The 1153433-nt window shown below is 42.5% G+C and overlaps 6 protein-coding genes, 1 long non-coding RNA gene and 1 pseudogene across 26 annotated transcripts; 2 read left to right on the top strand and 6 right to left on the bottom strand.

Annotated features, from left to right (window-relative positions):
- Positions 1 to 266353: 266353 nt before the first annotated feature.
- On the bottom strand, positions 266354 to 270314 carry LOC122237300. The gene is made up of 3 exons (XR_006215681.1): positions 270190 to 270314; positions 269750 to 269844; positions 266354 to 266722 (listed from the first exon to the last, which is right to left on the bottom strand). It is a non-coding gene; the product is annotated as an uncharacterized LOC122237300 (long non-coding RNA).
- Positions 270315 to 274838: 4524 nt separating this feature from the next.
- On the top strand, positions 274839 to 278812 carry SIX2 (SIX homeobox 2). Of its 2 annotated transcripts, none has more exons than XM_007097887.3 (2): positions 274839 to 275403; positions 277556 to 278812. In XM_007097887.3, exons 1-2 carry the CDS (start codon positions 274844 to 274846, stop codon positions 277884 to 277886), a joined length of 891 nt encoding a protein of 296 aa, XP_007097949.2. In that variant the 5' UTR covers positions 274839 to 274843; the 3' UTR covers positions 277887 to 278812. The 2 variants fall into 2 exon arrangements, with proteins under 2 accessions (XP_007097949.2, XP_042837244.1); XM_042981310.1 differs by having other exon boundaries at positions 274839 to 275409.
- A 57692-nt stretch (positions 278813 to 336504) lies between these two features.
- SIX3 (SIX homeobox 3) lies at positions 336505 to 339343 on the bottom strand. Its single transcript, XM_042981309.1, has 2 exons — positions 338532 to 339343; positions 336505 to 336697 (listed from the first exon to the last, which is right to left on the bottom strand). The coding sequence occupies exons 1-2, from the start codon at positions 339341 to 339343 to the stop codon at positions 336505 to 336507; spliced, it is 1005 nt and encodes a 334-aa protein (XP_042837243.1).
- Positions 339344 to 493848: 154505 nt separating this feature from the next.
- On the bottom strand, positions 493849 to 897809 carry CAMKMT (calmodulin-lysine N-methyltransferase). 3 transcript variants are annotated; one of them, XM_042981308.1, is made up of 11 exons: positions 897655 to 897809; positions 880424 to 880596; positions 873617 to 873681; positions 557641 to 557701; positions 555434 to 555488; positions 554309 to 554372; positions 546293 to 546359; positions 519017 to 519091; positions 511453 to 511516; positions 500330 to 500461; positions 493849 to 494432 (listed from the first exon to the last, which is right to left on the bottom strand). In XM_042981308.1, exons 1-11 carry the CDS (start codon positions 897700 to 897702, stop codon positions 494355 to 494357), a joined length of 882 nt encoding a protein of 293 aa, XP_042837242.1. In that variant the 5' UTR covers positions 897703 to 897809; the 3' UTR covers positions 493849 to 494354. The 3 variants fall into 3 exon arrangements, with proteins under 3 accessions (XP_042837242.1, XP_007097911.1, XP_007097914.1); XM_007097849.3 differs by lacking the exon at positions 897655 to 897809 and adding an exon at positions 896640 to 896841; XM_007097852.3 differs by lacking the exons at positions 546293 to 546359; positions 554309 to 554372; positions 555434 to 555488; positions 897655 to 897809 and adding an exon at positions 896640 to 896838.
- On the top strand, positions 895130 to 979813 carry PREPL (prolyl endopeptidase like). 10 transcript variants are annotated; one of them, XR_006215679.1, is made up of 16 exons: positions 896996 to 897402; positions 898727 to 899249; positions 911905 to 912027; positions 913696 to 913762; positions 914298 to 914504; positions 915914 to 916049; positions 932591 to 932807; positions 933383 to 933568; positions 941737 to 941934; positions 944037 to 944212; positions 947025 to 947241; positions 950319 to 950468; positions 950863 to 950986; positions 951811 to 951884; positions 952258 to 952410; positions 979795 to 979813. XR_006215679.1 is itself a non-coding variant. In XM_042981304.1 (16 exons), the coding sequence occupies exons 3-16, from the start codon at positions 899097 to 899099 to the stop codon at positions 952345 to 952347; spliced, it is 2118 nt and encodes a 705-aa protein (XP_042837238.1). In that variant the 5' UTR covers positions 897000 to 897402; positions 898727 to 898860; positions 899061 to 899096; the 3' UTR covers positions 952348 to 954914. The 10 variants fall into 10 exon arrangements, 8 of the variants coding, with proteins under 8 accessions (XP_042837241.1, XP_042837239.1, XP_007097907.1 ...); XR_006215680.1 differs by lacking the exon at positions 979795 to 979813 and adding an exon at positions 965660 to 965675; XM_042981304.1 differs by lacking the exon at positions 979795 to 979813 and having other exon boundaries at positions 897000 to 897402; positions 898727 to 898860; positions 899061 to 899249; positions 952258 to 954914.
- On the bottom strand, positions 920728 to 920811 carry LOC122237565 (annotated as a pseudogene).
- Positions 953034 to 1004892, bottom strand: SLC3A1 (solute carrier family 3 member 1). Its single transcript, XM_007097848.3, has 11 exons — positions 1004756 to 1004892; positions 988800 to 989249; positions 984119 to 984298; positions 983808 to 983962; positions 978065 to 978190; positions 967066 to 967185; positions 964163 to 964287; positions 962092 to 962287; positions 959189 to 959356; positions 958179 to 958295; positions 953034 to 953474 (listed from the first exon to the last, which is right to left on the bottom strand). The coding sequence occupies exons 2-11, from the start codon at positions 989215 to 989217 to the stop codon at positions 953034 to 953036; spliced, it is 2046 nt and encodes a 681-aa protein (XP_007097910.2). The 5' UTR covers positions 989218 to 989249; positions 1004756 to 1004892.
- Positions 1004893 to 1010982: 6090 nt separating this feature from the next.
- PPM1B (protein phosphatase, Mg2+/Mn2+ dependent 1B) lies at positions 1010983 to 1106182 on the bottom strand. 8 transcript variants are annotated; one of them, XM_042981298.1, is made up of 7 exons: positions 1105736 to 1106176; positions 1049002 to 1049861; positions 1040521 to 1040638; positions 1037352 to 1037463; positions 1036905 to 1036962; positions 1015389 to 1015433; positions 1010983 to 1014647 (listed from the first exon to the last, which is right to left on the bottom strand). In XM_042981298.1, the coding sequence occupies exons 2-6, from the start codon at positions 1049845 to 1049847 to the stop codon at positions 1015389 to 1015391; spliced, it is 1179 nt and encodes a 392-aa protein (XP_042837232.1). In that variant the 5' UTR covers positions 1049848 to 1049861; positions 1105736 to 1106176; the 3' UTR covers positions 1010983 to 1014647. The 8 variants fall into 8 exon arrangements, with proteins under 8 accessions (XP_042837232.1, XP_042837233.1, XP_042837230.1 ...); XM_042981299.1 differs by lacking the exons at positions 1010983 to 1014647; positions 1015389 to 1015433 and adding an exon at positions 1023527 to 1025295; XM_042981296.1 differs by lacking the exons at positions 1010983 to 1014647; positions 1015389 to 1015433 and adding an exon at positions 1026151 to 1027218 and having other exon boundaries at positions 1105736 to 1106178.
- Between the last annotated feature and the right edge of the window lie 47251 nt (positions 1106183 to 1153433).

Genomic DNA, 1153433 nt, shown 5'->3' with positions numbered 1-1153433 from the left:
GAGGGAATAGGAGAAAAGGAATTACACGAAATGGCACAAGGTTGCAATCCTGGTTAGCCTGGATACAGGCCGTCTCAGACAAGCACCAGATGGTGGTCTGGGAGCGTGGGCCAAAGTGCAGTGTTGGTGCTTGGGCATGGGGTAAGCCATTTCAGGGATCCAGGTGTTAGTCTTTAAAACCCATCGCATCAGTTAGGGTATGGGCTAAGCTGCTATAATAAAAGCACCCTAAAATGCAATGACTTAGACAAGAGAGAAGGTTATTTCTTTTCCATGGTAATCACAGAGGCAGACAGTCTCTCCCCCTCACATATCCAGCTTCTGTTCCTAGGTCCAAGAACATTGGTCCAGTTTTGTTTGACTTGTAGCCTGGAGGAAAGAACCAGGGGGGGGGGCGTGTACATTCCTTTTAAGGGCATGATATAGAATACAACTTCTCAGCCTTGACACTGTTGACATTTTGGGCTAGAGAATTCTTTTTGTGTGTGTGCAGTGCTGTTTTGTGCAATGTAAGATGTTTCACAGCCTCCTGGGCCTCTACCAGTGGAACCCCCCAGTTGTGACAACCAGAAATGTCTTGGGAGGGTAGGACCATCCCTGGTTAAGAATCACTGATCTGGAAAAAGTACATATTGCTTCTGGTGTTATCCTGTAGTCCTAACAAGCTGGACAGTCATATACCTGTCTATAACTTGGGAGTTCTATTATAAAGCAAGAGAGAATGAGTGTTTAGGAACAACTAGCAGTCTTTGCATCCATTTCCAGCATCTGGACTGCCAAATTACTGAATCTTACCTCATATCCAAGGTACTGACCTAGAATGCACAATGGGAGGGAAGGGACCGAGGGTGGTCACAAGTAGGAGGAATTTCTGAAGTCCTTGGCCAGAACTCTGGATGGTCATCTGGCACTCTTTGGGCAGACCTGCCTGAGGGGGCTGGGCCAGCATTCCCAGAGCTGGGAACCAGGGCCTTGCCATTCTTATTCCACTCATTATGAGATATGGCTTGACTTCCAGGGGCTCTGGCCTGGATGCTGTCAATTGTAACCTCTTGTTCTGCCCTGGGGGAGAGGCAGGGTGACCTTGGGGACTCACTGGCCTGGATCTGTATAAGGTAGTGGGTTTAAAAGACAGACAGGAATGCCTGGGTGGCTCGGTCGATTAAGCATCTGACTCTTGATTTAGGCTCAGGTCATGATCTTACGGTTCGTGGATTTGAGCCCCCATCGGGTGCAGAGCCTGTTTGGGATTCTCTCTCTCTCCCTCTCTCTCTGCCTCTCCCCTACTCTTTCAAAATAAATAAATACACTAAAAAAAAAAAAAAAAAAAAAAAAAAAGAACTGGGTTCTATTCTGTTTCTGCCATTTATTAGCAATGTGACTCCTCAGTGCTGTCATTTTCCTCATCCATAAAATTAGGACACTCTCATGTCCTGCGTTGAAGGAGGTTGTTGGGAGGATTAAAATTAGATAATATGTGAAAAAAGACTTAGTGCCATCCCTGAGACTTTATAAGCACTTGGTAGATGGGACTCATTTATCCCTTTGTTCCTCAGACATTTACTGAGTACCTACTATATGTGAGGCTCTGTGCTGGTTGCTGGGAAAGTGAACATAGCAGTAAGCAGACTTTCTCAGTAGTTGTACTGTGGCAGCTAATGCTGTTATTGTTGTCATGATTCTAGAAGCAGGCCTAGAGATGTACTGTCTGCGGGGGGTAGATGAGACTAAGCCAACAAATTCTGGGGCCGAGTATGTAGGAATGAGGCCGGCTGTTTGGGCAGGAATGCTGAGGTCCAGCCTACATGTTTGATGGGGCCGGTTGGGTGAGGAAGATGGGGGGCGTTGACTAAGGACTTGGTCATATAAGCCAGAAGCAGAGCTTCAGAAATTCCTGGCAATTCAGAGTTGAGATGGGGCTGCTGTCCTGGACTAACAAATGAGGAAGGAACAGTGAGCCATAGGAAGGGAGGCAGGTGGACAGGGACAGGCAGCTATATAGTGGAGGTACTTTGGCCCAACTGGATAAGCTGAGTCCTGGCTGAGGACAGAGGTGGCTTCTGGGGCCACTCCCAGTGAATCCAGGCTTGCTGATAAGGCAGGGAAGTCTGTCTTTGGGGTGATTAGATCGCCTGACGGATAGCCTAAGAGCAAGTCTGTTACAAATAGGATGGACCCTCCCCTCCCTGCTCCACTGCCAACCCCTGCACTATATCACTGTGGGCAAGCTGATTATGAAGTCAAGTTCCAGAGGCAGGTCACCTCCATTAAATCCTCAGGTAGTCAATTAAAGATGGCCCCAGGGCAGTGAGTCTCAGACTTTTTCCATCCATGGTTCATTCTTGGAAAAGTAAAAGACCTCAACATGTTCCCACTTACTAAAATGGAAGCCCTTCTCTCTAGAATGCAACTTAAATTCCATAGTCAATCATTATAATCACTCCCTTTCCCCTTTTGTTTCATTGTACTGTCTTGGCAAACCCACAATAAAGGTTAAATCCAACTCCCCACTTACTCCATGCCTGTTTGGGGAAGAAATGCAGTCATGCTGACCTCTCTCACGTTAAATTCATGCCCACAGTTTTCAAGGAGGCCTCAGTGGCAGCCGGGTCACCACCCTCTCCTGTCTACTCACTCCCTCACACCCCTAGGTGACAACTTTACACTGTCTCTTCTCTCTCCAGCCCCCAAACGAACTCCCACAGACTCCACCAGAACTTCTCTAGAGCAACGTCTCCACCTGAGCATGGGATCTCACCCCGGTCACCTACACAAGGATATCTCTCCCGCCATATTGCCTACTTCTCTCCTCCATCTATAATTACTCATTCTCTCCTGAATCCTTCCCATCAGCATACAAGCATGGGATTATCTCCCCCATTTTATGAAGACCTTCTCTTGAACCACTTCTCCTGCAACTTTTCGTTTGCTCCCCTTTTGCAACAAAACTTCTCCAGAAAGTTGTCTGTACTATCTCCAATTTGTTTCCTCCAGTTCTCTCTTGCATAAACAACTTTATTGAGATACCCTTGACCTATAAAACTTGTTTGTTTAAGGTGTACAACTTGATGTTTTAATATAGATGTACATTATGAAAAGACCACCACAATCAAGCTCAGTAACTTATTCATCACTTCTATATAGTTACCTGTGTGTGGGGGGAGGGGAAGATTTAAGGTCTATCCTGTTAGCAAACTTCAAGTATACAATCCAGCATTGTTAACTATTGTCACCATGCTATATGTTAGATGGCAACTCATTCATCTTGTATGAAATTTTGTAACCTTTGACCAACATCTCATTTCCCTTTACCCTACCCCTGCCCCTGGGAACCACGATACTACTCACAGTTTATATGTGTTTGACTATTTTAGCTTCCACATATAAATGAGATCATGCAATATTTGTTTTTCTGTGTCTAGCTGATTTCACTTAGCATACTGTCCTCTAGGTTCATCCATATTGCCACACAGGGGAGGGTTCCCTTCTTTTTTTTAAGACTAAGTAATATTACATTATACATGCATGTGTGTGTGTGTGTGTGTGTATGGCAATATAATATATATGGAGATATATATATATATATATATATATATACACACATATATAATTATATATATATATATATATATATGTATATGTAATTCTCTTTATCCATTCATTCTTTGACAGACATTTAGGTTTTTCCATATCTTGACTATTATGAATAATGCTATAATAAACAAGTGAGTGCAAATATCTCTTCAAGATACTGATTTTATTTCCTTTGGATATATACCCAGAAGTAGGATTGCTAGATCATATGGTAGCTCTATTTTTAATTTTTTGAGCATCCTTCATACTGATCTTCATAGTGGCTACACCAACTTCCATTCCCACCAACAGTGCACAAGGGTTCCCTTTTCTCCACATCCTCACCAACACTTGTTATATTTTGTCTTTTTCATAATGGCCATTCTAATAGATGTAAGGTGGTATCTCGTGATTTTGGTTTGTGTTTTCCTGATGATGAGTGACATTGAGCATCTTTTCATATACCTATTGGTCTTTTTTTTTTTTTTTTTTTTTTTTTAGAAATGTCTGTTTAGGTCCTTTGCCCCAATTCCTTATATATTTTGGATATTAACCCTTATCAGATACATGGTTTGCAGATATTTGCTCCTATTCTGTAAGTTGCCTTTTCTTTCTGTTGATTGGTTCCTTTGCTGTACAGAAGCTAAGTTTGATACAGTCCCACTTGTCTATTTCTGCTTTTGTTGCCTGTGATGTTAGTGTCAAATCCAAAAAATTGTTGCCAAGATCAATGCCAAGAAGCTTTTCTCCTATGTTTTCTTCTAATAGTTTTACAGTTTCAGGACTTATATTTATGTCATTATTCAAGCTTTTTTTCTTACATTAAAGTCTTTAATTTATTTTGAATTAATTGTTCTATATAATATTAGATAAAGATCCAGTTTCAATCTTCTGTGTGTAGATATCCAGTGTTCCAAGCACTACTTACAAAGAGACTGTCATTTCCCTCTTGTGTGTTCTCGGCACCTTTGTTGAAGATCAATTGACCATAAGTGTGTGGATTCCTCCCATTCTCTCTTAAAACCACTCCAATCACTCTTTTGCCCCCAGTACTCAACAGACTGCTCTTACCAACCTTCATATTGCTGTGCCCAGTGGTCAAGTCTCAGTCTTGACCATTTAGTCCATCAACTGCATTTGATGTAAGCTGACCACTTTTTCTTTCTTGGTATGTGTTCTTTACTTGACTTCCAGAAAAACCCACTGTCACTGTTTTCCTCCTGCCTCACAGGTTGCTCCTTTTGATCTCCTATTCTGGTTCCTCCTCATCTCCTTGATCTTTTAGGATTGATATATCCCAGGGTTCAGTCCTTGGTTCCCTTCTCTTCTTTATCTATCTTATTGGTAATCTCACTTGATCTCACAGCTTTGCATATCGAATATCACTAATGATGCCCAAATTTAAAGTTATACCGCCAGCCTTCGGATTTCTACGTGGATGTTGACTTGGAAGATATCTCAACCCAATATTCTGTCCTGATTTGCCCCCAGGCCCACTGATACCTTACAAACCTGCTCCACCCACAGCCATCTCCATTTTGATAGCAACTCCTTTCTTCCAATTACTTAGGCTTGCCACCTCCATGGCTACCCTCCTGGTTGGAGCCTCCTTAATTTCTCACCTGGATTATTTTAATAGCCTCTTAATTGCTTTCACCTTTGTTCCTCTTCAGTCTATTCTCAAAATAGCAGCTAGAGAGGGTCCTTTAAAATTTATTTTATTTATTAAAAAAAAAACTTTTTTAGCATTTAATCATTTTTGAGAGTGAGAGAGACAGAGCATGAGCAGGGGAGGGCAGAGAGAGAGATGCAGAATCTGAAGCAGGCTCCAGGCTCTGAGCTGTCAGCACAGGGCCCGACGTGGGGCTCGAACTCATGGACCACGAGATCATGACCTGAGCCGAAGTCTGATGCTCAACCACTCAACCGACGGAGCCACCCAGGCGCCCTAGGAGTCCTTTAAAATTTAAATCAGGGGTACCTGGGTGTTGGCCTGGCTTGTGAATTCAGGCCCCACATCAGGCTCTGTGCTGACAGCTCAGAACCTAGAGCCTGCTTGGGATTCTGTGTTCCCCTCTCCCTCTGCCCCTCCACCACTCATGCTCTGTCTCTCTATATATATATCAAAAATAAATAAACATTAAATAAAAAAATAAATAAAATTTAAATCAGACTGACCAAGTGATTTCTCATCTCAAACCTTTCAATGGCTCCCATTTCCCTGATGCCCTACAGGATCTGCCAACCCATCTCAACTCTACCTGTCTGAACTCACCTCATACGAATCTTCCTCTTATATACACCATTCCAGCCTACTGACCACATGGCAGTTCCTCAGACATGCCAAATATCCTCCTCTGTATAAACCATACGGTCTGTTCACTCTCCTGGAATGTTCCTTTCCCAAATAGCCACATGACCTACACCCCCACCTCCCTCAAACCTTTGCTGAGATGTCACCATTTCAATGATGACTTCCATAAACTGACTTCCATAAACCCTACAGCCCACCCCTATTCAAATCCCAACTTTATTTATTTTGCTCATTTATTTTCCGTAGTAGTTATCACTTTCACACGTTCTATGAAATTGCTTGTTTTTTAATATTTATTGTTTGCAAGGCAGACTCTTTTTGTATTTTTGTTCTCTTATGAATCCCAAGGGCCAGGATCTATGGCTCGCATGTATAGTAAGTGAACAGTAAATATTTGCTGAACGAATACACAACAAAACTGGTCCTGTTATGGGAAGACCTCCATGAAGGATGGTTGCCATCCATCCATCTGTCTGTCCCATCTACTTAGCCACCTATCCATCAAGGTTAATCATTCAACAAGTGTGTTTTGAGTGCCTGGTCATTTTTTATCCTATGCATTCTCCTGTGGCGTCTACCCTAAAAGAACTTCCAGTCGAGTTAGGGGAAAAAGCCCAGACACAGGAATCATTAAATAGAAGGTAGCCATTGTTATCGAAGCCAAAATTAAAGCCATAGACATTGTTACTCTGGAGGGCTGGCGACCGGGGTGGTTAGCACAATATTTATGGCCTGGCAGTCCAGTGGATTTGAGGGTTTAAAGATCAAAGAGTCTTTGAGGACCCCACCTACTCCATGCCCTGGGGATGCTGGAATCTGCTGGGAGGGGGAGGGAAGAAGCAGTCTTTGAGAGTTGTGGGAGCCCTGAGGCTGAGAGAGAAGCTGTTGCCCTGACTATTCCCTCTGTGTTTTACCTACGCCCCTGAGGCTTTCTCCCCAGGAGCTATGGGACAGTTTTAGGCCCTGGGATGGGGGTGACAACCAGCTACCTCTATCCAGGGAGCCACCCCTCTTTGTAAGGCAGCATCCTTGACACTTGTGGGAGAGCTGGAATCTCCAGAAGCATCAGTGAGAAATGAGAGCCTAGAGGCCAGGCCGTGGCTGTCCTCAACTTGGGATCTTTCTTCTCACCCCTGAACTAAACTCTGAAAGGAAAACAGTCCTAATCCTACAGCCCTAAGCCAAACAGCTCACAGCTGGCCAGCCCACCAAAACACATAAGCCAGGTCCCCTGTGATCCACAGAACCAGAATGAGAGACACTCATCCCCTCTTGCTCCTCTTCTTTGTTCTGTGGTCCAGTGAAGGTTTGTGGGGACAGGAGGTGGTGAAACACAGAAACACATCTAGAGGCGTTGCTATGGCTCAGGGAAGGGTGCGCTGAACAGGGACTCAGGGAAGGAGGGAGTTGGGGAAATTTACATACACACCCCCCCATACACACACATATACATGCTGCTTGGCGATAACAGGCATGACCCAGGCTATGCTCTTGGGAAAGCTGGTTCCTGGTGGAGGGGGCAGTAGGGCAAGACTTAGCTTGCCCAGCTCTTGACTTCTCCCCCTAGTGCTCTGAGGGTGCCTCTTACAGCATGTAGCTATTTATATGTGGACAAGAAGGACTTAACTGTCAGAGCGTGCATGAGAGGTGAAGTCACTCAGACGATACTCATTTTGCTCAGAGGGCCAGTTCCATTTTCCCTGCTTTTCACTTCCTCCTGTTTCAGAAACTCATCATCCAGGCCTCTAAGTGAATCCAAATGCTTCTCTCAAACTTTACAATTTTTAATACCAATGATTCACAGTTACTGTAGTAAGTACAGAAAATTAAAAGGAGACCATTCTAATCTCCCATAATGTCCCCTCCCCGCCAGAGAACTATGTTTGGGCACACACTGGCCAGACTGGTCCTTAGGCACACACATACGCATGTGGTCACGTAATGTACTGTGCTATCAATCGGTGTGGGTTCTCCCTGGCTCCTCTCCTCCTCTATTCTAAGTCCATGCGTTCTCAGTCTGGGCAGCTCCAGGGGAGGAGAAGGCAGAAGCTGTCCCTCTTTCTGGCTCTCAGGAAAACCCAAGCTTCCTGAAGAGCTGGGTGTTATGGCAGGTGTGCACAGGGGTTGGGAGAGGGAACAAGACAGAGCCCAACCCTGGTCAGAGTTCAGGAGTTGATAGGCCTCACGTTGCAGGGAACCTGACCTGTCCTGGTAGCACCTGCAGAGGGGACAGGACACCTGAGGAAAATGACTGCCCCCGGGGAACAGGATGAAGGCACCTGAGCTCCCAGTCTTGCTGAGGTCACCACCCCCATGCTCCCCATCTATGAGCAGCCACATACCTGCAAGGGGCCTGTGGGCTTGCGCATGAGGATGTCAGTGCAGCCACAAGAGACAGGAGGCTAGAGGCCGGCCTCCTGTCTTCTGGGCACCATGTTAGCATGCTGGATTTTCATGCGTCACTGGATAGGAGAAGAAACTGCGGTCATGCCTGAGAGGGAATTTTCTGCCAGTCCAACAGGGTAAAACAGAGTCAGATTTGAGCTGAAAAAAAGTAAAATAACAACATGTGATACTTCCTGCATATCTCAACTTGTAGAGTGTGATTCATACATGCTGCACATATATACTTTTAACAAAAATGGGCCATCCTGTTCTGTTACCTGTTTATTTCACTCAGCACTGTGTCACACATCCTTCTACATGTATTTATATGCACACATTATCTATAATGGTCACATCACATTCCACCATATGAATGTGTCCCAGGTTACTCAACTGGCCCATCTAAATGCTTCCTAACCCAGTCTGCTTCTAAGGCCCAAATCTCCAAAGGATTAGGAGAAGGGAGAGTATTCATTTTGCTGCTGCCATCAGGAGCTCTGCGTTGGCTCTTCAGATCTTGACTTTTCAGGGCTTGGTGCCCAGGAATGACTGGCAGCAGCTGGGAGAACATGTTACGAGTAATAACAGTAATTAACATTTCCACAGCATGTGGGGCCAAGCCCTGTTCTCAGCACTTTCCACATACACTCTCACTTAATCTCTACAACAACGCTACAAAGTCGTACTATTTTTATCCCCATTTTATAGACGGGGAAATCGAGTCTCAGAGAGAGAGAGAGAGAGAGAGAGTAGTAACCTGTGCAAGGTCACCCACTAAGTGGCTGTGCTGGGATTTGAACCCAGCAAGCTGGCACCAGCATAGTGCCTTTAACCACCAAACTAGTCTGCTTGGTTGGAGACTTTGGGCTGGCTGTTGGGAATAAGCAGAAAGGTTTTCTGACCTTTTCCCCTAAATTTGGACACTATGTATTTATATATATATATATATATATATATATATATATATATATATATATATATATATTTATATATATATATATAAATATATATATATGTTTTAGAGAGAGAGCACACAAGTGTGGGAGGGGCAGAGAGAGAAGCAGACACAGAATCTGAAGCAGGCTCCAGGCTCTGAGCTGTCAGCACAGAGCCTGATGCGGGGCTTGAACCCACAAAACCGTGGGATCACAACCTGAGCTGAAGTCGGATGCCCAAACAACTGAGTCACCCAGGTGCCCCTGGACACATTATATTTTGAGGCTTGCATTTTTCTTTTTAAACCAAGAAAATCATTTCTAGTTTTCCTCTATAGAGTTCAAGAGCCCATATTCTCTTGGCCTGTCATTCCTGGGCTGGGCCCTGCTGACTGATAGGTCACCATGCCACCATTTTGAGCTGTTTGTTCCTGGGTGGTGTGGCCTGACACTCCTCCATCCAGCATCCCCAGGAAGAAAATGACAAGGACTTCCCCCTCGTGGCCAAGGTCACCCTGCCAGCCTTCTTCATCTGATACCAATATGTTTCTGTATAGAAGCTGACCTCATTACTGGGTTGAGTCCAGTGGTTCTGAGGGCTCCAGGAGGATGCCTTGTACTTGTCAGCTATGTGTGGTGACCCTGGACACAAAACACAATTGCTGAGCTGCTTTTGCAAAATACAGATGCCTTGGTTCCAGACCTTGGGTTCCAAAGGAACCCCTGGGGGTGGGGCCTAGACTCGCACCTCTTAGAAAGGGCCTCCAGTGAATCAGATGCCCAGCCCTGGCCAAGGGGGGCTCTGACCGGCTTCAACCTTAGGTTTCCCCTGCTTCCAATGCCACTTATACAGAGACTCCCACTCTCCTCAGGGGCGTTTGGTGTGGAGGTTGAGGCTGCACAGGTGGAAGGTCCCTGGAGTGTGCTGTCTGAAGCCTGGAGGTGAGACCCTCCCTGTTGGCATTCAGGGACTGGAGGTGATGAGTGCCAAGAGTCCTGCGATTGTGAACAATCCTAGAAATGTGATTATTACTGGCACTGTAAAGAGATGGAGAAACCACCCAAACAGAGCCATTCTTTAAACTTGCAGTTGAAGAATCAAAGGCTTTGGCCATTCTGAAGCTTAGGAGAACATTGTTTTTTGTGTTTTATTTTGCTTTCCCTTCTCTTTTCCATTTCCTTAAAGGAGGACCAGGAAAAAAAAAAAACAAAATCAAAACAACAAACAAGAATGTTTTTTCTTGATCTGAAAGGCCAAGTCACTCTGTTCAATGTCCTACTTTCAGGCCAAGGTAGCCTGCACATCTCCATCCAACAGGTACCTGTGCCCCTGATGGAGGGGAAGGGGGCACAACTCTGAATTCTGGACTTCTTTTCCCAGTAGCTAATTTCACATACACTTGAATCACGCTACATACACTTGAATCACGATTGGTGAGCACCATCCACTCAAATGCACTGTGGGCAGAAATCCCTACCAGGTACTGTCAGGAGATGCAAAAGAATATAAATAGTCCATGGAAGATTTCGACACAAACTGCTAAGTATCTGCTTGTGGTTCTCATTAACTGGAGGCATGTAGTGTGGCCCACAAAGCCCCAAACCCTTTAACTTAGGGTAAAAAAATCAGACAAATGTCTCCAGGTGAGTGAGCCACATGCACTCTGTTTAAGAAAAGAACAAAAACACATAGAACTCATGTAACTCCAGACCCTTGGATGGCCTTATAATTATTCTCAGGAGGCTGTCGTTGATTGTTTTGAGAGAGCACTTTCCCTGTGGGGCTCTAGGAGCCCAGCCCCTGGGTCGAGGGAAGAAGGACTTCTCCGCCCTTAAGTGTCCCTCCTGCATGGGCTCACAGCACAGAGTGCAGTCCTGTCTTCTCAGTTAATTCTGGTGGGGGGGTTTGGGGCCATGCAGCCTTTATGTAGTTCCTGGTCCTCAGGCTCTAACAGTCATACCCAGGAGACCCTGTGGAAGCTCATCTAAGGTGCTCTCACAGCCGCTCCCCTAGGCCCCACCCCAGGCTTTGTCCCTCAACCCCCTGACCCTTAGTGGAAGCTACTTCTCTGTCACCTGCTCAGGCCCAGGGGTGGGGGTTGTATGGGCACCTGTACCACAGCATAGGACAGGGTACATTGTCCTATCCAGACAGTTAGGCAGCCGTGTGTGTTTAGACATACCCCCTCCACTGGCCTGTGCTGTGGTGGCCCTGCGTATAACCTGGGGAGAGGCTTGGAGAGAGGGAGATGGTGTGGCTGTACAGCTGTGCTGCTGGTGGCCAGTTGTCTTGAAATCACCTCTTTGTGGAATTGTTCTCGTGTTTCCTGTTTCCGAACTTGGCCTCTGAGGCTAGACCTCTGGTGGTGGGCCTCGGGGATAAGACTTGAAGGAGTGACCCTCTGGTGTCCCTGAAGTAGCTGAGGCAGTGTCTTTTCTTGGTCCTTGTCTGTCAGATTCCAGGATGCTCTACATGGCCCAACAGTGGACGGTTAGCAGGTGGAGCCTGGAGATCTCCCAGCCTGCCCCCTTGGCGTGCAGGCCAGGCCACTGAGGAGCAGAGGTGGGGGGGCACTGAAATTCCTAAGGCCCCTTAGCTGGAGAGGGACAGTGCCAGGACAAGAACACAGGTCTTTAGGTCCTCTGGCCCTTGGTGAGACCGAGCAATGCTGTGTTTGCCTAGGAGTGTGACTAGGGGCTGGAATGCTCCCCCAGCCCCCACCCTCATCCCATGCCCCTGCTCAGGGGGGCCAGCCTCCCCCAGGAAGTCAGAGACTCTTGTCATGCTGCACCACAGACACAGGTGCTTATCTGATCTTTGGATACCTATAGAGGACAGATAATGGCATGCTCTTGCCTGATAGCACATTCACAGGATCACTCATCCCAGAGCGTGCTGTGTTAGAGGCTCCTTAAGATCAGGAAGGTGCCTGGGTGGCTCAGTCGGTTGACCGTCCGTCCGACTTCGGCTCGGATCACGGTCTCATGGTTTGTGAGTTTGAGCCCTGCGTCGGGCTCTCTGCTGACAGCTCAGAGCCTGGAGCCTGCTTCAGATTCCGTGTCTCCCTCTCCCCCACCCCCCCTCACTCCCCATACTCTGTCTCTGTCTCTGTCTCTCTCTCTCTCTCAAAAATAAACATTAAAAAAAAAAAAAAAGATCAGGAAGGCTCTGCTTTCCAAAGGCATGATTCCTTAGCGGTGGCTTTTTTAGCACCAAAGGTACAAGTTTGTTGAATTACTAAAAACATTTGTGTGCCAGATTGGATCCTGGAACAGGAATATGACATTAGTGGGAAAACTGGTAAGATCCAAATAAAACATAAACTTTAATTAATAGTAATGCACCGATGTTAATTTCTTAGTTTTGGCAAACGTACCCTGGTTGTGTAAGATGTTGCCATCAGGAGAAGCTGAGTGACGAAGATACAGGAACTCATTCTACTACTTTTGTTAACTTCTAGAAATCTAAAATTATTGTAAAATAAAGAGCGTATTTAAATAATTATTTGGTAGAACTTCCTCAGCTCTGATTTCCTACTCTACCGAAATCTACCTAAATCTGGCCCTCCTTTTCTCTCCTTACTTCATTTCTGGGAAAAGAATAGGTGACATAATTCTATTTTGCTGCACTGGCATTTTCTCCTGAGGGCTTACTCCAACAAGGAGAGTGATATAGACCTCCCTGGAGACAGAGCAAGAGTCTACGCTCATCACAAAAATGAGATGGACCCATGGGGGTACAGTGGGTGGAAGCTCGCAGTGGGGCCCAAAGTTTGGGATGCAGGATGGAGTCACGTTTCCAAGGGAGACAGGAGTCTCCACCTGGGGCAAATGTGATGGAGGCAGGACATTCAAAAGGGGTTACATCCTGACTTTTTTTTAGAAAAGTGCTTTTTAATGTTTACTTATTTTTGAGACAAAGAGAGAGCAAGCAGGGGACAGACAGAGAGAGAGGGAGACACAGGATCCGAAGCAGGTTCCAGGCTCTGAGCTGTCAGCTCAGAGGAGTTCTGAGGAGCATGGGCGGGAGGTGAAGACATCTGAGGTGAGTCTGCCTGGGTCCCGGACCCCACCCCAGTCTCTGTGACCAGGGGCTGCTCTGTTTTCCATTACACCTCTTGTACAAGCTGAGGAACCTGCTCCCCCTCAGTCTGGCTAGGCTTTAATTTTGGGGGGCAGAGAGGATAGGGGGCTGAATCCTCTGAGAGCCCTCAATTTGCTCCCTGTCCTGCCTTCAGGTTGAGTTGGCAAACTGCAGCCCTTCTTTGCTTGCTCTCCACCCACCCTTCTCGAAGCCCCCCAGAATCCTCCAATGGTAGGAGGAGGTCAGGAGATGGGGGTGGCGTGGCCGGGGAGGAGGGGGAGAAGCACAAGCACACCGAGTGCCCTAAGCGAAGCTCTATGCCCCTCACAGCTTTTCTGCATCTGACTCTGCTCCCCTGAGGGACACTACCAGGGCAGCAACAGAGCGGCGTGTGTCCTTAATCCAATGTTGCTTGCAAGTTTCAGAATAGAGCACTTTTGGAGGGAAGGGAGGAACAGTTTGAAAGTAAAGAATAGAGGCAAAAGCTTGCTCACTGAGGGATCTCCAGGGTGTAGCTGGTAAGATCCCAGTGACTTATTTGCCTGAATGAGCCGCAGGCGCCCTGCCTGGAAGCTGGGAAAAAGCATCCCCCTAACCAAGAGCTCCGGGAACACCCAGCGGATGAGCACAGCAGGAGGCAGGGTGTGTGGTGTGGAGAGGTTAAGGCAGTCTCCCTCCCAGAAGGAAGAGGGTCCCCGCTGAGCCCCGGAGACTCAGAGACTGGCGGGGACTCCAGTAGGTGAACACTGCAGAGGGATGCTTTCCAGGCCGGGGCTGTCAGCCAGGAAAATACATGTAGGTAAGATGGGACGTGGATAAGGAGGGAGTCACCCCGAGGCTCCCCGGCCCCCTGAGCCCTGGGCTGCACGTGTTCCCAGTCTGCACAGGGTCATTAACTGCGGCAGGGGAAACACCTGCCCCTGGTCTGCGCCAGGGGTTTTACGTCGTCTTCATTGCTTCGTGCTTATCTCATTTATGATTATAGAAAAGATTCTTGGCAGCTGTCACCCAATCCTAACAGAGCCTTTAATGTCCCTCGTTTATCCTGAATGTGTCAGTAATTCCACACTACACACTTATGATTTTCTTTCACTTGCAATAAACGTTTAGAAAAATGTGACTTCCATAGAAATGCCTGTGAGGACAATAAAGAATATAAACACGCGCTCTTCTAGCACTTGAGGTAGGTGTGCGTGCACACACAAGAGCACACGCCTGCAAAGAGTGTGGAGTGACATGGCCACGGGCTTAGGAAGACACCAGGCTGCGGGCAAGTAGAGACTCTGTGTGCACTGGAAAGAAAGGCAATCTGTGTGCCAGCTGGCCCAGCCCCGGCTTTCTCAGGGTTAGGCTCGAAGGCATCACAGGTGATGTGTTTACTTTCTCGCCTCTGCTGGGGTGAGTTTGCATGGTTCTCTGGCTTCTACTGTTGACGTGTTATGAAGAGGCCTTTCACACCAAGTCCTTGTCACCTTCCTGTTGGGGCCTTCAAGCAGGGCCTTGAGTGAGGCTTACCTGGATGCAGGGGGCTTGCCCTTCTGCAACTCGGGGGCTCTGGACAAGCAGCTCAGCGTCAGGCCAGCTCTTCTCAGGTCCCTCTCAGCTCCCTGATCTTCAGTGTCTGCCCTGCTCCCCTCACTGGGGGGCCAATTCACCTGGAGTGGAAGCTTTGCCCTGGGATCAGTGTGGTTTCTGGGTGCATCTCCATACCTGCTTTGCCTGACAGGCCTCTCTGATGTTCTCCATGGCTTCCCAGATCTCGTGGGTTCAGCAGCTTTCCAGATCAGTCTGGATGCCAGCATCTGGACCTCCCAACAGCCCTCCCCTGCTTTGTTGCCCACTCTGCTCTGTTGACTTGGTCTGTTCTCCCGGTGCCCCAGTGGTCATCTCATGGCCTGATTGGGGATGGCCCTATACGAAGGCAAGCCCCTAATAAATCCACTTAGCAAGTGATGCATTCGTTAGTGGGCCATTGATGAGCACTGACAGTGTAACTGGTGCCGTAGAAGTTGGTGGGTGTAAGATATGCTCTCTTGCTCTCAAAGCACTGAGTGTCATCCAGTCTGGGCAGATGATGTTCACAGGGGCACATGTACGCACTTGGTTATGTGCAGTTCCCGGGGCCTGTGAGCCTCGCTTTAGCCCCAAGAGGGGGTTAAGCACAGAGCCCTTGTACAAAATTCTGAAGCTTCGTGTCACCTTCACAACAAGCTGAGGCCTGTGCAAGTTCAGGTGAAATTAGAATGTTTCCACACGGCACTCAAGTTTTCAGGGTACACTAAGGATCATCTAACCTCAGCTGCATCAGAAGCCGTGGAGGGTCTTGGCAAACTCAGAAGTCCATTCAGAGTCTTGCCAAATGTGGAATGCGGGCAGCCCTTTTGAATAGAGGCTGTGAGCTCAGGTCTGCCTTTGCCACTACATCCTACCCACTATGTACACAGCACCCAGGAGTATTTCCATAAAGCCAGCTGGGGCACCTGGAAGCAGGAGCTCCACGGAGGAAAGAGATGCCCACCTGCATGCTGCCGAGGGGATAGCAGATGTAAGTCACCAAACACGGTGGCCAGAGCTTGGGTGATACTCGGCCATTCTCTCCCTTCCCTCCCCGTGGTCCTAGGAAAGGGGCTTAGGCCACAGTGAAAATCACTGACTTTCTTCTCTCCTGAGTATAGGACCCTCTCTCATACACCGGCTTTATGAGAGTCCGGTGATAGGGAAGGAGGATGGCCCCCAGGAAGGGCCAAGGGCAGCACTGGAGGATCTCAAGTGTCACAGAAGCTTTAGGGTCTTGGCCTTCCTGGGGAGCCTGAGGCCCCAGGTCCCTTACGGTATGGGGAGGGGAGGGGAGAATGGGGAGCGGCTGTCATACAGAATGCCTCAGTCACAGGTGCCTGGCCACTCCACCATCTTCCGGGACAGCACCACCCCAAATACTGGCAAAGTCTGGAGCCTGCCACAGCCTTCAAGTTTCCAAATAGGGTGGTACCCATGTTGTGAAGTCTACTCAAAGCCTGAGTAAAATTAAAAGTGAGTCAGAGATGAGTCCTCAAAACTATGTCAGAGGCTCTAGACTTGGCTCATCCTCTATGGCATCTAGTGAATCTGGATATTAAGTTCTGACTGGGAGACATTACTGGAGAGAGGTGTCCCAGAGACAAGAGGTGTCTCACTGGGAGTAAGACCTGCTTCCTGGGGCCCTTGGGGGTCCAGGCCAGGCTCTGGAGGATTGCTGACACTGGGCAAGGGATCTAATGCACCTATAAGGAAGTTTAGAGAATTCTAGGCCTGATTTGGGGGCTGTGGCCAGCCTCACTGAGCAGTTCCTGGCAATGGTGTGCTGGAGGCCCAGGGAGCACCTGGGAGCCAAGCCTAAGTTTCTCATCTATTTCAAGTACATCTTTTTTTATCGATGTCTGGGGCTATCACCCTGGGCAGGGCACCCATAGCTAGTGGAAATTCAGGAGAGTCAGGTTAGCAGGAATGGCCTTGTGGCAAAGGAGCCGGATACAAGTGCAGGAGAAAACCCCCTCCTTCCCTCCCAGCCCACACCTAGTGCCTCGGCTGTTGACCCACAATACGGCCCTCAGACTGTAAGGGGCACTTTGGGAAGCACAGGGGCTGAACCCAGGGATACCTTCTAGGCCACAAGAGGTGGGATCCTCTGAGGTTATGCCTCCTGACTTGGTGGACAGGAGGGACCAAATCTTTGGTGCATTAGGGCTCTTTGTAGTAGAGCTCTGTGTGGGTAGAGAGAGCAAGTGTTGTTCAGACTTCATTCTGAAGCCTTACTGTCCTGGCTTCCCTAACCTTGCTGGGCCAGCTCAAAGTCATCCCCATTAGTGCAAGAGGTGATATAGATTTGAATTCTGGGTTTTGTTTTGTTTTTTTGTCAATATTGTTTATTATTGAACAATTTTTTGTTTCTCTCAAAACAATTTTGAGAGAAAGACAGAGAGAATGAGTGGGGGAGGGGCAGAGAAAGAAGGAGAGAGAGAATCCCAAACAGGCCCAGCACCTCTTTGTGCTCCCTGCCAAGAAGCTCCCCAAAGCCAGTCCTTCTGGATTTTCATGGAGGCGTCATTACATTACAATGATTGACTAAATCATTGGTTATTGGTGACTGAACTCACTTTTCAGTCCCTATTCTCTTTCCCCATCCTTGGGTTACCTAGGGACTTTCTGAAAGTCATCTCATTAACATGACAAAAGACACCTTCATAGCTCTTGTCACTTAGGAAATTCCAAGGGTTTTATTTTTTTTAAGTGTATCTATTTAAAAAAAATTTTTTTTTTTACATTTATTTGTTTTTGAGAGACAGAGAGATGGAGCACAAGTCAGGGAGGGGCAGAGAGAGAAGGAGACACAGAATCCGAAGCAGACCCCAGGCTCTGAGCCATCAGCAAAGAGCCCAATGCAGGGCTCGACCTCACAAACCGTGAGATCATGACCTGAGCCAAAGTCAGACACTTAACTGACTGAGCCACCCAGGTGCCCAGAAATTCTAAAGGGTTTTAGAAGCTCTGTGCCAGGACAGGAATGAAGACCAAATACATATCTCTTATTATAAATGACAATATCATTAGACCCTTATAGGGAAATCCTCCCATCCTGCAATCAACGAATCATCAAGTCTCTACTGAACAATTACCATGTCCTAAATTCTACTAGATCTTTAAGAGAAGAGAGTAAGAGATGAAAGAAGCACCTTGGAAGGTAAGTTAAAGACCTTGAGAAAACAGCTGCAGAACAGGGCCAACAAGCAAAGTGCCCCATAAGAGGTACCTGGCAGTAACTGAGCTGCCATTAAAACAAGGGAGGGTGAGAAAACCCTTGGAGTTTTGCAATTCTAGGCTGTTGAACTGTACAGGAGAGAAAGAAGAGAGGTAGAGGGTCCAGAAACCCTTGGTGATGCCTGGGCTCTGCCCCTTAATTGCAGTGTGATGCCAGTCAGGGCACTAACCTCCCCAAGTCTTCCCTGATCTGAAGGATGGCTATGATGGCATCTGCCCTTTTGGGGTGCTCATAATGAGATTGGGCATGGAGATGAAGCATCCCAGAGAGAAATGGAGTTACTGTTGTTGCTGAAGAGGTTTGGTTCAGGGAGACCTTGGGGAGCATCAGAGAGGAACAGCCACCCGTGTCACGTGTCCTCAAAAACTGACGTTTTCTTGTGTCTCTGTTCTCCCTGCCTTTCTGCCTATGATTTCCTTCCCTTCCTCTAAGACCCCACTCTCCCAAGGAGCCTACTTGGACCTGAGCTTCCTTATTCTGGGCTCCATTGTATGGTATTCACATCCTTCTGCCACATGGTCCAGCTAACCATTTGTGTGAATCTCTGTTGGACCAGGAATGACCAGGAGCTAAGACTTAATCTTTTTATTTATATCTAAATCCCAGAACATACAGAACGTACCCATTTGTGGATGTGATCTAAATGCAATGACCTCATACATCCCTGGAGGCTCCATACAGAGAGGAGGTTCTAGGCTCTCACAGGCTAAATAACCCCTCCTACCGAGATTTCTTGCTCTCTGCTCAGTAAGGATTTGGAGGCTGTTTCTGATTTGGAAATTGCAGCCAGAAAGTTTTTGGTGCCGTTTTCCAAAGTCAACATTCCCAAGCTGAACCGGGGTGCAGAGGAAACAGTGCCCCTGGACCTCGGAAGAAAGGATCAGTGTGGTTCCATGATTTAATTAGGCTGAAGAACGCTCACAGGCGCGTCCTGAACAAGAGGTGGTGGGGGCACCAGGGAAGGCGACTCTGCATGTTATTGGACCATCCTCTGGATCTAGAGAGGGAGCCTGTGGTGGGAAGAAGAGCGTGGGGTGAAAGGTCAGGGTGCTGGCCTCAAAGATGTCCACTAATTATACGTGTTTAGTCATTCAGGGCCTCAGTTTTCTCATCTGCCAAATGCAGACATGTTATTTCCCAGAATTATTGTGCGACTCAATTTAGGCAATCTTGATAAAAAGTTTTTTGAAAATCTCTGAAACCCCACTGTGGTCTAATGGAAGATACACGGGGTCATTCATGGGCTGTTCAGTCTTTCTCTGGACCTCAGATTCTCCAACTGAAACAAATCACGTGTTGGGTTGGATTGTCCTGAAGGCCACTTAGAATTCAGAATGTTTATGTTAGCTCTTCTGACCAGCAGAGGCCCAGAAGAGACACACGCATAATTAGTTTGCATTCTAAAACACACTGGTCGGCCAGCATTGAATGCATAGTAATAAATTATTGCTATTGTGGCCTAATTAAACATTCATAAGATGTTGAGTACCCCTCTTGGCCTTGTCCTTATTGACATGTTATTTTTGGGCTCTTGTATTATCACTGACTTTGTGTGTGTGTGTGCACATGGCTTGTGGTCCATCTAGACCAGCACTATCCAATAGAAATGTTTTAGCCTCACATATAATTTAAAATGTTCTAGTAGCCACATTAAAACAAGTAAATAGAAACAGAAGAAATTAATTTTAAGAATATATTTTATTTATCCCAATATATCAAAATAGTATCATCTCAGCATGCATTTTTATGTTCTTATTCTGTTTTGTAATATACTTAGAGCCTGTGTCTGTTTTTATCAGTCACATTTCAAGGGCTCAATGGTCACATTATGGCTGGTGGCCACCATATTGGATTGTACAGGTCTAGACTGTTCACTGCCTAGAGGTAGGGATCGCATTCTGTGGTATTTAGCACTTGCACACTGCTTTAGAGTTTCTAAGCCCTTTCTGAAATGTCATCTCTTTCCATCTTTACCGTTGTGTGGTAAAACTGATAGTCATTAACGCCATTTTACTCATAAGGAAACTGAGGCTTTGAAGAGAGCAAGTACTTATCCAAGGCCAATACACAAGTAGTAACAGAGGCAGACTTTGAACCTAGATATCCCTCTGCAGAGGGAATTCTAATAGGGCAGCTACCTTCATTTGTTTGTCCATTTAGTTGTCACTGGTTAGTTGACCTGGGTGGATGCTGTGCCTCGAGCTGACATGGACGAGGCATCATCCTCCTCCATTTTAAGAGGAGACAGAAATGGAGGTGGTTTCCTTGTTATGTTTCAAGAGAAAGATGCAGAAATTATGACTCTGGCATTATTGTCAGTATCTTCATCATTGTATCTGCAAGCCTGCTTCATTCAGCCTCTCGGGCAAACCAGGGCTGGGTACATTCCTGCATTTCAGACTGTGTTTCCCCTCGCCCCTTATCTCCTGATTCTGTGAGTCCCCTGCCCGGCTCCTCTTTCCTCCTTGGTCTGTATCCTCTAGCAGAGCCCCAAGATGGTTATCACACACACTCTCTGTCAGACCTGACTTGAGCCAAACTAAACACAGTTTTCTCTCTCATGTGGTGATCTTGGCTCATTGTTTTTAGGAATGGACATCCTGACAAGGGTTCTCATTCTGGAAGCCCGAGGCCTTCCTGCTTCAAGGAAAGATTGGCCTGCACCACTCTGAGGGGAGCCTGCTGTACTAGCAAATCCCGTGACTACAAACTACTCACCTGTGGTATCAGGTGATACTTCCAGAACGCTGGGGAGGAGGACCCAGACTTGAGGGCAGGTGGAGGAGATGGCAGGAGGCAGAGTCACAACACATTATTCAGTGTTGATGCTCACCTGGAAACGCCTGGCTGGAAGGCAGTGTTGGGGCTGAGGATGAAGCAAAGCATCGAGTCTGAGGCTCCTGTGCAGAAGTGGATAATACTGCAGGCAGAGCACTGGGCAGGAGATGAAGTTTGAGGAGGGGCCCCTCGCAGGCAGGGACCACAACCCGTGTTCTGCGTACCCCACCCCTTGGTGTGGTGGTACATAAGAAATCACATAATCCTCGGGATGAAGGAATCTTAGAGGTCAGCTGTTCTGATCCCCCCACCTAAGGCCAACATGGCCCGCTCAGTGGGCTCAGTCAGTGCTCTGGGATGTCCTAGTGTTCCTTGGGGATGTCTCTGGAACAGGATTGTCCCATGCAAGATTTGGGACATAAGAAATTACTCATTGTTTATCTGAAATTCAAATTTAACTGGACAACATTATTTTTATTGGCTAAATTTGACAAGCCTATTTCGGGGCTCTGCCAGGAAAGGGATGGGGGCCTGAAGGGATAGGGATTTCCCACATTTTAATCAGACCAGCTCTGCTTGTATCTATCAGTGACAGCTAAAACAAAGCTAACAGTCAAACCAAATTCCTCCCCCTCTGTGGTCTATGATCAAGAAGAATCCTAGACAGACAGCAAGAGATCTGGGCCTAGTGCCATTCATGGCCGAGGTTATTAACTCTCCACAAATAGGTGAAGGTCATGTTAAAGGAGGAGTATAAATCTCTTCTGAAAACCAGCCTAGGTATTTTTTTGTTGTTTTGTTTTTTTAAAGGAATTGACCCACAAGACCGTGAGTTATGGGTGAAGAGGAGCTAACTGCAGGCAGGAGGGATGCGTCCACTGTCCAACTTGCCCCCAAGTTGCTCAAAGACCCTCAGCCCAGAGACACCCTCCCTTGCTTTAGATGGCAGCCGACCCTGGGCTGGGAAGAGGCACCAGGACAGTCACTCCGGATCCCACTGGAGTCTGTGAAATTAGCAAGATATGAGGAGGGACCTCAGGGGTTAGGAACTACTGATATTTGAATGGGGAGGGGGTAGGGTCACCAGGGGAAAGAGTGGAAATGCTTAGGGCTCCCACCCCTCATGGGGAAAAGACTTGGAGGAAGTGAAGGCAGAAGTGGAGAGTCAGGGAATGAGGAAGCATCCATTCTGTACATTCACCCACAAACACTTGTTATTTTCTGTTGTTGGGTTTGTTTGTTGTGTAGTAGCCATGCTAACGGGTGTGAGGTAGTATCTCATTGTGGTTTCGATTTGCATTTCCCTAACGATTAATGATGTTGACCATTTTTTCCAGTGCTTATTAGCCATTTGTATGTCTTCTTTGGAGAAATGTCTGTTCAAGTCTTTAGTCCATCTTTTAAATTGGGTTGTAGGAGTGTGTGTGTGTGTGTGCGTGTGCGTGTGTGTGTGGTTAAGTTGTAAGAATTCTTTATATATTCTAGACATTAAGCCCTTATCAGATACATGATTTGCAGATGTTTTCTCCCATTCTATAGGGTGCCTTTTCACTCTGTTGATTATGTTCTTTGATACACAGAAGGTTTTCATTTGGATGTAGCCAAGAGATTGTGTTTTTCTTCCACGATCATGGATTGGTGAGGAGGTGAGCAGGAGGCCAGCCTTGGTGACAGGGGTTAGTATCTGGGGCAGGAAGCATGAGGCCCAAAATGGAGGCACCAGCCAGGGCCTTTTAGCTTCCTGGAAACACCCACCTTTGGAGAGTGCTTCAGTTGTAAGCATGTGGTAGGGAAGCTGCTGCCTGTTGAACATGGGTCCTTGTCCTTGGGGCTCAAAGACCTACAGACTGGGTCACAGAAGGGCAGCCACAGTTTGAGGGACAGGACCAGCATCTGACTCGATTTCAGTTCAAGTCACAACCTCGGGGTCATGGGATCAAGCCCCGCCTTGGGCTCTGCACTGAGCATGGAGTGTACTTGGCTATCCTCCTGCTCATGCTCTCTCCCTTCTAGAGCCATCCCTGCTTCTGCCAATTGCAGTGGCTTCTTCTTAGAGCAGCCTAAAGGCAATTCTTCCTTAGGGAAGAGCTCATTTTCCCTCTGGGGGAAGCAGGAGCAGTACCGGGGAGGGAAAAACACACACCCCTGTTCTATGTTTCTAGGTGGACTGTCCTCGGAGTCAGACCTGCTTTAGGCTGGGTTCAACAATAGGTTCTCTTCATGGAGGTCTGTAGTTGGAAGACCCAGGCTGGGGCTGGAAGTTTGGGTTTCCAGAGGCAAGGGTGTGACCTGACCATTATAAGCTGCCTGTAGGAGGGGGATCTGACCAAAGATGCCCAGGGACTGAGCACTCTGCCCTGACTGATGAGCACTTTGAAAGGCCCAAGTGAGGGACGCCTGCCTGGGTGGGGTGGCTCAGTCGGTTAAGCATCAGATTTCGGCTCGGGTCATGATCTCGTGGCTTGTGAGTTCGAGCTCTGCGTCGGGCTCTGTGCTGACAGCTCAGAGCCTGGAGCCTGCTTCGGCTTCTGTGTCTCCCTCTCTCTCTGCCCCTCCCCCACTAACGCTGTCTCTCAAAAAATAAACAAACATTTAAAAAAATTTTTTTTAATTTATAAAAAGAAAAAGAGAAGGCCCAAGTGACTGTTCCCCTCCTGAGGAATATGCTCCAGGGTGGAACTCTTAATCCAGCTGTGCAGAGCAGGCCCTTGTCTCCCCGCTTGAGCAGAGGAGAATGGCCTGGCCCCGTGTGCCCAGCCAGGTGTTGGCAGGGAGAAGAGGAGCCCTGTTCCTGTGTCAGCAAAACCATAGTTAGAGATGGCGGGTACACTGGGCAGGCTGACAAAATTGGCACTGTTTCCGGTGGATTCTCTCCAGACACATGCTTCCTTTTTATCTGGAGGACAGGTGGAGCTGCGTGTGGGTTGGGGTGCAGAGGGAGAACCCTCCAGGCCAGCTACAGTTTCTCCTCTGGTTTTGAGAAGTCAGTTCGGTTCTGGCTCCAACTCAGGTTCCCTTCTCGGTAAAACAAGAGCCCCAAAGTTCACTGTACCCTTAAAGGCAGTGAAGGACCATCCATTGTCACTTCAGAATGACCCTGGGGGCTCTTGCTCTGCCCGCTCCTGCTGTCTGGACACAGAGCCCTGAAGCAACAGTGGTTATTTTGTAATTCTGCTTAAACCATTTTTGCATCAAGAAGGAGGGCTACCCTGCCTCTGGGACCCAGAACTTGTGTATTATCCTTTGCCTATATTATGGGGTACATGGATTAGCCTGAGAGTACACCAACAAGCATAATGGGACTTCACTGGGGAGATTTGTTCAATTAACTGACTCCTGGAGCACAGAGGAGTCCATATTCAGGCAGACCTTCCTTGGAACATGATGTTGGCATAGGAAGGTAGTTTCCTCAAACTATCATTCAAACATCTCAAATGATTCAATGACTATTGAACAAGGAGGTTCCCAGATACATACAAAGGTTCATCTTTAAGCTGGTTGCACACCATATTCATAGCAGCATTATTCACAATTGCTAAAACACGGAAGCAACTCACGTGTCCATCAATGGATGGATAGATAAACAGAATGTGGGATATATATACGATGGAATATTATTCAGCCTTAGAAAGGAAGGAAATCCTGACACAGGCGACAACATGAGTGATGCTTGAGGACAGTATGCTAAGTGAAATAAGCCAGTCATAAAAAGACAAATACTGTACGATACTACTTACAGAAGGTACTTAGAGTAGTCACGTTCCTAGGGACAGAAAGTAGAATGGTAGTTGCCAGGGGCTGGGGGCAGGAAAGAATAGGGAGTTGCCTTTTAATGGGTGTAGAGTTTCCATTTTACAGTGAAAAGAGTTCCGGAGGTGGTTGTACAACATTATGAATGTATTTGACAACACTGAGATGTACATTTGAAATGATTAAGGTGCTAAATTTCATTTTATCACAATAAAAAAATACACACCAAAAGATTTGAAAAACCACTGACACCTGACCAGAGGCAAGAATCTCTGAGCCAGAGGAATAGAGAAACTTGCAGTGGCTACCTGGGTCCCTTGAATATTCTTTAAGTGGAAGGACGGAACAATCCGTAAAAATAAGGGACAGTGAAAAAATTAGATTCTACTTTTTGAGAATGCCATATAGAGAAAAGTTTTCAACTCTATGCTGTGCCTTTTGTAAGAATGAAGCCCAGGTAAGTAGAAATTCTCCATTGGACTGGAGGTTTTCCAACTTTCCTCAAAATGGGATGGCGACCATGGAAGTGGGGACGTTAGCATTTCTCAGGAGAATTTTTCAGGAGTCCCTTTGCACATGCTGGCATCATGTAGGGGATCCCAGGTAGTTCCATGCACTCAATGGAAGTCTGGGATCCTCACCCTTCTCTGCCACTTACCAATTGAGGAATATTGGAAAAATGACTTAACCTTTCTGAGCCTCAGCTCCACATCCGTAATGAGGGATATATCAGGTTGCTTTTACTGAATAATAAACTACCTGAAAACATGGTGGCTTAAGACAGTGACCACTTACTATTTCCCATGATGCTCTGGGTTAGTGGGGCTTCAGGTGTGCACTGCCTTGGCTGAGAGGGGATGATCTAGAATGACTTCACTCCTGTGCCGGTGGCCTCGGCCCAAATGGCCAGAGTGGCTGGGGTCTTGCCCCACCTGGTCTCTCTTCCTCCCAGAGGGTTGTCTGTGCTTCTTCACATAGTAATAAAAATGGTTCAAGGCTGCAAGAGAGGGCAAGCCCTGATGTGCAAGCACTTTTTGAGCCCCTTCCTGCTCTGTGTTCGCTAGTAATGCCTCGTTGGCCCACGCAAGAAGATGGTCAACACCAGATTTGAAGGCTGGAGAAACAGATTCCTCCTCTCAGTGGGATGAGATGCAAATATTGCGGCCTTTTTCTTTTTCTTCCTTTCTTTCTTTCTTTCTTTCTTTCTTTCTTTCTTTCTTTCTTTCTTCCTCTCTCTCCCTTTCTTTCTTTCTTTCTTTCTTTCTTTCTTTCTTTCTTTCCTTCATCTTCCTTCCTTCCTTCATCCATCTTTCTTTCTTTCTTTTTTTCTTTCTTTCTTTCTTTCTTTCTTTCTTTCTTTCTTTCTTTCTTTCTTCTTTCCTTCATCTTCCTTCCTTCCTTCATCTTTCTTTCTTTCTTTCTTTCTTTCTTTCTTTCTTCCTCTCTCTCTCTCCCTTCCTTCCTTCCTTCCTTCCTTCCTTCCTTCCTTCCTTCCTTCCTTCATCTTTCTTTCTTTCTCTCTCTTCTTTCTTTCTTTCTTTCTTTCTTTCTTTCTTTCTTTCTTTCTTTCTTCAATACACCACAAAAGATAATGACAAAATCTACCCCAGGGGTTTATTGGGAGGCTCACTGGAGATAATGCATAGAAATAAAGCTCTTGACCTGGTCCTGGCACATAGTAGGCCTTCCATGAATGCAGGTTTCCTTTCCTCCCCCATCTCCTTCTTGATTAAGAACACATCTTTATGAAAGACACAATGGATCTGTTGACTCTAATTCCATTCTTTTTCAGAACACATGGAAATTGAAGCCATGTGGGGCTTAACAAGAGATCAAATAGTGCCTTAAACGTCCCAGAGCAGCAGCCGTGTCCCCAGAGCCTGGGCGGCCCCTGTGATGGGGCCTGCCCTGCCTGGTGCTCCGGGCCCCTCTACTCCCAGCGTGCTGCAGGTCGGTCTTTTTTTCATTACAAATTGCTCATAAGCACACACATCCCCAGATGCCCGCATAAAAGCTGGTATTAAAGTTGTGTAATGGTTGTGTGAGCCTTGTTATGATTAGGGCAGCAGTAAGCTGTTCCCCAGAGCTTGGGGCTCCAGTGGGAAAAGCCCTGGGAAGCCTCGCACGCTCTCCAATACAGTCCGACCCCTCGCCCCACCCCCACCCCCACCCCCACCCCAGGAAGGCTGGAGGGAGGAAGATACTGGGCTGTGCAATCTGATGGTGAACCAATTATCAAGGGAGTAAGAATTAGAGGGAACAGACACCTGAAGAGAGAAACCCGAGAGACAGAAAAGCATTTGAGGTTTGCAAAGGACTTTGCTGATGAGTGTTTTCTGAGGCAGGTACCACAGTACTCAGCACCCGCCAGAGAACTGTGCCCTGCATCTGGATGGCACTTCACAGGGAACCAGATGAGCCTTGTTTTCTCAGCCCAGTGAGTTTGGCAGGTGCATTAGCCCCGTTTTATAGATATGAACACTGAGGTTTTAGAATCATGTTGTTACTCACTTCCCAGGACTGCTCTTCCCTCTGCGTTTGGTGGCCCCTCCTGCTCCTTGATCTTGAATGAGTTGTCATCCATGATGACAGCCTTGAGGAGACGTTAATTAATGACCTCTGGAATATGCCGTCGTTAACAAGAATGAGTGTGTGTTCTGTGTGTGGTTATACATTGGATAATAAATCATCCTTGGCCTCTTGCCATTGTAGCATCTAGAGTTCTTACAGTGACTGATGCAAATCTTGTGATGAAAAGCCGCAAAAACCCTAGCCTAGAGGGTAAAAGAAGTTACAAACTAGGAAATGGGCCACTGCTTCTAAGAAAACTGGTCAGAACTGGCATAGAAGAGAAGTCAAGCGATCTAGTTGGCCATATCATGCGGAAGGCTGTGAATAATGGTTATACTCTCCAACATTTATTAACCCCTTTCTGTATGCCAGAGACCGTGCTAACGGTTTATGTGGATTATTTCCCTTCATTATCACCAGCACCCTATTCAGCATTACCACCCATGTTTAGTGCTCTCTCATAGCTGGCTCTTTTTTCCCTGGCACCTGTTGATTGTCCTTCCCTACACCCTTGCTAGAGGCAGGTCCATGGGTCCAGTCTTGACCAGTTATCGGTGAATGGAAGTGATGTGTGTTGCATCTGGGCCAAAGAATTGAACTGTCTCCGCATAGCCCTCCAGAATCCTATTCTGATCATGGAATCATGTGGTGAACAGGGGTGACACATGGCTGAAACAGCCTGGGTTGTTGAGCTTCCGTGTGGAGGACAACTGCCTTGGGAGGTCCCTTGAACTGTAGCCAACTTTGCTTGAATAAGAAGTAAGCATTTGTTGTTTTAATCTACTGAAATGTTGGTGTTGTTTGTTACTTCAGCATAGTCTAGCATATTCTGCCTAGTGGACTTGCCCTTGGCACACAGGCCATAGTGAGAATAGCAGGCTTTGGACCCAGATATGGCTCCAGGGCACAAACTTTTTTCACTGCCATCCTGTGACTCCACAAGGAAAAGTCATGGCCCATAGGGGCACCTGCGTGGCTCAGTCGGTGAAGCGTCCCACTTTTGATTGCTGCTCAGGTCATGATCTTATGGTTAGTGAGTTGGAGCCCCACATCTGGCTCCTCACTGACAGCACAGAGATTATCTCGCTCTCCCTCTCTGTCTGCCCTTCCCCTGCTTATAAACACATGTTCTCTCTCTCTCTCTCTCTCTCTCTCTCTCTCTCTCTCTCTCTCTGTGTGTGTGTCTCTCAGAATGAATAAAAACTTAAAAAAAAATGTTGTGGCTGGTGGGAAGTCATAAAAAGACTTTCAAACTGGAGGTGACCTGATGACAACAAGGTTTAGGGGAGCCTGACCTGGCTTAGACACGGAGGGCACATCTGTCTCATGGAAGAGTAGCCTCGTTGCCTGCCCCGCCTGGTATTGGCACACTGTTTTTGCGTGTTTTTTTGCGATCAGGGAGGGCAGGATGGGAAGGGGCAGCTGGCGTGCAGGTGGGGCAATGCTGTCAAGGAAGGGACAGAGAAATGACCTGTCTCACTGCCAGATCACCCCAGCCCACAGCCCTGACAGCTTACTCAACGTCGGCTCACCCTGACTTTCTTCCAGCAGATGCCTCCTCTGGGGCTCCACCTCAAGATGAATGCCACACGCCCAGAGACCGGGCTTACCATTCTAATGGGTTTTTACCGTCTAGTTTGGCCAGATGGTTGTGGTGTTAGTTTACGGCAGTGTTTCCGAAGCTTGCCTGGTCATAAGATTACCTGGGGTCATAGACCATACCCTGTCGCCCACCCCCCCCTAAGATTCTGATGCAGTCGGTTTTGCTGTAGGGCTTTGGGGTCCACGTGCTTAACAAGCCCTCCAGAGGACTTCTTATTTTCTGGCAAGGTTTGGAAACAGTGACTCACGCAGTGCCCGGTCAGTCCGCCTGAGCTGTCTGGGGAGTGAGGCTATGAATTGCTTTGGCGTCCTGTGCACAGCACGGGGCCCTGGTCCCTGAACTCCCCTTCAGCCAGAGAAGTCCTTTTGTCTCTTTCTTTTCTTCACTTTAAAAAGAAGTTCTAACTTAAAAAAAGAGTTATCCAGGCTTTCAAGATGCAAACCCCTGGTTTCCTACATACCTCGGGATTCCCTTGGAGAACCCATGTGAGAGGTCGCTTTGAAGTCTCACTTCCAGGGATATCTATGATTCTTCTGAGCAATGGTTTGCCCTTTACCTTAGTGATGTTGTCAGTCTTGTAACTGACAGTATTATCTTCTTTGCACTGGCATCTGGGAAGCACAGAGCCAAATCTGCAGGTCCCCTTAGCAAAGATTTTATGTAGCAGCCGGGATTCATCTTATTTTTCTACGCTCATTTTTCAGTTGTTTGCTATAATATTATTCATATCTTATGTGCATTTGTACATAGATTTTCCACAAATTTTGTTTGGAATGAGGTGGAGTAGACATAAATAGAGATAATTCTAGAGTAATAATTTTACAGAATCATCGGCTCAGACTTTCAGCTTGTGGGAACTACAGGAGCTCAGAGAGAGGAAAGTCCACCTTCCTCAAGGGATCCTGAGGTACAGAGAGGGGAAGTGATGCTCTAGGGTCATGGAACAGAGAGGCACGTCGAGAGGGAAGTCAAGCATCTGAACTGACACTCTGCCCTGTGGGTGGGGCAGGGTGGGTATGGGGCCCAGAGACAGCTTTCTTAGCCCCCGAGACATTCAACTGTAGGGAGTTCGTTTCTTTGGGTCTTGAGAACTCTTAAATGTTCAGTCTCCATGAAAGGTGCAGATATCTCTGGGAAGGAAGCAAGCCACAGGCATCTCAGCCAGCTCGAGGGGTGTCTCGGGAGGGGACAGGGAGAAAAATTCCTGGGAAAATGAGTGAGCCAAGCTGTCCCAATGCCTGAGGGGTCAAGCCAGCAGCAGGATGTGTGTGCCTGGGTGAAAGAAACAAAAACTGTGGCTTTCCCCTAAGAATTTGGGGCCCATGTGGCTCTCCTTCCTCTCAGGACAGTGTATGGAAAGAAGAGGAGAAAAATGGGAAAAAGCCCATCTAGAAGCTCTGCCAAAGGCTGACTGGGCAGAGTCCCCAGGGACTTCTGTGTGCCCTTGAGAAGACTGTGCCTGCTTGGTTCCAGCTCCATCCCTGTCCCCTGTGGAGGCAGAGAGAGCCAGAGTGCTCAGTGTGAGGCTGTGTGAGGGGGACCCCGAGAGCCAGAACAATGAACTGTGGAGGGAAATGTTCCCGTCAAGAACCCAGAAGCAATGAAACCTCCCCCAGTTACATTTCAGGTTTTGTTACTTCTCTGGCCTGTTGGCTGAAAGATCCCATGGCTGCAGAGACCTGAGCCTTGTGGCCTTGTGACCTCAGCATCCCTGGTGGGACCCGGCCCTGCCCTGGCCTTCCACGAGACACATATGCACGGCTTGTGTCCGAGTGTGAGTGTGGAGCCTGGTGGGTGTGCAGAGACCCGCTGCTGCCTCTTATGTGGGGAAACATCTGTTTTCTGCAGAATGTCCAGTGTCAGATGTTTGACTACAAGGAACCCATTTTGGTGGGATTTTTTTAATAAAATAAAAATGGGACGTGGAAATCGAGGTAACCACATTTTAAATGTTTATGGAAGATAAAGGCTTAAGCACAAGTCTTTCATCAAATGGAGGATACTAGAAAAAAGTTTAGGGAATGCCCTTTGGCTGTCCTCACCTGTGCGGTGAGACCTGGCAGAGTCTCACCTCGTACAGCATTGGGGCCTCTGGGCAGCTGGGGATATTTAGCAACGTGTCTAAATGCTGGTGCACAGCAACCACGCCACCGGGCCTGTCTGGCCATGGCCACGGGGAGGGAGGGATTTGCTCAAATGAAAAGCCCAGGTTCAAGTGTGTTGGGCAAACAGCACCCCAGGGTATACAGCAGCACAAGTCCCGTCCCTTTGTTCCTGCTTTCCTGGGGTCCAGGAGCGCTGGCTCAGAGCAGGACGGCCCCTCCTTGTCCTCCCTGTGAAAACAGAAGGCGCCAACGTCTGAGCTCTTCCTGAAGGTGCTGCGGCGAACTGTGTCTCAGGAAATAACCTTCTGGCCCGTTTCCAGGCTCCTTCTTCCCCGGGATGAATGCACACTATTTTCATCGCTGTTTTCTCAGCGGAGAACTGTTCCCATGTTACAGATGAGAAAATTGTCGGGGAGGGTGTCCCCACCCTCCCAACACCGTTCTGAGGTCGCCTGGCCCACAAGTAGAGAGAAGGGCCGAATCTTCTTGCTAAGGTTTGGAAAGGAAAGTGGGGACTCTTCCTGAGCTGCCCCCCTCAACCCCGGGTGGCGCCCCTTCTCTCCCCTCTGCAAGGTCTTGAACCAATCACTCCTCTTTGGATCTGAAGTAACTTTTCCATTTTAGGGCAATCCCTCACCTCCCATTCCCATGGCAGACTTATCTCTCTGCCCATCAGCTGCCGTGTCCCCTGAAGCACATAAAGTGTAGGATGGAGTGAGGGATCAAGTTGAATTATGTGACCGGCAGTTTACGGTGGGGGCCCTCCAGACATCCGATCCAGTGTCTGAGCTCAGTTACCTCGCTCTGGCTGCCGGCTGATCAGACTTCGCAGAGAAGGGGCGGTTCTTGAGGGAGAGGATGCTGAGGAGGAGGGGAGGCCCTGAGGGCTGTGAGCCCCACGCGTCAGCTGGTCCTGGGCACACTTTGGGTCTGTGGCCTCATCGCTGTTCATCCGTGAGCAGTTCCAGTGGTGGGAGGGTGGTTGGAGGAAGACAGTGAGACGGAGCCCACTGTCTGGGTTTGGGGACAAGAGGTATGGTCTTCCTCCCCACCAGCCCTAACCCAAGCCATGTTCATCGTGCTGAGTTAGCAGGAACTAGAACGTGAAGGGGTTTTCAAGTGGGACAGTGAAACCAAAGGTATTTCCTAGACTCACAAATGTCTTATGCTATCAAATAAACCAGAGGATTCTGCTTGGTCCCCGAACTCAGTCTCTATTAGAGCTGCCACGGCCCAACTGTTCAGCAAAACGTTGCCCACAGAACAATGTCCTGTTTTCTTAGGCACAGGACATAGGAACATTTGCAAAACACTGAGACGTGCCACTCTGGCCAGCGCCCTTCTCAAGGCGTCCTTGCAGCCTGGGACTCTGATTCTGGGAGCCCCGGGTGGATTAGGCCAACATGGGAAGGCTTAAGGAACTCTGAAAGCTTCTGCAACCAGGTGTTGGAACTAACCTACGACTTAGAGCCAGGCCCTAGGCAGGGTCTCAGTAGATGTTTGTGGGATGACTAACTTTGAATAGGAATCAAGAGATCCAGATCCTCATTCTGGTCCTGTCATTCACTGAGGCCTTTACATAAGCCATGGAATATCTGAGCATCAGTTGCCTCTGTGAAGGGCCTACAAATACCTGCCCGGGACACCTCCAAGGGCTGCTTTGAGGATCAAAGGAGAGCAGATGTGGAAGTGTGTTCGTGCATCTGTGAGGTGTGTGTGTGGTGTATGTCGTGTGGTATGTGTGTGTGTGTATGTTTGGCTATGTGGCTGCGTGTGTGATGTGTGTGTGGGTGGGGATGGGCTGTGGTCTCATTGAAGGAGAGCCCTTCATTTTCAAGATCTTCTTGGTTCCCCTCAACATGTGTCTTTCTCACGTAAAGACCTTAGGTCTATCTCTAGCACAGCCCTAGACAGCCACATTTGTCTCCACCCTCTGCTTCTGGCCAGTTTGAATCAGTTTCACTTCTTCAGAGAGGTGGATCTCCTTTTCTTTGGATCTACCCTTGTCCTTGATAGCTCATGTTGTTCTAGAACTTCCCACGTGGAAGCCATTTCTCAACAATAAAGTTGCTGCCAACATCACAGTCACTGTGCTAAGTCCTTTACATGCCGTAAATAAAGGACAAACTAAGAAAAAAATGTGGCATTGATGAGGAAGGGTTAAAGTTTATAATATATAGAGAGCTCTTACAGATCCATAAAAGATGTGTCTCAAAGGGAAGATGGACAAAGAACAAGAATTAGTACTGATTTTACACTCAGTCTCATTAGTCTCCCCACAGGCCAATCCCCCATTTTTAGGATGAGGAAACTGAGGCCAGGAGAGGTTAAGTAACTAAATTTATACAACTGGTGGTCCCGAGCAAGAATGTGAACCCGAATGGGTTCAGAACCCAGGTGGGGGTTATTATCATTCTTAGGTTATAGACGAGAAAGCTGAAGTCCTATCTGTCTACACTTGAACCCATACTACTTAAAGGTGTGATGTCTGCTCAGCCAGCTTGCTCACTGACCGATGAGGTGGTGGGTATAGGAATCTGACAGCCAGAATCGGGGCTCGTGGAAGGTGAGAGCTATGAGTGCTTGGGCAGACAAGTTAAAAACGGTCAAATGTGGGGGTGCCTGGGTGGCTCAGTCACTTAAGCAGCCAATTCTTGGTTTCAGCTCAGGTCACGATCTCCCAGTTCGTGAGATCGAGCCCCACGTCAGGCTCCACACTCTGCTTGGGATTCGCTCTCTCCCTCTCTCTCTGCTCCGCCCCGCTTGCACCCTCTCTCTCTCTTTCTCAAAATAAATAAATAAACTTTAAAAAGAAAAAAGGTAAAATGTGGGTTCTGCCTCTCTCCCATGGTCCCCCAGCTGGTAAGAGGCCGAGCCAGGCCTCCAACCCAAGCCCTCTGCATGCAGAGCAGATGACTTCCGCTGTGCCTTGTAAAAGTCCTTCCCTGACTTTGGCCTCCTGCTCACTGAGGCAGCCTGACATAAGCACGGAGGATCCAGTGATTTTTGGCAGCCTGCCGAGTTGCGGTGGGCACCCAGTCTGGGGAAGTCTCTGATTCCTTGACTCAGAAATGAGCATGTAAGTGCAGAAACCCAATAGCTAACCAGAGACAAGATCTCTCTAACAAACCCAGTAAGGTTTACATGTTTCTATTTGTAATCTGAAATGACCCGGCTGGGGGGCTGGAGCTGAGGCCCCTCCGTCCTTTAATATGTTTGCTACTGGCTGCTGAGGGAGCCTTCCTGTCTGTATCATTAATATGATCTAGGCCTTTGGTTGCCAGTATCATCTCTTTGGAATTTCTGTCTCAGACCCTGTGCAAATGAACATAATCCCCTGGCAGGAAAGGCGTTTCAGAGTCCTGGCATCAGGCTTGGAGGCCCTGGCCTTCACGTGAGGAACGTGAGGAACGCAGGATGCTGTCACTCTCGGCCTTTCCCTCAGTCAACACCTCCTCTGCCCCTCCCTCCCCACCCCCCATCCCCCCGTTAGGGTCTGAGTTTCCATCTGGACAAGCAGGGAGGAAGCATTGGGTGTTCTCGCTGGAAGGGAGGAGGCTGGCTGGTGAGGGCTGTCATCCAGTGACTCTCCCTAGACAGAGGATGCAGAACAATTTTCTAAATATCTCAGGATAACTAGAGAGGGCTGGTGTGGGTCACTTCCAAGTTTTTGATGAACAGAACAAATCTTTACTCTCTAAACGAGACTGGACTGCACTTCCCACATTTTCTCCAGTCATACCACATGTACAACAGAATGATTTCTGGACATCGTAAGGAAAGAGGACAAGGTTGCTTCTAGCCAGAGGAAGCTTCTGGTCCAAGGGTTCTGGCTGTCCCAGTGGCTGAGTCCGCCTGTAACCCAGCAGGGCCTGCTGAGGCACGGCAGTGACTGGTTGGGAACCTCAGGTAGGGTTGTGTGGGATGGCCTCACGGAAGGCTGTCAGGCTACCGCTCATTTATTTTACATTTTCTCCCAAACAGTATTGAGCAGCTGCCCTGTGTATCGGGTTCAGTGCTGGGGTATTGGGATGGACAAAAGCAGGTACATATCCTCCCAAAGCTCATTGAATTGACAGTGAAACTGAGGAAGACAGACATACAAGTAAGTGGTTCTGTCACCGGCTAGTTAAGTGACCCTGAGCAAGTCACTTGACCTCTCTGAACTTCACTTCCTTCGTCTGTCAAATGAGAATAAAAAGCATGTACCTTATGGGATTGTCGTGAGGATAGAAGGTCATATTTATGAAACAGCCCAGCCCAGTGACTGGCTGGCAGGAAGCACTTACTAAGTGAGGAAGGACTGGATACATGGTAAAAGGTACGAGGTTTTCAGATTGTTATTCCCCATCTCTTACGCTGCATCACCTGACAATGTTTTCCAGTGGTTTCCCAAAAAGGGGCCTTTAACAGTTATGTTGAACTGTTGGGTGGGGTGGGAGGAAGTAGTGATAGAAGGGGATGGAGGCTATTGCTGAATGTACTGATTGTCTTTTCCTGTTTCTAGAACATTCTAGTGAAAGTAGACAAAGCTGTGGGCGGCTGGAGACCACTGGTCAAAGGTATCTGAGCTAGTGAAGGCATATAGTGTAGGGGAGTCTATATTCTTTCCCAAGCTTTCCAGGTGGTTTGGACACAGAGCTGGTTGGAGGAACACTGTGTGGTTGACAGTTTTGGGAGTGACTTTCCTGTCTCTGTCCTATAGCCATGGGTCACCAGGGTCCAGAACCATAAATCCTCTGCCAGCCATGTGGCAGGTACTAACTGACCCCAGCCTCCTGCCACTGCTATTGGATAATGGGTGAGAATCTGGCTCGAACCTGGACAATTAGAACTCCTTACCAAAAATCTGTAACGGGGATTAAGAAATGGCATTCTTGGCTAGACTTTTGGACAAAAGAGGAAATATAAATTTAGGACCAGCAAGGAGGCTTTTTCCACTGTAGGGACTGAATTAGCAGAGAGACAAGAATGGAGTCATCAGTAGGGGAAGAAAGAGGATCCCCTGGTTATCGGTGTCTTTCCCTTTTCTGATTCCAGTCCCTTTCTTGGGCTCAGCTGCTCTTGCCCTGAGGGATGTGAGACTGCACTTGGGTATTTAAGTTAGCGTGAGTTGCTTTCTGTTTCTTGCAACCAGAACATTTCCCTTTAATAAAAGAAGGGGAACCTGTTTCATTTACTATGAAGAAATGACAGGGTTTGAAGGGTTAGATGATTGTACCAGGGGTCTAGAATTTAGGTAGTTAAGTTCAGGGTATTAAATCCATATCATCTCAGTTAAACTAATTTTTAGCACACAGTAGTCTCAACCTTGGTCTTGAAGCTTTTATGATCTGCTTCCTTCTTATACCTGAGAATTGAGTGTCCTCTCAACCACCCAGGCATACATCCTGCACTGGTGATGATGATGATGATGATGATGATGATGACGACGACGATGACAACAATGACGTTATTTGCCTAACGCAGTATAGTTTATGAAGCCCCGGTCCCATTGGTAGGATATTGCGAACACAACTGTTTAATTTGTTTATTCTGTGCATTTGCTGTGTTCTGAGCATTGAGCTATGTGCCATTTTAAATTGTCTTTTAGTTCACAGAGGGCTCCTGTTAGAAGTTCACAGATAGCATTTTCCCCCTGTGGTTGATAGCGCTGAAGAAAATAGGTTTAAGTTACAAGAGAAGGTAGCTCTAATCAGCAATGGAGGAAGAAGAAATGGAGATGCGAGGGTGAGGGGGTGGATTATGTAGCCAGAAATCTTCAAGAACAGAAGTGATATGGTCGAGGTGTATGCTTGTCTGATGGCAGAGGCTAAAGCCCGGACTCTTGGGTTCTTTCCCAGCCCTGGGCTTTCATGTTTCTAACTGGTGAAGTAATCAGATGAGGACACAGCCCTGATACGCTATCTCGAAGTGACCGGTTTATACCACAGTGGACCAGTTTTGGTTCCTGTTCTCTCCAAAGCTGTTTCCTAATCCATAAAATAGGGTTGATAACACTGCTGGTATATTAGTCAGTGTTCTTTAGAATTAATAGAACTAACTGTATTTTAAGGACTTGGCTCATGTGATGATACAGGTTGAAATCCAAAATCTGGAGAGTAGACCTGCAGGCGGGAGACCCAGGGAAGAGTTGCCGTCCAAGCCCAAAGAAGGTCTGAATTCCTTCCTCCTCAGAGGAAGTCACTTTTTGTCCTATTAAGTCTTTCAACTGATTGGACAAAGCCCATCTGCATTATGGAGGGTCATCTCCTTTACTCAAAGCCCAGTGGTTTAAATGTTAATCTCATCCAGGGGCGCCCAGGTGGCTCAGTCGGTTGAGTGTCTGACTCTTGATTTTGGCTCGGGTCATGATCTCATGATTGAGCCCTGCATTGGACTCCACGCTGAGTGTGGAGACTGTTTGGGATACTCTCCCCCTCCCCTGCTCATGCTAGCTCACTCTCTCTCTCTCAAAATAAATAAACGTTTTAAAAATAAACGAATAAATAAAATATTAATCCCATCCAAAAACACCTGCACAGAAACATCCAGAATAATGTCTGACCCAATATTGGGGCACCATAGCCCAGTGAAGTTGACACAAAAAAATTAACCATCCTAGCTCGTCTCATAGGACAGACCTGGAGATTTAATTAGTCCAGAAATGTAAGAAGTGTCTTGCAAATGGTAAAGTGCCCCATCTGCTGAGAGAGGGGTTATCTTTGAGAGCACCTGCCCCATCCCCAAGCAAGAGTGTCCTGGCACATGGAGGGTTAAGGAGCCCTGCCTCCACTGCTCTTCCACCTGCTGTCTGAACTGTCACTACCCCCTCCCGCCCCTCAGGTGAGGAAGGACTGGAGAGGGGCCTGAAGTTGCCTGACACCGGATACTTCCTTCCTGCCTGGATTAGAGTCATATTGTCAATATCATGTCAGTGTTTACCAAATTAACAAATGGACTTCAAGTTAAACACTGGGCGTTTTGTGAGATGGATTTTTAAAAAATGTGACCTGGCTCAGGGGATCACTCACAGGTGATGGGCTGTTTGCCTTTTTTGGACTCCTGGCCTTTAACATCATGTCACTTTAAATTGCTTTTCATGGAAACCTGCCTCCCTGCCATTCCTCAGCCTCCACACAGAGCCTCTGGGCAGGCATTTCTGTGCACAGCTGGAGCCTTGCCTTGCCGTGGGGCAAGCTTCTTTCTTCTGCGCCCAACAGAGACAGATCTCCTCTGGTCGGTGGCTCCAGGATGGAAAATAAAGTGTGTTGAAACACTTCACTCCCCACCAGGAATTTCTACCCACAGAGCAGGGCCAAGCAGGGCAGAGCAGGGCTTCTAGATGGTCATTATAGTCTTCTAATTAGTGACAAAGAAAGCAGACGTTTCTCGGTGAGGTGGAAAAGACATCGGCATCTGGCCTGGGTGTTCCTTTGGCATCTAGATGTTGGTGGCATGTCCACAGCGAGATACCCAGCCATTGTCACTGTGTCTTCTCCTGGTAGCCGAGAGGCTGCCTCCATGGGTCAAGCCTGCTCTGCTTGAGGGATGTGCTGACTTAAGTGCCTCTCAATGATGGGAGACACCTTGACCTCAAGGAGACCATCTCTTGGAGAAGTGGGCCTTTGCATAGACAAAGTGATGACTGTCTTTTGTGTATTTTCTTACTGAGTTTCATTTTGTAGCCCATTAATTTTTAAATGCTATTTATTTTGGAAAGACATTAAAAGGAAAGAAGTGTGTTTCAGCACCTTTACCACGTGCCATTCTGTAGCTGTTACTGTAAGGCAGCAAAGCAGCCATTTGAAAAGTGAAAGACTTAGGTCAATTATTTTTCTTTCCTTGGCTTACTGGACAGCCAAGCTGGTTTAACTGAATTGACCAGTTGTTTGATGAATCAATCAATCAGCAAATATTTGTTCTGCGAGGCCTGTGAGCAAGGCGCTCACTGCTTGATTAAATTGTTTGATGAAACAGAACAAATAGACCTGTCTTCTAGGCCCCTTGTAGACAGTCGAGCTATGTGCAACTAATTATTCTTCCACCTCTAATTACAGATATGCGCTCAAACTGAGTTCCTTTTCCTTGAACCAAAAGTTAATCCTGGAAATCTGGTAATGCAATTACTCTGCTTGTTTCAACAAGCGAGAAAGAGGGGGAGGGAGAGAAAGAGAGGGAGAAAGAATATGAATATGTTCCATTTATGCAGCTCTACAATGAGGGGGGAGTTACAAAAAGACTTTGATATACAAGGAAAAATGAAGGTCTGTAATTGAGGATGATTTGGTGTCCAAGACTTGACTTTGAAAGGGAGCCGGAACCAACTTTCCTAAGTGGCATTTAATGTACTCCCATGGGTTTAGCTTTTTCATTAGCGTGGTTTTTAATTGATGTCACAGCTCAGACTCAGGACCATATTACCAGAGGGAGGGAAGAGTGAAAACACTCAGGAAACACACAAAACAACCAAAAAACTCTAAACCACAACAGTGAAAAAAAACCCATGTCTTTTCTTCTAAACATCATCTTAGCATGAGGCAAACTGATCTGTCAGATATGCTTGTCATAGCCACATATTTTATAATCCAATATGTTCGGGCAAGAATTTTGGAACAGCCTGCCAACAGCCATCCTGAACTTCTCTCGACACTTTGAAGAGCACGTAATATGTTGAAGGGGGGTGGACTGGGGGGAGGCCTTAACGCTTTCATTCTACATCTAAGTGTCCTTTGGACACTTAGTGTGTCACCTTAGTGTCACCTAAGAACAGCCCCAGAGGAGGATCAGCCACAGGCATAGGTGATGACCAGCCCCAAGCTCAGTTGGCTCTTGCTACAGCCTTACCTGTGGCCTCTCCCCAATATGAATCAGGAGGAGGGTTAAACCTGACCCTCTCTCACTTGATATAGCATTGAATTCAGTGCAATTCATGGAATCACAGACTTGTATGGGACTGTTGTGATGATCAAATCCAATGGTTCTCAGTCTTGGCTGCATGTTGGAATCACCTGGAATGCTTAAAAAAAAAAACAAAAAAACAAAAACTGATGTCCAATCCCACCCAACACTATTCAAGCAGAAGCCCTGGGGTTGTAGGCCCTGGCTGTTGAGATTTTCTTTAAGTTCCCAGGTGACTCTAATGCCAGGGTTGAGAACCACAGTCTAACCTCCGATTTTACAGATAAGGAAACTGAGGCTCCAAGATGGAGTTGACTGCCAGTGTCAGGACCGGACCTGTATCCAGGCATAAGTCAACTTGGTTTGCTAGGTGGTTGTTGCAGTCCAGCAGAGTGTTCTGTCCTGCCCTGGGCACAATGGAGTTACAAGAGGGAGCTGAGGCTGGCCCCTGCCCTCAAGGAGCTTATAGCCTCCACAGGGTGGCAGAGCTCACAGGCAAAGCAGTCTGTCGGGCAATGTCCAGAGAAGAGCGGAGCTTCGTAACATCAGATGCCAACTCGAGACTAACATGTCCTGGAAGAGATGCCCACAGGGCCGGGTGGGGTGGAGGGAAGCATTATTGGAATCAGGAACCCACAGGCAGAGCTCAGGATGAGGACATATGGCCAATGAAGGGAGGAGAAGGCCCTTTCCAGGGAGAAGGGCTTAGGTGACCACTTAGAGGTTGGAATGAGTGATGTTCGGTCATGTGCTTTGGTGGCCTTTGCTGGAGAGAGACTAGGACTTGAGAGAAGTGTGTGAGGCATGAGGAGGGATTCCGGGCAGAGAGGTTGTGCTGCCAGTGGGGGAGATCCACAGCACAAAAGTTAAAGGTGACTGCTGCCCCCCATGGAAGGATGTCACTGAAGGTTAAAACGAAAAGGTAGAAGGGACTCAGTATGAAGTTATCGTTGGTGAGAAACCCTGTTCTGATTGGTTGGTGCCCAAGTCATACCAATAGTTACATATTTTGAAGATCTTCCCTGTATCACATCCTTGACCTCAAGGTACCAGGTCCCTTGGAGACATAATCTTGAGCTGTGTACTTTGGGGATTCCTGGGCTGCTGCAGGGAAGGGGCAGCTGAAGCTCAGTTCAGGTGGGTGAAGGGACAGAGATAGGTGGGTGAAGGGAGTCTTCAAGTCAATGCTAAGAAAAGCTCCATGTTCTCAGATAATTCAGCCTGTGGCCTCTGCTGCCACCCATAGCAGTCGATGGCCCATGAGATTGGTGCGGCCTTTCCTCTCTTGCCCACATCTTCTCATTGAGACTTCCCGCCCCTTGTCTTCCCTTCGCCTGGATTCTTGCATGGTTGTCTGCTTTATCCCTTGACTCAAAGGATCCAACCTGCCTTTACCACGCTTTGTAGAAGAGCAAGCCCAGAGGGCAGTGTCTTGGGGTCAGCATCCCAGGCCAAGAAATAGCTTTTGGATGGGGAAGGAAGATGGCGTTTGGGTATCAGATGTCCTTTCCTTCAGAGCCATTTTGCTCAGAACCCCTTAGGACTGCACAGGAAGGCATTCTTCTTGGGTCCATTCTTCAGCTATGCTGCCTCCTTTCATTTAAGACATTTGTCATTTGATTACTGTCTCCTCCATTTGCTTTCTCAGTGGGTGCACCTACTAAGAAGTCACTCCTGTTGACAGAATTGGTTCTACCACAGCACTGTATGCTTTAGAAAGCCCCTGGGATCCCTGTCCTCTGAGCCCACTCTAGGAATCCATCCTGAATTCCATTTTGTGTAACTTGATTCTAATAGTGAAACCAGCTCAAAATTCCCACCTAAAAAGTGGGGAGAATAAACTAAGGATGACGTGGCCATTTGGATTTGTCTTTAGAAGAAAGGATTCCTTTTTCTTTTCTCATGTTCCTTGTGCCTTAGCCCTGGATGACTGAAAGACACCTGTGAGATCACTTGACCCAACCCTTTCATTTTATAGTCAGTGTAGATGAATGGCTAAGAAAAAAGGTCTATTGTCATATTAACTGGGTTTAAATCTTGGTCCCACCACTTTGAAGTCGCCTGACCTTGGGTACATCACTTAACCTCCTTGAGCAGCTATATAATAATGGTCCTTGTTTCACTGGGTGGTAAACATATTTAAAGAAGATGATCCATATGAAGTGCTTAGAATAGAGCCTGGCATATAAATATTATTTTATTATTATTGCTATAAATGAAGAACTTGAGTCATGGACATATTTCATAGACTTACTAGATACTGGGAACTATTTTGTAACTTTTCATGTTAGTTAAGTAGTTCTTGAACATTTCACCAAAGCATGCCCTAATATCAGAGACACGTAGAAACATAAACCCAAGGAATCTCAGGGCTTAGCTCTGTTCCATAAGAGTTAAATGTCTTGGACTTCTGTGTTATCTGAAACAACACATACAAATTTTGCACTTTATTTTTTAATGTACCTGTGTTTGATCCAATATAGAAATTATGGTTTCATCTCAAACTCTTTCTCTCTATAATATCAACTCTCCTAAACATAAATGATGCTTATTCATTGGATGGCGAGCACTGGATGGTGAGCATGTCTAAGCGTTTATAACTCCACTGTGAGGGACATGAAGTTAGCCATGGGTCATCTTAAACAGCAGTGACTGTTCTGTGAAGGATGGGACTTGAGATCTCATGTGAGAGCAGGAGGGAGGAAGTCACACAGAAGCAGCGCCTCCTCCCTGGGAAGGGGCGAGGCCAGCCGTGTGGGGTGATAACTTCATCCCTGAAAGCTGGCAGCTTTTTGTTCTCGGCAGACCCAGAGGCCCCTCTGTGGGACTCTCCGGGCTCCAGACTGGGGGCTCTGGTCCCGCCATGCCCCAGGGAGGCCACAGTCTGAAAGATGTAGCATGCCTTGGTGCCTCGAGGCAGATTGTGTGCTGAAACGGAGGCGAGACAGACTGTCAGCGTGGAAACCATGTGGTGACAGCTTCCTTCACCCTCCAGACCTGTCAGCTCATGGGGGACCTGACAGGCCTCAACTAATAAGGTAAACAAAGGCTTTAGAGCATGGGGGAGGGATGTGGAATTCCTTCTTTAATGTTTCCCTATTCATAACATGTCACAGGGCTAACGCCTGCCTGGCCGGAGTGGTGAAGGTAGCGCTTCCTGCTTTTCAAGGTCTCCCGAGCCAGCGTGGTGAGGCAGAGGCTGGGTGCACCGAGGCTGAGCTTACAGCCAGAGCAGCTCTGTCGTATGGAGCTTGGCATCTGGCTGCTTCCTTAGGAAGTCCCTGGCTCCCGAGGCTGCGTGTTTGAGGGTAAATCCAGACGCTAGCCTGGTGGCCGAGGCCCGGTCACAGCTGTCATCCGGCCTTATCTGTTCCTGCTCCGGTGCTCCTAACACCTTTCTCATCCACACAGCGCACCTCCAGTCCACTTTGTCGGTCTGGACAGCTTCCAGGGAAAGTCACCTCAGCTTTGCCCTTTCAGAGGTCTAGCCAGTGTGCACACTCCCGTTTGACTCTAGAAAAGCCTCCAGATCTTCTGGATCAAATCCCATCCTACCTTGGGTCTTTCCGCCTCCTGGGCTTCTTTCGTGTCCACCCACCCACACTCCCTCCCGCTTGCAGGGCTAGAATGGCAGCAATACAGTATTTCTGTGCCATTACTTAAGAAGACAAATGGCCTGTTAGCCTTTTAGGATGTAATTTAAAAGCCATTTGTCTAGTGGTAATAACTGGAATTGGACTTCCGCTGTAGGCCAGTATGACTTCCTCCAGGAGCGAGTGAGAGATCGGCTAATGGTGACCGGTTGGCCATGGCTGTTTTCAGACTTACCCACTGTTTCCACTGGAAGGCTCAGAGAGGGGGGAATGGCATTTTGAGGGGACTATGAGCTCACAGAGGGCTTTGAAGAAGGGCAGGCGCCTTTCTCTGGAGCCATACAGCTGCCGTTGTTGGTCTTATGTCCTGAGAGGACCAGGAATAAAAATGGGTTCAGAGGGATGGGGATCATGATGTTGTCGTTAACAGCCAAATTGCACCCATCAGAACTCTTGAAATCTGGAAAGGTTGGGCTTCCTCTTGGTCCTCTCTTTAAGAATCTGCAGGCACATTCGAGTTATCTGGCTTTGGTGCACCTCAGAAGGGACACTTCTCAGATAACGGTGGCTTTTTCCTGTAGACAGCAAAGCTTTTATTTTAACCATTCAGGATAGACAGTTTTCAAGAATATATTACCTGTGCTTCTCCTTCAGTAGAATTGTTGCAGAGACATTAAGTGTTCGTTGATGATGCAGGGCCATTATTTTGAATGTCGGGTTTAAAGACCTTGGCTTCCCTTCGCTATTCTTTTGTTCATTATATGCTATTTTACAATTCCATCACCTCCTCTATCTTTGGTATTTCATATACATCTACTCCCTATTCAGTGAGGGAAAAAAAAGAAGGGAAAGTCCCAAATGGTAAAATCAACGATGATGTGTTCACTCAATGGGCTCCACTCACCTCTGGAAAGGATGTGGATGGCCACTGATACAGACATTGGAATATTGGAAAGAGGTGCTATGTCACTTAGTGACCCAGTTGGTTGCTAAACAGTATGCACAGTAGGATGGCCTCTATGCCTAGGGACGCCATAGAGGTGAGCTGGATTCTGGACCATCCAGATCTATAAATGAGGAGACCAAACTGCTTAGCTTTGGATGGACGTTCTGTGCATCCTGTGAAAGGATTCTAGGCAAAGAAGCAACAGTTACCAGTCACCTACCATGTGTCAGACACTATTTTAGGAGCTTTCATATATTACCTTTATTAATCCCGCTAATCACACACTGAGGTTATCTTGTTCAGGAGTCGAGGAGGCTAAAGTCAAGTCAAGTCAAGTGTAGCAGGCTCAGGTTCATACAGATGAAAGACAGTGGAGGTGGGAGGGGAACATAAAAATAACAGACGCCAAAGCCCTGTTCTTTTTACTGCACATTACCAGTTACCTATGGCCTCAATAATGCTGCATGACACACGACGAACAGCCACAAAACCTCAATGGCATAGGACAACAAGTGCATATTGCTCACCCCCTTGGGGTCCGCTGGGAGTCGGCCAGGTACTTCTGCTGTTCGTGCACACGTCTGGTGGCTGACTGGCCATCGGTTGTTAGGCTGGCCTCGTCTGGGGCAACCTGGTGACTCCCTTCTGCACCACGTGCCTTTCATCCTTCAGCAGGCCAGCTTGGGCGTGTTCTTGCGGCTGTGGCACAGGTGGAACAGAGCAAGAGGAATCGCACAGGCCCCTTGCGGCCAGGCTGGGAACTGGCCCACCGTCACCGCTATTGGCCAAACTAAGGTGCGTGACCGAACTCAGAGTCAAGAAGGGGGAAAGATACTCCTCTCCTTTTATGGAATGCATTGCAGAATTACGTGGCAAAGGGAAAGGTGCAAAATTGGGGCCATTAAAGCAATTAGCCACCTAGAACAAGCTGCCTTTGAACCCCAAGCAGGTGTTCTAAGAGCTTCGTCTGGGCATTCCGCCTAACCTTTTTGAGGTTTTGGTAAAGTATGTGTGTGGGTGGGGTGGAGACAGGAAAGTTGGGGGAGAGAAGGGAGACAGATATATGTTTAACCAAAATAATGTCATTGCATAGTATGTTCATGGCTCTAATGAGGGAAAAACTGTTCCAATCTTATGTTCTATTGTTCTATGCTATTTTGTAACACAGGGGTACCCCCTGGGACTATTAAGGAAGGAGAGCATTTCTGTTGTTGTTGTGTGTTTTTTCCATCCCTACACTCAGCGAACCCAGGTTCATGACCCGGAAAGAAAACAGACAGAAGAACTGTTTCCATAGCACTTCCTTGGCTGTCAGCGGGTAATGCATTACTGCTGTGTTTCTTGCTGCCAGGCTCTCCCTCTCAGATGCCACATCTGGGTGAGAGGCTAGAGGACATGTGTCTTGTGAAGAGTACGGTTAATGAGCTTTGTGAATGCTGTCTGCTTCTGAGACAGTCTTTCCTCTTCCCAATGGGTATCACGATAGTTCTTGAAAACACGGCACAGGGGAGCGCCTGGGTGGCTCAGTCGGTTAGGCGTCTGACTTCGGCTCAGGTCATGATCTCGCGGTCCGTGAGTTCGAACCCCGCGTCGGGCTCTGGGCTGATGGCTCAGAGCCTGGAGCCTGTTTCAGATTCTGTGTCTCCCTCTCTCTGACCCTCCCCCGTTCATGCTCCGTCTCTCTCTGTCTCAAAAATAAATAAACGTTAAAAAAAAATTAAAAAAAAAAAACACAGCACAGGGAAGAGTTATAAGAGCCATTGAGTCAGCAGTAACGTCTCTTGTTACTCAGTTGAGGTCTTTCTGTCTTGGTCTCATCTCTCTATCTCTCTGCTCTCTCTCTCTCTCTGCCATGGATGGTGTGCTTAAGAGTCCACCAAGCCTTTCCTTCAGATAACTGCTATCATATACATAAAATTGCAGGAGGAAAAGTAACTCTATTAAAAGAACAATCGTCACATGCTTTGGGAACGTATATAATCAATGATGTGAATTCTCTCCGTTCTTCTCTATTTGGTAAGTGGGACCACAAAATTTCTACTTGTCAGTCTTTACTAACCTCCTTCAAGGTGCTATTAATTCATAAAAATATCAAAGCAACATTACAAAAGAAAGAAATCTGTAACGCAGACTTTTCACTGAGGGGTTTGATGTTTCTAACGGGGGTTTCAATGCTCCTGCTGATCCAGGATGGCTGAGCATTGCTGCCTCGGGCTCTGCCTCCTGCTGGTCCTGTCTCACCCCGCCTGCCCACCCAGGAGACCTATTTGGCCAGAACTGAAAGAGGATGACACCATGGCAGTTCCCTCTGCTTCCCATCCAGGCAGCTGGAGGACTAGACCTTGGACCTGGTTCCTGCCCCCACTCCCTTCCTTGGGAACCGCTTCCGTTGAGTTCTGAGGTGGACATTGCCCTTCTGGAAGTTCCAGCCTCCCAGGCTGTGGCGGAGAGTGGGGCAGGGGCCTGTAAGAAACCATACCAGACAACACACTCGAACTTTCCTCCAGAGGCTTAACAAAAATGCTGGTAGCTGCTTTGGACTAGAGGTGACCCACTTCCTCTTCCAGCGATCTCCAATCTCTGTGTCCTGTCTCAGGGCTTATTGTTTTGGGATTCACGCCCCCTGCATGTGTGCCACTGTGTGAACTAGTGCTCTTTGGAACTTTGTGTTCATTTACATAACACATTTCTCAGGTGCATATACGTTATGCATGAAGTCTGTGTTGTTAATCGTTTGAAGTTTAATTTGGACATGCCAGTTCTTCCTTACTCTTCCGTCTTCCCTCTCTCTCTTCCACTCGAGTTCATGCAACATTTCCGAAGAATTCCAGTCTCTTTCCCTGGCACTGTGAGCTTCCTGACTTCCTTAATGGAGGGTGGATATTCAGAAGCCCAGCTGGAATGGGGCCTCTTGCCTGAAGTAAATCCATGGGCCCCTACAGGATCTGTGAGGGAGCCCCAGGCTTCCCTGCCCCACCAGCCCTTCCTCTCATCTCCTTCTCCTCCCTTCCCCAGGCTTGGAGGCCTGCCTGTGTGAGGAGGGCTCAGCGATGAGGTGGCCAGGCCGTCCCTAACTTGCTCTGTGCTCTGGCTTCTGAGAGCCTTTCCCACAATTCCATTAGGCAAGGGCTCTGTATTCATCACTGTGCAATGATGACCCCCCCACCCCACCCCCCCCACCTTTGCTGGTTAGAATTCTTGAGAGCTGGGAGGGATTCTTTCTGGCTCCAGAGAAGGTGTGAGCTGAAGGACAGCAGAGGACGGAACTGTAGTTCCCTCTGGGTTTTCCCCTGCGGGCACTCAGTTCTCTCCCCGCCTGCTCCATCCTGCTCCCCGTGCGCTCTGACCTGAGCAGAAGGCGAGTTCAGTTCCCACAGGTGCACGGATCCCACTCTCTGAAACGAGGGAGAAGAGAAAAGTGATGAGAGCCGATATCCCTGCTCCCGAAAACAGGAAGCGAGCTGGGTAGATTGACTCGATAGGGAGCTATCAGACTGCGCTCTGCTCACACTGGGACTTTTATCACTGCCAGGCATCAGCGCTCTGGCAAGCTCATGAATAATGCATTTCCCAGTGATTTCCTTCCTTATTTGCTAGCTGGAGGCAATATTGATTTTTTTTTAAAAAAAGGTCCACATAGCTGAGCTGTGTTGTGGTAACATTTATTTAAAATGATGGGGGAGACAGAACACACTTGTGTTTATCTCGACGTATGTATGTTGGTGTCTGTTGTCTGTGGATAATGACATTTGTTTAAGGGGCCACGGTGGTTATTAGGAGTGTTTTTCAAATCAAAGGTTGGTTCAGTTTGGAGCCCTGGGTTACGCTGAAACAGCTGTGTGGTGGTGAAGGACCACAAAGATGAGGCAGAGTGCACTGGGAGGAGAAGGGGGTGGAAGGGGAAAGGGGGGGGGGGAGGTGGGCGACAGGGAGGAGGTGAAAGTGGATGGGGAGGGGAGGGGTGGACAGAGGTGGGGGGTTAGAAGGGGTGGATAGGGAGGAGGTGGGGGTGCACAGGGAAGAGTTATAAGAGCCATTGAGTTAGCAGTAATGTCTCTTGATATTCTGTTGAGGTCCCTCTCTCTTGGTGTCAGTCCCTCTGTGTTCTCTCTCTCTCTTTCTCCACCTTGGATGCAAAACCCCCTGGTTGCACCGGTCTCCATATCCAAATAGCAAATGTGATGGTGACACGTGGGCAACGCTCCTGCAGAGGGGCCACGACAATCAAACTATGCAGGTGTAAGCAGGGTTGGTGACCACAGGCTGAGCTTGGAGGGGAAATAGCCCAGGCAGGCCTGGGGCATCAGAAGTCCCCATGGGTGGCTCTGCCCTGCCCAGGACCGCCATGTGCTGAGTCATGGGCAGCCTCACCTGCTGAAGGCTCCTGGCTCTGTTGACTTCATTTCTGCTTCTGACCAAAAGAGGCACATACCTGGAATTACTGGGCTGATGATGCCAGGCCCGATGCCCCCAGCCCCATTCAGCCATCCTCTACCTCAGGCAGGCCAGAAGCACACCTGCAATCTGACAGACTGTTGTGGCCTCCCACTCCATCATACTGTCACACAAGCTCTCCGGGATTCCAAGAAGAGAGCCCCCTTCTGGGAAATCGAATTCTCCTCCCAAACTGTTCACTGGCTTCCTTAGCCCTCCCCCCACCATGCTGGTCTTCCCTCTAAAAGCTCAGGAGCAAGTTCAGCAAGCTCCAGGCACCTGCGTGGTGTTGAAAGCAGGCCTGGCAGGGAGGTGGTGGCGATGGCAACCTCTTCAGTGGCCCTCCCTCACACCTTCTGTCCCAGGCACTCCAGGCTCCAGTCCTCATCTCCTGGGGCAGGTAGTGCCGAAGTGGAGAAGCCAGTCGCTGAAGCTCTGGAGAGACCCTGAGAAGTCGTGGAAGTTCGGAGGGTGGAGGGCACCGGATAGCTGGCCGGGAAAGGCTCCCATCTCTCGCATCCACTGGCTCCACGCTACTGCCAGCTAATAATCAGGACCCCAGACTCTCATCCATGTGGCTTTCTACTGCTTTGACGGTATTTTCACGTATGAGCATGTTATGTGAGCTGCCCCCAAAGTCTAGAAGGTTCCCCTGAATCCTTCATTCACGTGTCTTACTAGCAGTAGTTTAAGCTTGCTCAGCTTCCCTTCAATCCTAAACTTGTGGGATTGAAAAGAAGGCTCCATACGCACTGCTATCACTTCATGACTTACAACCCTCCTCCCACATTGACCGGAGCTACCTTTGTTAAAGTGACCACTCATGTTCAGGTCTAAACCTAGGGCCTTTTCTGAGTCCTTACAGGCTCTGCTGTAGTTTTCCTGTTGCCAGCTTCCAATTCCCCTCCACCTCCTCCCAGTGCACCCCTCCCTGGGCCCCGTGCACCTCCACCATGTCACCAACAGGTAACATGGTCAACCCAAAGGGGTCTCCAGTGATGTCATTCCAGGTATCAGAGGCAGACAATTATATTGGGGTCAGGCGACAATGTTAGTGGTTCTCTCAAATCTTTCCATTTGTACAGCCACCAACCTGTCCTGCAAATAGACGTGGCTCTAGATCCCTCTTGCTGGGGAGCAGACATCGAGAAGTCAGCCAACAGTGAGTCTCAGGCACTTCCATTTCTTTGGCCTCCAGGAGTTCATGGAGGCCTTGGTACTCCGTGTTTTGGACTTCTACTTCCCCCACTTGCTGAGCAACAAATGAAACTGAGAGTTGGCACACCCTCCCCCTCCGTCCACTTCGGCCGAGTCAAAAACTTGAACCTGGAACCCCTGTCAGGCTTAGGTCTTTGCTTTTGCTCACCTAAAAGGAAGAGGCTAGAAAGAAAGGCTCGTTTCCTCCGCGGGATATGGAGAGCTATAGCATGCACCAGGCGATGCTCATTTATTTGAAATTGTTCCATGGTGCAAAGCCCTCTAATCGATCATTCTTTTGCAAATGTCAATGGGAGAAATGTGAGTTCTGTATTTATAAAGCCAGAAAAATGGGGGCTTGTCCCCCACCTCCCAGGTGTGTATTTATGCACTGATGGATGACCCCAAAGTGGGTTTGTTGTAGAAAAAGTCCGTGCCAAAGGCAGGAACCTTGCATCTGGAAACACAGTCTGGCAATTAGGCCTCTGAGCCCGGAGGCCGGTGCTCTGCATTTCCTGGCTGTGACTATCACATCCTCAAGGCTGGGGTGAACCCAAGAGTTTCCCACAGTACTGTCCCCTGAGGTTGCTTTTTGTTCTGTTTTGTTTGTTTTGGGCTCTGGAGGTGGAGCTTTAAAAATCTTGGAAGCTAATAATAATCAGTGCAGGAGAACAAAACTTATTCCGGTCTTGTCCCGAGAGGAGAGTCATGAGGAATAAGGAGTAAATGGTGCAAAAGACCCTTTCAAGTAGTTAGATGGGGAGTTCCTCACAGACTTGGGGAGTCCTGACTGGGTGGGTATTTCCCAGGAGCCCTGGCCTTCCCCAGCCCCCCCCTGGGGAGCAGGCATCCCTGTGCCAAAAAGTGACCCCTGACCCCAACTCCCATTGCCTCCCTCTCTCCCCTCCAAACCAGCCTCTCTTTTCCGTCCCTCTAAACAATGGCACACTTTGTTTTATAAAGGACGGTGAGATAGGAATCGCACTTTCAAAATAACTTTCACACAAAGAAATTGGGACCCGCGAAGCCAATGGCATGTGCTGCGTGGGCTCCTGAGGGCCTTGCTCCTTTCAAACGGGCATCCCCACGTGAGGTCTAAGCGGAGTACCATCTGACTAATTGGTGCCTTGTGTTTTTCATGCTCTGTGGAAAAAAACCAGCTGTTATGAAAGGGTTAAAAATGAGTTCTCTCTGTCAAGAGCCCCAAGCAACAGGCACGTTCAGTTTCAGTCAGGAAGAAAGACAAGTGTTTGGTTAGTAACAGGATATGGCTGGAGCAGGATTTTGGCCTCCGGTCCCTCTGCAGGTTGAGAGCCGGGGATGGCCCAGTTCTTGCGGTTATTTGGAGGTTGGAATGGAAGCAGGCAGGCCTGGAAGGCAAGGCCTGGGCGGTGCTCCCCACCCCTCCTCTACACAGAAGGAAACTAAGGGCCCAGGGCAGGCTGGGGGCTTGACCTGGGTCATTCTGGTTAGTGGCACAGCAAAGACAAGGGTAGGCAATCCCTGCTTCCGGTTCCAGAGTCCTTTCTGGAAAGCGTCAGGTCTCATGGAATGTGGATGCAGGCAGATATGGATTCGGGGTTGTTTCAGCCTCTTCTTGGCTGGGTTGCCTGCTGTTCCTCTTTTTTCCCTCTTCATCCAGATCCCTCATCTGTGAAATGGGGTCCAAAAATAGCTCTTTGGCTGGGTTTTTGGCATTCAGTCAGATGCCAAAAGTACGTATAAGATCAGCGATTGACACACTCAAAAATTGCTCTTTCTTGGGCTGACAGGAATTCTCCCAGGTGTGGCACTGGTCACGCAGAGGGACCAGCCTCCTCCTCCGAATCTGTCTGGAGGTAAATAAAGCCTCTGAAAACCAAATACCCCTGTGGCAGTCCTATGTACCCTCAGCCCCTTACTGGGGGAACTCCACATCAAAGGAGAAGGCCAATGGGATGGGGAGAATAAAAGAGCCTTTCTGAGCAGAAGGGAACTCACCCCAGAGAAACACTGAGCTAACGGTGCCCAAAGCTGGTCTGTGAAGTTAGAGAGGCCTGGAGATTAGAAGGCCGAGAGGAAATAATGCTTTTCTTGTCTTGGCTCCTGGGGCAGAAGGAGAGCAACAGCTGGCAGGCATATGCAGCCTGTTAGGGGCACACTCCCATCAGACAGAAGGAAATCCTGCCTGGGGCTGGCAGGGCTGGAACAGCCACTGGGGAGCAGGCGGTCTGGGGGGGCTCAGGGAATCTGAGCCGTTGCTGCCCAAGCTCCGGGCCCCGGGTCCCTCCATGGCTGCCTGAGCAGGGGCCTCCTTCCCCAGCCACTGGCCCTTAAGGCCCTTCCCCTTCCCAGGAGGTGTCAGATCCAGTGATACTATCGACAGAAAGTCCGAGGAAGCCTGGGGTTTATTTTGTATCCACTTCAAAATGTGTACGAACCCCCTGCCTCCTCTGTGCCCGGATGGGTGACTTTGGCCCACGCCGCAGCCTGGAATCCTTCTCCTCCGCCAGGCTAGACAGCGAGCGGCCTTCTTTTTCCCCTTCAACTTTTCCTTGGTTTACTTTACCGGCCAAGGGATCAAACTCCTAAGAGAGGAACGAAGGCTGCCTACCATCCCCTCTCGGGCCCTCAGCCTCTGAGCCTTTGGCCCATGTGACAAGATGCCCAGCATTAGCGTCTGCTAATTAATCGGGAAACTGGCTCCCTATTGGCCCATAGCTTTTTACAAACCTGAATTAAACGAAGTGTTTATGTGACAGATATGTGGGAGGGATTTCAGATATAATCACCATCAATCTGGCTGCAGCCAAAATAAATTCTGTGAAAAGTAAAACAAACTATTGCACAGACAAAGTAGGCCTTAGGGGTCTCCAGCAATAATCTGTGTTTTCTTATTTAGCCTCATCTAATATTTCTGCTCTTTTCGGCGTAGATAGGATCTCTGCATACAGGGCACTCTTGCTGCAGCTGACAGGGGCGGACACATGCTCCTGCCTCCTGAGTGGAGGGAGAGGGGAAGGGATGTTGCATATTTACATTAAAATTCTTAGTTCAAATAAACCGGCTCTGGCTGGGCACAGGGTGGGGTAGAGATGTGGGGTAGAAGGGAGTGTTGGGCGGGGAGAAGCCTGGCTGTAAAGTGGGGGGCATGCTAAAGCCTCCCTTCCTCAACCTGCTAAGGTTAGGGCCACAGTAGAAAAATCAGAGACTCAGAGACCGCTGGTCCTTCCAGAAAAGAGCTGCGTTAGGAGGCCCTCAGCGTGCGTGCGAGGTGTGCAGGCTTTCTGAGCGCTTTCTCTCTCTCTGTCTCTCTGTCTCTCTGTCTCTCTCTCTCTCTCTCTCTCTCTCTCCTTCAGCTATTTCGGCACTTCTGGGAGGAAACAGAGTGAGGAAATTGAAGCTCAGACATAGTAACTATGCTCTAAAGCGGTGACGTTGGGCTTTGACCCTGACTCTGAAAGCCTATGCCATCTCTCTCCACCATACCTTGTTAAGTAAAGAGTAACCAGGCTCAGCCATTCTTCCCTGAGAAGAAACCCCTGGGCACCTTGGTCGGCCCTGCCCAGCCACCCTGCTATGTCCCTTTCTTGCACAGCTGGGACTGTTTCACTCTCCCTTTCCCGACTGTCCCCACTTTGGCTCAGCTTGTCCCCAGTTCCCAGACCAGGCTTAGGGGTAAGGAAGGAAATGAGGAAATGTTGAGGGTCTCCAGTCGAGCAGCCGCCTGTCTTGCCTATCTGTGGTAATGGAGCACAGCGCTAGCCTCCTGCCTGAGAGCTCTAGCTTCTCTCCCTCAGGGTTTTGCCCTGGTGACCAGCCTAGGATCCCGGCAGCACCCCCAGGAGCAAAGACTCCTGCTTGCTCCATACAGATGTCTGGGTGCTTGAAGCCAGCTCTCCAGTTGCCCTGTACCCGGACTTGCCACGCTTGCCGAAATGCTACGATTTGGGGGAAACTCCCTCCTTCTTCAGCCACTGCCCCCCCCCCCCTGCTTAGCACTTGCCCGGGCCTGGCTCTAGAATTCTGAAGTCATGCCTGTTGAACTCAGTCCTGTCCATCTGCTCTGAATCCCTGTCCTGGGTCTGGTGTCACATTCTGTCCCTTCCTTAATATCTAGAACTACTATCTGTATCATTCTCGGGGCTATGCCTTACTGAGGAGGTGATGTGTGGACATAGACTTGAGGGAAGTGAGGACATTGGCCATGAAGGTAATTCGAGAAGGGTGATCCAGGCAAAGGGGACAGCCAGTGCAAAGACCCTGAGGCAGGGCACATTTAAGGAACAGCAAGGAGGCCAAGGTGGCCAGAGTGAAGTCAGCACTAGGGGAAGTAGAAGGAGGTGAAGTCAGAAGTGAGGTCAGAAAGATAACAGGAACCAGACCATGGAGGGCCTTGTAGGCACAATAAGGGCTTGGGCTCTTCTCTGTCCCTACTTGAGTAAATTCCATAAAGGCCAGTCTCTCTCATTAGTCAAGCTAGAGTTCAAGAAATCCAACAAATATTTCTTAAATTGTACACCAAGTCCTGAGGCATACACTGATGAGTAAGGCTGTCCCTGCTTCAAGAAGTTCAAGTTTGAATCCCAGTGGTTGTGGAGCATGGTGCAGAGGAAAGCACACTGGACTGGGAGTTGGGAGGCCTGGGTTCTCGTCCTCCCTTCCACTTAATCTTGGCCCTTTGCCAAACCTCAGCTTCCTGTCACTGAAGATAGTTATCTATGTCCCAGTCACCTCCTGGGTGTTATGGTGATCAAATGAATTAAGGCATATAAAGACTCATTGAAAACTGAACAGACCTGTATAAATAGAGGAGGGGGTTAGGGAATCAAGTTAACATGTTCACTGCCCTACATCCCTTTCCTTGGGCCAGTAGACTCAGTCTGTGTTGCAAGCTTTGTCATGCCCTCTACTCTCTCCGTGACCTCATTGGCACTCACTTCACCTGCCATTCTTTCGGGTTGGTGCAGATCTCTGGCATGAAAAATACAACCAGGAGGGTCTGCTTTGCAAAGGAAATTTACCCATTCCTTCCGTATGTCGTGCTTCCCTGATCAGATAAAGCCGCATCTGGGGCTAACGTTTAGGTCAAGTATGCACGACTCCAACCAACAGCAATAAAAACAGGCCCACAGGTTGCCGAGCACGGTGAGCTTTTAAAATGCATTCAGACAGTGTGAGGATATTAAGAGGGAGACACGTATCTCATTTCAGGCTGCAAAGCAGATCCCACAGTGGGACACGGAAATGCTGGCCGCTTCAGGGTTAGCTTAGACTGAAGAGAGGGACCCGGCTGGAATACAGACATGCCTGAAGCTGTGTCCCAGGCACCGGGCTTCCAGCTCTAAGGGCACAGCCTGTCAGCTCAGCTCTGTTTTGAGTGGAACTGGACACTCGGTAATGGCCAAAAACAGCAGTTGACTAAAATAATGAAGCTACATGTGGACAGTGATGGAGGTGTAGAAAAACAGAGCTGGACGGGCCCTCCGGAAATTATCTTGTACGCTCTTCCTTTAGTTTACAGGTAAGGACACCAAGACCTGCAGGTCATGTTGTGACTACAGTAATGAGGAGACTCGAATGTCATTTTCATTGTGAGCGCAGTTGCCTCCTCTGGAGTCACAGCACTCTATATGTCCTTAACTGTCATTTTTTTTGTGTCACAGTGACCTTCTGGACGCAGGACTAGCCAGAAGAACACTTGGAGGTTTTGGGGTCCAGTCAAGGGGATGGACTGTGTTGGTCACAGTGGAAAGGGCACTGGATAATCAACCCAAAGATCTGGTGTGAGGCCTGGCTCTGGACTTACTTACTGGGGGACATTTATCTCTTTGTTTTCTTAATTGCAGAACATGAGGTATACGGCTAAGAGAATGTGTGTTACAAGGCTCTGAAAACCAAAACTATTTTCCATCTCTCTTTTCCAGATTCCAAGCTGTCATTTGTGAGGACATGGTTCTGAATTAGGGGTGAGTTTCTGAACAGGGGGTGTAGGGAAGCTAGCGGTCCCCAAATGGACCTTCCCAGTCACAGTATGCAGGGCTCTTCACTCTCAATGACCACTTCTGCACGCCCCACCCCCCACCCCCAGCTCCCCTTCACTCCCTCAACAGCCTCACCGGCCCTCAGATTGTCCTCAAGTTTGCAAATGTCTCTTCTTCACCCCGGGGCACTCCTCCTTTCCTTTAAAATGGTAGCATCGTGACATCATCAGTACCATTCCCGACTCCATCCCACAAAGTAGTTGCGGTCTTCTCTCTGTGACCATAAAGAGAACAAGTCCAAGAGCCAGGCATGTGGGTTTAAATCCCAACTCTATCACCTACTATGGGTTTACCTTGGACACATTATTTGGCTCTCTGTGTCCCAGTTTCCTCGTTTATAAAGTGGGGATAATAAAAGAATCTGGATCATAGGATAGGGTTATTCCGAGGAGCAGGTGAATTAGTATAAGTTAAAGTGTGTAGAACCATGCCTGGTTCATGGTAAGTGCTATATAAATATTTTCTGTTATTATTATTATTGTTAGACTATTTAATATATCATGTGCAATGTAATGGATTACATATCTGCCTCCCCCACTCAGAATATTAGAGCCAGAACAGAGTCCTATTTTTCTCTTTTCTCAGTGCTTAATGCCATGTCAGGAACGTATTAAGTGCTCAATAAACACTTGTGGGATAAATGAGTGGGCATGGTCTATATAATTGTGTCTATGACGTCATTCACATCATTTTTCTCCAGTAAACTTCAGAGGACAAGCAGTATGTCAACTATACCTCTGTGGCCTTCATGTGAATTGTCTTGTGGTTTTAAAAATTCCCCAAGTCTCATTTTTGTTTAAGTAACAAAGAAAGTTGCCTTGGAATTTTACCCAGTAGAACTACAATGTGGAAACAAGTGAAACTCAATTGGTAATAAATTTTTCCACTTGGAGTTGTGGTCCCAGCCACACTGTTTTTGACATGGTTTCCAGAACAGAATCTAGGGCTGGGTTTTATTTGAAGAGTAATTAAGATAAAAGAAGATTCCCTCCACCCCTGTCACCACCCAAGTCTTTGAGATCATATGGTGTGAAGAGAGACAAAGGACTTAGACAAGTGAACACAGCTTCCAGAAGGAGACAGACGCTCTAAGGATATGCAGCATGGTGGGGGGAGGTCAGAGTGGGGTGAGGGTTGTAATTTCCTAGAAGAAGTGGATTTTAAGCCACTGGTTCCACTTGCTGCTCCTAATCTGGCTATGCGCAATATCCCGACGCTGATACCTGAGAGACTATTTGCCAGTTTGGGTTTTGGGTAAGAGTGCTGTGGGGGAAACAGCTCCCTTTCTGTTGTATTCTTAACTTCCTATGGCCAATAGTATTATTTTTTAAGTTTTTATTTTAATTCCAGTCAGTTAATATGCAGTGTAATATTAGTTTCAGGTGTACAATATAGTGATTCGACACTTGCATACCACACCCTGTGCTCATCACAACAAGTGCACTCCTTAATCCCCATCACCTGTTTCACCCATCCACCCCCCCCCCCCCACCTCCTCCCCTCTGGTAACCATCAGTTTGTTCTCTATAGCTAAGAGTCTGTTTCTTGGTTTCTCTCTCTCTCTCTTTTCCCCCCAATAGTATTCTTAAATACAACAAAATACAATCCCTCCAAGGGTTTGTAGGGTTAAAATTCAACCATATTATCTCTTTCTAATGGTCACTGGTGAAGCTAATAACTTAGCAAACGATCATATTTGATAATATTTAGATATTAACTAAGGTAGTGATGTAAATATATGTATTTATGAATGTAACAGGCATGTGCTTGTAGTTTTATTAATATTTATTTTTAAATTTTTATTGGAGAGTGTGCATGCAGGTGGGGGTAGGGGTAGAGGAAGAGAGCGAAAATCTTAAGCAGGCTCTATGCTCAGCATGGAGCCCAACCTGGGCTTGACCCCACAACCCTGGGATCATGACCTGAGCCGAAATCAAGTGTTAGACACTCAACCGACTGAGCCATCCAGGCACCTTGTGGTTTTATTAACATTTAAATGATATAGGTTAGGAATGGATAATCAGGAATATCAACATACTGTCTTCAGCTATTTTATGATACGATTTCTAGGCCAGCAGACACACAACAGGATCCGTTAGGTGAGCCGAGAAACGGATATGGTAAATTGTTTGCTAAGATGGCTGCCAACAATTCCTTCCCTCCTTGGATGCTCATTTTGTGCTTCCCATCAAGAGGTGGAGTTTATTTCTCCTCCCCTTGAACCTTGGGCTGGCCTTGTGACTTGCTATGACCAAGAGAATTCTGCAGACACAATGCTGTGCCTGTTCTGAGCCTTGTAAAAGGCCTTTAATAGGCCTGACATCTTTTCCTTTTACTCTTTTAGAGCCTTGAGCCACCATGTAAGGACCCTGCTGGAGAAGGGGCACCAGCCAACCCCTGGAACCCTTTTCCAGCCTCTCAAAGCAAGAAGAGGCATAGGAGTGTGACGCCATCTCGATTCTCCAGCCCCAATCAGGATCCTCTCCCTTAACACCACTTGGAAAAGAGATAAGTTGTCTCCCCAAAACCCACCCAATTCATACCATCAAGGAGCACACAGTTGTTGTTTTGGACCACTTCAATTTGGAATGTTTTGTTACACAGCATTACATCCCGGAAACAAGGGATACCACTGATCTACATTCTTGTCTGAGATCTCTTTCTGTGTGGTCTCTTCTTTGGGTTAGGACAGGCCAGGAAAAATCTTCAGTGCCTCTCTCTCCCCATTGCTCAAGGTAGACACTGCTGGTTGATACAACTCTCCTTCCTCTTTAATCCAGATTCTGCCTTAAACCTCACCACAGAGCTCTGGACCACAACTACTAAGTCATTAATGTAGGTCTTTGAACTGAAACTATTTGCCATTCTAGGATTAGTCATCCTGTTTCAAAAGGAAAGTGTGTACCCTAGTAATCCATTCGTACCTCCTAGAGCCATGGAATGTTTTTTTGTTTGTTTTTGCTTTTTTTTTTTTTTCTTTTTTTTGAGAGAGAGAGAGGGCATGCATGAATTGGGGAGGGGCAGAGGAAGACTGAGAATCTTAAGCAGGCTCCATGCTCAGCACAGAGCCCAACGTGGGGCTCAATCTCAGTCGTGAGATCATGACTGGAGCCAAAATCAAGAGTCAGATGCTTAACTGCCTGAGCCACTCAGGTGCCCAGCCATGGAATGTTAAAGATGATACAACTTTAGAGATCATCTAACCTAGTGGTTCTGAACCCTGGCTACAGATTAAAACTATCAGGGCTGCTTTCAAAATTGAACTGATGTCTGCGCCTCACCCACCAACTGGTTCAGATTCAGTTGGGCTTCAGCATTTTAAAATATGCATATTTCTTAGTAGTGAAGAAACTTGATTTCACAAATTGGGTCTGAAGGAATAGATCATAGCTGGCTGTGCCCTAATGAGGAACTATTTTGAGGGTTCTTGAAATATCACGGGCAGACTATCCAAGGACTCAGAGCACTGGAAAAGGGGAAGGTTTCCTAAAGGGAAAATGAGGATTCGCCTGAGGGAAAAAGAGGGAAGGGCAGGCACTCAGAAGAGCCAGCTCGTACATCTGAGGATAGACATTGCTTCTCTTCTGTCAGGAAAAGCCAGGAGCTGATCTGTGAGGGCAGTTTTGATATTATGACTCCAGATGGGAGTGGAAGGTACAGTGTGTGTTTTGAGGTTTTTCCTGTGGAGAGTTTCTTAAACCTCAGACCTGACTGTCAAAGAACACAGACGAAGTATGAAGCGCATGAGAGATGTGTTTGACACAATAGGGTCAGAAAAGTTCAAGGTGCCTTCTCTCCTGGCATGTTTGGCAGGAATGCTAAAATACAATGAGGGGACTAGAAACCTTATGACAATAAAAGTTGAAGGCTTCATTTTTTGGGTACAATATGACTTGCTGTCAGGCCTGTGATTTGGTAGCTTTGATGCAAATATATAATAAATCTCACCTCTTTTCTGAAATCTGAAGAGGTTTCTGCATATAAATAAAACCATGAGTGCGATAAAATTGCTTTTGATCATCTCACATGAAAGGTGTTAGGAATTTTCAGACTATTATCATAATTAAAGTGCTCGGGATGAAAAAAAAAAAAAAAACTCTACGTGAGTATCTCTCCCCCCTGTCCTATCTTAAAAGGCATTTCTGGAGAAAAGCACAGCCACTTCCGTATTGTTTTGACCCTACTTTGTAGTTTGAAGAAATGTTACAGCTTTCAGTGACAGCAGGAAAATACTCTTGTCATTGAAAACACTACAAACCACACATGGCATTGGAATTTGCAAAAATGAACCAGGTTTCTTCTCACAGTCTTGGCTGAAATTGATGACTTCTAAAGAACTCATTTTTGTCAGTAAAGGAATCGCCTGGAGACCGTCTTTCCCTCTTTTCCAGCGTCTGCTTCTTAATCTGTCTGTAGGGTCATGGTGCCTGACTTGCTCTTTCTACAGGTTTTTTTTTTTTAATGACTTTTTGGGGCATCTGGGTGGCTCAGTTGGTTGAGCGTCCAACTCTTGATTTCAGCCTAGTCCCACCTTAGGCTCCACGCCGAGCATGGAGCCTACTTGAGATTCTCTCTCTCTCTGCCTCTTCCCCACTTACACTATGTCTCTCTAAAACCAAAAAATAAAATAAAATAAAATTGCTTTTTGCATTTGCTTTATCTACTAATCACTATTTTTGTTCCAAGAGCATAGGCTAACAATGGGAGAGGGATCATTTCTCAAACAAATACCCACATGTACTTACACCTGGCATATCACAATGGCTGTCTCACGGGTCACCCCAGCTCCATCCCACCTGCTCCAATCATCCCATGCTCTCTCAAGACTTAATAGTTAGAAGTCTGACTCTGCATGTGCCACAGCTCCACTCAAAATATTTAAGGGATTTCCTTTTGTTTAGAGAATAATGCTCAAAGCCCTTAGCCTGGCCTTCAAGACCCTCTATAAATCTACTCTGTTATCTCTGGCGCTCACCTCACGTGAAAACTTGAATCCAACTTTGTTGCTTTGCTTGCTCCTGTTCCCATTTTTTGGCACCTTGACTTTAATCCTGCCAGAAATGTCTTCCTCCCTCTGGTATAATTCCTACAAGTCCAGCTCACTTCCACCTCCGCCGGGAAGCTTCCCCCAGTGACTCTATCCAAATCCCTTGAACTTTAGTGGGAGTTATTTGATACTTAGCAAAACCTGACCTAGATTTTTCATTTTTATGTGTGTGCCTTATTTTCCTTTCTAGAGGGTAAATTTTCATTCATTTGTTTAGCAAATGTTTATTGTGGACCAACCGTGTGTGAGGCCCTGAGTTCCACATAGGATAAAGCATTGATTAAGACAGATATGGCCCCTGCCCTAAGGAGCTTACATTCTAGCGAGGAACAGTTACCATTCAGTGTGCCAAGTACTATTTAGGGGACAGGACTGGGTACCATGGGAGAATGTAAGAGGCCCATTTGAACATACTCAGAAGGGTCAGGAAGACCTCCTAGAAAAGGCAGTGCCCTAAGCAAGACTTAAAGGGTGAGTAGGAATTAGCTAGGCAAGAATGTTGGGGAAGACTGTTTCGGCAGAGAGAATAGCATGTGTTAGTCTTGGAACTGAAAAAAATCAAAAGAGCAGAATGGCTGGGCACAGAGAAGACAGGAGAAATGGTTTGAACATTTTTTGGGGATAAGTAGTGGCCTAGCCCTGAGCCTTGTGTTCATTCTGCCATTGGGTGCTTTTTAAGCATTTTACTCTTTGGCATGGTTTCCCCTTCAAGGAACAAGACCAGCAATAGAGATCTCTTATTTTCTCATACAACATGAAATACAGAGAGGTGATTCTCGGGCTGATTCATTCAATAGTTCAGTCACATCTGGGCTCTGAGTCCACGCCTCTAAGCTTTCCTTGATTTTTCCTCTGTGATCATGAAATAGTGTCCACAGCTTCAAACAGCATACCCTCACATGGCAGAAAGATAGAGAAGGTGGAAGGGGGAAAAGTATCTTCTGCATCCTTCTTTTCATCATGTGGGAAAGTCTTTCCCAGACTCTTCCTTGGATTCATTCTAATATTTTTGGTACAGATAGGACCAATGCCTACTTTTAAACAAATCACTTGCAAAGGGAATCAGATTTCTATGGTAGGCTTAAACCAAACATGATTCATCTGAAACTGTAGGACGACAAATCTTTCCTAAAGACATTGTCACCCAATACTTGCTCAATATTCAAGTTTTTTAGCAGGGAAAAAAGAAGTGATTGCCTTTGGAGAGACAACCAACAGTGTCTGCCACTTAGCATCTCTATACCAAAGGCCTAGCAGAGGGAAAGGCATGCTTACTTCCAGGCCTAAAAACTATTTGCATCCATTTTCACTGTCACATACAAGATGTCTGGCTTTCAACAAAAATTATGAAATGTACAAGGGAAAGACAGTATCCAGAGACAAAGCAAGCAAGAGGGTCAGACTCAGATATAACACAGGTGTTGGATTGATCAGACAGAATTTTAAAAAACTGTTGTTTATATGTTAAAAGTAATAATGGAACAGATGGATAATGCACAGTAGCAGATGGGTAATTTTGGTAGAGAGGTGGAAATAATAAGAAAGTTATCAAATTGAAGTGTTAGAAATGAAGGACACAGCAACAGAGTTGAAGAATGCTTTCAACTGGCTCATTAGTAAACTTGATACAAGCAAGAAAAGAATCATTGAACATGAAGATCTATTTTCATGAAATTACCCAAATGGAAGCACACACATGAGTGAAAGAAAGAAAAACAGAACAGACAATGATGAACTCTGAGGGACGATATCAAATAGTCTAATATATGTGTAAATTACAATTTTAGAAAGAGAAAAGAGAGAAAAGGCAAAAGAAATATTTAAGGAAATAATGGCTGAGAAGTTTCCAAAGTTAATTATGAACATCACCCCTGGATCTAAAAAGCTCAGAGAGCACCAAGCAGAGTAAGCACAAAAGCAAATCAGAATAACCTAGGCATATAATATTCAAACTGTTGAAAGCCAAGGATGAAGAGAAAAGTTGAAGGCAATAGGAGGGAAAAGACGTTATATGCAGAGGAGCAAATATTTAAAAATTACAACAGACTTCTTGTCAGAAAATATGAAAGCCAGAAGATGATGAGTCACATCTTTAAACTGCTAGAGGTGGAGGGTGGGGGGAACCTCTGTGAAGCAGAATTTCATATCCAGTGAAAATATTTTTCAAAAATTAAAAGGGGCACCTGGGTGACTCAGTCGGTTATGTGTCCAAAATCGAGTGATTTCAGCTCAAGTCATGAACTCATGGTTGTAGGATCGAGCCCCACATCGGGCTCTATGCTGAACGTGGAACTTGCTTGAGATTTTCTTTCTCCATCCCCCTGTTCCTCTTCCCCAATTCATGCCATCTCTCTTTCTCAAAAATAAAATTTTTAAAAATTAAGGGAAAAAATACTTTCTCAGCCAAACCAAAGTATTGTTGATTACAAGAGGTGGAAATAGTATCCCACTACTGTTTAATTCTATACTAGTGAGCAGTGAAGCTGATTTTTTTGTGTTTAGTATTGACTTGTAGTTTGTCTTATATGAACTGCCAATTCACATCTTTCACCCATTTTCTGTTGGGTTGCCTTTCTCTTATAGGTACTCCTTATATATTTTAAATACCAATCCTTTGTTGTATATGTAGCAAATATCTTTTCATGATCTGTTACTTTTGTTTTAGTATGTTTATGAGGACTTCTGACAGAATTTTACAGTTAGACAAAATTAAACCTAATCACTTTTTCCTCTATAGTTTTTGCATGGACTCTCCCAATTTCACATTCTCTAAGATTTTCTTCTAAGGATTTATAGTTTTTCATATTGTATAGGTCTTTAATTCTTCTGGAACTTATATTTTTGAGAAGTAAAAAATAATGATATATATGAATTCCTCACAAAGTTAGTAAATTACTCCAATATCATCTTTTTGAATAGTCTATTCTTGCCCTATTGATTTTAAATGCCACATTTATTATAAAATACATTCCCATATATTCATGGCTCAGTTTCTATATTCCATTTTATGTCCCATTGAGCTATTTTGCACCAATGTTACAGTATTTTATTTCCCATAGCTTTATATTATGTTTTGATGTGGTAGCCAATGGCCAGGCTTGTCCTGCTCAGCTCCTCCCAGGAGATAAATGACATGCCTGCCTGAAGTTTTGAAAAAGGAGTCCTGAGAGAGAGAGCACATGCTCTTTTACATTTCTTTTTTTTTTTTTAATTTTTAAAATGTTTTTATTTTATTTTTGAGACAGAAAGAGGGAGACAGAATGTGAGGTGGGGAGGGGCAGAGAGAGAGGGAGACACAGAATCCGAAGCAGGCTCCAGGCTCTGAGCTGTCAGCACAGTTTCTGACACGGGGCTTGAACTCACAAGTTGTGAGATCATGACCTGAGCCAAAGTCGGATGCTTAACCGACTGAGCCACCCAGGCGCCCCACGTGCTCTTTTATATTTCTAAAGTAGCCTAGCAGACAGTGGGCTTCAGAATGAGTGGTGATAATAACCAGGCATCACACACAGCCTGTCATATTGTCTTTAGGCAACCAGGCATGTTTGATGCCTGGTTATTATCATTTAATCTGCGTGCAGTGCAGCAATATGGCATTATAGTGATATAGCAAGCAATTGAACCTGATAATAGGTCTGGATGATGTGGCTTACCAACAGTGGTTTTGTAAAACCATTCTGGAGTTTTGAGGCCTTGTGGCTGGGGGCCTGTGGGCTCCAGAAAACACTGTTCAGGACTTCCCATCACCTGACAGTTTCCTGTCAGGCCAGCACTCAGCCTGTCTCTCATAGTGTGATTAAGGTAAACCCACGGAGCTGTGCTCCTCAAGCTCTCCTCCTTGATGCAATCTCTTATCCTATAAGGTCATTGCAATGCCATGCAATTTGTGTACTCTCTTAGTACCTGAGTGTTCCTTCTTACTCATCTTCAAGCCTAGACTCTATTGGACTCCTTCAGAAATTTACGATAGCATCCTCTCATTTAGAACTTCTTTTTCAGAATCACCTTGGGTAGTTTTTCACGTTTTCTCTTTTAGAAGAATTGTAGAATCAGCTTGTAGTTCTTTGAAAAATCCCACCAGGAATTTGATTGTGATTTCCCTGAATGTGTAGATTAACTTGGGGAGAACAATCATCTTTAGATGCCAAGCCTTGCCAAGCAGATATGTGAACATTTTCTTCATTTATTTAGATTTTCTTTTGTGTCCTTCAGTAAAATTTTAGCATGCTCTCATTTAGATCTTGGATATTTTTTTTTTTATTCTTGGGTATTTTGTAGTTTTGTGGTTTTTGTGAATGAGATCTTTTTTCATGACATTTTATAATAGGTATTGTGGGATACAGACAAGCTGCTGTTTTCCTATGTTAACACTGTGTGTGTCCTCCTAAGTGAACTCTGATTGTGGTAGTTTACAGATTCTCTTAGATTTTTTTAGATACACAATTATGTTGTTTGCAAATACTGACAGTTTTGGGGGTTTTTTTCCCTTTCAAATCCTTATGTCTTATTTATTTCCCTTGTCATTTAATTGGCTAGGACTTGTAGGTCAATGTCAAAATAGCTATGGGGATCCCTGTCTTGTTCCTAATATCTATAGGAATAATTCTTTTATTTCATTATTAGGTATGATATTTGCTGTAGGTTTCTGGTTGACATTATCCAGAAAAGAAAATTTTCTTCTATTTTCAACTTGCTAAGAGTTTCTTGGGAATGAGTGTTAAGTTTCATGAAAAAATTTTTCTGCTTCTGTTGAGATAATCATATAATTTTTCTCTTCCAGTCTATTAACAATATTTTGAAGTGTTGAACCAACACTGCATTTGAGGGATTAAACACCGTTTGATGTTTCCCTATTGTGGCAATAACGCTTTTAGTTTGTTTATAAATACTTAAATAGGACAGACAGTCTTTGGTTTGCCTGAAAACTGCCTGCCTTGAAGGTCTCCCATGAGTCCATTGTTCTATTATTTTTGTCTCTAGCAATTGAGTTTGCGGTCATCCTCTTCAAAAGTTTCATTGCAGATTATTTAGGGGAAACTAAGGATATTTGGGACATATCCTTAACCTTTAAAGTTTGGTCTTGTAGAGGACAACCAGGATATACCAACTGCTGACTGGTGTCAGTCAGAAACACAACCCTACATTTGAGGTGGTTGGTAAAGGGCTGATGCCCCATAACCCATGATAGCTTTGTATATGGTTCATCTCCATGTAAGGAATTATGGAAAAGTACAAATGATTACATAAGAGTAGAGAGGATATACTTCTTTGGAGTCAGTCAATCCAAAATCCAGGACACAGACAGGAGGCCAATGTTCTTTCAGTTTCCATGGCAGCTAGAAGATTTTTATGTTAATAAGGCATAAGCTTCGAGGGCCTCTCACTTAAAGGGGACCTTTCCAAGGCCCCGCTTCTAATTTTGTATTTGTAACTTTATATTCTTTTCCTAAAGAGAGACCGTAAGTTGCATAAGCCTTAGACCCTACAAAACCTGGGTCCATCCCTCATGACAACCCCAGCCATAGCTTTGCATACCAGCCACCAAGCCTGGACCCAGGGCTCTGAAAGCCCTTTCTGGCAACCCTGGTAATTCTCTCAGTTTAGCAATTAGAGTGGGTGGCAGATTAAATTACCTTGTTGCTTCCCAGCTGGGCCAGGAGAACTGTGGCCTGATATAGAAGCCAGTGGGTGTCACATGGAACAAGTGCTTGGCCATCTCACACTTTGCTCGCTGTGGGGGCACGTGACCAAATTCATTATTAACGCTGAGCTGATCTGGTTACCTTGATTGACACTAAGTGATTTCAGCCTGGGCTATATTTGTCTTCGTGGGGAAAATGACTGCCGCAGAGCTGAAAGGTTATTTCCCTCCTCAAATACATTTGGGCCTGTCACTGCGGAGTTACGCACCCTGACATCAAAATTGGACCCACGGGCTTTGGAAGACAGCAAATGACATCATGGGCAAAAAATGGTGTCAGCTTCGTTTTGTTTTTTCCTTCTCTTTCTGAACTCTGACAGAGAAGTAGTTTGTCTAGAATTTGCAAGGCTTTCAGGTGAGGAAAAGGAAGAATTTGTAGTAGCAATACCTATTTTGTACACATGCAAAAATAGTTTCCAGGACATGTTTCTCTGTCTTCATGGTCTCTCTCTGTTACCGTGAAGCTTAATTACTTTTTTTTTTCAGCTGTGAGGGCTTTGGTGTCTAATTAATAGAACTAATAAATCATTCCCTTACTATTGCATAAAAATCTAGCCTCTTACTAGAATACAATGTTCCTTATGACAACGCCTATTTTTGTTTATAGAACCAACATGGAAGGTATTACCTACAAGAGACTCCACCCTTAACTCTGATACCCTCTCCCATGGTTGCAAAGCATGTAAGAGAAGCCTCCGAATGACACAATGAGTATTACCTTTACAGTGTTACGCTATTTGAATTCTGAATGCGTGTGAAAATGCATGTGAGAAATACATCAAACCCAGTAACATGGGTAAAATTGGATGCTGCTAGGCTGTAAACTTCAATTAGTAAATTTAAAGTAGACTGAAGAGAAATTTTAGCTTAAAGATACCAAATGGAGTTGTAGTGGCTTAGAGTGAACTATCGCCCTACCTCATAGGATTTACTTATTTGGGATGAGACAAAAGTTAAGGAATTTAACAAAAAGTTGTATTGATGGCCAGATCCTCTAGACTTGAGGGTAAAAGGAAATGTTTTTTTTAGAAAAAAAAAAAAAAACTGCACCGTTTGTCATTGTGTTTCTTATAGCACACAGGTCTGATTCTTTATTGTTGCTGAAGACAGGAGGGACCCTCTTGTGGGATAGTCCACAAAAGTTGGGTTTGAGGGCAGAGAAGTGACACAGCTCTCTTCTGTACGATTGCAACAGTGACCCGCCTATAGAAACAGTTCTTATCCCAGACTGAGTCAGGAGGGTGGGGAGGCAGGGCTACAGAATCTGCTCCTCCCCGTTGGGTCTCTGCCTCCTCTCCAGGGGCAATGACAAAAAGATAGGCTGGCTTCTCATTAGACAGAGAAATAGGAGGGGAGTGTCCACTGACCCAAGGAAAACATCTCATGGTTTCTTTAATATAGACTAGCACATAAAAATGCATGTAAACAAGCAGTTTTTATTTGAACATTAAATTTTATTGGTACAGAGATGTGTTTTGTTATACTGGTGACAAATGCCTTTTAAAAATGAGATTTTGGAATGCCATTCTGCTTATGTAACAAGATAAGGAGCTTTTCGAACATTGTTCTGGTGCAAACCTCTGTAACAATAGCTGATTAACAACAAGACAACTCGAGGTGCCAAAAATATTTTCTGCAGAGCCCTCTATTAAGCAGAAAAAAGTTTTGGGCTTTTTTTCTTTAATGATATCCAAATAGTTTTTGTCTGAGAAACCTAGACTTCAAAAAGTCATCAGTGTGCAAATATCGGTGAGCAAAATATTTACTTGCATAGATACCGTTTTGTCCCTTTTTCTCTGTCTAATGGAGTCAGTAATTTATCTGAAAACATCTAGTTAAAGATAAATTTATCTGTGAGAGACAGAAGAGGAAAATCCAGAAACGAAAATTAGTAACCATACCAAAAGTTGCTTATTCCCAAAGAAAAAAATTATCGCAACACTGACTGTCTTAGGAAGTCTTGGTTATGGCTCATAGTCACAATTTACATTTTGTAGGAAAGTGCTTTTTTTGTTGTTAAATTTTTTTAATGTTTATTTATTTATTTTTTTAATTTTTTTTTAATGTTTATTTATTATTGAGAGAGACAGAGGCAGAATGTGAGTGGGTTAGGGGCAGAGAGAGAGGGAGACACAGAAGCAGAAGCAGGCTCCAGGCTCTGAGCGGTCAGCACAGAGCCCGACGCGGGGCTCGAACTCACGAGCTGTGAGATCATGACCTGAGCCGAAGTCGGACGCTCAACCGACTGAGCCACCCAGGCGCCCCTGTTTATTTATTTTTGAGAGAGAGAGAGAGAGAGAACCCTCGAGTGAGCACAAGTGGGGGAGGGGCAGAGAGCGAGGGAGACACAGAATCTGAAGCAGGCTCCAGGCTCCAGGTTGTGAGCTGTCAGCACAGAAACCCATGCGGGGCTCAGACTCACAAACCATGTGGTCACGACCTGAGCTGAAGTTGGACGCTTAACCCACTGAGCCACCCAGGCACCCCTGTAGGGAAGTGCTTTTTAGACGGCAAATAAATTCCTGGACGTTGGCTATTATGATGATAACGATAACATTTACGGGGAAGTGTGCCTATTCACAGAAGCAACAGGAAATGCCCAGGAGGGAAAATACAGAGATACTTTCAACAAAGAAAAAAAAATTTTTTTGAAATAATGAATGTGATTGCAAATGAGTATTTCCCCAGGTTGGTCATTTTCTGACGCAGTGAAGTATATGGACAGGTGAGTCCCTGGTCGTATTCACCTGAAGCCTCGGGCTCAGCCTTCTTGGGCTCCGTGGGGCCCCAGAACCTGGCACCTTGTGGAGGTGTGTGTCATAGCAACTGTCCGGCCTCTGGAAGCTTTGGACTTGAGCCGTCAGGGAGGGTCTCCCCATGTTCACATTTTACAAGGATCCTAAGGTCTCAGGGCATGTATGTTGAAACAGAAAAGTGATTAGTTCTCATGATCATGAAGCAAACCTAGAACTTGTTCCATGGAAAAGAGTGGGCTTTTGACCCATCCTCCAAATTTTAAAGTTGTTGTAATTCAGGGCAACCTTGGTTCCCCCAGATTGTCTCTTATTTCTGAGTTGAAGTGATTACAGTCCTAATCTGCATTCTGTCCTGAAACAGAACAAAACATCCTCTGTCTGTTGTACAGTGGGAAACTCATGGGCTTTGAGCACTGACAGCCTGAATTTGAATCTGGGTTCTTAGTAACTGTGTAACTTTGGGCTCATTTGTCTCCACTTCCTCACCTGTAAATGGGAACATGATACTTTCCTTTTCCAATATCGTGAGGTTTAAATGAGATAATATGTGGAAACTACCCAGCACATAGTAGACACCCAATAAATCCTCATCCCTCCACACTTCTTCAGCAAAGACCTTTGCTGCTTGGATAAATCCAAACTTTCCAGAGGCTGAGGGCTCGTGGCAGTTCTCATAAACTTACAAAAGATTTTCCAGGGTACTTTTGTGTGTCTGGATTGTCAGATCCTATGGGTAGTGTTTTGATGTTGAACCAGCTCTCAAGGTCTCTGCAGTTCTTTATAGGTAGAATATTGCCCTTGAGGGAGGCAGAGCCCAGGTTGGAAAGTCTCTGCAGTAACGTAGAGACTTATGTTGCTGAGCCCCTTTCTAAAAGGAAAAGATGTTATACACACCTGTCTTTAACCCCAGGATCCTCCTGGAAGGAGGAGAGGAGTTCCATATACCCAGTCACTCTGACTCCTTGCTTCAAAGGGATGCTGTGTTAATGGTTGTGCTAATGGCAGTTTGTTGGAGAAAGATTCTTTCAGAGGCAAGGCATTCCCTGAACCCCACAAATGCCACCATATGGAAGGCTGCCTGTTCCACATGAACACTGGGTGAGCTCTGGCTCTGCCAGATAGTATAAGAAATAGTGGCCAGTGAACACAGTAGGGATCTTAGCCTGGCCAAATTCAAGGTCATTCATTAATTCAACAAGTATTTCCTGAGTACCTTTCCCTCGGGCTATATAGGTTTTGCTCATTGTTCCATAGCAACCACACTAAAGGACCCACTGTTTACATCAAGGTATTGATGATGGGACCCATGGTGGGTTTTCGAGAGTAGGTGAATCCCCTGAAACCGTGTGCCAAAGAGTACGTGCATGGGTCTGTGCACTTCTGGGAAGAACATCCAGAACTTTCATTAGCTTCTCAGAAAGTTAGGAACCACCTGCTGGATGTGAACTGAATGTTCTCCTGTACTCAGCCAGCACCTGTAGGAATCTTGGCTCCAGAGTCCCTCCTGGGCCTCCAGATAGATAAAATATAATGACCAAGGGTACGCTCGCCGTTCCCCAGAAGCCCATGCCAGGTGACTGAGCACCGAGTGGTATTGGCTGGACTGCCTTTCAGCCATTGCTACCTGGCCCATCAGAGACTGGTCTGCATTCAGCTAAAGATAAATCATTTCCAGCCATCTGGAACTAAGCCACATTCTGGGCTATAGCTACAGAAAGAGCACTGAGCTTGGCCACGGAGGGTTGTGCTCCAGGCTGTGCTTGACTTCTCCTCTCTGACTGGGACATGAACGCCTGGCTGCAGGGTTAAATGTCCCTCTGTCGTTAATACACCCTGTACATTGCCAGACACCCAGGAGGTGGTCGGCCCAGGTTCATGGAGTTGAAGTGAAGAGGGAGCTGATAATTCCAAGGGAAAATCAGACCACATAAATAACCATAACGCAAGGTAGAAAGGGATCCATTGCATGAGAGAACTGTAAGTCAGGGGCGTAGGGGCCGCAGCACAGAGGATGACAGGTGATCTTAGTGTAAGAGCTGGGTCAGTTGATGGGAAATCAGAGAAGCGTTTCTGAGGAGGAGACCTACAGGTAGGACTTGAGGCACAGTTGAAGGCAGACAAAGGGATATGCAGAGAACTGCATTTAAGGGAAGGGAGTGTCCTGGGCAGGAGAACAGAGGGTGGGGAGGTGCAGGACAAGAGCAAGCCTGGATGGGAGTGGTCAGATTGGGTGCCTGCTGCTCTGGGTGCCCTCCTCACCCAAGGACTGAGCAATGGGCCTGGCTGTCCCCCTTGGCCAGGCCACTGAGCTGTGGCTGGGTCCTCAGGCCAGGGCAACCCGGCAATGCTCTGTGCTGTGCCAGGTCATGCTCCTTACAGCTAAAGCATCATTGGTCTCAGTGGAAGGTGCCCCTGCCTGATGGTTCTCAGAGCTCACGTAGATCCCTATCGAAGGCAGGCAGGGAGCAGATCTACACTTACTAAGGCAGCGGATACTCTCTCCCAGGGGATCACATTTCAGCTTTTAATGTCTTCATTTATAAGCCCTGTTCATCACTGGTAATGAAATGAAGCTGGGCAACATTAACTGCATTTGCGACAGGACTTTTTTTCTCCCCTTCCACTCTGCCCCTCTCACTTCCCTCTCCCACACTTCAGCTTATCTGTCTCCCGCTGATCTCTGGCACTTTCAGTGTTACAACTCCTCACCACAGAAAGAACATTCTGGGAGGCCATAAATATTGGAATTGTTCCTTAGTAGCCTCCCCCTAAAAACTACTTTCAATATCTCACTTTAAATCCCCTTTAAAAACTACTTTCAATATCTTACTTCCTCTAGGAAGTCTTCCTGGATTGCCTTCCCCAGACACTTCAATTCCTTTACGATGGGCTTGCTATTTGTATAGGTGGTTCTCTTCTGTTGGGTAGGTAGTCCTCAAGGAATGTTATATATATTTCAGGCCCTGGGCCCTTGAAAGCATCCATTCTCTTGAATTATTACCATAAAGAAAAAGTTAAGAGCATAGAGTCCCTCTTTTAATTTTTTTTAACGTTTATTTATTATTGAGAGAGAGAAACAGAGCATGAGCAGGGGAGGGGCAGAGAGAGGGGGAAACACAGAATTTGAAGCAGGCTCTAGGCTCTGAGCTGTCAGCACAGAGCCTGACATGGGGCTTGAACTCACAAACCATGAGACCAGGGCCTGAGCTGAAGTGGGACGCTTAACTGACTGAGCTGCCCAGGTGCCCCATAAAGTCCCTCTTTTAGACTGAGGACAAGGAAAGGAGGATTCTGGGGTCCCCTCTCTGCCTCTGTGTGGAAACTGTCTCCTCCATCTGTCAGGAGCTTTGGTCCCCTCTCTCTTTTTCTGTAGAGTACTTACCCAATGCTTGCTGGGGGGAAGGCTGAGCTGCATGGTGGGTGGTAGGAGGGTGGTGTGCATCCCAGGCCCCTCAGCCCACTTCTCTATAGGAAGCCAAGAGGACATCAGAGGGATTTGTGGCCTGAAAGTGCCAGGGATCCTTTGTGCGGCCATGACCTGTTGCTGTGCTCAGCTCAGAGGCACAGTCCCTTAGGGAAGGTGTGGGACATCCCTCTGCTTGGCTTTTGGAGACTGGTGGGGTCAGGACAGCCCCAGAAAGCTGTGATGCAGACAGTGCGCCCTGAGTTTCCCTACTGTCACAGCATGCCTCCCTCCGGGTCCTGTCCTTGGCCAGGCTGCCCCAGCCCCAGACCCTGGGTGCCCATGCTATCCTGGCTGGGAGAGGGAGATTATTCCAGATACGGAGAAGGGCTAAGCCAAGTCGGAGAGGCAGATTAAATGCACTGACAGCTAAATATTTGCCTCACAAATTTAAATAGTAATTGCAAAGGGTGCAATTTCTGGCATATTGAAAATCTGCCAGTTACACAACTGTAACGTTACTCCTTTAAATGGATCCAATGAAATATAAATAGCACAGCAACTTGATACTCTCCATCATCTGTTTAAAAAATACCGAACAAGCTCTTCTTGACCAACAGAAATCTTCCGTTGTTCCCATTTCTCGTTGAATCCACATTTTCACTCCAATTTCCCCATAGATTTTCATCCCAATGTATTTGTAGGCTTATCAGACTGCAATAAAAATGTGTGTATGTATTCAAGCTAACTTGACAAATCTCCTGTGATCATAAGCTCCAGGTGTTAATAAAGTTTCTAGATTATCCATTAAAATAGTTTTTTTATACAGTTGACCAAAATACTAGGAAATAGAATGCAAAATTTAATAAATATTGAACAAAACTACCATGTTGCTGGAAATGCATCTTTTTAAATTTTAATTTCGGTATAGTTAGTGTATAGTGTCATATTAGTTTCAGGTGTATAGTATAGTATAGTATAGTATAGTATATAGTATATAATATAGATTCAGCAATTCTATATATTATTTAGTGCTCATCATAATAAATGTACTCTTAATCCCTCTCCCCTCTGCCAACCACCAGTTTGTTCTCTGTAGTTAAGAATCTGGTTTTTTTTTTTTTTTTTGGTTTGTCTCTTTTTCTTCCCCTTTGTTTTTTTGTTTCTTAAATTCCACCTATGAGTGAAATAATTTGATATTTGTCTTTCTCTGACTGGCTTATTTCACTTGGCATTATACTGTCTAGGTCCATCGATATTAGTGCAAATGGCAAGATTTTGTTCTTTTTTATGGCTGAGTAATATTCCACTGTATGAATATACCACATCTTCTTTATCCAGTTGTCAGTTGATGGGCACTTGGGCTGCTTCCATATCTTGGCTGTTGTAAATAATGATGCAGTAAACATAGGGGTTCATGTATCCTTTCGAATTAGTGTTTTTATATTCTTGGGGTAAATACCCAGTAGTGGAGTTGGTGAATCGTATGGTAGTTCTATTTTTACTTTTTTAAAGAAACCTCCATACTGTTGGGAAATGCGTCTTTTAATGACATAGGAAGGATTTTTTTTTATGCTTGCTCCTCTATCCAAGGATGAGCACTAATTATTGTTAGAAAGAGACACTGTTTAGCTTCAACTCTATTACTATTTTTCCTTTTTATATAGATGCATATGCTGAGAAAATGTGTCCACAAAAGTATGACGCGTATAGAGTGTTGTCATAGCAATGAGACTCAATTCTTCAAACACCTTCCTAGTTATATGCCAAAATCATATGGTGATCTATCATCAAAAATTATTTTTTAATGATCTTTTGGCTGACTATTTAATTAGACCCTCCATCAGTTGAGCTGAATGTGAAGAATGGAGAATTGACTACCTGGGAAAATTTATTCTTGGTCATTGCACTCATCCAGGCTTCTCAGTTTCTAGAAAGAATATCCAAAGGCTCTCCACTCACTTATGGATGACTATTGATTGCATTCTGTACTGTTTCACATTAAAGCGCTTTGTTAAACCTGATATACTCTGAAAGCGTTCAGAAAATAAAAATATTGTTAATATACCTTGCTAATACAAAGTCTTTCAAATAAAAAATTCACATTACATGCATACACTGGCGTGCACACGCACGTACACGCACGCTCTTACAGCTGAATATCTATCTTATTCAATTTATGGGTTTTGTCCACCATTTAACTTAATTAGTAAAACCAGAAGTCACAGTCAAAACCAAATGGCCAAATCAGAGTCTCAATCAGAAAAAAATCAGACTTCATTTTTTAATTCAAATAAGTATGTCGACACGCATCCTGGAGACAGTCTCACGTATGAATTCTATTTCTGGTAGAGGGCAAGAGCAGGCACAGAGGCTTGCCATGAGCTTGTCACCTGTAGGAAATAAGGTGCTGCTAGCTGGATATTTGTCCAAGGCATTCTCTTTGCTTTGCTTTTAGGGGTTCCTTTCTGGATGCATCCTTTGACGGTGGTCAAGGAATGGAAGAAATGAGGTTGTTAAATAAAATGTATCTTGAATTGTCCCTTTGTTTGATACCCTGGAGGTTTTCGTTGCCTGGGGACCATGCACCACAGGGATTAAGGCTCAGGGAGGGTGAAGGGAATCTTCATCTTTCGTGAAGTGGGACTTTGAAAAGGAAGTAGGAACGGAGAAACCACAGGAGGAGCCTTAAACCAGAGACATTCTCAGGCAAACCTGTTTTAGGAAAGATAGACGTGGAAGTTGGAAACTAAAATTAGGTTTCCTTAAACTACCTGTGTTTACATGTCTTCTGGAAAGACTTAGGTTATCCGTGGCCATATATCATGCCTTGATTTGAAGACCACCGGACTAACCCAAAGAGTGACAGTGTGGCCAGACCCTCAGGAAGGCCACACTATCCCTCACCTCTCACATCTGACGTCACTCACCATTTATGGAGAGGCAGCACAGGACTGGATCCTGTGGGAAAAAGTACACTCTCTGCTCCTGTCCATCCTATAAGGAGTCTATTACAAGAAGTCACTAGAACCAGCTCACACTCACGGGGAGGAGACTAGCTAAGGACATGAATGCCAGCAGGCAAGGATCATTGGGAGCCATCTCAAAATCTGCCTATCATGGTACTTCGTGCTTTTTCTGACTCAGATGTGAATCCTGGCCGCTTTCTGGGAAAAGAGGAAGAGTCTCACTCCATAGCCTATAACAGAAGTAAAAGTTTTGAAAAAAAATACATGTATAGAGATAGTCACTGCTGTATTGTTGATAATAAACAAGAAACAGTGCAGATGCCCCTTCAAAGGTCTAGGAAGAGCCTATGTAGTGTGTAGCTCCCCCTTCCCACCCCAACCCCTGCTCAGCCCAATCACTTTAGGCCATGAGGTAGGAGGGGTGAAGTACGAAGAGCAGAGCCTAACATCCATGGCCTACTCCACCTGACCCCTTTCCTTTTGCCTAAAGGAGTGTGCAGAGGCTGGGTGTGAAGGCAGGTGAAACCAGAAATGGGGGGCCTGCAGGGCCAGGGGAGTGTGAAAGGGCCATGGTAGCAAAGGGGACAAAGGACAGATTCTTTAGTCGTGACCTCCTGGGAGAAATAGGGAGACACTGGTCAAGTGGTCAAGTTTCAGTTTTGCAAGGTGGATAAGCTCTGGGGATCTGATGTCCAGCATGGTGGCTATAGTTAATAATACTGTATCCTACTGAAATTAGCTAAGAAGATAGAGCTTAAGTGTTCTCTCTCTCTCTCTCTCTCTCTCTCTCTCTCTCACACACACACACACACACACACACAAAGAGGAGAGGAGAGGAGAGGGGAGGAAAGGAACTGGTAACTGTGTGAGTTGATGGATTTGTTAATTAGCCTGAATGTGGTGATTAGTTAACAATGCATTCATACACCAGATCATCAGGTTGTACACCTTAAAATTGTCAATTATACATCAATAAAGCTGGGGAGGAAATGACCTCCTATCCAATAAAAAGGGAGGGAACTAGCTGCTCTCTTGTGTGCATGCTCTCTCTGTCTCTGACACACACACAAACACACACAGATCATTTTATGAATTATAAATCTAGCCATAAAATACTTGAATACATATTTCTTCTAAATGCCAGCATTAAGAATTTTTTAAAATACTGAATATCCATGTGTAATAGGATGAAATTCACATTGTTTTACTTCCTTCTACCTTTTCCCATCTATTTCTTCTGTGTGTGTGTTGTGTGATCTGAGATATGGGGAACCAATGTATTACTATTAAATTATGGACATGTTACACCATATTCTCTTTAAAACCTAATTGCTGTTTACATGTTTTGAAGCTATATTTACATTAATCATTTAACCTCATCCATATGCTTAAATGTCTTCAATGCCTGCCAACACTCCTTCAGATTATAGCCTACCGATTCTTTGGCTCATTTTACTTCACCTCTCTGTTGGTTGGAGTGGATCTTAAAGCAGTTTTCTCAGGAAAGATGTTTCCGAGAATATCTGAGAATGGTTTCTCTGAAAATTTCATATATGAATGATAAAATTGCAATTTGGCTAAGTTAAAGTGTGTTTCTCTTAAAACCTTGGAGATGTTATCTCATTTTTCTTTGTCATTTCTTGCTATTGTTGAGAGGCTTGAAGAAGACTGTCTGATTTTTCATCATTTGATTGTAATAACTTTGCATTGCTTGTAGGATTTTTTTGTCTTTGTCCTTCTATTTCTAGATTCTTGCCAAGATAGGTCTACTTATTGCTGTCTTTGTTGATTTTTTTCTGTGCAGTTGATTACATAATGTCCCCTCAAAATTTGCATCTACTTGGAATATCAGAATGTGACCTGACTTGGAAATAAGGTCTCTAAAGATACAAGTGGCTACAAATGAAATCATCCTGGATTTAGGGCACCCTCAATCCAATAATTGGTGTCCTTATAAGGTAAGAACACATTGAACATACAGAGAGGAAAGCCAAGTAAAGACAGAGGCTGAGGTTGGAGTTACCCTGCCACAAGTCAAGGTTCACCTGGGGCCACCAGAAGCTAGAAAAAGCGAGGTTTTTCCCTAGAACCTTTGGAGGGGGCATAGTCCTGCTGACATACTGGCTTTGGACTTCTAGCCTCCAAAACTGTGTGAGAGAAAATTAGTGTTGTTTTCAGCCACCCGGTTTGTGGTGCTGTGTTACAGGTGCCCTGGAAAACTAAAACCGGCTGGAATGCATGCGTCTTTTCAGTTTATAAACTTTTTTGGGGGGTCACTACTTTGATCAGCTTCTTCTTCAAGTCACCTATAATTCATAAGTATGGTTTCTGTCATCTGTCTTTTATACCTATTATATTCTCACTTGTTGTTTTAATCTCCTTGTCTTCTCCCTCTGCATCCTGGGAGAGCCTCTTGAGCGTCGGGAAAAATTGTGGAAGACAAAAATGGGCAAAAGAGTATGGGGTGTCCTTTTAGTGGAATGTGGGGTGTTGTACAGAGGACTCTTCAGGATTATCGGATCCACTGAGGTCCTGAATCTTTCATTATTTCTTTTTTTCTAGACTGTATTACAACCCTGTAATATACAGAGAACTGGTAGTCATGCAGATGGTTCTTGTCCATGTGAATGGAAAAAGGAAGAAGAGACCCAGTGAGGCAACAGTGAGGTCTGAGCCCCTATGGGTAAGGCGGGGGGGGGGGGGGTTCCCCAAACGTGTGTTCACAGAATCCTGTTCTTTCCCCAACAACCACATTTTTTGTGGACTGGCCCTATGCCTAGTGGAATTCTTAATTTTTCTCCAGCATCACGATTGTCACTTTTAAGTGATTCACTGCATCTTAGTGTAGCTTAAGCATTTGCCAAGGTAGCCAAGAAAAAAAAAAAAACAAAAAACTGGTTCCCGGAATTTTGATCTTTTTAATCACTGCTCCAGACTGGTTCTGGGAACTGAGAGGCACCATCTGCAAAAGGCTTTTGGAGGAAATGGGGTGGGAAGAGGGGTGGGTGGAGTGTTGTCAGGGAGAAGAATATGTCCCCAGATCCATTAGAGCAGTCTAGTCTAAGTTGAGTGCCACTTTGAGGAGAAAACCATTTTGTGGTGTCTTCACTAAGCCTAGATATTTTAACTTCATTTCCAGGTCCACACTTGCCGTTCCTTTCCTGATTTATTTTGTTTTTTTGGCTGTTGTAACAGGAAAATCTACTCCCTTTTCAAACAAACAGCACTGAAAAAGATAGGACCAGAGAAAGTTCTCACTTAAAGCCTCACCTCTCAGAAAAGAAGCTGTTTCTTGCACCCCCGGGCCTCTGGCTTAGTCCTCTCGTAGCCTGGGGCATGTAGAAAAGAAGAGGGACCTTGTACTCGTAGATGAATACTGGGGTCAAGTTCTACCTTCTCTGTAAAGTCATTCCTGGCCACCAGCCCACTGTCCTCTGTTCCCTCTGAGCTCCTAACTCACTCACTGTTCCACTCATTTTTATATTTAATTCCAGACGTGGGTGAATTATATGAAGAATACCACTTTCCAATATGGAATTCTCATTTTCCCAGCTATAAACACCTTAACAGCAAGGACCCTCCTCTGGCTTCCCTTCTGTTCACCACAGCCCTAAGTGTGAGGTTGGACTCATGGTAGGAGTTTGGTAAATACTTGAGTTGACCTGAATTCAAGCCTGGACACTGGGGCAGATAAAGAACATTTAGATGTGGTCAGATTGCAGGCTCTCCTGGTGCCCTGTTATATCGTAGAGAACTATCCCAGTCCCCCAGAATGTTACCTTCAAAGCTTCCATATAGGGGCCTGGAACTGGGAAATCACGCCACCCTCCGTAGGGAGAATTGTCTGACCTGCTGCATGGAAATCCACCTGCAGAACCTTCCATGGTGCTTGCCAGCCCAGGCTAGCATCTTTTCTCCCCAATTCCTCTCTCCCCCTTTTCTCAAGTGAACGATTCCTCACTGCTCTCTGGCCATCCCCACCTCCTTCTCCTGTGCCTTCTCTGGATTTTGGCACATGCCTTGCATCATCTTCCCTCTCCTTCAGGACTGGGTAGAGGAGAGAAGAGGAAGTTTTCCTTTTCTCCTTGGGCAAAACATTCTGCTCTGTTCAAAGCAACAAATTTTTTTTTTAATTTAAAATCACGTTAGTTAACATATAGTGGAATAATGATGTCAGGAATAGAATTCAGTGATTCATCACTTACATATAACACCCAGTGCTCATCCCAACAAGTGTCCTCCTTAATGCCACTCGCCCATTTAGCCCATCCTCCCATCCAACACCCTAACAGCAACCCTCAGTTTGTTCCCTGTATTTAAGAATCTCTTATGTTTTGTCCCCCTCCGTGTTTTTATGTTATTTTTGCTTCCCTTTATGTTCATCTGTTTTATATCTTAAATTCCACAGAGGAGTGAGATCGTATATTTGTCTTTCTCTGACTATTTTGCTTAGCATAATACCATCTAGTTCCTTCCACGTTGTTGCAAATGTTGCAAGATTTCATTCTTTTTCATCTCTGAGTAGTATTCCATTTTATATACATACCACATCTTCTTTATCTATCCATCAGTTGATGGACATTTGGGCTCTTTCCATACTTTAGCTATTGTCAAAGCGACAAATATTGAACTCAGTCTATAATGCACTTGTTTCACTGGTAAAGATATTGATTCATTTAATTCTGCTATAATCTGGGAATAGTTCTTGCACCTTCTTCTGGGTTCTCTGTATGGCCTCTCTGGGGCTAAGGTGTCTGCAGTGTTCTGCATCTCCACTTTCTCTTTCCTTTGCCCTGGGTAGTTCACCCTCCTGTAGAGTCTCTGTTCTCCCCATCCTCTCCCTTCTCCTATTCAAATTGGTTCCTAAGGAAAGATCAGAGAGGTATGGCACTAAGTCCCAAATACAATGCTTACTTCCTCGTGGGGCAGGTAATGGAGAGGTCACATCAACTGACTAAATCCCATGGAGCAATATGAGAGACAGCATGAGGGTAAGGGTAAGAATAGGACCACTGTTTGGCAAAGGATGTCGCTAGTACCCCCAGAAATTCACGTACTTAGCCAAACACTCTTTTAGGTGCCCTGGACTTGCTTGGAATAGACATGGCTCTATCCAAGTCTGGAGTATTTGAACTAACAGTCTTACAACAGAATCGATGAGAAAATTCTAGAACTGAAAGGAAGGTTAGACAGCCTCTAGCCTGGGTGCCTCACTTTGCTGATGAGAAACCTGAAGCTCCAACAGAAATGATGAATGGTCCTTCAGTTTGTTAGGGCAGAGCTTGGCCTAGAGCCTTGGCTTCTTAATTCTTACCCCAAAGCTTGCTCATTCTTCTTCTTTCCCCAAGTTTCATAGGTATTGTTTATTTGTTTAAAAATTGTTTATTTTTAGAATCAGCTTTTCTAGGTCTACACCAAAAAAAAAAAAATTGTCCTGTAGACATCATTATTGAGAGAGTGCTAGATTTATAAAGTAACTGATTAAAGAATTGACATTTTTGCAGTGATGAGTCTTTCTCTCTAAGAACATGGTCTACCTCTGCATTTTCTCAGGTCCCTTTTTATGTTAAAGTGCTTAAGATTTTTTTATTATTTAATTATAGTTGGCGCACAACCTTATATTAGTTTCAGGAGTATAGCATAGTGATTTGACAATTCTATACATTACACAATGCTCACACCACCATAACTATAGTTACTATCCACTCTACACGCATGTTAAGGTTTTCTTTATATGTTTCTTGCAAATTTTGAGAATTATTCCAAACCGTTTTGTACTTTAGTTGCTGTTGGAAATTCTTCCACTGTGTCTTCTGAGTGATATTTAGATGTAGAAAGGCTATTGTTTACTACATATTAATTTTGTAACAGGCTCATTACTCTTTTCTCTTGTTTGCAATTAAGTTCTCTTAGGTTTTCCAGATATATAATCATAATAATTATACACCATAACCATGATAGGTCTATAAATTGTGATAATTTTGCCTCTTATTTTCATATTTTACACCTCTAACTTTTTTTCCTAATCCTAACTTCTTGCCTACTTGGATCGGCTCATATCTGCAGAGCTTTTTAAAGAGTGATGCTAATGGGCATGCTTGTCTTTTTTTCTAACTTTAATGGAACTGCTTTTAGTATTTTCCTTTTAGAAAAGATGCTGACTTTTGGGAAAGATATATTTTATCATGCTAAAAAAAGAATTTTGTCTATTCCTCTTTTATTAAGACTTTTTTTCTTGGGGCACCTGGGTGGCTCAGTCGGTTAAGCATCCCACTTCAGCTCAGGTCATGATCTCACAGTTTGTGAGTTTGAGCTGCAGGCTCTGTGCTAACAGTTCAGAGCCTGGAGCCTGCTTCAGATTCTGTGTCTCCCTCTCTCTCTGCCCCTCCCCCAAGCTCATGCTCTGTCTCTCTCTCTCTCAAAGTAAATAAACATTTTTAAAAAGACTTTTTTTCTTTAATCTAGAATGAGTGTTGAATTTTATTAAATGCCTTTTCAGCATGTATACAAATAATCACTTAATTTTTCTCTGTAGATTTTTTTAATATAGTGAAACACATTAATGGATTTTCTAATATTAAACCATCCTTGCATTCCCAGAATAAATATCACTTATGTATGGGTATTATTCTTCACATGTGCCACATGAATCTGGTTATAAACAATTTATTTAGAAATTTTGCCTCAGTATTCATTTGTGAGGTTGGCTGTTAGTTTTATTTTTTTGTGCGCTGTGGTTAACTAGATTTAGGTATCAGTGTTGTGCTACTTCAAACAAATCATTTGTAAGCTCCAGCAGCCAGCCTGCAGAATAGCCTCCAATGATCCCCATGTCCTTATATTTACCCCCTCACATAGTCCCCTGCTACTCTGTCACAGAGTTTGTCTGTGTAATTGGTAGCAAATGGCAGAATCTCACTTCAGGGATTAGGTTGTAAAAGACTATGGCTTCTGTCCTGGGTGTTTTTTGTTTGTTTTCTGGCTCTCTCTTGGATCACTTGCTCTAGGAGAAGCAAGCTGCCATGTTGTGGAGAGGCTTGTGTGTCAAGAAACTGCAGTTTCCAGCTGATAGCGAGAAACTGAGGACTGCCAATAGCCACATGAGTGATCTCAGAAGCATCCTCTAGACAAGCCTTGAGATGATGGCAAGCTGTGGCTGACAGTTTGACTGCCACTTTATGAGAGAGACTGATTCAGATGGATTCCAGCCATGCTGCTCCTGGATGCCTGACCCACAGAAACTGCAATAACAAATGTAAGTTGTTTAAAGCCGCTGAGCTTTGCAATAATTTGTTATTCAGCATTAGGTAATGAGTGCATATATTTTCTTTATTTTCAGTTTTCCAAAGCAGTTACAAAGCATTGGACGTAAGATTTGCTCTAGGGCTTAAGTAATACATATACTTTAGCTCTGTGGAGATAAAGGAGAAAGGTATTCTAGGAGTGGGAATTAATGAGAAGAGATAAAATGTGCATAAGTAACAGATGTCTACAGAACACTTTGCTAAACAACAGCAGAATACACACTCTTCTTAAGCATACGTGGAACATTCTCCAGGATAGACCATATATTAGGCCTTAAAACAAAGCCCAATAAGTTTAAAAGGATTGAAATCATACAAAGTATATTCTCTGATTACAATAGCATGACATTAGAAATTAATAACAGGAAAAAAATGGGGAAATTCACAAATATGCAGAAATTAAATAACACACTATTAAATAACCAGTGGATCAAAGAAGAAATTGCAAGGGAAATCAGAAGATACTTTGGGATGAGTAAAAAATGAAACAGTATGCTTAGAGGGAATTTTATAGCTATAAAGGCTTCCAGTGTAAAAGAAGAAAGTCCTCAAATAAGCATCCCAAATTTGCACCTTAAGACACTGGAAAAAAAAGAGCAAATTAAACCCAAAGCAAACAGAAGGAAGGAAATGTTAAGATTAAAACATAGGCTAATGAAACAGAGGATAGAAACACAACAGAGAAAATCAACAAAAGTAAAAGTTGTCTCTTTAAAAAGATAAACAAAATTGACATGTCTTTTTATCTAGACTGATCAAAATTAAAACGAGAAGGCTCAGAATACTAAGATCAGAAATTAAAGAAGTGATATTATGGGCTGTACAGAAAAAAAAGGATATAAGGTAGCATTATGAACAATGACATAACAACATAGTAGATGACTTAATTGAATTGATAAATCCCTAGAAAGACACAAACTATCAAAACTGACTCAAGAAGAATAAAAAATCTGAATAGACCTAAAACAAGTAAAGAGATTGAATTAGTAATTTTAAAACTTCCCCAAAAGAAAATCCCTCGATCAGATGGCTTCCCTGGTGAATTCTATCACATATTTAAAAAACTAATACCAATTCTTCACAAACTCTTCTAAAAATAGAAGAGGATGAAACACTTCCCAACTCATTCTAAGAAGCCAGTGTTACCATGATACCAAAACCAGACAAAAACATTATGAGAAAAGAACACTCAGACCAACATGTCTTCGGAATACAAATGCAAAGACTGAACAAAATACTAGCAAATCAAATCCAGCAATATATAAAAAGGATTACACATCATGACCAAGTAGGATTTACCCCAGAAACGCAAGGTTGGTTTAACATCTGAAAATCAGTTAATGTAATACAGCACGTCAACAGAATAAAGGGAAAAAACTTTATGAGCATCTCAATAGACAGAGAAAAGGCATTTGACAAAATTTAACCCCTCTTCATGACTAAGATACCCTAGAAACCAGGGATAGAAGGGAACTTCCTCAATCTGATAAAAAGCATCTACAAATGTCCACATTTAACATACTTAATGGTAAGAGACTGAGTGCAACCTCCTAAGATTAAGAATAAGACAAGGATATCTACTCTCACCACCTATATCCAACATTTTGCAAAACATTCTAGCCAGGGAAATCAGGCAAAGAGAAAAAAAAGGCATCAACATTAGAAAGGAAGCAGACAACATGATTCGTATAGAGAAAACCCTAAATAAACTTGAAAAAAAAAGAGAAAACCCTAAATAACCCATGAAATAACTATTAGTTCTAACAAATGAGTTAGCAAAGTTGCAGGATACATGAAAAATATACAAAAATCAATTTTATTTCTATACAGTAATAGTAAGTAAACTGAAAATAAGAAAACAACTCCACTTACAATAACATTGAAGAAATAAAATACTTAGGAATAAATATGACAAAAGAAGTGCAAAATCTATGCTCTGAAAACTACAAAATATTATTGAAAGAAATTAAAAAGACTTAAATTTATAAATAGAAAGGCATCCCATGCTCATGCTCATGGATAGAAAACATATTATTAAGGTGGTGGTACTCCCAAATTGATCTACAAATTCAACATAATCCCTATCAAAACTCCAGCTGATTTCATTGCAGAAATTGACCAGTTGATCCTAAAATTTATTTGAAATGCAAAGGACCCAGATTAGCCAAAAATAAACTTGAAATTGAGGAACAAAGTTGGAAGACTTAGACTGCCAGATTTCAAAACTTACTACAAAAGCATACTAATCAAGACAGTAGGGTACTGGTCTATGGACGGACATATAGACCAATGGAACAGAATTGAGAGTACAGAAATAAACTCTCAACTATGGTCACTTGATTTTTGACAAGTCTGCCAAGATACTTAAATTGGGGAAAGAATTGTCTTTAAACCAGCGTTGGGACCACTGGGTATCCACATGTATAAGAATGATGTTGAGGACGTTGGGAGGGAAGATGGCGGCGTAGGAGGACGCTGGGCTCACCGCGCGTCCTGCTGATCACTTAGATTCCACCTACACCTGCCTAAAGAACCCAGAAAACCGCCAGAGGATTAGCAGAACAGAGTCTCCAGAGCCAAGCGCAGACGAGAGGCCCACGGAAGAGGGTAGGAAGGGCGGCGAGGCGGTGCGCGCTCCACGGACTGGCGGGAGGGAGCCAGGGTGGAGGGGCGGCTCGCCGGCCAGGCAGAGCCCCGGAGTCTGGCTGGCAAAAGCGGAGGGGCTGGACGGACTGTGTTCCGACAGCAAGCGCGACTTAGCGTCTGGGAGGTCATAAGTTAACAGCTCTGCTCGGAAAGCGGGAAGGCTGGAGGACAAAGGGAGGGAGAGCTGCTGAGCCCCCGGACGGCAGAGCTCAGCTTGGCGGGGAACAAAGGCGCCAGCGCCATCTCCCCCGCCCATCCCCCAGCCAAAATCCCAAAGGGAACCAGTTCCTGCCAGGGAACTTGCTCGCTCCACGCAAACACCCAACTCTGTGCTTCTGCGGAGCCAAACCTCCGGCAGCGGATCTGATTCCCTCCCGCTGCCACAGGGCCCCTCCTGAAGTGGATCACCTAAGGAGAAGTGAGCTAAGCCTGCCCCTCCTGCCCCCGTGCACCTTGCCTACCCACCCCAGCTAATACGCCAGATCCCCAGCACCACAAGCCTGGCAGTGTGCAAGTAGCCTAATCGGGCCACGCCACCCCACAGTGAATCCCGCCCCTAGGAGAGGGGAAGAGAAGGCACACACCAGTCTGACTGTGGCCCCAGCGGTGGGCTGGGGGCAGACATCAGGTCGGACTGCGGCCCCGCCCACCAACTCCAGTTATACACCACAGCACAGGGGAAGTGCCCTGCAGGTCCTCACCACTCCAGGGACTATCCAAAATGACCAAACAGAAGAATTCCCCTCAGAAGAATCTCCAGGAAATAACAACAGCTAATGAACTGATCAAAAAGGATTTAAATAATATAACAGAAAGTGGATTTAGAATAATAGTCATAAAATTAATCGCTGGGCTTGAAAACAGTATACAGGACAGCAGAGAATCTCTTGCCACAGAGATCAAGGGACTAAGGAACAGTCACGAGGAACTGAAAAGCGCTTTAAACGAAATGCAAAACAAAATGGAAACGATGACAGCTCGGATTGAAGAGGCAGAGGAGAGAATAGGTGAACTAGAAGATAAAGTTATGGAAAAAGAGGAAGCTGAGAGAAAGAGAGATAAAAAAATCCAGGAGTATGAGGGAAAAATTAGAGAACTAAGTGATACACTAAAAAGAAATAATATACGCATAATTGGTATCCCAGAGGAGGAAGAGAGAGGGAAAGGTGCTGAAGGGGTACTTGAAGAAATAATAGCTGAGAACTTCCCTGAACTGGGGAAGGAAAAAGGCATTGAAATCCAAGAGGCACAGAGAACTCCCTTCAGACGTAACTTGAATCGATCTTCTGCACGACATATCATAGTGAAACTGGCAAAATACAAGGATAAAGAGAAAATTCTGAAAGCAGCAAGGGATAAACGTCCCTCACATATAAAGGGAGACCTATAAGACTCATGACTGATCTCTCCTTTGAAACTTGGCAGGCCAGAAAGGCTTGGCACGATATCTTCAGTGTGCTAAACAGAAAAAATATGCAGCTGAGAATCCTTTATCCAGCAAGTCTGTCATTTAGAATAGAAGGAGAGATAAAGGTCTTCCCAAACAAACAAAAACTGAAGGAATTTGTCACCACGAAACCAGCCCTACAAGAGATCCTAAGGGGGATCCTGTGAGACAAAGTACCAGAGACATCACTACAAGCATAAAACATACAGACATCACAATGACTCTAAACCCGTATCTTTCTATAATAACACTGAATGTAAATGGATTAAATGCGCCAACTAAAAGACATAGGGTATCAGAATGGATAAAAAAACAAGACCCATCTATTTGCTGTCTACAAGAGACTCATTTTAGATCTGAGGACACCTTTAGATTGAGAGTGAGGGGATGGAGAACTATTTATCATGCTACTGGAAGCCAAAAGAAAGCTGGAGTAGCCATACTTATATCAGACAAACTAGACTTTAAATTAAAGGCTGTAACAAGAGATGAAGAAGGGCATTATATAATAATTACAGGGTCTATCCATCAGGAAGAGCTAACAATTATAAATGTCTATGCACCGAATACCGGAGCCCCCAGATATATAAAACAATTACTCATAAACATAAGCAACCTCATTGATAAGAATGTGGTCATTGCAGGGGACTTTAACACCCCACTTACAGAAATGGATAGATCATCTAGACACACAGTCAATAAAGAAACAAGGGCCCTGAATGATACATTGGATCAGATGGACTTGACAGATATATTTAGAACTCTGCATCCCAAAGCAACAGAATATACTTTCTTCTCGAGTGCACATGGAACATTCTCCAAGATAGATCATATACTGGGTCACAAAACAGCCCTTCATAAGTTTACAAGAATTGAAATTATACCATGCATACTTTCAGACCACAATGCTATGAAGCTTGAAATCAACCACAGGAAAAAGTCTGGAAAACCTCCAAAAGCATGGAGGTTAAAGAACACCCTACTAACGAATGAGTGGGTCAACCAGGCAATTAGAGAAGAAATTAAAAAATATATGGAAACAAACGAAAATGGAAATACAACAATCCAAACGCTTTGGGATGCAGCGAAGGCAGTCCTGAGAGGAAAATACATTGCAATCCAGGCCTATCTTAAGAAACAAGAAAAATCCCAAATACAAAATCTAACAGCACACCCAAAGGAAATAGAAGCAGAACAGCAAAGGCAGCCTAAACCCAGCAGAAGAAGAGAAATAATAAAGATCAGAGCAGAAATAAACAATATAGAATCTAAAAAAACTATAGAGCAGATCAACGAAACCAAAAGTTGGTTTTTTGAAAAAATAAACAAAATTGACAAACCTCTAGCCAGGCTTCTCAAAAAGAAAAGGGAGATGACCCAAATAGATAAAATCATGAATGAAAATGGAATTATTACAACCAATCCCTCAGAGATACAAACAATTATCAGGGAATACTATGAAAAATTATATGCCAACAAATTGGACAACCTGGAAGAAATGGACAAATTCCTAAACACCCACACTCTTCCAAAACTCAATCAGGAGGAAATAGAAAGCTTGAACAGACCCATAACCAGCGAAGAAATTGAATCGGTTATCAAAAATCTCCCAACAAATAAGAGTCCAGGACCAGATGGCTTCCCAGGGGAGTTCTACCAGACGTTTAAAGCAGAGATAATACCTATCCTTCTCAAGCTATTCCAAGAAATAGAAAGGGAAGGAAAACTTCCAGACTCATTCTATGAATCCACTATTACTTTGATTCCTAAACCAGACAGAGACCCAGTAAAAAAAAAGAGAACTACAGGCCAATATCTCTGATGAATATGGATGCAAAAATTCTCAATAAGATACTAGCAAATCGAATTCAACAGCATATAAAAAGAATTATTCACCATGATCAAGTGGGATTCATTCCTGGGATGCAGGGCTGGTTCAACATTCACAAATCGATCAACGTGATACATCACATTAACAAAAAAAAAAAGAGAAGAACCATATGATCCTGTCAATCGATGCAGAAAAGACCTTTGACAAAATCCAGCACCCTTTCTTAATAAAAACCCTTGAGAAAGTCGGGATAGAAGGAACATACTTAAAGATCATAAAAGCCATTTATGAAAAGCCCACAGCTAACATCATCCTCAACGGGGAAAAACTGAGAGCTTTTTCCCTGAGATCAGGAACACGACAGGGATGCCCACTCTCACCGCTGTTGTTTAACATAGTGCTGGAAGTTCTAGCATCAGCAATCAGACAACAAAAGGAAATCAAAGGCATCAAAATTGGCAAAGATGAAGTCAAGCTTTCGCTTTTTGCAGATGACATGATTTTATACATGGAAAATCCGATAGACTCCACCAAAAGTCTGCTAGAACTGATACATGAATTCAGCAAAGTTGCAGGATACAAAATCAATGTACAGAAATCAGTTGCATTCTTATACACTAACAATGAAGCAACAGAAAGACAAATAAAGAAACTGATCCCATTCACAATTGCACCAAGAAGCATAAAATACCTAGGAATAAATCTAACCAAAGATGTAAAAGATCTGTATGCTGAAAACTATAGAAAGTTTATGCAGGTAATTGAAGAAGATATAAAGATATGGAAAGACATTCCCTGCTCATGGATTGGAAGAATAAATATTGTCAAAATGTCAATACTACCCAAAGCTATTCAATGCAATCCCAATCAAAATTGCACCAGCATTCTTCTCGAAACTAGAACAAGCAATCCTAAAATTCATATGGAACCACAAAAGGCCCCGAATAGCCAAAGTAATTTTGAAGAAGAAGACCAAAGCAGGAGGCATCACAATCCCAGACTTTAGCCTCTACTACAAAGCTGTAATCATCAAGACAGCATGGTATTGGCATAAAAACAGACACATAGACCAATGGAACAGAATAGAAACCCCAGAACTAGACCCACAAACGTATGGCCAACTCATCTTTGACAAAGCAGGAAAGAACATCCAATGGAAAAAAGACAGTCTCTTTAACAAATGGTGCTGGGAGAACTGGACAGCAACATGCAGAAGGTTGAAACTAGACCACTTTCTCACACCATTCACAAAAATAAACTCAAAATGGATAAAGGACCTGAATGTGAGACAGGAAACCATCAAAACCTTAGAGGAGAAAGCAGGAAAAGACCTCTCTGACCTCTGCCGTAGCAATCTCTTACTCGGCACATCCCCAAAGGCAAGGGAATTAAAAACAAAAGTGAATTACTGGGACCTTATGAAGATAAAAAGCTTCTGCACAGCAAAGGAAACAACCAACAAAACTAAAAGGCAACCAACGGAATGGGAAAAGATATTTGCAAATGACATATCGGACAAAGGGCTAGTATCCAAAATCTATAAAGAGCTCATCAAACTCCACACCCAAAAAACAAATAACCCAGTGAAGAAATGGGCAGAAAACATGAATAGACACTTCTCTAAAGAAGACATCTGGATGGCCAACAGGCACATGAAAAGATGTTCAACGTCCCTCCTTATAAGGGAAATACAAATCAAAACCACACTCAGATATCACCTCACGCCAGTCAGAGTGGCCAAAATGAACAAATCAGGAGACTATAGATGCTGGAGAGGATGTGGAGAAATGGGAACCCTCTTGCACTGTTGGTGGGAATGCAAATTGGTGCAGCCGCTCTGGAAAGCAGTGTGGAGGTTCCTCAGAAAATTAAAAATAGACCTACCCTATGACCCAGCAATAGCACTGCTAGGAATTTATCCAAGGGATACAGGAGTACTGATGCATAGGGGCACTTGTGCCCCAATGTTTATAGCAGCACTCTCAACAATAGCCAAATTATGGAAAGAGCCTAAATGTCCATCAACTGATGAATGGATAAAGAAATTGTGGTTTATATACACAATGGAATACTACGTGGCAATGAGAAAAAATGAAATATGGCCTTTTGTAGCAACGTGGATGGAACTGGAGTGTGATGCTTAGTGAAATAAGCCATACAGAGAAAGACAGATACCATATGGTTTCACTCTTAATGTGGATCCTGAGAAACGTAACAGAAACCCATGGGGGAGGGGAAGAAAAAAAAAAAAAGAGGTTAGAGTGTGAGAGAGCCAAAGCATAAGAGACTGTTAAAAACTGAGAACAAACTGAGGGTTGATGGGGGGTGGGAGGGAGGGGAGGGTGGGTGATGGGTATTGAGGAGGGCACCTTTTGGGATGAGCACTGGGTGTTGTATGGAAACCAATTTGACAGTAAATTTCATATATTAAAAAATAAAAAATAAAAAATAAAAAATAAAAAAATAAAAATAAAAATAAATTAAAAAAAAAAAAGAATGATGTTGAACTCCTACCTGATACCACATACAAAATTTACTCAAAATGGCATCAAAATTAAAACTTTTGTGCTTCAAAGAATACAGCTTAGAAAGTGAAAAAACAACCCACCAAATAGGAGAACATTTTGCAAATCATATATCTCATAAAGGATTTGTATCTAGAATATATGAAAAACTCTTTACAACTCAATAATGACAAGACAACCCAATTTAAAAATGGGCAAAGGATTGTAATAGGCATTTCTCCAATGGAGATATACCAATGATTATAAGCACGTGAAAAGATGCTCAACGTCATTAGCCATCAGGAAATGCAAATCAAAACCACAATGAGATATCATTTCATACCATCTAGGATAGCTTTAATGAAAAAACACAGATAATTACAAGTGTTGGCAAGGATATGAAGAAATCAAATCCTCATGTGCTGCTGGTGGATATTTGAAATAGTATAGCTACTTTTGGGGTGCCTGGGTGGCTTGGTCGGTTAAGCGTCCGACTTCGGCTCAGGTCATGATCTCACGGTCCGTGGGTTCGAGCTCCGTGTCGGGCTCTGTGCTGACAGCTCAGAGCCTGGAGCCTGTTTCATATTCTGTGTCTCCCTCTCTCTCTGCCCCTCCCCTGTTCATGCTCTGTCTCTCTCTGTCTCAAAAATAAATAAATGTTTAAAAAAATTAAAAAAAAAATAAAATAGTATAGCTACTTTGGAAAACATTCTGGCAGTTCTTCAAGTGGTTAAACATAGAGTTACCACATGACCCAACAATTCCACTCCTAGGTATGTAGTGAGAAGTGAAAATATGTGTCCGCACGAAAACTTTTACATAAATGTTTACAGCAGCATTATTCATAATGGTCATAAAGTAGAAATGACCCCAATGTACATCAACTGACAAATCAATAAATAAAATGTTATATTTGTACAATGGAGTATTACTCAGCAATAAAAAGGAATGAATTACCAATGCATGCTCCAGTGTGGATGGAACTTGAAAAAATCATGCTAAGTGAAAAGCCAGTCACAAAGGACCACATAGTGTATGATTCCATTTATATCAAATGTCCAGAACAGGCAAATCTGTAGAGACAAAAAGTAGATAAGTTGTTGCCTAGGGCTGGAGGGCAGAGGGAAGGTGATGGATAAGAAGTGTGGGGATTTTCAGGGGTACCTGGGTGGCTCAGTCGGTTGAGCATCTGACTTTGGCTCAGGTTTGTGAGGTTCAAGCCCCACGTCAGGCTCTGTGCTGACAGCTCAGAGCCTGGAGCCTGCTTCAGATTCTGTGTCCCCCTCTCTCTCTGCCCCACCCCTGCTTGTGCTCTGTCTCTCTGTCTTTCAAAAATGAATAAACATAAAAAAAAAGAAGTGTGGGAATTTTCAGGAGAGGTAATGAAAACATGCTAAAATGGATTGTGGTGATGTATGCATAGCTCAGAATATACAAAAAGGCATTGAATTGTGCACTTCAAATTGTATAGTGACCTGTATAGCATGTGGATTATATCTCAATAGAGCGGTTTAATTTTTTTTTAATTTTTTTAAATGTTTATTTATTTTTGAGAGACAGGGCGCAAGCCAGGGAGGGGCAGAGAGAGAGGGAGACACAGAATCGGAAGCAGGCTCTAGGCTCTGAGCTGTCAGCACAGAGCCCAACGTGGGGCTCAAACTTGTGGACCATGATATCATGACCTGAGCTGAAGTCCGACACTTAACCGACTGAGCCACCCAGGTGCCCTAAAAGCTGTTTAAAATTGTGTGTGGGGGAAATCACAGATCAGTTTGGGGTCTAGAGTGCACGTGTGAGGAGGGTGGCCTAGCACCGGCATAATGCAGACAAGGGTGGAGAAGTAGGGGGGGTCCCAACTTGGAGACTGGGGAAGTGCATTACTTGTCAGGTAAAGAAAAAAGTGGGACAATGATGACAAACAGATTTTGTCTTAGATGCTATCCTTGGCCAATAGCCAGTAGCAGGTGGTGGCTACCTGCCGGGCTGCACTGAGGAGTCTGAGACAGAGTCTGGTTTTTTGGGAAAGGTACCATGGTTGGCTGCCAATGTCTGTCTGCGCAATAAGGACAGCTAATATTTCTTGAGTAGGACTTTGGGACTGAGCACTGTCCTAAGTACTTGATGTGCTGCATCCCATTTAATTCTCTTCAGTGTCCGAAGGTAGGTACTATCACTGTCTCCAGTTTATAAAGGAAGAAAATTCAGCCACACTGGCTCAAGATCACAGGACTGGGTAATGGCAGAGTCGAGTCAGAGCCTAGCGTTTTGATGCCAAAGTCCTCTGATGACTCTGAGCCGTGATGCTTTTCCCAAGAGCGTGGGAGCCTATGCTTTAAATCTGCCAGCTGGCAGAGGCCACCCTTCCTGGATATGATTAAAGATGTGTTTGGGAAGCCTCATCTGCTTTAAAATCTTTCCGAGGTCTGGAATCCTGTGGATTTCACTCGTTGGGGCAGTGTTAGCTGTTCAGGGTCCCCTGAAAGGAATCACAGCTCATCGGTGTACATCTTCTGGGGATTTACAGTCAGTGGCTGACTGCAGGGCCTGGGGGAACAGAATTGCCAGGAAAATATCCCAGGGGGTATGGGGCACACACAGAGAAAACCCATCCAAACCCCACAATCACAACCTGCAGCATCCGGTGACTCTTGCTGAGCCCTTCCGTGTGAGGAGTTTCTAAGGATGCTTTGTACTCGCATGTGACCTTGGAGGCTAGGCTAACGTCTCAGGAGGCGACAAGTGGGCATGAGTGCAGTAGCCTGGATGTGGGCATGCTTGGCTTTCTTGGGTGACCTGAATGCAGAATGCCTTGTGTTTCAGGGGCAGTGGACAGTTTGTTATTTAAAAGGCAAAAGAAACTCACTGCCCTGACTGTGCTCACATGGGAGGTCACCTGAGACTGAGTTAAACTAGTCACCCACCAGACCTGGCACCCCATGGAGTTGCCTGCCCAGCCTTCCTGAGGTTCTTCCAGGGACAGTCGCCAGCCAGCTGCCCCTGTCCCTGGTGGGGACAACCCCCTCCCTCCCCCACCCTCCCCCTGCCGCCCTGACAAGTTGCTGCTTGCTCGGCAGTCACCTTTAGGAGAGACCTGGGCCTCTCTCTCCCTCAGAACAGAATTAGGCTCATGGACTCTGAGCCCTCCTCCCACCTCAAACCCAGACAGGCTGTCCTCCTGTGCAGAGGGTGGGTGGGGAGGTGTCCTGGACGAACACAGGCAGAGCTAGTGATGTGAGTGGAAGGGCGAGGCAGGAAGGTGTTGGTTGGCTGTGAAACAGGGAAGAATGTAAGTGGTGGGGGGGGGGGGGGATGTGACCAAGTGCAAATGTGGACTATGTGGAACCTGGCAAGGACAGGTAGGGGTGTGAGCGGCCCCACACCCTGGTTCGCCCCAGCTTGTTCTGGCCTTCTCAGATTTCCCTACCCTCTTCTCCAAGTTTGCTTTCAGCATTAGCTGGGTTTACGTATCAGCTCTGTCACTTACCACTTGTGGGTCCTTGTCCTTGTCCTTGGGGAATTTGTCCTCTGAATCTTGGTCTCCTTGCCTATAAATTAGGTGGAATGACACCACAGCCTCCCTCAGGGTTGTTGTAAAGGTAAAACGAGGTGATGCGTAAAGCACGTAGCACAGTAGGTGCTCAATAAGTGATACCTATCCTGTTACAGATATTTTTTAAAGTTATTTTTAACAGAACACAGCATTTACCATCTTAAACCATTTTCAAGAACACAATTTAGTGGCATTAAGCACATTTATAATGTTGTGCAATCATCTCCACTCTCCATTTCTAGAACTTTCCCATCATCCCCTGCAGAAACTCTGTTTGAGCATTAAGCAATAACTACCCATTCTCCCCTTACCTCAGCCCCCAGCAACCTCTCATCTGTTCTCCATGACTAGGAATTTGTCTATTCTGGATATTCCATGTAGGTGCAATCATACAGTATTTGTCTTTTTGTGACTGGCTTATTTCACTTAGCACAATGTCTTTAAGGTTGATCCATGTCGTAGCACGTGTCAGAATTCCATTCCTCGTTAAGGCTCAACGTCGTTTCATTGTATGGATATACTACATTTTATTTATCCACTTATCTGTTGATGGACATTTGTGTTTCCACCTTTTAAATGTTGAGCCTATTATACCCATCGTAGTCACTCCCTATGAAAAACTAGCTGAATGTGGGGGAACAGAGCACAGACCTTGGAGCCACACACACTGCCTGAGGCCCTTCCTTTTGCTTACCACCCTGGGATGGTCTTAACCTTTTTGTGCCTCAGATTTCTCATCTGTGAAATAGGGATACAAGGGCCTCCCTGCTCAGGGCTTGTGTGAGGAGGAAATGAATCCGCACATGCTAAGTGGCTCCGACAGTTTCCGGTACTGGGTTAACCTTCAGGACGGTTGGGAACTGATGCCTTTACCAAGGCACTGCACCCGAGACTCATCTTGATGGACTGGAGTTGTCTCTGGGAGTTGGAACCGGTGGCTGAAGGTGGAGACTTGCCAAATGGAAAAGTGCTAGAGGTGACAGAGACATTGGAGGTCACCTCCTCCAACTTCCTCCTTTGACCACCGGGGAAGCCGAGGCCCAGAAAAGATGGGGCATGGCCAGAGTCCTGGAGGCAGAGCTGGAACCAGGTGCCCGCTCCCAATGTCGAGAACTTGGCCTTGGCTCCAAGTGTGGCCACACTAGCTCCCCTCCCCCAGCCGGGTCCCCCTCTCTAGACACTTCCCCTCTCCAGAGGTCACACCAAATGGGGGGCTGCTTCACCAGCAGGATTCTGCTCCAATTTAGGGGACCTAGGGGCCCACCTTCCCTTTGACCTTAGCTCGGACACAAGGCCAGCTGCTGGCTGCACTGCCTTTTCTCTTCCCCACTTCTGCAGGGGGAGGGAGGGACGATGTCAAAAAACTTTACCTGAGAGAGTCTTTTCTGGCAGGGGCAGGGAGTAGGCAGGCAGGGACCCAAGCCTGGCCAGCCCAGGGGTGGCGAGACTCTGGTTGTTTTGGGATTAGGTACCTGCACTGGGCAGGCACATCTGTTGTTCAGCTGTTTTTGTTCTTTTGTTCATTTCGTTGATTTTTCTGCGAGGTTATTTTTAGAGAATTCCAGCCTGTCTGAGCTCTGCAAAAGTGGGGGGGGGGGGGCAGAAAGAGGTGCAGCCCACACCTGGGCAGGAGAACAAGGCAGACAAGGTGACTTGGTGGTGATGAGAACAAAAGAGGGGTGCCAGTGAGGACAAAAACTTCAGGGGAGGGAAAGGGACTAGCTACCGAACTGTCCCTTCCCCCCTGGAAAGGCTTCTCCTGGAGCTGTTTGATGAAAGAATTTTTTTGTTTGTTTGTTTATTCAAAGGTGAAGTCCCATCCCTCACCCCCTCTTAAGGAATTCATCTCACATAAGGAAGTTTTACCCACCTGGGTGTGGCAGGGGGGTCCATTTGGGGGGTCCATGATCAGGACGGAAGGACCCGGAAGAGCTTAGTGTCAGGGCTGGGGGGTGGGGGAGAGGGTAGGGCACCACAGAGAGGGGGTTGCTGCGTGAGGACAGAACTAGAGCGGGAGGCAAATTTTGTATGACTCTGGTGTAAATCCTCGCTTCTTACTTGTTTATAATTTTCTCCTCTTTTATCCTAATCAGTGTGATGGCCATCCGTGGGCAGGAAAGATGTTTTCTTCAGTGACCTTGAAATGCTGGTGGCGTGGACTGGATGGTTGTGACCTAGCTCCTTCCTCACCTGCCAACCCTCTCTCAAGATAGATCCTGGGAGGCAGGAGTCGGACTCCAGCAGAGGGGAGGTGCGACGATGTCCAGGTGGGTCTGTGCGGGCATGCCTGGAGGAGGCTTCTCTAGGACAGGACATGGCTCACCTGGGCAGTCCAGGCTGCTGCAAGAACAAACACCCAGTGATGGGGCAGAGGGAGGAAAGAAAGGATCCTGCCCCTGATCCAGCAGCTGAAAGTGAGAAGCTGATAATAGCAAGGAGGCCTGAAATGCACCCCATGGTAATCAAGCCATCTGGCACAAGCCCGCTGGGAAAGGAGGCCACATCCGGCCTGCCAGGCCTCACTGTGCAAAGGTGGAGTGCAGCGGTCAGTGTCAGCAGCACGACGCCAGCCACCCTCTGGAGCTGGAGGCTGGGGGTGGGGGGAGCTCTTATCTCAAGGCCATGGGGCTGAGGCCAGTTCTCACCTGCCAGAGGTAGGGAAGGAGCGAACAGTCAAGGCCATCTGTTCCTGGCCCCAGGTCTGCACCAGGCTCGACTTTCACTGCGAGGAAGCCTTTGGAAACTGCATCCTGGACCTTTTATTAGCTCGGATGGTGGTTTTTAAGAGCTTTATGGATGCCTGAACACTAATAGTGAGCCCTTACCCTGCCCTCACTAAGTACCAGGCACTGTTCTGAGAGCTTTTGTCTAAATCACCTCACTGAGCGCTCATAAGAACTCTACAAGATAGGAGTTATCCCCATTTTATAGAGTGGGAGGGGAGGCCTGGAAAGGGGGCAGAGCTAGGACTCAACGCCATAACTCTGCTCCTGAGCCCTGCCCTTCGCTGCTGGGCCACACCCTCCTATTGTCCCAGAGCACAGGCTGGAGTGCAGATTCAGTCTTACTTGTCCACTGGGAAACCAAACGTCCTAGAGATGTGGCCTGTGGGTGATTAGCCAGGACAGGTGATAGCATGCCATCAGAATTGACCAGCCCCTAACTTAGAGCAGGCAGGGGGCTCGTCCAACCCCACCCCCTCCTAAGGTTAGTGCACCCAGATCTGGAGAGCTTTCCTGGGCTCACACAGCTAGAAAATGATGACACAAGAATCCAAAGTCTTCTGACAGTCCCTTCAATTGCTATGCATTGTCTTTCTTTCTCTAGGAAAGTAAGACTATGCCCCTGCCCTGGCACCCCAGTCCCATCCACCTAAGCCCCCATAGTGGACAGCAGGAGTGTTGTTGGTATCAGGTGGCAGTTATCTGCTGGAGGTTTCCTGAGGGTCAGGGAGCCATGTTGACCTGATCACTAGTTCCTGCCCGCCTAGGGAGCCCCCTCCATCTGGTAGAGAGGATTGAGAACTGGAGATGCTTCATCCCATGCCTCCTGGCTCTCCTCCCTCTTGGCGGAAGGCTGGTTAGTGTCTCTGGAGGCTGTTTGACCTGTGGGCCTTGCCCAGAGCTCAGCTTGGGTTGCATTGGGATCAAGCCCCCAGCCAGGTCCCAGAGAGGAGTCTCAGGCCTGGAACCGAGATTGCCGGTTGGACAGGGCTTCACCAGGTAATCATTGCTGGTAATGGCAAAGGCTTTGAATGAAGTGTCCAAACTGGTTTAACACCCTTTTGGTATTTCTCTTATTTTGTGGATTTATATCATTCACCTGCTGAGGACCTCCTTGCCTAATCTCTATTCCCTGAGGAATGAAAGAGTAGATAAAGTTTTTTGTTTGTTTTGTTCGTTTGAGGGCTGTACTCCTGTCTCCTGGGATAGCCTCAGCTGGTCCAGCTGAGGGGGGTCTAGCTGAGGGGGAGTCCAGCCCCAGGAGGGCCAGCTCTAGGGCTGCTTGGATCAAGGCCCAAAGTACCTTCAATGTTCCTCCTAAATCTGTGGTTCCCAGAATATTATTTAGCACCTACTGGCATTCCACCAACAGAAGATATAAGAGAAGAAATGTCCTTCAATTCCTAATCAAACAACATCGATGAAGCAATTAGTATATAGAAGGTGCTAGGCAGGAAGCATTCTAGTTTTCTGTTGTGGAGGAGTTTACAGTCTGAAAGAAAGGTAAGACACACGCACACGATGGGAAGTTCAGGATCGGAAAGAGAGACATAACAGTGCAGAACAAGGGAGCAGTACCACTTCATTGCCAAATGAAGGACCCCAAGAACAGTTTTCATATGAAAGTGTTTCACAGAGTAGCTGATGTAGCAGGACTTATTCATAACCAAAGGATGCCAGCAAAAGACGTGGCCAACATGAATGGCAGTATGAAGAATCAGGTCAGGACTTCAGAGGAGAGAATTGGCTAGAATTGTTGGGCCTGGGTTTTGGAAGACATGAGCGTGTGGTGGGCATTTGCTGGGCTTTGGGTTTCCTGTGTGTATTCTCCCTTATTCTGGAGACTATCCTCATCTCTTTCTGGGAAGAACCCCCTTCCCCTTCATCAATCTAGGAAGTGTCAGTTGGGTTGCAGGTGAGAGCATCACACTCCTCCCCCATCACCCAACCCTACCATTGGTCCAGGGAATGGACCCAATGACAGTTGCACATGTTGCACACGTGCAACATGTGCTGGGGCTGTTAGGAGCGAGGAACGTTCTCTCTCTCACTGGGCTTGAACCTGCAGTTCACTTTGCAATGCAAATCTCTTGCCACCAGAAGTGTAGAGTCTGTCTGCGGGTGGCACCAACATAGAGGAAGCAAGACCAAGAGGTGAACATCAGGTGCTTGTGACTTCTTGCAAGACCCTGGTTCAAGCCGTGCCTGAAGACGGACCTACCCTCTGGACTTTTCAACTGTATGGTCAGTACATTTCCCTTCTTCTTGTATGTACTTGGGTCAGTTTTCTTGAAACAGAAAGCATTTTGTTACAATGTAGGCCTTGAACTAGATTTGGGTGGATGGAGGGCAAGAGGGCAATCCAGGTCGACGGTGCCATATGAACTAGGGTGTGTTGATGAGTGTAAGGGTGTGGTGTCCATGGAGCTGTGTGGAAACTGCCTGAGAAAGAGGGTCTTGGTGGACAGCATGCAAAATACCCTGTGAGAGAACCTGTGTTTTCATTCTTCTGGGTGCATTTATCTATTTGGACAAATCCAGTGGGATTGCCGGGGAGTGGCATGTAATGGAAGGAGAGCAAGAGCTCTAAAAATAATAGAATAACAACAATAAACGTTTACTGAACACTTACTACATGCTAAGCATTTTTCCCACTTAATCCTTTTGACAGCCAGGAGGTATTATGATTTCTCTATTTTGCAGATGAGGAAATTGAGGCACAAGGAATTTGCCTCAAGTAAACCAGTTAGTAAGGATCAGAGCTGGGATTTTAACGGGCAGGAAGGCTGGATCCTGAATTCTTACCCTGCCTTCTTCTGCTTGTGGCCTCCTCTGTTGCATGTGGCCTCTGCCTTGGGGAAGAAAAGGAGGCAGCTGTTGCCGAAAGGGTCCATGGGACAACACAGAATTCGAGTTGTTTTTCCCAGAGCTGACCCCAATTTGACAATTTGTTCGCTTTTGCTCTGTTGTTTTAAAAGTGTGCTGTTAGACAAATGCAGGCACTCTGCCCACCCCCACCCCCACCCCGCAACTAGCAACAGTCCTTGGGACCAGCGGATGACTCCAGGAAACTTCTCCTGGTCAGGACCGACAGCGTCCTGGGCTGGCTGACCACACTCAGAGGGAAGCAAGGCCCTCTGGACAATTCTTCCCTGGCCCTGGCTGCTCCCTCCTCCTCCCTGTCTCTTTCCGGCTCCATATCTCCTTCCCTTGGATTGCCTCAGGAGAAGGAAAGAAGACATGTTTTTTAAAAAAGAAATTTAATGAAACCAAACACTTGTATTTCCAACTATTGACATTGGATGTGTGCTTCTCCAGCCCAGCCATTTGGGACAAGTCTTTAACCGCCTCTCTTCGCCCGACGGTCTAATGCAAACAGACCATAAAAAAATAAACTTCCCCCCCCAAATATTATCTTAGGCCTCATTTTATCATGCTTCCTTGAGCTGTCTCTGTAAAAAAGGGAAGAAAAAAGAATGTGGGTTTTAGTTCGTGCAGGGATAGAGAGGGCCCCATCACCGTTTCTCCCGACACTGTCTACTTCCGAAAGCACTTGGTATGTGTCTCATTTCCATTCAGACCTCGCTCAGGCTCTGCTCATCACACAGCCGATTTTTGTTTATTCACCTGTAAAATGGGCTATTGACACCCATCCACAAGGTTGCTGCAAGACAGAAGTGACAATACAAGTACATCCAAGACTCAGAAACCAGAATAGGTATAATACAAGAGGGGGTGGTGGCCTCTGATCTAACCAGACAGAAAATGCCCCCCTACCAAATGTATTTTCATTTGGCTTAAAACAAACCAAAAACAAACAAACAAAAAAACCCCAACAAACAAAAACACTCTTGCTGACCCCAACAGCTTAAGCATTATCTGGGTTGGTTTAGGGCTACCTGTTTTCTTTTCTTTTCTTTTCTTTTCTTTTCTTTTCTTTTCTTTTCTCTTCTCTTCTCTTTTCTTTTTTCTTTCTTTCTTTCTTTCTTTCTTTCTTTCTTTCTTTCTTTCTTTCTTTCTTTCTTTTTTAGTTTATCCATTTATTTGGAGAGAGAGAAAGTGAGCATGAGTAGGGGAGGGGCAGAGAGACAGGGAAAGAGAATCCCAAGCAGATTCTACAATGATAGCTTAGAGGCTAACACAGCCCTTGAACTCACAAACCGTGAGATCATGACCGCAGCCTTAGTCTGTACCAACTGAGCTACCCAGGTAGCCCAGGGCTACCTGTTTTCAACCCCACAAAGTTTATGACCGAATATTTGAGACAGGTAGCTGAAAAATCCCTATGCCTCTAGGATGGGTGATGCCCTCAATTTATCTTCTAAGGGGGGAGAAAATGAGAACCTGTTCCTTGAAGGTGGGCACTGCTGGGGTGGAGAGTTGGGGAGACAGAGGAATCACAGGGCCTGGGGTGAACTCTTTGTGGTCGAAGGCATAGTGAGAGAAGGCCGGGCTGATGGAGGCCATCTTTATGACAGTTTTGCCAATTTCAGACCTCAGTAACTTACCTGAATGTGCCAGAGCTTTGAGCTCTGGGGGGAAGAAAGGGATTTATGCAGATTTTTCTGTGTGAACTGTACCAAAAGTAACCAGATTATAGAAGGAGGGAAGTTCTGAATTGGACTTTCACCTTTCTGAAACCCCAGATATATATTGGAATTGAGCAACAATGACTGTTTATAACACAAAAGTCATGTTGTAGCTGATTATGTACTTTTCAGTGAACAAATGCACCACTGCCAATGAAGGTGTCTTGCCAAAATTAATCAAACCCACGCAAATTTGTTGGGCCGACAGATCCAACCAGAGATATTAAAGGAACTACAAGGTCAGAGGAAAGAGGTCATGCAAGAAACAAAACCCACACTGTTGGAAACTACAAATGACTCCCCCTTTTTTTCACCTTCAAATTTTACTTTATTTGGAAACTATACAAAGGTATTATTTTCATGCTTCGTGACTGTGGTACTGAAGTGGAGACACAGAGATATTATGAATGCATTGAGAAATTAAATATAACAGTATCAATGCAACACTGTGTAAAAACTCATAGGTACACTTGAAATAAGTCCGAGGTCTGGGCATTCACAGCCATCAGATTTCCCCCCGGAGGCCAGTGAACCTTACCGGGAGATCGTCCGCGGGGTACATGACCAGACTGGTTTTCATTACAGGAGGGCCATTTAAAAGCCGCCAGTCACAATACCTTGCCAGCTCCCCTGTAAATATTTTGAGAAGAATTTTTGCAAATTCTTTCCCTACACAGCTCCTGAAGCCTCCTGCAGACAGAATGAAGCTGAACTTGGATGCATCCTCTGGGTGAGGCAGCATAAAATCGGTCCGGATGAAATCCCTCCTTGTTGATGAAGATATCTGCTGCATCGTGAGTATCACAGGTACCCGTGGACAACAAAGTCCGCAGCCAGTAAATTCACAAGTGGAAAGGGGTGGATGGGAAATCTGTATATTCAGAGATTTAAAAATATTGAAAAAGTGAAACTAAGCCTCCATGTTGAGGGAAGCCCGAGTAGGTGATAATGCTGCAAAGAAAGGAAGGAAATCATCATAAAAGTCAGCGGGGCAGGGGCGCCTGCGTGGCTCAGTCAGTTAAGCCACTGGCTCTTGATTTCAGTTCAGGTCATGAATTCACGGTTCATGAGATCAAGACCTGTGTCGGGCTCTGTGCTGATAGCACAGAGCAGCTTGGGATTCTTTCTCTCCCTCTCTCTCTGCCCCTGCCCTGCTCTCTCTTGTTCTCCCTCCCTCCCTCTCTCTCTCTCTCTCAAAATAAATAAATAAGCATTTTTAAAAAAGGCAGCAGGGCAGTAACTGACAGAGGGCAGTGCGGGGTCTATGATGGGATGGAGCTCAGGCACAAACTTATGACCTGGTTCTGTCTTTATTTGGGTAGGGGTTATAAGCATGCTCACCTTTTAATGCTTTATTAAACTATACACCTATTTTCTGTATTTGTACCATTTTTTTAGCCATATAAAGATTGAATGTTTGTTTTCGCTACATGCCCCTGGTTCTTTCTCTACCCCGGCATCAAACAAAGTTTTGCTTATTGCTTATTCTATATGTCTGTGACACCTTAGCAGAGGCCTCTGCTCGTCTCAGTTGGTCAGGGACACTGACTCACAGGGTAGCTCCTGCTCAGATACTCTCAGGGGCTGTGCCAGTACTCACTGGCAATTGAGTGCTTTGGCATGGAAGGGATATCTGTAACTTCTGGTCACAGTTCATTGGCCAGAAGTAATAACACGTGACTATCCCACCACAAGGTGGGTGAAGTGCAATACTCTCAATGCGCTCAGAAATGTTTTGATAAACACATTTTTTTAAATGGCGGGGGGAGACCTGGTCGTTCAGTTGGTTAAGTGTCCAACTTTGGCTCAGGTCAGGGTCTTGGGGATTTGTGAGTTTGAGCCCCTCATCAGACTCTCTGCTGTGAGCGTGGAGCCTACTTTGGGTCCTCTGTCGGCCCCGTCTCCACCTCTCCCCTGCTCGTGCTCTCTCTCTCTCTCTCGAAAATAAATAGTTAACATTAAAAAAGAAATATTTGGTACAAATATTCACAAAACAGTCCCTCCCTGCACTGCATGTTTCTGACACACACAAGTTTCAATTTCCATGATTTAATATGTATTACCTGTCCCCAACAAAATGGTTGCAATTTCTGCGGCCTTGGTATAGGACTGTAGTTACATAAACTACAAATTTCACTGCCTGCTTTTCAGGCCACAGATCACTACATAAACAACAGATGCGAATCGTGAAGTGACCAATTGCATCGCTCCTTTCAAAGTCTGTCTGTGATTGATCACCGTGCTTCTGGTATTCCGTTCACGCACAGGCAGCAAAGTATGGAGCTGTGCTGCCTCCTTGCCTCCCGGTGATAAACCCACATGACATTTTACAAAAGTGAAAAATCCACAGAGGATTAGCTAACAGAAGTACAAGTACAGCAAAGAAACAAAGAGTGACAACGCTGGCAGTGAAACTGGATGTGAATAGATTGGAAAATGGCAACAGCAAAGCCAAGCTCATGGGCAACATAGGGTTACTAGAAGCTACGGTGCTAACCTTACTGGACAAGTCCAATGAGTATTAAAAAACAAAACAAAACAGGAGAAGCCACTTTATCTTTCAGTTTTAACTGCAGTGGAAGCATAAAGCCACTTATGGTTGAAATGGAATGTTTTCTTCTACTTTGGGTTTAAGACCATAATGTTTTAAAGTCCTAATTAGTCTGGCTAACATTCAGACCAAAGCATTGGCTTTGTTTTGCATCATCAACAACAATAACAACAACAACAACAACAAAAACAACAACAAAGCCAATCACAAGGAGACTGAAGAAGAACCACTGACTGCCAGTAAAGGCTGGTTTCTGCATTCTCGAGTTCAACATGAGCTGGTTGGTGCTAAGTTGCTCATGAAGCTGCTAGCCCAGATGAGGATGCCACCATGACATTTGCAGCCAGATTCCATGAAAATGAAGATGTCCCAGCGGAAGTGATGCCAGCAAAAAACTTCTCCTCAAGAAATGCTCTGAGATATTTCACGGCACCGCAGGAGTGAAGGATAAACTATTGCACGCTGATCCAAACTATGTAGGAAGGATGACAGCACACCGAGGCATAGCATCACAAGTTACACAGCGTGGGGTGCCTGGGTGGCTCAGTCGGTTAAGCATTGACTTCAGCTCAAGTCATGATCTCACGGTTCGGGAGTTCGAGATCTGCGTCAGGCTCTGTGCTGACAGCTCAGAGCCTGGAGCCTGCTTCAGAGTCTGTGTCTCCCTCTCTCTATGCCCGCCCTTGCTCATGCTCTGTCTCTCTCTCTCTCTCTCAAATATAAATAATGAAAACATTAAAAAAAAACACAGTTATACAGTGAGAGGAAGAAGGCAAGAACTGCTCAAAACTACTTTTGATAAGTTTTTTAGAAAGAAAGCAAACACTTTAATCCTCACTGTTTTTAATGTTTTAAATTACAGTGTAATATGTAAATATTAATTTTGCTAATTTTTCATTTCCTGGTGCATTTATAGCCAACAATAAGAGCGTTTTTAATGTTTAGACAAAAATACTTACAGGTCACAGAACAATTGTTGTTTTTCCATTGATTATCAAGATCACTTTGTAGGACTGGAATGCCCACAGTCATTTTTACGATCTTGTGTCATCATGCAGAGCAAACATAGCTGATTTGAGCAGAGTTAGGTTGCAATTCCTCCGCATCTGTTTGTGTCAACTCAATTACATGGAGTGTGAGGAAACTTCTGGAAAAGAACCTGAACCACTGGGATTAGCTAGGTCGAGGGTTTCCAGTTACAGTTGGAGGCTGTTATTCAACCCCAACCTGATCCAGCCACCTGAGGGCCTGTGTGTGATCCTGAGTGGGAAAGGGTTGTGGACAATCTGAGATGAGCCACACCCATATGGGGGCCATGCCTTTCTACTCTGGGGTTCAACCAAAGAAAAAATGTATACTAGATAAAGGCAATGTGTTTCTTTACTCACTTCATGGGAGGGCATATATATCGAGCTACAACCAAAGTAGAGACTCAAACCCTGGTCAGGGATGAGCGTCCATGGGCCTCCTTGGGCCATCTGGGCCTTGTGGCAATGATAGAACACCCAGACACTGTCTGATACCCCAAAACAGCAGTGCCAGTTGGAGCCACTGCTCCCGGGGAGAGTGGAGGGGACTGTCAGCCTTGAGGTTCAACCAGCAGTCTCAGAAGAGGGTCGAGAGCAGTAGCTGAGCAGTAGTTTGATCTGTCAAGAACGTGTGGTCTCCAGCGTCACTCAGATTTTCTGGGGAGGAAGCAGGGGAGGACGAGGGAGGGGCTGAGGTTCCAGAATTAAACTTAAGAGGCGCTCCAAGCTAGGGGAATCCAGACTATGTTAATATGACCTCACTTTTCCACACTGGCAGTGAGTCCTGGGGACATTAGAGTTGTTTACAGATGAGGTGGCCGTAGAATTTATTGTTCCACCAGAAATATTTTTAAAGTCGAAAGGATTGCTATCAATTATTAAACCTTTTAATAATTAAAGGCACAAATAGGTTGTCCCAGACAAACCACACCATACACTCACACTAGCTACAGGTGGAGTCCAGGTAATTGCAAGTCAAAGGTTGTATCAGAACTAATAAAAATAAATGAATGTGCCCCTCCCTAGACAGGCCGGGATCCCCGGAAATGGACTTGGAGGTAGAGATTAGCGTGCAGGACGTTTATCGGGGAGTGCTCTCGGGATCCACATCTGTGGAAGTGGAAGGGAAGGAGGAAAAGCAGGCTCGGGCTGAGAAAACACTTGGACTACAAAGCAGTGTCATCAGAGCCCTCAGCGGGCCCCAGGGGGAGCTCTAGGGGTGACCTTCAGAATTATTAACAATTGGGGCAAGGGGAGGGGGCCTCACTTCTGCGCAGGGACCGGTCATTGTCTATGACTGTCCCCAATGGCCCTCTCCAGCTGAGGACAGATTTCTGGGCTGGCAGCAGTCCCAACTCTCTGAGGATGGGTCAGGGTAGCACATCACAGCATCCACTACCCTAAGGGAGAGGACAGTTTGAGTAAAACTATCATAAAGATATATACCTGAAGTTCAATCATTAGTCAAGTCCACCAAGGAAAGATCCTGTCGCACCTGCTTTGAAGGTGTTGAGTCTCCATGTAATCAGCATACTAACTGCTTATCTACAGATGATATTACCAAGAGGGGGAACTCATTCTCTCAAATTAATATTGGTATAATTGGTACTGCTTAGAAAACTTTTTTTCTAAGATAAATTTCTACCCAACTCTTTTTGGTAATGTTTGTATGTAAGATACTTATGTAGGACTTACTATGTTTCAGGCATGGTGTGATGGTGGTACTGAAATATTAACCCACTGATTCTCATAACAAACTTACAAAGTAGGCACTCCAGACGGGGAAACAGAGACCCTGAGGTTAAGTAATAGGACTCAGGTGGTGGTGCCAGAATTTGGACCCACATGTCTCCACAGGCTGTGCTCATAACTGCTATGCTGCACTGGCTCTTGAAAACACTGTTTAATTTAGTAGATACTATATCACCACAAAGAAGTTTAACAAGTATCTATTGAGCCCCTATTAGTTGGCAATGTCTAATCTTTGAAGGAAGTAAAAATCTCGGAAGTGATGCAAATAAGTTAAATAATAACAACAATAATAGTATTAATATCTAAGATGTGTCAGGGGCTGTCCTAACAGCTTTCCATTCATTCACATCCTGTAACATGCAGAATACTTATTGCCTCCCCAGAAAGAGATTCTGATTAATGCGGAAGTGAGAGGAAATGGCCTTGTAACCATATGTAAGATTTGAAAGATTCGGGGCCTCGATATGCAGGACAGGCTGTCGCTGAGTGAAGTGGTCAGAGAAGCACAGGCTGGGTTCAGAGCTAGGGAACTTAAACCCTGGAAAGATTACAGGGTGTCCTCTCCAGGTAATTTAAAAAAAAAAAACAAAAAAACATAAGCAATAGTATAAACAACAAAATCAGGGTAAAGAAATGCAAGAAAATTCCTGTTTCCTGTTGTGATTATTTCACAACAGAATTTTTATTTAATTTTTAAAAATTTTTTAACACTTATTTACTTTTGAGAGAGAGAGAGACACACACACACATCATGAGTGGGAGAGGGGCAGAGAGATAGGGAGACATAGAATCCGAAGCAGGCTCCAGGCTCTAAGCTGTCAGCACAGAGCCCAATGCAGGGTTCAAACCCACTGGTCGTGACATCATGACCTGAGTCGAAGTCGGACACTTAACCGACTGAGCCACCCAGGTGCCTCCAGTACTTTTAAAAGAAATTTTCTGGTAACAGCTTCTTCCCCAACAATACATTCGGTTGCCCGTATTCTGCTGGTGGTAAATTTGGTGTGGTCTGCAGTTTGGTCTCCCTTTCTAGAGAAAGAAGAGCTTATTGTGGGCCTGTAGAGCCAGCCAGCTTCATGGCTCTTAAGGCATGGATAGGACCAAGAAAGGGAAGAGAAGGGAAGAGGATGGGCCTGGATGGAGGAAGAGTGAAGAACCGAGAGCACTGGCCTCGCTGGGGCACATGGTGTTCATGGTGTGTGCAGGGGAGCAGCGAGGTTGAGCAGATAGGTCGGGGCCATAGTTTAAACCTTGAATGCCTTGTCAAGGGAGTTGTAATATATCCCACATGCAATGGGACTCATGGGAGGTACATGCAATCTTGTTCTTGTCACTGTCTCTCCTCCCCTAAATCGGAATGTGCCGGATAGCCAAGGTACTCAAAGCCCTCTTGGGCAGAAGCCCCAGGCGGCAGGTGGCTGGGATCTCTGGTCACCCCAGCGGGAGCTTTCCTATGCTGTGCCCTGACCCTCTGCAGCCTCTGTAAACACCCAGGACCTTCCTCGTTGCCCAGCCACCTTTCCAAAGGGACCTTACTGACTCAATGTTCTTGGTGGCCACCCAGATTTTTACAGATCCAAGACAGCAATGCTATGTCACCAGCTCTGCTTCTCCCAATAATCGCAATCTGACAGAAGAAGGTACCCCACAGTTTCCCACTCTGCCAGGTCACGCCAGTGCTGTCCTCAGTTGCCTCCCGATTAAGAATTTCCAGATTATTGCTGGTTGCTTCCTTTTTCTGAATTAAAAATTCAAACATTGTTTTTCCACCTTCATTTCATGCATTCAGGTCAAAGCCTCTGGCTCTTCTCCGCGGTAGAATGAAAGATCCCAACCTGGCTGAGCTCAGGATGGAAATGTTTGTGGAACTTTCGGTTAGGTGCTGGTAAAAGGAGCATGCGGCCAGCACGGCTCTGAAAACCCAGAGGAGCTGGAAGCTGACCTCCGACAGGAGTGGTCATGTGCACGTTTGTCCAGACTGCAAGATTTCCTCCCTGGCCTTGGTCTCTGCTCTCTGGATTCACATTATGTTCTGTCCCTCCAGCCCAGCCCCGCCCTTTCCATGAAGCCTTCCATAAACTCTGCCAGGCCACCATGACTGGTGCCTCCTCACCCAGCAGTCAGATCGGGTACACCATGCCCCAGAATTCAGCTGCTATGTGCTCCTAGTACTTAGCTGTGAGCCTTCTTTCTTTAAGACAATGGAAAGCCTGGGGGCACCTGGGTGGCTCAGTCAGCTGAGTGCCTGACTCTTGATTTTGGCTCAGGTCATGATCTCCAGGTTGTGTTGGGTTCATGCTGACGGCACACAGCCTGCTTGGAATTCTCTCCCCCCACCCCTCTGCCCATCCTCCCGCTCTTCTCTCTCAAAAATAAATAAGCTTTTTTAAAAAAGAGGACGGAAAGCGTGCTGAAGGCAGAGACTATGTTTTCTCAGCACTGGGTTGAGTATAAAGTACAGGTGGAATGAAATTTAATTGCACCAAATAGAAGATGGACCAGCCAGGACCTTCCGAAGATGCCTGTTTATTATAAATAATAAGATGGAAAACTTACATTAACTGGATTCTTCAGAGAGAGAGTGTGTGTGTGAAGGACAAGCCATGTATACTTTGATCTGTCTCATGGGTAGAAGGAAAGTGGGCTGCAAGAGACTCTCAGGGGCATTCACTATATAGTTGCTACTTTTTTTCTAAGGGGTTTGCAGGTTTGAATCAGAGCCAAACTCAGCAAGAAGACAGAGGGCAACTGGCTGCTTCTCCCCCCTTCACCAGGCAAAGATGGCAGCAGCCTCTAAATATGTGTGCCCAAATGTGTTTGCAGGGCGCCATACTATGAGCCCGCCCTGGACCTTACACTTCTCCCTCTGGCCTGGTAGCTGTACTACCAGCACAGCATATTCTCAGTCCATCTTTTTTAAGTGAACCCACAAAGAGAATTGCAATGAGCAAGTTGAGCTTTTCTTCCCTGGGAGAAAATCATCTTAAGGCATAGTTCACACTGAACTCTCTTGATTGAAAGGGAGGGAGAGAACCTGCTTCTGGAGTCCATGTTCTCTGGGCCTTACCAGTCACAGAGGGGTCCAGGGGACAGCACCAGCATCACTCAGAAGACTGTTGGAAATGCAGAATCTTGGCCTCTACCCCAGATCTACTGATTTCCAGTCTGAATGGTAAAGGGATTTGTATGTGCTGTTCTATAGAACACGGAGTGACCTAAGTCTGGACTTCGGAACTAAGTACAAATAAATCTCTAATGTGAAAATGGCATCCACAAACCATCCCTCAAGCAACGAGGTTTTATTGAAATCTGCTGGGTGCCTAGTCCTGCGTTAGGCACTGTGGGGAAAGAAAGAGGCAGGGGTGGGTCCAGCAAATAAGGACTCACACTGTGGGATGCCAATGGCACACCCTGCCCACCGGTCCCTGCACAAGCCTCCGCCGAGGGGCGGGCTCATGCCTAACCGAATTCTCTGCAGCATACAGCACAGCCCTGGGGTGACACCGGTCACGTGGATGACCCTTATTTTCAGCAATAATATGTCATTAAGATCGAGCTAGCAAATCTGCAGGGAAGACAGGCCAGTTCTAACCTCCTTCATAACATTTCTCTTTTGCAATGAAGCATCGCCGAGTTTGTTGAAAGCTCATTCAGTGTTGCTAAAGCTCAAACACTCAGGCTTCCCCAAGGTCCAGACTGGGACTGGGAGGTTGTGGGGTGCTGTCCTGGCCTATTAGCCCAGACTGTTGTTGTACTGTAGAAGTCTGTGCTCCCTGCATTGTGTCTTGTAAAGGGAGTTGTTTTAGAATGCTATGCATAAAAATGTAGATTCTGGAGTCAGATTGCCATGAGTTCATTTCCAGGCTCTGCCATTTGCTAGCTGTGTGACCTGGTGCAAGCCTCAATTTGCTAGCTATTAATAAAGAGATACTTTATTTCCTGCTTAATTTGGATGAAATCCAATTTATCTTTTTTTTTTTTTTTTTTTTTGCATTTAGGGATTGTGTTTTTGATGTTGTATCTAAGAAATCTTTGCCAAGGTCATAAAAATGTTCTCCTGTGTTTCCTTCTAGACATTGTATAATCTAAGGCTTAACATTTAGGTCTGTGATCCATTTTTAAGTTTTGAACATGCTACATAGTGTGCAGGGTAAAGAGAGGTTCTTCTTTTTTTTTTTTTTTTTCCTTTTTCTTTCTTTCTCTTTCCTTTTCTTTTTGACATATGGATATGTGTTTGTTGCGGCGCCATTTGTTGAAAAGACCATCCTTTGTCCTTTGAATTACATTTTTGTAAAAAATCACCAGCAGTGTATTTGTGGCTCTATCGTGTTGTGTTGATTTATATGTCTGCCCTTTGGCCAATACTGTACCCTTGATTTCAGCAGCTTTATGGCAAGACTTGAAACCAGTTAGTAAAAGACTACCAACCTTGTTCATGAAAAATATCTAGGCAACCTAAGTCAGTTCTATTTCCATATAAATTTTATAATTGGTTCATTAATTGCAACCAAAAAAAAAGCCTGCTGGGATTTTGCATAAAATCTATAAATACATTTGAAGAGAACTGACATCTTTACATCACAGATTCTTTTAATCCGTGAACACAGTATATTTCTCCATATATTTATGTCTTTCATTTCTCTGAGCAATATTGTATAGTTTTCAGTGTATAGGTCTTGCATAGCTTTTGTTAAATGTATTCCTCAGTATCTTCTGTCACTCTTGTAAATGAACTTCTTAAAATTTCCTTTTCTAATTGGTTGTTGCAATTCTATAAAAATAAAAATAATTTTTGAATGTTAACTTTGTAACATGTGACTTTGCTAAATTCACTTATTAATTACAACAATGGTTTTGTAGATTCTTTAGAACTTTCTGCATAAGAAATCATGTCATCTGCAAATAGAGACAGTTTCCACTCTGCTTTCTGAACTTTAAAACCTTTATTTCTTTTTCTTACCTTATTGCAGTGGCTAGGAGTAGTGGTCAGTACAATGTGGAGAAGAAGTGATGAAAGTGGACATCATCGCCTTGTTCCCAAACCTACTGAGAAAGTGTTCAATATTTCATTATTAAGAATACCTTTTATAAGATTGAGGAAGCTCCCTTCTATTCCTAGATTGCTGAGAGTTTTTATCATAAAGGTGTATTTTTCAGTTGTTTTTTCTGCATCTATCAGAATTACTGTATGCTTTTTCTCCTCTATTATTTTAATTTGGTGAGTTACATTGATTGATTTTTTTTTTCCTGTCAAATCAACCTTGCATTCCTAGGATACTCTTATTGGTCATGAGGTATTATTCTTTTTATATATTATTGTGTCTGATCTGCTAATATTTTGTTGAGAGTGTTTACAACTATGTTTGTGAGGGATGCTGGCCAGCCTCCTTTTCGTATGTGTTTGTCATGTTTGGGTATTCGAGTTTACCAGCACCATAAAACAAACTGGGAAGTGTATCCCATCCTCCTCTATTTTTTTGAAAGAGTTTGTGTGACTTTGGTGTTATTTCTTCTTTGAATAGTTGATCAGCGTAATTACTGTGCCTACAATTCAGGTTTTCTGTTTCATCTTGTGTAAATACTGGTGATTTGTTATTTTTAAAGGATTTTTCTATTTCATCTATTTTGTAGAAACTATTGGTATAAAGGTCTTCACAGCATTCTCGTATTCTCTTTTTGTTATTTTAACGTCTGTAAAATCTGCATTGATAATCCCTCTTTCATTCCTGATATTGGTAATTTGTGTTTTCTATTTTTTCTTGAGCACTCTAACAAAGTTTATCAGGTTTTTTTGCTGTTATTCTTCACAAAGAAACAACTCTGGGGTTTGCTAGTTTTCTTTATTGCTTGCCTGTTTCTTATTACATTCATTTCTACTATATTTATTATATTACTTGTTCTACTTTGGTTTACTTTGGGTTTGAGGTGGAATCTTAAGTCACTGATTTCAGACCTTTCTTCTTTTCTAATATAAGCATTTAAAGCCATAAAATTCCCACTAAGCCCTGCTTTAGCCACAACCCACAAATTTTGTTGTATTTTCATGATCATTAAGTTTTATATATTTTCTAGTTTCTCTTTGATTTCTTTTTTCACTCATGGGTTGTTTAGAAGTGTGGGTTTAATTTAATATTGGGGATTTCCTAGGTACCTTATTTTTATTGATTTCTAATTTAATTTAATTACCCTGTGATTAGAAGATACATGCTAGTATAATTTTGATCCTTTTTTATTTTATTAGGACTTGTTTTATAGCCCAGGTTATGGTCTCTCTTGGTAAACGTGTGCAGTAGAAAAGAATGTATATTTTCAGTTGTTGGGTATAGTGCTCTATAAATACCAGTTAAGTGAAGGGGCTGATAAGGCTGTTTAGAGCCTCTGCGACTTTACTGATTTTTTTCCTGGTGGTTCTATCAATTGTAGGAAGGGTTAAAATATCCTACTATAATTGTAAATTTTTCTATTTCTTTTTTTATTCTGGCAATTTAAAATTTTTTTACTTATTTATTTTGAGAGAGAGAAAGCACGTGAGCAGAGAAGGAGCAGAGAGAGAGGGAGAGAGAATCCCAAGCAGGCTCCAGACTGTCAGTGTAGAGCCTGATGCAGGGCTCAATATCACAAACCATGAGATCATGACCTGAGCCGAAATCCAGAGCCAGACACTTAAACAACTGAGCCACCCAGACACCCCTATTCTGTCAATTTTTGTTTTATGTATCTTGAAGCTCTATTCTTAGTCATGTACACATCAACAATCATTATGTCTTCCTTATTAATCGATCCATTGTACTTAAAAGTTTATCTCTTTTTCAAAATTTATCGTTAACTTTATTGAGGAATGATTGACAAATATAATTGTATATATATTTAAAGTGTGCAATGTGACGATATACATATACATTGTAGAACGATTACCAAGATCAAGAAAATTAACAATCCGTTACCTCACATAGTTAACAAAGTTAGCTCTGTGTGTGTGTGTGTGTGTGTGTGTGTGTGTGTGTGATAAGAATGCTTAAGATCTCCTCTCAGCAACTTTCAAGTCTACAATCTTGTATTATTAACTGTAGTCACCTTGCTGTACATTAGAGCCTCAGAACTTATTCTTATAACTGATAATTTATGACCCCTGACCTACATCATCCTGTTTTTTTCCCACCTCTCTGCCCCCAGGTCCCAGCTCCCTCCAACCATTCTAGTCTCTGTTTCTGTAAAATTGGCTTTTTTTTTTTCTTTTTAGAGTCCATATATAAGTGATACCATACAGTATTTGTCTTCCTCTGTCTGGCTTATTTCACTTACTGTAATGCCCTCCAGATTCATCCACGTTTTAGCAAATGGCAGAATTTTCTTCCTTTTCATGACAGAATAATATCCCATTGTCTATCTATACCACATTTTTCTTTATTCATTTATCTGTTGAAGGACATTTAGGCTGTTTCTGTTTCTTGGCTATAGTGCTTCAGTGAATACGGGTGAGAAAGTCCATCCCTTCTAGTCAGAATATAGCTTGGTCTTGCTTTTTAAAAAAGATCTAGTAAACTCTGCCTTTTAATTGGGGTATTTAGTTCATTAATATTTAATGTGATTATTGATATGATTGTATCCAGGTCTACCATTTTACTCTTCCTTTTCTGTTGTCCACTCCACTCTATTCTTAATTCTTCTGTTTCCCTGCCTTCTGTTGGATTATTTGACTATATTTCATAATTTTGTTTTAACTTAGTTATTAGATTTTTTTTTAAGTTTATGTATGTGAGAGGCAAGTAGGGGCAGAGAGAGAGGAGAGAGTGAGAATCCCAAGCAGGCTCCCCACCGTCAGCATGGAGCCCAACACAGGGCTCAAACTCACGAACTGTTAGATCATGACCTGAGTTGAAGTTGGATGTTTAATGGACTGAGCAACCAAGGTGCACCTAGATTTTTCGATATATAACTTTGCATTATTTCTTTGATGGTTTATCTAAGGATTACAAAAAATCCTTAGATTCATTTTACAGTATACTTACAGTTAGTACTGAACATCTTTACATAAAATGTAGAAACCTTGAGACAGCGTAAGTCCATTTGCCACCACAACCACCACTATCACCATTAAGTCCACAGCCTTTGAAATCACTATTCCCTTGTATGCAATGTGTTGTTTTTCTTTGCCTACTTGCAAGATTTCCCCTTTACTTTTCGTTTGCTGCAGTTTAATTACGATATGCCTATATGCGATTTTATTCATAATTATCCTGTTTGGGATTCCCTATGCTTTGGATCTTTCAACAAATTTGGGAATTTCTTATCCACTATTTTGTCATATATATTTTCTGCCTCATTATCTCTCCCCTCTCCTTCTTAGACTCCCACTGACTTCATACTGAACTTTGGATATTCCCTACCCATCCTTAAATCTTACTCAGTTTTTTCAGTCTTTTCTCTTTTTTGTCTTCAGATTGGGTAATTCCTTTTGGTGGATCTTCCAGGTCACTCATCCTGTCATTCATTAGGGGAGTGGCTCCCTAACCAGGACTGTTTAATATTTAAACTTTTTAAATATTAGGTTTTAAAGTATAATAGAAGGCTCAGGTTTTAAAGTACAATAGAAATCCACAATACTAAGATTTATTAATGTTAACTATGTAATACCATGATTTCATATGCAATGAAGTTCAAAATCTCAGTCCTCAGTCTTGACAACTCTCTATAGAAAAATGGAGATTTTGTGATAAGTTCATAACTTGAGTCAAAGCTAGGGATCAAGTTAGGAGACAGACACCAAGCAGAGGGTTTACAACACAGTGTTATGAGGTGCTAAAATCCAGATGTGAACAAAGTGCCATGAGAGCACAGGGGTGCAGATGGCTGCTGCTATCCCAGGGAGTCAGGGAAGACCTTCAGAGGGTTGGCACTTAATTAGGCATTTTAGTTAGCAGGAATAGTCAGACTTTGTCAAAACTAGAACATTCTAGGCAGAAGGGCTCTGGGAAGGGGCTGCCATTGGGAGGAGGGGGAAGGAGGAAATGGAGGGTAGCGTCTCCAAGGTGGGGCAGGAGAGTGGTCTATGTCAGGCTGTTTGAAGCTCAAACTGAGAAATAGTTTGTTGCATCATGTGATGGTACTGGTGGGAAAGAGTAGGACACCTCCTTCATCGTAGGAAGACTAAAGCAAGCTCTGTCCTCCAGGAGCTCTCAGAGAAGCCAAACCAACCTCCATTGGTTGAGAAGCCAAATCAACCTCCATTACACAAAAGAAGAAGAATACCCATGGCCATCATTCTGCTCCAGCCTCTATTTTCTCTCACCTAGCCTATGGTACTCTCCCAAAGGGCCTCCCCATTATTCCTTTTGCTCGCTTTCAATCCATTTTCCACACTTGGAGCCAATCATCTTTTAAAACCACAAATCGGAGCAGGTTAATCCATTGCTTAAAACCACTCACTGGCTTCCCACTGCACTGATAACGCTCTGAATCCACACCACTTCCCATGGCTTCATGCCCAGCCTCCCTACCTTCACATCTGGTCACAATGGCCTTCTGGCTGGGCCTCGTCAGGCCAAGCTCTTATGGACATCAGGACTGTGTGCTGCCTATTGTCACTTTCCTCCCAGCTCACCATGTGGCTGACTTCTTCTTGGCCGTTAGGTCCAGTGTGACTCCCTTCCCTACGTCAGGTGCCTCCGCTATTAAAACCTGTCACAAGGCATGAATACCAATTTGTAGTCTCTTAACCTGTTTGTTCACCTGATTCATATCTACCTCCTCCACTGGGACATAGACCACAATGTCACGGATCTTGGCTGTCTTGTAGCTCATTAAATCCCCAGCACCCAGTATAGTGCCCAGAGTGTGGTAGATACTTGGAAAATATCCATGGATAAATAGCTATAACTACATGTTAACGGTCATGCGATTAACTCTGTATCACAGAGCAGGAGATGAGTGGAGGGTGAAGGATCAGAAGAGGAGAGAGCCCTGTTTGAAGGGGGAAGCCCTCGTTGCCCCTAGCCTACCTGCAAGGAGGGCCCCTCATGATCTTGCTGTGGGTTGTGCAGCCCCCTGGGGGTGAAAGAGTAGCTTCGGCTGTGAAAATGATACTTTGGGTAAGGTAATCTTGTTCTCTGGGCACACTCCAGTAGGCACAGTTCAGGGCTGGGATTTCCACATTCCCCAGAAGGCAAACTCATTTCACCTCCCCTAATTCTTGCTTCTAGGCCACAGGATGATTTGGAAGCCCTTGCTTGTTCCATCGGCTTCTCCAACCCAGCTCTTAGGTGAGGAAACCTATTCTGTTCCCTAGGAGGCTTACATCTTATTCCAGAAGACAGTGCAAATAAGAGAATTCTTGAATATTCCATTGAGTTGCTTTATTTTAAAAACCACTGTGGTTTCTAAACCTAGGATACATTTTTGAAACTCTCCTGCCCGAAACCCAGGCCGGAAAGCATCACGTACGTAGAAAATGCACACCTAAGAGTTGGAAGCACTGGATAGGGAGAGACATAAGCAGAAGCATGGGATGTCAACATGTGCTTTTATTGAGTGAGATGTGATGTTTCGAAAGTCTACAGCTCACACCCCAAGTGGAATTTCTTTCAGTAACAGTGCCATTAGCCAGTCTGGAACCCTCGTCCCACCATCCCCCAGTCACTCCCCTTGTCCTTTCTTATACACAGTCATGGATGGAATAAGAGCATCTCTCCTTGGCCGGGTCAGAGTGGAGCGTCACCTTCTTGACCCCCTCAGAGAGAATGTTTGTAGTGTTTTGCTGTTTTCTCTGCTGGGTGTGCTTGTGATAACTGATGGAGGCTCAGTCTGCTCCGGGGCTTCTTTGGCTTTGGCTTACAGGGCTCAATTTAGACACCCTGGGCTCAATTCTCTCAGAATATTGAAATAGGATGCAAACACCCATCCTCCACCTCCAACATCCCCATCCTGTTCCCTTCTGCCCTCCTTCCTCCTCCCCAAACAACTAATATCTTAACTCTGTAGTATAGGCTTTAATACCTGTTGCGGTGAGTTTCTCGATCTCTGAATGTGTTTTTCCTGCCTCAGGCTCTCTGGGTCTTTGGCACAGAGAGCACATGTCAAGAACAGAGCAGAGCATCTGGGTCAGAGGCAGACGTGCTCCTCCAGGCCAGGGAGCGGGTACAATTTCCAAGCCATCAGGACAGCGTGGCTGCTCAGGGTCCCTTCCTGGCTGGTCTCAGAGCAGTTGGACAATGATGTGCACGGTCCCTCTCCCCCAGAGCATCGGCCATGGTCCCTTGGAGACAATGGAGGTCTGGAGGCCTTTGTGAAACAGGCCAGGACATCCTCCTTAGGTCTCACACAGGCAAAATCATCAATATGACAGTACCACAAAGGCTCTGCTTCTGTGCATAAGCTTAGTTATAAGAGCTAAAAGGGAGTTTCCAGGAGAACACCCCCCCTCCCTGCCTAATCTGCCTCCTGCTTCCCACTTCCCACCAGACAAATATGCCTCCCTGAAATTTTAGAGATTCGTATTCTCGCTAGGGAAATTAAAAAGAAAGAAAAAGAAAGAAACAAAAAAACAAAGAAACAAAGAAAGAAAGAAGAAAGAAAAAGGTCTTTCCTTTCCAGATTCCTCCTCTGAGCGGACTACATGAGGAGATGTCTGTAAGAAATTGTGGGTTGATATCTCAGACAGGGGGGGAAAAAGCACTTTAAATGGACAAATCAGTCCAAACCACTAAGGTTATAACTCTTTCTCTTCCCTCTCCAGCAGAATAGTAAAACAGACGCGTTATTGGCAACTCCGTCGTGCTAAGGAGAGGCCGTCTCCAGCATGACATCAGCCAAATCTATTTCACCAGAGAGCCTTGCACTGCCTGATTTCCAACATGTAGAAGATGCACACGGGGGGCAGGGGAAGAAGGCATAAATGAGACACAGACTGGGGACTTTTTGATGTGTTTAGCACATTTTTGTGACTTCCTTTAACACCGCAGACCTTGGTTCTCCCACCATTAGGCGAACAAAAGACAAGCCAGGAGGGGGCAGGGAAGGTGACCCGTTCAGGAACAAGTTCTGCTCAACCTATTTAGCATTTTTAATTGAACCGCTGAAAAGGGGAGGCAAAAATGGGAAGACGAGAGTGAACACCACAGCCGAGTAACTTCAGATATAAAAAGTCCCTTCATTAAATCTGTTGTTTTTTAATTCATAATTGCACTTAAATAAAGAGGGACCTATGGGCAGCTGTTTCTAATATCGAGTCCCCACCGCACATGAAAGACGCATTTATTCCTGCAGCAGGCCTCCCTACCCTTGGGTGTTATCAGCTGAACATGTTTTGAACCTACCTAATGCATTTGAGGTAGCTTGGGTTTATTTTTCTTTCAATAAAATAAATGGTTTTGTAATTAAATTTCTGCACTGCTTGTGCTTAATGGTTACATTGACAAGTGCTAATGTATGGCAAGAGAATGAGTTTGAAATGAAACATGCTGTTTTTGAATCTGCAAGCAATTTTGCAGCGGGGCAATCAAACCCCTCATGCCAGCAAAACATTTTCATTAATCTGCTCACCACGCCCCTTGCCCACTCGGCTGGCCGAGAGAGGACACTTTTTAGCTCTACCCATCCCCCACCCTTGCCTTGCCTTTTTCTCAAACACACACACGGACGCGCGCACACACACACACACACACATATCATGAAGCGAGCCGTTGTTTGAAACCATTTTGTGGTCTCTGGCAGGCGAGCCGGTGGAAATTCGCTGACTTTACACCATGAAATGTTTCAGCTGTCCCCTCCGAGGGGACTGGCTGCCTCAACCTTTCAATCCCTGGCAGCCAGTCAACAAGAAAATCTGTCCCTCTGCTTTCCTATTTTTTTTTTTAACATTTCCCCCTTAGCTAAATTTATTTTTGAATAAATCTTCTCATAGAAAATAGAGAACAGCTATTACCTATCTGGCCTCGGTCTGTGCGAACCACTTCAAGCCCTGGCAAAGGTGGCGGCCTTCCAGCGGTGCGCTTGTAAGAAGGTTCATGAACGGAAGCCTGGATGGTGGGCTGTGGCCCTTTGCTGGCTCCCCTTCTGCCCGATGCCCCGGGAGGGAGTCCGCAGCTTGTGCTCCGGCCCATACAGGTACGGGAAGTGGACACACGCCTTTGGCCCTGGCCCTTCCTTGGAAGGCCTGTGTTTCATCCGACCACTAGCGGGATGACTTCCCAGGTCATGGCTGCTCTAGAGCTTGCTGGACCCCCTCTTCAGAGGCCAAGAAGAATGGGCAAAGCCCAGAAGCTGTCTGGGCTGTGGAGAGAGAGAGAGCGACGGGGGCTCTGGCTCAGTGGCTCCCCACAAGGTGTGCGACTCAGCATTTCCCCTCCAGGCTGGGGAGAGGAGCCGGAGGCTGCCCACATGAATGCTGACTCACCCGTCAGGGCTGGCCAGAATTACAAGCTGTCCTGCCCCAGCGAGGCCTTCTCTTGCCGTGTGCTAGGACAGGGCTTAGGGGAAGGGCTTCTGTGTGGTCCCACCTCCCTGAATTTACTGCAGTGGAAGATGGAGGAGGCAGCTGCCTGTGGGATCTCAGCAGCAGGAGGAAAGATCCCGGCTTCTCAGGGCTCCCCTACCCCATTCACAGGTCTCACCGCCCATAGTAGGGGACACGCCTTTCATTTCGTAAGAGGCTTGACTGCAGGAGTCCTTGGCAAGGAGACTTAGCTCTCCACTACTGTGTAAATGATGGGCACTGCAAAGCCCATCCTGAGGGGGGAAGAAAAAGCCTTAACATTAACCCATATCTGGGGGCCCCTGGGTGGCTCAGTCAGTTCAGTGTCCGACTTCGGCTCAGGTCATGATCTCACAGTTCATGAGTTCGAGCCCCACATCGGGTTGTGGAGTTGAGCTGTCAGCTAGGAACTGTCAGTGCGGAGTCTGCTTGGGATTGTCTCTCTTTCCCTTCTGTTGCCCCTCCCCAACTTGTGCTTTCTCTTTCTCTCTCTCTCTCTGTCTCTCAAAATAAATAAACTTAAAAAAAAACAAAGTTAACCTGTATCTGGCTTGCAGGAGGGGAATTCTTGGAAGGAGAGAGCAAAGATGTAGGGGGACTGATGTCCTAGCCAGCCGACACCTTCACGGTGGCCCTATGAAGATATAGAAAGTTCTGGTAGACTTACGGAAGAGTCCGAGACTTATCCAGGGTAAAGGGGCAAAGGAGAGGCCCATGTCTCAGAAGGAAAGATGGAAAGGTGGTGAGGAAGTGAAGCTGGAGGGCTGGTCACAGGAGCCTCAGCTGAGTCGGAGCTGGGATCCTGATGAAGCTAAGATATAAATATTGTGAGAGGCCTGTCATCTACCACTCAGCCTGCCCCCAAAGTGCTTATACATATGACTCCTGGACGACAGTGGAACACTTTCGTCGTTCATTCACTCACGCGTTCAGCAACTAATAAGTTCTCACCATGTGCCGGCCATGGTGCTGTGCCTCTCAGCGTGCAGGCATCAGGAAGACGTGGTCTGCCCTCTCAAGGATGAAGGGGTCTACTAGAGATACAAACAAATGCTACGTGACTGCAGAGGTGGAAACAGTGAACTGTGCCCGGAGGAATAAGAGAAAGCTTCATGGAGGAGACCGGCCTTAAAAGGTGAGTAGGATTTCAAGAGGGGATAACGATGTTCCAAGGTAAGGAACCAGTATAAGTGTAAAAGGAGCCAGCGTAACACGGAGGTATGAAAGGGAGAGTGGTATCTGGAGAACGATGAGTGGTCCCAAATGAAAGGTGAACGAGGTAAGGGTGTGTGTGTGTGTGTGTGTGTGTGTGTGTGTGTGTGTTGGTGGGGGTGGGAAGGGTGGTGGGAAGTAGAACTATGGTTAAGATGGGGCCATGTTGAGAGCCATGATCAGGAGGCTATGGAAGCTATGCTGTATTTTGCAAACCACAGCCATGCCTTAAAAGAATTGGAGCCTTGAGGATGGAGGTAAGTAAGGGAAGGGTGATGTGACCCCATCTGTGTATTTGTAACAGACTCTGTGAGCCACGAAGAGCCATAAAGGAGCAGGCTGAGGACGGAAGACAGCGAAGGTAGGCAAACCAAAGCTATTTCAACAACCCGGGTCAGAGAAGAAGAGGGCTGAGGAGGGCTGGCGAGCGCAGGCAGCCTTCCTGGAGAGAGGGAATGGGTGCCAGGGACCCTGCAGAGGCCAGGGGAAACCAGTCACTTGTGTGGGCAGAAGGGAAGTACCAGCAAGTAGTTTGCTATCTTCAGTGTGTCTGGGAAGATGCTCCTGGCCATGAGAAAGACAGGGAACCCTGAGGGAGAAGTGGTCTGGGGGGAGGGAGAGAGAAAGCACCAGTTCCGACAGGATAGGTAGAACTGGAGTTTCTGCTGGCGAGGTTCATGAGACAATATCCAGGGGGCAGTAGAGGGAGAAAGGGACCAAAATAGGAGAAAGGTAGTGCTCTGAGGACCATTCACACTGAGAGGCACCAATGCAACGGACGCTAGGGGAGAGCAGGGGGAGTGGGAGAAGAGCTGAGAAGAAAAGGAAGGACAGTTTTGAGAGGAAGAGCTGGAACACATTTCTGATGCTTCAAAGAGGCCCCATAAGGGGAGATGGGGAAGTGGTTGGGTCTGCCATAAATAGACAATGGTTATCTTGAGAAGAATAGTCTAAGTACAGGGGAAGCTTGAGTGGGAAGCGAGAAGTAGAGGCAGCAAGAGAGGATTTGAAGTGTCACAGTGGGGCGCCTGGGTGGCTCAGTTGGTTAAGCATCCGACTCTTGGTTTTGGTTCGGATCGTGATCTCACAGTTTAATGGGTTCAAGCCCCTCATCAGGTTCTTTGCTGGCAGTGCAGAGCCTGCTTGGAATTCTCTCTCTCCTGTCTATCTCTGTCCCTTCCCCTACCTGTGCTGTCTCTATCTCAAAATAAATAAACTTAAAAAAAAAAAAAAAAAAAAGGAAGCGTCACAGTGGTGCATGAAAAGTTTCCCTGGGTGATGGTCCTCTGGACAATGGTCGGTGGGGAACCCATAAGGAGGCAGAGATGGAAAAGGGACTAGAGAGGGAACTCAGATGGAGCGTGATCATGAGGGAGGTGGACGGGGTGGAGGAATTGACCTTGGAAAGCAGCAGGAAGAAGGGGTGATGGGCCAGAGAAATCTGGGGTAAAGGCAAAGGGGGCTGATGGCTTTGGCAGCCTCTTGGGGAGGGAACCAATGAGATCATGTGCTGACTGTAGGGGGTGGGGGTGGAGGGCATGGCGAGAGTGGTGTGGCTTGGAAATGTGAGGCAGGCAGGAAACGGGACAGCAAGTCAAGCAGGATTGAATAATAGGGCATTGAGCAGCCCTGAGAACCAAGCTGAAGACGGAAACCTGACTCTGCAGCAGCCCAGCCTGCCCAGCCGTGGCCAGTGCTCCAGCCATGCTTGGCAGTCTGGAAGCAGGAGCAGAAGTGGAGACGGTGGCGGGAAAACTCGGGCGAGCGGTGGCACCACAGCTGCGGTGGGAAGCCAGGGACGGGGACCCCAGGTGCCAACCAGAGAGAAATTTTTTTTTTTTTTTAAATGTTTATTTATTTTTGAGAGAGACAGAGCGTGAGCAGGGAGGGGCAGAGAGAGAGGGAGACACCGAATTTGAAGCAGGCTCCAGGCTCTGAACTATCAGCACAGAGCCCGATGCGGGGCTCGAACCCACAAAGCTGGGGATCATGACCTGAGCTGAAGTCGGCCGCCCAACCGACTGAGCCGCACAGGAGCCTCAACCAGAGAGAATTTGACATCAGGCAGCCTTTGAGTTGACGTGTGTGAGCTTGATCTCCAAGACTGGTACAGCCCTGTCTTGGGCTAAAATTTGGAGACCCAATTTGAAAAAGTTCCAAATAAAAAAACACACACCACTGCCAGACAGAATACGAACTGGAGGTTAGAAAACGAACCCCCGTTGAAGCTTCTCCTCTCAGCTTTCTTATGCCGCGTGATCCAGGCCAATGGCTTAAACGTTTTACATCATTACTCCTATGTGCCTGCCTCTGGGACACATTCTGTTGATTTACTAGCTTCCTGGAAGAAAAGGTACCATTTACCTGAAGGTAACCTCGCTGAAAAAGAGCTTCGAGTCTACAAAACTCTGTGGTTCTTGACCTCTTGCTACGGCAGCAAAACAAAACAAAAACAAAGAAGCAAGACCAGTTTCCTGGAAACCTCATGGGTCTTTTGACTTGTTCTTGACGTTCAGCGGGGTTGTCAAAGCTAAGGAGATACTGAACAAACTCTACCCAGTTCGGTTTGGGCAGGTAAACCTCGTCAGTGCTGTGGCCAGACCTTTGCCCTCCACACAGATGCAGGATCCTAGCGTTGGTTCCAGTCGCCTTGGGTACTGGAAGACCCAAGGTTCCAGTCGCCTTGGGTACTGGGTGCTGCCTCTTCTGTGAGAGGCAGCATCCTAGCCTTGACCAGAGTGGAGAAAGGTCCAAGAACTGAGGACCCCATCCAGGGCCAGAAAGTCGCAAACTGGGGATGAGCCCAGAGGAAGGGGTGCAACATACTTCCGTACTGTCCACCAGGACCCCACTTCCTGACAGGGGGAAGTGATTCTGTGGGGTCTGTTCTTCCTGCATCCTCTTTAAACATCTCCAAGCACCCCCACCAAAGCCCTGAGGAGACCTCTGAAGCCACCCTTTCTCTCCTGTTAGCTGTAAATGGCTGCTAACAGGCCAGAGTAGGATAAAGAAAGTCAGAGCCCAAGAGAGGCCTCCACAGTGTCAGCACCCCGGGTTCTGTCCAGCCTAGAATCTGACGGCTGAGACCCCAGGCACAGTGTGGGGCAGGGACCACGAGGGGCCTCCTCCACACCCTCCAAAGGCAGAGCGGGGCCGGAATATCCAGGGAAAGTCTTTCGTGATGTGTCCCAATTCTTCTCCTGTGAGCTCACTGTATTTCCCACCGGGGCCACATCAGGGAAGAGTGAAGTTCATAAGTTGACTTCCCACTGCCTAAAGTGGACACATCTTTTTCTCCCAAAAGACCCACTGTACCAACTTGAATTTGATAACCTAACAAAGAGAAGAAGCAAATGATTATGATTGGGATCTGCGATGTACTAAAGCCTTTGCTAAGTGTGCACTTTTGCTAAATTGTTTCACAGCATACCTATTATGTAAGAAGGATTACCCCCATCTTACAGGTGAGGAGCTAGGTTTGAATCCTATCTGGATTAAAGCTTAGCCTGTTCTCCATTTTCTCTTGCTGCCAAGTCCGTAATGCCATTATATGCTGCCTTATAGCGACCTCTGTCTTTCCAAATTAAAGAGCCCTCTTATTTTGATGCCCCACCTTGGTTTCTGTGTAGAGGAGGGCTAGGGATCTAAACATATTGGCTGGAAGCCAATAAATCCCTCGTCAAATATTCATTGAGACCCTCTGAGAGAGAGATCCCATCTGCAAGGACAGAGCTACCCATTTCGGAATAGGGAAAAACATGTCCATTGTCATGTCTTCCTTGTAGCCAGGCCCCAGAGGTGTGGGTTGTCGTTTCGAGATGCAGAACAAACATCGCAAAATAACTCTGAGGACCTGGTGATCTCCAGGGGGCCCCCACTACAGCACCATCGCATACCAGTGAGCCCCAAAGCAGCCTTCTTCTGTGTTGGCAAATGTGTTAGTGGAGGCAGACATTGTTAGGTCCCCGACCAATGGTGCTTTGCTTTGCTTCTTGATGTCTTCACTTGGACCCAGAGGAAGACAGCCAGCACTGGAAGAGCAACATGGGAGCGTCCTGGTGAGAAGCTTAGGTAGCCCGGCACACTGAGGCAGCCCACACTTTAGGTACCAGAACTGATTGAATATCGTGATTCACCCTCTCCTTGGCTTTCAGCCCTCATCGACTCTTCCAGGAAGGAAGCCACACAGAGGAAGGGAGGGAGGCGGGAGGGGAGGAAGGACCATTCCCACGGCGAGAAGGTCCCTGACCTGTGATGGGGGAGGATGGAATCTGAGGGCTGGCTGCTGAGAGAGGCAAGGAAAGCTGGGTGCTTTGGAGCCAAAGAGCTCATTATGAGAAGTTTCTTAATGACCGTAAGTCCTCAGGGAGGCACGTGGGCAATGTGTGGTGCCAAACATGCCTGCCCGGGGCCTCCCGTCCAGATGGAAAATGTGTAGAGAGTTAGGAGAGGAGAAGAAATGGTGTGGTTGCTGAAGGTGACTGATGGCCTTGGGACAGCAAATCGGGCTCCTGTGAGATCAGTTTTTCCTGGAACCAGACACAAAGATTAGTGACTTTCAGATGAGAAGGAACCTCAGGTCCTGGTTTTTGGAACAGAGTTTCTTTGCGGTTCCTTGAGGGTTTCGTTTGTGTTCACCTCCAGACTTTTGCTTGTGACCTTTCTTCCTTCTTTCCACATGTCTACATCCTACTGGGCCAGCTTAGGGCTTCACGAAGGCCCCTTCGTGAAGTCATCCCTGATGGTCTAGCCTGGAGTCTCCCTCCCCTGACCTGCTGACCCTGTAGGCAGAAATGATGTTGGTTTGAGGTTTTTCAACAGGAATATGTGTTCAGGATGAATGTTTATCTTCCCAGAACCTCAATGTTACTCAAAGATTCTGAGGGAATAACTTAATAAGATTTAATATATTAAAACATTTTATGGAGTTAAATACAAGAACGTGTAAATGAAAGCTGAGACCTCAAGGAAATTTCACGAAGGTGGAGGATCACTCTGGGCCATACCCAACTGGATACCTGCTTGCTCTCCTCTCCACTGGGGAACTTGGGTGTAAGAGCTGGGGAAATAGGCAGCAAGATGTCAGGGGACATTGGAATGTTCCCTTCTCTTCATACAGGCTGGACAACGACAGGGGAAATCTTACTTATTTAAAGTAAATGGCTAGGAGCCTGGGTGGCTCAGTCAGTTGAATGTCTGACTTCGGCTCAGGTCATGATCTCACAGCTCACGAGTTCGAACCCCATGCTGGGCTCTGTTCTGATGGCTCCAGAGCCTGGAGCCTGCTTTGGATTCTGTGTCTCCCTCTTCTCCCTCTTTCTCTCTCTCTCTCTCTGCCCTTCCCTGTCTGTCTCTCTCTCTGTCAAAAATAAACATTTAAAAAAATAGAGTAAATGGCCATGGTTTCACCAATCTGCAATTTAAGAAAAAACACAAAAGCAAGCTAGAATAAAAAAGACAAGAAATTGTAAGTGTTGGCAAGGATGTGGAGAAAAAAGAACCCCCATGAACTGTTGGTGGGAATGCAAAGTGGTGCGGCCACTTGAGAAAACAGTATGGGGGGGGGGTTCCTCAAAAAATTAAAAGTAGAAATACCACATGAGGCAACCCAGTAATTCCACTACTGGGCATTTACTCAAAGAAAATAAAAACACTAATTTGAAAAGATACTTGCACTCTTATGTTTATTGCAGCATTATTTACAATGGCCAAGATATGGAAGCAGGCCAAGTGTCCATCAATAGATGAATGGATATGGGGAGGCTGGGTGGCTCAGGCAGTTAAGCATCTGACTTCGGCTCAGGTCATGATCTCACAGTTCATGCTTTCGAGCCCCACATTGGGCTGTATGCTGATAGCTCAGAGCCTGGAGCCTGCTTTGGATTCTGTGTCTCCCTCTCTCTCTGCCCCTCCCCTGCTCACGCTCTGTCTCACTCTGTCTCTCAAAAATGAATAAATGTTAAAAAACATTTTTTTAATAGATGAATGGATAATCAAGACACACACACAAACACATATGGTGGAATATTACATAGCCATAAAAAATGAGATCTTGCCATTTGAGTCAACATGGATGGATTCAGAGGGTATTGTACTAAGTGAAATAAGTCAAACAAGAAAGACAAGTACCATAGGATTTCACTTATATGTGAAATCAAAACAAAATAAACGAACAAACAAAAAAACAGAATCAGACCTACAAGCACAGAGAACAAACTGATGGTTGCCAGAGGGAGGGGGCGGGGGATGGGCAAAATGGGTGAAGGGAAGTGGGGGGTCTAGGCTTCCAGTTATGGAATGAATAAGTCATGGGAATGAAATGTACACCACAGGGAATGTCGTCAATGGTACCGTAATAGCGGTGTATGGTGACAGAGGGTGGCTATACTCGCGGTGAGCAGGGCATGAGATACGGAGCTGTCAAATCACTATGCGGTCACCTGAAACTGATGTAACACTGTGCATCAACTATACTTCCATTTAAAAAAGCAGTAAATGGCAGGTATCGTGAGCTTCCTGCCCGTGGGGCGCTGGACTGGTTGCATTAGACCCATCGTTTCAGTCAATCCTCATGACAACCAATGAGGTAAATACCGCTCTCACCTTGTAGCTGATGAAAGCAAGCCACTATGAGGTGAAGTAACTCACCCTAAGTCAAAAAGCTAGTAAGATCCAGACTCTTCTCTATTATGCCGTGCCGCCGTGGGTGTATTAAGGAAAGCCATGCATTGTATGTCTCCACAACTAATCCTAGGCCCCCCTTAACGTTGTATGATTCTTGTGTTGGCCCCCGGATGTTGACCTCCAGCATGGCAGGAACAGACCCCTAGCTCCAACGAGGAGCTCAGTTTGTCCCACCGGTTCCTCCCCATCCCCGGGTTCCTGGGCCAGGTGTGTGGGGACCTCGCCCCCTGTAACGATATCTAGAAGGTCTCACAGATCACAGCTTGACTTATCGAACCAGAGATAAAATGACTGATTTGGCCTGTCCCTTTACATTGGGGAATTACCAAGTTGGATCGAAGCGTCCATAAATTAGGGATGAGCAATTTAGAGGCAGCCAGGGACCGGCTGGTTGTTAATCCACTCTGCACAGGGAGAACTGAGGGTGAGAAATCAGGGCCGGAGCCCCTCTGCCGGGACAGCTCATCTCCAAGAACTTTTCCATCCAGTAACTTCCTGCTTGATATTTTTCATTGCGGTCACAGTGAGGAGCTCTGGTTATTTTTAATAACACACCCCACAGCCATTGCATTCATTCAGTCCTACGGCGTTTTATGATGTGTCTGACCCAGGAAAATGTGTGGCTCCTGGGGGTGTAAGGGGTGGTCTTTATTTTCTCCCCTTGCTCCGCTTTCCTTTTCCCTGGCACTTGCCTGCCTGCCGAGGGAGTGGGCTCTGACATCCCACGCACACTTTTCCACCGCCTGTGCAGGTCTGCCCCATCTCCCAAGGGCCCTTCTAACTTTACGTTGCACAAATTCATGTCCCGGGGACTTGCCAAATCTGTCAAGTCCTGATGTTTTCCTTGGCAGGGACCACACCACTCCACTCAGATGGGTGGGGCGAGCCATCGGGGCTTGGTGCCGCTCCTCTGGGCGCCGCCGGGCGCCGAGTGCAGCCGCTGGGGCTTTCCTGACGCCCTTCCCAGGCTCCTCTGGGCCTGGCATGCCCAGCATCCCGCCTCCTCCAAGCCTGCTGGCTTCCTGGAGCATCACTGACGTCAGCACCTCCCAGGCCTGCAGGAACATCATTGAGTTTTATCTTCATCACCTCTGCCCACCTCACCCCAAGGGGTGTGTGCCCCTTGTCTTCACTGTTCTCTTCCCACTGCTGCCCCTCTGGTGGCTCCAATCCTTTCGGCCAGAGGGGAGAGTTCTTTCTTCCATTCAACCAGGATTTGTGCAGAGTGTACAACGCTGTTCACTGTCCTAGGTGCTTAACGGTGAACTGACCAGTGATCAAAACAACCAGAAAGCCCAGCCTGCACAGGGCTTACAATCTAACCTGTCTCACAAGATTTTAAAAGGAGGTTGTTGGGAATTTAACATGCTGAGTCAGAATGACTGCTTCCTAGAACAGAAGTCTGGAGAAGTCTAGTTTAACCCAAAAAGGAACAAAGTACCTGTTTGGAACTCCTGGTAAGTGTGTTTGAGGTGGGGGAGGGGGGTGATATTTGGGACCGCAGGACCTCTTTGGTCCTCTGGAACAGGGCTTGAGAAGCTATGGCCCATAGGTGGCCCACTGCCTATTTTATATGGCCACAAGCTAAAAATAATGCTTACATTTTGAAATGATTGGGGAAAAAATCAATAGAAGAGCAATATTTTGTGACGTGTGAACATTATATGACATTGACCTTTCAGTGTCCAAGAGTTTTACTGGGACACGCCCATTCGTTTACACATTGTCTGTGGCTGCTTTGGTGCTACAGTGGCAGACTTCAACAGTTGGGACAGAGATTGCATGTGGCCCCTAAAGCCTAAAACCTTTACTCTCCAGCCCTTTACAGAAAGTTTGCTGACCGCTGCTGTCGAATCATACAGCGAAGACAGCAATTTATCTTCCATGTGCATGGGGCTGGCCCGGTGAGGCAAGCAGGAATCTCTTCTCCACCCACCCGTGGAAGAGAATCATAAGGTGGACTTAATGTTGGCAGCTGAGAACCTGTCCCTGCCATCTGTTTTCTCTTCAACACCCACGGAGACAAGCCCTCCTGTGAAGCTCCTGACAAATGCAAGGTTCTTTCCTGGCAGAATCTTCGATGTTGTTTGCTGAGTTCAGGAAAAAACCTTCACCTTGGGAGGTTCAGGTTCCTTGGTGGGGGGATTCATCCATACTCTCAACTCTGCAAAATTTAATGTTTATTTATTTTTGAGAGAGAGAGAGAGAGAGAGAGAGAGAGAGCGTGCATAAGTGGAGGAGGGGGAGAGAGAGGGAGACACAGAATCTAAAACAGGCTCCAGGCTCTGAGCTGTCAGCACAGAGCCCAATGCGGGGCTCGAACTCACAGACCGTGAGATCATGACCTGAGTCGAAGTCAGATGTTTAATGGGCTGAGCCACCCAGGTGCCCCTGTTTTCTTTTTTTAAGTTTATTTTGAAAGAGAGAGCCTGCATGAGTGTAGGAGGGGCAGAGAGAGAGGGAGACAGAGAATCTGAAACAAGCTCCAGGCCTGAGCTGTCAGCACAGAGCCTGATGGGGGTGGGGGGGGAGGGGCCTCAAACTCACAGACCGTGAGCTCATGACCTGAGCCAAAGTCAGACACTTAACCAACTGAGCCACCCAGGTGCCCCTCAACTCTACAAGTTTAAATAATAATACTATGCCTGTGGAAAGGACACAGAACTAAGGGTCAGTGGAAATGGGTTCAAATCCCCACTCTGCCACTTAATTAGTTGTGTGTAGCAGGCAAATTATTTAATCCAAAGAAAGAAGCCTCCATTCTCTCATCTGTGAAACGGCCAGCATTGCCCTCTTCAAAAGGCTATATTCAGAGAAACTAATGCGATCATGGAAACACATCTACCCTTTTCATGGGTAGGGGAGCAATATTAGCTGAATTAGCATCCTTCATTCCGGTTTGTCTGTGGTGACCCCGCCAGAGAGTCAAGGTGAGAAAGATCTAGAATAGTGTTCTGGACCTCAGTCAAGGTATCTGCCTGTCCTGAGGCCCCAACTCCCACCCTTACCCCCCAGATTCCACCTACTCTCTGGAGTCAGATTAGGGGATTCTCAACCATGCAGGGACATAGGCCTCTCAAACTAAATAAGAACCATAGTAACACCCCTGTGGTTCTTTGGCAGGATCATGTCTCAGAGTTTGGCGGACGTCACAGCTGCCCTCCATCAAACTCCCCAAACCCCATCCAATGCATGATGGAAACACCAGCTGCAGCCCCCTTGACCTATTTGCTTATCTCTTCCCCCAGTCGGTAGCCCTCTCCAGTGCAGTGAGTTTCTTCCCTACTATGGACCCCTGATTATCCTAAGTTCAACAACCATCTTTTTCAGGTAGTTTAGGGTTGAAGGGGGAAATGTGCAAATAAGAATGATTTTTAAAAATGAAAACCTTCCTCCCTCGCTGGACTATAAGCATGCGAGGGGCAGAGACTATTTCTGTTCTCCGTTGTGTCATTGACACCTACATGGTGCTGAGCACGTGATGGGGGATCCATAAACATCCTTTGAACGAATGAATCAGTGAATGAATGGCATCTTAGGATTTAACACCAAGTGTTTTCCAGGTCATCCTAGTGACAATTTTTATGTGTTTATACATATCCCTTCTATGTGAAACACAACACTCTACACCCAGGAGGTGCCTAAAACATGTCAGTGGAAAGTGACAACAGTGAATATGAAGGTTGAAAGGTCGGTCTCCCAAATCTGAAAGCCAAATGAACAGAACAAGACATGTGAATAGGGTCTCAGTTTAATAGCATCTTTAAAAAACAAAAGGGGGCGCCTGGGTGGTTCAATCGGTTAAGCAGTCAACTCTTGATCTTGGCCCAGGTCACCATCTCGCAGTTTGTGAGTTTGAGCCCTGCATCAGGCTCCATGCTGACAGTGTGGAGTCTACTTGAGATTCCCTCTCTCTCCTCTCTGTCTCTGCCCTTCCCTCTCTCTCTTTCTCTCAAAATAAGTACATTTAAAAAAATAGTATCTTTAAAAACAAACAAACAAAACCCTTCTTTTGCAAGAGGGCTAGTATCTTGTAGTTTATATTTTGTTCAAGGATTTTGCTGCCATAGGGTAACGATAACTTGGAACTTCGACCTGTGACCTGGGGAGGTGGGTGTGGCCATTCCATTAGTTACGTCCCCTGAAAAAATTCTCAAACTAAGAAAAAAGAAATACTCTGACAGTGACACACTAAGGCTGGTACGTATAACTACTGTCCTCGTTGTTTAGGGGAAAGAAGTTTTAATTCTGGGCCAAAGAACAAATGTCAAATCCCCGGCCTTCCTCTGCTGTTTGCTGTTTGCTATGAGTCACTCTGGAGCCTGTCCATCCCACCACCAATTTTCGTGGGAGGCGTCAATGTGTGGCTGCAAGTGTGTGCTGATGGATGGGCACACATGAGGATAGCTGGAAGGCTGGGCCTCAGCCTACGGTTGGCTCTGGCCTTCTTTGCTTTTTGGGTCACCTTGTTCCCCTTGCCCACCTGCCCCCTCTGTCCCCTTTGTTCTCCCTCCGGAGCCAGATTTTCACAATAAATATGGGCTCTCACTTCAGTTCCAGCAGCACTGGCTCATCAGAGACACAAGCGAGGGCGACAGAAACACCTTCGCTCAGGACAAGTATGTTGTCCGTGCCACCCAAGATGGCACAAATTCTAAGAAGAGAGAGGGCCATCTCCTGGACAGTGGTGGGAAGAGACGAATGGGTTTCTTGGTCTTTTCACTTGGTGCCCCAGGAGAGAACCCTAGAGCCATCCTGACTTGCACACTTTCTTCAAAGCCTCCTGGAACCTTCCCAGGTTTTCTGGCTGACTCAGCCATTTCCACCGGTGGACCTGATCTCTCCTTTACTGATCTGAGCTAAGCTCTGCCAGTTCCCTTTTCCCCTTTATTTAAGCCACAATAGTGCTGGGATTTTGCATAAAGAACTTTGCTAGAAATCTAAGAAAAAAACCCAAACACTTGGAACAGGGTTTGCTAAGCCCAGCGGATGTCGTTAGTCAAGATCCCTGGTTCTTTTCCTGTTCTTACTTAACTCAGTCGCTGGACCAGCCACACAGAGCCCTTACCTCATAGGCATGTGTGAAGTAGACCACAAAGGTGGTCTACCTTTGTTGTGGTCAGTCTTGGTCATGTCTTAAGTCATTTTGGTGGACATATATTAGTATCAAGTCGCGGTTTTAATGTGTATTTCCCTGAAGAACAACGATGTCGAGCACCTTTCCTTATCCTGGTTGGCCATTTGGTTATCCTCTTTGATAAAGTACATTTCAAATCTTTTGCACATTGTTCGCTGGAGATAAGCCTTTTGTCAGATACATCTATTGTGAAAATCTTCTGCCAGTCTGCAACTTGCCTTTGCACTCTCTTCGTGCTCATCTGGCCCAATGAAACCCTTCTGTAATATAAAACCAGAGTTAGGAGGAGTGAATCTACAGCATGGCCAGCTGCTTTTACTTGATTGCGTTTCCAAATCACTTTTCAGAAAGTCAATAATATTTATAATTCAGCACCACAGAAGGTGCCCTTGTGCCCCCTCTCAATCAATAGCCCCCTGCAAAAGTAAATTCTATCCTGACCTCTCTCACCATAGATTTGTTTTGCCTGTTCTTGTCCTTCACATAAATGGAATCAAGCAGCATGTACTCTTTTGTATGTGGCTTTCTTTTGCTCTACATTATGTCTGTGAGATTCATCCATTTTGTTCATGGCAATGGTTGGTGCTTTTTTGTTGCTATATGATATTCTGTTATATACTACAACCTGAATTGTTTCCAAGTTGGTGCTGTGCTGAATAAAGTTGATATATATTTATGTAAATTTGTTTAATATATATATTTATAAACATACAAAATATATAAAGCCACATTCTTTTTTAAAAGATTTTTTATTTTTAAGGAAAGATTTTTTATTTTTAAGCCCCAATTTGGGGCTCAAACTCACAACCCTGAGATCGAGAGTGCCACACTCGGCCAGCTGAGTCAGCCAAGCACCCCAAAACATTTCTTTTCTTCTTCTTTTTTTAATAATCTCTTCACCCAACACAGGGCTTGAATTCACGACCCTGAGATCAGGAATCACATGCTCTACTAAACTGAGCCAGTGAGGTGCCCCTTAAAGATGTATTCTTATAGGTCTTTGATAGACAAATGTAATCCTGGGCCTATACCTAGGAATTGAGTTGCTGGGTCTTAGGGTATGAATTACTGCTTTGTTTTAGTAGATACTACAGATTTTTCCAACTGGTTGTATCAGAATACATTCCTACCCACAGTATGAGAATTTCACCTGTTCTACATCCTCCCCTCCAACACTCGATATTTCCAGTGTTGTTGTTGTTGTTGTTGTTTGAATTTTGGCCCTTCTGCCATGCACGGATCTTAAGTGAAGCTTTAATCTGCATTTTCTTGACGACTAATGGCTTTGAGCATCTTTTCATATGTGTATTGGCCCCTTGGATATCCTCTTTTGAGAAATATCTGTTCAGTCTTCTGTACATTTGTAAACTTTGGTTTCTTTGGTATTTTTCTTATTGATTTGTAAAAATTCTTTATATATTGTAGGTACGAATTCTTCATCAGAAATATATTGTGAATATTTTTTTCACAGTCTGTGGTTTGCCTTTTCATTCTCTTCATTCGTTCTCTTCATTCATTGTCTTTTGATGACAATTCATTAAATTGAATGAATGAATTTGATGAATGGAAGTTCTTAAATTGAATGAAATTCAAATGATCACTTGTTTCTTGGGCTTCAGTAAGACTCTCTGCTTTGGGTCCCAGGCTGCAGGCTGTTCTGTCCTGACCTGCAGGTCTTTTCCCTACCCTTCCCGCAGATCCCTTCTGCTCTGCTGGCTGGCTTGCTGTAGATTCCCTGGGGTGGGGGCTGAAGCTGTAACTCCTCTTTGGATAAGCAGAATCATCCTCTCTTTCTGACTTGTGCCTGGACTTATTTCCTCTGCAGCCACAGGTCTTGAAGGTTAGAACTATCCTCCGGGGTCTCCCTGCCTGCCATCAGCAGCCAGTACTCCTTCCCTAGGTTCCTCTGCATCTCACATTCCAGTCCCAGCCCCACCCTGGCCTCATTCACCAAGGAGAGGTGATTCATTCATCCTTATCAAGTCTTTCCAGGCTCCGGTTACACCCCTCCCCCAGGCACTTTGACAGGTGACCTTTAACACTTCCTTTAGTGTCCTCTGGGCAAGGGAACAGTTCTCCTGATCTCCACTCTCTGGATTATGATATAAAATTACTTTTCACCTCAAGACCAAAACCTAATATCACAGGCTCAATATTTAAACTCCAAATGTGGGCCCAACACGATCCAATCAAAATGGACCCAAATGACCATTTTATTGTGTATCTCCAAAGCACCACCAGCCTGCCTCTCTTCCTCCTTTTAAGGGGTTCTTCACTTGAAAGTGATCTGGAAATGCGACCAAGGAAAAGCAGAATCCCATAAACTTGGATGTAAAAAAATGGCATCTTTATTTCTATGAACCTCTATTTGAAAATTTGCATTTCCTTACATTATGAATACAGAGAACAAACAGCAGCATTAGCAGTGCCTATGTCTTCATCACCAACAGAAATCACAGCTACCTTCGTATCACATAGTTGCTGATAACAGTTTATCATTCACACTTATCACGATTTCAATATTAGAGAAGCTATTAGACTCACCACTGGATCTCACATTTAATGGGCTGTTAAAGACACAAATACAATACCGTCTCACAAATTTGTTTCTTAAAAGTATTCTGATACATTGATTTCAATATAGTTCATGAACTTTAAAACATTCTGACCAGCAGTCTCTAGGCTTTGCAAAACTGCCAGAAAGGTCCCGGATACAAAAAAGAATGAGAAACTCCTGATGACAAGAGATCCTCTGAGCCCATAGCAACTTGAAGTCACATGGCAACCCACACTGATGAATCCGCATCTATGCTTCTGGGTTGGTTGGTGCTGAAAGTCTGCCCGGTCTTTGTTACTGAGTTCCTTTGGTATGGGGGTGGGGGTGGGAGGATCTCAAGGGGCCCAGGCATGTGGCTCCAGTTTTCTCTAGATTCTGGCATTCCGGGGATTCTGAAAGAACAGGGCTCTTCTGCAGGTCAGAGGAAATGGGTAGCTATCCAGCTAAATAGATTTCATGCTTGACTTCAGGGGAATAGCCCAAATGATGATCTGTTTGGGAGAGTAAATTAAAGAGGTAAGCGGGCATGCTGATTTTATTTGGTTTAACTTTTGCTAGTTTCGTGGCTCCCCTAAGCATTTCAAAAGAAGAATATAGGTTGTCAAACCTCTTTTCCCAGTATCATTATCTCCCCCACTGCCCAATTCAAATTTTGGCCAGATCCTGCTTCTCAGGGGGCACCGACCTTGGATTAGCCTGAAGGGGAGGCTTACCAGGACCTCTTCTCTCTCCAGGCCAATCAAAACAGGACTATTTCTTTTCTCACAACTCCCAATACTGAGTCCTGGGTCACTCCCTCCTCCCACCCGCATTCTCCTAACCAGTATCCCTCCTTGCATTTCTTGGACCAGAATGTTCATGAAGGAGAGCTGTCTTCCCTTTCTAGAAGCAATGCTTTTATGTTCTCATTTGATGTTGAAGAAAATATAAAATGGAAGAGGTCTGATTACACCATGTATGAATCCAGTTCCTTGGCTCTTGCCATGAAGGACCAGTGAGATTCCCAGATCCCCAAAATTGGGGACATATACTTCGTTTCACTATCTAAATATCCTTAAATAACATATTTCTTTTGGGGCCCTCCCCCCGCATCCTTCATCCCCCACCCACCTACCTCATGCATCCTAACCTTTCATTTCATCATACAAACCACTGGGACAATGAGTTGAGGCGATTGTAAGTCAGGTGAGACACTTCCGCTGACATCTTTGTCTTCTTTTGTCAAGAATGGTGTTGATGTCGCTGCCCCCACCTCCTCCTCCTCCCTTCACCCCATTAAGGTCCGTTATTCTGGCTGTTTAGATGTGTTCTTTTCCAGGAAAAGAGACCGTACCCAATCCTGTGTGTGACATTCCTCCAAGGTGCTGTGAGCTCTCTGTAGAGATCTGTCATGTGTTGTTTTCAGGACCACCAGGCAAATTGCTGAAGCTGACGGGGTTTTTTATTCGCTATGTTTTTGCAATAGTTTGTCTTACTATGGAGACAAATGGGAGGACTCTGCCTTTACACTGGCTTTGTTTTATAGTTCTTAGATGTGTAACACCAATGAATGGTTTTGAGCTGCGTCCAGCCCGTAGTGATGGGTGTCAGTTTCTTGGACACTCCTTGGAAATCTGTGAGTCTGAGCAGTATGGTAATGATTCCAAGGCAAGTTGTCCTGGAATAAGCTTTGGGCTCTGTGAGTCATGACTGGAACTCAGTGATTCTAGTTCTGACCCTTCCTCTGACTCACATGTGGCCTTGGATAGGTCCTTTAATGTTTTTGGTCCCCAGTTTTCTCATCCATAAAGGGAGAGAGGAGGCCTGGAGGAGCTCTGAATCCCTTCCAGCTCGCTCTGTCATTTTATTATTCCAATAAATGAATCACAAAAAAAGTCATGAAAACATCCTAATTATAGCCATTAAGAAAAATAACTGTGATTCGGTTTTATATGGTGTTAAAGATTCCCTTCTGCCTATTGAGTCTCTTAACGACTCGATATGTGTACCCCCGAAACTCTACTGCATCCCTGTAAACTATTTTTTAAAATTGATTGTGGGCCAATATGAAATCCTGTGTCTTATTATCCGAGTCTCAGATTCTGAGTTGTAAGAAGGTCTATTTAAAATGGTATGTTTTTCTTACAGCGATTGTAAGTGGTCACATTTTATGATGTTTTAACATTCATTGCCATTCATTATCTAAACACTCCTCTATAATCTGGTGAGTGTGTAGGGCTAATAAGTAGAATGGAATTCATTCTGGGCTTGATTTCATCTGCTGATTCTAGTGGAAGGCCTCTCTTATATCTGCTCCTTCTTTCTCAACATGGTTAAGGCAAAGAGACATGGAAAACCTCAGACTCAGCTCAAGATTTTAAATCTCTGCAACTTTGGGGAAGGAAAAACATGTGGCTCGGTATCTTCATCCCCAAGCTTAACAGCTTGTGTGGTGATATTTCACATGAAGAGAAATCTATTGTTACTGTATTTGTCCAAGTTATTAGAATTGTCGCTATACTGCTTTATTTACAAACATGGAATTTTCCCACCTGTCTAGTGCTCATAAGGCCTAATCATGTTTTAATGTCATCTGACATTTATTCGTTTGACTTTATAATGCTCCAAGAAGGAACAATGCGGGGGAGAGGGCCTCCAAGGGCACAGTGATATTTCACAATCCGAATGAATCTCAGGCAAAAGGCATCCCTGTTCATGCTGCTGCCGAACGCCCCACTTAGCCTATTTAAGATTATGGGATGCCACAGACAGATTCTTTGTAGGCTGTGCCCTTTATTGTAAGCCCTTATCCCATTGAACCAGGCTCCCTCTCTCCTATCTTCCCCTTTCTGGCTCCACTGCCCCCACTCCCTCCCAAGTACACGCTAACACTTGTACTTGGACTACGTTTTCCAAAACATATACTTAGAGTTTCATTTACTGATTGCTCTGCTGCGCTCCAAATGGCCCAGCATCTTGTCGATGAAAGAGTGTAAATCATGCCTTACGTGGGATATGGTAGGATGTGATGTTTAGACAAAGGAAAATATGCTTCCTTATAGAAGCACCAGGCACTAAACCATCTGGATTGGAGAGAACATTTTCAGTCATTCATCCTGATGTTTTGTCTACGCAGTCCCAAACATCTGGGACCTGGGTGACAGACTGAATTTTTCACTTCACATCCAGATGTTTTTGCACCATGCTGAAACAGCTTAAAGTACGCAGCTATATTTTTAAGAGTTTAAATAGTAAAAGCGTAGAAGTTATACTCATTTAAGTTTTGACACAGAAAAGATGAGAGAAATAGAGACAAACTTTTGGCTGTTCTTTATGCAATACGCTAGTTTTTTGTTTTTGTTTTTTTTTTTTAAGCCACGTATTCTCCAAGTCAACTATCAGAATTAAAAGCATTATGAAGAAATATCCCCAGAAATACCGCCTGTCATGAAAAATACAATAATTTGGACAGTTGTTCAATAGGGAAAACGCTCAGATCCTGCAAATTCAGGTAAGACTCGGACAGTTCAAAAGTTATTCTCAAAAACAGTTGCTTCACAGCTTAAAAAATGAGAGTGTCATTGGAAATGACTCTAATTACATGTATTTCTTGCATGAACATGAGAATGCACGATCAACAGGTTGTCGAGATTCTAACAGGATTTGCAAGGAGGCTTTTCAGACCTTTTAAAGACTTATTTTTGAGAAATGCTTTGAATGATTCAAAGTGGAAAATAAGATTCTATCTGCTGGAGCCACCTTGAACATGTCACAAGAACAGGAGCAGAAAGGAAGTTTCAACATTCTGCAACACGACCATTTGGAAACAAAAAAACATTTTGCGTTGTTTGGAGAATTTGTATGTCTCTGGATTCCTCCCATTAAATGGAACTGGGTCTAATGCTTGTTAGACGACATGCTCAGAACATATTTCTTGTATTAGAAGACACAGCATTTAATCTGGCGCTGAGCCGCCGACAAGTTTTGTGGCCATTTCTATGCCATGAAAATTCTAATATATTTTTCATTATTTCCACGAAGGCACATAGAGTGTGTTCATTACACATAGCAGTATTATTGAACTGAACTGGCCTGGTACAGCACTTTTGCTGACTCAGCACATGGTTTCTCTTTTCCAGATTACTAAAACAACTTTCCTCTGGGGTAAAGGCTTCACAGAAAGCAAAGGGGAAGAGAAATACAGAGGGGCCTTATTTTCGCCCTTAATTATACCACGTCCACAGGCAAATGCAAAATCAGACTCAACTTTTCAAGGTTTATAGAACTAAAAAGTCCCTCCCCCTTGCCTCTCTCCCACCCCAGCAGAGTAGGAACCCCACAAAGTTGGGAGGAAGCTTGTTGTTCACCCATGAATTTGCACCAGGCCCCACCCTTGGGGTTGGACTCAGATGCAAGGTTGCCTGTGCCTTTTTAAGGCTGTGTGTAGGGTATTTTAGGCAAGGCAGGTCAGTCTCCGCTTCATGAACTTGTACCAGGAAACATTTCTTAAGAGTCGTGCATTGAGTAAGCTGCATACCCCAGACATCACACAGGCACTTGTAGGGCCTGGGGTGAACCGGGGGTCACAGCATGTGTCCACCGTCTCTGCCTGATTCAACACTGGAGCCTTCAGAGACAGGGTTGTGTGTGCATGCCCCCCCCCCCACCACATTGTACAAGCTGAAAGGCAATGGCCAGTTGCTATACATATCAAACGTTCTTGAAGTTCAGTTCTCTGCTCCGTGCCACACTCAGCCGTCTGGTGCGGTGGGAATTGCTGGGCTGCAGGGTAGCTCGTGGAACCGGGTCAGGAAGAATATTGTGAACCTCCGGTCTCCCACCTCCCCCGCCTTTGGCCTCCCCCTTGACCGGCTCACTAATCAATGCAAATGTCGTAGGAGGCCAGGTCCGCAATTGGCATTCCAGAGATCGCGGACCACCAGCCGAGCTTTAAATAAGTGCAGATGTGACAGGCAGGAGACCAGGGAGGGCCGCCTCTCCGCCCCGCACCTCCCTCCCGGCGCGGCCGGGTGCACACCGCCGCGGGCCTCAGCTGTGTGCGCAGGGTGCTCGCGGCGGCTGCGGGGAGTATGTTCGGGAGCAATGGGGTGCACACATAGTAACTGCAGAGGCAATGGAGGCCCTAAAGTTTGAAGGCAGTGCGGGAACAGTTTGAGCCCCAGCATCCCTAACCCCAATGCTTCTTCCCTAAAGTGGCTGGAGAGTAACGCACCCTCGCCGCCAGCCTCGGCCTCCAGGGGCCCGACTGCCCGGCCTGGCTCGGGAAATTCTGAACTTGGCTGGCCGGGACGGCTGGGGAGGCTCCACTCTTCCGCCGCAGGGCCCGAGCAAGCAGAAGGCGCTCTGGGCCCGACCCGCGGGGGGCCCAGAGATTCTGGATTTTCTCCCCGGCTTACCCCCACCCCACAGGGAAAGGCACCTTCCTCTTCCCAACCCCTAGGGGCTTGGACGAAAGATCCCAGTCGGAGACGTCCGGACCCGCGGGCGGAGGACAGCGCGGTCCTGGGAGTGCGGCGGAGGCCGAGGGAGCGGGAGAGGTCAAGCCCCGGTCAGTCCACGAGCCCCGGCGGAGATTGAGCGGCGCTGCCCCGGGCGAGAAGCGGCGCGGACCGCCCCATCTCTGCAAAATGCCTGCAGAACCGGCGACCCGCAGGCTCCCTTGTAGCCCCGACTGCGGGCTCCGCGTTTAAGGGCTTGGGGCAGAGACGGAAAGGCGAGAAAAAAAAAAAAAAAAAATTCGGAGCCATGTGCATTCTTCCGTGTTTGATCTGCCCCGAGCCCGATTTCGAATTTATTCACAACCAGCTCCCCAACTCTCCAATCTCGGGGTGGCTCCGCGAGCCACTAATCCCGTCCGGTCCCGGCTCGCGCGGCCACCCTCGCCTGCGGTCTCGTCCTCCGCCCCGGGCCTTTCAGGTCCGAGCGAACCCCTTCGGCCTCTCCTGACCCGCTCTGCGGGTGCCGCTCCCGGGGCCCAGGGAGGCGGCGGGGACGCAGCTGCAGACCGCTTGGCGGCCGCCCAGCGAAGCTCCGGGGCCAGACCCCCACACCACCTTCGGCCCCGCGCATTCCCGCCCCTCCGGGCCCCAACCGCGCCAGCCTCGCGCCCTGCAGCTGCGGGATCAGCTCCCCCCGGAAACCTGCAGACCGGGAGGGGCCGGCCGCCGCGCCGGGTGCACGGTGGAGAAGGTTTGCCCTGACGCCAAACCCGGTCGCCCCCGGCCTTCCCAACGGCCTCCCGCTCATCGGAGACACCCGTCTGGGCGCCCACCGTCCGCCCCGCGCCTCTGCGCCTCTGCGCCTCTGCGCCTCCGGGCACCCCCTCCGCCTCGGGGCACGCTCGGAGGGACCCGGGGCGGGCCAGCCGGAGCCCCGGGGCCCCGAGCGTCACCCCCGCCCAGCGCCGCCGCCCGCCCCGGGGCGCCCCTCCCTCCTTCCCTCCCTGTCTCCGGGCCACGCTCGGCGGCGAGGGCTCCAGGCCAGAAGCACCGGCACCGGCGCGCACGAACCCGCAGCCCTGCGGCGCGGAGAGCCACGTGCGCGGAGGCTCGCCGCCCCAGGCCGGTCCCAGCTGCCCCCGGCGCAGCCAGCACCCCGCGCCGCCGCCCGCCCGCCGTGGCCACTCGCCGGCACCTGCACCCTCCTCTCCCGCTTGCCTTTCCATCCGCGAGAAGTGCCACGACCTTAAACAAACAAAAAAATTTCGGAGACATTCACGAAAAAGACGAGGGGACTACGACAATCCGAGCGCCGAGGCACAGTAACGCAAACTGGCCCAGAGCGACCTGGCTTGGCGCAGAGACTCATTTAACCAGCCGGAGAGGCGACAGCAATGGGTGTGCGGAAAGCGGAGCTGTTCTTAAAAGAGTGATAAACAGCCTCAAATTATATCGAAAAGCTATTCAGACCCTTAATTATTTTACGTGGACCCGTCCTAATTGAAATGCCGATTGTAAGCAAAAACAAGAACTTGAATTTATTGATGCAAATTCTGTTCACAGAGGCCAACAGGAGTAGGAGACACGTGGCGATTAAATTGCTAGGCGATGCGACCCCTATACCATACTTTGCGGAGACGTTCTAATGAATTTGCCTATTTTTTTAAGTGCAAAATGCAGCTAAACAACCTTCCCTACAGCTAACACCCCCAGATAATATGGTTACTTTGCTATGTAAAATTTCTTGGTGATGCATCTTCTAAAACAGTACCCACAAGGTTTCCGATTGTGTAATATAAACAGCAGGACGTAACCAGGCTAAAGAGCTGTTAAGTCCCTTTATGTAAATACCTGATGCCATCATTCAAAAATAGTTGTTAGTTTGTATAGCAAATCTAAATCACAGGGCCAAGCTTAGCTGCCCTTTCATGAATAATATCTCAACTTTCCTGGGACCCCAAAGAAGACAAAATGCAATGTCAGTGTTTTGTTCTTTAGAGGGAATAAATTGTCCCTTCCAGCCGCCTGAGGTGCTCAGGAAAGAGATGTGCTAGGCATTCAGATGAGGATATTTGGGAAGCTGGTGCAGGTGTGGACTGACTTAAATTACTTACTTTTGTGTTTTTTTAAAAGGTCAAACGTAGGATCTGGTTTTAGGAAGGGAAGAGAATAAGATTTCCTGACATGAGTTAAAATGCCCCTGTGCCCAGTCTCAGATGGAGAAGGTAATACAAACCTGACGAGGCTTTAGCTGAGGCATCCTGAAAAATGGTGTGCCTATCCACATGCCTGCTAGCAACCAAAAATTATTTAATATTTGCATTCAATTAACCAAATGGCCCACCATTTTGAGAGTTTTCACAAATGAGCCGTTAGTAAAATGATCAGTAAAATCTTCCACACTCACTCATTTAATGGTAACTTATTGAGCGGTATGCTTTAACTTGTAGGAATATTTAATAGTTTGGGAATTTGTAGTGCGGTCACAAATACAGTACAAGAATTTCACTGGACTGGTAAAAAATACTAACAGAATAACTCGTTTCTTTTCTTTTTTCTTTTTCTTTCTTTCTTTTTTTTTTTTTTTTAGATCCTTTTGGAACAGAGACTAAATTTAGGAAACAAATCAGAACAGCCGTAATATCTGAATATATAAGTGAGTTTAAGTATATGGTGTCTTAAATGATTTTTTATATAAAATAGCTTAGTGGCCTTTAAAAAATCTCTTGTTTAATTAAACACACAACACGAGCTATATTAAGATATGTTTTTTTGTCTTATGTAACTAGGATTCCTTACATACCAACATAAGAAACTAACAGCTATGTTGGCTATATTCCCTAAGTATCAGTAATTTCAATTCTCTGAATATAACTGACCTCAGTAAGTTGAATCATAGGACATAAAAGCTAATTTATAAAAACTCTTTATATATAATTATGCAAATCATTGGATTTTTTAAGTCACTAATAACTAGACATAAATTATCTGGGTTGAAGGAGAGATTATAAATCTATCTCATATACTTTTCTAGCCATCTTTTAATATGAGATAAATTATAGCATATAAACATCCTTGGGATCTGTTTTATGATAAGAAAATAATTTTCTTTGCTGTCAGAGATGCCCATGAGAGCACATTTTTTTTTTTTTGAGAGCACATTTTTAATATATATTTGAGAGCTGTTCAATTTGATGATTAAACACATCATTTCAAGTCATTTCTCAGAAAAGTTCTCAGACTATTCAGAGTATTTTACTTTGGAGAAATGCATTAAAAATACAAAATGTGTGGCATCAGTATTGAATTTTCAAAACTAAGAATGTACTTAAAACTGGAATTATGTACAAAGAAAAACTGGAGACCTAAGTCCAGGTGAAGAAGGACACTCAAAATTACACTTGGCAGAAAAATGATCTATTTTACCAATAGTTCTTGCAATATTTTCTCTCTTAAGGTCGGCCGTTTACAAAATGACAAAACTGTTCAGGGATCTGCTCACCAACTTCACACAATTGCAGCTGTGTGTGTGTGTGTGTGTGTGTGTGTGCGCGCGCACAGGTTTCAACCCTGCCTTTGCAGGGCACAGAAGTAAAGGAAAGAAAAAAACCTTGAGCTACTCTGACACACATAAGGACTTATAGTTTATTAATCAGAGAATTTAACTTATCCCCTCTGCTATTCATCTGAAATTAATTAAGTGTGTAGAATTACAAGGTGGGTGTATCTGAGACAGCAGGCCCTGCTCGGACTAATCAAAAGGGCACATGTTGAATGAGCACAATTTAGTTAAGGTTAATCCAGTGAAGATGATACCTCCCTGGTCTTAATTACTCTAGGTGATAGATTGTGGAATGGGAGAGTAGGAAGGAAGGGAAATTCGGTCCTATTGAATACCAGGATTTTCTAATTTAATTTGGCTCCCTGTTTTCACAGAGGCAAACAGTTTCCATTCAAAGACCAGGACCACGCTCTCTGGATTCTTGTTTAGGGTGGGTGGAAGAAAAAAATAATTGCATGTGTATTTTTAAGAAAAATAAATGGAAAACAAATACGAAGGTTTCAAAGGTGTCGGTTGGTGATAATGTGCCTTTCATTACAGACTTGTCAGTTCGGAATTTTATCACAGCTCAGTGGATTCTTTGTGATTTCTGCTGGGGGTTGGTTACTTTTTTTAACTTTCTTCTGAGCGGAGAGACAGGGCACTATGCTGAAATAAACAGAGGTGTTTCTGTATCTACAAAATTGCATTAATGAAATGACTCCATGTGTATTATTAAAAAATAAGACAGTTTAAAATATTAACAAGTCAACAACTAACCACCATGAATGAACTGCACAAATATAATGATGAGCATTAGAAGCAGCTGCAAGAAAACCTACTCCACTATTCCATAAAGCTCAAAAACAGACAACACAAATCTATATGTTACAGGTCAGAGTAGTGATTACCCTGAGGGGAGCACAAAACAAGAGGGGCTTGGGAGGGGGGTGTTGGTAATGTTCTGTTTCTCAAGCTGGGTGCTGGTTACACAGGTGTGCCCACTTTATGAAAATTCATTCAGCCTATGAATTTACAAACTTACAATTTGTGCATTTTTCTGTACATAGGTCTTATTTCAATAAAACATTTACTTCACAAAATGAAAATGAACAAGAAAAAAATGCTAAGAAGGGAATAGGATTGTAGAACGGTATATTTTTGAAAGACAGAGGTATGAGGCTGAGTTCTTTTTTTTTTTAAATTTTTTTTTTTAACGTTTATTTATTTTTGAGACAGAGAGAGACAGAGCATGAACGGGGGAGGGTCAGAGAGAGGGAGACACAGAATCTGAAACAGGCTCCAGGCTCCGAGCTGTCAGCACAGAGCCCAACGCGGGGCTCGAACCCACGGACCGTGAGATCATGACCTGAGCCAAAGTCGGCCGCTTAACCGATTGAGCCACCCAGGCGCCCCAGAGGCTGAGTTCTTAATGTGTGCACTTTACCATCTTTATAGCTGCAAACACTTAAGATTATGCCTCAGTTTCCAGACTTCACTAAATATTTGGATCTTTCTTGTTTCTTTTGCCTAAGTGAAAGTCACAGTCTGATTAAAGTGTTTAAGAATCTGACTTCTTTGTTGCTATTTAAGGTGCGGGCCTCTCCCCCCTCACACACGCACAAAAGCTTATTTTCTCCTTGTGCATGCATTAAAAAATCATCAGTTGATTTCCTCGTTTTCAGTTTTGTGATATATTTTTGGCTCGAGAGGGGGTATCTGTTTCTGATTTATTAGCATTTGATCCCCTCGTTTCCTGCCATTGATCAAGCCTAATACTTAGCTCAGCTGATGAGTTTTATATGAAAACTGATATTTCAGGAAGGCGAAGGTTGGATCCATTTTTAATATTTTTTTTCCCTTCATCTCTTTCAGAGTTTGATGTACACGGGAGACACCTAGCAAAGCCTGAGACTATATTTCTTTTTCACTACGTCTCCCTGGTATAAAACTTTTTGGAAGTAAAATATGTATTTATCAATAGAAGAGATGTTTGTCCACTGTCATCCACATCCTGCCGACTGTATATACGTTTACACCCTCTCGCCTAAACAGGGCTTCACCCCACTACTAACCGGCTGTCTGCCATTCAATCTCCAGTGAAGTCACGGTGAATAAGGTCAGCCTTTTGGAAACATCTGTATTTGATCAGTTTGCACAAGACGGGGGCCTTCCTAACGCTGGACTTCCCTGAAGTCCCCTCTGACAATAGTTGATTCACCACCACTGCCCAAGTCTCCCCCTGGAAACTTTCCCCCCCTCTGAAATATACAATGCCCAGACGCAACTCTGCTCTAATGAGCCAAGGGACGTTTGCAGTCCCATGCCTTCCAGGCTGGCGGCTCTCTGGGGGAGAATGTCCCTCCTTCAACCAGGAAGATGGTGTTCTAGTTATTGCTAAAGCTAGGACAGCTGGTGGTCTTTTACCCACTCCAGTGCGAGGGGAAGAGTAACAAATAAAATCTGGTCAGAAAGTCATCAGCACGTGGAAGGTACTTCAACCATTCTAGACCCTGATGGGGTCAGTTCTGTAACTCCCAGGTACACATCAGTGGGGATTAGCATGAGCCTCTGAGTGTGTGTTTGCGTTTTCTTTTCTTTTCCTTCCTGTCTCTCTCCTTCCCGTCCCCTCCCCGCCACCTTGACCATGTTTTCAGCACTGTATTGTCAACATATTATTCCAATAGAAAATCTGAAGGACAACTCTAGAGCTTCTTTTTTCTTTAAAGCAAAAAAGAACTTTTATGACAGTCTGATAGTCCCAGATGGTATTTTGATAGGCAGAATATACATTTTATTCATGACAATTAAAAAAAAAAAGTTGACAAAAATCTAGTGTAAACTTTTACATTTGGAAGAAGTTCCAAAGGGGCACCTGGGGGGGTGGGAATCAATCAGTTAAGCGTCCCACTTCTGCTCAGGTCATAATCTCACAGTTCGTGAGTTCGAGCCCCGCATCTGGCTCTCTGCTATCAGTTTGGAGCCTGCTTAGGATCCTCTGTCCCCCTTTCTCTGCCCCTACCCGACTTGTGCATGTGTTCTCTCTCTCTCTCTCCCTCCCTCCCTCTCTAAAATAAATAAACATTAAAAAAAAAAAAGAAGTTCCAGAAATTTTAGGGCATCATTACATTCATTCTACCTATAGAGCATTTAGAAAATACCCCACCAAGTGTTTGCAAAATTTGTTTACTACATTTTTTTAAAGTTTATTTATTTATTTTGAGAGAGAGAGAGGGTGAGAAAGAGAAAGCCTGGGTGAGTGAGGGAGGGGCAGAGAGAGAGGGGGAAAGAGAGAATCCCAAGCAGGCTCCGCACTGTCAACACAGAGACTGATGTGTGGCTTGATCTCAAGAACCAGGAGATCATGACAGGAGCCAAAACCAAGAGCTGGTAGCTCAGCCGACTGAGCCACCCTGGCGCCCCAACCACGTTTTAAAAATATACAAGTTGGGCTGTCCTTTATTTACAAAGAGGGTGGGACAATAGGCTGAAACACTAGTTAATCAATTACATCATCACCAAAGGGCTCTGAGAATAACAGGTACCAAGCAGGAGGCAAGAGACCCAGTAAACAGCTCCCCTCTTCCGGAGCTGTTAGAGCAGTGGAGGGGAAAAGACAACAATACATAAAAACGTGAACAGCAGCAAGAAGTCCCAGGTAGCCAGCAAGTGGCATAGCCACCAATGTGCAGATTATCCACCTTTTCTTCATGTTAAGGACATCAGGACTGGTTCCTGGTTTAAGCCTGAAGCTTCCATTCATGGTCCCATCTAAGACCTCATTGGTGTTGCTTCCCCATCACCCCATGATCAGTGGTGCTGGGGTCACACAGATGTGCTTTATAATCCCGGTGCTTCTGGAACATAGGGCATGTTGCCCTGCTCTAGGCCTTAGGTTCCTCACCTGTAAATAACAGCCCTACCTCCTAGGACAGGCTGGTGAATCAGAGGGTGTACGCGACAGGCGTAGGCAGCGCTGAGCGTGAATGCCCCACTCACCACAAGCAGCTATGGCTGGTATTCATATTCCCACCCTTCCGGGTCCCTCCCACATCAGCCAGCCGTGTTATGTTTAGTAGCTAATGATTTCACTCGGATAAAAAAGAATTGTTTGGAAATACTTCAGAAAGCTGCTTTTGTAACGCTCACTGCTTTCAAGTATACTGGCTCCCCCAACACAACCCGATTCAACAGGGAGGGAAATTTACAGTGATTCACATCACTGTCTCTGCCCCTAAGTGCAAAGTTACACACTGTACAAATAAAGGAGCAGCTTTTTCCACCGCAAAAGGATTATTTTAAAGGTCTTGCAACGGGCGTAGAAACCCTTGGCACCAAGGCCAACGCTGGGTCCCAAATGTCAATATTCTGGAAAACCTGACCTTTCTGCATAGATTTAACTGGCTTTGTGCAAGTGACACAAATACTTTTCCTCACCTCAATCTAGTCCCACGTGTCGGGCTGTTTCCTTACTCGCCTCTGCTTCTGAATGGCCTGATGGCCAAGGGGCCCGTCGCCTTCTCGCCCTGGAGACCCGCCTTCTAAGGGGGGCCTCCTTCTGCGGCTCTTTCACCGTCATGTCTTCTGGGTCTGCCTCTGTTTCTTCCTCAGCAGCTCTCTTCTCCATGCGGTCCTAGCTCTCCTCTTTCCTTCCCTCTTGGCCATCCAGGCCTTCCTGCCACATTAGCCTCAGCTCCCTGCTGTCTTTGGAATAAACCCTTGGCTGTCACCTTTAATGTTGTAAGCATGAGCCCTCCTGAGAGCTCTTCTTTCAAAAGCAGCCTTTCCCAACTTTCTCCCTTTGTCTTGCTCCCAAACCAAGCTCACTATACCCTTGACCTTTGCTCTGTCTCCCTCCTGTGGCTGTCCTTGTGCTGATACATGTCTGTCCTTGAGTAAAGGGGTGGGGCTGCAGGGGGTGAAGAGGAAGAGGTTGGAGCCATGAATCCCAGCCTCCTTTACTTGGTCGTGTCTTCCCTCTTCTACTGGTCCACCAAGACGGTGCTGGAGCCAGCCATCACCTCCTCGTTCAGAACCACTTCTGGGAACTCTGCTTAACCCACCTGCCTGCCCCCAGAACCACCCAAAAGCACGGTATGTTCCCAGTGAGTATGTTGACTGTCCCTTCTCCCTGTACGGAAACCCCTCCACTTTTGTGTCATGTCCTCAGCAAGGCTTCTTGACAAGAGCTGTGCCTCATTCTTTTTTTTTTTTTTTAACGCTTATTTATTATTGAAAGACAGAGAGAGACAGAGCTTGAGCATGGGAGGGGCAGAAAGAGGGGGAAGACACAGAATCCGAAGCAGGCACCAGGCTCCGAGCTGTCAGCACAGAGCCCAACGTGGGGCTCGAACCCACATACTACGAGATCATGACCTGAGCCCAAGTCGGATGCTCAACCGATGGAGCCACCCAGGCACCCCTCATTCAGTTCTTTGTAGAAGTGGGCATGTTGCTGACGGTCATTGGATTAAAAGTCCTGTTCAATTCCGGTAAATCCAATTAGTTTAAAATGGAAAGATGATTCGGGGTTGCCCTGAGCGGTGCAAGAGAAAGAAGAGAGGAGGCCACATGTCTCCCCCTGTAATAGAAAATGAACACACATGAAAGAGTGACTGAGACAGGGGCTGGATGATTGGCCTGGGAGAAGTCGAGGCTTGTCTGTGTCCCAGGGGCTTTGGGGGATGGTGAAGGAGTGTTCACTTCCTGCAATCACACAAATGATTCATACTTGGTTTGGTATCCAGTTTACTAATTTTAAGGCAATGAACATTTTGAAACTATTCACACACTACTGAATAGCTAATAAGTCGAGAATATCAACTCAACTAATTAGATTCCCCCAACAAGTAAACAGTTCTGCACACTCGAGCAATTAAAGTCTTTACCATTCTAATATATCAGATTCTCCTAATTGCCTTAGACCCTTTAAAAAATAAATTGGCAATAACTTCACGATACTAAACTCGTCGGTTCACTTACACTAAAATCTGTTACCAGAGGGCCAACGCCATAACTTACATGTGACTCTTCTTTTTGTTTTGATTCCCATTGCTCACTTTGCAGTTCTTTCTTCTTTGCCTTGGGTATGATTTTTACTCAACTACCCTAACGAGTCAGAGTTACTTTCTAAGCCACGTGGAGGCTGCAAATACAGGTCAGGGGGCAGTGACTTGGGTGTGCTTTCCAAGGTCAGCGTCTGGCCAGCCGGGCACTTTACTGTGCAGAGACTTGATCAATTACATCGGAACTGTGCAAATTATAGATTCTGACTAAACAGATGCATTTTTATCATTTTGATCTTAATCTTTTCCCCCAGTCGATGCTTGTTCTGAGTATCTTGTCTTCTCTTCATTTTACACCAGGTATAAGCCTATTTTGCCATTGCTGGCTCTCAGCGAGTCCTGGCCTGGCTGCATCTTAGCTCAGATGTTTATTAAATTTGGGTTATCAAAGCTATAGAGCTGGAGTATTGATGTTCTGTGCTCCACTAACTGGGACAAGTCACTTTCCCTGGGCTCCAGATTCCCATCCTGGACTCCACCCCTGAAGTCCAGTCAGCCCTAACCATCTGTGATGCTCGGATTCTAAGAGGCAAAATGGATGTGAGGTACAGCCAGTGCCGTGGGCCTTCATGGGAGGGTATGACCAGTACAGGCTGGCGTTAGGGAGGTCCTGTGGCAGGGTTGATGGACTAAGTGGGATCTTGAAGGATGGTAGGATCCAACTGGAAGAGAAAAGAAAAAGGGCAGCCAGACAGGGGGATAGCCATGAGCCAAGGCCTGGCAGCGGGAATGAGGTGGTCCCAACAGAAGAGGAATGCAAAATGAAAAATATTCAAGAGAAACCACAGCAGTGGCATTGCTCCCGGGAGGAATCTGCACATTTCTCTCCGGCAGCTCTGTTATCTGTTACCTAAAGGTTTTGTTTGTTTTTTTTTTTTTTTTACTTGCCAATCATTTGTGGGATATCCTTTGAGGATATCAGTTCAAATCCAGACACACCTTAGCAAAAGTGTGTGCGATGTCTCCGTCTGCTCTGTGCCCAGAGGCTGGAAGGGGAAGGGTGCCAACTCCTAGACTCTGAGCTTTCTGAATGCGGCGGCTCTGCCAACCTTTCCCTCCTCTTGCCCAGCCCCTGCCCTCCTGTTTTACTTTTCTATTGTTGCGAAATGCAACAGCTTAAGGCAACAATGTATTATGTCCCCTGACTCTGGCTTAGCTGGGTTCAGCCAGACAGTTCCCCCCCGGGTAATATCCGCTGGGGTCACTCACGTGGCTGTATTCAGCTGCCAGAGGGGCTGTGCTGGCGGGTCAAGGAAGATCGTGCATATGTCTGGGGCCTTGGTGCTTCTCCGTGTGGCCGTGCCTCCTGTTGGGCTGTCCCCCGGCGTGGCGGTCTCAGGATGGCCGAACTTCTCAAATGGCTGCTGGCTTCCAAGAGGGAGAAGCAGAAGCTACCTCAAGAAAGCCTATGCTCTGGAGTCCCACAGTGGCACCTCTACAACATCGTGTTGTTTGGAGCAGATGAAACAGAGCTCTGGATGGGAGGAGAGCGTGTGCAGAAGAGGGCTCGGGGGTCGCCACGTTCGAGGACGATGTGTTCCGTCTCTCCCCACCGCACGGTGCGTGTGCAGCTGCCAGAGGGATAGAAACAACAGCGGCGGGCAAACAGACCTCGGAGCCAACACAAGTCCCCGTGCCAGGTGTTAGAATTTTCCATCTGTGAACGACTGCAATAAATGCTGGCGGCTCTGCTCATTTTGACTCTTCATCACACACCTTCGGTTACTGCTGTGTTTTTCAAGTGTGAGTCTTTTTTTCCCCCTAATTAGACCAACAGCTCCCAGGGGCAGGGACCACCTGTTCTTCTCTCATATGCCTAACCGTACCTTGAGTCAGGCTGGTACGTTCTGAAGGAAGTTGAACTTGTATAAAATCCCATGCATTCATGTTTCTTGAACGCTAAGCAGAGATCTAGAGTTCTAGCAGTGAATGGAGTCCCCGTACTCTGGAGCGTCCCTTATTACTGAATAAGAGTAACGATGGCAACAATCCTATCTACTAGGTATTGAGCATCTATTCTCTTTCTGCCAGCTGCTGCACCTGTTGTTTCACATACACTGTGGCCTTGATCTCCCCAACCACCCTGTGAAGAGAGGTTATTACTGTCCCCCTTTACACAAGAAGAAACCGAGACTTTAAAGAGATTATGTACTTTTCCCCAGGCCAGAGTCTATCAGTGACAGAGCCAGGATCCGAGTAGGAGACTATGTGGCTCTAAAGTGGGGCCATCACCTCCACTCTGCTACTAGCCAGGCATACAGAATGCCAGTTCTCAATGCACAGTTTCAGTTATCCCCAGAACATCACGACGGGACCCAAGGCAAGATCCTGAACAAGCATGTGGAAGCACACACGCGTGTGTAAGAGAAGGCAGTTCATCCTGGGAGATCTAGCACATCTAATGTTGTAAAGCATTGGTTCTCAATGTGGTCCATGAGTCAAAACTGTTTTCCAAACAAACACCAAGGCATCGATGGCCTTCTTCATCCTCATCGTCTCACACGTGCACACTCGTATTTGCCCCCAGGGACATGACGTGTTCTAGCACAACACACTGGATACCAAAGCATATGAAGGATCATATTTATTATGTCTCATAAATCAGACATTAAAAGGGTTTTCCAGGGGCACCTGGGTGGCTCAGTTAATCGTCCGACTTCGGCTCAGGTCATGATCTCATGGTTCCCGGGTTCGAGCCCCGCTGACAGCTCGGAGCCTGGAACCTGCTCCTGATTCTGTGTCTCCCTCTCTCTCTGCCCCTCCCCTGCTCACGCTGTGCCTCTCTCTCTCTCTCTGAAAAACAAACATTAAAAAAATTTTTTTTAAGGTTTTCAAAAATGGCAAACAATGCGTGGCTTCTCACTAGGTTTTTTCTTGCTGTTGTGTCTGAATATGTCATTACTTTTCATAAAAGTATTACTTATATTAATATGTAATGGATTTATTGTTGTTTTTAAATGAATTAATAAATGGGTATTTTTAAATTTGCAGTTTGAACTGCTAATATGGAAATTCATTTTTTATGTTTATTTCTTTATTTGTGAGAGGAGGGGAGGGGCAGAGAGAGAGGGAAAGACAGAATCCCAAGCAGGCTCCACACTGTCAGCATGAAGCCTGATGCAGGGCTCGAACTCATGAACCACGAGATCATGACCTGAGCTGAAATCAAGAGTCAGACACTTAATCGACTGAGCCACCCAGGCACCCCAAAAGGGAAATTCCTGATAGGTGTAATTCATATAAATACAAGCTTACTGGAGTCCTTGATAAATTTTAAGAGTGTGGAAGGGGGTCCTGAGAACTGCTGGTGGCAGGGGGTTGAAAACTTCTGGCTCAGTAAGAGAAGGTAAAGGTACAGATCCTTTGCCTGACCTGTGGTAAGCATTGTCAAAGATCTAATGGGGGTGAGAGGAGAGAGCCCCTGGGAACCATGAAGAACCCACTAAAATTGAGAGCTGACCAGGATCTTCCCTCCCCACCCCTGCAGTCCAGAAGCCCCAGCAGAAGCTCAAAGAATGAGGCATGTTTTGCCCAGTGCCAACTATGGCAGCACTCGTTTGCTGTGGAGACTGGGACTCTCACTTGCACCGGTGAGCCAAGGCTTTAGAAGGCACTGCCCGAGGGGGTGAGAGCGTGGCTCTGAGGTCCAAGGATGTCGGGTCAGGGCTGACCTCCAAATACACATCTACACGCGGATTCGGTTCAGAAAAGAAAACCAGGCGAAGGAACATCTGCTCATTGGCCTGGTTCTCCAGAAGCAGCTGATATGCACTCCCAACTCCCCACACCTGGCCCAGATCTTTGAACGAGGCCTGGGAGAGCAGAGGCTTGTGAGCCGGATGCTGTGAAGGAGGAGATGCACGGCCCCATCACGGCTGAGCTCCCTGTCTTTATCTCCAGCATCCCGCATCTGGGGTAGACTGTCCTACTGAACAACACAATCAGGCCCCAGCCACACTTTTAGTTCTTCCTAAAACTTGTTTATGGTTTCAAAGACGCCAAAGAAAGTGTGAACAAAACACCTACCCAAGAGACCCAGTCGACAAGCCCGGCCTCACCATCCGACCTTGAATTAGACTGGAGGCACACATGACCTAGAGCCAGCCGCAGGGTAACCAGTGAGACTTGCTAAGGGGCTGGCAAGTGACGAGGGAGCTCGTCCCCTTCAGTGGAATTCCAGGCCCTGGGACAAGCTGGAATAAGGTGAGTCGGGGAGAAAGGATTAGAGCCTCAGCTCAGGAGGACGAATCATCGCTTCCTGTAGGAAGTGGGCACCCAGTTCTCCTCCCGGCCCCACCACGAGCACCTCCTTTACCTCTCTCCTCTCCTATTCTTTGCTTGTCTCCCACCCATGCCTTCCAACACCAGTTCTTCCTCACACACCCTCCGTTTCATCTCCTAGGTTCTGGGTCTGGAAGCCATGGATGTGACTTTGCCCTGATGGAGACCCCAAGAGGTGCTGCTGAGCCGGTGTCCTAATACAGAAGACAGCAGAGGGAGCATGGGGAGAAGAAGGGAGGCAGAACCAGAGTCAGCAAAGCGTCTTCAGTGTTGGAAAATAAGCTTGTGAATCTCATCTCGTGTAGATTTTCCTTAATTTGATTAGGATAATAATGCTATCTTTATGCAACTCCAATCACAGAGATCAATGTATCTGAACATTTAGTGTCATACCAACCACATATTGAGCTGTTGACAATGCTTGTCTAAAAGGCTCTTAAAACTACAAAGTAATGCATCTCTAAAGGTGAAATTCCAGGCACAGAGACAGGCCAGTGGGAGTGATAGGGTAGAAGAGCTATTCTAGCCGCTCTCCGGTTACACCAAATGGGCAACCATCTAGTCCAATTATGTAATAGGCAGCCCGCGTCAATTTTCATTTGAATGCATTTACTTGTAAACTAAAATGACTTCTGGTGAGTTATCCTCTCCAACCAAGAGGTATAGGGCCTTCAGGTTTACACTGGTGATCCATTGTTTTAAAATTGTGCATTGCTTCAGCACCAGGTAAACCCTTAAGCCCCTCAGGGTCCCTCTATGGGAATGAGTTGTCTGGGTGACTTGGCTCCATGAGCAGGAGGGTAGAGTAGCATTCATTCATTCATTCATTCATTTATGTAACAAATATTTAATAAGGGAGGGGAAGGAAGAAAGGCAGGGAGGAAAGGGGAACTAGGACTTTTCTAGGGATGTTACCACCTTCACAGTCCAGACTGAGCCTCCTTAGCCAGCAGGACCAGAATCTTTGAAAGAGGACTCTCTGCCTCAGAGCCAAGAATTAACCCCCAGAAAGGGAGAAGAGGAAAAGGAGGAGGGGAGTCCACGAGTCTACAGTGTCGGCTTATTACTCCGAACAGTACATCCACAACATCTCCCTTCCCGGCTGTGCCTTCTAGAATTAGGCAGAAAAGAGGCCTTGGAAGCTCTTTGCATGAGCACGACTCATTTCTCTGTCAAGCAGGTCAAGTGGGAGCTGTCTGCTCTGAGGTCAGCTTGGAAGAGAGTCAGTAAGGCCCTCCCAGGCTCTCCCACCAGGCTCCCTCCGAGGCTGGCTTACTCGTCTGGTATAAGTGCAGGGTCCTGAAACACAAACCCCACCGAGGTAAGTAAGGATTAAGTCTTGAGCGATCATTAACCCCGGGTAGGGCAGGGCTGAGAAAGCAGCCACCGGTAAAGGAAAGGGTACCAGGTATTTGGCACAGGAAGACGGGGATTCAAATCCTACCACTTCTTAGTGCATGATCACTTAACCTGTGTGAGAGGCAGCCATTTAGTTCCTTCATCCCTGGTTGAAACAGAATAATATCGCAGGCTGATGTGAGAGTTAAGAGGGAATATTTGCTGAATGTGTTTTTTGGGTAGAGCATTCAATGTCAGTCGTTCAGTCGTTATTATTCAATTTTATCAGATCTTTTTGGGAGTGACTGCTAGCTGGGAGAAGTTTAACAAGAGGCCTCAGAGGATGGATGGGGAGGAGGAGGGAGAGGAGGGGCAGAGCTCCCCGGTGGAATGTGGTCTAAGGCGCTGGGACCGTGACTTTTGGAGAAAAACTTGGGGTTTCCTCACTGCCGTTCTCCAGGCCACGGTAAAACTCTGTCCTGTGCCTTGGCATGGGCCAGAGAAGTCCCCAGGCCCTGCTTTGGGGCCAGAGAGCAGGAGACCATAGGCGCTCAGCCTGAGACATGCGGAACAGGTGCTTTGCCCACATACTGGGAATCTACAGACCAGGGTGAGGTGGGCCACAGGACCCTCATTTAGCTCACAGCTGATTAAGAAACCACTTCTAATGGAGACCAATCTTCTGATTGTACGACCTCGGACTTCGCAGTTTATTTGGTTTTGCCCAGGGAAACACATCCGGTTGCGTGGAGAGGAGGGAGGACCGGGAAAAATCACTTTAAATTAACTTTAGACTGCTTCTTATAGCAGGGGAGCTCTGTAGGCCCCAACTATGCTAATGCAGCCTTGAGGTTTGCAGGGCAAATCCCCCCAAACACCAGCACAGCCGCAGTAACCACCCTCAGAGCCCGCTCCTGGGCCGTGAGGCTCTTACCACATTGTAAACTATACATTTGCAAATCTCACAGCTAATCCGCAGTACAGCCCGCGTGCAATCTAATATGGGTCTGAGAGCCCCGGAGGCAGCCTCGTGGCACAGGCAGACCCTGTCTTAAGCCCCACACTGAAAAGTACAACTGGTTAGCCAGACTGCAAAATATGTAACTTGAAGTCCCCTTGCCATGAGAACCACGTCTCTGGAATTTCCTGGCTTCGGGAGGGGTGGCGTTCGATTTCTAACCTTTGCTTTATGTTGGTCGAGCTCTTGCATTTTATTCCTGGGGTCAGTTGCGTATTTGGTAGGGAGGTGAGGGGGCAGGGAGGAAAGAATGAAAGAACTTCAATAGCAAAATGAGGAGCCCGAGGCCGTCAAGAGCCCTCCGTGGAGCCCCACCTGGGCCCGGCGCAGCGGGCGCGCCAACCAGGCCGTACAGACGGAGGCCGTGGAAACGCGCCTTCTGCCCCCTTCCCACGCACGCATTGCTACGGGGTTTCCCAGAGCCCCCTGATCGTGGCCAAGTGAAAACAGCTGTCATATCAGGCAGGCACGCTGGACCTGGGGCCGGAAAACCTCGCTTCCAGCTCCAGCCCTGCCTTTACCACTTGCTCACGGAGGGGCCTTTGACAAGTCTTTCTACCTGAGTCTTGGCTTCCTCCTTTGTAAATGGGATAAGGGTGCCTCGCAGAGAATGGTAAGGATTAGGTGAAGGAAATGGAGGGGGGAGAGACAGAGGGCACCCGGAAGACTGTCCGGGGAGCTCTTTGGAGTATCTGGGTTCAGAAACGTCTCTTCTGCAGCTTAGCACCGGAACAAATAAAATACGCGGTGGGCAGCTCTGTGTGTTGGCTCCCTTGCCTGGCCGTCCCGGCAAGGTAAGCCAGGCCACCACGAGCCACCACGGGCCACCATCAAGTGCTGAGGACAAGCCCTCAAAAGGTGATGAACATGATGAGGCCTCTTTTGCTAAGAATCAATAAATGTTGAGAAGAGCTCAGAGTAGAGAAGAATGGACCATAGAGTCTTTTGGGGGGTGGCGCTTTAGAATGCTTCATCCCGTTCTCTTTGGCACCCAGGAATATTTCTTGCCCCAAGAAAGTCTGGCCGAATGTGCCCAAGTTCAGTCACAGGATCCTTAATATAGCTCCACCTAAGCAATTTGAGTAAACATTTCTAGATTAGATTGGCTTCAGGGAGAGCCAGCGTCTTTTGCCTGACAATTTTGTGTCTTCTGCCCCAAGTCCATAGGCCCTGACACCATCCGGAATAGGTCAAGGTACCGCCGAGGGATGTACCGTCTCTAGGATGCTAGAGTTCTGGATGTACTGCTTTAAAAAAAAAAAAAAATTATCGAATGTCATCATATGATTGCATTTCTTGGCTCCTGCCTAAAAAAGCCCGAGACCTCCTCGGAGGGAATTTCTTGTTGATAGCTGAGACCCTCGGACTGGAACCAAGCCACACGTCCCGTCTCCTCTGCGGCCCTAGGGTTCAAGCTGCAGCCACCGGGGAGGGTTTGAGTTACAACTTAAAGAGCGCAGATGACATTTAAAAAATATCCGAGCACTACTGTCATTGCCTGAAAAACTTCTCTGGGCATTTCCCTGTGTGACTATTATACGACAAGGGCCCCTTCCAATCTCGACCATTTCTGAAGGTCACACTAAGTCTGGAGTTTAGATGAAACTGCATGAACAGCGAGCTTGCTGTGCCCACAAGCCGGGAGTGGCACTTCTGTGGAAAGTTAGGTTATTCCACAGTAAAGCAACACCAGGATACATATGGAGGGAAACAGACCAACAGAGGCAAAAGCCTATAACGAAATACAGCCACGTATTTGCAGTGTCTGTACTTGTGAAAATGGTATGATGGTGATGTCTATCTTTTTTTCTTCATGCATCTCTTCAGTAAAAATTGATAATTAGAAAAAAGATCATTAGAAATTGGTAATTGGAAAACTGTCCAATAATTATTTAAATTAATAAATTTTTCTAATTAGAAAAACCTCCAATCATTATTAATCTAAAAACAAAACAAACATACGAATGCTCTTATTTTAATGTTTATTAAAACATTAATACAGCGTGAGCAGTGAGCAGGGGAGGGACAGGGAGAGAGGGAGACAGAGGATCCAGGTGATCTGCCCTCACCTCTTGGAACCACGCATATATATGTGGAATGAGGGGTGGGTACCATCCCTCCTGGATAGCAAAGGGGGAGCAGTTCAAGCAGGCTCAGGCGGGACCAGAGAGAGCTCGGTGGTCCTGAGCACGACGAGCATGAGGTCTGTTGTTCCCCAACAGGGAGAGCCCAAGCATGCCGAGGTGCGAAATATCTTCCCGCCATGTGAGAGTACGTGGTGGTGCCTTTGGATGCGTCACGTGTTGCCTTGGCTACGTGTGTTCGCTCTTTCTGGTAAGAACAATAGCCATGTCTCCCTAACAGGGAGGTTGAACGGGAAGTGGAGGATCCACATTGACCCTGATAAGAGCAGAGCACCAGCCACCGTTTGGAGTGTGTGCGGCAAGCCAAAGAAAGCCTCTGTGAGCATCTGACCAAGTTTTGCAAAGGAACAAGGTATTAAGAGGCAGAATTGCCTCCCCTTGTTGGGGGTGGGGGGCGGGTGCTGTGGAAGGAAGAAGAGAGACAGCTGACTCAGAAACTTCGAGAAGATTGTGGCAGAGACCGCTCAGTAGTCCTCAATATCCATCTCTCCTTCTTGCTTTACTAACAGATCTCTGAATTTTAACGGGACACATGGGTGCCCAGAATAAAGACACAATTCCCAGCCTTCCGAGTATAGCCATGTGACTAGGTTTTGGCCGATAGGATGTGTGTGACTTCCAGATGGTGTCCCTGGAACGAAGGAACGTGGCCTCTTCTTCTCTCTTGATTCCTCTTCGTGCTGGCTAGACTGTAGACGTGATGGTGAGGAGATGGGATGGCTTTCTAGATCACAAAAGGGAAGGTGTGTGTTGAGGCCAGCAGAGCAACATGACAGGAGTGGGTTTCACACACTGGAAAACCATCACAACAGCCAGGGACTACTCATGCTCAGACTGTTAGAGAAAAATAAACTCCTGTCTTGCTCAAGCCACTATTATTTTGGTTTTTATTAGAGGAGCCAGACCCGCATTCTACTTAATAATGCAGGGAACAAAAAGAATAAAAGACAAGAAACTGGGTTTAGAAGAGAAAAGTCAGGAGGGCGAGAATGTCCGTGGAAGACGTTCTTTCAAGCCTAAGCCTGGAGGGGCCCTTGGTCTGGCCTAAGGAACTGACTGAACCATTTGGAGAGTCAACCTTTGCCCCTCCCCTACTTCGTATTATTCACCAAAAGCTGTTCAACCTCAGGGAAGAGTGTTATGGCTGGGTGTTTGGTCTGCTGGGACTTGTAGGACAAGTCGGCCCGAAGAAGTAGAAGGCTCTTAAATAAAGCTGTACTCCTCAAAGTCTGGGCCACAAACTAGTGCCAGCCCCTGAACCATTTGCAACCAGCCCCCATGAGATGAATATAAAAATTCAGCCTAAGCGTTTGGCACCCTTTCTAGCCATTTGACATTGCTACAACATCTGAGCATGTGGTTATTTTTCTGGCACTTTACTTTTTTGACATTTAAGAAAAATATTATTCTGCACATATACTGATTCTTTACCACAGGCAGTTTGAGAAAGGGGAAGGCAGGCTAAAAATGCATTGAGAAGGCACTCCAGGTATGAGAATGTTCTATGATTCCCTTACTGAGGTATGACAGCTGAAAGAGAAAACAAGAAAGACTGTCATTTTTCTTACCACTTGTTAAGCTCAGTATCTGCCATCTCGCTATTGGGCAGAAGGTGAAGTAGGATTCATTCTGTGTGTGTGTGTTTGTATGTGTTCTTTTATTTTGAAATAATTAAAAACCTGCAGAAAAAGTAGACAGAATAGTTCAGAGAGCTTTTTCATTCTGAACCATTTGAGCAAGTAGCTGATAAGATGAGCTATTCGCACCAGACTCTTTAGTCTAACTCCCAAAAAGTTCCGTGTCTGTTTTCTGCAAATAAGTACAATTTTCTGCATAGCCACAGTAATCCCATTGAAGCCAGGAAATTAACACTGATACCTGCTGCCATCTAAATCACAGACGCCATTCAAATTTTGCCACTTGTCCCAGTAATGTTCCTTATAGTCAAAAGAATTTAATCCAAGATCACACGTTGCACTTAGCTAGCTGTTATCTCTATTATCCTTTAATCAGGAACTTTTCCTTGGCCTCTTTTCTACTTTTTGACTTTGACAATTTTCTCAAGATAGTTTATAAAATGTCTCTGAATTTGGATTTTTCTAATATATTTGTTTTCTTTTTTCTTTTTCTTTTTCTTCTTCTTCTTCTTCTTCTTCTTCTTCTTCTTCTTCTTCTTCTTCTCCTTTTGATTTCAGGAATAGAATGTAGTGATTCATCCACTACATATAACACCCAGTGCTCATCCCAACAAGTGCCCTCCTTAATGCCCATCCCCCATTTAGCCCATCCCCCCACCCAACACCCTGCTAGCAGCCCTCAGTTTGTTCTCTGTATTTAAGAGTTTCTTATGGTTTGTCTCCCTCTCTGTTTTTATAGTATTTTTGTTTCCCTTCCCTTATATTCATCTGTTCAGTATCTTAAATTCCACATAGGAGTAAAATCATATATTTGTCCCTCAGCATAATTCATTCTTAAATACCCTTAGCTAGCCAACCACACCGAAGCTATGCTACACCCTAATTTTCAAAAAGGTAAAAGCATGATCTTCATACAAATACAAAACGAACAATTGGCAAGGGTTTTATTTAATTCATGAAATGAATCAACAAGCTGTTAAAACCAATTCATAGAGAATTTACAGAATGGGCATGCAGGTATATAGGAAGTCAGAAATCAGACTTGAGTTTGCTAACTATTTACAAAGCCAGCTGATATCCTACAACACAACAAAGTGTAGTGTTTAGGATGTTTTCTCCACAGAGTTGAGATAATTGTATCTCAACTGGACAAAATGTATTTGACCCCTAGAGAGCAGAGTCGTTTGCATCTGTACATTATCTACCACTGAACTTCTGCCCCTACAGAGCTGTTTATTAGCTTAGCTAATAGATGATCAAAGGTGCCTCCCCTTTTGAGCGAGATAACCCCTCGAGGGTCCACCAGGTAACACGTACTGCCCCACTGAAGGTAAACCCACTAAAGCACCAACACCCCTTCTTTTTCAGGTTGAGCTGTCCCTCCGGGTCTGTAGCAGGGTGGAAACTCAGATGAACCTCTGCCGATTCAGCCTGTCTCCCAGCTCTTCAATAGATCACTGAGGATCCACTAAGATCAGCAGGTCCTTTAATCAAACCGTCACCGTGAATTCTCTTCACTTTAACCCTCTGGGCCCTAATCCATGGGTCCTGCAGCCTCTCCCCAGCCTCTGATGAATATGATCAGTCTTTCTTTTATTTTCATCTCATTCCATTCTGAGTAGGCTGGGGCCTTTAGGTCTGAGAGGTGGGACATTGGCAAGACAACCTAAGCATCGTTTTGCAGAGAGCTCTAATTATCAAACTCCCTGAGTTGCATTATCAAATACCCTTTTCACAGTGTGTACCAGGTCCCAGGGTTGGGATGGATGGAAACAGTGTATGGAAAGTCTACCGGAGCACAATGTTTGCCTGTCACCTAGAAGCATTTAGCCCGCTGGGAGGCTAAAATTCTATTTATTCTCTCTCCAGGCAGGCAATGCTGTGCGGGTGGGAGGCACTGAAGCCAATGCAGTTAGGCAGGGTAGAAGACTGGGAACAGCTAGACCTGATGGAGGAAACCAGGCTTAGCCACTTTTTACTTGAGTAGTTTTCTTGCAAGTCACTTAAGACTTCTTGGGACCTCAATTTCCTCACGGTATCAACGTGCAACAGTATCAACATGCAAGGGGTGTTGCAAGGATGAACAAAAACAAGTGTGACTTCTCTGGCACATCCTGCATGCTCAGCACATGGGAATTACTCCTATTATAAGAAGAGAGAGGTCACTGAAGGCTGGATAGTCTTATAAGAGATGGGACTTGAGGGGCACCTGGGTGGCTCAGTTGGTTAAGCATCCCACTCTTCATTTCAGCTCTGGTCATAGTCTCATAGTCCTGGGATTGAGCCCTGTGTCAGGCTCTGCACTAGGCATAAAGCCTGCTTGAGATTCTCTCTCCCTCTCTCCCTCTCTCTCTCTTTCCCTCTGTGCCTTCCCTCCTTGAGCTTGCTCTCAAAAAAAAAAAAAAAAAAAGAGAGACAGAGAATGAGAGAGTGATGGGACTTGAATTAGGCAGTGAAGAATAGGCAGAGGGGAGTGATATAGAAGGAAAATGGGAGGAGGGGGCACACCAGAGGTGGGCACTCCGAGAGCCAAGGTGGGGAAACAGAAATGAACATGCCTACTTCAGAGGACAGCTCTAAAAAGAGGAAACTGATGGGTTTGGGAAACAAGGGGGACCAAAGGTGGGGCAGAGAGGCTACAAAGCTGATATGACGAACTTGCACTTGAGGCAGCATGGAAGGGACCTGTGGAAGGTTCTAGAGGTCATGCAGGTCTGTATTCTACAATTGTGTTCCTCTACCACAGCACAACGGGAACGCCAATGTCCATAACTGCCTCCCTGCCGTTGCTCTCACTTCCTCGTCAACAGGACGGGGCTCCACTCAAGATCTGAGGCACTTTGGAGTCGAGCTCCCCTCCAGCTGCTGGACCGCCTGCAACTTTTCTAGGGGAATTTAGGTCACAGTCTTATTTCATGGTATTCCTGAGAAGATGTGTGAGGGCCAACCAACCAGTTTATCATCCAAATGGGGCTTCTTTCACCAAACTGTGAATGTTTGAGTCCAAGCTGTCACCATAATTACTGCTGTGTGACACAAACTTACAAGGACATTCTATTACAGTCTTCAGAACATGCCTAATGGAAGTAACCTCCAGGAAGACTGAAAGGCACAAAATTATTATTTTTGACCACGAAATTGGCATTTGCATGGACATTGGATAATTGCTCAGCCACAGGTAGAGCTTTTTTTTTTTTTTAACTTTTTTAAATGTTTATTTATTCTTGAGACAGAGACAGCGTGTGAATGGGGGAGGAGCAGAGAGAGAGAGGGAGACACAGAATCTGAAACAGTGTCCAGGCTCTGAGCTGTCAGCACAGAGCCCGATGTGGGGGCTCGAGCCCACGAACTGTGAGATCATGACCTGAGCCTTAGTTGGACGCTTGACCGACTGAGCCTCCCAGGCGCCCCATCCACAGGTAGAATTTAAAAAAACATGAAGGTACCTGTGATGGGATCTCTAGCTGTCAGGTGAAGATTATTAACCTATGGTAATAGATTCTTAAAGAGGCAAATTGCTTGCATGTTCCAAATCAGTCACAAGCCACAGTGTATGTGTTCTGCAGGCTTTAAAGGTGAGTTCCTATTGCTGAGAAATATTTTATGTCCCAGAGTTTTCCAAAACAATCCCAGAGTATGTGGCTTTCAAAGAGATAATGTCGACTTCTAAGCGGATTCATGGGGGGGAAAAAAGGAGTCATGTTCTATGTTTCATTTTTCTTTGGTTCTCTCTTAACCGTATGGAAATGTCTGGTTGAAAACCGATAATCTAAGCAAATCTTGCAGAAATGTTTGCAATTTGCGTTTAGTTTATACTATAGTACTTTACACACGAGCCCAAAGTGCTGGGCAGAAATTCTCAATTTGTATTTGTAGGCATATTTTCTTTCTGTCAATGAAATTGCGATTTCACCAAAGGAAATAAAGACATTTTATGTTTCTTTTGAATTTCCCACTATTACCTGATCCAGAGTTCCTCATCTATTATGTGTATTGTTAATTATTATGCTATTAGTTGCAAGGGACCCTCTCAGCAGCTCCTAACAAAAACTAGAAGCGGCTTGAACAACATACATTTGCTAGCTCACATAGCAAGAAGTTGAAAGACAGGAGGGCAAGAGGAGGACTGGTCAACGCGGAGACTCAGCCATGACAACAAGACCCAGGCTTTTTTCATTTTCCTGCTCCATCAACGCCCACACGTAGATTTTCTTATTCACCACGCTCCACAGCCACACGCAGGAGTTGCCATTTCTCTTCACTCTTCTCTTGAGAAGAAAAATCTTTCTCAGAAGCCTCAGGCCAACTTCCCCTCAGGTCCCATTCGTCAGGATGGGGGTCACATGACCAGACCTAAGCAGCTGTTTTGGATATGTAGGGGGGATTGCAACTGTTAATCAGGAAGCAATAGGAGGTTGATATTTGAGAGGCCACTGTGAAGCTGTCACTTTATCTGTGTGTAAAGGAGGTCTCTAAAATGAGGTGAATGGTAACAGGGAAAAAAACCAAGTTTCACAAATTGTGTGCTAGGGAGCGGGGTAAGATGGGAATCATAGATACCATGCCTAGTTTGAAGAAAATTTTCCAATTCTTGGGGTGACTGGGTGGTTTCATTGGTTGGGTGTGGGACTCTTGATTTAGGCTCAGGTCATGAGATCATGGTTGTGAGATCGAGCCCCGCATTGGGCTCATGCTGGCCATGGAGCTGGCTTAAGATTTTCGCTCCTTCTCCCTCTGCCCCTCCCCCACTCGTGCACAGAAGCACTCTTCCTCTCTCTCTCTCTCTCTCTCTCCCTCTCTCTCTAAAAAAAAAAAATTTCTCAATTCTTCCAGACCTGAAAACTTGTAAGCAAAGTCACTATGGAAAGCACCATTGTGTTGGCCCTGTAGTAAGTTCTGTTTATTACTCGGTTCTGTAAATTGGCTGAAACAATTGGAAAAGGCTGTGATCATCATGGTCGCCCTTGAGATACTGGGTGCTGTACCTATGTGTTCCATCACCTGCCCAACTTCACAAAAACATGAAGTAGTTTGCGACCAATCTTGCTTGTAAGGAAAATGTGCATTAGTAGATTATTTGCAAAGATACAGAGCAAATGATAATTTGTTGATGCATGGCAGGTGTGATTGTATCACATTATAAAAAGACAGAAAGGCTGGTGGTCTGACAAAGCCACTAGCCGAATCAGCCTCTCTCTTCAGTGGATGCAGGTGACGTGATCAAGTATCTAGATTAGAATGGAAGGATCTGGGAATTTGGAAATCTGAGAAAAATGAGTCCTAAATTCTCTTTAATTGAATTCAACAGAATATGCAATATGCTGATATATAATATTTATAATTATATAATATAAAATATACAATATGAACACATAATACATAACATGTATGACTTTATAATATGTACAACATATATACTAAATAGAAGAAAGTAGTAATATTTTAATTCATAATAAATTACTTTCCTTTTATTTCTCTTTTATATTAGATATACCAGCTCATATTACTAAGATAAAAGATAAACCCTGTGCAATCTTCTTAATGCAGGTTGATAGGTTTGACATATAGGAATTGTGGCAGAGGCAATGTATTGCCACCAATGTAAAGAGAGAAGAAGAAGTAGCTGAATGAAGCAAAAGGACGATATATTTGCTAGCCTCCCGCAGACAGAAGGCTCATCTGCCTGGTATTATCTGGCTTTTCTGGAACATCACTCTCCAAAGCAGAGTTTTCTTAGGTGTTACGCCCTCACGACAGGCTAAATCCTTAGGAAAACGCGGGTGAGTCTGCGGGGAACTTCACAAAGCTGTTAAGTGTTCATCGCTCTTAAAGTATTTGCCAAAAGTCAACACTTGAATTCCAGGCAGCTCGTCTGCCTTGAAGGGCTGGGGGTGAGATGGCTCTCAGGAAGAACAGAGCCGCCTCACCCCTCTATCCTGCCCTACCTCTAGCGCAACTCATAATGCCCAACGCCCAACGCACTCAGCATGTGAGCAAGACTTCCCGGCTGCCCTCGCACCTGCCTCTTCCGCTCCGTAAACCGAGCTCTTACATGTAGGAACTCAAGCACCGAGCCCTCAGAGATGAAAGAGAGGGTATGGATGCTGTTCTTATCTGAAAGAGCCCAGAGAAAATGGAAAAACACTCGGGAGCTAAAAACGGTGGGGGGCAAACTGAGCTGAGTGTAACTATCCTCTTCCCCACCTCGTCCTTGGCCAGAGTAAAAGTTTGAAGGCCCTGGCTTGCACCCCATTCTTGACCCAAACCAGAACATGCTCTCAGTGGGCAGAGGAAGTGCTCACAAGGGTGGAGCTCCAGGGAAAAATCACCGCCCTTCTCTGAATCTGGAGCTCCCCAGGGCAACAGTGATGTAAATATGGTCAGAGAGGGGCCGTACCCCTCCCCGGCGTGGCCAGCGTAGAATTGCAGACAGGCCTTAGTCATGCTACATGACAACGGGGTGAGATAAACACAGAGACTCTGTGTTTAACATTTCCGTCCGTGGGGCTGCGGGGCCTCTTCTGAGGGCACAGCGTGCTAGTCTTGCCGGCAGTCTTTTTTTTCCCATCGTGACTCTCCGCCAGGGGTGTCTGGCTCCTGTCTCCCTGACCCCAAAGTCCCCAGCCCGCTGAGTTTGGAGGGGGTGAGTTAACGTACCACGCCCAGGCCGGGCAGAGCTCCCGGGTGGGCTGCGGGGCCAGCTCCGTGGGCACGAGCCCTGTGGGGACAGGGCCCCACCCCTTCGATGGGCCCACGCCTGGTTTAAAGCTCTGCTGCTCAATAATTTTTGAACAAAGAGCCTCACATTTTTATCTTGCACCGGGCCTTGCAAATTATGCAGCCAGTCCCGTCTGCCAGATGGTCTTTAGAGGGCCCTTCACCCTCACGGTGTCTAGAGAGTACAGCTCCCCCACTTCCAACTTTCATGTTCATCGAAGCCTGAAGTCACCCAAGACACGCTCCCAGCAGACCCTGTGGGAGGCGGTAAACTCTGTCCTGACTGCCAGTTATGGGGATAAAAGTGACACGGACGCGTGCAGCCCTCACCCGCCCCTTCAGGCCATTCCCAACCCCAAAGGTTCATCCTACTCCCCAGAGAGGTCCCTCCTCTCGGTCAGCAGGTGCTTCCTCCTCCCAGCTATGGAGCGCTCCCTGTGTGAGCGGAGAGACTGGAAAGGATGCACTTTCCCCTCAGGGGAGGTACCACGCACCTGCATGGACAACAGTTGTTAGGGTTGTGGTATATGCTGAGCGCCAAAGAGGCCTCGTGCTAACAGACTGGAGAAGGAAGGGCTCAGCGGGGGCCGGGGGCGCCCAGAACGTAAAGGCCAAGGTCATGCCCTTACCTTATCTCCTTCTCTTCCCACAGACCCACCCTTAACCCTAGCCAGCCCTCTCACAGAGACATGCCACTGATATGGGGCAGGGGGGCAGCAGGGCTGGTAGAGGATCTGAATGCCCTTCACCTCTAGAAAATAAAACAATTGCCACTGTAGTCCCTGCCGGTAAAGATAGATGAAGGAAGGCTCCTTCTCATTGTAAGTAACGAACTCACGAGCATCTCATTCAGAGGCCAGTTGACTCCGGTAAGGGGGCGGTGACAGCCCATGAGATGAGTGACACTCCAAAGTCCCTCCTGGACCACAGAGGACTGCTTATCAATAATCAGCTTGATGCTCACTTCGTTTACACCAGCACCACGAATTCTCTGTACCACACAACTCAGGATAGAATTAATTTATTTGGATAATGCTAAAAACCTGATGCTCTGGAACTTTCTGGATAAAAGTGAATCTCCTAAGTTTTTTTTTCTTTTAACTAATTGCTTTCTAAGAAGACATTGATAGAGCAGTGAGTAAATGCCAGAGACTATGCAGAGGGCTTTTTCCGGATGATCACCTATAGACGTCACATCTGTAGAAGTAGATCCTGTTTGTTATGGACTGAATGTTTGTGTCTCCCCGCCCCAGATTCATATGCTGAAGCCCAACCCCCAGTGTGATAGTATTTGGAGGTGGGGCCTTTGGGAGGTGATTGGGTTATGTGGGTGGAGCCCTTGTGATGAGATTAGTGTCCTTATAAAAGAGCTCCCAGAGAGCCCCCTCACCCCTTCCTGCCATGTGAGGACACAGCAAGAAAATAGCTGTCTGTGGACCGGGAGACAGGCTCTCACCAGACACCGAACCTTCTAGCGCCTGAATCTGGGACTTTCTCAACTTCCAGAACTGTGAGAAATAAATAGTTGCTGTTTAAACCACCCTATCTATGGTATTTTTGTTATAGCAGCCTGAACCAAGATACTACCGTTATCTTTAATTTACAAACGAAGAAACCAAGTGATGGAGAGGCAAAGTCCTGTTACACAACTGTAGACCCAAGATTTGAACCCTGGCGGTTTGGCACTGAGGTGGTCTTCTAAATTATCTGCAACTCTTGCCTTCCCATCCCCCACCCCTCCATTGTGCCTGGAGCTGAGCATAAATGAAGCGTTTTGGGGCGCCTGGGTGGCTCAGTCGGTTAAGTGTCTGACTTCAGGTCATGATCTCATAGCTCGTGGGCTCCAGTCTCACATCGGGCTCTGTGCTGACAGCTCAAAGCCCAGAGCCTGCTTCAGATTCTGTGTCTCCCTCTCTCTCTGCCCCTTCCCCGCTCACACTTTGTGTGTGTGTGTGTGTCTCTCTCTCTCAAAAATAAATAAACATTAAAAAAAAAATTTTAACTGTCAATCAAGAGAAGTTTGAACAGTGTTTGCCTTCTTCTCATCATGAAATGGATGCTCAAGAATGAGTCAGCATCTTTGCTAGGCCCGACCAAATTGTCCGACTTCCTTCCAAGTGTGGATCAGCTTCCAACGCCATGTTTTTGTGCGTTTCAACGTCCTGAAGTGTCTCTCTGAGGTCCTTTCATGGCACATGTCTTGCTGGTGTCACCGCCTCTGGGACACCTTCGTCCTTTTTGTTGTCACCACTTTCCTCACTTAAGTCGCGAAGTTTGCCTCCGCTAAGACTCTCAGCTGCACACTGGGGAGTGTCTAGAAGAGCGCCTTCCCGTGGCCAGCCATTCTTCTGTCACTCCGCTTGGGCTGGGTTGGAAATTCACTTCCGGCTTTGTTTCTTTGCTACGCTTCCATCTCGGTGGGCCCGCTCCCCCCTTTGATTATCACACGGGCACGTCACGGGTTCGCGCTTTGCCGTCCGTGCATGAACCGAGTAGCAGACGAGCGGTGACCGGTCACCGTCGGACTTTGAGAGAGAGGACTCAATTGGTCCCTGATCACGACGTGCCTCTACTGTTTGAAAGGGCCGGCAGAGAAGTTTGTCCTTTCTGCAGTTGCAGTCAATGCACATGGTCGCTGAGACTCAAACCCTGCTGTTGCAGACTGGTGTCATGGAGCTCGGGGTGATAACTGAAATGCATGCATATTTGGACTCCACCAGGTGCAGACTGTCTCTACGTTATGCCGTTTAATTCCCACAGTAGCTTTATGAAGGATGCAGGTAAGGCCACTGTTGTACCCACTTATAGAGGAAGGGGCGTAGGGGGGCCCCCTAACTCAGGCCCCTGAGCACATGGCAAGGCAGTGATGGAGAAGGTTTCGGGAGCCTGCTCTCCCCACCACTACACCACGGGCCTTGATCTGGAAGGAGGGGGGCGGGGGTGCCTGTCTCTGGAGGCCGCCTTATCACACAAAAGGCTTCTGCCTCATCACACTTCTTGCGTTTGGTCTACAGGGGATCTTTGACCCAGGCTGATTTAAACTTCCCCAGTGGTTCCTACATTGCTGCCGGTGGCTTGGCTTATCACCCACTGCAGCAGGTAAGAGAAGGATTACTGTGTCCACTCGAAGTGGGAAGAGATAGAGTCCGGGGGAAGGGTTGAGACTAGTCCACACAGCCCAGCAGGCTGCCAGGGCACCTTCTGCGGCCACACAGCATGTGGTGGATACAGCTGGAGCCTGGGCAGGGGCTGGCCTTGAAACTGGGGTGACCGGGGCTGAGGAGATGGCTACCGCCCTGTCCTGCACCCTCCCCACCCCGCACTGGCCACACAATCGGGGGTCCCCTGCCCTCTCCTGCACCCTCCCCAACCCACACTGGCCACACCGTTGGGGGTCCCCTACCCTTTCCCGCACCCTCCCCAACCTGCACTGGCCACACCATCGGGGGTCCCCTGCCCTTTTCCGCACCCTCCCCACCCCGCACTGGCCACACCATTGGGGGGTCCCCTGCCCTCTCCTGCACCCTCCCCACCCCGCACTGGCCACACCGTTGGGGGTCCCCTGCCCTCTCCCGCACCCTCCCCACCCCACACTGGCCACACCATTGGGGGTCCCCTGCCCTCTCCTGCACCCTCCCCACCCTGCACTGGCCACACCGTTGGGGGTCCCCTGCCCCTTCCCGCACCCTCCCCACCCCACACTGGCCTCACTGTTGGGGTCCTCCCTGCCCCCATCCCAACAGCAGAAAAGCCTGCTCTTACTCAACCTGGCCCAGCCCAGATAGGAAGGATGTTTCTCATTAATAGGATCAGAAAAGGCGTCTCTCGCAGAATGAAAGAAAACGTGGCTTTCTTTGCCAAGGTCGCTCCCCTCGAAAGCCCTCCAGAAAGCATACAAAATTGTTAAATTATCAAAACATTAATTAGATTGTTAAATAAGACCTACGCTAATCCTCAAAGCATGTGGGGCAGGCCCTTTGGTGGATCTGGCCTAATAGCTTTCGGGTCCGGCTGGCAGGTCCTTTCCAGAAAGTTGAAGCCTTGGAAAAAAAGAGCTAAGAAAGAAAGAAAGAAAGAAAGAAAGAAGTAGTTGATTATGTAGAGACACCATGTGCCCCAGCAGAGTCAGCTTGGCAGGGCAGGCTGGGGGCTTCTCTGACTGTGACAGACACCACAGAGACCTCCCCGCCCCCAGCCTCCCCTGCTCCCGGTGTCTGTACCTGTTATCCTGCCATTTGAAACCCTTGACTGTATCCTGTGACTTCACGGATATAACTCACAGATTCACGTGTTTAAATCTGGTCCCTTCAAATACGTTGTAAGCGTCTTGAAGGCAGGAACCAACTATTACGTGCTCCATTCTCAACAGTACCGACGTTAAAAATTATTACGTCAAAAAGAAATCTTTTATTTCCGTAGCGTTTTCTCTCCGCTCCCCGTCCACCCAAGCTGATGTAAAAGAAAATGTGACCTGGAAATCCGCCTCACCTGCCAGTCTGTATCCTGGGACGTCATGCCCAGATTCAGCCCCGGCATCAAATACATGGTCTGCTGCGAGGAATTTCCGCATTGCAGACGCAGGAGAGGAGGGGCTATCAGGCTGTGCAGCGGTGACCCAAGGGAGGTGAAGGAAAGTAGCCTTCCTGATTTCCTGCTCCCCAAATTTCTTCTTCTATTTTTTGGATTAAAATTCCAGAGATCGTTTGGACCTGTTTAAATAAGACTGATGGGAAAAACAAAACCTTTAACCGGGCAATTTGGATGAACTAATCTAAGAAATCCTTTATGGGATGCCCGTTAAGTGTCAGCCATTGGGACAGGAGTTTAAAATCTGAAGTGCAATTCTCATTCTGTAAAGGAGGAAACAGGCTCGGAGAGGTTGTGTAATTTCTCCAAGTTGAACTAGTAAGCGCAAGGAGGGGAACCTGAAGCAGTTCTATCTCTTTCGCCCCGAGCTCTGTTAGCTGTGAACACCATCAATCTGTAACCCCTTTGCCACATGTGCGCATTTCTCAGTGTGTAGAGGCCTTTTGTCCCCTCCACTGTAATTCTCACTCAGCCTTCAGTCTCCGTTCAAACCCTCCACCCCCCATTCTGATTTACCTCCCTCACCTCACTTCCCCCTGGTACTCTCTGCTTAGTTCTGTGACAGCGTGTAGAACATTGGCTTCTAAGATGAGAAGTCTTAGTCTGCACTTAGTCTGTGAACAACTTGAGCTCAGGAACTAGTCCTTATTCACCTAATGCCCTCAGTGCATACTGTAGGACCTGTCCCTTAGCAGGACTAGGTTAGGAAAGGATATACAGCTTCTTCCTCCCATCTCCTCCCTGGTTTCACTTCTCAGCACCAGCCCTAGACCCGGCCATCACATTGTGAGATGTTCTGGCCACAGCCCCAGCTGAGGCCCCCAGTTGAAGATACTGGAATAAATCAGATGAAGGATAATGGTGGCTTGGACCTTGGTGGTAGTCTTTGGCTACCAAAGTCATCTTTGGGCATGTGAAGTTTGAGTTCCATATCCAAGCACAGATACTTACTGTGTTTGCAGCTGGATATGTGAGTCTAGAGTGTAAGGGGCCAAAGAGAGAAATTTGAGATAATCAGCATGTAAATGATAATTAAAGCCATGAGAGGATGAGATCCAAGAGAGTGAGTGTAGATAGAGAAGAGACGAGGCCAAAGAATGTGTGGGTCCGTGTCAGTGTTCAGAACTTGAGGAGATAAGAAAAAACCAGCTTAAAGCTGGAAGAAACAAAGCAGAAGGAACCTACAAGAGTCTGAAAGGTAGTGGCCAATCTGCAAAGGGAGACACAACAGAGGAGAGTCCTGGAAACCAAGGAAAGAGTTTTAAGAACGAGAGGGTGGTCATCTGTGTCAAAAGCTGCTGTGGGTCAGGTAAGATGAGAACCGAGAGAGAATTCACCAATGGATTTAGCAACATGGTGGTCACTGGTGATCTTGACAAGAAGGTTTTGGTGGAGCGGTGAGGGCCAGAGCCTGACAGGAGTGAGATTCAAGACGAATGAGGAACAGGCAGCAGGTATAACCCCCTCTTGAGAGATTTGCTATGGGCGGTAGAGAAATGGTGTAGCAGCTGGAGGAGGCTGCAAAGTCAAGAGAGAGTTTTTGAAATATAGAAGATATTACGGGATGTTGATATGCCGATATAAGTGATCCAGCAGAGGGAGAAAAGAGTTGACAATGCGGGAGAGCGAGGACTACTACAGGAAGCCCTTGTATGGTGAAATGTCGGGTGTCTGATGTACCAGTGGAGGGGGTTGGCTCTAGAGAAGAGTAGAAACGGCTCACGCACAGTATGGGAGGGAAGGCAGAGAACAGGAGACAGACACAAATGAGTGGATATGGTGGTGGGAGCACGTGGCAGGTTCCCTCTGATTGTGTTCTCGCAGAGAAATGGGGAGCAGGGCTCTCACTGGGTGTAGACAACCAGATTGACACCCAAGGAGCTGGGGGAGCACCAGGCACACCTAGGGGTCCACTTGACGTTAATGCTCATGAACGTGAGCATGAACTGGGTTTGTTTTACTCTAGTTGTATTCGGCCGCATGGTGCAGGCGTGAAAGATTCAATATTTAAGGGATGGGTATTTTGCTGGGGATACAATGAAGGAGGTAAGGGGCCAGAGAGATGAGAGGAGGGAATATAATGATAGAACATGGAAATTAAGCTGGGAAAGGAAGAAAGGTCAGGAGAGGCATTGACAAAGTAGTCAAAGCAATGTGTTATAGATCCCAGTGGGGCTAAATCAGATCTGGCCCTAGTTCATGGAGCATCTTCAAGGAATTAGTTAAACCCTTACCCCTCTGGGTGATACAGCCCCACAATTGTGCAACAAAAAAGCTGCTTCTTCCTTTGGATAAATAATGCCGTGGGTCAGAGTACACAGTGTCATTCCTGGAGCTTGGGCTGGATTTCAGGGTTCACTTGATCCGTTGGACAAGGACTTTTGTGCAGTCCACAAAATGCACAACTGTACACGGCAGCCCTGGGTCAAAGGATTGTTGGGACTGAGTACTAGAAGGATGGGTATGAGTCAGCGGGTGGTGGTCCCAGAGCGGGAAGATGAAATTGAGATTGTGGGAGGGTGGCAGTCATTGGCAATAAGAAGGTTAGAAGGTGTGAATGTCCATGATAGGGTGGAGGACAAGGTATTGAAAGGTATCACCAAAAATGATACCTAAAGCATGTGGGAATCAGTGAGCCAGGGCTCTGGAGATGGCCACAGGAGACTATTGCAACCTCTCTAGGCTGATGGCATGTGCTTCAAAGCAAGTGTTTTAGAGAGAAGGAAGGAACGGTGGTCCCCAAGTGGTACTTGGGATCAGGGCATGACCAGCGGCATGAGGGGTGGAGGGGAGGAAGCAGCCGCCACTTGAAGGGATGCAGAGGAATGTCCTGGGTGGAAAGCCAGAAGTTGCTTAGAGCAAGAGGGTGAAGAGCGCATTCAGGGAGAAACAGAGGACGCAGGGCATTTTGCTTATGGTGGACCTTGAGGCCCAGAGGCTTGGGGAGTTGGGGGAGTGAGAGATAGACTAAGATCAGGGACTTCGTGGAGATGCCTGGAGGTAAGAGTTAGGGCACAGAGTATGATCTGGGAGTCCTGGGCTTCTCAGGGCGATTGACCCCAACAGGAATCAAAGGCATGACGGAATAAGTCCCGAGGGTCTGCAAGGCAGACTGTAGTCATGAGGCTGTGCTTGTTGGGGATGGGGGAATCTTGCAAGAGCACCCTAAACTCTGGGCCCCCTCCTTCCTCTTCACTGATGGCGAGGTAAGGTGGCCAGGGGAGAAACTGTATTAACCTTGGTCTGCATCCAATTACCTTATCAGAAAAATAAAGCCTTCTGATTAGCCTAATTTTGGTGTTCCTTCAACCCCGGGTGTCTCTATCTTAATGACACATGTAATTCATTCTCTAGGACTGAACGTAATGAGCCTGTGATGCCCCGGAGGGACAGGCCTCCACCGGCCAAAACTTCTGGAATCCTCATCTATGCAGCTGCTCCCAACTCAGAATTCCAAGTGGAACATCCAGCCCGATAGGCCCTCTGAGGGCCCTTGTCCTCTCCGCCTTCTAATGTACTGGCCAGGGCCATTCTGTAAACTGTGGAGGCCATCGTCAGCTCACTCTAAACCGGAAGGACTAGATGTATATCAGGAGAAACAAAAACACTGTTTGATTAATCGCCATCTTGCAAGCTGGAGAGTGATGGCTGGGCACAAAATGTGGTCGTTATCTAAATGGAGTGCCGGTCTGTCCCTGGGATCCTGAACAAATGGACTCCCCTCTATTTATAAACAACCCTGAGGGATGAGCAGCTCGGTTTACGTTGAGAAGGGGCCATCGTTCATTTTTATCCATCATACTTGCTTTTAGTGATATTACACACACACCCTGCTCGGGCTAGAATCTCAACAACCCAAGAGGTTTATGTGCTTTTAACACCAATTTTGAGGGTCTCTGTGTACATTTCATCATCGAGGGGTAGTGGTGGGCCCGAAACACAGTGTGTGAGCTGATCCCTTCCTCGGGGCTTCATGCAGCGTTCACGATGCAGATGACAGCGGGCCCCAATTTTGGCCCCAAGGCTGTGTTTGTGACCACAGGTGATTACGGAGGTGAGCGGGCATGAGCCACTGAGCCAACCCGGATTCTCCTGGCAGGAAGGGGGGTGGGGTGCAGCCAGGTAAGCAAGACCCTCTGTGATGTCCAGCCCAGGCCTGAGGCAGGAATTCAGCATTTAGCATTTGCTAACTAGACAGGAGAGGGAAGGAAGTGCTGGAAAGAGCAGAGTACTTCCACTCTGCGAATACAAATCATCTAATGCTAGAACCCCACTTCCATTGCTTCCAGATCTCCACGGATGTTGATTCTTCTCTTTCAGGGAGCCCTGAGAGGAGGGCCCTGCCCGTTATTCTCACGTGATAGATGGGGAATCCGAAGCCCAGAGCGGTGAGGCGGCTTGCTTAAAGTCACCCCCTGTTAACAAGAAGGCAGGGCAAAGTCCCAGTTTTCCGATCGCCGGCTCAGGAGTCATTCCATTCATTCCTCAGTGTGTCCCTGTTGCCTGCCGGGCTCTGCAGAAAATGCCCAAAGCCTCTTCCTTCCACCTCCACCCCACGAAGGAAGAAAGCACCGGGTTACGCGAGACAACCAGAGATGAGGCAAAGAGGCCGTCTAGTCCTGGCGTAGACAGAGCTGCTAGAGAGAGGACAGACCAGGGTGCCCCTGAGGGTACAGGGCTGCCATCCGTACAACAGCGTCATCCCACGATAATACAACGTGAGCCGCGTGTGTTATTTTACATGTTTTAGTAGCCGCAAAACAGGTGAAAATAAATGTAGCAATTCAGTGAACACCACGCATCTAAAATATCATCAACATGTGTTCAGTGTAGAATCAATATATCAAATTATCAATAAGATATTTGTTCTGCATTAAAGTTTCAAGATCCCACACGGATTTTATCCTTCTCTTTCAAGTTTCATGGAGGTATATAATTGATATACAACAAGGTGCACATATTTAATGAATACATTTCGATGAGCTTGGACACATACGCAAACCCACAAAAGCTCCATGGCCCATGTGTATTTCAAATCCCTATTCAAATCCTCAGTTGTCATCAGTAATACTTGAGCTGTGCTTAGATTTCAGAAAATATCCAGTTGAAAAAGTGGATTCACATATGCAGGCTGCTCCGCGCTGACTTAAAGTCTTCTGATAACTTAAGTATCCATTTTTTAATTAAAATCTAAGTGAACTAAAATTAAATTATATTTCATTATAATTAATATATTTAAACCACAGTTCCTCAGTCATGTTAGCCACGTTTCAGATGCTCAGCAGTCACACACAGCTCACGGTTACCATATTGGATGGCTCAGCCATAGAGAAATCACAAAAACCACCATAGCAGAAGTGGGGCTCTTTAGAGTCTCTACGTCCGGGCAGTGGGCCAGACTTGCTCTTTCCCATCACGTACCTGTCTGGCGTCGTCTTTCCATTTGTGACCCTGTTCAGCGTGACCGCTAACGAGAGGACAAGACCTCAGTTATGACCCACCCGTTAAAGCACGAACAACTTCAGGAGGTGGTGAGCATGGGTGGATTTGGCAGTCCAGCCTGCCTACTTGGACAAGGAATCTGGGGAGACTGCCAGATAGCACACAGCGCACCAGTGCCCACTCAAACCCAAAGGGGGTGGATAGTGACCCTTCTCCATGGCTATCAACACACGCACACACACACACACACACCCACACACGTGCATATACCCCCAACACACACACACACACACACACACACGCATATACCCCCAACACACACACACACACACACACACACACACATGCATATACCCCCAACACACACACACACACACACACGCATATACCCCCAACACACACACACACACACACACACATGCATATACCCCCAACACACACACACACACACACACACATGCATATACCCCCAACACACACACACACATACATACATACCCCCCAACACACACACACACACACACACACACACACACACATGCATATACCCCCAACACACACACACACACACACACGCATATACCCCCAACACACACACACACACACACACACATGCATATACCCCCAACACACACACACACACACACACACACACATGCATATACCCCCAACACACACACACACATACATACATACCCCCCAACACACACACACACACACACACACACACACGCATATACCCCCAACACACACACACACACACACACACACATGCATATACCCCCAACACACACACACACATACATACATACCCCCCAACACACACACACACACACACACACACATGCATATACCCCCAACACACACACACACATACACGCATATACCCCCAACACACACACACATGCATACATACCCCCCAACACACACACACGCATATACCCCCCCCAACACACACACACACACACACACACACACACACCCCTATTCTTCCAAGGTCTGTGACATAGAATGAAGAGCGGGAGCTATCTCACATTGTGGACCCTCAAAAATTAATTTCTGAATGGTAGGGCTTAAGCACTGAGCTAGGAGTTAGGAGACCTATGATCTATTCCTTGTTCTGTGGCCACTGACCCATGTGTAACCTCGACCAAGTGCAGTTTTTATAAAATGAGAGGTTAGGCCCTTCCCAGCTCTGACATTCTAGTCCAAGCGTTGGCAAACTACCGCAAAGGGTCACTCCCATTCATCTACATGTTGTCTGTGGCCGCGTTCACCTACAACTGCAGAATTGAAGGCTTGGGCCAGAGACCCACAAAGCTGAGAATATTTACTCTGCGGCCTTTTATGGAAAACGTTTGCTGACACTGTTCTCGTCGATGGTTCCAGCTCATTTTAATCCTTTCTTACTGATTTTGTTCCTTCAACAAATATTCATTGGTCAGCATTATTGTGCAAAGTGTTATGAAAATCGCTGAAATGCGATGGTGACCAATATAGACACAGTCTTTCCCCTCAGCAATTTTAACACTCGTGCTCAGAGCAGAGGCTGCTGACCTCCAGTGTGATAGAGCCTGCTCTTGCCCCACAATGGCCATCTATACTTCTTTCATACTATGATGGTTAATTTATGTACCTACATGGCCCAGCTGGCCATGGAGTGTCAGATATTTGATCAAACGCTATGCCGGGTGTTTCTGTGAGGGCGTTTTTGGATGAGATGAAGTCAGCGTGCTTTAAAGAGAGCAGATTGCCTTCATAATGTGGGTGGGCCGCATCCAATCAACTGAAGGCCTGAGTTAGAGCAGAAAGACTGGCGACAACGAATTCTCCAGCCTGCCAGCCCTCCACCAGGAAGTGCAGCATCAGGTTTCCTGGGTCTCCACCCTGCCAGCCACCTTGCAGATTTTGGACTCGCTAGCCTCATAATCGCATGAGCCAATTCCTTAGAACAAAGCTCTTTATCTATATGAACACATCCTATTGGTTCTGTTTTTCTAGAGAACCCTGACTAATACGCATAACATACATTCGAATGTTACCTGCTAAAGGGCCATCTGGAACAAAGACTGCAGTTCCCAGCCCTCTTGTAGCGAGGTCTGGCCATGTGACCAGAACAGAAACAGAAGGTCGTGGCAGATTCTCAGGACCTTCCTTAAGAGATAGCTGGCGGATGCCCTTTGCTGCCTCCCTCCCTCTTCCTCCTTCTGGCTGCCAGAAAGGTGTGACAGGAAGTGCTCCCTCCTGGACCACAGGAGGAGGAAACCCAACCTGTGAATTGGGATGTCCCAAACTTTGAGAACCCAGAACGAATCTGGGCTCCTGAGGCTTTTGTAAAGCAAAACCACTATGTTGTTCTGAACTTTTACTTGAGGGAAAAAATGAACTTCTTTGTCCGATCCACTGCTGGTGGATGTCTGCTACCAGCAGGAAAATCTAATCCTACATGACATAGCCACCCTTTCCTGCCCCTGCTCTGCTCTGAGCACAATATCTGCTGTAGCCGAGAGGGCCTGCCAGAGTCCACAGTATGCTGAAGGCATGCACGCAGGTTATGGCTGCATTGGTTCGTCCCAGGGGATGGTGGGGACAGAGTACATTTATCTTCCCATGAAGTTGAGTTTCAAAAGAAATGGGAATTGTAACATTTACAATTCCTCCTCTCTCCCTTGCATAGATGAAATTTGGATTGAAAAACAAACATTTTGGGGGACGCCTGGGTGGCTCAATCAGTTACACGTCCGACTTCAGCTCAGGTCATGATCTCACGGTTTGTGAGTTCGAGCCTTACATCGGACTTTGTGCTGACAGCTCAAGGCCTGGAGCTTGCTTTGGGGTCTATGTCTCCCTCTCTGCCCCTCCCCCGCTCTCTCTCTCTCTCTCTCTCTCTCTCAAAAATAAATAAACTTTTAAAAAAATTTAAAGGAAGCATTTTTTTTTTAAAAACTCAGAGTCAACTAAATAGGTGGATAGTTTTTCTTTGTTTCTTTTTTTTCCCAACATGACACCAAAGAGTTGGAATTAGCTGTTTCTACCCTTTAACAGATTATTTGGATATTATTAGATACAAATGCACCTATGTATCTTAGACTATATCACAGTCATATGGTATTCATAGCCAGGTTTTTCCTGCCCATAAAAATAGTTTTTTACATGTAAAACAAATGTTAGCTGAACTGATAAAAGCTATGGATGCCACAGCCTTCCTCACCAGTGCTGTTCAGAATGACTATCGTATCAGAGGTGACAATCATCACCTGCTCTGTCCCCACCCCAACTCATAACCTCTGCTTCTAAGTGACACGTTGCCCACCCCTCAGCTGACTGTGCTCTGGGTAGGTGTCCAGCACAAGGACAGCTGAGTGCCCAGGGCCCTAGGCCCTGCCTCTCAAAAATAACAGATGCTCGGGGTGCCTGGGTGGCCAGTCGGTTAAGCATCCGACTTTGGCTCAGGTCACAATCTCACAGTTCGTGGATTTGAGCCCTGTGTCGGGCTCTGTGCTGACAGCTCGGAGCCTGGAGCCTGGAGCCTGCTTCAGATTCTGTGTCTCCCTCTCTCTCTGCCCCTCCCCTGCTCACGCTCTCTCTCTCTCCCCACTTCTCAAAAATGAATAAACATTAAAAAAATTAAAAAGAGAATAATAGAGACCAGTTGGGCCAGTTCTATTTCTTTTAGGACACAGAGAAACAGCCAGTTAGCATTGAGGACAGAAGCCAGACATTGTATAGAGAATTGCCACAAATGAAAGGAGCTGGCAGTCACGATGGGCCATATGCAAAGTGAAGTAACAGAAACTATGAGTAAGCAGAGGGGGGACTGGGACACACAGGCATACAGAACAAGAACTGTTGAGAGAGCGGGCTGGTCTCCAGAGCTGCCTTGGTTCCTTCTAGCTTTCCTGTTGCTTATCCATTTCCAGCTGCAGTCCGTGTGTCCCCTACAGCGTGCCTCTGCATGCTCTATCCTTTGCCCCTGTGCACCTTGCAGCCCAGTTCTGATGGGGCCAGGTGATGCATGAATGCATCATGGCCAGGCTGGCAAACTCCATTCTTCTCTGAGAGATTTTTCACGCAAGTACTCCTAAGGATGTCAAAGAGAAGAAGAGAAAAGGGCAACTTTCTGGAAGGGCAGATATAAAACACGAAGAAACAAAATCTGTCCTCTTGCTGCTTGGAGAAGTTTCTCCAGGAGCTATCTGTTGTGCTCTGGGCGTCTTCAGAGTTAGGGGTTGTCTCTGACGGGAACCCCAGGAAAGAGTCAAAGGTGGAGAGCAATTACCTTCCCCTGAAGTCAATCGTAGGAGGTGGGGATCACACTGAACATCCCAACTTCTCTTCTCTTCCTTTGACTAAGACCAAACCTGTCGGTTGGTCAGAGCTGAACAAGGCAGCTCCCTGCCGCCCGAGGGACCGAAAGACCCGTAAGTGTAGGTCTGTGTGTAGAAACTAGTTTTGGGTCTCTCACTGAAACCCAACCCCCAGCCCAGCCACAGCATGAGCTCATTCTACCCCAACCGGGAGAATGAGAAAATGGTCTGTGAATTTCGCTTCCACTCTGTCAAAATAAGAACAGAAAAAATACACCTCTGCAAAAGTGTTTTCTTTCAGCTTTTATTTGCACACATTCTGTATAATTATGGTCAGCAAGAGGGTATTTTCCATCGCCACACTGGCAGTATTTTCCACACAAAGGTTTATGCTGGCGGGCAGCCTGCCCTTGAGCTATTTACTTGTGTGGTGGATAGAAAACCATCGGACCTATGGCCAGTTAGACCCCAGCAAAATGGTTTCACTTGGACCTCTCCTGTAACAAGGCACATTATTTTAATTTCCCTCTACCCCTCGTCCTCTTCCCTAGGTAAAGTGATTCAATATGGTACAGCCACCTTCTCACAATCAACTCTGTGGCAGACCTTCCACTTAACTACTAATGTTCACATTTTAAAATGCTTCTTCCTAGCTTCCGGATCTTAGAAGTTTCTTATCCATGGTTATCCTGCATGACTGCATCTCATTCCCTCTCTAGGCAGTGAAGCCTTTTGCCTCCCTGGCCCCTCGCGCACCAAGCCCATTTCCTTCTTCAGGTGATTTCTTACACTATTCCTCACCATCCCATCCAGAATGCCTGTCTCCTTCCTTTAGCTTCTCTGAATCCTGTCCACTGCCTCTCAGTGAAGTCCTCACTGACTCCAATTCCTCTTTCCTTCCGTGTATGGGCTGGTCGCTAGCTGCCCATTCTGAGACAACTAGACAACTTGATCAAAATGTTGACACTTGTTTATGCACAGAGCCGTAGCATAAATCAGATAATTCAGTTAGCAAGCATTTACTGAACACCTGCCTTATAGTCAGCCCTGTGGGGAACATGCTACGTCAGAAAACGTGTGGGGATTCATAAGACCTGTCTCTGTTCTTGAGCAATTTGCAGACCTTTGGGAAAACAAGCTATCCACATGAAGGAACAGTCCCAGAACCGGAGGCCAAAGCATGATGGTTTTTCAAGGCAACATGAGGTAGGCAAGAAGTGGAGAAGGAGAGGACATGAATCACTGGAGTGGGGCAAGGATTGGGAGGCAGTTTCGGCGGAAAGCAAAGTCAACTTTCCACTGTTCATTGGATGGATGGATGAAAGGAAGGAAGTAGAGATGAATCAACAGATGGATGGTCCAGAAGGCATCCATCCACCCATTTATTTGAAAAATATTTATTGAACACTTACATGTACCAGTCATAGGAGATACTTAGATGGAGAAGATAGGCTTCAGTGAGATTGAAGTCTAGTCTGGTGACATAGCAGTGCAGTCACAAGTCAACCAACAGTGGCTTTAAAAGTCCAAAGAGAAGTAATGATAGTTACCATTATTTAAGCACCAGTGATATGTTAGGTTCTTTCCAAACAGAATTGCTACGGTTCGCACTCTGGGGTACTGCAGCAAACTCATAGGGGCACTGTCAGTTGTTTGAAATTTTGGGGGAAGCATAATGACATTCAACGTCTGCTAGACACTGTGTTAACTACAAGCTCGAGGTAGTTCACAGTTTTGCCGTGAGATCATGCCACATTCCTTTTGATGACGTCACATCTTGTGGAGCTGGGGCTTTGGTGGCTGCTACAATAAATAAACAAGAACCATATGAAAATCAACATGGAACAGGAGATGAAGGCAACGGGGTCCAGTCAGATTCCAGGGTTTGAAAATTGCGCAGTGCCCAAGAGGAGCATACGTCTCATTAATAAGTACTTGTTGCTACTTAAGAATGAAATAAGGGGCGCCTGGGTGGCTCAGTTGGTTGAGCGTCTGACTTCTGCCCATGTCATGATCTCACGTTTGTGAGTTCGAGCCCCACATCGGGCTCTGTGCTGACAGCTCAGAGCCTGGAGCTTGTTTCGGATTCTGTGTCTCCCTCTCTCTCTACCCCTCCCCTGCTCACACTGTCTCTCTCTCTCTCCCTCAAAATAAATAAATATTTAAAAAAAAGAATGAAATAAAGCTATTACTCTTTTCTTTCAATGTATATGTATTACTTTGTCTGGACATAAATACGTATTAAGTTATTTGGTCTTAGCTTCTTAATAAATGGGACTTTAGGTGTTTCTTAAAGCCTGGAAACACTATGAAAAAAATCACTGTTGTACTAACTCATGAGTATATTAACTGAGCAAGTTCAAGATCCTCTGTGTTATTGCCAACCCTCCCAGGTTATCGATTTGCCAAAGATCACACAGGTAGTAAGTTCCTGAGCAGGCATTCAAACCAGAATCTCTTCTAGCAGTCCCTAAAACGATATCACTCTTTGTTTATAATAATGACGGGCACTCGGTGGGCTCATGAGGAGATGGAGAGGTAGGCTGCTGGGGCAGGAGTTGAGGAAGTGGGGTGGGGCCGACAAATGATGGAAAGGAGTCTTGAGGGCTCACCACACGGCCACTCTGCACTTTGTCTCCCTCTCTGTGCTGAGTTCCCACAAGATCTTGTCTGGTGGGAGGAAGAAAGAACAACCCCTAAGAGGTATACAGCAACGAATCCTGTGATTTTTCTCAGTTTGGTCAAAAGAGGGGGAGGTGGGCTGGAGACCATGGAGAAGTTCGAGAAATGGGGGCCGAATCTGCACATGCTTGAGCCGTCAGATAAATTTCCTTGCAGCCTGCTGACTCTTGAAATCTTGAATGGCTGCTGTCATGGTAACATCCCCAAACCGACTGGCCTTCTGTCATTTCAGGTGGGCAGAGTCCTGCCAAGATCTTGGGGAGAGTGGGGGCAAGTTCCCCTGAAAGAGAAGCCCTCTGGAATTGGGAAAAATTTAGGTCAACCTCATTTGAACCTTGCCCTCCTGCTCTTTCGTCCTCTGACAGACATTTCCTTGATCTCCAGAAATTCCTCTGCCTCAAGGGAAGACTCCCCCACCCCCCAGAGGTCTCCAGAGTGGACTGGGAACAGATTTAGGGCAGGACCCCAGAAAAGCATGGAAGGCCTTGGGAGGGTGGACAGTGTGGAGAGGCATCTCTGCAAAGATCTTCAAAGGCAAAGCCCAAGGCGGTGGGCACCCCAGGAGGGCACGCTCTATGACCAGAGCCTGCAGCCCGAGAGGGGGCCTGGCCAGAGAGACCCCCTACTGTGGCAGCGAGCCTGCTTCTAGGAGCCCTGAGAAGCCTAATTCAATTACCCTTATCAGAATGCCTCTGAACTTAACAAAGCAGATAATCAGTTCCAGAGACAGATACTGTGTGGGGGGCCAAAATTATTTTGCTTCCCCAAATTGGAGGCTGAAATCAGAGATGTTTGGGTAATGGAAAACATAATCCCTCCCCGGGCCCAAGCCCCCTCCCACTACCCACACCTGAGACACCCCTACAATTCGATCCGAGGAGGCTGGGATTCAACATCCGCACCCATCTTCTTAAGACACGTGGCTGTGAACTTGACCTCTTTCCCTCACCCTCTTTGTGCCACAGCCAGAAAGAAGCTGAGTAGAGGCTGGAAGCAAGAGGGGAAGGGATTAACATTTATTGAGCCTCCCTGTATGTCTAAGGTTCATCATACACATTATTTAATTTAAATCGCCCATTTAAAATTAAATAAATCATTTTTGATTCACGATTAAAATTAAATCACCCATTTTTGAAGAAAAATGTTAATAACCACCACATTACAGAAGGTAATGGAGATTTGGGAAAAGTGAAATCACTTTTCCCACTGAGGACCCACTGCCCAACTCAGAAGTGAGTTTTGTTTTGTTTTGTTTTGTTTTTTTTTAAATGTTTACAAATTTTTTTTTAATTGCTGAGAAAAATTTCTGAGAGTCTTCTTACAAAAAGCATTGTATTGTACACTGCAACATGTTCTCAACAGCATCTCCAAAATAGAAATAATTACAAGTTCATAGTATTTATTATTTCTCATGCCCTTAATTGTCAGTTGGTAGGATAAATCCAGAATCAATTTGATAAAAGCATTTAGATGAAAGACCGAAACGGCAGAATCCAAAGCTCTTTAGTGGTCTAGCCTGATCCAAGGATAAAGTTGAGATTATCAAATGGACTGGATGAACTGAGGATATCAGTGTATCACAGGAGCCAGAGCAAGTATCTTCTCTTCTGAAAGATTCTTCCAGTACTTGGGGATGTACTCTCGTCATTAATTCATGTCATTTATGCTTCATCAAAACTCTACTAGGCCAGTCAGATGGTCTCTACAGGAAAGGCCAGTGGTAATTCTTTTCTCTTTTTAAAGACAACAAAATATATTGGGGTCCCTGGGGGTGGAGTGTGGGACTCCTGATCTCAGGATCATGACTTCAAGCCCCACCTTGGGTGTAGAGATTACTGAGTTATTCATGTGGCTCAGTCCACAATATCTTTCAGGCCTTTGGTTACAAGTCACCTCATCTGAGACTTCTGTCACCGTTTCACATAACATAGCAGTCCCACACTGAGTGTGCCACACAGGCTCTCTGCCCAACATCAGAAAGCAAATACAACTCACTTATACAAGGATCCACAGCAACCCTCCAAGGTAGGGTTGTCTCCTTTATGGGTAAGGAAACAGACTCAGAGAGGCTAAGTAACTTTCTTAGCGTCACACAGGTGCTGGAAGTCTTAGTTGGGATTTGAGGCCAATGAGCTTGGAGGCAAAGCCAAGGTTCTCACTGCTATCTCACAGCTGCCACCCAAATTGTTTCCTAGAATCTTCCTAGAGCCCTAACTGCAGAAACCATTTCTTTTCATCTTCCCCATTGGGCCTAGTGCGGGTCTGGATCTGGACAGAAGCAACATGGGCTGATTTCTCTTTCCTAACCCGTATGCTGGATTGCCATGATGACTACTGAATGTTCAGATGCTTTCTGAAGGAGAGCTCTCAGCCTCTGTTTACCTTAGAATTGTACACCTTACAAGGTTAGCTCGGAAACTCTCGCATCAGTGGGTCGCACCCTTTATTTATTTGTTTAAACTTGCTGTTTTTATTAGATAACATTTGACAGGTACAGAATAACATCTATGTAAATTATTTATAAAGCACAGTAATCGTACAGCCTGTGAATTCACCACTCTGCCTCATGACTAGGTGGTTACAATGCTTGCCCCTCCCTGTCTTTTCTCTGCCTCCCCCACAGTAATAACCACTATCCAGAATTCTGTGTTTATCGCTCTGATTATTTTTTATAGTTTTTTCAGTTACATTTGTGTGGTAGGTTGCATTATTGTTCTGGGTTCTTTAGGTATCCTTTGACTTATGACCTTGCAGTTCCTCCCATTAGAGTTGAAATAAATTTCCCTGCCCAGTGATGGTAGATTTGCCAGTTCAATGTTGTAGGCAGTGACGGATGCCAATTCTGAGCCTGGACTTTAAGAGGCATCACATATTTCCACGTTCCCCTCTTGTATTTCTGCTTCTGCCATGAAAAGAAAGGGCTCCAGGGCACCTGCCAGTCCCAGGAGGATGAGAGACGCGTGGAACAGAGCCGGACTCCATCTGAACTCTGAACCAAGCCCCGCTGAACCCAAACTAGACTGGTCAACCCCCGGCCAATCCACAGATACCTGAGTAGAAATATGCGAACGTGTGTGAGCCACTGAGTTTGTTATGCAACAGGTTGATAATATATGATGCATCTCTGAACAGCACATTCTATTTTTGCTTGTTTTTAAGCTTTGAAAGATGATCATTCATATGGAACACCACAGCTCCACGATTCTTTCCTACACAACATTAGGCTTCTGCGATTTATCCCGTGGAATATAACACAGCCAAAGTACTACAACAATAGAGATGGGAAAAGGTGGAAGGCCCACAGAGCTCAAGAAGGGCCGAGTGGGTGGGAAGCCTGTGTCTCACTCCCATAGCAAATATGGATTGAACATAAGAAGACCACTTTCCCCACTGCCGGAAATATAAAGGTGAGCCAGACCCTAAGGTTGTTGCATTCGAGGGCTCTGTGTTATGGAAAGAAGTGGCAAACACACATCAGTGCCTCCTATCACGTCATGGAGAGGCTTCCTTAGGGCCCCTGCCCTGCTAGCGATCCCCCTCATTCCCTTCACCAACTTCTGCCCCTGGAGGCAGAGAGCATAATTAAGGCAGTATGCGGGGAGAGCAGGCAGAGACTATGGAGGGGATGCCTCTGCTGGCAGACTGAGTTCCAAGGGAAAAGGCCAAAGTATCTGGGAAACTCGGGCCCGAGGATCGATCACTTTGGGGAGGCAGGTTTGCATGTCTGCAGATGACCTGTGTCTGTAGGGAACGGCAATTGTCTGGCCAGAGTGGGCCCTGCGATGAGCTCAGCAGCCCCCCGGACTCGGCTCCTGGGGTGACCACAGTCATCAGTAGGACATGCTTGGAAGGCAAGGAAAGGCCGAGCACTGTTCCTGCCCCTTGAGGACCTTGCAGGCAAACGAGGGAAACAGGGCGCGTGGTAAAAGCAGGGCCGCAGACCCTTTCCACGGACACGAACGTCATCGGGTAACCAAAGCTGAGCAGACCCGCATGGATCACCGTGGATGTGCGCATGTCCAGAAGCAGCTCAACCGACCAGGACACGCTGCCATTCTGTAGACAGGTGTCTTTTGTTTCCCCGCAACATTTAGGTAGTCCCCACGGGAGTGGCCTTTTGTTCCACGCTTTGGGAAAACACAGTGAGAACTGCTTCGCATGAAAACTAGACCGAACACAACCGCATACTCCCTCGGTGAGTCAGAAAGCATTCCCGGATGCCTCAGGGCCTTGGGGACGTCATTAGGAAAATCAGTTACCATAGAGGAGTGAAGAAATAGCATCCTAATGATATGAGGTTTCACGGTGATTGGGTCCTGGATAAAGAAATGATTTTTGGTAAGGAAGGACTCGCAGCACCCGCCTGATAGGGAAATGGCAAGACCGAGGCGAGCCCTGGGCGGCTCTCAGCACCAGCACTCAGATCATCTGGACTCCCGCCACCTCCCCCGATACACCTGCAGTGATGCCCTTAGGCAGCTGCCCAGACACCCCCACCCTCCTCAGCCTTCCCCGCCCTGGGTGAGAGTCGGGAAGCTCTGTCAACGCTCTCCCGGGTCTCACTGTTGGCTCTCTTCCGGTCAGAGGTTGCTCAGACGGCAGCCGCAGCTCTGGGGTGATCTCTCCTGGAGCTGGGGAAACAGGGTCAGCAAGGTCTAAGTTTAGACGGGACGGGCCCCTGCTTTAGGAGATGAGCACTGTTTTACCCGTCTCTCCACCCAGGTGCCATTTGAACACTCCCATTGCTCCGGTTTACTGTTTTGGCTTTTATTTATTCATTTATTTTACTCCAAAAATAATGTTTTCAAATACAGTGTTTTCCGCCCCGTGGTTATTTGTGAGGACCCCCCACTCTCCCCGCCCAGGGAAGAAAAGCAAGGTGCGGCTTGCAATGTGGTGGGTGAGGAGCCAGGACCCACATCTTACACACGGTGAATGACTGCCAGCTCGGAAGGCAGCAGACTGAATTGGAAAGATCTGGAAGCCCTGAGGTCAAGTCCCACCCAGCCCTGCCACTTTTTAAAGACAAAGTCTGTAGCACAAGTCTCCTCACCTCCTCAGCCCTGGTTGTCCCATCTGTCAGCAGGCTGAGAGGACAGTGGCTTCTTTTTTTTTTTTTTTTCCTAATATTTATTTGACAGAAGACAGACACAGCACGAGTGGGGGTGGGGCAGAGAGAGAGAGGGAGACAGAGTGGGGGTGGGGCAGAGAGAGAGGGAGACACAGAATCCAAAACAGTCTCCAGGCTCTGAGTAGTCTGCACAGAGCCTGACACGGAGCTCGAACTCACAAACCACAAGATCCCGAACTGAGCTGAAGTCAGACGTTTAACTGACTGAGCCACCCAGGCGCCCAGAGGACAGTGGCTTCTAACTGTAGACATTCTCCACCTTCAAGAGCCTATGCAAAAACCAAATGCTTCCGTATAGGTGGCAAAAAGAAAGGAAGAAAATGACCAAATTTATTTGGGCCAAAGTTGAGACAATACTAAGTGGCTCTTACCATCTATTTCGCAAAGTGTGGTATATTTTCTTTCTGTCATGTATTTAATCCTGTGATACATGTGTGTGTTTTTATTTCCCCAATTAGATTACATGTTTCTTAGGAGCAAAAACAACTTTCACAGAACTCACTAAATTCCAAAACCAATTCTATTATTTTCTTAAAAGTTGTAAAATTAGAAATTACATTAATCTCTAGTAGATTAGAGTAAATATCTCTTGGGGCACCTGGGTGGCTCAGTCGGTTAAGCATCTGACTTTGGCTCAGGTCACGATCTCACAGTTCATGGGTTCAAGCCCCATGTCAGGCTCTGTGCTGACAGCTCAAAGGCTGGAGCCTGCTTCAGATTCTGTGTGTCTCTCTCTTTCTGCCCTTCCCCTGCTCATGCTTTCTCTCTCTCTCTCTCTCTCTCTCTCTCTCTCAAAAATTAATAAACATTAAAAAAATTTTTAAAGAATAAATATCTCTCAATTAATTGGATACCATTATAGATGACCCCATTTATTTCTCACATCAACATTGTTAGGTGGATTGTTTCTGTGCCCATTTTAAAGATAAGGAAACTGAGGACAAGAGAGATTAGAAGACTTGCTAAGTCCACATAAATAGTAAAGGGTAGCGCTGGGACTTGAACCAAAGTCCTTCAGCTTAAACCTCTAGACTCTTCAGAAGTCATATTGATCTCTTCTTTACCTCACGCGGCACTGCTCACAAGGCAGGTCCACAACAAGCGATCAATACATCGTTGTGGGTTGATGGCTACCACATAATTATCAATTGCGGGCTTAAAGGCTAGGGTGGATTCACACGGCCTTTCGTGATTTTTTTTTCTCACTCGGGAATACCCTTGGGCCCCTTCGAGCGCCCCGTGCTCCAGGAGCCAGGGCTCCAGAGGGACCTCCGGGACCTGTTGGCCCGCAGTTCCAGTCATGTGGCTGGCCAGGCGCCTGTGGTTCTCCTTTCTCATATGAGAAGCTGGCAGGCACGGCCCAGACTGGAAGCCCCCTTCACAAACATTCCAGTTTGCGTTCACTCCTGGCCAACAGACAGGGCCCTATAAACCGCCCGGCAAAACCAGCCAGGAAAAAGCCCTCAGTTCTGGCCACAGGAACTTCACCAACGCGTCAGCCTGAGTCTGAGGCGCCAGCTCTGCCCACAGGACACCCAAAGGCAGCAACCTTGGCCAGGCCAGGTCTCATGGACTCGCCGAGTTTAATTCGCCCGTCAGGGGACTGGAGCATCCCTTTCAACCACCCTCTTCTGTTCACAAACCTTCAGAGGCTCCCCGGCTCTCCCTGTAACAGATTTGGACCTGGACACCCCTTGCAGCTCTTGTAAACGCCTCCCCTAGGCCCCGCCGGCCATCCCTTCCTTCTCCCCACGCACACCTCTGTCTTCCTAGACTGGGCTCCCTGTTGTCCCAACACACAGTACACTCAGTCTGGCCTCATGGCCTTTCTTGGCGCTGATCTCCTCACCGGGAAGGCCCTGCCCTGTGTCCTGTCCTATCTTGACCCTCCCATCCTGCAAGACCGGCTTCTGGAGGAACACTTCCCTGCTGGCAGGGACCACTCTCCTCTCTGAAACCCATAGCCCTTAGCCAGATCCTGTCTTGAACTGTTATTAGGCCGTTTCACGATTGCCATATGAATAAATATACTACACAGTAAATAAATTCCTCTCTCAGACCTATCAGCCAGCGTTCCTGCCCATTAGAAGGCCCCACTTCGGCGCCCTCCAGCCCACCTTTCCCCATGGGGGGGATGGTTCTGTGGGACCAAGGGAATATTCCCATCTTCAGTCTGCATCCTTTCTACTTCCACTGTTAGACCATGCTCCTGACAGCCAGGACCCCGAAATTCTGGGCCCAAACAGCCCTGAATCTATTTCCAGGACCCAGGGAGCCTCTTTCCCAGATCAGTGGACAAGGGGTTGCCAAGGAGAGGCTGTTTGCCGGAAGGTGGGTTTGTGGATGGAACTTGGGCCCGTGGGCTGGAGCGTTCGCCTGCATATGCGTAAGCCCTTTGGTGGGAAGAGAAGGGGATGGGCCTCCGCACACTTGAGTCCCCCGGTTGCCCATTAGTCCACCTGCTGGAGGATGATGCCAAGATAGAGGAAAGTAGGGTGAGGTTCAGACAGAGACGGATCTAGCACAGGTGACATTGTGGAAACTCGATCCAGCCTGTGCCTAGAATTTTCTGTTAACTAAACTAGTTTCCTCCTGGGCTGAAATTCATTTGACACGGGCTTTGGTTACTTGCGGCTAAAAGTGACGAGTACAGTGGTGGTGAGGATGAGGACGAGGGTGGTGCCGGCTCCGGTGGAGGTGGTGGCGAACGTTTATTCATCCACCTGCACGCTCCAGGCACGCTGCTTCACCTGTGTTAGCTCATTTATTCCTCCACCTACTTCTTGCGCGGGTTGCTATTATCATCCCAGTTCTGCAGGTGAGGAAACAGAAATTCAGAGAAGCCAAGTAACTTGCCCAAGGCCACACAGTATTCAGACCCAAGTCTGTCTCACTCCTGTGCTCTTAACCTGCTCGACTGGTTTGTACTGGTCGCCAGGAGTGCAAGCTGAACCACACAAAAGGCATGGGGCTTACAGTGTGTAGTTAGCCACCGTGAGATGGCCAAGGCTCTGAAAGAGGGGGAAAGGGCAAATGTCAAGGTCAGGATGCACAGGATACAGCATGCTCAACCAGAAGCCCAGCAATCTTTGTTGATGGAGGAGGAGAGGAGAAAATGATCCTTCTCTAAAATGCATTCCTCTAAACCTCTCTTCCTCTCCCCCTCATCTCAGGCCTCCCCAGCAGAGCTTTGGGAAGAAGGTCAAAATTGTGAGTCTGGCGGCATGCCTTTTAATGCCTCTGCAGGGCTCACTTAAGTTACGCTTTTCAGCAAAAACACGGAGTAGCTTAGACATATTGCCATTGGGTTAAATCCTAATAATGAGCAGAGGCCTGTCACAGCACAGACGGTTGAGGCTAGCCAAGTCCAAGTGTTCGTCACCCCCCCGTCCTGAGGTCATATAGGATATCCCAGATGTGGTCTGTGCAGGAGCCCAGTGCACACCCAGTGAGTGACTGGGATTCTGTAACTCAAACCTGCTCTCTACAAGGGGCGGAGGGAAACGGCAAAGCTCGAGAGGGCTCTGGCTCCTCTTAGGACCACATGACTGGTTGGGACATCAGTCCCCCTTCGTGTCCCTCCTTTAGGGAGAACAGAATGAGATCGAAATTAGCACAGGAAGGTATATGGGGTGTGCAAGATAGCAGGACTGTCGTAAAAGGTTTATTGCTGCAAGCGTCAGGGAGCTGCACGAGGCAGCCGCGGCTCCGTCGCACGTGAGAAATGCTCTCATCCGTATTGTCACTGCCATAAAATCTTTATAGAAGAGAGTGCAGACCTCCCCGCTGCCAAGTGCTCGGTGTCACTCAGCAAACACTCACGAGGCATGAAGGGCCTTCCCGTTTGCAGGTGTGGGTTTTCAAAATCTTCCAGGAAGGTCAACAGTCATGGCAGAGTAATCTCTGTGGTGCCTCTCGGAAGGAGCACTCACTCAAGTTCAGGCTCCAAGGCTAAATACGTTTTCTTCCCTACCTTTCTTCAGCGGGAAACGTGCAGAGTAAACCACTGCATTTTCGACTGAGAGCCATTATTTCCAAAAGTAACACCCATACTTTTCAGGCTGTCTGAAACCTATCTTACCACTTAACCACAAATTCATCAATATTTTTGAACAAAGGGTTAGACAGATGAATAGAGCATACTGTCATGGAAATAACATTGAAGGATGGGAAACAGGGGCACAAAATGATGCCCGTGCATTCAGTTACATTTCAGTTCATACGATTACACTTATATTAGTCCCATTTCAACGAACACAGTTAGGGTAAGTCACAAAGGACACTTGCCGGGCTATGAGAGCACGGAAAGGGGGAGAGAGAGAGGTGCTTAGGGCTAACGCTCAGGGATTGGGGAAGGTTTCTTCCATTTTGATAGAGACTCGATAACGGAGTCGAAATTAAGCAGGTAAAGAAGTGGGGAAGGACATGCCAACAGAGAACAATCAAGGAGGGTTGATGCAGGACTCCCTGTCTCGGAAATCCTCTCTTCCACTGACTTCACAGCACCACAGTTTTGCTTCACCCTATATCTGCTGGCTACCCAGGCTCCTTCACAGGCTTGTTTCCCTTTACGCAGCCTTTAAAACTTGACAGCCTCAAGCCAGAGCCCCGAACCTGTTCTTTCTCTATACTCTCCCCGCGCAATCTCTCCTGCTCCCGTGGCTCATATGTGTTTGAGGTCCCCATGTACCCCAAAGCTTTATCTCTTTCCCAAATCCCTCCTCTGAGTTCCTGTCCACTGAAAGTGCTTCCATGCCTGTTCCTCTTCGTACTAAGTTTTGCAGAGGCAGGGTCCTGTGTGAGGAGGCTGCCACGGTTGGTTCTGCTTATGAACGTTCAATCTGTCTGCATCTGCGTTTCAGTGTTGGGAAATCACCTGGCACTATGCAACGAAGCCACATTTTCCAGTGCTGACAGTTTATCGGTCATAAAGCAGACACTGAAATCTTCGTCCATATCAACCTGACATCCTAGAATATCAGCCCGAGCAGAGGAAGAGGACTGGTGTTTACCGAACTTCCTCAACACCAGCGAGGCATTAAGGAAAAGCAAGCCCCATTGCTATTTCAAACTCAGTGGCTCTTGGTGCCATTTGATGAAGCAGTAACGCCGAAGGAAGACCAGGCTTTGGCAGTGAAGGGGAATGTGAAATTTGAGCCTCGGTCATGGTGACTTAGAAGTGCTTCTGAAACTTCCAAGTGGGCAAGTCAGAGGAATGCAGAGGAGGGGTGGTCCAGGACAGAGATATACACTTGAGGTTGACAGGTTCCTCAACTGATGTTATAGCCATAGTTGTTGAAGAGCTCGCTTAGAGAGAGTAGAGAAAAGAACAGGATTTAGGACCAGGGCTTGAGCTTGTCCACGGGTTTTTCTAATACATAACAGCTTTATTGAGGCATAATTAATATACCTAAAATTAAACCTTAAAAAGCTTTTTTAAATTAATTTATTTATTTTAAGTGAGAGAACACGAATGGGGGAGAGACAGAATCCTAAGCAGACTCTGCACCATCAACACAGAGCCCGACACAGGGGTCAAACTCACCAACCATGAGATCATGACCTGAGCCGAGACCAAGAGTCTGATGCTTAACCAACTGAGCCAACATTTTAAAATTCAACACTTTAAAGTGCTTACAGTTCAGGATTTTAATATATTCACAGAGTTGTGCAACCATCACTACTATGTAATTCTAGGACACTTTTGTCACTGCAATAAGAAGTCCTGTCCCTATTAGCAGTCACTTTCCATTTCTACCCCATGCACAGGTACGGACAACACCCATCTACTTTGTGTCCCTATGGATTTGCCTACTCTGAACATTTCATTCGTGTCTGGCTTCTTTCACTTAGCATAACGACTTTGAGGCTTTTCCATGTTGTAGCATGTATCTGTGCTTTATTCCTTTTACGGCTGCATAATATTCCATTGTATGGATGTACCACATTTTGCTCATCCATTCATCAATTAGCGGACATGGGGGTTGGTGCCATTTTTCCGCTACGATGCATAAGAATAAGACTGCTATGAATAAGTTTTTGTGTGAACATGTTTTCAATTCTCTTATATATCTCGAAATTGTGTGACATTCCTGGGTCACGTGGTAACTCTTTGTTTCACTTGTTGAGGAACAGCCAAAAGGTTCTTATGAAGAAAATGATACAGCTGCATCATTTTATATTTCACCAGCAATGTATGAAAGGTAATCTCTCCACATCCTCACTGACACCAGTGACTTTCTGTCTTTTTTTTTTAATGTTTATTTATTTTTGAGAGAGAGCGAGACAGAGAGAGACAGAGCGTGAGCAGGGGAGGGGCAGAGAGAGAGGGAGACACAGAAGTCGAAGCAGGCTCCAGGTTCCAAGCTGTAAGCACAGAACCGAACCCACGAACTGCGAGATCATGACCTGAGCCAAAGTTGGACATTTAACCGATTGAGCCACCCAGGCGCTTCCTGTCTTTTTTTATTGTAGCCAACCTAGGAGTGTGAAGTGACATCTCATTTTGGTTTTGATTTGTGTTTGTCTGATGAGGTTGTTCATTCTTTCATGTGCTCATTTACTATTTGTAGATCTTCTTCGGAGGAATGGCAGTTCAAATATTTTGCCCAATTTTAAGTTGGGTTGTCTTTTTATTATTGCGTTGTACACATTTTTTTTTATTCTGGATAGACGTCCCTCATCAGACATGATGTGCAAACATTTTCTCCTATTCTGTATGGATTGCCCTTTCCCTTTATTGATGATGTTTTTTGAAGCATAAATGTTTTTTAATTTTGATGAGGTTCAACTTGACTACTTGTTCTTCTGTAATTTGTGGTTTGGGTGTCATATCTGAGAAACCATTGCCATGTAGGTCTCTGATCCATTTTAGTAAGCTTTTGTATATGCTTTGAAGGTAGGGGGTCCAAATTCATTCCTTTATATGTGAATATCCAGCTGTCTCCATGCCATTCATTGAAAAGACTATATTCCCCCACTGAATTGTCTTGACACTCTTATCAAAACTCAATTGACCCAAAACGTAAGGGTTATTTATGGGTTCTCATTTCTCATCCATTGATCTGTATGTCTATCTTTAAGCCAATACTGCACAGTCTTGATTAGTGTAGCTTTGTAGCAAGTTTAAAACCAGAAGGTGTGAGTCTTCCAACTTTGTTCTTTTTCAAGATTTGTGTGTGTGTGTGGGGGGGGGTGTTCTGGATCCCTTGAATTTCCACATGGGTTTTTAAGATAAACTCATTAATATCTCCAAAGAAGCACCTGGGATTTTTGGTAAGGATTGCGCTGACTTTGTAGATCAATTTGGAGAGTATTGCCGTCTTCACAATACTAATTGTTGCAATCCGTGAGAATGGGATGGCTGTCCATTTATTTAAGTCTTCTTAAATTTTTTTCAGCAATGTTTTGTACTTTTCAGTGCGCACCTTGCACTTGTTTTGTTCATTTTGTTCCTAATTATTTTATTCTTTTTGATGCTGTTATAATGGAGTTGTTAAAAGTACAGCATAGGGAATATAGTCACTAGGATTATAATCATTTGTATGGTGACAGATGGTAATTACACCTATCACGGTGAGCGCTGTGTAATGTACAGAATTATCTAATCACTGTTGTACACCTGAGACTAATTAACACTGTATGTCAGCTACTTCAATAAAAAAATAAGAATTTTTTTCTTAATTTTATTTTCTGATTGTTCATTGCCAGTGTTACAAGCAATACAATCGATTTGTGCATATTGATTTTGTATCCTGCAACCATGCTGAGCCATTTATTTGTTCTAAGTTTGTTTTGTTTTGTTGTTCTAAATTTTTTTAATGGATTCCTTAGGATCTTCTGTATAAAAAATTATTTCAGATGTCAATAAATCTAGTTTTACTTTTTCTGTTCCGGTCTTGATGCCTGTTGTTTCTTTTTCCTGCCTAGTTTCCCCTGGGCTAGAACCTCCAGTACAATGTTGAGTGGAAGCGACACGAATAAGTGTCCTTGCCTTGTTCTTGATCTTAAGGAGAAAGCATTCAAACTTGCACCATTAAGTTGATGTTGGCTGTGGGTCTCTTGTAAATGGCTGTATTCATTTTATATGTCTGCTATAACGAATCATGACCAACTTGAGGGCTTAAAACGACACGAATATATTATCTGCCAGGTGTTTTTTTGCTTGTTTGTTTTTGTTCTTTTGTTTTGTTTTGTTTTCTTTGAGAGAGAGAGAGAGAGAGAGAGAGAGTACACATGCAAGCAGGGAGGAGTAGAGGTAGAGTGAGAGAAAGAATCTCAAGCAGGTTCCACACCCAGCATGGAGTCTGACACGGGGCTTGATTTTACAACTGTGAGATCATGACCTGAGCTAAAATCGAGAGTCAGATGCTTAATCAAGAGATAGACACCCCTGTCAGTTTTGTATTTTAGAAGTCCACCACAGTCTTCGCTGGGCTAAAACCAAGGTGTCAGAGTGGTCCTTTCTGGAGATTCTAGGCAAGGCTTCCTTGCCTTTTCCAGCTTCTAACGATTTCTTGGCTCGTGGCCCCTTCTTCTATTTTCAAAGCCAGCAACGTGGCATCTCTCACCTTTTTTCCATAGTCATATCTTCCTCTGGCGAACTGCAGTAGCAAAGGCTCTCTATTTTAAAGATTCGAGTGATTGATTATACCAGTCCCATCTAAAGGTCCTAAACAGGGGTGCCTGGGTGGCTCAGTCGGTTAAGCGTCCGACTTCGGCTCAGGTCACGATCTCGTGGTATGTGAGTTCGAGCCCCGCGACGGGCTCTGTGCTGACTGCTCAGAGCCTGGAGCATGTTTCAGATTCTGTGTCTCCCTCTCTCTCTGACCCTCCCCCGTTCATGCTCTGTCTTTCTCTCTGTCTCAAAAATAAATAAAGGTTAAAAAAAAATTAAAAAAAAAAATAAAGGTCCTAAACAGTCATTTTACCACATAAGGCACCATTTTCACACATTCCACTAGTTGGGATGTGGATATCTTGGGATGCCGTTATTTTGCCCACCATATTCTCCATTTGACCCCCCAAAATTCACATCTGTCCTATATGCAGAATATATTCACTCCATCCTAAGATTCCCTAAATTCTCTACCCCTAACAGCATCAACAAGTCCAAAATCTCACCTATATCTCATCAGTTCAAAAGTTCCAAATGCCACCATCTAAATCAACAGTATAAGTATGGGCAAGACTCAGTATAATCTATCCTGGAGCACAGTTCCTCTCCATGTGGACCAATGAAACCAAGGAAACAAGTTACACTGGGGAGCCTGGGTGGCTCAGTTGGTTAAGTGTCTGACTCAATTTCAGCTCAGGTCATGATCTCATGGTTCATGAGACTGAGCCCCACAATGGGCTCTGCCTGACAGCTTGGAGCCTGCTTGGGATTCTCTCTCTCTCTCTCTCTCTGCCCTTCCCTCACTCATGCCCTCTCCTCTCTCTCTCTCTCTCAAAATAAATAAGTAAATAAACTTAATTAAAAAAAAAAAACAAGTTACATCCTCCTCAGATATAAAGATAAGACAGACATAGACACTCTGGTCCAAAAAGAGAGAAAATGGAAAGGAAGAAGAACCACTGGTCTCCCAAAATATAGAGATCTAGCCAGGTAAACTCCACTGGGTTTCAAGGTCTGGAAATCATCTCCTGAGGGCCTCAGTTTCAACTTCCGGCTCATGGCTCCACTGTCTGGGCCTGGCCCACCCTTCCTTTCTCATCAAAGGTGACATGTGTTTGCTGCTCAGGGGTTTGCTTCCTCAGCCTGTTTTGTGCCTGCAGATTTTCAGGGAGTCCCACAGCTTCCTTGCATTTTGTTTTCTCTCTGTCCCTTTGGTCCAAGCTGGTGGTGTTTCTGCTGCTGTAAAATGATCAAGAATCTATCATTCTCCCATTAGACAAGCAGTCCCTCCACAGATTCTTCTTAAATAACCCCATCTCTGTCTTTGGCTTCTGTTGGGATGGCGGGGGGGTGGGGGGGAAATCTATGTATCATACATGGAATTTCTAACAGCCTTGTATGTGACTGAACACTCCATTTTATTTCCTGAGATATTCACTTTTTCCCTATAATACACTTCCTGGATAGTGCATCTCCTGATTTTAAAGTCTTTTGCAGTCTTACGGATAAGCAGAGGATTTCCCAAGCCATTAAGTCCTGGATCCTTTCTCAAAAAAAAAAAAAAAAAAAAAAAAAAATCGTCCTTCCATTCATCTCTTTTCTCTTGCATTGTATTATAAACAGCAAGAAAAATCTAGGTCACACCTCCAACACTTTGCTTGGCAATTTCAGCTCAGTTTCGAATTTCCTCATTTACCGGTTCTGCCTTCCACATCCCCGCAGGACAAAATCCTGCTAAGCTTTCTCCTCCTATCTAGCAAGAATCCCTTTCACCCAGTTTGCAAGTAACATGTTCCTCATTTCCTTCTGAGCCTTCAACAGTGGGTCCTTTTAACACCCATATACTTGTTTGTGATGATTTAGGTATCATCTAAGGTAAATTGTTGTCTCTGCTCTTTGGCATTTCCTCTCTGGTCCTCATGAGCAGACCTATCACCGTCTGTATTCTCCTGTCTATTCCGGGCAGTCTAGGCTGTTCTATCACTCCTCAACATTCTCCCAGCCTCTGTCCGTTGCCGGACTCCAAAGTCACTTCTTCATTTCAGGTGTTTGCCACAGCAGCACCCTACCTCCAGGCACCAAAATCTGTGTTCGTTTTCTGTTAGTATTTTATCGGGCCAGGGAAGTTGCCTTCTGTTCCTAATCTGTTGAGTGTCTTTACCTCGAGAAGGAGTTGGATTTTGTCAAATGCTTTCTCCGTACCTCTTGAGGTGTTTATGTGGGTTTTGTTCTGTCGATTGTAAAAGACTGTGGAGAGAGAAAGAAACCCGCAAAGGGGACAGAAGTCGCTAGCCACAGAAGGGAAACCAAAGCAGTGGTGGTGTTACCAGAGCCAACAGAAGAGAGGGTTTCAAGGAGAGACTGGCCGAGACTATCAGTGCTGTTGAGGTCTATGGTAACAGGGTCACTGGAACGAGCTCCTTGTGATTGGTTTTACGGAAGTTGTTTCTGACTTTGGGGACAGCTGTTGTAGTGGGACTACGGGAGGTACAGGACTATTCAAAGCGGGAGGTCATTCCCTAGATTTCAGGGACTCTAGGAAAAAGCTAGAGAGCAGTGATTACATTCAAGTAATTAGTTAACATCTGGAGACCTTACTGAGCCTTTATACCATAGATTTGGGGCACATTTGGGCTGAAGCAGAGAGGGCTAGAAGCGAGTCCTCAGTCTCAGCGTCTGTGATTCTGGAATAAGATTCTCAGCTTTTGCCGGAGTCAAGAGTGGACTTTTCCAGAGCCCAGCTTGGGAAACCAGCCCCCCTGCCCTTTCTGAAGGCACAGTGGGACCGGCACCTGCCTCACCCCATGAAAGAAACCAGCTGGGCTGTGAGTGGTGTCCCATCTTGGTAACACACCCAGGCTTGGCCCCACAGCCAAAGACGGGATGAAACCCACATATGGTGTCTAATTTTTTGATGACTCTTTAAAATGTGACGCTTTTTTTTGTGGGAAAGGGATGGATTCCTGGCCTCAGGGAGAGACATTTCCAGTCAGACGCAGCATTATCTTCCACCCTGAGGGGGAAGCCAGCTCCAGCTGGTTCTCTGGGCTCAGCCTTCCCACATTCTTGGATGGGACTCCCACTTGACTGAGCCCAGGAGACCCCAGCACTCCGCTGCAAAGCTCATTTCCCTCTACCTGGCAACCTTGTTTGATTGAACATTTCCCTGGGATATTTATGTGGAAACCAAAGAAAATACTCCCCGGTCATTTTTAATAAGTGCCAATCCCTCCTAGCTATCTGCAGCCATAAACATTTATGTCTAATATCCCAAAGAAAATGTTGATGCAGTCTGATGTGGGGGTGACGGCACACAGATTAGTCTAAACAAAAACATGAGGGTGACAGTTAGCTTTTTCCTGCATGAAGCTGCGTTCACTCATTTTTGACATAAAAGTGCAATTTGCATATTCTTTCAAGTCTGTTTAGCTGCAAACACATGTGTGTTTGGGGCACAGAAATTTAAAATTTGTAAATTATTCAGAAACTACTGCCAAATTGTAATCAAGTGGTAGGAAAAACATTCTCCATGAATAGTTGTATATTCAGAGGGGAGCCTTTCTCGGGCTGGGGAAACAGTTTTAAATATACTGGTGCTTAATCAACTCAGAAAAAAAACAGCGGGGAGAAATGTTTACTTTGTTAGTAACAATTTAATATAGATGTTGGGGTTTTTTTTTTCTGTTTATTGAACACTGCAGAATGGAATGATTTTAGTATTGTGACATTAAATAAATAAGGTGCCTTCCGAGAGAAAACTAAACACAGTGATTAAGCTAAAGTAGGAATTTCTAATGCCTCTCTAAAAACCATTGTAAGCCCAGAACCATAATTACTAGAAAGCAATCCAATGTAATTTAATGTATGTGCACTGTACCTTGCAGAGTGTAACATTCGGTATGTATTAGTTCCATCTTTGATGTCTACCCCCGCCCTACACATCTTTTATCTTGTGCATCTAGCAAATATTGTTCCGAGGGTCCACTTTCTGCAAAGCACTTAGGGTCCAGGGAAATTGTCTATGGAGAGGGACAAGTACGTGAGTCAGTGAACTATTTGTGGGAGAGGTGAGGGGCTGGTAGACGCTGCCAGGAGTATTGAGTGTGGCTCGAGGGTGGAAGCACTTGTCTGAAGATTGACAGAGAAGAGCGACCACTTTCACTTCCCTGCCAGTGCTGCCAGATGGTGGGTTGAAGCTCATTAAGGCTGGACAACCCTTACGGCATCTTCCATGACCGTAACTATAGGGTGTACACACAGATCGATGCAAGCAAATTCAGTTTTAAAAAAAAGTCAAGGGGCCCCTGGGTGGCTCAGCCGCTTGAGCGTCCGACTTCAGCTCAGGTCATGAACTCACCATTGGTGAGTCAAGCCCCACATCAGGCTCTGTGCTGCCAGCTCAGAGTCTGGAGCCTGCTTCAGATTCTGTGTGTCCCTCTCTCTCTGCCCCTCCCCTGCAAAATAAAAATAAAAATAAAGATTTCTCTCTTTCAAAAATAAAAATAAAGACCAAAAAAAAAAACTTTTTTAAGTCAAGTTCGGTCCAACATCCACTTCTCCTACTTTACCTTTTGACTGTTACCACTAGCAACCTCTGAGAAGTAGGATTGAATTGTGGTGGGAAGAGAGATTCTTGTGGCCATCTTTGAAAACAGTCCACTACGGATGGAATAATCCTTTAGTGGAACCAAGTTGTAAGCAGAAAACCAGATTATTTGAACATCAAACAAAATAGCAAATAAATTCAAAGTTCAACAGGATGTATTGTCCAAGATAATTGAAAGTGGAGCTGACTTCTCTCATCCCTAATTCCACTCATTCACTCTTTTATTTATTCATCCCGTCGCTTATTCATGGAATGTGGATGGAACACCTAAGTGCCAAAGTACAGACTAGGAACAGAAGACAGAAATCCTGCCCTTCTCTTGTGTGTCCTTTGGTGGATAAATACAGAGAAAATTGCTTTCCGAAAAGTCCCAAAAGATCAAGAGGTAAAGTTTGACATAAGCAAGGTTTATTTTGAGACCTCTATGTTCAAGCTCTTGAACATTTTGTGATGATTTAACCAAAAGTGTTCCTTTGGACAAGATTTTCTTGCACTTTCTGTGCCTACTTCACCCCATGGCTGCTGAAGTGCATATTTACCGGACATGGGCGGTATATACACTTTGTGCGCCTAAACATTTCATGTAAATGGGGGCACGTAGTGAGAAATCACATTCACATCACTGCTTCCATTAAATTAGCCATTAATTAAGTCTTCCTTGTCCTGCTACTTTCTATGGCTCATTGGAGCTGTATGACTTGAATTAGGACCATCAGTCTACAGAAAGATCCTTTGGAAGTCCTTTCAGAAAGAAAAACAGATAAACGTCCACAAAAAGGGGAAGGAAAAGAAGTACGACTCTTCATTTGCCGCTATTCTGCATAATTGTCTACGTAGAAATTCCAAAACTACAACAATTAGAAGTAATAAGTGAACAAATGGAAAGCCAATATATAAAATTGTACTTTTTTTTTAAATTTTTTTAAAATTTATTTTTAAGAGAGAGAAAAACAGCACTAGCAGGGGAGGGGCAGTGAGAGAGGGAGACACAGAATCTGAAGCAGGTGCCATGCTCTCAGCTGTCAGCACAGAGCACGATGCGGGGCTCGAACTCATGAATCACAAATCATGACCTGAGCCGAAGTCGGACACTTAACTGACTGAGCCACCCAGGTGCCCCTAAAATTGTATTTTCTGTAGAAGAGCCACAAAAAATTGGAAAATGAAAAACTCAAAATCCAATGGTATGACAATAGCATTAAAGCTATGAGATATTTGGTGACACATTTAACAAAATATGTGTAAGACTTGTACGCTGAAAGCACAGAAGATTGCTGGGAGAAATGTGAAAGGGGCTAAATTAATGGCACACACATTGATTGAAGGAGTCAGTATTGTTAAGGTATTAACTCTTCCTGGACTGATATATAAATGCAAGGAAATCCCCTTCAAACTCCCAAAAAGTTACCCGTTGTTGAAATTGACGGTTTGGTTGTATGTTTTACAAGGAAATGCAAGAAATCCAGAAGAGTTAAGATGACCTTGAAGAACTTACTCTACAGATGTCAAGTCTTACAAAGATGGAAAGCCATCGTCATTAAGACAGAGTAGAGTAGCACTGGTGACAGGATGGATCAATAGACCAATATTACAAAATTAAGCACAGGAATAGACCTTCTTACATGTTCACCTGATTCACAAGGAAAGCACCCATGCGATTTGCTGGGGGAAAGAATCATCTTTTCAACAAGTAGTGCTGAAACTTTGGAGAGCCATAATGGCGAAAAAAAATGCAGTGTGACCCCCTACCTCACACATGGCACAGAAATTAATTTGAGATGAATCACAGACCTAAGTATGAAAGGTAAAACACCAAAGTTCTAGAAGCAAACGTAGGAGAAATATCTTCGTGCCCTTGGGGTAAACAGATTATTTCTTAAGCAGAACACAAGGCAGTAGCCCTCAGTGAAAAATAACTGATTAACTGAAATTCACTAAAATTGAAGATTTCTGATCATCAAAAAAAAAAAAAAAAATCGCTAAGAGAATTTAAAAAGGCAAGCCCCAGACAAATATCTTTGAACAGATAGGAGACAGGACTCATACCTGGAATATATGAAAAAACTCCTACAAATCAATTAAAAAAATTCAAACAACACAAATTAAAAATGGTACATTATTTATTTTTTTTAATTTTTTTTTTTTTATTTTTGAGAGAGAGAATGTGAGCGGAGGAGGGGCAGAGAAAGAGGGAGAAAGAGAATCCAAAGCAGGCTCCGCGGTGTCAGTGCAGAGCCAGATGCAGGGTTCGAATTCACGAACCGAGAGATCATGACCTGAGCTGAAGTCGGACGCTTAATTGACTGAGCCACCCAGGCACCCCAAAAATGGTACTTTATTTTTTTTAATTTTTTAAAATTTAAATCCAAGTTAGTTAACATATAGTGCCCCCAAAAATGGTACTTTAAAAATATCCAAATGGCCGATAAGCATAAGAAAAAGTGCTGAGCATTTTTACTTATCAAGTAAATGCAAATTAAAACCATAATGAAAGACCACTACATACCCACCAGAATGACTAAAATTTTAAAAATTTACAATGCCGAGACACCTGGATGTCTCAGTCGGTTAAGCGTCCAACTTCAGCTCAGGTCACGATCTCATGGTTCGTGAGTTCAAGCCCCGTGTCAGGCTCTGTGCTGACAGCTCGGAGCCTGGAGCCTGCTTTGGATTCTGTGTCTCCCTCTCTCTCTGCCCCTCCCCTGCTCACGCTCTGTTTTTGTCTCTTAGAAATAAATAAATGTTGAAAAAAAATCAGAAAAAATAAAAATTAATAAAAGATTTACAGTACCAAATGTTAGTGAGGATATAAAAAAACTGGACCCCTTAAACACTAATGATGAGAATGTAAAATGACATAGCCACTTTTGAATATTATTTTATAGTGTCTATTAAAATAAACGTGTATATGCCCTATGACTCAGCAAATCCACATCCAGGTGTGCACCCAACAGGAACGTGTACATATGTTCACAAAAAGACAGGTACAAGAATGTTCATAATAGCTTTATTCATAATAACCAAAAACTGAAAACAACCCAAAGACCCATCAACAGGAGAATGGAGAAATAAATTGCGGTATGTAAGTGTAGATACATAAAGATTTGTGTATATGTGTACACACACGTAGATAGATACGTACACACACAGGCGCATTCATATACAATGGAATGCTCCAAAGCAATTAAAAAGAACAAACTGCTGATGAGTACAAGAAAGTGTTGAGCCTCAAGTTAGTTATGTTGAGTGGAGGAATCCAGACACTAAAAAAAGTGTATACTGCATGATTTCATTTATAATGAGTTTGCAAGCAGCCTAAACTATTCTCTGTTGATAGAAATCTGAGCAGTAGTTACTTCAGGGGTTTTTGTAGATGGAGAAGGAACATGAGGGAATCTTTTGGGGTAATGGAAAAACTCCGTATTTTGACCTGGGTATATGTATACACATATAAAAATTCATCAAGATGAACACTTACATTAGTACACTTGCATATTTTATTGCATGTATGTTATACATCAATAAAGATTTGAAAGAAAGATGGATGGAAAGAAAGAAGAAAGAAAGAAAAAAAGAAAGAAGAAAAGAAAAGAGAAAGGAGAGGAGAGGAGAAGAAAGGAAAGGAAAGGAAAGGAAAGGAAAGGAAAGGAAAGGAAAAGAAAGAGGGAGGGAGGGAGGGAGAGAGGAAGGGAGGAAGGGAGGAGGGAAGGAAGGAAGGAAAGAAGGGAGAAAGAGAAAGAGGAAGAGGGGTGGTTCAGTCGGTTGAGCATCAGACTCTTGATTTCATGATTTTAGCTCAGGTCATGATCACAGGGCTGTGGGATCGAGCCCCACTTCAGGCTTCATGCTGAGAGTGGAGCCTGCTTAGGATTCTCTCTCTCTCCCTCTGCCCTTCTCCCTGGCTAGTGCTCTCTCTCTGTCTCTCTCTAAAATAAAATTTTAAAAAAGAAAGAAAAGAAAAAGAATGTGAACAGCAAACTTTTTAAAAGAAAATCCTTCTTTTTAACACTTTATTTCATTAAACACAAGGTTAGGACAAAAACAACCGTAAATGTATGCAAATATATATGATACAAAGATCTCATTCACTACAGCAAAACAAGTTATTAAATGTGAGTGGAAGAATAGCCTTGTGACAAAATGTACAAAATCCATACAAAGGAAATTATAAAACTTTACTTAGAGATATTAATGTCTTGAATAGTGGGAAAACACGTCACGTTTCTGGGTGGGAAAATCTAATACCACTCCGATAACAATTCTTCCCCTAATTTGTGTTACATCTTTAACATTATCCCAAATAAAATCCAAAACAAGTATTTAAACTTGATAAAATGATCCTACATTTCATACAAATAGAACAGTTCAGATGTTTTAAAATAAAGGTGGTGATAGAAGCCTTCAACGACCAGACCATTACAACTGAAATCATGTAAAGCAGAAATAACTTTAAGACTATACCACCTGGTACAGAAACAGATAACCATGGTACCAGAACAGAAATTCAGTGATGCAGCCAAATGCATAAAAATAATGTAGACTGTGACCAAGGTACTTTTCAAATCGGTGGAGGACGGCTGAATTATTTAATAAATGAGGGCAACGGATTAATAATAGGTTTTTTTTGCATGTAATTTTATTTTATTTTTAGTAAACTCTGTACCCAACGTGGCACATGAACTCACGACCCTGAGGTCAGGAGTCACATACTCTACTCGGATTAATAATAATTTTTTTTAAATTTTTTTTTTTAACGTTTATTTATTTCTGAGACAGAGACAGACAGAGCATGAACAGGGGAGGGGCAGAGAGAGAGGGAGACACAGAACTGGCAGCAGGCTCCAGGCTCTGAGCCATCAGCCCAGAGCCCGACGCGGGGCTCGAACTCACGGTCCGTGAGATCGTGACCTGAGCTGAAGTCGGACGCTCAACCAACTGAGCCACCCAGGCGCCCCAATAATTTTTAAACTAAAGTTAGAAATTTATCTATTAACTTAAAATAAATTCAGGATGGATTAACTCTTTGCATTTTAAAAATAAGCTGCCCACTTAAAGGACTGAACTGCTGTGGGAAGCCCCAGATTCCCTACCTTATTTCTGAACTGCTGAGTTAAATAGAATTCATACCTGGTCTGTCTCAAAAATAAGAAAAGGAAACCCACAAGTACCAGAAAATAGACAAAGAAAGTTAAAATCAGAGCAGTGGAAGGGAGTAAGAAACCAAATGGCCCACAGTGTTATTAGAACCAGATATACGCCCAGGGCATTCAGGTTTTGATTGAGGTGCTCAGCCTATTTGCATTTAGAGAATTATTGATAAGTAACCGTCTTAGTTTAGGTTACATCTACCGCCTTGCCATTTATTTCTATTTGTCCATTTTCCCCCCTTTTCCCGACTTATTAAAAATTATGTTTCAGTCGTCCATTTTCTCTCCTTCAGTGGACTTCTGGTTATACCTGTTTCATTTTTCATTCTTACTCTAGTTAGTGATTGCCATATGTAACTTTAACTTTTTACAGACTGCAATTTATTAATATCCCGCTACTTCACATGTAGTAAAACCACTGTTCCATCTATTCCCATGTAGCTCCTTCTGTGCGATGTGCTATTATCGTCATATATTTTACTTCTGTGTATGTTATAACCCCCATGACATATTGTTGTTACTCTTTTTGCTACAAACTATCGATTGAACTCTAAAGCAATTTTAAAAAAGATAAAAAAGGTCTTTACCCACATCCTTGCATCTCTGGAGCTCTTTATTTCTTCCTGTTCATTTGGGTTTCTCTCTGGCGCCGTCTTGCTGTTTCCCTCTGGCATAAACAACTTCCTTCAGCCCTTCTTGTACTGAGGGGCTGCTGGCCATAAATTCAACTTTTGCTTATCTGATAATGTCTTTATTTTGCCTTAATTTTTGAAGAATAGATCATTTCACTGGCTCTAGGATTTCAGGTGGAAGAGTTGGCTTTTTTTTTTTCCTTTCTGCACTTTAAAGACGGTGTTCCATGGTCTTCTGGCTTGCATTGTTTCTAATTTTTAAAAAATCATATCCATGTTACCTGGTGTGCAATCTTTCTTTTTCGCCATGCCTTCTTTTAATATTTTCTCCTTATCTTTGTGAGCAAGTTGACCATGATGTGTCTAGGTGTCAATATTTCTTCCATCTGAAGTTTGTTCAATTTCTTGGATCTGCATAGTGACGTTTTTCACCAAATTTGAGAAATTTTGGCCATGGTTTCTTTAAAGCTCTCTCTCATAGTCTCTCTTCTGATGACTCCAATACATATTTTAGACTTCTTGATATTATTCCGTACGTCACTGATGATTTGTTTTACTAGTTTTTAGAAATATTTTTTTCTCACTCTGTTTTGGTTTGATTGAGAATCCCAGCTCCAAGTTCATGACTCCTTCAGCCTCCAATACCCTAATGTCTCATCTGCTTTTAACCCTATCCAATGAATCGATTTCAGATAATTTATTTCAGTTCCAGAATTTTTATTGGGTTCTCTATTAGGGCTTCCATTTCTTTTCTGAAATACCCCTAATATAATTCTTTGCTCATCATATCCATGTCTTCCTATAAAGTCTTCAACATATTTACATAATAGTTATTCCTTGTCTGACCCCAAATTGCCAGCAGGCTACAAATTGCTGGATAGGACTCTTCAAAGTGGCAAGATGATGAAAAGAAAAAAATGTGAAGAAGTGTCCCAGAATGGAGAACACTAAGGAGAGAGGACACCTAACTGTAATGTGTGATCTTGTACCCTTTTTAGTCCCAGGTGTATATGCTAGCCTAGCCCCACAACCTCAGGTCAGTGGAGCCATGAGCCTTCCAGCTCATCTGCCAATAAAGAGTCGCTTCCACCAACAACGTCATTGGGGGCGGGGGCGCGGGGCTTCACCCACTGCTCCAAATCCGACCAGGGCAAGGAAACTGCTAGTATTCCTGATCTGCCCTGGCTGGGAACCTCACTTAAACTGAGCTGCAGGAAGGGAACAGCCCCAGCCTAGAATGCCACAGATTTCCACTGCCCTTACCCTAAATCCAGCTGTTCTTCTAGCAAAATAGCTTCTCAGATTGTTAGGCCTTTGCTCAGTTTCCAGGGGGCCGAAACAGTTATTTTTGTCAATTTTGTCTGGCTTCATAGTTGTTTTGGGGGAGGAGAATTTGCCAGTCTCCACATTAGTCCAGAGCCAGAAGTCCTGCTTTAATATTTTTTCATGAGTACCTGGAAAGACAGGTATTTTTAAAGATAAATATGTCAGCAATATTAGCATAGATGAATGGAAGAGAAGTAATTTGGAATTAATGTATTTTAAGATCCTAATCTTACTTGGAAGATAAACTTTGTTAAGTTAAATAAGCATATTAAAAACTTGAGAGCACCTGTTAAAAATGGAACATAGAACTTCAAACTAACCAAGGAAACCAAAGGAAGAATAAGGGAAATTTAATAGATCCAACAGAGGAATAAAAATATGGGAAGGGAAAGAGGAAAGAGATGGGTAGTAAATTAAAAAATGTAAAGTAATATATCAGGGAAAATTAGTATGATTCCTAATATAGTAATCATAATAAATGTAAACGAATTAAGTTTTCTTATAATGGTACAAAGTATATTGGAATGAATTAAAAGCCCAAATCTAGACATACACTGTTCACAAGAGGCATTCTAAAATAAAGACACAGAAAGATTAAGATTAAGGAATGGAAAAAATATATACTATACCATTACTAACCAAAAAACAACAACAAAAAAAAAAACTGACTCAGCCATATTAATAAGAATTAGATGGGGCACTTGGGTGGCTCAGTCAAACATCCAATTCTTGATTTCGGCTCAGGTCATGATCTCACAGTGAGATGCAGCCCTGTGTGGGGCTCTGTGCTGAGTGTGGAGCCTGGCTGGGATTCTCTCTCTCTCTCTCTCTCTCACTCTCTCTCTCTCTCTCTCTCTTTCTCTGCCCCTCTCCTGCTCACAAAGTCTCTCTCTCTTTCTTTCTGTCAAAGAAAGAAAGAAAGAGAGAGAAAGAAAGAAAAGGAAGGCAGAAAGAAAAAGAAAGAAAGAAAGAAAGAAAGAAAAGGAAGGAAGGAAGAAAGAGAAAGAAAGAAAGAAAGAAAGAAAGAAAAGGAAGGAAGAAAGAAAAAGAAGGAAAGAAAGAAAGAAGGAAAGAAAGAAAGAAGGAAAGAAAGAAAGAAAGAAAGAAAGAAAGAGAAAGAAAGAACTTAATGGTAAATCCAACAAGAAAACATAGCTATTTTAACACTCAGGAATTGTAAATCACTACAGACTCTCTGGAAAATGATTTCTCAGTATGTATCAAAGGCCTTAAAAAGAATTTTTAAATCATGCAGTTCCATTTCTTGGAATTTACTGTAAAGAAACAGTTGGACGGATGAGCAAAGGTAATATCAAAATGATGTGCAGGCAGAGTAGTTATTAGAACCAGAGGCTCTGGAGGCTGGGCGCAAACTGTATCTATACCTCGCCTTTCTGGTCTAGAACATCGGGATGATAACAGTACCTACTTTATAGGGATGTTATAAATATTAAATGAGGACATACATGTGCTTAAAAGAGGAGATGACACACAAATGATAAAAGCTAATGCTGTCATGTTCTATAGAACATAGAAATACTTTGTTGTAAGTGACCTGGTCCTTTTAACTCACTTGATTTTTATGGACTGTCTTCTGGGATAGGTGCTATTGCTGCCCTCATTTTATTTAACCGATTTACTTTTGTCATCCTCACTCTAGAGATGAGGAAACTAAGGCCCAGGGAGGCTACGTAACCTGCCAAGACTATACATTTAGCAACTGCTGGGGCCCAGATTGGAGCCTGGGTAATTTAGCTCCTGAGTCGGTGCCCTTCACCACCAGGCTGTTATTACTGAGCTGTGGCACTGGTAACAACCCACCCGGAGATTTGGATAAATAATTTATCCCTGAAATGAAATACCATCTATCTGTCTTAAATGCCAATATAAAAGTCGATGATAAAAACGGCTACATTTTATTAGGTGCTCTACTATGTAAAAGACACTATTAAAAGTATTTTATATAGATTTTGCCAATTAACCACCATAAAAACTGAGGAAGGGATTCTTATTATTTCCTTCCCGATGAGGAAGTGAGGCACAGAGAGTAGGAAACGTGCCCTGTGTCCCTTAGCTGACCTGGCAGAGACAGGACTCAACCTTGGACACCACTCTTAACCCTACACATGCCCCTGCACAGAATCTCCATCCAGCCTGGCTCTGCATGTTTTCTTGCCAGACATCCCCCACACCTCACTATTATTCGCAGCCCACAATACGTCCCAGGTCAAAGCGTGGGAATCATTCTTAAAATCTTCCCCTTTCTCTGGTCTCCCACACCCAATCCATTATGGAGTCTTATTAAATCTACCTCTAAAATGCATCTTAAATCTGCACGCCCTTGTCCACCCTCCCCACACCACTCACGTCTTCTTGAGGGGACGGACAGATGGCCATCTTATTTACACACCTCTGCTGCCAGGAGATCCTTCAAAATGTAAAGAGATTCTGAAAAACCACTTTATTCTCCTGCTTAAAATCACTGGAAGCTTTTGCACTGCCGGTTTGCATATATTCCACACCATTTACCAGAGCCTGCAAGGTCCCCCACGACTGGCCACCTCTGCCCAAGGCTTCCTTCTGTGTTCACTTCTCTGCAAACGCTCTTCCACTCCCTCTGTCTGGACGGCTCCTCCCCGCACAGCGCACGGATCCTCGAGGATCAGTAGAAACGTCGGCTCTGAGAAACCGTCCCTGATCCCCAGGCCAGTTCATTAACTGTTAGCACCAGCGCTCTCCCTGCATCATTCCTCCAATCCTGTTCTTCATAATACTTCATTCTTACAGTCAACAAATATTTCTTGAGCACCTACTATGTGTCAGGCACTATTCTAGGTGCAGGGAACACAGTAGTGAACCAGACAAGGCTTGCCACTGCTTGAAACTATATTTCAATTAATTTATTTATGCAGTGGGGTCATTCCTTTACAGATGAGTTTTTATCCTCATGGATACAGACACCCCAGGAAGGAAAACATGATTTCCCTCCCCACCGGTTCTCAAAGCAACTTAACCTTTGTGGTCGAGTGTCCGGACTCTTCTTGGGAGGGTCACGTCTCCCAGGTATTGGTGGGTTTCTGAGGAGGCAACTGGCACTGGGCGAGGGAAGGAAGGAATGGAAGCCAGTGTTTTGAAAAGGCAGAGGGGACTGCACCCGGAAACTGAGTAAACTCCCAGGGGCAGAATGCAGTGGGGGCGAAGATTTCCTCTGAGGTTGGAAAGCCGGTGCCTCAACTCTGAAGCAACCGGGGCTGGTGGGAATCCACACGGGGGTTGCTGGGAACAGCGCTGGGAGCAGGCAGAACAGGATACCCACAGGGACTGCGACGGCGGGCTGGCCATTCGGGAGCCGCCTCCGATTTTCTGGCCACAAAAACCCCAGGATTTTGGTACAATTCATGGGAAAGGAAATGACCCCAACAACTAATGGTGAACTTAGTGCAGACCTTGGCACGGGTGGAGCTGAGAGCCAGATTTGATGGGATTTGGGGGGAATCTTTCTTTCACACCCAAGTGTCAGGGAGCAATTCATACCAGTTGCTCAGCCCATGTGTGTACCCACCCCCCCTGCCCCCGCCCCCTCCGCTTTCTAAGCCGGTTTTGTTCAGTGTTGTATGTCCAGTGCCTAACAAAACAGTTAGCCCCTAGGGGCCCAGTAAATGCTTGTTCAGTGAGCGACTCTGGAAAATTAGACATAAAAATGTTAGCATGACTAACACTGGAGAAGGGATTAGAGGTGATTTTAAACTGAAAGTTTAATCCATCAAAGTTGCCAATGCCCATATCTTTTGACCTTAAACTTCCATTTCTAAGAATTTATCCCGCGGATATACAAGCATATGTGAGAAATTATGCATATACAAGGCGCTCCTTTCCAGCCTTTTTGCAACAGCAACAGATTGGAAGCAGTCCAACTATCTATCTGCAGGGGACTTGCTGAATAAATTAGGGTGAAATACTATACAGCTGAAAAAAAGAACAAGAGAAGTCTTTCTATAATGAAAAGGAATGACCTCTAAGATATACTGCTAAATGAAAAAACAGTAGATAGAAACTATGATACCTAAAAAGGGGAAAAGTAATAGGCAGGTGCGTGTTTATGAGTAACATAGCTCTGGAAGGGAAACACACACAAAAGAAACCTGATTAATGCCGGTTGCCTCTGGGCAGGAAAACGGGGCAGCTGGCGTGGGGTAAGAGGGAAGGTTTTTGCTAATTATCTTTGTGTTCCTTTAAAATTTGTAATCATATTGATGTGTTTCCTATTGTTGACAATAGTTAAATATACCCATAAAATCATTTGCCTTTTGGCTTCTCTTTTTTTTTTTTAATTGTATCATAAATGGAGACCACTCACATTATTTTCTTAATTTTTAAAAAGGAAGAGAAAGGTAACAGGGGAGCCCCATTGACAGAAAGTAGGGTCTAATTGAGAAGGAAAAAAGTCTACATCATTCCTCATCTGGAAATGTGTTTTGAGGTGCCCCTTTGTATTAAGGATGTTAAACCAAATGTGGTTGAGCCTTTTCATCAATGGAGCTAGTAATAGGAATCATGTAGGGGGCTATATTTTTTAAAACATGTCCTGTAAATTCCTCTAAGTAGAAGTGATTTAAAAATCCACTTATATTGCAGTCTTCTCTTCAGACTTTATTGTCATCAACATCTGTTTTTTAAAAGAAAACAGCTTTCATCCCGGGGATACCACTGAGCTCTGTCAAAGCTACTTATAGGAACCACAAGTGTCTGCAGTCTGGGGGAGCAAACTGCAGCCCGCAGGTACGCCAGAGGCCCGGGCGGGCTGGTGCGGGAGCCCAGCCATGGAGGGAAGGGCCCGGCCACGGACTCCATAGAAGTAAAATCAGAGTGTCGGCAGCGGGTGGGAAGCCAGCTTTAGGAACTCGGTGCTTTTAAGGCATCGTGCTGTTAGTTTGCTGGCCAGGAAAGGGACACCCAGACTGGCTATCACAGCCCAAGCACCCTCAAAACCCACCTCCTTGCAGCGCTCTTAAGCCACCTGCCCTAATCGTCGCCCCCAATGTTGGGTTATACGGTCCTTTCTGTTGCCCTCGCTTGATAACACAAGAATGAATCCTGTGCAAGACTCCTGTGACACAGGCACATTTATCACCCCCATTTTGTAGCTGGTTAATACACTTGCCAAAGATCACACAGCCGGCAACAGTGAACCAGGCTGCCCATTACCGAAGCGCGGGTCCTTGAGCCCTCGGTCACCCCAGGCTTCCCACCGGTGTCAAGCTCGCTGGGTTGTCGCAGCAGTGAAATGCCATGATACGTGTGAAACGTTTGGCACGGTGCTCGGCGCATGGTAAGTGATCCATGAATGTTAGTGATACTCTCCACTATTACAGCCATTATCATTAATTTTCTCGATAGCAAAAATCATTCCATAGGTGAATAAAGACTTAATTGAGGGAGTAAGGCCTTTCAATTTGTCAAATCAGATCAGCAGAAAGAGGAGCCCAGTATCAGAGAACTCATTTGAGGCAGCTTCCAGGGCAATTAATTTTCCCATAAATATTTCAGAAGTGGCCTGCGTTATGTAAGACCCGAGAGTGGACACGGCTGACCCTGGGTGGACACATTATCGCCTGGGCAGAGTGGGTTCCCAAGCTTTATAGAACTCCTGGCCAGAACTTCAGTCCATCAGCAGGCATTTCCTGACCACCTCCTGTGTGCCTAGGTGCTGGAGGGAGACAGGAAGGGGAGGGCGAAATGAGAGCTGTGTAGGACTCACAGAAGCATGACAGACAGCCCCGCTCTCGGGGCCACTGTGGGACAAAGCATGAACTTGAGACGTCAAATACTGCTGCCTGGCCGGTCTGCAGCCCCAAGCTAACCACCGAAAGTGGTTATAGACAGTAAGAGCTACGACTGTAGGGAAAAGGAGATTCCCCCCACCGGCTGGAAGGTAGCTGGAAGAAGGAACACCTTGAAGACAGGTAGGATCTGGGTAGGTACTAAACAATACAAAAGAGGTCATTCCAGGAAGGGAAATCAGCAAAGATCCAGAGCCAAAATATGTCATAAGGCTTATGCTGAGGGCAGTGAAAAGGTGGGTGTGGGAGAAGGTGGGGAGGCGAGCAGGGGACAGGGAAAAGCCAATGGTGCACTGGGCAGGGGGAGGCCACAGCCTCCCCACACAGCCAGAGGCAATAGGGAGCTGGAAGTCCCAATCCACCGAACGATTCTAGTCGCCCCATTATGCTACATCCTGTGCGTTAAGGGCACAGTGCCTGGCTCATAGCCAATGCTCCCCGGCCATGGTATCAAAATACAACTTCAGTCAGATCACTGAGCGAGGCTGGTGGCAGGGGGTGGGGGTGAGGGTGGGGGTGGGGCACAGCCAAGGGAGGGGACATTTCGGAGCCCCCTCCCCCTTGGAAGTTAGAGGCAGCTAGGGACAGGAAGATAGCAGAGCGATCCCTCTACTTAACCCCACCCTCTATCATTGCCTGTGACCCCTCCAAATATGGGGGGCATGGGGAAGGGAGGATGCTCAGTGTGGTGTCAACTCCCGTGTCCTTGGGAGAATTGGCCTGTGTTTCCAGACTGTTCTCCTTGGAGTCTATCTAGAGGGACCTTTTGTCTAATTGGCAAGCCTTTGCCACTCTCCAGGGTTCACCCAGAGGTGGACAGAGCCAGTAGACAGAGCCAGACAGAAGCTTGGAGTGTCCCGGGCAGGTCCATCACTGAGCACCCCTTGGAACTGGTAGCCCTTAACATTCATTAAACACGTGGAGGAAACTGTAAGAGCAGTGGGTGATGGGCACAAGAAGACAGCCCGGCCTTGCCCCCCATTCACAAGGCAAAGGTTCAACAGGGACCCCCATGCCGCCCACTGCTCACCTCCTTCATCTCTCCCAGGAGACAGGTTGTGCTGCGGCACGCACCCCCTGTGGCTTAGCAAAGTGTTCCTCTGTTTCCAGAGCTCTCCTTGAGACCGTTGCCTTCATTCACAAATATTTACCGAGTGCCTGCTAGAGGCTGGAGATACTGCCGTGAATCAAATCCACCAGAAGTCCTTTAGAAAGATTGTATTTACGTGACAAATATCATACGACAGGTACTGTTCTAAGTGCTCTGCAAGGCTCTTATTTTTCCCTTATTGACAGCCTTTGAGGTAGGTACTGTTATTATTCTGTTTTACAGGTGAAGAAACTGAGGAACAGAGTTAACTAACTTTATAACTTAAGTGGCAAAGCAGGACTTAGACCTGGGCTGTCTGGCCCCTTACTCTACATGCTTACCTCCCAAAGACAAAGGTGGTTTCCTTCAGTCCATCGGTTGCTTCCGGTGGATTGGTACCCCCTTAACCCAGGATGTCTTCAGGGCTGGGCCTGGCTCTCAGTTGTCCTCTAAAGAAGCAGCCAAAAGGGATGAAGCCCCCCCGCCCCCGCCGCCTCCTTGCAGATAGTCGAGCAAACATGAACCAATCGAGACCATTTCAAGCTGATCTCAGTTCTCACTGGGAATAACTTTGAACTTGGGGCTAGCATGAGGCATCTGAAATTCTGGGCACCCACTTGAGACATATTTCATTCTCACGAATCTAACGTGACTAGGTCCCCACTCCACACCCTGGCAGGCTCCAGCCCTCAGGTGGCAGAGGTCCCTGAGAGGAAGAAGCTTCTCCCCACCTGGTCTCGTAGGGGGTTTTTCCTCCCTTCCCCCACCCCCAGCCTCTCCTCCTAGGTCACCTTCTAGCTCCTTCTACTGCCTCAGGCCGGGGTGAGCTAGTCAGGGCTAGATATGGAAGCCCTCAAGGTTTAAACCTCTCCCTCATCTCCTGGGACTGCTCAGAGACATGTCTCTGGAGTCTCACCCTACATGCTATAGCTTCACTCCAGTCCCACCCCTGCTGCCACTGTTGACCTTGACCCCCAAACCATAGACTGTTCTGGCCTGGTGTAATATCCCTTTACACATTCAAAACAGCTCTCATGTGTCTTCCTTCCAGAACCCTCTGTCCCTGGGTAGAACACATCTGGCTAGGTTCCCCAAACTCCAACTTTAGTTTATCCTATGAAACGTGTCATTATTTTTTTTTTTTTGATAAATTATCCCTCAAGTGCATCAAACGAAATAACAGAGATGGTTTAATTTATTAACAAAATATTGGGGCACCTGGGTGGCTCAGTCAGTTGACCGTCTGACTCTTGATTTTGGCTCAGGTCGTGATCCCAGGGTCATAAGATCAAGTCCTGAGTCAGGCTCCACACTCAGTGCTCAGTGTGGACCCTGCTTGAAATTCTTTCTCTCTCTCCCTCTGCCCCTCTCCCCTGCTTGTTCTCTCTCTCTCTAAAATGAAATTTTAAATTTTTTAAGAAGCTTCTTGTTAAAATATTAAACTAATACCACACTGTCCTCAAGTAACACATTTTCCTACTTTGAACTAGTCTGACAATAAAATAATAAAATAATACCTCATCCTGCTTGCATAAAACAGTCTTTTACTTTTCGTGGTGTTTTCTTTTTTAAAAAAATTTTTTTTTAATGTTTATTTATTTTTGAGACAGAGAGAGACAGAGCATGAACGGGGGAGAGTCAGAGAGAGGGAGACACAGAATCTGAAACAGGCTCCAGGCTCTGAGCTGTCAGCACAGAGCCCGATGCGGGGCTCGAACTCATGGACCTCAAGATCATGACCTGAGCCGAAGTCGGACGCTCAACCGACCTAGCCACCCAGGCGCCCCTCGTGGTGTTTTCTTATATATTATCTCACTTAATCTGCACAACAGCCCGGTGAGCTGGCTAGTACAAACATCGCCAAGCCCTTTTGATAGATAAATAAACTGAGGCCCAGAGAGGCGGGTTGACTTGCTTAGAGTCACACAGCCTATTCGGGATCCAACTAGCTATGAACCCAGGCCTCTCAACTTCCAGCCTTGCCGTGTGTTCACTGAGTCAGCTCGTACCCGTGTGGCCTCTTCCCAAATTAACCCTCCCACCCCAGTCAGAGAGACAGAAGGAAGCCTTTGTGGTCCACACTCCAGAGGAAAGGCCAGGCCTCAAGTCAGTGGGGAAACTGGAGCCAGACATCTTGAAAGCAAAGGGACAATGGTCTTGCCTGGCGTGGAGACCCCACCTGGCCAGTGGGATATGTGAAGGGGCACCAGTTTTAGAAACCCCTGGGGCAGTTGGAGCATTAAGTGATCTGCTTAGGATTGTATACAGAGAAGCTGCGGTCCTGGTCGACATTGTGCCCCCTTCACTCATTTATTCCACAAGTAAATTGTCGTGTGTTGTACTGATGAGGTCCCGCTCACCGTCTCTGGCACCAAAGGCAGCACCTGGTAAATGGTGGGTACTGGTAGGCATTGGCTCTCGAAGGAGTAAACAGAATCCCCAGGACTCCCATGTCCTCACCCCACCCTACCACCTCCCAGCACCTCTAAGAACAAGCTTGGGATGTCACGGGGTCTCCGTTCTGGTTAGGTCCTTTGTGTCTTCGAGCTTAATTCCTCCCCGCAGCAACGTCTAGATCTGTGCTGTCCCATGCAGCAGCCACATGCAGCTACAGTGCGGCAGCCTCCTGAGCGCTTGAAAAGGGACCAATGCATCTGAAAAATTGAATGTTTATTTCATTTTAATGAATTACAGTTTAACAACTGATATTGGATTCAGTCACTGGGAAATGAACCATGTTGTTTGGAAGAATGTGGGCGTGTGGAGCTATGTGTTCAACAGGCAGCTCATGGAAATCTAAACACGATCAAATATTCTAGATGACAGTCTAGTGCCTGACGTGAGATGTGCTGTAAAGGTAACACACACACTAGATTTAGAAGATTAGTATGCAAAAAGAGGTAAAATATCTCATGCAATTTTTCGTTTTGATTACATTGGACGGGATAATAGTTTAGATGTACTGGGTTAAACAAAATATACCTATATTTTTAAATGCTTATTTACTTATTTTGGGAGAGAGCATGAGCCAGGGAGGGACAGAGAGAGAGGGGGAGGGAGAGAGAGAATCCCAAGCTGGGTCCTAAGGTGGGGCTTGATCCCACGAACCGTGAGATCATGACCTGAGCCGAAATCAAGAGTGAGACACTTAACTGACTGAGCCACCCAGACACCCGGGTTAAAGGAAATATATTAGCAAAATTAATTTAACCTGGTTTTTTTGTTGTTTTGTTTTTAGCGTGGGCTCCAGAAATTTTTGAATTTCATATGTTTCTTGTTTTATATTTTTATGGGACAGTGGTGGCCTAGGAGGGGGAAGGATTTTGGAGACCAGTAGAAAGAACTCAGGAACTCTAGAGAAAGATCCTGACAGGTTCTAGGAAGGACATAATGCTGACCTTTATTCAATCATAACTGAAGCTGATACTTAGATGTGCCAGGCACTGTTGTGTGAACTCAATCATCACAACAATCCCATGCAGGAAGTGCTTTATTAAGGAAACTGGGGCACAGAGAGGTTAAGTAACTTTCCCAAGGTCACTCAGCTGTTAAGCGGCAGGTTCAGTTTTAAACCCAGTTACAGCAGGAGCTCTGAACTCCCACGACAGACTGCTTCTAATTTTAGATTTTGCTATCAATCCAATCCTCCTGTGTATCGGTGTCGGGTTGAATTCCACTCTCCCCCTCGACTAAATATTCATGGCTTCACTTCCCTCTGCCACGTCTCCTGTGCATCTCACATTCCTCACCTCAGGGCTGACTCGGTGCCCAGGTTCTTCCGCCTGCCCAGCCGCCCCCACCTGCCTGGCTCTGGCAGAGTGCAAGAGTGCTCACGACATCCAGGGAAGAACATTCTGAAGAGGGACAATGGGACTTTTTTTGAACGCCACACACACAAAAAAATACGGTTTAAAAAAAAAGTACAGCTATGACAAGTAACATTTCGGTTAGGGCAATGGGCGAGGGGAGGTAACGGGAACAGAGGAGAGAGATTCTTTGCTCCTTACAAAGCATTGCCGAGTCGGGGATTGAGAGCTTGTCCATTTAACAAATGAAGCAGAGGTGGAAACAAGTGACAGAGGAGAGTTTGTGAGCTCTGGGCTACGGCATGGGGCATTCCAGATGAGAGATTCGAGGTGGGGTCTGTAATTTGATAAAATGGAGATGGTGCTGGGGACGTAACTCGTTCAGGCTTATCACTTGCAGGAGAGGCAGTCGGCGGTCTCTGCTCACTCAAATGTCTGCTCCTGGGCGTCTGGGTCCCTGCCACTCCCTTCTTGCCAGGGCCCCACACCCAAGTTTTGCCACCTTTGTCTTCAGAGAACAAAACAGGCACACACGATACCCCCCACTGCGGGAGAGTCAGATAAGGCCAAGGGCTTGCTCTCCAGCAGGTAGTTTGTGAAAACATCTAATTGGATGGGCGAGAGGCTGGCTGAGGCCCGTTCTCACTTGGGTTCTCCTTTTCCTGCCAAGGGCAGAGGGAGGGAGCTGCCTGACAGGTGCACCCCGGCATGGCCGAGTCACCACGAGAAAGGGGCCAGACAGACCCTCTAAACAGCACTCAGCCTGCTTGGGACCAGCTCAGGCCTCCAAACAGGGAAGGTGTCAATTTGGAGAAACTTCTACAGAAACTTGAGCTCCAGCTTCTTGTCCTAAGGGTGGCTTAGAACCAAGTTAGCAGTTGCCGGTTGCTTTCCCAGAAGCATTCCCAGGTGTTTGTTGAGCCACAAAGCCCTGAAGCCTTTAGTGATGGTCAGCAGTGACCATCAGGGAGACAACAGATATGGTGGCCAGACGCACTTCCCAGCTAATGGGCAGCAGAGCCAGGGACCAAGGAAGATGAAATGAAATTGAATAAACATGGATTCAGCACATACTATGCACCAAGTTTTCTGACCAGGAGCAAGATGTCCCATCGTGCAGGGCAGAGCCTGGGACACATGATCCTGAAAGGCACAACATGAAGGAGGGAGAACCCGAGACTAAGGAGCTAGGATGCCCATGTTCTGGGTGGCACTTGAACTGGGTTCTCGGGATGGTTTCCACAGATGGAATTGCACCCCCCCCCCCGCCCCACCCCATCGCAAAGCAATGGCAGAACATTGGGAAAATCGGGGAAAACATTCAGGGAACATGGGGCATCAAAGGTTTCCAGACAGGGGACTGTTTAAATTGGTGGCCAAGGACCTTGTGAAGAAAGGTAGATGGGAGGTAGAGGAAGAAACAAAGAAGGGAGTGAGGTCCCCACTGACTTTCATACCCATTATCCCTCACTCAACAGCCACATTGCATTACGCTTTGGAGTTTTAAATGGCAAGGTGTGTCCTTTGGTATTCTCCGTGTGACCTCTGCAAAAGTTCAGGGTAGCATGGAGCAGGATTTGGGGCTTTCACAGGAAAGCTAGGATGGACTTCATCCCGAAGCAGGACCCACACGTCCTGCCGGGCAGGTGACCACTGGCACTAACATTCATATCCACCGTTTCTCCATCAGCAGCATCCAGTTCCCCCCAAGCCCCACGCTACCCACCTCTGCCAGTTCTGATGGCACAGTTTTGCCGGGTGAAAGCCAAATATGACCTATTACAAATGAAGAAGGAAAATGGCATGAGCAGAAGACGAACAGGTAATGTGGGGTGCTCAGCTGGCTTTGTAACAAACACTCTGGTAGGCAAAAAACATCCGTTCCCAAAAAGGAATCAAACGATTTCGTGGTTTTATTTTGTGTTCTTTATTCACGTACTTACTCTAGGGAACCAAAAGTGAGGTAGATGCTATCTTCCCTCAACTCCTTGCTCATTTGCTTAAGGAATACTTAAGAATTTCTAGATTCTCTGGGGGGGGGGGGGACGGACAGAATTCTGCAGTTCAGTTGAGCTGAAACTCCCCTAGAATGGGGAGGTTTCTTCCTCATTGCACTCTCCAAGCCCAGCTGCAGGCCTGGGAGGGGACCACAAAGCATTTGGGCATATCTTCTCTTCCCCACCAGCCAGAGGCCAGGGTCCCCCCACACACACACCCCCTTGCCCCCCTTTCGGTTCCGTTCACCGTGAATGGCAGATTCCTCTGTCCGGGTCGGGTTTCCAATCACCATAGAAACAAACTCGAGGCAGTTTCATTAATCATTTAGAGCACGAGAAGTCTAGGTCAGTCTGATTGCAGCATATAGGGTATCATCTCCGGGCCACATGGGACTCAGTCGATTTGAATTAAAAAAGATTAAGCTGCCCTGGGCTGCCTGGCCCCATCAGTTTAAGTTCTCATGTAACCGTGGTCTCTGGAGCCATATGGATTAGTGAGTGAAGCTATGCATTTATGTGGCAGGGTTCAGTGAAACATTAGATGGTTGCAGGTGTCTGAGGGGAAAGAGGACAGGATCACATACAGTTTTTTTTTTTTTATACTTGTTGCTGTTCTTTTGAAACTGGAAACAATAACTCAGTTTTATTTCTCCAGTGACAGTTACCACTCTTGCTGACCATGAAATGGTACATTTGTTACTGGGGTTTATGGTTCACGACGACCAGGACGACGAGATGGGCTGGGAGGACCCGGGAACAGCCGAGTCCCATGCCTGCTCCAGGGTGGCGGGTGAGAATGCTGACGTGTTTTTTTTTTTTTTTCTTCTTCCTTTCCTATGGAGTGGTAAGAAATGCATCAAATAAATATTGATGACATTTTAGTTTTGCTTGAATCAAGATTTATGAACCCCAGGAAATTGACTTAGAGGCGGCTACAAATCAATGTGACTCTGAAAGAGTCGTATAGGGATCCCTCAAAATGAATGCCCGCTTCCAAAGTACCCACCTTATTTATGGGCCTCTCCGGGACTTCAAAGAAGTTCAGTAACTTAGGCCAGACTGTTTTATTGCTTCATGGAGCTAAGATGTTTCGGGGAGAAGATGCAGGTTACAGCGTATTAGGAAGCCTCTCTTGGGCGGTGGGCAAGAACTTTCTGCGTATTGAACCGTTGATCTAAAGCTTATTACACTCTGGCTTCCTACAGAATTACTCCTAAATCTTACCAGTCCACTCGGCATTGTCTGCAGTCCCAGGTGTTAAGCCTCAAACAGAAAGCACTTCTACACTCTCTTTTCCCCACCACCCACCCACCCCCGGTTCGGGGGCAGTCGCCTTGGACTAGCAAGGAGGCAGCCGGGCCTGGTGGAAATGAGCTCCAGAGTTCTGCGGGGTGTTTCCATGGGCCCGCTGTTCCCGATCAGGTGTTTTTTTCCTCTCTCAGTGGTGACAGAGACAGCCCCGAGTGCATTGCCGAGAATGTAGCAAAGCAGGGTGGGAACCCTGAAGACGGGAAGAAGGGGCTGCCCGGCGCTGGGTCACATCAAATGCATCAGAGGAGCCTTGAGAATCAGCCCCGGTCGAGCGGGGGCATTCCAGACTGGTTCTGCTCACACCCGGGGGCAAGCGCTCGGCAGGAAAGAGAGGACCAAGGCTAGCTCAGGCCCCAGAGCCTCACTCTGCTCTGAGCACACTGGCATTCTGGATGCTTCCCCCGGAGCCCAGTAGTACATAACCAGAGAAGCCCAGCGGAGGAGGTCAGATTTCTGGGAAGGATGGGGCATGAAAGTGCAGAGAATACGCGGGATGTCAGGCCACATGCCCACCTGGCCAGATGTGCCAGGGTCAGTGAGAAAGGCCAAGCATTCTGGGGGCTTGGGCAGTGGTGTTTATTACCACCTGTACTATTGAAAGCTGTCCCGGGTCAGGCGGGGCAAGCACCGACCCACCTTCCCCCACAAATCATCCCTTCTCCTCCTCACCTGTCCCTCACACTCCTGACCCCTGCTCCCAGCACCCACAGCCACCCAGGGATGGGGGCCCAGTGCCATCCCCGAGGCCTCCTCTCCCCGAGACCTTGCCCTCCTGGCCTTCAGTCCTCCCCTCAGTGCTGCGTATGGGGCAGAATAAGGGAAGTGTCTTCCCCATAGGTTGAAATCGAGGGCAGTGGGGAGAACAGAGCAGAGAGACAGGAGGGGGCTAGAGAAGGAGACTCGGCTGGAGGAGGGGGCCGAAGCTGGCACCGAGCTCTCAGCAAATCCCTCCATGCCTGAGAGCACTCAGAGATCTCTTGAAACACAGGGTAAAAGTGTATTTCACGAAATATAAACGTCGGAGGGCTACTGGGGCTTTTTCTGTCCACAGCACACGCTGGTTTGTAGTCCGCTCCTCCCGCAGACAAGTCACTCGGTTCTCCCTCGGCCCCCCCCCGCCCAGAGCAGCATCCAGATTTCCGGGTTCACTGCGAACGGTTTCCCCCTGAGTCTGTCTTACTCCCAGAGCAGGGTCACGCCTTCTCTTCATGCCTCACCCCTTCAAACACACACTCACACGTGTCCACGTGTGCCCACACATGCCTGCGTGCCCATGCACGTGCCAGGCCGGATACACGCTTATCAGGCAATAAAGGGAGTTGATTGATTCGCAGTCACCAGGATCCATACCAGTGGGCACAGCTTGAATTTCCCATTCCCACGTCCTTCACAAAGGTCAGGACACTGCCTGGAAAACTAAGTGGACTCTTAAGGTCTCATTCGGGTGACAGGTCCGCACACCCACCCCACCACACATGCCTCTCGGCCCTCCTCGGCCCACGTCGACCAGATGTACAGCAATGGCTCAGGAGGCCACAGAAGGCAAGAAGGGACACGGTCTCCCCACCTCGAGGCCTTCCCTGCAGGACAACGCGGTTACTGAGTTAGCATGACCTTTCTCCAGCAAGTTCGGTTTCACCACCCAAGTGCACCCTGGGACCCCATGTGGGAAATGTTGGAAAACTTGATCTTGGGCTCCAAGACCTATAGCACATGGATCACACGTGCTTCAGTGACAGAGAAAGCGAGGAGGGGTGGCCGTGGTCTGTACTGTCTTAGGGAAATCTGTGTGAGTGTCTGGACAGGACACCCAATCTCCCAGAGGGGGACCTCAGGCAGTTCCAGCTGCTGTGACAGAGTCCCATAGACCCGGAGGCTTAGGCAACAGAAGTTTGTCTCTCACAGTTCTGGAGGCTGGAGGTCCAAGATGCGGGTGCCGGCAATGTGGGGCTCTTGGAGAGGGCGTTCTTCCAGAATGCAGGCAGCTGTTTTCTTGACTCCCATAAAGTAGAGAAGGTGGGTGGGGGCGGCAAACTCTCCCAGGACTCCTATAAGGACACTAATCCCACTATGAGGTCCTCACCCTCAGGGACTCGGTGAGCTCTAATGACCTCCCAAAGGCCCCCTCCCCTCATACCATCCATTTGGTGGGGAGAGTTTCAACATATGAATTTGGGGGGACACAAACATTTAGTCCATAATAAGGGCAAAAGAGCAGTTCCCACGCTCCTGGATTCTCTGCCCAGTCACCTGGCCAGGGAGAGCCCCAGATTCCATTCCTCACAGACTGAGGATTCGAGATTGCCAGAGGTCACCCCAGCATGAAGCCCCCTCTCCGGTGTCCAAGGAAGCTGCTCCCCAGCTCATTCCTGACTACTTCCAGGGACACAGGCGTCCTCCCTGCCCAGCAGATGTCAGAAAGCCCTTCTTCGGGGCACCTGGGTGGCTCTGTCTGTTAAGCCTCAGACTCCTGATTTTGGCTCAGGTCGTGATCTCGTGAGATTGAGCCCGTGCTGTTATCGTGGAGGCTGCTTGGGATTCTCTCCCTCTCTCTCTCTCTCTCTCTCTCTCTGCCCCTCCCCCCACCTCAAAATAAATAAATAAACGTAAAAAAAAAAATAGAATGCCTTCTTCCAGTCAGCCACAGTCCACTTCTCTGTCCCCCACCTCCCCTCTTCTGAGGACACAGTGGGCACAGCTGAGCTGTCTTCCATACAAAACACCCCCAGCCTCTCTCCCTAGGACATCGTTTCAGTTTGGCCCCGACTCCCCCGTGTCAGGACCCTCCAGGCAGCCTCAGAAATTGCGAGCTCTAACGGCTTCATAGGAAGAAAGATGGGGAAGTTACTTCACTTCTGTGCCTCTGTTTCCACATATAGAGTGGGGAATAAGAGAAGAGCCTAGCTCCTCGGATGGGTGTGAAGACTGAATGAGAGAGCACACGGGAGGCCCAGAGCACAATGCAGGGCACAGTGGAAGGAACCTGCACCTGTCAGCTACCATTTTCCTACATGTATGTTTGGACAACATTTTTTAATTTTTTAATTTATACAAGAGAGAGAGAGAGGCAGAGTGTAAGCAAGAGAGGGTCAGAGAGAGAGCGAGCAGAGGAGAGACAGAGAGAGAGGGAGACACAGAATCCAAAGGAGGCTCCAGGTTCTGAGCTGTCAGCACAGAGCCTGACGCGGGCTTGAACTCACAGACCGTGAGATCCCTACCTGAGCCGAAGTTGGACACTTAACCGACTAAGCCATCCAGGTGCCCCGGGACAACGTTTTTTAATAAAATCATATCATACATTATCTTTTGTAACTTGTTTTTTTTTTTTTCCTCACTCATTGCGTATGAACATTTCCCTATGCCATTAAGTATTTTTCAAAGCGTTTTTAATGGCTGTCATATTTCAGTGCAGGAGTTCTGGTGATTTATTTAATCATTCTCAGTGGGGTTACTTCCGTAAACTTTTTTTTTTTAACCCAGGCTCCCAGGTTGGAACCACCAGGGTGGAGGGGTGGGGGCACCGTCAGAGCCACCGACCCTCGCCCCCCACTTTCCCAGCATCCATTCCCCGCAGCCTGTGCCTGTTGCCCTCGTTCCTCAGCTGGAATCAATCGCCTTCCCTTCCGGCCCGTCCCTCCAGCCTCATAACATCAATCAACCAATGAGCCACCGCTGGGTGCCCAGCTCAGTGCCAGCATCAGTGCCAACACGGGCTGCCTGAGAGAAGAGGGGTTGACCTGTCTTCGAGGACGCTGTTCTCCATCCGGGGAGGTAAGCTGTACACAGCAAGGATGGGGGAGGCGGCCCACTGAGGGAGGGTGGCTCAGAAAGACAGAGAGGAGGGGTAGGTGGGAACTGTGTTCCCTGGGAACGCTGAGAACAAAGACAGGAGCACACTGTAGGGGAGGCATCCGTGGGGGCAAGGTGCACCCTGACTGTCTGGGCACAAGGAGTCTCTGCGGGTGAGTGGAAGGGGCTGGTTGGAGAGGACAGTTCGGCAGGACCACAGCTGGGAGCCTTTGCAGGGTCGCAGTCCTGCTGGGGTCTGAGCCAGTGGAGCTGTCCCCCTCTCCGCCCCCTGCCTTGGGCCAGATTGGGGGGCCCCCCCGGCTTGGAACTAATGCCCCCAGTGGCCAGAGGCAATCATTTCGAAATGAAGGTAATGACCCAATTAGTGGTTATCCATCAAGTTCAGTTATCTTTCCTTGGGCTGGGGAGCAGAGAAGCTGAGTAAACACGTGCCTTGGACTGTGACATAAAACCAGCCCCCCTCATGCTGCAAAATGAGTTCAAGATGCGGGCTTGAGCTGCCTCTCAGGGCCTGCAGGATCGCATCTCTGTGGCCCAAGGAGGCTAGGGGAGCCACCGAGCTTACCAGGGGCAGGGTCTCTGAGATGGCAGTTCCCGACCTTGGCCAGTTGCCCCACTGGGAGAGTGGGGAGAGAGGCTCCAGCAGCCATGGGTCTGGGAAAGAACTTCACACCCACAGCCGGTGTCTGACCAGCATGCCAGGCAGAGGGCTTTGGTTTAGCTCAGTGCTGGCCCCAAGCCCCCCGCTCTGAGCTTCCCCAGGCATTAACCGGCTGCCAAAGCCCACCCCTCCTCCCCACCTTCATCGTCCAGGCAGCTCCTTTCCACACTGGCGGGTTCTGTCTGGGCCTCCTTATTTAGACTCTAAGTTCCTTGAAGACAAGAACTTTTAGAGTCTTCTCATCAAAGGACAGGCTTTATAGCACAATGGGGGTCATCTACTCTAAGAGTCTCATTTTAAAACGAGGAAGGACCGCCTGGGCGGCTCAGTCCGTTAAGCGCCCGACTCTTGATTTTGGCTCAGGTCATGATCTCACGGTTCGCGAGATCCAGCCCTGAGTCGGGCTCTGTGCTGACAGTGTGAAGGATGCTTGGGATTCTCTTTCTCTGTCTGCCCCTTCCCACTGCTTTTGAGCATGTGCACTCACTCTCTCTCTAGAGTACTCTTATTCTCTCTCTCTCTCTCTCTCTCTCTCTCACTTTCTCTCAAAGTAAATAAACTTTGAAAAAATAAATAAAAATAAAATAAAAAATGAGGAAACTGAAGCCCAGGGATGGGACATCCTGAATGTGAGAACCTGCATTCACCCCGTATCCTCTCAAGTCTTTTCACTGCAAGGTGAGCCTTTTTACCCTCATCTTCCCCAAAGAAGGACACCAGCCATCACTTCAAGCAAACATCCAAAAGTGGCGGGCCATTCGTGAGCCTGTCCTTCACTCTGCTCCATCATCCAGAAACCCTGAAATTCTGTCAACAATGGGTTTGGAGTTGGCCTCCAACTTCCCACTCCCTCATCTCGCTTCTCCCTGACTGCTCAGACCACTGGAGAAAGGCATTACGGGGTTGTCCTGCTCAGTAGGTTCCCACTCAGAGTCTCACACTGCCATCTGCGCCCTACCCCCCATGTTCACAGCTGCCTCCAGAAATTATTTACAGAATGCAATCCATACCACCCGCTGACTCGGCTCAGCCTGGCCTGGTCACAGCAACTCACCCTTGCTCCTCTTTGTAGCTTTACAGGGACCATTGAAGGACACACCCGTGTCCCCCAACACAGAGAGGCCGGAGAATGACATTGCTAAAACTGAAACACCACCCACCCTTCCGCACTTTATTCTCTACGAGAAACCATTAAGCAGAGGGACCCTTCTTCCCATCACAAAACCTACCCATCCAGACATCGTCCATCCTCCAAGCTCTCCTGAGGACATAGCACATGAGCCCGACACCGAGGCCTGCCCCTTTCTATGGCAAGATTGCAGCAACCGCGGCACAGGGATCCCCAGTGTGCTGAAGTTTCCCTGTGGATTCGGCGCTTCTTTCTCTTGGCCAGGTAAGTGCTCCGTGACCTCAGGTGGCTCTCTCTGCTCTGAGATGCAGGGGTCTGCTTTCAAATGACCCAGTTTTCCTCGTGTGCTCATCTTACACTGACCTCATGTGTGGACCATCTGCTTATTAACTGCAATATGTTTTAAGGAGTTATCCAATCTCCTTTTCCAGGGGTCTCTTCAGCCCCCTCCCCTCTATTTCTACCTTTGAAGGGTATAAGGTCTGTGTCTAGATTCATGTTTTTCCATGCGGATGTCCAGTTGTTCCAACACAACTGGACATTTGCTTTTCTATCTTTGCTTTTTGTCTTTGCATTTTTGTCAGCGATCCGCTGACTAGATTTATGTGGGTCTATTTCTAGCTCTCTATTCTTTTCACTGATCCGTTTGTCTATTCTTTCACCAAGACCACATTGTCTCAGTTACTGTAGCCTTATAGTAAGTCTTGGCCTCAGGGAGTGTCAGTCTTCAATTTTGATCCCTTTCAATATTGTGTTGGCTATTCTGGGTCCTTTGCCTCTTTATGTAAACTTAGTTTGTCAATATCCACAAAACAACTTGGTGGGATTTTGATTAGGAATGCATTAAATCTATAGATGAAGTCGGGAAGAATTGACATCTTGCCAATATTGTGTTTTCCTATCCATGAACGTGGAATCTCCTCATTTATTTAATGGAGATATCTTTCATCATGGTTTGACATCTTTGATACCTCTTATCAGAAGCCTGTAGTTTTCTTTGTATAGATCTCACTCATACTTTGTTAGATTTAGACCTAGATATTTCATTCGGGGGAATGCTAATAGGGGCCACCTCTCTCCTGTCTCTGTTTCTGTCTATGAAAATCCCACCAACCATGGGATTCAGAGGGGAATCCCAGCTCTGCCACCTGTATGCTAGGTGTTCCTGGGCAATTGATTTAACTGCTTTGAGCCTCAGTTTCCTCATCAGTAAGATGGTTAAAATAACAAGTATCTTTAAGTATCACCTCTTCCATGATGCCACTTCTTATGGCTTCATCCAAAACCTATGTTACCCATTGCATTTTCCTTATAGAACTTCTTTCATGGCAATGGTAAATGAGGGAGAGAAGAGAATAGGGAAGGTGGGAAAATAAAAAATTTTAGGTGTACAAAAGTGGATGTTATTCCACAATAGTTTGATGGTTGAATGGGTAGACCCAGGAGGCAAATGGGTTTCATTTCATGTGGTCACATGATTTGGGAAGGTATTGTTCAGAGCACAAAAGAATGGTGCTGTGATTAATTAATAGCGTCTGCCATGGGCAGTGGACCCTAAGTAATGTATTTGCCAATGATGGAATAAACTGTAGATCTATAGGGTATCATTAACTGGACATGGCTGCCAGAATTCTTTGTTTCATAGGTGAAGAAACTATAGTATATACTCAGATACACAGTTGTGTAAAATTTCTCTTTCTTTCTTTCTTTCTTTCTTCTTTACATCACCTATTTCTTTAAATACATATAGCTCAGATACACAGTTGTGTAAAATTTCTCTTTCTTTCTTCCTTCCTTTCTTTCTTTCTTCTTTCTTTACATCACCTATTTCTTTAAATACATATAGCTGTGTCCCATAGGAATTTGGATATTGTAAGTTATATAGTTCTAAACCTCAGTTTCTTTCTGGCCTAGCTGTTTCCTCCTCAAGTGAGACCTCAGAACATTATAGAAACTTGGAAGAAGAAACACTTTGTTCCATGACACAATGGGTGCTTACAATATACTCAAGAAGGACAAAATAGTATATAAAACAAATAAATAAAGCATATGTATTACTCCTACAGAAGAAGGATGAGAGGAGAAATTAGAAGAGAGAAGGAACCCCTGGCCCATAAAAATCAAAAGGCTGACAGCCTTATAGCTGGGAAAAGTCTGATGTCTGGGTGCTTCACCAAGAGAGGACTCAGTATCCATGACGACTGTTGATCAAAGGGTAGGGGATGCAGGATACCAGTCGGTGGCTTTTTTGTCCTGAGATATGGTTTCCTTGAAAGTTCAAGAGCTTCCGGAGGAGAGGTTGTGCCGCAAGTGAGGTCATTCCCACATTGCCTCTCCACGTGGAATAACAATCTATGCGACACTCGCCTACTGTCTACGCAAGCACTTTACCTACGTTGGCATTTGGCCATCTCAGCAACCTTTTGCGGTAGACAATATTGTTTCCATTTTACCGGTAAGGGCTGAGATTTAGTGAAGTGAATTGTCCAGGACAGCACAGACAGTGGCAAAGCCAAGACTTGCATCCAGGGATTGTGACTCCAAATCTTTACCCTATTCCACACTGTTTGATGGTCTAAGTGGCCCCATACATGGTGTGGAGTGGTTGGAACAAAGTCTTGCTTCAAATCTGAGCATGGAATAGTTGTCCTCGCGAACTCTGACCCTGTTTGATCCTGCTGGATTTCCACAGCTGCTTAGGTCGGGTCTCTGAAAAGAATACCCCTACTGGGACTGTTCCTGATTATCACTCTGGAGAGGTCCCTGCTTCCTGAAGGAGATACACCCAAGGAAGATGAAAACCTTGAAGCCTCATTTTTTGGCAGGCCCTCCATGGCTCTGGGCTGCGTGCTGTCCATGAGGAGGGAGCACTGTGGTGCCTCTAGGCAGCCAGCTCTTACTTGTTGTGTTTCTGTTGGTATGCATCCTCTGTGGGATCCAACCATATTAAATTGCTTCAAGCAGCCTATAAAATAAAGACAACTGCAAGGCCATAAGGAATAGCATATCCCCAACCATAAATAAATTAGGGCTCTAATTCCATCAAGGCATGTGGGTGACATCACACACCATGAGAGCCGGGCTTAGAAGGGCTGCTCACAGCTCCACAAATCTGAGATGGAATTACCATCTTAATTTATTTACATCTTCTGGTGGCTAGGTTGCCGTGACAGATGATTTCTGAGAAGTCTGGTCCCTCCAGATTTTGACCTTGTGTTCTGCTCTTCCCCTCCTCCTCCCCCACTTGCCCTCCCCCACGCCCCGAGGCACCCCCACGCCCCTTATTGTATTTTATTTTCTCTGTGGTCTTGGTAAAGAACAGGAAGGAGGGAAGCACCTAGCACTGAGTGGAGATGGCAAATTCCAGACACAGAGGAGAGGCCTCCCACAAGTGGGGGAGGCACAGAAAGAATGAATCTCTCCTGCAGCCATGATTTGTTGCATTGCCCCGGGGCCATTTATCCATGACCTCTCTGGGGACATATAGCCTTTCCTTGCTTAAAATTTCGATTTAATTAAATCCACTAGGTGTGTTCTTGGATGTCAACCATGTCCTAGGCAACGTAAAGCAGTCAGAACCATATGGAACCGAGGAATTTTGGAGGCAGACAGGCTTTCAGCAGTCTCTGAGTTAGTTTAACTCCTCGTTTTACAAACGAGGGACCCAAGGCCCAGAGAAATAAAGTGATTTTTTTCCAAGATCATGTGGCTAATTAATGGCAGAGCCAAGTCTAGACTGCAGAAAAAGTGGGAACGTCCGCCAGGGCCTCACAGCCTAGTCGGAGAAGTAAGACAGACATCTTCAAAAGAGTTAGCTAATAACATGAGAGAGTACATAAGCAGAGCCAAACCGAGGATTATAAAAACTGAATTCAGGGAAGGAAGGAAAGAGGAAGGAAGGAAGGAAGGAAGGAAGGAAGGAATACTTACTGGCAAGTTGGGGACATATGTCACGGAGGAAGCAGCAGTTGAGTTGGATGCTAAAGGGTAAGAAGGATCTTGCTCAGCAGAGATCACAAGAGAGGGCATTATAGGCAGAGAAATAATCTGAGCAAAGACCTGAGGGCTGGAATAAGCATTGCCTGGACAGAACTCAGTGGGACCTGAGTGGGAGAAAGGGGTCAGTATCTGAGTGTCAGTACTTGGTGGAACCAGAAGACTTGGGACTCAACCCCGAGATCAGCTGAGAGTACAGGAAATTCTCAAAGATGAAGTGACACATGACTACCTTTCAGCCCTGCTCCTCAAAGTGTGGTCTGGGAGCCATGAACTGAGCTTTGCTCCGCCTGGGAGCTTTTCTAGAAAAGCCCAAGCTTGGCCCCATCCCACACCTTCTGAATTGGACCCGCATTTCAGCTAGACCCTCAGGTGACTCACAGGCACATTAACATTCGAGAAGTTCTTCTTTAAGAAACCTGGCATAAAAGCATAAGAGAGTCTTAAAAACTGCGAACAAACTGAGGGTTGATGGGGGGTGGAAGGGAGGGGAGGGTGGGTGATGGGTAGTGAGGAGGGCACCTTTTGGGATGAGCACTGGGTGTTGTATGGAAACCAATTTGACAATAAATTTCACATATTGAAAAAAAAAAAAAAAAAAGAAACCTGGCATAGTGTGAATGCCACTTCTCGGCTGTTCCAGAGTAGTTCCCTGGTGCTGCTCACTCGTTTCCTGACCCAGGATGGCTGAGCAAATGTTATTGTACTCAGAAATTCTTGCAAAGTGAGGGAAGCTAACAACTAACGAGCTGTTTTCAACTAAAGTGAAATGTTCCTGAATGCTAAGCTTAGCAATTAACAAAAGATGGTAACACTGGATTTTCGTGAACACAAAACATTTTATTCTTTTCCATCTCGCCATTCTCTTTTTTGGATTTTGGAGCCCAGGGACATTCTTCCAAAGATAAGACATTTTTCCAAGCCCTGGAAAAGTACCTGATGTATGAAAACGGTTGTGGTGGGTGTTGCAAGGACAGGGACTCCCCACACAACTCAGGGCAGCTTCCTGGGGAGTTAGTAAGACCCCAGCAGGGAAGATGAGAGAATCTAAGACGCCTGCCCCGTGTCACCAGACCTCAGGGGAACACTCCAGGCCGGAGTTTGATTCATCAAACCCCGGAGGCCCTTCCCTACTCCAGGTACCACATAAACCCCGATCCTAACGCTGCCCAAGCCCACAAGGTAGACAGAGCCAGCAATGACTGAATTTTCTACCAGCCCACCAGATGGGAGCTTGGAGTCGGAATTCAGTTGATTTAAAGAAAATATAGAGTGATGTGTGTGTGTGTGTGTGCGCGCACACACCTTGGTCTTATAGACCAAGATGAATACTTGCTATATTTTCTTTAAAAAAAAAAAAAAAAAAAAAGAATTCCCCCAAGGCCTCCTCCAAAGGGAGGAGAGAGTGTGCATATGCTTGAGGTAAGCCACAAGCGAAAACGCAAAGAGTCAAGGGAGTCTTTCAACTCTTCAACTTTAGACTGACATTGACGTGGAGTGCAGTGCCCCCCTCCCACCAAACCACAAAATATGCGCCAAGTCTGGGTCGTAGCTTCCTCTCCCAGTGACCATCTTGAAGTGCCTGGCGCGTGCTTTTCAAGGCAGAAATTCCACCTGGGCCTCCTTGGTGGTAGCTGACATTGCTTTGGTCTTCTGGGAACTGTTGCCCCTCGGGGAATAGCCCAGGGACCCGTCTGTCTCTCTCCACAAGCAATCTGTGCTGGGCACCTGCCTGGTGAACCTGCTTCTTATATGGGCCCCAGTCAGGCCCCTCAGCGGGCTGCTTTCTCTGAAGCTCCGGGTCCCTATGTCTTCCCTTCCACTCAGGGAGACTTCAAGGAAGAGGAAATCTTCCATGGCAATGGGAATCTTGCTGGGAGCCTCCTCCCTTCATTCTTTTTTCAACTGAGATTTAATTCACATACCACAAACTCCGCCCTTTTACAACGTACTATTCAGGGGCGCCGGGGTGACTTACTTGATGAAGCGTCTGACTTTGGCTTAGGTTATGATTTCACAGGCATCGGGCTCTGCCCTGACCGTGGCGAGCCTGCTTGGGATTCTCTGTCCCCTCCCCACTTGTGCTCTCTCTCTCTCTATCTCTCAAAATAAATAAATAACTTAAAAAAAATAAAATGTACTATCTGGTGATTTTTAGTATATTCACAAGATTGTGTAATCATCACTATCTAATTCTAGAACATTTGTATCACCTCAAAAGGAAACCCCACACTCACTAGCAACCACTCCTCATTTGCCCCTCCCCCGCAGCCCCCTGCAAATGCTAATCTGTTTTCTGTCTCTATGGATTGGCCTATTCCGGACATTTGATGCATATGGAATCTTACAATACGTGGCCGTTGGTGTCTTGCTTCTCTTCCTTCTTATCTTGCTGCAAGTGGGCTTGTCTCAGTCATTTCTTACGAAGGTCTAGAAGTTGCCAGTCTGAGAAAGATGGTAATGTTCCTGGAGCAAATTCTCCTGAGACTCAGCTTTACTGAAGGGACAGGTCAGCGCACAGGAACACATTTAGGCTGAGGGCCGTGGATCCAGCCCTCTGCTTACACTCCAGAGCAAGGGCTGGCCACCACCACGGAAACCAGCTTTGCTCGAACAGATCCTGCCTGGCCATGGCCATTTCATATCAAATATTTGAATGGCCCTTCACAATATAAAAAACTTCCTCCTATGGAAAGAAAGGGTAAAAGACTTGCCCAAGGTCACACAGGTCGGAAATGGCAGAGATAGCGTCGAAATTCGGGACCTCTGTTCCAGTGCTTTCCCAACAGCTGCTCCACATTAATGACTCAGGCTGCATTCGTAGAAGACTACCCTATCATCCTTCTCTTCCCCTCAAAGATCCCTTCTCCCCCCCACCCCACCACCAAAAACCCTCCTGGGGGAAATAGTGTCAGCTGTGAGCTGACGAGCAGACTCTTCCTTTCCTTCCTCCCCCAACCCCCTCGCTGAGTTTCTCTCTTGCCACATCCTGAGACTGCCCAAGTGATCCACTAACGTTGCTAATGATCTTCTAGCAATGAGGCCAAGTGCTTTGTTTTCCAACTTTCTGACTGTGATCTCTGGAAAGCTATTGAACCACTTGTGCCTCAGTTTCTTCATTTTACTAATGAGGATACTATTAGTCCTGACCTTTTAAGGCTATTGAGAGGATTGAAAACAAATTTTTTTAATGTTGATTTATTCTTTTGAGAGACAGACAGACAGAGCATGAGCAGGGGAGGAGCAGAGAGGGAGACACAGAACTCAGCATAGAGCCCGACACAGGGCTCAAACTCACAGACCATGAGACCGTGACCTGAGCCAAAGTTGGACGCTCCACCGACTGAGCCATGCAGGAGCCCCAAGGCTACTGAGAGGATTAATTGAAATGTGTAAAGACCTGAGAACAGTACCAGACACACAGTAAGCACGTGATACATGATAGATGTTTTTTGTATTGTACGTGTTTGTATTTCTCATGCTGTCGAGTACAAAAACTCTATTGAACATACTATGTCTTGCACAAAAGAGATGCACATAAATGTTGGAGGAAGAAAGGAAAGAGGGATTGAAGGAAGGAAAAGAAAAGAGGTATAAAAAGGAATTTACAGTAGCTTCTACGTATAGAACAAAGACTGATCTGTAGCTAAGTTTTTTTTGTTCTTTTAAAACATCTTCACATACACACCAAGAGAAAAATTCCGGCAGTGCAGAAAAGACCAATCCATTGGGACCTTATGAAATTCACCTCAAGTTGCAAACAGAATGGCTAGGATGTGTCCTCTTTGTTGACCAACCCTATTCTAGTGTTGGAGAATCAATACTCAATCCTTTCAAATCCGTTCTCACATCTAAACCCGCAGTTACTCTTGATTACATCAATTGCCATTTTATTAGATTCTCATTTCAGCATCCTGAAGGCCTGGCTTATTTCATCCTCTGCATTGGCTGAGTATCAAGTTCTCTGTTGGGTTTATCTTCTTTTTGTTTCCTCGTGACCTTCCTAGCGAAGGTGGATGTTCACAGCATTTCCTCGCATTAGTGTGAGGACTGTTTGGTTTGCTGTTTTCCTTCTGGCTTGTGCCCCTCATGCAGCTCACGTCAGGAAATGCTCTGTGTCTAGTGAGGGAGTGTGTCGGGAGAAGGTGAAGTGAGTGAGGTGGGGTTCCAGACAGCTAGGAGGTTCTTCCTTCTGACCCTTCCTATATTCACCTGGGTTCCTGATCCCCAGGGCAGCAGCTGGAGACTGCACCGGATAGCATCCCTACCTTGGACAGACCCAACCTCGGAAGGCTGCCGCACCCTCAGTGCTGTTCTGAGAGAAGGTATCTGTGTTATGGGTAGGCTCTGAGCAGTCGTATTCGGACCTTAATGACCACCCTTCTCACCTTTCTAGCACTGGAAGAGCTGATTGGACCAGGGGCAAGCATCTAGATCAAGGGCGGCCAATCCAGAAGATGAGCTACGCCCATCAGCTCTCTAAGGCATTTGAACGAAGAAATGCAAAGTGAAGGGTGTAATTAGCAATAAAGCTAAAACAGAAGGTCTGCCATGTAAGAAGAAACCAGAGAAGCCATGATAATCTAGTGTGAGCCAAAGTTACATGGGAATAGAAATTATAAGTAACAGAAGCCAGACGCAAAGAGTTATCAGGAGGGGAATGGAAAAGACACACCCGACGAGGCAGAAACACAGGCCGCTTATGGGAGAGGACCCTGGTCCAGCTCCCTCAGTTCGAGACCACATTCTGGTCCAGGCTAGGAGTATCCTTCAGATAAGTCTCTTCTCTCAAGGTAACTCGAACAAGTCTCTGTTTCTTACAACCACTGGAACCTAACTATTGCCTCTGTGCTCCTCAGGCTTCTCCTGATTGGGCATCAGGACTAATGGGGGGCCCCGGACCATCAGCAGGAGCAGGCCCCGGACTTTTAACTCAAGTCGTTGCCCTGCACTTGGCGTCTGGGATCCAAGGTAATCCAACAAGCACATACACTGAGCACCTGGGAGGCCCCGTGCAAGACCTGGCAGAGCTAAAGATGAGGAAGAAAGTCCTTGCCTGGAAGGAGCTTGTGACCCAAATAGGGTGGGAGGGTGTGAGAAACACACAGGACCAAGTCCGTACAAAACACAACAGATCAGTGTGTCAGAGAAGGAAAACAACGCTTTGGAGTTTCGGGGGGAGTTGTGGTCACCTTAGGATGTGGGGTTCAGGAAAGCCTGCCCCACTTTGCTGGGGATGCGCACGAGGAGTGTAAGATATATGCAGATTGCTGTTGCAGAGCTTGGAAACCGAGGGGATACGAGGGGTGAGGAAGGCAGAGGGTGACGCTGAGATTCCAAGTGATATTGTCAGCTTAAGAGGGAAGACGTTGGTGATGGGTTCGGGACACCCTACCTCAAAACATGGCACCTTGGCATATCGGGTATCTTCAGCAGAAGGAGTTTAAAGGAAAATAGCAGAAGCAGGAAGGTCACTCCGACCTCCCCCACCTCGTCCTTCTTCCCTGAAACATGTCACAAAACCCCCATGTGAACAGGTCCCCTCTCTGCACCAGGAGGAAGACATTCTTACCACTGGAGACAGAGAATTTGAGGCCCAAGAAATCTGTTCGGACAAATCGGGTTAAACCAACCCTTATCTTCCTAGTAACTTCACCGCCCCCAGCAAACCCCTCTGCCTCGTGGATTCTTCACAAGTGTGTTGTTTCTTTGTCTACAAGGCGTGAAATCTTCCCGCTCTGGCTGCTTCCTCATTCTCCTATAAAGGCTCCGGTGCACGTGTAAAACTTTAAGAACATTTGTGTGCTTCTCCCCCTGTTAATCTGTCTCTGTCAGTTCAATTTTCAGACCCACCAGGGACTCCAGGAGGGTGGAGGAAAGCATTCGCCTCCCCTGCACTGGGGAGTGGGAAGGAGCTGATGAGACATTTGGCGTGTGGAATGCGTGATTTCAACCAGCAGACGACAGGGCAGAGGGGAGCTCCACCCGACAACGAGAAAGGTGGGTCCGGGATTTAGAACAGAGAGTAGATTTAGGAATCTGGAGGAAGGAGTCCCTCTGCAGGGAAATAAAACTGAGGAAGAAAATGGGAATGCTGTGTGGCTGAAGAGACCTGACCCGGAAGAAGGGAGGAAGGGAAAACGAAAGGAGGGGTAGCCACGGGACTGCGTGGACAGCCTCGGGGAAGGGACAGCATCTCAATGAGAAGGGGTGTCTTCACCCTTCCAGGAGCCCCTGCTGGAGGGGTGGGAAGGAGGGGAGGGGGAAGGGCAGTCGTTTGAGGAAGACATGAGCAGACGAGTTGCAAGGAGCCAGGACAGAGGAAGGAGGGAAGGCGCAAGGAGGCACCTGTATAGTGAAGGTCAAGCAACTGAACTCCGGGGTGGGGGGGGAGGGTGGTGCAGCAAGCGCGTACCTACAAACCTCGTCCTCCACCATGTGGGTTTGGAGCAGGGTGGGGGGGAAGAGAGGATGAGACCCAAAGAACAGCTCCTGAGCAGGACGGAGTATGCATGTCATAGGCCGGGAGCCAGTTTCCCACCAAGATGTCACATTCTCTAAATTCATCTCATTGCAGCCCCTGTAGGCTTTCCTTTAAAAATTATTTGTGGGTTTTCTCGGGTGCCTGGGCGGCTCAGTCGGTGAAGCATCCAACTCTTGATCTCAGGGTCGTGAGTTCAAGCCCTGCATTGGGTTCCACTCTGTGTGTGGAGCCTACTCACAAGAAAGTGTTAAAAATTATTTGTGGATTTTCTACTTTTATAAACAGTTCCTTGTTTGTTTGTTTGCTTAAGGACTCAAGGGGTGGCTCATTGGTTGAGCATCTCACTTGGGCTCAGGTCATGATCACTGGATTCATGAGTTCGAGCCCCACATCAGGCTTGCTGCTGTCAGCTCAGAGCCTGCTTCAGATCCTCTGTCTCCCTCTCTCTCTACTCCTCCCCTGCTCACGCTCTCTCTCAAAAATAAATGAACTAAAAAAGAAAAAAAAAAAGGATTCAAATAAGACAAGAAGAAAACTGTGCCATAAACCCTCCCTCCTCAAAGATGAACACTACATGTTTTTTCCACAAGTCAACACACACAGAAACGCCTCTCGAAAAAAAAAAAAAAAAAGATCAAAATATACACACTAATGGACATTTCTTTAATTGAGCATATTGTGGAGCTTTTCCAAGATAAGTACACATAGATCCACCTCATCTTGTAATAATCATGCCATGTTCCATTGTGTAGATTACTGGACCACCGTAGTTTATTTAACTAATTCCCTATTGATGGACAGTTAGGGGGCTCCAACGGTATGCTACTGGGAATCATGTAATGAATATATCTATTTCTTCCACAGTTGTGTGAGTATTTCCATAGGATAAATTCCTTATATGTGGAACTTCTGGTTGAAAGGGTAGGGACATTCTAAGTTTTATGGATAATGCCAAATTGCTCTCTAAAAACATGCCAGTTTACTCTTCTGTCCCCAGCCTGGAAGTTTCCATTGTCCCCACACCCTTGCCAAACGGGGGTTTAGCAGTATCTGTCGTCTTTCCTACTCTGATAGGAAAATGTAAAAACTGCCCTTGTTTTCATTTGCCTTATTCATAATTGGAGAGACTGAACATCTTTTCATAAGATTTGAACATTTGTAATTTACCTTCTACTCGGGGAATTTCTACAAATATTCTTTTCCAGTTTTTGTAATGAGTTGCTGGATGTTTTTCCCTACTCCCAGGAAGACAATATTTTAAGAGAGGTACACAGAGGTCTGTACTAGGAAACATTTCTTTTTTTTTTAATTTTTTTAAACATTTATTCATTTTTGAAAGACAGAGAGAGACGGAGCGTGAGCAGGGGAGGGGCAGAGAGAGAGGGAGACGCAGAATCCAAAGCAGGCTCCAGGCTCCAAGCTGTCAGCACAGAGCCTGACACGGGGCTTGAACTCACGGACTGCGAGATCATGACCTGAGCTGAAGCCAGACGCTTAACTGACTGAGCCACCCAGGGGCCCCATGTGCTAGGAAACGTTTTTAAACCGTTTTGTGTATCCAGAGAGCCATACTACCTTCAACAGTGAGTACTTCCTGGATACTCATGGCGGCAAGGAAGATAGCTCATGCAATAGAAACACACATAATATTGTCTACAAGACTGAACTTGAACATTAGAGATATCGGTGTTAACAACAGAGATGTGCAAGTTTGGAAATGATGTATTACCTCGGATTCAAGGAAGGAGAAGTTTGACGTGGACACCAGCTGGTGACACAGAAGCAGATTGGAGGGTGACACAAAACCAGGACAGATTGCTGCCTGGAACCCCCTCCTTGAGAGTTATAGCAATTCCAAGCTTGGAGGAAGCGGTATTAACCATCAGAGCACGGCTGCCATCGTGCATGCCCATGATGTGCCATTGACTATTGCTGCTAATGTGCTTGGGTTAGAAGTTTAAGAAACTGCATATTAGTTTATTCCTTTGTTGTCCTTATAAAGTCCCAAGTATCCTTTCATGTTTTATCAAGGGCTGAGACCTGAACTTGGGCAAAAATGCATGTGTGCGATGCAGGAATAGCAATGGCCAACAGTTTTTGTCACCACGCTGATGCCCAGAGTAGACAGGAAAGACACTCAGATGGTTCCAGAGCAGTGCCTGTTCCCATGCGAGTGTACCCCCCATTTTTACAAATGAGACAAGGGGCCATTGTCTGACCCCCTGGTACCCTGGACCACATACCCAATAAATATTTGTTAATTAAATTGAAATCTTGATGTGGTATACACCCCAAGGAATCAAGAAGCCATAAAAGTTTAACACTAGACCTAACACTTGAATTGCTAAAGTCAAGGACACAGGTTCATTCTATTTTGTTCCTGGACATCATTTCTCCCTAGGAGACAGTTTTTCTTCTGACAATTTCCTTTTTTCTTTTAATTGTTTTTAACATTTATTTATTTATGAGAGGCAGAGAGAGACAGAGCATGAGTAGGGGAGTGGCAGAGAGGGAGGGAGACATAGAATCCGAAGTGGGCTCCAGGATCTGAACTGTCAGCATAAAGCCTGATGCGGGGCTTGAACCCACGAACTGTGAGATCATGACCTGAGCCAAAGTCAGCTGCCTAACCGGCTGAGCCACCCAAGCGTCCCTCTTCTACCAATTTTCAATCACTTCCTCACCCAACACACCCTTATTCCCTCCCTTCTGGAGTTGAGACCAAAGAAAGGCGCTCCCTGCAGCTCTTCAGTTTGGTTGTGATTGACCAGCCGGTCCTTCCAAAGTGCTGGCTGGTTGGGGGGCTCTCTCTGGCAGCTGATGAGTCCACATGCGCTGCCTGATTCTGCTGCTTTCTCCAAAGCGAGTGACCGAAAACATGCCTTTTCCAACAAGGAAAGTATGTACGATTCGGTTCCCAAGTCATGTTTCATGTTTACAACGGTCTTCTCATCATCGTTAGTTGGATTAAATTTAGTGATTACAAAGATTTTTGTTTTTATCAATAATACCCTTGATCTTGAAAAACAAGAGCAATTTAAACAGACCCAGATGCTCTAAACTCCACCACATGTTTGTTGTATTTTTTTTTTTAATCGCATTGTATTTGAGGCTGTCACTTAAATCAATTAAAGATGAACGTTATTCCTATGGCCACGTTTCCCTGGCTTCTCACACTAAACCTTTCCTGTTTCTAGTTATTCAGTGGCAGAAGCCTCGAAGAAAAACGTTTAATGTTAATTATTATGTGGTCCCCCCAAACTCTTGTGAACGGGTAGGTTCCCCTACCAAAGCCCATGAGAGGTAATCCCAGGGGGAAATTACCCTGGCCCTGCCAAGTCATTGGATTTTAAGTCACTGCTCTGTTTATCTCCTTTCAGCAAACGTTCCCCCCCCCCTTTAAAATGGATCATTTAGTTTCATTATTATCACTACGATTATCAACAACTCTTTCTGTCAATGTAATTCAACCAAGACTTACCGAGTGTCCCCTGACTTTCTGTAAACATTTCCTCCATCTGTAAATCGAAGCAGCTCCAGTGACTCTGGTCATGCGGCAGTGAATTCTGGGAGCTGGATGGGGGGTGGGGGTGGGGGAAGGCATGCAACAATAAAGCAGCAGGCTGTGCGTATAATGTAAAAAGAAGGTGGCTTGGCATCAGGGGATGTGAGTTGAATCCCGACCTTGGCATCCATCGGTGACCCTTGGGCATGTGATCTGACCTCGTTTGAGTTTTCGTTTTCTCACCTGTGAAAAAAACACATACGTAAAAGACTTCTTGACAAAACACTCCTCCAGACACGTGGGTGGGTAGCAGTTGTGTAGAGGCTCCTGCAACAGTGGGCCAGCATGGGGCCAGAGCTGTGTCCTGTTTGTGCAAGATGGGTCCTTCTCTGAGGAACGAGGTTCCCCCTGGGGGCCTCAGGTCTGGCCAATAAAGGGAGCCTGAGGAGCTCTGGCCAGAGCTGGGAGGAGCAAAGACATGTGAGAGCGCCCTTCCGGGTGGAGATGGGGATCTGGTGCTAAAGAAAGTCAGCAAGGGGCCTGCAGAGGTTTCCTGACCCTTGGGATGAGGATGAAGAAATAAATCTCTCCTTGGGATCCTCCTGGGAATGACGCAGGACCCTTGGCCCCTTTCCTCTCCAAGCCAGCCAGGTTTCTTTTATTTTCTGGGCTTATTTCCCTTTTGTCCTTCCTTAAGATTTACAGAATCCTTTTGGGAAATTCCAGTTGTCACCACTAAGGGCAGTTCAGAGAAAGGGTTTGTGCCCCCACTGGGCTGGCTCATTCAAACAGCAGCCCCTGCTCCTGGGCCCAACAAGGCAGGAAGAGTGGGGATCAGGTTGGGAGAGCCCAGGGATGACTCACGCAGACAGACCAGGGCCTCGTGCTCCCAACTGCTCCTCCCACCTGGAGAGGTGAATCCATCTGGAGGTTTATTTTTGCTCATTTTTTAAAAATGTTTATTTCTTTATCTTGGAGTTCTATTTTATTACAAGAGGCAGAACTGTCTCACCCTCTTTCCCAGTCTCACTTCCCAGATACCCCAGTCCCCGACACCCAAGTCAGCTAACAGCCCCGGTTCCACGCTCAGCTGGGGCCAGACACTCTGAACTGTTTCCAGCGGTGGGGAAGGGTTGCCTGGAGCCATCGGGACTCTTTCCCAGGCCACAGGATGACCCAGCGCACACGCTGGTTGGCTAAAGTGAGACTGGAGCCTGTGGCCTGGAAAAACACTTCTCTGGCTTGTAGGCTCAAAAGTCGGTCTCACCTTTGATCTCTCAGATTGGGCTCCAATCAACCGAGTGAACCAGCCCCTTTGTGATGTAATCACTCCCCCCACCTTTTTTAAAATTTCTTTTAAAGTGTATTTACTTATTTTGAGAGAGAGACAGAGAGAGAGCATGTGAAAGAGGGGCAGAGAGAGAGAGAGAGGGAGAGAGAGAATCCCAAGCAGGCTCTGTGCTGTCGGTGCAGAGCCTGATGCAGGGCTCGATCTCACGAACCGTGAGATCCACGTCCTGAGCCGAAATCAAGAGTTGGAGGCTTAACCAACAGAGCCCCTAATCACTCCCCTTTGTGATGTAAAGGGCTGGATAAAAGTGAACTAAACACGGAGGCTGGGGCCGTGTTCCAGAAATCAATTTGCTGCTAGGGGTCAAGTGCCTTCCACTGAATGTCAAAAGGCCACTTAAAGATCAGCAGAACCCCCCTTGTCATCTGTGTTTGTTTTCTCTGTGCTGCGAGGAGCCTGGTCGGTAGGAACTCTCATGGTTGCAGGCAGCCGGCTTCCAACTCCTTAAACCCGAGTTGTAATAATCACAGCAGCTAACAGCCTTTGTTTTTCTCTAGAACATAATGTATGCCAGACACAGATGATCTCCTAAAATCCTTGCAATCAACCCATGCATTTGGTCTTCTTTTCATCGTTTTGATAAGGAAACTGAGATTTAGAGAAGGTGATCCGCCCAAAGTCACACAGTGGGGGGCGGGGGTGGGGGGGCCGAAGGCAAGATGCAGGGGAGGCCCTGGCCTCCTCGTCACTACCCACACTTCAACCGTGGCTGGTGTGAGTTACGTCTCCTGTGGTCACTGGTACCAGACACAAACAGTGGCTGGCTAAATAAAGAAGTAAACAAATAAATACAGGAGTAAGGAGAGGGCTTAGCCTTTACTGGAAGATCTCTAGAAGGCTCTCAGAATCCAGTGGAGAGCTGCACCCCCAGGCAGGGAGGAAGCAGGGCAGCTGGGAGCCTGAGCAGGGTCGGTGGCCCTTCTGTCCACAGCACTTGGTGCCAACTCTCATCTTCAGTGGTTCAAAGCTTTGAAACCTCTAGAAAAAGAAGTCAGAGATCCCCACTCGGTCAGGTGTACATCCTGGACCAATCAGCTTTTGCCCACAGGCCAGGGGCAGGAGCAGACACAAGGATGCCAGGAAGGGGTAGGACAAGAAGTTCCTACAGAAAGAGGGTCATTGTGAGCCAAGAAAGACAATGATGATATCAGAAAAGGTGACCGAGAAGGACCATGAAATCTTCCTACACATAGGGAGTCAGCAAACACAGAAATCTAACCTGACTGCTGGCGGGCATTTGGGCCCCCATGAGGTAGACCTGTCTGACCCCATCCAGCCTTACCGGGTAGGTTCCCTCTGCCCCCAGTCTCTCCATCACCTTTATAAGGCTACCTTGTCAGTGCCTTTGCTCATTTGGTGCCCCCATGCCTAATGTATCCTCCCTCCTCTCCAGCAACCCAAACCTTCCTCATCCTTCAAGGGAGGTCCCCATCCTCCAAGAAGCCTTTCTTGGCCCTTGTGCTCCTTGCCCCCCCCATCACTGTCCTGCCTCCTATAAACACCTATACCATCTAATCTGTACCTTACATCTTACTATTTAGCCCTGTTCTATATTATTTATTGTTCTTATCTATTTCTTGGTCTTCTCTCTGCCCATTTGAATAGACTCTTTGAGAGAAGAGACCTTATTTTCTCCATTTCTTATATTGTCTCTGTATAATCTAGTGTAGCACTGAACACCATAATAAAAATAACCACAAAAATAATAGCTCTCTTTTTTTATTTTTCTTTTAAATGTTTATTTTTTTTCAACGTTTTTTATTTATTTTTTTTGGGACAGAGAGAGACAGAGCATGAACGGGGGAGGGGCAGAGAGAGAGGGAGACACAGAATCAGAAACAGGCTCCAGGCTCCGAGCCATCAGCCCAGAGCCTGACGCGGGGCTCGAACTCACAGACCGCGAGATCGTGACCTGGCTGAAGTCGGACGCTTAACCGGCTGCGCCACCCAGGCGCCCCTAAATGTTTATTTTTGAGAGAAAGAGGGAGGAGCATAGAAGGGCAGAGAGAATGGGAGAGAGAGGATCCAAAGCAGACTCTGTGCTGACCACAGAGAGCCTGACGCAGGGCTCGAACTCATGAACCATGAGATCACGACCTGAGCTGAAATCGGCACTTAACCAACTGAGCCACCCAGGTGCCCCAATAGCCCCCTTTGTACAGCCTTTCAGAGGCTTTTTTTTTTTTTTTGTATATTATTTCATTTGCTCATCCCAACAAGTCTGCAAATTAAGAAATGAAAGTAATATACTCCTGACTCAGCCACATGATGCCTGGGGCCTCAGCCGGAGGCTAAAATCATCTGGTGGCTGGTGCTGGCTGCCAGCTGAGATTCCACTGAGGCTGTCAGTTAGAACACCCCCCATGTGCCCTCTCCATGTGACCTGGGCTTCTTCATGACATGGCAGCCTCAGGGTAGTTAGACTTCTTACACGGTGGCCCAGGGCTCCAAACGTGAGTGTCCCAGAAGAACTAAGGAAATGATGTGGACTTTTCTGAACTAGTCTCCGAGGTCATGCAAGGTCACTTTCTACTGCATTCTACTGGTCACAAGTGAGTCACTAAGATTGGCCCAGATTCAAGGCAAAGGCACATAGACCCTCGCTTCTCAATGACAGGAATGTCAGAGAATTTGCCCAACATGTTTTAAAATTGCCTCAATTTCCCATTGGACAGATAGAAAAACTAAGGCCCAGGAAGGGTAAGTGAGCTTTCATAAGCCTATGCAGCTGACTGGAAAACAGCAGAGTCAAAGGCATCCCAGCTCCCTCAGCAAGTGTCATTCTCCTGTCTGCACTTGACAGGTGATATATTAATGGAGAATCTAGGGCAGGTGGCAGCAAGGTCAAGAAGGAGGGGGAGGGGGGCACGCAGGTGGCTCAGTCAGTTGAGTGTCCGACTCTTGATTTCCACTCAGGTCATGATCTCACGGTTCATGAGATCGAGCCACACATCAGGCTTTGCACAGACAGTGCAGAGCCTGCTTGGGATCCTCTCTCTCCCTCTCTGTCTGGTAAATAAATAAACTTTAAAAAAAAAAAAAAAAGGAGGAGGGGGAGGGCCCAGTGGTCTTCTCTGCTCCAGTGGGCTCCTTGGATCCCTCTGACCATTTTGAACTCTAACCTGTGTGAGAGGTACCCACTTTCTTGGTGCTGAGAAACAACTCTCTTAGATAACTAGGAAATAAATAAAATGAGAAGCTCTCCGCCAAATGTGCATGCTGTATATTGAGGAACATAAAGAGAATAGATCTGTCTGTGGACTATCTCAGGGTCCGGGGAGACAATCATGCAAAAGAGACTGGGGCTGAAGCCTGAGCTGGAGGCTGGAGGCTGGGGACTGGGCTGCACCTGGAGATTAAGTGCTGGGGGGCTGAGGCTGGGGAGTAAGACTCGGCACTGGAGGCTGGGACCCAGGAGTGGAGGTCTCTGACTGCTTCACTTTTCCAATATGGTCTGACACTCAACCCACGGTCTGCATGCTTATTCACACATCTGCTCAGCACTTGCCTGCAATCACTTAAGTTTTATTATTGGACTTGTCACCATATTAATGTAGCTGTACGCTTAAATTGATGGTAATTGTAAGTTTCCTGAAAAACCTTGGGTTTTTTGCAAGTATTAATTAACTGATTCACTTACATTAAAAACAATTATGTAACCGCAGACCTGCCTCCCTAGCTCTTCATGTCAAAGATGGGGGTTTCACATAATGCGTAAAATATGTCGATCAAAATTTCACAATTAAGGTCAATTTTCATTTGGAAAGTAAAGATAATTAACCGACTCGCACCTGTAATCTCCTGACATGTTTCAATTAAGAAAATGATTCTTTATAAACTTTGCAATCTGGACACTCAGAGAACATGTTAATACAGCTACTGATAAATATAATCATTAACAAAATAAATCAGGACCCCTGGCTGCAAATCTGAGGGGGCATCTGTTTTCATGGTAAGCCAATGACGCTAGAATTTGGGAATGCTTGTACAAAGGCCCAGCTGGGTCCTTAAGCAGCTGAGGAAAAAAACACCAGTGGCATTCTCTGGCCTGCCCCCGCGGTGAAGACCTTCCCACAGAAGCTGAACGTGTAAAGGTTTTTCACTCTTCCTCTGTTGCTTCCTAGCTGTGTGACTCTGGGCAAGAGACTTGATCTCTCTGAGTCTCTGTTGCCTCATTCATTACCTGAAAAGAAATGGTATCAATCTCACATTGCTGCTGGAATTGTACATGAACTGATATCTAGGCAACATGCTCAGCACTATGGCCAGTGGTAGAACTCAGTAAAAAGGAGATGCTTTGGGTTCGTTGAGCCCAGGAGGGGAGGCGAGGAGAGGGAGGTGGGAATCTCTAGCTATAGAAACCTGGGCAAGCCCAGTCCTGTCTCCACCCCTGCAGATGTCGATGTCCCATCTGTGGATGTCCTTCCGGGTGGCCCTCTGTGACCTCTCCCCCAGTGTGATGGGGTGAGATGCCAGCTCCCCAGCCCCATGCTCCCTCACACATGCTGGGAGGGGCTCCTAAGCCCCTCATGGGCAGTTGAACCCCCCAAACGATAGACCTGACTCCTTGAGACCCATCTGCAGAGTCATCCAAAAACATTAACTTATAGATGTGTGCAGGTGGCAAGATACGGGGAAGAGAACCTGCCCAGCTCAGGCCCACCCCCCACCAAATCTCCCCAAGTCTCTAAATGAACTTGGCCCAGCCCAGCCTCCCAGCCTTTGATTCTTCATCAGGAAATGGGGCTGATTAGAGGAACTCCAAGGTCCCTTGTGCTCCCCAGTTATATATACTTTTGTTTTCCTTTCTTACCTCCTTCAGAATCTATTTTATTGTTTTTTACAAAGTCGAAGACTCAACAGAAGTGTTTGACATTCTTTTTTCTAAAAAGAAGACATTTGACCCCTTGGACTGGGGCTTTGATATGTCTCCAGTAATGGGGTGGGCTTTTTCCCCTGACCCAGTCACGCCACATGACCGTGAATTTGTCTGGGAAATGATCTCTCATAGAGGTTCAGTGCCCAGTGAGGTCTCATGGGGTAGATGAGGATCCAGACAAGGAGCCTGGGGGCAGGGATCAGCCCTCCCCCTGTGAGGTTGCCAGGCCAGCAGACTCGAAAGCAAGAGTTGGGAAGGGCCTTTCCCCACGGACCCTCAGTGAGTGGTGAGCAGCAGAGAGGAGGGAGTTGCTCTGCCACACCGGATTAATCCAGTTCAACATCTCTTTCTAGGACCCCTTTGCCTCTATACTCTCAGCAGAAGGCATCGCCATTAGAATAAAGCAACTGTGGTCGACTAAGTTCTCATTGTCACAAAGAAAGCCCCCTCTGCACACTAGTCACACTATTCTCCCCCTCCTGGGAGTCTGTCCACTCGCTCTCCTGCCTGACACCAGCAGCTGCCGAACCCAGCAGGATGGCAGGAGTGGTAGGATTTAAGGTCAAAACTCCCGGAACCCACCCTGAACCCACCCTTACCATTGATTCTCATGCGGTCCCCCAAAGGCAGCTGTTGCGTAAATCCCCTGGCTCCGAGGAGGCTGTGGGGCAGCAAAGAAGGCTGCAGGGAGAAGAGCTTCTGACTGAAAGCCATGAGCCCCGGATTCTTTTGTCCATCTATTCAACAAAAGCTAGTGAGAGTCAACCAAGTGCCAGGCACTTTTCTAGACACTGAGGTTATAGAGGTGAGCAAAACAAATACGAACCCCACCATCACGGAGCTTACATTCTAGTAGTAGTCTGGCAGAGGCCATAAAAGAAACAAGTAAATAAAGCAGAGAATATGGAGAAAAATAAAACAGAGAAGATCCCCAGGAATGGGAGGTGTGCTTTTTCTTTTTAAATTTTTTTTCACACTTATTAATTTTTGAGAGACAGAGCTTGAGCAGGGGAGGGACAGAGAGAGAGAGAGAGAGACAGAATCTGAAGCAGTCTCCAGGCTCTGAGCCATCAGCACAGATCCCAACATGGGGCTCGAACCGTGAGATCATGACCTCAGCCGAAGTTGGACTCTTAACCTACTGAGCCATACAGGCACCCCAAGAGTATGCCGTTTTTAATAAGTGATCCGGGACCGTCTCTTTGAGAAAGTAACATTGGAGCAAAGACCTGACATAGGTGAACTTCAGTCTTTTTTTTTTAATTTTTTTTAATGTTTATTTATTTTTGACAGAGAGAGAGAGAGAGAGAGAGAGAGAGAGCATGAGTGGGGGAGGGGCAGAGAGAGAGAGGGAGACACAGAATCTGAAGCAGGCTCCAGGCTCCGAGCTGTCAGCATGGAGCCAGACGTGGGGCTTGAACTCACAGACCACAAGATCATGACCTGAGCTGAAGTCAGATGCTTAACCGACTGAGCCACCCAGGTGCCCCAGGTGAACTTCACTCTCGACTCTCACCAGTGGATCCGTGGGGAGGTGGGAAAATCACTTTCCTCCTGGGTTTTCCTGGAAAATAATCAAACAAACGGGCTAACCTTAAATCAGTAACTTGCAGACATTTTTCCCCCTGTAGCAGGCACCTTTAGGGAAACAAAGAATTTACCCAAAGCCCTATAGATTAGGATAAAAGACAATGAGGACAGACCACCCAGTTAAATATGAATTTCCAGGAAACAATGAGTCTTTTTTTTTTTTTTTGGTATATCCCAAATATTGCATGGGATGTCTTCACACCAAAAAGTATTTATTATTTATCTGAAATTCAAATTTAACTGGGCATTTTGTCTTTTTGTTTGCTAAATCCTGCACCGTGGGAGCAGGGGAATCACTTCTCAGCGCTCTGGAGCTCCGCTGCCCAGCGGCCTCCCTGAGCCTCAGTTTCTCTGTGGGCAAGGCTTGGAAGGTATCGCAGAGAGATAGTGATGGATCTTCAAGGGAAGAATGAGTGATCACCACATTCCAGAGCTCAGCCTGATGTAAATCCCAGGCCAGGAGCCCTCGGATCTGAAAAAGGTTTCACTAAAATACCCAATGAGAAAGCTTCCGGCCCAACGCCTGGTGGCAGCGGGTGCCCAGAAACTGTTTTGTTTGGGTCTTGTTTTCTGGAAAATCGCCTTGCCTTCTCCCAGGCCAGGCTTTCTGAAGGCCAACTTCCGGTCCATTTATCCCAGATGGCCCCTTAGCTCCACAGGGCCAGGAAAGGGTTGACAGAACATGTTACTGAGTCTGGGAAAGAACCCAGCAGAGTTTGGTGGTTTTCTCTCTTCCCGGAAGTTTGCTCATTCCTGGGCCGGTGGCTGAGCTAGGTTTGGCCCTTTCACCTTCATTTGTCTTGGAAGGGCTGGCCTTGGACTATCCCACCCAGTGAGCACTAAATTGGAAAAAACGGTGACTTTTTTTTCAATTTTTTCTTCAATGTTTATTTATTTTTGAGACAGAGAGAGACAGAGCATGAACAGGGGAGGGGCAGAGAGAGAGGGAGACACGGAATCTGAAACAGGCTGCAGGCTCTGAGCGGTCAGCACAGAGCCCGACGCAGGGCTCGAACTCACAGGCCGTGAGATCATGACCTGAGCCGAAGTTGAACGCTTAACCGACCAAGCCACCCAGGCACCCCAAAACGGTGACATTTTTTAATGAAGTGCAAAAACCCCTCAAGGCTAGATAAAGAGCAGAAATGTGAACTGCAAAATATCCGATGATTCCTGGCAGGTCCTGGAAACGGTCTCTTAATGGCATGAAGGAGAAGCAAGGCTTCTCCAGAGCCCGCAGCTTCAGAACATGCTGGAAGCAGCTGGGACTTCTCAGCTGGCAGCAAGCGCTTGTTTTGTCCCTGGGGTAAAATCAGTAGCCAAGGCAGTCTGCTCTCAATTACCTGCCCTGTGGCTTATCTGAGGTGGGATAACATCAGCATGAGGGAGAGGAGAATTGGGGACAGAGGGGAAGGGGTGAAGGTGGCTCTGACCTAGCACATGAAACCAAGACATGTGTACTGGTTCTGGCTTTCTCGAGCTGTGTGTCTTTGGGCAAGTAACCGACCTTCTCTGGGCACTGGTTTCCTCAACTTAAAATGGAGACACTTGGATGAAATCATTTGACGTTTCCTCTCACCTCCGAATGAAGAAATAGAACATGTTATGGGAGCCCGTCGCAGAGCTCAGGCCTCTCTCTCAAAAGGCAAAGAGATAAGAGTCCCAGGGCCGTTCTCAGTACAACTAGAGGTACTAAGTTACCTGTCACCAATCCTCCCACTTTCTGTAGCAACAAAATCCACGTGGCTAATCGGTATGTCCAATTCAGGGGACCCTACACGTCCCTTCACGACTGCATGTGTGAGTGCTTGTGCGTGTGTGTCTGTGCGTGCATGTATGTGCCTGTGGGGTGTAAATGTCAGGCAAGCGTCCCACTATGCATTGTTTCTGCTCAAGAAAAGACTGCCAAATGGGTAGTTTATCCTGGAAACAGCCCGGAATATCTCACTATTTCCCCAACTATGTGTTGTGTGGCCTTTTAATTTAGCCCTCATTCCAAATGCATGACACATCCTTTTGACACCTTAAAGAAATGTTTCTCAGATGGCAGGCAGGGCACAGCAGCTCCAGGCTGCAAAAGGAAAACACACAGCCCTGAAAATTAAAAGTGATTTAGGTCCTCTCCGGAAATGCCTTCCTTCAGGCTACTTGATGTGGTCATTTATTAAGTGACTTAATCAGGAACGTAACGCAATCTCAGAGCGATTAAGGCCCTTTCTGGGCACTCCTGGATCCTCCCAATTATGAGTGGGGGGGTCATGCATTCATAAAAGGACTATCAGAAGAGAATCGTTTCCTAGGGCTAAGGAATGGTTAGCTGCTCAGCTAGAAAAGCCCTGTGTTGCTGAGAAACATAGTTAAATCACTAACTCCGGGGAAACGTCCCTCTGATTGAATTTAAGCAGTTGTTAACATGGTTTCACTTGCCCCACACTTGCCTCGTCATTTGCGACAAGTTAAGGTTAGAGAACCACAGCCCATCAGAGTATAAGGAATTCTCGAAGCTCTCCTTGTCCACGCTTGCCATCACTCCGCCAAGGAAGCACAGAGAATGACAGTGCCTAAGGCCATGTACCTTGTCTTTGCAGATCTGGGACCAGCACCCAGTCTCCCTTCTTGCATGTCAAGTCGCGTGGCTACACTAAAGGGGAAAGGGACTCTCAGAGACTCTGTTGGAACGGTGAGGGGACACTGTGGACTCTCCAAATAACCGGATGCGGCTCTGGAGATGAGGAGGGACAAATGGACTCAATATTCCAGAGGAAGCATCCTGAGCAAGTGTAAATGGCTAAATGAATGCTCAGGGGAGGAATATGTTCAAAAATACTTACCGAGGGCCCACTATGTACCCAGAACTATGCTAGAAACCAGGAAAACAGCAGAGAGCACAGCCTCAAGCCTAGTGAGGGAGCTTACACTGGAGGAGGTGAGGAGGTAGGCAGAGAGGATAAGGGAACAAGCAGATGGATGGATGGATGGATGGATGGATGGATAGATGGATGGATGCATGGCTGCCACATTTAGAAAGCTAGGAGAGCAATAATGTAGGGGTAAGTTGGGGCCTGGAGTCCAGCCCCTCCCTGCAAGCCTGCAGCCCAACCAGAAACACCTCTCTGGCTCAAAACAACTTCAAGGGTCACCCAGTCCTCTATAATCAATACCCTATTTCCCATAGCCAGCGTTCCAATACTTGCCTTTCACCTCAGTCCTGGCTGATGTCATCACAGAGCCCCCTCACCACCACTGATGAAAACCCCTCCTGCTCCTGGCCTGGAGCAGACACCGCTTCCCAGAATGGCCTCCCCCCTGCCCTCTGCTTCTTGGCCAAATCCCTTCCCCTCTATTTAGCACCTCTGCTCACTCCAGGCCTCTCCTCCTGCCCTACCTGTGCCACACGCCTGAGCTCTTCTGGGAGGTGTGCTACATCTGGTGAGCTGGCCTTGTCTTCCCCAGCCCCCGGCTAAATTGTCAGGTCACCAAGGGCAGCCGCTGTCTTCCCCCTCAGAGTCCCCACAGAGTGGGGCATGTGGCTGGCCACACTTGCTCCAGGGCAAGTCCCTAGGAAAGTCTGAAACCTGGGCTTTCCTCCTAGAACCTGTTTCACGCAGCCCCGTTCCCTCCACCCCTGCGGTGCTTTCCTGGAGGCTTCTCCTCGAAATCAGAGTTGGGTTGAGGCCTACCATGCTGGGCAGGGTTAGGGGAGGGGACTCTTGGGCTGTTTTACAACAAGAACTACTCTTCTGAGCTGGCCAGTGACTCAGCATCTTGGATCTCAAATGAAAAAAAGCCGTTTTCATCCTGGCACGCAGGAAGCACAGAGGGTCCAGCTGACTTTGCGAAGCCACCATGCCAGGTCCAGCCCCTAGCCGTGTCAGATCCCGGCACCTGAGGCATGTACTGTTCTGCCAGACTCCTAACCAGTCAGGAATGGGGAAACAGCACCTCCTATTGATGGGCTCAGTCATCCCATTTCATAGATGGAAAAGTTGAGATCTAAACATACCAAAACCTCCTAGGGCTCCCCAGGTTGTTCCTCTTTCCTCCTGATGCCTGGCTGGGGGTTCCTCTGACCAGGTGAAAGATGAAGAGTTAACTCTTATTCAAAACAGCTGCAACTCTGCACTAGAGGAAGAACCCCTAAATACACAGCGATTTCATGGGGGTCCTTAACCAGTTTCGTTGCCTTTGGCATCTGGTGAATCTGCCTAGGCACCCCTTCTCAGAATAATATTTTCTAATGCAGGGGCGCCTGGGTGGCTCAGTCAGTTAACCGTCCAACTTCAGCTCAGGTCACGATCTTACGGTCCGTGAGTTCGAGCCCCGCGTCGGGCTCTGGGCTGATGGCTCAGAGCCTGGAGCTCGCTTCCGATTCTGTGTCTCCCTCTCTGTCTGCCCCTCCCCCGTTCATGCTCTGTCTCTCTCTGTCTCAAAAATAAATAAACGTTAAAAAAAATTAAAAAAAAAATATTTTCTGATGCCTAAAATAAGATATGATTGCAACGAAAACAAATCATGTTGAAATAAAGTTACAAGAATAATTTTTTAAGTTTATTTATTTTGAGAGAAAGAGAGAGAACGAGCACGCTCACACCCGAGCACAAGCGGGGGAGGGGCAGAGAGAGAGGGAGAGAGAATCCCAAGCAGGCTGTGTGCTGTCAGTACAATACCGAACACGGGGCTCGATCTCACGAACCGTGAGATCATGACCTGAGCCAAGATCAAGAGTCCAAGGCTTCACCGACTGAGCCACCCAGGTGCCCCAAGTTATAAAAATAATTTTTTAAACGGATATAGTAACACATGCACTTCTTGATTAACATGTTAAGTTGCAAGATCTAGCAGCAGGTTTGATTGGTACTGTAATTTCCAAGTAGTGGTGAGCATAAGCATTTCAACGTGTCCGCCTCGACTCTAACGTGATATGAAAATACCTGTGTTTGCTGCTGGTGGGGAATGCCATAGCTACTGCCCAACACTGCTATGGTTAAAGCCTACATTCTTTGTTTGTTTTTTTTTAAACATTTCATTTATTTTCAAGAGACGGGGACACAGTGTGAGGGGGGAGGTGCGGAGAGAGAGGGAGACAGAATCCAAAGTAGGCCTCAGGCTCTGAGCTGTCAGCACAGAGCCCCCAATGTGGGGCTCGAACCCACCAACACAGAGATCGTGACCTGAGCCGAAGTCTGACTCTTAACCGACTGAGCCACCCAGGCACCCCAAAGCCTACATGCTTAAAAAAGCAACTATATTCCAGTTAGGGGTTGGTGACGATAAAGATGAAATTTTTTTCCCATCCAAGTTCACAGATAATTTGACTGCTGTCCACTGGACTCCTTAGGCAGCACTGTCACTGAGTGACTGACTACTTAAAGGTGGCCTCATAGGCAAAAGCCTGACGTCCTCCTATCCCAGACCTAGGACCGAGCTCACTTGGAGACACTGAAGAAAGCATGTGCTGAATTGAATCAAATACTTCTCGGCTCCCACCGTGGGCGAGGCACGGATAACACACTATGCCCGCGTCCCTGTCCAGCTCACTCCTGAAAGTTCGGGGCTTTTCATAGAGGGGCTTTATTTTCATGAATATATATTTGGAAGCAGAGGGAGGTGTTAGATAACAGACCCTGCGCCTGCTAACGGGAGACCTGTGCAGTGGCAGGAAACGTTCAAGAACAGTTCATCCTTATGAAAATATCCTCCCTCTGACACCAGCCAGCCCGGGAGACGCGGGAGGGGGCAGTCGGAAATGAATCTCCATTTGAGAATGAGCCAATTATTTCAGTGAAGCGGTTTCACTCCTGCCCCCGCCATGGCTGAAATAAAACACCGGTGAGGTGTTATTGCACGGGCTTGTCCTCGCATCCCAGCTCAGGTTGCCCCCCAGGGCCGGTCTGGAGGGGGCGGAGGGTCCCGGCTTGGGAGCAGCGCTCGGTCGCACAGGCGCCTATTAGCCCACCTGGCACCTGGGCAGTCTTCAGGACCCCCTGCCCCGCTTTGCCCCTGCCAAATCGTGCCCGATGTACTCAACATTAACTGAACAGTCATATTGCTCAGAGGAGCAAGACAGGATAGTGGTTACAGGCTCAGACTTTGCCAGCAGACCTCAATTCAACTCCTTCCTCTGCCACTTTAGTCATTCAACCTCTGTGCACCACGGAGTACCCACTTTACCATCTATAAGATGGGCCTAAAAATAGTATCCACACTGGGGAGTTGTCGGGGAAATCAGTGAGATCCTGATTCTAAAGCCCCTTGCTCAGTGTTAGCACATAGTAAACATGCAATGAAGGACAGCTGCTATTTACAAATGAACAAAAACCTGGTTTTGAGCTCCTGCTGGAGCAAGGCACCTGTGGGATTCTGGGCCATTTCCATGTTCAAGGATGGGCAAGGGTTGGAAGGGAGAAATTACTCAACTGGTTAATTTTTTTAAGTGTATTTGCTTATTTTGAGAGAGAGAGTGGGAGAGGGGCAGAGGGAGAGAGAGAGAATTCCAAGAGGACTCTGCACTGTCAGCACAGAGCCCTATGTGGGGTTTGAACTCAAGAACCGCGAGAAAGGCTCAGTCCATGACCCCAAAAGGGTGCTAGAAACTCCAAGGAAGCACCAGGCCTCCAGCGTTTGGCCGTGCCCCAGCTGCCTTCCAGCTGCCCACACCACAGACCCAGGGGTGGGGGGTGCAGGGTTGGGGGCTGGCGTTTGTGAGTTCCTGCGGTAGAATGCCACTTTTTGTGTGCGTGTACAGATGAGCATTTTATTGGGAAGAGGACTTTCCTCACCATTTCCAATGGGATCTCAGAGCCCTGTAAGTAGGAATCACTGCTCTTCAGATTAGCAGGGTTTTCAGACTACTCTGCAAATACCAGTCCCTTGTCTGCAATAAGACTTCATTTGCCACCCGTGGCTGTCACCAGAGGGGGCCGGAATCAATGGGCATTGGTGGATTCTGAATATTCCTACATATTTTGGCTTTTCCCAGAAATCTCACTGTCTCACCTGGGGGAGCTGGAGGGAGAGATGCTAAACACAAAGCCTCGGAGGCCTTCCCAAGCACAGCTAAGGCAGGTAAGGAAGGCTCAGCCAGACCTCATTCTGTCTCGCTGATGTCTTGCCCTCTATCCTAATTCTCCCTGTTGTACAAACCCCACGTCAAGACCACCTTTTCAAAGGAGGCTTCCTTGCCCCCCGGACACACAATATTTCCTCCCTCTCAACCTATGTGCCCCGTTTTGTTTTGTTTTCCATAGCTTTACACAGCTTGGTTCTGTCGCCCAACTAGCCCATTAACTCCTAGATGACAGAATGGTGTCCTCCTCTCTTCTTCCCCCAATACAGCCTGGCACAGAGTCAGACATAGGGTAGAAGTGCCTTAAATACACCTTAGACTGATACTTTGGGAAAATAAGTGTATTTGTTTCATTGACCAGAATGGGATGAGATCGAATTGAGTTGAATTGCTGGTGGGCATCGTCAGTATTGTCAATGTCTCAGATTAAATACGAGCTGGAAAAAAAAATCTAGTAGAAACTACAGATTCCTTAAGAACGGCCCTATCCCCAGCCACATCCCAAATAGCCACAAAGTCTGTAACACGTTGAGCATCCGAATTTTCCCAATGAGAAGCACACCTGTTATTCAGAAGGAGAAAAGCTCAGTAATTGAATGTATTTACATTTTCTTAGTTTTAGCTTCTACCCCTTACCAGATGAGTCTCCTTCCCCTAAACCCCCAAAGTTATGACTAAACTCATGGGGAGAACGGGCTTGGGATGACCCAGAGGTATATTCACCAACCCATTGAGGGTGAAATGGCCCCCATGACTTCAGGAGTAATTTTCTCATGTGAGTACGAATGTGTGTATTCATCATTCCCTATGAATATAAGTACACAGGTCTTTGTGTGTATCCTCATGTGTATGTGTGGGGACAGGTATTTGCCTATATATACATTTATTTATATATGTGTGTGTATACATTCCTGTTTGTTTCCGTGTGTGTGTGTGTGTGTGTGTGCGTGTGTGTGTCTCCACATACCCTTGGAACAAGACCCTAAATTAAAGTCTTTCTAAGACTCCAAAATGGATCACTCAATAATCTTGTGGGCTTAATTTAAGACTTCCCCATGAGGAAATCTCGTTTTATGAAATGCTCATGGATTTCACGGTCTGAATCTGTTCTTCATCTGTGCCAATCTCTTCATGGGGCCTTTTCCCCGGGTCTGCCCTCGTCCCGGCTCTGGCTCCAGCCCTCCTCCTCTTTGCAACAGTCTCAGCTTAAGACAAGGAACCCTTACCCACCCGTATCACACCTTGCATCCATGTTAGACTATTTTTGTTCACTCTTTAGTGCTAACTTATTGCTGAAAACGATATATTTTTATTGTATGCCTTATGTAGTGAGTGCACGTCCTTTGAGGAGGAATGTGTTTGCTGGTAGTGCAATCTGCTGAGAATCAAGTGTCCTCATAGGCCTCTGTAAGTATTTATCAAATGCCAGAAGTATGAGGGAAGAGGAGGCTTGAGTGTCACAGCCATAGGTGGAGACGATTGTGTTCATAGCTCATCGCAGACCCACTCAGAGAAGAACCTGAACTTCCGGGGTCAATGCTCGGTCAATGTGCCCGGTATGGCTGGGGATATATACTCAACAGTATGTGATTTCTTGCCCTATGTACCTCCCTGGGTGTGTACATATGTCTGTGTGTGGGGCGGGGGGTATGCGTGTGATGGGCAACACCCCATGATGTCTGGGTTTTCAAATACTCCCAGGGTCTGGATATTGACTTTGGCCAACATGGATTAAATGTGGAGCAAATTCAGCTTATGGACTCTAAAATAGTGAGTCCTATGTGGTCAGAAGCTCAAAGGAGCACTTTCAAAAACCCAGATCATGCCGGCTCTCGTGGGGGATCCAGCATTTATTTCCAGCCACCTGCTGGGACAGGGTGAAGGGTCTTTGGGATGCTGTACCTGATAGGCTAGATATTAAAAAGGGAGGGTGTGGCAGAAAGGGAGGAGAGGATGACTCAGAAATATTTGTTTGCAACTATAGCCCTTACGTCCATTTTGCAAGCTCCTCTTAGGCAGCATTAATTCTGGCCGAACAAACTTGTAACACTGAGAGTTTACCAAATGGTTCATGGATAGAGTTACATTTAGCCTTCACAATAACCTCATGAGGCAGCTGTTCATATGAACCCATTTGCAGAAGAAGAATGAAATATTGTCCTAATTTAGGCAGTCCCAAGGAAGCTTGAGCCACCATGGCATGGACCAGGGAAAAGAATGCAGCTCCCTTAAGGGTGGGGAATTGTCCCAGCTGGGTTGTGGCCCATGGTGGACAGCATGTAGGCAATGTCTGCGGTACAGTGGGTACTGGGGCCCTTAGGATGGATTCCCCACGACTATGTGAGCCGAGGAGCTCTAGTCTAGGGGGTGGCAGGAATTGGGGAAAGTACTATCCAAAGCCAGATAGAGGGCAGCTCAGAGTTCCAGAGGCTAAGATCTATCAGAGTTACTCCAGCCAGTGGCTGTGGATGTGGGCACAGTGTCTGCCTGCCCCCCTTAAGGTGAGAACGCAGATATTAAGGGCCAAGGCAGGGAGGCTGGGGTTTAGGACAGGTATTCAGATCCAAGAGAAAATTGGATTGCTAAGAGGAAAGCCAAATGATCAATTATCAATTGCTGTGTAGCAATCACTCCAAAACTTAGTGGCTTAAAACAACAGCAATCATTTATTTTACTCATGAATCTGCGACTGGGACAGGGCTTGGCAGGGATGGCTCATCTCTGCTCCTAGTGTATCAGCCGGGACAATTTGACTAGAGTTGAAAGATCCACTTTCAAGATGGTGCACTGGCATGTTGGCAAATGAGTGCTGGTTGCTGCTTGGAGCTTAGCCAGATCTGGGGCAGGGGAGTGGGGGAGGACTCAGCTCTTTTCCACAGGGGCCTCTCAACAGGGCTTCCTTACAGCTTGGTGGCTTGTTCCAAGAGCTAGTGTCCCAAGAGAATAGGGCAAAAGCTGTATTGCCTTTCCCGACCTAGCCTCAGAAGTCATATGATGTCATTTCTGCCATTATTACAAGCCTATTACAGATTTAAGGGGAAGAAACATAGACCACCACCCTCTTCATACACACACACACACACACACACACACACACACCCCTCAACAAGAAGACTATCAAAGACACAGTAAAAGAAGGGTACATGGGATTGAGATATTGTTGTCGCATTCTTTAGAAAATCCAATCTGCCACACAAAGGTAAATTACTCATACTACTGCCATCATCCCTTTTCAACAAATATTTTTTTGAGAACTTACCATCTGCTAACCGAACCAGAGGACCCAGTCCCTGCTTTCAAGAAGCTCACAGACTGATAGGTAAGATGTAAAGGGGTTATCAAGAAAGCAGGGATAGAAGGAACATACTTCAACATCACAAAGGCCATATATGAAAGACCCACAGCTAATATCATCCTCAATGAGGAAAAACTGAGTTTTTCTCCTAAGGTCAGGAACACTACAGGGATATCCACTCTCACCTCTGTTGTTCAACATAGTACCAGGAGTCCTAGTCTCAGCAATCAGACAACAAAAAGAAATAAAATCCATACAAATTGGCAAGGAAAAAGTCAAACTTTCACTGTTTGCCGATGACACGATACTCTACGTGGAAAACCAAAAAAAAAAAAAAAAACCTCCACCAAAAAATTGCTAGAACTGAAACATGAATTCAGCAGAGTCGCAAGATATAAAATCAACATGCAGAAATCTGTTGCATTTCAATACACCAATAATGAAGCAACAGAAAAAGAAATCAAGGAATCGATACCATTTACAATTGCACCAAAAACCATGAGATACCCAGGAATAAACCTAACCAAAAAGGTAAAAGATCTCTATGTTGAAAACTATAGATCATTAATGAAAGAAATTGAAGAAGACACAAAGAAATGGAAGAATATTCCATGCTTATGGATTGGAAGAACAAATATTGTTAAAATGTCGATACTACCCAAGGTAATCTACAGATTCAGTGCAATCCCTACCAAAATAGCACCAGCATTCTTCACAGAGCTAGAACAAACAATTCTAAAATTTGTATGGAACCAGAAAAGACTCCAACTAGCCAGGGTAATACTGAAAAAGAAAACCAAAGCTCGAGGTTTCACAATTCTGGACTTCAAGCTGTATTAGAAAGCTGTAATCATCAGGCAGCATGGTACTGGCACAAAAACAGACACATAGATCAATGCAACAGAATAGAGAACCCAAAAATGGACCCACAAATGTATGGCCAACTAATCTTTGACAAAGCTGGAAGAAACATCCAACGGAAAAAAAGACAGCTTCTTCAGCAAATGGTATTGAGAAAACTGGACAGAGACATGCAGAAGAATGAATCTGGACTACTTTTTTACACCGTACACACACACACACACACACACACACACACACACACACACACACAAAATCAAAATGGATGAAAGACCTAAATGTGAGACAGGAAACCATCAAAATCCTAGAGGAAAACACAGGCAGCAACCTCTTCGACCTCGGCCACAGCAACTTCTTACTAGACATGTCTCCAGAGGCAAGGGACACAAAAGCAAAAATGAACTATTGGGACCTCATCAAGATAAAAAGCTTCTGTACAGTGAAGGAAACAATCAGCAAAACTAAAAGGCAACTAATGGGATGGGAGAAGATATTTGCAAACGACATATCTTTTACATGGCTAGTATCCAAAATCTTTAAAGAACTTCTCAGACTCAACACCTCAGAAACAAATAATCCAGTGAAGAAATGGGCAAAAGACATGAATAGCCACTTTTCCAAAGAAGACATCCAGATGGCCAACCGACACATGAAAAAATGCTCAACATCCCTCATCATCAGGGAGATACAAATCAAAACCACAATGAGATACCACCTCACACCTGCCAGAATGGCTGACATTAACAACTGAGGCAACAACAGATTTTGGCGAAGATGCAGAGAGGATCTCTTTTGCACTGCTGGTGGGAATGCAAACTGATGAGCCACTCTGGAAAACAGTATGGAGGTTCCTCAAAAAATTAAAAATAGAACTACCCTATGGCCCACAATTGCACTACTAGATATTTATCCAAGGGATACAGGTATGCTGTTTCGAAGGGATGTAGACACCCCAATGTTTGTAGCAGCACTATCAACAATAGCCAAAGTATGAAAAGATCCCAAATATCCATTGACTGATGAACGGATTAAGAAGATGCGTTGTGTATATACAATGGAATACCACCCGGTGATGAAAAAGAATAAAATCTTGCCATTTGCGACCACGTGGATGAAACTAGAGTGTATTAGGCTAAGTGAACAAGTCAGTCAGAGAAAGACAAATACCATATCATTTCACTCATGTGGAATTTAAGAAACAAAACAGATGAACATAGGGGAAGGGAAGGAAAAATAAAATAAGATAAAAACAGAGAGGGAGGCAAACCATAAGAAACTCTTCAATATAGGGGACAAACTGAGGGTTGCTGGAGGGGCGGTGGGTGGGTGGGGGCATGAGCTAAACGGGGGATGGGCATTAAGGAGGGCACTTGTCGGGATGAGCACTGGGTGTTATATGTAAGTGAGGAATCACTGGATTCTACTCCTAAAGCCAATACTACACTGTATGTTAACTAACTTGAATCCAAATAAAAATCAAAAAAAAAAAAAAAAGAGGGGCGCCTGGGTGGCTCAGTTGGTTAAGCGTCCGACTTTGGCTCAGGTCATGATCTCACGGTCCGTGAGTTCAAGCCCCGCATCGGGCTCTGTGCTGACAGCTCAGAGCCTGGAGCCTGTTTCTGATTCTGTGTCTCCCTCTCTCTCTCTCTGCCCATCCCCTATTCATGCTCTGTCCCTCTCTGTCTCAAAAATAAATAAACGTTAAAAAAATTAAAAAAAAAAAAAAGAAATCAAGGGGTTATGGTACCATGAGATGGTGTAATGGTGGGAATGAGTATAGGAAGGTGACGTGGGGACTGGAACAGGGCCGCAGCCCCAACCTGGGGGAGGAAGAGTGTCAGGAAAGTTTTCCAGAGAAAGTAACATCTCATCTGAGTCCTGAAAAATAAGGGGTTTGGGAATGAGGGAGAGGTTTCCAGGGAGAGGCAACAGCACATACAAAGATCCACAGGAGGGAAAGATACCCCTCAGCTTTGCTGCAGTGACAAACAACCCCCAAATCTCAGAGGTTTACAGCCACGCACATTATTTCTCGCTCATATTAAATGCAGGCTGCAGGCCAGCTGTGACTGTGCTTTGAGCTGGGGCTCCGCTCCATCTTCTCTTTCATCCTGTAACACAAGCTGGAGTGACACCTGTCTGGGGGCATGAGAGCAAAAGAAGAAAGAGTCCTGGTAGCAACGTACAATGTCTCTAAAAGCTTCTGTTCATCCACTCGCATTTATTAGTCGGCCCTGTCATGTGGCCAAGCCCAGGGCCAATGAGGCAGGGACATAGGCTTCTCCCGTAAAGGAATAAGTGGGTGGTGATGAATATGTATGACCGGAGTGGAAGAGCCCATGGAGATCACTCGGGATGGCTGAAGCCGGGAGGAAGCAGTGGGCAGCTGGATATATGCGCAAAGTCCGATGACAAAGGACCTCAGAAACCATGCTAAAGCGTCTAAATTTCATCCTGAGGTTAACAGGTGCCATTAGAGGAATGTAAACACGGAGTGGCACAATCATATCTGTGCTCTAAATTGGTGGCTCTGGCTGATTCTTGATAGAAGGGTTAGAAAAGGCATCACACTGGGGAGTGGGGAGAAAGGAAACAATATTTGTTTAGTGCCTTTTATGTGCCGGGCACCAAGCCTCCACATTCCATAGAAGACTAGAATAGTAGCCCACCCATCACCTCATTCTTCCATGTCTGGACTCACAGTCTCTGCAGATCAGGCACTGGGCCATACAGTCCCTCCCCGCCCTCCCCCACGCAACATCACCAACTGGAGTGGGAATCACCTGACCAAAGATGAGCCTAAGATTCTCCACCCCCCTCCATCTTTCTGTCTTCCTCTTCCTCTCCTCCTGTCCTTTCCCTCTCCCTCCCTCTATCCCCTGAGTTCTGAAGGGGGGGGGCGGTGGGCAGAGATTTCAGAGTGCCTCCCGAGTGGCTGAACGAGGGACTCAATGAAAAACGAGGGAAGTATTAAAAGGAGTAGCAACAGGGAAAGCTTCTCTTCAGAGAGAAAACAAGGATGCTCAGATGGGAGCGGAGGAGAGATGACTCTGCCATCGGGAGGGAGGAAAAGCCTTGATTTCTAACTACTGTCCAGTTTCTGGTTCCATCCCTATTAAGGACAATGGGGTTCCCTGCCCTTGAATCCATGTGCTACCCCTGAATCCTTACAATAAATTTATTCTTTTGTTTATTCTATTAGTCCGAGTGGATTTCTGTGATTTGTACCTCAAATACCTTGACTAAGATATTTTAATTCTCTGAGTCCCCCTAAGTTCACCCCAGGCATAATGGGGCCATGAATCCATCCAGACTTTACCAGCTTGGGACCACGGCTGCTGTACGGCCTGCCCTGGTCACAGTGGGCTCCTGCCCGGCAGGGGCTCACAAAGACCGAAGGTCACGAGCCCCAGGGTCCGGTGGTTGAAACCTCAGGAGGGCAGAGATGGCTTTTCCTAGAACCTAGAGCCGTCTTCCTGACACCTGCAATGAACTCTCAACCACTGGGAGCTGGAAGTGCCCAGGGAGCGGAACTTGGAGTGGAAAGGACTGGGGGTAGGTGGGGAGAGCTTACTGGTAAAGCTGCCCCAGTGAAGTGGGTCAAAGCCAAATGGCGGGAGGAAAGAACTCAGGTTTTCCATAGCTGCTGGACTTGTACTTAACCTCTCAGAGCCTCAGGGTCACCACCTGTAAAATGGAGCTGTAGGTGGGCCTGGTGCATGGAAGAATCATGAGATTATGTGAGATACCACAGTGCCCGGCATATAATAGCCATTCAGCAAATTCTTCCTATTATTATTATCCTATTATCTTGCTATTATAGAGGAACTAAGGGCAGTAAGGCTTATGGTTTATAGTATGGGTTTTGGCATCAAGGACTGAAACTTCAGAGGCTTTTTTTTACCAGCTGCATGGCTGCATTGGTCGAGTTGCTTAACCTCTGAGCCTGTCTACTCCTCTGTAAATGCTGATAATACCCATTTTATAGGGTTATTGGGAACCAGAGGTTGCATTAACTTTATCCCTAATCCCAAATGCAACTGTATTCAATTCAACAAGAATTTGTTGAATGCTTACTGTGTGCCAAGCACCGGGTCATTATTCTCATTTTACAAATGAGCAAAATAGGCTCCAAGATTGAGTAATTTACTGAGGTGGTGGGTCTGGACCAAGGGCTCAGGCCTGTCTGATGACAAAGCCTGTGCCCACTGCCCTACTCACCCTACTTTCCCCAAATGTGAGCATTTACTAACAGTGCAACCATACTAGAATGATTGGAACAGAGACGGCAACTGCCAAAGGGCCCACCACACCTGTCATCACAAATCCGAATGCCTCAGTGCTACCAGAGGACATCTATTTGAGGCTGACATTGACCTGGTCCCTCTGCAGCAGCCTCGCGCACAGGTTGTCCTAAGCTATGTGCCCTCCCCAGCAGGGCTGTATCTTGTTTCTACCTACTTTAGCAGAGCATTTGCACAGCACTGTGCATAAATTAATTAGCACACATTCTTCTATAAGAAACAGCCCCTGGATTTTAGCCTTAATTCACAGAGACAACAAAATAAAGTATTGGATTTCCAAGTTAAGAACAATCTGACTTTTTTCAGGTTCCCTTTCAAGAAATGCAGAACTTGATGGAAAACCGTGTGTGACTGCTTTCAACGGCTGGGTGAGAGTGCCCTCTTGCTCAGGTGCTACCCAAATCAGGAGAGCCAAGAGCAGGCACCAGCCAGGGGGAGGGGCTATCATGATGAGCGGGACTGATGCACTGTAATTAATGCTAATAAAAATAGATACTGCAGGAGAGAGTAGTGCCAAGCCAGGAATCCCTACTCCCGGATAGAATTTCTCACAGGTAATGGAAAGAAGAAGAAGGAAAAAAAAAAAAAAAAAGTCACTTCTTATAGGAAACCTGATCTACACGTTGCCTACAGAGGATTTTTGTAAAGTAACTAAGGAAATGCAACTAAAGACAGCAGCCCCAGAAAAATTAGACTAACTCTGCGTTGAAAACTTTCTTTCCTGCAACCCAAGGGAACCTGGTAACGCCATAGGCAATCAGATAACACTCAGAATTTCTAAGAGCAGCGCGTTCAGTCTGCAGCTTCTATGCAGCTCTAAGGGGACTCCAACACCCAGTGCTTCTGGTTGGAGGAAGCCGACACAACGCTGAGACTTCCCCTACGAAGAAGAGGAGAGCTAGGAGGGAAGACCGGGAGAGAGGGGGAGGAAAGGGGCCATTTTCCTATTGGCCTGGTACTTCGCAGTTGCTGCTGTCAGTCAAATCCCACTGGTCATTCTGCCGTCCATTCAAACATTCCCCGGGCGCCCACGGTGTGCAAGGCAGATCCAGATTCTCCGGGAGGGGGCGATGGGATAAGAGGGTGAAACGCTGGTATCTGTGCCCCAAGGATGGTGTGATCAGACCATGGCAACCTAGTGCGCCTCCGAGGGAGCGCGCCCCACTTCTAGTGGCCTCTCTGGCAGCGCAAACGTCCGGTTAGTGGTGGGGGAAGTGGGTAGGGAGGAACCAGCGGGCCTTCCCGGCGCCCTCTGGCTGGTCCACTAGAGGCCTGGGGGGAACTGCGACTCACCCAACGACCTGGACTCTGAGACCTGCCGCTTGGGGGCGCTCGCGGGCAGACCCTGCCGAAGGCACGTTTAGGGACGAAAAGGACCTCTGAGGCTCCTACGAAAAGAAAAATACCAAAAAGAAAAACCGGGCGGCGGATTCAGGCGGCTTCCTGAACCCAAAGCCGAGAGTCTGACCTCCTCCCCCGGATGCCCGGCCCGCCGTGCCCGCGCCCCAACCTCTCCCCAGGCAAAGGGGCCCGGCGTCCCCTGCCAGCCCGGGAGGGAGCGTGGCGCGGGCAGGAAGGGACCCCAGCACTGAGCCGTGACCGCGGGCGGGGACAGAAGGGCCGGGCGTCGTCGGACCGCGGGCAGCGCCCCTGGCCTGGGTACCCGCCTCGGGTCCCGCTTGGTCCCCGCTCGGTCCCGGCGCCTCCGCGGGCCGAGTCACCGGTTTACCGACCTCCAAACCGGCCCCGAGCCCTAGTTCTCGCTCTTTTCGTTTGAACAAGAGCCCCTGTGAGCCCGTGCGACCTCCAACCCGTTGTCTCCGGAGGGCCCTCTAGACTGCCCCGTGGGTCCTGAGCAAAAGCCCCAGAAAAGGACGGTGCTACTCCAGCCTTTGTGACCGTGCAGGCATGTGCGGCGCCGGCGACGCCCGGAGTCGCGTCGTTACGGGACGGCTGCGGCCGGGATCCCAGTGCCCGAAACCTTGCCCTGGCTGGGGGTGCCGTGGGGACCACTTTCTGAAATGGAGATTCACCTGAGCGGAATGCCTGCGCCTTGACTGCCCCCAAACGCTGGGCAACACAGACCGCCATGGGGTGCTGGGTTTTGCCAATACCCCCTCGGGTCCGCGAGGCAGCCACGCAGCCTGACGGGGCGAAGGGCCCGGCGGCTGCGGCGGCGGGGAGGCGCCCGGAGTCTCAGCGCACACCAGCCCTGCTCCGCTAGCCCGCTTTCAACGAAACTGGCCTCCGAGGCCCGAGCCGGAGGCCGGGTCTCTCAGCGAGTTTGCTGCGGGAACAGCGGGCTCTGGGATTGCGGACGCCCGCTACAGTCCCCCCAGCCACCCCGGGGAGGCGACGCCCCAGAACCCAACCCGGTGCGAGCTGCGAGGAGGGCCTGAGGCGGCAGGGCCAGGGCCAAACTCTGCCCAGGGGATTCCTGCAGCCTTTAAAGCCTGGAAAAAATAAATAAATAAATAAATAAAGATTAAAAACAAAACAAAAAAAAGCTTCTGGTCTTCTGGTTTTGCATGGAGCCCCCCCCCCACCACCACCACCGTCCCCTCCTCTGCTGGTGGAAATAGCCTACAAGCAGCTGCTCCTTAGATCACCCTCTTCTTTCCAAACTGGCCTCAACCCAAAGTCAGAGAAGCCCTTTGGGGGCTGGTGCGGCTGCTTTCTCCCTTTCCCAAAAGTTCTGCTAGTGGGTAATGTACTGGCCCTGGGCTGGGTCATCTGTGGGGGCCCAAGGGCTTTGTGCTGGGGAGCTTCCAGCCCAACTCCAGACATAAAGGCCCCAGACTGTCCCTGACCAAGAGTCAGGGGCAAAGGCATTCTGTCAGAGTGAGCTCATTGGAGCACACCCATCCACCTGTGCTGCTGCCTTCCAGACAGTCCCATCCCAGGGGACTGCCAGCACACTTTGGAGGTCAAAGGAGACATTTCAGTGAGTCCCAAATTTCCACGTATCTGCTAAAGTTTTCTCCTTCCCAGCCATGGAGCTTCTCCTATTTGTGCTTGAAGAGATGGCAAATGCAGGCCTCCCCAGCATGTCTCAGGGAAAGAAAGAATATGGGATTGAGTAGATTGGGATAGGTTAGACCCAAGGCTTCTCCAGCAGCTGCTTTGAGCACTGGCACCGGGGGCTAGGATTGCCTTAAGGTCAGGCTGGCAAATCCTCCCCCAGTCAGCTCCCCCGTGCTCTGTCCTGTGGCAAAGCCTTCCAGGGAGGGGGCTGGACAAGAAGGGGCTTCAGATTGTGAAGAGAGCCCAGCTAAGCTTGGAACCCTTTTAGGGCAGGCCCTCAGCTGTCCCTGCCGGCAAGAGGTTCTAGCTCAGACCTGTGAGAACTGGGTTTCTACAAACATGGGAGGAAGGGGAGAGTTGGTGGCATATGGACACACACCCATACATTGGGTGATGGTGGTCCAGGTTTTCTGTGCTTGCTCTGTGATGGCTTTTTACATGGCACGCATGATATTATCCAGGTCGGCATCTGTTCTCTTCGCAGGGGTGACTCTTGGGTTTGGCAGCCAGGGGCCCCAAAGAGGGCAAAGCTGGAAAGAACAGTGAGTCTGAAGTTCCAGAAAATCTGCCTTAGCTGAACATGGCAGGACCCAGTCCTGGAGAAAGTTCAGTCTTGAAGCTCCCAAGAGTCCAGGGAGGGGGACATTCATAGTGGAAGCTGCGGCTGAGGATGCTAAGGTTACCCGCTTTTTCAAAGTTAAGATTCTCAGACCCGCCCCCCAGCTCAGAATCAGCGGGGATGTGAAAGATCATGCAAGCCCCATCTAAGAGTGGGAGAAGGTGAGGTAGAGCAGACCATAAACTGGTCCAAAGTCTTACACCAGGAACTTACTGTCCAGTCCCACTCACTGGCACCAGACCATGGTGCTCCCCCACAGCCCCAGCCTGTCCTTGCCAAGAGGTAGGATGGCCATGGTGAGTGCTGTCATTAACCTTGTGGCTGAAGATGAGGTCTTAGAAAGAGTAGGTTGCCCATTCTTGGGGGTCAGCAAGGTAGACTCTGAACGTTAGTGAGGCCAGGGGTAAATATTTCCCCCATGTCTCCCAGAGTCCTCTGAGACCGACTCTTGCGTGAACCTTGTGTGGCAGCACGCAGGACTCCGCATAGGGTGGCCTGGATGCAGCAGGCCCCCTCCCAGACAACAGACACAGCCTCTGAAGATGCCACCTGGATTTCTGCAGGGAACTGTCCCTGGCACTGGCTTGGAACCTACTTTGACAGCCCTGGTCTCAACACACACAGGAGGAGGCGGGAGAGGCCTCCAAAAACAGGCCTTAGGGTGAGTCCCAGGGTTCCACTTTTTCATGTCTGCAACTCCCCCAGAAGACTTCTAGAATACTAGAGCAGGAGGAAACTTTTGGAAATCTTGCTAAGGAAATGAACACTTACAGAAATAAACACAAGCTTTTCTCATAGACACCAAGCAAAGCAAAAACTTGAACCCAGGGTTCTACCGTCTCCCATCCGGTGCTCCTAACACAAACTGCAGAGAAAATGTAAAAGGGTGGGAAGGAAAAGAGATGTGGCCTAGACACCAGTTCCACAGTTCCAAGCTGAGGGCAGAGCCCAGGCTCGGTACTGGCTTGGGTCCTGGAACTGGGAGCAGGGTTGACTCCAGCCTCCAACAGCTCAGAGCAAAGAAGGGAAACGGAAGTGGAAAGGACCAGTCCGGGAAGAAGCTAAGCCCCGGGCTTTTTCAAAACCGTAGGAACAGCAGCAACACCGCCCCCCTTCTACCCCCAGATCCTCCGCCTACTCCCCCTGCCCTCCTCCCAGAGAACCAGCACCACGTGTTCCCACACGCGCCCTTGCAAAGACGCACACACAAAAAAAAACAGGATCCCCCTTTTATCACCCTTATTCCGGAGCTCAGTGATCTGGTTCCCAGGCTGGAAGTGCCCGGAGCCGAGTCTGAGCTCAGAGGCCGGAGAAGGGGTGGGTCTTACTCCCACTCCGTCTTCCCCGACCACCCACGGGGTTAGCGCCACGATCGGCCTAGACTCCTTGCCCTCGCCTCCCCGTGGGCCGACTGCCCGAGCTGCAGATAGGAGTCAATTTCCGTAGAGGCCCCATGTTAGTGCCTGGCGCTTCCCGTGGGGCCGTGGGACCCGTGGGGTTAAGTGTGAGTCCCCGCCTGGCGAAGAGCAGAGAGCGCCGAGCTGGGGCGGTACCGACCTCGGGGCAGCCGGCCGGGTTAGGAGAGAGAGAGGGAAGGCGGGATCCTCCAAGAAGTTGATTCTCAGGCGTCCGCCTGCGGCCACTGCCAAATCTTCTCCACTTCTGTCTCCTACTCCCTCCCCCTTTCCCTCGAAGACCGCCCAGGTCCGGAGCTCCTAGGATGGGGGCGGGGCGCTGTCCGCAGGAAAAGCCAAATCTTTGAGAGGCGCCCAAGCACGTCCAAACTCTCCCATCCTACTGGCCCGATCCTGGGCAGAATCTATCCCCAACACTGCGGCCCCGGGAGGACGCTGAAGACCCGGAGTGGGGGTAGGGTAGCCGGTAGGGCCTCGTGAAAGCTGCTCAAAATTTCTTCCCCCTCGAGGTACCCTCCACCCCCTTCCTCCCCTTCCTCCCGGCACCCTCTTAAACAGTCCCCCGCCTTCTCCTCTCCCCTCTTCCCTCCCCACCCGGTTCCTCCCCTTTTCTTCTCAGCGCGTCTCCACTCCGCCCCCCCTCCCCCGCGTCGGTCCCCTCCCTAGCTCTTTGGGCGTCCGCCCCGTCAATCACCACCGCCGCCGGCCTCTGCCCGGTCCTCTCCGCCTCCCAGGTTCTTGGAGCGCCTCCCGATCCCGTCTCGGGCCGCCCTCCGCTTTGCGCGGAGCCGGGCGATCTGTCAGCGGAGCCGGTCGGGGGGAGCCGCCCGACCCGCCGGGGCTCGGGTTACCAGTGACTGACAGCGTCTCCATGGCGAATAATTTGACTCCGACTATTGTCTGGCGCGGGCAGGCCCCGGGTCAGATAACCAGACCAATCAGGGCGCGGGCCGCCGCGCCTCATGCCCGCTTAGAATAATATTATTAAAAAAGCAGCGAGCGAGCTAGACGGGAGGGAGAGCGAGCGAGAAACGAGCGAGGGAGCGGCGGGCGGGCGCGGAGCATGCGGAGCGGCGCCCCGGGCGGCCCCCGGGCTTGGACGAGGGCGCGGGCGAGGCGCGCAGGCGGCCGGGGCGCAGAGGAGCGCGGGAGCCGCGGCGGGCGCGAGGACGTACTGCAGTGACTCGGAGTTCGCCGGGAGCCAGCGCGGGGCCAGGGGGCCCGCCCCGCCCGCCTCTCGGCCCCGGACGGCCCGGCGGGGAGGCGCCCATGCGGGACGGCGCAGCGCGGTGAGGGCGCGCGCGGGCGGGCGGGGGCACAGCCGGCACCATGTCCATGCTGCCCACCTTCGGCTTCACGCAGGAGCAAGTGGCGTGCGTGTGCGAGGTGCTGCAGCAGGGCGGCAACATCGAGCGGCTGGGCCGCTTCCTGTGGTCGCTGCCCGCCTGCGAGCACCTCCACAAGAATGAAAGCGTGCTCAAAGCCAAGGCGGTGGTGGCCTTCCACCGCGGCAACTTCCGGGAGCTCTACAAGATCCTGGAGAGCCACCAGTTCTCGCCGCACAACCACGCCAAGCTGCAGCAGCTGTGGCTCAAAGCGCACTACATCGAGGCGGAGAAGCTGCGCGGCCGGCCCCTGGGCGCTGTGGGCAAATACCGCGTGCGCCGCAAGTTTCCGCTGCCACGCTCCATCTGGGACGGCGAGGAGACCAGCTACTGCTTCAAGGAAAAGAGTCGCAGCGTGCTGCGCGAGTGGTACGCGCATAACCCCTACCCCTCACCGCGCGAGAAGCGCGAGCTGGCGGAGGCCACGGGCCTCACCACCACGCAGGTCAGCAACTGGTTTAAGAACCGGCGGCAGCGCGACCGGGCAGCCGAGGCCAAAGAAAGGTACGAGTAAGTAGAACTTCGGCGCCGGCTCCCCGGGGCTCGAGGGAGGGGGTCGCAGGGCGTGTGCTCGCCCCCAGGAGAGGCCTAAACCGGGTGTCCGGTCCCTGCCACGGCCCAGCCGCAGCCTTGTCTGACCCCGCCAGCGCTCGGGTCTTCCGGGAGACCAGGAGGTCAGAACTTTGTCCAAAGCGGGCAAAGCGATCGGGAAAGTTGTCAACTAACTCCCTGGTCGCTTGTGAACAGAGTGGAGAAGCAGCGAACTTGGGGGGCAAGGCAAGACGGTGGACCTGGACACTGTGAAAGGGGGAGCACAGCAGGCAGGGCCTGGTGGTCTTCGGAAGGCCAGAGGGGTCTAGTCGGGACTTTCAGAGTTGCAGATTTCGTTCGGGCTGCCTGTGCGAATTTACCAGCACTTCCCCGAACTTCCTGTTGGTCTTACTCAGCTCTAGGCCAAAGTGTGATTAGGGGTCAGGACTGGGAGTGATACTTTCCTGGTGTGACCTGGATGTGCAGGGGCCTGGGCAAGAATATTACTTGTCTGGATATGGAAGTTGATAGGGAGACTGTTTTACGCCGCGTATAAAGAAGCAAGAGGAGAAGGACGGAAGTGTCCGCTGTAGGAGAGCAGAAGAGAAACGCGTGCCCCTTTTCCTGCCTTGTTGGACCCAGCAGCCCTTCGCTGGCCTGCCAGTCTCTTCGGTCCTCTCCCCACAGGCCCTACCGTCTTTGCGTGGTAGGTCGGTAGGTCTGGGGTGAACTGAGAGCAACAGAAGGGCTGAGAGTTGCTTGTCCTCAAGGAAACCAGGACTTCCTAAACTAGCCTAACAGTTGACCATTAGGCCCTTGTGGCCGCCAGTCCGTGGCTCCTCTGAACCCCAAATATGGTGAGGGAAACGGGAGAGAAACCGATTGTGGGCACAAAAATCCAGCCTGCGTGTAGCCGGGTAAGACACCTGGGGTCGGTGGTGCAGGGTGTGCGCAGCCCAGAGTAAGTGACTGGGGGGGGGGGGGACAGTGATGCTAAACAGTGGAACCAAATATCTGGAAGTGAATGGGGGGGGCTTCAGGCTGACCGTGGCCTCCCAGACAATGAGGTTGGCGTATCCACAGTTGCAAGTTCTCAGCTGCCAGCCCTGTGGGAAGTTCCCTTCCAGGAAAACAGAAAGAAAAGGTTTTGGGAAGCCAGTGAAGAGAGAATCTACCCAAGATTTCAAGTCTCCAAATCTGGTTGGGGCTGTCAGTCAAAGGCAGAGCAGAAGGTGGCTTCTCCCTGCCGGGGTCCCCCTCTATCCAGCCTGGCATGCATCCAGACTCTTGAAGAACTGGGTTCTGAGGCCAGGCCCCAGGTAACGGTTGCAGAATCCTTCAGTTTCTGTATGGTGGACAAGTCTAGGCCAGGATTAGCAATTCCTTCCATTCTTTTCCCAAGGGCTGCGCCCCAGGCCCCAAGCTTCCAGTCTCCCAGCTGAAGTTTGCACTGTGCCACCAGGGAAAGGGAGTCCTACATCCTTAGGGCCTTGTCCTTAGGTCCAGCAAGGACAGCCCTCACAAGACCTCCCAGTGTGGAGCTAGAAAGAAAGGACCCTTAGCTCCAGGAACCTGACCCTCAGCCAGATTTCCCTCAAGCAGAGAAAAGCAATGGGAGGTGAAGGCCTGTGAGATTCCTAACTTCAAATGGGGGCCCTCAGCCTAGGATCTCGGGTCCCTCATTCTCCTGGCCCCCCTTCTACCCAGCAAACCTTGGCTCCAGGAGCCAAGACTCTGAAAATCCGGGCATCTCCTTGTTCCCCTCTCCCCCAACCCCCCTGAGCTCTGCTCCTGGGACCCCTCTCCTCTGGGGGAAAAAAATTGTTAGCAACTCAGTGATGGGGGGTGGTGGGCAGAACCTACAGAGAGCAGAGAAGATATTCAAGAGGTTAAGAACAGGAGAGGTGGGGAGATAGAGACAATAGAGGAAAGGACTAGAGAGAAATCGGGTTTTGAGAGATTAAGAGAACTGGCCGAAAGAACGAAAGCCCCAGGCCAGGCGGGGAAAATGATAGAAACCGAAAACACCCGCGGGCAGCGCCTGGCGGCTCTGGCTCCGGGTGACACGGCGCAGAGCGGCCTCGGTTTCCCCCCTGACCCGGCTGCTTTGCTCCTGCACTTGCAGGGAGAACAGCGAGAACGCCAACTCCAACAGCCACAACCCGCTGGCTGCGACGCTGAACGGCAGCGGCAAGTCGGTGCTAGGCAGCTCGGAGGACGAGAAAACGCCGTCGGGGACGCCAGACCACTCGTCGTCCAGCCCCGCGCTGCTGCTCAGCCCGCCGCCGCCCCCCGGGCTGCCGTCCCTGCACAGCCTGGGCCACCCTCCGGGCCCCAGCGCGGTGCCGGTGCCCGTGCCGGGCGGAGGCGGCGCGGACCCGCTGCAGCACCACCATGGCCTGCAGGACTCCATCCTCAACCCCATGTCGGCCAACCTCGTGGACCTGGGGTCCTAGAGCCCCACCTGCCTCGACGTGCTCGCCTCGCCGGCTTGGCGCCGGGGACCTGAGAGACGGTGTCAGAGGGCGCCCTGCGGCCGGCGGGCCCCACCGGGTACTGAAAGACCCGCGCGCTGAGCGGGCAGAACCGCCGGCCCAGGCAGGGTGGATGGCTCTTTGGTTTGGCCTTTGTCCGGGATTTATTTTCAACAAGTTGCCTCGGAGGTCGTTTGGAGGCCTGGGACCTGGGCTTGAACCAGGGAAGGGAATAAATTATACACCATGCTCACACTCTCTCCCTACCTTCTCACGGCTTCCTTGCTCTTCCCTTCCCTTCCCTTCCCTGCTCTTATTTCCAGGTCCTTTTCCTTCCCTCTCTCTGGTCCTTTCCCCCTTTCCCTGCCCCTCTCTCTATATTTCTGGCTTGTCAATTCTCGCTAAGTTTCCGTTTCTTTTTTTCTCCGTTTTTCCGGTTCTCCTCTCTCCAGCCTCTCGCACTCCTGGCCCCTGGGTCCGTATCCCTCAGCCTCTCTCCTCCTGCCTGGACGTCTGTTTGCGCCCTCCTCCCCCACTGCCCTGGCCTGGAAGTAGGAGGGGGAAGAGCAGAAGAACCCGGCCTTCTCCGGAGGCCCTCCGCGGGGTTCGGCGTGTCGCAGGTGTCCGCTGTGCGCCTAGTAACTTAAGTGAAAGAGAAAGGACCACGGCGCGGAGGCCTCTGCACGCGCCCTTGCTGCTTGCCCCTCTCTCTCTCTCTCTCTCTCCCCCTCCCCATGAGGCCCGCCACCCTCTCCCCTCTTCCTCCCGGACTGTGGCCACAGTGCCCCTGGCAGAGTGCGCCTCCCGAGCCGCGGACTTGCCGTCTCTCTGTTAACGCCCTCATGTGAATGTTCTTCGGGAAATATTTCTGCTTTTATTTTATAATAAAATTAGAAATCATAAATATATATATGGATCTATACCATGAGGCCCACGAGCCGGGAGTGCAGCAGTGTCTGATTTCCCTACAGGGACTCGACACCCTGGGGGGACCGCTCTGGGCAGCGGTGTCCCATGAGCCCCAGGAACCGGGAGCCGCCTTCCCACATACACGATGTGTATCAGCCCTCAGGTGAAGGGACTGAAAACTGAAACCCGCGTCCCCCGCCCCCAAAGATCACTGTCCCTCCTCTGGTCTGGAAGGCTCCCTGTAAAAGCGGGGAGGGGGTGGCCTGCTCCTCTCGGGGTCTCTTCTCCTTCCGCCAGCGGAGCAGGGCCCTCACCCTCCTTTTTCTTCATTTTGGGGATGGGAGTAAGAAAAGAGAAGCTGTTTGCCGAACAGCGCGTTGTTGGTGTGTTTGGAGACGCCAACGCTGGGGGACAAATCAGGCCACGGAGGTTTCCTTCCTTAGTGGTAGTCACAGTGCCCAGAACCTGGTGGGACGCCCTGGGCAGATTCCCTGGCCCCAAGGGCAGCCGCTGAGCCAGCCGCAAAGCCCACGTCGTGCGTGTGGACGTGGAGCAAAGGTCTCCACACTTAGAAATCTGTCGTTTGGAAAAGGCGATGAAAGGATAGGGGAGAAGGGAGGCCCGAGGAGACTCGGGGAGGCCGGCCCGCGGGCGCATGTTCTACATCGGAGCAAGGGGGCGCCAGGGCTTGGCCGGTGAGACCGAGGGGGCGCCTCTGCGCCGTGCACAGTAGTACGTGCCTCGGTAGCGGTAAATTAACCTGCAGCACCCTCTCCCTTCTTGGGGATCCAGTCCCACCTCTCCCCCCAAATTAAGCGACCCGTCTAAGCCTATCCAGGCAGATCCGAAGCGTGCAGGACTCCTCCAGGAGGCAGGTGTGGCTTTTCCGTCTCAAGTCGGGGCGGCTGTGATTACCGAACACGTTCCTCCTCCGCTACCAGACCCCGCCACCCGGACCCCAAGGGAAACAGGGAATAAGGCGCTCTTCCGACGACGAGATCCTAGAGTGTGGCAACCTCTCTGGGGACTTTCCTTTCTGATGAAATGAGCGCTCAAGGACCCTTTCTCGCGGATTTTCTAAGTACGGAGGATTCCTTCCCAGCCGAGACTCGCGCAGACGCGGACATCTGGGCAGGCTCACTGGGTGCGTGCGGAGGCTACACCTTGGCCTTTGCCCTGTGCGGGCCTGGAGTCAAAAGAATTGCCAGCAGGCTAAGACTGCTTTGCGGGGCCCAGCCCCGAACCCCAAGAGGAACTCTAGCCCTGGCAGATCCTTCAGCCTCTCCTGGAGGCTCTGCTCTAGGGGACAACTCAGGTCCCCTCTGGCCCTGATCTGTGCCTATAAGGGCCCCAGCGGCCTGACCTTCGCTGACTGGTGGAGTGTAGAGGCAGCTATAGCCTTGGGGACCAGAGCCGTTCAAGCCACCTGAGAAGCCACCTTGAGCCAGCAGAGCTGACCCACCAGCCATCCACCCCCCTCTTACTTCTGGGAAGGGAGAAAACACCGTAGCCCCTGGAGGCCACATCACCCCTACCTGCCTCCTATTTTCCAGACTTACACTCCCAGGAAAACAGGCTTTATACAAACTTTCACAAGGACACCAACATACACACTCATTGTTCGATTCACTCAGATTGAAAGCCTGTTATGTGCCAGGCGCCGCTGATGGCACCAGAAACACACACCCTTTCAAACAGTTGCCACACTGGGAAACACACTGACCCTGTCATACATGTGTTCACACACACAGAGAAGCAAACACACACACTCTCCATCCACACAAACATGTGTGCTTGGGCAAAACCGGAACACTCTCCTGCCCCGGGCATGTGAGACACGTACACAAAAGAGTCTCTCCCACTTACATGAACTCACACACATAAATGCAAATATACACGGTGTTTCTCCCCAGTAGCATGCAAACCCACACTCACAACTGGTGCCCCTGCCAGCAGCCAGTCCTCGTCCACTGGGCCTGGGGAACCGCCTTGCAGCACAGCTTGCTTTGAAGGTCTCAGTGGCTGTCTCCCAGCGAAAGCGATGATCTTGGCCAGAAGGGGCAGAGGGTCAGGGATCCCACCTGCCGCACCTTCTCTCCAGCCCCAAGTGGGATCCCTGGGGTTTGCCGGGAGCTCTCCCTGGCCGGTAGGAGGCAGCATGCCTGTCCTGGAGCTTTATTCCAGCATAGCCCCGTTATAACTTCCCTCTTTCCCTCCCCCTTGGAAAGCTAACCCCGAAAATATTTACTTAAACGGGAAACTATGCAGAAGTTCTGAAAATAAACCGGAGCAGCTACTCACCCACTGCATAAAACCTCTAACAAGCCAGCCGTCCATTCCACACTCCACTAGACCCAGTGAGAGGCTGCAGCCCCCACCAGAGTGCACACTGGACATATAACTTTTGCACAGATAATGCCAGATGAATATAACCGCTTCTCTGTTAGGCATCCACCAAACACAGTTCCTAATGGCTTGTCACCCCTTCCCCCGAGGCAGCCGGAAGCCAAGAGTTTTGCTCAAGCGACCCTAAAGGACACAGCGCACTGGGAGGGGGAATCTCCCTCCCTTTCTGTTCCCCTGACCATGTTTGCCTTGTCTTTGTTCCCAGCGAGTTTCCATACCCATTCAAGCCTCAAAGGTGAAAACGAATGAAGGTAGAATCCAACCCTTGTGGGCACCTGGCGGACTCACCTGCTTGGGGACACAAAGGTCGAGCGCAGAGGGGAGAGGGGGGAGGAGCAGGGGGCTTGCTATGCCTCCAGGGTAGTCTCCTCCTCTCACCCCGAGCTCAGCAGCCCACACCCAGACTCGGGCCTTGCCCCCACCCTATTGTTCCCACCCCCAAAGCATGTCTTGATGGTGTGCGACACAAGAAAACGTTAAACAGAGCCAGGGAGATCTGAGGAGGGAACACAGGGCTCTCTAGTCCTGGGTTTTCCATAGTCCTCTAGTTCTCGTAGGAAACACCATTTTGGCGCCTGAGAAAGCAGGGACCAGCCAAGTGGGGCCGCGGGAGTCAGGACGCAAGGAATTTGCCTCCACCACTCCACAGGTCCCCACCTCTGGCTGGGGTACCATTGGGGTTCCAGGAGATGTGTGGATGTTTTTGTGTTGAGGGGCAAGTGGAGAAGGATGGAGGAGGGCCTGGGCTCTTGACGGAGTCCCCTCTTTTTTTCATGTTGCCCATCCCAACATTCCAGCTTCGGTTCCCTCCGCACTCAAAGCTGCCTAGGGCATCTGGAAAGGGCGTGAGGATGTAAGGGGGAAATGTGAGAAGTTCCGAGAGAATGTGTAGGCACGATAGGATGAAAAAACTCATAGATGGGATGCGGACTGTGTGTCCTGGGAGAGTGGCTATTGTCATGTACATAGGTGGGCGGGTGAACCAGTGCGTGCCCAGAGCTCTCCCGGGAGCCAGCAAATTCAGGCTATGCCTTGGCGTTCCCCGCTTACAAGAGAAGGCGCCCGGGGCTGGAGAAGGACCAGCCTCTCCTCTCCCGATGCCAGAACCCAACAGGGCGGGCACAGGTTAGTCCTGATTCCTGAAGCCAATGCTGACCGTGGCGGGGTGGGCCGGGAAGGAAGGAGGATCTCAGTGTCGCTGCTGCCAGGGGCAGGGCAGTGGAGCCTGGGCCCAAAAAAGGTCTCGAATCCTGGTGTCAGGGTCAAGGTCTTGAGCTCCGCCTGGCAGGAGTCTCTTTCGAAACTCCGTGAGCCCGTGGGACTGGAACTCAGGAATGGCTTCTTCCGGGTTGCGGGGTAGAATCGGAGGGCAGAGGGTCAGATTGTCTTACAATGGGGTGGGTTTTGCAGTTTCCCCACAACCTCAGCTTTAGGGCTGCTCCCCCACCCGGCAGATCCCTGCACCTGGCCGCTCAGCTGTGGAGAGAGTCTAAGAAACACCCTGTGGATGTGCCTGAAGACAGCCACCCTCGCCAGGCTCGACAGGCGTCCCTAACTGCCCCAAAGTCTCCCTTTCTTGGAGGACCCACAAACCCCACAGGCTGGCACAAGGGCGGACACGGAGCGGAGCCCTTCTTTAGGATGCTGGTAGCCCTGGCTCTTGCCAAGGATGAGTGCACAACTACCAGCAGCCCAGCCCACCCGGAGAGCCTACAGCCTCCGCACTAGCTGAGCAGTGTGCACCAGAGGGGCTCTGGCGGCCTACAGGGAGGAATCCCGCCGCTCCTTCTGCCCCCAGGCTTCCTCAGTCCCACCTGCGCGCTGGGTGCCAGGCCCTGCGGGGCCGGCTTTCCCGGCAAGTAGCCTTCGCTCTGCTCAGGGGCCTGAGGGCAGGGCAGCCGCGGACCGCGAGGCTGGACAGCCCTGTTCCTCCGGCCCTTTCAGCCGCCGGTCAGGCATAAGGCAGAGGCCTGGGAGCCTGGACCTTTGGGACACGCCGCGGGCGACAAAACCATCCGCAACTGTGCTATCCTCAGTAGCCATCCTGGTGCAGGGGCTCCACCTCTGCCCGTCCAGGGCACCCAGGCCCGACCGGCTCACATCCGGGCTTCTATGGCCTGGGAGTCAGACCAGAGCCGCAGCAGCAGGGCGATCCTTGCAGATTTGCCGGCCCTCCATCCCTTCCTTCGGGGCTTTCCCAAGGGCCTATGTCTCTCTCCGGCCAGGCGCTCTCCCTAGCTCGAAAGATCATCGCCGGCAGAACTACCTAGGTAACTTGCCCTGGGCCGTGGAGACGCAGGTCTACGGTGACTCGGTGGTCTCCAGAGTCACAGGTCATTATTGCCGTTTCTTGAACGCTTCCTACGCGTCAGGCACTTTACACACCAGGTATCTGTTTAATTCTCACAGCGGCCACACAAAGAAGCTATTATGACTGGTGGATGAAACTGAGACGCCGTGTTCGGGAACTTGCCCAGAGTCGCGCACGTTACAGCGGCGGGGCTGGGCATCTGAGCCTGCTCTCCGCGAGTCTGTAGCGCACGGGTCTTCCCAGGGCAGAGGCTGCAGGCGAGCGCGGGGCCGGGGCGGCCGAGGCGGGCTCAAATGACTCCCGCGGGGATCCGGGCAGTGCCAGGGCGCGGCGAAATCTCCGACAAGGACCGGTTCCGGACCCCGCCGCGGAGCGCGCCGCTTCACTCGGGTGAGAGAGTTCATCTCCGCAAAAATTCGGGTATACTCCGTTTCCTCGCTTGCCCTCTACTACGTAGGCAGGGCGCACTGCATACCACAGAGGGAGTGGTGCAGGTTACTCCAGAGTAAAAATGGAACCTTGGACGCTAGGATCAGCCTGCTGCTACTTCCCTCTTCGTCCTCCCGAGTCTTTGGCCTCGTCTCTGCCATTCCGCTTGGGAAGATGAAGCCGTTTGGGGGACCCTGAGGGCTGAGACAGGGGTCTTGGGTGGGACGCCCTCCTCTTTCCCTAGCCCCCACTAGTTCCGCGCTGCGCACAGAGGTCTCCCTGGAGGGGGGCCGGGATGCGTATTAAGGCGTCATTTCATTAACATGGATTTACCGCAGGGATGGGAAGAGGTCGGAAGGGACGGAGAACCCAGACCCTGCTCTGGGATGGAGAAGCCAAAGAGCGGAACTTACCACGCCCATCCCGCCCTGCCCCCAAATTAGGCCCACAGAAGCCCCCATCCCCTTCTGCGTCCTCAGAGATGTTGATTCCACCTGAGCTAGGTGATTCTGTCAGTTTCAAGATAGGGCATATGAAATACCCTATTGTTGTGAGGCCCTGGAAAGCCACCCAGAGACACCTGAAGAGGGGAGTTCACCGGTCCAAGCCCAGGGAAGTGAGCCAGGGCGGGGAGGCTGGGGCGTAGCCTAACAAAGGAGGCCAACCAGGAAGTGGGAGTCACTTCTCCCTTTTCCTCCAGACCGAAGAGCGCAGTAGGGTGGGGTAGGGGGCTGAGGGGATTAGAAAAGGTGACCCTGAGTGGTTTCTAAAAGGGAAATAGTCTAGGATTCCTAGCATGTATGCGGTACTCTGCAGGGCGTTAGTGGTTTCACCAACTGCCTACCGTTTAATATGCACAATTACATAGGGTAGGCGGAAAAGTAATTCTTATTCCCATTAGACAGATGGGGACGCAAAACTAAGGAAGGTGTTCTGTGTGGCTTTCCTGGCGCCCCAGGGTTGGTAGAGGCTCTTTCCTGTACACTCCATTGTTGAGGTGACCTGTCTAGTTTGGGGGAAATAGCAGGTGCCCAACCAGCCCAAAGAGTAAAGATTATTCCCCGGGGGTTGGGGGAAGGATGCAGAGAGATATCAGCCATCCGGATCATGGAGATCTATATGCTGCTACAGACTTCAAGCAAGAGTTCTTCAAAATCAGAACAACCTATCTCTGCAATCACTAAAAGGAATACCTGAAACAGGCCTCTGCGGAAAAGACGCTTACATACATGAGGAGACTGAGAAAGTGGGCAGCGCTGAGAACTAGAGCTTTGCTTTCTCATTGGGCTCAGGACCTTTCAGTTAAGGCTCCCAGCAAATGAGTTGGCAGATAATGTTACATAGGAAGAAATGAGGAGGGGAGTTAGAGACAAAACATACGTAAAGACAAGACGTACAGACACAAGACTGTGGCTCAGTCGGCTAAGCGTGGGACTCTTGCTTTCAAGTCAGATCATGATTTCACGGTTTGTGGGCTCCAGCCTGGGGTTGGGCTCTGTGGTGACAGCAAGGAGCCTGCTTGTGAATCTCTCTCTTCCTCTCTCTCTGTCCCTCCCCCACTCACGTGCTCTCGCTCTTTCTCTCAAAATAAATAAATAAACTAAAAACAAAAAACAAAAAGCAAAACAAAAAAGGACAAGACTTCGGGGACAGGACGAAAGTCCAGAATGGCTGGAGCCAGAGCATAGTCTCAGGGGTTACGCAGGGTAGCCGGCAGTGCCTCTGTCCTTAATGAGCAGGAACCAGGAGGGCACAAGGAGGCACAAACAGGTAGTGCCATATCACCCGGAAGCAGCTGGGATGTGTTGGGCACCAGACTTGAGACCAGAAAAGACCGAAAATCCCACCATACCTGATAGCTGTGTCAACAAAAGTCTGCCTGATGCCCCAAATCTACTGAACACGGGTAGCTGTGCCCCCAGATAGATCTGAGACAAACAGCAGGACAAGAGACTGTATTATGTGTGTGTGTAACTAATACATTTCAAAACATGAACTTGTTTCTCACCCACATAACAGTCCGATGGGGTGTTTCTGGACGGCAGGTGGCTTCCCGTGAGGTGATTCACAGACCCGAGCTTCCTCATCAGCTGGCTCCACCCTCACCTAGAGCCTCACAGTCCTTTGCATTCTGTTGCTGGAGGGGTTGGGAGCACGGAGGAGAGGCACGGGAGGTGGGGGCTGGGGTCAGGTTTGGAGTGCGGGCATCACTTCCACTCATATTCCATTGGCTGGAACAATACGACCAACCCAACTGCACGAGAAACCGGGGAATGGAGCTACCTGTTTGACCAGAAAGAAATCCAAGGAAAAAGATTTACTGAGTCTGTATGAAGAGTTAGTCAATCCTCAGTGATTTTAGAACAGAGAACTCTGTGTTCTGTAAATCTTTCTTTTTCTAAGAACCTGTACATATTATTGTTGTTGTATTTACTATTATGGGTTTTGTTTTGTTTTTTTGGTCTTGCTTGTCTCAGCTTTTCTTTTTTTTTTTCTTTTTTTAAAGTTGTTTTAATGTTTGTTTGTTTGTTTGTTTGTTTGTTTTTGAGAGAGAGAGAGAGAGACAGAGCACCAGCTGGGGACGGGCAGAGAGAGAGATGGAAACACACAATCCGAGGCAGGCTTTAGGCTCTGAGCTGTCAGCACACAGCCGGATGTGGGGCTCGAACCCATGAACTGTGAGATCATGACATAAGTCGAAGTCGGACGCTTGACTGACTGAGCCACCCAGATGTCCCTCAGCTCTTCTGTAGTGAAGAAAACAGGTGGATGCCATGAAGATACCATTCCCACATTATAGACCACAGGTCAGCACAGGTCAGTTCACTTCTCTGGGACTTGGTTTCCTCATCTGTTGCACAGTGAATTAATTAGGGTAAGGTTCAGTTGGACGTGATTAAAAAAAGCAAATATAAGTGGCTTAAGCATAATGGAAGATTATTTCTCTCACACATCAACATCCAGCTGGGCAATCTAGGACTGGTGCAAGTCAAACTCCTCCTACTTTGTTGCTTCACCGTGCATGACCCCCAATTCATGCCCAAGATGGCAGCAGTATAAAGGAAGGAATGAAGAAGACGGTACAAGCCATATGCCCACTGTCTCTTAAGAAAGATTGCTAGAGGGGCGCCTGGGTGGCTCAGTCGGTTAAGCGGCTGACTTCAGCTCAGGTCATGATCTCGCGGTCCGTGAGTTCGAGCCCCGCGTCGGTCTCTGTGCTGACAGCTCAGAGCCTGGAGCCTGTTTCAGATTCTGTGTCTCCCTCTCTCTGACCCTTCCCCGTTCGTGCTCTGTCTCTCTCTGTCTCAAAAATAAATAAACGTTAAAAAAAAAATTAAAAAAAAAAAAAGATTGCTAGAAGTGCTATATATACGGCATCAATTTGGCCATAACCTAGTTACATGATCACACTGCACTGCCAGGAAAGATATGAAATGTAGATTCTATTCGGAACAACCATGTGCAACAAAAATGTGGCAATTCTATTTCTGAGGAAGAATGGGAGAATGGATATTAAGGGACACCGCATCTGAACTCACAGGGGATTGGACATGGTAATCTCCAAGGTCCCTTACTGAGGTTCTGTGTTTCTATAAAAGCAGTAACAAGCAAAACAAAACAAAACAAAACAAAAAACACAGCAAAGTATGAGCAAAAAAGTTGTTAAAAAAACTAAAAAAATTTGTTATCAAAAACTCGTAGCTAATTCATTTTAATTTTTTTAACATTTATTTTTGAGAGAGACAGAGTGCAAGCAGGGAAGGGGCAGAGAGAGAGGGAGATACAGGATCCAAAGCAGGCTGCGGGCTCTGAGCTGCAAGCACAGAGCTGGATGTGGTGTCTGAACCCACGAGCTGTGAGATCATGACCTGAGCCAAAATCGGATGCTCAACCGACTGAGCCGTCAGGCGCCCTGTGACTAATTCATTTTAAAGTTAAAACTCACACCAATAACCATTATCTCCATCCCCTCTCCCCACAAATATATAATGTGGTTTCTGAATTCTATGGACTGAATTTACTTACAACGGGCCATTTATTTTTTACGTTTATTTATTTTGAGAGAGAGAGAGAGAGAGCGCGCACTCATGTGGGAAAGAGGCAAAGAGAGACTCCCAAGGAGGCTCCACCCTGTCAGAGCAGATCTCAACATGGGGCTTGATCTCACAAACTGTGAGATCATGACCTGAGCCAAAACTGAGGGTCTGATACGTAACCGACGAAGCCATCTAGGTGCTCTTATAATGGGCCATTTAAAATTATTTCCCCATGCATTCATATCGAGATGCTTTCTGGGAGTGTGGAAAAACACTGGGACATCTCTAACCTCTTCCACTACTAATAGGATACTGGGGGCTGCAAAAACATATCTCTAACCATGTAGTAAAAGAATTACTTCACTCCTTCCTTCATTTATTTATCCATTCACTCATTCATCTATCCCAATTCAGTAAATATTTCCTGAGTACGCCTATCTGCTGAGTGTTACATGTAGGGATATAAATAGTGTCTTTACCTATCTTCACTAAAAACAGAACTACAGCCGGACATATGACTGACCAACTACATGACCTTTCTCAGCCTTTTTTGTTAGGTTTGGCCTTGTGACCAGGTTCTCCCCAAAGGGATGTAAATAGATATGATATGGGCCACTTGTAGGGCTGGCTGGCTTGTAAAATCTCCCACATGTTCTTCCCCGTTCCTCTTTCCACACACTAGAATGACAATACCTAGAGTCACCTTGGAAGTCATGTACACACGCGCGCGCGCGCACACACACACACACACACACACACATACACATGCCCTAATTTGGAGCAAATGCCTTGGATTAAATAAGAGAAAATAAGTGTGTGTGTGTGTGTGTGTGTGTGTGTGTGTTTGAGCCAACACGGTATCTATTTGTTACAGCATGTTAGTCTAACTCAGTTCTAGAGCATCACCAACCCTGATTAGCACCATTCCTCCTGTACTCTAGGTGCTCCTGGGACACAACAGCCTAATTAATAAACCAGATAAATGTGAAGTGCGTGCTAGACAGGGCATCTCCAATGTAGACAGAGGCCTGGATCTGTGTTCTCAGGTGTGAAGTGAAAGGATTTCCTCTTCAAATCCAACCTGTGTGTTTCTCTGGGACATATCGGAGCAGGCAGCAGAGAACTCTAAAAGAGTGGACTCTTCTGGAACCAATGTTTTGGGGGAAAATGTTTACTCCCTGGAAGTCAGGGAGAGCAGCAGCCTATTCACGAGCCCTAAGAAACGCTTTCCTCATGAGGTGTGGGAATGGAGCAATGGGCAGAGAAAGGGAGAGTACGGACAGATCAACTGACACCAACACTTAACCATAATGGAGAAAATGAGATCTGGCTTCACCCACACAGAGCGACTTGCACACATACCGCTAGTTTTATCCCATGGAGGGGACACTAGGTGGGGACACAGGAGATCTGGCGTTTTACCTCTATCCTTGCATTCCTGTGCAATCTTGAACAAGTCAGCAAGACTCCCCGAACATCAGTTCCCCTGACAATAAAGGGAGAGAGGACTCTATAGCCTCTCATTCTATAGACGTGACACAGGAAATCTAATCAGTGTGAATAACAGCTTAAAATCTTTGGAAGCAAGACATTGGGAAGGAAGGCATGGGTAAGAGCATTATTCCTTTAGGAGGCAATTGATCTTTGACAGCATTCACACTATTCCACTAAACACGGGGTTAGAGGACAATTATTTGAACCTACTGTCTTATGAGCTGTTGTGCTGAGATTTTCAAAGGGAGCTTTAGGAGGGAAAAAAAAAAAGTCTCCAGAGAAAATGGCAGAGCCAGGAGCTCCAAAAGCCCACCCCCTCCATAAAAGCAACAACATTAAAAATTGGCAGAAACTGTCTGCAGCAATTTTTTTAGAACTCTGGAGACTAACTAGAAGCTTGAAGCAACCCAGGAAGACCTCATTTGAGAATATGGCTGAATCTTAGTAAGAACATCAAGCTTTGTGGCATTTTCCTTAGCCTTCCATTCCTCACTCCTCAGCTCATTAGGAGCCTTAAAAAGAACAGTCTGCATTCCCAGTGCCGAGAAGGGGCAGAATGGACCCCAGTTACAAACTGATCTTAGTTCATCTGTACGGCGGCTCCCTGGAAAATCTACTCAAACATTTGCCTTCATCTTGACTGCCTAACTGGAACTCACCTTCTGCTACAACCACCAACCAAGGAACCTTTTTCAAAAACATTTATAGGCAAATGTTTCCATTTCTGCTGCCTGAGGCAATGGATAACAGTCGCGAAAAGAATGGATCACTCCAAAAGCTTATAAGAAAGGCTGGGGAGTAAGGTATTTTGGGGAAAACGGCTTTGAGAAGCTCCAACATATTCCTGGGATTCTAGAAGGACACACCCATGCTGAGGGCTATGTGCACAAAAGGCCCTACACTTTTGCCTCTGGCTGTCCTGAGACTGCATAAGCAGGAGGTGAAGGCTAAGGCAGAGTTGTAAAATTCCTGACTGAGTGTTGAAGCCCCAGGCCAAAGCCAACATGCACACTAAATCTCTCCATAAAGACTGGGAGATTTTTTTTTTAAAGTAATCTCCACACCCAACATGGGGCTCAAACTCATGACCCCAGGACCAAGAGTTGCATTCTCTACCGACTAAGGCAGCCAGGTGCCCCAAGACTAGTAGATTTTTCTTTGTCTATTCCAGGTTTTTAGAACAATCCCTGTCCAGGGCACCTGGGTGGATCAGTTGTTTAAGGGGCTGACTTCCGCTCAGATCATGATCTCACAAGGTTGGAGAGTTTGGGCCCTGCATCTGGCTCTGTGCTGACAGCTCAGAGCCTGGAGCCTGCTTCGGATGCTCTCTGCCCCTCCCCAGCTCACACTCTGTCCCTCTCTCTCAAAAATAAATAAACATTTAAAGAAATTTTAATAAAAAATAAATAAAGTGCAAAATGAGGAAATGAGTGCATTTGAGTATAATGATGCAGCAGCTGTGGAAAACAGTTTGACGGATCCTCAAAAAATTAAACATAGAATTACCATGTGATACAGCAATTCCACTCCTAAATATATACCCAAAGGAATTTAAAGTAGGAGCTCAAACAGATACTTTCACACCAATGTTCACAGCAGCATTACTCACAATAGACAAAAGGTGGAAACAACCCAAGTGTCCATCAACAGATGAAAAGATAAACAAAATGTGGTTTATGCATACAATGGAGTATTCATTTAAAAAGCCTATAAAGAGGAATGAAATTCTTATACATGCCACAGCATGGATGAACATTGAAGACATTATATTAAGTGAAACAAAAGGACAAATACTGTATGATTTCACTTATGTGAAGTATCTAGAATAGGCAAATTTATAAGCAACAGGAGGTAGAATGGAGGTCGCTTTCTACTAGACTGAAGAAAAGGGATATGAGGAGTTATCATTTAATAATAATGAGGGTACAGAGTTTCTGTTTGGGAGGATGAGAAAACCTGGTAATGGACAGTGGCGATGGTTACATAACATTGTCAATGTACTTAATGCCCCTGAACTGTTCACTTCAAAATGATTAAAATTATAAATTTTATGTATATCATACCACAATAAAAAAATATAAAAAGAAAAAATTACAAGATACACAAAGAAGCAAGAAATGGTAGCCTGGACACAGAAAAAAATAGGCAATTAATACAACCTGCCCCTGAAATCCTAGACATTGATTTTACTAGAAGACTCTAAATCATCTATTTTAAATATGATCAAGGTGGTAAAGGAAGCCATCTGTAAAGAACTAAAGAGGGGCGCCTGTCTGGCTCAGTCAGTAGAGCACACAACTCTTGATCTTGGGGTGGTGAGTTCAAGCACCACATTGGACTTAAAAAAATAATAAATTAAATAAATACATTTATTTTTAAAAAAAAAGAACTAAAGAAAAGCATGAGAACAACATCTCACCAGAGAGTATCAATAAAGAAATTGGAACCATATAAAGTAACCAGATAGAAATTCTAAAGTTGAAAATGACAAAAACTGAAGTGTAAAAATCATCATCGGGACTCAACATTCCTTTTGAGCTGGCAGAAGAAAGCATCAGCCAACTTGAAGGTAGGTTCATTGGAGTTATCCAGTCTAAGGAAGAGAAAGAAGAATGAAGAAAAATGAACAGAACCCATGAGCCAGAAGATGGTATGATGACATATTCAAAGGACTGAAAGAAAAAACTGTCAACCATGATTCTATATCCAGCAAAACATTTCCTCAAAACTATGTCCAGAGGAATTGAAAACTTAGGTCCACACAAAAACCTGCACACAGATGTTTATAACAGCTTTGTTCATAATTGTCAGAATAAGTTATTCCTAAACCTGGAAGCAACCAAGATGCTCTTCAGTGGGTGAATGAGTAAGTAGGGGGATGCATAACAATGGATACATATCTTTATAAACTTGTCCAAGACCATATAATGTACAATGTCAAGTGTGTACCCTAAAGGAAACCATGGACTTTTGTGATTATGATGTGGCAATGTAGGTCCATTCTTGTAACAAAAGTACAACTCTGGGGATAGAGTATGCATAGGAAATCTCTGTACAATCTTCCCAATTTTGCTATGAACCTAAAACTACTCTAAAATAATAAAATCTTCTTAAAAAGAAAGTCAAAGCAAGGGGGAGAAATTAAGACGTTTCCTGACAGAGTGAGTTTTGCTTTCTGACAATATCCTTAAGTACTACCTAAGATCCTCAGCTTTGCAGTGAATACCAGGTTACGAAACCATGGCCTTCCTACCAGGGTGGAAAGAGACTCTGGGCCTCGGTTTCATCACTGCCTTGTGCTACCAGTTAACACTCAGCACTCCTCACTATGAAAACCAGTGCCTGGGTGGCTCAGTCGGTTAAGCTTCTGACTTTGGCTCACATCAGGATCTCGCACTCTGTGAGTTTGAGCCCCGCATCAGGGTCTGTGCTGACAGCTCAGAGCCTGGAACCTACTTCAGATTCTGTGTGTCCCTCTCCTTCTGTCCTTCCCCTGCTCATACTGTCTCTCTCTCTCTCTCTCTAAAAAATCAATAAACATTTTTTAAAAATTTAGAAAAAAGCATATAATCTATCTCTCCTTTTTCTTTTTTTCTTTTTCTATATTTATTTATTTTTGAGAGACAGAGTGAGACAAAGTGAGACTGGGGGAGGGGCAGAGAGAGAGGGAGACACAGGATTGGAAACAGGCTCCAGGCTCTGAGTTGTCAGCACAGAGCCCGACATGGGGCTCGAACCCACAGACTGTGAGATCATGACCTGAGCCGAAGTCGGACGCTCAACCGACTGAGCCACCCAGACGCCCCATCTCTCCTTTTTCACAGTTGAGAGAAAATTTTCAGACGGTTGTGCAATGGACTGTCTTCCTTCATCTTCTATTCCAGTGTGATGACTGACAACTGAAGCTAGAGGTTAGGAGGAGGAAGAGTTAGGGCTTTGAAGGAAATGTATGGGCTAAAAGGTGGAAGTGCTCATTACACTGGGGAAGGAAATGAGTAAAATATCAGAGAGAAGAAATAAAACTTCTAAGGTGAAAGACAAATTATTGCATCTGGCCCCTTCTACAACCAGAGTGAGGCATACCATCTATCGAGCCTCTTTGAATTTTAGGCAACATATTCGTCATTTGGGTCTGTGACTCTGGCCTATTTACTCAGTGATCCGAAAAGGTGCTAATTTTGAGTGGGGCTCAGAACAGAAGAGGGCTCTGCAATAGGTCCAAGCTGCTGTGTAAGCTGCTCTGACACGGGCTTTGTGATCCAAAAGATCTAATGGTGCACAAAGTGTCGAGGGCAGACGAGGAAGCCGTTTGGAAACTTTGGCGAGCTCCTTTAGGACAAGTGCAGCACAGGCCTTTAGGCATCTGGAGCAAAGCCCTGTCATCCTCTGCAGATAACTACTCTCCTTTTAAGAAACAGCTTTTGGCCTGCTACTGGGCCCTAGCTGAGACCCAACACTTAACCATGGGTGAAATCAAGTTCCCATGTGATCTGAGCTCCTGGTCATGACCTGGGTGTTACCTGACCCACCACGCCATAAAGATGGGCATACACTGCAGCATTCCATCATCAAATGGAGGTGGTATTATGACACGGGACCCGAACACATCCTGAAGGCGCAAGTAAGTTCCATGAAGAGGTAGCCCAAATGCCCACAGTCGCTACCCCTGCCACACTATCGGCTCTCTCCCAGCCCGCACCTCCAGCTTCACGGGGAGTTCCCTCCAATCAGACGACGGAGAAAGAACTCAAGCTTAGCTCACAGATGGTTCTGCATGACGTGCAGGCACCACTTGAAAGCAGACAGCTGCGGCACTACAGCTCCTTTCTGAGCGTCCCTGAAAGATGGAGGTAAGGGGAATCCTCCTTGTGGGCAGACCTTTGAGCGGTTCACCAGGTTATTCCTTTTGCTTGGAAGGAAAAATGGCCAGACGTGTGATTAAATATCAATTCATGGGCTGTGGTCGATGGTTTGGCTAGACGGGATGACTTGGAAGGAACACAACTGGAAAACTGGTGACAGGGAAGTCTGGGAAAGAAGTATGTGGACAGACCTTTCTGAATGGGTGAAAACATCATGTGTCCCATGTCAAGGCCCCTGGAGGAGTGACCTCAACCGAGGAGGACCTGAATGATCAAGTGGATAGGATGACCTGTTCTGTGGATACCAGTCAGCCTCTCTTCTCAGCCATCTCTGTTCCCAGTGGAACAGCCATCTCTGTTCCCTCCAATGGGCTCATGAACAAAGTGGCTGGGGTGGAGGAGGAAGGTTATGCATGGGTTCAGCAACATGGACTTCAACTCACCAAGGCAAGCCTGGCTACCACCACCACTGAGTGTCCAATATGCCAGAAGCAGAGACCAAAACTGAATCTCTGATAAGGCACCATTCCCAGGGAATGGTTGATTACACCGGACCACTTCCATCATGGAAGGGGCAGGGTTCTTACCGGAATAGACACTCACTCTGGATATGGATTTGTCTTCCTTCAATGAAATCCTTTTGCCAAAACCACCATCCACAGACTTGTAGAATGCCTTATCTACTATCATAGTACTCCATATAGCATTGCTTCTGACCAAGAAACTCACCCCATGGCAAAAGAAGTGTAACAATATGCCCATGCTCAAAGAATTCACTGATCTTATCAGATTCCCCACCATCCTGAAGCACCTGACTTGATAGAAAGATGGAATGGTCCTTTGAAGATTTAAAGCACCAGTTAGGTGGCAACACCTTGCAAGGCTGGGGCAAGGTTCTCCAGAAAGCTGTATATGCTCCGAATTAGCGTCCAACGTACAGCACTGTTTCTCCCATAGCCAGAATTCAAAGGCCCGGGAAGCCAGAGGTAGGAATGGGAGTGGCACCACTCCCTATTATCCCTAGTGACCCACTAGCAAAAATTTTGCTTCCTGTTCCCATGACAATATGCTCTGCTGGCCTAGAGGTCTCAGTTCCAGAAGGAGAAATGTTCTCACTAGGAATCACAGCGATGATTCCATTGAACTGGAAGTTGAGGCTGCCACCTGCCCACTGTGGGCTTCTCATGCCTCTGAATCCACAGGCAAGAAGGACATTACTGTGCTGGCTGGGTGATTGGTCCTGACTACCAAGAGGAAATGGGACTGTACTCCACAGTGGAGGTAAGCTTGAGTGTGTCCAGAAAACAGGAAATCCCTTAGGGCATCTCTTAGCATTACCATGACCTGTGATTAAGGTCAGTGGAAAGCTACAGCAACCCAAACAAGGCAGGACTACTAATGGTCCAGACCCTTCAAGAACCACTGCCCCAGGTAAAGAACTACAGCCAGCTGAGGTGCTTGCTGAAGGCAAAGGGAATTCAGAATGGATGGTGAAAGAAGGTAATTAAATACCAGCTACAACCATGTGATCAGTTACAGAAATTAAGACTATAATTATCAAGAGTATTTCCTCCTCATTTTGTTATGAATATATTTGTGGGTGTATATGTATATATTTTAAGTAAATATCTTCGGGTTTTTCCCTCTCTTATTCCCTAATTATGTAACATAAGATGTATTGACTTTATATCATAGTATTTAAGGATTGTTCATTTTACATCATCGTATTTAAGTTATGGGAAATCAAGAAGAGTAAACACCACTCAAGGGCTTTATCGCTCTTCTGGGGAAGGGGTTGTTGCATTTTCAATGGTACTCTTGATAGGTCTATCATGTTTGGAGCTATGACCTTGTTATTGTTTTCATTTGTGGAGTAAGTTCAGTTGAAAGAGATGCAGGTTGACAAGGGGTGGACTCATGATGATCGATTTTATGTATCAACTCGACCAGGCCACAAGGTAGGCCGATACCTCATTAAACATTAGTTCTGGGTGTGTCTGTGACTGGCATTTGGGTCAGTAGACCAAATAAAGCATGCTGTCCTCTCCGATGTGAATGGACATCATCCAATCTGTTCAGGGACCGAACGGAACAAAATGGAGAATAAACAGAGAATTCTCTCTCTCTCTATTGCATGAGCTGGGACACTGGTCTTCTGCCTTTGGCCTGGACTTATGCCATCAGCCTGGTTCTCAGGTCTCTGGACTTATTCTGGAGCTTACTATCAGTCCTCTGGCTGTAGACCTTTAGATGTGAACCAGAACATACACCATTGATTCTCCTGGTTCTCTGGCCTTCAGTCTTGGGCTGGAACTATAACCAGTGACTTCCCTGGATCTCCAACTTACAGACAACAGATTGTGGGACTTCTTAGCCTCCATTATCATGAGTCAGTTTCTCATAATAAATGTCTTCATTATAAGGCCTCCCTTGGTTCTGTTTCTCTGGAGAACCCTGACTAATACACCTCCTAATGCCTCCCTAAGGTGAGCCCAATATAAGCTGAGTAGATGATCCAAGGGGGAAAATAAATAAGGAAAGAATTATTTTTCACACTTGTTAGTACTTTGTATGCTTGACAGGCTACTAGTATTTTCTTTCTGGTAATGGACTCTGCCGTCCCACCTCAGCACATAGGACTAGTGGCTGCCCTCTTTATTCTGTCTCCACGTCTTTTTTTTTTTTTAATGTTTTTATTATTGATTTTTGAGAGAGAGAGAGAGACAGAGCATGAGTGGGGGAAGGCAGAGAGAGAAGGAGACTCAGTCTCAAGCATCCTCCAGGCTCTGAGCTGTCAGCACAGACCCCCACAAAGAAGAGTAAACACCACCCACAAACTGTGAGATCATGAAGTCGGACACTTAACAGACTGGGCTACCCAGGCGCCCCCCCACTTTTATTGTTTTTGAGAGAGAGAAAGAACAAGTGGGGATGGGGAGGGGGGCAGAGGGGGAGAGAGAGAGAGAGAAAGAGAGAGAGAATCTCAGGCAGGATCCACGCTCAGTGTGGATCCCGACGCGGGACTCCATTCCACGACCTTGGGTTCATGACCTGAGCCAAAATCAAGAGTCAGACGCTCAACTGACTGAGTCACCCAGGTGCCCCCTCCACATCTTTCTTAATAATAGAAACTGAAATTCGTGGCTGGGCACATGGCTGCCCAGAATAAAGACTTGTGTTTTCCAGCCTCCCTTGCAGATAGGTGTACCGTGTAACTAAGTTTTGACTAATGAATGCAACTGGAAGTGTTGTATGCAAATTTCTGGAAGTGTTCTTAAAGGAAAAGGATTCCTTCCTTTTCCCTTCCTCCTTCCTGCTGACAGGAATATAGACGTGATGGTGGAGCTGCTTTGGCCACCTTGGACCGTGAGGCAGCATACTAAAGTTGGTGGAAAAGCCAGGCAAAAGAAGTCTGAATTTTATGACTTTGGAGTAGCTGTTCCAGCCCTAGACTTTCTTTTCCTCACTGCCCTAATGTAAAAGAAAAATAAGCCCCCATTTTATTTAAAGCCCTTGGGTCTTCTGGCACATGCAGTTGTATCTAACGAATGTTAACTACCTTTCTAAATTCAGAGTATAAGGGGGCACCTGGGTGGCTCAGTCGGTTAAGCATCCGACTTCGGCTCAGGTCATGATCTCACGGTCCGTGAGTTTGAGCCCCGTGTCGGGCTCTGTGCTGACAGTGCAGAGCCTGGAGCCTGTTTCAGATTCTGTGTCTCCCTCCCTTTCTCTGACCCTCCCCCATTCATGCTCTGTCTCTCTCTGTCTCAAAAATAAATAAACGTTAAAAAAAATTTTTTTAAATAAATAAATAAATAAATTCAGAGTATAATCTTCCTGCTTGGAATCTACCCTGTGGCCCTTTTATGTACATAATTTGCATTTATTCTTTCAATATTTCTCTGACGTGTAGTATTAAGTCTGACCATTCCCAGTTCACAAAGGTATAGTAAACTTGCACACTTCCATTTAAAGTACCGCCTAAGGCAATGAACTCAGCGTAGCTGAGAAGTTGTACCTCCTCGTTCCCCAGGGCATGCTGTCCCCACCAGAGGGTACCGTGCAGAGGTAAGTGCAGAGGTAAGTTACAGCATAGCCCAGGCCCCTGCCCCTCCCCCAAGAGAAGCAAGTTCCCTGTGCTTGCTTCCCTTCGGCAGCCAGCGCATATGCTAAAATGGAAACAGTGCAGAGCAAGTCCTCAGCCACTCAGATCCCTAGATAAATTTGCCCGGACTCAGGAAGCTACCAGAGATGTTTCCACTTTTAGTCAGGCTGGCACTCTCAGGAAGAGTCCAGAGGCAGACAGAGAGAGGAAAAACTCTGTAGGTGTTTCTTAATAGCTGTGCAGGATAATGAGCTATTGGAAGCTAGTGAGAATGGACTTTATCCCCTTCCCAGCCTATGGGATCAGTACCCAAACTATTTTACTTCATGGCTCACCTGGGCGACTTAGGCGGTTCAGCATCCAACTTCCGCTCAGGTCATGATCTTGTGGTTCCTGAGTTCGAGCCCCAGATTGGGCTTGTTGCTGTCAGCCTGTCAGCTCAGAGCCTGCTTTGGATCCTCTGTTCCCCTGTGTCTGCCCCTCCCCCACTTGTGTTCTCTCAAAAATAAATATACGTGTGTGTGTGTGTGTGTATGAACTATTTTACCTTATTTGTGTAAATGCTCTGGAGGATCATGGTGAAATCTTTAGATGACACGCTGCTCTCCTAGAGGGTGAAGGACTTGAGAAGACGAGAACAAGTCCAGGAAGACCTCGCAAAGACACATGAGTGGGCAGAGCAGTGACAGGTAAACTGAGGCAAGCAGCTGGCAGCCCGGGGGCAAATAGCCCACATTTGTGGGCTGGGGAGCTGAAGGTGAAGGCACAGGGTTTATTGTTAATTGCTCTTCAACGACATTAACCAATGAGCTGGTGTAGTCAAGGTCAGTGCGATTCAGCTGCCCACTATCAATCAAGAGTCTAGGATGTGTCAGGCATCATACCCAGAGCTAGTTTGCAAATACATGCAAGATGCACGCCCTGCTTTCATGGGGTACATGGTCCAGATGCCACCAGGAAGGGGTCTTGAAATATTCTCCTTCCTCGCTTTCTGGTACATTGTTCTGCTTGGATTATTTGTTTAGTTTTGCAATCTAAAGATTGTTTGCAAATCCTTTGGAGCTTCTTGACCATTTGGGGATGGGCAAATTTTTGAAACTAGAGATGATCATCATGGCACTCAAACATTTCTGTTATACAAGGAATACAAATGCTTGAGGGTGTTGATGACAATTCTTTTGGGGCACATCCAACGTTCTCTTGCAGTTTCTTGAATACAGCAGGTAACGTATTTCCACCTGGAACTTGACCTGAAGATGGGTACCAGCCTCAATTTATATATGAAATGTTAGTAACACTTTATTTCAAATTTTATAAATAAAATTAAAACATGAAACTTATTTTCTTGTCTCGCCTCCAAAGGGTTATTTTGATTTATATATGAAATGTTAGTAACACTTTATTTCAAATTTTATAAATAAAATTAAAACATGAAACTTATTTTCTTGTCTCGCCTCCAAAGGGTTATTTTGATTTATATATGAAATGTTAGTAACACTTTATTTCAAATTTTATAAATAAAATTAAAACATGAAACTTATTTTCTTGTCTCGCCTCCAAAGGGTTATTTTGATTTATATATGAAATGTTAGTAACACTTTATTTCAAATTTTATAAATAAAATTAAAACATGAAACTTATTTTCTTGTCTCGCCTCCAAAGGGTTATTTCATGGATGGGGTCCTAGATCCAAGGTATTTTGGAAGGTGGTCTTAAAATTTGAAAAAGGGGTTTTGAGTAGAGAAGGAAGGACTAGATTTAGTCAGCACAGAGTGAGAGGCAGATCTAGAGAAGCTAATGTCAATTCCATAAGTGTGGTGGTTTCAAAACACTGTGGCAATTTTTTTACGCCTCTTCCAATGAGAGACAGAATTTATCTCCCTTCCCCTAGAAACCCCGGGCAAGTCTCTAGCTACTTTGATCAACCAGATATGGTAGAAAGGGCATTATGTGGGGCGTCTGAGTGGCTCAGTCGATTAAGCGACCGACTTCCACTCAGGTCATGATCTCACAGTCCATGGGTTCGAGCCCCGCGTCGGGCTCTGTGTTGACAGCTCAGAGACGGGAGCCTGCTTCAGATTCTGTGTCTCCCTCTCTCTCTGCCCCTCCCCCACTCATGCTCTGTCTCTGTCTCTCTCCGTCAAAGTAAATAAATATTAAATAAATAAATAAATAAATAACTTTTTAAAAAGAAAAAAAGAAAGGGCATTATGTGATTTCCAAGATTAGGTGACACAAGGCCATGAAGCTTCCACCTTGATCACTGAACATGCACTTCTGGAACTCTGGGCCTTCAGATCAGAAGCCCTGAGGCCATGGGCTGGAGCACACAGAGACGCTCTGCTTGGCAGGCCCAGCCCAGCCTTCCGGCCTTCCTGCTAAGGAGCCAGACACCCAAGAGAAACTCAGACCCTCCAGATCAGCTCATCGGCCAGCTCACTGCCACTGCCACTGTGTGACCTCTGAACAGAAGAATCAGCCAGGCAAGTGAATTCCTGACACACAAAGTTGTGAGATACAAGAACTTGGAAATATGGTTATTTTATTTATTTTTTAATGTTTATTTATTTTGAGAGAGAGAGAGCATGAAAGGGGGAGAGGCAGAGAGAGAGGGAGACACAGAATCCGAAGCAGGCTTCAGGCTCTGAGCTGTCAGCACAGGGCCTAATGTGGGGCTCAAACCCACAAACTATGAGACCATTACCTGAGCTGAAGTCAGACGCCCAACCGACTGAGCCACCCAGGTGTCCCAAAATATGGTTGCTTTAAATCACTAAACTTGGGGGTAGTTGTTATGCAGCAGAGGATAACCAGACAATAAGGAAAGAGTTTCTCAAAAAGCAGAGCTCTGGAACAGTGGGACAGACTGCCTTGGGAAGGAGTGATAGCAGGTAGTATTTGATAAGAGCTGGACAGGTGTTGGCTAACGGTGGGTGGGAGGTGGCTATGCTGTCATGGAAGATGCTGAAGTCAGGTGACACGACTAGGTCCTACCCCTAAGTAGCTGTGAGTCCTTGGGCAAATCACTTTACTGTGCATCTCACGGGCCTGTACCGAGCATTGAAATGGATGCAAACACCACCTGCAAACTGCAAGGGACCCTGCTTCCCTCCGGTCGTCACATTGCAGAAAGGAATCCTGCACTGGGTGAACAATTGGATTAGGTGAATTAACCCTGAGATTCTAGAAAAAGGGAGGCAGTCCTACTTCACGGAGTAGTGTCACTTATAGGTCAGGATTTCATCTTTCCAAAGACTGCTGAGAATTAAATGCAGGGTTCTCCCTGCTGCTTCCCCAGCCTCTGCGACGTGAGTGGCAGCCAGGCAAGAGATCTATTTGTTAGGTTGAAAATATAAGCAGATTTTAGAAGCCCTAGATTCGGATGGCAAATCTCTATAGAAGGAGGCCGGGGGTGTTTGGGAAAAGCCCCAGAATCTGAGGGCGGTAGACAGCATAATTATGATTTGCCCAAATTCCTTCAGTGCCCCTGGTCTAGAAGGCCAATCGCTAAGTGTTTCTGACAAGTGTGTTTATGATGTTCAGTTAAAGAAACAGAAATAGCGCGGGTCCTGGGAGGTATTCTCAAATACTGAGAAGGGGAGTCCCAGGTGGTGACGCACATCCCTAGACTGCAAATTCAGAACTGCCCGCCCCGGCGCGCCGGAATCTCCGAAGGTAAAGTTATGGCGCCACCTGCTGGAGAAATAGAGACAGGATTCCCTCCCGTCGTTTTCTCCCTAACATTTAGCCTTACAGCTCAATCTTTAAGCTCCGCCCTAAAGACCCAAGACCTGCAGGGAACCACGTCCCAGCCATATGGGAAACCACTATCCTGCTTATCAATATGCCTTCACCTTTTCAAAGCCTGCGCTTTGGGGATTGGAGAATCTGAATGTGATAAGCCTAGCAGTCTTTCCCAAAGGAGGCTGGGATAGTCTGTATAGGGCCAGAGGAGAGATGGGGGGCCTGAGATTGCTCTGCCTGGAGATCAGCAGGCCTCCCTGACCCCCCCCACCCCCCCCTGCCAGCTCACCATGGTGAGAGGCCTCTTTCCAGAGCTTTCTGGAAGAGCGCTGCTGTACCTCTGAGGGAAGAGGCACGGACAGGTAAGAGATGGCACACGAGTGAGCCCACAGAGATCCAAAGCCCATCCCGACACTGATGAATTTGCCCGTACCCCATTCTGTGTGGACTGACTCTAAAAGGCTCTGTAATGACCCAATAATGGCCAGGAGATGCTGTGAAAATGGCTCCCTCCTCCAGGGATCATTAGAAAGCTATTAAGGGTGTCTAATTATTTCCTAGTGCTAATAAAGGTGCTAATAAGCCAGGCAAGTTTTCCCACTTTTATGGAGATAATTAGAAGGCAATTACTTTTTATGTACAAAAAGGAGTGAAACCTTAGCTACTGTCTCTGCAGCTGGATTTTGTTCTGCACCCGTGACAGAAGCTGGTCTGTAGCACTTCAACATGCATTAACAAGAGTCTTGGGTTTTTAAACTCCATGCTACCAGTCTACCTCAATAAAGGGTTAGTCTGAAGGAAGCAGAGAGAGAAAATCGAGGTAATCGATCATCCTCTAGGACTTTGGGGTAAGGGGCCATCTTGGTTGTACATTCTACTTCAGGAATTGTGTCCCAACTAGCTCTGAGACAGTGGTTCTCAAATTTGGGCACACATCCGAACCGTCTGGAAGCTTGCTCAAACACTGACTGCTGGGTCCCACCCTAGAGTTTCTGACTCGCCAAACCTGGGGAAGGGGGTGAGAATTTACATTTCTTTTCTTTTTTCAGTTTTATTTATTTTGAGAGAGAGAGAGAGAGAGTCCCAAGCAGACTCTGCAGTGTCCAAGCAGAGCCTGACACTGGGCTCGAACCCACGAACCATGAGATCACGACCTGAGTGGAAACCAAGAGTTGACCACTTAACGGACTGAGCCACCCAGGCGCCCGGAGAATTTACCTTTCTAATAGATTCCCAGGTGAAAAACACTGCTCTACAACAAGTGTTTCTGACTTGGAGTCCTCAGATACCCTCTCTGACTCCCTCCCTGCCAAGAGATTAACGGGTAGGATTCAAAAGTATACTTGACTTTGGGGGGGGGGCGGGGAATGACATCTTTATCTTCACTAACTTCCAACTGAAATTCAGCTTTTTCTTAAGTTATGAATGCAGGCAATCAACCACAGCAGTATTAGCAGTGATAACAGACATTTTCCAATCCTATTACATCCATAACAGGTATCTGCCAGGATCATCTGTGCACATCACTGCTTCAAAACTCCAATGGTTATTAGTCCTGCCAGTAGATTTTATTATGTAATCCAGAGTTGGAAAAGCACATACATTACTATATCACTACTTTCAAAAATATTTTGATAACTGTATTTCAAAATGATTGGTTTCCTTTGAGGGCCTCTGTACTTTCTTTTATGCATCTGATAATGTTACTCAGGCTGCCCAGGGAGGAGAGGGAAGGGAGGTGGGGCCCATAGCACACACACAAAAAGGTAAAAACTTTGTTCTTAGGAGGTGAAATTAATCCTCAAGGAGAATTCAGAGGCTGCTTCAAGGGAAAAATCTGAAAGGAGTGATGTTAGTGCTTGTATGGGCAAGGAGGAGGGTGGACAGGGAGGTGTCCTAGAGGCAGAGGAATGGATAAGATGGCAGGTTGTCAGCTGGAAAAGTGAAACTTCGCGTAGCAAATCGTCCCTAGAATTCAAATCTTCCTAGATTGTTTCTTAGCCAGAAGGTGTCTGGGACTTGCTTTGCTTTTTTATCTCTTCCTCTCTCCGTTGTATGTTGAGACAAATCTCCCAACTGTGGCTTTGAGTACAACCCCCATGCCTCTCTGCATCATCCCTCTTCTCAAACCACCCACCCTTTCTGACTCCAGAGAAACACACTGAAGCTTTGTTTAAGAACATGCATATCTTGATGTCCTGCACTCAGGTGCTTTAATCCTTTTTATTTGCTCTGTGTCCTTATGCAAAGTCACCTATCCTTTCTGGGCTCAGGGTCAACACATCTAGTAGTCAGAAGGCTATTTCCATTTTCCTGAGTGCTCCAGGTGGGGAGGATGGGGAGTTCTCTTAAAGTCTGAGAAGAGGATGGCTCCTGCCATGCCCAAGATTCACAGAGCTCTTACACAGCCTCTTTCTCATCCATCCGCCCATCCTTGATGCCTGCCTTAGAAACAGAGGACATGACCCCTCGGCCTTGAGGACGGGAGAGACAGACTTCTACGAAAAATGACAGCATGTCGAGGTAAGTGCTATCCAGGACATCTGCAAAAACACTCCAGGTGCAGGTGAGCAAGTGACTAATTCTCCCTGGAGCGGGGCAGCTGGGCTGAGACATGGGTTGCACCCTGGCTGCACATGGCGGGCTGAAGGAAAGGAGGATGGGGGTGACATTTTGGGGGATGATCTTTCATTAACCAAACTGGGGCATTTAGGAGGGAAGCAGGTTTGCAACAAAGGATAAAAGGAAGAATAAAATAAAATAAAATAAAATAAAATAAAATAAGATAAAATAAAATAAATAAAATAAAATAAATAAAATAAAATAAATAAGATAAAATAAAATTAATAAAATAAAATAAAATAAATTAATAAAATTAAAAAATAAAATAAAATAAAATAAAATAAAATAAGAATGCACTCCAAGTATCAGAAATCAGAAGTCAGAGCTAGAAGGCCACAGCCCACAGGTACCTGAACCCCAGGCCCCCCCCAAGGCATTCCTGGGGAAAGAATGTGCCAGAGGATAATGAGAAACAAAGCAACAATTATGATTGTTATTTATTGAGCATCTTTGAAGTGCTAAGAGCTTGCTCAGTGTTTTGCTTTGTTATTTAGTCCTGGTGACAAACCCATGAGGTTTGCTCTCATCTTACAGAGAGGACACTGAGGCTCAGAAGGCCTGTGCACCCAGCCCCCAATCACCTCCACAATGTGCCCAAGCCCTGCTGTGGTGCCCTATGAGCACCCGTGGGACCCCTCAGAAGATCCCTGCAGCTCCAGCTACTGGCCCCAGGGCCAAAAACCGCCATGAGCTAAATGGCCCCTTTGCTATCTCCTCCCAAACTGGCTTCAACCTCAGCAGCTTCATCAGTGAGAAAAAGGCCATCTAGTCAGAAAGAACCAGAAGCAGCAGTACAAGAGTCTCAGCCTGGGAACCAGGGTGGGCACCCAGCAGGCCCAGGCTATAGGCCCACACCCACCACAGCTGGCCAGCGGGGTGGAAGCCGCCAACAAGCAGGGCAGGGGGGCAGGGGGGCAGGGCGGCAGCCAGAGAGAGGAGGCCTTCTGCCCACTGAAGCCAACCTGGCAAGTCTGACCCCAATTCAGCTTATTCAGACCCTCTTCTTACTCAACTGTGGAATCACATGTCCTTGCCAGGACCCCGACTCACCAGTGAGGGGGGTGGGAAGGAAGCTGAGGGCAGAGGAGCAGGAGGAACCTCAACATCCTCTCTTTCTGCCTTTCTCCTGTTGACTTGGTGGGTTCAGTAGCCAATCCCAAGACGCTAACATCCACCCCACCTCCACACCCAGGCAGGAATCTTCCAGGGCGTGTGCAGGCCCCACACCAGGTCAGGGGGACAAGCCCCAGACATGCCAAACACAGAGCTGAACGCCAGGCATCAAACAGGTCAGCTGGTTCCAGGGTCCCTGAGGGGCCAGACTGAGGGGCTCTAGCCCCACCCAGCCTGGAGACAAGCTAAGCCAGAGCTGAGGGCTGCTGAGGGGCACACGAGCCAGGTCCCCACAGCCAGTAGCTTCTCTCTGGCTTCCCGCACTCTGGCTCAGAGTGCCCGTTCTCTGGGCAAACCTGAGAACCTAAGGACTGCCCTCTCTCTCCCCCCTTCCTCCTCCCCTCGGTTGGGGGAACATTCTAGAAGTGAGATTGCAGCAGCTCGTGCTCATCCCAGACTTTCATCAGGAGTTCTAACACCTCGACTTCCCCTGACCTCAGTCTCCCCATCTGTGAAGTGGAACTAAGGTCAAACGGGTTAATTCCCAGAAAGAGTCCAGCATAGGGGTGCCTGGGTGGCTCAGTCTGTTAAGCAGCTTCGGCTCAGGTCATGATATCACAGTTCGTGGGCTCAAGCCCCGCATCGGGTCTGTGCTGATAGCTCGGCAGAGCCTGGAGCCTGCTTCAGATTCTGTGTCTCCCTCTCGTTCTCCCCTCCCCTGCTCGTGCTCTGTCTCTCTCTGTCTCTCAAAGATAAAAAAAAAAATATTTAAAAAATTAAAAAAAAAAAAAAAAAAGAGTCCAGCATAGATGGAACTGACTCAACAGTAGCTGGCACTGGTGTCTTTCTCGTCCTCCCCACACCCACCCTCAGCACCGTATTTGCCCTTGGGACTAGGAGCAGAGCTCTGAGCAAACCAGGCAAACCTGTAGCTGCTGTGAGGCTGGGGGCTCATGTTCAGGTGTGGGCACAGGCGTTCTAGAACAAAGTTTCAAAAGCCCGGATGTTCACCCTCAGGGTGACTGGATACTGGCCTCCAATATATAAAGGGCACCACCCTGGGAGAAAAGGGAGCCACCCCATCCTGAGGAACTCCAAGGGTTAGCTAATGGACCCCCCCTGGAGGGTGCTATGGGGACAGAGTCGTTGATTCAGGAAAGAAGAGTTCTTTTTTTTTTTTTTTTTTTTTCCACAGCATAATTTTTTTTTTTTATTTTTTAATATATGAAATTTACTGTCAAATTGGTTTCCATACAACACCCAGTGCTCATCCCAAAAGGTGCCCTCCTCAATACCCATCACCCACCCTGCCCTCCCTCCCACCCCCCATCAACCCTCAGTTTGTTCTCAGTTTTTAACAGTCTCTAATGCTTTGGCTCTCTCCCACTCTAACCTCTTTTTTTTTTTTTTTTCCTTCCCCTCCCCCATGGGTTTCTGTTAAGTTTCTCAGGATCCACATAAGAGTGAAACCATATGGTATCTGTCTTTCTCTGTATGGCTTATTTCACTTAGCATCACACTCTCCAGTTCCATCCATGTTGCTACAAAAGGCCATATTTCATTTTTTCTCATTGCCACGTAGTATTCCATTGTGTATATAAACCACAATTTCTTTATCCATTCATCAGTTGATGGACATTTAAGCTCAGGAAAGAAGAGTTCTTCAGAGGCAAGTCCAGGGAAGCTGCGGGCTGGCTTCCGTGGTGATGTGTTCTCAGTCATCTAGGTGTTCAAGCAGAGAGGCTGGTGACTCCAAGAGGGTTTGGGACTGGAAGAGGGAATATAGTAAGTGACCTTACACCTCCTCTAATGTGGAGCTGCTGGGTCTGTTAAAATAGGTGACTGCTGAGGCACATGATACGAGAAGGGCTTTTCACCCCAAATCTGTCTGTGTCCGTTGCTGATGCCTGCCATCCTTCACTGCAGATTCCTCACTTGGGGCTAAGACACTCTCCTTTACAAACTGCCAGGCTCTCTAGCTGGCATCCCAGTGATTCCTCAGGTCCTGGTGAAGTTCTGATGGGGGGGTGGGGGGGTGCGGAGAGGATAGGGCACATTTGTGTTATGTCAACTTTTCTAAGGAGTAAAAAGAAAACCCTTCTGTGGTTTTAAAGAATATCAAGTATAAGCCCACTACTAGAGTGGATACCACACGTTTTCTTTCCCATTTTATTCAGTTTTATTGATTCATGCAGTTAAAAACAAGACACATTAAACATACCGTCTTATTGCTCTATACATGCCTGCAGGCATGTATATATATGCTCCTTCTATATATAATCTATATATAATCTATATATAATATATGCTCCTTCTATATATCAGGAGTAATAAATAATGGTTCTAAAACACCAAGGCAGTTGTACAAATGACAGCCCAGGGGTGCCTGGGTGGCTCAATCGGTTAGGCGTCTGACTTTGGCTCACATCATGATCTCGTGGCTCATGGGTTCAAGCCCCGTGTGGGGCTCTGTGCTGACAGCTTGGAGCCTGGAGCCGGCTTTGGGTTCTGTGCCTCCCTCTCTCTGTGCCCCTCCCCTGATGGCACTCTTTCTCTCTCTCAAAAATAAATAAAGGGGCATCTGGGTGGCTCAGTCGATTGAGCGTCCGACTTCAGCTCGGGTCACGATCTCACAGTCCGTGGGTTCGAGCCCCGCATCGGGCTCTGTGCTGACAGCTCAGAGCCTGGAGCCTGCTTCAGATTCTGTGTCTCCCTCTCTCTCTGCCTCTCCCCTGCTCATGCTCTGTCTCTCTCTGTCTCAAAAATAAATTTAAAAACATTAAAAAAAATTTTTTTTAAATAAATAAAAGCATTAAAAATTAAAAAAAAAAAAATGACAGCCCAGCCTCAAACATAGTATTTAACAGTCCAATCTAGAACAATAACCCAACAAAATGCATGGAAGTGCCACCTATGAAAACGTGCAGTGTGCACATCCACTCCAGCACTGGCCTCATACTGGATAGTCTTTAAAAACACAATAGGGCATTTTAACTCCCTATAGAGGGTTGACATAATACAAAACAGTGCAAATTATGGTGTCATTAGAGACCCAAGTTCCCACGGTGCCCTGGAGCAGTTCTCCACCTGATAGAAACACAGTGCGTGTTGTGGGGGCAGAGGGAGAAGCCATTTGGGCAACATGTAAATACACACTCTGGACCCAAACCCATGTTCATAGCAGGATTATTCACAGCAGCCAAAAGATGGAGATGACCCAAGTGTTCATCGATGGATGACCGGGTAAACAAAACATGGCGTACGCATACAATGGAATATTGTTCAGCCTTAAAAAAGAATGACATTCTGATACAGGCTACACCATGGATGAAACCTGAACACATCATGCTCAGTGAAATAAGACAGACACAAAAGAATAAATATTGTCTGATTCCACTTACGCGGGATCCCTACAATAGCCAAACTCACAGAGACACAATGTAGGATGTTGGTTGCTGAGGGATTGAAGGAGGGAGGAATAGGGAGTTTATTTAATTATTTAATGGGTACAGAGATTCATTGGGGGCATCAGAAAGTTCTGGAGATGGATGGTGATGATGTACTCTGAATGTGCTTAATGCCACTGAACTGTAGGTCTAAAAATGATGAAAATGGTAAATCATATCTTACTATATTTTACCACAATAAACACACACACACACACACACACACACTGGAGGTTAGGGTTCAGAGAGACTCCGTGAAGAAGGCTGTGGGTCCTGTTTCCAAAGACACAGCCTGCTAACCCTTTACCATCAACAAGTGTCTGTCCACTGCCTCCCAATGCCTTGGGGTGGTGGCTGGGACCCAGGCCTTGTGCTGATGGGAAAAGAGATACGAGTAGGCCTGAGGGTAACCCAGCAAGAGATCCAGGAGAAGCACTTGGCATGCCAGGGGCTGTGAGGAAATAGCCGGCAGCCCCACTCAGTACCATGCCCAGGGACGTGGAGTGATACCAGCCTGGCAGCAGTGATGGCTGACTGGAACATGCAGTTGACAGGTGCCCGTGGGGACAGCACAGGAAGCTGGAGAAGGGGCAACAATTCCAAAGTACCCTCCCATTAGGGAAGGGCCTTCAGTGTCCAAAGAAGCATCTTGCGGACAATGCAAGGTGCAGAAGTCCCATGGAGGTGGGGCTGAGAGGACACACTCTTCCGGGCCTTCGGTAGTAGGATTATTCGGCACCCCATCACCCCTTCACTGAGCAGCAGGCTTTGCCCCACGACCCAGGAGGACAGAGCAGGGAGGCCGCTTCTGAATCAGTATGAGGAAGAAATGTCTAGAACCTTGGGAGGTGATGAGTTCCCTATCGTCAGAGGTGTTCTGAGATAAGCTGTCCTCTGCAGACTCGTAGCCCTCTGTACCCTGAACTTCTCAGTTAATAAAGGGGGCAGGAGCTCCCCAGAAGAGGAGGTTTTGTCTGAAGCAGTGGCTGTGGCTTTTTCAGAGGAAGCCACTAATCCTCACTGGGAGCCTATCTGGCCCAGGGCACTGGATAATCCCAAACTGCCATTCTGGGGTTTGCTTTCATCCTGGAGCCTGGCACAAGGGGCAGGGCAGTACAGCCATTTCAACACTTCCTGGCAATGGTGCCGGGCAGAGGCAGACAGTCTGGCTCCCTGTGCCTTTGCCCTTAATTCCAGGGGGGGAGGCAGGGCGGCAGGAGGATGGCACAGGGGAGGAGATGTCACCCTCACCCTCTTAAGGACTGCTTCAGAGCTGTGGGGGGAAGGAGAGGACTTGGCTCCCAGGATATGGCAGATATGGAGGTACAGCCCATGACACAGGTGGATGGTCCTGGGCCGCATGCGATGACATTCTTTGCTTTTGGCAGCCTCTAACCTTTGGAAAGAGGGATGAACTCTACAGAGAGAGCTACATTTTTAGGAAATTTTTGAGAGGACAATGCAGAGCAGAAGACTTGGACGATACCCCACAGTGAGATTTAAGATGGGATTGGCAAAGGAATCTTTTCGAGCAGAGGGAATTTTCTGGCATTTTTCTGTCCCAGCCCTCTGCCTGTCCCTCCTGGGAGCCCATCTGGCCTACAACACAAGCACCAGACAGCACTTCCTGGGTGGAAGGTGTGTGTATACTTGAGGGTCCAAATCGAGCCACATTCGCATCAGAACCACCTCCAGGGCATGTTGAAAATTCTGACTCTTACCTGTCAAGATGCCGCTGAGAATTGTCTCTAGTAAAGACACAGGATTCCATAACAAATGGACGAACTCAGGAACAAGAGCCAGGAAGGGAAATCACTGCCCTGGCTGGAGTTTTTGCTCGACAGTGTTAACGGTCCGGTGGCAGTGAAAGGACTCTATGTACCAGGTTCATGGGCATCCCACATGGGACAGGTAGTGTGCCCTGTGCCAGCTGCTGAGGAGATATGGATGAGAGAGTGTGGCACACAGCTTCATGAAACAGTCCGCAAACCGTCTGATGATTTATTGAATTGTCTGGGTCCTCAGAATGGCCCTGTGAGCCACCACTCCCGGGCCCAGCATACAACCACGCACCAGCCAAACTCCAGGAGTGGCCTCAGTGGGGAATCAGTGACTCCAGGGACCCTTCTCCATCCTCCCCCAGAACCTTAGCCCTGCGTTCTTTCAGCAGCTCCTCTGTGTCCACACCAATCGGGTCATCTGCGGCTGGGTTACGCCCCAAGCTGCTGAGTGTTTAGAGAACCCAGCAGGGGCTGTCTCCTCCTAGTGACAGGCTGACAGGTGGATAGGAGCAGGGAGCTCATGAGATGTCACATCAGAGGATGCGCAGGTCTGTTTTGTTCACATCTCTGGGGCAGGCTTGCCAGAGAACCCGATCCCCAGGTCAGAGATGAAGATCAAAAGGGGTCCAAGGGGGAGCCTGGGTGGGTGGCTCAGTCCGTTGAGCGTCTGACTTCAGCTCAGGTCATGATCTTGCAGTTCTGTGAGCTCGAGCCCCATATCAGGCTCTCAGCATGGAGCCCGCTTTGGATTCTCTGTCTTCCTCTCTCTGCCTTTCCCCCACTCAAATATGTGCATGTTCGTTCTCTCTCTCTCTCTGTCTCTCTCTCTTTCTCTCTCAATCTCTCTCTCTCTCACACACACACACACATACACACACACATACACACAAGTAAATATTTTTTAAAAATTTTTAAAGAGGTTCAAGAAGTCATTTTGAGACCTCACACATGAGCAGGATTGTGTCCTCCTCCCACAGTGGGGAGCGCTTGAGGGTTGGAGACAATGGAAGAGTCCCCCCCCCACTAAACCTGGGGCCCTTTCCCCAGAATAGTTTTAATCTGGTAGTTGTGTATCAACAACCCCTCGCCATCAGATTCTGATTGAGTGTAGATTCTTCTTAATGACCATCTGATTAACCAAGGGCTCATTTCTCTACCTGGCCTTCCATTTTCCTCCTCTCCCCCAGTGCTCACATACTACTGCTCATACAATAATTCAGGTATCTATTATTTGCTGAGTTCTTACTATGTGCCAACCTCTGCTAAACCCTGCACATGTGTTACTTGACTTTCATCCCGACAGCTTTCTTCATGGATACACTTCTTTGACTTCCAGGACAACCCCCTGTTGGTTTTCTTCCTATCTCCCTGCTCACTCCTTCTCAGCCTCTTTGACTGGCTCTTCCTCTTCTCCCTGACCCATAACAGTTGGAGTGCTCGGGGCATCTTGTTCCTTTCCTTTTCTCCCATCTACTCTCTTCCTTGGTGAGGTCATCCCACCCCATGGCCTTAAACATCCATATAGAAAATGCCAACAACTCCAACCTACCCAGACCATCCTTGGATTCCTACTTGTATATCCTACTGCCTGCTCAACCTCTTTACCTGGAAGGTTCATAGACACTAAGACTCAACATGTCTAAACCAAGTTCTTGATCACCTCCCTCCCCACCCCAAATATGCCCCACCTTTAGCCTTCCCAGTCTCCGTGAATGGGACCTTCCACCTTCTAGTTACTCAGAACCCTCCTAGGGCTCCCACTGCCCTCGAGTACAAGCCAGCTCTCTACAACAGCTGTATGGCCTGCCAGGGCCAACACTGCCCCCAGCACCACTTCTGTGACCACCTCTCCAAATGCTCCCCATTCAAATCACACTGGCCTCCTTGCTGTCCTTCATACACGGCAGACCTCCGGGCCTCAACCTTGGCTGTTCTCTCTTCCTGGAACACATTTCTTCCAGATGTTTACCTGACTCACCTCCTACAAGCCAGCCCACTTCTCACTTTCTCACTGAAGTCTAGGCTGACAACCTTGTTTTTTGCCATGCCTTGCCCCTACCCCATTCTTTCTGGCTCTCTTCCCTTGTCTTACTCTTTTTGTTCCTACAGCCATGTCACCTTCAAACACACTATATGTTTACTAATTTATAATATTTATTTATTTTGGTCCATCTCCCTTAACACGAGGACAAAGACCCTTGACTATCTTTGTCCACTGATACAGCCCAAGTTCCTAGAACATTACCTGCCACGCAGCCGATGTTCAATAAACACTGTTGAATAACTGCTATAAGCTGAATCTCCTCCAGGCCAGTTTGAAAAGCTTCACAAGCTGCATATCAAACACAATGATAAGTATGTCCATAATGTTACCAGTCTCACATTATTTCTTGCTTAAAATTTTTTGCCTATAGAAATTAATAAATTAACTTATTTATTTATTTATTTATTTTTATTTATGCTCATTTATGTTGGAGAGAAAGAGAGAGAGGGAGGGACAGAGTACAAGTGGGAGAGGGGCAGAGAGAGAAGGCAACACAGAATCTGAAGCGGGCTTCAGGCTCTGAGCTGTCAGCACAGAGCCTGACATGGGGCTCGAACTCATGGACCATGAGATCATGACCTGAGCTGAAGTCGGACACCCAATGACTAAGCCACCCAGGCACCCCAAAATTAATGCATTTAATTTATAATTATCTTCAGTGTCTTCATCATTGGGCATACTTGGAAAACCTTAGGAAGTAAGGTTTAAAACTTACTTAAACTGGAGACTGCAGTTTAAAATTTGGTCTCGGGGCACCGAGGTGATTCAGTCGGTTAGGCATCCATGATCTCACAGTCCCTGGGTTCGAGCCCCATGTCGGGCTCTGTGCTGACAGTTCAGAGCCTGGAGCCTGCTTCAGATTCCATGCCTCCTTCTCTCTCTGCCCCTCCCCCACTTGTGCTCTGTCTCTCTCTTTCAAAAATAAATAAACATTTTTAAAAATGTAAATTAATTAATTAATTAAATAAAATTTGGTGTCAAGCCATGTAACCTTGACTCTAGAGAACCTGAAATCCTGAACAACCTTCTGATATCCAAATAGCTCACTCTTCAGTCTCTGTGAGGTCTTCCAGGCAGCTCTCCTTGGGTTCTCAGAGGCCCAGACTCACAATTAAGACTCTTATCATGTTCATTTCCACATGCATTTGCTCTGCGAGCACTGGTTTCTGATGAGAGTCCATGACTCTCTACTCTGAGTCAAAAGAACCCCACCAACCCTTTCTCCAAGCTCCAGTTCCCATTTTCTCTGTACTTTCTGCAGATTGGGTTGCTGGGTGGACCCTGGAATCCCTCATTACCTCTGACTGGAGATCCCTTCGGCCGCAGTATATGCACACAAAAATGTATTCTACTACAGCCCGTATGAAGCTCTGCAAAGTTACAGTTTAAATGTTTATTTATTTTTGAGAGAGAGAGGGAGGGAGGCAGAGGATCTGAATTGGGCTCTGCACTGACAGCAGAGAGCCCAATGCAGGGCTCGAACTCATGAACCATGAGATCGTGACCTGAGCTGAAATTGGACACTTAACTGATAGAGCCACCCAGGCACCCCTGCAGATTTGCAGTTTAAAGAATCTTTGTTTTGGGGCACCTGCCTGGCTCAGTCAGTAAAGCATGTGACTCTTGATCTCGGGCTTGTGAGTTCGAGTGCCATGTTTGGTGTAGAGATTACTTTTTAAAAAATGAAATCTTTATTCAAAACCAAACAAAACAAAAAGAAGCTTTGTGATTATTTGTGCTCCTGATTGTAAATAGCTTAGCATCCTAACAGCATTAGCCTGTCTCATGAAGTTAAGAAAGTTGCTTCCTCCAACCCTTACCTTGTGTTCTGGTCCCCTTTCAGTGCTGCCTACACACAAACATGCTGAGCCCCGGGCATGCTGGCGACCCACCAGCCCCCCATGATGGTGTTTTGGTTTGGCCTCTGAGCTTGCACCTTTAATTTCGGGCTCACCTGCACTCACTCGGCAGCTGTCCTTACTCTCATGGGAATCCTCCTGGTTTCTTGTCATTTCTTCTGCAATTCCAGATTCTCAGGGCTGTGGACCAGCCACATCTCAGTAACTTTGCAGGCACAATTTTCTTACACCATGATGCCTCTTTCCCTCTGGTTTCCTGGAAGCCCCATCCTGCCTTCTCTCTGCTCCTTTTCTCTACCCCTAACCCTTTACATTGAAGCTACATGCAACATGTAGCATAAAAAGAAAAGCATGAACCTTGAAAGTGTACAAATTCAGGTTCCAATTTTGAATGTGCCACTCAAAAGGTCTCAGTGACCTTGTGTGTGTCATCTGGCATGCCATTTAACTTCTCTGACTTTCATTTTTTTTTCATTAGTCAGATAAGTTTAATAATATTTATATCTCAGAGACTTTGTGAGAAATAATTGATTTAAAAAGTACCTTGGACAGCACCCCATGCAGAGTAAGTGCTCACTTAAGGGGAGTCTTCCCCTGGCCTTGCCTTTCTGCCTTCTGTCTAATATTTGTAAGTGCTTTTCTTTTTCTTCCTTTCTTTCTTTCTTTCTTTCTTTTTTTCTTTCTTTCTCTTTCTCTTCCTGTCTTTCTCTCTTTCTCTTTCTCTTTCTTTCTGTCTTTCTGTCTTTCTTTCTTTCCTTCTTTCTTTCAAGAAAGAGGTCTTGGCTTCATTAAGTCTTAATTCTTCCAACTCAGGCTGACATGTGTTGTCCACAGCCAATGCACTGATTCCCTCTGCCTTCTGTCTCTCACCAGTCCTTCTTAGAGTCTTGCCTAGCTCTTCACTGAGACCAATGTATATAAGGATGCTGGGATGGACCCTTCCTAGACCAGGGTTCACCATGACCCTGCTCTGGGCTTGCTTCACAAATCTTCAGAAGTGCCCTCCTCTCTCTCTCCCTTACCAGCCCCATCTTCTATGGTCAAGGGATGAAGACATGAGGGGCTGTGTCTTTCCCACATTTGACATTAATTGAGTCTTACAGACAGTGAGTTTAAAAAATCACTCCAGCTTGACAGAAGTAAACACATTACATTTTTCTATTTACAAATAGGTCTACCTCTCTATACTACTCAGCCAGCCCCCCTCCCCTCTGCCCAAGATCCCTGCAGGGCCAAGCACTTTGCTGGCTCCCCACTGGACTCACACAGGCCAGAAGTGTCAGCAATGGCCTTGGCCTCTGCCTCATCGGATATCAGATTTCTGACATGACTTTACGATGCCATTTAGCACTTGCATATTTGTTTCAGATGTGACTAGGTACTTCCCCTCCAATGCCCCCCACCACCACCGCCCCGTCCTGACTGAGGGAGAGGATCCCACTTCTGAAGCTGCCCCACCTCCAACTGGCTTGGGATGTGGGCAGCCTTGTCTGCAAGCAGAGGTATAGATAAAATTGATGGGTTCTCTGGCTTTTGCAGCCCGTAAGCCCCTGTGATAAACACGGGCCTCCAATGTCCACCTGCTGGTGCCAGGGTGGAAATCTCTTTCCCACCTGGCAAGTTACCATCGGCCTGGCTGCCAGCAAGGAAGCCACAGTGAAGATCTTAAGTTATTCTTCAGTAGGTGCCCTAAGGTTTGAGACCAGTCCACATACCCTCCTTAGCAGAGTGAGTCCTGGGGGCTGCAGGTTCTGGGCCCACCTCTCACCCCAATGGCCTTTCCCACTCCATCCCTAGTTCTCTGTAGATGGATCAAATTAAGTAGAACAGCCTCAAAAGAAGAAGTTGCAAAAACACACTGTGAGCGACAATGGGAGGCAGTAGTCCCTCATCTGTTTTAGGGCTGGGGGCAAAAAGGTCAAGGGTTGCATGCTTCCAATCCCTGAACTCTGTGAATCTCAGACCTCTTGGGGTCTAGCTGGTGGAGATTCCCCAGGGGCTCTTGTGGGAGCCACTAACTCTGAGCTGACTGGTCTCAGGGTCCATGATAACCACCTCGGCTTTCTGCACCCTAGTAACTTCTCAAATCCTTTGAGACAATAGAACACTAAGAGTTTTCAGGGTTCTTTCCTGACAATAAATTCTGTTTCATTCCAGGGACAGTGGGGGCATAATAAAAACGCTTTATTGTTTACTGTATTTATGCAGCAGTTATACACCTGCTATGGTCTGTGCATTTCTTTTCATGTCTAACCACTGTCCCTGGGTCTCCCTGCAGGAGGGACGGTCTGCAGGCACTGAGCCAAGCCAGTGCAGGAGATGGAAATGATGTCCTCTGACACCAAAAGAGACAACTCACATTTGACCCGGCTTTTCCCTGTCAATCAATGGGTGAAGCACATTTTAACGAGAGGGGTATCACTCTTGGATGCTTTGAGTTGACAGCACCTCTGCTCTACCAACAAACCCGACACCTCGTCAACACCAAGCTCCTTAGAGTTTGCCCACGAGGTATGAATACTAGGGACCAAGTAATAAGAGAAGTAAAGGAGAAACTGAGGCAGGGGCAGAGGCCCGGCCAGTGGGTATCGCTGCTTCTGAGGCAGCTGGGGAGGAGGTATTCCATTTCCTGAGCTGTGCTTGTCCCATTTCAGTTTGAACAGATGGAAATATAGTTCAATGTTTCAACATCATTTGCCTTTCTCGTGCTAAAATATTGATAAGTGCTGCCCAGCCTGATGCCCCCGCAGTTCTGAGCAGTAACTGGAGCATGATGTGTACTGAAGTGAGACACGGCAAAGCCTTTAACGAGTGTTTAAAATTCCTGGAATAATGCTCAGTGCTGGCTTAGCGCATTCGGCCCCTGAACACCTCCCCCCCTGGGCCGCCTCCTAAGCGACAGGAGGAGTGTGAGCCCGGCCCAGACCCCCTGCTGGTGGCAATTAGTGCGGCAGCTGCTCGTCTTCAGGATGGGAAACAAAGCAGGAGATGCCTGCATCTGCCGAGGAAGCAGGCAGGGGGCAGACACGCTGGGGGGGTGGGGTGGGGGGAGGATGGGGACGCGGGGTGCTGGCTCTCCCGCTGCAGGGGCCTGTCACTGGGAGCTCGGGGGCCCCAGAAGGAGGGGGCACCAGGCAGGGCTCTCGAGAAAGGCAGGAGAGGGAAGGGCACGAAAAGGGGAAAGAGGAAGATGAGAGGAGAAGAAAAGAAGGAGAAAGAGGGAGGAAGAAGGAGGACACTGGCAGGAATGCCCTGGGAAAAGCTTCCAGTTCCTGAAAGGAGAATTCAACGTGTGCCCTGAGCAAAAGGAAAAGGGTCTCTGCTGGTGGCACCCCAGGCCCGGGGCACCCCTCTTCAAATCACAGCCATGACAAAGGTGCCCAGACCTATAAGCGTACCCTGCATGCCACTCCCAAGGTCTGGTATACTATGGGTTACTCAGATGAAGGCCACTCTGGATCTCAGGCACCCCCCATGGACACAACATGGTCTAATTGTGGAGGTCCCCGCCACGTTAAATATCTCCCACACATTAAGCTTCTGGATTTCAGGTTCATGATCTTTATAGATTTTTGTGGGACTGCTCAGAAAAGTGTTTTCCAAGAGGACTGCTTGAATCAGACCCCAGGGAGAGGATGTCTGCCTTCTTCAGGAGTGACCGTGTTAAAGCTCCCATGTGGGAGAGAGCAGCGCTGTGTTCCAGAAAGCTGTGGGTTACCTCCACCCCTGGAAGGAATTCCCAGCTGGTTGTTGCATGTGACTTAAATCGGGATAACTCTATGCCACCGAGTGAAAACTTACAGAAATGATTGTGGGATGAATGATACTTACAGCCAGGGAGACAGAATAGGAAATCTACAATGAGTTGGAAAGCAGGGTCTGACAATTATGCTCAACCTCTGCCTTCAATAAAACAAGACTCAACAAAGTCCTGTAAATATAACGGTCCTGTCTTCTGAGACAAAAAAAAAAGAACATGTGATTGACACACAAGGGGGGACATTTGTGGGAACAAATAGAATGGAATTTAAAACAGAAGGGCAGGAAAGGAAAATGTAGGCCATGCAGCTATTGTGAATAGAGAGACTGGGGCACACTGAGGGGCTCCAGAGACCCAGCAGTTCTGCTGGACAAATCTTAATAGAGGAGAAGCTGTCTGGAGCCAGGAAATGCCACGGACTCTGGGGAGATTGGCAGCATCCCCACTGTCCTTCCAGAAGTAAGCCCCACTGGCTGGGGAATACCTTGTCTGACGGCACAACACATCTTCTCTGGGCACCTTCCCTCCCTGCTGTGCCGCTCCCAGTCCAGCCACCCTCCAGCTCTAAGCACCGCAAAAGCCCAGCCCATCACCCAAGCCAACTTGCATTTGGGCTTTTTCTGGGGCCAGTGCCGTTGCTCTAGGCTTAGGCCCTGCCAGTGGGTCTGTCCCTCTGGGACAGAATGTCTGTGATTGTTGTCCCAGTCCCACTGCAGTGTATGTGCCCATCCGGTGATGGGTGCCTCTGGTTTCCATGGCCACAGGCGGGTTGGGGGGAGGGCTGTGGGCATCTCCAAGTGGATGACCACCCCCCTCAGGCTGACCACGTCCTCCAGGGGCTTATGTGCTGCGGCAGGATGGGAAGGCCAGTGCCAGGGAGAAGGCAGACAGAATGTGGAGTCCTAGGTGCCCAAGTGAAAGGAGCAACAGCAGGGCAAGGGCCAGACAACATCTGTAAACTTTGGGAGATGCTTCCAGCTCGGCATCTAACCCGATCATCACGACCTCTGGCAGATATTGTTACCACCCACACACGGAGGAGGAAGCCAAGAGCCCAGACTGGTGCAATGACATGACAAAGGTCCCAAGGCCCGGATTGTCCCCCTACACAATGTTACCTCCTTGAGGAATTGCAAACCCAGAGGGTGCCTCCGTGGATAGAAATCACCTGAGGGTCTTGTGAAATGCATGTTGGGTTTGAACCTAGGACTGCAGACCCCAGAAGTTCCCAGGTGAGGCCAATGCTATGCAGACCTCACACACATGCACTTTGAGGGGTGAGGTCCTGGTGCAGTGATTTCCCATCTTGCTTGTCCCTCAGGAATCACCTGCAGAACATGGGGAGTTGGATTCGCTAAGGACTCGGGATTGTGAGTGTTTGAAAAGAGCCTCAGGTGCCCCAAATGGACAGGACAGTTTGGGATATGCTGCCGCAGAAGTGTGGGAGGGATGTGGCCACAGCTGGGAGGCTTTGGCAGGGCACCAGAGGCGGGGACTTCTTTGCGGGGCTCCCATGTTTACCAGGTGCCCTCTCTACAGCAGGAGAATGCCTGTCCTTGGCCTTGACATTGCTTTGGTGTTTGGTCTTGGGCAAGCTCCTTCCTGTCTATAATATGGGAACACATGGCTGAAGGCCAGGACATGTGGCAGATGCAATGGAGGGAAGCACCCATGGAAGGGGGATGGTGGAGAAGCAGCCAGGCACGATGTGGTGTCCATCTTGCAAGGGGGGAGAGGTGGGTGGAGAGGAAAAACAGTAGGAAGAGAAAGGAGAAAACGCCGTTGTTAGGCTGGGTTCAGAAGAGCACAGGTGGGCTGGGTACTTCAGTGAGACATCACCTCCAGACCACTGACCTCCCCAGCCCCCACTGCACTCACTCACACAAGACTTGTTTTGCCACCAGCCAGTGGGGGGGAGGGGGGGGGAGGGGAGGGGAGGGGATGCCCGCCCCTCTTTCTCTTGCCCCTCTTGCTCCCTACTTGCAAGCTCCCTGGTTGCTTCCCTTACCTCTGACCCCAGAGAATCCTCTTGTGGGCCCCAGGCTATCCTGCCCTGCCCAGGCAATCCTCACCTCCACTCTTTTGGGGGTGTCTCTCCAGGTTCAGCGTGTCCTACCTGGTCACCTATTGGTTTCTCTAGGCAAATTCTGTGGCCCTCTGGTAGTGCCTGGGTTGTTGGTCCACGGCCCTGAGCTGGTGCTTACCGCTCATTCACACATCGATTCAACAGATACGTGCCAGGCTTTGTATTAGGTGCTGTGGGCAATCCAAAGGGGCCCGGTAGAGCCCTCCCTGACCCTAATCTAGTTGGGGGACTGAGCCATGCACCCAAATCCCTGTAAGGCCAAGGGGAGTGTGGCTGTGGCTCTTTGGTGGCCAAGGTATCTCAGTGAGGGCGCCGTGTTCGTCTAGCACTTTCTGTACCACGTGTCACTCCACAGCTTAAGTCCCTCCTGCTGCTATTTGGACAATGCCTCTGCTCTGGGCACGGCCTGACTCAGGGCTCAGGTTACCACCCCACCCTGTCTCTGAGCTGTTCTCCTGTGACTCAGACGCCCAGATGTTCCAGGAGAGTGCAGTTCCAGACTCCTATCGCCCAAGTTTTAATGTTATAATACCTTAAACAAATATTGCAAACAACACAGCCCAAGTTCTCACAGAGTGCCAGGGCCAAGGGGTGAGTTCTGCCCCAGACAGAGGAACTGAACCACCACAGAAGCAGACGAGCTATGTTAGAGAGGGAGCAGCCTTACCTGGAGGGACAAGGGGGTGTGTCTTCATTCTATTTGTCTCTGATGGAGCCCCTGGGAAAGGAGCGCCACAGGATTATCCTTAAGCCAGGCCTTCAGGGAGCGACCCCCTCCCTGCAGAACTCAGGGCCCCTGGCCACTTCCTCACAATGGATACCACCCCCACCCCCCACCATCAGGCTCTGAAGAAGGTAGAGAGGGGTGTCTGTGATCGAAATCCTCACCCTCTTGCAAGGTGACTTCAGACAATGGAGGAGAGACCGGCAGGCACTCTACAATTCTCCCAGCCCCTCTATGTCCTCAGCTGTGAAATGGGGAAAAAATTGCTGAGGGCCCAGGATGCTGAGAGGCTTAAAAGAAAAGAAAGAACCCAGGGCATGTCCTACTGCCTAGCGAACAGTCAACCCAGGCTCTTTTCTTCCTCCCTTGGCACCGTGTCTCCTGTAAAGGGTTAAAGCTTCAGGCACATGGCTGTGGCCTTATGGTGGAAATGGACTGTGTCCCGGGCCACCCGGGCGTGAGACTAGTGGGCATCTGGCTGTCCCCAACCTGACCTGGAGGGTGGAGTCCAGCATTTCCCTGGGTCTGGGGAAAGAGGGAAGGCTGGCACCAAGGGCAGAGTCCCACTCTTGGTGGGAAATGGCAATTAAAAATGAGAGCTGTGGGGTGCCTGGGTGGCTCAGCTGATTGAGCGTCTAGCTTCAGCTTAGTTACGTAATGATCTCTCGGTTTGTGAGTTCCGTCCCCACATTGGGCTCTCTGCTGTCAGCACAGAGCCTGCTTCAGATCCTCTGTCCCCCTTTCTCTCTCTGCCCCTCCCCTCCTTGCTCGTTCTCTCTCAAAAAATAAATAAAACAATAAAAAATGGATAAAAATAAATTTTTACAAAACGGGAGTTGAAAGTCCTCGTTCCAAGAAAAAAAAGTTGTAACTATGCATGGGAACGGATGTTAAGTAGACGCATTGTGGTCATTTCGCAATGTATACAAATATTGAATCATGATGTTGTACTCCTGAAACTAATATAATGTTATTTGTCAGTTACACTTCAGTAAAAAATACTGATGAGAGCTGGCCCCAGCCAAGGGGTCAGTTTTGCAACTGAGTTAGGGATCTCATCTCTGCGGAATTACAGTCATCCTTGAAAAAGACCTTTATTGATTTTTGAAGTTTGGAGCTTCTTGAAGCACGCCCCTTCTTTCCACTGAAGGCGAAGCTTGCAACTTCCCCTTGGCCACGCAGTGAATGCAAGAGGGGGCGGGCACAGGGAGCAGGGGTGCAGAAAGCTGCAGGGAGTGGGGAGGACGTCCGCTGCCTGCTCTCATCCCAGGCTGGCCCTCCAGCCTTCCACACCTTCACCAGTACCCTGGCTCCAAGCTCCCTCAGATACCCTGTCTCTTGTCCTAGCACGATTCGGGCCCCATTTCTTCTTTTCATCCAGGATCAAGTTCGAACAGTTCTAAACAAACATATTGGGAAATAATAGGGCCGTGCGAGGTGTGTGTTGGGGAGGAGGACCCTGAAAACGACAACAGCCAAGTATACTCAGCCCAGATGACTTCTCTCTCTAAAGCTAAAATACAAGCCACTGGCAGGCTGGGTGGCCCCATGCATGGGGGTGGGAGGCACTCCGCCTTTACCTGAATCCTCCCTGGGGAAGGCGTCAAGGCCCCCCTTTCATCAACTGATAAATAAACAAAATGTGGTATGTCCACAGACAGGATATTTTTCAGCCATAAAAAAGAATGAAATATGACACATGCTATAAAATGGATGAATGTTGAAAGTTTTGTGCCGAGTGAAAGATGCCACATACAAAAGGCCATGTACAGTGTGATTCCTATTATAGAGAATGTCCAGGATAGACACATCCACAGAGACAGAATGTTCTAGAACTAGGCAGTGGTGATGGCTGCACACTATGAATGTACTAAATGCCAATGAGCTGTACACTTTAAAATGGTTAAAATGGTGAATTTTATGTTATATGTCCTTTGCCACATTTTCTTCAAAAGCAAAACCTTTTGAGTATTTCCTTGAGTATTTCCTCCTCCAGTTTCCATCCTTCTGACACTTCCCCCAACTCAAGGAGAAGAGCCCACTCAAGTGAAAAAGGAAAATTTATATTTCTGTTAGGGTTGGGGGGGGGTGTCCACTGGCCACAGGATGGCCCCCCAGGGCCTTGACTGAGACTGTGTTACTCTCACACCTACCATCTTGGAAGGATGAGAAGAAAGACCCAGACTCTTGTCCATGCCAGGCCTTCATCCTCACCCACCTCCCGGCCCAGCCTGATAGCTATTTTGCCAGCACTGAGCTTCTCAGGTGGTCCCCAGCCAGGGCACAGAGGAGGCTGACCCACCCTGTCTTAAGTCCATTTTCGTCCCAATATTCTGGTTCCTGTCACAGAAGAGTAGGCAGGAGCCCAGGCTCATGGAATCCCACAACTATATGGAGGTTCACCTATAAGAACGTGCCACAGGGCTGGTCTGGACATAACCCAGCCCCCTTCATGCCGACAGGTCCTGCTGCTGGAGTTGGTACAGATGACCACAGGAGACCTGGATCTCCTCCCTCCTTGAGGATAACCTGGAACTTCACGAGATACCACACTCAGTTTGTGGTGGACCAAACTTGGTCTGGGAGCCAGCCAGCCCAAACCACCATGACATGTCCAGTAGAAGCCTACACAGTGTGTGGACGTGCCAGGGAGGAGAAATGGTGTTTGGAGACAGGGGCCTAGTCCTGGGCCTGGGCAGTCCTCCAGCTGGATGGCAGGAAAACTTCTAGAAAGATAAATTTTCCCAGGAGGCTCTGTGGCTCCTCTCACCCCAAGATTTATCTGCCTTCTCCAGCTTGTGTAGCAATCAAGACGCTAGCCCCTGAGGCTGTCCAGGATGCCACCAGCTTTGCCGGGCTGGCCCTGTGACTCTGTTCACCTTTCGTGGTTTACCCACTTCCGTGATTCACATTCCAACTCTTCCAACTTCCTCTCCTACCATGAACTTCTTTATCCTTAGAATATACACGCTCGGGGCGCCTGGGTGGCTCAGTCGGTTAAGCGTCTGACTTGGGCCGGGTCACGATTTCACAGTTTGTGAGTTTGAGCCCCGCTCAGAGCCTGGAGCCCGCTTCCGATTCCGTGTCTCCCTCTCTCTCCGCCCCTCTCCCACTCATGCTCTGTCTCTCTCTGTCTCAGAAATAAAAACATTCTTAAAAAAGGAATATACATGCTCAACCCAATGAACCACATTCCCCTTCCCAAAACCTTTGGGGGTAAGATATGTTTGGGAATTCAGGATTTTGGAGGTTTCAGGAAGGTATATTCAAATGGTGCACGTATCGTATGTTACAACATACCAACCTCGGGGTACAAAGCAGTACCTGTAATCAAGCACATTAATATTTCCACAGTGAAACATCTGATATCTGGGCCAAGTGGGATAAATGAGGGCTATAAATAGCCTCACATCAGTTTAGCTCAGGTTTCGCTGCCAAATAGTTTTGGCAGGAAATATAACAAACAAACAAGCCTAAACAAAGCTTTCAGAATTCTGGATTTGTAGAGAAGAGACTGAGGATCGGTATTTACGCTGCATAAGAGAGAACAAGGCAAACAAACCAGCCCTAAGAAAATAAAAGGAAGAGGCTCCTCCTGTCCACTCCCTACCACCAACCTCCCCTCTGAGATCGCCTGGCATTGGAGCCTCCTGTAAGCAGTGTTTGGGACTCTGTAGAGTTATGGGCCACTTAACTAGCTGTGTGCTTAAGGCCAGAGACTAAGCCACCCTAAAAGTCTTAGTTTCCTGATCTCTTTAAGTGGGAAAGAGATTCCAAAGGCTCCTTTTACCTCTGACATTTTACCATTCAACTCAATATGTTAGCCAAAGCTGGTCATACTGTTCAGAGAGAGACAGTGTCTTCACCACCCAGAGCATCATAAGGACCACCCTCCAAAAAACAGCTCAGCACCCAGCGCCTCTCCCCCATGAGTAGAGGGGGGAGGTGGGTGCTGGGTAGGGATGGCGTCCTGCCAGGCAGACTGTCATCGTAGAAGCAGAGCCCCACACTTCACCTGTAAGAGACCCGGAAGCATGTGCAGGAGAAAGAAAGCCCTAGCAGCAGACGCATATTGCAAGTTCAGGTGGACAGCTCCAGGATCAAATCGTTAAGCAAAAGACAGGAGCTAGAAAGGTTAACCCAAATCGCACAGGTCAAGGTGGAGACTCCTTACAGACGCAAGACTGTGGATTTTGGTATAAAACAGGGCTTGATTCATCGCAGACCCCTTTAAAAGTAGCAAACGGCTACCCTGGGGTAAGAGGTGCTGGGAAAAAACAAGCAGCGCGAAGCCCTGAAGCCCTCTCGCATGCGGCCTGCCCAGGCAGAGCCCGCGGCTGGCGCAGAGGACTAGGCGGCTGCGCGCCGCCGCCGCAAGGTGGCAGCAAAAACCCGCCAATGGCTCGCGGCGCGCTGCCTCCCGCCTCGGACCTGGTTTTACTTTTTGCCTGGGTTTGCACCGCTAGAGCAGAAGGGGTAACCCTTCAGATGGGGTGGAGGGCTGAGCGCCCCGGCCAGGCTCTCCCGGAGTTTTCTTTGGGTGTCATAAAGGCTCCTAACGTGGTGTCTGGAAACGTCTTGAGAGACTGGTGGAACGCAGACGCCCTGACCCACTCCCCCCTGCCTTACCGCCCTGGGCGTGGCGGGGGCCGGGGAGGAGGGGGGGAGGTTGGATCCAGTTCTCCCTCCCCCATCCTTGCTCTCTCTGCAGACAGGGTCAAGTCCAGGAATAGAGATTTCCCACTCACAGCTCAGGCGGGAACGTGAGAGCGAGTCTGGAAGCTGAGGCTTCCGAGTCTCGCTCCCTGACACCTGTCACGCCCAGCCACCCACCCTCAGCAGACACGTGCGGGCGCCGACACCCACTCGCACAGACGCCCTGGTCACGAGGAGCAGACTGAGAGGCCGCAAGGTGCAACGGAAGAATAGAAGGACTCGGCGCGGAGAAACCGGAGTTGGACTCTGACTCATTCCATTTTTCTGGGGCTCTAAACCCGGGTTGGCGTCCAGTAACGAGACGCTAAGCTGCTTGGAAGCACCTCCTCCGCGTCGAAGCGCCGCGGCAGCCTGGAAAGCCTTCCTTGATGTCCCGGTGGCTCAAACGGAAGACCCCGGCGCCGGGCTGAGCGCCTCCCCGGACCCGCAAGGAGGACCACGCGCGGAAACGGGGCGCAGGACGGTGCGCGCGTGGAAGTTGCGCGGGACCCGTGGCGCTAAGACGAAGACTCTTCGGGCACGGAGAGGCGCGAGTCCTGGGTGTCCTGCTTCATCTCCAACCCTCGGGGACCCCTCGCGCAGGTCCCACTCCCACGCACCTAGGGTGCTGGTCTCCTCTGGTCACTCCAGCTACTCCTCGAGGACCCTTCAGGTGTGGGGCCTGCGACTCAAGCTTTCCCCCTTCCTCCTGTTCCCTAGCGCCCACTCGGAGAGGGTGTTACTGCGCAGCGGAACTAAAGCAGAAAGTGGTGGGCATGGGAGGAGACCCGGCCATACTGGGTGGGCGGTGGGTTTCTCAACAAGGTGCCCCACACTAATTGGCCCTTGGCATCCACTGACAGACCCTTCTAAGGAACATTGTGAACCATATGCGAGGCTAAAGGGCATGATGCTTCTGGAGAAATTGGGGGTCAGAGGATGAGATCTAGGATCAAGTCATAGACCCATAAAAAAAAAGGGCAAGCACTGAAATCATGTCATCAGGGAGCCCATAGGTCTCCAACTGATCAAATCCTCCCCCATTTCTCCTTTTGAATGTCTTTAACTGGTTCTGCAGCTCAAGCCCCTTCACTTCTTGCCTGCTCATCAGAAATAGCCTCCTAATCCGCCTTCCAGTCACAGCCTCACTCCCTCCAGCCAAATTTCTGAAGCAGAGTTCTGGGTGAGACCACTTTAGCTCTCTACAAAGCTGCCTTTGGCTCCCCAGTGCCCATGGGATCAAGGCCACACAACTTGTGTGACCTTGTAGCTGACCCCCACTCACCCTTCTCTCAGATTTGATTACAAGTCTACTTATGCACCCAGGCACCAGCCACATCACCCTGCTCTAGAACCCGAACCTTCTCATTGCCTTGGCGCCCTCTGTTCCAGCCTGGCCTTCCCTCCAAGCTATCCAATCCATCTTTCTGGTCACAGCCACCTCGTTGAGGAGCCCATCCTGTTTCTATCCCCAAAGTTGTGATTAATCCTGAAGCCTCCACTCTCCAGGGCACTATATGCAACTACACTGGGTTTGTTTGTTTTTCAGTGATGACTTTAACCATCCACTGGACTGTGAGTAACTTGAAAGCCAAGCTCCACTGTGCTTGCCCCTGCATCCCTGGGTCTTATTTTTGGACGAAGTTGGATGTATTCACACCCACAAGCGCACGTCTGTCTGGACACTGTCCCCTCCCCCTCAGGCATATCTGCAGGTAGATGTGTCCAGAGGTCAGGAAATAAACATTTCTCTTCCATCTCATGGGAATCTGCACAGCAGTCTCACCGAACACTCAACAAAGTTCACACATACACACACTTCAGACTCAAATACACACCACGGACTCCCATGTACTGTGAAGCGTTGGTGGTTCAAAGTGGAGTTCAGTCCCATCTGGGAGAGGAGCCCGCTGAAATCTCTGCTCATCCTCTGGGCTTCAGAGGCCAGTCCCTGTAGGAGGTGCGTTTTGGTTGGGGCTACATCCCTGCAAAGTCCAAGGGCAGGGGCGAGTGGGGGAGTGCGCCCAGACAGGCAGAGCCTGAGGTGGCCGCGCCCCTTCCCACTGACTTTGCCTCATCTTGCGCTCTCAAAAAAGGATCTTAAGAAAGTATTTCCTCTCCTACCGGCAGCCCACGGGCCAAAAAGATTGATTGGAAGGGGACACCGGACGCACAGGTATGGCGGAGCATATGAAGGTAGGGGCTGGCTGTGTGACAGCGGCCAAGTCATGGCCCTCTCTGAGCTTCACTTCTCGTGTAATCAGAGCCGCCAACAATAGCTCAGAGACGTCAGTGCTGGCCGTGGTCTGGATTCCATACGCCCACCTGTGTACTCGTGTCTGTCGGTCCGTCCTTCCTCCCAGCCCGGCCTGGCCAGGCGGAGCCAGCGCGTCCTGGACGAGGTGGGGACGGGCAGGAGGCAGAGGCCCGGTCAGGCTGCAGAGCCAGAGGCGCGCGCGCCCGTAATTAGCGGAGCGTTCAGTCATTAAGAGGCCCTGCTAAGAATTTCTGTTTAATAATGGTCGCAAATTAGTTATAATGGTAAATAGTCATCTCAAAATCCAGCAAACTAAAGCCAGTGCCGTCCTGGAAGGGCTCCAGGCCGCCCCCAGGCGCGGGCCCGGCTATCGCCCGGGTCGGCCCAGCACCACGGGGATCCCGGTGCGGAAAGGCGGTGCGGCCTGAGGAGCGGGGAGTCGGGCCGGGGGAGGGGGGTTTCGGCCGCAGCGCCTCCCAGCGGCCCGAAAGAAGAAAGACGGAGTCCGAGCCTGCGACGCGGGGACAAAGGCCCGGCGCGAGAGCGCCGCGGAGGCCGGGGGGGCGGAGCGGGGAGTCGGGGAGCGCACACCCGCAGAGCGGAGTCTGCCTCCTCCCAGACCCCCGCCCCAGGGGCCTGCCTCCCACACACACAGCCCGGCTCTCGCTCACCTCTGGGCCTCGCCACTGCCCCTCAAACACGTTTATTAGGTTCTGGACCGCACGCACTCTCCTGCCTTCACCTCCAGGGGTCCAAGAACCCATCCCTGGCCCCGAGCCTCACCTCTTCCAAGGGGAGAAGAGCAGCCGGTGTTTCCTGATCTGCAGCGACCCCAGCCCCACGGCCACATCCATCCTCCCGCAGAGAGGCTCTCCGCCCTGGGCGGGGCAAGCCCAGCCTGAGGAGATACCAGCAGAGGTGGATTTCCCTGTGCTTTTCTTTCTTGCCAGCACCTTTCTGTAAAGTCCTCAGTGTCTGAAGGGTTACACTCCTGCGGGCTAAGGCCCTTTCCTTTCCCAAAAAAGAGTGTGGGCAGATCGGTGAGAGTCATGAGCTTATTTGTAGAAAGTGGAGAGAGCTGGCTTGGGCGCGCAGACGCGGCCCTGTTCTGTGCAGGGGGAGGTGGAACCAGTGTCTACTCTGGGAGGCAGTTTGTGCGGGGGGGGGGGGGGGGGCGCTGTGTGTGTCATGTGAGTGCAGTCGCCTGTGGGGGTCTCCGAGAGTGCAGTGGGAGGGGGGAGGCTGCTGCTGAATGCAGAGAGGGCACCTTAAGGGCTAGCCTCTTCTGGGCAGAGGAAGCTGCCTGTACCCCCCAGCCCCCAGCCCACCAGGGGAAGGGGTATGTGCCCCCCACCTCATAACACTCGCAGCGCTCAGCTCACTTCCCAGGTCCCACCTGCGCTGAGTCCTCGTGCTCCCGGGGCACTTGGTGGAGACTGAATTGTTCCTGTGCTCACAGCCACATCCTCTCCCCAAACACGCCTGGTCTTCCCCCTGCTTGAACCCAGGAAGTAGTTGCTCCCCAGTTTCCCTCTCCCTTCCTGTTCCTGACTTCCCCACTTTTGCTCTCAACCTTGCTCTCATTTCTCTCTCTTTCTTCTCCTTTTTCTCCCTTCTCTACAATTTCTCTCCCTCTTCAATAGTCTCCTTTCCCTTCTTGCTCGGTAAAACAAATGCCCCTGAGCATTTGGTGGGGGGTTATAAAACGAAGCCCCCCTTTTCCTGGCCGTTCCCAAGATCAGCCAGGTTTCTCTGACAGTGTTTATCGAGTTCTCTGCCTATCTTTGGGGCTCCAGCCTCCTGGTGTGTGTGTGTGTGTGTGTGTGTGTGTGTGTGTGTGTGTGTTGGGAGTGGGCGAGGTTGGGCAAATGGGAAGCCTCTCAGTGTCTAGAGCCAGGCAATGTGGTTTGGGGGTTGAAGTGCCTCTGGGGGGCATTTCTTTTATGTCTTTGGGTTGGCTCATGCATGTTGTGTGTCTGAAGGCTTCCTCTTACCTATCCTCTGTGTGTTTGTTTTGGTGGATGGGGAGAGGCTGTGTTCTCCGACTGTGTTTATTGCTCATCTGCCCCCTTTCTTATACGGGAACTTTTGGCCCCAGCCATTATATATAGCAGGCGGCACACCAAGTGTGTAGTGGTGCTAATGCCGTTTTATGCAGACATGTTTCTTTTGTGGTGTGGATAGCTCTGCAGAGGGTGCGGTTGTGAGACGGGGCATGTTTGTGTGTGCATCTGTGCAATTTGGAGCGCGTGTGCCCTAGAGAGCGTGCCTGCAGGAGAGAGGGAGGATGGTGAGTTCTTGTGTTTGTGTGTGAGGACCGATGTAGAATCTGTAAAGAGGACATCAGAAAGGCAGCCCTGTGTTGTGTAGGGAAGGAGGTCTATGGGGGCTGCAAAGGTTGTTCTGGGGGCAGGTGGGTGTACAAGGAAAGGACTATAGTGGGTTTGTGATGAAATGGCTTGGGGCTGAGGTGTGTGCATAACACGTGAGTTGAGGGGTATATTTGTGTCGATAATTGAGTGTGTGTGTGCCTGTGTGGTGTAGCCCCGTCCGCCTGGCTGTGCCAGCTTGCTCCTGTGGAGCCCCGCCCGACACTGCAGAGCTCAATCAGCCGCTGCATGAATACACTCGAATGGAAAGTTGTGCTCAGCTGACCGGAGAAATCGGAGCCGGCTAGCACTGCTCCCCTCCTCCCTGGCTCCCTCCTGTCCTTCCTTGGGCTAGGCCTACGCACCAGGGCAGAGGAGGCTAACTCAGCTGCGACTGAAAGGGGCCAAGGTGGTGGGTAGCCGGGCGGACCTGAGCTCAGGGAGCTGGGGGCACGGCACGCACCCCAGAGGGCTGGGCATCTCATCCTCGGTGCTTGGGCACGCAGGGGATAGGTGAGGGCCAGGGAAAGCCTCTGAGGCAGCAGCGGATGCTCCAGGTGACAGCCACACAAAGACCTAGGCGGGGACCTAGGTGGCCACGGAGGCGCAGAAAGACAGGGAGAGGGACAAGAGACTGGGTCATCCCCACTGAGGGAGGCCAAGTGCATCCAGTGTGCCACAGGTCTGAGCTCCAGCAACTCTAGTGATGGACTAGGTCCTGAGTGTGCCAGGCTGGTCACTCCTCTTTTCAAAAGAAGCTGAGAGAGCTACTCTGTTGCCACAGCCCACGGTAAGGTGCATGTTCCACCCCAGTTTGGCCCATCTAGGCTTGGGCCTGGCCCTCTCATCGCATCACTGGAGCCCTCCCTACATCCAAAGTCCAGCCAGCCCTGGCTGGTCCCACCACCTCCAACCTGAGGCCCAGCCTGAACCAGCCAGGCTCCTATGCCTCCAATTCCACTATCGATCAGCATCCCCACCCCACGCCGTGGCAGCTTCCAGGTCATTTCATTTTAATCAGCTGTACGTCTCACTTGGGATGATCAGCTGTGTTGGCGCTGGGCAGTCAATTCTGCAGGATTGGAGGAAGGCAAGGAGAGGGGCGGGGTGGGGTCTCAGGACCAGATCCTGGGGAGGGGGGCAAAGAGGAAGTGGTGAGCAGGCTGGAAGAGGTAGACTGGCCTCTCTAACCTCAGGCAGGCAGCTTTTAGAGGCCAGGGACTGGTACAGATTTTTTCCAGTTTTGCTTCCCATTCTGCAGCTGGATTGCCATTGTTTTTCTTTGAGGGAGGCAGGAATGAAGAGAATAGCCCCAGGTTGGTGGTTATTCTTCAAGCCCCTTATCCTTAGGGTAGGCAGCCCAAGTACACAGAGGCCAACGCGCACAGGGAAGACTCAAGTGCTCTGGCTGGGGCACCAGGCAGAAGTGTGCTGTGCACAGAGCAGGGTGCACACAGGGTGTGTATGCCCATGCTCAAGCCCACCCATGGGCTGTCCTGGGGCCAGACAGACAGGAGGGATGGTTAATGTTGAGGCCTGCCTTCCCAGGCTGACAAGGCTCATGGGAGTGCACACAGCGGCACATACACTGTCCCCAAGGCACAGTCCACAGGGTTCCCAGGCCGTGGGGGGCTGTGCACAGTGGCTGAGCTGGCTTTTCCACCAGCAGGGCTTCAGTCGGGCCCCACCCTCGAGCTCTGCCCTGGCTGCCCCTGGGATGTTGACCGCCTTGGCCATGGCTTTGAGGGACCCTGAAAGAGAATGGGCAGGCAGCCCATAAAAGGAGAGATCTGGCTGGAAATGGGCCTTTTTTCTCTCACTCTCATATTTAAAGGGGCAGGGGCCAAATCCAATGTAACGTCGGTAGTGATCAGGGTAAAAGGGCAGACTGGGGAAGCCAAAGAGCCCAACTCCCCCTCTGCCCTCTGATCAGAGTATGCCAGTTATGACCCCTGCCCCATTCCTTAAATGCAGAGGAAGTTCAGCTAGGGGTGGGTAGCCTGGGAGTCATATCCGTGGGTTGACTAGAACAAGGGAATCCACCAGAATGGAGACCCACGAGACACGAGTCCACTGCACCGAAAGGCTCTGCATACACAGCATCCTGTAGTTGTACCCGAGAGCCACTTCTTGCAGAACTAGGTAAACAGAAACTGCCCAAGCTATACACAAATATCTACAATATAGGCGACATAAAAGAAAACACATACTGGACACATTGATGCACTATGATGCACTGTGATATACACACATGTATATCAAACACGCATGCGTGCACACACACACACACACACACACCCCTTTATATGCAGACCTTGATTGCACGGTGGAAGGCCAGGCTTCCGCATTGCATACATCTTCAGTACTCACAACAAGCACTCATACCTCTCCTGCAGAGAATCTGTAGGTAAGGTCAGAAAGTGCACAGTAGAGTATTGGTGTTCGTACAGATCTGAGTAGAAACACAGGATATGAGAGAGAGTGATGGATGCTAGATAGGAAGACAGACAGGTAGCAGGTGACACCCAACAGAGCCTAGGTCTCCAAAGCTGAAGGTTGCTATGGAGTCTGATCGCCTGTTTTCTGCAGTAGAGAGAGAGAAATGGGTACTGGACACTCCAAACTCGCTTTCTTTCTCTGATATGTTGAGACAAGGAGGCATTTTAACTCCACGAGTTTGTCCTCTGTCCCCAGACAAAAAGGAGTCCGCTCCCTGGTTCACCAATCAAAGCCCCTCCAGAAGTCACTCTCCATCAGTCTCCATCAGCCACCCTCTCCTTCCACCCATCAGTTCTGGTTAGTCCGTCGGGTAGGGTCCATCCACAACCTCTATACTGTCTGAGGCAGCCCCTTCTCTGGATTTCAGGTCCAAGTTCTGGGTCAAGTATGTGCCAGTACATTTTAAAATGCAGGTCTGGGATAGGGCCAGTTATCTCAGGCATTGTGCTGTGTACCAGAACAGAGTCTCAAGCTGGGTAGAATGCAGCAGCTCTTCCCCAAAGTCCTGCCACCTAGGTCAATAGTGCCTGAAGTGTGGCATCATGAGGAATGTTTCCCAGAGCAGTGAATGCATGCAGAGATTCTGACACTGCGTGCCAGACCTCAGAACTTGGAAGCTCTTGAGGTCATCCGGATGCCCTGGATCTAAGTAAGGACACACACAGAAACCTTCCCCTGCAGGCAAGCTTGCCCTGGGTGCACAAGGCCCCCCTTACGCGCACAGGGCACCTCTGGGCCTGGCGGCCTTTCTGTCCAGCCAGGCCCTGTGTAAACCCCATGGCGAGACTGGGGATGGGGACAAAAGGAAATCGGAAGTCAAAATTAGTTTGGAACCGGGCGCGAAATTCCAGGCACGTTTCTCCCTAATCCTCCTCGCTTTGGAAATTAGACTTTCAAGTGAAGGCAAGTTTTCTGAAATTACCTCTTTGGCTCCTCGGGTGCAGGCTGGCCTGGCCCAGAGCGGCAGAGGCTCAGTGAGCCACCCCATCATAGGGAACTGTGGGGCCGGCGCAGGGTGGGGAGGCCTGGGGCAGGCGGGAACCTGGTTAGCAAAAGGCAGTGAGTTTTTTGGTTTTCCTTTTAAAGTGTAAACCAACTGAAGTGTCTTAGGGGCTGGAAAGAGATTCCACTTGATCCCAAAAGACGGGAAGGAATTTCAAGGAGACAGATGGAGATCTGTAAGGCAAGTCAATACAGTCACACGAGTGGCGAGGAAAAGGTCGGTCCCTAAACTCCTCACACTACCTTCTCCTCTGCTCTCTCTACCCTCCGCACCCTGGCTACTGCTGCCCCTCACTCCACCCCACAAAAAGAAGATAAAACCTGTCAGCTCTGCTCTGGATGGGTGAATGGTTGGTTTGGTGACCTTGTGTGTTTACCCTTAAACAACAACAACAACAACAACAACAACAACAACAACCACAACCACAAGATGCCAAATACACCCCCAAAGACCCACAAGGGCCGCAGGAGGCTATAATTCCTGCGGACCACGGCCTGGCATCTTTGCTGAAGAAACCTGCCTGAGCCCCCCACCCCCTGCGCCCTCTGAGCCTTTCCTTCAGGATTTGGTTTTGGTTCTTTTCCGAAAGGCCTGCCCCCATCTTCCCCCCAACCCCCACCCCCACCTCCAGGAAAAAGCTCACCCCCAGCCTTAAAATTCTGCCCCAGTTCTAGTATCGTAGTTGGAGCGGAAGTGAAGGCCGGGCGCTGCACCCCCCCGGGCTGCGCACAGGGGCGGACAAAAACACCAGTCTCCGAGAGTGATAAGAAAATGGAGAATACTGTATTTGCTTTAGAAAGTTTTTACATATAGATAAACACGCAGTTAAGATAACAGTAAAAGCGCCCTACGGGGAGTGAGAGATATCTCCAAAGCAGCTAAGAAATACTTGGAATAGCTTTTGCATAAGAATACTACGGTCTCACTCTCCGCTTCTGCTAGCGACGGGGTCCCTCTGCCTAACCCAGACCGCCATGCCACGCCTTGACTGCCAAGTCGACGCCAGGAACACCGAGTGGGAGGGGAACCCCAAAAAGGAAAGAGACAGGTGAGCGGGGAGGGCAGAGGAAGGGGGGGGAGAGAGAATGAAAAGGGAAGAGGAGAAAAAGCAATATCATATACAGGCAATTTCTACACATATATTACAAACTGGGAAAATGACCGATCATTAAGATATACATAATTCATATAAAATTTTGAAATAAAAATAAAAATCTGTTACAGTCATAACTATTCTTTTTCCACATTTATAACCAGTACCCACACAGGCAGTGACAGAGTAGAGAGAAAAAGGTGCTTACGAAGAAAATGATTGTCTGCTGAACAAAAAACAGAAGATTGCATCTTGTTTGACCAATACTTGGACTTAAAAACAGAGAAAGAAAGAGAGCGAGAGAGGAAAGAAGAGAGAGCGAGCAACAAAAGGCGAGAAACATTTGCTATTTCCCTCTCGAGGAGTTCTTTTTTTTTTTTTTAAACAAATTCCGAACAGAGATGGCGGTTTTATTTTTTTTTCTCTTTTTGTCTGTTTTGCTTTTGTCGTCTTGTAGTCGTGGTGGTGGTCGGTTTTTGTATAGTCGACTCTTTTTAAATCGTTTTAAACTAGAGAGAATATTTTCCCAGATACAAATAAATCGTCATGCAGGTGGGGTGCCGGGTCCGTGGGAACCGAAAGGAGAAGCCGTGCTTGTCCTAGAAAGTATACAATTGTCACCTCTTTTATGTTTTCTGCCCGCAACATCAGCGTTTGTGACTGTCTGTCGGCGTCGCGGTCCTTTGGGGTGGCCGTGGCGGTAGATGGTGGTCGGGGTTGTTGATAGTTTGCGTTTCGTTTGTTATTTTTCTTGGTTTTTATATATTTTTGGCTGGGGTAGAAGTGTGTGTGTACGTGTGTGTGCGTGTGTGTGTGTGTGTGTGTGTGTGTATGATTGTGTATCCTGATTTCGGTTGGTTCTGGGGCTGGAGGAGGAAGAAGAGGGAGAGGAGGAGGGCGAGAAGGAGGAGGAGGGGAAGGAGGGGGAGGGGGAGGAGGGCGGCCTTGGCTATCATACATCACATTCCGAGTCGCTGGAGGTTACCGAGAGGATGGAGGTGCCGGTGTCCGCGCGCTCCGTCAGGCTGGACACGCTGGTGGTGGGGCTGGCCGCCGTAGACGGCGACTCTGCCGAGCCGTGCGTGGGGCAGCCGGGCTCGGCCAGCGAACGCATGCCGCTCGGTCCGATGGCCTGGTGTTGGAGCCTGCGGGAGACAGAGAGCGGCACCAGCCCTTGAGACAGCGGCCCCGCCACAGAGCTCCGTCAAGCAGCCTCCCCGCGCCGGCGGCCGCCGGTGCTCCCCAATCTCCCCAACCCCGCGCCCCCCGCCCCCACCCCTGACTCTGCTCTCTGCGCTCATTACTTCTCGCTACCACCCCCCACCCCCACCCCCGCCTCCAAGCACCCGGCTGCAGAGCCCCCCAGCGCCGGTCTCGGCTCCCTTCTCTCCTTCCCGAGGCTCGCTGGAGCTTCCCAAAGCTTCCCAGTTCGCAGCCGGCCTCAGAGGAGAGGTAGAACCCGAGGCCGGACGCCTGGGGAGGCCTCCGGATGCAGCGTCCCGAAGGAGCAAAAGTCTGAGAGGGACAGGGTGCTTCTTCCTCCCCAGCCCCTGGGACTCTTCAGACTGAGCCGGCTGCCGGGAGCGGTCGGTCCCCGCAGCGCCTCCTGTCCCAGCTCCCCCAAACACACCCAGAGCTGCGGGGTGATCGTCCGCAGCCTCTCCCGGGCAGGACACGCTGGCTTTGCTCTCTGAATCCCTGCGCTGAGCGCAGGAGCAGGGGAAGAGAGAACCGAGGAGCCGGAAGCGGAAAAAGTGGGGAAGAGGAGCAAGAGAGAAAGCAGAGAAGAAGGCAGGAGCGGGTGCAGGGCAGTCTCCGTCTGTCCCTTTCGCACCAGGCAGCCGCTGCCCGAGCCTAGAGTCTCTGAGTTCCTACGAGGAAGCCTTCCCCTGGTCCCCGGGGAACTCCCCCTCTCAGGCGAAAACCTGGCTCTACAGGCAAGGGTGAGAGGGCGCGGGGCTCAGGCCTGGGCCACGTAAACACAAACACACTCGCTCACTCCGGGAACTCACACCGGGCCTCAAGCCCCCGGCAACTGTCAGCAACTGGGGCTCCGCTCCCTGCGGTACATCAGGCCCAGAGCCTTTGCAGGCTAGGTAGGGACACAGGCTCCTTACCAGGGCTTTTACCCAACTTCCTCCCCATCCCCCTTCCCTCCCATTCCGTGCCCTTTCCTCCTCCTCTTTCTTCTAGTTCTTTTTCTCCCGACTTCCCCCAGGCCCAAGTCTGCTGACTGGCCAAGCCCAGTCAACTTTGTGACTTTGTGGCCAACTTGCTGGTAGTGGGGTTGCTCCTATTCCTGGTGGCTTCCCAAGTTAATGTACCAAGGGGATGCTCCTTGACTGAGGCTTGAGGGCTAGCACCTGCATGCATGCACACACACACACACACACACACACACACACACACACGGCCTTTCTACTCCCAGCCTGATTTTCTTGCTTCCCGTCAGGCAATTTGCAATGAAGGCCTGCTCAAAGGTGGCCACCGACATTTTTCATTTTGTGGCAGAGACCCAGGTTCAGTTTCCTTTCCATGACATTGTGGATTCCTCCTGGGTTTTTGCAATGCATGGAAATAAGAACCAGATGGCAAGGTCTGCTTTCCTTCCTTCCCTGTCTGTAGGCTCCAGAGGAGTGCCGAGCTGTGGAAGGGCTGAGCAGGTAGCAGGGTGCAGCAGGGCTAAGGTGCCCAGGGCTGGGACCAGGGGCCGTGGGCACTCAGGATCTCTCCCTCTCTCTCTCCCTCTCTCTCTCCACCCTGCCGAAAGCCCCTCTCCGACAAAGCAGCCAATAATCCCGCTGACCGTCCCTCTTCTGTGCGTCTGGGCAAGCAGAAACTTTTCTCCAACTGGCCAGGGGTCGCGGCTTCTCGAGTGCCCGGCAGCCATTGGCACCCTGCCCCATCCGCCCCCATTTCAACCCCTCTCTCCCTCCCCAGCCCGGGAGACGGTAGCCAGGCCGCGGGCCCGCCACTGACCTGTTCTTGGCCGCCGCGGCGCGGTCGCGCTGCCTCCGGTTCTTAAACCAGTTGCCTACTTGTGTGGGAGTGAGGCCGGTGGCCTGCGCCAGTTCGCGTTTCTTGCTGGGGTTGGGGTAGGGGTCCTGCAGGTACCACTCCCTCAGCAGGCTCCGAGTCCGCTCCTTGAAGCAATGCGTCTTCTGCTCGCCGTCCCAGATGGTGCGCGGCAGCGGGAACTTCTTGCGCACGCGGTACTTGTCCACCGGGCCGAGCGGGCGGCCGCGCAGCTTCTCGGCCTCCTGGTAGTGCGCCTCGAGCCACATGGCCTGCAGCTTGCCGTGAGACTCCTTGGTGAACTTGTGGTTCTCCAGGATGTGGTAGAGGTCGCGGAAGTTGCCCGTGTGGAAGGCGACCACGGCGCGCGCGCGCAGGATCGACTCGTGCTTGTTGATGGCCTCGCACGCCCCGGGGGCCACGGGCAGCGACCAGAGGAAGCGGCCCAGCCGCTCGATGTCGCCCGTCTCCTCCAGCGTCTCGCAGACGCTGGCCACCTGCTCCGGCGAGAAGTTGAGGGTGGGCAGCTGGAACATGGACAACTCTTCCGGGGGGGCCCTGGAGCCGCCGCCGCTGCCGCCGCCGCCTGCTCCGCCAGCACCGCCGCCTCCCGCACAGTTCCCGCCGCCGCCCGCGCCGCCGCCGCCGCCGCCGCCGCCGCCCGCACCGTTCCCGCCGCCGCTACTCGCCAGAAGTAGGGAGCGGTGATGAGGATCGGCGAAGTTTGGCAACAAGAAGTGGGAGGAATAGAGGTCTAGGGGGGAGCGGAATACCATGGACTGACCTGAGAGGAGAGGAGAAAATTCAGGGAGAGGAAGAGAGAGGGGAGGAAGAGGAGGAGAGGGGCGATGAGGACCAGGAGGAGGGAGAGGAGAGGGGGGAGGAGAAGGAAAGGAGGGGGAAGCAGGAGGAGGAGGAGGGGGAGGAGGAAGGGCGTAAGGGACACCCACACCCCACACACATCCACACACACACACACCCGCGCAGCCACATAGAGAGGGAGGAAGGAGAGCGGCCCGGTGCGCGCGCGCAGAGAACCCGAGACAGAGAGGGAGAGGAGAGGGAGAGGGAGAGGGAGAGAGAGAGAGAGAGAGAGAGAGAGAGAGAGCCAACCACCGCCGAGTCAAGATTCAGCGATTCCACAGCAATCGCCCTAATGACAACAGCCTCATAATATCTCCCCTAAATCCACAGTGAGTGCAGCATTGAAACATTTTGTTTCGCTTTTCTATTGGTCTGCGGCGTGTCGTTGTGGCGTTGCCACGGCAACCGCTGCCAATCACTGTCAGCCCTGCCAATCAATACCGAGAACGTAAGGACGGTTTTACCACTTAGCCAGAGTTGGGGGGGGGAGGGGGAGAGGAGGGAAAGAGGGAGAAGGGGGAGAAAGAGATTTTTTTTTTAATCTTTGCAACTCTTAATCTCGCCACTTCTCTCTCTCTCTCTCTCTCTCTCTCTCTCTCTCTCTCTCTGTCTCTCTCAGCTCCCTTCTTCCCTCTTCCCCAAAGAAGTTGATCCAGAAATTCAAAATGCCGTGGGCATAGAGTTGTTGAATGGGATGAGCAATTAAAGAGATTTTTGTCGGGAAGTGAGAGGCTCCCCATGCCGCCTGAAGGCCGAAGGCCAGCCCTCAAGTAGAGCCCGAGGGCCGGCCGAGCAGGCACGGTTTGCACACGGTGTGCACGTCGGGCTGTCTCTTTCTGCCTATGTGAGCACTAATACTGGTGAGGAAGAAAGAAGAGATGAGATCATGGGGCCCACCGCACGCTGACCCTAGCTGCTGCGGCGGGGTTCCCGGATTTCGGGGGGCACCTGGCGCCTGAGAGGCTGAGCTCAGGCCCCAGGGTGTTGGAAGCCGCTCTGGCCTCCCCCGTCCTGGTTCATCGGCCACGTTTGCCTCGATTTCATCTGCATTGGATTCCACCCGCTTCTCTTTCCTCAGCTCCGAGTCAAGGAGCTTTGATTTCCCTTATTGCCCTGTATTTTAAAATACCAGCATAAATAACAGTACACTTCTTTTTATCTTGAAAGGCAAGCCACGTCTTTGTTTCCCCCTAGACTTCAGCTGTGTCCCCTGGGAGCTGAGAAGTCTGGAACCCTCTGGAGCCCCCTGAAATGCCTGCTACCTCTACTCCTCCAAGAAGCTCTGGACTTGCCTACCAGCCCCAGAAGGACAGTCAAACTTTGGAGGATTCCCCAAAGAAGCGGATAGGCCTGAACATTGCATGTTTGCTCATATTTTAAAGGAAAAAAAAAAAACAACTAATTTACCTAAGCAAAGTAACATTACAAACCTAAAACAGACCCCAAAAAGTCCATAGGATACAGAGAGCCCTTCCTCCCTCTGGCCACGGCAACCCCCCCTCCCCCACTCCCAGGGGCCGGTAGGGGTATTTATTCTAAGGTATGTTGCTTTTAAGAAGATGTAATCAGCATCTTTAGCGGGGTCTCCCTTTGTGAGGCCTCTGTAACTATGGAAGTGTGATTTACGCAGATTTGTCGGGGTCAGAGACGTCTTTCCCCTGAGCACTGTGTATATTTAGACAGGACTCGGTTTGGTGTTAAAAAGTGTATATTTTGAATGAGTTCACACACAGTAGCCAACAATGCCCACATTGTCGGCCCGTGTACAACGCGTATTGAAACGCAGCGTCCAGACTTCAACTAATCTGCCCTCAATAAAGCTGAAATAATTATCCTAAGCTGCCTTTCCAGAAGAAAAATCATTGAGGAATTCAAAACTCTTTTTAAAAAAAAAAAAAAAAAAAAAGATCTTTTCTACATTCCGATGCAGATCGGGGGGCGAGGCACAGAGTCCACACCACTTTGGAGATCTCAATGAGGGAGGAGAGAAAGAGATTGAGCGAGAATTTAAATGGGAAACCTAACGTGACTAGGGCTGTGAGCGTCCCACCCCGAAACCCTGAGCTCGGGCCCTGCTTAGGCCCTGACTCCTGCAGAGCCAGGCCTCCTGGAAAGAGAAGTGCAAGTTGCTGTTGGAGTCTCTCCTCTGGCAGGGAGGGTCTGGACTGGGCGTGGGGGACGATACCAGTCCGCTCAGCCCCAGGCACCTGAGGGTTGCGGGTCCTAAACCCCACGACAGAGACAGAGAAATATTCGCTCAAAGGGAAGACCCGCCAAGTCCCACTTCGGCTGATCTCTCCCTTCCAACTATCTTGCTTCCAACAGCGAGGACTTCTCCGTTCAGCTTCGAAGCTCTGGGCGGTCGTTCACGGCGGGCCCAGAAAGAGCCCTAAGGTTGGGACACAAAAACAGACGCTTCATCTTTTCTTCCCGATCCCTTTCTCTTGTAGGGGAAGGATTATAGGCTGAGGGGTGGGAGGGGGAAGGGGCAGGAGGAGGAAGCGGGGGAGGAAGGAATGAAAAAGGGGAGGGGAGTGGGTATTGTGCCGCGTGTGGGGGGAGAATTCCTACGGGTGGGTTTCCGAATATTGTGTTCAACTTTTTGAAAGCAGCTCGTGACCCCGAAACTGCATCCCCTGGAGCCGAGGACCCAGGCGCCGGGCGGGCGGGTGAACCCAACCAGTCCCCTCCCCGTCCTCACAACCCCCGCCTCCGGGTGGGGGCGACCCGGCCTCTCCCCGTTGCAGCCCGGCCAGCCCTGGAGGGAGGCTGGGCAGGTGCCGCGGGCTCTGCCGAAAAGTGCTGAAATCAAAAACCGTCGCCACTCAAGGAGAGTTGAGGCAAATGGGGCCGAGGCTCCGCTCGGCGACACCCCGGCCCCCAGCCTCGGCCCGGGGCGCCTGCAGACGCGCCGCACCTCGCCTGCTGGGGTGGCGACCGCGACTCGGGAGTGCAAAGCCTGGCGGAGGGCGGCTGCGAGGCGCGCAGCTTTGTGCGCCGGGACAGAGCCGGCGCGGCGGGGCCGGCGGCCAGCCCCGGGCTGTCAGACTCCCCGCAGAAGCGAGCTCCGCGCCGCCCAGGGAGCCAGCCTCGCGGCCCCGCTGCCGCCAGCGCCTCTCCCCTCTGGCCCGAAGCACGATGTCCGCCTCCGGGAGCCTGTAAGTTGAGAGTCCAGAGAGCTGGGTGTTGGGGGGAGGCGGGGCGGCGGGTCTTCCGCGCGGGTGACTGGACCGGCTCCCGCTGGAGCTGGGAGCGCAGGCTCCATAGGGTCCGGGTCTAGTAGGTCCCCCTGGCCGTGTGGGGGAGGGGACTGTGGAGCACCCGAGCTTCCCCTCCCAAATTCCCAGGCGCTGGGCGTTGGAGAGGGGGCGTAGGAGCAGAAGGACCTCGGGTTCCGGGGCCCGGGCGCCTTTCACGCCGCTCTGGGGGCCCGAGGCTTTGAGCAGAGCGAGGGAAGGGAGCTGAGCCTGAGGGACATCTGGAAGGGGTGGCGCGCAGGGGGGCGCCAGCACCCTGGGTCTCTCAGAGCGTGGAGATCCGGATGAATGGGTCAGCCCGCGGGGCCCATACTTCTCCCCTGCCCTCTGGCCGCTCAGACTCCCTGATCTGGGACTTGGAGCCCATACAGGCCGAGGTCACAAAACTGCCACCATCGTCTCTGCTTTAATCTTGGGCCAGGCAACCGGCAGGACTGCGTACAGGTGGTGCGGGGAGAAAGGGCGTTTGAGCTGGAGAGTGTCTTTCTATTGCTAGGACCTGCGGGGCATTTATTTACAAAATCAGCCCCGACCCCAGCAGTCTCAACTCCACCGGGAGAGGTGTCTGAGGACTCACTTCGTGTTTGGCGTTACCGGGAAAGCCCAGAGGTCTGCAAGCCTCACGGCTGGAGCAGCTGCACCCATTAGGCCCTGCTCAGCTCCGTAAGGCCGGTTCGTCCCGGGGGGCAACGGCCCTTCCGGCCCCCAGGACATCGGGAGGCGAGGGCTGTTTGGGCCTCCCCGCAAGCTGCAAACTGAGGCGCCAGGCGCGGGCGGCGGAGGAGGGCGCAGGGGAGCGCAGCACGTAGGCGGGGAGGCCGAGAAACCCTTCAAGGACCCCGATTACTTTCCTTTGAATGAAAAACAACAACAACAACAACAACTGCTCCCTCCCAGCGCCTCCGCCCCCCCCCCCCCCCCTGCGCCTTAGCCTCCGGGGACCCGCGCTCCGAGCAATTGTCGCTCGGGACAGTAAACACAGCTCAGTTGCCTCAACTTTCTCCGCACATAAAAGTTCCTGGCGTGCGGGGAAATTTGAATATTTGATCAGCCCCTTTGAGTGACCCTCATTAGCTTGGCGCCCTGCTAAGGCTCCGGCATTGCAAGAAAGCTGCTGGGCCCGGCATTTGTATGCCTTGTTAGCGCTGCTTAATGAAGCTGCCCCGACCGCTCAAAGGCGGCCTCCGGGGCCGGCGCTGCGCACCTCTCCGCACCCCACTCTGCCTAATGAGCCCCACCGCCCGCTGAAGGCCTCCTCGCCCCCCACATCCTCAAACAAGAGAAGTTTGGCTCAGTCTTGGGCCACCGCACCTCCCACTGCCAGGCCCAGGAGAGTGGGCCCAAGCTGGGTCCCAGCTGGTTGTAGTGACCCAGGTGGAAGAGGGAGAGAGGTGGGAGACTTTGGGGTTGTGAGTCTTTTGGGCTGGGGAGGAGGGTTGTGGCTTCAGGTTCCAGTCCGGGGAGTGCACTGCCACCCTCTCCCAAGAGGCCAATTTCCAACCATTTACCCGGGTTCCTTTAAGATGCACTGGACTAATGTTGGGGTGGCAGAGGGCAGATGTCCAGGGGAGGGTCCGTTTTCCACCCTCCTCCCACACCACGTTCCTTTGGGCTCCACTGCCCGGGAGGCTGCCTATGTCTTTGCAGGGATCTCTTTAGGAGAGCCAGAACGGATGTGCTGGGGAGTGAATTTGAGCAGGGGTGGGCACGCTCCTCTTCAAACCATCATTGCCCCTCCACCACAGACCCCAAACAATCAAACACAGTCGGCACTGTTAACTACAGCACTACAGCCTACCTTGAACCAGCCCCCATTCCCCCAGAGAACCATGCCTTCTCTGGTCTCTCTTTACTCATGCTTCCAGTCCTTAGGAAGCCTAAAGAAAGCACTTGAAGCAGGGCCCCCCTGTACAGGACCAACTTGCTGCTAGGGCAAGATGGGACGAAAACAAGCCCGAAGGGGAGGAAGAAAGGGGGTACTTTGGAAGGAAGGAGGACCAAAGCCACCATCTACTTCCCCTTGCCTCAGTGGGGCAAGTGACAAGCCAGCGAATCTAAGGAGGCCCAGGACCAGTTGTGTTTCAGTCCTCTGAAAAAGGAGTAGACTCCCTCTCTGCCCCTTCCCATGCCCTTTTGCCTGGACAGGTGTCACTAAAGGTCCCTTCTTGCGCACCCAGTTCTTGGACTTTGGAGGGCTTGGGGAAGAGGCTTCTTGCAGACCCACGTTCTTGGGACTTCTAGAGGTGCCCCCCACCACATGCCCACAATCCCTCAGATACACAGCAGGCTAACCAGGTTGGTAGCCTCAGGACCCTATCCCAGGGTGGCCACCTCTAGGAATGAGTGGCACCCAGCCAGTCCTCACCCTCTGCCGACAGGCCAGCAAGGCCCTGGGATAGCAGAGCCTCTAAGTCCATCTGGTCTGCTCCTCTTTCTTTCCCCCAGCTCAGCTGGCATGCCCCGCCCCATTTCCCATCCCACGACCCCCTAATTTAAGCCCAAACTGACGATCTTTAGGGATCATCTCTGCACTGGGCAAGATGGTGCCCGGGCCTTGATCCATCCAAAGGGCAAAGGTAGGAGCGGGCAAGCGAGGGATGAACGATGTTGGAGAGAAAGGGGACCTAAAGCGGGGTAAAGCCTAAGGCCAGGCCCACCAACTGCTCAGGGGAGGAGGTGAAGGGAGGGGGCTAAGAGTCCGCAGGCTTCGGTCGGGGCAGCAGGGACCTAAGGCGTCGGCGTGGGGGGCTAGATCCAGAGGAGAGGGGCGGGGAGGCGGGGGTCGGGGGAGCGCGCAGGACGGAGGGGGGGGGGGTGCGGCTCTTTAAGAACCACACCACTGGCAGGAGAAGCGCGCGGCCCGGTGCTGGTAGAGCATTGACCCCGAAGGGGATTTAGCGGGAAGGGAGCGGCGGGGCTCCGGTGGCTTTGTCCGGGGGCGACCAGAGAGGCCGAGGCACAAGAATAAGGAGCGACCGCGTCATGAAAGGCCGCGCCGAGGCGGCGGCGCTGCTGCTCTTGACTTCTGAGCAGGGCTTAGAAAGCTTGTCCTGGCTTAAGCCGAACTGCGAGCGCTGGGCCCTGAGCGCCGAGTCCGCGGGCTCCGAGACCCCCGGCCTCGGAGCCACGGAATGAAGGGAACTGGGGTGGCAAGGGTGCTTTTGGCTCTGCAGCTCCCTGACCCTAGCGCAGAGCTGCTAGCCTGACTGGCCGCTCCAGGGCAAGGCCAGAGAAAGAATTTTCTTTTTCCAACTTCGGCTTTTGGTTTTGTGTGTCCACTTGGAGCAGCTCCGGAACTGACCGACCCCAAATGGATTCCCAACAGGTGGCCGGGTAAGTCCACTTAAAAATTCTGGTCATACTATCAGCTCCTCCACGGCCTCCTTCCTTTTTCCCTCCCAGGTCCCCCCCCACCCCCACCCCATCCCCGGGCCTCTCCGAAATCCCCGTGCTCCTTTCCGGGGTGAAGGCAGGGAGGATGGTGGTAGTGGCGATGAGAGGCACCCTCTCCCTGGGGGTCCTCGGTCCCCCGGTTCCAGCTCAGGATTGTTGGCTGGAGGGCCCCGCGAGGCTCCACCCAGTACCCCCAGGTCCCAATCACTCTTAGCTCCGTTGTGGGCCGTGATACCCCAAGGTGTGTGTGTGTGGCAGGGGGTGGGAGAGGTTGAGTATGGGAGGACACGCCGCAGCATTTCGCCAGCGGAGACGACAGGAAGGGGGCGGGGGGCCCCGTGGCCCGGCGGCCTTTGTGTGTGGGGTTAAGGCAGAAACCCAACTACACACCCTCTTTTCTTCGAGACCCGGGATCCGGCCCGGGGGAGCCCGCGCCGGCTGTACAATAGCCCGCAGAAGGGGTTCTTGGCAGCCGGGGGTGGGGATAGGGTGGGGGAGGTGGAGGGGGCGAGCGGAGGGAGGAGGGGGAAGCTGAGAAAGGCAAAGGCAAGAAATCCCCGGCGTCCGAGTGAAAAGTCGGAAAATGTCCTCGGAGCGCGCGGGAAACAGAGGCGCGCGCGCGCGCGCTCGCGGGTTCACATGCTCTCTGTCACCCACTCTTACACACGCATTCACACCCACTCCACACAGGTAACCCACGCACGCGGACCTTTCAAGTGCTGGGTCGCGAGCCTCCGCGCGCAAGCCGAGCCGCGAGCAGAGCCACCCTCCTACTTCCCCAGCTCCCCGGCTGTCAAGAGCCCTGCCGCCTGGCCACCGGTGCCCGGAGAAGGACGGGGGGAGCTGGGAGAGCCCCCAGGGCTGGGGCTCTGGGAGGATCTTACCTGCGGAAAGGTAAGGGAAGCCGGGAGCAGGAAGCAGCGGCGGATAAATATTCATTAGGAAGTGTAAGTGTCTCCTTTTAAACCGCGCGGCGCGCGCTCTCGCTCCTCTCTCTCTTTCCCTCCCTCCCTCTGTCCTCTTCTGAGGCTCTCTCCCCCTCTCACTCAGCCTCCCCCCCCCTTTCCTGCGAAATGCCGAGTGGATCCCCGTCTAGCTAACCTGTTGGGAAGCCTGAGCCCTGGGCAGCGCCTCCACAGCTGTTTGCCTTCGCTCTTGGGGAGCGCGTTCCCCATCCACCCTCCCTTCTCTCGCCCAGCCCCTCACCCCTCCTAAATTACTACATCATTAGCTTTATTTTCCGGCGTGGAGGGGGGGGGGGTGGTAACGGCACAGCCCGATGCACCTCCTCAAAGCAGGGCGAAAAGCCGGCGCTGAGTCTGCCCCACAGCCACATCCCCACCCCACATCCCCACCCAGTCATCTTTCCTCCCCTCCCCCCCCCTCCTGCCATCTCCACCTCCATCCTGAATCAGCCTAACTCCCCATCCCTCCTTCCCTTGCCGCCAACAATCCGATCCCCGGCTGGGTCAGCAATGAGATGACAGGTCTGCAGGTTCAACGCGCGCCTTGATTGGAACTTCACCCTGCATTGGGTGCGGGGGTAGCTCTCTGAGTCCCCCTTTCCCACGTAGGTTTTATAGCTTCACCCTGAGTGGGCACCTGGGCATCTTAGGTCTTATGATCAAAACACCGGGCGCACTCTCAGGCCCTCGCCTCGCCAGGCCTCAGGGTCCCCGGGCCACAGCCTTATGGCCGGACTTGGAAGGCTGCGTGGAAGGCGGGGGAGACGTGGCCTCACTTTATGCGATTGCGCAGTAGAGACAGACCTACCGACTGACTGACAATGGCTTTTTACAACAAACTGACCTGAAGTTAGACGCAAGTCCGCGTCTTTCTCCCTCACCCTCATGAGAAAACACATCCACAGGATTCCAGGACCGCACACGTCCCCGCAGGATCCCTCTGAGCATCGCTTGCAGCAGCAGGCGAGCAAGCACTCACACACCCCATCCCCACCCCCGCACTCCCCAGGCCAACCCTCCAGCGGCCCCGGAGACTAGAAGGTGGGCGGGCTGGCAAAGCGGCTCCCAGCAGAGGTATACAACGCAAGACTGCTACCAGACGACCTTGGCCACCTTTCTCCCCACTCCAGCCCCCTAGACCCACTCCAAAGGCTTTAAGAGACGGCGTGGTCCCAGGTGCTTGGAGGTGGCTGGACCCCGAGCTCCCGCTGCCTGCTGAGCTCAGAGCTCCGAGGTGGGGGCGGGAGGAGGGGCCGAGGGGGCGGGCCCAGACAAGTTCCCAGTTACAAATACGGCTGCTCTCACGAGGCCTAGGAGGAGAGCTTCGCCCCCAAAGACTCGTAACGCTGGCCGAGAGGCACCGTCACGTCCACTCTTGGGTCCCGCACCTTCCCCAGGATCCTGGGGCTCTTTCGGCCATTTGGTGGCTCGGGGATGGAGCGGGGTCTCGAGCCTCTAGGAGACCTAGAGAACCCCCCCTCCCCCCCCACCCCCCACCATTTGGCCCCGCCAAAATCCACCAAGACCAGTCCCAGCGGCTGTTTCGACCCTTCCAGAAGGGAGTGGGAGGCAGGATCCTTGGAGGGTCTGCCTCTTCCTGGAAAGTTAAGAAGTTGGGCACATGAAGATGTAAGAGAGGCCTAGAGGGTCGGCTAGGAAACCCTGTTAACCTCTCATTCCACCCTAAGGCCCAAGTTTGCACTTGCACACCTTTCTCCCCAAGCAGACCCAGCAGGTCGCATGTCAGGCTTGAGCAGAGTCACCTGACAGTAAGTACAGGGAACATACATGCAATTGTAACTGAGTACACGCGGTGGAATTAGAGGAACACTGAAAACAGAATTTGAGGAAAAAAAGAAACGTCCACAGACATTTCCAGTGCGTGGTCCGGTTGTCCAGATGCAGACAAAAGCCACAATGCCCGCGCGGAGTGACCCCGGCCACAGCGGGAGAGTGCACCGAGTGAGGATGCAGGCTGTGAAGCCAAGGGCTTCCTGCTAGAGGGACGTTGGTTCCCGAGGGAAAAACTTTGTTGAGCCGACTGCCTGAAAGGTTTCAGGTCAAGTCCAGGAGACTACCTACAAAGAGCACCTCCTCCACCCCAAAGCTGGCCCTTTCCCCTTGCTCTGGGTCAGAGACACCCAGAAGAGGGCAATCCAGGAAAGATCCATCTGGATCAGCATCATTTATTTGTTGTTATATTATTGGTTTGGGAGATTGCATTCTGAAGGAGGATGAGGAGAAGAGCAGAGGCGCACTTCAATGTCAGGAGATTCCTAATACCTAATGGGAACTTTGGGCTCTAATCAGGTTGGAGAATCCGGAGGGTCCCTTCCACTCCTCTTATGCTAAATTTAGTCTTTAAAAAAGAACATTAGCCCATCTGCACGTCTTCCTGCCTTTTCCCTTCCATCCCAGTCCCCTTTGTGTAAAATAAGTCTGCAAAAGAGCACTCCAAAGAAAATTGAATTATTTGGTTTATTAGACTACATTTCTTTGTGAGATATTGAGAAGTTCTCCCTCACCTACTCCCCTGTCCCAGGAGAAAGTCCTCGTCCAGGCCATTGGGGGTGGGGGATTGAAGAGGCGGGATTGATTCCCAGAGTAGCTTTCCTGGAAAGGCCCAAGCAAGTGCACAGACTTGTTTTTGGTTTCAGCTCTGTTTGCCTGCCCCGTCCTGGTGAACCTTCCAGACAGTAGCCATCATGGTTTCCCTGCAGAAGAGGCAGGCACACTGGATGCAATGATGCCCTCCCCTCCCCAATTGTCTCTCTGAAAGTAGAGGGTAAGTTTGGGAAGATTCTTTCAGACAAAACAAGAGAAAAAAAGAGGATGCTCTGGGCCAGCAAGTCGGATGACCACCCTCCAAGGGGGCAGAGGAAGGTCTGTCTCCTGAAGAAGAGATGAACCATCTGGAAAACACTGCAGGAGGACACTTTTAAACAAATGTGGTTACCCTAGAAATGGAGGGGGGCTGGGAGTATGAGTAGGGAAGGATTTCTTCCCTTTGGGGGACAAACATTGTGTCCTTTCAATTTTTCCCAAAGATACATTTAATTCCTGGAAATTGTAGTGTTTGTTCTTATAGATGTTCTAAACAATAAAGAGTGAAAATCATTTTAGACTCAATCTTCCTTGGAAGGGCATTTTCTTCCAAGACCTTTTTCTTTCTCCAGGTTTGTTCTTCCTTATTCCCTAATAAGAGTCCACCTGCTGATATGCTTCAGGAAGAGACTATGACAGAGAGCGAAATGAGTAAGGAGACCATCACTCCCAAGCCGGGAGTCACTGCCATTCCCCATAGCTGAGACTCGGGACACAAAGAAGCAAACTCCTTTACCTTGAGGGCATTTCTCCCCTTTGAGTAGTTTATTCAGAGCCTTTCCAATAATACATAACCACCAGCATTTTAGAGTTAAAGATGTTTGTTACTACTTACCAATTAATTCTACAAGATTCTTCAAACTCTGCTTGTATGATTTAGAAAACCGCACGTAGGTAGCTAAAGTCGTTGTAACATTCATCACTCAAGCAGAAAAGCAGTTCAGTCTCTCATAGCCCTAAGTGCCCCATGCACGGTCGCTGGAGAGAATTTATTTTTCTCTGTGTTCCCTAAAAGCCCTTATCACCTCTGCCGGAGCCACAGGACTCAGGGCAAAACCGGAGAGGTTTGCGACCTCTTGAGTGGAGCGCACTGTGTTGTTAGGGTTTTTTTGTTCTAAGGAATTCTTAGTGGTAGTGTGAGGCTCTCTCGGTCTCCGTCTCTTTCTCTCTCTCTCTCTCTCTCTCTCTCTCCCCCCTCTCCCCCCTCCCCAGATGAGTCCGCCCGGCTGCCCGCCTCTTCCTCCGAAGAATGCTTCTCCCTAGGTAGACGCAATCCATTTCCGCTGCCCCGGGCAAAGGGCTGAACGTTGTCCGGTCCTAAACTGGGGAAGGAAAGGAAGGGCGGTGTGTGCGGGTTGGGGAGGGGACAACCATCACCTTCGACAATAAAATAAAATAACCAGATACCCCATTTAATCCCTTCCATTAACAGTGTCAGTGCGCTAGAGAGGCCGTCTCACCTCCAAAGGTGTCTTCACCCCCGGAGGGCCCAGGCTTCCCGTCGCGGCCCAACACTGGGCCCGCGCGCCCAAGAGGAGGTGCTCCGACGGCAAAAATCCCATACATTTTTAACTGCAGTGATTACTAAATTAATAGCAGGCACTAAGACAGATGTCAAAACGTCTTGAAAATGTTTATCTGTGAATAATTGAGAAGGTGGTGGGACGCATTATCTGATTGTGTAATGAAATATGTATGAGGAACAGCTGTTTGCGACAGTCCCCTCCCGCCGCCTCCTCAGCTGGGGGCCCTTCCCCTGGAAGCAGGAGCCTCGGCGAATTTGGTGGCCCACTTGGGAGCCCGCTCAGCCCCTCCGGGGTTGCTGGCAGAGCTGTGGCTTTAGCGGCTCCAGAGTCACCCTGTTTCCATGCGGAGGACCTCCGCATGGGTCACCCCCCCAGCCTCGCTCTTTTGGCTTTGGTGGCGGGATGAGGCTTAGCCGCCGGCCGAGCCACCTTTGAAGCCCTCGGGCGGGCCGCGGGCTCGGCAGGCGAGACCCAAGGAGAGCCCGGGCTCGGGCGGCGGAGGCCCGGAGGCCGGGGGCCTGGCGTGCGGCGGCGGAGCGGCGCGGCCTGCTCGGAGGCTAGGGCCCGGGGCTCGGCGGCTCAGCGGGGCGGGCCCGGGGTCACCGCGGGGTGACGGGGCTCCCGTGAGGGCTTTGTTCGGCGCTCTTGCCACACTGCGCACTTCCTTCCAGCCCCCAGCCGGTCGCCCCCCAGCCTCCGCGCCCGCCCTGTTTGTTTTTCCAGCCCCGCGCCCTCGGCCGGGACGTGCAAACAGCCCTCGGGGCTGCGTCAGCCGCCCGAGGCCGTGGCCCAAAGCAGGCCCGAGCCCTGCTGGGGCCCTCGCGCCGAGCTCTGCCCCTACCCCCACCCCCACCCCACCCCCCAGGAAGCAGAGTGAGGGGCGAAGGAGCTCGGGGGCATTTCTGGAGCTCCAGGGCAGGGGTCGGCCGGGCCGGGGACGTGGACTAGTGGGGCGCACGGCCTCGGCGGGCGGCCCAGGCCCAAGTCCTGGGCTCCGAAGCGGCCGGCGGCTCCTGGCCCCCAGCCCCACAGGAGAGCGGCGGCTGTGTGGGGTCTAGACGAGCACGCCGGAAGGGGCCCCATCAGGCCTGGACCTTGAATGAAGGGTCAGCCACACCGATAAACCCGCTGACCCCCGCGTGGGCGTGCTGTCCCCGTCGCTGCACTCTGGCCGCTTCGCACGGCGGTGGAACCTGGTCCCGGGCGCGGCGCTGCCCGCGGCCCCCGGCCGGGCCGTAGGCCTCCCCGCGCCTCCGCGGCCTCCCGGCCCCTAGCCTCCCCGAGCCCGGGGGCCCCGTCCCTAGTCCCTGGCGCCCAGGAAGCGTCGCCCCGAAGCCTCCGGCCGCGCTGGCCCTTCCGGCACTGCCGCCCCCGACCGCTCTGGGGCCGGGAGAGGACGAGCGGGCTCCAGCTCGGCGAGCCTCCGCGCGCGGACACAGAGCGTCTACGCGGTTTCCCCCGCCGGCTGGTCGAGATGCGCTCGGGCGTTCTTTCTCGAGCGTCCCCCCTTTTACCTAATCCCTTATGCTTTTATTCTAATCCTGCACATTACAGTTAATCTGTAATGATACCGCTTCGGAGGAACCTGTTGCATACGAGGCACGGTAATTTGTAACCTTGGAAACAGTTTTAAATAAAGATTATAACAGTGATGTCAACTGTGTTTATTCTCCGCGCGGGAGGTGGGTTGGGGGCCCGGCAGCCCCTCGGCGGAGAGGACGGAGTTTCGGAGAGAAAGAAGGAAGAGAGGTGCGTGGGGCAGAGCGGAGCGGGCAGGGGGCCGGGAGGCGCAGAAGCAGCCAGCGCCCGCTCCAGTCCCGCTCCGGGCCCGCTCGGGTCCCGCGCCTGGGGTCTTCTGAGTTTTTCCTTTTTGGAAATCGTGTGGTCTTAAGCCGGGAGGCTTGGAGATACAGCAAGGGTTTGCAAAATTGAGGAAAACTTGATGAACTTGAGCCACTGTGTGTTGCGAATTGGCGTGCGGCCGGGCCCTGCGCCCCTGGGAGGCCGAAGCCGCCGAGGGTGGAGAAAGGGCGGCTTGCAGGACCCTTCCGCTGCAGGAAGGCAGAGCCGCTTGTGTGCCGATCACTGCGCCCCGAGCTCCCTCCTCTGTTAAATACACCCGCGGCAGCAGCAGCAACAACCAAAAATTGTTCGCATACCGAAAGCAAAATTAAACATAATTGCTTTTATTTATCTATTGCTTTTATATCGTTAAAATATTTTTAGTCACTTTGTACAAAATAGCATCCGCTCTGATTATTACCTGCCATATCTGTTGATCTGCTCCCTGTGTGTTCAGCACAGCAACATTAACAATTAAGAAAAAAGCACATCTTATATATTGTATCTGTCAAGATATGTTACAATTTCCATTAACAAAAAACCATTATTCTTGTTGAAGAAGCTATGAAGCATATCTTTCATGAGAACTTTATTAGTAATCATAGTTGTCAAAAAGAATTAGATATGCATAGATTGTAGATGCAAAGGAAATATTAGATGCACAGAATAAAATATACAGTGGGATTGAGGCACAACTATTTTTCTTTTTAAAATAAATTTTTACCGAGGTGAAAAAAAAAAAAAACCAAGCTATTAAGCTTACTTAAAAGATGGCTTTGTTGGTTTAATTATACTGTAGTTATTTTATAAATATGTTTCAAAGGAAGCTTGCCATATTGCATGTCAATGAGGACTGTAAAGAAAAGCTCACAAAAGCTAATGCATACCAAATACCAAATTTTAGTCATTAGCATTCCTATTTATTACAAACTAAAGGAACCTATTAACAGACAAGAATTTCTATTTAGCTAGCATTACAATGTTTAGCCATTAAAATAAAAAGGGCAAAGTATATACGTATTTTTTTCCCTTGGAACTATACGTTCTTTTTGCCTAGAACCTCGTGGAGAGATTGGGAGATGTTTCTGATTGGGGACACATGATTCTACAGTGGGAATAGGCCAGAGGGCCCAGATCCACTATTTTTAGTTATCGAGCTTAATGCTATTCATTTGGAAGCAAGAACAGTGCTGGGGCGGTGCAGCTTGCTGAGGGCTGCGTGGTAACCACAGTCAGTGAGGGGCCCTTTGTCTTTAATTTGTGTCAGGAGCATATGCAAATTATTAATTGTTTTTCCTCTAGGGGAGGGAGTGGATAGCAATGGTAATACCGCTTTTGTTTGGATATTAAAATTTCTTTAAATGCTCCCTAGACGGGCTACATCCTCCAATGCGGATTCCCCTGGAAGGAAATCCCACCACGACAATGAATACAAGCGTCTTAATTCTAAAAATACGCACACATAGATCTGTGTCATTTCAAAGACCTTTTCCTTTGAGCAAAAGCGGCAATTCTGCTCTCACACCAGACGTGAATGAATATACAAATATATTTTTCCGAATGCCGATTTGAGAGGGAAAAAAACTTTTTAACCATTCTTACATTTAGAAACTTTAAAGATCTTTTTCTTCTTAAAATCGAGGCAGAATTTTTTTTTCCCTAACTGGGTAGGGAAACAAGTAAGTATTACAGGCACTGAAATGAAACATTTGGCATGGTAAGAAAGGTTATTTCGAAGTATGCTAGGTGAGTTTTTTTTTTTTTTTTTTAAGTGCTCAACACGGGGGAAAAAAATAACAGTTACACGAGATTGTTAAACTCTGTGCACTTACCAAGCGACTGGATGCCCAGCTTTTTATGGCCTGACTTTCTGCTCGGATGTGATGCGTTCTGCCCGCTTTGGGGGGACTTTTTGCATTAAGAAGGTAGAAAAAATTTAAGGAAGGTGCTTCCCTGAAAGGCCTACATGCTGGAAGGAAGGAAGGAAGGAAGGAAGGAAGGAAGGAAGGAAGGAAGGGCATTTTTGAATTCTTGATTTAAAAAAGAAAATCTCTTCATCAAAAGTTATTAACATTCACAAACCCCACTCAAAATCTTAGTTTTCAACAGTAAACTTCGCCGCATTGTGTTGAGGGAAGTGGTAGGTATTCTCTCCCCTGTGAGTACTTGAGCACAGATAAAGGAAGGAGAGTGTAAGTTCCTAGACTGCAAACTTTTCCTTCTGGGAAATAACGAAAGTCAGTGTACTAAGAAGCTTGGGTGCCACACTGCTGGCAGTTCTAGAAAAGAAAATGTGAACTCTCCCCATTTCTTTCCCATTATGCCAGGATAAGGAGTCAACCCCCAAGTTCCTGAAGTCTATTTGATACAGAGGTGGGGAAAACTGCTATAAATACCCAAGTGTATCAAAAGAGTGACACCTGCCAGCAAAGACCAGATTTATACAATTATTTAGATAATCCATCTTCTTTTACTGACCGCAAATTAACCAGTCTGATTTTGCCTCCACTGCTGAGAGGGCGCATATTATCTAGACAGGACACACTCTTACCCTCATCTGCATATTTACCCCTCACTGAATGCTGAATACTACCAATAGCCAAGGAGGAGAAGGCTGTTTCTCATATATTTAAACCAAGATGGCTTAAATCTCAAGTGGGTGAAAGATAACCCACTTTCAGTTGCTTTATTTATTTTTTTAAATGTGTATCTATTCTTGAGTGAGAGAGACAGCGTGTGAGCGGGGGAGGAGCAGAGAGGGAGACACAGAATCCAAAGCAGGCTCCAGGCTCTGAGCTGTTGGCACAGAGACCGACTTGGAGCTCGAACCCACGAACTGTGAGATCATGACCTGAGCCAAAGTAGGATACTTAACTGACTGAGCCACTCAAGCGCCCCTGCTTTCAGTTGCTTTAAATCCCATTTCCAAGAGCATATTAGGGAAGACCATCTCAGAGATAAGTAAGACTGAGGCCCTTTTCTCAGGGAGCTGATACTTGTTGGGGGAGAAGAACATACGCAGGACACAGGTCAATAGCACAGAACAATGCTGTTCTGTGGATGCCCTGGCTGGGAACACATAGGAGAGAAGCATGGGAGAAATCTCAGAAGACTTCCTGGAAGAGGTGGGGTTTGAGCTGAGGCTTGAAAGTTGAGTTATGATTCGAGATGGTGAGGAGAATGACATACAAGAAAACTGGTATCCAGTTAAAATATAGTGACAAGTCTGACACAACACAGGCATTTAAAAGTGCTTACTTAAATGCAATGAATGAATGGAATTATTTAGAAGTCTGATAATAAATTCCTCTAAACATTTCTTTTTAGGCTGGCCTGTCTGCTCTGTTAACCTGAACCTCTCTTTATTTCTTTCCTCCATTAATGTTGTACCTTTTCTTCAATTAGGCTGAGGGAGCAAAGTCTGAAATTTTGATGATGTCAAGGGCTGACAAAGTGATGCTTGTTGGTAGGAGGGAGTGAGGGTTCGTACTCAGGGGATACTTCTCTAAGGGCCAAGTGTTCCCTCTAGTCCTATTCACATTCTTGCAAGAATGAGGGGATTACTGAAATTCTAAGAGGTTTCCTATTTTTAACAAATCTTTCTCTTATGGTACCAATTTAATGTTTTGTTCAAAACATCCTGGAATGCAGAATGGTGAATGGGGGTTTGTTAGGTTTTTATATACAGAGCAGAGAAGAGTCCACTGAAAATGGCCCGTGGATTAGAAACAAGGAAGCCTGGTGGTGCTGCTAATTGGGGGGGGGGGGGGGGGGCGGTTAAAGTGGCTCACCCAACCTAGCTTCACTTTTTCTCATTTGAGAGATGGAGACAATATCAGCCACCCTTGTCTATGTGACAAGACGTTTGGTCTTGTTCTTTAAAGGCACAACAAGAAGGTGGGTTTTTACAGCTCTGGCCTCTAGCAATGGCAGGATTTGGGTGATATTAATCGATTATGAACGGTTTTGTTTTGTTTTGTTTTCTCTCCTGGAAGCAGATGCTGATTAGTTTGAACGTTAAGGTATAAATTTTGGTTTTTTAAATTATTTTTTAAAATATGTTTAAAAATTTTTTTAATTTAGGGGGAGAGAGAGCACAAGCAGGGGAGGGGCACAGAGAGAGGGAGAGAGAGAATCCCAAACAGGCTCCGCACTGTCAACGCAGAGCCCAGCGTGGAGCTGGAACCCACGAACCGCAAGATTCTGACCCAACCTGAAATCAAGAGTGGGTCGCTTAACCGACAGAGCCATCCAGGTGCCCTAAGATACAAGTTGTAAATGACAACAACCAGAAAATAGATCTTGGCGAGATGGGAAATCTACATGCAATATTGTCTTTTCTACAGAATGCGTTTTTATGCTTTATTAGGTCTTTGGGCCTGGACATGTGCTTCACATTAGGGCACAGCACTGACTGGTTCCTCAGAAAGTAGCTTTGCTGAACACAGCAGTGTGGGGCTCTACTATAGATCTCGCCTCCAGCAAGACACCTTACATCTCCATTCTCCTCCCCTTCGCCCTCACCTCCACTTCTCCAGAAATCTGGCTTTCTTCTGGTGCCTCTTTTCTTTTACTTTTTACTTTTTTCTTTTTTCTTTTTCTAAGCAAGCCACTGTTTCTTCCTAAACTAAGCATGGAAGCCAATGGGTTGAGGGCAATTCAGTTTCAATAGTAAACAGATGACTTTTGCGATCCCAAGACCTAAGTAAAGGCCCTTCCCCCGGAAACACCGAATTCAAAAGGAGGAAACACTAAGGATTATGGAACATTCTGCAATGAGTGTGGCTGAAGAGGGGTCTACCTTCCACCCCACATCCATGTGCTATCTCTCCAAATTCGTCTGAGGGAAGCTTGCTTTCCCAAGAGCCCCTTTTTGTCCCGGGTGTAGAATGTATTCAGCCGCACCATACGCAAGCTGAACATACGGCAGAATGGTCTGAAGCAAGAAGTGCATCCATTGGCACATCGAAGGGCAGAAGCTGGGATGCACATTCAATAAAGGGCTCCTCGGTACGACTGGGTGGCTCAGTCAATTAGGCACCCGACTCTTGGTCTTGGCTCAGGCCATGATCGCACAGTTTCCTGAGTTCGAGCCCCACGCCAGGCTCCATGCTGGCAGCATGGAACCTTGCTTAGGATTCTCTCTCTCCCTCTCTTTCCCTGCTGCCCCACCCCCCACTGGCTCTATCTCTGTCTCTCTCCAAATAAAAAACTTTAAAACATTCTAATACGGGGCTTCTAAAACATTCTAATACCGCAGGATCTCTCTAGTGAAAGCTGAACTGACCTCAATCTGTGTGGGCAATGCGCTTGTGCGTGTGTGTGGTGTATTTACAAGGCCGGACAAATTCCAGCTACTCGGTAAGACTCTTGGTATAAAGGAGGAAAAAAATATTGGATGACCTTGTGTGTCTGTGTTAAGGAGGAGGAGCCCCCGGAGATTAAAAACTGAACAGGGGCTGGAATTTTGTTTTAATTAGTCTCACATTTCCCTGGAGGGCTTTTCTGAGAATATGATCTCCTTTCCCATTTGCCTCTGCAGTAAAGTATGGAGACTCACCAAGCCCAGGAGGAAGAGGGGACCATCTCCACCCCAGCCGAATTCCGAAGAAAACTTGGCCTTGGCTTCCAGAAATCCTAAATCACATGTAGACAAAGTATTAGACCCCATTACCAAGAATAAAACAGAAACTGGTTCTATTACTCCCATTTTCAGACTGACCAGAGGACGCACCGAAAAGCCTTTTCTTGAGGGAGACATGGAAAATCTTGCTCAAGGGTGGAACGTTGGGTCTCCTCTTGATGGGGCGTGTGAGGGCTGCACCCTCGAGTCCTGATACCCAGATCAGATCTTCAACGGCTCCCAGATCACCCGCAAGGGAGGGTAGATCGGAAGCAGGGGAGGGGTCTGCAGAGTCAGGGAGAGCAGCAAGAGGAGGGGACAGGAAAAACCGAGCCGAGCCAGCAGGTCTAGGAGACAGCAAGTCTGTCTGCACACAAAAGGAAGGCACCCACCTGGGACAGAAGGGATTATTAGGTCCTTCCCTGAGCCACGGTGCTGATGTCCTCACAAGGTCTCCAACCCTCAGTAGCAATCTATAGCATGCGTCAGTATGGGTGCGAAAGCTTCTTCTATCAAGTTTAACAACTTTCTGGTGTAACTTCTGAGAGGGCCGATTGCTTATTCATGCGGAAGCAAGACGCCCAGTTCATTTTGCCTGTTTTTGCTACTCTTTGTTGGGTTTGGGAGGCTGTTATGGTAGCTGCAAATGGCTTCTCAAGTGACATTTGCTGACATTCAGCGAAGTACATTTATCAGTATTCGCCAGCTCACCTCTACACATGCAATCCATTTTGTTTTGTTCTTCATAGCAACCTCCTTTCCGACGCCCGTGCCCTGAAAATGATAAATGGCAAGGTGGCATATTTCTCAAGCTGCACTCAAATGTCACTGTGAAAAATCTTTAATGGACTAAGTGTAGCTCTTCACGTTACAACTTGTCAGGTACTGAGAAATTCTAGAGTTTCTCCTTAATCCACAAGTCTTTGGAACCACACATCTGCAAGCAGAGACTAATTATAAGCTGTACCAGTCAGACCTGGGCAAGCAGAAACCAAGGAGAAAACATCTGATATCAGCTAATTCTTTTTTATTCTTACTCTTGTTCCATTTTCGCTACTTCCTTTCCTACTCAAAGAATATGCCAGGTATGAGCAATTTGTTACTCTAAGTGGGGGATGGTCTCCCTCCCAGGCCCTCCCCCCACCCCAAGCAGGCCTGTAATCCAGTTATACAATCAGCCTTCTCCATAATAGCTTTTTCTCTTCTCCTCCAAGACTCAACATCTCTAGGACTTCTCCCCTCTCCCCGCCAAACTTGCCCCTCAAATAAGCTCCACCTGATTCTGAATCGTAAATCCTGGCTCCTAAATCAGGTCTGTGATGGGGCGGTTCAGAGGCGTCTGAGACATCTGGCTGGAAGGGTCCTCTTTCCTGCCTCCTCAGCCATCCCTTTTCAGCGTATTTGGTCATCCTTCAGATCTCCACTACCACCATGCTGCTTTCGCAGGGAGCAGCCCACAGACACTCACTCATCCCTGAATATGGCTCAGTCGCTCAGGTGCTACATTTTCCTAGTCCCTGGAGTGTGCTCCAAGGAGGAATCAGCCCTTGCCCACTGTCGTCAGGGGAGAATTTGGTTTGCACGTGTTTGGGATGTGTTCCAATGAGGGCATCATCGTCAATTCACACTGATTTTACAATCAGTGTTTGAAGGTCAAAGGAATTGAGAAAGGGGTAACTGAAGCCAAGGAAAAGAAGTGGTACCACCCACAACTGTACCGGCCAAGTTCATCTTTGGCCAGATGCTAGATTGGGATGTTCTTGGTTTTACACCTGTCTCTTAAAGCCCCACCCAAGCTCTAACTTTGATATTTGCTTCTAGATTCCTTGGTTTGGGCATTTCCTGGGCTCTCCTGGTTTTTCTCTAATATCATCCTTGGCTTTTCTTCTCCCTTAGGCTTAGCCTCCAGTCTCTTGGGCTGAATAAGTGTCTTATCTGTCTCTTAGACCTCAAGGACCCTTCCAACAAGTAAAGAAAGGTCTTTGGCCACATAGAGGCTCAAGAATCTAATAGTCTAACAGTCTAAAATCTGTAATGTAGCAATCTCCATTTCTACATTTGTGTGAATTGACATCACTTGTTGTTTTCACACACACACACACACACACACACACACACACACACACACACAAAATCACTGGGCACCTCTGTAGTAACCCAGCTCTGCCAGGAGCTCCGAGAATGTTCTGGTAAGAGAAGTGAGAGAAACCCAGTCAAGCTAGCATCACTAAAATGATGGGGGAGTCTCAGTCAAGGATACAACGGTATCTCAGGGCCAAATAGCAGAAGGAGTATTTGCTTCAGACAGGTCTGGGACCGGAAGTAGATGAGGCACCAGAAGAGAGGTGGCCATTCTCACGCTCATTGAGTCTTGCCTCTGCTTAGTTCAAGCCTCTCTACTGGTTGACATTCTCTGCTTCAAGGATCCAGTAATTTAATCTAAAGACCCCTTCAGTTCTAGAACTTATATTTCTATAATATAAGTCTCCCCCCTCCCCTCCCCTCATCCCAAGCAGGCTTGTAATCCAGTTATACCATCAGCTTTCTCCATAATAGCTTTTACTCTTCTCCTGCAAGACTCAACATCTCTAGGACTTCTTCCCCTCACTTCAGGTGACCAGCAGCAACCCCCCCCTTCAGTTTTCTATTGGTCAACTCCAAACTTCCTAAAGAGAGCGTTTTTGTGGTCTATTGGGTTAGAAGTTGACCCAGAGGACTGATTCCTTATGTGGATGGGACTTGTTCTCAGAAGAGAATGTTGTGGGTTGGACTGTCTATAACAAATTAGGATCTAAGAGCTCACATTGGGGTATGGAATCTTTAGCGTAAATCTTCTATGGGGTGGAGGCAGCAGCTCTTATTAGTTGGGGCCACCTGTAAGTGAATGAGATTATCAAAGTTTTCCTTGAGGTCTCAGGGAAATTTGGAAATAACTAGGAAAGCATTGAGCGCTCCAGGGATCGTAAAGAGGATGCTGTGAGTGTTGAAAAGATTGCACTATCCTTCTCAGGGCTCCATGAGACATGTAGACAAGCAGAAGCAAGGGATTTGGGAAGCTGTGTCATGAGAGCCATTTGGACTTGAGGCTAGAAGAACATAAACTCCTTGAGTGACTAAATCCAGATGGCTTGGTACTTTTAGTTGCTTAGATAGTTCATAGGAGAATTTAACCGGATTAAGGCCAGAGGCACCCTCTCTAGAAGCCTGTTCCTCATGGCCCTGGGAGATTCCCTTGTTTTTCTGTTTGAAAACTTATGGGCACTGTTTGTCTTTCCCTTCTTCTCATTTCCTAGAAGGTCAGCAGGCCAGGCCGGGGGATCAAGGCAGTGGAGAGTACTTCATTCGGATCTAGTCAACCAGTCTCTGCAGATCTGCAATCAGAAGTTTTGAGAACCAGGACTGGGTTTTTTTTTTTGTTGTTTTTTTGTTTTTGTTTTGTTTTGTTTTGGTCTGGCTTCATAGGATCCAGTAATTTAATCTAAAGGACTCACCTTTGTAGCATTCTCTGCTTAGAAATCCCCCTTTTCACAGTGCCTGGGTAGCTTGATCATTTGAGCATGTGACTCTTGATTTCAGCTCAGGTCATGATCCCAGGTCGTGGGATTGAGCCTCGCGTCAGGCTCCATGTGGAGAGTAGAGCCTACTTAAGATTCTTTCTCTCTGTCTCTCTCTCTGTCTGTCTTTCTCTCTCCCTCTGCCTTTCCCCTCCACTCTCACTTGTGCTTTCTTTCTGAAAGAAGAAAAAAAAAAAGAAATCCCCTTTTTCATAAATCCAATCTCAATTCATTCTCCCCATTTACTAGCTGACCAGAAGTTATTGGCCAGGGAATCAAACACCCAGACAAGGGTTCTGGTTCTGCCTCAGACAATGTTAGGGTCTTTGAAAGTGACAGAAACAATCCCCCGTGGGGTTTGGGCCCTATCATCTACCAGGTTAGAGACACGGGAGCCAGGTTATCCCTGGTTTAGGAGCAAGGCTGTGGGAGGAGGACTGCCATCCCCCTAAGGGGCAGGACACAGGAATATAATGTTGCAATCCCTAGTCCTTGCCCTTCTCACAAAGCAAAAACCAGGAAGGAGTTCCTCCCCAGGTTTCCCTTCTTCCTCAGAGCCAGAGAGGCACTGAGGGAGTAACATGGAATCAAGAGACTTTGTTTCTAGCTCTAGCTCATCCATTCCATGGTTCATTCATTCAGCAAATATTCACTGAGTGCTTATCACACTGGAATAAACCCAGAGGATGTGCAGTGAGTGAAGCAGACACAGTCCGTGCCATGAGCACAAGCTCGGGCTCTTCCTGGGCCTCAGTTTCCTCATCTGTAGAATGAGATGTTAGACTAAATCAGCGGTCTCAAAGTTCAGCCTGCGTCTTAATCACCTGGAGGGCTTGTTAAAATGTGGTTTTCTCAGCCTTACCCCCAGAATTCCTGACTCAGAAGGCTTGAGAATTTGCCTTTCCAGCATATTCCCAGGTGATGTTGGTGCTGCTCATCCCGGGACACACTTTGAGAACCACTGGACTAGATGAGCTCTCAGTCCCCTTCTGGCTGTGACAATCTGTGATATGGATTGGTTGGTGGTCACTGGAATTTCCCAAGCAGAAAGAGATTGTGGAGAGCCAGCCTGAAAATGGAAAAGTCCCGTAAGTTTCTTGAGCTTAGGGGTAAATGGATCAGAGATAAACCTTAACAGAGCCACTAAAGCCTTTGCCTCATTATTTTTTTAAAAAATGATTAAAAAGTAATTCCCTAACATGAAAGTTCAATCAGATGTTGGAGAAATTATTTCAACTTTCCATAGGGAAAAAAGGGCTCCACTAAAAAGCTACAAGGGTATTGATGTCTATTAAATATTTGCTTTTCTCTCCAGCCCACACTAGACTGAGTAATTTGTATTTGGCAGAAACCAGCTGCAATTACATTAGTCAATCCAAAAGCCCAACTTGCTCATACAAAATGCAAACAAATTAGTTAAAATGGCCTAATTAGTAGACTGTAAAAATACAAACTGAGGCTGGCAGCCTGATGTGTGTTAGTCAAGAACGCTGTCTTCCCGCCCAGGGAGGCTTGGAGCTAAGCAGACCATTGGACTCAGCTCCCAGCTGGTTAAGGGTCCTCTCTTGGGACTCCAATAGCCAGTGACCCAGCCAAACCCCAGTGGTTCTGCCTTAGCACATCCTGTCGTGGCCCAGGGCATGGCTTCATCTTTGGCCAAGTCGGTATAATGGAAAGAATGTGGTGTTTGAATCTAGACCGAATGTGAGTGTGAATCTCTCACCCAGCTATTGCTTTAGACAAGTTGCTTAACTTCCCTGAGCCTCTTGTTTCCTTTCTTAAAATGGAAATAATGTAGCCTGTACTGAAAAGAGGTTGTGAGAATTAGCAATTACGTATGTACGTGCCTGGTACAGAGTAGTTGTTCCGTTATTAGTGTAGGTCTGGGTTTCCTCTGCCTTCACATATCAGAATGACCCTACAGGCCAGTCTTCTGATTCAGATGTGGAGCACCAGTGGGCAGTTTTGTGGATGTGAGATGAGGTAATGACCCTCAGACGATTGACCAAGGTCAAGGATTGTATTCAGAATATTGTGGTGTGATTCAGACAACTCACCTGTGCTGAATCCAAAGGGGCCACAGGCTGCAGCCTTGTACATGCCTGGGTCACAGAATCAGAGAACTGGAAAGGACTGCAGACATCATCTGGTATGGGAGTTCAAATCGTCACTGTGCCTCAGAATCTCTTATAAAAATGCTAGAGCCAAGACTCCGCTTCCAGAGATTCTAATTCACCCAGCTTGAAAGGGACCTATGCATCAGTGTATTTTAATGCCTCCCCAGTGATTCTAAATGAAGTCAAGGTTGAGAATCCTTCCTCTAGCACATGCACCCCAGTGTATATAACAGCGTTATCAACAACAGTCAAATTATGGAAAGAGCCCAAATGTCCATCAACTGATGCATGGATTAAGAAGATGTGGTACACACACACACACACAGACACACACACACTGGAATACTAGTCAGTGATAAAAAAAAGAATGAAATCTTGCCATTTGTAAGAACGTGGATGGAACTGGAGGGTATTATGCTAAATGACATAAGTCAGTCAGAGAAAGACAGAAATCACATGATTTCACTCATATGTGGAATTTAAGAAACTTAACAGATGATCATAGGGGAAGGGAAGGAAAAATAAGATAAAAACAGAGAGGGAGGCAAACCATAAGGGATTCTTAAATACAGAGAACAAACTGAGGGTCGATGGGGGTGAGGAAAGTAGGTGATGGGCATTATGGAGGGCACAGGATGTTATATGTAAGTGATGAATGGATAATCAATTAATTAATTAATTAATTAAAAGAATCCTTCTCCTAATCCAAACTCTTTATTCACTGGAGAAAAACAAAACAGGCAGATAGACATGCAATAAAAATTTTAAACACACACACAAATAAACAAAACTGTGACAACTCAGAGACTCAGAGGGGTGTGAATTATCTAAGGTCACACAGAATTCAGTTTTCCTAAGTTGACTTCTTATGCAAATTGTTGGATCAGACCATTGGCTTCCATGGGAAGGAATGTTTGCAGGATGCCTATAGAGAAACAGGCCTTTTACTAGACTCCTAAAGGAAGCTAGACTTTGGTGACAATCAACATCTTGTATTTTATAACACCTTCTCACCAAAGCACGTTCCCAGCTCAGTTCTGGTCACATCATCAGCTAGATTAAGACCGGAAGTCTCAGGGAAGTTACACAGTCAGTGACAGGCACAAGTCTTCAATGTCCAGGGTTGCGTATTGGACAAATAAGGAGCCCCTGCCAACTCTGGCCACCAGACTTTGTGAATCATGTCAGATGGTTCTCGTCCACTAGTGGATTCCATCCAAAGGCAGAAAGCAAAGTTACATACTTATTTGGAGAGGACCAGAGATATGAGCTTTCCTGAGTGAGTGGAAAGATGTTTCGTTTCCTTTGTGTGCAATGCCTACCTCCAAAAGAGAATCTAACTTTTCAGAGGCTGTGTCTCATTTGTTTTTGCCCCCTGCATTTAGTAAGTGCTTTTCTGAATCCTGCCTCTGTACTTCTGGGCCTCTGTCGGCTCGAGAAGAGTGGGACGCCTGGGCTTAAAGAGGCCAGAACACAAGCAGAAGCTAAGGGCTCCCCACCCTGAGGGAAAGAGTAACAACAGATGTTCTGATCCTGCCCCATTCTCCAACTCCAGGCTATATCTTTACCGTCCCAACTCCCAGAACCAAAATCTCAGGGAACAGGAAAAGACACTATCATTTCTGACTGTGTGGCATTCGATAATTTTATCACTACTTATGTTTGGATCTCTCTGAGGGCTCTTAGGTACAATTTACGTTGACATAGTTCTCTCAGACTGTGGCAACGCAGCAGGTTAAAGTGGGATCCCTGGCCTTGGCTACGTTCTCAAGTCAGATGCTCAGCTCCTTAATTTTTTATTTCCCCATCTCTAGCATTATTATCTAAGGTTAAACATTTCCTTCTAAGAACTACTTTAGCTGATTTCCACAATTTTTGGAATTGTACCATTTTATCTTTCAGTATTTGCTACTTTTCCTTAGTGAGGACCTGTTAGTAAAAAAATTCGTTTGTCTGAAAATGCTTTGAAATGTATTTTTTCCCCTAAGTATAGGGCTTTAGGTTGCTAAGTATTTTCTTTCAACACATTGAAGATCTTTTTCCCAATATCTTCTGGCACCAATTGTTACTGGGAAGCCAGTTGCTATTTCAATGATCATCCTTTGGAAAATGATGTTTCTTCTCTGACTGCCTTTAAGATTTTCTCTTTGTCTTTTGTGTTCTGTGATTGCAGTGTGATATGCATGGGTATATATGGATGACCACGTATTGATCTGTATTGATAAACATTAGCAGTAGGTTCAGATTGATAAACAAATCAGATACAGGCTTGGATAATTCAGATGATGTCTGGTTACCTAAAAAATATGGATGGGGGGGCGCCTGGATGGCTCAGTTGGCTGGGCATCCGGCTTCGACTCAGGTTATGATCTCACAGTTTGTGGGTTCAAGCCCTGTGCCAGGCTCTGTGCTGACAGCTCAGAGCCTGGAGCCTGCTTCAGAATCTGTGACTTCCTCTCTTTCTCTCTGCTCCTCCCCCACTCATGCTGTCTCTCTCTGTCTCTCAAAAATAAATAAAACATTAAAAATCATTTTTGAATAAATAAAAAAAATATATGAATGGAAGTCAGTGCAGTGAGAATACACAGCAGAGAGAGACAGAGATGTAAGCTTCTGGACCCTAGTTTTCATGAGAGTATCTTGTCGTAGATGGCAGTTTTAAGTGAGAGAGAGTCACATCAGACTCTTTGGAACAATATCTTCCCTTTCCAAGCTCAATCTCATGTACAATGTTGGTGTTATACATACAATATACGGTATGACAACAAAGTTCAGTACAGTATAATATAGTATGCTTGTGTATGAAGATAATCGTTACTAGTCACTCCCAGCTTGGTTTTAAACCTGTGATATGAACCTAGAACAAATGTCAGGGACCCAAATATCTCTGCAAGTTATACTAGGTATTGGGCCCTTCACTGCCATTAATATTATCTTTTATTTATCTTTCTTAGCATTTGGGGGGCTCAGAATCTATGGAAAATTCTTATCTTTTCAAATATTACCTCTGCCCTATTCTTCTCCTCCTCATCTATAAATTGTCTTGAGATATGTGTAAACATATTCACTCAATCCTATATATAAAGCTACATTTCTTTGACATCATCCTTCTTTTTGTCTTCCTGAGCTGCATTCTGGATCATTTTTTTTTTCAGATCTATATTCTAGTTGTCTAGTAGCATATTCAGTGTGTCTAATCTTCTGTTGAAGCCATCTATTGATAAAAATCCTGTTGGAATTCTTTTCCAGTCTGCTTGGGCATTTTTATAGCCTCTTACTTCTGGTCATGCTTTTAATCCTTTCCTTTATTTCTTCAAATGCATTAAACATAATGTTTTATATTTATATTTGGTCATTTCCACATCTGACGTCTTTGTGGGTTCAATTTTGCTGTTTGCTGACTCTTGCTAATGGTACTTTGCTTCCTTGAATGCTTAATGATTTTTGACTGTGAGTTTCTTGCTTTCAAATTTTATCTATGGGAATTCTTTGAGGTTTGGATTAAAATTCCTCCAGAGAGGTAGCATCTTATTTCCTAGGTGCCTGGGACCATTGATAATTCAGATTCACTTCCTCCAGATTTTAACTTGAGGCTTTTTGGGCCACCCAGGGAGTGGGAATTCGATGTGCAAGCCTACAAAAAGCTGGATATGGTTATAAATTCTCAGAATAATTCTTCCCTCTGTTTAGGGTCAAAATTTGATATATGTAATTTTCTTTGTAGTTACCATAGTAGAAATAAAGTATAGGTTACTTTTCATTTATCTTTACACATGAGGCATAATTTGGGGGTCTCAGATTTATGCACAGGGATCTTTACTATATCTCCCACCTTAGATAAGCCCTAGACTTTTTCTTCTTTCCCCCTTGCTCTGTGAGGCTATGAAAACTGAAACCAAATTTTACGTGATTTGGCAAATGCCTTCAAGGTCAAAGCCAACATCGGTACTTAAGTTATTTCTCTGAATTTTTACTTTCATCTGGTTTTTGGCTTGAATATTCTTTAATTTCTTTCCACCTCATTAGTACATTAAAAATTTTCTTTTTATTTTATCCAGAACTTATAGCTGTTCTCATTGGGACGGTTGATCAGAGTGTCTAGTCCAGTGTCTTGTAAGAAATGGACATGGCCACCTACTATCTTTCTGATCTTGGGCAAACAATCGATTTCTCCAGACCTCAGTCTCCTCATCTATAAAATCACATATTTCCTAGGGCTATTGGAGGATCAATTGAGATATTGTACAAGAAACATCTTTTATTTTTTTATTAAAAAATTTTTTTTAACGTTTATTTATTTTTTTGAGAGAGAGAGAGAGAGAGACAGAGCATGAACAGGGGAGGGTCAGAGAGAGGGAGACACAGAATCTGAAACAGGCTCCAGGCTCCAAGCTGTTGGCACAGAGCCTGACGCGGGGCTCGAACCCACAGACTGCGAGATCATGACCTGAGCCGAAGTCGGATGCTCAACCGACTGAGCCACCCAGGCGCCCCAAGAAACATCTTTTAAACTATAAAGTAAAGCAATACCCCACTATATTAGAGCACTTCATGAATCTGTATCTGATAAGAATGGTTTCTTTTTCATTAAGATCAGTGATGAAAGCTAGCACAGGTTATTTATAATCTAGGTCAATATTCATGTATTCATTCAACAAGTATTTGCCAAGCACCTTCTATATGGCACTATCCTAGTCTGAGGTTTACTTGATTCAGTTATTTCTACAGGGGTTGAATCTAAGACAAAATTGTGGTTTATTTAAGAATTAAAACCAGGTGTGCCTGGGTGGCTCAGTTAGGCTTCCAACTTGGGCTCAGGTCATGATGTCACGGCTGATGAGTTCAAGCCCCCTGTCAGGCTCTCTGCTGTCAGTGCAGAACCCACTTTGGATCCTCTGCCTCCCTCTCTCTCTGCTTCTCCCCTGCTCATCCTCTCTTTCTCCCTCAAAAATAAATAAAACCATTTTTAAAAAACTTAAAGAAAAGAATTAAAACAAAACCCAGAAAACTTGTGCTGTTTGCTTGTATCTTTTTCCCCCCTCTCTTCTAAATGACAGACACAAAACTGAGATGTCATTTCTGGCACATCTCCGTGTCCTTTGCTGGCCAAAAAAGCATTTTGGTTTTTTTTGTTTTTGTTTTTTAAGAGAGAGAGAGACAGAGCACAACTGGCAGAGGGGCAGAAAGAGAGGGAGACAGAGAATCCAAAGCAGGTTCCAAGCTCCAAGCTGTTAGCGCAGAGCCTGATGCGGGGCTTGAACTCACAAACCGTGAGATCATGACCTGAGCCCAAGTTGGACGCTTAACTGACTGAGCCACCCAAGTGCCCCAAAAGCATTTGCTTCTTTAAAAGCACTTTAAAAGTCCTGATACCTTCTGGGAGTTTTTCTCAAGCACTGTTTTTAACTCCCGCTATTTGTGCACAGCCAGAGTCAGCCCCGGGAGGGACTACGCTATAAGTCTGGATGGGGAGTGAGAAAACCAGAATTCTCATTCCCCTCTTCACTACTTGACTGTTTGAACCTGGGAAAATCACACCCTCAGTTCTCAAGACCACAGTCACATTCCTATTAAAAAAAAAAAAAGAAGAAAGAAAGAAAGAAATATTAACCACAACAGGGTTGTGAGTGTCAGGGGAAGTAATGTATGTGAAAATACCCTGGATGTTCTGAAACTTTCTACAATTTATGGGAAAGGAATCATTATTGCCCAGCATTAGAAAAGATTGGTTGTCCGACCCCTCCCCCCCCCCCACCACCCCGCCACAACTAATAATATGTCAGGCCAGAAAGAATTGGCAGGGAACATTCTCTTAGAACCCAGAACTTGAGAATGCTCAAAACTGTGTGCAATGGACACACTGTGTGGCTGCAGGCCTGTGGCTCCAGGGAAGGGTTGTGTTCCCACTGGCCTTGGCTGCCGCAGCACCTGTATCCTTGCCCCTCCCCAGCTGCCTGCCTCCCTGGGGGCTTCAGCTCCCCGCAGAGAGGAGAGCAGACCCCCTTACAGCCAGCGGGGCCAGACCCGCCTCCTCTGTGCTGGGCGCAGAGTGCCAGAAGCGGCTGATCTGCAAAGGGCTGTGGTATCAGGGGTCAGTGTCAGGACGTGCTGACTGTGGAGGACACGGTGACAGGCTGAGCTGGGGCAGTAATTAGACAGTGAGAGCTTCCTGCAGCAAGCTGCAATCAATAGGTCCGCTTACAGAGGGAAAAAAAGATTAAAGTAAAGCAGATGGCAGAAGATAATAACGTCTCCCACTTAACTCGTGTTTTCTCTGGTCAGAGCACTTTCACCACAGATTTCTCATTTGGTCCACAATGCCTCCATCCCTGGGTCCTCCGTTGGGTTTTATAGCCAAGAAAGCTAAGGTACCGAGAGAGCAGCTGACCAGCCTAGCTGTGAGAGTTGAGACATTTCCATTCTCCTGTGCTAGCCTTCCCATCATCAGTATCTCAGAGAGAATGCAAACATATCGATTCATTCAACACATTTTTATTGAGCACCTGCTACGTACCAAACAGTGTTTCAGGCATAATGGATAGAGTCACTACTGAGACCAAATCCTATTTTCATGGAGGTTCCATTTTAGCAAGAGGAGAAGACAATACACAAATGAAGGATCAGGACAATTGCTACGAAGCCCAGAAAATAGGTGCTATGACGACCATAAAAGAAAATTTAATAGAGAGGAACCAGCAAGTCTAATCGAGCCTGGTCACTGTGGGCAGGTGACCTCTGAGCTGAGACCTCAATATCAAGAAGTTGCTCGAATGTCAGGAAGAGGCAGGATAGTGAAGAAAGACGGAAGAACAAACGCAAATTAATAGTGAATTAATAGTGCAAAGGGCCTGCGGTCTCTCCAGATTGAAAAAGGAAGCTGAGGAAGAGGCAGTTCTGTAAAGTCCAGGGATGCTGCCCTGGAAAGTTAGAAGAACTTCCCTCTGGAGCTGTCTTCTCAGGCTATCAACTTTTCTTTATTCCTCGCCTCAGATTGCTCATCTGTGAAATGGGCACAATGGTGTCAGACACTGTTTTAGACGCTTTCAACTGGAGGCCGCAGTGAAGAGTTACGCAGCATTAGCCACATGCAAGACACCAGCAAGGGGTTGCAAATTCTTTAGACACTCAGTGAATGCTAAATATTTCCTCTTTTAAATAATGTTACCAACACAGCTCTAGGGGTGCCTGGCTGGCTCAGTTGGTGGAGTATATGACTCTTGATCTCAGGGTTGTGAGTTCAAGCCCCATTTTGGGTGTAGAGATTACTTTAAAAAAAAAAAAAGATAAGCCTCTCTATTCTACTGACTTGGATTCAATTCAGTTGGTCTGGTTGAACATAATGACATCAGCTTCCAAAGGCTTCCTTTCAATGACACCACTACATCTTAACTTTATATAGTATACTTCACTGTACAGAGCCCTTTGATAGCTCTTACTAGGTATCTACTAGATTATAAGCCCCTTGAAGGCAAGGACCTTGTCTTACTCATCTTTGCCCACATAGTAAGGATATAATCAATGTTTGTGAAATTAACATATGAGCGACACAGCTTTGTCCCCATCACAACCCTTTCCTCTTTTCCCCGTCCCCCACCTCCATGTATCAGGTGAGGAAACTGAGGCACAGAGACCTGCAGTCTCCACATAGACTCAGCTGACTTGATTAGAAATTTCTCTTGGTACCTCTAACTACAGCAGCGGCAGCAGAAACATTAGTGAAGTTTTCTGAGACAGAACCAAAGGTAGAGATTTCTCTCTGCTTAAAAAGTCCTGAGGCAGGAATGTCAAATCTTGGGATCTAAGTGGAATTGCTTAAAGAGAACTTACAGACCCAGAACTCAGAAGTCCTTCATAGGAAGGGACTGATAAGATTATTTAACCTCAGTCTTCAGATGGATAACCAGACCAGGGTTACCTGAGCTTGTCAAGGTCATCTAGGTAGCTAAATACATATTTTTAGTGCAGCCTCACCTCTCTTTACAAAATGTCCCCAGTGGTAGGGCCTTGGGGTCATGTCATTTGCATTTGGAAAGCCTCAGATGTCAATCAGTCCGAGCCGCCTACCAAGGAACTTGCAAGCCTAAGAGTTTCTTTAAGAAGGGAGAAAGGAAGTGATAAAAACAAGTTTAGCTGTTTTAATGAGACTGGAGAAAATGTAGACAGTAGAGTCAGATAGATTCACAACACATTTGGACGTCATTCATTTTACCAAAACATGGACTCCTTTTGAGGCTTTTCAGGTAGTTCAGGCTGCTGAACAGACAGAGCCAAAGGAGCCCAACCTTAAGAGCTCCCTGAAGTCATTTCTCCCTATGCATTGGTTTTCACCCTTGGTTGCACATTGGAATCATCTACAAAACTCTAAAAAGCACTATGGCCTAGGTCTTATTCCCAGAGCTTTTGATTCAAGTGTTCTTTGATGTGGCCTGGACACCGAGATATTTTAAATCTCTGCAGAGGATTCTATGCTATAGCTAAGATTGAGAACAGTGATCTATAAGGGGCCATTGAGCAAAGGAGGAAGACTGTAGTACAAGGAAGAAGAGAATGTGTCATTTCTCAATAGCCTGCACTCTCTGTGCTGGGACAGTCATTTCCTTGAAAGGGACCAACCATCCACTTTGTGGTCCTAGTACTGAAAGTCCTGCCCCTCAGGAAACCCCTCAGACCCAGCCAAACTAGGAAGGTTGATCACTCTATTACCTGTCCCCCCACCCCAATGCAGGTTGGCTCAATTCTGCATAATGAAAGGAGGGGAACTGGGGGGTGGAAAGCAGTAACGGAGCGAAGAAGCAAGCTGGTGGAGGGCTCAGACCTGCGATCCCTCCGACGTACAACTTCATGACCCTCTGATTTCATGAAAACCCACTAATTCAAAAATACTTGATATGGGGCGCCTGGGTGGCTCAGTGGGTTAAGCGTCGGACTTGGGCTCAGGTCAGGATCTCACGGCTCATGAGTTCAGGCCCCGCATCAGGCTCTGAGCTGACAGCTCAGAACCTGGAGCCTGCTTCAAATTCTGTGTTTCCTTCTCTCTCTGCCCCTCCCTCCCACCATGCTCTGTCTCTCCCTCTCAAAAATAAATAACCATTTAAAAAATTGCTTGATATGAACAACTTTTCTTTATAAAACTGAAAAGGTGGCCGAGTTTCATTCTAGGGTTGACATAGTATGGGACGCAGGCAAGACTCTGAACTTGAAGTCGCCTCGATAAGCACTCCCTCCAAGAATCTGCACACACTTTGTAGGGGCGCCTGGGTAGCTCAGTCAGTTAAGCGTCCAACTCTGGCTCAGGTCATGATCTTGCGGTCCGTGAGTTCGAGCCTCGCAAAGGGCTCTGTGCTGACAGCTTAGAGCCTAGAGCCTGCTTTGGATTCTGTGTCCCTGCCTCTCTCTGCCCCTCCCCCACTCATGCTCTGTCTCGCTCTGTCTCTCAAAAATAAATAAATGTTAAAAATAAAAATAAAGGAATCTGCACACATTTTGTGAGAGGACTTGTGACTTGGAATCGGTGTGGCTTCATGCCTTTTGTACCCAGATCTTGGAGCAAGGGGCTTCCAGGTGACATCAGAGTCCAACTGGCATCTATCATACACTAAACCTTTTATTGAACACCTTTCACTAGCGAGACACTGTGCCCGGGCTCATACCCAAGGTGAATGAAGGTGGTGGGTAAGGGCACCATTAAGGGGTTCTTTGGGGTGGGACTGGGTGGGGGGGTTGGCAAGACAAGCCCAGCTCGGGTATCTGGAGAAGGGAACACAGCTTAGCCAGCTTCACAGAGAGTGGGACCCTGTTTTATTTATCATATTATAAATGACAAATCACGCCGGCTTGAAAAGTGGCCATTGGCCAGGAATCGGACAGAATTAAATGTGCAGAAACTGCTTACGAAATGACCTCACAGGCCCCAATCATCCCCGAAGTTGACCAGGCAGGCGCTTGGAAACAGACAATTTTATTTTCTTTTTGCTCGGGCCTCCACTCCACCTCACCCTGGCTCTCCCTAAGGAACTGGGTTTGAAAAGTTTCCGATTGGCCTTTGGTGCTCTGATTTTTTAGTGGGAAGGAAAACACCTATTAAAAATGTTCGTTCCGGGCGGATGGCTGCTTCAAGCAGCCTCCGGTGCCAGAGTAATGAATCTAGAATCCTCGGTCCTTGCCCAAATCTCAATGGCTGGTAATTAAATTTCCACTAACAGTTTGTTTTATCACCTCAGTTAGCTTGTTGACATATAATAGGTGCTGCTGAGAGGTACAGCGAGTTAATGATTTTCTTTTACATATTGATATTAGTACCTGGAGTGGGAATATCTCCTCTTCAGAATATGATTACTATTTTGAAATCTTAAGCACAGGAGGGAAAGCCATGTCTATAAATTAAACAAGAAGTTCTGAGAACTTATATCTTCAGTTCCCATCCAGGCACTAATGCATCTCATTTACTTTGTGCTGTTCCCCGAGTTATCTGTGTCACGCAGGCAACTCTTGCATGACACATAAACTATCTGGTGAAAAAAGGCTCCAAGTGTGCTGGTGCCCGTGCCCTGAGCCAGGATACAAGGTAGGGAGCAGAACAGAGAACATTTTTCCCTGTTACATTTCAAGTTGTTTGCATGTTTTCATTCGAGGAGGAAAGGACCCACGTCAGCTAAAGAGGGAGCTATAATTAAACAGATATGGCATTCACAACTGCCTCCAAACCTGCGCCCCTTGTCCTTTGTTTCTTTTCCTCATCCTCAAAGTACGGGCTACCAATGGTCTCCGCAAACCGGTGGTGAGGGTTCTATGCCAGCCACTTTCTCCTGAAGTGAATACACTTTTTTGGAATTCATCGCTGATGTGAACAACTCTTCTGATGGAAAACCCGGTCCGATTCTCTCGGGAAGATTCTGGAAGGCACCCGCCCTGGCCTCTGTCTCTGGTGCCCAGGGCAAGGTCTTTCTGTTACCGATGTCGGCGAAGGAGGGCAGAGTACAAAGCCCACTTCATCTCCAGAGTGGCCTCCCCTTAACGTGTGTGGCTTTACACGTGCTGACAAACATGTTCCCAGCATACCCCAGAGTGACAGCTACAGGGCGCACGGGGGACAGATGTCCCGGTCTGAAAATACGTCTTGTGTGTGGAGGAAGCCAGCCACCTGGAGCAGTGATAGGCACCGGTGTGGACAGGATCTGAAGTGGAGTTGATGTGATGTCATTTTGGCTCTCTTATAACCTGGTTATCTCTTGCCAAGACTTCACGTCTGATTAGCCCGCTTGGAGGGGACAGCGGACTTTATCGGCCTCACTCCCCGACGCTCCCGTCAACTTCAGAAACTCAGTGAAGGCATTTCAGATGAGGTGTCACCTCTTCCCATCAAATGCTTTTGCGAGCCACCCCTGAGCCCGGCGCCTCCTGTGGAAAGCATTAACAAAGGGGGGAAGGAAGTTTCGACTGGCTTCAACCTGGGGATGCGTTCCGCACTCCCATCTTCCTGGGTTAGCGTCTCCTGGGTGGCTCTGGGCTGTCTCCCGTGAGTTCTCTCTGTCAGCTGTGCTGGGGGTGGTGGGGGCAGGACAGCGGTGCCCAGGGCAAACACCGCTGGTCTGCAGCTCGCAGGAAGGGTCAGGCCCGCTGGAGACAGGCGAGCCTGCTCCGATTGATATCCTTGTCTGAGCATGGGGAAATCATCCAGTAAACCGCTGACGAAGTAAATCCTCCCTAGCCGTCTCCTCTCTACCTAGTTGGGGAATTCTGCCGCTGTAGCTCCAGGGTCTCTGGCAAAGCCCAGACCACACAGGGTGTTTTAGGGCCCCGATCCTGCCAAGTTTCCTGGCAAAGGAAGGAGGCCGGTTGCTGTGCCAGTTTCACTCTCAGATCCACCCCTCACCCCTCTGGCTGCAGTGGTTGTTCCTACCGCAGATCTGTGACCTTCTCCCACCCTGAAGAGAAGAGATGTGTGACAGCAGGGGTGGTCATTAGAAACATTATATGGTGTCCAAGAAATATCACCGGCATCGGTTGCTTCTTCCCCTGGCAAGTGCCTGCTCAGACTCATCCCCCACTCCCCACCCTGTGGGCATCAAGTGCCTCCGTGATGCCACTTCCCTCCTTCCCCCCCCCCCCCATAAATTAAGTCTATCCCCAAGGTGGGGCTTGAACTGATGACCCTGAAATTAAGAATTGCACTCTCTACTGACTGAGCCAGCCAGGCCCCTGATGATGCCACATCCCTTTTATTGGGAGTCAAACTATAAACTCATTTATAGTGGCACGTCAGGAACTCCATGTATGGCCCTCAATCCTAGATAATCTGATTTCGAAAGAAGAACCAATGAAGACCAGTGTTTAATCCGGAGAAACGAGTCTCTGATGGTGGAATTGCAGCCTTTGGAAGATCTGACATTTTGGAACACTGGTGAACTATTTATCAGGGTCTGTTGGATCACACTCTCTGAACATTGGGAAAATGGGGATTATAATATCAGGCTTGCTTCTTACTCTCGTCAGAGTGACAGGATGTGATGACTGAGGACATGCAGATAGTGCTACGTAGGCAGCAAACTGCATGACATAGTGACACTATTTCGTGTAAGAGGATGGAGTCTGGCTCAGTGAGTAAAATCTAGACCTTCAACGATTTAGTCCAAGAGGGAGAACCGGCCAGCTGACCTCGCAACACGAATTCTGTCCCACTAAATTCCATGTGGGCTCCAAGGAGTGCTTCTGCCCTTCGATGCTCTGTCCTCAGCAGGAACAGTACGTTCGCCTTTGTTTCCCGTGTCAGACAGAGCTGAGATGTGGGAGACATGAGCCCCCTTGCAGATTTTAAGCAGGGAGGTATTGCGCACAGGGTTAAATACGAGGCCACTAGAAGGGCTGCAGGAGCCACCGCTTCTAGCTGACTCCAGGAACTCCCAGAACATCATCCCAGCACTGACCTTCTAGGGAGCAGCTGCTCCTGCCACTACCCAAGAGGCGGGGATGGGGAGACTAGCACTGGAACCAGTCCAAGGACACACGATCGAGGTACAAGCCAGGAATCAGGGAGCCCCCTCTGACACATCTGCCTCTCACCTCCGCATGGGACACGGGGGATCGGTGCCGAGAAGCCCAATATTTCTCTGACTGTGCTCGCCAGGAGCAACAGCCAAAGGAAGGAAGACGCATCGCTCCCCGCTTCACCTGCCAGATCTCCCGAGAGGGCACGTAATTGGCAGGGTGTGAATGACCCTCAGAACCCCAGCTGCAAAGAGGTCTGTACTGTTTGGATTTTCAGCCTCTCCAGTTTGTCAAGAAAGAAACAGAAATGGATGCTGAGGGCAATTCACCATATAGCTTCGCGCTCTACCCATTGGCAGAGCCGAGATAGGTGGGAGCACCCCCAAAGACTTCCATAAATGTGAAAGAAGACAATGGGCATCTGGGCGGCTCAGTCCGTTAGGCATCCTACTTTGGCTCAGGTCGTGATCTCACGGTCTGTGAGGTTGAGCCCCGCATGGGGCTCTGTGCTGACAGCTCAGAGCCTGGAGCCTGCTTTGAATTCTGTGTCTCCCTCTCTCTCTGCCCCTCCCCTGCTTGCTCTCGCGCATGCTCTCCCTCTCAAAAATAAGTAAACATTAAAAAAAAATAAATAAAAGGAAAAGAAAGAGGACAAAAGGGCAACAAACATAAAAAGTGTGTGGAATTCAAGCAGCCGACACAGCTATCTCGTTCACTCCTGCCAGAATGGTGAGGAAAATTCACCCTGTCTGCAAAGATTAGCGCCTCTTCACAGATGTCTTGCCTAGGTTCCCTGCACCTGGCTTCTTGGACCATCCCAGGTGACAGACGACTACCTACAACTGCCTTCTTTTCAGTTCATAGTAATAAAGAGAGGGAATCCCTGTCCCTCCTACGAGAGCCTGTCCTTTTTTATCCATTTTCCCATATAGTAGCTGTGAACTGGAAATGACTCATCCTTCAGATGGAACCCACTTACTATCCAAAGTGGATAGGATAGTATAGAGAGGAGAGCAGGGGTATATTGGCTAGGATGCTTTGGGTTGCAAGCAGAAAACATAAACCTATCAAACCAGCTGAAAAATGACTTGGATTTATTGTTTCATATAAAGCCCAGAGAAGGTGGGCTTTGATGCAGTTTCATTAGGGCATCAACTGTATTTCTCTGCACTTCTCTTGGCTTTACCTTCCTCTGTGTGTCGGCATAGGCCAACTTCCCTCATGGCCACAAGATGGCTGCAGAAGCAACGAAGGCAATATATTCTTCATTCACTCCAGGGAAGAGGGAGGATATTTCCTAAAATCACCACTCAAACATCCTGAGTTTCTGTCTGATTGAATCACCTGCAAACCAGTCATCAGGGCCTGGTCTATGTCTGCTGTTTTCTGAAACTCTTGTGCTATGGAGGAAATCAATTCCACCCAATTGATTTGCTTGCTACAATCTGGGGAGGGATGGATTGGGCTGGAGTGCAACCCAGTGTCTACTTGCAGAGACAGTGGCTGGTTTTCATCCTGCAGACCCGGGAGCCAAGCTGCGCACTGACCACATGTTGAGTCTAAGATATGAACAACTGGAGACATGTGCATGGGCACCAGGGGTAGGACTATCCATTTGGTGATTATGGTTGAGGCTGGTGCTGGGGAGAGGGGCACACCAACATCAAATTTTAGGGGGCACCTGGGTGGCTCAGTTGGTTAAGTGTCCGACTTCAGCTCAGGTCATAATCTCGCAGTCAGTTAGTTCGAGCCCCGCATCAGGTTTTGTGCTGAAAGCTCAGAGCCTGGAGCCTGCTTCAGAGTCTGTGTCTCCCTCTCTCTCTGCCCCTCCCCCACTCATGTTCTGTCTCTCTCTGACTCTCAAAAAATGAATAAATGTTAAAAAATTTTTTTTTTTAAATTGAGCTCACGGGGCTCCTGAACAGCGTGTGCCCTGGCCGCCATCTCCCTGGCTGAAACACCCATGACTTCAGAGCACAGAGAAATAGGTTTCTACTCGTATCCCAGCTGCAGACTTGAGATCCCTTGCCTTTCCATCCAGGGAACACCTACAGAAAACAGCACAGAGGAGGTCTGTGTTTGGGGTGAGGTAGACCAAGATTCAACCTTGGCTGTGCCACATATCAACCACTTACCAGGTCAGATAACTGCTTTCCTGAGCCTCGGCTTCCTTACCTACAAATGGGCATCATGATACCTCCTAGTTCTAGGATTGTTGTGAGAAACGAACAAATAATGTTAGCAGATAACCTGGAACAGCGTCTGGCATATTGGTGTTTCTTCACTATCTTTTCCCCCTCAACTCCCAAGAAGTCAAAAGGAGCACCCATATTGTTGTCTGGGTGCCTCTAATGCACCAGTTACCCTCCTTAGAAACCCAGGACATCTGCTATTATTTGGAAGAATGTGCACATCAAGCAACCAGTCAATGTTGCAAGCTTATGATGTTTGTGCCTAGTACTATTTAAGGTGCTGTGGGGTGGGCAAAAGAATGTCAAATTGGTGGCCTTTGCTTTTAAGGAAATTGACATGGTTGGCTTAATAAGATTTATGCCAGTGAGGATCCAGGAAATCATGTCTTTGGGTCTCTCTGGCCTCCTATGATCTTCTGGATCAATGTCGAAGTTGGAATTGTACTGTCCTTGTAACTGCCGAGAATAGTCATAGTCATGTGACAGTGTACCCTCTGAAATGCTTCTGTCACTCTGGACAAAACTGTAAAGTTGGCCAGTTTGACCACAGGGCCTCTGAGCTTCGCTGTCCTCACCTGACCTCCCAGAGACTTCTCTCTCATCTCTTTCCCTCCAGCCTCGTTCCCAGGAACATTATCTGAGCAGCAAATTCCTGGGCTAAGGTTATTAGAAGTCAAATGTTTAAGGTGTCTTTTTTTGCCCGTGATGTTAGGTTGTTAATAAAGGACGCTTAAAGACTCAAATTCCAGCTGGTGACTAACTTCATTACCTCTGAGTTGGGAGACACTCTTGAGCATATGACCCAGATCTGGCCAAGGAAATGATAATGAGCATGATGACAAGATTACTAAAAATAATGGTTAATATGTTTTAAATACTTGCTATGTACTAGGCAGTGTTCTAAGACCTTTGTATGTATTGACTCAGTCAATCCTCAGAGATAAGCACTGTTACCGTTATGATTGTATGGGTGTTGAAATAGAGACACAGAACTTTCCCAGACTCACATAGGTAGTAAGTGGAAGAAGCCTGTGTGTGAGCTCAGAGCCTGAGACCTTCTGTGGTGGGAAATCTGCTGGGGTCTCTAAGGGAAAATTTTCTCCATGACAAAAGAGCAGCACAAGGAAAAAAACCATTTGCCCCCTTTTATCTTTCCTTGCACGTTCTTGATCTAAGGACCAATGGCAGTCATCCTGCAACCATGAGACAAGAAGCTTGAGGACGAAAGCCAAGAAGTTCAAGACAGTGGGATAAGAATGCAAACAGCCTGGTCCCCTGATGACCGTACTGAGTTGCTAAACCAAACTTGGGACCACTAATCTCTAAATAAACAATTAACATCCTTATCAGTAAACTACAGTTAGTCAGATCTTCTGTTACTTGAATCCAAAAGCTTCCTAATTGACATGAAAGTTGTCCACGTTGCACCTTTGAAAAGCCTCTCCACAGAGGCAGCCATATACCCTGCATCTTGCCAATAAAATATTCCAACCCTATTTTGGCCATTAGGTTACTGATACCAGTTAAGTTCCATTATTTTAGCAAACAAGAATATTATCTTCAGGAGTAAGAGTTGGAAAAATACATTATGGTCACGATCCGTGATACAAATGTAACTTTCCCAAATAAACTTGAACCCAGTTTCTTCAATGGACCAGCAGGGACTCACAGGGAGATGGTGATGGTGGGGCAGGATGCAAAGCTGGATCTTAGAGCCCCACCAGAGCACTCTTCTTGGGGACGACCATCAGCATTTTCTCTGAGGTTCTGAGTCATTATCCAGGAGAGCAAGGCCAGAGAGAGTTCTCAAGAGCCGTTGGAAGCTGGCAATTCTTTGAATTTCATGATTCTCGGTTGAAGGCCCATCCCCCACCTTGGGTTGAAGTTGAAATCAGGACTATCTACCTGCTTTACACCCACACTGAGGACAATTATGAATTCAGCACAATTCAGCCAAATCCACTATTTGGCTGAACCCAAATATTCAATACCCACACTATTCAATACAGCACAGTGTAATACAGCACAATGAACCCAACGACCAAGACTGGAGCACGTGTGTGTGCATGCACACGTGTGTGTGTCCGCGCACATGCACGCGAATGAACCTTCTCTTAGCGGCGTGCTCCTTCCTTCCTGGGTCATTTTTGCCATGGGAAGATTGCCACCTTCCTCATCAGCAGCTCTTTCCTCCAGCGTACTAGGAAGAAGTTGCAATCAACAGGGGAAAGGCGTGTCCTCTCCCAGTGGGCTTTGCCACCGTCTGAGGTCCAGGGGCTTCTCAGCTTGAATGTCACCAGGCTTTTCTCTCCCTTTTATAAGCTGATCACTTATACTTCTGTATAGACATTTTAAAAACACTTGATTTTTTACAATACACACATCATTCAACCCCTTTTTCCCCATTAAGACGTTATTCTGTAACGTCTTTTTGCTATTTTTAGGACCATTGATTTCTTTTTGAATCATTCTGCCTGCGTTATTCGTGATGTCCTCAGACAATACTTTTGGTCTGACTCTTCTATCGACACCTAGCAGAGGCATCCTGCCGATCAGTTAGCAGACACGGCAGGAGGGAGGGGGCTAGGGAAGGAACCTCAGCTCCCCGGCCCCTCCTCTTCTTCCCCTGCAGAAATAATCATGGTAACAATAACAACACCACCGCCCTGCATTTACACGGAACATTGTGCTTTTCAAAGAGGGTGCACCTTTCAATGAACAACACATAATATCTTTCAAAGGATGAGAACAGAACAGTATGCCAGAGGAACAATTTTTGATTGGGGCAGGTAAGGGTGGGTGACAGTACTTGTACCCTGGGCTTGTTTTCTTAGAAGTTTTGCATCTCTCTCTTGAAGAAGGGAAATCTAGTCTGTTGATCACCTCATTTATTCCCAGGTCTAGTCCTGTGGTTATGCCACTGCTCTGGCCTCCTTGGCCCAAGTGGGGGTACAACTGCCTGCCAGCCTTCAACACACCTGAGAGCCTAGAGTTTTCTAAAGCACCATACTCTAGGGGCGCCTTGGGGGCTCAGTCGGTTGGGGTCTGACATGGGCTCAGGTCACAGTCTTGCAGTTTGTGGGTTCGAGCCTCACATCGGGGTCTGTGTTGACAGCTCAGAGCCTGGAGCCTACTTTGGATTCTGTGTCTCCCTCTTTCTGCCCTCCCCCTCTCATGCTCTGTCTCTCTCTGTATCTCAAAAGTAAAGAAACATTAAAAAATTAAAATAAATAAATAAATAAAAGCACTGTACTCTGAAGGAAGCAATCTCTCTCTTGTCTCTGTAGGTAATTTGGATTGCCATCAGATGAAACAAGACTTGCTCTAAGGACTGGGGGAGAGGGCTTCCATTGGAAGGTAGCTGTGGTAGGGTGGAAAGAGAACAGACTTGGTGTCAGGCAGGCTGAGTTCAAATCTTGGCTCTGCCACTAATGAGCTGTGTGGCACTGGTGAGGGGACATGGCAATGCCCAGCTCTGCTCATAATGAAAACTAAATGACTTAAATGCACGCAGAAGTACTTGGCCCACTGGAAAGTGACACAGGAGCACAAGGGTGCAACATGAGGTAGAGGAGCGAACTTGAGATTTGCAGCCAGGCTCTCCTGGCTCTGAACCCCGGCATTGCAAATTCCCAATGGCTCCATCCTGGGCACATTACTTAGCCTTTCTGAGCCTTAGTTTTCACATTTGTAAAATGGGGTAACGGACTAGCGATGAACAATATGATTCACACAGTGCGCAATGACCCGTGCTCAGTGAGTGAGAGCTGCTTTCTCTACCGCTGTTCCCCATCGCTCAAAACTTGGTCCAAATTCCCTGGTCACTAGAAGAGAAGAGCACAATGACATGTCTGTCATTAATAATTAAAGATTTTCCACATCAACTCACGCTGGGTACCACACACAAGATAACACAGGAGCATTAAGCCATCTGTGAGGCCCCTGCCCTTGGGAAGCTGTTTAGGACAGTGGCCACGACGAGTTCAAGTAATAATGATAAACCACGACGAGTTCAAGTAATAATGATAAAACGTAAAAGATAAGGGCAGATTTGCAAGTGAAAATGAGAGCCTTGCTTCAGAAGGGTAGACGTTTTCACCTTTGCTTCCTGGGCTCTCCACCTGCATCAACGTAGTAAGGGTTTGTTCGGATTTGACCTCTCTTGTGTGCTCAGAGTTTGGCAGGTCCCATTCTAAAGTTAGTTTTGCCAGGCTGGTTGGGTCTTGGGGGGAAAAGTGACATTTGCTGTGATTTTTAAACTGCTCTGAGTCTAACGTAGCACACAGACTCACAGTTCTGTGTATGACCACATGATGTAGCGTGCACTTTTCCTGAGTGTGTGCTGGGTGCAATTACCTCTAAGGAAAGTGGGTTATGGTTTCAGATATGTAGAATAGAACATAAGACAGTGTGGAAAGTCTTGAGAGAATAGCTGCTTCACTACTTATCACAAAACTAGGGGAATCGGAAGACGTTTACTTTCAATTAGGAATGTAGGCTTTGCTTGAATCAAGTGCCCACAAAGACCCATTTCAATTTGGTAAAACTATGACTGAGTAAATACCTAACAGCAATTAGTATTTATGATACTGAAATAGACATTTAAAAGCGTATCTATCACCCAGCAATTGCACTACTAGGAATTTATCCAAAGAATACAGGAGTGCTGACTAGAAGGGGCACATGTACCCCAATGTTTATAGCAGCATGATCAATAATAGCCAAAGTATGGAAAGAGCCCCAATGTCTATTGACTGATGAATGGACAAAGAAGGTGTGGTATATATACATATATATATATATATATATATATATATATATATATATATCACATTATCAGCAACATGGATGGAACTGGAGGGTATTTTGCTAAGTGAAATAAGCCAGTCAGAGAAAGACAGATTTCACTCATATGTGGAATTTGAGAAACTTAACAGATGAACACAGGGGAAGGGAAGGAAAAATATGATAAAAACAGAGAGGGAGGCAAACCAGAAGAGACTCTTAAATACAGAGAACAAACTGAGTGTTGATGGGGGTAGGGAAAATGGGTGATGGGCACTTGTTGGGATGAGTATTGGATGTCATATGTAAGTGACGAATCACTGGGTTCTACTCCGGAAGCCAAGACTATATACTGTATACTAACTAACTTAAGAATGAATTTTAAAAAATAAAATAAAGATATTTTTCCAACGTAAAAAAAGAATAAAAGAATATCTATAGCAACTTTCCTCATAATAGTCCCCAAATGGCAACAACTTAGATGTCCATCAGCAGTAGAATGGATAAAGAAATTGTGGTATATTCGTGCAATGGAATATTGCACAGCAACGAAAAAGGAAAAACTGCATAGTGTTGAGTGAAAGAAGCCAGATGCACTATTTAACTTGTGTGAAGATCAGGAACAGGCTAAATGCATCTTTGGTGACAGAGGTTACCTTTCAATGGTGGCAAGGGAAGTGCAGACCAGGAGGGTACATGAGTACCGATTTATAAATATTATCACCTTTCTGAAAAGTGATTTGGAAATGGGCTACATTTAAAGTAGCCAAACAGTTTTTCTAAGTCTGTGCTTTCACATTTCAAAAAGATTTCACTGTGGCCACATGAACACAAATTCTTCTTTTTTTTTTTTTTTAAATTTTTTTAATGTTTATTTTTGAGAGAGAGAAAGAGACAGAGTGTGAGCAGGGGAGGGGCAGAGAGAGAGGGAGACACAGAATCCGAAGCAGGATCCAGGCTCTGAGCTGTCGGCACAGAGTCCGACACGGGGCTTGAACCCATAGATCATGAGATCATGACCTGAGCTGAAGTCAGATGCTTAACCGACTGAGCCACTCAGGCGCCCCCACATGAACACAAATTCTGAAAGAAGCCCAACATTTGTACTAATTTCTGTTCAGTTATTAGCCTCTAGAATTCTGTAGTATGTAAGAATCATTTATAGCTAGTTGAGTGCTTTTCAACTATATAGGTTTATACTGAAATGAGCCATTTGCTGGCAGGCCACTACTTTGTGATTTGGTTGACCCTGAGTCAACCAAAATATTAGTGGTGCAGATTCAATAGGTGAGGTCCACCAAAGCCTTCTCCAAGCAAGGGTGTCTGGGAGACTCAGAGACCCAGGGCCTGACCATATGAGCATTCAAGACCTTGGCTCTTCTTGACTCCCGTTGAACTTAATCTGCTCTTTGGACTTGAGGCCTTTGAACTAAAACGTGCCCTTGCAAGATTTCCCGGCTTCCTTGTTTGGACTGGTGAGAAATGAGAAACACCATTCTTCTGGTATTTCAGGATCTTGTCTTCCTGTCCAGGCCCTTAAGGAGGAAGTTCAGAAAGAGGCAAGGGGTTCACGCCAGTCCCACCATTTATAGGCCATCCGGCCACCTCTTTGCCCTGAGCACGTCTCTCCTGAGAGTTCATTCCCTCGCCAAGCTGAGACCCCTTCACATTGTTTTTATAATACTAGCTAGAGCTTTTTTATTTCTTAAAAAAAGAAAGCAAAAAACAACATCCAGAAGGAGTTTTCTATTCTGTCTGGAAATTTTATCATTTGTTTTAGTACAAATAGTTATCACAGTAATAAAAACCTGGTGACTATAGCTGATAACACTGTGTTGTATAATTAAAATTTGCTAAGAGAGTGAGACTGAAATGTTCTCACCAGAAAAGGGTAAATATGTGAGCTGATGGATGTATTAATTAACTTGATGGGGGGATCCTTTCACAATATATACGTATATCAAATAGTCACATTGTACACTGTATTTTTTATGTTTTTTTTTTTAAGTTTATTTATTTTGAGAGAGAGAGAGCTTGCACACATGTGCAAGCAGGGGAGAGAGAGAGAGAGAGAGAGAGAGAGAGAGGATCCCAACCAGGCTCTGCGCTGTCACCACAGAGCCCGAAGTGGGGCTCAGTGTCACAAACCGTGAGATTGTGACCTGAGCCGAGGCCAAGAGTCAGACACTTAACTGACCGAGCCTCCCAGGCACCCCATAGTAGGGTATACTTTAAATACCTTACATTTTATTTGTCAATTATACCTCAGTAAGGATGAAAACATAAAAAAATTAAAAAATAAAATAAAAAACTTGGGCACCTGGGTGGCTCAGCTGTTAAGCATCCAGCTTTGGCTCAGGTCATGATCTCTTGGTTCGTGAGTTCAAGCCCCATGTTGAGCCCCACATCGGGCTCTGCACTGACAGTGAAGAGCCTGCTTCGGATTCTCTGTCTCCTTCTCTCTCTCTCTCTCTCTCTGTCCCTCCCCATCCCCTCTCAAAAATAAATAAATAAATAGGCTTTTTTTTTTTTTAAGTGCAAAACAGGAGCTCCGGGAGGTTAATAGACTCACCCAAGGTCCTGCGGTGCGACTGCAGAGGGACTGAGGCTGGAATGGGGCGTTCTCATTGTGAGCCTGTTCGTGCCTACTCCTCGGCCCCCTCCATCTGTCTGTCAGCTCCTAGCTTCTGCCTCTCACTGCCCACTTTGGAGGTGGAGACTTGCTTTGGGAGCAAGAAAGCCCCAAGTGACCGGAAGCCAGGGCTCCTCAGTAAATGGGTGCCAAAGTGAGTGAACCGGTGGTGCTGCAAGCTTAGTACTCCTGAGCTTCTAGCAAGGGGTGAAACCATAGAGCAGGAGGACGGATTAGAGACTCTGGAGCCTGCCTGGCATTCTCTAATAATAACAATTGCTATTGTTATTATTCATTGACAGCTTACTGTGTGCCAGCAACTTTAAAATTTTTACATGGGTTATCTCAGTAATACAATGATTTTGTGAAATGGGTAATTTTTATCACAGTGTTACAGGTGTGGAAACCGGGGCTCAGATAAACGGCTTGCCCGAGGTTATTCAGGCAGAATGTGGGGGTCAGGAGTCAAACTCACGCAGTCCAAGTCCAGAGACCATGCTCTTAGCCTCCAAGCAGGTCCCCCCACAGAGAACCTATCAAAAGGCCAAGGGGATTTTCAGAAGCCTGAGGCTTCCTGAACAGATACTCTGGCTCCCTCAACACGTTCACCTCCTTAGTGTTCAGACGTTCCTTCCATTCCCTGCCCCTTCCACTCCTCACTTGCTTATTTGATGATCTCATCCTCCTTATTTCCCTTGTTTTGGGTCTGCTTGTATTTTCCTTCCTCTCCTCTCCAGTCCTATCTTTTTCTCTCACCTCTCCTCCTTTTCTTCTTGCCTATGCCTCCCCCTGCCAGCTCTCTCTCCTGCAGCAACATTGGCACGACCACAAGTTATAGTAGAAAATCATCTGGAGGTGAGCTGAGGTGCCCCCAGAGCCATCAGGGCCTTCTCCCATGCAGGATGAGTCAACCAGCCTGGGAGGTCACCTGTTCCTATGTCCTGGGCACACAGTGGGGAGGAAAAGCAGACTTTAACTAAACACCCACACTGCGAATGTAAAATACAACTGGATTAGGACAATGGAGTCACACTGGCACCTGAGCTGGCCTGGAAACAGCCACAGCTGGCGAAATCTTCAGGAGGACTTGGTGCTGTACGTGGGGTCCTTGTCTCCGCTTGTTCCATATTCACCACGATCCTCAGAGGTGGGTGCCAGCACATGAGGAAACTGTAGCATAACGAAGTCATATGATTTGCTCAAGGTCCCAAAGCTAGTAAGTAGCAGGCTCAGAATTCAAACCCTGACAGTGGGTCCCAGAGCCTATACTCTCAAGCCCTGTGGTATGTTGTCGAGAAGTCATGGCAGGCTTCCTTGGGGAGGTGACAATGAGGTGAGATTGAAGGAGAAGTAGAGCTGCTTTCAGGCTGCTGTAACAAAGTACCATAGACTGGAGGGCTTGTAAACCACAAAACTTTATTTCTCACGGTTCTGGAGTCTGGGAAGTCCAAGATCAAGACACTGGCAGATTTGGTTTCTGCTGAAAGCCAGCTTCCTAGATGGTTGTCTTCTCTCTGTTGGCTGAAGGGGCAAGGGACCTCTCTGGGAGCTCTTTGATAAGAGCACTAATTTTGTTCGTGAAGGTCCCCCTCTCGTGACCTAATCACATCACAAAAGCCTCAACACCACGTTGGTAATTAGGTTTCAACATATGAAGTTTGGTGAGATGCAAACATTCAGTCTAAGCAAGCTGGATTATCAAATATGCAACAAAATGTTGCTCTTCCCTTATGCCCGCATCAGTGGCAGACATCCACTAATTGATTACAGCACCCTTTTTCTTAGCTAGGGACTCAACTTCAGATTCTTTAAGAAGGTGCTCCAAGAAGTCCCCTACCCCGGATTCATCAGAATCAGAACCAGAATTGAAATGTATTTACCTAGGTTTTGCTAATCCTAAGCCAGCAGGCCTCCTAAAACCACTTTGATGTAACTTTGAAGTGCCTTCTCCGTGATCCTGAGGCAACCGCATTGATTAGGCACTTACTGTATACAGTAGTTTTGTTTTCCCAACACGGCAGTTGCTTGAGCTACCTAGAACCAGTCTCCATTTTCTGGGAACAGAGTGACAGGGAAGGTCAGAGGACCTGGAAGTCCTGAGAACTCTGAGAAGAGTTGTTTGGAGAACGAAAATCACCTTGCATCAAGCAGAGGACTGCTGTGTGATTCATAGTCTGTAGAGTGCTTCATTGTTGGACCGACTCAAGTTCCATCGCGGGACCTCTGAGTCCTCATTGACTCACAGCCAAACAGAAATTATGCCTAGAATGGCAGTCATGGCTGGTTCTAAACATCAGCTTCAGAGCAGAGAATTCAAAACATCTGCTCAAGTGCTGACCTCCACACAACATCCCTCCTCGCATTCCCGCCCTGCCCAGCTGTTTGTCAACAGAGCCCAGCTCCCTGTGTAAACCCAGAGCAGAGGACACCGTGTGATGGGGCGGGGGGGTGGAGGGTTTCTGTAGCGGCCCAAACAGGGCCCCTTGAATCCCTTACACCTTAGAGGAATTTTACTCAAGTCCTGCCATTGTTTCAAGCACTCACATTACATATTGTCTTTAAAAAAATGTATACATTTAATGTGGTTATACTTGTATGAATAGATCAGTATGATATAAGTGATATTTAGTAACCGATAATTACTGTGTGTTAGCCATCTGCTATTCCTGAGGGTTTCTCCAAACCCTTTCATAAAAGCAAAATGATACTCCGCAGCCAAATTATATAACATTAACAGAATATTTTATATGCGAAAGGCTGTATTTCTTTACTTTTCATTCAACTAAAAATGTACACAGTCAGTAACAAGCCATTTCAGCTGCATATTTATCCAAAACATTTCATAGGCAAAAAAAAGTCAAGTGAGAAAAATAACAGTTCAGCCACATGAGGGCTAGAAAAACACATTAGAAAAGGGATCCTCATTACAATAATAAACGAGAGCCCAATTAAGGCTGCCACATGCAGGGCGGGTCCATACTTGGCAGGGAAAGCCAGTGCTTAGGAGGTTTTGCCCTTGACTTTGAGAGTGTCCCCAGCACCCTAACCAGCATTCCCAAACTGGGGCCACTGCAGCTGCAACGAGCCAAACGTCAACAACTCCTGCCACTTTTCAGCCTCACATTCTGGAAAGTGCTTCTTCAGTGTAGCTTTCCAGGCACATCTGGGCCTCCACCCTTATCGCCCTATCATCCTCACTCTTCTGGAAGTTGCCACAGGCAAGTGCGTGAGCAGCAGCAGGGCAGAGGGATGCCGCGCTCTGCGTCCCATGACAGGTCCCATGACAGACACGTCTCAACACCCATGAGCCTGGTTTCCAACCTCCCCGATGGGGAGGCACAGTGCATCAGTGTTAGTGGCATTTGCCAGGTAAGTGTGACGGGTAGAGCCCTGGGTGGAAGGGAGGGAAGACTCGCCGGGGCTCCCACAGAGGCCACAGCCTGCAGAGGGATGCAAGCTGGGTGTAGTGCTCACGCAGTACTCACCTTCTCTAAGCCTCAGTTTCTTCATATGCAAAACGGGAACATAATACTTACCTTTGGGGTGGTCCGAGGACCAAATGCTAAGGTAGGTGTCTGGCCCCTAAGAGTCACTTAATAAACGTCTGCTATTAATATTTTTAAGCGATGTTCTAGATAAAGTATAACCACATGAAATAGTAGAGAATAACAGAACAACATGGCAGTGAGTCCAAAACACTCAAGTATGGACTAAATTTGAGGTGTTGAAAGGTTGGCAGAGGGAGGAGCAGAGGGCAGTTGGGGCGGAGCAGGGAAGGCTGCCTGGAACAGGCAGATCTCACATGAGAACTTCTCTATTTCAGATCCTAGAGGATGCCAGTCACTGCAGTCCCTGGCAAGGGTGGTGAGGCCTCTGGAGGCCGATTTCTTCCTCAGGCCTTGTGCTTATGCCCAGGGCTCCTGCAGTCAGGTCCACAGCGGGGTCTGTTGATGGTAACTCGGGCCCAGTAGAACAGACTTTCTTCTAGGGCGGATCATTGAGAAGAGCAGAGAATTCACCGAGGCACTGAACGTCCTGTGTCAACCGTTTACTTCCAATTCACCTTCTCGGAATTCCCTATCCATGCTTGCGAGAGCAAGCAACGTTTACCTCCCGACTTTTTAAAGGAGCCAGGGCCGGGGCGCCTGGGTGGCTCAGTCGGTTGAGTGTCTGACTTCAGCTCAGGTCACGATCTCACGGTCCGTGAGTTTGAGCCCCGTGTCGGGCTCTGGGCTGATGGCCCAGAGCCTGGAGCCTGCTTCGGATTCTGTGTCTCCCTCTCTCTCTGCTCCTCCCCCGTTCATGCTCTGTCTCTCTCTGTCTCAAAAATAAATAAGTGTTAAAAAAATTTTTTTTTAATAAAAAAAAATAATAAAGGAGCCAGGGCCCTTTTCATGCAAACACTCAAGAACCTTCCAGATGATAGAAATGTCTATTTCTTTAAAATTGATTTTTACTAAACACAAGAACGTGTTTCTTTCTTGGCCTGTTTGGAGATCAAACCTGCGATGTTGGTGTTGTTAGTGTCACGTTCTACCCAACGAGCTAACCAGCCACCTGTAGAAAGTCTATTTTTAACACTGTTACGTGACTATGTCCCCTCTCCCATACAGGTGCACTCAGAGTGGGACAGGGGGACTGGTGGGGGGTGGATATGAGGAGGAGAAGATGGGTTGAGAGGAGAGACCTGGATGGCTGATGGCCAGGCGAGGAAGGCAGTGGGCAGCATTCTGGCCTGAGCATTGATGGTGGAGGCCATCCCGTGGCTGCACGCCCGAGAATGGCAGTGGCTGGGTTAGCAGGACAGCGTCCCTGCTGAGCGGGACAGGATGCTGACCCAGCCGCCCCCCTCCTCCCTACGTCCCACCTCCCACCTTTTTACCTGGAAATCCGGCTCCCAAAGCTGTCGGATCTACCTACCCACACCTGTCTGCCCCTTCATTCAGCCAGCCTGGTTTTGGTGACGGCTCATCAATGAATGTTCAGATTCAGGGGCAAATCGGCTGGGCTATCGGCTCCTTCAGAGATCCATTTTGTTTGTAAGGCAAGTGAAACACAAGAGGGCCTTATTCTCTGCAGTTTGACCCGTGGCTGAAAAGTTCAGTTGGAATTCCGGGTTAAAATCAATCTTCGCATAAATATAGGAGCTATTTAAAGGAGCCCCGTGGTTTAGAATGAATAATTCGTGTTAGCTTCTCTGGCTCAGGAAGTTGGCATAGTAGAGTTTCTTAAAGCGGGAAACCTATGTATTGTGTACATTGTGAACACGGTCAATTAAAATGAGTGAGAGACCAAGGCTTGTACCACAGATTTTGTGGCAAATACTGGAGCAAAGCTAGAGCCAAGCAGATGGCCTTGGTACTTACTGAGCATTTACTGTGTATCCACCCAGGGCAGGAAGTCGTGGGGAATACAGACGAAAACATATTCCACCTCTGCAGGCTTCTGCTTCCTCGTCCGTAAAATGAAGCGTTGGAAGAAATGATGTCTGTCTAGACTTCCAGCCCTAGGGGTTCTGCGACTGGCAGTGTGATCTATGTCCTAAGGGACCTCCGAATCTCTCCGGGAAAAAGCACAACACCCACCTTCCTGTGAAATAACAATACTGCAGTACCTAGCGGTCAGGGAGAGGCTGTTGGGGTTGGAGAAAATGTAAAAGTCTCTTCTCCAGTCCATGGGACACGCACGACCTTCTAAGATGGAGACAAATCTCCAGGGGACGAGTAGAGGTTGAGTCAAGTTGGAGGAAACAAGCCTAGTGATGGCAGGGGGCCAAGAGGACCCCTGCTTAACAGGGTTGTCGGAAGATTAAATGAGATAATACGTGAAGAGCTAGCATAGTGCTGGGTGCACAGCAAGCGCTAATTACATGTCCCAACACAACCGCTAGGGGGTGACGGACGCATTGGGTTATCTTCTGTTCAAACCTCATGGATGTAACCCGGATGAGGAAGGAACCCCAGAGGAGAAGCTGGAGAGGGCTGCAGAGGGAACCAGTGGGGTGGCTGTGCTGAAGGAGGACCCTCTCTCGGAGATGGGGAAGAGACAGACCCGGCCCCGAGATGCTCTCCACTGAGTTGTTTTTGCCCAAAAATTGCTTGCCAGCCCACGTACACAGCAGAGATCTTGGAGAGCTCTTCAGGCAAAATTTGAGTTAAACTGACCTCTTCGCATGATCCGGAAGAATGTCACTTTTGAAGGGAAATGAGTTCCGCACATTTGTCTTTATTATTTTTAACCAGGGCACAAAGTTGCTTATGGTGCTGTCTGTGCCCTTCCTGCTGGTCCTGAGAGGTCGGTGGGTCCAGCAAACCCTGACTTTCTGAAGATGTCGCCAAACCAAAATGCCAACAATTTGGTTTCTCGTTAAAGAATTTGGCCTTCTGTGATCAGCTCTCCTGATGCCCTGCGACTCTGAGTAGATTTCCAGCCAAGTGTATTCACACTGATATCTCTCTTCTTTGAGTTCCAATTAATATTATTATTAACTGTCACTATCATTTATTGAACCTTTACTATGATCCAGGTACATACATAGCTTATTAAGGCAAATCATAAAATACATCTTATGAGATAGGTAGAAACTATGATCCAGAGAGGCTAAGTAACTTGCCCAAGGTCACACAGTAAGCAATAGCAGAGCTAGGACAAAAATCCAAGTCTGTCTGACTTTAATTCTTTTTTTTTTTTTTTTTTAGCATTTATTCTTTTTTTTTTTTTTTTTTTTTTTTGAAAGGCAGAGAGAGACAGAGTACAAATGGGAAAGGGGCGGAGAAAGAGGGAGACACAGAATCGGAAGCAGGCTCCACAGAGCCCGATGAGGGGCTTGAACTCACGGACGGCGAGATCATGACCTGAGCTAAAGTCGGCCGCTTAACCGACTGAGCCACCCAGGCGCCCCTGATTCTGATTCTTAATAACTACTCTCCTGCCTCCTAGATGATGAGGGAATTGGGGATTAGGAATATAAAGGGCATGTGAAGCATATGGGTCAGAAGAAAAAAATAGAAGGATTTCAGTGCTGCCTTGGAAAAGATGAAGGAAGATAAGAGGAGCAAACAGAGCCGTAGAACAGGAGTCCCTTGGCTTGGGGGCAGAAGGTGCCTGGGTCAGAGGAGCTGATGCCACGTGCTTTGGCAAGACGTGTACCCAGGGACAGAGCCCACATCCCACAGTCCTATGTGTTTATGAGCCACACGGGATTGAGAAATACCTGAACACAGGGCACCCCCAGCCTTTGCAGTCTTAACCATCCGGATTCACTGGGGGCTTGGCGGGGAGGAAGGGGAATTCCCATTCTGGGGGGGCTGAGACCCCAAGGAGGAGTGGCAGCTGACACTGGGATGTCATAGAATGGACAAAGCATTGGACATTTGGAAAGAGGAGCGATACAGAAAGTAAAACCCCTCTTAGGTGTGCATTTTCGGTGACAAAGCAAAGCAAATTTACAAGCATATCATGGAAACTGCGGGAGAGGGAAGGGAAATCATAGGAAGTTTCTAGTGAACAAGGAAATTGGAAATGGAAATTGGAATCTTCCCGGTACAGTGCCGACTATTATTAATTTGAACTGTGTAAAATGTTACTGATAGTGTCTATTAGTGTCTTCTTTCCACCGTACCTTAGTGAACACACAAATATTCGAAAAGGCTCATTCTCAACTTCCTTGCCCCAATCCCGTTTTTCCTTGAACGCCTTACATTTCTTAAACCCTGATCCTCCTCCACTGGAAATTCTCTTCATGCCTGGAGACAGCCTACTGCATACGTGATGTGATCCTGGTGGGTCGAAACTGTGCTTTCCCATCTCCGGAATCACTACCAGGCTAAGCCTGGAATGGGCAAACAGTAAGTGCTCAATAAATACCTGCTGTGTGATGAACACGTCTCAGTTTTGCCTCTCCCGGTTGGATGACAGTTCGGAGACTCACACTGGAAGGCAGCAGGAGAGGGCAGTGGGGTCCCAGTTTCTGCCAGGATGGGGCTCTGAGCAGAGGCCTGTCTCAGCACGCTTGTGAGTGGGAGCAGACGGTCATCTACAGGCTGGGGAAGAGCCTGCCGGATTTGCCTGACGTCTCTGCGTTTTCCCGGAGTTGGAGGTGGATGGAGGTAGGGGTGGGGGAAGCCCGCCACGGCCGGGACAATGAATATAAAAAGCAAGCTTGCACGTCCTGGACCAGGCTGACCCCCTGTGAGACACAAAGATGGCTCGGGGCCGGCCTGGAAACAATTCGCTCGGCGTGGACCCCAAACTCGGAGGCAAATTGAAGAGCCAGAACAATTTCCCATTCATGAAGAAAATGAGGAGGCCGGGTATCTTGCAACGAGTCAGCTGTAGGCAAAGGGATTTATTTATAATATTATTATTGGGTAGAAAAGAACTTAACTATGGCCGAATGTAAAAAGTATTTTTTTGATAAGTTAAAGAGATTAAGAAAAATCGGGCCGATTTGGACAGAGAATGGTGTGTAAACGAGAGGTGTTATCAGTGAGAATCTGGCACCGGCTCCATTTTGTTATGGTGAAAAATATCAGTATTATTTACTAAGAAGATTAGGGTTGAATTGGAAGAGAGGCTGGTTGTTGTGTGCAGATGGAGATAAGATAAGGATTTTACCTTCTCTGCACAGCCAAATGCAGCGTGCACGGCGGTGTTATCTCGAGGCTGGCAAGCAGGGGGATATTAAGATGTACGTTGTAATTACCAGTGGCAGGAGCAAATTTCATAGCGACTATTTTAAACCCTAATAAAATGCCGGCCTTTAATTATACAGCTTTGAAATATTTTTCTCAGTTAATTGCAACGGGGGAAAATAAAATCAACCTCATATTTGAAACTGAACCTCACAGGGAAAGCCCTCGGCCTGGCGGTTCCTACTGCCTCTGAGAGACACGTCACAGGGAGGGCGAGGGCTGCCTTGCTCCTGGGTTTCCAGGCTCCATCGACCCCCTCCCTCCCTGGCCACCCCCCACCCTCATATGGGGAGGCAGAAGAAGAAAGGGTGAAGCCTCTCCGAGTAGAATTAGATATCACCGCCACCGTCCCCCTGTATACTGCCCCCCAACCCCTGCCCGCCCCGCAACGCCCCAGCAAGCCGCATGCTCATTCTCTCTGGGGATGAAGCCTGATTTCTAGAAGCTGGAGGCAGGTGGGTACAGGAGAGAAGAAAGGAGGGCCCCAGCAGGCCAGGAGGGGCTTCTCCTCTGCAGAGGTAGCTCCTGAGGACTCCCGCCTGTAGATCTCAAGGCCATGTGGCCTCCCCACAGAGTGCGGTTAGGCTGGGTCCTTCTTGGTCCACACCTCTCCTGCTTTCAAGTCAGAGATGGGAGTCTGGCATTTTCAAGTCTTCCACCTTTCCCTCGGGCCACCAAGCCCCACCCATGACGGTCCTCTGTGACCTGGACTCCCCGTCCCCATCACCTTCTGAGCCCTGCACCTGCGCCCTTGCTCAGAAATGGCAAAGACCCCTCGTTGCCTGTAGGATGGTAATCCAACATGACCCCTGCCCCCAGGCCCCTCCACAGTCTCGTCTCGATTACCTTTCCTCACTCACCATCCACTTCTTCTTTCCTTCTGGTCCCGGAGGGTTGATTTACTGCTCACTGGCTGCTGAAAGGAACATACCCCTCTCCCCACCTGGAACCCCCTCGAAGCTTCTCCCTCCACTCAGCTGCTCCTCAAGGTGCAGTTCAAACTCTTCTTCTGAAGCCAGACCCCTCCCGGCCACCACGCAAGTCCCTCTGTGCACCTTCATGCCCATGTCTGACCCTTTTCCAGCACTTGCTGTCTTTGCATCATTTAGAACAGAAGCTCCTGAAGGCAGGAGGTGGCTCTGCTTTGCTGCCTAGTCTCACCCCCTGCCTCCCCCCTTCTCTGAGGCTCTAATATTTGCTGAGTAATAACTGTCAGTTACCCTTTTGAATGTGTGTTCTATTTTGCCCAGTGGATTGTAAACTCCCTGATGGCAAGAACAGTATATGGATTCCTTTTCAATCCCAGCCCAGACTCGCCAGAGGAGCCTTGATGGGAAAGGGGCTGGTTTTGTATCTGAATCTCCTGTGGTGCAAAACCTGTGGGCAAGGGGCCAAGAGATAGCACAGCCTTAATTCATTTGTGTCACCTTCCGTCAACTGACCCTAATCTCCTCCTATGTGAAATGGGACCAGTGACATCCATTCTATAGAGTGTGGGGCATCTGGATAGCTGGATCCAATGACTGTACAGAGCAAGAAAGCCTTGGTCAGGAAGTACACAAACATGGCATATTGGTAAATTACCTCCTTCTCCCGGAGCTGCCAGACCCTTTAAAGTCCATTTTTTTGGACTGGCACCAAAAAGAAATTCGCTCACCTTCCACCATGGGATCTCTGGGCCTTGGCCACACACTGTGCTCTGGGTAGGCAAGAGGATACTACGCTACGGATTCGAGGGCGATCTGGCTGCCGCATCTGTCACCGCATTGATCACCAGCACTGACTTGGCTGCTCCGGCTGGCTGAGCAGGTGTCCCCTTCCTCCCTCACTGCTCCATGTGTGTCCCTCCTGAAGCCGCTCACTGGGTGGAAGAGGAGAACATTCTTCGGTCAAGAGTATACGAGTAGCTGTGCTACCCTTCCAGAACCTCCAAACAAGCTCTCAAGGTCCATTGGTAGAGGAATGTTGGGTAGCCAAGCTTGCAAGACTCCAGACACACCCAAAGGAGGTGCCACATGCCTGTGACAGTCTGTTTTTCTTTAAAAAAAAAAAGAAAAAAAAGGAGGGGGGTATTGGATGGGCCATTCCAGAATTTTCCCTGGGACTGGTGTGAGACAAGGAGAGTGGGGTGCCAAGGGCCTTTCTCCAGAGGAAAAAGCCCAGTCAGATACTCGGTTGTTTGGACTATTTCCCACTGGGGCTAGGGGTGGAGGCAGGCCACTCCATCCAGGAAGGTCACCAACTTCACAGGAGAAGGAGGATTGATCAAAGCCACCTAAGGGACCCATGAGTATGCTTTCTTTTTTAATTCTTTTTTTAAAAAATTATTTATTTTTAGAGAGAGAGAGAAAGAGAGGGAGTGCCTGCAAGTGAGGGAGGGGCAGAGAGAGGGGGACAGAGGATCCCAAGGGGGCTCTGCACTGTCAGCGTGGAGCCCGATGTGGGGCTTGAACCCACGAACTATGAGATCATGACTTGAGCCCAAGTCGAATGCTTAACCAACTGAGCCACCCAGGCGCCCCTAGCATGCATTTTGTTGCAGGCCTAGTGTTTATGGGAGAAAGTTGCTTTCTCGGCTGGAGCTCAAGACAGCTGGACCTCCTGTGTTCTTACAGTCTCTCTCGTCACCTCCCTGGCATTCTCCTCAAGCCGGGCACGAAACGAATTTTTATAAAGCAATCCTTCTTCTCCACGCAGTTATACCTTATCTTCTCAGAGATAATTTAATTTCTTGTGGAACCTCTCTGTGTCTTACAGTTCCAATCTTCCTGTCAGATACTTAGTGATCCGCAAATAGATACTTAACTAAACTGGGAGTCCCCTCCTCCCAGAAAGACTCTTTCCTACGGAAGGGAAGAATTCTTTGGTCCACAATGATTGTCACCTTCAGTACAAACATTTATCAAGTACTGACTAAATGTACCCATTTATAATTTTCAATTTTTTATTATCGGTGACAGAAGCTAACACCAGTGGGATTTTTTTTTTTTTTTAATAAGCAAAGCACTGGGTTAGCTCTCTTTACGTGTGGCTTCACGTCATCCTGATAAAACCCTCTGAGGTGGGTACGGTTATCATCCCCATTTTATTGAAGAGAAAATCGGGGTTTAGAGAAATTAAGTACTTGAAAACCGAACGCTGAATCCAGTCTCTTGCTGTAAAGCCGTGCTTTCAACCGCTATGTTGTACGATGTCACACGTACAGGGCCCAGCCTGCATGAAGTACGTGTCCACGACAAGGACTATGGATTACATGTATTTAGTGCACACCTGTATGTGTGTGGGTGTGTTTGCTGAATCCCGCGTGTCCCACTCTTGCTGCTCCCTGGCCTCTGGACGCCAATGAACAGGGCCTTGTGATTCCTTGGTCTGGGGAGGTCAGGGCCCATCGGCCACTGTGCTTGGCAACAGCCCCTTAGCCAAATAGCAGGAGCCAGCCGGAACGTGCTCTCGGTCACAGAACTTGGAGATTGAATCCCGAGCCGGCGTCTGTCATGGGCGGCTGCAGCTGGCCCTGGGGTTGCAGCCTTTGTGGGTGCTGGCTGGTGTTGGGGCTCTCACTGTTCCAGAAATGATTAATACTCTGATACTATCTTGATAGCTTTAGGAGACACCCCTCTGTGGACTGGGATGCTACTGGTTGATATAAAATGATATATTTTTTCCAATCTATTTCATGGTGGTAGTAATTCAGACAAGGAAATGTCTTTGCCTTCTGCTGGAGCTTTATGCTGCTTAGACAGGAAAAAAAAATATCACAGAAAATGATGAAGAGAATTTTTCAGAGAACTTAATACATTAGTAACTGGGAGCTTAGAAAATGAAACACTCTCTAAATTTCTGATACTGAACAAATGGCTTTCCCTCCCTCTTGAAACAATAATGGTTATCTCCCCCTCTTCCAAAAACCAGGCAGCCCAAGAGAAGTATGGTGAGATATAACACAGCCAAGGGAAGGTCTGGAAATAATTAGTGTTCTTCTTTCTTTTTCTTTTTTCTTTTTTTAAATGTTTTTTATTTATTTTTGAGAGACAGCAGCGAGTGGGGGAGGGGATGAGCGAGAGGGGGCCAGAGCATCCGAAACAGGCTCCAGGCTCCCAGCTGTCAGCACGGAGCCCAACGCGGGGCTCGAACTCCATGAACCGTGAGATCGTGACCTGAGCGGAAGTCGGACGCTCAACCGACTGAGCCACGCAGGCGCCCCTACAGTGTTTTTCTTATTTTTTACTCCAAAGCAGCTCTGTTTAATGGTTTCCTTGAGCAATCACTCATTCCTTTTGCAGCCTGCTACAAAGGGGTGGAAGACATAATTCGAAACCATAAACAAAAACTAATTTTTCGATCATGTTACATCATTGTTCCCCCCACATTTACGATGTTCTTCAGTTGTTTGTCCCCGGGCGAGAGCATCCCACAACCAAAGCAGCTCTTTAGGGGACCCGCTACCTACCACTGTGGCCTTCCTCCATGCCCTGTTTGCTTTCCCTTGGCCACACAAGGCAAGCTGAGGCCATTAGTAATAGTCATATTTTCAGAAATTCCCAGTGCTTCCCATTTCGCAGCGAACATAGAATCCAACAAAGTCTGCACCACCCATTTGCCAGCAGGACCCAGTAACAGTAGTTAGAAGGGTCTGAGACTGAGGGCACTGGGTGACAGGAAAACTGTGAACAGAGGACAAAGCTTGAGCACTTATTATAAACCCTCATAAAATATCATTTTTACCATAGTTATACAGGTTTATAGTTTAAAAGAAAAAATGTAATCCAGCAAGGCTTCCTTCCAGTTTCCTTCTCCCCCTCCTCAAAGGCCGTGACTTCCAATCTCTGTGCAGCCTCTTCTATTATTTAGTTCCACGTGTCTAAATACCATGCTTATGAGGTTACTTCTATGTTTTCTGATTTTAGCCACTGTCCACTAACTTCTGACTGAGGAGGATGAGATTTGGGCTCTCTTACACCTCTTCCCCCCAACCCCATTCACACATGCTCCCTCCCACCAACCCTTTCTCTGCCCCCATGCTCACAACATCATTATTTCCCAATTTTTGATAGGGTCAGTGCTTAGTGTTTACATTACTATGATTATGAAAATAATTATTTGCTGTGGAGCTCTACGTATTCTATGGTTACACTTCCTCTCCTATACTTAACTTTCCTTGTTTCCCTTGGCTTACTGTATACTTATCACTAATTCATCCCTACATATTTGAAATCTTCTCTCAATGTGTTTAGAATATTATCCATTTTATTTTTTTCCCTAGAGACTTTCATCTCAAAGCTCTCTATCCTCCTGCTTCAATCTGGACTGGACATTCCTGAGGCTATTGTGGAGTTAGTATCTTAGATCTTTCTTATTACTATCTTGATGATCCCCTCAGCTTCTAGCTTCTCTCTCTCTCTCTCTTTGTTTATTTTAGAGACAGAGCTCACAAGCAAGGGAGAGAAGGAAAGCGGCAGAGGGAGAGAGAGAAAGAATCTTGAACCCCGACATGGGGCTCGATCCCACGTCCATGAGACCCTGACTTGAGCTGAAATCAAGAGTCAGGTGTTCAACCGACTGAGCCACCAGGCACCACATGCTTCCCTCTTACATTACATTCTCTGATTTTTGTGTCCTTGTCTTCCCTTTGTTGGTTTACTTCCTCAGAAGCTTCATAGTAAAAATATAAGTAAAAAAAGGGGGAGGTGACTTTTTGAGCTCTTATAAGCAAAAATGTCATTATTCTGCTCTTATGCTTGACTGATAGTTTGGCTAGGTATAGAATTCTAGGGTGCAAATAATTTCTCTCCAGCTTTGTAAAGCACTTCTATACCTCCTGGGATTGCATGCTGATTCTGAAAATATTAAACCAACTTGACACTATCAGTGACTATTACAGTAATAACCTACTAGATTTTTGAGAACTGGAAAAAAGTTGAAGGGCAAGAGATCACCCTTTAGCAGTTATATATTGATTATGGTATAGTAATGGTGGCATTAATTTTTCTTAGAACTTCCTTCCTTGCTTAATGACCCGTAGTGTTTCTCACACTCCCCTGACCATAGAATCAGGTTCAGTCTTCTCTAACCAGCCTTCCAAGCTCCTCTCCACATCCTGCCTTTCTCACATGCCTTCTATAGTCCAGTCCAGAGAAGATATTCTTCTTATTACCCCCTGCCCAATTTTCCTCTTCACCAGCCAGGAATTCTTTTCCCTGAAAATTTCCTTCTTAAAACAAATCCTATACATTTTCAAGGCCAGTTTCAAAGCTCATCATCTGCATATACCAAATACTCTAGATTTGCTCACTCAACTTCCCTTTGCAGTTGAAGAGGTTAGAAAGATTAAAACGACATCTCTGAAATTTTCTTGCAGCTAGAGTTCTGGATTTGAATTAGGTTCTACCTAACTAAATACACTCATGCAAGGTTTGGAATTGAATTGAATTGATTTGGAGTTTGGAATTGAATTACTCACCACAACATATGAGGAAAAAGAAAATGAATGAGGTCTAAAATAGAAGAAAAGAGTTTCTCTCCAAGCTTATCCTCAAAGGATTAGTTTGTCACCCTCAAGCTTGACTATTTGTGTGAACCAGGGTCTGCCTATTTCATTCATTAGTCACTCAGTGCATGTTTGCCGAATGAAGAAAGGATTAATGATCTCCAGAAAGCTACTAGAGATTTCACGGACTGAGGTACTTATTAATCCTTATCCCCAAAGAAAAAGAAAAAGAAATAAAAAGGAAAAGGGGAAGAATATTTCAGTAAACAAATACTGTCCTGGGAAGTTCAGAGTCATCACCTATAATGGTGGCCAAGGGGTTGATGGAAGATGGAGGGGTGAATGCTTAATTAACCCTGCACATCTCATCTACAGAGTCTCCTCCCGGTTCTGCCTGGCTAGGGGCATTTTTGTTTTTTATTCCTTTTGGAAGCAAGTTTCTCTCCCCTCAAGCACCCTTCACTTCATCTACTGTCCAGTTCATTTCCCACTTGCAAGTGTCACGGGAAAATCACTCTCTAACAACAACACTTGTGTATTCTCCCAAATTGAGCTCTGTGAAGTCCCTCATTGTTCTCCAGGGAACTCATGCATGTCCGCCATTATGTCACTTCTGACACAGAGAAGAAAAAGAGGACTCTGTTGAGAGCGGTTGACAAGACTGGGACAATGTATTCCCAAGTCAGACAAGTCAATCTTACAGCTGTTCACAAGGAGCTCTTTGGAAAATGGCATAAATCTAAATACCATCTCAAAATCTATATGTAGGGAGGCAACAAATATACGATCAAATATATAAATAAATGTTTCAAATGATCACTTACCAACATCAGTTAATGAAACGACTACTGACTGTGTTCACCAAAAATCATGGGGAACCAGAAAGGATGGACAAGAGCAGGAGAACCAGAGTCAGAAGCAACAACTAAGTTAAAACATGCGAATATGAGTGAACATCTGCTGTTTTCAAGCACATTATCTCATTTAATCCATACCTTGTGGGTTATATATTATCAACCCCATTTGGCAAATGATGAAACTTAAGAGTCAGAGGAGTTAAGTAACTTGTCCAAGGGCATACAGCTTGTATCTGAATTAGGATTTGAACCCAAGCGAGAGTACAGATGATCAAAAGCCCCAAATAATGATATAAGCTAAAAATACTATATTGTATACATTTGAGTAAATAGAATGGTTAAATGGAAAATTTTATTATACATATATATTTTTTAAACACACACATATACACACACTGTAAGTGGGAATGTAAATCCTTCATGGGAACTGAGATAGAAATTTTTAGTAGACACCAAACTGGACCTGATTTCAAGTCATGGTCTCAGTTTCAGTCTTTGTGCAATTATATTCTCACCAGAATATGACAGATGGTGAGAACCAGAGAAGGAGTTGGAAGAGACACAATGTCCATTAATGGGTTTAGGATGAGTGTTGAGGGGAAAGGTAAATGGATGAGCATTGTTTACCCTGGGAAACGGAATATCTTATGACTTGTTATCATACTCTTTACTACAAGACGCAGATGAAAGTTAGACAAGCAGAAGGCTCCATTAGCCAGGAATGGTCATGTGTATTTCTCAGAAGCCTTTGATCCTGGGAGAAATTCTTTTCTGTCTAGAGCTTTCTGGGAAGCTTCCAGAAACTTGAAGGCAGAGAGGAGCATTAGTTCTTTTACCACAGCTCACCCAGAACACCTCCATTGAATTCAGTTAGGTACATTGGTTTTCCCCATAAAAAATAGTTTGAAAACCAGTATGGCGCTGCAGAGCTTGGAATCAAGTGTCTCATCAAGATTTCTGTCATTCATTCATTTAATGTAACAAATACCAATTTTGCTTTTGTAGTTTTCTCTTAGAATCAAGAGGCAATAAATACATTTTACACATGATTGTTGAAAAGAGACCATGTAGACCCTTGGATTGTACTCAGGCGCCCATGGACGAAAATGAGCTGGGGGCCCCTGGGTGGCTCAGTTGGTTAAGCATCCAACTTCAGCTCAGGTCATGATCTTGTGGTTCGTGAGTTTGAGGCAGCATCGGGCTCTGTGCTGTCAGTACAGAGCCCCCTCTGGATCCTCTGTCGCCCTCTCTCTGCCCCTTCCCCGCACACACACACACACACACACACTCTCCTTCTCTCTCCAAAATAAATAAATGGACATTTAAAAAAATGACCTGGACTTGGTACAGAGAATGAAAATAGGAGCAAAGTGCTAAATGTATATCCTATGAAGTGGAAGGCGTCTTCTACTCATTTTTGCTTCCTCCATGGAGAATCACACAAAACATAAAGAGCACAAATATACAGGTATTGGTTTCCATCAGAATTGGTCCTTAACCACATGTTCTTGGAATTATTTAGGTGTGGTGAAACTCAGAGGCAAGGGAATGGACTTGGTGGCCACTGGGGAGCCCTGTAAAGATCGGGTGCCCATAAGTGAGGACACCACTGAAGTATATAATGCACACTGCTTGATTGTTACCAAACAGCCTCTGGTTTCTTGCAAAGTGTTTGGGGACCCCTCACCCCACACTGGTCCCTCAACTCTCCACCAGTCTTGGGACACACAAATCAAACTAAAATCTTCTAAACACCAAATTTCAGATGCACATCAGTAGCGCTCACCAGCTGAAATATTTTATCTGTAAAACGTATTACCTTTCCATCTTGGAATTCTGTCCAGAATGAATGCCTCTTACTAATCTCCGCATACTCTCAGGAAGACATCATAGCAGAGGCATATGGCGATGTCATAGGAAGCATGTCATCAGGAAGCATACGGCAGATTCTCACATCCCTTCCACTTATCATGGGCAGGGACACAGAGAGAGGGAGAAAGTGGGCTCGGCCCCTGACATTCAAGGCTGCTGCGTGGGCCAGGCTGAGCTGGGTTTGTGGGCAGGAAGCAGGATTTAGGAGGGGAATATAGGGCACGGTTTTACCCTGAGGGGGGCTGTATTTAGTTGGGGAGACACATACAGTGATGGAACACAAGCACCAAGAGGTAGAAGGGAGTCCTGGATTGTGTGACAGCCACAGCAATTCAGAAAGGGGAGGGATGGAGTCTCCAAGGAAAATTATGGTGATTGAACCAGGCAGGGCTTGCCCCTCTCCAGCGTGCTTGAGGCTGTTTATCTACCCTGTCGAATCGCTCAGCTTTCCCAGGTTCCTATCTCGTTAAAGATGCTTTCCTCTCTTCCCACTCCCAGAAATATTGGCAAGCTTCTTTTGCCATTTGTGTTTCTTCACATTATCAAGGCCAGAGTTATATCTTCTCTGATAGATAATGGCCCTCAGTTAAGACTAGCAAAAGCTATTTTGTTTGATGTATTAGCGCCCTATTTTAGAATAATCCTATTCCCTTGATTCTTTAGTATTTACAATTTTTGTAAGTACCGATTATATTTTCTAAGTCAAAGTGGGATAAAATTAGTGCATTGTGTCCTGTTGTCGCCGCTTTCTGGAGTAGTCGGTCTGACATATTTGAACAATACCACCCTGGTGTAATTTTAAAAGGTAAGAGCTCGATTCTGTAAAAAAACACTTAGACGGGCAGTGTGAGCTCTCGCTGAGGATCCTCACATTAGGAGTGTTTTACATATATCACACAAAAGGAAAATGCGTTCTGAGGGGATCGAGGCTCATCCGAGCTGGGAGCTGAGCCCGCTGAATTGTGACAGATGGGCCCTTTTCTGCCAGCTACATACTGTCAGCTGGGTAACATTGGAGGCTATGTTCTGTTAATGGGCTTGGGGTTTGAGGAGGGACGGGTGGGGGTGTATGAAGTCCCCGTCAACTTCGTAGGGGCCCTCGTGGGCTTTGGACCTGACTGCTCTGGGTTATCGAAAACTCCTGAAATGAAGAGTTAGTGATACACAGTGAGCAGCGGCTTTAGGGGCTCTGATAGTTGAACAGAGGGAGAGGTGATTGTTAGCTGGAATAGTCTGGGAAGGCTTCCTGGAGGAGTGGGACTTCAGTACAGCCTGGAAAGGTCACCAGGATGTAGATGGGCAGAGCAGAGGACAGAGACAAAACCTGACCATGTGCTCTGATCCCAAGCATGGCCTTCCCTTGGCTGTGAGAGACCATCCCTTTGGAAACGTCTTAGCTGCCAGCTCCTTGACTGTTACACCGGACTGATCACTTTGCCAAGTGTTCATCTATGGCCATAGGCTCAGCTCTGCCCTCTTTTTGAAATCTTAAATTAAAATAGTAAGTACATGCATAGAGGAAGATATAACGAATGCCCACATCGTCCCAAACAGGAAAATATTCGATCCTATTTATTCGGATCTTTTTATAATGAAATAACTTTTCCAGACAACATATTCCCCTACATCCCTCTCCAATCCCATCCTTCCCACCAGCAACTACTAACATGAATTCAGTTTATATCCAGGTTGTGTTTTTATACTTTTCAAGTGCATGTGTGTTTTTGTTGGCCTGCTCAAAGAGTGTTTATTTATTTCCCTTTACTTTTTTTTTTTTTTAATCAGGAAGGAGGTGCTTCAAGTATCAGACACTACAATGCGGAGTTGGGAACACCTGGACGGCAGAGTCAGTAGAACATGAGACTCTTGATTTCAGAGTCGTGAGTTCAAGCCCCACGTTGGGCATGGAGCCTACTTGCAAAAAAAAAAAAAAAAAAAAAAGAAGAAGAAGAAGACTGCATGCAAAAATAAAATCAAATAAATAATCAAATGGGGAATCAATGGGGAATCAAATTGGCTAAGTGGAGGTTGGAGGACAGAAGAGGCTGGGAAGCTAGGGACAAGTAACCCCAGTGTTCCTTGGGACATAGACCATTTGCCTACTAAAGCTGTAGTATTAAGAAGAAGTTCAGTTGGGGCGCCTGGGTGGCTCAGTTGGTTAAGCGTCTGACTTCGGCTCAGGTCATGATCTCACGGTTCGTGGGTTTGAGCCCCGCGTCGGGCTCTGTGCTGACAGCTCAGAGCCTGGAGCCTGTTTCAGATTCTGTGTCTCCTTCTCTCTGTGACCCTCCCCCGTTCATGCTCTGTCTCTCTCTGTCTCAAAAATAAATAAACGTTAAAAAAAAAAAATTTTTTTTAAAAGAAGGAGTTCAGGATCTTGGTGTGTTAACTCTATCTTACTGCTTTTGGTAATATCCTACGGGGAAGATATGACTAAAGGCATCCTAAAGCAGAGAAAAGAGGGAGATTGAGCAAGAGAAATGTCAGTGTCTTGCCATCCCCTAGGTCCTCGCCTGATAATCTGGACCTTTGCAGTCAGGATGGTTTAGAATTGTTTAAGACAGAGGCCAGGAGACTGGAGGACAGGGCCTGGGGCTTCTGTTATTTGCATTCAAATGATTTAATTGAGAGGGTATCCATAAATAACTGTATTTTATTACATGTAGGTAGCCATAAACAATATATTGCTTCCTGCTCTTTTAAATTCACTTAAATGAAATCCTACACTTGGTAATGTTACATACTTCTTTTTTCTTCTACATTGTTTCTAGATCTATCCATGTTGATACCTTTAAGTACAGTCCATCCATTTTAACCCCTTGATAGTAGTTTGTAGAATAAACATAGCATAATTTATTTATTCCTTTTTCTTTAAAAAAATTTTCGTTAGTGTGTATTCATTTTTGACAGACAGAGACAGAGTGCAAGCGGGGAAGAGAGAGAGGGAGACACAGAATCCGAAGCAGGCTCCAGGCTTTGAGCTGTCAGCACAGAGCGCAATGAGGAGCTCGAAACCACAAACTGTGAGATCATGACCTGAGCCAAAGTCTGACACCCAACCGACTGAGCCACCCAGGCTCCCCATTCCTTTTTCTAATGGACATTTAGATTGTTTCCGATTTCAGGCTGTTCCAATGCTGGAATGAACATTCCTGTAACATCTCCTTGAATACATGTGCAAATGTTTCTCTACAGTATTTAAAGTCGGATCTACCAGGGCATAGAATATGCACATTTCACATTTTGCTGGATATTGCCAGGTCGATCTCCAAAACGGTTGTACCAATTTGCATTCCAACCGGCATTGTGTGAGAGTTCTTATTCCCCCATATCCTTTCAACAATCAGAATTTATTTTCTGCTAATCTGATGTGTGTGACATGATCTCTCATTGTGATTTTAATTAGCACTCCTTGATTATACTTCGGCTGAACCTTTTAAAATGTGTTTTAGGCTATTCAGGTTTCTTCTTACATGAATCACGCATTTTTCTATTTGGTTGTTTGTAGTCTTTTTATTCTAAATAGTAATCTTCTGATTGCTATATGTGATGTAAATATCTTCTCCCAGTATACTGCTTGGCTATTCATTTTGTTCATGGTGTCTTTTGTTCCACAAAGTTTTCCACTTGGATATCACATGTTTTCAGCCTTTTCCTTTATGATTTCTCTGTGTATATGTTCTGTGTGTATGTGCCTTTAAGAAACATTATTCCTTACCTTGTGGTCAAAAATGTGTTTGCCTATATTTTCTCCAAATAGATTTAAAGTTTTACTTTTACTTTTTAATTAAACAACTTCTTCTTCTTTTTTTTTAAGGTTTTATTTGTAAGTAATCTTTACACCCAATGTGGGGCATGAACTTACCACCCTAAGATCAAGAGTCACGTGCTCTACTGATTGAGCCAGCCAGGTGCCCCAGTCAAGTTCAATTTTAAGAGCAGTTTTAGGTTCACAGCAAAATTGAGCAGAAAGCACACTGAGTTTCCATATACTCCTTGTCGGGCACATGCACAACCTCCCCCACTATCAATTTCCAGCACCAGAGTGGTATATTTGTTACAAATAATAAACCTATCGTTATCATGCAAAGTCCGTAGTTTACATTAGGGTTCACGCTTAGCATTGTCCATTTTATGGGTTTTGTCAAATGCATGATGAATGTATCCACCACTGCAGTATTGTGTAGAATATTTTCCCTGCGCTAAAAATCCTCTGTGCTGTGCCTCTTCATCCTTCTCTTCTGATGTGCCTCTTCATCCTTCTCTTCTGATAACCTCTGGCAACCGCTGATCTCACTCACTGTCACCAGTTTTGCCTTTTCCGGAATGTCATATAGTTGGAATCAAACAGTATGTAGCCTTTTCAAATTGGCTTCTTTCACCTAGTAATTTGCATTTAAGGTTCCTCTGCGTCTTTTCAGGGCTTGATAGCTCATTTCTTTTTAGTGCGAAATATTTCATTGTTTGGATGTACCAGTTTATTTATCCACTCGTCAACTGAAGGACATGTTGGTTGCTTCCAGTTTGGGCAATTATGAATAAAGCTGCTATAAACACCCTTGTACGGGATTTTGAATAGACATAAATTTTCAGTTCATTTGGGCAAATACTAAGGAGCACAACTGATAGATCACATGGTTAAAATATATTAGTTTTGTAACAAAATGCCAAACTGTCTTCCCAAGTAGCTGTAACATTTTTGCATTCCTACCAGCAATGAATGAGAATTCCAGTTGCTCTATATTCTTGCTACCATTTGGTGTTATCAGTGTTTTGGATTTTAGCCATTCTACTAGGTATGTAGTGACATCTCATTGTTGTTTTAATTTGAAATTGTAATTTAGTGACATATGACATATTTTCATATGCTTTCTTGCCATCACATTTTTTGGGGTGAGGTGTTTGTTCAGGTCTTTTGCCCATTTTTAAATTGGACTGTTTATTTTTTTATTGCTGAGTTTTAGGAATCCTTTGTATATGTTGCATAACAGTCCTTTACCAGATGTATATTTTGCAAATATTTTCTCCCAAGCTGTGGCTTGTCTTCTCATTCTTTTGACAAGTCTTTCACAGAGCAAAAGCTGTTAACTTTCATGAAGTTTAGCGTAGTAATTATTTCTTTCACAGATCATGCCTTTTGTGTCATATCTAAAAGGTCATTGCCAACCCAATACCACCTAGTTTTTCTCCTGTGTTTCTTCTAGGGGTCTTACAGTTTTGTATTTTACATTTAGGCCTGCCATCCATTTTGAGTTCATTTTTGTGAAGGGTGTAAGGTCTGTGTCGAGATTTATTATTTTGCATGTGGATGTCCAGTTGTTCCAGCAACATTTATTAAAAAACTATCTTTGCTCCATTGTTTTGGTCTTTGCTCCTTCGTCTAAGATTAGTTAACTATATTTATGTGAGTCTATTTCTGAACTCTCTGTTCTGTTCCACTGATTTTTTTGTCTATTCTTTTGCCAATACCACACTGTCTTGGTTACTGTACCTCTATAGTAAGTCTTAAAGTTGGTTAGTGTCACTCCTTTGACTTTGTTCTTGTACTAAAATACCATGTTGGCTTTTCTGGATCTTTCACCTCTCTATGTAAACTTTAGAATCATCTTGTCAACATCCACACAATAACTTGGAACTTTGTTTGGAATTACACTGTATATTAAGTTCTTGACCAATAGGTTATTATTAGTGTCTAGAAGTGTTAATACTTTACGTATGTTGGGACTAAGCCCAGCAGCCTTGTTGAATACTCTGATTAGGTCTAAGAGCTTGGTTTTTGGATTTTCTCTGTAGATAATTATGTTATCTGTAAATGATAATTTTTTTCTTGTGTTGTTGTAAATAAATAAAGTTTTCCTATTGTTATTACATTCTCTAGAACCTCCAGGATAATTTCGCGTAAGAGGAGCAGAAGAGGGCATCCATGTCTTATGACATCGAAGGAAATTAAAACTACACTTCAAACATTAACTAAGATATTATTATAGATTTTTGGATGATATTCTGTATCTGATTAAAATGGCCCCTTCTATTTCCAGTTAAATAAATATTTCCTTTTTTTCGTTATGAAAGAGTATTTACTTTTGTCAAATATTTTCTGCATCTAATGAGATGATCTTTCAATCTGATAAGTGGTCACTTACATTGATATATCTTTTGCTATTGATTAACACATTCCTAAGATAAATCCTGCTTGATCAGGACATATTTTTACTTTTAAACCTTTCTGAATTTGATTGGTTTAGTATTTTCCATCTATGTTCATGAGTAACATTGCCATATGAGTCTTTTATCTTTCCTTCCTTCATCATATGATTTTCTCCTGTCCTATTATCCTTGTCTGGGTTTACTACCAAGGTTAAACTAGCTATCTGCAATGAGTTGGTTAAGTTTTCTAAATTTCCATTCTCTGGAACAGTTTGTTTTGATGATGCAATTTGTACTGATGCAATTTGTTTAATAATGATTATAGATCTCTTAAAGATAACAATTTTCCTTGAGTCAGTTTTGATGTTTATCCATTTATCTAAGTTTTTCAGATTTAAAGAAATGTAGTTTTCAAATTTCAGTAAAATCATCTATAGATTATTTTATGATTTAAAATTTTCTATTGCATCTGTAGTCAGGTCCTCTCTCACCATCCAGTGTTATTACTTACATAGTTTCTATATTTTCCACTTAATCTATCCACCTGATAGAGGTGTACTAAAATCTCTCATGTAATTTTGGGTTTAAATTTTTTTTTCAAGGCGTCTGGGTGGCTCAGTGTGTTGAGTGTCCAACTCTTTTTTTTTTTTAAGATTATTTATTTATTTTGAGGGAGAGTGCAAGCTGGGGAAAGGGCAGGGGGTGGGGGTGGAGAGAGAGAGAGAGAGAGAGAGAGAGAGAGAGAGAGAGAATCCCAAGCAGGCTCCACAGTCAGCACAGAGCCTGACTTAGGGCTTAAACTCATGAACTGTGAAATCATGACCTGAATCAAAACCAAGAGTTGAACACTTAACCCACGGAGCCACCCAGGTGGCCCTGAGCCACCTACTCTTGATTTCAGTTCGGGTAGTGACCCCAGGGTCATGGAATCCAGCCCTGCATCAAGCTCCATGCTTGGCATGGACCCTGCTTGGGATTCTCTCCCTCTCTCTCTCTCTCTCTCTCTCTCTCTCTCTTTTTCTCTCTCTCCCTCTGCCCCTCTACCACTCACAAGCATGAAATCTCTCTTTAAAAATAAAAATAAAAAAATTTTTTTCCTTGTAATTATGTCAGTTTTTACTTTATATATTTTGAGACTATCTCTTATTAGGCATATACGATTTCATGATTATTATACCTTATTTATGAATTGTTTTTTCCATTATGAAATATTCCACTTTATCTCTATTTATGTGTGTGCCTTAAGTTATATTTCATCTGATATGAATAATTATTTTGATTAGTATTTGCATTGTATACCTTTGCCATTCATTTGGCTTCAATATTTCGATTATTTTGGTTTGAGGTGTACTTGTAGACAGCACATATTTGGATTTAAAACATATAATTTAAAAAAATCTAAAATCTGAGTGATAAGCTCAGGGTTTTTGTAGTTAGGTTTAGCCCATTTATATATACGATGATTACTGACATGTGGAATTATTTCTGGCATCTTCTTTTTATTTCCCTTTTTTCCATGTTTTTCCTTGACTTCTTTTTCTGCTGCTTTTCTATCGTTAGATTGAGGATGTTTGCTTTATCCCCACTCTTTTTTTTTTCTGCTAATTTGGAAACTGCATATATTTTTTATTTTGTTTCAAAGATTTATTTTTTATTAAAAAAATTTTTTAATATTGATTTTTGAGAGAGAAACAGCACGAGCAGGGGAGGGGCAGAGAGAGAGGGAGACACAGCATCCGAAGCAGGCTCGAGACTCTGAGCTGTCAGCACAGAAACCGATGCAGGGCTCGAACTCACAAACAGCGAGATTATGACCTGAGCCGAAGTCAGATGCCTAACCAACTGAGTTACCCAGGCGCCCCAAAGATTTTTTTTTTTAATTTTTAAGTAATCCCTTTAACCAACTTGGGGCTTGAACTCACAACCCTAAGATCAAGAGTTATATGTTCCAACTGAGCCATCCAGGTGCCCCTATTTTTTATTATTTTAATGGTTATCCATAGTTTAAAATTTTTTACTATGAAATATTTAAAATATATAGACAGTTGCACCAAATAATAGTACATTCATCAGTGTACTTACTATTCAGCTTCATAGGCCATGTTTGGTTCAGATTTTTATAAAGAAATAAAACATTACAGAGCAGTTGAAAACTCTGTGTACTCCTCCTTAATCCCACCTCCTTCTTTCTCTCCAGAGGCAACCACTAATCTGAATTTGGCAATTATCATTTCCATCCATGTGATACATTTATGTGTTCATGTCCAATATAGAGTGTTGCTTTGCAATTTAAAAAACTTACATAAATGATATCTTGCCGTATACATAATCCTACAACTTTTGTTTTATTATATGATGTATTATCATCTATTATTATTTTGAGATTTATTTATTATAGCACATGTGGCTTTAGTTCATATCTTTAATATTACTATAGAGTATCTATTGAAAAAAATACGTCACAATCCATTCTCCTGTTGATGGATATTTGGGCTGTTTGCAGTTTTTCACTGTCACAAAAGCTGTTGGAATAAACTTTATTATGGTTTAGTTCCTTGGGCAAATGTGTAAGAGTTTCTTTAGATTATTTATTTTGAAGTAGAGTTTCTTTGTCCTAGGGTAGGTTCAATGTCAACTTTACTAGATACTGCAAAATCGCTCTGCACAGTGGTAACACAAATTTACTTTCCCAGACTCCTTTGCACCTAGCATTCCAGATATGATCCAGTTCTGCAAACAGAACGTACTCACGAAAAACCCAGAACGGGGAGTAAGCCACGCTCTGCTGCATCCAGAAGCAAGCACAGGTGGGGAGCCATTTTATTTTTCTGTAGTGGCATTAGTGGGGGTCCGAGGGCCTGGTCCCCAGTCTCAAGGGGATGGAGAACAGGGTGCAGGATAGCCATTGTGTTAGTGCAGATCATAGCAGGAGCTTCCTGATCGTGGTGCTTCAAGATCATATAAGGGGCAGCCACCATCTTGTTGGCCCAATTAGTTTGAGAATTGGTGGCCTGGACAACTGTTTCTGAAAACTGAACCTAGAGTCCGTTTCTTTGGTGGAATGATTCTGTGAGCTATTTAACTTCCTGTCAGAAACTCCTTTCTATTGAACTTTCTAGAGATTCAGTGTTTCCTGCAGTACCCCAGCCGACAGATTAATTGTTTTTATGGTTACTTTTTCCCTAGAGTCTAGGTGCATTATGTTTTCAGTTCCGTTTCTGTAAAAGTCCATTTAAAAATTTTAACCTATCTTGAGTATGATCATCATTTTAAAGCTGAGTCAATGCTTGAGACATGTTTTAAAGGTAACACATGCACCTGTCAAACATTCGAAAAGCACTAACAGGTTCTCAGTGAAAAGTAGGTCTTCCCTCCTCGGTCCCTTCCCTCTCTGGCCTCAAGCAGCTCAGTTCCCCAGAGGCAAATAGCGCTAACAGTTTTGTGCCAATCCTTTCAGAGTTATTTTTATGCAGAGACAAGGGGATATATGCATCTTATTTTTGAAAATAAATAGTATCATACAATGCACATAGTTCTGCACTCGCTTTTGTGGAAGAAAAGTTGTTGCGGGAAAGAACACGCACACAGGAAAGCAAAGAACATCTATGTGGAGTTACGATAAAAGCATCACCTGTGTAACCACCGCTCAGCTCACGACACAGAGCAGTGTCAACACTCCAGAGCCTCTTCTTAATATCCGTTCCCTCCCTCCCTGTAGAGGGAACCGTTATCTTGACTTTTGTGATAGTCCCTCCCTTGCTTTTCTGCACAGTTTTGCCTCCTCTGAATTGTATCTCTAAACAATAGAGTTTAGCTTTGCCTGTTTCTAAACTTTATATTAGTGGAATCATATCATATATATTCCTTTGTGTCTTTGCTTTTTATTGCCTAATATTATATTTTTAAGACATGTTGTTGAATGTAATGCACTTTTCTTTTTCCGCTTACAAATGCATCTTGGAGATCGTTCCATTGCACCGCATGTAAGAGCAATAATTCATCCAACCGGTGGCGTAGTGAGGGACATTTAAGTTGTTTCTCATTGTTTGCTGTTACAGGTATGCTTCTGTAAATATTCTTGTACGTACCCGTGCAAATAAATGAGTCGAATAAATTCCTAGATGCTAAATCCCTGAGTAAAAGATGATGTTCATTTGTACGCTTTTTTTAAGTTCATGTATTTTTTTTTGACAGACAGAGAGAGAGCAAATGGGGATGGGGCAGAGACGGAGAGAGAGAGAGAGAGAGAGAGAGAATCCCAGGCAGACTCTGCACTGACAGACAGAGCCCCTGTGTGGGGCTCGAACCCATGAACCATGGGCCGAAGTCAGATGCTTAACTGACTGAACCACCCAGGTGCCCCCATTTGTACCCTTGATAGACATTGTTCTTTATAAACATAATATTAGTATTTACTCTGATCATCAGTATAGATTTCCTTTTTCCCTACACATTCTCCAAGACATTTAAATCTTTTTCCTATATGATAAGTAAAATATGGTACTTCATTGTCGTTTTAGCTCTTCTTGTATTAAGAGAGAGGTTAGGCCCCTATTCATTCTTGAACTTTAAAAACAATTTATATATCCTTTTCTGTTAGTTGGTTTTTTTATCACTGACGTTTAGAAACGTTTCATATTAATATTTTTCCTTTTTTAGGTTTATGAGTTGCAAGTATTTTCCCCCAGTTTTTCCTTTTTTGTTTGTTTTTTCCATTCTTTATGATGTTTTCTCCCATGAATAAACTTTGGTTTTTATACAATTAAGTTTTCCAAATTTTTTTCTTGTTCCCAGCTCTTACGGCATAACTACAGATGATGTCCTCAGCCCGGACCCATTAAAAATACTCTGGGGGAGCCTGGGTGGTTCAGTAGGTTGTGTCCGACTTTGGCTCAGGTCATGATCTCACGGTTCGTGGGTTTGAGCCCTGTGTCAGCCTCTGAGCTGTCAGCATCTGAGCCTGCATCAGATTCCGTGTCTCCCTCTCTCTCTGCTCTCCCCTCCTCGCACTCTGTCTTTCTCTCAAAATAAATAAACATTAAAAAAATAATATAAATAAATAAATAATAAAAATACTGTCCCATATTCCTTCTTGCTCTTTTAAAGTTCACTTGTAATTATTTATATCTTTGAACCCCCTGGAGTCTCTTTAGGTAGAAGACCTGAGATAGGTATACAAATTATTTTTATTCATAGTTCTATTTTTTTAATGTTTATTTATTTTTAAAAGAGAGACAGACAGAGTGCCAGTGGGGGAGGGACAGAAAGAGCGGGAGACACAGAATCTGAAGCAGTCTCCAGGCTCTGATCGGTTAGCACAGAACCCGACGTGGGGCTCGAACCCATGAACTGTGAGATCATGACCTGAGCCAAAGTCAGACGTTCAACTGGCTGAGCCACCCAGGCGTCCCTATTTATAGTTGTATCGATCTGTCTATTCATGTGCCAGTATCAGACTGCTTCAGTTTTATAGCTTTATAATATAATTGAATATCTGGATGAGCCAGTTCCTTTCATCACATCTCAGTTTTGAAATTTCTATGGCAATTTCTGGCTTGTTTTTCCATGTGAAATGTAGTATCGGCTTGTCTGATTCGCCTTCTACCAAAAAAATGTACTGGGATTTATAGATTAATTTAGAGACTATTAGCATCTTTATGATGTTGACCCTTTCCGTAGAATATCCTTTGTCCAGATCTTTTTTGGCCCATATTGTTGCTCATTGACATTTGAAAGAATCCATCATTTGGACATTACCTGCTCGATTTCTCCCTAAGTATGGTTTCTTCCTTTATCTCTTCTAACATGTTCCCGCTTTCTTTACAAGGGCTATATATTACTTTATATTAATTTCATACTCAGTCATGCCACTGAATTATAAGAGTTTTTCATCTGAGTCTCCTATTGTTTTTTTCCCTCGGTAAGTGATCACCTCGTACATGAAGAATCATCACTTTGTTTCTTCTCCCTGCTGCATTTTGTGGGCCCGTGCTTCTAGGACAATATTCAATAATAGTGCTCCACAAGAACACTGCGGATTTGTTTTTCACTTTTATGCATCTGCTTCTACTGTTCCATCCAGCCAATGGAAGTTTTGCTCCAATAAGTTGGAGAAAGCTGGGGCCACGGGGAAAAGATGGTGGCAAAGTTCATGACCCTCACAGAAAGCCCATGGCTCTGTCTCATTGGCTGGGCTGGGTTGCAGGGATGCTTCTGTTTTGCCCAGTTGACCACCTTACCCTTCCTCAGGGCAAGGTCAAGGAGAAGTCCTATGAGAGATGGAAACCAGGTGATGGGAGTGGGGGTGGGGGGTTTCAGAGAATCCTCTGGATTCCTCTCCAGGGCCAACGCTGACCGTGGATAGTTACAGCCCTGGAGGCATCGGCTGTTGGTCCTCCTTTAACATCCCCTCTGTAGTGTGTCCCCTTTCCACTCCACGGGAAGACTGGGAAGCTGCTTGGCTCGTGGAGATGGGAAAGACGAAGAGGACAGAGAACACTTACTTGCCTTTCCTCCTAGTGCAATGTAAGTTTGGAATATCCTTGTTTCTTTCCCGTTAATAACATAACAACTTATTTACATTCATCACCACCTCTCCTATATTACAGAACTCCCTTCCCTTCCCCCCTGGTCATCGCGGGAACATTAGAGTAATACTCTTTTCTCAGTTAACCTTTCCTTCCAGGATAGTTTATTTTCAAGAGGAAACATTTGATAAAGCTCAGAGTAATTTTAAATACATGATTTGCCATGTTAACACTTGTCACTTATCATATGCACTTCAGTCTGACCTCCCTGCCATTCTGTTAACCTTCAGAGGCACCGTTAAAGCAAGCCATTTGCAGTTGCCCTGTGAAAACTCTGCATTTAAATTGCTTTTCCTCCCTTCCCCAAATTTTCCATAACTATAAATAAATTTAATTACCATTCCAAGAAGTGTAAGCAAATCTTCTATTACATTTTTTAATCTTTTATCTCCTCCCTGTCCCTCCACCAAATATACAGTTTATCAGGCAGCCTCCCTGCCTCTGGTGGCACTTGCCCCTCTCTGCTCCTCTCCCACTAATACGAATCTCAGTCTGTGTCCCTTGTGCCCAAGTGGGTTTCCTGAGACTCTCAGTCCTAACGCTGCACTCCGGGGCCTACTTGGAGACCCGAGCAATTCTGTAAAGGGGTCGGTGGGGAGTCAGTACGTAGGGCTCCTCAAACGCCTTTTCGGACCTCTCTTCGCTGGCATCTAAACATGGCACGTCCAAGGTTGTGTCCTTTTTGCACCAGAAGAACACATTTCCTTTTGTCATCATGAGGTTGGACCCAAATGACATCTTATAAAGGTACACCAATAACAATTTACCTTGAAGGCTTTACTCTTTAGAAAGTTCTTTTTTTAAAAATAAGTATTTTTTTGTTAATGTTTATTTTGAGAGAGAGAGAGAGAGAGAGGGAGAGAGAGTGGGGGGGAGAGAGAGAGATTCCTAAGCAGCCTCCATATCACGAGCACACAGCTCAACGTGGGGCTCAGACCCACAAACCATGAGATCATGACCTGAGCTGAAACAAAGGGTTGGACGCTCAACCCACTGAGCCACCCAGGCGCCCCTCAACGTATTTTGTAATGCATTATTTCCTTTGTTCCTTATTTCCCAATTATATAATACAGTGATATCAGCTGTATATTTCATTCGTTGTTGACAAGCTCTTCACAAGGCAAGAATGGGGAAATTGATGCAGATGGGCAAATTAAGACACATCGCGCGCACACGTGCGTGCACACACACACACACACACACACCTGTCTCTGTCTCCAGAATTGCTTCATTGACTTCTACCTTCTTTTCTTTCAGGTGATCTTCCTCTCTCTTCCTTCCCTAAGCACATCAAAAGCTCCTTACAGAGACGGCCATGGGGCTTACAGCAGGGGTTGCTGGACACTCCCTCAACACCGCTGAAGGCAAAGCACCCGTGTCTGGGTCTATGTCCTGGACTCTGGAGCTTTCTGTGCCTGCTGGTCCCTCCCTCAGTTTAGCCCTCGGACCGTCGCTGCACCTCTCTCCTCAGATTCCCACACGGTGAACCCAGGGCTAAGTTCACTTTACTCTTTTCCCTCCATCCGTGTTATCCAGAGTTAACACACCACTTCTCAAGTGCCTCCCTCCTTGAGCTCAGGACTCTTGCAGGGGTGACTTTGCTGCCTAACAGCCCATTCCTGGTCTTCTGGCCCACAGCACCAGCTGCCTCTGGGCCTTTAGGTCCTGGGATCCTGGAGCTGGTCTTGCTAGAACTGAGCAGAGAACAACGGGAAGGTGGACACATCACTCAGATGGGAGCAGGAAGACCCAAGGCAAGAAAAAGATTGAGAAAGACTGGAAAGGACCCAGGACCTTCATTCCAAACAGACCAACAATCGTGGGTGAGGGGAACCATTCCAGATCTTCTATCGTCTAATGGCCAGGCGAATGTAGAGAAAACTCATGAGAGGCATTCAGGGGAAGCTGTCGAAACTGCTGCCTGCTCATAGCCAAGAATAACAGTGAGAGTGATGATAAGAATTGCAGTGTCCCAGGCATCCTTTAAGCGCCTTATATATAATAACTCATTTAAGCTTCCAGCAATCCTAAGCAGGAGGTAATATTATTATACACATTTAACAGCTGAGAAAATTGAAGCATAGAGAGGCAAGCAAATTTTCTGAGCTCACACAACTAGTAAATGATAGAGTGAGAATTTAAAATCAGGGATTTGGGGGTGCCTGGGTGGCTCAGTTGGTTGAGCGTCCGACTTCGGCTCAGGTCATGATCTCACAGTCTGTAAGTTCGAGCCCCGTGGTGGGCTTGGTGCTGAGAGCACAGAGCCTGGAGCCTGCTTCGGATTCTGTGTCTCCCTCTCTCTGCTCCTCCCATGCTCATGTTCTGTCTCTGTCTCTCTCAAAAATAAATAAACATTAAAAAAAGTAAATTTAAAATCAGGGATTTGGGTCCTAGAGTCCATGTTCTTAACCACTACACTTGAGAATCAATGATGGCAAGAAAATTTTTAAATCTTGGTTTAATGGGTTTATAACTTGGAATGCCTACCACCGCAAATATCAGAAACTCCTTCCCCAAATTACTTACACACGCATCATGAAAGAGCCTTGAGGACATTATGCTGAGTGAAATAAGCCAGTCACCAAAAGGCAAATACTGTTAGAATGGCTATGATAAGAAAGGCAAGAAACAACAAGTGTTGGAGAGAAAAGGGAACCCTTCTACACTGTTGGTGGGAAGGCAAACTGGTGCAGCCACTATGGAAAACAGTATGGGGGTTCCTCAAAAAATTAAAAATAGAAACACCATATGATCCAGCAATTCCACTTCTGGGTATTTACCTGAAGAAAATGAAAACATGAACTCAAAAAGACATCTGCACCCCCTTATTCATTGCAACGTCACTGACACTAGCTAAGATATGGAAATAATCTGTCTGTCAGTGGGTCAATGGATAAAGAACATGTGGTATATGAAAACACAATGGAATATATTCATCCATAAAAAGAAGGAAATCTTACTATTTGTGACAACATCGATGGACTCTGAGGGCATTATGTTAAGGGAAATAAGTCAGACAGAGAAAGACAAACACCATATGATCTCACTTAAATGTGAAATCTAAAGCGTACAAACAAAAAAACACAAGCGCATAAATACAGAGAACAGGATCCACATATGAGTGAAAACATATGGTATCTGTCTTTCTCTGTCTGACTTAGCACAGGTGCTTAGCATAGGCTAAGTCACCTTAGCTAGGTGACTTAGCATTTCACCTAGCATAACACTCTCCAGTTCCATCCACGTTGCTACAAATGGCCAGGTTTCATTCTTTCTCATTGCCAAGTAGTATTCCATTGTATATATAAACCATAAGTTCTTCATCCATTCATCAGTTGATGGACATTTAGGTTCTTTCCATAATTTGGCTATTGTTGAAAGAGTCGCTATAAACATTGGGGTACAAGTGCCCCTATGCATCAGCACTCTTGTGTCCCTTGGGATGAGCACTGGGTGTTGCATGGGAAACAATTTGACAATTAATTAGATTTAATATAAAAAAATAAATGAAAATAAACATCACACATAAATAAATAAATAAATAAATAAATAAACAAACTGGTGGTTGCCTGAGGCAGGGGATGGGGGGAGGTGGGCAAAATGGGTGAAGGGGAGTCAAAAAGTGAAAAACTGGGGCGCCTGGGTGGCTCGGTCGGTTAAGCGTCCGACTTCGGCTCAGGTCATGATCTCACGGTCCGTGGGTTCGAGCCCTGTGTCGGGCTCTGTGCTGACAGCTCAGAGCCTGGAACCTGTTTCAGATTCTGTGTCTCCCTCTCTCTCTGCCCCTCCCCTGTTCATGCTCTGTCTCTCTCTGTCTCAAAAATAAATAAATGTTAAAAAAAAAATTTAAAAAAAAAAAGTGAAAAACTTTCCATTATAAAATAAAGAAGTCATGGAGATGTAATGTACTGCATGGTGATGACAGTTAATAACACAGTATTGCATACTTGAAAGTCGCCGAAAGAGTAGATCTTAAAAATTCTCACCACAAGAAAAAAAAATTGTCACTGTGTATGGTGATGGATATTGACTAGGCTTAGTGTAGTGATCATTCACAGTGTATAGAAATGTCGAATCCTTATGTTGTACACCTGAGACTAGTATAATATTATAGGTGAACTATACCTCAATTAAAAAAAAAGGAGGACAAATACTAAATGATTCTACTTGTAAGAGGTCCTGGAACAATCATATTCATAGAGCCAGAAAGTAGAAGGGTGGTTTCAAGGGGCTGGAGGACGGCAGAGAATGGGGAGTTAATATTTAACAGGTACTGAGTTTCATTTTGGAAGGACGAAAGCTCTAGAGATGGATGGTGGTGATGGCTGTACAAGAATGTGAATGTATTTAATGCCACAGAGTTTTACACTTAAAAATGGCGAAAATGGTAAATTTTCTGTTATTTATATTATATAAATATAAATAACATGGTTATGCCACAGCTGTTTATAAGAGCTGTTTATAAAAGACGAAAAGTGATTTACAATCGGGAAATTTAAAATGATCACACAGCACACAAAGCCCAGAGGTAGAGCAACTCTACAGCATGTGATCAGTGGCTCGGACACATCGTGGAGGACGCAGGGCCATTCCATCTTTCTGCCCTGTCATTTCTGGATGTGTACCTGGCTCTTCTCATGGTCACAGAATGGTCACAGTTGGACACATGACATCCAGACATGATAAATTATAGAGAGACCATTTATTCCTAGGGAGAAGGGGGTTTCCTTAGGAGAGAGGAAACATTTCCCACATGTAGCCCCATTTCACCGACCAGAGTTACATCACACCCTACCCCATGCCTAAGGGGGACCATAATGGCCATCTCAGACCCCTCAGGATCTGCCCTTTGGAGCTGGGACCAGAGCCAGCTTTCCTTGAAGCAGAAGGCCACGTGGAGTAGGGTGGAACCTGAACAAAATAGATTCTGTGAGGACAGTAGGGGTGGTGGAAATGATGCTGAAAGCCACCCAACTGTGTCTGCTGCAACTTTGTAAAATAGCACTTAATAAGGCCATTTATTACTCATGGTCACCATGACCCTGTCGCCCTCACTAAAACGTGTGTCATGAATACCTGTTAAATTAAGCTGTTTTAAGTTAAAAAAAAAAAAATGTATACAGGGGCACCTGGGTGGCCCAGGTGGTTAAGCAACCGACTTCAGCTCAGGTCATGATCTCGCGGTTTGCAAGTTCGAGCCCCGCATTAGGCTCTGTGCTGACAGCATGGAGCCTGCTTCAGATCCTCTGTCCCCCTCTCTCTCTGCCCCTCCCCTGTGCTCTGTCTCCCTCTCGAAAATAAGTAAACGTTTCAAAGTGTGTATATATTGCAACAACATCTCTTCCATAGCTCATTTTGTACAGTCACCTTCTCATAACAGCTTAGAAATACAGAAGTGGCTGGGGTCACCACTGCAATTTTGGTAACACATCTGTCAACTTCTTTTTCATTCGAAAAGTTTAGGGAAAGGGAAGAAGGGAGGAGATCTACAGAGGAGGTGAACCTAGATTAAAGCGTCTGGAAGGGGTCCTTTGCTGCCCCCACCCCCGACCCGCACACACAGAGGGTCGCGGTGGGTGGGTGGGTGGGTGGGTCAGGCCGTAAGACACGCAAGGGGTTGTTGTGAGGAGCTGACGTAATCCCAGACTCTTCCCTTTCCCTCGCCACCACATCCCTTCAGGATATTCAGCCCTTCCTCCCCTTTGGCGCCCTGCACCGCCTCCCCGGCCCTGGCCTTACTCCAATAGTTCCCTAACCCGCTTCAGGTCTTTGATCTTCAGCCACCCTCCCTCCCTGATTCATTCACCCTGCAACTCTAAGAGAGACCTTTCAGAGACACACATCTGATCCTGCTGTGGCTCCGTCGTGCACAGGATAAAACCGAACTGCGTGGCATGGGCCCTGGGCCCGGGACTGTCAGGCTTCCTGGTCACGCCCCTCTGACCTGCTCCCAGCCCCAGCTGTCCCTGCGCCCCCTGGATGTGCCTGTGCCCTCGTTTATATGTCTCCCTTCACCTGAAACGCCGTTCTCTGGCCCGACAGTCAAATGCATCCTCCTTTTCAGTGGAGTTTGGAGTCAGTTGGGTCTGAATTCTAACCTCAGCTAGCCAGCTAGCCAGCTGTGAGACCTGGGATGACTAGCCTTACCTGTCCCAGTCTCAAGTCCGTGAAGGGTCTGGTGGGTCCTACAGGGTAGTGAGAATCAGACAACAGGCAAGGAGAGTGCCCAGGACGGGGCCCTGCTCCGGTGAGTTCCTCCAAAGGACAGCTGCTATTCTTAGCAGCCCATATGTCCCAGCTCAAGTATGGCTTCCTCTGGAAGATTTTCTAGGCCCCTGGGCTAGAAGAGTCCCTTCTTCATTTCTGCCCAGAACCCCTTCTCCCGGCCTGCTCTAGCATCCACGACACGTTCCGAGATGAGTTGAGTTCCAGGTCTTCCTGTATCCTCACCTCACTGGACTATAAGCTCCTGGAGGGCAGGAACTCGTTTATTCATTTTGGGATCCTCAGCCTCTGGTCCAGGGTGCTTCACAGGGCTGTTGCTTTACCTAAGTGCTGTACCCACCCTATAACAACCCATCAACAGCTTTCATGTCCAGCCCCTCAGGCCAGGCCCTGATGCCAACTTCTCCAGGGAGACCTCAGAATCGGGGCTAGATGTGGAGGTAAAAGCCCGTTAAGTATAACAACCCTGACTTCCATCTGTCCGTGTCTACTGGGTAACCTACTTGTGTCCCCCGACATGCCGTGGTGACCCCCTTGTCCTCCCTGCCTACTACGGTCCAAGACTGGAGGTGAACTTATTTAAGTACCCACATAGTCTCCCAAATTGCTTTTCCCTCTCTCCTCTCCCCTGGTGAACAGAAAGTAGCATTCCTGGGCCATCATGCGTCCAAGATACCTCCCGAGTCAGTTTATCAGTCTCGTTTTCAGATGAGGCAAGTACTGCCCCACGTGAGCAGACCTACAGAGAGGTCTCTGGGAAGGCGGGGCATGAGGCCCTGGCCACCATGAGTAGGGGTCAGATTGTTGGATGGGTTCCTGAAAATAGTCTTCATGTCCACAACTTTGTTTTTGTTTTTTTTTGTTTTTGTTTTTTTCTGAGCCTGTGGACAAGGCCAGGCTGAAAGTCTGGTTTACCTCTGCTCCTCCCCCCAAACCCACTCCATTTTTATATTGCTCCGAGGTTAATAGCCATGTCGTGTGGGGTCATAGAAGACATCTGTGTCTCAGATAATATGCTTACGGTGATTACCACACATAATTGACTGACCTTCCCTCATTCTTTCCCTGCTGCAGGCCGCGGCTGATAGGATGAAGCAAGCCACAAGAGTTTATTTTCCATCACACACCATTGTGCTGCTGAGCAAATATTTTAGCAAGCTTTGAATGAACCACCTTTTCAAGCCCTAGGTTTTCAGAGTTAAAATAGGAAGCCATGACCAACCTAATAATAGTAGAGTTTAAATCAGCTTTGGGCCACCCTACTTAGAGCACTATTGTGAGTCTCCTGGAAAACCAGGTTGGGGGCACGAGCATCGCAGGACCCTCTTCCCTTCAACCTTATCCTTCTTCACGTTGCCTTTGCAGGGAGTGGGGAACCTTGATACTCCTCATGGCAGAGTCTGGGTCTTTATAGGGAAAGGAAAATTCGCCTTTGGGTGCCCAGCCAACCAGGTCCCGGAAGGGTAACTGGAGTTCAGCCTTTCGAAGTCACCTCATCTCATCATATCACTGGCCACCCGAGGCCCAGCCACCAGCTCCTGCCTCCACCCACCGTCACAGGGCCACCTGGATGTTCTTAACAAAGAACATCGTGAGCTCTCAGCAAATGGATCCCTCCTTCTGCAAAGACAACTAAGACTCCTGATCCCGGAGAGAATGGAAAAAGTAGGAGACTGCAATGAAAAAATTCCCCAAAGCAAATTTCAAAATGTTGCATTAAGATTTTAAAACTTCTTAATAATGTTTTACCTGAGCTCGATTCCATCTATCTAGCAATTAATCCATCAGCCTTCACATAATACACACCTACAGGAAACGCGATTCCGCGTCTCTGGGCTGGATTCCACTGTGAATTACTAATGCGTTAACACTCGGGAATGCCTAGCTCCCTTGATTTTCAGTACCCCCTCTCCCCGCCGCAGCCCTCCCAATTAAGTTCCTATGTGTCACAGAGGACAAGGCCGGGGCTCGGTGACTCCACCAGGGTTTGGTCCCAGCCTCAGAGAAGCAACCAGGGTCTAACTCTCAATGGCACCACCTCACCCAGATGGAAAGATCTCAGTGTTTGCACTCTGAAACCCACATCAACTCCCCAGACCTCTACCGTGCTGCAGTTCAGGAGGATTACCCGGAAAGCAAGTGTCAACAAGAAAGTTTCCTGCCACAGTTTATCACACGAGCGCGGCTTCAAAGTCATTTTAATTTGTGCAGTAACCTAAGTTGGGTTCTAGTTGCCACTTAGAGAAATGCACCTGGAATCAGCAGTTCACCATTTCACGTAAGTCATCCCTATCTTCTGTTGGCAGGGGAGGGACCAAGGAGTCAAGCTGGGGGTGGGGGAGAGATCGAAACTGCTTAACAGAAAAATTATACATATTCTAAACATATGGGTGATCTTTAGAAAAATCTCAGCATCACTTCATAATTATATACTACAAGTTTTAATTAACTAAAGCTCTGCAAATCATAATGCCTTATTAAAATGCAATTAATCCTTTGATTAGAAAACAAAAAGCACAAGTATTTACAACAAAAACACAAGTAGAATAATTACAAATATCATGTACCCATTTCTTTTATTTGGGTGTCACTTATGATGTTGCCTGCTCCCTTCATTAATTCAAACACACACATTATCTCGCATCCACAGCAGCGTGAGTGACAGTGGCCACCAAACACACAGCACTATATCCTATTGATTTCGGCAAATCCCGAACAATGCCATTTGCATGCTTGTTTCTGTAATAATAAAGATATGCCATTCAGAATTAAAGCCCGGCCAGGCTAGTGGCAACTAATTGTGTTGTATGTAATGAGTGCAATTTCAATTTGATATCACCCTCAGCTTTTCTTGCCGCCCTCGCTAAGTACTTTCAAGTCTTTGTGGGGAAATAATTGATTTTTTTGTGCCGTGGGCACAAGAAAATTATTATGATCTTTTGAATAATGCCAAAGAAAAGACCATGAATGATTTAAATTGGTATATGAAGAAGGCTTCGCCGTGGACTGCGGCTTGACTGACATCCCACTAATGCAGTATCTAGATTAGCAGTTTTTAAGGAGGCAGCTAATAGGAAACTAGTAAAACAGAAAAGGTTGCTACCGGGATTGGGTGGTGGCGGGGCGGCAGAGAGGGGTGTGGGTAGTGAGGGTTGTTGTTCCATTTTATTTGTTATCCAGGAAGGACCAACAATTCGGAGATTTGAGGCACGACACACGATTACATAATTGCCTGGCCCACACCACCGAGGGTATGTTTCCACTGATAAATTACACATTTGAAATGGGCAGATAGGAGAGGGCTGAGTGGGATTGTTTAGCGGGGCCACAGTTCAGTTGGGGAGACCCACCTGCGGTGGGCAGATCCCGGTGCCTAGAACATGAAAGTTAGTATCTTTTTCTGACATTCAACTCCAGGAAGAAATTGGGAGTAGGGTGATGAAGGAGCTACTTTATTTATTCCTTAATCTTCCCATTAGGAGCTGCAGCTCTCTCCCACTGTGAGCATGGCTTGGGTCTAGCAGAAGAGCTAAGTCCCCTTTTAACCTGGGGTAATAACAGGGAAGGAAATCCAAACCTAAGTCAGGTTTCCTTTGTGTCCAGGAAACCTCGGATCTGCAAACCCAACTGGGACAACCGACTGGTCTCCCTCCCTCTCTCCCCAGCCTCCAGCTGAACTCCATCCCCACTGTGGCAGCCTGGACTATAACAGGCGAGGAAATAAGCACCTTAGAAAGATGGATCGCCAATTCAAAACACAATTCCACCTTAAAATGCATCCACCTTCCAAATCTCATTCTTCAGAGGAGGGAGTGTTGTTAATTTAGTTGGTCATAACTAAATAGTTTCTAATCTGGAGCAGGAGGCTGCTGGGAATATTGGACAGTTTAAAGGTTAATCACCATCGCCTGGTTACACAAGTGAGGCAGAACTAATTCCTCCAAAGGCAAATGGCTTGCAGTTTTATCAGCAGTGCAGATTAGAAGTGTTAATATACAGAACAGAATGGACGCTTAAGGGCCGGTTTTCCCCTTATCGGCAAACTTTGCAACAGAACTCAGCTCCCGCACAACCTCTGCACTTCTATAATAAGGCCCCTTATTTTGCCTCTCGAGCAGAACTATCAAACAATCCTGTCCAAACCACTGCCACCAAAATCAGGGTATTACAGACCACGGCTAATTGGAAGATCACTATAATGAAGGAAAAGATAAAATACTTTGGCTGTTGGCCTAAAATGTGGATCAACACAACATAGGAAGCTATCTTGCTATGTCACATTCTGAGAGATTTACATAAACAATAAACTCAATCCAACTGCCCCCCCCCCCAAATACATCTTTGTTTACAGTAAATGCAACCTAAAGCCAGACTAGAGGAGGCGGGAGAAGTACTTTACATAGGCAATATGATTAGGCCAGCAGTTTTGCAACTGTGCAGGGGAGCAGGGACTGTGTAGATTTCCTCTCTTGGAATCAGCAGGGAGAAAATGGTTTTTAATGTTCTCCACGCTTCCTATATCATAGATATTTAAATATTTGGACCACTCAATATGCTAAAACGCTTGTACCAGCCGCACAAATTGACGACCATATTTCTACCAGGGCTGCAGGTGCCCTTCTCGGGGAGGGAGGGGCAGGGCAGGGAAGGCGAGGCTGCTACAGGCTGGTACCCAAGTGCTTTGGTGGGTTTTCCTTTGGTGACTGGAGGAGGAAGTGGATGCAGCTGGGAGAGGGTGGTATTTTAAGAGAGCAAAATCAGAGACAGCCCGCCTAACTGGGCAAGGAATGATGCTTCCTTGAAGGGAAATCTTTTATTATAACAAGACCAAATATTCCAAACACACAAGGAAGAGACTTTTGGGGCAGTAGGGGGTTGGTGTGCACCGAAGGCAGGTCCATCCAGGTGATAGGTTCTGGAGTCAGATTTATCTTTTCCCCAGGTATACCCAGCAGCCCGGATGGGTCGATCTCCCAAGTATTATTCATTGACTTTTCCACCCTGGCTGCTGGCTTACTCCTGGACTCCAAATCTTGCCTGAGCCCTGAGATGGTTGAAAAAGAGGGATTCTTATCTACTGGAATAGGCTTCTGTAGTCCTGTTATTCAATATCCCATTCCTTTATTGTGCAAGCTCCTACCAGAAGGAGCCGTGTCTTTTGTCTGAATGGCCCACAGCACATGGAAGAGTGTTCCCTTAGGTATTTCGTAATTTATACCAACTGACTAATATAGTTATTGAACGTTGTAGAGCATACAGGCTGTCTACAGGGAGCTCGCAAGCTTACGGGGCAAAGCCAAGACTATCACCCGAGGGTTAGCGCACCCCAGGAGATAAATGGCTATGTGATAAAAGGGAAAATGTGACATGAAATTGTGGTTAAGTGTCAGCTACCTAGAGCTTTGGGAGTTGAGGAGGGTGGGACCTATGTGGTTAAAGTGCTCAGGAATTTTGAACTAGGTCCATAATTCATTCATTCAGTGTTTCAGTCATTTGTTCACTCAACAAACATTTTCTCTGCTCCTATCACGTGCCTCGCTATTTTCTAGACACCAGCCGTGCAAAGATGAGTAGAGCAGGGTTCCGCCATCAGGATGCTCCCAGTGGGAGGTGGGGAAGAGGGACAGATACACGACCAAATGACCCCAATACATCAGGTCCTTGACACTCCCAGATCCAGCATGTGAAACTTGGACTCATGTCAGGAATCAGCATTCGGGCCCGTGACATGCAGCCATGAATGCTGAATGGTGATTGCAGAGGTCTGTATATGGAGGGACACACTTGGCTAATGATAGGACTTGGCCAACTGGCAGTTGAGCAAGCCGAAAGGCCCACCTCCCAGGAAAACCCTCAGATCCAAGCAACCTGAGATGGTTGGTCACCCTAGAGGAGGGGGTGAGGTAGCAGGGGAGGCAGAGAAGGTGACGCAGATGTGGGTGGATTGGTTGATTGGTGACAGGATAAAAAGGTGGTTCTCTTTTGATGCTTCTATTTTTTTTTTTCAGTGAAATAAAGAGTATTGTATTAGCTGAGAGTAATGAGAGCAAGAGGAGGGGGTTGAAGGTTTGAGGGGAGAGGAGAAGGGGGAAATAGTCATCTGGAAGAGGAGAGCACAATAGTCTGGGGAGAGGTTAGGACTTCTAGACAGTGCTGAGTGCCCACTAGAAATTTGCAGCAATAAATTGAAAGCGAGACCAGTCAGTGTGGCCCATCTGCTTTTCTCTAGCCATGTTCAACTGTCGAGGAGCAGGGACCATGTAGGAGGGAGATTGCATGTATCCAGAGCATTCGATCCTGGGTGGGGAAACTGAGGACTGACAGTTAAGTGAATTTCACGCAGGAGCTGAGGCAAGGCCTGGTGAACCTGCCTCCCAACGCAGTCCTTTCCGTTTGCCAGGAATCAGCACTCAGGTCTCACCGGTCTCTTGGCCAAAGGTGTTTCCACGATCTTCAGAAAACCTGCCTCCCCATGCCTATAGGGCCCAGCGTGGGTGAGCTGATAGGCTGTGGGCAGCAAGGAGGAGGAAGGCAGTCCAGGATACGGGAATGACCAATTGGCAGCCAGGGACCACAGGCAGGAGTACCTCGGGGATGTGTCCCTGTTGATTGGAACAGTGGTGTGCCAAGGGATTTAATCTCATGTGCCTGTGGAAGCATCCAAATATACAATTACAGCATTTCATTCCTCAAACTGGAGCAGAGCTGATGAGACAGCAGCCTGCCCCATCTCTCCTGTATCCCAGCCCCACCACCACTTTCCTTGGATTCCTTCTCTGAGCTCTCTAGCAGAGGCGTGGTCATTTCTTATACCTCTTGTTGGGGGAAAGGGCTCAGAGACCCCAACGGGCATCAGAAGAAGAACCTTGGACAAGAGAATTTTATGCTTCACCACAGGAGAGCCATGGTAGTTGACTAGGACACATGTAAGAAGTCTACCAGTATTGACTGAGCCCCTTGTGAGTACGTGGCTCTGTGCTGGGGACCACAGGAGACACAAAGAAGAACAGAAGTTGACAGCCCACCATACCAGGGGCTGGGATGGCCAAGGAGGATTGTCTGGGTCTGTTGAGAACAGAGCGCAAGAGAGAGGCCGGAAGCCACTTCACCTGGGCTGGGCGAGTCATGGTCAAAACCCCCCAGCAGCGGCTCCCTGTGTTCACCTGTGCCTATATTGCTGCCATGAGCACCGGTGAATTCAGACATTGATTTTAGTTACTCTCCACCTGAGGTTTCCAAAGGGGCCAATGAAACTCTTAGCAATGGGCATGCCAAAGTATTTCAATATTTTAAAAGTCGAAATCATAGATTTAACCACCATAAGCAGAGTAAATTTCAAGTGTCTTTACCTTTGGCTCGAAAAGAGCAACTCCACATGGCATTTCTTGGCAGTGAGAAACTTGATGGGCAGTTCTGTGTCTCTAATCACCATGAGACAGTAGTTACTTAAGATGCCATTTGTTTGATGGGCAGTATCTCTTCAAGTATCATGCTCAGGGGGTAATCTAATAAAAAGAAGGAGACAGAAAGTTAGGAAAGCAAGGATCTGTCTACATGGCTTGCCGTCTAAGCTATTTTTTTGACCCAACGTTACAACTAGAAGGTTTGGTGCCCTGTTAACGAAGCAACTTTTATGTAAGTAAGTGCAATTTACACACGTGCATCTGCTTCCATTTCCAGCTCAGACACCTCCCTGACTCCTCACCAGCTCAGCTGATCATCTGGGACCTAGAACTTGGCTTCCCATGCTGTGAGTAGCCATGGATGGTCTTCCACTAAAAGTTGATGGTTACCTGTGCTCGCCTGTCCACAGTGATGAATGCTTCCAGGCCCTGCCTGGTGTTCACTCCTGTCTCCCTGGCTGAATTCCTTTCTGCAAGCTCAGCCTCAGAAAGGACCCAGTCTGATCATAGCGGGCAAACTTGGAGAGAGTCAGAGAAAGTCCACACTTTATATTCGCCCACTACAGACTCTTGGAACTGGGCTTCTTCCCTGATTCTATGATTCTTTCATCAGATATTTATTGAGTGACTATTAGATGCCAGGCACTGTGCTAGGTGCTATGGCTACAAAAATTAATAAGTAATTATCCTCTCTTCCCCCAAAGAGCTCTCACTGCTCACACGTAAACAATGATACCACCATTGTGGTAATGGTTCTAAGACACACAAAGGCTGTGACAGGCCTTCTGGAGACAATATGTGTATTAGAGAAGCTTTATTCAGGTATGAGTTATAGTGCTGTTGGTCTTGAGTCCAAGGTTAATGAATCACCCATATATATCGAATAAGGTATCTTTAAACAGATACATATAAAACAAGGTTATGCATTGACCCATTCATGAAAATGTGGCCAGAGGTTTGTAGGAAAGTAACCTGGTATTTGCCCTGGATGTAATGGTTCAGTATTTGCTAATTCAGTGATCAGGTGACTTTACAGATTGTAACTACTGCCAATAACAAGAATTGACTGTAAATAGGACAAGGGATTTGTGGAGTTAAAGGGAGGTTCCAGGCACTCTGGAGCTGGAGTCCTCCAAAGCTTGCAGGAAGTGGTCTGGCAATAACTACCCCTTTCAATAAAGACTCAAATTGTGTGGGGCTTTTGGAAATAGTTACAAAGACATTCTTTATTGTTTTTTTTTTTTTTTGAAAGATGTTATTTTCTTGTCTTTAAAGGAAAAGCGCAAGATCTTGGCCCATCCTGGCCCTCAGTTCTGGTTATAGGATCCTTCTGGGTGAGTCTCTGTCCAGGATATCCAGAACTAGAATCCTGCTCTGACTCAACCATTTCCCTCTCCTTTCCTTCCCTTTCTTGTCTCTCAGCCCAGGGATCCATTTCTCTGCCCATTTTCTGTCCAGATGCCAATTGCTTGTCTGCCCAAGCTCTCATGGGTAACCTGCCCCTGATTTCATGTTCCCCCAAGTGCTGGTTCCACTCAACGGGGCATATCCACCGGCAGACTCTAGCCCTCTCCTGCCACCATGGCTAGGGTCATAGGTTGAATCAAAGCTCATTGGCTACAAGAAACATAAATTTTACTTAAAGAAAAGGATGATTGCTAAAAGGTGTGGAAGCATCTTCTAGAAATAAAGTAAATTCAGACCTCTTGGGAACTGAAACTGGCAACGAGAAGGCACGGGCAGCCAGAAAGATTCCTGGTCCCCTCTGGCTTGCTTTCTGTCTCTATGCACCTGTCTTTCCTTCTTTCCATTCTCCTTCCCTTCTTTCCCACTTTTTCTCATTCCTGGTTTATCTCTCTGCTCTGTCTCATTCTCTTTGCAGACCATTTTGCTCTGCTCCCTCTGACCACTCCTCCCCTCCAATTCTGGCTCACATGAAGCTTGGCTTTGCCTTGCCATTAATTCCAGAGCCAACTCTACATGGTTATCTCCAATGCCTGCTCCCAAATACAATTAGTTTGCATACAGAAGGGAGGATCTGACTGGCTGAGCTACCTAGCTAATGCAGGCTCCTCTTACGTCAGATGCCCACCCCTGGCTCACTTAGCTGCAGCTGGAGAGGGAAAAGAACATCAGACGAGTCATGGCCATCTACACCTGCTCCTTTTTAGAGGGTAGGCAGTCCTGCGGGCAGAACTCAGTTCCCAGAAAAGGGAATAGAACCCCAAAATATGTTACCTATAGTCATTTCATCACTCAGACCATATTCTGATGTATGAGAAAATGTTCCGGTGGATATTAGGAATTCTTATTTAATCTTTCATGTGGCCTCATTGTCTAATGGATAGAGTTGGCAAGTCATTTATGACACTTAATCCTGTGGTTTAGGACTGTGTTCTGGGAACAGAAATTCAGTCCTCTGGCTCAACCCCTCTTCTTCTGTCTGATCTCCCCACTGTCTTTCTTCAGCACTTTAGGAGGACAGACAGAACTGTCAACCAAGGACCACTGTCTCCTTCAGGGAGGGCTCAAGCGGGCTGAGGGTTTCCCAGGGAGCAGTTTCAGAGCCCCTGTTGCACAGCAGGGTCAAGGTAGGGATATGGAGGGACAAGGCTGTGCTGATCTACAGATAGCAAGAGGACTTTCCGAAGGTTCTCCAAGTGAAGGCACATGAATCTCAGAGATCAGAGATGGTCTGACTCAAGGTGGGGATGGATGAGGTCATGTTTCTAGGCCAGCTTTCATTTCTTCCTTTCTATTGGGCACTGCCTTGTTGGGGAGGAAAGAAACTTCTCCCCTGCCCTCTCCCGCCATGTTTCTGCTTCTCTCTGTGGAGAGGACAGAACATGGCACAGTCCTCTTTCCCGCCCTGGTGGGTGTTGGGGGAACATCCACACTCCCCTTTATAGATTCTGTCCCCATGGGAGGAGGGGGGAATCTGAGAGCCTAAGGGTCACCGTACATAAAAAAGTTCGTGAACATTTTGCCCACGTCCCCTTTTATTTCCTGCTCCACATCAACACGGCCCCCGGGGTCTCACAACCCAGACAGCTATTCAGTTGGGCACTGGAGACACTGACACATTCACTATTTTGTCCTGCTCTTTTATCTACAAATAAGCTTCAAATTGGCCTTTCGTAGCACTGCATCCTTAGGTTCTGGGGTTAAACAAGGCAGATTTGGGAAAGTGGAACAGTTGCCACTTTGACCTGAAGCCTGAGCCATCTTCCCCAGCCCTGCTTTTTTCAGAGCCCTGCTTTGGGGTTATACAGTATTGGCCCAGAGACTCTTTAAAGCGGTGTTTTGTTTCACAATTGGCTACTGATCTTTGAGCTGCTACTCAATCCATCAGAACCTCCAAGAAGGCCAGATAGAGAAAGACAAATACTGTATGATCTCACTCACATGTAGAGAGTAAATCCTAAAAGGTCTCATCTCACACAAACACACACACACACATGCACACACACGCACACACACAGACACACACTTGTAACTATGTGAGGTGATGGATGTTAACTAAACTTACTTGTAGTGATCATTTTGCAATATAAACATATATCAAATCATTATTGTGTCGACCTGAAACTAAAAAACAATGTTAAGTGTCAATTATATCTCAATAAAATTGGAAGGAAAAAAAATCTTGGAGAAGGGAGGAGGCATTTACTCCAATATGCTTAGGAGACCCAAAATCAAAAAGCAACTTAATTTGTTTCACCAATGATTTTATCCTTCATGCTACTTAAATTTCTACAAGTTAAAAGGTTGGATGCCTTAGAGACTTCTGTCTTCCTCCATCATGGAAGAATGAGAAAGTTAAGAGACAGGTTTTGTTTTTGTGATTAAAATGTTTTATTTAAAAAAATTTTTTCTAACATTTATTATTGAGAGACAGAGAGAGACAGAGAATGAACATGGGAAGGAGAGAGAGGGGGGGAGACACAGAATCTGAAGCAGGCTCCAGGCTCTGAGCTGTCAGCACAGAGCCCAACTTGAACTCACAAACTACAAGATCATGACCTGAGCCAAAGTCAGATGCTCCACCACCTGAGCCACCCAAGAGCCCCTGTGATTAAAATTTTTTTAATGTTTGTTGACTTCATCAGATTTTCTCTGCTGTGACATCAGACAAATTTGGGTTATGTAGTTTATTCTCTTTTACCCACCTGTTGTCCTCACATTACCTGGGCAGCATAAGGACCCAGGAGGGCCTCCTCTGAAGGCAGTGGGGAAATGATTTCAGAGCCCCTGCCCTGGTGGGCCTTTCCCTTTCTAGGGGAAAAAGCAGGGGGCCTCTGAGACCCTGAATATATCCGTAGGGCCTTCTAGAATTGGATTAGAGCCTCTGCCTGAGCTGCCCGTGCTATGTTAGGAGACTGTGTCTCCCGGTGATCTTGCAGGTAAGTGGAACAATGAAAAATAGCCCATCTAGAACTTGACCATTAGCGGACCCATCCTTGGCTCACCTGCAGCCATACACCCGGTTTCCCCCACCTGGCCCTTCAAAAAATCTGCACAAGTATATACTACGAATTATATAAAATTTAGAATACAAATAAACAAAAAGAAAACCACCACCTGAAACCCCACATGCTGGGTGGACCCTGGCAACACTTTGATGTATATTCTTTCAGATTATTTTCATGCACATGTGTGATGTTTATCTACAAAAAAAGGGAACCATATTATGTAATGCTCATTTGTAATCTGCCATTTAAAATCTAATAATACAGGGGCTCCTGGGAAGGCTCAGTTGGCTAAGCGTCCGACTCTTGGTTTTGGCTCAGGTCATGATCTCACGGTTGGTGGGACTGAGTCCCACATTGGGCTCTGAGCTGACAGTGCAGAGCCCGCTTGAGATTCTCTCTCTCCCTCTCTCTGCCCCATCCCTGCTCGTGCACATGCTCTCTGTCTCTCTCAAAATAAGTAAACTTAAAAATGTTAAAAAATAAAATAAAATCTAACGATATAGTGTGACTGTATGTTCATGGTGCCATCCAAAGGTCGACAGCATCATTTTGAGTGGTTGTACCCTCCTCTGAGGCAAGGCCATACCGTCATTTATTAACCAAGCCCATCAGTGGCTGGTTAGGGGTTCTCCAGTGTTCCGTTGCTGTTGTAAACAACAGCGCGGTAAGCATCCTTGTTCATTCCCCTTTCAACACTGTTTGGTTATTTCCTGTGAATGCATTCTTGGACATGTAATTGCCACGATAAAGAGCATGTACTGCTTAAAGCTTCTTTTGCATATTGGCGGATTAAGTGCCCCCGCCTCCCCGCAAAGGTAACCAACTGACACCTCTACAGCAGTGAATGGGAGGGCCCATTTCTGCCTACCCATGGCAACATTTGACGTCATATCTGCTCCTTCAGAGCAGTGGTTGAAGCATCGCGTGTGTATGTGTAAGCCTCTTTTGTCAAAGCATCTGATGGGCACAATAAGCAGCAAGTCCTTCGGCAGCGTGGGCCTGGGACCGTGGGCCTCCCCGGACATGATCTGGCCCACTCCGAGGGGTTTTGCTCCTAACAATGAGCAGGTCTCGGGCCATTACTCTTACTGCCCACCCAGGTGGCACCCCCATCTCTGTCCTCTGGCCAAAGGCCCATCGCCCTGTGGGCTAAGTCAGGGCTGGGCCTGCTGTAGCAGGAAACACTGGAAGGTGAGAATGTCAAACACACGAGTCTTCGCTTCCCCAGGGAGCTGTGCTTTCACAAACACCCTTGAGGCCCCCTCCATGGGTCCCAGCTGGCTTTCTGTGCAGGTTGATTGAAAGCTTGGCGCTTCCTCATCAGTAAGTGTAGAAGAAAATCTGTTCCGTCACTCAGCAAGCCACGGAGCTCATCAGAGACCACAGAACCTGGAGAAAGCTGAGCGAGCCAGAAGAGCAGAATGGCACCCACTCTTCTGCTGGCCCATGTCTTCCTTTATGCTGTTCTTTCTTGTCTAGCTCCACAAAAGCTGCAGCTCCCTCCAGCTCGTGAGGAGGCTAGCTTTCCCTGCAATCTGCATATTGTGGTCCAAGCAGACTCGAGTCTCCAAGGGGAAGGTGGTTGATTTATGGGGGCCCTCCCCCATATCTTCAATCAGCTTCATTCTCGCTTCTGAGGCTCTCCAGCCACTCCCGTTTGGTTCTTAATTCATCAATCCCCCCACTGCCTCACACTTGCCTGATCCGATTACTTTTACATAGAACACGTTACTGTGTTCCTTTATGTAGCGCTGACTACTCGTGTGATAATATGTGCCCCTGCACCTCGTACTAGGAGATGTGAAGGGGCCGATACGGGTCCTTCTCTCCATCCCGGGGACACCAGGACAGAGCAGCAGAAAGAGAAGTGACAGTAGGGGAGAGGCTCACCAGGGTAAGGAACCTTCTCATCTTTCGGTTCTTTCTTCATTATAGAGAAGTTTTAAAAACGTCTGCATCTTCAGAAAACATGTAGCATCAGCAGCATCTCTGGGGTCTCGGTTCTTCTGCAGGATAATGTGGAAGGTCCGCCAAGGGGACCTGACTTATCTATAGAACATTCACACTTCGCTTAGGGCAGGATGGCTGAGAGCTTCGCCAGAGCACCAGGCTGGCAGTTAGCATGTTTGAAAGGAGATATGCTAAATTTTAGAGCTAGAGAGGACTCAAAGATGATTCTTTCAAACTGCCTCATTTTTTTCCTATTTTTTCCCTATTTTTTTTCCTCCCTCCCTTCCCTCCTCCCTTCCATTCTTTTTTTCATAGCCATCCAAGGAAGTCAGTAGCTCAGTGAAAAAATACTGGTCTTGCATCCAGAATCCAGGGGCTTGGGCACTACCATGGGAGTGTGCCAACTGGGTCAGGGAAGAAGGTGAGAAGGCCCCAGGTGGGCTTGCAGAACCCAGGTGTGCAGGACCCTATCTCATACTGGGGTCCCCAAGTGTGACTGTCTTCAGGGCTCAGATTTTAATGGCAGGGTGGGATGTGGGTTGCCATTTAGAAGATCCCAGTGAGGCTCTGCTGACTCACAGCAGCCCAGAGTTCTTACCCTGGAGAAAGTGGCCAGGCCTAAGCAGGAGTCCCTACTCTATGAGCCCCCACCTTTGCCCCAACCCTCGTGTTCACTTTGCCCTCCCCTGTGCTTTCTCTCCCCAGCACCTCATCAGTCTGGCCGGTCTCCTTTACCTCTCACATTCATCATGCTCAGCCCTGCCCCAGTGCCTTCTCACAGGTGGCAGGTGCCTGGAAGGCCACATTAGGCCATGAATCCCACCTCCTCCATGAAGACTTCTCTGATCGCTTCAGACTACACAGCACTCGACGGGCAGCACTGAGGGACTCGTTAATTATGTTACCGGAGTCTCTCAAGAGTCCACTCTGGAGGGGCCCTTGCCTCTCCCTCACTTGTAGGCTGAGTGCCACATGCTCTGAGCCTAGAGCAACACAGAGCTTCTCTGGAGCCCAAGGGGGTTTCATGTCCACCTTCCCTCCGCCTGTCAGCTCCTTTGGGCCGGGCCTTTGCGTTTTTCTTCTTTGAGCCTCTAGCATTTAGCGCTGTGCCTGGCACTGATTAATTAAACAGATACAGATCAGGGTCAGGGAAAGAGTAAAGAGGGGAAAAGCTACAAAGTTAAAAGAAGCTTCTGTCATCTTACAACGGTTATTTCCAGTGTTCATGAAAACAACAGTTCTCAAAGTGTGGTTTGGAGCCCCCTGGGGTCCCCAAGACCCCTTCAGGGGACTCTGAGGTCAAAATTATTTTCAAAACAATATCAAGATATTATTTGCCTTTTCCCCTCCCGTTGTCTCACATGGTACATTGGTGTTTTCCAGAAGCTACACAGTGTGTGATCTCACAAAAGACTGAAGGCAGGAGCAGATACAGGCATCCAGCTGTCCTCTACTAAGCCAGACACTGAAGGGATTTGCAAAAATGCAAAGCAATGCTCCCTTTCTCATTGATTTTTTTTCTTTGAAAAATATAGCTATTGTCATAAAAATATGCTATACGTGCTAACATGTAATGGGCTTGTATGGTGACTTCAAAAGTCACCATAAATATATAATTAATATTAATAATATTAATATCATTAAATATTAATAAATATGTTTATATTTATTAATAAATAAATATTTTAAGCCTTAATAAATTAATAAATATTAATAAATATTTTAAGCATTTCTTAGTTTTAATTTCTAACGCAGTTAACAGCAACAGCTATAAGCCACATAAACAAGAGTTCTTTGGGATCCCCAATAATTTTTAAGACCAAAAAGAGGCTTAAGACCAAAGAGTTTCAGGATCTTTGCACAAGAACATGAGTATTAATTGCTTGTCTGGTAGTCAGTACCCCTTCCCCCTTACACACTCCCAGTTTCCATCTCTTGTTTATTCCTGGAGCCTGTGACTGTGGATTTTGGGATTCCTCTTTGCTCTGGAAAATCCACAAAGTGTGGCTCCCAGTGGCCCTCAGTGGTGGCATGCTAATGAGGACAGGCCAGCTGTGTGAGGAAGGGGGCTTAGCGAGGGTCCCTGGGCCCTCTCCCCCACCCCATGCAATGGCCCGCGGGCCTTCCCCCTCCCCCCACTTTATAGAAGCCCATCAGTCTCTCTCATCACCTCATAAATGACTTGTTTCATTCCCCACAACTTGACCAATCCAACAACCAGCCCTCCTCAGCTCACAAGCCCTTTTCCCAAAGCAAGAGCTGAGAGAGCGCTTCTCAAGACCTATCCTTCAGGATTAGCTGAGCCCCAATTTTCACTCTCCCTTGGAGATGCCAGGGGGAGCAGGGGGAGCGAGGAAGAAGGGCATGTCCTTTCCAGAAGGCAGCTGCAGGGCTGGGGTTCCTGGTGTTGTTACCGCTAAACCGACACACGCCGCAGAATCCTCAGAACCATCTGACACGGGAAACTCGTCTCGAGGCCCAGACTGAAGCGTGATACGTGCAAGCTGCTGTTGCCGTGAAAAGACGGAACAGCTCGCTGCTCAGGATCCAATCAATGAAAGCATTTCGAGCATTGGAGGCTCACGTCACAAAGGAATGGAGATTTGTCTGCAGGATAAAGGGCAGGGGCAGAATTTAAGGGTAGAAATGCCGCCACCACCCACATAAATAGTAATAAGAGTAACTAACGCTTACAGTTAGCGCAAGCACCCTGATGTACTTCCCGACGACAACCCAGTGAAGCAAGTGTGTTGTTAATATTTTCTGCACTTTGCAGGTGAGGAAGCTGAAGCTCAGCAAGTTGAAGTAATGTGCCACCTACTAAGTGGTGGGGCTCGATTCTGGCTGCAGAAGTCTTGCTCCAAAGCACGGCTGGTGAGGGAGTAAGCGTTCTGGAGAGGCCTGAACAGGCAGTTGGTTCTCTTGGCTAATTATTGCCCGGAGGAAAGGAAAGAGAGCCACTCTTCTGCAAGCCACATTAACTGATCGTAAAACACCTGCTTCACACTTCATGCGGTGGTGGTGGTGACGTCATTTCTCAAGCAGTGCATCCAGGGGACACACCAGGAAGTGTGGGCAGGCTAGGCAAACATTCTTGAATTCCTTCTTGGCAGGTTGGCAGAGGCTGGATATCTGGTGACACCTGCTTTAAACATTTTTCAGGCTAGACCATTGGGCACACCGCCTGGAGGGGACCCTGGACACCTGTACCACTCTGTGTGTGTGTGTGTGTGTGTGTGTGTGTGTGTGTGTGTGCACATGTGTTGGAGCCAATTCCAAATGCTTTCTGAGGAGATACCTGGCAGAGCAATGAGTCCCCCTGGGCTCACCTCCAGAGGAGGTGGGATGGCTGCCTAGAGAGAGGGGTCCCCAATGTCTGCAGCTTCTGTAAGGGGACAGCCAAGCCTGCTCCCAGCTGGCCGCCATTGCCCCGCAAAGACAAGACCCTGATGGTTCTGCCAGGCCCCTGCCAGTGGCACAAACCCCATCTCACCTCCCTGTATTCTGCCAAGAGCAGGAATCATTTGCTCTAAGGACATCTTTGCTTGAAGGACACATGGTCCCTTTACGCCTCCAGGGGCTTGGAAGCCCACCCCTGGGCCAGGCCAGGTTGGCAGAGAGTGGGGCCTACCCTGCAGCCGTGGGGCTCCTGCGGAACTACTTTATGAATGGGCCTTGCTGTGATGCCAATCACAAAAAGCAAAAAGAAAAACAAAAACTACTCACTGGCTCATGGCAAGGCTGTCGTGAGGAGGCCGTTCATCACGTCCCATGGCAGGACCAGGGGTGGCCCCCACCTGTCCCATCCTTGCAGACAAGTTTAGGTAAAGAAGTACATAAATGTAGATTCCTAACAAATAGCTTTCTCCCCCAACCAGACACACACACGTGCACACACACATGCACACATGTGCACACATACGCCTGCAGGCTCCTGGATCCCTACAGACACTCTGGAGCCACCATTGCTTCTGGGGTTTCTAGTATCAGCTTCTGGGCTTCTCCAAAGCCCAGATAGGCTTTCACCTGGGGACAGTCATGACACCATGAATTATATAACTGACCCGGCACCTTTCTTTGTATTGGCCTTTAGAAAGCTTAGAGATAAATTTGTGGCTGCCTAGAGCAAGTAAATACAGCCTTGAGGTATTCTACCAAATCTTTTTCTACTTCTTTCCCTTTTTTAAAAACTTGAGGAACTTTGAAAATTCTGAAAAGCGCACACAATAATGCTATATCTGATATTGCCATACAAAATTGACAAGAGTTACTATTTTGTTATATTTGCTTTAAGTCTGTAAAACATTACACACAAAGTTGAAGTGCCCATTGTCCCCCTCTAGGATTGTTCCCTGCTCCCAGTCAGAGCATAACTAATATCTTAAATTTAATTCAAATCTTTTTTTTTGAAATTGCAATAAACATTTATATGTGTTCATAGAAATTTGCAGGCAGACCTATTTTTTATGAAGTTTATAAATGGCTCACAGAGTATGCATTATTCTACAGTGTGCTTTTTTCATTTAACAGTATGTGGTGATGATTCCTTCTGACCCTTTCTGTGTTCTTGACTGTATTTTATGGTTCCTTCCTGGCCATCATGTATCCTTTTAGAAACAAGGCAGTGTTTGGGGTGCCTGGTTGGCTCAGTCGGTTCAGTGTCCGACTTTGGCTCAGGTCATGATCTCATGGTGCGGAAGTTTGAGCCCTGCGTCGGGCTCTGTGCTGACAGCTCAGAGCCTGGAGTCTGTTTCAGCTTCTGTGTCTCCCTCTCTCTCTGACTGCCCCCCCCCCTTGTGCTCTGTCTCTCTCTCTCAAAAATAAATAAATTAAAAAAAAATTTTTTTAAAGAAACAAGGCAGTGTTCAAACGACAAAGGGATTAATAAAATAATGATATTCTGGTATCATAGGTATTATCCTAAGTAAGAGCTGGTCCTCCGCTATCTGTCTTCACGGACACCTACAACAATGGAAAACGAATCAATGTTGCCCGAGGAGACACTTGAGCTGGATGTCAGGAAGCTTCCCCTACGCTCAAATAGGCATTCTCGAGAAGTTTTCTCTAATGTGGTTTTGCTTCTTTTCTACGTGGAGACAAAGAAATGGATGAAATGAAACGACCCATTGAATTTTCAATCAACTGACAGGTCTTGGGAGGGAGCTAGTGGGCCAGCTATCAGGCTAAATGCTAGGGAAGATAAAAGTGCCTGTGCCTTCCAGGGCTCTATAATCTTGGTGGGAAGATAAGTCAGGCCACATCAAGATGGCGTGGGCGTACGTGGGGCAGTGTGCGGGAGAGGGTAAGAGCAGGGAACCCAGCTGCCTGGGTTTAAGTCCCTGCTCTGCACTAGAAAGCTCTATGGATTTACTGTACCTTCTTTTTGCCCCACTTTCTCATCTGTAAAATGGGAACAATAAGGTTGAGTGAGAATTAAATGTACTAATATAGGTATAGCTATGAATACAGTACCTGACGCTTAGCAGGCACTATATATGTATTTGTTGAATAAAAATAAGTGTTTCAATGGCACAGACCATGAGCTATAATGGTCCAGAGATGGCTTTGAGCAGGGGGGTGGGGGGAGGTTATGCGAAATGGCTTCCCAAGGCGGATATCAGAAAGAGTGTGACCAAAGGCCTGAGCAATTCAGATCTCTTAACCAGAAGACCTTCTTCACTAAAACAAGGTATGTGTGGGCCCAATAAGGAGAGAGGTTGGGCGGGACCGTGGGAGCACGTGAAGAGAATCCTGATATCTAGAATGCATGGGGAGAGGGGAAGGGCTCGATGTCAGGACCAGAAGTTCGAGATTTATCCTGTAAGGAATAGGAAGCCCATACAGGTTCCATACAGCGGTGACATACTGTAAGGACATATATCAATCAGGACACGCCGGCACCCCCCTACTTCTCAGTGGCAGACAACAAAGTTTATATGCCCTCTGTCAGTCACCCGAGCCTCTGTCCCACATGGGCTTCACGTTGAGATCAGACCAAGGACAGACTCGTCTAGAACACTTCAGGGTTGTTGCAAAGGACCAAAAAAAAAAAAAAAAAAAAAAAAAAAAAGGAAGAGCAAACTGTGCTGGCTCTTAAAACTTCCTCTGGGAAGTGACACAGGTGTCATTGGCCCAAGCAAGTCATACAGCCAAGCCTGCTGCCAGTGGAGCTGGGACACAGGTCTTCCCAGGAAGCGGCAGCAAATATTTGTGAACCATAATATACCCCTGCCCCAGGGAGTTTTAAGACCCTTCCTAATATTATCAGACAGGCTCGTGCCCTGCTATCCCCTCCTTCCCAGCAACATTGCTATCATGCGTTGTTAGGAATTTTGCTTTTACCAAGATGTTTTAGAATTTGCCTTGAAATCAATGTGGACCTCACCCCCACCTCAGGATGCCCCATTAGCTGATTAAAAAGAAACCATTCCTCTAAGAATCGTTTTCCCCCCAAGCCTGAGAAATGAATATAATATTTCTGCCTTTGAGTTACTCAGGCATCTTGGTGGAGGTGAGCCTGTGTGTTCTCCAGTTTGCCTGGTCTTATAATTTTGTAGCCTGCTGCGATTTCTGGCCTATTGATTAATGGGTCTCTCTCTCTCCACCACAAGCGACCTTAATCTTTTCTTAATTGCTTTAATGGCTGTTCGGCTCCCCTCTTGTGCCTTCCCCCACAATGTTGTTGTTGCAAAGCTTTTGTGTCTTAACTTCATTCCCCAACCGAGGACTTTGCAGGAGCTTGAAAGGTGAATTCTCTCTTTGTTTACCCTCTTTTCCTTGTTTTTCTCTTTTGCTTTATTTCTTCTTCAGCTGTTTTCACATTATGTAGCCAGTGTGGGGCATTGTTTGAGGTTCCTGGGCACAAATAGAAAAATAGACACAAATATCATAAGGAAAGCCAATGCCAAGGCTCCCCTCCCCCACAGCGACCCCTGCACCCACTCGGTTGGCATTCTGTCTGGACACTGCCTCTCCCTCTCTGTCTCCTGCCCAGCAAGTCCTGTAGCAGGCAGGCCACCCCTCCCCTATGCCCAGGGAGTCTGAAAGCCAGACTAAGGTGGAAGGGTAGGGCCAGCTTTCACCTGACCTATTTTGTGGTTCTCTCCCTCCTTAGGAACAGAATTCCAGGAATTTTTTCAAATGTACTTCACTCATTCATTAATTTATTCACAAGCACTTATTAAATGCCTAGTGTGTACCTGACACTGTGCTAGGTATCATGGGAAAGTACAAATAAGGCATAGACCCTGAGCTCCAATCACTCACATTTCAAACTAACTGAGGTAAAAGGGTAACTAACAAAGAAACACCTCAGAAACCCGTGAGGTACTGGATGACGAATACTGTGGGAGTTTACAGGTGAGAGGCCATGGCAGGCTGGAACAGACTGCCTGGAAGAGGTGGGCTTTTTAAAATGGACCTTAAGTGATGGGTGAGACACACAAAACAGACAAAAGAGAAGGTATTTCCAGAGGTGAGAGAAACATAGGAGTTGGGGAAAGGGAAGCATAAAAGTGGGAACTCTGACTCCTTTGCACCCCAGGCTGCCATGGCCTGGGAGGTCAGGTGTGGTGAGGGAACACTTCACTGCGTGCACCAATGCTCGCGTCTGCTTGCATCTGTGGGAGACCCCTTTCTCCTTTGATTCCCCATTATTATGAGGAGAGAAGGATGATAGAAATGGTTAATGGGTGCCATTTTGAAGGGAAGAGAAGGAGACAAAGAATATTCTCATTCAACAAGGATTCAGAAAACAAAATTTCTGGAACCTTCTTAGGTGGCCCTACAAAGTCTGAAAGGATTCCCATGGAGCCTGTGCCCTCCATAGGACCCCAGACCCTGGTCTTCATACCAAGCCTGTTGGGATGTTAAGGCTACATTTCAGCATCTCACCATGTCCCAGTTGGTCGCCAGGCATCTTGAACTGCTTCCTGGCAGACTCCCCAGGTGTCAGTGAACCCCTGGGGAGAAGCCAGGGTCCTCTCCTGTAAAGGAATAGACAGGACCCGGGAGCCTGATAAGACAGCCGATCCAAACTGCTTGGCACCATTCGTGCCAAGGGGCTCACCTCTACTCTTACGTATAAACTCTTAGGGGAGGCAGAAAGACCATTTACTGAGCATTTATGTCAGTAAGTTAAGGGAGGCATAGTATGTGGTTAAGAGTTTATCTCTGGGATCAGACAGACCGAGTTCAAATCCAAACTCTTCAAGTCTGCCTCTTCCCAGCTGGGTGACCTTGACTGAGTTATTTAATCTCTCTTTTCTTTTCCCAAAATGTCTTAATTTAATTACAATATATCTCAAATATAAAACAAGCACTTATAGGGGCGCCTGGGTAGCTTAGTCAGTTAAGCATCAGTCTTGGGCTCCAGTCGGGATCTCGTGGTTTGGGAGTTGGGGGCCCCGCGTCAGGCTCCGTGCTGACAGCTCAGAGCCTGGAGCCTACTTTGGATTCTGTGTGTGTGTCTCTCTCTCTCTGTCCCCCTCCCCTGCTCACACTCTGTCTCTCTGTGTCTCAAAAACGAATAAACATTAAAACAAAACAAGCACTTATATATAATCTTTACATTTATATGTAACAGATACCCATATATTCATCACTAACATTAAAGACATAAACATTGTATCATATTTACTCCATATCATCCTTTTTAAAAGAAGAAATGGAATGTTAACAATTAGTTAAAACTATCTTCTCATTGTTCCCCTTCTTTCCTCTACTAGGGTAACAAGTGTCCTGAAGCTGTTTATTATTCCAGCGCATTTTTTTAAAACGTTCACTACCTACATAAGTAACTGTGAAACATATATGCCGTAATAACACCTGCTGCTTAAAATTTTACGTGATAGGTACCATATTTTATGGATTCTTTTGAAAATTCCTTTTTCTCTGCATTCGACATTGCATTCTGGGACTGACTTTGGCCGATGCTTGTGTGATGGCTGTGTGGTATTCTTTATTTTTTTTTTTTAATATTTTTTAAAATCTTTTTTTTTTCTTGACAGAGAGAGCCCACGGGTATATTTGTGCACAGCAGAGGAGGGGTAGAGAGAGAGGGAGACACAGAATCCGAAGCAGGCTCCAGGCTCTGAGCTGTCAGCACAGAGCCCAATGCAGGGCTCAAACTCATGGACCTAGAGCTCATGACCTGAGCTGAAGTCAGACACTTTCAAAGGACAGAGCCGCCCAGACGCCCCCATGGTATTCTGCTCTGAGAGTGTGCCACTGTTTTGTTTCTCTACTCCTAGAACAGGGACCAGCGATTTTCCTCTGTAAAGGGCCAGAGAGTAAGTCTTTTAGGCCATATGGTCTCTTCCATGATTTAACTCTACCACTGGAGAGGGAACACAGCCATAGACAGTATGAGTTTGGCTGTACTCCAATAAAAAATTTATTTCAAATAATTTTTTAAAATAAGATTTTATTTTTTGGAGCAGTGTAAAGTTCACAGCAAAACTGAGGGGAAGGTACAGAGATTTCCCATATATTCCCATACGTCCCCCCCACACACGCACAGCCTCCTCCATTACCAACATCCCCCAACAGAGTGGTACATTTGTGACAACTGGTAAACCTACATTGACATGTCATGATCACCCAGAATCCATAGTTTACATTAGGGCTTACTCCCGGTACTCTACATTCGATGGGTTTGGACAAACATATAATGACATGTATCCACCATTATGGTTCCATACAGAGTAGTTTCGCTGCCCCCCAAATCCTCTGAGCTCTGCCTCTGTGCCCTCCCTACTCCGTATACCCCATCCCTGGCACCACTGAGCTTTTTACTGTCTCCACTGTTTTGCCTTTTCCAGAATGCCACACAGTTGGGATCCTATGGTATGTAGCCTTTTCAGACTCGCTTCTTTCACTTGGTATATGCACTTAGGCTTCCTCTCTGTCTTTCCGTGGCTTGGTAGCTCATTTATTTTTAGCGCTGAGTGGTATTGCACTGTCTGGGTGTACTACAGTTTATTTATCCATGAACCCCTGCAAGACGTCTTGGCTGCTTTCACGTTTTGACAATTATGAATAAAGCTGCTAGGAACATCCATGTGCAGGTTTTTGCATGGACATAAATTTCTATCATACTTTTCATGTGTCACAAAATATTCTTCTTTTTATTTTTTTCAACCATTTAAAACGGTTCGAAGCACTCTTAGCTCGCAGGTGGCAGGCCAGGTTCGGCCTAGAGACGGGTGAGCCGTTTCCACTCTTCTCCTGTGACAAACGATGCTGCCATGTTCATTCCTGCGAACACTTCCCCGAGGACCATACGAGCACTTCTCCAAACGAGACACTGAGGGGTCAAACTGCTGTGGTGCTGGGTGTGCATTTACGTCACCGGATACTGCCCGATTGCTGCATAGTCCTCAGACCCATTTACATTCCTACGGGCACCACCTCCGTCTCCTCCCATTCTCACCAAGGCTTAGCCTTGTCAGACTTTAACTGGCCAAACCCATGAATGCGATGCGTGGTATCTTATTCTTGCTTTAATTTGCAATTTCCTGAGAGGTGGGGAGGGGGGCGGTCTCCAAATGTTTATTGTCCAGGTTGCTTCCATCCTGAATTGCCCCTTAACTCCTGTTGCCCATTTTTCCATTGGATGGTTTATCATTTCCTAGTTAATTTATAGGGGTTCTTTACCTGTTCTGGACGATTACTTAAACCTTCATAGCCCCAGTTTCCTCATCGGTGAGTGGGAACGTTAACAGCACCTACAGCATGGAGCTGCTGGAAGGATTAATGTACATGAGTATCATATAAATGGTCTTTGGCCTTATCACAAAGAGTAAGGACAAGCAGGACATCGTGGTCCCCAGAATCCCTCCTGGGGAGAGCCTTATATCTGCTTGGAGAAAATGTTATGCTAAACAACACAGAAAGGAGGGTAAAGCAGGAAAGGAATATTCAAGAGCAATGGAGTGTGTAGCTAATTGGCTACATAGGACAAAGTGCCAGATTTGCTTGATCACTGAGAGGGAGGGAAAGAGAGGCTGCAGTAGGTCAAGGGGACCACAGGGGCTGGGGGAGGGGGTGGCGGCGGGTTCGGGGGGAGGTAACAAAGAAACCTCACAGAGAGACATTGGAGGAGGATAAAATCTCAGACGTCTTTTTCGACTGGCTGGGAGGTGTGTGGTTTAACTTCCCTCCCGTGTTTCTCCTGCGGAAAGTCTCCGTTGCTCACAAACGATGTTTGTAAGGGGACTCTTACGCGCCCAGAAGAGGTACCAGTGTGTGCACTGGGTTTGGTATGGGGGTGGGAACTGCTGGCATGAGGGCACCTCAACAACTGAGTCTGAGTGGAGGGCTGACAGACAGCTCAGAAGTTGTTTGCCAGTTTTATGATGTCGGGTGCTGTACTTGGTCCTTTCCATACATTACCTCATTCAGTCCTGGCAGCGGCATCACACAGCCTTGATATCATTCCATCTTTAAAAAAAATTTTTTTTTAATCTTTATTTTTGAGAGGGGGGTGGGAGGGGCAGAGAGAGAGGGAGACACAGAATCCGAAGTGGGCTCCAGCCTCTGAGCCGTCAGCACAGGGCCCGACACGGGGCCTGAACTCAGGAACCAAGAGACCATGACCTGAGCTGAAGTCGGATGCCTAACCGACTGAGCCACCCAGGTGCCCCGATATCATTCCATCTTACTTGAGGAACCTGAAGTTCACAGAGGTAGAGTTACTTGCCCAGGCTCATGCAGTCAGCAGGTAGTGGGACAGGATTGCATCCAGGTATGTCTGACTCTAAAATGGCCGTTCTTAAAGAGAGATAGAGTTGGGAGAGGGAGAGAAAAGAGGCAGGAGGGGAAAGAGGAGGAGAGCGAAAGAGAGAGGGGGAGATGGAAAGAGAGAGCAACCATCGCTGATCCTTCTGGAAGCCCCATGTGGAAGGAAGGGAAGGCAGGGCCACCTGGGAATCCCAACCACTCACAACAGGTGGGATTGCCAAATTCAGCCACTAATGATATGGGACACCCAGTTCAATTTGAATTTCAGACCAACAATGAATAATCACAATTATGTCCCCATGAGCTATATGGGACATACTTATACTAAATAATCATCTGTTGCTCTTCTGAAATCCAAGTTTCACTGGTGTCTGTGTGTAATCTGACAACCTCCCATGCACAGCATCTGGGTCCAGCACCTGGAGAGACAATCGGCAGCATCTGGAAAAAAGCACCAGAGCAGTGTTTCCCTTCACCTCCTAATGCCCGGGATCTTCAAACAAACATGCCCCATGTAGCAGCCACCTCCTTTCAGAGCACCTGCTTCTCAACCATCTGAGCTAGGAAGCCTTCCAGCATGGCGGGAGCCAGCAGAGGTAGGGGTTGGTGGGAGCAGCCATCAGCGCAGCATCCCAGCTGCCCATCGAGCCCTGTCGGGAGCATGGACAAACTTGACGGGTGGACAAGTTTGCCTTTGGGGCATCCCACCTGCCGTGTTCTCCCCTTTCCGGGCATTCCTTTACTAACCCAGGCTCCCCGAGGCGCCGAGCCTCCTGCCACAGCATTCGATAAACGAGTCCACGCTGAGGTGGCAGGGACTGCACATGGGACCCCTTCCTAGGAGAACCTGCAATGGAAAGAAAGAGCTCGAGGAGGATATGCTCGAGCCAAGGGCAGGAAACTCAAATGGCAGGATGCCAGGCCTTGTGACAAGTGTTGGAAGGAGACTGGGAACAGAAGCGCCCTTTGGTAGTCCCCAAAATATACCAACTGGGTGACCACCTCTTCTGCCAACTCTGCCTGAAGGAATGGGTATTGAAACACGAGCACGTAGTATCACACCTAACACGAAGTTCCAGCCTGAACCAGAACTCTCTGGGGCTCGTCCTGCTTTGGGCAGCTTCCTCCACGCTGAGGAGCAACAGGGGCCGAAAGGCCTTCTTTGCACAGGCATCACCGGCCCTGAGCTCTGAAGTCTCTAGTTGGTCTCGTTCTTGCTTGGCCTCCATCCTCTCCTTGGAGGGTCTCCACCCGGAAGGCAGACAGTGCTGAGCCATGGTCACAGACCAGCTCACAGAGAAGGCGCTGAGCTTCCCGCACCCCAGGGCCAGACTCTCAAACACATACCTGTCCTTGGCTTGTTGTTGCTCTCTCCTAGAAAGAGTACCAGGCCTCCCACCCTGGCCTTCCCACCTCTAAACAGCCTTCGAGTGCTGTTTCCATGACAACCAGAGGCCTTGCTGTAGTTTCACACCTATAACACGGATCTCCTTCCCTCCCAACATTTTGCCCCTCTGCCCAGGATTCTTGTCAAGACCCTCTATGGTCTCCCCGGGTACCTGCATGCTCTGCCTAACAGACTCCCACTTCCGTCAGCTTCCAAGAATTTTACCCCCATGTTTACTCAAACACATCAGTGGAGGCCTTCCCTTTGAATATGGAGGGTTTGTTTGTTTTTGTTTTTGTTTTTTTTTGTGGTAAGTTAAAAATGTAACAAACAGGGTGTGGACCATTTACAAAAACCTTTGGTACAGCCGAGACTATGATAAGAGCTTCAGCGATGTGAGGGGAGAACTTGGCCCAAAGGCCTGTATGTGGAGATGTGATTATTCTTCAAGTAGGAGTTAATGGGGAGGCAGATCTCCAAATATTTCATACAGGGATTACAGCCAATTATCGGATTATACAAGAGGCCAGCATGCGGGCTCCCCTCTGGCCATCCCCACATTGTCAACACACAAATGGCAAGGAAGAAGGGGACCCAGGAGAGACGCCTGGGTAAAGTGTAGTGAGGAGTAGAACCCTCCGGGGCCCGTCCACTCCCTCTGCTCAGCCTCCTTGCCCCAGCTCTGATTCTGCTCTCGGTAATTTTTGGAGCTCCCCACCTCATTCAGTTGGCTCCCTCAACCACAGGCTTGGGTTGTTTATAGTCCCTCTCCCCACCCAATGCTAGTCCAACTCATTCTGCCACATATGTCATTGGCAAAGCGTCATTCCCAGCAAACCCACCCATCGGACCAACTTGGAAGGCATATAACTTTCCATAAGGGAAGAGAATGGAGAATTATAAAACCGTATCATCTGATTTTTTTTAGACCTTTGCAAAATAATCATATTTTGTTGATCGTGGCTGAGAGGGTCCTGCCGGGAGGGGATGCCCAGATCCAGGAAGGGGACAGTCTTTTAGATTCAAGTTTCTAGATGCCTGGGATGTGGAACATTCTCTGGTCCTTCCTGAGGGTTCAGAAGTCTCTACGTGGTTTTTCTGTGCCCACCAGGAGGCCCTTCTGATAGGGTCAATCTCCACAAACCCTGACCTGCCATCTCCCCGCCAGACTCCCACCCTCAGCCCCTTCCTTGTTGACTGGGTGACCAGAGGGCAACTCACATGTCGTCTATATAATCCCATAAGTGGCAGTAATCAGACAATGAAATCTCCATGGACCTCCTCTCCAGTATCTCCTGAAAGCAAAATTCTAAAATACAACCTAAGGTTACTTTGTCCCCATGTAACTCCTTCCTTCGTAGATGGGACAGGATGTGGCATCAGGTGATGAGATCTCCACGGGGTGTTCTGTTTCAGCCTAAACCCTAGTGCTTGGGAAGTTTGGGGGATTTTGTGACAAGTCCCACAGGGTAGGCTGATTTCCCCAGAACCGCCTGGCCCCATGTCACAAGGTCCCTTCAAGTGAGTGACAGCCAACGCAAACCTGGGATTTTAGGTTATAAGGCCAATTCCATTTCCTATTCCAGAGGGGAGCAGACCTTTCAAAGAATAGCTCAGCAGTGCACATTCTGGTCTCCCCAACCCAAAATGTCTCCACAAGGGTGTCCTCTGCCCTGTTCACTCTGGATCTATTCCAGCTTGACTTTGGACAACATCTGTCTTCCTAGGAATACAAAGTGCTAGACCCTCAGTTTCTCTAGTCTCCCCTGCCAGCCAGCTGGTGACAGAGGTTAGCCTCTACTCTCTACTCTCTACTCTCTGAGCATGAGTGAAACTGAGGACCTGGAAGGACACAGACCTTTCAATCCCTTAGCCCAAGAACTTCCCAAGTTCAAGATGCCCAGTTTGGAGGTAAAGGAACTCAGACATCTCTGGATTGTGCAACCTCTCTGCGTTCCTCCCACCCTGCCCTTGTCTGGGGGAGATCCCAAACTTCTGAAAGTGCCTTTGAGCTGGTCTGCAGCCTCAGTCTCCACTGTATGTCTGCTTAAAAATTCTCCAAATCAGAAGACGCATAAGTTACAGCATCCTAAGATTCCACTAGGTGAGTCAGAGAGGCAGCAAGGAGTGTGATAATTCAGTACCTAGGGGGCTAACCACAGAAGGAAACAGCAAATGAAAGATTCTCATGTCTTCTCTTGGCCCTTTCTTGCAGCTCCCACCTTCACCTCAGTTTGGTCTCAGCCTCCAGTTCCCCAGCCCCAGCAGATACCATCCGGATCAACGAGGCAGGGACTCTGCTCCCCACTGGATCCCCTGCCTCTCCCTCATTCCAGGAAGTCTGAGGTACATCTGGTGAAGAGAACTGATCCCAGGACTCTCACTCAAATGAACTTGGATGGACCCTCCGGGACATTAGGGAGTGACTTCTGCCAGTGCCATAGTCAAACACAGGCCTTTGTGTGTGTGTGTGTGGGGGGGGGGGGGTGCCTGGGTGGTTCAGTCGGTTGAGTGACCAGCTTTCTCGTGGTTTGTGAGTTTGAGCCCCACATCGGGCTCTCTGCTGTCAGCGCAGAGCCCGGTTTGGATTCTCTTGTCTGCCTCTCTCTGCCCCTCCCCTGCTCACGTGCAGCCCTGGGCTGCATGCTCTCTTTCTCTCTCTCTCAAAAGTAAACATTAAAACAAAAACAAAAACAAAAACGGGCTTATGGGGAAACCAAGTCAAGTCTCCAATTAAGACTCAGGCAGGAAGTTCTGGATTATAGGACAGTCAAACCCTAAAGAACCTTCAGAAATATGAGTGTAATAAATTGCACACATCAGGATAGTTAGCCTGCCAGGGAGTGAGACCCCTAGATGTCAGCCTTCGGGGAATATCTCAAATGACTACAGGCACATACATCTCCAGAGGGAATGGCTTGGGTGCCAGGGTTAGCCAAAGCCAGAGTAGACACTGGAAATATTTTGACAACAGAGAAGAGCTATCTGAGAGGACGCAGAAGCTACGATTTCAAATGGGAATGAAATTGCTGCCGGTGTAGGATTGTCTCCATTCTAGAAAAAAACGCACCCGTTTACACTTTTAAGACTAAAAGATAATTAGCAATTCAGCTCTGGAAAACCTGTTTCCTACTCTCTCCTTAGCACGTCTGAGGAGGTCGGCGATATGACAGCATGTGGGAAGAAGTACTTAGTGACGAGTGTTGCCAAAAATACAGGACGCCCGGTTCAATGTCAACTTCAGATATCCAACGAATACTTTTTTAGTATGAGCATGTAGTACATTAAAGAAAAGTGTTCATCGTTTATCTGAAATTCAAATTTAACTGGGCATCCTGTATTCTATCCGACCACCCTCCCATCCCTGCATGAGTGAGGGAAAAAGGAGCAAATTCCTGAGGCCCTTTCATTGCAAAATTCATTCAGTCTATAATTATATACCAAGCACCTGTGCTCTGTGCCCGGCACTGTGTTCCATGCTGGGGTGATAGACCGAGTGCCTGACCTCAGGGAGCCTACAGTCCAGCCTGGGAGGTAGAGAGGAAGTGACTATCAAAGCACCCTGAGCAGGAATGTCCCGGGTTAGGAAAAGCCAAGCAAGAATCGACATTCCAGATGAGTGAGGGAGCAGAGGTCACCACCAGTACAGAAACCTCAGCTCTGCTGCATGTCTGGGGCAAAACACGAAGGCCCTCTTGGCCCTTTCTCTGTTGTGGCACATCCCTCTTTTCACCAAGAACCCATTCATTCATTTATCCATTTAACTGACGTTTATTGAGAGCCTATCATATACCAGACCTTGTGTATACTAGAGAGACAAAAATAACCAGGACATAGCACCCTTGAGGTTGACAGCCTGGGAGTCAAGAAACATGACAATGAGCTCATTCTCGCTGTGGGGATAAAGCAACGAGGGACCACTGAGGTGTGGCCCACAGCATCAGAAAGTATGGGCACCCCAGTCACACGACTTTGTTCTGAGGCCAAAGTCCCCATCGATGTGTTGAGTGACCCTGATCAAGTCACTGAACCTCTCTGAACTTCATCTTCTTGAATTGAATAAAGGTGATGTTCATAACAGTGTCTGTCTCCTTGCTCTGAGAAGCTAATAAAACAGCCAGCATTTGGTCAACCATAAATGTGTCACATAAATGTGTCATAAAAGTGATTTTTGGTTGACAAGTTCTTAAAGGTTAAACATAAAATTACCATCTATGATCCAGCAATTCTATATCTAGCTACATACCTAGAGAATTGAAAGCAGGGACTCAAACAGACGCTCGTACACCCGTGTTCAGAGCGGCATTATTCACAGTAGCCAAAAGGTGGAAGCAACCCAAATGTCCGCCATAGAAAGATGGACAAACAAATGTGATACATGCATACAATGGAATATTATTCGGCCTCAAAAAGGAATGAGATTCTGATACAACGCGAATGAACCTTGAAAACATTATGCTCAGTGAAATAAGCCAGGCTCTAAAGGACAAATGTACTATGATTCCACTTATATGAGGTATCTAGGGTAGTCAAATTTATAAAGACCCAAAGTGAGTTAGAGCCTCCAAGGGGCAAGGGGAAGAGAGAACGTTCTTGTTGAACGGATACAGGGTTTCTTTGGGGGATGACAAAATAGTTCTAGACATGGATGGTGGTGATGGCTGCAAAGCATTGTGAATATACTTCATGCCACTGGACTGTACACATAATAAATAGTCTAAATGGTAAGTTTTATGTTATATGTTTTTGCAGTTAAAAAAAAAAAAAAAGTCATTCTCCAGAGAAGGCTGGGAAGTCAGAGAGGCATGAGACAGGAGGTATTCCTTAGGCAGAATTGGACTGAGAGAGATGGAGGAAGGACCTTTAAGCAGGACAGACAGAAACTACAGGAAAGGCAGGGCTCTCTAGGAGCTTCCTAGGCCCAGTGGCTCCTGTAGGAGAAGTCCAGTCTTAAGGTTGAGATGCTTCAATGCCACCTGCTATGGAGTTGTCCTGCAGGCCAAGGAAGAAAGCATCGATGATACACAGGGTGGTGCCAGGGCAAAGGCTCATCTGGGAAGTGGGTGGAATGTGTCTGCTGTGGAGCTGCTACCCCAGAAATCAAATCACTGGAGACGGTGTATCTAGAGGATCGGGAGCTCAAAGAGCCTGAGGAGCAGGTCATAGACAGCTAGGGAGGAGGAGCCAGAAGGTAACCAATGGCTGGAGAGGAGGGGTTAGAAGCTGACCAATGGCTGGGGAGAAGGATCCAGAAGCTAACCAATGGCTGGGGGGGGGGGGGGTTAGAAGCTGACCAATGGCTGAGGAGGAGGAGGAGCCAGAAGCTGACCAATGGATGGGGAGGAGGAGTCAGAAGCTGTGTGTTAGGGTCAAGCTGTGGTTAGGGTCAAGGTGGCTAGAGATGGGGGGAAGGGGGCCTTATGCAGGAGACATCCCTCAAGCCCAAGTCATTTGGGAAGGTAGGTTGGGCAAGTAACCCAGTGAGGATGGGCTGAATCCAATCTAAGACCACGTCCACACTAAGGAGAGACTTTCGTGGTTATTCAGAGTCCTTTCCAAGGAACCTGAGTGCAGACCCTGGGATCTGCTCTTGTACCGTAACAGAGACTGGTCTTGTACTTACTTATCCTCTGGACAAAAAAGCAGAGATATCATTTCGTAAGATCAAAAACTCAGACTCTCCTTCCCTCGTCCGCACTCCTTGGAAGTCCCTCTGATTCATGGTCATTTTCAGCAAAATTATAAATTCAGTGAGGATAATTTCCTTCCTCCCATCCACCCTCAGAAAAGGGCTGGGGTATCAAGCATTTTGCACCTTTTTGTGAATTCAAACTTGAGTGTTCCTTTTCCCCCCAAAGCATTTGCATTTTAGCCAGATCTATTGTTAAAAGATTTTAAACATCAGGGACCAGGCTGGCAAGATTTAGAGACAGGGAGGTCTTTCCAGCTCTCTCGTGCAATCTCTCCTTCAACTATAAGAGACATTCTCCTGATGAAAGGGTCACCTCTCCTCACCTCTAGCAGATTGTCACCTCTCCCTTAAGTCAGCAGCAGCCATTGGCTAAACAGCAGGGTTTTCATTTAATAATAAAATGTCCTAACAGCAAATAGAAAATTCTCTAGAAATAGAGATCATGTAAAATGACAGTGGATTAACATTTTAATTAAACACGGCAATTCCAATCATTTTTATCATTATAAAGATACCCAACATTTTGACACATTTCAGGCGTAAATTGATAGTTCCAGTCCGATGGCAAATTGAAATAATTTTTCAGGTGATATTTGTAAGCTTTCCGTGGCAGCAAGAGATGGTATTCAACAGTCAAAGCCACAGATTCCAGACATTCCCATTCAAAATACTAATCCTGAAGCCTCCCTCCCTCCAGAGAGAGCTTTCAAAATTATCTCCCCAGACATCACACACACAATCATAAACTAAATTGATGCTTTATGATTTGCAAAACTCACACCAAAGGGTACTTTGTTTTCCCTGGTAGAATGTCAGACTCTGTTCTTTGGCTGAAAGGCATGGCAAGCAGGACTGACGTGTGTATTTGTCTTGGCAATTAATGATTTATTGAGCACGGAGGATGTGATTTAACATCACACCACTGCTGATCCTCCCAGGGGACCATGCAAGACTATTGTGGTGGCTGCTGCAGAAAGAATTTAGGTTCAGAGCAGAGAGGTGACTTGCCAAAAGGCACACAGCGAGAAAGTGGCCGGACCGACACTGGAACCCCCCAACAATTAAGCTCTAAACACTGGACCCTTTGACTACCATCTTTCTTCCTCGTAAAGGAAACTTGGTACCGCCTTGGCTGAAAGGGAGCTCCGTAAATGGTTCTTGATTTGTCATACTTCTCCTACCTTCTATGCCAAAGAAAACATTCCAAAGCTGGTAACCTAACCTTAAGGAGACACTTTGTCACGTTTCCTCTGAGCTGACTCTCACCAAACCATCACCACCAACCACTACCACGGCAAACTACAGGTGGTATTTGAAGGAGAAATATTTTTTCAAGAAAACGAGAAACATTTTAACAGATGGATCATGGTTTTTCTATACTAAGCAATTTCAATCTTTAAAATCTAGGTTAGGCTCCATGTGTTCTTGGTTTCACGACCTTTATTGTTACCCACAGCGGGCTGAGCCATTGGCCTTAGTTTACAGTCACCATTTGCCTTCAAGGCCCCCTGAGAAACACACAGGGCTTTGCCAGCGAGGGGAAGCAATTGATATGCCTGTGGAGCCTTCTCCAGAAACTTCCATCGCTGCCCAGGCTGCAGTGTGCTGAAACGCTACACAGAGAATTTCACATTGAAATGATAGACCCACTCAGGGTAAACGTTCCTCTAAGTGAACATGCTGAGCAAAATATTTCCGGTTTTGGAACCTTTGGAACATGTCAGAGAAAATGAAATCACTCTGAGAAAAACTGCATGGTAACTAGTCTCTCCCTCTTATAGTTTGATGAGCAACTCTTGATGATTTAAGATGCTAAAACTCTGTGGGGCTGAATAAAGTTTATTAATAAAATCAGTAAATATCCCCTGACTACAGTTGTGGGTGCCAGCAGCACATCTTCAATGATCTTTTAAAACAAATGTCTCGAGGGCATGACTGTTCCTTTTCATCTTTGTAACCCACAACAGGGCTTAGCCTGGCACTACTCTTGGAAAAATCTGTTCCACAAATGTTTGTTGAGTGAATATCGATATTTAATAAGTCTTCTCCAAAGACTTGATGGTGATTCTACAACTGGGAGAAATTATAACTAAAAAACGAACTACAGACACAACATTGTGAATGCCCGAAATGCCACTGAACTGTTCACTTTGAAGTGGTTGATTTGGGGTTATGGAAATTCCACCTGAATAACAACAACACTAACGGCAGAAACCAGGGAATAGCAACCTGACAGCTTTCGTTAATATGTAACACGGTATACTCTCATATTTTCATAACAACTATAAAGTATTTGCAACAAATAAAAAGAGCCCATAAATATTTCTTACGAGTAGGAAGTATAAAAAATCGTTATTAAATAGATACAGTTTAAAAGTTCCAACAGAATTTCCAGAAATTGTGATGCAAATAGCCTGAAATATTTGAAGCACTCAGGGCTTGGGGGGGAGGATCTAGAGGGTTTTACAGCATCCTCCCTGGCTGTTCCTGTTTGTGGAACTCATGGCCCCCAGCACGCTGGAAAGGGCAGGGTGAAGAAGCCCCGAGTTTCTTCCCCATTCGAGAGATTTTCCAAGTACGTAGAGAAATGTGCCCCATCCCGACACGCCTGTCCTTTCGCCAACTTTAACCTCAGTTCCAAATTCAGGGTGATCCTTCTGAGAACCTCAAACATACAAATCATTTCAAAAATGAGGCTTCCCTTCTTAGATGACAATGTGACAAGCTTCTTTTTTTAAGCAGTAAAGAAAAAGCCTCTCATTTAAAAGGTTTTAGTAATCTCGATTCAGTAGGGCTGCAAATACAAATGTAGCTTCCACTAGTTTAGGAAGCAATATTTTCTGATCATAGACAAAACAGTTTTTCTTTTCCGTTACAGGGCCGTTTATGGAGATAAATGCTTCAGTTCCGAGGACATCGCATGAGGTTTGCAAGCTGTATCTTTTTTGTAAAAGGCCAATGATTGCACACTTGTTTTCAAAAAGTTAACACATTTCGAGTAAGCCGCAGCTTGGAATCTTGTCTGTATCAAATTTTCCCTTCTGCTTTCTGATAAATCACAATGTGACAGCCTGCGAGCCTTCCTCCCTCATCCGTTTGGCTTGCTCATTAGGTCTTTAAAAGAAAATGCAAATCCTCATCTCTTCATTAACCCATCTTAGAAAATAACTCAGATGTTCCTAATTTCTCGTCTGATTTATCAGACCGGTCTCTGATAACTTTTGAAAGAAGTCCATTCAACATTCTCAAGGACAAAGGACACTTTATAGAAATAAATAAAAAGGAACGCTGACATAAGCACAGAGGAGAAAACCGCCAAGACGTTTGGGACGTGTTGCTTGCTTGTTTCAGAATTATTTCTAGTTCTGTCCGAACCAATAAACACCTTACACTGAGAATGTTTTATTCAAAAACTTCTCTGATATGATCTACGAAAATAACTAAAAGACTCTCCATTTCACTCCACGTTACAGATGCCTGGAAGCCTGAAGGAAATCAACACTCTACTGTAACCTTTCCTTTAAAGGAAAATAACAATAAATACAGCAACATGATGGAGCCCGAAGGAATCAAAACATGTTTATTCTTAACTCCTGAAAAATCTTTTCACCATGTGATGTGTGTGCATGTGTGTGTATGTGTGTGTGTGTATTAAAACCTCTCTAAAATTAAGTCTTTTTTCACACACCAACACTAAACTAAATCCTAGGGTCTTCTCAGAATATCTCCCCATGATCAGGTGGCTTTAAAAAGAATTCTATTTACCAAAATCATTATGACCTGTTTATTTTCCTCGGGGGGGCGGGGGGGGGGCTGGAGGGAGGGCAGGAGGGGAAAGGAAAGAAAGCTGGTGAGTTTTTGTAGAATAAGTGACCCTATCATGCAAATAAACAAGCGCTCCACTTTCAGGATATCTGTTATCAAAGACATCTCCAAGGCTGACAGCATTTCTCGGCTCCTCAGCAGAAACAGGATTACTGACCCCACCAAAAGTAAAGAAGATCTTTCTCCTTATCCCAAGACACGGGGAAAGGAAGGCAGGGAGGCTTGTGGGGGAATGATTTTTTTGAGCAGTGCACCAGACACATTCTCAGCCATTTGACCACACTCTGGGTACCTCCCCGTCCACCTTCTTCCCCTCAAACAAATTGCACAGGTGGACCCCATGCTCACAAGAATTCCATCATACTGCTTTCCACTGTTTTCTTCTTCAAATTCTCTGTATTTATGGGTCTCCAAGTTAGGGAAGGGGCAGGGAGGAGCTCTTCCTCACAAAGACAAACACGGTTTGCAATAACAAAGCAGAGAAAGTATCTGTGTGTGTGTGTGTGTGTGTGTGTGTGTGTGTGTGTGTGTAGTGGGGGTGGGGGGGGGGTCACGCTTGGTTTTGTTTTGCTTTTCCCCCCAGAAGAAGGAATTGAAAGGCCACCCAGAGTTCCAAAGTAGTCAGTTTCTGAGGAGGTAACTGGGGAAGGAAAGCGTTTGATAAAGTCCCGGACTGGAAACTCAATCACCAGATTCCAGAGAGAGAGTCCAACACCTTCTTTAAAAGGGGCATCCATTGTGTTCTTCTGCACCAACACCTCCTGTCAGTTCCACAAAGACCCAAAGACACACCTCAGCTGGGAGAGCATTGTCCCCTCCACCCATCCAGGGCGGGCTGGTCCCGTCAGGTGGGTACAGGGACAGAAGGGAACTTAGACATGGGGACGTGCAGCAGAGGCAGAGGAGGGCCCACGGGACTGGATCTTTCTTTTCCGGAGACTGCCTTCTCTTCTCTTCTCTTCCACCTGCTTCCCGGCAGGGAGTCCGGTCTCTCCGCTGGTGGGGGCCTGTTGACTAATGAAACAGCGAAAGCCTAGGTCAGCCATCAGACAAATAATAAACATATTTGTGTTGCACATCTGTTAAGCCTGTTTAATGGGTCGTCCCTCCATGTAAATGGGCTTCCTACCCCAGCCCCCATCGCTCCACCTGTATCAACAACAATGCCTCCGCACAATTATCTTACCTTAATGAACTTAATCTTTAATTTCCCAGCTTGGCCCTGGGACTCAGCCTCCTAACAAAGGAAGTGGAACTGTTTGAGTCCCCGTGAGCCGCCTTCCTCCAACAGCTAGGGAAACTTTACCCACGACAAGGATTTTTGCCCCTTGTGGAACTGTCAAAAGCAATAAATATTTTTCTTTTTATTCCATCATTAGACCCTCCTAAGAATGCCTCCCCATTGTCCACTGTAATTCCCAGAGCTCTCTGGGCAGGGGCGTTATTGTGGAAAATGAATCCTGAAGTGTTAACAATCCTGCCAAAGCGGCTACACTTTTTTTTTTTTTTCCGAGGGCGTAACCGTTAGGAATGTGTCGCCTCACCATAGCCTGCTCGGCGAAAAGAGCACTTGTGTTTTTTAACACTGGGCTTTGAGAAGGATGCTCAAGTTAAAGCATTGTGGCCACTGTAAATAGATGCACTCAGCAGAATAGAGCTTCTTCATTCCTAATTAGGGAAGTAACTCTAGAAAGACAGAATGTCACTTGCTAGGCTGTGCGTATTGTTGAGTTTGTACTCGCCTCCACAATGTGAGGTAATTGGAGTTGTACCTTTTAGAAAGCTGCTAATTTCACATAGGAAGTGCTAACAAGACCTTTCTGGGCCATGTTTTCCTTCTTCCTTTTTAAGGAAGTTACAGACCTTCAGTAGTGGGAATGGCTGAGCCCTGGCCTGGCGGAGGAAACAGCAGTAATGAACCACTTCAGCCCGCGGTTAGAAAAAGGAGGCCTCATTTTGGAGTCCTGAGAATACTAAGCACAACAAAAGGTTCTGTTTAAGCTTGTTATCCAGGACATTCTTACAGGCTACACAGCTTTCCCTGCAATGACCCTCTCCAAACAAGTGCATCAAGTTTGAGCAAATAGAAACACCCAACTTTCAAGGCTCAGAGTTATAGTTTTCTTTACAAAGCCATTTATATAATGTAAGCTGCAATTAGCATGGGACAGAGCGAGGAGATTTAGGCTGGAAAGTTCTTTTAACAAAAGATAGAAATTAGTGGAATAAGTAACAGTTAAATATCGGCTTCAGATAACTAGTTGAAAAGGCCTTTTAAATCATTTACTAATAAAATAAAATAAAATAAAATGATTTTGCCTCAGACCTTGTTCCAACCAAAGTGTGGTCTTTTAAATCACTGAACTGATTAATCTACTAATTTTAAATTATCCAGCAAGAATGGATCCAAGCAAAAAAAAAAAAAAAAAAAGTCCACACACCCCCAAATGAAAAGCACTACAGCTTTTAAGCCTGACAATTTCATCAAAATGTCCATAGGAATTACATAAAAAATTCAAACCGTAATGAAATAAATTGCTACTTACATTATGAAAAGTCTGCAAAAGCTTTTTATAGACTTCAAATGCAGAAGTTATATAAACTGCACAGTAAAAAGAATTAGAAATTGACCTTTACAGATCAAGGGCTAAAATTAACAGTCTTCAGGGGAAAAAAAAAATTCCCAGTTCACAGTGGCTTTTAATGCCATTTTTTCCCCCTACACTCATTTATCTAATAACCATGGCAAGGTTAGGATAAACAATGAACAGTATGTTTTCACATTTTCCACCTTTTGTGTCCTCCATATGAATTTCTAAAACACTTAGGAGAATAGATACATAAACCTGTGACCTTCAAATGAGCTTTCTGATACTCTCAACATTTTGAATAAAAAGATCAGAAAATGGAACCACTTTTACATAGTAATGAATTCCATTCTGTTGGGTAAACAAAGCTAAATTTTAAAACAGAGACCTGACATTTGTATAGCTCAAGAAGCTGTTCTGTTCTTTTGGGGGTAGGCAGAGGGAGGGAGGGGACTTTGTCCGTATGACCAAATGTACAATTCGCATAAAAAGGAGACGAATCCATTTGGCCCTGTTCAACAGACAGCCACCGTTTCCAAGACAAGGACAACAAAAATGCCCAATTTTTATGACAATGTCCCCCCCCACCCCACCCCGTGAACAATCGATCCATCCCACAGAAAAGGGGGGTTGCTGGGGGAGGCCCATGCCGCCATTATGGAGCGGGCGCTTATTGACGGGAGCTTACAAGGGCCTCCAAAAGTTACTCCAATTTCCGTCGAGCTTTTGTGCGTCCCTTGTCCTGTCTGAAAGGCTCAGTTAGGTATTGTTGCAAAAAAAGTCTGCATCCACATTTGTTCCCCTCTAATTCATACTCGGCATTGTGAAGTTTTGCTATTCAGAGGCTGATTGGACAACAGCCCTGACAATGGCCAAGCGATTAGTCCCTCAGCATGGGCTGGGGTTGTGGGTATAAACCTAGGGATGGGGCTGGAATTCACTGGGGCATTCAGCTTCCTCTCGGGGCCTTCCCGAGAGGCCGTGCCTCCTTTGCTGCAGGTAATGCATTCCTTCAGACCCGGGAAACAGAATCCTTGTAATTAGCGTGTCCAGAACGGGGCAGGCCGCCCCCTCCCAGCAAGTCGGCCCTCAGGGGCCCTGAAGCTTTCTAAGGAGCTCAGACCCTGAAATGCTCCAGCCTCGTCGAATTGAAAACTTTCTCGGGCGACTCGGCGGGCCTGAAAATCGGCGCACAGGGGAGGGGAGCCAGGGGAGGCGGCGATCGGCGCCACTTAACCCTTGGCGCGCCGAGCCGCGCGGCGCCTTCCCCTGCTCTGGGAAGGCACCGCCGCGCTCCGCGCTGCGCCCCGGCGGCTGAGCGCGCTGCTGAGTGTACAGATGTCAGTCTGGTGTTTTACATGTCAGTAACTGGAATTAATTTACATTTATTTTCCTATTGTTTTATATCACTTTATGACAATGTGCTGCATAATATAATTTAAATCTTTAATGTACAACTAATTCTCTACCATTAATTTGTCAACATGATTACTGGATATGCCACCCGGAAAAGCAGGCTGCCTTGAAATATGTGTAAGACGTTCCTGTGTTTTTTAAGAAGGTTTATATTGGAAATGACAAAGATTTACGGAGGGTTTTTCCTTGGACTGTCTATAATCTTGTGAAAACGACAATTTCAATGGAATTCCCGCTTAGACGGTGGAATTCTGGATATCAGTGTGGGAATAATGCACGCGCGCAGCCCCCTTCTTGGAGAAATTAATTTAGGCTGCGCAGGGTTCTCGCAGCAGCGGCCGGAAATGAGCGGTGGCCCAGCCCTCGGGCGGAGAGGGATCCCCCAAGACGCCGCTGGGGCCGCGTGCGCGCGCGGGGTGGTCGGGCCTCGCCGGGAGCACTGCCCCGGGTGCTCCGGGAGGTGGGAGAGCAAGAAAGCGGGCGCGGGGCCCGGGCCGCGTTCCCGGGGCGCCTGCGGGCACCGACGGCGTTGGGAACAGAAAGGAGGAAAGGGCGTGCCTGTGGGCGAAGCGTTTCTGGGCTGCCCTGACTTGGAGACGCCCCCCCGAAATTTCCCCCCAACCCCAGCGTCCTTCTTTCGCAGGCTGTCGGAGCCCAGCTTGAAAAAAAAACAACAACAACCTGGTCCTTCCCTCCACGGCCCAGGAGGACGCGCGCCCTACAGCCACCAGCCGAGTGATAACACCCAAACGTCTGCACCATTAAAATTAAAAAAGAAGAAGCACCCCAAACCTTATTAAACATTCAAATAGAAAAATTAAGATATTCTGGGCAAAAGAAGTGTTTAGACAAAGGCTGTCTGCTTCAATTTCCCCCGTTAAGCGGGGAGCTGGCTGCTCAGAGAGAGAGAGAGTGACGGTGAATTCCATAAATTAACTGAAAATCCCTCTTCTCCGGAGCCCAAGTTATCTCTCCGTTGCCTGCAGCTCTGATTTAGAATGGGAGCCGGCTTGTTTACCGGTTTAATTAATGCTCCTTTTCAAGCAGGGAGGAGGGGAAGGGAAATGAAGTGACTCCGCGATAAACAGGTGTAGCGCGGCCTTGTAGCACAGCTCACGGGGCCTGTGGCAGCCTCATCAGGCTTGACTGGGCCTGACCCCGCCAAGCGAAAAAGGTAGATGGCCCAGTTGGAAACGCAGTAGGTGAGCATTATTTTAACCGCGAGCCTGTGATTGGAATGGCTTAAAGGGACAATCAGCGCTTGGGGTTTTTCTTCTTCCTCCAGAATGCATTCTGATTCTTTCCTGTTGCTGAGAGCAGAAGAGACCTTGAAGATATAGGTCATAGGCCTTTCTCCTCCTCTTCCTCCTCCTTTTCCTCAGCCTGCACCTCCAAATGTGAAGGAAGAAGCTCTTAAGGAGGAAACCTGGCTCCCTCAGGTCGCCGAGGACCGGCTTTCTGCTCTGAAAAATCCCTGGGCATTCTCTCTTTATTTACTTATTTCGGCTTTTAATTCCAAGAGCCTAATATCTGGGATTGGACTGTCCGTGGCCTACGTGTTTCTGTGACCTTACAGATAACAGGGAAGCTTGGATGGAAAATGAAATTCAAGCGCCAGCTAATTTTAAAAACATAACTAAAAACTCATTCCCGAGGGGGAAATGGCAGTTTCAGTAAGCACAGGCTGAACATGTTTTTAAATTAATAACTAGCCCTGGTATTTGCTAAATGATGGCTGTATGGGGGTGGGGGGGGGTTAGTCATTAAAAACAGCCGGTGCTGAAGGTGAGAATATATGTTTCATGACTTAAAGTCACCTGTCTGCTTTGCCTGCTGCCTTTCTTCAAGCCAGCGTCCCGGAGAATCAGAAGTGAAACCAGAAGCTGGGACTGTCAGCCATGCTGGCCTTTTGGAGAAGAAGAAAAAAAAAAGGCTTTTTCTTTTTTCTTTTTTTTTTAAATTGCCATCTATCCAATGCCTATTTGATGCCTCCACATATTAGTGCCAATTCTTACAGCTTCCTTATGAGGCGGTTATGCTCATCCCCATTTTTGAGACGGTTTTAGAGAGTTTTAAGTGATTTTCCCAGGGCCATCAAACTAGTTAAGTGCCAGAGTAGGGATGAGGACTGGGGTTTCTCTGACCCTAGGGCCCTCACTTCTTTCACTCTCTGCGAGGTAGCAGTGATCCTCGACACCCACTTTCATATGCACACTGGGATTCCATTCTAGACTGGGACCGGTTATGTCCTTGGTTACAGAAGAGAGAGGTTTGCCACCTGGAGAATTCCACTCCAAGTTCCGGTTCAGGTCTATGGGGGCCCAACACATGTATAAGCACAAAGTACTTTGCAGAATACAGATTTCTTTCCGGAAAGATCTCTAAACTGGGATCAGGATCTTTCAATTTCATTGCTCGTTCTACTACCCTTGAATGTGTGATCTGGAGCAGGTCACCTTGGCTGAGTGAAAGTCCCTCGTCTCTGACTGGCATCGCCTGCCTCACGGTGGGGCCAAAATGCGTGACGTGAGTTCAAATGCGTTGATCGCCGTGAGGGGCTGTTCAAATGTACTTTCATGACCAGTTTCGGAGAGTTATCGGGTACTAATTATGACCATAGGGGCGCCTGGGTGGCTCCGTCAGTTAAGTGTGCGACTCTCGATTTCCCCTCAGGTGATGATCTCACAGTTCCGAAACTAAGCCCTGAGTCACGCTCACAGGGTGGAGCCTTCTTGGGATTCTCTCTCTCACCCTTTGTCCCCCTCCCCCACTTGCACGCGCACGCGCTCTCTCTCTCTCTCTCAAAAGTAAATAAATAAACTTCAACAAAATCTTTTGAAGGACCCTATGTGCATGTGCTTTGAAAGAAGTGAATTACTGTACAAGAGGGGAGACTTTTTTTCTCCTTATGAAAGACAAGAGCCCGTACCTCCTACTTTCTAAACGTGAAAATCCTGGCTATGTTAACAACAGTTCTAAAAGTTCTAATGCATCCTAAAATAATATAATTTTGATGGAAGAGACCATTAATAATAATTTAAAATTACACGAATGATGACTAATGTTGCTGTATGCCAGCAGGACACGAAATACTCGACCTGTACCAATGAGTTCTCATCATAACTCTATGAGATAGACACTGTTATCATCACACCCATTTCAGAGATAAGGAGACTGAGACAGAGGTGATTCGGTCACATGATTTCACAAATGACAGAACAAACATTTGAGTCCACACACTTCATCACTGTGTTGTACAGCTTCTCATAAGAGACTGTCTGTACTGTCCCTACCTCTCCAAACCACACGTTTAATATGGTAAAAGTGAAGCTCAGGGAGGCTAAATGACGCCAATTACCACACATCTGTTTCAAAAGGAGAGCTCATATCTCCTAATGTCCGGCTGCGGTTCTATTCCTAACCTGATTGCTACTCACTTCACCCAGCCTTCGGTGCTCTCTGCAGAGACAGGCCGACTGGTTTGAACATTAGCTCTGCCACCCCAGGCAAGCTCTGTAACCTCTCTGAACCTAAGATAATAATGCCCACCTCACTGTTAGGCAGATTGAATGAAATAACACACAGAGATATTTAGCACAGTTCCTGGCATGTAGTAAATGCTCAATAAACCCTTCTCAAAAGTAAAATGTGGGATCCAGGAAGAGAAGCGTGAACAGCGGGGAGGCCCTGACTTGGAGGTGGTTGTTGCTGTCAGTGAGTTGGCCCAAGCTAAGTTGAAGGAAGAGACTAGCAAGGCTGAGAGGAGGTGCAGAGCCCATCAGTTTGGAGGAAACCTGAGGCCAGCCCTTCAGACATTAGAAGATCTTCTGAAGTGAGTCCTGAGGACATGGGACTTTGAAATCATTGGCCAGCCTGAAGGACAAAGGGGAGGTACTGACTCGAAAAAACAGGAAGGAGAAAAGGAACAATCAAAAGGGATGGAAAAAGCAAGTTAGGGAAGGCTGGAATAAGAAAAATGGCTGCCTCAGCACTCAGTCATCATGGATGGGGCCGCGTCACAGCGTTGATCCCCAGAGACTTTGGCAATAGTGTTTCCCTCCATGGGGAGAAGGAAGGATGGGTTGACAGGAGATTGAATGCCAAGGAGGAGCTACAAAAATGCCTGGCTGACAGAAACATCCTCTCTCCATGTCAAGGCCTCCGTGGACCTTTCTCTTTTTCTGTTTCCTCACCTCATCAGCAAAATTTCCCAACTGCCCAACTCGGGTATTGAAGGGATCAAAAGAGTTATTTGATGTAAATGAAAACCAGATATGTCAAATAAGTCTAAGCTATTGTTACCTTGTCTGTAGAGAGAGCAAGGGATATTAAGTGAGGAATTTTATTATTGAAAATTTCAAACATATACTGAAGTAGAAGAGTACGATGAACTCCCATGAGCCCATCATCTAGCTCCAACCATTATCAATTTATAGCCAATATTGTTTCATCCTTCCCCAACCTCCGCCCAGCCCACATTGGACTCTACTGAAACAAATCCCACATATCATGTAATTTCATCTGTAAATATTTCAGAATACATTTTTTAAAGTTTATTTATTTATTTTGAGGGAGAGAGAGCATGAGCAGGGGAGGGGCAGAGAGAGGGAGAGACAGAACCCCAAGCAGGCTCTGCACTGTCAGCACAGGGCTCTACTCGGGCTTGAACTCATGAACCATGAGATGGTCACCTGAGCCGAAATCGGACGCTTAACTGAGCCACCCAGGTGCCCCTCAGAATACATCTTTAAAAGATAAAGCTCTTTAAAAAAACATAACCAGGGGCGCCTGGGTGGCTCAGTCGGTTGGGCATCCGACTTCAGCTCGGGTCCCGATCTCGCGGTCAGTGAGTTCGAGCCCCGCGTCGGGCTCAGGGCTGATGGCTCAGAGCCTGGAGCCTGCTTCCGATTCTGTGTCTCCCTCTCTCTCTGCCCCTCCTCCGTTCATGCTCTGTCTCTCTCTGTCTCAAAAATAAATAAATGTTAAAAAAAATTAAAAAAAACATAATCATAATTACATTATCACATAAAAGGATTGATAGTATTTCCTTAACATCATCAAATACCGAGCCTAGGTTAAAATCTCATTTGTCTTACAAATGGACTTTTACAGATGTTTTCGCAAAGCAGAGTCCAAACAAGATCAACACCTTGCATTTGGTTGATCCAGGGAAGGGACTTTTCCTGAGGGTTACCCTGGTCCTCTCAGCCCGCCAAGGCTAGGGGACCTCCTCTGGGTAGGGTTTGCCTAGACCTGACGCAAACAGTGGTTCCTAATCATCGTTTGACCATCGATTCATCATTTTGAAGGGGTTCTTGGACATTTAACTATGGATTGAGTCGCCCTTCTGAAGTTTGGGAAGGCCCAGAAAAAAGGAAGCATCTTGGGGTATGCTGAAAGTGTTGGTGGCAGACATCTGCTCCTTTGCCAAGGTGAAGTTTGAAACAGAGACTTTAAGTAATGGAATTTAAATAAAAACTTGAAGAAGAAAAATCCAGAGACTTTATTTTTTATTTTTATTCTTATTTTTTCTTTCCTTTGTTTATTGAAGTATAGTTAACATACAATATTATGTTAGTTTCAGGTGTGCAACATAGCGATTCAACATTCATATGCATTATGAAATCACCTTGATAAGTCTAGTTACCATCTGTCCATACCTTATTACAGTATTATCGACTATATTCCTTATGTTGTACTTTATGTCCCTGTGATGTATTTCTTTCATAACTGGAAATTTGTACCTCTTAATTTCCTTCACATATTTTGCCCATCCTCCCTCTCCCAGTCTTCCCCTCTGGCAACCACCAGATTGTTCTCCATATTTACAAGTCTGTTTCTGTCTTTTGTTCATTCGTTTTTTAGATTCGACATATTAGTGAGATCACATAGTATTTATCTTTTTCTGTCTGACTTATTTCAATTAGCATAATACCCTCTAGGTCCATCCATGTTATCATAAATGGCAAGATCTCATTCTTTTTTTACGGCCAAGTAATATTCCATTGTGTATATATATATATATATGGTATATATATATATATATATATATGGTGTATATATATATATATATATATATACACACACCACATCTCTATCCATCCATCTATCAACAAGCACTGAGGTTGCTTCCATATCTTGGCTATCGTAAATAATGCTGCAATGAACATAGGGGTGCACATATCTTTTTAGATTAGTGTTTTTGTTTTCTTCTGATAAATACCCAGAAGTGGAATTGCCGGATCCTGTGGTCATTCTATGTTTAATTTTTGAGGAACCTCCATAGTGTTTTCCACAGTGGCTGCACAAGTTTACATTCCCACCAACGGTGCACAAGGGTTGCCTTTTCTCCACATCCCTGCGAACAGTGGTTATTTCTTGCCTTTTTGAAATAAGCCCTTCCGACAGGTGTGGGGTGACATCTCATGGTGGGAAAACAGAGACTTTAAAAGCAGACACTGGAATTCCTGCTTCTTCCTTTCCCCAAATCCCACTTCCTCCTTCAAGTCACACCTCCATCACCAACCCTGCCTTGCCCTCACTCTGGTCCCTCAGCTGAGCCCCTGTAGCATTTAGCAACTACCACTTTTTTTTTTTTTTTAAATCATTTGGCTTCTAGGAGTGGAAGCCAACCTCTCTTAGAGGATTTGCTGTTCTGTGCACAATATATATCTTGCCTTTTCAATTGAATTCCAAGCTCCTAGAGCTCAGGGACCCATAGCATCTGGCACAAAGTTGGTCCAAGTACGCGAGACCTGTAGGCGTCTGACAGGTTTACAATACGAATATCTACACTATTTACAATATGAATATCTCAGACAAGTATTCCTTATATACCTGCTTAAAACTTATGCAGTAGGGTAGGACAATGCTGATTTGCTATTGATAAAATTATCTGCCTTTTCCTAGATACTCAGAGTGAGGGATTGATTTACTACATGCACCGAACACATTTGAGACATCTTTGCTCCCATCAAAATAATACACACATATACTTGCAGATCAAGTAAGGAGCAAGCACATGCACGCTTGTGAGTAAAAATGCTACAGCTCCAGGGTGCCTGGGTTGTTCAGTCCGCCGAGCGTCGGACTTCGGCTCAGGTCGGGATCTCACGGTTCGTGGGTTCGAGCCCCACATAGGGCTTGCCGCTGTCAGCGCAGAGCCTGCTTCGGATCCTCTGTCTCCCTCTCTCTCTCTGCCCCTCCCCCGCTTATGCTCTCTCAAAAAGAAATAACATTAAAAAAAAATGCTACATCTTCTCCCACCATCAGCCCACTGCTCTGAAGCAACCTCTTTGATCTGTTGGATTTTTAGTTCTTCCAGTGGATCCAGGGTTGCCGAGTTTAGGGAGGAAAAGTACAGGACGCGTTGTAAAACTTGAATTTCAGACAAACGGCGAATATGTCCAAAATACTCCAAGATACTGTATTTTATCTATTTCATTAGATCCCTCATCTAATGTATAGATTTATATACAGTATGCCTCTAATGTATTTCTGTCTTCATTTCTTCATTTACCAACTTGTTAGTATCCATAGAATCAGAAGTGTGAAAAATTTTTTTTTAATTTTTTTTTAACGTTTATTTATTTTTGAGACAGAAAGAGACAGAGCATGAACGGGGGAGGGTCAGAGAGAGGGAGACACAGAATCTGAAACAGCCTCCAGGCTCTGAGCGGTCAGCACAGAGCCCGATGTGGGGCTCGAACCCACGGACCGTGAGATCATGACCTGAGCCGAAGTCGGATGCTTAACCGACTGAGCCACCCAGGCGCCCCAGAAGTATGAAAATTTTTAAGTTATATCCATTTTTCTGTTTGCCTTTGTAACTTTAACAGAATGTTTAAACCTGTATTTATTGATCCATCAACTTTTAGCATTGCCTCTTGGCTGTCTACTTCATACGTTGAGTCATTACCGATATCCTCTCCTTCCTTCTATATTTTTCTTTCCCTTTCCATGTCTCACCTTCTGCTACTATACTTGTACTTTTACATTCATAAGGTTGTTAAAACTTATATTCTGTTCTGATACACACCCTTGTCTTCCCAGCTTTGTCTAACGGTTGACTCTTACAATGAGAAATGGATCATATGTTTTGTTATTATTGTGGAATTTGTATTTAATGGTAGTTATCATGTTAGGTTTACACACCCTGCCTCTCCAAGGGATGTTTCTGGCACCAGCTCACGTGGATTCTCATTCCTTACACTTTATCTTTAGCTTAATATCACGTCACATTTAGCTAGCGTCATATTCAGATCTTGAATTGAATTGAATATCAAATCAGTTTTCCTCCAGTGTTTCCAGTTGCCTTTCCTTTCTCTTGCATTACTTGTTACTATCATATGCTTATTTCAGGATCTGCCCGTTATCTAATCTATTGAGAACAACCTTCTCCCCTTCCTCGGAGGCCTCTGTCCATCCTGCTCCAGCGTGGGCAAGTTGCTCCCCAGGCTGGTGGGCAACAGTCATCTGGAGACTTGTCTTTACTGCCTTCCCAGGTGTGAGCCCAGATTTTCTTCTTTCTACCACCTTCTGTCCTAGTTTTCCTGAAGTATGGCCTCGTGTAACTTCGTAAGAAAGAGCGCGCGCGCTGGAGACAAATTTTCTGTGCTCCCGTTTGCCCGAAAATTTTTCTGTTGTCTTTCATTTGACTGATAGTTTGTGTATAGAATTCTAAACTGAAAATAACTTTCCTTCAGAATTTTAAAGACATTGCTCCATTGTCTTCTGGCGTCTAGTGTTGAGGAGAAGTCTGACACCACTCTTACTGCTATTTGTTTGTAGGAGATCTGAACTTTCTCTTTGGAACCTTTCACAATCAACTCTTTATGTGTAGTGAGTTGATATTTGGCCAGGATGCATCTAGTTGTGGGTCTTTTTCTTACGCTAAGTGGTCCTTCCAGTATTAGGACTAGGCTTTCCTAAGCCCTGGGGAATTATCTTCTTCACTTTCTTTGAGAATTCTCTCCCCTTTAATTTCTGCTGGTTTCTTTCAAAGATTCCTATTAGTGAGAGATTGGATTATGCCAGGGTGTCTCTTTTTCTCTTATATTTTCTCTCTCTCTGTGTCTTTCTGCTCAATGCTTTCTGAGATCTCATCTACTTTTTAGTGCTTCTGCTGAACATTTTTTTTTTCACCACTTGCATTCTCAACTTCCAAGAGCTCATTCTTGTTCTCAAAATCCCATTTTAGAATGCATTTTCTTCCCAGCCCCAATCAAAAATTCTAAAAAATATTTAAAGTGATTTCCTGTTTCTTGTGTTTCCCTGGGATGATAGTTTTCAGCTCGCTTATTTTTATGTATTTATTTCATGTGAATGGTTCTCATCCTGCACATATGCCTCCTTGATTATCCTTTGATGATGAATGTGGAAGAACTCGAGATGGTGTGGATTTACTGTGCAATCGTGCACATCTCCTGCCTGAATAGACTTCCCTGAACCTTTGTGAGGTTCTCTGAGTGAACTGGCTCCTATCTCCTCTGCTGCCTCTCAAAGAGCATTTTATGCACAGTTTCCTTCAGCCCTTTCCTCTAACAACGGCTCCCATATACTAGACATGTTCCAGAAATTTGTCTTACATCTCTTATCTGTTGGTGGCCTCCTCCCCCTCTCTTTTTTTTTTTATTTTTAAAAAAAAATTTTTCTTTTTAACATTTATTTATTTTTGAGACAGAAAGACAGAGCATGAACGGGGGAGGGTCAGAGAGAGGGAGACACAGAATCTGAAACAGGCTCCAGGCTCTGAGCTGCCAGCACAGAGCCCGACGTGGGGCTCGAACTCACGGACTGCGAGATCATGACCTGAGCCGAAGTCGGCCGCTTAACCGACTGAGCCACCCAGGCGCCCCTCCTCCCCCTCTCTTTAATGTTACAGGTGTATATCATTTTGGAATTCTAAAAATTTATTTCAGTGAGACTTTGGGAAAGATGGGAGGCAAATGTGTATCCTGGGTTCACCATCTTGAACTATAAAAAGACTCTGAAACTTTTGTGTTTTTAGTTTTGTTTTTTGTTTTTACACTTTTGATGGTTTCATCTTCCAGGAGCTTGGTACCCCTAAGCCAGGAGGTCCACCTGAGGTTTAGGGGCTCCCCAGGAAATTGTTGTTCACAGACGCTTAGCATTTCGTGGCCCTCACTCTTACGATGGTACACATAAACTAGGGCTTGGTTTTCCCCAACTTCTTCCTGCACAGGCTTGGGGGCCCCAGGAAGTAGAATGAGGGTAGCCTTTCTTTGCAGTCACCATCCTTTTCTTCACCACAGGGTCCAAGAGCCTCTACGACACCCAGCAGGCTCTCCTTTGTCCTTCATTCCATCTGTTCCCATCCCCAACCTAGCTTAGCCCTTTTGTGCCCTTCAAATCCCAGATCCAGCACCATTTCCTCAGAAAAGTCTTCCCTGTCCCTCTTGACTCAGCCAAGTTCCTCCATAGTATAATCTCTCGTTGTTTTTGCTTTTGGTGTCAGATTCAAAAAATCATCTCCATGACCTATGCCAAGGAGCTTACCACCTATGTTTTCTTCTAGGACAAGGACGTTCAAGTATTTAATCCATTTTGAGTTAATTTTTGTGTATGGTGTAAGACCATGGTCCAGTTTTCCCAACACCATTTATTGAAGAGACTGTCCTTTCCCCATTATCTATCCTTGGCTCCTTTGTTGTAAATTCATTGAGAATATATTTGTGGGTTTATTTCTGGGCTCTCTGTTCTATTGATCTATGTGTCTGTTTTTAAGCTCATGCTACACTGTTATAATTACTATAGATTTGTAATACAGCGTAAAATCAGGAAGCAGGATGCCTCAAGCTTTGCTCTTCTTTTTCTAGATTGCTTTGCCTATTTGTGGTGTGTGTGTGTGTGTGTGTGTGAGTGTGATTCCACACAAATTTTAGGATTATTTATTTCTTCGAAAAACTCCATTAGAATTTTGATAGGGATTGCATGGAATATGTAGATTATTTTGGGTAGTGTGGACATTTTAACAGTACTGATTCTTCCAATCTAGGAGCTCAGATTGTTCCGTTTATTGGTGTCTCCTTCAATTCCTCTCATTAAATCTCTTGGAATTTCCAACATACAGATTTCTCACTCGCTTGGTTCATTTATTCCTTGGTATTTTAGTTTTTTTGATGCAGTTGTCAATGTTCTTGATTTCTCTTTCTGATTGTTATTGAAACTAACTTTCATGTTTCATGGAATAACTTTCATGGTTCATGTTTCATGTTACTAAGTAATATGCAACAGATTTTTGTGAATTTATTTTGTATCCTGCCATTTCTGAATGTATTAGTGCTTATAAAAATTTTTTTAACGTTTATTTATTTTTGAGAGACAGAGACAGAGAGTGAGCAGGGAAGGGGCAGAGAGAGAGGGAGACACAGAATCTGAAGCAGGCTCCAGGCTCTGAGCTGTCAACATAGAGCCCAAAGCAGGGCTCGAACCTTCGAGCCGTGAGATCATGACCTGAGCTGAAGCTGGATGCTTAACTGACGGAGGCACCCAGGTGCCCCTGAATTTATTAGTTCTAACAGTATTTTGATGGCGTCTTTAGAGTTTTCTATATATAATCTCATGTCATCTGCAAAGAATGAAAGTTTAACTTCTTTGTTTCCAATTTGGATGCCTTTTATTTCTCTTTCTCTTGCCTAATTGCTCTGGCTAGAACTTCCAATACTATGTTAAATAGACGTGGTGAGAGTGGGCATTGCTGTCTTGTTCCTGATCTTATGGGAAGGCTTTCCACTTTTCACTGCTGAGTAGGTTAGCTGTGGCTTGTCATATATGGCCTTACCAAAAGCAAAAGCAACAAAAGCAAAAATAAACAAGTGGGACTATATCAAACTAAAAATCTCCTGCACAGCAAAGAAAACCATCAACAAAATGAAAAAGCAACCTACTGAATAGGAGAAAATATTTGCAAATCATGTATCTGAAAAGGGGTTAATGTCCAAAATATATAAAGAACTCCTATAACTCAATAGTAGAAAAATAAACAATCTGATTAAAAATGGGCAGGAGGAGGGGCGCCTGGGTGGCTCTGTCGGTTAAGCATCCGACTTCGGCTCAGGTCATGGTCTCACGGTCTGACAGCTCAGAGCCTGGAGCCTGCTTCAGATTCTGTGTCTCCCTCTCTCTCTGACCCTCCCCCGTTCATGCTCTGTCTCTCTCTGTCTCAAAAATAAATAAACATTAAAAAAAAAATGGGCAGAAGGGGCTCCTGGCTGGCCCAATCGGTGACTCTTGATCTCAGGGTTGTGAGCTTGAGCCCCACACTGGGTGTAGATTCTACTTAAATGAATAAATAAGAATTTTTAAAAATAGAAGAATATCTGAACAGACATTTTTCCAAAGAAGACATCCAGATGGCCAACAGACACATGGAAAGACGCTCAGCACCACTCATCACCAGGGAAATACAGTGCTCGCTTTGGCAGCACTTATAGTAAAATTGGAACAATCATCAGGGAAATGCAAATCCAAACCACAATAAGATAGCACCTAACACCTGTTAGAATGGCTATTATTGAAAAGATAAGAAATAACAAGTACTGGTGAGAATGTGGGGAAAAGAGAACCCTCGTGCACTGTTGGTGGCAAGGTAAATTGGTGTAGTCACTGTGAAAAACAGTATGGAGATTCCTCAAAAAATCAAAAATAGAATTACCATATGATCCAGAAATTCCACTTTTGGGTATTTATGCAAAGCAAATGAAAATACTAACTCAAAAAGACATATGCACCCCCATGTTCATCGCAGCGTTATTTACAATAGTCAAGATATGGAAGCAACCTAAGTTTCCATCAACAGATGAATGTATATAGAAGATGTGGCCCATATCTAGGATGGAATATGATTCAGCCATAAAAAAAAAAAAAGAATGAAATCTTGCAACAACATAACCATGGATAGATATTGAGGGCACCATGTGTGAAATAAGCCAAACAGAGAAAGACAAATACCAAGATGATCTCTCTTACATGTGGAATCTAAAACAGGAAAAAAAAAAAAAAAAAGATACAGAGAACAGATTGATGATTGTCAGAGGCAGGGGATAGGAGAAGTGGGTAAAGGGGGTCAAAGGGTAAAAAAGAAAAGAAAAGAAAAAATAACGCTAAGATAAAACATGTGACAATAACAGCAAAAATATATATAAATTTATTCTATGAATTGTATGTTTCTATTATAAAACTTTAAATATTTGAGACTGGCAACTTACTGCCATGTGCCTCTGGAAATTTACTTGAAATTATAGATCTTAGTTTCCTTATTTATAGAATGGGATAATGATATCAAGCCTTCCTTGTGAAGGATTAAGTGAGATAATATACATAAAGTGCCCAGCACAGTGCCTGACCCATGGTAGGTTCTCAACAAATGACTTACTGTGTTTGAGAAGTTTGGGATGGCAGTGTGTCTCAGGGCACAGGGCAAGGAACATGTGAGGAGGGAGAGGTTTTATACATTTGTTCAAATGCCATTTGGATGTAAGAACTGAGGAGAGGACATGGAAAGTAAGATCAGAAGAATTGGCAGAAATCAAATAAAGGTGGTTCTTACCCAAAATTCTGGAAATGTGGACATGGGCACACTTATTTATTAAGTACCTAGATTTCATGGGTCCATGGAAAAAGATTACAATAAACTATATGGACAGGGCATTAAGAGGAAAAAAAAAAAAAAAAAGACTTGCCAGGGAGATGGTAAAGGGTCAAATCTCAGGCAAGCTGAAATGGAGCATCCATATTTTCCTTGGAGTCCTACATTTGCATAAATTCCCACGGTCCCCCAAATGTCCCACTGTCATGCAAAGAGACTCTCCCAAGCACCTCAATTTAATTTTGATTGTACTTTGTGTTTTCAAGCCCCCCTTGGTCAATTCATCATGTTTCCTCAGCATATGACCAAGCATTGGTGTGGACCACTTAAACAGCTCACCGTAAGCAGAGAAAGACTAAGATTTACGCTAGGCTTTGACAAAATGCCAGTGGGACAGGTACTACTTAGGGAGTTCTTTTAGAGAAAAGCGTACAGTATCCTTTATTTGGTCCCCAAGAGGTGACAATGAAGATAGTCCTCTGGCCTTTGAGAAATAAACCAAATCGATTTCTTGGCACTATGTGAATTATCTTTTTCTCTTCATTCACAGAACTTAAGAGGCATCCCCCTAGAAAGAAAAAAAGAAAAAGAAAAAGAAAAAACATAGTATGGCCTCATGGAACAATTTTTCCTCTCCTTTACAGCCCTTAACTCCATCTGTATCATTTGTAGAGTGAGACCACGTCTGTTTTCTGTTCACTGTGATGTCCAAGGCACTTGAGGACAGAGCAGGAGCATAGCAGGTGCTCAGTAAGTATCTCTTGAGTCAATGAATGATCACGAAGGTGGCCACAAAAGAAACATTCCTTCAGCTACCCATAGTTTGAGAAATAGCTCACATGTGCCCAAAGTAAACACCACATATACATATCAGACGCCTGATATCTGACTAGGCATAGACATCCAGGTTTTCATCAGCACTGCCCAAAGCCTGAATCACAGTTTTCCCATGGCCTCTTGTCTGAAGCCTCAGCTCTGCCCATGGTGAGCCCCATGGTCAAGAAGGTGGGTTCTGGTGCAGCCCAGAGCATTTGAGGCTTCTATGGCCTTCTGACCACCCAAGCATTCTGCAGAGACTCTGTTCAGAACGGACAGAATTGTGACTCATCTCAGACAAGGCCCTTGAAGCCTGGAACGAGGGAAAATAGCCAACTCACCCAAGAGAACAGGAGGAACTTTTCAGCCGGGGCCACAGAACCCCCAGGGGGTGGTCCAGGGGCTGCCCAGCACCAGTGGCGATATCCCCAGCTGGGAACAATGTGGCTCCACACCTCAGCTACCTTTCTGACTCTGGCTTCCCAGTGGTGAGGCTTTTATTAAATTTGGGATTACCATGTGTAAAGCACAGTCTGAATTTTGTTTGCTCTGCCATGTAACTTGCCTTTCCAAACACTCAGCCAGAGCTGTAGTTAATCTACTGACCACAGGCTTAATCGGCAGGTGGCCACGAGGCCCCACCAAATTCCTCCTGACCCTTTGTTACCTGGCCTGGAAGGCAGAGACCCCTTGTTTGGGAAGTGTTTCTCCTCCCCCCGAACATTTTCAGTATTAGGAGTCTTTTGTCACCATAAATCTGAAGCAGGGGATTATGACGGGCAGGCTGTCACCCAGATTGTTTCTTGCAGGGGATAATGGGACAAGTTTGCGGGCCGGCCTAATGAAATCTTTATTCAGGGGACAATACCATTTCCATTAAGCTTAAAGCTCAAGCCTTAACAATGCCTCAGAACAAACCCAATTTGAATATTTAATTTGGGATGGAAGGGACTGAGTAAATACCCTCTCTCCCCTCAGCCCCTTTCTGGAGACCCCTTGCAGCAAAATCTGAGGAAGATTCCTGAGTTGTTAATGCCAGCTTAGCAGCTGTTGCTGCCAACCTCAAATGTAGAAAAATCTAAATCTTTAATATTCAATTGACATCAAAGAATGTTCTTTAGTCCTCACCCCCCATTCCCTCCCCTCCTCCCACAAAAAATCAGGAAGGGAATGCTAATCATATAAGTGACCAACTAAAGCTGTCTGTTCTGAGCCTTACAGACTTTTGGGTGAGAGCTCTCCCCACCCCAAGTGCCCACAACCACGACCAAGCCCCAAGGTCCTCTGAGAATTGTGCCCTGCCTCAAACCCTGCCCAATTCCTCCTTCTTTGCTTCTTCAAAGAGAATCTCTAAGAGAATGAAACATCTAAAATGCTCGATCATTTTTTTAAATGGCTATACTGACGTCAAATACACGGTAAGAGAGTGGAATTTTCTGTGTCTTCCTCCTCTACCTGGCAACCAGGCAGCGAGGCAACAGGCACTTGAGAGATGGGGTTGTGTGTGGGCTCCCTGTGCTGAGAGGAGAATACCCAAGAATAATTTCTCTGTGGGATCGCTGGTAGTTTTCCTGTCCCTACCCATGGCACGTCCGTGGATCCTTGGTCTCCTTTTCGCCTCTTGCTTCCTGGGGGAGACACCTTTTGTTCTAGCCAGTTTAGGCGGTGGCTCTATTTCCTCAGCTCTTCTGTTTTCCTCAATTTTCATAGTCTCTACCTATAGCAGAGGTGATGAGAAGCCACTGAATCACACTGTGAGGGGTGAATCATCATCCTGACACAGTTGATTTCTCCATCAAAAACGTGGCTTCTGCCTTGCCCGTGACGAACAGAAGGGAACACAGAGAAGGAATGTCTCTGGCACTGCTGACCTGGTGGCTTTTGAGCCTAGTCTCGGCCCAGGTGAGCAGGCCACAAGTGACTTCATGTGGGAGCAACCGCTGTGGCCACAGTGTTGGATGTCGTCTGAAAAATTCGAACTGAGTTGCCAACATCCATTCCGGGCGATAGCAGTCAAATCCCTAGACAAAGAATGCGTCTCAGACTGGCCACCGGGACCAACTAGCCATGGGCTACCACTTGGAGTCCTGGGAGGCCAGAGTCCAAAGAAACTTCCTTTGCAGGCAGGTTGTGTGTGTGTGTGTGTGTGTGTGTGTGTGTGAATGAAGGCTTGGCACCCGACTTTTGAGAGGTGGCTAACCTCTAATCTGTCTGTGGTTTGGGCCCTCATCTGGCCAAATCATGTGCTTCACAGCCCCCGCAGGGCTCCTTGCTCAGACATGGCTCTCCGATGTCGATTCGCTTCAACAACTCCATCAGTCTAACAACCAGGCACCGGTGACACCACTCTTCCTTTCCTCTGCCTTCGGATTAACCGCTAAACCTTCTTCCTAGGTGAGCCTTTCCTCTGGACAATGGTCTCACAGGCCGAACGGCCAGGGTTCATCTGGGCCCATCATTCCCTCAGCAGAAATGGTACCAGGCCAGAGATGGTCGGTCATTTCACCTGTCTGAGCCTCAGTCTCCTCGTCTACAACAAGGGGGATAATAACAACAAGGTCAGAGGAATGCTGTGAAGATAAAATGTGGCAACAACGCAGAGCACTTAGCACAATGCCTGGCACTCCGTAAGTGCTCGGTGAATGTGAGTGGCTGCTACCGTTTCCCTTGGGTCTTCAAATCCTCGATGGAGGTTTTCTTTCCTTTAAATAGTCCCATGGGGGCACCTGGGTGGCTCAGTTGCTTGAGCGTCCGACTTTGGCTCAGGTCATGATCTCACGGCCCGTGAGTTCGAGCCCCACGTCGGGCTCTGTGCTGACAGCTCAGATCCTGGAGCCTGCCTCAGATTCTGTGTCTCCCTCTCTCTCTGCAACCTCCCCAGCTCGCACTATCTCAAAAATAAATAAACGTAAAAAAAAAAAAAAAGTCCCATGGTTGTAGGGCATGTGATCGCGGACGACAACTCTTAGAGGTTTCTGTTGGGAAGTGTGTGACATTTCTGCCAATTCCTGAATGTAGCAAAGAGGGTGGAGTTGGGGCCAGAGATGTCCTGGGCCAGTTCTTGTCCAGCCGCCTTCCTCCAGCCTTCCCGTCCATCAAGTACTACCTGCCAGATGCTGGGATGCCTCAGTGAATGAGACACCGCTCCCTGCTCGAATGGGTCAGTGCACTGGCCCTGGGGCTCTCAGGGGCCGGGCTAAGGTCCTGTGGTCGTCACACGCCAAAGACAGACCTGGAGCTCTGCTTCCATGTCTGCGACCCGCAGCGCAGGAATATTTTCACTCCAGCTCCTTACAAAAGTCACACCAGGTCAGCAGTCTTGATGGTCTCCCACTGCTCCCAGCTGGAGTCCAGCCCTCTTGGCCAGATGGATTCTCTCTGCTGACTCTCCAGGCCTCAGCCGGCTCCCTGTTTTCTCCCCTCACCTGTCACCTCCTTCCCGAATGACTATAACAGCTTCTCCTGGTACCTTCCACTTCCCCTCTTACACCCCCCTCTTCTCCTCGCAGCAGCAACAGAGAAATCAAGATCATGTCACTCTTTCAGATCCTGCAGTAGCTTCCCACTGAAATAAAATCCAGCTTCTCCTCCATGGCCTACAAAGTCCCATACGTTCCTTGCCTCACACCATGCACTTCACTTGTGCCCTGAGCTCCATCCGCCCTGGCTCTGCAGATTTGCTCCTGCCTCAGGGCCTTTGTACTTGTTGTTGCCTCTGCCCGGAATTCTCTTCTTCTCAATCTCCAAAGCTTGGCTCTTTCTTGTCATTTAGGTTTCAACTAAAATGATGCCTCCTTCAAGAGAGCTTCCTTGACCTTGTATCTAAAGGAGGCCCAGTCACTTTCTAAAATAGCAACTCATCTTCTTGTCTTCACCAGACCTGTCCTGATTTGAGCCAGTCTTATTTGTGTGCCTGTAGATTGCCTTTCTCCCCCACACAGGAATGCTGCTCCACGAGAGCAGGGAATTTGTCGGTCTGGTTTGCAATTCTCCCTTGTGTGCCTGGCCCCTGTTAGGCTTTGATGAGCCTCAGGCACCGCTCCCTGCTGGATGGGATGAGCGAATCTGTACCTCAGTCAACCCCACCATCCTGCCAAGTCAAACGTTTTCCGAAATCTTCCGCTGGGCCTTAGCTCATGAGCTGCCCTCCCTGGCAGGGCCTCCCCTTCCACCGCCACCACCTCGAGGCCTGCCGCGAACCTGGCCTCCTCTTGTATGGCGCTCCTGCTCCCCGCTTTGGTCTCTAGTAACCCTTATGCCGGTCGTTTCCCATGCATCTGCATTATTTGAGGACAGGCTCCATCTCCCTACGGGTTTCTAAGTGCTCCGTGGGCCTCATTCTCTTACTCCTGTGCACACACAGTCAGGTGTCCACACTGTCGAGTCAGGACAGCCCTCCTGGCCCCAGGTAACATCGTGAAGCTGACGAGTGGATCCTCCCATTTCGGGTCCTCCCCCAGGTCTCGGGGCCCCTTTCCTTCCCCTAGGTTCCCAGGGTCCTCTCCTCACCCACCTCACCCATTTCACTTCCCCATCCCCACTAAGGCCTGTTCTCAGATATTTCACACCAAGGACCATGAGAGTGTCCACTCTGCCCAGAGAAGCCTCATTTTAACAGCACCCCCTGCCTTGAGCTAAGGGGAAGATGTTCTGTTGGTGGAATTTCAGTATCAATGACTCATTTCTTTCCCACCCAAGAGCTTTGCTGGGCTCTTTAAATCTTGCCACATAGGGGATTACTTGTTCTGCCTGTGTTGAGCTCAGTGGGGCCTTATGATCAGGACAGAGGCTAGTCTCTGACCTCCTTGGGTTTTCCCCTTAGAACCCCCAAGTGTTGATGCCTAGAAAACAGTATGAATGAATGAACTCTTCTATCCTGGGAGTTATGTCCACAGAAAGGATACAAATGAGCTCCTAGTCCTATAGCCTCATCCTGTCTGGTCACTGCCACCTCGGACTCTGAGCATATCAGAGGATGTTAGGCAGGTCCACCTGGGGGGCCAAGGAGGCATCAGGATATGAAGACCCCTGTTCCCAGGTTCTTGCAGATCATGAAGCTGGGGGTGGAGCGTGTGGAGGTCCCATCCCATCCGTGGTCTGTCCTCCCACACCGCCACATATCCCCAGCCAAGTGTGGCAAAGGGGCTTACATTCCCAACGCAGTGGGTTCAGATTTTTAGGCTGACCAACCATATCCTCACCCGAAATCGGGCTACTTGCAGGTCAAGCACAGACTTTGAATTGGTTTGTTCCTCCTTCCTCATGGTCACTTGCGTCCCCGGTCCACACTGCCGTTTTCGTCCCCCAAGACCGCAGCGTGACAGAAGCCTCCTGATTGGAATCTCCACTTCCTCCAAACTGTCCTCCGTCCAGCATCCGGGGTGAGCTTTCAAAAATATACATCTGATTATGTCATTCTCACTACCCCAAACCATTCAGTGGCTGCTCATCAGACTCCAGATAAAATCCAAACTCACGAAGTCCTGCACAGTCTGGCCCTCACACATCCCACGACCCTCCTCCCAAGGCCCCAGCTCCACTGGCCTCCCTTTCACTCTTCAGAGGCCACAGCTCCAGCCTACCTTGGGGCCTGCCTTCCACATTCCCTCCCTCTGAGCTCCTCGGCCCCACCATCACTGCTTTGCAGGAATGTCCCTTCTCACAATTGAGACCCTCGGGGCTTTCTCCCATCCATCCTGTCTGAAGTAAGTCTCTCTATGATTCTCCATCAATAGGACCCTATCGGGTTTTCATAGAATTTATCACAATTCATAATTATTCCATAAATGCACTGGCACCTTTACTGTTTAGAATGCAAGCTATGTGTGGACAGCAGTTCTGTCTTTCTCACTAGACCCCAGCATAGAATGGGGTCTTTTTGTTCACTATTAGATCCCCAGCACCTAACAGGGTGACCAGTACCCAATAAGCATTTATAGATAAATGGATAAAAATGAAGGCACAAGGGTCCCCATTGCTCCTTTCTTTCCCCCCAGATTCAGCCTGCAACAGAGCAAGGTAGGATCCTGGGGTTATTCCAGAGCCCCACCAGGCTAAGTCTACTTAGAAGTACTAAGTATTCTCAGGGTGTTGGGGTGGCTCGGTAGGTTAAGCATCTGACTTCGACTCAGGTCATGATCTCATGGTTCACGAGTTCCAGCCCCATGTCGGGCTCTGTGCTAACAGCCCAGGACCTGGAACCTGCTTCCAATTCTGTGTCTCCCTCTCTCTCTGCCCCTCACCTGCTCCTGCTCTTTCTCTCTCAAAAATAAACGTCAAAAAAAATTTCCTCTCTCTCTCAAAAATAAATAAAAACACTAAAAAAAGTTAAGAACGACTAAATATTCTCTAGGACCAAGCTAATGCGGAACAAGTTTTTCTTGGCAACATCAGAGAATTCCAATTCCCTGAGGTGATGAACATCTCTGGCCCTGATTGATAATGGAATGTTTTTATCTTGAATCCTTCAGAATTTAGTGTAAAATGGGAAATTAAATGATCTTGTTCAGAGAGGAGGAAAGTGATGCCCAGGGAGTGGGTAGCTTGCCTGAAATCACCAGTTTGTTACTGGAAGAGCATGGGCCAGCATCTAGTTATCCTAACCCTGACTCCATCGTTCTTTCTCCCATAGCTTATTTTCTCTTGTGTCTTCTCCTAGGAGCCTGAGAGTGGTTTGCCTGTGGCACTTGCTGGCCTTCTGATGGGTGAGTGAGGCCTGTGTGGCCTGTATCCTCTTTTAGTATTTTCAAAATGCTGGTCACCATGTGACTCAACACATTTTAGGCAAAACATTATCTCAAAAGTTTTGGTACCTCAAGGTACACTTAAGAAAAGTACTTCAGGGGCGCCTGCATGGCTCGGTCGGTTAGGCGGCCGACTTCGGCTCAGGTCATGATCTCACGGTCCGTGAGTTCGAGCTCCTGCGTCGGGCTCTGTGCTGACAGCTCAGAGCCTGGAGCCCGCTTCCGATTCTGTGTCTCCCTCTCTCTGACCCTCCCCCGTTCATGCTCTGTCTCTCTCTGTCTCAAAAATAAATAAACGTTAAAAAAAAAAAGAAAAGAAAAGTACTTCAGGGAGGGGTGCCTGGGTGGCTCAGTCAGTTAAGTGTCTGACTTCAGCTCAGGGCATGATCTCATGGTTCATGGGTTCGAGCCCCACATCGAGCTCAGTACTAACAGTGCAGAGCCTGCTTGGGATTCTCTCTCTCTCTCTCTCTCTGCCCCTCCCCCACTCCCCTGCTCACTCTCTCTCTCTCCCAAAATAAATAAATAAACTTAAAAACAAAAAAAAGAAAAGTGCTGCAGAGAGAAAAGACCAAGGATTATATCTGTTATCCCTTCCTGTGTAGCAAACTGCCGTAAACTTTAGTTACTTAAAACCACCATTTAGGGGGTGCCTGGGTGGCTCAGTCGGTTAAGTGTCTGACTCTCGTGTTTAGCTCGGGTCATGGTCTCATGGTTTCTGGGATGGAGCTCTGCATTGGTTTGTCTAGTCTGGCGGCGGGGGGGGGGGGGGGGGGGGGGGGGACAGAAAAGGAAGCTGAGGCTAGACATAGACCCCCAGCTGTGAGGTGGGGGGGGGGGACACTAAAAGCCAGCTGGCGGTCCTGAGGCCTCTGTCCTGCAGCCCAGGGGGTCCTACTGAAATGGACTGACCCAGAGTATCTGAGAATCGAGGATACACCTCAGACAACTTGTGAGCTGTGAGCTGCCTCCTTCTGGTTAGCTCTTGGCATCAGGAGATGCCACTTATATAAATGGTTTGGCCAAGAAAGAGACAGAGAGGGTGCAGTCCACTCAAAACACAGGCGGGTCAGGGCTGTGCCCTCTGCTCCTAAAAATAAAGCCTATAAAGGAAAATGAAGGCTAATGTACCTGGAGATGAAACCATAGGTCAGGTGGGCAAAGCTTTTAAAAGTCGTGTTTTCTGCGCTGGGAACAGCATGGTGACATTCCCCCCCTCCCCCCCCAAGCTCAAGGAGAGCCGCCCACAGGAGGCAGATGCCACATCAAGAGATGAACTGAGCTCACTTTCCAACCCTGACAGACACGTGCTAAGCTTCCAAATTTCTCACATTGCCGGGCTGCAAACAAACAAACAAACAATCAGAATTCAATTTAAAAAGCGGTGTGCCTACTCGAGGTTGAGCAGGCGGTTTCCCCTCCCAGTGTTTGCACATCCCTCCGCCAAGCCTCCCCTGCGGACCTGGCCTAGGATGGCGAGGTGACAGCGCCCACCCCGAAGGCACAGGGGCTTCCAAACGAGGTGAGGGAGGGACGCTGCTCTGAGGCCTTTTTCTTGTATTTCCAGACAAATTAAAAACCTCCTTAGCAGCCATTCATTCCGAGGAGGCCTCTTCCTTCCTCCACAGGGGGGCTGCTGTGTTGGAAGGAGATCGGATTCTGGGAGGCTGGGCCTCCCGGGGCTCTCGAGGAGGGGGAGCCCACAAGAATGGAAAGAGGGAGGCCCCAACCCTGAAGAGATTGGCAGGCAGGGAGTGGGGGCAAAGTGCGGCCCAGGTCACTGGGAAAAAAGAAATCTCAGAGTAAGGGAGTGGGGGAAAGTTCCACTTCCAGCCTAATTATGAAAGAAGCCTGGGTAGAGAGGGGCGGGAGAGCCCCAAGGAGCGAGAAAGGGGAAGTGAGACGTTGCGGAGAGCAGAAAAGAAATTCTCAGGGGGCACCGGCTATTGAAGGAGCACAGGCAGGGAAAGGTGTCGCCTCTTCAAACAGGGGCCGGTTAATAACTGATTTCGAGAGACCTGGAAACACATTTGCCTGGGACTCCCAAAGAGGGAGGGCAAAATGCCCTATTAAGGGTGGGACGAATTGATTTGCCAAAGAACAGCACCATTTCCTCCAAATGCCCTCTGCAGTCCTCCTTAATCTGCCTTGGAGGCGGCAGGTGACCTCTGCACAGGCTCCTGGAGGCGCCTTTGTTCTGGGGCATTCTGCAGCGGCTCCGCCCCCACCCCTTGCACCTGGGCAGCAGACTCAAAATGCACTTGTCCACCCTGGGCTGGCTGGCTCGAGGGGAGGGATGGGCGGATGCCTTTGTATGTGAAACGCCACGAGTCCTCCAACTCTTGTTTTCTCTTCAGCTTGACACATTCGCTGATGGTTTTCCTGTTCCCTCTGACAGCCACAGAGACCTACTGGGGGAGGGGGGGGGGAGTTTCGCCTGCAAGACCGTATCTGGTTAGGACAAGTTTGTGATGGGGACTACCCAAACAGGCAGACCCTCGCTATTCACGGCGAGAGCCCCGCCGTTCAGAAACTCGGCTCGGCCCCAGAGTCCCAGGTGTTCCCCGCGGAGTCCTAATCCCATCCCTCCGAGGTTTGCTAATTGAATTGTGTAATGGTCCACACCCGAGACATTCCCTTAACTATCTTTAGGACAGTACTTAGCTTAAAAGAAGGACTAATAAGAGTACTAAGACGGGGACTTAGACATTGAAAGCTTTTGTCGTGTCTAAAACATCTGAGTCAAGCAGAAGCAAACCGGAGGGGGTGGGGGAAGACCTCCAAGTTAGAAAAAGCAACAAGAAGTAATTAAAGTTCTTGCTAAGTGAGTCTGAAATATGTATTGAGCCCTTGTAAATTAAATGCCCTGGGTTTTTAAAGAGCGATTTCCCCAAACATCTATTATTCACATCAGTAGGACAGACGGTAAGCCACTGTAAGATTTATAGAAACTAAAAGACTTCCTCTGCTAAAGGTTAATGAAAGTGTAATCGGAATCATGAAATCTTTATGTGTCGCTTCAGTTTACACCGAGGGCTCATTAAGGATGCGTTTGGGTCGGCAGGTGACGTCACAGCGGGTATTTACATGGGCGGGGCCAGGCTGCCCGGCATGGAATTCTTTAAAAATATAAAAGCCTCCCTTTCCCTCTGTGTCTCCAGCTGTAACAACTTCACTGTCTTGGTTCCACCCCGAGGATTTCGTGGATAGAACACGTTAGAGGGAATCAGGAAGCAGAGAAAAGGTCACGAATAAGCACCTCAGGAACAATGAAAGCTTTTCTCTATGCAGCAGTGGGAGAGTTGCTAGAAAAACTGGAAAGGTATTAATCAGAAGTGGCTATAAATCCTCTGGAGTTTTGCTCTTATAAAACTCCTCAGAGAAAGTCTTGAAGGAAATGCAGGTCAAAGCCCAAAAAAGCTCTTGATCAGAGATTGCTGGAGGAAAATCTTCCCAGACGCCTTTAATAGGCAGCAATCACCCCAGGAGTGGGGAAGCCAAGTACGCTTGAAACATGGTTGCAATTCCTAATAGGTCTTGTCACACTTAAGGCACCGCGAGCTCCATCCAACGAACAGCTGAAGCTAGCTGGCGATTCATAAAGCCAACAGTTTAAAGTTTATTATGATGAAAGCACTTAATGACAGCCATCGCTAGGGGCCCATCATTTATAAAGCTGTACCGAGTATTAGGCATGTAGCATGACCACCAATTTTATGTCACAATTGCTACCATAAAATGACCTTTGGTGATTTTTGCTGCATGTGGTGGACAGCTCTTCCTTCACATTAGTGCTCTGTGGCTTTCTTTGCAGACTATTATGCTGTCTGAAGCTTATTTGGCACTGTCGTGAGCCTCAACCCTTGTTATTACCCCGAAGGCCTGTCTAAAAAAAAAAAAGAAAAAAAAAAAAACCAAAAAAACCCCACAAAACAACAACAAAAAAACCTTCATGCTCTATTACTCCACTCCAGTAATTTACAGTTCTTACCAGCCTTGGTTGGTGTAATATTTTAATGCAAATATGCTATACCGTTGCATTTTATTTAAAAAGAAAAAACAAGTTCCCATGCTTGTGGCTAGGGCAATATCCATATGATAGGAATTCACTGAAATCAGCCTCTGATTTCCTGGTCAAGTCTCACTGAACGGGCACTCTTTTCCCTGGTGGGTTAGAACCCCTCCAAAGGAAGGGGAAAAAAAAGGTTAATTAAACTTCCCTTGAGATTTTTTTTTTTTTAAAAAGATCCCATGTGTGATAAACCCACCTAAGGCAGAAACACCAATTCTTATTTCCTTACATCCCATCCCATTGCAAATTTACATCTGAGTAACATTATTTAATTAGGATTCCATTTTCCAACCTGCTTTGTGTAGTTCAAAAGTGTTTGAATACACGGCCACTTTACTGCTCTGATGTAAAACGCTGCTGAAAAAGTGGTCTGTCCATGCTACACCACCTTTAAATTGTATATATAATTTTATAAATGATATAAAATCTGCTTCTAGTTCCTGAAAACACACACACACGCACACACATGCACACACACAAGCATGGCACACTGCAATTTTGGAAAGATTTAAAATATGTGATTTCTGCTGGTACCTACTGTATTGGGTTTTATATAAAGCTTTTTTCAATAAGGTAAATTGTTACATGACAAACTCATCTTCCACCATTATCATCTGCTGTTTGTGTTTAACAACAGGAGTGCCGCTCTAACAAAACTGTTGTAATGGCTGTACAAATTACTCAGCTGAAAGCTTTTCACCAAACAAAACAGTATTAATCAGCAGTTCTTATGAAGGTGCTAATTAAAAACAATTTTCTTCCTCAGTTTGCAATACTAAAGCCATCTTCACTTGCACAGTTTCCAATATACAGCTACTGTATTTGCTCACACTTCAGGCCCTCTATTAACTATTGAATCTCCCATTAGCCATTTTATTACATTTCTGTTTACAAGCTTGTTGACATTTTAAAAGTCACAGTATGATCTGTTTTATCTATTCAAAAAATGTATTAATTGAAAAGTCAGAGAGACCAAAAAAAAAAAAAAAAAGGCAAAATATAGACTCCAAATGCAGACTTCCAGGGCAGTGAGCACAGTGAGCTTTTAACCACAGCCTAGGCAGTCAGCTTCCTGGGTGAAACAAAGTCTGAGAATTAAAAGTGGCATTTCGGGCTTAATGGTTTGTTAAACACCAACAAGCTCCTTCCTAATTTGGAAACAGTCCACTCAGGAAAACATATTTGCCCTGTCTAAATTCAGTTTCTAAGGAGACTGACTTTCAAATCAGTCTTTCTAATCTATGAGATACACTCTGCATAATTATGACATTTCGGGCTGTCTGAACTCAGATTTTGATCTGGTGTGAGGAGCAGATCTGGAATCTGGGAACTGGAGCCCCAATCTAGGGTCTAAATAGCCTCATCTTCCTTCTAAGTGTGTGTGTGTGTGTGTGTGTGTGTGTGTGTGTACCTGCGTGCGGGCACGGGCACACCTACATCTACTTTCATTCCCTCCCTCATGTGGGTGTCCTCCCTCCTCCACTACCAGAGTCCAATGAAAGGGTCCTGCTGGATGATGCCACCAAATTGTTTGGCACAGATTGGAAACAAGTCGAATGCTAAGACAAACTCCATGGAAGCTGGGTTTAGGGAAGGGGACGGTCTATTCCTGTTAAACAAGGGAAAGTCTAACCCTTAGGAGAAGGTATGCTCCACTTTGGCAGTGGGAAGAAGGAAACAACCACAACAACCACAACAAACCCACCACCACAACAGCCTCCTGCCTATGCTATTAAAATCAGCTTCTTCAAGTGTCAAAAGCAGTTAACTAGTTCAGGACAGACACCTGGCTGTTGAAATAGGGCTCCGGAGGGCCACTAATCCTTCCATTCACTCGGTTAACTGCTGGATCCCCCAAATTGATTCAACAGGTATGCCGTGGTAAATTCAGCCCATACTGAAGCCAAAGGGAAAATCAGCAAGGGGTGGGCAGCTCTTCTCTGAAAACACCCGAGGAACCAGCCAGAAAAGCTTTTATGGCCCCGACAAGTTTTCTGCTGAATACTGAGCACCTAAATTACCCTTCCCTAATGGAAGTTACATTTTCATGCTCAGTCAAAAAGCCAACAAAATACACAATTTATACAAAATAGCATCAACCTCTTAGGTACTCTTTGCTAGCACTTTTATCCCAATTCACAGCATATGTCTTGCTATAAAATAAAATATATTTCTTATAACCAAGTTGTATGTAGCTGTTCATACCACCACATCAGAACTGACCACGGGTGATGTGGAAAACATTCTTATGTCCAACCCAATCTACTTAGTATGATAAAGGGAAATCATGAGTTTTATCAGGAGATACAGGTACACGGAGAAGAGGAATATAATAATCCTACTGATTTCTTAAGTGGACAGGCCTCCTTTCGAAACAAACACATATATAATTACCTAATAGACAATTATGGAAGGGGCATTTCAACTGCAATTATACAACCCAACAATGATGCATACAAATGGTTCTTAATCATAAAGTTCAAAAGAAATGAAAATGGTAACCTTTCTAAAGCAGCTATATATTTTTTTCCTTCTCAATATTGGCATTTCATTAACATTTCAGGAAATAAAAACACCTTAAAATTATTCAATACCACACAACGTGAGTTCCTCACCAACCTCCCAAGAGCCTGAACTAGAGACATCTCCAGGCGAGGATCCCATAAAGATCAGCTCTATGAAGCCTTTAACATTTTGCAGGAGACCCTCTGGGTTTTAATCACAATAAGCTTATTTCTTTACCAGGGATCTCTTGGCAAGAAAAGCCCAATTCTTACACCCCATCTCAAGCTTGGGAACCTATACATGCCATTCTCAGATACATTTTTTTAAAGAATACATCACTAGTCCCTTTTTAAGGTAAAATTTCTCCCAAAGAAATAAACAGTGGATGTCTACACCCACAACACACAAATGCAAATGGAATTCTTGCCGATTCACGTCTTCTCATGGGAAAAAAAAAATGACAATATTCTCTACGTTTTGAAGAAAAAAGAAAAAGGAGAGCCCATCTTAGATGCTACTGTAGGGATGGGTTTTCTTTGTCTGGCTGATTTAGTTGCAGGTTTTATGGAAGAAATAATTCCGGCTGTTTTTCCACCCGTATAAATGGAACTACCTGTGTTGCCTTTTAAAACATTCCAAATTCTAATTTTTAAACAAGAAAATGTGAAGCCAGTGTGCAATCTATACAGTCGCCAAAGGAGAGCTGCCACTAGCTGAACTACTCGGCTAAATGGCTGGTTTGCATTGCCCTGGTCTTTATCTAGCACTGAGAATAGACTGCTGTTTTATCCATAGAGGAATAAATTGCTGTTATTGTGATGTTAGCCCATCGCTTGGCATTGCAATTCAAGTTTTTGTGAGAAAGAAATGTATGATCTAACTGCGACTTGACCTATGCCTTCCGAGATCCATCTAGGTGCTCTAATGGAGCAGAAAAAGTGGTGAATACAAGGACATGCAAACTGATGGTGAAAAATTTGTTTGATGATAGAAGTGAGCAGAGGAGACATGTGAGAGTGGCTGTTTTTATGACAGCTAAGTTTGTTTAACATGCAAAAGGATTTGCCCCCCAGTCTCCCACCTAGCACTTTAATTGTATCACACGAGATACATGCTTTGCCTCCACTGAAGATATGAGCATATATAGCTAACCTACTAATGACATTACTGCTAAAGTGGGCACAGATGATTCCTTACAGATAAACATCTGAATTTCCACAAAAGGCATTAAAGCTTCTCGCGGATGCACCAGGCAAGGATATGCTTGGGTTCCCCGCAGAAAAGTCCTTCTTTCTTAATCCTAGGTAGCACCTATTAAATGTTTACTACACACTTGAATCCCAGCACACAACAAGATGTACTTACTTTAAATAAGATAATTGTGTGATTGAGTTTTTAAAAACTCCCCCCTGGTCGCAATCCAGTTTAGCAACCATTTATTCAAAATTTCTCTGGAAAGGACCTATTTTGAAAGAGGCCTGGAGAATAGCAGCAGTTAGATGTGAGCCCCGATAAAGGCTCACTTTTCATTCATAGTCAGAGCCTAAATGTGCTCTTCTTGTACCTAAACAGATAATAAGCACTCAGCACACTCCTCCTCCTTGACACAACACATTGAGACTAATCACACATAATTGGAGAGGAGGAGCAGAGGGCTGGCCACGCTATTGTGTCCAGAGGACAAACGGTCAGTTTATGAGGCTTTGGGCTGATGTAGTCATTTCTTATACATCTACAGGGAAAAAAACATCCTGTTGAAAAGGAAAAAGAGAACGAGAGAGAGAGAGAGAGAGAGAGAGAGAGAGAGACAGAAAAAAAAAAGATGGCAGATTTAATACAATTAATTCGAGGGAGGTGAGAAAGATATGCCTTTATTTCTTTCTTTTCTCAACCAGGAAAGAATCATGATGTTAGCTGTTTACAGATTAAAAACTACCACCACAAAATAAAACAAAGACCAAGATATTTTCTAAAAGGGCTGGCGGGAGTGGGAATCAACCAAAAGAAATTCTGTCTCAAAAGGAAAAATATTTAGGATTCTCATACGTCCAATTCAAATCGCAGGCTGTTTATAGATATTTGAAGACAAACAAAGGTTTGGCACCAGAAGAGCAGACGATAAAAGGAGGAGTCCAGCAAGGCTGGAAATAACGTGAGTGAGGGCAGGTGGACTCCATAACCCCACATGTGGAATGTTTGCAAAGGTGGTGGTGGAGGGGGGCGGTGATCACAAATCTCAGGGGGCCTCAGGGAGCCTCCTCAGGGAGGATTTAAAAAAAACTCCCATCCCAGACTTCTGTTTTTGTGAAAATATTCCCTGTGCGCTTGGTGTTTTCTTCGCCTTTTGAACATCTTAATCTTCTATCCATTTTTGGTTAAAATAAGCAGAAGCGGGTAATGAAGGTTTTCTTCATATACATCCTGGTTTTCCTTTTTCAACTGAAAACAATAACAGAACAAAAAAGGTAAGGAGACTCAGATTAGGAATTTTGACCAGTAGTTTTGTTTTTTTTTTTAATATAATTTATTGTCAAGTTGGCTAACATACAGTGTATACAGTGTGCTCTTGGTTTCGGGGGTAGGTTCCCATGATTCATCGCTTGTATACAACACCCAGTGCTCATCGCACCAAGTGCCTCCTCAATGCCCATCACCCATTTTCCCCTCTCCCCCGCCTCTCCCCCATCAACCCTCAGTTTGTTCTCTGTATTCAAGAGTCTCTTATGGGTTTGCCAGTAGTTTTTCATGCCGAATGCAATGAAGACTTCTTACCCGAATATATTGTTCTGGAAAATAAATCACAAAAAAGCAACTCAAAGTAGTTTCAGTGGCATTGGCATGATAGTACCATGCACCAGGCTGGGATGTTTCCTGGGAGGGTGGGAGGGGTGGGGGGGGGGCAGGCAGGTAAGGAGGAAAGGAGGAGAGCAGGGTGGTTTTTTTTTTCATAAATAGACAGTATTTGTGACCTCTATGAGCTGTGAGGCACTTCAGTGAAGGGAAAGCTGGAGGCTCAGTCATCTGCACCAGACCAGCCATTTGGCATCGAAGTTTCTGCTCTTGGTCTACCGTGTCCCACACCTGAGCCCCAGGAGCAAGGTGGCCAGGCATTTCAGATCTCTTGGAGACTGGCAGCACCTGGGCACAAGGGACAGGTTTCCAGGCCTAAGACATTTCAAAGGCTCTCCAGCTGCTCCTTAGCGGGCGTTAATATTAATGATAATTCAAAAACTCTTTTCTCTGAGGAGGAAAACAGAGTCCAACAATAGAGCAGCAAGCTTCGATACCATTCAGGTGAAGTTCTGAGGGCCTTTCCGTGGTAGTTTTAAAAATCCAATCAGGGTTCTCAAATCTAGAGTACTCTTTTCCTCATTCGGCCAGAAGACTTTGATGGTCATATTTATATTTCTCCTGGCAAAAAATAATTTGCTATTTATAAAGACAAAAATCAGTATTTTGACATCGGCGTTTCTGAGCCAATTGTTAATTCAGTTTTTAAGTGGTAAGGATCAGAAATAAATATTTCTTTTAATGATACACGGAACCAATTATTTTATTGTTTTGAATCAGATTACCTCCCCTCACCCCCCTCCCCCCAAACTACATGAATGGCTCCAACATGACACTTTCCTGGATTAGTATAGGTCTGGGGCATATTAACTTGAATTTTTTCATGTTTCTTCTAAATCATATTCCCAAACTGTGACACACCCTCACCGGTAAGGACCAGGAGCAACAGGCCGGCTTTACCTCCCTCACTGGGGAACAGAAAGCCAACCTCGCCTGTACTCTCTAATCCATTTTCACAAGAAAAGATGGTGTGCAGTCACTGAGGTAACTTCCTTCTGTTTTCTTAGACGGGACTTTGCTTTGTTTACAGATGATTAGTTGCCTACTTAGAAAGATCCCCTGGAATTTTGTTACCGCCAAAGTAGTGACAGTGTTAATCCCCAACACACGGTCCCTTAACATCACTCTTAAAAAAAAAAAAAAAGGCCAAGAAAATGGCTTCACAAACTTCCCAATCCAAACCCACTACCTAGGGCCTGCCAGCTGTAAATACCTTTGTTGCCAGCTGCCCCAGTGATAGGAGCTCGCTGACATACATTACAGAGGGAAGAGGGGGTCAGGCTAGCTCGGTTCTTCCTCAGGGATTGGGGATGGAGGAAAGTTGATTACTCAGCGTGAGTCAGCTGACCTACTCACTCACAATGCACTAATATACAGAGACTCAAATGAGCTCTTTATATAGTCCCCAAGGTAATATGTGGGATAAATAATTCTTCTGTAAATATGGGTTAGAAATCACTTTTAACTTGGATTCTGTGCTGACCTCTGGAGGCCAAAGCAGAGGCTTCCTTGCTAGAAGGGGCCAGGGGCCAGCCCCGCACTGACTGTGAGCCCTTCCTGCCACGGGGAAGAACCAACGCCCCTCAAAGGCATCACCACACCCCAGCACCAGATCATTTCTGAACCAAGTCTGTCATGTCAGGGCACCTGAACACACACAAGGCTGTTGGGAAATACTTGCTGTCGACGAGGGAATGTGATGTGGTCTAAGAGTAATTCCATTTGCCCAGGCTGTACTTCTCTGCTCAATTGATAATTACAATTTTAAGAAATGAAAACCACCTTGAAAAAAAATGAACAAAAAGCAAATTGCGAATAAAACAATTTTTCAATTTCATCGGTTTAAAACAGGGTCTTTGAGGACCCAACTAAATTACATAGCGGCTATTAGTAACATTATGCTTTACTTCATAATTGGATGTAACACGCTCAGCCTCGCCACTGTGCTGAGCGAGCAGCAGCACTAGGGACAGAGTTCAGACTGTTTACCCTTTACAGTATCCACAATTATCAACAGCACACCACACAGATTATAAGCACCAGCCACTTGTAAAGTGGCATTTTGAATAGATAAGCAGAAGTGCAATACGGCCATGCTTTTAACACAATGTACCGACTTCACAAATGAGCCCAAGGCTGTTTTCACGGGGAAGTCTACAAAATACAGAAAATAAACACAACGGTGGTTTTGCCAAAGTTAAAAAAACAAAAACAGAAACAAACCCCAAAACCTGTGGCATGTAGATTTCAAAGACTGCATGAATGAGAGTATTTTTATCAACTGATTTCAAGCCAGCGTAAGCTCCAAGTGAGGTCTCCACCTTGAGAAACAATTTGCTTATCTTAACATCCTAAAGGTTTTGAGACACGGGCAAGGCACGGGATTCCTAGCCTGGAGGAGACCAAGACGTTGGGAAGGAGAGGGAAGTGTTCTATTTTTCTTCCCCGTCGCCTGGAAGAACAGAAAGGCAATATTTTTTAAAACACCACACCTTCGGCCGCCTGGTTCCTGAGCACGCTGGCTGCATGGTGTGGGCACAATTTAACAAAAGCACTGGCAGAAAAGTGCAGAATGGCACCGTTTTGATTACAGGCTTGCTTTTTAACGGAAATAAAATTTCACAGTTAACAATGAGAGGTGAAAAGTTTAAGAGGCAAAGCTGTTCCTCCTGATCACTGACTGTTAATCAGCTTCATGGGTGGTTGCCTAAATCTGTAGATTTTTTTTTTTTTTTACCTTCCACTACTGCCAAGATTGTAACTAATTTTTTCCCCTGTTGTAAGAGGAGGGGTGGAAAACTCAGCATAGAAGCCAGCTGTGTATGAGTGACGTGAGGCACTAATGCAGAGGGCGAAATTAAAATTCATGAATCTCTTCACAACCATTTGTGTAACAAGATTAAGACGGGACAGCGGAAAAGAGCGGCATTATCAGGCGTCTTACAGTCCTCCAGCTGGTTACGCTCTATTCCAACACAGTAGGGCTAAGAGGATAACACGCAGCCCGAAGGAAAACGCTGCTCCTCCGTTTGCGAGCAGGCTCGGCCCAGGGACCGTGGGGCTTTGGCCAGAGACGGAGAGGAAGAAAGCTGATTGCCGCGCAAGATGGAAAACTTTTAAGCCCTGGCTATTAGCACGCGGCAAACAAAAGCGGCCAGGGTGGAGGTTCCCGGCGGCCGCGCGGTCCCCAGCGCGTCCCCGGAGCCCCGGGGCGGGCGGCGGGCAGGGGCCCGAGGGGGCGCCCCGGAGAAGAGCACCGGGGCTCGGCGCGGAGCAGGGGCGCTCCCCGCTCCCTCCGCCTTGGCCCGCGGCCCTGTCTGGGCGGCCTTCGGTTGCAAAGGAGACCTCCACGTGCGAGCCGGAGCCGGGTGGCGCCGCCCCGACACACCCGCCAGGCGGCACACGGTTATCCGCGCCGCCGCCCGAAGCAGGAGGGCAGGGCATTCTGTGCTTCCGGGGCAGAAGGGACCAGAGGCGCTCTTTTGCCAGAACACCAGACCAGCTGCAACTGCCCTCCCCCCCCCCGCCCCATCCTTAAAAAATACACATCTTGGGTTCACGTTGGTACCGCGTAGTCAGGGGCGCCCCAACCCTGCAGAATATTCCCCTGGCGGCTCCACTTTCTGAGAGCCACACGCAACTCTCAACTCCTCATAAGCTGAGGAGGAGGGAAACTGTTTCTTAGCTCAGGGTCAGCAAAGTGGAGAGTTTTAACTTTTGAGCAATCATGAAGAGATGAAAACTAAGGCCGCCTGGTTATTTATGGAAATTTACTTCCGTGGGACCAATCAGTCCATGGTTATTTACCGAGTACTACCTACCTGTGGGTACGTGACACAATATAAATACAAGAGGCATGTCTAGCGATTTATGGACCGTGCTATGCTTAGCAGGGTAGTGTACAGCATTGAAAATAGAGGCAGCTGCTGTCCGCTAGCCGCTGACAATCTAAAGTTCTAGACAAAGGAGACGTGGCCACGAAGGACTCACGTGGCCCAGCACACTTCCAATCTTGCAGGGAGGACACGGAGGGTATCAGGCACAACGCTGACCCTCTCCGCTGGTGGACAAACCCTTGCCTTTGCTCTCCTGATCTGTGACTGAGAAACTGAAAGCATTTGTTGTTCTAGGGGGAAGGTGAATGACAAGGCATTTAAGCAGCCACAGGCTGATCCCTGTAGCTCTAGCCCGATCCAGGAGAGAAGGCTGTTTTTGTCCCTTTGGGTAGAGGAGAGACCCTTCCCCTACCTGGTAAAGCCCTCAGAGGCTTTCCTTTTATTCTGGGGAGGGGTTGCAAAAGGGAAAAATCTCATTCTGGAGAAGCAGGTCAGATTTGAATAACACACCATTCTCTTTTTACTTTCTGACTGTAAGCAAAGGGCAATCCCACCAGGCAGAGGAGGTGATTTAACTCTTTCAGTTCACAAAGCATCGTTGTTTCCTCCCCCACCCCCACCCCCACCCCCAGGGGGGCTAAATGAAACCTTAGACACCCAAAAGAATGAACCCATCTCCACAAAGTAAGGATTTTCTTTCTCGTGCCTGAAGATCAGATCCACTTTGCATATAATTTTTCAAAAGTCAACATACTTCGACATTATATCATAGTCCTGGGTAATAAAGAATGCTCTTCCCATTTTCTCAGGAGAAAATTAAGGTCAGGGCTTAACTTTTCTGCGTTCACAACTTGCAAAATCATGACAAGTTCAAAGTCTCTTGCCAAGGTCAGACTAGCTCAAAGAAGGGAGATTTCTGTAAGGCACAAAATTACAGAAGTAATACATGTTAGACTAGCAAGTGTGATATGTATTAGCAAAGGTGAGATTCCTAAAAAGTTTTCAGTGGAACGCTTGCCTCTCAGTGTCCTATACTGCTCTATACTTATAAATAATAAAAAGGCTGATAACATTGCTTTATGTAAGCAAGCTTAGAAATCACTCTCAGATAAGTGCTTTTGACCTAAATCTTGTAGCTCCTCGATCTGACATATAACCTCACAACTGTGAAATTCTGTATGAGATTTAACAGTCTCAAACTGCCAACTGACCCAGCCATAAAGCAAGCAGAGATAAAGATTTACAGTCCAACATGATACAATTAGACATTCACCTTCTATTTATTTCAGTGCAGCTGAGCATTTAACCTACTTAAAAGCCGAAGGTTTTTCATTAAAATATAAATGCTTGTTTATCATTCATTCTATGCCACCTCCCCTGCATCCTACAAATTAGTCTATTATGAATGAAAAGATTAGTTTGTTTCAGAGAAAGGAGTAAACAGAAATGGTTTCCGTAAAATCCTTCTAGACATGCAAAGATAAAAGATGGCTTTACCACACAAAAATAATCAGATACAAATAGCTGTTCAGAAGCAGCACACCTAAGGAGTGCTTTAATCAAATATTTAGGTTACCTGCCAAAAAGACCATGATCTCTTCAAAATGCAATGCGGATTAAAGTGTTATCTAACATAAGCAGAAAACTAACCTTGGAGTGGAAGTTTGAAATGTGTTCATCATAATTTTCATGTCTTTGGATAGAGAAATCAGCTTTTTCAGCTAGATTGCAAAACTGGTTTAAAGTATTCCCTCGACGTGGGGCGAATACCATTGCTTTCCCCTAGAACATTAAAAAGGAAATTCACACATTTTAAACCTGGAAGGCAACCAAACACAACAAACATTGGGTAAAGCATTTAAAGTACTGCTCTCAGGTAGAAAACACAATTGTTCTTGGAGACATCCACACAGGATGGGCATTCACAGCGAGAATAATTTCGAGGACAGATATACATCGAGCAAGAAAAAATACGTGTATTTCGCATTCAAATGTTGCTGTCTTTCCCTTTTCAACTAACGCATCTGATAAATAAAATGTGGCCTAGAGTCGGTATTCTGTACGACACACACCTCTCTTGGGTCCAGTGGTTCAAACCATCAACTAGATGTTAGAGTAACTGGTCCACGAAGTGCTACCCACCTTGTGACTCCTTAGCAGCTACCAGCTTGTCCACAACACTGCTCCAGTGTGTGTGTGGCAACGGACGCCTAGGGACGTTAGTTTATTACTGTGCCCTGAGAACTCAGTTCCAAGAAATTCTCCACAGAGACAGCTAAGTGCAATCTCTATTGAAGAATTTTGCTCTTCGCTACCACCAGCCTTCTCCGGGACCATGCCATCAGAGACAAGGCTACCAGATCTTGGTTTCCAACTTCATCGAATCCTTCATGATAGTCATCATTAGAGCAAAGCAGCTCCTTGCGGTACTCAAATGATTGCTTTTCAAAGAAAGTGGTATAATAAGGGTCGCCGGGCTTTTCCAAATAAACTGCACAACCTCATGAGCTTGTTGCCATGGAAAGGATGGAGGGACTTGAGTAAAATCTACACTGGATTTCAGAAGGCCATTGGACATGAGACTCCACGATGTCCGTTTGCTGACCCTTGGCTGCAAGCGGACTTTTCCGCGCCCTCTGAGACATGCACAGAAGAGCTCAACTTCCAAATCCTTTCTTTTTGTTCAAAAGATGACCGTACGCTTCTGTTAACTTCAAGGTTATACTTCACCTCTGTCAAATGCTTCTTCAGGTTTTGAGGGAGTCATGAAAATATTTCTTATGAAAGGTGGTTTCTCATTTATTACTGCCACCTATTTATGGAGCATCTGGGATAGGCGCTCCATTGGCCTCATTTGCTCTTCACACCACCCGGTAATGGAGGTGTTATCAGCTCCATTTTTACAGCATGCTCCCAATGGTTGAATAATTGGCCAAGATGACACAACCGGCAAAAGACTGGAAACTTACCGGACTCCAGGGCTGATGCCCGCTCCACGACACTACACTGCCTCCTTATTAGCAATAGCGATGGCAATAATAATAATAATAGCTACCAGTGTGTTTGGTGCTTCACCAACCTTCCCTTCCATCCCATCAACGGTACCCTCAATGACCTTGTGTGGTAGACATTACATTTCACACATGATTAAACATGCAGTGAAGGCCTTGGAGAAGACGAGGAGGAATTGCGTGGCAGAAAATGTTCTGGGCTTAAAAGAGTCTCCACCATGACACAACTGTCACCTCAGGAAAATTAGAAGAAGGAAAAAAAAAAAAGCCGTAGAACTGTGGAACGAGAAGGGACCTTGGGGATGACGTAATCCAGTCTCCTCAGTCATCCCAGCCGACCCACCAAGGTTTCTCACTCACCAAACGGGAAGAACGAAGCCGCAAACCTCCCCCCCCCGCCCCAACTCCAGTAAGTTGTGAGGATCGAATGAGATGACGAATGTGAAAATAATCTGAAAATCAAGGTTTTGTCAATGTAAGACTAGAGACATCTATACCACTTAACAATGCCAGAGGGATTCTATCAGTTCTTTGTCCCTCTCTTTCCCTCATCCACCTGCCAGAAAATACACTGATATAGTGTCCTGGACATCAGGTGTGTTTTCATACTGTGTTTACACAGACATGTGCACACTCAGGCACATAATTATATCAGCACCAATCACGCCACCACACTTCAGGTCCTGTCAGCTTTTCCAATATTAATTGCTATTTTCAGCGTTTTTCAAACTTAGCAGCAAAAATTCATTTTGATGTGAAACTGGATATAATACATGGTCTCGGCAGGGGAGCAAAAGTCTCCATTAAAAAAAAAAAAAAAAAGGAATACTAGTGGGTCATTTTAGTCATTTCTAAGAGCTGGTTGCCAGTCTGGCTCTGTGAATAATGGAAGTTGCTTTATTTTCAAGTCACCTGCAAAAATTGTCTCACAGTTAAAATTGAAGAGTTGATTTTTTTTTTCAAGATTTTATTTTATTTTATTTTTTTAAGTAATCTCTACACCCATCGTGGGGCTTGAACTTACAACCCTGATATCAAGAGTCGCATGCTCCATCAACCGCGCCAGCCCAGAGCCCCTGAAGAGTTGATTTTTAACAGTTATTATCTGAGCTACATATCATAATGTTTACAGGGCTACAGGGCTCTTGGCTGGGTTGGTGTTTACATTTATAAGCACACGCTCCCCACCCCCACCCCCACCCCCCCCTTGCTGGTCAGGGTGAGCTGTAGGGGGACCCAGCTAAGCATATGGCATTCCTCTCCGCCCAGACATCTCTCCCTCTCTGGGTCCCAGCTTATCTGTCCTTCCCTAACCACCCTCTAGAACAGCAGCTGCTTCCCCATCACGCTCCCCTCCCCTCCCCCCTTCACTTTTGTTCTTAGCGCTCATCACCGCTAACACATATTATATCCCTGTTTGTTACTGCCAGTCACCTTCGGCTAGAACGGATGCTCATGACAACGGGATCTTCTAATGTTTTATTCACTGCATTTTCTCAGTGCCTAGCACATAGTAGACTCTCAGTCAATACTTGTCGAGAGAATAAACGAATTCCAGATGTTGAGTAATGTGAGAAATGCAAGTCTTAGGGAATTCGAAGGCCACATTCTATTGCTTATTCTTGAAAAATGATCTTCCCCAGGAAGCTTTTACAGAGTCTGATGGGATTTCAGAGGGCAGCATTCTGTGCACAATACTGTGCCCACAACAAAGAGAAAGGGTGAGCAGTAGTTTTAATCTCTAATTACTCAGTTTTGAGTTTTAAAATGCTTTCTTTTTCACTTTATTGAATACAGACAGACACCTTTGAGGTGTGAATCAGTATTTAGGAGGGACAATAGCACATCATCCATTCATTCAATAAACAGCTGCTGAGTGCCAGCATCCACCCCATAAGGAATGATTTTAGAATTCCCCTGTCCCCAGTGGAGCAGGACACTGGTACAATCAGAGGAATATGGCTTACAATTTAGGCTGCAAAAATCAAAACAAGAAAAAGAGATATAGATTTCAAATTAGCCCATCACTTTAGAAAAATTACTTTCAATTTACCAAAGCCCAACTTTCTAGGCATTTGAAGTCCTAGAATCATCTTAAACTCAGAATGAACACTCAATTGAACGTAAAATTTTGACTGATGGGCAGAAATTTGAGAGAATTCATTTATCCCTGGAGAGGAGAGAGGAGTAGTTCCACTAAACAACAATGATATTGTTTACATCGTGAGCTCAGTTGTTGTTATTTTGCTACACTAATCTATACTCATATATTAAAGGGTGTGTGCTTCTGGAAAAAATAAGTATGCTTCAGATTTCTTTTAAAAGGAATACGCTATGCCGGTGAAATGCCTTTATTCCTGTTTCATTTCCAGGCAACCAACCATTAAATACCGATTACATGTTTAAGCTTATGTTTATTTTTTTCTTTACCTGGCTTCTGAGATGCTGCCTTTGCCTGCTTCCTCCCCTCCATCTCTCTCAACCCCCTTCCCTGGCTTCTCCACCTGCCCCTTGGTCTCCAGGGATCTGCCTACTTTTTCTTCCTGTTGTGCTCGATTCTAGGCAATCGTATGGAAGTCCACGACTTCAGCTCTTACTGATACATCAACACTTCCAAATATTTATCTAGAGCATTCATCCAGGGCCCACCCATGTTTTCAGGTGCCTACTAGATCTCTCCATGAGGATGTTCTGAAAATACTTTTTTTTTTTTAAGTAGGTTCCATCTGGAGCCCAGCTCGGGGCTTGAATTCACGACACTAAGATCAAGACCTGAGCTGAGATCAAGAGCTTAACTGACTGAGCTACCCAGGCGCCCCATGATAAAGGAGTTGATTTTTGTTTTGTTTTGTTTTTTTTTTAAGTAGGCTCCATGCTCAATACGGGCTTGAACTCACGACCCTGAGATCCAGTCACATGCTCTACAAACTGAGCCAGCCAGAGGCCTTTTGAAAGTACTTTTAACCTATTCTGTCTACAATGGAACTCGTACCCTTGGCCACAAACCCCTTCCCACCCCCATCCTCCCACCCAAGCACACTGAGTACCTACTAGGCACCAAGCATTTCCGTACCCTTCACCTTCAAAATGAAGCTGGAAACCAGGGAATTGTGGCATTGCCTGTAAAACCCTCCAATGCCACACCTGCATCAGTGTCATTTGCTGTATATGATTTTCAGACTGTGTTTGAGTTGTGTCCAGGGTGACATGGCAGGGTGAAAATGAGACCAAGAGCAGAAGTGCTAATATTCTCACATCCAATCTAACCACAGCTGCTTCACTTTTATCTGTCTTACAATTGGGGTGATGGCTAAAAACGTTTTGACCGAAGGCTTCTCCCATTTAAAAAGAGTTTGAAAACCATGACATGGGCCCCACCTTTCTGGGAAGGCAGGCAAAGTCTAGCATGACCCGACGCATGCCTCTATCTTCAGCCCCGGCTCTAGCCCCTCCCCCATACCCACTTTGAGCTCCAATCAGGCCAAACTCGTCGTAGTCTCCCGACTTGCCCTTTCATGGACCCCATGTGTCTTCAAACTTGCAAACATTCCCTTGGGTGAAATGCTTCTCTTACCCCCCAGTTCTTTGTCTGCCTGGTAAACCCTACTCCTCCTTCAGCACCCAGATTAGACACCCTGTCCCTGGGATGTCTTTGCTGACCATCCCTGGCCTCAATGCTGTGCCTCCTCCCTGTTAGCCACTTTTGCCCTCTGCTTCCTCACCCACACCTCTGCTATATCCTTAACACACCATCAGGTAATTGCTTGCTTGTTTGTCTCTAACACTAGACTGGGATCTCGTTCAGGGCAAGATTCCATTGTACCGTATTCTATCCCCAGGTCCTAGCACAGCATCTCAGCATCTGGCATCTGAGAGGTACTCTGTGAATGTCTGCTGAATAATTCCTCAGTAAATATCCACTCAATTCTCTCTTTTCCATCTTCAGATCTTCTTTAGCTCCTAACTATTCAATCTCATGTACAAGTTGGTCCACGATGGTGACCTGAGGAGACTTGCTGCTTTCCAGCTCTCTCATACTCCACTACAGCCTCTATGTGGGCCAGTCGATCTTTCTAGAACCCACATCTGACCACCCCACTGCTCAAACACTTTCAGTGGCTCTCTATGGCCCATATAATAAAGCCCAGTTTCTTCTCATAGTGTCCTCAGCCTTTCATAAAATGGCACCCCAAACTAACTCTTTAACCTCATCTTCTGCCCCTCCCAACGCTAACCCCAAAACCACACAGATTCTCACACTCCAGTCAGAGCAAACTTTCTGTTGACCCCAGAATGCAACATGCTGTTTCATGCCCTGTACCTGGGAGCATCGTTCCTTCCACCTGGGATGTGGGATGCTTCCTTTCAGTCCCCTTCCCTTGAAGCTTAGGATGCTTTACTATTAAAGACCAGAGTCAAAGGCCACTCCCTCTACAGAAACCTTCCTCAGGCAGTCAGTCACTCTTTCTAGTGTACCTCCTCCCCAGTACCCATCACACTGCACTGTAATTCCTGGTGGCTCAGGCACTCATCTGCTAAACTGAGATTCTCAGAGTGCTCATGATACATATTGACACCCCTACCCTACATTCCCAGCAGAGTGCCGGGTAGTTCGTAGTTGCTTAACAAATGTTTTTTGCATCAAGACAGAGTCTAAATCTTGACTATCACGTTCTAATGAAGGTGTAAATTACAAAGACTGTCAAAGCAAATAAACTCAGCATCGCATTATATATGACCAAAGGCTGGGCTCTTGTAGGCCATTTTTCACTGTCCACTGGGGTTCCACCTGTGAGTGTGGTACATCTCCACAACCAGATTATAAATTCTTTGGGGGCAGAGACTCAGTACTACATGTGCTGAACAAGCACCTGGGTAGACTTCAGGAAAGAACTTCTAGAGCCAGCCTCCTACTCTGAGGGTCTTAAAACAATCTGGAGATTCTCTATTCCTACAACTGGGAGAGGCAGGTATGGCTGAACCCGGTTTCTCACCAAGAACAAGGGAGGATTTGTTGGGTCTCTGACCCAGCTGGCAGACAGGAAAATAAGGGCCCTTCAGCACCAGCTCAGTTCATTGCCCTGAACCCACACTCACAAGGCATTTCCCTGAGATAAGCAAAAACAGAGGTTTGTACAGATGTATGCAGAGATGTTGGATTTAAAAAAAAAAAAAAAAGGAGGAGGAGGAAATCTCTGCTCTTCAAAAACCATGTCCGTGATTTACATGCATAGCACTCTTGGCATACAAGCAGGGCTCCAGGAATTTGGTGGTTAGTTAGGGCCAGTTTTAAAGGTTAAATGAATCCCAAGATGGCATTTCTGAATTCCCGACAACTGGTTAGCGGCAACGAGCTGGAGAGCGGTCAACATGGCATCCCCATCCATCTCTTTGCGCTTCTCAGTAAATTCAGACCGTCTAGCTGGCTTGGTGTCCCTCCCTGCACTGAAAGCCATTTCAGAGAAATATTAGTAGATGCCATTTGTGGCTTGTCATTTCCAGGCTAAAGTTCAACTTGCAGGTTGCTGTGGCTATATTTTAAATTACATTCTGGTCCTCTGATATCAGACATTGCTGATGTTCTTTGAAGAACACAACAACAGGGGGTCACCTATCAATCAGCAGCAACAAGAAGCCACTCATGGAAGGGAAACAGATGGGGAGGGGACACTTTGGAGCAACATTGCTTCTTAGAATAAGTACATTTTGCCAATTTCATTCCTTTTTAGTATCTATTCTTTTCTTTTCACCTTTTAAGTTTGCTAGAGAGTTCCCTGTACATTCTGGCAGGACGCCAGTGTTCTATAGCTTCTCTCAACCAGCAGGTTGAGGAAAGTTCCCATTTGGGCCGGCGAAAAACATTTCCTGCTGAAATTTGGGGCTTCGTGTAATGACTCTGCAACTACAGGTGCCCATCTGGCTGAGGATCTAAGCTCAGCCCTGGGATTTGACATCGGCACTGTGCCATGCCGGGAGTGCACCTTGGTGGCTCAGCTCTCTCTGGGGTCTGTTCTTCTCACTCATGACCACACTACGAAATCTGAAAAGCAGGGGCACCTGGGTGGCTCAGTTGGTTAAGCGTCCGACTTCAGCTCAGGTCACGATCTCGCGGTCCGTGAGTTCGAGCCCCGCGTCGGGCTCTGGGCTGATGGCTCAGAGCCTGGAGCCTGCTTCCGATTCTGTGTCTCCCTCTCTCTCTGCCCCTCCCCCTTTCATGCTCTGTCTCTCTCTGTCTCAAAAATAAATAAACATTAAGAAAAAAAAAAATTCAAAATCTGAAAAGCAGGGAAACTCCTCTTCTCCATCTACCTTTTTTTGCTTCTGGATCGTGTGACTCCAGACAGCTGATTTGCCTTAGCTAGAAATCAAGGAACATACCCGCAAATGGCAGAGTTCATTTCTTCCCGCAGCTCACCCCTTGAAACCTCACGTGACAATTCCTCCGTTATTGCCATCTAGCACTGATCTCTCTCCTCTCACTCTATCTGTAGCCAAAAGTGTCATCTTCATCCATGCGGACAGTCCTCCTGGGACCGAGGGACCCACTGCAAGGCATGCAGGACCTGGGTGCAGGGGAGACGCTGTATGTCCAGGTATGTGCAGAAATCACCAAAGTTTGGGTCAAGAGAATGGTGTATTCCCCTCCCACCGGCATATCTGCAAGGAAATATTCTGTCCTCACCACAGTCAGAAAGTCTCTCTGGTTCTTCTTTAGGAGCTAAAATATAGTCAGAGCCAGTGGTGTGTGTGTGCTAAAGCTTTCTGATGCGTTGGCTTGTTCCCTCCCCATTTTACACATGGGGGAAACTGAGGCTTCATGAGATGAACCCAGTAAGTGGCCCATCTGAACCTTAAACTTTCAGACTCCAGAGAACAAGCATACCTTCCCTCCAGAAGAAGGACTTGGTGAGAGAGATTGAGTTCCAGAGCCTGCTAGTGTGAACTTGGGCCTAGATTCACCTCCCACACCACCCTCCATCGGCCAAGTCAAGTGTCCCTTTGGACAAGTGTCTCATGGGTATTAACCCTGACAAGCTAATAGAGCAATAATAAACAGCCAGTTTTCATCCTGGAGCACATCCCATGCACCAGGCACTGGGCTGGGCATTTACATATGCAAATACTTTACATCAGGAGGAGGTAAGATTTACTCCTCCCTCACCCGGAGGTGATGAAACTCTGGGCTCAGAGAGCCTTGATAGTAAGAGCAGACTTGGGTTTTGTATGCAGATATTTGTGACTTCACCCTCTAGCTTTACCTGCTTTCCCAGCAGAAACTGGGGCCCTCCTGGGCATTTGGAAGCATTTGGCTGAAATAGTTTTCACAGAGCACCCTGAGAACTTGGCTTTTATCTCCCACTGAATTTGCTGAGCCTTGAACCCAGAAGTTGGGATCCACTAATGGAGCCCCCCAAGTTGTTTCTTTGTGGGCCTCTTGTGACACCTTTTTAACACCAGGGCCACAAAACCATGGAGAAGTTGTCTGGGCTCAAGAGAACGTTAAAAGCAGCTCTAATTGTAATGGAATAAACCTCTCATGTTCTCTTAGTCTTAGATAGTGATTTCCGCAGGAGGAGAGCCTATGGCAGCAGAACAGCCAGTCCTGAGACCTAAGAGGGGAAGGGGTCAGTTTTTGCTCTGGTTACCCCCCCGCTCCGGGTAACCAGCCCACTGGTGCAAGATACGGAGCTCCTGGTGGCCACTGCCAAGTCTATGTGATCCTTCTACCACCCACCTGGTGGAGGCCCAGGAAGTGCAAGTGCCTTGCTTCCAATGGGGAGGAGATTCCTGGGCGGTAATTTGGGCATATCCGTGTGCCACCCACAACTTGGATTTCCCCTCTCATGGTGGGTCTCTGACACCTTGGGCGAGAACACCCAGCAGCCTTGGGCATCAACCATCCCATGAGGGGCCTAAGCAAGGCTCCCTACTTCCATCTCGAATGCTGCGGTTCAGGGCAGGCCTCTCTGATTTGGCCTTCCTGCTCCTCACGTAGAATGGGCAAGTACCACCTACTCCAGGGTCCTGCCTCGTCCTTCTCGAGCTAACGGTGAGTATCGGCTGTCACTAGGAGGGCTGCTCCGTGGAGCCACACTTCAGGCAAGGTTCAGGGTTTACTGGAGGGTGTAGAAGAAGCTGCTAGAGATTCCAGCCCAATCCGCGTTTAGGACTATCCACAGCCTGGACGGTTTTCCATTGGAAATCATTTGAAAGATTTACAATAGATCCTAGGTAAATGGAGCATTTGCCACAAATAGGCTTTGAAGGGTGTTGGTGAAGTCCTGTCTTTGCAGCGTGAGATCCAGGAGTCCTTGAAAGCATTGTATTTATGTATGATACATTTTCACAGAGGCCTTTACATCCAAGAATCTCCATGCCCTCTCTGAAAATCCTGACCTTGCAAGTGCTCACAAGAATCACCCAAGGCTAATGGTGGGGGTGGGGGGGATGAGGAGGCTCCCAATTCCTTCTTCTACCCTCAACTTGGGCTGCTCACTCAACCATGGCAGCAGCCATCAATAGCTTGGAGCATGCCCCTTCCTTGCCTGAAGACCTACTACCCACCTCACAGGGGGAATTGAGAAGGCCAATTTAATTTAATTGATTACCACTTACCAAGCTGTGGTTACTCCTCTGAGAGGCCTATTTAAAGTTTCTGAGCTACACAGAGATAACAAAATAAAAAGCAACAGCATAAGGCAAAGGACGATTATCAAATTGCTCTGGGAACCTTCAATGTGAAGAAGATATAAAAGAAAGATTGAAAGGTATTAGTCCATAAGTCTCATCGAGGTCAGAGAACTAGAGCAAACCTTCTTAAAAAGACTTTTGAAACAAAACTTTAGAAAATACTTTTACACACACACACGCACACACACACACACACACACACACACACACACACACACACGCTGCAGTCCTTTCTCAGACAAATATGAGTACCTGTCTTAGAACTGCATTAACATTGTTAACCTATTTTAAATTCCTAGGGCACAGCAAGAGTCTTACATACTTATAAGATTTTTTTTTTAATGCATGAGCTTTAAACTTGTTTTCTTACTTTAAATAGATGTATATTAACTCTCCGGTTAGGCTGTAGGACCTCCTAGCTTAGTGGAACAGCCCAACAAAATAAGAATGGCTACAAACTCTGTAATTTACTCACAGGCATAAATGGATATATAAATGTAAAAATGTGCACAATATTTTATGCCATGCTTGGCTTCATTGTGACCTAATGTTTATAATATGTAAATAATGGCTTCCTTTTAAAGCAAAGAACTTTTAATATACAGATTCATCTGAAGTCCTATTTTTTTGATATAAACAGAAATAAAAAGAAAAAATATTCTTTTGCAATAAATAAATACCCAATGACAAAGGTTACCATTGAAGGCATTTAAAATGACAGAAGTCAACAGAAAACTTTCAATATCATACTTCTACTTTAATATGAAGATATTGTTATCAAAGGAAAAGACTCAAGAAATTCTTTGATAAAAATAATCTCACACTATCTTTGAAGCGGTTTCATTTATTTTACTACCCACTGTGTACCTTATCAGAAGGCCAAGGGTAAGAAGTTTCCTAGTTGTGATTAGGAAAGAATCTGATAGATCAGAAGACCCAATTGAAGTTGGACATAATAAGTATTAAAGTATTACATGACATTAATCCTGCCATTCCATTACTCTCTCCATCTTTGTGCACAGACTAATTATTCTGAAGCCAGTGTTCAGGAGAAAATAGAAACATACTTACTCTGGGCTGGAGTAATCTCTTTATTGCATCAACAAGGCTGGCTCTGTACTGGTCCAGAAACAGGCTGACATTGAGAAGAGAGCAGAATCCAGATTAAACTGGGTTCCAAGTCTAATGATACTAATGGAGATAAGTACAAGACTAATTACACATGTTTACTCAACACTAAAAAAGGAGAAATTGTTTCCTTCCATTCAAGTGTCTCACTGGAACAAAAAAAGATATTGTGGTTGGTGTTATCCACCCGAAGCCAAGTCATCAACATGCAACTGGCCAGGATTCACACATGACTGGGTCATGTGTGAGTGACAAAGGGACAATTTCTAAGCTGCCATTTGGGGGGATCATCTGGTTGAGATGTAACACTTCCTGTCATGAGAGCCTAGTTTATATAGACCTGGGCCATCAGCCAACGGAGGGCACTATGAGGCCACCCTCCAGAAACAAACACCAGCCCTCTGATGCCCAAACCACAGAACAGATCTCAGGTGGTGATGGGTTTTAGTGACTAACAGCAGCACTGAGGTCAGACTCAACCACTGACCTAGGAGTAAACAGTTCCAGAAACAAAGACCAGGTTTAGGCAAGGTATCACACAGGGTTTTTCTCCTTTGACCTCCATGTTGATTTTTTTCGAGTTCACTGTGATTTTTCATTTTTCTTCTCTTTTGAGAATTTCTTTTTTTTTTTAATGGTTATTTATTTTTGAGAGAGAGAGAGAGAGAGAGAGCATGAGCAGGGGAGGGGCAGAGAGAGAGGGAGACATAGAATCTGAAGCAGGCTCCAGGCTTTTCACTGTCAGCACAGAGCCTGATGTGGGGCTGAAACTCATGAACCATGAGATCATGACCTGAACTTAACTGACTGAGCCGCCCAGACGCCCCCTCTTTTGAGAATTTCCGTTTGTTGCTCTGTCACCCCTTTGGTTGGGTCAGGCTAAGCCTTCTTTACCAGGCCTGCTCTTGGAAACCTGGGGCAGATTTGTCTTATCTGGGACTTGTGGACTAAAGCACTGAGCAGCCTTGTGAATCAGCCACCTCATAAGGGGCCTAAGTGGAGCCTCGTCCTCCCGTTTCTAATGCTGCAGTTTGGTGTGGGTCCCTCTGATTTGGCCTCCCTGGTCCTCACATAGCATAAGTAAACACCACAGATTCGAGGGCCCTGCCTCATCATCCTCCTCTGAACTCAGCGTGACTACCACCTCTCAGTAGGAGGGCTGCTGTGCCGAGTCAAACTGCAGGCAAGTGGGGAGGCCAGTGCAGGGTTTAATAGACTTCTGGCTCTGAACTTTCTACTATGTGTGGCTACGTCGCTTCACACGAGGCCTCGGTTTCCTGGTCCATAAACGCCCACCTACGTGGCTGTGGTGGGCATCAAATGAATAATAAATATTAGGTGACAAATATTTGTTGATCATCTACTACATACTAGGGGCTGTTTTAGGCATTGGAGACATGCTGTGAATAAAACAAAGTTCCCATCCTCAAGGAGCTCCTGGTCTCTCTTCATTTACACACTACAAGTTCTAGCACAACCAACATACGCACCCAGAAGGTACTCTCTGTAAGTATCTGCTTACTGCCTGACTGGTAGAGAAACACAGTTCTTGAAATCGAGCAACTTACATACGGTGTTGGTTTCAATGACCCTCAAACAGGCTGTCCGCACTTCTTTACGGGTATTGGTAAGGAATTGTCAAGGAAGAACCAACATTTGGGTAGAAAGTTCCACCAATTAGGTTGGTTCTCTTCCAAGTCTCTCATTTGAGAAAGGAGTGGGGGAGAGCAGTGTATGAAAAATTGCCAGGAAGTCAGTGCTTGGGTTTCACCATGACGTGTACAGTAGAAGGTTCTTCTATAAAAGGATGCTTTGAGCATCGGAGAAAGAATCCTTTAAAGATGAGCTAAAATCATATCTAGAGTGGGAACCTTATCCCGCTCCATCCATCAATCAGGACAACCTGAGGGTGAGCCAGGGGAAAATGTTCCTATCATTCCATTAAAAAAAAAAAACCAAAAAAACCACAAAAAAACCCCACTAAATCTTAGAGCTTAGAGTGTGTCTAATTCAAATGCGACAAAAACTTGCCCATAAGTCATATTAGTCAGTGATTAATAATCATTAAGGGTTGATAAGAAAGGAATCAAGTTTGGGGCACCTGGGTGGCTCAGTTGGTTGAGCATCCGACTTCGGCTCAGGTAGTGATCTTGCAGTTTGTGGGTTCGAGCCTGCGTCAGGCTCTGTACTGACAGCTCGGAGCCTGGAGCCTGCTTCGGATTCTGTGTCTCCCTCTCTCTCTGCCCCTGCCCCGCTCATGCTGTGTCTTTCTCTGTCTCTCAAAAATGAATAAACGTTAAAAAAAATTAAAAAAAAAAAAAGAAAGGAATCAAATTCTATCTTGGTCTTTTTTAAAGTTTTCTCTTCAGGACTGTATACCCTATTCTTTAGTGAGGTAATAATATCTTAATTTTGTTTTAATTTCATTTATTTATTTATTTATTTATTTATTTATTTATTTATTTATTTTTAGAGAGAGAGAGAGAGAGATATCAGGGGAAGGGCAGAGACAAAGGGAGACACAGAATCCGAAGCAGGCTCCAGACTCTGAGCTGTCAACACAGAGCCTGAAGTGGGGCTTGAACTCACGAACTGGGAGGTCATGACCTGAGCCAAAGTCAGATGTTCAACAGATGGAGCCACACAAGCGCCCCAATAATATCTTAAATTTTAATAATTAAGCACCCTGGTTTTATTTTTTAAAATGACTATCATTGTGGGACAATATCTCTGTCAGTTACTCAGGCCCGTAGGAGAGCTGGCTGGTTATGATATGCAACATTAAGCAAAAGACTGCTCTTCAGTTTGTACCTGTGCATCCTATGAGCTGGTAAGACTGTCAGAAATAATCAGCACCTTAAAAACTGAGCTTAAAACATAACCTTATAAAGCCCTGTTTCCACTCAACGTTGGTGATATGACAAAGATATTAATATTGCAGCCTACTGGAAAATGCACCTTAACACCCAAGCACCCATTCCACACAGGTATTTGAATGGCAGTGTTGTCTACTCCATCCTTCCAAGTCAAATTTCCCAAAAGTAATTCTTACAGTTCTCTAATAAGTCTTGATTCCAAGCAGCTCACCTTTCTACTTAGCTCTGAGGCAGAATGTATAATGCTTTGTAGGATACGTCATATGAGCAATTTCAATGTGCTTTAGTGGGAGTGATGTATAATCTCCTGAAAATTCACCCCTTAAATAAGTCCTAATGGGCTCTGAGAACAACAGCAGCTTAAGTGGATCTATTTAAAAAAGGCTGAGTGGGTCACTGATTGGAATGGAGATACCATTTCAACTCTCCCTTCTGTTACTGATCAAAATACATGGACAGTTGCACTAGTTTGGCTATTAAAATACACACACACACACACACAGCCCTCTATATAATGCACTTGTGGAATCAACACTTGCTTTGTTCCATTGATCTGGTCTGATTTCAGGACAAAGGAAAGGTGCTAGGCCATTTTCACCGCCTCCCTTAGAATCAGAGTTTTAGGCAGAGCACAGAGCACCCAACCCTCCACTCATAGACAAATTAATTAATAAGTGCAGTGGACAAGGAGACATTTCTCGGTCAGTATCCACAGAAAGGAAGGTCTCTATGCAATCTTTAAGATGACATGTGCTAAGTTAAAGATTTAACTTTCAGAAGAATGGCCTCTATCAATATTTATCAACTGATTGCTGTGCAGCCAGGGTTGATGGGGGTCTGATTGCCTGTGGGGCTACCCCTTAGGGTGCCAGATCTTTGACAATTTGTTTATCTTCTTTGGGACTGAGTTTTAGGTATGGCTGAGTTTAGGTAAAAGGGCTGGCCGCATTTGGGTTAAAGAGTTTTTCAGGTGGGAAGGCTGCGATTTAGAACTATCCACGAGCACAGCATCTGGAAGAAAACAAAGATATTCTAGAGTCTGTTTTGAGAAAAAAAAATTTTTTTTTGTTGCCACAAACACACCTTAAAAATCAAACTTTTTTCATCATTTAGAATAATAGAAAATAGGAACAACCCACCATACATAGTGTAAAAATGCTAAGAGAGCCAGTGGGGTGGTGTAACTTTCCTCCATTTCTCCACAAAGTCTCAGACGGCGCTTGCAGGCACAGTGCTGACTGTCCTGCGGACCTAGCGCGATGCATCAGGCTATGGGTGGCATTTTAGACTTCCTTTCCAAGCCTTTAGAGAATCCAAACATACAGAATCATTTTTATTTATTGCAGAGCTACAATAAACTGGACAGCCATCGAACACTGAATGAAAGCGTTCATTGGATGAAAAAAAAAAAAATCTTACTTCCAGACTCTGAGATTATTGTGATTGAACAGGAGTCTGGAAAGGCAGGCTGAAAATTAACAATCATGTGCTAATCTAAACTCAGCAAGGACCAGGCTGGACTGCATTCGGGTAGAAAGGAACTCTTACATTAAATTCGATGTTAAACAAGTCAACCGAGGAACTTAATAGGCAGGTTTTTCTTCTACACCTGTGGTTAAATATTCTAATATTGTGATGTTTGTCAACAGCATCCTTTCGCAGGTGTACCTCAATTTTTTTCCTCTTGTTTATTTCAAAGTTGACATTTTACAAGTTATTTAGAAACTGTTGAACCATGAAACTATATTTCATTGTCAAAAATGCTGAATGGTGAAATACTGGCTCGCTTTCGCAGCTTGCCTCTTTATTTTAGAATCTGGGGAGCTCCTAAATTTAGACGTGAGTGAAGGAGACCGTCTCTTCTGGGAAAGAAGTCATTTCCCTCACAGCCCACAGGTTTATGAATGTTTGAATGTAAATATATGAATATATGAATGATTTAAAAACATAAACATATCACCCGCTCGCTCTTGTAATCATGTGCATTTTCCCTGAACCGCAACGTGGGTTTGGAATAGGTTTGTGAATGGGGTTTGTTTTCATGTAAATGGGATCAAGCAGTCCCACTGGTTAGCTATTCAGAGAATCAGACAATGCCACCCTTGCTGGAAATGCTTCAGTAAGGATTTAATCCATGAACCTAATATTTGAACTCCAACTCTTGCTTCATATTCCTATGGCCTTAATCCAGATCTCACGGATAATAACTAAAGGACGGTGTGCGGCAGTGTGATCTGTTTATGCGTGGCACCTATTTCTGCCACTGAGTATTTCAAGTTTCATCTTGGAGGTGGTGTCTAAAGAGAGTTGTTTTTTCTTTTCCCCTCCTCTGTAACATTGTGGAAAAAAAAAATGCAGCATGGTCTGCCTGCCCGTCCCCAGAAGCATCACCCACGCCAATCACTGACAGAGCAACACCAAACCGTCAGGACATAAAGAGCTCACGGAGCCTTTGCTTCACTGCTATGTGTACAACATGCATATTAAAAATATCACTGTGCTTTCTAAGTTTCTAAGCAGCTTACCCATCCCTGTGAATATGAAGAGAGACTATTACCAAAGCATTTCTTTTGGAAATAATATCGGCATTGCAGTGAGACTAGCTTAATGTTTCACATTTACAAATGGGAAATTATAAACAGGCTGACATTTTGGCACTTACGACACCAGGGGGGAAAAAAAACTTAACAACTCACGCATAGAAAAGCCATTTATAAAATAAAACTTGGTATATTTAGTTCATTTGAATCCGTAAATACTCACATAGCTCCTAGATGTGTGTGTGTCTGTGTGTGTGTGTATACATCTAACATTGTGCTATGTTATGTATTTGCAATGAAAGCCTTAACTGAATATGCATTATGTATACCGGTTGTACGTGACCCTGTTGTTCACTAGGGGAAAAAAAAGATATTTCTCAAACATGCTGTGTGGCTATTTTTAACCTGAGAACATTAATCAGAAAAGAGCTTAAATCTTACTTCCGCTGCTTGTCTCTCTGGTACAAATAGGATGACATGGTGTGAGTGTCCATAGCACAGGGTCTGACAAAGCCAGGCTGTTCTGATATTTGTGTAAGGGACACATTTAACTCTAAATCTCCCAGCCAGACCTGACTTTCTCCACATATCAGAGCCCACGCCTGCGACCCTGTCTAAACCTCCAAGAAGATGCCTCCCTGCTTCCCTCTTCCTGCTGCTCTCTGATCTTTCATGCTTAATCTCATCTAATCCTGCCAGCATTATCTTCACCTGTGCAATGAAACCTGGAGGATCCTTTCTCATATTTGGTGAGGAGAGGCAGTTACTAAATTACTTGCTCAAATCGTATGGTGAAGTTTTAGTGCCTTGGTTTTGATCAGATGAGGGATATAACATTAGGCACCATACCAACGATTAGTCCAAAATCTGTTTCTCCCTCTTTTGGAACAAGGTTTTCTGAAATTGGGTGCAAAGACACTAAAAGGCCATGGAAAACTAGAAATAGAACAAATTCCTTCTTTTCCCTTGAGAAGTATTTTTCAGAAGAAAAAAGAAAGCAAATCTAATTCCAATGACTTACGTAGAAGAGTTACCTATTGAAAATCTTATTTAGAATAATAATAATAATAATAATAATAATAATAATAATGACGGCCTGAAAATTTCATCCCATTTCTCTCTGGGGAAAGTTGTCTCCAGGTTCCGGATCTCGTAATTGGGTTGATTGATAAAATAGAACTTCTTCAAAATCCGAACTTGTGTTTTCAAATCTAAAGTGTCATAAAACCATGATAAAACGACAAATAACATCTTACTCTTACCAGGGAAAAAAATACTTTAGAACTGTCAACGTTTCCCGTATGGTGAAATAATTCTTATTCGACGTGCATGAAGAAAATACCTAAGATTATTTGAGATAATTATTAAGGTTTGATACATATTTATCCTGCAACTTGGGATCAGGCTCTCATTAACAATAAGTAGATTGAGCTAAAAGAGAAGACAAAATATCTAATGTAAATTATTTTTAAAACGCAGGCACCTGACAGAGATTTTAATGTTATTTGCATAACAATAAAATGTAATTTTATAATTCCTGTTTTGTGTATAATTAAACATCATAATTGAATACATTGAAAATTTAGATAACAAACATACATTTTAAGAAAAGATATTTCCCCGAAGATATTCCACAAATACGTTTATTTGTAGAAGCATATACGTGTGTGTACATACATGTACCTATATTCCCTTATCTCAATAGTCAGATCTCTCCTAAGAAGTAAGCTAATTGAGCTGTTTGTGTTGATAAACTCCTTTTTCTCCAGACTATTCCTCTCCGAGCCATAATTATTTGCAATTTGCCTAAGTCGTCCATTTACTGATACGTCAAGCATGAAACAGAGGCAATTCCAGAAAATGGAAATGCTTCTCAAAATCAATCTTTGGGAAATAATGTGGTAGAAGTTACTGTGTGATAGAAGACTACCTTATAACTGTCACATGGAGATGAATATTAATTTGTTGAGGTTAAGGTGGCTTTGTGCTTCATTTGTTGACTTGGCTTAGCCGTCAGCAAAGCAGCACAGCCCAATTACTCCAGCAAAGCTATTTTTTCTAACAGGAGTTTTATGATTTTTATGTACTTACCAGTCAGCACACATAACAATGTCAAAATGTCCTTCCAGTTGAGAGACATCTGTCTCATTATCCCATCGTAAAACGCTTGAGGAGAAAAAGATTTTAAAAATTATACTTAGGGTTTTTTTTTTTTAACTTTTGATTTTGAGCTATTAACATTATTTTTTGTGGCACTTGAAATTATTTAAAAGGTATATACAAATTATTTCAAAAGGTATAATAAAAAAATTAAGGATGTAACTGTCTGTTCTGTATTTTACTTAGTCTTCAAATCTAGAACAGGAAGAATTCTCTATTTAGATACAATAGTTAAGCTTGTGCTAGTTTTTATAGTTTTTTTTTTGTAGATGAACCAGGGAAAAACATCATATTTTTACCGTAGTCATTACAATGAGTCCAGACTCTTAACATCAATGAGATACATATTGAGATCAAAGTATTCCCCGTCTGACTAGAATACAAATTTATAAAAATAAATGATGTGAAACTTAGTGTGTATCTGTCTTGCCTGGCGTGTCAGTTGCCTTTGCCTTTCTGATTGAGGGAATGAGCAATTTGGCAGGATGGAAGAAGAGCCAACTTTCATTTTTGGTAGTTCTAGTTTTTAGGCACATTTTAAAATTCACCCATCCTACCACTTAGTCTCCCTAAGAGGATCAGGTTTTAAACCTCATATTAGCAACAATAATTAATAGCACATATTTAAAAATTCTAGTTGTGCTTATGAAGCCAACCAAAGATTTTAAGTTACTTTTAATTAATAATGGGGATAATCAGCATTTTACCACATTAAAGTACTGTAATGATTCCTCTTTCCACATCGAAAGTGATTTGCAGTGCTATTTTTCAAAGGAAAATTGTGCTCCTATCTTCTACTTTGATTACTATTTAAAAGCAAACTGAGTGAGCACATTCAACCCTGTCCAGGTATATTTGGTTTTCCTGGTGGGTTCTTTATTTCTTCTCCATCTTCCCTGGGTGAAAAGCCATATATTTGAATAAAAAAAACCAAGTCTTATGTCGGTAAGTCCAAAAGTTCTTCCGCTATACGCTAATATACACAAGTGGTAGTGAATTTCTTAACGCAGAAAAGATTAAACACATCACCACGAAAATATCTATACAGACTATGCATCAGTTCCCCATTCACTCATCAACTCGTTGTTACTGAGCACCCACTGTGTCGCAGGCCCTGCGCTGTGCCACAGGCTGTATCTTCATGATGGCAGCCTAGCAGGACATGCAGATACATAAACCTATAATTCTGATGCTGTGTCCTATGTGTTGTGTAAGCATACAGACATAATAGAGCTCCAGGGAGGGCTTTCCAGAAGAACGTGTCATGCCATGACACTTGGACAAGCTTTCTAAATTAACTCTACTGTTCTACTTACTTGGGCCTACTGGAGAGCCAAGGAATGGAAAAACCAGGGAAGCCCTAAGAGATTAAGGCTTACTTTGTTTTTAGATTAATTCCTTAGAAACTCCATGCACCTGAGGAGAGTGGGACACAACCGATATCAACTTTTATGGAAATGCTGAGGCCTCCAGTGCAGCTGGAACTCCAGCTCCCTGGGAAACCGGGCCCATTGAGCCCTCATCAGAGACCTAAGAGTCCTAAAAAGTTACTACATGAAGAAGCTAGTTGAAAGGATAGATCTATTCTTGACCTTTTCAAATCATAAAAATAATGTACCCATCGCACAAATTTTAGGAAAAAGAGAAAACTGTGAAAATTACTCATAATCTTACCATTCCGTAAACCATTATTTAGAAAGTGCTTCTAAAACATAAGTAGTTACTAAAGCACATGAACAGAAAATGTAGGAAATCCTGTGGTGGGTACTGCATGTTGGATTCCTGGGGTGCTTCAGCCTTTGATTCGACAAAGACAAATTGGAGAGACAGGGGCCTAGATAGCAATTGGCTGTGGATTACCACAGCAGATGTAACGAGTGATTCTAAAAGAAACTGAAATGCTTGGCTTGGCCACATGGACCACGACACATTCCCAAAAGGCATTTGTCTTAGTTCTCATGAGGCTTATGGCCATGCTATCCCCATAACGGTAAGCATGTGACAAAAGAGTGGTGTATAGACAGTGTTCAGCTTTGGGGTGACAGGCACACCTAGGTTCAAATTTTGGTTCCTTCCTTGACTGGCTATGTGAACTTGGAGTTTGCTTTCTCAGCTGTAAAATGGAGAGAACAATGGCCACCTTCTTGAGAACACCATTCACACTGTATTCTGGAGTTACGGTGTTCACGTAGCATACGATGAGAAGGGTGCCCGCTGGAGCTATGCAATCAGGAGACCTTCCATCTTGGAAGGAAACTGACGATGGTGACGTCAATATTCAAGAAGCTGGGCCTTCCAGTTCTTCTCTTCCAATGACCTTGCCCTCCACCCTTCTCAGATAACTCACAGGATGGTCATGTACACTAGAGCAGTATTTTAGCTGTGGGGAAGGACCAGATTTTGTTGTTATGGTTTTTAGACCCAATCTGTTGCAGACCAACCCTTTTATAAAATACAATATAAATTAATAGACAGATGAGATTTTAAAAGCCAAGACATTCTAAATATAAGTCCACCGATCATATGCTTGGATAGCACAGTAGTGTTCCTAAACGTTTACTTTCAGTTTCTGAACTTTCCTCATTGCAGATGAGTAGCATGCAGTTCACATATTGGCTCCAGTGTATGGCCTATTTGTTGAGCAACACTGTTCAAGACCTTGTCTTTATGAATAACTACAATCCTGACTTACTCTCTGACCAGCCCTTTCACAGCTAACCCCTTCCAGAAGGTATTCTAATCTCAACCATTCTTCATTCTTCTACTCCCTTTTCCCTTTCTTACTCCCTCCTGTTTGTTAAATCCAGCCCTCTGCCTGCTCTGAGACTGCACCTGTGCACCTGAGTGTGATTGGAGAAAGCACAAAAGCATCCTGACTGGCTTTGCTTTAGATTCATAACCATGAACCCCAAGTGGACTCTTGGTGATGTCTAACAGTTATACTTAGACTTCCCTTGTCCACTTACTCCCCCAGTCTCCCAGGTTGTTATTTTGCACTACCTTCTCTTTTCAAAATGCTAACACTTCCTCTCTCACCCTCACTCTCAGCTGATCACCTTGCTTGCTACTTTACTGTCAAAATTGCAGGTATCAGATGAGAACTTCCACATACTCTCACCACCACACTTATGCTCCTAACAACATCTGTTCCCATATACCCTGACTTCCTGCCTGTTTTCATAGATGAATTAAAGATGCCATACCCTGGGGTGCCTGGGTGGCTCAGTCAGTTGAGCATCCAACTCTTGACTTCGGCTCAGGTCATGATCCCAGGGTCGTGGGATTAAGCCTCATGTCAGGCTCCATGCTGGGCATAGAGTCTGATTGAGATTCCCTCTCTCTCTCTCTCTCTCTCTCTCTCTCTCTCTCTCTCCCCTCTATCCCTTTCCCTCACTCACATGCTCTCTCTCTTTCCCTCTCTAAAATAAAATAAAAATTTTAGGAGAGTAGTTCTCTCTCCTAAAATATCTTCACTCTACTTACCCTCCAGTTTTAACTCTATTTCCCAATTCCTCCTCTGCAGGAAAAATCCATGAAAAAATTGTTTAAACTCTTTATTTTCAATTCAACCTCATAGTTTACAGGGTACCGGGTACAGTCCTCAGATGGGTCTTATCTCGGTAGGGGAGAATATTTAGTCCTAGACTAAATGCTACTCTGGTTCTGCCTAATAAATATTAAAAGCAAGACCCAAAAGTTATTTCAAAATAACTTAACTGTGACCCAGAACAAAATTCAGAAACATTTACTGGAATACAAAAACGTTCGATTCCAACAAGATAAAATATAAAATACCTGGCATACAATCAAAGATTACCAGGCATACAAGGAATTGAAATAATACAACCAATGATGAGGCAACTGGTTTCAAACAACTGAAACCAGTCTAAACCTGCCACAGATGTTAAAATTAACAGACAAGAGCATTAAAAGTTATTATAATGATATTCATTGTATTTAAAGAAATGAATAGAAACAAGAAAGATATTTTCAAAGTCCCAAATCAAACTTCTAAAGACGAAAACTACAATGTCTGAGAGGAAAAAATACATCAGATGTAATTAATAGCAGATTAGACATTTCAGAAGAAAAGATAAGTGAATTTGAAAACAAAGCAATAGAAACTATCCAAAATGAAATACAGATAGAAACAAAGAATAGAAATAAATTAAAAGAGGTTTAGTGAGTGAGCTGTAGGGCAAATTTAAATGACCTCAAATATGTGTAACTTGAGGTTCCAAAGGACAGAAGTGAGGGACGAGCATGTATGGAAATTATTTGAAGAAATAATGGCTGAAATGTTTCCAAATTTAATGAGAACTATTAACCCACAGATCAAGAGATTGTACCAACTCCAAGCACAAGAAACATGAAGAAAACTATAAGGCACAAATAATCAAATTGCCCAAAAGCAGTGATAAAGAGAAAATCTGAAAAGCACCCAAAGGAAAAAAAGACACATTATATATAAATAAAGGTAAGAATGACAGCATATTTCTTGTGAGTAATGGGCAAGTCTGAAGACAGTGGACTGACATCCTTAAAGACTGAATGGGAAAAAAAAATCTGTCTACCTAGAATTATATAGACAGTTAAAATATACTTTCCCCCAAAATGTAAAATAGGTATTTTCAGACATACAAAACCTCGAAGAATTAATCATCAGTAGACCTATAGTACAAGAAATGTAAAGGAAGTCATTCAGGCAGAAGAATGATCATACCAGACGAAAATATGAATCAACAGAAAAAAATGATGAGAACCAAAAATTGTAACAATATGGGCAAATATGTAAGATTTTTTAAATTATTTAACTCTTTGAAATATAATGGACTAGCTAAACAAATAACAAGCACTGTGGAGCTTATAACATATACCTCAGTAAAATATAAGGCAATAGCATAAATACTGGGAGGGCAGTAATAGAAGTATACTATGATAAGGTTTTTATAGTGTAGATGAAGTGGTCCATCACTTGAAGATAGACTGTGATAAGCTAAAGATGTATATTGTAAATCTTAAAAAAAAAAATTCTTTTTTAACATTTATTTATTTTTGATTTTCGAGAGACAGAGGGAGACAGAGCATGAGTGGGGGAGGGACACAGAGAGAGAGAGACACAGAATCCGAAGCAGGTTCCAGGCTCTGAACTGTCAGCACAGAGCCCAATGCAGAACTTGAATCCACACACCGTGAGATCATGACCTGAGCTGAAGTCGGACGCTTAACCGACTGAGCCACCCAGGAGCCCCTAAAGATGTATATTATAAAACCTAAAGTAACCACTAAAACAGCTAAACAGAATTATAGCTAATAAGTCAACAAAGGAGATAAAATAGAATGGAAGGAGAAAAAGATGAAAAGAGGAAGAAAAAGATGGAACAAATGGAAAACAAAAAGCAAAATGACAGATTTAAATCTAACCACATTAGTACTTGTATTCAGTGAAAATGGTATAAATGCCCCCAAATGAAAGGCACAGTGTCAAGTTGGATTCAGATACTGCATTCTCTCTCTCTCTCAAAAAAATAAAAAGTAAAAAATAAATAAAATGCTAGATGCAAGTATATGAGGTTTACAGTGAATCTATTTTTTTTTTTTTTTAGAGAGAGAGAGAGAAAGCATGTGAGCCAGGGGAGGGGCACAGGGGGAAAGAGAGAGAGAGAGAGAGAGAGAGAGAGAGAGAGAGAGAGAGAGAGAGAATCTTAAGCAGGCTCCACACTCAGCACAGAGCCCGATGTGGGGCTCAATCTCATGATCCTGGGATCATGACCTGAGCAAAAATCAAGATTCAGATGCTAAACCGACTGAGCCACCCAGGCACCCCAATAAGTGTATTTTAAATGTGAAGCACAAGTGGGTTAAACGTAAAAAGACATACCAAGAAACACTAGTCAGAAGAATTCCAGATTGCCTATGTGAATGCCAGACAGTAGATTTCAGAGCAAAGAATATTACTGGGTATAAAAAGGATCACATTATAATGTTAAAGGGCCAATTCAAGAAGGAGACTTAACACTTCTAAATGTATATGAACTTAATAACAGAGCTTCTAATTTGAAGCCCAAATGGGTATTACTGCAAGAAAACATAGACAAAACCACAATTATAATGAGTGATTTCGATACTCCTTCTTCAGTAATTAATTGAAGTAGACAGAAAATAACCAAGGTTATAGATGACTTTAACAATGCTATTGAGCAACATGACTTAATTGATATTTATAGAACACTCCACCCAGTAATAGCAGAATAAACTTTTTTTTTTTTCAAATAGATATGGAACATTTGCCAAAATATATCCATTCTGGTTCTTAAAAAATTTTTTTTAATATTTATTTTCGAAAGAGAGAAAGAGATAGCGAGCATGAGCATGGGAGAAGCACAGAGAGAAGGGGACAGAAGATCTGATGTGGCTCTGTGCTGACAACAGAGAGCCCAAAATGGGGCTCAAACTCACAAACTGTGAGATCATGACCCCAGCCCAAGTCAGATGCTCAAGCAACTGAGCCACCCAGGCATCCCTACCCATTCTGGATCTTATTCTAACTTTCAACAAAGTTAAAAGATTTCCAGTCATATAAAAATATGTTCCCTGCCTATCATGGAATTAAATTAAAAATCAATATTCTCTATAAATAATCTCCAATATTTAGAAAATAAATAATATGCTTGTAAATAACCTAGCATCCAAAGAAGAAATCAAAACAGAAACTGAAAAATATTTTTAATTGAATGAAAATGAAAATACAACATATAAAATTTGTGGGATGATATCAAAGCAGTACATGGAGGGAATTAATAGCACTAAAATGCCTATATCAGAAAAGAAAGGTCTCAAGTCAATAGACTCCACTCCAAACAAAAGAAACAAACCAAAAAGCACCCCCTCACACACAAGAAGTTAAACTCAATATAACCAGAAGAAAGGAAGTAAAGATTAGAACAAAAATAAATGAAATAGAAAACAAAAACATAATAGAAAAATCAAAATAGGAATAGATTTCAAAATAGAAAATTTCAAAATAGAAAACCAGTGAAACCAAACACTGGTTCTTTGAGAAGAGCAATAAAATTGATAAACTTCTAGTCAGACTGACTAGAAAAACAGGGAGAAGACATAAATCACCAATATCATGAACGAGTGAAGTGGCATCACTACAGATTCTACAGATAGTAAGAGGATAATAAGAATATAACAAGTATTCATAAAATATATTAATAAATATATATATTCTCTACAGGTATATAAATACGTATCAATATATAGATATAGATGTCATGATCAAGTGAGGTTTGTCCTAGGGATACAAGAAGGTTGCTTTAATGTTTAAAAATTGATCAATATAATAAATCACCATATTAATGAACTAGAAAAGGAAAAAAAACCATATCTCAATAAATACAGAAAATGCATTGACTGACAAAATCTAATATCTATGCCTGATAAAAGTTCTCAGCAACCTAAGAACAGAAGGGAACTTCCTCAACCTGAAAAAAGTCATCTGGGAAAACCTACAGCCAGTATCATATTTAATGGTGAAAGACTAGATTTTTTTTTCCTTAAACATCAGAACAAGGAAAGGATGCTTCCTCTCACTATTGAACATTGCACTGGAGGTTCCAGACAATCTAATAAGGCAAGAAAAAAAAAAGGTCATCAAGACTGGGAAGGAACAAGTAAAACTGTCTTTATTAGCAGGCAACCCTATCGTCTATGTAGAATATTCAATAGAATATACAAAAAAAAACAAGCAGAACTAACAAGTGAGTTTAGGAAGCTTATGGAATATAAGACCAATATACAAAAATCGGTTGCATTTCTTTATACAAGCAACACATAATTGGAAATTGTAATTTCCAATTCCATACCATTCACAATAACATTAAACAATCCATACCATTAGTAGAATAAAAATATGAAATACTTGGAGATAATTCTGACAAAAGATGAGAGAAATTAAATAAGACCTAAATAAATGGAGGTAATTCAGTGGATAAAGGAGAGTATTTTCAACAAATAGTGTTTTAGCATTTGGATATCCACATCAAAAAAAAAAAAAATATATATATATACATGTATATATATATATGTATATATATATATATATATCTCCAACACATATCTTGTACCATATTAAAAAATTAACTCCAAATGGGTCATAAAATTAAATGTAAAACCTAACACTATAAAACTTGTAGATGAAAGTACAGGAGAAAATCTTTGTAACTTTGGATTGAGCAAAGATTTCTTAAATATGACACAAGATACATGATCCATAAAAGAACAAATTGGTAAATTAGACTTCATTAAAATGAAAACTTCTGTAGTTTGAAAGATGCTATGAGGTGAATGGAAAGAGAAGCCACAGGCTGGGTGGAAATATCTGCAAATCATATATCTGATAAAGGTTATATCATGTAAGCTTACATATAAACATATAAAAAATATATAATGAACTCTCAGAGTATGTTAATAAGAAAACAAGCAACCCCCCCCCAAAAAAAAGTAGGTAAAGCATTTGAGCAGATGCTTTTCCAAAGATATGTAAGTGGCAAATAAGCACATAGAAAGATACCCAACATCATTAGTAATTAGGGAAATTCAAATTAAAACCCTAATGGGATAGTACTATACACCTATTAGAAAGGCTATAATTTAAAAAATATTTTTAATGTTTATTTATTTTTGAGAAAGAGAGAGAGAGAAAGAGAGAGAGAGAGAGAGAGAGAGAGAGAGAGAGACAGTGTTAGCAGGCGAGGGGCAGAGAGAAAGGGAGACACAGAATCCGAAGCAGGTTCCAGGCTCTGAGCTGTCAGCACAGAACCCAACACAGGACTCGAACTCGCGAACCACGAGATCATGACCTGAGCCAAAGTAGGACGCTGAACTGACTGAGCCACCCAGGTGCCCTAGAAAGGCTGTAATTTAAAAGACTGACCATATCAAGTGTTGAAGAGGCTCTGGACAAAACAGAACTCTCTGACAGCACTGATGGGAATATAAAATAGTAGAACCAGTTTGGAAAAGTTTGTTGGGTTCCTTAAAACATTACATATGTGTCTCTATATGATTTAGCTGTTCCACTCGTAAGTGGTTTACACTAGAGAAGTGAAGGCACATATCCATATAAAGAATATATCCACATATCCGTATGTGTACATAAATATTCCTAACAGTTTCATTCGTAACAGCCCCAAAGTGGCAACAGCCGAAAAGTTCATCGATGAGTGAAAACAGGAATAAATTGTGGTGTATCCACACAAGGGCACGCTACTCAAGAATAAAAAGGAAAGAACTATTGATCCATGCAACAACACAGATGAATCTCAAAATATTCTTACTGACTGAAAGAACACTGACTTTCTAAAAAAAAAAAAAAAAAAAGCACGTACTGAATGATTCCATTTATTTAAATCTCTAGAAAATATAAACTCACATAAGGGGAGGGAAAACAAAGCAGTGGTTTTCTGGGGAGGGAGGAACCTTCAAGAAGCAAAAAGGAGGGATTATTAAAGGGCAAGAGAAAACTTTTTGGGGGTGAGAGATATTTTCAGTATTTGGATTGTGGTGATGGCTTCAAGGGTATACACAAATTTCAAAACTTACAAAATTGTACATACAGTTTACTGGATGCCAATTTACCTCAATACAACTGTTAAGGAAAAGCTAAAAGGGAAATGCTTTTTGAGACAGCAGGGTGTATACATAAATACTCCTAGCCCCTGGACCTATACGGACTTTACACAATCTAAGGCATAACATTCAGATGCAAAGACAAGTAAAAGATGGTTCTTCCAAATCCCCAAATCATGCCAATGTGTTACCTAGAATTACACCGACACTGAAGAAAAATTTATGTTGTCACCATTTTATTTGACCACAATGTCAAAATCTTATTTGTTTGAAATTCATTACGAAGCAGAGTACAATTTTACAGATAGAAATATAAAGCCAATCATCATTACAGAACTCCCCATGCTTTAGAAAAATCTGAATACCTATAGGCATATCAAACCCAGTAAGTTTAACAGGTACAGCATAGCAGAAAGAATGCTGGGCTTGTAGCTAGGAAGTTCTGAGTTCAAATACCAGCTCTGCCACTCACAGGCCAGTGGGGCTGAGACGCAGAGTATCATGGCCCTCATCTGTAACAGACGTTAGTTGCCTTGCACAGCAATAAAGAATCGAATGAGCTAGAATATATGAAAGATGCATTATCGGTGCTCAATATCAGTTTCCCTTCCCTTATTCTTGCACTAACTTAGATTTTTTTTTTTTTTCATTCTGGCTTTGACTTTGGAGTTTCAACCTGAAATGCAAAGTCAAGTCAATTTCTGATAGGACTCCTACCTTGTGATTTAGAACTCACACTAAAAAAAGAAAAAAAGAAAAAAAATTTCTCAAACAGAAAGTCTGCTTTAAGTTTATAATAAAACCTAATGTCAAACATGCTTAATCTCATTTGTATTTCATTCTGGTGTTCACAGATAACCTTCCTTCTACAGATTTAAGGTATTTCTTTTCTCACATTCGCACAGTTAATATTTGTTTACCGTTATATTTGTAGATTCTTTGTTGAGGAGCGAGTCACAGTTTTTAATTCTGCTGTTAAAACTGTTGTCCCTTGTGTGTTTGCAATAGTGTACTGATATAATTCTTAAAAAAAATTTTTTTTAATGTTTTTATTTATTTTTGAAGGAGAGAGACAGAGCATGAGCGGGGGAGGGGCAGAGAGAAAGGGAGACACAGAATCTGAAGCAGGCTCCAGGCTCCAAGCTGTCAGCCCAGAGCCCAATGCGGGGCTCGAACTCACGAACCGTGAGATCATGACCTGAGCTGAAGTCGGACGCTTAACCGACTGAGCCACCCAGGCGCCCCATGCTGATACAATTCTTGATGATGTTTGCCAAATGTAATGAACTTAGACTTATTAAACAAAACAAAACAAAACACAAGCTGTCCTACCAGCAGTGGGGAAGGCAGTGGTTTTCTTCACATGGATATTACACCCATTCTTCCTTGCAACAGACTCCAGGAACCCTTCCACGGTTTCTTACATCTTACTTCTCAAAGACTGTCTGGGCTTAGCTCCCCCTTATGGGGAGGGTCCATTCAAGTCATTTATAGTATTAACCTACACTGGGGAATCATTTCTCTTCTTTCAAACCATTCCCTATCACTTGGCCCTCCATTTCTCCTGATCTTTTATAGAGTTTCAAAATGCCATATGCTAGAAGCTTCTCTAATGGTGCCTTAGACACTTGGAGGAAGGAATCTAAATCTAGAACAGAAACCGAGAATGAGGAGGGACACCAATCTGTTGATTTCCTAACTTGTGCGCCAGTCCATCCGCAGGGTTATTCAGCACTTGTCTGGAGGCTGTGAACCGTAGGGCAAGGAGGACCTGTTTCTAAGTAACAAAATTAGAACAGTCAAAGGAAACATATAGTCTTATCTGGAAATGAAACAAAAGAATTACAGAGGGCCATGTTGGGGAAAGTAGGCTAAAGAAGGTAAAAGGTGGAATGTGATGTTAAAGTCAGGTTTTGGACAGGAAAGAGAAAGAGGAATTACATCTTAGACAAAGTGTATAGGAGGCAAGGGTTTGGAGGCTGGATGTACACATCTCTGTTTTTAGCTCCCCAACATCCCAGGTCTTTGTTCTCGAAGATGACCTTATCTCAAGCCTGGGGCTCTCTGATATCTTTCCCCTCTTCTTCATCTTTTCTCTTTGCCTCTTATCTAAAAGGAAGTAGTCCTTCCTTTCAAAGTCCTTTCCACCTATGCGCAGGGTTAAGCCACTCCCTCTTTCCTCTAGCTCGGTGTTTTTCAAACTTGAGCATGCATCAGAATGCTCAGAAAGTTTGTTAAAATACGGATTGCTGGGCTTCAGTCGCAGAGTTTCCGATTCAGTAGGTCTGGGGTGGTGGCAGCAAATCCACATTTCTAACAAATTTCCACGTGGTGCTGATGCTGCTGGTCTGGGGACCATGCTTTGAGAAGCACCGCTTTCCATCCTTGCTCCATCAAATCCACCCCCCGCCCCGCCTCACTTCATATATTACTTATTTCTTCTTCCTTGGCTGTCCTCAACTCCGCTTCTCCTTGACATACATACTACTTGTCTCTTTCCCTTTGCCATCAACAGTTTGGCAGGAGGAGTCTACTCCCTTTGATTCACCTGCCCTTGCAATATGACCTCTCCCCCAGCAGACACCAGCACCGCTCTGCAATTTGCCAGGCCTTCAGAGATCTGCAGCAGCTGACCCTGCTCCTGTTAAGAAGCGGTTTTACGCCACACCACCCTGCATCAGCCTTCCGATCTCCAGTTCCTTCTCTGTGTCCCTGACTGACTCCTATTACTCTGCCTCCAAAACAGCCATTTTCCAAGATTCTGTCATTGGCCATCTTCTTTTACCTTCCAGTTTCCATAGTTCTGCTCTTATCTTTTCATGTTGATCTCCAAATCTTCTGGCACATTTCCTGAGATTTGAACTCTCCTACTTAACCGCTTGCTAGTTATTGTCACATATAGAACACACATTTATGTTCTATGACCACATGAATGTATCATGTCCCAAACTGCTCTCTCACTCCACCTATTTTCTTTAGTGCCCACATATAGTCAATTCTCTGGAATGGCCTCCATATTTGCTTACCAGGTTGCACTCTTAATCAGGCCTGATTACTTCTTTCCCTTTCTCTGGAACCACTGAGATGGCTTTGAAACAAGCAAAATAAAAACAAAAACAAAAACAAAAAACAACACAAAACAAGAACCAAACAACAACAAAAACCAACCCTAAAACAGTGAAACAGAAAACTATGTGAAGCAAATATGCATCTTAATTAGTTATGAGGCTAAAAAACTCGGGACCACCACCCAGATCAAGAAATGGAACTTTGCCTGATCCCTCAGAAGTCCCTTTATGTGCTCTATCATTCACCTTCAAACTTCACCTCAATGCAATGACTTTCTAACTGGTCATCGGCCTCTAGCCTGCCACCATTCATCACACCAAAGAACTAAATTTGCCTGGACACATCTTTTCTACCTCTATGCCTTTGATGATTTCCTCCCTGCTTATCATATCTAGAATGCACTCTTCAACTGCTTTTCTTCTCTTGCCTTTCAAGGGCCACCTCCTTCATGACCCTTTCTCAGATCCCTCTTCCTTGGATTGGCTGATCTTCTTTTTATACTTACAAAACACGAGTAACCCAACTAGAGCAGACTCAGTCTTGTGTTTTGGTAGTTGGGCAAGTATCTTAGGTCTCATGTGGATATCTTGAAACCTCACCTTACTCATATTTAGGGGTTACTCATGGTAACCCCTAAAGGGCTCACCATAGTGCTTTTACATGGAGCAGACTCTAAATTACATTTTATTACCTTGAACTGAATGAAACAAGTTGAACTAGAATATAGCAGCTAATTTAGTGAAATATTTTAGGTAAAAATGTTATTCACTAACAAACTTAATTAAAGAAGAGTGTATGTAAGACAGATATAGCAATTCAAAAAAAAAAAAAAAGTCCAGAAAATAAGCAATGCTATAAAAGTGATCCAAGGTTAATTTCTGGATCTCCATTTTTCTCAACTAGTATAGGATGAGTGTTTCTCAACTGGGGTAGTATTGGCATTTGGGACAGGACAACGCTGAACTGTAGTCCCTGGTACTGTAGGATGTTTACTCTCTCTGCTCCCTCCGGTTCTAGTAACAACCCTTAGTCATTGTGACAACCAAACAGAAATACCCCACATAATTACAAACAGGTGCAGAGGTGGGCACACAGTCCACCTCTGGTTGAGAACAGCTGGTGGATTATCTCAAAGGACTCTTCCACCTCTGATGCGTGCTTCTTGTTGGATCCCAGTAACGAAAGGCTGTGATGCAGACAAGAAACTAATCAGAACTCTCCCTTCTCTGTACAACTTTCCCCCTCCCACTGCCATTTACATCGTCACGAAGATGCCACCATAGGAATCCAGAGTCCAACATGAGGAATAAAGCATGGAAGGTAAAAACAAAACAAAACAAAACAAAACACCTCTCCTAAGGACAAATAGCGGGATATCCAATAGATTCGCCTTTATGCTTTCAGTTGGTATGCTAAACTGAACAGCATTGTAGGGATAAAACAAGTTGATCAAAGTGTGATCTGTGATCCAAATACATTACAATCACCGTGGGAGATTGTTAAAATGTGAGATTCATGAACCACAACCCTGGGGAGTCCAGTTCAGTAAGGAACTTTTGTTTTTAAAATAAGCACCACAAGGTAATTCCTATGAAAATGGGTCATGCATCATTTTGAGAAACCTGTTCCACAAGATCTTTACCAGTATAGATATGCATTTAGAATACTCTTTAGCCAAAGGTCTAGACTTCTAGTTCCACGTGTCAAATGTCTTTATTTTCAAAAGAGTGATTTTAAAAAGGGTGCCATTCCAGAGAAGTAATAGTGGCCCTAAAAACAGAATTAAGAGCACTCCACACTATATACAGAACTTATATAACTCAACACAACATCATCATCACCATCACCACAATAATAATGATCCCATTGAAAAATGGGCAGAGGACCTGTCCCAAGAAGACATACAGATGTCCACCGGACACATGAAAAGATGCTCGACATCACTAATCATCAGGGAAATGCAAATCAAAGCCACAATGAGATATCACCTCACACCTGTCAGAATGCTAGAATCAAAAAGACAAGAAATAACAAGTGCTGGCAAGAATGTAGAGAAAGAGAAACCCACGTGCACTGTTGGTGGGAATGGAAATTGATGCAGCCAATTTGGAAAACAGTAGGAAGGTTCCTCAGAAAATTAACAATAGAAATATCCTATGATCCAATAATTCCACTACTGGGTATTTACTCAAAGAAAACAAAAACACTAATTTGAAAAGATATCTGCACTCTTATGTTTATTGCAGCATTATTTACAATGGCCAAGATATGGAAGCAACCCAAGTGTTCCTCAATAGAAGAATGGATAAAGAAGATGTGGTGTATATGCGTGCAATGGAATATTACTCAGCCATAAAAAAAGAATGGTGTCTTGCCTTTTGGGATAACATGGATGGATCCATAGGGTATTATGCTAAGTGAAATAAGGCAGACAAAGACCATACGATTTCACTTACATGTAGAATCTAAATGACAAAGCAAATGAATAAACAGACAAAAAGCAGAAATAGACCCATAAATGCGGAGAACAAACATGGTTGCCAGAGTGGAAAAAGGTGAAGGGATGGGCAAAATGGGTGAAGGAGGTGGGATACAGGCTTCCAGCTGTGGAATGAACAAATCATGGGATAAAAGGTACAGCATAGGGAATATAGTCAATGGTGTTGTAATAGTGTGTGGTGACAGAGGGTAGCTACACTCGTGGTGAGTATAGCATAATGTAGGGACTTGCGGAATCACTACGCTGTACATCTGAAACTAACATAACATTGTGTGTCAACTATACTTCAATTAAAACAAAAGAAAACAACAACAACAACAAAACCCCACTCCCCCCTGGATCACTAAGGGAAGGAAGCAACATCACAGATTAACCAAAACAGGATTTCATTTATATAAATTCCTTGAAACAGATGACCTGACCAACTTTTTGATTTTTATCCTGAAGTGAACTAATTCACATTTCCAGATTAAGAAAGAAGGCTTGGAGAAAGGGGAAAGGGAAGTAAAATGAGGTCTCGATGAAAATTTTACTTTAGAGGATCTACAAGATTGATTAATTACAGACAATTAAGAGTTGCCAGGATGTCAGATCTTGTACTTTCTTTGTAAATACATGATATCTATAAAATAAACATGGGAGTAAGGTGGATGGAACTGGTTTTAATGAATGAAAATTGGGACAACTTTAAAGCAATGAAACACTATAGAATTTAACGAGAAACGCTCAGAGAGACCGCAAGTTCAGTGGTTCTCAAGTGAGGTCTCCAGACCAGCAGCAGCAGGGTTACCCGGGAACCTGCTCAAAATGCAAGCTCTTAGGCCCCCCCCTCAGTCTCTCGGGGATAAGGCCCAACAATCTCTGTGTCACAACAAGTTCTACAGATGATTCTGATACTAAAGTTTGAGAGCTATGGCTCTAGCTTGTTGTACATTTCGGGACTGACTTTAAAACTGACCCCACTCTCTGGATCTGTGTTTTTGTCTGTAATTCAGCTGAAATAAACTTACTTCAGAGTCCAAAAGGAAGACAGATTTCCTTAACATTTGGACTTCCTAAGTTGTTGACCAGTATATTCCACACTGGTTTAGGAGGACTGGTAAAGGGTTTTGAAATCTTGGAATGAAAGGTACTAATTATTTTACTAATTATATTTCCCATTTCAAGTATCTCTGATTCCATAATTATGACAGCTGATTAACTTACATAAGAGCAAAACAAAGTAATGATAAAAAATTAGAATTAGCTCTTATTTCATATCAAATTACAATTATGTGCCATTAGATGTGAAATCACAAATTGATTATTGTTTTTTCATGTTTTCATTTCTTTTTTCTTTTTCAAACTTATGAACTTTCAAGCATAATGCAATTTTAATATAAGAATTTCACTATTTGTTGCCAACTTCAAGTCATAGTTTCCAAAATAATGGGGTAAAAATTGCTTTGATCTAGCATTATGGTAGCAACTTAGGGTGACCCAGATTAGGTGGTTCAAAAGATAAGAAAAGCTTCCAAATTCTTTTAAGAAGCCATCATACCAGTGATATTAAAATCTAATAAAGATTGTGCAATAAAATTGTGGACCATTTCTACTGATGAATATCAGTGCAAAAAGCCCGGATAACATATACACTGCTGGTGGGAATATAAAATGGCCCAGCCAACTTAGAAACCAGTCTGGCAGTTCCTCAAAAGGTTAAACATAGAGTTAGTATATGATTATATACACCCAAGGGAAATGAAATTTGTCACAAGAACTTGTACACAAATGTTCATAGCAGCACTATTCATAATAGCCCAAAAATGGCAACCACCCAAATGTCTATGGTGAATGGATAAATAAAATTGTAGTCTATCCATCCACCAAAAAACTATTAGAACTGATGAATGAATTCAATAAGTTTGTAGGATACAAAATCAACGTACAGAAGTTTGTGGCATTTCTGTACACTAATAATGAAGTAGTACAAAGAAAAACTAAGAAAACAATCCCATTTACAACTGCACCAAAAATAATAAAATACCTGGGAATGAACTTAACCAAGGAGGTGAAAGACCTATATTTTGAAAACTATAAAACACTGATGAAAGAAATTGAAGACGACACAAATAAATGGAAAGACATTTCCATGCTCATGGATTGGAAGAACGAATACTGTTAAAATGTCCACACTACCCAAAGCAAACTACACGCTTAATGCAATCCCTATCTAAATACCAGCAGCATTTTTCACAGAACTGGAACAAACAATCCTGAAATTTGTATGGGACCACAAAGACCCCGAATAGCCAAAGCAATCTTGAAAAAGAAAAACAGACCTGGGAGTATCACAATTCTACACTTCAAGCTATATTACAAAGCTGTAGTAATCAAAATAGTATAGTACCGTCACAAAAACAGACATATAGATCAATAGAACAGAAAAGAAAGCCCAGAAATAAACCCACAATTATATGGTCAATTAGTCTTTGACAAAGGAGGTAAGAATATGCAATGGGAAAAAAGTCTCTTCAACAAATGGTGCTGGGAAAACTGAACAGCTACATGCAACAGAAAGAAACTGGGCCACTTTCTTATATCATACATAAAAGTAAACTCAAAATGGATTAAAGACCTAAATGTGAGATCTGAAACCATAAAAATCCTGGAAGAGAGCACAGGCAGAAACTTCTCTGACATTGAGAAACAACCCACAAAACTAAAAGATAACCTACTGAATGGAAGGAGATAATTGCAAATGACATATCCGATAAAGGGTCAGTATCCAATATGTATAACAAATTTATACAACTCAACACCAAAAAAAACCTCAAATAATCCAATTAAAAAAATGGGCAGACGACATGAATAGACATGTCTCCAAAAAAGGCCTACAAATGGCCAACAGACACATGAAAAGATGCTCAACATCACTCATCATCAGGGAAATGCAAATTGAAACCACAATGATATATCACCTCTCACCTGTCAGAATGGCTCAAATCAAAACCAAGAAACAACAAGTGTTAGCAAGGATGTGAAGAAAAAGGAACCCTCATGCACTATTGGTGGGAATGCAAACTGGTGCAGCCACTGTGGAAGAAAGTATGGAGGTTCCTCAAAAATTTCAAACAGAACTACCCTATGATCCAGTAATTGCACTCCTGGGTATTTGTCCAAAGAATATGAAAACACTGGGGCACCTGGGTGGCTCAGTCAGTTAGGCGTCTGACTTTGGCTCAGGTCACGATCTCACGGTTCGTGGGTTTGAACCCCGCGTCGGGCTCTGTGCTGACAGCTCAGAGCCTGGAGCCTGTTTCAGATTCTGTGTCTCCCTCTCTCTCTGCCCATCCCCTGTTCATGCTCTGTCTCTGTCTCAAAAATGAATAAACATTTAAAAAATTGTTAAAAAAATATGAAAACACTAATTTAAGGGATATACACACCCCTATATTTATTGCAGCATTATTCATAATAGTCAAATTATGGAAGCAGTCTAAGTGTCCATCAGTAGATGAATGAATAAGGAAAATGTAGTATATATATATACGATTGAATATTATTCAGCTACGAACAGAATGAAATCTTGCCATTTGCAACAACATGGATGGATATAGAGAGTATAACGCTAAGCGCAATAAGCCAGACAGAGAAAGATAGATGCTATATGATTTCATTCACATGTGGAATTTGAGAAACAAAACAGAGGAAAAAAGTGAGACAAACCAAAAAACAGACTCTTAACTACAGAGAACAAACTGATGGTTACCAGGGGGTAGATGGATTGGGGGACGGGTAGAATAGATGAAGGGGATTAAGACTACACTTATCTTTATGAGCACTGAGTAATGTATGGAATTGTTGAATCGATACACCTGAAACTAATACAATATTGTATGTTAACCATGTTGGAATTAAAATAAAATAAAGTAAATGTGGTCTATCCATAGAGTGGAGTATTATTCAGCCATAAAAATGAATGACATCCTGATATGTGCTAAAACATGGATGAACGCCAAAACATTATGTTAGGTTAAAGAAACCAGACATGAAGGACCACACGTTGTATGATTCCATTTATGTGAAATGTCTAGAATAAGCAAATCCATAGAGACAGAAAGATTAGTGGCCCCCTAGTGCTAGGACGGAGAAAGTGTGGGGGGGCAATGGGGAGTGACTGCTAATGGGTCACTTTATTATTTAGAATTTAGAACATTTGTATCACTTTTTATATTTTATAACACAAAAATGTTCTCAAATTGATCATGATGGTTGCACAGCTCTGTGAATATACTAAAAACCATTGAGTTGTACACTTTAAGTGGGTGAATTGTATGGCATGTGAATTGTATCTCCACAAACTTGTTATAAAAATAATTCCAGATATCACGTTAGAATACAGCAGCATGTTAAAGGACAAATTAAGACTCCATGACCAAGTGACTAGAAATGCAGAGATGCTTTAATATTAGGAAACTGGTTAATAGGACTTGTCATAATTACAGGTGAAATTAAAAAAACAATTTGCTCAGCTCCGTTCATGCAAAAAAGGCACCTGCTGAAGTTCCAAATTTATTTATAATAAAATCTCTTAAAAACTAGGAACCAATAACAATTTCCTTAACAAGATAAAAATATCATATGTATTTCCACTCAAAAGCTAATGCATAGCTAATGGTGAAATATTAGAGGAGTCCCAACAAAGTCATATTCAAAAATGCCTATCATTTAATATCATCTTGGAAATTTTTATCCAATAAAAGTATACAAGGGATACAAAAGAAAAGGTATGAGAATTGGAAAGAAGTCAAAATCGTCATCGTTTGCAGATGATGTGATTGTTTATTTGGAAAATTCAAGAAAATAAACTGACAAACTTCAGAAACAATAACTCATAGAGATGACTAAACATTTACTATACAAAACCCTGTAGCTTCCTTTATAAACATACAAATAACAACCAGTTAGAAAATATATGAAAGAAAAGAGCTCATTTATAAGAGAAACAAAACTAATTTCCAAAAATAAACTTAACAAGAGACATGAAGAAAGATTTTAAGTGCCAGTGAAACATCTGGAAAAACTTGAATAAAAAGAAAACACCCTGTTCTTGAATAGGAAGACTCAGTCATAAAGACGTCAAGGCTTAGTAAATTATATTTCTTTCAATCACAATGAAAATGCCAGTGTAATAAAAATACCAACATAATTTTAGAAAATTCTAAAAAGAAAGCATAATGACAAGGGACTAGTCTTAACAGATAGGAAAATATATTACTAACAGGTAGTAATTTACCCTTTGGTAGAGCCATATGAATAGACAAAGTTCACTTCTGAAAGTCTGTTGTGTAGATATACTTGCAAATATACAGTCTACGTACAGATGTGTTCACTGCAGCACTGTTTGTAATGGCAAAATACTGAAAACAGACTATTATTAAAGTTAAAAAACAATTAGTTTTTAGCAATGGATTATGATGTGGCCATTCTCTAAAAAAATATTTTAAGATTGCCCCTTGTCCATTTTAAAGTGAAGAAATCCTTTGAAAACGAAGACGTTTGGGGCACCTGGGTGGCTTAGTCGGTTGAGCTTCTGACTCCTGATTTCGGCTCAGGTCATGATCTCGGGGTTGTGGGATTGAGCCCCGGGTGGGGCTCCGTGCTGAGCATGGAGCCTGCTTAAGATTCTTTCTCTCTCCCTCTGCCCACTCCCCCACTTACACATGCTCTCTCCCTCTCTCTATAAAAAAAAAAAGAGAGAGAGAGAGAGAGAGAGAGAGGTGCCTGGGTGGCTCAGTCAGTTAAGCATCTGACTTTGGCTCAGGTCATGATCTTGCAGCTGGTGGGTTCCAGCCCCGCATCAGGCTCTGTGTTGACAGTTCAGAGCCTGGAACCTGCTTCCGATTCTGTGTCTCCCTCTCTCTCTCTCTCCTCCTCCCCCACTCACACCCTGACTCTCAAAAATAAATAAAAATGTTAAAAAAATTTTTTTTTCTAAAAAATAAAAAAGAAAGAAAATGAAGACGTTTTTATTTGATATGTAACTTCGGTGATACACATTTCTATAAAGGAGTGATTTTTCTCTTAAAACTAGAAGGCATTTTTGCAGAGGATGTAGTAGTCTGACATGCACACCTGGCTATCAATATTGAACTTGGCCAAATTTGGATAGTGAGATTTTGATCTTGGTGAGGAGTAGGAAACCGCATGTCCAAAGAGTTAATGTAATGTTATTTTAGAATAAGAGACCTTAATTTTTAATTTACTGAAGTTTAAGAGGATGCCTTAAAAAATACAATGTCCCCAACTGTTAAAATCTGGCTCATTTTAATACAAAAAGGAGAACTCTATCAAAATAATCAAAAACTGGATAACATGCCTGTGGGAGCTGGTTTCTTCAGGGCAAAACACTGAAGAGTAGGGGGCATAGATCCTTCTTTAAATTTGTCAGACAAATAAAAAATGTTCGTAATAGAAAGTACATGTAGCAATTTCCTTCCCCCACATCCAAGATAGCAATGGAAGGAAACAGGACTGTGGCATCTCTAGAATTGTCAGCAGTTCTCAAGATTCTGTTACATAATTCTAGCAAAACTCACTAACAGGTATAGTTATCAGAAAATTTCCCAAAGACAGCCTTCAGCCTCCTTATCTCAGTTACCTTCTTCTAACCTTCCTCTTCAACCTGACAAAGGACCGATAAATGCCTACTTACAATGTCAGTTTGTCTATAGACACGGCATAGGCATTCCTGAGAAGAAGCCTATCCTGAAATGAAAGTCAGCTATCTGATGTATAGACTGATGTCTGAGTCTCCAGAGCTTGACTTTCCTCCTACTAAAAATTATTTGGTTCCATAAGCCTTATGGATTCATGTCTTTCAAAATGTGCTCCAACTACAAATCTTAAAAACCTTTTTCTATGGCAGGGATAAAGCGTACTAATTGCTTCAGGGAATAGAAAAACATATTAAGCAGAACCTTTGCCTTCAAGAAAATTATCCGTCTCCCCTGCTAGAGTGTGAAGTCCAAGAAGGCATGGGCTTTCTCAGTCTTGTTCATCACTACATCTCTGGCACCTAGAATAGTACTTGGTGTGCAGAAAGTGACAGAAATATTTGTCAAGAAATGAATGAACCTCAGCAAAACTAAAAGGCAACCAAAGGAATGGGAGAAGATATTTGCAAATGACATATCAGATAAAGGGTTAGCATCCAAAATCTATAAAGAACGTGTCAAACTCAACACCCAAAAAACAAATAATCCAGTGGAGAAATGGGCAAAAGACATGAATAGACACTTCTCTGAAGACATCCAGATGGCCAACCGACACATGAAAAAATGCTCAACATCACTCATCATCAGGGAAATACAAATCAAAACCACAATGAGATACCACCTCACACCTGTCAGAATGGCTAACATTAACAACTCAGGCAACAACAGATGTTGGCAAGGATGCAGAGAAAGAGGATTTCTTTTGCACTGCTGGTGGGAATGCAAACTGGTGCAGCCGCTCTGGAAAACAGTATGGAGGTTCCTCAAAAAATTAAAAATACCATTACCCTATAACCCAGCAATTGCACTACTAGATAATTATCCAAGGGATACAGGTATGCTGTTCTGAAGGGGCACATGCACCCCAATGTTTATAGCAGCACTATCAACAATAGCCAAAGTATGGAAAGAGCCCAAATGTCCACCGATGGATGAATGGATAAAGAAGATGTGGTATATATATACAATGGAGTATTACTCAGCAATCAAAAAGAATGAAATCTTGCCATTTGCAACTACATGGATGGAACTAGAGGGTATTATGGTAAGTGAAATTAGTCAGAGAAAGACAAATATCATGTGACTTTACTCATATGAGGACTTCAAGATACAAAACAGATGAACACAAGGGAAGGGAAGCAAAATTAATATAAAAACAGGGAGGGGGGACAAAACATAAGAGATTCTTAAATATGGAGAACAAACAGGGTTACTGGAGGGGTTGTGGGAGGGGGGATGGGCTAAATGGGTAAGAGGCATTAAGGAATCTACTCCTGAAATCATTGTTGCACTATATGCTAACTTAGATGTAAATTAAAAAAATAAATTAAATAAATTAAAAAAAAAAAAAAAGAAATGAATGAAAGAAGACACAGACAACATGCTTTGAGCAATAAGAGAATATGGCACTTTTAACTGTGGGATCAGTCTAAGGCCAATGGAAGTTAAAAGGATGACAAGATTAAGGCAGGATAAATGATAATTAGGCCATCCTACAAGGAAGAATTTAGAAGGACGAGGGGGAAGGGAATAGGACTGGTTAAGGCCAGTGACGGGAAAGACCAAATGTGTCCAGAGAGTGCAGAGGCCTGGGTGGCCATGGGAGAAGGCCACAGGAGAAGGCCATGGGAGAAGGCCCCTGGAGAGGGCCAAGGGAGAAGGCATATGCTGGGGAAGCAGAGGGAGCTAGACTGAATGAGGAGAGTGAAGGAAGTGAGGGCAGGCTGCAGAAGGCCTAGAAAAATCAGCAACTGGATCCCACTTGGTGGACATTTACACTTTTAGAATCATTTTTCACACCCTTGATTTAACCTTTAAAAGGAAAAGAGCCTCAGAAAAGACATAAATCTTAAAAAGCAGTAGGGCAATGGGGCCAATAGCCAGTCCTGGGGGCCCACATAAAGGTGAAATTTGGGTTATAAAGAAGTCTTAAATGTTATAATAAGTTCCATAGTTTACTAAAATTAATGGTTTATCAAAGAATAATACAAGTCACAGGCCTAAATTCGCCAGCAATTTTCACACAAAGATAAACTCTTTTCTTAGGCAGAAACTTACTTTTAATATCACAGCAGGGTATATTTAATAGATTTTTTAAAATACTGTAACTGTTAACTAATATTAACCAGAGAATGACGCCCTTCACTAATTCTAGAACACCCAGAAGCATGTAGACGTCAAAAGCTCCAAATGCTTTTTTATGAGACAGTCAAGGTTTTGAAGACAGCTTCAGATAAACCTAACAATTGAGAAGCCGTAAATATCCTTGCTCTTTCCACCACTCTCCGGCTATATTTAGCAGCACAATTTCCTTTGTTCACAAGTTACTCTCGCTAACTCCATATTTATATTCTCAAAGGCAGAATGCCTTGGACCTATCAGTTAAATGAGTGGATGGCTACATGGATGGACAAACACGTGAACCATCAAATGACTGTATTAAGATCTGTGAGATGAAATGGATATAACGCTTCATCAATGGGCATCCTAGATCTTCCTTCACCGGGGCTAAAGCTCCCGGGCCTCCACAGATATGTCTGTCTCACTATGCAACAATTAGACTGGGATTAGAATGGAACAGGGGGAGTGAGAAAGTTTGTTATTAAAGGAAGGGCGTTATTCTAGGCAAGGGTGGTGATGTTTAGGAGAGCAGGGGTGGGTTCGTTGTGAAGCTAGTGGAGCTTAAGTATCTGGGTCCCTTACTTGCACAGGCTCCTTCCAAGCACATGAGGCGCCCCAGTGATGTGTTCCTATGGTCAAATGCTTCTGTAAAATTTGCCAAAGTAAGATGTCATCCAATTCATTCTCCTGAAGAGAGCCCTCAAAATGTGGGGCCCCACAGGCACCCGCGTCTGCCCTGGCTGAGAGGCAAGAGGAGGCTGATGGTCACTGAGCATGCTGTTGGAGCAGCGGGAAGGGGAGCTTGGGGTGCCGTTGCCATTTCTGGGCAGTTTCCCGCTCCTTTCTAAAAACACACCATTTCCTAGGCCCCGTGTCCTCATACCCTGATACACCTTTCTGCTGTTACATCTCCTTTGCGAATGAAGTCACAGGAAACTCTCGGCTGTTCCAAACTTCATGTCAAGCTTTGAAGTGCTTTTCAATAGCAGAAATATTGGGCTCACGGGTGGGCTTTGTAGCTATGGTAAATACTTCTTAGTTATCTGTCGCTACTGTTATCCCACACCTCCAATTTGGAGGAGAAATTCTGCATAGGCATTGAGGCAATAAAAAAGAACATTGAACTATATCTTAGCTCTTTTGTGAACAGTTTCCTTTTATTTCTTCTCGCATGGAACTAATGTGCTCATCATATTGTACTGGTTATGGGTGGGAAAGCAGTGGAGAGAAGGGAAATGCTGATTACTACATCACTGGTTGGCAGTTTCCTCTTAGCTTCTGGAAGGTTAAGTGGTCAAGTAGCTTCTTAATATGAGATCAAGGCATTTCAAGGTCTGACTCATCCGCTGGTTATCTGGCAAAGTGTTTTTAGTAGACTTTGGACAAAATGCCTGCAGTGGTCAGAAGAGAAAAAACTGACCACAATGAATAGAAGATAAAGACAAAAAACCCAAATCTCTCACCTTGGGAGGTTCCTATAAGACTATTGTCATGTAGACTATATGTCCAGGTACATATCAGAACAACATATTTAGAGATCGCATTTTGAATAACAGGTAAATAGAAACAAAGGCCATTTTGGATACGTCCTGTGTTGAACAACGACATTTTGCTTCTTTCTGTAACAATTATTTTATGAAAAGATGACAGCAAATTCTGTTGCACTCTGTAAGTTAAACACTTGACATTTTTATTCCTCAAAATGGCACATTTTAGAAATGTAGATATGTTTATTAATTAGTGATTATTAACACCCAGTAAACAACATTATGTCTTGTAAAAACACAATCTCACTTCACAGCATGATGCTGAAATCTATTATTCCCTGATTCCATATGCTGAAATACACTCAAATGGTCACAAATGACCTTAAGCATTAAATAAATGTAAATGAGGACAACATAGAAAATGTGCTTTTGATTGATAACTAAAAGACCAGGTTGCAAATCACGTCCCTAAAGAAGGCCTCCCCAGAAGGGTAGGGCAGTCTACACCGCGGTGTGAAGGCTGTCCTAAGAATGAAGGATACACAGGTAACAGATTGCTCTTTCTCCTGACCTGCCTGAGGCTTTCTGGGAAACAGAAAGGGTTTGTTATTTACATGAGGAACACAGAGCACATTGTCCCCTGTGCCACCAGCCCACTCTGACATTCTACTGCGAAATTTCAAAACACATACGTGGACACTCCATTATCTTCACCAGCTGACAGGAGAGAAAAATAATTATTGCTATTCCATGGCCTCATGCCAATGTGTTGACCACTGTAGGTTTTAAGCGTTGTTGCTGTTCATTCATCTCCCTCCCACACCCCCAAACTGAGCAGTTTGGGTGGGAAAGCATCTTCAACACAGAGAAAACTCAAAATATCAAAGGGTGACAGGTTAAGAGTAATAAATAAATTAAATAGTTAGTTAAAAATCAGACTGTTCTTCTAATGTCTGGGGTTTGACCTATGCATGAAAAATGCACAAATACAGACATTTCATGGGAAAAGTACTGAACGATGATTACTCACTCTTCTGGTTCCTATCATCAGGGCAAAAGGAAATGTAGCATCACAGAAAGCACTATTGTTTGGGTTGAGGGGAGGCATTTCTCTAAGTTTGAATAGGAATCAACAGAATCTGAAAGGGAAAGGACACCTAGCCCATTTTACAATCATGAATGGAGCGAGGTTTCTCAAAGGGGCCCGTCTTGTGCATTGCAGGAGGTTTAACAGCATCCCTGGCCTCTGTCTACCAGATGTCAGTAGCAATCCTCTCCCCAGGTCAGGACAATGAAAAAGTCCCTGGGAGCAAGACTGCCCCTAGTAACAGAGCCTTCATAAGGAGGTCTCACGAGGGACCTCCCCAGCCTCATCCTGTACACTCTCAACCCTCAAATCATTCCCAACCCAGGGTTCAATACACTTCAGTTTTCCTCACTTATTAATTGAAGATAATGAAAATGTCCGTCTGCCTCATTACAAGTTCTTTTCAACATTAAATGAGATACTTTTAAAGTGCTTAGAACAGGGCCTGACCCACAGTAAATGCTCAGCAAATGTTAGCTATTATTATTTTTAATAATCATCCCTGGTAGTGAGAACACCAGAGTGTTTTAATGCAGAAGGGTATCTTACCCGCTTGATATTTTCCGAGTTTTAAACACACCAGCCTTCTGATTCCTTGTGATGATGTCTCTCACGTCTGAAGGACACAGTTAAGAAAGCTTCTGCAGAGACTGTCAACTGACTCAAAACAAAACAAAACCAAAAGGTCCACAAACACGACGATCTTCTTATTGTACATGGAATCAGCACGGTGAAAAGAGAAGAGTTGTAGGAGAAGAAGGGTCTAGCCCTGGCTCTCCTACCACTCTTCACCACCAATGTTGAACTGCTTGCCACAGGCAAGCTCTCTGGACTTGCTGGGCTGCAGTTTTGTCACCCGTGAAATGGACATTCAGGGAGCATGCTGGCAAGGCCCAGGGCTATGAGTGTTGGTGGGTGTAGATGACTCCTGTGTGGGCACCATGCCCCACTTGCTTAAACGAGCTACAAGCCCCAAGGCAAGCCTCTTTCAGTCAGTGGGGAGGGCAAAGGCAGTTTTCGGAGACTCTCCAGGTTGAAGAATTTCCAATCTCGTAAACGCTAGCAGAGAGTATGGGGACGAGCAGCAGGGAAGGGCTTGGGAGGAAGTGAGAGGCGAAAGACAGAAAAGCTTGGAGAGCCTTTGAGAGAAAACAAATTACTAAAGAAGAAAGTCAGTCCAGGGAAAGGCCCCTTGAAGAACTGGCTTTACAGACTCATGCCGCGGCCTTTGGCCATCTGCTGGCACATAAGGGCTTGTACGAGAAAAGCCATATTTCTCGAAGAGATGTTTTGAGGAGCTAGTCCATTACATCACACAGCGCCATCTTGATGAGGGCCCGTGGGAAAAATCATGTCACATTCCAACACCGGGGCAAGGCTAGACTTGAGATCAACCCTTTTTGCTTCAACTTCCAGGCGCTATAAATCTTACAACTGTCCTCATTTCTCTTCTTGCTCTGGTCCCTGTGCAATCCAGAGCCAAACGGATGACCAAACTCTATCAACCACAAAAGCTCTTATGGTATGTGTTTTCTGTACTGACCTCTCATCCTGGCTTCATCATATTTTCCTGGCTTTCTGATTTCAATAATCCTCACTTTCTCATTTATTTCATATGGTATATCCTATGCGTCACTGTAAAAAGCCTCCAAGTCCCTCTTTCGGATCAAGGCAGGTTTAAATAAGCAAGAAATAAAATAATTCCACCGAAGGCTGCAAGCTGAACTAAATTGGGCCCATGGGGAGGACACCAAGCAGACAAGCGATGTTCCCCTATTGCTCAGAAAAACAGATTTCCTTTTTTTTTTTTTTTTTTTATTATAGAAAAACAGATTTCCTGAATGCTCCAAACAAGCATTGGCCAAGATCTCCCCGTAAGAACAGAGCCACAGGACTTTTTAACCCAAATCTCTGCTTGAAACATCAGGCACACCCATTTCTTCTCTGAGTGAATAAGCAGGTACTGTGATAGCTTTCTCCCCCCAGGAGTGGGTAGGAAAAATCAATTAGGTCTCCTAATGAAGGGCTTTGTGGAGGTTTACAAAAGTGCATTATATGGAGACTTTTTTTTTTTTTCTGGGTGAACTTTCCTGTATGCAAATTAAATACCGTTAAATTACATTCATTAAAAAAATAAAAGAGACTAATTTGCCTACTTGTTTTGATTAACTAAAATGACACATCGGCCTACAGTTCTGTCTATTTCAGGAAGAAAGTATTTCAGGAAAGTCTTCTAAACGAACTGTCTTGTAAGAAAGGACAGCTGACATCTTTATTCTGAGAAGACCAAAATTAGTGAAGAATCAACTGACAACTGTTTTTTGGTTATGCTCCCCCACACGCCGGCCACACCCTTCTCGACGTTTCCATGACATCCCACCGCATGCAACAATGTGCCTGGTTCACCTGTAGCGTCGTATGAGTACATGACTAATCTATCAAGCCAAACATATTATTTTGTTAGTGGAGGTAATACTTCTTATAAAATAGTCACAGGGAAGTTAAATTACATAAGCCTGAAAACCTATTAATAATTTTTAGTAAACATCTTAACGCTCCATGCTTTTATACAATTTATAAACCTGTGGCACTGGGTGGTCAGGTTGAAGCAAGTGTACGTATTTGTAATTCTAGAGGTGCTTTTTTTTTTTTTTTTTAATATAATGAAAAAAATTCACAGCAGTATTTGGGCTGCTTTATTTTTAGAACTGGGAAGGAGATATGTTTTATGGTTTAGGAGGTGTTTTTATATTAAAACAAGTCCAAAGAGAAAAACAAATGGCAGTAGTGTATTTAAATATCTTAAGAGATACATTCTGATATTCTGCTCCCCCCAACCTTCACTTTAGGTCAGATTTTGAGGTGGTTCCTCTGGTTGGCATGTATCTAATAACAAATTTTATCATTTTTTAGTGTCACTTCAGAGTAACAAAGGAAATCCAATCCATATATATATAAATGTATGTATATATAAGAGCCTGGGTGGCTCAGTAGGTTAAGCATCCAACTCTTGATCTCAGTTCAGGTCCTCGTCTTAGGGTTGTGAGTTCAAGCCCCATGTTGGGCCCCACACTGGCTGTAAAGCCTACTTAAAAAAATAACATAAAATGATAAAACAAACATTGTGATTCAGAAAGCAATACTTTCTGAGTTTATGTTACCTTTATTTCCACTGGACCATCCAAGGTGAGGGTCGAAAACCATGAAGTTATAATATAAATCCTGTTCATTTTGATCACTGGTTTCTAAAAATGCTTGATGTGGCAATATTTGCCAGTTTAAAGGCTGCAAAACATTCTTAAATGTGGTTGTTATCAAAGGAATTGAGAGGATGACAGGAGATGCTTTGAACTCTGTTAGCAGTGTCAACTGTGATGTTTTTGGATGAGAGGTCTTTTCTTACTGAGGGTGCTGAGGAAAATGTAAGATGACACTCAGCAGACCATTCTAGGTTTTGGTGAAACAGAATGGTTTAATGGGGGCGGGGGGAGGGAAGCTTTGAAGCCAAATGAACCTGGCTGGCTTCTAAGCTGATTTTGATACTTAACGGCTGTGTGAACTTCGGTAAATTAGCCTCTCTGAGCTCCACCTCAAAAATAGGAATAATGATTCTGCTAATAAATAATAAATTATTTAATTTTATAGGCTTAATGGAGTACTCCATAGGATGAGCCTGACACATTGCCTAATTCATGCCAATTCATTATCTTTTTCAAGAGTTCAGGCAAAAGCTTTGGAAGGACGAAGAGGCTGGTGAGTAACTAAAATGAGGTTTGGCAGTTAGGCTTTATTTTCTCTCCCTGCCACTCAGAACTAATAATGTTAACGTTTATATTGTAGAATTTATTATTTAAAAAAAATTCTAATGTTGATTATAATTAGCAGGGGGCGCCTGGGTGGCTCAGTTGGTTAAGCGTTCGACTTCGGCCCAGGTCATGATCTCGTGGTTCACGAGTTCAAGCCCCACATTGGGCTCTGTGCTGACAGCTTAGAACCTGGAGCCTGCTTCGGGTTCTGCGTCTCCCTCTCTCTCTGCCCCTCACTTGCTCACGCTTTGTCTCTCTGTCTCTCAAAAGTAAACAAACATTTAAAAATTTTATTTATTTATTTATTTATTTATTTATTTATATTTAATATTTATTTATATTTATTTTCTCATTATAATATATTATAAATTATAAATATTAATTTATTCACGTTTATTTATAAATTATATTTATTTCTACAATTATTGTTTATTTTATTTTTGTTTATTTAATTTTTGAGAGAGAGACAGAGAGACAGAGCATGAGCTTGGGGGTGGGGCAGGGAGGGAGTGAGACACAGAATCTGACACAGGCTCCAGGCTCTGAGCTGTCAACCCAGAGCCGGACGTGGGGCTTGAACTCGTGAACCATGAGATCATGACCTAAGCCGAAGTAGGATGCTTTACGGACAGAGCTACCCTGAAGCCCCTATATTGTAGAATTTAAATAACTGGAAGGAATCAAAGAATTTCTGCCCTGCAGATTTTCAATGTCTTTCCTATGTATAAATGTGCTCCAGCCAAGGCACAGTCCGAGTCCCATAAGAACAGGCACTTGGTTCGTCTTGTCCACTTCTATGTCTTTAGCACCTGAAATGGCGTGCAATTAATAGTGGTTGGGTTAGTTTTAATTAATTACTTAGATTAATTTATTACTTAAGTTAAATTGAATTTCCAAAGCCATTTATTGAGCTCCTACCCAGTATGAGGCACATGGAATCCATTAATGACTCAGCCACCAAACAGAAGTGCAGTTGGCACAGCTATTAGAGGAAGAGACCTGAACACAGGACGATGGCGTGGCATTCCCAAGGTCTCAGCCATCCGCAGCACAGGCTGCACAGTCTACAGGAAGCTGAATTTATTAATTCCTCAAGTCAGGGATTCTGCTAATAAATAATGTTAAGCCAGGGGTAGCATCTTTAAAATGCACAGGAGATTTACCAATTTTTGGTGGACCCTGAGCTCGAGATCATGGTCCGGACTGTGCATGCTGGGGGAATAAGACGCCTGAGTCAGGAGCACAAGAAATGGGTCAACAAGCACTTCCACCGTGTGCAGATAATACACTTGATGTTTCCTAAGGATGGATCAAGGCAGGGTGCTTGTGTTGGGGGAATTAGTGAGTATACCAGAGAGGGCTCCTTAGTTCTGGGTGTTGTACTTTTATTCATGATGATTTGGAAGAGGCTTAGCATCGACAGTAATTCGGTATATCACTTCCCTCCCCTATTCTTCTGTCATTGTCATCACCAGCTATGAACTGTAGTGAGTAATTATTATCTGTAGGCACCGAGAGATTTCTTTCTTTATTACACCAAAAGGGCCATGCCAAAGCAGAGGGTACGCATTTCAAACTATTTTAGGTAAATTTGAGAGGTGGACGAACCAAAGGATCCCATTTCTAATTTATCTCTTGTTCTCTTTGGGCGCAGATACACATGGCATCTGTAAGGAGAGGGAGCTCTCAGGTAGAGGGGCTCTGGGTTAGACCCAGCAATGCAGTTTAAGGACCCAGGAGAACCTGAGGGGCACGTACCCACGAGTCTAAGAAAATATTTAGGACTCACAACATTCACTTATACCTCAAGTCTTAATCTCTTTTCAGATATCTCTGTTTAGTAGATCTCAAATCAACATCTAGCTTTCCAGGGTCAAGGGAAAGAGCTCTGAAAGACATAGCCAATCCATTTGATACATCTTAGGGAAGATTATAAATAACCTCACAACTGGTTGACATGCTTCTAGGAAATAAAGATTCAGAAGTCATCCATTCACTACATGTTAAAAAATAGAAATAACAGGAGATAAAAAGGAAATATCAAAACATGCTGTTTTTTTTTTTTTTAAAAGAAGGTAAAAACTAGAACCTTATAAGCCTAAGAGACTAGAAAGTAAGATTCGGTTGGATTCATTAAATTCAGATGCCAAGAACAACAAAAATAATTTTTAAAATGATGAGAATAATATACAGGCCAATACTCAGATGTGATGTGCGATTGCCAGGTCGATTTTCAATTACATTTCACTGATGTATTCATTTGTTTCTTAATGTGCTCATCTTGCCCATTAAGAATAATTAGCAGCTTTGCTTAGAGATTTCCTGGCTTCTGGCAATGTTTCTCCCCCCCCTTTTTTTTGTTGACATCCACTTTTACTTTTTAGAAAGTAATTTTTGGATAATATCCTACAACTGGTATATAATTTAGGCTTCCTAAAATTTTAAAGGAAAGATGTAAACAGTAATTTTTAAATGAATTTGTTTCGATCTATATGCATCAACAGTATGTGATTCAGTAAATTAGTTATTCTCACAGAAAGTGGGCACACAAATAGAAAAAAAAAATTTCATTCATATTAACCCTATTCAGGAAAACAGCTTACAACGAATGCCAATTGTAAGCTCTGTTAGCAAATCGAGAATAACATCGGTATTAAAAGCAGGAGAAACACATTGCCAATTTTTAAGGCTTTATGCATGCTTTTTTCTCTTAATTAAAAAAAAATTAGATCTAGTTACAAAAGAAAAAGGCACACACACAGAACAGCTGCATGATAAAAACTGAACTCCATCAGGAAAGTCCTGAGAGATGAAATAAAACACACTCCGAGTTTTGGTCTGCATCCTGAAAGGACCTACTTTATCTACATTGTAAAGTTCTTCCCCTCCTGCCCTTTGGCACCCCGCTATATTAAACCCATTGTAAAACCCAGCACAATAAAGCACTCTCAGGGCTGAGCTTCTGAGGACCAAATGTTAAAAATCCATTTTCTTGGGAGGGGGCTGTACCAATCATTTCCTTGAAAGGCCAGCAGAGTGAATACAGAATCTAAGATTTTTCCTCTCTGGTTTCAAGAGCTGGCATGGCATCTTTGCTGTTTAAAGCAAAGGTGTGTTAATTAATGACATTAGCATTGCTTCCCTTCTTTGGAAGCTCTGTACTTTAGCTCTCTAATAATTTTAGCACGATTAAATTTACATGCTGACTACAGATGTTCCTATAGCTTGATAAAAGTTCGCATTTGTTTCTGACGCTATTAAATGAGACACCTGCTGACTTGGAGGAAAACCTTGGGTTGCCGGGCCCAACCTGAAAGTTTCTGTGGCTAAATTGACCCTCTCTTGTCCAATAATCCTCCTCGTTTCCCCACCCCCACCCCCAAGGGGGGTGGGGGAACATCCACTGGGGCTGAGCCAGCATACCTGACTTCATCTCACTGTCTGTGTTCCCTGACATGCGAAGGAGGAGCACAGTGAAATGATACAGTGCAAGGCATAACTCAGAATAAAGCAGAGTGAATGAAACAGCACAGGCTCATCTCCGGGGATATTTTGAGAAACTTGCGACAGTCTGAAGATCATGATTAAAATCCTGCATCTTAAAAAAGGAAGCACCTTTTGTGATCTCTTTCCCTTGTGTGAAAGGCCAAGATTGTGATTGGCTGTTTTTCCTTCCCGAATTTTTTTTTTTTTTTTTTTAAGTCTGTCAAGCAATTAGCTGGGTGGGGCTCTGTAGAGCACAGAAGGTGCTGCGGAACAATATTAGCTACTGTGCTTCTCACATCCCCTTTCTCCAGTTCGAGCAGCCTGATAGAGCTGCTGCAAGTTTTGTTTAAAAAAAAAAAAAAAAATTACATAGCAGGGGTAGAAAAAGAAAATCGAAAACAGGCTTTATGTAAGAGGCCACAAAAATCAAAAGTGCTTTGGCATTTTAGGGGTCTAGAATTCACGTAAGTAGATTGCCTCCTTCATGATGCAAATGTAAGGCACACCAAAAAAATCCAAAGCAAATATACCTTCCACTTCGCCTCTCAATTTCTAACGGCTGTTAACTGCTCCTGAACAAGTCAGCTCGATTGCTAAAGTAGCCACAAATTATGCTTGCTTTCTTAGTTAAAGTACAGTTCAATTTTCACGAACTCTGTGTACATATTGGTAAAGCATAATCTAATATAATGGAGTTTGAACTGTAACAGCATAGCAGAAAAAAAAAGAGATAGCTTTTATAATCCTAAATAAGAGGAAATAACGAAAGACTGATAGCTGTTTCCAAGGGGGAGATACAGGTAACCCCTTAGCAATGAGAGTAGGTACCATGCTACTTAGCACATAACGTTCAGTATCGAACGCAAGAAAGGTCATAATGAACATGAAGCTGGATGTTAATTTTTGCAAGCAATATCCAATATAATAAATATTCAGTTGTTTCTTTTATCCTGGGAAACTTCCGTGGAAATAAAAGGACAAGAATGCCTGGAAATTATTATGAAACAAATGCTCTTATTGCCTTGAGAGGTCCACAAATCATAGGCTCCTTTAACAAGAAGTGACTGTAAAAATCTATCGAGATAAAAGAAAAAAAAAAAAACAGTCGTATCCAATGAATCCCATATATCTCTACTTTTTCTTAATTACTTATCATGTGTATGGGGGGAATTCTCTTTTAATACCCCATGCTGTCTTTCTTTATATCAATTGTTACTCAGCCGGGAAAAGGGAATGAGCACAACAAACCCGTTTTCTATCTGAATAAGGATACTTCTGATGGCCTTTTCATTCCCATCAGTTAACAGAACTTCTTTGACATCTGCAGAAATAGCAACCTGAAAAAAAAAAAAAGGAGCACAGCAAACAATGAGCAAATATGCTTGTCTGTGTGGAAGTGAAGACAGGAATGACAAGCCTTCAGTATCATGCTTCCTCACCTATTCCTCTGTAACAATCTTCAATCTTTTTCCATTTTATGTCTGCATTATTTTAATCATTCAATCAAATCAGTCAATACTTTTATCATTCCATTTGCGGGAGCCTCTATCTTGCTATCATTCTGTTCGGTAATTGCATTGTGACAGCGGATGATGGTATTCTGAGAGGCTTTCATTTGTGGGCTTCTGTTTATCTAGTAGAGCCATCATACAAGGCTGTCTGTCACTCTGCCTTTCAGCTCGCTTCTGTCTGACTGCCTGATGCCCTTCATATAACTTTGCATTGCAGGCAGATGGCTTTGTGAGGGTAATTTTTTTGTGAGCTTTGACATGCTCGCACATTGGGCTGTAACCTCGACACATTGTGTAAGAGCGACAGGTTTGTCAAATGCCAATCAGTGTAACAATATGCTTTTATTTGTAGAGACATAAAAACTTGTCTAATGCACTGTGCTGCTACATAATATCTCCTGAATACATGACTCAGAACCCAGAGAATGGGGAACGACGTTCCTGAATGGCCAATCTAATTCAAAAGAATCTAATTACTGAGCGCTCTGGATCATGTTTGTTGGTGTAATAATGCAGGCAAAACATTAGCAGCTATATCATGGTGCTCCAACTGTGATTCGCCGGGCTATTCCTGTATCTTAGCAAATGGGACTATAATCTGAAAAAAAAAAAAAATGCTTTCGCTATGGCAAAGAAAGACTGCGCGAGGCCTGGAATGTCACAACAAGCGATATTGACTACACTGAGGTAAAATGTTTCTGCTCATCGAGGCAACCATAAAATCAATATGATCCGAAAGTAAGTCAATCTAGAAGGTCTCTCAAGACCCGGCAGCTTGACCGCAGCTGATGCTGTTGACGGTTCTCTGACCCAGCAGTTGGAGGCCCTGGAACATTTTTCCTTTTGTTCCTCCCTCTGAATGGGATTGGAATTGAGAAAAGACCTACCATGAGCCCAGCCAAGCATGTCATGCCACCCCCTAGCTCACACACAGCAAGGTCCCTGAAAGAGAGAAAAGAAATGGTAGAACCCATACAAATTAGATGAAAATGGTCAGAGAGATATATATGTTACAAGAACAAATTGCCATCTGCAGTAAGAACGGCACTACCAGGAAGTTGTAGAGACATGACTAGGCTACCTCATGTTGCTTTGCGTTTTAAAAATAATTATGAAATAGAAAAGTCACAAAGCAGGCAAATCAGTGGGGGTTCCCTCATTAGTGTTCACTGCAACATTACCACCGCTGAGCTGAAAAATCTGAGAAGGTTCCCTTTTTTTCCCTTGTCAATGGCGCTGTCTTTTAGAACTAAACTAGCTAGAGTAGCGAAAGATAATTGTTAGGAAAGGATAACACTGTTAATCCACATTCATTCCTTCAAAAACAGTTAGACAAGTAAATGAAGAACATATATGAGTGTGTATATACCTATGTTATAGTCACACACACACAACACACACACAAATAAATGCAACCTGGAATTTAAAAAAAAAAAAAAAATGGAAACCAAACTGAAACATTTTGGAAAGCCGAACCGCCCCCATAAAGAACAATTACACAAAGAGCATTTAGCAATTAACACTTAAATCACAACTGACCCCAAGACAACACAGTGAATAAACAATGCGGGGGCATAATATGGTTAAGCCAGCGAACCCGGGCTAAAGTAATGACCGGGCTCTGACTTCGCCGCTCCAAAGTAAAGCGGTTCAGAGTTAAAGCGGACAGTCTAGGGTGGCACTCGGCACTCACCTTCCCCTTTGTGCCTACATATTAGCCCTCAACGTGTGACATTCTTGCCCTGGCCCACAGCTCGATGATTGGAGCTCCAGTCAAGCTTACGCACAGCGAGAAGAGCCAAATGCCGGACTCCCAGGGCAGCTTTGTGGCCCAAATTCAATACTGCCCTGCTGTTATTTTATATGCTTAAACCCTTAAGATTGTTGCATCTTCCCAGGTTGGGAAGTTTATCACCTCCACAGGGGAAAAGAAAAAGAGAGAGAGAGAGAGATAACTGAAAGGGAGGGAGAGGTGCAAAGAGGGGGAAGAGGAAGAGAAGAGGCCAAACGAGGATGTTCATATTCTGAAATGCACTTAATGGGCATTTAGTTGTTCAAAGCAATTATAGACTGGTTGGTAAATATGGGCCACAGAGCTTCAAAAAATACATATTATTGACCCAATCTTGTAAGTACATATTGTTAAAACACACACCATGATCTCTAGTGACTTGTCTGGAATCATAATGGGTTATTCAGGGAGTATATATTAGATGACTTTTATTAAATGAGAATTAAAATGAAAAACCTGTATTTTCTGGGTCTACCAAACATCTTTAGAATTTTTAAGTAAAAGGAGGTTTTCCCCCCTTTTTCCTAAATCCCATCCATGGGTTTAATCTATAATGCACACTGACAATTGAAAACAGTTATTTCCGTAGCATGAGTTTGTAATAGTAATTTATATTTTACAAATACATATTGTTAGGTATATAAAATACCTTTAAAACCAGGGGTGAGATGGCATCTTTAAATAAGAGCTGTGGGGTATATATTTATCAAATATTCTGCAATGATTTCCCTAGCAGAAGTTTAAAGAATGTCCTTATTGTGGTTTGTTTTTTTTTTCTTTCTTTTCTTTTCTTCTTTTTTTTTTTTTTTTTTTTTTTGACCTTCACAATCAGTAAGGATTGATTGGAGCTTCACTTTTGTTTCCCCAAAATCAAAGTGAAATAAAATGCCTTGAGTGGAAATCAAAAGCCTTTGACATATAGCAAAAAGCTTGCTGTGCAATATTAGTACCCAAAGGCAATTCAGATTTCTTTTTCAGAAGCAACATGTTTTCACCATGAACTTTTTTTCCTTTCTTTTTATTTCTTTCTTTATTTCTTCCTTTCTTTTTTTCTCTTTCTTTCTTTCTCTCTCTCTCTCTCTCTCTGTCTCTCTCTTCCTTCCTTCTTTCCTTCCTTCTTTCCTTCCTTCCTTCTTTCCTTCCTTCCCTCCTTCCTTTTTTTCCTCTTTCCTTCCTTTCTCTCTTTCTTTTTTATATGTTTCTAACAACTTAATTTGAAGAATGCAATCATGGCAATCGTTAACATGCAGATACAATATCCACAAGGGGCTAAAAAATATCTTTTTAAGTGCAGCTTTGTACCTGAATATATGACTGTGCTTGAGGCAGTAGTAAGCCAAAACCTCTTCAGATGGCCAGATGCCTGGAAAACACAAGAGGATACACTTTTTGATTGTAGGAGTCTGTTCTATAATCATTCTCGTAAGAAATTGCTTTTAAAAATAATGTTCAGCACAAGGTATTTCCACCTGAACCAAACTTAACATAATTATTACTTGTAATATGTCATATCACATGGGTTTCTTTTGTTGTTGATTATAGCTCCCTTCCCAGATAAACAGTAAAATATCCTAAATAGATTTTACTACATTTCAATCACAATAAGAGAGCAAAAACAATAACAATCAAATTACAAATATTAAAAGTTCAATTTTAATGGGATTTCAGGTAGATAATCTTGTACACATGAACATTCTTCTCAGCCAATCCATAAGCATCAGTTGAATACCTACTATTTATGCAGCCCATATGAGGCAAAAATAAATGAAAAAATCACTTGCAAGGAGCAAAGAAAAACCCCAGAGGTCATTATACTTTTTTCTTTGATTCCATCCTAATCTTTTCAAACATGCACAATGATTTCCTTTCTGCAATTAGAAATATCAAACTGGAGATTAAAATTAAGAACTTTAAATTTCACCAACTTTTGGCACATCTTTAAATTTAACAATAATCCTCCCCACTAAAGTCCATGTATGGGCATTTTCTAAAATCATCTCTTAGAAGTCATTTATTTTGACGACTTATATAGTCTTCATGAATGAATGTGAATTCCTTAAAAATAAAAAGACAAGCATGGAAATGACAGTTTCTAGTGGTTATCACAGGATGGTAGGGTTGCAAGTGCTTTCAATGTGTTTCCTTTACACTTTTTTATATTTTCCAAAGATTTTCACAACGAATGTGAATCACCCCTATGATCAGAATTAACCATGGTCTTATGTTTTCCCCAAGGGGCCAGACTCAAAGCTCAGGCAGGCAGGGCACCAGCATCTCGCTCTGCCTGAGGTTGAGAAGGCTCTGCCTTCCCGAGGAAGAGCAGTGAATGTTCACCGCCTTAGCACTAAACGCTCTTCTAATGGGTCTGGATGCAAAGCTGAAACACCTAATGAGCATTAAATTTTTTTTCTCTCCCAGCTGCCTCTCCAGCTTCAAAGAGTGAGAAATCCGAATATTTCAGAAAAGAGGATGGCAAAGAAATGGTAAGTAAAAGCCTAAGGGAATCAATGGGTAAATATAGGGACAGCAAAGACAGTGACCCCACAGAAGCATGTGCTGCAGGAGAGTTCAGTCAAGTGTGCTCAACAAGTTCAGCCTCCATGGTATTTCTAGTAGAAACAACAGTTTGGGAGAGAACAAGGTCCCCAGCAAGAGGCGTTGCAGTCGTATTCATGAGGAAAGTCAGAAAGGCAGTGGAGTACGGCAGTTAAGACCACAGGTGCTTCGGAACCAGACTCGTTGGGCTCCACTCCCAGCATGTTGGACTGCATGCCCTAGCTGAGTAACCTTGGGTAGTTTACTTAACCTCTCTGTGCCTCAGGTTCCTCATCTGTAAAATAATGTAATTGTAGTATCAATTTCACAGAATTGCTGTCAGGATTAAATACATAAAATATACGATATGTATGTAGAACAGTTGCTAACTTATAATGAGCTCCAAGAAAAATTCATCGTCAAATGTGACTCTCCTGGGGCACCCAAGCGGCTCAGTCGGTTAAGCATCCAACTTCGGCTCAGGTCATGATCTCACGGCTCTTGGGTTCGAGCCCCGCATCAGGCTCTCTGCTGTCAGTGCAGAGCCGGCTTTGGATCCTCTGTCTCCCTCTCTCTCTGCCCCTCCCCCGCTTGCTTGCACGCATGTACGAGCTCTCTCTCTCAAAAATAAATGAAATGTTAAAAAAATAATGTTATTCTCCTGAGAAGGGGGACAAAAGAGTAGAAGAGAGAATATGTGGACCCCAGACAATTATCCCAATGACAGAACAGATGGAGAACATTTTTGTCCTGCTCCTGCCCGTGAACGTTGTCACACCCCAAAGTCCTTAATACCTGGCATACCTCCACATAAAAAGAACTCCATAAAGACTAAAGCACATAATAAAATTTTCCAAAGGAAGAGCCCAAGACAGTATTCTACACCATGTGCATATAATCACCAGAATAATAAATTTCTTTATGCCTTTAGTAGATGGTTTTGAGGTTTTAAAAAATAATGATAGGGGAAGGGTATTTAACTAAAATTCAAGCTTTGATTAACTACAAAAATGTGACTTCTAAAATGCATAGTTTTTCAGGAGAGTTTTATAATTTTCTCAAAAAATTATAGAGGTTGATTTTTAACTAAATTAAATACAAAAATATGTAGAACAAAGTTAATAAAATCACCTAAAATTCCACCACTGCTATATAACCCCTAGTATCATTTTGGACATCATTCCATAAAAAGCTCTCCAAGGAGGGGCGCCTGGGTGGCTCAGTCGGTTGGGCATCCGACTTCACCTCAGGTCATGATCTCATGGCTGGTAAGTTCGAGCCCCGCATCAGGCTCTGTGCTGACAGCTCAGAGCCTGGAGCCTGCTTCAGATTCTGTGTCTCCTTCTCTCTCTGCCCCTCCCCAACTTGTGCTCTGTCTCTCTCTGTCTATCAAAAATAGATAAATGTAAAAAAAAAAAATTTAAAAAAAAGATATTTTACACAAATGGCATCTTATCGTGCAGGTATTTGGCAATCTGATTCTGCCCCACTCAATATGTGATGGATAACTTGTGATGACAATAAAAATCTACTTGCATCATAATTTTTAAAAAAATTTTGGGGGCGTCTAGGTGACTCAGTCAGTTAAGTGTCTGACTTCAGCTCAGGTCATGATCTCACGGCTGGTAGGTTCAAGCCCCCTGTCAGGCTCTGTGCTGACAGCTCAGAGCCTGGAGCCTGCTTCGGATTCTGTGTCTCCCTGTTTCTTGGCCCCTCCCCTGCTTGTGTTCTGTCTCTCTCTCTCTCAAAAATACATGTTAAAAAAATTTTTTTTTTTAAATTTTTTAATGTTTATTTTTGAGAGGGAGTGCGCACAAATGGGGGAGGGGCAGATAGAGAGGGAGACAGAAAATCCGAAGCAGGCTCCGTGCTGTCAGCACAAAGCCAGACGCGGGGCTGGAATCCACGAACTGTGAGATCATGATCTAAGCTGAAGTTGGAGGCTCAACTGACTGAGCTGCCCAGGCACCCCACATCATTGTGTTTAAAGACTTCCTAGGGATTTTATGTCTGCATCATAATTTATTTAGCTAGTTTCCTCTTGATAGAAGTTATTTTGAGTTCTTGATATAATGAGATTATAAACCGTGGTATAATGAAGACACACTTTTTTCCCCAAATGTGGTTTTTCTCCATAGGTCAAATGCCCAGAAATGGGAAATCTGGTCAAAAGCTAAGTACATATCACATTGTGATATATCAAACTGTCCTCCCCTAAATTTGTACCAAAATATACCTCCAAATAAGAGTGTTTACTTCCTCAAAGCCTTGCCAAGATGAGATTTTGACAACGTATTTTATCTTTGCGAATGTATTAAGTTTTTGAAAGTGATCTCAGTGCACATCAAAACCACAATGAGATACCACATCACACCTTCTAGGATGGCTATAACCAAAAAAGTCAGACGATAGCAAATGTTGGCGACGATGAGGAGCAATTATGTAAAATGGTAAAGCCACTTTGGAAAACAGTCTAGCAGCTCACCAAAAACTTAAATATAGACTTAACATATGGCCCAATAATTCCATTCCTAGGAATGGACTCAAGAGAATAGAAAATAGGTCCACACAAAAATCTGTACTCATGTACATGTAGCAGCATTCTTCCTCATAGCCAAAAAGCAGAAGCAACTCAAACGCCTATCAACTAGTAAGCACATAAGTAAAATGTGCTATGGCCATGCAATGGACTATGACTTGGCAATTAAGACATAAAGTATTGATTCATATGCTACTACAACACAGATGGAACGTGAAAACGTTATGCTAAGTGAAAGAATCCCAAAGCAAAGAACCATGTGCTACATGTTTCCATTTACATGAAATGCCTAGAATAGGCAAATTCATAGACACGATATAGAGTGGTGGTTGTCTAGGGCTGGGACGGTTGAGAGTAAATGTGGAGTGACCTTTTACCAGTGAGGAAATATTCTAGAATTGATTGTGGTGATGGTTCCACAACTCTGTGAATATACTAAAAACCACTGAGTGAACTGTGTGGTATGTGAATTATATGTCAATAATGTCATTATTTAAAAAAGTTTTCTCATTCCTATTTGTGGAAACAGTGGTCTCTTTTTTAAAGAAATTTTTTAAGTTTATTTATTTTGCTAAAAAAATGTTTTTTAAACGTTTATTCATTTTTGAGAGACAGAGAGAGACAGAGCATGAGCGGGGAAGGGGCAGAGAGAGGGAGACACAGAATCCAAAGCAGGCTCCGGGCTCCGAGCGGTCAGCACAGAGCCCGACGCGGGGCTCGAACTCATGAACTGTGAGATCATGACCTGAGCCGAAGTTGGACGCTCAACCGACTAAGCTACCCAGACACCCCTCTTTATTTATTTTGGGAGAGAGGGTGGGGGAGAGTGAGCAGGGGAGAGGCAGAGAGAGAGGGAGAGAGAGAATCCCAAGCAGGCTCTAGGCTTACAGAGGGGCTCGAATCACAAAACATGAGATCATGACCTGAGCCAAAACCAAGAGTCAGGACACTTAACTGACTGAGCCACCTAGGTGCCCCTATAGGATTTTATTTTTAAAGAACTTATCCAGAGTTTAAAGAGCCATTGAGTTCCATGAGAATGATCAAGACAAACAGCAGTACCCATCCCCTCTGACCCAGTCTTTCTCCTTTCTCAGAAACTAGTATTTCCAATTCTTTTAGTTGATGCTTCTGGCAATTACTTCCATATTTCTACATATGTGTGTACTGTTACTTCTTGATTTTTCAGTTTCAGGCAAAATCTGTTGACCCCCACTATGGAAGATAAGCATTTTTCACTTTCATCTACACGCCCCTCCCCATGCCACACACACCATGCTCCTTATCCATCCACTATCACCGTCTTCCTATCATAGATATATTATAATTTTGGGAAGATCACTACTCTTTGTCAATTCCCTTATGGCCATGAAATAATACTGAGCCATGTAGTAAACTATGATTGCTTTTCCTCTCATGTACAACTTTCTTTCCTGTGGAGTTTATAATTGTCCATTTTTTTTCTCATTTGCTAAGATTTTTATTCAATCTCAAAATCCAGTTGTCAATTTCCCCTCTCAGTACATTCATTCACATCAAGTATTCTTTTTTTTTTTTTAAGTTTATTTATTTATTCGGGGGGTGGGAAGAGAGAGAGAGAGAGAAGGCACAAGCACACAAGCAGGGCAAGGGCAGAGAGAGAGAAGGAGAAAGAAAACTCCAAGCAGGTTCCGCACTGTCAATGCAGAGCCTGACATGGGGCTGGATCCCATGAAGCATGAGATCATGACCTGAGCCAGTATCAAAAGTTGGACACTCACTGAGCCACCCAGGTGCCCTCACATCAGGTATTTTATCAACCTCATGAGGAAATCTCTCCTGGTGCCTTCTGATCTGCCTTTGTCTGGAACGAATGCGCCCTATGCATGGTGCACAGCTGATTGCCTAGAATCAGTCTTCACTATCATTCCAGGCTCTCTTTTGCCCTTTTGCTGTATCTCATCTCTTGTTTCTCTTTCCTTTGTCTTCTTCTCTTGGTTTACTTCCTCATTTTAATGCAACATATCCTCCAGTAGTTTCTTTGAAAAAGTGTGTGGGAAGTAAATGTTTGGGAATTTTCAGGATTCAGTGGGTAATTTCAACCTGGAAACTTGATGTTCTCAGATCCTCTAAAGTTTTTTGGGAAGTTCCGTTGATGATTTCCTGACCTCCATTTTTACCTGTCCTATTTCTCTGGAACTCTTGCTATTTGGATGTTGAATCTCCTGAACTCATCCTCTAATTTTCTTATCTATTCTTCCCTGCTTTCTAGTTCTCATTGTTTTCTACTTTCTTGGAAATTTCCTCAACTTTATCTCCCAACCCTTTTATTGTTCTTTTCATTTATGCTATTGTTGTTGGTAGTTCTCTGAATATTTCTTTTTTAGAACATCTTACTCTTGTTTCAAGAATGCAATCTTTTAAAAAATTATTTGACAATATTAATTAGTTTCTTTTAGGTTTTCTGATCCTTACATAGTCTGTTTTCTTCATGCTGTTGGTTTTGTTTGTGTGTTTGTTTTTGCTGATGTTCATTGATTTGGGTACCTGTCACATTAAAAGGTTTCCTCAGATAGCTGGTAATTCTTTGTTGTAGCTTAAACATAGTCATAGAAAGATAAAAAGCTGGTTGGAGATGAAGACGGCCGAATGGGTGGGCACGGAGCGGAGTGTGGGTGGCTCTGTGTATGCTCACCCAATCCTTCCAGCCTGCTTTTGGTACTCTCTCTGATTTCAACTGTGCCTGGTGTTCCTTAATCTAAAACCCTTCAGTTTAACCCTCTCCAGAGAACAAATCTCTTCCACTAGGGGTACAGAAGAGGAAGTTACTCAGCAGACTGGAATAGGGATGTAACTGCTTTATAAACAGCTTTCAATCAGTCTTCCTTATTTTAGCCCCCTTCAACTCCTACTTTTACAATTGCCCCAATTTCTGAGCCTTTCAAAGTTTCAGATGTATGAATTTGTTTGCTTCTCAGCTTTCTCAACTGCTGGCTTTCTCAAATCTGCTAAGTCAGTGACTTCTCATCCACCTGCTTCCCAGGTTCCAAAATTATGTTGTTATATGCCCCCTCATTCTATCATCCTTGTGTGTTTAGGTCTTAAAAACATCTCTCTATAGTGGTTTACTACAGTTTCTCAAAGGAAGTGATTTTAACGCATTGTTCAACCCCCATGTTTACCTGAAATCCAGAAATGTCTGGTCTTTTGAAAGTAACTGTTTGTGGGATAATTCTGGAACCCAAGACATATAGTAACGGTTCTTATCTCTCATAAGGTACATTTTAGTATAAATGCTTTAAGGTCTGAGTGGTGGGGTTTCAGTATGCATCCCAGGAGAACAGTGACTAGAAGGACTTCATGCAACAGAGAGAAACTCATTGGAAAAGTGATGAGGACAAATTAAAAAAAAATTTTTTTTAATGTTTATTTATTTACTTTGAGAGAGAAAGAGACGGGGGCAGAGAGAGAGGGAGAAAGTTAAAGAGTCCCAAGCAGGCTCTGCACCACCAGTGCAGAGCTAGATGTAGGGCTTGAACCCATGAACCACGAGACCATGACCTTAGCCTAAATCAACAGTCGTATGCTTAACTGAATGAGCCACCCAGGCACCCCTAAATTTTAGGAGGACATACAAGCCAATGACATGAATGGGGAGGTTTTTCTCATGCTCAAGATTTTTATCGTCCTTTAATAATACTGTAGGACTCTATCAATCAATTATAGGCATTTCTGCTATATGCTTGACATCACCCATTGAGACAGAGAAGAATGACCAAAGTGGCATTTAGAGTAGCTAAAGCATTGATCCCCCAAAAAGCATCACAAAATATTTTAATTAATGACTTATTCTAGATAACTTGTTTCCTAAACACATGTCATGAATTAGGATACTTCCTTAGAAGTTATTTGAAGGCATATAGTTCTCTATGCCTTAGTGTTTTCTATATAAATTGAATTCATTTAACTCATAGGAGAAAAGTCTTCCTTCATCCACTGGGCCTCCATAAAAGCATTAGTTAAACAAGAGCTCTGTTTGGAAGAAAAAAAAAAAGAATACTATATTATACTTGGGTTTCCATGGTCATTTGATTTCATTCCATTTTCTTTCAAACAAAGGATTGGTTCCCTGCAGATGCTTCTGTCAGAACGGGGCCTGCTGGATATGACAAACTTCAGAAAGCTGTAGCCAGCCAACACGAAAATAAGAAAAACTAGCTATCCATGTAGCAATAATGAGGGGGGGAAATGACATTGTGATCTATTTTATGTATGCAATCACTTTTTTGTTGTGGGTTAAGTAGCTAGTTTAGAATTATTTTAAATGCCAACTTTTATAGTCAGTCTGGAAACAAACAATAAATCCATTATTAACCTGAGGGCTGAACAAATCTTGAAACTAACTATGTGGATGATAAGAGATAGGAGTCTCTAACTGAGCGTGGGTCCTCCTAGATCACTTGCATCTGAGAGCTTTTTGCTTCCCCAGAGTTCACGTTAAAGGAAAGTCCTAAGACTCTGCCACATGGCACTGGACCCACAGCACTGCTGTCTCTTGCTTCTCACTCTAACAGCTTGTACTTGGCCCATGGGGACAACACACCCAGCTCGTGAAGCAGAGAGATGGCTTTCCTCTGATCAGCTGATAAGGCACCCAAGCAGCAGCTTTCTTTACCCTCCTCAAATGAAAGGGTCACGTCCATTACACAGGAGTCAGAAGTAAAGCCTCTCTCAAATCTGAGAGGAGGCCAGCACACCCTTAGCTAAGCTGTTGACTCTTCTGTAAGAAGAAGCACACCGGCAGGTGTTACGAAAATGAAAATCAGCTAATGTGGAATGGGTAGGTAAATCTCTTGGACTGTTTTCAGTGTTTATACTCTGACTCCTCTTCCTTAAACATTTCTGCTTTGTCACTAATATTTCGACCCAGAGTGGAAATCCAAAAGAGGACTACAGAATGCTCCATAAATATTTTGGGGGCACCTCCTACATCTCAGGCCCTGTGGATCGGCAGAGAATGAGACAGCCTGGTAACTGGAGCTTCCGTCTAGTTAGAGGAGATACTAAATAAATGATTACACAATTAATGTGCCTAAGTATAATTATAATAAAGGCTATGTTGGAAAAATAGAGGGTACTTCTGAAAACATATCATAGGGGACCTGACTTGGCTGGAAGGGAGGTTGGGAGGAGTCCATCAGGGAACACTTCCCTGCAGAGATGGCATGAAAAGCCAAGTAGGGCAGGAAGAAGGGGACAGATGAAGGGAATGGTCCATAGTAAGGAAGCCCCATGAGCGAAAGCTCTGAAGAGGAGAACAGTTCGATATTCTAGGAATGGAAACAGGGTCAGTGGAGCTGCAGAATATATGAGAAAGGAAGACAGCAGTACCAGGCGAGATTGGAGGTGTGGTCGGGGGCCAGATGCCACAGGCTCAAAGCCACATTAAGAATTGCAAATTGTGCCTTAATATAAATAATACATTTTAAGCAGCAGAGTGGTATGATCAGACTTACATCTTAGAAGATTTTAGATTACTCTAAAGAAAACATATTGAAGAGGGGCAAGAGGAGGCAGCGAGAAACTGGGTAGGAGGCTACCACAATGACCTAGGTGAGCACTGACCGTGGCCTGGGTGATGGTTAGCAGAGATGAAGAAAAGTGGGAAGATATGAGCTATATTCAGAAAGTACACTGACAAGACTTAGTAGTTAATTAGATGGAGGGGATGGTAAGAGAGAGGAAAGTGTCAGATATGACTTAGGTTTGTGTCATGGATTAGTAAGTAGGTGGGTGATGCACAGCAAATGCATATAGGATTTTCTTTCAATTTCATATGAACCGAGGAGGCCGGGTTCATGGTACAAAACACCAGCTAGTGGTTTGGAGTCTGATTCTGGCTCTGTCACTGATAAGCTATGTGATATTGGGAAGTGATTTAGCCTTTCTGAACTTCAGTATCCTCATCCCCAAGAATCTAGGCTGGGGCCAGATTATGCCTAGGAGGACTTCAAGCTATAAAAAGTTGTAATAAAAAACCAGATTTCATGCTCCAGACTTAAGAGTCCAGTTTGAGGACTGGCTCTGACGGTTGTGTGACCTTGGGCAAGCTTCTTAAACTTTCTAAGCCTCCATGGAGGAGGGCACTTGTTGGGATGAGCACTGGGTGTTGTATGGAAACCAATTTGACAATAAATTATATTTAAAAAAAAAACAACCGGGGCACCTGGGTGGCTCAGTCGGTTGAGTGACTGACTTGGTCTCAGGCCATGATCTCACGGTTTGTGAGTTCGAGCCCCGCGTCCGGCTCTGTGCTGACAGCTCAGAGCCTGGAGCCTGCTTCAGATTCTGTGTCTCCCTCTCTCTCTGCCCCTCCCCCACTCACACTCTGTCTCAGAAATAAACATTAAAAAAATTTCTTTTAAAAACCCAAACTTTCTAAGCCTCATTCATTCTTTTATTCAACTTATAATTAATGGCAGCCAGGCCTGTTCTAGAAGCTGGAGATCCAGAAATGGTTAAAACAAAGCCCTTGCCCAAATAACTTCAATAGGGGCAATAGGCAGTAAACAAGATAATTTCAGATAATGATTAATGTTGTGAAGAAAATAAAACATCAATGAAATTAAAAAATAACTACAGGGTGGGGGGGGGTATTGCTACTTCAGCCAGCATTGTGCAATGCCTCAGTTCTCTCACTTATTAAGTTCCAGCAGTATAAGTACCCACTCAGCATGGTTGTAAGGATTAAATGAGATAATATCCGTAAGGCACTTAGAACGGTGCCTGGCACATAGCAAATTGTTTTATAATGTTAGCTATGGTTGCCGCTGCTTTTTGTCATTGTTATTATTTTGACATACTTCTATCCAGGAAATTTTATCAACCTTGATTATACTTTTATAATACTTCCAGGGGGATTATGATTCCTAAATCGATAAAAAAAAAAAAAATCAACCCAAAATCAACCCAAAACTGAACTGGGGGAAAATTCACCCTAGCTCTGGGAACTTCGAAAAACGACTGTACATAGAATTCCATAAAAATGGGCAATACTTGTGGGCGCCTGGGTGGCTCAGTCGGACTTCACCTTAGGTCACGATCTCACGGTCCGCGAGTTCGAGCCCTGCATCCAGCTCTGTGCTGACAGCTCAGAGCCTGGAGCCTGCTTCAGATTCTGTGTCTCCCTCTCTCTCTCTCTGCTCCTCCCCTGCTCACGCTCTTTCTCGCTCTCAAAAATAAATAATCGTTAAAAAAATTAAAAAAAATTTTTAATTGTCTTCCTGCTCTGACCCATTAACAGAGTTGTTCTGAACAATAAATTACAAGTGCAGGCCTCCCTGTTTTGTGGAGCCAGGTCACAGAGAACACGGGTCCATCTGGATGAAAGGGAATGTCTGCGTAGTTGGGTACAGTGAGCTGGCGGACGCCTGCCCCATGACGTTCCAACATTTATTGAATGCTAAGTATCCTCTCCTCGTATACTAAGCGGTATACGAGGAAATCAAGGGACGGAGAGGTTATGAAAGCCTTCCCCCCAAATCAGACAGATATTTTGTCATGAAGTTAGAATTTGAACGCAGGTAATCTGACTCTAGTGAATGCTGTTAGTGTTAGTTTTTATTACCATTAATTAGCAGCATCACTAATTGGACACTCACTGCTTCACAAACACTGGGCTATTTGCTTTATATAGATTATCTCATTTAATCCTTAAAACAGCCCCGTAAGGTATGTACTATCATTACGGCCAGCTAAGGGGCACAATGAGGTTTGCTGACGCACACAGATCTGAAGTGGCTTCGCTCAACCTCCAGGGCCCGGTTTCTTAATCACTACCCTGTATTGCTCGAACCCTAGTGGTTGGTCCTGAAATCCAGGGAACTAGTTTCTAGTTCTCATGGCTGTCAATAACTAATTTTAGGACTTTGGACAAATCATATTTGGGCTCTAGCTTCAAGAATAAAATGGAAGGGTCAAATTGATTTCTGAGGCTTCTTCCAACTCTTAAATCCAGTGGCTATATAGATCATTGTATTTGTGCGTTTCCAAATGAAACCTGTAAAATGGTCAGTGGCTCTAGCCCACAACATTTTAAAGAAATTCGATTCGTTTAAATATTTTATTTGTACTATAGTATCAAATCTAAAGGAAATATTTTAGTTAGGATTCAAAATGGTCTCAGAAGTCAAACCTTCATCACCTATTTTAATTGAATTAGCACTGCCTTTGCTAATTCAACCTCATAGCTTCAGAAGAGACTGCTCTATCATTGTATTCTGGTGGCAGTAGCTTTTTTTTTTTATTTAGTTAATCCAGCATATTAATAACAACCTCCTCGAGTATAATTTTTCCTCTCCAATACTGAGCAGGGTTCTCAGATAAATACCGTATTTTTTTTCCTCCTATTTTCTCCTTGTCTGGGTACCAACCACCCTTGGGGCAGAAGAAATGTTCCCGAAGTCTCAAAGCACAAGTAGGACAGTATCTCCGAGTGCAATCTTTCTGGGCTTAGACCAGAAAATGCTCCATCCCCGTTGGTCAGAGAGGATGTCAGAAAGTGAGAACAGTCATGTCTGGCAAAGGAACACCCAGAGAGCTCCTAGCAAGAGAAGAAACATGGCCTGTGTTCCCCTAGAAACAGTACATTCTCCTCATAGTTAAAGAGAGAGAGAGAGAGACAGAGAAGACAAAGAAAGACACAAAGAAAAAGAAAGAGAAATAAAACAGGGAGATTTTCATTGCCAGTTTTACTTTAAGTAACACCCCCCACCAAGACCTTGCTGTGCTCAGTGTCCTCAGAGTGGAGTGAGCAGGCTATCATTTTAAGGAGAGCACCCTTTTTCCTTTTAATATAGGACTGTGTTGTGTCTTGAAGTCATGTGAAAGCAGCAAGGTGTCAAAGTAGAACAAAGAAGAAAGTATTAGGGGGCGCCTGGGTGGCTCAGTCAGTTAAGCACCCAGCTCTTGATTTTGGCTCAGGTCATGATCTCATGGCTCATGAGTTCGAGCCCCGTATCAGACTCCGTGCTGACAGTGCAGAGCCTGCTGGGGATTCATTCTCTCTCTCTCTCTTTCTCAAACTAAAAAAAAAAAAAAAAAAAAAAAAAAAAGATTAAAAAAATTGTTTAAGTATTAGAAATAATTGTTATTTTTCCTTATCTTAGGCACTGAGTCACTTCACCAGCTCAGACGCACACTTCTTACGTGGCACACCAAAGAAAAGTAGAGAGTGAGACCCCCCCCGGCACCCCCCCACCCCGTCTTAGTCACTTATGATTTGTGAACTTGATTTCTGAAGCAGCTTTCTACCTTGGGGTCCGGATTTATCTCACTTCTAGGTGAATGCTAAGACTGAATTCCAAACAAATGGAAAGCCTTGTGCTCCAGGCAGACTACATGCTCTGCGCATTTATGAAAGCCTCCCTGGAGAGAAAATGGTATTCAGGGGGTGCATGTCACAGGTGCCAAAGCAAAGTGCATCTATTAAACGGCCCTGGTGTTAGGCTTTTTAGGCAGAACTTATTTATTGAGCAGTGTGGTTTGGAAGGTGCACATCGTAGTGTTTCAAAACTGCCTTCGTTCCAAGTTCCTCCTCTTAGGCCTGCGAGGGGGTGGGGGAAAGAGAAAGCCCGCCTCCCCTTCTTACGGCAGGAATTGCCATTAGCAAGTTCCAGAAGGAAAAACATCATTAGGCAAATTGACGCCGTAGATATGGCAACATCTCTGTGTGCTGAGGGTGTTGAGGTGCGGTCTCAACTCACTTTAAACAAACCGCTCTCTGCCATTCTATCTGAAAGTAAACGTGTGGTGTTCAGTGTTCAGATCGCGCATATACACACACACACACACACACACACACACACACACATATATATATATGAGTTGGCAGAGAATCTCAGCTGTGCAAAATGGCCTGGGTCTGTCCTTCCGGGCTCCCTGCTCATCGTCATTCATTGACACAAAGGAAACATGACGGTCTGCTCTCCAGAAATTTCTGCTGCTGTCCAAACTTGGGCAGCTCACTGCAACTAATGTGGAAATAGAGTGCGAAGCACGTCCTGGCTGTAAACACAGCGGTCTTGCTCTGTCAGGGCCATCCACGAATGGCTCCAACCAACTTGTACGATTGTCTTTAACACCTTTGTGTATTTTTTAAAGAAATGAATTTGATTTCATTTTCCTTCCCCAGGTTTCAAATAGTCATTAAAAATTAAACAACACCGGGAAAGGCTTTTGCGATTATAGCCTTCATTCTCCTGCAACAAACTGGATCTATAAATTTACGTACCATTGTAGATGTAAATTACAAAATTTATATTCAACTATATTAAAACATCTATTCCAAAAATGATTACCAGTTGTGAAAAGCAGACAGGCTTATCACTTGCTGTCAGTTGTTCATGTCTAGTTAAGCAATAACGTGCTAAAACTGCTCTTTTGTTTTGTGTAAGAATTTTGGCAATAGAAGAAATGAACGCTCAGTTAATAAAAACTCAGGCTGCTTTTTGCTTTGATGGAGGAAGCAGCTGCCTGTTTTCATTTGCTGCAGAGCAGCAAAACCCATCAATATAATAAGCAGCTTAGATGCACCCATCCACAGCATCTGTAAGGATATAGGGCTATTCGCTCAAAACCAATCCCTGGTTTAATTTTAACAAAGATGTGTCTGACATATTTGAAAATGCATTATAATAGGTTTTGAAACATGAACAATTTCCCTTTCTTTTAAATACTTTTTCCGGATTTGAAAGGTTAGTATACATAGCTGAATGATAGCAACGATAAAAAGCTGTCCAAACGGTGAGGCCATCCTAAAACAAGGGTAGTAAAGGGAGCAGATCAAGAGGCAGCTATTTGGTCCCCTTCAGAATGGGAATCATTCATTTGAATGTGATTTCACTCATTTATTCATTCAGACAAATATTTATTGAATCCTTACTGTGTACTGAATTGGGCTGGATACTGAGGCCACCTTTCTTACTCTCAGTGAGTTCACCCTTCAGGGGAAAAGATGGGCACAAAAAAACCATAAAGTGAAACAATGGCGCAGGCACAGTGATGTTAGATGTGCACCTTCTGCTACCTCTGTTTTTTTAAAAAAAGCAAATGGGTAGAGAACACAGAGGGAACGAACATGAAGAAATTGAAAATCAAATACTGTCTCCTCTATTATACAGTCACACACTTCATTAGACATTCCTTTAAGGAAACTGAATTATGTTTAAACACATGTCAAACTGTTTACTAGTGTAGCCAAGAATTATCACACTTTGGATAAAAGTTTTATGATTTTAAGTTTCGTTTGGACAGCCTCTAGTTTTACAGCAACCACTAGATACCTTTACATGATCGCGAGTATACCACACGGCAAGCCTAGTAGAAAACACAAACTTTCAAATAACTTAAAATGGGATACAGTATGCTTTGGCTAATGAACATGCTATAGGGATTTATTTTATTTTATTTTATTTTATTTTTATTTTATTCATTTCATTTCATTTCATTTCATTTCATTTCATTTCATTTCAGTGCTGGGGGCATTCCAAAAAGTCAGATAATTCTAAATCCTCCTCTTCTAATTCAATATCAGATAAGTGGGCATTTGCCCAGGATCGGCTAGGGACCCGTTGGATGGTATACATAAGTGTAGGGTTAGCCATCAGCTTCTCAGGATACAAAATTTAAAATTTTTTTTTTCAACGTTTTTTATTTTATTTTTGGGACAGAGAGAGACAGAGCATGAACGGGGGAGGGGCAGAGAGAGAGGGAGACACAGAATCGGAAACAGGCTCCAGGCTCCGAGCCATCAGCCCAGAGCCTGACGCGGGGCTCGAACTCACGGACCGCGAGATCGTGACCTGGCTGAAGTCGGACGCTTAACCGACTGCGCCACCCAGGCGCCCCTCAGGATACAAAATTTAAATGAGCAGAAACATTGAGGAAATGCTCCCATAAGTGAGAGCTAAGGGTGTTCTCATTCAAACGTGCGCATTGTGAAACACACATACCTGGGTTTTAAAAATAGAGTTTTAATTTTGAAATAATGTCAGATTTACAGAAAAGTAAAAAGTTGCTGAAACAGTACAGAGAGTTGCTGGATACACTTCATCTGGTTTCTCTCCTTATCAACATCTTAACATCGATCAAAACTAAGAAACTGACACTGGTACGTTCATATTACACTATATCCATGGGTTCGTTTTTAATGGGAGGGTAACTATTCAAGTGGAGAGCTAGGCAGGTGTCTGTCAGAAAGCCAAAATTTAAGCCTAAACGACAATACTAGCATCTATCATATGTTTCCTTCCCTTAATTTTCTTCCTTCTTCTCAAGTTACTCTAAAGAAATTCGTATCAGATTTAAGAATTAAAGCAGGGCACAAAATGCATATAACTCAGGGTTAAAAAAAAAAAAAATCTGACCCCATCAAGGGAACTGTGTAGTCCAGCTTCCCCACTACATTATTGAATGGGCAGAATATTACTTCTAAGTCATTATTCACATAGAAATTCTGATTGCCCCTATTCAATTAATACTTTCATATCACAGTGTGATATGGACCTTATAACCAATCTTGTGGCAGCATGAGTTAAGAACCACAAAGAAGTCAGAGGTCATTATTTTTCAGCCATTCAGAATGTTTATAAAGCATTCACTACGCACCCTCTCCTCTCTGTGCGTGCTTTCTTACCCCCTCTGCTCCACTGCTTAATGGCTGGGCACAATGCTTCCAGAATCCTGCAAAGATTCATGGGCTCCATACTGGTTAATGGTAGTCTCTCCAACAGCAAGTTGGAAAAGACACCTTTGGGGAGATACCCTGTAGCTACAAAGAGTGGTTGCCATAGACCGCGAGAAGGAAATGTCCGTTGTTAAAGCCACCCAGTCTATGGCATTTTGTTAGGGCAGCACACATTGGCTGAGACAGTGGTCAATGGTTCGTGCCTGATATTTGAGTGAACACTCCCTCTCTAGCTCCAGTACATTCTAAGCTGAAAGAACTCCCTCCCTAAAACATACACAGGACCCACAGCACAGACAGAGCACAGCCATGGCCCCAGTAGAGCCCTTCACTCTGCCTAGTCCTTTCTGCTCCCCCCTTGATTCCTTCAGTGTCCTCTCTATCCCTCTCATTATCTCTCCTACTTCTCACTTCAATCTCGACTAAAGTTTTAGCCTCCGCTTTCCAGTTAAAAGAATTCACAATAGAAAAGCAAACATTAATCACACTCTGATAAAGACATTTTGCTGGTACTGCCTTCAAGGTTTTATAAAAACATTTTAATCTGCTTCTTTGTTATCTTGAAACAGAAACTCCTTGAGGGCAGGGAGCTCATTGCTTCTCTTACCTCTCTGTGGCATGTTTACATGATGCATGTGAAGGCATGCTGAAATTGTGTACAGCAGTAGCCAAATGTTCTAAAGCTGGAAATCACAACAATAAAAAAAAAAAATGAATCCCTTTTCTTCTGCAAAATCTAATGTTGAGCTTTATATGATGGATCTCCTCAGGACCTGAGTCTAGCTGTAAATGCAGTCATGGGTCAATTCTTGTGTGGATAAGTTTCTAATTGCACTCAATCCACTTTCACTGGCTTTCTTATCTATATCCACAATCTGCAGGGCTGGCAGGACAATTATCACCAGAAGACAGGATAGATGCTCTGGGGAGCAAGGCTGTCCTGGGCCTGAAAGGTACATGCTTACAAGGTTCCAGGCCAGCAACAAAGAATCCACATTCAATAGGCCATCTTTCTTTAAATCAATCCTTTTGCCTCATTCAGCAGAGCACGTGTTGTGAGTGCTCATATCTGGGGTTTATCTGTGGATATCTACAAACAGGCAGGTCTCTAATCATAGTAGCCTGGAATGAGTCCCAGAATGGGCCCTTTAAGTGACTTGAGATAGAGAAAATGGTTCTCTTTTCTTTTCATTCTTTCCCTCCTCCTTATTTTATTTTGACCTCCCCCCCGCCTTTTTTTTTGCTTTGATGAAATTTATAACCTTAACCCACAGAGCAAAGTGTTTTCTCCGAGAATCACAACTCTTGGAGAAGGGCCTTCGAAATAAACTATTTAAACTGAACTATTGCTCTAAAGTTGACACCACAATCATCTTTCTGTTGGGAAAAAGACAAAATTCTAGAGCCGTTATATTTGTCACTGGCCTTCTCACACCAGGACAAACTGGTGCATTTAAGTTGAGATCAAAGTGCACGGGCTGAATTGCTGGGAGTGGAGAAGTCATCATGGTCTCTCTGGACTCACGCTGGACTTCTCAGGACAGAAAGCAGATTTCCTTCTCTCTCCAGCAGCAAAGAGTTCATGTTATCGTGAACCCCATCATTCCTCCTCCTTGGCCCCACCCGCAACACATGATTGAAAAGGGGACTTCAAACCCAGACCATTTCATTTAGACTGGCAAATATTTTTCATTTGTTCATGTTGCCCAAGCACTGAAGAGATTTTGGCTGACCAAATGCTATAATCGAGGTCTAAATTCATGCCATAATTGACACGGGAAACAACCTTTTGGGGGAATATAAACCAGTGTTGACCTACCGTGAGACTACTTAGCTACTACTTTTCCTGGGAGCTTCAGAGAAATCTCGATTTATGAAGTAAGGCCCAGAGAATTAAGGGACTTGCTTGTTAGCCTTGGCTAGTCAGTGGCTCAGCTTCAGTTAGGACCTCAGTTCCCTAATTCCTCTCCTTGGTTCTCTTTGCAGAGGAAGAACTGGGGCAGCAGAGCAGGAAAGACATCGTCGGTTGCATTTGCATTTTGTGGAAGGATGTTACCTTCCAGGTGGAAATCGGTATTTGAAGAGATGAATCTTACTCCTTCCAATTTCAACATATTCGCAGACTCTCAGGAATCAAATGTGAGTCTTGTTGGTTTTTATTTCTCAACGAACAGTTTTGTGGAAATACGCACTCTCTCCAAACCATACCGTGACATCCTGGCTGGAGGAAGAGGCTATAGATAACATTCAGCTGCAGCCCACCTAATGGTGGAACCTCTGAATTGAGGCCAGGAAGCAATGAATAATCTTCGGAAATAGTGACCCCTTTCTCCAGAATTACAATGATTATGTGCCTTGTTTTATAAAATTGGGCTTCTGTTTGTTTTCAGGAAATTTATTATCCACGCGGTCATTATTCTCGCTTACTCAAATGTCCCCCATGCAATTTGCCTTGCAATTAAGAGTTTGCAGCAGATCCCAGCTATTCTTTTGATTCCCAGCATTCCAATCATAATAAAAGTAATTTTATTTTATTTTGTTTTGTCTCAGGAGGGGAAATCATGTAATGTATACAATTTTCACACACACCACCGTGTTGAGAAATGTAATTTTCTGCGTATTCTCTTCTAAGAATATTTTCCACGTTCCTGGATTGTCTCTGCACTCAGAAACGGGATTGAAATCTCCACTTTGGTATTTATCTGAGGCTGTGATAGCTCAGTCGTCTGCCGCCGAATGCCAAGATAGAGGGAATCTCATCATCCAGAGACCAGCTGCATGATGGGCAGTTAATAGATATATCAAACCTTAGGATATATGCTAAGCTGAAGAGATGATTGGTTGGTTGATACACTGATTGATTAGCATAGGGAGAATGGGTTTCTTCTTGACAACCTAAGATTATGCTTCAACTAAGCTCAAATTGCTTACACCTCTTCTATTGGGTTTAAAATTACAGTCCTGTCATCTGAAATCTCTCTTCAATGAAATTTTTACCATATATAAAAATTAAAGGGGAAAAGAAAGTAGGAGCACTGGATAAGAGTAAATGGAGTAGATACATTTCATGCTACTGTTGTTGATTCCACTAGGAAAAGTTGATATGTAAATCCCCTCAAAAAAATGTTACACATTTCATAAACGATTACTTGAATATTATACAATAATTCAGGGGGAAAAGTTCAGTATGCTCATGTTAGCGAACACCGTATTTTCCAACACATTAAAGGTAGATCTCCTCTATGTAAATATGTGAATCAAAACAAAGCCCCCTGTTGATCAGGTTTCCGTTCAAGGGCACACAGACTCTATCCTCGGACTTTTAATATTTTTAACTGCTGGCATGCCTTCCAGGGGGCAGGGGGAGATCGGGCAGACTTACGGAGCCTACGGATTAGCTTTGTTTTTGAAGCAGCTTAACGCAAGTAGTAACTTCTTTAATTAGCACTAATGATCCTGAAGATAGTCACATGGACATCTTGAAATATGTGAATATTGTGCCTGTTTCCCACGCATGTGGCGTCGGCTAGGCTTTACGACGAAACAAAACCACTTGAACGAAGGAAACACAACCTTGTTCTACCAAACTCTAAACTGATGTGTAAGCAGTACTGAATAAAAATCATCAAGATGTTTTGCACAAAAGGCCTGCATTTTGGAGCTCTATAAACGTCTGATATTCTTAGTTAACAATAAACTCATTAAGCATAAGCTTGGTTTACGATGTCCTGGGTAAAGACTCAATCTCATTGTACTCCGAATTATCAGAGACCGGCTGACGAAAAGGCCTTGCTCTGTCTCTCCCCTTCCCCCCTGCCCCTCCCCCTCCCCCCCCCCCCCAAAAAAGCTGGTAAGCTTTAATTCAGCACTTTGAAGAACACCCCCTCCTCTGCCTGAGCAAATAAGGATTTGGTTGCCGAATCACACTGGATAAGTGGTTCATTGAGAATGTTAAAATCTGCATTAATAAATAGGACTGGGCTTCTCGGATTTTCCCCCTTCCTATCAGCTATGAGCGGTAGGGGATCAGCTGCGACCGAAATCCCCAGCTGAACAACCCACATACAACTCAGTGAGCAGACTTAAAACAAGGCCATTTATTGGTGACTGTTATGCAAACAAAGCGTCCAAGTCTTAGAAACAGATGTCAACTGAAGCATATGCTTACTGTAAACTGGAGTTTGATTCTCTTTATAAAAATAGACATAAATGGGCCTTCAGAAAGTAGACTGCCTCTTGTTGTCTACCACTGCCTAACTCGTTTCAGCCTAAAGCTTTTGAAGAGATGAATGGACTGATATGGGAGGGCAAAGGAATAAAACTTAAAAAAAAAAAATTAAATTGGAAATAAATGATAACACGCTGGAGCAGTTCCCAGAAGCAATTTTACAGATTCTTCTCTAAAAACACAAGACAGGAAGTTAAAAGCCTAGTACGGGTCACCGTGGCACGTCGAGTTACCATTTCCTGCCACTTAGGGTGGAAAAGAAACCGCGCTTTCGGGTGGCAAGTTTCGTGGCGCGGACTTTTTACCCTCCTCTCCCTTTCTTTTTCTCTCCCTTACCTCTTCTCACATCTTGATGTCTTTTAAATGTCACTTATTTTACATGAGGCAGTTGGTGGAGACATGAGTCAACAGCAATCAGAACCATTATCCCCTGCAGCGAGTGCTGTTCTTAATGCATTGTGACACCTTTGCTGGCCAGCCACCGATTTACCTTTCTGCTTCTTAGGGAATTAAGTGGCATCATGTGAAAATGGTTGTGATATGAACAGCATGGGCATAACTGGTATTAAATTTACCTCTCAGCCTAAGTGAATTTTCCTCACATGTGACTAATCAAAATGAAAGCTCGTGGACCCAGGCTGAGCCGGCCGGCACTTCCCCACCCCTGGGACCAGGGCTATTTTGTTTTATCTCTTTGTACACACTGGCAGAAGTTTAAAGTGAAGGGGATAATCCAGTGCTGGTGTCTTTATGAAATAACATCCTTACATGAAGAGGCTTTTAACTGTCTGTCGCCGTCCTCTCAAAAAAAAAAAAGAGTGTGACAATCTCATTTTGCTGAGCACCCTCCCATGAAAAGGGAAAATAATAGCCGTGGCCGCCATGGCTAGTACTGACCTTACATGATCCATTATCCACTAAACACTTTAAAAGTCAGTTTTACATACACTGTGGGGGGAAATGAGGGAACTACCACAATCATCTTCACTTTAGTGAATTTGCCATCCATTTGAAGTCAGTCACTTGATATCCCAACACATCCAGCCGGTGTCACAGTAGAACGCGGCAGAAAGCACAGTTGATTAACAGATGCCAGGCAGGGACGCAGTGGCACCCTACTATTTAAGACACGCGAGGAGTAACGGCCGCAGTGCAACGGCTTTGCGTGAACTTTCCTCAAACTTAAGCGTGAGGAAAAGAACAATCAAAAAACTAAGTCCTTCACATTTTCAGAAGTGCTTGACATTCCTACAAAAATGTTTTACTAACCACTTAGCAGAGATCAGTAGGTGCCAAAGGAAGTGCAGGCAGAGCAATTATCTTCCTGCACAGTCAGCCTGATGCTTATTCACAGACAAGAGTGGCTTGCATTCCGCCATGAACCAACTGTGCATGTTGCTGATAATAGAGCAGAGGTATTGCTAAATTGGTACTGAAATAGCACACCTCGTTTACTTCCAGCAACTTATTTGTGGAAGGCAATGAAGGCTGGAATATTTTCTCATCACTACAAGAATACTCACCTCATTGTTAACATTAAAATTAGTTTTCTGACATGGCTCATGCTATGCATTTACTTTTCCTTAAATAGGAACTTCCGTGCCTGGAGTAAAAACACTAATGGCATTTCTTGCCCCTTGTGGATAATGCATTGCTTCATTAATAAACCATCTGGAAGCCTGACTGGTAATCAGAGTCTTGGCCACTTTACAGTTCTTCACTCTGAAGTTCATAGACTGTTGCCCTTCATTTTGGTAACACATTTATTCTTGAACCCTCCTGCTCCGAGGCGAGGCAGGCAGGCAGAGCGGAAAGAAATGGTGGGGAGGAAATGGCTGAGAGTGTGGCAGCCGTCCAATATCAAACATGGTAACTGCCAGATCTTGAGCCACATTTATAAAATTTTATTTTACTATGTCAGGGTGCTGCGGCAGGAGCAGAACAGCCAGATATATGGTTACAATATTCATGAAGAGTTGATTCACCTACCCAACCCTCAAAAACTGGAGTTTGAGTTTTCTGAGCTTAACCTTTCATTCTGAACCCCACACCCCAACTCTACCAGCCAGCCTAGGGGAGACCACGATGGCTATTCAAAAGAGTTTGAGGAATCTTACTCACACAGGAATGGAAGGAGGACTCTGTTAAGGTTCTGCTGGGACCAAACCAACTTAAAATCCAGTCTGCTACTGATTTCCTGGAGATTTTCAACTCGGCGTGGAGTCAAGAGAACCAAAATTCTCAAGGACAATGAGTGAAAAACAGGATTTGTGGCAAGACAGTTGTGGGAAAAGAAAAGTGAGTAGTGGAGTCTGCCATTTTCATAAACCATGAACAGAAAATTCCAGAGACTGCATTTTTAGAGTTCATAAGAGAAAGTCTAAGAAGAGATGGGAAGGGAGGCTATTGGAAGAAAAAGAGAAGACAATATATGAGCGTTCACACTTAAAATCTTACTCATGAGAAAAAAAAAATACAACACAAAACATCAGAAGGTAGGCTTGTGAGCTGCTATTATCCACTAAAGGGTGCAGTCTGCTTTGGCTGAGTAAAACCTGCTGTGCAAAGGAAAAATAAAAACACCCAAGCAATTGGTTTTTAGAATTTGATTACATGCTTCAGGAATGAGACAGGAGTAATGAACCCAACCCAAGCATTTGGATAGACTGGCGATCTTAGACACGTCTGAACCATTAGCTTGAAACTAGAGTGTCGTACCAGGGGTGGCCGTGCCGTTCACGGATGACCGAGCAGCACTGTAGCCTCTGCAGCAATCTCAGGGAAGAGCGAGTTAAGTTTAGAGAACTACACTCCTGACTATACCTGAAGGTCTAATACATGATGGGGAACTAACACCATTCCCACTTTCACTACCTACTTTTTCACCATTCCAAAACATCAAAGGAAAATAGCAACCTGAAGTCTAATTTTCCAATGCCTACTTATTAAAACCTTTCTCCAAACTACTCATAAGAGTTGTTTGGAAGTTTTGTGGCTGCTGTTAATGGGTTTTCAGAGACCCAGCAATCTAGCTGGGTAAAGAACACTGTCCGTTCAGGATCCATATGTGGAATTCCTATTTTCAATGCAGCTGGACGTGGCCCGGCTACTCTGGACAGCTCCCTGGAGTGCAGATTGCTGATGAGGAAGTTGGGATTTAATATGCCTGTGTACCCTTCTTCCACGAACTGAAGACAGTCTCCTACCCAGGTGTGTCTTCTGCTGAAAATGTGAAAGTCTGTCTCCTGCTGAAAATGTGCAAGTTTGCCTGTTTTCCTGCCAAATTGTATTTTGGCGTATGTGTGTAGGGGGCGATATTCATTGATTCCACTTATCCTAGTTAAAACTCTTGGCACACTTAAAATAAAGTTATGTATAAGATCATGCTGCCCCTCCATCATTCCCTCCAACGGAGGGATTGGGTTCTCTCCAATCATGGAAATCTCACTTTACTGACTTTGTAGCAATCTTCTAAAAAATGAGACTGGGCTCAATACATCTTGCAGGTTGTAACTGTTTTGTATAAAACAATTTTGATGAGGCAGTCTACGAGATGGAAATCCCCTCCAAGATTGTTTTAGGAATTCTAAATGTCACATCAAATCCCAAACACAAATATGAAGGATCAACCCTGAACACAATCACTATCCTCTGATTGCTATACTGAATCAAGGACATTGTAAAATGAAACATAATGCTAAAATGCAGTGGTTTGTTTCCTTCAAGTCACTAAATATTGGGAGAGAAAAATCTTTATAAGAGAAGAAGGCTAGTAAACTAGAAGTAGGAAGATAGGATTAACAGAAGAATTACCATTTACCTAGCTTCTGCCAAACACTGGGCACCGTGCTGGGCTATTTATAAATATTATCATATTTAATGATCAAAATGCCTTGCAAATTGGGCTTTCTTCTGTAGATAAGGAAATTGGGGCTCAGTGAGGTCAGGTGACTAGCCCAGCATCCTCTCTCCTTTCCAAGCCAGGGAGTGGCCAAGCTGGAGTTTGAATCCAACCCAAGCCCTTAGATCCACCTGACTAAGAACCTCTTCTACAAGGACAGAGAGGCAAGGATGGGTATGAAAAGGATCAGGAGGCAAAAGTGACAGGACTTTATGGCAGTGAATTTGGGGGATGCAGGAGAAAAAGGCTCAAGAATGACTTGGAGTTTTAGGGTCCAGGTGACCGGGGAATTTGTGGCATCATTACAACATAGGGGTGTCAGAATGACAAGCTTATTTTGAGGATCAAACAATGACTGGCTTGTTTTTTTTGCATGGTGACTCAAAGGCAACAGAGATCCCAGGTTCTGTTGGATGTACTGGATATCTGGAACTAGATTCAGCACCAAGATTACATTTAGGATATACGTTTTGAGAAACATCCATATGGAGATTATAATTTAAAATGTAGGATAAGATCAGCAAAGATGGGAGGGAGGGGGAGAGGGAGGGAGAGAGAAGAAACAAGACTAAGGATAGAATTTAGAAGAATGCTTTCCCATGGGGAAAAGCTGTGTAGCTTTGATCGGTTATTGTCTGAGCCACATTTTCACCATTATAAAATGGGGATCATCAATGGAAGGATGGATAAACATTCTTCAAAATTCATAAAAATGTGACATATCCATACAATGGAATATTACCCAGCCTTTAAAGTGCAGGAAATTCTGACACATGCTGCAATATGGACGTACCACAAAGACATGCTAAGTGAAATAAGTCACAAAAGAAGTAAGTCACAAAAAGACAAAAACTGTGAGTGCATTTATATAAGACGCCTAGAGTAGTCAAATTCATATACACAAAAAGGAGAAGCGTGGTTGTCAGGGGCTGGGGGTAATGGGAGAATGGAGAGTTAATGTTTAATGGATGCAGAATTTCAGTTCTGCAAGATGAAAGTTCTGGAGATGGACGATGGGGATGGTTGCACAACAATGTGAATGTACTTAATGCCACTGAACGGTATACTTAACAATGGTTACTATGGTGAATTTTATATTATGTGTACTTTACCACAATTATAATGAATGAATGAATGAATGAATGAATACAATTTTAAATAGGAATAATATTTATCTCTTAGAATTGATGTGAGGACAAAAGGAGATGTTTGAAAATCTGGCACAATACCTGGCATACAATTCGTTTTAAGTGTTGATAAATACTAGTTTCTTTTTTTTTCTCTCTCTTACCAGGAATGAAGAAAGGAAGGAGGGAAGGAAGGAAGGGGAGAAGGGAGGGAAGAGGAGAGGAAGAGAAGAGAATAAGGGGAGGGAGAAGAAAAGCACAAAGGTAACATGTCATGGAAGTCACGTATGGGCACATTTTGGAAAAGGGGCGGGTCGGGGTGCCCAGGTGGCTCAGTTGGTTAAGTGTCCAACTCTTGATTTTGGCTCAGGTCATGATCTCAGTTTGTGAGTTCGAGCCCCGAGTCAAGCTCTGCTCTGACAGTGCTGAGCCTGCTTGGGATTCTCTCTCTCTCTTCCTGTCTCTCGGCCCCTCCCCTGCTCGAGCATTCTCTCTCTCTCTCTCTCTCTCTCTCTCTCTCTTTCTCTCAAAATAAATAAACTTAGAAAAAAAAAAAAGAAGAGAGGCAGGTCAACAATGTGAAATGCTGCAGACATCAAGAAAACTTAAGAATGTAGAATCTGACGATCCAGAATATATCGATAACTTTCGAAAGAGCTTCATCAGAGTGCTGACACCAGGAGATCTTAAGGGAGTAAGAAGCAGTCAGCAATCAAGCTGAGGCTACAAGGAATGCGGGTCCCCTTTAGGAAGCTTGGGGAGATGTAGAGGCGAAAGATGGTGGAGGCTTCCGGGTCGCAGCATAAGAGAAGATTCCTGTACTTGTATTTGCTGGCTCGCTTTAAAAAAACAAAAACAAAAACAAAAACAAAAAAACCTTAAGGATGGTAACCCCTGGACATGTTTGTGACAGAAGAGAAGAAATTAGTGGAGGGGGACAGGGAAAAGATGTAGCGCTAGAAGAGAGAGGAGAGAAGGATCAAGGCCACAGGTGGAGGGCTGAGTTTGGGGAAGGAAGGAGTTGTCTTAGGAAGGGAGAGAAGTGGAGGAGATTGATGGTTGGGTTCCCCCCACCCCCCCGCCCCCCACCTTGTGGGGGAGAAATCATTACATGCCAAGAATGAGAGGCTATTAGCAGGGTAGAGAAACAACAAAGCTGTATAATCAACTCTTAATTATCAGCATTTTAGTTTATCAGCTTCAAATCTTGCTTTCAAGCAAGTTAGCACTTACTCAGCTTAATTACTTGCTTTGTTAGCATTTCAAACTCAGTGTAATATAACTTTGTATGCGGCCTGCAGCCCAGCGGGGTAGCGTTTTGACACCTGAACACTTAACCACTTCCGTTGTTCTGGGGAGAGATTTACAGTAGGGCACTTGGGTTGAGGTTGGGGGCTTCGCGGCAGTCTGAGAGGCAAGCAGTTAAGCTTTCCAGGTGTTACTATGTTTTCACTGTGCGGAGGGAGGCATTACTTTGTTCGCAGTGATTTCTCAGATCAGATATATCTATTTCTTCAATTATTTATTCAACTAACATTAAACCCCAGCTCCATGCCAGAGACTGTGCTCTGGGTTTTGGATACTAATATGATCCCTGCAGTCAAGACACTGATAGTATCGCAGAGAAGACAGATGTAAACAGATCATTATAATACAAAGGGGTAAGTGCACAATATCAAAATACAAATGCAAATAATCAAGCGTAAATCCCAGTGGGATGCATCACCATCTTGGCTTATCAACCTTTCCTCTCATCCTAAACAGTTCATATAATAATGAAGTGACTACACCCTCGCTGCCTCTTATGTACTGCAGAGCACAGTAGAGAAATGAGGCATCCCGATAAATCCGATAGAAACATCAAATTTAGTGAGCCCTGTCAGACAACGCATGATTCCACATCGACTTCCTTTATGGGAAAAAATTCAGTTAACTTCTTTTTTCTTTAGGTAACACTTAAGGTCTCAGTGCGTGAAAAACAGACGCGATGCAAACTCTTCTTCATTCATCATGAAGGGGGTTCACCATGAAGATCAGTTACTGTGCTGGAGTGGTATGAGGTGAAGAGCTCCAGGGTGACTGGCACCTACCATGCACTGGGCTGTCTCACTCTGTGAGCCCGGTGCCCTCAGGGGTAGGTGTCCCAAAAGGCTGCTCAGCTAGGCTAGGCTGTTTACCCCTACCTGTGTCAATTTCTGTAACTGATGCTCTCCTTTCCTCACACCAGTGTTTAAATCTGTTTCTCTTTCCAGTGACCTCCACTGTCCCCCAGTCTCCCTTCATACCCTTTCTTCTTCCCCCTTTCCTTTGTTTTCGTGTTGCCTGACTCCTTTGTCTGGCATTCTCCCGTGTTTCTAGGTTGTTGCAGCAAGTCCCTTGGTTTGTACAGCTACCAGCACCAAATCAGAACCCTTCTTTTTTGATTCGCAAACCAACCAATCATGCTGGTCAGTTCTAATCTTTAGGTCTTTAGCTATTTATTTTAACCATTCACTGCCCCGAGTGAATGTTTGCCTGTTAGCGCCAAATTTTTTTAATCAAACAAGATCATATACGTAGAGGGGCTTTGTCATCTCCCATGAGACACACAATTTATTTATTTACTTATTTTTAATTTATTTTTGTTTATCTATTTTTGAGAGAGAGAGAGAGAGAGAGAGAGAGAGCGGGGGAGGGGCAGAGAGAGAGGGAGACACAGAATCTGAAGCAGGCTCCAGGCTCTGAGCTGTCAGCACACAGCCCATTGAGGGCCTCGAACCCAAACCGTGAGATCATGACCTGAGCAGAAGTCAGACGCTTAACCGACTGAGCCACCCAGGCACCCCCTGAGACACACAATTAATTAAGGTTATTACTCCCTGTTTCGGCACTGTTCTGGTGTCTAAGGTTGCTTTAAAAAAAAGTACAGTTAACAGAGGCATGGATTTATTTTTATTAGATAGTTATGAAATACCTAATTATAAGAACCGCTACTTTTCAAGTACATAGTTACAAATAGAATTTTCCTGGCTCACAAACGATACAAAACTTTATTGTTTAGTCTCTCTTTTTTTTTTTTTTTTTGATGACTCATAAGGTACTTACAGATCTTATAATGCTTCAGAGTTGTTATTATCTCAATTAACACAAAACTATAAATGTATAAAAGTGCCCAGTAACCCAGAGCTTGGTTGATAGTCTGGCAAATAAAGCAAGTCTGAGCTTCTGGAGTTGGGAAACATAGACACAATGCCCTCTACATTCCCAAGGCATATTCTCCAGCTGTGTCATAGGGTTCCCTTTGAATGAATAGACACTGTGCTCGTGTCAAAAGAGGCTAAATTGGAGAAGGTCCCTAAACCCAACTAAAAAAGAGAAGTGGCCTCATGGTACAAATGGTTGTCTTGTTTTGCAAAAGTAAATCAAGATGGTTCAGCCAACGTCAAACTATGAGCAACAGAAAAAAAAAAATCCCATAAAATTATTTACTGTTTTAGCTGCAGAAACTAGAAAAGTGGTGTTTCAAACCGAAATCACAAAGAGCTCTATGCACTCCGCTTGTGAAGCTGTATTCAGTTTGGGCAGGTTGTTCTGAGAGCGGAATGCACTCTTTCCAAGTATGTATTGCTGCCATTCACCAGACCTCCTTGCTAGCCTGCAAGCAACTATCTCCCCATTATACATCCAAAGAGTAATCAGGGTGAAAAGGACAGTCAGTGTAAGAAGAAATAATTGCAGCTTAAACTACTCTTACTCATTAAGAAGCAAGACTATTTGGGGAGCGTGGGGGTTGGGGGTGGGGGTCGGGGAGAATGGTACTGAGTTTTCATCATCCTGTCAGGGCAGGTCAAGTTTGAGCTCTAGCAATTTTGGCATGATTTTCTATAATCGCATTACAGTTACAAGTATATTAATCACAGTAGCTATCACCATCCTACGGTGAGATTAATACTTGCAGGAAGGACAGGAAAAAAATCTGAAGTCTGTCCTGGGGTCTGCTTCTGTGTTTGGTGGGAGCTGCCTTTTGTCTCGGGGAAATGCGGTCGAGGATCAGTAAGAGAACAATTACGAAAATATAACCCTCTCCTTTCGCTGTGGACAAAAGAGAAATATACAATAGGAGAGAAATGGAACAGGTTAAAGAGGTTTGGGTTGAAATGTTAAGGCTCAAACCAGCTGACAGTATTTCACGAGAAAACCCACCAGAAGTTAAGCATGAGATGTCTCTAAGTTAGTGGTTTGCAGCCAGAGGAAATTTTGCCCTCAGGGGACATTTGGCAATGCCTATAGACATTTTTAGGTGTCACACGGGGTAAGAATGGGCTGCAACTGGCATCTTGAGTAGAGGCCACTGATGCTGCCCAACACGGGCGGCCCCACACAGCAAAGACTTACCCAGCCCCAAAAGTTAATGGTGTCACTGTTCAGAAAGCTTGCTCTAGGGGTGCCTGGGTGGCTCAGTCAGTTAAGCATCTGACTCTTGGTTTCGGCTCATGATCTCACAGTTACGTGAGTTCTAGCCCCGCATCGGGCTCTGCGCTGACAATCTGCTTGAGATTCTCTTTCTCCCTTTCTTCTACCCCTCCCCCAATTGTGCTGTCCCAGTCTCAGGATAAATAAACTTTAAAAAGAAAAAAAAGAAAGCTTGCTCTAAATAAACTTGAAGGACGACTTAAATATTTGTTGTTAATCTTTACTCAGTATTCTGTTGCCCATCTGAGGCTTTATTATTAAAATGTTTGATATTATTATGCATGTCCTAGAAAAACTCATGGGGGTCACAAATGGGGCTGGAGATGTGGGGTGACTAACTCACGATAGGAAAGGGTAGGCATTTTAAGTGAAATTTGGAAGGAAAAAAAGGAGGGTTTTGCAGGAGACTTGGTACCAGAGCATGACAAGACAGTGCGTTTGATTCATGATTTAATATTGTATCAGAATAACTTCATCACACAATATACTCCTAAAGGAGGTGGCAAAGTCAGTTAATCAATAGTCCTGGGACATTTTAAAAGCCGTATGTTCACTTTGAACAAAATGGCATTTATTTAACATGGCAAGCACTGCCTAGACTGCTATCTGCACCCAGGACTGGTAAGACCCACTAATGTCAACTGAGGCAACCCTCAGCTGGGAAAAGATTGACAGGTCAAGAACTCCCTTGGCGAAAAGGACCCTGTGCTGAGCAGGAGAGATGGGCTATGTGTTAGGCACAGGGTGTGATCTCTAAGAAACCGTGGAGGGAGAATTGGCTAAAGGTAAGAGTGAGAAGACAGAATGGGCTGAGGCAGACTTTCTCACGGTGCGCTTCCTGGATCAGCAGCATCACTTTGGGAACTTACGAGACTGCAAAGTCTCACCTACCACTTGAGAGAGGTACTGAATCAGAAACTCTGCAAATGAGGCCCAGGACTGTGTTCTCATAAGCTCCTCAGGAACTGTATGGAATTGTGTCGTAGAAAATCATCACCTATCAGCGATTTCTTACAGTTGAACCGAATCCATTAACATTAAGAATTTCGCTCATTAAATCTTCATAACAATGGGAGAAGGGCAAGCTGAAAACTGGGAGCCGATAACATATACCTTGACGAAGGATTCGTAACCAGAATACATAAGGAATTCTTACAAATCAAGAAAAAGACAGTCCAGTAAAACAAAAGGTCGGGGGGCGGGGGGCGGGGAGGAGAGAAGGCCCAAATACGAATAGGCATTTAAAGGAAGAAGAAACCGGAAAGTCTATAATCATTGAAAAGGAGCCGATTAGTAAATAGGGAAATTCAGATTCAAACCATAATGAGATGGCATTAATTAACTACCAGACTAGCAAAAATTTTAAAAGTCAGATGGTACCAAGTTTTGGCAAAGACATGGAGGAACAGGAACTTCCATTTAGTGTGTATAGTAGTAGAAATTGATTAAAAAAAAAAACACACATTAGAAAACAACTTGGGAATATCTAGTAAAATTGACCCAGTAATTCCACTCCTCAATATATACCCTATGGAAATTCTTGCACCTGCACACATCAGGGGCCTAGGACCAGAATGTCCATAGTAGCATTGCTAGAAATAGCAAAAAATCCAGAAACGACCCAAGTGTCCATCAACAGTAAACTAGAAAAATATATTGTAATATGGTCATAGAGTACAATACTACGCTGCAATGAAAATGAATGAACTACACACAATTAGGCTAGTATTTTTAAAAAGCCTAAGTGTGGGGAGGGGGGCACCTCGGTGGCTCAGTCGTTTGGGTGTCTGACTTTGGCTCAGGTCATGATCTTGCCCTTCGTGGATTCAAGCTCTGCGTCAGGCTCTGTGCTGACCGCTCAGAGCCCGGAGCCTGCTTCAGGTTCTGTGTTTCCCTCTCCCTCTTCCCCTCCCCTGCTCGCACTCTGTTTCTCTCTCTCAAAAATCAACATTAAAAAAAATGTTTTTTAGGCCTAAAGGGGAGTGGCAAAGCAAGTGATCAAAGTATGTAACTCTATCTAGGTAGAGTTCAAAAACAGGCAAAACAAAAATGTATTACTTAGGGATACATACGCATATGGTAAACTTGTAAAGAAAAACAAGAGTGATGACAAAAATTCGTGACAGTGCTTATCTCAGCAGTGCAGGGAGGGGAACACACTTGAGGAAGGACATACACGGGAGGAGTTCAGGTAGTAGAGACACAGGTATTACCTTTATTTCCTTTTAAAAGAAACCTACACATCATACATGCCTTCGTCTATATGTATTTCACACAAAAAATTAATGAAAAATAAGAGTGACCTGGAGGTGATGGAGTTGACCGATAAAGAACAACTCTTTCGAGGCATTTTGCTGTGAAGGGGAACAGAGAAACAAAGTAGGTAGAGGTACTACGGTCAACAGAGGTCTTTCCTGTCCTTTCCTTTCCTTGAGATGCGCGCTCTTGCCACATGCTTCTGTAGTGATGGGAGTTCATCAGCAGTGAGGGAGATTTGCTAATGAGGGAAAGAGGGAATAATTACAGACCAAAATACTGAAGCTAATGAAGAGACTGGTACCCAGAACAAAAGTGGGGAGGGCTAGCCTCAGCAAGGAGCGGGGTAGTTCATCACTACTCCTGAAGGGAAGGTAGAGACATGGTACACAGGGGTGGGGGCAGAAGGACGTGTGATGAGAACAAGCAGCAGATCTAGAGTAATTGCTTCTATTCCCTCAGCCAAACATCTGCCAAGTCATCGGCTGAGAAGGACGGGAGAGGAGAAGCTGGAGATCCGTGATGAGCAAATTTCCCAGGGGAATGAACGCAGCAGGATTTCTCATGATCTGAGATCTGCGATCATGGATTCAAAGCAAGGCCAGTGAGCCTGGCTGATTGCCATGGTCAGCTGCTCGGGTGCAGGCCCCGAGTGTATCGGGGGGCCGGGTGAGTTTCCTGAAGTGAGCGAGAAGGAGGAGTGTGGAGGATGTGTATCAAGAATGACTTATACGGTGATGAGTGTGCCACATAAACAGGTAAGAAGAGAAATGAGAGCCTGAGGTGGGGGGGGGGGGCGGGGAAGGGTGCAGGAAGGAGGGGTGACAGGCAATGAAAACTATATAGGGTCAATGGAGTGGAGATCCAAAACAGTTCCACGCTGTTGGGATGGAGTTCCCCCGGTTGCTGGGCTGCAGAAACAGAAAGTGAGGATGCTACCCACGGAGACTTCAGAGGTGGTGCAGTTCCTGGTGATGACAAGGTCTAGACTATGTACTAGGACTATAGGGATGACTAAGATAGCGTGGAGGAAAACTAGTGTGAGAGATGAGGGTGAGGAATGAAGAAACCAGGGTTAGATCTTCTATCTACATGGACATCGGTGACTTTGAGAATAGTGACAAAGAAGAGAGTGAGGCAGTTTCTAAAATCTTCAACAGAGGTGCACCTGGGTGGCTCAGTCAGTTGAGAGTCTGACTTCGGCTCAGGTCATGGTCTGATGGTTCAAGAGTTCGAGCCCTGCATCGGGCTCTGTGCTGCCAGTGCAGAGCCTGCTTGGGATTCTCTCTCTCTCTCTCTCTCTCTCTCTCTCTCTCTCTCTCTCCTTGCTCTCTGCCCCTCCCCTACTCGTGCTTTCTCTTTCTCAAAATAAATAAATAAACTCTAAAATCTTCACCAGAGTGGAGAGTGTCTCAAATCAGCAGGTAATAGCAACATGAGCTTCAAAGGAGCTACAGACTTTGAGAGAGAAGGAAGGAGAAATGTGTGGAGGTGGCAACGTGGAGCAGTGGTAGGAGGAGGAAAGAGAAGCAACCTCCAGCTTCTGAGAGAGCTGCGGCGGGGGGGGGGGGGCATCTCTTGCCTATTTTTTTCCCCTTAGACTTATCATCATCTAACTTCCTGGAAATTTATTTATCTTACTTATTGATCTCCTTGCCTCACTATAATATAAACTCCATAAGGCAAGGATATTTGCCTGTTTCGCTCATTGCTGTATCCCTGTCACCTAAGAGCACTGCCTGTCACATAGAAGATGATCAATATATGTTTGTTATATAAATGAATGGAAAGATTCACAAAGAAGATGCTACCTGGAGAAATCAATAGAGTTTGGATAGCTCAAGGGGGTGAATGATAAGACATTATAGAGAAGCAAAACCCCATGAGTAGAGGCATGGGGACGTGACTGATAGAGTGTGGCTCGGGGCAAGTAGAGAGACTGTGCTAATGGTCATGCTATGTCTGAAGGAAGAAGAAAGGCTCACTGAACACAAGGCTTATGAAAACGGTCCGGAGTGGAGAGAGGTTGAGAACCTTTAGAAAGTTGTCGCTTCCAATGCCTACATTGAAAGGTCCACAGTCAAAATGCTAAACAAGGTTAAATGGAAGGGGAAAGCTCAAAACTGAGCAGATTTCATAATTTACTTTACTTTTTACTTGAAGGTGATAGCTGAGTGTTTGCTGAATCAGTGATATGGAAACTGTGGACAAAGACCTGAGGAGTCTTCACAGATATCCAACTTCTGAAGCATAAAGAACACTGCTTTTAAGGTGAAGAAATCAGCAGGCACCTGAGTGAAATGCATGATACTGGATTGGATCCTGGAACCCCTCCATCCCTCCCCAAAAAGCTATAAAGGACTATATGGGGATAATTGGTGAAATGTGAGTATGGACCATAGATTATATAACAGCATTATATCAATGTTAAATTTTCTGATTTATAACTATATTGTGGCTATTCAAGAAAATGTCCTTATTTGTGGTAAATATAAACTGAAATACTTAAAGAGTCACATCTGCCACTTATTCTGAAGTTGCTCACAAAAAATTAATATACAACTATTTATATTTCTGTGTAATGTACATCAGTCTATCTAGAGAATGATAAAGCAAATGGGTGAATCTAGGTAAGTGATACACGGTAATCCTTTGAGATATTCTTGAAGTCTTTCTGTAGATTTAAAATTGCATTAAAATAAAAAGTTATCCCCCCTGTCAAAAACTAAAAAACAAGAAAGAACACCTTCCCTTCAAACTTTAATGGGCTGAGTTTCGAATATGCACGTTCAATATATAAATGCAAGAGAAAATATAGCTTAGTAGTGTTGGTGTGGTTCAGATATACTTTCCATTGATAGTAAGTACAGGGCAAGTCCATGCGATACAACTGTCAAAGAAGCTAGATCTTCAGATCCATTAGCAAGTAATGGCAATAAGGCCCCACTCAACCCTATAATGGTCACTCAGCATCAAGAGTATGGAGTGTCATTCTGGGTATGAGACTTCTAAGACGTCTCATAGAAGGGTAGAAGGGGCTAGAGGTAGAAGAAGGGTAAGAAAGGGGCTGACAAAATTTTCAGATAAAGAATAGAGTAGGCGTGACTGGGTGGCTCAGTCGGTTAAGGGTCCTTTTGATTTCAGCTCGGGTCATGATCTCACGGTTTGTGAGATCGAGCCCTGAGTCGGGCTCTGCACTGACAGCTTGGGATTCTCCCTCTCCTTCTCTCTCTGCCCCTCTTCCACTTGCACTCCCTCTCTCTCAAAATAAATAAAAACATTAAAAAATTTTTCCTTCTTAACCTTAGTTCTGAAAATCCTTGGGCAAGTGTCAGATAATATATATAGTGATAGATATATACACATATAGCCAAGCTATTTTTTTAGGTGAAGGCATGATCTGATTTTCTACGAAAGGTGCAAGGACGGGATTGGGCCGAGCTGTATGAAGGTATGGCTGAAGGTGGTAGTTAACACTCCTCCACCATGTTTATTTTATTACCCATCTGAAACCTCAAGGGTATGTGTCCCATAAGCAGAAAACTCTGTTTATCACCGCTGCTACTTCAAAGTTATCCAAACCAGACTCTGTTGCCACTGTTGGGCAGGTCAAGCACTGGCAGCCTCCCTTCTGTCCAGTGGAGCTATTTGAAAGTTCAAGACTATTTTCCCATGGAAGGAGAAATGGAGAACCCAGGTAATTACTGGAACCAGCACCACCATACTGCAATGGAAATTCCATCACACTGAAGGCAGAGCTGGGATCCTTAGAGGATCCTTAGAGCAATACGTAAGCTTAAAGTCTTGCTCACGACCATGATTGCTATCACCTAAATGACAAAAAAGACATAAAATACAGTAAAATAAATGTGTTGTTCTTCTGTACTAACTTATTCTGAACCTAATGCCACTCTGTAAATAAGGCAAGCCATCTCCCTTTCATCATGAGCTACCTCACAGCAGGAATAAGACAAATCAATTTGCTCCACTCTAGTTATAGAACGGTATAAAGATGATATAACAAGGAACACATACAAATAAAAATAATGGCTTAATAAAACTAGTTTTACTATTATCGATCGGAAGGATAAAAAAGCTAAGCCTTCCTATATACCACAACTAAAAGGATGATCACTGTTCAATATTTTTCAAAAAGTCTTGCCAAAAACATAACACTGATTTCATATATCGCTAGTAGCTTTCAAAATACATTGTCTAGATCTTGAAGGAAAAATCTAAGCATTCCCATCAACAATAGTTTGACCTTAATGTTTCTATGAACTTTGGGAGAAGGCTTAGAGGCATATTTTCAAAACCTTAACAGCTCACTGAAACCATGAAAAAGTAAAATGTGGGCAAAACATTAATTTCGATTTCTTATATTGCTATTTTCATCGGCTACGTTCTACAGCAGCAGTTCTCAAAGTGTGGTCTGGGGCCCTGAGCATCCCTAAGACCCTTTTGGGGGTCCTTAAAATCCAAGCAATTTTAATAGTAGTAGTAGTAATATATATTTGCCTTTTTCACTTCCATCTACCCACTAGGCTACAAGATGTATGATATTGCAACGGAGTGAATGCAGAAGCAGATCTAAGAATCTAGCTGTCTTCCATTAAGACAAACATTAAGATGTTGGGGTGCCTGGGTGGCTCAGTCGGTGAAGTGTCCAACTTTGGCTCAGGTCACGATCTTGTAGTCTGTGAGTTCGAGCCCCACGTCGGGCTCTGTGCTGACAGCTCAGAGCCTGGAGTCTGCTTGGGATTGTGTCTCCCTCTCTCTCTGCCCCTCCCCCAATTCATGTTTGGTCTCTCTCTCTTTCTCTCTCGCTCTCTCCCTCTCTCTCGCTCTCCCTCTCAAAAATAAATAAACTTAAAAAAAAAAAAGATGTTAACTACACTTGTGTTGATCATTCCACAATATACACACATCTTGAAGTGCTATGTTGTACAGTTGAAACTAATATAATGTTATATGTCAATTACAGTTCAATTAAAAAAATAGCACACAAGCAAATATTACATAGGTTTACAAAAACAATACCACTATTTTCTCTAAAATGTTCTGTTGCTGTTGTTTTGGAAATTATTGTTCATATAAATTTATGTTAATGCATAGTGGATTTGATATATAATGAGCTAATACATAATGAGTATATATTTTATTTATTTATTTATTTATTTATTTATTTATTTATTTATTTCCAATATATGAAATTTATTGTCAAATTGGTTTCCATACAACACCCAGTGCAATGAGTATCTTTTTTAAATGAATTTGTAAGTCAACATTTTTTAAATTTCTCAGTTTTAATATAGACATTGAGAGATAATAGCTCACATAAACAAAAGCTCTTTGGGTCTTCAACAATTTTTAAATAATATTTTTTAATATATATATTTTTAATGTTTATTTTTGAGACAGAGAGAGACAGAGTATGAACGGGGGAGGGTCAGAGAGAGAGGGAGACACAGAATCTGAAACAGGCTCCAGGCTCTGAGCTGTCAGCACAGAGCCCGACGCGGGGCTCGAACTCACGGACTGTGAGATCATGACCTGAGCTGAAGTCGGATGCTTAACCGACTGAGCCACCCAGGTGCCCCTTAAATAATTTTTAAAAATATTTATTTTTGAGAGGGAAAGATAGAGCACGAGTGGAGGAGGGGCAGAGAGAGAGGGAGACACAGAATCTGAAGCAGGCTCCAGGCTCTGAGCTGTCAGCACAGAGCCCGATGTGGGGCTCAAACTCACAGACCATGAGACCTGAACCAAAGTCGGACACTTAACCGAATAAGCCACCCAGGTGCCTCGGTCTTCAAAAATTTTTTAAAGTGCAAAGGGGTCCTGACCAAAAAAACTTGAGAACCACTGTTCTATAGTAACATGATGAGGTACAGGAATGTGTATTACTCTTTTGATTTTTGCTGGGAAAATAGAATTAAATGATTTACATTGAGCTAACTCTGTAGATGGGTATTTTGGGTAAAACATCAGCTCAGGATTGTCATATTTTCCCAAGTAAGTGATACAATAACGATCTGACTAATACTATCATTAACAAACAGTAAAAATTAAGGGGAGAATAGAAACTTTGCCACCTATAGAAATAAGCACTATGAAGTACCATAAAGAAAATGCAGCCTTATTATTTCATTCTTACTTTATTTATTTATTTTCCACCTACTTTCAAAAGGATTTGAGACAACTTCCAATAAAAGCACCAGAACAATAAGACCAACAACTAACAACGCAGGATGAAAGGCCAACATTTAGAAGGGAGGGGGGAAGGGAGGAGGGAATGGAGTGGAGGCGAACAATATTAAGCCCTATTTGCAGAAAGCCACAGCAATTAAGCCTGAGTACTAGCTCCGTGTTTGCTACTAGTCAAAGTAAAGGGGAAAATGGCTCCCACTGTCTAGAAGGAAATAGACTAGCTCTTTCGAAGACATAATCTTCCTTGGGGACCTGAACTCTGGAGACATTTAAAGTAATCTGTCACACGACTCTTTTCACTGAGAGTGAGGAGGAGAGTGAAAGCAATAGCACCCTTCTTGAAGGAATTTCATACATTCCATTATTTAACAATTTAGGAAATGGAGTCTACCAGAGGGTAAAAAGATTGCCCAGGGCAATCAGCTCTAAGTATCAAATAAAGCCAAGATGTAAATTCAAGTCTGTTTGACTTCGAAGTATGTGTCTTAACCACTTTGCTAATCTGTCAAGGTTTTCACGTTAAATCACGTTTTTCTTAAAAAAAAAAAAAAGAAAAAAAAATCTTCTTCTTCCAGTATTCTTCGGTCTCCATCCCTGGCCAACAGTTTCTCCTAATAGTGTGAGAATAAAAAAAATATCCCCACAAATTTTAAACTGCACCCTTTAAGAACCACTGGCTGAGAACCTTGTAATAGGCCTCCCACGGTTGTGAATTAGACCACCATGGATATCCTCTCCAGGCCTAGCATGATACAGGGGAGCACGTGATCAATTTTAAAAATCAAAACTGGATTACTTTGGAAAAATGGAACTTGCTTCACGAGAACCCCTCTTCTGGGAGCCTCGCCAATTCTAGAGCCACCTCTGATGACCCATCTGTGCAACAGTTCAACTTAACAGCGATAAAGCTTGGACGATCAGAGGGGACAGAAAGCAAATACACGTTTGGGTTCATGTATGTCAGGCTGGGGTACACTCCAGGAATGTGTACATTCCATAGGGGTACACAGTGCTGTGCCAAGGTTACACAGCACCGCAGAATCAAACAGAGCACGTGGGAACCAAATTTATCAATGACTGGGGGGTGGAGGGGAGACACATCACTATTTTATATTAAAACACAGTATGGAGAAGAATACAACACTTATATGAAGTTTGAAACTAAAACCGAAGATCTTAAATGTTGAGTCTGCTATGCTATGTTGAACTCTGACTCTACAGTACAAGTTCCTTCTTTCTTTGCTGTGTAGAAATGCTTGAGAATCCAACTTTGTCAGTTATTCTTATACGTGACTGAAATAAGATTTTTTTCCCCCCTAAGAGTCTACAAAATAATACACACGTAGCTGGAAAAGATATATTTTGAACAACAGAATTGTCTGGCTTTCTTGTTCAAAGAAGTGGTGACCCACCTTCAGGAGGGGGCCTCAGAAACGCCTGTAGCTCGAGGTACGGTTTGTTCAGGAAAAGCTCCATGTTCATCTACTCATGTGCTTATGGACTTAGTTTAATTCCAAACGTATGCACCATAAATCATGGAAGGCATGACACTGGCCAGAAATGGCTCAGTGACACATGGAACCAAGTTTCTGACGGGCTAGATCCTTTCACGGGAAGGATGGAGAGGTTAGTTCCGGTCTAGACTTCAGATCTGTGACACTCACGAAGAGCCACATGGTTAAGGCTTAAAGCTCTCTCCAAATGAGTTGGGTGGGATGTGCAGTCATCGCATTTGGGTGTGCATGTTTATATCATTGATCAGTTACATGTAAACACGGAAGATAAATCAATAATTGTTGCAACCCTGTTTTGGCATCTATTCAGTTCTTTCCTGTGCTTAAAGCCTCAAAATGTAAAAGGCGTCTGGATCTTGCCCTACACTGTACTCTGAGAGATCCCGACCTCTGGCCTCATGTGGCTCTCACACATGTTGGATTTGGGGTGGGACTACACCCTGAATAAGAACATGAGAACAAATTAGAAATTGCCTATATCCTCCGATATCTGAGAGTTAACTTTTAAATACATGAACGGTAGCCATCTGGATGTGAAAATGTCTCCGTGAAAAATCAATCATTTTAGCTTTGTGGTTCTTTCTGACAACAACTAGCCAACAGTGTCGGTTGCTTCTTGAGAGCATTTGTGGCATTAGAATATAAGAAGAGGAAGCCTGCTTACCCTCCTGCTTGCTGGGACAAAGTATTAACCCAGGACATGTGAAAGCTATCAACGTGTTGGAATATACATTGAAGTGTGTTGTATCATTTAAAATGGGAATTTTCTCTTATTTTGGGGGTAATGGTGAGAGGGAAAAGAAGGAGTGTTAGTGGCCAAAAAAAAAAAACCCCAAAAACCAAAAAACCAAGGCTTCTTCTGGAGGCCTTCTTTAGTGTTAGAATTAAAGGACATAATAGGTTTCAGAGAGTCGGTGACACTCAGAGTGACAGTCACAGTGGAACGGATGGAGAAATGCTTACCTGGGTTTCAACAGCTCTTTGTGTTTCTGTAATTCATTTCACTGCAGTACGAAAGCCATGGGCAACAATGCCCCAGAATTCACATTTCTTATCCACTCTTACTATTACATACAGCACAGGCCTTCTAGAGACCCCTAAAGAGGGACTATTGCTTTTTTTTTTTTTTTAGCTTCTTTTTTTTTTCCAGAAGCAAAAAATATTCTTGAGAAAATTATCATCTAAATCCAAGTATATCTAAATAAATCTAAACATATCTCAGAGTGTAATTCATTATTCTCTTTTGGTGACAAGCTAGGGCCTTCCAAACATACTCTTAGATGTACTGTTATTTTGGCTCAGGTTTGAGTTTAGTTTAGTTTTTTAAGAAAATGACTAATAATTCTTTTTGAGAGAAATTTCTTATAGGACATAAATTTATTGTCTAATGAACGATGGATAATTTAGCAAAGCACATACTCACCTCTCCCATCGCGGCCTCACAGAAAGATAAATGAAAATATTTCAAATAAATAACATTCCCTTACTTTAAGCAAAAACCACTGGTAGGCAACTTGAAATCGTTTTTGTAATTATACTTCTCTGATGCTTTGGAAAGAACTCATTTCATAAAACATAATCTTCAGTGTTCTCATTGTGCTCTAATCTCTGTTTGCTTGTTATAGATTATTTTCTCCATAATATCACTTAAAAGAAACTAATGTTTTGCTTGTCCTCCCCCCTCCTGCATCCACTTAAATCAACAAAACTGAAATGAAGAGCCTTCTGACCTATTTTTAATTCCATGTCTCTTTTAGTTAGCACAAAAAAAATCGTACCAGAAGAGGCTGATATTTGCCACATGATAACTGAGGCCTGCTGGCATCTCCAGATTCCAAGGCCATTAAATTAAATATAAAAAGATAAAGGTTATTGCAGACTTTATCACGAAAATCATAATGCCATCAAGTTGAACAAGCTCAGTAAGCATAGCCTCTCTCCCCTCTTGTCTCCTTTCGTCCTAATTGGATAGCGCTGCTCTTACATCCCATTGTGTGCAAAACTGGGGAAGCCTCCAGTTTCCTTACTTTAAATACTCCTCTAAAGTGGCCTTGCCTGAATGTTTATGTTCTCTTGTGGGTATAGATAGTACAAGACCTATTTAGGAGATAAGTTCAGATTGCTGGAAAGCACCTGTAATGTGTCACTTTCACTTAATTAAAAAGGCAACACCTTATTGTTTATATAATCAGCCTGGAAATGGGTAAATCAGAGGGGAAAAAAGATTAGTGCATGGTCCAATGACATTTTGCCTCCAGCAAGAAACCGCCTCATGTCAACCAGCTAAACAAAGCATCCAGGCTTTGAAAATAATGAGGGGAAACCGATCAGCATAATTTAATATTATTATTCCTAAGAGAAGACCGTCATTTAAAGCATTGAAATATCTTAAAACCATCTACAACAATGTGTTTGGAAGATCATCATTTGTCAAATACAATTGTATCAATGCATAATAAAAAAATGTGTTTCTTGCAAAGAAGCAAAATTAAGTACTAAGTCCTAAAAACATCTTAAGTCTCTGAGGCAGTTTCAAAGTCTACAGGAAGATAATTTCATTGACACCTAAAAACTCATTTCCCACCCTACAACTGAATCTATTTTAAATTCAGCAATCATACTCCTCAGAACCTATTCTAAGAATATAAGTGAATATGTGAGTCAAGATGTATAAATAAGGAAGTTCACCAAGGCACTGTCTATAATGGCAAAAAATGGGAAATAATCTAAACATCCAAAACCAGGAGATTAGTTAAACAAATTATGGTACTTGTACATAATGGAATACTATGCAACCATTAAGAATGATTTCTAGAAATATTCACAAGATAAGAAAAAGCTCAGTTTTAAAACAGTGTGTAATTGATGAATGGATAAAGAAATTGTGGTTTATATACACAATGGAATACTACGTGGCAATGAGAAAGAATGGAATATGGCCATTTGTAGCGACGTGGATGGAACTGGAGAGTGTCATGCTAAGTGAAATAAGTCATACAGTGAAAGACAGATACCATATGTTTTCACTCCTATGTGGATCCTGAGAAACTTAACAGAAGACCATGGGGGAGGGGAAGGAAAAAAAAAAGGTTAGAGAGGGAGGGAGCCAAAACATAAGAGACTCTTAAAAACTGGGAACAAACTGAGGGTTTATGGGGGGGTGGGAGGGAGGGGAGGGTGGGTGAGGGGTATTGAGGAGGGCACCTGTTGGGATGAGCACTGGGTGTTGTATGGAAACCAATCTGAGGATAAATTTCATATTAAAAAATAAAAATAAAAATAAAAATAAAACTGTATAGAATATGGCCCCATGAATATGCATAGAATAAAGGTCTACAAGGGTACACAGCCAATAGTTAACAGTTAATCTTTGGCTCCTGGAGTTAACACTGGTTTTATTCTTCCTTGTGATCACCGATATTTTCTAATTTTTCTAAAATGAACATGTATTATTTGAGTAATGTATAAACTTTTAAAGACAGCAATATAAATTACTTTTGCCCTCATGCAAAGGTTCATGGGTTATAGAACTATAAACCTAAATATATTCTCTAAAATTACATAAAGCCCTCCCCTCACACCTGGAATTGGAAACGCAATCTGATGTTTGAGATTCACCTTAAAAATTTACGTTAATCATACCCAAGATGTTAAGGCTAAGATTATAAAATGTTCAATGGGCATTTCATTTGTAAGTGACAGGGCACTAGTTTTCTCTGGTAATTTATGACATTCACACACAGGTATTTCAGTTCATTGTAATTTGTGGCTGAACTACTTGTCAAGAGTCAATTAAAATACATGGCCAAACCAAGAAACTTGATTCAAAGAAGACTAATATTTTTCATAAGCGGACTTGATAATTCTGGAACTAAATAATACTCCTAGTCCTTAGAAAATGAGAAAGTTTTGGTTTCACTCTTTCACTCAGCAAATTTTAATTGATTGCTACCATGTCAGGTTTGTTGTAGGCACTTGGATGAGAACTTTGCAATTCTTACTTTAGGTCAGTCTTTAAAACAAATAAAAATAACTCCAAAAAAATTACTATTTTCCTATGATATCTATAACTCCAAAAGATCTGTGTACACAAAAGAGGGATAACATTTTTCTTCTTCCCAGCAGTATAATCTAAGCCATTCTTTTTGCATACCTTCTGCATAACTCCTTTTATATGATCCTTGGAAATCTGAAACATAACAGAAATGGCTCTAGAGATCTGAGTTCTAGTCCTGACTCTGCTACAAATGTTCTGGGCAATCAAAGACAAGTTACCTTACTCCTTTGGGCCCACGTTTCCCTGTCAACAAAAGTATCTCTAATGCTTCTTCCAATTCTGAAAGTCTAGAGTTTTCTGTCAGTTTCTTTTTTTATAAAAATGGCATGTCTGCTCACTGCTCCTTACTGTTGTGACTTTCTCATGACTTGCCTGGGCTCAGGTCATGATCTCACCGCTCGTAAGTTCGAGTTCCGTGTGGGGCTCCATGCTGATGGTGCATAGCCTGCTTGGGATTCTCTCTCTCTCTCTCCCTCTCTCCCTGCCCCTCCCACCTTCAAAATAAATAAATAAACTTAAAACAAAAATAAAGAAAAGCAGAGGAGATCTCTTTATTTTGAAAGTACTCCCTAGCTAGCTGAAAAGATAAAACATCCAAGAGATGACCACTAAAGGACTTACGAGGCAAGGATCAACAAGCACAAGATTATGCATCAGAAACTAACAAATGTGTCTTGTGAGGAAAAACAAAACATCCAAGAGATGACCACTAAAGGACTTACGAGGCAAGGATCAACAAGCACAAGATTATGCATCAGAAACTAACAAATGTGTCTTGTGAGGAATCCAAATATACCAAGAGACCAGATTTGATCAAAATCACTGCACTAAATCAGCCCAAAGAGAGGGTTTGATACAGGTAATAGAAATGGGTTGGCAGAAATGGACTGAGGTATTTTGAGTATTTTCCCTGTTAGGAAGAAGGGAAGCAGGCAACCAGCCAGATGGCAAAGGAGGAGAAGCATATGGCTTGGATAATCCACACTTTGGATGATCGGCCCCTGAATGACCGAGGGCAGGCTGCGTTTCAGTAGGGAGCCAGTAGATGTCCATTGTCCAGCACTGCTTTGCATGGATCCCCATTGTCTAGTCTTTACTTTGGAGACAGGGATTAACTCCTTTCCATCATCACTTCCACACCCACCCACCAGACTCCTTCTTTTCTCCTAAAGGATATAAATTGGTTATTTGGCATTAAGCCTATATACACAAGTGTGAGTGTGGGTGTACGCATGCCTCTGTGTGTGTGTGTGTGTGTGTATTATCTTGGGAGACAGTGAGATGCGCTACCATTAACTTTAATCTTCAGGTAGTGAATTCAGACTAGTGAATTCAAAGACTAGTCAACCAGATTCATAATCTAATCAGGCCTATGCAGTGGACAAGCCCAAAGGGGTTGTCATCCCTGGTTATTTCTCACACCCCCAAAGAGAGTTGGCCGCCTGTGTTCCCTCGGGGACAGTGGGCAGTCCAGCAAGCCTGGGGAATACACCAGGTACATCTCACCAGGAACAAGGAGCGGGGCAAATAATCATGCTTTTATACTTCTTATAAACTCTACCTTTGAGAAGGGAGGAGCAAAATTTCTTTATAAGGATGCAAATAAAGAGACTGCTAAAAATAGTGTTCACTGCATTGATCACCTGGCATTAAGCCTGTGCTATTTAGTCCTAACTACAAAGTCAGAGGAGATCATTTCTCATGATGAAAGTAAAACTACTTTTCTCTAGCCTATGGGCAAGTTATTTTCTTCGAAAGTATGGCTTTTAGGGACTCTGGGTTGGCTCAGCTGGTTAAACGTCTGATTTTAGCTCAGGTCGTGATCTCGTGGGTCGTGAGTTTGAGCCCTGTGTGGGGACTCTGTGCTGACACCTCAGAGCCCGGAACCTGCTTCGGATTTTGTGTCTCCCTCTCTTTCTGCACCTCCCCTCACTCGTGTTCTATCTCTCTCTCCCTCAAAAATAAATAAACATTAAAAAAAAATTTTTTTAACGAAAGTATGGCTTTTAAATCTCAGTCACAAAACCCATACTAAAGTGAATGACAAGACAGGATTAAAAGAATTACTTCACCAGTCAAAAACATGGCCATTCATCACACAATGCACATATACCATATTAAAATGCTTTCTTCAAGTGTCACTTTTTCATATCAGAATAATCCTACCGCTTAGTACAAGACTTATTTATGATAGAAAAACATCTGGTGTGATTTACACTACTACTGTGAGCAAAAAAATTTTTCCCAGAAAGCTCATTAAAGTCTCCTTACCTCCTAATGATTTCATCAACATGCAAGCAGTACAGGAGGATTTTAAACCAAACAGTAAGCTGAATATGCTTAAACAGTTTTTAAATTATACGAAAGTTGGGAAGATGACAGAAAAATGGCTCCCGATCATATCACCTTAATACAGCTCCATGCTCCTGGACACCTTCTGTACACTCCACCATCTCATTTGTTGCTATCTATCCACGTGCGTGCCTTCAATTTTACATTAATGCCATCATGTATACAACGTAGAAAAACCACGTAACCTTAAAACAAGTCTTTCTTCATGTTGTCACGGGACTTCATTGTTACGCCTTTGGATGGCTGCGTTTCCAACAGGAGGATGCATCATAATTCACCCACCTGCTCCTCTACTGTCAGACAAGTAAGACTGCTCCCAAGTTTTCACTGTTACCAGTGATTCTGCAATTCATAACTGCATGAACACAGGTTTTTTTTTTTTTTCTTCTTCTTCAGGTCTATTTAGTGAGGTTAGATTTCCAGAAATATTAATTGTGGGAACGTTTTGATGACACTGGATGTATCTGCCAAATGCTTTATTTACAAAGGGACTGCAGCAACTGCTATTACCCTCGGTGATGTAATTATTTATCAGTTACACTGCGATTTAAATTGCACTTTTTAACAATTATTAAATACCTTCCCACATGTTTGCAGAACAAAAATGAATGGTGTTTTTACACATGGTCTGGTCACATCCTTTGACTACCCATTGGGGTCTTAACAGTTATATGTAATATACCGTTTATGTTTACTGTCTGATACGGCATAACATTTCCTAATCGATCATCTCCCCATTGAGTTTTTCTTGCACAAAAAACTTAACATTTTTATACAGTTAGAGCTCAGGGACCTTTTCTTTTATTATTTCTACTATTTCTTACAATCTTACAGTTCTTGCAATTTAGTTTTTACAATTCTTACAGTCACGCAAATATTCAAGAGACCAGATTCTTTGTTTTATCTACAGTTCTGTGAAATACTTAACCCTTCAACCTATTCGCACATTTTGGGGGGCATATGGTGCAGGTATGAATTTTAAAATTATTTTTCCTAAAGGTATAACCAGTTACTTGAATACTGTTTATCTTTCATACCAATACACTTCAAATAAATAGGAACTATTTTAGGAATACTTTGGAATTACTCTTAATTATTTCCTAAACTACTTTAGGAAAATTATGAATTATTTTAACTAAAAAACTGGAATAAACTAGAAATAAAATAAATGAACAAAATTGGAATGTAAATAAGAATAAAAATAAAGCTTTTAAAAATCTGTTACAGGGGCACCTGGGAACTCAGTTGGTTGAGCGTCTGACTTCAGCTCAGGTCATGATCTCGTGATTTGTGAGTTCGAGCCCCACACTGGGCTCTCTGCTGGCAGCACAGAGCCTGTTTTGGATCCGCCTTCTTCCTTTCTCTCTGCCCCTCCCTCATTCGCACCCTCTTTCTTTCTCTCTCAAAAATAAACATTAAAAAAATAAAAGTTTATTACAAAACCTAGGTATGAAGAAACATAATTTGGAAAGAGAGCATTTCTTATTTATATACCAAGGGCAAAGTCATGGTGGTATGGATTGAATTATATCCATCCCTCCTCCTTCCAAAAGGTAATTCTTAAGTCCTAACTCCCAGTACCTCAGAGTATGACCTTCTTTGGAAACAAGGTCATTGCAGACACACTTTGTTAGCTGAAGATGAGGGAGTGGAGTGGGCCCCTATTCCAACATGACTGGCCACGTGAAGACAGAGACACAGGAGGGCATCATGTGAGGCCAAAGGCAGAGACTGGGCTTCCCCAGCTAAGCAAGACCAAAAAACACCAGCCACTGCCCACAGACCAGCAGAAGCTAGGAAGGGGCAAGGAAGCGATCCCCTCTGGATTTCGAAGGAGCAGGGCTCTGCTGACACCTAGTTTTTTGACTTATAGCCTCCAGAATGGTGAGATGATACATTTCTGTGGTTTAAAGCCACCCAGCTTGTGGTACCTGTTACCCAGGAAAGTAACACACAAATGGCAACAGCTACAAAGTAAGACCAAACCATGACGACTGATGAAAAAGTTACATCTCTACCTCTGGGAGACACTACAGGTTGGCCAAGGTCATTCACAGTCTCCTTTGGCCTCACCTTCCTCCTCCAGAAAAATTGTTCAGCCTCCCTCGCCGTTCACAGCGGCCTGTGTGTTCCCTTCCTGTCCAATGAAAGATCCTGTCCACTGGAAGATCGGGGGGAAGGACTTTCCTTCCTGGGAGAAATACAAAGCCTCACAACTGAAGGTACAGTTGCCCTTTTGACCCTGGGGATGAAAGCCACGTGGCAAGGATAGCGGAGTGGGAAGGCAGCTGAAGCCTCTACCATGAGCTACCTACATCTCTAATTTATTTAAATAGTACTTGTTGGATTTTCTGTCAGGACAGAAAAGAGGAATCAACCTGATTGTCATTTCAATTTTATTTTTTAATATATTTTAAACCTTTTGTAAGTTTATTTCTTTATTTGAGAGAGAGAGAGAGGGAGAGGGAGACAGAGAGAGAGAGAGAGAGAGAGAGAGAGAGAGAGAGAGGGAGAATCCCAAGTAGGCTCTGCACTGTCAGCGTGGAGCCCTATACAGGGCTTGAACTTATGAACTGTGAGATCGTGACTGGAGTCGATATCAAGAATTGGATGCTTAACCGACTGGGCCACCCAGGCACCCCTGTCATTTTAGTTTTATAAACAGTCATGGAAAACTTCACACCAAACGTCAAGCAGTAGCTCCAAACATCCAGCCTATGATAGAGGATTTCTACCTAACAGGCTCCTGTCTTCCCTTCAGGTTCCAGTTCAGGTGTTTCCTCTCTTATGAAGCTTTCTCGGACTCCTCACACAGACTTCAGTATACTTGTCCGCTTTCTCCATCAATATCACTTACACGCCTTTATTTTTTAACCCTAATCACATCATGTTGCAAGGATCCGAACTTCTTTCTCCTTCTGACCAGGGGCACCGAGCCCCTACTTTCTCATCGTAGTACTACCAGCACCTGGGATTGAACCTGGAACTCAGAAGGTACTCAATAAATGATTGTGGCATGAACAAAGGAATAAGAAAAGTCACTGAACTTCAAGGACAGGAAAACTGAAAGGAAACGAGGTCCAAGAGCATCAAGAGTGTGTCAGGCTTTTAATCATCAAATCATTTTTTTTTTCCATTCACTGAAAGGAAAACCTGACAGCTGTACCCCCAGAATCTTGAAAATGTCATCTCACTTATAATAACATTATGATTTAGTGGGATCCATGTGTATGTATAATTTTTACTTCCTTGAATAGTTACTCTGTGCTAGGCATTGTGCTAAATGTCTTAATCATCTCATTGAATTCCCTCAACAACCTTCTCAGGCAGTGGTGGTGCTCTCTTTTTACAAAGAGAGGGTTTAGAGTTAGTAATCTGGTTGGAAGTGGATGACTAAAGTACTTGTCTGAAAGCTCTATTAACCGAGCTGGCCCACGGTTTTTTCAGTTGGGCTGTATATTTATTTGAGGTGGTCCAGGGGAGCAAGCAGATGGAGACCGTAGAGGAGGAAGATGTGATGCAACTCTAACTCCATCTTGAAGATGTGTCTGCTCTCAAAGATGCTATTAGTTTAGGGGCGCCTGGGTGGCTCAGTCGGTCAAGCGGCCGACTTCGGCTCAGGTCATGACCTCACAGTTCCTGAGTTCGAGCCTCGCATCGGGCTCTGTGCTGTCAGCTCAGAGCCTGGATCCTGCTTCGGATTCTGTGTCTCCCTCTCTCTCTGCCCCTGCCCCGTTCATGCTCTGTCTCCCTCTGTCTCAAAAATAAATAAAACGTTAAAAAAAAAATTAAAAAAAAATAATTTATTGTCAAGTTGGCTAACATACAGTGTATACAGTGTGCTCTTGGCTTCGGGGGTAGATTCCCATGATTCATCGCTTGCATACAACACCCAGTGCTCATCCCAACAAGTGCCTCCTCAATGCCCATCACCCATTTCCCTCTCTCCTTTGCCCCTCCCCATCAACCCTAAGTTTGTTCTCTGTATTTAAGAGTCTCTTATGGTTTGTCTCCCTGTCTGAAACTATTTTTTCCCCTTCCCTTCCCCCATGGTCCTCTGTTAGTATACTATATGGTGTTCTAAAGCTGGCTTCTTTCACTCAATAATGTATCATGGACACCCTTCTGTGTTAATACATAGCAGATTTACCTCACTCTTTTTGATAGCTGCACAGTATGAATGTACTAACTTTTATTTAACTAGCTCTTCTTTCGGGTTGTTGGTCTCTATTTGTTCCCATTACAGACAACGGTGTGTCGAACATTCTTGTGCAGGCAGTCTTTGCTTTTCTCTGACAAGAGGTGGGTTCACCGTGAAGATCATGACGCTCAAGTTGCGTGGCCCTCCACATGTATAGGCCTCTTCGAAGGCCGTGGGAGGGGCAGTGCAGCTAAGCTTGCATGAGCTGTCGAAAATTGAGAAGCCATTTGCCCACTTTCTGGGTTAGGGCACCTCTTCCATGCTCCATGGTATATTACAGATTTTTAATTTTTTTTTATGTTTATTTATTTTTGAGAGACAGAGAGACAGAGCATGAGCAGGGGAGGGACAGGGAGAGACGGAGACACAGAATCCGAAGCAGACTCCAGGCTCCACGCTGTCAGCACAGAGCCCAAGGTGGGGCTGGAACTCACGAACTGTGAGATCATGACCTGAGCTGAGGGAGGACACGTAAAGGAAGGAGCCACCCAGGTGCCCCCAAGGTTTCTAAAAGATGATTCACATAGGCTCAGCTAACATGCTGCTGTCTGCGCTTCCTAATTCACTCAAAGAAATGCTTTCTACCTTCATCTCTGCATTAAACACCTCTTCCTAAGGTCATCAGTGGCTTCCCAGTTCCCAAATGCAATGACCACTTTTCAGTCTATTTCTTCTTGAATTACTTGCAGCATTTGACATTGCTCTATATTCTTCCTCACTTAAAATTCTCTCCCTCCTTTGCTTCAGAAATAATTCTGATTCTCCTCTTAACTTAGGTGTTACCACGTCAGTCTCCTTCCCTTTCTCTGCTGGCCCCCTAGGTGTGCTTTCAGGACCAGGACCCCAACTTTCACTCTATATCCTTTCTCTGAGTAAGGACATCCTTTACCAAAGATGTGACTACGATTCATTTATCAGTGAGGGCTAAAGCTGTCTCTAGTCCCAGACCAAGAGCTTCCAAGTATTTATAATCAGTTCCACCAGTATATCCTGAACTCCTCATATCTAACTGGTCCAGAACGGAGCTCACCTTCCCTTCCCAGCCTCTTATACTCTCTTTTATAAGCTAATGGCATCACTATCCACCAAATTGCTGTCATCTATGATGCCCACCTCCTTCTCATCCAACCATACCTAGGCAGTCACCAAGTTCTACAGGTTCTGCCTCTGAGACATTCACCCATCCACTCTCTCCTTTCCAGTCTCATCACTTCTGCTTCAGGTGAGGCCTCAGCCTCCCTTATGGAGTAGGGTAAGTGGCTCCTTACTAGCATCCCTCACCAGATGACAACTTCCTTACCATCTATCTGTCCCCCATACAGCTAATGGAAGGAGATTTCCAAGTGTAGATTTGATTATGTCACTTCACTGAAAACCCAAGGCATCCAAGGCCCACACATCACTTCTCAGACTCATTTTAGCTCCTCCTCTACCCAGACAGTATGCTTCACCCCCAACTGAACTGATGTTTCCTAAGTCGGTACCAATGCCTGGCATGCCTCTCTTCCCTTTTCCATCTGTTCACTCCCTAAAACCCAGCCTGTACATCATCTCAAGGAGTCTCCCCCGGTTTCCCAAACAAAGGACACTGCACCCTCCTTTATGTTCATCTGGCTCTTTGTAGGCTGCTGGGTTGCAGCACTTTTAACACTGTATTGCGAGTACCTAAGGGACTGGATTATGTGTTCTTTCCCATGTCTGGAGTCTGGTACAGTGTTTGGCACTGAGTAGGTGCTCAATAATGCCTGTGGGATGAAGGGAAAGGAAGAAAGGAAGTCACTGTCTTTTGAGTCAGACAGTGTGTTAGATATATATATATATATATATATATATATATATATATATATATATATATATGGCATTCAGTTTAAAACTCTGACATTTTGGGTTTGTATTATTTTCTCCTTTGGATAGATGAGGACTGTAAGGCTCTGAGAGAGTAAGTGTCTGTTCAAGGTCAGATTTGCTTGTGAAATGCAGCTCTAAGACTCAAACTCAGGTTTGCCTGACCCCAAAGCTCAGGCTCTTGATGGAAAGCAAAAGCTGTGATAATCCTCCTGACCTAAAATCCAATGGCAAATGCCATTTACTTTTACAGTAACAGGCATGAAGACGTAATCTGATACGTATAGATGCAATTCCATTGCAATTAAGTATATGAGACCTCAAGGAATGTTTTTAATATCCCATTTATATGAAAAGTAACCAGGAAAGATCCTTTCCCTAATAGTCTGCCTGTGACTCTCAACTCCCCACTGGAGAGCAGCACAGGCCCATTGGTCTTTACCCTTCTTTCATCTAAATCATTAACCAGCCTACATAGTTTGCCAATGAGAGACAATGCGCTCTCTTTAATGCTCTTTAAAAGGCACAACTGTACCTTTCTTGACAATCTAGTATCTATGAAGTCTCTGGCTTCTTACTGAGGAAGCCTGGGGCTTGGTGGTGGTTCTCTTCAAAGCAAGTTGAATAAAATGTGTCCGAATTACACTAAATGTAAGGTTACTGAAATTCCACAGCTTTAGAAAAAAAGGTGGAAATTTTGTCGCGGGCATATGCTCTAGGCTAGCTTCCAAAGCAGGCAGGAAAAAATGTTTATCTCAGTATGGAGTGCAGAGACTTGAGGGAGGCAGGCAGGCCGGGACTTAACCCGTCTCAACAGTGAAGATTTCAAGTTATCTCCTGGGCTTTATTGCAGTTGGTCCCGGGTCAGCTAAATCACTAGCTGAACTGTAAGAATTTGGTGATGCTTCTCTTTCCTTGAGCCCCTCATTTTTCTGTAAGGTTGTAAGGCAGGTGAAGTAGTCACTCTACTGGGATAACCTTTGGAACATCACAAACTTCGTATTAATTAAAAACGAAAACAAACCAAAAAAAAACCCAAAAAACCAAAAAAACCAAACATTTAGCAATGCCTAACTCTGTACAGTTATAGGCACACAGAACACAAAGCTGAAATCCATGATACTGCTATTCGTCTCTAACCTGAGCCGAACTATTATTCCCTTTGGTAGATGGAATCCATAACCCTCACACAAACAGGAAATGCTAGACTGTTAACAGCTTCCCCACGATCTGTTTTTTGCTCTGATGCCTCCTATGATTTCATCATAATTTAGGCAGAGTATAATATCACAATTGATGTTCCCCGGCACGAACCCCCTCTAACTGTTCTACGATCCGTTTCCTTCTCAGTCTGGTTCTCGATCTCTTTTTAAAGTAGAAAATTCTTAAACATGCGATGGGAGCACATGTAGAGTTATAACAGTCATAAGTTGTTGCTACAATGTTTACAATGCCATCTAACAGGATAGTCTGACCCTAAGCAAAGATCGTTTCTTTTTTCTTGTTGTTTTTAAATGTTTACTTATTTTGAGAGAGAGAGAGTGAGAGAGAGAGTGAGAGAGAGAGAGAGTGTGTGTGTGTGTGTGCACGCACATGAGCAGGGGAGGGGCACAGAGAGAGAATCCCAAGCAGATTCCCTGCTGTCAGTGTGGAGCTCGATGTGGGACGCGATCTCATGAACCATGAGATCATGACCTGATCCGACATCAAGAGTCAGATACTTAACCGACTGAACCACCCAGGTTCCCCGAAGATCATTTCTTATCCTGGCTCTTCGGTAAGACACTCCTCTTTGTCACAGTCAGACTTTCTACTCTTTGGAAGAGAAGATTAGTAAGGAGTGCAGAATTTTGTTATCTTTTCTATTCATTCTCTGCTTAACTCTTTTCAGTTTTCATTTGTTTGTTCTGCTAATGGACTTTCCCCATTCACTTTTGGTTTTTGTTACACTTCCTTTTTGGTCCAGCCATTTTTTTTCCCTGAAGTATGCTTCACATCCAGCACAGAGCCCAACTCGGAGGCTTAAACTCATGACCCTGATCAAGACCTAAGCTGAGAGCAAGAGTCAGCCCAGTCATTCTAAAAGCTCTCCTAAACTTCCTGGAGCCCGGACCTATGCTACTTTTTCCCTTCTCCTTGTGCCCACCTTTCCACTGACCCTTGCCCCATGCCTCCCTGCTGTGGCTGCTCTGTGGCCGGACTATGCCACTGGCTGGCTCTTTGAGAAGAAGTCATCCTGGAGCAGATCTACCACCATAACGCTTCTCTCCCCGCGATGCAACTCCATGAGACAGGACTGGGGGTAAAAGTTCATTTTTGGCTAATGAGTATGTCGGTGTTTTTCCCCCAGTCTCCTAATTACCACCACCTTCCATCCCAACCCCTAGCCTTCCAGTTTCTACCAAATCAAATGTGGGCCAAGCTTGGGTTGTTTGCTTGGACTCAACTACAACAGTGTGATCTGGGATGGCAAAAGGTGCAAAAAATAGCCTTAACATTCAGACATGAACTACTTTTATCGATGGGGAAAGAATGTTAGAGCAAAGCAAGCTTTTCTACAATCTTTCAATACAAGTCTGTGTGAGAGAACGACAGAATTCTTGCTTCTCCAACACAGGGCTGAGCTGGTAATTACATATTTCAGAAGAATACCACATACAATTAAAAAAAAATCATAAAAAACCTACCAGCATAAAAATGACATGACAGGAAGCTCAATATAAAGTTGTTCAATGCACATACAGTAATTGCACCAATTACATTTAAAATATTTATTTGCTTACCAAAAACCCCAAGATGTAAAAGGCTAATTATCAAAAATGACACCAGTGAATGGTTTGCCCAGCCTAACCAAAAACAGAATAATATTAATAGTGCAAAGAAATGAAAAGAAACTTCAGTTTACATTTTGAATTAAAATGTCAGCTAAATAAAACGGCAAATCCATCCGCCTTGTTCACATACATGGCTTCAACATTTGAAGAAAACACAAAAAGCCTTTTCAGCTTAGATAATCACTTTGACTCTTTGGAATTGATTGAGAAAAGGAACTACGTCAAAACTTCCATGTGTTAAGATAGGTTAAATTCAATGCATAATTTGAAAACATGTGATACTTCTTTAAAGAACACATGAGCCTAGTTAACGGTTCCCATTCTCAGTGCCTTGATGGAGTCAACTTACAGACTGAAGTGTTGCAGTGCCCATGTTTTATCTCCAAACGCTACATGAAGTGCATGACACAGGATAGTTCTTTTTGGTGTATTTTACACAGTGTTTCTTTCTGAGTTTCTCAGGCCTAAAATTAAAGAATTCTACGTGATGACAGTCAAGGGGCGATTTACTGAAATGAATGACATTCTCTACTGGCGGCTCAAGATTGGATTCAGATTCCTCTGTGCTAGGACGATGCGATCCCTATGAATAATTAAATAATGGGGCATAGATGATCGTAGTCATGTTAGTGAAAAACAACTCTGCCCACGTTTATGCTTTGACTTAAAATGAAGAAAAATGAAGATCCTGTCTTTTGTCACAAGAGGTAATCACTATGTGAGAGTAGTGCTTGCTTCTCCTGAAATGGGCAGAGGTAATGTTTAAGAGGTCCCACCATCTCAATGCTTTGTCACTGTCTCTAATTAGTCTACTTTATCATTAAGTGTTAATGGTGATCATAGCTACATGATATGGAAATGTTAACTGATCTCAGGTACGATCTAGTGTCTTCTCTTTCTGGGTTCATGGGGAAAAGGTGTAACTACAGAATCACGGCGAGGTTCAAATACAGAAGCATTTCCAAATCATACCAGGAAGGTGAATGGTTACTTTTAAATAGGAGGATATTTCATTTCTTCCTGAGAAAAATACAGAAAATTTCTACAATTTTTAAAATTTCTAAATTCCTTTAGAAATATTTTACTCCTTCTTACCGTTAATGGTTACAACTACGAATGACTGTGCCTTCCTAAAACCTTTAAAAACAAGTTTGCAAGTTCGTTATTATTTCCTTTAGCTGGAAAACTCTCTCATCTCATTTTTACCATTTAGCTCCTGCCCATCTTTTTAAGAACTAACTGAAGCTTTTTTTTTCCTCCATCAAGCCCTCCCTCATTTTTTCGGCCTGTAACAATATTCCTCTCCTTTGAATAGCTCCAAAATAGTCCATTCCTTATAGTAGTGTCCATTGTATTATAAGGTCCTTTCCTTATATTAGATATATTCTATATCTTCTCTTATATCATTTGTTAACTCTTTTATGACGTGCCTTTGCTTTTCCAGTAACTTGAGTAGTTTGAGCTCCCTCATTTCCTACCCTCTCCATGCCTTTACACAGTGCCCCCAGATCTACTGGACTGATGGAAACAGCTTATTTTCAGTAGGGTTTCCTAAGGAATATGAAATAGCCTAAATCTTGCAAATTAAATAGAGAGCCACCTTCGATATACTCATGGGGAATAATTTAACTGAAAGTTTTTTGAAAACTAAGCAAAAAAGAGGTAGCAAGACACATTGTTGACCAATACCTCCATGGTCATTTATATCCATAGGGTTCTACATGTTTTTTCTGCCAGTCTGTCTCCCCTGCCCATTTTACCGTCAGTCCTTTCAGACTAAGAATTAGGTGTTCTTATCTTATGACCCATTAGGCTTACGCCCATGCCCTGAACCCAGCAGATGCTCGACATGAGCCTTTGCTTGAGAGTCATCCATGGGTAATTGTATGTTCTGTTTATTCAGACAAAGAAAAGTTAACTGTTTCATGCACTGGATGAAATCCTTCACCAAACCTCCTCCGAGCTTCAGTGCAGCTGGGTCCCAGAGTGTCATTTCATTTCATGTTCCAGGAAGACTGGACCCAAGGGCACTCCGCTCCCTCTGCCCCCGCTGCCCGCCCCCCTCCCCACAGTCCTCCTCCAGAGTAGCTTAGACACATCCACCAGGCTTGCCAACACCTGGGGGCAATAAGGGCACACCTTATTTCACAAACAAGAGAATCTGTGTGAAGAGGAGGCCAGAGACTTCTCACAAAGTCACATACATAATCACAGACACACAATGCCGGGAAGCAGAAGGAATGCTTCTTGAAGATCAGCCTTCTTTTCAAAGACCTAGATCACACTCATTCCCTAGATTATAATAAATGTGTATGAAAGACCAATACCCTTTTCAGTCTCAAGAAACAGTGGAAATCAGGAAGACACTCAGCTTAGACTCAACACAGCTGCCTCATGCCACCAGTGCCACTAGGAAGCACTTGAGACAATTCAAAGGCCACTTGATTCCTTTCCACCAGATGAGCCTGTCTTTCCTCTACAGCCTTATTTTCTCTCTGCCCATTCTTTGCTTACCCTTTGAGTTCATTCTCATCTGTTCCTGAGGCCTGCCTATACCACCTAGCACATTATTCAGGCTGGCACTCAAGGTGATTTTTAGCAAACAAAAGTAAAACTATCTTCCCTTATTTTTTCCATTAATTATTTTTATATAGGAGGCAGAAAAAAAATACAAATACCACAGCATTACCCTTACGCTATGTCTTTACGATTAAAGTAAGAAGTCTGGAGACAACATAAGCCTTTAAGAATAGTAGGCCTAGGGGCGCCTGAGTGGCTCAGTCGGTTAAGCGTCTGACTTCGCTCAGGTCATGATCTCGCGGTCCGTGAGTTCGAGCCCCGTGTCGGGCTCTGTGCTGACAGCTCGGAGCCTGGAGCCTGTTTCGGATTCTGTGTCTCCCTCTCTCTGACCCTCCCCTGTTCATGCTCTGTCTCTCCCTGTCTCCAAAATAAATTAAAAAAAAAAAAAAAAAAGAATAGTAGGCCTAAGAGGCACCTCGGTGGCTCAGTCGGTTAAGCGTCCGACTCTGGCCCAGGTCATGATCTCACGGTTGGTGAGTTCAAGCCCCACGTCAGGCTCTGTGCTGACAGCTGAGAGCCTGGAGCCTGCTTTGGATTCTGTGTCTCCCTCTCTCTCTGCCTCATGCTCTGCCACTCCCTGACTCACACTCTGTCTCTCTTTCTCAAAAATAAAAAAACACTAAAAAAAAAAAAAAAAAAAAAGCAGGCCTGAGAAGTCTTTTGCCCAAATGTCAGGATACTAGATGGCAAGATAGGTAAGGATAGCTCAGCAGATGCATGCATAGCTAATCTTGGTAACAATGATGGTATTTCTCTTCTAAAGCCCTGATTCATGTCTGGGATCAGACAAAATATAAGATTACAAAAATTCCCAACAATGGAACTTGACCCTATAATGTGAACAGCCAGATGCATGTGTTTGAGTCTAGTGGTTCACGTCTGGGGTTGTTTTTGCAAGATTAGGCTATCCTCTCACCTGAGAAAACTGTTCATCCTGACACATGGAAAATCATATTTGCCCCAGGAAGGGACCAGACTGAAGGGGCTCATGAGATCATCTTCCTCTGTAATTCTTTGAGAGGAGCTTAAAAAGATCAACGTTAGAAAAAGAAAAGAGGCAGGCATGAATTAATTATGTTAGAATCTAGAAAAATTAGCAGTGACGATAGAGAAATAACTACTGCTTTGCTCTTGAATGTAATCTTAGTGAGGGAAAAGCTGACATTAACAAGATATTTATATTTTCGTACTATTATTTGAAAGATTCTTTAGGTTGAGAAGATAATGTGTGAGATGAAGGAGGCAATTGAGATTTACAAAAATCACTATCGGGGGATCTGAAGAAGATCAGAAGGGATACATCCACCTGATCTATAACACAAAAAGGAGGGAGGCCCCACTTCCTGAAGCAAGTAGTCTTGGTCGCTCCATGTCCGGTTTACGTAGCACAAAATAGGCTCATGGCACTCGTGACTCCAGGAAATGGCATTAGCTGGACATGTTTGGAAGTGCAGGAAGGCTTCGGGAAATTTCATGGCTGACAGATTAACATTGGGATATTAAAGGAAGCTTGTAAACACAATTGACCAGAGACCAACATGGGTTTGAACTACAAGGGTCCACTTGTACGTGGATTTTTTCCGATTAATACAGCACAGTACTAAGTGTTTCTCTTCCTTATGATTTTCTTAGTAAAGTTTTCTTTTCTCTAGTTGCCTTTATTATAAGAATCCAGTGGATAATACATATGACATACAAAATATGTGTTAACCGACAGTTTACGTTATCGTTAAGGCTTCTGGTCAACAATAGGCTATGGGTAGTTAAGTTTTTGGGTAGTCAGAAGTTACATGGGGAATCTCAACCGCACAGGGGCCCTAACTCCTGCATTGTTCAAGAGTCAACTGTATCTCTAATCTTTTCAAGATTAATATCACACTAGCTTTTACTAAGATGCTGGCACTGTATGGTGTGCTTTACTTATGTTATGAAGCCATTTAATTCTCCATCATTGTCATGGGGATGATTTCTCCACCATGTAAATGAGGAAACTGAGGTCTACAGAGGTTAGGTAATTTGCCCAAGTCAGAGCTAGTGAATGGCAAAGCTAGGATATTAAGCCAGGCAGTGTAACTCCAAAGCTCATGCTCTTAAATTATGTGCAACCCAGTGCGTATTTACATTTTTCAGAGGAATTCAAACTCTGAAACACTCAAAACAAAACTCTACATAAAAGGGGAATCAAATCAGAGAAGATATTTCTTTGTATTATGTTGTTATAAAAGGTGTTTTAAAACGATTAAGAACCACTGATCATTTCACTTATGATGGTTCTATTTAAAGTACTATTTCTATTCCATTTTACCAAAAGTCATATTATTGATACTCATATAGTCATATTGTCTGTTTGATGACACATCAATAGTAAAATGACTTTTAAATTGTCTGTTGCTTAATGTGAATATTCAAAACCTATGTATTTAGTGGAGGGATGTGTGTTCCACAAGGAAAACTCATTTTTCAAACAGGAGGGAAATGGGTGCTCACTGGGTCCTTGGTAGATGTCCCCCTTTCCTCCCCCCAACCCCCGCCCAGGGCAAAAAGCCAAGACTGCAATAAAATCACATACAATCCCTGGGTCAACCAAGTTGGGGTTGTATAGCTTGTTTGGTTGTATAGCTTACCACCTGGTAGCTGCTCAGACAGTCCAAAATGTGAATCAATCCTAAAGATTTACAAATGCATTAGAAGCTTTTAAGTTACCCTAGTGTCCTTAGGTAATTTAACCTAATCACAAAATTAACTTGTATTCCCAGAAAACCCAATCAGCTTCTAGTAAATGGGGTGCCCTCAGAAACAGGTTGAATAGGGCAAAATAGCCCAGAATTGAAATACCTCCATGGATAGTCCTCAAAATGAGTGATCGTCACTTGGTTATTGAGCATTGACTGACTACAAATGAAAAAACTAAACTTAACATTCGGGTGACCGGCCTTCGCCACATAGGATTAACCTAACAGAGTGGAATTGAACACGGGGCTTTGGGATATCATCAGTATCCAAACATCCAGCCACAGAAGACAGGAGCTGGTGTTGAAAATTATTGTTAACGACACATATGTCATCCAGAAACTATACCACTGCTTCAGCCATACTTGTCTAGTGCTTTCTGTGTAGCAGGCTTTATTCCAAGGGCTTTTCTATTTATCAAGTCACTTCCTACAACCCATGACAACATTATGAAGTAGGCACCATTATCAGTGCCATCTTATGGATGACGAAACTGAAATTCGGACACTAAGGAATTTGCCCATTCACCCGACTAGGGAGTGGCAGAGTTGCAACTGAGATCCACACGGTCTAGGTCCAGCATCTGTGCTCTCAACCACTAAGTAAACTGTCCACAAGAACTGAAATAACATAACACCCCCTGGGGAAGTCTGAAAGATGGTACTGCTGCCTGTGCAACAGGCAAACCATGATCCAGTTGTATCTACTACCTTGCCAAAGACACCCTGGAGACTCAAATGAACACAATAAACTAAGAGCTTACTCACCCATTAGGAGTTTTGGTCAAGTATCCTGACCTGAATTAGCTTTGTTAATGTCCCACGTTGGCTTTGTTAATATACCCAGTCTATCTAGTTTTGATTGGAATGTTTCTTAAATATCAAAGACCAGTCTTGATTTGCTTTCTTGTATCTTGTTTTCTCCATGTCAAAAAGCCAAAGGAAATAAGTGTAACTCAGGATATCACGAAAAGATCACACCCGCTGTGGAACAAGCCATTTGGGAAGCTAACTGGGCAGTTCAGACAACCCAGAGATAATCTTCTCCACCACTTGAGGGCTTGGGCTTGCCAGCGACTACAAATGAGTTCTTTCTATCTATCTATCCCTCTGCCAGCTAAGAAGGCAAAACTGGCTATCTAAGGCGTGTGCCACTGACCACGAGTGCTGGAGCAGGCAAAGGTCAGGAAAGGGCAGGGGCAATTAGTCACGTGTATCGGAAAGAGCAGAACATATCTCCTGCTTGCGTATTTTCTTGATGTCATGCCAATTTTTTATAAAAGAAAAAAAATCAGAAATTATATTGCATCCTACAATTTTACTTTAGAGGGGTATTTCCTTTCTCTTGAGAGGCCTTGGCTCCATCAGAAAGATAATAAGACATCTATCTATGAGGAATTAGAAGAAGCACAGTGTTTTGCTTTGGATTCTCATTAGGAAAGATTTCATACGAAGCAGATGGCAGGATTTTAGACTTCTCAGCTATCTCTCATGACACACTGAAGGAACTTTAGTTCCTTTCCTCCTGTTTTTAATCTCTAATAACGACTCAGGTAGAAGAAAGGTAGTCTTTTAGATTTCACGGGGGGAAGGGAGGGGAGTTCTGAGTATTCTCCTCGAATCTTGGGAAAAAAAATAGCCTATTCCAAATAGAAATCGAACAATACTGACCGACACCCTAACTTTCACAGCATTGCCTTGAATGCTGAAAGACATAGGAAAGAAAGAAATATCTGTGGAAGATGCGTTTTCTCTCTCAGGAGATAAAACCATAGTACACACATAAAAAGTACAGTTTCACCTACAAACACATAAATGCATATGTAAATTTAAGAATACTTTAATATGCTGGCTTCTCAAAAAAGAAACTGTAAATAAATGGGAGGTTTATTATTATTTTGAGTAACCACTGTCATTCTGGGTTTAAGATTATCAACAGGCTCCTTACCACTGCAGTCCAACCTGAAGGAGGAAGAGGTCCACCTTTTCCAATACACTGCCTTAAAGTAAAGGGAGCAGGGGCGCCTGGGTGGCTCAGGCCGTTAAGTGTCTGACTTTGGCTCAGGTCATGATCTCACAGTTCGTGGGTTCAAGCCCCGCATCAGGCTCCGTGCTGACAGTTCAGAGCCTGGAGCCCGCTTTGGATTCTGTGTCTTCCTCACCCTCTGCCCCTCCTCCACTCATGCTCTGTCTCTGTCTCAAAAATAAATAAAAACATTAAAAAAAAAAAGTAAAAGGGTTCATTGGGTACCTCAGAAAACTATTTAAAATGGCTTATATATATTTTAAAAATAGAAAAGGGCAACTTGCTATTTTTAGGCTGAAGTTAACACAGTGGTGGGGGTGGAGTAGAGAAAAGACTAGTTTCCTATTAAAAATGGAGACCTCAATGATTTCCTTAAGACTAAACTCACATTAAGAAAATCCTGATTTGAAAAAAATTGGATAATAAAAAACCAAAAAGCATTCAGTGAAAAAAAAATCCTTCTGACAGACTAATAAGGACTTTAATATGATAATCTGGTGTTTATCTGCGCTTGGCTTGTGCAATTGCCGTTTTCTCGGCTATTATGCAAGAGCTGTAAAATGAAGAATACCTAATTGCCTCCTGGAGAAAAGTATTACTACCGAAGTGACTTAAGCAAACACATTCTGAACTAACAAAGTATTTTAAAATAATTTGAGCTGAAAAGTGAATGACAGGTAAATGACTGCCATTAACTGTTCTACAGGTGCCCCTGGCTCTGGCCCATTTTTTTAGCGAACACCCACCAGCCTCAGGACAGCTACAGCAGCGGTGTGTCAAACACGTTTGTAACTCGGTGCTCCCCTCTTACCTGCCACAATGCCTGTCCGCTTGAAGCCCTACTCTATCTACTGCTGGGTGAATTCACGACAGGGGATATTCTCGGCTTCTGTTTTTAGAGTGATGTGATGTTACCGCAGGTAGAGGTGTCAGGTAAAATGGAGCAAGAGGTAGGCACGGTGGCCCCAACGACTCTCCAGGCAAGAAACAAAATCGAAGCTGGAGGAAAGTTGGAAGAGGCAAATGGAACCCTGTCCTACCCGACAGGAGTAAATTTTCTGGACGTGGTTTTCCAATTTGCAAAAGAAGTTGATAGGCCTTTGCTCTCAAACTGCATAGAAAGTATAGTATACAAGGACATGGTTGATACACTGTCACATAACTTAGGAAGCGCTCCCTTTGTTCTGGGAGATAATATTTTTTAAAACTATAAATAGAATTGTTGAAAGTTCAGAAATAATAGAAGTGCTTCAACCAGTGGGTAAATGTGGGGCATACGGACTATTCCCAAACCATCTTTCTTTCCGCCTCCATCGCCCACTCCAGGTAGGTTCTCCGCTCTGCCCTGGCAGCCTGCCTCACTGGAAGCCCAGAGACTCTGCTGAGCCGAAGCCGCCTCTTCATCGTTCAGGTTTTCCTCGGGGCTGGTTCTTTGCATCCATTCGCCAAGCTCTTGCAGACCTCCTGGGCCCTAACTCTGGTAATTCTGTTTTCTTAGTTTGGAGGCACCTCGTCCTAATTCTGGTAATTCTGTCTTTCTCGTTACTTCCTTCTCAAATACCTGGCTTCTCACTGTGCCTGATGTCTTCAGCTGCCTGAACTCTGGCTGGCCTCCCAGCCTGTACCATTGATTTCTGGGACCTTCAATTCTACCTGGTTTTGTTTCGATGGTCCAACTTCTTGCTTAGTGTGCCCAGTCTGGATCTGTTCCATTTTCGGACATAATACAGGTGAATCAAAAAGTGATTTGCCGAAGTTTGAAATGTCAAGTGTAGAGTGAAGGCCTGCGGGTAGCAACACCGGTTTTCATCGCAGGAAACGGCGACTCCGCGTTAGACACTCCACTGCTTCAAGTCACTTGGCTGGTCTAGTGTATTACGTCTTGATGATGCGACAAATAACCACTCCAGGTTAGATTTCTATCCTCTTCTAAGGAGCAGCCCCAGCTATATAATCTTGGGACTGGAAGGAATCATATTTAGTCCAGCCTCTCCTCTGCTTTAAAAGCCATTACTCAGAATCAAAGTCACGTTCAGAACCTTTTTAAAACCGAATTCTGATCAATTTCATTGCCTGCAGAAGAATCTTCAAAGATCCCCACTGTCTACTGGTCTACAAAGTGAGGGTTATGAACCTAGGGTGTGCAAGACGAAGCATGGAATGCAGGAAAAGAGTACTGCAATGTGGATTTGCGTTTATATTATCCCACTTACATTTCCTTTCTTTTTGGTATATTTTTTAGTGTATATCTCAACCTAGTAGTACATATATATAGTTTATTAATAAATGTGTATACCTATGTTGGGGGTAGTATGCAGAAATCTTTTACAGATGGGAAGTGCAATAAAAAATGTTTGGAGGACAGTGGCCTTCAGGACAGTGACTAGCCCCTTACAGCAGCAATTAAAGTAGCTTAAAATCTCCCTTCAACCTGCCATCCCTGTCACCTCACCCACAAATATTACCTCCACCTGGACACCCTACACTTCCTCCACACTGAGTTGCTAGACTGTAAGCTCTATGAAGGCAGGAATTATGAACATCTTACTCACCCCTTGGATGCCCAACCCTTAGTACATTGCATAGCATCTAACGGATACTAAAGACAGATTTACTAAATGAATGATTACTTAATTAAACTAGTTTTATATGCACATTGTGCTATTTCATCTGTCTGAACCTTTCCATTTATTGCTCTCTCTTTGCAATATCCTTTCTGCCAGCTCTCGACCCAGGCAACACCTGTGAAACTAGGACTAATTTCTTCATCAATACCTCTGCCCCTACCCTGCAGCTATTTATGTCTTCTTTTTAGCCTCCCACATACCTTTCTAATTGTTTATAATACATGTTTGTCTTCTCTGACGTTCCTTTGTATCCTCAAATCCTGGCATGGTACTTAGCAGATTGCAGGCGCTCAATAAATCAGTGTAACGGGGTGTATAAGTGAATTTCTAAGCAATTACTTATTAATCTTTAAAAGGCATTAGAATGCTTCTGCTTCTAGTGAGGACTGAAAACGAGTACCAGACTTGACCTCCAACTGCAAACAACTGGACTAAATATATGAAACCACTGTTTTCAGCTACTGGACAACAGGCAGCATAGGACTGTGATCTCCAGGAGAAGGGAAATAAATGAGGTGAGCCTGAAGATCACTCCAGGCAGAAGATGGATGATTTGCTGAGTTGAGGAGATTAAGCCTGAATTAGGGGAAGCTGAGGTAGCTGGAATTGACAGGGCAGAATATCAGAGAGGAGGGAGCTATGCACAAGTAGAACTTCAAAAACGTGAATAGGTTCTTTCTTGAATCTTTGCCTAAGCATTAAGCTCTGCTTCCACAGAGTGACTTCTTGAAGCTGGGCAAAGAACGCCAGGCTGGATGGTGTTCCAGTTCGGCTAGTCAATACTGGAAGGATATCATTACATAATGGAAGCATTCAGTGAAGAGCCTGAAAGGATCCCAAAAGATCCCCTTTGGTAATAGGGCTAAACTAGCCAGAAAGTAAAGGCTACTCTAGACACGTCCCAGAAAATTTTAAAAACAAAACATAAGCAAGACTTCAATGACACAAGCTGATCCACAAGCAGCTTAATTGACTACCAAGAGAAAACAAAATTCAGACCTTTAACAATGTAATGTTCACATCTTGCATCCTGAAAAACTTACCAGACTTACAAAGAAGAAAAAAAGTGATCAAAAGAGAAGAAAATTTGCCCAATAGAAATAGACCCAGAAGTGACAAGATGATGGATTTAGGAGTTATAAAAAGATGTTACAAACATATTCAAGGGGGCGCCTGGGTGGCTCAGTCGGTTAAGCGTCTGACTCCTGATCTCGGCTCAGGTCATGATCTCAGAGGTTCATGAGATTGAGCCCCGCGTCAGGCTCTGCACTTCAGTATGGAGCTTGCTTGGGATTCTGTCTCTCCTTGTCTCTGCCTCTCTCTCTCTCCCTCTCAAAATAAATAAATAAACATAAAGAAAAACATTTGAGAATTAAAGGAAAACATGAACACAATGAACAGAGAAATGGGAACTATTAAAAAAACCAGGAATCAAGTACACTTTTAGAGCCAAAAATATACAATGTCTGAGATTAAAAATTCACGAGATGGGGTTTAATGTCAGATAAATCTATGGGTGAAAAGACTGGTGATAGTGACAGCTAAGCAAATTGAAGGAAAGACAGAAAAAAGGATGAAGAAAATGAACAGAGCTTCAGTGACATATGGGACAATATCAGTCTAAAACATACATATAACTAAACCTTTAAAAAGGACTGGGGAGGGAAATAAACTCAAAGAAACAAGCCCAAAACTTGATGAAAATTATCAACCCAAAGATCCATGTGACCAGCAAACCCCAGGCAGAATAATTACAAAGAAAGGCACATTAAGGCACCTCATAATCAAATTACTGAAAACCAGAAATAAAGAGAAAAATCTTAAACCAGTGTCTCCCCTCCAAAAAGACATAGTGTATTCAGAAGAAAAAAAGATAAGAATTATCACTGATTTCTCACCAGAAATATACAAGCCAGAGAACAATGAAATGATATCTTTAAAGTGTTAAAGAAAAAAAAAAAAACCTGTGAAACTAAAAGTCCTATCCAGAAAAGAGTGTTAAAGAAAAAAAATGCCATAAGCCTAAAATTCTACGTCCAGTGGAAAGAAACTTTAATAATGAGGGAAAAATAAAACCTTTTCCTGACAAACAAAAGATGACAGAAGGCATTGCTGGCCAACCTGAATATAAGAAATGATTAACAAAGATCTTCAAGCAAAAGGAAATGACACCACATTTACAGTGAGATTTACATAACAAATGAAGAGCACTGGAAATGGTAAATATGTGGGTAGTATATATATTTTCTTCTTGTTTTTAAGTTGTGTTAAAAGATAATTAACTGCTGGGGCGCTTGGGTGGTTCAGTTGGTTAAGCGTCCAACTTCAGCTCAGGTCATGATCTCATGGTCTGTGAATTCGAGCCCCGCATTGGGCTCCGTAATGACAGCTCAGAGCCTGGAGCCTGCTTCGGATTCTGTGACTGTGTCTCTCTCTGCCCCTCCCCTGGTCTCTCTCTGTCTCTCAAAAATGAATAAATGTTAAAAAAAATTTTTCTTTAAAAGATAAGGAACTGTTTAGGCAAAAATAAAAACATTGTGTGGTGAGGTTTAAGACATATGTAGAAGTAAAATGTTTGATACCAATAGCATAGAGGAGAGAATGGAAAGAGTGAAAGTATATTCTTGATGGTTCTAATATTACACGTGAAGCAGTATATAATAGTACTCCTTTATCCATGTGGATACGTTCCAAGACCCCTGGTGGGCACCTGACAGTGGTGGATAGTACCAAACCCTACATATGCTATGTTTTTTCCTATACATACACACCTATGATAAGGTTTAATCTCTAAATCAGGTACAGTAAAAGATTAACAACAATAACTAACAATAAAATAGAACAATGATCACAATATACTGTAATAAAAATTATGTGAATGTGGTCTCTCTCTCTCTCAAAGTATCTTTTCTTAAATTAATTTATTTTTTTCTCTCAAAGTATCTTATTGTACTCTACTCATCCTTCTTCTTGTGATGAAATGATAAAATGCCTATGTGATGAGATGAAGTGAGGTGAATGATGTAGGCACTGTGACATAGCATTAGGATCCTCTTTCCTTCTACATCAGAAGGAAGATTGGCTGTTTCCAAAAAGAGATTGGCCATGGGTAACTGAAACCATGAAAAGTGAAACCATAAATAAGGGGTGCGGGGGGGAACTACTGAAATACCATTTGAAGGTAGATCAGTTAGTTATAAAGTTTAAACCTTACAGAAGCCACTAACATTTTTTAAAAGTTCATTTATTTGTTTTGAGAGAGACAGAGACAGTGCAAGTGAGGGAGGGGCAGAGAGAGCAGGAGAGAGAGAGTTCCAAAGAGGCTCTACAACGACAGTGTGCAGCCTAATGTGGGGCTTGAACCCACGAACCGTGAGATTATAACCTGAGCTGAAATCAAGAGCTGGACGCTCAACCAACTAAGCCACCCAGGTGACCCAGCAACCTCTAACTTTAAACAGAAGTATAGTAACTGAGCCAATAGCCGAGAAAAATGGAATGCTAAGAAATAATTCAAACAAAAGAAGACAATAAAGAAGAAAAAAAGAAAAATACCAAATGGGACAAATAAAAAACAAATAGCAAGATATTAAACTCAAACACAGCTATATCAATAATTAAATTGAGTCCAATTAAAAGCAAAGTTTGCCAGTAGGCTCAAAATCCAAGACTCAACTATATGGCTGTCCACAAGAAACATACACAGAATATGAAGAAACAGATATGTTAAACATAAATGGATGGAAAAAGATATACCATGCAAATACTAATCATAAGAAAGCTAGAGTAGTTATATTAATATCAGACAAAATAGACTCTATACAAAGAATATTACCAAGGATAAAAAGGGACATTTCATAAATATAAAGGAATCAGCAAAATATGAAAACATGTAGCAATAATTAATATATATGCAACAAATACAAGGGCTTTAAAATATATGATGTAAAAACTGACAAAAGAAAAGAAAAATAGACAAATACATAATTATAGTAGGAGATTTCCTCACTCCTTTCTCAGCAATTGGTAGAATAAGTAGACAGAAAATCAGTAAGGATACAGAAGACAAGAGTAATACTACCAGAAAACTTGATTTAACTGACATATATAGAACAATATATCAAACAATGGCAGAATACATATTTTTTTTCAAATGCATATGGAACATTCAAGTGAAAACATATGAAGGGCCATGAAACCAGTCTCCATGATTTAAGATTAAGTTCTACAGAATCCATTCTCTGACCAAACTAAAATTAAGTTATAAATCAATAACATACAGATGTCTTAAAAATCTCCAAATACTTGGCAAACAACATACTGCCAAATTATCCATACATTACATAAATCACAAGAAAAAAATTTAAATATTTTAAACTAGTAGTATTTTGAATACTAATTAAAATATATTGAAATCTGTTGGGTGTGTAGTGCTTAGGAGGGAAATTTGCAGCATCGAATGCTTACATTAGGCAAAAAGAAAGGTTTAGAATCAACGACTTCAGCTTTCATATTTATTTGGAAGCTAGAAAAAGAAGAGCACATTAAAACCAAAACAATTAGAAATCAGGAAATAAAAAAGATAAAAGGACAAAGCAGTGAAATAGGAAAGGGACAAACAACAGCGGAAATCAATGAAATCAAAAGCCAGTTCTTTGAAAAGATCAATAAAGTTGATAAACCTCTAAGTAGACAGCTTAAGGAAGAAAAAAGATATGAAACACAAATGTTGGGAATGAAATAGGGGACACTGCTACAGATCCTATGAACACGAAAAGGGCAACAACGGGATATTATAAACAACTTTCTGCTCATAAATTTGAAAAATTACAGGAAATATACAAATTCCTCAAAAATTGTCAAAACTGACACAGAAGAAACAAACAATTGGAAGCACCCTCTGTATTTAGTTGACAATGTAAATAAGAACTTTCCCTTTACAAAGAATGCTCTAGGCCAGATGACTTCATTGGTTAAGTCTGTCAAACATTTAGGGAAGAATTACTATCAATCTTATACAAAGTCTTTCAGAAAAGGGAAGAGCAAAAAATAGCTACCAATTTATTTTATGAGTTCAGCAATAACTGGACAAAGAAACTACAAACAAACTTGAAGAAAAATACAAACCATGATGGCTGGTATGGACATAGATGACATAATCCTTAACAAAATAGTAGCAAATCAAATAGAGTCATATCTAAATATCTAAATATCTTATGACAAAATGCTGTTGATTCCAAGAATAAAAGGTTGGATCAGCATGGAAAATCAAACGTAATCAAGTGTATTTACCATATTTAAAATAAATAAGAAAAACTATACAACACTTTCAAAAGATGCAGAGAGATAACTTGACAAAATACATATTCATGACAAGATTTCTCAACACACCAGAAATAGAGAGATACTTCCTCATTTTAATAAAGGGCATCTACAAAAAACCCTATACGTAGCATCATAATTAATGGTAACATACCAAATACTTTTCCCTAAGATCAGAAACAAGAGAATAATATCCACTCTCAACACTTCTTTAAAAAAAATTTTTTTTAGTGTTTTTATTTATTTTTGAGACAGAGAGAGACAGAGCATGAGCAGGGGAGGGGCAGAGAGAGAGGGAGACACAGAATCTGAAGCAGGCTCCAGGGTCTGAGCTGTCAGCACAGAGCCTGACACAGGGCTTGAACTGACAGACTGTGAGATCATGACCTGAGCTGAAGTCGGACGCTTAACCGACTGAGCCATCCAGGCGCCCCCTACTCTCAACACTTCTATTCAGAGTTGGACTGGAAGACCTGTTTCCAGGTTATATAAAGAACTACAATTCAATAAAAAGAAGCATACAATTCGATTAAAAACAACGCAAAAAATTTAAGTGGAATCATCAAACTTCACAAAAGAAGACATACAAATGGGCAACAAACACATGAAAGATATTCAACACCAGTAATCACCAGGGAAATGCAAATTGAAGTCATAATGAGATAGCAGTATATAGTCGCTATAATGGCTGAAAAATTAAAAAGACTGACTCTACCAAGTGTTAGTGAGGATGTGAAGCAGCTGAAACTCATACACTGCCCATGGAAATGTAAAATGGTCAAACCACTTTGGAAAACTTTAGCAGTTTCTGAAAAAGTGAAACATACACCATACGACCCAGCCATCTGACAACTAGGTATTTATCCAAGAAAAATGAAAATGTACGCCCATAAAAAAAACCTACCACAAATGTTTCTAATAGTTTCATTCACAATAGCCTCAAACCAGAAGCAATCCAACTGTTAATCAACAGATGAATGGATGAACAAATAGGGGTAGCATACTAATACAATGGAATACTACTCCAAAATAAAGGAGACTGAATTGCTGATATACAACAATGTGGATGACTCTCTAAAAACAAAAACAAAAACAAAAACAAACAAAAAAACAAAAAAAGCCCACAAAGATTTGAGGGGAAAAGATACCCACAAAAGATTATATACTATATAATTCCGTTTATATAGAATTCTACAACAAGCTAAACTAATCCCTAGTGACAATACACAGATCTGCAGTTTCCTGGATTTGGGGCTGGGGCTGGAGCTGGGAGTTCATCACAAAGGAAATGAGGGCACTTTTCCGAGGGCTAGAAACATTTTATAACTTGACTGGCATAGTGGTTACACATGAGTTGTTAAAACTCATTGAGATATACCTTTAAAATGGGTGCATTTATTGTATGTAAATTGGAACTTTTATAAAGTTGATTTTTAATTTATTTTATTAAAAATTTTTTTTAATGTTTTTATTTGTTTTTGAGAGAGAGAGAGAGACCGAGTGCAAACAGGGGAGGGGCGGAGAGAGAGAGGGAGACGCAGAGTCCGAAGCAGGCTCCAGGATCTGAGCCATCACCACAGAGCCTGATGCGGGGCTTGACTTGAGATCATGACCTGAGCCGAAGTCGGACGCTTAACCGACTGAGCTACCCAGGTGCCCCATAAAGTTGATTTTTAAAAGTTAAAAAAGACTCTAGACACAAATAAGTAGAAGTTTTCCTTGCTAGCTACTGTACTATGAGAAATGAGAAACCAAGGCCATTTTGAGATCAAAATGAATAACTTTGTAGTTTGAATTATTCCTTACTCTTACCTTTACCTTTGTCTGTCTGGAGACTGTGGACTGCTAGAGAATGACTTATATAAATAACCTCATCATCCACCCTATTGTTCAAGCCAGTAACTTAACAGTCCTAACTTGATGCTTACCTTTCCTTCACTATCCCCCCACAACCAGTACATAACCATGTCCTGATTTCTATTTCCAAACTACATCTTAAATTCATCTATTTCACACCATTACTACTGCCGTGACCACAATCCAAATGACTATTATTTCTCAATTAGAATAATGCAATAATCTTTTATACACCTTTCCTCAGTCCACTCCTGCCCCTCTAACAAATCTATTCTCCATGAAGCAAAAAGAGCAATCTTCACAAGATACAAATTACATCATGTTCTTCCTCTGGCCCAAACTCTCTCCTGGCCTCCCATCACACTTAGAATAAAACCCATACCCTTTATGTGGCCCACCAGGCTGCTCTGTGGTGCTGGCCCCAGCCATCTTACCAAGTTCATCTTGAGCCGTTCTCACCCTTCCTTCCACACTTCAGCCTTAATTACTGTCCCTTCATTCCTCAAACAGACCAAACAATTTCCTTTTTTCAAGGCCTTTGCACTAGTGTGCCCTGCCTAGAATAAGTCTTCTCAGCTTTTCACTTGACTGGCCCATGCTCATGCGTTACATCTCAGCTTATATGTCACTTCCTCAGAGAGGCCTTCCCAGACCACCTTAGGTAAAGAACCTTCCTCCTGCTCATTTCCTTATGCTACTTAGAACAGTCAGGAACGCAGGTAGTGCTTTGGAAAGGTAACAGTAACGATAATAACCATTACATGTATTGTGTATGATCTCTTATGTGCCAGGCCCTGTCCTTAGAACTTTATACATATTAAGTCACTTAATCCTCTTGGCAACCCTAAAGGCAAGAACTATTATAATTCTCACCTTACAGATGAAGAAACAGATGAAACACAGAGGAATTGACTAACTTTCTCAAGGACACATAGCCAAGAAAGGGTGAAGCCTGAATTCTAAACTAGGCAGTCTGGTTTCAGAGTCCATGGTCTTAAACATTAACCTTGTTGGAAAAAGGAACCTTCTTTTGAGAAAAAGCATAGGAACGAACGGTGAATATCCAAGTCATCTATTACGCCTGAAGATACTGGCTAGAGGCAAGGTTGGGGAATGGAGAAAAGTGTGGATCGAAAATAGCTCCTGTGGGGAATGGGTAAAATGGCCACCAGGTGGTACCAAGGGGCCACTTAAAGCTGGAAATCACACTTGTGTAATGGTGCCATCAACAGTCACACATTTTTCTTCAACAGCATTTAGCAGAGATTAACAGGAGCAGAGAAAAACAACTGCTAGCTTTATATGTAGTTGGTGATTGAATGAGTAAGCATAAAAGAGGGCCAAGGGATGAAAGCTTTCAAGGGACAGATGACAGTGCTACTGAAATGCTCAACTTGGCTGGGTGGGATGAGAAGGTGTCAAAAACAGGCATCAAAGGACAACATGAAAATAGCTTTGGGGAGAAACGTGTGTGTTTAGAAAAAAGGAAAGAAATGTATCAAAATTTCAAACATTGGTCATCCTGGATAACAATAACAAATAACATCTGACTCTACCTTTGATAATATTAAGGAATTATTGTTGAATCTGCTGTGTTAATGGTATGATAGTAATGTCACCTTTTAGATATGGAAATATTTTATGGATGAAATTATATGGTTATCTTGGATTTGCTTCGAAATAATACAAGACAAGGGGTGAATGGGGTTTTTGATGAACAATATTGGCCAGGGATCGTTGCCTGTTGGGACTGAGCAATGGTTACATGGGGTTCCGACCAAACACGGCCATCTTAAAAAATAATCCATTTGAAAACATGATCTGATGTTGAAGGATTTATTTCCCACATATTATCATTGCTTTCCAGAGCAATGTGTACATACGAAACCATAGGGTTAGATTTCCAAATCCAGCATTAAATACATACACCAAAGATCCCCTGTTTCTAAATCAAGGTCTACAAAAAGGACTTAACCACTATAAGTTGCCAAGGTGTTAGTGACAAAATTTTAATTTTGTATCTCAGCAGAAGAGTACTCTCTAATAGTCTGAAAGAACTTACACATGCAAAATACTTTCATTTGCACCCTTTTCAGGGGTCAGTAATTACCAAGTAATGGCACCAGAATGTAATTGTAGAAATTACAGAACTTTGTTATGAAACATAAATTATAAATATAAATACACAAAGAAGTGCACATGTGTTTGCAGCTGCATATGTATACACCCACACAAATACAATCAGCTAGCATCATTCTTGCTTTTAAAAATGTAAGCGTTAGGTACAACAACTTGCAAACTATCGCAAATGATTTATATGCCTGGTAAGCCTATCAAATACCAGAAAGTCGAAGTTAGAAATGTCAATTATCTACATAATGTAAAAGTCCACATCATACTAGTTTACTGATGTTAGTAGATGCTAAGGCTGTTCAGCAAATCTTTAAGTACAAATGCAGACTTGATAACAGTAATAGTCTTTCATCACCTCAATCAAGTATCTTGTATAACTTTATCCAGGTCAAAAATGAAGCTTCCCAAAGATACCCAGTTTCCATCTGGACGAGACTGGTTGCGTTAGTACTACATCTGTGTTTCCATCCTTGTGTTTATATCCCTTCCACTCGAAGCTGCCCCAGTCTCTTTGGATAAAAGGTCATGGAGCGAAAACAATGGCGTCCTTCCCAATCCCCATGGTTCCCAAGCCACCCTGAGAAGTAAGTGGAGCTGAATTTACAGTAGTCTAGGAGAGAAGGAAGATGTCACAAAGGCTCTTTAACTTTATCATAAATGAAGTGATCAATAACTACATGCAATATTGTCATCAATTATATATGAAACAGAATAAAAGGTAGTCGTGCAAAATAACTGCTTAGGGAAGCAAAAATAAAATAAAATAAAATAAAATAACAAGGAGGTAGAAGCACTGAGAGCCTTACTGCTGAACTCTGCAGAAGGCGCCTTCAAATAAATATTTCAAGCCTTCATATGAATATTTTAAGCATGACAACCACACATAAACACACAGCCAAAGTGCTCAAATCCACTCAAGAAAGACTATTAAGTCATCAACTTGCTCCTGACAGGATCCACTGAATATGGCAACAGTGAGAAGTCAGGAGACAGTTGGAATCATTTCAAGACTGCTAATTTAACTTGTCTTAAAACCAACCAATGCTCAACGTGTCATCATCAATGTCATCTCATCGCAGTCTGAAAAGCCTTCGACCTAAAGCAAAAAGGTCCCCAAGTGCCACCCTTCTTGTCTACTGGTTGAAAATCTAATTGGTTCTGCTGACAGGCTTGGGAATTGGTAGGAAGGCTGTTCAGTTAATCTCCAAGGGCCAGCAAAGAGCTCAGTATCCATCTCTGAGCTTTGCTCCCTGGCTGTCGTAAAATGACTCTGATGGCAGTGCGAGCTCTTATGCTTCAGCTGTCTTCTGACTTCTGTTAAGTCAAATTCAATAAAGTTTGTCACTCAATAATCTGAGAGCTACCCAACAAAACCTCTTTGATCAATAACAGCTTGCCTGCTTGCACTTGGGAAGGTGACCTATTAAAGATTAAAAACACACCTGCTGCTTGAAGCAGAGAACGTCTTTTACTTTTAAATGAAAATCCAGCCATTAAAAGCAGTTTAACTATTAAAAGTGTATACAAAGCGATGCACGGGGGAAACAGGAGGGAGATAAAAAGAACAGCTCGGATAGTTTCTTCTGAATAAAGAAAAGTTTGATATCTGTACGCTTCTGCTGTATTTGGTTCCTATATAGGCCACCTTTATCCCATTTTTGCATTTCAGAATCACATTATTTATTTGTTGCCTGCGTATGGACAAAGACTGTACTGTAACATTAATTCAATCTTCAATCAAAACAAAGTAATCTGTTGTCCCATGTCATCTGCCTTTCTGCGAAAAATCATGAGTGTGCATTCTGGGAAAATGCACTGTACTCTTCAAAGTCACAATGTTCTTTTTATTTAAGTGGTTTTCTTCACCCACCTACATACCTTCGGTGAGGCTGTGATGAGGGATAACCCCAGGTGACTTCAAAATGAAGACAGATTGTGCAGTGAGCCCAGGGAGCAATGTGTAAATTAGTGGGAAAAGTAGAGAAACGTGTATGTTTACATCCCACACTCAAGTTTCCCATCTGGATGGTTAAAACTATTGCAGAATGAAAAAAATAACTCCATAAAAAAATTTTATGAAGAATGCAAAAAGAATTCAAAATTTAACCAAGGGTATTTTGTTTTGTTTTAAGAAAGAGAAAACTGTAGAACTCCTTTTTCCAAGAGCAGAGAACAGTCTAGTTTAGGCCTTTTCTCCTATCTAAGGAGTGTATGTTTAGGATGCCATTCTGTTTGCAATCCAACAATAATAATTGATGGGGTGCCTGGGTGGGTCAGTTGGTTAGGCAACCGACTGTGGCTTGCTGCTTGTGGGTTCGAGCCCTGCATTGGGCTCTGTGGTGACAGCTCAGAGCCTGGGGCCTGTTTCAGATTCTGTGTCTCCCTCTCTCTCTCCTTCTGCCCGCCCCCCCTGCTGATGCAAGCACGTTCTCCTTCTCTCAAAAATAAATGAACATTAAAAAAATAATAGAGACGCATTACCATTATACAAAGAACATTATATAAATAGAATAAGATTTAAAAAAACTTCCACAGAGACACAATTATGGCTCAATATTAGTAAAAGGTTCTGCTAGAATGTGACCCCTGATTGTCAGCTGCACTCACTGTGAGGCAGATGAATTTTCCTGTAAGACGAATGTGTCCATCTCTGAAATGTATGTATATCAGTCTCTTGTGTGGGTATTCTTCACAAAGTTTAAACATGTTTATTCTGTAAGGCATTAATTTTCTCCCATGACATTCACGGTACTATCACATAGGACATATGTGACAGGGAGATATGGATTACATCTCCAACAGCCCCTAATAATTTCATCATAAGTCTCTTTGAACTCTGCAGCTTTTTCCTGATCTGAATTAATCACTTCTCCCCTTCGCTGGCTATTATCTCCTTAGTTTTGTGCTTCTGGTTTTCCAGTTTCTATTTGAAACGTCTTCATCAAAGCAGCTGCATACAGAAACATGAGTTCATTTCTGCTTTCATCTGCTTTCTCCTGATTTGTGTGATATGCATAGATCAAGGTGTTTAACTCCTGTATGTCACAACACATAAAGTCCAGAAAGGCCAACCTAATCTAATTAAGGTTTTCTAACTAAAATAAGATAATTCTTCATGTCAGTTGAACCCTGGGATGAGGTGACTCATTTCTGAGGATATCTTAGTTTGCTCAAATGTATAGTTATAATGAGGTTGAGCTGAGGACAAGAAACGTTACTGCTTGTGATCAAGAAAGGATCACCTTTTCTGGTGAATCAAAAAAAAAAAATAGTGTTGAAGGTTGTTCTATTAGTATACATATGTCTTGTGATGGAAAAGCTTTTAAGTCATCTAAATCAAATGACAATAGTAAAAAAAAAAGTGAGTTCTAGAATATGAGAATTAGAGACAATAAAGGAACAAGCAATCAACAGAGCTCTTCTTCCGTGGGGAACAATTGCTTGGCAGATAAAGGCAATTTTTCTTTTTGTTTTTTTACAGTCTAAAGTTAGTCAGTATGTGACTGGGCATCTTAGGGTAGGTTTGTAAAAAATATATTGCAGCAGTTTAAAACACCAACAAGAACCAGAGTGGACGACATTATCATCTTGAATCTGTATGCGATATCTCGTCCAGACCATGCCTGATGCCTCTCAAATGTAACACGCCCCAAACCATTTTCATCATCTCGCCTAAATGCCTCCGAAAACTTTATCTTTCTCAGTGAATGGCATCATCAGCCGCTCAGCTACCCAACAACACAGAAACCTGGGAATTACCTGGAGTCTTCGTTCCCCTTTGGTTACCACATCTAAGCAATCACCAAGTTCTGGTGATTCTTTTCCTTCTAAATCTCTGCATCTGTGTACTTTTCTCCATTCCCTTGGCCAGCGGCAGCACTAGCTCAGGTGCTCATCATATCTTACTTTGATTTCTGCTCCTTGATTACTGATCAAACGGTCTCTATGACTTTGGGATTGTATCTCTCCAATTCATTCTCTGTATGATGGCCAGATCTGTCACTACCGTGCTTAAAGTTCAATGGTTCCCCACTGCAATCAAGATGAAATCAAACTCCTTGCAACGATTTGCAAGGTTTTTTTATGATCTGGTCTCTGCATCCTTTCCAGAATCACGTCTCAGTATGACTCCACATACACCAACAATATCCCCTTCTCTCTTTGACATCATCAATCTGCTACAACTGTCCCCTTGCTCGCGGCAACCAGCCATTTGGTGTCCTTGCGGTCCCAGAACATGCCAGTGATTTATCATTGGGTATTCTTTCTGCCTGGAATATTCTTTCTCCGTAGAGAGTCACAGGGCTTGTTCCCTTCTTGGCTTTCAGCATTTTATTCAAATATCTCCCTGAAGCTGTTCCAGACCTCCCTATTTAAAACTGCAGGCTATGTCTCCCAGCTCCAGCAGACCCCACCACTTCCCCTGCTTTGTTTTTTCCTACTGCACTTTTCACCATGTTATGCTCTACGTTTTACAAATTTTCCGTCTATCTTGCTCATAAGAATATAGGCTGTATGAAGGCAGGGAGTCTGATCCACTTTATTCTCTGGTATATCTCCAGCGTCTTGAATGTGCCTGGAAGGTGGACACCAATTAGAACACCATGCATCTTTCCATGCTCTTTCTTTCAGGCGTCAGACTGCATGCGATGCGTTAGGGCCCCACCACTCACAGTTTGCATGAGCTTGGAAAAATGACTTCATCCCTCTATGCCTCAGTTTTCTCATCCATAAGACAAGGAAAATAAACTCCTAGGGATATTATGAGGGCTAATGAGATGAAACATGAAACATGCTTAGAACAGTGCCTAGGCGTCTAGTAAGTGCTATCAGCTGCTGTTCCAACTATTGCTGCTGACACATCTGTGAGCTCCTTGACACTAGGAGATGCGACTTCTTATTCCCTGGTGAGTTAAGCACAGTGGTCTGCATGTAACCAAAGATGATTTAAACATTAAATATCTTCACAGCCACACTAGGTTAGGGTCCTGAGGACTCTCTGCTGTGCCTTTCATTTTCCTTTTATTTGCTGGATCATAGGGAGATCTAGAGGTTTCTGGAAGAGAGCCTGGGTCTTCCAGAGCATGGAGGCAGAGCATGGCTCCGAGGGCAGTGCTATCTCCTAATTAATATAAAAATAATTCAACATTTTAACAGAAGGTACGTTTGTTCTGCTGTGTAATGTGGATCACACTGTATATAGCAGACACCCAAACACTAATTATACAAATAAAAGACAACGTATGAGTTAAAATTTTATGTCAGTAACACTGCTATGTTACCAAAATAATGCCAAATACAGAAATCTTACATTGCTCCCAAAATGATTCATTGAAGTCTCATGTAAATTTAAAAGAAGAACCATGGATTCTTTATTAAAAAAAAAAATTTTTTTTGAGGGGCGCCTGGGTGGCTCAGTCGGCTAAGTATCCGACTTCGGCTCAGGTCACGATCCAGGGTTTGCTGGTTTGAGCCCCATGTCGGGGCTCTGTGCTGACAGCTCAGAGCCTGGAGCCTGCTTCAGATTCTGTGTTTCCCTTTCTCTCTGCCCCGTCTCTGTCTCAAAAATAAATAAAACATTAAAAAAAGATTTTTAGATAAAAAATAAATCAATATGTTTTGAACCGTGGATTTTTTTTATAGCCTTATTCCCATCCATCTTTCCCTTTTCACCACTATCCCCGCTGCCACATAATGTATATGGAAGAAATGTATATGCAGGCAGCAGACAAAGTAGATTGGCAAAGATCTGTTCACATTTAAAGAAATCTTGATTTAGTCTTTAAAAGCCACTGATAGTAATGAGTGAGTGGGGTGAGGGGAGGAAGTGGAGAGAGGGAAAAAAGAGAGGGAGAGATTGAAAAGTAAGCTCAACAGTAATTTAAATAGTCTTACTAGTTATCACTCCAATGAGTTTTAATATCACCTTGGAGGCCCTGTCGTGATTGCAATAAACATGCTCCTTAATTTTGAATTTAAACTCCGGAGTCAACCTTTCATTCACCCTTGGTCAATGTTGTTACTGATTTTTTTGGTGGGCCGGTCTAGTTGCAAGTCAGACATTTTCCATCCATGCTCTTTATTATAATAGGAACTAATAATGTATTCTGCTGTACTTCTGTGCAACTACTAAAAAACTATTTGATCCTAAGAATACGAATATATCTCTATTTGTGATGCCTTTCAGAGTGAGAGGAAATTATTGCTGCTAAAATTCCACAGTGAGTACTCCCTCAAAGTTAACTCTCCTCTTTGCTTTTTTTAAAGTAGTGCCTTTAGTCAGTAAATAACATCATTTCTGACAACTAAAGTGATGAATGTGATGCTATCTTTATTGATTGGCAGGGAGATATTAGAAATTTTCTGGAAACTTTGAACTATCAATAGCTGCCAGCTATCCCCCTTCAAAGCATCCCCCAGCAAAGTATGCTGCCTATTCTATTTCCTGAATGATCGTTCCATGAATTGACTTTCTTTTTTGGGAAATGTGTGCAAAATTCTGTATGTAAATGTAAGTAATTCTCAAGAGAAAGGGCTCTATAGCTTTCATCAGTTTCCCATAGACTCAACACAAACGTTAGGAACTGTTTGTTTCCACCCGCGCTTAAATAACAGAACACAATTGAGGCTTACCACTCATATCTTATTTTTACTTTGGGATGTTTCATTTATTTTTAGCAAATAGGTTGCAAGGGTAGCTTGCCAGTTTCATTGAAAGGGTTACATTATTTTGGTTGTGCTGACAGTGTTTGTTCACTGGAACTGTAGATTTTGGTAATTTGGGTAATTTTCTTATGTGAACCACAAAGATGGAGGAAACTTAAGAGCTTTTGGAGAATTGTCACTTCACATGACAAACTCACTTCACATGATAAAATCAGCATCTCCCAAAGAAGCCCCAGTTTTTCGAAGAGGCCCAAATTCCTTCAGAAATCCTTTGGCACTTATTCTCGGTTTCATTCTGCTTCCTGGGCTTTTTTTTTTTTTTTTTTTAATTTTTTTTTTTTTTAACGTTTATTTATTTTTGAGACAGAGAGAGACAGAGCATGAACGGGGGAGGGTCAGAGAGAGAGAGGGAGACACAGAATCTGAAACAGGCTCCAGGCTCTGAGCGGTCAGCACAGAGCCCGACGTGGGGCTCGAACTCACGGACCGCAAGATCGTGACTGAGCCGAAGTCCGCCGCTTAACCGACTGAGCCACCCAGGCGCCCCTGGGCTTTTTTTTTAATCCCAAATCCTAATGCTTAATTAAATATTACCTTTCATTTTTATTTAACTCTTTCATGTCTGTGTGCCTTCTCTGTTTTATTATTATTATTATTAGTATTAGTATTAGTATTAGTATTAGTATTATTTGAGTGTAGTTGACACACAATGTTACATTAGTTTCAGGCGTACTATACTGCGTAGTAGTGATTCGACAAGTCTACACATTATACTATGCTCACCGCAAGTGTAGCTACCCTCTGTCCGCACCCACTGCTATTACAATAGTGATGTGGAAATGTTGGGGTTCAGAGCTGATGGCCGAGAAAGAATTCTTAAGACGTCTTCGGGGCAAAAAGGTGGTTTTACTAAAGCACGGGGTCAGGACCCATGGGCAGAATGAGCTGTACTGGGGTGGTGAGGCGTGGCCAATGATCTACTTTCAGGTTGGGAGGGGGTTAGGAACAGCAGGAGCCTCCAAAGAATTTTGGAAACAAGGTTTCCAGGGCTCCGAGGGGGCTAGCTATAGTTAGGAAAAGGTCATTTATTAGTTTAGTAAAAGCTCAGTCATGAGACCCTTCTTTATATCCATGTATATCCATGGGCCATACGTTTGGAGTATGTTTGCCAGCATACATCCTGGGCGGGCAGAGATAAAGAAAGTTTCCAAAGGAATTCCTATATGTTTAAAGTAGACTCACAGGATCCTGGGGGGTCGGGCTAATGTTAAACTAAGATTGCCTTTTGCCCTTAGCAAAGTGTCATCATCCAGGCAGTTGAGTTCCCAAGGAATGTCACTCTGCCTGTATCAAGGACTCGTCAGGGGCTGTAAGTAGCAAGGAAATTTAATTTTTTCTTTTGTCTTTGTTTCCCACATCAATACTGTTGACTACGCTCCTTTATGGGCCTTTTCTCTTCAACCAAACTAAAAGCTCTCGGGGGCAAGGGGCACTTAAAATTTTTATTTTCTTTCTCCCTCAGAGATTTGCACCAGGCAATAGTAAGTAGACACTGGGTAAACCCCCACTAAATGAATACACTCATTTCTCTAGTCAGAAATGTATCCTCCTCCATAATCTAGTCCAGGTACGTGAAATGAGCCTTCTTCCTTAGTGCAGAAAGAGAGGTCACGATACTCTCTGACCTCTGTTTTCTTAATAGTCAACATCCTAGGGTAAGATGACTTTGAAAGTCAACGAGGCGCACTGAAACTTTATACGGCAACTTTCTCATGAGGGTCTTACACAGATAGACTGTGGTTTTCAACCTCTCTTCCATCCCCAGCACATCTGACAGATGTCTGATGATTCCATCAATAGTAGTGGTGATGACTGAACACTACATGGGAGTGTTCAATTCAGTAGGGATAAGGCAGAGGCAGGGAGGGGAAGATCAGGGGGCATTCAAAGCCTTAAGGATAATTCCCAATCCATCCTTCTGGAAATGAGCCCATTCTCTCTCCTTCCTCCCCAGCAAGCCGAGAAACACTAAATTAGAACGTTTCGGAAAAGAAGAGAATTAGCCCATTGGAACAAAATTTGTAATTTCAGAAACTGAATTCCATAAAATTACAGTGGTTAACAAGCACTTGGTAATGAAGAATTTATGGCCATATTAGGAGTCACTTACAAAGACTCTTACCTAAAGGGCTTAAAATGGCCTTTGTACACCTCAGTGGAACTCTCTCCACCCACAAGTAAGAATGAGCTAAAATTTTAAGTTGATTAATCTCTCTTTTCAAGGTCTAGGAACAAGTGGGAAAGCAGTCTTTTTATATGTAATTTTCTCTTTAAAATACCTGCAAATGTGGCAACAACGTGGAAGGAACTAGAGTGTACTATGCTAAGCAAAATAAGTTAGTCAGAAAAAGACAAATATCATATGATTTCACTCATATGTGGAATTTAAGAATCAAAACATAAACATAGGGGAAGGGAAGGAAAAATAAAATAGGATACAGAGAGGGAGGCAAACCATAAGAGACCCTTAAATACAGAGAACAAACAGGGCTGCTGGAGAGGCGGTGGGGGAGGGATGGGCTAAATGGGCATTAAGGAGGGCACTTGTTGGGATGAGCACTGAGTGTTATATGTAAGTGATAAATCACTAAATTCTATACCTAAAACCAACACTACACTATACGTTAACTAACTTGAATTTAAATTTTAAAAGAAAACATAAAAAGGGGTGCCTGGGTGGCTCAGTAGTTGGGCGGCTCGGCTCAGGTCATGATCTCACCATTCCTGAGTTTGAGCCCCACATTGGGCTCTGTGCTGACAGCTCAGAGCCTGGAGCCTGTTTCAGATTCTATGTCTCCCACTCTCTCTGCCTCTCCCCCACTCACACTCTGTCTCTGTCTCTCAAAAATAAATAAACATTAAAAAAAATTTTTTTAAACATAAAAAAAAAACCCTGCCAATGTGATTGACTGGTATGGCAAGAATAAGTTAGACCTGGGGACTGGACTTTCCTTGAATGAATAAATACAGTACTTTACTTGAATGAAGTAGAGAAATGAAGACATGTTGAGATTTACATTCCCAGCAAAAGATGAAAGATGATATTAAAATAAAATATGAAGGGGCAGCTGGGTGGCTCAGTTGGTTAAGCATCTGACTCTTGATTTCAGCTCAGGTCATGATCTCACAGTTTGTGAGATGGAGCTCTCTCTCTCTCTCCCTCCCTCTCTGACCCTCCCCTATTCATGCTCATGCACTCTCTCTCTCAATACCCCCAAGGAGGTACTATCCAAATAATCCAGAATATGGGGAATTCTACAGGACGAATGACCCAGTTTGTTTCATAAATGATTGGCAAGAGAATTTTTTTTAAGTTTAATTATTTATTTTGAGAGAGAGAGAGAGAGCAGGGAAGGGGCAGAGAGAGACAGAGAGAGAATCCCAAGCAGGCTCCGCCCCGTCAGGACAGAGCCGGATGCAGGGCTCAAGCTCATGAGCTGTGAGATCAAGACATGAGCTGAAACCAAGAATCGGAGGCTTAACCAACTGGGTCACCCCGGTGCCCCAAGAGAATTTTTACAAAGGAGAAGGAGGAAACCTCAGTTTAAGAGATTCAGGAAAAATATTAGCCAAATAAAATATGTGGACTCTAGTTTGATCCAGATTCAAACTGTAAACATGTATATATGATGAGATAATCAAGAGGAAAGGAAACTTGAACTTTTTGAATATTTGATGGTATTAAAGAAAACATTTTAGATGCATTCTTGGTGTACAATTTATGGATTAAAGTTCTTCAGGATGAATGATGTCTGGTATTTTATTTGAGATAATCTCATGGAGACAGAGTGGTGCAAGGAGATATAAATGAAACTAGATCTGTAAGCTTTGATTATTAAAGTAGTGATGGGTATACTGGGCTCATTATATTATTATCTTTACTCTTGCAAATGTTAAAATTTTTCATAATAAAATATGTTTTAACAAGAAACCCATATACACTGCTAGAATTTGGAGGATAGAGGATAAAAAATCAGAAAGTTTTGAATTATAATTACTTCCATATGCACAAATACAGACTTCATTTAAAATGCCAATTAGGGGGCGCCTGGGTGGCTCAGACGGTTGAGCGCCGACTTCGGCTCAGGTCACGATCTCGCGGTCTGTGAGTTCGAGCCCCGCATCGGGCCCCTGTGCTGACAGCTCAGAGCCCGGAGCCTGTTTCAGATTCTGTGTCTCCCTCTCTCTGACCCTCCCCCATTCATGCTCTGTCTCTCTCTGTCTCAAAAATAAATAAACGTTAAAAAAAAAATTTTTTTTTAAATAAAATGCCAATTATGCATCTAATTATATCAATTATAGATCTCTGCTCTTAAATCACTACAGCCAAGGGTTTACTTATTTTGGGCCTCATTATGGCACATAAAACACCACATTTCACGAGAAAACGTATCAAGAATTCAGAGTATTTCCTGTTCTTCCAATACATGATAGGTAGAATTGACAATAAGCAGAAAATATCTTTTTTGTGTAACTCACTGGAGCTTTTATGTTCACTGCTAGAACCCACATGTATGCAAATGTGACACAGGCAAGAGCAATTTGGTGTTCAGTTAAGAAATAAACACAGGTACTGCTAATTTTTAAAATATTTTTAAAGCTTCATGTATCAACCTCCTTTCCCCAAATTAGCTTCCCAAAGAGAAAAGAAGAGATTTCGCTACCATTTCCGCTGTGAGTTAAACCTTTTATGTTATTGGAGATGATGGAAAACATGAAGAAAATGTTCTTAAGAGTCAGAATGATCTCATCAGCATTACTGGGGCATTCTGAATGTAATCAAAGAGGTAAATGGGAATAAAAAATATTCTTTGACAGATGAGCCTACCATGTCATGGGAATTTGCAGCCTGTCTGCACAGAATGAATTTCCTATTGAGGCAAAATGTTCCCTCTGACGATAAAGGAACTGCTACCAAAATAACTTTAAAACCACAGAACTGTTATAAGAACAGTAAGAGGTGCTGCGTGACACATCACAATTACGAGCTACTAATACTGACAAACAATTCAGGGTCTATATAAGCAGGCTGGGCTTCAGTGAAGGCTTCAGGATGGTCATGAAAATGGAAGGGAAAAAATTACTGCCTAGAGACTGCTGCAATAATCTGCTGAATATTAACTATAGAAGACGAGTCTAGCAGAGTGATCTTGGGGGACGTGGGGCATGTGTGTCGGGCGGGGGTCATATTAAAAATCTTCTCAGTAATCTATTCAACTTTGGTTAAATACTGAAATTCTACACGAGGCACTTCATTTATATTCTGGAAGGGTAGATAATTGAACTGGATAACCTCTAATGCAGTGGTGCCCGGATTTTTGTAATTTCCTGAATGGTACAATTTGTTTTTAAAGTTCGGGGCCCCCGACTTTGCTGAGAAAGATCATTATGAAAACAAATAATAACAGCAAGAACTAAAAATAAACAATAACAGCAAAGATCTATTATTACAGTCATTTTGAAAATGATATTTCAATAGTAAGCCGGGTATATTTAGCTCTATGACAAGTTCACCCCATCATCTACCTCCTCCTCACTGCACTACTGAGGCTAACGTGCTGTCATAGACTGCTCGTCACAGGCTGGTGGACCGGCTGTGGGTGCCATTACTCTATGGTCTCTTCCAACACTGAGTAAGAATCATGGAGTCTAAGATCTTCAGACTCCCGAGATGGTAAAGAGGCTGATCTTTGAGGGTATTTAAATGGAGAAGGATATTTGTCATTTTGAAAGGCAATTTTTCAGCCACTTTGTTTCTCCGGATGATCAAGTATTGTCTCATTTCCTCACCTGTTTTCCTTTCCAAATCACTTTACAAAACAGGTATTTTAGACACATTGTTTATTATAGCAGTGGGGATCCCTTTTGGCTAATACTTTAGGAGTTAGTTTGAAAGTCCTGATTTTGGGGGGTGCCTGGGTGGTTCAGTCAGTTAAGAGTCCGACTTTTGGTTTCATCTCAGGTCATGATCTCCCAGTTCATGAGTTCGAGTCCCACATTGGGCTCGGCACTGGCAATGGGAGCCTGCCTGGGATTCTCTCTCTGACCCTGCCCTGCTTGTGCTCTCTCTCTCTTTCAAAATAAATAAATAAACTTTAAAAAAAGTCCTGATTTTGGAAAGTAGTATAGACAGCTGATTTTATAATATGCTTGAAAAGGCAGCTCCAAACCCTCATAAAACACAAAAACAGGTAACTGGTTCCTGGAGTAGTTCATTTTGAACGATACTCATGTGAAGTGTTCAGTTGAGGGTAGCCTCAAGTTCTTCCAATGATCATGGGCAATACAGAAATCTTCTTTCCTTTTATATATTTCCAATTAAAAAGGAAATTTACCAATCGATTATTCTTCAACAGTTTGGAGCTGTTAAGAATATTTGAAAGGGGTTGAAAAAAAGGATATTTTAAAGAAGTTAGAAAGAAAGAAAGAAAGAAAGAAAGAAAGAAAGAAAGAGGCTGCTTTCTATCATTAACATCAAAATTTCTTAAGAACCTCAATGTACAAGATTCTACTCCATCAGAACTCACTTTCATGTTGGGGAATTCGGACGAACAAGATGTGCATTCACAGAAGAAGAAGAGCTCTGTATCACTAACCATGGGACTTCAGAGGAGTCATTTCATCTTTCTGTGTCTTCGTTTCCTCAGGGTATTAAAATAAATGCCCACTAAGCCTCTTTCAGTGCCGACCTTTTGCTTCTTAAAATTCTAAAGTGGTGTGCTTAACCAAACACAATAACAGCAACAGCCACCTGTGGAAACTACTTTTTCTACACATATCTTAATTAGTCTCATTGCCTTATATACGTGTGATTGTACACCTGTGTGTGTATGGAAAGGTGCTGTGTGTAAACACATGTTACCCAGTGTGATTCCTTCCAGTGAAATCACCCATATTGATTGCAAATAACCTATATCTGCTTCCAAAACAAAACCCACCTCTCAAGAAAGAAGATTTGCCACCACCAAGTATATTCAAGACAACATGCAACGGTTTGAAAAGATCTTAACAAAAATGCTGGGAGCAACAGCAGCACAGATAGGTTAAGATAACAAGTGTGAAGGAGGCAACACTTCTGTGTATGCTAAGTATGGATATGTGCTCTAATAGGATGATCCGTTTCTTAACTTTGAGTTCCCCTGAGGTGAAATTCACTTTCAATTATGGCTCTTTTTTACCCTCAGGAGTTTTGGATTCCCTATTCCACAAATAATTAAGAAAAAAGGAATTGAGGGATAGAAAAATAAGGGGAAATAAAGTAGAGGAGAACAGAGGTATTACCATGAATGTCTTGGAGAGGGAGAGGGTGAGGGACAGGAAGCTGAGGGAAAGTATACGGAGGCCTTGGAAAGCTACATTTATCAGGGACTGAAAGCACTTAGTCTGGAACTAAGGCAATGTTAACACTCCTCCTGAAATGGGCGTAAAGGCACACTCATTCAGGCTGTTTGAAAAAAATGAGCCACAAACAGCTTACAAGTCCGGTTTTCTCCGTCTCTGGGACCACGGTGGGAATTAGACAATGGAAGTCAACTCCGTATCATAAAATTTGCTGGAGGATCAACACTTACACTCAGGGGAAAAGACACCAAACTGTTAGTATAAGCACGTGCTGCAAAAAGCACAAATTGAAGTTGTAAGCATAGGGTTGAAATCAAGGATGATGGAGAGCCTGAAAAGCTTATGGCTTTAATTCTTCAGGATCTCATTATAACTATTTTAATATGTGTATTCAGTTGCTGAAATTAGTATTTTATTTTAGTGAATGTAAAAAAAAAAATTAGATGAGCTTTCATAGGTTTGCTTCTGCCCACAAAATCCCTCAAACATATTTCCATGAATTCTACTAGGTGGGGTTTGCAGAAAAGAAAGGGTTTCTGAATTTGGGGAAATTGGTTGTTTCCCTTCTAGTCACACTTAGTATTATAAAGGATAGTCAGAAATTTAAAGATGGTAGTGAAATAAGCACTTTAGCAATCCCTGTTGTGAGCTCAGTGGCAAATATTTCAGCAGATAGTTTTGTGTTCGTGATAAAGAAGGTAAATTTCTAACCATAATTTTTTTGAACAGTATAAAATAAAATGAAATGAAATGAAATGAAATGAAATAAAATAAAATGAAATGAAATAAAATGATTCTATACATGAATCTATACACTCTTCCCTAGTCTATCTAAATTATACCTCTAATCCAAGACCGAAATGAAACCCTACCTCCTTAACAAAACCCCCAGTCTACAGAACTTTAATTTAGCCCCTTTCTGAAATTCAATGGTAGTTACTAAGTATTTACTGAATGCTTACTAGATGTTAAGTAGTTAACCCAGTCTATCCTCCAGAGAAGGGAAAGAAGTAAGCAATTTGACAACTATACAAGTTCTTATAATTCAATTTGACTATTTTGTAAGTGTTGGTGTTCCCAACTAGATTATAACTTCCTGAAAAACAGACGATGTCTTATATTTCTTTCTTTTGTATTGTTCTTAATGTCTAACTCAATATATTGATTAAAATGAATCCAGCCAGCATCTCAAAAAGTTATTCTGAACTAAAATGACTTTGAATTTAAAAAAAATGCAAAGAGAACCTAAGGGAAGAAAAACATTTTAAATAATTAATAAGGATAATTTGGCTATGGGTATGTATAACTTTATATAATCGAACTCCAATTCTAGGGAATCATCAAGTGAGAATATCTTGCTCCAGAAGACTCAGCAAAGCTGACACACGATTGTGGTGGCAGGAATAATCCCCACTGTGACCAGCAGAAAAATTGCCCAGCTGAGCTCAGCCTATACTGTTGACCCATACAACCATGAGCAAATAAAGCATTGGTAAGCCACTAAGCTTTGAGGTATTTTGTTATGCAGCAACAGAAAGCTGATTCAATTACACTACTGAGTACATTATTTTTTCTAATAGATTGGAAAACAACTTAAATGTAAAACAATTTTTGTTTTTTTAAATATAGGTTCAGAAGTTTCCTCAAAAAGTTAAAAATAGAACTATCATACAATTCAGTAATTGTACTATGGGGTATTTGTGCAAAAAATATAAAAACACTAATTCAAAGGGATACATGTGCTATTGTTTAAAAAAATTTTTTTAACGTTTATTTACTTTTGAGAGAGACAGAGAGAGAGAGAGGCAGAGGGAGAGAGAGACACAGGATCCAAAGCAGGCTCCAGGCCCTGAGCTGTCAGCACAGAGCCCGATGCAGGGTTCAAACCCATGAACTGCGAGATCGTGACTTGAGCCAAAGTCGGACGCTTAACTGACTGAGACACCCAGGCACCCCCATGCACTATTGTTTAATGTAGCATTATTTACAATAACAAAGATACAGAAGCAGCCCAAGTGTCCATTGATAGATGAATGGATAAAAAAAGATGTGCTATATTTATACAATGGAATATTATTCAGCCATGAAAAAGAATGAAATCCTGCTGTTTACAACAACCTGGATGGATATAGAGACTATAATGCTAAGTGAAATAAGTCAAAGATAAATGGCATATGATTCCACTCATATGTGTAATTTAAGAAACAAAACAAAGAGGAAAAAAAAGAGAGAGAGACAAACCAAGAAGCAGACTCTTAACTATAGAGAACTTACAGATGGTTGACAGAGGGAAGTTGAGCGGGGGGAATGGGTGAAATAGGTTATGGGGATTAGGGAATACACTTATTGTGATGAGCACTGAAGTACTTGAAGGGGGAGGAGTATACTAGTATACTGAAATACATAAAAAATACAAGATGTCTTGATAGGTAGAGAGAGGGCTAGTTCAACTGATATGTGATAAAGCAACTATAATAAAATGTTAGTTGTAAAAGCTAAGTGATGGGTATGTGAGTGTTCACTGTAAAATTATTTCAACATTTCCATAGTCTGTTTTCTTAATACAATTGCTGGGAAAACAGGTTGGGAGGTTGGGTCATGTGGTGCATTCAAAAAATAGAATGCTAGGTACTCATTAAAAATAAGAGGGTGGAAGAATGTTTATTATCATAACTGAATGACAGATCTTTGAAAATCAAACTACAAAATAGTATGTACAGTATATCACTTTTGCAAAACACAAGTTAAAAAGCACAGATACTAAAAAAAGAACCAAAAGACATACACTAATATCTAAGTTATTACCTCTGGACATGTGACTATTTTTTTTTTCTTTTTAACTTTGCATGTTTTCCAAATTGTCTACTTAATTAGGAAAAACTAAAAAGTAATTAAGAGAATGGGGAAACTGTTTAATAATAAGTTTTAAAGCAGAGATTTCAAAAAGAAATTTTAAAACTAAAGTGTTCAATATTTTAAAATGGAAGAAAATGAAATATGAGGAATGGAGTTTAGAGAACAGTAAGAGTTTGTTTCTTACTATATTTGAAATGTTTGATAATAAAAGTAACTACATCCTAGAACAGAGACTAGATTTTTCCTCTTTCTGGAAACATAGTCCCTAAGAAAGGAAACTACATAAGTGACCTCTTGAGGTTTCTTCCAGTTTTATGACTTTTTTTTTTAAAGCATGGCTGATATTTATAGTCAGTCTAAGGGTGTCAAAATAGAGCCAGATGTTATAATTAACTTGGAGATGTATATTATTCCTCCCTTAAACTTAGGCTATGACAGAAACCCAGCAATTAGAGGAAAAGACAGTATCAACAGAGGAGGCTGAGGGACTCTAATCTCCAGAGGTAGCTCAATTGTTAGCCAAACCTCACATAAATTCATGAGTCTAAACACTGGGCAGTTTCAATCCCCATGTGACCAAAAAAGCCCCAAAAACAAAAAAGAAAAACAAAGAATAATTTCCCAGAAGTCACCATAACACTCTCCACGGAAAGTTTAAAAATTAATTTTAACACCAAGAAACCTTGGGAATAACAAATCAATTTCATCCTACAACTCAGGGAGAGTTTGCCAACATGCACAGGCACGCCTATGTGTGTGTGTTAACTGAACAATGGGGACAATAACTTGCCCAGGCTAAAGTACCTAAACACGAAAGTGGAAAACACTAGGGGAAAGGTTTCTGTCAAAAACTTGGTATTATGGTGATGGGGATGTGTATGAAATGGTGAGCTGGGGACAGGGTATTGTGAATACAGTTTTAAACTCCGAATCTGGAGAAAAAAAAAAAAAAAAGGTTTTTTTTAAATTTCGATTCAATTATAAATGTAAATTTCAGAATGTGGAAATACTAACAGCATTTCTAACAAAATTTTTCAGCCAACATGGGTTTTTCATGAAGTAAAACCTTGGTTAAAATGAGAACACTAGACACATCTATGAGCTTATTCATAAATCGCAAAATAAGGTATTTAAAAACCAAAGTCCATAGAGTAAGGAAAATTCATAAAATTCCCATACTGGAATGAACCTCTTCTTAGCTTCTTAAAGCAAACAATAAGAGAAACATACAAATTGTTTTATTGGCCTTGTTGAGGTAATTAATGTCACTGTTAATATAAACTCTTTCTCAGGAATACTATCAGCTCAACCTGAGCTGGGTTATTAGACTAGACATGTTAGAACCCAGGCTGAAAAATAAGACCTAACACATGTTTGAAATCTAAGCCCTAGATTCCCATTTCTGAGATTTTTCATGAGTGTGTTTGAGATTCTTTAAAGAAAAAAATCTAGGGTTTCTTTCATTTAAAAAAATTTACATAGACTGATCTTTAAAATTTTAGAAATGATTCTGACAAATTACTTTTCATCTCCACAGAAGATAATGGCCCTATTAAACGAAATAATAATAGGGCATGGATTAAATGGGCTCTAAAAGGATATGATATTGATGTACCTACATTTTCCAGCTCATTCATTGAAAGGATTAGCTGTAACTAGTGCAGTAGCTATAAAGGTTGAGAGAGAAGGGTTCTGAAGAACTGCCAGATGGTCAGAAGAAAATATCTTACAATAGTGTGACTGGAGCCCTTCACACAAGGACAGATAGAATCTAGCTTTGAAAGCTGCCAGGTACCATGCAGCGTTGCTTTCCATTTGTAAATAAACGATGAGTTATTGTCACAATGTTGGAGAAATGGAGAAAAACAGAAATTTCTGACGAAGTCCCAAAGCTTCTCATAGCGAGGCAATTCTCACCAGTTTTAAGTATTCTTCCATGTCACCTTAAATGTTAAAGCTAATTGTTGAGTAAACAATGATCAAGAACCCCCATGTGCCAGGGTCCACGCAAGTGGAGAACTTTACATTGCTAGCAGAGTTTTAGTTGATCAAAATTTAAAAGACATGATAAAGGGGTGAACCCTACTCAGACAAAATGCATACATTTTTCTTAGGTAATTATGGCTTTTTACCAACATGTGCAATTACTCCATCTAATCACGCAATGCCAGTTAGCGACTTGCAAATATGATGTTTGGCGTATCTACTGAACACCTGTAATAGGATGTAATTCTTCTGAGCCTCATATTTTGCAAACAGGACTTAATTTGTTCCTTCTTTTTGTTCTCTTGTATCGTCCCTCACCATCATCTTACCACCCAGAGCCTTCAACAAGTTTCTAAACTGAGTGAGACCCAAAGGACTTCTGATTTTAAGGGTCCCAAGCTTGCAGCCTTTAGGTTCTTCTAAGCTGGGATTTCATTATGATATATAATTCTCTCCTTTATATCATTATATTTCTATTTTGTGCTAACATTCTAAATAGGTTTCACAGATTAAAAGTGCTGTATGATTAAGTCATACTTGTCAGGCTGTTCATTAGTGGTTCATTGAAAAGGACAATGCTAATTCCAGCAGGAAGTAATGGAACGTAAAAAAAAAACAAACGTATATCAAAATGTTGAATACCAATTCAACCAATTCCACAAGAAAAATGGACCTTCATTTTTTTCTCTCATATTCCTTCATAATTTATTTTTTGCATAACTTGTTTTTCACGATTCGAATTTTCATTAAAAATGAACATAAAGTAAGCAGGGTTTCTTAGGATTCATGGAGTGAATTCAGGGGTCCTTGAGCTTGGAAGGAAAAAAATACCCGTTTTTTACTAAACTCTTGAAATTTTAGCATTTTCTTCAGTTACAAAGGTAGGCTATGAACAGCGATATTTTCATTGACATTATAGTTGTTGCAGTTATTTCCAAATGCCAAGTAGTAGCTCATTCTTAATGACAAATTACAATAGTTATTATAGCTGCAACTAGAGCTTATTATTTTATTGCATGAATAAGGAAGCACATATATTACTACAACACAATTGTGTTTTAAACATATTTTGATAACTGTATTTCAGTGTAATTGGTTTCTTTTGTATTCCTATAATTTTATTAATACATTTGCAACATTATTTTGAGAAAGGATCTATAAGCATCATCTAATATCAAAGGGGCCCATGGAATAAAAAGGGTTAAGAACTTCTGAGGGATTGTAATATATACACTTAAACACCATCTACCAAATAATATCACGTTTCCACTCCTTACTGGAACATAAATTAAAATTTAAAAAGAGCTCAGATACCCAAAGAATACAAAAATACTAATGCAAAGGCATACATGCACCCCGATGTTTATAGCAACATTATCTATGATAGACAAATTATGGAAACAGCCCAAGTGTCCATTAACTATGAATGGATAAAGATGTGATATATGTGTGTGTGTGTGTATACACATATTCACACAATAGAATATTAATCAGCCATAAAAATGAATGAAATCTTGCCATTTGCAATGACATAGATGGAGCTAAAGTATTATGCTAAGCAAAATAAGTCACTCCAAAAGACAAATGCCATATGATGTCACTCGTACGCGGAATTTAAGAAACAAAACAAGAAAAGGCTGGGGGAAAGAGACAGGCAAACCAAAAAACAGACTCTTAACTATAGAGAACAAACTGATGGTTACCAAAGGGGCAGGGGAGGGGATGGGTTAAATAAATGATGGGGATTAAGGAGGGCACTTGTGGTGAGTACAGGGTATTGTAAGGAAGTGCTGAATCACTATATTGCACACCTGAAACAGATATTACACTTTATGGTAACTAACTGGAATTTAAATAAAAACTTAAAAAAAAAAAAAAGAAAGAGCCCAGAAAGTGACATGCTTCCTACATAAAGTGGTGATATCACTGGCTGGTGAATATTATTGGTTATAGGTTCACTACAAGGAATTATGGACATTAGATTTTTTTGATGATTCTATACTTAGTCAAACAAAATGTATGTAAGTACGCAGTCAGTGGAAACCTATTATTCACAAATTGGTACCACCTTCCTAGAATCAGAACTTAGTTACAATGATAGTTAACTAGTCTCTGTGAAAGTTGAACCTTTGTGAAAACAGTAACACCACAGTTCATCAAATCTGGTACAGATAAATCAACCAGTCAATTAACAGGCACTTAGGGAAGTGCAATGACACCCTTAGAGAGCTGTTCTCTGGAAGAGAAAACAACTAACCTGAATTTATTATGTAATAAACAACCTCTAAGGTGACTTTTATCAGTAGAAATTTCACAATTACTGAAAAGGATTTTAATCTTTCCAAACTTTAACAGAGCAAAGATCTAATCAATAACATGGAACAACTTATTTTCCTTATAAAAACATAACTTTAAAAAGTTTGATTTCATGGCAGATTGGAGCAAATGTTCAATTGTCTATTGGCTATGAAATAGGAACCTATATGCATATTCCTAATTACCAAGTAAATTTTAGACTTGTTACAATTCTTACAATTCTGCCAGAATGACTTTCTGACAGAGTTTTCTGCATGGAATTTTTTGGGAGAGAAAGTTCTACAGTTTAGTGATGCAGGTCTGTGATGACACAAACATAGTTTGAAGCTGAGACTCACAGGTTGATCATGACCCTGTTAACCTCTTGAGAACTGCCACTTCCCTGGCTGCTTGATGATTGGATGGGCCTTTAAGAAATCACATTTTATCCAATCAGAATCAGATGGGAAGCTTGTTACAAACAAAGTTCTAAGCTCACCCACAGATCTGAGATTTACTAGGCCCAGCTGGCTTCACTGGTGCATTCTACCAAATAGCAAAGGAGACAATAATACCAATTCTTCTCAAATTCTTTCAGAAAGTTGAAAAGGAAGGGTACTGTCCAACTCATTTTATGAGGACACTACCCTGATACAAAAACCAGACAAAGACATTATGAGAAAATTCACAAGCCCAATATCTCTCACAAATATATATATCCCTGTTGTAACTTCTATTTAACACTACAGTATAAGTTCTAGTCAGTTGCAGAATGACAAGAAAAAGAAATAAAAGATATCCAGATGGGAAAGGAATAAGTAAAACTGTCATTATTAGCATGTAATATGATTGTCTATGCAAAACATTCTATGGAATCTACCAAAAAAAAAAAAAAGCTAATATTTAGTTAGGTTGCAGGATATAAGGTCAATTCACAAAGCAGCTGTATTTCTACATAATAGCAACAAGCTATTGGAAATTTAAAATTTTTAAATAAAATTTACAATAGCATTTAAAAATACAAAGCACTTAGAGATAAATCTGACAAAAGATACACAAGACTGGTACAATGAAAATCACAAAACATTGCTGACAGAAACTTAAATTTTAAATTAATGGAGAGATATACCATGTTCATGGGTTTGAAGACTTAATGATGTTAAGATGCCTATTCTCTCCAAACTGATCTATTGATTCAATGCAATCTCAGTGAAAATCCTGGCAGTCAAGTAAAAATTAACAAGATGATTCTAAAATTCTATGGAATGCAAAGACCTAGAATAATCAAAACGTTTTTGAAAAGAAGATCTAAGTTGAAAGACTAAGATTTCCTGATTTCAAGACTTACTATAATGATCAAGCAACCAAAATAGCATGGTTTCGGGGTAAAGTTGGACAAGTGTGAAGTTGTGACTTACAGTAAGAAATACATATTTGATCTTCATCCCAGTTTCTGGCACAGAGCTTCTAAAACCCTTGGAATCAAATCTCCCAAGTGGTGAGAGAGACTGGGGTGTCTTTTGTTGGGTCAGTGAGGTGACTTTGTCACCTAAGGATGGAGGCTGGTTGCCAGGGGAACCAGCCAAGTGACAGGTGGGTTGGAACTTTCAATCCCACTCCTCTACCTCTGGGAAGAGGAAAGGGGCTGGAGATTCAATCACCATTGGCCAATGATTTGAACAATCATGCCTGTGTAATGAAGTCTCCATAAACACCCAAAAGGATGGGTCTAGAGAGCTTCTACGGTGGTGAAGGTGTAGAGATTTGGGGAGAGTGACCCACTCAGGGAGCGTGGAAGCTCTGAGCCCTTTCCACATACTTTGCTCTATACATCTCTTTCATCTGGATGTTCATCTTTATCCTTTATCATATCCTTTTATAATAAACTAGTAATCCAAAGAGTAAATGGGTTTCCTGAGTTCTGTAAGCCACTCTAGCAAATTAACTGGACCCAAGGAGGGGGTTGTGGGGACCTCTGATTTCTAGCCAGTCAGCCAGAAGGCAACAACCTTGGCTTGCAACTGGCATCTGAAGTAGAAGCTGGCCTTGTGAGGCAGAGTCCTCAGCCTGTGGAATTCGGGGAGCATCAGCATTGAGGTGAATTATAGTATGTCCAACTGGCCTCCGAGCATTGCTTAGAATGCTCACACATACATTGCAAAATGGATCTCAGAACACTCTAACAAGTAAACCAATGCAACTGAATTGGGAATCCAGAAATAGACCCAAACATATATAGACAAATGATTTTTGACACAAGCTCAATGACAATTCAGTGGGAAAAGGCAGTCTTTTCAACAAATTATGCAGGAACAACTAGGTACCCATATATAAAATAAAAACATTGATCCATACCTTGTACCATATATCAAAAAATTATTCAAAATGGATCATGGATCTAACTATAAAACTTAAACTATAAAACTTCTTTAAGAAACATAAGAGAAAATATTGGTGATCAAAGAGTTTCTAGGGGTGCCTGGGTGGCTCAGTCAGTTAAGCGTCCCACTCTTGATTTCAGCTCAGGTCATGATCTCACAGTTTGTGAGTTTGAGCCCTGCACTGGACTCCACACTGACAGTGCAGAGCTGCTTGAGATTCTCTCTCTCTCTCTCTCTCTCTCTCTCTCTCTCTCAAAATAAGTAAACTAAAAAAAAAGTTTGTAGACATGAACAAAAAGCATGATCTGAAAAAAAAAAAACCACACCAACAAAAGGATGAATTGGACTTCAACAAAATGAAAAACATCTTCCTTTGAAAGACACTGTTAAGAGAATGAAAAGGCAAACTACAGACTGGGAGAAGATATTTGAAATCATATATCTGCTAAAGGACCTGTATTCAGAATACACAAAGAGCTCTCAAAACTCAAAAATAAAACAAATGCCCAAATTAAAAAATGGGCAAAAAAACTGAAGAGACACTTCTCCAAAGAAGATACTCAGATGTCAAATCAGCACATGAAAAGATACTCAACATCTCTGGTCATTGGGTCAGTTTAGATTAAAACTGTAATGAGATACCACTATACACCCATTAGAATGTCTAAAATTAAAGACATTCACTCATCATCAAGTGTTGGCAGAACTCACCGACAAGTGCTGATGGGAGTGTAAAATGGAACCACCACTTTGTAAATGGAAAATAATTTGGCAGTTTCCCCCAAAGTCAAATATATACCTACCATAATGATCCAAACATTCTACTCCTAAGTATTTACCCTAGGAAAATGAGAGCTTATGTCTATACAAAAGCTTGTACATAAATCTTCACAACAGCTTTATTTGTAATAATAAAAAAACTGGAAACAACCCACATGTCCATCAAAGGAAAAATACATCAACAAACTGTGTATCTCCATACAATGGAATACAATACAAAGAGGAATGAACTACTGAAATACATTATAGCATGGATAAAACTAAAAATCAACCTGCTAAGTGAAAGAAGCAACATGAAAAAAAGTACAAATCATCGGATTCTACTTACATAAAATTTGAGAAAATGCAATTTTATAGTGTCGGAAAACAGACAATGTTTGTCTAGAAAGGTCTGGGAAGAAGAACTACAAGGGGGCATGGGAAAACTCTTGGAAATAACGAGTATATCTGTTATCTTGAGTGTGGTAATAGATTCATGGGTATATATTTAAGTCAAAACTTATCCAGTTATATACTTGAAATACATGCAATTTATAGTAGGTCAGTTACACCTCAAGAAGACTATTTTACAAAAAAATTCTATCCAAGTGATCCTGACACTGTCAGATTTTGGAACCATTGGACTAAACCAGAGCCTTCAACACCTATGCTATGTTAGGCAGAAGGCTGTCTATTCTGTTTTCAGCTTACAAGAAAAAATATTTCAGATACTCTCTGATAACATGTTTTAGCGTTTAATGAACTCAATAGGAAAAGAGTTCTTCCTTTACCTACCCACACTCTTGCCACATTTAAGCTGATTTGTTTTATATACTCCCCCTGTAAAAACAAAACAAAACACTTGCTCCAGAAACTGACATGAAATATCTTGACAATCTGACATATATATCTGCTACTCAACAAATGACTATAAAATTTGAAGAGTGGTCGCTCTTCTCTAGTCTGAACTTTAAAGAAATATCCACTCATCATCTTACATATTTAGAAGGTTTTTTTCTCTGGACCATCTAGCTTCCCTGCAGTGTAAAATTAGAGTAGTCTGAGAATTGTGATTAAAACAGACTATTGTAGAGTAATGACTTCTGGGCGCCCCGTGCTTGCAAATCATATTCCTTTTTACACGGTCTAAAATTATGTGTTACTTACAAATAATAACACAGAATTGTTCAGCGATACATGGATCGGGTTCCACCATTGACTACCAAGTCTTTCTTTGCCATATTTATGGCCAAGCACTCCCACTTTGTATCTATCTTTGGTATTGTTCATGATCACCACAGCATGTTATTATGAACTTGGTCCTATTGCCCTTCGCAGAGTACATAATGGTTCACTTTTATGGTTTAAGATCATGTCATTTAAACCATAACAATCTCCCCAAGTCCTTGTATCAAAGCTTTCCTCAGCCAACACATGAGTTTTTTTTCTTTTGTTTTTTAATGTTTATTTATTTTTCAGAGGCGGGGGCAGAGGAAGGGCAAAGAGAGAGGGAGATAGAGAATCCTAAGCAGGCTCCATACTGTCAGTGCAAAGCCTGATGTGGGGCTCGAACCCACGAACTGTGGGATCATGGCCTGGGCCAAAGCCAGATGCTCAACTGACTGAGGCACCCAGGCACCCCAACGTGAGTTTATTTTCAATTATTTATCTATGACACAGATAGACACTCAGAATAGAACTCCAGCATTAGATTATGCATTTATAGAAGAGGATTCATTATTGACACCAAGCTCTCAGTAAGCATTTTCAATTGTGACTTGTCAGAGAGGTGGGCCCCTTCCTACAGGAGGAATATGGTCTGGACTGGATCATATCCTTTGAGTTAGTGCTAAAATGGCACATGTGACTTCATCAAAATCCTGTCTGAAGTTTAGATAAATTACATGCCCTGCTTCCTAAATGTCTGTATAAACTGTCAATCTCTTGAAGAAGAAAATTAAATCGACTTGGTACAATTTGCTCTTTGCAAAGCCAAGACAGTGACTACTCAGTACTTCATGCTCTCCTATGTGGTGACTAATTGATTGTTCAATGATTTCATCTAGCACAGAATCTTTAAAGGTATCAACATTAACCTGAGTGGCTTATAAGAGATGTAATTTGTTCCGCTTTTAAAAAGCTGGGCACTATGGCCCAAAAACAGACACTCAGATCAGTGGAACAGAATAGACTACCCAGAAATGGACCCACAAATGTATGACCAACTAATCTTTGACAAAGTAGGAAAGAATATCCAGTGGAATAAAGACAGTCTCTTTAGCAAGTGGTGCTGGGAAAACTGGACCACAACATGTAGAAGAATGAACCTGGGCCACTTTTTTTTTTTTTTTTAAACCTGGGCCACTTTCTTACAACATACACAAAAATGAACTCAAAATGGATGAAAGACCTAAACATAAGACAGGAAGCCATCAACATCCTAGAGGAGAATGCAGGCAAAACCTCTTTGACATCAGTCACAGTAACTTCTTATTCAACATATCTCCAGAGGAAAGGGAACCAAAAGCAAAAACAAACTATTGGGACCTCATCAAAATAAAAAGCTTCTGCACAGTGAAGGAAACAATCAGCAAAACTAAAAGGCAACCAACAGAATGGGAGAATATATTTGCAAAAGACATACCAGATAAAGGGCTAATATCCAAAATCTATAAAGAACTTATCAAATTCAACACCCAGAAGACAAATAATCCAGTGAAGAAATGGGCAAAAGACATGAATAGACACTTCTCCAAAGAAGACATCCAGATGGCCAACTGACACATGACAAAATGCTCATCATCAGGGAAATACAAATCAAAACCACAATGAGATATCACCTCACACCTGTCAGAATGGCTAACATTAACAACTCAGGCAACAACAGATGTTGGCGAGGATGCAGAGAAAGAGGATCTCTTTTGCATTGCTGGTGGGAATGCAAGCTGATGCAGTCACTCTAGAAAACAGTACGGAGGTTCCTCAAAAAATTAAAAATAGAACTACCCTACAACCCAGCAATTGCACTACTAGGTATTTACCCAAGGGATACAGGTATGCTGTTTCGAAGGGACACATGCACCCCAATGTTTATAGCAGCACTATCAACAATAGCTAAAGTTATGGAAAGAGCTCAAATGTCCATCGATGGATGAATGCATAAAGAAGATATGGTATATGTATACAATGGAGTATTACTCAGCAATCAAAAAGAATGAAATCTTGCCATTTGCAACTACGTGGATGGAACTGGAAGGTATTATGCTAAGCGAAATTAGTCAGAGAAAGACAAATATCATGTGACTTCACTCATAGGAGGACTTTAAGACACAGAACAGATGAACATAAGGGAAGGGAAGCAAAAATAATAGAAAAACAGGGAGGGGGACAAAACATAAGAGACTCTTAAATATGGAGAACAAACAGAGGGTTACTGGAGGAGGGGTGGGAGGGGGGATGGGCTAAATGGCTAAGGGCACTAAGGAATCTACTCCCGAAATCATTGTTGCACTATATGCTAACTAATTTGGATGTAAATTTAAGAAGTAAAATTTTAAAAATAAAACTAAAAAGCTGGGTACTAAAACTGCTTTGGTTTAATCAACAAGCCTTTTTACTATTTTTTATCATTTGATGCAGATCCCCAATTTCCAAGTTTTAGACCACAGGACCTCTAGGGAAGGAACGCCATCTTGCTTATCTTCTATTACTTTATAGAACTGAATACTATGCTTTGTGTATAGCAGACATAAATATTTATTGAATTTTAATTCTAAAAATTATTGTTGAGTTCCAAAAGTACCCCACAATGAATGGTATTGGGTTAATTTGATTTTAGTGTCTCACACTTCAGCATTCTACTCAACAACTTAGAGAGCATGTAGTATTATCCATAAATTATCAGGGAAACTGTGTTTCCGTAGGTAGGATTTGTCTTTATAACAGACTTTCATTGGGGGATAAAAATGATTTCAATGTAGGCCAACTTTATTTATATATGGTGAATACCACATAACATCCCAGGTCATTCCCATAGTTCACAGCTAAAACTAAGCCCTTACTTTCATCTTATCCTTTGGGGAACAGGTTAAGGAGTGATCCATAATCTCATTGGATGAGGTTCTATTTTACAAAATATCCAAGTAGGATTTAAACATCGCTGAGGATACTTTAGGCAATAAACTGAGGTCAGCTTAATAAGCCATTTTACAAACTACTTATAAAAATAATAATAATAATAGCTCTTTTTTATTGAGAATTTTTGTGCCAAGCATATTGCTACAACTCTTTATCACCATGAGCTCTTTTAACCCTCACAACAACTCTGTGATGTAAGGCGATATAATTATCCCCATTCTACAGAGAAGGAAACTGATGTTTAAGGTAATTAAATAACAGGTAACAAAGCTGGCTAATTAGCAGAGCAGGGATTTAAAGCCTTGTCTGTCTTACTACAGAGGCTAATAAGCTCTTCTTCACCATCCTATTTAGTCATTCTGTGGGCCTTCTATGTGCCAAGCGTGGCTCTAGATACCAAGAGGAAAAGACAAATTAGACATAGTCCCAGTTCTCAAGGATCTTAAATTTGTGGGAAGAGAAAGATGGCCCATTGCAATGGTTTTTGCTGTCATTTTGTCCCTCTATAAGGTGGCTTTCTTATCTGGCATCCATAATGAGTACTCTAGGGATTCCTGCCCAACTCATGGGAGTCTCTCTAAAAACTTGCCCATGGGAAGATAGTTCCTTAATCTCAATTTCTCTTTTCTTTAGCCTTCATCTCTCACTTAACCTAAATGTCGTCCTTTTCAATATGCATATCTGAGTTTCTAATTAAACAATGTTGTCTGTCCCAAGAATTGTTGCTAAGAGGTCTGAAATTCTTAATTTAAAAAATACAGGAATTTCCAGGACTTTTGGCAGTGAGTTTACCCAAATATAAGAACAAGATATTAGGAAAGTGTTAATAAGATGTAATAGGCCAACTTTCTTTCCTCCACAAGTTTTTTTTTTTTTTTCTTTCTGTTGCTCTCTGGGAGCCAGTGTTGATTGGGCAACTGAAAAACAAGTTTACTTTCCCTTTCTCCATTTCTCTTTGGAATATTCCACTCTCACTGACACTTTATGGTATAGCTGATTCCTGCCATACTCAGGCCACAGTACCTATACACATAGCCCACTCAGGAAGGCAGAAATCCAACAGACAAGAATTTGAACAAGGACAATGGTCTCTGTGTTTCTTAATGTTCATCGTAAAAGAAAAGTTTCTAAATTTTAATCTGGTGACTACTACTTTTTTTTCCCTATTAATTTCTCAAACTGAAAGACAAGGTTAAAATCTGTTTTTCAGAAATGTGTCTCTTTATGTTCTGTACTTACCCTCTCAAATTTATTCCCTAATATAAAGATTGGTGAGGACTGGGTGCCTGTGTGGCTCAGTCGGTTAAGTGTCTAACTTCAGCTCAGGTCATGATCTCGCAGTTCGTGACTTCAAGTCCCACATCGGGCTCCTCACTGACAGTGCAGAGCCTGTTTGGGATATTCTCTCTCTCTCTCTCTCTCTCTCTCTCTCTCTCTCTCTCTCTCTCTCTCTCAAAATAAATAAATCAAATAAGTAAACAAAACAAAACAAAAAGACTGGTGAGGACTTTACGATGGTTTGAACCAACTTCAGTTTGGGACAGTATGAGAATCAGAGTATAATGTTTTCTAGGCCAAAAGGAGACAATTCTAGGGGAGAAATGTTACTTGAAAAACATTTCACAGGTTATGTGAAAAGACACAGGGGCAAAACAGCGTGTGTAGCTGCAGTTTTTAAGATAGCAGACCTAACCAGAAGAGACAGGACTTATGTTGGAACACTGGAAAATATAAGAATTTAATTTACAAGAATTTAATATAAGATATATAAGATTATATATATATATATATATATATATATATATATATATATATAATAAGAATTATAATATGGGGGGTATGACCCAAGGGAAGGGAGAAGATTCTGTAGGGCTTTGAAGACCAGAAATGTTGGGACTTAAAGTCACTGACCAATCGGACTCTTTGTAGGTTTTTGCAGAAAGGTGCAGAAGGAAACCTATGGGCTCCAGAATCAGATAGAACTAGGCACAAATTCCAGCTCTATTACTGTTGAGAGTTTAGTTTTTGTTGACTACAAGGTGAGGTTAATGAGGCTTGCTTCACAGAATTAAATGAAATAGTGTGTGATAAGATAAGATAAGTCAAGACAATTCCAAGATTTCTAGCTTAGGCACTGAAAGAATGGTGATGGAAACAGACTTGACTGAGGGTGAACAGACATGGTGACTTTGGGTGTTTCCATTTCTGATATGTTGGGGTGGAGGTAAAGTTAGAGGATCCAAGAGATTATGCCAGGAGGTGTTTGGGAATATATAGAATAAGTAAGAGAGGAAGCCTGGAACTTTCTAAGTCATTGACCCAAAGAAGATGAATGCAGTCAATAGACTCCTTGAATTTCTAAGGAATAGAGAAAAAGAAAACAAAAGCTATGGGTTTAGAGCCATGAAGATTAGCGCTCCCCTACCCCTGACTGTACACATACAAACAACCATATGCTCATCAGGATCACCCTTGTAAAACATAAATCTAAAACATGAACCTGATGTTGACACTCTCCTTATTAAAAACAGCCTCATTTACCTTTCAAGTTCAACAGTATAACAGTAATACCCAAACCTTCACAATATAACCTTGGCCTCCTTCCATATCACACCTCTCCCTGTGTGCTCTCTCTGTCTCTCTTTCTCTCTCTGTCTCTCTCTCTACTTCCTCTCCCTCTACCAACCACCCATAAAAACTCTTTACCTTACTCAGAACAAGATAGCTTCTGGGTCTCTATATGCTATTCCCTGGGTGAGCAGAGGAATGAAATAGTATGTAAAGAAGATTATTTTTGCAAGGACAAGAAGGGGATTGCAGTTTACTTTTCCCCACTTCTACTTCTGACCTCAATAAGATACTACTACACTTCCCATACTGAGTGCTGGCAAAGACATAATAGAGCAGTTGGAACCCTTAAGCGCTGCCTATGGCAATGTAAAAGAGAAAATCATTTTGTTAAACAATCTGGCAGTTTTTCATATAGTTAAGTATACACTTCCCCTATGAGCCATCCCGGGATTCCACTCCCTATTTTCTCAAGAAAAATGAAAGCCTATGTTCACGTAAAGACCTCTACATTAATGTTTATAGTACCTATATTCATAATTGCTCTAAACTGGAAAAAAACCTCAAATGTCAATCAACAGGTAAATGGATAAACAAATTGTAGTATCTATTAGTATTCTATTTTATGTATATATATATATATATATATATATATATATATATATATACACGTGTATATATATATTCAGCAACAATAAGGAAAACACTGATATACACAAAAACATGAGTGAATCTCAGGAACATCAGGCTGAGCAAAGAAACCAGACACAAAGAGTGTATGCTGTATGGCATCATTTATCTAAAACAAATCTGAGGTCCTGGGGAAAGTTGTGGGTTGTACTGGGAAAGAGCACAAAGGTACCCCTTTTTGGGTAATATAAATATCCTAAATCTTTTTTAATTTTTTAATTTTTTTCAACGTTTATTTATTTTTGAGAGAGCGAGAGACAGAGTATGAGCAGGGCAAGGGGCAGAGAGAGAGAGGGAGACACAGAATCCAAAGCAGGCTCCAGGCCCCGAGCTATCAGCACAGAGCCGGACGCAGGACCCAAACTCAAACCGTGAGATCATAACCTGAGATCATAACCAGATGCCCAACCGACTGAGCCACCTAGCTGCTCCCCTAAATCTTTTTTTTTAAGTTTAATTATTTATATTGAGAGAGAGGTAGAGAGAGAGAGAGTGCAAGTGGAGGAGGGGCAGAGAGAGAGAAAGGGAGAGAGAGAATCCCAAGCAGGCTCCACACTGCCAATGTAGTGTGGGGCTGGAACTCATGAAATTGTGAGATCACGACCTGAGCCAAAACCAAGAGTTGGCCGCTTAACCATCTGAGCCACCCAGGCGCCCCTAAATATCCTAAAGCTTGATTAAGGTGATGATTATAAGGGTGTATAGGTGTGTGCATACATATATGCCTGTATATGTATATATACTCATATATACATACATGTATATGTGCAAACAATTACTTATATATACACATATATACATACATATACACTTAGATATGCATATACTTAGATGTAAACTTACATACGGGTATGTATAAACACTTGTACAAACTCATCAAAATATACACTTGAATGTATGCATTTTTAAAAAGTGAAATCAAATTTTAAAGGTTGATTTTTAATTTTTTTTCATGTTTTATTCATTTTTGAGACAGAGAGAGACAGAGCGTGAGCAGGGGAGGGACAGAGAGAGAGCCGGACACAGAATCCGAAGCAGGCTCCAGGCTCTGAGCCATCAGCACAGAGCCCAACGCGGGGCTCAAACTCACAAACCACAAGATCATGACCTGAGCCAAAGTCAGATGCTCAGCCGACTGAGCCACCCAGGCGCCCCTTAAAGGTTGATTTTTAAAGATCCCTGTCTTGGAGAACAATAAAAATGATCTGATTTATTTTTTTAATTTTTAATTTTTTTTTTAAGTTTATTTTGTGAGAGAGAGGGTGTGTGTGCGTGCATGTGAGCAGGGAAGGGGCAGAGGGTGGGGTAGGGGAGAGAAGCCGAAGCAGGCTTTGCACTGTCAGCTCAGGGCCCAATTCAGGGCTTGAACTCAAACCATGAGATCATGACCTGAGCCAAAACCAAGAGCTGCCCCTTAACCGATTGAGCCACCCAGATGCTCCTGATCTGATTTCTTTCTTATTTTTAAGTTTATTTATTTATTTTGAGAGAGAGAGAGATACAGTGCAAGCAGGGGAGGGGCAGAGACAGAGGGAGAGGGAGAATCCCAAGCAGGCTCTGTGCTAATAGCACATAGCCGGATGCGGGGCTCAAACTCACAAACCATGAGATCATGACCTGAGCAGAAACCAAGAGTCAGTTGCTGAACAGACTGAGCCACCCAGGCGACCTTGATCTGATTATTATTAGAAAAACCTCTAGCATCTTGAAGTTTGTTTAGGTATACAGTATTAAAGTGAAAAACTGCATTAATTAATTATGTAATTAGTTGTCTAACATCTGTCTCATTGCCTTCCTCACTGCTTTGAAGAGCAGGGACTGTGTGTGTCTTGTTCATTGACTGCTGTATCTGATGCCCCCTACGTTAGGTAAGAAAAGTGTTAGAGGAATATACAAACAGCTATTTTCTTTGGTCCTCACAGAGACATCAAGCGCTAAATATCTCAACTCTGAGCGACTTCTGCATGTAACTTTCATGCCTTTCACCCATTGTCTTCTGAAATATTTTAAGCAAGAGATCAGTCATTTGGTCTTTTAAAACTAGGAATATAAAATAGTTGTCAGAAAGGAAAAAAATCATTGCTCAATCATGATTCAAGAGCTGCAAGATTTAAGACCAAACGGGAATGTGTTACTGCTGCACTTGGCTTATGGGACTACTTGCTGTGAGTTTGCCTTTAAAACACAATGAGTAGGTAACCACTGACCTTTAGAATACAATGGAGGAGTAGTTGTCAGCAAGAAGGGATGAAACAGCTAATTACTAGGCACAACCAAGAACACTTAGAGATGTAGAACTATGTGTAAATGTCCCTTCGTCTAGAACACCAATTGGAGAATCCGATTATCAGTTCCAAAACGTTAATATCTTTATAGTATTTCATTGTTAGTAAAGTGCGCCCTTTTTACACCTCTTTCTTTTCAGACAGAAGGGTGAACATGCCATTGTGAACACTGTCGGGTTTTAAATAAACGTATGTATGGGGTGACTTGAATATCAAAATAGGCTTCTGTGTAGTGTCAGAAAGGTCCAGTCCAGGCATCAAGGTATGATGCCACGCTACGGTTATCTGTGAAGGGTAGAATGATTCCAAAATGCAAGAGGAGTCAGACTGAGGAAGGTAAGAAATGGCAGAAGAAATAACCTTAAAGAATTTTCCCACATAAGCAAAACATTCTGTAAGAAACATCTAGATTTTAAGGAGCCGCCAGCTATAAAATTCATATTGCTCTTTATATAAAATGACTTTGTCTTTTAAAATATAAATCCCCTGCTAGACTTTGGTCTTTCAAATGCTGTAAATATTTAATGCCCCAGATAGTCTCAAAAGTTACCCAATGCAATAATTTATTTAAATAACGTCAAGGTCTTTTTTTTTATGTTTATTTTTGAGAGAGACAGAGACAGAGACAGAGACAGAGCATAAGCGTGGATGGGCAGAGAGAGAAGGAGACACAGAATCCGAAGCAGGCCCCAGGCTCCGAGCTGTCAGCGCAGAGCCCGACGCAGGGCTCGAACCCACCAACTGTGAGATCATGACCTGAGCCAAAGTCAGACGCTCAACAGACTGAGCCACCCAGGTGCCCCCCTCCCTTTTTTTCTTAATGAACCTGAATGAAACATTAGACCTTTCAGGACATTTTTAATGGTCAGATTGGATAACTTAATAAGGGAGAACAGCAAGACAAACTCGACTTATATTCAGAGGAAATCAAATTCATGCCTAGGCCTCAGTGTTCTTACTGATAAAACAAGAATATTAACTTACACATCACAGCCTTTAGACATGAGAAAGCACTATATCCACGTAAGGTCTCATTATTATCATCAGCTAGATACACAGAGGCTGGTATCATTACAGACGGCCCCTGATTTACAATGCAGCAGCTTAAGGATTTTTTGACTTTACAATGCTGCGAAAGTGATCTGCATTCAGTAGAAACCATCCTTCAAATTTTGGATTCTGGTCCTTCCTGAGGCGAGTGATACACAGCACTCTCTTTGCAACGGGGGGTAGGGGCAGTGGCCCCAGCCCCCAGTCAGCCCTGCCATCACAAGGGCAAACAATCGATACACTGACAACCATTCTGTCTCTCACTTTCAGTACAGTACTCAATAAGTTACATGAGATAGTCAACACTTTCTTATAAAAGAGGCTTTGTGTTAGATGATTTTGCCCAACTGCGGGTTCATGTAAGTGTTGTGAGTGCACGTTCAGATGGGCTGGGCTAAGCGACGATGTTTGCTGGCTTAGGTGGATTAAACGCATTTTCGAATTAGGATATTTTCAATTTAAAATAGGTTTATCGGGACATAACCCCGTCAAAAGTCCAGGAAGATCTGTATATTCATATGGAGGGACAAATACAGAAAAGGTAAAGTCTTTGAAAATTTCTCTTTGTAACCTCATCTGGAACACGCTTGTTCCGCCTAGTTTTCATATTAGCTATAGTCTGACATTTGTGTAGTCAACCACAGCCACGGCGAGCAGGATGGCATTTATCTTTTATAATAATACAGAATGCTCTGCCGTAAAGTAGGGTCACTGAAATGAGTAATAATCCCACCAGCATCTAAGGTACAACCAGCAGGGTCCAGGTCAACAGGCAAGCAGCCGATAATTTGCCCCACAACACTGAATTTCATCTGCCCACAGCCTCTATCTACTGATTATACAATCAATACACCTCAGATGAGAAGAGCTAACAACTGACCGGGGCAGATCAATGCTAGCAAATAAGCGCTTCATGACAAAAAGTTTGATAATTACCATTCTGAAGCCGTGTAAATGTTGTTTCTATTGTAACAACATTCATGATGATACTGCTATGATTGCACTGTTATTATAGGTTTAATGTTAGGCAATCAAGCTACAGTGGTCTAGATATCAACAAACAGCATCAAAAGAAAACATCAAATTGTCCCTATTCTTTTGACACTGTAGCTGAGAAATTTTTCTATGTTAGTGGCCCTAAATGAACAATAATAAGTGACAATTTAGTGGAAAACACTATTTTCACATCTTACAAAAGTCATGCAATATAGATTGATACAAGTATGATTATTTCTAGGGCCACTTGAACCAGGGGATTAAAATAAATTCAGTCCTGTGACCATGGTTTTCTTTCTTTCCTTTTTCTCACATACATCATTTAAAGAGGATTTATGTAAATTTTCTCTGTACTCCTAATTTTTCAAGCATTAGTGCAGTCATAAGTATAGGGCACCTTGGCTTGATTTAATTATTACTGTTCCTAATACGGCACACTTTATTTTATTTTATTTTATTTTTGAGCCCTGATTGCTAGTTCATTCTCGATCATTAACATTTAGAAGAACTAGTCATTACTGGTTTTCAATAGCTGCTTGGGTTCCTATAAGCACTAAGAGTCTTAAAACACAGAAATGGAAAACAGACATTTCAAAGGTTGGGTTCGAGAAACCCTGGGTGTGTGGGCACTGAAGCACACAAACTCTTCACTTTTCCATTTGCCTTTTAAAAACCACAAGGAATTGGGTCTAAAAAAACTAGGACACCTCATTTCTGTAAGACGCTTGCTCATATAGAAAAGTGGGAACCGATTCCAAAATGAAAGTCTTTTCAAAAGAATGGCAGTCACTTTGGGCCATAATAACTATTTCTACAAGGATATGTCTGACTTTCGATTTGTGCGACACACGTTTTTAATTGTCCCTTCCATAAATACATCCTCCAGCTGCACCCAGACGGCAATAAAGTTACCTGTCTAAAACTTGGTCTCCACATCCTGAGTGGCCAAATCTCTGTCTGGAGTCAATCAGCCGCCTTTCCATGTAGATAAGAGACACGGGGGGGAAGTGGGGAGCACCGCTAAAGAGTTTGTCAATAGCTCGGGAGAGAAAGGGCACACCAAAAAACCTTTTGTGAGCAGCAGTGCGAGCAAGATTTTCAGCATGCTCAGGGGTTGCTACTAAATGTCTTTTTCAACCGCATTCTCTTTCTTTCCATGCAGCTTCTACCTCGCAACAGAGTCAAAGAATGTGATGTATATTAAAATGCTTTGCCTCTCAGATGGGGTTCATTTTTATTCAGGGACAATTTTGCTGACTGACAGGTAAGCGCTCGGTGCTGAAATTGGACCTGTACGAGAGCTTTGCATTTCATTTGCTCCATTACACCAGTGCATGAATTACTGGGCTTCCACGTTGGCATCTTTCCATTACTTTCAAATATCTGACATGAGCAAAATGACTCATCTGACATTTCACGTAACAAATTTGTTCCAAAAAGAATAGAACATTATTATACTATTTGATATACGTGGGTACTACAACCTTCTACCCTAATCTGACCAGAAATTGTAAGTGTATAAATAGTAGTTGGTATCAGTTTAAGAAAACACACTGCCAGTGACAGCTGTAAAATATCGCGGCAAGAAAGAGTTCTGCTTTTTCGTGTTGCCCACTGTCACTGCACCCTGCTTCCTGAAATGTTAACAAACTTTATCAAAGGCATAGCTTTGCATTTTGGTGTCCTTGCCACCCCTGAGTAAACCTGGAGGCATTATTGATTCCAGTGCACCAATGTGTCAACTTTTTCACTTTTAATCCGTTGCTTTAACATGTGTTCATTTTCCCTTATAGAAGCATACTTCTTGGAACAGTACAAATACCTAATAGAGTCAAGGAGTTACAAGGCCTGTATCAAATAGTCACTCATAATTGTAACACTGCTATTTGCTGACCAGAACAGAATTATCTGGTCTTCAAATCCTTCTAGCTCTCACTTTTCCTTTGAATGCCTTTTCTTTTTTCTAGAGTGACAATTATACAGACCATGACGCACAGCCTTAAGATTACTTCTCAGCTCAAACCTAACATCACACCCACTTATCCAGTTTGCCCTGTAGAATTAGGAAGGTGCTTTAATTCTTTGCTAGAGGCCAGTGTTATCCTACAGAGCCTTGCTCCAGGTAGAAGATTAGAGAAGAAAGAAAGAATCCTCGGCTTTATGACTCAGCCAGGAGTTTTTCCCACCTCTTCACTTAAAAATACCTCAGTGACACATTACAATCTGCCATCTAAAGCTGAAGATCACAGAACTACACTCAAAGAAGGGTTTTTCTAGGTGACAGTATAACATTTCAGAAAGTAGGAGCATAATTATGTGACAGCAAAATTTAAAATATCATGTTCACTGTTAGTATGAATACATCAAATTAATACAGTATTATTTCCATATGAAATTATTAGCCTCATTATTATATAATGGTATTTTCTTTAATAAATGGCCTCCTTACATTATAAATGTTAAAGTACTTTATACTATGGTATATCCTTCTTACCGATGTTAATTTACCTTCAGGCTTTATTCATATGTTGAATTTATGGAAAGCTACGATAAAAGAAAATGAGACATTCAAAAAGTCTCATTACTTTTGGCGTTATAACCATCTGTATTAAAAAAGCGTCTGGGAATTCACAGCATTTCCCTGGTATACCAGCACCAAAATGATTTGCCCACTCTGGGGAAACATTTAACTAGAATGCTTATAGAAGATACTGCATATTTGAATAACATATACCTTTAAAGAAATGGTATTAATAAATGGTCCAAGAAAGTAAATCTTTTAGAAATAAACTCCTTGAAAATAGCTCTGGTACTGAACACAAGCGTTCTTTCCACAGAAACTGAATGAATGAAATTCTTTGCAAAATTTTTATCTTGGTTATGAGCAGTGGCGCTATTTAAGTGTCCGTGATGATCTTTTGAGTCGCATTTTTAAATTGTGCAAGGAGGCCATTTCTGAGCAAATCGTAAGCATTCTCTAGCTTCAACAGTGCTGTTACCATTATTCCTGATATCCCTCTCTCACTAATCCTCATCTGTTAGCCCTCAGAACTGGGAATTTCACCAACCATTCTCCCCACCTGCTCCTACGCTTGCTGACTGCCATCGGGGCAAGGCATAAAGTCACATTCACTTGGATCACTGACCACATTCATGTTGGGCTGCTGGGTAATCCAACAAGCTTTCTATTTCTCTCACAAGATATATCCTCATCCATTCAAACTTGCCCCTGACCCTTCATTTTCAGCAGACGATTGCTTCTTCCTAAGTTACCGAATATATCAAAGCCACTGAGCCCCACATCCCAGAACTTCTGTGCCCTTTGCTTCAGATCTGTGGCTTCTTTTACTTCGGCCTCTCCCCTCTCCTACCTGTGTTTTTGATCTCATCTGTTCTTATCTTCTCTGAGACATATTCTACCATCTGCCTTCCCTCTATGCAACATCTCCACAGCAGTGCTCAGATCTCCCAGATCTGGATATAGCAGGTCCCCAGGAAAGGGGATGCCTGGTGGGTACCTGCGAGTCTGATGCACACTTTATAAGTAGACAGCAAATATTTGCTGGGAAAATAAATGAATGATTGTGAAGGGGAGCAAAAAACGGGACCCCAAAATACTCTACTTTGGCATGTGGATTATGTTGAGCTGAAGGCAATCAAGATCCAGCAGACTTAAGAAACAATTTTACCTCTCCCTTAACTACCTAAAAGAATTTGTACAGGGGGCCTGGCCCAGAAGAGGCTATTACCAGAGATAACTTTTCACCTGAAAGACCTATCTGTAGGTCAGGGCAAACGTCTAATTACCAAATATTTGCTCTTCCTATTGTCCTGTGAATTACCCTCTTCCTGTTTGAAGCCCTAAGCCCCTATACCATTCCTTACTCAGGATGGTGTATAACCCTCAATTGCCCAACTTGTCCTTGGGTCTCCTATTTTTTATGGGGCTTCCATGCGTATGTAATTAAATTTGTTTTTCTCTTATGAATCTGTCTTCTCTCAGCTTGATTAATAGACCAGCCAAAAGAACTTAGAAGGGTAAAGGAAATATTTTTCCTCCCCTACAATCAAATATTGAATAAGATCCCATAAAGGCTTAATGCTATGTGAAGCCACAGGCAAACAGGAACAGCAACAAAAATTATAAGGATATTTATGTTTGGTTTATTGGTCCTAAGTCTCTTCAAACATTGCCACTGTGCTCTGAATCTAAGGACTCTCACTTCAGATGATCTAGCCTTTAGCTCAAGATATTTTTTATTTTAATTTTTTGTACCAATAAGTGCCTCCTATCTAATAGTACAACAGGACTAAAATATGGCAGGCTGTCTTTTGAAATTAAAACATGCAACGAACACTCTGATACTCTACCAGTGTCTGATGAACTTCTGCACACAGGGTCCCAAACTTGCACTTTTATAAGCCAAGTGGAATTGGGGCGCCTGGGTGGCTCAGTCGGTCGTGCGTCTGACTTCGGCTCAGGTCATGATCTCGTGGTTTGTGGGTTCAAGCCCAGCGTCGGGCTCTGTGCTGACAGCTCAGAGCCTGAAGCCTGCTTTGGATTCTGTGTCTCCCTTTCTGCCCCTCTCTAGCTTGCACTCTGTCTCTCTCTCTCTCTTTCAAAAACGAATAGATGTTTAAAAAAAAATTATAAGCAAAGTGGAACCATGTTATACAGTAGTACAGATCATTTTCAGTCTGTGGCTGGTTTTTGTTGGTCCTACAGGCTTCTAAAAAGTAGAATTATTCACACCAAACTATCTAAAAATTAGGCAACTTTGATCAGATTTGAAGAAACAGAAGCAGATAAGAATAGCTACCAGCATTAGTAGCTTCCATGTGAGACTGTTCCTGCTGCGTATCAATAACAACAAACATTTATTTAGTTCTGACTGCAGATAAGGAACTGTCTTCCCCCATGTAAATGAATAGATATATCTCCATTATGAGGAGACTCAGATAACGGTATTTTGTTAAATTCCTGGAATGCAGTTGTTTGAAAGAAGATGATAAATCTATTCCTCTAACAGATTTAGCATTGCCACAGGGATTTCATCATAGTTCAGTCATAAATTAATTGCATAGTAGATTTATTCATCTACCATTCTCCTATAACAAGTCTGATCGTGATTGCTTTGCATGTCTCCATTTGGCACACTGGAGTTTTATTCATTTAACAGGATTATTTATTAATCAGGCATTTATTGAATACGGTTTAAAGGAACTCAATGGGTCTGATACAGAGTGCATTAGATCTCTCATTAGGATTATTTTTATTTCAGGTATTCCTTTAAATGGGCCTCATTGTATTTGGGGGAAGTATTACTCATAAGATGAATATTTTCTCTTAAATACATTTAATCTAGCTTTATGAAATACCTGATATGGGGCTAATCCAGTTAAAAAGAAAAAAATTAACTATGTAGCATCTCTATGATTTTGGTATTTAGAGGGGGAAAAAAAACCACTTCTAAATTAATATCTGATAAAGGAATAATCCTAGTTAAGAAATAAAATCCTCCCTGATCCAAATGGCAACTTAAAAAAAAAAAAAAAAAGAAAAGAAAAGAAAAAAAAAATATCACCAACAACTATAAAAACTCCCCACACAAATAAAACCTGCCAGTTGCTATCAAATTCACATTATCAGGCTGATACGCCATTTTGCCTTATACCAGAGAAAAATTGCCATTGCAACAAAGAGCATTTTATTTGAGGGCTAAATGAGTAATGACTGCACTTGAAGCTAATGCACAGAGAAGATTGAGGAAAGAAGATCGGCCAGGACTAGGGCCCAAGCTTCCCTTGATAACTACACTCCTTGAATATTCTAACCCACACCTCTCAAGCCAGCCACTACCTTCACAAAGAGAGAGCGATGGGAAACTGAGCGAAAGGATGGGATGAGAGATGAGAAGGCAGGAAAATCAGGGTATTTGAGAGTTGGAAGAGATTTTACAGAACTACCGAGGGACAGTAATAATAGAGATTCAGAATGAGGTTCTTTTCTTTTTTTTTTTTTAATGTTTATTTACTTTTGAGAGAGAGAGAGAGAGACATACACAGAACCCAAAGCAGGTTCCAGGATCTGAGCTGTCAGCACAGAGCCCAACGCGGGGCATGAACTCGTGAGCCGAGAGATCATGACCTGAGCCGAGGTTGGACACTTGACTGACTGAGCCACTCAGGAGCCCCAGGGAATGTGAAGTTCCTAAACAAAACTCATTTTTAAAATGGAGGAGAAAAAAAATGCCAATGACTCAGAATCATTTCGATGAATACATTCCATCGGATTACATATGCAAATTTAGCGAAATAACTCCAAGAAAATCGCCATTCCTATAATAAGCTGTAAGAAGCCTATGATATTTGCATCTTGATTTATAGACCTTTACCATGTAAGCAGAAACATTGCAAGTAACTGAACTTAGAACTTTTGAAAATGAAAAACATTTATTTTGAAGCAGTGAGATGATATTATCACCAGTTATTAATGGTTTTCCTATTGAGTTGTCTCTAGGTACAATTGTTCCATGAATAAAAATCACAGGAGCGTGATTTGAGTGTGATTTTTATTCATGAGGCATAGTCTCAGAACACATACTTAGTTTGGGGCTCTAACTGTCTCGCATTAATCTAAGCAATCCAGAAACTGAGGTAAGATGGCCAGAGCACTCAGATGAAATTCTAGGACTGGCCTTTCAACCACCATCACTGCATCGTTGCCGAGACCTGACTACTCCACCTTGTGAATATATCATGAATGCTTCCACTTGTCTCTTCCACAGCTGTCCCCCTTATTCCAGTTTTCAGATCTGGACTTTTCCAGTAGCATCCCCAAGACCTCTCAGAACCCATACTCCATTCCAGACATAGTCCTTTGTGCACTCCGTAACCAGAGAATTCTTAAAAGTACCAGCCTGTGCATTTCATTCCCAGGCCTTGTGCCTTCAACACCTTCCCATTTGCTTTTAGGATAAAGGCCAAAACCCCTGCCATGGTCCATGGGGCTCTGCAAAGTCTGTCTCTTTCTCCTTCCTCCCCTGTTTTGCTCACTTGCTCCACCTAGGCTGGCCTTTTTATTTATTTTTTAACACTTTTTTTTTCCTTTTTTTCTTTATTTTTGAGAGAGAGCACGTGGGAGTAAGCAGGGGAGGGACAGAGAGGGAGGGGGACAGAAGATCTGAAGCAGGCTCTGTGCTGACAGCAGAGAGCCTGATGCGGGGCTGGAACTCACCAACTGTGAGATCATGACCTCAGCCAAAGTCGGATGCCTAACTGACTGAGCCATCCAGGTGCCCCTAGGCTGGGCATTTTAGACTTTCAGTTCCTTCAGTACCAAACTCTTTGTTACCTCAGGGACTTTGCATATGTCCTTCTAGCTGTCTGCTTTGCTCCACCCCTTTGTCTCTACCTCCAGTACATCCTTTAGATTTATGCTTAACTGACACTTCTTCAGGAATGCATTCCTTGATCACCCTAGCCCCACCCTGGCCAAGTTAGATCTCCTTATTTTAAGCTCAAACAGCAACTGTTTACCACAACTGTAAGCAAACAATTACCTCTCCAGGACTCACTTGCAAACTCCATAAAGGCAAGAAAGGAATTTGCTCTCGTTCACCAGTTTCCCCAGTACTAGGGAAGCACACAGCACAACACAACAAAAGAAAACAAACCCACCTGCTGAACGAATAACTCTAGATCCACAGAGCAGTGACCGGCATCTTTGAAATCAGCTTGGATGGCCATGCTGTCAAAGAAAAAGTGAATCCTGGTGTGGCACTCAAATGTTGGACTCCGCCACGAATCATGCTAGCAGGGCTGTGCCAGGACAACAGACAGAACTACAGAAGAAATCGGACGCAGGAAAGCCTCGGTTTTTATCTTCTTTTTTTTTTAAAGTTTATTTATTTTTGAGAGAGAGAGAGAGAGACAGAGCAATGAGTGGGGGCAGGGGCAGAGAGAAGGAGACACAGAATCCAAAGCAGGCTCCAGGCTCTAAGCTGTCAGCACAGAGCCCGAAGCCGGGCTCGAACTCACGGACCACGTGATCATGACCTGAGCTGAAGTCGGAAGCTTAAGGGACTGAGCCACCCAGGCGCCCCTTTATCTTCTTTCAATTTTCATCCCTCCCATCTCTGTCTGTCTTTTTTTTTTTTTTATTTTTTTTTAACCTTTATTTATTTTTGAGACACAGAGAGACAGAGCATGAATGGGGAGGGTCAGAGAGACGGAGATACAGAATCTGAAACAGGCTCCAGGCTCCGAGCTGTCAGCACAGAGCCCGACGCGGGGCTCAAACTCACGGACCGTGAGATCATGACCTGAGCCAAAGTCGGACGCTTAACCGACTGAACCACCCAGGCGCCCCTCTGTGTCTGTCTTAATAGCAATCTTTTCCTCCCAGAAATCAAGCTGAGCCCTAAACTGAGCTTCCTCCAAATGGAACCCCACTGCTACCAGTGCACTAGCTTAGATAAGCATTCTTACTCAAAACTCTGTGTTGATCTCTTGCCTGACTTTGTGACGAAGGATTTGTACAAGAGAGAAGCGAGAACATAATTTTTCCAGCCCACAGCTGCTGCTCTGTACAGTGCTTTGGCAGAAACGTGAGTGTTCCCGCTCCACGAACATCATGTCCACGCAGAGGTCACCCGCAGCTCCACGGTCCTGTGGAGAGCATTTTAAGGTGCCACTGATAGTTGGGTTTCATACGTCACATAAGCCTGACAGTAGGACTGAATTCATGTTAATCAGGACAATCTGAGAGCTCTTTGGATAACCCAAGACTGAGCCAGTACCACTAAAAGAGCTGCAGGAAAATTTCTGCTCCACTATTACATCATCCAATAATTCCACACTGAGACCACTAGATTGGAGACTCGTTACAAATACACACAGGAATCTTTTGATCAACTGGTAACACAGAAGCAGAATTTACTTCTAGAATACTGGTTCCTATGGTACCTGTCCTCCCTCAAGCATCTGACTTTGGCTATTTAATGACACTCCAATGCTGCTTTCCACTACCACTAGTTTTTTGTTTTGTTTTGTTTTGTTTTTTAATGTTTATTTATTTTTGAGTTATTTTTGAGAGAGAGACAGTGCAAGTGGGGGAGGGACAGAGAGAGAGAGAGAGAGAGAGAGAGACAGAGAGAGAGAATCCAAAGCAGACTCCAGGCTCCAAGCTATCGGCACAGAGCCTGTCATGGGGCTCGAACCCATGAACCGCGAGATCATGACCTGAGCCAAAGTCGGACACCTAACCGACTGAGCCATCCAGGTGCCCCTCCACCACCACCATTGGGTTTCTAATCCTAGAATCTTGTCTCCCTGAGAAATACTTACAGATCAGGGCCCAGTTCTTAAGTACACATTTACATGAATCCTTGTTAAAAGCACAAGAGACCGCGCTAACTGAGATGTTTTTAACATGTATGTTTTCCATTTATCTTAAAATTTTTTAATGAAAAGCATCCTTTAGCTGGTTATTCTTACACAATCCCTCAAACCGCATCCACTCATGAAATGTCGAGTGGGGTTCTCAGACTGCCAGCTGAAAAGCCTCGATTTGTTTTGATTCTGCCACAACTTCTTAACCTCCTTTCCTGTGGCTGATTTAAAAAAAAGAAAGAAAGAAAGAAAGAAGAATGTTAAACGTCATATTTCACTGCTGTGGCGAAGAGGTCTGCTTGATCCTTCCACCATCAACCAGAAGCCCCGACAGCGGCCTTGTGGTTCATAGGCCTTTAAGACTGCCCCTGTGTGAGTCAAACAATAGCTCACATAGGATCCAGCAGCCAGACTGAAAAGAAATTCCAAATTCTGCCCCAAAGGACTAATTGAACTTAGCAATTTGTTCTTTTTCATAAAAAAATACTTGTAGTACCTTTTTGTAATACAACAATAAGCTACCATGTGGATTTCTGCAGAATTCTGGAACAAAGCCAGGGCAACAATAGCTCTTTTTCCTTAGGAATAAGACCCATATGTCAAAATTTATCTAGAAACTCAATTTGGCTTGCTGCTTCATCATGCTAGGAGAATAACTACAAAATTATATTACCGTTCATTATGTCCAGGGGGACCCCAATTTATTATGATTTGTGCCAGAGTAAGTACAGTAGCCCTAGCAATGGCTATTGCTGTGTGGAGATGTGCCAGTCTCATAATGGTTATGAGTGGATCATAATACTATCCTTGGTTTTTGCAAATGTTTAATTGACATGAAATATTCAACAGCCGGTAGAGATAATTTGTAATCCTCAATTCCTTTTTAGCCCCACCTAATTTACTCAACAGATTTACAGGCTATATACACCCACGCTTGCACTCACACACAAATACGTGTTGCCGTACGACAAAACGATATTGTGCGGCAAACTACCTCTCTGTGAAGCCAGCATCATCAACTTTCGAGAATCCAGCCTTCCTATTTATTTTTGTAAGCCAAAACAGTAACACCTGTGGCATGACCAAGACTCGATCACTTATTAAGACAACGGGGAAACCGTTTGAAAACGGTGTCTTTGGCTGAATGAAGAATCACTTGGGAAGTTTTGAGGTTTTTGTTTTTGTTTTGTTTTGCTTTGTTTAATTCCTGACCCGGGCCACACTCTATCTCACTTAAATCGGATGATCTGGGGTAAGATCCAGACATCAGGTCTTCCTCCAAAGCTCCCCAGGTGATTCCGATGTGCAGCCAAATTTTAGAAAAACTGCTTTAAAATCTGTTTATTTCCAAGTCTTCTTTTTCTCTTCCTCTAAAGTAACAAGCTATAGCAATAGTAAATTACAGAATCCTCACATGTCCGTTCTGGAAACAATCTAAAATAATCATCTGATGTGATGTCTTCATTTTCAAGAAGGGGAGATAGAGACCCAGAGGAGTCAAGTGACTTCCCCGAGTTCTCTAAGCAAGTTGGTGGCAAATTTTACAGCTACATCTTCCTGCTCCAATCTACTGTTCTCCCCAAGATACCACACTGCCCGAGTACTGACTTTCTTTGGTTTTTAATTTCTACTTCTTTTTCTGAGCATCCCTGACCCAATTTATGAATTAAAAAAGTGTTTGGAGCCATTACCATTAAGCCACCTCTGCCATGTTAGGTGAATGTAAAAGTTAAACCATTTGGAGGGGTCCTCTTGACCTACACTCTGCTAGGAAATGCAATGCGCAAAGATGAGAAAGACGATGCCCTCTCCAAAGAATCTACAGTCTAGTAGGAAAAATTAAGATAAGAACACACATGACTCTGGCATCGGGCAGACCAAGTGAGGAAGCAATGGATAGTCCTGGCACAGCTTTTTGGACTATGATTCCATCTCACACAACTCTAATAGCAACGCTACTACAAGGTCCCATGAAAACTTAAAGTATTATCAGCTTGATAAATAATAGAAATGTAGGCCTTTATTCGTCCTGAATTAAGTTCTAGTCAACGAATGTGCTTTGCACCTCAACCTTATTGATACTATGAAACTACTACTTAAAATTATTACCCTTACTATTTTTCCACTATGAGACAGTATCAGAGCACAAAGGGTAATATTCATTCACATGAGGAAAAACAATACGACTATTAAAATAAAATTGTAGAAGAATATTTAATCACACCGAAATGTTCAAAATGTATTTTGAAGTTTAAAAAAGGCAGATTAGGAAAAAGACACTTCAACAAATGGTACTGGGAAAACTGGTCAGCTCCATGGAAAAGCATGAAACTCCACCCCTTTCTGACACCATACACAAAAATAAACTCAAAGTGGATTAAAGACCTAAATGTGAGGCAGGAAACCATAAAAATCCGAGAAGACAGCTCTGGCAGTAATGTGTCTGATATCAGCTGTAGCAACATTTTCTAGATATGTCTCCCGAGGCAAGGGAAATAAAAGCAAAAATAAATTATTGGGACTACATCAAAATAAAAACCTTCTGCACAGAGGAGGAAACAATCAACGAAACTAAAAGGCAATCTACTGAGCAGGAGAAAATATCTGCAAATGACATATCCGATAAAGCGTTAGTATCTAAAATATACAAACTCATAAACTTAAATATATATAAAAATATGTCCTACAACCCAACACCAAAAAAACAACTAACCCAATTTTAAAATGGGCACAAGACATAAACAGACCTTTCTCCAAAAAAGACATCTAGATGGCCAACAGACACACGGAAAAGACGCTCAGTGTCACTCATCATCAAGGAAATGCAAATCAAAACCACAATGAGATATCATCTCACACCTGTCAGGATAGCTAAAATCAAAAATACAACAAACAACAGGTCTGGTCAGGATGTGGAGAAAGGGAACCCTCTTGCACTGTTGGTGGGAATCCAAACTGGTGCACCCACTGTGGAAAACAGCATAGAGGTTCCTCAAAAAGTTAAAAATAGAACTACCACAGGATTCAGTTAATTGCACTACTGAGTGTTTACCCCCAAAACACAAAAACACTAATTCAAAAAGACACATGCACTCATGCATTTATTGCAGCATTATTTACAATAGCCAAATTATGCAAGCAGCCCAAGTGTCCACCACTGGATGAATGGATAAAGAAGGTGTGTTATATATATGCACAATGGAGTATTACTCAGACACAAAAAAGAATGAAATCTTGCCATCTGCAACAACGTGGATGGAGCTAGAGAGTATGATGCTAAGCGAAATAAGTCACCCAGAGAAAAACAAATACCATATGATTTCACTTATATGTGGAATTTAAGAAACAAAACAAACGATCAAAGGGAAAAAAAGAGACAAGCCAAGAAACAGACTTTTAACTATAAAGAACGAACTGATGGTTTGCAGGGGCTGGGAGGGACAAGTGAACTAGGTGATGGGGATTAAGGAATACACTTATCATGATGAGCACTGAGTAACGTATGGAATTGTTGAATCACTATATTGTATACCAGAAACTAATATAACACTCTATATGTACTACACTGGAATTACAATAAAGCAATTAAAAAGTTAGGTTATAAAACAGTACATGCTGTATAATCCTGGTTTTTTTTAAAGAAATAACTAATTTTTCTATACACTTATGGGAAATGTATCCAGATAAAAAGTAAATACCTCTAAGTAATGGGATTATAGGATGATTTTTATAATAAGAAAAAATATTGTAAAAATTCCATGAAGGTAACCTTGGTATGATTTAATTCATCACAACTTTATTTTTCTCTTCTGTAAAATAGGAATAATATTTACAGCAGGATTGCCGTTTAGATCAAACGGTGTAACGTCTGTTTAAAAATGTTTTAAATCTCTGGGCACCGCGGTGGCTCAGTCTGTTAGCGACCGACTCTTGATCCCAGCTCAATCATGAGTCACGATCTCATGGTGTGTGGGTTTGTGCCCCGTGTCAGGCTCTGTGCTGACAGAGCAGAGCCTGCTTGGAACTCTCTCTCTCTCTCTCTCTCTCTCTCTCTCTCTCTCTCTCTCTGCCCCTACCCCGCTTGTGCTCTCTCTCTCGTTCTCTCAAAATAAATAAACTTAAAAAAAATTTTTTTTAATAAAACAAACTTAAAAATGTTTTAGGTCTTTGTATATTATGAGATGCATACTTATCACTCTATCTTTACACCCCACTTCCACCTCTACCATCAGTACTGCCGGATGCAGAGCCCCTTATGCAGGCCAGGCAGGTGGGGGTATGATATGTTAAGAGTTTGGCTTTGGAGGCAGATCCAAATCCTGGCTTACCAGCTGTATGACCCTGGACCAGTTACCTTGCTATAATAAAACCTACCCCACAGGGCCATCTTGAGGATTAAATGATTTAATACGTGTATCGGGCACGTAACAGAAGCTCATAAAGTGTGAGCTTTTATTGTTGTTAATAGCTGGCGTGACTATTATAACAGTTATAATTACACTACGAAATAAATGCATAAGAAGAGAAAGGAGGCATCACAGAGGCCTGACAATGTCAAGAAAAACACGCCTAGTTTGTTGTGAAACTGCTCAGGGTCTGAAAGGCTGAGGTACAATCCAGGATGGCACGGGAAGGGGTAGAGGGCAGTCAGCCCCTCTTGCTAGCTCAACACATCAGAGGAACCCGGACTCAAAGTAGCAGCTAGGTGGGATATCGCAAAGCCCTCAGCAGAATACTCTAATAAATTTCCTACCCACTTGATCTTGGATCTCATTCTGTGCATGCTCATTACCAGCAAAAGCAACTCTACCCCCACGGCTACTCGCCCCCCACCCCCAAGCCCCACCCCATCACAGCCACCACCACTCTGAATGGAAGCTAGTTTTTTCTCCTACTGACACTCTCCTGCCTTATCTAGGGCTCACTTCCCTACTTGGCCACTGCCTGGTGATTTCCCAGACCTTTCCTAACCAATCCCCGTCCTGAGGCTTTGCACCGCACAATTCCACGCCCCTGTTGATTTAGCAGCATCAGATTTACTTCACCTTCTGTCACAAGTGAGTGAGGGGCCCCAACGTGACCAGATCTTCAGGCACATCATTAATGCCTTAGTTGCCACTTGTCCTAGACCCATATGTTGCTTCCTGTCTATCTACAGTTTAACCTAGCAGATTGAAAAACCCTTCAAGAGGAATCCCACTCACCTCCTAAAAAGGAGGAAGAACGTGTTTGACAAAAACCTGGCTGAAACGACTGAGGAATATTCCTAAAAAGACCTATAGGTATGACTTTTCCCCATATAATTGGGAAAGGCCACCAGGTCATCTCAGGAGAAAACAAGAGGGAAAACAAAGTGAAATGCCTATTTTGCCCATTATGATGGTTAATTTTATGTGTCAACTTTAACTAGGCCATGGATCCCCAGATGGAACATTATTTCTTGGTACATCTGTGAGGGTGTTTCTGGATGAGATTAGCATTTGAATGGGTGGACTCAGTAAGTAGATGATTCTCCCAAATGTGGGTGGGCATCATCCAATCCCGTAATGGTCTGAATGGAAGAAAAAGAGGGAGAAAGAAGGATTCTTGTCCTGCCTGCCTGCCCACTGCACTGTGACACCAGTCTTCTACTGCCATTGAACTGGGATTTATACCATTAACTCCTCTGGTTCTCAGGCCTTCAGATTCGTACTGGAATCACACTACCTACTTTCTGGTGTCTCCACCTGGGAGCTGGCAAATCATGGGACTTGTTCAGCCTCCATCATGTGAGTCAGTTCCTCCTAATCAATCTCCTTATGTAAAGATAGAGATAAAGAGGTAGAGAGACTGGTTCTGTTTTTCTCGAGAACCTTAACTAATATGCCTATATACCAATGCATAGAGATGAGTAATGATTAAATTGTATGTAAAATCGTATTTATCTACATAAACATATAATACAAAGAATAAAGTAGAGATTAAGAAAGGAAAACAGCAATGGTAGTCCTATGAGAATACATATATTAGGAACCACCATCAAGATGGAGAATTAAGATGATCCATGTCTAAATCTAGATACGAACTTGACATTTTCCTAAGATGTAGTAGTGATAAGGAGCTTCACCTTGCCAGACTTCTGCTGTAAAGTTGATAGGAGCTTATAAAACATAGTGTTGGAAAGGCCAAATTCCAGAAAGCTAAGGTTTGCAAGAAGAAAGAAAAAAAAAAGGGTTAAGATTAGAAAAGGTTGTTTGGAACAAGAAGATAAACAAGAATGTTATAGAACAAGTGTCCAGGGTGTGCAATGTAATAATAAAGAATGACAAGAAGAAGGCAGTACTTATCAATTCCTTTTTTTTTTTTTTTTTGCTCTGATTTAAATTGCTCTCTGGGAAGGGTACAACAAGTTAAAAAGAAGGACTCAAAGCCCCATCTAAGATGTAGAATAGTAAAAAAAAAAAAAAAAAAAAAAATTGCATGAAGTTACTTTGAGTGAATTCAAGTTTACATGAGTAGACCATCTACATCCCAGGGTACTGAAAGAATTTAAGGGTGAGTGTGCAGAATCAGTATTAGGAGCTTCAAGACATCCTGAAGAACAGGGAGGTGCCAGGAGAATGAAGATAAGTATAGGCTTTGTTCATATTTTTTTTAAAGGTAAAAGATTAGGTAAAGCTATAGCCCAAAGAGTATAACTATAATACCTCCTTTCCTCAAACTGTAGATATTAATAAATGAAAGTATGCTAAGCTCATCTCATAGTCTTTTTTCCCCTTTTTTGACAGAACAATCAGGCTGTCATTAGAAGAATGTCACAGAGTATCTCTTCATTTCAAGAAGGCATTTAAACCTCAGGAAGATCCTTACGGACATATTCAAGAAAAACCAGCCAAGTTAGTTGATGGATGTCAACCTGTCTTAGGAGAAACTCCCAGAATGGTGTGTTTAGATCTACCCCATTCAAAAATTTTTATTAACAACTTGGAAAGATGTCAAAGACAAACTTTTTGGCTATTTTTCCAATAGCCAAAGCAGGAAGTTTAGTTGATAAGCTGGATGATAAATGAAAATTTTCAGTGGATTTTGATTGAGTAAAAATGAGTTTCAAACCAGTATTATTCAAATTCAAATGAAACCTAGCAGGTAGAAATATAAAGAATGTTATTTATCCTAAGACAAACAAAAGCCAAATATACAGGTTAGAGAAGACCCTGGTTGCTAACAGTTCAAATGAAAAGGAAGGTGATTTTCAATAGTCATAAAATGCTTTATCATGAACCAATCACATAATTCTAATTCAATCAACTGTTTCAGGCACTATACGACATTCTTTTACCTATTTCTTAATTAGGCTTCAGTAAGTAGCGGGCCCAGATGCACAGATGTAATAGTCTGCTATACTGGACCCTGTGTGAGATGTGTCTTTCAAAGGGACGACAGATTTAGAACAGAAGAGGGTGAAAAGTCTGAAGACCCTGTTAAAAAAAAAAAATCAGTGGTTATACAAAATAGAAATTCATAGTCTGAAGAAATGAAGACTTTAAAAAGCCATGAGAGGGGGTGCCTGCATGGCTCAGTCAGTTAAGTATCCAACTTCAGATCAGGCCTTGATCCCCCAGTTCATGGGTTCAAGCTCTGTGTTGGGCTCTGTGCTGATGGCTCGGAGCCTGGACCCTGCTTTGGACCCTCCCTCTCTCTCTGCCACTCCCCTGCTCATGCTGTCTCTCTCTCTCAAAAATAAAATAAACAGTAAAAAAATGTTTAATAAAAAAAAATAAAGCCATTAGAGTTGTCCTCAAAAATGTGAAGGAGTCTCATGAAAATAGGGTAGTGCTTCAGAGAGAGGACAAAGAGTGTATATTACAACATAAAGATAGATTTAGGCTCATTCTGGGGTACCCTTCCTCACACACGGTTAAACAATGGTCTAACTATGTTCTACCCTCAAAAGGAGTGTACTTCCTAGGAGTAAATATGCTCACAAGCCTGTCAAGATGCTTATTGGAGGGGTTCCTGCATTGGGGGGAATAGATGGAAGAGAAGACTGTATATCCCCTTGCAACACTATTGTTCCATGTTCCTACAAATACTGTGCCCTGATTAAAACAACGCCATCACTAGGTTCTGCTTCTAATCCAACAGCTCTCAAGTTGGATGCCTCTAGTGGGTCTAAACCTTTGAAGAAGCATCTGTTATAGGTACTGAGAATTAATTAATGAGTCCCTCTGAACCTTGTCTGTTTAAGATGGACTTTTGCCTTGAGAAACATCCTTTGAGGCGAAAACAGAAGGTATGAGCATTCCTCATATCCTTTCATATATGTAAACTGGTCTAAACTTAGCAAGCACCGAGGAATTTGTGACAGTGAGAAAGAGCTTTAAAAAAAACTGACAATACTACCACAGTTGCTAATCTCAAGGAGAGACTTATCACATACATTTTCCTTTAATGCCAGGTAGGGTCCTGCTCACAGATATTTTAAATTGACTGACATGAGACAGAAGGAGGGCAACTTAAATTGATAGAAGGCAGAGAGTAATGGCTAATCTAATTCTTAAACTGCCTCCTATCTCTTAATATGTTATTATTCTCCCTTAATATATTATTATATATTACAAATTAAACACAAGGAACATTTGTCTATCAACATGGAATGGAAACATCCAGAAAATAATTAAAAGTGCCTTTAAAAAATCATCTCTCCACATAAAGTGGTCACCTGCTGCTACAAGCAAATGGACAATGACTCAAAAATATGGTACAAACCATCCTTTTAATTACTTAGAAATTTTTTTCCCAAGCCTTTCCTAAAGATATTATTACTACTATTACTGCTTCTATTTTACACATGGAAGGGGGAGGAAGAAATACAGTGAGTTGTTCAAGGTATTCCAGCATGTCAACTCCAGATCAGAAACAATACCATCAGACCATCCCACTAGTATTCCTCCTCTTCAAAAACAGATTGCCAAACAAACAAAAGGATTGCCCTCAGAGAACTACAAAATTAAGTGCCTTATTAAACATGGTTTAGTATTGCTTCCTATTTTTTTCATGTGTGAGTCTTATTTCCTCAAATGAGGGAATGTACTAGCATTTAAGTACAGCCCTATCCCCAAAACAGAAACAAGACAGAAAATATTCCAATTGCTTCCTTTTAGTGCTGTGCTCCGGCAGAGCTGTGAACATGATTGAAGCAATGCCAAAAAGAGGACTAAACAGCAGTTATTACCATTATATTTCTACTGGACATTTCTGTGACAAATACTGCTTATAAAACACATTACCATTAATTATGAATAAATCTTATGTCTAGGTAAATTAATAAAGAAGACATCTCATCTGTGAGAAGAGACAAAGCAAACCACATAAGGGGAGAGTTAAAAAGACAAATTCTTAGCATACTGTTGCATTCATGGGGGTGGGGTGGGGTGGATATTTTCTATACATTTTCTCCCTGAAATAAAATTACATCCTTCAAATATATATATACATATATATATATACACACACATATATATGTATATATATATATATATATATATATATATATACACACACACATATATATATTTAATAACCTTTCACTTTGAAATGGAGATGCCACTTACACAGGCAGGTATGCCCCTACACTCTCCTTTCTGCTGCTCCCCACATCTGGATTTCCTTTATAGACAAGCCAGACTTCCTCACCTCCCATTCACTCCTCAACCCACTGCAATCTGGCTGCCATTCCTTATTACCTGCTGGAAGCCTCTCTGGCCAAAATCAATAATGACCTCTTTGTTGCTAAATTCAATGGATACTTTTCTGTCCTCATCTTACCGTCTCTGCAGGATTTGACATGGTTGACCACTTTTTCCCTCTTGAAAGTTTCTCCTCCCTTGGTTTCTATGACAACACCTTCTCCTGGGTTTCCTCCTCTCTGGGCATTAGTTTTCAGTCTATTTCCCATGGTTTTGTTTGCTGCTATCCACTCTTCAAATCTGTGATCACCAGGACTCTATCCTAAACTCTATTCTATTCTTTCTTTATTCCTCTTCTTCATGTTATGCCATCATGGCTTCAACTCACATGCACTTGAAGAAGAATCCCGAATCCATTTCTCCAGCTGAGACCTCTCTGCTGACCCCTAGACCTCTGAACAGCTGAAGGCCTAATGGGACAACTCTTCTCGTTGTCCCACAGATTCTGCACACTCAAAATACCTAAAATGAAACTCACCTTCCTGCCCCAGCTCTTACCCTAATTTGTTCTTCTTCTTGTGATCCTTGCTTCAGCATTACCCGTTTCACAAGCCAGAGACCTGAGAGTCACAAATGATTCCCCCTCATCCCTTATCCCACACATTCAACTAGTCACCAAATCCTAGTAACTCTACTTTGTTTCCAGCTCTCTCAACACTTCCATGCTCTCCCATTCCCACTATCAATACCCTTAGTTTAAGGCCTCAATGATTTTTTTTTTTAATTTGAATAATGTCAACAAACCTTTGACTGGTCTCCCTGTGTCTGCATTAACCCCCTTTCCAATCTATCTTCCATGAAAATACTGTAAAAATCTGAATCTCAAAATGCAAATCATGCCCATGCTTTTATACAAGACTATCTAACATGGCTCCTGCTTCTCTCTCCAGTTTCTTCTCTCAATGCTGTCTAACCCCCTTTCCACTCTCTTTGGCAGTTCCAAGACTACTCTTGTCAAGTCCTTATAGATATGCAGTTTCCTCTGCTGGAACTTCCCTATCTCCCCCTATTCCCATTCCAACCAAAACTACCTCCATCTCATTAAAGTCTATTCATCTGTTCAGTTTTACTTATAATACTGCACTTACTATGTACCAGATGCTGTTCTAAAGGCCTAATAAATATTAACCAATTTTTTTATTATGCTCATTTCACAGAAGAAAAAAGGAAGTACAAAAAAGGCCAAGTAATTTGTCCAAGAGCACACAGTTAACAGGATTCAAACCCAAGCGATCTCGGTCCAGCTTCCATTTACTTAACTACTAGGAAGACTTTTGTGTTCCTACGCAACTGAATGCATCCCTCTGTCACAATGCTTAACTAACCATTGGATTTTCCTACTCTCTTGTCTATCTCCTTCATGAAACAATTTCTTGGAGGCAGAAATTATATCTTACTGATCTTTGAAGGTCTAGTGGTTATCCTAGTAATTGCTATTGAATATACAGATACTAGATACTTGTTCAATGAATGAATAAGGTAGCAAAAATGGTCACAATGGATAAGTCCGCTTAGTATTTCTAAAACCTAAACAGGTATCCATTTCTTAAGATTCTCCATACTTTTTTATTTGCAAGTCACTTAGACTCTAATACTTAGAGCCTCTTTTTTTAAAGTTTGTGTTTTATAGAACCAGAGGACCCAACCAAACAATAAAGGTAACCAACTAAATGAACAACACTTTGTAAGAGGAATGTGTTAAATTTTAAACCCATTAAAATGTCTTCCTTTGGTAAATTATTTTTATTTCAGTGTAAAATTATAATTCAAAACTCTATCTGAGCTGTGTGAATAATTGTACCATTCGCTAGACTAGAGCAAAGTATCATTCATTAGAATAAAGCAAAAAAGGGTACAACTGTGGAATATTTTACCATCTAACTCTGGTAGGCCACAAGAGGGGAATGCCGTTCTTTCAGCACATTTAAAAAAAAACAAAAAACAAAAGCAAAAATAAAAACGTGTCTCACTCCTGGACAAAAGGATGCCATGTCCTTTTAATGGATAAAACAATACAGGTTAAAAAGTCAACTTGTCTTGGGGTACCTGGGTGGCTCAGTGGGGTAAGCCTCCGACTTCGGCTCAGGTCATGATCTCACAGTTTGTGAGATAGAGCCCCACGTCGGGCTCTGTGCTGACGGCTCAGAGCCTTGAGCCTGCTTCGGATACTCTGTCTCCCTTTCTCTCTGTCCCTCCCCCCCCTCATATCCTGTCTGTCTGTCTCTCAAAAGTAAACATTAAAAAAAATTTTTTTTAAAAGTCAACTTGTCTTTTCTTAGGAGTACTTATACATAGTTACCTCAGAATGACAGCCCTTGTATGAGAGTATAAAATGAAGAACGTTCACATGTTATCTACACATGTGAGTTTCTGGCTCAATGGTCAACAAGAGTGGCAGTAGTAATACTGTGTTGGTCAATAAGAGATATTTGGATACCATCCGCTACTTGCTGAAGGGGTTCCCGATTTTAAACAAAAGACTTTCATGTGCCATGAAACTTTAAATCATAGCACATGTCTGGTACTTAATTTCTGTGACAAAGGAGCATTCTGACCTTGTCTTTGGCTAAGCACCATTTTACCTTGTGCAAAATTCATGCCAAGGGGAATCTGGCATGTGGGCATTGCCCCACAAGTGTCTGCCATGCGGATTTATAAATTTTAATGAGTCCAAAAGAGAATTGTATATTTCAGGCTAAATATTTGAAAACCTCTGCCCTGTCAACTAGAATAAGAACCACAAACCTCTCCTCCTAAGCCCAGTGAGACTATATAGCCAAGTGTGCATGGGACAGTCCTACTCCATGCAATTACTGGAGCACAGTTATTAACTGCACCCCCTTTCGCCCTCAAAAGTGTCCCTATTTGTATGACAAATTATATGGCCATCTTAAAAATGCCTATTTAAAAAATGTCTTAAATGTTTATTTATTTTTGAGACAGAGAGAGACAGAGCATGAAGGGGGAAGGTCAGAGACAGAGGGAGACACAGAATCCAAAGCAGGCTCCAGGCTCCTGTGCTGTCAGCACAGAGCCGGATGCAGGGCTTGAACTCACGGACCGTGAGATCATGACCTGAGCCAAAGTCCGACGCTCAACCGACTGAGCCACCCAGGTGCCCCAAAATGCTTTGTCTATTAGATGCACAGAGATGGATGTAAGACACCAGGCAAATCACACTCAGTATCTCAAGAGGAATAATACAGAATGGAAAATCATTCTCAATCATACACAGGCAAATAAATCTGAAGATTTATGGTAGGTATGACAACAATTTCAGCTCAGTATTAATATTAATGTCAGACGACACATTAATATTCCTTGTGCTAGGTGAGGAAGATGTAGACTAAAAGGGGAACTCTTCTCTTATTTTCTTTCCAACTTTCCTATTCCCTCCCTCCAAAATAGTTTTTTCTTCTAAAATCACTGCAGATTTGTCTAATGACGATCAGGGAGAAACGTCCTACCTAAACTATATAAATTTACTCTACCCCTGAAGCAGAAGAACAGGAGGCAGTAGTCCAATGGTTAAGAGGTGGGCTTTGTGGCCAAACAGACTAGTTTTCACGTCGCCGCTTTCGCACCACATACTGTGTGACTCTGGACAAGTCACTGAGCTTCTGTGCATCTCAGTTTCCTCACTTGTAGAGTGGGAACAATATTAGTGGGACAGTTGTGAAGATTAAATACGACGATGTCTGTAAACTGCTCAGCATGGCTCCTGAAACATAATAAATAGGTGCTGAATAAATGGAAAATATGAGGGTGAGTAGTGGTGTCAGTCCTCATACCAGATTCTGAGCACAGCTACAGTACTGGGTGTGGAAGGACTCCAACTGTGTAAAATTCCAGAATTTTAGAGTTGTTATGGGAAGATCCTCCATTTCTAGAGAAGAATGTCAAGCCCTAGACAGGTCAGTGACTTGGCTCAGTTGGCACAGCTTGCTAATGAGAAAGCCAGAAGTAAAATGGAGTTTTTATTTTTTTCTCTTCTGAATTTGATTAAAGATTCAGAAGTAGCAATGACTGCAGACAAAATATCAGTGGATGTCACCGTGAATGCTTATCTATCCTATATGCTAGAAACCATGGTGCACTTTGCCCAGAGTAAGTTACATTGGCTCTGATACAAATGCCAACATACCATTAAGGAAAGTTCTCCATAGCTTTTCAGAGGCAGATTGTGTATGGGCCTCAGTTTTCTCTTATGTAAAGTGGGAGTAAGGGCATGTGATTCCCAGTGCTGTTACCAAGATCAAAGGAAATAACATACAAAAGCACTTAGCACAGTGCCTCACTGTGATGTCCCCAAGTTTACTGCGCTGATAATGATCTCTATTCTTCCACACAAATTCATCTATAGTGACATAAAATTTCAACAAATCTTTTCCATTGCTGCCATTTAAAAAGCATTCTTTGGTTTAAAGCCCAGCCCAAGATGTTTTGAAGAAAGCATGGCCTCAATGCTAATGGACTGGCTGTGTTCCAGCATCTTTTTGTTGGAAACTCTCTCTTGCAACTGAATGTTAAATACAGATCACAGGTGACCCTGATAAAACTACGCAAGTAAGCAAATTCGACACCTTTCTTTCTTATGCATAAAACTCCAGGGAGCTTCAAGGCCCATCAGTAATGGCCAGAGGAATACAAAGGGCAACTTGCACAATTCCCTCCAGAACTTGCAACCCTTCCAACACTATGCATGAGCCATCTGCTTAGAGTCACCTGGACAATGGGAATTTGAGGTCTCCACGCTCAGATTTCTAAAGTAAATTTATGAATTCCATTAATGTGACATCTAAGGCATGCCCAACTACTATGTGACACTTGGTGAAGCCCCACAACAGTTCTTTGTCTGGGCAATCTAAGAGCGAGAATAAAGATCTTGTGGATGTGGGTTTCTGCCCCAAGTTAAATAGTACTATGTAATCTTGTGATTAGATTACTGGGGCGTATTCTGTCTGGAACTTTGGAACACCACCTGGAATTGTGTGGCTTGAGGGAATGGATAGCTTTTTTCCAAACAAAACACTGAAGAAACTGCTTTAAAATTAATCGACTTTTAGGTCTTGCAAGATGTCCTACTTTATGTACAGGAATTTAGGTAGGTGGGCATTCACTGAACAGGGAGTTTAAAATTTTGGTCCCAAGCCCCATTCTTAGCAGTCCCTGTGAAGATATACAAAGAATATATAAAACATCCACAGTTCCCTTCATATCTTGCAATGTATGAGGCAATACATCATTGGCTTAATCCCCAAATACAAGTGGAAAAGAGGGAAACACAGAATATAACTCATCCAGACACTGCAAGCTTCTAGAGTACTCCTTTGGTTTAGAAGATAGTGAATCAGGTATCATTTGTTTACTGACTTCTTCCCATATCCACCACATGGGAATAGAAAAAAAGATATGAGGAGCCTATAAATCCCCTGTATTCACTGTCTCCCCAGAGCCTTGTTTAATGTTAACCTTCCAGTAGACATTTCATAATTGATTTAAATCATTTACTATCCCAGGGGCACCTGGGTGGCTCAGTCAGCTAAGTGCTTAACTCTTGATTTTGGCCCAGGTCATGATCTCATGGTTTGTGGCATCGAGCCCCACGTAGGGCTCTGTGTTGACAGAATGGAACCTGCTGGGGATTCTCTGTCTCCCTCTCTCTCTGCCCCTCCCACTCGCTCTCTCTCTCCCTCCCTCAAAAATAAATAATAAACATTAAAAAAATCATTTACTATCCCACATGTGGAATTTTCATATATGTGTTTTATATGTAAATACACTCTTATACGGTTGTCAGTTTAAAATATATATATATATATATATATGCTGATGTTCTTTGTGCTGACACTGTCTCGTTAGCAAGACGTTTCTGTAAATACGACTCCCTAAACACACTTCCCTTCCCCATTCTCTGCCCACCTTTTAATGTTACTTCCAATTCTGACAGACCAAAGTGAATCTCTCCTATTTTAAAAATCCTAGAATCTAAAGCCAGTAAGAACTACACACTAAGCAAGGGAAGGCTGGAGTAAAGATGCTTGCCACATAGCACCATGACTTTGAACATGACAGAGCTGGATCTGGAAACAAAATGTATGGCCAAAGTTCAACAAGTTCAAGAAGACCCATTCTGTCCTTCTAAGATGAAAGCCCAGCAGTGGGTGGGGTTGGAGGACATCACAGAGGACATAGGTTAACTGGGACTTGAGGCTTCGGGGTCCTTAAGGTAAGCTGGTAAACAAAAGGATAATGATTCTCTGTCAAGAAATGTCTTTAAAATACATGAGTAGCTCAAGAGGTTGTGGCAGGTGGCCTGACAGGAAAAAATGGAGTCTTCCTGCTGTGAGCGAAGGATTCTTCTCTTCCCTTGGGGTGAATTATGTTTGCCACTCGATGTACATTTTCCGTGTTTGGGGGATTATAGAACTATAATAATCATAGTACTCTGGCGGGGAATCCCCCCCGGGGGTGCCTGAGTGATCAGTCACCAAAGAGAGCCCAAAGAAGTGGACAGAGCTGGTAAACTAAAGAAAGCCTTAGTCATTCTCTAGCTTCAGAACATCATAACCATCTCTTTCTACAAATGAACCGGGAACATTTTCCTCCAGCTGAAAGAAGAACTTAATGGATGTGAAAATAGAAAAAGGAGATCATGCTTTCCTCTGGCCTAGGAGGAAACTAATATGGAAAAGGCAAGAATCAAAGAGAGATGACACCTTCGTTTTCTATTACTATGTAACAAATCACCACAAACTTAGCAGCTTAAAACAGTACCCACTGATTAGTTCATCATCTTGTAGGTCAGAAGTCTGGCATGGCATGGGTGGGCCCTCTGCTCAGGGTATCACAGGCTGAAATTGAGGCATCAATGAGACTTTCTCATCTGGAGGCTCTGGGGAAAAATCCACTACCAAGCTCATTCGTGTTGGTAGAATTCAGCTTCTTGTGTTTGAGAGACAGAGGTCCCCTGTTTCTTGCTGTTGTCACCCAGTGGCCACTCTTTGCTCTAGAGACTACCAGCATTCCTTGAAGTGTGGCTCCTTTTGTCTTCAAGTCAGTTAAGCCCTTCTCATGCTTCCAATGTCTGACTTCCCGTTTCTGACCTCTAGCCTCAGATTTAAAGGGCTCACGTGATTAGGTCAAGTCTACCCAGATAAACTCCCTGCCTTAAGGTCAACTGATTTGGGGCCTGAATTGTGACTGCAAAATCCTACCACAGCCAATACCTAGATTAGCATTTGACCGAATACATGGGAGAAGGTGTGTGCACACCAAGGGCCAAGAATCCTGAGGGACATTTTAGGATTCTCCCTACCGCAGGAGACACCTGTTATGGAGGCTTGAGGTGTCATGTGAGACTATGACTTCCTAGTTTAGAACCAGTGAAAGCCAAAGCAGGTACAGAGAACAATGGTCTTAGACGACGGAAGAGCTTCCAAGGCTTTGGATTCACAGAAAACTCTAGACTGGGACTAGAAGTGACCTGTACTTTTCTAACATTCATTCTGTGATATCCAACAGAAGTCAGGACTGAGACAGGAGGGGACCTGGAGCTGGCTGTGCCTGTAAACTATGCTAACATGTAGGAAGCACAGAGTAGGGTGCTAAGTAAATATTTGTTAATTAAAAGAACTAAGCCCATTTGGGGGCAAACATTAATTAATGTTGGAATCACACACCTAAACCCAGCATATGTCTATGCTTCTGTCTCTCTTCCATTTCCCTAAATTTGTAGGAAAATGTTCTAAACTGAGGCTCTTTCCCACTCCTCCAACAGGCTAGTGAGAGTGGCTAGTGTGCCTCTGATAGACAAGTATGCCAGTGTCAGGACAATGCTGCAGGAGGGACAGCCAGGGACAGACAGCTGTGGGGATGCTCTCTTTCCACCTGAATTTCAGTTTAATCCTGTCCTCCACACTGCATTATAATTAACTAAATTTAGCCCTTTATGGATAAGAAGGGGGAGTAATATAATTTACTATGTGCCAGACACTTTTTTATAAGCCCTTACTTACTTCTCATAATAACCCCATGAAATGGACATTATTTCTAATGAAGAAATTAAGGTAGAGGGATGGGATCTGAAACCTGGGGCTTTCTGATTCTAAGGTCCAACCACTGTGCCCAATCTCATTCCATGTATTGCTAACCATCAACTTGTAATGATCTCATTCACTGTCTTTTAAGTTTTAGGTTAATCTTTCATCTACCATTTCCTGACTCTTCTTCCTTGAACCCTGAATTCCCAGCTTGATCAATCCTGCTGAGACACCGTCCTCCCAAACTATCGGCCTAGACCAGATTTTATTCTTGCTTCTGCTGGGCGAATTTCCAAGAGGCTGCCTAAAGGTTGAACAAGACTACCAGTAATGGAGTGGAGGTTTCTGAACCTGGATCACGTTCTCTGGATTCTAGTACATTCACGGTTTCTTTGGGGATCAGAGAGAGACATTCGCGCCTGAGCTCCTTCTGTCCAATCAGGTTCTTTTCTCCACCCACAAGACCCCTCAACAAACAACACATTTCTGCAGAGCCAGCCAAGCCAAGCCAAGCGATTTATCCTTATTTACCCTTGGGGATTTACAGTCTATATTTTAAAGTGGCAAATCCCACTAAAAAGGCACACTTACAGAGGCAGAAATGAAAGGAACACCAAGTCATGTGTCATTTCGTGTTGTATGGTCAGTCTCCATGCACACTGCACTATATCAGCATTAGGGAAAATTAAGTGAGAAAAACATTACAACAGCCCAGGGACACTTCTACCTAAATTTTGTGATTACATTTTAAGTGCTCTCTGTCACAGATATCATAAACTGATTAAATCATTTCATGCCTGACCCCTACTGACTATGCTAAGTGAAAAGAGAGGGCTATTAATAACTACCCATTTCTGACAGCTGCCCAGGGGCAATGCTGCCTTTTGCAGCAGTGAAATGACTCCCCAGCTCACTTACTGAATGCTGAATATTGATTCATATTATGAGTGTTGTCAAACACAGAGTGCAGGGCTGCAGATCCGTGGTGGCAGGTCATCAGGAAGAGCATTAGCAAATGTCAGGTCAGGAATCAAAGGCCTGCTGGACTCTTTAGGGATGAGATTTATCGATTCCATAAAACGTGAAACAGATCAAGTACTTGTGATGATGGAAATGGTCGTGGCAGAATGAGGCTGAGCCTACTCTGATGTAGACCTCAGGACAGATGCAGCACACAAGTGACCACTGAAGAAAATGCTAAAAGTTGGAGTGTCTGGGACAAGGACAACGGCAGCTTTGGGCTAAGGAGATTTTAGGGCTAAATGTCAGATCTCAGATGTGAAATTGGTCAAAGGTGTGTGTGTGTGTGTGTGTGTGTGTGTGTGTGTGTGTGTGTGTGTCTCCTACCAGTCTAAGATATTTCCCAGAGCCAAATCCAAAAGAATATGATCAGGTGCCAGAAGGAATGTTACAAACAAAAGGCAACTGTCTATGTAAAAGGTGAAATTTGTTATCTTATTGACCTCTCTTTTTGAAGGCACTTAAAATATAACTGGCTTCTGGATTTCCATCACTAGAATTAATTTTTTTGAATCAAATCCTCCCATGCTATTACGCCATTCTCGTATTAGTCCACAAGGTGTCCTTTAACACTGTAATTTTTGTAATTCCCTTCTCCCCTCTGGTGGCTTCATCTTGATATAGGAAGGAAGGAAGGAAGGAAGGAAGGAAGGAAGGAAGGAAGGAAGAGAGGGAGGGAGGGAGGGAAGAGGCTCTAGACTAGAAGTCAGAATCCTAGATTTTTTTAATTCCATTTATCTTGTTACCTTAGGCAAGTCACAACCTCCTGTATCTCACTTTTGTCACCCACAAAAACATAAAAACCAAAACAAACAAAAAGTATAGGTGTACTAGCTCCGCAAAAAGGTTTTAGGTAGAGGATCAATAACAGATCACAAGTTCCATAATGGAGAGCAGGGTACATGTGGTATTATTACCCATCTTGATGTTCTCAATACCTAGGAAAGTGACCGGCTCGCTAACTGATCACTAATCACTAATTAGTGATTGGCTTACTGATAATTTACTTTTAAATTTCACTAAATTAAAGATGGATATGCTTTAAGAAAAGTTTACTAAGTTATTCTTATTGCCTTTATTATTATATATGTGTTTGCTAAGTATGTAGTACTTGGTCTAGTATCACTGGAAATGTTTTGAAACTTGCATTGCTTAATGGAAGTTTGCAGAAGCCATACTTTGTTTTCACCTCTCCTAAAAGCAGACCACAATGACTTCTTCAATTTTGCCCCATACTGTGATGGAGCCTTGAGCTCTCCATAAAGGGAAAGCTAGCAGCTGCGAAGTTCTAATTGTTTATTATATTTGACTAGGTAAATGTACATTTGTTATTTACAGCTCAAGAGTTTTCTGCTTTTTGAAGAAAATTTGCTCCTTTGACCACGGTAGTATGTCCTCATTGATTAACTTTTTATCTACAAAATGCACTTCAGAAAATTAAACAAAACTATCCTTTTCAAAAATTATTTATAATAGCCTAGACATCATTGGATGACATCAGCTTAGTCCACCTTTGAAATAATTTTTAAGAGAAATTTACATGTGGTTTATTTTTTTTCTTTTCTTCGTTCTTGCTTAAATTCTAAATTTCCCTCTGATAAGAAAAGAAAAAGGAAGAAAAGAATGAGGATCTTTTAGCCTGCCCATCAAAGGATCGCTCTAGTCTAGTTTTAAATCGGTTGATGAGAGAAAATGAACAGGTGCTACAGGTTACTCAGCTGTTCTAAAATTAAAGATTGATATTTTTCCTCTTGTTCTATTAGCAGACCTTTAGTGACATGTTAGCACTGGATAATGGTTGCAGCAGTGTAAGCCTCATGCTGTGATTTTCAACAGAAAGCCCAGCTACAGAAGCAAACAATGACATCTCCCCGTAGCCAGTAACCTAATAAGGAAGCAGTTGCAGCCTTAGGCAGTTTGACTAAACAGCAAGAGAAATCTGACTTCCAATGTACTAACTCCACTTTAAAGACAATGGCCTGGCTTAATTAACACTGTATTCATTTGTAACTCAATCAATTTAGAATTTTTGTCCTTTAACCATTGACTCTGCCAGCTTAAAAAGAAAAAGAAAAAGAAGGCTCACGCTGCTGAAAATCCCTCTTGATGAGTATAAACAGAAATTTCTGAACCAGCACTAGAATAAATAATCCTGAACTTTAATTGCTAAATTTCCCAAATGGCTAGGTAATCATGAAACTATCATTTAATAAAAGAATTTCACCGACTATTTTGGGAATAAATTGGGAATGTACTTAATGTAATAGAAATTTGAAATTGTTTGAAACCATACTCCTCTTTCAGGGGGCACTAAATTTAAATATCAAATCTTGTGAAAAACATGTATTTTGAATTATGATCACCAACAGTAGCCTGCATATTTTGTCTAGCACACTTACGGGATCTCATGAACTTCATTTGGCCTATCTTGGCCCCTTGGCTTTGGTTTGACCAATATATACCACCCTCTGAACAGAAATTAAAATAAATGCTAACTCAGATTGTTCATAGATGTTGATTTTCATTTTAAAACATATCAGTCAACAAATCAAGTTAATTATGTAAGACTCTAGACCAAATCAGTATTCTGAATTCTCATAAGTAAAGATACAATTTTAAGAGAAATAAATCACATAATTACTGCATGGATCAATTAAATTGTGTAAACACTTGATAAATATTAGAATTTGCAGCCTTATAAAACCAACCACATAATCTTTCCTGACAATTTTTGCATTCTGTAAAATTATGTGCTAAAAAATAATAGGGCTTGGGTGTCTGGTTCAGTTAGTTAAGCATCCAACTCTTGGTTTTGGCTTAGGTCATGATCTCATGGTTTGTGAGATCAAGCCCCACGTTAGGCTCTGTGTGGACAGCCCAGAGCCTGCTTGGGATTCTCTCTCTTCCTCTCTCTCTCTCTGCCCCCCCCAAATAAATAAACATATTTTAAAAATATATTTATTTATTTTTCAGAGAGAGGGAGACAGCATGAATGGGGCAGAGGCAGAGAGAGAGGGAGACACAGAATCCGAAGCAGGCTTCAGGCTCTGAGAAGTCAGCACAGAACCTGATGCGGGGCTCGAACCCACAAACCATGAGATCATGACCTGAGCTGAAGTCGGACGCTCAACCGACTGAGCCACCCGGGTGCCCCATAAATAAATATGCTTTTAAAATAATAATAATAGAGCTTATGAGGGTTAACTCAAAACATGTTAACCAGAGCATAAATGAAAGTAGTAACGATCCAATTAAAAACACCAGCATGGCTCATCTCTGCTGATATTTACACTTAGTTTGGCAACCTCTGCAGCCTTAAACCTTGAGGCTCGTGCTTCCTCCTACATACAGGTCTTGGTGGGCATTTGATTTTAAAGAGACTATTTTCATGAAAACGAAACGTATGGACAATCCACAGCATAGCGTTCTTCACTAATTCATGTTTTTAACGAGGGAAATGTCTTGTTGCCTTCTGGCCTCCACTTGCCTCCATCTTCACAGACGGCTTAGCGCCATGGAAGGAGCAGAGATTCTTAAAGCCACTACGTGACCCACTACTTGCACTAAAGGAAGGCACTTCTGCAGACTGGCAGCTTCTCTCTTGAGGTCTTCAGAAAATGCTAAAGTTTTCTCTTCAATTGAAAGAAAGCTTGCCCTGATGGCTTTAAAACATAAATCAAAATATATAAATAAATAAAGAAAAACCAACACAATTTCCACATCATCTCCTACTTCGTTCCCCTATTTACCAACTCACAAGAGATAATCTGCATGAAAGAAACTGTTTAGTAGATAAACCATATTCTCTATTATAATAAGAAAAAAAGTATGGCTTTTGAAAGCTACTGAGGGTGAGGAATGGAGGCTGAGGAGAAAGAGGGTCCCAGCTTTCTAACCTGGTACTCTGAGCTTCCCACCATCTGAACATTATTCTGGAGTTCCAATTTCATCTCCCAGACACAGCTCATCAGATGAAGCCATGCTGGAATGATCTTTAATTTGGTCCTTACCTTACGCTTTCCATAACTGCTATCCTGAACACCATGCCTGTTTCTGGGCCTGGCACTGATCCTACCTCTTCCATGAGCCTTCCCCGCCTCCCTCCTGAATCTACTTGTTTAGTTCTTTCTATGCAATGCCTCCTTGACCTCAGCCAAGTTTTTACATAGATATACATAAGTCTGTGCACATGTGTGCACATATGTATATGTATAGCTATGTCTATGTATAAAAAAAAGAGAGTCTTTTTTTTTTGAGACAGAGACAGAGAATGAGAGAGAGCGAACACAAGCGGGGGACAGGGGCGGGGGTGGGGGGAGAGAGAGAGAGAGAGAGAGAGAGAGAATCCCAAGCAAGTTTCATGCTCAGTGAGGAACCTGACACAGGGCTCAATCCCATGATGCTGGGATCATGACCTGAGCCGAAATCAAGGGTCGGACACTCAATTGACTGAGCCACCCAGGAGCCTTGAGAGAAAGTGAACCTTATCTCCTTGGATATGAAGCAAGTTGAGTAGAGGTCTTAGTTATTATCTTCCTCTTTTTTTCTGGTAACCCCCAATGCCTAGCAGTGTTTATGCATGGCAATAGCTCTCTAAGTATTTATTCTGGATTTTTTGGGCTGAGGGCCTTATATGGAATTGTATACTAACCGCTCTACATTTGATAAATATATTCAAAAGAGTTGAAAGAAGTTATGAACCAAACAGTATCTGAAAATAATTTATACACACAAACTCAGATTTGAGTTGATTATATCCACAAAGATAAGGCTACTTTTAAGGATTCACCCTAAAGAAACACCTGAACATTGCAAAAAAATACATATACACAAGGTTATTCATTGCAGCATTTTTTGTTAAATTTAAAATATTTTGAGGGGTGCCTGGGTAGCTCAGTTGGTTAAGTGTCCCACTTCAACTCAGGTCATGATCTCACTGCTCGTGAGTTCAAGCCCCACGCTGGGCTCTGTGCTGACAGCTCGGAGCCTGGAGCCTGCTTTGGATTCTGTGTTTTCCTCTGTCTCTTACCTCCCCCACTCATGCTCTGTCTCTCTCTCTCTCTCTCAAAAATAAATAAACATTAAAAAAATTTTTTTCAATAAAATATTTTGAAACAGGGGCACCTGGGTGGCTCAGTCAGTTGAGCATCTGACTCTTGATTTTGGTTCAGGTCATGATCTCATGGTTGTGGGATCAAGCCCCACAACCAGCTCTGCGCTGAGGCAGAATCTGTTTGGGATATTCTCTCTCTCTCTCTCTCTCTCTCTCTCTCTCTCTCTCTCTCCCCTCCCTCTTCCCCTTCCCCACTCATTCTCTCTCTCAAAATAAAGAAATAAACTTTTAAAAAATGAAATAAAATATTTTGAAACAATCTAAAGGTCTATGAACAATAAATAGAGTGGCTAAATAAACTATGGTACATCAACACAGTGCAATAATTAGTAGCTACAAAAAAAATGTTGGTGAGGATGTACAGAAAGGGGAACTCTTTTGCATTGTTGGTGGGAATGCAAACTGGTACAGCCACTCTGGAAAACAGTATGAAGGTTCCTCAGAAAATGAAGGTTCCTCAAAAAATTAAAAATAAAACTATCCTATGACCCAGCAATTGCACTACTAGGTATTTATCCAGAAGATACAAAAATAGTGATTCGAAGGGACACATGCACCCTACTGTTTATAGCAGTGCTATCAACAATAGCCAAATTATGGAAAGAGCCCAAATGTCCATCGACTGACAAAGGGATAAAGATGTTATACACACACACACACACACTGGAATATTACCTGGAGATCAAAAAGAAAGAAATCTAGCCATTTGCAACAATGTGGATAGAACTAGAGTGTATTATGCTAAGCGAAATAAGTTAGAGAAAGACAAATATCATATGATTTCACTCATATGCGGAACTTAAGAAACAAAACAGATGAACATATAGGAAGGGAAGGAAAAAAAAGATAAAAACAGAGAGGGAGGCAAACCATAAGAGACTCATAAATACAGAGAACAAACTGAGGGTTGCTGGAGAGGTGGTAGGGAGAGAAATGGGCTAAATGGGTGATGGGCATTAAGGAGGGCACTTGCTGGATAACACTGGGTGTTATATGTAAGAGATGTATATGTAAGGGATGAATCACTGGGTTCCAGTCTTGAAAGCAATGCCACACTATATGTTAAATGACTTGAATTCAAATAAATAAATTCTTTTAAAAATTAAAAACAGAAGAGGGGCGCCCAGGTGGCTTAGTCGGTTAAGCATCTGACTTCGGCTCAGATCATGATCTCACAGCTCATGAGTTAGGGCCCTGCGTCAGGCTCTGTGCTGGTGGCTGGGTGCCTGGAGCCTGCTTCAGATTCTGTCTCTCCCTCTTTCTCTGCCCCTCCCTCACTCGCACTCTGTCTCTCAAAAATAAACATTAAAAAAATTTTTTTAATTAAAAAAAAAAGAATGGAAAGATCTCTATAAATCAATACAGTGATTCACAGTATATATTAAAGTGCAGTAGTATATATGGAAAGGTATCTTTTGTATAAGAAAAAAGATAAAATAAGAAAATATACACTCTGCATTTCTTTGGCAAAAGAAATCAAGAAAGGATAAATCAGAGATTAAGGAATATTTCTTAGAGGAAGCAGGTAAGAATGGGTGGAAGAGTGGTCAAGTGGGGAGGGAGCAAAAAGACAGTCCTTTGAGTGATACACTTTTGGGACCATGGTAATACTTTATGTATTAAAAAGATAAAATAGCACAAAGCCAACAAGGATGAGAGGGTAACCTTAAAATGCAGTATGAGTAAATACAAGTGAACAGAACTTTATATTTCAATTAAATAATATAACTACACTGAAGGTGGGAGAGGTTGGAAGGGGCAGGTGGGGATTCATTTTATACCTCACTCTAAAGACAGAAAGAACTATAAACAAATACTGAACTCTAGTAAATAGGTTTGTTTTTTGCAGTATTTATGGGTTAGCAGTTCTGAAACTATTTTCTGTATATTCTAGGATTCAGCAAATATCTAAATATACTGAGGATAATGGGAACCAGATTTTTCATTGATAAAAGAGAGGGTTACAAATATGGTGTTGAAATAGGATTGAAGATATCAGTATTGTGTGTGTGTGTGTGTGTGTGTGTGTGTGTGTGTGTAATTTTTATAGTTTTGTTCCTTGTGAGGGCCTAAAGGCAGTAACATCCCAATAATAATGAGCACACCTAAAAACCACTTCTGGGTTTTTAAATCACATTTTCTACTAAAAAGAACCAGTGTTCCTTGGAGAATTGGTTGGTGCCATGGCTGGACCAAGAAAGTATACAATGAGCCTAGAATATCTAGTTGTATCAGAAAGTAAAAAAGAATACAAAAAACATAGGGCCATGTCAAAGAGACAAAGGGGTCAGCTTGAAGGGGCTTCCACTGACCAAACCTGGGGCAATTTGAGCACCAGAATAAATAACGAAAACAAAATATTTTAATCTATTGACTAAAACAAGAACCCATGAGTCCATACTAAAATGCATACATGCATAAGAAAGGGGAAATGGAAAGTTCTTCTTTACGACAGAATGTCAACTAATAAATGCAGAAGTAATTATTTATACAATAATAATTGATTCAAGAATGATTCATCAGTGAATGCTAAAATCGGCAGGTGAGCGTTTGACTGGGGAATAATATATTTGAATAGTCTCAAAGTTTCTCTCCCGATTACTTATTGATTACAGAAGGAAAAATGGTAACTGTACAATGGAAAATCTAGAAGTCATCAGCTTTGTCATCACCAAGTGTTTGAGACAGTAGCACCTAGAATGGAACAAACCAATATGATGTTATCCCCTGATATCATGCACTGATAAAGACATCATCGCTCTGTGATATGCCTGCCAAAAAGGTATAACCTGAATTTGATCATGAGGGAACAAGAAGACAAACCCAGATTGAAGGACATTCAACAAAGTAATTGGCCTTTATTCTTCAAAAATGTCAAGATCAAATGAGACAAAGGGAGGCTGAGGAACTGCTATGGATTAAAGGAGACTGAAGAGACATGACAAGTATATTAAACGCATGATCCTGAATTGGATACTGGTATGGGAAAAACAGCTACAAAGAATATCAAGATAAGTGATAAAATCTGCATACGGATTGTGGGTTAGATAACAGCTTTGTATAAATGTTAAATTTCCTGATTTTGACAATTGTTCTGTGGTTAGGGAAGAGAGTATAGATATAGAAAGGCATATACAAAGAAGTATTATATACATGACATAAAGGTTATTGAGATAGATGGATGGATTGAGAAAATGTTAAATTAAATGGGGCAAAATGTAAATAATGTATTCAAGTAAAAAGTACAGAAGCTCGAGTTCTGTAAGTGCGAAGTATTTAAAGTGTGTGTCTACATAAATATATAATTTGCACATGCGTTTGAGTGTGTCAGAACGTGGCCCACAAAGTACTTCCTCGGGAGGGTGTCACAGACAGTGATCATTTCCCCCTGAGAAACTCAGGGTCACTTAGAAGATAAGCTTGAAGGAAAGACCAAGCTATCCCCAATGAAAGGAGAGCCATCAGAAAATACTGAATATGTTGGTCACTTTAGTGGGAAAAAAAAAACAAAAAGAAAAAGAAAAGAAAGCCAGCGAGAACCCAGGAGACCAAATGGCCTATGTTCAGTCATCCATATGGAGTCCCTCTGAAAACAAGTTATCAATAAGAGAAGAAAATATTCATAGGAACTCTAAGATGGCAAAATAATGAGTAATAAATTTTGCTTTGTCCCAGACATCCCAATTTATGCTTGTGTTCCTGACATGTGATTCATAAGCCCCAAAAGTGTTCAAGTTGGGATGACAAATTATAAAATCATTTTACAGAAAATTAACTATATGGCTTTCATCTTTGTAACCACTGTCATCATTTCTTCTTCCTCTTTTTCTGAAATTTCCCAGGTCATGTTTCATTTCCTTCAGATGAATCAGCATATCTTCTCTGATTCCGTATCTCCCTAATTCTGGTCTTATTTTACAGAAGCAACTATTTCATCAAGTTTTTGTTTGTTTTGTTACTATCCTTCCTTCCTATCTTTCTACCTTTTCATCTATCTTAAAATTATGACCAAATATGGTTATTGCCTCTACTCTATTTCAACACTTTTCTGGTAAGTTTGTCACTGGTTTGTTTTTTTTTTCTATTTCTTTTCTTCTTTTTCCTTATGATATTTCTGTATTGATCCTGCCGACTCCTTTTTTTGTTGTTTTTTTAATCATTAGTCATCTTTGAACAAGGTGAATTTTTCCAAGGCCAGCTATTTGCATAAGGTTCATGTTGGGGAGGCCCAGAGTCACACTCCAGGCTATTAGTCTATTAGGATTTCTTCTCTTTTCTTTTTTTTTAATTTTTAAATTAAGTTTATTTATTTATTTTGAGAGAGAGAGAGAGAGAGAAAGGGAGAGAGGTGGAGAGGGGCAGAGAGAGAGGGAGAAGAAAGAATCAGGCTATTGGGATTTCTAATAGGACATAAGACTGAATAAATTCTCTGAGCCTTTCCTTCCCCTGAGCCAAATGAAGTTACACTCCAGGGCTGTTCAGAATATAGTTTCTCTTTCCTCAACTCCACCTTCCTGAAAGCCTACTTCCTTTAACTTGCTTTACCCTACTTGTTTCTCTAAGACTTTATGCCAAAATTTTCAGGGAAGCTCTCAGTGTCAGTCTATGCATCCATCTATTTCCATGATTTTAAAAAATGAGATTTTTGATTTCCCCCTCAGAGTAAATGTGGAGGTAACTGCCATCTTTATTCTGCCTCTTCAAAACTGTATCTCTAACACAAAAATGTGATCTGTCAACCTGTGAAAAAAATCCAGTGGCATGCAATTAGGGTAAAAGTAAAATTCTTTAATATGACTTACAAAGTCCTCATAAATTTTTTTCAGCTTTAATACTTGAATTTTCTGCCTGCCCAACTAGAGTACGTTAATAGTGATGCCTTCCCTGGCTCCCACAGAAAAAATGAATTTGCCCCTTTTTGTGTTCCCATTGGAAAGTAGGTATCCAATTATATATACTACGCATTACCATTATTTATTTGCATGCCAAGTTTCCCCAATATACTTCAAGCTCCATGAGGGCAGGCAAATTGTCAAATTCACCTCATGCATCAGATACAGAATGTGACATGTCGTGGGAGCTCAATAAATGTTTGTGGCACGAGTCAAAATATAATGTGAAGTGCCATTGCATGCGAGCTGATATTTAAACTTCTGGATTTCTGGATTCCTTCCTATTTTATTACCTATTTTCTTTTTGCATATCAACAGGTCATCTTCCCTTTTCAATTTATATGCCCATGTATTTGTCAACATAATCTATATGTGATATTAATAACTGTGATTTCTTAGACACTTGTACATTGTAACTGTTTAAAAAAATTTTTTTTAATGTTTATTCTTGAAGGAGAGAGAGAGAGACAGAGCGTGAGCTGGGGAGGGGCAGAGAGAGAGAGGGAGACACAAAATCTGAAGCAGGTTCTAGGCTCTAAGCTGTCAGCACAGAGCCCGACATGGGGCTCAAACTCATGAGCCGTGAGATCATGACCTGAGCCAAAGTCAGACGCTTAAATGACTGAGCCACCCAGGCACCCCTGTACACTGTAACTTTGATCAACAAAACATCTTACTGTTCCAACATACTGACACTTCAAAAGCAAGTAGCTACCCTCTCTCTATGCTGTAGGTACCATTTTTTAAATAGTTAATTGATTAAAATATTGATAAAAAATGATGCTGGCTCAACATGAAACCAGATTTGGAAAATGTATGTACATACATATGTACTATACATTGGACTAGAGGAAAGCACTATAGGGAATACAATCAAGAGTCCTAACTCTCAGTTACTATGACATACATTTATTTTAAGTTAGTTGAATAGCCTCTAAAAATACCCTTTCCTGCCTTTTATTTTCTAATGCTTAAACTCCTGTAGAAGATGCCTTAGAATGATGGCATCACACTGTAAAATTGTGATAAGACCAAAAGAAAAAAAAAGAGAAGAAGAGAAAAGAAAATGCAGAAACGATGCTCTTTTAAATATACTCAAAAACATTTGGCTTCCTTTTCTTAGGGGAACGTGTGTGTAACTGAAAAAATACAAGTACGATATCATGAGATTCAAAGGTTTATCAAAATTGCTATGACATAGACAAACCTCAAGTAAAACAGACGCCGATATGTACCAGAGAGATTTGTAGTGCTACTATTTATTTTACATAAAATAGATATACATGATGTGAGTGAATAGTAATCAGAAAGTAGGAAGCCCAGTGGAAAAAGGTATATATGACTGGAACCGAAGCACTAACTCCTGTGACTACTAATGCTCTGGCCTCTGATAAAACTGTGAATCTCATGTCAGTTGTCTTTCTTATTCAAATGAGATTTCTTGTATCCACATCAGCACAGCAGTTGTGGGCTGTCAGCCAGGACACTTAAAGAACCTTAAAACAGCTGGATCTTACAAAGAAATCCTTCATCATGGGGTTGTGCAGTCTCAAATTATAGCATGGTATATTAAACAGAGCAATTCTTACAAGGAAAACCATATAAAACATTGTTAAGGAGAGCCATGTATTTCCAGGATTTGAAGTCCATGTAACTCTGTATTGGCTCCATTATTGAAAGAGAGATCCATTGGGTTGGACTTAATGCTTTTTTTTTTCAAAATTTTTAATGTTTATTTATTCTTGAGAGAGAGAGAGAGAGAGAGAGAGAGAGCGAGCAGGGGATGGGCAGAGAGAGAGACACACACACACAGAATCTGAAGCAGGCTCCAGGCTCCGAGCTGTCAGCACAGAGCCTGACGTGGGGCTCAAACTCATGAACCTTGAGATAATGACCCGAGCCGAAGTCGAAGGCTTAACCAACCGAGCCACCCTAGGCACCCCTGAACTTAATTCTCAACCTTAAAAACAGAGTGGAACAGAACTATTACAATTCCTTAGAACAATCTTTAAAAAAAAAATAGGTTTGCTAACTACCCTCACAGTATAATCCAGAAAGGGAAAAACTTATCTTCAGTTTATCTTGCGACTAGAAAATGAGATTTTTCATAAGTCATACATTTTTATTTTATTTATTTATTTTTTATTTTTTTTCAATATATGAAATTTATTGTCAAATTGGTTTCCATACAACACCCAGTGCTCATCCCAAAAGGTGCCCTTTGGCTCTCTCCCACTCTAACCTCTTTTTTTTTTTTTTTTAATTTTTTTTTCAACGTTTTTTATTTATTTTTGGGACAGAGAGAGACAGAGCATGAACGGGGGAGGGGCAGAGAGAGAGGGAGACACAGAATCGGAAACAGGCTCCAGGCTCCGAGCCATCAGCCCAGAGCCTGACGCGGGGCTCGAACTCACGGACCGTGAGATCGTGACCTGGCTGAAGTCGGACGCTTAACCGACTGTGCCACCCAGGCGCCCCTAACCTCTTTTTTTTTTTTTCCTTCCCCTCCTCCATGGGTTTCTGTTAAGTTTCTCAGGATCCACATAAGTCATACATTTTTAAAAGTCAGTCTCTGTTCTTTGTAAGATATTGCACTCCTAGCAAGTTCACATGCACAACGGGGAATGTCCTTGTCATCATCTCTTGTTTCTTCTAAGGCCACTACACTATTAAACCATTAATAATATTTTTTACAAAAAACATACACCTGCAAGTACTGTGATACTGCTTGAGGTTATTAAACAAACGGTGGATATTTTAAAAACTTTCTACACATTAACATTTCAGAATGACTTTTTAAAATTAGAATTTAAATAATGTCTTAAAATATGTCATATACCCTCTCTTTTCCTTTTCTCTAATATGTAAGACAGGAGCGCTGAAGAGGCACGTCACTTATGACCATCAAAAATATTAAATCATTCATCAAGTGAAATGTGTCTTGTTTTAGTAATAGTGAGACCGCATGTGCTTTGGCCCTTTAAGGACCTTAAAGGTATTCAGTTGGAGAAAATACACTGACTGAACATTGACAAAGTACGGTACTATTAGAATCATTCACATCAAACACATCATCGGTGATTTTCTAGAGAAAAATGCCAACAGTGTGGCTAATCTTTTTGGTTAAACAATGCTTTTAGAAGTGCCTTAAGAACAAAAATGAATATCTAAAAATTCTTTCAAATGCTATAAGGCCATTAGTAGACGAACACATTTGTCAACAATTTAATGAAATATTTTTAAGTCATCTCAAAGTCACGTAGTGGTCGTTTTTTTGTTTTCAAAGCATCACACTTGTTATTGATATGCTACATAACAAATAATACATTCTGAATTTTTCTTTGTTTATTAACAAGCCCTTGTAATTAACTTGCTTTTAAATCATAAGTATGATACTATTTTAATTTCCCTCACATTCTCTACCCTATCATTTGAAATCACATTAAGCTGACTCTTAGAAGGCCACCTGGTGTAATACTGTGACATTGAAGGAGCTGTTCTGGTATGTGGGAAACACTGACAGTCTTCTGTGCTAAAATCCATTTCTCTAACTGATGACAGAACTAGGGGAAATTAATTTTTGCTATTCATAAATACCTGACAGGTTTAATGTAAATGTTTTGAAAAAGACCTCAGCATATGCGGCACATACATTATATATGCAGCACTGCACTGGAATATTGTATGTGAAACCCATTCAATTTCTAGATCACTACTGCTGAAACCGTTGAAATTTCTCAAATTACTCACAGATTGCAATTTTCTCCATATACATGTAAATAACAACAGAAATCCCCATGAAACCTTTCAGTCACTGGAAAAATCAGCAATTTGACACTTAGGACAAATTTCTTTGATAGGAATACCATAAAAATGCAGGTAAACCTGACAAATGGCTGAGCATTAGCCTAGCTTCCCTCCTGTGGTCAGAGCCAAAGAACTTACGGGGAGGAGGCTGTGTTTGTTTTTAATGCCCTGAAGAGCCATTGCAGAATGCCTGCCACCTCAGAAACAATGCTGGCCCAAAGCAGAGGAGTTGGGATCTTTCTGATAAAGGCGAACACGTAGTCATTCCTTAGGATACCATACACAGTCCCCGAGATCCATGGAAACACTGTCGTTCAAGTGTATATGCCCAGTAAAGGCCCCCGTGCAGGTTTGACCCACTTTGTGTATTAGATATATTCCCGAAAAACCAAGTGTAACAACACAGGGAAGCTTTTTCTTTAAATAAATTCAATGAAGGAAAGCCATTTGTAATGCAATCACCCTTTACTGATCTAATTTTCAAATTTTATATGCATCTTCAGGTTTGAGAATCAATAGAATAAAAACTGTAGTGGATTGAAACACATCAAATAGGTTAAAAATCTGTGAGTTCATAATGATACTAGAAAAACAAGCCAGGGGTGCCTGGTTGGCTCAGTCAGTTAAGCGTCCGATTTCAGCTCACGTCATGATCTCGTGGCTCGTGAGTTCGAGCCCCATGTTGGGCTCTGTGCTGACAGTTCAGAGCCTAGAGCCTGCTTCAGATTCTGTGTCTCCCTCTCTCTCTGCCCCTCCCCTGCTCACATTCTGTCTCTCTCTCTCTCTCTCTCTCTCAAAAATAGGTAAACATTTTAAAAAGTTAAAAAAAGAAAGAAAGAAAAGAAAAACAAGCCAAATACAACCTGGCTGGTCCCCTTCGGAGCATGCTAAGGAACAAATTCATTATTCTGAAAACTGGTAGATAAAGGGAAAGAAATCAAGCATTTAATCTGCCTTTCCTATAAGAACTGTACCTCAGGTTATTGATAAGAGAAATTTTCTCTTAATAGAAGCATTCCAGCTAATAAAGGAAGAAAGATAAACATATTAGAATATCACCATTTTGGAAGCCTCTAATGAAATAATGGCCACTAACATCAAAAAACAATCAGATACTTGGTTGAAATAAAAATGCAGAGTACGAGCAATGAAGTATTCTTGTCGCCCCCCTCCCACCCCAAAAAGGCTTCTTAAGCTAACTATCAGTTTATAGGAGACAAATGTATTAGACGACGCCACAGAGATGCAATGAGCAAATCCTGAATGTGAGAAACAACAGGAAGAAGGACCCAATTTCTTGAACAAATAAAGAAGGGAGAGGAAACTATAGATTAAAACCATAGATTAAAATGCAATGGGTGGGGCGCCGGGGTGGCTCAATCTGTTAAGCATCCAACTTCAGCTCAGGTCATGATCTCACTGTTTGTGAGTTCGAGCCCCATGACGGGCTCTGTGCTGACAGCTTGGAGCCTGGAGCCTGCTTTGGATTCTGTGTCTCCACTTCTCTCTGCCCTTCCCCAGCTTGCGCTCTGTCTCTCAAGAATCAAAATTTAAAAAAAAATTTTTTTAATGCAATGGGTGATGCTTTTTGCTCCCAATTTAAACAAACTGACAGTTAAGAAAAAAAAGATGGGAAATTTGGGAAAATTTGAGCAATGGTTAGATGTTTGATGATTTTAAGGGGTTGTTGATCACTTTTAAGGTATGATAATAGTACTGTGTTAATTTTTTTCTTAAAGTCTGTATCTTTTAAAATACATATTAAAGTATGTACGGATGAAATTAGTGATGTCTGTTAATCAGAAATGATTCAGTTGGTAGGAGGTGGCACTGGATAGAAGGACAGATAAAAAAGACTGACCAAAAAAAAAAAAAAAAAAAAAAGACTGACCATGTATTGGTAACTGTGCTCTCTCTCTATATCATATATCTATCTATCTATCTATCTATCTATCTATCTATCTATAATATTATATATGTGTTATGCTCTCTACTATTGTGTATTTTTGAAATGTCCTATTATAAAAAATGCTTTATTGCACATAAAATAATAACTAAGGAAATACTGTTTCTTGTTAAATTCTAAAATTTATTGCCTGACTAACTATAAACTGGGAAGTTAGGAAGAGGCAGAAGCTACAAAAAAAGAAGAAAATTCTACCTGTGACACTCAACAAGAAAGGAAAGAATAAATTCAGCTGAAGAGACAAAATTCTTACTAGATCCTTCCCAACTGGTTGGTTGAACTAAATAATCTCTAAATCCCTTTCCACTATGAATTTCTATAATTCGACGGCTTTAAAAAGAACTATACGGGATTAAAAGGCAGAGCACAGAGGATTTTTAGGGCAGTGAAACTACTTTGTATAATACTGTAATGGCGGATACATATGTCACTATGCATTTGTCACAACCGAGAGGATGTGTAACACCAAGAGTGAGTCCCAGTGTAAACCTTTACGGACTTCTGGGCGACAATATCATGTTGTTGCAGGTTCATCAAGTGTAACAAATGTACCACTCTGATGCGGGATGTGGGTAGTGGGGGAGACTGTACATATGTGAGGGCAGATGGAATATGAGAAATCTCTGTACATTCTGCTTAATTTTGCCATGAAAAAATACTCTAAGAAATAATCTATTTCAAAGAAAAAAGAGGAACTATAAGACACTCATCAACAGGCTGCACAAACTCAGAATACTGCTGCTCTTACACATGTATGATTGACTCTAAGTACAAATAATCGTAAACTATCTTAGAACGTTAAAAATGACTTGGGGAGCTGGCCTAGAGATAGGTGGATTGGGAGGAAATGAGAAGTGACTGCTAATGGGTAGAGGGTTTCTTTTGGGTGATGAAAATGTTCTCAAATTGGTTGCGGGTGTGGTTATACAACCTTGTGGATATACTAAAAACTACTGAATAATACAATTTAACGGGTAAATTGTATAATATGTCGATTATACCCTCATAAAGTTCTTATTTAAAATTTTGAGGGGTTTTGTATCCACATGTAGAAAAAAAAATTGAAAATTATCTGTGAATGTCCTTAGCGTTATGCATTTTCTAAGGCAGTAGCCATTAATGTCATAAGATTATCAGCATATGTATTCAATTTATTGGCACAAAATTTCAGTGTGAAATATTGGGGAAGAAGCATATTGCTTAACACAACCGGTTTGAGATCTGACAGACCCAGGTTGGAGCCCAGGCTCTGCTACTTATTAGCTGTTGACCTCAGACAAATGAATTATCCTCTCTCAGCCTCAGTTTCTTATCAGTAGAATGATTTTTACCTAATAAGATTATGATAAGGACTGCATGACATAAGATGCTAGAAAGCGGCTAGCGCTCAAAAAATAGAATTATAATTTTCCTGTGAAAATGTGCAGTGAAATTTTTAAAGGAGATAATATCTTTCTAATATTTATTGGGACAATTTTTCTAATGGTTGTAATTGGATTTTAGCCATCAACGAGCTAAACATGGACAGTTTTTAATAGCAGTAATATAATTTAATATACATCTGTATCTAATTTAATATACATCTGTATCATCTAGCTCGAGATGTTTGTATAAATGCCTAAAAATATTTCCAGTACTATTACTATTAGTATAATTACTCATATATGCTGGACATCTTAATCCCACCTATTCTCATATAAAATAAAGGGTTTTAAATGAATATTTGATGAAAATAATACAAAGCGTTGCTTAACAAGCTACATTGGTTATTTTATTATGATACTTTGCACTCGTGTTGAGGCTCTTAAACTGTTCAAAGTAAAAAGAAAAGATCTTTGGAAGCATACTGGCTATCGTTCAGAAGAAAAGCAGAAAAGGAAAATCATTCATTCAGTTAATCATTCTACAAACATTTGCTGGATTCTACCCATCATGCCAGACCTGGTGGATTAATGAAGACTTTTGCCCACCAGGAGTTCCCAACCTATTGTCATACACAGGTTTAAGTAGGCAAATAATTCCAATAGAATAAAATAAATGCTAACAAGAGGGATATACAAAGTATTTTTGGACCATAAGGTAAGGCATGGCTGACCGCAAAAATAAGGACTCCAAGATTTCTCCAGCCCTATTGTTTAGTTCATTTATTCACTAAATATTCACCAACTATGTACAGGTGTTGAGGATACAGAGGAAAACAAGGTAGACCTACCATTCTCCCAAGAAGCTTCTAGTCTAACAGGGAAAGTAGACAATGTAAATAATTACATTAATGTCTTCAAAGTAGTAGAGTGGGGCACATAATGGGTGTTAAGAGTAATGTCAAGAATGCCATTTCTCTTAATGTCAAGGCAATAAGTTTATGTTAACATTTTAAATTGTTGTGGAGGTTTGTGAGACAAGCTATTTGAGTTACAAGAAATGATATTTTAAAATTCCTGCTTAATTTCACATGAGCCATTCTGACTCACCTAGCTCACTTCCAATTTTTTAAATTTCTCCTACTTTGTGCAAAGACATTGTCCACTTAGTGGATTACCGACTTAAACAGTTTACTGATTACCTACCTGCTGTTGAGATGAGTCCCTAGTTTACGTCTTACCATATATATTGGGACAACTTCAAATAACTGGAAGTAAGCAACCCTAACCTAATGATATTTGAGTATCAGTGTCATTCTACTCCTCCGTTAGCATGCATGTCTGACAAGTGACTTTATTAAGCGCTCAGGAAATTCATACCTTAAACATGTTTTTCTATATTCATGAAATACTCACAGATTCTTCTGGTCAATTCACTTCCCCCAATTCCATTCCCATTTTAAGTGATTTGCACTGACAGGGCAAGGAGTTCTGTACAAGGTTAGCAATTTCATTCTCTCATTTGTACCAAAAATATTGTCTACTGGCCGCCCTTGGGGAACTAGAGAGTCCAAATGGCTTCTCATACTTTATCTCCCTGGAAGTTCAAACAAGAGACTCTACTTTATTTTACAAGAATTTCCTTCAACTTTACTCCTTACCGATACAGTGTGCTCACAGGATGAAAATGTTCTCCAACATTCATTCTACCTTTTTATTCTATTTATTTTCTCCATTGTGCTCTTGTCCTCTTTTCAAATTTTACAGCTTGAGATATTTTAAAGATTTCAGATTGTCCTTAAAGCTAATAACCTCCCCTCCCCCCACTAAAAAAAACCCCAAGAACAACAACCAAATGAAAACAGATACTAAGGGACGTCTGGTGTACATCACTCGATGATGAAGATGATGATGAGGGAGAAGTAGGGAGGAAGAGAAGTCGGAGAAGGAAGAGGAGGGGAAGAAAGGCACAAAAGAAGGAGGAGGAACAGAAAAGAATAAAGAAGAGGATGATGAAAAATATAAATAGGATTAGAACATTAACAAAAGAGAGGCAATAAAAACACCATCTTTGGACAGAAACACTTCCATCTTCAATAAAATAGTATCTTTTAAAAAAATTTTTTTCAAAGTAATCTCTATGCCCAAACTGGGGCTAGAACTCATGACCCAGAGATCAAGAGTCACATGCACTATCGACAGAGCCAGCCAAGTACCCCAGTAAATAATATCTTGAGGGGCACCAGGGTGGCTCAGTCGGTTGAGTGCCCGACTTCGGCTCAGGACATGATCTTATAGCTCATGAGTTGGAGCCCTGCGTCGGGGTCTGTGCTGACAGCTCGGAGCCTGGAGCTGATTCTGTGTCTCCCTGTCTCTCTGCCCCTCCCCCACTCATGCTCTGTCTCTCTTTCAAAAATAAATAAACATTAAAAAAATTTTTTTTAAATAATATCTTGAAACCTCCCATCTGACTAGTAGGAGAAATTCTTCGATGAGGAATGGGGGGATTAGAGACAGGTTACTGGGCCATGGAGTCAAACTGTATTACCTGCCCCTGAATTTTACCATCCTTGTGGCAGTTTTAAGACATGAACCCAGGGGTGCCTGGGTGGCTCAGTCAGTTGAGTGTCCGACTTCGGCTCAGGTCATGATCTCACGGTCTGTGGGTTTGAGCCCCGCATCGGGCTCTGTGCTGATGGCTCAGAGCCTGAAGCCTGCTTCGGATTCTGTGTCTTCGTCTCTCTCTGCCCCTCCCCCACTCTCACTTTGTCTCACTCTGTCTCTCAAAAATAAATAAATGTAAAAAAAATTAAAAAATAAAGACATGAACCCAAAATTCTTTGATACTTTCCCCATTAAGCACTGAATTCTATGTCCCCTTCCCTTGAATCTGGGCAGACTTGTGACTGCTTAAACCCATAGAATTCACTGGAAGGGATGCTATGTGACTTCTGAAGCTAAGTAAGGAAAAGTATACAACCTGGGCCTGATCCTTGCTCTTGGAATGCTTGGAGCCCCCCTCACAGAACACCCTCTCAGAACCTAGCACAAGCTACAAAAAACCCAAGCCACATAGAGAGGCCATACTATGATAATCTAATCAACAATACCAATTAAGCCACCCTTTTAATCATCCCAACTCAGGTACCAGACATGTGAGCAAAGAAACCATCTTAGAAATGGATCCTCCAGCTCTCAGCCATTCCAGTTTTACCAGCGGAATCCCAGACATCATGGAATGGAGAAGAGCCATTCCCAGATTCTTGATTCATCAAATTTATGAGCATTATAAAACAGCTGTGGTTTTACACCACTAGCATTAAGATTGGTTTGATTTTTTAATGTAACGAAGATAACCAGGGCAGATTTGGTTACTGGAAGCATGATGCTGCTATATCAAAATCTACAACACATGGTCTTAGTTTTGGAACAGGACTCTAGAGGCTAAAAGTGAGGGCTTAAAGGAAGAAAGATGTTACTGGAACCTGGAGGAAAACAGGCCCTTGTTGCACAGTGGCTTAAAATGTGGCAATACTTAGGCTGCAGAGGCATGGGAAATAGGAAACATAAGTCATTTGGTGATCTAGCTAGGGAGATTGGGAAAAGAACACTACGAGTATTACCTGCCTTCTTCTTGCTGCCTATGATAAAATGGGAAAGCAGAGAGATGAACTGTTTGGTTTTTAGGCAAAATTTATAGGAGCCAGGACTTGGTGGGGTTGACAGACCCAATTTGTTTCTTATTCCCAGTCTCACAGCAAACACTTCTCAAATTAAGAAACACCTTCAGGGGGCGCCTGGGTGACTCAGTAGGTTAAGTGTCCCGCTCCTGATTTTGCCTCTGGTCATGATCTTACAGTTCATGAGATGGAGCTGGAGTAAGGCAGAGCCTGCTTGAGATTCTTTCTCTCCCTCTCTCTTTGCCCCTCCTCCACGTGTGTGTGTATGTGTGTGTGTGAGCACACACACACGCAGGCACTCTCTCTCTTTCTCTCTCTCTCTCTCAAAATAACTAAATAAACATTAAAAAAAAAAAAGAAATGTCTTCAGGGTAAAGATCAAATCTAGGGTGATGTGAAGAAAACACCACAGACTGTGAATGACTGTAAAACCCATTGTTAAGCCCTTTGTTAAGTGGCCCCTGGCTGGTTCAGTCGGTGGAGCATGCATTTCTTAATCTCAGGGTTATGAGTTCAAGCCCCACAGTGGGTATAGAGATTACCCTATAATAAAAAAAGGAGAAAAAGGACCTTTGTTAAGGTGATATAATATCATAAGCCCTTTTGGACAGATTAAAGAACTTCTAAATCTCCTAAGATCACACTTAAGATGAAGACTTTCTCTGATAAATAACAGAGCTTCTAAGCATCTTAAAGGTGTTATTCTACAGCAGCCTCACAGGGAGTCCAAGGGAGAGAAGGACTGATTAGTAAGTATGGCTTTTGTCTAATGTAAGGGGTTATAAATGATTATACAGTAAGTCGACAAAGTGTTTAAAGGAATTGTATTAGTTTACGTTGAAAGGGCAGATAGAGTACAAAATGAAGAGGCTTTTGGACCACTAAGTTTTTACGAAGAGGAAGCAAGAGAATAAGCCTACTCAGTTGTAAACAGGCCATTTCTTACAGGAAAGAAAGGATGACTCAGAACCTAGAACCTAGAACCTTCAGAGCAGAGCCAAGAGTCACAAAGAACATAGAACTTGCAACATGTGCCAGGATGTATAGCTATGGGTCAGTCATTATCACGTGTCCTATTCCTCCTCTTTCTGAGTAGGAATATGCTCAGCAGTTACCCAGTGCCTATCCCACCACTGTGTGTGGCCATGCATGGGGGACAGATAGCATCTCTCTGGTTCATAGGACTAGAGAAGAGAAACCATACTCAAGGAGTCGTATAGCTGAGGACCTCATGAACTTGATTTGGATGACAAGTTCCTAGACTTCCAGTTGTCATGATGGGAAGATAGGAGAACATAGGGGAGCATTATAAGTCTATTTTAATTAAAGGGGGACTGTAAATAATTTCTGCCTCCAGCTCAGCCAAGGATAGGGCACCTCTCCAGTGATTCTCTCCAGTGGTGTTCTTCTAAGGACTGAGATTCAAGATCTCCTCCAGAACACAAAGAAGGCCCATAGAATTTTACTAACTTCTAAAGTTTCTCAAATCCACTAAGGATCATTGGCCTTGACCAGCTGAGAAGTCTCCTACTCCAGGATTCACTGACTTTGGCTTTTCTCCCTTCTGTTTCTTTCCTGGGCACCTTCTTTTTTTCCCTCAAAAGAAGCAGTCCCACATTACTTCAGCCACTCATGTGAATAATGAGAGCTATTCCTAAACAACTTAGCTTTATAGAAGGCTATATAAAAAGTGGTTGAGAGCATGAACTCTGGAGACAGATCACTAAATTCAAATCAAGTGGCTCTGCCACTTAGTAGCTTTGTAATCCTAGGAAAGTTGCCTAACTTCTCCATGCTTCAGGATCATCATCTATTAAGTTGGAATCGTGACAGCACCGACCATGTAAGACTGTTGTGGAGAATAAGACATAAAGTATAAAATGCTTTTAATAGTACCTACTATGTGGGGCGAGCAGTCCATAAATGGAATCAAGTTTACCACAAAGCAAATTCACCTACCTTATGTCATTTTCAATTTGGTCCTTCCAACAAGCCTGTGGAGATAGGTTGCACTGATATCATTATCCCCACATTACATACTAAGGAAACGAGAGATTGGGTGAATAAATCCAGAGTCATACAGCTAATAACTACTAGAGTTAGTCTTTGAATCCATATTTTATGACTCTAAATCTGCTTTTTCTGTGGTACCAGGTTGACTTTGAAATAAGAGGGACAGGTACTAAAACCAACACTTAATAGGTAAAGAAATTGCTCCCCCCAAAATAATTCACCTATGATGAAATGGGTTGATGAATAGAAGAGAAATGGGTAGACAACACGAATAGATACTTTTCCAAAGAAGACATCCAGGTGGTGAACAGACACATAAAAAGATGCTCAACATCACTCATCATCAGAAAAATACAAACCAAAAACATAATGAGATACCACCTCACACCTGTCAGAATGGCTTAAAATTAACAACTGAGGAAACAACAGATGTTGGCAAGGATGCAGAGAAAGGGGAACGCTTTTGCATTGTCGGTGGAAATGTACACTGATGTGGCCACTCTGGAAAACAGTATGGAGGTTCCTCAAAAAATTAAAAATAGAACTACCCTATGACCCAGCAATTGCACTACTAGGTATTTATCCAAAGGACACAAAAATAGTGATTCGAAGGGGCACATACACCCCAATATACCAACACAGCAACACTATCAACAATAGCCAAAGTATGGAAACAGCCCAAATGTCCATCGACTGACAAATGGATAAAGAAGATGTAGTATGTGTGTGTATGTGTGTATGTGTGTGTGTGTGTGTGTGTGTGTGTGTATACACACACACACACATATATATACTTTAAATATAGAAAACAAACTGAGAGTTGCTGCAGGAGAGGTGGGTGGGGGGGTGGGCTAAACAGGGGATGGGCATTAAGGAGGGCACTTGTTGGGATGAGCACTGGGTGTTGTATGTAAGTGATGAATCACTGGATTCTGCTCCTAAAGCCAATACCACACCGTATGTTAACTAACTTGAATTTAAATAAATAAATTTTTTAAAAATGCTTTGGTTTCCTCATGTACAAAATGAAGACAATCACTACCTCACTGGGTTGTTGGAACCAAATGAGATAATGTGTCTTGAGTTCTAAGCACGGTGCCCAGCACATAGTATAAGTATTTAGTAAATACACATCTCCTATGCCCTGTGTCACAGATTTTTTTTTTTTTTTTTTTTTTTTTTTTTTTTTTACCAAACTGTGCTGACTCAAGTCTGTCATTTCATTTCTTAAGTCTTTGTGGTAAAAGAAAGTCACTCGAGGCTTGTGGTTAATTATCTTTCATAAATTATACTTGACACTTTGTTACGCATGCAGTAAGGTGGAGAGGGAAAAGTACTTAATAAAGTGTTTATTTTAAATGAATATAAAATGTTTTCACTTATTAGATGGTCTTTCAGTTCACAGGAGGAGAAAATCGTGATGAAAATTATACAGTTTCAAAATTACAAACTGGAAACCAGCTGTATTGAAAAAAGAAATATTTAATAATATACATAATACTCTCTATAAACATACATCTCTGCTTCAAAGTATATTCCAAAGGAAGGGTTTATGTCCCAGCTTATTTAAAAACACATGTACGGGGGGGTGGGTGGGGGGCGGGAAGAGTTCAATTTCCATCAGTGGAAGGAAGCGATCTGTTTCACCATGGGTCTGGAACGGTTTTAACAAGTCTGAGATATACAACAGCGGCAATTTCAACTCTTCCTAGCATTCTATTATGCTGAAGCATCTCATTTTGTGACAGCATTAAAAGTTTATCCATCCCGGAGGATCAATAGTTAAAAATCAGTTCCATATCACATTCATCACATTTGGCCCTAAAACAGCTCAGAAAAGTGGAGGCATCTGTTTTACTTTGTAGGTGTCATTATAAAATAAGAAGGTAACCAGGAAAGAAGTATCACATGGGAGGTATGTCCCGGACTATTTTTCTCTCCGAAAGCTGGAGCCTACCTTTCAGTATTCAACTGGCAACACTTCAGCGTTGTCTCTTCAGGATGACATGTTCTAAGACATTCTTCCCACTCACATTTGTCATGAACATGCACTCTCACTTTGATTTCATCTGGGCACGTCTACCTGGCTAAGCTCCATCTGTCAGAAATATACATCGTAATCAGACGGTTCAGGACACTCGTACTCTGGAGAATACCCGTGGATCATTTACCTTGATGTCCCACAGGTTCAAGTGGGAGAGAAGGAGTGATCCCAGACATCTTTGGATTTAAAAAAACAAAACAAAACAAAACAAAAAACCCTCTTTGCAAAAGTAAATAGATTAAGGAGGGGGGTTGAGGTTTGTACAGGGGCAATTAGAGTAAATCATTTAATGGAGTTGACTAATTTTTCAAAAGTCTATTTCTATTTTCAAGAACACAGAGTAGGTTCATGTTTTCTATTGTCACATTGGATTATTCCACCTGCTTCAACAGCTGTTTGAAAAAAATTTTTTTTAACCTTTATTTATTTTTGAGACAGAGAGAGACAGAGCATGAACGGGGGAGGGGCAGAGAGAGAGGGAGACACAGAATCTGAAGCAGGCTCCAGGCCCTAAGCAGTCAGCACAGAGCCCGACGCGGGGCTCGAACTCACGGACCGCGAGATCGTGACCTGAGCCCAAGTCGGACGCTTAACCGACTGAGCCACCGAGGCGCCCCACATAGCAGCTGTTTTAGAAGTGACCTTCACGTGTTTTATTTTCAAAAATAGCTCTACAGATATCACAATAATATACAACATATCTTGAAGGTGTGCAGAAAACAATAAGATCAGTAACATACAAGGTACAGTGCAACCAGACATGTCACATGACAGTGTGACAACACATAATGGTCCCTTGACGATCCCCCATGACTCCAGTGACCAGAGACAACATTCATGTTTTGGTCTAACAACAACAAAAAAGCACTACATTTTCTCCAAAAGAAAAAAAGAGAAAAAAGGTGTTTTCTTTTTCCTTTTCCATATTCCTCCAGGGTCTCTCATTTAAAACTGAACAGCAGAAGAGGCACCTGGGTAGTTCAGTTGGTTAAGCAGGAGTCTGACTCTTGATTTCAACTCAGGTCATGACCTCATGTTTTGTGAGTTGGAGCTCTGCATCAGGCTCCACACTGACAGTGGGAACGGAGCCTGCCTGGGATTCTCTCTCTCCCTCTCTCTCTGCCCCCCACCCCCCACTCTGTTTCTCTCTCAAAATAAACTTAAAAAAAAAAAAAACTGAATAGCAGAAGATCTGTAACACCTCCCTAATTTTCTAAACCCTAGCCCCACCCCCAAGCCCTACCAAACACTAGCTAGCACCAGACCCAAGATGGGTAGGTAATTTATTAAGTGAAAAGGAAAACTAAGTGGTTTCCTGAGAAAAGCAAAAGAAAAAAATTCAAGTGTATGGAGATGGCGTATTGAAAAATCACAGTGTAAAACATCATTCACTTTAGGAAACAAATTAATTAAACTGTTAAATGTCAAACAAGACCCCTTATTATTCATGTCAGCGAAATTTCAACTCAGTAATAGGTGTGATAGAGATGTCACCTAATTGTTGATGATCTTTCTAGCTAAATTGTTCTCACACAGTAGCACCGGGGCCTTGGGAGATGAAGTATTTATGGCTGTCAAAATCTTTCTCTTGGGGTTACCCATTTGGCCTGTAACTTGGGATACTGCCGTTTTCCACTTTGTTCCCCATTACACCTTTCAATACTTTCTGACTACCTGGGGACGGCAGAAAGGCTGGATCGTGCTCACAATGGGCTGTACGTTAAAACGAAGAGCACCACTTTCCCTGTTGAGACAGTGTATGGAGGTATTACAGAGCTCTGTGCAAAAAGAAAACTGTCTTTTGGGGTTTTCTTTCCTCCAGAAGAAAATCCCATCCTTCTAAAAGTACGCCACTGGAAAATTACAAGAGTCTGTTGAGCAGTTCAGCATTAGAAAATTATTGCTGTAATTTATCTAACTCCACATTTCATTAATTCTTAAGGTACTCAGAAAGTAATTTTCAATTAATCAAAACTGAAGACTTCCCCCTAGACACAGAGTATTTCCAGACAATGCATCTTCTGTGATGTATTTTTGTAAATTGTTTATTCCAAAAAAATATTTTTATATTATCTGCAATCTCTTTAGCAACTCCTTTTAGTTATTCAAAGAATGTGGTTATAGTTTTTTCAAAGAATTTTATTAATCAGAAACTTGATTAACAAACACTTATGTACATTTATGTTGTAATAATTTTTTTGAGTTTTATTTTAAAATACTTGGCATACATACAGAGAAAGACAGATACCGTATGGTTTTACCCTTATGTGGATCCTGAGAAACTTAACAGAAACCCATGGGGGAGGGGAAGGAAGAAAAAAAAAAAAAAAGAAGAGGTTAGAGTGGGAGAGAGCCAAAGCATAAGAGACTCTTAAAAACTGAGAACAAACTGATGTTGTTCTGGGTTGATGGGGGGTGGGAGGGAGGGGAGGGTGGGTGATGGGTATTGAGGGGGGCACCTTTTGGGATGAGCACTGGGTGTTGTATGGAAACCAATTTGACAATAAACTTTATATACTGAAAAAATAAAAAATTAAATTAAATTAAAATAAAATAAAATAAAATAAAATAAAATAAAATAAAATACTTGGCATACATTGGGGCATCTGGGTGGCTCAGTCGGTTAAGTGTCCAACTTCGGCTCAGGTCATGATCTCATGGTTTGTGGGTTTAAGCCCCGTGTCAGGCTCTGTGCTGACAGCTCAGAGCCTGGAGCCTGCTTCAGTTTCTGTGTCCCCCTCTCTCTCTGTCCCTCCCCTGCTCATGCTCTCTCTCTCTCTTAAAAATAAATAAAAATTAAAAATAAAATAAAATACTTGGCATACATCAATGTACACATTTAAGGCATACAGCATGATGGCATGATTTATATATACTATTAAGTGATTACCACAATAGGTTCAGCTAACATCAGTCTTTTCATTTCGATACAATAAAAAGGAAAAAAAAGAAAAACAGGAAAAACTTTCCTCCTGGTGATGAGAACTCTTAGGATTTACTGTCTTAACAACTTCCCTATATACCATACAGCAGTGTTAACTAGAGTCGTCATGCTGGATATTATATCCCTAGCACTTACTTACCTTATAACTGAAGTCTAGACCTTTGACCACCTTCCTCCAATTTCCCCTCCCCCTTCACCTTCCGTCCCCAGTAACCACAAGTCTGATCTCTTCTTCTACGAGTTTTGTTTGGTTTTAGATTCCACATATAAGTGAGATCATATGGTATTTGTCCTTCTCTGCCTGACTTATTTCACTTAGTGTAATGCCTTCAAGATCCATCCATGTTGTGGCAAGTGGTAGGATATAAATATACCACACCTTCTTTATCCATTCATCCACTGATGGACACGTGGGTTGTTTCCGTGTCTTGGTGTTGTAAGTCATGCTGCAGTGGACACGGGGAAGCACAGATCTTTTGGAATCAGTGCTGTTGTTTCTTTTTGGATATATTTCCAGAAATGGAATTGTCGAATCATATGGTAGTCTATTTTTAATCTTTTGAGGATCCTCCACACTATAAACTGTACCAATTTACAATCCCCCCCAACAGGGCACAGGGCTCCCCTTTCTCCATATCTACACCAGCATTTGTTCTCTCTTGTCTTTTTGATACTAGCCATTCTAACAGGTGTGAGGTGATTTCTCCTTATGGTTTTAATTTGCATTTCCCTAATAACTAGTGATGTTGAGCATCTTTCCACACACCTGTTGGCCTTTTGTTGCTATAATACTAATTTAATTATCGTAATGATTCAAAGCCCTTCAAGATCTCCAAAAGCTTTCTTACTTATAAAGATTAAGCTGCATTTAAAATAATTTCATTGGGGGCACCTGGGTGGCTCAGTCGGTTAAGCGGCCGACTTCAGCTCGGGTCACGATCTTGCAGTCCATGAGTTCGAGCCCCGCGTCAGGCTCTGTGCTGACAGCTCAGAGCCTGGAGCCTCTTTCAGATTCTGTGTCTCCCTCTCTCTGACCCTCCCCCGTTCATGCTCTGTCTCTCTCTGTCTCAAAAGTAAACGTTAAAAAAAAATTAAAATAATTAATTTCATTGGTAACTGTTTATTTTTTTAAATAGTACACAATAATACTTTTCTTGAAAAGCTATATAGTTAAAATTAAGCATAGAGAATTTTTTTCAAATATTCAAGGGTAATGAGTTAATAGTATGTCTCTTCAGCTGTCGCAAATACAGCCATTTCAATACAGAGGCATTCTTACCAAATTAAATTTTTTGACCTTTGAGAAAGATGCTTTGCTTGGTCACGTGTACTGGACATTAAACCCAAATCTCTCCCTCACTCTGTCCTCTGAACCACACCAGCTGGCTAAGACTCAAGCCCACATCAAAAGAAACCAACAAAAATTAAACTAGGAATGCATGCTAAAAATAATTCAATAGCAGGGTTCCCCTCTAACCTAACACTGTGGCATTTACTTCATTAAGTGTTTCTAAAAAACTCCCAGTGGGAAAGGTACTTAATTTATTTACTGCATGAGTCTAACGAGACTAGGAAAGAAATTTTAAGTAAACTGTCATGGTTTGCAGCAGGATTACTGAAACAGTTGGTTTTCTATATGAGGCTTTCTTTTTCACCCATCAGTCACCCTGGTGCGTTTCAACACAAGCAATGAGATGTTCTTCTTTGGCATTGAGCATGTATTTCCTGATAGACCTCGATAATAGTTAAGTTCTCAAGGAAAAAAAAAAAATGGCAAAGAAAACTGCTTATCTGTGAATCTTGTTCTTTAGATTCTCACTCTAATAAATAGAAGTCACTGCTTTGTGTTTTCAACATGTCATTAGCGATGTCCTAATGCTGTTAGACTACACATAGGCAAAGGACCTAACACCTATCAAGGCAACAGGCTAAATGTGGTATCTGTGGTTCATTGCTTTCCCGGGGCGGGGCGGGGGTGGGGTGGGGGGAGGAGTTGAACAAAAAGCAAATGATCCCTAACTTGATTCTCCCCTAAGCTTTCCCTCTGTTCTTCCCAGCTCTCTACCACAAATTTCAACATGCCGTGCTGTCATTTCCCACTCAGAATTTCTAAAACCAAAATGATGATCCTTCCACCCAATCCAGTTTCTACTTCCAAATTCCCTGACCCATTCACTGGTGACATTATTCCCCCAATTTTTCAAGTCACATCTCTGGTTCACGTACCACAGTAGATTCCTCAATTTCAGATATTCCTTAGAAGTAAGACCTCTGTAACTGACAGGTGAATGAACTGCCTGTTCCATTGGCCATCTTCTCCCCTAAATGCCCCTGTGTTTTAGGATATTCTGTAGACACTGTAGAGATCCCTCACCAGGGCCTGAAGGGCTATTTTTGTCAGGCTCTGAGCATTCTGACCCAGTGTCATAAGTCTCTTTGTACCCAACCCAAATTTCCTCTAACCCCCTCCCCATCCCCCTGAAAAGCCTCTATTAGTGACTAGAGCCACTCTCCCAAAAAGCTTTTCAGACACCAAAGCCAGCATCTGAAGAATGATCTAGCGGTAGATCAAAGCTCCTCTTAAACAGAAATTCGAATCACAAGTGAGGCCACATTCACTTCTAGGTATAATCTTTGTAGATGATCATATGATGTTAAACCCCAAATCCTCGGCCTTTCCCTGGCCACTCCCTTCTCGATCCCTTATATTATACAGACATTAAGACATAAAAGTATATTGGGCCAGCTATTTGTCACTTGACCTGGTGCAGATAAGCAAGTGGTTTACACAGACTACCCAACTTCTCAGAGGCTGTGCAGGCCTCATATCCAATAGCATCCTCCCTTGTGAATATACTAAACCATCTCTTGCCCCATTCCATAAATCACAGCAACTATATCCTATGATTACCTAACATATTCCTTCAATATGTACTTAATTATCTTAACGTATTTGGGATGGATATTAGGAGAAATCCAGGCACGGCTATCATTGATAGAGCAATAACCCTTACATAAAATCGACCTTACATTTAATCTGTCAGAAGTTTCTCCTGTTAATACAATCATTCAAAACTATTTACTGAGCATCTGCCATGTGTCAGGCCCTCGTCTAAGAGCTGAAAATAGAGCAACGAATAAGACAGACAAGGTCCCTGCTCCCATGGCATTTATAATCTCATTAGCTCTTCCTTTGCCTTTCTTATCATCGTGGCATCCCTTGCTTTGGAATCAGACACCCTTGATTAATCTGCACAGCACCTCCCTCTTTTGACCTTCTACCTAGTACAGACTAGCAACTCCCACAGACCAGTGTCACCTGCTCTCAGAGCAAGCTAGCTCTAGGCTTGCTTAGTCCTCAGAGAGGAGAGACTTTTGATTTGGACATTCAGGGCCATCTATGGCATGCTACCCTAAAAAAGCTGCATCTCAGCAAGTTTGCCCTTCTACCAACCTCTCCATCTAGCCAGTCACCAAGGTCTGGCCAAAGGTATTTTTAGTACCTTGCCTGGCACAAACATTAAGTAAACTTTGTCTTACTCCTAAATACATTTGCCTTTCTTGGACATAGGTTCTAACCCTGGACAACTAACTCAGCTTCTTCATTCCTCTTATGGTGCTTTTCATGCTGGTCTCTACATAACCATTCATGTTCTGCTTTCTTTAAGTGCTGATTTTCTTTTCAACCTTTCCTCCTCTGTCTTGGAAGTGGGGCGGGGAGGGGGGTGAGGAATGTCTGCCCTATCTTGCACGGTGCTCTCTTCTATACTGTCGGAATAAATCGAAGTCCACAGTAACCAGAGTGTGTCCCTTCCAGTGCCCCTACCCAAGAAGGGAGGGAGGAGTGAGCACTACAGGCTGCCATGAGAGGAAGCCATGATAGGAACCGGCCCAGAGTCCCAAGAGGACCTCCCCTTGCATGTGCACCATGTCTTTCTTAAGTGCCCTAGTCCAAATATGGGAGGTCGCTTATAATATTAAGGCACCCTGCTTTACCAAAAATTTTTAAATAATTGGGAGTAAACATACGATGTATCAGACACCTCGCCTAGTTGCTACAACTGAATAATAAATTTAGCCCTGCCATTTCTAGCAGTCACGGGGAACATGGAAACATCGTGCCTATATCATCTGTGCATTCATTAATTCGATAACAATTATTGGGTCACTACTATGTACTAGTCATACTCCTATGCTCTGGATCCCTCTCCGCCGGCCCCCATCTAACTCTGTGTGAAAAGCAGAGGGGGTTGGGTGCATAGTGGGGTGAGCTGGCTGTCTGCGGTGAACCACAAAGAAGAGCTGCCTGAGAGCATTTCTCCCTCTGCAGGGCTTGGAAATTACGAGCACCACTAGTACTGACCATGAAAATAAACACATATAAAAAGTTATTAAAACTCTCATCAGAATGTGTTTTAATTCCATGAAAATGCATGGCATCTTGTGAATAGTATTAACACCAATGTAATTACACAGGATTGTTTTTTTTTTTTTTTTTCTGTACTGGCTCCACATACATAGATGGGGGACAGCATGTATCATATCATTGCAAGTCCCTCTGGAGACCCCAGGAATACTGACATTCATTTTATTATCCGCTTCGAGAAAGGAAGTTTGCTTACATTTATCTTAAGAAAAAACAAAAATAGAAATCAAATGAAAATTCAACTTTAAGCAGGTATGATAAAAACCATTTTAAGTTAGCTTTACATCACGCCTTTCAAAATTTTATACAGACACAGATTTAGGTTTTTATACGTTTTATGTTACCTTTGGCCAGTTGGCCTTCCAATATACAAAAATCACTAGCTTATTTTATTATGATTCACATACATCACAGTCCAGGAATTGAGAGTGCAAAAAAGGTAGGGGACCCTTGAAAGGCTAGCAATAAGAAAGGGTAGGAAGAATGTTCTTTAAATTTAAGTACATGTAGGTCAGAAGAAGTAGTATACTGTCAAAATGAGGTAAATGAAAGTACAATTTTGTTCCATATTTAAAACGCATCCATAAAAGTTAGATAATAATGATAATAGCTGCCATTCATTGAATGCTTACAACGTGCCAGGTGCCAAGCTAAGTGCTTTATGTGTGTTTTCTTATTGCATCCCTACAGGAAACCTGTGCTTTATTAGCCTCCATTTATTTTTATTAAAAAAACGAGACACAGAAGGGTGAAATTATTTGCCCAAAGTCAAAATGTGGGTTAAGAGAGGAGCTAATAATAACTTTATGCTGTGTTTTTAACCACTACACTACTGCCTCTTCAAAGAGGAAACACACACACACGCACACGCACACACACACGCAACAGAGGGAGAAATTTTGTTTGTAGTGTGACTTTTTTTTTAAGTTTTCAAAAAAAAAAATAGTAATCTCTATACCCAACGTGGGGCTCAAACCCACAACCCCGAGATCGAGTCGCATGCTCTTCCAACTGAGCCGGCCAGGGACCCCTAGAGCATAACTTTCTCGATGAAAGAAGAAGGAAGTTGACTTAATTCTGGTATGAACTCCTAATTTCATTGCAGACTGGTACTTTGACCAGCACTGCTCTACACTTCATCAATAAAAGGCAGGTAGCAAAAATACCTATCTCAAAGGGATATTAAACATGAGGCTTAATGTAATCTACGTAAAGTGCTTATCAAATGCATTAAATAAATATAAATTATGATGATAATTATTACTATTATCAGAACAGAAGAGGAGATCAGGGCAAAGAGCATAAGAAAAAAATGGGCAAAGGCATACCACCTGGCATGGTATACTAATTAAAGGTAGCCTGCAGATTTGGTTCAGTGGGTTTGTGTAGTCAATACAAAGAAGAAAATGCTATGTGTTACATGATTCATAATGTCCATCAGATTTTTGGTTTTTTTTAAGGAGCTCCAAAGAAGTACCACGAGTCCTTGTTCTGAATGAAGGTCACTAAAGATTTAAGGTCTGAATTTCAAAATTGAAATGAAGACTACTTTGCCTTTTGCCTTCAATTTGTAATGACAAAAAGAATTTACTGAAGCAAGCTAGAAGTTTTAACAGACTTGCTATAGAGGAAAATTTAGCCATTAATCTGTCATTTCAGTCAAAGCTAAGCTCATTAATAACTTCTATTCAGCTTCAAACTGCCTTCAATTTTTCTATTCCTTTCTGATGATAAGGACCTACATATTCAAATTTCTCCAAAAAAAAGTGAACAAATTTTATGAATTCAAAAATGAACAGGTAAATAATATTGAAGATAATACTTTTCTTGTAGGCACTACCTTTCTAAATGCCTTGTGAGCTTTTAAAATTAAAATATTTTAAAGAGTATGTTTGCCATTCTGTCACATAGTCATTTTTATAAACATTTCAAATGTGAAGATTTTTTGATCAGCATAAATTTGCAAGATAAAAATGATACCTTGATTATTTAAAGTAATATTAGCTAACACATTTTGAAATATGACAAAAAGCAAGAATGGTTTAAACAGAGTTAATTTTGGAGGAAAATTAGTCAGTAGACTTATTACAGAAATTCAATTTGGTGTAAGGTGACGGATTTCTTGAACTATATTGATACTATAAGAAATACTTTGTGTTATTAGTCATTATCAGCACTAAAATTCTGGGATTATGGGTATCTGTATTTATAGAGTCCCTCTGCAATGAGAAATAAGGTTTAATTCTGACCAGATTATAATCAGGATTTTAACATAATTTCAACTCCAACAAATAAAGAATAAATTACATATATATTGACAAAAACCAACCATTATTATCCCCGAGTGTCAAAAATCAATTATAATCAGGAAAGAGTAAGAAAAATAATTTACTATGTTTAAATAAAAAATCTCTGAAAACTGTCTCATATACCAGAAAGAGAATCATCCCTTTATATTACAAAATCCTTAAGGGATGAGAAAATTTCTTAAATAGAAATAAATACATTTTGCAGAAGGGATAAGCTCTTTCTCCTTGAATTTCAACTTTCCTTACTTATTTAGTTATCTTGCTTTGATATCCCGATCACTCAGCAACTAGTCATTTTCCGCTCTGTCTTTGCCTTGAAGCAAACACACATTAAAACTCTTTGTTTCTCCGTAACTGAGACAAACTGGCATTTTTATTTTTATATTATTTTTTTAATGTTCATTTTTGAAAGAGAGACAGAGTGTGAGCGGGGAGGGGCAGAGAGAGAGACACAGACTCTGAAACAGGCTCCAGGCTCTGACCTGTCAGCACAGGGCCGGACGCGGGGCTGGAACTTATGAGCCCTGAGATCATGACCTAAGCCGAAGTTGGAAGCTTAACTGACTGAGCCACCCAGGTGCCCCCAAACTGGCATTTTAAAACAACATTCATTAGCAACAAAAACAAAAAAGAATCTCAACTAAAACTTCACACAATATACAAAAGTCAACTCCAAATGGAATATGGACTTAATTTAATGTAAGACGTAGAACTATAAAATTTAGACAAAAACACAGAAGAAAAAATTTCAGGATCAGGATTAGGAGAAGAGTTCTTAGAATTGATGTCAAAGCACAATCCACAAAGAAAAATAGATAAATTGGATTTCATCAAAATTAAATGTCTTTGCTCTGCAAAAGACCCTGTTAAGAGGATGAAGACATTAGCCGCAGACCAAAGGAAAATAATTGCACACTATGTATGCAACAAAGGACTAGTCACAGAATATAGTCTCCAAACTCAATTATGAAAAAAGCCAAATAATCCAATTAGAAAATGAGCAAGACATGAACAGATATCCCACCAGAAAAGATATACAGATGGGGAAATAAGCACATGAAATACCTTCAACATCACTGGCCACTAAGGAGATGCAAATTAAAACCATAATGAGATATCACTATACACCTATCAAAATGTCAAATAAAAAATAATGACACCACCAAATATTGACAAGGATGAGGAAAAACTGGATCACTCATATGCTGGGAATGAACAATGGTAGAGCCACTCTGGAAAACGGTTTTATAACTAAAAATGCAATCGCTATATGATCCAGCAATTACACTAGTAGGTGTTTATCCCAGAGAAATAAAAGCTTATATTCAGAAAAAAAACCAAAAAAAAAACAACTGTACATGCCTGTTCATAGCAGCCTTATTCATAAAAGCCCCAAACTGGAAAACAACTCAGATGTCCTCCAACAGGTGAATGGTTAAGCCACCTGTGGTACGTTCATACCACAGAACACCAGACAGCAATAAAGAGGAACAAAACTTTTGGTACATGCAACAATGTGAATGAAATTTAAGGGAATTATGCTGGTTGCCGGAGATTAAGGATGAGAAGAGGTAGATATGGTTATGAAAGGGCAACATGAGGGATCCTTGACATGATGGAACTGTTCTGTCTCTTGCCTGTGGTGGATACACATACCTACATGATAAAATTGCATACAACTAAACACATACAGGCGTGCACACACATACACACACACAACTGAACACATGGGAAACTAGAAAATCTGAGTGAGGTTAGTGAATTGTATCAATGTCAACTTCCTGGTTGTAATATGATACTATTATTTTGCAAGTGTTACCATTAGAAGAAACACTAGGTAGGGGCACCTGGGTGGCTCAGTCAGTTAACCGTCCAGCTTTGGCTCAGGTCATGATCTCATGATTCGTGAGTTCGAGCCCCATTTCGGGCTCTGTGCTGCCAGCTCAGAGCCTGGAGCCCACTTCGGATTCTGTCTCCTTCTCTCACTGCCCCTACCCTGCTCGCTCTCTGTCTGTAGCTCTCAAAAATAAACATTAAATATAAATATATATACACATATATATATGTATATATATATTTAGAAGAAACACTAGATAAATGGTACACTGGATATCTCTGTATTATTCCTTACTGCATGTGAATCTACAACTATTTTAAAAGTTAAATAAAATAAGTGAAAAGAAAAAGGATATCAGTTAAAACAATGTTCAAAATAGTTGAAATAACAACATAATTATTTCTGATTTAATAATTCCAATAAAAGTAGCATACAAAGAAAACAATACCTTACCACGCTATTTTATGACAGGGCTATCCTTCTAAAACTATCACCATAAATTAGCCGATGCAGCACATTAAAGGTGGCCTTGAATTCTTTGCTAATGGTCCCACTGAGAAGTAAGGTCTATTTCTTTTTACCCTGAATCTGGACAGGCTCTGTGATTCCTCTGACCAATAGAATATGGTGGAAATGACACTTCACCTGTTTCTGAACTCAGTCCCTAGCATACTGGCAACTTCTACTTCCTGTCTTTTGAAACACTCACTATTGTAAGCCAACTGCCATGAAAGAAATGTGACTACCCAGAAAAAATGATCAAGCCACCTGGGGACATCTTGGAGGATGACAACACACGTGGACACAGACTGGACAAAGAGCACCAAGGCATTTGACATGTGAGCAAACAGCCATCATCATTGATCAGCTGAGCCTTGCCAAATTCTTAACCCACGAAATCATGAGCAAAATAAAATGGTTGCTTTAATCCATTAAGTTTTAGAGCAATTTGTTATGTAGGCAACAGGTGGCCAAAATAGCTGACAGGGCCCATAGGCACTTTGCCTAGATGTCTTCCCTCAGTAGGGTGGCCTCCAGAGGAATGGAACCATCTTCTTTCCTGATATCCACATGCCTTCTACCAAAATATTCATTTCCTCCTCTTCTTTTCTGTTTCTAACTTTAGTCTCTTTCTCCTGGAGTGCTCTGTCACTCAGCTCCAGGTTTTAGTCTGAGGGATGCATCTAGTTATAAGTTAAAAGCAGTGTTAACCTAAACCCTTGAATCCCAGCAAGATGTCCAGTCTAGTGTTTTTAAACCTCTTTTCATCGATGATCCACAGCAAAAAACGTGTTTTATATAAAAACACTCACACACACACACACACACACACACACACACACACACACCTGTAATTGAAAGACAAGTTTCAACAGACAATCCTTACCCTTACTATATGTGATTGATTCCAATATATTCTGTCCTATCACAGTAGTCCATTCTATTCATTGTAGTCTTTACTAGAACCCAATCTTTCAGCCACTAGGCCAGAGCTTTGCCTTTTCTTTTTCTCCCCTTAGACAAATGAGGGCATCATAACGATTACACTGTGGAAAGAAAAAATTCCCCATATCTTCTTATTGATAACCTTCTCGAAAATTATGCACTTCAACCTCTTCTATAAGGGAAGAATAGATATTAGCAATCTAAAATGCTGACCCTTATGGGGGCACCTGGGTGTCTCGGTAGGTTAAGTGTCCAACTTTTGCTCAGGCCATGATCTCATGGTTTGTGAGTTCGGGCCCTGCAGAGGGCTCCGTGCTGACAGCTCGGGGCCTGGAGCCTGCCTCGGATTCTGTGTCTCCCTCTCTCTCTGCCCCTCCCCTGCTCTCCTCCTCTGTCTTCCTCTGTCTCTCAAAAATAAATAAATGTTAAAAAAAAAATTTTAATGTTGACCCTTACAAAACAAACAAAACTGATGCACAAGTCACTTTCCATTGTCTAAACAGAGAAGAACATGCTGACATTTTGGTAGGGAGATCATTCATCTCTGCCTCCTTTTCTGTCTGTTCACAAAGCTCTTTCTGACATAAGAAGAAGCTTCACAGGAAAACTGGAGGTAAAAAAAAAAAAAAATTAAATTTGGGAGAAAAAAAACTTTCAGAGATGCCCTCATAGGCTAAATGGAAAGAAGTACCACAACTTCTCATTTGGACATAGGAATGGTCTGGAGACATTAATTGTGTGCCTATTGGAATATTCTCACATTTCTTTTTTTTTTTTTTTTAATTTTTTTTAACGTTTATTTATTTTTGAGGCAGAGAGAGACAGAGCATGAACGGCGGAGGAGCAGAGAGAGAGGGAGACACAGAATCCAAAACAGGCTCCAGGCTCTGAGCTGTCAGCACAGAGCCCGACGCGGGGCTCGAACTCACAGACGGTGAGATCATGACCTGAGCCGAAGTCGGACGCTTAACCGACCAAGCCACCCAAGCGCCCCTCACATTTCTTAAAATGTATTAAAGTCTCTCCTTAGGTGGGCCTTTCCATTGTACTGATACAGCTGACTGCCCACTGCTTCTTGAAACTCATTACTTTATGTATAAGACAGAGACTGTTAGTACTCTTGGAGTCCTCTGTACTTCCCAGCCTCCCTTGCATTTAGGCTGGGCCCATTTGACTACTCGGGTTCAAGTAGTAGTTCAGATCAAGGCAGCAAAGAACTGGTGTCCCCCCCTTCATCTCATTTTCCTCCTGCCAATGACAAACTCATAGCCCACAAGTTCCACCAAGTGTTAAAGCAAGGAGGTGAGGGCTAGACCTGCATAGGACTCTGCATGAGAAGAAATCAACCTTTGCGTGTGGCCATTTCACTGTTACTTGTTTGTGGTTTTTGTTGTTACTGTAGCTTAGCACTGTACCCTCAGAAGAGTACTTGGCTGCTATGACAATACTCTCCGCTAATTGTCTCCTCCCTCTCTGCTCCCTTCTTGGGCTTATCCTTCCTGCACACTCCTTAAACATTGTTCACCAAGTCTCTGTCCTGCTCCCTGTTCACTTCTCTCCACTTTTTACCCTGTCCCAACACAATCTCCTCCACGTTCGTGGCTTTAATAACCATGTGTATGCTCATGATTCCCAGCCTATAATAGGACTGGGAATCCACCTAAGCCAGGCATGTCACTTTGGCTGTCCCAGAAGTACCGGCAATTCAAAATTTTCCAACCTAATGTCATAAGCTCTGAGTACACCATACAAGGCTCTCCCATGACTTGGCCCCATCTAATTCTTCAATCCTGTTACTTGACAAATGGCTCTTGACCCTTTTGTGAAGGCACACTTCTAGCAGTTGTCTAGCAGTGACTCCAAAGTGTCACTGCTCATGCCGCCCCTTGTAGCTTCTCATTTTGCTTCATTTGGTTCATGCTTATCCTTCCTTCAGCTCCTCCAGAAAGCCTTCCTTGAACCTCCCAAATTGGCTAAGTGCTCCTCCCCTGTGCTTCAGAGAACCCTATGCATTACCTTGATCTTGGCGTTTATCAACACACTGAAATCATCCCTTATGACTCTGTCTCCTTAGCTACACTATCAGTGCCTCACACATCATATCCATTTTGTAGCCCCATCACCTAGCACAGAGGTTGGAAAACTAAAGCCCACAGTCTGGATGCTTATTCTTGGAAATAAAGTCACACTGATTGGTTTGCATAGTGTTTACGGCTACTCTGTCTTATAGGCAGAGTTGAGTAGTTATGAAAAGACCCTACGACCCACAAAGCCTAAAATATTTGCTATCTGCTCCTTTAAGGAAAAGTTCAGAAACCCCTGACCTAGCGCAATACTTTGCACATAATATGTGCACGATACAAATTTGGGGGAGATTAAGGGTATATAAAGGTTCTTTACGTATCCAGTAATAATTATAACAAGTTCATAGCAAGTGCTTTTATACCCACCTCAATTCTGCCCTTGTAAGTACAGGGACAACACGTTGAACAAACTCCTAGGTCACAAATCAGAAAGAAGCCTCTAACAGGCATCTGTTAAGTAGTTGTTAAATAATTAAACAAACCACATTTATGTCAAGCCAAATATTCACTTTTATGGAGTTATAAGGTGACCCAATTTCTCCAAAAAGCTAATTTTGAGAGAACAGTTAAGGGGTAAGCTGGCTGGCTCAGTCGGTAGAGCACACAACTCTTGATCTCAGGGTTGTGAGTTCCAGCTCCATGTTGGGTGTAGAAATTACTGAAAAATCTTAAAAAAAAAAAAAAAGAAAAGAAAACAGTTGAACATGAATCTAAAAGCATTTATAAATATTTGAAGTCAGCATTAGTACAACCATAAAAACGTAAAGGGAAGGCCCTGAACCAAATCTGGACTAAGTCTTTGCTGGGCATCTTATCTCCCAGGGTGTTGAAGGAAGACAGGGAGTCAAAGCAGAGATGGGACTGTACATATAGCACATATGAGCTATGGGAAGTGCATGAACTGAATGTTAGTGACCCCCAAAATTCATGTTGAATCACTAAAACCTCAAAGTGATGGTAGCTGGAGCTGGGACCTTTGAGAGGTAATTGGGTTTGGATGAGATCATGAGGGTGTTGCCCTCATGATAGGATTAGTGTCCTTATAAAAAGGGAAAGTCTGTTATAAGATTAACAAGGTCTGAGGATCTTATGTGTAACCTGGTGACTACAGTTGATAACACTGCATGGTATAATTGAAATTTGCTAAGAGAATAGAACTTAAGTGTTCTCACCCCCAAAAAATAAAGGTAAATATGTGAGGTGAGAATGTGTTAATTAACTCAACTGTGGAAACCTTACACAAGGTATATGTGTATCAAATCATCACATCATGTAAAGATATTACAACTTTGTCAATTACACCTCAATAAAGCCAAAGAGAGAGGGAGAGAGACCTGAAATCTCTCTCCCTTCACATGCAAGCACTATAGAAAAGCCACATGAGAACATAACAAGAAGATGGCCTCCATGAACTAGGAAGTGGGCCCTCATGAAGAGACTGAATCTGGCAGCACCTTGACCTTGGACTTGTCAGCCTCCAGAACAGTAAGAAATAAATTTCGTTGGTTCAAACTTCCCAATCTATGTTGTAATAGCAGCCAGAGCTGACCAGCACCAGGTATTTGGAAATAGGAGGGGCCAGCCCAGTGGGTTTAGACAGGCTTCCTGTGGACCAATGAAGAAACTTGGAAGTTAATAATCTTTTTTGCTCTTTTCCTTAGTTTGGTACATGTACCACCTTTGGGGCTCAGAATTCTACAGGAGCATTTTAACATTTCCATCTCAAAGGTCCTTTTCCCTTTCACCTGTTCAAAGTTCAGCTTAAAACTTCTTAAAACTTCTCTGGCATCTCAAGCTTGTTGTAATTTCTCTTTCCTCTCTGATGCCTGATAATGTTAACTTTATCACATATCTTAGAACTAAAAATTACCCTGGCTTGCCAATAGGTTGCTTCATATGGAGTAATCTGATTTCTTAATAGACCATAAATGTCTTATGAAAAAGAACTCTATCTTATATTCTCTTTATTCTTGCTTTCCTTCACACTCCTACAAGTATAGACTTGGAAATGCAGAGATTCTACCAAGGGTAGACCAGAAGTACTTTAGTTGCTTGCTCTTGAATGAAATCTGAATGACACAAGCAAGGGAGGGGTTAAATAAATACCTGGGGGAAAAGGTTTGATCATTACACTAACAAAAAGAAGTATAGAACCTAAGAAAGGGATTTTTTTTTTAAGCTTTTATTTAATTATTTTGAGAAACAGAGAGAGAACGAACAGGGAAAGGGCAGAAAGAGGGGTGCGGTGGGGACAGAGGATCTGAAGCAGGCTCTGTGCTGACACCAGAAAGCCAGATGTGGGGCTGGGACTCACAAACCATGAGATCATGACCTGAGCTGAAGTCAGATGCTTAGCCCACTGAACCACCCAGGTACCCTGAGAAAGGGATTTTTTTAATGATGACATAATCTTTCTATGAATAGACTTTAGTTTGTTCTTTGTTGCAGTTTTTTGTCAAGAAAAATAACGTGAACATAATACAAATGCCCCCTTCATAGCTTAACAAATGAGAGTTTACCTATAATAAATACTAAACAACTCTAACAGAGAATTATAAAACAGGGCAAATCAGCAGTCATCATCACAAAGATTAAAAATAGATGATTAAAAAAGGAAATGCTTTCCATCTTCCAAATTGTGTGTCCTGTTAATATAAAATATTTTCATTTCAATATTTTCATTTAATTGGCTAAGAGTATGCAACTAGAGGGTATTTTATTATGGATCATAATTGTTGAATAAAGTTTTGCCTTCTCTCTTCTAAAATAAGCTTTCCTTAAGGAACAGTCACAGTCTTATACTTAAATTAACAAATCTTGAAAGCAGATATGCATTGATAGTCTATCAGTGTTCTTTTTCCTTCCAAATAAATACCTAAACAAACCAGCTTGAAAGAGTGTCGAAACCATCAAAGTCCAGCCAGCAAGGGGGTGTACCCTGAAGGGTTCTTCACCAAAAACTGAGTAAGTTACAATTATTCATTACCATGGCAAACTCGAAAAGGCTATCACATCATCAACTACTACCAATTAAACAATGATTGGTGCACAGAACTAATTCCTAGGTCAATGAAATACAGAGGGACTGAAATGGGCTTGGCAATGTTTGGCAATGTTTGAATGAAGTTTGACCTAAGGGCATGGGACATGGGAAGGCTGGTAATGCAGAAAGAGAACAGGGGCACAGGCTGTGGCAAAGGATCCTTATCAGAGGGTGCATGAGAGCACCGGGAAGAGTTTATGAAAGGAAAAAGACTATTCAATTGATGAGGTATGGCTGGTAAGTTTAGAAACATCAAAGATAAATGCATATCTACTTGATGATTTTTGCCAGAAGTAAGCCTTCTATCACCTTTATATTTTCTAACGTATGATCTAATTCAGACATTTGAACTGTGCCTTAAAACTATTCCCTGAGTAGAACCAGTGTTTAAATTTGTCCAAGTCTTGGTTGAGCTAAAGCTTACGAAGTAGTTATTCTATCTGTTGGAGAAAGTATCAACAAAGACAGACCAGGATGTGCCATATGCACTGAGCAATAGAAAACGTAAACTATACAAGCCCCTTTTCTTACTCCTGCTCCAAATTATAGTGCTAGATTTTACAGAAATATGTAGCACTTTCAATAGACCCTTCAAAAGTGTGATGGAACATTTCTCTTTTGTTCTTATATATTCTCTGGTGTGCACATGCATAACACAGTTAGTGGTTCTACCTCACCCACAGAAAGTGTCTAGTAGTAAAAGAGTGTCAATGCTTTCTCAAAAGAAAGATACCACACATGGTTATAAACAAAGAGAAATAAACTACTAACTAACAAATTACCCAGGCTTAGACTGGGGTGTGGGGGGTGGCGGTGGGAGTGGGGTGAAAAGACTACCTTTGCAGAAAGAAAAGAAATAACATTGTCATATATTTGTATACAAAGATTAAGACTTGTCATAAATATATATATAATATTTACATCACATATATTAATGTATACTATACAAATTGAAAGTTAGTACTAAGTATAATTCCCAGAAAACACAAATTTTTTTTTAAAAAGCTAAGAAAATGCTAACAAAATTCAGCATCCTTTCTTAATAAAAACCCTCGAGAAAGTCGGGATAGAAGAAACATACTTAAACATCATAAAAGCCATTTATGAAAAGCCCACAGCTAACATCATCCTCAATGGGGATAAACTGAGAGCTTTCCGCCTGAGATCAGGAACATGACAGGGATGTCCACTCTCACCGCTGTTGTTTAACATAGTGTTGGAAGTTCTAGCATCAGCAATCAGACAACAAAAGGAAATCAAAGGCATCAAAATTGGCAAAGATGAAGTCAAGCTTTCACTTTTTGCAGATGACATGATACTGTACATGGGAAACCTGACAGACTCCACCAAAAGTCTGCTAGAACTGATACATGAATTCAGCAAAGTTGCAGGATACAAAATCATTGTACAGAAATCAGTTGCATTTTTATACACCAATAATGAAGAAACAGAAAGACAAATAAAGAAACTGATCCCATTCACAATTGCACCAAGAAGCATACAATACCTAGGAATAAACCTAACCAAAGATGTAAAAGATCTGTATGCTGAAAACTATAGAAAGCTTATGAAGGAAATTGAAGAAGATATAAAGAAATGGAAAAACATTTCATGCTCATGGATTGGAAGAATAAATATTGTTAAAATGTCAATACTACCCAAAGCTATCTACACATTCAGTGCAATGTCAATCAAAATTGCACCAGCATTCTTCTCGAAGCTAGAACAAGCAATCCTAAAATTTGTATGGAATCCAAAAGGCCCCGAATAGCCAAAGTAATTTTGAAGAAGACCAAAGCGGGAGGCATCACAATCCCAGACTTTAGCCTCTACCAGAAAGCTGCAATCATCAAGACAGCATGGTATTGGCACAACAACAGACACATACACCAATGGAATAGAATAGAGACTCCAGAATTGGACCCACAAACATATGGCCAACTAATCTTTGACAAAGCAGGAAAGAATATCCAATGGAAAAAAGACAGTCTCTTTAACAAATGGTGCTGGGAGAGCTGGACAGCAACACGCAAAAGAATGAAACTAGACCACTTTCATACACCATTCACAAAAATTAACTCAAAATGGATAAAGGCCTGAATGTGAGACAGGAAACCATCAAAATCCTAGAGGAGAAAGCAGGAAAAAACCTCTCCGACCTCAGCTGCAGCCATTTCTTACTTGACACATCCTCAAAGGCAAGGGAATTAAAAGCAAAAATGAACTATTGGGACCTCATCAAGATAAAAAGCTTCTGTACTGCAAAGGAAACAATCAACAAAACTAAAAGGCAACCAACGGAACGGGAAAAGATATTTGCAAATGACATATCAGACAAAGGGCTAGTATTCAAAATCTATAAAGAACTCACCAAACTCCACACCCAAAAAACAAATAATCCAGTGAAGAAATGGGCAGAAAACATGAATAGACACTTCTCTAAAGAAGATATCCAGATGGCCAACAGGCACATGAAAAGATGCTCAACGTCGCTCCTCATCAGGGAAATACAAATCAAAACCACACTCAGATATCACCTCACACCAGTCAGAGTGGCCAAAATGAACAAATCAGGAGACTATAGATGCTGGAGAGGATGTGGAGAAACGGGAACCCTCTTGCACTGTTGGTGGGAATGCAAATTGGTGCAGCCACTCTGGAAAGCAGTGTGGAGGTTCCTCAGAAAATTAAAAATAGATCTACCCCTATGACTCAGCAAAAGCACTGCTAGGAATTTACCCAAGGGATACAGGAGTGCTGATGCATAGGGGCACTTTCCCCAATGTTTGTAGCAGCACTTTCAACAATAGCCAAAGTATGGAAAGAGCCTAAATGTTCATCAACTGATGAATGGATAAAGAAATTGTGGTTTATATACACAATGGAATACTATGTGGCAATGAGAAAGAATGAAATATGGCCTTTTGCAGCAACGTGGATGGAACTGAAGAGTGTTATGCTAAGTGAAATAAATCATACAGAGAAAGACAGATACCATATGCTTTCACTCCTATGTGGATCCTGAGAAACTTAACAGAAGACCATGGGGGGAGGGGAAGGGAAAAAAAAAAAGGGTTAGAGAGGGAGGGAGCCAAAACATAAGAGACTCTTAAAAACTGAGAACAAACTGAGGGTTGATGGGGGGAGGGAGGGAGTGGAGGGTGGGTGAGGGGTATTGAGGAGGGCACCTGTTGGGATGAGCACTGGGTGTTGTATGGAAACCAATTTGACAATAAATTTCATATTTAAAAAAATAAAAAATTAAAATTAAAAAAAGGTAAGAAAATGCTAACAAAATATTCTCTACATCTTTGATCTTTAATGAATTTAAGAAAATGGTAAAATGCTATATTTTGGTTGGAAAACGGAATCAAATATTATGTGACAAAACAAACTAATAGAATGACATAATAGACATATGCCATAACTTAGGTCAGGCTTTTTTTTTTTTAAATGTTTATTTACTTTTGAGAAACAGAAAGAGAAAGAGTACAAGCAGGGGAGGGGCAGAGGGAGAGGGAGACACAGAATCTGAAGCAGGCTCTAGGCTCTGAGCTATCATCACAGAGCCTGAAGGAGGAGGAGGTGGGGCCGGGGTGGAGGGTCGTTTCGAGCTCAGGAACCATGAGTTCATGATGTAAGCAGAAGAAGTCAGATGCTTAACCAACTGAGCCACCCAGGCACCCCTTGGGTCAAGTTTTTATGATCTAATCAACACAAAGTATCAATTCTCTTTGTACAATCTTAGGAAAATTTATTTTTTCATATAATAATCTGAAAAAGTAATTTGTTAAGATAAATGACTAAAACAATATCTTTATAATTTTATAAATATTATGAAATTGAAAAATAAAGCACAGGGGCACCTGGATGGCTCAGTTGGTTAAGTGTCCAACTCGTGACTTCGGCTCAGGTCATGATCTCACAGTTGGTGAAGTCGAGTCCTGCATCTGGCTCTGTGCTGACAGTGTGGAGTCCTCTCTCTCTCTCCCTCTCTCTCTACACCTCCTCTGCTCTCTCTGTCTCTGTCTCTCAAAATAAATAAACTTTAAAAAAAAAGAAAAAGAAAGCACAAAATGCTTTTTAAAGAATAATGTCTGATAGTTCATTCTTCAACATAATTTAAATAAGACATAGGCTCAAAGATTCTTTAAAAGGAGGCCAATTCAAAATGTATCATGGATTTAACTGTGTAATTATATTTTCAGCCTTAGATGGAAGAACTTCAGTAGATGCTGCAAAACCCACAGGTGAGAACTAGATTAATGATGTTGAAGGCACATGTGGGGACAGCAACCACTTTGAACCTATATTCTGTGGCTTTGTGCTTATGTTTTAGTCAACAGCGTTGCAGGCTATTGTCCCTGTTCATGTATTTTAATACTTTCATCAAGTGAATCTTATTTGTATTTACTTCTTGAAGAGTAAAATGAAGAGTGAAATTCTGAATGTCTAGAATAGATAATAAATATGTACATAAAATCCAACTCAAGGATTGTTCCAATACATAGTGCAAGCTTTTCATATTCAATTCAACCCAAGGTGTAAAACCAATGTCATCCCCATGAATGAAACATGGAAAGACTAATCCTGAGTAAGAACTATAGCCATCCAAAAGGATCACAAGACAGATTGACTCAGCACTGTTGTGCCAAAAGCCTTTCATGTGAGAGTCTGAAAATCCACATGGTTCCACAGCATAAAAATCACAATCTCGTTTCAGAACTTCACATTCACTTGGCTAGAAGACCTGGGACGCTCTGAGTGATCTTAGAAGCATCTCGTCAATGCTCACCAGGCTTAGAGAGGACAAGTACAGTGAATTCCCATTTTGTTGTAAAGACATGAGATAATGTGAGATTTCTATTATCCACAATAAGTATTTAAAAAGACATACAATAAAATTATAAAGACAAACTCCCATTTTGTAAGAATTGTACTGATTTCTCAGTATGTCCTTCACACCAGAGGAGAACAATCATGAAGTATGATAGGAACACACCAGAATTTAGCCTGACTATATTCAAAGCTTCAATTAATTTTAAATGATCAAACAACTGCACTGCCGAGACACAAGAAACCATAGGTCTTTTACATGATCCTACAAAGTAACAGGCAGAAAGAGGTCACTCTCTAAGGTCAACATATGCACCGCTAGATACATTCAAGAAAAGAACTTCACATAAATGGCTGCAGACACTTCCGAAGACAGTCCTTGTTGGCATAATTACTCAAATAGTACTTACAAGTTTCTCCTCAGATCTACCCATTCTTAAGGATAAATAACTGATTCAATGTATTTTCTTAGACATCAAAGAATTCAATTAAAAAAAGACCGAGCAGAGGTCATTAATCTCATAACTGCAACTAGTCTTAAGTAACAAGATCTCTTACAATGCAGGAGATTTTGCAAAAATGACATGGTGACCTGTATCTTTATCACCACCACCACCCTGAACATATTACCTTCACTCTGCCAACCCAAATGGGAGATTTCTGATTATAAACTTGAGAGAAATTCTTTCCCTCCCCCCCCCCCCCCCCCCCCCCCCCCATCATCCACACCAAATTCAAGACTTGAAAGTGCTCTGGATAATTTGGTTATTTCCAACAATCAAAAGAGACCAATCTCATATGGGAATATTGGCCAATAATTAAGGAGATATCAGTTGCCCTAGCAACAGATTCCTTCTCAAATAAGCACTGTTTTCATTCAGCAGCCTTTAGCCAAAAGGGGAATTAAATCACTGAAATCAACAATTCCTTTGTTTAGCAAACAGAACAGCTTTCCAGGTCTCAAGAAAACAGAGCCCTCACAGTTGGTCCAGCATTGCCCAAGGTAGCAGTTTAGTTGAATAAGCCAACCTCTTGAACTGCAGGATTTTATCATCAAAACCACCGCTAACAGAACTGCTAGCTTTTGCCAAAGAAACATGACAAAAGAGAGCATCTCCTAAGTGATACTAATGAATATATTTAGCTTTCTAGATTTTAAGCTGACATAGAGAATGTATTATGTATGTACTTCTGTCTATATATATTGATGTAATTCCACATGTCTAGCATAGCTAACTATTAATCAACCCACCCCATTAGCTAATAAATAGCTTCTTTTTTTTTTAATTTTTTAATGTTTATTTATTTTTGAGAGAGAGACAGAGCACGAGTTGGGGAGGGGCAGTGAGAGAGGGAGACACAAAATCTGAAGCAGACTTCAGGCTCTGAGGTGTCAGGAAAGCCCAATGCAGGGCTTGAACTTAAGAGCCACAATATCATGGCCCAAGCTGAAGTGGGAGGCTTAACCCATTGAGCCACCAGGCACCCCATAAATAGCTTCTTATACTTCAATTTATAGATGTAAGAGTCTGACCCCGTGTTAGACAATTTAAAAAATATTTTACATGTGTCATTACCAAAACTGAGAAAAATGAATAGCTTCATTCCTGAATGTTGATATAACCTGACCAACTAAAGTCATGTCATTGCATTAAGGTTGTCTGGAGAGGGCAACTATCATTCATTTTCTGATAAATAAAAATAAAAATAAAAATAAAATAAGGGGCAACTGGGTGGCTCAGTCGGTTAAGTGTCCGACTTCGGCTCAGGCCATGATCTCGCAGTTCATGGGTTCGAGACCCGTGTCAGGCTCTGTGCTGGCAGCTTGGAGCCTGGAGCCTCTTTGGATTCTGGGTCTCCCTCTTTCTCTGCTCCTCCCTGCTGTGCTCTATCACGTTCTCTCAAAAATAAATGAACATTAAAAAATAAAAATAATAAAATTAGTAAAGGCTCACTATGACTGATCTCACTCAATAGAGACACATACCTAAACTCCCAGTGGCTCCCCAGGTTAACACTCTTGCCACAAAATGCTTATATCCTAGCTACACTCCAGGATCACTGATTTCATTATTTCAAGCTATCTCCATAAACAGTCCCCTCACCTTCCCAATCTTTCTCCACTATCACATTCCCTCTACAGTCCTATTCCCACTCCACACAGGCTCCCAGTTGGCCACCACTGGCGTGGGTTGCGGATTTCTCTTTCGGCAAGAAGACTCCATCAGCCAGCAAGTATCTGAATTGACCTGTGTCATGACCAGGTTCTAATGACCACAATCTTCACCCCTCTTGCCATCCTCTGACTTCCTAAGGCCCTTCACATTTTCTCTGTCTCTGTGTGTCTCTTTCTCTCTCTTTTTGCTTATTTCATAATTTTTTTAAATTATAGGAATAATACATGTTATTCAAAGTAAACTGCAGTACTATGGAGGTATATAAAATAAAAAACAGAAAAGGCCCTCTGGTTAGAGGCTTGTTCCCCAGGGGCAGTCATGGTTAATAATTTTGGTGTGCAACTTTCGGGTATATTTTTTCTACATCGATATAAAATTTCTTTTTTCACAAAGAGGGGTCTTGGTTACTCTCACTTTCTCCTACCCTTTGCCATGCCTACACGGAGAAACTTGAGTTAAAAAAATCAAATATGAAAGAATGGGTTCCCTGAATCCATCCCATCCCACACCTTGAGCTGTACACACCCACTTTGTACTTCTTACCTCAAGTACTTTGTTCCCCCCGTGTGCAATACTATACCATTTCCTTTTCTATTTATGAAAAATAAAGTGTCCAATTTTATGCTATTTATTTTTATGATTATGAAAAATAGAGACAAGGCATCCCCACTGAAACAGAAATGTCTAGTTATTTGTCAATATCACCCCGTATTAACTGAGGTGAAATACTCAATCAGCTAATAACATTTAAAATCATGATTTCTCTATGAAGATATATGAAACTAGCATTCTAATTTACTTTGGAGCCTTTAAAACTGTACTTGGTTTTAGTTCACATTGTCTCATTTTTAACAAAGGAATCATAACAAATGTACTGCATCTATGAATAATAAATGAGGATATTCTCCCTTTTCCAATTAAAAAAAAAAAAAAACTCATACCTGAAAATGGCTAAGGTTCTTTGGCTAGCAAATAATTCCAGCCAAAGACTGACACTTAACTTCTAAATCCACCGTCACACTAATAATGCAACATATGATGCCAACAAATATGACTGCCAGGAGCAACGAAGGTTCTCAAAGCAAATGAGTATATCAGAGTCCCTAGGTGCCTATACTTTAGACTCAGATGGCCAGTAGAACCAAGCATTTACATGATTATAGGTTGCCATTACTCATTTAAATGTCATTCCCCAAGTCCCTAACTGGGAAACCGCTTTTGTGACCTTACAAATTTATCCATGATGAAGAGAGGTAATTCAAAGTCCTATTCTCTTTGGAATGTAGAAGACCACCAGACATTAATTAACTCTACCTAGAAGGCTTGGTTATCTCACATGCAGTACTGAAAAGCAGGGATATTCAACTCTCATCAGCAGCTAATATTTAATGAGTGCCTGCAGGGTATATGACAATATACAAGTCACCTACAAGGGCGGGCTCTAAAGGCTATATTAGTCAACAGTGGAAAATGCTGTTGTTACTCTATGAAATATACATGAAAGCTGACCACATTTTCTACTGAGCTCTACTTATGCGTACATAATAAAGTAGGGTGCCTGTTTCTTTCAATCTGTAGGGAGTGTTCACCTTTCAGCCTTCACTCACCAGACAACAGCTGTTCTTGTCTTCAAGTATTGACAATACTGTGCAATAGTGTCTGGAAAATAGGACTACTGAATACTCTTTATTGTTATAGGACAGTAAGGGATCAATTTATTTAAAGAGCTTTGGTTTATGTTAGGGGAAAAGTGTAACAGTGCTTGTTAAATTAATAGTCAAATCTTTAGATCAGTCAATATAAAGGATAGTGTAAAATTGTACTGAGGACTTTACCACAGAAATCTGAAAAACTTCAAATGCCTTGACGTTTTGAAAATTACAAACTTGGTTATGGCCCAGTGCAACCATAGCTTTCTTCTGCACGCAAGAGGGGGAAAACTTTGCTGAATTTAAGGTGTAGAATTATTTACGGCTCTTTACTTGGAAATTCTAGATTTCATAAGAAAGTAAGAGATCCTGCCAAAAACGTGATTAGAGATGGGAGGAATCTAATTTAATCATTAATAAAAATGAAACTCAACAGCAGCCCAACAGAACGATAGCAAAACTTTTGGCTGATCCATGTTCACTGGACACATTCTTTGTGGCCTCCTGATGGGGAACGAGAAGTGTGCGCACCCTGTGACCGCTGTTAAAGAAGAGGGCCTGACTAGACATTTCAGCTTCAGCTTGGGTCCAAATCTGGTTCACATCATTGGCCAACAACTAGTAGTAAGGAAGAACTGCTTTTTTTTTTTTCGTTTAAGTTAGATATTTTATTTTATTTGCTTATTTTTTAATGTAATTTATTGTCAAGTTGATTAACATACAGTGTATACAGTGTGCTCTTGGTTTTTGGGGGTAGATTCTCATGATTCATCACTTACATACAACACCCAGTGCTCACCCCAACAAGTGCCCTCCTCAATGCCCATCACCCATTTTCCCATCTCCGCTGCCTCAAGAATCACTTTCGATTGACATCCTTGGCCACCAGGAAAGGATAGTATTGAAATTAACACTACAAAGGATTATTTTTTGAGAGAGAGAGAGAGAGAGAGAGAGGGAGAGAGAAAATCTAAAGCAGCCTCCACACTCAGCGTGGAGCCCGACAAGAGGCTGGATCCCATGAACCCAACTCACCATCGATTCCACAAGCCCAACCTGGTCCCATCCCACGAGCCTGGATGGCTGAGCCATCCAGGTGCCCCTACAAAGGCTTTTCAAAACCCCAAAGCAGTCAAGTTACCAAAATCAAGTGATGATATTTTTGGCAATATATTTTTACCAACTTTTACATATACATAATTTTTAATCATCAGTCCTCCAAAAATAATAAATATCAACTCTTCTGGAAGACTGCAGAGACATTTGTTTCTTAATGAAAAGGCAATGAGGGTATTTTCAAACCCACACATGCAGCTTATTTTGATGGAAGGATGTAGACGTAATTAGGGTCTGTCCAGCATCTCTCTACACCTGATATTCATTCAACAGATATTTCCTGAGCAACTACTGTGTGACACGGGTGAGACACGAAGCCAAATAAGATACAGTCCTTGCCTTTAAGGAGCTTTCTGACTAGTGATGATGTGCTAGGCATGAGGTATGTCTCACACAGAGAAAACGAGACGAGTATTGCTTACAAGAGCTTCACAGAGGTGTACCTGACCCAACAGGTGCAGGAGATGAGATAGGTCAGAGAACGCTTCCAGAGGACGTTTTCATTTTTAATTTACTAGTTATCAATTTTATGTAAACCTTATCTGTTGTGAAAGAGTCTCTCTCCCCTATATTAGTTGATATGTTTTAGGTAACTGTAATCCACATTCTTTAAAAGAGACCATATTCTCTTGTTACAATTTAAAGTGGTAAAGAAAAGCAACTAAAAATAATTTTTTTTTTTTTTTTCAGGAAGGGATTCCTTTTCTAACCTCCCAGCATACTATTGTCTTAGAACCACAGTAAAGCTCCAGGAGAGCTGTTTTCTATTATTCTTCTATATCTCATCCTGTGATACTCTTTAACCATTTTAAATATAGAAGACAGACAAATAGGCAGTATGGGGAGTCAACTGATGAACTGAACACTTAGGTTACAAAACACCTCACACCCTTTCCAGACAAAGATCTTGCCAAACAATCCCCTGCAAAACACCGGTGAAAATTTGAATCACTCTTTAACAAACTGTTCGAGTTTTAGGAAACTGTTCGGTTTATAGAAACTGATGTAAAATGCATGTAGTGGGTACACCCATCCATAGAACAGCTCTGCTGTTTTTTCCTTCAGTTTATAAGGGATGTAAAGGGGTGGGGGAGCTGAACTTCCATAGTATCAAATTTTTTTTTTTTAACGTTTATTTATTTTTGAGACAGAGAGAGACAGAGCATGAACGGGGGAGGGTCAGAGAGAGGGAGACACAGAATCCAAAACAGGCTCCAGGCTCTGAGCAGTCAGCACAGAGCCCGACGCGGGGCTCGAACTCACGGACCGCGAGATCATGACCTGAGCCGAAGTCGGCCGCTTAACCGACTGAGCCACCCAGGCGCCCCAGTATCAATTATTTTTAATAACTCCCTTGCCCCCACTATTTTTATGCTACCCAAAGAGACTAAATCTGGGGCAGTCCTTCTTATGCACTTCATCCCTCCCGGCACCTGAGATTACCACACCATCCTGTAGAGCGTCTCCTAGTCTTTGGTGTCATACCAGAATTGAAACTCTCACAGAGAGAGACTGGGCCCCCGTGGCTCAGAAAATAAAATGACTCGCCCACAGTCACACAGCTAATTAGAACCAAAACAGGTATGGGTATCTACACCTGCTAATTTCTCTATTCCTTAGAATTCTCAACCAAAAAACTGCCTCTCGTTCCTAAGCATAAGAAGAAGAACACAACAAAATCGATTTGCTCTGCATTTCTCTAATATCCGTTTCACTTCATCAAATTTAAGACAATCTAACACTTGGAACTGCATCTTAACATTGAAAACGTTTCCGTTTTTATGTCTTAGTCTTTGATGTTATTAACATTTCACATTCTGTATGCATTACCCCGTGGCAACACACGTCTTAAAAATTTGAACCAAATCCTAGAGAATGAGAGCATCTGGATTTTTTATATCAACAGAGGGAAGAAAAAAAAAAACTGATGTGGCATCTCTCTCTTGCCCACCTAAACACAAAAGAAATGTATTAAAATACCACTCACAGAATTTCAAGAGGACACAATTCAAAGGATAATAATAAATGCAGGTCACCAAGAGTTGACATTTCCATGACCTAAGCTTGTTGTATACTGTACCTCCCGCTCCATGTCTGCTGACATCCAGGAGTAAACCCTAAGGGAGTTGTTTTGAGTGAGGGTTTCTGTATGTCTCTTTGAATAGGAATACAAAGTGACAGAAAAATAACTCAAAATTGCTATAAAATGAATGGTATTTCCAAATGCGCAAGCAAACAACATGCACTTTAATGTAACACATTTCTTCTTATTTGGCAGTAAGTTAAAACATATGTTGTTTGAAGTTTATATAAAATGGATGAAAAGGTGTTATTTGTGTTAAAAATGAAACCAAATTACTAAGTGGTTTAAAATCTATGGCTTTTATTATCCAAATGTAGCCATTTAAAAGTAATGTCACTTGAAGAGTAAAAATAAATTAGGGTTAACAGTTACTGGTTTGCTTGGTTTTTTTTTGTTTTGTTTTGTTTTGTTTCTTGATGAAGGAAATAAAGTAAAAACCTTCAAAAATATGCACTCAGTCATTACAGTTTCACAATTTTAACACAATTCCAAAAAAACAAACAACAAAGAAATTCAGTTACCCCTGAAAATCAAGTACAAATATTTTTTTTCCTGAAGGCTTTTTCTTCTACCAATTACCAAAGAAAGAGCTGTCAAAAGCTTAGTCTCACTTCAAAAAGGAAAAGTCAATGGCAGCAAGTAAAAATCTGGTGGTCAAAATGTCCTCATCGGCTGGCCCTGGGAAAAATCTCATCAAGAACAACATCAACAAAAAGCAAAAATCATTACTATTAAATAAATTATTTTTACCACCAAGAGTTTGATTAGCGCTTTGCAAAGCAAATAAAAACAAGAAAGCGTACATACTCTTGAGTTGTTTAGAGACAGAAAGAACAGGTTTTCAAAACAGGACTGGAAGATGAGAAGTTCAGAGCCAAAACTTGAAGTCTTGTTGCTTGGTTTTTAAATATAAAGTATATCCAAAAGCATTTGTTTCTTAGCCCTAAGGTCCCTTGCATAGGTGACTTTCTTGTCATGTTCTTTTCTATAACCTATTTAGGATTCAAAGTGTTTTTCTCTTCTGTTGACCATTGCTTAATATAGCCAAAATAAGATCTAGTATATCTACAAAAGACCACATCATTTAGCTCTAATAAATACAATCAGGGAAGCATGTTTGGTTACAGTAAATCCTTAAAGTAGGTACGAGTGCCTTAAAAGATAAAGCTTTTATCTTCAAGTACTACATAAGGAATTGTAGCCCATTTTGAACACCGATAAATTTTTTTAGATTTATTTATATAAGTGATCTCCACAATGTGGGGCTTGAACTCACAACCGCGCTATCAAAAATCGCACACGCTTCCAACTAAGCCAGCCAACACACCCCAAACACTGATGAAAATATTTTGTCACGCATTACATCATCATTGTCACCAACTGGCAATAAAAATGGACCAAGTGGTGAAGAGGAGCTGACCCACAAACCAACATCATCAGTGACGTGGGCTCCAAGGAAAATGTGTCAAGAAACGTGTCAAGGAAAATGGGATCATCATACTCAATCGCCGCTTTTGCACAGCAGTAAAGTATACATCCAGATGCAAAACACATTACATCATGTTATATTACATTGCTTACCATTATCAATTTTTTTTTAACCTTTATTTATTTTTGAGACAGAGAGAGACAGAGCATGAACGGGGGAGGGGCAGAGAGAGAGGGAGACACAGAATCGGAAGCAGGCTCCAGGCTCTGAGCCGTCAGCCCAGAGCCCCACGCGGGGCTTGAACTCAGGGACCGCGAGATCGTGACCTGAGCCGAAGTCGGACGCTCAACCGACTGAGCCACCCAGGCGCCCCTCAATTTTTTTTATTTATCTTTTTAAGTTTACTTATTTATTTTGAGAGAGAGAGTGCAAACAGGGGAGGGGCAGAGAGAGGGAAAGACAGAATCCCAGGCAGGCTCCTCGCTGTCAGTGCAGAGTCCCACACAGGGCTCCGTCTAACAAACCGTGAGATCATAACCTGAGCTGAGATCAAGAGTTGGATGCTTAACAGACTGAGCCACCCAGGCGCCCCTAATTTTTTAAAAATTTCTGAAACACGTTACACTTGTATTCTTATCTAGAAATAAGAGGAGTTAAGAAATTCAGAGCACTTTAGAAACTTTCAGTTTAATATTGTCCATGTTGCGGAGAAGCAGTGACTATCAAAAAAATTTTTTTAAATACAAGGTAAAAAAAAAGTTTATGTCAGCTGATAATAATTTTAGGAGGAAATAAACTCTTAACCATAGACTAACCTTCCTTTGCAAATATGATCTGCTTCTGTCAACATTTCAAATAAATGTTGAGTATTAGTGAATATCCTTTATTCTCACATGCCAGCATTCTGTAGACAAATGAAAACCAAAATGCTTTATAAGAGACACAAGTTCATTAATCTTCATATAGTCTCTGTGAGGTTTATATTTAATCCCTACCTGTTTTCTTCTGTCCCTCAAAATCAAATAAGTAATAAAATCATAATTGAGATCTAGATAACAGTATCTGCAGTACTCAAACTAACTAGTGTATCACATTTCAAAGAGTTGGTCAGCTGGAATCTGGATTTCAGATGAATCAATTATATGTCAGTTATATCTCAGTAAAGCTGGCGGGGTGGGGGGGGGAGGAGGCAGAGATGAACCAATAATGTTACTAGAACTAAGTATGGATATTTAATTTATTTAAAAAAGAAAGCAGTCCTGTTCCAGTGTAGGTAGTGATTGAGTTGCCATGGCAATGCAGTAGGGAGGTACCTGGTTCATGCACTACGGGTGAAAGTGGGGCTTAACATAAATAAATAAAATAAAATAAAATAAATGAGAGAAAGAAATAAGAAGGAAGGAAGGAAGGAAGGAAGGAAGGAAGGAAGGAAGGAAGGAAGGAAAGAGAAAGAAAGAAAGAAAGAAAGAAAGAAAGAAAGAAAGAAAGAAAGAAAGAAAAAGAGAAAGAAAGCCTTTTCTGAATTTCATGCTTTCCAAGATTTTTCTATAAATTTGTTGGTGTCCCAAATAATGTTTATTCTCCAGGTACTTTTAAGGCAATTAGTTACCAATTAAACAAGGCCCATTCTAGTTGGGGGGTGGGGAGGTGTAATGGGTAAAGGAACAGCACTAAGAAAAGTATATGTTCCAGTCCTCGCAGTGACAAAGAACATCAAAAGGAGGTCATATATATAGTCATAAGAGATACAGTGACAGAGATGCACCTGGGTGGCTCAATCAGTTGAGTATCTGACTCTTGATTTCAGCTCAGATTATTATCCCAGGACCCTGCGATCAAGGCCCACATCTGGCTCCACATTGAGGGTGGTGCCTGCTTAAGATACTCTCTCTCTCCGCCCTCTGCCACTCTCCCCTGCTTGTGCATATGCTCTCTCTCAAATAAAAAATAAATAAATTGAATTGTTCTTGTTCTTCATACAATAATCCAGTTTTTCTATTATGTTACCATTATTTTTCCCATTCTGTTACAAAGTTTTCTTTTCTTTTCTTTTCTTTTTTTTTTTTTTTGAGAGAGAACATGAGAAGGGGAGAAGGGTAGAGGGTGAGAGAGAAGGAGAATCTTAAGCAGGTTCCACCCTCAGTGCGGAGCCCAAAGCGGGGTTCAACACAGGGTTTGACCTCACAACCCTGGGATCATGACCTGAGCCAAAATCAAGAGTTGGAGACTCGACTGAACCACCCAGGTACCCCTTATAAAGTTTTCAGAGCCTAAGAATCACAATTTTTACTTCTCACAGCAATTAGTTTGTAAAGTTTTTGTTTATTTTTCCATAATTTTAATCCAAGTATTGCAATCCACTATTATAGCTCATGAATACATTGTGAAGTTCTGCCATGACATCATACTGTAGAAAGTATTCCATGGATAAATAGATCTGGAAATCTTTAAGCTAAAGGAAGAGTGATAAACTTCCAAAATTAAATAGTACAGCCAAATAAAACAACACTGCCTAGTGAAATCAACTCAAATTTAGAAAAATAAATCAAAATTAGAGACATTAATAAAAATGTTAAACATATATAATAAAACAAAGGCTTTTTCTAATGTATAATAACTATCTTTGAGCTTAAAATATATCCTGACTCCATATTTTATAGAAACACAATTGAATATAACTTTATAAGTAAGTTATTAAAATAATAGTAAAATATTACAGGATTATATACAGGTAAATTTACACATTTCATAGCCCTAAAGCTAGACAACAGATACATATTAAAAACAAAAAACAAAAAACAAAACAAAAAAAAACACACGGTTTTTGGAGACCTAATGCCATTAATGTTGGTATGAGATGTGTATTTCATTCCATTCCTTTACAGGTTTAAAATATTTCTCATACAATTACAGATAAGACACCTGAATTTTAGAGTTCTCTTATCTACAACAGAAAGCTTTACAAAGCTACCACGAATATAAGGCAGAAACCACGCAAAAGCCGACTGTGCCATGATATAAAGAAAATACCAAAGAGCATTTGGAGTCTAGCCTATAGGTCATAAATATGAAAATCTACCTGCTGAAGCAGAATTACTTCACTGAAGAAGACATGATGTCAAAGCCCTTAGAAAAGATGACAACCGAAACCACAGGCGAGCCACTGTATTGAGAACTGTGGGAATTTCTAAATTAAAGGGCCTCGTGGTCTTCTGTCTATCCATTTGAATGCACAAAATGATGAAATTCAAGGACTTGCATCCATTTCACATACCACATCCCAGGACACAGATTGTGTCTGTGATTGCCTTCGCACAACAACCAACAAATACAAAAGGGAGAATTTCATTTGTCTTCACTCTAGTTAGCTGCTTTTGGCATTGTCATTAAATCAAACAGTTTCTATTTGTGGTATGACATAGACATCCGTTCCTATGACTCCAATGTGAAAATTACACTTGTTAAAAACACAGTTAATTTGAGAGAAAGCATACCAATGGCTAAAATATGAAATTCAAGCCTGGCTTCACTACTTGATTATAATTATGACTATAGTCCATATTTTGACTTCGTACAACTAAAAAAAAAAAAGAAAACACCAGACTCAAAACATTTGAGAAACTCTCATCTATAATAACTCTGCTATCAAGTTCTTTTTTAGTTGTGATTCAAGAGCAATTTGAAAATATCACTAAACTCCATGTTATCAGGAAAAAGAAATGATTTCACATCTTCATAAAGTAAGCAGAGACTTTCAAGAAGGTCACGTTGTTGCTTTGAGAAAAATGCTATTTTAGAACAGGGAATACCAGACTTTTTCAAGCTTCTACTTTCTTGTAAAATTTAACTGTAACGACCAAAGGCAGGTGCCTAAAAGAGTCCCAAATTCTTCATCCTAATATTTAGTGCTCACAAGAATTATGTATTTCAAACTGATCAAATCTATCTACAAAATAGTTAAACACAGGGGCGCCTGGGTGGCTCAGTCGGTTAAGCATCCGACTCTTGATTTCAGCTCAGGTCATGATCCCAGGGTCATGGGACCAAGCCCTGCATCGGGCTCTGCCCTGAGCATGGAGCCTATTTGGGATTCTCTCTCTCTCTCTCTCTCTCTCTCTCTCTCTCTCTCGCTCTCTCTCTCTCTCTTCCTGCCCCTCCCCCGCTCATGCTCTTTCTTTCTCTCAAAATACATAAACTTAAAAAATCTAAAAATAAGAAAATAAAATAAAATAGTTAAACACAGACACCCATCCCGTTATGAACTGCTGACTTCCAGTCATTCGTGTAATGGCTGAGTACCAGCCATCATGTAAGGCACTGGGATTTGAAACAAGACAAAGTTACTCCCTTTTGTTGTTGTTGTTTTTAATGTTTTTATTTATTTTTGAAGGAGAGAGAGAGCATGAGCGGGGGAGGAGCAGAGTGAGAGGGAGACACAGAATTTGAAGCAGGCTCCAGGCTCTAAGCTGTCAGCACAGAGCCCCATGCGGGGCTCCAACTCACCAACTGTGAGATCATGACCTGAGCTCAAGTCAGACGCTTAACCAACTGAGCCACCCAGGCACCCCAACAAAGTTACTCCCTTAAGAAGCTTACAGTGTCTGGGGAGCAGGGACGTGGGGGACACAAGGACTGGTACTGTGGGTGCATAAAGAAGGGTGCCTGGCCCAAACTGACAAGTCAGGAAAGGTTTTTAGGGGGAAATTGTATCTCAGCTGAGCAATGTATGCTCAAGGCTCAACAGCTTTAAGTTCTATGACTAAGACCCCTAGCCTCGGACAGCATTCAAGTACTTTATAAACACTATCCTATATAGGTTAAGAAACACAGCACACAGGGGTGCCTGAGTGGCTCAGTGGGTTCAGTGTCCGACTTTGGCTCAGGCCATGATCTCAGGGTTTGTGAGTTCGAGCCCCACAGCAGGCTATATGCTGACAGCTCAGAGTCCTGGAGCCTGCTTTGGATTCTGTGTCTCCCTCTCTTTCTTACCTCCCCCACTCATGCTCTGTCTCTCCCTCTCAAAAATAAATAAAATAAATTTAAAAATTAAAAAAAAAAAAAGAACCACAGTACACAGAATGTTACAGTACTGTTGTTTTATGAACAACATCAACACACACTATGAGTTTTTGGCTCAGTGAATGACACTGATTTATCTCATCTGTGAGCCACCTCCCCCAAACCAGAAAAAGAACATCCAGAGCTCCTTCTCCACTCCCTGGTCTGTTTCTCCTCTGCCCTCTACTTTAAAAACCTGCAAAAATACTCCTGTCACCTCTCTTTTTTGTTAAACGTGTTTGCTGAAGTACAACCTACATACAGAAACATGAAAAAACAATAAAATCATTGATGAAAAAATCCTCACAAGTTGAACACACCCACATAATCATCACCCAGTTTAAGAAATGGAATATTCCCCACACCCTTTAAGTTTCCCTTGTGCCCTTTCTCTCCTCCCCAGATGTAACCAGCACTCTGATCTCAACATTACAGTTTTGCCATCCTTTGAATTTTCTATAAGTGGAATCACACAGTGGGCATTACTCTGAGACTGGCATCGTTTGCTCAACATTATGTTTGTGACAGTCATTGAGGATGTTGTGTGTAGAAGTAGCTGATTCATTTTCTTTGCTTTTATAATAAAGTATTCCACTGCACGAATGAACCACCATATGTATTCAGTGTTGATGGGCATTTGTGTTATTTCCAGTGTTTTGCTGTATTAATAATGTTACGAACATACTTCTATATGTCTTTTGGTGCACATATACACACATTTCTGTACGGTCTATTATCCTTAAGGGAAATTGACAGGTAACGGGATGCTTATAGGTTCAACTTTAGTAAATAGAGTTTCCAGATGGTTTTTGCCACTTCTATCAGTTGTATGAGTTTTGTGCGCTTTGCGTCCTTATCAGGACTTGCTTTTGTCAGTTTTCAAAAAAATTTTAGCCATTCTCTTGGGAGTGGTGTATTGCTATCTTATTATGGTTTTAATTTGCATTTCCCTGGTGACTATTTAGGTTTAGTATCTTTTTCTGTGTTTATTGGCCATTGGATATCCCGTTTGTGAAGTGCCTGACCACATCTTCTGCATTTGTGAAATTAGGTTTTCTTTTTCCATTGATTTGTAAGAATCTGTTATATATTCTGAAAACAAGTCCTTAGTAAGTTATATGTATTGCAAATATTCTCTCCTATTCTATAACTTACCTCTTCCCTTTCTGAACAGTGTTCATCAGTAAGAGAAGCTCCTAATTATCATGTAGACCAATTTATCAATCTTTTTCTATGTGGTTGTTTTCATCCTGTTTAAGAATTCTTGGCCTACCCCAGGGTCATGAAGATACTCTTACATATTTTTGTTATCAGCATTATTGTTTTATGCTTCACATTTAGACCTTTAATCCACTTGGAATTGATATTTGTAGATGATGTGAGGTAAGGGATCATGATTTTTTTTTTCCTCTAAGGCTATCCTGCTAGCTCAGAATGCTTGATTGATTGTTTCCTTATTGATTGCTCAAGCATAGAATGTTTTACTGAAAATTCCACCTATCTCTATTGTTCTGTAGTGACACCTATGTCATAAATCAAGCTTCCAGATACATATGGGTCTGTTTTTGGACCCCACACTATTCCATTAGATTTCGTCGTCTTAGACATCGTCAACATTTAAAGCAACACCACACTTTCTTAATTCCTATAGCTCTATAATAAGCCTTGATATCTGGTATTGTAAATCGCCCTTCTTTTTCTTCAAGATTATCTTGACTATCATTGGTCCTTTGCATTTCTGTATAAATATCAGACTGATTGGTCAATTTCTGCTAAAAGTACCTCAACTGTCTCCCTCCCAATTGCCCAGACCACTTTCTCCTCGTGAGGACTCGGTGTAATAAGGAGTACTAAGTTCTGCAGAGAAGGCATGAGGTACCAGTATGAGGGGTTTCAGACTGGAGGTTCATGGCACAGGCTGAGGAGCAAGCCCTTACTTCTTAGAAATGTGCTTGTGTCCCTTAGAGATTTTTTTAAAGAGACAGCTATCCAGACTTCTCTCCAAATACACTTTTATGATAATTGCCAGTATCATGTACTTTCTAAAGTCTCAGGGTATATTCACAAGTTCCAATTATATCACCCTTGAAAAACAAGGGGAATCACCAACTTTGTAGAATTTTAGAAGGCAAAGGGTTTTCTGGGATTACTCCTCTTTTGATTAAATCCAGTTTTACTTGAATATCAGATTTTAAAGCGAAATTCTCACATAATCATTATTGTTTTATATTGTTATAAGAACTGCAACAGCATTATTTTCCCTTAGAACTTTGACTGAATAATGACTTTCGTATGTTCTGACAGCTTTGGGGGGGGGGGTGGTTTATTCATTTTTTTAGTAATCTCTACAATCAAGACTCTGACTGAAGACTCTACTGACTGAACCGGCCAGGCACCTCCGTTCTTATAGCTTTGAATTCTCAATGCCCAACTTACAAGCAAACTTTAGAAGTACAAACAGTCTAAAACTAGAAGTCAAGAATTTAGGATTCCGGTTTGAGCTATGCCATCAAGTGTTTATAACTACTCAGATTTTCTATATATGAAAGAACAACTGTATTGCCTGTGTTTCATCTATTATATTAACTGGGTGATGATTTTAAGGCTAGTGCAATCCATTAGACTACAAAGGACTTCAGGAAAGGGACAGTTGAATCCCTACACAGTAAAAATAGTAAAACATAATAATTGTGGTTGAATTCATGAGCAATTAATTTTATCTCATCAATGTTTTTCTGAAAGAACATGTGAGACTAAGAAAAATACTTAACCTGAATGGGAACTGTCTTAAAATGTCAAGTAGGGAAACTAAATTTCACACTGGGTTTTGTTCTCCCCATGGTTGACAGGTGGTATATCCATTTAGATGAGTGAGTAGATGGGGCTGGTCAGTCAGGCCTGAAGGGGAAAATGTCAATCGCAGGGTTCTTCCCTCTATCTTCATCCAGTGTAAGCATGTCCTGCCCATGGTGTCTGTGCTATGTACACTTGTTGATTTGATGTGAGAGCATTCAAAACTAGAGCACTAATATCATAATTCTTTACAATATCGGTGGTACATTTTAAAATGTGAATTTTAGGGGTGCCTGGGTGGCTCAGTTGGTTAGGCGTCCGCCTCTTGATTTTGGCTCAGGTTATGATCCCATGGTTTGTGAGTTCGAGCCCCGTTGTCAGGCTCTGCACTGACAGTGCGGAGCCTTCTTGGGATTCTCTCTCTCCATCTCTCTCTGCCCCTCCCCCACTTGCTTGCAGGTGTGCTCAAAATTAATACATAAACATTAAAAAGAAAAAAAAACTGAAATATGAACTTTAAGCAAATCCTGATCTATATGCCCATGGGTTGGAAATGGCCCTTTTGTGGGCTGTGGGACCAGATACATATGGAGACAATGTGCCATCCATGAAGGGAGAGAAGAATTCCCCCAAATACTGGAATATCTGGCATGTTTATGGTACTAATTGACCTTTCCAACCATCATTCTACCATATACAGAAAAAAAAAAACAAAAAACATGTCCATTAGTAATACCCAAGGTGAATTCTATGGAGTGTCAGACCTGTGAAAGAACAAGGCTCTCCTACAGTAAATAATAAAACCATTTTTGAGAGTCCAGGAATTTGTAGGAAGCCACTCAGAGAAAAAATTTCTTGAGGTCCTACTCTTTTAAATTATATGACTCAGAAAATAACTATGCTTACATAATATTTTAGCTAAATGTTGATAATAAATACCCTTACTTAAATTTACAGAATTGATATTAACAAACTCTCATTTGTCTGTAACCCAAGCAATCAGAAAGTGCAATCATGATCAAATTCTTTCCCCATAAAACAAGATGCTAAAATAGCAACAGATGCTCAGGATGGTAATCAATGAGACTAAAGATCACAATAGGCCTCCTGAGTAATTTCTTTAGAAGCAATTACTTTTAGTGTATGTTAAAGTTAAGTTTCTCTGATTATATTCTAATGATTATAAAGCTGGCCACATGTATAGTCTATACACATGGCTAATTGGCTAAACAGAACAATTCAATTGATGAGAAGTTCCACTCACCAACCATTACATAGAATCAAGGGTTTAATGTACCTGCTGCTTTCTCAAAGTCAGACTATCAGTTGCTGTGCTTCCTCCCTTAAAAATCTTTCCCTATCAGTGTAGTACACTATTCTGTAAGCTCTAAAATTCCCCTCAAAATATGTGAGTTAATCTTATCCTGTCCTTTCAAACCTTAAGTAGTTTCTATGAACATCTTTTTTAGGTGATATTTTATTAATATTAAAGTTCACTATCATTGAATATGGGAAAATAAAATACAAATTAATTTTGAAATAAATTGGCAAGATTTTTAAGTATAAGGAAGTAAAAAGAAATGCTAATACGTGGGTTTAAATGAGTCTAAATCAGTCAAGCTTAACCAAATAGCTCATTTTCCACATTTATGATGCCTAAAATATTTTTGCTATATTTTTAAAGCCTACATACATTTTAAATGCTGAAAACAACTCCAAGAATTCATAATATCGGACTCATAGAAAGCTTTGTTATTCGCCAAAATAACTTTACTTTCAAAAAGTAAAATCAATGTTAAATATCTTGTTAAGTAGCAATATAAATTCATTAAAATACTTCATAAAATTTATGAACTAGAGCAAAGTGATCAGCTTTACATGTTCACTATATGAGAAACTAACAAATTGGGATTGATTTTAACTAAGTTTCTAAATAAGAATTGTCCAAAATATGGAATTTATGTTATAATATCTTGGTGTATATCTGGCTGAAATATTTTTGGAGAGGACATAGTGCTTCCAGATAACCGAGAGAGCCCTGTCTTAAGTGATGGATCATTGTTATGCAGCCAGCTGGTTTAAATATGCTAAAAACAGCAAGGACAAAAGAGATATATTTGCACATAATTAAATTGCTATGCCACCAAAATCAGCTTTATATGAGCACATATTAAAAGTATTCAAAAATAAATTGACTTGTATTTTTGCTCCTAGGAGCTGCTTTAAAAACAACTTAGGTTTGTTATGTAGCAGACAATGCACACACAATGTAACTATTCAGATCATGGAAGATTCCTAGCAAACTTTTTTGCTTTTACCATTGTTTCCTTTCATAACCCATCAAATGGGATATGTAGGTATATATAACACTCATCATTCTTTATGAAAAACACCACTCTGAACATACAGATAAATAAATGTTTTGATATATGGATGAACAATATAGGCATATATCTCTTGTATGATCCAAATATTCCATAGCTCATAAAGCTACATTTCCTTTATCTACAAGAAACGCAAATATGCATGTCTGTGTATATGTACAATGCATATAGATCTGTATGTTCTAATTTAAGAGTTCAATAATCTATTTACTTAACAGAAGCAGATTAATTCCAAAAACTAAGATTCAACAGAGTTAAAAGGTATCTAATTAATAAAAATAGATGAGCTCCAATATCCGAGAATAAGTTTAACCTATTCCCTTCAAAATATATTTGGGTACTTATATAGTACAGTTAATTTACTATTCTGTTATCTCAAATGATAAATACAGAGAACTTAGTCTTTCCTAAATTAAAAAGAAGATAGGATTCCCAGACTTTGATGTTAATTTGAATAAATTATCCTTTTTAAGTTCTGGAATAACTAATTTCAACAATAAGACAAAGGTTGCCAAATTTCTCAACAAACATTTCAGAGGCAGGCTTAACTCTATTTTAACTTGAACCAAAAACTAGTTTCATTTAGGATTTTGCGAGTGTGAATTAAACAAAATAACAGTCAGGGAAAATTGTTTTTAAATAATCACTTTGACCATTAAAATTAAATGAATAACAATCTTTCTACCGAATATGGGGTTTATTTGGGACAGGTGGAGGGGTGTGTGTGTGTGTGTGACCAGCCACACTAATGATGACTGCTTCTTCTCAGAAGCAAGAGGTGACTGAATTGCTCGAAGAGTACTTAGTTGCTGAGTTCTCAGTCAACTAATAGGAAACTACAGTATTATTCAAAACTCCTTTTATTAAAGACAGTTACAAAATCACTCTTTTATAGGTGCTACAATTTGGTTCAAAGCCTCCTAGAAGCTGAATGGCAATGTTAAACCATTAACCACTCAGCTCCTGAACGTGAGGAAAATTACGCTTGTATAGCAAGTAAGATTTCCCTCCCAAGATTGCAGGGGCAGTAAAAATTAACAATGAATTATTCTTGTATGTGTGTTGGGGGGGGGGGGGGGTGGAGCAGTGGAAGGAAAAGGAAAAAATAGTTTCTATCATGTCTTTCCCTCAGATTACCTAAAGATTTATACTTCATAATGTAACACCATAAAATTAAGGCTGTGGACACATGTTTGGGGACACAATTTAAAATATAAAATGGAACTTAGAAGAAAGATAAGCTACTTAAATCTTAAAAGAGAAACTAAAAACTAATGGTAATTTTCTGATGTATCACATTTCAAAGAAGAGCCCTTACAGTATAAGGATCCCATGAGTTCATGACAGCTTTATTCTTAGACCCACAAATCAAGCCATTGTTCTGCTCTGAATCTGCGGGAACTGCTGCCACCTATAGGCTCTAACGATAATGGCAGTGTTTTACTCAGCAGTACCCTCTATTGGGGACAGAAATGTGCTGAATGTGTAAGCACTTTTCTTAACAGCAGGTGGCCTCACTTTTGCTACAGATTTACCTCAAAGACGTTGGTTTAAAAGCTTTTTCGTGTTTTGTAAAATAAACTCCAACTTCTGCCTGAATCTAAAGTTGTCAGGTGATTTGAGAAGGAAAAAACACAGTCTTGAACTCTGCAAATTCACATCCATAAACAGCTTTACAAAGTCGTTCTCCAGTTGCTAATCTGATGTCACTTAGTGCCACGCTGTACCAACAAGGCCACAAAAGAGAGAGACTTTCTGCTGAGAGTCACTGCAAAGGGGTAAGATGAAAGAAAGTGTTTTTAGAGTGTAGAATGCCAGTTACCAGAGTTAGTCCCATCTTCCTGGAATTTATTAAACAGGTACTCTATAATGAAATAACCAGAAAGCTGACAGCTTCTTGTGAAATTCTTAGGTGATTTACAGCAGGGTATACATTTTAAAAGTCATTTACTGTTAAGGATTCCAAAACTCAAACCCTTATGGGCAGTACTGTGTACCAAGGAGGGCCTGCATAATTTTTCTTAGAAAAAAGCAAATTAACTTTTCTGTGTTTTTACTGTAATCATCGAAGGACAAAACAAAAAGTTTCCCTTTGTTTTTATTTTGTCCATATTAATTAAAATAGCCAATGCTTTTATTAATGTTAAAGATTTGGGAGCATTTTTAAATGTTCAAAAATAAAAGGTATTATAACCAAGGGCAGAGGTGAAGGATGTCAGCATATTCAGAAGCCAAGGTAAAATAAGCTTATACATGAAAATCTTGTAACAGAAAACATTCAGAGTCAAGTAGCACTCGTGCTATGAAAATATTGCCCCACATACCGCCGTAGACATGCTATGAACTGACAAGTTGAATTCAACAGCAAGTTACCACAACTGCTAAACTCTAAACCTCCCATTGTGATCCCCACAAATAGCAAGAAACAAAGTAGACTCAAGACAAAACAAGGAAACAAAACAATACTCGATCTGGGGCTATGAAAAAGCAAATGAAATGATCATCAAAATATGGACTATTCCTGAAATATGAGACGGGTGAATACTGACAAATATCACCACCTGTCCAGATGTTCATCGTGTTTCTATAGAAAAAAACTTGGGATCTGTTTTTGAGTATCATTCGGATCTTTGGTCACAGAATCACAGATTCCTAAAATATACTTAACATACACTGCTCTTGATTTTACACACTAAATCTATGGTACAGAATATAGATATTCTTTGAGGTCACTGACATAAATTGTCACTGTGGCCTCACATACATGGCATTTGCCATGTAGACCTGTACACAGAAGTATTATCCCTCCCTGTGGGTGAGGTAGCTTGTTAATAAGCCCATGAGTTCTCACATTACCATCCTTCACCTGTGATGAGGCTTAGCCCATACCTCCACCATTGTGAATATGCTGATAGTCCTGAAGTGAGGCCTATCACCTCATTTTTTCTTTGCATGTCTAACCTGCCACCATCTTCTTCAAATGACTTTTGTGCTGCTGACAGAAACTCTCACAGACTTTCAATCCCTTTCAGAGTTGAAAAATGGCAGCTAGGCAAAGTGGAGAAATAGGAAAAGCTTAAGTGCTCAATCAAAAATGTACTGGCACCTAAGAATTCTAGATACTGGGCTTTACATCTGTATTTTCAAGTTTTTACAAGTTTTTTTTTTTCCCCTAGCTACCTACACAAGCCATTTTTAAATTGCTTATGTAATCATTATAGTTTCAACTTTAATTTTCTTTCAATTTCCAAATTGAAATTGAATTTCCAGTTGCTTTATTAGATCAAAATTCCAAGTTCCTATTAACTCAGTAATGAACTGTTTCAAACTGGACTTTTACCATGTAATTTTTAAAAGGTGATTCGATATATGGACAGATATAATTATATGTGGAAATATATTTTTCAAAGTTTTCTTCAAATTTTATTTGCATATTCTTTTTTATTTTCCTCAATTCTCTATGTCTTCACTATAATGCTTTCTCAGAGTCTATGTCCCAGAACTATCTTTGATGTAATTATGTGAAAACTTCTTTTATTACTTCAGTAATAAGCCACTTGGATAATAACAATAGCTGTGATATAGTTTGTATCCACCATTTATCCTGTATTAGGAACTTTTTATTCATCAACATTGATCCTTAAACCATCACTGTGAGATATTATCCCCATTTCACAGATGAAGAAACTGAAGGACAGGAAAATTACATGACTTGCCCAAGGCCACCAGGCCTATGAATTACAAATTAAGTGCTCTTTGCATTAAGCAACTGTGGATATAATTTAATTCAACCCAAAGAAAATTATTGAACCACTGCTACATGGAACACGTGATGGAAACACATTTTTTTAATAAGATAATTTATTTTACAAAATTGGGTCACTCAAAATTCTTAAAAATGCATAAAGTATTATAAAAACCTGAACATGACAAGATTTAAAATTTTACTGTTTTCTTGACATATATTATCACACAATGAAACGAACACATCTCACAGCAAAAAAAAAAAAAAAAAAAAAAAAAAGGATTCAGCAGCTGGAAAGCATCAATAGCTGATGCTGTAAAGTCATTATCTACCCCATTTTTAAGAACACATTGCAATATGCAAACCCATAAAGGGACCCCATATCGATAATGAGTGGGATCATCTGAATTGACAATATTCGTGGTCTTTAAGGAATTAATAATCTCGTAGCTCATTTTTTTCAACAACATACTTTTACCACTTTTGTAGTGTCTTCATTCTGAAAGCACTTGGGAGAAACAGTTTAAAAACTGTAATTTTCTTTGTAGGTGCGGTATTAAATGCAGTATCGACTCAAGCACCAAAGAACTACAGTGCTAGTCTGAGGATAAAAGGCATTTTAGATGTCTTAAATGTATTAAAAAGAAGCCTGTTCTTTAAGTCATCAAGTAAAGTCACCTCATTTTTTTAATCTTGTTTTACACAAAAATTCAAATGCAGTTAACATCAGTCCCCACACATTACATAGCGAGAAACAAAGGAAAAGGTTTAGAAGGATATCCTAACGCTTCGGTTCTGAGGGACATAGGTAGGTGAGCAGATGGTGCAGTCACAGACTATTTCCCCTTCACAAATTCCTAAACGATGATGCACTTTGATTTGGAGGGTACTGTTGATATGCCCACCATATGCCTCTAGTAAATCGGGATGAAAATGAGATCATGCATGAGGCTCTCTGAATGAAATTTCCCCTTAAAATAGTGGGCCATCCCCCTCTCTTAACAGTCCTCCTCCCGGTGGGGGCTGTCTTTGCAATGCACACCGGATGCTGCTGGCACGCTGCTTTGGGCACACCAGTTGATTCTTTCCAAAATTTCTACCTACTCTTAACTATGTTTATAAACCCCTACTTTTCAAGTAAAACCCAGTCTTCTATTCCTCATTCAATATAACAAGTTCCTACCATTATTAAGACTCCTTTTTTGTTTTTACTACTTTAAATTTTAAATCGGATATCAATAACATTTATTAAATGCTTAAGAGAAGGGCCGTCTGGCTGGTTCCGTCAGAGGAGCGTGTGACTCCTGATCTCGGGGGAGTGAGTTCGAGGCCCACACTGGGTGGAGGGATTACTTAAATAAATGAATAAACTTTAAAAAAAAATGCTCAAGGGGATACAAAAGAAATATAGAACATAACGAATACTAAACTAATGCCACATGCCACAGAAAGATTACATTTTGGGTCTTTTCAACTATGTAGATACATATTTTGGTAAATAATTAGAATCAAGTTTGTTCAGATAATAATATACCTGAATCAGGTCTATCGCTATGCCTCAGGTCTTATCATTCTTATTCCTAGCCAGTATTTCACACTGAGTGTCTGTGTTGTTGATTGTAAGTATTTGGATCACTCAGCCTTCAGTTAACTTAGAGCCATGTACCAGGTACCGAATAAGGCAGAGTTACTAGTTTGAGGAGCTTGTCTGTTAGCAATGTAAGAGAAAACGTGGAAATACAACATTTCAATTGGGAGTGTTTCAATGCATCTATAGTGACGTTGATGCAATTGATAGAAATAACACACAATGCTGTTTGGAACACAGAGGAGGAGCACTTGGCCTAATGAGGAGAGGCACATGAGGAAAGAAACCCAGCTCAGTTGTCTGCTGAACTTGAATCTGAGGTATTAACTGCCTTAAAGATTTGAGATCTCGTTCGGTTGACAGACATACAGGAATCAAACAGTAACAGAACATGTTAACCGGGTTATATTTTTTCCAAAAAAATTACCCTAGCATATGACTAGTTCTTTCTTTCTCTCTCTTTCTAAATGCTTATGTTCTTGTTGTACTCTAAATTTCTATTCAGTTGAAGAGGTATTTCATAGTTCCAATGAACTATGATGTTTATTAAGGTGTACGTCTACCATGCATTGTGCGATGAGATTGATGGAGTTGTAAAACATCGTTCTTTTTGCCCTGTGCTGCAAGTATACAGAAAACCTGTTACAGAATTCACGTAATTGCTGCTAGATTGTATTTGATTTAGATGGTGCCTCACAGATAATCTCTAAAGAGAACAGTTGGTCCAGTTTGCTAGATAAAAGGCAGTTGCAAAAGGAGGACGCTAATAAATGATGGGGACCCCATTAACCAAAACTCAGCTGCAAAGGACTATGATCCTAGCAAGTCTACCACCTCCCTGGGTAGTTGGGTTTTCTCGTCATGAATTCTTTTAGCTTTTGCCATTTAGGTTTCTACCATACAGTTTACTTATTCCACTTTAAACTGTAAATTCCAGGGGTACCCGGGTGGCTCAGTGAGTTGAGCCTCTGACTTGATTCAGGTCATGATCTCAGGGCTCGTGGGTTTGAGCCTCCAGCCGGCTCTGTGCTGACAGCTCGGAGCCGGGAGCCTGCTTGCCATTCAGCCTCCATCTCTCTCTGCCCTCCCCTGCTCGCACCCTCTCTCTCTCTCTCTCTCTCTCTCTCTCTCTCTCTCTCAAATATTTATTTTCTCAAATATTTATATTTGAATATAAATATTGAATATAAATATTCAAATATTTATATTTCTCTCTCAAATATAAATATATTTCTTTAGTTAAAGTTAAAAAAAAACCACTAAATTCCATAAGAGACTCTTAAATATAGGGAACAAACTGAGGGTTGATAGAGGTGGGGGGGGTGGGTTAAATGGGTGATGAACAGTAAGAAGGGCACCTTTTGGGATGAGCATTGGGTGTCATATGTAAGAGATGAATCACTGGGTTCCACTCCTGAAGCCAAGACTACACTGCATGTTAACGAACTTGAGAATAAACAAACAAACAAACAAACAAGCAAACTGTAAATTCCCCAAGGATAGAGCATTCTTTTTATAGTTTGTAACCTCAGAGTATCCACTCAAAAATTCTACACAGAGAAAAATCATGGGATGTAAATGTTTCACTGTCTGAAAGTGGGATCTTCCATTTGAGATGCAATTTATTGTATATAACTTAAATTTTCTCTAGACAATTTCTCTCTCTAAATCACATTTTTAAATTCAAACTGTACTGTTAAATTATTTCTGAAATGTGCTCTTTAAAAAAAAAGCTCGAGTGTGTCAGTGGTAATCCACCACTGTCGGTCCTTCTCCAACAAGGAGATAAATAATGGAATTATTTATTTAGCTCTGATTTGTTAGTGGTTCAATGTTTAACTTTTCAAACACAGCTTACTAGCATTTTGGTAAATAAAAGGTAAAATCTACTAATGAGGTTTCAATTATATAAACTATTTGGTTTCTTAAATACAAGGCATATAATTTTTCATAAAGCAAAACAAAGGAAACGTGCACAAAACCACATATACTTTGGCCAGGAACAATCCATGTCTCTGGTTTTCTTTTTAGTAATAATTGATAGTAGAACGTACAACATGGCAGGCAGTACCACTATCTGACCAATGGAAGCATTCCTTCTGCTTCCTCCCCCAAATTCAGGAGGAACTGAAAAAAACATCATGATAGAGCTATCCATTTAGATATACTATACTGGAAGAGTGAGCGAATGTCCTGTCAGCTGCCCTCCCCCCACCTTTCCTCTCTTCACGTTTATCCCTCGTGACGATAACTGAAATGGGCTGCTTGCACATCAATCTCAGAAGAAGTAGGAAAGAAATGTGCACAGATTGCAAGCCAGCTGGGAAAAGTACAACCTGATGATTACATAGGGAAGTACTAAACGTATATAAATAAGTATACTTTGATTATTTGACTCCAACACTCAACCTCATCAACACATAACTTTTGTTTCATCTGGAGAATCAAAGTCTGTTAAAAACCAGGTTCCAAAATTCTGTTCTCTGGCTTGTGTAATTTCCAGAAGGCAGTCTCTTCTAACAACTGCCTGCCTTCTCTACCAACTATGGCTCCTACATGACATCAACCATGTCTCACTTTTGCATTCCCTCAGGGCCTAGTTTACATTGCATCATCTATAAATACGTGTTAAAACGAAAGAGGAGATATGGAATATCTGTACGATGAATTTTTTAAGTAGCATATTTTAGTACAGAGTGGTTTTTGAAGGCTGATACACAAGTTCAAATCTTAGACAAGTTATCAGATTAAGCCTCACAACAGCAGTCAGTAGTAAGAGCTACCATTTATTAAATGACTACTATGGTATCTACTTTAATAAACATTATCATATTTAAACTTCACAAAAAGAAATAATAACCACTCAAATGAACTTCAAAAGCAAATTTTCATGCGCTGGTTAAAATAGGATTGTTTATGTTCTTCTTTTGGGAAAAATCATAAATAACTCCTTTGAAAATCTACACAACAACCCCTTGAAGTAAAAGGTGCTATATTTATCTCCTTTTTCCATGAGACAGTCAAGACTCCGAGAGGAGCAATCTGACCAAAGTCCCACAGCTAGCCAGTGGTTAAGTTTACTCCAAAGTCCATGTTCTTTGTAATAAGCCAATTCACTTTCCCAATGCCTATAAAATGGGAATAATAATATCTACCACACAGAGTTGTTGTAAAGCTTACTTTTAAAAAATATGTGAAAACATGACGGCTGCCCACAGAGTAAACATTCTATATATATTAGCTTTCTTCCTTCATCACCCACCTGATTCTGTTGCTTCATGGATCTATAATACCTAACAAATACCCAAATATCTATTTTATGTATTATATATGTAATATGTATATATAATATATAATACATATATATGTATATATGTACCTACATCCCTTATTTATTTAAGTCTATATTATTCTTACCTGCTGTTTATTAGCTCTTAGACACACATACACATAAATGTATGTGTATGTATGTATAGGTATATGTATATGTGTGCCTATATGTGTGTGTGTGTGTGTGTACATAAATGTGTATTAGTTAAACTAAATCTCATTTACTTTACCAACCTATTCTATATTCTATACCTTAAGCCTTATTCATGTGTACCATCCATAACACCTCAGTTTCTGAGTTAATCTTGTAATTATTTAACTTAATTAAATTAAATTATTTAGGATATTTAATTGTTCCTGGTTATATTGCTCATTATCTTTAAATTTACACATGACTTGGGGAGCTTGGGTGGCTCAGTTGGTTAAGTGTCTGACACTTGGTTTCAGCTCAGGTCATGTGATTTAATGGTTTCATGGGTTTGAGCCCTCATAGGGCTCTGCACTGACAGTGTGGAGCCTGCTTGGGATTCTCTGTCTCCTTCTCTCTCTCTCTCTGCCCTTTCCCCACTCACACTGTCTCTGTCTCTCTCAAATAAACTTTAAAAAATTTTAATAAAAAGGTAAATAACATCACTCATCATCAGGGAAATACAAATCAAAACCACAGTGAGATACCACCTTACACCTGTCACAATGGCTAACATTAACAACTCAAGCAACAACAGATGTTGGCGAGGATGCAGAGAAAGTTTAAAACAACTTTGCATTGTTGGTGGGAATGCAAGCTGGTACAGCCAGTCTGGAAAACAGGATGGAGGTTCCTCAAAAAATTAAAAATAGAACTACCCTATGACCCAGCAATTGCACTACTAGGCATTTATCCAAGGGATACAGGTGTGCTGTTTCCAAGGGACACCTGCACCCCCATGTTTATAGCAGCACTATCAACAATAGCCAAAGTATGGAAAGAGCCCAAATGTCCATGGATGGATGAATGGATAAAGAAGATGTGGTATATAAATACAATGGAGTATTACTCGGCAATCAAAAGGAATGAAATCTCGCCATTTGCAACTACGTGGATGGAACTGGAGAATATTATGCTAAGTGAAATTAGTCAGAGAAAGACAAATATCATAGGACTTCACTCATATGAGGGCTTTCAAGAGACAAAACAGTGAACATAAGGGAAGGGAAACAAAAATAATATAAAAACAGGGAGGGGGACAAAACAGAAGAGACTCATAAATATAGAGAACAAACAGGGTTACTGGAGGGGTTGGGGGAGGGGGGATGGGCTAAATGGGTAAGGGGCACTAAGGAATCTACTCCTGAAATCATTGTTGCACTATATGCTAACTAATTTGGATGTAAATTTAAATAAATAAATAAATAAATAAACAAACAAACAAAATAAGGCACACCCTGTATCTAATCTTTGGATATCAGACAAATAGCTAAGTCATTTACAAAAGAAATAAAATCAAATTGTTGTCAGATTTCAAAAACAAGGTTTTACACCATAATGCAATGAGCAACATAGTTTTAAAACAATTAACAGGAAAAAAAAATGAACCAATAATTTTCTATCTAGCCAAAATAACTTTCAAATACAAAGAATTCAAACTGTTGCAGACGTGAAAGAACTCAGGATTTCCATAAATTCTTCTTGAGGAAACTACTAGAAAATAAGTTCTAGGCAACAGAGGCCAACTGAGTTTTAGTGAAACGGTATCCTCCACTCTACATGCTCTTCTTACAATGTAACCTTGACCCTCCTCCACTGAGGTAGAAATGCAGTCCCCCTGAATCTGGGCTAGCCTTCTGAATCTTCATAATCAACAGAAAGAAACACAAGTTGTATCGTGAGATTCCTGAGGCTAAGTTAGAAACGACCATGGAGTTTCTACCTAGTTTTGTTAGATGTCTGTTCTTGGGGATGTTACCCATCATGGAAGATTGATGACTGACCTGAGAACTATCATGTGAAAAAAACGACATGTAGGCACTGAGGATAACAGCCTCAGATGAGTTCAACCTTCTAGCCAAGCCCAACCAAACACAAGACACCAGAACAAAGGCATAGGAGTCTTGGCTCCTCCAGACCACTCTACCCACCAGCTGAATGACCTCAATACCAGGAGGAGCAGAAGAACACCTGAGCCATGCCTGAATACATGAACTGCAGAATTGATGAAATATATAAAACCTGTTGCTGTGATAAGCCTTTGTTACATATAAAATTTACTGTCTTGGCCATTATTGTGTACAGTACAGAAGTGTTAACTTTATGCATATTGTACAACAGATCTCTGAATTTTCCCATCTTGCAAAAGTGAAATTCTCTACCCAACAACTCCCCATTTCCCTTTCCCCCTAGGGCCTGGAAACCACCATGCTACTTTCTATTTCTAAGATTTGACTACTCTGGATATCTCACGTTAAGTGGAATTTTGCAGTATTTGCTCTTCTGTGACTGGCTTATTTCAATTTAGCATAATGTCCTCAAGATTCATCCATATTGTAGCAAATGACAGAATTCCCTTCTTTATTAGGGCTGAAAAATGTTCCATTGTATGAATATATCATGTTTTCTTTATCCATTCACCTATTGATGGACATTTAGGTTGCTTCTACCTCTTTGCTACTGTGAATAATGCAGCAATGAACAGAGTATGCAAATATATCTTCAAAACTCTGCTTTCAATTGTTCTGTATATATACTCAGAACTCGGATTGGTGGATAATATGGTAATTCTATTTTTTGTTTTTTTTTAAATTTTTTTTAAATTTTTTTTTAACGTTTATTTATTTTTGAGACAGAGAGAGACAGAGCATGAACGGGGGAGGGTCAGAGAGAGGGAGACACAGAATCCGAAACAGGCTCCAGGCTCTGAGCTGTCAGCACAGAGCCCGACACGGGGCTCGAACTCACGGACCGCAAGATCATGACCTGAGCCGAAGTCTGCCGCCTAACCGACTGAGCCACCCAGGCGCCCCACTATTTTTTGTTTTTTAAGAGCCCTCTATAAATGGTTTTCCATAGCGTTGGCACCATTTTACACTCCCACCAACAGCACACAAGGGTTCCAATTTCTCCACATCCTCACCAACGTTTATTGTTTTCTATTTTTTTGATATTGGCCATCCTAATGGGTGTGAGGTGATATCTCATGGTGGTTTTGATTTGCAATGTTCTAATGATTAGTGATGCTTAGTAGCTTTTCATCAGCTTGTTGCCCACTTGTATATCTTCATTTGGAGAAATTCTATTCAATTCTATTAAAGTCCTTTGCCCATTTTTTAAAGCTTTATTTATTTTTGAGACAGAGACAGAAAGAGAAAGAGAGAGAGAGTATGAGTGGGGGAAGGGCAGAGAGGCAGGCAGAGGATCCAAAGCAGGCTCTGCGCTGACAGCAGAGAGTCTGACGCAGGGCTCAAACTCATGAACCATGAGATCATGACCTGAGCTGAAGTCAGATGCTTAGTCCACTGGGCCACCCACGCACCCTTCCTTTGCCCACTTTTAATTGGATTGTATTTTTGTTTTTGAGTACAGAAACTCTTTATATATTCTGGATATTGATCCCTTATCAGATATACAGTTTGAAAATCCCATTCCATAGATTGCTTTTTCACTCTCCTGATTGCTTCATTGCTGCACACAAGTTTTGAAGTTTGATATAGTCCCATTTGTCTATTTTTGCCTTCACTGCCTGTACTTTTGTTATCACATCCAAGAAATCATTCCTAAATCCAATATAATGAAGATGTTCCCTTATGTATTCTTCTAAGAGTTTTACAGTTTTAGGTCTCACATGTAAATCTTTAACACATTTTGAATGAAGTTTTGTACATGGTGTAAGGTAAGGGTCCAACATCATTCTTTTGCATGTGGATATCCAGTTTTCCCACCACCATTTGTTGAAGGTTCCATCCTGTCCCCATTGTGTAGCCTTGGAAACATTGCCAGTTATCATTTTGACCATTTATGTGAGGGTTTGTTCTGGGATGGCACCCAAGAACTCTCTATTCTCTTCCATTCATTTTTATATCTGTCTTTATGCTAGGACCATACAGTTTTGATTACTGTAGCTTGTAATGTATAAAAAACCAGAAAGTGTGGGACTTCTAGCTTTGCTTCCCTTTCTTAAGGTTGTTTTGGCTATTTGAGGTCCTTTGAAATTTCATATAAATTGGGATTTTTTTTTCTTAAAAAAATTCCATTGGAATTTTGATAGAGATTGCATTGAATTTGTACATCATGTTGGATAGTATGGACATTTTAACAATATTAATTCTTCCAATTCATAAACACAGGATATTTTTCCATTTATTTTGTCTTTAAATTTTTCTTTCAGGGCACCCAGGTGACTCAGAGAGTTAAATGTCCAACTGATTTTGGCTCAGGTCATGATTTCAAGGTTTGTGAGATCGAGCCCCACATCAAGCTCTGCATTGACAGCACAGAGCCTACTTGGGATTCTCTCTCCCTCTCTCTTTCTCTGCCCCTTTGCTCTCTTTTTCTCTCAAAATAAACATTTTTTAAATAAAAAAATAAAATTTATTTCAACAATATTTTATAGCCTTCAGTGTATAAGTCTTTCCCTTCCTTAAGTTTATTCGTAATTATATTGGTATTTTGATGCTACTGTATATAGGATTATTTTCTAAATTTTATTTTCATATTGCTCATTGTTAGTGTATAGAACCACAAATGATGTTTGCGTGTTGATTCTGTGTCTTAAAGTCTGTTCAATTTCTTTGTTAGTTCTATTATTTGTAGAATCTTTAGGGTTTTCTACACATAAGATCATGCCATTTTTGAACAGAGATAATTTTACTTCTTCCTTTCTGATGTGGATGCCTTTTATTTTCCTTGCTTGATTGCTCTGACTAGGACTTCCAGTAGTATGCTGGGTAGAAGTGGGAAGAGTGGGCATCTTTGCCTTCTTCCTATTCTTACAAGGAAAGGTTTCAGTTTTTTCCCCATTGAGTATGATGTTAGATGTGGGCTTTACATATGTGGCCTTTATTATGTGGAGATACTTTCCTTATACTCCTAGATTGTTGAGTGTTTTTATCATAAAAGACTGTTGAATTTTGTCAAATGCTTTTTCTATGTCAATTGAGACGGTCATGTCATTTTTGTCCTTCATTCTGTTAGTGTGGTATATTGCACTTATTTTTGCATGTTAAACCATCCTTGAACTCCAGGGATAAATCCTACTTGGTCATGATGTACAATCCTTTTAATACGCAGTTGAATTCAGTTCACTAGTATTTTGTTGAGAATTTTTTGCATCAATATTCATCAGGATATTAGCCTGTAGTTTTCTTGTCTCACAGTGTCTTCTGTCTGATTTAGTTATCAGGGTAATGCTGGTCTTACAGAATAAGTTCAGAAGTGTTCCCCTCCTCTTCAAATTTGGAAGAGTTTCAAAAGAATTGGTGTTAATTCTTTAAATGTCTGGTAGAATTCTCTGGTGAAGCTATCTGGTCCTAGGCTTTTCCTTGTTGGGAAGCTTTAGATTATTGATTCAATCTCTTTGCTAGTTATAGGCCTATCCAGATTTTTATTTCTTCATGATTCATTCTTGTTACAATATGTTTCTAGAAATTTATCCATTACTTCTAGTGTCCAATTGGTCTATAGTGTTGTTCAAGTCTCTGTTTCCTTATTGATCTTCTGCCTGGATGATCTATGCCTTACTGAAAGTAAGGTATTGAAATCTACTATTGTGTTACTCTCTGTTTCTCTATTTGGTTCTGTCAATATCTGCTTCATATATTTGGGTGCTCTGCTGTTAAGTGCATATATATTTATAATTATTATATCTTTCTGGCGAGTTGAACAACTTTTATCATTATGTAATGTTTTACTGTGTCTCTTTGACAGTTTTAGACTTAAAATCTATTTTGTCTAATATATGTATAGTCACACCTACTCTCTTTTGCTTACTATTTGCATAGAAAATCTTTCTCCATCCTTTCACTTTCAATCTAAAATGACTTTCATAGGGGCACCTGGGTGGCTCAGTTGGTTAAGCAACAGACTTCAGCTCAGGTCACAATCTCGTGGTCTGTGAGTTCGAGCCCCACGTCGGGCTCTGTGCTGACAGCTCAGAGCCTGGAGCCTGTTTTGGATTCTGTGTCTCCCTCTCTTTCTGTCCCTCTCCCACTCATGCTCTGTCTCTCTTTCCTTCAAAAATAAATAAACATTAAAAAATTTTAATAAAAAATGAAATGACTTTCATATCTATTTCTACATTATAGATATTTCATATCTAAAGTGAGTCTTCTATAGATAGTATATAGTTGGATTGTCTTTTTCATCCATTCAGCCACAGTATGTCTTTGAATTGGGGAGTTTATCCATTTAAAGTAATTAATGGTAAGAAAAGATTAGTGCCATTTTGTTAACTGTTTTCTGTATGTCTCATACTTGTCTCTCTTTTCAGTTCTTGGTGCCTTTCTTTGTATTTCAGTGATTTTTTTTGTGGTGACATGCTTTTATTCATGTCTCATTTTCTTTTGTGCATCTTCTATAAGTATTTTCTTTGTCATTACCATGGGGATTACATAAAACATCTTTTTTTTTTCCTTTTTCTTGAGACAGAGCATTAGTGGGGGAGGAGTAGAGAGAGAGCAAGAGAGACAGAATCCGAAGCAGGCTCTAATCCCTGAGCTGTCAGCACAGAGCCCAGCGTGGGGCTCAGACTCATGAATCATGAGATCATGACCTGAGCCAAAGTCAGATGCTTAACTGACTGAGCTACCCAGGGGCCTCCATAAAACATCTCATAGTTATAACAATCTATTTTAAACTGATATCTTCAATCACATACAAAAACACTACTCCTCCTTTGTATCCCCCACATGTTATGTTATTGATGTCACAAATTATATATGTTATATTTTATATTCAGTAACAAAGTGTTATATTTTTACGCTTTTATCTTCAAATTCTATACTTAAATTAAAAGTGATTTATATACCCCATTATAATATTACAGGATTCTGTATCTGTCTACATATTTACCTTTATCAGAGGGCTTTATATTTTCATATGCTTTGGTGTTGCTGTCTAGTGTCCTTTTGTTTCAACTTGAGCAATTCTTGCAAGACAGATCCAGTGGTGATGAACAACCTCAGCTTTTGTTTATCTCCATTATTTTGGAAGAACAGTTTTGCCCAATATATTATTCTTGGTTGACAATTTTTTTTCCTTCAGCACTTTGAATATACTATCCTAGTCCCTTCTAGTGTGTAAGATTTCTCCTGAGATATTTGTTGATAATCTTATGGGAGCTCCCTTGTACATGACAAGTTGCTTTTCTCTTGCTGCTTTTAAGATTCTGTCTTTTGATAGTTTGGTTATAATGTGTCTTGGCTGTTAGCCTCTTTGAGTTTATCTGAATTGGAGTCCCTTCAGCTTCTTCAATTCAGGTGTCCATTTTCTTCCTCAGCCTTGGGAAGTTTTCAGCCATTATTTCTTCAAATAAACTCTCTGACCCAGTCTCTCCTCCTTCTAGGAGAAGATAATGCAAATACTGGTCTATGTAATGCTGTCTCCTAAGTCCCTCAAATTTCCTTCACTTCTCTTCATTTTTCCCCCTCTCATTTGATAATTCCAAATGACTTGTATTCAAGTTCACTGGTTCTTTCTCCTGCTTGATCAAGTCTGATATTGATCCCTGTCTAGTGAAATTATCAATTCAGTTATTGTATTTTTGAGCTCCAAAATTGTTTGGTTCTTTATTCTATAGTTTGTATCATTTTGTTGGTATTCTCATTTTGTTCATGCATTGTTTTCCTGATTTCATTTAGATCTCTGTGTTCTCTTGTAGCATACTGAACTTAGAATGATTATTTTGAATTCTTTGTGAGGTAATTCATAGATCACCGTTTCTTTTTTTAAGTTTATTTATTTTTGAGAGAGAGACAAAGCAGGAGAGGGGCAGAGACAGAGAAGGAGAGAGAGAATCCCAAGCAGGCTCCACTGCCAGCCCAGAGCCCAATGCAAGGGCTCAAGCCCAAGAACCATGAGATCATGACCTGAGCTCAAACCAAGAGCTGAACACTTAACCCACTGAGCCACCCAGGCAGCACCCCAAATCTCCATTTCCCTAGAGTCAATTTCTAGAGATTTATATTTTTCCTTTGATTCTAGCCATATGGACCATGTTTCTGTTTCTTCCTGTGCTTTGTTTTTTGTGTTGTGACTTATGCATTTGAAATCACAGCCACCTTTTCCAGGAAGGAAGGAAGGAAGGAAGGCCCAAAACACTCAAGCCTCTAGTTCTATCAATTTACAGGGAATACAGAAGACAGAAGCTCATGTTAAATGACAATCTGGACAGGTAATTGGCAAAATTCAGATTCTCTAAGAAAATCTACAGGACAAAAATATCAGTGTCTATGACAAACTGTAAGGGGAAAATGTAAAAAAAATATAAGGAAACCTATAGAGTAAGAGATTAAGAAGCATTTTTTAAAAAATACTTGATACCTAAGTTATATATATATATGTTATATATATGTTATATATATGTTATATATATATATATATATATATATATATAACATATATATATATATACACACACACACATACATATTAATGTTTATTTATTTTTGAGAGAGAGAGAGAGAGAGACGAGCATGAGCAGGGAAGGGGCAGAGAGAGACGGAGACACAGAAATTGAAGCAGGCTCCAGGCCCTGAGCTGTCAGCATAGAACCCGATGTGAGGCTCAAACTCACAGGCTGTGAGATCATGACCTGAGCTGAAATTGGATGCCCAACCAACTGAGCCACCCAGGTGCCCCTACCTAAGTTATATTTCTGTTCTCTCATATTATGTTACTCTTGCACACAAATGCTCCCTCAGTAGTAAAATAAGGGCTTTATACAATGACACACAAAAGAAAATCTTTCATCCAGCAACAATTTGTGTGTGTGTGTGTGTGTGTGTGTGTGAACTTCAATTTTTTTGGAATACCAAAAATAAGAAAGGAAGGAATTTAGGTTTATTCTTAGGAAGTCAATTAAAGAATAAATCCAAATAGAATGTTAAGAAGTCATTAAAAGTAATAATGATGTTCATATAATGTTTGTTGCCATGAAAACAATCCAAAACTATTAAGTGAAAAAAAATGCAGGTTATCCAGTGCCATGTAAAATATAAATTCATTTATTTAAAATAATGCATAAGTACCTAAACATATATAGCTCTCTGGAAGGATAATAACCAAAATATTAATAGAGAATTAACAGCTTTAAGTGATGGGAATATGAACTATTCTGAGTCGTGAGAATATGATTTATTTTTACTTTATTAGTTATCTTTGTCTGTATTGTTCAAAATTCAACATGAATGTGTATGTGTACTATATTTTTAGAAATTGTGTTTTATTTTTATCTTCTAAAAGAAACCATAGAATAGAATCCTCCATTCACTTACTCATTTAATATCAATTTGATACTTTAAAAATATTATTGTCTTCTCCAAAGACACAGTAAGAAAGGAAATAAATTGAAGGTGAAGATATGCATGCCTCTTCTATTCCATTTTACTCAAAACATTTGGAAGCCAGATTACATTCTACTTATTAGTTAATTCACTTCCAGAAGAAAGCTGCTCATATTTTAGAAAAGAATTAACCCATTCAGAACACAGTATAGGAAGTATTATGCAAGGATACAAGATGAGTTCATTCTCATGTGATCCACAGAGAAATCCACATACCTAGGGTAGACAGGGTATGAAACCAAACAAGGTCAGGGAACTCTGGCTCTACCCTTATCTCATCATTAATAAGTGGCCATGTTGCCATTCTAACTGGTGCTAGAATTATACACACAAGGCAAATACTTAGAACACCAGCAAAGCAGAAGTAAAGTAAATTTTTAAAAGACTTTGATACTGAATATTACTTTGGATATAAACTTAATACTCATTTACATTCATTCATTCAACAAATATTTATTGGGCACCCTCTATAGCCCAGGTTGCTAGATGATAAGTGCAAGAATAGAGATGAACAAGACAGTGGGATTCCCTGCCACACTGGAACTTGCATTTTAATATAGCAACACATTTTCAGCCACATAAATTTCTTCCGGTTGCCATAGAGCAATTGTGATTAAGAACACTGACTCTGGAGCCAAACTAGCCCACCTCACCCATTTACTAGCTATACAATTCTGGGCAAGTTATTTATCATTTTTTGCCTCAGTTTCCTCAGTTGGGAATAATAATACCTCTTCTTAGAGGTTTTCTTTTTTCAATTCATTCTTATTTTTTGAGAAAGAGAGTGTGCACGAGCAAGCAGGGGAGGGGCAAAGGGAGAGGGAGAGAGAGAATACTAAGTAGGCTTCATGCACAGTGCAAATCAACACGGGGCTTGATCTCCGGACCATAAGATCTTGACCTGAGCCAAAATCAAGAGTTGGATGCTCAATCAACTGAGCTACCCAGGCACCCCAGAGTTTTTTAAATAAGTTAATAAATGACTAGAGTGCTTAGAAGAACCGACACATCCAATAAGCACTATGGGGAAAAAATCATACATACAGAATTTTATTAGGTGTTTCATAGAAATACCAGCCTGGATTACCACTAGGTACACAAAAGCACTTAATTTTTCTTTAACAAAATATACTTATTTTCTTTATATTCGAAAATTTTTGAGACTGTCTGAAAACGAAGGGTTGAAAAAATAGCATCATATTTGATATGTGGGTCTATTTGGCAGAAACATACTCCCAGATGGAAAAGGCTCTCCTTAAGAACCTATCATTCTCTGAAATGATCTCTTTGTTTACTTATTGTAATTCTCATGAAAGAAAGAAAGAAAGAAAGAAAGAAAGAAAGAAAGAAAGAAAGAAAGAAAACATAGAAAGAAAGAAAACATAGAAAGAAAGAAAACATAGAAAGAAAGAAAGAAAGAAAGAAAGAAAGAAAGAAAGAAACATAGAAAGAAAGAAACATAGAAAGAAAGAAACATAGAAAGAAAGAAACATAGAAAGGAAGAAACATAGAAAGGAAGAAAGAAAAGTCAAGCTCCGAGAGGACAACTGTACTACTAGTGCCCAAGACAATGCCTGAAATAAATGAGTGCTCAATATTTTCTAAATGAATGACAAAAGAGAGTTCTCATATCACAAAAATGGGAACCTAATAGAATTTTGAGGTAAGTGTTTTTGATAAGTTTGCAGAGCCAATATCCTCAAATAAAAAGTACTGAACTTGATTTTATATGAAAGTAATCATTAGTTAAAAATAGGATTGTTTGCCATAGTTGTGGTATTTTAGATACAAAATTAAGTAAGGGATTAAAAAGAATAAAGAGTGGTATATGTGAGTGGAAGATGCTCTTCGTTCTTATACCAGAGTCCTCTTAGCACTTGTGTTTCATAAAACTAAATAGTATTTCTGGATTCTTTCCATTCTGGTGCCGTTCATTATAATTTTTGCCGTGAAACAAATTAATTCATTTTCTCTTCTTTGAGAGAAAACGAGATGATCAACTTCCCTGTCGCTTTGGTCACAGTATTAATTTATATCTATTTCAAAGCTCACATGTTAAAAGAAATCTGACTTACCACAGGCAGCAAAGTTTTTGTGCTTGAAGCAAATCACTAAAAAGACATTTTTTTTAAAAACTTTTTTACATTTCATAGCCCCAAGATCCTCATTACCTAACCTGCATAACTGTGCCTACAGTTTAATTCCAAAGAAATAACTCATCAAATCTTTCAATTATACTCTTTTCTTTTGAAACAAGTTATTTACATTTTTATGGAAATTATTTGCTATGATTGAAGATTAACAACATAATACAAGTAGTCACAGCTGTTTTTTTTCCCCCTGTTATGTTATCTATAGGCAGAAAAAATGAGAAGCTTTGATTATGCAAATGAAAACAGAATCTATTATCTCCTTCCTGATCTATGTCCTGATCCTGGAGGGTTTTTAAGCAATGTTAGTTTCCCACATTAGGAATCACAGTCAGTTAACTACTGCTGCTAACCGATGGGCTATATTTGCAGACTCTATCAGTTTGACCCAGCTTCCAGAGCTTAATGGTCCTCCAGGCTAAAAGAGAAAGCTGATCCATCAGGCTTACATTAGCATAGAATCACACTCGAAGCTTATTGATGTGTGTTCAGCGTAACTACCACCCCCAGACCCAGCTCAGTCCATTATTTTCATTTTATCTCAAGTCATTTGTATGGTTGTCTGCCCCAGTTAAAGCTCCAGCAAGACTGGTACTTAAATGAATTTGTGAGAAAGGAGACAAATGCCCCCTGAACTTTCAGCACTTTGCTATCAAGGCTTGCTAACATAAAATACTCTAGTACTCTTAGGTCCACTTAGTGAGCGTATCAAGAATAGCCTATTGCAGGGGGGGGAAAAGTCACTTAGTACCCTATTAGCCAACAAGGAGTGTAATGATTAAATGATTTTTTTAACTGTAATTTTAAAGCACTGCTCTGATTTCTGCTAAAAGCTATTTATAAAAAATAAATTTCATAACAGCTATGTCTTTCCTGCTTAAATACCTTTCTTTTTTAAAATACAGAACACACACTAAAATAAATGTTCCCAGTAATAATACATTTCATCACCTAGGGAAATGTTACATTTAACGGAAACAAGAAAAACAACAATCTATAACAACCAGGCATTTAATGTGCACAAAACCCCATAATAAGAAGGGATTTAATGTGTGCATAAACCCTGTAATGGGTTTGTATATAATCAGGCATTTGAGGTATACATAAAATCACTTTAATTGTAAATCTTTAAAATGAAAATAAAGTGCTTCTGTAGCTGTTTTGAATATACAATAACTATTGAAATTCTAAAGCTGGTCTTCAAAACTATTTTTTATGAATTTACATAGTGCTTACAGCTATAATTCCAAGGGAATCTGAAAAGCGTACTGTTTCCAAACCTTTTTTTTTTTTTTAAGAAGGAATCTAAGGGCTACAAAGGTGAAGTGAATAGCCTAGATCCCATAGTGAGTTATAACTAAAACCAAAAAGTAGATGGTGAATTTTCAATTTATCTGTCACTTATAATTCAGCCATATTTTTGCCTCACTGTTTGTTTTATTGCCATACGGGAAGTCAAAACCTAATCTGAGAGTCTTTCTACCACAGCTGGTTTTCCTCTTTGTGTCCATCACTATAGCCTTTGGAAACTTCATAGTACTCCAACTAGGGCAAAAAGGAAAAAACTAAACACTTTAAATAATTTAATCTATCAAATATTGCCGTAGATGTCTTCATCTGTAATCTCCTTTCATTCATTCCTCTCATCTCCCTCAAAGAGAGATTAGACAGAATAGAAAGTTAACTTTTGCAAATTGTTAAAGCACAACCCAAGGGCTAGTCTGTAGATTTAAAAAAGTTCTGACACTCACAATATGAATGATCACCTAAAAACTTCTTCCTAAATGCCGTTTTCAATTTGGAGAAACACCATCAGACTGAACACTGCAACGCACTGAAAGTAGGATTAAATACCATGGAGGACTGGTTAAAGAAAGAAGCTAACATTTATTGAGTACCTACTTTGTGTCTGACACTATTCCACTGAAATCATCTTGTTTAATCCTCTGAAACACACCAGAAGATTTGATTACTCCCAATTTACAATCTCAGGAGATGACTCAGGCACTGACTAAAAGTCACAAAGCTACCAGATCTTCATGCTGGTCTCCGAACCTCGATAAATCTGACCAAAATGGGGCATGTTCCTGGGTTATACCTTTGGGCATGCTGTTTCATGCTTTCAAGGGAATCTTGGGGCTTACTGTGAGTTTTCAGAGAGACCACATTATCCTTCAGCAAGTCATGGAGGAACTACCTATCTCAACTTTGTCAAATCTGGAATTTTTGTCCTGAGAAGAGAATTTTCAAGAGGAAACCAATTACTGAGACTTTCTAATCTTTCTTTGTTTTCTCTCTTTATTTATCTCCATTTTCAAAGACTTTTACACACTAGGCACTTTTAAGATATATGACTTAAGGCAAGTTGGCACTCTCAGAAGGAGCTCTTGACCTTCCTTGGCTCTCGTCTTTTGGCTAGAAAGTGGTACATTTGCAAAAGGAAAGTCACTTCCATTTCTAAGTATACAAAAATGCATCTAACCATATATGGTTTTGCTTGTATGTAGAAAATGACTCTGGACGTATACAAAAAAAACCAAAACTGGTCACTGTGGTTGCTTCCAAGGGAGGTGAACTGAACTAATGAAGGGCCAGGAATGAGAAGGAAACTTTTCGCAGTATATGCTCTTGTGAACTTTGAATCATAGGAGTGTACTACCTACTCAAAACATATACATCTACATAAAAACATGTAAATCACATTCAACTGTCTTTATGATGAATGCTGATCAGTATCACTGCAGCTGCAAGCTAAAGCAATAATTATTTTATGAATCCTGTACTTTACTAAGCATTTTAAATAGAATTTATTCTAACAATACAGCATAGAAACCTATTTGAATGAGTTAGAGATAGCATCCCAGACACTAGCTTTGTATAAAACACTCTTGAGCTGGGGAAAGAGGAATCTTAAAATAGGAAAATAGGATAACTGATTACTGACCTTCCAGAGAAGAAAAATATTTAGCATGAGGATTTCTGCTCCAATTAGAGTCAAGATCATGAAGGCAAGGACAGGTAGAGTGCCTCAACCAGAATATTTTTTCTTATGAGCTCCTTCTTCCTAACCATATTTACCGGTAAAATAAAAAAGAGGAGAGTTATTGGTGGTGATTTCTTTACTTTTCACCTAGTTCATTTCTTCCAAAAGAGAGAGAGATGACATGTAGAAAAGAAAGTTGGCTGTAGTTAAACCTTTTCATTCTGAGACAGTGTTGCTTCTTTTACAAGCATGTACAAATTTTTATAACAAATTTGAGAATTAGAGAGAGGGTTAAGAGGTCTAAAGAGGTCAAGAAAGACCCAAATATTCTTCTATAGCAAATAAAGAGCTAAATATCCACTAACAACCTATTCTTTACAACTGTGAAGGTTCTGTTATTTCTCTTAATAAAAGAACTAGAATGTTTTCCCAACCCTATAATCAGGATGCGGCCAGTTATATCTAACTTAACACTTCTGTTATAAATTCAAGTCCTCCATCACTAGTGAAAATAGCAAACGCTTTCACACATATACCACAAAGATATGAATATTTTTTTCATTCAAGTTCCATTTTTCAAGAGTCTAATGAGTACTAGCAATGGATTATGATTCATGTTGATCTGACTTTCATAGAACAAATATTTGAATTATAAGGTACAATTTAGGTTACAAAGATAGGCAATATACAGCATGTCCCCTACTATCATGGAGTTTACTAAAAGGGTAGAAGCCATGATTTCAACCTTTTATAAATCTGACCCCATGCTACTTAATATTTATGATTGATAAATCGTCAAATCAATCTGAGTACTCACTTTGACTTTCTCTTCTCAGTTAGGATAACCAATGACTTTAACCTTTCAATTAAACACTCAGATCTTTAAGAGCATTCCAGCTGTAATGGATTTTGAAATTATTTCTTTTTAATTATAAAAATGTAAATATAAATAGAAAAGGAATTTTGAAACAACAAAAATAAGAGATTACTTGTATCGAGCTCTTTCTAAATGCCAAGCATTGTTCTGAGAACTTTATTTCTGAGAGACAGCACGCACATGCGTACGGAGCGGGGGAGGGGCAGAGGGCAAGGGAGACAGAATCTTAAGCAGGCTCCAGGCCCAGCATGGAGTTCAAGGTCAGGTTCGATCTCACAACTGTGAGCTCATGACCTGAGGAGAAATCAGAAGTCCGGCGCTTAACCGACTGAGCCACCCAAGTGCCCCTGTCCTAAGAACTTTAAATGTTTAACTCATTTGATCCTTATACTAAACCCAGAAGGTAGATGCGGTTTTTATTAGTTTATAGATAAGGGAACTGTGGCACAAAAAAGTTAAATAACTTGGGCAAAGTTATACAGCTAGTAAGCGATGAGGCTCAAACCAGGAAGTCAGTCTCTAGATAGAATATTTCTTAACTACTACACAATATTGACTCTCAAGATACTAGAGTTTACTTTGAGAACTTTCCAATGAGTGTGTTTCATTGTCCCACATCCCATTAAATTCTTCCAGCTGCAATGGATGATAACTGGGTTGGAAACCTTCTCAGTATCTTGCAAACCGCTGCCATATCATATTTTCCTCAAGCCCTCCACAGTGTATCATGGCAACACAATTTCTTCTCCTTTTCCCGCACTGCTCAGACTTGAAAGTATAGTTTAAAGGCAGAGGGGACAGAAAGGATTAAGCCAGATAATACAGAAAGCACTTACTAGAATCACTGGTGACTTCCTTCATCCTTCCCGTCTTTAGCACTAAGCCTCCTAAAAAAGATCTCTCTAGGCTTGGCTTTGACATCACTAGTCCTGCTTTCATTTTGCCACTAGTTTCCTCCCCAAGAATAACATCACCAAATGTGACAAATTATTTATTTTTTTAATGTTTATTTATTTTTGAGGGGGGGGGGGAGGGGCAGAGAGAGACGGAGACACAGAATCCAAAGCAAGCTCCAGGCTACAAGCTGTCAGCACAGAGCCCCACATGGGGCTCAAACCCACGAACCACGAGATCATGACCTGAGCTGAATGAAGTTGAATGCTCACCCAACTGGGCCACCCAGGTGCCCCAAATGTGACAAATTATTTTATTAATTCAGCACCTGAGTACCATGGGTACCTTCTCAAATTATGCCTCAATCAAGAAAAATATCCTTCAGGTACTTGGGTTAGTACCCCAGGTTGCCATAGAGAAGCAGGGCTAATATGATAATGCCCTTCTGCCTCATACAACATCTTCTATCCACAAGTAAACCAAGATTTCAAGAGGGTCACTTCACAACAAAATCAAGAGCTCAGAGTTCAGGCTACAAACTGATGTCAGTTGCTAGAAATAAGCTGGATCCTGTTAGATGAACAATATCCTCTCTAGCTTTAAATAAAATGTTTATTGAGGTGCACCAATTCTTTCATGTCAGGAAATTCCTTTGATTCACTGATATAATACAATTCTAAACGAGAGTACAGTAGTGACCTAACATGAAAGCCTCTCCAAAAATGATTGACTTGTACATAGATTCATTGCTGCATTATGTTCGGGGACATTATGTCTTTCAAGAGAGAAGTAAAATAGAGAAACATATGGGGAATGAAAGTCTATTGACTATTAAAGATGATCTGCAGGGCACCTAGGTGGCTCGGTGGGTTAAGCATCTGGCTCTTGGTTTTGGCTCAGGTCATGATCTCACGGTTCACGGGTTCAAACCCCAGTCTCCAGGCTAATAGCACAGAGCCTGTTTGAGATTCTCTCCCTCCCTCTCTCTCTGCCCCTCCCCCACTAACTCTGTCTCTCTCTCTCAAAATAAATAAACTTAAAAAAAAAAAAAGATGATTCACTTTATTTTCCTAATTTAAGGCATAGTCCCTAAGCAAGGCTAGCACTCAGGCACTAGCCCTTTGGGGACCCAGAGGAGGTGCCCTGGAAGCAGGGAAGGGCAATGAAGACCCATGAATGGAGGTTCCTGGCAATGTATTGGAAGGGGATGACTCTGACATTTGTAAATTTCCATCACTGCTGTAGACATAGGTTCTTTTATGGGTTGGAACATGATCGGATAAAAGGAGAAGTATTCAATTTACTTACTTAACTCACCCAATTTTTGAATAACGTATTGCTGCTTTATTCAGATTACATTTAACACAAATCCTCAATGTTGAACCTAAAGTTTCTATCTTAAAAGCCCTAATAATTAGCTGCACTTAGAAAAAACAGCAATTAAATTTCTCAGGCAAGTTTTGCTATAAACAGGAAAAAAAAAGAAATAATTTACTGTGATTTACTCTATTATTTTGATGAGTTTTTAAGTATACCTATTTTATTTAAGAATTGCAGAACAAACATCTCCAACTCTTCTGAGTTGCCAAAATCAGATGTTACCATCCCCTCAAAAGAATTTCTCCAAAATATACAGTCCGGCAGGTATTTTCCTTCTTTCCTTCCATGCTATTCTAATTGTTAATTCCATTAAGACAACACTGCCTCAAGCTTTGTGTCCATTTCCAAAGACTCTCTTATTTCTAAAAAGCTACTTCTTTTAAACTCTGAAAGACTAAAAAGCAGCAATGAAAAACATATTCTATGGTAACTCTTAAAGTCATTTTACTAGACTGACTCTTTCACCCATGGCAGAGGAAAAAAAAAGAGGAAATGTGATTTTAAACTGAGGTCCTAGAGATGATGTCTAAGTAATTCATTAAAATATGCATTAGAGTATGATCCTATACTCTAACAGTGATATCAGTCCCCCAGAATGGACAAATTTACTTTTAATAAAAATGTGTGCTTTATAAACTACAGGATACAAATTTCCTTAAACTAAACTGAATCCACGCTCTATCCTAAAGATGACAAAAATTATCCCACTAGCTGAATTTCATTGCCAAGCTGTCAACTTGAATTTCTTCTGTTTAAAAATAGCTGTTCATTACATTCAGTAATGGGCTGTCAAAGCAGTACAGCACTGAACCTGTATCATACATCGAAGCAATTGGGCAATGTGCATTATTATGTTTAGATTATTTGCATTCTTTACGAGGCCCCTGGGCTAATTTTAAATAAGATGGTTCACTTGAACTAAATCAAAATCTATTTTATTTTACCTGAAAACCAATACCTATTTTCCGTTTATGACTCACCAGTGTAAGCACGTAAGACAAAAACCTCATTGAATATATTAGTGTAAGTAAACATGCACATACATGTGTTTATGGGTTTGTATGTGGTTTTGCTCCCTGTAGTCATATCTATTTTTAATAATAGATGATTGAATTACAACACCAGGCACACCAAATTAGATAATATTGCCAACATGTGAGCAAACATTGTCGCCTCCATGAATACATGATAGGTTGTTAACTGGAAGCATCACTCCTAAAGCATATAGTCTTTGATATTTTAGCATAGTGAATCAATTAGACATCTTTCTAACTAGTTAATGCATAATAATTCACCATATAATTTAGTATGGGATATTGTGAACAACTCTAAAAAAGCACATGAAATCCACAGCTGGACCATTCTTCCACAGCATGATATCATAACCCCAAAGGCATGCAATAACAGCTACAAGATATCAAATAGATGGCAACTCCACTGGCCACAAATGACTTGCAAATACCTCTAATGAATGCAAGGACCAGGTTAATATATTTTTTTATTTTTTTATTTTCATGTCTTTATTTTCATTAATCCACAGATGCTACTGGGAGAGTCATATGAGAAGAGATTACAATAGTCATGATATTAAAAAAATAAATCTTACCTTTAAAAAAATCATCTCCAGATTCCTACCACGAAATACCAAAGGTATAATGATTTGCAAACTCATAAACCCCATTGTTGAAGGTAAAACATTAGTAATTTAGCAGGATTAAATTCTGTAAGCCAAATCTGCCCCCCCCCAAAAAAAAAATATTTTAGGACAGGAACAATAACGTTTCTTTGTTAAACAAACAAACAAAAAAGTATGTTTAAGAAAAGGGGGGTAGGCATACACACATTACATTTCAAGGTTGCTTCTGTGAGCCACCAATACATCGGGCACATGTGTGGCGAACAGGTGAATATAAACAACACGAAAAACACCCAAAAGATGCAGCTATTGCATTTATTTACTTTAAGGACAAAATATTCTGCCTAAAACCTGAGATAATCAGAACTATGCCTACTTAGAAGCCTGATAAGCATGATTTATTGACATCAATGCTCTTCACACTCCAAGATACAGTAGAAATAAGAAAATTTATTCTATTTTAAACTAACTCAGGTCCTCATACACATCCACATTTTATTCCTAAAGCTCTCCAAACATTTCATTTCATCATGGCCCCTTTAACAACACGGAAGATGATTCTGGTTAAAAATCCATTTTTGATGTAACTGCTCTATTTCAGTTAAAAACGCCTAAAATAGCTTTTTCAACCACCAAACAAATATGAATGGGGTATAGTGAACAGATTTATAATTAAGAATCAGTTTCATGGGATGAGCACTGGGGGTTATACATAGGGGATAAATCACTGGAATCCACTCCTGAAATCATTATTGCACCATATGCTAACTAACTTGGATGTAAAAAAAAAAAGAATCAGTTTCATGTTTTGCTGGTCAAATATGTGATAATGCCAATACATAAATTATATTGTGTCTGCAATGCTTTGCTTAAACATGAGAAAACTAAAATATTTATGTTCTTTTCAAATATGAAGTTATTTTCACCAGTTGGCTATGCCATTCAGTCAAAATAGAAAACCTCTCTTTAAAACTTTATTATGAAAAGTTTTGAATATATAGCAATGTGAAAGAATTTTACAGATAAGACGCATATACCTACCACCTAGAAACTACCATTAACATTTTACTATGCTTGTATTATTACAGATCTATCTGTCTGAAAGAGTAATTTTTAATAAAAGATAAACATGTTTCATAAGTATAAAATAAAGAGTAGCAAAAAGAGTACAAATGCTTTACTGAATAATGAACCTCTGAGGTTAACAGTTACCGTTTGTGATTGCAGCCAGATTCTCGTAAATTGTCAGCTCTCTTTTAAAAACTATGGTATCACTTGGTCTTAAGAAAAGGCAAACACGTTCTATGGTCACTAAATTCTAAATCTAAATTCTACATTAGATTCTGATTACCATATCTTAATTTGAAGGGCAAACTATGACAGTAAGGGGCACACATTTCATCACTTGGAAAGAATATGGACCAAGAAACAAAATATCATGTCAGTTTCTTTTTTAATTACAAACCAAGAATCGGGATGATTTTTTTTTCTAATCATCAGTATATCAGAAACCAGAACTATTCTAAAATTTAACATTATGTCTGTATAATATGCGTACATTATGAAAAACTTCAAATCTCTACTTTGTCAAAAGAATACCATCCAAGGTACTCTCTCTAGGAACCAAATGTGTTTCTGTTACTACAATAAAATTATTTTTTTATTAACATCTAAAATTTTTTTCAGATTTGGAGAGTTTATATCCCTCTGCTTTTTGCTTATTTTATTTAGGTGGGAAAGGAGTTTTAAAATTTGAGTCACAAACAAGAATACCAGTTTAGCTTCTAACTTTCATTTTCTCAGAGGAACATTTGCAAAGAATGTCCAATACTGTTTCCTCCAATCCTTTGATTGGGCACTTCCTGCAAAACTTCAACAGGTCAGAGAGCACAGGGATTGAAAAGCAATAAGTAAAGCACATTTTTAATGCTCAAATAATCTATTATACATTAAAGACTTCAGTAGCAGAAAAATTCCTAAATCTCAAAGGCCACTATGAGTTAAATAATTTTTAACCAGTTAATTTTTTACTAAAACTAGAACACTGATTTTTGTCTTATGGAAATATTTTTCATACCCCAAATTATTCTGACTCCACACAGGTATAGTGAATTGCACTATTTATTTCCCCTTCTTTCAAATGATTAAAAAAAAAAGTGTAAGCTAATTAAAAGTGAATAAGCTTTTTAATATTTTTCTCCAAAGTTGAAAGTGACTTTAATTTGAATATTTGGTTTTGAAACTATACATGAACGTGCATGGGTAAAAATGTATTTGAAAATACGCTAGTGTACCCAAGAAATTCTTAATCACCATAAACTATGTTTAAGCAAGTTTGGAATGTTTCATACCGCCTTTTACCGCTTTTATTTGTTGATGAACCAACAATGTTTGGCATAATTAACGCTAAGATCTTCAAAACTCAATGGCTGAAAATAATTGCTTCTCTTTTCTTTCCTGAGTACTCTGAAGCCCAACCTAAAGATTTAGAGCTGACTGGACAAATATAAAGGATGTCAAAAACAGTGACCGCTGACATGCCATTCAAGGCACATGGAAGACAGTTCAGGCTTGAATGCTTCTAAACTGCTCATTGGTAAGATCAGCTATCAGTGAGACGCAGTATAAGTCAGCATTATTCACTGAGCCTGCTATGACCTTAAAATCATTGCTCCTGGGGCATGTTCATCCACCAATTAGTTTATACGCTCACTAGAAATCCACTGCTCAGTAAATGCACTGGTCTCTCATTCCGCAGTGTTGATGAAGTGTGTGTGATGGCTTTCTCTTCACAACTTGACCCCAAAAGCTGACCTATCTCAAGCTGGAGCATTCAAGTCACTTGAGCACCCCTTGGTTATCATGGATTTTGATACTTTACTTAAAAACGACCACAGTTTAACTGATTGGACAAACACAAATGTTACCGTGACTATGAAATGCCATATGCAGAACAAAATAAAAAGCGGAACTGAATTTTCCAGTTGTAGTCACAAAGTGTAAAGTCAAACACTCGCTAATACTTTTGACAGAAGAAACATCTTTGCTGTTTTTCAACAATTATAATTAGCACAGCTCTGCCAAATCCTACCTTTTCTAAAATTTTGAAAATATTCACCTTTTGGGCAGGGTAAAATCCAATGAATAAAAGGAGACATATTTGAAAAATACTTTTAAGATGATAAGACAGGATAAAAGATTAGATCTAAAAATGAGAAAAAAGAAAAAGAAAAAATCTCCAAGTTTTCTAAATATCAACATACAAAAACTGAGGGTACAGAAAAATTAGATATTTAAGAAGGGAACTAACTAGTGGTGGGTAACACATGTAAAAATGTCCTGGACATAATTATAAACATTTAAACAAAAGATCTGGGATGGGAGTTCTATGAGCACAGAGGCTGTTAGTTGAATAACATGTATGGGTTTCTTTTCAAATAACTTGACGATAGAGCTTGGGGACAAAACTGTCCTGATTCTTCCCCTTTAGGTTCCCACAGGAGAAGAAAATGTTCCCCTATTCTTTCCACAAAGGAAGCAAGAAACTAAGGGGTCAGCCTTGAACTCACTTCCAACCTGCTTCTTGGAAAATGATCCAATTGAGGTGTTTGGTCTTTTTTTTTTTTTTTTTTTAGCAGCTTTATTTAGGTATAATTTACAGGTCACAAAATTTCATCTATTTGAAATGTACAACTCAATGGTTTATCATGAATACATGATTTACAGAGTTGTCCATCTGTTGCCACAGTCAATTTTAGAATGTTTTCATGACTCCAAAAAGAAACCCTGTGTTGTTTAGCATTCATTCCCTGGTCCCTGCTAGAGGCAACTCCTAATCTACTTTCTGTCTCTATAGATTTACCTGTTCTGCATAGTTCATATAAATGGCATCATGTAATACGTAGGCTTTTGTGCTGGCTTCTTACACTCAGCAAAAGGTTTTCAAGGTTCATTCATACTATACCATGTATCAATAATTTGCTCCCTTTTATTGTTGAAAAATACTGCATTTAATATTTATGCCACAATTTGTTTATGCATTTGCAACTAGGTCTTAGGGGCGCCTGGGCGGCTCAGTCGGTTAAGCATCTGACCGGCTCAGGTCATGATCTCACAGCTCCTGAGTTTGAGCCTCGCATCGGGCTTTGTGCTGACAGATCTGAGCCTGGAGCCTGCTTTGGATTCTGTCTCCATCTCTCTTTGCCTCTTCCCTGCTCATGCTCTGTCTGTCTCTCTCTCTCTCAAAAATAAATAAACACTAAAAACATTTATAAAAACAATTGGGTCTTATAGCAACATAAAACAACGCCTGAGAACAATAGTTTATATAACATATGCTTATAGATAATTAGTGAAAAATCACCTTCCAGATGTGAATTACATGTTAGTTATTTGTGCATTCTCAGTTGGGTGAAGTTGATTGACTTGCAGAATTAGCAACATCGATTTTATAAGATATAAACCATAAAATTGCTAAACTTCAATAACACCAAAAATTAATCACTCTGAAAAGGTGGTGAAAATATTCAGAGAATAATATTTAATTACTTAAATTAAATATAGGCATGCCTCATGACCCAGCAATCCTACTCCTGAGTATAGGGCCCGAAGAAATTCTCACACAGCATCATTGACTGTGGTAGAGAATTGCAGGCAATCTAGGGAGTGGATAGGCAAAACGTGGTAGATGCTTATCATGAAATACCATGTATTTACCAGAGGCAACAAGCTGGATGAATATGTAGCAATGAGAAATAATGTTAAATGAAAATAATTAAGAAACAGAATATAATCTCGAGCATAATACCCATTATATAAATTCACAATACACAACCCAATCAACAGAATGCATCTTATAAGAATACACTGAAACAAACATGAATAAAAAAAAAGAAAACAGCCATGCAGGACCCATGATGACAGTGTGTCACAAACTGAAAAGTGTAAGTTACTCAACACTTTGTATCTAGGGTCACAGTAAAAAAAATTGGGGGTATTATTTTTCAAAAATATTTGCTGTCCCTACCTGGTAAAGATTATACTTTTCCACCCTATTAACAACAAGCTTGGCTATATAAATTGCTCTAGGCAATAAGATGTGAAAACAAGTGTCTGAGGCCCAGCACAGCATTCATTGTGTGTCTTTTCTATCTCCGACAATTGTTCCGGAATTTGCTTCATCATCCTAGGTCCCAGATTGAAGGCAGTATGGACCAGAGCCACAATAAACCCAAGATAAACATGCACACGCAAGAAACTTTGGTGTTTTAAGCCACTGAAGTTAGGTAATAGGCTATTTGTTATTCCAGCACAACCCATCTCATTATGACTGATACATTCACATATATCTACATGATCATTACATCTCGTCTAAGTTTATTTATCCAAAATCACTGCATGGTGCTAATGTTATGGATATAGGTTGGAGGGACAGAAATACAGCCCTTACCTCTAGAGGTTTTAGAAAAGAGATAAATAAAACAAGAGGAGAATAAGAGGAATCAATTACTCTAGTGAAAAGCACACTCTATGAGTTATAAAATGTGGGTTTTAATCCTACTCTTCCCATGTATTATCCAAATGCCTTAAGCCAAATCTCTTAACCTCTCTGAATCTCAGTTTCCTTATATGAAAATTAAGGAAGGGTGTATTCTAACCTCCAAGGTTTTTCTAATTCTGAGGTTCCATGTTTCTGTAATAAAGCAATATTTTAGATGGGTCACATATCCACTAAATAAAAACAGAACTTTACATGAAGGTAAATTAAAATTCTTTACTCTTGTCTTAAATGGTATGCCACACCAAAATTTTATTCACTTGTCAGGAATATGAGTTACACTAAAGAAAGAACATTTGGGTAACTAAGTATAGACACTGCCTTCATAAATGCTAAAATGAAAAAGGAATCAGCAGAGGCCCAGGTGTGGGAATTATTAATACGCATGACAATAAAATAAAGACACAGGTGTGCCCATAATTCCTTGCGTTATAATGAAGAATGGCAGAAGATAAGCCTTAGGGCAAAGACTGATTGATAAAAGGTCTCGATCTGGACCATAAGCATGCAGGGTACACAAGAGGTGGAAAACAGAGGTGGAAGGAGGCCACTGGGTCTGAACTTAGGTTGTTGAAGTAAATGAGAATATAAGGGAAAGAACAAATCCAGGAGACTCTGAGAGTAAATCACCACTGAACCTGACATAATTGACATTCGAAAAATATTCGTTGACTGGATACAGATCCTGCAACTTCCAGCGAAGAAATTTTAGGGGCACCTGGGTGGCTCAGGTGGTTAAGCATCCGACTCTTGATTTCGGCTCATGTCATGATCTTGCAGTTCATGAGTTCAAGCCCCGCACAGGACCTGCGCTGGAAGTTTGGGATTCTCTGTCTCCCTCTCTCCCTGCCCCTCCCCTGCTCACACTCCCTCTCAAAAACAAGCAAACATTAAAAAAAAAAAAAAAAAAAAAAAAGAAATTTTACTTTTCCGAAATATTTCCACACCAAACACAATGACCAATTTATTTGATGAATCATATTACCAAGACCCTTTCTCTTCCAGTAAACATCACCTCCCATAAGATTAAGACCCCAAATAAATCCTTTCGGGATTTTTCTACCACCAGACGAAGAACAGAATGTGTGAGAAACAAGCTACTTAATGCCTCATGTGCCTTATCATGCCTGCCTACCCATGTCTCATGCCATCCCTAACCCTAGCCCATAACTATCATGCTAATTACACACCAAGCTTAGCAGCCTCATAACACACTTACATGTATAGCTTCTTGGGAATAAGGGAGAAATTCTGCTTAAAGGAAAAGCAATCTATGCATGTTAAGCTCTTATTCACAGTTCAGCAAATGAATTCTGGCCTCAAAATTACATGTAATAATGGGCAGTCTGTTATCATTTCTTTCTTTAGTGTCTTTATCATCATCCAGGTATCTCTGGCTTTAGGGTTGGTCATGTTTCAATCAGTCTACTCTTACCATGATGCTATGTCCTTCCCTGCCTCTAGCCATTACTGATTTCTCTCATTCCTAACATATGTAGCCTTTGTTTGGAAGATTTTACATTTGATGGTCATCAGTTTAGCATTTAATATTTTTTGTTTGTTTGTTTTAGATTAAATAGTGAGTATACAATGGCTACTTGGGCACATGGAGGACAAGGGATGTCTTTCTCAGACAGATTACAAAAGTTCTACGAAAGAACACAAGTTATAGGAGTGAGAGAGGATTCAGAGTATCCTAACACTTCAAAAAGAAAAGAAATCAGTGAATGGGACTAATAACATAGACTTAGTTCTAATCAGCATCTTTAAATTCATAGTAGCATTTGACCTATAATAGTGCTCTGCATATTTTACCTTTGCCTTCCTGGGGCAGATATTATTAATTTTGTTGATGTTATTGTTATTATTATTATTAGGCAAGAGAACATAGGGGTTAAAAGATCCTCTAAACCACACCTTCAGAGATAACTGCAGGCCCACCTGACATCTTGATTTCAATCTCTGATACCCTTGGCCACACAGTTTAGCTCTCTTGAATTACTGACCCCCAAAATTTGTGAGATAATACATTTTTATTTTTGTTTTAAGCCACTGGATTTTGAGGTAATTTGTCATGCAGCATCAGCTAATTAATATCCTGCACCCCACAATGTACCCTTCTTTCTCACTGGCCAGAATCTATCACAAGGTCACCCACCCAAGGGAGTGCAGATAGTATTTTCACTGGGCACATTCCTGCCCTAAAAAAAAAAAAAAAAATCTAAGTTCCCAGGGCACCTGGGTGGCTCAGCTGGTTAAGCATCCAACTGTAGATTTCATAATGATCTTACGGTTCAAGAGTTAGAGCCCCACATCAGGCTCTGCACTGACAGTGTAGAGCCTGCTTGGGATTCGCGCTCTCTCTCTCTCTCTCCCCCTCCTCCACTTTCCCCTCGCTCTCTCAAAATAAATAAACTTAAAAAAATTCCTGAAAAAAAATCTAAGTTCTGGTTCTGTTATTAAGGAAGAAAGGAAAGGCAATGGACAATAGGCAGGCAGCGGTTCACCTTCTACTTCAATTCAGTCTTCTCCTGGAAGAAAAAAAATCAGTCTTCAGAAAGGAAGGGAAAGATGAGCAACATAAAAAAGAAAACACAGGCCAGAATAGGTGAGGAAACAACAGAATATCTAGTAGCTGCCTTAGGAGGGTTTGAATCTCCAGAAAAAGCAATCTATATTTCACCATACTAAGTTTAAAACTGGTATCTATAATCTGCTGTCAGGAATCACACTGAGGAATCATGACAAATGACTGAAAAGAAGGAAACGGGAATATGGATGTGCTGTTTTGATTTCCTGGGAAAGATAAATAAGTGCACATAAAAAAATAAGTACACAAACTTGAACAGTAGTTTGACATCCATGATAAAATTCTGTAACTGACTTAACTAAGTAGTTTATATATGTTTAGAAAATGACGCCATGTTCAAGAGTAGACCAAAACACATGCTAAGAACAAGTGTGGGAGTGTCAGAATGCTCTTTCTTGCCCTCAATCTTGCCCTTGACTTTTCAATATTTTTAGCAGTGACTTAAGACACAAAAGGGATGCCTATCAAATGCTCATGTGACACATCTGGGGATGATACATATAATAACAGAATCAAAATTTTAAATGATCCTGACAGCTTACAATACTGTCATTCATACATCCAACAATTCTAAGAAGTTATTTCACGGATTTCATTTTCGTCTCCTCAAAAAAGATACTAAATTCGTCGGGGGCAGGATTGAATCACACACTTTTTTCAAAACCTCCTATGGTATCCATCACAGTGTTGGGAACACAGAAGGTATTTCATTGATGTTTAGGGACTTGAGTTGAACTGTACCAAGTACAAATGTAGAAAAGTTTAGAATAAATCTGTCATCTGGGCAACATAACATCCTCTTGTTTTTCCCTCACACCACATAACTTATCTCCTTCACAAAGACCTCTTCAAAATCACATTTTTCCAGCACACCCTTCCTGAGCCGCCTTCAGCCCTTTAAAGAAAGACTGCACTGGAAAAAAACTTCGGGGCTATTTCAAAGCCTTGTTACTTTTTTCTTTCTTTATTTTTTGTTTCAGTATTATACCCGGTCTGTGCCGTTAGACTTCAAACTAGACTTCAAGCTGCTTCCATAGTGTTTTAAAGCCTTTCCCGTACATATGGAGTGAGAATAGATGCACACCCCCTTTGCAGAGCAGCACAACATAACATTTTCTTGTTACAATTCAATATCATTGCAGCAAGATAAGCACACCCCATAGTCTCATTTAACAGACATGAAGAAGTCAAGCTCTATTGTTCAATGTCACAGCCAGCCAGCCCTGCATGATCAACCTTTATTCTTTTCTGGCTTCATTATGAGGATGATGCCTTTCAACTGTGGTGACTAAATCTGTTAAACTACAAAGCAAGAAATTTATAGAACCTTTATACGAGTAATACTGAACAGCTTAAATGTAAAACCTACAATTAAATTCCAAAACTAAGCACTTCACCCCCAAGAAAATGCTAAGTAGTTCTTCAGCAACATTCCTGATTTACATACCCCCAAGATGACAGCAGTTATATACATACATGCTGCAGCGATATTAATAGTAATTTTTTCAAGTAATGTTCAATATAAAACATGGTAATATTAACCCATGCGTTACAAAACTAATAAATTGCCCCCTGGCATACCAGGGACGGGAACTGTGCTTTTTCATTTTCGAAAAGCTTCCTTTTGTCAGATGAAAAGCCCCAAGAGTAAAATATTTCAGTATAGTTCTGTGATAACAATGGATATGCCATTAGATTACCATACAAGTGAATAAAGCACCAAATGATAGCGAACATTTTTTCACACTTTAGATTTTGATGGGAAATGAGTCTAATTATTTATTCATAGACTTTTCCTCTAAGGAATTCAAGGCACTATATTTTAAACCTTCCAACACATATTTCCTAAGCGCTAAAATCTACCAGGTAGGACAGAAGAACACGTGGCACGGAAGAAGATACAGAAAAGCAGCACAAAAGAAAAGGGAGTTGGAAGAACTCAAGCATGTCTGAAACCTGAGGTGGTAGATTTTATTCATGCTTCTCTTCTTTCAGTCATTCAGACATTTACTGAGCACCTATTTTAAGTCTAGGTCTGTGCTAAACGTTAAGGATATAACCTTACCCCGCCCCAGCTACAGACGCTCTCCAGACAGAGGCATGACACACACACAGTGATAATGATAATGGGCGCTAAGTCCTGGGACAGAAGGATAAAGTAAGTACTGTCGAAGTACAAGGGAAGGAACCCCTGGCCTGAAGGAATTTGGAAAGGCACGTAGGCAGCATTTCAACTGTACCTAGAAAAGAGTAGTAAAAGTCTGTCAGCAAATTGAGAAGAGCATCTTCAAGGCAGAGGTAATATCACATTGAAACACAAGCTGTCATCAAAAAGTGTGGCCCTCATCAGAAAGCTGAGAAATACAACATGGCTTATAGGCAAGAGATGACCTAGAGATGTCATTTCTAGATGTGCCTAGAAATCACAGGCTTCAACTTTGTACTAGGAATAGACTATAAGAATGCCGTAATCATGAAAACCTTGGCGCTAATCAAAGAAAAGTGAACAGATCTAAACCACACATATATATAGTTATACATATTAAAATACATGATTTTATTACATACATATTTATATGTGTATATGTATTATCTGTATTGGTTATATATGTACGTGTCATATATAGTTTTAAGTATATATTTGTTTTATATATATAGACCCAATGTGTGTACACACACACACACACACACACATACATACATGTAACAAATATATGCATTCATATACACACATGCATACATGCAGCTCTATGGGAATTATAACCTATGCTATTGGGCTTCCGATCTATGCTCCGCTAGGGTCGCTGAAGCTATTGTAAGGCAATTGGGAGAGCTGGGTCACATACACCTTATCCCTCATTCACCTCATCTACACAACTCCTTCTTCTCTTAAATTCAAGTCTCTCAAGTGAAGATGAATATCCAGGCCAGACTCTGCTGACGTTCTTTATCCCCAAGCTGCTACCAGCATGTCCATCCAGAAACAAGGACACTACCTGCTTCCCAAGGGCCAGCTTTGAAGGCCAGCCCAACATCTTTTCTTTAAAGTGCTATGGGGCGGCCTCTTTTGCTTCCTCATCAATCCTATATATATAGTTGCCCACAGAAGGTGCTGAAAGAAAGGGGGGAAAAAAACAACTGTCTTAGAGGTCTACATAAAGAGAATACTTTCCTTCCCTTTATATCATTTCAAATATAAAGACTCCCATATCAAAATGCACAGAAAACAGTGGCATATAGAATAGACATAAAAAGGCAAGAATGAGGTGCAGCTGTCACCTTCTGCAGTAAAACTAGTTGGTATAAGGAAATATATACCTACAGAGTTATAAGGCAGAAGGCCTAGCACTAAATTAGAGTTATCTCTATAACAATTCACTAAAATTAAAAGGTATACAAAGGCATTATATTGCTCACTCTGTGTTGGGTTAAAGGCACAAAAAAAAAAAAGAGAGAGAGAGAAGAAGAAGAAGAAGAAGACGACGACGAAGAAGAAGACAAAGAAGAAGAAGAAGAAAGCACAAGAAATGGGTTAACCAGACAACTTGCCTTTTTTATACAGTTAATCATCTATATTTACTGAACACACAAAATGACATCTACCATGGGGAAAGCAAAGACAGAGTTTTAGTTCTCAAGAGTTTTCCAAAATCTTTTTTTTTTAATTTTATTTATTTTGAGAGAGAGAGAGAGAAAGAGAGAGACGAGTGGGGCAGGGGCAGAGAGAGAGGGAGAGAGAGAATCCCAAGACCCAGTGGGGAGCTCAAACTCACAAACTGTGAGATCATGACCTGGGCTGAAGTCATGACGATGCTTAACCTACTGAGCCACCCAAGCGGCCCTCAAGACTTTTCTATTTGCAAGCTTAATGATACGGGCTGAGGATTAAAGACCTCATTGTCATCATTGTGACCTAGCCTGGATCTTATCACCCAACAGCACTGATTTAGGTAAACTATTAGTCATAATTTAAAGGCCAAAGAATTGTCTGATCCTGAAAACTCATGATACAGAGAAAGAGTAACCCCTTGTTTTCCAGCAAGCCAAATCAAACGGCCTGAACCTCAAGTATCCAGAAATCTCAGCTCGAAAAAGAGACTTGAATATAAACATGCAAAGAGTCACAACACAAGAAAAGTGTCCTGATATGTAACAGGGAACAAACAAGCAAGGGAAAAAATCCTAACAAAGTAGGACCAAAGCACTACTTCAAAGGAGAGGACGTGACCTAACAGATGAATCCCTGAGGTGCTAGCCAGGTAAGCACAAGGTGTAACGCTAATGTTCATCTCATGACGTGGAATTCAAATTAGTGGAATGGGCAAGACTAACGTAAAATAGGCCATTTTGAGAACACAAGGGTGGGCTAAAAGATGTATAGATGTATACCCCCAATAAAAGAGATTCTGTGAAAAATAATGCCAAGATATTCAAAACGGACAATGAGAAAAAAATCAGAGAACAAAGGTTCTACGATTAGAATCAACACAAGTAGTATCGAATTGTCAGAATGTGAGATTCTTCTGTGAAAAACAAATGTCTTGGAAACAAGTGCTGCTTACCAGATCCTTCTGATAGACATATATGATCCCTGCCCAATATAGTAGTCATTAGCCACATATGGCACTGAGCAAACGAAATGTGGCTAGTGGACTGAGGAAATGAATTTTTAATTTAAGGTTTTAAATTTTTAATTAAGCTTAATTTTAAAAAGCTACGGGGTTAGTGGCTACCACACTGGGTAGTGCAATTTAAGACTTAAAGAGTTTGGGGACGCCTGGGTGGTTCAATCTGTTAAGCGTCCAACTCTTGATTGTGGCTCAGGTCACGGTTTCACGGTTCATGAGTTTGAGCCCCACACTGGGCTCTGTGCTGACAGTGCAAAGCCTGTTGGGATTCTCTCTCTCTCCCTCTCTCTCTCTCTCTCTTCTCTCTCTCTCTCTCTCCCCCTCTCTGCCCATCCTCTCTCTCTCTCTCTCTCTCTCTCTCTCTCTCTCTCTCAAAATAAATCAATAAACTTAAAAAAAAAAAAAAAAGACTTAAAGGAGTTTGTTGGTCCACCTGGCTGGCTCGGCTGGTAGAACATGTAACTCTTGATCTCAGGGTCATGAATGCAAGCCCCACAGGGGACGGAAAGATTACTTAAAAAAAAAAAAAGAGTATTGTTACAGATGTAACAGTGGAACAAGTACATGCTTTGAAATCAGACCTGGGTTTCAAATCCCAATATTAATATTTACTAGCATTTACTAGCATTGTATCATGGGGCAATCTGAATGTCACGTTCTTAATTCCAAAAAATAAGAATAATACTGTATTTTCTATTACTGCTACCAACACCCTCTCTATGACATCTTCCCTGAGACCTTTAGATAATTTAGAAAAGGATAGCACAGGGGCGCCTGGGTGGCTCAGTCGGTTGGGTGGCTGACTTCAGCTCAGGTCATGATCTCGCGGTCCATGGGTTCGAGCCCCGCGTCGGGCTCTGTGCTGACAGCTCAGAGCCTGGAGCCTGTTTCAGATTCTGTGTCTCCCTCTCTCTGACCCTCCCTCATTCATGCTCTGTCTCTCTCTGTCTCAAAAATAAATAAACGTTAAAAAAAAAAATTTTAGAAAAGGATAGCACAGTCTAGCTTTCAGAATCTTAAGATTTCCTTAAGGAAATCAGAAGCTGAACTATATACATGGGACCAGAGGATACACCATCCTAAGCCCTAGCTGAAATGAGTACATTTTGATGAGACCTATATAAGTCAAAAAACTTTTTCCATTCCCTCCCACATCAGCCCCTTCATCTCCAACCAGCCCCGCCCTGTACCATAAGAAGCCCTATCCCATGACATGGAGACATTATCAGAAAAAATGAGAATCTTGAACCTTGAACCTGCCAATGAGAACTTTGCCTCCAATCAAAAAATGTTTATTTCAGGGTTTTTATTCAGTAACTTCGTTGTTGATGCCTGAACACCTCCTGACCTACAGTATTTAGGAAAACTGGAAAAGTTTTCAGACGGACCCAGTATGCTGACATCTCTTAAATCCAGACCAGCAGAGAGGGGAAACAACTAGAACCTATTCTACCAAGAAGTTTTTCTGTGACAAGGAACCAAAAAGGAGGTGGGTGCCAGGGGACTAGAACAGTCGCTAGGATGGAAATCAGGTCAAGAGGGAATTATTTTTAATAAGGGAGGTACGATGGCATGTTTGTGTGCTGATGAGAATGATTCTATAGAGAAGGAGAAATAAGGATGTGGGAGAGAGATTAATTGCAGGATAAAGTCATTGGGATGATAAGAGGCGAAAGGTCTAGGCATGCAAGAAAGAATGTACTCCAGCAAACTGTGCCCCAAAACGAGAGTTTTTAATGCTTTGATGACAGCTGATGGTGGTTTCAACTGGAGGCTCCAAAAGGCAGTTGGGAGAAAAAGATTGTGGCTTCAAGAACATGAACCAGTTGGGCCAAACAAGTATACCTTTAACTATAGTTGTTTATTCAGCTCCTACCCCTTTGCTCGAGTTATCAGGCCAATGGAAAATAGCTACAACAACTTAAAAAAAATTTTTTTAATGTTTATTTTTGAGAGAGAGTGAGAGACAGAGCATGAACGGGGGAGGGGCAGAGAGAGGGGGAGACACAGAATCGGAAGCAGACTCCAGGCTCTGAGCTGTCAGCACAGAGCCCGATGCAGGACTCAAACCCATGAGCTGTGAGATCATGACCTGAGCTGAAGTCGGATGCTCAACCAACTGAGCCACCTAGGTGCCCCTAGCTACAACAACTTTAAAACAATCTGTTGAATGAAACAATAGAAGGCTGCAACAGAACATTGTGAGGTTACAAAAACAAGGGCACCAACCAAGTTTAGGGAGGCACTGAGGGGATGTTGTTCAGTCTTCCTAGAAGGGGTAGTATCTGATCTGAGTTAGACAGGAGGTTTAGCTGGGGAGAAATAAGAAACAATCCCATGTAAAGGCAACAAATGAGGCAAAAAAAAAAAATTGCATCTGAGTGGAATTTAATATTCCAGAAGTATAAAGTATAAAGCTAGATGTAAGAAATAAAACTGAAGACACAGGTAAGGTACATACCTTTAATACCATATTAGAAACCTAACTTTATGTCACAGTGTTTCTTAAACACAATTATTCTTTAAAAAAAAAAAACCTTTAAAAATTTTGAGGGGCACCTGAGTGGCTCAGTCAGTTAAACATCTGACTTCGGCCCAGGTCATGATCTCACGGTTTGTGAGTTCAAGCCCCGCATCGGACTCTTTGGTGACAGCTTAGAGCCTGGAGCCTGCTTTGGATCCTGTGTCTCCCTCCCTCTCTCTGCCCTCCCCCACTTGTGCTCACACATGCACACACACTCTCTCTCTCTATGAGATAAGCATTAAAAAAAATTTTTTTTTAAAAGAAAAGATTTGAAGATTACTCTAATTGTTCACTAAATTATTTTTGTAATTTTAATTATATATGTACAGACATAAATATAACCTTATATTTATAGCTTTTATATAATCACAAAACCAAAACAAATTTACAAATTCAAGTTCAAGGCCATGTAATTTAAACTGAAGTCATCCATTTATTGTGATGGATAATGTTTTACTGAAACCAGATTTAATAGTAGGAAGATGTAAATCTAGTGTTATCTTTAATTTGAAACAATGTACAAATGAATGGTTACGAGGACAAACTTTGAAGCCAGGCTGCCTACATGCAAATCTCAGCCTGCCATTTATTAGCTGAGTGGCCTTGGACAAATTATTAAACCTGTATGCCTCAGTTTCCTCATGGGGCTAAAAGTACCTTCCTCATGGAATTACTGCCAAGATAGTATGAATTAATACATGTAAAAAACTTAGAACAAGGCAATAGTAGGCACTTAAATTTTAGCTATCGATATTTTTTACTTCAATAAAACCAACAGGCATGTCAGAAAAAGAGTATATATGTTGGTGGATATCTGGACCAGATGACATGAAAAAAAAAAAAAAAAAGACCCAGAAGTCCACAAAACCAGAAATTTAGAGAAGGCAGTAGTTCTCTGAATCCTATTTGGTTACGCCTCCTAACTGTGTCAACTAACAATGAAAAAGTAGATGAATCCGAAATACAATTTCAAGTAGGTCTTTTTTTTTTTTTTTAATGTTTATTATTTTTGAGAGACAGAGTGTGAATTGGGGAGGGGCAGAGAGAGAGAGACACACACACACACACACACAGAATCCAAAGCAGGCTCCAAGCTCTGAGCTGTCAGCACGGAGCCCGACACGGGGCTCAAACTCACGAACAATGAGATCATGACCGAGCTGAAGTCAGATGCTTAACCGACTGAACCACCCAGGCACCCCAGGGTAGGTCAGTCTTTTAAAGTTTGATATGATGTACTGGGCTATACACTGCCATGAGTTGCACATGAACCACTATGTTGTCAAGTCCCAGAAAAACAAAACACAAAGAAAGATAAATGAGCTTGAAAAATTCTAGAGGTTTGCTTTAATAAACACTACCAAATATCACCATCACTCTGCCGCACCAACCTTGCATTTTGGATTTTGCATTTTGTTTTAATACAAAAACATACACACACACACACACACACACACACACACACACACTTATATACATATTTGGTTGGGGAAATTTAAAGAGAAAGCATAACTTTAACCGCAAATAATACCACTATTATCAAGGGCCATATTTTAAAACTTCATCCCATAAAAAATAATTACAGAATGGTATTTGAAATACTGAACTAACAAAGTCTGTATCTTGAATTTTAGAAACACTGGCTCATAAAAGCGTTGTACCTCAAAAATGCCCCAACAAATTAAAATATTGTTTTCCTAGAATCTACACTGTAAAACTGACTGTGTGAATGAGTAGTACAATACAAAACTGGAAACAAATGACAGCTAATGATTTGGGTAGAAAGGCAGTTTTAGAGACAAAACCATTACAACCTTCCGCTGACATCTCATCTTTAACTAAACTCCTACTAATTTCTATATATTTTTTCCATTCTCCTTTTTCAGTTCTATTGTTCCTTTCTAACAAGTTGCCAAGATGCCATCTGTAACTGCTCCCTCTTCCCTTTCTCCCCACGTTTGGTTTCCTCTTTCACCAATTCTGTCACCTGTACTTTCTCAATCTCTGGAATCCACCCACGCATTTCTCCCCATGGCCACATCACCAGCCTCCTAATTGTTCTCCCTGCTTGCTCTCCTCCAGCCCATTCTTCATGCTGCAGCAAGAGTGAAAAATGTTTCTAAAGCACAGATTTGATCACACCACTCCGTTAGCTCCCTATTGCCTTCAGGATCAAGTTCATTCTCGTTGGCATTGGGTACAAAAGGCCTTTCACCATCTGGGTTTTCTGCTCTCTCCAGCCTCACCTTGTTTCTTCCCCAGAACTCATGAACTGTGAGATCATGACCTGAGCCGAAGTCAGACGCTTAACTGACTGAGCCACCCAAGTGCCCCAACCTCAATTTGCTCTTAAAGTGGCTGTGAAGACCTTTGTAGCAACGTAGATGGAACTGGAGAGTGTGATGCTAAGTGAAATAAGCCATACAGAGAAAGACAGATACCATATGTTTTCACTCTTATGTGGATCCTGAGAAACTTAACAGAAACCCATGGAGGAGGGGAAGGAAAAAAAAAGAGGTTAGAATGGGAGAGAGCCAAAGCATAAGAGACTGTTAAAAACTGAGAACAAACTGAGGGTTGATGGGGGGTGGGAGGGAGGGTAGGGTGGGTGATGGGTATTGAGGAGGGCACCTTTTGGGATGAGCACTGGGTGTTGTATAGAAACCAATTTGACAATAAATTTCATATATTGAAAAATAAAATAAAATAAAATAAAATTATATACATTAAAAAAAAAAGTGGCTGTGAAGACTGAATGAGATGATGAATGTAAAGCATTTGGGATAGAACCTGGTACATGGTAAGTGCTCAGTAAACATCAGTTGAAAATCACCTGTATGTCAGACTTTGGCAGTTTAGTTTAGTGATTGAACTAGTCAAATCATTTAATATCCCCACTACTGTAAGACTGTATGTTTGGTCAATTGGATATTACTTTTTTTAAAAAGGAAGGGCAATTTACAATTGCCAAATTATGGAAGCAGCCAAAGTGTCTATCGACTGATGAATGGATAAAGAAGATGTGGTATATATACGTATAATGGAATATTTACTCAGCCATAAAAAAAGAATGAAATCTTGCCATTTGCAATGACGTGGATGGAGCTAGAGAGTATAATGCTAAGCAAAATAAGTCAGTCAGAGAAAGACAAACACCATTTGATTTCAATCGTATGTGGAATTTAAGAAACAAAACAAATGAACAAATGGGGAAAAAGAGAGACACAACTAAAAAACAGTCTTAACTATAGAGAACAAACTGATGGTTACTGGGGGGAGGTGGGTGGGAATGGGTGAAAAAGGTGATGGGTATTAAAGAGTTCACTTATTGTGATGACCACGGGGTAATATAAAGAATGGTTGAATCACTGTATTATACCCCTGAAACTAATAGAACACTGTATGTTAATTATACTGGAGTTAAAATACAAAACAATAAAATTTTAAAAAATAAGAAGGACAGGAAAACAGGAACAAAAAGCCAGCCTCACTATCTAAATAATGACTCAAAATTCTTGTCTCTATAATTTGATATTATGGGTGCGTGTGTGTGTGTGTGTGTGTGTGTATCTTTTGTAAAGTCATTTAGGAGGATCTGTGGGAGTGGTTTTGTCCTGGTAGCCATCTGAGGGCTAGAGGAAAAGCTCTGAGAAGGCTACCCTCTAAAACGGAAGGACTAGAAGCCCACTGAGGCTACTGTGCTTAGCAGCACTCTTGCCTCCTAGGCATCTATGACCTAGTCTGCTAAAAGATACAAATATCTCTTTCCCTTCACCATTTGACCAAAATAATACTAAATTTTTCAAAAGCAACATTACTAATAGCTTGAATAAAAACAAAGAAATTAGGAAAATATGGATACCAGGGAGTCGATTAAAAGAAGTTTCGAAACAAAGGTTTGACAGCCCCAGGTCTACTGCCACTCCCCATGCCCCATCAGGAGGACAACTGTCCCCCAGTGACCCTGCCTAGGGCTTCTTTAAGGAAGGGCTTGGAGTCTGTGTCCCCTAAACCAGTTGACACTAGAACATAAATTAAAAAGTTGAAGAAAGACACATTCACATCTAGGTAAACATTAACCTACCAACAAAAATCTGAGATGCCCGGCACCCACAATTAAAAGATGCTTTTCCTTAAGAAAAGTAAAGGGGTGTCTGGCTGGCTCAGTTGGAGGAGCATGTGACTTTTGATCTTGGGGTCATGAGTTTGAGCCCCACATTGGGTATCTCTCTCAAAAATAAACAATTTTTAAAAATTAATAAAAACAAACAAATATATAAAATGTGTACTGTGAGAAAAGGGAACCAGTTGTCTGCAATTTCAAAAATATAGGGACCAGGGCACCTAGGTGGCTCAGCCGGTTGAGCATCTGACTCTTGATTTCGGCTCTGGTCATGATCTCAGGGTTGTAGGATCAAGCCCTGCATCTGGCTCTGTGCTGAGGGTGGAATCTGCTTAAGATTCCCTCTCTCTCCCCCTGCTCCTTATCCCTTGTTCATGCTCTATTTCTAAAAATAAAAAAATATATAAATACAGGACAGAATAGTAAGCACTCAAATATCAAGGTGAGATTTTTTTCATAAAATTAAACAATTAAGGATGAAATTAAAATGGTATGTTATAAATTATCTGTCGGGGCGCCTGGGTGGCGCAGTCGGTTAAGCATCCGACTTCAGCCAGGTTACGATCTCGCGGTCTGTGAGTTCGAGCCCCGCGTCAGGCTCTGGGCTGATGGCTCGGAGCCTGGAGCCTGTTTTCGATTCTGTGTCTCCCTCTCTCTCTGCCCCTCCCCCGTTCATGCTCTGTCTCTCTCTGTCCCAAAAATAAATAAAAAACGTTGAAAAAAAAAATTTAAAAAATAAAATAAAATAAAATAAATTATCTGTCAAAATATACTTGTAATATAACCTTTCATTTTTGTTTTAAAATGAATAGCTTCAAAAAGTTTAATCTTCCAGATAGCTAAATATACCACTATAAATACCAGAACTTTATTTTGATTTCTGATAAAATCTAAGATGTTGTGCTTTCATGCCTTCTTAAATAGGACATTGAGAACATAATTTGTCCATTTTGTTGATGTTTAAAAGTCATTGTTATAAATTATTTCATTCCTGACTATAATTACAGAGTAATTACATAAGGGTTGAGAGAATATATAGGGCTTAGTGACACTGTCCTGAATCAGAGATTGGCAAATTAAGGACATTTGGTCAAATCTGGCCCTCGGCCTCTTTCTAGATGACACTTGAGCTAAGAATTACTTTTACATTTTTAAAAGTTTGTAAAAAAAAAAAATTAAAATGAGAATATGTGATAAAGAATACCTAACATATTTACTATCTGACCCGCTACAGAAAAAGTCTGTCGACCCCTGCCCAAAGTGATCCCCACCTGGTGGGCCTGGTTAAGTTATCTTGTCCTCTTTCTCTCCTCTATCTGAGAAACCAGACACTCTGGAGTGAGAACTGTGTTTGAGTCCCAGATTAATCACATGCTACCTGTATGCCTTTGGGCACTATTCAACCTCTGTGCCCTTGTTCAATCATCTGCAAAATGGGAATAAACATAACTTCACAAGACTTTTAGAGGAATGAATGAGGTACAATGGTAGACATTCAATAAATGAAAGCTATTCTAATTGTGCTTCATTATACAAAGACTACCTCCAAACGGAGGACAGACAACTTTGTAAATGGAACTAAAAAGGCAGAATTCAATAAACTTGGTTTTAAATTTTCTTGAAAATGTCCTTCTTCTAGATAAATTCACACATCATGAACTTTCTTTAACCTTAATATTAAACATTCTCAGTTCTTAAGGAGTAAATTTGACTAAAAGCTAAAGACATACAAAATAATAGCCATGACAGTCAAGCAACTTCTGAATTCAGAAACATAGTGATTAAGTCACTACTGGAAAGCCAGAATCTATTTTTGATTCACTTGGATCACCTTTATTTCATTATACATTTTATAACATCAAAGCAAAACATGGCATAATTTCAGGCACTGAATCATCATCAAACCGAGCTGCAATTAAGGATAAGAACATCATTAAGTTTTAGGTAATGCTTGCAATTGTAAGTAAGCAGTGCCTTTCTATTCTTCTGGAAAATGTCATTTAGGAGGCTTCAACAATTCTCCTAAACCCAGACTGTAAGTGCCATGCTTGAATTTTTTTTGGATGCGTGCCCAACAATAAATGATCCACAATGATCTGAGGACAGCACTCCCATCCAAGAACTTAATCAGATTAATGATGTATTTGTTTTATAAAAATGAAGTACATTAAGCCTGAGAATACCTAATTTACATACTAAATGGTTGCTAGGGACCGAAAATACTAGGGGTTTTTACAAAACTGAGGTTACAAAATTGTCTATTGTCTTGAAATCTGTTAGTAAATAGCAGTGAAATGCAAAATAATAAACAAATGTTAATGAGTAGTATTTATATGTGTAAATTCATGAGACGGTTCAAAGGAACCTAGCGATGTTCATATTCCAAAACATACGCGATGCCAACGCGATTCCATTATACGAAGTCGGAAAGAACAACAAACTTACTTAGGATGTTTTCTAATTGGTTTGACCTCAAATTGTGATTAACATTCTACTCTAATTTTTTCATTTGGGGTCCTAGTTTAATATATGCAAACATAAACAGTAAATTAGCAGTCTAGGTTTCTGCCATTTTTGTCGGAAGCCTATTAGCAACCTTTCTCTAAAAAGGGGAGGAGAGCTTTCACAAAGCAGCTGAATTTTATCAAATCCTTAAAGGTGTATTAAAGGCAGGCGCCTGGGTAGCCCAGTCCATTGAGCATCTGACTCTTGATTTCAGCTCAGGTCATGTTGCCAGGGTCATAGGATCAAGCCCTATGTCAGGCTTCATGCTGAGTGGGGAGACTCCTTAAGATTCTCTCTTTCTCCCTCTGCCCCATTTTCACACTGTGTCTCTCTCTCTATTAAAAAAAAAAAAAAAAAAAAAGGTTCATTAACAGCATTTCTGGATGTCCTGTAATGGATTCTATCCCTCCCTCCCTCTCTCTCTCTCTCTCTCTCTCTCTCTCTCTCTCTGTCACACACACACACACACACACACACACACACACACACACTACTTCATTCAATAAACTCATGTTTACTGAGCTTAGGAGGCAAAATAAGACAAAGCCACTGCCCTGTCTGCTGAACAGATAGCAGGTAAACAGCTAATTAAAATGTAACAGGACAAGTACTACAATTAAGGTACAAACAGAGAGCTCTGGGCACAAAAAGAAGCCAGCCACCAACTCTGCTAGGGGACAAGGGATACGCCACACACACAAGTAACAGTTCCCAGTTCCTGTCACCTGAGAGGACGGAACAACTCCTGCAGGAAACAGTGAGAGTAGAGAATGGGGCAGAGGTGAAGTCCACGGGCCTGTATCTATACATTCCTCCACTTTAAAAAAAAAAACAAAACTCAAATTTCATTTAAATCATGTGAGACTTGGGGCACCTGGGTGGCTGCATCAGTTAAGTGTCCGACTTCAGCTCAGGTCATGGTCTCATGGTTCATGAATTCCAGCCCCGCATCAGGTTCTGTGCTGACAGCTCGGAGCCTGGAGCCTACTTGAGATTCTGTGTCTCCCTCTCTCTCTCTGCCCCTCCCCAACTCATGCTCTGTCTGTCTGTCTGTCTGTCTCTCTCTCTCTCTCTCTCTCAAAAATAAATAAAAACCTTAAAGAAAATGAAAAATCATGCAAGACTTACAAAAATTGAGGCTACATTGAATGAACTATTTTTTATTAGAAGCTTAATGTTAATAACTTACATTTGTATTCAGTAAATACTAGATAAGGAGAGACAGGGGGTAAAAAGCCAAAACTGAATTATAAAAACACCTGAATGAAAACTTGATTAAACACGGAACTTCAAATTTAAAAAATTAGTTGAATCCAGGGCTCCTGGGTGGCTCAGTTGGTTAAGTGTCCAACTTTTTGCTCAGGTCATGATCTCATGGTCTGTGAGTTGGAGCCCTGCATCAGGCTCTGTGTTGACAACTCAGAGCCTGGAGCTTGCTTCAGGTTCTACATCTCCTTCTCTCTCTGCCCTTCCCCCACTCTCTCTCTCTCTCTCTCTCTCTCTCTCAAAAAGTAAATGAACATTAAAAAAAAATTTTAATTAGTTGAATCCAGATTCAAATATCAATTTTTATAAGACTTAAAAATATATACGCTAGAAAAGTAAGAAATTTTGGATGCCTAGAGGTAAACTTGGAATGAATACTGATGCATCATATAGAAGAATTAAACCATATTTTTGCTTTAAAATTTTTGGAGATGTTAAGATAAGAGTGATAGAAGAAATAAAAACTTAGGAAATTAGAGTATACATTAAAAAGCTGAAGGGCGCCTGGGTAGCTCAGTTAAGCAACCAACTCTTGATTCTGGCTCAGGTCATGATCTCATGGTCTTGAGATCAAGCCCTGCATTGGGCTTCGTGCTGAGCGTGCAGTCAGCTTGGGATTCTCTCTCTCCCTCTCTCTCTGTTCCTCCCCCGTTCACTCACACATGCACGCACTCTCTCTCTCAAAATAAATAAACTTTTTAAAAAAGTTTATTCATTTATTTTGAGAGAGGAAGAGCGTGCACAGGAGGGGGGAAGGGCAGAGAGAGAGAGAGAGGCAGAGAGAGAGAGAGAGAGAGAGAGAGAGAGAAGAGAGAGGGAGCGTCTGAAGTAGGCACTGCACCAGCAGTGTGAGGCCCAGTGTGGGGCTCAAACTCACAAACCATGAGATCATAACCTGAGCCAAAACCAAGAATTGGACACTTAACTGAGTCACGCCCCAACATCTTTTTTTAAGGTGATATAAGGGCGCCTGGCTGTCTCAGTCAGAGGAGTCTGTGACTCAATCTTGGGGTCGTGAGTTTGAGCCCCATGTTGGATGTGGGGATTACTTAAATAAAAACTTTAAAATTTTTTTATATAAAAGTCTTATAGAAGCAAGAACTAGAGAAATAGGGACTAAAATGATCATATACAATTACATCACCATCAAAATAGCAAACAGCATTTACTGACCACACATGTCTGAGTACACGGAATGCTGTGGAAAGTGCCTGCAATTGGTTCAATGTTTGAAATGTTGGCCAGCCAGCTTGTAACCATCATATTTAGCTGACAGACTGCTGCCCAGCTGCCATGGCCAAAAACTTTGTTGGGGCGCTTGGGTTGCTCAGACGGTGAAGTATCCTACTCTTAGTATCAGCTCGGGTCACGATCACACGGTTCTTGAGCTCTGACCCTGTGTCAGGCTCTGCACTGACAGCATGGAGCCTGTTTGGGATTCTCTGTCTCCCTCTCTCTCTGCCCGTCTCCTGCTCACGAGTGCATACTCTCTCTCTCTCAAAAATTGTAAATAAACATTTAAAAGAGAAAAAAAAAGCACCTTTGTTCAGAGAAAAAGGATGTTCCCTCTAAAAACTTTACTAGCTGGGCTTTAGACGAGTACCCATTTCCATGAAAGATGGTTCTGGTCCCAGCCAGTTGAACATATTATCCCATTTGCCCCTAAACATCCATACATATGCTACCTTCTTATCCTGGATAATTCACTCCCTCAATGTAGTAGATTCATGGATGTATGTTGTTCTATTCATCTGTCTCTTATATATATGATTATTTTGTATCTATTCACCATCTTAGCTAAAAACACTATACTTAAAGAGGTTTACAGAAAGAAAAGGACGAAGGGCATCATTAAGGACCTTACAGCATACTCCACGAGAAAGAAAACAGTTCAAGAGCTGTAGAAAATTTAAATAAAGGAAACACTGTAAGCTGAGTTGTATACACAATAATACAGAGTTGCCTATGTGTCATAATCTTTTTTATAGGTAATCCATGTCGATTTGCTATAACTGCAATCACAGAGACAGAGGGTAAATATTTACAACCTTAAGACCTGGCAAAATCCTGGGCACTTAATGTTACCGAATAATAATTCTGGTAGAGAATAAAAAACATCAAACATGTCAAAGCTGGAACTTGAGTAAGGCAAGGAAGCTGATGATTCAGAGTAACCAGGCAAGGTTCAGTCCATTGATGAGAGACACGGAGATCATACTGCCAGGGAGAACATTATTTTAGAAGGAAAACAAACCTCCAATGTCCTAAAATGTGCAAATATTGAAAAACGAAGATTTGTTACTTCTAGAAGCAACAGATTCCTTCAGAGGGGTAAATCTATTGCTGAGCCATCTGTTATTTGCAAAACACATAATAAATTCAATAGATGGGTGCACCCCCAGTGCTTCCTATAAACAGATGGTTTTTTTAAGCTCTAAAATATCCTACCAGTGGAGACCATAACACCCCCGCCCCCACCACAAAGAAACAAACAAACAAACAAATCCCTCCCAACTACACGGCCCACAGTCGAATACTTGGTTTCTTTTCATTCAGCACACACATGATAAAGATAGCAGTGCAAACCCTAGCCTGCCATCCTTCTGTTACCATGAGAGCAACATCTTTTCTTTGTGAAACACATGTGGAGACAAAGGAAGACTGTTCAGTTGAACTGGTTAAAGATCTTTTGTTTGTACCTGGAATGACGATCTATCTGGTCAGCAAGCAGAAGCAGTGTGGCCAATAAATAGCTCACCGACTTCATTTACTTACAAAACACACACAAACACAGCACACAGTCAACCACCACACCAGTGAATGCATTCGGTGTGTAAAAAGACATACCAGGGTCCTATTACAGCAAGATATCTAGTCCCAAGGTATTTCTCTTAAATTTATGACAAAATAATACTTTTGAATGAAACACCGATGCCTGAAAACTTTTTAAAAATCTACTCAAAAGGACTTATTTACATAACTGTATTCAAGCATGTTTTCAAAAGTTCATCAAATGTTAGCATTTATGCCATAACCAAGTCATTCATCCAACATTCATATGCAAAGTAGTTATTTTTTGGTGAACAGTTTGGGGGGTCAGCCAATAGAAATTATTTCATACAGAACAAAGGCAAAGATGAAACTTCAGACAGTTTTTCTCTATCCAGGCTTAATGTAAAGTGTTGTATCAGACACTTCCATTTTTCTCATAAGAAACATTCTGCCTATGAAACATCTTTTAGTATAAGAGCTTCTGAAAGTCTAAGATCACCAAACATTTCTCATATCACTGACAACTTTGAGTTGAAAAATGTATGTTTACAATTTACGCACGTTAAAATAATAAAAGCTCCACTATATTCATTACTCATTCTTTTAATGTGTCTTAATTTCTCTTACACCTGTCATGAATGTCCAGATGTTGGCCAACCTGAATCACTCACTTGCTTGGAATCAATCAATTACAGACATATATACAGGGTGTACCCTGGAAAGGGACAGGAAATATAAATGTATTTCAAGTCCATTGTATTTAAGTACTCTCAACTATTTTAAACTGAATTAAAATTAATAAGAAGACGTAAACCAAAAGACCAGCTCTAACATGACATAAATACAGAAGAAAATCAGCAGGGTGGCAGAGTCTTCCCCGCTAATTTGACCAAAACATTAGCAAGCACACAAGAAAATACCTCTTAAGTTTAATGACAACTACATCATGTTTCAATATAGCTGATACTCACTACAGGCCAGATAGTTGACTACTTTTACTTTTCATCATTTAGCTCATTTTAGTCTCACTATGGCCCCAGAAATTCACACTATCATCCTAGTAAACGTATAAAATGCTGCTTTGAAAGCACAAGAAAACCTATAGGGAAAAGGCAGCCCAAACACAGTCTCTCTTACCACCAAAGTTTACGGAATCATGTCACCGAGGGAGCGTTAACATGTTAAAATTGAAGGCAGACTTGCTATATTAGTCTAAATGAAGACTTAGTCTGACTTCTATCTAAAGTATCAAACAAAGTTTCAGAGAGCCATAAAATAATACACATCAATTAATCATCATCATCTGCTGAGTCAAACATTGGAAAATAACGTCAAGAAGTTACCCTGTAATTACTTTGTGGCTCCTTGAAAACCCATTTGACATAATCACTCTCTGACAGCTGCAAGAGGGAAAATGTTCTATTTCTTCTCCCACCAGTACCCTCTTCTGAGAGCCAGGGGCATCGCTTTTCAGCACTTCCTGATCTGCCAAATGTTTACGAGGGAAGTGTGTGGGGTGCCTCCAGTAATCAGTGCTCCTGAGGCCAGTCAGGGGTTGAGAGTTTCCAATCAAAGCTGCGGATTCAGGAGAGTCACAGTCAGGGGACGGGCACCGGGCTTATTATTACCAGCCCACAGGGAGGAAAATTACTCAAGTACAAGAGTATCTGGTTTTATCTAAAAGATCACTGGAATACTTCCCTTTCTTCTTTCTGTCAATGACATTACATTTCCATTTACACTCAGTAGCCACCACATCATGTTAAACATTCTTATTTCCCAGTCCTTGGGTCAAGAGTTATTTTAAACTGTGACTCCTTCATGTAAACTAGGTGAGAAGTTAAATCATCCTGAAGCCAGGTGACAAAGCCTGTACTTCCCACTAAAGGTTCCTGCACCTTGGGCCACAACAGGGTTTTCTGCCTACACCTAATCTGATAGAGGCTAACTAAAACACCCTCTCGAAGTGAAGACCAGCCTCTCTGACAGCACACTTCCAACCTGTGGATACGATGCTCCATCTTTTCTCTGAACTTTGAGCTGCCACCTGAGGCCATTTCTCCACCTTCCAGGGAAGTGTTTTCTAGTTTTCTGTTAGAACTACTGCTGGTTTTCAGTCAGGGCCACCCTCCAGAAGAAAGATCTGTTTCTTTCCCTTTCTTTCCCTTTCTTTCTTTCTTTCTTTCTTTCTTTCTTTCTTTCTTTCTTCCTTCCTTTTTTTCTATCTTTCCTTCTTTCTTTTCTTTCTTTCTCTTTCTTTCCTTCCTTTTCTTTTTTCTTTCTCTCTCTCTCTCTCTCTCCTTTTAAGACCTAACTTTCTGATAGCACAACATGATTAGCATAAAACCCCAGCACCTCAGCAGCAGCTGAATATGAAAGGAGCCTAGACAAAAAATTCCTGCCAAACAATCCTATTGTGAGGAACTGAAGCTGTAAAAATACTGTGCTGAGAATAACCGTGTTCTTATCGTCGATTTTTCATATTTTTCATCAGAAGAGATACGAGTTAGGCTTGTGACATGGCAAGATTTAGAAGGTCTAGAGCATTAATGAAAATGTCATCGTATCTTATACCTCTATAGTAAAAACGGGAAAAATAAAGGCAAGGAAAAGAAGAAAGCAATGAAAGAACTAACCAGGCAACACTATGATAAATATTACCCTCTGGCAGGCCCTTTTATCCAGCTCATGAGGGCAACAACGGGAGAAGTCATTTACAAGGTTTGGCACTTAGAATGGAATTGGGAAGTGCTAATGCTAGTTTTCTAATTTCCCTAAGCTTCCGAGCTCTTCCTCAGAAGTCAACGCATTATAGATGCTACTACATTATAGATTAATACATTAAGATAATTTATCCCACTTCTCAAAAATCAAAACTTGAAAAAATAGTTTACAAAAAAATGTTATTTACAGTATCTTCAGGTTAAAAACAAAACTTATGCAATAAGAAAAAAAAATCTTTCATTAAAAAGGAATAGGTTAATTGTGCCCATCTAATTTAAGTCAATATAATTCTCGCTTTTGTCCCCAACAATGTCACTTGCATATTTATGAGTAAGAGAATTCTGGACGGCTAAGAGTGAATTTACAGAGCTGAATTTCAGAGCTGAATTTCAGAGCTCTGAATTTCAGAGCTGGCATTTTAAAGTAAATTTTTAATAATCTTTATTATGTGCTACAACAATGATAATTTTACTTATCAAAGCCTTATTTATTTACAATGTCGATATCTCTTAGAGTACTCTTGCAAATCTTTACTAATTTAACATTACAACTTCATATCTTTTCCTAATCTCATGTAATTTACCCTACTTAATTCCTTGCTTCTGGATATGCTACATTTGCCACCCAATGAGTTTATTTCACTGGTCATTTACTTTTAACAGGAAAGCCAAACTATTTGAAGGGAATAATCTCCCTGCAAATCCAACATAGGGAAAAAAAGAGTCTTATTTATCCAGCATTTTTGTGCCATGAATCGAAGCTTTATTGCAAAGAGTAAGCAATAAACAAAAACACCTCAGGGGCCTGGGAGGAGCAATGTAACCAATTACATTTAATTAAATCAAAGGATGGGAGCCCCAGGGTTGAATGAGCTGAAGAACAAATTTGCATTAACACCTAGCAGCCAAACAAGTAGCTCGGGGTCTGGTCTGCAAGTACAATTGTTGCCATCTATTCTCTGCACTGAAGGGGGGCCATTAGCTAAATTCTTAGGCATTGTTTGTCCACTGATGAGAGGCTGCCTTCTCAACATTTCACTTCATCACACATGAAAATTGCCTACTAAAATAAACAGCTTCCTCTGAAAGCTCAGAAACAAACATTACCTGACTCCAGTTTGCAATTTGGTGAAAACTCTTCAGGGCTGCTAAAGGAGAAAAAAAAAAGAAAATGAAAGGTGTGTTTCCAAGCCCTAACGTTACATTTGATGGAGATCCTATGTTTGAGCAGATTCTTCTGTTAACATCAGAGACTACAAGGCAGGGTATTCCTCAGGCCCCACCAAGAAAGAGTATCTTTGTTCTAAATGGAACACTTTGACTTGATCTCACAACATGAAAATTTCAAACATTCGGAGCTGAAAGCCCACTCGGTTATTCAGGTCACAATTCCGAAACGATGCTCTCACTTTATGGACAGTTTCTCCCTTGGTAAATTACTGTTTCGATTATTTAGGGAATTTTGTCTTAATATATTTATATACACACATAATACATCTATCTGTATCTATCACAAACTCTATTTAACCCTACTTAATGAAAGCCTACCTAATCATAGTAAGTTAACCTAACTCTGGTAGGTTTTATTTTGTTTGACATATTCCTCTTTTACACTCATTAAAATACTATACTCTCAAAAACAGAACAAAGCAAAACAAAACAAAACCCAAACCCTGGAAGGAAACTCAGTAAGTCATTAGTACACCCCCCCATAGAAGATGCGGAAGGAAATACGATAAAATAGGGACCAAGAGGCAAAGATACGGGCTAAGACTACTTCAGACTGAACAACCATCCAAAACTATAGTTGAAATATGATAAATATCTTGAAATATTAGTTTGAACTAATAATCTATGAGAATTCTATATCTATAATAATTGAAAATTTCTTTTAATATATTAAAGTTACCAAGACACCAAGATAACACATTACACATTGCTTCAACATCAGCTGCACAGCTTGGAGGATGGGGATTCCAGCTTGAGTCTGAGTCGGAAGCAAACATTTCTGGGCTGATAAGGTGAGCCTGTGAAAATTAATAAAGGGAAACCTCACAACAATTGAGCTGAGAGGCCAGAAGGAGGAGCTCTAACTCCCTACCACTCCTAGTAAATTGCATGCCCCAACAGTAAGAGCGGTACCTTGCAAGTAGATACTACTTGACAACCGCAGGGGGTTGGGGGAGGTGGAAGAATGGTTTTCTCCTTCCGTGGAAACAGCCTACCAATGAGAGACTCAGAAATCTGCCAATCAAAAGCCACTATACTTCCAACTCTCAGTTTACTGCAATGTTCTTTTTATTTAGAATAGTCCCTTCCAACTCACTCCTTGCCCTCTAAGAGTGGTTCTCTCCTTTGTTCTCCACACTTGCTTATGGTTTTGCTGTAACGTGCAAGTCCCAGATTGCAATTCTCTGCTATTCCCAAATAAAGCCATTTTTTGCTGGTAAAACAACTTAACAGTTTTAGTTTTAAGGTTAACAAACCCATCTGACAAGACCTGTTGTGGTCAAGGGCTCAAAGGGTCCTATAAAAAGAGCTAGGCTCTTTGATTTGACCTTAAGTTCAAGATGGCTGCAACAAAGATTCTCACAACCTATCTTTCAAATCTCTTCCTTAGACTCGAAGCATTCTTAAAGCCCCAGTAGTTGGAGAAAAGACAGGAAAAGGCAAAATAACCTCCTCTCCTACAGTGTCCGGGTTCAGACTGTCACAACAGCAGACAGTGCACACTGCACAGGACCAAATGCCTGCTGCCCCTGCTTTGAGATCCTCGAAAGTCTACAAGAGTTTTACAAACTCACAGAGTCAAGACCAACTTGCATCTGGAGTCGTAGCCGCCAAATTTCTGGCTCCCTTACACAAACTAAAGCCATTAAATTCTTTCTAAGGAAAACAAAACAAAAACAAAACTAATACAAATAACAAGGTTACTTGTCAGGCTGACACCACGGTAGTTAATGGAGCCTCATGGGAAAGAACACACATTCTGCCAGCTGCTGGCATGGCTAGTACGTTAGTGGGTAGAAGCCAACAAAGTGTCAGGGGCAAGGTGGGAAGATGAGGGTCGGTCACTGAGTAAACTTCTAAGAAATCTGTCCTAAATAGATAAACACAAAGTAGTGGAAAGTGGAAACTAGGCACACTGATGTGACCCTGAAGGGTTGCTGGACAGGACAAGAGCTTGCTGAGCACCCTCTGTGGGACTCATGAAAAAAAAACTGGAAGAATCATTTCTGTACAAGACAGACATAAGCAGCATTGTTTTGTTTTTTTCAAAAAAAATTTTAATGCTTATTATTTATTCTTTTTTTTTAATATTTACTTATTTTTAAGAGAGAGACAGTGTGAGCAGGGGAGGGGCAGAGAGAGAGGGAGACACAGAATCTGAAGCAGGCTCCAGTCTCTGAGCTGTCAGCACAGAGCCCGATGCAGGGTTCAAACTCACAAACTGCGAGACCGTGACCCGAGCCGAAGTGGGATGCTTAACCAACTGAGCCACCCAGGCGCCCCTTGTTATTTATTCTTGAGAGAATTAGAGAGACAGAGTGTGCGCAGGGGAGGGGCAGAGAGAGAGGGAGACACAGAATCCAAAGCGGGCTCCAGGCTCTGAGCTGTCAGCACACGGCCCAACATGAGGCTCGAACTCACGAACCATGAGATCATGACCTGAGCTGAAGTCGGACACTCAACCGACTGGGCCACCCAGGCGCCCCAACAGCACTGTTTTAGAATAATGAAGAGAAATACCAAAGGGAGAAGTTCTTGCTCCTCTGTTTCACCACTAATCACTCCACGTTCTACACCGCCATGATATACTCCTCAGGATACTGCCCAGAAAGGGTAGGGCAAGAGACCACACTACTAGAAGAGCACTAGATATACCCAGATAATTCCCGACAGGCATAGGAATATCATATGAAAGACGCCTTGTGTGTGAGCACTTGTGATACTCTTGGGGACTTTCAGGAATATTTCAGGGCACATTAGCTGAGGTCCTTCAATAGGAGTAGTTATAAGAGCCAGTGGAATTTGAGTTATTATGTGAGTCCATACCTCTAAACTGGTGTGAAGAAAATTAGGTACACACACACACACAAGAATTCTGGAAAAATCTTGTACTGTGTTTACCAAAAGAAATAGCTACAATCTACAAACCCTTACACATTTTTATCAAAAAGGAAAATATACAGTCTGTTTTGGGTCACATATTCATTATAACATGAATCTAGTATATGTTGTGGTAGCTCCTGGCATCTTGGGGCTCCATGTTAATTTATGTTTGAAGCCTAGCTGTTAATGTTTTGCAGTCAATATTTTTATGCCAAAGGGCTATGAAGCATCTCATTTTGGTGTGTGTGGTGGTATTCTGACTAACCTGAACCACGAGTACTCCTCAGTCTCACCAAACTACTAACCTTCGGAACATATTTGATTATAATCTGTACTAACATAAACTCTTCACATTTTTCTCCACAATGAATATTTTCCCAGACACTCTTAATCACTATGTATTTAGATTTTCTTAGTGGCCAGGAAGTCATTCTCAATGGTACAACTACAAATTTCTACTGGTACAGACATTCAAATATTTATTTTTCTTACAGCCAAGCAACCCCTCCACTAAGTAAATTTTCCTTGTAACAGTTATGTTGAGTTGCCCTTGCCTTAACTTAGTTCTGTTTTATACAAACACTAAAATTATTTTTCAAAAAATTTTTAAACTATGCTTTAGAATTGGCATAATTTCAAATTATTCTTGCAAAGCAAATTACTTGGTAAAATGATTTTCATGTTTTTTTTTAAGTCATGGACAAAGCTATTAAGTTTTTTGCTTAATGGATTTAATCCTAGATACACTCAGAGAGAGAATTAAATCAGTCTCCCTGAAATCATCTCTATTTTACACATACGGCTTTTGATTTAACAGTTCTTTTGCCCTTTCAAAATTGTAACCTCATTTACTCATTGTATGTTACCAAAAAAAATTAGTAATTGAAGGGTCAATCTCATAAATCTGTAAATTTTCTTGGAGATGTATGAATGTAAAAATGAGTCATAGCCTTTTCTGTAATCAAAATAGTTCATATCAAACGTCATTGTTTTTTGATTGCTCTATTAACTATCAAAGAGTCTATAATGACCTCATCTTTATATCTTTATGATAATTTGCAGTCACTGGTCTCTTCTTTTAGTCATGATATTCTTCTTCTCACAATGTCAGTAAATCCTCTCCATCAAAATGGGTGTTATAACAACGGTTAACAGATGCTGGATAGGCAGATCATTAGTCTCAGCTAGATTTGAAATATTGCTGTCTTTTGTTAAGATGAGTTGTATTCATTGAAAACCTGGCCACAATCTATACTTAAGTAGCTTTCTTTTATTTTTAATTAGTCTTTATAACTAATATGAATGAAGTCATTATAAAAATATCAGCATCATTTTCTTTATCAACTTTAGATTGAATCCCTTTTTATGAGACCAAGTACAGAGGCATATGTAATCCTGATGACATATCCTAGCATTACTACTATGACTGTTATTTTATTAAGGGGACTGAAGAAAAGAGAGTAAATGAACACAGTTAGAAAGGAGGTCAAATCAGAGTCAAAAATTGTAATAAAGGAATGAGGATGAAAGATTCTCCAAGCAAATTATTTTTTTGATATTCATTTTTAAAAGGATTCCTGCTTCTAGAAGGCAGCCAAAATTTTGTTTTTACTTTTTTATTAATTGAAATCCAAGTTAGTTAACATACAGTGTAATAATGATTTCAAGGATAGAATTTAGTGATCTGTCACTTACATATAACATCCAGTGCTCACCCCAACAAGTGCCCTCTTTAATGCCCATCGAGAAGGCAGCCAAAATTAAAAATAAAAATACTATTTCAGTTATGATAGACAAAGGTCCAAAATAAGTAAATCAATACATAAAGTAGGTTTTCTCTAAGTCTTATATAGCACAGAAGCAAATTTAATAGACGATATATAGGATAACTAATAGTTTTCTTGAATTCATTAAAAACTTGACCTATAAGTATCCTTACTTTTATAATCCTATATCATTTGCTTAGAAATATTGTTCAAAAATTGCCTTGAAATGTGTGCTGAATTTTTCTCATGAGATGAAATTAACCATTTACTTCTTTTTTTAAGTTTTTATTCAATTAAGTTCTACACCCAATATGGGGCTCCAATTCACAACCCCGAAATCAAGAGTCTTATGCTCCTCAAACTGAACCAGCCAGGTGCCCCTAAACATTTGCTTCTTTAAAGAAGCAAAGGTTACAATATATGATGCAGTCTTTAAATTAGCAACTCTCAGGGCACCTGGGTGGCTCCGTCGGTTAAGCGACTGACTTCAGCTCAGGTCTTAATCTCACGGTTCGTGGGTTTGAGCCCCGCATCGGGGTCTGTGCTGACAGCTCAGAGCCTAGAGTCTGCCTTGGACTCCGTGTCTCACTCTCTCTCTGCTCCTTCCTCTCTCTCTCTCTCTCTCTCTCTCTCTCTCTCAAAAATGAATAAATATTAAAAAAAATTGTTTTTAACTAGCACTCTCTGGGGCACTGAGGTGGCTCAGTCAGTTAAGCATCCGGCTCTTGATTTTGGTTCAAGTCATGATCTCACAGTCATGCAGGTCTATGCTCTTGGTGGGGAGCCTGCTTGAGATTCTCTCTCTCCCTCTCCCTCTGCCCCTCCCCTGCATGCACATGCATGTGCATGCTCTCTCTCTAAAATAAATGAATGAATGGATGGATGAATGAACAGATTAGCAATTCTCTAAGCATAGGATGAAATGGTAGTAGGGAGTAGATCCTGTATCAAAGTCTCTAAAAGAGTCTGTGCAGTTTGAAAACAAAGCAATACTTTGTCCCTTAAATCGGGAGTCATGATGTTGAATGTGTTCTAATTTTGAATAATATTAAAGGAGGGTGTGAGATTTTACTATTTTACCAAAGGGGGTAATTTTTTTTAGATTAGAGGTCTCGTGTAGTGTTCTAGATCACATAATTTAAAAAGCCAAATCCCTAAAGGGTAGTTTTGTTCCTACCCTGTTCTCAGTTTTCTAAGCAGAGCTGGCTGGCTCGCACAAGCTGCAAAGCTTACAAAGCAGCAGCAGGTCAAGAGCAGAACTCGGAACATCGAAAAGCACACATTTATCTCTTCTTCCTCTAGAAGTTCCACTAAAATGACAACAGAGCACAAACCCGACAACAACAAAGAGAAGGAAAGAAGTTGCATGACAGGGAAAAAGACTGGCCCCATTATGTTCCTATGGAAGATGGAAAGCAAATGGAACAGTAGCAATTAGTGAAGCAGGGCAGACAAACCCAAAAATGGAGAAGGGAAACAAGGTACCATCAGAATCCTAGAGACCTTCCAGGCTTGGAAGCACCAGATAGTAAGGGAGAGATGTAAGAGCAGAGCTAAACCCTGAGGCACTAACAGAAAGTCTGTCTACAGGGTAGTTGATCCCCCCCGGCAGCCATTTTTGTCTACCAAGTTGAAAACGAAATTGAACGGCCCACGGAGAAGAGACTCTGGCAGTCACACATTAGTGGGAGTTCTCCGCTTGGTCATTCTAAAACAAACCTCTACTCATATGTATGCACGGAACTCTCAACTGGTTTCTGGTGTCTCATTCTTACGTATGACTGAACAACTGAGGCTCAACAATTGAGAGAAAGCTAAAATGTAAGAGAAGACCGTGGCAAATGAAACAAAACAATGAACTACAGAAGACAGAAGTAATTTGGGAAACAGATTGGAACAAAAATATTCTGAAAGCCTCAGAGAAATTGGAAGAAGATACTGCATATATAAAATAAGAACTGGATGCGTGAAAAAGAAAACAATCACAAAACATTAAAGAGTTCCTAGAAATAATATGCTTAACAGGGTAGGTGATAAAAAGAAGAAATTAACACAAAAGGTTAAAAAAGGGGGGGGGGCGAGAAATGACTGCATATGTGTATTAGGTAATATTAGGGGGTATCACCATCAGGCCCAAGACTGTATAAGAGCTCAAATACATGGAAATTCATTTCTGTTCCTGATAGGCTGCTTTCTTTCAAGCAATAATTTACAGGTTCAGGATCCTTCTATCTGTGGTCGTACCATTCCCCTAAAGACCTTGTTATTTTCTGCATCTTCCCAGTGGGAGGGGAAAAGAGCAGACCTAAACACTCCTTAAAAGCCTTAATCCTCAAATGGCATACATCGCTTCTACTCCTATTCTATTGTCTGGAACTTAGTCACGTGATTGCATCTCACTGCTAGGGAAGTTGGAAACTTATAGTTCACCTGTGGTCCCAGAAAGAAGAAAGCAAGTGTTTTGGTGTATAATCTCTGCCACAATATGCATGGAATACCTCTAGAAAGATCAGAGGGGGAAATAAACTCGTAATGTAGGGTTACGTCAGGGAACCAGGGCATATAGCAGCAGAGGTGCAAGTTTACTTTTCACGGTGAACCCTTTTATATTATTTTAATTTTTAAGTAATAATTATATAGAAGACAGAGAAAAATAAAAGATTAAGGTAGGAGTTCCAAACTAGAGAAGAGAGGAAACGAAAATGAGGAAATGATCAAGGAAATCATACAGAGAATTTCTCAGACTAAAGGATATGGGTCTTCAGATTCAAAGGACCTGTCCACAAGCAGAAGACACGTATCTCTTTTTTACAAAAAGACATCTATCTAGGTTTTTCTTTGAGAAATTTCAGAAGACTTAAGGACAAAAAGAAATCCTAAAAGCTTCTCACAAAAGGAATAACAGACTTTATATTAGCCACACTGGCTGCTGGAAGGCAACAGCCAAGACCCTGATGTTATTAAAGGCAATTATTTTCTGACTAGAATTTACACTCAATCAATGAAACAACAAAGTGTGATGGTAGAATAATTCTTCCCATACACATGGGCTCAGAAAAATCCCCTTCCTTTCTTAGGAAGTTATGTGAAGATGTGTTTCCCCAAAACAAAAAAAAAAGTATACCAAGAAGGAAGTCACAGATCAAAAACACAAGAGATTCAGCCTAGACAGTAAAAGAAAGTACTCGTTGCCAGCTATGCCGTGAGCTTAAAAGACTAACGCAGGAAGACATTGGGGAGACAACTGATGGAGGACTGGAAAAAAAATTAAATATACACAGTACAGAAGCAGTAGAAAAGCTGTACAAGAAAGGAAATATAATTATAGAAAGGAAATTATGCAAAAGGATAAGGGAGAAAAAAATGTATGAGAGACAATATAATTAAAGACTCCAACGTGGCTCTATATTGAATATTATTTACACAGTTAAAATAATGTACATGTTGATTATTCATAAAACCAAAAATATCGGGGCGCCTGGGTGGCTCAGTCGGTTGAGCGTCTGACTTCAGCTCAGGTCATGATCTCACAGTCCATGAGTTCGAGCCCCGCGTCGGGCTCTGTGCTGACAGCTCGGAGCCTGGTGTCTGCTTCGGATTCTCTGTCTCCCTCTCTCTCTGACCCTCCTCCGTTCATGTTCTGTCTCTGTCTCGAAAATGAAAAAATATCAAAAAAAAAAAAATTTTTTTTTTAATTAAAAAAAAAAAAAAAATATTGATCCGTATCTCATAATGGTGGAGGGCAGTCAATAAGCTGTGCAAAACTGATGAATCAAGAAATATTAGGATAAGTATCTTTTTTAAAAAAAAATCTTTAATATTTATTTATTTTGGGGAGAGAAAGAGCGTGAGCAGGGGAGGGGCAAAGAGAGAGGGAGACACAGAATCCAAAGCAGGCTCCAGGCTCTTAGCGGTCGGCACAGTGCCCCACACGGCGCTCGAATCGGACCATGAGATCATGACCTGAAGCTGGATGTTTAACCAACTGAGCCAACCAAGCGCCCCAGGATAAGTATCTTTTTAAAGAAATACAGAAATAGCTAACAGAAAAAATACTTAGAAAAGTTAAAAGTGTTGGCCTCAAGAAGCAGGACAGGGGGAAGACAGGGTAGGAAAAGGGACTGTTGATTTTCATCATTAAGCTCTCCTGAGTAGTATCAAATACATCAAATATAGCATCAAACTGAATATAAAATATTTGATTCTAACCATATGTATATGTCACTTTGATTTTTAAAAACTGAGCCCTTACTATATCCCAAACATAATGTTAGGTACAGAAAACAAATCTGAAATAAAAAAAAATTTGAAACAAATGTTAAAAACAAATGTTAAAAATAAATGTAAATAAATAAATAAATAAATGTTAAGTAAATGAAAGTCTGTTTCTTGTTCTCCAGGATTTCATAGTCCATGGGGAAGATGAGATATATATTTGTTTAATTAAACTTCAAAGTGATAACTGCGCTTATAGAATATTTACAAGATGGCATCTCTGCAGCACAGGAACACAGAGGAAGGCAAGAGATGGGGAACTAATATGGGAAATCCTGGGTTTTTGAACTGTCTACTTATTATTTTGAGAGAGAGCACGAGTGCGTGAGCAGGGGAGGGGGAGAGAGAGAGGGAGACAGAGAATCACAAGCAAGAGCCATGCTGTCAGCACAGAGCCCAACATGAGGCTCAATCCTAGGAACCATGACACCATGACCTGAGCTGAAATCAAGAGTCAGATGCTTAACAGACTGAGTCACCCAGACACCCTGTGCGAAATGCTATTTGAGCTAAGAGCTTTTCGTGGAGTCTGTACCGGAGCATACGATTACTCATCCTCTCATCTAGGTTCACTCCTGGGATGAGTCGTTAAAGCCAGGACAGCCCATGGAAAAAAATACTGTTCCTCTTGAAAAATCCATTAAAAATCATTTATGATACTGTTATGACTAGAGAAAAGAGGAGGAGGAAAGAAACGCTGAGACCGAAGGTGTTATGGATGTGTGGTGTGTTACACAGCAGTGATTCTGAAAACAGGAGCCCACTTCACGGCGACAACAGTAAAGCCAGGGGCTGACAACCCAGAGAATTCACTGTTCCTATGCATATCTTTTCATCAAAAAGCAGCTCACCTCTTAGAAAACTGAAGACTTATCCTCTGGGTTGGTTGGGGCAGAGGCGACTGGACCCAGCCTGCCCTGTTTCCTGCTCAAGCCCCAAGCCCCACTTTCCAGACTTTAACACAGGTTCTAGGAACTGCCCAACATCCAATAAATTTTATTTCTACTCAAGTTAGTCAGTATCAGTTATTTTGCAAGCAGAAACTAGATATGGCACAAAAACAATGAAAAGTCAGAGAAATTAAAGGATTCCTAAGTCTAAGATATTCTTAACCATCGTTGTTCTAAAAACTATAACGGAGTCATGTGCTTTAAATTTTCTGTTTTTGATTTAGTAGGAAAAAGAGAATGCTTTCAAAACAAAGGAAATATTTCACCTGAGTAATTAAGAAGTCTACAAGCCTGTTATGAATATTAAACTAGCAAACTTTAATTACAAAAAGCAAGATAATTTTTCATTTATCTCCAACATCCTGGATCTGTTACAATTATTTTCATTTTGTATTGTGAGTAGGAATGTCACCTTTTAATATTTTTCAGTGACACATTACTAAAAAATTTGAAGATGTGTTTATTTCTTAGAGGATAATTGCATTTATATATTTCAAAAAAGTTATTCTTAGCTGAGAGAGCATATTCAATAACTTTACCTTTCACAGTTTTTTATCTTTGAAAGAAAGGCCCATGGATGTTTTTATCAAACATGTAAATATATTCATATGAAAAAGTATAGGGACGCCTGAGTGGCTCACTCAGTTAAGTGTCCAACTCTTGATTTCAGCTCAGGTCATGAATCTCACAGTTGTGAGAACGAGCCCCTTATTGGGTTCTACACCAGGCATGGAACCTGCTTAAGATTCTCTCTCTCTCCTTCTGCCATTCCCCCACACTCACACACCCTCTCTCTCTCTCAAAAAAAAAAAAAAAAAAAGGATAAACCTAGACTCCTATCTTATACCATTCCCAAAACTTAACTTGAAATAGATTAAAGACTTAAACATAAGACCTGAAACCATATATCTCCTAGAAGAAAACATAGGGAAAGGCTCCTTGACGTTGGGTCCTGGCAATCATTTTTTGGATATGACATGTAAAGCACAACCAACAAAGTCAAAAATAAACAATTGGACTATATCATACTAAAAAGCTCCTATACATCAAAGGGAATGATCAGCAAAATAAAAAGGCAACCTATGGAATGGGAGAAAATATTTGCAAACCACACACCTGACAAGGGATTAATATCCAAAATATATAAGGAACTCATACCCTTCAATAGGAAAAATATAAATAATCCCACTAAAATGGGCAAAGGGCCTGAATGGACATTTTTCCAAAGAAAATATTCAAATGGACAGCAGGTAGATGAAAAAGTACTCAACATTACTCATCATTAGGGCAATGTAAATCAAAGTCTCAATAAGATCAAAATCAAAAAGACAAAAATAGCAAATGCTGGAAAAGGGAACCCTTGTGAACTCTTGATGGGAATATAAAGTGGTACAGCCACTATGGAAAACAGTAAGAAGCTTCCTCAAAAAATTAAAAATAGAAATACCATATACTTAGCAATTCCACTTCTGGGTGTGTATCTGAAGGAAAGGAAATCACCATCCCAAAAAGACATCTGTTTACCCCCATGTTTACTGTAGCGTTATTTACAACATACAAAACATGGAAACAACCCAAGTGTCCATGGATGAATAAATGGATAAAGGAAATGTGGTACAGATATAGAATGGAATACTATTCAGCCATCTGTGACAACATGGATGAACCTTGAGGACATTATGCTAAGTGAAATAAGTCAGACAGAGAAAGATGAATATACACTATGATCTTATTTATCTGTGGATACTAAAGAAACCAAACTCAGAAACAGAGATCAGATTTGCAGTTGCCAGAAGAGAGGGATGGCGGTTTGGGGGATGGGGGAGAAGAAACTGGGTGAAAGTGGTCAAAATATATAAGCTTCCAGATATAGGATAAATAAGTTCTAGGGATATAATGTACAACATGATAACTATAGCTAACACTGCTGTTTTATATATTTGAAAGTTTCTAAGAGAGTAAATGTTAAAAGTTCTCCTGGGTGGCTCCGTCGGTTAAGCGGCCGACTTCAGCTCAGGTCATGATCTCACAGTCCGTGAGTTCGAGCCCCGCGTCGGGCTCTGTGCTGACAGCTCAGAGCCTGGAGCCTGTTTCGGATTATGTGTCTCCCTCTCTCTGACCCTCCCCCGTTCCTGCTCTGTCTCTCTCTGTCTCAAAAATAAATAAACATTAAAAAAAAAAAAAAAAGGTTCTCATCACAAGGACAAAAACTTTTGGGAACTATGTGAAGTGATGGATGATATCTAAAATGTATTTTGGTAATCATTTCACAATATAGACATATCACATTGTACAGCTTAAATTTATACAATGTTATATGTCAATTATCTCAATAATATTGGGAGGGCACATGAAATATAAGCGTTTATAAGAACAAAAAATGTAAATAAAATTTCTTCATATGGTCAAAATTTTTTAAGTTTTTAAATAAAGAAAAAGTCCTTCCTTAAAATTTTCCAGAAAACGGCTTGAAAGAACAATATGAATAGGAGAATATTTTAAACCATTCTCAAGAAACATTAGTTTTGTATCTTAATGGTTTGCATTCTATTTTCTATGGTTTTATTTTTTGGATATTCAGTACTGCTCAGACATCAAATTTCCCGCAAACACAATATTAAGAGTCAATTCTCACTAAATTATCCCACAAATATTCAAAGGAAATATACAGCAGATACAGAGAGCAGCCAATATCAACTTCCTTTGTGAATAAAGATTGAGCACTTTCTTTGTGAGCCTCCTGACCACTGTGATGGATAATGCAAAAGCTCTGGAAGCGATTAACAAAGATAACGAGGTGACAGTTAATCCCTTACACAATTTTCAAGAAGAACTTTACCAAAGGGGAAGAAAAGGTAAGCTTCCACCAGCAGGATGCAGGATATGAAATACATGATCCTCTGTCCTGGGAACAACTCCAACAAACTAATATTTTTTAAGATGTAATTAAATGATTTTAGCTCCAAATTCCCTACAAAACCTTCAAGGGCCTAGAAACAATCCAGGTAATGTTTCGGATGCACCTCACTGCACCAGGTTTTTTATATATTTTCTCTCTGCATATATATATTCCCTCTCTCACAACTTAAGGGAAAGTATTGTAGGTCCTAAAACTGAAGAAAGAAAAAAAATCATGAAAGCAACAGCAAATATTAGTTAGAAAACAGCCAGAGACTTGACTGTAAAACTTACACAGAAATATGCAAATTGCACATGATGAACAGGTCACCTTTTGTTTCATATGCCTGGACGTGGTCCTTGGAAATTTTTAAAATACAAACCAGAGATTTAAGCTATATCCCATCATTACTAAACTCATGCCGAACTCATACAATTAATAAACCTTTGGGGCGCCTGGGTGGCTCAGTTGGTTGGGCGTCCGACTTCGGCTCAGGTCATGATCTCGCGGTCCGTGAGTTCGAGCCCCGCGTCAGGCTCTGTGCTGATGAGTCAGAGCCTGGAGCCTGTTTCAGATTCTGTGTCTCCCTCTCTCTCTGACCCTCCCCTGTTCATGCTCTGTCTCTCTCTGTCTCAAAAAAATGAATAAACATTTTTAAAAAATTAAATAAATAAATTTTTATAGGATATTACCTACAAAATTGTGTAATTTCCTGAGTATTCACCTCAACTTGGAAGAGCAGTGACATTGTCTGAGTACTTCTCAGACAGCAAAAAGCTCTAAATACTAAAATAGAGAATGATGGCATTACATCATGTATCGTATCTGATGACTGTGACACTCTGCATTTTATTTATTTTTTAATGTTTATTTATTTTTGAGGAAGAGAAAGAGACAGAGTGTGAGCAGGGGAGAGGCAGAGAGAGAGGGAGACACAGAATCTGAAGCAACTCCAGGCTCTGAGCTGTCGGCACAGAGCCTGACGCAGGGCTCAAACTCACAGGCCGTGAGATCATGACCGAGCAGAAGTCGGCGGCTTAACTGGCTGAGCCACCCAGGCGCCCCACTCTTTGCACTTTAAAAAATGATTATTACTAACCATCAAAAAAAAAAACCATAGAAAAATAAATTCTAATGAAATTGCCACATTAGACTAACAGAGCTGATCAAAGGATGATTTGCTTGTTTTGAACAGAACCTTGCTCAAAGGCATTCCATGGTAAACAAAGATCACTTATCACTTGCTACCTGTTTAGAAATACCCACGTTGGCTTGATTTGATTTTGTGATGCACTTATTATTTTAGAGGTCTACACATTCTTTCTATGGCACATTAGTTGTTAATTCTATAATTCTCATAAGAGTTACATCTTCTGAGCCATGACAAAAGGCATTGGCAGTGTGTTCCTTTTATTATGCTGTACACATACAGGTACCTAAAAGCCTGACTCTTAGCTCCTCCTTTCCCTTTGGGGATCTCATCACTTACCATCATCGCTGTTACAACATTGTCTTGGTGGGGGAGTCTACCAATTTTAGCCTTGGGTCCAAGTTTGGACACTGGATTCCACACAGTGCCTTACGGTGTTTTGATGCATTAGGCAATACAGTTGCACTACTTAGGGCCTATATGCTTTCCAAAAACTTGTGAAAATATCTAAAACCTAAAATAAATATTGTGCCAACACACGTAACAGTAACTATAGGATCAAAATTAACAAAGGTTCAAACAAATGTCTGCAAAACATAAGCAGTAAACTTCAGTTTAACACGTGATTGCAATTGAATTGTTTTTAATGGGAGCTATGGGTGCACTGTAATCAGCCTTGCTAGAGTTTGCCTCCAAAAATAAGAATTCCTAAGACCTACAAATGTCCTAAAACAGTTCTGCATCATCCCGCTGACACAGGCTGAACTGTTTAAATCAGATCTACAAAAAACTTAGGAGTTAGGATTTTAGAAAGAATGTGAAAATGGACCATTCCGTTTAGAACATAGATGTCTTCAACTTCTTGTTTCCTATCGTGGACATCTTATCTGTGAACGCCCTATATCTTCTGAGCATCCATTAAGGTCTGGAAATTTTCACACGTTGTGAATTCCTCTTTTCAGGGTAAAAGCCAGAACTCACTCTCTCATCTTACCTTGCTAACAGAGCAGACTCAGCCAAACACACCTGCACATTACTCAGTTTACTAGTGACCAAACTGAAGAAGCAAACATCCGATGGGATTCAACACGGACTGTGGGTTTAGTGCCAAGTGGTTTCCCAATGTGATTTGGGTACTGTACCTGATGCATCTCCCCCAAGCCTGACTTTCTGGCTCTCCTAGGATTCCATACGTTTCTTAACACTTTCATAAACACGTTTTCAGTTAAAGCAACCAGTGTGGATTCTGTTGTTTGCAAAGAACCCTGACTCACATAAAAGGACCCTCCTGCTTCGCACCTGGCCAAACTCCAGGCTGCAAACTCACTTTGCAGCAACCTTTCAGTGCATAGCTAGGTGTTTACTGTGCGAGATACGGTGAAATAGAAATACTCAGCATACATTCCAACTTTCTTCTAGACTGACTTCTTGAACCACAGAAGCAGGAAAACTACATTCCCAGATTCCATTACAGCTAAGGTTCTCAATGTGAAATAGGTTGCACCACTTAGATGCACTTACACCAGATTTGAAATGTGGACAGAAGACAATGCTTTGACTAGCTGCTGCTATCATAAAGCACAATGATAAACATGCTGGTTTTTTCTGCAAAACCACTCCAGCATTCAGCCATTTGCTTCATGGGTGAAAGAGGAAAGTATACCTTTCTAATCCCTAGATCTCAGGTATGTATTCTTGAATTCAACAGTTCTGGTGGTAACCCCCTGACTCCCCAACCTGAAGATGCAGGAAGGGGGCCACAAGCCAAGGAATGTGGGAAGACTCTAGAAGCTGGTAATGGCAAGGAAATGGATTTGCCTCTAGATGTCAGAAAGGATGGCAGTCTGCGTACATCTTGATCTTGGCCCAGTGCAACCTGTGTCAGACTTCTGACCTATATAGAACTGTAAGATAATAAGAATAAATCTATGTTGTTTCAAGACACTAAGTTTGTGACAATTTGTTAGGACAGCAACAAAACATCAGTACAGAGTCTATCTTGTGTAGCACTGTTTAAAATATCAAAGTCAAGGAAAAGTTAACTTTCCATCAGTGAGGAGTCTAAGGAGCAGTTAACACTGCAGTTAACTATGCAACCATTAAAAAGATGAACTACAAGTTTGATGACTTAATCTGGTGAGATATTTAATATTTACTGTTAATTCAGAGAATGAAGAAAAAAGTTAAGTACAGAATAATATATACACAGCATGATTCAATATATGTTTTAAATATCCTGTTTAGGGGCAGCTGGGTGGCTCATTTCATTAAGCATCTGACTCTTGATTTTGGCTCAGGTCATGATCTCCTGGGTTGTGAAATCCAGCCCCACATCAGGCTCTGTGCTGACAGCGTGGAGCCCGCTTGGGATTCTCTCTCTCTACCTCTCTCTCTGTCCCTCCCCGACTTGTGCTCCCTCTCAAAATAAATAAACATTTTCAAAAACTGTGTCTATAGATACGTTAAAAAGCCTAGAAAGAAGTCCATTAAACGTTAACCAATTCTATCTCTACAGGACAGAATTTCAAGGGGACCTTCATATTTTTATATTGCTGGATTTTTTTCCAGTGACAGTGTATTACATAAAGAAGTAATATATTCCATTTTTAAATAAGTTAATAAATACAATCAGTTTTATCTATGTATTAATATTTCTATAATCTTTATGGAATTTAAATATAAATCATTGGATATACCATTTCTAAATCTTAGCCAGATGTGGTAATATCTTAACTCTGATGGAAGTGATTCAATATTCTCTCTAAATACACTGGACCACTCAAACTATATTACTTTTGTTTTTAACGTTTATTCATTTCTGAGAGACAGAGAGAGAGTGTGAGTGGGGGAGGGACAGACAGAGAATCTGAAGCAGGCTTCCAGGCTCTAAGCTGATAGCACAGAGCCCAATGTGCGGCTCGAACTCCCGAACCACGAGATCATGACCTGAGCCAAAGTCAGATGCTTAACCGACTGAGCCACCCAAGCGCCCCAAACTATATTACTTTAATGCAGTTTATGTTCAGATTATTTCTCACTAAAGCAAAACAATGCAGCAGTAATGTCTCACAAAGGGCTATAGTAATAAAATAATCAGTTAAAATTTAAACAACGAGCATTCAGTTGAAATTAAAGTTAAATTAAATTTAAAATAAAAATAAAATAATGGGTTAAAATTGAACATTTGTAAACAGGTGGTTTATATTCCAGAGAACCTGCTGAATTCAAAATTCAAGCATGGCACTGCCTGGTCAAATGTTTTAGTCATGGGCTCTAAGGGCCAGTTAGTATAAGATGAATAATTAAATATTCATTAAATTAAATACTAAATATTCAATAAATTAAATATTGAAGAAGCAAACCTCAAATCTTTATATGCACTCAGACTTTAGAAACAGACCTCAAAGTTAATTAGCAAAGAATCTGAAGTGCAAGGGCTGTTACGTGAACCCATTGTCTTATTTATATAGACACACTGAATTGAGAATAAAGAAAGATCCATTTAAGGGGTGCTTGTGGCTCATTTGGTTAAGCGTCCGACTCTTGATTTCGGCTCAGGTCATGATCTCATGGTTTGTGGGTTCAAACCTCACATCAGGCTCTATACTGACAGCATGGAGCCTGCTTGGGATCCTCTCTCTCAAAATAAATAAATAAAGATCCATGTAAACTTTATTTCAGGGTTAAAAATGAGCAATGAGGGAAAGGAGGGAGGAGCTAACAGTTACCATTACCAGATACTATGCTAATGATTTTCAGAAAGTATCTGTTTTCGTCATTATAGTTTGACATATAACCATTGGATTTTTCATTAAGATTACATTCGAATATCTATACATCTTTTACTATTAGTAAAGATATTGGTATATATATAAAAGTGACTTATTAGGACTTATATCATTTTATAATTATGTAACTATTATAAATTTTGAGGGTAGATCAAGTTAACATTTTATATAGTAATACACTAGACAAGAAGACAAATACAATTAAGAACTTATAAGACATATGCTAAAAGCAATAATGTACTTAGATATAATCATTCTAGCTGCCATGTCTGGTTTAATGATTATAAAAGTCACAAAAGTAACCAATAATTCATTTTAAATTATTGAGTTGGTATTACATTTAAGATACACAAATTTAAAAAATAATGCGTCTATTGAAAAGCATATCCCAGGGCACCTGAGTGGTTCAGTCCATTAAGTGTCTAACTCTTGATTTCAGCTCAGGTCACTATCTCACAGTTTCATGAGTTCAAGCTTGGCCTTGGGCTCTGTACTCACAAGTTCACAGCATGGAGCCTGTTTGAGATTCTCCCTCTCTCTCTGCCCCTTCCCTGCTCGCACTCTCTCGGTCTCTCTCAAAATAAATAAATAAACTTAAAAAATAAAAAAGAAGGGGTGCCTGGGTGGCTCAGTCAGTTAAGCGTCCGACTTCAGCTCAGGTCATGATCTCACAGTTCATGGGTTCAAGCCCCATGTCTAGCTCTATGCTGACAGTTTAGAGCCTGGAGCCTGCTTCAGATTCTGTGTCTCCCTTTCTCTCTGCCCCTCCCTGCTCGTGTTCTGTCTCTCAAAAATAAATTAAAATGCTAAAAAAATTGTTAAAAATAAATAAAAATAAGAAAGAAAGGTATATGCCATAAAACGATAGTAAATTGACCCTCTTAAAAATTACCTACATCTTTTCAGTTAGGTACAAATAGAAATTGGTAAATTTTGTTTGCCTTGGCCAAATTATTTAGCTCTCATAAGGAAAGACCTTTTTCTAATAATTTACCTTACTTGTATTTAAAATATATTTCTGGATTGGGGCTCCTGGGTGGTTCAATTGGTTATGTGTCTGACTCTTGGTTTCAGATCAGGTCATGACCTCATGGTTTTGTGAGTGCAAGCCCCACATGGGGCTCTGTGCTGACAGTGCGGAGCCTGCTTAGGATTCTCTCTCTCCCCTCTCTCACTCTGCCCCTCTCCCATGTGTGCTCTTTCTCACAATAAATAAATAAAACTTTTTAAGAAATTAAAATACACTTCCAGATTATAATAAACTGATTTTCAGCAACAGTTAGAAATTCAAATGTAAAAAAAAAAGTGATCTAAAACATGATTTTAAAAACATGCAATATTTAGGAATAAATTTAACAAAATCTGTGCAAGACCTGGCACGTGAAATCTATAAAGCTTTGCTGAGAGAAATTAAGGAGTACCTACATAAAGAGAGAGCCACATCATATTCATAGTTTGCATGACTAAATTTGTTTAGATGTCAATTCTCCCCAAATCCATCCGTCGACTTAGCACTATTGCAATCAAAATTCCAGTAAGCTTCTTAGTAGAAATTATTAAGCTGGTTATAAAATTTATATGGAAATGTATGAACCCAGAATAGCCAAAAGAATTCTGAGAAACAAAAACAAAGTTGGAGGACTTACCCAATTTCCAGACTCATTGGAAGCCACAATAATCAATAATCAAAACAATGTAATACTGGCATAAAAGATAGATCAATGAAACAGAATAAAGAGTCTAGAAATAGACATACATACATTTATATGGTGTGTGTGTGTACAGTCAACTGATTTTCAAAAAGGATACAATAATAAATTAATGAAGAAAGAATAATCTTTTCAATAAATAGTGTAGGAACAACGCAATATCCATATGCAACACCAACAAAAGGAACTTTGACCACAACCTCATGCCATATGTAAATGTTAACTCAAAATGGACCATATACCAAAATAAGAGCAAAGCTATAAAACTTCTAAAAGAAAACTTAGGAGAAGTTTTTCATGACTTTCGTGCAGACAAAGATTTCTTAGGATATAAAATGTATGCACCATAGTGAAATAAGTTCATAAATTGAGCTTTACCAAAATCAAAAACTTCTGCTCTTTGAAAAACACCATTAAGAAAATGCAAAAGCTAACCACCAGCTGGGACAAAGTGCTCTCAATGCATACCTGACAGAGGACTTGTATTCAGAATATATAATGAACTCCTACAACTCATCAGTAAGAAGACAGACAACCCAATTTTAAAATGGACAAAAGATTTGACATATACTTCACAAATGAAAATACAGAAATGGCCAATAAACATATGAAATGACACTCAACAGCACATCATGAATGAAAATATACAAATGGCCAATAAACATATGAAATTACACTCAACAGCACAGTCATCGGGTACTGTATAAAATCACAATGAGATACACAACATACCCAGTATAATGGCTACAAAGACAATACTAAGCACTGACAAGAATATGAAAGAACTGGAATTCTCATACATTGCTGGAGGCAATGTAAAAATGTGAGTACAACTTTGGAAAACAGTTGGTACTATCTTCCAAAGTTAAACATACACTTATGCAACCCAGAAATTTGACTCCTAGGTATTTACCCAGGAGAAATGAAAGCATATGTCCACACAAAGACACATATGCATGACTGTTCACAGCAGTGTTATTAAAAATATCCAAACACTGGAAACAATCCAAATATCCATCAACAGATGAGTGGATAAACAAATTGTGGGTCTATTCATACAATACTGTTCTGCAATAAAAAAGAAATGAACAACAGATGTACGCAACAATATAGATAGATGAGCCCCAAAAGCATTATGCTAAGTGAAAGAAGCTAGAGAAAAAAATAGAGTACTACAGTGACTACAGTGACAGAAAAGAGATCAGTAGTTGTCTGGGAGGAGAACCGGAGACTGACTGGAAAAAGGACCAAGGCAACTTTTGGGGCTGATGTAAATGTTCTATTGTCTGGATTTTGATAGTGGTTATATGAATATATAACATTTTCAAAACTCACCAAAATGTACATCAAAATTGGTACATTTTATTTACGCAAATTATGTCTCAATAAAGTTGCTTTGAAAATTTTAAATGAGAAAAGAACAATCTTAAGTCATATATTACTTTTGAAAATTTTCAATATAATTTAATTATTCTGTTAAGATACTAAATTACCTCCTCCTCTGAACACAGGGCCACTTAAAAGATATCGTTTAACAACAACAAAAGATAGCCATTAATATTTAATTATGTAACTATGCACCTACTACTTTTTTCTTTAATAAATTCACTAAACTCAACTATACTTCATAAATTGATATTATTTGGTGAAGCATTTAGTTAACTGAAACAATTATTCAATGTCTTGAAAGGATTTTGAGTAATATTAGGTCACATTTAGATTGACATGAGAAGAATCAAACCTACACCCATTTACGAAACTATTATGTGCAGCTTAGCCAACATTAGTAGCAATTTCCCTTTAAAAACAATATTTGAATTTAAAACATAACACAGTATTATGAATCACAGCATGATTCAGTGTGTAGGGGTTAGAAATGAAGTACTGAATATACGTATAAGGGGATGCAAAATACTTTGAAAAGGAATACTATGATTTCTAGCACACTTCCCACCCAGGGATTTCAATTTCCATTCTATGGCAGCCACTTGAAGAAATGTGGAATCATTGTTTTCACAAAATTGAAGACTTTAAACGTATAATTCCTTCTCTAAACTGTGATTTCATTATAGATTTCACACTCATGCATATATATGTGTGTGCATATATATATATGCACACACACAATTTGCTCTGTTTACATTAGAAATTCCTACAAGTAATGCAAAGTGACCAATTTAAAGGCCAAAGAAAAAGACTCAAAAGAAAGTATAACCATCAATTTACCTGTGTGATTTTTTAATTTGTATCACTACCACCATAGAGTCTGAAGACAGTGCAAGTAACTAATATAGGACTGTCAAGGTGATTTGTAACTATGTATTGTTATAAAAAATTCAATATCTACTCTGGCTAAATCAGGATGGTGGCTATATGCATGCTTCTCATCTTCTCAATACTCTGTGTACTTGCAATAGTTCATAACTCATAAATGTTGAAAATAATAACAGCTAACTTTATATAAAAGAAGCTTAAAAATGAGGGATATTAGAATGGAAAAGAAAAAACAGTGACAGTTTTTTTTCTACATAAATTCCCTCTTCTTCAGCATCTCCATACTTCTGTTCACATAGTTTATAACTTAAATAATACTCTGATGGTCCAGGGGTGCCTGCCTGGGTGGCTGAGTTGGGTAAGTGTTCAACTCTTGATTTTGGCTCAGGTCATGATCTTATGGTTTGTGAGACTGGGCCTAACGTAGGGCTCCATGCTGACAGGGTGGAACCTGCTTGGGATTCTGTCTCTCCCCCTCCCACTGTGCCTCCCCTGCTCACGCTCTCTCTCACGCTCTCGCTCACGCTCTCTCTCTCTCTCTCTCAAAATAAATAAATAAACATTAAAAACAAAATACTGATGGTCCAAAAACAATTTGTGGCAAAGTTACGCTCTCCTTTGTTTTGATGATTCATTCATTCGTTCAACACATATTTGGTCTTCCACTGTATGCACAGGACTATAGTAGGTGCTGCAGGGGATATACAGAATAAATGGACAGACTGAGTTACCTCTAGCTGTTTCATTCAGTTGCTCATGGTTGGACATAATGTTATGACAATCAGTTCCATCTCTTTGTGGTTACCTTTATATGCTGTCTTCTCTCATCTACATGCCTTTACCCTCAGAGAATCCTGGCTGAAGAATTAAAGAAGATTCAGTGCAAATCTAAACTGTCTGCTGAAGAAAACAAGTTTAAAAGAATTTTCATGTAAATCTTCATTGGCTAAGCCAATGAAGCCAGAGTAGACATTGAATTTTTTTATAACAATATATAGTTACAAATCAATATCCAAAGCCAAAGCTTCTTTAATAATGTTAACGATGCCTTGGGCAGTAAATCAACAATGAAAGTGAGGTTAAAAGAGTCCGTTGATATCTAAGAGGTTTGGATGACAATGAAAAAAATTATTTAAAAGACCGCATCAAATGATAACAATTCAAAAAAGCAATGGTAACTGGCAAAAAACATAAATGTCCACTCGTGTAATAGCAAGGAAGGTGAAAAATACAGACAGAGTTTAATACACGGAATTTTTAAAAAAGAACTTGGGGGGGAAACTTGGGGAAAGATTATTCCAGTGGCAGATACAATGTATAAAAGAAAGGTAGCCATATGACATTGTCAAAGGCTGTATTCATTTGCATACTCAATATGCTAATTAAGAAAATGCAAAAAAATTGCTACCCAGAATTTATTTCTATAAGGTAGCCTTTAAGACCCTTAACAATGAAGGATCCTAAAATTCTCATTAGGGGATTTATAGATTATATAATCCAATTGCATGGCTTTATAGGTGAGGAAACTAAAATCTAGAAAGATGAAATTATATGCTCAAAGTCAAATCATCTAAAAAATGCAATTATTTCTAATATAATGTGAGTATAAAATGTATATTTCCTTGGATTCTAAATATTCAGAAACTTTGAAAACCAAATGTAGTTTTCCTATAGAATAGTATCTTTTTTGCTTTTTTTTTGGCTCTGTGCTGACAGCTTGGAGCCTGGAGCCTGCTTTGGATTCTGTGTCTCCTTCTCTCTCTGCCCTTCCCCTGCTTGCTCTCTCTCTCTCTCTCTCTCAAAAATAAACATTAAAAAAAAATTCCAAAGATTATAAATGATATTTGCTCAAACAAAAGCAGCATTCATAAAACAAAACAATTCAATTTCCTACTTTTAGGAGTTCTTACAAGCAGGAACTATTGAATACAACAGTAAAGACCATCTCTGAGAACTCAGCAATCAAGGATGGGTATTCAAACAATTAGGTTTCTTTTGTTAAGGTGTATAACTCCAATAGGAAATTCTTAGCCAAAAGTTCCTTAACACTTTGGAACTATCAATTTCTTTTTTAAAGTTAATATTATACATAATGATACATTTCACCAAAAAACTAATTGCTTCATTTACTGCAGGTGAGCTAAAATTCACTGATCCTTAAACACAGCTGTTGTTTTTAACCTCTTAAAATTCTCCTTTAATCTCTGGATACACTGCGACCCGAATTAGTTATCAAGCAATTGCCTCCACTTGTTAATGAAGTTGTTTCTCCAAATTACTACACTAGTCTTTTGGCATATTAAATAGGCAACTGAAATAATGCTCCAAATAGAGTATGTTTCATTTAGATGAAATGAGTCATGAAAGCCTACCTTGCACTGTGAATAGCCTTGGAACTTCGACTTCAGCGTTGATTACAACTCTCAATTTTAAGACGATCCTCCACATTTCACACTGGCTTAAAAGTATCCTTATACATCAAGTAGAGAGGCTTGTGAAATGCTAATATCTAACTGGTGTCCACATGTTTATGGAACTGAAAACATGTCCACTTAAGAGATTATGTTAAATTTGTCAGGATACACACATTATTGCAGGATTGCTGGTTTCTTATATTCTGCTTCTTTGATAATACATGATGTGAAACTGCTAAAACGTGTTCTCTAACAGATTCAGACTTCTCTACAAGTTTTTTTTTTCTACAAAAATTTTTTTTTCTACAAAAAATTGGTGTTAAAAAAAAGAAAAACTGGGGCACCTGGGTGGCTGAGTTGATTAAGCGTTCGGCTCTGGATCCGGCTCAGGTCATGATCCCAGGGTCTCGTGGTTCATGGGTTCGAGCCCTGCATTGGGCTCACTGCTGTCAGTGTGGAGCCTACTTCAATCCTCTGTCCTCTCTCCCTGCCCCTCCCTTGCTTGCACGCTCTCTCCCTGTCTCTTTCTTTACTTATATATAAGTAAATAAACTTAAAAAAATCAAATCAAATCAAACCAAGATTCAGGTAAAATTTCAAGACGAGATAAAAACAGACCAAAAACTAATTTATAAATCATCTAACCCAGTGTGATATGAAAGTTTAAATGTTTCTGGGCCACAAGAATTTAAGAAATGTCACACTGGGCATAACCAATAGGTCATGGTTGCCTCTGAAGAATCAGATGGAAACTACTGAGAGAATACATACCTACAAGAATGCTGGACACTTAATAAGCACTGAACAGATACTTCACTGCATTTTGGCTAGCTGTTTGAATCTAGCAATAAAAGGTTATCAGCTAAAATAAACACCTAAAAACAAAACATATAGGACTTTCTGAACACTGCCTTTCCTCACTACATCTCTCGTTTTGGGGAGGCAGAGTGATGTAATGAAAAGAGTTCCGACTTTAAAATCATGCTGGCCTTGGTCAAAGCCATGTTCTAGCTTAAACTCGTGGAGCAGCCTTGGGCAACTCACTTGATCCTTCTGAGACTCAATTTTTTCACCTCTGTACATAAATAAATAATAGGGAATAATCCACATATCGCAAGGCCCTCATAAAGATTAGAGAGAATGTGATCAGAGTATCTAGTCAATGTCTGCCCACAGCAAAACCAAAGTTCTCTATAAACCAAAACTGTTATTATTTCCATTATCTTAGAATCCACAGATAAAGAAGGTCTCTACAAAGAGAGGGAGACGTGCTGCTTTTGTCTTCTGACTCCAAACCAACCAAGGCCTCAATTAAATTTCCCTGATCGTTCCCAAGGTATCAGGAAATGTCTTAGGTACTATCTGCTGATACATTTAAGCAACATGCCTCTGAAACACCATCTTCTGGTAGAGTACAGCAAAAAACAATGAATGAATGAATGAATGAATGAATGACGGCATCTTTCAGGCACAGAAGACTGATTTAAGAAAAAGTACTTTCTGGGGCGCCTGGGTGGCGCAGTCGGTTAAGCGTCCGACTTCAGCCAGGTCATGATCTCACGGTCCGTGAGTTCGAGCCCCGCGTCAGGCTCTGGGCTGATGGCTCAGAGCCTGGAGCCTGTTTCCGATTCTGTGTCTCCCTCTCTCTCTGTCCCTCCCCCATTCATGCTCTGTCTCTCTCTGTCCCAAAAATAAATAAACGTTGAAAAAAAAAAATTTAAAAAAAAAAAAAAAAAGAAAGAAAAAGTACTTTCTAATCATTTCATGACATATAAGTCAAATCATTATGCTGTACATCTTAAGCTGATACACTGCTATATATCAATTATATCTCCATAAAACTGGAAAATAAATAAATAAAAAGTACTTTCAAGTCAAAATGTGGCTGGCTATCATTGTCTTTATGCAATCTACCCAAGATGCTCTCTTGCCTTCAGTCTGCCCATCTAAGTCCTCCTAATTCTTTCAAGTGATGGCTCAATCTATACTTTTTGCATTGAATATTACCTAATTAACAAATATTTGTATAGAACCAAATAGTTTACAGCACATAAAACATTACATTGCCATACCTCGTGAGGTAGACAGCAATACTGTTTCCCTTTTACTAACAAGGTTCATTATGGTCAATTTTTTTTTTAATGTTTCTTTATTTTTGAAGGAGACAGAGAGACAGACTGTGAGTGGGGGAGGAACAGAGAGAGAGGGAGACACAGAATTTGAAACAGACTCCAGGCTCTGAGCTGTCAGCACAGAACCCAGTGCGGGGCTTGAACCCACGAACTGTGAGATCATGACCTGAGCCAAAGTTGGACATTCAACCGACTGAGCCACCCAGGTGCCCCAATTCTGGTCAGTTTAGACAACAAGGCAACCCCACCCCACCTGCATAGACACTAGGCAAAAGCCACCTGCCGTCAGGAAAGGGGAGAAAACCCACTCTTGCCTAGGACCCTGCACTAATACAAAGCAAAAAATTGCTGCCACTTGGAAAAGTGCAGGGACACTGAAAAAGCCCCACTCCTGAGGTTCAGGTGCACAGGACCTGCCAAAGACTAAGCCTTCTGAGGCCCCACCACAAGACCTGAACCAATTAACAAACTAGAGCAGTCTACTGCTAGGGCAGCTCAAGAGCACAGAGTGAAACCCTCTCTGTCATACAGGCATGCAAAGGCTTCTAAAAGCTGTACATAGAGCAGAAATTCTGAGAAAAACTCTCTAGGCTTCAAACAAAGCACAAGGTAAATGGCAGTCCACTGGCACAACTTGAAGTCTGGGGTATACTGAAGATAGCTATGGCAACAGTAAAACCCAAACCCAGTTCAACTGTCGACTAGATGGACTGAACCCCTAAGCCAGCATCCTAACAGAACAAGAGGCATGCCCACCTCTGGGCATGAATATTATTACCTCAGTCCCTGCTGTCCTATTACACACAGTGTTCAGTTTTCAATTATAAAGTATAAGAGACACAAAAATTAAGGGAAAAAACACTCTCGAGAGACAAAATAATCAACAAAATAAAGAATACATGGGAAATGTCAGTAGCGAGAAGGAAATTATCTTTTTAAAAAGTCAAATGAAAATGCTAGACATGAAAAATGTGATTTTAGAGACAAAAAATCCTTCAACAAGTGTATTGACAGACTGGACACAGCAGATGAAAAAAAAAAAAAAGATGAATTTGACTACAGATAGGGAAATAGAAATCACCCAAACTGAAATACACACACACACACACACACACACACACACACACACACACAAAGAATCAAAACCGAATGGGGCATTCAGGTGCTGTGGAATAACATCAAACAGTGCTAACGTGTATTAACTGGAATCAGTGAAGAGAGGAGAGGGAAAAAAGCAGAATGTACATGTGAAGAGATAATGGCCAAGAAGTTTCCAAAGTGAATGAGGCAACTAACCACAGAATCTAACAAACGGAATCTCTGGCCTGATAAACATAAAGAAAAGCATATCTACACACATCATAATCAAGAGCTGAAAATCAAACATTAAAGAGACAGTCTTGAAGGCAGACAGGGGAAAAAGGACTATTACAAACAGAAGAACAATATAAAAATCAGAGCATGCTTTTCATCAGAAACCATGCAAGCTGGGAAACAATGGAGCAAAATCTTTAAAATACTGAAATAAAAAAAGAAAGTATAGCATTCTATACTGTGAAATGGTTTTTTTTCCTTTTTCATGTAGGTTCCATGCCCAACGTGGGGCTTGAACTCACGCCCCTGAGATCAAGGCTCTACCAACTGAGCCAACCATGCATTCTGAAAATGTCTTTTAAAATGAAGGCAAGAGACTTTTGCTTCTGGATTAGATAGAGTAACAGGGACTAAATGTACACTCCCTCCTTAAACAACTAGAAAAGCATATAACACTATATGGGGCAATATTTTTGAGACATTGGGCAACTGGTTGCATGGGGCTATGATCCCTAAGGGGAAAAAAAGGAAAAAAGAAACAAGGCAATCCTTACAATTGCAGTAACTTACTGCCCAGAGAAGTTTCTAAGCCACAATGCAGGGAGTGGGGGCCCAGAGCCCAACAGCCTAAACAGAGCCCAACAGTCTTTCTGAGTCAAGAAGATAGACATTCAATTTTGAGGATGCCAAAGCAGCTAGAATTTGTGAAACAAATTCTAGAGAGAAAACTCTAGAAAGCTGCAGAGGTCTTGTCTCCAAAGGAGGGAAACACACACACAGACACACACACACACAAACACACACAAAGGAGAGAAAAAAAGCACCAAAAAAGAGTGTAGGACAACTACCATGACTCACACAGGGCCAGAAATAATTCACATTCTTACCAGCCAATCTGAAAAAACCTTGTGACATTGACTAGACTGCTCAGAAAGATTTCACCTGGGAAATGGGGCTAATTTAGTCCTAGAACCAAAGGCTCCTCTGGCTCTCAGCCTAACAGAGCTTAAAAGCAAGCCTCAAGAGGCTCCAACGGATTCTAATTACCTAGAACAAAGTCTAACACAATTTAAGGGAACATAACAATCCAGCAAAATAAAACTCACAGTATCTGGCATCTCATAAAGAATCCTCAAGCATGCAAAGGCACAAGAACAGATGACCATAAACAGGAGAAAAAAGTCAATCAATAGAAGCTGAACCAAAAATGACAGAGATGATGGCATTAGCAGGCAAAGATGTCAAAACAGTTAATATGCTGCATATGTTCAAGAAGGGAGAATGTTTTCTGAACGTAGAGAGATAGAGAGATGGAAGACACGGTTACCAAATGGAACTTCCAGAAAAAATACAGTATCCAAAATGAAAAAAGTTCTGAAGGCGATTAACTGCCTATTAGAAACTACAAAAGAATGGGGCCCCTGGGTGGCTCAGTCGGTTAAGTATCTAACTTCGGCTCAGGTCAGGATCCCACAGTCAATGGGTTCGAGCCCCCGCATAAGGCTCTGTGCTGACAGCTCAGAGCCTGGAGCCTGCTTCGGATTCTGTCTCCCTCTCTCTCTGCCCCTCCCCCATGTGCGTCTCTGCCCCTTTCCCATGCATGTGCACACTCTCTCAAAAAGTGAATAAACATTAAAAAAAAAATTTTAAGATGTCACAATACCTATGTAAAAGCAACAAAATTACATGTTGTTGGTCAGTCGATCTGGAAGTAATTTTGCAGCTTACCTGCCATTGGTGGGGAAGGGGGAGTGCCTCAATTCACAGTAGTCTAGGGTCACTACAATGTCAAAAGTAATTTGGGGTGATTATATACAAATTAATTCACAGGGAAAAGATACATATGTATTCCTTAAGACGTAAAGGCATGGGAACTTGAGATTAGAATTACTCAAATTTACCTATTCCCATCTTCTAGTTCTGTGTTGAACAATGTTTAGCCTCTACTTTTTTTCTTAACTTTTTTAAATATGAAATTTATTGTCAAATTGGTTTCCATACAACACCCAGTGCTCATCCCAACAAGTGCCCTCCTCAATGCCCATCACCCACTTTCCCCTCTCCCCCACCCCCCCATCAACCCTCACTTTGTTCTCAGTATCCAAGAGTCTCTTATGGTTTGCCTCCCTCCCTCTCTGTAACTTTTTTCCCTTCTCCTCTCCCATGGTCTTCTGTTAAGTTTCTCAGGATCCACATGAGTGAAAACATATGCTATCTGTCTTTCTCTGTATGACTTATTTCACCTAGCATAATACCCTCCAGTTCCATTCACGTTGCTGCAAATAGCCAGATTTCATTCTTTCTCTTTGCCAAGTAGTATTCCATTGTATATATAAACCACATGTTCTTTATCCATTCATCAGTTCAGGGACATTTAGGCTCTTTCCATAATTTGGCTATTGTCAAAAGTGCTGCTATAAACATTGGGGTACATGTGCCCCTATGCATCAGCACTCTTGTATCCCTTGGGTAAATTCCTAGCAGTGCTATTGCTGGGTCATAGGGTAGATCTAGTTTTAATTTTTTGAGGAACCTCCACACTGTTTTCCAGAGCGGCTGCACCAGTTTGCATTCCCACCAACAGTGCAAGAGGGTTCCTGTTTCTCCACATCCTCTCCAGCATCTATAGTCTCCTGATTTGTTCATTTTGGCCACTCTGACCAGCGTGAGGTGGTACCTCAGCGTGGTTTTGATTTGTATTTCCCTGATGAGGAGTGACGTTGAGCATCTTTTCATGTGTCTGTTAGCCATCCATCTGATGTCTTCTTTGAAAAGTGTCTATTCATGTCTTCTGTCCATCTCTTCACTGGATTATTTGTTTTTCAGGTGTCGAGTTTGGTGGGTTCTTTAGCCTCTACTACAAAGCTGTAATCATCAAGACAGTATAGTACTGGCACAAAAACAGACACACAGACCAATGGAATAGAATAGGGACTCCAGTATTGGACCCAAAAAATTATGGCCAACTAATCTTTGACAAAGCAGGAAAGAGTATCCAATGGAAAAAAGATAGTCTCTTTAACAAATGGTGCTGGGAGAACTGGACAGCAACATGCAGAAGAATGAAGCTAGACCACTTTCTTACACCATACACAAAAATAAACTCAAAATGGATGAAGGACCTGAATGTGAGACAGGAAACCATTAAAATCCTAGAGGAGAAAGCAAGAAAAAACCTCTCTGACCTCAGCCACAGCAATTTCTTACTTGACACATCTCCAAAGGCAAGGGAATTAAAAGCAAAAATGAACTATTGGGACCTCATCAAGATAAAAAGCTTCTGCTCTGCAAAGGGAACAGTCAACAAAACTAAAAGGCAACCAACAGAATGGGAAAAGAGATTGGCAAATGACATATCGGATAAAGGGCTAGTATCCAAAATCTATAGCCTCTACTTTTTAAAAGGATTTTACTAATTGCAGCCTTCAAGTGAGCCGTGCTGGCAAAGAGAGCAGAAGGAGCTGGGTCCCAACAGCTCATTGGGTCTGAATTCAAAATATGCCCTAGAGAGGGGCGCCTGGGTGGCTCAGTCAGTTAAGCATCCAACTTCGGCTCAGGTCATGATCTGAAAGTCTGTGAGTTCGAGCCCCACGCTGGGCTCTGTACTGACAGCTCAGAGCCTGGAGCCTGCTTCAGATTCTGTGTCTCCCTCTCTCTGCTCCTCCCCCACTCACACTCTGTCTCTGTCTCTCTCTCAAAAATAAAATATAAAAACAATTTTAAAAATGCCGTAGAGAAATTATATTCAGTTCAAGTCTTTAAGCACATCCAAGCAATCCCTGTGAGCTACTTTAAGATTTATCAAACAACTGTATTTCTCTTTTTTGTTTATCCTTCCAGTTCTCTCTCCTCTTCCACTGCCACACCCAAACCATACCATTTTATCTTTTTTTTTCAATAGATACTAATTCCTACAACATCTTAACATACCCAGGTTGGTTACATGACCAAGTGGCTAATGTAGAAGGCCAGATTTCACAGTAGAGTTACTGATTCAAGAAATGGTGATTACAAGTCCACTAAGATATCTGGCACTGGTTCAGACTGAGGGTGCAGCACAGAGAAAGCTTCTGCTCTCATGAGCTTCCTTTCAGCAGAGGGACAAAGAAATAAGAAGGTAATAACAGGTAATAGTGAAGGTTATGAATAAAATAAGCAACATGGAGTGACAGGGATTTGGGAAAGATAGGTACAATAGATAAGGCAATTAGGGATGGCCTCTCTGAGAAGGTGAAAACGTGCATCCCAAAAGATGAAATAGTGCCACCCATCAGAAGAACTGACAAAAGACACCATGAACAGAGACTAAAATATTCTCAAGGAAACGTAGTGTGTTTGAGGAACTCATCTGTATGACCACAGTTAAATTGTCAAAATCAGGAAATAAACACTGATATATTACCATCTAATCCACAAAACCTATTCAAATTTCTCTGATCATGCCTATAATGTCCTTTATAGGTCCAGGATCCACTCCATAATCACATGTTACATTTAGTGATCATGTCTCTCTTTTTTTTTCCTTCAATCTAGAACAGTTCTATCTTCCATGATCTTAACTTTTTGGAAAAGTACAGTCCAGTTAACCTTGTGAAATGTCTCCCAGTTTGGTTTTGTAGGATTTTCCTCACGATTTGTGATTTTCAGCAGGAGTACCACAGAAGCAATGCTCTCTTCTGTCACTGCACTATATTAGGAGGCACGTGATATTAATTTTTATTTCTTGGTTAAAGTGGTGTCTGCTGGGCTTTCCCACTGTAAAGTTAATTAGAAGCATATGGTATTTATCAGTTACTAACTAGTTAGTGCTTCGTGGAGATATTTTGAGATTAAGATATCTTACTCTTCATCATATGTTCACTTACTTTAGTATCCACTGATAATCCATGCTGAAGTCAGTTATTACTATGATAGTTACCAAATGGTAATTTTCTATTTCCATCATTCTTTCCAGATCAGTGGTTGTCAAATGAGGACAGAGGGTGCAATTGTGCCTCCTCATTGCAATGTGGCAATGCCTGAAGACATTTTTGCTTTTCACAACTAGAGGTTGAGAGCAGGAGGAATGCTACTATCTAGAAGGTAGAGGTCAAGGATAATGCTAAACATCCTACAATACACCAGACCGTTACTCTCCCACTCAAAACAATTATCTTTCCCAAAATGTCATTAGTGCCAAGGTTCTAGATTTACTAAATGACATTCAGAATTTTCTGTTCTTCATTTATATATTTAATATTAGTGTGGATTTCTGGAGTTCTATTTTACTCAAAAGGTTACAATCTGTTTATAACATTTATTTTGATACTCAGATGGTCTCAGAATTGGTCAACACTAATCCTTCAAACCTGTTACTGTGCCCTTTGGGGCATGTGTCAATTACTATCTGAGGGCTTCCTTACTTCATGATATAAAATGCCTAGTGAGAGAGTCAACCATTTCTTCAAAGATCCCTGGTCTGGGTCTTTTTAGTGAAAAATATTTAGAAACCAAGGTCTGGGTGCTAGGTGTGCTCACTGCTATTATACCCAGACACAGGTAGGAAATACACACACAAACACACACACACACACACACACACACACACTCATACACACCCCTACCTACCTAGCTAGCAAAGCAATGAGATCATACTGATACCTCTAATTCTTTTTTTTTTAATTTTTTTTTATGTTTATTTATTTTTGAGACAGAGAGAGACAGAGCATGAACGGGGGAGGGTCACAGAGAGGGAGACACAGAATCTGAAACAGGCTCCAGGCTCTGAGCGGTCAGCACAGAGCCTGACGCGGGGCTTGAACTCACGGACCGCGAGATCATGACCTGAGCCGAAGTCGGACGCTCAACCGACAGAGCCACCCAGGCGCCCCATGATACCTCTAATTCTAATTCAACACCACAGAGTTGGTTTTAGGCTTCCCCCTTTCCATATGTACAATTCTCTTTGTTGACGCTGAGAAACTTAGCTTCCATTACCCTCAATGTATTTGCTTATTTCCATCTCTTGATTGTAAACAATTTCTCAGCTGTAAAGCATAAGACTTAACCCCAGATGTCCCAACCCACTACCCTCCCACCTCCCAGTCTCTGCCCATATTTGAACCTAAACCTTGACTCCAACAAAAGAGAAGGGAGAAATGGGTAGGAAGAAAGGCTAGTTAGAAAGTTTGGCCTTGATCTGCCCCTCAAACCTCCACTCCTACTGCCAACTGAAAACTTGACCCCAAAGACGGATAAGGAGAAAAATGAGCCAGATTCTAAAATAAGTACAGTGTACCCTATGTAAGTAGAAGTGTTGCCTTTATCTAGTACATAGGGAGAACTTCATGCTTCTCAAAATAAAAAACATTAAGCTGGCCTTTATATACTTATATAAATTTGTATGTTATCATGATTTATAGTTTATAATAAAAATGGTGTTAAGCCTCTTAGAAGAGTCTTCTGTAAAACAAAGCCAGATAATTCCCTTGAAAAATACAGTCAAAATTAATGTGTTATTTCTAAAAGGTATGTAAGAAACTTCTGGAACAATCTGTTGCACAGATTTAAAAAGATCATAATATAAAATTCCTGTGTTCCAGTTAAGTAGACAGAAAATATAAAGAAAAGCATAGGAATAAAATCATAATTTTACAGGTGGCATTTACAAGAATCTCCCTGGGAAATTTACAATTAAAGAAAAAAAAGATACTGAAAAACTATGTCCCCCCCCCCACACAGATATGACATTTAAGAGAAACTCAAAGATGACATTCTAAAATAACATATATAGGTTGAGACTATCTGTATTTGAATGGTTATACCTCTTATAATAAATGAAACTAATTATAATCCCAAACTCACCATTTACTAGAGAACAATTTAAACAATGGATTCTATATAAGTTCCCTTTTAAATAATGACAAATTTTTTAGGACTTAACTAAATTTAATCCAAAAAAAAGTGTCTGGCTAGGAACTTTCAATGCAATGCTCTAATTAAAAGCAGGAAATATAATTAGAGGCATACTAAATCATAAAGCAAAATGTCCAATTGTCAAGTGAAACTTAAATTCTATTACTGCTTAGTATCCTTCTAATACATTTCTTCTTACCTAAGTTAGCCAAAGTCAGGGGATTTTTGCTTGCAATCAAAGAACCCTAACTGATAGAACTAGGTACCCTAGTTCTAAGTTAAATGTGGCCTCTTAAAAATGGGACATCTTGGGGCACCACAGTGGCTCAGTCGGTTAAGCGTTTTGACTCTTGATTTCGGCTCAGGTAATCAGGTCATGATCTCATGGCTCGTGAGAATGAGCCCCTTACCAGGATCTGTACTGACAAGGCGAAGCCTGCTTGGAATTCTCTGCCTCTCCCCTGCTCGTGCTCTTTGTCTCTCTCTCTCTCTCTCAAAATCAATAAATAAACATGAAAAAAAAAATTTTTAATGGGACATCTTTATTTATGAAATAGAATAGTTCAAAATCATAACAAAAAAAAGGCTTTAATTTCAGGTACAGTTGAACGGGTGCAGGAGGTCCACTGAATTAATATAGAGAAGGTCAAAGTCTTGTTTCTAATTGTCACCAGGAAATTTCTGTTGGAAATCTGGGTATAAGGTCAGAGTTCAATATATAGACACAAGTATCGATTTATTTTTCCTTCTGAAGGCAAACTGATCTAATGTACCATTTAGTTTCCTATGCACATCACTTTCCACTTCTCTTTAAAACTTAAAAAATGAGTTTTTATTATCATGGATGAACTGACACTCAGTTTGAAAATATTTTATTTTTATATTTATTTTTTAAATTTTTACTACATTTCTCCCAAAAGTAACACATACTTGAAATAAATCAAACAATACACATAATGATAGAGAAAAGGCTAATTTTTCCTCTACCTCATTCCCTCAGGTCCCACTTTACTAAAATAACCAAAACTGATAATTTGCTATATATGCTTTCACAGCTTTTTGTAATATTACCAGTTTCTTTTTATAAAAATGAAATGACATTATATACATTATTCAATGCACTTAACAACACATCTCAGACATCCCTCCAAAGTATATAGCATATAACTCAATTCATCCTTTTTAATTTTTGCATAATAATCCATTGTATAGATACACCATAATTTATCCAATAATTTCATTAATTATCAGACTCATCAGACTGTTTCCAATCCAAATAATGCTCATCAATACCCATGTACATGTGTCCTGATATACTAGAGGACAGATACCAAAAAGTGGGATTGCTGGGTCAAAAGGAATAAAAAATGATACTTCCATTTTTTTAGAAATCTTGTATGTATAAAAGAGTCTATATACACAAAAATAAAGGGAATATGAAATAATGAACTCCCATTTACCTATCATTCAACTTTGACAATTGCCAAATATTAATGTTCAATTGTTTTTTCCTTCTCTAAAAAATTTAAACAAGTCTCATTTTAAAAGTTTTGTCTCGGCGCCTGGGTGGCTCAGTCGGTTGGGCGTCCGACTTCGGCCCAGGTCATGGTCTCGCAGTTTGTGAGTTCGAGCCCTGCATCGGGCTCTGTGCTGACAGCTCAGAGCCTGGAGCCTCCTTTGAATTCTGTGTCCCTCTCTCTCCCTCTGCTCTTCCCTACTCATGCTCTCTCTCTCTCTCCTTCAAAAATAATTAAAATGTTTTTAAAAAAATTTTTTAAGTTTTGTCTCAGGGTGCTTAGGTGGCTCAGTCAGTTAAGCGTCCAACTTTGACTCAGGTCATGGTCTCATGGTTTGTAAGCTCCAGCCCAGCATCAGGCTGTCTGTTGTCAGCACGGAACCCACTTCGGATCCTCTGTTTCCCTCTCACTCTGTCCCTCCCCACTCACGCGCTCTCTCAAAAATAAACATTAAAAAAAAATTTTTTTTTTGTCTCCACAAATGGCTCTGAAAGTTTATTAAAATCCCTTTTGGAACAGTAGTTACATAGTAACCACCAGTGTTTGTATCTTCTTTAGTACTGTACATAACAACTTAAAAAAAAAGTCACCCATAATAGTCACTTCCTCCCTCTACTAAGCTCTTCGCCATGGAGAAACAGCAGAATCAAAGCATCTAAGACAGTAGAAAAAGAGACTAGGAAAGATCATCCTAAAAGCATACAAAGACCTTGAAAAGGAAAATATCAGGCAGGCATAGAGGTATATTAAGTGACAGAGGCAACAAAGAGAAAGAAAGGAGTAACATTAAGTAGATTTTTAAAAGCTAGCATTAGCTGGTGGGGAAAGTACTTAAGGGATTGCTGGTGGTCCGAATGGGAAATTTAAGCAAAGAAAGAGCAATTCATGAGGAATAGGACATGCTTTTGAATGTATTTTAGAACTAGCTGCTTAAAATCTATTGCACTACTCATCAGAAAGCTAGGAGAATAGCCACTTAGCGCTCAGCCAGCAAAGGGAATTTGGAGGGAAAAATATCACTAATGTGTAACAAAATAACATTTATTTCTCTTCAAATATAGTAACATCCCTACTAAGGAAGAACAATATAGAATGTATGCATATGTACACATATATGCAAAAGGAATACTACACCAAAATGTGTTCCTCAAAAAAACAAAACAAAACATGTAATGAAATTTCAAATGCACCAAAGACAAGGGCTATTTAAAGCAACCCCAAAGTAAATTATTTTGTACAGTGAACATTTTATACAATAATCATATCCTAATTTATTTAAAGTGTGGTTTCTCTTTTTTTAAAATATTAAATTCCCTAATCCACACAGCATTTTATTTTTTAAAGATTTTTTTAAGCTTATTTATTTATTTTGAGAGAGAGAGACAGAATAAAGGGGAGAGAGAGAGAGAGAGAGAGAGAGAGAGAGAGAGAGAGAAGCCCAAGGTGGCTCTGCCCTGGAGCTCAAACTCACAAACCCTGAGATCATGACCTGAGCCGAAATCAAGAGTTGGATGCTCAACCGACTGAACCACCCCCCAAAGCATTTACTGGTTGTTCACTATATGCCAGGCACTGTACATACAGAACAAAACATAAAACATCAGTCCTGCTTTCTAGGAGTTTACAATCTAGTGAGTGATTTAGACACAATTAGGATACAATGTCATATATTTTAATGGTGTATTTTTTCATTTAAGTCTGCGGGTAAACACAAGAAAGACCACTGAACTATAGCTAAGGAGAGTCAGGAAAGGATTTACAGAGGAAGTGAGCGACATAGGAGTTGAATCTTGAAGGCTGAAGAGTAATTCAGAAATAAAAGAGAAAACAATCTCTACAAAGATTATGCAAAGCTTGGTGATTCATCTCAATGCATTTAAGCTGGAAATATATTTCTAGTGCAGATTTGACAAGAACCATATGTGGCCTACTGATACGAAGTTTTAAAAATTTTATTGTTATTGTTAAGCTGTTACAGCATTTATGTGAGATTGATGTATGTAGGCATGTGTTTATATGTATATGTGTTAAAAATGGTGGCTAAAGATATCAGAGTGAATCTACATATTAGCTTCCACACGCTTCCTGATACCCCACCTACAAAATAAGTAGATTTGAAAATAAAACAAGGGTTCATAAAGGCACACGAAGTTGACAGCAAAAAGCCGAATCCTTAATCGCAGGGAGAAAAGCCATTCTGTGAATGGAGGGAAGAATAAGTGAAATACAGGATCTGTCGGAAATGTATTCACAAGACAGTTAGACCTTGAAATCTTATCTAGAGTATAAATGTGAGAGTCTCTGGACTGTAGGGCATTAGCACAGTAGAGGGAGGGTATGGGGGGGGGTGGGTAAGGTAAAATATTTTTTAAAGGGAGACTGAGTAACTGAATGTTGAGACTCTTCTTCCCACCCAACTCCTAACATGTTAGCTGCTAAGGTACACACACTCTCCAAGGCAGCAGACTCAAAAGAGCGTTCTCTGGGAAACAGATCAGCTCAAAAGAAAACACCTAAACATACAGACATCCGGAGTTCCCTAAGAAACGGCCCAGCCAGATCATCCCATAGTTAAACCCATAACCAACAAACAAGGAGGAGGGCACCTGGCTGGCTCAGTCAACAGAGTGTGCAACTCTTGATCTTGGGGTTGTGGGTTCAAACCCCACGTAGGGTATAGAGATTACTTAAAAATAAATTCTTAAAAAAAAAAAAAAACCAACAAGCTATGGCATCACAGTAGTACCCAATTAGTTGTGTAGTACAACTCTTAAAGATCACCAGATATTTGATGATGGCCTCTATTATAAAAGACAGAGGCCAAAGAAAACAAATGGAAAAAGTAACTTGAAGGAAACAGAGACAATTAAAAGAGGAAAAAAAAAAAAAAAAGAACTTCCAATAATATATTTTAAAAACTGAGAAACTAAGAGAAGCAATCAAGAAATATGAAAAGAATGCAATGGGGGAAGGGGGAGGACTAAGAAGAAAAAGGTCATTACAAAGTATAAAAATTAGAAATGAAAAATTTAACAGAAAGGTTGAAAGATACAGTTATAGAAATATCCCTGAGAGTAAAGAAAAAAGACAAAAATACGCAAACAGAAGGGGTGCCTGGGTGGCTCAGTCAGTTTAGCATCTGACTTTGGCTGAGGTCATCATGATCTCGCAGTTCGTGGGTTCGAGCCCCGCGTCGGGCTCTGTGCTGACAGCTCGGAGCCTGGAGCCTGCTTCGGGTTCTGTGTCTCCCTCTCTCTCTGCCCCTCCCCCACTCGTACTCTGTCTCTCCATCTCTCTCAAAAATAAAAAAAGCATTAAAACACGTATATATACACACACGACAGAAGATGAAAAGATAATTTTGAGAACCTGTCCAGGAAATGGAAGGTCTGGAAAAACATCAGTGAAAACAAAAGGAAGGAAATCATTAAAGAAATAATTCAAGGGGTGCCTGAGTGACTCAGTTGGTTAAGCATCCAACTCTTGATTTTGGCTCAGGTCATGATCTCACAGCTCGTGAGTTTGAGCCCCGCATCGCACTCTGTGCTGACAGCATGGAGCTTGCTTGGGATTCTCTCTCTCTCCTTCTGTCTCTGCCTCTCCCCAACTTGTGCGTGTGTGCACACACACTCTCTTTCTCTCTCTCAAAAATACACATTTTTTTTTAAAAGAAGAAATAATTCAAGAAAATTTCCTGGAGCCGAAAAACCATGACTTTCTAAATTGAAAATGTCTGTCAAATGTTCAACACGATGTTTAAAAACAGAGCCACACCAAGGTTTTTAGAACACTGAATAAAGAAGATTCTGTCAAATTTGAGAGAGAACAGATTTCTTAAAAAGATAAAGAATTTTAGAATAATATTAAACTTTTAAAATGCAACACTTGAAACTACAACATACTGTAGCTGTAAAACTGTGAAAAAGGAACTATTTCAAATAGTCATATCCAACCAAAGTATCCCAAGTTCTCAAAAATTACTTCCTTTTCTTTCTCCTTTACTTTCTATTATAAATAGAGTTTATAATCTTCAAAATGATCGGAGTAAACAAAGAGGAAGCCATGGGATTTGGGAAATGAGATCCAACAAAAAAGAGGTGAAGACAATCCCCAGGATAATCGTGAAGGGAGCGTTCAGGATGAAAGGTCTGTAGCAGGCCCAGAGAGGACAGCAGGTCAGAAGGCATCAAAAAAGACTTCATAAACATGAAGTTGATGGTCTACATATGAATAACTTTAACTGAGAATATACGAAGCTTTAAAAATAGACAAATATCTTGTGTCCTGAGACAATATGTTCACACCGTTAGATTTAATGTAGTTAGAGTAAGTCAAGCCATATTCTCGCCGATATTCTAAAAACTGCTATCAGGCTCAATCCTTCACTGATGAAGCAATGTAGCTCTTTTAAATTATTTTTAAAAAGATGTCTGCTGGTGAGATTTAAGACATTATTCACAGATCATCCAAGGACCTGGATGCATCAGACACTGAGATATTTATCCATATTTTAATACACAGTAGTTTCTTCAACATGTGGAGAAGAATGTTTTATTCCTTTGTAGTAGTTCAAAGTTGAGAAACCATTTGAGAAGTGAAAATGCAGGAGAGCACATAATAGGCCCTTAATACAAACACTTGCTGAGATTGCTCTTTCTTTTCCAATCTATAAACAAGAAAAGGCAAGTGAAGATAAAGTTAACTATGTATTTTACATATACACATAAACACACATTCATGTACACACACACAACATACATTCACAAATATTTGAAATTTCTCCCGTAGCTCTATGTGAGTTTTCAATTTCATTTTTTAATATATTTTACAATTTTAACTCAAATAAGTAAGCTTCAAAAATGTGTTTTCTTAAAGAGACTGGATGTTGAAAGAAATTTTAAACAATATCGCCTTTACTAAATAGAACAACAGAAGTATTTGTATAAGAGTTGTCATTCTTAGATAGTATGGGCAAAAAATATTTCCCAGAGATGAATGATTAACCTGTTGAATTCAAAAAGGCTTATTATGTCCATCACAGGAATAAAAGGCACAGCATAAGGAATATAGTCAATGATACTTAATAGGGTTGTATGGTGACAGATGGTAGCTACACTTGCGGTGAGTACAGCCAAATGTATAAACTTGTGGAATCGCTATTGTGCACCTGAAACTAATGTAACACTGTGTGTCAACTATACTCAGATAATTTTTTAAAAAGACTTATCCCAAAAGACTTTACAAGTATTTAATTAGCTTTGACAAACAAGTTGACTAATCAGAACTGATTCTTAAGTAGGTAACGAAACAATCTGAAAAATACACAAAAACAAACATGGCTTAAAGTTCTCCGGGTACAGAATACATAAGAGAAGTTGCGAATTCACACATACATGGGTGGAGTGGTGAGGGTACAAAATGGAGAATGTGCTCAGTTCCAGATAATCATTACCACGGAGCACAGACTCAGACCTCTAGATCATTATGTTTCTCTAAGAGAAAACTCTCTGTGAATTTTCCTATTGTCAAATCTTGATAGTAATTCATTTTTTTCATTTAGCTAATTTTTTCAGCTCATCAAAACAGGTATGTGTTCTGAATTCAATTTCTAGAGTTTATGGGGCTTGTAGTATATGCCCTCTAAAATTGAGACCCAGATTTACCTCTGTGTTAGATAGAATAGTGTATCAGATTTACTTCTGTGTTAGATATAATAGTGTATCAAATATAAATACACTTGCATAGAATGAATGAATTCATGTGAATGTGACTAAGGATTCAAATGATTCAATGCATACTTTTTGAATACCACTTGAGCCAGACCTTGTACAAGTCACTATGGTGGAATAAAGAAGTATGACTGGACATTAGTAATTAATGTAAGTTTCCAATCTTTCTCTGTCTTCTAAAAATGGGCGAATAATTTATCATCCAAACCAACGCACTTCTGGGAGTGAAAAGAGCTGTGTTAATAATTAGGCTGAGAGGAGTACCTGGGTGGCTCAGTCAGGTGAGTGTCTGACTCTTGGTTTCGGCTGAGGTCATGATCTCGCAGTTCATGAGTTTGAGCCCCATGTCGGGCTCTGCACTGACCGTGCGGAGCCTGCTCGGGATTCTCTCTCTCCCCCCTCTCTCTGCCCTTCCCTTGAGGTACTCTCTGCCTCTCTCAAAATAAATAAAATAAACTTTACCAAAAAAATAATTAGGCTAAGAACAACAGGCATAAACTGGGACCCTGCCAGACAAACCAGGCTGTACAGTCACCCTACCTAACAGAAACCAGTCTGCTTCAGTCTCCTCCCCTCTGCCTACCCAGGCTCACACAGTCCAAGGAAAATCCTGCCTTGCCAGGCTATTTCTTCAGACTATAACAGAGAATTAGAAGGAAAGGGGGTAAAAAGGAAGTCGAGAGTTGTCTTGTGATAGGAAGAGTTAGAATTGTTTCCTAAGATTTTTGTTTTGTTTTGTATTTAAGAGGTACACAATCAGCGGCAGTGTGGAATGACAACGGATGGGTGAGGGGAAAAAAAGAAACACTGCTAGAGACCGCATGTTGCCTTCGTGTCATTTAATCAAGAGAGGTAAAGCACTCAAGTTAGCTGAAAATCCTTTTGTTGCATAGACTGGGACTACCATCCTTAACCAGAGAGGACATGGTTTTATGAATGCGGCAGAAGTAGAAGACATGGTCCTGCAATCTAGGGGGTCAAACTTTATTTGGGGAGAAAAAGACTAACAAAGAATTAATACAGTGTGATACAAAGTTGAGTGCTCAATCGTAGCACAGGAACTGCAAACCTGTAGGACTTGAGAAAGATCGAACAGAGCAATGTGAATCAATCTCCCCTTCTTGTTGTTCTCGTTTCTCCTCAAAAGGATCAGGGGACAGGCACAAGCAGAGGAGTTCTCAGTTGTAGGTAATGACAGTCCAACCAATCCCCACGAAGCTCTGATGGGGTTATCAAATATTAAAATGAAAACAAAATCCAGGATTAATCAAAATACTGGGTTTTTTTTTCCCCCGTTGACTATCACACTATCAAAAATGATACTTCATTTAAGTTGTGATTCTGGATTCCACCACACCTTTCAGTCAGAAACTAAGGGACCCCTGGTAAATGGCCATGACACAGAAGTCTGGCCTCCAACAACATGGATGGGCCAAAGCTTCAAACACACCATGAATTTACCACCAGGAACAAAGACTAGACCTGATCCAACATAAAAGAGTTGGCAGATTGTGAGCATGGGGGGCATCTACAACACAAAGAATATATCCATATTTTCCAGCCCATATACAGAACAATCTGAAACTTTTCCTCATTCCTTCCATGGACCATCCCCACCTCCCCGGGATAAAAGACAAATAGATGCAGGGAAAGGCGGCGGGGGGCGGGCGGTGAAGGGTGAAAGGGAAGAACATAAGAAAAATGAGATACATATATACAGACACTAAATTCATTGAATCACCAAATATTTTGTCCACATCAAGCATTCATCGAGGGATACAACATACACAGGCCACACAAGTATCCAAATATCCATAATTCCCTGTGGAAAGGCTGGCCACAATCCAAACAACTTCGGTAAAAACAAGAATATCCTTTCTGTCAAGCTTTCTGTGTGACTTCTGTTTCTGTTAAGCAATTTTTAAATATCATTAGAGCCCTAAGCTTGAGAAACACTTGAGTACCTCAGAGAAAGGGCTATGTAAAAACACAAATCACTGCTACTATTATATTACTGTGCAAAAAGCAGGACTTCCCAAAAAGGAGAAAAAAAAAACAAAAAACAAAAAACCCTGACATAAAACAAAACCCACATTAGGTTTCAGACTATTAAAAGAAAATGCATTCTCTTGCCCCATCCTCACTCCCCAAATCCCCGCTCCATTAGATTGTCAACTACCTTGCAGGAACCCTACAGAGTCCATTTCCAGTGACCTTTAATCAGTCTCCTCTGAGATACAATCCACTGGACAGAATTCTTTTCCATTTGCCAAAGTTATTTTCTAGCACTCCAAGTTACCACTTTTAGTTCCAATTCCCACCGTGAACTTTTAAAATTCATTCCTCGCCACTTTGGAGAAATGCTACCTTCAAGAAATACAGAATAGCTCTAAATTCCTGTGTAACAACCTCATAAATATTAATTTTTAAGCAAGTTATCTTTATCTGAGTATCGGTTTCCTCATCCCTTGTCACATAAAGAGAACTAAATGGGAATAGTATTCACAAAGCTCCTGATAAATCCCGGGGCGGGGGGGGGGGGGGGGGTGCAAAAAAAATGGTAGCTATTTAAAAGAAGATGAAGAAAGAAGTGGTATTACTCAGCATTTGCTCAGAGGAGGGAAGAAAAAAAAGACTTGTTTGGCATATGTCTCTTCTGCTAAAACTTGGAGGCACTTAAATTAGGAACATCCCTGCAACTACTTAAAGGAGGTTTGAAAAACTAGCAGGTTTATGGCAATGATGTGAACTATGCTCCAGTGTTACTGCGGTCACGAAGCATAACACACATTGGTGAGTCTAGAAAGGATTACAGGGTTTATTTCACTCTTTTCTCATGATAGCAGCACCTACTATTAAGAATCATTTCAACTCTGTAATTTTTTATTTCAAATAAAAAAAAATTTTTTTTAGGGGCACCTGGGCGGCTCAGTCAGTTAAGCATCTGACTTCTTAATTTCGGCTCAGGTTATGATCTACAGACATGATATCAAGGCCTACATCAGGGCTTGGGAATCCCCTGCATGGGATTCTCTCTCTGTCCCTCTCCTGCTTGCATGTGCGCTTGCTCTCGCTCTCTCAAAATAAACATTATTAAAAAAAACAAGAAACAAAAAACCTCTCTCCCACAAAGACTACATAGTACATGAACACTGTGATTCTCAAGAAGGGCTAGGAGCCAAACCTAATGTCAGTGTGGCCTATCACCAGCTCCCCACTGACACGGGGCCTACCACAGTCTAGGGGCCCCTGACCATTACCCACACATAATAACCATGTAATGCACTAAAACTTAAAATTTATTTTTTAACAAAACTTAAAATTATCAATGCCCAAGCTCAATATTCTGCCACCACCTGAGCTCTTAAGCCTCTTTGGTACTCCCCCCAACCTAATACGGGGAGAGGATGATTTGATCTCTGATTTATCATCTCCTAAGTCCATTGGGAGATGAAGACAATTAATGTGGAACATGCTGTGAGCTCCCTAGAGAAAAGTGCAATTTTAAAACAAAATATTTTATATTTTTTTCACTGGTAAAATGAATTGCTCCTTTTTTTCCCACAGTGCTGTACTTAGCAATTCAAGATTTTATCACAGCTTTCTGTCAAAAATAGTAATACTCAATTTGGAAGTTAAAGAATATCTACGCTTTTTCAAAATGAAAAGAACATTGTTTATTCCAGTTATAAAACTAATAAATATGTGTCATAAAAAAATCCATTAGTACTGGAAAGGATAAAGAAGAAAGTAGTAATCAACCATAACCCTAATGCCCCAACAAAACATGAGGGGCATTACGACATAGTTCTATGCATATACATACATACACACATAATTAATGGATATCTATGTATTTTACAGAAGATCATATTCCCTAAAGTGATTTTTTTAACCTAATATGATTTAAAAATCTTGAACAGCTACATAATATTTTATGTCCATGGATTATCCATAATCAGCCAGTCATCTAAAATTAAAGTTTTATGCTTTTTCCAGTTGTTCTTTGTGCTACAATGAACTCTCTTACATTCCAGGCTTGCATAATGGTTTCATCAGTTTTTAGAAAAGCAATTATTAGTCAAAATGATACGGATACTTAAAATTATAAAAGATATTGGCAGATCACCTCTAAAAGTAGAATCATTTACCCTCCAACCAATAGCAGTTGAAAAGGCCCATTTCCCTATAATTCACTGGTTATTGCCTATCTCCTCTCATCTTTGCCAATTTGATAAACAAAAATTTTATTTCACTGTTTTAATTGTTTCATTACTTCATTTCTGGTAAAGTAATTATTTGATGTGTTTATAGAGCATTGGTTTTGGGGGTGTTTTTGTTTTTGTTTTTGTGGGTATGTGTGAAATAACTTGTCCTAATCTTTGGCTATGTTCTCCCCTTTTCATATGGATCTGCAGTCTGTTTTTGCTATTGCTTTGTGGGAGCTCTTCACTCAATAAAGGAAATACATCTTTGTCTGCATATATGTCACAAATAATACCAGTTTGTCATTTGTCTTTCAACTTTTTTGATGCTTTTTGAATAAAGTTACTTTTAAAATCTTGATTTAGTCAATATATTCATCTTTAAATTCATGGGGTTTGGGTCACTATTCGAAGGCCCGTCCTTTTTTTTATTATTAAATTATTCATCTGAAATATCTCAAAGTGGAGCGCTAGGATTTTTAATTAAATATTTAATCCAGCTTAAATTTGTATCAGTACATAACATAAAGGAGAGATTCAGTTTTGATATTTTTTTCTAAATTTTTAAACAATGGTTCCCAACACCATTTATTGAAGAATCATCGTTTCCTTTCTTACTGACGCTCCATCTTCATCGTATGATAAATCGCATATATTTATATCTTTCTGAACTCTCTTTTCTAAAACACAGCTTTATATGTGTATTTCTGCACTGATACTCACTGTTTTAATTATGTAGCTTTGCACTGTGTTTTCACATAACAAAATAATGCAAAATATGAAAACAGGATGGCACACACCAAAAATATTTCCTAACTTGTGTTATTTTACAATATTAAAATATTGCAAAGGTTCAAGATTAACAAATGAGACAAATGATATGAATACTAACAATAAAAACGAACACACACATGTTAGGAACACACATACTTTACAGTTTACATAGTGCTTTCACATTACCTAACACTATGTCCACCACACTAGAAGCTATTGTTCCTTACCCAATCATAATAAGGAACTCAGATTTGTTAACTCACCTATGATCACATAGTTAGTAAATGGCAGAACTACAACCTGAACTTCATATTCCATGATCCTTCCATGAACCCACTAAGTTAAAAATAGAGCAATTACCTATAAAAGCTCAAAAAATTTTTAATGTTTATTTATGAGAGAGAGAGAGATAGAGGGCGAGCAGGGGAGAGGCAGAGAGAGAGAGGGAGACAGAATCCCAAGCAGGCTCTGTGCCATCAGCACAGAGCCCGATGTGGGGCTTGAACCCATGAACCATGAGTTTGCAACCTGAGCCAAAACCAAGAGTTGGATGCTTAACCCACTGAGCCACCCAGGCGCCCCCCAAATTTCTTATTTTTAAGCAAACTATCTTACCAAGTATACATTCTATACACACGCACATATATAAACACACACATATAACTACACATAGGTATTATACACCTGTACACATACATACACGTGCATGTGAATGCACACACATACCTTTATTTGAATGAAGAAAAAATTTTTAAATCCAAGCTGATATTCCTGAAGCTTTGATAATTCCACCAATATTACAGACCCTAACTATGTAACACAAAAGAATGAAAAAAAACTAAAAATTAGGACTATATTTCCTTAGAGATGGTTACCTTCTCTTGGTTTCCCAAATGCAGTTAAAATACAAAATATTTTCTTTTTTTTAATGTTTATTTATTTTTGAGAGAGACACAGCACAAGCAGGGGAGGGTCAGAGAAAGAGAGAGACAGAGCATGAGTGGAGGAGAGGCAGAGACTTAACCCACTGAGCCACCCAGGCACCCCAAATATTTTCATTTTCTAGTAAGAGTATTTCCTCAGGTAGTAATTATTACTAAACTGAAAGAGATCCGTTTTGGATACCTAATAAAACAGGTCCCACTATCAGACCACCAGGAAGGATCTAAAAGCAAGAGACTATAGCTGTGTATATTAAAAATCCAGATCAGCCCTGAGATTCACTGGGGGAAAAAATTACTATCGTCAAATGTGAGAGTATATAAGGCAGAGGGTCTACAAATTTCCCCGGGAGACTATGGTATACCAACCACCATGTCATGTAGCCCAGCCAGGAGAAAAAAAAAATTTTCAAAGAATGGTAGAAGGGGTCTTACCAATACATTCTCCCAATTTAAGCTGCAGTGTTAGCCAAAGATCCTGAGCCACACAAGGTTACTGTAGGGATATATTATTATTGATTTCCTATCCGTTAAAAGCTTATACATATTATATTGCATATATCATGCACAATAAATTGTATGAAAAGTATTATTACCTCATCTATTCAAGCTGCCAAATGAAGGATGATGTGCTAAAAAAGTAAAAAATGAAGCTATTATATCCCCAAGCACTGATGAGACTTTACAAATACCAAATAGTTATATTATGTAATATGACAACCAAATTTGAATCAATTAAGCCTTGGAGAGGATCACATTCTTAAAAAATTAGTTTTAGTAGAGGAAAGAGATGACTTTGGAGAAAGAGAAGTGGGTTTGGAAGAGACGGCATAGTGGGACTTCTTTGATTACAGGTCAGGGACTTGCTAGAAAGGAGACTCTGCCCACAGGGAAAACAGAAGCAAGTGATCTGCTCCAGTGCTTGGCAGGGTACTCTTGTTACCCAACGTATTCAAGCGACATGTTACATGAAACACAGAAGCAGCCAGTACCCCACCTGAGGTAAAGGATGCCAGCCTATACTTTTCCCTAGGTAGCATGATGGCATCTCTTTCCAGGCATGAGGAATCGATAGCAGACATAACCCCTCCACAGGGCAGCTTTGATACTTGAAAAGGAAATAGGTCCTCAAGTAGTAGACCCAAAGAATGAAATACACATACCTATCCCAAAATAGAGGAAAGCAGAAAGGGAGCTTGACTTTCAAAATAATGTGTTCTCCACAATAGCAAATATATTCTCTGGGGCAGTGAATCATTATGCCAAGATGACTGTGTGAGATTCATTTTTAATTTTTTCCTACAGCATTCAAAGGAATTCAAACTCTGAGAGGATATCACAAAAATATAAAACACTTCACAGGTCACACATTTAGAAACACGAAACACTTGTAACTAATAAAGGTAAATAGAATTTTTTTTCTAATCTTTCAGGAAATAAGGAACTACCCAGAAATTTCATTTGTTTTCCAAAATTAAAGACATTTCCATATCTTTTTTATTAGAGAACAAATTCAGGAACGAAGACTGATCCTGTCATCTTTGAAAATTTACAATAAAATCATTACTTGGTTTTAAAAATTAACTTAAAATGGAGATTAATGGTTCCATTAAGCCATGAATATATTTTGTATACACACACACACACACACACACACACACACACACACACACATACATTTTATACATATACACATATCAGGTTTTTATACCTTTAAAATATGTTAGTCATTTTTTCTATTATTTGGAAGTTCTGTTAACCTGGACTATTCCTGAAACAAATGAATAATTCCATCTATTGGTTCTCTCACAGTATTAGAAACTTTTTTCCTTATTTTAAATATCTTTCAGTGTACCATCAATGTATTTACTACCATGGCGGTCATTTAGGAATAGATATTCTTATATAGAACTTCTGATCTCTATCAAGATTAACAAGACCAAAAATATTCCTGTTTTTAAAGCTAGAAGTACAAAAATTAAACTGATATTGAAAACAAAAGACAAAAAAATTAACTCAAAAATAACTCAGGAAAATCTTTTTTTTTGTATTGATGGATTGCTGAATATATTAAATACATGAAAAATAAATCAAATGGAAATGCTTCAGCTTACATCTTCATATGTTTACATGATGAAAACTTAGGGTTATTATTCAAGTTACTTATTCAAATTATAGTGTGCTGTGAGACAGAATTATGATTGTGGCGCCCTCTGCTGGGTTTTCTAGTCACAGACTCAACCTAATATCCCTATCAGGTTAAAATCAAACATTTGAGGCATCAAGTGATAAACCACTTTTTCAGTCACTGACCATTTTAAGCCTTGGCAAAGATTGTATAAAAGATTATATAATCAACATCCATTTTACCATAACAGGATTTTACCAATTTATCATTAAGTAAAATATCAGTACAGATTTTTCTTTTAAAATAGGAAGATAATATAAAAATACACTAAACATGTTTTAATAGGTCTTATTTTTGTCACCACTTCCATCCCTTGGCAATATATTCACATTTTTAACACAACATTTGTGACAAGACTTTTTAATAAATTGCTATTTTGGTAATTTGATGTATTTTTTTCCTACCTTGTTAGTTCAATCAAAATAGTTTACTTTAAAACATGAGAACAACCCTTAATATTCTCTTCATTATTAGAAAAAGATGGAAAGATGTTCTAGAGGTACTCATCACAAGTAATAATTAATAAATTGCTTCCATTTCCTGAACGTCAACTATGAGGAATATGTGTTATACACTTTCTATGTATTATATCCGGTTCTAAGAGATAATATAAACTCATATAAATTGACATAATGTAAATTGCTCAAGATGAATTTCAGAGCCAAGATTCAAACGTAGGTGGGTCTCATTCAAAGACTCAAACCTTTCCACCAAACAATACAACATCAGTAAAAAAGTACCTTTTGCATGCAATTTCTCCATTTGTCAATGCAACAACTGGGGGTGGATGAAGGCGGTGTGGAGTAAGTTGATGAGAAAAAAATGTCAGAGGAGGACAGGACAGGCATTCGTGCATAAAATAATAACGTAGACCTTTATGAAAATATTTTTATTTTACATGATGCTGCCAGCTAGTGGCCCTATTTCATACTAGAAACAATACTTAAGTTTTACATTACTGAATCAAAAAATTCCACATTTAACATTTTAGGACCATGTTCCTAAATTATTTTTTTTTTAATTTTTTTTTTTAACGTTTATTTATTTTTGAGACAGAGAGAGACAGAGCATGAATGGGGGAGGGTCAGAGAGAGGGAGACACAGAATCTGAAACAGGCTCCAGGCTCTGAGCAGTCAGCCCAGAGCCTGATGCAGGGCTCGAACTCACATACCGTGAGATCGTGACCTGAGCCGAAGTCGGACGCTTAACCGACTGAGCCACCCAGGCGCCCCCATGTTCCTAAATTATATATGCATAAACCTGACTTAGTGATATTTTACATTAAAAGGAGAATGTCTCCTCAAACACCACTAGCATCCCTTGTCCTAACCCCCGATAAAATGGAGATATGCCTAAGTGGGAAAGAATTCAGCAAGTGCCAACATGTAGAAACTAAAAGGCAAACCTGTCACTATCTATGAAAAAGGAACCCATATTATTTAAATATTTTTGGATAATTTTAGGATACTTTTAGATTCCTTAGTGACAAAATACATAAATATTTGTCTATATCATGAAAAGCTTGCCATAGGTGAGCATAAAAACAAAATTATTGCCTGAGTATTGCTCAGGCATAATTCTATGCAGACGTAAAATTAGAGCGCATCTGATAAAGTAATACTGTTAGCAAAGTTCACTAGTTTAGTTCAGAGAAAAGTTACAGCAACAAAATTTCCTTTGAGAAAAAAGTATCTGAGTACAATGTTTACATTTGAAAAGGTCATATTACACAAATAATTCACTATCTGAAGAGAAATATCCTAGGCAACACACATGAAGGAGTACGCAGCTCTTCATCATATGTTGTTTAACATGGTGATAAAAATATATTATTGGCTGATTTCTTTCATCATATGACATGATAATTATTTTTTTTTAATTTTTTTAACGTTTATTTATTTTTGAGAGACAGAGAGAGACAGAGTGCAGGGGAGGAGCAGAGAGAGAGAGAGACGCAGAATCTGAAGCAGGCTCCAGGCTCTGCGCTGTAGGCACAGAGCCCGATGCAGGGCTTGAACTCACGAACCCTGAGATCATAACCTGAGCCAAAGTCGGACGCTTAACTGACTGAGCTACCCAGGCAGCCCAACATGATAATTATTTAGATAATTCTCTCAGTGAAGAACTTTATCCTGACAATCAGCTTAGATGAAAAGGCAACGTGTTCTATATTATAATACTGCATAAAACAGAAACCTTCTGGCATTATATTCACAGCAAGGAAGACAAATGGTTTTATTCTGTAATGAAAAAGCAAAGCAGGAAGTGGAAACGAAAGTACCCAAAATATAGCAAAGAAGAAAGAGACAGCCCATCTGTTGGATTAACTGAGAAGGTCAAAATGGAAACAAGAAAAAGAGACAGTCCAGTATTCCTTTTGACCTACATTCTGTTATACACACACATGCATGTACGCACACACACACACACACTCTCACACAACTGCAAAGTGTAAAGACACCCTTATCCTACTGAGTAGGTGCATCTTACATGATGCTGATTTTGCAGCAGGAAACAATAAAAGTTTGTATTACACACACACACATATGCACACACATCATTACAATAAACATTAGTGAGAAAAACACTAATTATAAATTCATTTTAAAACACTAAAAATATTTCCACAAAGGGAACATGCAACTTACAAACATTTCCTGTATTGTCAAAGCTGGTAAGAACATCTTCAACATTCAAAGATCCATTATTATGCCTAGGAAGGAATAAAACATTTTAGTCAATGATTCTGAAATATTAACATTTATTAATGTTTTTAAAAGCTGAGACACTGTATTGTGATGCTCCCACTCAACACTAATAAACCCTTCCCTGCTATATTTTCAAAATAGTTTCTGCCCACTAGAGGGAGAAGGAAAAGAAGTAACAGAATACATTCCTCAGGATATTTAATGTGATGATATTCTTGATGAGTAATCTACATTTTAAAGTATTAATAAATATTTTTTATCATTTTTGTTTTAGTTATATAAAGGTAAGGTAGATTATTAAAGACAACAAAACAAAACCATACCTTTAAGAATCTCAAGAGAGAAACAAACTGTCAACTCCACAACCACACTCAACAATATACAGATTTCCTCCATACCGGCCCAACAAACTCAGAACATCAGTCACAAAGAACTAACCCACCTTCAGATCTGCACGATCTACCTACAGAAAGTTGTAAATGTCAGGGGGCCAATAGTTTCATATCTTTTGCCCACTAACCTTAATTCCACTCCCTTTTAATTCTAATCTCTCTTCACTTGGCAGCCCCTGAAATATCTAATTTGATTGCTGATATTTCATTAATACTTACAAAAGATACTATTCTTCATATACAAACATATACAAATGGGCCTTATTGTCAACAGGTCACAGAGTTTGAGACACTTTTCCAGGGGTGATTAAACACAAAAAATTGTTGCTAATGCGTCCACAATCTTCCATATTCTCCCCTATATAAGGGGAGTTCATTTACAGCTGTAGTTCTCTAGGATGTTGTAACAGCTCATAAGCAGTTAATTACAGTTTACTTCATCAACACCACTTTGTCATTAAACTTATCATATCTGACATATATTGTTACCAACTGAACTGTGTCTCCAAATTTCACATGTTGAAGCCCTAACCCCTGGTACCTCAGCATAAAAGCGTATTTGGAGAAACGGCCTTATTTAAATAGGTGATTAAGTCAAAATGGGGTCATTAGGGTAGGCCTTCATCCAGTATGACTACTGTCCTTACGAGGAAAGGAGACTGGGAAAACGGAGCATGCGCACAGAGGACCAACCGTGTGAAGAGGCAACAAGAGGGCAGCTACTTGCAAGTCAAGGAGAGGGGCCTCAGAGGAAACCAAACCTGCAACACCTTCCTCTCAGACTTCTAGACCTAAAACTGTAAAAAACAAATTTGTTGTATAAGCCATCCAGTCTGTGGCATTGTTTTTGGGAGCCCTAGCAAACTAATACATTTAGTAAGAAAATACACGTAAACTGTACTAGCCTTTGCAGAAGAACTTCTTATTTCTGTCATACAGACCCAGTTCTTGGACAGAGTGACTGAGATTGGAAGAAGTTATGTGCAATCATCACGGCCAAATAAGCATTGGGCTCAGAAGTATCATAATCTAAGAAGACAAAGCTACCAAAGTGTTACCAATAACACAGTGATTCTGTACCTTCTCTGTATACGTGATTCTAGGTAGAGATGAGGTTATACGCCCTAACATGGAAAACTACAGTATACATGTAAGAAAAAGAAAGAAAGAGGACAAAGTATTTAATACCTAAAATGCAAGATGAGGCTCTAAAAGTGATCAGCAACATGGCACAGAACTCAAAAAAGTTTTTCTTAAATATAAAAGCAATCTACAGTTCCTTCAAGAAAAACAATGCTCATAATCCTATCATGCAGAGACAACCACTATTCATATTTTGGTATAGAATTTTATTCCATGCTCATACTTTCATTAAATAACTAAGAGCATATTTCTCCTGTTTTGAAATTTGTGTTTTAAGATATTATAAAACAGTTTCCTACATCACTAAGTATTATTCTCTTGCAACATGAATTTAATGGCTGCCAAGCAGTTCAGCGAATGATTGTTGGCACCATAATTTACTGAACCAACACTTTATTTGTTGTATGTTTAGTTTGTGCCCAGTGTTATGCTGTTATGCATATCGTTACAATGAGCATCCTTGCAGAAACATCACTGAGCCCATTTCTCATTTTCCTGAGGACAAATCCCTAAAAGTTTCTCAATTCAGGATGGATATATATTTGAAATTAAATATATATTTTGAAAAATGTTAAATATTTCTAAAAAAAAAACAGAAACTGGGATAATTGAAGTGAAATTCATGTTTAAAAATTAAAAAGCATTATTCAAAATAAAAGTGTGATTTGGCAAAATTATCACTGAAGCAGAACTTGTCTAGTCTTAAAAATGTTACCTATGGAAGCCAAAAAAAACAGAGTGTAGCCTATGACATTTTTAAATGGGGTAGGAAGTGCTTGGATGGCTTAGTCGGTTAAGTGTCTGACTTCAGCTCAGGTCACGATCTCGCGGTTTGTGGTTTGAGCCCCACGTTGGCTCTGTGCTGACAGCTCAGAGCCTGGAGCCTGCTTCGGACTCTGTGTGTGTCTCTCTCTGCCCTTTCCCACCCCCTCAAAAATAAACATTTAAAAAATAAAATAAAATAAAATAAAATGGGGTAAGAAGTAGGGAAAGTGTAAAACTAACTCTATCCCTCTAAATAACTTACAAAAATGAAAATCGCTTATCTATGAAGTCTAGACATCCTAAAAGAAGGCATCTCATGAAAGAATAATGTCAGCAATCACTGTTTTCAACAGCGTAAGAATTAGTGCTAACTATAGGAAAACTCTCATGAACGTAATGAGGTAAAGATTCAGTTCGATTATTTCAAGTTCCCTATCACTTGTCCCAACTTCATGGACAGCTTTTTCTTAACAGAGTCATCTACTTTATTAATGTGTCAACTGTATAACGTCTTGTCTAACCCTAATCTTTCAACAGTTTACCTAGGTCCTTCCTGGACAATGTAGTTAGATAAAAATACTTATAAGGAAGGGACCCCAAAACTTCAATCTTAGCATTACACTAGCAATTGATGTTACTGAAAAATGACATTTTTTTTTTGCCAACATATCAAGGTATAAAAAGTTCACTCTATCTTTCTCCTAAACTCCAAAGCTTTAACTTCTTTCCCAAACCCGTAACACCAATAGCCATTGTAAATGTTCTCATCACAAAAAAGAAATAGTAGCTATGTGACATGACAGTGGTATTAGCTAATGCTATGGTGATCATCATTTGACAATATATAAGTGTATCAAATCGACACATTGTACACCTTAAATTTACATACTGTTATATATCAATTATCTCTCAATAGAGCTGGGGGGAAAATTACCCATAGTCAGTCTCTTCTTTTTTTTTTTTTTTAATTTTTTTTTTTTAACGTTTATTTATTTTTGAGACAGAGAGAGACAAAGCATGAACGGGGGAGGGGCAGAAAGAGAGGGAGACACAGAATCGGAAGCAGGCTCCAGGCTCTGAGCCATCAGCCCAGAGCCGGACTCAGGGCTCGAACTCACAGACCGCGAGATCATGACCTGAGCTGAAGTCAGACGCTCAACTGACTGAGCCACCCAGGCGCCCCCATAGTCAGTCTCTTCTAAAAGCCAACCCATTTTTTCATCAAGCACTTTAAGCTAACCTATAATTGAGGATTTTTGAGTTTCTCCCAAGAATGGCCTATGGAGTAAGTAGACTAAGGAACAAGTCACTGGGGCAGATTATTATTTGAAAAGGAGGGAAACATGGGAGTTCGAGCCCCGCATCAGGCTCTGTGCTGACAGCTCAGAGCCTGAAGCCTGCTTCGAATTCTGTGTCTCCCTCTGTTTCTGCTCTTCCCCCGCTCATGTTCTGTCTCTCTCTCCTTCAAAAATAAATTAAAAAAAAAAAAACATTAAAAAAATAAAATAAAATAATTCATCACTTCTTGTAAATCATTCCATTGTGTTGATTTAACAAACTTTAAAAAATGTACATGAAAGCAATGGTACGTCATTCCAAAACTACCTTCTAAACCACTACTTTTAGCTACTGCAAGTAATTTGTTTTTAAACTCTAGAATGCTCACAATTCAAACAATACTGAAGACAATAAAGGTAGCTAAAGAAATGTAACGGAAGCAGGTTGAGAAAACAGCGGATACAAGATGTTAAAGGAACAAAAACGGGGATCCATCCATGTTGGGCAACTAACAGAAAACAAGAAGTGGTAAGAGAAATCAACATGAACAAAGTGGACAATGGAATGGAATAAACTATTCTTGGCAGAAATCCTCCCCTCCCTAAGCAACTGCAGTAATTTCAGCGATTTTCTATATGGTAACAGAATTATAGAGTAAGAAATAGAACGCTCAGAATAATCAATGAGGAAATTAGTTTATCTGGGCCTCAATCCCTTCAGCTGTAAAATGAATAAGTGGATACATGATTGCCTCACGAGAGGCAGCATGTGCAGAAGTTAAAAGTGCAGACTGTAGCTGTCATTACATAAAATGTTACCAATGGAGATAGCTAGATGAAGGGTATGTGAACTCCTTGTACTATTTTTGCAACTTCCTGAATGTCTGTAATTACTTCGAAATAAAAGTTTTTAAAAGTACAGGCTGTGGAACCAGACCACTGGGGTTTGAATACAGGCGCGATCACTGGCAGTGTGACCTCAATCAAGTCATTTAACCTCTCTGGGTTTCACTTTCCTCATCTGTAAAATGAGGATAATAACAGTACTTACCTCAAAAGGTGTTGCGTGGATTAAATAAGCTAATACATGTAAACCACTCACGACAGTGCTTGTGACATAGTAGTCACTCAGCAGTCAGCCATCATTAATGTGGTTGTGATCTTTTAAAAATTATTCTAAGATTGTGTTCAGCTCTAGAATATGTGCACGCTATTGTTACCTTTGTATTACTAATGTGGAGAGAAAAGAACTAGTGTGAAAAAAAGAGAAAAAAATCTTGGTAGCCATCGCAGCCAATGTTCTACCTCGGTCACCTGTCTTCTCTCCATAAATTAGGATTCAATGTCGAATTTACATAGACAGACTTGCATTTATTTATTTATTTTATTTTATTTTATTTTATTTTTATTATTATTATTTTTTAAATATTTATTTAGTCTTTTGAGACAGAGAGAGACAGAGCATGAATGAGGGAGGGTCAGAAAGAGAGGGAGACACAGAATCGGAAACAGGCTCCAGGCTCTGAGCTGTCAGCACAGAGCCCGATGCGGGGCTCGAACTCACGGACCGTGAGATCATGACCTGAGCCGAAGTCAGACGCTCAACCGACTGAGCCACCCAGGCACCCCTATTTTATTTATTTTAAAAATGGATATATCACAAGGAACCATGCCACTGGAAAGGAGTCTCAGTTTACATTGGAGCCTGGGTTCCTGCCACACCAAGGTCATCTCCAGCAGGTGGAGAACCATGCCCTATTTTGAAAACTCGCACGAACCGGAAGATTTCCCATTCTCTCTAGCTAACCCTTACCAGGACTTGGAAGATGTCAGGAAATCGTTCATGGTACATACTACACTTACTGCATCTGGTCTACCAGCAGATGGAGAAGTTAAGTTTTAGAACTTTATACCTGAAGACCCCTATGGGATCACTCCGTTCTTCCTTCTCTTTAATTTCCTTATAGATGCTATCTTCCAATTGTGTAATCATCTTCATTGCTACTTTGCAGAGTTACCGGAAGGATTACAAGAATTAGAATACGACAAAGCACCTAGCTTGGCACCTGGCACACGGTAAACATTTCATGCATTTTCCTTCCCTTCCGGAACAGGAACTAAACTAATTATCTCCATCTGAAGACGAGGCAGTTGAGGTATTCTAATTAGAATCTCATAATGAATATCCAGGCAAGCTCACAAATCCCTAGGTTTTTATCTTCTTTTTGGAGTTTGCAACAAAGCAGTATTGTGAAACCAGATCCTAATGGTTCTTCCCTGCCCACCCTCGTCAATTTTTATCCAGATCCCAAATTTTCAGCTATTATGATGTCTTTTAAAGCTTAGATATTTTAAACTAAAATGGTTCGAGAAACATATACTATAAATAGACACCCTTTGTGAAAACTTTTTTCTGAAAATTATTCCTCTCCTCACCTAAACCTTATTCAGTCACATTCCACTTAAAATGTTTTTTGCTCTTCTTACAGTTACTGTAAATGTGCTCCTCCCTCCCTTTCAAGATGTGAAATCTTGTCAAAAAAGGCAGATTTTATAAAATCAAACACCTACAGTAATATTGCAACACGCTAGACTGTAACTGTGAGAGAAAATTAATTCGGTAAAAATGGTATCTTGTTACTTCAGTGTGCAACTCTTCTGTCTCTTTTAAAACAATTTTTAAAGCCAGAACAGTCTGTGTGCTTCTCACAGTCTCCGTGTTTTCAGCTGGATTTTCTCCTCCTATTCTTAAGATTCCATTCTGAAAGCGACAAAATATGAATGGGAAAAATACCAAAGCTTGATTTTTCAGATAACTACTCCTTGAAGAGTAGTTTAGAAAATTCTGTTTCCACTTTCAGCTTCAAAAAGAACTTGGCTTTCTGTCATAATCAAATGCTATGAGAGAATGGTTAAATGAACCTTTTGATTTGCAAGCCACTTTATCCTCAAATGCCACTACATTCCTGAGACTTTTTTCCCTCAGTTCTGAGGATACAACAAAACCCAGTTAAAGCAGCAGGATTTCCTAATACAATGCTGCAAAACCGAAGTTCTGATCAAGATTACCTGCAAACTCAACAGAATGCATAATGAGATTCTTATTAGACTGCTTTTCTTCTACAAGAGAAAAATACTTTTAAAAATATCTTAACCAGAATGATGTTCACCTTAAAGAAATGCTGTACTCAGGATAGAAGACACTTGTATATTGGATCCATGCACCAACGTCCTCTTCAGTTGTCCTTTTTTGGGCTTCTGTTACTGAAAACAGATTAAATGATTCGAATCTTCTCACAGATACGTGTCGCAGACAGTCATCCAGGTGTTTTTGCTTCAGAACCTTTGAAATAAAACCAAATATTGTGATCATATTATATAAACACAAGTGTTCAAAGTTTAAGTGGGAAGGGGAGTTTCATTTCCAATAAAGGCAGATTAGATAATGGAGACCAAACTCTTACTGGAGACGACTAGAGAAGATGGGCAAAATATCTTAAAACATTATTTGATAGTATCAGAGAACAAAGAAGATAGTGAAGATTTACCAGTCTCAGAACTCAGAAAGGGAATAAATCTAGAGAGGTGAGCCTGGCTTTTGCAATCACTTTCCTTGAGGGGAACACAGGTCCAATTCCAAAAGAAAGAGTTAAGACGATAAGCAGCACCTTTTGCAGCCTGTAGAGTTAGGGGGTAAAAGTTGATTTTCAAAGCTACCTAGGCAGAGGCAGGTATGTTATTCCAAGCCTGTCTCATGTGTGTGTGTGTATGTGTGTCTGTTTTAAGATAAATCAAATGAGTAATTTTGTTGGGGACATTTAAATGTGGGTTTTTAACTATGGGAGAAACCAAATATAGCTGTAAGCTTAATGATGTTAAGCAAAAACCCTATAGCTCTGAATCTGAATAAAATATAATAGAAACAAATGATGTATTTATTAAAACATTTTTTAAAATGTATATGTTTCTTACATCAGACCTCTTAAAAGTTCTAAAACAGGGGCCCCTGGGTGGCTCAGTTGGTTAAGCATCTGACTCTTGATCTCAGCTCAGATCATGATTTCATGGTCCATAAGTTCGAGCCCCATGTTAGGCTCTGTGCTGACCGCATGGAGCCTGCTTGGGATTCTCTCTCCCTCTTTGCCCCTCTCCTGCATGCGTACTCTCTTTCTCATTCTCAAATTAATTAAAAACAAAAAAGTTCTAGAAACAGTGACCAAACTAGAAGCAATGAGCACATTTAATGCCCACATTGCTGTCTCTAAATACCATTTTCTACTAAAACAAAGTAAGTTCCCTTGGAGAAACAGCACAAATTGTACAAATGAACCTGGAATATCCTGCATATAAGAAAAAAAGAAAGCCATAAAAAATTAAGGGTTATATCAAAAAGGCTCCAGAGCCTATTTGAATAGGGTCCATTGGCTAAAGATGGAACAGTATGAGCATTAACAAAGGTAATAAATGTAATAGAATCAAAACATACAAGCTCATTGGGGTATTTTCTTAAAAAAAAATGATCACTAAAGGATGCTAGAGAATGAACTTATTTTGAAAACTAGTAAATAAAGAGAAAGAATCAAGTATCTGTCTGTCTTTCCTATATGAACTGTAACTGAGAATATTCAAGTAGAAGGGGAAATTTCTCCTTATAGCAGTATCCCAGGGAATAAATGAAGAAGGAGTGATGCAATTAGAATATCACCATTTTTCAACCTCTCCATGAATTCATGAACCTAGAAAATCATCATCAAGAAGAAAAATAACCAGACATGACTATGATTACTGATGAAAGCACACTCTACCATCATTTGACCAACCAAACCAAACCAAACAAAAAACGTTAAATCTGAATCTGATCAAGCCTCTAGACCTACGAAATAGGAACTTACAGGAACTAGGAATACAGGAACACATTAAACATCATCATCAAGTACAATGAGCAAAGTTCAAATTATGGAGAACTCCTAAGAGACAAGAAACTCAGTTTCTTCAATAAATAAATGGCAAGAGTTGAAAGACATATCTGCAGAAGAAACATTTAGATTAAAAATACTTATAAAATGGGGCACCCAGGTGGCTCAGTCAGAAGAATGTGCAACTCTTGATCGCCGGGTCATGAGTTCAAGCCTGACGCTGGGTGTAGAGATTACTTAAATAAAAATTTTATGGGGCACCTGGGTGGCTCCATCAGTTAAGTATCTGACTTCAACTCAGGTCATGATCTCACAGCTCGTGAGTTCAGGCCCCGCATCGGGCTCTGTGCTGACAACTCAGAGCCCGGAGGCTGCTTCAGATTCTGGGTCTCTGGCTCCCTCTGCCCCTTCCCCGCTCATGCTCACTCACTGTCTCTCTCTCTCAAAAATAAATAAAGATTAAAAAACAAAAATTTAAAAAATTTTTAAAATAAAAACTTTATAAGAAAAAAAGACTTGTAAAACTTATCAAATAATAAAAAAGTTTAGATCTTATTTGAATCATGCTTCAAAATAATCAAATTGTAAACAAAATCTAGAGACAATGGGGAAAATCTGGAAACTGACCAGCTATTTATTTCATGACATCAAGAAATTATTCTGGGTGTGGTATGGTATTTTAGTTATTTTAAAAATTTTTCTTAATGTTTATTTTGAGAGAGAGAGAGAGAGAGAGAGACAGAGTGCTACCAGGAGAGGGGCAGAGGGAGACACAGAATCCAAAGCAGGCTCCAGGCTCCAAGCTGTCAGTACAGAGCCCGAGGAGGGGCTCGAACTCACGAATCATGAGATCATGACCTAAACGTCGGATGCATCACCTAAAAGTCGGATGCCTAACCAACTAAGCCACCTAGGCACCCCATGTTTTAGTTATTTTTTTAATGTCATCTTGTATAGGTACATACTGAAATATCTATAGAAAAAAATGATATATCTGAGATTCATTTCAGAAATTTTTTTTAAAAGTTTTTTGACGTTTATTTTTGAGAGAGAGAGAGAGACAGACAAGAGTGCGAGTGGGGCAGGGACAGAGAGAGGGAGACACAGAATCCAAACAGGCTCCAGGATCTGTGAGTTGTCAGCACAGAGCCAGACACAGGGCTTGAACCCACGACGCAGGGCTTGAACCCACAAACGGTGAGATCATGACCTGAGCCAAAGTCGGGCACTCAATCAACTGAGCCACCCAGGTACCCCAAGATTCATTTCAAAATAATCTGAGGTTGGGGTATAAAGAAAAGAGATATAAAATACGGTTGGTCAGGAGTTAAAAATTGTTGAAGTTGGGGCACCTGGGTAGCTCAGACAGTTGAGCGTCGGACTCTTGATTTTGGTTCAGGTCATGATTTCAGTTTGTGAGATTGAGCCCCACATGGGTTCTGTGCTGACAGTGCAGAGCTTGCTTAGGATTCTCTTTTTCTCTGCCCCTCCCCTGTTCATGTGCTCTGTTTCTCTCTCTCTCTCAAAATAAATAAATAAACTTTTCAAAAAATTGTTGAAGTTTATGGATATCTGAGTGAGGATTATCCTGTTATCTCCAGTTTTGTATATGTTTGAAATTTCCCATAATAGAAAGCTTTTTTAAAGATATAAAACATCCAGGGGTGCCTGGGAGGCTCAGTCGGTTGAGCATCCGACTTCAGCTCAAGTCATGATCTCACAGGTGGTGGCCTCAAGCCCCTCATTGGGCTCTGTGCTGACAGCTCCAAGCCTGGAGCCTGCTTCAGATTCTGTGTCTCCCTCTCTCTCTGTCCCTCCCCCTGCTCATGCACACACTGTCTCTCTCTCCCTCAAAAAATAAACATTAAAAAAAGATATAAAACATCCTAATAGTCATAAACAAGTGGAAAATAACTAAAAAGATACCTAAAACATCAAATATATTTGGAAAGAAAGCAATATAAATTGCTTTCTAAATAAAATTGAAAAACTGGTTTCTAAATATCTTATGAACCAAAAAAAAGAAAAAGAAAAAGAAAACTCAATGGAAATTCGAAAGTATTTTGAACAGACTAATACATTTCAAACCACATGAAATGCGGATAAATTCACGCTAAGAGGAAAATTTGTGGAAAAGCTAAAAATCAGTAAGCTAAATATCCACTGCAAAAATTACAAAAAGAAGCAAGTTAAGTTCCCTAGTCAAAAGTAATAAAGTAGAAGACAAAAATATAGATAGAAAGATTAAAACACCAAATGCCAGTTCTTTGAAGAGATTAATAAAACTGACAAATCCTTGATGACACTAATAAGAAAAAAGAGAGAAAATATAAATATCAATGTGACATAGAGAGATCACTATAGATCCAGCAGGCATTAAAAAAAACTAAAAATTTAGATGAATAGACAAAGTCCTAGAAGAATACAACTACTAAAACTGACACAAGAAGAAGTAAAAAGTCTGAACGGTCCTAAACTATTTTTTAAAATGTGATGCATAAATAAAAGTCCTACCAAAGAAAACTCCAGGCCCAGATTGCTCACCAGCAAATCTGGTCTAAGACAACCCAATGTCTAAGTAAGAATCAATGCTTATCTGAAATATGGCCTTTTGTAGAAACGTGGATGGAACTGGAGAGCGTTATGCTAAGTGAAATAAGCTATACAGAGAAAGATACAATATGTTTTCACTCTTATGTGGATCCTGAGAAACTTAACAGAAGACCATGGGGAAGGGGAAGGGAAAAAAATAAAAGTTAGAGAGGGAGGGAGCCAAACCATAGAAGACTCTTAAAAACTTGGGGCGCCTGGGTGGCTCAGTCGGTTAAGCGGCCGACTTCGGCTCAGGTCATGATCTCGCGGTCCGTGAGTTCGAGCCCCACATCAGACTCTGTGCTGACAGCTCAGAGCCTGGAGCCTGCTTCAGATTCTGTGTCTCCCTCTCTCTGACCCTCCCCCGTTCATGCTCTGTCTCTCTCTGTCTCAAAAATAAATAAACGTTAAAAAAAATTAAAAAAAAAAACTGAGAACAAACTGAGGGTTGATGGGGGGTGGGAGGGAGGGGAAAGTGGGTGATAAGCATTGAGGAGGGCACCTGTTGGGATGAGCACTGGGTGTTGTATGGAAACCAATTTGACAATAAATTTCATATTTAAAAAAAAAAAAGAATCAATGCTTATCTTACCACACTCTTCACTAAATCTTCAAGTAACCCTATGGGGTAGATACTTGTTATATGAGACAGGAAACAAGGGGATGTTAATTTGCTCAAAGTCAGAAAGCTAGGAAAAAGCAAATCCAGACCGACTACAGAGCCTAAACTCTTAACATTTCTGCTTGTGGAGAATATGGTAGACATCAATCATCCATTCCAACTTCCTTCTGAGATACCTACCGATATTATAAAGCTAGAAAGCTAGAAGCCACGTTTCCCAGAGTCCCTACCAACCAAAGTTTCAGATGTGATTTTGTTAGCTAATCAGATGCACTAACGTGTGCTCTGAAAGAGGAATAGACGTGGTAATTACATTTCTGTGATTTTCACTGGTAGAACAGTTGTAAAGACTTTTGGCTCTTCTGTAGCATCTTCAGCAGAGGTCCAGTATTCCCTCCCTAATTTAACGGGAAGTGAGAGGAGGCACAAGGGGCATCACCTCTGCTGGGAGAGATCTAGTAGGCAAAATGTGCCTCCAGAGTCTGTAGTTCTGGCAGCAGCTTCCTCATCACCAGAGACAATAGATAAAATAGTGTAATGCTGGAGACAGATCAGATTCTTCATTTTGGTAGAGGTGACATTTCTGTTGGCAGGTCAGCTTTGCATTGTTCTGGGACTTTGTGTTGTTCTGGGGCTCATTCTTGGCCTGCTCCTCTGGTACGTCCAAAGAGTAAGTACTTAATCCACTATATTAAATCACTTCCTGCTAAAGACAGCTAGAGTTGTTTCTCTTACCTAAAGAGGAACTCTGACTCTAAGGATGCCATAATTCTTATATGCAAAAGAGCAAACCAAGGTCAGCACCAAGCCAGAGAACACATCAGTATGAACATATCTTTACTTTTTTTTTTAATTTTAATTAATTTATTTTTTTAAGTAGGCTTCACGCCCAGCGCCGAGCCCAATGCAGGGCTTGAACTCACAACCCTGAGATCAAGACCCTGAGATCAAGACCTGAGCTGAGATCAAGAGTCAGACGCTTAACCAACTGAGCCACCCAGGTGCAGTTTTATCTTTTATCAAGATAAAATCTTGAGGGAAATCTGTTTAAAATTTATACACTATGTATAAGATTTAGAAGGTTGGGTTTTTTAATGGAGGATCAGAAAATGTTGTCTCTCTTTGATTTGGTTGAAGGTTTCTTTTTTTTTTTAAAGAATGAATTATTTAAAAGTCTTTACCAAAAACAGGGCCTTATTACTATGTCAACCATGGTTATCAGGAAGAAAAACCACCCAACAGAGCTAACTCTTAAGACAAAAACAAAGTAATTAAACTTTTAAAAATGTAAAATGTAGATATAAATTGTCGTAGATTTTGTCCATCTAATGTCCAAAAAGCAAACACCTTTTTTTTTTAATGTTTATTTATTTTTGAGACAGAGAGAGACAGAGCATGAACGGGGGAGGGTCAGAGAGAGAGGGAGACACAGAATCTGAAGCAGGCTCCAGGCTCTGAGCTGTCAGCACAGAGCCCGACGCGGGGCTCGAACTCACGGACCGTGAGATCATGACCTGAGCCGAAGTCGGACGCTTAACTGACTGAGCCACCCAGGCACCCCTCAAACACCTTTTTATATTAATTATGTTGTCAAGATTACAGCACCACATGTCTGATGTCAAGATTACAGCACCAGAAAGCACTAAGGCAAAAAATCAAGTTGCCACAGGTATAATATTAGAAGGGGCTTTTACAGTTTAAATAAATCCCATGATCTACAATATGAACAAGCTGATACCCAATGGAAGTAACAGGCAATACATTTAGGGTAAAAACAACACTTCTTTATATAATCTATATTCAGCAAAGGTAATTACAATGGGAAATCAAGTCCAATTACTTTTGACATTTCTTTTTAGTTTGAAGATTCAGTTACTTAAAAACAATTTTTTTAATGTTTATTTTGAGAGAGAGGGAGAGACAAAGAGACAAGCACAAGCAAGGAAAGAGCAGAGAGAGAGGAGGCAGAATCCAAACCAGGCTCCGGGCTGTAAGCTGTCAGCACAGAGCCAGACGCGGGGCTCAAACCCACAAACCATGAGATCATGACCTGAGCCAAAGTCAGACACTCAACCCACTGAGCCACCCAGGCGTCCCTGAAGATTCAGTTATTTTAATGCCACCAATAATGCTTGCAGCTTTGTGAGCTGACAGGATACTTGAATCTCCCATCGAGGTATAATCTTATCAACTACCATTTTTAGAATATTACCTTCAAAGCTCCTAGGTACCTAATTAAATAAAATCCAGATTGCATTATCTGGGGTGAAGGAAAATGCTCAAAGTCAAGACATTGTCTAATTCCTCTAAATCAATGAGTTCTTTAATCAAGGATACATGTTATACCAAATAAGTTCATGTCAAAATATCAAGTATCTGAAGGGGTAAAAAAATGCATGGACTGCTGGACCCATCAGGTAAAAAATGTATGCAACTAAACACAATGAAAGTCTAAAACCCATTTAATTTACCTGAAGTATTTGTTTACTCCAGAACTAAAATACACTGAACATAACTATGTAGGAACCCTACTAACCAATACTCTAAAAGTAATGTCACTCAGAAAATGAGCAAGGGTTTTGCAGTAGGAGAGCCTCTCCCTCAAGAGTTGAGTGCAAGCACATTTATTATCCTTTGAGCTCAGTCTTCTCCCCTGTAAGACAGGAATAGTAATGCTTACTTTGCAGCTTCTAATACAATGCCTGATATACGGTAACTGTAGACTGACTACAAGACTCGTGTGAAAATTAATTAAAATAATATACGCTACCTGGAAAACGTCTGGCTTAGAACAGGTACTCAGTACATAGTTAACTAACTTCTGGTTAAACAAAGCAGACCGAACACACACACAGTTATATCCTATCCCTTTCAAAACTCCCCAGAATACCAGTTAAAGAGTAAAAATAGCAAAAATACAAAAGGACAAAGAGACCTGGAGGAGACATGATGAATGGTAACTTATTCGACAGGCTGCCAAAATCTAAGTGCTGACAAAGGGAAAGCCAAGAAACAGCAAAGTTCTACCACACACTCAGGAAAGACTCGGTCACTGGGGGCACTAATGGCAATGAGGATAGAGAAGTAAGACTAAACACAGAAACAGTGGTTGAAAATATTTTTAAGAAGTACTAGATCCCCTGATTCCATCAGCAATGCCAGGCAACTACCTTTCTCTCCCACAGTGGCACTCTGAATTCTCTAAATTTCTAGAGAAAGGGTATCATAAAATTATGGTCGTAAACATCAAGCGGAGCTTAGAATGGTATAAGATGCTCTTCATTCTGATGAACATCCCTTTCCCTCACTTACCTTCTAGATCACAGGCAGTCAGTCTTATATCAGCCAGAGAAGAGATCGCAAGATTCCTTTTGGGGGCTATGGGCCAAGAGAAAAGACCTGTAGATACTGACATCTGGGATCTCCCAACAAAATGGTCAATTACTGCAGAAATCACCCTATGGTAAAGACTTACTAATTCAATCAAGACGGTCTGAAACCAGAAGGGTGCTTAATTCTGGGGCCCCAAAGGGATAATAGTTCTCTTTTGAGAGTTAGGGAGCCCCCAAAAGAATGAAGCAAGAGAGTACAAAACAGAAATAAATAGGCTCAGTCAGTTAAGCGCCCAACTCTTCATTTTGGCTCAGGTCATGATCTCACAGTTGTGAGATCTTTTTCATAAAAATATCCTTTTAATAAAAGGTGCCCAATTCCCACAACTTCTAGGACAACAATTTATGTCACAACTGTTACCAAAAGGACTTGAAGTGGCTTAGAAAAATACAATACCACAGGATGCCATTCATTAAAGATGCATGAGGGGAATTAAAAATAAGGAAATAAGGGCAGGGATAAAAAACAAAGATAGAAATAACGGTGACACAAAAGTACATTCCATGAAGAGTAAACACTTGATACGGGAGATCAACAAAGAGCACACGCTAAGTGCTGGAACTAGGATTGGAACATGTGTCCAATGTCAATGCTCTTTCCACTGTGCCAACAAATTGCTTAAATATTCCTTAGTTCCACAATAATGCTTAAAGTGACTTCAAAACAGTAAGATATTTTCCTTATTCCACTCACCAGATTCAGTAATTTCAGCACTAAATAACTTGAGAAAAAGTAATTATATGACAATAGAAAATCTGAGGGGTTAGAAAGCATCTCAGAACTAAGTTCAGAGGAAGAAGGTTAAAAACCTTATAAATAAAACTTGGGGTCTGACCAAGGACCATGAGGTCAAGAGAGAAACTGGAGAAAGCAGCTTCCAAAAATGGAACTGTTTCTGTGAGTGTTATGTGTAAGAGATGAATCATTTAGATTTACATTTACATTTACATTCAGAGTTGTATCACTAAATTCTATTCCTGAAACCAATATTACACTATATGTTAACTAATTAGAATTTAAATAAAAATTTGAAAATAAACAAATACATACATACATATATACACATACATACATAAAAGTAACGTATAAGAAAAGACAGGTGATGGGGCACCTGGGTGGCTCAATCAGTTAAGCATCTGACCTTCCGCTCAGGTCATGATCTCACAGGTCTTGAGTCTGAGCCCCACGTCGGACTCTGTGCTGACAGCTCAGAGCCTGGAGTCAGCTTTAGTTTCTGTGTCTCCTTCTCTCTCTGCCCCTCTGCTGCTCACACTCTGTCTGTCTGTCTCTCTCTCTCTCTCTCAAAAATAAACATTAAAAAAAAAATTTTTAATAAACAAAAAACAAAAGCGGGCATATAAAAATATTCAGCATTATTCCAGGAAAGGCAGCTAAACTATTCAACCTTTGAAAAGTTACTACATTTACTGATAGGAAGATTATTGGTTAATACAGCTCTGTGAAACTGAAAACAAAAGCTTTTATATCTAGAGCCTTCTAAACTTTTTTTTTCTTTACTCCACAATTAAAAGTTCATTTCTTTTTTTTTTAATTTTTTTTTAATGTTTATTTATTTTTGAGACAGAGAGAGACAGAGCATGAATGGGGGAGGGGCAGAGAGAGAGGGAGACACAGAATCGGAAGCAGGCTCCAGGCTCTGAGCCATCAGCCCAGAGCCTGACGCGGGGCTCGAACTCACAAACCGTGAGATCGTGACCTGAGCTGAAGTCGGACGCTCAACCGACTGAGCCACCCAGGCGCCCCAAAAGTTCATTTCTTTTAAAAAACGTATTAGGAGAATATCTTGGTTTGGGACTGATAAACTACATACTTTTAAAATTCAAGAAAACGTTCACATCCTCTTTTTTAACCTAAAGTACAATCCTAAATATTTTTAAGGAATCCAGAGAAACCAATTATTAATCTTAATAAGTCAGACATAAAAAACAAAATCTCCTCCAGTCACTGACATACATGTCAACATGGTTTGAACAGCAGGGATTAATGGCGAACCTCGTACTGGATCCTTAAGACTCAAGCGCGCTCCACAGCGCATGCAAAAATCTATGTCATCTGTTGCCTCAGAACTTTAAAATTCTATACTAACTTGAAATGTCAGTTTAATCTTAACACTGTGAAAAAGCCCTTATAAATACAATGATGTATAAACCTTTACGTCAATAAATTACTGTCAAAAAACGAGAGAGAGAGACAGAGAGAAAGCACGAAAGAGCTCAGCCTCTGCTGCCATTAAGTCAAGTGTTGCCAATAAACACCAGTCCCTCACTTTAAGTAGAAATCCAAACCACAATCCTCAGTGCAAAATCTACAAGTGCACCACACCAGCATTTCCAAGACAAGGTCTCTGGTGTCTGTTTGCCATTTTAACCATAGAACCGGAAGGCCTAAACAGAGCATGCTATAAAGTAGCAGCTCTGTTAGCTGACTCTGGATTAACAGACGCTTTCCATTCCCTCTATTAAATATTCAAAGTGGACTTTAAGGTAGTAGCCAAAGCACTGTTCTTGCCCTTTCCTACTGAGCCGTATGTTTGCCAAGTTAACGGTGCTTCTTCACAAGTTTTGTTACACCAGTTGTTCTTGTTACTGTCATTAATTAAATTTGCAAAAACAAACAAAATGGTAATTAAAACCGAGTTGTTGCTTCCATAAAAACTAAGTTGAGGGGCGCCTGGGTGGCTCAGTTGGTTAAGCGTCCAACTTTGGCTCGGGTCATGGTCTCACGGTTCGTGGGTTCGAGCCCCGAATCGGACTCCGTGCTGACAGCTCAGAGCCTGGAGCCTGTTTCAGATTCTGTGTCTCCCTCTCTCTCTCTGCCCCTCCCCCACTCATGCTGTCTGTCTCTCTCATAAATAAATAAGCTTAAAAAAATAAAAAAAAATAAAAAACTAAGTTGAATGTTTTGGAAAGGTAAAGGCAAGTCTGCTTGATAAAAGTTGCTTAAAACCTTACTATTAATTTATTTATATTTTATTTTTTATTTTTTATTATTTTTTTTTTTTTTAGCATTTATTCATTCTTGAGAGACAGAGAGCAGGTAGGGATGGGGCAGAGAGAGAGAGGGCGATACAGAATCTGTATGTAGCAGGCTCCAGGCTCTGAGCTGTCAGCACAGAGCCTGATGCAGGGTTTGAACCCACAAACTGTGAGATCATGACCTGAGCCGAAGTCGGACACTTAACCGACTGAGCCATCCAGGTGCCCCAAAATCTATACTATCAATTTAGGTGTGGGAAGCCAACCGTAAAAAGTCTAAAGAACTAATCATAAATATCTAGAAGTATTTAGCACTTAGGTTATAGCTTCACTTTAGAATATGTATCATTTTTATGATTCACCTCTTTAACTCTCTCAGTTAACCAATCCAGGTAATAGGTCTTCTACTGTATAAAGCATCTTGATCTGGGAATAATTTTGTCCAATCATGTGGAGTTTTTCTGGTAGTCAAGGGTCTTTAGTGTTTTACCTTAAAATGAAAAAAAAAAAAAAAAAAGTCCTCCCTTCCCATGACTGTACTTCATTAAATTTAACACATCATTGATTACAAGATGGCAACATTTCTTTCTTCTGTTGTTATATAGAATAGACTGCCAATTAATCAGCATGCAGTCAACTAAAAGCCGTATCTCAATTTCAAAGATGTTAAAATTAAAACTATGCATTTTGGCATAGATGGTAAGTGATTTGAAAATAATCATGTTGGGGCGCCTGGGTGGCTCAGTTGGCTAAGCGTCCGACTTCGGCTCGGGTCATGATCTCATGGTTTGTGAGTTCAAGTCCCGCGTCGGGCTCTGGGCTGACAGCTCGGAGCCTGGAGCCTGTTTCAGATTCTGTGTCTCCCTCTCTCTCTGACCCTCCCCCGTTCATGCTCTGTCTCTCTCTGTCTCAAAAATAAATAAACGTTAAAAAAAAAAAAAAAAAGAATCATGTTTACTGTAAAAGAAATTTAAGTATAGAAGAGTAAAAACCCACTTGAAATTCTACTGTTCTGGGAGAGCACACTGTTAAACATGTATGCCTACATATACAAATAACCATGAGTAGGGGTGCCTGGGTGGCTCAGTCAGTTAAGCATGAGACTTCGGCCCAGGTCATGATCTCATGACTGGTGAGTTCAAGCCCCATGTTGGGCTCTGTGCTGACAGATAAGAGCCTGGAGCTTGCTTCAGATCCTGTCTCCCTCTCTCTGTCCCTCCCCTGCATACACACTGTCTCTATCTCTTTCTCAAAGATAAATAAACATTAAAAAAAACTAAAAAACCATGAATAATTCTCAAAGGGCTCATACTATGCATACTGTCCCTATCCTTTGATTTTGTCTTTGACATTGTAAAAATCATTTTTAATACTTTAAAGAATACTGTGATAATCTCACTTGTATACGCAGTGTTGCACATTTATCCAATATGTAAATTTTTTAATGTTTACTTATTTTCGAAAGAGAGAGATAGAACGTGAGGGAGGGAGGGATAGAGAGAGAGGGGGACACACAATTCAAAGCAGGCTCCAGGCTCTGAGCTGTCAGCACAGAGCCCAATGCAGGGCTCAAACCCACAAACCATGAGATCTGACCTGAGTGGAAGTGAGATGCTTAACCTACTGAGCCACCCAGGTGCCCCCAATATGTAATGTTTTGTTTTTAAGTGTTAAAAATACATCAATCAAATCCTTGTTAGGAAAACATAAAACAACAGGACAAGAACATAGAAAATGAATTTATTTCTAACGCTGGTAAATAATTTCACTCCAAAATAATCCGAGATGAAAATGGTCTTAGAGAAACCTACTACTGTTCCCTCATTCACAACTGAGAAACAGAGGTCCAAAGAGGTTGCTCACCATCACACAAATAGTTAAGGGCGGATCTCGGCCTGAAATTAAGTTATATTAAATTCCATTCCAGAAATCATGCTATCTCCTTCAGCACTGATAGTCTCAAACATACAGCATAGCGCTTTAATTTAAATCATGCTGTGAAATAGTCCATTAATCAGATTCTTCAGCCAAATATGAGACCTGTAGGCAAGATTATTCATTCTGAAGGTGTTTGTGAGTATGGGTGTGATGATCACTGCCACTTTTTCACCTGTCCTACATCCCTTCCTCTTAGGAATTGCCCCTCCCTCACTCTACGTGTTAAAGATGGGGATTTTATCTTCCCAGCAACAGGGTGGGCTAACGTCCCAGGTAGCCAAAATGCCTCATTCTCCTAGACACAACAACGGGTCCAACCTTGGCCTATTAGAGTTGTTCAAAGGGCATTATTTGGGTTTTGGGAAAAAAGGTCATTTCTTCTGGATCACTCGTTGGGTACATGATGAAAGCCTGTTGTTACCAACAGCCATCTCTGCTATCAGGTGATGACACCCAACAGAGAGGAAAACAGAATACTATCTAAAGCCTCTATCAATATTGATCCATAGTCTTCATCTGATTAAAGTGAGCACTAGGCTCAAAAGTCAGCAATTTATCATGTGACCTGGTATCAAACGACAAACTAGGTCAACTGGGCTTTTTCTAAAAAAGGTTAATTACAAAACCAAAAAAAAAAAAAAATTATTGAACAGTTAAAGTGAAGGACCATTAGATAGCACTGGAGCCCTATGGGGTAATAGAGCGACAGAACTGTGTAGAAGAAAACAAGCTGGCATAAGCAGATGTCATGAAGATGTCCCATAAGAGAGAGAGAGAGAGAGAGAGAGAGAGAGAGAGGGAGCGCTGCATATCTCTATCACTGCTTAGATTCCTGAGTTTTCCAGCTCTGGATGCATACAAGATATGGATGGTCAGTTAGTTTGAAACATATTTACTAAGCACCTGCAAATGTTTAATATACATGGTAGGTTAGATTTATTATGGAAAAAGGATTCACTTCCTTTCTTGCCCCCTCCAAGGAAGGAGTATACTTCCCGGCCCTTTGATTTTAAGCTTAGCCATGTATCTTACCTCGGATAATAGGAGTTAGCAAGACCTTAAAATGAATTTTAGTGGCTGGGCTTTACTCTCTTATACTTCTGCCATCACCTTGAGAATATGTCAGCCAACTGGTCCAAGGATTAAAGTCTGCTGATCATAGCCTATGTTAGTCAACTCCCAGGTGTCCCATGGATACACAAAATAAATGCTCACTATTGTACGCCATTGTGATGTTGTAGTTGTTTGTTAGTCATTAATATCTAAATGATACAATACATTGAGGACTTGATACTATGGGCCACTTAAAGCCTGTTCTTACTTTCAGGCTTTCCACAACACTTAACATCTACTAGAAACCACCTAGCCAGGCACTGTGCAAGGTGCAGAGGATAGAGATCAATAAAATATCACCTTTTCCCAGGGAGAACTCCCATTCTGGTAAGTTATATGGACTCTGATCAGATGATCATAAAATGATATGATATGGGGTTCACTGGTAGAGTGAGTTGAGGGTCTAACTCAGCCCAGATGAGTTAGGAGAGGCTTCACAGAGGATGTTAAAATGTAGTTGTGAAAAATGAACTTCATCGAGTAAGAAAGAAGACTCTAAGCAAAATACACATGTGTACCAAAACATTAAATGTCAAATAAAGTATGTGGGGAGTTCAAATGGTAGCCATAGCTGAAGCTTGTCCTTGATCTGATGTAGACAGCAATTCAGAATGAACATATGTGCTGGTCAGCTGGAGTTTTTACCGTACTAAGAAACACTGAAATTATCACAATAAGATTTGATTAATTTAATGCCCTAATTTACTACTTTGATAATTCAACTTTAACTGCTGTTTTATTTCACTGTAGAAAGTTCCTATGAGAATGATCTATGAATGATGCATTTAATATCCTATAATTTTGTAATATTAGTAACAAAACCAGACCATTAATGCTTTGGATACACTTTCAAAGCATCAGCAAAGAAATGATCTCTGAGTCCCGTCATGACATTATATGAAAAAGTGACTTGAGACAGCTGCAAACAATCTCCAAGTGGCTGTAGGTGGGAAATCCTTCTCGAAATACAACAGTCAGAAGTGGAAAATGTCCTCGAGTCAAGTTTTCAGGAGAAAAGCTCAGGCAGAGGATTAACACTGGTGTGCAAAACAATAAACAGATTTTACTTCAAGCAGTTTGGAAAGAGGGTCGGCGATGTCAAATCAGACATTTGTCAAACCTGTGTACAACTGAAGTTACCAACAGCAGCAACTCTAAAGTACTAGAAAATGACCGCCGTTAAACAAACCAACACACCGGGACTAGTCCACCTTGGGCACCAAGAATCTTGCTGATCACTTCAAACTACAAGATCAACACGAAACTTTCACATGCCACCAAAGACAGAAGCAGCTCTTCTGGATACACCCTCCACTCTCCGCTGTACCGACACCGCGTGCAACTTCACAGTCCCAACACAGTCAACCACGCTGATTTCCGAGGAAGGGGCCAGACTTGAACCAGACTGAGGCTGGGAGATAAGAAGCAAGGAGAAGAAACCTGGGGAAAGAAGTAAAACAGAAGCAAGAAAGAAAATAGCATAGGATGGGGAGCGGCGGTCCCACCAATTGGATTGGTGAGCACAGAGAAGAGTCCCCGAGATGCAAACAAATGTCCAAAAAAAGATCTTATACTTCCATCTGAGTTTCCCAGGAACTCAGTGTTGGCTGCCCCCTCCCTGCCCCACCCAATCCAATTCTTCCCTTTTGGTGGGACCTTTAATCGAAGCAAGGGGGCGCTTCTCACGTGGCTCCCGGCAAAACTACGAGCGAACTCCCAGAGTTGCAAAAAGGAGAGACACTCTACCGGTCGCTCGCTGCTAACCCGGGAGGGAAGTGGCCAGAGGCAAAGGTGAGGTGAGTGGGCTTTCTCTTACTTGCCGCAGAAGCTTCCACCGGGCAGCTCCCAAGGGCTCCGAGACTGGAAGCCTCTGAGAGGCATCGCCGCTTGCTGGGCCCTCGGCCGCAGCACTCTGAGCCTCGCGGGCCTCGGCATCCGCGACTCGCGACTCCATCCCGTTAAACCCGCCTATACCCCGCGCCGTCGCGACCACAACTCTCCCCTGCCAGGACCTGCCTACTGGTTCCCAGTCAGGACCTGTGAGCTCCGACCGCCCCAGCGCGCGCGCCCTCCCCGAATTCCGCATTTCCGGTGTTCGCGTCTCCTTGGCAACCGGGGCAGCGCGGCTCGCGTCATTGCACCATTTTGCTGGCGGCCATCTTTTGTGAGGGCAGACCAAAAGGTAAGGAGCTGTGGCAGAACTAATGGGACGCCGGCTCCTCTTTTCCCATTGTCCCCTGCCTCATCTAGATCACAGAAGACTAGCAAAGAACCAAAAGTCTTAGAACTTTGAGAGTTTAAAAAAAAAAAAAACCCAGGAGGAGACCCTATTCATGACCACAATAAAAATGGCGAAATCCGCTTAGCTCTGGTGTTTGACTGGGGTTACGTAGATCAGCGTGCTGCAAACCAGCTCTGGGCGGCTCTGGATTGGCTGTCGTTCTGCGGGCTGCGGAACGCAGACTTCGGCTGGACGCGACTGAGGTGACACCTGTGCTCCTTCCTGAAAGGTTCTGGTTCTCAGACTTGCCCTCCTTCGTTTCGGTGTCTAGAGCCCGGCCAACTGTCCTTCAACTTGCGTACGTACGGAAGGCATACCGTGGCGGGGGCGGGGTCCTCTCCTTCCTTCTCTCACCCAGCCACCCGTCAGCCCCCCCTAGTCGCTTTTTGCTTGGCGTCCCTTCTTTGCGTGGCACATGCTGCCACCTCCCCTGACCTTCTCTCATTCACGCCGTCTCATCCCTGGGGTGGAGAGTTGCACAGGGAAAACGAGTAGGTCCTCCCGGAACACCCCTTCGTCCCCCCCCCCCCCAATCCTTATCTTTGCATACTGTCTTCTCCCTGCGGATGAAAGATGGATGGATTGAGGCTTCTGGCATGGATATAACGACTTAGGGCCTTACAGGCCCCTGTTACGGGACCTTGGTGGGCGGGGAGGTGGAGGTGGTTAGTGTTGGCTGCTGATCTGTTATCCCCACTCGCCCGTTATTTTGCTGCGACACAGAGATTGCGGGGGGGGGGGGGGCGGAATCGTCGAAGCGGATCAAATCTGTAGTAAATCTGACGCAATAGTGTATCTTTGATACCGAGGGGCGTTTTGTGGAAGACTCCCATGATGACATTCAACAGTGTGCAAGAAACTTAGATTTTTTAATGTAATAATAGTAACAAGCATTTATTGAGTGCACACTACATGCCAGGCACTGTATTGAGATCTTAACATGAATTCTGTAATTTTATTCTTACAACTCCATAAGGTAAATGATGTCATCATCTGAGTTTTGCAGATGAAGAAACTGAGGTACAAGTGGTGAGTGCCCGAGTGAGGATCTGAACCCAGGTGTCTCTCTTAAATACGAGCCTTTGATGGTTTAATAAGAACCATCTTTTCAACAGAAACCAGAGGCGGCCTCACATTATATTTGTTCATCCTAAAGTGATGTGCTTTGTTCTGTTTTAACTAAAGAGCTCAACACCTTTTTAACGTTAAGTCCATTGTTAGGTCTAACATTTGGAGCCAGCCAGATTGGACTTTTTGCTCTGCTACTTACTGTCCAAATGACCCAAGGCACTTTGCTAAAACCGCCCAGAGCCACAGTTGGCTCACCTGTGAAATGAACATTACAATAGCTACTCTATCGGTAGGTCCTTATGAAGTTTAAATTAGACAAAGTGTATAAAAGTGTCTGGCACGTAGCAAGCACTCAACACTCCCCTACCTTTATTAAGTAATTAGGCTTTTTCCTAATATACACACCGGAGACATGTTCTAAATTATGTAAGACCAAAGCCATTTTGCCTTGTAAAGCCCTCAAGAGTTCCGAAGATGCCATTAAGTCTATGTGTTTGCAAATTTTTATTTTATTTTTTTGTTTTTTGTTTTGTTTTGTTATTGTTTTTTAGTTTGCCTCATGTGTACCAGAATCAGTGCTGCGTAGTTTGACCCTGATAGGATTGACTTTACAAATGAGACATTTTAAGTCACGTCTGCCAAGAGGTGTCATTTGAATGAAACTGTAACTTATACAAGTTTTCAGGTATTTTTAACCTGAGTTATCAGCTGTCTGCAGTTATTCATAACCTGAGGGGTGGATGGCCCTGAAGGGGAGGGATAAGAACTGCGGATCTTAGATATTCTGAGAACCCACTACTGTGAAATCATGTGCTGACAGCCCCAAAGGGAGCATAAACCAGGGGCTCTGATATCATGCAGCAGAAGAGCAAATTATTTCTCCAGGCTTTGAAGTATAGTATTCCTCGCCTTGGGAAATGCATGCAGAAACAGCACTTGAATCACTATAACTTCGCTGATCATTATTACAATAGAATAAAATTGAAAAAATGTCACCTAACCAAGTGTCTGCAGGATAAACCCACGATATCAGAGTTAGCAAGGAACATCCCGAGTCGGAGCTTCTCATGTAAGGTATGGACTTTTTAAGTTAACCTATTTATAGGTCATTAAGATAAATTTTAGTTTAATAATAAAGAATGGATAGGCCATCAGTTACTAATTTTCTCAGTAATTCTAGTGTGATTTTTATGATGTTAAAACTCAGTTGTGTATAGTTCAATATAAGTGTGAAAACACGCATTTATAGAGCTGTAATGTAATATATAAAGATGTATATTAATGAAAAATGGTTCAGCTTAGGAAATCTTATGCCTATGCGTGCATTTCAAAGTATAATTCACCTTCCCGAAATGCCTAGAATACCATAATAGCTTTTTAAAAAATCCAATAATATACTAATTGCTTTATGAATCCCGAACTTGTAAGCTTCCATAACTCTATGTAATTGTGTGTTCTTTGTAAACAAACAAAAAGAAAGAAAGAAAAAAAAAAAAGACTTGGACTTTTGACCACTTGGGTCCTTCAGGAAGATGTTCTCAGACTATTGTACTTTCACCAGACCCCAAGCTATGGGCCTGACCACAACCTTGAGGATCTGATAGCCCTTGTAGGGAGCGTTCCCACACATTCCAATTTGCCTGGGACAGGCCCCATCTACACCTCTTGTCCCTGTGTAATTATTAATAGTGTTCTCTCAAAAATGTCCTGGTTATGATGGTAAGTTATGTGGACATCCTACTCATTTGGGATGAAACTATTTATGCTGATGCCACTTTGACATACCTCCCCCACCGTATACTTGTTATGTTCCTTAGGTTCCTTAAATTATATTTGGGGGTGATACTCTTGCAGTAACTCAGCATATTATTTTAATATTTTAATTTCCGGTTTAAATTGTTTTGTTGCGTACTGATTTTTTTCTTTTTAGTCTGTTTTGGCTACTTCATTTTTTATTGTGGTAAAATGTATGTGACATAAAATTTGCCATTTTAACCACTTTTAAGTGTATAATTCAGTGGCATTAATTACAATCACAATGTTGTATAACCATTACCACTGTTTCCAAATCCCTGTCATCTCCCAAAAGAAATGTACCCATGAAACCATAACTCCCCACTGCCTCATTTTCCAAGTCCCCGGTCACCTTTAATCTACTTTGTCTCTATGAATTTGCCTGTTTTAGATAATTCATGTAACTGTTGTAGAATATATCAGAATTTTGTCCTCTTTATGGCTGAATAATGTTCCATTGTATATTTATATACCATATTATCCGTTCGTCTATCGGTGGACACTTGAGTGGCTTCTCATTTTAGAAATGATTTTTTTTTTCATCTTCTTTTGCTCAATTATTTTATTTAACATTTGCTCTTAGTTCATACTTGTGGGCTCTTATGTGGGTTTTGGTTTTTTGTCTGTTTTTTGTTTGGTTTTGCTTTTAATTTTTTATCTGTAGTTCCTAGACTTTTTTACTCTTTGTCTTAATCTTTCAAATTTTTTTTTTATAGTGTCATGGCTTAGTTTAGCATTTTGCATCTTTCTTTACTCAGAAATTCTTTATGCCTTTCATTTCGTTATTTTGTGCCTGTGTCTGCAGCTTTCGTCTACTTAAGAAAAATAAACTTTTAAATTTTACCTGTTGGAAAAATGTTGGACCTATAGAACATCTTAGTTTACATTTTGCTTAGAACATTTTGTCATCTAGTACTCTTGAGTCTTAGTTTATAAATAGCAGGCAGGAATTACCAGTGAAGTGACAGCTGAGATGAGCTCACACCCTGAACAGGAGGTTGACTATTTTTTCCCTCCGTTTGTCCCTGAGGCAACTTTTCAGTTCTCTTTCCCAGATTCCTGTCACCTAGAAACTTTAACCTGACTCAATGACTGCAAGAAAAGTAGCTCTTTTAGTAACTCTCCAACCTGAAAAACTGGTCCTGCTTTCATGTGTCATATATCAACCGTTTTCTTCTCTGAGAAGTGATAAGATCTGAAAGCTGTGCTCCCTGTCTTGTGTGATCCCGGGGACCTGGGGAGGCTGTGAGGAGACCTGTAAACAAGAATGCACATTTTCTTCTTTCAGCAAGCTTCCACTCAGTTCCAACTTTGTTCACTCCTACAGGTACAGTAAAGTAAAAAAGAGTTGTTGGTGTCTGTAGGCAAATTACAAATAAATATATATATTTACCTTAAGGTAAAGACCTGTTTAAGTTAACTAAAGAATAAGAGGGGCAGCATATGTAATAGAAATGCCAGAGTCAGGGGGTCTGTCTATGACTGGTGTGTCTGTGAACTAGCCAGGATTCTAATCTTCCTGAATGGAAAAAGAAAGGGAGTTTCAACGTAGTAGTCTAAAAGTCCTCCAGGTGCTATAGTCTCATGATTCTGTAGCTCTTCCTTATTAACCTTAACAACAAATTATCCCCTATACATTTGGGATTCTTTAGTACCAACCATATTCTGCAGTATAGCTGTGTATCAGAAGTCCCTGGGAGCTTTTTAAAAATACAGACTTCTGGATCTCATCCCACATCTGCTGGATCAGAATCTCTATGGCTGGGGTCTTTCCTCCTCTTCCTCCTTTTTTTTTTTTTTTTTTTTTTTAAGTTTCTCAGATAATTCTGAAATTCCCAGCCTGACACTGACAGCAGACTTGCATTTAGGATCTAGAGACACTTGGTTACCAACTGTTACTGATCTAAACCTAATTGAATTCATTCAGTTCTGAAGTTCTTACTGGCAGGTACCTGAGCTTTCCTTTTTTTTTTTTTTTTTCCCACCCCGTTAATTTTTGAGAGAGCGCAAGCGGAGGAGGGGCGGAGAGAGAGGGACAGAGGATCTGAAGCAGACTCTGCGCTGACAGCAGAGACCCTGATGTGGGGCTTGAACTCACAAACCATGAAATCATGACCTGAGCCAAAGTTAGATGCTCAACTAACTGAACTGACTGAAGCACCCAGGTGCCCCTTAGCTTTCCATTCAACAGTACCAGAAGGCAAGTTGAATTTAGTCCATTATACTCCTACAGCAGCAAGTAATAGTCAAAGACCAACATCAAACCAGATACCACATTTATCTTCTACAGCATTCTGCTCTGCCTTCTAGAATAATTCCTAAGATCTTTGATCATGCAGAGCTGAACAAGATACAAAAAGAAAACCAAATAAGAAAAGAGAACATGCTAAATCCTTTGACTAAACATGCTGGCTGTTTCTACAATACAGATTATAGCAAATCCTGCAATAGTTCTGAGATAGATAATTTGGTAGTGGATATCCTCACTAGCACTTCTGACCTGTGATTTGTAGGAATTACTAAAGGGTTTGAAACATCATCAGAAAGAAGAAGAAAGGGAATATTTTAAAGTAAAACTCAGGAGGGGCACCTGGGTGGCTCAGTCAGTTAAGTGTAACTTTAGCTCAGGTCATGATCTCACAGTCCCTGAGCTCAAGCCGTGCATCAGGCTCTGTGCTGACAGCTCAGAGCCTGGAGCCTGCTTCGGATTCTGTGTCTCCCTCCCTCTCTCTGCCCCTGCCCCCACTCATGCTCTGTCTCTCTCTGTCTCAAAAATAAATAAACATTTTTTTTAATTTAAAAATAAAACTCCGGAAAGCAAGAAAAGAAAGTGAACATTGTAGTCTCACAATTTTTTGTAGTAATTCACAGAGTGACATTGCCTTGTAGGTACAGCTTCATATTTTCTCCACAGTCCATTTGTTCTTTAACCTGCTGGAGTATGGCTCCCATTCCTCCTTTAAAATCTCAAGTCAGTGTCACCAATGATGGAGCGTATTTCAACCCAGTAGACCTTTCTCTTTCCTCCTCTTACAGGCTTTCTCAGTAAATTTGATACACTTGACCATCTCTTCTTGAAAGACTCTTTTGTGTTTGCTTCTTGACTCCATGTTTTCCTGGTTTTCTTCCCCCCCTTACAAACCTGTCTTCAGTCTTCTTTTCTAACTTTTCTTTCATAGGACATCTACATTTTGGAGTTTCCCAGGGCTTAGTCCTGCCCCTTTTTTCTCTCTTTAATTTCTTCTCAAGCAGTCTTATCCATTCGTATGGATTTAAGTATCGTAGCAGTTATTCATCCCAGACTCCCCTCTGCTACACAGTATTTTGCAGCCTACCTAATTAACACTTGCCAGTTGAACATCTTGCAACAAACTTTCCACAGTTGAACTTCCCCAACCCAGTTCTACTTTTCATTGCTGTATACTCAGTTGTTCACAACTGGAAACACAGAAGTTTTTATTCTTCCCGTTCCTTTACCTGCCATCACTTCACTTAATACTGTATCCCAAACAGGCTTCATGATTTTTGCCATATCTCAATAGCACCAAGGCTATTGTTTACTTAATTATTTTAGCTTCAACTTCTCTTATTCCAAGGAATAAATTCAGTAAATGATGTGCAAATTGATGTGCTAGTTTTATTCTTTCTAATAAAATGTCCACATATCCCAAATCCCATATGCCATCATGTTGACATGCTTTCAGAAACACTGCACCAACCTCCAATATATATATTGCATCTATTTTTCTCTGTCCATACCATTACCTTTATAGCCATCTTTCACCTGGACTGCTAGTAAAGCCACCTAAACAGGCTCCTTGTTTGCCCTCTTCTTCCCTTCCAACCCATTTTCCATACAACTGGAAAAATGATCTTAAAATATAAATTAAATGATGTCCGTACCCAACTTAAAATCCTTCCAGAATTTCTTACTACATAAAGATAAAATCCAGTTTTCTAATCATGTCCCCCAAGGGCCCGTAGCATTTTACACTGTCTTATTTCATGTCACTTCGCTCCCCGTCCACCTTGGTAAAGCTGCGGTGATTATATCCCAGATCAAAGAATACAGCTCTTTCCCATCCATCTTAGGGCCTGTACATGGCATTCCCTTTAGGTCACTTCTACATGTCTAGTTTCTTGTCCTATTTTAGGTCTTGATAAATGGTACTTCCTAAGAAAGTACATTTCCACTTATGGTGATCAAAGTAACTTCTTCGCTTTGTTATTTTCTACTTTAGCTTTGTTTTCTTCCTGCCACTCTAATTATTTCATTGGTCATTTTCCCTTTTTATTTTGTGTTCCTAACTGAAATGTAAAATTCATAGGGCGCCTGGGTAGCTCAATCAGTTAAGCATCAGACTCAGTTCTAGCTCAGGTCATGATCTCATGGTCATGAGTTAGAGCCCGGCATCTGCACCCAGCATGGAGCCTGCTTGGGATTCTCTCTCTGCCCCTCCCCAGCTTGCACATGCATGCTTGCTCACTCTCAAAATAAACCTTAAAAAATAAAATGTAACATTCAAAAGGGTTTTGGTCCATTCCTATCTTGTTCAATATTGTTTCCCTGTTTCTGAAACATTGCATGACAGTAGTATTAAATGAATGCCTGTCCCCATAAATATGGGCCTACGTCAGTTTTAAGAATGCCATTCTGTGGATTGCAATATAATTATTGAACCTACCTCCCGAAATAAAGGATTGAGCTAGACAAAAAAAGAAATGATCATGTAGTTAAGGTCCTGCCAGGCAGCAGGAGCACCATGTGTAAAAGCTTCAAATCTAGAGAGGGCATCTGTACAAGTAGTGTAGCCAAAGTGGTCAAAAATGAACCAATAGAAGTAAATAGCGGCCAGAACATGTATAGACAATTTTGTAAATCTTGTGAGAAGTTTAAACTACATCCTAAAAGTAACAGAAAGCCATTGAAAATCAGGTGCAGTCAGATTTGCATTTTAGAAGAATCACTCTGACAGAACTGCAGAAAATTGATTGGAAGTAGGAGGCCTTGCCGGGAACTCAGATGCATGAAGATGAGAGTCTAACCTAAGGCCATAGCCATGAGAATGGAGAGAAGTAGATTTGAGGAAAGATTAAAGAGCTAGAATCACTCAAACTTCTTCATTATAGGATGGTTACATTTTATTGTGGACATCTTAGTAGAGGAATAGAGAATATAGGTTGATAATCCCTCTTCTGTTTGCATTTTAAAATTCAGAAGCCTCTTACAGAAGTTGTTTTAACTCTACCCCCATCCCCCACAAACTGACACAAAGCTATTATAGTTTTTATCCCACTTAATAGATGTTTTGCTCCAAAATCATCTGTGTTTCATTACAAGATAGTGTCCCCCACCACCCCCCCCCCCACACACACACACACACTTACTAGGATAGGCACCGTATTAACTTTGCAAAATCATTAAATTCCAAAGCACATCTAGGCATCATTACGTTTCAGATGGACTTAGGTCATAGTCACAAGTATATACTCTGTTACTTAGATCTTAAGGGTGAGGACAGAGAAGAAATAGATATAATTTACTACTAAAGTGGAGATTTCTATAGACAGTTGGATATCTGAGTGTGGAATTTGGGAAGAGTTATCCATATATAGGTACTGAGTTTAGGCCATAAAAACCATACTTCATTTAATTGTGCTATTAACTATTATATAATTCCGGATTGTAGGGAGGGCACCTGAGTGGCTCAGTCAGTTAAGTGTCTGACTCTTGGTTTCTGCTTAGGTCATGATCTTACGGTTTTGTGAGTTCAAACCCCATGTTGGGCTCTGCGCTGCCAGTGCTGAGCCTGCTTGGATTCTCGCTCTCTCCCTCTCTGCCTCTTCCCTACTCATGCTGTCTCTGTCTCTCTCAAAATAAGTAAACTTTTAAAAATAAATAAATAAAAGAATTCCTGATTACATTCACATGCTAATGTTTATCAAATTAATTTCTGAATTGATAAAACCAGCTTACAAACCAGGAATATGAGAGTTCTGTCTGTATCTCAAGTAACACTTGATATTATCAGACCTTTTCTTTTTTCCCCTTCCAACAGGTAAATATATCAGTATGTCGAGTGTGTCATTAATATTCAGTGTCCTGATTAGTGATAAAGTTGAGGATTTTTTCTGTGCTCATTAACCCGTTTTGTCTTCTTGAATCGCATGTTCACGTCCCTTAACCATTTTTCCAATGAGTTTTCGTTTTCTTACTGGTTCATAAGAGGTATTTACATGTCCTTTGTCTTGTGTGCTGTAGGTATCTTTTCTGTATCTTTTCTGTGCTATGTGTTTTCACTTTGCTTATGATGTCTTATTTAAATGGGTTTTTTAATTTTTATGTTTTATGCTTTGTTTCATTTTACTCAGCAATTATTTGTTGCACCCCTACTCTGCACCATTCTAGCAATTGGGTATATAGCGGTGAGCAGAGGAAACAAAAATCCCTGCCGTCATGAAGCTTATTCCAGTTGAGAGAAGAGAGAAGAGCGAAAAAGTATATGAATAAAATATAAAGTATGTCAGAGGCAATAGGTACAGTGAAACATAAAATAAGACAGGGAAAGAATGAATAGGCCATACTGAGATAGGGAGAGTTGTTATTTAATAGGATGGTCAGGGAAGGCCCAACTGAGAAGGTGACATTTGAGAAATAGCTTGAAGGAGGTGTTTGGGCATAGGGCATAGCAGGTTCTAAGAAGCAGAGTTGGGAGCAAGCCAGTCATGTTCAAGCAATATCAAAGAGGCCAGTGTGGCTCAGACTAAGTGGGTGTGGGAGGAATATAGTAGTAGATGGAGTCAGCAAGGTAGTGAAACAAGATCCTTTAGGACCTTGTAGACCATTGCAAGCATTTTCCCTTTTCTTCTTGAGCAAGATGGGAAACCATTGGAGGGCTTCGAGTCAAGAAATGATATCTGACTTTAGGCTCATGCTAGCTCTTTTGTTGAAAATAGCTTATGGAAGACAGGAGCAGAAGCAGAGAGCATTTAGGCTTTTGCAGTAATCCAAAGGAGAGAGGATAACAGTACCACCAGAGTAGTTCCAGTACAAGAGAAAAAGTGGTCAGATTCTAGATGTATCTTAAAAGTTGAAAGGATTTGCAGATCACTTGGTTGTATCAAGAGAGAAAAGACTGGTTTGAAGCTTGAGCAACTGGAAGGACAGAATTGTCATTTATCAGGATGGGAGTGATTGAAGAACAAGATTTTTTTGGGAGAGAGGATACATGGGGAGACTGGAAGTTCGGTTTTGGACATTTTTTGACATACCTATTAGTCATCCAAAGTGCAAATGTTGAACAAGTCCGTTGGATATAGAAGTTCAGCTTATGCAGGGGAAAGTTCAGACTAGAGATACAAATTTGGGAGTCCTCAGCATATAAATAGCATTTAAGGTCACAAGGCTGGATGAGATCATCAAGGGAATTCGTGCAGACTGTAGATGAAGAAATGGTCCAGGGCATGCTGATGTTAGGAAGCCAGGAAGTAGGAACCCATTAAAGAGACTGAGAAGGGCCAGTGAAATAGGAAAACAGTGAAAATGAGGTGTTCTGGAAGTCAGGTGAAGAAAAGTGTTTTCAGGAGGAGGAAGTGATCAACTGTGGCATGATGCTTATAGGTTAAGTAATATGAATACCTAGAATAACCTTTGTATTTTGCAGTGCTGTGGCCATCAGTGACCTTAACAAGAGAGTCAGTGGAATGAGAAGGGCAAGGAAAAGGAAGAAAGGAATTGGAGGCAGAGAGCATAGGAAACGGTTACTTCCCTTCGTTTAACAATCACTTTTGAATAACAAAATAGCGAATATAGCTAGATATTTTAAGTAAATATAATTAAGATTATTAAGACGTGTTTCACAGATGCTAAATAAGGTGTGTACTAATATGAATACACTTCAGGTATGTTAATTACAGATTACATATGGTCCAGTGTAAAACAACAGAGACTGTTTATCAAGTCAAAGAAGTTCCTAGTTTTTCTAAATTCTCCATTCTTAATTAACGTTTTATCGTTTTTTTAAAGTGCCTTGATTATTTTCTATTTTTTTCTGCATTAATTGAAATGGCCCTAAGATTTATCTCTTTTATTTGTGTTAGATTACAATAATAGATTTTGTAATATTGAACCATCCTTTCATTCTTAAGATATATCCTACTTGGTCACATAGGATTTTATTATTATGTTACTATTTTTCATTTTGTGCTTTTTAAAAATACATTAATTCATTATACTCTTGGGTTTTTTAGTCTATATTTTATGATAAGATTGATATTTAATTGTCTTTTATCGTCATTGTCCAGTTTTGGTTTCAAGGTTTTATTTGCCTGATAATATGAATAGTTTTAAATAGTTGACATTGTTTTCTTAGCATTTGAAAAGATCCTTGAAGATTTAAGAAAACAACTTTTGAAAGCAACTGGGTTTGGTATCTCTTTTAAGAGGATACTTAATTACCACTTAATTTCTTTGATAGTTATTGGCTTATACAGCTCTTCCTTTTTTATCCATTTTTAGAATTCATTTATTTTCTGGGAAATTACTCATTTATCTGTTTTCAAATGTATACACACAAAGAACTTTATTGTGATTTTTAAAAATCTGTATTATATCTGTAGTTATACCACCTTTTTCATTTCTAATATTCTTTTGAAAAGAGCCAACTTTTTTTTTTTTTTTTGAAAATTTTATTTTTGAGAAAGAGAGAGAGACAAAGCACAAATTGGGGAGGGGCAGAGAGAGAAGGAGACATAGAATCCGAAGCAGGCTCCAGGCTCTGAGCTGTCAGCACAGAGCCTGATGCAGGGCTCCAACTCACAAACTGTGAGATCATGACCTGAGCCAGTCAGGCACTCAACCGACTGAGCCACCCAGGTGCCCCGAAAAGAACCCACTTTTTATTTTGTTGATCTTCTCTAGTTTCTTTACCAATTTCACTGAAACCACTTTATTTTGTTTCTTTTACTTCCTTTAGGTTTACTCTCTACTCAAGTTGAAATGCTTCATACTGCATTTCACAGGACCTATAATGTCAGTCTTTCCTACTATTAATGATGTTAAGTTTGATAATTTTGGTTACAGTAATAATTGCTAGTTCTCCATACATAAAGGGACCTTATTCCCTTTGCAGTTACTAAGTAATCAGTAGGGTACTACTTCAGTACTGTGTTACCCAACATCATTTCACCTAATACGTTTAACAACCGTTGATGATCTTTACCCTGATCAGTTGTTTCACTGGGGTTGCTAATGATTTTCCTAATTCTATTATTTCTACATTTATTAGCTGATATTATTTTGTAAAGAAGAGTTTTCTTTTTTGTTGAACTCTTTTTTCACTTTAGTGTGTTTGGAGAGTTTTGTTTTGGTTTGGTTTTTCAACTTACTTTGAATTTTTATATTTTTCAGGGTAATATCAGTTTTAATCATTATTTTTTTTGATGCTCAAATTGTCCCAGATGTAGGAACCTCTACAGACGGGCCCTTTTAATGCAGCTCCATTAATCTTTGGGCATTTCCTTGCTTTCTGATTAGCCTACTTTTTACTCTCTTGCCCTGGACTCGGAATTAGCCATTTATTAATGGTACCATCTTGACTAAAAGCTGTCCAGTATTTTTCTACTGTGTGATTTTTTTGGTCTTTAGAATTATGCATTTTTTGCCATAATGAAGTTCATATATTCCATCCTCCTGTTTCATAAGTTTCATTGTTAAAGTGGTTTTATAGTAGGCTACCTGGAAGGTAAAGAGTGCTTTTTTCCACTAATGGAGTCTCTCTTGATACTGTATATGTAACCTTAAAATTTTAAGTTAAAGCTATCCTCACCTCAGCTCCATTAGGTAGTATATATGCCCTTCAGACCAGTAGACTATTAACATATTAAGATACTTGGCTGTAATAGGTAGGTAACCTAATGATAATGCTAAGTGGCATTGAAATGAAAACTTAAAACACCCAATGGGTATTGTTGGGACAGAACTAAAACCAAGAACAACTTGGAATACTTGATGAATATTGTAGAAAACCTCAATTTTTTCTGGGAGTAATTCTTCTTAAGGAATTATTTACAAAGCTCTGAATTCTTCCAAGTTAAGGCATTTAAAAATCATACTGCTTTCAGGGTTATTTTGGTTCAGATAAGCTTGGTATATTTGGATTTTTGACACAGAAAAAGGTTAATCGAGAATAAAATGGACTAAGAGAACAGGTATTATACCCAGTTCTGTGCCTTTAGCCCTGTGTTAGCCATGGCTCTATAAGAATGGGTATTAAGAAAAAGAAGAATAGTTATTTAAAAGGAGATGCAGAATGTGCTAGAAACTGCAAGATAGAAAGAGGTACTCCTCATAGCTATCCTAACTCTACTTCATAGCTACTCTACTTGAGAAGGTCCGATGAAATTACAGAATAAATAAGCAACATATCTGGAAATGAAAAAACAGCTCCTATCGCTAAGTTACAGTTTGAAGATAGATTTCTAATGATCTCCTGATTTGTGTTTTGGATGATAATAGGAAATTACTAATACAGATATTTCACCTCACTACTCTAAAGATCAGCTCTAGATTTTGTGTAAATGCTAAAAAATAAATGAAAAATAAACATGAGCCTCCAGTATTTGATTTCAAATAATTATTCAAGCATATTAAGTGTATGATTGAAGTAGAGACTGAATGACTTAGACTACCATAACAACAATTGTTCCTAATTGGAATCTCATCCAAATCATAAAGCATCTCGAAAAGTCCAAAAGAAAAACTTAGAAAATGATCATTTTTCCAGTAATTTGTTTTGGTGATATTTCTGTTTTATTCATGTGTTTAATTTTAGATTTTAAACTGTGACATAAATTGTATTTATAGCTTACATTCTCTACAGTGTTGGTAAAGTATCATGGACACACTTGTGCAATAAATACTTACCAGCTGTTAGAGGTCCTTCCCAAAGGCTTAGTGCCCCTCTGGCACAAATCACTGTACAGTTGTCGTCTTGGGCAGAAAGCTGACGTTGAAAATCTTGGCTAGAATTCTTTTTGCTTAACCAAAGAAAACCTGTGGAGTTTTGAATTAGTGAACCTTGTTTGTGTGATAACTGAGGTTTCTGCCTTATCCAAATTTTAATAATTCATACGGCATTTACATGCTCACCAGAGGTCACCTAAAGCCATTAGCTTTTCATATATACTTCCGATAAGACACTAAATGCTTCTTTAGCTATAATCTGTATCTCTGCTCGTGGTTATTAATTTTCCATTATTTTTTCTTATTCTTGTATACAGTGAACATACTATTTTTTCCTTAAACTTAAAGAGAAGCTCTTTTTTAAAGTATTAATTAACCTTTTGATCTGATAAACAGTTCTATTTAGGAGATTCCTTATCCCCACAAGAGAAGAAAATTGCAGCTAATAAAGATATAAAGTAAGACACATTTCCTGTAATACTTGCTGTGAATAGAGTAATAGTGAACATTTACTAATAAAGATAATGCCTTCCTCTCCCTTTGAACTGTCCTTCCTTTTAGGAAGTATTATAGTACTTTATAAAACTCAGTAAACAGATTTTTCTATCTCTTACACCTGACTACTAAATGTGTAAATATCCTTTCCTGCTTAATTTTGTATAAATCTTACAGTATTTCTGAACATTCTTCAGTGCTTCTTAAAGCTTCTGCATCTTAAGGACTAAATACGTGTAAATTAATAGTATAGCCATCAGGTGTTCACCTTATTTTATTTGTTTACATCTTTAAATGAAAAACAGGGGATTGTTTATTGAGGTTAAGAAACATCATTTATGGTGAAATACATATTTCATAGGTTTAAACCTAACATTGTAGTACTTGCATGAAAAGTAAGTAAGGACGAGCTCTAAAAAGCAAAGGTTTTTTTCTCTAGTTTGAAATATTATGATCATACCAGTAAACTTTTTCCAGGATTTTCTGCCTATTAAACAAGAAAACAAAGACTCACTTTCAGAAAACATGGATGCATTTGAAAAAGTGAGAACAAAATTAGAAACACAGCCACAAGAAGAATATGAAATCATCAATGCAGAGGTAGGATATCTTACTTTTTTTTTTCCTACATCTCATATTACCAGTCAAGATGCAAATGAAGTACTTTGTTTTTTGCGTTTTTTTTTTAAACTTTTTTTTAATGTTTATTTTATTTTTTGAGAGCGAGACAGGGTATAAGTGGGGGAGGAACAGAAAGAAAGGGAGAAAGAGAATCCAAAGCAGGCTCCAGGGTCTGAGCTGTCAGCGCAGAGCCCGACGTGGGGCTCAACTCACGACCTGTGAGATCATGACCTGAGCTGAAGTCAGATGCTTAACCTACTGAGCCACCGAGACACCCCGCAAATCAAGTGCTTTGTGAATTTAGACATAAACCCACATCAAAATTAGACCTTTAATATATGCTGAAAAACTTAAACAGAGAATAATCAATGTGATTTTTAAAATAAACAAAGGTCAAAGTGAATTTCCAAGCTATTGTGTTAATTCTATTTTTTGGAAACAACCAGTTCTTTTTTAAAATGCTGTTAACAATTCCAAGGAGAGGGGCACCTCGGTGGCTCAATTGAGCTAAGCATCTGACAGTTGACTCTTGATTTTGTCTCAGGTCATGACCTCACAATTCTTGAGTTTAAGCTCTGCATCAGCACAGAACCCGCTTGGGATTCTCTCTCTCCTTCTCTCTGCCCCCCTGTGCATACACGTGCACTCTCTCTCTATCCCTCTCAAAGTAAACTTTAAATTAAAAAATAATAATTTCAAGGAAAAGTTCATATGAAACCATCATGTTTTTATTATTTGAAAAGTATCTGATTGCCCTGTCTACACTTTTTTTAATAAAAGGAATTCACTTGAAGTAGTATAATACCACAAAAGCCAAGTATTTGATGTTTTATGGTTACCACAGTCATAAATATTCAGTTGAAACAGATTGAACATGCATGTTGCAAATTTCCCAATAAGACTGGAAAATAGAACCACAACTTATAAATGAAAATCATATTCATAGGAGAATGGAAATAGCAGTAGGTTAAAAATCAGGAATCCAGATTCAGAATATGCCATTTACTAGCAGGTGATAAATGCATCTTGGGCTACCTGAAATCCTGTCGATCAGTCAGTTGCATTTAATATGTAGGTATTAGACAAGAGCACTATTTATATATTGAGTAATATTCTCTCGATCTCAAATTGTGTATATCTGTCAACCTGGAAGATGCTTTGTGTGAAATCAAATCGAAACCATGGACAGTTGGTAGTGACTGCATACTTAGAGGAAAAGAATCTCAGCAAGTTTTTGACCGGATTTTCAGAGTAGTCTGAGCCAGAAATCTGCCTCATTTTGGATTACCTTAAAGCTGCATTCAATCTCTATTAATTGAATCCCACCATAGGGATGTCAGATACTCCCAAATATACCTAAAGTGATTTATACAGTCATAAGAACCCACATAGATTTTGTTATGCCTTCTCTTTGTTGCCTCCTACATTTATATGTTAGAAACTTCAGTGATTATGAATGTATGAAAACCATATCTTAACCACTGTGTTGTAAAAAGTGATCCATTTTGTTATTTGTTATGTGTTCATCCATAGACTTAAGTAGGTCTACTGAAGATTTCATTTCTTCATTTTAAATGGTCAGATCATTAAACAATTAAATTGTGTTTAAATAATTATTAAATAAATCGTTTGTTTCTTTTTTGTCAGGTGAAGCATGGTGGTTTTGTTTATTATCAAGAAGGTTGCTGCTTGGTTCGTTCCAAAGATGAAGAAGGTACACCACAGTTTTCCCATTTTTATTTTTTAACATACTCTGATTTTTTATATTTCACGTATTTCATAGGAAATTTGGTATTAATTTCTTAAAGGTATAGAAAAAATTTTTTTAGATTATTTCTGCATTTAAAAAAAATAACTAGTTAGTATCTGGGTTTACTTAAGATATAGTTAACAGGTACATCCAAAAGCTTTGGTGGGGAGAATGGAGGTGGGAACCAGCATTTTTTTTAATATCTCCTGTATTCTGTTGAAATAATAACCCTTTAGGTTCTATATGATCTATAAATACTAGACTATATTTATCAAATAATATCACATAGGCTGATGTGTGGAATAACACTGAATAGCATAGGACAATAATAAATAACAAAATGCCAGTTTCTATGCAAATAAAGCTGTTATCAAGGCTGAAGGAGGCTGGATTGTATCCTCTTCTAGAAGGGGAATGCTAATTTAAAACATTGAAATACTAAAGATTTTTTTTAACTACATCTTGTGGAGTTATGACTTTCATACTTGTCTTTATGCAGCAGATAATGATAATTACGAAGTTTTATTCAATTTGGAGGAACTTAAATTAGACCAGCCCTTCATTGATTGTATCAGAGTTGCTCCTGATGAAAAATATGTAGCTGCTAAGATAAGAACTGAAGATTCTGAAGCATCTACCTGTATAGTTGTGAAGCTAAGTGATCAGCCTGTAATGGAAGCCTCTTTCCCAAATGTGTCCAGTTTTGGTAAGCCACCAAACAAAACAGTCTTCTGTGTTATGACAACTGTAAGAGAATTGTCAGCACTTTTGAAACGTTTTTACTTGTCCATGTGAGTGAATAAGAAAGTGAATGACTAATCCTTTTATCCCTATGGACCCAAAGCTTCCTGTGTGTCTCTCATTCAGGAGACCTTGCCTTCCTTAATTATATATCCAAATTCATGTTCATGTTTTTTAAAGTACTACAACCAGAATCCAGGCTGTACAGTTTATTTTGATATATCAATAATTCTTTGCAAATTTATTAACTCAGATACATTTTTGCACATAAGTTGTATCTTAATATGTTACTGAACTTTAATTTTAGGTATCTATTTTTTAAATTTCACGTTATCTTGTCAACTATTAGAGCAAATTGCCCAAGGTCACTACCGAGAAACTTTGGAAGATGTTGAGCTAACTAACTCACTAACAGAATTTGTCATATTTTTACTAGTAGAACTAACTTTAAATTTTCTCTTTTATTGGGGCACCTGGATGGCTCAGTTGGTTAAGCGTACAGCTTCAGCTCCAGTCATGATCTCACCATTCTGAGTTTGAGCCCCGCGTCAGGCTCTTTGCTGAGAGCCTAGAGCCTGTTTCAGATTCTGTGTCTTCTCTCTGCACCTCCTCCCCTCATGCTCGCTCGCTCACCCTCTCTCTGTCTCTCTCAAAAATAAGTAAACATGAAAAATTTTTTTTTTAATTTTTTAATTTTACCTTTTATCATTGAGTGATACATATGTTCATAGTTTATCTTCCTTTTTCATTTTCTACTTTAATTTTCCCCATTGTTTAATAACTAAGTGCTTTTGCGGCAAATTGAAATTTTAGTCTAATTGATTCTTAGATTTACAATTTTGCACATTTTAACCTCTTTAAAAATCAAGATCCATATTATACAATGATGTCTTACAGTTACTGTCAGCCAGGTGGCAGTCATGATGTAATCGTGTCAGCTTCTGGTAAGAGCAAGAAAACTCCAACATTAAATGTATTAAATGAGATATCCTATGGCTTGAAAGCAGACAGAAAAGAGGCATGAGAGAAAGTGATCTGGTATTTCTTCAGACTTAAAGTTAGGGGTTGTAGATGGAAACAATTCATCCCATGTAAGCTGTGACTCTGAAAATACTAAACATTCAACTCTTATTCAGAAACCTGGGACTGAGAACTGCTCGAAACCTTGGAATTGATGTGGCAGTATTTTATTTTCTGGAAAGCTCTCTGACTTATTTTGGTGACCACGATCAAACCCGTGTTCAATTTACATTTCCAGGGATGAACTTGTGCGTCTCTTTTTTTGAGGAAACTCAAAATTTGAATGCACTGTGCCCTTTTTTTCAACTTCGAGTAGTATGTAATGTATATAAATCTTTAATTATTTTCTTTCAGAATGGGTAAAGGATGAAGAAGAGGAAGATGTTTTATTCTACACCTTCCAGAGGAACCTTCGCTGTCATGATGTGTATCGAGCAACTTTTGGTGATAACAAACGTAATGAACGTTTTTACACAGAAAAGGACCCAAGGTACTAGAACAATGAAATTAAATTTTTTCCTCCAGGGTTTATCTCCAGTTATCTAAAGTGCGGTTCTTGGTTGACATAAGATGTTGATTTCAGCTGGAACCAGGTGTAATAGGGAAGATAAGCATAATCATTCTTTTATTAGTTGTTTGGATTCAAAATTGGAATATGGATCTATTCAAACTCCAGAATGAACACAAATATACCAGTACACTGCATAATGCTAAGTTGCTTACATTCTCTTGGTACCGTGACATATGAGGAGAGTTGTTAAGTCTTTAATCGGGTTGTCATACTGCGTTTCTAGATCTCTTATAAACCGTAGAATATGGTTCTATAAACTAGAATGCCATGGTGTCAATTGCACAGAATTCACTACATTTTATATAGATGATCTTTCATTTAAATTCTATTGCTTTGAGCCACGATGTCCACTGGTGTTTAAATTTTACTCTCTCCAGTATTTTGATAATTGCTTCTTAAAACTAATTCTCTTTGGGGCGCCTGAGTGGCTTAGTCGGTTAAGTGTCTGACTTTGCCTCAGGTCATGATCTTGCAGTTCGTGAGTTGGAGCCCCGCGTCAGGCTCTATGCTGACAGCTCAGAGCCTGGAGCCTGCTTTGGATTCTGTGTCTCTCTCTCGCTCTCTCTCTCTCTCTCTGCCCCTCACACTCTGTCTCTGTCTCTCTCAAAAACAAACAAACGTGCATGCATGCATGCATACATACATACCTACATAAAACTATAAAAGTAATGCTCTTTACTCCTTGTAATCCAGGACTCATGTCTTATACTCAGCAAGCGTGAGAGGAAATGACAGTAAGTTTATCTGGCAAAATCCCATTATTCTTACCCAGATACACTTTTCCAAATGACTTATTAGAAACAGATTTTTGCTTGACACCAGGTCCTGTCACCTTATATGTCAGTTAATGGTACAGTTTGGACAGTGTCTGAACAGAAAAAAAAAAAAATTTAACACCAAATCTATGTCAGTGAAATTGATACTCAAAACAAGAAAATTAACCCATCATTTCATGAAATGTCAAAACTGACAGGGATGTAATGAAAATCTTGTACAGTCCCCAGTTTATATTGAAAATTTGAGATCTGAAGAAGTTCCATTTTTCCAGCCCATAGAACTAACATTGTTGGCCTCGTGATGCTGTCCTTGCTTTTTTTTTTTCTGATGATGATTGTTTTGATGAGAAATTACTAGAACTATTCATATGATTCCACTATTATTTTCTTTTTTTATATAATACTATTGTCAAATTGGTTTCCATACAACACCCAGTGCTCATCCCAACAGGTGCCCTCCTTAATGCCCATCACCTCTCCCCCTCTCCCCCACCCCCCATCAACCCTCACTTTGTTCTCAGTATCCAAGAGTCTCTTATGGTTTGCCTCCCTCCCTCTCTCTAACTTTTTTCCCCTCTTCCCTCCCCCCATGGTCTTCTGTTAAGTTTCTCAAGATCCACATAAATGAGTGAAAGCATATGCTATCTTTCTCTGACTTTTTGCACTTAGCATAATACCTTCCAGTTCCATCCACATTGCTGCAAATAACCAGATTTCATTCTTTCTCATTGCCAAATAGTATTCCATTGTGTATATAAGCCACATCTTCTTTATCTATTTGTCAGTGGATGGATGGTTAGGCTTTTTCCATAATTTGGCTATTGTTGAAAGTGCTGCTATAAACATTGGGGTACATGTGCCCCTATGCATTAGCACTACTGTATCCCTTGGGTAAATTCCTAGCAGTGCTATTGCTGAGACATAGGGTAGATCTATTTTTAATTTTTTGAGGAACCTCCACAGTTTTCCAGAGCAGCTGCACCAGCTTGCATTCCCACCAACCGTGCAAGAGGACTTCTGTTTCTCCACATCCTCCAGCATCTGTAGTTTCCTGGTTTGTTCATTTTAGCCACCTTGACCGGCATGAGGTGGTATCTCAGTGTGGTTTTGATTTGTATTTCCCTGATGAGGAGTGACGTTGAGCATCTTTTCATGTGTCTGTTGGCTATCTGGATGTCTTCTTTGAAAAAGTGTCTATTCATGTCTTCTGCCCATGTCTTTACTGGCTTATTTGTTTTTCAGGTGTGGAGTTTGGTGAGTTCTTCATAGGTTTTGGATACTAGCCCTTTATCCAATATGTCATTTGCAAATATCTTTTCCCATTCTGTCGGTTGCCTTTTAGTTTTGTTGATTGTTTCCTTTGCAGTACAGAAGCTTTTTATCTTGATGAGGTCCCAGTAGTTCATTTCTCCTTTTAACTCCCTTGCCTTTAGAGATGTGTCGAGTAAGAAACTGCTGCAGCTGAGGTCAAAGAGGTTTTTTTCCTGCTTTCTCTTCTAGGGTTTTGATAGTTTTCTGTCTCATATTCAGGTCCTTTATCCATTTTGAGTTTATTTTTGTGTATGCTGTAAGAAAATGGTCTAGTTTCATTCTTCTGTCCAGTTTTCCCAGCATCATTTGTTAAAGAGACTGTCTTTTTTCCATTGGATACTCTTCCCTGCTTTGTCAAAGATTAGTTGGCCATACATCTGTGGATCCAATTCTGGGTTCTCTATTCTATTCCACTGGTCTATGTGTCTGTTTTAGTGCCAGTACCATACTGTCTTGATGATTACAGCTTTGTAGTAGAGGCTAAGGTCTGGGATTGGGATGCCTCCCACTATGGTTTTCTTCTTCAGTATTACTTTAGCTATTTGGGGTCTTTTGTGATACCATACAAATTTTAGAATTGTTCATTCTAGCTTTGAGAAGAATGCTGGTGCAATTTTAATTAGGATTGCATTGAATGTGTAGATTGCTTTGGGTACTATTGACATTTTAACAATATTTATTCTTCCAGTCCATGAGCATGGAACGTTTTTCCATTTCTTTGTATCTCCTTTAGTTTTCTTCATAAGCTTTCTATAGTTTTCAGCATATAGATCTTTTACATCTTTGGTTAGCTTTATTCCTAGGTATCTTACACTTCTTAGTGCAGTTGTGAATGGTATCCGTTTCTTTATTTGTCTTTATGTTGCTTCATTATTGGTGTATAAAAATGCAGCCAATTTCTATACATTGATTTTGTACTCTGACTTTGCTGAATTCATGTATCAGTTCTAGCAGACTTCTGGTAGAGTCTGTCAGGTTTTCCATGTAGAGTATCATGTAGTCTGCGAAAAATGGAAGTTTGACTTCTTTGCCAATTTTGATGCTTTTAATTTCATTTTGTTGTCTGATTGCTGATGGTAGGACTTCCAACACCATGTTAAGCAACAGTGGTGAGAGTGGACGTCCCTGTCGTGTTCCTGATCTCAGGGGGAAAGCTCTCAGTTTTTCCCCATGGAGGATGATGTTAGCTGTGGGCTTTTCATAAATGGCTTTTGTGATGTTTAAGTATGTTCCTTCTATCCCAGCTTTCTTGAGGGTTTTTATTAAGAAAGGATGCTGTATTTTGTCAAATGCTTTTTCTGCATCTATTGACAGGATCCTATGGTTCTTTTATTAATGTGATGTATCACGTTGATTGATTTGCGAATATTGAACCACCCCTGCATCCCAGGAATGAATCCCACTTGATCATCGTGAAGAATTCTTTTTATATGCTATTGAATTCGATTTGCTACTATCTTGTTGAGAATTTTTGCATCCATATTCATCAGGGATATTGGCCTGTAGTTCTCTTTTTTTTGCTGGGTCTCTGTCTGGTTTGGGAATCAAAGTAATGCTGGCTTCATAGAATGAGTCTGGAAGTTTTCCTTCTATTTCTGTTTTTTGGAACAGCTTGAGAAGGATAGGTATTAACTGCTTTAAATGTCTGGTAGAACTCCCCAGGGAAGCCATCTGGTCCAGGACTCTTATTTGTTGGGAGATTTTTGATAACTGATTCAATTTCTTCACTAGTTATGGGTCTGTTGAAATTTTCCATTTCCCCGTTTGAGTTTTGGTAGTGTGTGGGTGTTTAGGAATTTGTCCATTTCTTCCAGGTTGTCCAGTTTGTTGGCATACAATTTTTCATAGTATTCCCTGATAATTGCTTGTATTTCTGAGGGATTGGTTGTAATAAATCCATTTTCATTCGTGATTTTATCTATTTGGGTCCTCTCTCTTTTCTTTTTGAGAAGCATGGCTAGAGGTTTGTCAATTTTGTTTATTTTTTCAAAAAACCAACTCTTGGTTGCATTGATCTGTTTTTTTGGATTCTATATTATTTCTGCTCTGATCTTTATTATTTCTCATCTTCTGCTGGGTTTGGGGTGTCTTTGCTGTTCTGCTTCTAGTTCCTTTAGGTATGCTGTTAGATTTTATATTTGGGATTTTTCTTGTTTCTTGAGATAGGCCTGGATTACAATGTATTTTCCTCTTAGAACTGCCTTTGCTGCATCCCAAAGGGTTTGGATTGTTGTATTTTCATTTTCATTTGTTTCCATATATTTTTTAATTTCTTCTCTAATTGACTGGTTGACCCATTAATTCTTTAGTGGGATGTTCCTTAACCTCCATACTTTTGGAGGTTTTCCAGACTTTTCCTATGGTTGATTTCAAGTTTCATAGCATTGTGATCTGAAAGTGTGCATGGTATGATCTCAGTTCTTTTATATTTATTGAGGGCTATTTTGTGATGCAGTATGTGATCTGTCTTGGAGAATGTCCCATGTGCACTCAAGAAGAAAGTATATTCTGCTGCTTTGGGAAAAGTTTTCAATTAGCAATAATCGCACCTCGGATAAACCTCATTGGCTATGATACTGCCACTGCGCAAAGCTTATTCTGCTGCTTTGGGATGTAGAGTTCTAAATATATCTGTCAAGTCCATCTGGTCCAATGTATCATTCAGAGCCATTGTTTCTTTATTGATTCTGTGTCTAGAGCATCTGTCCATTGCTGTAAGTGGAGTATTAAAATCCTCTGCAATTACCACATTCTTATCAATAAGATTGCTTATGCTTATGATTAATTGTTTTATATATTTGGGTGCTTCCGAATTCAGTGCATACACATTCATGATTGTTAGCTCTTCCTGATGGAGAGACCCTGTAATTATTATATAATGCCCTTCTTCATCTCTTGTTACAGCCTTTAATTTAAAGTCTAGTTTGTCTGATAGAAGTATTCTATTTTCTTCTTTGTTATTTTTGTTTGTTTGATTTTTAGTTTAGTTAGAGAGCACGAGTGGGAGAAGGGGCCGAGAAAGGAAGAGGGGGAATCCCAAGCAGGCTCTGCACTATCAGTACAGGTCCCACATGAGGCTTGATCTCATGAACCGTGAGATCATGACCTGAACTGACATCAAGAGATGTTTAACCGACAGAGCCACCCAAGTGCCCCTGTGATTTTATATGTCATTTGTTAAGGCTATCTTTTGGGGAGATCACAGTTTAAGGTAGTAATTTATTATATCAATAACTTGTGATTACAAACTGTTTGCCATCTTGTGAATAAAGCTCAAAATTAACACAATGAGCTATACCCTGGAATGAGATACTCACTTGCCATATATCGTTATCATCCTAATTTCTAAGATTAAGTAGAAACTTATTTGGCTTGTAGCATGCTTTTCTGCCCCATAAGGAACTAACCAATTATGGTTAAGCCTAATTTGACATTCAGAACCCTGATCTACAATACAAACTAGTTTGTAGATTCTTGACACTTTATAATGCCCAAATCCAGAGGGGAAGACCAAAAGGGAAAAGCAGAATACCTGAAGAGAAATGGAGTAAAGGTCTTCAAAGAACTTCTAAAACACAGAGCTGCTTTTTTACTGTTTGATCCTCAGGTTTCAGTTTTCTGTTCTCATAAGTAAAGTTCACCAAAGCATGTATTTACCTGCCCCTCTTGGCCCAGTTTTGGAGACCTGATTTTTTTTTTCCTTAATTTTTTTTTAATTTTTTTTTTTTAATGTTTATTTATTTTTGAGACAGAGAGAGACAGAGCATGAACGGGGGAGGGGCAGAGAGAGAGGGAGACACAGAATCGGAAGGAGGCTCCAGGCTCTGAGCCATCAGCCCAGAACCCGACGCGGGGCTCAAACTCACGGATCACGAGATCGTGACCTGAGCTGTAGTCGAACGCTTAACCGACTGAGCCACCCAGGCGCCCCTTTCCTTAATTTTTTTAAATGTCTATTTATTTTTGAGAGGGAGACAGAGACAGAGCATGAGCGGGGAGGGGCAGAGAGAGAGGGTGACACAGAATCTAAAGCAGGCTCCAGGCTCTGAGCTGTCATCACAGAGCCTGATGCAGGGCTCCCAACTCACAAACTGTGAGAATATGACCTGAGCCAAAGTCGGATGCCCAACCAAGCCACCCAGGTGCCCCATGGGTACCTAAATTTTAAAGATGTGCTATTATAAATGTGCCTAAAAAGAACCCTTACCAACTAGGTTCTTCATCTGCTTTGTTTGCAGTGCTTTGGTAAATTTGGTTGTTCAAAGGTAGTTTTCTATTTCGATGGTAGAGAGCCTCTGAAAGTCATGTTCAAGGAAAATGCCTCTCTGCTATTCTTAAAGATCGATACGTTTTGAATATTTATTCTTCCATTTTTTTTTTTTAATGTTTATTTATTTTTGAGAGAGAGCACGCAAGGACAGGAGGGGCAGAAAGGGAGGGAAACACAGAATCCGAAACAGACTCCAGGCTCTGAGCTGTCAGCACAGAGCCCAATGCAGGGCTCGAACTCACAAACCGTAGGATCGTGACCTGAGCCAAAGACAGATGCTTAACCAACTGAGACACCCAGACATCCCTAATTCTTCCATTTTCAAATACTTCCGGAACCATTTAATTCACAAATTCTGGGAAGAACAGAATTATATAGATTCTAAAGGAAAAGATCTGAACCAAATTAAGAGACCTGCTTTTCAAGTCACTGAAAAACAGCACCTCCCTCACAACCACCAAAAACACAACTGGTACAGATGCTATTCACTTATACAACGCACAGTGTGGTTCTGTCACTAGCAGCCAGAACAGGGCTAAATTAGAAAAGCCTGGGAGGTTACTGAAACAGGCCTTGTCATTGAAGACCAGGGGTTCAAACCCCAAGGAACCCAGGGAGGCCGTCTCAGGGTAACTTGATTATATTAAGCTGCACCAAACACTTGACATCTTAGAAATTTCAAGTAAAGGGAATTTTAGAGGTATACCTTTAACTTCATTTAGAATTAGCCTTTTGAAAATAAAGACAGTTAATGATTTACCTGAAATCATACAGTTCATTAAAAAAAAAAAAAAAAAACCAGACACCTGCATCTTCTAGCACTTGACACTGCTCTCCTTCACAATAGAACCTAAATTCTTGTGGGAGAAATGGAATTAGCCTGGAATGGCCCCCTTTTCCTCTATGTGGCAGATGGTTCTAGTTTTATTTTTTTCCATAGATTGTTTGATCTTGGATAAGCCATTTCTTGTTCAGTTTCAGTATCCTTGGTAATACTTAGGTAATGCTTTAGGATTTGGATAATGACATTGACATATTGATTCCAAAAGTCTTTCTGGGTTTAGTTTGTGTTTCTGTGTTTCTTTCATACTTTGGAGTATACCTATCTTTATATATATTTACGCAAATTAAAAATCAATGCAGATCATTTCAAACCCCTCACTTACATATCCAGTAATACTGCAGAATGAGAAGTTGGAGTTTGCTACCCATGCAAGGGTAATGGTTGCAGCGATTGTAATTAATAATAAGAAAAAAAAGACACGTTTGATTATTAAAACTGAAATTGATTTTGTGCATTACACCATGGTTCCTACATGTAAACTCTGTAAAGACAACCTCAAATTGCTAGATAATGAACAAAGACCAAATCATTTCCACCTTTGCATCTTTACTGATGAGTAGGGTACCAGGCCTGTATCATTGCCATTCATCTATGCCTATTAGTTAAATGGTACACTTAGGTCAGTTTCTGTCTTTCAAGCTAAAACCCTAAACCAGTGATGGCTGTGAGTACCTTTTAACCATTGAATTCTTATCAGGATATAGCAGAACTTAAAGTATGTGTTGCTTTGTGGTACATACAGCATAACATATAAACTTGTCAAATCACTTTGTTGTATACCTGAAACTGACGTAGCATTGTGTGTCACCTGTGCTCAGAGAAAAAGAATATATTGCTGCTGAATTATAAATTAAAACTAATGTAAAAATGTATTACTCTGCTGGGTGAAAAAAGTGAATATATAGTATGATGTCAACTTATTTTTCAAAGTAAGCATGATTATTTTCCTAATCAGAGGTAAAGGATATATTAAGTTTAAAAGATATGTATCAATTGGGGGCCCCTGTGTGGCTCAGTCAGTTGAGCATCTGACTCTTGATTTCAGGTCAGGTCATGATCCCACAGTCATGGGATCAAGCCACATATCAGGCACTGCACTGAGCGTGGAGCCTGCTTGAGACTCTCTTTCTCCCTCTGCCCCTCTCCCGCATTTGCACACTCTCTTTCTAAAATAACAATTAAAAATTTTGTAATAAATATCAATTGAATGGGAAAACAGATTGCCCTTAGTTCTTTACATCCCTTGTCTTCTCTCTCTTTCTGAATTGAAAGTTATTTGGTATCATTCTAGAGTTTTTTTTGTCAATGCACACATGCATTTTTTTTTTAAGATTTACTTTTTTCAGCTTTACTAAAATATAATTGACATATATATATATATATATATATATATATATATGTAACATGTTAAGTTTAAGATGTATGTGGTGATTTGGTACATATACCTGTTACAAAATGAATAACAAAAGAAGTTTAGTTAATATCTCAATCACCTCACAAATTACCACTTTTTTGTGTGTATGGTGGTAACATTTAAAATATACTGTCGAGGCAATTTTCAAGTATGTTAATACTGTATTGTTAACTATAGTCATCATGCTGGGCACCCGATCCTCAAAGCTTGTTCATCTTATATAACTGAAAGTATGTACCCTTTTTCCATTATGTCCCCATTTCACCCAGCTCTCATCCCCTGACAACCACCATTCTACTACTCTGTTTCTGTAAGTTTGGCTTTTATAGATTCCACATGTAAATGATATCATACAGTATTAGTCTTTTTCCGTCTGACTTATTAGCAGAATGCCCTCAAGTTGCATCCTCGTTTTTACAAATGGCAGGATTTCCCTTTTTTTGTGGCTGAACAATACTCCAGTGTGTGTGTGTATTCTTTATTTATTCATCAGTGGACATGTATGTTGTTTCTGTATCTTGGCTATTGTTCATACTACAATGAACTTGGGAGTGCAGATGTCCCTTTGTGATCCAGATCCCACTTCCTATAGATATGTGCTCAGAAGTAGAATCGTTGAATCATATGGTAGTTCATTTTTTAATTTTTTGAGGACCCTACATTTTTTTGTCCATAATAGCTATTATTAGTTTACATTCCCACCAACAGTACACAAGGGTTTCCTTTTCTCTATATCCTAACATTTGTTACCACTTGTCTTTTTGATAATAGCCATTCTAACAGATGTGAAGTGATACCATGGTTTTTATTTGCCTTTGCCTTAGGATTAGTGACATTGAGCATCTTTTTATGTATCTGTTGACCATTTGTATGTCTTAGGAAAAATGTCTGTTCAGGTCTTCTGTCCATTTTTAAATCGGATTTTTTGTTTGTTTGTTTGTTTGTTTTGCTTTTGAGTTGTAGGAGTTCCTTATATATTTTGGCTGTTAACCCATCATCAGATAAATGGTTTGGGAATACTTTATCCCACTCCATTGATTGCCTTTTCATTTTGTTGATTGTTTCTTTTGCTATGTAGAAGCTTTTTAGGTTGATATAGTCCCACTTATTTATCTATTTATACTTCTGGTGTCATAAAAAATAATTGCCAAAACCTATGTCAGGGAGCTTTTTCCTTATGTTTTCTTCTAGGAATTTTATGGTTTCAGGTCTTATGTTTAGGTCTTTTAGTCCATTTCAGGTTAATTTTTTTGAGTAGAGTAATACTGGAGTCCAATTTCATTAGCATAGCAATTTCAATAGCATGTGATTATCCAATTTTCGCAGCACAATTTATTGAAGAGATTTTCCTTTCCCTTTTGAGTATTCTTGGTTCCCTTATCAAATATCAGTTGGCCATATACTCAGTGGTCTGTTTCTGTGCTCTCGGTTCTGTTTCTGTGATCTGCATGTCAGATTTTTTTTTTTTTTTTTAATGTTTATTTTTGAGAGAGAGACAGAGCGCGAGCAGGGGAGGGCAGAGAGAGAAGCAGGGAGACACAGAATCTGAAGCAGGCTTCAGGCTCTGAGCTGTCAGCACAGAGCCTGATGCGGGGCTGGAACTCACCTCGAGATCATTACCTGAGCCGAAGTCCGACGCTTAACCAACTAAGTCACCCAGGCGCCCCCATGCATGTCTATTTTTATGCCAGTACCATACTGTTCTGATTATTATAGCTTTGTAATACAGTTTGAGATCAAAAAGTGATGTATTTTGCTTTGTTCTTCTTTTTCAGGCTACTCTAGATATTTTGTGGCTCTATACAAATTTTGGAATTGTTTTTCTGTTAAAAAATGACATTAGAATTTTGATAAGGATTGCATTCATTGTATAGATGGCTTTGAGTAGTGTGGACATCTTAATGATAGTCATTCTTCCAAATCATGAATATGGCGTATCTTTCCATTTATTGTGTTGTCTTTATTTTCTTTCATCAAAGTCTTAAGTTTTCAATGTACACATCTTTTTCCCTCCTTGATTAAATATATTCCTAAGTACTGTGTTTAGTTTTGATGCTGTTTTAAATGGGATTGTTTTGTGTGTTTTTCAGATATTTCATTGTTAGTGTATCAAAACAACTGATTTCCTTATCTTGATTTTACATCTTGCAACTTTACTGAATTCATTGATTAATTCTAACAGTGTTTTGGTGGAATATTTAATGTTTCCTATATATAAAATCAAGACTGACAGTACTATGTTGATTAGGAGTAGTAAGAGTGGTCATCCACTGATCTTAGACGAAAACCTTCCAGCTTTTCACCACTCAATGTGATGTTAGCTGTGGACTTGTCATATATGGCCTTTATAATGTTGAGTAACATTCATTTCATATCCAGTTGTTGAGAGTCTGTATCATGAATGGATGTTGAACTCTGTCAGATGCTTTTTATAAAGATGATCATGTGATTTTTAGCTTTCATTCTATTAATGTATCACATTTATTGATTTGCATATGTTGAACCATTTTTATATCTCAGATTAATCCTACTTGATAATGATGAATAATCTTTTTAATGTGCCTGCTGAATTAAGTTTGCTAGCATTTTGTTGAGTATTTTTGTATCATATTCACTGTGGATATTGGATAGTTTTCTTGTAGTGTCCTTACCTGGCTTTTGTATTGGGTACTACCAGCCTAATAAAATGAGTTTAGAAGTGTTCCCTTCTCTTCAGTTTTTTGGGAAGAATTTGAAAGGATTGGTGCAAATTCTTCAAATATTTGGTAGATTTTACCAGTGAGTCCATCTCGTCCTGGGCTTTTTTCTTTGCTGAGAAATTGTTGATTACTGATTGGTAATCAACTCTACCTTACTCTATTGGTCTGTTCAGATTTTCTATTTCTTCATGATTCAGTCTTCGTAGGTTGTATGTTTCTAGGAATTTACTCATTTCTCCTAGATTATTTAATTTGCTGGCATATAATTTTCATAGTAACTTTATACTTTTTTGTGTGTCTACAGTATCAGATGTAATGCGTCCTTTTTCCTTCCTGATTTTGAATCCTCTTTTTTTTTTCTTAATTTCACTAAAAGTTTGTCAGTTTTATCTTTTCAAAAAGCAGCTCTTAGTTTTGTTGATCTTTTCTATTGTTTTTCTGGTCTTCTTAATTTATTTTTCTCTGATCTTTATTATTTCCTTCCTTCTTCTAACATTAGGCTTATTTTTTCTTTTTCTAATTTTTTGAGGTGTAATGTACGTTATTTGAGATAGTTCTTTTTTTCCTCTTTTTTTAAGTTTATTATTTGAGAGAGAGTGCGTGGGTGCACATGTTAGTGGGGGAAGGGCAGAAAGAAAAGGAGGTAAAGAATCCCAAGCACACACTGTCAGCACAGAGTCCAACTCAGGGCTCAAACTCAAACTGTGAGATCATGACCTGAGCCAAAATCAAGAGTCAGATGCTTAACTGAGCCACCCAGGAGCCCCTTTTTATTTTTTTATGTAGGCTATGCACCCATCGTGGGGCTTGAACTCATGACCCTGAGATTAAGAGTTGCATGCTCTACCGACTAAGCCAGCCAGGCACCCCTATTTGAGATACTTTTAATGTAAACACGTATCCCATAAACTTCCCTCATAGAAGTACTTTTATGTATCCCTTAAGATTTAGTATGTTCTATTTCTACTTTGATTTTTTCAAGATATTTTTGATTTTGATTTTTTTGACCCACTGCTTATTTAGCGGTATATTATTTCCATATATTTGTGAATTTTCCAGTTTTCTTCTTAATAGTTACTATTTTGATTGGAAAAAATACTTGGTATGATTTCAGTCTTCTCAAATTTTCTAATATTTGTCTTATGACTTAACCTATGATCTACCTACACAAGAATGTTGTTTGTGCACTTGAGAAGAATGTATTCAGCTGCTGTTGAATGGAATGGTCTACATATGTCTGTTTCATCCATTTTGTCTAAAGTATACATAGAGTCCACACCCAATTTTTTTTATTGATTTTCTGCCTGAATAATCTCTCCATTGCTGAAAGTGAGGTATTAACATCCCCTACTATTATTGTGGTGGTGTTATCTGTTTTTTGCTTAATATATTTAGGTGCTCTGATGTTGAGTGCGTACAGGCATACCTTGTTTTATTGCACTTCGCAGACTGCGTTTTTTTTAACATATTGAAGCAGGTCTATTGGCACCATTTTTCAACAGCACTTGCTCACTTCATGTCTTTGTTACATTTTGGTAATTATCACACCATTTCCAACTTTTTCATTGTTATTTGTTTATGGTGATCTGTGATCAGTGATTACAACTCCCTGAAAGTTAAGATAATGGTTAGCATTTTTTAGCAATAAAGTATTTTTTATTAAGGTATGTACATTGTGTTTTTAGACATAATGCTGTAACACACTTAACAGTTTACAATATAGTGTAAACATAACTTTTATCTGCACTGGAAAACCAAAAAATTCATTTGACTCACTTTTATCAGTGGTTCTGGAACCTACCCATATCTCCAAGGTATGTCTGTATATAGTTACAACTGTTATATCCTCTTAATTAACTGACCCATTTATCATTATATAATGGCTGCCTTTATCTGTTACAACTTTTGAGTTAAAGTGTATTTTCTTTGATATTAGTATAGCTACTCCTGTGCTCGATTGGTTTCCACTTACATGAAATTTCTTTTTACATCCCCTCATCTTGAGCCTGTATGTGTCCTTGAAACTGAAGTGAATCTCATAGGCAGTATATAGTTGGGTCTTCCTTTCTATCCATTCAGCCACTCTGTGCCATTTCATTGGAGAGTTTAATCCATTTACATTTAGAGTAATTATTCATAGGTGAGTACTTATTAATGCCATCTTATTGATGTTTTCTGGTTATTTTGTAGCTCCCGTGTTCCTTCCTCTCTCACTATCTTCCTTTGTGAATTTATGATTTTCCATAGTGTTCTGGTTTGAGTCCCTTCTCTTTTCTTTTGTATATCTGTTGTACATTTTTGCTCTGTGGTTACCATGACTTGTCTTCTCTTTCTAAGAAACCTGTTTCTGTAGAACCAGTTGTATTCTGACTTTCCTGTAACCAAATATCTGCCAAGTAGTTGACCAAGTAATTTATCTTTTGATTACCTGTGTCATCATCAAACAAAAATAAATAGATAAAAGTAAAATATTGAAAATAGCAAAGATAGCATTGAAAATAGCAAACTAGAGTAAGGAATTTGTCCTAAAACCATGTATTAAAACACATTAAGCTACAGTAGTTAATACAACCCGATAGACAAATAATAGAGATCAGAAGAGATAACTCAAAAATTTATATATATAAAAAATTATGTAAAAGGCATCACAGACCAATGAAAAACAGGTATAATTTTTTAATACTGTAGAAAAATAATTTTCATCATTTTATACATCAGCATACATTCCTAAAAGATTTAAAGAATCAATTGATAAAAATAAAACTATCCAGAAAACCTAGATGCCAGTAGTAAGTACTTCATTCGACTTGGTTGAAATATTTCCAAAACAGGGGCACCTGGGTGGCTCAGTTGGTTAAGCTTCCAACTTCAGTTCAGGTCACGATCTCATGGTTGCGGGTTCAAGCCCTACATCTGGCTTTGTGCTGACATCTCAGAGCCTGGAGCCTGCTTCAAATTCTGTGTCTCCCTCTCTCTCTGCCCCTCCCCTGCTTGTGCTCTGTCTCTCCCTCTCAAAAATAAACATTAAAAAAAAAAGATTAAAAAAAGATACTGCTTACATTAAATTCGTATTTCCATTCCTAAGGAATGGGTAAGTATTTATCATAGGGAAATAATTGTAAAGGTGAGGAAGGGGAAACTGTCTTCATGAATACGTTCCCTATTATATTCTTTATTACAATGAAACATTAAAATCTTAAGTTTTAAGAATTATAATAATTCAACCTAATAGAATATTAGGTAGCCATTAAAAATAATGATCACGGGGCACCTGGGTGGTTCATTCAGTTAAGTGTTCAATTCTTAATTTTGGTTTTTTCAACTCTTGATTTCAACTCTTGATTTCCAGTCTTCATGGTTTGTGAGATCGAGCTCCACGTCAGGCTCTGTGCTGACAGCATGGAGTCTGGGATTCTCTCCTTCTGTCTGCCCCTCCCCTACTCGTGTGCACATACTCTCTCTCAAAATAAAGAAACATTTTTTAAAATGACCATAAAAGATTGTAGTTAATGTGGGGGGAATACTAATATTATGTGAAGTCACAAATGCAGAATCCAAAATTGCATCTGTGTTTTATAGAAGTCCTGGAGCTGGAAAGTACAACATAGGAAATATAGTCAATAATATTGTAATAATGTTGTATGGTGACAGATGATGACTGCATTGCTGTGATGAACATTAAGTAATGGGTAGAGTTCTCTGATCACTATATTGTGTATCTGAACTAGTATAACATTATATATCAACTGTACTTCAGTAATTTAAAGTTTTTAAAATTTTTTTTAATGTTTATTTTTGAGAGAGCATGTGCGCACACTTGAGCGGGGAAGGTTCATGGAGAAAGGGAGGCAGGATCAGAAGTGGGCTCTGCAGATAGTGGAGAGCCTGATGTGGGGCCCAAACTCACAACCCATGAGATTATGACCTGAGCCAAAGTCAGACGTTTTTTAATTTAAAAATGAAACACAAGGGTGTCTGCGTGGCTCAGTCAATTAAGCATCCAACTCTTGATTTCAGCTCAGTCTCATGGTTTGTGAGACTGAGCCCCCTGTTAGGCTCTGCACTGATAGCTCAGAGCCTGCTTAGAATTCTCACCCTTCTCTTTCTCTCTGCCTCTCCTCCACTGGTGTGCACATTCTCTCAAAATAAATAAACATTTAAAAAAATAGTAAAACAAACAAAAAACACATATTGAGGTGCCTGGGTGGTTCAGTTGGTTAAGCATCTGACTGTTGGTTTCTGCTCAGGTCATGATCTCACGGTCATGAGATCGAGCCCCACATTGGGCTCCATGTGAAGCCTGCTTGGGATTCTGTCTCTCCCCCTCTCTGCCCCTCCACCAGTCGTGCACATGCTGTCTCTCTTTCTCACAAAATAAATATTTAAATAAACTTTAAAAAAATGAAACACATGCATGAAATACAAATAAAGGAGAAGGAAAAATAGAAAAAATAAACAGTTAACATTAATTTTTAAAATGTGTTTAGATTGCAAGCATTTTTCTTCCTGTTTGTGTTTCTGTTATTTCTATTTTGTTTTGTTATAAAACTGGGGGAAGGGGAGCATACAGAGGAAGAGCAAAGTAAATTCTGTGTCCCTCTTCTTTCCTACAATTACATATCTCCTCTAGGAAATTTATTTCCTCTTCCCACTAAAAAGCCTATAATCTATTAACGTGATTAAGTGAGAGAGGATACCTTTTGTGTACCTGAAAATGCATTTAGAAAAAGATGGATTGATGGATGCACAAATAATGTAATAAAGGAAATATAAGCAAATCATTGGTAATAATTGAATTTCAGTGGTGGGTGTATGGGTATTCACCTGACATGTTCAACTTCTGTAGTTTTGAAAATGTTCATAATAAAATGTTAGAGAAGAAATTCCTTTGAATACTTCCGTGGGGAAATGAGAAAAATAATAGTTTTTTTTTATTTTTTTTATTTTACAAGCAGTGTTCACTAAGGAGTTATTTTCTGTCTGCATTATAAATCAACATATGTATAGCAGGCAGTGAAATACTGTCATTAACAAAGTAACATGCCACTGAAATTTACTGGATTTCTCTCTCTCTCTCTCTCTCTCTCTCTCTCTCTCTCTCTCTCTCGGTCTCTTTCTGCGTGCGTGTGTGTGTGTGTGCACGCAGCTATTTTGTTTTCCTTTATCTTACAAAAGACAGTCGTTTCCTCACCATAAACATTATGAACAAGACTACTTCTGAAGTGTGGTTGATAGATGGCCTAAGCCCTTGGGACCCACCAGTACTTATCCAGAAGCGAATACATGGCGTCCTTTACTACGTTGAACACAGAGATGACGAATTATACATTCTCACTAATGTTGGCGAGCCTACAGAATTCAAGGTAATCCTGGATTCTCCTTGTCCCTATGTGGTCTGTTCAAAAGTATCACACTTCCATCAACAACATTCTTTACGCTAAGAGTTAACTGTTTTCGTAGACTTTTGGTAAACTGTAGAAATTGATGCTACCTTTCCATGCATAACCAATTCCGTTTCTCTTCCCTTAGATATAATGTCTCTACACTTTGTAATTATGCCTAAAAAGATTAGCAAATGAAACCTACTTTATCCTGATTATATCATTTATGAAAGCCAAACTGAATGATTTAAAAGAACAGACTTTTATAAATTCATGACCTTATAACTTACAATTTGGTATTGATCTCAGCTAGGCAGTTCTGCTGGTGCCAGCCAGGCTCCTTAGTGCATCCACAGTTAGCTCGCTAGCAAATGCCTTCACTCAAACATCCATTGGTTTGTTGTGAGGTAAGCAGTAGGCCGTGCTATCTCACCACACAGCAGGCTCCTTCACACGGTGATGGTCACACTGCAGCCCTGATGTGTTCTTTGGCTCTTCTGGATGCCGTGGTTATCACATTTTGTTACCTGGATCTCTTCTGACTTTGTTCCACACAGCTCATGAGAACAGCAGCTGATACCCCTGCCATTATGAACTGGGATTTATTTTTCACAATGAAGAGAAATACCAAAGTTGTAGACTTGGACATGTTTAAGGACCACTGCGTTCTATTCCTGAAGCACAGCAATCTACTTTACGTTAATGTGATTGGTCTGGCTGATGACTCGGTTCGGTCTCTGAAGGTAAGTTTAATTCTACATCCAGTTCAGTGTAACAGAACATCACATTTTGAGTGATAGCAACATACTGTTTCTTGAGTGGAATTTAATTTCAATGAAACTTGGCATACTGGATCTTTTCATACTGGATCTTAGGGGGTTTATTTTAAAATTACTTGGAGGACCTCACTTTTAGTAAAGTTTTACTTAAAACATGAACTTCAGAAGTAGAGTTCAGTGTCACGTTCCTCTTCCCACCTATCGCTATATATCATCCATCTCTACAACTTGACGTATACTAATCACTCAGGCCAACTTGCCGGCTAGAGCCTGACCCACTGCTGCTGCTCCCATCCCACACCCCCCCGTGGGGATAGGAGGCATGCCCACCATATTTCTGCCTTTGCAGAAATACCCTCTTCTTTTTGTTCGTTTTCTTACCTGTGGGGGTTGCGGAAGGGACCAAGAAACCTTTGGTCTCTTTCAGTAAGGGGTGGCAGTGGTCTCCACTGCAGCACAGCTGTGAATGGTGGCACATCTGCCTGGCAGGCTGACTTGCTGATATTGCCTGTGGCTGCCAGAAAAGATAATCTGCCTCCACAAGTGAACTTCTTAAAATTGGTGAATGCCAGCCTTACAACCCCATTTTAAAGCAGCATTGACATGTAGGTTAGGGGCGCCTGGGTGGCTCAGTCAGTTGAGCATCCGACTTCGGCTCAGGTCATGATCTCATGGTCTGTGAGTTGGAGGCCCACATCGGGCTCTGTGCTGACAGCTCAGAGCCTGGAGCCTGCTTCGGATTCTGTGTCTCCCTCTCTCTCTGCCCCTCCCTGGCTCATACTCTGTCTCTCTCTGTCAAAGATAAATAAACATTAAAAAAAAAATTTTAAAAACATGTAGGTTAGAAAACAGGTGCTGAAGGGAACGGGAAAGGCCTCCATTTTACTTGATATGGAAAGAGTTGTTAAAACAGTTGACCACTTATACCTAGTTTGAGGACCTAGCCAAAATGGAGAGAGAAATGCCATTTGAGCATCTTGTTTGGTTAAATTTTATCCCAAATAATTGAAATCATTACTTTTTTTCTTTTTTAAGTTTATTTATTTTGAGATTTAGTTTGAGCATAGGGAAGGGCAGAGAGAGGGGGAGAGAGACAATCCCAACCAGGTTCCTTGCTCAGCAGAGCCCAACATAGGGGTCAGTCTCACAACTGCAAGATCACTACCTAAGCCAAAATCAAGAGTCAGACACTTGACTGACTGAACCACCCCAGCTCCCCATTTTCTTTATATATTTTAGATACTAACCCTTTATCGGATATATCATTTGCAGATATCATCTCCCATTCTGTAGGTTGCCTTTTAGTTTGTTGTTTCCTTTGGTTTATTTTTGCTTTTCCTTTCCCTTCCCTTGTCTAGAAAAAAAGTTGCTATGGCCAGTGTCAGAGAAATTACCTCCTGTGCTCTCTTCTAGAATATCTATGGTTTCACGTCTCACATTTAGGTCTTTAATCAATGTTGAATTTGTTTTTGTATATGGTATAAGAAAGTGGTCCGGTTTCATTCTTTTGCATGTTTTCCCAGCACCATTAGTTGAAAAGACTGTCTTTTTCCCATTGGATATCACTTCCTGCTTTGTCAAACATTAATTTACCATATAGTTGTGGGTTTATTTCCGGTTTTTCTTTTCTGTTCTGTTGATCTGTGTATTTTTGTGCCAGTACCTACTGTTTAGATCACTACAGCTTTGTGATATAACTTGAAATCCAGAACTGTGATGCCTCCAGCTTTCCTTGTCTTCTTCAAGATAGCTTTGGCTATTTGGAGTCATTTGTGGCTCCATACAAATTTTAGGATTGTTTGTTCTAGTTTTGTGAAAAATGCTGTTAGTATTTTGATAGGGATTGCATTAAATGTGCAGATTGCTTTGGTAGTATAGACATTTCAACAATATTTTTTTTTTTTCCAATCCATGAGCATGAAATGTCTTTCCATTTGTGTCATCTCTAATTTCTTTCATCAGTGTTATAATTTAGAGTTTTCAGAGTCTAGATGTTTTACCTCTTTAGGTTTATTCCTAGGTATCTTATTATTTTGGGTGTAATTGTAAATTGGATTGTTTTCTAAATTTCTCTTTCTGCTGCTTCATTATTGGTGTATACAAATGCAACAGATTTCTGTAGATTGATTTTGTATCCTGCAACTTTACTGAGTTCATTTACTAGTTCCAGCAGTTTTTTTGGTGGAGTCTTTCAAGTTTTATATTTATAGTATCATGTCATGTGCAAATAGTGAAAATTTTACTTTTTCCTTACTGATTTGGATGCCTTTTATTTCTTTTTGTTACCTGATTGTTGTGGCTAGGACTTCTAGAACTCTGTTGAATAAAAGTGGTCAGAGTGAACATCCTTATCTTGTTCCTGATCTTAAGGAAAGGCTCTCAGTTTTTCCCCATTTAGGATGATGTTAGCTGTGGGTTTTTAATAAAGGGCCTTTATTATGTAGAGCTAAGTTCCTTCTAAACCTACTTTGTTGAGGTTTTTTTTTTAATCATAAATGGACATTGTCCTTTGTCAAATGCTTTTTCTGCATCTACTAAAATGATCATAGGGTTCTTATCCTTTTTCTTACTGATGTGGTATATATCACGTTGATTGATTTGTGAATATTGAACCACTCTTGCAACCCAGGAATAAATCCCACTTGGTCATGGTGAATGATGTTTTTAATGTATTGTTGGATTCGGTTTGCTAGTATTTTGTTGAGGATTTTTGCATCTGTGTTCATCAGGAATTTTGGCCTGTAGGTCTCTTTTTATGGTGTCTTTGTGTGGTTTTGGTATCTGAGTAATGCTGTCCTCATAGAATGAATTTAGAAGTTTTCTATTTTTTTTTTGGAATAGTTTAAGAATAGGCATTAACTGTTCTTCATATGTTTGGTGGAATTCATCTGTGAAGCTATCTGCTCCTGGCCTTTTGTTTGTTTTTTTAATTCCTGATTCAATTTCATTGCTGGTTATCAGTCTGTTCAAATTTTTTTATTTCTTTCTGTTGCAGTTTCAGTAGGTTGTATATTTCTAGGAATTTTTCCATTTCTTATAGGTTGTCCAATTTTTTGGCATAATTTTTCATAATATTCTTTTATTGTTTGTATTTCTATGGTATTTGTTGTTATTTCTCCTCATTTGTAGTTTTATTTAGTTGGGTCCTTTCTCTTTTTTTTCTTGAGAAGTCTGGCTAGAGGTTTATCAACTTTAGTGATTTTTTTTTTTTCCAAAGAACCAGCTCCTTGTTTCATTGATCTGTTCTATTGTAGTTGTTTGGTTTCTGTATCGCTTATTTCTGCTCTAATCTTTATTATTTCCTTCCTTCTGCTGGTAATTAGGTTTTGTTTGTTCTTTTTCTAGCTCCTTTAGGTGTAAGGTTAGGTTGTTTATTTGAGATATTTCTTGCTTCTTACAGTTGGCCTATATTGCTGTAAATTTCCCTCTTAGAACCACTTTTGCTGCATCCCAAAGGTTTTGAACCATTGTGTTTTCATTTTCATTTGTTGCCATGTACTTTTTTTATTTCTTTTATTTCCTGGTTGACCCATTCATTGTTTAGGAGCATGTTATTTAACCTCCATGTATTTGTAGTCTTTCCAGATTTTTTTCTTACAGATTTTTTTCTTTTAGTTTCATAGTGTTGCAGTCAGAAAAGATGCATGGTATGACTTTGATCTTTTAAAATTTGTTGAGGCTTGTTTTGTAGCCTAATAAGTGATCTGTTCTGGAGAATGTTCCATGTGCACTTGAAAAAACTGTGTATTCTGTTTTAGGATGGAATGTTCTGAATAGATCTGTCTGTTAAATCCATCTAATCCAGTGCATCATTCAAAGCCATTGTTTCCTTGTTGATTTTCTGTTTAGTTGATCTGTCTATTGATGTAAGCGGGGTGTGAAAGTGCCCTACTGTTGTTATATTATTACCAATTAGTTCCTTTATGTTTCTTACTAACTGTTTTATGTATTTGGGTGCTCCTGTGTTGGATGCATACATTTTATAATCATTATATCTTCCCGTATTGTTCCCTTTATGATTATATAGTGTCCTTCTTTGTCTCTTGTTACAATCTTTGTTTTAAAATCTATTTTGTCTGATCTCAATATTACTACTCCAGCTTTTCTTTGACATCCATTTGCATGATCAGTGTTTCTCCATTCCCTCACTTTCAATCTGCAGGTGTTTTTAGATCTAAAATGAGTTTCCTGTAGGTAGCATATGGATGGGTCCTGGTTTTTATCCATTCTGTCACCCTGTGTCTTTTGATTAGCGCATTTAGTCCATCTAGTTTTAAAGTATTTGTTGATAGATATGTATTTATTGCCATTTTTACTTGTTTTGTAGTTATTTCCGAAGTTTTTCTCTGATCCTTCTCTTTCTTTCAGGGTTTGCTGGTTTTCTTTAGTGATATATTTGGATTTCTTTCTTCTTTATTCTTTGTATATTTATTAGTAGTTTTTGATTTGTGGTTACCATTAGGTTTTTATATAGCCTCTTTTGCTTATAGCAGAAGTCTATATTAATTTGATTGTCGTTTAAGTTTGAACCAGTTCTTTACCCCTCCCCTCCCCAAGTTTTAGATATATGGTGCCATATTCTACATTGTTTTATTTTGTGAGTTCCTTGACTGATTCTTTACAGAAATATTTGTTTTTACTGGTTTTGTGTTTCCTAGCTTCATACTATCTTTTTTTGGTCTTTCCTTTTCACTCAGAATCCCCTTTAATATTTCTTGCAGGGCTGGTTTTATGGTCATGAACTCTTTCAGTTTTTATTTGGGAAACTCTTTGTATCTCCTTCTATACTGAGTGATAGCCTTCCTGGATATAGTATTCTTGGATACAAGTTTTTCCTATTCAGCATTTTGAATACATCATGCCACTCCTTTCTGGCTTGGAAAGTTTCGCTGAAAAAACCACTGATAGCCTTATGGGGTTTCCTCTGTATATAACTGTCTTCTTTTGTCTTGCTACATTCATTCATTCATTTATTTTTAATGTTTATTTATTTTTGAGAGAGAGACAGAGTGCAAGTGGGGAACAGGGAGAGAGAGAGGGAGACACAGAATCCAAAGCAGGCTCCAAGCTCTGAGCTGTCAGCACAGAGCCTAATGTGCAGCTTGAACCCACAAACCATGAGGTGATGACCTGAGCTGAAGTCATACGCTTAACTGACTGAACCACCCAGGTACCCCTTGACTTGCTACTTTTAATATTTTTTCTTTATCACTATATTTTGCCATTTTAATTACAGTATGCCTTGCTATGGATCTGCTTTTGTTGATTTTTATCCGGGGAGGGGTGGTGGTTCTCTGTGCATCCTGGATCTGGATTTCTTTCTCTTTCCTTCTCCAGATTAGGTAAGTTTTCATCTATTGTTTCTCAAATTCTCTGCCCTCTTTTCTTCATCTTCTTATGGGACTCCTAGAATACAACTGTTATTATGTTTGATGGAGTCACTGAGTTCCCTAAGTCCATTCTCATTTTCCATAATTCTTTTTTCTCTCTTTTGTTCAGCTTGATTACTTTCCATTACTCTGTCTTCTAGGTAATTAATTAGTTCCTCTGCTTCCAGCCTGCTATTCATTGTATCAAGCACGTTTCTCATTTTGTTTATTGAACCCTTTATCTCTGGTATATTATTCCTTATCTGTGCTAATAGTTTCACTGATGTCCACCATTCTTTTCTCAAGTCTGGTGAGTATCCTTACGATCATTGCTTTAAATTCTTCATCAGGCATATTACTTATATCTGTTTCACTTAAATCTCTGGCTTTTTGTTCATTTGAGACAAAGCGTGTCTTCTCATTTTGTCTAAGTTTCTATGCCTATTTCTGTGTGAGGAAAGTCAACTACATCTCTTGTTCTTGAGGGTAATGGCTTTATGAAGAAGAGGTCCTATGGTGTCCTGCAGTATAATGTCCTCTGTTCTCCAGGCCCTGATGCTTCCAGGAATGTCTCCAGTGGAACATCATATCTGTAATTTATTCTATATCCTCTCTTTATTTCCTGACCCTTTGCAACCTGTAGTACCTTTTGGGCTTTGTTACAGTGTTTTGAGTCATCAACACATAGAATCAATACTACATTATATATTAGGTTCTACTTAAAGAAAATTTTATAGATCAGAGCCTTTCATGAACTGGATAATACTGATTAATATGCAGGGACAATGCCATACACAAAGGACAAAATCTGTAAGCCAGACTATATTATAAAATATTTCTGTATGTAACATCTCCGCCTAGTAGGCACTTCACTAAAAGATCTTTTTAAACTCCATCTGGGCAACAGAAATGTAAAATCCTTAATATATTTGCCTCCTATCTTTGGTCATCATATTACCAGTTTTTCCTGGTAATTTTTTTTCACAAAAAGAAGCTATGATAATTTAATTGGTTATGATAATTTAAGCAAATCTTGGGGAGATTTTTTGCTTTGTACTAATATCAGTTCACATGGAGGCATTTGCACACTTGGGCCAGTTTTCTTTCAGTGAGATAGATGACTACGATTGCTGGTAGGATGCTAGCGCTGAACCTGTTTCTTTCGTGTATCAAAGAAATATCTGCATATCACCTAGCCAATTTATCATTATTCTTGGGTGCTGTCCATTAACATACCCAGATAGTACTGCAGGTTTCTCAGTAGGAAATGCGGTTTAAGATATCCTTGAGATGGCTAACATTTATTTCTGGACAACTAGAACTAGACAAACTAGAACAGTTTTTGTTATGGTAAAACTTTACCCTTGGTCCCAGTACTTTAAGAAATACACCCAAAAGAGTTATTTATTGGAACCGCTTGGTTTGAAACTATGACCACTTACCACATGGGGCACATGGAAACTCTTTTAAAGTTTCACCAAAGGACAGAAAAATTTGTGCCTCTGTGGACTTAGGCATCATGTACCCTCTTTCTGACACCTGGTTACAACATGAGTAGTGAGAAGCGGTGGTGGTTTTTCCCAGCAAGGTCTCCATTTACTCACTCCCATTTATGCTTCCAGACTTCACAACTTTGATGTGCCACATGCTTCTTTCCGTTTTATGCCTTTCACTTAAGTAGACAGATTATCCTTGAACATAATTCTCAGTCTGAGGACAGTAAGTTAGGAACTCTCTTTGAGAGATATTTTGAATATATATTCTTGGAGTGTTTCAGGAAGATAGATTCTTTGGACAAATAGTAAGACATATGCTCTGTGAACATAAACTCTGGCTATAGTTTCTACAGGTTAGATGATGCACTCTTTATCTTTATGCACACAGCCCCCACCTACCCTTTTTGAATAATGCCAACCTGTGACATTGCTGTGCCAAGACCTCTGATTTTCTTTCTACAATTACTCGGGAAAGGAAAGGCAATTTTCTTTTAATGTTCTGACTCTCAGTACCATTTCTTATATTCTGCCAGCCTGCTTACCACAATTCTTTGAAAGGTGTAAGAGGGATGTTAGTGGCAGGCTTGAAACTGGACCCTGCTGCTCTGAGAGAATAAATTTTGATTCCTTTCCTTTTTTCTTAAAGTGAAGAATCCTAATCATAATAGCTGTGAGTTTCTCAGAGTGTATGTGCCAGGAAAGGTTTTGTTCTGCACAACAGTTAGCCTGGGGGCTGAAGTTAGAAACAGATTGTAAATGCTTTAGTGCTGCTGAGTGAGTTTGTAGCCCTGGCATGATAACTGTCACCACTGTGGCTGTCTAGGCCGCAGGGGAAGGGCTGGTGGGTAAATCATTAAAAAAACACCTGAGCGAGATTTCATGTTCTCTGAGAACGGAGATCTGGAGATGTTGCCGGGTTCTGGAATTATTTGATTTGCTCTTATTCTTAACCATTTTACTATTCACTTCCCAAGTTTATACCCAAAATAAATGGCTTTATTAAAGGAGATTCTGTATAAATCCAGAGTCATGATAAACCATTTTCCTATAATTTTTCCTTATTTTATTGGTCATTAATGTGGAGTCCTGTTCATTTGTTACTTGAAATATATTCTGTTGTGCTGAAATAATAGTTAAATGAGGAATTACTTATAATGGATAAAAGTAAACTTGATGTCCACATCATCTTGTTTGTAGCTGACTCAGAAATTTAATTAATGATACTTAGTGTGTAGATAAAGAGTAAAAATAACTTTTATTTCTTTAGCTTCCTCCTTGGGCCTGTGGATTCATAATGGATACAAATTCAGACCCAAAGAACTGCCCCTTCCAGCTTTGCTCTCCAATACGTCCCCCAAAATACTATACATACAAGTTTGCAGAAGGCAAACTGTTTGAGGAAACTGGGCACGAAGACCCAATCACAAAAACTAGTCGTGTTTTACGTCTAGAAGCCAAAAGCAAGGTAAGTCTTTGTAATCCCAACTCTGAGCCCCCATCTACTGCATTCATACTACTTGTCAAGCATTGTGCAGTTGCTGCTGGTGTTACATTAGCATGGGTTTCTGAAGTGGATCTCACATACCACAGTAAGACCCAAATGATCTTAAGGGATCCATGGATTTTTTTTTTTTTTAAATACTCCCGTATTTATTTTAACATGGCTTAGAAAATGTATAGCTAGCACGTCAAGTCATTGATTTCATCAAGGCTTGTTAATATTTGAATTTTGAATGTGAATTTTGAAAGTTGACTTAAAGAAATTGTCAAAGTTGGTTTCTAGGTAATGGCAAAAAATTGTGAAGGTGGTAAGCAGTTGACTAGAGTGCTTGAATCTGGTAGGGAAGATGATTGATGTTGAAGGAGTAAGTGCTAATGTACTGACTGCTGCAAAGGACGCCGTGTTGAGTACAGTGGAAACATGGCACAGGGACCTTACCTAGGCTGGAGGGATCACTGAAGGCTTCTGAGAAAGTGATGTCTCAGGTAAAACCTCAAGGATGATTAAGAATTAAACTAGAAAAGGGGCAGGAGGAATACATTTGTGTAGAGGCTCTGAATTGAGGGAGAAATGGTACTTTCAAGAAGTAGAAAGGAAGGGGTGCCTGGTTGACTCAGTTGCAAGAGGATGCAACTTTTGATCTCAGGGTTGTGAGCTCAAGCCACATGTTGGGTGTAGAGATTACTTAAATAAATTTTTTTTTTAAGTAAAGGAGGACAATATGGCCAAAGTGTAGAGTAAAAGAGGTAAGACTGAGGGCAGAGTGAAAAGTATAAAAGAAAATTTGTGCAAGTGGGGAACAAATTAATAAACTGTGGCCTTTGGATTTAAGGAATTTTCAGACCTTGACATATCAAACATCAGATAATTTCATATGTGTTGGCAATGAATTATGACACAGCCTTTTTGTCTTTATGAATTTTTTTCTTCGTTGATTTTCTTTTAAATCTTTATTTAAGTGTATTTTTTTAATAATACAAGAGCAATACACATTTCTTAGAATAAATACAAACATGCAGAATGTACAAAGTTTAGATGACTACTTTTCAGTTCCATTTGCTGTACCTCTTAGATATAATTATTGTTTACCATTTATTGTATCACTTTCCAGATTTTTGTGTTTGGTTTTTTGTCAACAGAATATGTTTACAGGGGCGCAGTCAGTTGAGCTCAGTCAGTTGAGCATCCGAATTCAGGTTAGGTAATGATCTCACGGTTCGTTAGTTCAAGCCCCATATCAGGTCCTCCACTCCCAGCGCAGAGCTGGCTTCAGATCCTCTGTTCCCCCCTCTCTCTCTGCCCCTCCCCCTCTTACACTCAAAAAGAAAAGAAAAAAATATATATGTTTAGGCTTTGTTTTGCTTTAGAAATGTGTAACTGTACTATATACCAATCCATCAAAATGTTGTAGTTATCATATCCTAAGTGGAAAGAACAGTGAAACTAAGTGAAATTCTGGCACTTAATGGTTGAGGATTCTGCCTATAGAGGACAGAAAATTGAGCAGTTAAAACTTCTTTAGTCAGCCTATTTGTAAATACGCAAAGATGTGAAATGTCAGTATCTAGCCATAGGTGTGGGGAAATTAACTATGCTAGTACGTCTAATTTTGGTAGCTATATTTTGACTTAATCTTGAAAGAAAAAAATTACAGTAATAGTAGGTAGTAAAGAACTCTTTAAAATCACTTAACTGTCTTGGAAAGCTGCATTTCATAAAATGTTTTCAAGCCTGAGTTTTGCTGCTCTTTTCTAGTTAGCATTATGGGTCAGCAGAATAGCTAAAAATGGGGATGAACCATGATGTATTTTTAAAGACCTTAACCATAACTCTGTTGTCCTTTTTTTTTTTTTTCTTTTTTTTTTAAGTAATTTCTATACCCAACGTGAGGCTTGAACTCACAACTCTTAAGAGTCACATGCTCCACCAAGTGAGCCAGCCAGGAGCCCCTCCGTTGTCTCCATTAAATGAAGTTTGTATTCAACATCAGTAAGCAATGCATAAAATTAGGGATAAACTGTTTTAAAAAACTTCTTTTACATTGCGTAGTAACTCTTCATTTCCAGGATGGAAAATCAGTGCCAATGACTATTTTCCACAAAACGGATTCTGAGGACTTGCAGAAGAAACCTCTCCTGGTACATGTATATGGAGCTTATGGAATGGACTTAAAAATGAATTTCAGACCTGAAAGACGGGTGTTGGTGGATGATGGATGGATATTAGCATATTGCCACGTTCGGTGAGTCAACACATTTTACCTGGCACATGAGTGTTGTGACAGATGTCCAGAACAATGCTATATCAGGGAGGAAAGTTTATTTTCTCATTTGTGTTATTGAATTTATGTATTCCTAAACATGTGCTGATAGAAGCTGATTTAACAGACTAGCTGATCCAGAAAGCAAAAGGGTAGATTTTTAGGATCTTGCACCAGATTTTTTTTTTTTTTTTTTTTTTTTTTTTAATTCTATTGAGACCTCTTTACTTTGGGCAAAAATGAGACCTGAAAGCAAAGCAGTAGGTATATAGTAAATAACAGTAAAACAAGCGACAGCTTTGATGATCACTTTAGAATAGCAAGTATTTAACACATTTTGAAATTAAGTCTATGAATGAGCTATTCTTTCTTTTTCTTTTTTTTATATATAATTTATTGTCAAATTGGTTTACCCAGTGCTCATCCCAAAAGGTGCCCTCCTCAATGCCCGTCACCCCTTTCCCCTCTCCCCTCTCCCCCACCCCCCATCAACCCTCACTTTGTTCTCAATATCCAAGAGTCTCTTATGGTTTGCCTCCCTCCCTCTCTGTAACTTTTTTCCCCCCTTCCTCTCCCCCATGGTCTTCTGTTAAGTTTCTCAGGATCCACATATCAGTGAAAACATATGGTATCTGTCTTTCTCTGCCTGACTTTTTTTTCACTTAGCATAATACTCTCCAGTTCCATCCATGTTGCAACAAATGGCCAGATTTCATTCTTTCTCATTACCACATAGTATTCCATTGTATATATATAAACCATTATCTTCTTTCTTTGTCAGTTGATAGACATTTAGGCTGTTTCCATAATTTGGCTATTGTTGAAAGTGCTGCTGTAAACATTGGGGTACAAGTGCCTCTATGCATCAGCACTCCTATATCCCTTGGGTAAATTCCTAGCAGTGCTATTGCTGGATCATAGGATAGATCTATTTTTAATTTTTTGAGGAACCTCCACACTGTTTTCCAGAGCGGCTGCACCAGCTTGCATTCCCACCAACCGTGCAAGAGGGTTCCCGTTTCTCCACATTCTCGCCAGCATCTATAGTCTCCTGATTTGTTCATTTTAGCCACTCTGACTGGCATGAGGTGGTATCTCAGTGGTTTTGATTTGTATTTCCCTGGTGAGGAATGACGTTGAGCATGTTTTCATGTGCCTGTTGGCCATCTGGATGTTTTCTTTAGAAAAGTATCTATTCATGTCTTCTGCCCATTTCTTCACTGGCTTATTTGCTTTTCAGGTGTGGAGTTTTGTGAGTTCTTCATAGGTTTTGGATACTAGCCCTCTATCCGATATGTCATTTGCAAGTATCCCATTCCATCAGTTGCCTTTTAGTTTTGTTGATTGTTTCCTTTGTGGTTGCACCAGATTTTTAGAATTCATGTACCAGTCTGTGTACTCTGACTTCATTTTATTTTAGCTGTTTTCCAGACACAAATAATATTTTATGTTTCTGCTTAAAATCCTTCTCCATCTCCCTGTCTCCAAAATAAAATCCAAACTCCTTACTTATAGTATTTAACATCCTAATGATCTGGCTTATCTCTGTAGTGAGATCTTTCATTACTGCCCAGACACACCCTGCACTCCAGCCCTGTTACATCCTTTCAGATGACACTTGCTCCTCTCTGCCTTTGCACATACTGTGTCTTGATGTTTTCCCTTTCTTTGTGCGTCTCATATTTTCATATTCTCATATTCTTCCTCCAAGACTCGGATTAGGTATCCTCTCCTTCTTAAGCATTTGTTTTAAGAAGTATATACCCCTAACCTAATAAGTGGATGTTCTTTCTACTGTTTCTGTGATAACCTGCAGTACACTTGTGTGAAAGCAGCAACCACATGGTTGGCAGCTGTTTTCTTTCCCCCCAAAATTATGATCTTCAGGCAGAAGATTTTTGCGTGTGTGTGTGTGTGTGTGTAGATTTTTTTTTTTTTAAGAAAGTTGATTTGTGGGGTGCCTGGGTGGTTCAGTCAGTCAAGTGTCTGACTTTGGCTCAGGTCATGATTTCATGGTTTGTGGGCTTCGAGCCCCGCGTCGGGCTCTGTGCTCAGAGCCTGGAGCCTGCTTCAGATTCTGTGTCTCCCTCTCTTTCCGCCCCTCCCCCACTTGTGCTCTGTCTCTCAAAAATAAGTAAACGTTAAAAAAAATTTTTTTAAGAAAGTTTATTTGTAATCTTGTATCATTTAACCTAATGATTCTCAGCTCTGGGTGTACAGTCATCTGAGGACCTTTTGCTTTTTTATATTTTTAAGGCCAACATTTAGCACAATACCTGAGAAGCAGAAGCAGCAACTCAAAACATATTTGTTGAGGGAGACCTGACTGGCTTAGAGCATGCTGAGTTTATTGATCCTTGGGTCACGAGTTTAAGCCTCATGTTGGGCATAGAGCTTACTTTGAATGAATGAATGAGTGAATGAGTGAGCGGAAAAGAGAAAATGACAAATGACTCTTATTTTTTTATAAAAACATATTTCTGGAACCCATTTTTGACTGTCTCTTAACAGGGATTGATGAACCCTTTCTCTGAAAAACTAAATAGTAAATATTTCAGGCTTTGTAGGCCACCTATGGTCTCTGTTGTATATTCCTCATTGTTTTTTGTTGTTGTTTTTTCTCCCAACCTTTAAAAATAAACCGTTCTTAGCTCTAACGCCATTTAAAAAAAAAAAAACAAAAAAAAACAGGCCTCCTGGTAGATGTTGCCCACCGGCTATTGTTTGCTGACCCTGAAATATATCATTAATATTTTTTTCCCCACTAAAAAATTTTTTTGCCCTTTAATTTCAGGGGTGGTGGTGAGTTAGGCCTCCAGTGGCACGCTGATGGCCGTCTAACTAAAAAACTCAATGGCCTTGCTGACTTAGAGGCTTGCATTAAGACGCTTCATGGCCAAGGCTTTTCTCAGCCAAGTCTAACAGCCTTGACTGCTTTCAGTGCTGGAGGGGTGCTTGTGGGAGCATTGTGTAATTCTAATCCAGAGCTCCTAAGAGCTGTGACTTTGGAGGTGAGTATACTTTGTCTCTTCTATTTACAAAGTGGGAAAGTGGGAAAGCCCTAGGATGCTCTATAAAAAATATTTGTTATATCTTTTCACATTTCTCTCTCTCTCTCAAATAAATATTTTTAAAGAAGTTGCTAACATATTTACTAGCATAGGGAGTATAACAAACTTTAAAATTTTAAACACAGAATTGTAGCTCTGGGAAAACTTCTAAACTTAATCTAACTGCTTATCCTTTATTTATCCCTTCTTCCTGGACAGTGTTATTAATCATTGAGAATTTCCACTGAAGGATATTAATGGCTATCCTCATTGACCATTTCTTATTTTTAAGAACATGTAGAGTTGGTAGAAAAGAGCAAAGGATATATGACTCACCAGTTCCAGGGACTCAGGCAGAGCACACTGTGACTCTGGAATTCATGAAATCCGTTGCCTGTGCTGCCCATCAACCTTTTAGTCCTGGATGTAGGGGCTCTCTGTTTTTTAGATACTCCATTCTTAAAGGTCTTTAAGGGGTAGTTTTTCTGTACTTTAATTGAAATATCTTGCTTTATTCTTAAAAGTCTCTACAGTTGACCTTTGAACAACATGGGGGCCAGGGGCACAGACCTATCCCCATCCCCATCCCCGTGCAGTCAGAAACCCATGATAAACTTTGGACTCCCCAAAAACTTAACTGCAAATAGCCTCCTGTTGAGCAGAAACTTTACCAATAACGTAAGCAGTCGATCAACATGTTTTGTATATTCTGTGTATCACATACTATGTTCTTACAATAAGTTAGAGATAAGAAAATGTTATTAAGATCATAAGGAAGAGAAAAAAATGTTTGTACAGTACTGTGTGTATATCTATTGAAAAAATCCAGATGTAAGTGGACTTGCATAGTTCGAACCTATGTCACTCAAGGGGCAACTGTATAGTCTTCCTGGTGTCCAAAATTATGACGTTCTATTAAAGCAGCTCATTTCACCTTCATCACTGTGCTCCTGGTTAGGTACTCTAGAAAATAATGACCGGAATGGAGAGAGCATATTATTTTCAGGTTTCTTTTATTGTGAGGATGGGGGTATATACACTGTGGACTTGTAAATAAGTGTTAAATAATCCTCATCTGTAAATCTACTTTTTTAAGTAGAAATGCTAAATATAGAGGGGGGAATCTATATACAAAGATAATAATAGCAAAGCTATTTACAATATAAAGAGAATACAACTGGTCTGTGACTTTTAGAAATTAGAAAGGAAATAATCAAAAAGTATATGAATATTCATCCCACGTTGCTTATTAGAGTCAACCTGTAAATATCCAACAATAGAGAATTCATAGTTTTAATTAGAAGTACCAAATACCAGCTCTACTTTAAGCAGAAAAGGGATTTATTAAAAGGTGGTGGGGAGGAGCAGGTATAGTACCAGTCTTAGAGGCTGCACAGCCAGAAACATGTCCAAAATACACCATAAAACTGCCCCAGTGAAGCTATCACTGCCACCACTGCTGCGTACAAGTCCCCTCATACTGCCAGTGCTCCTTCTAAAATCTCAATATAAATGTGGCACGTTTGCCAGAGGAAATTCTCTATGGTCCCTACTTCTTTGAGTCACTAACTTGCCATTCAAAGTTTGGAGCACATTATGTCTGATTTGGTAGACCCAGGCCATGTAGTTATACTCCACAACTGCAGGGAAAACTAAGAAAGGAAATAACGGGGCATTTAGTACCTCCGTAGTGAGAGGCAGGCTTTGCCTCATAAGGTTAGGGATAGTCTAAATGCAAAAAAGGAGTTCAGATTCTAGGCAGCTGGAAGGAATTGCATTTGCCTACTAGGTTAATGCCAATACAAGAGAAAGCTGAAAAGCATGTTAACAGAATACTATAAGCTAAGTGGAAAAAAGCAGCTGCCGTTTTACTAAATGTTTTAATACTGGCTTTAAGCCAGTGAGTGATTTTTTTCTTATTTCAATTTGGATACTATCTAGACTTTCTTCAATCAACATTTATTACCCATATTTTAAGGTAAAATGTCCAACTGATAAAGTAGGGTTTACTCATGTGTTGGGGTTTTTTTAATAATTTTTAATGGTGATAAAATAACAAAATTTACCATCTTAACTATTTTTACATGTATAGTTCAGTAGTGTCCAGTATGTTCACATTGTTGTGGAACCAGTCTCCAGAACTCTTTCCACCTCGCAAAGCCAAAACTCTACGCTCATTGAATAGCAACTCCCCAGTTCCCCCTTCCCCTCAGAACCATCACTCTCCTTTATGTCTCTGAATTAGAATACCTGTACCTCCCGTAAATGGAATCGTACATATTTGTCTTTTTGTAACTGACTTATTTCACTTAGAGATATCCTCAAGTCCCCAAGGTCCATCCGTTATTGTAGCATATGTCAGAATTTCCTTACTTTATAAGGCCGAATAATAAATAATCTGTTGTGTCATTGTGTATATTTTGCTTACCCGTTTATCCACCATTGGACACTGGGTTGCTTCCGCCTTTTGGCTGTTGTGCATAATGCTGCTGTGACTATGGGTGTACTCTTCAAGACTCTGATTTACGTAGGAATATATTTGCTGGATCATATGGTAATTCTAAGTTTGATTTTTTTGAGAAACTAGCATACCGTCTGCACCATTTTGCATTCCCACCAACAGTGCACAAGGGTCCCAATGTCTCCACATCCTTGCCAGCGCTTGTTATCACTTGTTATTTTTGTTTCTTTTTAATAGTTCCCCTCCTAACGGATGTAAGGGGTAGCATTTATTACTTTTATGTAAAATGTACACTAAGGCATCAAACTAAAAACTTGTGAAATTAGAAGATAAACCCATATATGTATCTGAATACCTTAAAGGCCAGTTATAAATCACAGGCCCTAGTTAAGGACTGAGTAGGTCTGAGTAGTCTGCCTCCTGGGAATCAGCGTGGCTTCTTGACCTTTGTTCTCTCATGTCAGCATTTATATTCATAAAGTATATTTTTCTGAAATTCATTTTACCAATTTGTTAGTCAAAGTTTAAATTTCTTTGGCTTTGTGGGGTTTTTTTGTTTGTTTGTTTGTTTTTTTAGGCACCTTTCTTGGATGTTCTCAACACCATGATGGATACTACACTTCCTCTGACATTAGAAGAATTAGAAGAATGGGGGAATCCTTCATCTGATGAAAAACACAAGAACTACATAAAACGTTACTGTCCCTATCAAAATATTAAACCACAGGTAGTGAATAACAGTTCTGATAAAGTATCCTAAAATGATAGAAAAGATAATCAAAAGAAGACTTACCCATGCTGACCCGGAACTTTGTAGGGCTTTAGATTGTTTCTGCTTATAATACCCAAACAACTTTCAGCGCCATCTCTGCTCATACTCCATGTTTGTTTCAATGTAATAGTTCGGAATAGGTTAGATGTGGTCATGGTCTCACTAGCCAAGAAAAGGGTATTTCAGGTAGCAAGTTGTCTAGTACTACGAAACTGTAGATCTCTCAGTATGAAATGAGAAGAAATTATCTAGCACTTAGGTCAAAAAAATGGGGTTATTTTTCATAACCTATAAGGTAGAAAAGGACCGTAAGGAATAATGCAAATCTTGTACATCTATTTTCTTTCAGCATTATCCTTCCATTCACATCACAGCTTATGAAAATGATGAGCGTGTACCTCTGAAAGGAATTGTAAACTATACTGACAAACTCAAGGAAGCCATTATGGAGCATGCTAAGGACACTGGTGAAGGTAGGAGACCACCTGGAAGCAGGGAGCATAGCTAAATGTTCTGTTACCTACCACATACTGCTCAGAGTAGTACATTTTATGCCACAGACCAAATCATCTGCCCGTGAGTTTGGACAGTTGGTTTTCCTGTGTTGACTACTGAGTTGAGGCATACCTAATAACTATATCTGACTTGCCCCTTTTTCAAAGGACAGTCTTAAAATAAGGTAGGCAAGGCACAAAGAAAAATAAATTTAAACATCAAAGTATAACTTAGAGATACACTGTCATACAACACTCATTCATTTAACAATATGAATTGAGCCATTATTCCTGGAAACTTCTAGAAAAGCTTTTGCTCTGGAGCTTCAGTGTCCAAACTAGCTGCGTTAATTTCCTCTAGATCTTTCCATTTCATTGCACAGGAACTCTTACCTTTTTCTTCCTTATTAGCAAGACCCTCTGAGCTCAGGGTGGAAGGGACCCACATGCAAGTTTCAGTCACCTTGTTTTCACCTCTATGCCTCACACTTACACATTGCAGAAGTTGGCGTTTCCAGGTCATAAGACTCTGATTCCACAGGGCCATTGGCTTCCTCTTGCTTCACAACCTTCTCCATGTGGCCCAACAAGTCTCTTCCATCCAGTGTCCTCAGCCACTCATCCTCCTGTTGCTTTCTCTGTTTCAGAAATTTGTCTTTTGCTGCTTGCCCCCTCCCATCTCTTACTTGGTGATAGTTTATGCCTTTTTCCTTTGCTATTATTTTAATAGCGTACTTGAGAGGAAAGGGGAGAAATGAATCTCAAACAAACCTTCTAATTGTTGCATATATTAACTCTTTCAGGCTACCAGGCCCCCAATGTTGTGTTAGATATTCAGCCTGGAGGCAATCATGTGATTGAGGATTCTCACAAAAAGGTATGTTTTCAAACCCCTCTCAGTTGACAGATGCCCAAGTAGAGATCTGTCACTGTCACCATTTCATCGGTTGCAGCAGAGTTTATGACAGCTGCTTTGTCACTGTCTGGTCTGTGGCTGAGGCCCAAGAGCAGAAGGAAGAATGCTGAGTCGGGAAAAGGTTCCCTCTTATACTTGATAAGTGAGCACTGTTAAAGAGAGTGATGGAATCTTACCTGTTTGGGAGCACCTTCTGCCTCTGTCCCCAAATAAAAGTAGACTTGCCATAAATGGCTGACTTTGTGGTTAGGTGAAGATGGACAGACAAAGAGATGTAGCCCTCGAGTTTTACCACAAAGGCCTTTATCTAATTTTTTAAATGCATTTCTTTTAGATTACAGCCCAAATTAAATTCTTGTACGAGGAACTTGGACTTGACAGCACCAGTGTTTTCGAGAATCTTAAGAAATACCTAAAATTCTGAAACGCTGCATTCCATGGGAATTGGAAACACACTGAAATATTTCATAGTCTTATTTCCAATTGGGTAAGCAACAGTGAGATTTTTTTTTAAGTTAGTAATTTTTTAAAATTTGCTTCTCCATCCACATTTTGTCTCGTGTATATCTCACTTGCTTCTACTGCTCTGTCCTTTGGCACACGTGCCCTTTAACCTAGGAAAGGGGTTTTCAAACCGTGCTCCTCAGAAGGACACGGAGGACGGGGTGAAGGAAGGTTTGGTGACAACACAACTCTCCCAGCTCCCCCTTCAGAACAGCTCTGTTTCTGTCTGTCCGAACTAACATTTCCTTTGAAAAGTTTACAAATCAAGGTCCTGCCTCTTTGCTAATGAACGCTTTTAGACACATCAGCAGTAAGTCCTCCAATTTCTACGTCTGTATTTTATGAAAAGAGGTAACATTCTTCACATTAGAATTCATTAGATCTCTCTGACAGTCCGGGGTCCTCAGGTGTCCCGATCATCTCTTACACTGATGCTAGCTCAATAAAGTTACAAGTTCCTGCAAGCGATAGTTTTATTATTTTTAAAAAACATTTGAGAACCTTTTCTAAAGCTGTTACATTCACGTTGTATTACCCAGCCGTCTGTGGTGCATGAAGTTACTGCACATGCTTAGGAGGGAACAGGACGTCAGTGTCTTCATCTCTTTAACACAAGCTGTGCAGTAGGTTTAATGTGCTGGAATAGCACGCCCGATTAGAAACAAAACATCTGTCTCTGAAAGCTGTTTGGTGATGAAGGAGATTCTTCGTGTTGTATTCAAGGACGAGGCCTTCTCCTTTGTCCAGTAAAATGTCATGCGTATCAACTTCACCGCCCTTGTCGGCAAAACTGGTACTTAACCTTATGCTTGCTCTTGTGGGAATATTGGGAACCATTTCCTTTAGATTTAGCGGTGAGGATTCTCCAAAATTCAGAACCACCAGAAAGACTCGGTCGATGCCATCCAGCTCTCTTGTGTACACGACAGAGTGGCTGTTATTCCTCAGATAGCAAAACCAGCCCCTGCTGAGGAGCAGCTCATTGACATGAAGTAAACTTAATTCTTGATAGAACTTCAGTGCTGATCTGGGCTGAGTCTTTTGGACCTATTTATAAAAAAAAAAGAAAAAATTAACTATTCACTTCTCAAATAGTTGTTAGCGGGGTTTTTTTTTTTTTTTTTTTTTTTTTTAGTAGTCTTAGTATCAAATAAGGAACTTATTTCCCAAAAAAGTTTGCTTCGGTTTTGCCCATTAAAATGACTACCAAATTGTAAGTATTGATAGGTTGGTAAGAGTAGTTTATTTAACTACCGAGAGATACTGCAAATGCAGGGAGTCATTGGGTGCACAGCGTTCTGCTCTCATTTTGGCCAGACGTTATGAGAGACCCAATTTGACTCCACTTTAGGTATCTCAAAACAATGTCCGTGTCTAAGTTACCTGGTGTTTAACTTGCCTAACTACAGTCCCTTTATGCTACATTGTAACTGGAACAAAGGCTGCCACTGTGGCCATGAACTGGGAGGGCTTCCCTGTTCTCTTTTGTAGAATAGTTTGGAGGTCTCTTTAACTTCAGCAGACACGTGTTCCTTACGTAGCCAGTGGTGAACAGAAAGTTGCAAAAAAGGACGCAAAGCAAAATGCTGCCTACAGGGAAAGTTTAAAAATTACACTTCTTTAATGTGTGTCCATTAAAGAAGATTGGGGTTTATTTCACAGCTATATAGAGCATATATAATTTAATTTCAAGCGCCTTCTCCTGTGATTATGTTAAAATGTCATTTTAATAACAGGATAATGTTTGGTTGAATGGATATACCAAATTTAAAACCATCCCTGTCATTTCAGCATTCAGCTTTCTAATATTTTCTCATATTTGTAGTGCCTCTCCCATATCTGGATTATTTATTTAGGATAGAAAGACCATTACTACGTCAGAGAGTATGGATACTTGATACATAATGCCAAATTAGTCTTCATAAGAGCTGTTGCCAAATCAGTGGTGATGTTCATTTCCGTGGACTCTTGCCAGCCATGTTGACTGCGGCGGTGGTGGCTGTCATTGCTGTTATCATTGTTGTTACTGCGGGGCAGGTGCCTAATGTGTGGTCTTCAGTGAACATCTACTGAATGTTTGAAAAATGTTTATTCTCTGTTATCAGGCACAAAGGTATTTATGGTACATGTATATGGTATATGTATATGACTTGTCAAATTACTATTAACATTTTCTATAGCCTTAGATGATGCATGGAAAAGCATAGTTCGGTGCCACTCACATAAGAAGTGCCCAGTAAGTGTTAACTATTATCTGTGTCTACTTTCTAGAAGTATGTTGAAGTGTCTCTCTGTAATTGTGGATTTGTCAGTTTCTCTTGGCATTTCTCACAGTACTTGTTTTATATATTTGGACGCTATTGTTAGATGCATAGATCATGACTTGTAGTGGAATGTTCTTTAACAGTTTTTGAAAATTACATTGGTCTCATAATGCTTTTCATATTGAATTCTATTTTGTCTGCTATTAAATATTTCCACACCTGCTTTTTGTAACTTTATTTTTTTAAATAGGAAATGCATGCACACAGTATAAAATTCATTTATAAGAGGAATATATAAAATAAGGTTTTTCCTAACACCATCCCCTCGCTTTTCACCTTTTGTCTCAGAAACAGACACTATTGCTGTTTATGCTACATCCTGTGCCTTTGCAAACAGATGTAGATATACTTTTTCTCTATACAAGTGGAGGCATGCTACCATAATGGACTCTGTTGCTTAGTACAGGGTAGAGATGGTCTCATGATACCAGTGCATTCTTTTTAAAAGCTGCATACTAGTCCATTGTGTAAGTCAACCATAATTAATTCTCTTGATAAAATATTTAAATCATTTCCAGTGGAGATCCTTGAATATTTATCATTTTCCACATATATTAGTATTCTCGGAATGAAATTACTAAGTCAAAGGTTATATGTGCGTTTTTTGTTTTAGCAATGTCTCTATATTGGATTTTGTCTCTTTACCTTAATCTGAGAGTTTTTATCTTTTAATAGGTGAATTTGACCCATTTATATTGGTGATTGCCATGTGTTTGGACATACTCCTACAGCCTTATTTTATTTTTTATTTATATTTGTACTATTGTTTTCATCCTTTTTACATCGGTTGTTTTGATGTAATATTTTTCCTTCTATTCTTTGAAAATGACACTCTTAAAATTGTAATGCCTGTTTTAAAATATACTTTTCTCAACATCCGGAGCAGTGCTGTCCAGCAGAACTTCTGCAGTGCTGGAAGTGTTCTATATCTGTGCTAAAGTGGTAGCCCCCAGCTGCTCTGCACTTGAAGCGTGCTAGTGTGCCACAGGAAGTGAATTCTGCATCGTTTAGTTGAGTTACTCCGTTTCCATGCCCTGAAAAGAGTGCTTTAGCCTGCTCGCTCACACATTCTCTGTCTTTTCTCTCCCCTTCTCTGCTGCCACTTCCCATATAGAAATCAATCACTAAGATTTTTGTTCCAGAATATCTTACTAACCTTACTTTACATTATGTACCAAAAAATATCCTTAAGTTCTGTTGATTCCTTTCCTTACTGTGTTTTATACATCATGTATTATTTTTTTAACATTTTTTTATCTTTAAGTAATCTTTATACCCAACATGGGGCTTCAGCTTAAAACCCCAAGATCAGGAGTCACATGCTCTACTGACTGAGCCAGCCAGGCACCCCACATCCGGTCTTTCTTTTAGATTCATCTTTTTGTTTTGTTTCAGTCCCTGATGATTCTTTCACAAGCTGGCTATTTATGGTAAAATTGGGGTGCATGCTTTTCCAAGACTATATTCATGAACGCTAGTTTCAGTGGATATAAGATTGTAGGTTTAGAATCAAGTTTCCATCATAGCGTTAAAGATTAAAGTTCTAATATGTTCTAGGATCCGCTTAAGCCAGTCCAGTTCTCAGTCCTTTGCTTGGGCGGTCTGTTTTACAGTTTGGTTTTGGTTTCCGCATATTTTTAGACTTTTTTTCTTTATTCTTGCCATTTTTCTTTGAATATATAGTTCCCTCTGGTTTCTGTTCTCTTCTAGAATTTCATGTTGCAATTTCTAGATTGATTGCATATCAAAAATTTTCTCTTTGTACTGTTACTTGCCTTTTTTCAGTGCATTCTGGGAGAAGTCTCTGGATCAGTTTTCCAGCACCCTAATTAGAATTTCTGTTTCAGTCTTTCACAATGTTTTACGTACCTACATGCTCTGATCACTTTTTTTAAATTTTTATTTAAATCACCTGTACACCCCACGTGGAGCTCAAACTCAGGACCCCAAGGATGAAGAGATGCATGCTCCACCCACTGAGCCAGCCAGGCTCCCCTCTGATTCCTTTTTTAAGAGAATCAAGAGACTCCATAAGACAGTATAACAATAACAAAGTCTTCCATTTGCCATATTTCCTCTACTTTAACAGTTTTCTGTTAAGAGTGGTGTTCTCTTCCATCCTCTTAATTTTTCTCAAATGTGTCTTTCTTGGCGATCCATTTACTTTTGCATTTTGATACTCCTTGTCTTCGGTTGTCTGCCTTTAGTCATTATGAGAAGCTTGATTTTACTTTCTTTTAGAAATTAAATTCTTACCTGTCTCTAGGGCTCTTAGGGATGTATTTTATTAAATAGCTTAGCCTGAGACATTGTGTTACGATTTAGTATTCCTCCAAGCATTACTCTTGATCATTTGAAAGACTTGGTTAATGTTGTAGAAAAAATTGTTTTAATTTGCATTTACCTTTTTTCATCTTTCTGGTATATATTTTTATGTAGGACTTCTTAACCTCTTGGACTCAAATTGAAAACCAGTAGATGCATTTAATCTCAAACACAAATGTTAAAATACATATTTTTGTTTTCAAGGACCTATCTAATACTATCCCAGAAGCCTCTGTGGAGTTTGGAGCAGGGAGTTGTGGAAACAGGAGGGTTTGCGTGAAGCTCAAAACAGATTAATAACCTGGGGAGGCTGCACTTACTGTGATGAGCACTGAGTAATGTACAGAATCGTCCCATCACTGTGTTGTACACCTGAAACTGATATAATATTGTGTGTCAGCTATACTTCAGTAATTTTTTCAAAATACTTAGTAGATTGGGGCAAGGGGAGATTTTTGCTTTAAAATTTTTAAGTCTCATGGGATGCCAGGAATTTCTCTTCTGAGGTGGTTTAAACAATGAGATTTTCACTAGTACATGACTCCACCTGAAGCCATTTCATAGTGTCCTGGTCCAAGGAAATGTACTTAGCCCTTTGCCAAATTAAGCAAACTGATTTTCTAAACAGGAATGCGTATATTCCAGCAACTCCAGCTGAATCTGGCAACCTTGATCACTAGGATGATAGAAAACAGTGTAGCCAAAGGGTGTGCTTTTCGAGAACAGCTCCTTTTAGGAATTGGTTACATCTTGGTTTCTTCAGGTAATTATCCTTAATCTTCTTTCCTTCCTTTCAAAGGCGGGAAAGGAGGACAGATAGCTGGGCTTGCTGAAAGACCTCCATAAAATCTCCTTAATAGCTCAAAGTTCTCAAAGTCATTCCAGTGAATAGCTGTGTGTTCCATAGGATACTCCACATGGTGCACTTCTGTACCAGTCTGTACTTCCACAAAAACATCACTTAAAAACTCTAAGTCTATGTGATTAATTTAAAGAGAGCATCAGTTAAGGTCTTGGGCACCCTCAGGGTGACTGTTCGTTGTCAACACAGAAACTCATTTCCTATTTCTGGAATCAGCATAACATTTTCATTGATACTTACATCAACATTTACAGTGTGGTAATCTGAACTGGTGGGTAACCACGTGTGACTGGCTTCAGAAAAACCAGCATTTGAGCTGTTGTCCCACTGCATCGGTGACTTGGAGAAAAGGGTATCCTGTGTCACAAGACCATAAAGAGAAAACAGTAGTTATTAAAAAAATATAATTTGGTCATGGTTTACTTCATAATTATTTAATTCCCTGTACTTCTTAGTACTTGTATTTATTAGCATTTATAATGAAAAAGCTTCAACATTCAGTACATAAACCAGCTTCTCACTTTTAATTGGAAAATCGTGACATGTTGAGTTTGAATAGATTATGGTAACTGGACTTTGATACATGCTTAGAATCTTTGCAGCTTTTCCCTAAAAATGAGTAACGTAGGATTTCAAAATGTGCGATTGCCAACACGTTCTGTGGTGTAGTGGCGATGAGTTCAGGTATGCACCCATGTACAAGTAAGCCTAAATTCTGCCCGCTTTTATTCAGCCTGGTTGTTGCACGTGAACACACACAAATTTAGGAAATGTACACCAAATATTAGGGAAATTGGATCTCCAACACTGAAAGCTAACCATACAAATTATTACGGGTTCACCTAAGAACACAATTTTGAGATCCATAGCCTCACAAACAAAAAACACTCAAGTCTGGGGCTGTGCATTACATTTGTTAACATGAAAGGAAGAATCTTTGTGCTGTGGTCAAAATCTAGCAGTACAGACCTCTGTGTTCCAGGTAGAGGGCACTGAGTAATATTCCCAACTCAGAGCACAGGTTCTGAAATTCTAGTATGTCTACGAATCAGCCGGAAAACATCTTTAAAATGTAGATTCCTGGGCTCTACACAAGAAATTCAGTTGTGCGGCTTAGGAAACAGTATTCTTAGCTCCCAACAAAGAAAGGTGACTGTCTAATAGTACGAAAGGAAAGCAAAATAATCGTTTTCATCAGTAGAATAGAAGTAAATTCTCTAGTTTCATGTAGTTAGATTATATTAACTTACAACGTCGTAGCTTTCGTTGAGATTTGTGACTAAAATATTTCTCATTCCTATTTCTTCCCCATAGTAAGTTATGGGGGTTCCAGGGAGTGTGAAAACAAGCATGTTCATGATGTTGACATATTCTGCCCCCAAACGAGAAGTCAGCCGGGCACGGTCCGGTCCACCGATCTGAAAGGCAGATATTTTTAAGGACGTAGCTTAATATACAGTTTTCTGGAAAACTTACCCTATTGCACAAAAAGTTTATCAGGCAGAAAAACAAAGTTAGCTGTGAGTACCATGGTATCAGCAAGCCTGGCTTTGAGTACCAGCGCTGCTTGCTACTTGCTGTGTAACTGACCAATTTACTGTCTTGGCCATTATGATCAACAGAATGGTGTTAACAATTCACTTCGCAGTGATGTTGCAAATGTGATAAAATGTATGAGGGTGCGTGTTAATATTTTCACACATTTGGATGAGATATTATGGACAGGAAACAAAAATGTTTACCCCATTGAGGGCACAACAAGGAGGGAACAGGTGGAAGGGGTAGGAGCAGTTTCTGGTGTGTGTGTGTGACTTGAACTATTCAAAACAAATTTTAAAGATAAATCAACTTTTATAGAGAAATGTACACAGTCCAAGAGGAAATTTTCTAATGTGTTTCCTGTTTTTAAATTTGGTATTTCTATGCTGAATTCTCTAATTACATATTATGATATTATATATTACCTAGTCCTTAAGAGTTTATTTAAATCACCTAGCAGTTCTCTCCATATACCACAACTCGGTCTCATGTGCATTTGCTGAGCGTGGACTTTTACTATTGAAAAAGTACTTTCGGGGTACCTGGCTGGCTCAGAAGAGCATGCAACTCGGTCCTGGATGAATTCAAGCCCCACATTGGGTGTGGAGATTACTTAAATAAGCTTTTAAAAAAAAATTCTTTCCCACCTACCTTCTATCTTCTTGTCCTCCTCCCCTGTCAGGTATTCTCTCCAGTGTACAATGATGAAATGACAAGCTCTGAGACGTTATATCACTTATTCAAATTAGGGTATAATGCAAAAGCAGCCTTTGAATTTGAGTCTAAGAATAAGAACTTGGTTGTTACAGTTCACGAAAAGAGTTTTGTGGTTTTTTCTTTTTAGATGTACTAAAAACTATCTACAGTTACCTTTTTGTAGACCACTGTAAATTATTTCTCTATGGTCAGAAAAGTCAAATGTCACCTCTGTTTATTTTCATTATCTTGAGAGCATTTGATAAGAAACCCTATGGTTTCTCAAACTTTCTGGACTTAGAGCACTTTCAATTTCAGAACTGAAATCAAGAAATATTTCCGCAGGTAGTTCACAGCAGTGGACAGAGATTGGGGCCTCTCATAGGCTGAGAGAGATCCCAGTCACCTAAGCTAATGGAGACTCTCAGTATATGAAAAATACAAGTGCTAAAACTCCATTATAAAATAGAGGGGGCCCTTGTGGAATGGTGGAGGAAAGACCTCCAAAATCTCAAGGAGAATGCTGGCAAAAACAAAATCCACTGTTTCAGAACTCTGGAAACTAGCTAAAGGCCTTCAGTAATCTTAAGTATTTACTCAAGAAAAACAGCGAGCTTTGTGTCATTTTAACTGGTCCTGAACTCCTGCCCCTTGGATCTACGATAGCCTTGAAAACCTCAGTCCAGCAACTACTGTAGCTGTGAAAACCAGGAGCCACCGGGGTAGGGGGGTGGGGGGGGAGGTGGGCAGAATAGGTTTAGAGTTCACCAAAAGCTCCATTTAGAGAACTGTCACAATTTGACCTTTCTAGCACTCGCTTTTAGTTGGATTTTTTTATTAGATGCCCTATCCCTGAGATATTGGCCAGAAATAATCAGCAACAGTTATTTAGCATCACATCTGCCTGAGGAGGTATTGCCATTTGGGGCTAAACAGAGACTGACCAAAAACCTTAAAAGCTGGGGAATGAGGTGACCATAAGAGCCTTTGAAAGGCTCTGACAGATTCTTGGAATCTGGAACATGTGCAGATACCCTGGGAAGACTTGAGAACGCTCTAATCTCTCATCTCTGGCTAACCTTGAAACTCAGTGCAAGCAGAAAGTGAAGACTAAGGTAGAACTACCAACTGCCTGCCAAAGTGTTGAAAGCACACCCCAACACACACAGTCCCTCAGCAAAGGCTGGGAGACTTCATGGTTCACCATATTTCAGGAATCTCTTCAAATCATTAGTTGATAATCTGACCAAGCAGACACTTCAGCGGCCACACCCAACAAAGAGCACAGATTTTACAAAATTAATCCAGGAAAGTCACTAAAGAAACAACCAGCAACAATAAACACCAGGGAAGAGAGAAAGGGTTTTCCTACATTACTACATTATTTAAAATATCCAGTTTTCAACAATAAAAAGGAATGCAAAGAAAACAGGAAAATACAGCCCGTAATAGAAAAAGCAGTCAATAGAAAATGTGGATGAAGAAACACTGGCCTAGCGGACAAAGACATTTAAGTCAGCTGCTATCCATACGTTCAAAGAAAAGTGTGAGGACAGTGTCTCATCAAATAGATACTGTCAATAAAAAGGATAGAAGAAAGAACAGGAAAGAAATTTCAGAGTTGAAAAGTATGAGCACTGAAAGGAAAAACTCATTGAGAAGGGCTGGACAGATTTGAACTAACAGAGAAATCAGCAAACTCGAAGACTGATCAAGATTATCTAGTCTGAGAACCAGAAGAAAAAGAATGAAGAAAAATGACAAAAACCTGGTCAGAAGCTGGGATAGGCCTGGCTCCCTGAAGAATCACCGATGAAGGGAAGGGTGACGCCTGTTTACAGACCTAGCTCTTGCATTAGGGGTGACTATTCAACAAGCACCACAGCCCCAGACGTGCTGAGCAGGCATGAGGACTTACCATCCAGTTAGGCCATTTTCCTTCTGGCATGTTTTCCATCCAGGATGTGATAACCTCAAACACACCGTTCCCAGAAGGAGTGTTCAGCTCACTGAGATAATTGTTGAAGGGAAAATCTGCTTCTTGGACAAAAGGCAACCCGTAGTACATCATGGTCCTGTCAATGCTCTCTCCGTAGGCTTCAATCCCCATGAACCTGGAAGAGTTGGCAGGGTGCAGTGTCCTCAGGGCCCATCAGGGGACTGAGAAGCGTTCTGCAGCTGCTTCCGTCTGCTGGACTCTTATCCACATCCAGCTGGGCTCACTAGGAAGCAGAATCAAGCCAGATGGCCAGGTAGTGGCATGCCTGCTCACCTGGACCCTTTCTCACTTCTCATGGACAATAAACCCAAGGACTAGCCTAATACTATGCCGTGCCTAAGAGTTAGGAAATACATTTGGGGACACCTGGGTGCCCTAGTTGGTTAAGCATCCAACTCTTGATTTCAGCTCAGATCATGATCTCACAGTTCTGAGTTCAAGCCATGTGTCAGGCTTGAGTACGGAGCCTGCTTGGGATTCTCTCCCTCTCTCTCTGCCCTTCCCCTGCTCATGCTCTTTGTCTCTCCAAATAAACATAAAATACATTTGGATATCAGTCAATATTGTTCTTTCTTTCTAAATCTTATTAAAACTCAGTAACTTCCAGGAACTCTTTAGCAATCTTCCTCACACTTAGAATCTGCAGTGTGTGCATATCATGTGAAGGGGTTTTCCCCCCAAATCTTCCCGTTTTATTTGAATCCCTATAAAACCTCACTTTATTATCAGGATGACCCTTGGCTATTAAAAACCAAACACTTGGAGGGGCGTCTCGGTGGCTCAGTTGGTTAAGCTTCGGCTCAGGTCATGATCTCACAGTTTGTGGGTTTGAGCCCCACATCCAGCTCTGTGCCGACAGCCCAGAGCCTGGAACCTGCTTCAGATTCTGTCTCCCTCTCTCTCTGCCCCTCCCTCATTTGCACTCTCTCTCTCAAACATTTTTTAAAAATTTTTTTAAAGCATCTGACGTTTATTTTGGCTCAGATTATGATTTCACAGTCCCGCATGTGCGCTCTGTTGCTCTCGCAAAAAAAAAAAAAAAAAAAAAAAAAAAAAAAAACCCTTGAGGTGCCTGGCTGCCTCGGTAGAGCACGTGACTCTGGATCTTGGGGTCATGAGTTCAAACCCCACGTTGGTTGTAGAGCTTACTTTAAAACAAACACTCTTAGGGAAAGACATCAGCCTGAAATGACCTACATCAGTGCTGACTTCACCTGTTTGAAGTAAGTGCACACTATCTGGAACCCAAGTGTTTCAGCTCCGGTTCCATCCCTGCCATTTACTACCTGTGTGACCATTGCCTTTGTGCTCGAGTCTCAGTTTCCTTATCTGTAGTATGGGGATAGCAATCAGAGGACCTACTTTGAGGAGGAGAAATTAACTCCTGTTGCTGCTACTGGGTGATGCATATAAACATAGGAAGAGATTTAGTGAGTTTATGTGTCCCTGTTTTAAGTGCTTCATATACATTATCTCTTGCAGTCTCACAAAAGCCTGAAAAGGGTTTCACTATCACCTGTTAATTGATGAGAAAGTGGGACTTGAGTCCGCCAACCAGCCCAAGGTCACACACAGGACTCTACCTTAGGTCCATCTGATTCCAAAGCTGTGTTGCTAACCATTGTGATCTAATAGCAGTTTAGTTTAAACATTTGGATTTATACTGGACACTGGACACTAACAGGCCAAATAGTAATGATTAAAAGTAGAAAAGTCAATGGCTAACATTTAGACTATGTATTTTAAGCTAATTTCACAAAATTCTGTGAAGGACTGTGATGCGCATTGTCTGAACAAAAAAAGAAACTGAAAATGAGCAAAGTTAAAACAACATGAAAGACTATCCCAGGCCCTGGCAAAACTGAATTACAACACACTGTAGTTATGGAGATTTGTTAAATCTGAGCCTCTCGAGAATGCCTAGCTGTGAAGGATAAGCTATAGATCACACCCTACGCCCATGAAGAACAGAAGCGTGTCTTGTGGTCACCTGTATCTCCCAGGCTCCCTGCTGTATTGGTCCATTGTCTGCCGGAAGCTCCGGACAATGTCATGCATTCCCACTTGGGTGGTGGTGAAGTCATGATACAGCTCCCAGTAATGTGTGACCGTGTCCTTAGGAAACCAAGAAACATGGTTACCATCATTTCATATGTCAGATGCCTATAGCTGGCCTTATGTGAATATAGATGGTCTCTTCAAAGGGCTCAAGTCAAGACAAACGTGCTGAAGGATGATCCTAGGACTTTAAGTGCTCATGGGGTTTTATGGCTGGAGAGTAACATTCATGACTATTAGGACTTCCTTTGATGCTTAAATTATTAAGTAAAACAAATTTTACTGTGTAAACATTGATTACAAATGTATTCAACAAAACCCTTTTCCTAAACATTTAATGGTCCTAAATGCTTAAAGGCAAAGAAAACATAGAGCTTCTTATTACACCTGGACTTTATCTGCTTACAAAATTATCATCCAAAGTGTAACAATAAAGGATAGAAGTGGTAAGTAAACACTGCCAGGGGTTCCGTAATTTTTCCTGATATTCATTCTATGCCTTCCTAGGGTTACAGTGATCTAGAATCCAAAGTAAAAGACTATGTCTGACACAGCCAAGGTCATAAATCCTGTGTTAGGACATGGATCTACACTGCCATCCATTCAGTGGACTCCTTTTCAATAAGTGAACTTGCTTGCTAGATCAAGTGAAGAGTTTTGGAGTCCTAAGTCTCTTACTGAAATCACTTTTTCTTTAAGTTTGTCTTGGGTGGCACACAAGACCCATTGTTCTGATCTTTTGTCATGGCTGGAGGCATATGCCTGTCTTATGACATCTCATCGTAATTAGGAAGGTTACTTTGAGATTTCTTCTCCAAGGATATGCACTTCTCTTTGGGACTAATATGTCACCTTTTTTCCCCCTTCATTTTCCCTATTGGAAATCATGTGCTTCCCACCGCTGCGCCTCCCCAAAAAATGGCCTCTGATTCAGGACATGCTCTCATAATTAGTCCAGGCATTGCCAACTTTTCTTTAGTTAACTGATTTGGTTTAATGATATGCTTAAGTACCCATAAATCTATTAGGATGAAAGCTAGACACTTGATAATTAACTATATGCATTTCATGTAAAGTGTATCATGCTCTATATAATAATTTTAGGGTTTTTTTTTTAAGTTTATTTATTTTGAGAGAGAGAAAGCGTGCAGGGGACGGACAGAGAGAGGTAGAGAGAAGGAGAATCCCAAGCAGGCTCTGCACTGCAAGGCTCAAATTCATGAACCATGAGATCATGACCTAAGCCAAAATCAAGAGTCAGATATTTAACCAACTGAGCCACCCAGGTGCCCCTAGTTTTTTTCACTAAACATTACACTGCTAAGATTCACCCATATTGTTGTGTGTCACTGTAACTCATTTATTTTGACTAATGTATAATATTCCATTGTGTAAATTTACAAATCCATTACTCTGCAACCCATTTTAGACTCCTGTCTAGCCATTGAACATAGAGTGACTGTAGAGTGGTGGTCAACCAGAAGAGCAGAGTGGCATCCTGATTACTGTCTCAGTGAGAACCACTGGTGTGGAACCACAAAGAACCCAGATTCTGTAGCAAGATAGGCTTGGTTTATAGTTCTATTTATCATCTCCATCACCCCTGATAAAGTCAGTTCTCTAAGATTTTCTAAATGAGGATCATGAAATGTCTCCTGTGAGCTGTTGCAAGAGTTAAATGGACTGTTCTAAATAAACAACACCTAGCATACATTCAGCAGGTGTGTGTTACCTGCTCTTCTGTGTGTTCTTTAATGATTACAAAAGCAGCTCAGGAATCCTAAGCCTCCCCACTTGAGCTTGAGTGAGATGATACAATATCAGTGAGTTGTCAGAGCCCTTGGTGGAGCCCGTGCCCTCGGAACCCTTGTCACCAAAGTACTCCTTAAGGATGCCCTACATCAGAGGGTGCCAATGAAGGAAACATCTAGGCATATGCATTTGAAACAACTCTGTTCTTCTAAAGAAACGATCCAAAGCATTTCCGATAGGGGCGCCTGGCTGGCTCAGTGAAGCATACAGTTCTTGATCTTGGGATTGTGAGTCCAAGCCCCATTTTGGGCAGGGAAACACACACACACACACACACACACACACACACACAACTACACTTCAGGCACCATGGTGGCTCAGTTAAGAGTCCAACTCTTGCTTTAAGCTCAGGACATGATCTGCTGGTTCGTGGGTTTGAGCCCTGCATCAGGCTCCATGCTGCCCTTCTCTCTCTGCCCCTCCCCCACTCCAGTGTGCTCATTCTCAAAATAAACTTTAAAAAAAACTATGCTTTAAAATTCAGAGGCATATATTAATAAATTTAACTAAATTAAATATTTTTTTAAAAGCTTCCTATAGATAGGATCAAATTCCTCTCTGGTCAGTGGTGTCTCGTGCTAGAAAAGAAAACCCTCTGGGGGCGCCTGGGTGGCTCAGTTGAGTGACCAACTTCAGCTCAGGTCATGATCTCTCAGCGTGAGTTTGAGCCCTGCGTTGGGCTCAGTGCTGACAGCTCAGAGCCTGGAGCCTGCTTCGGATTCTGTGTCTCCCTCTTTCGCTGCCCCTAACCCACTCTCGTACCCACACAAAACCCACAAATTTGTTGTTACTAGCCTCTTGCTCTTAACCAAATTCATTCATTCAATAAGTATTCGGGTTCCAACTGTGGGCCAGGCACTTAGCTAAGCCCTACAACCATGAGCAAAATACAACAGCTGCGGTCCTAGGTCTCCTGAATTTACGTTCTGTCTCTCTCAAAAATGAACATAAAGAAAAAAAAGAAAATGCTCTAATGACATTCTTAGAAAGGAGGAAAAGATAATGTTTAAGACAAAACTTTACCGGTATTTGAGTCTTATTCACTTGGGCTTCATCTCTCAGATGCTCTGCTTCCAGAAGAAATTTAACAGCATCGAAACTAAAGCCATCAACACCCTTTGTGAGCCAGAACTGTATGATTTCCTAAACACAAAGAAACAAAATGCTGTGGTTACATTATGCATTATTTTTATAATGCTTAATTAAAGTTTCTGTCTGTAATGACTTCCCACTATAAAACGGCCATCCCCAGATACAAAAGAAGCCCATCACTCCTATAGTGTATTTTTGTCTGTTGAGCATAGCAGCAGCTTAATGTAGTGAACTCTCACTGCATTTATGGACTCCCATACTTCCCTCAAATTTGAATTCAGAATGTTACATTTGTAATTAACGTTATGAGCATGCTTCCAAAGTTTAAAGAATCACTCAAAATGAAGGCATGAAACCACAGTGGAAGGGACTCAGGAGAAACTGGGAACATATCTTTCCCCAAACCCCAGTTCCTTAAAGGTCACTCCAAACAGAGAAAACAATCAGCTAAGCATCAGGTCATGAAGGGTTCTTCCACCAGAGTGGGAGAGTCTAGAAGGAAAGACTGCAGCTTTCATTTCTGTTACCCTTGCCTCAGACCACAGCACCAGGTCCTTAGTGAACCAGTCATGGACTGAAAGTACACAGTACAAAGCCCAAATAAGTCAAACATGCTGTGATACCATTGGGACACAAAAATTCAGCATGGCCCCGGGCATCAGTGCATTTACAGAATAGTTGGGGACACATGAGACATGAGAAAATTACCTAATAATGCCAGGTGGGGTGCACTGCAACATCATGAGAGGAGACTCCTTGTCTGCAGGGCTGTTGGCGCTCCAAGAAGATCAAATTTAACATGGGTGGCCACAAACAGCGAAAGAAGAGCTAGAGTTCTACCTTGACCAGTGGGAGTTTATCAGGGAGTACGATTAGGAAGAACATTCCGGACTGTTTGTAGGACAGCATGGCTAAGCACGGAGGCAGAACTGACTTGGCCTCTACTGGGGCAGCTGGAAGGACCACAGGGCCTTGAAGAGCAGAGGAACTAGGTCTCCGCTCTCCACCCCTCCCAGCTGGCTCTACTCTGGCACCAGCCGCAAGCTACCCTTCTGCAGAGGGACAGTGGCTCTCCCCACTTTCCTCTCAGCTCAGCCCTTACTGAGTGGAAGGTTTTACAGGAACGTACTTATCACATTAAAACAGAACAGCCCACAACTCGGAGTACTAGACTAAGTAGCTAATTTATGGAGAACAGAGCCATAGGTCCCAAATAAAGACTATCACCCAAAAAAACACGTGTCCTTTTTAAAATGTGTTTCGTGTCTACACATATGGGATCTCTGGAGCGCTGTAATTCAAGGGTCTCAAGGGTTTCTTACAGGCTAACTGGAAGGGTTAATACTGCTGAGGTCAAGTCCCTTTAAAGTGACATGTGTGAGTAACAAACTTGAAAAACATTTTCAAATCTAAGAGCAGACTTAGAATCTTAGCGTGGACACAGTTGAACCAAATACCCTTAAGCTGGTTCTACCCACACAAAACCCACAAATTTGTTGTTACTAGCCTCTTGCTCTTACCAAATGCATTCATTCAATAAGTATTCGGGTTCCAACTGTGGGCCAGGCACTTAGCTAAGCCCTACAACCATGAGCAAAATACAACAGCTGTGGTCCTAGGTCTCCTGAATTTATTTAGAATCCCCAACTAGACAGCAAATAGTAATGCAAGAATATTTAAGTCACAGCCAGGTAAAAAGCTTTAAAGGAGAGGCACATGATCTTACAAGAAGATGAAATAGCAGGATTGGTCCTGGAGGTCAGCGCAGCAGGAAGGCAGGAAGTGAGAGCGATTGGTTAGAGATTGAGAGAGAGAAGTCAATAGATGTAAAGGTACCTCATTGATGAGGCAGAACCATCTCGTCCCGGTGGCTCCAGGGGTCAACTCAGCATGAAGCTTCAGGACCCCTCAGTAACCCCAGCCCCTTCCTAACCACCTTCTTTCCCCGGGCTAAGTAAACACTCTGTACCTAACTTTACACTATTTTAAGAAGGCCCCAAATTTTCACAAGCTTCAGACTCCATACAACCCAGGCCTACGGCCAGGTGGCGTTGGTCCTGACAAGAGAGAACATGGGAGGTGGGTCAGGGTGGGGGTGGGACACAAATAGCTGTAATCCATCCAAGCCACCTCCGACAAAGCTGTGGGAAAACATTAAACACCACTCTGTTGTAAACATTAAGCTTTGGGGCACGGATTTCCCAGAAAAAAATCTGCTCACTTTCTTCATGGGGTCCTTATTCCCTTTGGGAATAGTTAGACTTGCTAACGGTTGACCCAGCCATAAAAAATGAGAAATGTGTACCCGAGCAAAGGTTTCTGGCCCTGGCAGGGGTTTTCACTTCAGTCCAGTAAGAGATACAATGATCGTTTGAAGAGACAAAACAGCAAAAGTTGGATGGTTATTTTTGAGGGTCATTGTAAAAATGCTGTGGTCTTCATTCAGATAATCCAAAATGTGCTCTTGAAAAATATTTGTGCTATTTATTCTCCCAACTAGGTGAGAAAAGGGAGCTCTAGATTTTAATCATTAACCCTCTCTTTACCCCATTTAAGCTCTCCCAGGGTGCCTGGTGCAGAAATGGGCACAGAGCCTAGTTCTGCTGGGTCTGGGTGACCCACAGAGGCGCCACGGGACTCTGGGGACAGTACATTGTGTCCCCGATTCCTGTATAACTCCCATGACATCACAGAGTCCTGGTTTCTCTACCAGGCACCTTTTCATTCTTTTCTCCTTAATTCACTGCGCTGAGTAAAACAGGAACCAATTCAGCATTACTAGTCTCATATCCAGATTCACGAAACCTAGAGGCAAAACTTTTCTTTTGAGATGACTAAAGTTACTGGGCCATTTACCTAAAAAGCTTAGTTTGCGAAATAGAAAAACTCTGCTCTTACGGGTGACGATCTGTAAGACATCGTCTTGAAAGTGACATAAACCCCAGGTTCAGTCCATCTCAAAGAGGAATAACAAACTATAGGATATTTTAGAAGTACAGAGAGAAAACTATATTCTCTGCTTTTAAGCAAAGGAAAGAAAATTGACCCTACTGCTGTTCAGAAATGTTGGTGAAACTCTTGGCTAACTCCTCCAGGATCACGGGCTCAGGATTCTGACCCATCCAAGTGCCCTTCCCAGCTTCCCACTTTGCATCCAGCTGCGTGCGTTAGGGCATCTGCATGATCTTACTGACCTTGCTTTCCTCATCCATAAAATTACACCCGCCTGGCAGAGTTTCTGTAGGGACTAAATAAGGTATTGCTGCTAGAGTCAATTCACACTTGGGTGTTTATATTACCTGATCTCTCTGCAGTGTTTGGCCCTGCTGACTAAACGCGCCTCTAGAAATACTCCTATCCCTTAGCTCCCGGATACCCACTCCTCGTTTGCCACTTTTCTCTGTCTACTCCGCAGTCCTTTAAATATTAGCATTTTGGGGGGCGCCTGGGTGGCTCAGTCGGTTGAGTGTCCAACTTCAGCTCAGGTCATGATCTCATGGTTTGTGAGTTCGAGCCCCGCATCAGGTTCTGTGCTGACAGCTCGGAGCCTGGAGCCTGCTTCAGATTCTGTGTCTCCCTCTCTCTCTGCCCCTCCCCCACTCATGCTCTCGCTCTGTCTCAAAAATAAAGAAAAATTAAATATTAGCACTTTGGGGGGCTCTTACACTCCCTGTTCATTTCATTTCACAACATTGTATTGACTCATTTATCTACCCATTTATTATTTAACAAGCATTTAAATAACAAGGAACACCCTATCCTAAATGCCATACAGAGAGGTTAAACCACTTAATCCCCAATCACCCCTACGAGGTATGTGTCATTATTGTTCCTTCCTGTTTTACCAACGAGGGAACTGAGGCACAGGGAGATGAGGTAACTTGATCACGGTCACAGAGTTAGTAAGTGGTGGCACCAGAACTGGAACCCTCTGGCACCCTTACCCATTTGCTCTGCTTTATTTTATTCTTTCGATTGGAAGATCTGCCAACTCCTGGCCCCTATTCCCACATGCCAACAATCACCTCAAGCTCAGTTGCAAGTGACCCCCTTGTCCATCTTGGCCAGCCTGGTGCTCTCACTGACACAACCTGCCTGACCTCTGTAGGCCTTGTCCGCATGCCCACAAATCCCAGAGTTTTATCTCTAAGCCAGACATGTCCCCCAAGCTCCATGTCCTTATATCCGAGTCTCCATTGAATACTTTGACGTCTCAGACGTCAAACTCTCCATGATTAAGACATGCCCCCCGCCTCGTATTTGTCTCCCATCTCAGGAAATGGCACCACCACCAGTCTGCATTCAAATCCGAAATCTGAGAGTCATACCAGACTCCTCTCTAACCTGATGATACCCCTGCAACCCCATGCCACCTCACTGCTCTGAAGCCCCTGGCATTTCTTCCCTGATGACTGACCCATCCTCTCCCCTGGCCCCTCTGCCTCCAGACCTACCCCACTCAAACCCCTTCTCCACAGTCACTGATTTCCAAAATGCAAATGGAAAATGATTTCCCTAAGACCTTGTAAACTCAAATCCTCACCACCTCACCACCAACGCCGTGCTCAGTAGGAGCAGAGTAGAGCTGACATTTAAGCCGGGGCGGGGGGGGGGGGGGGGGGGGGGGGGGATGGAGGTGGGGTACCTGAGCTCCCTGTCCCCAGTGACCATGAACATACTAACTCCCCAGGATCCCACACTCCAGCACTCAACATTTCCACATGGCGGGCTCGGGGTCCTGACACCGTTCAGGCAGAGGGCTGGGCTGTGTGGAGTCTCTTCCCTGCTCTGCTACTAACCCAGCTCTCTGGACTTCTGTTCGCTCATTTGGCAAAGAAGAGACTTGATCGCAAGTAAAAACCAAAGTGGCTGGAAACGTCCAAAATGCCATACAAACGTAAGCCTCCACCTTCTCCCAAGAAGGCTTCTAGACTTCACGAGGTAAACACACTCAAGCCCCGAGAGGTTCAGGGCAGAGCCAAGTCCCCTGAAGACCAGTGCAAGGAGGATTCAGAGAGGAGAGACGAGGGTGCTATGTGCTGTGGGTCTCCCGCTTGCCTCCCACTGTGCAGATAATCTGAAATCTGATGGGAGCCAGAAGGAAGAAGTTGCCATGAGTGCAAGCTGGTATGCAAGCAGGAATCATTCCAAATGCCTCCCCACCACAAACTCGCTGGGTTGCAAATAATTAACCTGCTCTACTCTCTACTCTCTAATCTCTACTGCAGAGATAAGTGCTGCTGGGGGGTAAGAGGGTGTTGGAAAGTCCCCTTCATGTGAAAAGTCCCTCTTCAGCAGCAAAGAGCCTTTCCTTGCAGCTTCTTGGCCTTTCTTATATAGTTCTAGAAGCAAATCTTCTATACCAGCCTTACAAAAATGTCTAACCTTCAACTGGAGGCAGTTAACGATTCATCCCAAGGGGAATCTCATTCTGTTGAGACTAGTAAATAAGGCTCTTGTTCCACTACTTGGATGCCTGCAAGGGAACAGCTGGAACAGTCAAAAAATAATTAATGTATTGGCTGGCACCTTTGGACAAAATTTATCACACTTGTCTAAACATCTCCAGATGATCCATCTCTATTGCCACAAGGAGCCTGGAGAAATCCACTGCCTGATAAACCAACTGGATTATACTCACATTTATGAATTTCTATTTTTTTTCTTTTCTTAATGTTTATTATTTATTTTTGAGATACAGAGAGAAACAGACAGACAGACAGACAGAATGTGAGCAGGGGAGGGGCAGAAAGAGAGGGAGACACAGAATCCAAGGCAGGCTCCAGGCTCTGAGCTGTCAGCACAGAGCAGGACGCGGGGCTCCAATTCTCAAACTGCGAGACCATGACCCGAGCCGAAGTCGGACGCTCAACCGACTGAGCCACCCAGGCGCCCCACCACATTTATGAATTTCCAACTGAAACCCCTTGAAAAACTGTGTAGGGAAAGTGAAGCACAGAGACAGAAACAGGTTTGCCTCAAGTCGGAAGTGGGGTTGTGGGTAAGAGGATGGACTCTGGGTTTGAATCCTGCTCTGGATCAATCCGCCCCAGGCGGGTGACTTCACTTCTTTCGCCCTCAGTTTCCTTCTCTGTAAAATGATCCTGCAGTCTCCTAAATAAGGCTTGGTCAGAGCATAAATGAGATGATCCAGGTAAGGCACTTGGCACAAAGTAAATGCCCAAAAGTGTGTGGGGGCGGGTGGGGCGGGGAAAGGTACAGGTGGGGGTGTGTAAATGATCTTTGGTGAAGGAAGACAGTGTCCACCCTCCAGCAAAGAAGGTTAAAACTAACCCTAGTTGGGAGCTATGTCTGCCACCCTGCCCCACCCTGCTCTCCCCAACCTCAAAGAGACAAGGCTGCACTGACAAGATGCCTACCTCTGGAACAGATCATCTAAATTCATCTAAATTCTGGGAAACATTAAACATGTGTAGTAAAAACAGCCTTAGAAGTAAGGAGTCTACAGGAATATATTTAACAGCAACAACAACAAAATGCAAGACTTGCACACTGAAAGCACAAAACAATGTTGAAAGAAATTAAAGACCTAAACAAGTGGAAAGACATCATGTGTTCCTGGTTCAGAAGACTTAATATTGTTAAAGTGGCAATGCTGCCCCACACTGATGCCCGCATTCAATGCAATCCCTATTCAAATCCCAGGAGCAGGCTGCTTGCAGAAATTGACAAGCTGATCCTAAAACTCATATGGAAAGAATATGATCCAGTAACTCCACTCCTGGATATTTACCCAAAGAAAACAAAAGTACTAACTCAAAAAGATACATGCACCCCCATGTTTAGTGCAGCATTATTTACAATAGCCAAGCTATGGAAGCAGTCCAGGTGTCCATTCATAGATGAATGGGTAAAGAAGATGTGGTCTGTACACACACACACACACACACACACACACACACACACCGGAATATTACTCAGCCATAAAAAGAATGAGACCTGGCCATTTATATCGGTATGGATGGACCCAGAGGGGATTATGCTAAGTGAAATAAGTCAAACAGAGAAAGACAAATACCATATTATTTCACTTATCTGTGGAATCTAAAGAACAAAACAAAAACAAACAACAGTCTTTTCAATACAGAGAATAAACTGGTGGCTGCCAGAGGGGAGGTGGGTGGAGAGATGGGCGAAAGAGATAAAGGAGATTAAGAGGTACAAACATTCAGTTGCAGAACAAGTCATGGAGATGAAAAGTACAGCGATGGGAATACAGTCAATAATATTCTAGTAACGTTGTATGGTGACAGATGCCGACTGCACTTACTGTGGGCAGCGCTGAGTAATATACGGAATTGTCAAATCACTATGTTGTACACCTGAAACTAATATAACATCGTATGTCAACTATACTCCAATAAATAATAATAATAATTGATCGCCAAAAGAAAGAAAGGAATACAAGGACCCAAAATAGCCAAACAATCTTGAAAGAGAAGAACAAAATTGTAGGACTCACACGACCCAGTTTTGAAACTTCCCATAAAGCTAGGCTAATCCAGACATTGTGGTATTGGCACAAGAACAGACCTACAGATCAATAGAGAAGAATTGAGTCTAGAAATGAATCCTGACATTTATGGCCGGTTGATTTTCAAAAGGGTTCCAAGACAGTTCAATGGGGAAAGAATACCTTTTTTTTTAAACACATGTTGTAGGAATAACTGGATAGCCACATGCCAAAGAATTAAGTGGGACCCCCTCATATATAAAAGGTAATTTAAAAAGTGGATCAGATACCTAAAATGTAAGAGCTACAACTATAAAACTAGGAAAAGAAAACATAAAAAATCTTCATAACCTTGGGTTAGGCAATGGTTTTTAAATGACACTAAAGTACAAACAACAAAAGAAAAAAAACGGATAAATTGGACAATTTAAAACTTGTGCTTCAAAGGACTCCATCAAGAAAGCAAGAAGACACCCCACAGCATGGGAGAAGATTGCAAATCATGTATCCAGAATATATATAAAATTCTTTTTTAAAGTTTATTTTATTTACTTTGAAAGAGAGAGAAAGAGAGAGAGAGAGCGGGGGAAGGGCAGAAAGAGAGAGAGAGAGAATTCCAAGCAGGCTCCTCCCTGTCAGCCAAAATCAAGAGTCAGACACTTAACCAACTGAGCCACCCAGGCGCCCCTATACAAATTTTTTTACAACCAGGGCATCTGGGTGGCCTAGTCAGTTGAGCATCCGACTCTGGCTCAGGTCATGATCTTGCAGTTTGTGGGTTCAAGCCCCAGGTAGTGCTCTGCTCTGGACAGTGCAGAGCCTGCTTAGGATTCTCTCTCCCTCTCTCTCTCTCTCTGTCCCTCCCCTGCTCACACTCTTTCAAAATAAATAAACTTCAAAAGAATCTTAAAACCAACAATAGAAAGACGAATAACACAATTTTAAAATGGGCAAAGGATGTGAACAGACATTTCTCCAGCAAAGATATAAAAATAAACTACATAAGCGCATTTGAAGATGCTGAACGTCATTAGCCATCAGGGAAACGTAAATCGGACGCTTAACTGGCTGAGCCACCCAGGCACCAGGGAAACGTAAATCGGAACCCCAGTGAGATGTCACTACACACCCACTAGGATGACGGTACTCAAGAATACAGACAGTAACAAGTGCTGGCAAGGAAGGATGTGGGGAAATCGGAACCCTCATACATTGCTACCGGGACTAAACATGGTGCAGCTGATTTGGAATAGAGCTGGGCAGTTTCTCAACTTATTAAATATAGATTATAAATACAGATACATATCGTAGACATACAGGTAGATATTGTATGACTTTGTTTATATGAAATGTCTAGAACAGGCGTATCCACGGAGACAAAAAGTAGATTAGCGGTTGCCGGCAATGGGGGGGTGTAGGCACGGAGAGTATCTGCTAATTGATATAGGGCTTCTTTAGGGGGTGAAAGAAAATGTTGTGAAATCGGTGGTGATAGCTTTACGACTCTGTGAAGAGACTAAAACCACTGAACTATACACTTGAAGGGGTGCATTTTATGTTTATGTGAATTATATCTCCCTAGAGGTAGTACTTAAAAACAAGAGGGGCGCCCAGGGGGGCTCAGCTGGTTAGGCATCCGACTTCAGCTCAGGTCATCATCTCACAGTTTGTGAGTTCAAGCCCCTGCATCGGGCTTACTGCTATCCGCGCAGAGCCCAAGTCAGATCCTCTGTCTCCTTCTCTCTCTGCCTCTCTCTCTCTCTCTCTCTCAAAAGTAAATAAACATAAGAGAAAAGAAAAAAAAACAAACAAACCAAGAACAAACTTAAGGGTTGTGGGCGCCCTCAGTGGCTCCAGCGTGGCCACCTGCACCGTCACCCTTCAGTTGACAGGGTGCGAGCTATAGAAAGGGACCCACAGCTCTCTGTTCTGTTCGGGTCCCCTCCCCACCTACCGACCTCAGAGCACTCCCCCACTAACCTGAATCCCTGCCCACTACAGCCACAGCAGCAGCAGCAGCAATAACACAGCTGATGTCTGTCTTGTTGGGTATTGGAACCACCACTGTGTGGTGACCGCTGACAGGAAGCCTCCTATGAGGGGCCATGGAGGGATCTTCAGCAGCTCAGCAGGAATCCCTTACAGCAGCCTTCGTGGCCCCGTGGGATCCGCCCCTTGTCTCCACTTCTTGGATCTCAGCCCCTAACCCTCCCTCTCGTGTCACTCATATGTACTGGCAGGCTTGCCAGATAAAACACAGGACACCCCGCTAAGTTTTCATTTCAGATGCGCCACGAGTAATGTTTTAGCAGAAGCGGGTCCCAAATACCATCTTTCTCGTTGTTTATCTGAAATGAAAATTTAGCTGGTGTCCTGCATTTCCATTTGCTCCCTCCGGTCACTGGATGCACCAGCCTCCACGTCATTCCTGAAACACACGAAGCACACTCTCACCTCGAGGTCTCTGCACTGGCTCTTCCTCGCGCCTGGAATCTTCTTCTGCCGAACATCCACGGGGCTCCCTTTCAAACTTCAGGTCTTTGTCCAGACAGGACCTCCACAGAGGGATGGCCCCAAACCAACTTGTGCCTGGCACTCTGACGTCCCTTACCCTCAGGGACCACCCGACACGTTACCCGTTTAGTTGGTAACTGTGTGCCCTCCCCTCGGTTTGCAGACAACGCCTTGAGAGCAGGTTTGATTCGCGGCTGCATTTCCAGTGCTTAGAACGACCTGGATACAGAAGGCCGTGCACGGGTCATGTCCCGCAATGTTCCAGACAGCCCGTGAGACAAATACCGCCTTCGACCGTGTTTCACAGATGAGGGGTCAGAGACACGGAAAGCCAAATATCTCACCCAGAAGCCCACGGTAGCAGCAGTGGCGCTGGGTCCAGATGCAGGCTCAGATCTAGAGCCCACACTCTGGCGCACCTCACTCCATCCTCTCGTCATCACAGGCAGAGGGGTGATGACCTCAGGGCTAAGTTACCAGGTATTTCTTCCTCCCTCCCCCGTCCGTTGTGTGAGGAAGGAATGACCAGCATGTCTGAGGGTCTAATATTTGCCTCAGACTCCATAATCCCAGAGTTTAATTGTATTACTTGGTTGTTGTTGTTTTTTTTTTAATTTTTTTTTTAATGTTTATTTATTTTTGAGACAGAGAGAGACAGAGCATGAACAGGGGAGGGGCAGAGAGAGAGGGAGACACAGAATCTGAAACAGGCTCCAGGCTCTGAGCTGTCAGCACAGAGCCCGACGCAGGGCTCGAACTCACAGATCATGTGAGATCTGTGATCATGACCTGAGCCGAAGTCAGACGCTTAACCGACCGAGCCACCCAGGCGCCCCGTATTACTTGGTTTTGCCTGAACAAGTACTGTTCAACACAAAGTGTATCGGGTACCCACTTCTACACCCATGCAATGGAGAAGTCTGTGGGGGTATCTGTACTCACTTTTATTTCCTCTTGAACATCAGGATTGTGGAAATTTAAGTCAGGTTGTTCTCTCATAAACTGGTGAAAGTAACATTGGTTTCGTACTTCGTCAAAGTGCCAACTGGAGTTTCCGTACACACTTAGCTAGCAAACAGAAAATAGCATATCACCTTCTTAGCATCCATGTAATGGCATTGCCCGCAAAGAAACGATCATTGCCATCCCTGGCCCGGTGCAGGCAGAGTGCGTAAATCCTCAGAATTTTCCTTCTAGGGAGAGCACTGGATAAATTCATTCCTTAAAATGTCACCCACGAAAGCCGCACAGATGTAGTTGGGGTATATTTGTCTAGTAGAAGCTGTCCATAACAACCACAATAGCAAACCAATGCTCTCAAATGTAGAATGAGGCCAATTTAAGGAGCGGACATTTTTTTTCTCCAGAACAGGATACTTTTTTTATTCAAGTAACTACAAATCGGAAACCAGATTGGGGGAGGGAGGACCAGGCTGGGACAAATAATGGCTACCTCTTCCCTGAATGGGGAGGAGGTGGCCCCTACACCCTCAATGGTTAATACAGGTCCCCCCGCCTCGCTCTGCCACAGCATCCCACTTTCCCTGGGACTGGGGTGGTCGGTAACCCAGCCTGCTCTGCCCCAGACCCCTTCCCCTAAGAGCATCTTGGAGGAGGGGGATGCGGGCAGAACAGCAGGAAGCAATGAGGACGAACATCTGGTGGTCATGGCAGCGATGACGTGTGTCTAAGAATGGAAACATCGAACAAAAACAACACACTGTCCAGAGGTAGTTTGTGAACAGAGGAAAGATGGAACCAGAACCTTGGGGGGTAGGGAGGAGTGGAAGGCTGGGAGTGAGCAAGGCTAGTTCCTTGTTATTAGTGCCCCATGTGAGGCAAGGGGAAACCAAGGCCTAGGGTGGAAGCGGATGGGGTCAGGCAATGGCTGCGGCCCACCTGAGGTGGCTGCCACAGGGAACCTGGGCCTCCTGGATAATGGGTGGACTGCATTTCCCTCACTGCAATAGATTCCAGGGTGGCGGTGAGGTGGGCTGGAGCCCATTTACAGAGGGTAGGGGGATCAGACCCCTCCTGCCTTCCCTCTTGTGCCCCAAATGGGACCATCTGACCTTGAGCAAGGACTAGGCAAGGTGGGAAGGAAGAAGACTAGGTGGGAGCCACACCTACTGAGGCACATGTCGGCTGGGGGCATCTTGGAGCTGAGCGCCCCTCAGCTCATTGGCCGTATCTGCTGCTGCCATTGGCCATTGGCCGTATCTGCTGCTGCCAGGGCTATGGAGTGGGGCAGATCAGAATGAGATGGGGCTTGAGCCCCTTTTAAGGCCAGGGGAGCCCTCCTGGGCCCCTTAGTGGGAAGCCCTTAGAGGGAAGAGTGGGGAAGCAGAAGGGACTCCCAAACCAAGAGCCCAGTCAGCAATGTCCCACCACTGAGCGTGGGGACGCAGCAGGGGCAGGATGCAGCAAGGTAGGAAGTCAGCTTTGTCTGGAAGGGCAAGTATGCGCCTGGGGTGAGGGGTCACTGGAAACCAAGACCAAAGGAAACTGCTCCCCACTTGGGCCCACAGCAGCTGGTGGTGAGGGTGCAGGTGGGTGGCAGTGATGCATGGGCCTGGGGGGAAGGGGGGGGCGATGGGAGTGGAGCTGTCGAGTCCCAGAAAGAACCTAAAGAGCAGACATTTCTAACATATTTTCTTGAACCTTCTATCCAGGCTCTGGACTCTTGTTTGTGAAGAAATGCAAATGATGGTCAACTGGGGAGAAAGATACATTCCATTGGTCTTGGAGTTTGAATCCACAGAGTGGATATTTAAACTGTATCCTCAGAAAATTAGTAGAATCATCCACTTAAAACTCTTCTTAAAAAAATAACAATAATAAAATAAAATAACAAAAATCAAAACCCTCTAGCCCTCAGGAATAAAAGAAATCTAGCAGCTTCAAGCACCTGGCACTGATTTCCTCTTTCTAGGAATGCTCACAAATGTGACTCCGAAGCATGACTCTCCTGGCGGACTTTCCTGCCTCTCTCGCTGCTGCTTTTAAGTCAGCTTGGTTCCTTCAATGGGGTGGTTCCTCAGGGCTCTAGCTTGGGCTTTTGTTCATTTCATGCAAAAGAAAACATCTGGATAACATTTACAAACTGGGGGATTTTGCACAAATCTTTTTCTTTTTAACTGGAAGACCCAGTCATGGTGGGTCCAAATTGCCACTAAAACAAGTGGGTGGAGCTAAGTGGCAGCTGCCGCCTTTCAAGGAAACACACCCTCAGCGCCGGCCCTGACACAAACCAGGATATTTACAGTCTGTGCGACCAAGAAAAGATGGGTATCCAGAATACAAAAAGAACCCCACCAATTTCAAAGGCACAAGCAACCCAAAAGAAAACTGAGGAAAGAAACCATAAACAGGTGTTTCACCAAAATGGAAGCTCAAGTGAATGAAATGTACGAATAAATGTTCAACATCATTAGTAACTAGATAAATCTTCATTCGCAACTAGATAAATGGAAAATGAAGACCTCAAGGTGATACCAATTTAAGTTCACTTGGTAAAAATTATTAAGTCCGGCAGTACCAGTAAGTTAAGGAGAATATGTATGTTTTATACTGCTGGAGGGGATATAAATTGGTACAACCACTTTGACAATCAGTTTGGTATTATCTTGCAGAGGTCAGCATGCAGTCTCGTGCACACAGAAATTTCACTCCTAGCCATTTGCCTTTCAGAAGCTCTTGTACATGCACCCCAGGACAAAGAGACTAATGAGAATGTTACCATGGCATCGTTAATAATAGTAAAAAAATAAAATAAAATAAAATAATAAAATAAAATAAACACCTGGAAACAGTCCAACTGCCCATCAGTGGAAGAGTGGATAAGTAAATCATGGAATATTTACACAATGGAATATTACATAACAGTGAAAAAGTATAGGGGCACCTGGTTGGCTCAATCAGTCTTTGGCTCGGGACCACAGTTCATGAGTTCAAGCCCTGCATGAGGCTTTGCACTGACAGTACAGAGCCTGCTTCTGATCCTCTGTCTCCTCCCTCTCTCTCTGTCCCTCCCCCACTCATGCACTCTCTCTCTCTCTCTCTCTCTCTCAGAAATAAACATTAAAAAAAAAAAAGAAAGAAAATGTGTAAACCACAGCTACCGGACTCTACATAGATGAACATTAAAAACAGTGAAAAAGCTAGTTACAGGAGATTTACATGCACCAGGACATTTATCATAGAGTCCAAAACAGGAGAAACTAAATAATAAATCTTTTAAAAATATGCAGCATATGCAGCACAGGAAAAACACAAAGCAAGGACTTGGAAAACCCCCAAATGTGAGGCAGTGGTCACCCCTAAGAGGAGGTGTGGGGAGGGACAGGGAGGAACCTGCAGGCATTTTCAGCAGCGTTGGTAATGTTCAATTCTTAATTTGGGGATGGGCTCATTGATGTTCACTATATTATTACTTAGATACATATTACCTATATTTTCTAACAGTTTTATTCACGTATAAATGAACACAATAAACTGCACATATTGTGTGTACGATCTGATCAGTTTCAACATGTGTATATGTTTGTGAACTTCTCACCATGATCAAAATAGTGAATATATCCATCCTTTGGGACCCCCTGACCCCATCTTCCACTCCTCCCCATCTCCTTCCCATCCCTAAACGACTAATTGGCTTCCTGTCACTACAGATGAGTTTCCATTTCCTAGAATTTCATGTTAAGTGGAATAATATGTACCCTTCTGTCTGGCTTCTTTCACCGGTATAGTTCTTCTGAGATTCATCCATGGTGTTGCCTGTTATCAATAGTTCATTCCTTTTATGGCTGAGTAGTATTCCATTGTATGGTTATGCCACAAGATGTTTTATACATCTATCATATATTACATATATTTTGGTATGTATCAACTATTTTTTAAGTTTATTTATTTTGAGAAAGAGAGAGAGAGAGAGAGAGAGAGAGAAGTGCCTGTGGGGGAGGGGCAGAGAGGGATAGAGACAGAATCCCCAGCAGCTTCTGTGCTGTCAGCACGGAGCCCGATGCAGAACTCACTCACAAACTGTATGATCATGGCCTGAGATGAAATCAAGAGTCGGACACTTAACCAACTGACCACCCAGGTATCCATGTATCAACTACTAAAAAAACAAAAACAAACAAACCCCAAAAGCCAACAATGTTGGCTATAGCGGAGAACAGATGGAAGGATGGAGAAACTGGAGGCTGTCACAGGCCTGTAGGCAAGAGATGATATGGTTGGAAGTATGGGCAGCAATTTTTAAAAGTAGACTGTATGGTGGGACGGTGCCATCATTAGCCCTTTCATTTACTGGCTGTGTGACGGAGGGCAAGGTGTTTAACATTGCTCATCTGCAACACAGGAATTAAAACTCATAGGCTTGCAGGGCAGATTAAATGAAGGAATGAATATAACACACTTAGCACAGAGCCCGGCACATAGTATGCATTTAGTAAATGCTTGTTAATATCGTAATCATTTTAACGAGTATGCGGGATTGGGGAAAAGAAAAATTAAGGAGCTAAAACTGCCAGGATTGCTGATAACCCGCTCACCAGGCTGCATACTAGTACTATTCACGAAACCTGGGGTACGAGAGGTTGGCGGGGAGAAGATCACACAGTCAGCATTGATACGTGTTGATATTGAGTGCCCTTGGTTCATCTAAAAGTTGATGCCCAGGAGTCAGCCTCTTTAAGTGTTTTCTGGAGAAGGTCAGGAAGAGAGGAGGAGGGACTGGAGAGTAGAGATCCAGAGGATTCAGGGTAAACAGTTCTGCAGAAAGCAGGACAGACATGAACCAGAACAGGTGGGGGGACCAGCCCAGGACAGGGGCAGAGTTGCCAGATAAAATACAAAACATACAATTAAATCTGAATTTCAGATACACAGTGCATCATTTTTAGTGTAAGTATGTCCCATGAAATATGTTATACTCAGAAACTATGCAAATTCAGATTTCACTGGGCTTCCTGGATTTTTACTTATAAGTCTGGTAACCCCAGACAAGACAGACCCGGCCTCTGCCATAAAAAAAGGTGAGTAGGAAGAGGGTGGGTATAGGAGCAGGCAGGTTTGATGACTTCTGCTCACCCTTCGAAGCAGAGCTTGCCGCTGAGCATGATAAGAGGCAGAGATGGCAAGAAGGGTGTTTGAGGAAGAGAGAGGGCCTGGATGGTATAATTCCAAGACTGGATGCCTCAGTTCACGTGAGGACAATGGATGTGTGATGTCTCTGAAGGCACAGACACCAAAGTTCAGGCGAAGAGAAAGTGGACGGTCAGGCTCATGTATGGCTGGGGTTTTACTGGACAGGGGAGTCACACAGTCAGAAAGACATAGGAGTCTGGAGTCAGAAAGACGGAGGAGTCAGCAAGACCGTTACTGACCTAATAGGACATGGAGTCCAAGTCTGACCGCATGGGAAGTAAGGGAGGAAGAAGCTAATAACAGAAAGTACAGGCTTTAATTTGCTAAAACACATCAGTTCCACAATGGAATAAAAAGTCCAAATCCAAACGATTACAAGCCTTGGGTAGGTTATTTCTATTTATTTGGGAAATTTTCCCCTCCCCCATAACTATACCCATTCACTTTTTTCCTTAAAAGGACTTTATAAATAACCAGTTTAATCACCGAAGATCTGCCCATTTTCTCTCTGTAAATCAGACAAGTCGGTACTTACCCAGTTGTTGGGTGGTACGGTTATGCCATTCTCATGGGTACAGTCATGCCAGATGTAATAATCAGTATATTTCCCTGTCCGGGTCCGACTCAGTTGAAACCAAGCATGTTTATCACTGGTGTGGTTTGGTATGAAATCAATTATTAATTTTAAACCTAATGAGTGAAAATATTTCAAATGTTAGGAAGAGATTATATTAGACAAATACAGGTCTGTTAAGGAAAAAAATGCTTTAAGTAAGCAATTGGAGAATGCTTTTCTCAACCCCCCACACCCCCCCCCCCAACACACCCACCAACCACTCAGTTTACCTTTATCATGTATGGCTGCAACCAGATTCTCAAAATCTTTCATTGTTCCAAAAATAGGATCGATTTCTCGGAAATCTTCAACACCATGTCGGAAATCTTTAAGGGATGACTTATAAAATGAAGTAATCCAGATAGTTTTTATATTTAAAGTTGTGATGTAGTCCAGTTTCTCTTGAATGCCTGAAGAAAAAAGTCAAGGCCGTGAGAAATAAAGTTTGACTTTTTGATCGAAGGATTAAAAACAAAACCAATATGGCTAAAATTGAAATATGTATATTGAAACAGGAATACTCAGAATTCTGTTGAATCTGATGAAATTCAAATAGAAAAGTCTAGTTCTACCAGTAGCATCAAATGGTCTTTTAGCAATAACCTTTGACCTTTAACATAAATGGAAAACATTAACATCTGTCTGTGCCTTGTTCATAGATTATATTTAAAATCAAGGCTACAGTATTGCTAATTTATCCTACACATGGTTTTTGAACACCTAATCTAAGCCAGGTGCTGGACTAAGTGCCAAGGGACAAAGAAGAGTAACACACGGTCTAAGCTACACTGTCCAGTATGACAGCCATTTGTACACGTGGCCATTGAGCACTTGCAATGTGACTCGTCTATTGAGATGTGCTGTAAATGCAAAGCACACACTGGATTCTTAAGAATATGATAATGTAGGGGCCCCTTGGTGGCTCAGTCAGTTGACTGTCCACTATAGCTCAGGTCATGATCTCACAGTTCGTGGGTTCGAGCCCTGCGTTGGGCTCTGAGCTGATAGTTCAGAGCCTGGAGCCTGCTCCGGATTCTGTGTCTCCCTCTCTCCCTGCCCTCCCCCACTCATGCTCTGTCTCTCTTTCTCTCTCTCTAACAAAAATAAATAAACATTAAAAAAAAATTTTTTTAAGAATGTAATAATGTAAAATATCTCAGAAATATTTTATGTTGATTATATGTTGATATGTTGGCTTAAACAAAATACTTTAAATGACTATTATTAAAATGGATTCTAAATTAAAATTAAATTTTTTTAAAGATTTTATTTTTAAGTAACCTCTACACCCAACATGGGGCTTGAACGTATAACTCCAAGATCAAGAGTCACATGCTCTATTGACTGAGCCAGCCAGGTGCCCCTAAAATTAAATTATTATTAAAATGAATTTCTCATCTGTTTCTTTTGTACTTGTTTTAATGTGGCTCCTTAAAGAATTCACAATTATCTACGTGGTTCACGTTCTATACCCTTTGGACAATGCTGAAGCCAATAATTTACACAGAAGAGAATTCTAGATTTGGCTGAGAAGAGACACAGGAATGAAACTCCTTGTACTTGGAACCTTGTCGGATAATTAGCAGATAGTGTGTATTTGTGTGTGTGCGGTTCCAGTTCAGAGTCCTAATTGCAGATCAGACTTGAGTGTAGTAACTTCAATCTCCAATAACTTTGGGTGGGACCCCTATATGGCTTCCTACAATCAGAGCCAGTCACAGGTCCCACAGCAGGCTGGAGGTCACTGAGACCAAAGCACAAAGTCTCCTGACTCCTGGCATTGGGGCTCTTCCCCTATTATAGGATGCTTGTTTTTGTCCTCTTTGTACCTCAGTTCCTCCTTATGGGTGTCTGTGAGACCTCACAGACTATTCACCACCAACAAAAGGATTTTGATTTCAATCAGAACAATACAAGATATCTTAAGAATAAGGAAAGGAACAGGATGGTAAAAACAAAGGGGCTTGACAGATACAAAGTAAACAAGGGATCCCAGGCCCCCACTCCAGGGGACAGAAGGCAATCACCAAAAACAAACTGAAACCTGGAGTGGTTCCTTCAGATAGTAACAAGCAAATCCCCTCAACCTCAAGGACAAATACCTATTGATTAAAGGAAACAACTAGTCCCTCAAGGCAAAGTTACTAGAAAAGGCAAACATAGGAGCTGATGAGACATGGCCCTGTGTATGGGAATTTGGGATGTATCTAGAAGGAGATTACAAGGGGAGGGCCAGGAAGTGGGGAGTTTATTTGGGTTTAGGAATTTTAGCTCTATTTTGTCAAAACATCACTTTTGCTAAGCATTTACTGCATAAAGGGAGCAGGTGCTAAGGCCACGCAGGGATGAGGGGTGTTGGAAGGGAAGTCACCAGGATAGGTTACAAGGCGGTATCAGAGGGGACTGTAAACAGTCCAAAGTCCCATGAGCTCTGGGGAGGGGAGTAGATGCTCTGACTGAAAGCTTAAATAAAGATTAATATAGGGGCACCTGGGTGGCTAGTAGGTTGAGCATCTGACTCTTGATTTCAGCTCAACTCATGATCCCAGGGTCTTGGGATCGAGCCCTGCGTTGGGCTCCATGCTGAGTGGAAGACACAGAATCCTCTCTTCCTCTGTCCCCTCCCCTGCTTGTTCTCTCACTCTCTAATGGAAAAAAAAAAAAGATTAATGCAGAAAGAGTTTCAACTGCACCTTGAAGGACAGATAATATTTCAATTAATTTTTTATTAATTTTTTAATACTTAAAAAAAAATTTTTAACATGTATTTATTGTTGAGAGAGAGACAGAGCACAAGTGGGAGAGGGACAGAGAGAGAGAGGGAGACACAGAATCCGAAGCAGGCTCCGGGCTCTGAGCTATCAGCACAGAGCCCAACGCAGGGCTCGAACTCACGAGCTATGAAATCATGACCTGAGCCGAAGTCGGACGCTTAACCGACTGAGCCACCCAGGTGCGCCCATTTATTTTTTTAAAAGTTTATTAATTTATTTTGAGAGAGAGTTCAAGCAGGGGAGGGGTGGAGAGAGGGGGAGAGAGAATCCCCAGCAGGCTCTACACAGTCAGCATGGAGCCCGACGCAGGGCTCAAATCTACAGCACTGGGATCATGACCTGAGCCGAGATCAAGAGTCAGACACTTAACCAACTGAGCCACCCAGGCATCCCAATATTTCAATTAGTGAGGACACAGGAAGATACAAAAAAAGATATCAAGCATGAAAAAGAAAAGCCTTTTATTAATTATTTTAAAGTAATCTTCAAAAAAATTTTAAAGTTTATTTTTGAGAGAGAAAGAGACAGTGCAAGTAGGGGAGGGGCAGAGAGAGAGAGAGAGAGAGAGAGAGGGAGACAGAGAATCCCAAGCAGGCTCCATGCTGCCAGTGCAGAGGCCCATGTGGGGCTCAAACCCCCAAAACCCTGAGATCACGGCCTGAACAGAAACCAAGAGTTGGACGCTTAACAGGCTGAGCCAGCCAGGTGCCCCATCACATAGCCTTTCATTAATTATTAAGGTAAGTTAGAGATTTCAAGATCCTATTTGAAAGTTAGATTTTAAAGTTAGATTAAACTCAGGGGCACCTGGGTGGCTCAGTCGGTTAAGCAATGGACTCTTGATTTCGGCTCAGGTCATGATCTTCCGGTTGTGAGACTGAGCGCCGAGTCTGTTTCTGTGCTGAGGGTGGAGCCTGCTTGGGCTTCTCTCTCTCCATCTCTCCCTGGCCCTCCCCTGCTGTGTGCGTGTGCTCTCTCTCTCTCTCTCTCAAAATAAATAAATAAACATTTAACATTAGATTAAGCTCATCCCCAGTTCCCATACTCTATTAGATCATTTTCTTTTATTTTTTTTTTCAAACTAAGTCTTATCAAAAATTACCTTGTTTGTTTCTTATCGTTACCTGAACTAGAGCGACCGTATCAACCAAGTTGTCCAGGACAGCTCCAGTTTACATTTGCTGTCTGGCAAAATTTTACTTTTAAAAGTGTCCTGATTTAAGCAACAAAGTATAAGGATGCTCTACACTTGACTCAGAAATTACTGGCGGAACTTAAAATAGTTTTGGGGGGGCGCCTGGGTGGCTCAGTCGGTTGAGTGTCTGACTTTGGCTCAGGTCATGATCTCACGGTCCGTGAGTTCAAGCCCCGCGTCGGGCTCTGTGCTGACAGCTCAGAGCCTGGAGCCTGTTTCAGATTCTGTGTCTCCCTCTCTCTGCCCCTTCCCCCCTTGGCACACTCTTTCTCTCTCTCTCAAAAATAAACATGAGAAAAGTTTTTTAATAAAAAAATAATAATGTTTACCTTGTGTTTCATTTTATTTTTACTAATAGGGATATTATTTTAAACAATCCTCAATTCAAGTAACGCCCAACACTCTGCTAATACCTTTTTTCCTTCCCTTCATTTCTCAGGATTTAAACTTTAAAGACTCAGCCTATACCTTTTAAAGATATCACTTAATTTTTTTCTAAAAACATAATGTATGCTTTATTCACTAATAAGAAACTCAGCTAGATTACCAAACTAGCCCCTACACACACTGGGAAAGCAGTTCTAAGCTGTCACTCTGAGATAACCAACTAGAAGGTGCACAGAAGCAGGAAGCATTTGAGGAGGAAATGAGTTCCACATAAGAAGTCAGAATCGATGAGCTAAGCATATATACTTAGTGGGCAATAAATGAAACAACTCACTGGGGGCTCAAAGGCATGCAGCGAGGAGCCTTTCATCGTGCCAAGAACTGCCGGGTTGTGCTGAATGGCTTTTCGAATATCATAAACAAGGAGAAGCTCGGCGTGACCAGTCACAGCGGAGTGTGCTTAGCGCCCAAGCCAGGCACAGTTCGGTTTTGAGGATTGAGAGCCATAAACCAGCTGCATCCCGGCCCCGCCCTAATCCCCACTCCTGAACCCACCTTTTAGGTCTCCGTTCCCATCCATGTCACTGTCCTTGAAAGATCTCGGGTAGATCTGGTACATGGGCCCCGCCTGCCACCAGTCGAGACACTTTGGAGAGACGGCGATGATGGCTATGGTAGCCCCGATGAGCACGAACACCGAAGCCACGGTGAGCCAGAAAAGCACCTCCCGGGGCAGCCGGTAGCGGGCCTGGCCTGAGAACTGGAACAGCACCTCCTTGGGCATGCCCGCGTAGGGCCTGATGTCCTTCAGGTCGGGCTCCACAGGGCCAAGGACGGCCACGGCGTCGTCCAGCCGGCTGCCCGGGTCCGGGTCCTTCTCCAGGATGTCTTCGTTCTGGACAAACCCGTTGTTTGTCCGGCATCCCTGCATACTCATCCTGATGGAGTCTGTCTTGCCTTTATTCTCAGCCATGTCCCACAGCCTTATCCCTTCAGAGGGCCTTCCTGCAATAAGAAAGGTGGAAAGGTGGCTTGCTGAAGTGCTTGGTCTTGTTAATGAGCTTTCGTGGTTTATAAATAAACCTGGGCGGACAAAGTCCAGCCAAGGAAGAAAGGGTAAAGGTAAAAGGGGTTTAAAAAAAAATTCTCTCTACATAAACCCTTGCGGCTGTTGTGGCTACTGTCCCAGCGCTGAGGGATTCAGACCTGGATGGGAACAGGGGCACGGAGGAGGGGAAAGGGGAGGAAGAAGCAGGGTTCCACCGCAATTTAAATGTTACTTGACTGGGTACACCAGTGTTCACGGCAGCGTTATTCACAATAGTCAAAAGGTGGAAACAAGCCAAGTGTCCATCAAAGGATGAATGGACAAACAAAATGTGATATATGCAAACAATGGAGTAATATTCAGCCATAAAAAGGAAATCCTGTCACACGCTACAACATGGATGAACCTTGAAGACCTCATACTAAGTGAAATAAGCCACAAAAGAACAGATATTGTGTGATTCCACTTGTCTGGGGCACCTAGATGAATTTATAGAGACAAGAGAGTAGAAGGGTGGTTACCAGGGGGTGGGAAGAAGGGAGTCATGGGGACTCACTGTTTATGGAGTACAGAACTTCCATTTGGGAGGACGAAAAAGTTCTGGAGATGGAGAGTGGAGATGGTTGCACAATAGTGTAAAAGTACTTAATGCCACTGAATAGTGGCAAATTTTATGCTATGTATATTTTACCACAGTAAAAAAAAAAAAAAGTTTAAAAAATGGTCCTTTTTAGCTAGGTAGGAGAAAAAGAAATACTGAATTTTGCAAGCAGAAACAGGCTTTTCTGTATGTTTTGTTTTAAAGGTCTCTTTTCTTCCTCCAAACCCAAGAGGAAGAGTGTCTGGAGACAGGGAGCAACAACACTTTTGTAACTGAAGCTAACTTTATTTTATCTCAGTCCAGGCCAACCCTATAAATAAGCTTGTTGTACACTCAGTTGGACCTCAGGTGCCTCCAGTCTTGTTTTCTTTCTTTCTTTTTTTTTTTTTAATGTTTATTTATTTTTGAGACAGAGAGAGATAGAGCATGAACGAGGGAGGGTCAGAGAGAGAGGGAGACACAGAATCTGAAACAGGCTCCAGGCTCTGAGCTGTCAGCACAGAGCCCGACGCAGGGCTCAAACCCACAAACTGCGAGACCGTGACCTGAGCTGAAGTCGGACACTTAGCTGACTGAGCCACCCAGGTGCCCCTCCAGTCTTGTTTTCTATTTTTTAGCTTCCATTCATTGAAGTACCCTCTGAGGGTGGGGGAAGAGAAGATGGGGAGAAAGGATTCCATGTCTAGCAAGTTCAAGTGCTTTACTATAGATAAATATAAATGCACTTAATACACGCACTTAAGAGTTATTTAATCATTGACAAGTGCAAAATACAACATTGGCAAACCCGAGCAAACTGCACTAAAGTTAGGTGTGCTTTCCTAGAAGATTCTTCAAGGCTTCCAAGAATGTGATGACTCATGCTTACCATTTAATCAATGGAATTTAAACAGCCTTATGACTCATTTGATCAGGTAACAAGGATTTTTGGTTCTTTAAATAAAGCTATATGAATTCTTAACATTCCTGTATTTTTTTATAGAATGGCTTGGAAGCAGTGTGTGGTACACAGGAATAAACCGTTTGATTTTGTCCAGGTTATTTTTCTAAAAGAGTAAATCCCAATACCTAGCTCATTGAATGCATCCAACATGGCATTTCTCATTAATTATGCATACTGTGTATTTTTTTAAAAATCAAAGGAATTCGGGGCGCTTGGGTGGCTCAGTCGGTTGAGTGTCCGACTTGGGCTCAGGTCATGATCTCATGGTTTGTGAGTTCCGGCCCCATGGTGGGCTCTGTGCTGACAGCTCGTAGCCTACAGCCTGCTTCAAATTCTGTGTCTCCCTCTCTCTCTCTGCCCCTCCCCTGCTCATACTCTGCCTCTGTCTCTCAAAAATAAATAAATGTTAAAAAAAATTTTTTAATAAAAATCAAAGGAATTTAGCATTATGTCTTGAAATTGCTTTATCTCTCAAACACATAATAGTAATTTTCACAAAAGAATCTAATTCTTTTTTTTTTCTTTTCAAATTTTTATTTAAATTCTAGGTAGTTAAATTACAGTAGGTTTCAGGAGTAGAATTTAGTGATTCATCACTTATATACAACACCCAAGGCTCATCATAACAAGTGCCCCCCCTTAATACCCATCACCCAACTAACTCATCCCCCACCCAAGTCCCTCCATCAACCCTCAGTTTGTTCTCTATCATTAAGAATCTCTAGGGGCGACTTGGTGGTTCAGTCGGTTAAGCATCCAACTTCGGCTCAGGTTGTGATCTCCCAGTTATGGATTCAAGACCCCCATCAGGCTCTGTGCTGACAGCCAGGAGCCTGGAGCCTGCTTTGGATGCTATGTCTCCTTCTCTCTCTGCCCCTCCCCCACTTGTGCTCTCTCTGTCTCTCAAAAATAAATAAATGTTAAAAAAAGGAAAAGACTCTCTTAGGGTTTGCTTTTCTCTCTCTGTCTTTTTTTAAAGTTTATTTATTTTTGAGAAAGAGACAGAGAGTGTGAGTGGGGGAGGGGCAGAGAGAGGGAAAGAAAGAATCCCAAATAGGCTCTGCATCATCAGTGCAGAACCCAATGTGGGGCTCGATCTCATGAAGCATGAGATCACCACCTGAGCCAAGATCAAGAGTCAGACACTTAACCAGTTGAACCACTTAGGTGCCCCTCCTCTCTCTCTTTTCTTCCCCCTTCCCATATGTTCATCTGTTTTGTTTCTTAAATTCCACATGAGTGAAACCATATGGTATTTGTCTTTCTCAGAGTGACTTATTTCATTTAGCATAATACACTCGAGCTCCATCCACATCGTTGCAAATGGCAAGACTTCATTCTTTTTGATGGCTGAGTAATATTCCTGTGTGTGTGTGTGTGTGTGTGTGTGTGTGTGTGTACCACATCTTCTTTATCCATTCATCAGTCAATGGACATTTGGGCTCTTTCTACAGTTTGGCTAAACAGGACCTAATTCCTGAAATTCTGTTACTATTTGGGGGAAAAAACAATGTGCAAAAATACCCATAGTTTCAAAATAATTTTATACAAAATAACTTTTAGTTATAAATCCTTAAATTCTAATTATGCAATCATATAAATGCAGAGAAAACTCTACATCACAGCAGTATGCCTTCATGACAGAAATGCTCCATTTCAACTTTTCTACACCCAAGATGGGGCTCAAACTCAGGACCCAAGATCAAGAGTCACACGCTCTACTGACCGAGCCAGGAAGGTGCCCCTCAACTTCTCCAAATTTTATTTAAGATAGCAACAATACTTTAAGCTTCCAGACATGCAAACTAGAATCTTTTAGAAACAAACGAATGATTATCTAGTCTTTGGTGGGAGGATTTCTTTAAATAATAAAAGCAATCACAAAAGAAGATTGCTTAAATAGATTGAATAAAATTTTTTAATTTATTATATCATAAAGTGTAGTCACTAAAAAGCATATGCCAAGTTGGGAAATATATTGGTAACAAATATGCCAAAGAGCTATGTCTTTAACATTAAGGGGACATAAACATTGTTAGGCTTTATACGTATGTATATGAAAGTTCATGATATCAAGTAAAAAATATGTATGTCAATAGAAAACTCAGAAAAAAATATAAAGACATTTCACACAAATTAATTCGCTAATATTAGAGAAACAAAGGAACATTTCCAATCACCTTGGCAAAGAATTTCTAAAAGATTATAGTGCTGGTGAGTGTCCAGGGTAAATTGACATAATAACGCTAGAAAGTAATTTGGCAATGTGTATCATGAGTTTTAACATTTTCAGAGTAATAAATGAAGCCAGATTTTAAAATATAAACTCCAGTAAAATAAGGAGTTGGTACGAAAGAAGGGATAGGTCAAGCGATCAGCTGAACAGATTGGAGTCACCAAAAATAGACCCCTATTCAGAAGGGAATTTAGAACATGAAAAGGCAACATTTCAAATTAGGAAAAGAAAGATTATTTAGTAAGTGATGTTGGACAACTAGCTAGCTATTTGAAAAAGAAAATAAAGCTATATAGCTTTCCTTATTCCTTACATCAAAATAAGTTCTATGTAGATCAGATTTACAAGTAAAAAGTAAAACCATAAAAATGCTAGACAGAAATTTGTGAATGAAAAAAAACCTTGGAGTTGGAAAACCTTTCTAAATAGAATATGAAATATAAAACCTAGATCCTATAAAGGAAAAATTTATCAATTTTTTTAATGTTTATTTATTTTTGAGAGATAGAGCATGAGCAGGGGAGGGGCAGAGAGAGAGGGAGACACAGAATCTGAAGCAGGCTCCAGGCTCTGAGCTGTCAGCACAGAGCCCAATGCGGGGCTCAAACTCACAAACCGCAAGACCATGACTAGAGCTGAAGTGGAACGCCCAACTGACTGAGCCACCCAGGTGCCCCTTACAAAATTTAAAAACAAACAGAGCAATCCACAAAGATAGAAGGCAAATGGCAAACACATATGACAGCTAATATCCATAATACAGGAATTGATTATACAAACTAACACCAAAAAATAGAAAAATGGACAAAGGATATAAAAAGTTGACAGGAAAAAAAATACAAGTGGTTAATAAACACACAGTGTAAATTTCACCCAAAATTAAAGAAATAGAGACAAAAATAAAAATGATATACTACTTTTAGACTATCATTTTGGCAAAAATGAAAGACTTTGGTGATACCCAGCATCCAAAAATATAGAGGGAACTGGCACTCGTACATTCGTGCATACATTAGTGCAAACTTTGTGTAGAACAATTTGGGAGTCTATGTCAAAATTAGAAACTGCATAACTTTTGATTTGGAAATTACACTGCTAAAAACTTACCTTGAAGATGTAACCAACAAGACGTATGTACAAGGATGTACACTGCAATAAAATTGAAGACAATCTAAACATCCATCAATAGAAAATAATTTAAGTAAATTATGGTTGATTCAGACAATGAAAGATCACATAGCTACTGCAAAGAACAAGTTTATAGGGGTGCCTGGGTGGCTCAATCAGTTAAGTGTCTGACTTCAACTCACATCATGATCTCACGGTTCATGAGTTCAAGCCCCACACGGAGGTCTCTGAGGTCAGCACAGAGCCCACTTCAGTTCCTCTGTCCCCCTCTCTCTCTGCCCCTTCCCTGTTCTCGTGCTTGCTCTCTCTCTCTTTCTCTCTCTTTCAAAAATAAATAAATAAGCAAACAAACAAATAAATAACATTGGGGAAAAAAGAAGTTACTGCCATAAATACTTAAGTGCATGAAAAAAAGAACACGTTTATATATCTCTGCTGATAAAGAAAAATGTCTAAAACATAGTGTGAAGTGGAAAACGATGTTTTGGAACAGTACAGATAACATCAGCAGAGTTGTGTGGAGAAAACTGGACACACATGTACACGTGAATATTTCATTCTCAGCTAGTGGTTGACTGAGACTAAGAGAATGAGGTCAATAATCCTTGCACTTTTACTTTTCACTATTTGCCCTCAACATATACAACTTTTGTAATAGAGGGAAGGAAAAGTTCATAACCTTTAACTCAGCAATTCCACTCCCAACAATTTATCTTAAGGAAATAATTCAAGATAAGAACAAAAATTTACATATAATGAGGCTTCTAAATTACAGTGCTATTTATAATAGCAAACACGGGGGCGCCTGGTTGTCTCAGTCAGTAGAATGTGAGACTCTTGATCTCAGGGTTATAAATTTGAGTCCCATGTTGGGTGTGGAGATTACTTATAAATAAAATCTTATAAGAGCAAACATTGGAAACAAGCTAACTGTTCAGTGATGCAAGACTAGCTAAAACATTATTATAGATCCATGTGATACAATATTAATCATCAAGTATATTTTCTAAGATTTTTTAAAAAATTTATTTATCCATTTTGGGAGAGAGAGAGAGAGAGTGTGTGAGGGGGTGGGGCAAAAGGAGAGCAAGAGAGAATCCCAAGCAGGCTCCACACGGCCAGCATGGAGCCCGAGGCTTGGGGCCCAAACCTACAAACTGTGAGATCATGACCTGGGATCATGAAGTCAGATGCTTAACCAACTGAGCCACCCAGGCACCCCTATTTTCCAAGATTTTTAATGGCAGGGAAGAAATCCCACATTATCATGCTGAATGGAAAAATGAAGAATATAAAGAAATTATCCCACTTATGTGAAAAAAATTGCATGTATATCTGCAAAATCCTATTAGAAAATATGTTTAGAGGGGCGCCTGGGTGGCTCAGTTGATTGGGCATCCGACTTCAGCTCAAGTCATGATCTCACGGTTTGTGAGTTCAAGCCCCATATCGGGCTCTGTGCTGACAGCTCAGAGCCTGGAGCCTGCTTCAGATTCTGTGTCTCCCTCTCTCTCTCTGCCCCTCCCCTGCTTGTGCACGTTCTCTCTCTCTCTCTCTCCCTCCCTCCCTCAAAAATAAATAAACATTAAAAATTAAAAAAAAAAAAAGAAAAAAGAAAATATGTTTAGAGTATTTATATCTGGGTTCTAAGATTGTGGGTGATACTCATTTTGTTCTTTAAACTTTTTTGATTTTTCTAATTTTTCTATAATAAATATGTATTTCTATTCCATTGGAAAAAAATATTAAGTCAGGAAACCCTGAGCTGGGAGTCTACCTAGGCAGGCGGTAGAGTTCAGTAATAAGGTGACTTCTCCTAGCAATAGCCACCCCAAATTCATAAACACCCCATACTTATATCTAAAGTAAAGAGAAAAAAAGCAAACTTCAAAAAGTAGAAAGAAAACAGAGAAGAATTCAGTGAACCAGTACTGAAACACCGACAGAAGAGGCAGTTAGCAGTAATCTGGAAAAGAGTGCACAAAGTTAAGAATTCCACGCAAGTACAAAGCTATCAGTATCACTTTCTTTCAAGGAGATTTTAAAAGGAAATACCGATTGTAGAAAGCCAAACACACTACTGTTAAAACTTAAATGTGACTAAGGAACAAGAACACTAAGGAAGCTTGAAGAGCCAACAAGGATAATCAGAACAAAGAATCACAGATAATGAAGATAAACCCGCTTGGTAAATTCAAATCCCAAGTGCATTACACAATCACGATCATAAAGCAGAAACGAATGAAATATCTAGAAAACAGGAGATAGCACAACGGGGAATACCACAGGATCCAGAAACACCCTGTAATTAAACAAAGAAACAAATATACAGAAGTAGTAACCAGTGGGGGAAAAATGTATGTATATAATGAATTTTAAAGCCATCATATCATAAATATCATCTCAGCAGCAAACCCACCAAAGTGACATGCAACATATAACCTGCCAGGTTTGTGAAAATTTGAAAAAGAGGAAGGATTTTCCGTATTTCATTCACCTATTTACAGCCTCTCTGAACTAAGGGTGGGACCTGTTGCAACGTTCTCTCTCTCGGGTTCCCAGAGTCTGGCTCAGACGCTGGTATGTTACATGAATAAGAGAACAGTCATTTAAAGATGGATGGACGGAACTCAATGCTGAAGGAGCAGGAAAAGGAGGATGTGGAGGAAGCGGAAGAGAAGAAGTAGAAAGTACACTCTGCACAAAAATGTAGATGTTTATCACCTAGCCAAATGTTCCTGCCTTGGAACGGTTTCATGAGTGAAACTGGAAGTCAGAGGAAGTGAGATGCATCACGTGCGTTCTGATCTTGGGACCCACTGCCAGCTTCGCTGAGGCCTCTGTTACCTCACCTATAATATTAAACTTGGTTCCGGGGTGACTATTCTAAATACAGTCCAGGGTAAAATGTTTCTCTCTTTTTTTTTAATGTTCATTGATTTTTGAACTAGAGAGAGTGCAAGCAGGGAAGGGACAGAGAGAAAGAGAGAGAGAGAGAGAGACACAGAGGATCTGATGTGGGCTCCGCGCTGACATCCGAGAGCCCCGATGTGGGGCTCAAACTCATGAACCGTGAGGTCATGACCGGAGCCAAAGTCAGACCTTTAACTGACTGAGCCACCCAGGCGCCCCTGAAATGTTTTTTTTTAATAGTTCTAATTAGAAGGAAACAAAAAATAGATTTATCCCAGCTAGTGAAGAAGTTAAACTTTTTGGTGAAATCAAAGGAGAATATTTAAACATGTTTCTGCTGAAAATTAAACTATTTTAAAACACTTTTATAATCAAATATAACCAAAAAATGGCAAAAGAAATGTGGACAGAACATGAGAGTGTGACAATGTCACAAGACAGTCTTTCTATGCTCCACATACACAGAATTAACGCAAACATACAAATCAATAGCTAAATTACATTCAATACAAGATTAAAAGAGATAGCAAATTATATCTAGGAAATTAACATCACATAAAAGTCACTGCATAAAAAGTATTTGCTTGATGGGAATAGAGAAATATAAATTAAAACGTTAAGGGTGGAACACCTGGGTGGTTCAGTCAGTTAAGCAACTGACTTCGACTCAGGTCAATGATATCATGGTTCGTGAGTTTGAGCTCCATTTCGGGCTCTGTGCTGACAGCTCAGAGCCTGGAGCCTGCTTCAGATTCTGTGTCTCCTTCTCTCTGCCCCTCCTCCACTCATGCTCGTCTCTGAAAAATAAACATTAAAAAAAATTCATAAATGTTAAGGGACATGATGGATTAATTGCATCAATAGCCCAATTAATGGTCTCCCTGTATGCATGCCTTTTGTCCCATCATTTCTTAGACCCTTAACACACTGAGCCTTGGCTTTGGACATGTGGCTTGCTTTGGCCAATGGCACAATAACAAACTTGAAACAAAAAGGAGCTTTAAAAATTGCTTGTGCATTTCTGCTTTTCTTTTGCTCTCCTGCCATCACCATGAGATGATGGTGACAAGTGTGGGACAAGTGCGGAAGGACAAGTGTGGGATGTGGGACATGTGTGAAGGAGTGTAAAATCTTCCCATCCAGGGTCTTCTAGACCAGCCAGTCCCCAGGCAGCTGGCCAATTGACCATAGATGCTTGAGCAAGCCCAGCCATGACCAGTGGAGGCCACCTAGTTCAGGTCCACCAAACTGCCCATCAATTGTTGTGTCATGAAAATTAATAAATGGTTGGGTTACTGTTTGGTTTTCACCTTTAAAAAACAGCTTTATTGAAGGATAAGTGACATACAATAAACTGTACTCATATAAAGTATTTAGGGGCGCCTGGGTGGCTCAGTTGGTTAAGCGTCTGACTTCGGCTCAGGTCACGATCTTGCGGTCCGTGAGTTTGAGCCCCGCGTCGGGCTCTGGGCTGATGGCTCAGAGCCTGGAGCCTGCTTCTGATTCTGTGTCTCTCTCTCTCTCTCTCTGCCCCTCCCCCGTTCATGCTCTGTCTCTCTCTGTCTCAAAAATAAATTAAAAAAAAAAAAGTATTTAATTTGGTAAGTTTTAACATGTGTATACACCCATCACCATGATAAAAAATAGTGAATACGTTGGGGCACCTGGGTGGCTCAGTCGGTTAAGCGTCCGACTTCAGCTCAGGTCATGATCTCACAGTTTGTGAGTTCGAGCCCCACGTTGGGCTGTGTGCTGACAGCTCAGAGCCTGGAGCCTGTTCTGGATTCTGTCTCCCTTTTTCTCTGCCCTGCCCCTGCTCACACTCTGTCTCTCTCAAAAATAAACATTAAAAAAAATTTTTTTTTAAATAGGGAACATGACTGCCAGATTGTCTTCCCAAGTGGCTGTACCATTCATTTTGCATTCCCACCAGCAATGAAGGAGAGTTCTTGCTCCACTTCCTCACTGAGTGTTGCTATTGTGCTAGATATTAGCCATTCTGATAGGAGAACAGTGACGTCTCGTTGTTGCTTAGTACATTCCTTTTTACCTCTGAGTAGTATTCCATTGTATGAGCATACAACTGTTTATAACTGAACACTTGGGGCTTTTCCCCCCAGTTTTTCACTATGACAAATACAACTGCTATGAACAACCATGTACACGTCTTTGTAAGGATATGGCTTTCTTTTCTTTTGAGTAAATACGAAGGAGCGGACTGGCTGGATCATATGGCAGGTATATGGTATATAAACCTTTCAAGGAAGTACCGAGCCGTTTTAGAAAGTGGTTGCAGCACGTTTGAGAGTCCTGGTTCTTGTACATCCTTGCCAGCACTTGCTATGTTCTGCAGGTTTAATTTTAGCAATTCTGGTAAAGAGGGAGTGGTATTTCACTGTGATTTTAATTGGGGCATCCCTGATTACTCATGCTGTTGAGTATCTTTTCAGGGTTTATTTGCCATCCATGTAGCTTTTTGGTGAAGCTGATGTTGGCCATCAGCCGGGGGGGTCTCCGTTCTCTCCACATGGACCTGTCCATGTAGTCTCTCCATGTTGGCCACGTTGGGCTTCGTCATAGTATTCTGGCTTGGTTCCATACGTGAGTGTCCCAAATGAAGAGAGAAAGCAAGGCAGAAACTGTATCCTTTTTCGTGACCAGCCCCAGAAGTCACATAGCCCCTTTCGGACTGTACTTTATATACAAGCCCAGAGCCTGGGTGTGAAGTTCTGGGGTAAAGGACGTGGACGCAGGGAAGCCATTGCCTGGGATATTAATGCAATTAATCTATCACGTACTTAACTCTTTTGTCATCAATCGTGGTGAAAAAACACAGAAGATATACCGTCTTGGGGCGCCTGGCTGGCTCAGTTGGTAGAGCCTGCAACTCTTGATCTCCAGGTTGTGAGTTCAAGCCCCATGCTGAGTGTAGAGATTACTCAAAAATAAATTGTTTAATTTTTTTAATGTTTATTTTTGAGAGAGAGAGAGAGAGAGAGAGAAAGAGAGGAAGAGAGGGAGAGCAGGGGAGGGGCAGAGAAAGAGGGAGACAGAGGATCCAAAGTGGGCTCCATGCTGAGAGCAGAGAGCCTGATGTGGGGCTCGAACTCATCAACTGCAAGATCATAACCAGAGCCGGTCACTTAACTGACAGCCACCCCGGCACCCCAAAAATAAAATCTTTAATATATATTGTGTCTGAACATTTTTAAGGGTATAGTTCAGTAGTATTAAGTACATTCGCATTGTTGTGAAACCGATCTCCAGAAATTGTCGCATCTTGCAAATCTGAAACTTCACATACCCATTAAACAACTCTTCTACCTCCCCTCAGCCCTTGGTAACCACCATTCTCCTTTCAGTTTCCATGAATTTGACGACTTTAGATTCCTCATATAAGTGGAATCATACAGTACTTGTCTTTCTGTGACTGGCTAGCTTATCTCACTTGGGATGATGTCCACAAGATTCATCCACATTGTAGCCTGTGTCAGAATTCCCTTCCTTTTAATTAAAGAAAAAAGTTTATTTTTGAGAGAGAGACAGAGCATGAGGGGGCAGGGGCAGAGAGAGAGAGAGACACAGAATCTGAGGCAGGTTCCAGGCTCTGAGCTGTCAGCACAGAGCCTGATGTGGGGCTTGAACCTGTGAACTGCGAGATCATGACCTGAACCAAAGTTGGACACTCAACCAACGGAGCCACGCAGATGCCCCAGAATTTCCTTCCTTTTTAAAAACTGAATAATATTCCATTGTATGTATATACCATCCATTCATCTGTGGGACATTTGGGCTGCTTGTATCTTTTGAGTATTGTGAATGTTGCTGCTATGAAATTGGTTGTGCCAATATGTCTGCAAGATCCTACTTTTGAATTGTTTTGGATACGTATCCAGATGTGGGGTTGCTGGATCTCTATGGCAATTCTATCTTTCATTTTTTGAGGAAACTCCGTATCGTTTTCCACAGCAGTTGCACCCTTATGCGATCTCGCCAACATTTTATTGTGATATTTTACTGTGGTTTTGATTTACATTTTTCTGATGATTATTGGTACTGAGAGCATCCTTCATATTCTTGCTGGCATTTGCGTATCATCTTTGGAGAAATGTCGATTCAAGTCCTTTGCCCCCTTTTTAAATCGGGTTATTTGATGTTTTGTTGTTGCTGAGTTGTAACCATGTTTAATTTATATTTCCAACAGGCTGCTAACAGCACCAGGTGCAGCCCTGAGCTGATACTTCAGCCTGATAAGAGGTGTTTCTGTGTATACCTCAGGCCCAAATTGGTGATGATCACAGCCAGGGGATTTCTATGGCCATGGTCAACCCAGAGCAACTGCTATTGATAATAACACTTCACCACTGTGCCTTCCTGGTGGCCTATCCTCCAGACATTACAAAACAAAACAACATACACACAAACAAAAAACCCTAATAATGTCCTAATGTGACATCATTGGCCAACGATGTAATTGCATCCACAGCATAATGGGCTGATTTATCGAGTGTTTGAACCTTGGGGTGTTTCAATTCTCTACCGCTTAAAGACTGTTCTCAAAAAAAAAGTCCAGAATCACAAAAGAAATAATGACACATAGTATCTGGTCTTTAACAAAGTTCTATTGAAAAAGATCACCCAATAGTTAAGTGCCAAGTTACCCACCCTGTGGCAAATACTTCAAATTCAGACACACTGAACGACTCCAGAAAACGTGTCATTACTAGCACCGGGACACTGTGAGCATGAATCAAATCAAGAGCTACACTCATCTGAGAACAGTGTACATTAGAACTTCACTGGGACACTAACGTTACTCTCTGCAATTTAAAGTTGGGGGAATGTGGTTGTTGGATGTTGAGCGAATTCCTCCATTCCCAGGCCGGACCCAGTATTCTGGGGACGGACGGGGGTCTATGTCTCCCAGACCTTTAATGGACACTCTCTTAGCAAAGCCGGGCTCAAAGCCCGGACACATTCAGCATGACTTTGGGTGCCGGATCAAGGTCTCTGAGAACATATATCAGAGGACAAAGTGCCAGGATAGGTAGAAAAGACACAAAACGTGTCCCTACTTTAAGGAAATGGCTTTGCCTACAGCTAGGCATATACACAAGTCCACTGTGAATGTGTTCCTTTGAAATAAAGCCCACTGACCCAGCACAATCTGTCAGACCACTGACCTTCTCAATAACACTTCTATTGAAACTCTATAGCCTCCAGTGGCTTCTCACTATAAAGAGGACAAAGTCCAAATATCTTGGCCTAAAGTCTAAGCTTCAGTCTATGCCAACCCTACATTCTAATCTTACTTCTCTCTTAATATCTCCAGTCAATCAGTGATGTTCACCGTTCCTTCGCCGCAGACTAGGCACACCTCCTTCTGGACATTTGTCCCCACCTCTCCCGAGTCCCTGCTCTGTCCGCCTTCCCCACCATCAATATTATTCCAGTGAACACTCATCTAGCCCCCCCAGAACCCTGTGTTACTCGTTTGTATATTCATCCTTATAATTTCAGTTATTTTAACACGATTTCATTTGGCCCTCCCACTCCGATGACTGAGCACTGCACCTGTTACCACAGTGAGCAGGTCGGGGCGTTGCCAATGGTCTTGCCGGCAAAGGAGCTTGGGGATCATCTCGGGCAAGCCTCTGCCAACTTTAGTCTGGGTACAAATCTTCTGTAGGTCTTGTGAAAGTGCAGGTTCTGATTCAGTGGTTTTTGGGTGGAGCCTGTGCTTCTGCCTTTCTAACCGGCTCCCAGGTGAGGCCAGTGCTGTGGTGCCTGGACCACACAACAGGAGGCGGAGACCTGCAGGACCGAGGTGGCGCACATGGGTGATCGGGCAGCATCGGGCACAGCAGAAAGGAGCAGGCTGGTGGCAGATTAGAAGGCTCCTGTCCAGCCTACGGGGGCAGCGGCCACTCAGCTAAAGTGACAATGAAGAACCAAGACTGACAGATCTCCTCTTTCCCGAGAAGCTGTGAAATCTGCATTAATATGTAGAATTCCCCCAATTTTATATGTGGGCAATTAACTCAAATCCATGTTTGAGAGGATCTGTAGAACACATCCCTAATCTCTTCATTAAAAAAATTTTTTCTTAACGTTTATTCACTTTTGAGAGACAGTGTAAGTGGAGGAGGGGCAGAGGGAGAGGGAAACACAGAATCCAAAGCAGGCTCCAGGCTCTGAACTGTCGGCACAGAGCCCAACGCAGGGCTCGAACCCACAGACTACAAGATCATGACCTGAGCCAAACTCCAGCACTCAACCGACTGAGCCACCCAGGCGCCCCACCCTTAATGTCTTTAGATGGCCCTCTGTGTGACGACTGAGTACTACTCTCGGGTCTTCGTTCTGTCTGAAGTTTTAGCTTTTTCTTTTTCTTTTTTTTAGTTTATTTATTTTGAGAGTGAGGGAGTGAGCATGGGAGGGGTAGAGAGAGAGGAGAGAGAATCCCAAGTGGGCTCCACACCATCAGCTTGAACCCATGAACCTTAAGATCAGACCTGAGCCAAAATGAAGAGACTGACACTTGGGACTCCTGGGTGGCTCAGTCAGTTGAGCGTCCGACTTCAGCTCAGGTCATGATATCATGGTTCATGGGTTCGGGCCCCGTGTCAGGCTCTGGAGCCTGCTTGGAATTCTGTGTCTCCCTCTCTCTCTGTCCCACCCCTGCTCACACTGTGTCTCTGTGTCTCTCAAGAATAAATAAACATTAAAAAAATAATTTAAAAAAAAAGAGACAGACACGTGACTGACTGAGCCACCCAGATGTCCCTGAAGTTTTAGCTTTCTTCCTGTAACAGCCTTTATGTAAAGATCAGAGTTTTTCAAACTGAAAAAACTATTTCAAGGAAAAAAATACTCTATAGCCCTAACAATAAATATTTGACTTGATAGTCTGTGTATAATTAGAACAATGATCCCCAAACTTTGGGACTTTCTAGGCAAAAATAAAAAAAAAAATCCAAAAAATGGGGGGAAACCAAAAAAAAACAGTACCAACACTTCACTTTGTTCAATAAGGAGATTAAAAAATAGTCTACTCCTGGGGTGCCTGGGTGGCTCAGTTAGTTAAACGTCTGACTTTGGCTTAGGTCATGATCTCATAGTTCATGAGGTTTGAGCCCCACATTGGGCTCTGTGCTGACAGCTCAGAGCCTGAAGCCTGCTTGGGTGTCTGTGTCTCCTTCTCTCTCTGTCCCTCCACTGCAGAGACTCTGTAGAGAGACTCTGTCTCTCCCAGTCTCTCAAAAATAAATAAACGTTAAAAAAATTTTTTTAAGATAGTTTACTCCCAATATCTTATTGTATGAAGGACATTGTGATGCCAAAACATGTAGGAAGAACATAAATCTTAGATCAAAGGATAATTCTTTAAGTAGGCTAAATTGTAGCTTTTAAGGGAAAACTATACCATTCTTGTTTTTCTAATTTTGTGAGAGACAAGTGCAAACTTTGACTCAAGTTCTAGTTTGGCAGAACCATTGATTACGTAATCCCTTCTGTTTGCAGGAGAGGAAACTAAGATGCCCAACAACCATGTGACTTGCTCATTGCCACCTGCTTTAGTGGCATAGCCAGTGCCCTCCACTGTTCTTGCTGGGGGGGTTACAATCTTACGATAATTCACCTCCACTCAGCCTGGTGAGATGCCAAAGTCTTGGGCCAAAGAGATGTGGGTTTGAATCTCATATCAGCAACTTATAAGTTCCGTAGTCTTGGGTCAATGCTTCAACCTCTTTGGATGGATCCCAGCTTTTTTATCTGTTATACTTATTCCACAGGGGTGTATGAGGATTAAACAAAATACATGTAACATTTTAAATTCATTTAGTTAAATAAAAATTAAGTACAATATTTAAAAATTAAATTAAATAGCATATACAAACTACCTACCAGGGTTAAGAGGCTCCTCTTGTAAAGATTGGTTAGCTTCCTCCCCAACAAAGAGCATATAGTGAGTCCAATGTCCTTGATAAAACTTACTGTTAACATTATAACAATTACTATTAAGCATTAAGTATCAAAACAATGCAGTCTACTCACTACATTTATAGAACTAAAGGGAACATCTCAAATTATTCTTCACAAAACAAGAATGATCTGCTCGGGGGTAATTACTCTATCCTCAGTTATCCCAAGAGGCAGCTAGAAATTTCTCTCACTAAATAAGAAATAAATATTAGGATTTTTTTAATGTTTTATTTTTGAGAGAGAGAGAGAGAGAGAGAGAGAGAGAAAGAGAGAGAGAGAGAATGGGGGGAGGGGCAGAGAGAGAGAGAGGGGGCCAGAGGACTTGAAGGGGGATCCATGCTGACAGCAGAGAGCTGTGCACAGAGCCCGACGTGGGACTTGAACTCATGAACCCTGAGATCATGACCCGAGCAGAACTTGGACACCTAACCAACCGAGTGAGCTACCCAGGTGTCCCTACTTTTTTTAAAGTAAGCTCTACACCCAACATGGGGCTTAAACTCACGACCTCGAGATCAAGAGTCACATGCTCCACCAACTGAGCCAGCCAGGCACCCCCAAATTAGTTCTTTTTGATAGCAAACACATATGATAGCATAGGAAGAGACTAGAAGCAATAGAGTATAATAATATCTACCATCATCTCTTGTTTTTCTTTTGTCTATTTCCAATTACTAAAATATATTTGTTTAATTTGAATAAGACCCTAAGGGCAAGAACTCTTAGCTCTTCTAAATTCTATTGAATGATGGCAGCTTTACTTGAACATCAAGAATCATCTGGAAGTCCTTATCTAGTTACTCTGCTTTAAATCAGGAGAAATGATCTGATTACAGGGAGCACCACAAATTGTGTAAGGATCAGTCACAGATGTTGGTCATGTCCTTGTGTACTGCTCACAACCAAGAATGAAATGTTGGGACTAAACCTTCAACAGGAGTGACTTTGGTTTGTTGGTTTTAACAACAATGGTTTTAACAAGAATAATGGTCATCTGTCATGACCTGAAAAATATAAAAAAATACAATCTTATAGGAGGGTAAACAAAGTAAAAGTAACACCTACTAAAGTACACTTTACCAAGCAAAGTTGTAATCAAATACTTGAAATATTTTGTAAACCAACTTGAACAAATATGTTCATATTTTCTAGAGACTTTTGTATACCAGTTAACCATAGAGTCCAAGAATATGCATATCCTGATCTGAAGCCTCCCTGATGAACACTTCATTACTGTAAGGGAGGAAAGATAATCTCAATGTTTTTATGCTCGGTCTGATGAAGAGTGGAAGGTCGTGGAAAGGCATGATAGGACAAAACATTTAAGGGAAGCATATAGTAAGCGTCAGAAAATCTAGCAAAGCTAAAATTTATTCAGATTCTTCTCTGTGTCTTTGCCTTGCAAGATAAGGATGTTCCTTTCCTCTGAGTATTGGGGGAGCATCTCTCACAAGAGGGTTTTACTTTATTTTTTTAAGTAATGTCTACTCCCAACGTGGGGCTTGAACTCACAACCCTAAGATCAAGAGTTGCGTGCTCTACTGACTGAACCAGCCAGGCGGCCCGTCAGAAGAGGGTTTTATGACCTGCTTCAGAGGAAGGTCAGAAAGTTCTTCCTGAACATGCCATTTCTCAAATTCCTCCAGCTTTAATTATGCAATATGCCAAACTACCATATTTTCTGGTAGTATTTCCTTAACCCCACTGTTAACGTTCAGCATTAGTTTTCTTGATAGAAGTACCTGGGTTATTTGACTACAAACACTTTGTCATAACAAGTAGCAGATTTGTTTTAGGGGGTATTTATAATCTACAGCCAGGGCCAGCAAACTTTGTCCCAGGTCAAATCCAGCCCAATACATGTTTTGTAAATAAAATTTTATTAAAACACAGCTGCTTTTGTTCATTTGTGTGTTATCTGTGGCTGCCTGCCACGACAGAAGAACTGAGAGACAGAGACCACATGGTCCTCAAGGCCTAAAATACTATCTGGCCCTTTACAAAGTTTGTCAACCCTTGTTATGTAGAATAAAGACAAATAGCTAAAAATGCTAAGGGATCCCTAAAAAAAAAAGTTATCACTCCAAAAGCTTCAAAGGATGCCATTCTAAGCCTATATGCCTTTGTACCAGCAAGGCAATAGTCTTTGCTTAAAAGGTAGACCTCCACATTCCTAACCATGAGGAGACGTCAAAATGAAAGTCATAATCACAATGGAGGCACTCTACTTTTTAGAAGTAGTAAAAGAAAGGGAGTTTGTTTTTGGCAATGTTGCATTAGTGAGGATGCCATGCCAGAGGGAGTGCTCTCAAAGGTTTCAAAACCATGGCTCTTGAAAAGAGAAAAATCAACCATGGGCATCTTCTATAGCTGGATTTCAATACAATTTTAATTACTTTTACAACATTTTATTTTATATTTATTTTTTAATGTAAACTCTATGTCCAATGTGGGGCTCAAACTCACAACCCAGAAGTCAAGAGAGACATGTTCCACTGACTGAGCCAGCCAGACGCCCCTACAACATTTTAAAGTTATGCTCTATTGATACGTCTTCCTGATTGTTGGGGGAGGCAGATGGGATTATATAATAAAGTGGACTTCATCAATTTGTATTTATCAATATTACATAATTCAGCCCATATAAATGGATTACTTAGCAAAGCTTCCTCCACACTCCAACCCTATCATCATCCCAGATTCTGCTTAAGAAAACCATTAAGGAATTAACCAGATGAATACATTCATATACACACATAACTACTAAATCAATACCTAGATGGTAAATCCCTGGTGCTACTTACCCTAAGCAGGTCACATAGAGGGGCCCCTGTGAAAAATAACTCAGGCCATAAAATTTGGAGTATTCTTCTCTAGCGAATTTCATCTCAAGTTCACTTCTTTTGAAATATGTTAAAATGAAAATTATGGAACATAAAACAGATTTGGAAAAAAATTGTTTTTAATTTTTAAATATTTACTTATTTTTGAGATAGAGACAGAGCATGAACAGAGAGAGAGGGAGACACAGAATCCCAAGCAGGCTCCAGGCACCAAGCTCTCAGCACAGCTATCAGCTCAAACTCACAAACTGTGAGATCATGATCTGAGGTGAAGTTGGACGCTTAACCGACTGAGCCACCCAGGTGCCGCAGATTTGAAAAAATCTTACCGTGAATGCCCACAAACCCAAATCTACATTAACACATTTTTCCTTTAATCAGATTCATGTACAGAACACAGACTTACCACTTGTAGATGTAGAATTTGATGAGATTCGACACAGGGTTAGTTACGTAACCACTGCCACAATCATAAGATAGAGCTGGTCCATCGCTCTGGAAAGCTCCCCAGACCCCTCTGCAGTCAATCCCCAGCCCCTGGCAGCAACTGATCTGTTGGCACTATAATTCTGCCTTTTCTTGAATTTTAGAAAAATGGAATCATACCATATATAGTCTTTGGGCTTTCTTTCATTCAACATAATGCCTTTAAGATTCACCCATGTTGTTGCATGAATTGGTGGTTTGTTCCTTTTTGGAACAAACTTTGAATAGCATTCATTGTATATATGTGGTTTATCCTTTACACCAGCTGATGGAACTTGGGGATGTATTTAATTTTGGGCTATTATAAATGAAGTTCTTTATAAACATTCCTGTGCGATTTTCATGTGAACATGTTTTCACTTCTCTTGGGTAAATGCTGAGGGATGGAATTGCTGGGTCCTAAAGTTATATAATATTTAAGGATATAAGGGAGGTGGTTTTTTAGAATGTTTGAACTAGAATCATCAGGACAACTTTGATAAAGGAGGATTAAGTTGGAAGATTCATACTACCTCATTGCAAGAATTACTATAAAGCTATAGTAATTCCAATAATGTGCCAAACTGTTTTCTAAAGTGGTGGGACCTTTTTACCTCCCATAGGCAATGTAGGAGCCTTCCATTTGCTCCACATTGTCACTGAAAATTGGCGACACCAGTCTTTGTAACTTACCTCTACTGAGTAACACTGGTATTACAATGTTCATTTCTTTAATGACTAAGGAATTTGTTGCATCGCCATTTGTTATATCTTCCTTGGTGAAATGCTTGTTCCATTTTTCAATATTTTACCCATCTAAAAAATCTGTCCATTATACACATGAGTTCTTTATCAGTTACATTTTGCCTAAGGCTTGCTTTTTCATTTTCTGAAGTTTTCTTGAAGAGCAGTTTTTTGGTTTGTGTTTCAGTAAGCTCTACACCCAATGCAGGGCTTGAACTTGCAACCCCGAGATCAAGAGTCACATGCTTCACCCACTTAGCCAGCCAGGTGCCCCTCATTTTTTGATATTACTGTAAATATTTTTTTTCGTTTCCATTTCCCATTGTTTGTTCCCTGTACGTGAAAATAGAAATGTTCTGGTACATTGACCTTGTATCCTGTGACTTTGCTAAGCTTATCTATTAGTTGTATTATTTATAGATCCCTTATCATTTTCTACTTACACAATTGTGTCATCTTCAAATAGACAGTTTTATGGGTCTTTCTTTCCATTTTGTGTGTTTTTAATTTCTTTCTTGGTCTTGTTGCCCTGGTGAACATTCCAGCGGCTAGGAGTACAAAAGGTGAGAAGAGACATTCTTGCCTTGTTTGGGGTTTTCCAGGGAAAGTATCAGTCTTTTACCATCAAAGAGATTACGGTTAGGTGTCACATAGTTACCCTTTGTCAGGTTGAGCAAGTTCCCTTTTATCTGTACTTTGCTGAGAATTCCTATCACAAATAGGTGCTGGATTTTGTAATGCTTTTTCTAAATATAATGAGATATGGTGGTTGTTGCTGTTGTTAATTTTTTTTTACTCCCTCCCACTATTGAGTTACATTGGTTTTCAAATGCTTCCTCTGTCAACTTCATGGGCATCAACATTTTCATAATATTCCTTTTTATACATGTCTGTAGGATCTGTGGTGAGATGTTCTCCTTTCCATTTCTCATACTGACAATTTCTTCTTTTTATTTCCTTCTGACCAGTCTGGTTAGAAGTTTATCAATTTTATTGATATTTTCAAGAGCCAGCTTGTGATTTTTCTATTTTTTGTGCCGTATTTCATTGATTTCTGTTCTTATCCTTGTTTCCTTCCTTTCTTGTGCTTCTAGTTCTTAAGTTGGAAATTTAAAGTTAGAGACCTTATATTCTTTCTAATAGAAGGGTTTAAACCTATAAATCTCCCCCTACGTATTGCATTAGCTGAAGCCCCAAATTTTTGGTATGTTGTGATTTTCATTTTCATTCTGTTTGAAATATTTTCTAGTTTTTCCTGTAACTTATTTTTGGTACATGGTTTATTTAGAAGTGTGTCATTCTTTTGTAGGTTAATTCCACTGTGGTCAGAAAATACGTCTTCTAGGATTTCAATTCCTTAAATTTAGTGGGACTTCTAAGAAGGTAGGGGAATCTTTTCCTTGTTCACTTTCCCCTTCCGCTGATTGGTACGGTTGACAACCAGGCCCTGGATGACGATGTAGCCATGAGATGGAAAAGGTCTCCGACTTGAATCACCACATGGGAGAAACACACTTACCTGGAACACCCATCCTGGTCTATAAGTGTTAAGAAATAAGCTTCTAGGATTTGGACCATTATGGGTTTGGTTCTGTTTGTTACAGCAGCTTACCTTACCCTAACTAAAATGCTGCTTATCTTTTTAAGGCTCCCCTGTCTCCCCACTACCCTGAAAGTGAATTTTTTCATAAAGCATAATCTGTATTTTAGTTCATACTATCCAAAGCATATTGACCACATCTATTCAACTACCTTCATGTGTTCCGTTAACAGACAAACATTTCATATGAATATAAATATATGTGATGTTTACTGCATCAGCCATGGTTCCTTTTTATTTTTTAAATAAAGTTTTATTGAAGTATAGCATGCATACATTAATGTGCACAAAATACTATCTCTCTATATTTACAAAGCTGTCTAGATGTGGGCCATTCTCGTCCTTTCCATCATTTCTTTCTCACTTGCTATTTTTGCAGCCCTGGTAATTGAGGAAGTCAAGAAAACAAGACAGAAAAGGCCCCCTGCTACAGAGTGCGGTCACAGAGGGGCCCTTCCTGCATTCAGCTCAATGCCTCTGGCATACGCCTCCAGAGCCACCTTTCCCCATTTTTATTTTTAAGGGACAGAGGATATTATACAGGTATGGAAGAATGTAAAGAGAGAAGCTGCGCTGATCTCCTTTCCCAGAGCAAATGCGAGACTCCAGCCAGGGCTGTTGATACACCATTTTAGCATCAGAGTTATTTTTTAAAGTATTTTTTTAAGACATACATACAGGATGAAAATGGACATGTACCTAAAAAGAGTGCGGTAACAACAAAATAAAAACAAGAAACCACCGGTGTTCACAGAAAGAAATATTAACACGTTCAGAATTTCAGAAAATGCATAAATGATGTTAAAAAAAACACCATAAGCAAAACCAACACCAGAAATTTGCATGTATGTACAGGAAAGGAGTCAAAGTAAAAACTTGAAGTAGCAGAGTTACACACAAAACAGAGGGCCAACAAGAACTTTATTTCCTATTTTATGCTGATGGAAAACAAGAAAATGATACTGAAAACCTAAGAATATTTCTGGGTGGCCCATTGTTTAAGTTACAGAGAAGTGTGGAGTAGGGTAGCAGCCACAATACCAGAAAGGGTAAAGGTCATTCCAATCTGGGGGAAAGGTGAAAAATGATGGCAACTTGATACCGATCCCAGGAAAGGTCCCAGACTAGATCCTTCTAGTGTTTTCTAATTCTTCAGGAAAAAGAACATCATTCACTATGAATCGACAGGTGTGACCTCACAAACTGTTGGGGGGCAGTTACTTGACTAACGTTTTGGGAAATGCAGGACGTCCACAAGGAACGTAAGATCCCACAATATCCTTTATAACTTGGGAGAGATATGGGCTGATCAGTAAATCGTGACATCCTTACCTAACAGGTTGGTTAATACATTGTTTAACTTAGATCCTACCGAAAAGAAGTTTCTAAGGCCTGTGAGAGGCCGTTAGACTCAGACTTGTTTCATTCAATATACAAGGTTTACATATGAAACTTAGGAGTGATCGGAAAGGAAAAGATAGCTAATAGATCTTACACGAACCCAAAAAATTCTCAAAAGGTTAATGAATCTAACACAAGAAAACTTACTAAGAATGAACACAGATTAAACAAAACACCAACCGTACAAGTGTGGGATAGGGGAAAAAACGCTTAACGGCAGTAAAAATCGTTAACTTCTGAAGACTCACACAGTACTGTGTGGGTGTCAGCAAAGCTAGTCCAACCTCTGGGTGCTACACGGATGAAGAGTATTAACTAGCACAAAGGGCAGGAGAGCTCTGTTACTTATGAATGTTCAGCTCTGGGTTGGGTACTTTCAGAAAGACGTAGAAAACCAGAGTAGTTGCAGGAAAGGGTCTTAGACGGTAAAGACAATTGAAGCCGTGCCATCTGATGAGTGACCTGGGGCAGAACAGAGTAGATGCTAGGAGTCATCATAGTAGCTGCTGTTAAACGTTTGGTCTCAAGAGCTAATAAGACAAATGAAGGGAAGAAACAAAGGACCAGTGAGCCCACTAGAGCCCAAGACAAAATAGATTCTGGTCCTGGAGGGTCAGGCCAGAGACTGCTAAATGGTTTTTCCAACTTTGAGATCCTATAAATGTACACTTAAAGATCTGACCAGGTACAAAATCTGTTACTCTGTTTTTCAAGAACACACAAATGACAATCCTTCAGAACTACTATGTTGTAACTTTTGAGTCTATAAAACTACAAATCATTCAGAATTTGCTTTCTTGGCCACTTTTTATCTCAAATGGACAAGTGTGTGTGTGTGTGTGTGTGTGTGTGTGTGTGTGTGTTTCCCTCCTTGTTTTACTGAGATACAAGTGAAACGTGTGTGTTGCTGTTTGATGGGAAATCAGTCTAGAAAATGTAATTTATTTTGTCCACTCCCCCCTCTGCTAGTGTTAAAGCAATCAGCATTGTATAAATTTTTCTTGGTGAAAGAAACTTCACTAGTATCGGATAGTACACATTTATACTGTAATAGGGGCTACTCTGTCTTACCTGCTTTCTTCATGCATGGTCCACCCTGAAAAAGCAAAAAGCCCTAAAAAAACCATACATACAATACAAACATGGGTCATTAGAAAGGAATTCCTTTTACACAGCCAATCTTCCAGGTACATTTAACTTATGGTTTTATTTATATAATTGAGGTTACCTCCAGCTACCTGGAAATGTGTGGTATGGTATGAACCTAATTCTAATCAATTCCAATTTTGTCTTAAAGATATATCTTAGTACACTACAAACGTGCTCTAGAAATTACTACATATCTGAGATTGCCATAAACCACTTTCACCATTCTTCTGAGATTATGCAAAACTTGAATAAACCCATGCAATGCACTAAAGAAATCTGCTATTCTACATACTACATCATGAGATTACCCAGAGATCAAAACATGAAAGGAACTTTTCCATGGCTTTCCCTAAAAGAAATTATCTACTGTCTTTCCAAATTTTTGCCATATTACTTCCTGGAATATTTAGACCAGTTCTTTGGAAAAGCAAGAATTAAACTTGGCAGCCTTTGTGCTCAAGGATCAAACTGGGGTTCCTTTTTTCTTACCAAACTTTCTTGCACCTTTCATCTCAGGGTGGAAATACAATCTCTCAGAAAGGGAATGTACATAGTTACTGTGCAGTTACAGTCATTTACTACTCTCTGATTATCTAAAAGTAAGTTAAATGGAACTGTAATAAAAGGCACCAGAGGGGAGCTTACTTAGGTGATGTGTTTTCCAAAAGTAAAAATTTTTGGCCACTGGAAAAAGTATTTACAAGAAAATACCTGAGCTGGTTTCTTGTGCGACCAAGGTATCCACTACCTCGTATATTTTTAAACACATCTTTGACATCATCTAATTAGTTTATAAAGTATCTAATCTAAGGGGTTAAGTTTTGTATTCATGTAAAACAAGCCAGTTAAAAACTTACTTCCCTTTATATTAACTATAAACACTGAACCTCATTTCAGAAGAGGTCTGGGGCATCACAAATACCAGAATCAAAGAAAGATGTTCTTACATGAACATTAAGAGACCCAGGAACTTCTCATTTAAATGGCACTTTTAGGAGAAGGGAAACAATAATGACAGATTCAAGACTGCCTCTAGCCATGAGAATCCTTGGAATAAAACCAAAATCCTGCCCCAAAGCCACAGGTGTTTATCACATGGACAGAGATTTAGAAGGGTGCAATGACAGTTTTTCTTTGCCTCCATTAATGGACTGTAAGATTACAGGTTAATAGAAGTATAAATAATGCAATTACACAATGTTGAGTTCATTTTTCTTTCGGGTTAAAAAAAAACAAAAACCTTCATGTCCTTGTACTTTTAGGGGCTTGGAAGGTCTGCCAGCCACTGCCTTTCTTGTCACCAGAGCCTTGTTGGGTTTACAGATGGACATGCCCGAGACTGCCATCTGGTGGAAATGATAGAAACTGAAATGATTTTGTTGTTAAATGGTTAAGTACATTGTCTACAAAGAAGGTACGAATTAAAAATATATGAAGGGGGAATGTCTCACTCATAACAGCAGTAAGAAACATAAAATAACAAGGAATTTACTTAAGAAATGGGTAAAAAATATGAATAAAACTGTAAGACTTCAGTGGGGAGTGGGGGGAGGCATAAAAACACTCATATACATAGAAAGATGTAGCATTTTCCCGGAATGGAGCTCCTCTCTGCTAAAGATATCAATGACCCTCCCCCACCCATTAATCTAAGCATATGACAACTCAATATTCATGGGATTTTTATTTAGTAGAGAAAACTTGGCCAAATTATTCAAAAGTTCAAATGGAGAAACATACATTCAATTTTTGTTAAAGCAGGGTAATAAGGAAGCACCTTCCCTACCAGATAATAAAATGTATAATAAACTATGGCACTTAAGATGACATATTGATACATAATACAAAACACTGAAATGGGATGCCCATAAAAATACAAGCTTATACAAGAATATATAGTATAAGGGCATTTTCAAATAAATGAGAAAAGACTGGCTTATGTATCAGCTGGTGTGAGGGGAAAATGGAAAATATCACATTAGGTTTTCGCCATGTAGTATTACCCCAAAGTTCGTTCAACTAGCATTATGTATTTATAATAAAAAGAGCAAAGTCATAAAAGAAAATATATGTAAATATTTACTTACTCAGAATGTGAAAAGATTGTCTATGTATACAACTGAAGGTTCAAACTGTTAAAGAAAATGATAACATTCTAAAACTTTTGAACTTTATTTATTTAAGTAATCTCTAATCCAACGTGGGGCTCGAACTCAAGACCCCGAGACCAAGAGTTGCGTGCTCTTCTGACTGAGCCACCCAGGCGCCCCAAATTCTAAAACTTTTGAATATAAATAACCAAGGGATTCTTCTCAAAACTCATCAAATGAAACACCTCAGATCTTTGCAGTTTACTGTCTGTACATTTTACTTCAATTTTTTTTAAAAGTACAACAAAAAATAAACCCCATTATATTTTACTTCAAATGGCATATGGCGGATAAAAGGATAATCTTTACTATTTTTGACCAAAGATAGCTATCCAATACTATTCAGATCAGAGCCTCTTAGCTCTCTAGTGCCTCTCCAATCATTGCAGAAAGACTTCATTCTGCCTGTAGGAAGAACCGGCATAGAAACGAAAATTTACTGTGTAACAAAAAGCACAGAAATAAAGTATCATGACATAAGATTTTTTGGGGAAAAAAAACCCATGGTATTGACTTAGTAGTTTTTGAGGAATTAGGTCTTTTCCGTATTGGTAGATGTGTTTTGTTCTTAGTTCCATCCCTCCAATATCCTTATTTAAAAAGACAAATGATAATAAAATAGTAATTTGTGGCATATTTAAGAGAATGGTTGATTTCCTAAATATATAGAGATCTCACAAATCAATAAATCAGCAGAAAATATGCAAATGAAAAAGGCTTTATTAAAAGATATAAAAATCAGCCAAAATGAGGAAAAAATGTTCAAGCTCAGTAGTAATCAAATATAATTGAAAATTAAGTCAAGAAAATATCACAAATTACAGTATCTTACCCACTGGTTTGGCAACGCGCAACAGTTGAGAGAAAGCAAAAGACACAGGCATTTTTGTGTCCTGTTGGGATTATAAATTGGTGCCCTCTCCCCAAAAGGCAATCCAGGACAACTAAATTCACTTAGTTTCTGTATTTTATTTTTTATTTCAAAATTTTATAAAAAATTCAAATATACAGAAAATTGCAGAAAAGAATTATGATATCCTTATCGAACTGCCCAGATTTAACAAACGTTAACATTTTGATAGGTCTTTGGGGGGCTGGGGGTGGAAATAAAGATCTCACACTTCCCAATGCTTCCAAATAAACACTGTCCTAAATTAATGTGTATCATCCCCATGCATGTTTTATACATATTATTTACCTATAAATTATATATCAAATTTCAAGATTTCGTTATTTTCTGTGCCACTCTTTTAATGCATAATTAAGAAAAAAATTAAACGACAAAATGGTGCTGTAAGAACACTTAGGATTACTTTATACTTATTGTCATAGGGTTTTATTCCCCAGTAAGCTCTATGCCCAACGTGGGGCTTGAACTCATGACCCCGAGATCAACAGTTGCACGCTCCACCGACTGAGCCAGACAGGTGTCCCATAATAGGTTTTTAAGACAGACTTTTTACAAACCTGACATTGTCATTTGTTTTGCTTACACAATAACTTTGCTTCTATGTTAAATCATACGTAATCATCTTTAAGACGTTTTAAACAGCATTGGAGTTAACACGTGTAGTCCCAACCCTATGCAAAGCCCCACCGTGGGTCTGAAATATGAATTGCTATTACCAAGTCAGAGCAACTGTGCCAGGACAGATGCCTAGCAGATGGCTACTGTAAGATGCCACTGACCTAAGATGCTTCTCGGTCTCAAAGGTATTAAAATAGTGCATTTTGGAATAAATTTTGGAGATTAATGCTGTTACTTAAACGACGTCCTTTTAAAACCTGCCATTTCTCTCAGCATCACATTTTTAGAGTATTAAAAGAGGGTTCACTGCCTAAGGAAGAGAAGCCAAGAGCAACTAGCTGCTGGAGCAGAGGATTCTCTGCCCAGCCTTCCCAGGATTTCACTAAAAACCCCAGGACAAACTGGTTTATGCCAAAGGGTACTTGTGAGGAGGTTGAGTTATTCCTCCTTGGCAACATCTGCCTTAAATCAGGAAAATCGTCTAGAGACAGTCACTTCAACGGCCCACAAGTTCACATACTTATAGGCCGAGCCGAAGGTGAATCAAGTGACGCACTTAAATTGGGGCCAAAAAACTCAGGAACTGAGAGAAATACACTCGTGACACTTAAAAGAACCAAACTAATGTGAAAAACATGATGAACAAAACATCAAATTTTAAATAAAGACAATCGTAGTCACTGAATTTTCCATTTGCCTCAGGCTTCAACACAGCACGGCAGGGCTCTTTTACTGGTCCAGCCTTACAGGGGAAGGAAAGGGGTCAGAATGACCTCTGGGCTAGTTTAACATGTAAATGTGCAACAGGAACACACAAAGGAACTCTCATAAGCAGGGTGAAAATTCTTCAGTACTAGATGCCAAAACGGAAGCAGGCTGCTAAGAAGTAGAGTGTGGATTATTCAATTGTAGTTTTATTAAAGGGAACTACGTTTATGTAAGAAGGTGGCAATGCGTACCTGCCAGGTATCAGCATTTATGAGGCCACAGTAATGAAAACGTGGTATCTGACAGGGTTGCACCAAAAGACAACAGAACAGAATTTAGAAATAAGAAGTGCATCATGTATGTAGGAAACTGGTATGAGACAGGGCTAGCCTGGTGTTGACGCAATTAGCTAGTGGCCTGCTGAAAATTAGATTCCTGACTTCATGCTATATAAAATAGTAAACTCAAGATGGATTAAAATCCTAAATATATGGGCTTGGGAGATAGGATGAAGACTTTACAACTACTGGAAGCAAAGAGAATATGTGAACCTGGGATGGTAATGATTTCTTGAACAAGAAAGACAATAGTACAAACCATAAAAGACTGATAAATAACAAAAGACCCCATACACAAAGTGCGTGTGTGCACATATGTGTATATGTGTGTATATATGTCTGTGTGTGTGTGCATATTGAGAGAGAGATACTAGGTTTTGTAGCACTTACAAGCAAAGGTTAGTATCCAGACTATATAAAAAAACTACAAACGAGAAAATGGCAAACCAAAAAGAAAAATGAGCAAAGGACATGAGCAATCATTTCAGATGAAACTCAAACGGCCACACATACAGAGATGTTCCCCTCACATGTAACCAGATATGCAAATGAAGACATACTATTTCATGTTCACCTAACTGGTAAATTTAAAGTCTGGCAATACCAGCATTAACTGAGAATGGAGATGGACAGAGAAAAAGAATTTTTGTACATTTCTAGTGGAAATGGAGACTAGTATACACCTTTAGTAGAATGCATTTGCATTATTAACTTGAAGACATGACTACTTAATAACCTAGTAATTTTATCTCTAGGCAAATACTAGAAAAACACTAGTACATGTGCTCAAAGGGACACATGCCAGGATGCCCACTGCATCACTTTTTTTAGTGGAGAGTTACAAATAGTCTAAATATCCCTTGATGATGAAATGGGGACTACACTGTGGGGTAGTCACACAAAAGAATACCAATTTATTTCTCAACCATTAGCTTGTTTTATAGAAGAGGGGATGTAGAGGTAATAATATGAGCAAATAAATTCAAACCTGAGGTTGGAAATAACACCCTTTCCTCCCCGTAATACCACTCCCCAACCCCTGGCCCAAATCAAAACTTACCCCAACATGGTGGGTGGATGTGGGGGGGGGAAGGGGTAATGAGATGGTTGACCCCTCGTGGTGGGTGATATTTGGCCTCTGGCACAACTCCATTCCCCTTCCCCACCTCCTAAATATGTAAATCTGAATACTTGGGTAGATCACAAATCAAAACCTGTAATCCTCATTCACAGTTCAGCCCACACACTTCTGAGTTTCCTTCCTTGTAAAAGAGCGTAGGTCTACTTTCATTTGCCAAGTCATATATATATATATATACACTCTGACCCTGGTGACCTTTAAGCTTTTCAAAGTCCAAGAACCTTTACTCAAATCAAATCTCCTATGGAATCCCAACAAGTACCACAGAAAAAGCAGAACTGCTCTGGAGGTTGAAAAATGGCACCCTTGTCATTCTAACATTTTAGGGAATTTGAACTACATGAACATTCTTAAGGCTATTACTTTATTGCTGAGTATAAATCATTTTAAAATGTTAACTATTGGGGCACCTGGGTGGCTCAGTTGGTTAAGTGTCCGACTTCGGCTCAGGTCATGATCTCGCCGTGGTTCACCAGCTCAAGCCCCGCATCGTGCTCTCTGCTGACAGCTCAGAGCCTGGAGCCTGCTTCGGATTCTGTCTCCTCTCTGCCCTTAGATTGTACTGGTCCTCTTCACTCAAATACATGCCCAAGTATTTTCATTAGAGGTAGATGTTTTAAGAAAAATGCATTTGTTGCACAAATTTAATTACTAAAGAAGTTACTATTGCCATTATAGACTAGTGTTATTAGTCAAGGGGGGAAAATCCCAAAACTTTGATTCCACCCATATTTGACGTTCATTTATTTTTGAGAGAAAGACAGAGCATGAGTGGGGGAGGGGCAGAGAGAGAGGGAGACACAGAAACCGAAGCAGGCTCCAGGCTCTGAGCTGTCAGTACAGAGCCCAACGTGGGGTTTGAACCTATAAGCTGCGAGATCAAGACCTGAACCAAAGTCAGACACTTAACCCACTGAGCCACCCAGGCGCCCGATTCCACCCATACTTGAAAGTTACAGTTCCTTTTTGTGCTGCTAGAGTTGTGGATATAAGAGATAAAAGAATTACTAACCTCCTAATCCCAAGATCATGTACCCTTCACTCCTGAATTAGAGGAGCATAGCTACCATTTGAGCAGGAAATGATGTATCTAGTTAACAGAAGTATTTGACAGGCAGAATAAAACTAAAACAAAATAAGGGGCGGGGGAGAAGAGACCACAGTCAAGAAAAACAGCAAGTGAGAACAGCAGGGATGTGGTCGCAGCCTGAAAAGCAACTTATTCTGTATTAGTAGCTAGCTGGTTTACTTCTAGACCACAACGTAACACACAATGCACAAAAATAAACACTTGCTTAGCGTTCTCATTAGGGCTTACAGAAAATTGCCAAAGTTGAATAGGAAAACAAAAAAGCAAAAAACAAAACCTTAAAGCAACTGAACACAAAAATACAATGCAAAACAAATTGTTATAATGCCCATAAGAGTTTATTTGCAAAAGCAAGTAACTCTTCAAATTGCTTTGAAGTACCTTAAATTCTAGTTGTAATGACTTTTAGCTTTTGTATTACAAATACAATGGAGTTTCTGCACTTTGAGCATTGTATTAACATGTGAAACAAACCACAATATGCTAGTTTTTACTTACTACTATTTAGCCACCCAAAACAAAATGTGCTCTAAAATCTTCACCAAATGCTTTCCCTTATTATTAGTTAAATCCGATTAGTTCCAAAATACAAATAAAGGCAATTTGGAAGAGGAAATATGAATTTGAAATCATTGAAAAATGCAATCTATGATTTGGCAAGTAAAAGAAATTCAATGGCCAAGTTCCAGTTAATTTCAATAACTGAAGTTTAACTCCAGTAACATGTGGACGCACTGGTCTGACTGCATACTTTCACGCATCCAGAAAACACACACACACAGTTTTCTGATGACCAATTTGTTGTCTAAAAACTAACTTTGTTCATAACGTCAGCATACTTATTTATACAGTCTCCCTCCATCAAGTATTTCAGGTAGCTTAGTTTAGAATATGAATTAGTGAGGCTCTAATTTCCAGCTCAAATGTTGGGCTAATATTATAGTAACCTGTCTCCCCAACTGATGACCATTTCCCTGGTCATTAAAAGCCATTCTGAAGCCTAGCTTGGGGTGGGGGTGGGGGTGGGGGGAAGGAACACCTCAGGGGACATGGCAAGCACCATCATTTTCACATAGGAAGACTGACTCATTATATGGAAACTTCATCTGAGTTTTAAATTTTGCTACAGTTTCTTATGAAGACCAAGGATCTACTTATGTGGTTGGGAGAGAGCCTGACAAGCACTGTGAAAAGACATCAAAACTCAACTGAATCCCACATGTCCCCAAAATAAAACCGACCTAAGGACTTAAGGAGAATTCAGCGTTGCAGTTACTTTTAACTAAACACATTTAAAACCAAAAGCTCAAGCAGTAAGTCTCTTAAGTCAGTATTATAATTACCAAGCCTCATAATTGGGCAAGAAACAGGAGACAAATTACGAGTGCTTGCTTTTTTTTTTTTTTTTTAACACTTCCATGGCAACTTCACTCAACTCTACTTGAATGTTCAGCTAAGTGAAAAACCTTAACAAAAAAACTTCATAACGCTCCCATCCATTTAATGGTCATTAAAAAAAAAAAAAAAAAAGTCCTATCTTTATCCGGCCAACGTGACGTGACATCTCAGGTGTGGTAAAATGATTTAACACAAATCTGTAGTCACCGAAGACTTCGTAAGACTAAAATGGACCTTTCAAGGAGGTCTATGAAATCAGAACTACGTCTTTAACAATACTAACACCTGTTATTTTTTCAACATGTTGACACTTGCATGGACCGTGCAAAACAAATAGTGGGTAATAGTGAAGACCCCTCGGTGTGCATCCAGACAGACAACAAACTAATCAGCTGCTACTGTTCTCTTCATGCCACACGCAGAGAAAGGGCGGGGGCGGGGGGGACCTGTTTCACTTAATGGTGTCCTTGATTAAGCAGGAAAACTTTTTTTTTTTATTACACCTTTATCCTCGAGTACACATCTTTTGAGTATCTTAGGTGATGAAAAGGGAGGTACCGGCTCCTGTAGCATGCTTGAGTGTGACGGCTGTCACTTAAGCTGTGTGCTGAACTAGCCGCTTTCATGAAGCACCATTTTGCCTTGAAAGAATGACTGACAGACTATGGTTATTCAGCAGACATTTTCTCCGAAACAAATGAAGTAATAAGCCTGTCGCTTAAGGAAAACAACTGACAATATTTGTTGCCGGTGACAAAATTTCACCTTTCAAATGACAATTAGAATTTTGAAAAATCTGTATCCGTCACCGTGAGCCTGACAGCTTCCCAATACTTAACAAGATTTTTTTCTGAGGAGATCAGTTATAGTCACAAGAAAATCTTAAACACTGCATAATAATGTGTCAATATTCTAAAGAAAGCACAATTCGATGAAACGGTATTTTCCAAAAGATCAGTGTATGATGTTACAAAATCATGCCAAAGTAGGAGATCCATTCAAACTCCAACAAGATAGAGCAAATGGATTTTAATGTAACAGAGTACGAAGCTGATCAAGTTGCGGATTTCACACTGCATCCAACCTTCAAGAAACTACCTACCAGCTCTGAAGTTCTGACAGTATATCAAACAAAATATTCAAAATTACCTGAAGCTATTAAAATACCCTTTCCATATACGTATTTTTGTGATGCCAGATTTCTTCATATACTTCAAAGTGCCACATTGCAACAAAATGAATGCACAATCAGACGTGAGAATCCAGCCCAACATTAGAGTTTACAAAAACGAAAACAAGTGCTACTTGTCACACATAATTTTCTAAATTTGGAAAATAATTATTTGTCATGAAACAATGTTATTTATGTTAACAGTCAATTGATTTCATTTTTTAATGAATAAAAATAGTACACAATATAATGTCTTGGCTTTAATTTCTAATACAATAAATAAATAAAACCCACAAAAGCAGTTCTTTGGGATCTTTGATCTTCAAAAATATAAATGAAAAAAAAAAAAAAAGAATATAAACGGGTTCTAAGACTAAAATATTTGAAAACAGCTGGACTAGAAAATTCAGATTAGTGAAGACTGAATTCAGGTTTTTCTTCTCAGTCACACATTATTTGTATGTCAAGGGCCACCAGACCACTTGAAAAAGTGGCATAAAAAATGGTTTTGGAGTGAAGAAGGAATTAGTCAGTATTGTCCTATACAGTTTGGATAATTCCTCTTTGGGATTATAAATCACCCACATGGCTTTGCATGAAAATTTCACAATAAATATTCCAACTACATAAAATGTTGAAAAAGAACATTCAAAACTGGACTTTTGCTTTTAAAAATCATACCAAATAGTAATATGTCACACTGTTTTTATCAATTCTTTATTTAGGTAACAAGTTGGTTATGTTCACTGCATTGTATGAAACATCACAATATCTTACTGGAAAGGTACTATCAGTACAGGGTTGGATCAGAGTGGGCAGTATGAACAATAAACCATTTTGCATTCTTCATTCCCTATCTTTTTACAACCCCCCAAACCCAGTAAAGGGACAGATAGCTTTTAACATCATCATGTAAAGCACTTTAACTTACAAGGCTAAAATCTAAGGAATAAATAAAATATATTGTGGCAATAATTCCTTTAGACCAAAAATCAGGTGCACAATAAATCAAATGATCAGGAAAGCTGTCTGTATTCAAATGGTGTGGCTCTCCAGAAACAGCTTCAGGAAAATGTTACAGAAAATATCATGAATTCCATTTCACACAGGACCAGATGACGACTCATTTTAACTACACACAAGGGCAATTACATCCTGCTGAAACACAATTTAAACATATAGGATAATGTTTACAAAGCATCCACAACATGTAAACCATGTACAAATGGATACATTCATTGCTTCTCCTACCCCAATAGCTTCTTTTAGATAAATATTTTACTCTTCATGTTCAGCATTAATTGGATTTACTACATGCAAAACTCAAAAGAATTCAAGAATTCAAGGTTATTGTAAAAATAGAATTAAAATAATCTTCAAGTACCTTATGTGATAGCCACTCTGTACCGTGCCCAATGTTATAAAATGAAAGGTTACTGAACCCATGAAAATATCTCTGTAATATTTCCTTAGATCTAAAATAGATAATTTTAAATGTATTTATAGTCATTTCAATGTGATATTCTGAGCTTTTAAAATAACGTAAACAATTAAAAATTATACCAAATTACACACAAAACTTGTATCTTAAAAGCTGAAAAAGTAAAACTATAGAAACCCACATGTAAAACAAAAATCACAATTTACATTATAAAGGCAAATCTCATCATTTAAAAAAATTTGCAGCAGTGAGATGTCAAAGCAAATTATAAATAGCCATAAATTAACCCATTTGGTTTCAAAAGATTTTCTAGTGAGAGTTGAAGGATGTAGTAGATACATGCATAAAATTTGTGAGGGTTTATAATATTATTGCCAAATACACTTTATCTTGAAGCAGGCAACATTACAATTTGGACATTATCGGAGAACCCAGTTTGGTAATACAGGTAAAATTAGAAAAAAAAAATTAAATAACAATTAATAATAAATATATATCCTATAGTAAATTGCTCAAAGGAAATCTCAAGCCACAGAGCTGCAAAAGGCTTCCAACGTGGTGAACTGAGAAAGGAGCATCCCATACAGTTCTTTACTCTTACATGCTTATATGTTGTGTGTCTTGTCTAAAACAAAAACGAAAACGAAAACATAATGTATCTTCATAGTACAGCTAACTATATTCCCATGCACCTTGGGCACAGTTTGTTTTTTGTGGTGAAATCACTCCGTTGGTTCCTAGGGCCCAAAGTTCAATACAGGTGTAACCAGTATGCCTGAGGTTGGCGAAAAATACTGCAGTACAGGCAATGCTACAAGTGGCAATTATCAGAAAACACAAATATGAACAAATGGTGGGAAATGCTAATGATTTTCTGCTCATATCACAAAACGGCGGGAATCCACAAGAATATGTTTCCCTTGTATTGAAGCAAATTGTGATTAAAAGTTTTTTTCCCCCAATTTTCAGAATCAAAAGCATTTTAGAAGGTTTATAAGGCTACCATGGGTCTTCTAGATCTCCAGCACCCTACAGGAAGAGAAAAGGAAGAATATTATTATTATTTACCTACACCACTTCCGGGTTGGATTGAATTTCAAAAGAAAACAAAATTAGATGAACAAATTACCTTCCTTTGTTTGAAAAGGCACTTTTACAGAGAGCTGTGTGCAGTGTATACCTTGTGTACACACATGGGTCTATCTACTACAGATAGGTAACTGGTTGGGTTTTTTCCTCCCCTCTCCACCAAATGCCTTCCTCTTTCACAAACCACTTAAAAACATTCTGGCATTGGAAAAACAGATCAAAACATCAGCTACGTTCGAAGATCCAAAGTTTCGCCTTAGCGCACGTTAAGCAATTTTAGATACGTGACAAATATAAACACGAAGGAGAAAAGTTAATGTTCTACACCCACAAAATAATTTAGCTGTAAAAAAAAATTTCCCCATGTGACTCCCGCATCTTAAAAACCTATTTTTAACAACAACAACAAAAAACTCATATCTGCCACTATGTAAAACATCCTGTGATTCTTGCCTTTGTTAAGAGCTGATGAATATTTACAGCAAAGATCACAGTCTTGCAATCTTTAAAACGCTCATCATGGCAATTTTCCGACATGTCTATGTGTGTCCATACTGTCCAAAGATTAGTATCACAAAAGATTTTGTATCACAAAAAGGGGATAAGAAGCAGAATGGATTTGAGTAAGCAAGACTTTTCAAAATGTTTTCTTTTAGTTACTGAAAAAAGCCAAGCCGAAAGTTTTCTAAATGGTATATAAATACAAATGAATTTCTAATGGGCATTTTTCCAATATACCAAACCTGGTTGTTAAAAAAATTTTTTGTTTTGATTTAAAAATAAGTACAACATGCATAGATTATTCCACATCACATGCTTTATTTGGACTTGAACACTTATAATTTCATTCTAAACACTTGGTTGACATACATTTTGATGTATGTAGTTAGGCTATACAGAATGTACAAACCAAAGCTGTATCAATAATACATAGATTTTTCAAAAAATAGGTTTCAATAAAGAATACAGAGAAAGGAAAAATAACCACATATGCAATAGCTCAGAACTTCTAAAAATAAAACTACAGAGATGTAAAATATAAACAAGTCAAAGAACACACAAATCATCATCTTTGGAAAAAAAAAAAAAAAAAGTACAGGCCAGCATCTGCCATTCTTTGAGGAACTGAAATTACTAAAGAAAACACAAATTTATTACAAAGCTAACGATGAGTGTTCTAGTATGTAAAATAATGTGAAGCAATATAATTCTACATTAACAAGTTTTTCCACAATATAATGTAATCTCGCTTATCAGTAATCTCTAATCCTGTCTAGTATAACTTTAACTATTGATTTGAATAACTAGTAGCCTCATTCTGGCATACAATAGGAAATGACATATAACTTTATTAAATTCAAAGTTCTAGAAATAGTCCACTTTAAACTGATAAAAGTGTATGCAAAGGCCTTCTTTAAAAAACAAGGCTATATGAATGTAATAAAACTAGTTGACCAAGGGTTCAAATAACAAAACGGTTCTACAAATGCATACATTACACTTCCTAAGTAAAAACCATCAAATCAAAGATCACAAAAATATTACCACGGAGTCAGGTCACATGGGTTTACCACTCATCTTTGTCCCTGCATCTTCATTATAGCTGTCTAATTCAGCAAGATCACTTTTTGATTCAGTATGGCCTTCCTGCATTGTCACTGGGCTTCCAGCATCACTGTTCGAAGAAGGAGCTGTGGCAGCTTGGTCAGCCGGGCTTTCTTCTCCCTCTACTTTAGCTAGCCTGTAACTAGTCAGCATCTCCTCCAGAAGTTGTCGGTAGTTTCCCCTATGATTAATTCTCATTTGCCTGAGAGCTTCCACCAATTTTCCCTGTGATCCACTTTCCTCTGCTTCCTCGGAGGCCTTTTTTTAAGATTCAAGACCCCAGTGTCAGTAGACAAACTAGGATATCACATGTATATCATAACATATCACAGCAAAGCACTCATTTCTCTACCACGAGTAATATAGGCTAAGCACGAGAACAGTTCATTAGATACGTATCAAGTCTTACTTGTGTCAATAAAAACTTCCAATGGAAATATCAAGTCGATTTTAGCAAATTACCATTAACTAGTTTACATCTTATTCCACACTGTCATTTGAAGCTCCATCTGAAATTTACTCCGCTATTGGAATTCAACAGCAACACAAGCATTCCTAAAACTGACTTACTTATAAAAGAAAAACCAGTAATTGGCTATAATGGTTTAGTACAAAAGGAAATTAGTGTTTAAAGCAATAGGAAAGGACAGAAAAGCAGGCCATTAGAACATTAGTTTCTTCATCACTTCTGCAAAATGACAGGTAGGAAAGGAGACACAAAACGTAAAACTATAAATTTAGACTGGATTTTGGGGAAATTTTAACGCTTCTGTGGATAAGAATTTTATTTCCTGTTTGTACTTAAATACTTCAATTAAAACATTTCTAGATAAAAATAAACGAGTTATTTTAAACATGATAATAAGATATGAATAGGAAACTACTCACTCCTTTCCTATTTTATTAAATTTTGGAAAACTTACAGGTTTCTACAATAGCAGCTGCTTAATCTCGTTAGCTGAACACGCTCTCACATCAAAGCTGATCACAGTTAAGCTGACAGTCTAAAAGGAAGAACCTTACATCATGTGCCTCCTGATGTGATGCATTAGGGAGTGTAGGGCCATGTCCTGTGTGTTCTTGCCAAACATGTTTAATACAAATCTAATAAAGCGAGTTCCCAATTTACGGGAAAACAGGGAATAGAGGACTGAGTTAAAGGACACAAGAAAACAATCACATGATCCAGAATGTAGGACATGCTATACAAAGCTGGCTCAGGCCCTTCTTTTTCAGTGGCAAGGGAAAAAAGAAAGTGGGGGCTTGGTTACAGACTCCATTAATATGCTTGACTGATACCGTAACAGCCTGATTAGACCATCGTTTAAAATAACTACTGTAACAGGCATTCTAGGGACAACTGGGAAAATCCGGAATTGGCACTAGATGATAATCTTTATCTTATTAGGTATGATAATAGTATTATGGTTATAATACTAGAGTTATGGTTGGAAAGATGTCCTCATTTTTTTCTTTTTTTAAAACTAAGCTCTATGCCCAATGTAGGGCTTTAAGTCACGACCCCAAGATCAGGAGTTGAATTCTCTATCAACTGAGCCAGCCGGGCACCCAAAATGTCCTCATTTTTAAGAGCTTCATGCCAAAATATGCCAAGATGATGTCTGCAATGTACTGTTAAAAGGTTCGTGAAAGAAAGGGGGAAAAAATACACACACACACACACACACACACACACACACACACACACACACACAGATAAAGCCAATATGGTAAAATGTTTACAGTTGTTGAATCAAGGTAGAAGGTGTGTAGGTGTCCATTGTGATCATTTCAATTCTCCATATTTGGGAGTTTTTATCATAAACTGTTGGGAAAATCAGGGCGCCTGGCTGGCTCAGTTGGTTAAGCGCCCGACTTCGGCTCAGGTCATGATCTCAACAGTTCATGAGTTCGAGCCCCACATTGGGCTCTGTGCTGACAGCTCAGAGCTTGGAGCTTGTTTTGGATTCTGTCTCTCTCTCTCTCAAAAATAAATAAACCTTTAAAAAAAGTTGGGAAAAAAAACTCTAAAAAAATGGTTACTGATCTAGATGATCTGACATAAACTTTTAACCATCTCTGGAAACTGATACTCTACAATTCTGCAACAAAGAAACAAAGATATGCTGATATAACCACATAATAAATAGCAGCGCTTATTAGAAAAACGAAGAGCACCTGAATGCTTTGGGGGGAAAAAAAAGTGCCCTTGTGGCAAAAAGCAAGAGATGATACTGTGCATCGTGTATGTTTTATGTGTATGTATATGTCTATTATCTGTTCATTTTAGGATGTTATATGTAAAGTGCCTGGGAAGACAGGAAATACAGCAATATACAAGTGATGGTATTGGATAGTGAAGTTATAGATGCTTTATTTTCTTTGAATTCTCCAATTTTCTACCTCAGGTAGGTTAACTGTCAAATAACTTTTAATTTTTTTTTCCTTTTTAAAATGTTTTTATTTATTTAAGTGATCTCTACACACAACATGGGGGCTTGAAGTCACGACCCAAGGGTCAAGAGTCGCGTACTCTTCCAACTGAGCCAGCCAGGTGCCCCAAATAACTTTTGTTTTTCTTAACTTGCAAAATTTACCGGGTGGAGAAAACATAATAAAATGTGCTCTGTTAAGATTTTTCTTATTTTTTCTCCCTTACCTTTCCTTATGTGCTAAATAAACATGTTTCCCTATATAAAGTTTCTCATTTGAATCTATTCAGGGAAGGTTAAGAAGGAACAACTGGGTGAATGCTTGCTAATCATAAACCTTATTGGTCTTTAATCAAGTTTTCCAAAAGGCAATTTTCTCCTTGATAGTATATCACAAAGAACTTTCAATAGAGGGCATAAGAATCTCCCCACCTCACCCCCCTGATCCAAAAAAACTGAACTCCCTTTTTATAAATAAATTAAATTAAATTAAATTAAATTAAATTAAATTAAATTAAATTTAAAAAAAAAAAACCTTCTAGGGCATTGAAACAAATTCTGAACTGATGATCAACCCTAATTTCGTACCAGGACTGCCTGTGGAGCTTTTCAAATTATATACATACTGAAGTTTTAAGCAAATGATATTCACACTCATTGGGTTGGGGTGGGTGAGTTTTTTTAACTTTTTTTTTTTTTAAAAGCTTTATTTATTTAAGTACTCTCTACACCCAATGTGGGGCTCAAACTCACGGCCCAAGACCAAGAGCTTCACGCTTCTAGCCTGCCAGGCGCCCCCTCCTAAAGTTCAAACACATATTTAGATTCACTGGGGGGGGGTGAGTTTTTTAAAGCCTGCCAGGCGATTCTGATACACAGAACCTGTGATATAGACTCTTCTTACTGGAACTTATTGATGAAAATGTTATGTTAGTTGCATTTCAATTTTGGTGGGTTCAAAAGATACAGCACCTCTTGCTCTCCAACTGACACCTGTTACTACAGCAAGCGTCTACTATGTCTCTGTGGATTCTGTAGGAGTGCTAGCTGGGGAGGAGTAGCTGCTTTCAAAAAAAAAAAAAAAAAAAAAATTAAAACCAAACTTGTAAGTTAAATTGGGATGGATTTACAATGGCTGCCATCACAGAGCCACTGAACTGAAAAGAACTTGAGCTAATGACCACATTTAAAAGTCATTTTATCTCAAGACAAATTACATTTCCCTACTGTGCTCGATAAAGATAGATGGATGAGACCTCTTACCCAGCCATTTCATTGGACTCTTCACAATACTGTTTCGCAACTCTCTTATGGATTTTCATTAATATTAGAAAAGGAACCTACTGTTTGGCTGTACTTTTTTTTTTTTTTTTACCTGAACTCATATATACATTACATCACGATTACACATCTATTACAGCCATCAGTTCCACCTTGCAACTGTTAATAAGTCTTTCCAATTAGATTGTAAGCTCTCTGAGGTAAAGAGAATTTCATATTCCTTTCTGTAATTAATGTCTGTACTTGGAACTTTATGCATATCATCTCATTTAATCCTCATAGGTACCCTACCTAATAGGTACTGCAGCCCTTATTTTTATAAGTGAGGAAATTTATAAGCTCAGCGAGACCGAAGTTATTTATCAGAGTGAGAATGCTAGTTAAGTGACACAGTTCAGATTGTATACAGGTATAATTAGCACCAATGTCCTCCTGCATGTTCTTTTGAATACATGATGGTAACCATTTTTGCGTAGCAAATGCCCCATATAAACAGACACTCACTAAAGAAATATTGCTTAAAATTATTGTAGAAGTGGGCCACAAATTATTTCATAGTCAAGTCTACAATGTATTTCCTTGATACAGAGAGACTAATGATATTATAGGACGAAAAAATTCTATTAGATGGGATGGTTTAAAAGTACTCTGCAAACTAAATTAAAGGCAATTATGGAGATGAGAATATAGAACTTTACCCTCTGTTTTCATTTTCAAGGTTTCACTGTCATCTAGACAAACACAGTTTAAAAGAATCAAATCTCTCACGAAAATACTGCTTTCTCCCAAATAAGACACTGGAATATAGACAGTGAACAGAAGGGGGAAATTTTTAAGCACATTTAGAAGATAAACTTTAACTAGCTAGTATTTATTTGCAGCATTTGTTAATGCAGTTGCCATAAGCAAAATTCTTCAAACGACTAGCTAAAACAATGGAGAAAAAAGCAAAGAATAAATATTTACTGTGTTTTTGGTACAGTCCTACCCTCTGCTTCTCAGCTAAAAATAACTTTTAGAGCTAAAAATTCTCAACTATGAGTTCGTGAGATAAAATTAACAACGACTAAGGAAGAATCTAATTAGCTGTTATCTGCAAGGATTATGTAAAATTTAATGAATCTGAAATTATTTTAAAGAGTCATTTAAATGATCAAGACCACACAGCTTAGAGAAACAGTATGTCGTACCATCTTTAAAAATAGACTAAAGTTTGGCATATTTTCAAACAGTATAGATCTTCTCCATAAATATGTTCTGAGAAGTAAAAAAGAAAACAATTTACCAGAAGACGTAAGGTGTAAAGGTGTAAAGGTGTAAAGACAATGGTTCTGGGAATCCCCATGCCTTAGACTGAAATTCTGGCTGTATCATTTATTTAGCTTTGCAACCTAGGCTAACTACTTCCTCTCCCTGACTCTCAGGCTTACCTGTAAAAGAAGGGTGTTGAGGATATCACCTATGACTTTATACATATCCAACAACTGGACAGCTACAAGTCCCCCCTTTGCCCTTGGAAAATCATCAACCTATATGGCTACTTGATCAGTAATATACTAATTAAAAAGCATTTTAAGTATTCTTTGAGGGAAGAACTTAACATTTTTCCATGGAAAATATAAAACTCTATACATGTACTTTCATACAAATTAGCAACCTCAGATTATTTTTTTTAAATATATGACTTAAGGATAGTCTGAAGCAAACACCTAGAAATTAATAAATAGAAATGGCTCTTATTTAGCAAGTATTTACTGAGTTCTCACCACATGCCAGGCACTGTTGTAGGTGCCGGGACTATAGCCATAAAGAAATCAGATGAAGTCACAGATCTCGCAGAATTTCTACCTCTAGTTATAAGACGCAACCTAGCTTTTTTTTTTTTTTTTTTTTTAAGATTAGAACCTAAACCAATGAAATAGCTTATTTTTTTACTAATCTACATACCCAGTGTGGGCCTTGAACTCATGACCCCAAGATCAGGAGTCACATGCTCCATCTAGTGAGCCAGCCAGGCACCCCAACCTAGCATTTTGGAAGAAGAAAAAAGCCATGATCTCAGAGCCCTGCCTAAGGTAAGAACAGTTTAGAGCAAAATGCAGTTTTACTTTTTCTGGTCCTCTAGGTGATTGTTCTTTTGGGGTCACAGACGCCTTTGAGGAACTGATGAAAACTGCAGACATACTATACTTCTCGTTAAAAACTGCGTATGTACACACATAAACACATTTTCAAAAACTTTCTGGGGATTCACAGACCACCGAAGAATTCCTGCTGGACTCTTCCAAAGATTTTACTAGGTGGGAAAATGTCAATACTGCTTGCATTAAGAAGTCTTAACATACTCCAACAGGTTGAACTAAGAAACAAATTTAGTAGACAACTTCAGAAGACTCCTCTCAATAATGAACTTTCTGAATATGTTTTAAATGTTTTAATTTCTGACTTACATTCCACTGGGCCTTCTGAAATACATTATCCACAAGATTTTCTTTTCATATAAGAAAAATAAATGAATCCTTATTTCCATAAGTAATCCCCAAATTACTTATAGGCATTTACAGCCAGATAATTCTATCTCTGATATGAAGCAGACATTTTAGGATTAACTCGAACTAACTCTGACTAGCATTCTTTTTTATTTTTTAATTTTTTAAATGTTTATTTATTTTTGAGAGAGAGAGACAGAGACAGACAGACAGACAGAACATGAGCAGGAGAGGGGCAGAGAGAGAGGGAGACACAGAATCCGAAGCAGGGTCCAGGCTCTGAGCTGTCAGCACAGAGCCCAACACGGGGCTCGAACCCACGAGCTGTGAGATCATGACCTGAGCCGAAGTCGGACATTTAACCAACTGAGCCACCCAGGTGTCCCCCTCATTTTTTAAAATGTCTGAACAAAATTTTTATTTTTGTTACTTAAAAAACCCCCAATTTTTATAAAATGTCCCACCTGGCTCCTCTTCTGTATTTCCACCACTCTGCTGTCTTTCCCATTCTGTAAACTAACCCTGGGCTCCTGCCACTGTACTTCGGCAACATCTTCCACATGGCACACATCTAACTAAGTTAAGAAGCACTTATGGAGCACGTCCGTGCCTCACTCACTGCTACAGTAGCTTAAAAAGTAAAAACTTAAACACCTATAATGACTTCATTTTTTTTCTGCTTCTTTGTGTTCTTTTATTACATTACTGCTACTAGTGATGATGGGTCAACATTTTTCTAAGGTCATGATTATTCTGAAAGGGCAAAGTGGTATTTCCCAAAAGAGGGCTCTGGACTGCAAAAGTTACTTTTTATAGTAAACAGGGAAGTTTCTCTAATCCGCATATCTGTCTGATAATGAGTTTACGCTTATCATCTGATCTCTGCAATTATTTCGCTACTTGACTGCCAGCATCTCTTTAATCTAATGCTGCACATGTTTCTAACAGATTAAAATACCAGAGATATTCCTTTGGGTCTATCATTCTTATGCTCCAAACAGATGGTGGCTCCTCTCTGTAAAATATAAAGTTCAAAAGGCCTCTCCAGGAGCGCCTGGGTGGCTCAGTCAGATAAGCGTCTGACTCTTGATTTCAGCCCAGATCGTGATCTCACGGTTGTTGAGATCAAGCCTGCACTGGGCTCTGCACTGACAGCACAGAGCCTGCTTGGGATTCTTTCTCACCCCTTCCTCCCGCCCCTCTCTCAAAACAAATAAATAAACTTAGGGAAAAAAAAGGGGGGGGGCACTCCAGTCTCTCCAAAAGTACTTCTGGCATCCTAAGTTCTTTTTTTTTTTCCAAATGGTCATTGGTTTTTGAGAGAGAGAGAGAACAAGCAGGAGAGGGACTGGGGAGGGGCAGGAGGGACAGAGGATCTGAAGTCGGCTCTGTGCTGACAGCAAAGAGCCCGATGTGGGGCTCCAACTCATGAACCATGAGATCGTGACCTGAGCCGAAGTCAGACACTCAACCAACTGAGCCAGCCAGGCGCCCCACATCCTATTTTTTTTTTTAACCACAGCAGCTCTATGCTCTGGACAAAATGAGGTCCTTTCTTCAAAGACTGGCTTATACTTTGTTCTTGCCTCTCCCGTCCACTTGAACTACCATCCTCCTCATTTCATTTGTCATTCTCATCATTCTTCAAATCCCCTCTTATTTGTAATTCGGACTTGCCAGGCAATCAGCGTACAGGTCACATGGAAATGAATCACATTCCCTATTCTGTCACTTCTTTCTGTTCTTTACCAAATGATGTGAAACACTGTATTCTTTAACTTGTGTGTTTATGTGGACACGGCAAGCTGCAATGACAGGAGAGATGGAACCATGCCTCATGTTCTGTAGTCTCCCCGCTGTATCACTTCACCTCAGGGTAGACTGTCCGTGTGTCATCTGCTGATGTTACTAGAAAGCTTATGCATCTCCTAACTTATACACAGTCATAGAATACTCATATGCAAGGCCAGTTTTTTATCCTGAGAATTTCTCTTCAGTTTCATGGCTCTGTTTTTTATTCATTCACTGTTTATTGAGCTGTGTATAAGTATTTTCTATTTTTTAAAAAAGTTTAAAACATTAACCCCAATGTTAATTTAGGGTTCTGAGGCATTTTAAAAATCGTATCTGGAGTAAAAGTAGCCAACTTTTTTGAGGGACAAAGAAATTTGGCAAGGCATAATGAAATAATTTTTTTTAAGTAGGCTCCACCCCCAACATGGAGCTTGAACTCATGACCCTGAGATCAAGAGTTGCGTGCTCTATCTAGACTGAGCCAGCCAGGTACCCCAAAATTATTTTCTAAGATTACACACCGGGGTTACATTTTCACACACATGAAGAAACAGGAGCACTTAGACAGCTAGTAATGAATCAGTAACTACCTTTTGAGGGTTTATTTCCCCTAACCATAGTACTGGATGCTGTGTGGAACCTATAATCTAGCTGAAGAGACCAGCCTGTCTTCACTCCACCACCCACTTACGACGAACTTTTCAGTCATGGCCACCCCAACTTCTGTCCTCATTTGTTTGATTTAGAGTTCTCAAAGGTATCACATGACGTTTTTAAATTAATTTCATAGCTTTAGATACAATTCTTAACACTCTGAGGTACCGAACACCAAAGAAAGACTCAGGACCACTGCTCTAGACCAAGATATAAATCCTGTTATTAGCAGTATACAGTGTCACTTATATTCAACTCACTACAATGTATTAATTGTAAAATGTTCCTTTTTGCAAGGACACTTTTATTGTTTAGAAAAAAAAAAACCAAGAGGATTTTGCTGCACAAAAAGGAATACAGTGCAATTGAGAGGATACCAGTGGCTGACGTCTCTCTCAAGACCTGTCACCAGGAGCTGGAGACTTGGAGGGTGAGTCTATTTCTTCTCAATGAGTTTCATTACTAACTTGGGCTCCCTTAAATCTTTCAAGCATAAGTGTTAAAAATTAAGTTATTCATTTACAGATGTCCGAAAACTTCAAAACCCTACGAGAAAATACTTATTTGAATTACTGACTTTGAAATACAGGACAATTAAAAAAAAAAGAAGAACAAGAAGAAGGAGGAGGAGGAGGAGGAGGGAGGAGGGGGACAAGGAGGAGGAGAAGGAGGCACTGTTTTGTCTTCTGGCACTAGTACCAAGATAAAAACAGTACAGAGACGCGGCTGACAGCACATCAACAGCAGTAAGGAAGGTAAAGTGACAGAGTTCTGCTCTGAGGAAGCACAGCAGAGAACAGCAAAAATGGTTATCTCAGCTCAACACACATGCCTATAGCGGCAATGCTAAGGTTAGAAAGAAATTATCCTTAGGTGTTCAACTGGGCACACAGGGGCACTGAGAGTCAGGTCTTTAAAAGAATAGCTCATTTTCTCTATCACCACGTTCTAGTGATGGTAGCAGCCTGCTGAAGGAGAAACTGAGATACTTCAAAGCACATTCTTCGCCTCAAAATTAAGATTTAAGGGAGAGGGAGAAGGAAAGGCAGACACACAGGGAGGAAGTAAGTACAGCCCAACAAAAAGGTACTCGGTGCCCGTTAAGTGGCAAGTCTATCTACAGAACAGAACTGTATCTCTACTTCCATTTCTATACATTCCCTTAAACTTTAACTGACTCCTTAACATGAAAAGTACTAATACTTTATTACAGATTTCATTATGTGAAAGTATTATATCTAGTATTTACATTATAAAATTATTTAAAATGCTTAAGAAACGAAATAAAACTTACCCCATCACTTTCTCTATGTGGATTCAGCCTACTATAAACAGCTTCAATAACATTGCGCCTAAAAAAAATTACGCTTCAGGTTTATTAAAATTGCATACAATTACTAAGCTTGAGTATTTAAAATAAGGCTTCATCTGGACCGTTCTCAAAAATTAATTGCCACACTTAAACACTTGCCAAGAACATAGTTTCTATATCTCACTCATAATCTGATCCAGCACAACCCCAAATTTGTTCTCATTTATCAAGGAAATAGGACCTTCACCTTCAAAGCACATGATAAATAATTCCCTTAAAAAAAAATCCCTTTTGGATGAAATTTTAAAGTTCTTCTCTAGTAAAAGAACCGTCAACTCATTTCATTTTTAGATAACTGATATACTTCTTGCCCAAAATTAATTACTAATTATAAATGAACTCAAAATTAGTTCTTTTTGTTCTACTTACTTGCCAGCAAGACCTCCCCCAGGAGGCAAATTTGGGATATTTTCTGCAGACAAGATGCGCATGACATGGGCAAGATCAGGCATTCCTTCCTCACCAGACTTCTCCATAATTTCTGCAAGTTTTTAAAAAGAGTTCCTAAATTAATGTGGTAAGTCCGGATTCACAGAGTGAAACGAGGGGTACTATTTGGTAGTATCAATTTTCAAATGTAAAAAAAGCAAACATTATCTTACTATCACACGAGGAACAAAAAAAGTTAATATAAAAAGTTAGGTGCATACATAAAAGCAAAAACTGAAACAAAGGAAACGTTCTATGATACAGCAATAGTGGAGAAATTTTTGGTATAAGCCGAGTGAAATGGTTTATAATCACTAAAAATGATCCCTGTTAGTACAGTTATGTGGAAAAGCATATACATCTGATCTGATTTTATATAAAAATACAAAAGTTATTAAGACTATAATTATAAAAAAAAAGCGATGGATAAGGATTGTAAGGAAAAGGAGAAAAAACAGAAATCACTTTATAAGATTGTTCATTTTTAATCAAAGAATAGCTGACGTATTATATTTGTTTCAGGTGTACATAGTGATCCGACAATTATATACATTACTAAATGCTCGCCACGGTAAGCGTAGTCTCCATACGTCAGTGCAATATTACTGACTGTATTCCCTATGCTGTACTTTTCAGCCCTGTGACTTGATAACTGGAAGTCTGTAGTTCTTAATCCCCTTCACCTAGTTCGCCTATCCTTCCTCTGGCAACCACCAGTGTGCTCCTCATATCCAGGAGTCTTTCTGTTTTGTTTTCTAGATTCCACATAGAAATGAAATCATAAGGTATTTACCTTTCTCGGTCTTATTTCATTTAGCATAATACTTTCTAGGTCCATCCATGTCGTTTTATAAGGTTTTTGATACCTAAGTAGTAATGTTCCACAACAATTTAAAGAAAGGAAAATGAGTCACAGAACTTGCTGAAGCTTAGAACAAAGTAAAACATTTACATGTTCCGTTTACATTTACAATTTATGGAAAACAGGTATTTAGTACATGATTATTTGGCCAGTATTAAGATATAAACTCCTTGGGGCTCCTGGGTGGCTCGGTCAGTTGGGCGTCCAACTTGGGCTCGGGTCATGATCTCACGGTTCATGGGTTCGAGCCCCGCACTGGGCTCTGTGCTGACAGCTCAGAGCCTGGAGCCTGCTTCAGTTTCTGTGTCTCCCTCTCTCTCCACCCTTCCCCCACTCACACCCTGTCTCTTTCTCTCTCAAAAATAAATAAACATTAAAAAAATTTAAAAAGAATGATATGAACTCCTCAAAAATCAGACACTGCCCACTGACTTGAAGTTAACAAAAAAGCAGTATCCTTGGCGGTCACCACGCCTCACCAGGCCCTCACCATAACCTTAACTTTCACCACTCCCATTCGACTCTGCCCCTGACCCTTTTATTCCCACAGGCTCCGTTCAGAGCAGCCTTCTCCTGCTTCTAGATCTTCACATGTACTTCTACGCTCTTTCTGCCAGTCCGACCAACCTATTTTGCATAGTTCATTCACACTCATTCTTCAGGTTTCAACTTCTTATGTCACTTTCTCAAATGCGTCTCTGACCTAAGCCTGGAGCAGGTGCACCGCTGCACACTTCCACTGCATATGATAGCTAATGTGTCATAAGACTGCAAGCTTCTTGGAGGCAGGACTGTAATTCTCCTGCCTTATACTTGCATCTCTATAGCACAGGATTTCTCAGCCTTAGCACTACTGACATATTGGACCAGACAAAAAAAATGTTTAATGTTTATTTCTGAGAGAGAGAGAGAGAGAGAGAGAGAGAGAGAGAGAGAGAAAGAGAGAAGCACAAGTGGAGGAGGGGCAGAGAGAGACACACACACAGAATCCGAAGCAGGCTGCAGGCTCCAAGCTGTCGGCACCATGCCCCACAAGGGGCTCAAACTCACAAACTGTGAGATCATGACCCGAGACGAAGCTGGATGCTTAAGCAACTGAGCCATCCAGGAGCCCTGGACTAGACAAATTTTTGTTGTAGAGGCTGTCTGTGTACTGCAAAATGTTAAGCAACATCCCCGGCCTCTACTCCATACTAGAGGTTGGCGACACCCTCTCAGTTATGACATCAAAAAGGTCTCCAGACATTGCCACGAGAGAGAGAGAGAGAGAGAGAGAGAGAGACAGCCAGACAGAGACAGAGAGAGAAGACTGGGTATGTTACAGAAAGTATATATAGAGAGAAGTCAAATGAATTATAATGTAAACAAGATGGGGAATCTAAGTAAAAGGTACTACATGTACATGGGAGCTCTCCTGATTTTTTTTCAACTCTTCTATAAATTTAAAATTACTGCAAAATAAAAGATTAAAAAAATAAGTACAGTTGACCCTTGAATGACTCAGGTTTGAACTGCATGGGGCCATTCATGTATAGATTGTTTTCCAATACAGTACACTACTGTAAGTGTATTTTCTCCTTATGATTTTCTTAACACTTTCTTTCCTCTAGCTTACTTTGAATACGTGTTAATAGACTGTCTATGTCATCAGTGAGGTTTCCAGTCAATTAAGTTTCAGGGGAGCAAAAACTTATGTGTGCATTTTTAACTTATGGGGAGTGCTGGGAAAAGAGGTGGGGGTGGTGGTGTGTTTGTACCCCCAACCCCCATGCTGATCAAGGGTCAATTGTAAAATCAATGATCTCTCACAACACCAATGCTAACTCTAATCGGGAAGATAAAAACCTACAGTAATGAATTCCTATGATTAACTTGGTAGGAGGGAATTAGTATTAGTGGAATTATAGCACTTGATGTTCATGATAACCCTGGAGGCAAATTTCACTGGACTCCTCCACTAAAAGTATAACAAAGGAAAGGGACAATAAAATAGCAAGGTTTAACAGTATTTTCGAATTTTTCTCCTTGGGGGTATCATAGGCCTATCTCTTCTCCCTGCCAATCAATTCCCACTCACTGGTCCAAGATGTGACAGTAAATCTCAGGCAGACAGATGCCTGTTTTTTAAGGCCTTGTTTAGAAATACTTAGTCATTTTTTCCCAATTAAAAAAAAAACTACTTGATAAACAAGGAAGAATACTTTTCCTTTCCTTCTTAAAAAAAAAAAAAGCACCTTTCTTACTTACCTTCAACCCGTGATTCCAAGTGCTTATCCAGCTCTGAATCTTTTCTCACTGCTTCATCTGAGACCTTGGGAGCATTTGAAAAGCAAACTAGTACAATACTCATGTTATCTCGACTTCCCTGTATATTCAAGAAAGAAAAAGAAAGAATTATATTTCTACAGTCCAGCAACTTCCTATTATTTAATTCAAAACAGAGTTAATTACATTAAGCAATTATAGTTTATTTAAATCACCAGAATGCACACATTCAACACATTCATTTCCATTCCAAAGAACTATTTGAAGCATTCCCTGAAGAAATAAGATCTCTAGATAGGGGTAGATCTGGAATTATTTTATGACTTTTAATTCTGTGTACCTATTCTTACCCACCAACACTCCACAAATGAGGAAATGAGGAGATGCATCTTTATATGCATTACATCGTCTAAACTGTTTCCCACTCAAGACTACATATTCCCAAAGTGGCTCAAGCCCAAAACACATCTTCCCAAACAAGTGTGTAATTTTCACCTAATTAACCTGCATTAGAGCAATGCTAGCAAAACGCCACTGAATTTGACACAGCTGAAAATTACTGATCATTAGGATACTCAAGAGACTATACTGAACAATTAAGCAGAGAGAAAACAGATTATAAACCATTCCGAGGATAGCAAACAATGGAATGTAACTGGATGGCTGAGATACTATACAGTCAGATAGAAGAACTTTTGAAGAAAAGCCATCATATTGTTAAACAGAATCACAAACAGGGTCAGAGTCTGCAGAGGGGAGCTAAAACTGCTAACTTAAGGACAAATTTTACTGCTGCCTTGTTAATCACACTATCACGTATAAATGATCTATATTTAAAAAGTAGACTACTACCGTAAGATTATGAAAAATGAATTTAAAACTTTCTCATTACTTTTCCTATAGATATATTACTTTAACGGAGTTTCTTAGAACAGGATAAAACAGTGCTTAGGTCACCTGGATGGCTCACTCGGTTAAGCATGCAACTCTTGATTTTGGCTCAGGTCACGATCCCAGCGTCGTGGGATCGAGCCCCATATGTGGCTCCACGCTGAGTGTGGAGCCTGCTTAAGCTTCTCTCTCTCTCCCCAGCTCAAGTGCTCTCTCTTCCTCTCTTAAAAAAAGGGGGGCGGGGCGGTACCTGGGTGGCTCAGTAGGTTAAGCGTTCGACTTCAGCTCAGGTCATAATCTTGCGGTTCACGAGTTCCAGCCCTGCGTCAGACTCGGTGCTGACAGTTCAGAGCCTAGAGCCTGTTTTGGATTCTGTGTCTCCCTCTCTCTCTCTCTGCCCCTACCCTGCTCATGCTCTCTCCCTTCCTCTACCAAAAATAAACATTTTTAAAAAATAAAGAAAAAAAAAGAATAAAACTTCTTGAAATAGTGACTTTTCAACCCCCTCCCTCCCTCCCCATGGTTTCTATTTATGATTCTAAACAAACTAAATCAATGTAGGTGGTAGGCTATTTTGTCTGATGGTGCCCTTTGCCAACTCAAGTGAAAAAAGCCTAGGCCACATCCATTCTAGTCTTTTCATTCAGTATGGCCAGAATCTAGGCAGGCACTGTTTGTTCAGACTTGTCACTTTTTTGGAACCCACATGACACAGCCAAAAAGACAGAAAGATCTTGCAAAATGTGAAGGCAATGGAGGCCAGGCCTTAAGAAGGCTTCAAAAAAAAAAAAACTTTTCACAGACTTGCATGCTTTAGTAGGAAGAAACATCATGAGTATATAACCAGATTCTCTGTATTTGGGAGGGGAAAAAAAAAAAAAATCAAGATTTCCAAAAAATCAGGATTGGTCCAAACTAATTTCGTTCTTTAATGAAACCCACCAAGACTTTCACAATGACTTAATATTAGAAATACTACAATGGCTGTATGAATATATATACATATCCACACATAAACACACCATGGTTCCAAATAGCTTCCCCCTCCCACCCAAAAAAAGAGTCAACACATTCTACAGGATTTACCATGTAAGTTCAGGTCAGGAAAAGCTTTATACCATAGACATTCAAGACACACACACACACACACACACACACACACACACACACACACACAATTTCCATTAGGTTTTTATGTTATAAAAATTAAATCCTACCAATTGGAAAATTAACTGAAAGATAGTTTAAGGAAGTTTAAATATCAAAAAATAAAGGAAATAATTTACATTTACACCTAAGCATGTGTGATTTCAAGGATGCTTCTATTTCTACATAAAGATGACTTTCCCCTAAGTACAACGTATGAGTGCGTTTCAGTAATTTTTATACAGCAACTTAAAAAGATGTTTTTCCCTTTATGCCTCCTCAGTTTTCTAGAGATAAACTATCCTTACATAATCAGTATAAATTTTTCATTAAGTTCAGAAATGAAACATGATAAAAACAAAACAAATCCAGCTTGGTGAACTGAAGCAATTAGCCAGATATTTAAAACTGATTATTTCAGTGCCTCTTCTTTTTATTTTTTGACAACAGCACAGCAGTACCACTCTAAGGAATTAGACCACTAACGGATAGTTCTAGGTCAAAGCAGCCAGCGTCCCTGCCATATGTAAGGGCATTTAAATGGAAACAGAAAATAATCTGATGTGGTTAATTTTAAAGCTGAATGCTGCCCAGTTATAAAGAAGTGTCCTGGATCAAGTGTTAACATGGCATATGAAAGTAAGTTGTGAACAGAATACCATTGCCAAGGTTAGTAAATGAGTATCTGATAAGTAAACCATCAATATTCCTCATTTTTTTAATCATTTTTTTCAGCCTGGTACTGTGCTTATCTTACTTACATGTTCAAACACCAGCCAAACTTCAAAAATAGACCAAATTTTCACCTATCCATGAGAGATGGAGTCTATGATTACTTCAAGAACACTCCCTTCCACCATTACCTTATTCCCTGAACCTGTATTTCCTTCACCTCCCTGTTTCACAACCATCATCTACAGAATTAAAATTTATCGAGGTCTATAAACCAGAGAACTATTCAGGCACTTACCAAGAGCTTTACCCTCAACAACTCCACAAAGATATTATCATTCACCGCTATCTTATAAGATGTAGAAACTGCAACTTCACCCGAATTCATTCTATGTGGTGCGGTATAACTTAAAACCCAGCTGTCTGGCTCCAAAGCCTATGTTCTAATACTAAACCCATGGTTCTCACATGGTGCACCAAAAAGCCCCAGGGTGCTGTGATGTACTCACAGAGATATTAAAAATAAGGGGAAATACAGTGATACTTCACATCTGTGGACACCCCACAATCTACCGTGAAGTAATTCACAGTTTTAACATTAGATAATGTGATATTCCTCTCAATGACATCCTATCTTTTCAAAGCCGGGGTTTTAAGAGTTGGTGTGATAAAAAGCAAGTCCCATTAAAAAAAAAAAAAAAATCAATGTGATACAGGCAATGAAGATGGCCATGCCCAATAATTATAATGTTTGAGAAGTCGTGCAGTGACCAACAGGTACACATATCTCATTAATATGTAACTGTGGTTTCTTAAAGAATGAAATAAAGTATTTTTTCAATGTATGTGTATTATTTTGTTAAGACATATATACTCATTAAGTTTGCATCTCACTACATAAACACTTGTATCTGTTAAATATTAGTATGGCTAAGTAGCACTGTGAAAAAATTACTAAGACACTCCGGCAACATGGGACTAAGAAAGTTTGGGAATCACTACACTACAGACTATACTTTTACATTCAGTCCTTCCCTTCCATGCCCCAAAATACCCAACCACACTCCATTCTAACACGATCCAGGTCTACCTTTGCATTATTCAGAATTATATTTTCTGAAAACTATAATGGAAAAACTCCTGAGTTTAGAGCTGAACAGTTGTTTTGGGGGATACACAAGTGCATTTTCCGTATTGGACTACTAATCTGGAATGATGCTGCCTTTGGAAAATAAGTCATTAACTTACCTCAATTTTATCCAACTATCAAGTACTATCTCATGTTTTAAAATAAATAAGCTTGGGTGGTTCTGTTAGTTAAGCATCCAGCTCTTGATTTCTGCTCAGGTCATGATCTTAAAGTGTATGAGTTCCAGCCCCACATCAGGCTCCACGCAAACAGTGTGGAGCCTGTTGGGGACTCTCTCTCTCTTCCTCTCTCTCTGCCCCTCCCGTGCATGCTCTCTCTCTCAAAAATAAATAAAAATAAAACTTAAAAAAAAAAAAGCAAAATAAAATAAATGAGCTTCTGATAAGTAGCATATAAACTGAATTTAGGAATATCAAATAGTATTTTAAAAGAAAAATAAAAGAACAATTTAAAGGAACACTGAGTTTTATAATTTAAGAAAAATGAAGCAGGTGGCAAAGTAACATGCATAGTATGATCCATTTCTGTAAACAGTAAAAAACAAACCAACCCCTCCGCCTATTTTTATACTCCTGTATGTTTGTATAATAAACAGAATTATTTGGAAGAATATATGTGGTTGCTTAAGGGGGATGAGATTTTTTAAAAGGACATCAAGATTAGTAACTTTACTTAAAACATCTTCGTATTTGTTTGCAAATGTTATTCATCTTGTACTTAGTGTTATCCTTCAGGAAAAATTTTTCATGAAACCCTCTGAGAAATACTGGCAATAAACACACCAAACTTGAGTCCGGAAACGTGAATTCTACTCTTGGCTTCAACACTCACCAAAACAGGACTTACAGCTATCTTTTAATGTCAAGCCTCCATTTCCTTAATTGCAAATTGGAAATAGATTTTTATTTTGTTCACCTCAGAAGGTTACTAGGAGGATAAATGAGGGTTACTTATAAGTTATGAAAGGGTATGCAAACAGCCGCTATGTTTTCTATGCAACCTGAAATTAACATAAATACCATGGATGCCAGCACTGGCAATAAAATGGGAAGGGTGCTTTCTTAGGGACTATTCTCTCCTACAGTTAAATATCTTAAAGAGAGTAATGCCTGACCAGAGTCATCCAACACTTACAGCTTCATATTGCTAAGTGGCAATCCTGAAAAAAAGATTATCATTAGCAATAATAATGCTAACTACCTTTCATGGTTGTGAAAATTAAATGCGTTAAAATACCTGTAAAGTGCTTAGAATAGCGTTTGCTCATAAAAAGCAGTAATTTACTGATGCTATTGTGATTACGATGATTATCACAATCTCCCAAGATTTCATGAGTTAACATATAAAAGTGCTTGTAAACTATTAGGGCATGACAAGTGTTAGAAAATATTAACACATCATTTAAATCTATTATCACGAAAACTTCAATACTTAAAAACTGTGTCTATTCTCGCTTTCTCCTCTTGAAGTAGCTCTCACTTACTGAGCAATCACTAAGTGCCAAGCACAAGGCTAAAGTGCTTTCCATGAAATCTAAAATTTTGTATTCAATCTTTCAGACTAAGTTCAAAGTAATCATATTCTATTTTAATCATATATTTTTTTAATTTTTTAATGTTTATTTTTGAGAAACAGAGTACGAGCAAGGGAGGGGCAGAGAGAAAGGGAGACACAGAATCCCAAGCAGGCTCCAGGCTCCGAGCTGTCAGCACAGGGCATGATGCAGAGCTCAAACCCATGAACCACGAGATCATGACCTGAGCCGAAGTCAAAGGCTTACCCGACTGAGCCACCCGGGCGCCCCTACTCACATTATTTTAATTTTTTTAATGTTTTTTTTTTTTTATGTTGTATTTATTTTTGAGAGAGACAGAGAGAGAGTATGAGTGGGGGAGGGGCAGAGAGAGAGGGAGACACAGAATCTGAAGTGGGCTCCAGGCTCTGAGCTGTCAGCACAGAGCCAGATGCGGGGCTCGAACTCACAAACCGTTGAGACCATGACCTGAGCAGAAGTCGGACGCTTACCCAACTGAGCCACCAGGTGCCCCTAATGTTTATTTATTTTTGATGTGAGGATGGCAGGAGCAGAGGATCCGAAGCAGGCTCTGTATTGACAGCAGAGAGCGCCATGTGGGGCTTGAACTCACAAACCATGAGATCATGACCTGAGCCAAAGTTGGACATTTAACTGACTGAGCCACCCAGGCGTCCATGTTTTTATAATATTGCTAACCCTTAGTTTTACAATACAAATGAGTGAAATGACAAAATTATGGAGTTAGAAAAACAGAAATGGATAAGGTGTTTAACATTTAATTCCATTAAGTAACATGCAAGGTTCAAAACATTCATAAGTCTGTAATCTTTCAACATAAAAGTTAATTAAGCTTCTCAAAACTGATTTCAATTTGAATGCAGCTTCACTCAAAGGAACTATGATGGTCAACTTCCACTACAACTGAATGAATCATGTGTTCCAACCTTTTGCCCCATTACTATAGTAATTTATCATTTCTGAGATTCTAGGAATTCAGAATGTTTAATGCCATCAACGGGAATATTTAATCACTTTAAACTGATAAAAGCTATCAAGCGAAGATATGAAGATAAGCTACCAGAATCCTTTCAACTCCATTCTGAAGGGTCAAGTCAAATTCCTGAAAACTAGCATCCTTTCTACGGAAGGGAGAGTGCAGTTTATCCACAACACAAACTTCTTTTTTACTCCAAATTACAGACCTACTAGATTGTGGCTATTCCCTTCAAAACTACATGCCATTCTTTCAACAAAATGCTATGCAACCATGACAAATGATTTAGACTGACACCTACAGACATGGCGATCTCTCTACAGCATATTGTTGAATGAAAAAGCATATTGTAGAATAACAAGTATAATGATCTCATTTTAATAAAAATACACACACTCACAGGCAGGCAAAAAAAGACTAGAAAGATACATACCACAACAATGAATGTAGCCAAGTTAGGTGAGAGGCAAAATTGTTGAGTGTTTATATGTTCTGGATTATCTGGAATTTTTTTCAATAGCCAAGTAAATACTAGTTTGATAATCAGGGAAAATTCTGTTTTCATCTGCTGGTCAGGCCAAAAAACACCTGCTTGCTTTTGTCTTAAAAAGCTGCAGGTCAGAATCTCTCTATTTAGAGTCCAAGGAGAAGGCATTTTTGAGCCACTGACTATTCAATCACTGACAGCCATCGATACCTTCAGTGCTTAACTTGTCCAGGTAAAAAAAACAAAAAAACAAAAAAACAAGAACAAAAACAAAAAACAGAAAAGAAAAGAAAAAAAAAAGAATACAGTGCGCTTAAGGAAAAAAAAAAATCAAAAGAGCTAAAGGAACCACCATTAAAAACCCTTCCGGAAAAAAGCTGCCATCTACAAATAGCAGCCCTTAAATTTTGTCTATTTGAAGTTGCCTTTTCCCGTTCTATGGAAAAGAAATAGACACTTCACCAAAACCTGGGTACTTCCATAGACTCAGAGATCCCTCCTGGGAAGTTTTTTGGCTATGCTTGTACCTTCCAAAGCAACTTACATGGTGGAGAGACAGAACAGTTCTAATCTAGACAGAATAAATAAGTCAAAACCTTTCTTTCATATAATCAAAGATTAGTTTTGCCTTAGTTATCTTTTCAATCAGAGTCATACAATACACGCATATCCTAGGCACTGGCCAGATAACTCCAATTTTACCTGATTGCTATACAGACACTGTCAAAACCCATTGGAAACTACTGAATACTTTAAAAACATTGAAGGGAATTGCTAAATAAGTTAGTCTGGAGTTTCTTTCCCTATTACTGTATCAAGTTAAGATTCACAGAACATTATAAAACTAAACGTTCATGTTCCACAGGAATTCTTCACAGGATTGTATTTTACGTTAGTCTCTGGTTTTGAATCACTGCTGACAAAAACACCTATAGGAAAAGAACTCTGGTATCTTCTACAAAAGCTAAGATATTCTCCACCATGTCATACATCACTTACATGGAGCCACATGAAAATTCCTTTTTGATTTTATCACTAGGAAAGAGCTGCTTTTATTAGACAATAAGATATACACAATTTGTACTTTTACTTCGGTTTTCATCTCATCTGCCAGGAGGCTCAGATATAAATCACAAAACTTGACTTAGCCTAGGTCTCTGGCATATCTTTTGTAGATCTAATACAGAACTATACTATATACATGGTTCACCAAACTGCTTCAAAATCAGGCATAAGACAGCTTATTGCCAGTGCTGAGAATTTAAATCAAAAGGCACAATTCTATATAGATGCCCTTGCCACATCAACAAGCCATAAAGTACTTAAATGAGAACAAATGCCACAAGCTTATTAAACCTAATTTTCAAATTAGAAGGCTGAGATAAACGAGGATGGCCAAAAATAAATTAATTAATTAATAATAACAAATAAATAAATAAGTCATTTCTGATGAAGAAGATAATTTAAAAATACACAGGTTTTCCCTAAGGGAAAAGTTTTCAAAATTTAAGTTTGGTTAATTTTACTTACCGTGCCTTTTCAAAATTAATAGGGTATTTATAATTATAACAAAAAGACTTACATACCTTATGTAAACAAGTGTCCACTACCCAATTGCACACATTTTCCAGGTCATCAGATACCTCAAGCCTAGATTTAACAAATTCACAGAGCTCCTCATTACTCATAACATCCCAGATCCCATCACAAGCCAAGATGATAAATTCATCCTCTTCTGCTCTTAAAATTTCATAAACCTCGGGCTCTGGAGAAACAAGTTGTTCTGTTGGGCCCTTGCCATCAACACACTTGTAATCATAGTCCCCCAAAGCACGAGACACTGCTAATGAACCATTAACACGCTGTATCATTACGCTGCCTCCTGCATTTTGGATTCGCTCCTTCTCCCTTGGATTGCAAGGTTTGTGATCCTGGGTGGAAAAGCAGACTTGTCCATTCCTGTACAGAACAGCACGTGAATCACCACAGTTGATAAAGTAGATATGCTTGGGTGAAATCAGGACCCCCACTGCAGTTGAACCACTTCTGTCCATTCCATTTCTGAGGTCGGAAAAGTTACGCATGTATTCGTCAATTTTCAAAAAGCCAGTTCTGATGCCACTCTTGACATTTTCCACTGAGGGCTCAAGAGCAGACCCTGATTTCCCAGCTGCCCTAAAGTCTTCATTATTAGTGATGTGTTCTAATAAATGTGTTGAGCAGTAATTTGCTACTCGAGATCCAGCATGACCATCATAAACTGCAAAAAATGACCAGTCGTCCAAGCCGTGAGGAATACCTACAACAGCTGTGTGTGCATCTTCCATTTCCACTCTCCATCCTTGCATGCTGCTCAGGCCATAACGTAAACCATTCCCAGCACCATGAGCGTTATGTTTCTCAGTTTTGGGTTTATCCAAAAATGCACCCATGTTTAATAATGAATCTGAAAGAAAACAAAAATTGCCAAGTGTTATATGCTTCAGTCTGTGAGACAATGATCTATATTCTATTCTATTCTTCACTATTCTATCTATTCTCTGCTAACTCCTATCTCGTATATTTTTCAGTGTTATCTGAATTTACTGGAACAAAAAAGAAACCAAGAAAATTTCCCCACATATCCTTATTCTAGAACGGCGGTTTCTCAATCGTAGCACATTAGAATCATCAGACCGATTAAATCAGAACCTCTAGGGGTAGGACCCAGATATCAGTAATTTTTTGAAGCCTCTCCGGTGATTTATATGTGCAGTACATTGAGAATCACTGTTCCAGGAGAAAGGAAAACAAAGAAACAAAACCTGGCTAAGTTTTCTTAAACATGCAACTAAGATCACCCTGGAGTTCATATAGAAGTTCAGACTGGTGTGGCATTTTTTCCAATAGATTAAGGTACTAAAGTATGCGACTGTATTTCAGAAAGACTTCCAAAGGCATGTATTATGTTTTCCCCCAGTGATCCTGACAACCTCAAAACTCAATTGAAACATAAAATCTCCATTCTACAAACATCTGATTTTATCAAAGCTTTACTGTGTATCAAATGAAAACCTTTACCTGGGATTCTGGCAGAAACAATAAAACAACACAACTTTAATGATGTGCTACAGAACATACTTACTGTTGTCAAGTTTTGTAAGCATGGAGTAGCATTAGGACAACTTTTACTAAGTGCTGACTGACAAAAGACTTAAAATTCATAGACAGTACTACTAGGTAGTGCTAAGGTAAGTACCACTGTGCATCGCCCTCCCTCCTGACTTTCCTATTATTTTAGAATAAAGCTTTTCCAATTTCCAAGGACTTGGACTAGAGTAGTGGTTCTCCAAGTAAGCGTGGAGATGCCCTGTCAGTTTCCTACCTACAATCCTGGCCCTAACACTCATTAGCTGTGTGACCGTAAGCTTCTTAGTCACTTCTACCTCAAATTCCTGCTCTGAATTAGTCACTTGCACCCCCACCTCCCCTCTGTCAAATGGGATAACAAGAGTACCTACACTTCACAGGGTTGCAGTGAAGAATGAGTTAATGTAGTGTGCTTAGAACAGTACTTGAAAAATAGTCAAACCATAAAATGTTTGCTGTTATTTGCTCAAAATGCAGATTCCATAGCTCATCCACACACCCAAAGATTTTTTTTCAGGAGATCTTAGATAGGGACATTCAAAAGAGCATGCTAGCAACTAAAGAATCACATTTTGAAAGACACCAGTCCAGATCAACCGTCTTTTTTTTTCTAAGTTTATTTACGTATTTAGTTATTGAGGGGGGGGGGGAGGCAGGGAGGGAGGGAGGGAGGGAGGAAGAGAGAGAGAGAGAGAGAGAGAGAGAGAGAGAGAGAGAGAATCCAAAGCAGTCTCTGAGCTTGTCAGCACAGAGCCCAATTCAGGGATAGACCTCACAAGCCGTGAGATCATGACCTGAGCCGAAATCAAGTCAATGCTTAACCGACTGAACCACCCAGGCGTCCCTAGATAACTTACAGCTATGAAAATCTTTTTCATATCTTCTTCAGCTATGCTCATTAACCTAACTTTACAATAAAATTTTATCTCTATTTCTAAAATCCCAATGAACCACCATATATAATATTTATAAATTACACAATTTTACAATTTTTCATGAGTTATAGAATACTATACTAACAAATTACAAATATAAATATTTAAAAAAGGAATTCTGAAAGGTAAGATTCAAAAAACATAAAAATTATTTTCCATTCAAGTATACAAAACTATATTCTGTATTAACAGCAATGTAATACAATGTTTATTTTTTAATGCACTGGTTTAAAACTGTGACACAACAATCTGAAAGCCTACTTCTAAGTACATTTTTATTTAGATTCTTGTTTTTAAATGTTTAAGAGAAAGTGAGTGCCCATGTGAGTGGGGGGGAGGGGCAGACAGAGAGGAGAGAGAGGGAGGGAAAGAATCCCAAGCAGGCTCTGAGCTGCCAGAGTGAGCCCTACTCAGGACTTGATCTCATGAACCACCAGATCATGACCTGAGCCGAAATCAAGAGTCAGACGCTTAGCCGACAGAACCATCCAGGTGCCCCTGGATTCTTGTTTTTAATCGCTATTTCAGCTGAGAAAGACAACTTAGATCATACCTAAATGCAAATTAACTGAATTATTGACTATTTATCAAACCACTTTTTTTCTTTAGATTTAACTTTTTAAAATTATTTTAAGGTTTTTATTTATTTATTTTTAGTAATCTCTATACCCAATATGGGATTTGAACTCACAATCTCGAAATCAAGTTGCACATATTTCTGACTAAGCCCGCCAGGTGCCCCTACTTTTAAATTTTTTTTAAGTAATCTCTGTTCCTAATATGGGGCTCAAGCCCATGACTCAAGATCAAGAGCTGCAGGCTCCAGCTACTAAGCCAGCCAGGCACCCCTCAAACCACTTTTCAAGCCCATCTATCAATTATGGGGAAAAAAAAAAAAAAGTGCTGTCATTTCCATCATCTTGATGTTCTTGCAATTAAGGTGCTACTGTTTTACACTTCAACAAATAGATTCAAAATTCATAAGAACTCCTCATTTTGAAAATTAAAACAATAGTTGGGAAATTTCTATTTCCAAATTTGTTTTTAGGAATAAAGAAAGGAGGGACGGAAGAAGGGGTCTTCGATAGAAAGTTACAGGGAACATTAAGAACCAAACAGCGACTGGAAGGCTGACTCGGAAAATCATCAAAGAAGCCCTGTCCCAAACAAAGGAGCCAAACACTGAAATTTACACCAAGAACAGCCTTGCTTCTGTGCTGCTGCTGCTCTCACTCCAACGGTTCCTACCTGCTGTCTCCCTCTCAAAGTCACTTGCTCAAGATTCAAAGTCCAGGAAATGGGTATCTGACAGAGCTTAGGTCACCAGTACACCTACTGGCTTTGTCAGGAACTGCATTCTTCTGCAAACTGGTCATTTTTTAATTCCAAATTGCTATTTTAAAGTTGAGGTTGTCCCTTGGGGCACCTGGGTGACTCCATCAGCTGGGCGTCCAACTCTCTGCTCAGAGCATGATCTCACAGTTCGTGAGTTCGAGCCCCAAGTCAGGCTCTCTGATGTCAGCACAGAGCCCTCTTCGGATCCTCTGTCCTCCTCTCTCTCTGTCCCTCCCCCACTCACACTCTCTCTCAAAAATAAATAAACATTAAAGTTGGGGTTGTCCTTCAGTGATTTAGTTTTTTAAACATGAAATATCATACATATGAGTTTATATAATGTACACATATAGCTAAAGAGTAAAAAAATGAACACCTATGTACCCACTATACAATTTAAGAAATAACACATTACCAAGATCACTGAAGTTTCCTATTATCCTGAATATTACCATTGTATCCCTTGTATTTTAACCATTTGACGTGCAATTGTTTAGTTTTATATGTTTCACATTATACATTGATGTGAAATACAGTAGGTGTTGCTCTACTATTTTTATCATTTTTTTGGCCCACCACTAGATTTCTGAGATCCATCCACACTGATGCAGAGCTATTATCCATTCTACTATCAATGAATATTTGAGTTACTTCTCATTTTTTAGAACTATAAAACAATGCTGTTGTGAATAATCTTTTTTTTTAAATTTTTTAAGTTTATTTGTTTATTTTGAGAGAGACAGAGACAGCATGAGTGGGGGGAAGGGCAGAGAGAGAGAGAGAGGGAAAGAGAGAATCCCAAGCAGGCTCTGTGCTGCTAGCACAGAGATTGATGCAGGGCTTGAACTCACGAAACTGCAAGCTCATTAAGAGCAGGCTGCTTACCCGACTGAGCCACCCAGGCATCTCTGCTGTGAACGCTCTCGATGCCAATGTAGGAGTTTTCCTAGAACATATACCACAATTCCCAAGTACTTAAAGTATGCAAATTTGGCAGTAACTATACATGACCTTTTTTTCCAACAAAAATCACAAAACAAACCATTATATTTCCAAACTAAATTTATCCTCCAAATGCTTATTTATTTGGTAACACTACCTTCTTTAAAATAGATACCTTCTTGGGGCGCCTGGGTGGCTCAGTCGGTTGAGCGACCGACTTTGGCTCAGGTCATGATCTCACAGTTTGTGAGTTCGAGCCCCAAGTCGGGCTCTGTGCTGACAGCTCAGAGCCTGGAGCCTGCTTCAGATTCTGTGTCTCTCCCTCTCTCTGCCCTCCCCTGCTCATGCTCTGTGTCTCTCAATGATAAATAAACGTTAAAAAAATTAAAATAAAATAGATACCTTCTTGGTAAGTAACCTTTATCTTGAATGGGAACATTAAACTGTGTGTTTCTTTTATCTAAAAATATCTGCATACGGACGACTTCGGCTCAGGTCATGATCTCTTAGTCCGTGAGTTCGAGCCCTGCATCGGGCTCTGTGCTGACAGCTCAGAGCCTGGAGCCTGTTTCAGATTCTGTGTCTCCCTCTCTCTGACCCTCCCCTGTTCATGCTGTCTATTCCTGTCTCAAAAATAAATAAAACATTAAAAAAAATTTTTTTTAAATATCTGCATACTGCTGAGGAATTAGCAACTCCTATTTTAAGTTCTACTGTTCTTCAGAAGCAAAGAACTTTGCTATGAGATAATCGGCAAACTTCTATGCGATAAAATGTCTGTCTTGGTTACTTCTCATTTATAAGCACTGTCAATAACTTACTATCATTTAAAGTTAAAGGTCTTGTTTCTATCAAATTAACTACACTGATGACACACTAACCACTCCTTATAAACTCCTGGTTCAATTTCTTTGCTGGGGAAATTTACCTAGGAATGATGCAGTGAACGATTTTTACCTTATGTGACTACGAATTTTTCTTCCATAAAAGGTGGTCTTTATTAAAGAAAACATTTATTGTTGAAAATACACATTTGCCTAGCATCTCTCTGCTTTTGCTATTCATCCCCATTATTACTGAAACACAAGTCAGCAAACACTAAGGGGAAGAAGGTATGTTACAACACCTATATTTTAATCAACTGCAAAGCAAACCTTCCACAACGTATAATTGTTCTCATACTGGTTTCTTCGAATCAGCACTGTATACCAGGCATGTTTCAAAGGCATTTGATGGCAAAGGAATGCAGTTTAATATTTTGCCATATGTTCCATGTTATTTCGGTCATTTTGACCAAGACAAATAAAACAAGTGTTTCCCCTGTGATATGGCTTTCCGTCGTTTTACTGCTCAACAAGAAACCTCAAAGGGCCTTGTAAACGTTTATAATTTGGTGAAATCTTGTACTCTTTTTTTGGTTGTTGTTAAATTTTGTGTTTTTAAATTTTTTTTTTAATTTTTTTTAACGTTTATTTTTGAGACAGAGAGAGACAGAGCATGAACGGGGGAGGGTCAGAGAGAGGGAGACAGAATCTGAAACGGGCTCCAGGCTCTGAGCTGTCAGCACAGAGCCCGACGCGGGGCTCAAACTCACGGACCGCGAGATCATGACCTGAGCCGAAGTCGGCCGCTTAACCGACTGAGCCACCCAGGCGCCCCTTTAAATTTTTGACAGAGAGACAGAGCGTGAGCAGGGGAAGGGTAGAGAGAGGGTGACACAGAATCTGAAGCAGGCTCCAGGCTCTGAGCAGTCAGGCTCAAACTTGAGAACCACGAGATCATGACCTGAGCGGAAGTCAGCTGCTTAAGTGACTGAACCACTCAGGCACCCCCAAATTTTGTACTCTTATTGCATGTTGTATGGCTTTATCAAACATCTCTGAAAAAAAAAATCACAAAGTTTTTGTTTGTTTTTTATTTTAGAGAGAGTGAGTGAGTGCACACAAGCGAGGAAGAGGGGCAAAGGGAGAGACAGAATCCCAAGCAGGCTCCACACTCAGCGCAGAGCCCAACGTGGGGCTTGATTCCACGACCCTGAGACCATGACTGGAGCCAAAATCAAGAGTCAGACGCTCACCAACTGAGCCACGCAGGCGCCCTCATAAAGGTTTTTGATACTCAGAATGCCCAATTTTTAAATGTCTTGCTAATTTCTTGCGATTTCATGCTATCGTTTAGCTACATGTCAAGCAAGGTACAGTTTCAACAATAGAGATCTACACTTCAAACAATCTTTTTTGACAATCTCAAATTTTTTGTAGTTGACATTTCACATCTGATTATAGCACGGTTTTTACCGCATAATGAGAGATCATACTGGAATTAGGAGTTCTAACATTTTTCATGTGTATGCCTGTGTGCTTTATTATAATCAATCAATCAGATTTTTTGATAGGAATCTTTTATAGTCATTTACTCACTTTTTGAAGACAGCTTCATTAAAACCTGACCATATGGAAATCAACATAGATACATGTAAACTTCAATGGGATACCATGACGACAAATACAAGTGAGAAAGTGAAAATTCCTCCCTTCCTTAGGATCTCTCTCACCAGCCCAATTTGACATACTAACAGCATGGGAAGCCAGTGTCAATCACTGTATTAAATGCAATTTGCCTTTTTCAAGATGAAAGGTAATAAACAGAAGTTCTAAGTTTTAAAAAATTAATACTAATGGCTTGTTCTACATACCTATGTTTAGAAACCAGTGATGTATACAACTCTGTGGGCCACAGAGTTTTTACAAGAACGTCTACACAGAAAGCATTACCTAAAAACAACACATTTGTCCTTTTCCACTGCCTTCTTTGAGAAAAATACATTAGTAAACCCAGAGCAGCCCAGTATGGTAATTGTACTATGCAATAAGAATCTGAGAAATAATATTTTAAAAGGGGTTCTCAGACCTGGAAAACTGGGGACTACTTGTCTTTTTTTATTTAAGCAATTTGCTTAAATCACTTTAAGTGATCACATTTTAATTTTTCTTAATTCTAATTCATTATTTTTTTAAAGGAAACTCCAAGCCCAATATGGGGTTCTAACTCACAACCTAGGTATCAAGAGTCACATACTCTACAGACTGAGTCAGAAAGGTGCTCCAAGTAATCACATTTTTAAAATTACCTAAAAGATTGCACATGTGTTTACAGAATATGTAGCATTCAAGTCTGGGATGACCCTACAATTTCTCATTAATAATCAGTGCATAAAATACAGAAATAAATTATACATACTTTTAATGTATCTGTCAAAAGAATACTTTAACTTTGTTCAATTAATTTAAAATTACATAATAGTACAATAGTTACTCATTCAAATATTTTCTTCCCCCCTCCTATTTTTTTAAGTAAACTACCCCTAACGTGGGACTCGAATTCATGACCCCAAGACCAACAGTTGCATGCTCTACCAATTGAGCCAGAAAGGCGCCCCTCATTCAAGTATCTTCTCAGTACCTACTGCATGCCAGGCACTGTATTAGGTACTAGGAATAAGATGTCCCCTTCCCTAAAGGAACTTATAGTCTAGTGGAAGATAAAGACAAGCGCACAGATCACGAAGGCACACTGTGATATAGGGTACAAGGAGATAAACAGAGATATGCTAACAGAAGGTGTCAAAGACAGCCTTATATATTTAAAACTTTTCCAAAGTGGGGCACCTAGGTGGCTCAGTCAGCTGAGCGTCCAACTCTTGATTTTGGTTCAGGTCATGATCTTACAGTCACAAGGTGGAACCCAGTGACAGGCTCCTCACTGTACACGAAGCCACCTTAAGATTCTCTCTTTCCCTCTCCCTGCTTCCCCTCCCCAGCTCTCACAGGCATGTGCAAGTGCACTCTATCTCTCGCTCAATAAAAATAACAATGGGGGGGGGGCTCAGTCGGTTAAGCCTCGACTCCAGCTCAGGTCATGATCTCACGGTTCGTGGGTTGGGCCCCGGGGTTGGGCTCTGTGCTGACAGCTCGGAGCCTGGAGCCTGCTTCGGATTCTGTGTCTCCCTCTCTCTCTGCCCCTCTCCTGCTCATGCTGTCTCTCAAAAGTAAATAAATGTAAACATTTAAAAAAAAACAATAAAACTTTAAAAATTAAATTAAAATGGGGTTTAAAAAAAATCCCCCCCAAAAAAGCCAAAGGTGAGGCCTAAATGATGGAAGTGGGAGAAGGCATTAGCCAGCACAAACACCAAAAGAAGGGCAAGAGCACAAGCAGTTTGGTATAGCTGGTATGTGTGTATGTGTACGTGAGTCTATACGTGAGGATTTCAAGGGACAAAGCAGCAGCACTGAAATCCTAAGAATAACATTATTTCCCACTGAAATGTCCATTATCTACTTAGAATCGTGGATTTGAGAACTCAAAACCACGCGAACTTCTTCTTGCCTGAGAAGGTAGTAAACCCATCTGACAATTGTGCTTTTCAGTGTGAAGAACATATCTGGGGGAAAAGTCTAGAGGTCCTAAAATTTAGGTGAGTTTCTACAGTTTACATTCTTCTATAGAATAAGCCTCCACATAAAAAAAAACTTGATACCTTTGAGTTTGCTTACAAACCCACTTTAAAAGGGAGGAAGGGTAGGGGGGTAGGCAACCTTCACATATAATAAGTCAAATTTCATTGAAAAGAGACTTTGAAGGGCTGTTCAAATACTCCCAATGAAATATTACTACAACGTTCAAACAGATCAAATACATGCAAATACACATAGTCAAAATGTACTCAAACTACTCATCACCAGATAATTAAAACAGTTGCAAAACTGAATTTCAGGTTCCTTTTTTCTTTTTTTAATATCTATTTAAGTAATCTCTACACCCAACACAGAGCTCAAACTCTTGACCTCGAGATCAAGAGTCAAATGTTCTTCTAACGGAGCCAGCCAGGTGCCCCTTAGGTTCCTTTTTTTCTAAACCCTTCTTTAGTTCATTCAAAATCATCTCTACTCCTTAGATCAAATGGATCCATAGGACAGAGGCTTTTTCCTCTCTTTTGTCTTAACCATGTCTAGGGACTAGAACGTCATCCAAAGAGGGGCACACTTACTTCAAAGCTGCCCTCAGTTTATAATCAAGCCCAAATATATTTCACATTTATAAACAAAACTGACAGCACAGTAGGAAACACTTAATAATAGGTCATCAAAGAATATACCTTCAGTTTTTCAAATAACAACTAACTTATAAAAGGGAAGGAAAAAACCCACATATCGCACTAAACATTTGCAGTAACTGACTAGAGTTACTAGAGTAACTGGAGCCTCAATTCAAAAGCAGGACTATTTTATCTACCATAATTTGGGCACTAAATTATTTTCAAATCGTGCCTCCCCACGCCCTTAATTATCCTCCACCTATGCAAAGCTACATTCTTCCAAAAATGTCAGATGTGGGTCTCACCTCTTCCAGAAATTCTTTCTCTGTGGTGCTCTATCTACTAAACTTCATTTTTTTTTAACTTTTTTTTTATTATTATTTTTTTATTTTTGAGACAGAGAGAGACAGAGCATGAACGGGGGAGGGGCAGAGAGAGAGGGAGACACAGAATCGGAAGCAGGCTCCAGGCTCCGAGCCATCGGCCCAGAGCCCGACACGGGGCTCGAACTCATGGACCGTGAGATCGTGACCTGAGCTGAAGTTGGACGCTCAACCGAGCCACCCAGGTGCCCCTCTACTAAACTTCATTAACAGTAAATGCTACTTTCCCATCCATTTAGTGCATGCTACTCTGCATAATCAATGGCCCCTCTGTGTATACCTCCTATTTCCCCCAAATAGTATGTTCATTTCCCTGCAAAAACAAGTACTGAATAAATGCTGGATTTTTTAAAAATTAGTTTGAGAGAAGTGATTTTACAAAGCAACACTTCCATTCCCAATAAGTGATAAATGTTATGTGGCCTTTACCATAGGCCATATTCTCCCTCATAACTGAAGTAGATTTCATGAAGGACAAAGACAAGCCTTTGTATTACACTGAAAAGATAAAGGCCTTAAACAAAAAACCCCTGAACTTGTCGCTCCAGTGTCCTAGAAGAGCCTCTTTCTGTCAGAGAAAAGATTTCCAAGGAGGACAGCATCCAGGTATGGGATCTAGGGTAATGAATGCCAAAATGGTGTCCACCACATTAAGTCAATCCAGGAATTATATCTTTGAATGAAACTGTGCATTCCAGAAGACAAGGCATCGATTAAATTATATTTTTGGTTATTGTACTAGATGTTTATTTTCCTTTGGATTTCCTCTATCTTTAATATAGCTTAAAAGTTCTTACTTATCTCAATGATCTTATGTCAAATTAAGGGGGGAAAGACTCACAGACATGTTCTAGAGAGGGCTTTGAACTTAAACTGAATGCTCTCTGCCTCCCTTAAGTCAGTAATAATAAAGGGCTGTAGTAATAAGGGATAGTCTCCCAAAAGTGATAGAGACATTGGCTTAAGCAAGGAGCTGGGAATGAAAATTCTGGCCACTCCTACCTGATTGGACCAGTTTTTGTTTTTAAAGAATGGTTTACTCATACATGATAGTCATTAAGTCATTTTAACTATTAACCAGTTCATTTCATAGTATCATCTATAAGGCTTGGCCATGGAAATCTTCTCACATGAATTATAAAAACATCTATTAGAACAGATTATTATGACCAAGGGCCATATTTCATTGAGATAATCTGGGAAAGCTTCATGCAACACAAAGTCTAGAAAACAAACTACATTTTTACAAATCTAAATCTGAAGAGACTAAACGAAATGGTCCCAAAAGAACCAAGAAATCTGTAGTGCTTAGAAGAATATCTTCTGATAATAAATAAAAGCATACTAACTTGCATCTAAAATAACAAATACATTCAGTAAACATACCATCTTAAGACAACTAACGGTGGGAAACAAGGAACCAAACGCTAAACATTGGGTTTGATTCTTGGCTCTACCAAGTATCTGTTTTCCTAGGGATGGGGGAAGCTGTACAAAACAATACCAAGCATTTCTTCCTGTTCTGAAATTCTGTGTGGTTAGAGTCTGACTAGTAAGTAAACTACCAACTGCTGACAACAAATATAAAATTATAGGACACTGTGAGACTAAAATACAGTGAAGAGGGGATAGTACAGTACCAGTGAGCAAGTTTGTATTTCATTTGCAATATCAGATAAATACAAGTGAAATACAGTAAGTAAATAACCTAAAGATTTTAAAAAGATTTCTCGCTTTCTGAATGAAAGTTGGAGAACTTCGGCTTATTGCCCAAGGCTCCCAAAATGATAGCAAATATATCCTCTTCTCCAACTTGAAAAAAACAAAACCTCAAGTCAAGCATGTCCTCCCCTATGATATTTTACAGACTACTCCAAACAAAAGTATTTATCGGGGCACGGGGTTGGCTCAGTCAGTTAAGCGGCTGAATTCAGCTCAGGTCATGATCTCCTGGTTCCTGAATTCAAGCCCTGCGTCCAGCTCTGTGTTGACAGCTCAGAACCTGGAGCCTGTTTCAGATTGTGTCTCCCTGTCTCTCTGCCCCTCTCCCGCCCATACTCTTGTCTGTCTCCCTCTCCCTCTCTCAAGAATAAATATTTTTTAAAAGCATATTTAAAAAAGAAAGTACCACCTTTCTGAACTCCTAGAAGTAGAGTCATGCACAAGGCAATTAACTGTATACTGCTTTATGGCAATCTTTGTATTAAACGGTAACATTTATATCATTCCAAATGTATCTATGTCAAATGGTACCAAGTTTCCATTTCAACTTTCTATTCAAACCAAAAGCAGGCTTCTTACCGAAACTTACTATTAAGCAGAACCAAGCTTGTTTGTCATATTTTCATTATTCACCCAATTTGGATTTTACTTTTTTTTTTTTTTTTTAAGGACGGTGTCAGTAATTTGGCATGGTTTAGTTTTACACTTTATGTAAAGAAAGCCAATGCTTCTCCACATTGCTGGCACTGTCCGCCTTGAAGAATGACTGCTGACTAAACAGAAGGGAATAACATTTTGGTAGAAAACGTCTCTGAATTCCTCTCAACTGTAAGGGACTTTTTTTAAAAATTTTTTTTAACGTTTATTTATTTTTGAGACAGGGAGAGACAGCATGAACGGGGGAGGGTCAGAGAGAGAGAGGGAGACACAGAATCTGAAACAGGCTCCAGGCTCTGAGCTGTCAGCACAGAGCCCGACGCGGGGCTCGAACTCACGGACCGCGAGATCATGACCTGAGCCGAAGTCGGACGCTTAACCGACTGAGCCACCCAGGCGCCCCTATAAGGGACTTTTAAATCCGTGAAGATAAAGTTAGCGAGAGTGAAGTCAACAGCAACCACGCTGTGAAGCTGGGGAAGCAGCAGAACCAAGACTCTGACTTAGTGGAATGCTAAGTTAAATGCTAGGCTAACTGTGAGCAAACAAGGACACTAGTTTAAACTGCAGCGTGGAGGTACTGCAGGCAGTGGGGGTGAAACCGGGACTAACAAGAGGACTGATGGAAAGTCTACTGCAGCAGCAGGTGCACTTCCCAGAATTCTCCTCTGTGGGTCTGCGCAGCCGAATGAAGGAGTAGCATCCCCTCGCCCCAGAAAGAGATGGAAGTTTATTTCTGAAGAAGGTAAAACAGAACTTTTGAAGAGGAGAACACCAGGCTGAGATTAGGGCTGGAAACTAGCCTTAAAATGTAAAATTAAGTAGAAGTTTACATATTGTTTGATACACTAGCCTTTTTCAGACACTCAGTTCCCCAAATGCTGGCAATCAAATGTATACCCTCTAATAAAAGAGGCTTATTTATACTCTTTAGAATCTCACTAGCTCTACAGGAAAAGATCTAAGGTACTGACATTGGAGGTTACTCAAAAAGCTAGATCAAATTCACCCCACAGCAATCCCACAGCCAACCAATCCCATGGACAGGCACAAAACTTCCAACCATCTATTCAACGTCCATTTTAAAATACAAGCAGACAGTCCATGGCCAAACATCAGTGAATTTTCCTAACGGAAGAGGGGCCAACACAAGCAGAAAAGGGCAGCTTGGAAAAGAAAAGCCTAGAAAGGGATTAGGTTGGGCAAAGAAAAGTTAATCACAGGAGGAGGAGGAAGGAAGCACGCAACCAAACTCCTTTCAGAAAGGTAAGAGATTTTGATTCCATGGAATAACCGGATGTTATTAAAAGGAAAAATAAAACAGAGGTATAAAAGAGCTCCTGTAAAGTGAAAACATAATCACAGAAGAGAAAACTGGGAAAATGAAAGTTGAGAGGAATTCCCAGAAATTAGAGCACAAGACAGATGGTACAACAGGAGAGGATCGGCCTAGGAGTTTCAAGAGCCAAAAAATGGGAGTAAGAGAATACAGGAAATTGAAATGCAGGCACACCTTGGAGATACTGCAGGTTTGGTTGCAGATGACTGCAACAAAGCAAGTATCGCAATAAAGCTAGAAAGTGAAATTTTTTTGGTTTCCAGTGCACATAAAAATTATGTTTATACTGTACTGTAGTCTATTAAGTGTGCAATAGCAGTATGTGTAAAAAAAAATGGATACACCTAAATTAAAAAATAGTTTAGGGGCACCTGGGTGGCTCAGTCGGTTAAAGCGTTCAACTCTCGGTTTCGGCTCAGGTCATATCTCACAGACTGTGAGGAGCCTGTTTGGGATTCTCTCTCTCCCTCTCTCTCTCTGCCCCTCACCTCCTCCTCTCTTCCTCCTTCCCTCCCCTCAAAATGAATAAACATTAAAAAAAAAAAAAAAACTTTATTACTGGGGCACCTGGGTGGCTCAGTGGGTTGAGCATCCAACTTTGCCTCAGGTCACAAATCTCATTGAGCCACACACTGGACTCACTGCTGTCAGCACAGAACCCGCTTTGGATCCTCTGTCCCCCTCTCTCTGCCCCTGCCCCACTTGCACGCATGCGCATCCTCTCTCTCAAATAAACATTTAAAAAACTATTTCATTGCAAAAAACTGCTAACCATTATCTGAGCTCTCAGTGAGTCACAATCACTGATCATAGATCACCATAATAATTATTATAATAATAATAACGGAAAAGCTTGAAATATTGCAAGAATTACCAATATGTGACAGACACAAAGTGAGCAAATGCTGCCCCCAAAATGGTGCTGAGATTTGCAGGGTTGCCACAAACCTTCAATAGGTAAAAATCGCAGTATCTGTGAAGCTCGATAAAATGAGGTATGCCTGCAGTTCCTAAAATATAAGAAAACTTCCACACTGAAGTTTGAATGAACTCCAGTTCATTCCATGTCCACACATGAATTTCAAAACTGAAAAAGCCCACTCTGTGACAAGCACAATGGATGGAAACATATTTACAAAGGCACATTACCAAAACCTTCAGAACACTGGAGATAGGCAGGTATAAGAGCCTACAGCTATCAGAAAGAGGTTTAATTCAAAAGTTGAAGGATCAGAATGCCACTGGTCTCAACTGGAGGTTGAATTAGCAATTAGAACATCAAACACTAAACAAAATGTATTAATGCCAAGAAAACAAGAAACTGTGCAGGGAATAAAAAGCAATCCTATTTTAGAAAAAAATAAAGAAGAATGAGGGAGTATGTGTATGTGTTATGGTTAGGGTAGTGGAATTGAAAGAGCTAGATTTCATCTACAGTAATGGGACAGATAATTCCTAGAACTGGAAAACAAAATAATCAAATAGCACATTAGAGATTTAAAGATAAATTCCAAAAGAATCAACTGTAAAAGTTTAAAATGGTTGGTTCTGGAGAATCTTCTCCAAGAAGAGGAGCTCACAGAACTGTGTGGTTCTTCAAACCATGTAAATGTTTATTTTAATTAAAAAAAAAAAAACAAAAAAAACTAAAGAAACATAAAGTAGAACAATAATAGCACACTATGAAATAAGAAACTGCAATTCAGATCATAAACTAACTTCCCTAATAAAGAGACATAAAAATGTCTCATTAGGGCTTAGTATCCAAAATATATACACAGCTTACACAACTCAATACCAAAAAAACAATCCACTTAAAAAATGGACAGAGGACCTGAACAGAGCTTTTTCCAACAGGCACATGAAAATCGCCAGGGAATTGCAAATCAAAATCACAATATCACCTCACACCAGTTAAAATGGCTAGAATCAAAAAGACAAGAGGGGCACCTGGCTGGCTCAGTCTGAAGAGCATGTGACTCTTGATCTCCGGGTTGTGAGTTCAAGTCCCACATTGGGTATAGAGATTACTAAATAAATAAATAAATAAATAAATAAATAAATAAATAAATGCGCTATGATACTACAGGTTTCTTTAAAAACAAAAAAAAGACAAGAAACAAGTGTTGAAGATGCGGAGAAAAAGAAAACCTTGTACACTGTTGGTGGGAATAGAAATTGGTGCAACCACTGTGGAAAACAGTGTGGACCTTGCTTAAAAAATTAGAAATAGAAATACCATATGATCCAGTAATTTCACTACTGAATACTTACCCAAAGAAAACAAAAACACTAATTTGAAAAGATACGTGTGGGGTGCCTGGGTGGCTCAGTCAGTTGAGCATCCGACTTCGGCTCAGGTCATGATCTCACCAGTCGTGGGTTCGAGCCCCACATCGGGCTCTGTGCTGACTGACAGCTCAGAGCCTGGAGCCTGCTTCAGATTCTGTGTCTCCCTCTCTCTCTGCTCCTCCCCTACTCAGGCTCTGTCTCTCTCAAAAATAAATGTCGAAAGAGATGTGCACCCCTATGTTTACCGTAGCTTTATTTACAATAGTCAAGATACGGAAGCAGCCCAGTGTCTATCAATAGATGAATGGATAAAGAAGATAGGGGTGTGTGTATATGCACACACACACACAAACACACACTGGAACACACACACTGGAACATTACTCAGCCTTAAAAAAGAATGAAATCTCACCATTTGCAACAACATGGATGGGCCCAGAGGCACCAAATGAAATAAATCAGAGAAATACAAATACCACATTATTTCATTTAAACAAAATAAAACAAAAGAGTCTTAAATACAGAGAACAAACCAACCAGTGATTGTCAAGGGAAGGTGGGTGAGTGGATGGGCAAAATCGATAAAAAGGATTAAGAGGTACAAACTTCCAACTCTAAAAATAAGTCACGGAGTAGAAAAATACAGCATAGAAAATATAGTCAGTAATATTGTAATAATGTTGTATGGTCACAGATGGTGACTACACTTATTGTGGTGAGGGAGGAGTTAACAGAACTGTCAAATCCATCAACTGTCAAATTCAGATGTTATGCACCTGAAACTAATAACATTGTGTGTCAATTTAATTTTTGAAAATCCCATAAATCAGTAAGAAAATAATCAAAAACACTGATAGAAAGATGGACCAAAAGAACCCCACAAATGGATCTTAAACTATGCCCAACCTCACATTCATGAGAGAATGAAAATTAAAACTACACTGAGATATCATTTTTTATGTATGACACTGGCAAACACCAAAGGTTTGGTAATCATTCTCTTGACAAGATTATGCAGAAACATATTCACATTGCCAGTACAAACAGACTGGTACTATCTCAGTGGAGGGCAATTTAATAAAATTGATCAAAAATTACACTTGCACCTACTCTTTGACCAAATGCTAAAAATTTACCTACAGGTTTATGTACAGAATGACTATTCACTGCAGCACTGTAAGCAAAAGTAAAATACATGAAACAATCTTAGTATCATTCATTTGGGAATTATTTTATTTAGTAAGATGAATCATGATGCACATTCCATGCAAAATATGCTGAAATATACCCTACGATTCTTTTAAAAGGAATATACACACATGCACATGTGTATATCCGTTCGTTTCTGCAAGCGTACACAGAACACAGGAAATTGTGGGGAAGAGAAAACAAGAGGTTGGAAGGCAGGGATGAAAAGGACGCTCTCTATTATATGCTATGTTGTATCCTTTCCATTTTATTTATTTTTTAGGTTTATTTATTTATTTTGAAAGAGTGAGAGAGAGCACACGGGCAAGGGAGGGACAGAGAGAGACAGTGAGAGAGAATCCCAAGCAGGCCCCATTCCATCAGCTCGGAGCTCAATGGGGAGGAGCCCCACACAGAGCCCGACTTGGGGCTCAATCTCACAAACCGTGAGATATGACATGAACCAAAATCAAGAGTTGGACACTTAACTGAGTCACTCAGGCACTCCTATGCCTTTTCCATTTTAAAATATATAAATGTAGGGGCACCTGGGTGGCTCAGTCGGTTAACTGTCCGACTTCGACTCAGGTCATGATCTCACTGTTCGTGAGTTCGAGTCCCGTGTCGGGCTCTGTGCTGACAGTTCAGAGCCTGGGGCCTGCTTTGGATTCTGTGTCTCCTCCCTCTCTCTGCTCTTTCCCCACTCAAGGTCTCTCTCCTTCGAAAATAAATAAACATTAAAAAAATTTTTTTAAACATATAAAGTGTAATAAAATTAAATTTCTTGAATTTAATGCCATTAAATGAACATTATTTCAACTAGGAAAATTCCTTTAGAGTGAATCTTCTTTTAGCAATCAAAGCTCTAATCCATAAAAATCTAAACCATTTATAGGGGCACGTGGGTGGCTCAGTCAGATAAATGCCCGACTTCAACTCAGGCCATGATCTTGTAGTTTGTAAGTTTGAGCCCTGTGTCAGGCTCTGTGCTGACAGCTCATAGCCTGGAGCCTGCTTCAGGTTTTGTGTCTCCCTTTCTGTCTGCCCCTCCCCCACTCACTCACACTGTCTCTCTCACACACACAAAATAAACATGAAAATAAAGTTTAAAACCATTGTAAATATTGATATATTGGTACCCAAAGGTTTCTTCTCTGCAAATCAAAGGAATGATCATCCACACTGACAGAATGAGTGGGCCATTAAGACCCAGCAGATACATCCTGTTCATTTTAATATATCATTTCCTTGAAGAAGTAAACTCATTGGTGAGTCCTACTATTAAAAAGAATAAATAAGAAGCATGAATACTACACTCAATGCATGACGAAAACTGAGGTGTAATGGTGTCGATTAAGACAGCATCAAGCTACGGTAAAGCATATCATAAATTCATAAAGAAATGCATATACCAAACAGAGGGAAAAATTGTTTTCTCAAAAGAATTTAGAAGAAGAGTAAATATTTAGTGCTGCTATGCTGTATATACAAGTATCAAGTTCTACCTAAATGAATTGCACTTCTGTATGAGATCCAATGAAAACAAAATTCTCATGGTGCATTTTATAATTTTATAGAAATAAGATTAACACATATTTCACCAGACATGAATATAAAAGCTATCCTATGAGACATGTTAGCAGAAATCCAGTATTTCTGATAACCCTTTCAAGACATTTCTTCGGTCTAGGACTGCAGTATAATATTCTGAAAGCATTTGAAACAAACCCATTAATGCAGATTTCAGCTAGCAACATACAGCTACTGGAAAACACAAAACAATTTTTCTACATTTTCACAATTGCAGAAAACAAAACATTTACAGATACCCCTGAGGAAAAACAAAAATTACAAAGATGCAATTAAAGACTAGAATTGCATCTTATACAGGGGTTAGTGTATAAACTCAGCAGATGGCTGACATTATGTAGAATGAAAATTACCCTTGCAAACCTGTTAAAATAATAAACACTAACCTTTATATAGGCTTTTTAATATGACCAGGCACTAAATCTACATTAATTTCATCTATATCATTCAATTCATTTAATCTCTTCAACAACCTTATGAGGCAGACATTATGGTCCTCATTTTATAGAAGGGCACTGAGTCACAGAATGGCTTAGTAACTTGTCCAAGGTAAGGAACCCAGGTTGTCCAAATTGTAACCCAGTCTGTCCTGACTCCAGAGTCCGTGCTCTTAACCACCATGCCAACATACAACAGTCAATATTAAAAGTATACCCGGTTTGTTCTCGAGTTGAAACAAATCTGTTTCTTCACATCAACAAAAATATCTGAATGTCATAACCTTGATTCTGCTTTCTCTCCCACACAGTATTCTGAATCATTAATAAATCCCATCAATTCAGGGTGGGTGGCTCAGTCGGTTGAGTGTCTGACTTCAGCTCAGGTCACGATCTCATGCGTGATTCGTGAGTTTGAGCCCCGCGACAGGCTCTGTGCTGACAGCTCAGAGCCTGGAGACTGCTTCAGATTCTGTCTCCATCTCTCTGCCCCTCCCCTGCTCACACACACACTCCCTCTCTCTCTCTCTCTCTCAAATATAAAATAAAACATAAAAAAAAAAAAACAAAACTTAAAAAAATCCCATCAATTCTATGCCCAAATATAGCCCAAATCAGTCCCTATCTCTCCATCTGTAGCTGCACCAGCCTGGCTGAAGTCATCATCATCCCTTGCCTGGACTACTACAATAACCTCTTAACTAGTGGTTCCACTTTTGACTCCCTATAATTCATTCTCCAGGGTGATCTTTCTTAAATGTAATGAAATCACGTCACTCTTGCCTCCCACTGAATTAAGAAGAAAACCCAAACTTAATACAGTACTCTACTCTCTGACCCCTGTTCCGTTCTTCAGCCTTACTTCCTGTAACTCTTCCATCATCACTTACTGCTCACTAGCCACAGTGCCCTTTTCTATTCCCCTCACTGCGTCACACTTGTTCCCCATCACTGGACTTTTGTTTTTACTGTTTTCTCTTCTTGGAATCACCCTGAATTCCACACCCCCAGTTGCATGGCTGACTCTTTCTTGACATTTAGATCTCAGCCCACCTGTCAACTCAGAGACGTTCCTGGACTACCCAATCTAAAGTAGTCTCCAAACACCATCACGGCTCGTTATACTGTGTTATTTTAGTCATAGCTTGCTGAAATTGCTTTTCGTTAAGTTCTTTATTTTTTACCCCAAAAAGAACGTAAGCTCCACAAGTAGACAAACTCTGTCTGTCTTGTTCACTGCCAAAATGACTAAAGCTACACATGGCACATAGTAAGCACCCCATAAGATATTTGTGGAATGAATGAATGAATGGCCAAGTAAGCACCAAATGGAGTAGCTGACTTGCTATAAGTAATATGCATTGCACGATGCTCACGTTATAGGTTTACTGTAGCTGAAAATGGCTGTGTCATGGTTACCAAGTCAAGCTCATTAAAGCCAGAAAACATAAATACAACAGTCTAGATTAATACAAGGTTCAATATTCTGACTTGCCAAACATATAAAGCGCTGCATTCACTAAGAACCGCGCTTCAAGAGGGACACTGACAAAACCTAAATATATCCTAAGCAGAAGAATGAGAATAGCTGCTCAAAAGGCATTTGAAGAACAAATGAAGAACATTTGAAGCTGGTACTGCTTAGACTAAAGAGGAGGTATTAAGTCCCAACAGGGCTGATGGTGGATACTGAATCCTCGCAGAAGAAGAAAAGGCTTGTTCATTTGTTCCAGAGGACAGATCCAGAATCAACAGATGAAAGACAGGTGTCTCGTTAACATTAACACAGTTTCAAAAAGATTATGTTATTTATTAGGGATACGGAAAGAAAGGAGACAATCAAGTTGAAAATTGAGAATTCAGTTTATGTGCACTACCACCCACCCCCACACCAAGGATTTTTTTTAAAAAGACACCTCTCTATTTGAAGATGTTACCTGTTTATAAATACATGGAAACCAAGATGTATCGTCATCTTGGCGTCTACTGCAACATAAAAATGTCAGTGTCTTTTCCAAGCTGAAGTCAGAAAAGACTATAGAAAGAAGAGCAAATAAAGAAGGAGAGAGAACTGAGAAACAAAATAAAAGTTGTGATCTCCACTTAAATGATTATCACTAAGACTACGTACCAAAAAAGTAAACAACACAAAGAAAAACAAAAATATTTGTACTCGTTTTACAATGTAAAATTTATGCATATAAAATATACAAAAATTAAAATGGTTGCTATTGGACTGATAATGTTATGAGGGCTCAACACAATTAAAAAATACTATCTTAATGTCCATACTGTTGAAGTAGGGTGACCGGTAAAGGAGGGCTCAATATATACTATTATTTCTACCTTCATGTAGGTCTGAAATTTTCTGTAACCAAATTTTTACAAACTAGTTTAATGCTGTCTCCCTAGGGTCGACCAAAATTAAGACCACTTCTTCCCCAACAACCACACTTGGGATACTGGTGACTGTAATGAAATTTAAATTGCAGGACATGCAGAGGAAAACCTGCCAAAACAATTTCATTCTCCCTTTATTCCTTCATAATTACAAATGTCAGAAACTACCCACACTTCCACCAACCCTAAGCCAAAGGTAAGAACCTTCAAGGGTCTCACTAGCACGAGGGGGCAGATGGCAAAGACTTCTGGTCAGAAACCAAGCCCCTTCAGGGACAACCAGGTGACCAATCTTAGAGGATTAATGGTCCTCTCACCTCTTATTATTTTAATTAATTTTTGCTCCAGAGACTCATTAGAACAAGTAATCAAAATGTGGGCATCTCATTTGAGGCGCTAAGGAATAAGCGACTACATCCATGGGGCTCATCCTGTTGCCGGCACTGTCTTAAACGTTTCACAAACATTCTACCCTTTAGAAGAACAAATATCAGAAAAGCAAACAACTGTCAAAGAGACCTTCAACCCCAAATCTTTAGACATAGCAAATTATAAAATTTCAACCACAGACATTCAGCTACTGCAAAATTTCCCCTCTCCTTTCTACAGCTGGCACACTATTTAAAAGGTGTGGGGGCGGGGGGGCACATGGACATTGGCAAGCCTTGCTCAGGACAGCACAATCTGCCAATCCCATCTGCCTCCTATCAGAAGGATGAGGTCGTGTCAGAGATACCTCAGGCCCATGCACAAAATCTTTCCCAAGGATTTCTGGAGACTAGCATGTTGCTCTTTTGACTAAAGGTAACACAGAATAATAAACTTGCTATTTTTTCGTGAGGTCTACATGCCAGACATTAAATGACAAGAGATACATGCACCGTAGCATTTAAATCAAATAATGATTTAGTAAAGGTCATACAATTAATGTTCCTAGTCTACCACTGGGAAAATTGAGATCCCTAGTATAACCACACAACACAACTTAAATGGCAAGTCAGAATTCATACCAAAGTAGACTGGCTTAGAGCTTGCATTCTTAGACTCTAGGCTTAAGTGATTAACATATTAAAAACTTGTCTGCTGGGGCACCTGGGTGGCTCAGTCGGTTGAGCATCTGACTTCAGTTCAGGTCACGATCTCACGGTTCATGAGTTCGAGCCCCGCGTCGGGTTCTGTGCTGACAGCTCAGAGCCTGGAATCTGCTTCAGATTCTGTGCCTCCCTCTCTCTACCCCTCCCCAGCTTGCACTCTGTTCTGTCTTTCTCAAAAATAAACAAACATGGGGTGCCTGAGTGGCTCAGCCGGTTAAGCGACCGACTTTGGGTCAGGTCATGATCTCGCGGTTTGTGAGTTCGAGCCCCCAGTCGGGCTCTGGGCTGACACCTCAGAGCCTGGAGCCCGCTACTGATTCTGTGTCTCCCTCTGTCTGCCTTGCACTCTGCTGCTTGCACTCTCTCGCATTGTCTCAAAACTAAATAAACATTAAAAAAATTTTTTCTTTCAAACAATAAAAAAATAAATAAATAAAAACTTGTCTGCTTTTTAAAAAATCAAAAATAGTTATACATAAATGCTTGGGGACTCCAAAGGCAGAGGTACTAATGTAATGTGGTACTCGGATCAGATTCTGGCATAGAAAAAGGGAATCTCTAGAAAAACTGGTGATATCCAAATAAAGTCTGGAACATCATTAATAGAATAGTACCAATGTTTGTTTCCCAATTTAAACAAATACACCATAGCTAGGGAAGAAATTAACATTAAAGGAAACTGGTTAAGGGGTATGCAGGAACTCTCTGCACTATGTTTGTAACTTTTCTGTACACCTAAAATTATTTCAAAATTACAAGTTTGTTTAAAAAATTAAAATAAAAAATTAAAATAATAGGTAAGCCTCAGTTAAGTAGAACACCTCACACTAACCAAAGTGTTGGATAAAGCAAGGATTATAAAACTGCTATGGAAAATCTTTTCACCTGTGACTGTGACTATCATGATGGAGTAGCTTAGAAATGTTATTCTAAAAATATCAAGATTACATAATAACTGAAAACTCTGACACAGTGCTTCGATTTCTGAGAAGTTATCTTTAAAAACATATGTACAAATTGTACATGAAGAATGTATTATGATCTTAAAAAATTAACTATGTTAACAAATGGAATCTATTAGCATATTAAAAGAATGTCATTCTATAACAAAACAGGAATAGAAAAGTGGTTCTAGGGGAGCCTGGCTGGCTCGGTCGATAGAGCATGTCACTCTTGATATTGGGGTTTTGAGTTCAAGCCTCACGTGGGGTATAGAGATTACTTAAAAATAAAATCTTAAAAAAAAAAAAAAAAAAAAAAAAAGAAGAGGGGCGCTGGGGTGGCTCAGCTGGTTACACATCTAACTCTTGATCTCAGCTCACATCTTGATCTTGGGGTTAAAGGCCTGCATTGGGCTCCATGCTGGGTGTGGAGCCAACTTAAAAAACAAACAAACAAAAAAACAAAAGAAAAAAAAAAGAGAAATGGTTATAATTTGGAAATCAGTTATGTAATTCACACTAATAACATCAAAAAGAGAAAAATCTTTGTGTATAATGATGTTCATTACAGTGTTATTTATTCTAAAAATCTACAGGAGTGGTTATCAACACGGGGAGATTTTAGCCCCCAGAGGACATCATTTGATAATGCCTAGAGACATTTTTCTCCATTGAGAGAGAAAGAGAAAACATCCATGCACACGTGTGCCCAGGGCAGAGACTGATGTAGGGTTCGATCTGACAAACTTTAGATCATGACTTGAGCTGAAATCAAGAGCTGGACACTTTACCGACTGAGCCACCCAAGGGCCCCATAGAGACATTTTTTTAAAATAATTTTTTAAATTTGTTTATTTTGAGAGCGAGAGAGACAGCATGAGCAAGGTAGGGGCAGAGAAAGAGATACAGAATCTGAAGCAGGCTCCAGGCTCCAAGCTGTCAGCACAAAGCCCGATGTGGGGCTCGAACCCACGAACCATGAGATCATGACCTGAGCCGAAGTCGGACGCTCAACTGACTGAGTCACCCAGGCGCCCCATCCATAGAGACATTTTTTGACTGACAAGTGGCGCAGGGAGGGGATACTGGCATCCAGTGAGTGGAGGCCAAGTAGGCTATAAAACATCTTACAATGCACACAACAGGCCTGCAGCAAAGAATTAATGGTTCAAATGTCAATGGTGCTGAGGATAATAAAACCTCATCGAAAGGATGAAATACTACACAGTCATATCTACTAAGAATTTGGGGGAACATGTTTACAATTTAGGTTAGGGGAAAAAAGCATAATATGTTTAAGCTATTTATTTTAAAGGCAAATAAAGAATCCCATGGGAATTCAGTCTGTCACTCTTGTCCACTCAGTCTTAAAGCCACTTAAAGCAGGAGTAGACAAATCAGGCTATTCTCAGTTTTTCCAAGATACAGTGCAGAAGGAGCTAGAATAATGGTAAAGACTTCAAAGAAACAAAGCACGATGCAAGTGTTTTATCTCTAACTAAACTGTTGCTCTTTCAAACGTGTCAAGGGATGCAAATTATATCACAGTGGCATAAGAATTATTTTTGCACTGAAGACATTTGAAAATCAACAGATGCAGAAAGGCTTTATCTCGACTTCCTACCCCTTTTCTCTGCCTAACAAGCAGAATCCTCCAACAGAACCGAACAGGACAAAATCCCCCTTCAAGGGAGGCTTCCAATAACAAGAGACTTACTCTGATCACCTTGCAATGGGAAGTCAGCACTGGGATAAGAAATCAAACAAACATTGCCATACCTCTCATCTGCTCTCTCCTAATTTGTCTTTCCTAAGTCTTGTTTTTCCATGAGAACCCTTTCTCTCCTTCCCCTTCCCCCATTAAAGGGAACTCTAAATTCTAAACTCTAGGGGCGCCTGGGTGGCTCAGTCAGTTAAGCGTCCAACTTCGGCTCAGGTCATGATCTCGCGGTCCATGAGTTCGAGCCCCGCGTCGGGCTCTGTGCTGACAGCTCGGAGCCTGGAGCCTGTTTCACATTCTGTGTCTCCCACTGTCTCTGACCCTCCCCCGTTCATGCTCTGTCTCTCTCTGTCTCAAAAATAAATAAACGTTAAAAATAAATAAATAAATTCTAAACTCTAAATTCCAACTATCTGTTTAAGTTCCCAAGTACATACACAAATGAACTTTGTCTTTTCTATTGTTACTCTATATTTTGGCAGTTTAATTCACAAGCCCCCCAACCCACTGATATGAAACGGCAGAGGAAGTTTTCCTCCCACTTGTGCAAGAGTGTAATTTCATTCTTCTAGGCCCTTTCTTATACAAACTACTGAGAGCAAACTTGGCTAAACAAGAAAGGACTAGAGAAAAATTGGGGATAAACATAAATCATAATGAAGTTGAAATAATAAAGTAACTGACACAGACTGGAAGGTACTGGAAAGAAATGAAGGTAAAAGATAGTGCGTATGTGTGAATTTCTGCTTTCATGGGAAAGATGGTCATTTGTTTATAGCTATTAAATAAAGCGACAGAGGTATATTAACCAAAGAGAAGTAATTAAAGAATCAAAATCAGGTGGCAGAGGATAAGTAGTAAATATTAGAAGTAAACTAATTTCCACATCTTTGAGGTATCATTAAGATAGAATTTCAGCTTATAATGCAATTATAAACAAACCATTAGAGAAACACAGAGATTATAAAATGTCTAAGTCATAGAAAAACATTCCCAAAAGACAATAGAATATTTTAAAATTTTCAAACATTTAAAAGAGAAAGCAAACAATCCAGAACAAAGACACATCATATTAATAAACATAAACTTGCCTATTTAAAAAAAAATATTCTTGGGGCACCTGGGTGGCTCAGTCAGTTAAGTGTCCGACTTCAGTTCAGGTCATGATCTCGCGCGGTCCGTGAGTTAGAGCCCTGCATCAGGCTCTGTGCTGACAGCTCAGAACCTGGAGCCTGCTTTGGATTCTGTGTCTCCCTCTCTCTCTGTCCCTCCCCACCTCTCAAAAATAAACAAAGATTTTAAAAAATGAAAAAAAAAGATAAATATAATCCACAAAGAAAATTTAACTATAGTGATAAGCCAAGTAACGTCAACCAAAATATGTAAGTAAAAACTATAGGTAAGGCAAAGGGAAAGAACAAGAAACAACAGAATTAATTTGTTACTATTACACTATGGTACATCAAACAATGTGTTTTAATGGGCAAAACTGGAATAATCCGTGCAATAATAGAGTAGTAGTGGATTATAACCCAAAGTACAAAATAAAAATTCCATGAGTCCATACTGATAAAAATGAATGGCTGAATAAATGAGAGAGAATAAATCTCCAGTGCAGAAGAATTCCAAATAATTTATGTAGATACCCCACACTCAAATAGGTAAGTCATCACTTTCCACCCCTTCAGTGTGGTCTGAGCATGATGACTTCCTTTTCAAAGAGAACAAAATGAAAAGGGGGGAAAATAGTAACTTTACAGTGGAAAGACATGACACACACTATCTCTGGCAGGTGATCAAGGTCAACGTCAACAATCAGAGTCATGTTCACAGTATGTTCTCTTTAAATAACATGATGAAAATAGCACTGAATCTCTGTGGTCTTCTGCCCCAAATCCCATAACCCCAGTCTAATCATGCGAAAAGCATTAAATAAATCCAAATAAAGACATGATGCAAAATAGCTGACCAGTACTCCTCAAGATTGACAACAAGATCATTTAAACCAAAAAAAAAAAAAAAAAAGAAAGAAAAAAAAAGAAAAAGAAAATCTTAGCAGCTCCCACAGACAAGAGGGGCCTAAAGATACATGATGATTCCAAAGTAATGTAGCATATCCTAAATGCAATCCTGGGACTGAAAAAGACTTTAGGTAAAAACTATGGAAGCCTTCATAATATAAATAACATGGATAAAAAGTAGAGCATAGGGAATAAAATCAATAATACTGTAATAATTCCGTTTGGTGACAGATGGTAACTACACTTATCATGGTGAGCATTTTGTAATGTATATAAATGTCGAACCATTATGTTGTACACCTAAAAGTAATATACTCTGTCAATTGTACTTCCATTAAAAAACAAAAAACAAAAAAACCTGAGGAGGGGAGGCATCCAACCCTTGATTTTGGCTCAGACCATGATCTCATGGTTTGTGAGTTCGGGCCCCACACTGGGCTCTGCACTGACAGTGCAGTGCAGACTTGGGGATTCTCTCTTCCCATCTCTCTCTCTGTGCCCCCTGTGTTCTCTCTTTGTCTCTCTCAAAATAAAGAAAATAAACTTAAAAAGAATTATTAAAAAAAAAAAAAACCTGAGGAAACCAGGGGAAGTATGAGTTTTGGTTAATAATAATAATAATAATATATCAATATTGGCTCACTAATTATAAGGGTTCAACTGAGCAGTTCCCACTTGGGGTTTCTCACATCATTGAGCAGATATTGGCTGGGGAGACAGTTACCTAAAAATTCACTTAAAGGTTGGCAGTTGATGGGAGCTGCTGGTAAGAATTCAGCTGGAATTGTCCCCAGGAGCGCCTGTACATAGTCTATCCAGTTTGACTATCGCTGGGTAGTCAGACTTCTTACATGGGACCTGGCTTTCCCCAGAAAGAATGTCCCACGGGAACCAAGCAGAAGCTATTTCTCCTTTTCGGAGTGTCACCAGTGCCACATTCTACTGGTTAGAAGCAATACACTAAAGCCAGTTCAGATTCAAAGGGAAGGGATACAGACCCCACTCTCATAGCAGAGACCCCATCTCTCAAAAAGGGAAATCAAAAAAGAATTTACAGACATATTAAAACTACCACACATGGCAAAAAGACTAGAGGTTTACTTTGAAAAAAGCTGAATTACAAAGGCTCTGAATTTAGAGACAGCATATTTAGTTGAGAGCCAGGGTAAGAAACCTTACTGAAACCAGAGATTTAAGCGATGAATGCTGAATCCCTGAGCCTTCTTTCCCAACTCAATTTCCAGAAATATATTTATAAATTCCAAGCACGTAACAATTCTACTGCTCTCTGAGGAAATTCAATAGTCCCAGAGCAAGTATTTACGGATTACTTACACACAGAAAACTCAACAAAATGGTCAGGTCACCTTATGGACAGGTCTACCAAATGATGGTCCCTGTCCCTTTCACACAAGGCTTCCATACTTAAACATGAATGGACACCTGAAGGAAAACATACAATGTGAAAAACAGAATAAATCAAAACAAACAAAAAGGAAACAGAAATAACAGAGTACAAAAAAAAAATCGTCAAGAGAAATGATTCATGAAACGAGATCGAGACGTTATTTTAAATAGATAGATAGATAAATAAATAAATAAATAAATAAATAAATAAAATGGGGGCACCTGGCTGGCTCAGAGGAGCGTGCAACTCTTGATCTTGGGGTCATGAGTTCAAGCCCCACTCTGGGTGTAGATTACTTAAATAAATACAAATTTTTGAAAATAAAATCACTAGCATATATGTAAAAAAAAAAAAAAAAAAAAAATCAGAGAAAAAGTAGGTGTCCTATAGGACCTAAAATGAAGACGGACATTTTTTAATAAAAGGTTACAAAATTAAGTCAGAAATACAATCCAAAAGCAGGATTCTCTGTACCTCCTTCACCCCAAAATATGCACGCGCATGCACCCACACACTCAAAATAGGAGAGAACAAAACTAGGCAAGTTTTAGGATCAGTCCTGGGTATAGCATCCAACTAACAGATATTCTAGAAAGAACAAGGAATGTAAACAGAAAAAATTTATCAAAGAAATGATTCAGAGAAGTTCCCTGGCACTAAACGTAAGTGCCAAGACTGAAAGTGCCTTGCCAAACCGACAGCAAAGCAGAACCACTTCGGCCACAACAAAAAAAGGTAACTGAAATTTCAAAACACTGATAAGACAAAAACCCTGACCATTCCCAGAGGGGAAAAAAACAGGTCACACAAAGAGGATCAGGAACCACAATGGCATCAGAAATCTCAGAGTAGTATCTGACAGAGCTTCCCGTGGAATTGCTGGGTTATACAGTATCCACCCTAGAGGAACTCTATACACAAGGAGGGGCACAAAATGAGACTCTACAGAGGTTAAAAATACGGGTTCCATCTACATGTATCACCATGAATAAATCCAGTGGGATGCTATTTACGCCAAGTTATAAAATGTAAAAAACAATAAACAGATTAGATGAGTAAATATCCAGCACAAATATTAAAAACATGCCTGGCTAGTATAAAAACTAACTATCATACTACTGGGGTCACCTGGCTGGCTCAGTGGGAAGAGTGTGCCACTCTTGATCTCTGGGTCATGAGTTTGAGCCCCATGCTGGGTGTAGAGCTTACTTAAATAAATAAAACTTAAAAATACAATAAAATTACTAAACTACTAAAACCAGTTTGATAGTAGCTCACTTCCAGGGAAAAAGAGTCAGAAGAGATGGGATGATAATGTTTAGATAAAGTTGTTCACATTTTCTTTCTTTTTGAGAGCAGTCTGAAGCAAACATAGCAAAATGTCAATGTCTATTAAATCTTGAGACAGGCACATGAATCCTCCTGTCATGAATCAAATTGTCATGCTGTTCCAGAAGCTGCATACGCTGACATGAAAATTCATATCTCAATACATACAACTTCATTTCAACACAATAATTCTGCACCAATTTCTTTTACTATTAAATGGTCATTAATACCCATTTCCTTGACAAATATTACAGTAAAGTCTTGTCAACCTAAAAATATGAGTACTTGCTCTGTTCAATTTATGGAGTGTGAAAATGCTATGTAAACACATATGTAGAACAGAAACTGTTTAGCCAAAATAAATGTCACTTCTGTTTTAACAGACGCCTGGTCTAACACTTATAAATAAAAGATCAACTCATTTGAATTTATCTCCCTACTGAATTTTGAGAGTTCTTTAAAATTATTTTCAAAAGAAAAAAAAAAAAGCTTTAAAAAATGGGCACAAGCAAAGAGGAGAAAAGTTTCAAAAGTGCAGAGAAGACATAAGACTTATAGATTCAATTTTCCCAAAATCCAATGTATTAAGTTTCTCTAGACTATTATTAAATATATGTACACAAACAAAAGCCCTAGGGTAGCTTACTCTTCAGTGAAAAAAATTTTTAAGTAAGCTCTACACCCAATGTGGGGCTCAAATTCATGACCCCCAAGTTCAAGAGTTAAATGCTCTACTGACTGAGCCAGCCAGGAGCTAGTGAAATGTTTTTATAATGAAAATAATCATTAATATTGACATATTAACCCACGTCAGGAAGGATTTTCTAGTTCAAGACAGATGGAACATAGCCCATTTATCTCTAGCCCCTCCCAATACACCATCAAAATGTTAGTAAAGTTATTTATTTTTAAGTATAAAACAAACAAAAACGAAAATTTAGGAAGGAGAAGAGGGAAGTGAGAGGCACAGCATCACTGGGTACAGATATCAAAAATCTATGGAAGGTGTAAAGCATATGGAAGCATGGTAACTAACTAATGAACAGAATGGAAGAATCTGCACTTTGGAATACGCAAGCAGCAAATGAGAACTGGGAACACGACTCCTAGCCAATTCAGAGCTCATACACAGCATGGTGTTTGCACACGGTAAAATGGGAGAGAACATGAAAATGGAAATGGGGGAACTACTGAAAGTTACAAAGAACCATTAACACCATTCCACCCCCAGTCCACATCCAGAAAGGCATGTGCCAGACCTTTAACCCCCAACAAAACCAGAAGTGTTCTTTTCTCAAGAAATTTAAAAGGAATTTTATATACTTATTTATTTTTTTAATATTTACTTTTGAGAGAAGAGAGAGAGAGGAGAGAGAGTACGCACACACAAGCAGGAGAGGGGCAGAGAGAGAGAGAGGGAGACAAAGCGTCTGAAGCAGGCTCCAGGCTCTGAGACATTAGCCCAGAGAAAGACACAGGATTCGAACCCATGAACCATGAGATCATGACCTGAGACAAAACCGAGAACTGGACTTTTAATCCACTGTGCCACCCAGGCACCTGCTATGTGCATATTTAAGAGGAAGCATGAACAGACAAGTCAAGGATAATCAACCATGTGAGGAAACTCAGCAGCACAAAAGGCAAACAGTTGGGATGATCTCATTATAAAGAGAATTTTAACAATGGAGAGATTTTTTTTTTTTAATAAGAAATCAGAATCTTCAGAAATTCAAAAAAATGCTGTATCTTGTTTCCATGAAACAGGAACAGGGTGCTATGAAAATGGAACACAGGATGAGAAACAGCCCCTCACATTTAAATATATGGCTGCCCGTACCCCTCACCCCACCAAAAGAACAAAAACAAAAACAAAAACCACACACCTCATTCAATGGTTTTTGGGAAGTTTAAACAACTCACAGCAACCTCCCAGACTATAACAAATACCAAAATAAGGAAAAAAGAAAAAAGAAAAGAAAAAAAAAAGGTGAACATCACAGAGGAGGTTCAATGTATTCCAGAAAGAAAATAAGAGAATAAATTATCAAAGGAATAAAGAAGAAAAACAATTTCTCAGAGCTGAGGACAGAAGTAATCAGATTCAAAGCCCACTGCTTGGGGAAGAAGTGGGGAAGGGGAGGGACCCATGTTCAAATAGACCACTGTGAACTTTCATATGACCAAAAATTAAGAGAATCTCTTAAAAGCTTTCAGGGACAATGTGGTGGTTCCCCAGAAAATAAAAATAAAACTACCAAATGATCCTGCAAATCCCACTTCTGGGCACATATCCAAAAAACTGAAGGCAAAGTATCAGATATTTACACACCCATATTCATAGCAGCTTAATTCACAATAGCTCAGAGGAGGAAACAACCCAAGTGTCCGATGATGGATGAATGAATACACAAAATGTGGTATATACATACAATTAGTTATTCAGTTTTAAAAAGGCAATTTTTTAAATCATTATACTGTATATCTGAAACTAACATAACACTGTATGTTAACTATACTGGAATTAAAATTGGGGGGGAAGGAAGGACGGAAATTCTAACACTTGTTACAACATGGATGAACCGTGAGCATATTACGCTAAGCGAAATAAGGCAGTCACAAAAAGACAAATACTACATGCTTCCACTTATATGAGGTATCCAAACTAGTCAAATTCATACAAACAAAAAGTAGAATTGTGGTTACCAAGGGCTGAGGGGAGGGGATATAGAGGAGTTGGTATTGTTACAGGGATTGTTTTTGTGGTTTTTTTTGTTTTTAAAGTTTATTTATTTTTGAGAGAGAGAACATGCAAGCGAGCAGGGGAGGGGCAGAGAGTGAGGGAGAAAGAACCCTAAACAGGCTCCACCCCAAGGCAGGGCTCGAACCCACACACCATGAGATCATGATCTGAGCAAAAACCAAGAGTCTGATGCTTAGCTGATGGAGCCACCCAGGTGCCCCTAGAGTTTGTTTTAGAAGATGAAAAAGCTCTGGAGATCCACTGCACACGAATGTGAACATATCTTAATACTAGTATACATTTAAAACTGATGGTAAATTTTATGTGTTTTTTAAGCACAACTTTAAAAAATTATTTAAGCTTTTAGGTATGAAGCTGGAAAGTCATCTATACAAAAACAAGAGTCCAAATAACATGGGATTTGTTAGCAAAACTAGATGGCAGAAAACTCCTTTGAATTTCCATAGAAGAAAATCAAACTATGTCTAATTAAAAAAAAAAAAAAAAAATCATTGGAACGCCTGGCTGGCTTAGTCAATCAAGCATGTGATTCCTGGGGTCGTGAGGTTCAAGCCCCACAATGAGCGTAGAGCTTACTTAAAAAAGTAATAAATAAAAATTTTTTAATTTAAAAATTCATTAAATAGTTGTATAAATATTTTAGTTAAAGATAATGGAATTACCAGAAAAGCTCACAGATATCAAAAATTGTTCCTGTAGAAAAGTATTTATTTTCCTCATTATAAGCTTTCCATACATTTTACTTTAAACAGCACACACTTTGTTATTTTTTTTAATGTTTATTTATTTATTTTGAGAGAGTGCATGCACAAGTGAGGAAGGGACAGAGAAGGGAAGAGAGAGAGAATCCCAAGCAGCACAGCACAAAGCCCAACTCAAGGTTTGATCTCACAAATCATGAGAGCATGATCTGAGCCGAGATCAAGAGTTGGATGCTTAACTGATTGAGCCATTCAGGCAACCCTGAGCACATACTTAGGGGAAAAAAAACAAAAAAACAAAAACAAACAACTGGGCGTATATCACTTCCTTTTTTTCACTGTGATATATAAAAGTGTCTTTACTGAGCTTTATAGACTACTAATACATCACCAAAATAAAGTTAAATCAACGTTATTTTCTTATTGCCTTCTATTATTAAATATGAAGCATGTTTCTCTGAATTTAAAAAAGTCAATGGTCCATGTTGAGCATTTTTTCTTTAAAAACGAAAAAAAAAAACATTTAAGAAAAAATGGGGAGGGGGGGTACCTGGCTGCCCCAGTGGGTAGAAATGCAACTCTTAATCTCAGGGTCATGACTTCAAGCCCCACATGGGCCTACCTTAAAAAAAAGGCATGTGGCCTACCTTAAAAAAAAAAAAAAATTTTTAAGTCAATTGTAAAGGTAGTAAAATGGCATTTAGAAATGAAGAAATCTAAGGCAAAGCAAATTTACAAGAAATATTCTTGCTGAAAACAAACAGTAATTATAGCATTCATAAGAACAGTACTGGTATGTTATGTTCAAACTAGCCAGAATACTAAAAATGTGTAATTCAATAGCGGGGGGGAAAAAATAAGCAGAAACAGGATACAATTTTATGTTGTGTACTATAGTCCTAGATCCCTGCTAACACCCTGGACTTTTAAACAGTTTGAGGTTAAGAATCGCTTACCTTTCTGAGTCAGATGATCCAGGTTTCACAAGTCTGAAAAATTCTCAGCTTTCATCTCTTATTATAATGTATTTCCTCAATGCACTCTATTCTATGTATTTGAAGTTAAAGCAAGGTCTCTAGAGCCAAACTACCTGGATGTGCATTTACCTCCTATATGCTAGGTGATCTTGTCAAGTTATTTAACCTTTTCTGTGCCTCAGTTTCTATAAAATGTGAGAAATAAAACCTACCCTAAGAGAGCTGTGAGAATTTAAAAAGCTAATACAGGTGAAATGCTTAGAACAGTGCCTCTTTCTACTTTCACATTTTAACTGAGGTCATATATTCTCCTAAGGATTATCAAGAAATGTTTCTACAATGTAGCCAAGTATTCTTCACTACCAACCTGTGTTGCTAGACACAATGCCTAGATTAACAGCTTTTACGAGTATAATATGTTGGTAAAATTAATGATAGCCTGGGGCACCTGGCTGGCTCAGTTAGTAGAGCATGCAACTCTTGATCTCGGGATTGTAAATTTGAGACTCATGTTGGGTGTAAAAAAGGTTAAAAAAAACTTTAAAATAGAAAAATAAAGAGTAAAATTAGTGATCGCAGTAATAAAGTCCGTAACCAGCTCCCGCTCTAAATGATGATGCTTGGAAGTCACACGGTACCAATACCAAACCAGAGCCTTACGGAGAGTATCCTTCACAAATATCTGCTTCAAATCCTAAACACTAGTCTCCGCTTCCCTGGGAAGCAAAGGAAGAATACTTTTTCCCCCTTCACTAAATTCACAGAAACAGAACATTTGGCTCTCATCCTCCTTTCCAAAAGTTCTCTCTTCTTCCAAATCAACCCTGAATTGTAGTGTTAGTGGCATTTGCTTAAGATTTCTGAAAAAATAACAGGTATGGAAAGTTCGAAAGGGTCTGAATAAATGCTAAACTGATACTTTCAACATTTTTTTATTACAGCTGGATAACTAGGCATTTACCACATCCAGCTCCAGTAATAGAGATGTAACTGATGGGAATATAAATTAATCTGGCTCCAAAACTAGTGTTTCATTTGGAATTTACACGTGCGGTGCTCCCAGGTCTTTCCAACTAATTCTTTTTCTGTTGTTGTTAATTTTTTTTAATGAGAGAAAGACAGTCACAGAGCGTGAGGGGGAGGGGCAGAGAAAGTGGGAGACACAGAATCTGAAACAGGCTCCAGGCTCTGTGCTGTCAGCACAGAGCCCAATGTGGGGCTCAAACTCACTAACTGTGAGATCATGACCTGATCCGAAGTCAGACGCTTAAGAGACTGAGCGCCACCCAGGCGTCCCATCGTTCCAACTAATTCTAATATTTGCTTGCCTTCCAAAAAACAAACAAACAACAACAAAAAACCCCAAAGGTTGGAAACTATAGCTCTAGATTAGATTATATTATGAAAACAAATCAATTAAGTTGCAGATTTTGTGAACTTATAAGTAAGGTTCACCAGATGTGACAATAATTTAGATCTTGTTCTAATTCAAAAGCATAGCTAAAATTCCAACTTTGGGACAATAGTACCATTTGTTAATCCCTCCCCTAGTCCCTCAATAAGGAACAGGTAGGTCATAAAATGGAAATAACTTTTGTTGACCATGGCCTTTTGCTTTAGCTGCTATTTTAATGAGAGAAAAACCTGTCACTGTTTGGATATGTATAGTATGTGTTAAAAATTAGACTACCTGCATATCTGAACTACAAATAACATGCATTCAGGTTATATATACACATACGGGTTATATATATACATCGTCAACTCTGACAGAAATGCCATAAGCCAAGAACAGTGATCTTGAAGAAATTCAGGAAAATATCTGCCACAGATTTTACACCCAGCAAAACGAATTGCAAGTATAGAAGAGTGTATGCAAACTCATAAACATGCAAGAACTCGGGGAATATTGTTTCCATGAGGCCTTCCAGAGGAACCTGACTTGAGACAATGCTAGAAGGATGTCAGGAGTGAAGAGGAGCACAAGAGGAAGAGAAAGGATCTCCTAAGGGCAAAAGACAGACTGCTGGATGAATGACCTTGGGAATGGCAGAAACCTCATTTTCAATAGCCATCACTGCCATTAGCTCAGATCCGTGAAGCACTGCCTGACATCAAGGGCTGTAAAAGCTAGAAATGCCACATTCTTTGGTACTCAGGATCCATTTAGCGTGGGCCACAGAATCCGCAGAAAACCAAGTTATGCCCTCTTTTAAATCACCACTCTTCCCCTCAAGACTTCTTTTTTCACATTAAAAAAAAAATGGTATGGGCTTTACCACAAAATAGACTTGAATCAAATGCCAGCTCAACCGCTTACTGTATGACCCTGACCTAATTATTTAATTTTTAAAGCCGTGATATATTCGTCTAAAAGACAGCAGTATTAAAAGCACCTATGTCACAGAGTTGTAGTAAATGAATGAGATAGTGCAGGTTAACTGTAGGTCAGTGCTGGGCATAAAGTAAGTGCTTAAAAATGTTAGCTATCATTATCATTATAAACCATAAATCAAACTTAGTCTACCATAACCAACCTAGTGCATAAATGAAATCAGACGTAGTCAAACAGCAAAATAAAGTTATAGTTTACCTCTCAGATCAACTATCCATACATAAATCGACAGAGAAGAAAATACCTGGTGTTTAGAGAATGACTATCCTGTGGATAACATTTTGAACTCAAGTTTTTCCAACCAGGCTCAACTGTATTTAAACATCCTTTAAAGGCTTTTTCATTACTGAAATCCTTTCAATGACTTCTGAAACCAGCAAACCAGATGGGGTGGGGAGAAACTTAGTTAACTGGGTATTACCCAAATGTTTTAGTTAATTATATATATGTTTACTTGCATCTCAAACGTAGCAAAAATCACTGCGTTAATCTCAATTGTGTTCTCTTACATATACACTCCCTGTCAGACACATCAAGGAGTTTCCACCAATGTTAGACAGCTTTACTGTCAAAATGGTCAATTCACTATAAAAATGTCAGATCACATTCCAATCAACAAAGTTCCATTCTGCCATCCAACTCCTTCCCGCTGCTAAAGACTCCTGGCTGTTTTTACGTGTAATAAGATGCACCTATTCTATGTGCACAGTTTGAGGAGTTAAATATAGATACTTGGGTAATCACAACCACAATAAAGATACAGAACATTTCTATCACTTCAGAAAGTTCCTTCATGCCCCTTTGAAACCAATCTCCCCATCACTTCCAGACTTAGCCATTAACGAGCTGCCCATAGAATAGTTTTGCCTTTCCAGAATTTCATGTACATGTAACATATAGTATGTGCCCTTTTCTGTCTGGCTTCTTTCACTTAGCATAACGTCTCCAAGATCCATCCACATTGTGTTTATGATCAGTTTGTTCCTCCTCACTACTTCCATGGCTTTTAAAAACTTTGGGTCCTAACAGATTTGGAAGAAGACTGAGAGGCAAGGACTAAAGAAAGTAGTTTAGGCCAATATAAAGCTGGTTATCACCAGCTACCCGCATGTGTCCATTAAAAGCTTAATATTTTGGGGTACTTGGGTAGCTAAGTAAGTTAAGCGTCCCACTCTTGATCTCTGCTCAGGTCATGATCTCAAGGTTCATGAGTTTGAGCCCCGCATCAGGCTTCTGACAGCGCAGAGCCTGCTTGGGATTCTGTCCCTCCCTCTCTCTCTGCCCCTCCCCCCTCCAAGTAAATTAATAAACATTAAAAAAAAAAAAGCTTAATATTTTAAGACAAAAGAATTATTTTCCCTTGACCCTAATAGTAAATTTTTTAGCTAATGTTGCTGAAATCAGAAGGAGTTCATGTCCTTCTTTATTTGACTACGTGGATGATGAAACAAATGTAGTTTGAACTTTGTCATGATTTTGTGCTTGTTTTACTACAAGATTGACTTAAAACATACTGACAAGAATTCACACCTTTTTAACATCTGCAAAGCAGCCCAGAACTGAAATAATTGCTTTTCCTAATCCCTATAGTTTTTCTTAAAAAATTTTTTTTTTACTGTTTATTTATTTTTGAGACAGAGGGACAGAGCACAGGTAGGGGAAGAACAGAGAGAGAGAGGGAGACACAGAATCTGAAGCAGGCTCCAGGCTCCAAGCTGTCAGCACAGAGCCCAATGTGGGGCTCGAACCCACAAACCGTGAGGTCATGACCTGAGCTGAAGTCAGATGCTTAAACCGACTGAGCCACCCAGGTGCCCCCTAATCCCAATAGTTTTTCAATGGGCAATGACAATAAAATAACTTCAGGGCTACATGATTTACTTCTAGTTGTCCTCTGTCCTCTCTTCACTCCCAAATAAATGGCTCCAGATTACAAAAACCAAATTAAGAACGAAATCAGACAGCAAAAGTTTCAGGAGGCTTTCAGAGTGAATTTTATTTGTAGGTTTCATTATCTTTAGTGCTATGATTATGAGTAGTGACACAACATGACTCTACTGCATCGTTACGGTCCTAACACCCACAAAAGTGAATTTACTTCACCCTGAAGCATGGTCATAGTATGACCAACATATATAGAATATTTCATATTCAGAATGTTTCTCATGATATAATATGTAACTATATCATTACAAAAAGCACCACTACTCCTGGCAAAACAACTCACACACTGAGGTCTTTTTGGTAGAATTAGCTATTTCTTGATAGAATTAGCTAATTCATCAGTCTGGTCCTAAAAAGTAGGCTTCTCAAGATAAGGTATTTTGTTGCACTTCACACTATTGATAACACCTCCCCTTTCCTGAAATTCTTTCCACTTCTGCAGACTTTTAAAACACAACATTCATGGGGCGCCTGGGTGGTTCAGTCGGTTGGGCGGCCGACTTCGGCTCAGGTCATGATCTCGCGGTCCATGAGTTCGAGTCCCGTGTCGGGCTCTGTGCTGACAGCTCAGAGCCTGGAGCCTGTTTCAGATTCTGTGTCTCCCTCTCTCTGACCCTCCCCTGTTCATGCTCTGTCTCTCTCTGTCTCAAAAATAAATAAATGTTAAAAAAACAAAAACAGGGGCACCTGGGTGGCACAGTCGGTTAAGCGTCCGACTTCAGCCAGGTCACGATCTCGCGGTCCGTGAGTTCGAGCCCCGCGTCAGGCTCTGGGCTGATGGCTCAGAGCCTGGAGCCTGTTTCCGATTCTGTGTCTCCCTCTCTCTCTGCCCCTCCCCAGTTCATGCTCTGTCTCTCTCTGTCCCAAAAATAAAATAAAAAACGTTGAAAAAAAAATTAAAAAAAAAACAAAACAAAACAAAAAAAAACAAACCAAAAACAAAAACCACAACATTCACAATCATTCATGCCCCTGCTTTTTCCTCCAGCCTCCAACTTTCAACAGGGAAGTGGGTCCCCCAAATAGTAATTAGCCTTCAACCCAAAATATAGTATCTCCCCTTTGACCCAATCTCATTGCTTCAGCTACCACTTTTTAATATATACATATTTTTTAATTTTTAGAGAGAGAGAGAGAGCGGTTGTGAGCAGGGCAGAGGGAGAGAGAGAACCCCAAGTAGGCTCCAGCTCAATGAAGAGCTGGACTCAAGGTTCCATCCCACGACCCAGGGATCATGACCGAATCAAGAGTCAGGTACTCAACCAACTGAGCCACCCAGATGCCCTTCATATTTTTTTTTTTTTTAAGTAGTATCTACACCCAACATGGGGCTCGAACATACAACCCTAAGATCAAGAGTCACATGCTCTACCAACTAAGCCAGCCAGGTGCCTCTCAGCTATCACTTCTATATTGACTTCTCAGATTTTTATTCATTAAGCTTGGCTGCTTTATTCATTAAGCTTGGCTACATATCTCTTCAAACAGAACATAACCAAAATCTTCACCTGTGCACCAAACCACCTTCATATGCCAATCTATTTGTATTCACTGCCTATTAATCTCCCTATTCAAACTCCTTCTTCTGGTAACTCAGGCTAGAAACCATAAATCTTTTATATAAATCCACTCAGAGATACACCAAATCATTATGTTCCATCAAATCTCTCCCTTTAAGTGTCTCTCTTATCCTCCACCCTAATCCTGAACATCATCGCCTATTGTCTGGATTATTTAACTGCCTCCTAGTTGGTCCCCCTCACTTCACTCTCCCCTTCCTTCAATCGACCCTACAGATTACCACCAGCCTCATTTCCCTAAAACATACTTTAGCTATCCCAAAAAGATTTAATGGCCTTCCACTCCCCAAGTGACACTGAGTACAAAATATCCAGTCTGGAACCTCCCTCTATAACCTGCCCCGCCTAGGCCTTACATGGGCCAGGAACATCATTCTCATTCCCACCGAAGTAGTCCTATCTCCTTTCAGTGAACTAACCAAATCATTCAAGGTGCCTAAGAAATAACACGTCCTCTTTGTCACCATCAGCAACGCTTCATCCCAGCCTCTCACCACCCCTATACAGTCATCCATATTTCTTTTGACATTTTTGCCTTCCTTATCCTTTCTACCCTAACCTGTGTCTCTGACACTTAGCACGTACTAAGTAAAATACATGTGAAGTTAAAAAACCCTTCTTCAAGAGAGATATCCTAGTCAACCATTCCAAAGTTCACAAAAATATTAAGTTGGCAGAGACCTAAAAATCTAGTAGAACTCTGATTAACCTCTGTCATCTACTGTAACATACATTAAAAGTGCAAGCAGCTCTTATTTCCAGCAATTTTTTAAATGTTTAGAGTAATTTTTCTTTAATTTTTTTTTTTAACATTTATTTTTGAGACAGAGAGAGAGAGAGAGAGAGAGAGAGAGAGAGAGCATGAACAGGGGAGGGTCAGAGAGAGAGGGAGACGCAGAATCCGAACCAGGCTCCAGGCTCTGAGCTGTCAGCACAGAGCCCGACGCGGGGCTCGAACCCACAGACCGCGAGATCATGACCTGAGCCAAAGTCGGACGCTTAACCGACTGAGCCACCCAGGCGCCCCATGTTTAAAGTAATTTTATTAATTATGTTTATGATTCCTATCTTTTATTGCTTTTACTTTCCGAGTCAACCAACATTTCCAGGAATGGCTAATTCCACCACGATGACTAAATTTCTCCTCAAGGGCTTTGCTCACACATGGAAGCTTAAGTTCCTACTTAGCATGTTACTGTGTACTTGGCCAGCCTGTTAGGAAATCTCATTATCACTGCCACCACAATGCACCAGAACCTCCACACACTCATGCACTTCTTCCTGAGGAATCTGTCCATTTTAGAAATGAGCTATATTTCTGTCACTGTCCCCAATGCCTGTGTAAACTCTCCGACAACAGAGCCATTTCAATGGTGATTTCCAGCAATTCTACTTTCAGTGTTTCACATTTAAAGCACCCAATCACACCCACTTACTGCAGACAGAAGGTACACTAATGAATTTATCACTTGGTTTGTTTCCAGAGGCTCCGCATTAAGCATCCCCAACTCCCACATCAGTCTAGCCCTATAAGCCCTTTTTGAGAACATCTTTGGCTCTAGACCAGAATCCATTCAGCTTAGCTCTTCCTACAGGTCTCTGAGCTTAGAGTTAAGGAAAGGAGCAAACTGAGCAAAGGGAGGAATGTATAGAGGAAAAGAAATATACACAGGGATGCTGGGTGGCTCTGTTGGTTGAGCCTCTAACTCTTAATTTCGGCTGAGGTCACGATCTCAGGGTGGTGGGATCAAGCCCCGCATCAGGCTCTGTGCTGAGCGTGGAGCCTGCTTGGGATTCTCTTTCTCTCTCCCTCAGCCCCTCTCCCCACCTCACATGTGCACTCTCTATAAAATTTTTAAAAATACACAAAAATTTTTTAAAAACATACACAAAGTATTGTTTACCTTAAGTATAAAGCAATCAACCTATCCCCCACCCCCATATTACCATTCAAGTACTACCCTTCCAAGCATCTACTTCAATCCAAGCATTTTGGGAATTATTTTAAAACTGCCTTGAGGTTAAAACAGGATTTGGGGGATTTTAGAGATTTTAGTTTTAAGCAATCTCTACACCCAACATGGGGCTTGAACCCACCACCCTAAGATCAAGAGCCACGCCACTGCCTGAGCCAGTCAGGCACCACTAAAATGTCTGTGTCATTTTACAGACCCGCCATCTAATTAATCCCTAAAAACTCTTAAATACAATTAAGAAAAACAGCAGCATTCTAATTTAAAAGGAAGTCTGTATTTATGCCTACAAGATTTTGTCATTAAAAAAAAACAAAAAAACAAGAAAAACATGGGAGTGCCTAGCTGGCTCAGTTGGCAGAGCGTGAGACTCTTGATCTCAGGGTTGTAAGTTCCAGCCCCACACTGCGTAGAGATTATTTAAAAATAAAATCTTGGGTTCCGGGGCGGCTCGGTCGGTTAAGTGTCGGACTCCTGGTTTCTGCTCAGGTCATGTCCCCTGCCAGGCTCTACACTGATGGCACAGCACTTGCTTGGGATTCTCTTCTGTCCTCTTTCTTTGTCCCTTCCCACTTGCACTCTTTCTCTCTCAAAATGAACAAACTTCAAAAAAATAAAATAAAATCTTAAAAGAAAAGGGGCAAATGGTAACAGCAAATACATGGAGAAATTCAAATGGCCACTATACATATGAGAATGTTCACCCACACTAGTAAGAGGAAAACATAAAATTAAAGTCACGAAACAGTGTTTCTCTCATTAGATTGAAGGAAAAAAAATTCTCAATACCAAGTGCAGACAAGGCCATAGACCTCTGCTGTGATACAGCAGCTAGTAGCCACATGTGGCTAATCCAAACTGAGATATGCTATTAAGTACAAAATACATACCATATTTCAAAGATTTAATAAAAGAGAATGTAAAAGTATCTCATTAATTTGTACTGTTTACTTACTGAAATGGTATTTTTAATATACTAGATAAAATATAATTACCTTCACCTGCTCCTTTTTGTTAAAGTGGCTACTAGAAAATGTTAAGTTCCATGTATGGCCAATATTGTATTTACACAGGGCACCACCTGCACCATTGATATAGGGCAACAGAAACTTCTGTATCCCACTGGTGGGAGCTTAAGTTGCTACGGCCACTTTGGAGTTAATTGTGGAAATACCTAAGTAGGTTTTACAATGAGAAAAGCCTACAATTCAGCAATTACACCCCTAAGTATAGGCTCTAGAGAAACCCTCACACATATGTACCAAAAGACATGTAAACTGCATTTTAGCAACATTGTTTACACTTACAAAAATAATCCAAATGTCCATCCAAAGAGATTACACAAATGTGTTATAACTGTCCAATAGAATACTATATAATACATATGCAATACTATTAAAAAGAGAGGAAGAGAGCAACAAGGAAAAACCCTGCAAACATGCTGAGTGAAAAAAGCAAATTGTATAAAAAAGCATTCCATATACAATCAGGCACAAAAACTCCAAAATCTCTTAAAACAACAGTAGATGCTATTTAGACATAGATCCACACATGGAGATCATATATGTGAGGGTAGGCAGGCACAAAATTCAGGACAGTGGGAAAGAAAGGATGGAATCTGTGAAGGTAACAGAAGGGCTTCAAGTATGGTGGAATGTCCTATATCCTAAACTAAGCTGAGTAGCGGTTACTTTGGCGTTCATTATTCTTTATAACTCTTTTTATACCTGATAGATTTCTGTGTGTTTAACATATGATTGTACAGGCCATGTACAACACCATACTTTATGGATTTGGAGACACAGGCAGAAATTTCACAAGTCTCCCCATGTTAAAAGCAGTTACACCTTGAACAACATCAGGATGCAACAAAAGCTACATACAATTATATGAACACCAAATACATAAACACCACTTTTATACCACTACTACCAATACGATGAGAAAAAGGGGACAATATATACATACTACATCAGGGATGAGCAAAACTTTTCTTTGAAGAACCATAAAATAAGTATTTGGGGCTCTGCAGAGCCATATGGTTTCTGTCACAACTATTCAACCTGCCACGGCTGTGGGAAAGCAGCTATAGACAATACGTAAAAAATAAGCATGCTGTGTTCCAATAAAACTTTATTTACAAAAACAGGCAGGAGAAAAAATTTGGCCAACGAGCCATAGCTGGGTGACTCCTGTCTAGATACATCTTTTTGTTTTGTTTTTTTAAAATATTTATTTTTGAGAGAGAGAGGGAGAGACACAGTGCGAGTGGGGCAGGAGCAGAGACAGAGGGAGACAGAATCCAAAGTATGCTCCAGGCTCTGAGCTGTCAGCGCAGAGCCTGACGTGAGGCTCAAACTCACAAACTATGAGATCATGACCTGAGCTGAAGTTGGACACTTAACCAACTGAGCCACCCAGGTGCCCCATTAATGTTTATTTATTTGAGACAAGGAGAAAGAGAGAGTCAGAGTGCAAGTGGGGGAGGGGCAGGCAGAGAGAGAAAGAGAGAGAGAGAGACAGGGAATCCGAAGCAGGCTCCAGGCTCTGAGCAGTCAGCACAAGAGCCCGACTCTGGGCTGGAACCCAGACAATGAGACCATGACCTGAACTGAAGTCAGATGCTTAACCAACTGAGCCACCCAGGCACCCCTAGATCCATCTATTAAAAAAAAATCATGGGGCACCTGGCTTAGTCAGTAGAGCGTGCAACTCCTGGTCTTGGAGCTGTGGGTTCAAGCCCCACAATGGGTGGAGAGATTACTTAAAATCTTAAAAGAAAAAAAAAAAAAAAAAAAGAGAAATCAGTAAATCCATTAAGTAAAATTCTAAAGAAGAAATGGATTTACATGGTAACAAAATATGCCAAGATATACCGGATAATCACAAAAGGGAAAATGTTACTTGTCCATGGGGCTAGCTAGTAATCACCAACTTCACCTGTGATCAAAGTTAGCACCACTCAGTGTGACAATCAGGCACTTTGTGCCTTCTGATGTGAAGGATGAAGCCGCATCACCTATGAAGCATCCTGGCCAAAATGTTTAACCTGAATTTAACTCAGTCTTTAGCTCTAATTTAAGAGTTTACAGAAGACAAAGGAGTAAGTTTTAAACAAGACCTCAAAGAATCAGACAAATTCTGAATACAGGACATTTTACAAGATAATCAGTCTCTTCAAAAAGACAGTCACTTAAAAAAAAAAAAAAAAAAGATGGTCACTTTTTAAGTAGGTGCTTAAATTTAAAAGAGAATTGAGACACAACAGCAAATGCAGCACAATAATGCATGATGTTTCACTGGATCTTGGTATGGAAGGGAAAAACTATGTAAGTCATTTCTGACCCAGCTGGGGACATCTGCATAAGGACGGGGATTAGATGACTTCTGGAGATTAGACAACCGCGTTATATATCATGATGACAATATTGTAGGTAGGAAGAAAACGACATTTGGGGAGTAGATTCATACTTAAGTATTGGGTGAAGTAACATGGTATCTACAATTTATTTTGAAATGTTCAGCAAAGATTATATAAAGCAAACATGGTAAAAATATAAATACTGTTGAATTTAAGTAGTGGGTATAGAGGTACTCAATGTACCATGACAATGTTCTGTAGGATTAAAAATGTTCATAAACTAATACGGCATTAGATGTAACTATGCTTCTACGAAAAAATTTTTCATAGAAAGGCAAAAATGCATTGTGATTGTTAGTTTATTAAATTGCATTCATCAATCTCCTCTACAAATACTAGTTTTAAGTCTCCCCCAGAGTTCTCAAGGTTATGTATCAAATTTGACCCAAAAGAAACTCTTCTAAAGTTCATGACCTTGATGTTTTTTCAAGCACCTGCTTTCTAAAAGCAGAACAAGACAATTACAAGATACTCTATACTGCCATTTGATTTTCATACATTCTAAAAAGGTTCTAAATATATAACATATACCTCTAATTTCTTTATGGCATTTTTACTTATTACCTTGTATAATTAATCACATACGTTTTACTCCTTTCCTCACTCCCCCAAACAGCAGATTCAAATTATCTTTGTTCTCCAAAGTGCCTAATGCTAGCAGAAGTATTTATTTAGTAAATAAAAATTGAACAGCAAGAGACTTGTGTTCATACCTTTAACAAGTTAAGCATTCAGTCCTTGAGAAGGAATGCTAACCTCTCTCCTCTCTTCCTACTCCCTAGTCTACTCTCATTACAAGATACTGTTTCTATGAAAAACTTTACTCGGCAAGTATTTACAGACACAATATAGATACATGGACAGAGCAGCATACAAAACTAACACAGTTGTTGCCCTTACGTAGCTAACAAACTCTAACAGAAAATGAGAATCTTACAATAGAACTCTGGATTTTAGAATCAAAAGGACCTCAAGATATCATATGGTCCAGCCTTCTGCCTTAACTCAGGTAAAAATATTATACTGCATATTAAAACTACTAAATCCTAGAAAGACTAAGTAACTCGAGAAGTCACAGAACCATTGATAGTTTCTATGGGTGGGGCACCTGGGTGCAGTGGGTTAAGCATCTGACTCCATTTCGGCTCAGGTCATGATGTCATGGTTCATGAGTTAAGAGCCCCGCATCTAGCTCTCTGCTGTCAGCAGGAACCCATTTCTGACCCTCTGTCTTTCTGTCTCTCTCTCTCTCTGCCCCTTGCCCACACTCTCCCTCTCTCTCTCAAAAATAAACATTAAGAAAAACAGTTTCTATGGGAACCTCAAACCGTGTCTTCTGCCTAGGTTAGGTACTCTTTCAACCTATCATGTACTAATAGTAACAGTAGTAGTCATAGTAACGACAACAGTAACAGAAGGCACTCCAATGGCAGTGATTACGTGTGCCAGGCTCTATAGGAATAGCTTTACACGGACTGTCTCAAGCTAACAATTTTATAAGATATATTACCATTCTGGGACACCTGGCTGGCTCAGCGTGCGAGTCTTGATCTCAGGGTTGTTTGTTCAAGCTCCACATTGGGTGTAGAGATTACTTAAAATCTTAAATAACACAAGATTTTAAAAATTAAATATATATATATATATATATATATATATATATATATATAATCATTCATTTTACAAATGAGAAAACTGAGGTTTAGAAACATTAAGTAACTTGCTTTAAGTTATCCATCTACAGAGTGGTGGGACAGGAATACAAATCCAAGTAGTCCGACTTCAGTGTCCATGTTCCCAATCATCCTCCTTTTGGAGCTTTTTCCAGAAGCATAATCTGCTCCAAGTATAAAGCTTCTTACATCTAATAAACACTTACAAACATACACAAGTAAACTGTGCTAAGCATTCTGCAGCATTAACTAAATGCATAAAGTAGCAAAAATTCAGAAATATGTATCTAAATGTGTTGAGATGTCTCATGCACATTTGTGGACAAGTAATTCTCACCTAGATCTGTGGGTATAGAATAGTTTTCATTCACATGTGACTAAGAAGGATTTTATGATTATCAAGGCATTACTCTGAAATAATAAAGTTAAGGCCTAAAAAAACAAAATGAAAAAAATAAAAAAAACACGGTCTCCTAATGTCATCACCATTTGGCCAACACCTCTGAGCATTTTTCAACCGATATACTCCTGAAGCCACTGCTATACAGCATCTCCCAAACTGTATTAGCCATAATATCATCTGACAATCCATTAAATATCACACTTATCTTTTGCTGGATTGGTTTCAGTCCTTGTGAAAACGCAGTATCAATGTTATTCCAGCTAGCTCTCTAAAATTAACTATGCATCTCTTCTCCTTTCTATTCAAAATATACCTTATGCTTGACTCCATAATTTGCCCAGGCAATATATGCCTGAACAAAAATAAAAGACCCGCCTATAAGAATTCCAGTCTGTAGGGTGATCATAAAGTCTGAAAAGAGATATTATTTTAACATTCTGTACTGTAACATCAATTAGCCATTTATTATGTACGCATCTGTGTTTCCAGACCTGGTGGCCACCCTGTACTTAAATAAAAATCAAGCACAGACAGAGGCAGAAAAAAAGCAACACAAAACAAAAGCACAAGAGAAGAGAAAATAACCTAAACCTAAAACACAAACATATCACTGAGAAAAAGACTCAAGATCCAGGATAAGAGCAATAATGCAATCTAAATCATCACTAATCCTTCCAAACCCCTAAGTCCCTTACAAACTAGTTAGATTGCACAAAACAAAAACAAAAACAAAGAAATGGAGAGTATAACCGCAAACTATTCTATGTATTAAGCCAAAAGTTATCATTTCACTTCCACATTTTACTTCAAAAGACTCCAGAACAGATGACGAGAAAGAAATTAAACTCCACTTCCTCACACTTTGGACCTACAACCATCAAAGTTTTAATAAAATTCTGTACCATATAAATGAAACCAGTTACAAGAGATAATTTAGACATCAAGTAAGGCTTTGTCTTGTTTTTTAATCTAAACTATGGGCACATATTTCCAAATGTTGAACAGCTCAGTGAACCTGCTCTGACAGCACTAAATTTAATACATTCAAAGAGTTCAAATTCTTCTGCACATCAGCATTTTGATAAAAGTGATATAGTTACCAAAATACATTAACAGTGAAACTAGTAATTTGAGGGCTTAATTTGGGTGCTATAAATGAAGTCTCTTAGGTCTTGAATGGAACCAGTGCTCATTTTTATATTCAGGCCCTGAAATAAACACAAGTTGATTTGCTTTAAAATAAAATTTAAAAAAATCTCAACTCACTGCAGCAAGCAAGATCACATGAGAGTCTGGCTCAATGCCTCACAAATGAAAGCAAAAGACCATTATGTATGAAAATAAAAACAAAGATCAAAGATCTCTCGTGCTTATCCTAAGTGTGCAATGGTTGTGTAAACTCAGGAAGAGACATCTTTACCAAACTGGATCATCACTAGGAAAGGTACATAACAGAAAGTAGAAAAATAAGCACCTGATTCATATCTAAGTGCAGTAAGATATCCTCATGCAGAAATTTACAATGCAGGAAAAACAATGGCACAACTTCAAGTTATACAGCACAGGTCTAGAATTAAGGGAAGCAGTAACAAATATACAGACCAATTTTAGCGCAATCAACTAAGAGACAGATTGGCTCCATCAGTTATCTTCAAAAGAACTGTCAAATAACCAGAAAACAGAAGTAGCAGTCACAAATCAGTGACAGGAGCGCCCGGGGGGGGGGGGGGGGGGTGCTCAGTCAGTCCAACTACTGAAGTCATAACCTCAGTTTGTGAGTTTGAGCCCCACGTCTGGCTCTGCACTGACAGCGTGGAGCCTGCTTGGGATTCTCTCTCTTTGCCCCTCCCCCATTCTCCTTCTTCCTCTCAAAATGAATAGACTTAAAAAAAAAAAATGCATCACTGACAATACTTCCAGACACTATAAAGGCCAATCACTCACCTTTCAAATATACTCACAAAAGAACACAAGAAAGAGCAACAGGGTCTTTTCTAAACACAAATGACAACGTATGTTGTATAGGTACATAGCAAGTTACTGAAACCAATCTTGTTAACAAGTCCTACTCACCCTGTTCCTATTATCCTACCTTCTCCCATTTTCCTGTCTAGGAACTTACCTATCTATCCAAGGCTGGCCAGTAAAAGTAAACACCTGAAGCCCCAGCTTCTGGTGGGATCTCTCTTCGACCTTTGGCTCACCTTTTAAAATCTTTGGTACAATATCTCCCCCTTTCTACTTCCTCTTTCCATGTATCAGTTTATGTCTAGTTATAGAAAAACTCTTCTTCCCTCCTTTTTTTCTTCCCTCTCTTTTGTTAATAATAGTAAAGCTCTATAAGGGCACCTAACTCAGCCAATGGAGAATGAGACTCTTGGTCTTGGGTCATGAGTTTAAGCCCCACACTCGGTGTAGAGCTTACTTTAAAAAAAAAAAAAAAAAAAAAAAAAAGTAAAGTTCTCATCAGAGCTTCTAAAGTGTAGCATAGAAAACCATACATCCCAAATTTTCCACTCGTAATTTCGGCCATCCACAAAGGGAGTACAGTTGAAACATAAACTGAGGAAGTGTGTGTGCCATCAGAATGTAAAATTCATGAGGGCAGGGATTTTGTCAGCCAGGAATGGTGCTTTGCATATTAGAAGGCACTCAGGGAATGCCAGAATAATGGTTGGGGGTGGGGTGGCCACAGACTAAAAACTATTAAACTACATGGAATTCTTTACTTCTCAGTGGGTTGGTAGCCTAAAGTAATGGGAAGCTGCTCATATCTCAACTTGATCTCCCATACATTCTATCATTCAGAGTTGCTTTGAGTTCACAATTTCCTCTTTGTAAGGGACTAAGAAGAGCCACCTGTATTTAATAGATAACACCCTTCATTAACTCAGACTTGAGTGCTTCAATGAGAAGAGGGGGGAAAAGAAAAATTCTTTGCCAAGATAAGTTAAATACCATGAGCAATATGGACACTCCTAGATTCTCCTAGTTGTAAGAACATCTATTAACTACCCTTTTTCAATGTTAAGAGTGTACTTATACATACCTACATCAAGAAAATTAAATGCAATTAGACTTAAGAATCAGTGACATTACTCTCAAGCTTTAAAGTGCTTTGAAATCCTTTCGAATTTCACAAATTACTCTATTTACCCTTTGTTAAACCTGCTTTTCAGGTTTGCACTATCACACAAAACCTATTCATTTAGTTTTTTTCTTCTATTACACATTTGATTATACCTGATAACATAACCACATCTTAAAAACAGAAATAGTTTTCCACGAAGGAAAGAAAAGGTTTTTCATGTATCTATCATACAAATGCACTTATCATCCACCCGTAATTTGAAGCGGGGGACGGTCTATATAGACGAAAAGCACAATACTAGACACAGGTTTAACCTGCCTGTACCACTGCCAATAATTGGTCCCATCTCTAAAAGTAAGACAAGTTCCTTAACCTTCAGTAGAAGTCTTCCAATGTTCATCTCTCTCCTCTAAACATCAGACCATGTATTTAATAGTCTTTTGTTCAAAGGGATGTAAAACAAATTTTTCAATAAGGGTTATGTTTCCAAACTTTAAGGTCTTTAGATTTCAGAAAGAAATCAACTTAAAGCCAATAAATGTAATACTGATATTTCAACATACTCCCAAAAAAGCACTTTTGAGTCCATTTTTAGTAAGTTAATATTAAACTATTTAGTAAATGAGGGGTGCCTGGCTGGCTCAGTCAGTACAGCATTGTGACCCTTGATCTCAAGGTCAGGAGTTCAAGCCCCATGTTGGGCGTGACGCCCACTTAAAAAGAATAACTTAAAAAAAAAAAACCACAATTTAGTAAATGAAAAAAAGCTTTCAATTTGTAAACTGTGCTTTAAATGTTAACAAACCATGTTAAATTTGTCTAAATAGATTAACAAGTTAAAATCCCACAATTGATTGTTAAACTACTGGGTTCTTGAACTTAATTATTAAAAGGGTATCATTATAAAAGGTGTATGTTATGCCAAGAAATAATAAGATATTGTAGATGTGGCCACAAGTTAGCTGCAGTTAAAAAAGAAAAATATTTACTTGAGAACTCCTCTGTGTCATGACCTACCATAATTCAGAGCAAAATGTTTAGGTCTCTGTTATTTAACATTAAATTTCAAGGGAGAAATAAAACACCCTGAAGTTTGAATGAAAACTAAAAAGAAGAAGAAGAAGAAGAAGAAGAAGAAGAAGAAGAAGAAGAAGAAGAAGAATGAGCTACCTTATGCTATTTGTTTCTAAGGTTGTTAGATGATGCTAAAAACGAAATCTCATGATCTTTATAAAATCTGAAAATTAAACTACAGTATATAGAATACACTTCTGGAAAACTTCTTTACATCAAGAATTTAGTAAAAACTTCTTTTTATCATTAACATTGATTCAACTACCTGATCAAATCACTCGAGTTAGTCTAAAAGGTGATTTTCTTTGGGGGGAAGGAGAAGATATAGCTTAAACACTGAAAAGTGTAATTCAGGTCAAATCTACACAAAGAGGCTAAACCACATTAGAGATGTTTCTTTTGAGGGGCGCCTGGCTGGCTCAGTCAGAGCATTCGACTTTTTTTTTTTTTTTTTTTTTTAAGTTTATTTATTTATTTTGAGAGGCAGAGAGAGAGCACACACATGTGCGAAGAGGGTACGGGCAGAGAGGGAGGGAGGGAGGGAGGGAGGGAGGGAAGGAAGGAAGGAAGGAAGGAAGGAAGGAGAGGGAGAGAGAAAGGGAGACACAGGGAGAGGGAGGGAGAGGGAGGGAGAGGGAGGGAGAGGGAGGGAGAGGGAGGGAGAGGGAGGGAGAGGGAGGGAGAGGGAGGGAGAGGGAGGGAGAGGGTGGGAGAGGGAGGGAGAGGGAGGGAGAGGGAGGGAGAGGGAGGGAGAGGGAGGGAGAGAGAGAAACCCAAGCAAGCCAGCTGTCAGCACAGAGCCAGAGATGGGGCTCAAACACAGGAATAGGGAAATCATGACCTGAGCAGAAATCAAAAGTATGATGCTTAACGGACTGAGCCACTCAGGTGCCCCTGGAGCATTTGACTCTTGACCTCAGGATCTTGAGTTTGAGCCCCACACTGGGCGTAGAGATTACTTAAAAAAACAAAACTTTAAAAAAGTTAAGAAAAAAAGAAATGCTTCTTTTGAAAAAAGATTCCAAAATGGCCAGAGATATTAGCATACTTAGTCTAAAAGATCAAAAGTTATTTTCTTTTAAATCAATATTTTGGTATAAACAAGTATCAACAAACACAAATAAACAAAGATTATGAAGTACCTTTTCTTCACCTATACTTGTTAGATCAGTATGACAGTTTATACAAAAACTACAAAAACCAGTATTCTCCAAATCCACCCTATTTCCCTTCCCTGTTTGGTCTGAGTACAGGATAGTGAGATGGAAAGTAGTCGGGTTACATTTCCAGGGTTTACCTAGTTTCTGAGAATTTTATCTCATATCCCCAATTAATCAGTCCTTTTAATCCACAACTCTACTGATATGATATATAAAATATATTCTACAGTAAAACTTTAAAGCTGCTAATATATTATTTCATTTTGACCCACATTCTGAAATTAGTTCATTAAGAAAACATAAAAATAAAAAGAATCAAGTACAATGTGGGGGAGAGGGGAATGGATATCCAGAAATAACCATATTCTCCAACATTCTCTTCCTGCTAACCATAATTTTATATGTTATGCTAAGTATCACTTGAATAAATTTTGCTATTTGAATTCTGGAATTTAAAATAAGTTTATTCTAACTCTGACACTGTCAGTTGTTTCCCAACTCATTTTTGTTTAAAATCAGTGAACTGTGAAAGGCATATTTCACAGAAAAAGTAAAATACCATGTTATATTTTAATAAGTTAATTTTAGTCACTTTATTAATTTATGAAAGACCACTATAGAGTTAGAATTATACTTCCTTACTCTCTATTGTAGGTAGTATCACAAAATTCTTTAAAATAGTTACATGTAATATACAAATATTCATACAATGTAGATAATGCGTGTAACTAACACCAATGAGAGTGGGGGGAAAATTCACTCTCAGTGTCATGTGCGCTAAAAGAAATGTTTACCAACCCATTTACAAGGGCATATTTACAATTGTTCCACCATTGGCTCAATTTTTAATGAATCACCACAATCCCTAAGCGACACTATGGCAAATTCTACTCTTCAACGAGTATCACGAGACAGTCTATCAGCATCAAATTTTAATTCAAAAGACTTCGTAAAAAATGTACATTATAGGGAAAAAATGTACATTATAGGAAAACAAACTTTCAACATGAACTACTTTTTCTGACCCTTGTCAACTTGTGAATTAGTTTTTCTTAGAAGCACAGCTAGGTAGACATACCATTCCTTCAGATGATGTAATTTGTAGAGATTTGGTAATTACGATATGTTAACTAACATAAAATAATATTTATTGCCGTGACTATCAAACTTTAAAAGCTTTCACCTATTCCTGGAGTCTTCGCAGAAATCAGACACCTGGTATGAGAAAACAGGTGTTGAGAGCTCTGCTGGTCATTTCTAAGAGATTAATGCAACATGTACAAATCCCACAGATTATATACAAAAACTGAGGAAATCTTAACCAAGGGGTACAAAAGATCACATAAAAACACAACTCCATGCTGACAATGCAACATGGAGAGCCACTGCAGAAACTGTGATAAAACTTTATGAGAGCAAAAATAAATGAAGAGGGGAAAACACACAACCACCATTTAAAGAAGACACTGACAGAAGCAAAGAAGCACAGTAAAAATCAGGATTATCCGGGGGGGGGGGGGGGGGGGGGGGGGGGGGGGGGGAATCTGTTGACAAAAAAAAAAAAAAAAAAAAACAAACCAAAAACCCAACCTGTTCTAAATACTAAATTTTAGAAGTGGAATTGAAACAACACATTGCCCATTCAGGAGGCCTACAAAAATATTTCTTTAAAAAAGTTATCACTTTAATAGTGTAACTTCAACCGTATTTTTTTAAAGCCTGTACACTTGGAAAAGATTATCATAATAATTAGAATAACTTGTCTCTATTTAGAAATGCTGTTTAAAAGCAGGCCAATGATAGGAACTCTGCTATTGCACAACAGAGAAAGTAAATGAAATAATGTCCATTAACATTCAGTGTTGATGGCATGTTGCTCAATCTCCCAGAACATAGGGACTTACAGTATCTGCCCTCTACAATTTACCACTTCTACGTCCGTGCAGTAGCTCAAATAAAATGAGTTCCTGTGTTAATCCCACAATAAACCTCAGTAATTCTCACATCACAGTTGTAAAGGTTTGTTAACAAAAAGAATGTTTTTCCCAAAATAGCTACATATCACTAAGACTACTCAAATTCCTAAATAATCCTTTTACAAGTCTCCTGCCAACTTTATTTTGATACATTAAACATGTGGAGCCTATTTTAAAAGGTCTTTAACTGTGACTTCATGAAAACAGCTTCCTAGTTGTTCATCTAATGTCTTCTTTTTAAAGTTTCCACGTTGTTTTTAAGCCGACTTGAATACTTATGAATCTGGGCCGACTATCAAATGCTTAAGAAGCAGTTTTGCCAAGTAAGATGGGCAAATGTTCTAGATCTGCTAAATTGGACAATAAAGGTCAGGCAACTTAAAAAACGAAATAACTTATTTCCAACATTCACTGAGCCCCTCTTTTTTAAATTACCTTGGTGTTATTCTCACATTTAACGTTTATGAATACAACCTACTTTTGAAAGGACATTAGACCCAATTAAATTATTTTAAAAAAAACTGATCTTCCATATAAAGCCGGTTAGTCTACTCTTAATGGGCCTCTGGAAGATTTGGGGTACTGATGGCAGAAGTTTCATTTAAAAACTTTTTTGCGGAAAAGAATGACATCCGAAAAGGACTGCTGGGGAAGGCAGGGAAGAAGAGCCCGGAGTCACCAAGAAGAGAAAGAAGCGATTTAGAGCTACTAAGAAGGAGGTGGTGAGAGGCAGAGAAAGAAGAACGAGAAAGAAGATTTAACAAGGAAGTAAAGTGGAGCGCAGAGTGGGGCAAAAGCTGATGAGGAAACAAATGTAAAAGGTAGGGTTTTCAAATAGGCATGATCCAGGAAGGGATGAGTTAAAGCCTGGAGTAGCCCTAGCCCCAGTGCTTTGGTGTGAAAGAGACGCTCGCTGTCTGAAGCAGAAAACAGGGGGAAAGCAGTTCACTTCCAGGCGTTGGAGCAAAGTAAAATTCCCTGCCCCGAGCCTCTCCCAGCCTCGGCCGAGCGCGGAGGCGGCGGCTGGGGAAGGGGCCTACCCAGGAGCCAGGCTCCGCGTTCTGCTCCCCCAGACTCCACGGCAGAAAGAAAAAAAAAAAAAAAAAAAAGGCGAGGATTAGACAGGTAGGGCCCACGACCGCAGCCCGGCGGCACGCCGAAAACGGTCCGGGGCCTCGGCGGTGCCCGCGAGCCGTTTCCCCTGCGGCGGGGCGCGGAGCGGCCTTACCTGGGGCGAGGGAGGGAAGCGAGGTCTAGGGCGTCCGTTCTCGCCCGCCGCAGAGAACCCTGCTGCACTCAACCCAGGCTTCCGACTGAGGCGCGACCCTGCCTCAGCCGCCGCTTCCCCGTCGGGGTCTCGGCCACCGCCTCCGCCGCCTCCGGGGCTGTTTACACCGTCGGGCCCCGCACGCCGCCGCCGCCGCCGCTGCCGCCTTCTCTCCACCCTAGCGCCGTTGCCGATTCGGCCGCCGCCACCTCCTCCGCCGCAGCCTCGTCTCTCTGGAGCATCTTCCAGCCACCGAACCCTGAGAAGCAGAGAGTCCAGCCGCGCCGGCAGGAAACTCCCCGCAACTGCTAGGGGGACCAGGCGGTCAGAACACCGGCGGCTTTTCCGCCATTGAGCAGCAGCCGCTCAGCTCCTTCTGCAACCCCCTCCCCGCACCCTCTCCTCCCCGCCCCTCGGGCAGCCCCGCCCCCAGATCCCACCCATTGGGACGGCGCGGCCTCTGGCTGCACCCGGTTGGCTGGGCTTCCCGTCAATCAGCGTCCCCCTCCCACTTCGGCTGCCCCGTACCTCGGTACTCAGTTTTCCCCGCCCACAATGCCCCGCCTCTCAGTTCCTAATTTCCCATTGGGCACCAGTGACCACCTTCAATTGGCAAGGTCAACTATCCATCAAACACCGCCCACTGAGTGAGACCCAACCCTTCATTACCATTTACTTTATTCAGCCCCGCCTCTGGACGTCAGGAACCAACCCACCCTACCAGCCATAAGTAGAGATCGCCATCAATCAAATAACGCCCACCTGCACTCCGCCTCGCAAAGCCCGAACCCTAACGATTCTCTTTTGTTATTGGTCCAAAGGGTGACCCGAACCCTCAATCATTGGCTTTCTCTGAGTGTCCGTCACTAAACCAATTTCCAAGTCCGTCACACTGGCTTTTTTTAAATGAACGCGCAAAAGGCGGGGAAGTATTCGAAAAGCGATTGGCTAGTCTTCGAAAACGGTCAAATCCAGACAGTGTGTGCGGATCCTTCCCGTTCTACGAGAATCATGCCCTTTATTTCTAACCTCTAAGCCTTGCGTAAAACAAGCGCCATAAAGGAGCCAACGCGCTTGTGCAGTTATAGGTGTGGAAGCCTAGTCCCACCCGGAATTGCAGGGGGTTGGCTGCCGATTGGCTAACAAAGTCCTGTTAGGCCCTCATTGGAGAATATAAACGCCTCTCTTTGGCGTAGAGACGGAAGGGATGGCGCGGGCGAGGATCAGAAGCGGTCCGGGGAGAGGCGGTTGTTTTGCTTCAGCCAGCGGGAGGGGCATACGCGGGAGAGAGAAGCTCAGAACGCTGGGCTCTGGGGGAGGTGTTGCGGGGAGGGAAAAAGCCCGGATGTTTCCCAACAATGAAATCATCGCCGACCAATCAGAGCTGCTGAGCTGATATACCTGCCGGACCTGTCCGCAGTAGGGGAGGGAATGAGTTAAGGAGCGGGAAATTGGGGTATCAGGAAAGGCTGGAAAGCGAACTGAGAAAATGGGACAGGCGATCCCTTCAAGAGGGCTCTGTGCTGTTAAGGGTTATTTGTGTTCTTTCTAAGCCTGCAATGCCTGGCATTCAGCCCTTGACATTTCCATGTTTTGTTTCTTAGTCAACATTGATTTTTAAAACTCGGCCTAGTCTTTGACATTCATTCCTTCGTTCCACAATTCTTGAGCGCCTGCTATTTGCCAGGCACTATGCGAAGAACTGCAGACACAAAACTAAATTAGGCAATCCCACTACAAGATGATACATGCTATCACTGAAACATGCAAGGGATGGTAGTGACATAAAGGGATCGTCCCTGTGTATAGGTTTACTGAAGAAGGCTTCACAAAGAACAGTATCAGTCTAGAATGAATGATTCAAGAGGCAAAGGAAGGGAGTGGACAGGATTCCTTCAGCAATCGAATTAGACTAACAGGTATTGCCAGGTTAATTCCCCCAAAAGAAAACTAAAGTGTAATTAAAGCATTCTAACACCTTAGAATACCTTTTTGTTTGTTTTTTTTTTTAATGAAAGTGTCCTGATAAAGGATTTAAACCTTATTCACACTTTTGTGTAAATTGGTTTGGACTGACAATCAGAGCTGGCCCAGCAATGGTGAGAATGGCAAAAATAAAGACTTAATTGCAGTTCAGATTTTTTCATCTATGCCCCAATTTTGCATAATAATAGGGGTTTTTACAGTATGGTGGCTAATGCACCAGCATCATAATCAGCTGGCGTGCAGATTCCTGGGTCCACTCACACCCATAATATCAGGGACTCTAGGGACAAGACTTAGGTGAATTTTTAAATTTTTATACACACCAATGATTGAGACCCTCTAGCATAGGTAATGGAGACACCATAAACTAAAATTTAGTTGCCCCACTTCTGCATGATGGGAGGAAAAATAATAAAGAAAAAAAGAAGTAGGCCCATTTAGACTTTGCCTTTCCCTTGTCTCCTTTGTTATCATTATGACTTCTTAGGAAATATTTCTTAAATAACTTATAGAATACATTTCCTTAAATCACTTTCCTTTGTCTGACATACTTTATATAGGGGAAAAGGAGTCTAGGATCTCAGCTTCCAAAATGAGAATCTAAAGATCATAAAAATGGAAACATCAGAGGACCCTGGTTTTGAGAATCCAGGCAATCTCAGAAGGACATCAGAGAGGTTTCTTGATCTGATTGATTTCCTTCTCACTTTCCCTTGGTTGACCCTAAGACTAATACAAATCACAATCATTTAGGTGGGCTGATGATTGCACATCGTTCATTCTTTCAATCACTAAAAGTAAAGATGCATTGGGCACCCTGGTGGCTCAGTTGTTTAAGCATCTGATTTCAGCTCAGGTCATGATCTCAGGGTTCACAAGTTCAAGCCCCTGCCTCAGGCTCTCTGCTGTCAGCATGGAGACTGCTTCAGATCCTCTGTATCCCCTCCCCATCTCTGCCCTTTCCCCGCTTGTGCATGCTTTCTCTCTCTCTCAAAAATAAATAAAAATAAAGATACATTGAATACTGTCCTAGGGGTTAAGGATACAATAGGGATAAAATCACATTTAGGTTAACTTTCTTGTATGCTTTATTGTATTAAAACACTAAACCAATAGGGGTGCCTGGGTGGCTCAATCAGTTAAACATCCAACTTCAGCTCAGGTCATGATCTCACGTGGTTCGTGAGTTTGAGCCCCAGTGTTGGACTCTGTGCTGACAGCTCAGAGCCTGGAGCCTCCTTCAGATTCTATGTCTCCCTCTCTCTCTGCCCCTCCCCTGCTCGCACTCTCTCTTTCTCTCAAAAAATAAATAAACATTAAAAAAAAAAACTAAACCAATAAAGAAGGTCCAACACAATTCACAAATTTAAAAGGTAAATTGGTGTGTACCATCATAAACATATAATGCATCATAAACATTGAGTACCATCATAGAGAGCTCTGATTCTAACTAGCTGTGTGAATGCAGCTAGTCTAAGCTCTCCTAGCTTTGTTTTGTTGAGATTTAGACGTTATTAAAGGCAAAGCAGTCCCCAAAATATAATAAAAACAATACTTAATATAATGTAGAGGGGCACCTAGGTGGCTCAGTCAGTTAAGCGTCCGACTCTTGATTTTGGTGCAGTCATGATCTCTCAGTTCCTGGGATTAAGCCTGGAGTCAGATTCTGCAAGCTGACTGAAAGAAGCCTGCTTGGGATTCTCTCTCTCTCTCTCTCTCTCTCTCTCACTTTCTGCCCCTCCCCCACTCGTGCTGTCATGCTCTCTCTCTTTCTCTCTCAAAATAAATATATAAACGTTAAAAAAAAGTGAATGTAATGTAGAGAAAGTCCTGATTTTCCCAATGTAGGCTACAGTATTCTGGTGGTCTTTTTAAAAATCATTTTATTTATGTATTATTATTATTATTATTGTTATTATATTATTATTATTAGAGAGATTATTATAATTATATAATTATTATATATTATATATTTTATTATATATTATACATTAATTATATTATATATTACATAATTATAATATAATAATTATATTATTATTATGAGAGAGAGAGAGAGAGAGAGAGACAGAGAGAGAGAGAGAGAATCCCAAGCAGGCTCCACACTCAGCACAGAACCCAACTCAGGGCTCAATCCCATGACCCGGGGATCATGACTTGAGCTGAAATCAAGATTCAGATGCTCAGCTGACTGAGCCACTCAGGCACCCCAGTGTTCTTTTTTAAATAAGACATCAGATATTGGGGTGCCTGGGTGGCTCAGTCAGTTAAGAGTCTTGACTCTTGATTTCAGCTCATGTCATGATCTCATGGTTTATGAGATTGAACCACTTTGGCCTTTGTGCTGATAGCATGGAGGCTGCTTGGGATTCTCTGTCTCCCTCTCTCTTTGCCCATCCCCCCCCCACCATACACACACACGTTCTCTCTTTCTCTCTCTCTTTCACTCTCCAAATAAATAAATAAACTTTAAAAAAAAAAAAAAGACATCAGATATGGGGCCTCTGGGTGATTCAGTCAGTTAAACCTCTGACTTCAGCTCAGGTCATGATCTCATGGTTCGTGAGCTCGAACCTCACATCAGGCTCTGTGCTGACAGCTCAGATCCTGGAGCCTGTTTTAGATTCTGTGTCTCCCTTGCTCTCTGCCCCTCCCCTGCTCGCACTCTGTCTCTCAAAAATAAATAGACATTTAAAAAAAAAATTTTTTTTAAGACATCGTATAACAATTTTTTCCAAACAACTTTGGGTGCCTCAGTTTTGCTGGTGTCCTAAACCCATCCTTGATAATCCAGTACTGTCTACTTCATGTAATTATTTTAAAGATCAAATGGGAGGTGCCTGGATGGCTCAGTTGGTTGAATGTCAGACTCTTGATTTCTGCTTAGGTCAGGAACCCAGGGTTATGGGATTGAGCCCTGCATTGGGCTCTATGCTAAGCATGGAGCCTGCTTGGGACTCTCTCTTTCTCTCTCTCTCTCTCCCTCTGCCCCCTCCCTGCTTGCATTCTCTGTCTCTCTAAAAAGAAGTGGGGGGGGGGGATTAAATGGGATATGGTATACAATAACAATACAGTGCCTGTCACAGTTGAATCATAATTCTTATATGTCACATAGAAGAAGTTTCATGTATTCATTCAGCATATTTATACACCTATGATATGCAAGCCATTATGCCCTCTCTGACAGGGTGCTTCAGTGTCAAACTTCAAATAGTCCAATTTGTGCAGACTGATCCACTCCTCTCTTAAGCCCTGGAAATATTCCAGTGATAAACCTGTTTTCCTCATTAAAAAAATTTTGGTGGTGGGGGGGCAGTGCCTGGGTGGCTCAGTTGGTTGAGAGTCTGACTTCAACTCAGGTCATGATCTCATGGTTTGTGGGTTTGAGCCCCATGTCAGGCTTTTGCTGACATCACAGAGCCTGCTTTGGAATCTTTCTCTGCCCCTCCCCTGCTCCTGCTTGCTCACTCTCACCAGCGCTGTCTCTCTCTCTCTCTCACTCAAGAATAAATAAACATTAGGGGCGCCTGGGTGGCGCAGTCGGTTAAGCGTCCGACTTCAGCCAGGTCACGATCTCGCGGTCCGTGAGTTTGAGCCCCGCGTCAGGCTCTGGGCTGATGGCTCGGAGCCTGGAGCCTGTTTCCGATTCTGTGTCTCCCTCTCTCTCTCTGCCCCTCCCCCGTTCATGCTCTGTCTCTCTCTGTCCCAAAAATAAATAAAAAACGTTGGAAAAAAAAAAAAAAAAGAATAAATAAACATAAAAAAATTTTCTTTAATTTTTTTTCACCAGTTCCACTCTACAAATACTTATTAAACAGTCACTGTGCATCAGGTATTATGGTAGATTATAGGCACTGCTGCCTTTGAAATTAGTTAACAATGAGTGGTGCCTGGGTGGCTCAGTAAATTAATCGCCTGACTTTAGCTCCGGTCATGATCTCATGGTCCATGAGTTCGAGCCCCACATCAGGCTCTGCTGACAGCTCAGAGCCTGGAGCCTGCTTCAGATTCTGTCTCCCTCTCTCTCTGTTCCTCCCCCACTCCCACTCTGTCTCTCTCTCTCAAAAAATAACATAAACGTTTAGGGCGCCTGGGTGGCTCAGTTAAGTATCCAACTTCAGCTCAGGTCATGATCTCACAGTTCATGGGTTCGAGCCCCGCATCGGGCTCTGTGCTGACAGCTCAGAGCCTGGAGCCTGCTTCGGATTCCGTGTCTTCCTCTCTCTCTGCCCCTCCACTATTCACACTCTGTCTTTCTCTGTCTCTCAAAAATGAATAAATATTAACAATAAATAAATAATAAAAATTTTATTAATAAATTAATAAAATTGTTTATTATTATTAATATTACATATTATATAATATTATTAATGTTATATATTATAATATATTATATAATGTTAACAATTATTATTAATTATTAATAAATTAATAAAAATTTAAAATTAAAAAATTTTAAAGAAATAAATTAATTAACAATATTATTGTGATATAAAAAGAAATATATATTTGATTTCATCCCTGGTTCCTGGCACAGAGCTCCTAAAACCCTTATCATTTTTTGAATGATAGGGGTAAGAAGAGCATTTTTGTTATTCATAAGTGGCCTTTTTTTTTTTTTTTTAAGTAAGCTGTAGGCCCAAGATGGGGATTGAAGTCAAGACCTGGAGATCAAGGGTCACATGCTTTACCACTGTGCCAGCCAGGCACCCCATAAGAAGCCTTTCTGAACCCTTGAATTTATGCTAATGAGGTAACTCTTAGAAGATAGCTCGTTGCCAGAGGAAGCAACAATGTGATGAGAAGGTCAGAATTTTCAGCGCCTCCCGACTGTTGGGGAGGGCAGAGAAGCTACAAATGGATTTAATCACCCATGACCAATGATTTAATCAATCATACTTAGGCAATGAAGCCCCCATAAAAGCCCTAAATGACTGGTTTGGAGACTCCTGGGTTGGCATACACACTGAGGAGCTGAGAAGGTGGTGAGCCCAGAGAGGCCATGGAAGCTCCATGCCTCTTCCCACATAGCCTGCCCTATGCATCCCTTCCATTTGGCTGTTCCTGAGTTATATCTTTTATAATAAACTGACCAGAGTAAATAAAGTGCTTTCCTGAGTTCTGTGAGTGGTTCTAGAAAATTATCAGACCCAAGGAAGGGGTTATGGGAATCCCCCATTTGTAGCTGGGTGGTCAGAAGAACAGGTCACAACCTGGGACTTGTGACTGGCCTCTCAAAGAGGGGTCAGTCTTATGGGACTGAGTCTTTAACCTGTGGAAACTGCCCTAATGCCATGTAGTCAATGTCAGAATTGCTTAAGGTGAGGAAAACAACCTGCACATTTGGTGTCAGAAGTGTTGTGAGTAGAGTAGGAAACAACTTTTCCCTTTCATCGACCACTATTACTTTCTTAGACAGGTTCTACCCTAGGTGGCTCAGTCAGCTGAGCGTCCAACTTTGGCTCAGGTCATGATCTCACCGTCTGTGAGTTCGAGCCCCACATTGGGCTCTGTGTTGACAGCTTGGAGCCTGGAACCCACTTCAGATTCTGTGTCTCCCTCTCTCTGCCCCTCCCCTGCTCACACTCCGCCTCTCTCTCAAAAATAATAAATAAACATTAAAAAAAAAAAAAAGTTCAACCCTGATTTTAATGAAACCACAACATGGCTTCTCTCAGTCTCTATTTTTTTTTTTTTTTTACTTTTTAAAAAAAGTTTATTTATTTATTTTGAGAGAGAGAGAGCCAGGGCGAGTGGGTAGAGGGGCAAAGAGAGAGAAGAGAGAATCCCAAGCGCTGACAACTTGGAGCCTGACACAGGGCTCCAACTCACAAACTGTGAGATCGTGACCTGAGCAGAAATCAAGAGCCAGATGCTTAACTGACTGAGCCACCCAGGCGCCCCAAAATAGTTTCTCCTAAAAATGTGTCTCAAAGAGCTCCAGAAAGCCCTTTACGAAGAAGACCCTTTTATCCCAAGGTATCTGGGATTCAGCAAGAATTAGGCCACACATGCTAAAAATTATTTTAAAAATCCATCAGAATGTTGCCCTCTGCTCCACATTTAATTCTTATTTCAACACTAAAATATTGTTTAAAGTTTTTATCATCATGAGGGGAAAAGTCTTTTTTATAAACCATGTCATAAAGTTAGAGTTGTGTTTGGCTAATAGAAAACCTAAACAGTGGCTTAAATAACTGGAGGGTGTGGGTGGTGGGTGGATTTTTTCTTTTTTTTTAACAAGAAGTTTGGAGGTGAGCAGTGATGTCAGGGTCAGTGCTTCTACAATTATCTTGTCACCCCAAGATTGCAGGATGGTTACTGCAGCTTCAGATAAGATGCCCAAGTTCGAGGCAGTAGGGCGTGAGGACATCACATGACCACCCCTAGCTGTAAGGGAGGCCAGGAAGCTTAGGGAACTGTGATGTCATCAGTTTCTGAGAGTGAAGGTCCTCAAACTTTACCAAGCATCAGAATCCCCTGGAGGGCTTGTGAGAACATGGATTGTTAGGTCGCTCCTCCCAGAGTTTCTGATTCCGTAGGTCTCAGGTGAGACCTGAGGATTTACATTTCTAACAAGTGCCTTAATGCTGCTGCTCCTGCTACTGGTCCAGAGACCACGCTTTGAGAACCAGTGACTTAGGGTGATCATGACCCACTGCCTGGCATTGGCACACGGCTGTCTAGATGCATGGCCATGTTAGCATTTATAAATATTTTTGTAGGTATATTTCTGTTTCATCTCTTGCACAAATAACAATAAACTCAAGCAGGGGTGCCTGGCTGACTCAGTCCGTAGAGCATGCAACTCTTGAGCTTGGGTTTGTGGGTTTGAACCCCATGTTGGGTAAAGAGTTTACTTGAAAAATACGTATATACATATACATGTACATTGGAAAGAAAGAAAGAAAGGAAGGAAGATAGAAAGAAAAGAAGAGAGAAAGAAGGAAAGAAGGAAAATAAACTCAAGCAGAAGCAAGACCAAGAAGTCTTTGCAGACACCAGTTGGTCCTCAGTGCATCCAGCCCTGTCTTTCCCAAGCCATTAAAGAGCTTAGACTCTGAGACACTGGAACTTTACAGCTTTCTAACTTCCACTAAAATTAAGTGGATCGGCTGCCATGGACAATACTTTAACTGAAGTTTATCCTTAAGGTACAATAGCTCTCCAGCTTGCATTAGTCAGAGTTCAGCAAGAAACAAATGATGCACTCAAATTAGGAATTTTGAGGAGAGTGTCATAAAGGGACTATTTCCAAAGGTGCAGGCAGGGTAGAGATAAATCATACGGTCGAATCCCCTTGGGCTAGTAATGGAGGCACATTATCACACCTGTGCCTGAAGGGATGTCGGTTGGAAAGGCTTGCAGGAACAGAGAGGTGCGTGCAGAGTCCTGTGTCAAGAACTCTGATCCCCGTTGAAGGACAGAGTGAGCTCTTTCCAACTAGGGAATAAATACCCCAACCTCATCTCCTCCCTCCCTTTGATCTCATGCCAGCGCTACCCCTCAGCCAAACCCAACTAGAGCCTATTGATATTGTCCATTCAGGTCACAGGACAGAATGGAGAAAGGTGGAGGGACATCTGGAGGGACAACAAGAGATATCCAGCACAGACATATTTGAATTTTATACTATTTATTTTTAGGTATAGAATTAGTCTTTTTCCATAGTTAAAGAAAACTCAAATTGCAAAACAGAGTATGGTCTGAGGACCCTTTAGGGTCCGCAAGGTCAAAACAATTTTCACAATAATGGCAAGACATTATTTGCCTATTTCACTCTCATTCTTTCAGAAGAATACAGAGCCTTTCTAGAGGCTATAGAACATGTTCTATTGCAACATACTGCAATAGCAGATACAGAGTCCAACTGTCTTCCATTAAATCAGAAATTAAAGAGATCTGCACACATAGAAGACAATGTCTCCTTCCTTACTAATATTTTCGCTTTAGAAATACAGTTATTTTCACCAAAAAATTCTCTTGATGTGAACACATAATGGGCTTATATTTTATGAATTAAAAAATATTTTTAAATTTCTCAATTTTAATTGCTAGCACAAGAAATGTTTATAGACATAGCCTGCACAAACAAAAGCTCTTTGGGTACTTAACAATTTATAAGGCTACTGAGGAATTCTGAGAGCAAACTCTCAGAGAACTGCTCTAAATCATACTCCACATAAGGCTAGCTCCAAAGGTAGTCCAGCTTTAGCCAGTTTAAGGAGCTGGGGAGAGGGGGAAGGGAACAAAAAGGCTGACCCAGAAGGTAAAATGCCTGCCTTTCTTATCTCTACTCTCTTGTCTTCCCCTTTACTTCTTTTTAAAGGTACCTGGTCCAGAGACCACACTTTGGGAACCACTGACTGAGGCTAATCATGATCCACTGCCCGGCATTGGCATGTGGCTATCCAGATACATAGCCACATTAGCATTTCTAAATACGCTTAACGGCTTTATTTCTGTTTTATCCCCGCACAGATGAAAATAAATGCAAGCAGAGGCAAAAGCAAGAAGTCTTTGCAGAGACCAGTGGGTCTTCAATGCACCCGGCCCTCTCCTTCCCAAGCCTTTACGTTTTCTGATTTCCTCTTCCTATTGAATCCCTTTGTGGCTCCAATTCTAGAACAGTTATCCTATAATAGACCATATTATGATTATTTAGGTAATTTCTTGTTTCTGCTTCTACCCTCTCTGAAGGACATGAGTAGGAGTACACATGTACACACAAGTACACCCACGCACAGGATGAGAAATTCTTAACTTGGGGGGTCCACAACGTCCCAGGGGATTGAATTCACAAGTTTAGGAACTTGGACAGGAAAAAACTTACACATTTATTTTCACTAGCCTCTAACTGAAAGTTAGCATTGCTTTCTTATAAATGTAGACAGCACCACAGTAGCACCAGCAGTGTCTGTGACTTTATCACCAACAGAAACTACTGACATTTTTTTATATCCCATTAAAGTCGTGGATCTCTGGAATTACCATTTACACTCAACGCTATTTTGAAATTACAGGAGTTATTAGACTTGACCCTATATCCTGTTATTTAAAGCATTCATAAGGAAGCACATGTGGGGCACCTGGGTGGCTCAGTGGGTTAAGCGGTCTGAACTTCAGCTCAGGTCATGATCTCACGGTCCATGAGTTTGAGCCCCGGCTCGGGCTCTGTGCTGATGGCTCAGAGCCTGGAGCCTGCTTTGGATTCTGTGTCTCCCTCTCTCTCTAACCTTCCGCTGCTCATTCTCTCTCTCTCTCCCTCAAAAAATAAATAAACATTAAAAAGAAGAAGAAGGGGGCGCCTGGGTGGCTCAGTCAGTTAAGCGTCCGACTTCAGCTCAAGTCATGATCTCGCGGTTCATGAGTTCGAGCCCCGCGTCAGGCTCTGGGCTGATGGCTCAGAGCCTGGAGCCTGCTTCCGATTCTGTGTCTCCCTCTCTCTCTGTCCCTCCCCTGTTCATGCTCTGCCCCAAAAATAAATAAACGTTAAAAAGAAATTAAAAATAAAATAAAATAAAATAAAGAGACCATCCACTAACACTTCAAAGTAATGTTACTACATAGATTTAAAAAAAAAAAAAAAGAAGGAGGAGGAGGAGGAGGAGGAGGAGGAGGAGGAGGAGGAGAAAAAGAAGCATATGTATAGGAGCTGGCTGGCTCAGTCAGGAGAGCATACACCACTTGATCTCCTGGCTCTGAGTGCAAGTCCCACATTGGATGTAGAGCTTCTTTGGGGTGGGGAGGGGGTAGAAAAAGGAAACATATGCATTACTGTATCACAAATTTTCCTGTTTTTTTTTAATAGTTTTATGACTATTTCAATATAATTGGTTTCCTTTGAAATTTTCACGAACTTTACGTATTTAAAAACATTATCCGAGAAGGAAGCCACGGGATTCACCAAAGGGATACATAGCAAAAAAAAAAAGTATAGGGAGTAATAATCTCTGCTGCGGCGGTAATCTTCAATTCAGCAAGGACATTATTTCTTTTGTTGTGCATTGCACACAGTAGATGTCCAAAGAGCATTTACCGAATTGCATTTGGGGGATTTCAAGTAGTTCACTGGATGTTTTCCTTTTCCTCAGTGCCACTCCACCAAGGCTGGGCCAGCCCCCACCCCACTTCCTCCCGAGAGAGGAAGTTGATCAAGCTATCGCCATCCTGCCTGCAATCCCCACAGCCTTGGAGGCCAAAGCTGGCAGCCTCAGAGTCAGATGCTCCTTTGTGTTTTCAAGTGAGTGTCATGCACATGAGATGATTGAGATTATGTTACAACACAGTGGGTGGTATCAGAAACACTTTTCACTTGGAGCCCAACTCTATAGATGCTGCAAGTGTGTGCTTAGCTGGAGAAAGCTCTACCATCACCATTTATGTAAGCATTTTAGCATTTTTGCCCAAGTTTATTTACATTATTCATTTGCTTTGTTATGTTTTGTCTTCTTTTTACAATAAACTATACATTTCTGCCAACTCTTCAGCTTTTGCTTCTTAGCAGCACTGCCATTTGCTTATGCAATATGGTGGTTTGCTCATGCTTCAAAAACCCAAAGGAAACCTTGTGCTACTTTTTCCCTTATTTTTCTTCCACATCTGCAATGACTCCTTTCCTGTTTACTTGTCTGAAAGCTCTTTTTCTCCTGCTGTTAAAGCTGGGCATGAGTGCTATTCTTAAGAATCGAAGCAGACTTTCCAACGGAGCAGACATCAAGGAGAACACAAGAGTAAAGCCACAGGTTGATTGTTCTATAAACAAGCATGCAGCGATACAGTTGTAGGAAAACTCTCAATGAAACAGTCATGGTGAAAGGGACACCCAGGATAAGAGCTATTAGTTTAAAAGGCTTCATAATACGGGTGCTTGGATGGCTCAGTTGGTTAAGCATCCAACTTCGGCTCAGGTCATGATCTCATAGTTCATGGGTTTGAGCCCCGCATCAGGCTCTGTGCTGACAGCTCAGAGCTTGGAGCCTGCTTCAGATTCTGTGTCTCCCTTTCTCTCTGCCCTTCTCCCACTCACCTGTCCCTCTTTCTCTCAAAAATAAACATTAAAAATTTTTTTGAAGTTTTCATAATAATGCCCACATATAATGTCCTTTAGATAAAGGGCTTATGTTTCTGGAAAATAGCAGAGACCTCAGCAGTTAGATAACTGGTCTAGAGGCAGGTATCTTATCAAGACGTGGCTACAGAAAGAGTGAAGATCAGGGTTGAGAAATTCAGGCTTTGAAGCCAAGTAGAAACGGTGACAGGAGAGGAAGCCAGAGAATCCCAGCAGAACAGCCAGAGCACGCCAGCAGCAGAAATGGCTGGAAACTAAACCCGTGAGAGGCCAAATGAAGGCTTCTTATATTCTCCCTCCAGGTGACCAGAACTTCTCTCAAAGTATGGTAGTGGGTTCAAACCTTAGACAAGGGTTCAGGCACAAAGCTGCAGAGGGTTTGGGGAAGCAAGGATAGGAAACACCTTCATAGTGAGTTTCCCTGAGCTCCATGATGGTTTTTTAAAGATTTTTTTAGGGGCACCCGGATGGCTCAGTCAGTTAAGAGCCCCACTTCGGCTCAGATCATGATCACACAGTTCGTGAGTTCCAGCCCCACGTGGGGCTCTATGTTGACAGCAATGAGCCTGCTCCAGATCCTCTGACTCCCTCTCTCTCTGCCCTTCCCCCACTTGCTCACAGGCACTCTCTCAAAAATAAATAGATAAACATTATAAAAAACATTTTATTATTTTATTTTAAAAATAATCTCTACACCCAACGTGGGACTCAAACCTACAACTTCGAGGTCAAGAGTCCCATGCTCCACCAACTGAGCCAGCCAGGTGCCCAACAGTCCTTTTTTCTTTTGCTTTGTTTTCAAAAAATTTTATTAGGGAAATTTTGAGACACACACACACACACACACACACACACACACACAGAGTAATATTATATAATGAACCCATGTACCTACCACACAGCCTAAACAATTCTCAACATTTTGACTATACTGCTTCAACTATAACCTCCCCTCAATTTTTTTAAGGTTCAGCTGTTAGCCCTCTGATTTCTACACTATCTTCCTTAGAACTGTGCTGCATTCTCGTGACTCCAACTACCGTCTCAATGCCTCTGAGCCCCAATTGTGGAGCAACAGCCCCATCCTTTGATGTACCCTCAATGGCGTACCGGATCTGTCCATTTCAAGGTCCCACTGCACTTCGGTCTGTAGCAGATACTGTTGGCTGCCTTCCAAGTGGCCTCCCCACCTTCATGTTCTGTCCTGCTATAGAATCTCACTTAGTTGATACACCGGGGGGAGGTCTAGTAACCTTTCAGCCCTGGAGATTAATCTTCATTAGTCTAAACTGTCCATGATAGTTTCTTTCCCCTCTTTGGGTGACTGATTTAGGAATGTGCATATGTTTTCCACAAAACTCTGCCGGTAAGAGTTTTCCTTACTCTTTTTTTTTTTTTTTTTTTAACGTTTATTTATTTTTGAGACAGAGAGAGACAGAGCATGAACTGGGGAGGGGCAGAGAGAGAGGGAGACACAGAATTTGAAACAGGCTCCAGGCTCTGAGCTGTCAGCACAGAGCCCGACGCGGGGCTCGAACTCACGGACCACGAGATCATGACCTGAGCCGAAGTCGGCCGCTTAACCGACTGAGCCACCCAGGCGCCCCGAGTTTTCCTTACTCTTATAAAGGAATATGAAAAAGGTACTCTCTTCCTTTCTTGGAGCCACTCACCAGCTAGGTGACTCTGAGCAAGTTACTTAACTTCTCTGTACCTCAGTTGTCTTATCTGTAAAATGGAGATGATAGAAGCAACTCATGGGGTTGTGGTAAAGAGCAAAGGAATTAATATATGCAAAGTGCTTACAACTGTATCTGCCCTATCAATAGTGCTATTATTCAGCACTATTTATTTTAACTATTATTATTATTTTGTAAGGGCATGATGCTTGGAGCTTTGGCAGCCATCTTATGACCAGAAAAGGACAAGGCTTGAGGATACAGACCAGCTCACTATGCATGAGAGAAGAGACATGTGGAAAGGACTTTAATCATTGATGATGTCAAGCTACTGAATTAAACAACCTTAGAACCACCCTACCCCTGAATTTCTCATTAAGTGAGATAATAATTTTGCTTATTATATGTATCTCTTTGGTTGAATTTTCTATTTCTTGCAAACAAAAGCAGCCTAATTGATACATATGCCCCAAATCAGATTTCTTCTTCTCTAAGCCTGCCCAAGTTTATTGCCTCTGTCAAGGCATCAAATTTCCCCTTTCAGTCTTCTTTATAATTCCCCATATCTAGCCAGTTTGGTCATTGTTTCCTTCTAATTTTTTCTTTCCCTCCATTAGCAAAATTACCATTAGTGGCAAAAGAAAATATAGTGCAGCTAAAGCCCTGAACTAGCCGTCATGAGAACTGAGGGGCTCAAACAAAGTGAAAACATTGGTCATGGCCAACTTTGTCTTGTTCATAGCTTCTAGAACATTGTAGACATTCAGTGTATATTTGTTGAATGAATGGATGGAGGGATAGATGGATGAAGCATTTTCAAGTGAAGATATTTTATCAGAGGATAATTTTTTAGAGCAAGAAATCTTCCTCAGAGGTGCCTGGCTGGCTCAGTCAGTAGAGCACGTGACTCTTGATCTTGGGGTCATGAGTTCAAGCCCCACATTGGGCATAGTTAAAAAAGAAACAAAAACAAGTTCCTCTGCCAAATAAGTTTGTGTATTTGATTAACCATCAAACAAAATTGCTTCAGGACTCCTCAGAGCCTTCAATATGCTTCTATTCATTAAGAGAGGTGACTCTACTATTCAATGCCATCCCAGCTTAATTGATCAGAGAGGCATTTTTTTCTCAAATCACTGTTTTCTGGAGTTCCACAGAACATAGCTACAGCAGTTGATCTCAAGCTATTTTTGCCAATTTTGGCTTCAGGCAGAAGAGAAAACTCTAGAACAACCTATACCCTATATTGCTTTTCTGTCTACTCATTCTCATTTCCCACTGCAAAAAATAGTTGGACATAACAATGAAGTGTCATTCTACAGGAAAATTTGGGGAGATTACGTATGCATCTATTTTTGCAATTCTAGTATGGCTTACTGATTGTTTAAATAATGTGTAAATGTCTAACGTCTAAATACCTGAAAATCCCATGCTAAAACCCTATTGATGCAAATATATACTACTGCATGTAGTAAATTAATTAAAACCCCAGAGCAAACTGGGGCGCCTGGGTGGCTCAGTCAGTTAGGTGTCTGACTTTGGCTCAGGTCATGATATCACTGCTCCTGAGTTCAAGCCCTGCATCGGGCTCTGTGCTGACAGCTCAGAGCCTGGAGCCTGCTTTGGATTCTGTCTCCAACTCTCTCTGCCCCTCCCTTGCTCACCCTCTATCTCTCTCTCTCTCTCTCAAAATATAAATAAACATTTAAAAAAACACAAAAAACACAGCCAACCAATAATGATAAAGCTTAACTGGGCATGAAATGTAAGAATAGCAACTTTTTAAAGCCACAGCCAACCTAAAACCATGCTAATGAAGCACTAAGAATAAAAGTGTCCTTCCTGAAAATTATGGGAATTTCTACCAGCCGTATATGTCCAGGTGCTATAGCAGCTGTGCAAGTCTGCTGTCTCCCTGGAAGAACACTGAATTAGCCCTCATTAAACTCTAACAAATCGTAATTGTAGTTTATGAATACCAGAACTTCATAACCCTTAATAACTCAATGGGTTTCAACTAGGCCTTAGTTTTACGTGAAAATGAATGTCATTGGAATTGGCTGAGATAATGTGTTTAAGAAGCAGACACCGTACTTCTAAGGATGATTTCAATGGGGCCTGCCTAGATTAGCACGATGTGCAAAGAGCCCATGTGTTTATCTCCCTCATATGTTGGAGGCCCTCATGGAGGGCCCAGATTAGCCTTCATATCAGGACTATTTTATTAACTGCCCCTCGTTATTGCTACCAGATTAGTCTGGATCATCATCTTCTCCCACTTAAAAGATCTAATACCTACCAGTAAGAAAAGTTACCAACTGCTAAATTAGTACCTAGCAGTTTAGGGTCTCCACACCTCTCTAATGGTGCTGAAAAGTTATCAAGGGAGGCCCGCCTGGCTGGCTCAGTTGGAAAAGCATGTGACTTGATCTTGGGATCATGAGTTTGAGCTCCACGTTGTGTGTAGAGATTACTGAAAAAATAAACTTAAAAAAAAAAAAAAAAAAGGACTATCAAGGGAAACTGAGAGCTATTTTCAATATTTAAAAAAGCCTAAAGGTGGGGCACCTGGGTGGCTCAGTCGGTTGAACCTCTGACTTTGGCTCAGGTCATGATCTCATAGTTCGTGGGTTCAAGCCCTGCATCGGGCTCTGTGCTGACAGCTCGGAGCCTGGAGCCTGTTTCAGGTTCTGTGTCGCTCTCTCTCTGTCCCTCCCCTGCTCACGCTCTGTCTCTGTCTCAAAAATAAATAAACATTTAAAAAAATTTTTTTAAAAAAGCCTAAAGGAAAATGTGCATTTACTTGTCATAAGTGGCACTGGCCCCATTTTGTGCTTTCAAGTTTGGAATTATACCAACTCAGTGAAGAAATACCAGTTATCTCCTAGTGACTTGAAGTTCAGAATGACAGTTTTATATCTTTGGCTTATAAAACATGCTAAAGCCATCCTCATCTCATGTCTTCACTAACCAAATTCTCCCCATTTTTATTTTTTTTAATGTTTATTTATTTTTGAGAGAAAGAGCGAGACAGACAGAGCTTGAGAGGAGAAGGGCCAGAGGGAGAGGGAGACACAGTATCCTAAGCAGGCTCCAGGCTCTGAGCTGTCAGCACAGAGCCTGATGGGGGGCTTGAACTCACAAACTGTGAGATCATGACCTGAGCCAAAGTCTGACACTTAACTGACTGAGCCACCCAGGTGCCCCTGAATTCTCCCCATTTTTAAAGGATAGGCTCAAGATTCCGCTCACTGCAGTCCCCAGAGATTTCCTATTACTCTTAAATTCTCCAGTACTTGATGGTCATTTTATTATCCTAATTTTTGTCAATGTTTAGTTTATTTTTGAGAGAGAGAGAGACTGCGCAAGTGCACGAGTGGGGGAGGGGCAAAGAGAGACAGACGGAGGATCTGAAGCAGGCTCTGGGCACACAGACCCATGTGGGGCTCAAACCCATGAACTACGAGATCATGACCTGGGAAAATCTGGTGTTCACCCATTGAGCCACCCAGGTACCCATTATTATGCTAATTTCTTAACAAGAGCTAGTCTTACCCCTAAACATTGCCTTGTCTTTGACATCATTTCTGAATCAGCATTGTCCACATAGAATGTTCTCAACTGGATAGATCCTCAACAAATGAAAGAAAATCACTTTTTGAATAAAACTGATTTTAACTTGTAGGACAGTTGATCCCAATTCATCTATTTAATTTATATAATGTGTAGTGTCCTTAAAAAAACAAACAAAAAAAGAACCCTGAGGTTAAGCAAAAGTTTTCAAACTACGTTTTTATCTCCCACATTTTTTAGTATGAATATACATGGAGAGAATACATGGAGAGAAATTGAAAGAAAATTACAATGACTATCTATATACTCTCCACCTAGATCCAACAATTGTTACCATTTTGCCATATTTATTTCATCACTCTCCGCTGATCTGCCTATATATATTTTATACTGTTGCTGAATCATTTAAAAATAAGTTATAGGTATCATAACATTTACCCTTTAAATACTTTACTATGCTTTCCTAAGGAAGCTTCTTGTACCTAACTATAATATCATGATCATGCCCAGTAAAATTAATAATTAATTCAATATTATCATCTAATATCCAGTCTTTTTCAGTTTTCCCCCATTTGTTCTAAGAATATCTCTTATATCTGTTTTTTTTTTTTTCTTTCCTGTCCATGATCCAGTAAAGTTTTATACATTGCATTTGGTTGTTATATTTTGTAGGGGAAAAAAAGGTTTTCCATATTTGGGGAGTAGCATGTCCTGGACATCATTAATCTCTTTACATGATTTTAATCTAAAATGCTCCCTCTTCTTTTTTAGTAGCATCAGTTTTTTAAAGAGTCAGTTGTACAAACAGTTCTAATAGTGTTAAATACTATAGGAAAGACATTTTTCCGTTTCCCTTGTTTACAAAAAAAGAACTTCCTGTTCCGAGGTTCTGAGATTTTAAATCTTAAACTAATCATCAGTTGATACGGTTCCAAATAAAACAGCCACTGAAGAAAAAAGAGAAAACTGTGAATTTACAAGATAATACATAAGTTCCAGCAATCACTGGCTAGGACTCCTTGAGCAAGATATTTAGCTGCCATGAGGTTCATTTTCTGCTACGTAAGAGGGAGATCATGCCTACTTTGCAAAATAAGGATTACCATGAGATAGTTACATGAATGCCTAGCATAGCAGAGAGGCTTAATAAATGCTTGTTTCATTCTCCTAAGTCCCTATTTGTTGTCAAGGAATGGGGTATTTCCAAATTGGTAAACTTCCCAAGTATTATTCTTCCTTTGAACATTTTGTGGCGAACTCAGTTGCAAAACATAAAGTCCGTACTTAAGTTTTACAGTACATTTTACTTTGCTTTGCTTTGGGTTGTGTTTTGAAAATAATATTTGTGTACCTTCTTTTTGAGTTTTTATGCAAATGATTTCTGAAAAGCACTTCTAAAAGTCATGTAAGACAAAATCATTACTATTTTAAATTAACATTTTAATTTAACTATGTTTTTGGTTTTCTATTTCTGCCAGCATTATATCTTTGTTAAATTTATTTCTTTTCGCCTCCCAGTGTTTTCTTTTATTGTTTAAATTCAAGTTAGTTAACATACAGTGTAATAATGACTTCAAGAATAGAATTTAGTAATTCATCACTTACATATAACACCCAGTGAACATCCCACCAAGTGTTCTCCTTAATGCCTATCACCCATTTAGCTCATCCCCCACCACCCACAACCCCTCTAGCAACCCTCAAGTTATTCTTTTTAAGAGTCTCTTATACTTTGCCTTCCTCTCTGTTTTATTTTATTTTTCCTTCCCTTCCCCTATGTTCACATTTTGTGTCTTAAATTCCACATATGAGTGAAATCACATATTTGTCTTTTCTCTGACTGACTTATTTCACTTAGCATAATACATTCTAGTTCCATCCACACTGTGGCAAATGGCAAGATTTCATTTTTTTGATCACTGAGTAGTATTCCATTGTCTATATATACCACATCTTCTTTATCCATTCACCAGTCAATGGACATTTGGGCTCTTTCCATGCTTTGGCTATTGTCGATAGTGCTGCTACAAACATTGGGGTGCATGTGCCCCTTCGAATCAGCATTTTTGTATCCTTCGGATAAATACCTAATAGTGCAATTTCTGGGTCGTAGGGTAGTTCTATTTTTAATTTTTTGAGGAACCTCCATACTGTTTTCCAAAGTGGCTGCACCACCAGCAGTGTAAAAGGGTTCCTCTTTCTCCACATCCTCCCCAGTATCTGTTGTTTCCTGAGTTGTTAATTTTAGCCATCCCGACAGGTGTGAGGCAGCATCTCAGTGTGGTTTTGATTTGTGTTTCCCTGATGATGAGTGATGTTGAGCATCTTTTCATGTGTCTGTTGGCCATCTGGATGTTTTCTTTGGAGAAGTGTCTGTTCATGTCTTCTGCCTGTTTCTTTGCTGGATTATTTGTTTTTTGGGTGTTGAGTTTGGTAAGTTCTTTATAGATTTTGGATACTAACCCTTTATCTGATATGTCTTTTGCAAATATCTTCGTCCATTCCAATGGTTGCCTTTTAGTTTTGCTAATTGTTGCCTTTGGGAAGCTTTTTATCTTGATGAGGTCCCAATACTTCATTGTGCTTTTGTTTACCTTGCCTCTGGAGACATATCAGGTAAGAAGTTGCTGAGGCTTGGGGCTCCTGGGTGGCTCAGTCGGTTAAGCGTCCGACTTCAGCTCAGGTCATGATCTCCCGGTCCGTGAGTTTGAGCCCAGCGTCAGGCTCTGTGCTGACAGCTCAGAGCCTGGAGCCTGTTTCAGATTCTGTGTCTCCCTCTCTCTCTGACCCTCCCCCATTCATGCTGTCTCCCCCTATCTCAAAAATAAATAAATGTTAAGAAAAAATTAAGTAAATAAAAAAAAGAAGTTGCTGAGGCTGAGGTCAAAGAGGTCATTGCCTGTTTTCTCTGCTAGGATTTTGATGGCTTCCTGTCTTATGTTTAGGTCTTTCATCCATTTTGAGTTTATTTTTGTGCATGGTATAAGTAAGTGGTCCAGGTTCATTCTTCCACAAAACTGCTGTCCAGTTTTCCCAACACCATTTGCTGAAGAGACCATCTTTTTTCCATTGGTGATTCTTTCCTGCTTTGTGGAAGATCAGTTGGCCATATGTTTGTGGATCTATTTCTGGGTTCTCTGTTCTGTTCCATTGATCTATGTGTCTGTTTTTATGCCAGTACCATACTGTCTTGATGCTTACAGGTTTGTAATACAGCTTGAAGTCTGAAATTGTGATGCCTCCAACTTTGGTTTTCTTTTTCAACAGTACTTTGGCTATTGGGGGTCTTTTCTGGTTCCATGCAAATTTTAGGATTGTTTGTTCTAGCTCTGTGAAGAATGCTGGTGTTATTTTGATAGGGATTGCATTGAATATGTAAATTGCTTTGGGTAGTATGGACATTTCAACAATATTTGTTCTTCCAATCCATGAGTATGGGAATGTTTTTCCATTTTTTTGTGTCTTCTTCAATTTCTTTCATAAGCTTCCTATAGTTTTCAGGGTATAGATTTTTCACCTCTTTGGTTAGGTTCATTCCTAGGTATTTTATGGTTTTTGGTGCAATTGTAAATACGATCGATTCCTGGATTTCTCTTTCTACTGATTCATTATTGTTGTATAGGAATGCAACTGATTTCTGTACATTGATCTTATGTTCTGTGACTTTGCTGAATTCACATGTCAGTTCTGGCAGTTTTTTGGTGGAGTCTTTTGGGTTTTCCACAGAGAGTATCTGCCAACATTATATCTTTAAAATATGACATTTAAAAAATAATAGAAAACAATTTCAAACTACTTGCATGAAGGTGGACACAGTTCTGATGAACTACCTTTAAAAATTAAAGAGGGGCGCCTGGGTGGCTCAGTCAGTCAAGCAGCCGACTCTTGATTTTGGCTCAGGTTGTGATTGAAAGGTCATGGGATCCAGCCCTGCTCCCTGCTTGAGATATTCTCTCTCTCTCTCTCTCTCTCTCTCCCTCTGCCTCTCTCCTCGCCTAGTGCTCTCTATCTAAAAGTAAAAACAAAATAATTAAAGAGATACATTTTGGATGAGATTTTCCATCTTGCTTATATTGCTCTTAATGAATCAATAAATCTTTGATATATGTTTATTCTTAAAAAATTAAAGAGATACATAGTAGATAAAATTGTAATTTTTTAAAGACTTTATTTTTTTTTCATTTTACTTATTTTAAAGAGAGAGCGAGAGTGCACAAGCAGAGGAGAGGGGCAGAGGGAGAGACAGAGAGAGAGAGAGAGAGAAGCTTAAGCGTGTTCCACCCTCAGCACAGAGCCTGACACATGGCTTGATCCCCACAACCCTGGGATCATGACCTGAGCCAAAATCAAAATTCAGATGCTAAACTGACTGAGCCACCCAGGTACCTCATAAAGACTCTATTTTTAAGTAATCTCTGTACCAACATGGGGCTCGAACTCATAATCCAAAGATCAAGACTCACATGCTCCACCAACTGAGCCAGCCAGGTGCCCCTAAAATTAGAATTTTCTAAAAAATAATTTAAATAAAAGCTAATTAATTATCTTTGAAGTAGAAAGATTATATGTCACTAAAGATTACAAAAAAGAAAATTAAAAGAAAATTATCCTTTTCAGAGCACCATTTTTTAAAAGATACAGGATAGATAGAACGGATTGTGAAAATTCTCTGCTTAGAATCTCTTATAGTAATCGCTATATTTAAGGTTAAATTTGGCACAGTAAATAGCTAGAGAGGGGGATAAAGGAGCCGTCTTACAAAACATAGTTTTCTTTTTTTTTTTTTTTCTTTTCAGAGAGAGAGAGAGAGAGGGCATAAGTGAGTGAGGGGCAGAGAGAGAGAGAGAGAAAGAAGTGGGGCTCATCTGAAGCGGGGCTTGTGCTCACCCCATGTGAGACCCGAACTCACAAACTATAAGATCATGACCTGGGCCAAAGTCAGATGCTTAACTGACTGAGCCACCCAGGCACCCTCTTTTTTTTTTTAATGTTTAGTTATTTATTCTGAGAGGGTGGGGGGCGGGGATAGAATCCCAAGCAGGCTCCGTGCTATCAGCATGGAGCCTGATGCAGGGCTCAGTCTCACAAACCGGGAGATCATGACCTGAACTGAAATCAAGAGTCCAATGCTTAACCAACTGAGCCACCCAAGCACCGCAAGCACAGTTTTCATTGTATTATTTTGGAACACAATTGGTCATTAACAATAAATTAAACACCATTTTCAAACTATACGGTAGTAGTCATCTACCCACACAGGACAACTATTTTGGTGGTTTTGTTAACACCAAGTTCATGCAATCAAGGACAGGTGACACCAAATAAAGGTCATTGTTGATAAATTATATAGTTCAATTCTAGAATTATAATAATAACTTTATAAAAATAAGTCATAAGGGAATGTATGTATATTTTTGTTTCTGAATGGCGGCTATATTTTGTGTGTATGTGTTTTAGAAGATTACATACAACTATTGTAACAATTTTCTTTTACTGTAACTTCCTAGCATTACTTTTATTTACTTAATATAGGTTGATTATATCATCAAGTAAAGCAGTTTGTGAATTTCAATTACTTCATGAATATGCACAGGTTTGTTCATATTTAGATGACTATATGGTTTGCTATGAATCATCATCACACAAGACAACATGCAAAAGCCAACCCCAGGGTTTAGACACGATTGCTAATGTTTGCTACAAAATACTTCCCCAAATAGGACAAATAGCTGATTGACCCCAGGAAATCTAACCTCGTTGTATCAGGCTGAAATAAGTGAAAGTAGACTGTGTGTTGAACATGCTATAAGATTATAGAGAAGAACAACATCAATTAAAGCACTGTGCTTTTGTAATTTCCCAACATTACAAGAGAACTCACCACCAACTGGAAGCTAGTAATCAGAAATTAGAGAACTATTTTTAAGCAAATTTCCTACCAATTAGTCACATGAATTCTCTTCTCTAGTCCTGCTGGTGTGCTCTCTATGAAACCCCGCCCCTCCTCTCTCATCTCTGATCATGACAGCCTCAAGAATCTTGCTCTCTTTCCCGAACTACAGTAGTGTTTCTGTGCCACGCAATTTAATACCTAATTATATACTTATTTGTGTTGGTCTTTAATTGTTTTACATGTGTTATATATTCTTTTGTCAACTAGATTGTAGTCCCTGAGGCTAGGACCATATGTCAATGCTTTTTATGCTAAACATGGTAGGCACTAAGTAATGTCTTCTAGGAAAATCTAAAAAGAGCCTTTGGGTTCATACAACTATGCCTAGAACTCAAACCAAAAAAACCTCATGTCTGTGTGGGGTAGAAAGGACACTCACTGGGCACTGATGTTTTTAAATTCATTCAGATCCTCTGGTTATAGTGAACATAAATCTACTCTAGTTGGCTTAGCTAGATACCTATTATAAGCAGACAGGATAATTTCATGGAGCCCAACTGCAGATTGGTGATTAAGACTCAACTTGGAAATCAGAAGGTCAGAAACCAGCCAGCGTCTTTTTCTGAACATGAACATGTTTTCTCTTTTTTCCATTTCTCCCTCTAGCTGCTTCTATCTCACTCGGTAGGTGGAAGCCGGTTTCCCTTGCTGTCATGTGTCTTGGCATGTGGCTTCTCCAGCATCAACCTTCCATCGTCTTATAAGTCCAGGACCCTTGGGTAACTGACACAGTCTTCACATTCCATGTCCAAATTTCTGACAGAAAAATACAATTGTCCTGTGATGGGTCAGATAGTATTCCCTGGCCCAATCAGCTGCCACCAGGATAGCAAGGACCACATGCTTTGACATTTATTCTCAGCAGGGGTGTGGAAATAACTTTCAAAGAAGAGGAAAGACAGAAGGCAGGCAACTTGATTGGTGCAACAATTACAGTTCAAATCCACAGGAAATCACAACAAAAGTTTTGTAGGTGTCTTCCTAGCTCATAACTCCCTTCTCCTGAGAATTACCTGCCCCTGTGGGGTGGGGCCCCAATGAACACATTTGCACTAAAGGACACTATCCTTCTGGTCAGCTGACCGCTGACCAGGTGATCACTCTTTCCTGGTTTTCTCCTGTGAGGTTTGATTTGAGGCCAAGAAACTGCCCCTCAGGCTAGGCTGCTCTTTTGAGAGGAAAGGCTGTGGACTCAACTGTTTTAGGACCATGTTTCCCCTTTCCATATGTAGGAAAGAGAATGAAGCAGATATCCTTAGGAAGCAGGGCCGAGACAAGGGAGCAAGCCCTGCCTGATTCTAGAACAATTTCCACTTCCAGAAACCCACTTGAGTTCTCTTGAGTTCTGTGAAGCATCTCCATGTTGTTATTATTATCATTATTATTATTATTATTATTATTTTGCTTGCAAGCTTGAGTTGGTTTCTGTTGTTTGCAACCAAAATAGCTGTAACCGAGACATCCAGATTAAAGGTAAGAGTCTTTCCTATACTTTACCACTGAGACAAGTCAGTCATGTTAAGATGCCAATATTTTGTTGCCATGAAAGCTTTCTAAATTTATCTTGTAGACTCACATATCTGTGTGGCTATAGAGTACATCTGTTGGTGACTCATGAGGATTAAATAGTATGGGAGGCTGATTTTCAGTTGGGTACCATATGATATCTTGAAAGAGAACAATTTATGAAGGAAAATTAGCCTTGAAATTTTTTATCATTTACTGTATGTCTATTATTACAACAGATGCTTGTTACCATTTTCAAAGCACAATTACACACATTCCCTTATTTGACATCCACAACATTCCTCTGAGAAAATATCACTCCTATCTCATAAATGCAGAAACTGAGGCACCAAGAGATCAAGTGATTTGTTCAGTATCACTAATCTAGGAAGGATACAACACAAACTCAAAACCAGTGATCTTTGTATACTTCTGACCCGCATGGTCTTCTTACAGCCAGGGTATGTATGTATGGATGTGTGTACATATGTATGTATGTATGTGTGTTTGTATGTATGTATGTATATGTGTGTGTAGGCATGCACATATAAAAATTCTCTTTTCTATTGAAGTGTTAAATAGGTACAGAAAAGTACACAAATCGTAAGTGTAGAGCTCGGTGAATTATCACAAAGCGAACACACCACATAATCACCAATGGGGCATGAGAGTGGATATGACCAGCACTTCCTTCTGCCCCCTCCCAATCTATTCCCTCCCTCTTCCCCCAAAGAAACCAGTCTCTTGACTTTTAACACCATCGATTTGCCGCTTTTCAAACTTTATACACATGGACTGGGGCAGTGTGGGTACTTTCGTGTTCAACATTTTTTACTCATGTGAGATTCATCTACTTTGCTGTATGTAACTGTAGTTCATACATTTCTATTCTCATATAGCATTTCGTTTCATGAGTATACCACAATTTAATGTATCTATCCTATTATCTATAGATATTTGGATTGATTTTAGTTTAGGACTATAACAGATGCTGCCGTTATGAGCATTCACGAGCATATCTGTTGGTGTGCCACATGCATGCCCTATTGAGTAAATACCTAAGGAATGAAATCGCTAGGTCAAAAGTTCAAATTTAATGACTACGGCAAGGCAGTTTTCCAATGTGGGTGTATCAACTTACGCTTCCATCCCACTGGAAGAGGAAAATTTTGGCCGGTCCATATTCTCATCAACACTTGTTGTTTTCTACTTTTAATTTAAGCATTCTGGGGGGGTGCCTGGCTGGCTCAGTCAGTGGAGCACACAACTCTTGGTCTCAGGGGCGTGAGTTCAAGCCCCACATTGGATGTAGAGATTATTTAAAAATAAAATCTTAAAAAAAAAAAAACAAAACACATCCCGGTAAGTGTGTATAGTATATATCATTGTGGTTTTAGTTTGTTTAATTTTATGGTAACTAATGAGCTTGAGTAAATTTTTATCGTTACTGGTCATTTGGATATCTTCTGTGAAAGGCCAATTTAAACTTTTGCCAATTTGTCTATTGATTTGTAAGAATTCTTTACGTGTTCTAAGAAACATGTATTATGTTCAGCAATATGCATTGCAAATATCTTCTTCCCCTCTGCGGTTTGCATTTTCAATCTTGACTTTTTTTAAAAGTTTTTTATTTATGTAAGTAATCTCTGTATCCCTCATGGGGCTCAAACTCATGACCCTGAGATCAAGAGTCCCATGCTCTTCCAACTGAGCCAGCCAGGTGTGCCCCTCAACCTTGAATTTTTGACATGAAAGAAATTATAGCATCTTACTTGCACTTCTCTGCTTCATTAAAAAAGGTAATGATTTTGGGGTGCCTGGGTGGTTCAGTTGGTTTGAGCATTTGACCCTTGATTTTGGCTCAGGTCATGATCTAGCAGTTTGTGGGTTTAAGCCCCACATTGGGCTGCATGCTGATAACTCGGAGCCTGCTTAGGATTTTCTCTCTCCCTCTCTCTCTGCCCCTCCCCCACTCATTCCCTCTCCCTCCCCCTCTCTCTCTCTCTCTCTCTCTCTGAAAAGAAATAAACCTTTTCTTTTTTTTAAAGGTAATGATTTCAGATAGGGATAAAATCCAACCAAACAAGATGTTCAAATGGCACTTCTCTCTCCGTTTTGGCTAGGCTCCCAAGCTAAAACCAACACGATGGTTGATCAGTACTCCCTAGTCACTCTGGACCTGCGAAGAGTATGTAAATGCTTCTGGCTTTCATGAACCCACCATTGACCTTGAAAGTATAAGGAGGTTGATGTAGGACAGAGCGGTGAGAATTTCTTTGGAAAGTGCTTTCTCCTCCCTCCTTCCCATGGGGTCAGGGAGGAGTGTACACTCACTTAACCTCAAACTAAATGAGAGGAGCCTCAAGACCTCCCAGAATTTGTCCCCTGGAATTTCAGGAAGAAGGACTTGGGTCTGATCCTCAACAAATGTGAAGGTTGCAAAGTATGTCTGAAGCCTCACCTGCTTGCAGGATACATTGTATGGAAACTGGACTTTCACTTACAGGAGGCAAAGGGGAGTAGGTCCCAGGGAACAAAGTGGAATCCATAAAAAGCACTGGGCGGGCATCATCTGCAAAGGAATCTTGCCTCTTTGCCCTGCAGTGGGGGAAGGAACCACCAGAAGCCCAAGTTTGAGGGAGTTATTAGAAACTGACAGCCAGAGACATGTTGTCTGCATCAGGGAGCTTACAGTCAGTCTGTGGAGGGAGAAGGGGGCACTTCTGAGAAAAAGGCTGGAGAAAAAGAGGCAGCCTTGGAGAATCTCCATACCCAGAGGGGACTGATGCCAGATGACAGCAGCCGGCATACAAGACGGTTTCCCTTTTCCCCTAATCCTCTTTTCCCCCTGGCACGGGGTGGAGAGGTCAGCCCTAAGCCACAGGGGAAGCAGTGTGGGAGGAGAGGAGCCTCTGACAAGGCACCTCCCCCACTCAGGTTCTGAGGCTTGAAGCAGGCCTGAGCTGGGGAGGCAGAGGAAGTTTAGCTCTGAACAAGTTTGGAATTTTGAAATTGCCCTTGATGAGACTGGGGTTATGTGATTATAAGCCCGGCCTGGAATCTTCTCCAAATCTCTCCTCCCCGGTTTCTATTCTGATGCTTGATTTGTCTACCGAGTTTTCTACTTCAATTATTAAAAGTTTCATCTCCAGAAATTCTATTTGGTTCTTTATCAATTTGTTTCACTTTTTTTTTGGTAGTCTTTTTGTTCCTCACGCAGATTTTGGAGCCCCTTTTTAACTTCTTTAAATACATTACAAATAGTACTTTTCTGTGGGGTCCGACCGTTGTCATCTCTGAAATCCTTGCAGGTCTGTTTTGTTTCTGCTAGCTTTTGCTCTGAGTGCCTCATTTCCCTGTGTTGTTAGACTTTCTAAACTGTGAGCCGAATCGTTGGCCTTGGCGTTTTATCTGTGGAATTTCTTTGAGGTCCAGGTTGAAACTGTAGACCGCCTGCCTGTTGCCTGGGGGAACTACCAGCCAGAGAGGACTTCGAGTTCAATGGTCATTTGAGGTTTCAAACCTCACCGGGAACATGTTTTGGGTTTGGAAATCCACTTGAGGCCAGTTTGTGCTATCATTGCTCAGGGGAGATTTTTCCACGGTATTGTCCTCAACCAGGGACAAGTTCAAGACAGGCCAGTATCCTGCTGTCTACTTCTGAGTGATAAGTGTGCTTCTCTTTGGGATCTCTGCAGTCCCAGCTTTATCCAGATCTTCTAGTAGATGCTCTACTTGGGTAGGTGTTAGGCATTATTTCCTGTCCCCCAAACTCTGTGCCGCTGTCAGAGTGGAAGCCTATGGTCACCAAAGTGCTTCAGAAACCTTAAAGCTAAGCCAGCTTTGGTGACTCAGTCAGTTGAGTATCTGCCTTGATTTCTGCTCAGGTCATGTTCCCAGGATTGTGGGACTGTGCCCTGTCTTGGGCTCCACACTGAGCGTGGAGCCTGCTTGAGATTCTCTCTCTCTCTCTCTCTCTCTCTCTCTCTCTCTCCTCCTCTGCCCCTCTCCCCTGCTCACGAGTTCTCTCTCTCTCTCTCTAAAACTAAAAAAAAAATTTTTTAATATTGTTATCAATAATTTCTTCCAGGTTAAAACTCAGACTCAAGTGGGGGGTTTACCAAACTTCTTAGAGCCTTCTGTTTGCTCATGAAACCTATGTTACTTTCCCCCTGGGTGCACATACTTCTGGAAATCTGGACAAGACCCCTCTACGTTTGAAAGAGATGAAAGGACTTTTTGTTATCTCAGAGTAACTGGATATATGACTGAGTTTTCACCCAGTCAGGGGTGCTTAACTGAAACCGGTGATGACAAATAGAGCTACCTTTTTTTTTTTGTCTTTTAAAGTAGGTTCTGCACCCACCTTGGGGCTCGAACTCACAACGCTGAGATCAAGGGTGGCATGCTCTACAGACTGAGCCAGCCAGGCACCCCTAGGGCAAGCTACTTTCATTCATAGCTGTGGATGCCTTTAACATTTCTAAAGAAACATTAAGAAAGTGGTAGTACTTCATTGGGGCACCTAACTGGCTCAGTCTGTGGAGCGTGCAACTCTTGATCTGGGGGTCTTGAGTTCGAGCCCCATGTTAGGTGTAGGGATTACTCACACACACACAAAAAAAAGTGGTAGTAGGGCCTCTAAGCTATTGAAGTCATCCTGCAGAGGAGTGAGTTTGAGGCCTCACTGAAATGGAGTACTCGCTGACATGTATTTAATACAAGTGAAAGCTTGCTGCTCTGGTGCAAACCAGCCAAAAACAACAGAGATCATCAATCAGGCTGTGGATGTTTAGTGACTGCACCTTCTCTAGTATATACAGTCTCAGCTTTGCAGGCAACCCCAAGTGGAGGGTTAGCAAACCTCCTACAGCCTCTGGGGGGAGGCTTTGCTCCAGGGCCACACTTCCTAGCCTCTCTCACAGGTAGATGTCATCTGAGTTTTGGCCAATGGAATGTGGAGAATATGTAGCACCTTTAGCCTGGCCTATAAAACTCTGTGACTGGTGAGCCACAGCTATTGGCTAGATGTCCTTGCCCCTGCTTCTCCCTAGTGGAGGTAAGTCTATGTTGATTCTTTCCATCTGCTGAGACTCTTTGCTCAACCAGACCATCAGCCAAGAAGGTTGATGTGAAGATACAGGACTTATGAACACTGAATAACAGAGAATTTAAGTGGCCCATCCGCTCTGCTGATATCTTATCTTCACTCTGGTTATCTGCCTCATTCTCCTTCCTCTTGCTGTAGTGTTTAAAATTGACTCTATAAACCATGTAACTTGAAAACCAAAACCAAAACCAAAACCAAAGCCTGCATGATCTTCCTCTTCTGCCTTAGAAGCAAAGGCTGTAAGGCTCCAGAAGATGGCAGACCAGGGGATGGAAGAGACTTGAGAATCTGAGTTACCAAATGGAAGGCCATTCGTTAAATGCTAATTGGTATTTGACTGAGAGAGAAATTAAATTGGATTAGGACATTGAGATGTTAGAGTGCCTCTGCTACTACAGCTATTATGTTAACAAATATAACCCAGGGCACTCTGAAATTTCAGCAAAAACCTCATGCGGTTGTAGACCCTGTGTTAACAACCCAGGGCATCTGGCTCTAGCAACTAGGACTTAGATATACTGCTTTACTCTGTCACTATTTCCACCTTGCTACATTGTCCACAGGGTTGTGATAATGACTGAGCATCACAAACACATAGTTTCACTGCAACAGGTAACAATGATAAGTCCATGGGCATGTGTATCATTTATCTATGAGGCCAAGGAGGGACTGAGCTAAGCAAGCCTGGCCAGGGTCTGCCAGCTACACATACTGATAAAAATTGTGTTTCTACATGTAGCCTGAATAACTCTGGAGGTCCCATATGGAAGGGCATTTGTGCGGTGTATCAATCCCACAGTTCAAGAAACAACACTCTTGGGGCACCTGGCTAGCTTGGTTGGAGGAGTGTGCGATTCTTGATCTCAGGGGTAAATCAACTTCAAATAACAACACTGACTCTAGGGACACCTGGGTGGTTCCATCAGTTAAGTGCCGACTTTGGCTCATGTCATGATCTAGCAGTTTGTGAGTTTGAGCCCCGTGTCGGGCTCTGTGCTGACAGCTCAGAGCCCAGAGTCTGCTTCAGATTCTGTGTCTCCCTCTCTCTCTCCTCTCCTTCTCCACTCATGCTCTGTCTCTCAAAAATAAAGAAACATTAAAAAATTTTTTTGATTAAAACAAAACCACAAACAAAAACAAAACAACACTCTGACTCTAGAAACACTGAAGATCATTTTGATCTTTATTCCAGTGAAATAGGAATTTTACATACTATTGTCTCACATTGAATGGGTCAGGGTACTTGGTAGAAAATAACAGAAGCTAATTCTGGCTAACTCAAGCAAAGAAACCAGCAAAAAATCTGAATTATAGGGGCACCTGGGTGGCTCAGTCAGTTGCGTATCCAACACTTTTTTTTTTTAATTTTTTTTTTTTAACGTTTATTTATTTTTGAGACAGAGAGAGACAGAGCATGAATGGGAGAGGGTCAGAGAGAGAGGGAGACACAGAATCTGAAACAGGCTCCAGGCTCTGAGCAGTCAGCACAGAGCCTGACGCGGGGCTCGAACTCACGGACCGTGAGATCGTGACCTGAGCCGAAGTCGGATGCCCAACCGACTGAGCCACCCAGGAGCCCCCCAACTCTTGATTTTGGCTCAGGTCATGATCCCAGCGTCATGGGACTGAGCCCTGTGTTGGGCTCCATGCTGAGTGTGGAACCTGCTTAAGATTCTCTCTCTCTCTCTCTCTCTCTCTCTCTCCCTCTGCCCTTCTCCCCTGAGCATCTGCTCTCTCTAAAAAAAAAAAAAAAAAAAACAAAACAAAAGTAAAAACAAAAACAAAAATCAAACAAAATAACCTGTAAATTATAAAGGATAGCTTACAGACTCAAAAAAAAAAAAAAAAAAAAAAAACCAATCTGGTGAACCATACTCAGTAAATTGGCAAGAAGGACACCTGGGTGGCTTAGTTGGTGAAGCATCCAACTCCTGATTTTTGTCATGATATCACAATTCATGGGTTCGAGCCCTGCGTGTGGAACCTGCTTGGGATTCTCTCTCTCCTTTCTCTCTGCCCCTCCCCTGCTCTCCGTCTGTCTCAAAAATAAATAAATAAAACTTTTAAAAAAAGGTATAAACTGGAAAGAATTATAGAAAGTTAGGTTAATGAGAACTCCAAAACCACAACATAGGCTACATGTCTTAAAAGTATTATTCCTCATGAGGCGCTTGGGTGGCTCAGTCGGTTAAGCATCCGACTTCAGCTCAGGTCACGATCTCACGGTCCGTGAGTTCGAGCCCCGTGTCGGGCTCTGGGCTGATGGCTCAGAGCCTGGAGCCTGCTTCTGATTCTGTGTCTCCCTGTCTCTCTGCCCCTCCCCCGTTCATGCTCTGTCTCTCTCTGTCTCAAAAATAAATAAACGTAAATAAAAAAAATAAAAGCTTTAAAAAAAAAAGTATTATTCCTCAGATTACTTTTTTTTTTTAATTATTAATCTAGCATAGTTAAAGTACAGTGTTATATCTGGGTTAATATTTGTTAATATAATACTGTAGTAACAGAGAAACTCTAAAATCTTAATGTTCTAATACAATTTAATTTTTCTCTCAGGTACCAATTAGCATTTAACAAGTGGCCTTCCATCTGGTAACTCAGATTTTCGAGTTTCTTCCACTCCCTGGTCAGCATCTTCCGGAACCTTACAGCCTTTGCTTCTAAGGCAAAAGAGGAAGATCATGCAGGTTTTGGTTTTAGTTTGGGTTTGGGTTTTCAAATTATATGGTTTATTGAATCAGTTTTAAACACTACAGCGAGAGGAAGGAGAATGAGATAGATAGCCAGAGTTAAGGTATCAGCAGCATGTAATAATAAATGTACAATACAGGGATTCAACAATTCTGTACGTCTATCTTTGGCTTCTTGCTCTGTCTCTCCCTGTCTCTCAAAAATAAACATTAAAAAAAAAATTTAAGATGAGTGTACTCTTAATCCCCTTAACCTATTTCACACATGCTTCCCCCCCTCCCCCACTCCCTGGATTACACATTAACTATGAAAGAGAAAAGCTGCTTCTACTAAGGAGGGATCTGGCAGATAACACTTTAAGTGATCTAACTTAATATCACCAATAATGGGTCAAATTCATATTACCTGTCTTCTGAAGTGATAAAATGAAAGGATATACGGCATCATCTGTGTGGTATATTTGGGAAATATTTAGCCTGAAACTAATCTGGGGGAATAATCAGGTAATTCCAGATTATGGGACATTCTATAAGACAATTTGCTTATAATCTTCAAAATTATTATTATTATTTTAAATATTTTTAAATGTTTTATTTTTTTTTTGAGAGAGAGAGAGAGACAGAGACAGAGTGTGAATGGGGGAGGGGCAGAGAGAAAGGGAGACACAGAATCTGAAACAGGCTCCAGGCTCTGAGTTGTCAGCACAGAGCCCGACGCCGGGTTCGAACCCACAAACCGCGAGATCATGACCTGAGCTGAAGTTGGATGCTTAACCAACTGAGCCACCCAGGGGCCCCAAAATTATTATTTTTTTTAAGTAGGCTCCATATCCAGTGTGGAATCCTAAAATTATTATTGTTATTGTTATTGTTATTGTTATTGTTATTGTCATTATTATTTTAAGTAAACTCTATGCCCAATGTGGGGCTTGACCTCACTACCCCGAGATCAAGAGTCAGATGCTCCTGACTGAGCCAGCCAGGTGCCTCATCTTCAAAATTATTAATGTCATAAAAGGCCAAAGAATGCAAGGGACTTCTCCAAATTAGAGAAACATGAACATTGATGAAATCCTAGTTTGGGAAAGAGAAAACCAAAACTCTTTTAAAGGGTATTTGGGGAATATTTTTAAAAATCTGAATGTGTATTAGATATACAGTATATTATATTAATGTTACATTTCTGGAGTGAGACAATAATATTGTAGTTATATAGCAGAATGTCGTGGTTCTTGGAAAATATATACTAAGTATTTAGGGGTGAAATGTCACGGCATCTATAACTTATTTCAAGTGATTTAGCAGAAATCAAATATAGGTAGGTAGGTAGGTAGTAGGTAGACACAGACAGAGCAAGCAAATGTCTCCAAAGTGCATGATAGGTAAATCTAGGTAAAGGATATATGGGTATTCGCTGTACTATTTTTTTTTCAATGTTTTGTAGGTTTAACATTTTCAAAACAAAAGCTTTGGAAAGTCTCAGCAATTTTGTCATGCTTCTGAATTGTGCCGAGGAGTTTACACTGAAGGTGTGGCAATAAATTATACAGGAATGGGTCTGTGGGCAACCACCGTGTTGAATGTTCATGTTAGCCTCTGACAAAACTCATGTAGCTTCTGGTAGGTATGGCCTAATTCAATAGAAAGTTTTAAAAATGAGAGAGGGAAAGAAAATCACCAAAGGTCGCATAGCTTACCAGCAGCAGAGCTGGGATATACGCTCATGTTCACACTTTTTTTCCCTCTCTGGACAGCCAAAAGTCCAGAGGCTTGCCACACTCCAAAATCAAGCAACTTACTCCTCAGTTTTGGAGAGGCCAATCTTGAAAATCATTTTTAAATCATTCCCAAGGGCTAAAGATAGTTACAGAATAAAAGGGAAAGAATGCTTCCAAAATACTGCTTTATTAGGCCAAGCCTGAGAGTACATTTGGGATTTATAAGAGGATTTTGAAGAATTTAATAAAACAGTTATTTAAAAACAAGAGAACAAGAAGCTCTTTGATAGGGATTTAACAAGAGTTTTAGGAACAGTTGGGAAAGACTCACTTTCAGGTAGTCTAATTAATGTGTTGGATTTGTTCGGGAGAAATTAAATGCTAAAGTGGAGAAATATTCTGAAAAATTATGTTTCAGAAAAGTCGCTAAGTCTTACAGTAATGGACCTTTGTCCTCCCCACACCCACCCCGGGTCTTTCAAGCTTCTGTTCTCAGACCTGCTCTCGTTCCTCTTTGTCAGCACCCCTATCTGCTACCTTTCCTTTAACCAAGAGCTCAATGTAAATATCTCCAAAAATCTGGATCTCTGGTCTTAGCCTCTTGCCAGGCCCCACAAGTACATTTTCAACTGCTTCTAGGATTGTGTGAAGGTAACTACTTAACATCTCACACTCAAAATAAATTATTCTCCCTTAACATTTGGCCCTCCTTCTGATTTCCTTGTTCCTGGCATCATGACCTCCTCAGTTACCTGCTTCACACTTCGGATTTTTTTTTTTAATCTTTTTTTATTTTTGAGAGAGAGAGAGAAAGAGAGACAGCATGAGAGTGGGGGAGGGGCAGAGAGAGAGAGAGAGAGAGAGAGGGAGACACAGAATCTGAAGCAGGCTCCAGGCTTTGAGCGGTCAGCACAGAGCCCAACACAGGGCTTGAACTCATGAACTGTGAGTTGGTGACCTGAGCCGAAGTTGGACGTTTAACCGACTGAGCCATCCAGGCGCCCTGGATTTTTTTTGTTTTTTTTAATCCCACCTTCTCCTCTGCCCTACAGTCCTGTTCAAAATTCTGTGTACTCCACTTCCACAGAACCGCTTGTATCTGCCCCAGTCTTTCCCTTCTTGTTATCTGTTCTAATCACCTCTTACCCAGATTGCTCAAGTAGGATACTACTGACATTTTGGACAGGATAATTTCGTTGTTGTAGGGGTTGTCCTGGGCATTGAAGAATGTTTAGCAGCATCCCTGGTCTCTACCAACTAGGTGCCAGTAACACTCTCTCACTTATGAAAACTGAATATGTCTCTAGACATTGTCAAATGTCCCCTGAGGGACGAAATCACCCCTAGTTAGAACCACTGCTATAACTGCTATAAATGATCACCATAGCTTTCTATCAGAAACATCTTCTGGGGCACCTGCATGACTCAGTCGGTTGAGCATCCTACTCTTGATTTCAGCTCAGGTCTTGATCTAGCAGTTCATGAGTTCAAGCCCCATGTAGGGCTCTGTGCTGACAGCACAGAGCCTGCTTGGGATTCTTTCTTTCTCTCTCTCTCTCTCTCTCTCTCTCTCTCTCTCCCCTGATCATGCTCTCTCTCAAATAAACATTTTTTAAAAACCTTAAAAAGGAAGGAAACATCTTCCCATCTACTAGGAGAGGATATTCTAGGCATTGCTACTGGTTCACTCTTCTTATGGTTTAGCTCTGATCATACTATTTCCCTGCCCATAAATTTTCAGTGGTTCCCTACTGCCTACAGAGTAATGCACAAATTCCTCTGTTTAGCCTTTAAGCCACCCTACCATATGGCCCTAACTTAGGTCTCAAATATATTTCCTACTGTTACTCTCTATATTCCTTGTTTCAGCTTTGTGACCTCTGAAACTTTGTTAAGATTTATTCGCTCATTCAAAACTTTATTCATTCAACAAACCCTTATTGAGCAACTATTAAGTTGCTATGCTGGGCATAGTATTAAGTGCTATGCTGGGCACTGAAGCTATAAAGGGAGACACCACCCCATCATCCCTTATGGAGTTTAACACAGAGAGCGAAGATTAACAGTGGTCTGGATGTCAGTTGTTTTGGCCTGCCTATTAGCCCCTTCTACTTCTTCCAGCAACACAGCCTCCCTTTATTGTGGGGACACTTTCCATGAGATTCAATAGGGCTGATTCATCATTCACCATTTTGGAGATGAGGAAACTGAGGCTTAGAAAATTTGATAAGGAAATTCAGACTTGGGGGAAGTTCAGTGTAATTTCCAATTGACTGGGACAAGATCACAGTGCTGGTTAATTACAGAGCCAGAACTTGAAGGCAAGCATTTGAACGCCAGAGTCCATATTCTTGGCCATCATGCTGCACCGATTCTCAATTAAAGAAATCGGAGGATTAATGTCATGACTGAAATCTACTGGGCATCAATATCTCAGCTGCCAGAAGGCTCAGCCCATGCTTGAGTTGGGGAAATGTAATTAAAAACAAAATCTCCCCTCAATCCAGAAACGCTCTCCACAAAAATAGAAAAAAAAAAAAAAAAAGAGAGAAACTCTAAATTTGAATAAACAGTAAATCAGAATCTGATGAGCAACACAGGTAACCCACTACAGGGATTGCAAAGACAGAAAGGAATCTCCCTCTTTTGTACAGCTAAGTGGGTATAACCCATTCACTACTATTAAGTAGGTTTTGCGATTTGGAGTCCGGTGACAAGTTAGCCCCTCTCCTTCCATGAAATGGGGAGACTGAGTTTTCTCTTCCTTGAGGATACAGAAACATTCCCTAATTGTGAGGTTGGGGCTTGGTTAGCCATTAAAAAGATTTACATACTGGGGCGCCTGGGCAGCTCAGTCAGTTAAGCATCAGACTCTTGATCTTGCGTGGCTCATGATCTCACAATTCGTGGGTTTGAAGCCCCACATTAGGCTCCATGCTGACAGCATGGAGCCTGCTTGGGATTCTCTCTCTCCCTCTCTCTCTCTCTGCCCTTCCCTGCTCACTCTCTCTTTCTCTTAAAGTAAATAAATAAACACTTTGAAAAAAAGAAAGATTTACATACATTTGAAAAAGACAGAGAAAGAAATTCAGAAAGAAAAGGAGAAGGGGAAAGTCTCCTTCCTCAGTTTTCAGCAGGGGAGACAATTTGTGTTTAACCTCATCCTTTCTAGTATTTAAGATTAGTCAATATTCTCAGCTGGATTTTATGTACTATTTTTTACTTCATTTATTTATACTTAATTTTCTGTTGCTTTGAACATTTTTGGAAGTGATTTTCTTGGACCAATATAAACTCCCTTTCTATTAACTCACAATTTTCTTTTTTTTGCCAAGAAGAGGAATTCAGTAAGTCTTGTGAAATGATCGACAGCTGTCAGCTCTAAGGACTTGAGAGCAACCTCGAAGCTGTTGAATATTGTCCATCCCCCACCAGATCAGCATCAAGCAGGAGCTAGGCATCAGGGCCCAAAGATAATAGAGGAATCTGCCCTCTTGGAGGTTGTGAACAATCATGTCCCAAAGGAATATGGAGTAGAGGATATATTCAAGTCAGTCTTAATACTGGTTTAAGTTTATAGGTAAACCTTCAAATAATGCTTAGAATATTACCAATCCACCTGCTGTTTTCTTTTTATAGTCAACTCTACTTTTTTTTTTTCTTTTTGTAAGTAATTTCTACACCCAACCTGGGGCTTGAGCTCACAACCCCGAGATCAAGAGCTGCATGCTCTCCTGACTGAGCCAGCCAGGCATCCCTAGTTAGCACTACTCTTAAAGGAAGTATAAATGTATCTGTTAAACGCTGTCCTTGGGATTAATAACTGACAAAAAGAAAACAGCATTCGCTCTGAACAAATGAATGAAAAGTCATTTCCAAGGATAACACGCAATTTAACAGGTAAAATATGAGGCCTAGGACAGAGACTTGAGATACTAACATTTAACCTTTGTTAAAAGATAAGTTGAGGCACATTACATTTTTTTTTTCAATTAACTTCGATTAAAATCAGGCAGCATCAAACTGGAAGTGGTTGAGAGTGCTCTACCAATTGGGGGTCCAGGAGAGACTTTCATAGAGCAAAGAGAGAAGCAAACTAAGGAAATTATTGACTGGCTATAGCTTAGAACTAGATGGCTGTTTGTGACTGGTTGTCCTTAGGTTTCCATTTCTTAACTTTGAGGCATTTACAGATTTAGATTTTAGTTTGTTTACATAATGCCACTTAGGCATGACAACCACCTCAGTCTCACGGCCTCCTTGCTTAATCAATGTAACACCTTTCAGGGTAACCTTGAGGCTGGCATTAGGCTGGAGTTTAGTGCACTCATCTGAAAACTCTTTTTTTTTAATTTAATTTTTTTAATGTTTATTTTTCAGAGAGAGACACACACACAGAGTGCGAGGGGGGAGGGGCAGAGAGAGGGAGGCAGAGAATCCGAAACAGGCTCCAGGCTCTGAGCTATTAGCACAGAGCCCAATGCGGGGGCTCCAACTCACCTACCGTGAGATCATGACCTGAGCCGAAGTCGGATGCTTAACTGACTGAGCCACCCAGGAGCCCCTCATCTGAAAACTCTTAAGAGAGTCCCAGACTCCTGTGTTAAAATGCAAACATTTCTGGCAGGGATCTCACTTTGAGCCTTTACTAGTGTAGTCTTCCTTAACACTTTTTGCTATCAGTTAATAGCTTTAAAGAGTGGAAAGGTCCTCACGTGACTTGAGAGTGTGGGGTAGTTGTGATAAATCAGTGATTCTGAAGGAAAGATGGCTACCTGAGACGATAATAGCCTGCCTGCCAAGGACAAATTGCTGCTCTGTTGAGAGTCTGACCTAAGAGAGAAATAGTCTGAACCAGGCAGCGTGTCTAGGGTTAGTGGTAGGCCAAATTTTTATGAGAATGGAACTTGTGTTCCTCACCTCTCGGGTACTCTATATTGATTTTTCCCTCGCTTCAAAGCCCCAGAGCCCTCGCATGGCTTCTCCCCAGCCTGCTACCCTGGCTGATTCAGGTACCAGAGCCTTGAAAGACCTAATTCTCCCACCTTCCCACCTGCTGACTTTGTGCCTTCTTCACATCATAGCTTAACTATCTATTTACTCAGGGATCTGATAAATCAGGAGCCTGATGGATCCTTTAGATGGTCAAGATCTAGTTTTATTCATTTATGTTTCTCTAGCACCTAACACCTGGAGGCTGTGCAGGAATGATGCTGGCTATGTTGATATAGATTAATGGAAGATAGTAGCTTAAAGTGTTTCCCTGTTGAAAGCCAATATTTTGGAAGAAGGTAGGCCATCCATTCTCCACGTCTCCTTTTCAGGAGAACTACCGACTCCATCCTTAATTGTTCTGAGGCTGGAGGTGACTTGGTCGCCGCCTTTATGCAAGTAATAAAAAAGGGAAAGACAGTAAGCCCCTGCCCCCACCTCCCAGGTTCCCCATATGGCAGGGGGAGGGGAAGTCAGGCAGGAAGGCTCGTGAAATAACGAAACTGGCATTGCTCTAGAGATCAGAGCCCAGTCAAGTACTCTCGGTAACCTGATTCCAGCATTCGCTTTTAATTTAGCCATATTACCGTAAATTTGTTAAAAGGAACCGAAATCTTCAAATCGGTGCTTACTTACCCTCAACTAGAATTTGACCCATGATACTCTTAGTAAAAGGAATTTAAATAGTTATGTTGAAAATGTGCTTACATCTACTTATCCAGAATTTGACCCATAATACTCTCGCTGCTCTTGTATCTCACAGAATGTCCTAGAAATACTGTGATCTTATTTCTAATAGCTGAATAAACTAATCCCCGTAAAGCCACATGAGTACTTCACCGTGATGTAGTACAAGAATTAGGATGTTCTCAGTAGGCAGCCGCAGTAAGCTACCTGCTGAGTCACTGAGCTGATCTATTTTTAATCCAATGAGCAAAACTTCTATTTGGTATGACCTTATCTGAATGATATCCTCGGTAGAGCTTGTAAAAACTACACCACTCAAAAAAAAAAAAAAAAATTGAGGAAATGTTCATTTTCATTATTCCCTGACAAAATAATTATGCTGCTTATTCAGTTGGGCATAAATCTTTTAACTAGGAATCAAATAAATATTGCCTTAATAAAGACAGACTGGAAGCCAGGTTGTAAAAACAAAACAAAATGAAAAAAGCTCAGTAAAACTAAGTTTCTATTTTTCTTTGAGAATTTATCTTTACAGTAATAATTACTGGAAATGCATTAGTCATGGTGAAAATTATAATCTTACTTTACATATACTTCTCTACTCGTATGGGAAAATGAAAATGACTAAGGTCACCATGTGATAACCGCTTTTGATAGTCTTAAATTAGATGAACAACTGGCTTTGTTATCGACGGAAAATGTTCCATCAAATGTTTGAAACTCCTGAAAAAGGAACCCATAGTGTTTGTAAAAACCACTGCTAAATAGAAATACTACCTAGGGGAAAAAAAATCTTGTAATTGGCTACCACTTGTTAGTGATTTCCTTTTCAATTTCCACAAGAAATAATTTGATGCTAATTGTTTGGAGAGGTTGAGAGAGGGGTCAATGTCCGGTGTTAATTTACTCTTGGTAAGAAAATCATGCACATTAATACTTTTAGATCAAGGAGAAAAACCTCCTTATAAAATTGTGCAGGATGAGAGGACATTAATTTTATCAGATCTGAGAGTTTGGGGCCTATGGAAATAGGATTCACTATTGAATCACTATTTTAGATGAATTTCTTTTAATAGGCTTCAGTAAATTCACCTAATCATTATGCATCTTGTGGCTGAGAAACACAACCTTCCTGGCCGTAGTCTGTGAGGTCTGGTTCTAGGAACTCTATTTCCATTTTTGAGACATACCCACCAGCAGTATCGTTAGCTTTCCCTACTGATTTTCTAGAGTTAAGACTAGTCTTAAACCTATGGGCAGTAATTTCTCAGGAAGGTAGAAGACCCTGCGGGTAGGTAATTAAGGCTAACAAAAGGGGGGAAAAGGCTAACAATGGGAAAATCTTTTGAATTCTTTTTTTTATTAATTTTTTTAACATTTATTTATTTTTAAGAGAGAGACACAGAGCATGTGTGGGGGAGGGGCAGAAAGAGGGGGAGACACAGGCACTGAAGCAGGCTCCCCGCTCTGAGCTGTCAGCACAAGACCCTGGCACGGGGCTCAAACTTACAAACTGTGAGATCATGACCTGAGCCGAAGTCGGACGCTTAACTGACTGAGCCACGCAGGCACCCCTCTTTTGAATTTCTTTCACCTTCCAAATTCACCGTGCATGTTTGTGAGGTCAAACACAATTCAGGATTAACATTGAAAGTTACTTTTACCTTTCACCATAGGCTCTTTTCCCAAGTAGTCTCTTCCCTTCCTCCTTCCTAATGGAAATGATTTGTTTACTGTGTCTGAGTACCCAAATTAAAAATACTCACTTCCCCGTTCATCTTTGAAGCTAGGGGTGGCCAGGCAGCCCAGTACTGGCAAATGAAGTATAAGTGATTTCTACTAGATGGGAGTTTTCCGGAGAAGCTATTGTTTTCCTGAGTCTAAGGGACGTGTATTTAGAGGCTACTGTTTTCCTGATTCAAAGGGGTCAGACTCAACTGGCTAAGGACTACTGTCTTCCCCTCCCCCTTCCCTTTCTCCCATTCTTCCAACCTGGAACATGAATTTGATGCCTGGCAGTAGAATATCCATCTTGTAACCCCTGAGGACAAAATCCCATCCTACCATTTAAGGAGGAGTTAGCAGACATCTTCAGGCAGCCGCATCTGCCTGGACAGTCAGCTTCTACGATTGCCACATCAAATACAGCTTACCCAGTTAACTGTGTGCATGAGACACCTCACACTGAAAAACGCTTCATTATCCATCTGAAATTCAAATTTAACTAGACGTCCTGTATTTTTGTGTGGCAGCCCTACCTGCTTCTAGACTTCTTGCTATTTGAAAACATTAAAATCCTATTTGGTTAATATAGTCAAAGCTCCACTACATGCGGCTGAAGTCACCCCCTAACTAAGGCACTTTTAAGAAATAGGAAAGAAAGAAAGAAAGAAAGAAAGAAAGAAAGAAAGAAAGAAAGAAAGAAAGAGAAAAAGAAAGAGAAAACAAAAGTTATTTGTCTTAAATTAACTTAGACTTTTTCTTAAAGTCCTAATTTTAGGTTTTAACTATTTGGAATTATGAGCTGCATAATATCTTCTTTCTTAGAAAATACAATACATACACAGTAATTGTTAAATTAACTAAACAAGGAGGCCATTACCCTACAGTGGTTCTAATGCTTTATGTGGCATTATGTAAACAAACCAAAACCCAAGCCCATAAATGCAGCAGGATTAAGATATCAAAACCTAAGGGCAACCAATCACAGTCAACAAGTCTTTCCCAAATAAGGCAGCTGCTTAAGCTATAGCTGATCAAATAGCATTGTTGTCTTGCTTCCACCCCTTCTCTATACAACTTTTTTCCTTAGGGGCACCTGGGTGGCTTGGTCGGTTGAGCACCTGACTTCGGCTCAGGTCATGATCAGTTTGTGGGTTTGAGCCCCGGATCAGACTCTGTGCTGACAGCTCAGAGCCTGGAGCCTGCTTCGGGTTCTGTCTCCCTTTCTCTCTCAAAAATGAATAAACATTAAAAATATTTAAGAAAAAAATTTTCCCCCTAGCTCCTGTCAGTGGAGAACTTTCTGGTTTCACACTCCTGATTGATTTTAGCTCAAATAAGGTCTTAAAATTTTCACTCTGCCTCAATCTATCTTTCAACAATTTAAATGATTAGGTATTTTTTCTACCAGTAATTGGTTCTTGAAACTTAATAGCATTAATAAACAGAATTCAAATTTGTTTGTCCATATGATTTACCAATTACAGGCACAAAGATTTAAGGCAACAATCCCAATTTCAAAAAACTATACACATGATGGGAGCTCAAGCTGGTGCAGCCACTCTGGAAAACAATATGGAGTTTCCTCACAAAACTAAAAATAGAACTACCCTACGACCCAGCAATTGCACTACTAGGCATCTATCCAAGGGATACAGGTGTGCTGTTTCAAAGGGACACATGCACCCCCATGTTTATAGCAGCACTATCAACAATAGCCATAGTATGGAAAGAGCCCAAATGTCCATCGATGGATGAATGGATAAAGAAGATGTGGTTTATATATACAATGGAGTATTACTCGGCAATCAAAAAGAATGAAATCTCACCATTTACAACTACGTGGATGGAACTGGAGGGTATTATGCTAAGTGAAATTAGAGAAAGACAAATATCATATGACTTCACTCATATGAGGACTTTAAGAGACAAAACAGATGAACATAAGGGAAGGGAAGCAAAAACAATATAAAAACAGGGAGGGGGACAAAACAGAAAAGACTCTTAAATATGGAGAACAAACAGAGGGTTACTGGAGGGGTTGTGGGAGGGGGGATGGGCTAAATGGGTAAGGGACACTAAGGAATCTACTCCTGAAATCATTGTTGCACTGTATGCTAACTAATTTGGATATAAATTAAACAAATAAACTAAATTAAAAAAATAAAAAATAAAAAACAGAAAAAAAACTATACACATGAAATATACATTAGTAATTTCAAAGGGGACTATTATTCATGGAATAACTGACGTATTTCTAGATTTCCTTATATTCTTTCCTGCACTTATAATACCAAATGACTCAAATTACTGAAGTCAAAGCAACTAATTCAATTGAATTATTAGCGACTATACTTATCACCATGCATAAGAAAGCTTCGATCATAAAGAAACTGAACATAATATGATGTCTACCTTCTAAGAGATATAATCATTTGAAGGAGAGAAAACTTAACAGGAATCAAATACCTAAGGATGAAAAATTAAAGAATAATATAGAAAGATAAATTATGGTTAAAATGGAATATTTTTAAAATACCAAAATACAGAATGCATATAATGGACTGTTAGGTTTGTTGTTGTTGTTGTTGTTTGTTTGTTTGTTTTGCGGGGGAGAGGAGCAGAGGGAGGGAGAAAAAAATCTCAAGCAGGCTCCACCTTCAGCGCACAGCCCGACAAGGGGCTGGCTCAATCTCACAACCGTGAGATCATGACCTGAGCTGAAATCAAGTGTCAGAAGCTTATTAACCCACGGTGCCACCCAGGCGCCCCTATAATGGGCTGTTAAGACAGAAGCTTTTGGGGAAGATTTCATGGAGGAGGTGGAATTTATAATGCGACTTGAGACTGATGCTGGCCAGCCAGGTCTGAGCACCCAAACGGGGTCCCACAGAACAGCCAAGAGTGTCCCTGGCTTCTATAAAGATGGAAATCAGACACGAGCCAGCAGGAGGTAAAAGCAGAGTTCATCGAAGATACACAGTAAAACTTGGTTTGTGGGCATGATTCCTTCTGGAAATATGTTTATAATCCAAAACACTCATATCAAAGCAAATTTTAAGAACCATTGGCTCAGCTGTGATCATTTGACATTTGGCATCATGTGCTACTGCATTGCAAGACATCGCTTGTTTATTAAGCTAAAATTGACTAGAAATGTTTGCTTTCTTGCAGAGCAATCCTAGAACAAGTTACTCGTAACCCAAGGTTTTACTGTGTATATATCTACATCTATATCTATATATCTATATCATCTATATCATCTATATATCTATATCTATATATCTATATCATCTATATCATGTATATGTATATGTATATGTATATCTACATCTATATCTACATCTACATCTATATCTATATCTATATCTATATCTAATCTATATCTATACCTGTATGGAGAGAGAGAGAGATACGGACACAGCTTCCTGGAGACTCCGGAAAGGAAAAGAGTGTGAATCTTATCTTTGCTTGGGGTCTGGGGTTTTTATTGGTGGTTGTGGTCTTGTGCACATGTCCTCTCAGGCATCCAGGAACTGGTCAGCACAAGGACAGGGGCGAGGTGTCCTTTCTAAGTCATTCATTCCCTGAAGTCAGGGGTCTCGGCCTCAAGGTTTTTGGTTCCAGTGGTTATGGAGAATGTTCATGACCGCCCTACCCGGTCACTCCTTAGATGCTATCTATTGTGTTAGAAGACTGAAGACTCCAAAGATGGCATCTCCTCTTGGTCCCTTGCAAGGAGGACATATGCTATTTGCATTACAAGGCACGTGTAGAGTGGGGTGGGGGTGCAGGGCCTAGCAAGAACAGAAGCCAGGAAAGGAGCAAAGGAAAAAAATGGCTTTTCTAATGGGGTTCCTTCAGTTTCCCTGTCTCAAGATCATCTGATTCATGCCTGTGATATCTTTTTTTTTTTTAATTTTTTTTTTTTAATGTTTATTAAAGACAGAGAGAGACAGAGCATGAACGGGAGAGGGTCAGAGAGAGGGAGACACAGAATCTGAAGCAGGCTCCAGGCTCCGAGCTGTCAGCCCAGAGCCCGACGTGGGGCTCGAACTCACGGACCGTGAGATCATGACCTGAGCCGAAGTCGGACGCCCAACCGACTGAGCCACCCAGGCGCCCCTGTGATATCTTTTTTTTAATTTAATTTTTTTTTTTTAAAGTGAGCTATACACCCAGGATGGGGCTTGAACTCCTGACCTCAAGATCAAGAGTCCTCGAGATCGAGTAACTTGTTCCATCAACTGAACCAGCCCCCCTGTATGTGGTATCTACATAGCATCTCTTACTTAGGGCCAAGAATGTGCTTTGCTAATTGTGGGGCATAACCACCACTTACATCTAAGGCTACGGGGATGGTGTCACCTCCGTGTGAATGGTGTTGCCTGGAGCTGTGCAAGGAAGCATCACTGTCAGTCATTCTATGGCATGCCAGGGCATGCAGGCCCAGGGTCTGATTAATCTAACAGAGGTTTATAGAGTTGTAATAAATATAAAGCAGCAATAAATCTGTCATTTCCATGAGTATCCCAGTTGTACTCTGTTCCCTTGTTCTCCAGTCTTTTCTTTTTTTTAAGATTTTATTTTTGAGTAATCTCTACACCCAAGGTGGGGCCTGAACCCACAACCCTGAGATCAAGAGTCGCATTCTCCACCGACTGAGCCAGGCAGACACCCCTGTTTTCCAGTCTTAACTAGCTCCCCAAATTTTATGAACCGGCTACCGGTTTAAGTTGTCTCTTGTAGCTATTTATATAACACTGTGTAAAATAAAACTCATTCATAAAATGAAGATGATAATAAACCTTGTCCTACTTATCTAAAAATAATTTCCTATCTGCAAAATGGGGCTAATAATACCTACCCTATTGATTTCACAGTGCTGTTCTGAGCATCAGACTGGTTACTATATAAAAACAGATTGAAACTCAAAGTATTACACAAATCAGAGGCATCCCCATAGTTCTGCCTA

Source organism: Panthera tigris, chromosome A3 (assembly GCF_018350195.1).
Source record: "Panthera tigris isolate Pti1 chromosome A3, P.tigris_Pti1_mat1.1, whole genome shotgun sequence".
NCBI lineage: Eukaryota > Metazoa > Chordata > Mammalia > Carnivora > Felidae > Panthera > Panthera tigris.
This window is presented reverse-complemented; position numbering and strand designations above follow the sequence as displayed.

Coding starts and splice junctions, on each gene's coding strand:
- SIX2 (XM_042981310.1), top strand. CDS start 274,844: ATGTCCATGCTGCCCACCTTCGGCTTCACGCAGGAGCAAGTGGCGTGC. Junction 275,410..277,555: donor GAGGCCAAAGAAAGGTACGA/GTAAGTAGAACT, acceptor CTGCACTTGCAG/GGAGAACAGCGAGAACGCCA.
- SIX3 (XM_042981309.1), bottom strand. CDS start 339,343: ATGGTATTCCGCTCCCCCCTAGACCTCTATTCCTCCCACTTCTTGTTG. Junction 336,698..338,531: donor GCCGCGGCGGCCAAGAACAG/GTCAGTGGCGGG, acceptor TGTCTCCCGCAG/GCTCCAACACCAGGCCATCG.
- CAMKMT (XM_007097849.3), bottom strand. CDS start 896,777: ATGGAGTCGCGAGTCGCGGATGCCGAGGCCCGCGAGGCTCAGAGTGCT. Junction 555,489..557,640: donor AAGCACAGTCATATATTCAG/GTACAAAGCTGC, acceptor TCTCTCTTTCAG/GGACCTTGCTGTGTGTGAGC. Junction 511,517..519,016: donor ATTGTTATGTGTGCTGACTG/GTAAGTACATAA, acceptor TCTCAATGTCAG/CCTGTTTCTGGACCAGTACA.
- PREPL (XM_007097844.3), top strand. CDS start 899,031: ATGCAGCAGAAGAGCAAATTATTTCTCCAGGCTTTGAAGTATAGTATT. Junction 916,050..932,590: donor TACACAGAAAAGGACCCAAG/GTACTAGAACAA, acceptor GTGTGCACGCAG/CTATTTTGTTTTCCTTTATC. Junction 950,987..951,810: donor TGCTAAGGACACTGGTGAAG/GTAGGAGACCAC, acceptor TAACTCTTTCAG/GCTACCAGGCCCCCAATGTT.
- SLC3A1 (XM_007097848.3), bottom strand. CDS start 989,217: ATGGCTGAGAATAAAGGCAAGACAGACTCCATCAGGATGAGTATGCAG. Junction 984,299..988,799: donor TGGGAACGGAGACCTAAAAG/GTGGGTTCAGGA, acceptor TTTTTTCTTCAG/GCATTCAAGAGAAACTGGAC. Junction 959,357..962,091: donor GAAAATGGCCTAACTGGATG/GTAAGTCCTCAT, acceptor TCTGCCTTTCAG/ATCGGTGGACCGGACCGTGC.
- PPM1B (XM_042981296.1), bottom strand. CDS start 1,049,847: ATGGGTGCATTTTTGGATAAACCCAAAACTGAGAAACATAACGCTCAT. Junction 1,040,639..1,049,001: donor TGGACACTTGTTTACATAAG/GTATGTAAGTCT, acceptor TTGAATATACAG/GGAAGTCGAGATAACATGAG. Junction 1,036,963..1,037,351: donor GGGGGAGGTCTTGCTGGCAA/GTAAGTAGAACA, acceptor AATTTTTTTTAG/GCGCAATGTTATTGAAGCTG.